The sequence below is a fragment of the Ambystoma mexicanum genome, chromosome 8 (assembly GCF_040938575.1).
Source record: "Ambystoma mexicanum isolate Mex_15411 chromosome 8, UKY_AmexF1_1, whole genome shotgun sequence".
Lineage (NCBI taxonomy): Eukaryota > Metazoa > Chordata > Amphibia > Caudata > Ambystomatidae > Ambystoma > Ambystoma mexicanum.
In genome coordinates this window covers 328,593,830-329,747,262 of record NC_090929.1, presented here as the reverse complement: position 1 = coordinate 329,747,262, position 1,153,433 = coordinate 328,593,830, and the positions used below count along the sequence as shown (strand labels likewise).

The 1,153,433-nt window shown below is 45.5% G+C and overlaps 2 protein-coding genes and 1 long non-coding RNA gene across 7 annotated transcripts; 2 read left to right on the top strand and 1 right to left on the bottom strand.

Moving 5' to 3' along the window:
* Positions 1–360,485: 360,485 nt before the first annotated feature.
* LOC138471895 (uncharacterized) lies at positions 360,486–626,475 on the bottom strand. Of its 3 annotated transcripts, XR_011268523.1 has the most exons (4): positions 626,317–626,475; positions 626,041–626,229; positions 625,860–625,956; positions 625,378–625,514 (listed from the first exon to the last, which is right to left on the bottom strand). It is a non-coding gene; the product is annotated as an uncharacterized lncRNA (long non-coding RNA). The 3 variants fall into 3 exon arrangements; XR_011268525.1 differs by lacking the exons at positions 625,378–625,514; positions 625,860–625,956 and adding an exon at positions 360,486–360,781; XR_011268524.1 differs by lacking the exon at positions 625,860–625,956.
* AJM1 (apical junction component 1 homolog) lies at positions 510,395–863,173 on the top strand. Of its 3 annotated transcripts, XM_069609755.1 has the most exons (4): positions 750,810–750,934; positions 752,587–752,671; positions 856,636–858,878; positions 859,248–863,173. In XM_069609755.1, exons 3-4 carry the CDS (start codon positions 856,695–856,697, stop codon positions 860,373–860,375), a joined length of 3,312 nt encoding a protein of 1,103 aa, XP_069465856.1. In that variant the 5' UTR covers positions 750,810–750,934; positions 752,587–752,671; positions 856,636–856,694; the 3' UTR covers positions 860,376–863,173. The 3 variants fall into 3 exon arrangements, with proteins under 3 accessions (XP_069465857.1, XP_069465855.1, XP_069465856.1); XM_069609756.1 differs by lacking the exons at positions 750,810–750,934; positions 752,587–752,671 and adding an exon at positions 510,395–510,462; XM_069609754.1 differs by lacking the exons at positions 750,810–750,934; positions 752,587–752,671 and adding an exon at positions 510,438–510,782.
* A 219,571-nt stretch (positions 863,174–1,082,744) lies between these two features.
* Positions 1,082,745–1,143,322, top strand: PHPT1 (phosphohistidine phosphatase 1). The gene is made up of 3 exons (XM_069609753.1): positions 1,082,745–1,083,010; positions 1,141,544–1,141,668; positions 1,142,484–1,143,322. Exons 1-3 carry the CDS (start codon positions 1,082,860–1,082,862, stop codon positions 1,142,574–1,142,576), a joined length of 369 nt encoding a protein of 122 aa, XP_069465854.1. The 5' UTR covers positions 1,082,745–1,082,859; the 3' UTR covers positions 1,142,577–1,143,322.
* Positions 1,143,323–1,153,433: the final 10,111 nt, after the last annotated feature.

Below are 1,153,433 nucleotides of genomic sequence, written 5' to 3'. Positions count from 1 at the left end.
CATTCTCATCATCCTCTTCTTCCTCCTCCGCATCCTCACTCCTGTTCCCCTCTTCAGGCCCTTGGGGAGGTGTGTCATGATCACTGCTTCCATGGAGCCAGGACCAGCCCAGCGTCCTTGGAAGCAGGCCCCTAACACTAATCCTAGGCACCAGCCGGTCCCCACAGGGACCTTTTGGACCTTGTCCTGGCGCCGGTGGCACCAGGCTCATCAGAAGCATTGGTCCCGGCACTGGAAGCGCCGGGCTCATCATTGGTGTGAAGGTGCTTGGGTGGACTTACCTGTGGCAGACCATGATGCTTACTTACCAGCCTCTTAGAAGCCCTCGGTGAACAGGGACTACTTTCTTACCTGGGTGGGGCAGCTCCACTCCCTGGATACAGCACTGGAACTCTTCTGGAAGCAGGAACTCTTTTCTTACCAAGGCGGGGCCGTGGAAGAAGATGCCTCATCACTCCAAGGCTATTTAAACCAAACCCGATTGATGAAACATGCTTCGCGTTATTCCTCATCTGCAGCAGAACGCTCACCGAGTCTGTTCCAGCCTTTCTTCTTTGGATCCTGAACCTGCAAGAATTATACTTACCATTCCTGTACCCGATCAACATAAGCACCTGCAAAAGACCAGAAACAACAGGTTAGCAAGACGAACTTTACACGCAGTGCTTACTCACCTGATCCATCGGCAGCAGCCGTGTCTCACGCTGCACCTTCGCCTGCAAAGACAACAGCATTATAATACTTACTGGCACGCTGTGCATTCCGGATTCTTCACGCTGCATTCTCACCTGCAAAGACAACAGCATTATTATACTTACCGGCACGCTGTGCATTCCAGATTCTTCCCGCTGCATTTTCACCTGCAAAGACAACAGCATTATTACACTTACCGGCACGCGGCGAATTCCGGATTTCTTCATTCTGCATTGGTGCCTGCAAAGACAAAGAAAGAGACATTAAGCAGGTACTCACTCTCGCCCATCGCGCTCGTCGCAATCAAACGCCTGCGAATACTCTGGCGCCTCTTCAACACTAACTAATCTGCAAGGAAAAAGACAGTTAGAGCGCTTTCCATACTTACGAACTTCCAGGCGCTTCACTGCCACGCATTAAAAGACTATGAAGACAAAAGGTGTCCAGAAACTTACCGGTAGTGCAGACAACTACGGTAACCATCCTCTGAAGTCAAGAGGCCAATGTTTCACCAGTGAAGGAACTGGCAACGGCACCCTGCACTAGACGCAGATGGAGAGCCCAGCATTCACCTATCTAAGGTGAGCACGTTGACCTGGGAGGGGGGCTCTACAGACAAGCTGGGAAGAGAGAGAGAGAGAGATAGGGACATTCAACAACCCAGACCTTTAAATCTCCATATTCTTTCACCTACAGAAACCTCACCCTTCGAGTTCGACACACAGTGCGAAGAGGTTCGACCCCAGAAGCCAATCGAGTCCTGCACATCACTTTTCGAGTCACAGACACCTTCCTGCCAAGACCCGCGCCTCCGTGGGAATCAGGTGAGCGTTACAAGGTAGTGGTGGTGGAGGGGGTGCTGAAGCAGGTGCAGCACCAGGTGGCAGTTCAGCAGCCAGTGATGCCATGTCGATGATGGTGTAGTCTGCAGGTGGCAGCAAAAATCACTGTGTTCTGAAGAATAGCCAGAAACACAATGGGAATAAGCTCTTGGGCGTGGTCTTTTATAGGGGTGCTTGTGCGCGGAGATGCGCACTGTGCGCGGACAGATCGAACACAAAAAAAGGATCGGAAAGTTTCAAAAGGTATATAGAAAGTCAAGATTGCTATGTGGGACTTGTGGCATGGTGAGATTTTATTGAAAAATATTATGGATTAACTGAAAATGTACTTTTAAATTGTTCGAGGACACGAACAGTGTCCGCATTTCAGGACACACGATGAGCGTGGGCGCGGTCATATGATCTGTATGCGAACTAGTCTGCGAAGGAAGCGCCTGTCCACAGGACACCAAGTGCACGGAGATTGGTTAGCGCATGCGCATTGATGTCCTACGGACACTGTTCGGGTTCTGAAGTAATTAAAAGTGCGTCACACGTGAAACGAATATTTCAGGACACCGCGTGTGCTCTTAGAACAGTTTAAACTTGGTAGCGAACAGTAAGGACAGATATAGTGTTCTTCAGGACACGTGTAATTTAGTTTATGTAGGAACATTTCAGGACACCAATTGTGTTCTTAGAACACTTTCAATTGGGTAGCGAACACTACGAACAGTTGTACTGTTGTTCAGGACACATCATTTTCGTGTATTTAGGAACATTTCAGGACAGCAATTGTGTTCTTAGGACAGTTTTAAGTTGATAGCGAACATTACGGACACATATAGTGTTCTTTAGAACACTTTAATTTTTGTTTCTTTACGAATATTTCAGAACACTACGAGTGTTCTTAGAACATTTTCAACTTGCATGAGAACATTACGGACAGATGTAGTGTCCTCAGGACAGTTACATTTTCGTTTCTTTACGAACATTTCCGAACAACCGCGGTGTCCGTGGACACCTAAATTGGTTTTATTACAAGGAACTGAAAGTAATTACAACACAATATAAGAAAAGTAACTTTATTTCATATATATATATACAATTATGACTGGGAAGGTGGGGCAGAAACGGAAACAAAAACAGGAGAATTAGGGATTTCTAGATAACTGGGATCAGGTGAAGAAGGGAAGGAAATGTCATCGAAACGCTTTGGTCCATAGACAGGGTTTGGGGTTAACTGCGTGGGATAGGGTGAGGGGGGACAAGTGCAGGTTGGACAATGGTGTGCTGTTGGGGGTTTCACATAATTTTCCACAAAGTTTTTCAAATCCATAAAATTTTGCATAAGGTCGTCCATTTTTTGATGAATCTGCTGTAGAGTGATATCCTCTGATTGTCCTCTGAGATGCTTGGAATTTTTGTATGGTCTGTAATAAAAAAAAATGTATATGTTAAATGTATACAAAATAATATTTATTAATTGGTTTATATAGTAAAGCGTGTACCATTAGGTGGACTATTTTCTAACATTTCCTCTTGTGGGAAATGCTCCTCTAGCCAGTCGAGAGTACTACACATTTCTGTGAGAAAACAAAAAAGTAATATGTTTTTTTTTTCTAATATAGAAAGTTTATAAATATATGAGTAAAAAGAAGTGCACTTACTATGTCTGGTGACATATGTAATCAGTAGTGTATACGTCTGGTCTTGCTGTTGGTTGTGGAGCGTCTGTGAGGTAATTATGGTGGAAGCCACTTTATCTTCTTTTGGTATATTCCTTTTTAAAACATATTGTATTTACATGAATGGTTAGTGTGTTACATATATGGGTATTACTACAGTAATACTACAGTATTACTACAGTATTACTACATATACTTTGTATGTGTGCTGCTTTGTGAATTTGTTAAATGTTCCTATGTTATGATATAACTATTTGTTATGTCATCTTTGATGTCCTGGGTGTTAGTCTTAGTAGTGCACGGTGGTGGCGCGAGTTATGGTTGCTTAGCTTACCATAACTGGCGAATTTCAAGGGTTTTTCGGTTTTACTTAGAACCATAACGTCCCTTTAACAAAGTTTTTTCACTGAATTTCATAGGTTTTTAGTAGCGCAACTTAATCATAACGTCCCTTTAACAAAGTTTTTTTCACTGAATTTCATAGGTTTTTAGTAGCGCAACTTAACCATAACGTCCCTTTAACAAAGTTTTTTCACTGAATATATATATATGGGGTTTTGGGCGGGGTTGGGTGGGGGGTTACGGGGGGTTTCCCCCCGCATATATGTTACAATTGACCTTCACAATTCGGTCAATTCTGAAAAGGTCAATTGTCATTTGAACAGTTGTAATACGAACAATTCGTATACAACCTCCCTTGTCGGGTCCATTGCTCCCAGTTTTTCTTCTTCTGCTCTTGTTGTGCATATCCATTGTCGGGTCCATTGCTCCCAGTTTTTCTTCTTCTGCTCTTACTGTGCATATCCATTGTCGGGTCCATTGTTCCCAGTTTGTTCTCTTCTCCTGCTCTTACTGTGCATATCCATTGTCGGGTCCATTGCTCCCAGTTTGTTTTCTTCTTCTGCTGCTCTTACTGTGCATATCCATTGTCGGGTCCATTGCTCCCAGTTTTTCTTCTTCTGCTCTTACTGTGCATATCCATTTTCGGGTGCATTGCTCCCAGTTTTTCTTCTGCTCTTACTGTGCATAATCATTGTCAGGTCCATTGCTCCCAGTTTTTCTTCTTCTGCTCTTACTGTGCATATCCATTGTCGGGTCCATTGCTCCCAGTTTTTCTTCTTCTGCTCTTGCTGTGCATATCCATTGTCGGGTCCATTGCTCCCAGTTTTACTTCTTTTGCTCTTACTGTGCATATCCATTGTCGGGTCCATTGCTCCCAGTTGTTCTTCTTCTGCTCTTACTGTGCATAATCATTGTCGGGTCCATTGCTCCCAGTTTTTCTTCTTCTGCTCTTGCTGTGCATATCCATTGTCGGGTCCATTGCTCCCAGTTTTTCTTCTTCTGCTCTTGCTGTGCATATCCATTGTCGTGTCCATTGCTCCCAGTTTTTCTTCTTCTGCTCTTACTGTGCATATCCATTGTCGGGTCCATTGCTCCCAGTTTGTTTTCTTCTTCTGCTCTTACTGTGCATATCCATTGTCGGGTCCATTGCTCCCAGTTTGTTTCTTCTTCTGCTCTTACTGTGCATATCCATTGTCGGGTCCATTGCTCCCAGTTTTACTTCTTTTGCTCTTACTGTGCATATCCATTTTCGGGTGCATTGCTCCCAGTTTTTCTTCTGCTCTTACTGTGCATAATCATTGTCAGGTCCATTGCTCCCAGTTTTTCTTCTTCTGCTCTTACTGTGCATATCCATTGTCGGGTCCATTGCTCCCAGTTTTTCTTCTTCTGCTCTTACTGTGCATAATCATTGTCGGGTCCATTGCTCCCAGTTTTTCTTCTTCTGCTCTTGCTGTGCATATCCATTGTCGGGTCCATTGCTCCCAGTTTTTCTTCTTCTGCTCTTGCTGTGCATATCCATTGTCGGGTCCATTGCTCCCAGTTTTTCTTCTTCTGCTCTTGCTGTGCATATCCATTGTCAGGTCCATTGCTCCCAGTTTGTTTTCTTCTTCTGCTCTTACTCTGCATATCCATTTTCGGGTCCATTGCTCCCAGTTTTTCTTCTGCTCTTACTGTACATCTCTATTTTCAGGTAGGTTGCTTCCATTTTGTTTTCGCCTTCTTATATCTTCCCTTTATCTTTGTTTTCACTCACTTGCTCTACAGTTCATTCCCTAAACATGACATTTGAAGCCCATTTCCCAACGGTATCTTCTTGAACCTTTGCACAATGTCTCCCTTCATATGCTCACTCCTCTGCTGCCTCTTTCCGCATGTTTTATCAGTAAATATATGTATGTTCTTTTCTGTCTATTGCTTTGGGATCTATTTTCTTTCTCCTCAACATGTCCCTCTCCTCTGGCCTGTAATTCCCTATATTCCCAGTTTTTCCCACCTCCTCCCTTCCCACTGTGTACAACTTCTCTTTCCGGACCCATCTTCCTCACAGCCTTCCTGCAATGACGCCAGCCTTCCGTGCGCGCGCACGCGCGTGTGTGTGTGTGTGTTTTAGGCCTGGGGCTTCCCCCCATCACCTGCTGTTTACGTCGGCCTTGTTGTCCCTGTGCCTCTCTGCGCAGAACACGCAGGTGATGTTTATGTATTTCCTTTCTGGCTACTGACAGAAGCATCCCCGTGACACGCACCTCATTAGCATGTTGCCAGGGAAACCCCGAAAACATGAGTGGGCGGGAGGAAGCCAGCAGCCTCCCTGGCTCTGCGTCCTAGTAACCTCATCACACAGGGCGCATTAGAAAAGAGCACGGCATGGCACTGCCCTCGTTAAACCCAGTGGTTGCCAGGCCCTGGTCAGTTCTCAGAAAGAGGATAACATGTGTATTCCTTGTTTGCTGCATGCAGAATGTCTCTCTCCATGTAAGAGCGAGTGCACAAATAAGGGGAAAAGCCTCCATTAATCATTTACCACGAAGAGAATCACGATCCTCATCCGAAAGAATTATAAGAGCCAGTGCACGTCTTGAGGATATCCAAAATGAATATGCATGACACAACTTGACATATAATGAACTTAAGTCTGTTTTTTGGCATCTGTGTGGGTCATTCTGGAAACATGACTAAAGTTTGGAATTCAGTGGGTCGACGACCATAGTCCTGCTCGGAAATCGTCATGGTATACAGAAGGTCATAGTGGCAGGTAAAATGGAACTATGGGTCTCGACTGCGTCCTGGCATCAAGAAAACCCAAGTGGGACCAGCAGCTCCCTAGGACACGCAATGGCACTTTGAGTAGATAATGTTATGCATTTTTGTTTATAAAGCACACTGCTGCAGGACCCAGAATGGCGGTGGGCCGAAACGTAGCAATGGTCCAAAGGACACGGTGCGGGTTGGAGGGGGTGGCGTATTCAACAATACCATGGACTCATGGACTCAGAAACCCTAAGAACAGCACTGTAGGTCAAAGAAAAAGCACCAGGAGACAAAGAAGAGCTCTGTGCACCATAAAACAGCACATGTGGGACACACCTAGGCTGAAACGTAATGAGATACAGGTGTTCTGCAAAATGGGAATATATTATGGGCCTCATTACGAGGTAGGAGGCAGCCATGGTGCTATTATCGCCATGGCTATCCCCTTACCGCATTCCGGGCCCGGGTTCGCGAAATAGGGATTTAGCGGGTCATTCCAACCTTGGAGGACTCGGTAAGTCCCCATTCCGGGAACCATTCCCCATTCCCATTCGAGCCCCCATAGGGCTCAATGGGAATGCGGATGGAGCTAATAACGGTACTGCAAATTGCGGTACAGTTATTAGCTCTAAAGTCCCTTAACGGGTCCCGTCCATAACGCCTGGTAAAACCGGCGTTGAGGAAGGGAACCAGCTAAGGGACCTCGGAATAGGGTGGTAAGGGATTACCGGCACCGGTGCCGGTAATCCCTTACCACCTACCTCGTAATGAGGCCCATATATGTCTGTTAAATTTGAGTATACAGAGTTGGTCATGTGGTCAGTATTATGAGATTTTCAAATTCGTAATGTATTGGTTTTGGTGGCGTAAAATACTGTCGCCAAAACATTGGTATTGTAAAGGAGAAAGGGAAGTTCAGGGCAGTATATGGCGTTGCCATGGCAATTTGTCAACGCTTGCTGTTGAAATGGCCAAGCACCAGCTAGGCCTTATTTTTTCAAGGAGCACTGTTTCTCTGCCATTTTTGACCGTGCTGGAATGAGTTCCAAGACATTGGGCCTCATTACACGGTAGGTGGTAAGGGATTACCGGCACCGTTGTCGGTAATCCCTTACCGCCCTACTAAGAGGTCCCTTAGCGGGTCCCTCCCCTAGCGCCTGGTTTTACCAGGCGTTATGGAAGGGACCCGCTAGGGGACTTCAGAGCTAATAACGGTAACGCAATTTGCCGGGAAGGCGCTAATTACAGGCCCGCAAATAGCAGGCCTGTTATTAGCGCCCTGGTCCCTTAGCGGGACCCGCAAAGGACGTGTGACCACACGTCCTTTGCGGGTCCCGCTAAGGGACCTCGGAATAGGGCGGTAAGGGTTTACCGGCACCGGCATCCTTACCGGTGCCGGTAAACCCTTACCGCCCAACTCGGAATGAGGCCCATTGACAGGTATTCTCTGGATGGCAAGAGGGAGCAGGGTGGGAGTGCTTTTCATCACTCTTGACAGCACACACCTTGTTCATTCCTGACGTGTTTGTCGGGCTGAAGCCTTGAGGGAGTAGCACCAATGAAATATTGCATCGGCCAACTGGAGCTGTGCGCCAGTGGTCTTACCAACAGATGCAAACTCGTCTAAAGGATAAATAGCAGCGCCCCAAACCCGCCGGCCTAGAGGGTCAGAGGCAATCGCATTGGAAGCACTAAGGAGAACTGGGATGCTGACTGTTCCACAGCTGGGATGCCTCCACTGAGAAGGCATGCCCTCCCATCTTTTTCATTTTCCAGCTGGGATGCTGAGGATCTTCGTTGTCTATTTGGGTTATTTCCTTTAATCCACGATAATTTAGTGCATTATAACAAATGGCTTTTATTACACTATCCTTCGTCATCACCTCTGGAGTGATTATCTAGTTTGAACTTTTTCCACTTGCTTTTTATGAAAAGTGATTTTCAGAAATACACATAAGTTACAACGAAAGCAAATTGATTAATGTACGTGCAGCTTGAGCATTCATGCCAACATGATCCATACTGTCTGTCAGATTATAGTCCAGTCCTAGTTTTCATTTTGCATTCTGAGACGTGTAGTCCCGACCTTCCCCCATTATAAACCCAGGACTACAAGTCCCACAATGCCAAGTTAAAACCTGGACTGGTGGAATGGTGCATGTTAGCATGTATGGCTTGAGGGCCCCACAAAATAGACTTAAGGACAGATCACCGAGATGAGAGGAGCTGCTTGCCTCCATTTCTATTTCCACTTGTCTTCAAAACAGCCCAGCAGTAAGCAATGGTATTAATATAAGCCATACCAACCCTGTAGCCACTTAGGTAGACTTCAGCCCTCTTAGTACAGCAGGATTCAACCTGTGGCTTGTTGGTGTTTTGGACCACAACTCTCATGGTCTCTCCTCATTGACAAGCCTGGCTGGGGCTAATGGGTATTTTAGTCCAAAACATCTGAAGAGGCATCGATTTATTGCGATCCCGGCTTTAATAAACCATAAATGCTTTTTTGTGTGTTTTTGCTGGGGGCATTTACTTATCCTTCCTCTCAAACTCTGACTTTATTTGTTGCCCTCTCACTCTCACCCTTTCTCTCACATATTTCCTCTTCCTCATCGGCACCCTCTATCAATGGCTTCCTCCGTCGCTCTCTTCCCCACCTCATTCTATTGCACACCTGCACCCCTCATCACATCCTCCTTACAAGCATTGCACTCTCCTTAATCCACTCTTGTGCCTATAAATGCATAATGCAAACAGTAAACGCCAAAACTATTGGCATTGACAGTGGTTGTTTTTAGAATGTACTAGGATTAAACACCTGGAGTATTCCACTTCTTTCAAACTTGAAATATACTGGTATATCAAACTGGAAATCTATTGGTAATAACTGGGAATCTCAAATTATGAGTGTACCCAGACTCTCTATCTGGGAATGTACAGGGTTTGTGACAACAGAATATATACTGGAATTTTTAAAACTGTGAATTTACTGGGGTTGTTTATCTGGGAGTTTACTGGGACTTTTAAATTGGGAACATGCTGTGATTGTCAAACCGAATACACTGCGCAGTCTGGTAATATACTGGAAGGGTGTCAAATTAGGATTATAGTTGGATCATAGAAACTGGGAATATGTCAGTATTGTGACTAAAATATTCCCACCAGAATTGTGTATACTGGGTTGCTTGACAAACTAGGACACCTCTTAACTTGTCACACTGGTAATATACTGAAAGTATATACAGTGGAAATATTCCCATGATTGTTAAACTAGGAATATAGCTGGCATAGTGCAAAGTCAGAGTATACTGGGATTTTCTCCCGGGTATATAACAGGATTGGCAACCCCAGAAAATACTTAGATTGTGTAATCTGAACATTTTCAGTGATTTTCAGTCTGAGAGTGTACTGGGCGCAGATCTTCAAATAAGATGTTTTAAGTGGGAGTATTTTACTCCTTATTTTTATGAAATTGGGAGTAACATTCGTTTTTTAGGGTTTATAACAGTAATTACCATTGCCAAAGCATATATTTTTTAGACAAATAAAATAATATTTTATCTCTAAAATGGATATTGTCCCGTAACACATTTATTTGAACCTAGCAATTAATGCAAATTAAAATATTATTGTTTTCCTTTAAAGGTTCTCTTCAGATCAGGCAGTAATACTATTAAAGATCCTTCCTGTGGCACTGGCCCCACTGGTTCTAACATACTAATTGAGCTGTGTGGGTGGTAGAAAAGGGCAGGAATATGTATGTTGTTCATATTTTTGTTGGGAGTATTTTTACCCCGAATATTGTTTTGGATTATTTGACCATATTTAGGGAGTAGTTGTGGCTGGTATGACTCTTATATGTAGGTATGACCGGGAGTTTGCACATTGGGAGACATTGGGCTAATGAAACTAGGGGTACCCTGGGATTGTCAAAATGATGTATAAAGGAACTATGCATACTGGGAATATTAAATAGAGACATAGCTACACATGCATACAAGCACACACGTACATTACAAAAATAAATAAAACATTTGATACAATTCCTGCTTAAATAAGTGTCCATTTTAGTCAAGTCAATGACTAATGATATCTGCAGCTTGAACATTAAGCAAGCCCAGAATTCTTCTGTCCTCCTAATATTCAAATTATGTACCAAACGTTTCGAGTATTGAAATCACCATGTCAAACAAACCGGGCAGTCAATGCATACATGTTTAAGGTCTCTAACACTGAGTAGTTGTGACAAAATCTGCAATATCACAAAGGCCTGGGGTTATAAGAATGAGGTCATATATTGGGCTTATCCAACTGGGAGTATATTTGCTTTGTCATACGAGAATAAACTGGGATGATGCAAACAGGTTTCATTGTTGATTGTCATTCAAGGAATATAGTAAAATTGTGTTAACTGGAGATTTATTAGGGTTGCTAAACTAGGAGTATACATGTTTTTATACAAGTAGCACACTGGGTCATTGCTAACTGTGAGTACACTGGGATCAGCAAACTTGGGACGTACAGTGTTTCTTATGTACACAGAGGCGTAGCCAGGATTGTCTAACAAGTGGGGCTTGACGCTATTGTAGATTGGCCCACAGCAATGACAATAACATATGTAAATGCCCACACAGTGCTGCTGAGTGGGCATGTGTAGATTTTGGGTGGGTCTTGCCCGCTCGGGCCCTACCTGTCTACGCCTCTGTGTATACAATGTGATTATACGGAGCGTAGCAGCGGTTGTCATTCTAGAAATATAGTAGGTTAGTGTCCCTAGGAATATACTGGGTGGGTGGGTGTGTAATGGAATAGCTCAACTGGGGTTGTAAAAATAATTATTTATTTTTTTATTTTTGGGTACTTATTGAGCACAAACCTAGCTTCGGAAAGGAAAGGAACACTTTACAAAGTAATAGGGGAAACTAAAGCAAGTCGGGAGTTACCAGCGAAGTTTAGCATCTGAACAGGGACCGTGCAATCAAAGGGGGAGGGAGGTGGCAATCCAGAAACTCTGGGAACAGTGGACTACTGTCACGTAAAAGTAGGTGCAACTAGGTGATTAACATAGAAGAGAGTAGAGTAGTGGCAGGCGGATATAGCCTTGGCCCACAGTGGGGTGTGTGGCGGCTATGCAGGAGGGATGGGGAGGTGGGCAAAGAATAGCCCATGGGTTAGGTCCACATGGAGAGCAGATGTGAATCCCTAGATCTTGAGGAATAAGTTAAGTCTATGTACCAGGCTAATCAAAGTGGAAGTATACTGGGATTGCAAAACTGGAAATGGGGGGGTCTGTTAAAACTTGGAACAGACTGGGGTGGTCAACATTGGAGTATATCTAAAGCCCTTGGAGGACAAGGCTGTGGTGTTGAGTGACGCAGGTGCACAGGAGACGCTGACCAATTATACGTAGCTCGCTTCCGTACCTATAAGAACTGAGGTTCGGACCCTCTGCAGAAAAGTCCCTGCAGGACAAGGTCGCAGTGTTGAGCGAAGCAGGTGTTTGACAACGATGGGGTAGCGGTGCAGATTGTGAGCGTGGACAACCTCACCCTCTTGTCTGCATCCGCAAAGTAAGAAGATGCACAGAGAGTTAGCTTTGCTACACTCCAAGCTACCTCCCTGACCTTGTTCCCCTTCTCCCTCTTGCAAACGTGTTGCTTCCCCGCAACCGATCCTTGCACCCTACAGCTCCCCCACATGCTCGGATCTCCCCTTCTTACGTGTGCTCCCTTGCAACTTAGGCGGCGTATGCTCCCCAGCAACGTCAGGCCATGTGTGCTCCCTTGCAACTTAGGCGGCGTATGCTCCCCAGCAACGTCAGGCAATGTGCGCTCCCTTGCAACTTGCCTGTGTACTCTCCCTGCTTCTCTAGCCACATGCACTCATTTGCTTCGTTAGTCCTCACATCCTGTTCACATTCTTGCGCTCCCTCGCAGCTTGGCCACGTACGCTCCCTTGCTTCTCTAGCTTCTCTAGCTGCAGGTGCTCCCTCACATCGTGTCCACGTGCTGCGTGTGCATCCTCTCAACTTGGCCGTGTGCGCTCTCTTGCCCTGTGTGCTCCCTCGCATTGTAGGTCCCTGCATCCTGTTCCGACCACCCCCTCCTGCATTCACTTCCTTCCTCTCACATCTTAGCCCTTCCCTTCTGCAATCTTTTATGTGTTATTTTTGACACTGTGTTGTCCTCCACGGTTTTGGAATTACATTGCATTGCCTGCATTCTTTCTTCTAGATTCCTGTTGTGTTCTGTGCCTTGTTGATGGTATTGACTCTGAGCTGTCCTCCACAGTTTTGATATAGTGTTCTCCAAAGTTTGTGACATTACATTGTATTACCTGCATTTTTCACTTCACCTCTAGGGTCCCTGTTGAGCTCTGTGTTTTGCTTTTCATTCTGTATTGCATCCGCATTCTTTCCTTATAGATTCCCTGTTGTGTTCTGTGCTTTGCTCTTGGTTCTGTGTTGCATCTACATTCTTTAAATCTAGGTTCCCTTTTCTGCTCTGTGCTTTGCTCTTGGTTCTGTATTGCATCTGATTTGTAGGTCAGCTCTTCTTTGTGTGCCCCTTTCCCTTTCGTGTCCCCCCGTGTGCCACTCTCCTGCCTCCCCCCTCTGTGTGACTCCCTCCCCTGCTTGGGCTCCCTTCTCCTCCCACACCTTTCCTCCCCGCAGCCCCTAGGGTGCTCTCTGTCTTGCCTATCTTCTATAACTGCTTTTCTATCGACTATCCTATCCTTCTCACTACGTCTGGCAGGAAGAGGCTCAAAAGGGACAGCTTGGTCTCCAACCCAGGCCTCCCTGTTGCTGATATCTACACCAGTGCTTCCCCTAGACAGACCCTTACTGACATATTCTGTCGGTCCCTCTCCAGGCCTATAGACCCCCCATATGGTCTCTGTTTTCTCTCTTTTTTCCTCTTCTCCCATTAATGGTGGCACCTGGTGGGAGGACCTCCTGGTGTCCTTCTACCCCTCTAAGACCATCATTAATGTCTACTTAAATGGCACCGCCTTGGTCCGGGGGCCCTCAGGCCAATCTCCTTTTTGATAGACGCATCCAGAGCCTTATCAACTTCCCTTACTCTCCTGCTATCCCTTCTTACCCCACTCTGGCTCCTTTGCCGCCTGTTTCCTCAGCCAACTCTTCGGCACCCCCTGTTGCTTCTCTGGCCACCTAGTTGCCTCCCTCCTCTGCCACCCCTCTGGCACTCTCTTCTTCCTCTCGGACTACTCTGCCTTCTCTTCCTTCTTCCCCTTCCCATCCTCTGGCACCTCCAACACTTCTGCAGGGCATACCTCCTGTCCTGTAACCCTCCTCAGAAGTCCTTCAAATGTGGCAACCTGTTCCACATCGCTACTCTCAACTCTCATTCAGCTGTCAAACATTCCCTTGACATCTGCTGTCTCCTGCAAGAGCTTGATTTGGATGTACTCGGACTCACAGAGACTTGGTTCATGGCCAGCTCTGTCACGAGTTTTGACACTCTTCTTCCCAATGGCTACAAGATCCTGTCTGAACCCAAAACCAACTGTCCCGGTGGGAGTGTAGCCTTGATTTACCCGGAGTGGATCCCAGCTTCTATCATTCCAATGCAGGACTACTATTCCTTTGAATGCCTGGTCTGCAGGCTATCGATCTCTCCTGGCCTCTCACTGTGGCCACTATCTACAGGCCGCCTGGCCAGGTCACCCTCTTTCTCTCTGAGTGAGCTGACCTCTACTTCTCCCTCCTTGTCTCTAAATCTCAACTTCTCCTCAGAGACCTGAACATCCACCTGGATACTACCAGGCCTATTTCTTGACTCTTTCGCAACCTCTGGGATGCAATGTGATTCTCTCTATCTCTCTCTCTTCTCCCCCGACCCCACTCAGGTCAAACTGACTCCAGCACTGCCACCTACCTTCTCGGTCATCCGACCCATGAAGCGTGTCTCAGTTGAGGCTTTTGCCTCTTCTTTCTCTCTTCCTCCTGCCCATGTGGCTGACTAACACCTGACACAGCCCTCTCTAACCTCCATCTCTCCATCTCAAACACTCTGGATGTCCTTGCCCCTGTCATGAGGACCCACTTGAAGCCCAAATCCAAGTGCAACTCCTGGTACGATTCCCACCTCGCCCCCCTTAAATGCAAGTGTAGGGTGGCAGAGAGGAGTGGCGGGCATCAGGTGCAACCCCTTACAAACTGGCCTGCCGCCTGCTCTAAAGGCAGTACAGACTCTCTGTCCTCTCTAAGAAGAGAGCCTACATCCAAGCCCGCATCTCGGCGGCATCTAACAACTTAGCTGAACTTTTCCAAATCTTCAAGAAGCTGCCCAATCCTGTTGAAGTCTCTATCTCTACTGTTCCGACCCATGCCCTCTGCACAGCCTTGGCTTCTCATTTCACTAAAGGTCAGGACATCCTGTCCACCCTACCTTGCTCGACCTCCTCTTCCTCCTCCTCTACCACTCCTGGGACGTCTGAGGCTGTCTCTCCTCCTCCTCCTCCTCCTTCTCTTATCTATGAAACTCTCATCAAAGCAGGTTCTCCCCTGCTCATCCAGAACCATCAAGGACCACATCGACACCCTTGCTCCAGCCTTGGCCGATTTCTGCAATCACTCCTTTGCCACTGGATCTTAGCCCTCCCCCTTAAGCACTCCCTTGTGCACCCCCTTCTAAAGAAGCCCTCGGCCGATCCTTCCTCTCCGGCTAACTATCGCCCGTTCTCCATCACTCCTTTCCTGGGCAAACTCTTGGAAAAGCTGGCCATCTCTCAGCTTAATCTGCATACTGAATCTGTTGGTTGTCTCCATGACCACCGGTCTGGCTTCAGAGCTGCCAGAAGCATGGGAACTTCTTTCCTGAACACCCATGAAGACCTGCTCTCTAATCTTGACTCTAATCTCCCTTCTGTCCTCATTCTCCTCAATCTATCCTCTGCTTTTGACACAATCAACCATGCCATCCTGCTCAATCGCCTCAGTGACAACCTGGGTTTCACTGATCAGACCTTGGCCTGGTTGACCTCCTTTCTCACTGACCGACCCTCCCCAGTCTAACTGAGGTCTTTCTTCTCTTCTATCTCTCTCTCTACTTGTGGTGTTTCCCAGGGATTTAACCTCTCTCCCTGGCATTTCAACCACTAACTCGCACCTCTTGCCCACTGCAACTCTACTTTCTGCTCCAATTTACAGTGTTATGCGGAAGACACCCAGCTCTCTTTCAGTCTCCCCTCATCCACCTCTGATCCTTCTCTCATATCAGACTGTCTGGCCGCAATTCAGGAATGCCAATGATCTCTGCCTTAATGCCAGTAAGACTGACATCCTTCTCATTGTGACATCTGATCCTGCCTTTCCTCCCCCTCTCTGGCTGCCTACTTGGGCCCTTTAGCTCCTCCTTCCTGTGAGGCTAGGAACCTTGCTGGCATCTACGACCCTCTCCTTCTCTCCTCACATCTCTGACATCTCTAAGAGGTCAAACTATCAGCTGCTTTGGACCTCTCTAGGCTGGACTCTTTCTAAATCTCTCTGCCTCTACTCTTCAACCTTTACAACTTATCCAGAACAGGACTGCGCAACTTGTCCATGGCCTCAAGTCTAGGCTCCCACTCTGAAATCTCTTCACTGGCAAGTTTGAAAATCCCAGTATTTTCCCAGTTTGACTAAACAAGTACAGGACAGCAGATAGCATCACTCCCCAAACTGGTAGTATACTGGCATTATCAAACTGGGTGTATAACAGAACTGCAAAACTGGGAATATACTGGACTGTGCAAACTAGGACTATAATGGGTTATGTAAACTGGGAGTATACTGGGATTGTCAAACTGGGAGTGTACATAGGACATCAAACTGCAAAAATAATGGGATTGTAAAACCAGGACTATATATGCTGCTCAAACCGGGAGTATACTGGATTTGCCGAACTGCAAACATACTGGATTTGTTGAAACTAGATATACCTGAAATGATAAACTGGGAATGTAAAGGGATTACAATTTGCAGACGGAAGTTATACAGAACTTTAAAAAATATATCTTAAAGACAAAAGGGAGGATAGTGAATTGTGGAAAACCACAGTGGAAAGTAACCTACCATTCACACCTTTAAATGCTATCACAGATTACTTGTTGTTGGTTAATAATTACGACATCAACAGTTATGAACTCGCTTACCTCTGTTAACTGCCAGACATCTGAGGACACCAGATAACATCACTCCCCATATTTGTTTATGTGATAATACTGCACAGTCCTCTGTGCACTTTATGCTTTTTTGCACATTTTACAGAGGGCAGAGGAGAGTATCTAAAATCTTTTTGTTAATAAACACACCATCACACCAGTGTTTGTCCACAGCTCCTACAGTGTGGATGAAGATTTACAGACCAGACAAACAGAATGTTTAATAATTGTTCTGATACTTATTTTATCTTTTTATTCTGTATTAGCATGTTAATTGTAGACATAACATTTTTCTATAAGTATTTTTTTAATGGATGGAATTTAATGTTTCTTTTTACTGCAGGTAACGGATAGTGTTAAACATGTATTATTTTACAAAACAGATGTTGTGTGTGTTTCTATGTTGGAACTACTGGCTTGATAAGGAGCTGGCCAATCCTGCTGCAGTCTCTACCTCTCCTGTTCCCTCCCAGGCCATCTGCACGGTCTTGGCCTTTCATTTCACTACTAAAACTGAGGACATTATGTCCACCCTCTCTTCCTCTACCTTCTTTTCCTCCTCTGCCACTCACCCTTGACAATGTTTCTAGACAAGTCTGATCTGTGAAAGTCTCATCAAATCAGGTTCTCCACTCCTCATCCAGAACAATCAAGGACCACATCGACACCCTTGCTTCAGCCTTGGCCGATTTCTGCAATCACTCCTTTGCCACTGGAACTTTCCCCTTTCCCTTAAACACTCTCTTGTGCACCCCCTTCTAAAGAAGCCCTCGGCTGATCCTTCCTCCTAGGCTAACTATTGCCTGTTCTCCATCACTCCTTTCCTGGGCAAACTCCTGGAAAAGCTGGCCACCTCCCAGCTTAATCTATATACCAAATCTATTGGTTGCCTCCATGACCACTACTCTGGCTTCAGAGCTGCCAGAAGCACAAAACTGCTCTCCTGAGCACCCGTGGAGATTTGCTCTCCAATCTTGACTCTAATCTGCCTTCTGTCCTCATTCTCCTCGATATATCCTCTGCTTTTGAGACAGTCAACCATCCCATCCTGCTCAATCATCTCTGGGACAACCTTGGTATTACTGCTCGGGCCCTGGCCTGGTTGACCTCCTTTCTCACCGGCCGGCCCTCTCGGGTCCAACTGGGGTCTTTCCTCTCTTCTATCTCTGTCTCTATGTGTGGTGTTCCCCATGGGTCTAACCTTTCTCCCTCAACCACTACCTGGCACCTCTTGCCCACCGCATTGCTACTTTCTGCTCCAATTTTCAATGTTATGCAGATGACACTTGGCTCTGTTTCAGTCTCCCCTCAGTCACCTCTGCTTCTTCTCTCATACCAGACTGCGTGGCCGCAATTCAGGAATGGTGTGCCACCAATGATCTCTGCCTTATGCCAGTAAGACTGAGATCCTCCTCATTGGGGAATCCTCTACCTCCTTTCCTCTCTCTTTCTGGCTGCCCAGTCGGGGCCATCTTCCTGCTCCTTCCTGTGAGGCTAAGAATCTTGGTGCCATCTTCGACTCCACCCTCTCTTCTCTCCTCACATATCTGATGTCTCTAAGAAGTCAAACTATAAGCTGAACCTCCTCAGAGGTATTCTTCCTTTTCTCACTTCCGGCCAGAGGCTCACTGTCTCTAGAGCTCTGGTCCTCTCTAGGCTGGACTATTGCAACAGCCTCTATCTAAATCTACCTGCCTCTACTCTTCGACCTTTACAACTTATCCAGAACAGGACTGCGAGACTTGTCCTTGGCCTCAAGCCCAGGGATCATATCTCTCCAGCTCTGAAATCTCTTCAGTGGCTCCCCCTGGCTGCAAGGTTCAACTTCAAGATCCTCTGCACTGTTCACAATGCTTTCTGCGGCCTGGGACCGCGCTACCTCCAACTTTCTTTTCCAAAACATCTTCCTTCTCTCTCCGCTCATCCACCTCCAACTCTCTGAGGGTCAGACGCTTCTCCAAGCAGAGAGTTGGGGGCAGATCTATCTCCTCGGCTGGGGCCTCCCTCTGGAACAGTCTCCCTGCCTCACTCAAACTTGAGCAGAACACAAGGTTCTGGAAGCAACTGAAGACCTTCCTTTTTTGCTTCTGCTTTCTCTTTTCCTCTCTTCCTCTCCCCTGCTGATGCACCTGACTGCTCCGCGCACTGGTCACCTGGTCACCCTCTGAACTCAGGCCCAGACTCCTGCATGACAAGTGGCCCTTGCACTGCCTCCGGGCTCCCCGGCACTTAAGGGTCTCTACCTGCAACCCTACAGTCCCTTCTCTAAACTTATGAGCCACCCACTGGCTGCACTTGTGAGTTAACTGCGCTTCCCCTCTCCGCTCCCCCCTGGCACTTTTGCCCTTCCCTCTTCCCTGCACTTGCACGATCTGAATGACACAAGGCTTCGTAAGATCGTTATTTTGTCCTCCCATGTTTCCCCCTCCTTGTTTTGTCGCACCTAGAAACACTTGTGTACAGGCGCATTATAAATGCCACATCATATCATAACCGTGCTTGGCCAAGGAAAAGGAACGCCAAATGCTGCGTGGTTTATCATACCATTGGTTCTTAGAATCAAACAGACATAGAAACCACTGAAAGTTCAGGACCATAACCTAACATGGTTTATAGTAATAAAAGCAACAACTATTTATAGCAAAATAGAAGACTGAAAACTTAAGATTTGTGATAGAATGACAATTTGAAAACCTAATGTTCTAAGAAGAACAGTGAACCTCATATGAAAAATTTGAGTCACAACATAAGGTTTGTTATATATAAACCTCTTTTGCTTTGTACCCCCGAGTGGGACTGTATGCCCAGACGTGGGTCCCGTGCCTGCTGGGGCTAGAGACAGCAAGCTACTCCTCAATGATGAGGCCCAACAAGGCCGAAACATGTTTGTGATGCTTGTGGTCTCGTGCAGAAGGGATTTGACCTAGCAGTTCGGGCTGGAGTACCCCTTTTGGGATGGAACCAAGCCTGATTTGCATATGGTTTTTCCCTTTCTGTAATGGCTTGGCAGGCGAAGAGCAATGGTCTGGAGGGTTGCCCAGAGCAATGCCAGTGGTTAAGATTCATTCTAAACCTTCCAGCCATCACCTCTTTGTTTTTGTAATACAAACGGCCCTGAAAGAAGCTTGCAGTGGGTAGCAATCAGTAATTTTAGCTACACACAAAGCAATAGACCTGTGGTCAGAGTGTGTTATTATTGGACATGACGTTGTTTTGGCATTGAGAGAGTGTTTTTGAACTGTAAAGCTTGGTACTAACATGTAATTTGACCCCGTCTGCCCAAAAAGAGGGGTAATGAGCAAATGAGGTGCCATTCCTGTCAGTCTTCCCCTCATCTTGAAACTAGCCAGGATTGAAAGTTTCTCATGAAAGACAATGGTGTCTAAATTCTTGCTACTCGTATTTGATTTATGAAACTAAGCGCCTAGTGATACAAATACTATAGTGCCTTGTATTGACAAGTAAACTCTGAAAGCTCCATACCCTGGGAAGAGTACTTCAAACCTTTGCACTATAACATTGGACTTTTAAAAAAGAGGCCCTCATTGAGATCTTGCACTGAACATTAAAACGTGGCGGGAAAACAATTTGTTTTAATTCCTTAATTCAGGAGACTGGGCGGCAAGCAGATCGGAGGAGGACTGTCCTGATGGGGAGAAGCAGTCCTAATGACTCTGTCATTTCATGACAGAATACCAAGGGGTGTTCCTGGCAACAGAGCAGGGGACACTCATTAAGTGATCTGCTGGGTATATACTTTTGAATTGATCAATGGCTCAGACAATGTCCAATATTTCCATACTTTTCCATTCTGGCATTGTATTCTAGCATGTAAAGGTTTAACTGAATGCATTACTTTTGCTTGCATTATGAACCTGCATTAGTGAATAGCACATGTCTGAAAGGTGCTTCCAATTTCCATTGCTGATGCTTTGGGTTTATTAGGTTCATTATTTAGTGACTGCATTTGACTTAAATGTTGACTGCTTTTGCATTATTATGCATTGCGTATCTGCTGGAGAAGTTACTGTCTTGAAGGTTTTCTTTAGGGTGAGCTTGTTGAAGATTCTTAGCTCCAATAAGGGTCTGACACATGCACGTCTGACTAGGAAGTATCTGGAATGCTACACCCCTTGTTTCACCTGCTCCCTGTTTGTAACTTTGATGCCTTCTTCAGAAGCATTTGCTGTAGCTCTATATATGGGTCCTAGTCAGTGCTTTAAGTGGGGTAAGAAATTGAGGGGGGGCTCGTTTGGGGGCGTGTCATCCGCTGTGGGCGTGGACTAAAAGTGCACAAATCATAGTAGGGTGCGCAAACAAATATATAAATGTATGTGAGCATTTATATATTTGTATGCGTACTAGTATGGTTTGTGTATTTTTCAAGCCTTCTTTTATAAACAAAGCAATGTTACATATTTCTATGTTTATAAAAGGTGGCTTGAAAGTGTACAAACCATAGTAAGTTACGCACACATGTGTGCTTACCTTACTATGGTTTGTGTACTTTTCAAGCCACCTTTTATAAACATAGACATTTGTAACATATTTTTATGTTCATAAAAGATGGCTTGAAACGTACAAGCCATCTTTTATAAAGCGTTGAGGACGGACAAAACGTTTTGTCCGTCGACAAAGCTTTATAAAAGATGCCTTGAATTGTGTACGTTTCAAGCCGTCTGTTATAAACGTAGAAATATTTCTACGTTTATAAAAGATGGCTTGAAACGTACACATTTCAAGGCATCTTTTATAAAGATTTGCCAAAGGAGACAGGCACCTCGGGCTCAGTGATCGCCTCTCTGAGCAGAGATCACAGAGCCCAAAGTGTCTTTCACCCTCTGGGAACCCGCGGGCTCCGTGATATAATCTACATATTAGATCATGGAGCCTGCAGGTTCAGAGAGGGTCAGTGACCTGGCGAGGGCAAACAAAGGAACTGTAACTTCCGTGATGACCCCTCAGATGTGGGGTCATCAGGGCAGTTACAGTGACTGACAGAAGTGCCAGCCAGCCTCAGCTGCCACTTCTGTCCACTTGCCTAACGTTACACTGGCGGGCGCATCTCCCGTCGCGGCTGCAGCCGTGGCGGGATAATGCGTCCTGCCATGGCGTGGTGGGACCGGGGGGCCCCGGCAGGGCCCCGGCTCAGCCCCACTTTTTGGAGACTGGCAGGCCCCGGCCCTGGCAGGCCCCGGCCCACTTAAAGCACTGTTCCTAGTGACATTGAAGAACCTATGTTATGCCTATAAAACATATTCTTGAACTTGTTTGACTTTTCTGCTACACGCTTTACTGGCAGACCCCTGTTCTTCAATGATGAGAGTGCCCTTTTCTCTCAAAGCCTGTATTCTCTGGGTGCGACAAGGGTGGGTTGTTAATGTTTTTAAGGTTCCATGTGTTAATATCCCCGCAAAAAAATCGCCATACAAGAATGCCACCGTATTTTGTGATGATATGAACCCATTGAACCTGCGGGGGACACCCCTGCCACCCCTATATTATTTTAAAGGGATCAGTGAACATCCCTGCAATCCCCGCTCCCATTTACCCCAAAAATTATACCCACTAACAATATCGCCTATGGGTGGTCCCCCATGACCATATATATGGTGATATTATTGGTGGGGATAATATTATCTGATACCGTTTTTAATAGGTTTTCCGCCCTTTCATTTTAGTTAGTCATATGCTTATGCAACCTTGAATGGACATTTCTTTTGGTACTTGCCATACTATTGTTAGTTGGGATACTTCCAAGCTGTCTCTGACCCTCTTGGAGAGTACAGCCTGTGCTCAGCTCATACCACGTAAAAGATTTGAGGCAAGTATACCATTCACACTATGCCTGTTTCACCATTATGGTTGAGATCACTGCTGTTCTAGTAGTAGTGTGGGGCTGAGTAAGGGATTAGAAGCAGTGCTCCTCCCTCTACTCCTGTGTTGTAGTAGGGATTATGTGACAGTCATTCTCAGTAAGGATACTCTACACAATAGGCTAGAGAGTGGAGAGAGACTCTGGGGGTATCTACTGCATGCTGCCTCCAAGGGTTGCATCCTGGACTGAATTTGTTCTCCTGATCCCCAAATCCTCCTGGTCCCCATGTATATGCACCAGACAGGTGACTTTGTCTCATACCATAAACTAATGATACACTTTTAAAAAGTCTACTCAGCTCAGGGGCTTTTTCAAATGTGCAATATGGCGAGCTTGCCCATTTGTCATACACAATACTCAAAACTTTACATTTAATAACTGACCAATTTACTGTGTGGAAACCTTCATTAACTTTAATGCCATGTTGGTATTCCTTATCATATTGCGCATCTGCAGCAAAATCTATATAGGCAGAGTTACTAGGTAAATGTTTTTGGGGCAGGTATTGTACATTGATGTAGTCAGATTTATGTATGTTTATTTATGAGACCACTTTTAGGATAACTTTATGGCTTAACTTAAATACAGTTTATGAATAAAATGCAAAATACAAATATTCAGGGAGTCATGTAAGACATTTGTCTAGTTTTCTGTAACTCTTCAGAGGAATAAACAAGAGTGATCTAATCCCCATAGACAGTGCATTTATACACAATGTTTATGGGGTCATTTAGAACAAACACCAAGTTCCATTATGTGAACATTTACCTACTCGCTTAACTCCCCCAAATCTTAACCAAAATGAAAGCATACCTTGGCAATTGTCTGTAAAATATAGACTCACGAATGATGAAAAATTGATTGAAACTCAAACCAAGTAAAATTAATTTTAGTATCTGTGATGCCAAAAGACAACAGTACCACATTTACCTTCTACAGTAGAAATGGGAGTAGTTAATTGGGCCCCCTTTTTCGCAAGTCAAAATGCTGACAGGGGGACACAGCCCCCGCTTCCAGCCTTAGTCCACCTTCCTTTTGATAGGCTTTTAATATAAACTTAATATACATTTTATATAAAAAAGATATCCATTTTTGTATTATTTTGATTTGATGTCAAATGTATTTTTGATATCAAGTGGGTATAATTTATATCAGTTTGATATAAAGGGAATATACATTTTATTTAAAAAAATGATGTAAACATTGGTACAGCCGGCAATGGTGTTGCTTGGTTAACTATGGAGGATGAAGTGAGCTCTGAAGACATGGGCCCTCATTAGAAGTTAGCTGGTCCAGATTGAACGGTGTCGGTAAAACCATACCGGCACCGTTGACCGGATTGGCTCATTATGAGCCGCGATGGTGGAAACACCATCACTGCAAAACTGACCCCACGGCCGCAACACACCCTCTATCACCATGCATGAAACCAGCGGGACTAGTCGATGGCGTACCCCCAATGACCGGCCATGTCCAATACCGGGCACATTACGAGTAGCACGGACATGGAAACACCGGCATGATCATGGCCGTAACACAGTGTACATCCCACCAGTACTGCCGGCACTGCGGACATGGCGTTAAACAGTGGCAGGTGAGCTGCAACAAGCCCCAGGTGTGCACAATCAGGCCAGCTGCACATCATAGGCCACTGGGAGCCTACAAAAGGCCCACAACCAAGCCAACTTCCAACACAACCATGCTGTTAGCCGCCCTAGCAGCAGTTGGCCTAGGGAACCTGCAAGCAGCAGTGGAGATTGAAGCAGCACTGAGGCAGAGGAGGAGGCAGCGTAAGTGCAGGAGACAAATCAGGAACCCAGTGGCCATCCCAAACATCAATGTGCAGTAGGTACCACTCCACAAGCAGCTAGCAATACCACGCAGCAGGGCCTCACCCTGGACCCTGACCCCAGGACAAATCCATACATTGTACCGGCTTGACAGGGCCTCCATCATGTCAATTGTCACCCTCATTGAGGAGGACACCAGCAGCTGCATTGGCATCCGTACTACAATCCCCACCCTGCTGAAGGTAGTCTCCGTACTGCATTTCATTGCCACTGGAACCTATCAGCACACTGTTGGAGAGTTGCATGTGCTGTCACAACCCTGTTTTTCAAGGATACTCATCCAGGTACTGGATGCGCTGCTGCGCCATGCATAAGAATACATTGCCCTACCCCGTACCCCTGCCCAGGCCATTGCCACCAAAATGGCCATCCATGCCATTGCTGGCATGCCCAATTGCATAGGTGCATTAGATTGCACGCACATGCAGTTGGCTGTCAGACATAAAATTGAGGGGGCCAATCGCAATTGGAAGCAATTCCACTCACTGAACGTCCAGATGGTCTGCGATGCCCAACAAAGCATCACGCATTGCTGTGCACGGGTCCACACACGACTCAATGGTATTGCTGAATTCCACATTGCCATGGCACATGGAACTTCATGCTGGACAAGGCACATGGCTGTTGGGTGAGTAGATCTGGCAATGCATGAGCCCTGTGTAAATAGGGGGGGGGGCAGTCAAGGACCACAGTGTCCCAGGCAGTTGGGTGAGTAGACCTGGCAATGCATGAGCCCTGTGTAATTGCGTGGGGGGGGCACATTCAAGGGCCACAGTGTCCCAGGCAGTTGGGTGAGTAGACCTGACAATGCATGAGCCGTGTGTTATTGGGGGGCGGGGGAGGTTTGAACACCAGATACCACACAGCTCAACAATGCAACTTGAAAATTGCACCATGCCATGTGATGGCCAAACATGTTCTGCCATCTTCATGTGTACCCCAGCCATGGGGTGGCACAAAATGCAATGTCAACATGAGGATGTGTGTACTTCCCACCCCAATTCACATGTGCCACACCCATGCACACAATGGGTGCATCTTGTGTCGTACGCAGTGGTCACAACTCCTCAGTTTTCTGTGTGTGCTTGATGCAGATTTGCCCCGCACCTTACAATGCATTGGACACCCACCAAATCTGAACACAAGTCCATAGCGATGATTGCAACATGAACCTGCCTGACATCACTCCATGAATGTACACAATACAGGACTCATCATGTAAATGTGATCCAAGTGTGAACAATAAACGAGTCAAACATCTGAATACCTGAAAGTGCATCTGTGGACTGCATATGAATACCACACACAGTAACATGTGCCCTCACTATCACTCTCATGCAGGTGATGCCGGATATGCACTCATGCCATGGCTGATGATGCCCATGCGACGACCTTCGGAACAGGCATGAGGACGCCTACAACTGGGCACACATACGGACAGGTGGCTTGATAGAGCGGACCTTTGGACTGCTGAAGGCCAGGTTCTGCTGCCCGAGCAGATCAGGTGGCGCATTGCAGTAGAGCTGGTGAAGGCCGGAAAAATAGTTATTGCATGTGCGATGCTGCACAATCTGTGCATACGCAGGAACATTGCACTTCCCCCGGACATAGTGCCAGCAGATGAGGATGAAGATGATGGAATGGGAGCACTACCAGGCCAAAGTGCCATAGATGGACAATATGCACGTGAAGCACTCATTCGCAATTTCTGCTGATGTACTAAGTGCACACATTCAGCACTTAATGTTGTAGCACTACAGTAAATGAATTATTCAGACACAAAATAACAATGTCCACTTGTCTTTCACATTTGCACACCAGTGTATTTTCTAATTTACATGTCAAAAAGGTTGATTATACGAATGAAGTCCACTTGTGCCTACCCCCACCTTCCCAACGTACCCACCCCCCGACCAGGCCCCAAATAGCTAACCCTTCAAGGCCCACCCCCGCCACCACCTCCCCAATGTACCCACCGACAACCCAAACATCATCACGACTTGAGTGAGTTCAAGTCCCACAATGTACGGCCTATTTCCTGGCACGTTTGGGCCCATGGTCGTCCTTCCCTGTCGATCCTGCCAGCCGTGAGGACTGCCTCTGGGGGCTGCTGGCTGCAGAGCTTGTGGGAGTGCTGCTGGTGGAGGGCATAGTGGGGTTAGGTGGTGGCACACGGCCCAGGTTGGCCTGCTGGGCAACCAACATTGCCTTCGCAATGTTCGACATGATGTTGTTTCCCTCCCTGACCCTCCGTGACAACACCATTTTAGTTGTTGCAAATCGCCCAATAGCTCGTGAGAGGCGATGCACGGAGGTGGCAGTGCTCTCTCGCTGCAGTCGTGCTTCCCCCTGTTGGAGCCTTGCCTCCTCCAGCTGTTGGTCCACAAGTTGTGTGAGGGTATCCTGGTGCTGTTCTATACGCTCTAGCCAGGTAGTGAGTTCTTGGAGGGAAGGTGTGGGGGAGCGCATCGGACTGTGAAGTCCAATGGGGCTAAATGCACCCAGCTGATCAGTGTGGTGTTGCCTCCCTCATTGCCATTTGTGGCCCCATCAGTGCCATGCTGTACGTGTGCACTTTGTAGGCTGCCATTCTCATTGTCGCTAATCGGGGCACAGGAATTGTGGCTGCACTGGAGGTGGCTGCCAGGGGATTGGATGGTGCCACATGGTGTTCTGCGGGCACAGCAGGGATGGTGGTGTTTGTTGTGTCGTGCACCTGTACCGTGGCAGAAACATGGCTGACGGAGGTGCTGGCTGTGGCTTGCTGGGGTTGCGTCATGCGACGGCCTCGTGCTGTCCCCCTTGACGCCAGCTGTTCTTCCCCGTCACTGTCAGTCGATATACCTGTGGTGGATTGTATGGCATGCCGTAAGTGTTGTGACAGGATGTGTATGGGCCAGTCACACGCATCACACTCCTCATGCTTCATCCACTTGCAAGTACACTCATTGATGGGTGCTGCACTGAGGTATGTGGCATTCCTTCACCGTGCGCACCGTGACACCAACAGCTGTGCCCTTCTGTGCAGCTGCTGACCAGATCCCCTTTCCGTTCTGCTGTGTGCTGTGCCTCCGATTTGCACTGAAGAGCAGTGCTGCATTGTCCACAATGTGCTCTATGAGCACTGTCAATTCAGCCTCGCTGAAGAGGGGTTTGCGCTGGCAGGTGACTGGAACCCTTGATGTCATCTCAGATGTTGTTAGTCAGTAGTCACAGGAGCTGAAGGACTTGTGGTTACTGAGGATTGCAGTGGATTGTGCTTTAAGTAAGCTGCTGCTCTCTTTCCGGTTTTTGTGATCATGATTTTTCCGGTACCGGTATTTCCGTATCGGGTATGAGTGTGGCGGAAACAGATGTACTGCTACCATTGTACCCAATGCATCCAACAAGCACTCTCTAACACAGTTATCAGCCTCCAAAATAAAATAGCCCTAAAAAAAGCATCTCTCAGGTCATCACCTCTCCCAAACAATACTACTCCTGACCTCCCTGTTAAGGACACCTTATCTAACCCCCCCTGCCCGTTTCAATTTCACTAAAACATCTATCCTTGAGGTAGAAAGTTATTCTTACACTCAAGCCCTCCAACTGCCAGGGCGACCTCTGCCCAGCCCAGTTTATAAAGGATGCTGCAAGGGACCTTGCCCCCTTTCTATCAAAACTTATCAATGCCTCATTTGCTTCTGGCACCATCCCTACCAACCTTAAACAATCCTGGTTGCTCCCATTGTTAAAAAAACAAACACTTGATCCACTCATACCCACCAACTACCGTCCCATCACGACAGTACCCTTTTTGTTAAAAATACTCGACAAGGTTGCCTATCTCCAAATCCAGCATTACTTGGAACTCAATAAACTCTTAGGAGCCAGCCAATCAGGCTTCCGTCCCCAACACACAACCGAGACCGCCCTTATCGACTTGACGAGACAAGTCGATGAGTTAAGAGACAAAGGAAAAACAGCCCTCCTCCTACTGCTCGACCTGTCGGCTGCATTTGACCTTGTGGACCACAAGGTCTTATGCAGCCACCTAGACTCAGCCACCAACTTTTCTGAAGAGGCTATAGTCTGGATTGTCTTTCTTGAGTGACAGGACCATGAAGGTCTTCTCCCCCACAGCAGCAGCAGACCCCATCCCTATCACTTGCGGGTTTCCCCAGGGCTCCTGCTTCTCCGCTACATTAGACCACATATTCACCAAGCCACTTTTCGACGATCTGGACCATCTTGGTATCACCTACACTAATTATGCAGATGATACTCAGATCCTCCTCAAACTTGCTGGGGATTACACAAGGGATTTGGCTTCAGTGAATGGAGTGTATCTCATCATTTAGGTATGGATGGCTACTCATGGTCCCTGCCTGAATGATGACAAAAACGAGCTCATCATCCCGGGGACCCTCACCAACCTGAGGAAAAAAGGCCAAGACTACTCATCCTTCATAATTAAAAACCCTTGGTATTTACCTGGATTCCTCTCTCTCCTTCACCAAACAAGTGAACTCCATGGCCTCGGCCCTGCCTACACTTGCAAGGGTATCCAGTTAAATTATCGAAAAAATATTTTCAACATGCCATTTTGTTGAAAAAAATTGCTGAAAAAAAATTCCGAATGTTTTTTTTAAAATGTTATGTTTTTTTTGTTTCGCGAGTAAAAGAAAAGTGTCTATAAAAAAAGGGGGGCTGAGGGGAGAATCTCCCATTTAAAAAAAATAGAAAAAAAACATTGGAAAACTTTTTTTCCTGCATTTTGGCGTTGAAAAAACGGCATTTCGAAAATATGACATTCAAAAATGTTACTAGGAACCACTTGTAAGCTTATTAGAACTGGCAAACCTTTTCTCTCAGTTTACAAGTGCATCATAATAGCCAGAGCCCTCATACTCTCTAGACTAGAGTATTGTAATGCCCTCTACATTGGCACCAACAAATCGATTATTCAGAAGATACAAATCCTCCAAAACAATCTTCTAGCGGCACTCGGCGTGGCTAGAAGATCACATATTTTTGCGATCAGGCACCAACATAACTGTCTCTCCACTCTTAACAAAAGTAATTCAAAAACTGCGTCACTCACCCACAAAGCACTTAACAAGGCTGCCCCTAGCTATCTCGTGGTTAGATTCCATAGAAGAACATCCTCCAGACCCATGAGACTAACCAACACCAACTGCCTCACCATCCCGAGATTTAAGCTCTCCAAGCTGGGTGGCTGTAGTTTTCCTGTCAAAGCTGCCCAACTATGGAACTCTGCCACACCCCATTAGAGAAGACAAACCCTATCTGAAATTCAGACTTAGCTACATTAATTGGCTCAAGCCCACTGATCTCTAAGACTTGCTCGTATATCACTCATACATTGTACTCTACCTGTATACTCTGCACTTTAGAAATATTTCTTGTACATTGCACACTGTATATTTTCATCACTGTAGTCACTGACTTATCCTCTGCCTGTATATGTACCTTTCCCTATTTACTCTGTAACTTGTGAACCAAAGCTTTGCATATCCAGTAACTGCTGCGCTCTGATACCCTTAGGTGTGGTGCGCATTATAAATGATTAAACAAACAAACAAATCCGTCTACGTGGGTGTTTGCGTAAGGGCGGTGACACCGTTTCCGCATTGCTCTGGCGCGTGCGACCGACAAACCGTAATCGCACCTTACTTCTGCATACTTGCGGTCCCGGAAACGGTGTCACCACATTCACAGTAAAACCAGATTCCTGACCGTTGAACTTGTAATGAGGGCCATGGACTGTGAATTTAGGATTTAGCAGAGTGACGCAGCGATGACGCGGTAGTGGTTTTGGTCTTTAATGTTGGAAGAAGTGGATATACATTTTATAGATAGTATAAATGACATCATGATGTTATAATTTAATAACACTGGCTAGAGAGTTAGTTTCAACGGTTAGTAACATTAAACTTCTTCATAGTTTTGATATAGAGTGCAAATAGAGGCAGGTAGGACAGCCCTATATGAATTTGCTTTATAGGCAAAGGGTAGTTTTATAGCACTAATATAAAAGACTTAAAACTAAGCAATTCGTTTTATAAGCAAAGTGTGTTTACAGCTCTGTCTAACAGAAACACATTGCCCGGTAGATATCTGGTGAATGTTGATATTTGTACAGATCATGTGTTTCTGTTAGAACGAGATGGCAGGTAGGTTTGCAGGTCTTTTTTGATCCACTAAAAGGGGCAGTTTTGACCAAAGAGGAACAGCTGCTCTGAACCGTGTGGATTTTTTATTGGAGTTAAATTGTGGCAGAAGACTCCATCTGGGACTTTTAGCTGTGAAGGGCTGCGCCCATTGTCAACAACCAATTTTATGGACAGTAAAAGGTGAGTTGTTTAAAAAAAAAACTATATGTGTGTGCTTTGTTGTTATTTTAAGACATGGGCTCTAACAACAAATAGATGCACCGCTTAATCGTGGTTGTTACATTTGTACTAGCTCGCATGTTTGACTGCTTGCAAACTGTGTGCTGGGCAAGGCAAGGATGGCTTTTTATCTACACTTATATTTATTTCACTGGGGGACATTCCGCAGGGACGATCAACTTCTGATTCTCAGTAAGGTGTTTATTGCGGCTTCCTCAGAGTTCAATAGGGGTGCAATGGCATTGCCTAGTTGCACTTTCAAGTAATGTTTGAATAATTTAGTGTTTTTTGGGGGGCTTATTCTGAAACATGTTAGCTATATGTATATAGGTTTGGGCTGTTTCATACCTAATGGTTGAGAGCAGTTACAGCCAAAATCCTGTTTTGATGTATTAAGCAGCACAGAAATATAAAGGCTATATTTGCAATTTAGACTCACTGCCTGGACAAAGTGCTACAATTGACATTATTTTGTTTTGTGCAAGCAAAGCACTCTGTGTGCTAGGGAGCGTCAGAGTGTTAGGATTCGTTTTCTACATATGAAAGCTGCAATGGGGTGTTAAGGCGCACAGCGCTCTTGTTAATTGTAGTAAAATATTGAAGTTAAAATATTGTGCACTAGCAATTTCAAATACAGTTTTAACTTTCACTGTGCAAAAATTCATGCGTGTTTAAAAAGCAAACACTATTGCTGTCTAAAAAGAGATGGTTCTGTCATTGATATTTTGTATCTGGCTGCACATGCATTGGCTGCACATGCATTGGGTTTTATGTAACTCTGTTAAAGCCACTTTGCTTATAAAGAGAACCTCTTTCATTTTTTTAAAACACATTGTCAAAGCCATTAGTTTCAAATACTGTCTTAGCTCTGTGAAACCAGCCATTCTACTCTGTTATTTTGTATTCCGCTGTACATGTACTGTGTTTAAAGTAAACAAGCATTGTCCAAGCCAATAGTTGGTGTTTTTGTATTGACATGGTAAAGTTAAACTTTAATAACGGCTATGATGCTGTATCAACTTGGTTCAAGACTCTTCATTTAAAAAAGAAATCAAGCATTGACAAATTCAATAGTTGTGTGTAAAATGTTCACTCTTCATTTAAAAAGGCAAAACACTTCTTGCTGGCTAACAAGAGCTAGGCTCTGCCACTGATATTTTTTATCTGGTAAAGAACCGCCTGTGCTGCCCGTGCATTGGTCTTTTTCATTGGTGCTGTAAAACCCACTTTACATATAAAAAGGCAATTTGTTCACAATATTATATTTTAAAACAATCATTTTTAAAGGCAATCGTTTGGGAACTTTTATATAGACTGTAAAACACACTTTTCTTATAAAACAAATTACTTTCATTATTTAAAAGCAACACCCACTGTAGAAAAAACCCATACTTTTGGGGTATTTTATATCAGCGCTATAAAACCACTGTTTGCCTATGAAGCAAAGTACTTTCATTATTTAAAAGCAACACCCGTTGTCCAAAGCCAATTGTTTTTTTTGTTAAATTGTTTTTATTTGGTTTTAACAAATGGTCAAAATATAACCAGTAATCATATCCCTTAGCCCCGCCCCCTCCCTTCCCATCCCCCATACCGGTCTTGGAGCCGGAAGGCCAAAGTCTTTACCCTATTTCTTGAATGCAGAATTTGTGTGGACAATACCCTTCTCTGAATTCTTCATGTAGAAAGTCCATCAGCTCCTCCCAGTCCGTTATGAATTTGGCTTTGATGCCCTGCAGCAAATTCATAGCGATGGAATAGAGTACGTCATCTATTCCATTTATTTTAAAATTTGTTTATTGGCATTTTCAATAGCATCTGTTACATATATCCATATTGTGCCTTATTCTTGTACAAACCAAAATACATTTTAACATTAACTTTAATTAACAGTAACAACTGTCTCCTTATGGTGTTCGCATGAATCAGCTCGTCTCGCCCCTGGGGGTTAGGGGTGTTTGAGAGGGGGCATTCGTGTCATTTGCAGGGTGTAGGAGGGATGCTTCCCAAAGGCCCATAGCGTCCCTTATTAGTTCTCGTCTGGTCTTCGTTTATGTCTTGTAAGCGATCCCGCACTAAGCCGTTGGTTCAGGGGGGCTTGTCGTCTGAGGGGAGAGTCCTATGTCTAGTGAGCTCCTTCCATGCTTCCAAGGCCCTGCTGGACTCTTCAGTTGATCTAGCCACGCTATCTTCCCAGGCCCTAGTCTCAGCTGGGAGCCATCGTTCCATTTCTCCATGCCATGCTCTGTATTGTGGTCCAGCTGTTTTTTTCCAAGACATGGCTATGGTTCGTTTGGCTAATATGCACGTTATGTCCATGAGTCTGACTAGGTGCTTCATCTTGGCCAATCTGGAGTAGGTTCCCAGCAGGCACTCCTCCGGCGTCCATTTGTATTTGGTCATGCCTGCCCTCTCGCATTGTTGTTTCACCCTTCCCCAGAGTGTTTTCGTTTTGGGGCATTCCCACATCATGTGGATTAGGTCTGCTTCCTCCCTGTTGCACCAAGTGCAATTTGACTGCGTTTGCTTGCTAAATTTGGCTATCCTTTTCGGGGTTAGGTAGGTTCGGCGCAGCACATTCATCTGTATTTGCCTGAACCGGTGGTTTCTCGACACTTCCTTGGGGAATGTGAGCGCCCGGTTCCACTCCCCCTCTGACATCTCCCTACCTATACCCTTTTCCCATCTCCTTTTCATGTTCATGCTTCGGGGGTTAGGTGTGTCGCTCAGTTGTCTATATATTTGGGATATTGGCCTGCAGCCCTCCCCCATGTTGTATAGCAGTGTTAATAGTGGATCAGAGTCCGGTTCTTCAGGCCATGATTCCCACTTGCTTCGCGCTATGGCGCGGATCTTCTGGTACCAGAGAAACTGTCCCGAGTGTATACCCTCGCTGTCCCGCAGCGTGTCAAATTCCTTGAATGTGCCTTCCTCGTATAGGTCTCCCCAGGTGTAGATCCCTTCCCTTTCCCATAATCTGATTTGTTTCAGGTCTGTAGCTGCTATGTATAGGTCTGCTATCAGTGGGATCTCTGGGGAGTAGGCCCTCTGTGCATGGGCGAGTGTCCTCGCTCTGCGCCAGACCTCCCTCCCCAGGGTGACTATGTGCGGTGCTTCTCCCATCAGTTTCGATGGTGTCCATACCAGTTCTTTCAAGTGATGAGGGAGGCTCGTAGTCTGTAGTAGGGAGTTTTCTTCAGTGGGTTCGTCTGAGAGCCATTTAGTTATGAAGCTGAGTTGTGCTGCTAGATAGTATTTTTCTAGGTTAGGGAGCTGGATGCCACCCCTAGCGTATGGCAGGGTTAGTGATGTCAGTGCTATTTTGTGTCTGTTTTCTCCCCATATGAACTCCTTTATCAGCGTCTCCAGTAGTCTGAAGAAGGGTTTTTTGATATAGTAGTGTACATTTTGGAACCCATATAGGCATCGCGGTAAAACAATCATCTTGATTATGGAGGCCCTTCCCATCATCGACAGGGGGAGTCGCGACCAGAAGGTCATGGACTTGCGTCGGGTCCGGATCGTCGTCTTTGTGTTGTGTTCGTGCATCAATGTGGGGGTGTGCATTATCTGGATTCCTAGGTATCTGAATTTGGTGGTTTGCCATTTTATTCCTACCGTCGGGAGTGCCTCCTTCTCGACACGTTTTAGGGCCGCTAGGGGGAACATACAGGACTTTGACTTATTGAATTGGATCCCAGATACTCTGGAGTAGTTGTCCAGGACCTCCAGCATGACTGGTACATTGAGGTGTGGATCTCTAACATATATAAGGACATCGTCTGCATAGAGTGAGATAATGTGGTCCACCCCTCCGAGTCGTATGCCAGCGTCAAAAAACTGCTTTCTAAAATAGATTGCTATGGGTTCCAGCCCTAGTATATACAACATTGGGGATAGCGGACATCCCTGCCTGGTCCCTCTCTGTATGTCCCAGGCTTCTGATATGTGTTTCCCGGACTTCACTCTAGCTCTTGGTCCAGTGTACAGTATCTGAACCCATCTAATGAACCCGGGTCCAAAACCAAATTCCCTAAGTACTGCCACCAGCCACTCCCAATAGATGGAGTCGAACGCCTTTATGGCATCTAAGGACATTAGTGCATATGGGTTCTTGTCGTCATCGGTTTGGGCCGTAATATGTTGTAGTCTACGCAGATTTATTGATGTATTTCGGCCCGGTATAAAGCCGCATTGATCGCTGTGTATTATGTCCCCTATTATTCTGGAGAGTCGCTTGGCTAGTATTGTTGTTAAAATTTTTGCATCATAATTTAGCATTGCTAGCGGGCGGTAGGAGTCGCACAGTTCTGCCGGTTTGTCCGGTTTAAGGACCGGGACCACCAGCGTTTCCCTCATGTTTTCGGGCAGCACTCCCCTCTCATATGCTTCTTGAAATACCTCATATAACAGAGGTGCGAGGGAGGGTTCGTATGCTTTATAGAACTCCGGGGGCAGGCCATCAGTGCCAGGTGTCTTGCACGTTGCCAGAGACCGGATAGCTTCTGTTATATTGTCAAGCGTGATTTCAGCATCTAGCATCAGGGCTTGGTCGTGTGGTATCCTATGAAGTCCTATCTCATCAAGGGTGTCTGAGATCTGTTCTGGAGGGACCTGTTCCTCGTGTGAGTAGAGTTTTGTATAGTAGCGTTTGAAAATGTCATTTATGTCCTGCTGTGTGTGGTGTAAGTTCCCTTCCTCTTCCTGCAGCGTGGTAGTGGTGTGTCTAGGGTGTTCCCTTCTGCATAACCAGGCCAGCAGTCTGCCCGGTCTGTCCGCCTCTGTGTGTGCCCTGTTTGTTTTGGCCGCGTGGTCGAGCTTTTCCAGCCTGTTCCACGCCGAGTCGTTTTCCCCCCTGAGTTTCCAGAGTTCCGTTTCCCTGTTCTGGCCGCCTATGGGGGCTGCCTCTAGCCTCTCTATCTTTTTTTCCAGCTGATCTAGTTCTTTCCTGAGCTGTCTCCTGATTCCCCCGGCCTTTGCAATGATTTCCCCCCTTATCACTGTTTTCAGGGCATCCCATACCGTGCTGCTTTTTTCTACGCTTCCCACATTGTTGTCTATGTAGCTATCTATGGATTCTTGTAGCTCCTCCCTAAAGCCTGGATCTTTAAGTGCTTCCGTTGGCATTTTCCACATGGGGATCGGGGGTCTGGGGCCATTGTGGTTCCATGTCACCATGAGTGGGGAATGGTCAGATATGCTTCTTCCTAAATACTGCGCTCCCTCCACCTGGGGCAGGTGTTCTCTGCCTATGAGTATGTGGTCTAATCTCGTGTATAGTTTGTGCGGTGATGAGTAGTATGAGTAGCCTCTCTGCGTTGGGTGCGTTTCACGCCACACATCTGCCAAGTCCAGCCTATCTATCATTGCAGTCAGTGCCATTGTCACCGCAGATGGGCCCTTCGGGTGGGGATGGATCTGTCTATTACCGGATTGCATACACAGTTGAGGTCCCCTCCCCAGAGAAGTAAGCTATCTCTATGCTGCACAATTTTGGGGTATAGCGAGTCCAGGTGGGCCGGTATATTGCTGTTGGGAAAATAGGAGTTCATTATGCATATTTCTGTCTGCTCTATGTGTCCCCACAGCATCACAAATCTACCCTCCGGATCTATCTCTGATTTTCTCAGGCGGAAAGGGAGCTGTGGGTGTATCCAGGTATACACTCCCCTGGCGTATTTGGAGTATGCAGTGCCAAAACCCTGCCCCCCCCAGTGCGTTTGGAGTTTGGCCAGTGAGTCTGCCGTGCAGTGGGTCTCTTGTAGTAGCGCTATCATCACCCCTTTTCTATTCAGGTAGGTCTTAATTCTGTTTCTGCGGCTGTATGTCCCCGGACCTCGCACATTCCATGTCAGTATTTTAACTGCTGTTGTGGTGATGGTGGTTCAAGGTGGGTATAGTGTCCGTTCTGCTCCCCTCTTGGTGGTCTTCGTTTGCAAGATGCAAGTGTTAGTGGCCCCTCCCCTGTGTGGGATAAGTAGCAGGTTTCCTCCTCCCTCATTTCAATTTCTCTCCCCCTTCTGTTCATTCTTGGAGACTTACCAACAGTAGTAACTTCCATTCTTTTGAATGGTAACAGCAAACCGTGTAACTTTGAACTGCCCCCCGCAGTTGCCTCCAACTTGCAACGCTCGGGGGGTCCCGAGCCTTCCAGGCCACTCCTGGCCTTCCGGATCAGGGTGCGTGTAGGTGAATTGCCTACACAGTTTCCGTGGGGGGGGGGTCGTTTTCCCGTGCTCGTGTAGTCCTTCGAGTTTCCGTCCGATTCTGCAATCTGCTTAGTGGTGTTCTGCTGGGATGTTGTTGTCTGCCTTGTTTGCCTTGTATGCGGGGGTCTCCCCTTTCTCATTGTGACGGTGGGTGCAATGTCATCCCATATCCGATGTCGGTGGATTATCTTTGCCTTCAGCCATGTTGTTGTGTTCCAGCCACATGTTCGCTGCAGCTGGTGTCTCCAGGAATGTTGCTCTTCCTTTATAGAGGACCTTGAGGCGTGACGGATAGAGCAGCAGCGTGTAGTCCGGGTATATGACTATCGTTGATCCGTTCCGTTTGATTTCTCCTCCTTCTCTTGAGTACCGTAGTATGGTTTCACGGTCTCGGAAATTCAGGATTTTAGCTATGATTGGTCTTGGGTGTGAGCCTGGCGGTGGACGTTTTTGAAGGGATCTGTGGGCTCTTTCCACTGAGAACCCTTGGGAGAGCTTCCCTGGGCCTATCTCCTGCAGCAGTAGCGTCTCGACGAAGCCGGTCGGGTCCGGGCCTTCCATGTCCTCGGGAACCCCTAGTATGCGGATATTATTTCGGCGGGCTCGTCCCTCGGCCTCCTCGGACCGTGCCTCCAGCCTTACCACCTTCTGCTCAAGCTCCTGGACTTTCGTTTTCAGTTCTTGGGTGTCCTCCACAGTGTCTTGTAGTACGTTTTCCGCCACCGTGACCCTTTCCGTGAGATTGCGGGCATCCTGACGCATGAGCTGTATATCCGATTTCACCTCCTCTATCTTCCCCTCCACCGATGTGCGGAGGGCCGATATTGCCTGCAGGACCTGCGCGTGCTTAAGATCTTCTTCCTTCTGGGAGGGTTCCCCTGAAGTTTCTTGGTCCTGTTGAGGTTGTCTTTGGGGTCCAGCCATCGTAAATGAGTCCATTGTGACCAGCTTCAGTTTGCTCTTAGGGGCCGGCATATCCCTCCCAGGGTCCCACTCTGACTCCTGCACCGCAGGTTGTGTGGTTCTGGCGTACCACCTCCTTGTAATGCTGCGGTCCCGGCGTTACTTAGTGAGGGCCCTGAGCGGGGTTCCACGGTCAGCCAGTGTCTAGTAGCCCCAGTAGTTATATGAATCGCCTCGCCTCCTTGGTGTGTTCGTCAGGCTGTGGTGGTTACCCCGTTTCGGTCTTGCTGTTGACTTCGTCCCGGTGGGTGTGCCAGCCTGCTAGCCGGGCCCAGTGTGTAGTTGGGGGAGCCCTCGGCCTCCTTGATACAGTTTCTCTGGGGGTATGTCGGTCGATCTTGTGTCCCTCAGCGGTCCGTTAGGTGCAGTTACCGTGCTGCCTGGCAGGCTGTGGTTATAGGAGAGGGCCCCTCGCGTTATCAAGCCTCCCGGGGCCTGGGTTGGGTTGGCCTTCCGTTCCCGTGTGTTGGGAGGTCTTATGGGACAAGGTCCGTTGTCTCGTGGGGTCTTCGCCCAGTGCGCTGCGTCGTGCTGGGCCCCGTTACCTCCCGCTGTGTGTCCCTCGGTTGTGATCTCTCCCAGTCTCGCCCGCGTTCAGGCGGACGCAGCTCCGTACCTCTTGCTTCGTCGGGCTAGTCCTCAGCAGGCCGCGCCCGCGTTCCTCTTCTCCAGCGTATGGTCGGCAGAGCAGTCAGGGCGCTTGTTAGTTGCGGCGGTCTGCAGTGCGGCTCGGTATCCCGCCTTGGGCCGGGGTCAAAAAGGCCGTCTCACTGCCGCTGTTGCTGGGGTGTATCCGGGTGGTTGAGTGCTCACTCTCAGCCTCCGCTGCCTGCTTTGGGTTTGGAGCCTGGGCGAGGCTGTGGGTTGCGTGCCCCAGCTCCCCCGCCGGTATGCGAGAGTGCGTGTGGGTGCGTTTGTTTGCGGGGCCGAGGATTTCCCCACACCGCAGGGCCCAAGCAGTCTGTGTCCGCTCCCGCCTTTCAGGATCTGCAACTCCTTCCTCGCCTGCTGCGTCGGGCTCGTAGTGTTCCGCTTTCTCAGCAGCTGGCGCCGAGAGGGGCCAAGGATCGATTGGTCCGACCAGCCGGTCGTTGCTGGGGGCTCCGCAGGGCCTCGAGTCGGCTGTTGCGTCAGTCGCAGCTCGCATCGGGCGGCGCCATCTTGTCTTCTCCAGGGGCTCGACTTCGGGCTTCGCGTTTTCTGTGTTCCCCTTTGCGATTCGGCTCAGAAGTCGGGTCGAGTGGTGGGGGTCGGTTCCCCTACAGGATTGTGCAGTTAAATCGCGTGCAGTAGGGCTAGTTCGGCATTAATAGTTCTTTTAGCAGGATCTCGGACGGAGCTCCACGGGAGCTTGTCTCTACGGCATGCGTGCAGGCCACGCCCCCCACGTCATCTATTCCATCGCTATGAATTGCCATACCATAGCCAACCAGTCCAAATCATCTGGGGGGTCCTTGGCCTTCCATTTCTGGGCAAGCACGAGGAGAGCTGCCAGTGATAGGGTTGCGTAAGCTTTCTTAGTAGTCTTTGGCCATTGCTTATTAGCCTAGCCAATCTGACACAAGAGTCCTCCCTTGGGCCCCTGGCCGCCCCTGTTCTGAACATTGAGTGCAGATGTTGGTTGATTTGTTTCCAGTACCCCGCCAGTTTGGGGCACCCCCACCAAATATGCCGCCAGTCCCCCACCCCCCACATCCCCACCAGCACTCGGATGCATTAGGGTACATGTGTTTCAAACGAATGGGGGTATAGTGCCAATGAGTCATGATCTTATACCAGAACTCTGTGAATTGTGAACATTTACTTTTTGACGCATTTTGTGTGCATTTGCAGCTCATCGCTGATTTGCACTTTTGAGAATCTTGCCACAAGTGTATAAAATATAATCTGTCCACCATCTCCTGCACAGTGGCCACCACTTGGGAAGCGGTCACCACTTGGGAAGCGGTCATAGCGTAGGCTCTTGTTCATAACTATTATTGGTTGTCGGCTGGTTCATGATCATTGACCTCTTTGTTTTATTATGTTTAATTATTTCAATACTAACCAATAGATGGCAGAGAGGTTACTCTGGAGGGGGTTCCATTCTTACTTGGAAACCTCGCACAAAATGTGCTTTCATGTGACCGCCAGCGAGTGTGGTCCCATCCACCTTGCTGCTCTGTGTCCCCACCCCCACTGAGTCCTTTAGAACCAAAGACTGTGTTAGCACTTTGCATCCTTAAGTGTTACTGCCAGTTATTTTTTGTATGTGGTGTACATTGAATGTGGATGAGCCTCGTTCCTAAATCAATGGCGATTTGGGTGATCTCTTTTAGGAGCATAACCTGCTGCATGTTTTTTCCTGATTAAGGTATGTCAGGTATGCAATTATATTATTTTCGGGCACATTGAGTCTTCTGCAGAAATGTTGCCTGTTTCTTCTGGTGGCTGAATATCCAAATGGATGCGGGATTTCTCCCTGACAATCCAGTTCAGAAAAGCAACATCATACTCTGGGGGCAAAGTGGATGGCAGATCATCTATGTGGGTCACTTTGGTGTAATGAAGTCTTCACAAGGATCTAAATCATGGTGGCTTGCAGGGTGATTTCTCCTAGAAGAATCAACCACAGAGATGTGAATTTATTAACATGGCAGGGGTAGCGTAAGTGATATTCCATATCCTCTAATCTCCTCCATGACAACGTAGGAAGTGGCATCACATGACCTTTCATCCTGACTACATCATGGGGAGTGCTGAAACCTGCCTTTGACCATTATGAGATGACTAATAGTGTTATAGCTAAAGTTAAAAAAAATACAGTATAAGAAATAGCGAAGAAATAGTAAAAATAATCTACTAATGCACTTATTTTTGCTTCCAACATTTTTAAGTGCTACGGTTGAGGTGGATTAATCTGTTGCACCCACCCAAGCTATGTATTATATGCTAATGTATAGGAGGATGAATGTGTTTCACCCATTCAAGCTATGGTATGGTATTGTTTATTTGTAAAGCACCTATACACAAAGCAAGTGTTTCAAAGCGCTTAAGGAGGGAGGGAACAAGGGGGAAAAACAACAGTCATTCAGAGCTCTTGAATTTCTGAACTATACAAGTCTGCATGGGCAGAGCTTTTGCATGGAACAAGTGCATACAATACAATTAACGGTGTAGATAACAGAAAATAGGTCTGACGATGATTCTGCAGTTTTTCCAAATGCATTGATGCGCCACCATGCAAGGATAGGAGACAAGGGAAAACAGGTAGACGATCTTTACAGCATTGTGCATTCAGATTGTGCAAGTGCGCAGACAGGTGCAGGAGAGGGGATGGGGAGGACAATTGCAAGGGGTGGGGGACGAAACCAAGTGTGCCCAGTCAGTCAGAAGCTGGGGTAAGTGCTGAGAGATGCTACTCTCAAGGGTCATTGATCAAGTGCAGTAACGATGAGGCAAGTGCAGGGCCCGGAGGCAAGTGCGAGGGGACTGCTGTGGGTGCCAGGGACCTGTGGAACTCTGAGGTACACCAGGCAGCCTGTCAGCAGGCTGCGCGGAAAAGGAGGGAAAGAAGGATAGAGTGGAGAGAGAGGTTAGCAGGGTAGAGGGAGAGAGAAGGAAGAGAAGTAGAGGAATGTCTTAAGGAGTTTCCGAAACTTAAGGAGATCAGGCTCAAGACTGAGTGTGTCAGTGAGGCTAATCCAGAGCGAGGCCCCTGCAGAGGATACAGATCTCCCTCCAAATCTCTGATTGGAGAACTGGCTCACTTGCAGAAGGCTGGGGGTAGATGAGCGGAGTGCTCGGAAAGGACAGTATTTAGGTAGGCAATGTTGCAGATAGGTAGGTCCCAGGCCCCAGAAAGACTTGTGGACAATGCAGAGGGTCTTGAACTTGATCCTTGTAGCCATGGGGATCCAATGGAGGGATTTCAGCGCCGGAGAAATGCATTGCATAGGCTTGAGGCCAAGGATAAATCTCAGGGTTCTGTTCTGGATGAGTTGCAGAGGGCGGAGATCAGAGGCAGGGAGGTTGAAAAATAGGCTGTTGCAGTAGTCCAGCCTTGAAAGAACCAGGGCTCTGGAGAAAGTGAGCCGCTCGGGGAAGGTGAGAAAAGGAAGAGTACCTTTAAGGAGGTGTAGCTGGTAGTTGGACTTTGTAGAGATGTCTGAAATGTGAGTGGAGTAGGGGATAGTGGAGTAGAAGATGACCCAAAGGTTTCTTGCCTCGCAGGTGGGTGAGGGCACGGGGCCAAGGGAGACCAGCCAGAATGAGAGTGGGAAAGCGGGAGCAGGAGTCACAATGCAAACGATATCAGTCTTACTGGCACTGAGGCAGAGGTCGTTTGCAGCACGCCATGACTGAATTGCAGACAATCAGATATGAGTGAGGTAGAGGAGATGGCTGATGGTAGCCTGAATGAGAGTTGCGTGTCATCCGCATAACACTGGAAGTTAGAGATGAAGGTGGACTTAACACGTGCAAAGGAAGCCAAGTAGACATTGAAGAACTAAGGGGATAGGTGTTAAGTATTTCAGTCCGGCGATACACCTTGGTCTCAACCTAGTATGCAGCGCCCAACTGAAATGCTTATTTTGTTATATATGTAGGTTCAATATTTGAGAGATACACCACTCATATCACACCTCTTTTTCAAATACCCTGGGTCGCGGTAGACCAGGAACCAGGCTGGTTCGTAAAGGTAATATTTATTTATTTATTTAAAATTCACGAAAATTATACACTTTCTAATATATGGGGCAGCAATCACCAATGTGTTGACAATAACAATAGGAATGTAGGCAATACCCTTAAATTACCTCTTTAGCAACACAGATAGAAAACACCAGAGAATAGAGACACTATTGAATTTTTAGAAAGATAGCACCCAATTTAGGATTTCCCCCTGCAATATTCCTCAACCCACAAATAATCAATTCTAAATAGATATAAGGAAGCAGCAGGTAATCAGGAATGTGGAATAAGAAACAAAATTCAAATCCCACCTTCCCTCCCCAAACAAGAAAGAAAAACGGATCTGATCCCTTGCAATGTTAAAATGACATTCGGAAATGGCTGAATAAAACAATGAATGTGTGCAACAATCCTTAAAAAAGTACAATTCTCTACGGGAGCAACACTGGAAAGTTACAAGCAATCATAAGCAATAGATTAAGCAAAAGCACACAATTTGAAAATGGATTGGCAGGTTTAAAACAATTGATAGTAATAATAACACGTGTAAAACTTTGTAAAAAGGTTAATTCCCACCTGAAATTAACCAGACGGTTTTTGATAAAAAAAAACTGGTGAAATTCTGATTTGAAGTGCAGTTGTTTGGTTGGGATGTAGCTACAGATCTTAGGTACAATCAGGAAGTGAAATGAAGTCTCTAGCTATTAAACAGAGGGAGATATCCAATGTAGAATATGAGGCACTTTTAGAAAAATCAGGTAGTGAAAACAGAAAAGAAACTCAGTTTGGACAAGAACAGTTTTACTCCATACTAGAGCATTCAGGCTAGAATACCAAAGAGGGACACAGTAAGCTCCACGGTTGATTCATGTGTTCAACCCTAGTTCTGTTCCCTAGCGCCCGCCCTGGCGGAACCAGTCCGATCACTCGAAATAGGATTGATAGTTTAGAATTTACAAGACAAGATAAAAATGACTAAAGAAATGACGTTTAGCAAGATAAATCAATGACAGGGTTGCAATAAGTATTCTGACAATGTAACAAGTTATTAAGGTAAGGATATTATGGTTTAGAGATTGGGATAGGACAAGTCAAGTTATGATATGGTTCTATGGTTCCTATTGATACTCACAGTCCACTTTTAATTTGGATTTTGGACAGTCAGCGCTCTGGATCACCACACGGATCTGGTCTAACACAGGACAGCCGGACAAAATCAGCAGGCATGGACTGAATACCTGGTAGCACTTCTGGTTACTGGATAAGATAGGGCATCAGGATAGCATCAGCATGCAGTTGAAGTGGGAGAATGGACAAAAGGCTCCCACCAATCCCCCCCACCCCTGGCCTAGAGGATCACGGCCCAGGCACCCGCCACGAGAGGAGTTTGCCCATCTACCAGACGACCAAATACCCTGGTACAGGAACATACGGATGTGCCCACCCGCCTGCCCACCAGCCTGCCCTGCCCATGCTGACGCCTGCGGCATGGATGGACTCGACTGAACCATCCAGCACTAAATCAACACATCGTTAGAGATGCCATGACGACCTAGCCAATGGTCAGCACACCCGTGCAAGCATGCACACTGGACACTCCCACACCAATCCACACGAAGAACATACTCAGTGCTATGACATAGGTGACGGACACACTCACTGACGCGCATCTTTATTATTTTTCACATAGGTTTTTCAAAATGCAGAAATGCAAGACGCACAATGAACTCATCTAAAAAAGCTTGCTCACGCTTCTCCTAAACCTATGCGCCATAATGAGAAATATAACGAAGACACAATACTGGGATAAAGCAATATGATACCATAACCTAAAGCGCCTGTGTATCAAACGGCTCAACCTATGCACCAGGCCCAAGTAGGCCGCAAGCAAGAGCTTCCATGAACATTGAATGAGCAAGAGTACAGTTGCTGACCCTGCAGAATGAGCCCGGCGAAAACAGACAGACAAGGGCACAATATTGTAAACTTGCATGCCGCAAGCCGACGCCAAGGTCACACCTGCAAATTAAGCCAGGCACACAGTGGAAAATGCAATATTAATTGTGCAGAATTCTGCCTCAACCACGGTCCCACCTCACGTGACCAAGCCGAACCTGACAGGGTGCCAGGCCCGGGAGGAGGGAGGCGCCTGGATCCCCCGTTTCAAGACACAGGCAGATACAATTAAGCGACTCAATGGACATCTGCGGCGGTGGGAGTAGTCGGCCTTCAAGCATATGAATAAATCCTCACATTGTCTGCACATACCCATAGTGAAACATTGTTGCAAATGACAGGTGCACCGCGAGCTGGGAACAGCGATGGTCCCAGACTGGGGGGCTCGTGTGTGGACCAATCAGAACATGGGGCTCTTATCACTGACGCCATTAACATTGACCAATCCTCAGGGGTCTTCATGTAACAATTTTCATGTATCAAATTGAAGGGACAACCCAAGTATACCACCTTACTAACCCTCGACCACTAATAATGCTCTCTATACGTATGCTATACTAACCCTACCACTCGAGGAGCCAATCCAGAGTGGCGATAGGTTTTTTGCTAACTTTCCCAGGTGACGCAAGTAGCGCGTCATACTAAGGTAAAAAGGGCCTGCGAGCCCCACGATTGAGAGAGAGTGTCAGGACGGACGCGTACGATCCTTGACCCATCCCTGCCGTTTTGTTTAATAAACAGCAGAACCACCTTGCTTCTTGCGTGTGTCTCATACTCAATTTTTTGGGATATACGGGAGGAGTTGGGGCCTCCCTGCCCGGAGGTCCACGGACGGCCCAGCCGACCCTGGGAGAATTTCCCCCCGACAAGTTGGAGGCACTGCTGAGATCTGTTTGAGGTCTGCTTTTATTTTATTTTTCAGAGGCCCCCTCTGCCGCTGCCCCCTTTTGAGGACTACAGGACCATCGCGGAACTGCGAGAAGACCGGACAGCGCAATCCAGATATTGGCCTTCGGGAGCCGGTTGAGAAGTATCCCGCCCGCGGTTGGCGAGTGTCCAGACGTGGTCCAGACGAGGGGAGGTGGCGAGCCGCTTGGAGAGGTGCACGCAGTCGAGCGGCCCCGCATCAAGAGCACTTGGTGAGTATGTCACGAACAACAAGCAATGTGAAATTGTGATGGAGGGGGGGTGAATTGAATGCGGGAGGCGGGTGGTGTTGCACAGGTGCGCGGCGAAGGTTTGATAAATTAGTGTTGGCAATGAAATGAATGGTAGCCGGACAAGTGCGAGAATAGTCCGCTACGTTACGGGAGGTTGTTGTGTTATCGCTACCTGTTGTTGTGGCAGTGAATATGTCTGTGGCTGTTGTTGTGTTACTAGTTGTTGCTGTTCATTTCCCTGTTGCAATGTCTGCTGTTGCTGGATGCCCTGCTGTTCCTGTGTGTGCCCTTGTTGTCCCTGTTCACTCCATGATGGTGTGCCTGGTCTCACTCTACACGTGCGTGACATGTGCCCTACTAATCCACAAATCCAACACACCAGTGGTTCCCTGTTCTGCCATGGAAAGCTTCCTTTGTTGTCCTGGTATACTGGTTGCCCGGTGGGGTAGGAATTTCTAAGTCCTCCCACCTGCTGTTGTGTGTTATATCCGTATCCTCTCCCTCTCATTATTCCTCCCCTCCCCCTGTTGGGGGCGGAGCATGAAAACATCACATGCGGCCGCTCGGAGACACTGATTGGCCTAGGTCGCGACCACGTGTAAGGGTGTGTGTGTGTGTGTGCAGTTTCCTACGATTTGGTAATTATTGATCGATGAGTAGATGAGGATCCCTATTGGTCGAGCAGAAACTCGATAGATAGATGACGTTTCCCTGTAGGCGGTAGCTAGCTGGTTGCCCGATACGGAAGATAATTGGCTGGTTAAGCCCTCCTGTCGAGGGGCGTATCACACGCGAGGCGACGCAGCGTGCGCAGTCCGATTATATTGTTGATTACCTTGTTCCAGGCGTGACAGGAAGACAGCTGTGGGGTTAACGGGGGTAGATTGCAATTGTATTTTGAACTTTAAAAACATATGAAGAACTTACCAGTAGTTTGAAGAGGTCGGTGACGTCACCAGTAGGGCTTTCATAGGATATCTCGAGCACAAGGCATCTTTATTTTTGAGAGTGGTGGGGAAGAGAGTTGTGGTAAGGGAGTGGAAACGGATGTAAACAGTAGTGAGTTGATCGGGGGGAAGGCGAAAAGGGGGACGTGGCTGCGCACGGAGAACGCCGCCCACGGCAGGTGTAGAGGAGGGAGGAGGAGCAAGTGAAAGTGGGACGGCTGTATAAGAACGTCACAAGGGGCACGCAGCCGCAGGGGGCTACGTGCGCCTCGGCCGCAGGGGGCCGTAAGGGTGTTCTGTAAAGGAGGAAAAGAAAGAAAAGAATATACAAATGTAAATGCTATATTTTACTAATTTTCCTTAGCGGACTATCGCAAGTCCCCAAACTTACGGGGCCAGGTAAAAGATATAAGGCTGTATAGTGTAAACTGTCAGTAAGATAACCGCTACCAAATAGGGGAAGGATAACAAGTGAAGCGCTACTATGTCATACGGGGCAGGATCGGGAGGGTGGGGGAACACCCTCACTACCCCGCTACAACACATATGTAAAACATTGTCACCCCATAGGGAGAAACTGATCAAGTATAGCATAGAATGGACACAGGGGACGGACAACAAAATGACGACACCATGGCCGCCTAATGGTAGCTTCGATCCATATATCCAACACTCACTATTAAACCATCTGCATAACACATACAAGGGGAAGAAGTTGGCGCACCACGTGGAGGTGTTTAACTTATGGAGGATGTTCCAAGGGTCCCGACCAGGACCAAACGGAATGTTTATTATGGGAGGAACAACGGAGGAAGAGAAGATTAAGGAGGAAGGAGAGAATGGGGAGAAAGAGAGTGAAAGCACACAGAACACGGGGAACGGAGAAGAGGGAGGAGAGAAGAGTAACAACATAAGCAAAAAGGAAATAAAAAAGGAACAGAACGGCGATATACCCCTAGCGAAGGTGGTGAAAAAGGAGGAAGGGGGGTTGTATCCTTTAACAGAACTATGAGACATGGTTCAATTAAGGGCAGCTGAGGGGTACTCGAACCCGGCATACAGCCCGCCACCATATACAGCCACAGGTAGCTACACAGGAAGGGAGCAGAGTAGCACGACGGGATCAGCCTGCACGAAAATGCCCGCAGGGGAAGGGGGGATTGGCGAGGAACGGATCGCAGGAATAGGACAGGAAGAGTGGGTAGCTGCGCAGGTATTATTAAAATTACGAGGTTCATTAACAGAAGAAGAGGAGGAGGTAGTAAGGAAAATGGACGAGGACGACACCAGGAAGAGTGAAAGGAAAGGGGAAGAGGGGAAAAGAAAGGAGGAAGAGCTGTTACGACAGAAGGAAGAGATTTTGGAAGAACGATTAGCAGAATTAAGGGATGAGCAGAATACACTGATCAAGCAGCTCGAGAGAGAGGAAAGAGAGAGAGCACGGAAAAGGAAAGAAAGCAAGGATGAGTTGGGCAAAATGAAGGAACGAACTGAGGAGAAAAAGAGAGAAGCAGAAAGGGTGAAGGCAGTAGCAGAAAGGGTATCCAGAGCAGCACTGCGTGACAAGAAAAGGGAAGAAGAAGAGGAAGAAAGGGAAATGGAAATATGGAGAAGGAGATTACTATCAGAAACGACAAGGAAATATGAGGAAAGAAGGATGATAGAGGGTATATTAGAGCGGGAAAGAGCGAAATGGGAAAGAAAGAAGAAGAAGAAAGGATGATGGAAAAGATGAGTATTGAAGTAATGGAGGAATTGAAAAAGAAAAGAGAGGAAATTGGTAGAGAAATAGAGGAGAAAAATGAAGGGGAAAGAGAAGGAAGGAGAGGGGGGAGTGAAGTAAGGAGCTATGTATACAGAGATACAGAAGTAGCAACAACATCAGCACAAAGGGGAGCAATTGGCAAAGAAGACAATGGAGGAACGGATCTAATAGACTTAAAAACAGTAACAATTAGGGGAAAAAAGACAGATTGGGGGTTGCCATTAATGGAGGACTTTTGCAGTGAGGAAGGAGAAGGGATAGAGAAGGAAGGGAGAGACAGTGAAAGGGAAAGCTTAGATAAATTATACATCACCCGGACAAACGGAGAATCACCATGGATCTGCAGGAGAAAGGAAGAACTGGAGGGAAGTGAGGAGGAAGAGCAAGGAGTAGCGGAAAGGCAGACACGTGCAGCCACACCGTCACCATCCCGTCCTACATGCTCCACTACCTCATGCTCATTATGTGCAACATGCCCATCTAAACTCGCGCCCTTCCCAAACGAACTGACACCCTTTGCAGGCAGGCTTAGAGACCTCCCTGGACGCAGGCAGGGAGAACGAATACACACGCCCACATTAAATAGAGGAAATGATAAAAGAAAGGGAAGAGAGGGAGGAGAAAAAGTTACGAGCAATGTGGATCACATTGACGACGTAGAAGACAGGGAAGAAGAGGAGGGGTGTACGGATTCGATTGTGTGGGACCCAAAGGGCCAACAAGGACACAACCTAATGCACCTTCTAGAGAGGGGAGGGGTTAGACCACAATAAGTCCCCTGGAAGCATGCAGTCAAGGAAAATATAAAGTGCAGGCTCCCATCATTAATGGAGGTGCGGGTAAATGGATATATGAAATGGAAAAACACACCACAGGACAGAAATTGGCAGTGGGCGATGTAAAGGGCCTTCTAATATCAATATTAGGGGATGCAGCGGATGACATCTGGAAGAGAGCGGGCTTCCCCGGGGTCACAATAACAAACACATCACACGATGGGGCACCATTCGCAAACTGCAGACATGCATTATGGCAGGCACTGAGGGTACAGTATCCAGACACATCAGACATAGGAGCAATTACCTCGCGCAAGATGCGTGAGAACGAAGATCCTGTTGATTATATCCAGGAAATTCAAGAGAAGTGGCGCATGGAAACTAGAGAACAATGGGACACGACACCAGCAATATTTTACCATATACTAGTACAAGGGTTCCCAGAAGCAGTTCAGAAACAACTGAAGAAAGTAGTGGGGGTGGAAGCAAAAGCATGGCCAGAAATACAACTGACAATAGTGCATCATTGTAGGACATGGCAAGAAAAAATGAAACAAAAGGAAGAGGATAAAAAAACGGAAGAGGCTAAATTAGTACAGAAGAAACTTACTAAATACACGATGGAAGGCGCACTAATAACCACACCTGCAACAATGACTCAAAGCCCCACACAAGTAGTGGCTGCACAAGATCCCTCCCAAATACAATCATCACAGACTGTAACACAACAGCTGCCGCCACTCCAACCATACACGACTAACATGGGAGGAGGATACTCAACGCCAGGAGCTGGGTATTATAATTACAACAGGGGAAGGGGAGGAATAATGAGAGGGAGAGGATACGGATATAACACACAACAGCAGGTGGGAGGACTTAGAAATTCCTACCCCACCGGGCAACCAGTATACCAGGACAACACAGGAAGCTTTCCATGGCAGAACAGGGAACCACCGGTGTGTTGGATTTGTGGATTAGTAGGGCACATGTCACGCACGTGTAGAGTGAGACCAGGCACACCATCATGGAGAGAACAGGGACAACAAGGGCACACACAGGAACAGCAGGGCATCCAGCAACAGCAGACATTGCAACAGGGAAATGGACAGCAACAACTAGTAACACAACAACAGCCACAGACATATTCACTGCCACAACAACAGGTAGCGATAACACAACAACCCCAAGTACAGCAAGTACAGCAACCTGCACAAATCCAAGACAATAACATAACCTCTACCAATACACAACTACAGCAAACACAACTGGGTAGGGTGACGGTCCTGGGACACAACCCTTACACAGGAAGTGGTCAATCATTATACCCTCAATAGGACAGCCCACAGACGGCCTTGGTGTGTCCCATCCTGTCGGTAACACCTAATAGTGCGGAGGAACCACGCATAGAGGTAACGATAGGTGACAAAAAATTATCATTCCTTGTTGACACCGGGGCGACCCGGTCTTGCATAAGGGAAGGTAAATTTAAGATGTCAGGTGAAGCCATGAACACCCAAGGATTCTCTGGGGCTAGGGGGTTGGTTCCCTTTACTGATAACATTCCCTTAACAATAGGGGATTATGACATGTCAGTCCCACTTTTGTATTCTAGGGCCTCACCAGTAAATATACTGGGGAGAGACATAATGAGCAGGTTGAATATGACGATCTCCTTTACGGAGGACGGCATAATTTGCTCCACTCCAGGAATTAACATGCTCACTGCACGACAAATTATGCAAGCATACTGTGGACAGACAGTGATTAGGGCTGAGCCAGTAGATGGCGAACTGTTCCAGTACGGGACAGACATGGCATTTGCCTGGATGCCAGGGATAGAAGGAAAGATCTGGAGGAGGCCAGCAGCCTATTTGTTTAGACCAGAAACACCAGCCAATGAACCAGAAGGAAAGGTGATTTCAGTGAACATAGAGAGCATAATAGCAACTGCTGATTACATCGCAGTACATGCCCAAGACAGAGAAGGAAGAGCATGGAGGGCAGTGATAGCACTAGCAGAGGGATGTAGACTCACCCAGGGTGTCAGATGAGGAGCTCTTCTCAGAAGAAAAGGAAGAAGGTGAAATGGTGTTTATGATGAGTGTAGAAACATGGCTAAGAGTGACGTACAAGTGGCACAGAAAATTGCAATGTCACTTGAGGCACCCACATCCACCCCAGTTCCCTTCTTTGAGGAGGATATGGCAAAAGTACCCACATCATTATGGACTACTAGTCCCTATGACGTGGGGTGCATAAAAAGCATAGGGGGAGTAAGAATAAAATTGAAAAAGGGTGCAATACTCCCCAGAGTGAAACAGTACCCACTATCAAAAGGGGCAGATGAGGGCATATATGAAACAATAACGGCCCTTATAAATAATGGCATATTGGTCCCATCAGAATCACCATGCAACACAGCTGTATACCCAGTGTGCAAGACTAAAGGGGGGTCTTGGCGCTTCATACAGGACCTCAGGCCTTTGAACAACATAGTGGAAGCAGAATACCCTATAGCAGCAAACCCGGCCACAATATTGCGGAATTCCAGCAGAGGCATCACGATTTACAGTGATAGACCTCAAAAATGCCTTTTTCTCAATACCCCTGCACCCAGACTCACAAGATCTGACAAGCTTCACTTACAGAAACACAAAGTGGAAACACACCAGATTGCCACAAGGGTACTGCGAGACACCCTCAATCTTCAACAGAGTAATACAGATGGATTTGGGTAACATTGAAGTGGAAAGCACAGTGTTGCAGTATGTTGATGACATAATAATTTGCAGCACAAACGAAAGAAGATGCAGAGAGGACTCATTAAAGATGCTGACAATATTGGCCGAAAAAGGTTACAAGGTAGACAAGGAAAAGTTACAGTAATGTCAGGAACAGGTACTTTACATTGGTCAGCTCATATCCCAATACGGATGAAAGATCGCACCACAAAGAGCACAGGCCATTTCAAAAACGCCATTGCCACAAACAGTGAGGGAACTACAGCAGTTCCTGGGACTGTGCAACTACTGTAGAGCCTGGGTATTTGACTACAGCTCATACATAGGACCCCTACTTGAGGCATTAAAAGAAGCTAACAAAGGGGAGAAAAGGTTGGGGTGGACAATGGAAATGAAAGAGGCTTTTGATGAACTGAAAGATGCAATATCAACTGCTCCGGTACTGGCCACCCCAGATTATGAACGACAATTCTTTATATTTTCACATTGCGACTCAGCAGTGATGAAAGCAGTGCTGGCTCAAAAAACAAGCATGGGCTACAAACCAGTAGCGTTTTACAGCGGCCACTTGGATCCTGTGATGTTAGGACATTTCCCTTGCGAACAAGGTCTCGCCGCAGCTGCCTTTGCGGTAGAGAAAGCATCAGCAATAACCATGGGGTGCCCAACCACACTATTTGTGGAACATGCACTATTTGCAATATTGAACAAGCCTAAGTCCACACTAACCCTCCAGAGGGCGTCAGGTTATGAGATCATCTTATCTAGACCAGAACTATCAATTGTTAGATGCAGCACAGTTAACCCTGCAAGGTTTATAGCAGAAGTAATTGAGGAAGGAGACTATGCACACAATTGTATGCAGACTACTGAAACGTACGCATGTACTAGAAAGGTTGAAGAGAACGCACTAGATGGAGGTGAGCTCTTGTTCATTGATGGGTCATCAACAATTGACCAAAGTGATGGGATAAGGAGAACTGGGGCAGCAGTGGTAAAAATGACAGAGGTACCGATGTGTGTGGCGATGAAATGTGTACAATTACCACAGCATTACTCTGCTCAAGCAGCTGAATTAGTTGCACTGATCTTGGCGTTGAAGGAAAGCTTTGACAAATGAGTGACCATATATTCTGACAGCGCATATGTCACGTCTACTGTCCACTCAGGATTGTCCAAATGGAGGAGAAGAGGGTTTAGGAGAGCTGACGGCACTCCAGTGCAACATGCTCTCTTGTTGGCTGAACTAATTGAAGTATTAAATGACCCCCAAGAATTAGCCTTGGTGAAATGCACCGCACACACTAATGGAGAAGATCATATCTCAAAAGGAAATGCAGCAGCAGACGCACATGCAAAGTATGCTGCATATTTTGGTGAGATATGGAACCCTCCAGAGTCAGAGAGAGGGAGGGGGATAGCTAAAGAGATGTTGATAAGAGAAGGGTACACCCATCTCCCAACCACACAGATAATGGAGCTACAAGCCGCTGCACCAATGGCAGAAAAAGAAATATGGGTAAAAAGAGGATGTACAATGTCACCAACTGACGCACTATGGCGCCAGGGTAACACTGGAAAGATGGTAATGCCATTGGCACTATTGAACACCGCCCTGAGCCAATTACACCACCCAGCCCACACAGACAAGGAGGTCATTGCAGCACGAATTACGGAAGATTGGTTCTGCCCCGAGTTAAATTCCCATGTGACAAATTTTATCAGCAATTGTCTCACATGTCAACAGTTCATGGCTGGTCACACTCTGAAAGTGATAAAAGGTACTATACCCCGGCCAGAGGGACCCTTCCTACACATCCATATTGACTATGTTGATATGATCAATGTATGTCAAGGAAATAGGTATATGATTGTAGTAGTATGCCCATTCTCCAGGTGGATTGAAGCAGGGCCCTGCTCACAACCAGATGCATTCAGAGCAGCTAAATTTCTAGTGAGGGAGGTCTTCCCCAAGTGGGGAGTGTGCGAGGTACTGCGGTCAGATAATGGCCCGCATTTCGCCAATGAAATGTTCCAGCACATCACATCCTTACTGAACATCAAGCATAAATTTGCATGTGCATATCACCCGCAGGCCAACGGTGTATGCGAACGCCTGAATGGCCTACTAAAGGAGGCAATTGCAAAAATACAGCAAACAACAAAGAAGAGTTGGTTGTATTGCCTTCCGCTAGCCCTATTTGAGCTAAGAAATAGACCAGGCTCCGACCACCACCTCACCCCTCACGAGGTGGTGACCGGACGTCAAATGCGCCTTCCTCTGACGCCAACATCAAGAGCATTCACTGATTATGAAAACACTGCAACTGTTCTTGGTGATGAAATGTACCAATATGTGTCTTCTTTGATTACTAATGTAGTGTTTGTGTCTCAACAGCTTGAGCGCACGCGTGGCGGGTCTAAGAGTGATAAACAAGAAGACACGGATAAAGAATTGGAAAAAGAAAAACTGTGCAAAATTGCTAAAGGTGACCAAGTACTACTCCGCAATTTCAACAGAAAGTGGAACAGCCCACGTTTCACTGGCCCCCACCTGGTAGAGGAAGTATCAACGAGAGCAGTAAAGCTACAGGACAAACGTGCCTGGAATTACCTACACGACGTAAAGATCTGCAAACTCCAGACCCGCCTTAGCGTCACCGACAGGGCCATTGGAAGAACAGCAACAGCGTCACCCACGGAGGAAGAGACTTATACCACAGCTAACGGCCTAAGTGTCTCCCTACCCTACCACCCCCCAGATTCCCCAGAGACAACTACTGAAATAAAGAAGGGTAATTCCCATACCGCCCACCACATGGTCACACGATCAAAGAGTAAAGAGACTTCCGCCAGTTGAGCCCTAAACCCTCTGCCTATCGACGTCCCTCCCACTGCAGTAATAACCCAACTGAAGGACATTATCTTGCACATGTACACATGTAAACACTTAAATGTTCTCTTTTTTTTTTCTCTCGCACATGCAGGTACCGTGTATTATTGTACTGCTAAGAAAACAGATAACTAACAAGGTTCACTGCCCAGGAGTAGATGCTACCCTCAGACGATAACTACCCTGAAGAATTATCACACCAATTTGTCTATCACATAAAAAGGCCAAAGTACCTGAAAAGGAGGAGGGTACGTGTCTACTACACAGCATTTCTCTTGGCCATAGAACAATCAATGCCCCACCTCCACCCATACTTGCCTGTCCTAAGAGATAGATCGCTTAGATTGGCGTGGGAACAGCTCTTCGCCTGGGCACTGAATGACTACTTGATAGGGAGAGCTTGAAAACAACAACTAACACTAATAACAAGCATATTGAGAATTTTCAGGCGGGCAACTTTAACGTCGCAAGAATTAGCTGCCGGACTGCAGCAAGGTAAGAGCAAAATGCCGGTGAGATTAGCCTCTGTAATAAAAATGATAGGGATTTTGATGATCACCGGGTTCTTGGCTGCCTCTGTATGGCAGAACAGTTATGCTATCAATATTTTGGCTGTACCCAAACCTAATATACCCCCACCCCCGGCTGCAACTGGTGTTACGTCAGGTGGTACTAGCAAAATCCCACACAAGGGAAATAGAGTTAAATGCAGCACATACTCAGACCATAAATGTATTGACAACTACATACAAGATTCAGCACATGTCTCGAACAACATGTGGTACCAACACATGACTCAAATAGGTAAGCAGACAACAGAAGACAGCTGCTACGTCTGCTCATTGATCCCATACACCATGAGTGCTTCCTGAACTTTCGTTGCCACGGAAATTGATGAAAAAACAGCACGATGTATAATATACCTGGCACTGTTCCAAACGAAAGGGAGATTTCAAGGGAACACGGTGCACCTGGTATGGAAAACGCGAGACACATACCCGTACGAAAACAACTTCCTCAAGGTTTATTTGAGTTACCACAAGGCCAGTTTACATGCTGAAGCATTCAGATACATAACAAGTGGCCCTGAAAAAGGAGAAACAAAGAAAGTAACACTACAGTACCTACCATGTGATTGGTACGCCACTGAAGTTCCTGGTAAACAAGGATGTTGGGAAAGACCACTGATAATAATAACAGGGAAGGTGTACCTGGGTGACAAATGGGATATAGGAGTGGTTGGCAGCAACATGGTAACGAGAGAGGATACTGCAACTATTGCTGAACACAACGACAGATGTTGGATGACTTGGGTCAAGTACGTACCCATGCTAACGTGGATAGAAAAGGATGAAGACCCAATAATAATACTGCCGCTGACTGCGCCTAAGGTATGCTACCAACATAAAGGAGAAGTGGACGTGGGATACAACACCAACTGTGCAAGCGTGACGGAGTTACCTGAGGGGGGAGCAGGAACAGCAGTGGTAATGGACCATTACTGGGCCTGCGGAGACAAGGCATACTACACACTGCCCCCTCTGTGGAATGGTATATGCACAATGGTACACGTTAATGTACCATCACTAGTGGTGCCCCAGAAACATGTGAATGTGGCAAACTTCCCCAAAATGGATGAAGGAATCAAGAGGAAGAAGAGATCTGTACACCCTCAGACGGGGCCAGAGAACCAAAACAACGGCAACAACACTGTCCTGAATAGAAAGAAAAGACAAGGAGAACCTCTGACAGGAAATTACCTATGGGGAAGGTCGGAAACAGCACTCACTTCAATCCCGCCAGAACACAGACTATTCCGCAGAGCAGCAATGTTCTTCTCCTCAATAATACATCCGGGACTACAGGCTTACGCAAACGCAAAATGGCTCCAGATAACTAGGTGGGAACTAATGATGACAATTAATTCTACAGTAAATGGATTCAACGCAATAAAAGAGGAACTGCGAGCAGAGAGGATGGTAGCACTACAGAACAGATATGTACTGGACCTCCTCACAGCAATGGAAGGAGGAGTTTGCGCAAAGATAGGACAATCATGCTGCACATTCATTCCTGCTAACAATGCTGACAATGGTACACTAACAGAAGCAGTGTCACAATTGGCCCAGATGCACTCCAAAATGATGGACTAAAGTAAAGGTGTGAAAAAGGACGACAGCTGGTTTTCGATATTATGGTCATGGATGCCATCTTGGCTGTCAGATGGACTGAAGATTATAGTTGGATGCATTATTTTGGCTGGAGCTGCACTGATCATAATAAGATTTTGGAAGGCCCGGAAGGCACGCACCACAGACGAGATGATCGAAATGGTTGGTATGCACCCCTTGATGCCAGCAGATGACGGCCAACACACAGGCACAATAATAAAAGAGAGAGAGAAGTTGCACAACCAGATCATCACCAACCACCTGGACCCACCATCTGTGAAGCTCGAAAACCCAAGAAACCCAAGGAGCTACATAGGGAAAAGGGTATACTGCACACCTGGAGGAACCTGTGTATATATGTATTGGTCATTTGAAGACCATGTTAACCACTATGGACATTTGGGAGGAGTAACTAAAATATGGAGTGTGAGAGGAGATAAGGAAAAGGATATGTTTGTGGTCGACAAGTCGACCAGAGGGGGGACTGAAGTGGGAGAATGGAACAAAAGGCTCCCACCAATCCCCTCTCACCCCTGGCCTAGAGGATCACGGCCCAGGCACCCGCCACGAGAGGAGTTTGCCCATCTACCAGACGACTAATAACCCTGGTACAGGAACATACAAATGTGCCCACCCGCCTGCCCACCAGCCTGCCCTGCCCATGCCGACGCCTGCGGGATTGATGGACTCGACTGAACCATCCAGCACTAAATCAACACATCGTTAGAGATGCCATGACGACCTAGCCAACGGTCAGCACACCCGTGCAAGCATGCACACAGGACCCTCCCACACCAATCCACACGAAGAACATACTCAGTGCTATGACATAGGTGACGGACACACCCACTGACGCGCATCTTTATTATTTTTCACATAGGCTTTTCAAAATGCAGAAACGCAAGACGCACAATGAACTCATCTAAAAAAGCTTGCTCACGCTTCTCCTAAACCTATGCGCCATAATGAGAAATATAACAAAGACACAATACTGGGATAAAGCAATATGATACCATAACCTAAAGCGCCTGTGTATCAAACGGCTCCACCTATGCACCAGGCCCAAGTAGGCCGCAAGCAAGAGCTTCCATGAACATTGAATGAGCAAGAGTACAGTTGCTGACCCTGCAGAATGAGCCCGGCGAAAGCAGACAGTCAAGGGCACAATGTTGCAAACTCGCATGCCGGAAGCCGACGCCAAGGTCACACCTGCAAATTAAGCCAGGCACACAGTGTAAAATGCAATATTAATTGTGCAGAATTTTGCCTCAACCACGGTCCCACCTCACGTGACCAAGCCGAACCTGACAGGGTGCCAGGCCCAGGAGGAGGGAGGCGCCTGGATCCCCCGTTTCAAGACAAGGCAGATACAATTAAGCGACTCAATGGACATCTGCGGCGGTGGGAGTAGTCGGTCTTCCAGCATATGAATAAATCCTCACATTGTCTGCACATACCCATAGTGAAACATTGTTGCAAATGACAGGTGCACCGCGAGCTGGGAACAGCGATGGTCCCAGACTGGGGGGCTCGTGTGTGGACCAATCAGAACATGGGGCTCTTATCACTGACGCCATTAACATTGACCAATCCTCAGGGGTCTTCATGTAACAATTTTCATGTATCAAATTGAAGGGACAACCCAAGTATACCACCTGACTAACCCTCGACCACTAATAATGCTCTCTATACGTATGCTATACTAACCCTACCACTCGAGGAGCCAATCCAGAGTGGCAATAGGTTTTTTGCTAACTTTCCCAGGTGATGCAAGTAGCGCGTCATACTAAGGTAAAAAGGGCCTGCGAGCCCCACGATTGAGAGAGAGTGTCAGGACGGACGCGTACGATCCCTGACCCATCCCTGCCATTTTGTTTAATAAACAGCAGAACCACCTTGCTTCTTGCGTGTGTCTCATGCTCAATTTTTTGGGATATACGGGAGGAGTTGGGGCCTCCCTGCCCGGAGGTCCACGGACGGCCCAGCCGACCCCAGGAGAATTTCCCCCCGACACAGTGAGTGGTGGCAAGCCAAGCTGGATTTGGATGCTTCCCAACCACAGCGTTTCTCTTGTTTATGGGAATTATTTTAGGATTGAGGCCTAGCTGAATCCGAATCAGCAATGCTTGGCCTTGTGGTGGGGGTCTGGAGTTTAGATGGATAAATGCAAGATGAAGACAGGAACAGACAGTAACAGAATGCTGGCATAGGAATCAGGAATCAGTGTGTCCTGAGTGCTAGTCAGGGGCTCTTATTTATAATGCCAGGTGACATCATCACAGTATATGACAGGGGCAGGCTTTGCTACACACGCCCCTAACAACAGGATTGGGCAAAGGTAGTAATCTCTGCCTTGCTCTCTGCTGGTTGGATTTCTAAGGGGATGATGTCAGGTTTATGAGGTGAGGTTTACAATGCTTCTAACACTGCCACATTTATTTAACTTAAAATCCGGTTTTGCCAAAAACATGCATTTCTTTACTTGTAATCTCTTGGCAAATTATAACCACAGGTTACATATGATGTGCAGCACAGATTAGTCCAAACCTCCAGTCTGTGTGACCTTGTTTCGCCTTTCTGACACATTTTGGTAATTTTTCACATTAAAGATTTGGCCTAAAATTCTACAATTTTATACACAAATGCGAATTGTCCCCAGGGATGTATGTACACAATCTTATGTTTGCCACATTAACACTTTCTTGGGAATGTGTCACATTTCGTAACTTCTGTTCCCCATGCGGCAATGAGTTCTACCAAGTTTTAAAAGATGGCCCACGAAATTAGATTTAACACTGCAAACTTTTAAATTTCTGCTAATTCTTGCTACAGAAATAAGAGTCTTTAAATTTTCTTTATAATATAGTCTCTGGCACCAAAAGACAGTCCCTTTGTTACTTGATCCTGTTTTTTTCCTTCTTTCAACTGCAAGCAACTGTCATTTCCTTCCATGCAAGGGTATTTCCAGTCTTAGTTGAAGGTTTTATTGCCCTTTCACACTTGAAAGGTAAGTGTCACAGGACTGCTATTGTCGCAGCCTAGAGCAAAGACGAATGTCTGATCAGCATGTGAACTGTCGTTGTCCTATCCCATTCAAAGTTTTTCAAGCTGTTACTTCGCACGTAAGTGTCCTGGATTTAGGGTGTATCTGCCTTCCTAGGAGGAGTTTCATAGCTGGCAACTGGAATTACAGGTTTCTGAGAGCTTGCAACTCCAGCCTATTTGTTTTAAACTGTTTAATTTCTTAATTTGTCTTGAATTACCCACCTGTGACAGAAGATATCCTATGTGTGTATTGTCACCACTAACATAACTCCTTTATTTTGTTAAGTAGGCAGGCTTTCATTAACAATTGAGTTTTAAACAGGTCATTTTTTTTCTCTTCAGTCAGCACAGCCCATGTTTCCTCATGTGTCAAAAACTGCTATCATTTCTTTCTTTAATTTGGTTTGCAGCTCTTCAGATTGCCACTGTCTTGGCAGCTGTATTCATTTTCCTTGCAGCAGGACTCTTATCTAAAGTATAGATACAATTCTCCTTGACCTAGCTCAGAGAGTAAAAAGTCTCTTTGAACTGCTGCGCCTGGATACATTTTGTCAAGAAATAAATATGTGTTGCCCGTACAAGTGAAAATGAAGTTTCTATTGATTTCTCTGAAATTTGGTTTTAACTGGGCCTTTTTACTCACAGTGGTTTCAGAATGACAGATGAAATTGGCATCAAAGCAGCATTTTGAAAGGGTGAAAATGGTTTAATTTCAAAGGGGATTTTGGCTTTTGCAGCAATGGCAGGCTTTCTTTTTCACTTGATTGCATATATGTTTCTGAACACACTGGCATATTTTTCAGTGTGTCCCCTTGTTCCATTTTGCCCGAAGTGTGTGATGCAAAATGGTGCAGCCATTTTTCTGTTGTTGCTGCCAAAAGCAGTTTTGAGGTCATGGTATGCACAGGAGCCAGCGCAGCCAGTTTACTGTTTCTTGCGCACAGGCAGCTCAGTGATGTGAGGCAATGCCGTTGAGTGGGTCAATATATTCAACATAGGTTAGAACCCTCTGGAACACCACAGGTTGAAAGAGTGATAGCAGAGAGAAAAGACCCAAGTTCCACCCAGGATTGGTGGTCGGCAAGGTAGGAAGTTAAGCATGCCTGAGCCTGACCTCTGATTCCCAGGGTGTCATGCAGACGTCGGATCAGGATGTTGTGGTTTACCGTGTCAAAGGCAGTGGAGTAGTCAAGAAGAATTAGGACAGAAGGAGTGTTAGTGTCGAGATTTGAGAGCAGGTCTTTACCGGTGTTCAGAAGAGCAGCTTCTGTGCCTCTGGATGCTCTAAAGCCAGACTGATGGTCGTGGAAGCAACCAGCAGTTTCAGTGTGGAGGGTGAGCTGAGAGATAGCCAGCTTCTCCAGGAGTTTTCCCAGGAAAGGGCTGATAGAGATAGGGCAGTAGTATGGCTGAATGGAGAGTCAGCAGAGGGTTTATTAAGTAGAGGGTGCACAAGGGAGTGCTTAAGAGAAGTTGGGAAAACTCCAGTGGCAAATAGAGATTGCAGAGTTCAGCCAAAGCCGGAGCGAGAGAGTCAATGTTGTCCTTAATAGTTTTGGAGGGGCAGGGTTCACCTGTTGGGATGAAGCCTTCATAGACCGGACTTGTCTAGTGACCTCATTGGGTGTGACCGGAGTGAGAGAAGAGAGGAGAAGTGGTGGAGGGGCCAAGGAAGGCTCCAGAGGTGTTGGTGAATGTGGTGGTGTGGAGGGAAGAGAGGAAAGGATGTCTTGTGTTTTTGTGGTGAAGTGTGCAGCCAGGGCCGAGCAAAGACCCTGGGTGGGAGTGACAGAAGAGGAGGCTGCTCCAGGATTGACCAGTTCCTTGCAGACTTTGCAAAGTTCGGCCGTGTTGTTTGATGCCGCAGTGATGCAGGCTTGAATAAAGACTTTTTTCTTTGTGTGGAAGCAGAGTCAATATCGTCTTTGAAGGAGGCGGCAGGCCAGTTTGTCAAATTCCATTTGTGCTCTGCTGCCCATCACTTGTGTTTAAGGGCAGCCAGATTGGAGTCGTACCAAGAGTTGTACTTTTTGGAAGGCTTCAGTCGGACCCTCATGACAGGGGCAAGAGCATCAACGGTGTTAGAGATAAAGAGATTGAAGTTAGTGAGGGGTGTATCAGGGTGGGAGTCAGCTGCAGGAGTAGGAGGTGGAGAGTAGGTGGAGGCAAAGGCAGCCACTCTTTTCTTGGGTCTGCTGACTTTGAGACCGACTGGCTGCACCGGGTGTGCCGATGCAAGAGGAGAAGGTTTCAAGTGTGATGAGAAGAGAGTGCGCCCATCCACGAGAGAGAGGTAGTGAGAGGGATAGAGAGAGGGATGTCGGTAGAGATGAAAGCATCCAAAGTGTGGCCCGCTGTGTGCGTGGAGCCAGAGGGTAAGATAGAGAGGGAGAGAGAATCGCATAGGTTGCGGAAAGTTCCTGAGGAGTCAGGAGGGTCCAGATGGCTGTTGAGATCACCCAGCAGGGGGAGTTGAGAGGAGGAGGAAAGTAGAGAGGCAGCCAGGTCAGCCCATTCTGAGAGGAAGAGAGTGGACTGCCCTGGTGGCTGATAGAAGGTGGCCATAAGGAGAGAAGATTTAGGAGAGAGTGAGAGCCTGCAGACTAGGTACACAAAGTAAGAGTAGGCCTGAGTAGGGATGATGGATACAGGTATCCATTCTGGGAAGATCAGTGCCACTCCCCTCCTGTCCCCTTGAGCCTGGGCACAGAGAGAGGCTTGTATCCTTCAGGGAGGAGTGTGTCAAAACTTTTGACAGAGCTGTCCTTGAACCATGTCTCTGTGATGGCGAGCACATCAAGATCCATGAGTTCAAGGAGGTTGCAGATGTCAGACGAGTGTTTGACAGCAAAGCGAGAGTTAAGCGTTGCAATATGGAGTAGCTTGCCATCTTTGAAGGTCTTCTGTGGGCCCGTGCTGCAAGGGACCGTGGCCCCCCCAAGGGTGACAGAAGAGCCAGAGGGATAGTGGAGGGTGACGGAGGAGCCAAGGCTGACAAGGGAGCCGAGACAATGAGGAAAGGCAAGGGAGCCTGTGCAGAGGAGGAAGAAGGCACAACAGGCAAGGGAGCCTGTGCATAGGTGAAGAAAGGCACAACAGGCAAGGGAGCCTGTGCAGAGGAGGAGGAAGGCACAGCAGGCAAGTGAGACCTTGCAGAGGAGGAGGAAGGCACAGCAGGCAAGGGAGCCTGTGCGGAGGAGGAGGAAGGCGCAGCAGACAAGGGAGCCTCTGAGGAGGAGGACGGCCCAGTAGGTTGGGTTGAGGACCCTGAACCATGATGGGTCCATTCCGATAGATATTAAGTTTGTATTAAGTGCTAAGGTTGAGGTGGATGGATGTGTTGCATCCATCCAAGCTATGTATTAAGTACTAAGGTTTAGGAGGATGAATGTGCTGTACCCACCCAAGCTATGTATTAAGTGCTAAGGTTTTGAAGGATGAATGTGCTGTACCCACGAAAGCTAAGTATTAAAGGGGTAGTGTACTTAAAAGTGTTATTATCTCAATCGTTCCGCATTTGTGTTTTTCAGCATACTGTGACCGATTGTAAAAAACTTTCCTATGCATCTTGCCCTACTTTTTCTAACTTTTACACATGCAAAAACAAGGGGTTGGACGCAGCCATCTTGTGCTAATCTTATCCGTTGCTGCATCGCCCTAAGGTCCATTGCCCTTGCAAAACTAAATCATATCACCCACGCTGGTACTACCGAAGGGCATATTGGTGTCCCGGTTAATCGTCCCACATGAGGGTAATGCAAATCGATGCATTTTGACGTATCTGCCATTGTTGATTGAAGAAGTCATCCCAGGGCAGCTGAAAACTATGGCATTTGCAGAACGGTACAATATATCTTTGTAGATAAAAGAATAAAAATATATTTTAGTATCCGTTCTTTATACAAATTCATCCTGTAATTCTGCACTGGATGAAACCGAATAACGAACACAAACCACACACAATGAACACATACAGACAATGTGGGGGACTATTTTAGACTATGATGTGCATGAAAGGTTAGCACTGAGAAGTCGGTATAGCTGGCAAAGGTATGGATAAACTGACTCTGAAATGGAACAGACAGATGGCATTGTAACGGAACTGTGAATATTATCTATCGAAAAGCGAACCAAGAACACTTGGAAAATGTTCTGCCATGGCCCTTTCAATAACGCAACTTTGATTGCACACCCTGATATTCCATGGGACGAAGTGGTTTAGATATCACTAGCCTGCATACAGGTTGTGGTTTTGGGTCGTCTATGAGTAATCGTCACAGTATGCTCCAACGAACAACCCATAACAATGTCAGTAATCAATAGGGGCCGAAAATCCAAACCTCTACTCATTCCTATCTAAACTAAACACAAATAACAATTGTTAGTAGACTTATAAGGAAACCGCGAGTTACACACTCGGTTTTTAAAATATGGGGTGGTATTTACGTCAAATGGCTTTTTTGAACGTCGCTGAATTCTCCCATATGCAAACAGAACAATTTCCCCTTTTTTAATCGCAAAAATATTATGTATAGTTCAACTTACTATATGTTCGGTAGTTCCATTCTCTTGGCGTAACCCTCAGTGTCCGCTCTAAACAACGGTTTGCATAAATTGAAACTAAATGTTCCAATGTCCACTCTCAACACAGTAAATGTTATCATTTTTGCGGGTATTCCACAGCTTCTGTCCTTCAAGCCTGCCGATTGCTCCCTTTGGTCCAAGGTCACATGACAATTGAAGCTTGTTTTCAGCATCTACGTTTGGTAGGTTTCATTTTTGTGAAATAATGCCACAATATTAAATCATACCGGACAAGATGCTGCAGTGTGAACTGATTAATTTCTTCTATCCCCACAAGCATCATCCCACAAAGTGATCTTCACTCCATGGAGCAATGAGCACAGCTGGCCCATGTGGCATTTGAAAAAAAAACAAGAGAAATAAACAAATTGTTGGCTGACATCCACCAATGCCGCACAATCATGAATACTGTCTCACCCATCAATAGTGTGGGTTATGAACCTATATGTGATGTTGTTCAAGACGCTGTGGCATTTCCATAGGCAAAAGCATTAAACCAGGAGTCTCAACATTCACGAAGAGCAGCTAACTTTGATGATTATTTTTTTATTTCAGAATAAAGTTAACCTTGTTAAACCCTGCAACCTATCTCTTTGCTTCTTTCACGAGAGGTTTGTATTCATTATGTTGTGAGCCTAACATGGGACAGCCGTTCACACTATCTATCCCACCTGAGGCAGCCTTGCCTAAGTTCAAGCGAGACAGGTCACATTGCTTGCCCATACCAGGTTAATTGTACTCATCATCCGACTAGGCCTTGTGTCAATTGGCCATGCGTGTGCATAGGGAAAACACGGAAGAGTGTTAGACAATTTTTCGGATTCATTCCCTGATTTTCAACTGTGGATCCGGGAAAACTGTAGCCTTGTGCTCAACATTGCAGTAGTGCGCGAAGTCACGCAATCGCGACGGTCAAGCGAGAAGAGCATCTTCTTGGGAAGGCCATAGCAAGTCAAGAAGGGGTCTGAGGCGATGAAGAATGGTTCCCACTATTCCAGTAGGGTGGCAGCAGATCAGTTTTCGAAATTTGAAAACAGCCGCTCAGTGCAGGCCAACTGAGCCGAAATAGAATGGTAGCCTCAATCCGTTGTACCGTGAATCTCAGCAAATAATCACATAGTATACAATAGGCACGGTATAAAACTCTGAATTGTATTCTGTATAACTGTAATTCGAGGAGAGTTGGACCTTGGGGTGTAATATTCAATGACGGTTGCTTTTTGGTTCACATAGCAGGGGAAGCCATGAATTCAAATTCGTTTTTGACCAAAGTTACACTGAATGTAAGTAAAACCGATACTACAAGGCACTGAAAGCCTTGTGTATCCTAGGATTCCTTTTGTGTCTGTCCAAAACAGACCACGATATCATATGATGATATGATATGGCATTTATAACGCACATATGTACAAGTGCATCAAGGCGTGACGAGGCAAGGGAGGGGAAACAGAAGGAAGACAGGAACTAAGATCTTACTAGGCCAGGTGACGGTGACAACGCAAAAGTGCAAAAGGAAGGGGGGAAGGGTAAAAGTGCCAGGGGAAAGGAGTGGAGGCAGTGGAGTGCCTCGGACAAATAGTCAAAATAAATAAAGGAAGACAATAAATAAAAAGCGTGGCCAGCAGGTGGAAAAGGCAAGGGTAAATGCAGACAACAGGTGTCAATTGCTGGTAGGGAGAAGTAGGGATACAGAAACAGTCTCTGAGCGCAAGTGTTGCCAGGGGGGCAGTGCAGGTGGGCAACTGGCGGGGAGGGGACCTGGGCCAGAGATCAAAGGGTAGCCAGGTCAGACGGTATTCTGGCAACCAGCACAGTTTCAGTCAGCAGATCAGATAGAGGAGAGGAAGGACCCAAGTTGGAACACGGAGGGTTGATCTGAGAGGAAATAAGTCAGCTAAGCGAAAGCCAGGGCATGATCGGTGATACCCCAGTTATCAAGGAGACAGTTGAGCAGGATGGTAGGGTTCACCATGTCAAAGGCAGAGTAGCGATCAGTAAAATGAGGACACAGTGGGTTAAGGAATCAAGGTTGGAGAGCACGTCCTCAGGGATGTTCAGGAGAGCAGTTTTCTGTGAGTCCTGAGGAAGTACACAAAGCATCCAGTTGGATGTTAAAGTCCCGAAACAGGAGAATTTCACAAGGAGACTTGTTAATTAAGAGGCATGAAGTAAACATTAGTGATGACCTTGGACAGAGTGGAAGGCAGCCAACAGAGCCTCCCACCGGGTGCCACAATTAATGGGAGAAGAAGAGAAAGGAGAGAGCAAAGAGACCATCTGTAGAGCCCATAGGTGTGGTGAGGGAACGACAAAGAGGATGGCAGTGAAGATTTGCCTGGAGGTAGCACAGGTATATGTATCAGCGATAGGGAGGCCTGGGTTGGAGACCAGGATGTCCTTCGTAAACTTCTTCTTACCAGATTTAGTGAGGAGAGCACGGAAGTCGATAGAGAAACAGTTACAAAAGATAGGAGCGACAGAGAGCACCATGGAGTTGATAGGGAGATGGAAGAAGATGAATGATGTTGGAGGCGGCTGGGAAAAACACAAGGGAAGGACACAGGGAGTGGCGCATGCAAAGCAAAACAGAGAGTCACACTGTATGGAAACCTTGCAACAACAGGCACTTATTGCCAAAAAGCTGACAAAGAGGATACATTGGAAAATGACATTTTGGACGCAATGGTGTGCTATGTAAAAAAACACACACATCAAAAGACTGAAATAGTCTCCGAGTGAGTAAAAAGGGGCCCATTCGCCGAGGTGTTTGAAAAATAAAACACTGCTAAGTTGGAAGTTATGGGGTTGACACAGGTTAGTCGATTGATCATTGCTATGAAAATCTTACCCATCATAGGCTTTCAATGCAGTGCCAAGCACTGCATATGTGGATTTGGTTTGGGTCTAGAAGTAGGGTTTGACAGACATCAAGTCTCAGTGTCCTGTTGACTGATGGCAAATATCCATTTGCCAATCAGTATTTCAGCAACCGAAATGGGCAGTGCAGCACTGATGTGCTAGGGCAATTCCATTTTGAAATATATCACCAATAGCAATCGCAGACATGTGTCTTATCGTTCGAAGAACATTAATATCAATGAAGGAGAGGTGAATGAAATGCATTCATGAATCATACACCAAATTAAATCTGCATAATTAAATACTTTTTAATACTTTTTGTAGCATTGATATTGAGTGTAATAGCATTCAATTGTTGAAGTACAATGTACAAACTTTGGGGAACATATCAAAAATGTTATTGTGAGAAGATTCTGAAGACAGCTACTCATTATTTATTTCGGGAAGTCAACTGTTCTACAAGTGTCTCTTTAGGTGGACAGGGCTCATGTGCAATGTTTTGTGGCACTGTATGTGTCCTAGGAACAAAATATGGATCGATTCCATGAGTATGCAATGTCAAATATTTCACAAATTCGAATTCCATTTCCTGGTATATTGGCTTGTCCACCCATTGTTTGCTTTGATTTGTGAAGGCCTTGAGGTAACGAAGCATCCCGAAATGTACTGCAGTTTTCGCTTGTTCCCTCCCAGCATTCTCGTTGTCTGCAAGTAGCGCTAATCTTGATCTGGCCTCCATAACGTCTATGCCGAAATCCAACCTTTTGGGCCTGTAGTTTAGGCACATATTGTGGAACACCTCCAAATCTCTGGTATGACAGAATTCTGTGAGTACCTTCAAGTCTCTTGAAAGTGTTTTATCGTACATGATCTTCTCAAGAGCTTTGTGTGGAGATGAACGTGGCACCAACCACTTCTTTTTGCGTTCCTGCTCCTCCGATAAAGGTCCATGTGCTGTTACGCTCACCTGGTATCCACAGGGATGCCACTCAGTCCTGGTTGGTTGCTGGAACCTTCTATCACACCGCGCGCTCGCTCGTGGGTGCCACTTACCTGTCCTGGGGTCCCTGGTCCACGGCCGCAGCCGTCTCCTCCTTCATGGAGGCTGTACCCGCGGTGGCGTCTTTCCCCACGCCGACCCGTGGTCCGGATAGGCTCCGTGGATGCCGCCATCTTGCGAGGATCTGCACATGCGCGGATCGTCAGTATCCGACGTCCCGCGCATGCGCAGTGTCGGAACATGCGTTCCAAGCCTCGCTTTGATGCCGGGCTTTAAAAGAGCACCGCATACACAGGGACAACGCGTCTCAACACGGTTGTTACTGTGTATACGCTGCTGGAGCCCTGGCGTCCGTGCCTCAGCCTCCCCAGTTCCTTGCTCTGCCTTATCCTGCCTTGTCCAGCCTCTCCTCCTTGTCCTCTCCCTGCTCCTTAGTCCTCCTACCCCTTGCTTCCCAGTTCTACTTGGTCCTTGCCTGCCTCCTGGTTAAGGGTAAGGGGAGGTCCTGTCTGGGTTCCTGGATTGCTTCCCTTCTGCTAGGATAGTAGGATTCCCTTTCTGTTCTGCTTGTCCTTGCAGACCTTCCTCCTTTACCTGTCTTGTGCCGTGCCGGTACCTGTGCCTTGCTGCCTTCTTGGATGTTCCGGAGTTCAGCTTCCACTATTATCGGTGTCTTCATCAAGCCTTCTCTGCCAGTGGAAACACTGTCCCGACGTCACATAAATACTGAAAAGTGCCACCCGTGGCGTTGGGAGTTGGTTCAGTGCCATCCTGTCATATATCGTCAGGAGGGTATTGGGCTAATTTCTCGCGCTACCCATTCATCGGCAATAGATACTCCGACAGACTGGCAACCTCAACTCCACGGTCTCCAGGAAGAAAAGGTAACCAGCGATCTCGTGAAGACTTGTTTAACACCTTCTCCCTGATTCCTGGATGGTGTCTTCGGGGGAAGTCTAGCCTGAAAACACAGGAGGGCTGGGTTTTAGACTGGCCGACTCAGGTACAGTATCCTCCCACCACCCCTTTGGCTTCAGCCCTCAGGCCCTCTCCTCACCTTGTTGTGGTATAAGGCATGCTCTCCATCCTGCTTTCTTAGCAGGGGTGCGTAGTCTTCAGTGGGCAAGGGCGACCGAGTTACCTCACTGGTGCGTGCCAGTTCAAGTGTCTTTAAGGTGGGTCTTATTGCAGCAGTTTTTGTATAGCACTGTTTGTTCTTGCCTGCCTTTCTTTTGTGATTAATAATGTCCTTTCTTTCTCCCTAGGCGTGCGGGAGATTCAGCGCAGCGTGCCGGTTTGTTTGAGCACCGCCGGCAAATGATGGCGCGAGATGTGCGCTGCAATGCGGTAAGTAATGCGCTATGCGCTGCGCTGCTTTGTCTTGCCTTTGCTAACCTGTGTCTCCTCTCTTCCTTACAGGTCACGCTGTCCTTCTCCAGCGGGTGTGGAACTCCGGAACGATGCCGTCCGGGAGGTGACAAGCCAGGTAAGCTCCTTGTGGTGTTCGTGGCTTAAGCAATGCCGGAGTATGCCTTTTCTAATGTTGTCTTTCTCCTTTTCCTTTTCAGGTCGTTTCGTTCCGGTAGGTATGCGGTGCCCAGAAGAAGCTGTTCACTGGAGAGCGGATGACAGGATGGAGATTGCAGGTAAGATTCTATTAATGATGTTCCTTTTGTCTCCTCTGCAGGCTCGTTGCTCTGAGGCTTGCGGGTATTACAGGACACAGTGAGCGTTACATTGCAGTCTGCAAAGTAACGTGAAGCGTCCTCTGTTGCTTGGGTGTGGTTTAAATAGCCTCCCAGCAAAGTAGTTCAGGTAAAGTAGTCCCAGGCCACCACATCCAAAACCCTATACCGCATAGCTTAGTTCTTAGGAACCAAGCTTTGCGAATGCCTCCATGTTAACTGCAGACCCAATGAAAAGTAGTCCCCCTTCAAACATGTTCTCCACAATGAATATGAGCCTGGCGCCAGAGGTGCCAGGACTGACTCCAAGAGAGTCTTGGAAGTGGATGCAAGGCCTCCAAGGCCTTAATGGAGCCCTGAACCCTGACCTTACCTGGCAAGTGAACTTGCCAGTGGGGGTCTGGGGTAAGGGTCGTGACATGTGCACACTCGTGAAAATGTTGGTTTTCTATCCATCAGTGTATGTTGGAACCATGGTGCATCATTGAACGCCATTTTTCAAGTAAAATATCTACAGACCCATCACAAGTTTTGGAGCTCCACCAAAGATGGTTGCTGATAGACTGACACCACTCTAAGATTTTTTCTGAACCCTTTTCTCTACCAGCAGCTGTAATTTTTTGTATTGACTGTTTTGGCAACGTGCCATGCACCAAATTGATGACGAATATGTGGAAACTGCTTTCGAATGGCCTTGGCTATCGAAACATGCCTGTCAGTGGCTATCAGGTCTATTTGCATTCCCCTCGATTGAAGATGTTCGACAGATTTGTTGAAACCATGTTTCTCCATGGCCACAGAAGATGTACATTTGGACACCTGCACTATCCCTGAACTCACAATTGTTTTACCTTCCATGTCTTGAAAGTGGTATGTGCAGTACTTTGCTGAACATCCTGGGCTGTCACACTGTTCATCGCCAGCTAGTCAGAAACGTTTGCCAGAGAATGTGCTTTCAATTGACATCTGTTCAATTTTCCAGGCTTGACTAATAGTGGGGAATAAGAATTCCCTTTGATATTTGTAGTGCGGGGTTTTAGCAAGGAACTCAACCCCCACAAATTGACAGAAACTGGAAATCTAACCGAAAGTAGACCAGCTGAAAAATAAAGCTGCTGAACATAGTAGATTTCGAGCTGACACTTTGCCCAGCATCGGTCGAGTTGTCACATGGTAGCAATGATACATGGACACTTTGCAGGGTTTGGCAATCACATTCTATTCAGTTTCCGGCCATTGGGCATAAGCATCACAAGTCTGCTTATTGACTGGACTAAGCTGTGCCTCAAATATTAGTTGCTCCATTGTGAAATTTGTTTGGCAAGCAGCATCTTTGGTTTCATTTGTTGTCTGTGTCTTTCTACTTCTCTTCCTTCTGGGCCTTTAAGAGATGTGTTCAAAAACATGCTCATTGTATAGTAGAAAAATGTCAGTCTAAAAACATCTACTAAAACAATCTTGTTTGTTCGTTACCCTTGTTTTCTTGCTTTTCTTTGAAACTGTGGGATTATCTTCTAGTCCATGTGCCTCCTCTTCTAATTCAACAACTTATGTACGTTCGTTGAATCCAATATTCATAAAAATGAACATGTTTCTTCGCACAGAGCACTTACACACATAGCCTCGAAAATAGTGTACGTTATTTAGTCATAATATACATTTCAGATTTCACATGATAACCTTCCGAGATGTCACATGTACTTGCTCAAAAATCACTTTGGAAGACATACTGACTGTAATGTTGCCCTCAAACCTTTTTCATAATATGTTCTGCATTAGGGAGGAAGTGTAACGTTATAACCAAAATCATAAAAGTTTGAAACAGTGCCCGGTCACATGCATTTCATTCTCTAATAATATCCTTTGTAGGATTTACTTTGATTCTTGCAAGGGAACTGTAAGTAGGCATACTTCATACTCTGCACCGGTTGCAATCGAGGAAGTGATTGTAGTCGAAGTTCCAGCATCCCCTGTAACACAGTACTTGTTTTAGTACGAATGCAAACAGCAAAATGGGACTGAGACAAACAGACGCAGACGATGGTACATAGAGAGAGAAACCCATACATGCCACTTAGTGTTACTAACCGATAGCACACATAAAAATGTTGATTTCATTTGAAATTGCAAGCATAACACATTCTCATAAAGGACAAGCAAAATAAAATTACTTGATAGGCGAGTGAACATGATGTTGACTCCGGAAAAAAAATTGATGCAGAATGTTACTCCTTCATTTTCCGTGCATTGTCATAAAGTGGTACAAGGGAACATTTAAGATGTATTAGATATGAGGGCAGATCCAAGGCTCGAGAATATAACTTTGTGCATGTCGGTAGCACTCACAATTGGGACACTGGACATGTCAGTGGTTTAATCACTTGTGAGGGTCTGTGCTTCCATCGCTTTGCTCTATGCAATATAAGGGACATGTCAAGCAACGATTACAAAAACATAATGCAATTTTTAAAGGGCACAATGGCATTATTTTATAATGGTCATAATTGCTTCATTTATTAGAGGATCAAGAAAGCGGGGACCGTTGTAGTATACTCAAATCTAGTATAGTAAAAATTCAATACAATCTGGTAGCTATGGAAACTTTAGTAAGACACTTTTGAAGTAAATATACACTGAAAGCTCAAATCCGTTCATGAAGTTACCATTTCAGTACCCTACCAGATTTAGATTGAGAGATCATAGATAGTATTTAGTTATGCAGCTCATCATCCTACATACCAACAAACACAGCTAATTCATCATGCGGGACTCACTGGGGGCAGCGTATGCATAAATTCAGTTGGAAGTGCATTTGGAAGCAATTTACGAAGAATTCAGTGTCAACGTTTTTTTGTGTACTCGGATTGTTTGTACATATCGTCGGTAAAGTGCCGGCTGCAGATGCAGAATCGATTGACCCTCATGTCCTTAAAGACATCGTGGGCTCTACTTTCAATCTCATCCACCGGAAAACCACAATATTTATCCCATTTTCTTTTTAAATCAATACCCTCCGGTAATGTATGCAGGACCATGCACAGACTTTTTGCACGGCTCATAGAAGGGCAACCGAGAACATACAAGCAGGCATTCTTGAAAGGTTTGTAAGATCTGTGTAAAAATATATAAATAATTAAATAAAATACTGTATGCATGTGATTGATGTTATTATCTTACGGACCTCTATGCAATATTTGTTTTAGTCAAAGAAGGAACATCTGTGTAACATTGTCGAAAGAACACAGCGATAACTGTTTTACAGAAATATTTGGTATACCGCAAATCGTAACGTTTTACTTGTCTGTTGTATGTACTTTCAAGCATCAAAAGGTAACATGCATACATACAAGGACTATGAAAGATTCAATTCTGTTACAATGGACATTGATGCAATGTGCTATTTTTCTAGATCAAAATACTTGAAACATTAGACAGTGGTGAAGTCATTGGGCTAAATGAACATTACAATGCTCGGTACAATTGGTGGAAATAGAAAAAAAAAATTGACATCAGCAATCGATGAATATAGAGAAGTAAATCGGTGACCTACCACCCTTACCTGGATGAACAAACAAGCTGATTCAGGAAGTAGGGGTGCAACTATCCGGGGAACAAATTGCACGATGAACAGATACCTTACTGACCTCAGAGATGTTCTCCTGTTAAATGTCAATCTGTTTATAAAGGATTAGAAGAGATGGGTGTGTATGTGAATGTGTGATGTGTTTGTTGCGGTGTCTTGCACAGGGGAGCCTGGAGACAGTAGGTCTGGGGAGGCCATGAGAACAATGGTCACCGTGCAGAAGAACCCTTTTGAAGTGTACATGGCCCAGAACACTGCTGAAGGGAGACACACTTTTGTGGATTGCATGGGCAGGGTCTTGAAGAGGGGGGCTAGGAGACAGTGCGCCTGGAGAGGCCATGAGAACAAAGGTCACCATCAGGGTCGGACTGGGACAAGAAATAGGCCCGGACACCCAAAAGAAAGTGGCCCACCCCTCGCCTCACGACCCTTGACCTCTGATGGCATCACCGGAAGTGATGTCATTTGACCCCACCACAAACTGACATCCCTGGAAGTGATGAAACACAACCTTTCACCCCTATATATAGTGTTTAAGAATGGTGCCTGGTGTGCCCATCTCTTTCAAATTACTTGAATTATTTTCCTGTCCCCAGAATCTCCTCCTCCTCTACACCCACCCCTTGGGCCCCTTGTAAAACCAAACCCCAGACACTCTTTGCTTCATTTTTCTCTATTGCTCTGTGTGAGATGGTAAGATTTTCCATGCTTTTCTATGCACTTTGTACTGTGATTATGATTTGGTGTGGAGGAATGTATGGCCTGTGGTGCCACAGAGATTAACATATTAAGATGCTTTACAAAGTTGCATAATTTATTTGAATGTTTAAAGTTTGGTATTGCACGTGTTTTGTATGTAAATTGTGATGAGGATGTTTTGTGCAACTTAGTACCTAATAAGCCAGCATGTCTGGGCCCAAAGCAGTGTACATTATGCAATCTCTCTTAGCATTGCCCTTCCCGTATTCATCAAACTGAAAAAGATCATGGCACATGAATTCCGAATCACGGAAAATGAAAAGCTCACACATGTATCACTGATATCCCCACATGTATGACTGTCATCCACATCTCGCCGCATTCACCATACTTGCCTCACGGGAATCAAACAGGTGCACTGCATCGGGATATTGCGCCCATTTATCGAGATCTGTTTTGAGGTGAGGGGCTAATTGTTAGGTGATTGCAGTCATCCAAAAGGAAGGGACTACCTGAAGGGGCTTGACGCGATACCTCACAAACAAAAGGAGAGGTGGTGGCATAAATAATTGCTTCACAATGCAACTGCCTCTCCAGCTGAGATGAGCCCCTTGAAAGGGTCACCTCAAAGCGACAATATTGAAAGAGTGACCCTGCTGCATTTCACACTAATGAAAAGGAATTGTTAATATTGTGTAACACAAGTTTACACACTCTCTCAATTTAATATGTAGTTACACACCACATGAATGGTCATTTAGTTAGTTACCCAACCCGCAGTTACCCACAGTAGATGTAGGTAATCCGAGAGGGTGCCAAAATTCGACGATCAATAGGGTGGTCTGTTCCTGCACCAGTTGGTAATGCTCTAACACAGGCACGATCCCAGGCACCAGGCACTGCTTGGCTTCCACTCGCGAGAGGTGCAGTCCTCAGCTGGCACCAACCGCAGGGTGTCTAGCCACTCCAAAGTAGTGTAGCCCCGACTAATGGTGTGAGTGCTGGAAGAGTATGGCGTAACCAGCCTCTAGGAAGTTGTTGGCTAAGGCAGCTCCACTCCAGCCGCTGCTGAAGTTATCCAGAAAGCTCATCGTACGGGACTATCCCAAACCACTAGACCAACTAGGGGACATGAAAATTGACATTTTCACAGACATTTCGGAACAAAATGTATATATAACAGTCAGCTGTTTATCTTTAAATCAAATTAAACAAAACTATATAACATAACTTCAAAACACTAGGATATTTTTTTTTAATTTTTTTTAAATACAAAAAAACAAGTAAAATAACTTTTTAGAAACATTAACATATTGTGGCCACCATTTTGGAAGTAGAAATGGCTGCCAAATGCAGCACACCATACAAATACAGTGTACGAGTGCAAAAGGGGTGTGGTTTTGGGTGGGGGTTGGTAGGAATGCGTGTAAAATGATATAGATGGACTTAGAAATGAGCATTAAATGGGTGGACACATAGCCAAACAACACAAAAAGCCTATGTATCCATCCTCATATGTCATCTTCATTGAAAAACATTACAGACCCACATTCACAGCTCCTATTTGAAGCTCTTATATTAAAGCTCTTATTTCAATGACAACAGTTTTGGCTAAAAGCTAGCACGTTCAGTGCCACCCAATAGCCAAAACTGCAAAAGAATGAGCACTATGGGGCCGAGCACGGCATCCAAACGTCTCTGCATGGCCATTTAACATGGCTGTGCTGTTTAACTTGCTGTTGGCTTGGCGTGGCATGCAATGCCATGAAGGAGGTTGTCACACACAGAAAGAGACAGAAAGAACAGGAAATAAGGCTCGGCTTCCAAGGACGATGTATGGTGGACCAGGTGTGTCAGAGGTAGGAGGAAAGGACCCGCAGAGCACCCCAGAGCTTTCCGCTTGGGTGAGGCGGATAGCAAAGTTGAATTCAGCCAGTTGCAACATTCCATACAGGATACTAAACATTTCTTAGCTGCCACGTTTGAGACATCATCAGCTTTTATGTTAATGGGCCCCAATACAATAATGGTCTATTTATCATTATATCAGCAATTGAGTCAGCTGGACTATCAGCTAAATTTGTAGAGGCAATGGGATGTCTATAGATTAATCGAAAGTAGGTGCTCTGCGAAGAGAGTGTGCAAATTGAAAAAGGGCACATTCACAATGAGAGACTGTTTTGGAATCTATAATTTATTTTTTATATATCTGTTTTTACAAATAGCGCAATGCCACCACCATGACAAGTATGCTTGCTGTGTGAAACATTGTAGTTTCATACCATACATTTACAAATACATTCAAATCACTTGAAAACTTGGTTTATCTTAAGTAAAATAAGTCAATTTTGTTTGATGTTCGAAAATCAAATATAAGGGGGGGGCGTATTTACGACCGCGCCGGTCTGGAAAAAAAGTGCTGTTATTTCCGTATACTGGCACTTTTCTGGACTGGCAGAGTCCAAGTTTGCCAGTCTGGGTTCACTGTTTACCTCCAGCTATCAGGCCCCAACTGGCAAAACACAGCCAGTATTACGGGTGCCGGTAATACCGGCAATCCCCTACCATCTGTCTTCCTCTCCACCTGTGGTGTTCCCCAGGGGTCTAACCTCTCGCCCTGGCTTTTCAACCAATACCTGGGAACTCTGGCCCGCTGTATTGCCATTTTCTGCTCAAACTTACAGTGCTACACAGACGACACTCAACTCATTTTCAGGCTGCCCTCGGCCACCTCCTCCACCTCTCTCAACACTGATTGCCTAACTGCCACCCAAGATTGGTGTGCCGCCAACGATCTTTCTCTTAATGCCAGCAAGACAGAGATCCTCCTCATTGGCACACCATCACCTTCCTTTCCCCTCACTCTCTGGCCAGCTTCCCTTGGCCCTCCTCCTATCCCCACCTGTGAGGCCAAGAACCTTGGTGTCACCTTTGATTCCACACTCTCCTTCTCTGCCCACATCGCTGATGTATCAAAAAAGTCAAACCTCCTACTGCACCTCCTCAGAGGTATTCTTCCTTTCCTCTCATTCCCCCAGAAGCTCACTGCCTCCCAAGCTCTGGTTCTCTCTAAGATGGACTATTGCAACAGCCTCTTTCTTAATCTACCTGCCTCTACTCTCCGCCCTTTACAACTTATCCAGAACAGGACTGCGAGACTTGTCCTTGGCCTCAAACCCTTGGATTGTATCTCTCCAGCTCTGAAATCTCTCCATTGGCTCCCAGTGGGGGCCTCCCTCTGGAACAGCCTCCCTGCCACTCTAAAACTTGAGGAGAACAATCTCCGGTTACGGAAGCACCTCAAAACCTTCCTCCTTGCTTCTGCCGTCTCCTCCCCTCTCTCCTGTTGATTCTACTCTCCCTCGGCACCATGAACCTGGCCACCCTCTATCCTCTGGGCCCAGGTACCTGCTCATCTTGCCACCCTCACGCATTGCCTCCGGAGCACCCCCTGCACTGGGGTCTGTATCTGTACCCATACAGCCCTCCTCTTTTCTTCCTGCACTTTCAGACCTACATGGCCTGCTGCCATAAACCCAGCATTTGCCACTTGCTAGCTGCACCCCCATTGTTTGTTGCCTTTTTATTTATTATTTTATTATTATTTTTGTTTTTCCTTCTTGCTCCGCACTCTCCTTTTGTTCCCCCTTCCATGCATTTCTCCCCCTTCTCCCTCTACCCTGCACTTGCACATTCTCAATGTCACTGGGCCTAGTAAGATCGTTGTTTTTGTTCTCCCCTGTTCCCTTTCCCTGCCTGGTCGCACTCTGAAACACTTGTGTATGAGCGCGATAGAAATAAAATATCAATCAATCAATCAATGAATGGACTCCATGGAATGAGGAATGATTGGCGTTGCTGGCACCTGGAATATCCAGGTAATTCTAGGATATCAGGTGCCGGTAATGGTAGGTTTGTTTGCCAGTATTCCGTTAGAATTACTGGCAGGATACTGCCAAACTCGTAATGACCCCCATAACTGGCTGCTGGGTTAGTATTAGGAGCATGCAGTACCAGTCCAACATGAGATTTTTTTGTTTCTAGTACTCACCTAGGGTTAAAGTATGATGATCCCTGCATTTTAGGATGCCTGGTGGGGGTCGCCACTACAAAAAGAGGAAGAACAGGTGAGGCCGCTTGAAGCCAATGCCTGTTTTTCTAAAGCCTAAATCGGCTTCTAGCGACCTTGCCTTTTCTTCATTCATTGTGGCAGCGAACCAAACCAGGCATTGCATTTCAGCGTTTAGTACCCTCTCACACAGGGTGCGAGGGTGATGATCCCCTTTTTTCTAAAGCCTGAAACTCTTGCTTAAGCGCAAGAGATTCAGGCATTAGATTAAAAGGTATTGACGTCCAGCGGCCTGATTGGCTGGGGGTTACCAACTGACTTCAGGGAGCCCCGGCAGCGCTCTGCCTCAGAAACACTTTTCAGAGACTGCTGTGGCTCCGACCGGGCTATCCCTGTTCCAATTACCTCCCTGCTGCATGGGGGGCATGGGTAGGCACCATTCAGGAATCCCATGTGCCCAACTGCAGACATCTTGCACTGTGTGGCACAGCTCCATCCCAGGGGAGGGGATACACATTGGGCTTTCTCAGCGCAGCCATTAGCTGGTGATTAATTACATTTGCCCATTTTGTATATCCTTCCTCTTCTCCTATCTCACTCGTCCTATTGATTGATAGGGTTAACAAATGCACCTCTTTAATCCCTTCTCCAGTGTAGAGCCTCATGCTATCTCAGTTGATCTTGAGCCTTTCCCCATTAATCCGGGTCTATTGCTACCAATCCCCATTACTTCCTGTTGTTGAACCATGTGCTTCCTCTTATGATCCTGAGGGCTCCTATTGGTTCACAGATTTTCTCTTTTGACCACAGGCGTTCAGCAGGTGCCCCAGCACACACAGGGGGCACTAGAGGGGCAGCCGGCATAGCAGCCATTCCCTCTTGCCCCCTCGCACCAGCCTCGCCTCCCCTTGCTTGAGGGGAGCAGAAGGGGTGAGCCCCCAGGAGCATGGCCGGAAACAGCCTGGCCTGGGGGCACATAAAGGGCCTGGGCTGAGAGAGCTAATCCGGTTTCCAGTCCGGGCACCAGCAGCCACCCTCCCTCCCTGACCAAGATGGCATGAAGGGATAGGAAAAAGGGTTGTGGCATATATTGGTAACAAGGTCTCTTGGTTTCTAGGTGTTTTCTGGCAATGTTTCTAAATATTTTGTTCTCTGTCACAGGCGAAGGTACAAGAGCGGTCCTAGAGAAGGAGGCACGCTGCTGTCTTGCCATGAGCTATAACCGATGGCTGCATCAGCCGGGATGGGGTGGGATGGGCACTGATACCACTAGGGTCGGTTGGCACTCAACAACTGATGCAGTGGCGTTCTTCGCTCCATTGAAACAATACAGCGTGTCTGAACTGGCAGTCGTGTTCCAGGGCGGAAACCGAAGCGAGGCCGCGCACCCGTTTTAAAAGTGGACTTATGTAACACAGGATTGGCAGAGCCACCCGGAAAAAGGATTTTTTTAAGCCAGGCATAATGTAGGCCTGAGCATGGCACATGATGACTCCAAGAAAGTGACCATGTGTTTTCCAATAAAAATACCATATGTTTTCCAATCAGAAAGGTCTCCGTATTATTATGTATGGAAACAATGTGGATAATGTATTCCTGTGTTTGGGGGCTGCAGTAGAGGTGAGCCCCGCTATGTAGCCTTGCCTCTGGATCTCTCAAGTGATTGATTACTGCTGCTCATCAGTCTTCCCCCAAACCACCGACAGTGCCTCTGATCCCTGTTTATTGACACCCTCTCCTACTGATTACATCGCCTGCCGCTACTGATTGCACTTTCCCTCCACAGATCTCCGTGCTCCATTGATCTGTCTTTAAAAAGCTCCTTTGATCTTGTTTTCACTCTTGTGCCTGCATAGGAATGTGAGAGGAAGGACACCCTCCACCAGACACCGCATGGGACTCGGTGGCTAATTACCCTGCACAGCTTTCACTGAAATGTAACAGTTGTATGCGTGGGCGGACTGCCGCAATTAAAACGTCAATACAGAAAAAGATATTTTTAAAATGATACAAGGGGAAGAGTAGCTTGCGTCAGATCCTGTAAACGAGCCAGCCTCTCTTGCATTTGCATCACAGTCGTGATCTCTGGCGCAAAGTTAAAATGCTGTACGGTTTCTGTGCCACAGCAGGCTGGGAGCAGATGGAACAAGCCACATTACCATTTGCCCAATAGCTGCTGCCATCAAGTCTGACACATATTCTCATCCAGCATCCACGCCGTGCCAAAAAGGCTGAGCAGTCTCAACTAAGCGTCGTGATGCAATATTTGTGGCTGGTACCTAAAAAAGGGTCTGGCGCAGCCTGAAATCCCAAATAGCCAATACACATTTAAAAAATGAAAAAAGGAAAGGGAGCAAATACTACTTTAAAAGTTGTAGTAAAATATGATGAATGTGCTTCAAGAAATTGACCATATAAATATATTCAAATATAAAACAGTGCACCATGCAGTCCCACAGTACTTTTTAAAGAAACCCATGATTCCTATGTACTGAGTAACCTCATTGCAATGACAATATGTTGCAGAAACATCAAGCAATGTATTCTCTTATAATTTCCCTTCCATGTTTAAAACAATTCAATTCCAAAATTTCTTTAACTGATATTGTGATTCTAAACATGACTGATAGTGACATGTACTGGCGGATAACAGTATTGCCACTCATCTTTTTATTTGCAATACTGTGGAGAAGAAATCTGGTTGGGATGTCAGTTAGGAGAGCCCCAGCTCAGGGGCAATATTTTTTTTTACTAACGGAGCTGAGCCCTGGCTAGCCCCGGTCCACTTAAAGGCCTTCACAGCTCCCTCTCAGCTGCTAAATCTTTACCATCTCCACCAGGTTAGATTCTACGCCTACCTCCTTGCCACAGTATGCACCACCACTTCCATAGGCTACTTCTATCACTCACTGCAGAGCCAGTCAACGCTAGCACCAGATTCACTTGGAAAGACCAAACTCCAAATGTGTTTGGCCCTCAACAGTTTGATCCAGAATAGGGTCCTCCCTTTCCAGGGTGTTTCCAGACTCTGACTGGCCCACTGTTCAGTGCCTGAAACGCTGGCTAGGCCGGTCAGGGTGGGCCCGTTTTCAAGAACTGTGTTACTGATCTAATGTTCTATAGTATACACCCTGTCCACTAATTTCCAAAAACAAATATCCCCTAGAAACTACTCACTTTGTCATGCAAAGACGTGAATTGCGATTCTTGAATGTGGCCACTTTTTTAATGCCTGGGAGTCATTTTTATCCCACTGCGACCCTAGGTGCCTCCGCTCTACTGAGTAATTCATAATGCTGTGAAATGCATTACCAAATCGCCTGGGATATTGTGAACTCCCAATTTACGAAAGCCTTTTGTAACAGCTTTGTGAAAAATATGCTTTGCTAGTGAATATTTCTGACATCTGCAGCCATCACCTGCACTATAGGAAATTATTCACATTTGACAACTACTATGTGGTGACATTGACCAACTTGTGGTGTTCATGAGAGCTTGTGGCTAGTTTGTACACAGCTTTTGAGTTCTTTGGCTGCAGTGGCCTAATAAATTTGATCTATGCCCCTTCTTTTGTGGATTTCAATGACCTTCAGTTGTGCGTCAGTTCAGGGGTCTGCAACCTGATGATCTCCAGATGTTTTGGACCACGATTTCTATGATCTCTCACCATTGACTATGCTGGCTAAGGCTGATGAGAGTTGCAGTCTACAACATCTGGAGAACCAAAGGTTGCATACCACTGTTGTAGTTGACCTCAAGGAGCCTTGTATAGACTGGGTTTTTGGCAGCTTACTCTTTCCTGCTGTATCTGAATCTTCTGCCTTAATGACTTTAGCTCGATAGACCGAAATATCGGTATGCAGTGATAACATTGCGGCAGAAATGTCACCTGTACAAAAAATCGTGGCAAAAATGCTGTGGTTCGACCCGTTAAAGGTGTACCCCATTACACCATTTAAGGAGAGCGTGGGTTGTGGGGATGTCCCCCGCTCCGCTTAAATGGTATAATGGATCTGGGGATTGCGGGGGTGCCACCCGCATCCTTTACATGGATTGCGGCGGCAAAACCACAACCTTTTTGCCGCGATATTTTGTGTCCGCGGCCATTTTTGCCATGATTTAACACATGGAACCGAAATATCACCATCTTCACCATAGACCCCTTGATATGGGCCACACCAGCTTGCTGATGTCCGCTTTGCTCTTTGATATTTATCCAGATGTTGTTCATTCTTGAGTTTTTACCAGCCGCCACAAACGCAGACAATATTGAGCCGTTGTGTGAGCTCGCTCTATATCTGTTTCTCCTTTGGGCCTGGGCCATGGTATGAACTTCCGTGGATCAGGACTAGAGGACTGTTGTATCTGACTTTCATATCTGAGCATCGCCTATGCTGACAACCTGGTGCAACGTCGTGCCGCAAGAAAGTGTAGGAACGGAAGGAGTGAGCGGCGTCCCCCGCCCCAATGCGGAGTAGTGAAAATGTGTTAATGGAGGCTATAAGTGAGATAAAGAATGGGAACACCAAGACGTGTATTGGATAGCAGGACTTCTGTGGTACCGTAATACACATATACATTCTGCATGTAACTGTAGCACAGCTCCACATACTGGAGGAAGAGTGTAGAGATTGTGTAATGATGCATATAGCCTGAGTAGAAATGTGTTCGCATCATACAGTTTTCCTTTGCTTTAATGGAATGCTCCCTCAACATGTTTGGGCATTGCTGAGCTGATATAGCAAGGGATTTGGGTGGCAACGAGAGAGCTGTGAGAGGATCATCCAGCTGTGACACATGGCTTTTGAGTTGTGCCATCACTTACATCCTGTTGGCCAGTTTCTTCCATTGAAGGCCCCGCCTGGTGCACATTCTTCAACCAATGACACTCAGGCTATTTGCTCAGCCCTCAATAATCTAGTGGCAAACAGAACCGGGTGGTGGATGCTTTTCTGTTAGAGGACAGTGCTGCTCCCTTTTTACTTGTGCCCTGCAAGCATGTGGACACCAGTGGCCCATATGAGAAACCTCATGAGGTGATTTGACTTTGCAGGCTGGCCTTTAACCATGACTGACAGCTCAGCCAGAGAACACCACTATGGGTGCCCAGCCCGCACGTGGAATGAGGATATAGGAGCCTCACGGTAGGCCCGACTTTTTGTCATGGTTTAATCCGAGGTTATGCTATGTGGCCAATCTTGGAGATTGCCCATAGAGTGGCCAATCTTGGAGATCTGCCCATAGAGCGGCCAATCTTGGAGATCTGCCCATAGAGCGGCCAATCTTGGAGGTCAAGAGTTTGAAGCCCCCTCCAGAGTTGCCCAGTGGATGAAGCAGTCTGGGAATCCTCTGCTAATTTAAACTACTGACAGCACTGGTAAATCAACCTATGATCCTGCTGCCCCTGAAGGTTTGCTTACTTCCTGGGAACACTGGAGATGCTGGGGTAAAGTGTCGGCTACACAATGCTTCTGTATGAATTACATTTGGGGACTGTAGTTTTTCTTGGACCTTTCTTTGTTTCATGTACCCCTTTTAAAGGAAGTTGACATGGAAGGACTATGTATATGTTAGGCAGAATCATATGCAGTACCCTTTGGGAACACCATACACAATTAAGACTACAATTGTAAGTACAAATTCACCTTTGGTACAAGCTTGTACTACACAGTAAAGTGGTAGCCATGGCTGAGCAGCCAGACTTATCTCAAGAGTAAAGTGAGCAGTATCAGAAGTTATACAAAGGACAGCAATTACTATGGTTCAAACAAACACTGATTCAAGGTTTCTGAGTAAAAGAATATACATTTATACATTTATTTACACCATCAGTTATTAAACAGTTCATTAATATAAAGCAGCAGAAAATCACAATCTTAATACAATAACTCCCAATCAATTCTGGACAAGTTAGGCTAAAAATGAAGTGTGATCAAAATGGCACTCCTTTAATTTAAAGGGAGGAAAAGACAAGGTTATCAACAATCAAGCAGCACCAACACGTAATAGGCAGGGCAATCTAGAAAAGGCTTACTACAACTAGGGTTCAAATCAATAGGCCTAGGCCAATGTTAACGGTTCAGAGTCTTTGCAGAGGATCACACAGTTCATAGTAGTTCACGGTTAAGTCTTTGCCAAGAGTTCAAAACGAAGTTGGTTGGAAGAAAAGTTATTTAAAAGAGAAGAGAAGGACAAGCCTTCTGATAGGTGAAAGATTTCAAACACTTTTACTGCGGTCGGACAGAAAGAACGGCCGGATTTGCACAGTACCTTAAACGAAGAAGAATGCTGTAGCTGAGGTGGTTGTTCCTGGCAGTTCCTGCATGCTCACGGTTCCTGAAGCGACTGTCGTGGTGACAAGAAGGAGGAAGACTGGAGGGTCATGCACTGCCCAGGGAAGAAGCCAGCAGCAGAGCAAAGCGTTGAATAAAAGGTGCACTCCTTAAAACCCAAACAGGTTCTGTTTCTCTTGGCTATCCGGTTCACTGCAGCGAGACACAGCAAATTCAACCAGAAGAGGAAGGCCAGCATTTGGTGTTTGGTGAGCTGATTGGTCCCACCAAGCTCAAGGGAAGAAGATTCCTTGCAGATCTTCTCTGTCGTCAAATTTTCTGGCGATTCGGACCTGCAGCAAGGCTTCAGCGGGATGTCCAGTAGTTGCAGCAGTCGTCTTCTTTAAGCTCCTCGTTGGTTCTCTCGTTCCAGTAGCAACTCTGCCTTCCAAATCCCAGATACCTGCTTTTAAGCAGTTTTCCCCCATTCATACAGCCTGGTAGTCAATAACACAGCAGGGTGGCTGTCCTCGCAGAACAGCCACCTAGCCAATCAAACTACAGGGTGACTTGGGTCTCCAAGGAGACCCAGTGCAGGGGGCCTCAAACCCCTCCCTCACATCCTGTACAACCAGACACTCAGGCGCCTAAGGAGGGCTTCTGTGTAGAAGCCTGCCAAAGGACAGCGAACAAAAGAACCAAACCTAGTTTGGCGTGCAGAGTAAAACACAAGAAAGACCTTTACAAAAAGAAATGGCGAATAAACCTGACGGGAACCAAATCAAATTAAAGTGGGTCCAGCGGGTTAAAATATGAGGCTACCAGCATAGACTCTAACAATACCGAGGCTATTTTCATAGATTGCAGTAAAATAAAAATGGTAGATACCACTGCCACCTGCTAAATCTTAGAGAAAGGGGAACATAATAATGTTCTATGAGAAACAGACAAAAAGGGATAACTATTAACCCTTCCTTTACTCTATGGGAAGATAGTTTGTACTGGGTCTGTAAGTTGAAAAAGACTAGTAAAGTCAATGGCAACTTCACATGTTTTGGGAGACAGTAGTCAGTCCCAGAAAATTGAGTTTTAAAGTGGGAAGTCTGAAAAGACAACCCTGTGTCACTACACTAAAGGTGCTGTGTGACACACAGTAAAAAGATGATGCCTATGGAGCAGGTGAGACACCATAGTCCATGAGCACAAAAATGTACAACACATAGCAAAACACATGGAAGTGTGGGAAAAAAGGTTCACACTCTTAACAGGTGAAAAAATAAATCCTAGAAATAGGTAAAGGAAATTAGCCATTCTGGAGAATTCTCTCTAACACTCTCCCCCCCCCCCAACCCCCCGACTAAGGAACAGGAGGATTTAATCCACTCCTGGGTGAATCTCTTCACTCTAGTCAGTTATGAACATTCTAGAGAGACCATCAGCATTTTGGTGGTGACATCCTGACCTGTGCTCAATGGTGAAATCAAACCCTTCCAGGCAGATTGGCCATCTTAGTAGTTTTGGGTTCTCCCCTTTCATTTGCATTAACCATCTCAAGGGTTGGTGGTCTGTAAGGATCACAAAAGTAGATCCATACAAGTATGGTCTAAACTTCTTCAGAGACCACACAATAGCAAAGCACTCACACTCAATGGTTGCCCACCTTGATTCTGGTTCCTTTAGCTTCCTGCTGATGAAGCAAATGGGGTGCTTCCTACCTGTCTCATCCAGTTGACTAAGGACTGCACCTATACCTGTATTGGATGCATCTGTCTGCACAATGAAGGGTTGGTGATAATCAGGAGCTCTTAGGACTGGAGCTTCACAAAGGGCTTTCTTCAGGTTTTCAAAGGTTTGAGTGCACTCTTCATTCCATATAACCTTTTTTTTTATTATAGCTTTTTTCTTTTTGCTTCTGATGTAGGGATAGCTTGGATAACTGCACCTTGATTGCACCCCCACCACTGCCCTCCTTTAGTCAGAGGGTTTCTTAATACCTCCCTTGAAGGTTTACTTTGAGAGAGAGAGATGCAGCTACTAGGGTGACCCTTACCAAACCGTCTGAGCTCTTGTCTATCAACAGTACCTCGGTTGGGGCTATCTAGGCTAGAATTATGGTCGGATAGGGGGACTAAAAAGGCAGTGAGAATGACGGTGCTTCAATTTAGGGTGCTGTTTATAGATGTATTGTAGTTAATACGCGAGTGGAAGGCCTAGGTAAAAAGGGGACCGTAGGCGCTGCACCATAGGGACAGTGGTCCGTAGATCCACAGACAAAGCTCTCCTTACCTCCCTTCCTCGTTCTTCCACTCCTCTGTGTCGGTCGATTTGTGACTTTGTCTGCAGGGCTATCCGTTACTATTCGTCTTCCGGCTCCCTGGTATGTTCCGATATTGGTCCTGGTTCCAGCTTCTTACATACTGGATCCAGCTGCATTCTTGATATCTTTGGGACCGGATTGCTGTACTGCACTTTAGAAGTCCTCAGCTATCCGGGCAGCATGGCCAGCACAAACAGCGAGAAACAGCAGTTTTAGTCCTCTGCCTTTTTATCCTCGAAGGGCTGTTTTAAGCAGCACTTCCTGGTAGGTGTGTCCTGCCTCTGGTGTGGTGTTAAAGGGGCCGTATGAAATTCGCTCCTTAGAATCTCTGCTCTCCCCTCAACGGCACACAACGGCACACAACGGCACACAACAAAAGGCAACAGGCAGTGAGTAAATGTAAATATCCAATATCTGTTATCTGTTATCTCGCATGGCACAGCACAGCACACAGCAAGAAACAGCAGTTTTAGTCCTCCGCCCTTTTCTCCTCAACGGGCTTCTCCCCTTTTTAGGGAATTTTGGAGAGGAGACTACATTCAAGGGAGAAGATATGGTCCCATAGTTCTCTATGAAATTCCTGTAGTACCCAGAGAGACCTAAGAAGGCTCTCACCTGGGTTTGAGTAGTAAGGGTGGCCCAGTTTTGTAAAGCTTGTACTTTGCTAGTCAATGGCCTGATTTCACCTCCTCCTACCTCATGACCAAGGTAGACCACTTTGCTCTGACCGATTTGGCATTTACTTGCCTTTATGGTCAGATGGGCCTGCTCAAGAGCCTGCAATACATATCCTAAGTGATCAACATGTTCTTTCCAAGTAGGGCTGAACACTGCAATGTCATCCAAGCATGCCATGCAGAAGTCCTCCATCCCATTCAGAACTTGATTGACCATCCTCTGGAATGTAGCAGATGTATTCTTTAATCCAAAAGGCATAACCTTAAACTGGTAGAGGCCTGCTGGGGTTGAAAATGCAGTTTTCTCCTTGGCATGGTTTGTCAGGGCTATTGCCAATAGCCTTATGTAAGGTCAAATGTACTGAGGAACTTGGCTGCACCAGGTTTATCCACCAGTTCATCTGTCCTTGGTAAAGGATGGGCATCAGTCTTGGTGACTGCATTTAGAGCTCTATAGTCCACACAGAATCTCAACTCATTGGATCCTGCCTTTGGTACTAGAAAACTGGAATAGACCATGGACTTGTAGATGGCTCTATAACCCTGAGATCAAGCATCTTGTTGACCTCCTCCTTTATGTGGAGTCTTACAGGGTCTGACATTCTGTAACCTCTGCTTTTCACAGGTAAACAGTTGCCAGTGAGAATCTCATGCTGGCCCCCAAGGGTCAAGCCTGGTGATAGTGAAAACAGGGAGGCAAACTGATTTAACAGAAACGTGCACTCCTCCTGTTGTTCAGAAGTCAGATTAGAAGAGAGATTAACTCTTTCTATTTTCTCATCTAAAGGCTGGCATCTGAGTAGGTCAGGTAGAGGTTCACTCTCCTCCTCCTCTTGAGCTGAAGCTAGAAGCAAAGCTCCCACTTCTGGTCTTGAGATGTAGACCTTCAAACGGTTGGTGTGAAAGACTCTGGGAACCTCCTTAGGTCTGCCTAAGTCCACCAGATAGTTCACCTCTCCAAGTTTTCCCTCAACCTTGAAGGGTCCTATCCATTTGTCCTGCAAGGCCCTCTGCCTTGTGGGTACCATAACTAGCACAAGCTGGTCTTGACCGAACTCAACCATGTTGGCCTTCTGGTCATGCCAATGTTTGACCAGAGCCTGACCTGCTTCACAAGTTATCACTAGCTTCTGCCATCATGTGTGACATTCTCCTCTGGAGACCTAGCACATAGTCAATCACTCTGACTGGCTTTGGGGAAGTAGCACTCTCCAGCACCTGCTTAATCAGGGCCAATGGACCTCTGACTGGATGGCCATAGAGGAGTTCAAAGGGACTGTATCCACCTCTCTCCTGAGGGACTTCTCCATAAGCAAAGAGAAGGCATGGCAGTAGAAGGTTCCACTTTCTTTTAAGGGGTTCTTCTAAAGCACCTATCATGCTCTTCATAGTATGATTAAACCTCTCCACCAGTCCATTTGTCTGTGGATGGTAGGCTGTGGAGAACATGTAAGTGACACCACAGTTTTTCCACATGGCTTGCATGGTGTGGGACATAAAATTGGATACCCTGTCGGATATCTCTTCCTTAGGAGACCCTACTCTGGTAAAAATACCAAGTAGAGCCTTAGCCACCGCCTGAGCTGTAACAGTTCTCATAGGTATCGCCTCAGGATATCTAGTATCATGGTCTACTACAACCAAGATAAACCTGTTTCCTGAAGATGTGGGAGGGTCAAGGGGACCAACAATGTCGATGCCACCCTCTCAAAAGGACCTCCCACCACTGGGAGAAGCCCCAATGGTGCCACATTCTTGGCTCCACTCTTGTCAGAGGTTTGGCAAGTGTGACAGCTCCTACAGAATTTGTCAACTTCTGAACCCATTTTAGGCCAGTTGAAGTATAAAGAGATACTTTCCTTAGTCTTTTTGAAACTCAAATGACCAGCCAAAGTTATCTCATGGGCCAACTGTAGGAACTGGAGTCTGTTCTCCAGGGGCACTACAAGTCTTTTGCAGGCCCCAGGGATACACTCAGTTGGTTCACTGTAGAGGAGGCCATCTTCCCAGTGCAACCTATGCTTCTCATATTCTTGCCCATCAAGCTGAGAAACTACCTGTTGTCGAAGACTTTCAAGAGTAGAACTATCTCTTTGTCCTCTGCTGAAGTCTGGCCTGTTGGGTCCACCTTCTGCCAGTAAAGACTGCAGTTCAGGCTGGTCAACAGGATCCAGATCTCCAACTAGAGTAAGGTCCTCTTCCAGATCTGATTCTTCAGAAGCTGGATCAACCACACAGGGTTGTACCTCACACTCAGCATCAGCTGGTGGAGGAGTCACAGGTGTGATTTTAGACAATCTTGGGGATGTCCTTGGTGGCAGCACAGGGGTGCTATCTGCTTTCTTCTTGGAGGTCTTGGGTTTGCCCTTTGCCTCTTTCTTCTTGGAAATAGCTGTTAGTAAGTCTTGTGGACTGGGGGTGAAAGTTTCCTCTATTAGTTCCCCTGGAGAGCCTCTCAATGTCCTCTCCCTTGCAGACCTAGTGAGCTCCTGTCTCCTTTTACTGGGAGGCCTGGGAGGTACTAGACAAAACTCCAAGACTTTTCAGGTCATTATCCATCAGGACTCTCCCAGGCACTTCACTCTGCACACTAAAAGGTATTTGGACAGTCATGTCATTACACTGGATGAGAGCTGGTAACGGGGGAAACCTTTGCACAGGGCCTCCAGCTAACTTGGTTAGTTGTCTGGGTGCCTTAGCAACATCCTCTACCTTGTAACATGATTCATAAACCACAGTTATGCTGGCCCCATTGTCTCTGATGGCAGGGGTCTCCTGGCCATTCACAAGAACACTATCTTTATAATACTCTTTAGTATTATCTGGGATGGAATTATAGACATCTAAATTCTGTTGTTCCTACAAACCCAGGGACACTAAAGAAACACTAGCTGAGACTCTCATGGGTTCATCAGCCAGTAGGTGAAAGTTTGCACTTGCCATAGGTACTTCATCCTCTGGGGAGAAGGCTAAGGATACAGTGTGGACCCTTGAAGGTTTACCCTTAGATATGGGATCCCCTTTCACATGGTCAGTTGACCCACAAGCATAACATTTCCCAAATGTTTTGATGAATGGGGGCTTGTTCTGACACCTTCTGGTTTGGGTCCAGAAGGTACACTAGCCTGATTCGGTTTCCCTTGTGGCTTACCCTTATTCTGTTTGGGGCCCTCTTTTGGATTGGAGGTATTAGAATTATCCTTGTTATCTTTCCTTGGCTGCTTTCCCTCATCCTTCTTCTGAGTTGCCCCAGAATCCTTGTGAGTAGCCCTGTTGACAACCCACAAGTCAGCAGCCTTAGCTAACTTCTTTTGACCTATCTCCTTAGAATCAGCCAAGTGAGTTCAGGCGAGCAAGCATCATATATTGACTCCAACATAACAAGATTTCTCATACCTTCATAAGTATTCACTCTGTAACCCTTAACCCAACCATCTAAATTTTTCAAACATTCACATACCCAGGTAGCCCAGGGGGTACCATCATGCTTTTTGAGGGTCCTAAACCTCTTAAGGTACTGGGAAGGGGTCTTCCCAAATCTAGCAATTAAAGCTAGCTTCACACACTCATAATCCATCCTATCCACCTCCCCCAACTCCATCACAACATCAGATGCAACAGTGGGTAGCCTAGAGAAGAGCCAAGGATGCAGCTGATTCCCTGTAATGTCTTGAATCCCATAGTTATACTCAAACATTGCCAATCAATCCCAAATATCAAGCTTAGCCTAATACATACCCACAATTTCTTTAGGCACATGTGGCCTCTTGGGACTGGAAGACCTAGAAGACTCTGGGAGAGAAGCATTCTCAATAGACAATTTCTTCATTTCTAAAGCATGGTTCAACTCCATTTCTCTGATCTTAAGTTCTTGATGCTTTTGTTCAGTTTGAGCATTAATATGTTTGAATTCCAATGCAAGCCTCGTCTTTTCTAGAGCAATGAATTCAGGACTGAGTGTAGGATCTGCAGGGGTCAAAGGTTGAGGTTGTTGAGCAAGCAGAGGAGCAATTGGGCCTACATTGTGAAACACATCTGCCTCATCTAACTCATCCAGATTGGACACATTATCATCCTCATCATTTTCCACATTTGCTGGAAGAGCAGGTATTTCAGACCCACTCTCCAGACTTTGGTTCTCCAACATCCTTTCAATTAATTCTGGCTTTTTGCCTTTAACAGAGAGATTCCTTTCTCTACACATATTTTTCAAATGATCAACAGTGTAACTAAGGAGGGTCTCCTGACTGTAGCTTTCCATATCAGACATGATTAAAATTGCTTTTAGTGGTGTTTCGCCTTGTGGTTAGTTGAGCCAAGGTAATAGCAGCACTCTAAGTGTAATCACTATACTTTATCCCACCTCTGCCACCAGTGTTAGGCAGAATCATATGCAGTACCCTTTGGGAACAGTACAAATTCACCTTTGGTACAAGCTTGTACTACACAGTAAAGTGGTAGCGCTTGCTGAGCCGCCAGACTTATCTCAAGAGTAAAGTGAGCGATATCAGAAGTTACACAAAGGACAGCAATTACTATGGTTAAAACAAACACTGATTCAAGGTTTCTTAGTAGAAGAATATACATTTATTTACACTATCAGTTATAAAACAGTTCACTGATATAAAGCAGCAGAGAATCACAATCTTAATACACTACAATAACCCCCAATCAATTCTGGACAAGTTAAATGAAGCGTGAGCAAGGCTTACTACAACTGGGATTCAAATCAATGGGCCTGGGCCAATGTTAATGGTTCAGAGTCTTTGCAGAGGATCACACAGTTCAGAGTATTTTGCGGTTAAGTCTTTGCCAAGAGTTCAAAACGAAGTTGGTCGGAAGAAAAGTTATTCAAAAGAGAAGAGAAGGACAAGCCTATGGATAGGCGAAAGATTTCAAACACTTTTACTGCGGTCGGACGGAAAGAACGACCGGATTTGCACAGTACCTTAAACGAAGAAGAATGCTGTAGCTGAGGCTCACAGTTCCTGAAGTGACTGTCGTGGTGACAAGAAGGAGCAAGACTGGAGGGACCTGCATTACCCAGTGAAGAAGCCAGCAGCAGAGCAAAGCGTCGAATAAAAGGTGCTTTAAAACCCAAACAGGTTCCGTTCCTCCTGGCTATCCAGTTCACTGCAGCGAGGCACAGCAAATTCAACCAGAAGAGGAAGGCCGGCATTTGGTGTTTGGTGAGCTGATTGGTCCCACCAAGCTCAAGGGTAGAAGATTCCTTGCAGATCTTCTCTGTCGTCAAAGTTTCGGGTGATTCGGACCTGCAGCAGGGCTTCTCCGAGATGTCCAGTAGTTGCAGCAGTCGTCTTCTTTCAGCTCCTCGTTGGTTCTCTCGTTCCAGTGGCGACTCTGCCTTCCAAGTCCTAGAGACCTGCTTTTAAGCAGTTTTCCCCCATTCATACAGCCTGGCTGTCAATCACGCAGCAGTCCTAGCCAATCAAACTAGAGTGCGACTTGGGTCTCCAAGGAGATCCTGTGCAGGGGACCTCAAACCCCTCCCTCACATCCTGTCCACCCTGACACTCAGTCGCCTAAGGAGGGCTTCTGTGTAAAAGCCTGCCAAAGGACAGCGAACAAAGGAACCAAACCTGGTTTGGCGCACAGAATAAAACACGAGAAAGACCTTTACAAAAAGAAATGGCAAATAAACGCGACCAGAACCAACTCAAATTAAAAGAGGTCCAGCGGATTAAAGTTCGAGGCTACCACCATAGCCTCTAACAATACCGAGGCTATTTTCATAGTTTGCGGTAAAATAAAAATGGTAGATACCACTGCCACCAGTCAAATCTTAGAGAAAGGGGAACGAAATAATGTTCCATGAGAAACAGACAAAAAGGGATAACTATTATCCCTTCCAGTTCTCTATGTGAAGATAGTTTATACTGGGTCTGTAAGTTGAAAAAGACTAGTAAAGTCAATGGCAACTGTACATGTTCTGGGAGACAGTAGTCAGTCCCAGAAAATGGAGTTTTAAAGTTGGAAATCTGAAAAGACAACTCTGTGTCACTGCACTAAAGGTGCTGTGTGACACACATTAAAAAGATGATGCCTATGGAGTAGGTGAGGCTCCATAGTCCATGAGCACAAAAATATACAACACACAGCAAAACACATGTAAGAGTGGGGAAAAAGGCTCACACTCTTACCAGGTGAAAAAAAATAATCCTAGAAATCCAGCAAAGCTGCTGAGGGACTCATTAGATAAGGGAAATGACCCTTCCTGGAGAATTCTCCCTAACAGTATGCAATATAAACTTCATCGGTTTGAGGACACAGATTAAAGTACATGTTTATGCCAATAGACCATTGCAGGATCCCAGTTTGAGATGGCATACTTAATCCAGTTCAGATCTGCACTTTTGCTTTCTAATGGCCATAACGTAAGGTGTCTACTTGATTAGACGCCCTATCAAGGGTTAAACACACCTACAGCGTATGTGGTTACTCATAATACATATTCGATTGTTAGCTGATTAACCCTATTGTCCAACTCGTAATCTTTCCTTTTCAGACTGTTCCTGAGATATGCCCAATTCCCTCAGGTGGAGACATCTTTCTTGTTGACTTTTACTCACTTAAAGTGCACACTGTCATCTATTAATGGGGTGCACATCAGTGATGTTAGTAATATATCGCCTGTTTACCTTTCAGGGTACACTATTTTATTCTGCCAAAACAACTTAAAGTATTGTTTTTACCTCACTGACCAGGCTACATCAGTTTCTAATTAACTGGATTTATTTATAAACCTCCTGGGGCTACAAGTGCCTTCGTGGTTGCCCCTCATTCTCTTTTATTCTTTTGACTTGTGTACTGATGAAGTTCTCTAATTTCCATCTCCCACGTCACACTGTTGCTCAGTCTACTCTACTTCGTGTAGCCGGTGCCCCAAAAGGGAAGAAGAATGGGTTGGGCAGGGGAGTAAAGATTCTAAAAGTTTGGAAAAAAGAGAGCCGTTAGAGAGAATAGTTTGAAAAAAGAAGGGGGAGAGAGCAAGAGAGACGAACAGTACGAGCTGCCCAGTGTGATCGCATGTCGGGGGTGGTCTGAACTGGGAAACCCAGCCTTGTCTGGTGTCGGCCTGTCTCATGGCTGGCGAGACAGGCCTTACTTAGATAGCAGTCCTTCCGGGTCGTGCATGCCAGGCGAAGAGCATTGAAGCTTGCTCGCCCGTAAGACTGACAGGTGCAGGAATCTGGCAGCCTGGATGAAGAGAGAGGCTGGCGGACTCCTGGGATGCCTTGGCATGGCCGACCGGATAAAGAAAATCCCATGCTGCCTTGGCGGAGTAGTCTGGGTGAAGAGCAGCAGCCAAAGCCCTGCATCCCACTCACAAAAAGCAGAGGGCTGGGACCGTGAGGATACCGGCAGAGCCGTGGGAGTGACGGCATCCCTGGGGACACAGGGATACCGTCGGAAGGTAAGATGGCGTCGTGGCAGTGACATGGTCGCCCTCCGCAGGCTATGGGGCTGCCCAGAAGGGGGCAGTATGGCCTCTGGCTGCAGCGATAATGGTAGGCCCCCCTGGCCGAGTAGGTTGCTGAAAAGCACAGTATATGCAGCAGGGTGCAACAGTGATCACAGCAGGGCACAGGGTCACCTTGAAGAGAGCCTTTTTCATGGGTTTGCGGCAGTGGGTACATGGTGGCCTCCACCGTGCATGGGGGCTGTCTATGGACAGGTGAAGTGCACGCGCCACACGTGGTGAGTCAGGGTGTCCCACGTGGTGGACTTGGCCACCCAGCAGAGAGAACATAGTGGGCCAGTTCCCAAATGACTTCGGAGGCGACCCCCCCACCCCCTCCTCCAGGTCATCAGGGGGAAATCCTCCACCAGAAAAGCACATTCATGAGTATAAATGAGCCGGCACGTGAGGGCTGAAACATGGGCACAACTATGCTCTTTGACATGTCACAAACAATACAACATGATTATCATAAATATGTGTTGACGTCCAGTAATATACACTGTAATCCAGCCACAGCAATCACCGGCACACATTATGGAATGGTTAGAAAGAGGAAGTGCAGGCAAGCGCTCCCACTAAACATCCTCACTGGAATAAAAGGGGGAAGAAAAGGCTTGCTTTTTCCGATCAGGTATGTGAGGTTTGGGGATACACGATCTGGTGTCTGCCACAGCTCCCAACTCTACTAAAACCACTGTGGAAAGGACTTGCACATGTTTTTTTTTTAAACATATAAATGACGTACAGAGAAAAACGTGACAATTTACTGTTGTACCATAAAACCAGCACTCAAACACAGAAGCAATGGTTCAACTTCAATTAACCCCAAACACTCAATGACAAAATTGCATATGGGTGGGGGTGTAATGCCCTTATTTGCCCTCCTACCTTCTTAACCTGTTCTGCAACGTGACGTCTGGATATAGCACTATGAGGCAATGTAACCGCAATGTAGCACATTATATTACATCAATAAAACAAATAAATATAATGTTTTTATCAACGGGTAAACTAGAGCTCTGCTTTGGTCACATGTGAGGATGTTGAATTCGAAGAAGCTTTGAGGCCATGTATTCTGCATGACAGTGAAGTGTGTGATAAGATGGGTGTTTTTGCAGGCGGGTATCTATAGAACCCAGGGGGCCAGAGTAACCCCAGAGTGCGGATGGGGATGGCGCCTGGCAGTGCAGGCTCAAGGGGCATGCATGCCAGACCTGGCTCTCAGCATTGTACAAAACAAACATTCAAATACACAGTTGTAAATCTAAGTTCCTGCAAGCGAGGTGCAAACTAAACATGTTTAATAACTGACCTTGCAAAGAAACAACATATTGGGCAAACGAAGATAAGCAATACCAATAAACACACATCACATACATGCATGCACTTGCTCCTTTCCAATCACGTAGCGAAAAGTAAGGTGTGAATGATTTTGCCTGTGTGTTACTCTTTTACTTTTCCACTACCTGATGGAAACGATTCAAATTGCATGGGTGGGACCTTTTGCACAGAGCTGGAAACAGAACCAGTACCCTCCCTGTAGTTTCTACTATGATCCACTGTATGTGTGTGCGCCTGTGTGTGGGCGTTATTGACTGAGTGTGTGGGTGTCTGGATGTGAGCGTGTGTGCCAAATGCAATGTGTGCATGTGTTTGTTTAGTATGGGATGGAACCACTTCATTAAAGCTATATATAATATCTGTGATGGCATATGTTATGTGCAGTACATCATTACATTGGCAAACTCTGGCATTGATGGCATATAACATGGACATAGTATCATGAACATCCTAAACAGTAGAAATGCTGCGATGTATTGTGGGCACAGCTTCATGAAAGTGATTTATTGTGGCAATGCTGTTGAGTTGGGCACAGGTTCATGAATGCAATTTACAGCGCTAATGCTGGAATATATTGGCAATGCTTCACAAAAGTGATGTATAGTGTCAATACTCGCATGTAGTGTGAGTGTGATATCAAAGTCATTTACAGAATGAATGCTGCTATATATTGTGGGTGCAGCAGCCTCATGAAAGTGATATACGTTGGCAATGCTGGTATAAATTGTGGATGCAGCTTCGTGACGATGCTTTACACTAACAATTCTGCGATTTTGTATGTGCAGGGTCATGACTGTGATTTACAATGGCAATGCTGAAATAAATTGTGGCCACAGGCATCATGAAAATAGTGTAACATGCTCTTGTGTATCATTGATGAACCAGTATCTGTTGGTTTTCCTGTTTTAACCAAGAGAACCAATAGTACATTGTATGGCTTTATTCCCATTTTCTGAATAAATATGCTGAACAATGCATCATTTTAATCAGTTTCTCATGGGAGAAACCCTTAAACTCCCGTCCATTAGGGCTCCACTACTACCTCCAGACACGCACAATAATCTAGGGACGATGTTAAGCCCCTGCGCCCACTAAAAATATTCATCATCCACCACTGCAAAGCCAACCTGTTTTGTCCTACTTTCCGGTGATAGATCTGAAGAGGGGTTGCATCATTTAGAAATAGTTGCGTACATACGCACTGCCACAACAGTCCCCTGACTGAGGAAGCCTCGTTCTGACCCCAAATGTACCCCAAATGTACCACTTTCGGACGTTAACACAGAGAGGTAAGAGAATTGCAGAGAGCCACAGGATTCAAAATCAGATTTCTACTCCTGCAGGGGTGTCAGGGAGGCAGGAATGCTTCATAACAGATTTCTGTACCGGATATCACAAATCGGGGCAGAAAGAAGGCAACCTGGACTGTCCAGACAAAACCATAGCATGAGCAGTGCTTTAAGTCGGCCGGGGCCGCAACGTGAGATGCGTCCACCATTATGTCAGGCAAGCTGACAGAAGTGTCAGCCAGCCACATCATCGCTGCAGCTAGTTGGCACTTCTCTCAGTTACTGTAACTTCCTCTGGTGACCTCTCATGCGAGGGGTCACCAGAGGAAGTTAACCTGCCTTTGTTTCCCCAGGTCGCCGAGGCATCTTTAGGTTTATAAAAGATGGCTTGAAAAGTGCACAATTCAAGCCATCTTTTATTAAGCTTTGCCGACTGACAAAGACGCCTCAGGCTTTGTCCGTCGGGAAAGCTTTATAAAAGATGGATTGAATTGTGCACTTTTCAAGCCATCTTTTATAAACATAGAAATGTTTAACAAAGATGGCTTGGAAAGTACACAAACCATAAGGTACGCACACAAATATATAAATGCTATATATTTGTGTACGTACCTTACTATGGTTTATGTACTTTTCAAGCCATCTTGAAGTTCACAAACCATAGTAAGGCATACAAACAAATATATAAATGTAAGCATTTATATATTTATGTGCGCACCTTACTATGGTTTGTGTAGTCATCAGTGAAGTAATCTTTTATAAACATAGAAATATATTACATATTTCTATGTTTATAAAAGAGGGCTTGCATACTACACAAACCATAGTAAGGTACGCATACAAATATATAAAATGTTTGCATACCTTACTATGGTTTGTGTACGTTTTTAAGATCACGCCCATCCCACGAGCCACGCCCCCAAATTACACCCCCCCCTCGTTTTCTTACCCCACTTAAAGCCTGAGCATGAGAGAACTCTTTGAGCAGCAGCAGGGGTTGTGGTGTTGGGGGGGAAGTAGCTGCATGTGGGTCCTCCATATCGGCTCACCTCCCTTTCCTCCTGTCGCACGACTGGCTAATGTTTGGCCTGTGAAGGCCTGGCCTTGTCACAGCCCGGCTGCTTCTGCCAATGACACAGGAGTCAGTAGCCATCCCGAACTTGCCATCAATACAGCATGAACTCATTGCATCCCATAGCCTGGCAGTGTGACGTATGACACCCCTTATCGAATGGTAAGCCCATTAATCAATAGCTTTAACCCTTGCTAGGTTCATATCGCTGCTGGAGCTCGCATTAGGCCATTCTTGTTGACCCTGCCCTGTACAATGCCCTCGGTCAAAAAGCTGAATACAAAACAAATGTGCAAAACTGCAACATTGAAAAGGCCTTAAAAGCCACCAGCATAACTTCCTGCTGGCTGATCATTGTAGGAGGAAAGACACTACACTAGAGACGACTCTAGAGAAACATCAAAACAGGGCATTATTTTATTATAATTAGTGCATGTACTGAGCGCAGACCTAGTTTTGAGAAGCAACAGAGCACTTTACTGAATAATATATCACAGAAAGAAAATGTTGCTCGTATTCATCTGGCAGTGACTGAGATTCCCACCAACCACTACACAACTCCATACACACTGTGAGACCGAGGGAGGGAGGGAAAAAAATAAATAAATAAATACATATATATAAAAAATTTAAAAAAGGACTTAGTTAAGAGAGGCCTAATTCACAGAAGTGTTTTATAATGGCGAAACCCCATTGGAAAATCTGTGAATGAGGGCCTTCTTGATCAGCTCTGGTTCATAGAGGTGTAAACAAGAGAGGGTGGTGGGGATATTTTGCATCTTTTAAGACAATGGCCTGATTTCACTACGGTTGTTCTACATTTGTGTTGCACTGGTGTCTTTGTGTGAAATTCAGACTTAGCAGTTCTGCAAAGTTGTGAGGTTTTCCGTTTTTATCTGACTACACGAACAGCTCATTTTTTGTCTTAGTCACCCGTTTAGCAGATTAAATGTCCTGCAAATTCTCGTTGCAGCTAAAACCATTGCACACGTGCGTTTGCTTAAAAGTAAAACATGCATAACCACATTTGCTGACTTCGTTACTGGCTAAAGTACATTTAGTTGAAAGCAAAACGCACATGACCACATCGCTCCCAAATAATGAAATATGAAGGTCACAAAATCGAATGAATAAGTTCAAATAAATGTTACTAGTATTTGCCAATGTTTCAGGGTTAAATAATGGGACGATTTTACAGACGAGCAAATGGTGCCTCTAGATTCCACCAATCACGAAGATCTAGGGGCCTGATCACGACTTTGGCGGTAACGCTGGCGGTATTATTGCCGATGGTATTAGCCCTACCGCTGAACTCCCAGGCGCTAATAGCGCCGGATCACGAGTTCGGCGGTAATGTAATTCCTCATTCCCCATTGAGCCCATTCGGGAATGCCCCATTCCACTCAATGGGGAAAATTTGTGCTCTTACCGCCGGCGGTAATAGCGCAAATTTTCGGCGGATTTCCCCCCAGCCAAGAGCTGGGGCGAAATCCACCGAAGTCCTGATTTGGCAGACGCTTAAATCCGGCGGTAATAGCGCGACCGCCGGATTAAAGGGTTACCGCCAAAATCGTGATGAGGGCCCTAGTCACTCGCAATGGCGAGAAACAAAACAGGAACTGGAAGTGGTTTACTGTCTATCCTGCTGCCTGCATCCTATCACATGCTCATCTCTATGATCCCTTTTTTTGACGTGAACACAATTTTCTAGAATTTGAACTAACAATGTTTTGTGGGAATATTTCTCTGCACCCACTTCCTTCGTTCAACGAGTTTGAGACAATGGAATTTGTGTTGTCGATTACAGCTATTTGCGAAAGTCTGGAGGGGGTGGAGAATCTCGAGACCACCATTGAACATACTAAACATCCCTTATTTTGATGCCCACAAACATCATTTGCAGGCATTTATTTAAATGAGGCTGCGAAAAAACATAACTTTGTGAAGTTGGTGAAGTTTTACGGTAAACTTCCTGAAGTATGCAAAGGTGAAGTTCTGAAACTTTGCACAGCCCTACAATTCTCCAAAACCATTGGAGTTGCAAAAGTGAAATCACCTGGATTTCAAAATGATAGCTCAGGATTTGAAATCACATGATCTGACCCTGATACCGGGCCAGTGCATATACTTGTAGTAATCTTTGATGAGAATGTGAGGTTTTAGCATGAACTAAGCCATAAGCGACAGCAAGCAGATCCGTTCCCATCCAGGCTAGTTACATCCATACTTGCAATAGATGAAGTGGCTGATTTCCTAAAACCGAGGGCTAACAAAGCAGTCCTTGGGGTTTGCAATCAGCACATAGGCTACCCCCAAATGATGCCCTTGTTTCTTTGCTCTGCTGAATGTCATTGTGGTTTCATGTCTGGGATGCCACTGATGACCGGCCCTTCTGTGTTTTCTTGACATTCTCTGCAGGCCTTTAGTATTTAGGGTGCAGCATCCTTTGCTCATTGCATCTTCCAGACGACTACACATCGAGGGCCTGATTCATGGAACTTTTAGTGTGGTGCAAAGTGACTCTGCACTGCCAACAAACACCCTGATTCACAGAGCGGTGCAAAGTGTATTTTGTCAGTGGTGCAAAGTCACTTTGCACTGCAAAAATGCACTTTGCACTGCTCACATGGAGCAGCAAACAATTAGAATGATCTGCGTTTGAAACCTTTTCTTTTTATGCATTTATAGCAGCACTGTGTCACTTTTTAATAAAAGAAAGGAAAAGCAGATAAAATAAATTGGTGTACCATTTTTAAGTGGCACTTAGTGTGTGCCAGTTTAATATGTTGCCAGTACATGGATGCATCCCAACATCACCCATTCCAATTTATAGGTGCTTATTGAGTCTTCATTTTGTCCTTTGCAGTCTGTCACTTCCAATTCCACTTTTCCCATTATAAAACTCAAACTTCAAGTCCCAGAATGCAAAGAAGAAAACAGGACTGGACTTCAAGATTCAAAACTGTGACATGTATATCAAATAAACATATACAATGATGTGCATTTCAAAATATATTTTTATGGAAGCATTTTGATGGAAGTTAAAAGAAATGCACATGTGCATTTATATCAGCACCGTGTCACCTTTTCATAAAAGAGAGTAAAAGCAGATACAATAGATTTGTAGACTATTTTTGATTGGCACTCAGTGTGTGCCAGTTTAATATATAGACAGTACATGTATGCTTTCTAACATAACCTATTTCAATCTTTCGCTGCTTATGCAGTCCTCATTTTTCCTCTACAATCTGGGACTTGTACTCCAATTTTTAAAAAGTGGAACTACAAGTCCCAGAATGCAAACAAAAAATCTATGACTCTTTAAACACCTACCGATTACAATGCATCATGTTGGCAGGTATGCATATACTCCTAACATATTAAACTTCCACACACCAACTGCCATTTAAAAGTGTATTACAAATCTTTTCCATCAACTGTTCTTCTCTTTTACAAAACGTTACACACAGAGCTTCTATAAATGCACATACACATTTCTTAACTTTAATGAAAATGCTCCTAAAAACAAACATTTTGAAACATCCAGCAATTTTTTTAACTGTTTTTCCCCCTACTTAATAACAACCTTGCTTACTAAAAGTACTTCACCATTGCCACATATTCCCAGTAACTTTCTTTTACAGTTACAGGAAAGAAGCACATTGCCAAAGACAAGTACCGAAAAAAGAATACCCTTCACATCCTACAAAGTAAGTACAATAATGTACCATCTATATGTATGGAAATACAACAGCACAGTTCCACTATATATTACCAGAGACTACTCTTTCCGAACCATTTCTTTCACCCAAACTCATTACTTTGCACCATTAACACACTTCCTATTCCTATCTAAACACCACCATTGCAACACCCACTGTTTTCCTGAAAACAGCACAATGTCCCTATTGGTTGAATCACACGACCACTCCCTTACTCACTAACCCAACGCCATCACACCTTTACAGACTATTACTCTCACAACCTTCCCAACCACACCTCACATGCCACATCAAAATCAAACAGCACTGTATTAAGCTCTCCAATCACACTCACACACCCATTCACAATATATGCATATACATTGCACAACTTTCAAATGCAAACCTTCTCTTTTCCAAACAAACAAAACAAAATGCCTATTAAAAAGCAACTCCGTAGAAAAGAAAGGAAAAACAGAGCAGAAAAGAATAATACCAAACCAAATAGTCATCCACCTGGAAAACAAAGTATGGAAAACATTAAAACAAAAGAGCTTGTAACCTCACTCAACAAAACTAATCCAGCCATGACTAAAAAAGGTAAAGCCCCTCTCGCAAAAACAAAAATTTAAAAAAATATGTACAAAAAGCAGACCTACTAACAAACCTACCAGTGTTAACATAGTCAGGGTAAAGCATCAAGGAAGTGCCCAGAAGTGCCTGTTAAGCCTGGTGACTCTCTGCAGCTCCTGCAGCCTCTGTCACTGCCAGTTCATCTACGTGCTCTATTCTACTGCCGCAGTGTGTTTTCTACATGTCTGGACCTTGAAACGATATTGGTCCCTTTGTTTGGACTGTTTCACTAAACAGTTTACTCATGGCTCTGTTTTTCTTATTTAAGTTACAAGCTTGAAGTCCCGCCCCATTTGTGCACCTCCTTTACAAAAGGAACGTGCGTGCGCACCAAGGAAGTGCCCAGAAGTGCCTTTTAAGCCTGTTTGGATTGGTTGGCGAGGTGCGGTTGAACCGCTTTTTTTTCAGCGTGTGTGTTGAGTATGCGCTGTTGGAATTGTTCACATCTCAGTGAAGACCTGGCTAGTATTTACTCAAGCATCGCGCTTGGGTCTTTGCTTTTGTAAAGTTGAAGCACTTCATCGAGTGTGACAGCACTGAGGTATTGTACTCTTCCTTACTCATACGCTATGTGCTTCTGCTGTAATTGTGTTCATTAAGCTGCCGACGTTTGTGGTGGTGTTGGTGCCGTCTTTTATTGACGTCAGCCTTTCTAATTCCCTCTTGCCATTTGTTCGCGCTGAACGCCTTTTGCCTCTGCCCGGCGTCATTGCTTACTTTCCAGAGTTTGACTCTCCAATTACAAAATAGCTGTTAACCCGTACCTTAGAAGGACGGGCCATTGTATTGTACTTAGCTCATTAGAGCTTAGATTTATGAGTTGCGGGGCGATTTTTCAAAAATGTTGTAGATATTATATCTTGTTATTCAATTTGACATTCTGCCTCCAATAGCTTTAATTAGCTTTACTGTCACTCCCACACAATGGTCAGGGGGCTTAGAAATGGCAAACACCTCAATAAGTCCACTGGAGCCAATCAGAAGGACACGGTTAGTCTGTCACACTCTCTTCAGTCTAGTGAAACTGATTTGGGGTTGTTTTACCGAGGTGGAAATGTTTGAGGGAGAAACGAACAAAGATTATTTGTTTGAAATAATCTTCGGTCTTTTCCTTCCTGAACATTCCCGATGTGCCCAAACCCCTACCCACACCCCCACCCACACCCCCAACACACCCCACCACACCCCCAACCCCTTACTTACCTTGCATTCTGTCTCGCCGTGTCCCTGCAATGCCTGTTCTCTTTCACTTCCGTGATCGGGAACCGGCGCTGCAGGGTCCTTTCCTTTTCGTTTTTCTTTAGCTCAGCTGCAGGGGTGTCCCCTGCAACCCCTGCAACCCCCACTCACTACACTGTATAGTATAGTGAGTGGGGCGTTGCGGGGGACACCCCTGAATCCCCCACAGCTTTTATTTTGTGTGACTGTTGGACAGCTGTAGGGGTGTCCCACACAACCCCCGCTCACTACACTGTATAGTATAGTGAGCAGGGCGTTGTAGGGGACACCCCTGCAGCCCCCAGCACCAAATGCGTGATCTGGTCGAACTTGTCCGCTGTTCGTAATTTTCGATTGCCCGAAAATTGGGCAAATCAGGCATTCAGACATTTTTTTTGGTCGTTTTGGCCTAAACAGCAAAACTGGAGTACGGAATGTTTCATTGCAATCTCTTTCGCATGTTCAGCCCATGGCCCAAAAAGCACCACCCCATATTCATCAAGGCACTCCTTCTTCTATGCTTAGTTGTTCACATCCCACAAAAACTCCAGTGTGTGCTCAGATTCATGCAACTCCCCCTGTCCACCAATTTCCAATGAATAATGCCTTATATGAGGTGGATGATGTGGACATTTATGAGCCCCTTACTTTAGATATGGGTTCGACTAATCATCCGAACAACCCTGTCATCATATACAGCAGAATGTTTGGATAACCACATCTCAGACGTATCAAAGCTGGCCCCAGCTGTAAAGGCCGAGCGAGGAAAATGTATTAGAGTATCACTTGGCCCTTCCACTCCTGCCTCTCTTCTTCCCACTGATGTTGAAGAAGTATGTCTATACAACCATTCTCATGTCAAATTGTTTGAACAGCCTCTCTCTCCTGGTAATTCATTCACAATGTCTAATCATCATCCTTCTGCTAGTTTGCATTCGCTTGGTTCTAATAAGCTTTTGTTTGATCCTAAAGTGAGTACTTTCAATGGTAATGACAATATGCAAATTGGGGCTCGAATTGATTCTCATCGCATGATAGTACCTCGCATGATAGTAGCACTCAGTCACATGACAATGTACCAGACACGTTTTCCTTTCTTGTCCTAACCCGTATCATTAATCTCCTTGACAGGGTCATGAAATAACCAATTATGAGATTCAGGATATGAAGTCATCGATCTCTGACATTATGGGATAACTGAATAAGTTGGAGGGTTTTCTGTATACACACGCATATTTTTATTCACTAAAATCGTCAAAGAATTATGGGAATTCTCTAGCAACCCCTAAGAGAGAATCAACAACAGTGACCAGCATAGGGGTTTGCATGTGGTCTATTCAAACAGTGGGGATCTCCCCAGCAAGTCAAAATAAGTCTTATGCTGATGTTGTAAGGAATGTCCCGCAAATTATCAACACACTAATGTCTGATGTACCTTCTAATATCATATTACAAGCTGTTACTATTAATAAAGAAAAAATATCTGGAATTATGAGTCAAATAAAAAACATACAGGACGTTCAGTGTCAGGACTGCAAAAATTGCAATGCATCCTTGGAGGTGAATGGCATGGACATTGTGTCGCTTTCTGATGCCCCCAACAGTCTCACCCTGTTGACTGATTTCATTGACCTGAATGATGATGTAGGCCTAACTGTGTTTAATATTCCTGTAGTTTCATCTGCCACAGAGACTCAGAAAAGAAGATTGAATAGAAAAAAAAATCAAGTCAGTCTTGATAAAAAACCAAAAATCAAACAGCAAAAATAATTAATGGTCACAACTGTAACATGAAAAATCTGTGCAATCTTTCTATCGATGATGATCTAAATCAAGTTAATGAGGAATCCAAATCACTGCTAGACATTAAAGAAGATGAGCTACACTTGTAGGACATATCTGTTTCTCCTGTTAAAATCCACTCCAAACCTAACGGCTTGTAATGTCCCTCCTCAGCGAGCCGCTTGTACTACTAGCGGGCCAACTGACTTTAAATCAATTGATTCAGTTGTGGTGCCTTATAATCTTTTGAGTAATAATAATAATGCAAAACAATCACATTTATCCACATTTTTTCCTATTATTGGAAATAAGAAAGTGCGGGGGATCGAGTCTAATATTACATCGGAAACTACCAATCAGGTAAATGCAACTATCACAGACTCAACTCTATCTCCTTGTCACGAGATTTCAAAAGCTCCCTGTGAAAACAATAAGGTTAATTTAAGCACAATAGTAGAAACTCAAGTTCAGTCCAAAGAGTTTTCTGCCATCCCACCTCCAAAACTAACCAAGGAAAGTGTACTTAATTCCATGAAGGAGAACAGGGTAGCTGTGGATAGCCATCTGCAGTCTCAATCCAACAACTCTTCTCCGGATGATTATAGCTCTATCGAACTGACAACTGAAATACCCAACATTATGATTTGTCAATTTCATTCACATATTACCATGAAACTAGTGTGGGAGCAGAAAATGGATCTGTTACAACTGGGACTTAGTCCCCGCTTATTTAAAACCAAGGAGGACGCTCTGGAGTTTGTAGAAACTCAGGAAGCACATAATGATGAGAGTAAAGGTTCGACCTACATCGGCCACATTCTAAAATCACCCAATGAGTTCTTTGATTGCTAGTGGAGTTAGGGAGTGGTCATGGCTTGAACCCCATATGAATAGCTTTCTTTCAATTCAAAAAGCTAACACACAAGCATTGCTTTAAAGCAATTACTTTCCAATCTTGGATTTTGTGTGGTTTACCAACTTACTTTTGTGGTTCAGATCCATGACTTTACTTAATAACCCTTCAGTTATGTTTTTACAAGAGACAATGAAGCTGCAGTATTTCTGTATAAATGGTCATACCCCTTATGAGCAAGTAGCTAATATTGGTGTTGCAGGTAGACCTTTTGGGGGCCTAGATATCTTAGTGGACAATAATTTGGATGCTAGGACTATATTGATTTCTGGCTCGGAGGAACTTTTGCTTATCGAACTTGGCAAAGAGGGTCCAATACATCATGTATTGATTTCTTTTTTGTATCTCGCAAGTTGCGTAGTCCCTGTGATACCATGAAAGTGGAGAATCTGAATCTGGGAGATCATATGCCTATCAAATTAAATGTGAACATAGTTCTCAATTCTCACCAAAGGGTGCCAGCTTTAGCACTAATAGACATGGACAGGCACGCAATATTATTATGTGTCGTGAGTTAACCTACAAGGTTAGTAGACTAATTCTCTGGGAATCTGAAATGAAATCCCATGGCATGGACACCCAATCATTGGAGGAATAGAATACTTCCCTAATTAAATTTCACCTGAATTTAATGGCTCAAGCTAATTATGGCTCAAGCTAATTATGACAAACAGTGTTTTACTTGGATGTTGCCAATCTTAAACGCCAAAAAATAAAAAATAAGGGCGCTCAAAGCATTTATTTTGACACAATTCCAACTTAGGCCAAATTCAAATTTGTCAATTATATAAAAACAGACTTAAAGCTATCAAACACCAATTATATATTGTGGATAACCAGTACATGGTGCCCAACTTGTGCAAAACTAACACTAAGAATGTTTGGGCGGTTCTGAGAAGTTCGGCCAGTCCTGGCAGTGCTGATTTTAAATCTCGAATTTCAGCTGAGCTATGGAACAGATATATCTTGCATAAATTTCAGATGCCGTATGGATACAAAGACGTTCCATTTAACTTGTCAAATACAGCAATCTTAGAATATTGTCCATGGACCTTTGAAGATGTCCAGTGGGCAATTACCAAAAGTAAGAATTCTAAAGCAGCCGATCCTGATGGCATTCCATCTTGTGTTTTAAAAGCAGACCTGCATTTCTGGGCTGCAATACTAAAGGCCAAGTATGACTACATTTTTCATCAAGGGGGAGAGAGGAAGGAAGGAGGGGGGCAGGAGGGGGAAGGGGTTTCATGGAGGAGGATGGAGAAGGAGAGATTTAAAGATGAGATGTAAGGGATGTTATATATTATCATACCCATATATAAAAAAAAAGCAATCCTAATGATCTGGCGAACTTTAGACCTATCGCCTTTATGGACGCCTCTTCCAAGGTTGTTTCTATTCTTATCCTTATGGAACTTGAGTATCACATCCAGGAACACGATATTCTCTCCAGATTTCAGATGGGAGATGGGTACATCTCTAAATGCCACAATACTTGCTCATATTTTGGAAACATCCAAGCACTCTAATTGTGGCCCAATGTATATGGCCTCATTGGACATGATGGTGGCCTTCAATCCAGTTATTCGTAACCTCTTGTGGAAGAAAATGACCTTATTAGGTGTTCCCCCACATTTGATTTTATTAATACTACCAGGTACGAATAAACATAGAAGGTGCACTCATGCAGCCAATTCCCACCTCTACAGGGGTTAAGCAGGGATGCAATTTGGCTTCCACTTTATTTACCTTATACCTATGTGATCTTGATAAAATTTGGGAACAAGACAACATCATCTCGGTCAGGCTCCGTAAACGCCATCTACATTGGATGGCGTTTGCAGATTACCTGATTTTCTTCGATAAGACCCCATTTGGATTACAAAAAAACTGAATATATTTTCTAGTTATGCCACTAAGGCTAACCTTCAGGCTAACCCTCCCAAGTACTTGAGCTAGATGAAAACAAGGCTGACGTCCTCTGGCCTGCACTAGAGATTGGTTAATACCAAACGATTTAATCATTGAGTCTACTTGCATCCCTCAATTAATGGGAGGTCTTTATTTCGGACTCACCAACATTTTTGCTTCAGGTGAGTATCATTGCTATTAATAGCTTGTTCCCCGTTCTGGTGATACGGGGAAATGTCTTAATGTAGCTTGTACCCTGGGGATTGGCGGTCACTTTATGGTCTTCTCATGCTTCACCACTTGGAAATGAGGGTCTCTGTTGTCCCCATTTTCTTAAGAAATGTTCTTCTACTTGCTTTCACAGATCAACTGAATTGTGATCTGTTCTCGGCACGTCCTATACATATTCCTGGACTTATCCACAGGATGCTGGGACCAGCCGTCTTGGTTGAGATAACGGTAATCAGTTTTTCTCCCGCATTATGCTTAAAAGGTTTTTGCATACTTGGCAAATGATGGAAGTCCCCATTGCCACCACTCACAGATCTCCCTTTTAACTTGTGCTTGTGTTTTTTTCTTTTGTTCTTTATTTGTTTTCTTTTGTATGCATCTTTAGGTGTGATTATTGATTCCGATTTACAAGCATCTATTGTTGGCTTCATCATTGCTTCACATATTGTACACATCAAAGATCAAGTGGCAACTATCCATGTGGGAGTGCGCCGTCCTGAAGAAGATGGGCATCAACTGTGACATAGCTAGATGCCGTATACCATTGAAACTACTATTTACAATCAGTGTCAGATTTATTTTTGTGTATTGCCGGGTTCTGACACCCCAGTAGTCGACGTACGGCACCCTACTGTTAGTTCTATGGAAGCTATCACTGTTTTGACTATATATTTGTGAATCTTTTTAGCTAGTAATTCACAGACGCATCTGTGACTGCCGGCCCCCCTTTGAGTGATCCCCTGAGTGATCACTCATTTGGGGCTTCTGGCAGCCCAGCGGCGTAGCGTTGATACGGACTGAACAGACAGTCTTGTTTTTAGATAAGCACTTCCAAGTCTAGCATAGTCATTTTTTTTTATGAATAGGAAGAAGATAAAGGCCTTCAAATGGTCAATTGAAGGTATTAAAATAGAATGCACTCCTGCCCTATGGTACCTTGGATACAATGTTTGTGATAGCTCATCTTTAATTATTTGGACCACGGTTCTAAATCAGAAAGTTAGACCTCTTCTGTCCCAGATGAAAATCACATATAGAAAGCACTGTAAATATTCTGTCTTGCCTCTAATTGAATTTTACATTTTGAAAGTTGAAGCAATTCTGTTATATGGTTTAGACACGTGGTTGTTAGATTTGGATAACATACTAGATAAGGTACAGGGCAGAATTTGGAAATACACATTGGGCTTAGTCACCGCCTTGCCAAATTCCATCTTATGACATGAGCTAGTGCTTAGATCCCTTTCTTCCAAACATCATTGGCGTATGTTGACAAACTAGGCAAAAATGCTCAATCCGCCACGCAATTCCATGCATCAAGATCTTGCTCAGATGCTTAGTGACTCGTATCCAAAATCACTTGCTAGATTCAATGTGAAAATGAAGAACCAACTAGAATAATGTAAACACACAAGAGATTTGTTTATGCTTACCCCATGTTAAAGAAAACCCACTATGAATTTGATTGGACGCATACGATAGAGGCTAATAATAGAAACAGGTCTTATAAGGAATATGCTCGCTTTGTAAAAAAGAGAAAACCACTATGGGAGTACTTCTTAAACTTCCCCTGCAATAAAGCATGAGCTTTATTATTTAAATTTAAACTAAACCAATGTCATACTCTTGAGCGAGTTCAAACTGGCACAAAAAATCATACTAATGCAGATAACGGTATGTGTCGGTTTTGTTTGTCAACTACAGAACCAGAAACTCTGAAGCATTTGGTTATCTTTTGCTCGCATTTTGAACCTGTGCGAATGATGATATTCGACAAATTCAACGTTGATGAAACCATGTTCTCTAGGGAATTTTTTTGGACTCGGTACATGTGGGGGGAGAACACTTGTTGGTTTTAGCACTCACTCGTCTATTGAGTATAATCAATGAGCTATTATGTCAGTGTGTAGCGTCTTAAATTTTGTTATTGTAATCTTATGTCAATTACATTTACTATTGAATTTCAAATAAAGATTATATGGCTAATTAACTTTAAAAGCAGGGTCCTAATACCCTATGTTAGCCCAGCATGATTATTCATGCTAGATTCAAATGAAAAGTTTATTCTAAGTAGGTAGAATCAGGCTGACATTTTGTAACTAAGTTAGTGAACACTGGATTATTTTTAAATCAGCTCTACGTAGGTATCATCTAGCATCTTGTTTTAACACTTTTTGAACTTGAATATAGTTTGTTCTTTTGCCTTTTAATGAAGTCCTATGTATTTAGCTTTTAAGATGAATTGCTTAGACTCTATTTTGCACAATTGCGAATTTGCACAAAACTATTTAGAGAACTTAAACATTTTGGAATATGTGTGTTTGTTCCACTTAAGGACTTCCCACTGTAGTATTTTATATGTGTAATATAGTTTGAAGATTTGATGCTTGATCAAAGATGTTTGTAAAGGTTTTTGATTTTAAACCATATACAAATAAAACATTTTTTAAAAAGCAATCCAAAAACGGATGTTGCAAAACATTTTTAACTGTACATTTCTTTACAATCTTACTAAAACAACTGAAAATTCAAGATATACCCTTAAAAACTACCGCAGGAGACTAATCCTGAAAGCTCTAATTGACTGCGCTTTTCTACTTAAGAGAAAATTGTTTATATTGATTTAAACAGACTAACTAAATTAAGCAATACATTACAAAACATATTTCTAAAGATGCACAGTGTTAATATAGAGACCTTTTCAAACTTCTGTGATGGTGAATGGATTCACATAAGCAGCACAGAGCCATATTTCAATGAAGAAGCTTATAAACAAGAACAACAAAAAACAATAGCCATAGACAATAATCATTGAGGGTATGAAATGATAGAAGACACCAACATGGCAAAAGAAACCCTTATAGGAAAACATCCCCAACACACTTTCAACCAAATTCTCCTTTCACCCACACAATGTCCAGTGTATAAATGGACATGCAGCTCAATGTGTAATGTATGCCAACAATCCTTTAAATCTTTATGACAATTCCTCATTCACTATGTGGGCCGCTGCACTTTTTTCAGCATTACTGCACTTTCAGCTTATGCTCCATGAGCGGGGCAACCTCTGTGCACTTAACCCAGGGCCCTGCTGGACCGGACGTGTTTGTGTTCCCACCTCCCCTTCCACACACTTCTCTATGTACGTATGCATTACCTAAATGTTCTAGGACCAGTTCATTGTCTGTTCCCCTTTACCCCCTCCATTTCTCGTCTCTCCCTCCCGAGCTTGTTCGCAACTATAACACTTCATGCACTTAAACTAGGAGAAATGTTGTCAAGCCTAGTATTCTAGTTTTCATCTCTGTTTGATCATGCGTATAAGCGCTGTATAAATAGAACTATAAATAAATAAATAAATGAAAACAACTAAAAGACTAAAGTAGAATTAAAAATGTACAAACCATGGGCTCTTGTCTAGTGCGCAGTCACACTGGTCTGCGAGGACATTGATTATCCTGCATTTCGGTAACTGCTTGCAAAAGCACCTTCCATCACATCAAAATGTTAGCAACACACCATTCTTCTATTCGGAATCTTGTGTATAGACTATACTATGCAAAAGGTCCTGTCTAGAACTTCAAAATTTAAATAACATTCTCCTACATTGAACTGCTTCAAGAAATAGAGCACATCCAAAATAAATACTCTGGAACTGAAGTTGACTTAGAAAATTCTGTAACTTCAGAAAACATTACCGAAAACCTCATAAACACCAACGCCCTAACAAAGACATACAAAAAGAAATAGCTAAATTTCAAAACACATCTGATTAAATAGCATACCAAGTATGTGTCTGTTGTCGCAGAACCTTTTATAAAAAGAGCACAAAAACAGTAGAAATTGCCTAAAAAAGAGAACATAATGAGGAATCCCAATGGTTCCAATTAGCTTTATATCTAACAGCAGAAACTAAATACAAAGTAACTGAACCCTCAATAGTTTGCACGTACTGCAACACAAAGCTTGACAATAACCAAATGCCATCACTTGCTTTCACTAATAACTTAGAACTATTCCCACTTCCAAAAGCTCTCCAACAACTTAACTGTATGAGAGCATTACAATTCAAACAGTAGACCTATATCAAGCTATAATACGCCTTCAACCGAAATCCCCCAAATTACCTCCATCCGAGTTACTAAAGGGCATCCATGGCAAAGTAGTATATTTGCCTTTAGATCTCAAAGAAAATGTAGAAACTCTAGAAGTACAGCGACCAATAGATCAATCTTTGATTGCACTAGTTAATGGTGTACCAACAAAAGACAAAATAATTTGGCAACAACTAGTGGACTTAAACAATGTTAGACACGCCCTACAATATCTAAAAGAACACAATGAATACTATAATGATATAAACATAGAGGAAAACGTAAGAGAAACCAGCCAAATAATTCAAGACTCGCCAACAACTGGCCAATTTGAACGTGGAAATCCTGTTACTGCAGCCAACATTTTAGATCAGTATATAAATCACCCATTACACTCCAAAGACACCATTGACGATGCATTCGAAACATGTCAAATGCATCAAGCCAAAGGATCCCCAATGAGCATATGGGAAAAAGTGTAGAAGCACGTTGTTTTCCTCTACTCTTTCCTACGGAAAATATAGGAAGAATTGAACTGAATTGATATTCTATTTGTATGAGGCTCGTACACAGGTGTTTCAGAGTGTGACAAGGCAAGGGAGGGGAACAAGGGAGAACAAAAACAACAATCTTACTAGGCCCAGTGACATTGAGAACACGCAAGTGCATGGGAGAGGGAAATGGGAAAAGTACAATGGGAGGGGGGAGAAGTGGAAAGTGCGGAGCAAAGGAGAATCATAAAAATAATAATAAATAAATAAAATAAATAAATAATAAAGGCAAAAGACTGTGGTAGTGCAGCCAGTTAGTGGCAAGTTTGGGGTATAAGGCAGTAGACAGGGTAGGTCTGATAAGTGCAGGAGGAAAGAAAAGGGGTGGGGGACTGTATGGCTAGAGATACAGACTCCAGATCTGGGGGTGGCCTGGAGGCAGTGCAGGAGGGTGGCAGGGTGAGTAGGTACCTGGGCCCAGAGGACAGAGGGTGGCCAGGTGCACAATGCTGAGAGAGAACATATTAGCAGGGGAGAGGGGGGGGCGAATGGAGAAGCAAAGAGTAAGGTCTTGAGGTGCTTCCGGAACTGGAAATGGTTCTCTTCAAGTTTCAAAGTGGCAGGGAGGCTTTTCCAAAGGGAGGCCCCAGCCAAAGACAGAGATCTACCCCCAGCTCATTTCTTAGAAAAACGACTGACCCTGAGGGAGTTAGAGGTAGAGAAGCGAAGAGCTCGAGATGGGAGGTGTTTATGGAGGGATAGCTGAAGGTATTTTGGACCCAAGCCCCAGAAAGCCTTGTGGACAATGCAGAGGGTTTTGAGTTTAATCCTTGCATCCACTGGGATGCAATGAAGGGATTTCGGAGCTGGAGAGATACGATCCCAGGGCTTGAGGCCAAGGACAAGTCTTGCAGTCCTGTTCTGGATTAGTTGTAGAGGGTAGAGAGTAGAAGCAGGTAGATTTAGAAAGAGGCTGTTACAATAGTCCAACCTAGAGAGAACCAGAGCTTTAGAGACAGTGGGTTTCCGGAGGAAGGAGAGGAAAGGCAGAATACCTCTGAGGCGATGCAGTAGGGAGTTTGACTTTTTAGAGACATCAGAGATGTGTGTGGAGAAGGAAAGTGTGGAGTCAAAGATGACCCGAGGTTCTTAACCTCGCAGGTGTGGGTAGGAGGAGGGCCAGGGGAGGCCGGCCAGAGAGTGAGGGAGAAGGATGGTGAAGGTATGCCAATGTGACGGATATCCGTCTTGTTGGCATTCAGAAAAAGATTTTTGGCCAATCTTGAATGGCAGTTAGGCAATCAGAGATGAGAGAAGGAGTGGAGGTGGCCAAGGGCACCCTGAAAATGGGGTGAGTGTCGTCAGCGTAACACTGGAAGTTTGAGCAGAAAATGGCAATGCAGCGGGCGAGAGTTGGCAATGCAGTGGGCGAGAGTTGACAGGTATTGGTTGAAAAGCCACAGCGAGAGGTTAGACCCTGGGGAACACCACAGGTAGTGAGGAAGACAGACAATAGAAAGGACACAAGTTGGACCTGGGAGGGTCGATCAGAGAGGAAAGAGGTCAGCCAGGCTAGAGCCTGATTGGTGATACCCAGGTTATCACGGAGATGGTTGAGTAGAGTGATATGGTTGACCGTGTCGAAGGCAGAAGAGAGATCAAGTAGGATGAGGAGTGAGGGAATGTTAGAGTTAAGGTTTGAGAGCAGATGTTCATGGATGTTCAGGAGAGCAGTTTCCATGCTTCTGGCAGCTCTGAAGTCAGACTGGTGGTCATGGAGAAAGCCAACAGAATCGGAATGAAGGTTAAGCTGAGAAATGGCCAGCTTTTCCAAGAGTTTACCCAGAAAAGGAGTAATGGAATTTGGGCGATAGTTAGCCAGACAAGAAGGATCAGCTGTGGGTTTCTTGAGAGAAGGATGCACAAGGGAGTGCTTCAGAGGGGAGGGGAAGGATCCTGAGGCAAAGGAGAGGTTGCAAAAGTCAGCAAGGGCCGGAGCAAGGGTATCAATGTGGTGCTTGATGGTTTAAGAGGAACAGGGATGATCCTATTTTGACGAGGCTTTCATAGATCGGACTTGTCTAGCGACCTCATCGGGGAGTAAAGAGGTTAGGATTAGGAGGGTGGGGGGTGGCTGAAGGATGTTTAGCAAGCAAAGAAGGAGAGGGGAGAGGAGTGTAAGGGGAGGAGAGGGTGGGCCGGTTGTCCTGGGTTTTTGAGATTAAGTGAGATTTAAGGGCATTGCAAAGAGCGTGGGAAGCAAGCTGAGTGGTCGAGACTGCAGCAGGATTGGCCAACTACTTGCAGATTTTAAAGAGTTTGGCTGAGTGTTTAGATGCCGCAGAAACACAGGCTTGAATGTGGCCTCTTTTCTTGGTGAGGACAGAGAGTCAGTATTGCCTTTCGGCTTTGGAACAGGCGACAGGCCAGTTTGTCTGAGAATGAACAAGAAGCCCTCCATTCCCTCTGAGCCACCCTACACTTACGTTTAAGTGTAGCTAGTTCGGAGTCATACCAGGAATTCCACTTGGCTTTGGACTTCAAACTGATCCTCATGACAGGGGTAAGAGACATCATAACTAGAACAGTAGAGCAGGGACAGGGCTATGTCAGGGTGTGAGTCAGCCTGAGGTGGAGGGGAGGGGAGAAGGTGGCAACGAAAGCCAGCAGCGAAAGCCACAACTGACACACGCTTCATGGGCCAGATGTCCGAGAAGGTAGGTGGCAATGTTGGGGTAGACTTGGCTTGGGGGGAAGAGAGGGAGGGATGAGGAGAGGTGGCAGTGATCGCTCCAGGAGAGAGGAGTGGTCAGAAGGATAGAGAGGGGGAGGCCAGAGGAGACCAAGATATCAAATGTGTGTCCTGCAGAGTGATTCGGGCCAGAGGGGAGGATAGAAAGTCAGAGGAAATCGCAGAGGTAGCGAAAGAGCACAGATGAGGAACAGGGATAATCGAGATGGATGTTGAGGTCACCAAGGAGGAGGAGTTGAGTGGTTGAGGCCAGGAGGGAGGAGGAGAGGTCTGCCCACTCAGAGAGAAATTAGGTGATTTGACCAGGGGGCCGGTAGAGAGTAGCAACAGTAAGAGAATGGCTAGGAGAGAGAGAGCCTGCAGAAAAGGTATTCAAAAGAGGAGTAAATCTGCGTGGGATTGATAGAGGCAGGAATCCACTCAGGAAAGATCAGGGCTACACCTCCTCCAGGCCGGGGTGGATCTGGCGTGGAGAGGATCTTGTAGCCATCAGGGAGGCGAGTGTCAAAGCTTGTGATAGAGCTAGCCATGGACCATGTCTCGGTAAGACTGAGGTCATCAATGTCAAGTTCTTCCAAGAGGTGGCAGATGTCAGAGGAGTGTTTAACAGCAGAGCAAGAGTTGAGAGTGGCAAGATGAAGAAGGTTGCCATCCTCAAAGACTTTCTGGGGGGTACAAATCAGAGGTATGCCCTGCAAAGGTGTGGAGGGAGACCCAGGTGGGGCAGAGCAGGAGGGAAGAAAGGGCAAGATAGCCACGGGAGGAGAGAAGGGGACAGCCGGAGATGAAAGGAAGTTAATGAGGTGAGGGAACCGCCTATAAAAAAGGGGGAGATTGGCCTGAGGGCCTTGGACCATGACAGTGCCATTTAAGTAGACATTAATGATAACTCTGGAGGAGTAAAAGGAAGCCATGAGGACCTCCCAGCGGGTGCCACCATTAATGGGAGAGGAGGAGACAGGACAGAGCACAGAGATCATATGGGGGTGTCCATAGATCTGTCAAAGGAACGACAAAGACGATGCCAGTGTGGTCTGTCTGGAAGAGGTGATGGAATAGGTATCAGCAATGGGGAGAAGGGAAGGATAGTTAATAGAGAAGCAGTTGGAGTAGGTAGGAGAAACAGAAAGCACCATTGGGTGAATAGGGAAAGGAGGCAGTGGGAAGAGTATGCAAATACAGCAGTATGGAACAGTGACTGGGCTAGCAGGTTATCATTAATGGTTGAAGTTAAATGCGAAAGACAACCAAGTCTGACTTTCAAAGTGAAATGCAGAAACACACCCAAGTTTGACTTTCAAAGTTAAATGCAAGAACACACCCAAAGTTGAATGCCAAGGCACAGTAGGTATGGAATCGCAGTATGAATCATAAGTTAGGAGGTGAGTGAAGAAACAAATGCATTTGAGAGCATATCAGGGAGAACTGTGCAGGCAAGTAGAGAAGGAAGTGAAGGTCCCAGGAAAGGAAAAAAGGGCAATCAGAAGGAGGGAGCTAACCCATGGTGAGTGAGGTAAGAAAATCTTGGTAGTCCAGTTTCCAAGCCAAGTGAGGTTGCAACCTCAGGGAGGGTTGGGCTGTGGCAATAGTCTCATGTAGCATTCTGGTAGCAGACAGGGAGCACACAGGTGCCTTAGGAGTAGGCCTTGTGAGGGGGCTCGCTAAAGCCTGCCGGTCCCCTGATTGGCTTGAAAAGAAAGGCAGCAGCCAATCACTGCAGACGATGGAGGAAGGCCCTTCTGAATCACTGCCTCTCACAAACATGGAAGCTAGGTAGCCATGTTGGAAGTACCAAAAAAACACACCATCTGCAGGCGAAAATATCCATTTGAAATCAATTTGTCTGTGAAAATACAGGCAGCAGGAAGGTAGAACACTCTGCAAAGTAGCGTGGTGTAGTTGCACTAATTTACAATGATTTCAACAGCAAAATACACTTTTTTGATCATTTTCGCTTTTCGATTTTTAAATGCTTCTTTTTATTTTCTGGTGATGTAGGGTGAAAGGCAATACTCCTACCTGGTGTAAGATGATTCCCTATGGCAGCAGGTCGGGGCTCTTCAAAGCCAGATGGAAGGGTGGGAACCTCGTGCTCCGTGAGACGAAGAAGACTGATATGATGAAAGGTCCACACAAATTAGTGCATCAGAATATTGCTCTTTAAGAATGTATTCTGAAGACCCCAGATTCAGACAAAATGCTGAATACATTTTCCACCTCCTCTTTGAAAGTGAACCAGCAACTCTATTTTATGGAGTTGCACACACATTAAAAACAGGCTCCAGCTTTTTAAACAGGTCCGCTACCCAACTGCTTCAAAGGATAAAAGACAAAGATGAAGTTTTGCAGTTAAGTGTCACAAATCTCTTGACAAACATGCCTAGTACAAAAGAATACTGGTTCCAACAACACGCTGATGAATGTTGTATGCTAAGGAACCTAGGCCCACCGACATGGTTTGTTACTTTAAGTTGTGCAGAGTACACATGGGATGACTTGCATGACTTCTTATGCACTGCAAATAAAAATAAAGACGGAATAGATATAAAAATACCAGCAGAACTCTGTTCTCTTGACTCTGTCAATATATCAAGATACTTTCACTATCGCTTCATTGCCATGCTGCACTTCATCTGCAATAAAACTATCCCTCCGCTCGGAGAAGTGCAACCCTTCTTTTGGAGAAATGAATATCAATCCAGAGGAGCACCATACATCGACATGCTTTTGTAGATAAAAGGTGCTCCTAAATTTGGACATTTTAGTTACGCCACTGTTTTTACAGCTTATTGAAAAATACATTACCTGTGACATCCCTTCAGAAACCACAGATAGTGACCTACACACATAAATCATATGCTTCCAGTGTGTGTGGCAAATACTGCCAAATACTATACTAAATGTCGCTTTGGCTTCCCTAGACCAGTTTGCACAAAAGGACAAGTAAATAGCTTGATATCTTCTGTTAGATACAGCGTAAAAAGGCAAATACCCTATAAACAAATACAACATCAAAAGGGATGAAGCATCCAAGTACATCAATGCCTACAATGCAATCATTGCCCTCTTGTGGAATGGAAACATAGACATACAATACATTGCAGACTATTCCACTGCAGTTGCAATATATTTCACGGCCTATCTCACCAGAGCTGAGAAAACAGAGCTAAAAGACCTTTTGGATGATATGTCACCTGACAAAACACTATCACAAAAAATGTACAGCTTTGGTATACAAATGCTTTCCCATAGAGAATTCGGATGCTACAAAGCTGCAGATCGTTTAGCAACTCTGAAAACATTTTCTGGCTGAACCTTGGTGCAGCTTCATCGCGAAAAAGAGTACTAAAATCCTACCAAGAGATAGAAAACATAGCCACAAATGATCCCAACAGCCAGGAAATTTAAAAAAAACAACTTAATTGACACATACTACCAAAACAGAAGTAATGCTTTGGAAAACATGTGTCTGTACGACATTACTCAAAACTACATCTACATAAACAATGGCACACCAAATGAGACAACTGGCAACTATCCAGTCTCAAATTGTGAAGGAAGTCTAGTGAACCTCACAAAACCCAGTCTAGTTAATCATATAAAGTTATCATTTAAATCTAACAACATGGAGAACTGTATTACATGGCCCTACAGCAACTTTTTAAACCTTGGAGAAAAGAAGCAGAATTATTAGGTGACTATGACTCATTTGAAGATGCATTCAAAGCAAATGAAAGCAGTATAACAAATGACAATTTCAAACAATACAAAGAAATGTTGGACAATGAACGCCAAGAAGAGGAAGAAATAATTGAAGCTCAACTAGTTAAAGAAACTCCTGAGGCCAGTCAACCTTCCTTTACAGGAAGACAAGAACCACTCCTCCTAAATAAAGCAGAAATAGCCATGACTGAGGTAGAAAATGCCATGTATCAAAATAAACAATCTAAAGAAGACTAGTCAGGGCTCAAATCCCACCCACTTAGCCAATATGTCATAATAATGCTTCTAATGTACAATGACGATGGTATCAAAAATAATTGTAAACGTACAGGCTTCACACATGTCCAAGTATCTCTTGGAAAGAAAACCTTCACAATAGTAGGTATAATATACCACACTGGTGCCACAACCACTTCACAACAATTTACTGCATATGTCAAAAAAAAGAAGTGGTTGATTTGAATGTAACGACACCTCCATTACTCCAAGACATGGGTTACCAGAAAATCTAACAAATGCCTACTAAATATCCCTTCAACCCAAATTCAGTCACTAAACTGTACCACAATTAATAGTTAGAATACACCAAGAGGTTGTGAATTGTGAATGGCAGCATGTTCCACACCTAGATGGAATTATGAATGGTAGCATGTTCCACACCTAGATGGAATTATGAATGGTAGCATGTTCCACACTTAAACGGAATTGTGAATGGTATCATGTCCCACACTTAGTTGGAATTGTGAATGATAGCATGCTCCACACTTAGATGAAATAATGAGCATTAGCCAGATTCGCATTTTGATATAAATATGAATGTTAGCATGTTCCACTCCTAGATGGAATTGTGAACAGAAGCATGTCCCACACCTATAGGGAATCGTGAATGGTAGCATGTGCCTCACTTAGAGATGGAATCGCAAACATTAGCCTAAGTCACATCTGGACAGAATGGAATTATCAGCATGTCCCACACTTAGATGGAATTCTGAATGTTAACATGTGCCACACCTAGACGTAATCATGAACATTAGCCGGCGTTGCAGCTTGACGTAATCGTGAACACTAGCCGGTGTCGCATCTAGAAGGGATAGTGAAGGTCCGCATAAGCCACACTTGGATGGAACTGTGATTATTAGCACACGCCACACTTAGACGGAATTGTCAATGTTAGCATGTGCCGCATCCTAGACGTATTCATGAACATTAGTCGACGTTGCATCTAGACGTAATTGTAAACGCCAGCCGGTGTCGCATCTGGAATAGGTTTGAAATGGTGATTGTTAGCATTTGCCCAATTAACCAATCCACTAACAATTTCAACCCTCTGCATATACCTCTCAAACTCTAACCAAACACAACCACAAGCCTATAACACAACAATCCGCACAAACTTCACTACACTGCAACAACGAAACAAACCACACATAGACTCACACAACAGCACAACCCGTCTACCGACCGGAAAACACCCCAAGCCCAGGCAACGGAATTCCGGGTTGAGGCCACCACTGGAACATTACTGCTCTCTTGCACTTTTCCAGCTTATTCCCACTAACTCACCCCCTCCTCCCTTTTTCAGAGCCACCAGAGCTCCAGGGAACCACTCCTGTGGTGATAGTGCATGGTACAAATATCCTTTAACATTAACATAATAGAGGTATCTAACTGCATCCATAATACTACAATAGCACTTTTTAAAGTCTATCTATTTAACCAAAAAGTATCTAACTGCTTAAAAAATACCATCCATTGCAAAACACTTCAAATATGCCATCACAATTCATATACAACAAAACATCTTCTAAATTCTAATGTAGTTACAATACGCCAAACGGTATCTAACTATTTTAAGCATTCTCTTAATCACAACATACTTCAAACAAACATACTATCACACTTACACTCACATAATTGTAATCAGGTTTTTTTAATCGAGTATGGATTATTTTCCCAAATTAGTATGTAATGGCAATACAACAGCAGTGTGTCATACATTAGTGCTGTACATAACAAAGAACTTAGAATGTACTGTTTATGAGGGTCTAAAAAAGTAAATGTGTATGCATAATGGTATATAATTAAAGCTTTTAAACTGTCCTGCTTAACAAATTATACTGTTTTTCTCTGCTGTCAGAACTCTCTGTAAATTCCTAACTGGAGTTCTGCTCTGGCAGTTGAACACGTCGTCTAGCCAACAAGTTCTTTCTGCCATTGTACCTCCCAGGGATGTAGAGGAAATCACCTGAGAAGACTATTGACCCAAAGTTGGATGGACGCCACAGGATCCCGCTGACCTGTAAAGGAAAGTCAAGGTTAATACTACAATGTATATTGAGAAAACAATATTCAAGAATTTCCCTGTAACTGGTTTAGAAATCCTGTTATGATGCTAACTGGCGTATCCGTTGACAAGGACAGCACAATTATTTAGGTGGGTTGTTTAAAAAATGACTATAACTGTAGCATAAACAGTGCCGTAAGTAAAGAAAACACTCTTACCAAAGAACACGGCATAGAGTTCCATAGAAAACATAACCGTCTAGAAGTAGTTCGTTGATGAAAAGAAACAAAAATGATTCTCCTAACACCCGCCGGCACGAGGACGCCTAACAGTGTTCCATAAGGCAGTCCCAGTTCAAATGGAATGGTCCAATGAATCACATAACATCCGCTGGCACAAGGACGCCTAACAGAGTACCAAAAGGTAGTCCGAGTTCAAGCAATGTGAAGAAATGCTCCACCTAACACCTGCCGCACGAGGACGCCTAACAGAGTTCCAGAAGGCAATCCGGGTTCCAGCGATGTGAAGAAGTTCAAGTAATGATGAGTTGAAGGAAATAACAGGTTACGGTGTGAGTGGAGATTCCAAGAACAAACGCGGAGTGGTTGAAGAAGTAAAGCGACAACAGGTTACTCGTCCATGGTCATGTATACAAGAATTCGTGGTCATGTGGATTCTGGGTTGATAACAATGCGGGCAGAAAGAAGCACAAAATCTGAAGACAATTCAGGTCGGAAACGTTCCAAAAGACAATCGGATTTCCGTGAGACGAAGCTGGGTCGTAAATCAAGAGAACAAGAAAGGTCACAAGATTCAGTAAGGCTGTAGAAAACAAATTCAGAAGCAGTGAATTCATAAAAAGGAGTGACATAAGTAGGAAAAGATACTGAAATCACAGGACACCGTGGGAACGGGCCTAACGTGAGAAAACACGTGAAGGAATGAACGCGGAAGGACCGTGTTTCCACAGTAACCCCCAACACCGCCGAACAGAGACCCAGCGGGTAGTTGTCGACTTGGGAATACACAGGCAACGTGGATCAGATGCTTTATTGGGTAAACGGGAGGCAGATGTAGAAAAAGAACAACCTGCCGGCAGATGTGTTTTCGACCTCCCAGAATACCTGGTCCGCCGTAGTTTCCTGACAGTCGCCTTCTGGACCAATCGGAGGCCCAAACAGGGAAGTGAGTTCTGCGTATGGAACCTAGATATCAGAAATTGTATCTGTTTGGGCGGAAAAAAAAAATACTGGACGGATTTACACCAAATTTACAAAAGCACGCTTTTGGGACCAAGCCGCCGCTCCTGCCGCACATTTGGTGAAAATCCGTCCAACTATTTGTGCAGTTGGCGCAAGCACATTTTTTTTTTATTCCCAATGCGTCTATGGGAAAAGCTACACATTTTGGGACCCCTCTATAACTTTGCCTCCTCTCCCCCGGATGAAACCTCACCAAACTTCACAGAATCAATATGACAGGGCCATATACTTTGTTTACAACATTTCGTGAGGATCCATCCAGGGGGTTGGGGGAACGAAGTTATGAGCTGCCCAAAAAGTGCTCTTCCTATGGGTTGAGCAACTTAACCATAACTGCACGTCCGCTACCGCAGGCCGTGTACTGCTGGCTTTCGACCATGGCTACTGTCCATGTGGCAACAATTGGGTTAAGAGTTAAGATGGTCGTCACTTTCGACGCCCCTGAATTTTATGGGTTTTGTTGCGATAAATGTATTTATGTATACACATATTTATATTTCCACATATGACCTAGGAACTTCAGATCCTATATATACTATATGTTCTCAGTGAAAACTCTTCATACAGAGTTAAGATCTGATTTATTGCAACAAAACCCATGAAACTGTATGAGTGCAGGAAGACAACTCTTACCCTAATTGTTGCAACATGGCCAATGGCCATGGCAAAATGTCATGTCCATTGGAAAGTGGTTTCTTACTAGTGAAGCGAATATCGGCCATGGCTAATCCTGGTATTTACAGGCCGGTATTTTTTTGGAATGATGCAGGCCTCATCCTTTAATGTTTTCCCGAAAGAAGGAGCAATTCTCCCAACAGGCGTAGCAAGTCCCTGCACTCGTCCCTACCTCCCTCCCCTATAATCCTCCCTCCGGGCCCATCACAGAACCCTCGTACCAATGTATCCAAGGTGTTGGTCTCTACACAGCCGGAATCCACAGCCGGCCAAGTGCTCTGATATGCTCCCTCCAAGGGCAAGGACTGCTGCTGTGTGCCATTAGCAGCAGGGAAGTGGTTTGCAGTGTTTGTTTTAATTCCACCTTTAATTGCTTTGTTACTTGGCAGCAGGAGTAATTGGCCGAGGGCATTGGCCTGAGGTCTCCCTTGCGACCTCTGTGGTCTCCCTTGCAACCTCTAAAAACAAAAAAAACAAAAAAAAAAAAAACTTTTTTTTTCCAATGTTTTTTTTGCAATTCAAGCTCCTGGGCTGTGGCCAGCACCCTTTAATTCTGGAGTGGCTAGCTTTCTTGTTCAGGCCCCTTAAAAAAAGAAGAAAAATAAGAACATGAGGGCCACAAGTCTTAACATTTCAGCACTGAACCTAAATAAGAAAGAATAGGAATGCCAAAAAATGTGTCTTTCTGGAATTCTATACAATAATTGCTAGACTCTTTAAAGGTTTATTTCAGGCACACTTCAAGGGGTGAGTCACTGATTTAGTCTGTTCTCAAACGCCTGAACTCAGCCTTTCATCCTTCTGAGGTCGATAAATGAGTACCAACACAGGTTGGGTGATATTGGGTGTATATTTCTTCTATGTAAAGCGCTTAAGCGTAAGTGCTATATAATAACACATCATTATCATTTGGTCATGGACGTCTGCTTGCAGTCACAGTAATTTGGTAATATGGGCCTATACACACTGATCTTAATGATACATATAGCGATCCATTCAAGTATGAAATGTACATCACATTATAGTGATATCGTAACCATATTTTTCGTAGTGTACAATGCTATATGATGCCACTTCCTGTTTTGTCAACGGGTGAAAGGTTGTGTTCCATCGCTTCCCGCGATATCACTTTGGGGTGGGGGCAAATGACATCACTTCCTGTGATGTCATCATGGGGTCAAGGGTCGTCTGATGTCACTTCCGCTACCGCTGGCATTTTGGTGAAATGACGTCCCTGGCTGAGGGGTGTTTGTGAAAGGTTAGTTAGTCCCCCAGAGGCAGCGCCCGAGCTGGAACTCTGTTTCTTGAGAGAGTGATGAGAGTGGGGGCGCACATGCACACATGGGTTGGGAAATGCAGGCTCATGGGGCTATGGAAGGGAGGCGACGAAAGACGAGGTAAAAGCAGACAAGAAGAGGGGCAAGACCAGTAAAAGAGAGAAGTGGAGGGGGCTACGAGCAGAGAAGTGAGGCAATTATAAAATGAGGAGATGGAAAGAGAGAGGAGAAAAGGGAGAGAAAGAAAAGGCAGTGATGGACGAGAGATTGGGCCATTGAAACCGTGCAGGCGAGGAGGGCATCTGACTGCATCAGGGCCAATGGGAGACCATAGGAAGGGAGCTAGCAATGAAAGAAAGCGCAAAAAGAGGCGAGCAAGTGGAAAGTCCTAGGGACCTTTTATGTAATTTTAATGTAAATAAAGAGTGAAACACCAACTCCCAGCTGCTTCTTTTGGGTAACAGCTTAACACTTCATCCTGCTTTGAAGTAGATATTCTTACATGCCTTTCAACAGTTATCTGTAAAGTGTCTGGAATCATTATTTAATTCTTTTTAATTTTCTAACATGTAGAAATATACAGAAATTATAGATTAAACGACCCTGAGTACGAGTTCATAACTGTATCACTGTAGTTGATTAGACTCAGGGGCCCACTTTAGAAACATGCTCCACAAAATACATCTTGTTACTAGAACTACATTGTGTGGTTGGTGATGTAAGGTTACAGGCGGGGGCTGTGTTAAAATATATAAAATTGAAAACAATTACATTGAAAAAAGTTAAGGTTACCACCTACAAAAGGTTAAAACATACACACAAAGGAAACATCAAAGCTTAAGTTTAAAGAAACTTCTCACAAGAAAACAAGTATAACAGGATAGCAACAAAAAAAAGTTTTTTTTTTGCTATTGATGTTTTGAAGTGTGTTCATATTTTGGCTTATGATTTCATATTTTGATTGTGTGTGAAGATTTTGTAGGGTTATGTTAGTTAATTAACAGCTAATATTCTATTATAAAGAATTGATGTTTATATGTATTGTATGGTGTGATCATTTGCGTTTTGTTTGATTTTAGTGAGGTTAGTAATGCTGAACACTTGTTATCTAAAGGGAAGTTATTGACGTCCAACTCATATGTATTTTTAGGAAAATGTTTCATTAAGTTCATATTTACGATTTTAATGAAGACTGTTTTATGTGAATAATATCTAAATGTAACACATTTATTGTCCAGATGGTGATAGCTTTATTCTTTTCTATATTTTGTGACACTGTTTTATAGGATGAGTTAAGGTTATTCCATTGCTGGTTTAAAGTAGAATTCTATTTTTTTGGTTTCCTCCTTTGAGTGCTTTCTTGTGAGAAGTTTGGTATTTCCAACACTAGTAGCTTTTAACTTTTTGTAGGTGGATACCTAAACTATTTTTTTAATTGAACCTTTTTCAATTTTTTTAAATAAAATGTTTTTTTTACCACCTCTGCCATCTGATGGCACACAAGTTGAAGCATGGCCCGGCCACTTTATCCCTAGGTACCTGTGAAGATGTTTGAAGCTCCACCTATGCTATGAGCAGTCCATGATGGGGGCGCAAGTTAAGTTTGCACATCTTACCATTATCTTTGAATTTCTATGGGCATTGGATTTTGGGCTGCAACCATAACGATCTTTTAAAAAGTTTTTTACACTAAACTCAACTATACCACCCCTTCACCTAAAGTTTTGGAATTTCCAAGGTTTTATAACTGAAGGTGTTTTATGATATTACTGCACTGATCATCACACATTTAAAAGCCCACATTCTACAAACAAAAGTTACTGAACCATAAGGTCTTTTAGCAAATATTTTTGCTGAATTTGCATGGCGCTTAAAGCATAAACTTAACCATAACTTCATTTTAACAAAGTTTTTTTAATTGAACGGTTTTTCTAACTGACAGTCTTTCATAATGGTCCTGCACTGTACAGAACTCTTTAAATTGTGCTCTTTTAAAATAAGTAACTTAACCCTAATGGGGTTGTGTCGCAGCTCTGGGATGTGGGGGTGATAAGGGACAATGATGAGGATGGGGGATGTCCGGGTAAGGGCAATGTGGGACAATGAGGAGGTGGGTGGGGGATAGTGTAAGGTAAATGAGGGACTGTTAGCAGAAGTAGAGATGCTGCATGAGGGTAATAATGAACGCTTACGAGGAGGGTGAGAAGGGGTAATGAGAGACTATGACAAGGTTGAGGGGTGCAGTGGTAATGAGGGACTGTGATGAGGATGAGGGATGCAATGGTAAATAGGGGCTTGTATTTTGTTTCTTGTAATGTACTAACGACCAAAACAATTATCTACGTGCTAGTCCATGGAGGCAGGACTCATGAGGATGAGGGCAAGAAAAAAGATTGGGCAATCTTGACTATAAATGCCGTGCTTAGGAAAACTTTGCAAAGGAAAATCGGTTGTCTTATGTTTTACTGAGACACTCTGCATGTGCAGGTGTATTATAGGTAATGCCCAGAACCTATTACAAGTAAATGTTAACCAAGAACATACGCCTTGCAACCACGCACAAGCCTTGAATCAGTCCTGCACTCATAATGTGATAAACTAGACAAATATTCATTGGTAGTATTTTCTTTAAAATTTTTGATTTTACAAAACCTTAAGAATCAATACCTTCTTAAAACTAGAATACACACCCATCATTATCAAAATCATATTCATGCCCTAACCATTAAGGCCTTAATGAATATAGATCGTTGTCCAAATGTTAGTCGTGCCCTAGCCAGATCTCTGTCTAAATCATATTTATGCCCTGACCATTCAGGCCTTAATTGATACAGATAATTGTCTATCCATTAATCATGCCCTAGCAAATACGTGTTTTGACCCGACTACGTCCTTATCAAGGCTTTTTATTGGCAATCTGTTCATTGAATTAGTGTTCCGAAATTCATATTGTATCTGTATTCAAAATGTGAAACAGAAACAATCTGATAATCCTATTATACTAAGGAATTGTAAAACATATCTGACCTTACACTGTTATCCATAATAGCTGTAAATGGCTAATAGATGAAATAGATGTCTTCCTAAATTTGCAAAAGCGTGCGGCACGCGAAGCACAGCAAAGGAAGTCCTAAACAGTCAACGTTAAGTAGATTTATTCTAGAACAACTTGTGAGGGGCAATCAAGCTGGAACTAGTATCGACAGAATGACTCCATATTTTATTTAGGAAGAAGACTATTTCATCTGTTAGCGATTAAATGCTTGTACATATAACTTTACAAATGTTCGTATGAGTATGCTTGCTTGTAATATTACATATTACGAGTGCTGTACTTATTCCTATGCTTGTGGTAGTTCATAATATTTAACATTACACATTATGCATATTCAACGTGAAAGATCTTCTGTTCAGAAATTGGTTACTTTGTACAGTTCTTTGCACAGTCAGAATGCCTTGTTTTTAGATATCCTTTATTTATTCATGTATGAAATTAACATGACACATGTTCTGCTTGTTTATATGCTACTGATTGATATATTACGAATCACAAGTGTTCTGCTTATTCATAAGCTTGCAACATTATGAATGCTTAGCCTATTCATTTGCTTATGCTTTGTAATATTGAACTTTACGAGTGTTGTGCACGTATCAAAACTATAGGTCCATTGCAGTGGTGACTAGTGATTTTTTCATTGGATGGGCATGGACGTGTTAATAGTATGTGCTGTAGTGACCGAATGTAGAGTGGGAACCATAACCACCCACAAAAGGTTTGGTGGTTCTTCCCCAAAAGCACTTTAAAAATTGTAAGTTACAATGATGCATTTTACAGAACAATTTCTTTGGGTAAAAGGCCACACAGTTTACCCACCTTAGAACACTATTGATGTTGGCTTTGCTCGTAACACAGGTAAAGATTGCTGTCCCACTGTATGAAAACATGCCCATAGTGCAGTGTCACTATAAGAAAGCGTGGGCATATTGACTGTACCAATGTAGGCCAGTATATTCATGTAAGAACACTCATGTTGGCTTTGCCTGTAATTCTAGTAAAATGCAGTGTCACTGTAAGAAAACATGTCCATACTAAATGCACCAATGTAGGCCATTTTGCCCACCTAAGAACGCTCATGTTGTGTTTGCCCATAATACCTGTAAAAAATGCTATGACAATATAAGAACATGTGTAAATGCTGGCTGCACTAATGTAGCCCAGTATGCCAGGAAAAATGCTATGCCACAGTAAAAAACAATGTACATACTGGCACCACCAATGTTACTCCCCCCACATAAACAACGAATTGTTTTGGCTTTGCCACCTAATGCCACTAAAAATGCTATGCCAACTGGAAGAACACATGCCCATAATGGTTGCACCAATGTAGGCTAACATCCCCATGTAAGAACACTCATGTTCACTTTGCCATAATGCTAGTAACATTCTATGCCCATACTGTAAGAAACAAAGTCCATTGTGCCTGTACCCATCTAACCCAACATGTAAAAACATTCATCATGTTGGCTTTTGCCATAATGTCTGTAATGATGCCATGGCCTCTGAAAGGAAAGAAAACATGTCCATGCTAGCTGTGCCAATGTAGCCTCCCATCCCAATGTAAGGACACTCATCAAGTTAGCTGGGCCCATAAATATCTGTAAAAATGCTATGGCACTGTAATAAAACATGTCCAAACTGACTGTCCCAATTCATCGCCCAACAATCAGAGCCTCGCTCCCCAGAGCACATGCACACACCTATTCATACAAATCACAACAGCACACTGCTCTCTCATTTACACATGCACCCCTGTAGCATACAAACTAACTGCATTCTTATTCACATACACAGACGCAATCCCCTGCACAAACACATCATGGGCCTGATTCATGGAAGTGTTTTATAATGGCGCAATCCCATAGACAACGTTCCATGAATCAGGCCCAATATATACATGCACACATACACAAAGGGGTTTATGTGCTCCAGCTCCAGATGCAACCACACATACTGAAAGGATGGCTATTTGGCTGCTCCGTCCCCTGCAAACAAACCAGGAAGCAGGAGGTGTCATGCAAACACTTCTCCTTCCTGGTTCCTGGCATGTCTGAGGGCCACCATCTCGTCGCCCAAGGAGATCTTAATGCATGGGAATGTGCATGTGCACCCCAACACACATTTGGCTTAGCAGTACCCCAGTCTGCATGTTCAATGAGCGATTCAAGGCTGAGGAAGCAAAATGCCCCTGGCATTGCATGTCCCATTGGGCATGCATGGCTAGGTTAATGTACTGTAAAAGGGAAATCACGTTTCCCTACAGTAGAATACCAGCTCAGGAGTGCATTCTCAGCTGCTTACTGTTGCTAAGGGATCACACTGTTTTCACTGGGCTGGCTTGCTCCTCCATAATAGGTGGCGGGTCGGCACATCGTTGGCTATTTTGGAAAAACTGCAGTTATTTAAAAAAACCTAATATCTTGAGTTTAACTGATGAGATTTGTTTCAAGTAAGGTGTATATGTGTGCCAAAGTAGCCAATTTTGAGAAACCTGATCCAAACTGTCCATTTCACTGTGGAGAGCTCAATTATAGAAAGTGAAAAATGACCTTTCATTCAACTATTTATTTATTTATTTATTTATTTATTTATTTAATTAATTTATTTGATTGATTTATATAGCGCAAAAGACGAGAGCCCGTGGGCATGGGGGCGTTAAACAATACAGACATACATAAAACAGAAAAAAAGAGGAAACCAGGGGATAAAACTGTTTGGTTACTAGATTTAAGGAATTAGCAGAACAGCGCTGTCTTCAGGCCCTTCTTGAAAACAGACAAAGATGAACATGCTCTGAGATTGAGAAGAAGCTCATTCCAGAGACTCAGGGCTGCATGAGGGAATGACCCCCTTGTCACACAGGAGCATTTGGAACATCACGCCACCAAAAGGGAGGTGTTGTTAGAAGGCAAGCTCCTGTGTGCAGGCAGCCAATGGAGACGTAGGGATAGATATTCTGGGCTCAAGCCTTAGAGGCATCGGTGAGATATACAATGCACACTGCACAGGATGCGGCTATTCATTGGTAACCAATGCAAAGCCCTTCTGGATAGGGAGACATTATCTGCCCTTCCCAACCCTTTTACCGCATGCACGGCATTGTTCTAAACCACCTGAAGTCAGAAAAGTTCTCCTTCGGTTACCCCCAGTAAAAGGCTAGCACAAAGTCAAGCTTGGCCCCTATGATGGCACTTGCAATCGTAGCACAGTTGGTAATGCTGAAAAAGGGGTGAAGATGGGCCAGGTAGTTTAAGACAGTAGGAGGACCAGGAGGCGAGGCTGCTCATATGTGCCTTCAGAATGACTGCAAGGGTCTTGACCTTGAGTTTGCTTTTAATCGTGCATCCAGTTATGTTAAACTGGCAATACTTTTGACCAATCTTTCGTAGTTGGTGAGCTGTGCCACAACCATGTCTTTGAATGATTCAAGGCTTTGTTCACCTGCATCCAGGCTTGCATTTTTGCATACATGCAATTTAGGGCAGTGGAATCAGTGGTGTAGTCCCCTGATAGTGGGATGAGGCACTGAGTATTATCTGCATAGTTTGCCTAAATGGTCTCTGTAGCATCTAGTTGTTTAAACAGGTGGAGCTTAAAGATGTTAAATAATGTAGGAGATATACAGGAACCCTGCGGCATGCCGCATGAGACCTGGAATTCTTCTGCAACTGAGTCCTGGAAGAAAACTCTTGCGGTCCGGTTGGATAGAAATGACTGAACCCATTTAGCTGCTTTGGTAGAGAATTGTGCTGTGTCGCATATTCTGTCCGCAAGAATTGTATGATCCACAAGATCAAATGCTGCAGACAGATCTAGTAGCACAAGCAAAGCTGAGTTCCCTTTGTCAAATATCTCAAACATATTGGACTTCAGATCTAGAAGAGTTGACTCAGTGCTATGGCCTCGTTGAAAACCTTATTTTTTAGGTCACAGTATCTTATGTTTAGACAGGAACTCCTCAACCTGTGTCAGTGCCACCTTGTCCAGAATCTTCAACAGGTACGGCACGTTTGTAGTGGGCCGGTAGTTACTTGGCACATTCTGGTCAAGAGTGGGTTTATTTATAAGGGTGAGATCCAGGCTTTTTCTATGCTGATAGGGACAACACTCTCTTTAAAAGAGAGGTTAATACATTTGGTAATGAGGGGGGGGGCAGTTGATTACTGCATTCTTTGATTACTGAGGCAGGACAGACATCCCCCTTACAGTTCTTAGGTTTGAGTTGGCTGAGAACCTTTTGCAGGTGTTGCTCAGCGATGGGTTGAAACTCAAAATGAACAGTGTCTACATTGTGGGGCACTGATGGCAGCGTCACATTAACTTTGGTGCTCAGGATGATTTTGGTTGATAGGTTTTTCTGTATATTCCCTATTTTATTTCTCATGGCTTGTTGGATGGATTTACATCAACTGGCGTCCTTTACCACCTGCACGGGAACTGGGCAAGGACATTCCAGTTCCTTGAGAATCCTAAGTAGTTCACCTGAGCTTGAAGTTGCTCCGGAGATCCTATTGTCGTAATAGCACCTTTTTGCATTCAGCACAGACTTTTTGAATGTTTTTGTTGTATTGGCAAGGATGATTTTGTCTTCTGTTAAATTTGTTTTTCCCATTGCTTCAGTGCCTGAGGTTTAGCTGCATGTAGCAGTTTTATGTCAGTGGAGAACCATTTTTTATTTGGCCTGTCTTTGGATAGGCGAGTTTTCAAAGGAGCCAGATGATTGACGGCTCTTTCGAGCATATAATCATATGCCTTAGCTAGCTCTTCATCAGAATTTAGAGAGTCTAAGTTCTTAATAGTGGCTGCTATAAAGGGGGCCATGGTGTCCGGTGTCAATTTGCACAGATTCCTTATGGGGTTTAGATCTCTCATAACCTGGAAGAGAGATATTTGAATCCAGTATGTAATGATCAGACCAAGAGCAGGGGTTGCACAGCAGATTGTGAATTAACAGGTTTTGGGTTAGAACCCAATCCAGGATTCTTCCCTTACTATGGGTAGGTGTTTTTACATGTTGCGTAAAATTTAGTTACTAATGCAGACTGGGAGTCTGTTTTGTCATCATAGCCCAGATTGAAATCCCCCAAAATCAGTATGTTTGATTTGGGTTTAAGGCTAGCAGTGATCAGGTCACTGAGATTAAGTAAAAAGTCTGGCATGCTTTGAGGTGGTCTATAGATGTGAAAGATGTTAATTGTCTCATTTGGGTTCAGGTACAGCTTGGCCATTAATAGTTCACAGTCTGCTAAGCAAATGTCAATTTTCCTAATTTGAAATGAGTTATGGTACAGTAGGGCTACCCCTCCACACTTCCGATCAGCTCTCAGGATTTTGAAGTCTGGGGACGGGCCTCATGCAGCCATGATTCCGCGATGTCACAGAAGTTTATTCCTTGCAAGGTGATATAATCTGCCACATCCAGTGAATGTTAAATAAGAGAACATGTGTTTAACAGCATACATCTAAGGACCATTTCGTGCCTTGAGTCACTGGAAAATGGATCTACTTGTTTTAGGGGATTAATGTCGACTGTACATACTGGGCTAAGTGTGTTAGCAAGTTGGCACTTAGCACTTCTAGCTAGCTCTTCTTCTGCGTGGAACGTAGAAGGCAGTTGGGGTTCTGCCCTGCGGGGGGTTAACCGGTCTTGACATGTTGTTCTCCTCTTCTCGAGCTTTCCCTGAAATTTGTTTGGTTTCACTATGGCCATAAAGCTGTGTACTTCATCACAAGAAGAGTAAAGAGTCTCCCGCCAATCGCCGCGACACGGTGTGAAATGGTGAAAACCAGCATTGCTAATGCACCAGGGCTGACGTGACACAGATGGAGATAAGTTGCTGCACAGCAGCTTGGGAAATGTATGTGCATGTAATGATCAAGTGCATGGATTCCTACTATCCATGCACTTGATCCTACTACTACTATGGATATCCATGCACTTGATCCTACTATGGATCAAGTGCATGGATCTGCCAGATTGCCAAATTTTCTGAAGACCCACCTATTAGTGCAAAGGTTATAGGGGAAAGTAGTTTTCAATTTTTATGTAGAACGTGCATTCTAAACGTAAGTATAGAGTTGTGACCGTGACTCACTCTCTCTCTAAATATATAAATAGTCTCAGCCATACCAGGCCCAGTGGCTACTATGGGAGATTTGACAGGGCATGGAGCAAGGCTGATGGCCATGCTCTGGATAGTTTGGCCAGAGGCCAGGTCCACAGGCCATGGCCAGTTGCCCACGGACCAGCAATGGGGTTCACATTTTACCCCGATTGCTGGAAAATGTTAAGCTGAATGCTGGTCTGTGGGCCACTGGCCATGGTTCCAGGCCCAATGGCCACTATGGCTAGCTTGGTAGGGCCTGGTGCTTCGCCCAAGGCCATGCCCCGACCACTGCAGCCAATTATCCTGTCCTGTTGCCCATAGACCCACTATGGGGTAATGTGTCCACTGGCACTGGCCATAAGACAGGCCTGGTGGGACATGGGGCCCAGGCCATGCCCCGGGCAGTGTCAACAGTGGCTGTTGCCACAGGCCATAGCCAGTAGCCAATCATGCTGCTATGGGGGTAAAGAGGCCGCTGGGCTTGAAGAGTGACTCAATCATCTCTGTTTGACTTAAGTATTGCAGGGATTCTTTAAAATGTGTGCATATTTCACACTTTCTGATGTGATCTCATTTACTAGTGATATTATATGTGATGTCATACATGATGTTATATATTATGTCATTGGTGATGTTATCCAGCATTGGATCTTTCATGGATTCACTTGCTCTTGAATAGGTCCCCATTGTCAGGCTGGGAGTCCTTGATAACATGAAAGCAGTTAACGTTTACAGTTTTAAACTGCTTGTCACTTTAGTGCTCTATTAGAATAGTTTTGGGTCATACTGCCCACAACCAATTAGACAGGTCCCCTTAGCTCCACCCCTCGTGGCCATCTTCAGGTGTATTACTGCACGTTAAGTGTTGGGAGGCCTCAATAAATCTCTCTTCTACATTTTTCGACGATTTTGTCTATTTTTGAATCGTTTTTCCATCATATCGTCCAGTTTGGTGCCGTATCGCTTCTCTTGGAAGGGTGTGAAGCTCCATTTGAGGCCTTCAGGAGTCCATGGGCAGCATGACAGACACAAGGAAGAAAAGCCTGTTCAAGGCCTGCTTGACTTGTCACCTTAAGAATGTGTACATCGTGGATCTTCATTAACAATGTCTCTACTGTTTGTGCCCGGACGATGACGTGAATAACTGTACCATCTGCCAGTTGTTCTTGTCCAAAGTCTGCCAGGATCGCCACCAGAGGTTAGTGGCTTGTTTGGATGAAGGTGCCAGGGCCTCTGATTCGTCCTCCGTCCGCAGTTATGCCTCTGCCTGCAGTTATGTCTCTGTCAGGCACAGCAAACCCCTAGAATGCACTCCCCCATCAAAGAGTTTGAGGTCCCATGAAGAATCTTCCTGTGGGAAGAAGGCACAAAAGACACATGGATCGAACACTCAGGCTGCCCCCTCATTGATGATGTCTTCATCCATGTCTATGGTCACCACGTTGACTACTAGGGTGCAGAGAACGCCTGTGTCCGCAGCTTTGTAATCTAAGCACTCTTCGGGGAAGCAACCCTCACCCACGACTACAATTCCTCCGCCCATGCCATCCTCATCAACGACCCCATCGACGGTCCCTGGGTGGACCAAGTCCTCTTTGTGGACAGCTCCATTGACCACCTCGTCGACCACCAGTTTATCATCTATGTTTAAGTTTGCAAGGCCAATTACCTCATTGTTGTGTACACCTACTCCATCACCAAGCACGTCTTCATCATCCACAACTCAAAGGCCCTTAGTTTTGTATTTGCAAAGTGAATTGCTGTGGGCAAGGATGCCCTGTCAGCAGTGTCTTACCTCCCCAGGCCAACCCATGCTCAGTCACTGTTTTCACTAGCTCAATATGCATCGCCTGCGGTTCCTTTTCCAACCATGGCTCCTCCTGAACAACTATTACAGCAGGGTGCTGATTCAGACATGGATGCACAGGAGGAAGTATTTTCTGATGACGAGGAAGCAATCGTGCCTTCTTATGCAGACATGTTACTGCTGGCTCCACCAAAGCAAGGTCCTTCTCTACCTAAGCAAGGCCCTGCTCAACCTTCTTCAGCTGCACCTGTCCCAGTGGATATGCCCTCTGGGCCTCCACATTCTCCTGTGGCTCCCGTGCTCTCAGGCTCAAGGGGCGTGTCTATGGACATCTTGTCCACACTACAGACACTGGATTCAGAGTTACAGCACCGGCTACCAGCTCAACTGTTACCTTCTCCAGCACAGCCCTCTGCTTCTCTGGCAAAAGAAGGTTTGGTTCCTCCACCACCCTCCAGACCTCCTCCAAAGGCTCCACTTTTGCCCCCGGTCACCTTCACACATACAGACACTGATGACAATGACTATCCGATGGACAGTTCCCCACCCACGCAATCTCCAGATGAGTTTGATTTGGTGCGAGGTGACGGTGAGCCAGCAGATTCACCTCCTGACGAGATTGGCTCCTATCATGCCCTTGTGTTACGAGCTGCAAAGCTCTTTGATCTCCTCCCTGACAAACAGAAAAAGGAGAGATTCCTTTATAAGAGTTGGGAATCTGCCAGAAAGTCAATGGTAGCCATTTCAGTGCTAGAAGATATTTGGTAGAACAGCCTTTTAGTAATGAGGGATCCATTTTCAGCACCACCCAGGATAGATTGCTTCGAAATGAGGTACACAGTCTCCGATTTGGCACCCAAATGCCTATGCACGCAGCACTGTCTGGAATCAGTTGTCTCAGCAGCCCCCTGTAAGTGCTCTGCCAATCCTTCATCCCCTTGTATGATACCCCCAGACAAGAAAGGCAAACAACTGGAAGCTTTTGGCAAAATAGTCATCTCTTCAGCTGCCACAAATATCAAAATGGTTACTTCATTGGCAATCCTCTCCTGCTACGACTGGTGGCTGTGGTTCATGCTGGGGCCAATCTTTGATTTTCTTCCTGTAGAAAAGTGGGTGTCATGAATCAGCGATATCGACCCTTCTGGTCTGCCTGGTCCCTCAGTCAATAGCCACTACTCCGTTCACCTTCAACATGGCCAACGCCATGTCTTCGGTGCGGTCTAGCCATCTGTGTGGATCTCATGCTCCCTTGTAAACAGACACGCACCCGCGCCTCCGCGCGTGTCAACGCTTTGCTTGCCTGCACCTCACCTGCCAAGTTGTGTTCTAGTACCAAGCCCCCTTTCCTTCGTGAATCCCGGTAACCATCATCCATCCTTCCTGGTCCCCCCTTCCTATTCCTTTCACGTGCTCTATTCGGAATCTAGTTACCCTGTCTTCCTTATCCTGGTTCCATCCTGGACCCTTCCTGGTACACTGAACGTAACCCGAGCCCCAGCACTGCCGTGACCGGTAGTCACTGACCTGCGCGCTCACCGAAGCCCAGCAGACTGGATTCAGAAGACTCTAGAGATTACCTTTATAAGGCATGCTCGTCCAGGAAAAAGAAACTTGCAAACTCAAAGAAGAAATCAACAAGAAGCAAACAGGTGAGTCACGAATCCGAGGACTCGGATTCTGACAGTTTGAGACGACAACAGACTACAACTGTTTCCGCCATGCAGGCAGCCATTCAAGACCTAATGAGAGGTATGCAGGAACTCACTACTGAAGTGCAGAACTTGTTTTATCCAGGGACTCAGCATATCAGGAAAGTGCATCGGTAGGAGGCATTGTGGACAAGTATGATGGGAATCCAAAAACCTTGCATTCCTTCCTGGACTCTTGCTTTGATTTGGTGCGAGGTGGTTCATTTCACCTTTAAACCATACTACTTCTCTACCCCCAGAGCTAAGGTGGGGTTCATGATCTCTCATCTATCCAGCAACGCATTGACAAGGGCTACTCCTTAAGTCTCTGCTGGGGATTTGGTTCTTGATAATTATGAGGAATTTGTTTCTGCCCTCAAGGCCATGTTCGACCGCCCTGAACAGGTGTATTCCACCCAGGAAAAATTGTTAGAATTCCGGCAAGCTAATCAGGATATGTTGACATATGTTACCCGTTTCAAACAATTGGCTAAGGATGCTAACTGGACCCCAGAAGCCTGTTTCACCTTGTTCATACGCGGATTAAGCGAAGAAGTCAAGGATGAATTAGCCAGAGTAGCCCGCCCAGCCTCCTATCAGGCCCTCTTAAATCTGCCTTGCAGATAGATTTCAGGATACAAGAGAGAAAAGCAGAGAAGAACAAGACACGGAACCTGCCACCCAAACCTCTGCCTGAATATAACAGTCCCAGGGAACAGGAAACCTCACTCCAAGGTCAATCTGAACCTGAACCCATGCAGCTTGGGTCCTTGAGAGGCCCCATCTCTACCCAGGAAAGAACACGAAGGATCAATAGCGGTCTTTGCATGTACTGTGCATCGGATACACATTTAGTGCATAATTGCCCGATTGCCCCTCCACGACGCTTGGGAAACGCCAGCTCCCGATCCTAAACGGAGCCCAGTTTCGGGAAAAGGAATCTTGCTCCGACATTTCACCTTCACAAGACTGTCTTTTAAGCAGTACCTTGGTGCTACTCCAAGTGAACCTTTCAACACGCAACAAAGAAATACATTCTATACTAGCCCTGGTGGATTGCGGTGTCATGGGTCTTTTTTTGGATGACGAATGGGCACAGAGACATCATATTCCCTGAGAGGCCAAGGAAGTCTTCCAGGCAGTGGAAGGAATCAACGTGGAAACCCTTAACCTCCGGTCCCATAACTCAACGAACTTCTGAGCTTATGCTCTCTATTCACAATCACCAAGAAATATTGCGTTTTTACATAATCAGAGCAGCTCACTATCCCATAGTGCTTTGCATGCCATGGTTGAGGAAACATAATCTGTATATCAACTGGGCAGCTGGATCCTTGTTCTTGGGTTCCGAGTTCTGTCTCACTCATTGTCTATCTGGGGAGCCCAAACAGTCCGCCGGAGTGAAGCTTCCTAAACCACAACACCTCACGCTCTCTGCCATCACCCAGGTACCCGAGGTGTACCGTCAATTTTCAGATGTATTTTCTTCTGCCATTGTTCAATCACTCCCTCCTCATCGTCCTGAAGATTGTACAATTGACACAGAAGAGAATGCAGTTATTCCATTTGGAAGGATGTTTATTCTGTCAGAACCCAAGAAAGTTGCCTTGCGAGAGTATCTAGACACCAACCTCTCCAATGGAACCATTCGTCCATCCAAGTCCCCAGCCGAAGCATCTCTACTTTTTGTACCAACAAAGGATACTAAGGAACTCCGTCCATGCCTGGACTACCGGGGTTTGAATAAATGTACCTTGAAGAACAGATACCCCTTGCCACTCATTTCGGACATCCCGGAGGCCCTACGTGGAGCCGTGACCTTCACTAAGATGGATTTAAGAGGGGCTCACCATCTGATTCGCATAAAGGAGGGCGACAAATGGAAGACGGCCTTTCGGACCCCCTTTGGTCACTATGAATATCTGGTGATGCCATTCGGCTTAGCAAATGCTCCTGCCGTATTCCAGCGCTTCATGGATCGTGTTTTTTCTGACATGTTGTTTCTTTTCGTCATCGTCTACTTAGATGATATCTTGATTTATTCACAAGACCTGGCCTTGCATCAGAAACATGTCTCTGTGGTCCTACAACGATTGCGCGAACACCATCTGTTGGCCAAACCCGAGAAGTGTATTTTCCATGTATCCATAGTCAAATACTTAGGGTTTGTATTAAGTCCTCAAGGGGTAGCCATGGATCCATCTAAAGTGGAAGCAATCCTTTCTTGGCCGGCCCCAACCACAGTGAAACAGGTACAGTAATTCCTAGGGCTTGCTAATTTCTACAGGAAACGCATCCCTTCATTCTCAGCTATTGTTCAACCCATCGTCCGTCGGCTAAAGAAAGATACTCTCTTCCAATGAACTGCCAGCCAAGAAACTGCCTTTCAGAAACTCAAACATCTGTTTATTAGCGAACCCATCTGGCTCAACGAGACACTACCAAACCCTTCCTGGTAGAAATTGATGCTTCCGAACATGCTATCGGGCAGTCCTTAAGCAAGAAACCAAAGATGGATTGGTACACCAAATTGCTTATTTATCGCGAACATTACAGCCTAGTGAAACTCATTACTGAGTCCTGGAGAAAGAACTACTCGCCATCAGACAAGTCTTCACAGATTGGCGTCACCTCCTTTTGGGCGCAAGATATCCGGTCGTGGTAAGGACTGACCATCGGAATCTCCAGGTTTTACAGGTCATGGAATGCTGAAACAGTGCCAGGCAAGATGGGCCTACTTTTTTGCCCAATATCAATTCAGCATTCAACCCATTCCTGGTCCATCCAATGTAATAGCAGATGCTCTCTCCCAAAGATCGGATTACATAAAAGAGGATGTACCACTCCTTCCCAAGATATTTCCTGACAAGGTGTTCATAGCACAGGCTAACTCACTCTTGGAAATGATATGTGAAGAGACTGCAACATCGGACATTTGGAAGGAGTATATTATAGACAATCCCTGGACTCTCTCAATCAAGGATGGATACCTCTTTAAGGACAAGTGTTTGGTTGTTCCTACCCAGAAAATTCAATCCAAGATTAAGAGTCTCTGTCATGACACGTTTCATTCCGGGCACCGTGGCATCCTAGCCACTTATCAGACAATCAGAAGAAACTTCTGGTGGCCTCAGATGCACTCTGACGTACACGTTTATATACAAGCCTGTTCCGTCTGCAACCAGAACAAGATCGACAACAGGAAGCCAGTAGGTTTGCTTCATCAACCAGAATTACCATCTCGACCCTGGGAAATCATTGCCACAGACTTTACTGTGGACCTTCCTCGCTCTAGAGGATTTACCACCATAATGGTCACAATAGACCTCTTTTCCCACATGGCTCATTTTACCCCTTTAACCAAACTACCTTCAGTGCCCGAGATGACAGGGATCTTTGTCACTCACATATTCCGGTTGCATGGACTACCCTCCAAAATCACCTCTGAACGTGGACCACAATATGTTTCCAGGTTCTGGAAACATCTTTGTCGACAATTGGGTATTCAACGTGCATTGTCATCAGGTTACCATCCACAAACAAATGGAATTACTGAGAGAGTAAACCAAACCCTGGAACAGTATCTACGTTGTTTTGCATCTAAGGTACTAGATGAGTGGTCGCTCCTGATTCCTGTAGCTGAATTTGCCTACAATAATTCAGATCATTCCACGACAAGGATCAGTCGGTCTTTGTGTAACCAAGGGTTCCACCCTTCAGTATTACCCACACTCTTGCCACCACCCACATTGACTCCTTCAGTAGACGCTTGGATTGCTCAACTAATCTCCATTCACAAGCAAGTTAAGGAACATCTAGAAAAGGCCAGGATGGACATAAAAAGGTTTGCGGATACCAAGAGGCGTCCCGGGCCTTCTTACTCTGTCGGAGATAAAGTTTGGCTCTCATCGCGTTATCTACCCAGACATCTGAGACCCAACAAGTTGGCTCCTCATTTCTACGTACCCTTCACAGTAATAGATTATCAACCCAGTCACCTTTCGACTCCAATTACCCACCACTTGGAAGAAAATCCATCCTGTTTTTCATACATCACTGCTGAAACCCTTCCACCAGTCAACCAAGCCAAGTCCTTGACCTCCTCCACTCCTTGTTGACAGTCAAATCGAGTTTGAAGTGTCCTGGATCTGTGATTCCAGATACAGAAGAGGTCGTCTCCAATATTTGGTGATATGGAAGGGCTATCCACCTAGCGAACGAACTTGGGAACCAGTCTCCAATATGAATGCACCACCCCTATTGCAACGTTTTCATCGGGCTCATCCAGGCAAGCCGGGTGGACTGGAGTTTAGGAGGAGGCATTCTGTCATGAATCAGCGATATCGACCCTTCTGGTCTGCCTGGTCCCTCAGTCAATAGCCACTACTCCGTTCACCTTCAATATGGCCGACGCCATGTCTTCGGTGCGGTCTAGTCGTCTGTGTGGATCTCATGCTCCCTTGAAAACAGACACGCCCCCGCGCCTCTGCGTGTCTCAACGCTTTGCTTGCCTGCGCCTCGCCCGGCAAGTTGTGTTCTAGTACCAAGCCCCCTTTCCTTCGCGAATCCTGGTAACCATCATCCATCCATCCTTCCTGGTCCCCCCTAGTTACCCTGTCTTCCTTATCCTGGTTCCGTCCTGGACCCTTCCTGGAACATTGAGCGTAACCCGAGCCCCGGCACTGCTGCGACCGGGAGTCACTGACCTGCGCACTCACCGAAGCCCAGCAGACTGGATTCAGAAGACTCTAGAGCTTACCTTTATAAGCTCGTCCAGGAAAAAGAAATCCGCAAACTCAAAGAAGAAATCCTCAAGAAGCAAACAGGTGAGTCACGAATCCGAGGACTCGGATTATGACAGCCGGATGGGGCATTGCACTTCTGCATGAGGGGGAAGTGGCATCATATCATACCATCTCTATTGCTGTCTACATCGCAGATACACGGATCGGTTACGGTGCAGTGTTGCCACATAAACATTGGCTTAAGGCTACCAATTTTGGCCCAGAAGTCCAGTCCAAGGTTGTTGATATGCCTTTTGATGGCATCAATCTATTTGGGAAGAAGGTGGATGAAACCCCGCAGGCCAGCAAGGCCAACACTGACAGGCTTGTTCGTTGGGTACTCGGCAACAGCGTCAGCAGTCCTTTCGCTCAGGAAAATTGAGGTTTTCAAGGTGTTCGAGGGATTATAAATACTCCTACTGTGTGCAGACATCCCGCATTGGCACACAAGATGGTTACAAGGGAAGATCCTAGTCTTCTTACCAAGGAAACCAGCGGCAATGCAGAGTCTCCTCCAGAGGCCAAACGCTGAAGCAGGACTGACTGGGCCCCGGTCCTGCCCCCTCCACATTGACTCCCCCGTAGGGGTGGGCGGCTTGCCAACTTAGTCAAACAGCGGAAATCCATCATGACCGACAAATGGGTGCAATCCATCGATCAGCAAGGCCAAACCCTTGAGTACTTTGGACCCCTCCCCTCCGTTCCTTCCAGCAGACAAACAACTACCCCTGTTACTACAGAGGAGCATACCCTCCTAAAGAAAGGGAATATTGAGGTTGTAACAGCACACCTGTGGGGGGCACAGAAGTATATTATAGATACTTTCTGGTAGAGAAAAGTCAGGAGGTTAGAGACCCATACTAGACCTCAGAAGACTCAACAAATTCCTCAAGTCTGAGACTTTTTGCAGGGTGACTCTTCAGTACATCTTGGACCATGTAAAAGAAGGGGAATTCCTCTCTTCTCTAGACCTAGACTATGCATACTTTCATATCCCATTCATTGGTGGCACCATAATTTTCTCCCATTCAAGGTTGCAGGAAACAGCAAGCAATTCAATGCTCTGCCTTTCAGCCTATAATCAGCGCCAACGGTGTGCGCCAAATGTCTAGCTCCAGTTGTGGCTCACCTTGGGCATTCAGGCATTTACCCTTACCTGTATCTGGATGACTGGTTGGTGCACGCCCCATCACTTCCACTAGCAACACAACACACCATGGATACCATTGTATGCCTAACATGACTGGGGTTCTCGGTAAACTTTGCAAAGTCTTGCTTAAATCCTGCACAGAACTCGCTGTTCTTGGGCTTACGCCTCAACACTATCGTGTGTGTCGCCACCCCTACGGTGGAGTGGGTGAATACCATTCTAAACAAAATTCAGCTGCTGTCACACCTGCTGATTGCTTCAGTCCGCTCTCTCAAGTCCCTCCTGGGAATGATGTCCTCATGCATCCCATTGATTCCATATGGCAGAGTCCGAATGGGACCGCTTCAGTAGTTCCTGGATGCCCATTGGCAGCAAATATCAGGGTATTGGGAGGAAGTACTTCACCTCACGCCCTCCTTTAAACAATCCCTCCAATGGTGGTGTCATCCTCTCAACCTCACTCAGGCAGCCCCCTTTCGCCTTCCGGCGCATCAAGTCACAGTTACCACAGATGCCGCCATGGAGGGTTGGAGAGCTCACACAGGAGAATTTCACGCCAAAAGCCTGTGGTTGGCCAAGGAAAAAGCCCTACACATCAATGTTCTGGAGCTGAGAGCTGTGTTCTTGGCACTGAAGTCCTTCAAGTCACAATTGCAGAACCAGGTGGTTCACGTTTTCACCGACAATACCACTACCATGTTCTGTATTCGCAAACATTTGCTCCCTGATCCTGTCTGCAGCGGTGCAAGCGCTGTGGACACAGGCGATGGCGCACGACATCCACAATACCTGTATCTTCTCCAAGTGTAGTCATCTGAAAATCGACCTGTTCACTACTGCAACCAACAGGAAATAACCCGTTTTGGTGAGCAGGTTTCCCCCAGTTTCTTTTTGAACTCACGCTGCATTCATAAAGAAATAATTTCTGTGACAGAAATAATTTCTTTATGAAGGCAGAGTGACTACAAAAGAACATTATTTTTGTAAGTCCGAGGGCTCCCCCTACCCCATGACATGGAAGACCCTAGGCTGGAGGCCTCCATGTGATGGGGTGGGGGAGCCCTATCTGCCTTCAGAAAGAAATTATTTCCGTTATGGTTCGGTCCGTAACGAAAATAATGTCTTTATTAAGTCAAAGTTACTTCAAAAAGAAAAATATTATTTTTGAAGTGATAGGGCTCCCCTCATATTTCACTATTGCCAGTACACCCCAGACTGGTTTGCCGACCTTGGGCCAAAATGCCAGCCCACCAACTGTTATGGGGCTGGAGCCAACCCCAAACATACAAACACACTTTCACAAATATATATATAGATATAATAATAACATTACAGATCCACATTTATGTGCACCTCAAAGTGTTTGCAGCACTACAATAAACACAAGCCCTGTAGGTTGCTGTGAGCCTGTTGCTCTTTAGGTCTCCTTCTAGGTACATTACAAATTTGGTGAATGCAAATTACTTTAACAAAAATAACAAAGAAAAACTATCAAAGGAGCATTGTCCAAAGGTACTTTGATCAACACACTACCAACACATCAACATCCCAACAACATAGACTCAGACACCACCAACCCATACGCCTACAAATGTCAGCTAGTCAGTACTTAGGGGAGTTGTGCTCTTGGGTGTGGGGATGACTGACACAACCAATCTGTGGAGGCAGTAGTCAATGTTTTCATATACCTGACCATTTTAACAAAGAATCAGACCCCATGAGTAAAAACAAGCAACCAACATTTAATAGGCATATCCACATACGCCCAAAGAAATGGAAAAACAATGCTACACCAAACTAAAACAACACACACTAAACAAAATAAGTCTCAAACTAACCCCACTGCAGTATGCTATAAAAAAAGTGCTAAAACAACTCATAATTCACGCTCCTCCACACACACCAACCACGACATGCAACCAAACAATTAATCCACCCGGTATTGGTTAGACAGAACTCCCAGAATTCAAAATCCCAAAAAGAAAAATTAGATCTAAGCATAGTGTTTCTATATGCCATTGCTATGGGTGAAGGGAAACATGCTGGTAAACAATGCACCAAAAAAAGTAACATTCCAAGGGATCTAATATGGACCACCGGACCTATTAGTGTTTGTCTTTTTACAGTTTTTCTAATGAACTACACCCTGCCATGGCACAATGAACTGGCAACATCTCTCAAATGTCGAAGGCCCGCAGTCTTGAAAATGGCACTCCCCACTTTGTTTGGTTAACAAGCTGGTCGAATAAAATTTTGCTGCATGTTTTTAAAAACAATTTAAACTTTTTTTTTACTGCAAAAAAGGTAGATGGTTATTTGGCATTTGGTATATAGAAAGGTAGTGAGGGAGTAGATTAGTAGGTGTCTGGGGGGTCTCCCCGAGCATTTTGCGGTAAAAGAATCAATAAATAAATGCCATTAAACTTCAAAGATCCTTGAAAAGTGCTGCTGCAGCTCTACTATAATCGTTATCAACAAACATAAACTTTATGAATTTTTCAAATACCAAAATAAGGTTGGCATAGGTACAGTGCCGCTAAAACATAAATGAAAAAAACAATCACGTACTTAAAAAATATTTATGGGGGGATATGCTTTGTAATTAAAATTACATTCATTAAAACAATAATTTCACTACACGTGCAGCATCATTGCACCTGTGTAACTACTAAAACCTATACCTTTACTGGAACAATAATCTCGCTCTTCACTGAATAATATTTAATCTGCGGACCTACTACAAAACCGTACCTTGCCGATCCAATCACCTGGTTACACACACTTAATTTCATCTGTGGATGGACTATGACAGCAGTCTTGTCCAGAATCAATCGCCTCCTTACACACGGATCATCCATGATAAAAGCTAAGAAAACATATGCTCAAAAACAAAACATTGCTTTACACGGAAAGTGGTGTGCATGACTGCAAAACACACAGCAACCGAAGAAAAAATAATATTCTGTTAATAAACGTAAGGCAAACCACAACTTTGCACCTAAATCATATGGCAAATTATGCATAACACACACTCATCCTATGGTGGACAACATGATTGCATCGTGTTCTACTGGTAAAAAGGGACACATCAAACCTCCAAAGCGTATGTTGGCATCAATTCAGACATTGTTCCTCTACAACAATGCAACATTAAACACATAGCCCAAATCCAGAACAAGTTGTACCTGTAAATAAGACAACAGCTAACAAATCCCTACAGCCCCTACCTGCACTTTTGGACACCTGCTGTGTGCACTTACCCTTGCACTTGCCACCTCCTGGCCGCACTTCTTGTTATCTTGTTATTGTTTTGATCCCATGTTCAACACTGCCCCCTCCCCTTTCTCCTGGCACTTTACCCCTGTCCCCTCCCCTGCACTTGCGCAATCTCAATGTCACTTGGCCTATTAAGATCGTTGTCTCTGTCCTCCCTGTGGGATGTTTTTACCCATGCATCCAGGCCCTACCATAAAACTGTGCATTACTGGCATTGAAAACATCATGATGGCCAGAACTCCCCAGAGAGTGCACAGGGAAAACATGAAGAATAGGCTGCCACCCATTTTTGCCTATGTTGTGAGCACAGGAGGGCACTGCCTAAACCCACCATTGGGCTACGCACACAGTAGCCTGAAACCATTGGGAATGGCAATGCTGATTGCCAAAAGCAACCCAGAACTGTGGGGAATTAATTTTCTTAATGTCAAAAATGGATGCAATACTGGTGCTCACCACTATCAGAAAGCCGGTGTTTTAAAACCACCAGACTTTTGTGTAAAACTGAACAAATGAACCCAAACCAGGCCAAGGAAAGACTTGCTAAGAGGTGGATACAATGTAAAACTATATTCTGAAATGACTTGAAGGAAGTAATTATTTAATGTATATATAAAAAAATAGCTGGGGATGCCAGCAGCTTAAGTGAATTTGGGTTTAAAGCCACTAAAATCGAAATGTTTAGAATAAATGAGTGACCTACTTGTGAGTGTCACATAGGTTGCAATTGTTTAAATGTCATAGTTTTGAACTTAGAATCAGCATTCTAGCTGCATGTGCAAAAATTGTAAGTTGGATCTGAATGTAGAAAACTGGGAACTAAAGTGACATTTAGCTGAATTCTGCCTGACAACTACCCCCAACAGGAGTTGAACTGGCTCAACAACTCTTCCCAGGCCTGGCTACATCCTGCTGCCCCCACCAAAAGGAGGTGACACCTCTCTGATTGAATTAGGGGAGTGGTACCTGCAGACTGCAGGAAGTTGAACAAAGCCCTGTCTTGGACTCAGGCAAATGTTATATTGGGGGGGTCGTAAAATGGCTTCCTCTTGGGAGAAACTGGGAGGGGCAGTGCCTGTGAGAGCAAGCTGAGCTTGGGGGAAGTGGATAAACCAGAAATTCCACCATGTGCTTTGGAAAACCACACCCCTTTGGGGCCAGAGCATGATTTAAAAAAAATGGATAATTCACAGTGCGGAGTTGTCAAAATTATATAAATAACATCATCATTCTTGCGATTTTTCTGTGCACATTTTAAGAGATGTTAGGGCCCTGTGGTATGTTCTTGGGGATAGTAGCGGAAAAAAAGGTTGTTACTCCAAATGTATGCATGTTAAAAATCTGACACTTTATCATCTGAAACCCATATCCCTGGTCCACATTTGTGTAAAATCTGGAAAGGTTTAGAGGTTGTTATCTGGATGAAAAGAGGAGAATTCTGTCATAAGTGGACACGACATCGTACAAAGACAGGGATCGGATGGTTTGGTGCTACAGAAAATATGTTAACTGGACCTATAATATTAGAAAAATGGTACATAGATAAATATGTGTTTGGGTCAGAAATAGATTTGTGTGCAATTTGACAAGGGGAGGTTCCTCTGACCATAAAACCTACAGCATCACTCTGACACTCCATTTCTTTCCCCCAATCAAGGGAGAGAGGAAAGCTTGGCCAATGATAAGTGAGAGGGGCAGGCTTAGCTAGCCCCAGGCACACACCCACTTTCTAAACACATAAAAAGAGTCACTGGAACCCAGGTAGGGAGATTCACTTTCCACTTTCTTGCGGGACGCTTTGCCGGGAGACTTCAGACTTCACATCCAGAGATCCAGACTTCAAATCCATCAATCTCCAGAGACCAGAAATTAACTCCAGAATTTATAGCAGAGAGGCCTGAATCCACAAGCTGAATCCTCTTCAGCAGGCCTCAAAACCAATCAAACTATTCAACAGCCGGGCAAGCTGTTTGAATTCTTTGCCAAGAACTTTTGCAAGAACCTGTAGCAGTATCCAGAAAGCAGTGCTGTATCCGGAACCGCTAGTAGAACCGATAACAGAACCAGAGACCCAGAGGCCAGATCGCTGTGAAGAACCGCTAGCAGAAGTCCAGCCAATCCTGACCCGATCGGTGACGAAGTCGCATTCCTGTCCAAAATCTAGTGTGAGTACCCAGCTAGCACTGTGCCAAAACCAATCTCTTAGTTTAAAATAATCTAATCCAAACTATTTTAGCCTATTAGAACTGCCTCCTAGAATCGTGTCATTCTGTCATCTTTAAAACTGAAAACTGTCATCTGTCATTCTGAGCTTTAAAATTTAAATTCCGAAAAACTACCTTTACTAAATCGGCCGTATCTCCGGAACCGTTTGTGCTAGCTAAGCTTTCCAACGAGCCTAGAACCGACTTCCTACTCCTTATAGTGCATCCGTAATTGCGCTCAACGCACGCACTAAATTTGCAGCGATTTGACATTTTGCTTAATTTCAGCCACGTGTAAAAATATTTGTCCTTGCTTTCCTTGCTGAAATTCGTGTGCAACCTGACAATCATTCATAGAGCATTGCTAAAGTGATCCTGAATTAATTTATGTATCTCTCACTCACCCTGAACCCCGTATAGGGAATTAAAAGCCTTTTTAGCATATTTTTCACTTAATTGCAACCAGATCAAAGTATCTTGCCTGTGTTTAAAACTCCTACCTCTTTTCCTCTAAGCTTGCTAGGGGGGAACTGAATTATATTTGATTGCATTCCTGAGAACTGTGTGCTTTCCTCCCATCTCTTTACCTTGCATAGAGGGGTGGGGGGTTGAATTGTCAAAGAAAAGTGATTACATTGTCTTTTGTTGAAGTCATATCAAGTTTATTTTCTGTACTGCATTTTCATTCATCATTGCATTGTCCTTGAAGCCATAAAAGCATTCTCAGCTACTTTATCCTCTCTATATCACTTCTAAGCCATCAAAAAGAGTGTACCACTGTAACATTCTCCATTGTTGATCACTATCATCTTCACAAGTGTGCTATCAAACATTAATTTATTATAAAAGTGTGATATATATATATATATATATATATATATATATATATATATATATATATATATATATATATATATATATATATATTGTTTAATTTTCAAATAAACCTTTTAAATTTGCAAGACAAACCTACTTCTTGGCTCAGCAGGGTCGGGGGGATTCTGAGAGAGGGGTGTTATATAAGGGTTGTCATCCAGAGTAAATGAACTGGACATAAAAATACATCAATAAGGGTTTCTCTCAGCATCCCAGACTAGGCATGGATTTAGCTGTAGTGTTGAATTGAATCCGCTTACATCCCTCTGTTCCCCCTTCCTTGCCTCATCGCGCCTTGAAACACTTGTGTATAGGCGCATTACAAATGCCATATATCATATCAAATGTCTAGTGTCCTGCTTCACTAAAGGTACAGAGGAACTATCAGGTAAATCCACATTATTCTTTTTTCTATAGGCACCCAACTACACATAGTTAGGTAAGTAGTTCAATAGGTGGACCAACTGGCTGCCACCACAATATAAGGTAGTTCCAACTGACACTTGTGGAACCCTGGGTGGGTAATACTCCAGCATGGCATCATACACACTCCTTGACATAGCACCCAGAAACACAAGCAAGCTGTCAGGCAAAGAGGCAAGCATTGGGGAAGGGGGAGCAGATGCCACATATCTCCCTCCTTCAACAATTCACAAAACCATCTCAAAGAGGAAGGAAAGAATTGTACAGCGGGATCCAACCAGGGAGAAGCTAGAAGCAGATACCAAAGCTCACTTATAAAAGGTTGTCACAAAGTTAAACACATTCCAAATGAAAAGTCTATACTATTTTTAATAAAAAATAACTCATACGTAATAAGCCTACAACTTTAAGGTCAGACTTTATAGCACAGCAACAGTATACGCTCAGGTTTAGATACCAAAATATCACATCTGCATTTCTAAAAGTATTAAATGGAATAATCTACCAATCAAAAGCACACCTGGGCCCACAAATCATTATCTCAAACTCTGACTTGTCACATTACATTTTTCCACTATCGCTTGTACTTGCAGACTGATCCACACACTTATCCAATCATTAACACTATGTTATCAAAACAGGAGATACCAACTCTCCATATTGGTTACAACATTAACCAGTCCTATACCAATATATCACCATCTATGAAAAGTTGAAGTCTACAAACTTTGCCAATGGCAGCATTAAGTTTTAACATATAATTAGATGATAATTCTAACAAAAATAAAAACAACATTAAAACTAAACATAAAATAAAACGAACATTGTTAGAATTTTAACTCAACTTCACAAATTAAAAGTAAACAACTAACATAATCATATAGATATATGGTGCCAGCATACAGCATCAACAAAAACTGCCAACATAAAATACTATCTAAAGCATACTAAGTATATTTATACCATTATATTATATTGATATAGATGTATTTATATAAATATATTTGTATAATGATTTGATTGAATATATAAATTGTTGATTTTTGAGTCTCTGATTAAAGTTTGAGGATGTTTATGTACATTTCATGGAAAGAGTTTATATATGGAGAGTTTACATTATGGAGAGACATAATAGAGATAATAGAGATTATTAGATATATTTTCTACAGTTTTTGACACAGATCTATAATAGCTAGTAGATCAACCCAGACACACCAGAAATATTAGAAACAGTGGAAACAGAGCAATCAGGTGAAAGAGGTTAGAGTGCACCCTGAAAACAATTGCCCAAATTATTAGCATTTACAATGCTTGTTTTAAATAACTTTTTACATGTGTGATTACACTTAGTAAGTGAAATTATAACCATTTGTTTGTCAATGAACAGCTACAAATTACAAATGTATTGACCCATGCTTGTTCATTAGTACATTTTTACACGCACAATTAGTTGTTATAATAGAAGCCATGACACATGTTTACATGAGTGATTGATTGAAATAATGTTGATTGTTCTTTGTAATATATGAAGGAGAGTTTGGATTCCATTAAAGGCATGGAAGCGCATATTATGCATATAACTCTTTTCCATTTATTTTCCATCAGTAGGAAATACACACTACACGTCCGATAAGACCAAGCTCAGTCCTCATTGGGCCACCCTCTTGCCCAATCCCTTTTTTCTGTGAAACATAAAAATAGCCCAGGCTGAGGCCCCACCAAATACACACCTAGAACCACGGCTGAACGAGTAGGCCTTCTCAGCAGGTCACAGGTCCAAGAAAAAAGACAGGGAGGTTATGAAGGGTGGGATAATATTCACTTCGTTCAATTAATGGAATCTCGCCTCTCTTTCATGAATTACTAGAAGCAATGTATATTCTCTTGTAAGGCATGGAGACTTCATTTTAAGCAAGTTCAAAGCCCTGCGATAATCACCCTGGGTGCATGAACCAATAGTAAGTATAGAAAGCTGTTGCAGAGACCAGTCTGTGGCCCTGAAAATGTCCTTCAGTCTGGCCCCTGACCAAAACAGATGACCTATATGCCAGCCGTGTCAGCTCTCGTGAACGTGCATCCACTTCTGCTTATCTCTGACTATGAATGCAACCCTCTAAATTGCTGTATTGTGTCATTCTCGCGTAAATTGTGGCAAGAGTAAGATGGAACCCCTTTGTAGTTTATGAATCCTGCTCGCAACAACTACATTACCCAGCATGCCTTGCATGTATATTATCTTAATTACAGGCGCGTTCGCGCCGTGCGTTGTAAGCTGGTTTGTGCCGGCTATTCTAGTGTTTGTTTTCAAGCTTATGGTTATCACATTTCTTGTACAGCTGTTATTGGCTCATCATTCAGTTGCTTGGGGGCTACACACACAGCGTTGTCAGGCAATTAAGAATACATATCTTAATTTGTTACACGAGTCTCCCGTAGCGCAGTGTAGGGCGCTCGCCTCTCAAAATGTAGCAGCGTCCGAAGCTGATTGGTATACATCTGAGCACAATTGACAGGCTGAGGTTCCTGTCTCCCAAATAATGAATATGGGAATGGGCACATCTACTTGAACCTTTCCTTTACATATCACCACCACAGCCATGTATTCTTCTGCCTCCAACCTGTTGGGCAATTCCAGCCACAGGTTTGTTGATTTTACTGACACTGCAAAGACTTTGTCAGTCATGTCTGATCCGACTTTCTGTAGTAAAACAGCTACCATGCAATCTCCACACCCTAAAAGCTGTTCCCACTTTTACTTTTCATAATAACATGCCTTACAAAACGTCCATTGCTGAGGCTATGCCCCTGGATGATACTATCCTGAGGTGTAGCCTAGTTCATAAGGAATGCACTCCGCTGGCACAAGATTCCTTGATTTCAGAGACTATTCATGTAGCTAGTGGTAATAGCATAACATGCTTGCTTATCCAGGTCTCAAGTCCAGGCTACACAGGTGGCGGGGGGGGGGGAGGGGGGGTACGGGGGGGGGGGGGGGACACAGAGTTCACCCACTTTTTTCCGAGGGTGACTCAGTCCCCACCAGCTAAAATGAGAAATACTGAATGTCCTCTTTGAATGTATGCATTAAAGGCGACCACGGGGATCGAACCACAGTCATCAAGTTTGTAGGCTGAACACTTGACCACTGCATTATATAACCTGATGAAAAATAACAAAACAACTAAAGGTGAAACGTTGATTTCGGCACTGCAAGTGCCAGGGAAAACATTTGCATTGATTCTTGGAGTTTAAAACATCCACACCTTTTAACGCTTTCAAGAACACTATTAGAAGAAAATATCATCTCCTGGTTGTGTGTGGGTGTTGATTTTATGAAAGTCAAATGTCATTCACCCTGTGCAATGTGGGTGGTTATGCAAAGCCAATTTGATAAAATGTGCATATGTCACCTTCATATGCTAATTTCTAGCGACGTCATATGCCATTGCATTTATTAAGGAGTCCCCCCACTTTAACTTTTAGGACTTGACCCCTGTGCTTATCAATACACAATCTTTAGTAAAAAATGCCCTTGAAATGTCTGAGTTAGTATTAAAAACAGCATTGGCATTTTTGGAATCGCAGAAACCTGGCTCTCAGATACCACCGGCCCCAATCTGGCACTTGCAGTTCCAGATGGCTATTCTATTCTTGCCAAGGACAGGCTTGTGGGCAAAGGAGGTGGGGTGGCCGTGATTTTATGTAACCTTCTTAAAATACATGAACTGTCCATTGAAGCTCCACAAGGCTCTGCGCTCTTTTGGTTAAACTGCTAGTTAACCCCTGTGTTTCATACAGCTTCTATATTCTTTGTAGACCTCCTAATAGCATGCCACTTTTTGAAACTCATTTGATATCCACTCTGACTTCAATTCTAAAACCCACTGCAAACATTCTGGTGCTGAGGACTTAAACTTCTGGTATGATTATAGTACAGATCCTGCTGCTGATTCCCTTGATCAAGCGCTTATCGATCTAGGCTTTACTGAGCATGTCACAGTTCCCACCCATAGAGGGGGTCACACCCTGGACTGGGTCTGTACACGTGGTGTGATTATGGAGGACCTCATTGTACCACTGTGTCCCTGGTCAGATCATTACTCTATCACACTTGGTGTGCCTACTCCAGACCTAAAGCCTCAAACACATCCAACACATGTTCTGGTTTCTAAATGGAATTTGCGTAAAGCTACTAAGAAGGCACTATCCCCCTTGTTGAGCTCCTCCTTTGAAGCACTTGGCTCAGCTACTTCAGCACAAGATATTGCTGATCCCTATCATCAGACATTAGTGCTAGCAATGGACAAGATTGCTCCAATAAGAGATCACAAGGTTTGTATCACTCCTAACAAACAAACCTGGCTTACACCCGAGCTACACAAATTACGTTTGGAAATAAATAAATGTCAGAAAACGTGGCTTGATAAACTACTGTCTTATGACGATCAAAAATAGCTTTTAATACCTAAATAATATAATAAATTGCTAATCATGGCTAAGAAAGAACCTTATGAGTCTTGTATTACTACTGCTAATTCTGACTCAAAGGAACTTTTTAAAATTCGTAGAGAATTGGAATCTCCTACTGTGAAACCACATGATTCAATTCTGATGGATCAGGCCTGGTGTGAGGCACGTGTGTATAAGATCCGTACTTTGCAGCAGGCAATCTGTCAGAAACAACCATCAACCTCCCCTCTCCCCCCACTCCCATGCCTAGCTCTTGGGTTTCTTCCTCTTCAGCCAGACAGGCAAACACTTAAATTACTTTGGTCATGGAACAAGAGGTGGTATCCATCATCAAGTCTCTTAAACCTACGGCTTGTAGAGGGCATCCTTGCCCAGCAGTGGTTAAGGAACGTGTCTCAACGCTAGCTGCCCCTATCACGAAATTCATTAACACCTTGTTTAACTCAGCTATAATTCTCTCCTTCATCAAACAGGCTTGAATTAACCCACTTCTGAAAAAGCCGTCATTGGATCCTAAGGTGGCTGCTAATTATCGTCCCATAACCAATGTTCCATTTTTATTAAAGATCATCACCAGGGTTGCCTACCTGCAGGTTCAGTCTTATCTTGAAAAGTATAACCTAGTTGGGATTAGGCAGTCAGGCTTTAGGGCTGAATATGGCATGGAGCCCGCCCTGCTATAACCTAAGTCTAGTATGTTACAGATTTTGGACAAGGGTGGATCGGCTTTGCTCATGCTCCTGGATCTGTCAGCAGCCTCTATTTGGTTGACCGTAAGATATTGGTTGACAGATTGTGTACATTGGCCAACTTCTCACCGGAAGCCGCAAACTGGGTTCCTTCTTTCTTGTCTGAATGCATGTCAAGAGTCTTCAGTGACACTGCTGCAGCCTTACCGGGTTAAACTTGAATGCGGAGTACCACAGGCATCCTGTTTGTCCCCACTCTCTATTATGTGGTACCAATCCCCTTTTTGACATATTGTATGGTCTTGGTATTTTTTACACTAACTCTGCTGACAGGTGGATTATACCCAGGATGCTGCTTATATTAATAAGATCTTCGACATTGTTCGGAGGTGAAGGGCCTTTAATAACTAGGCACTCATTGTTGCCAAGAATGAACTCCTTATTGCTGGCATGCAATATAGTTTTAGCAGGATTTCCCCAGATTATAAGGAGTTCATTATTATTGATTCCACTATTCCTGTGTCTGATAAAGTCATGCCACTCTGAACATGAAAGCCCAGACTAACTATTTTGCCTCCACAACATCATACTATCTGAATCTGCTGTGTCGAATTTGCCGTTTTCTGGCTAATAAGAACTGTGCCTATCTTGCATGAGCCATTGTTGGTTTGAAAATCGACTACTGTGGCAGTCTCTTACATGGCACGTCTCAGGGTAAACTTCAGACTCTGCAGAACAGCCAGTCAGGATTGTCTACCAGCTCAAGCGTAGAGACTGTGTCAGTGAGGCTCGCGGTGCTCTTCATTGGCTTCCAGTGAAGTAGCGGCTTACCTTCCGTGTTATTAGTATTGCCCTTAAATGTTTGCACAGGAGTGCTCACTCTTACTTGAAAGGTTAATTGATCTCTAAACCCAGTCCTTGCGCACTAGGTTCTGGGAGACTGACCTTTGATTCCACTGCCCCGTGTCTCTGGAATAAACTACCATTGGAGCTTAGAGAGACACGTCTGCTGCTTCTTTTCAAAAGGGCCATCAAGACCCATTCTTTATCTGGCAGAATACTCCATGTACATTTTGACCGTGGCTCTCTTGAGTGGCCTGATGTGTGTTTCTTTGTTATGTGTTCTTGTTGCTTGGTGTTTGTCGATGTTCATCTTTTATGTGCGCCACTTTGCCTGTGGGCCGTTCATTCAGTAAACAAATAAATAAATAAGAAGGGCTTGAACGCCATGGTACCCCTGACTGATACAGCCCCCAAAACAGAAAAGCTTACACTCACCAAGGCCAGAAAACAAGACACTCTTCTAGCCAGAGTAGCAGAGGAAACTTCCCGATGGGGCTCCCGAAAGGAAATGAGTAATTAATGCTCAGACATCCTCATAGACCTTCAAGTTCTGTGCAACACATGAAGAAGGAACATCCATCCGCGTAGAAAGAGCCTTGGTCCTGCAAGAGTGTGGCAAGCAGACTCTGACAGGATTAACACATCTACCCGAAAGGCAGTGCTTGATTTGTACCAGGGCCCAAATATATTCTAGCACTGGGGGAGGAGGGAAGCCAACTCCAAGCCCACTGCTGCCACCGCCCATGGCTGCTCCACACTATGTTGGTTTACGTAGTGTTAAAGCAGCAGCTTCTACTAGCTATTGTGGGTGAAGTGCAATTTATAGGTGCCAATCAACATCATATACAACAACGTAACATACTAGTTTAAGGCAAATGTTTATGTGCTTCTTGAAACACGTCCTCAATGTTAACAGTTGGGTAAGTGGAAAATTTTGACCATGTAGCCACAGAAAAAAAGAGCAAATGCGCTCTCCTCCTATGGTAAATTGACTGACAAATGCAGGAAACAAATGTTATTGGACTGTTGAGCTTGACTATCAAATACTGCAAAATCTTTGTGTATAGGTTGGCATTCATGACAGGCACTCATCACAGGCAATGGCCTTTTCTCTGGTCTTGCCCTTTTGTTGGTGCTTCGGGCTGGTACTTTCCTCTTGTTCTCATAATACACTGGTAGTGTTGCTGGCTATTACTGTAGCGGAGCTGCAGCAATGTTATGCAGGATGACTGGAGCAGTGTGAGGGCATGGCCAGTACAAGCACCCAGTATTGTCACCTTCCAGCTCATTGCTAGCCATGAAAAACGATAACTAGTACTGTCCTGCCCTCCTTGGTCATCATGTTCATAATTAAAAAAGAGCCAGGCCAGGATGAAGAGACTGTGGCCAGTGCACACTGTTGTTGCTTGTTGTGTGACAACGACTGAATGAGAGTTAAAGTAATAAAGTTTGCAAAACACCCTCATTATCAGACAGTCTGAGAAAAGTGAAGGGGGACAGAAATAAGGCTGGGCCCTGGCAAACACCCCCACACATTAAGCACTGCTGAAAGGTCCAAGCCCCCAACATCTGACACTCTATGAAATTAAACTTGATGCATCAAAATCAAAGGCTTTGCAGACAACTCTTAAAAAGTTTAAGTATCATTAACCAACCACCCGTGAAGCAAGAAAAGCACCAAAATCACATCCCAGAGGTAAGAATACTTCTGCTTGGGGGAGGTGCTAATCAAATTCCTTTTTTAGAGGTGCAAACTGAAGGGTGAGCCTAAAAGGACAGACCTCCGCTAACTGACAAAAGCAAGACATGGCTGAATGACAACAGAGCAATAGACAGAGGAATTAATGAGAAAAGCCAGAAAATGCACCACATGTGTAACAGGGGCCTGCAGGGGCTGCAAACCCCTCCTGTTGCACCAGAAAAACCAGGCACATGAAGGAGCCAGAAACACTTGATTTCTGCTTGGGGCTCAATCCCTATTGATGTACCCATTGGTATGTTCCATGAATGAGTCAAAGGGTATCTGCAAGAATCAATATGTGGGGTTTCCCCTGATCAGAAACAGATCCCTGAAGTCAGGGGATAAAATTGGAATATTCCGAGCAAGCATCACAGCCACGTGGACCCAGGTCTGAGCTGCCCATCATGGAATGATCAAGAACATCTTGCCCCCCTTTTCATGAATCTGAAGCAATGTGTGGGTAATCATTGCAATGAGACCCTGGACACCACAGCTGAAAGAAGGTATCCGCTACCACTGTAAATGGGTCTTGCCTCAAGTTGTAGTACCTGGGCAGTTGGTTGTTTAAGCCTGGTGGCAAATAAGTTCCTTTGACAGGGACCTCACCAACTCTGCACACCAGAGAAGCGGCCCTGTCGAGTTTCCAATTGCTGGAGTTCCCCCAATGCCAGGAGCAGCGGTCTGCCACTCGAGTGGCTGTTCCTGGAAGGTATTCCACCATGATCTTGCTCTGATACCTAAGGCAAAACTTCAAAAAGGCCACAGCCAGATCCAACTGCTGAAGGCCCCCTTCCCTCTCAGCCTCTGGATATAGCGAGTTTTCAAAACGTTGCCCATCAGCAAACTGATCACACTAGACATTGTGAGTAACCTTTTGCAAAGCAGCGCTCAAGACATCAGCCTGCTGGTATTTCAAAACAGTTGATGTGCCACAATGGCTCCTAACACCATGACCCTACAGTGCAGACTGAACTGCACCTGGTACCCCTACTCCTCTAACTTGTTTCAGCTTCTAATTGTAGAACTAGGGTGAAGGGAACGATGGCTTTGCCATTCCAGGCCTCTCGATTTGCCAACCACTAGGCCACCTCTGTGTTTGCTACTCCTGAAAGCAGCACCCATCTTGTGAAGTCCAACCCTCTTTTTAAAGCCTGCATCTTTTGTCTTTGGAGGGGCTTTAGGATAGGGGCCCTGGAAAACTGCTTCAATGAAAGTGGACAAAAGGCTTGTGATCCTGGCTGTGCACCTGATGGAAACAACTGGAAGAGAAATTATCCTCCTTAACTCATTTTTCCTGTCATAACCTAGGGTGGTGGTGGTAAGGGGGAGTTCCTGAAATCTATGAAAAATCCTAGAAATTGTAGAAATGGGGACAGGCAGCCCTCTGATTTCTCCCAATTGATTGCAAATCCAAAAGTTAAAGAAGGGTCACTGTTAGGTGTAGCTGCCCCAAGCCTCCTCCCTGGATCCTATCATAATCTGATAAGCATCTCGGTAAATCAGGAGGTACACACACATTGTCCTGAGGTATGCTGACACTTGTCTCTAAAGCTTTGTGAAACACCATAGGGTCGACGCTACCCCAAAAGGCAATGCTTCAAACCAATATTTCACCCTCACCAAAGAAAACCAAAGGAACTTACTTTGTGCTTCGTCAATCATCACCGTCAAATAAGCATCTTTCAGGTCCAACCAGAAGAGCCAGTCTCTGAGACGCAACAGGTCTCTCAACTGAGCAATTGTCTCCATCTTGAAGTGCTGATAGATGATGAAAGTAGAGGTCCCTGAGGTTGATAACTGCCTGAACCTATTCTCCTTCTAACACACCAGAAATATGTTGCTCAAACCCCTCCTCCCCCCGGGAGAGAAAATACGCCTATTTATAGCCCCTTTCGGAAAACGTTTGCTCAACTTCTTCCACTGATACTGAAATATCCGCTGTCTGGGCACCAAGCGCAAAGGTGGGAGAGCAAACTCCAGTCTGGGGCTCTGGACAATGTGAGGGACCCAAGGCTCTTGTGAAACAGCATCCCAATTTATACAAAAATGGCAAATCTTCCTCCCCGAAGAAAGACCCACATGGCAGTCTTCAAAATGCCTTACTTTTAGAAAATTGACCTTAGCCTTCTTGTCTCCTAGAATCAATGCTTCTGAATCCCTGGCCTCACTATGGGAAAACTCTAGTCTTGGGGGATTGGAATTCCTGCCATAATCCCCTTTGTCTTCATGCAAGTCCTGATGCTCTGGTGACCTCTACCGTGGCTGGCCTGGCAAGAGATGCGAGATAAATAGTTTATGTAGCAAAGCTGGTGCTTTATCGATTGCCATAAAAGTGGTAACATATTTACCCGATCCCTTAACAAAGGAGTCCCCAGAGAGATTTGGAACGAACTAACCAGATTCTTTCAATTCTGCTTTCCCACCTACCTTAGTGTCATTTTAATAGGATTCCCTTCTTCCTCCTCCGCCGAGAAATTGATTAATTGGCATGCCAGAAAAACACAAAGCTCATTTAGTCCAACTGCTGATCTCTGAAAGGATCCAGGGGAACAATTTAGCGTAGGCTCCTCAGATAATAATCTCCAAAGGTAACAAGCCCCTAATTCTGGCAGCAGTAGCAGGCTTGGTCTATCCCTTTAGACATCTCATCCCCATACTTTAAGAAGAAGGAATGAGACAAAAATATTTTGTTTACCGCTGGAGTAATGACTGTCATGCCAGGCATAGTAGGGTTGGCACATTCTGCCTTCATGTTGTTTTGAGTAGACAAACCTAACTTTGTGCAACCAAGGGAGTTGGTATTCTCTACTACCAGCTGAAGAGGGAACAATAGAATTGTGAAAACCTACATTCTTAGAATCAAATATCTGGGCACCCATGGCATCTTAAAATCCTGAAGGGCCCAAACCGGAGTCCAAATCGTCACCAGTAGCCCCAAAAGCTACTAAGGGAGCCTCCCAAGCATACTCTTCATCTGGATCAGGATAGAGAGTGGGGGAATTGATCCTTTATTCCCCAGGCGATTGTCCAAGAGTCACGCTATTTGTCTCCTACTGGCCAAAGGGTCTAGATAAATACATAAGCACACTTCTAATGGACAGCCCAGCAGCCGCCAATACCCAGGCTTTAACAGGCATGTGTAACCCACAACAGACATATCCTTTGTGCTGTTTCCTTTTGGTGGGAACCTTCGAACCTGAGGAAATAAACCCCACATCACTTGTATAGGCTTCACTCTCCAACTGGGGAGCCTAACTTGAGTTGCCTCAGGAATGCTTTATCTATAGAAGCATCAAAGAACTGCAAGCCTTTTATCGAAAGCACAACCAACTACACAGAAACTGAGGAATCATCAACATTCATAAATTTGATTCTGCACTCATCAGGGTCCTGTACAGGGCCACTGGCTTTAATAGCATAATTTTCATTAGAAGAATGTCTACAGGTACATCTCTGAAAAATGACCCCCACAAGGAGATCATTCAACGGTTTATAGGAAACACAGCTTCTCCTGGAAAGGAACAAGACTTAACTGACTCTTCACATAAATATAACTCAGCAGCTCTCTGGCTGGCTCTGGTGCTGCTCGCCAGCACCTGTAATCAATTCCTGGTATGCTGGTGTGTTTTCCAAGGGCCTTTCCTCTAAAGTAGAGGAAGGTCTCGCAAATGCAACATGCATTCAGGCCCAGCAATGACAGAGGCCTCATATTTGACTTAAGATCTAAGGGAGAAAACAACCCTCCGTGGCTGCGGTGGGCATGATTAAATGAGCTGCAAACCCTCTCAAACACTAGCAAAGGTAAAATGTCTGCCCATTACATCCAGGGACATAATAACACAATGAAACCAGAGAAAATATAACTTATCTGTGTGCATTCCCTAGCAGTAAGAAAAGAGGGGGACAGAGGATAAAGCTTTTTTATGGTTCATGGACGCAGGAATTGAACAAGGGGCCGGGCCATTGAGGAATACGCTGGATCTCATAGGACTAGTAGTGCAGACATATGTGGGGACTTGCTTTTCTTGCGTGCATTTTTATTTATTTCCTGGAAAAGGCGTCTGGGACTTCCTCCTCCTCTTCTGTTGCCCCATCAGAATACTGCATCTCACCTGGGGTATTCCCACAAAGGCAACCCCGGATTCCCCAACCCAGGTGATCCTCCCTCGCTTGTCCACCCCCAGGGTTGGGATACAACAGCAATGCCCCCCTGGGCCCCTGAATAGAAGACTCTGGGTCTTAATGTGAGAATACCCGTAGGTTTCTCAGATAATTCTGTGTCTTCTGTTACAGGGGTTGGGTACAGTGTTTTGATTAGATTGCTTGCATTTTTATTTTTATTGAAGTCTCTGATTTGTATAGAAACTTGGCTGAACATTGTTTTATTTTGGTACCGTAGTACTATTTCTGTTTGGATGCTTCTGTGTTAGCATAATCACTCCTCAAGTGTACAGCCTGCCCTCTGCCCATGTTATTACAAGAGATGAAAGAGGTATACCTATTGGCTATCCTAGTTTCACCTTTTGGACTTTGATCACTGATGGTTTAGTAGAAGTGTGAGACTGAGCAGGTGTTTTATCCATTACTGATCTTTTTACACCTGCAGAATAGTAGTCATTTTGTTATGAAGCGTTATATGCTTAATAGGAAGTTTGCGTGCCATGCCATATAATTGAAGCTACAGTACAGCATTCAGTTCTTAAATGCCTGCTGTTTTGATTGACTTGGTAAGCCACATTGGGCACCTTTTTCAGCAATGCTTTGGCCCCAGTTTATCAGCAATGATGGCTGTAATCAACCTTACTTAATGCTGTTTCTCACTTCACTACTGGGTGGCTCCTTTGTATTGAATGGTGTCCAAGGGCACTTGCCTTCATTGGCTGACCACAGGGGAGGTGAGAGTGAGAGGAGAGTGTGATGTAATAGTCAATTCAAGTACATAGGCATTCAAGCACCCAGCACTCTGCATGGTGGCGGTGTCAGCAGCTCTAAGTTGTGCAATAGATTGGGGAGCAAGGGATTGAGGCTACTTCTCACCAATCAATTGGGTAAGCACCTAAAAAATTGGGTGATCCAGGATAATTGGTTGCAGTACGATCTTTCTGAGTTCACAGTTGATCTTCTCGAAGCATGTCGCTCTTTCCAAGGTGTCCCAAGCTAAAACCCGGGGGTGGGGTGAATCGCTGTTGCAGCAGTCATTTATCTGTGTAATTTTATAAAGCACTGGAGAGCCCCGATGGGTGAGTGTTCACATTTTAAATATCACAACAAATATAAGTACATCAAAACTGGCAGAATAGCAATACAACATATATGAGGACAGCAATTGAATACAAGAGATTCTTCAGGCATTTCATAAGGTTTTTTATTATGGGCACATTGCAGAATGAAAGACAGACAGTAGCTAATGTCCACTTAATGTACCCGTACCGTGCGCTGCAACAGATATTGTGAAGCAAGTGATGATGCTCAGAGCGGTCTGATACCAATGTTGGTTAGTAGTGGGAGAAGATCATTTTGCCTGGGTGTTCTCCCAACATGAGCTGAAAGGACTATTGTGGTGGCTCCTAATTGTAGCTGAAGCATCGTCACAGGGGACACTGGAAACAAAACCACTCGGGATTGGATTACGCCATATCCACATAAGTGCACCAAATACCTAAAGTATTATCTGGAGAAATCATGCAATCTTTGACTACTAGATGAAGTTTTAATTGCATTCAATGTCCTTACAGTAATTCCAACACCATGGGCCTCATTACGAGTTTGGCGGTAGCCATGCCGCTATTGGCGACATAGCTGCTGCCAAAATCGGGTCCGGGTTCCCAGAATGGGGAATTACCGGGCCATTCCCAGTTCGGAGGGCCCGGTAATTCCTCACTCCAGGAACCCGGGCCCAGACCTTCCCCATTCCCATTTCAGCCCCTATAGGGCTGAATGGGAATGGGGGAGGGAGCTAACAACGGGCCGATTACGACCGGCCCGTTGTTAGCTCCCTCTTCTCCTTGCAGGACCCGCTCTGCACGTCTGGTAAAACCAGACGTGCAGAGCGGGTCCCACGAGGGGACCTCGTAATATGGCAGAATGGTGTTAACGGTTCTGCATCCTTTTGCGGCACCCGTTAACCCATTCCGCCACTCTTGTAATGAGGCCCCATGTTGCTGATACTTCTCTACAGTATCTCACACTAGCACATGGGGGGCCTCCCAGCGTTGCCACCCATCACGGTGGCTAATAGCTATAGACATACTGCTACTGTGCTGTACTGTAGGACCATTTAATGGAATGTGATGGACTAATTGGTGCTCAAGTGTCCCATCACCCCACCGGCTGTAAAACCAGTGACCACTCCCGAGCCCGGTGCATCAGAATAGTCTTTGATGCATTTATTGGTACTCCAGCGGCCCACCAACCCACCTGGATCTTCTTGACAGTATTGTGTATTTACGTGATGTAGATACCTCCGTCCAAGCATTGTGTTGAATCTGGCTTATCCATTTTAGTGGCCAGGCTCTATGGTACTGCAAGAATACAGTTAATTCTTACCTTCTAGTATGGTAAAATATAGGACAGTGGACACAGTCCAGCGATGTCCGACCTTCGTGCAAGAAGTGAGATGTGAACCATGAGAGCACTTTCACTTAGCTTTCCACAGAGTGGAGCACGCCAGGTGCAAACCATGTGCAATACTCGGGACAGGGGGAGTACCTCGATGTTTGGCAGTATGCTAAAGAGGTACCGTAAATACAGGACAGTGGACAAAGTCTATCGATGTAATATGTGAACATTGAAAGCGCTTTCTCCACGCAAAGGTCGCAGAGCTAAGCGCGCCAGGTGCAAGCCATGTACAATACTCAAACACTGGGAGAACTGCATTGTTTGGCGGTACAAGGTCTGGTACCACGTCCTTTGCTGGGAATTACAGTGCATACTGGTTCAGGACGATTAAGCTCTTTTTTTTCATCATGAAAGCGTCCCTGGCATGAGTGAAATACCATAATTCGGGCCCGGATCATAACTGGCGGAGTCCAAATCAAAGGCTTTACTTTTACAAATAATGCTGAAAAGAAGGCCTGAGGAGGAGAGAGGAGGCAACTGATTGCAATGAGGCCAACCAGGGGCGTTGTTAGGGGGGGGGCTAAAGGGGCTGATCGTTTGGTTGTAGCCCCGGATAGAATCTCAGGAGCTACAGCCAAAAGACTGGCTAGCCCCCAGTACCAACAGTTCCGACATCAGCTTAGCCCCGGGTCTTTTCCAGACCTAGCAACTCCCCTGAGGCCAACTTTAAGAAATCACAATGCAGCTTGCTACAGTATATATAGTACAAAGCTGCTTTCCTACACATACTGTATACAAATACTGGAACTGCTGGACTCAACTCACCCCTTGCAATATGATGTTTGTAATAGTATCACACTGTATTTTACAAGTTAGTTTATACTTTTCCTCCAATGAATGCTTTAAGTCGAATTTGGGACTCAGTTTGGTTACTTTTCTGAAAACTGTGGTTTGTCAGTGCACACCTGTGTCACATAATTAGCATTGAATAGTCACCTTAAAGGGCAGTGTCGCAATAGCTTGCTCACTGTTGCTGCTACTGCACTCCTTCCTCGGTTTTTACTGCAGAGAATAGCACAAGATGAACAACGGAAGTTTCTATGTGATTTGCACGCGTAATTGCTGAAGAAAATAGGATTTCGACAACCCGCAAACTCGGTCGCACAATCTCCCTGAAACACACACTGGCTACAGCCCTGAGGCCACAGAGTTCAGAGTTTGTGAGCCCGCTCAAAATCGCCTGAAAGAACGAGGCCCTTGGCATATGACACGTGGATGTACAGTATGTCTCTCTCTCTCTCTTTTTCTCCCTCTCCTTTTCATCCCTCTCCCTCTACCTCTTCCTCTCCCACTCCATTTCTTGCACTGCTATGGGAAATCCAACATGCTTGTCATTTCTTATTGCAGAAACACCTCCTTACTTGCTGGACTGGTCACCGGCATCATCGAAAAAGGAGATCTTGGACTCACCCCTTAAGTGGGACTTTGAAGGTACCAATGGTGTGCAGGCCGTGGCACAGGGGCACGTTGGAAGCCTTCCTATAATGGATAACCTAAAAAGTGCTGAAAAGATGGGTTATGACTGTGAGCTATCCTCTGAACCAGCCTGAACTAACGTGAATGCGTAACGCATTACATGATTCACTGATCAGAATGAAATGCACTTGTCCACAACAGCCATGCAACAGGCCTCTAGTGCACACTATCCAGTATGATTACATGTGTTATCTTTAGTAAAAAAGGGGCCTCTGTTTTCTTTGCATCGAGCTGTTATGTGTTTACCCTTCAAGGTGGGGGGCCCAGGGCACATATCCCTTTTGCCTTCCTGTAAAGACGTCTCTGGTGCTGAGAGTCGGACGAGTTAATGTACTTTGCTGTACAATTATAATTGTTCTTTTATAACGCAAGTGGTTTCTAAGCATGGGCTTGGTATTCAAAACTGTGTTGCTCTGCATTATCTTGCTTCCAAGCCAGACACGTTGCCCATGAGCTATCCTTCCTCCCCAAGTTCAATGTACCCTACAGTATGTTACCTTCTTCAAGCAATCCCTTGGGTTCCCCTTGGAGAACACCAGGCAATGGCATTGCACCCAGACTGAATGAAGTCAGAAAAAGAGCTGTGAATGTGGATAACAGATGCTGTATGTGAGAATGTATGGCAATGTACACCAGAGGCAGCGCAGAAACAAGTACTGAATCCAGAGAGGTGGCACAATTGGTAAAGGCCAAAGAGTTCGGGATTCTGAGAAAAGGGGATGTAGTTGCACCTGCATGAATGATTACAGAAATCAATGGCTACTATATTTACAGTATGCAGTTTCCCTGAAAAGTATCCCTGTACTGTACATTAGGCTGACATATTTCTAACCTTTGCTTTCTTTTACAACATGGGGAAGGTTCGCAGCACCAAATTTGCTACTTGAGCCACCCGCCTGCCCGGCCTCAACAAATGCTGTGGCTGGCTTCAGAGGTCGAGGAGTTTACGAGGATGTTCAGAATTCTGAAATGTCAATACAGGGTCTTCTAGATATGATGAAGGAGCCTGTAACCTTCCTATATTTGCATTTAGCCAGGGGGCATAATCGAGCTGGTATTGACCCTGACCCCACCTTTCTCACTCCCTTCTAGGCCCCCTCCTCAATCGAAAAAATCTCACTCTTGCCCACCACGGCACCCCACACTTGTTCCACAACGATCCCCATGTCAAGGTTGCACATCACCATGCCTTTTTGGGACCCATGTCTTCAACCTTCATTTCATGTCTGCTCTTGAAAGCCCTTCACTCTCTCCAGCCCAGAAGCATGGCTCAACGGAAGAAGAGTGTTGGTCCTGCATTGCCGGACTTTCCACTGGAATCCATTTCAGCGGAGGACGACAAAGTGATTATTGATAAATGCATCCCATGACCAGGAGATATGGTGAAGATACTGTTCAAACATTTGGCGACCTTGCGCATTAGCAGCAGTGGCACAAGTGGACCAACTTCGATGGTACTAAAAACAGGGTTGTACCTTTTTACCGTATATAATGGTTCGCATGAACCAAAAGTTCTAAAAATGCTACCACCAAAGGTTCGAACACCAAAAGTTTGATCCTTTGGTGGTAGCAAAAACAGGGCTGCGGGGGTGGCCACCACATTACCCCGCTCACTATTCTTTACAGTATAGTGAGTGAGGGTTGCGGGGGGGGCCCCTGCAGCCTTCCGTAAAAAAAAGAGGACCCTGCGGTGCTGGTTCCCGATCACGGAAGTGAAAGGAAACTGGCGCCGCAGGGACCCAGCGTGAAGAAGAAGGTAAGTGGGGTTTGTTTATGTTGGGGGTGTGGGTGTGTTGAGGGTGTGAGTGGGGGGGTGTCATGGGTGTGCTGTGGGTGTGGCTGGGGGTGTGGGTATGTACGTGTGTTTGCATGGGAAAGGTGCAAACTTTTGGTAGTTCGCACCTTTCTCATGGAAATCTTCCGGCCGCGGGACATTCAGTTGCGGTCGGATCCCGTAGATCCACTAAAAACGAATTCAGGCTGTTCTGAAGATCACTATCCCCGCCTTCATGCACACAAGTTTCGACATGATGTGAGTACTTAAGCATACCTTGCCAATATCTGAAAAATGATGGTAACGCCTATGCCTATTATAGAAATAGCTGACAAATTGTGTGAGTATCTGTGTGTAGGACACACTACATGGCAATTCAGAAAACATGTCTGCTCTACAAAACTACCATGGCATTTATTGCATTGCCTGAATCCTGAGAACCATACTGGAAGAGGCAGGAGAATATGTTAAGCATCTGCCAACATGCTAGCATCTCTTTTCATTGTGTCTTGGATACAGGCTGCCAATACACCTGGATGAATTGTTCAACAGCAAACCCAAATAACCCGAATTTTGGGTTGTTCGTCATGGAAGACACTGAACGATTTTTTTTAAAGATCCAATGTTCATCCACTTAGCTCATCTATAATAATACTTGTATTTCAAATCATTATACAAATGTGATCATATACAAGACATTTAATAAGTAAATATCGATATCTATATATCACGTAAATATGAAGGATAGTCTATTAGAGCCATATTCCATAACTCCACCTAGTAGCCATCTCTGGAAGTTCACTTCCAGTTTTAAGCCACATCATCAAGGCATTGTGGGTATGCAAATTAGCCCAAATGCAAGCCTTTTTCTCCAGGAAATTGTCTTTGTCTAAGAGGGCAGAGCTACTTTATACATAGCTTAATCAACCAAAGACAGAAATGTTGCAAGGCGGTCAGACAACTACTTACCTGTTTTCACCCTTGTTAAGGATCATCAGTATAGTGTAGGCTTTACAGTCTTGTGGTTGGAGCACTAGGGCACGTATACAAAACATCAATAAATCTATGATGGGTATATCTGGCTGTTGATGAGCCGAAACTCAGTTTCACAGTACTCTTGTATGAAATAATGTCCTGCACAAATTAGTACCATCAAACACTTCCCATAACAAAAATTCTGGTTTAAAGCATTTTATTGCAAATACAACCCAATGTTAGCCACATCCACGGCTTAGTCATGGATGCGTGAGCATAGAGAAAAGACTGTGTTATATAAGATCAACAATCCAAATCAATGTGATAGAGAGAGGACTAGTGCTGAAATTCTATGCCTTAAAACAACTTTCTCACATAGTGCTCCGTTCTTGTACAAAATTACAATCATTATTTACTTAATTGGAGCCAGCAGTTCTTCAATTACTAGTACAATATCCAAATGTATTGTCAGCTTGAATTGTACAATTTAAAATCTATTGCAATTAATAATATATAATAATGTGATATTATACTGTATACAATATAAAGACAAGTATTATAGGCTGTAGTGCCAACTAAATATTCTTGCATATAGAGCAGGATCCACAAGAGAATGGCCCTGTATGTGTGTTCAGCCAATTGATATTACTAGGTGATATGACTAGTTTGCGACCAAATCTGCCAAAATGTTGTCACGTTTATAACCAATTTGTGTAGACTTCTCAATAATGGATTCTATGATTTTGTCTTTTAATAAAAAGTGCCAATGTTTCATTTCTGATTATTGTAAACCATAAGTGCTCACCAATCTTACTTTGTTTGTTTTATATTTATCTTTTGATTCTATAAGTGCTGATCTAGTTTTAGATGAAGCTTTTATAAAAACATGTGTTACACATTTTTTCGAGTAATCCCTTGACAGGAAACGTCAACCCATTTGTTTGCATACATTGACATAATCACTTTTCTTGGAGCAGTTATGCCTTGCTCTTACGAGCTCAGAATAAAATATGTTATCAGTGTTACTCTTTGTGTGGAAAGATGGTGCATATTCAATTGAGATTATACATGGATATGCACACAATTTTGATGTCCTGGTTGTTAGTCTTAGTAATGCACACTGGTGGCACGAGTTATGGTTGCTTAGCTTACCATAACTGGCAAATTTCTGAGGTTTTGCGATTTTACTTGTAACCATAACGTCCTTTTAACTACGTTTTTTCATTGAATTGCATAGGTTTTTACCAGCGCATGCTATTTTCCTACAACTAACTAATATCATACTTACCCCAATAAAGCAACATTTTTGTCCAATGTACAAAGTTTCTTCTTCATACTCTGCCATTTCCGACCTTCTAGCATCCTTTTTAACACTTCTATACACTTTTTGCAACTTTTTTCACTATTTTTGCACCCGTCGACGTCCATGAATGTCTAACGTTATCGCGGACCTTCCGGACAGTGCCATGTGACCATGCACTCGTGTACAGCATGATGATGTGTCCGCAAACGCGTCCGCACTTCGCGATCGGGTCTGTGCTTCGAGAACTGCATTTTCTACTGATCTAGGAACTTTCAGGCTCAAAATGAACCCTTGCCCAGCTCCTACATGTATTCTTACTCATTATCCATTAACAATCTAGTACAAAGCACATACTTAGAGGAATATTAGCAAAACTGCTATTTATCTTATAAATGGCATCAGCTATTGCCATCCCTGCTCCCCAGGAGCCACCACTACCACCAGCAACTGGAGGACCTACACAACAAAACAAGTGCAGTACTTCCAAAGACAATGAAGAGGACCAAGAAGATGAGGTAGAGGAAGTGCCTACCACTAGCACCAAGAGAGAATCATGGGTGTGGCAGTTCTTTACCACTGTTGGGAATGTACCCAATGCTAAAGCTGCCAAAGTGAAATGCACTGAGTGCAAGTCGCGGACTACCTGGACAGTACTCCTACGGGACCACCGCCACACCAAATCCAACCACTGCAAAGCTCTCAGAAAGGTTGTTCCTTTCTTAGAAAGTAGTAGGCTGTCTTCTTCCACATCATCTTCCTCAACCAATACTGTAACTACACAGACTACTTCTGTGCGACACAAAATCCCACCAGCTACATTGCAAGAAATAAAAGAGGCTGTTGATCCATATCTTTCGAAGACAACAGTCCTCTGTATATACTGCAACCCACCACTCTGCAGGGGGAAGCATTTTCAAAATGCTTTTCAATCTGTAATCAAGGAGCATGAGAGACGCTGCCCCCTACCTTAGAAGTAACACACGCACAACATCTTCCCCTGTCCACCCGCCCCTCCATATTAGTGCTTGTTTCCTCTTCCCTCATTTCCTTCCCTACCTCACGTTCTAACCTCTCCTGCAAAGAAAAAAACAATACATCAAAAAACAACAAAAGAAAGGTTCCTTTAGGAACCACCTTTCACAGTTAAAAAATAGAACTCAAAAAATAATCTTATAGACTCCATCTACTTTATATTTCTCAGTAAAGTACATAGACTCAGTAAGATTTTCCAACATTTCCATAAGCATTTTGGGTGGTAATGGGAATAATGTGGCATTCATCCCCTGTTCCAGTGACTGGAATGGGGGATAACGGCCCCGCAGCCCAAGTTATCGGCCCAAGCGAAGCGAGCGTGGTTAACGAGGTCACCGGGAACCCCTTGAGCAAAAAAAAAAAGGATTGTACTTCCTACAGCGGGACACCTGCAGCGTCCCGCTGTAGGAAGGAAAATCCTTTTCCAAGATGGCCATCATGGAAAGGGAAGGCGGGAGTCCGTACAGATCCCCTCTTCCCTTTCCATGGAATCCTGCAGAAGGCAAAGTGAGAACCCTATAACCATATTACCACAAGCAAACTTTTTCTGCCCTTTTAAACCTATCCTACTTTCGAATAACTTTACCACGTAGCCGGTTGAAGGTGGACATGGCCACTTTAACCCCATTTGTCGTCCCTCGTGGTCATGGCCAGTAGCTATATTGTCCGGGTCATGACCTTATGCCATGACCTGGACAATCTGGCCACTGCCCATGGCCACATACTATACCTCAGTCACCAAAGGTATATCACTATTTTTTGTACCTACATTATGACACTTGTCAAAAAATAAAACATGGGCACATTTGCAAAACCATGCTATAAGGTCCTTGCGAATACTCCTTACATGAGTTTGCTGGAAATCCGCCCATGTTTTATTTTTTCAAAAGTGTCAAAATATATCTACATACAATAGCCATTTAACTTAGCCCCACTTAACAAAATCCATTCAGACTTTACACAAACATTCACGGTTGGGTCTATAATCTCCCTGAAAACCTTTGTCCACATTCGTCAAATGGCAACAAAGTTATAAGACATCTAAAATGTTTAGACCCTCCCTCTAATTTAGCCCCCTTTTGACAAAATTCCACCAAACATTACAAAAACATTTATATGTTGATCTAAAATGGTTTTGCAAACATTTGTGTCGATTTGTCAAATGGCACCCCATGTATAACCCTTTACAATATTTTGGGACCCTCCTCTAATTTGGCCCCTCTTGGCAGAATCGCACCAAACTTTTCAGAAACATGTATATCTAGATTTAAATAGTTTTGCAACTTTTGTGCAGATTCATCAAATGGCACCACAAATGATATTTGTGATGTCATCTTTGATGTCCTGGTTGTTAGTCTTAGCAGTGCACGGTGGTGGCGCGAGTTATGGTTGCTTAGCTGGTGTTAGTGTTAGCAGTGCACAATGGTGCAGGCAGTTATGGTTTCTTAGGCTACCATAACTGGCGAATTTCAGGGGTTTTTCGGTTTTACCGTGAACCATAATGTCATGATGATAAAGTTTCTTTAGGGAATTTCACAGGTTTTTAGTAGCGCAACTTAACCATAACGTCCCCTTAACAAAGTTATTTTGTGTGAATTGGACAGGTTTTTAGTAGTACAATTTAATTATAAGGTGTAGCTAAGAAAAAAATGTTGTACGGCATGGCACAGATTTTCAGTAGTGCAACATAACCAAAAGGTCCCTTTAGGAAGGGCCGTTTGGTAAACAGTATATAGCTTCCGAAGAATGCCACATGAAAAAATAATGTTGTACAGCACCGTGACATGTCCCAGAATCAGTACACCCTTACCGGGACGAAGTATGCCTGTTGGGCAATGTGGAAATAGATTTTATAATCATGTAGGGACGTCCACCTTCAACATTTGCCTTACACAACGCCAACACGTATTGGTATGCATCGATTGCCAATGCACTACACATTATATATTGGTAGGGAAAGTTGTACTTATCTGAAAAGGACATCAGCTAAATGCAGTCTTCCTCCCTAAGAAACAGCTGCAGTGGTGTAATGCAAAAGCATAAGAAACTGAGTTGCTACCTTGCATATAACAGATGAAAAAATGTGTTGCCACACATTGTGTCACTCATATTACCGTTTGATGCCTTTTTGCTCAATGCCGGTCGCATATTACCTTATTGCCGGCCGTGGCAAAAAATAAAGCCACCTGTAAACAAAGTTAATAATGGATTAATAACGACCTTTCATAGTATAATTGAAAAAAAAAAACTTGAATACACTCCACGTACTACTTATTTCTCTGTAAAGTACATAGGCGCAATAATCTTTGCCAGCAATAGTCTAAATTACGAATACAGTAACGTGTGCTACTAAAAAGGACGTGTACTTGTAGTAATCCGAGGACACTTTGGCAGTAAGGATCACAAAAGAAAATCCTCTTTCAAGATGGCCGTCATAGAAAAGGAAGGCGGTTATTGCATACATAGCCCCTCTTCCCTTTCCATTGTAGGTTGCAAAAAGCACAAGTACGTGGCGTGACGTAGAACCTGTAAATAAACAATCAGCGACGTACAAAGTATTAAGTTACATTTGCAAATAAAACAGTGGAATGGCAAAGAACACGTGGCCATTTTACAGGTTAGAAAGTAGATTTATTTAATAACAAACTTGCAGAGACCATACTCAATGCAATGATTACAATGCGGGTTAGGGAGGGATTGCAATGTTGAAGATGAGGAGGCCATTTTTTTTGCTCAAACAAACATTTTGGGGTCTTAGTTGAAGCAGTCGCTTTGTTTCCACAGTTATTTCCCAGAAGTCGTCATGACGTTGAGCCTACAGCACCACAAATGATGTCACGTTGCTCCGAATAGCGAGTTCAGCGAACGGACAAAGCGGGTTTACAGTGTCATTCCACATTATTGTTATAGACAAGCAAGAAGCCCTCACTCGGGATTTGAAAACAATGGCACGCAAAGTAGGGAAAAAAATACCAAGGTGGGAAAGGGTACAAAAAATAAGTGTTAGTAACCAACCTGTACCAAAATGTTTTAAAAGATCAAATAGAAATTGTGCAAAGTGCTACACAAAAATACGTGCTCATAGTTGACATTTTAGTAATATATTACTAATGTCCAAGTGTACCTATAGGTGGAGGTTAGAAACGGCAAAATTTTGCATGCGCTGTAAGAGAAAACATAATGGCAAATACACAGAAAGACGATAATTTAGGCATGAAACAAAAAAGAGTGGACAAATAAAAAAAAATTACGTCTCGTCATTTCAAAGAAGACCAAAAAAACTTGCAAAGTTATACACAAACCTATGTGGACAAAGTAAGCGTTTCAAATTAGAAATATAAATAGTAAAAATGGTTGAGTGCAGTCATACCCTGCAAATGAGCCAACCTCTGCACTCTGCAACATTACAGGAAAATTGTACAAGGGCATAAAAATAATATGTCAATTATATTAGCACAAATAGATGTGCAGTTATGTAAAAATAAAGCACTTAAAGTAAACTTACAAAATATCTACAGCCTCCATTCTTTTTTGGCAAATCAGTCACGAATGTGTTCGCAGCGAAGAATCTTCGTTGACTGATATGCATGTCTCTTACAAACTTTTTAAAACATAACCTTATCAATTGCTGTTTTTTTCCCTTTCATTCCGTGAATAGCGAGCAATTTTCCCTTGGGCTCAAGGTCAAAAAACGATTGCCCCTTTACATTCACGCGGATGCGCGGGCGTACTGAGCGGTCAACCGAAAAAGCAACTTGTGTGGCCTTCACTCAGAAGGCAAATACATTCTTGCTTTGAAGCAACATAATGAAATCTAATTATGAGAACCTCTACTCCCATACAGCTGCAGAACTGCTGCTTCAAGCAAACAGTGCAGATGATGGCCTTAGTTTTCAAAACTGAAGAGGCCAATTTGAGGGAAATATTAGTCCTAAACACATTTTAATCCACACGTTGTAATTGGTCGTGGTGCAGTGAGCACGAACTTCCATTTAAATGTATCATTTTGCAGACAAGAAAACTGCATTTTTTCACTTTGTGCTTCCACAGCTCATTGGCCCCCTCAAAGGTCACCTTGAGAAATACTATTACTTGAGTGTGAGAAGTCTAATTCTGTCTTGTTTTGGAGGTGTTTCTGGCGGTATCCGCGCACATGAAAACATTTGTAAAAGATAGGGGGCCACCGAAGAAAGCCACCTTACAGCACGCTGTTCTGCAAACAATCTGGGAAAGAGCCACATGGTCGTGAGCACAACCTTTTTCCCCCATTCAGTGTAAGGGAAAAAGGCATTTTGAGAACACCTCCCCCTTATAACTTTTGGCCCCCTTCACCAAACATGACCAAACTTGCCAACCAAAGTCAGAGTGTCGGATATATTTTTTTTTCAAAGTTTGGCGACGATTCGTACAAGGGTAGGACAGTTATAAGGCAGCCAAAAACAGTTATTTCTATGGAAACAGCCACTCCACCAAAGCAACACAGTCACTAACGTCCCTGTGTAATGTGCTGCAGTGGGTGACGGCAGGACCTAGAGGATAAGATATATGTCCACGTACTTTTGAATGTAAAGGTGTACAATGGCTTATACGTCCACCGCTAACAAGGTCGTTTCTGAGTGCATGGGCTTCGGCCATGCAACCAACACTGTACCTCCTCCCCAGAACCATCTCACATGCTAACCTATAGGACGAGTCTATGCAATGCAGTAATATGAAGTGGTGTTTCTGGGAAGTGCCTAGGGTTTTAGGAGTATGATGTATGGGCTACGGGCTGCAGCCATGGAAACAAAACTCTACATACTGCCCACAATCACCTCATTGATGTACAGTTGTACGGGTGTATTGATACGTGTGCTATGATTCACTTATTCATGGCCAGACACTGCACTCCTAGCTGTTTGTGCATAGATATTATTGCAATGTGTTGATGTGCACTGGCTTATAACTCCAGTGCCTACAACTTTGTTGTTGGGTGCATGGCCTTTGGCCAAGCATCCAACACTGTACACTCTCCCCTCAACCATGTAACCGATAATCAATACTACACGTGTAGGCATGGTTGTGACATGCAGCGGTGGTTGTGGGCAGGGCCTACAGTCTTGGAAGTATGGCTTTTGGCGTACTAAGCAATAACACACCCATAGGAAAATGTAATGTAATAGGGAAATACCCTCAAAAGCAATGGTGACTAACGCCACGCGTGTCCTGCGAACATTTTCAAGGTGCCTGTACACAGCATGGACTCAAATAGTAGCCTTATTAGATCCCTCATTTTCTGCACGTACAAACATCTTGAAGAAGGTGCCAATGCAGAATATATAATAGACAATTGCCGCCCAAACAAGTACAGTATTTAATCCGTCTTTTACTGTTTACTGTTTAAACCTCCCCAAGCATTGTAGGAAATCAAAATCATTTCCCAAACACCATTTCCCATGGCGAATACATCATTAACATCTACCGGCCAAACAAATACAGTATTTAACCCATCTCTTACTCTGTGCTCCTCCCCACGCACCGTAAAAGAGCAAAACAGTTTCAAAAACAGCATTTTGCCTCTGGTCAGTAGCGAGCTGTCTTCAGAGCCAAGATGTCGGGCGCATCCACACATTCTGACATACACCACGGCTCGCTGTAGCCAATCGGCGAAGACATCGCGTGTCCACAGTGATGACGCCACCCCCCTGGCCAATCGATATCATGTCGGCGGAGCGAACAGGGAAATGTGAGCGGACATAGATATCACTAATTTATTGAGACATTTTTTGGTCATTTTAAAGGAAGTACTGGACAGATTGTCACCAAATTTACTAAAGCACGCTTTTGGGGCTAAGCCCTTTCCTCTTCCACAAATTTGGTGAAAATGCGTCCAACGGTTTGGCCTGTAGCCATGCACAAAGTTTTTCCCCCATTCAGTTTATGGGAAAAAAATATGTTTTGGGACCCCCCCTATAACTCCTCCCCCCGGACCAAACATCACCAAACTTTGTTGCAAAAATAATCACAATGGCCCATATACTTGTTTATCAAACTTTGGTGAGGATTCGTCCAGGGGGAGCGAAGTTATAAGCCGCCCAAAAAGTGCTCTTCCTATGGAAACAGCAACTTAACCATAACTACATGGCCACTACTGTGGCCATGTAATATATAAACAGGTGTATGTATACACAAGTGTTGTATACACTTGTGTATTTGTACACAAGTGTAAACACCTCCCTATATATTTACATGTATATATCTATCTACATATAAATATATATATGTAGTTGTGAAATTCCATCATCTTGCAAATCGAGATTTGCGAGAGTAAATGTGTTACGGATACCCAATACTGTCCTGAAGCAAACCCACTTCCCTCCTAATCACACCAAAACTGCTGAAAAAATGACACGCTGTGTTATAGGCATTTGGTCAGAAGGCAGGGGAACACTGCATGGACGCTCCCCAGGCTGCAAAAAAACGCACAATAATAGGATAGAATACCTTGTACGCCCTGGGTTTCCATTCTCCTCATCCACTTTCTGCAAGACCTTACATTGGGTAAGCGTTGTATGACCAGAAAACCTATTCCTCGTAAGACCCAAAGGATACAAGTCTATAGATCAGAATAACTGTTTCCCTAATCCTTGGGGAAAAGAAAAGAATAGAATGAAGAATCGTGGAGCTAACCCCGAGCAGAATGAGGGAGCAACCAAGGGAAATAAAGAGTCCAGCCAACCAGGGACCAAGTTAGCTAACATTTGCACCAGTGCTGAAAATTGAGCAAACACTTTGATAATACGAAATGGAGCAAAGAGGTTTTGTCCCAATCCATTTCTTGTAAACACGTTTGCACTAGGTCTAAAGTGAATTAGACTGCGTTTTTGTATATATTTTCGGCTTGAAATAAAACAAGAGATGTTTACGAAATCTCTTTTCATGTTACGCAGCATATAAAGTATGTAAAACAGCTTGCTATAATTTTCACCTGGTGAAAACATTTTGAGATACTGATTGCGGCTAAACTGGTTTGCTTATTTTTTTTGCACAAGGATAATCTGACCCCGCATCTGGATCCAAGGAAGTAAAGCAGCCCAAAAAACAGCAAAATGTCAAAGAACACAATCATCAAAGTAGCATAGTCCGACAAAGAAGATCCATAGAGAAGTACAGAGAAGACCCAGGGCCATAGTACGAGTAATCCAAGAAGCATCATTGATGGCAGATCAAAAATAAGGTCATTCACAAGCAGTCTGAACACGAAGGCAGGGTTTTAAATACCAGAAAGGAAAGTCGTGGCATGGCCAGAAGCATAGATACTGACAACATTGACAAGCAATTGTCCAGAAGAAGAGCACTTAATTTAATGACGTGCTCTCTTAGCACGCTTATTGCGTGGATCACGTGAACTCCGTACTGCATGTAAGTGGCTCGTCAGCCAGCTACAGACCTGCCGGTAGTTCTCGTGACCTCCTCTCTACCCGAGGTGACACAGGATCCACCATAGAAGGCAGTGACTGTGTACGTCGGCGTGCAGAGCAACGTGTGTAAACAAAGAGCTCAGTTTCCACCGCTGGCATGCCTTCCACTCCTGTGTCCTTGTCTCCACTTGTGGAGGAGGAAAGACTGAACGGAGAGAAGTATACTAATGATGTTTATTTAAGTTGATTGCTCAAACATTGAATGAGAATGAGAGGACTTGTCATCAATCAGCATATGTGAAGTGAAGTACGTGAAGTGCTAGCCAAACAACCCTGATGTAATTTGGTGTTTGATTGATTCTTTTATGGGACTGAAGAAGTCATTGCACACAGATTCTATTGGAACAGAGCATGCCCTGAAGATGGACAGAATGTCCGGAATGCATCGGCTTGAGCCTGTGCCACAATAAAGAATAAAAGATATTATTGCACAAATAACTTTGGACTAACGTTTCTTTACCCTTAAATGGATGAATTAACTATAACTTTGAAATACGAAAAAAACACACATTTAATGTAGCAGTAGTATTCAGTACACAGAGGGCGTCTCCGAAGCTCAGTGGGAGTCCCACAGGATCCGCCATGACCATCGTGTGGGATGGTCTTGCCGGGGTTGCCTGACAAACAGAATCTACATTATTATTTGTTGAAACGGCCAAAAAATTATTTAAAGGGAGTGTGCAGGGCAGTTTTGAGGCTGGAGGGCATGTGGGCATGGTAAGAAGAAAGGATTTGTGAATCCCTGGGTTCTGGTGATAGTGTAGATATTTGTTTGTGTTTTCCTGAGATCTAGATCTAGATTATTTTCTAGTGGCAAAAGAAAAGAGTAAATACTAAAATACAAATATAAAATAATGAGATGTGGCAAGCATAGTAAATGCTAATAGAGTGAAGAATATCAGTTTTTTAATTATAAAATAATCCAGGTATTGCATCCTAAATTAACCTTAAATATTTGGAAGGGGGCGATGTTAGGGGAATAATATTTTTTGGGGATGTTGGATTAGATTTGAAAGATTTAATTTGTTTCCAGAAATTGAAATGAAAAAAGTGTGCAACAGAAGCGCAAGTGGTGCCGATGCATGTTTTCAATAGCCTTTGGTTTTTTTGTAAACATGTTTTATTGATTTTACAATATTGCAATGTCTGCACATTAAAAGGGAAGGATCAGGGTAAAGGAGGGAAGATAGAACAAGGGAATGGGGAATAGGTGGTGTACTTATCATAAAAGAATATATATATATATATATAGAATCCAGTCATTTAGCCATACAGATCATTGAACCCTTCCCACATTTCTGAAATTATCTTCAACTATATTACGCCTCTGGTATGAGACCTTCCCTTTTGCTGAGAGGATCACTAAGCTGTGTAGCCAGTCCTCTTTCCATTAGCCTTTGTTTTGATTGGACAAATCGCTTCATGTAATTTAATAACAAAAATTTTGATTTTCTTGGCACATAAGCATTGAATTTCTCGATTTTCAAAAAAATATCCATATTTATATATTGTATAATGTTTCAACACATATATAAAAAAATATTTGTATATATACAAACACGCACGCATACATATATACAAACACACTGAATGCACCCTCCTTGTCCCCCCTTCCTCGTCTCAGTACCCCAATACTAATCAATTGCATCACTACCACTTCTCTCTTCCTCTCCCCAATAATCCAATAATAATTTGTAACAGCACCCCAGCCGCCCTCTTCCTCGTCCCAGAAAACCATTGCTAATCTATTGCATTTGCCCCACACCCATCTTCTTTAACCAGTTTACCCCAATAGTTATATGTTGCACTACACTGCCTCCATTTGCCTCGTCCCCCTATCCCATTAGTAATCTATTACATTACCATTAGTTCCCTTGTCTTCGTCCCAGTACTTCTTTATCCAGCCTCTCTCTTCCTTGTCCCAGTCTTCTGTTACCTCTCTTACCGCCACCTCCCTCTTCCTCATGCCTGTTCTCCATTACCCCTGCCTCTCTTTTACTCATCCCAGTACTCCATTACCCCGACTTCCCTCTTCTCAGTACCCTATTGGCATACCGTTACATTTCTTCCACCTCCCTCTTCTTCGTCTCAGTACCCCATTAGTAATCTATTACATTTCCCCACCTCCCTCTTCCTCATCCCAGCACCCCATTACTAATCCATTACATTATCACCACCTCCCTCTTCATTGTCCTAGTACTACCTCACCCTGCCTTTCTCTTCAGTGATGTCATTTGTGATGTCATCAGTGTGCTTAGGGGCAGTGCAATGGGGGCTCCATAGTTAAGGTGGTGTTGCTTCCAACACCTGCTGAATTTCAAGGGCTTTGTTGCATCAAATTAGCACCTTAATGTAACTTCAACTGAAGATTGTTCACTGAATTTCATGGAATGTGTTGCACTTAACTTATTCACCTTAATTGTCCCTTAACTTTTTTACTGAATATGTTTTCCCTGAATGAAATGTAATGTAAGCCTGTACGTGTACATGCTCTATGACCCAGACATGCGGCATTAAACGCTCACACAGTAAGGTAAGCTCAATTCCTACTCCACCAAATTATGAATTGTGTGATGGTTTGGAGGAAAGAATGGGAGTATGTTAAAAAGCAGTATCTCAACGTGTTAGCCACCTGTGCACCAAATCGCTAATTGTTTGCATGCATTTGTGAAGGTTTGATATGGCACTACTTTGCTTTAGAAGTTGTGTATATTATACATGTTCGACTCTGTAGTGGCCGGGTAGCGAGCATCTTTCTTTGGCAAGATTGCTGTTCTATAAAAATAGAGATTTGTCCTGAAATTCATCGCGTTTAGTTTTTTTGCAGGACACGTGCATAATACTACGAGCGCTCTCAACGAAATGTGCTGGTCCTGCAATCACACTTTTATGAAGTTCGTCCAGACCTATCTGGCAATGGTCCTTTGCTCAAGTCCAGCATTCCTAAATCCAGATGTGATGTTTGCTTTCTATGCACCTCTCTTCCGGTTTATCCCCTGTCACCCACATCTTTAAATAACATGACCCCTCTAGTCATTACTCCACACCCGTGTGTCTTGTCTCGTGTCTATGCCTCAATTCTTTGTCTGTACACGTGTCCATGTTTCTGCACCCTGAGGCGTGCGAGCTACCGGCGCAATATAAATAAAATAAATAATAATTAAAAAACTCTCTGCCAGAATTGCTACAAAAAGTGGAAGGCCTCCTCTCCCTTTACTTTGCTCCACCCCTATCTGTTTACCTGCACAAACGCCCCATATCTTTCTTTCTCTCGGCCACCTCTGTCTGTCCCCACGCTCCCCTTTACCAGCCCTCTCCTCCTTTTTTGGTCTCTGCCCCTCTTTCTTTGTCACCCTCTTTCCCCTCTGCCCTCCCGTGTTTAATCTTTTGTCACATAGTCCCTCTCTTCCCTACTCATATCTTTCTCTCTCTGCACCTGCCTCTCCTCGTCATTGTTCCCAATTCATGTTGCTGGGTCTTTATTGGCCTGACATCCCGAGCCAGCCTATCAAAGTAGAGTTATCAGCTACATCCAATAAGGTGAAATGGGAAACCTGAGCGCCAGTGCTTGCAAGTGCAGAGCCAGCCACCGCAAACTAAATAGAAACTGTCAGGCACAAATCACACTGGGAAGCCAGACCATAGAGCTGCAGATGCAGGCTAGAAAGCACAGAATAGGAGAGGCTTGGATCCTAAAACAGCCAGAAAGTGAAGGCAGCCGGCTGCGCAACAGAGGACTGCTATTACAGCTCAATGACCTTTATTAAGGTATGCTTAATAGCTATGGGTTCGGGAAAATGTGGATACAGTACCAACGAGGAAAGCCAAACAATCTTCCTTACCTGGCTACAGCCTTTCAGTCCTCTCTTCCCGACCTTCATGGGTGTATCATTGGAGCCTGTGCGTTAGGATCCACGCCTGCGTGACGTTTTCACGCAGACATGAATCGAACGGATTCCAGCTGAATACGCCTTGGTTTAGCACCTGCTAAATATCATGTGGATAACATAGGACTAGATTATTAAATGCCACCTGCAAAGGGGCATTTATTTCTTCAGAAGATGGAGAGGAAAACAGGGTCGGGCTGGGGCATACAATTGTTTCTGTTACCAATGGAAAAAGTGGCCCACAGCTGCAAATGGCAATTCATTCCTTTTCTGACAGATTGTTTGAGTAGTAACCAAGGGGGAAGTTTTTGTTAAAATGTGGTGCAAATTGTGCATTTAAAGAATATTTGTTCAGTAACACTAGTCAAAACAACTAGCCGCACGGTGTAACTTATCAAAGTGGCCCAGGTGGGGCAAAAAGAAGTGGCCGACTCTGACCCAAAAAATGGCAGACTCTAGCATTTTGCATTTTTGGTTCAGGCATTGCCCAATAGGCCAGTCCAAGCCTGGAGGAAAACTAAAGAGTAAATGCGAATACGCCCTGTTTTACTCTTTAGTATTGTACTCTGTCTTGCGATGTTGTTCGTCTGCTTCTCATCTTAGTCCACCCGCCTACTACTAATCCTTTCTACCAGGGTGCACAGCCAACATCAAGCACCTTGCAACCTCGTAGTTATCAAGCTTAACCCCTCACTGGGCAGGTTCAAGTTCCCTGGGTTTGGTCAAATCCAGAGCTTGCCACAGTCTCTTCTACCAGGCCAACCCCTTGTTTTCTCCAGTTTGTGCCTCTTTTCTTCCTTTTTGTTGGGCTAACTTCACTCTGCCTCCTCTCTCAGACTGTCCCACTCTGTGTATCACCAGGCTCTGGTTTGAGACCTTTTTCTGCCTTTCTGATTGAACCATCCCCTTCTCTTTCTGTTGCCCCTCCCTTATCTCTTCCTCACCAGGGTCTCCTTGAACACCTTTCGGTGACCTACTTACCTCCTCCCAGTTTCCCTCTACTCTTCTGCGTAACTCTGCTTCCCCTCCTTTTTCCATCACAGCTATCTCCATCTCACTTCCTCTCTCCGCTGCCCTCCATTTCCTCCTTTGACTTTTTTGCCTTTTAGTGTCACTTCTTCCTCTCCACCTCTGTGTGTGTCTGCTTCTCCATGCCTTTCTTCCTTCTGTTCTTTGTGTTCACCTTTCCCCATCACTGTTTCTCCCTAAGCCACTTCTGCAGGTTTGCTCCACATTAGCGTAATACGGAATGGAGCAAATACGTTTTGTCACAATCTGTACTATCATAAACCTTTGCACGAGGGTAAAAAAAGAGCTATGTTTACTGCATAGCAAAATAATGGGTTTACTATATTTCTTGTTATGTTAGGCAGCAAGAAAGAAAAGAAACATTCAATTGGGGTAGAATAAATAGAACTTTTGACATGGCCCCATCAAAAAGTCATACGATGGGGGCCCCAAAGTTCCTTGGGAATAAAACGTTCTTATTGGCTGAGAAACAAAAAGGGGGTGTCTATGATTCATATGTGACAATATATCTAATGGAGAACGCATTATAGACAACTATGGCGGAAGGCATGATATTAGTAACAGTCAACTGGTCGAGAGGCTACTGTTGATTGAATATTGAGTTTTGTATTCAAATACATTAGTGAAAGTTCGACTTAATTGCCAGGGTAAACTATCGACCCCTATTTGAATGAAGAGTGGCCTTAAACAAGGTTGCGTTCTGGCCCCATTACTTTTTAATTTGTTTATCTCGGACATTAATGAAATGTTCGAGAATTTCTGCTGCTTCTCTCCCTGTTTTACCTCTCAATTAGATTATCTCCTGTATGCAGACGATTTAGCCTTGTACGATTTTACTCCACTCGGATTGCAATGCAAATTGGAGGCATTAGATGCTTATGCCTACAGGAACAGGTTGATAATGAATACACTCAAATCAAAAGTTCTTTTGTTGAGACTGGGGATGAAGCGGACGTATAAGAGCTTTAACTGGTTATTGGGAGGCGCAACCTTAGAGCCTGTCTCCAACTTTTTGTATATGGGGATTTTGTCTATTTGAGCTCACAAACACAACTGAGCTGCAGAGCTAATATCACTCTAAAATGGTAGCACAAGCCACACAAGCATCTTTTCTGGATCACAGATTTGGTCTGTATTATTTTGTGCCAGTCCTAATTTTCTATAAAATCAAGGGGATGCCCTTAATGATGTACAGGGCTGAAAATCTGGGCCTCCCAATTCAATTGGATTGTGATGCGTTGCAGGGTCTGTTCTGGCTCAAGGTACTAAAGTTACCCAATTGAGTCCCTGCAGCAGTCATTCGCTACAAGTTGGGCCTATCCTCGATGAAATTCTGTTCGGTATGGAAACATTTCTCTCTCTTAAATATATCTTGAGCTGAGGAGGGTTCAATTTGGTGGGAAATGACATTTCTAATGGCGAAGAAGTACTGGGCCTCCTCGAATGACTGGAAAAAGCAATGTGAAAGTATGTGTAAGGAATTATGCATACCTAAAGATCTGATTCTGGGTTTATGGTCATAAAACCAAAAAAAAAAATCTCGAAAAAAAAAATCTCGAAAAAAAAGGCTGAAAAAAAAAGTCGATTTTTTTTAACGACGTTTTTTATTCGAAATGGGGGGGTTCGCCCCCAAATCCCCTTTTTTAATTTTTTTTTTTTTTACCTTTTTTTTTTTAATCCCGGACCCCAAAATAAATATATAATTAAAAAAAGAGAAATTCGACTTTTTTTTTGGTCTTTTTTTTTCGACCTTATTGTTAGTCGAGATTTTTTTTTCGAGATTTTGACCGACCACCCTGATTCTGCATTCCCTTTGAAGGTGAAAAAGAAACAGAGAGAAATTGACTGGATCCAAACAATCAATAAGGTGAGAGCTCATCATTTATATGCAGATTTGCTTATTGATGTTAGGCCTGTAGGAGCATGCCCTGCTTAACTGAACAAGTCCCTGAGCTTTTCATGGCATGCGCAGGTGATGCGACTAAGGCTGAATCTATTACCAACTCACGAAATCATGGGCGCTAGAAATAAGACGCCAAGAGACCAAAGAACATGTAGATTTTGCTACGTGTCTGGTTGTGTGGAATCTTTGCATCACATTTTGTTACATTGCCAGGCTTTGAATGATAGGCGCTATCATTATTTTGGTCATTTATTTCAACATTATGAAGTGGTGTAGCAACTTATTATGGTATTGTATGGACACAATCAATGCATGGTTTCAGCAATGCACTATTTAAAGGAGATTTTAATTTTGTAAAGATCGTTTTAAAAACATTTTTTAAACTGATTTGAATTCAAGATTTTTTTTAACTCGTTTTGGAATGTGATACATTAATAAGAAATAATAAGATGTTTAATTTGGTATATATTGTTTTTTATTTTTCCTTCATTCTGTTTTTTTAAATCTTTATATTTGTTAATCGTCATTTTAACCATGTAACAATAAAATAAAAAATACAGTGGCATTGTTTTATGCCCCTTTTATTATGTTATGATGAACAATGGAGATATTGAGAATATGATATGATATGGCATTTATAACGCGCCTATACACAAGTGTTTCAAGGTGCAACGAGGAAAGGGAGGGGAACAGAGGGAGGAAAGAGACAACAATCTTACTAGGCCAAGTGAAATTGAGATTGCGCAAGTGCAGGGGAGAGGGGGAGGGGGAGTGCCACGGAGAAGCAGAGGGGACAGTGCTGTACATGGGATCAAAAACAGGTGCAAGTGAAAGTGTAGACAGTAGGTGTCCAAAAGTGCAGCTAGGGGGACTGTAGGGTTACAGATACAAGATGGTTCTCCTCAAGTTTCAGAGGGGCAGGGAGGCTGTTCCAGAGCGAGACCCCAGCTGAAGAAAGAGATCTACCACCACCTTGTTGCTTGCGTTTAAGGGTGATGAGGTCAGAGTCATACCAGGAGTTGCACTTGGCTTTGGGCTTCAAGCGGGTCCTCACGACAGGGGCAAGAACATCAAGAGTATCAACGATAGAAGAGTGGAGCATAGAAAGAGCTGTGTCAGGATGTGAGTTAGCCAGAGGAGGAGGAGGGGGAGAGAAAAGTGGTGGCGAAAGCCTCAACTGACACACGCTTCATGGGTCAGATGATCGAGAAGGTAGATGGCAGTGCTGGAATTGTCTTGGTCTGAGGGGTAGAGAGGGAGATATGGGAGGAAAAGAGAAACGGAATACTCCAGGAGAGAGGAGTGGTCAGAGGGATAGAGAGGGGGAGGTCTGAGGAGATCAGAACATCCAGAGTGTGCCCTGCAGAGTGAGTCGGGGAGAGGGGGAATAGAAAGAGAGAGTCGCAGAGGTCACGAAAGAGTCCAGAGGAGGGACAGAAAGCATACAGGTGGATGTTTAAGTCTCCAAGAAGGAGGAGATGAGTGGTTGAGGCCAGGAGGGAGGAGGAGAGGTCCGCCCACTCAGAGAGGAAGGAGGTGATCTGACCAGGTGGCCGATAGATAGTAGCCACAGTAAGAGAGTGGCCAGGAGAGAGAGAGAGAACCTACAGACAAGGCATTCGAAAATGGAGTAGGCCTGCATAGGAATGACGGAGGCAGGAATCCACTCAGGGAAGATCAAGGCTACACCCCCTGCAGAACGGTTGGATCTGGGCACAGAGAGGATCTTGTAGCCATCAGGGAGGAAAGTGTCAAACCTTGTGACAGAGCTGGCCGTGAAACATGTCTCGGTAAGACCAAGAACATCAAGGTCAGTCTCTTCCAGGAGGTGGCAGATGCCAGAGGAGTGTTTGACAGCTGAGCGAGAGTCAAGAGTGGCAATATGGAGAAGGTTGCCAACCTTGAAAAACTTCCAGGGAGGGGTACACATCAGCGGTACGCCCTGTGGAGGTGTAGAAGGAGCCTGAGGAGGGGCAGAAGAGGAAGGAGGAGAGGGAAAGGTAGCCAAGGAGAAGGCAGAGGGGGGAGGCAGAGGGGGCAGGCAAGGAAGCAGAGGAAGGGAGAAAAGGGACAGCAGGAGAAAAAAGGAAATTGATGAGGCACGGGAAGCATCTATCAAAGAGGAGAAGGTTGTCCTGAGAGCCTTTGTAACGCTCACCTGATTCCCGTAGAGGCGCCGGTCTTGACTGGGCGTATACCGTATCCTCAAAGGTGATGTGTAACACACAGCTGGCTCTTTGGGCTGGACCTCTGTGCACTGTATGTCTGACTCGAAGGGTAAGATGTCTGCAGATAGAAAATATGGGATTAATGAACTGGGTTATTGAATGTCTCTCTCTTCTTCCCTTTCTCTTCTCCTGTAGAACCCCAAAGGTTTACGCTCTCACCTTAGGTAAGTGAACGCCGTGCTCTCCATCTGCCTCGGGGCAGGGTGCTGTAACCAGTTTCTTCACTGGATAAGGGGAGCAGGCCTCTTGACTTCAGAGGACTGCTGTCCGTCGTTTACTGCACGAACGGTAAGTTTCGAGTAATTCTAATGTCTTTAAAAGTCTTTAGTAATGATGTCTCTTGTTTTGCAGGGTTCCGGCGATGGCGGATGACGGGCTGAAGTGAGTTGAAGATGGAGCCCGTGTGATGAATGGAAGCGCCTGGAAGCACGTAAGTAAGCGCTTGTTGCCTGCTTCACGATGCGCTCTAATTGTCTTTTTATTTTGCAGGTACAAGTTCGGAGCGGCTGCAGGGTGCCGGAATACCCACTGGGTTAGATGTGGAAAGGAGTAATGGCACGTGAGTATTAAAGTTCTCCAATGTCTTTAAACACACCTTGTTTTGTCTTTCAGATGCGGGATGCAGTGCCGAAGGCCTCCGGAGCGTGCGAAGAGCTGGTAAGCTTTTGTCTTTCAGATGCCGGAATGCAGTGCGAAGACCTCCGGAGCGCACGAAGAGTAGGTAAGCCTTTGTCTTTCAGATGCCGGAATGCAGCGCGAGGCGTTGGTGACAGCCGATGGATCAGGTAAGTGAAGCGCTGTCACTGAAGACCGTAATGCTAACCTGTTCTTTCTTGTCTTTATAGGTGTTGCTGAAGACTGGATTCAGGATGGTAAGCCTTTTTCCTTAGGCCCAGGATCAGATGCAGAAGACACGATGAGCGTTCTGCTGCAGAGGATGCAGAATAACGCAAAGCAAGATTCATCCATCGGGTGTGGTTTAAATAGCCTCCTGTAGTGCTTAGGTGTCTCCTTCCGCAGCCACGCCTAGGTAAGAAAAGAGTTCCTGCTTTCCAGAAGAGTTCCAGTGTTCTGAACCTAGGGAGTGGCTCCTGCCCCACCCAACAGGAAAAGTAGTTCCAAACAGAAAAGGATCAGAGGCTCAACTGGCAGGCAAGTAAGCAGCATGGTCTGCTGCAGGTAAGTCCACCCAAGCATTATGAGCCCGGCGCTTCCAGCGCTGGGACTGGGCATATTTATGAGCCTGGTGCCACTGGCGCCAGGACTGGGTTCAAAAGGTCCCAATTGGGACTGGTTGGCACTCGGAACCTGGGTTATGGATCTGCTTCCAAGGGAGTTGGGAAAACCCTGACCTTTTGGAAGCAGAGATCATGACAGTACCCCCCCTCAAGGCCCCTCCCAAACCGGGCTTCTCCGGGGGTTTTGGCTTGTCAGGAAATGTTCGGTGAAATCTTTTGATTAGGCGAGGAGCGTGGACATATTCAGCAGGTTCCCAGGATCTCTCTTGGGGGCCGTAGCCTTTCCAGTCAATTAGGTAAAATAGTTTAGATTTGGAGATCTTGGAGTCCAGAATGCTTTTGACTTCAAACTCGAGTTCTCCATCAACTAGGATGGGTTTTGGAGATTTAGTTAGTCGGGTTTGAGGTTGCACGGGTTTTAATAGAGAGATGTGGAAGACCGGATGTATCTTCATGTGCGGGGGCAAGTCCAACTTGACCGCTACTGGGTTTACTATGGTAGTGATGGAATAGGGACCAAGGTATCTTGGGTTGAATGTGCGTGGCCCTTTTAGAGGTAGATATTTGGTGGATAACCAGACTTGATCCCCTACTTGATATTGAGGGGCTTCCTTCCGATGTTGATCTGCTCCTTTCTTGTATTGTTCTTTAGCCCTTTGAAGGTGAGAAACAGCTTCCTTAAAGGCTTGGGTGATTGTAGAATGCAGGTAGTCTACTGCTGGTGTTTCAAGATCTTGGAGGGGATCCAACTCCGAGGTTCGAGGGTGACTGCCATATAAAAGAAAAAACAGGGTTTTCCCAGTTCCCGAATGGACAGAGTTATTGTAGGCATATTCGGCTATCCAAAGGATGTCTTTCCAAGTTTTTTCAGTTTGTTGCAGCATGCAGCGTAAATACTGTTCCAGAGTTTGATTGGTCCTCTCGGTTTGTCCGTCACTCTGAGGGTAGTGACTGGTCGATAGTCTCACATCAATTTGAGCCGACCGACAGCAACTTCGCCAAAAATGAGAAATAAATTGACTACCTCGATCCGAAATTAGCACCGAAGGAAAACCGTGCAGTCGGACGATGTTTTCGAGAAATTCTCGGGCCAGAGTTGCTGCTTTTGGCAAGCCTTTGAGCGGAATGAAATGCGCCATCTTGGAGAATAAATCCACGATTACTAGAATCGTATTATAACCGGAGCATGGAGGTAGATCGGTGATGAAGTCCATAGAAAGCGTATGCCAAGGGCGAGGTGGGATGTCAATAGGGCGTAAGAGGCCTGCTGGTCTTTCCTTTTGACTCTTGTTTTGGGCGCATACTCCACAGGACATTATAAAGTCTCTGATATCTTTTTTCCAAGACGGCCACCAGAAGTAGCGCTTGATCTTTTCTGAGGTCTTGGCCATACCGGGATGTCCTTCCATTAAAGAATCGTGATAACAAGAGATTACTTTTTTCTGTAAATCTGTGCTGGGCAGGTATAATCGTTCTTGGAAATACCATAAGTTGTCCTTTACTGCAAAGTCCTTTCCCTGCAGATGCCAATCCTGTATGTCTGCTGGAGTTACAAGTTGCCTGGCTTTATCCTTAACTTCCTCTATGGATTGTGTGGCGATTATACCCAGAATTCTTTGTTCGGGAATGATTGGTACAGGTTTAGGGTTGATCAAGTGTTCTTCCACTCCCATCCGAGAAAGGGCATCAGCTTTACCGTTTTTTGTACCAGGTCGATAGGTAATTATGAAGTCAAACTCGGCAAAGAATAATGCCCAACGGAGTTGTCTAGAGGATTGGGCTTTTGCGGTTTTCAAATATTGCAGGTTTCGGTGATCCGTAATCACAGTAACGGTGTGTCGGGCCCCCAGCAGATAATGCCGCCAAGCCTTAAAGGCAGACTTGATAGCCAGAAGTTCCTTGTCAGTAATCGTGTAATTGATTTCAGGAGGCGAGAATTTGCGGGACTAAAATGCCACGGGATGCAACTGATTGGTTACCGGGTCCTTTTGTGATAGAACTGCCCCCATGGCAAGGCTTGAAGCATCAGTTTCCACGATGTAGGGGAGTTCGGGGCGAGGGTGTTTTAAGATTGGTGCAGAGATAAATTTAGTCTTCAAATCCTGGAAAGCTTGTTCCGCCTCGGTAGACCATTCAAAACGTTTGTTTTTCTTTAACAAGGCAGTGATGGGCTGGACTATTCGAGAAAATTCGGGGATAAACCTGCGGTAAAAGTTAGCGAAGCCTAACATGCTTTGCACACCTTTTACGGAGGATGGTGATGGCCATTTGAGAACTGCATCGACCTTCTTTGAATCCATACGCACTCCGCCAGGTGATAATATGAACCCCAAGAATTCAACTTCAGTCACGTTGAAAACACATTTTTCCAACTTAGCGAAATGTTTGTGTTGACGCAATCTTTCGAGGACCATTTTCACGTGTTTCCGATGTTCAGATTCCGATGAAGAATAAACGAGGATGTCGTCAATGTAAACAACAACACACACATCTATGAGCTCTCTGAGGACATCATTCATAAAATATTGAAAGGCGGCCGGGGCATTGCAAAGTCCGAAGGGCATGACCTGATATTCAAATAGCCCATATTTGGTGCGGAAGGCCGTCTTCCATTCATCGCCCTCTTTTACTCGTACCAAGTGGTAGGCTCCTCTAAGATCCAGCTTTGTATATATGCATGCTTTTCTGACTTGGTCCAGGAGTTCAGGGATCAAAGGTAATGGATATCTATTCTTGACGGTGATCTGGTTCAGGGAGCGATAATCTATACAAGTTCTAAGGTCTCCTTCCTTTTTTGGAACGAAGAACAAAGCTGAAGAAGCAGGGGACTTGGAAGGACGAATAAACCCATTTGCCAGGTATTGATCCAGGTATTGTCGAAGGTGAAGGTTCTCAGGCTCGGTGAGGGCATAAATTCTACTACAAGGAGGAGTATATCCAGGTATCAGGTCTATCTGGCAGTCATAAGACCTATGAGGAGGTAGAGAGTTAGCCTGGTCCTTCCGAAAAACATCTTGGTATTCTAGGTATTCGGGAGGTAACTGGGGAGTCTCTGAAGAAATTGCTGCCAGTGCAACACCAGGTGGAGGGTGACAAGTAGAGACACATTCTGGAAACTGGACCGTTCTTGCTCGCCAATCGATCAGAGGATTGTGTTTCTCTAACCAAGGTATTCCTAGAATAATCTGAAACTGAGGAGCCTTGATCACATCGAACACAATCTTCTCATGGTGTCCATCTTGACTTACTAGCGTCACTTCTTGAGTGGTATGCGTTACTGGTCCAGAGGCTATCTCTGTTCCATCCACCGTAGTAATGACGTCCTTTACAGCCTTGGGACAAAGAGTTAGATTCATCCTCAAAACCATTTCATGATCCACATAATTGCCGATGGCACCGCTGTCGACGTAAGCTTCAATTGCATGTAATCGATCCGGATTATCAGGGCTAATGAGGACCATAGGTATCACGAAATGCGAGGTCACGGAACTGGTTTTCACGCTCGGCAAGAGGACCTCTATTCTTGTCAGGCGAGGTCGTTTCCCTGCTCAGTGTTTGTAACTTTGGTAACTGCAGCTCCTACTGCCTTCTTGGCAGGTTTCACCGGACAGTCTCGAAGAAAGTGCCCTGAGTTTCCGCAATAGAGGCATAATTGCAACTGTTTTCTCCTTTCCCGCTCCTTTTGTGTTAGAGGACCTTTCAGGCCCCCTATTTGCATGGGTTCCCCGGAGTCTACTCCTTTGGAAGGAGTTGGCGGTTTGGAAAATACTCGAGCATCAAACTTGGAACGATCGGCCTTCCTGTTCTGCAGTCTGTGATCTATTTGAATGACTAAGTCTATATAGTCTGAACAATCTTGTGGGGGATTCACTACTTGGGCTAACACATCTTTGAGCTCTCCACGTAGACCTCTATAAAACAGCGTAATCCTTTTGTCCTCAGGCCATTGAATTTCCACTATCAGTCTGTTGAAAGACGCAATATAAGCCAAAAGGTCTTGATTACCTTGTCGCAACGAAAGAAGCTCATTGTCCAAAGCCTGCCCCTGTGAATGTCTTGCGAACAGTTTTTCCATACTGAGCTGAAAAGCTTGAAAATCATGGAGGACCGGATCATCTTGATTTACTAGAGGGATCGACCAGTCTGCCGCATTGCCACTAAGGCACGAAAGCACGAAAGCTACTTTAGCTTGATCAGTTGGAAAGGCTGCTGGCCGGCATAAGAAATGCAACCGGCACTGATTGATAAATACTGCAAACCTCTTTGGGTCACCAGAAAATCGTTCGGGCGGAGCCAGAGGTACATTCCCAGGTAGGTTGATCTGTACTGGATTCATAGAGGATGTAGAAGGAAGATTTCCCCCAGATGCGGATAACAGGGTCTGTCCGGCTTGTGACTGTAGCAATTGTCTAGCGAGATCATCTGTTCGCTCCTTGGAAATAATCAGTTCCCTTCTTAGAGCGTTCGTTTCCTGACGGGCTGCATGCACTTCTGCCCTTAGTTCCCCAAGTAACTGGGCTAGCTGGTCGGTATCCGAGGTTTCCATAGAGCCTGGACGGGAGTTTTGCAGTAGGCTTTGCGTGCTGTAACGCTCACCTGATTCCCGTAGAGGCGCCGGTCTTGACTGGGCGTATACCGTATCCTCAAAGGTGATGTGTAACACACGGCTGGCTCTTTGGGCTGGACCTCAGTGCACTGTATGTCTGACTCGAAGGGTAAGATGTCTGCAGATAGAAAATATGGGATTAATGAACCGGGTTATTAAATGTCTCTCTCTTCTTCCCTTTCTCTTCTCCTGTAGAACCCCAAAGGTTTACGCTCTCACCTTAGGTAAGTGAACGCCGTGCTCTCCATCTGCCTCGGGGCAGGGTGCTGTAACCAGTTTCTTCACTGGATAAGGGGAGCAGGCCTCTTGACTTCAGAGGACTGCTGTCCGTCGTTTACTGCACGAACGGTAAGTTTCGAGTAATTCTAATGTCTTTAAAAGTCTTTAGTAATGATGTCTCTTGTTTTGCAGGGTTCCGGCGATGGCGGATGACGGGCTGAAGTGAGTTGAAGATGGAGCCCGTGTGATGAATGGAAGCGCCTGGAAGCACGTAAGTAAGCGCTTGTTGCCTGCTTCACGATGCGCTCTAATTGTCTTTTTATTTTGCAGGTACAAGTTCGGAGCGGCTGCAGGGTGCCGGAATACCCACTGGGTTAGATGTGGAAAGGAGTAATGGCACGTGAGTATTAAAGTTCTCCAATGTCTTTAAACGCACCTTGTTTTGTCTTTCAGATGCGGGATGCAGCGCCGAAGGCCTCCGGAGCGTGCGAAGAGCTGGTAAGCTTTTGTCTTTCAGATGCCGGAATGCAGTGCGAAGACCTCCGGAGCGCACGAAGAGTAGGTAAGCCTTTGTCTTTCAGATGCCGGAATGCAGCGCGAGGCGTTAGTGACAGCCGATGGATCAGGTAAGTGAAGCGCTGTCACTGAAGACCGTAATGCTAACCTGTTCTTTCTTGTCTTTATAGGTGTTGCTGAAGACTGGATTCAGGATGGTAAGCCTTTTTCCTTAGGCCCAGGATCAGATGCAGAAGACACGATGAGCGTTCTGCTGCAGACGATGCAGAATAACGCAAAGCAAGATTCATCCATCGGGTGTGGTTTAAATAGCCTCCTGTAGTGCTTAGGTGTCTCCTTCCACAGCCACGCCTAGGTAAGAAAAGAGTTCCTGCTTTCCAGAAGAGTTCCAGTGTTCTGAACCTAGGGAGTGGCTCCTGCCCCACCCAACAGGAAAAGTAGTTCCAAACAGAAGAGGATCAGAGGCTCAACTGGCAGGCAAGTAAGCAGCATGGTCTGCTGCAGGTAAGTCCACCCAAGCATTATGAGCCCGGCACTTCCAGCGCTGGGACTGGGCATATTTATGAGCCTGGTGCCACTGGCGCCAGGACTGGGTCCAAAAGGTCCCAATTGGGACTGGTTGGCACTCGGAACCTGGGTTATGGATCTGCTTCCAAGGGAGTTGGGAAAACCCTGACCTTTTGGAAGCAGAGATCATGACAGCCTTGGACAAAGACTGTGCCATTTAGGAAAACATTAATGATGATGTAAGAGGAGTTGTAGGGGGCCAGGAAGGCCTCCCACTCGGGGGCCCCATTGAAGGGAGAACAAGAGGATGGAGAGAGCACAGAGACCATCTGAAGAGTCCATAGGTCTGCAGAGGGAACGACAAAGAGGATGTCGGTGAGGGGTCTGTCTGGAGGAAGCACTGGTATAGGTGTCAGCGATAGGGGGACCTGGATTGGAGACCAGGATATCCTTTTTGAACTTCTTCCTACCAGACTTAGTGAGGAGAGCAGGATAGTCGATAGAGAAGCAGTTAGAAAAGATAGCAGAAACAGAGAGCACCATAGAGTAGGTGGGGGAAGAGAAGAGATGAAGAAGGGTGGAAAGGAATGGTAGGGGGAGGGAGACACCAGGGGAGGACACAAGGAGGGGTGCAAGCAGATGAGACAGAAAGGGACCAGACAATAGTAGACAATTTAACTAAGTAGACAAGAGCTCAGATGAAAGAGAAGGCAGAAACAAGGCAGTCCGGTAAGTAAATCGGGTTACCAGGGCATCAAGAACAGAGCAGTAGCTAAAATTGAACCTAGAGGAGGGTGAAGCACAGCAGAACACAGAACAATACACAAAAGGACAAAGCAATCGACAAATGTAAACCTAGAAGAAGGAAGAGTCCAGCAGAACACGGAGCAATACAATGCAAAACAGGGCAGTCAGTGAGGAAAAACACAAAACAAAATACAAAGAGCAAGAGCATTATTATTATTATTATTATTAGTGGACAAATGATAACTTAGAGGAGGGAAGAATACAAAAGAACACACAGCAATAAAATGCAAACAGGGCAGACACTGAGGAAGAGCAAATCGCGTGGGTGCAGGAGGATGGAGAAGGGGGGTGCGAGGCACACACGGTCAGGAGTTGCGAGGGACCAAGAGCCCAGGAACGCACAATGCAATGAACCAAGGATGGAAGTGTGAGGAACATGCGGTAGGGAGTTGCGAGGAACACGCGGTCAGAGAGTTGTGAGGGAGCCCACAGTCAGGGACACACCACTTCGAGCAAAACCAGGGTGGAAGTGCGAGGAACCACGCAATCAGGGATTGCGAGGTACCACACAAGTTAAAGGGGTGCATAAAGAAGCGATGCCGGGGATGGAAGCGCGCTAAGACGCACAACGATCACAGAAGTTCAGAGGAATGCACTAACGTGAGCGTGGCCAAGTATGGAGAGGGTGCTGGAGCACACGTGAAGGCAGGGAAGGAGAAGTCACAGAGGCAAGCGCGATCGAAGAATGCAAGGGATCACGCAAGTCAGGGGATGTGCAGTGCGCGGAGACTCTGAGGCAACACAATGGAACCTCAGATGAAGATTTTGCCTAATTCCCTGCTGTAGCTTAAATGAGGTGTCTGATCCAATTGCACAGCAGCCCCGATTGGGCAACATACTGGACCTGTTGTCTTTTAAGGACCATACCTTGCAATCTTTCGATTGGGCCCATGATATGATCTGTTTACAGGAAATGTGGGTGACAGCTTTGTGTTATTTAAGAGGGTACTTTACCTTCTATATCCCTGCAGTAAATGGTCCACAGGAATGCTAGGTGGAGGGCTGAGGGTTTGGGTGTTAAAAATAGGAAACCAAAAATACATATGCGGTATGACCATGATTGTAAAGAGGAGAGACAAAAACTCTAGGGGTTGGGTGGCAAAAATAGAGGTCCCAGTAAACAGACTGAAGAGTAAAGAAACTCTGCAAGTCCTGTAGGCTATTGAGTCACAAGAAAAAGAAGGAGGGTGAGAAAGTGAGATGGGAGGCTCTTAAACACGCAATAGACACACAAGGATGTGCGCATATTTTGGCAATTAGTGACCGGGGGTAGGTAGTTGGACATGTGCCGGTGGTGCCTCCTGGTTTTCCTACTTTCAGCAGCTGTACAATAAGAACTCTGATGGAGTTCTACCGTGCGCGAAGGACACTGAGCTAACACTCCTGACACAGATCTAACACTCCTGACACGGAGCTAACACTCCTGACACAGATCTAACACTCCTGACACGGATCTAACACTCCTGACTGAAACACAAGATTGATTGTTATTTAGCCAGACGGAGATATTAGTAGCAATTGAGAGTCAAAAAGCAGAGAAGGCCCCTGGTTGCAACCAAATACCCGGGGATCTGTTTAAAAGCGAGCCAGTTATTTGGGTTCCTTGTTCAAGTCATCGTTTCAATAGCATTAATGCTGGTTTGGCCCGCCCGTTAGTTGGAATAATGCTGAGATGTTTCCATTTATAGATAAAGCCACTACTGCACAAAGTCAATAATTGATAGTCTGGTGAAAATATATGGGCGTATTTTACTTTGGTGATTAGAGAAGTGGGTTTGCGAAAGGGGCATTTATCAAGTGCTTAGGCCAGATTTCCCAAGGGTATAAGCACGAGCAGACACGCTTATTAGAATGTTCTTATTCATTCAGAAGTTTGTGATTTTTTTTTTAAAGGGCAAGGGCTATATTTAGTTTTGGTTGATTTGCAGACGACACTTTTTGATGCAGTACCGTCCTGCCTTATATTGGGAAGAACCTATGAGACTGGGGTCACTGTGGGCAGATTATCTGTCATTAGTTCTGCTACTGTAAGGGTGAGTTTTGGCGAAGAAGGTGAAACTAAAATCTTCCCACGGATCAAAGGTGTCGGACAGGGATGCATATTTAGCACCTTTTCTATTTTCCCTTTGTGTTCATTTTATGGTAATTGAGTTGAATTTGTTGAGAGCGGATTGTCATAGTCTCGCTGGGGAGAAATTAGGAATTTGCCTCTTTGCCAATGATGCGGTTTAACTGTCCAAGTTACCCTATCATCTGCAAAAGCAAACTAATTTGTTTTACTCCATATGTAGTATTAGGAAGTCTGTATGTTCTGTAGTTGCAAAAAAAGAGCGCTAAACGGGATAAGAATTGAAATGGTTGGAACTTTTGATTATCTGGGGGATAGGGTCTCTTGGAATTTTAGATGGTCTGCAGTAATAAGAGCACAATGTTTGGAGATTATGGGTTTACGAATGTTTGTTGCTATCAGGGAAGTATATCGTGCTTAGGTTTTGACCAGGGACGGACTGGGCCATAAAATAGTCTTGGGCATCAATGAAAACGTTACCCACAGTTGCAAATGGCTATTCATTCCTCTTGTGACTATGTTTGAATAGTACCCAAAGAGGAGTTTTTTGATAAAATGTGTGCATTTTAAAGAATATGTATTCAGCAACACTGATCAAAACTACTACCCATAGTGAAGTAACTCATCTTTTTTTTTTTGTTTATTAACCTGTTAGGGTTTTTTACAAATCTGTGCTGTGGTAAACTGTGTTTGTACTAGTTTTAAAAGTTGGAATTTGACCCAGAACTCACGACACCACCCTCGAGTTTCCTCGAAGGTCTCTTACTGCGGTTGCAGGCAGTGAGCCAATGTCACTGGCTTTTGCCAGAGCTACTTCGAGAAATTTAGCTGCCGCTCTGGACCATCTAGTGGAGTCGCCTGCGATTAGATGGAACCATATTGTCTCTTCGTCGAGTGTGAACGGGCACGTGATGAGTGGTGTCAAATAAGCCCTTCTTTCTTGCGCCAATCCAGCACATGAAGTGAGTAGATGACGGACAGATTCTATTTGGTCAACTAGACCGCAGACCCGGCAGTAAGGAGAATTTGCCAGCGCTCTTTTGGCCAAAATTTCTCTCGTGTGCAGAAGATTCAGGCGGGCCCGCAGAAGAGTTTTTCTCAACCTTTTTTCGGGAAATTTTTCGCAATATTTCAGCAGAACCTTTGGGCGATTGTAAGTGGGTGGCAAGTCCTTTAGGGATGTGTACGTTAGGATTTTCTCGTTAGTACGTATCCAATCTTGTTCTAAAAGTTTTTGCTTCACACGCTCAGGATTAGAGATGAGGAGGTCGTCCGTACAGTGGACTTCTTCTAGTTTTTTTCCAATTTTCTTCGCCCAGTTAGTGAGTGGTATGCACTTCCCATTTTGCAGTTCGTTTTCTAATATCCGAAAAATCGGCAAAGAGTCAGGGGTCCGTATTTTCCTATAAAGTAGAATCGCACTTTGCATAACAACTGAGGCTAGTGAAGGAAGGCCGAGGTCGCGCCAAATGGCTGGAATGGGGGCTGAGGTAGGAAGCCCCAAGACCGATTTCCATAGAAAACCTTCCAATCTCAGCCAAAATTCAGCAGGTAAAGTTAAGTTGGCTGCCATGCCATATGTTATGGCCGATACTACCTTTGTTTTGTAGAATTGTAGTACCGGGGTCCAAGAAAACTTGCCGAATTTTCTGTCGACAGCTCGAGATTGGGCTGTCAAGTTCTTGGTTTTTGACCATAACGAGGCTTGAAGTGAAATGTCATTCAAGGTGTTGTCTAGTTGGATGCCCAGGTACTTAAACTCGTCTACTACTTCGATTTTTTCTTCTTCGAGAAACCATGCCGGACATTTCTTTGTCTTTTTTGTGCCTTTTGAGAAAGACAGGATTTTGGTTTTGTTTTTATTTATTTGCAGATTATTTTCTTCCATGTATTTGGCCAAGTTTGTTAGCTGTCTCTGAAGGCCCACTGCCGTCTGATCAATCAAAATTAAGTCGTCGGCGTACCACAGTCTTGAGACTTTAGAGACACCCACTCGCGGTGGGAAGGATCTTACTGATTTCTCTGAGTCTTGGAAGTCTCCAATAAACGAAATAAACAGAGCTGGGGCTAACGGGCAGCCCTGTTTTACTCCCCGTTTTGTAAAGATTTGCTCTGAGAGTGTGCCTTGTTGGTTTAGGCGGACTCTGAGTGAGGTGGTTGCGTGGAGTGCCATTATTGGTGCGAGAATCGGGTCAGGACATTTCCAGGTGGCTAACTTGGTCCACAGTCTTTCTCGATCTACCAGATCAAAGGCCTGGGACAAGTCCACCATTGCCATGTGGACCTTTCCAGTGCCCCTCTTTGTGTTTGCTTTGAGTATGTTCAAAAACAGTAGGTTAATTGACGTTCCTGCTCCCTTCTGGAATCCTGTTTGAAACATATCGGCTGCCGGGGAGGCACTGGCCCAGACTTTGAAGTGGCGGAGGAATAGTGCTGCAAAAATCTTCCCTATGACGTCCAATAAGACTATAGGTCTGTAGTTGGCGGGGATGTCTCTGTTTCTTTTCTTATAGATGGGCACCAGTACAGCCTCTGTCCAGGTTTTAGGAATTTCTTTGGTTTTCTGAGTTTGAGTGAATATTTCGCCAATTGCTTGTGCCCATAGTAGTGGGTGTGCCTTGAGATCAGTGTTAGTCAAGCCATCTGGCCCTGGGGCCCTTGAAGATTTAAGTTTGTTGATCGCTTCTGAGATGTCCTCAACCGATGAAAGAGTGATCCATGGGGAATCTGAGAGGACGGGAGGATATAATGACGAGGAGGTGGGGCAGCGGTATAGCTCCGTAAAGTGCTGAATCCACTTTGACTCTGGGACACAGTTTGCCAGCACGTTTGCCCTCTGCCTGTTAATTGATTTCAGTAGCGACCAAAAGTCTCGGGTGTTCCTTGTGGCGCAAGTATGGAGCATTACTTCAGCGTCGTTTTGGTACATAAGCAACCGGTGCTGTTTTAGCCATGATTTGTAGGACTTTTGTTCCACTTGATAATTAAACCATGTTTCCGGCGAGTCAGCTCTTATGGCCGTTTTTTTCAATTTGTTAAGATTCTGCCTTTTTGTCGCCACTTCTGTGTCAAAAGAGTGCATATGCGTGGGTTTCCCTATTTTTGTTCCCGCAAAGTTCGTTTTGTGTGGGGCCAGAAGCGAAACGTATTATGGTCGTCGGTCGCTTTTGCTCTTTGTTATTTGGACAGTTTTCCTCGCAATGTTGGAAAAAAAGTTTTTTACATTGTCGGGAGTTAAACGAAGCCTGTTTTGTTGTAGGTTACATTCCACCAGTGCTGGGTAGAAGGACCTTGATGGAACTGTTCCGTTCCATGACATTTTTAGGAGGTTGTGGTCACTTTCCTGCGTTTTTACCACCGTAAAGTCGGTGAAATAAACTATCAGCCCTTCCGTGATGAATATATAGTCCAGCGTGGCGGTCGAGCTCAGTCTTTCCCACGTAGGAATTTGTGTTTCTCGATCTTGAAGTAATGATACGTTGTGGAAGTTCCTTGATTTCATTAGGAGGGACCAGGCTCGACCTCTTTCGTCCATCGTTGAGTTAAGGCTTTGTTTGTTTGCTTTGTTTGTTTTTCACTCTCCCCTCACATTTAGAGTTCAAATCACCACAGATAATAATATTGGGTACTTTCCGCTCCACCGTTAGGTCGTCGATTTGGTTGGCGACCATGGTGCAGAACTCTGTAGTGCTGGTTTTCGCCGGGTTCCAGTAGAGGTTTATTATGCCTAACTCCGAATTTATCCAAACGTCTCTGGTTAAGTCTTGATGGAACCATGTAGACAGCGTCGTCAGCATTCCATAACCCTCTGCTATTTTCCCTTTTGGAGTGATCCCTGAGCCAATCCGGATAGCTGTTAATATGCCTCCATAGGGGCATCCTAGAATGGATTTACAGGCGTTACGTATCCGTCCATGGCTGGTTTGTGAACCAACCACGTTTCTTGAAGGCAGATCAGTTCGAACATACCTAAATTTATGTCACTAGGCGTTGTGAGATGTCGATGTCCTCTCGTATTCCACGAAGCCATGTTTAGGGAGCATTTTAGTAGAGGGTTTAAGGGACCGATGTGTTGCTTCTCCGTCGGATGTGGTCCTTGGTTTTGTTGCTATTTCTTGTGATTTTGCGCAAAGGTTTCTGAAATCCATTTCCATGGGTTGCGTCCTGATGGTGCGTTTGTTTCTCTTAATGGTCTACTCTCTTTTGTGAGTTCCGTTCTAGATTGTCTTATTTCTCTTTTCTCGTGGTAGCTTTGTGTTTTTGGAGCATCGTAGTTTTTAGTTCGGGTCGTAGTTGGAAGGGTAGTTTGGTTTCTCCGCCACCACCTTTCGTCGCCATATGCCGCGTTTTGTTTTCTCGGGAGCCTCTGTGCGTTGTTTTCTCTGTGTCGCTCCCTGTCTTGATTTGGACCTTCACTTTTTTCTTTTGTTGCCTTGGCGATGTCCTTCGATTGTTTCTGAAGGCAGTAGATTTTTAGGCCCATTTTTTGGAGGTCCTTGTGCACGTCGGGAGTTAACTCCAATGATGTTTTTCTTCTTAAGTGGAGGTAAGCTTTTGCTTTATGTTCCCGATGGTAGGGTTCGACCAGTGTGAAGTCTTCCGATCTTAGGTGGCAGAGTTTTCCTATTTTTCCCAGTCTTTTTAAGACTGTGCTGCGGTTTAGGACCAGATAGGAGTCTTTAGACAATATTTGTTCTAGCTTGAAGAGTTTGCCCCCTTCAAAGATCTTGTCTTTGTCTAAGGCGGCATCCTTTTTTCCTCTTTGTTCCTTCAATGATCGAGCTCTGGCGGAATAGTTCGGTTTGTAGTGTTTCTGATCTCGATCTCTGTGTGGCTCATGTCCGGCATTTTCATGTGTCTCCTTTAAGTTTTTCAGAGCTTCTAGGGTAGTAGATGGAGAGTTTGAGCGAGATCGTTGTCTGAGCGGCTCCCTAGATGCCTTGGGGTGACTTTTTTTCTTAAATTCTCGAGTAGGTTCATCTTTAGTTGAGGGGTTTGTTTGCGTTTGTTTTGAAGCGTCGTCACCGTTTGACGCCGTGGGGAGTCTGGTTCCCTTTCGTCAGAGTACAGCGATATGTTCGACAGATCTAAAGATGAGGTTGAGTCTACACTTATTCTGGTTGTGTCTGTTACGTTCGACTGCTTTGAGTTTGAGAGTAAGGGGTTCATTGTCGCTTCCCCTTGGTTGACTCCCGTCTCCGTCTCCTCAATACAGTTTCGGGTTTGAAGAGTTTTTTGAGGGGATTCCTTTGGGCGCAACAGCACAGAGGTTTTGATGCCGCTTTTAGTCTTTTCTTTGACTTTCCCCCTGGGTATGGATTTTGGGGGGGACAGTAGTGCTGGTGTAATCTCGTCGGCTTTATGTTTTGGAGGAATTTTTGTGAAAATTGGGGCGACTTCTTTGTTCTTCTCGGTCTGTGTGGACTGTGTGGTTTTGGTTGGTAATTCCAAATTTTTATGCGTACTGCCCTCTTTCTTTAGTAATTCTGACATCACAATGTCTATTTTTTCCTCCCACTTTGGATGTATGGAGTTCAAAGTTCTTTCCCTTGCTGTTAGATAGCCTTCCACGAAAATTAGCTTGTCCTTTAGTTCACTGATCATTGCTGTATTATATTTCAAGGCCTCATGTATTGATTCATACAGCTTTGTGAAAGGGTTTAGCACTATTGAGAATGCAGACATCACTGACAGAAGGTCTTTTTTCTTTGTCGAGGGAGAGTCATTTTCTGACATGTTTGATGTGTTCCCAGGGCATCTGCTTTTCTGCGGGGTGTTTGAATCTTTAGCGGCGTGGAGTGTCGCAAATCTTTCTGAGAGTCTTCTTTCTGCAGTTGATACGTTCGCTTGGGGAGGCTGAGATGAGTTTTCCGACGTTTGACTCAAGTTTCCCAAAATATGCGGCTTGTTCCACACGTGATTTTCTCGTTGTTGGCTGGGGCAGAAATTTTGGGTCTGCTTTGGTCCATCTGGAGTGGATACAGAGATTAGCAGGTTCGCGTGTGGCAGCTTTGGGAGACTGAGAGAGACTGCGGGAAGCTTGTTTGTTACGTCTGACTTCTTTTTGTTCGGATCTTCTTCTCTTTCTTCTTTCTGAGACAGTTCAGGCAGCGCTGGTCTCCTTTGATTCAGGTCCCCCGATTGCATAGTCTCATGGTCGGTGAATCCGTCCTTGGAGGTTTGTGTCAGTTTTTCTGGCTTTACTCAGTGGAGAGTTGTCTTGGATGGCCTCTAGGATTGTGGCATCTGATAGCTCGGACTCTTGACTTATCTTTCTTTTATGTTGGTTTAGAAAGTAGTCCTTTAGGCTGCTTAGATTTGTCAGGCTTGGGTTACCTTTGTGGCCTCATAATGGTTTAGAGGTGACTTTTTTTTTCAGGGTCTTTGATATCGTTTTTTTCTCCCTTATTACGTTCTGATTAAAGTTTTCATTTTTGCGAGCAGTCTTTTCTCCCTGGGGTGAGTTTGTAGGGACTATGCCGTGTTGCTCCTTGTCGCTCAGCTGTGTTTCAGCCAGCACTGAAGGCGTGCCTACAGCTGGATTTGATGTTTGTGGTCTCAGTTGTCGGTCTAGATCCTGAACTGGGGATTCGTTCCCCTCTAGGGACCCTGTGGACCCTACGATCTGAATGTCTACTGATTGATTTCGGGCCCCCTCAGGGTCCATGGTGCTGGTTGTTTCTAATGGTGAGTACACCTCCAGTCCTTTGTTCGTGAATACCTCGTCTTCTGATTCCTTGTCCCATGAGGCAGTTTGAGTAATCTTCCTCGTGGTTAGCTGAGCCTTCCTGAAATGAAAATTCCTTTCAGGATCTGTCTGGTGGGCTCGACTCTGATGGACCTGAGCCTGAACCTTAATGGCTGTGTCGTATAAGTGTTCTTGCGCTGGGGCCGCCTCAGCCCGCGTTGCGCTACTGACCGGCATGTTTGCCCGATCTGGGTTTTCCCCGAGCTTCTGGAATGCTGCTTGAAGCTGACATGGCGAGGTATGTGGGGCCTCTAGGTCGCTTTTTCCATTGGTAGGTTGAGTAGGTTGCGGTTGGTTCGTGTTTGGCAAGTCCTGCTCGACAAGACCCTGCCGTGCCCACCCTCCGATGGTCACCGGCAAGGAATCACTCGTCAAGGCGGTGGTCGGACTGGTCGGCTGGTGTCGCTCCATTCTTGCTGTTTGGGTGGGGTGACTATGCGAATTTCCAGCTGTAGTAGCGAGACTTTCCCGCCCTCCTGCTTGTGTGGTGCCCTTCAGGTTTCCATGACCGGGGTCGGATTCACGTTTTTTAGGAGTAGCAGGTGTTAGCGGACCTGTCTCGCCCTTCCGTTGCCTGTCAGCTGTTTTAGTACTGGCAGAGCGATCTTGCAGGTTCTCTTGGCCTGTTTTGCTGCTGCTGCGCAGCCGGCGGCTAATGTCGCCCTCCGTGGGTGATGGCGGAGCCATAAGTGTGATATGAGTGTGGTGAGAGGGTGACTACAGAGTTGTTGCGGTAGAGTGGGGACGACACGAGTTCTTTACCTTACTGGTGCTGCCACAGTGCGCCAAACAGTCGCTCAACAGTCCCTGGGCTTTACTCCTCTCGGGCTTAACGCCGCAAGGTTGGTAGCCTCCGGTCTTTGAAGGTGCCCGAGATCACGTGATGGAGTCACGTGTCGTGTGTTGCCGGGGAGCCCCGCCTCCTCCAGGAAGCGCGGCGAGTCAGTCGTTGCCGGCTCGCAGTGCCGGTTCTGTAGATTTCGGTAAGCGCACTCCTTCTTGGACTCCAAACAAGTTTGCTACTGAGTAACTCATCAAACTGGCCCACATTGTCCAGAAAAGTGGCCCATTTTGACCCAAAAACTGGCCTGTAACAGTATTTTGCATTTTTGGTTTGACCATGGGCCTTTTGCCCTATAGGTCAGTCCAAGCCTGGCTGTGACTTCATCTTTGGCGGAGAATATAATATGATATCATATTAAAATCCCTTCTTTCAATTGCCCCAAATGTTCTGCTGAGCCTTGAGTTGGGTCAAAGGGGGATTAATGCAGAAGTCAAACTAAAACCACGAATGGACTGGGTTCAACTATGACAATCAGCAGTGTTATATCAGTATAATCCAGACACGAGGGGCTTTACGAAGGACTTTCAGTGTTCAGGGGACAAGCTTCCCACCATGCCTAACCTTTACTGATGATATGGTCAATACCCTAAAATTAGATTGTACATGGGATAAAAAATGACCTGCCAGACTCAAAATATTGTGGAGCGAGCTCATAATGATTGGCTCATGATTAATGTTACAAACTAACTGCAATAGCAGTATATAGTCTCCTACTTGCAGTTCCGAAGCACAGTAGGCCTGGAGCAGTAAGTCCTTTGCAAACAAAGTGCAATGTATGGTATGAAATTAAGATGAAGGCTTCTTCCCTAGCACAGTGTAATTCTAAACGGAAGGACTTAAATTCTAAGAAAAATGCCACTCTCATATGTTATGCTGCTGCGGCCTGTGCTTTGGGGTCCCTGGAGCCTGTCTCTAGGATTGAGTTGATATCTCTTAAAACTATCCTAAGATTACCGCCATATGTCTCATCTGAAAAGATTTACTTGGAGTTTGATCTACTGCCGGTAGGAGAATGAATCACGCTGTCTTGTTTGTCTTTGTATTGGAAGTTAGTCCACGCTCCAAGCAGCACCCTCATGGGGGTTGCTGTTTGGAGTATTTTCCTCCAAACTTGTTTTTTCTGAAATCTTCCATTTTAGGAAACATTAAATATCTATCTGATTTATGGATTAGGAGATCCATGAGTGATCCCCTAGAATTGACCCGTGGCCAATTTAAAAGGCCCATGAGAGCATGCCTTGGGGCACACAGCCATGATCAGCTGATAGTTGTTTTGGCCTCGAAAAGAACTGGGAATGCTTCTTCCCATATATTACAGAGAGACAGCGGGTTCCCTCTTATATATCAAGCTTCATTGGTAATTATTTTGTTTGGGATTAGATACACCTTAAATTTAAAGTGGCCAAAACTTGAATCAGCACGTCATCTCCTCTTCGACTGCTGTGCAATGGGTAAAAGTGATGAGTGCTCTGGGTTTGACTTTGTAGCCAGCCCAATTGAGCTCAGGGAAATCTTCATGTCTGGGAATCACGAGGGCTGTATCATTTATTTTACCAAACTGTGGAAAGAAATATATGCAATAATGTCACAAACCGCCACTCTGGTCTTTGTGGTCAGCTTGGAAACGCGTCCTTCGCGTTGTGGATGTCATTTTTCCTCCCAAGATGGCGTCTGCGATCATCTTCAACTGCACTTCTAGCAGTCTAGTGTTCGGACAGCATTCAACCACAGTGTCAGCTTTTCCGGTTTTGTCACATATCAGTGAGAGGGACTCCCGGATCAACGTGTCTCAACGCATGTAATGTTTTCATTCCTGCTCAGCGCTTCTAAGTCCTATTGTCCCTCTATTCCTGCTCCTGGTTCCTACTTGCAAATTGAATCCCTTCACTCTCCTGGTTCCCCCCTCCTCCTTCGTTGACACCCGTGCTGCCTTTCTGCAGTATCCTCCTCCGTTCCTTGATCCTTGGCTCTCTCCTTACCTTGCTGCTGCTCTTTCCTTCATCTTGGCCTCCCATGTGTGAGGACCTCTTCCGCAGCAACAACTCCTTTCAAAGGAACTCGGCACAGGTTTTTCTCCTATACTTGTCTTTGACATATTCCTCTGGGGGTCACCCTGCCTGGGCTCACACCATTCCGGCAGCGTGGAGTCCGGAAAATCTTGCCCCTATCTCCATGACTCACATTCTCAGAAGAAAAAGGATAAAAAGTCTCCCGTTAAGAAGACCTCCAAAGTGAAGGCACAGGTGAGTGCCAGCTCGACTTCTGACAAATAATAGCCATCATGGAAGCATGACACGCACTTGTCTATGTTGAAATGCCATAATGTTTTGTCAAGAAGACTTATGTATTCAAAGTTATTAATGTAACTTTGTAATACTAAATAAACTTATTTTAAAATTTGGGTCACGGAGTAATTAAGAACCAGGAACTTTTTTTGTTGCTAATTTGACCATTGATCCTTGGCTTAAAACTCAGAACAGTCTGTGGCGCTTTGGAACAGTGAGCGTGGTTGCTTCTAGTGGTGCACACCCTCTAGATATAGCCTGGTGGACGAGGCATGCACGGATTTCTTGATGCTTTTACAATAGACGTATTTGGGTTATCAGTGCATTTTAAGATGTTTCTAACTTTTCCACATAGATCAACCTAGCAATGTTGCAATAAGGTGATTTGTTGGAAATAATGTAGGGCTACGAGCAGAGGAAGGTTGTATGTGTATTGTTTACTGGATAATTGAATGTGACTAAACACAGTGAGGATGAGCAAGACAAGCACACACACAGATCTACGGAGGGTCCCCGCTGTCTGTGACCCAGATGGATACAGTGTCTCTGAAAGCCGATCCCTCTCCATGGCAACGCGCATTAACATTGTTCATGTACGGGAGAGCAGAGGAGGCCCAGGTGTGCAGCCTTTCACTGGCAGAATAGAATCGGAGCGCTCCATTGTTGCTAGACAGCAGCTGGGCTGAGAGGAGATGCCCAGTGCGTGCAACTGATATTCCCAAACCTGCCGCAGATCTGGATTTTCAGATTGAGGGGAGCCCGGATTCTCCAGGCTGGGTCTGCGATTCAGATGTCAGTTATTTATTTTGTTTGACTTTTACAAGCACAAGCTTACACATTATATTTTACATCAGGGCGCAAAGGGATACATGCAAGGTAGGTGTTGTGGCGTCGAACGTTACCGATGTTAGCTGACGCCCTACGTCATGGTTTCAATAAATGGTTACTACGCCAAGGCCTCACCCCTGCCCTGGCCCTCCATAACAGTAATTAGGCAAACAGCGGTGATTGAAAGTGAGAGGAAGGAGTTACACTGGATCCAAACAGGGTTAGAGCCAGGGCAGTTGCTAGACAACTTGGTGCCCACGGCGAAACATTAGAATGCACCCCCATGACTGGCACACGTCACTCCTAAACTACACCTCTGTGTCACCGGACAAAACCCTCCTCAATATCAATAAATCGTTGCTAAACAAATGAAGCTGGTTTCAATCTGAAAACACAGCTGTTGCTGCCCAAGTAAATGGCTCTCTGTTACTCTGTTACCTGCTCTTAGGGAAGACCTTGCCTGAATGCAGTTTCAAACTGTCCGTATTGGCACACTGTGGAGTGACCAACCTGCCACACTCTGAGGGCCCACTGACCACTGGCCCTGTGTTGCAGGCATTCTGTTCGAACCACCTCACGTGTATTTTGCAAGAGGTAACACTAGACTAACCATGTTATATATTTCCTGATAGAAGGATATCATTCCTTCCTCCGTGTTGCACCTGTGAGTACCCAAAGCTTCTTTCTTATTGCACTGTCTCTCCACACTGTGCTACTAACCTCTAATGCATTCACTACTGCTCCTTCACACCTCTCCTTACACTTTCTCTAATCACGTGGCAACTTCCTCCTTTCCTGTCCCTGTTTATAAAACTCACAACTCAAAACTCCCACTACTCCATTTCTCTTCCACCTCCTTCCAACAACCAAAGCCGACGAGTTAACCATACCTCCTCTAACACCTATCCACCTCGCCTCTCCTCCTCTGAGACTCCACTTCTCTTCCTTACCTCATCAACTGAACATTGCACTCTGGAATGTTCAGTCTGTATGCAACAAAACATCCTGCTCCCCTCCCTAAACCTTCCTGCTAGCACTGAAATCTGGACTTCATTCACTTTCCTCGACTGACTGGCAGAGGTGGCGGTTTTGGTCACCTACTCTCTTCCCACTTTAATACCTCACAAATCTCCAATGCAACGTCCTTTCCCACCTCTTTTGAATTCACCATCTCTACTATTGCTCTGCCTCACTCTGTTGACATCATCTCCATCTATTGCCCTCCTGTTCCCACTGGACCATTCTGTGATGATATTGGGCAACTTTTTGAGTCTTTTCCCACTAAACATCAACTCATTCTCTCAGGTTACTTAACTTTTCCTCTCCAACCATTTCTCAGAAATCTGAACTTCAGTCTTTTTTCAGGGACCACACTCTCTACTCTACCCATAGTTAACATTCCCACACAGCGTGTAACTCTTTGGATCTCTTATTCATCTCCACCTCTCTCTCAGCCACTAATACTACTGTCAAACCATCCAAATCTGATCACTCAATTGTTTCAACCACCATCTCCTTTCCACCCACCAACCTTTCCTCACCACTTGCTTCACCTATTATTGAAAGGAAAAGTAAACCTTCTACCATTGTCTCCTTTCTCTCCGACCTACAGTTCTCACTCTCCTCCTTCATACCCAATGCCTCTTCCACCAACACAGACCTTTCCAGCTTCCAAACCCTACTATATGACTTGTTCTCCTCTCACTTCCCACTACTTACTTTCACCCCTAGGTCTCAGCATTCTCTACCATGGGTCCCCCCATTCATACGCTCTCTCCACACAGACATGTGTCGGCTGCTGCGCAAATGGGAGTGTACCCACTCGCATGAGGTCTTGCAACTCTACCTCTCTGCCCTGAACTCTCCCAAGTCCACTCTTGATAGAGCTAAACGGGAATTCTACCTAACCCTCATTGACTCTCTCTCCAACCATCCTCCCTGGCTACCTGGCACCCCAAACTCACTCCTCACTTCTCCTAAGCCTATGCCTATCAACTCCTCTCTCACAGCTAGTGACCTAGCTGAATACTTTGCTGCAAACGTCCAAAATTAGAGACTCTCTCCTTACCTACCTCACAATCTCTCCCCTTACATTTTACACTCCACCTACTCTACCATCATCCTCTGCCTCCATCTCCCACTTTAGTCACACTAATACTGACAAACTGCTATCTCTATTGGTGAAGGTTATCCCTTCTTGTGTCCCATCAGACCCCTTTGCAATTCAGCTAGTTAAGCCTGTTGCCCCCATAGTGGCCCTCCCGTTGCTGAACTCTACAACCTGTCTTTCGGCTATGCTTGCTTTCCCTCTATTTTCAAAACAGCAACGGTCGTCCCTCTGTTAAAATAGCAAAGGGCTGACACAAATTACTGGATAACCTTCACCCTGTGTCTCTCCTTCTGCACTACTCTAAAGTGCTCCAAAGTGTTGTGTTCAACCGTCTTAAACATTTCTTAGACATCCACAACCTTTGAGACCCCCTACAAGCAGGTTTCCGCTCCTGTCACTCCACAGAAACTGCTCTCATGAATGTGTCCAACTACATTGCCTCTGCTAAGCACTCAAACCCATCCTCTATCCTAATTCTCCTTGACCTGTCTGTTGCCTTTGACACTGTTGATCACTTTGATCTCCTTAATACTCTCTTTCTTCTTGGGATTCGCAATTGAGCCCTCGCCTGCACTGAATCCTACATTGCACCTCACAAATTCAATGTCTCCTGGAGCAACAACACCTCTCAACTCACTCTTCTAATTGTTTGTGTTCCATAAGTCTCTGTCTTGGGTCTGCTCCTCTTTACACTTTACAATGTTGCTCTTGGTACACTAATCTCTTCCTTTGGGTTCTTGTACCAACTCTTTACAGATTACACCCAAATATTCTTCTCTTTTCCTGAACTCTCCTCTGATCTCTCTATCAACATTTCCAACTGTCTCTCTGTCATTAAATATTGGATGGCTTTGTGCACTCTGATGTTAAACTCTACCAAAACAGGTATTCTCCTTCCCTGCCAAAAGCTCTCTCTCATCTCTTCCATTTCCTCTCCAGTTCCCACCTGACAGTTTCCCCTGCTCTGCTTCATCTAGAAACTGCAGTGCCATCTATGACCCTTCTCACACCTTCTCTACTTTCATCTCCAAAACTGGAGCAGCAGCTCACCTCAACCTCCTAAATATTAGCAAAATCAGACACCTCCTTCCTTTCAACACCGCCAAGCATCTCTTAAGCACTCTTGTCTTCTCTAAACTGGACGACTGTGCCAGCATCCGCTTTGGTCTCCATAACTATGCTTTCTGTCCTCTCGACAAGATCATTAACCTTGCTACCATGACTCTCTTTGAAGTCCCTCACTTCACATCTACTTCCTAGTACCATCAACATACTGAATGGCTGATGATGCAAAACCAGGCCAGATTTAAATGTCTTCTCCTGGTTCACAAATCTATCCATGGAAAGGCACCACTGTATCTATCCTCCTCTATCCAACTCTATAAGTCTTCTCATAATCTCTGCTCTGCCTCCTCAACTACCCTTGTGGCTCTTTGCACTCCCTGTGCTTCCTCTCTCTTCTGCTCTTTATCTCTTCTTGCTCCACTTGCTTGGAATTCTCTTCCCCCATACATCTGAAAAACCGTCCACACAGATCTGTTCAGTACCAAATTAAAAAACTACCTCCTCAGCTCTGAGTTACCCTCTTAATCTAGCTCTCAACTGCCTGCTAGTTAACATTTTTCCCTCGCTTCTAACCTGCCTCTGTCTCTCACTTCCTCTGCCTCCATTTTAGCACTTGACCCATCATTGTCACATCCCAAGCACAGCTGGCCATAACACGTACCTGTACATTTCCATTGTTGGTTGTCCTTAATCTATGTATGTCCACTTATGTATTGTCCCGGTGACTGTTCCATTTACTCCCCTCCACAACCAGGTCAGAATGTTCCTCAAACTTACCCCATTGTAAGAAGCTCACTGCTTCTGGTCAAATCTGATTTCTTATCTATTGTATGTTCTTTTGTGATCAAAAGAGCATTGTTCCTCCTGTATATAAATATGAATAAATATAAATATAATAAATTCCAAGGTGGACAGTCTGGTACACTCCTATTGTACTCTCTCAAAATACTCCTATCAGAGATGGAAAGGGACACATAGCATCAATGAGTGTTCCTGTCTGCTTTGCGTTAAATCACAGCATTTTGGAATATAACATTGATCAGAGATCTCAATATTTGATCAACAAGTCTGTGATAAAAGGGTTGTATGTGTGATCAGTAAATACATAGCAGCCACATGGCTTGATGTTCACATGACTGTTCACAACACTCACCCTAAGATTAAAATGTTTGTAATCATGAACCATACATGCTCATTCGGACATCTTAAGTTTTGGGATGTGAGGGTAAAATGGCTGTAACATCAGCCACTCAAAGGAGGTATTAAGGGCTCTTTTGCTTCTTGTTTCTGGAGAATTTTAGATGAGGAGTGTCTCAGTCTGAGCATGCCCAGTATCTAATACAGAAACATATTTAGGGAATTATACCCAACAAAGAGGGAAAAATGTACAGAAAGGATTGTACTTCTTACAAACGGTTAGCCTGACTGGTAATAAACTGAGGATTCGTTTTAAACAAAACCGGCTTCAGATACGTGATTAAGGGTGGACAGTTCCTCAGCCACTACCCCCTCGCCATTGCTTATGCCTCAGGGGTTGTTTTTGCAAAAAGATCCAGCCCATGCTTTATCTAACAGAACTGGCATTAGCATCTCTTATTAGTGCTGGCCTGCAGCTAGTGAAAAATATGGTGTGGCGGTGTAGAAAAGGTGTTTGGCTTGGTGGATGTCCAATTTGAGGCAACCTCTTTGATTGCTTTATGTCTTTAAGTGTGTGGACAGTATGGCAAACTTGTTATAGCATATATTTACGTACTTGGTCTATTTTTTCAAGACTATAGGTACAGGGACAGCTTTTTCATCAGACTATTTGTATAGATCAGTAAACTTGAAAAAACCGAAACTGTCTCCTTCATATATAAATATTTGTGGTCACCCCCTGACCGTGTGAGAGAGGGAGTATTCAAAGGGGTACTTTGCCTTTAGTAAGGTTGACACTTGTTATAGCTCCATACACAAATTATTCCAGTGTGCTATTGAATGGACATGGGACACAACTGACAAAAACAGTCATATGTGCTGTTACATAGAGGAGCAGCACGTAGATGCCTTAACAAATAGGTTGGTGACTTGGGCAGTGCACAAATAATTGCTGCACACATATCACTGCATTGATTTGCCATTGACTACTGTCTGCACCCTGCTTTCCAAATTGTCAAGTCACATTGAGGAGCCATCTGGCAGTGGTTGACGTGTTGAGAAAATAAAAAGTTCTTTGATGCTGAGCAGATGCATTAAGTCCATGTCCTAAGCAGCCACTAGGCCAATTGGGCCAGAAAGTGACAGTTAACTGTCTCAGGCATGCGCCATATGTACACATTAATATAGAAAAAAAACTATTGGTGTGTCAAATGAAAAGACATGCAAATAAACAACACAGTTTAAGACCTTTTCTTTGTGGCACAATAATTCTCTTGGAAGAATGCATAGATTTGGTCAGCTACCTGATGCTTTGTGCTGGCCTTCAGACTAAAATGCCCCATGTTCAGTTCTTATCACTGTGGTGTAAAAGCATGACTTGTTAAATGAGCCATCACGTATAAATTGACCCCACTTTAAAGGCTGTGTCAACACAAAGAAGGAAGGCGGGTGGAGGGTGTGTGTCTTATGTGAAGCAAAGACATTTTTAACGTTTGACCAGCGGCAAGCTCAGAGGCAGCGGTTTGGGTTGGCCTCTTCTGGCTCCCCTCAACCCCCAGTAAACTGCTTAGGCTCTGCTTCCTAGGTAGTCACCCATCCCAGGACATGAGTCTGGTTACAGCATTCCATTTGGGTCCTGGAGAACCCATCCTGGGTGGATAAGTGTGCACCATTTGCCACCATAGGCTGCAGTCATGGATCTGTAGAATTACTGCTGCACTGTAAATTGTATCTATTAGTTAGCATATTGCAACCAGTTTGCTAGGCAACTGCTTCATAGGACTTTCATTAAAAAAGGTTGGGTTAGTTTCCAGCGCGACCTGCGTTTTATCACAAAAATTTTAAAAAAAACAAGAATAATGGATGCTACCGAAATGGCGGATGAGCACTCTGCATGGAGTACGTGCTTCATTTCCATGGTAGCAGTGTGTTTCCCTGATGGTGACAGAGACATGCACATACTGGCAATGAGTCAGGTTGGTGAGGGCTGGCTGGAGAAAGAACACAGGAAAATGGTCTGGGGTGCGGAGGGCTTGGGGCAACCACCTAAACCAGGGAGCAGAGTTCAGAGGTGGAGCAGCCAATCAGCCTGGTCCCAGTAGATAGATGCCCACAATCTGATCAACCTGATTGGCCGTTCACTCATCACCTGGTGACAATGTGTAATGTTGTCCTTGAGTCGGAAGGGCTAGTGAAGAGAGGTTCATAGGGATGGGCTTTGTCAATGGTAGGTCTTTTAATTGTTGATCCTCATCGCCTCTGTACCCCTTACCTATGGCCATCATTCCTGCAGGCATGTGCCCTGGAACACACTTCATTATGCTTTGATACTCTCTGCAGGGTCTTAAAGGGCTGCCACGAGGGGGGTGTCAGAGGAGCAAGCGGCGCCGGGCCTCTCATGGTATGGAGGGTCCTGCATCGGTGTGACAGATGCACTGCCTTCATGCCTCCCAATTTTGGCAGTCCAATATAACAACTAAATATTACACCCTGCACTGTGTGTACAAGTTTGCAGTACACAAGACGTGTGTGAGAGGTAGGGTCATAAGTAGCACCAACGGTTAGGGATGTCATTTGTGGGCTGCCTGACATCCACTCTGCTACCCATAGAACTGGGCCACTGGACAAAGAGGTACTGCAAAGAGCAGATATCTGTGTTACACCTGAAAAAGTCAGCTGTAAATGCAGCTAAATGTGCCACAGCTTTTTTCAGCTAGAATCTCGATCTTGTTAGCTGGAGAAACAACATGGATGCAGGAAAAACCATGAAGCCGCCATCAATAACTGGTTGGCAGTCCATTAGTGAAGAATGCCTGAATAGTTTAGTTTACAGGCAGAGCTGTCTGTGCAGTTCATACCCAGTACTGTAGCAACAGGAAGGGCATGGGGGCTCGGCATCGGCAGCTGTTAATGGGTAAGAGCAGCCTGCATAACTCAGTGACAGCACAGCAATGAACGCAAATCTCATCAGTGTTTCTTGTTGTCTTCTTTGCTCATCCAGTGAGCCACTGGGCCTGTGATGTGAAGGGTGTACACCAGTGAGTTCCGCCACCAATCCTGTCTGGGCACTGTGTGACCTGATCCAAATCTGCCATTCCTGCAACACTAGCACACTGTAGATAGACGCAAGGTGAGATAATTAATTTACATGGTGTTGCCCTCCGCCTTTGAAATAAACCATCTGTTGCTTCCTCAACAATACAATACAAATATATTTTTAGAAGGATAGCTTAGAGGCAATGCAACAAGAGAATGCAGTGAAACATGGGTTCAGTGCTTAAAAGCTGGAGGAGGCTGGAACTAAGCATGATATAAAGGACCAAAGAAAATGATAAAATGGGCCTTTTCTGTGGGTTACGTACCAAATAAGCAAAACAGAAAGGTGATGGCCGGAAGGTTTTAAATCATTGATAACCACTGGCACAGCTATGGCAACACTCAAGACCATCGTTTTTCAGCCTGCCAAGCCACTACAGGTGGCGAAAGACCACATGCAAATCAGGCTTTGTCCCACTGCAAAAGGCATTCCAAACGGAACTGCTAGGTCATATCCCTTCTGCACAAGACCACAAGCATCTCTATACATGTTTCAGCCTTATTGGGTGTCATCAGTGAGGAGTAGTCTAGGTCTGTCGGCCCAGCAGGCCTTTCTAGGGGTGATGTCATGGAGCTGCTGCCGTTGTTCAAATTTTTAAGTAAAAAACCCTGAAATTACTGTGACCTGCAACACATCCTTCCCCTTTACCTCCCATCTAACATAAAAACTGTAGGTTACTTAGCAAATACGAAAACATGCTGGCCCATAGGGTCTGCTGCTGGGTGCCTGTGATTTCAGGAAGACCAGTGGGCGAGAAGTCTTGCCACTGTGTGCTCCAGATGTAGCCAAGACCTTTCCTCAGTGTGGAGCTACAGAGGGATCGGTGAAGCTTGTGACACTAGGACACCCCTAAAATCAAAGGAGGGTGAGCAGTAGCACACCCTGCTGTGGCCACTTGCTGTGGCACATGGAACTGCTGATACAAACAAAGGCGCATCAGAGCTCTTCACTGCAGCTATGATTAAGGTGGGGGTACCACACACCCACAGTGTGAGCCATGTTTGGAGTGAGAGGGGAGCCAGAAGCATTCTAAGCGGAGCCAACCGTCCACTTAGGGTGTGGGTGCTTTGGTGCGCATGCGCGTGTTATCAACGTGAGGCGAGCAGCAAAGTATTGCCATGTAACTAGGGCAAGCCACATGTGGCCTGGCAATGGGAGGCTGTACCGCTGCTGCCAGGCTTTCCCACTGCATAAGGAAGCGCGACAGGTCGGCGTGAGTGCCTTCCTGAAGGAATAAAGGAGAGACTATTACATTAATAGAAGGCACATGTGGATAGACTTGTTGGGCCTTGTTAGGAAAACCAATAAATTGATACATTGTTGTAGGAACAGTGCAATGCGAGAGGCACACAAAGAAACAGAGATAGTGGCACACATTGGGGGCCTTGTAAAGAGACTTTGTAGCCAGCTTCATGAGTGTTAAGAACCTCAAACAACAGCCTAATCCAGCCTGCACAATGTCCACCAACACGAGGGCCTTCTACCTTATAAAAAAGTGGGGAAAATAACGTAAATCAGACGTTGGATTAGCAGGACACCAGACTATATCAACCTGTTAAACTCAGAGTGTGAGCTGGGAGTCTGTATTAATAGTAACAGCTGAGCAATCATGCACCAAATGGTGTCACTGCCGAAATGTCGGAAGTGACAGGTGAGCTACCATTACCTTGAAAATAATGGCGTGCAGGGATTTCGGACATACTTTGATGCCTTAGGGACAGGTGTGTTATCTCCTTTGTACTCATGCAGTGCTGGAGACAAACCACACAGAGACAGAAGGAGTTTGGCGCCTTGCACTTTATTCATGCGACTTCTCTCTTCACATGTAATGCCGGAACTGGTGTTTGTTCCACTTCTCCTCCCACATCCACCCACGTGTTCCCTCAACCGTGGTCTGCCTGTGGGGACCACAATCCCAATTAAATGGGCAGGATACTGCCCTGTAACAAGGTGATTCTGTGGACTCTCAGACATGTTCCATGTTTCTCAACAGTCTGGGGTGTGAGGCACAACGCGTGCTCTGTCCCACATCACCAACATCCCGACATTTACTGCACCACTTTTGTGACAACAGAGGGTTTGTACATGTTGAAGACATGACAGTGTATCACCCTGTGAGTAACGGTCAAATTGAGAGTTTTAAAAGGGTACTCAAAAATATGTTATGTTATGTGAAAGGATAATTATACCGAACACTATCACCACCTGAGTGGTCACCTGGCACTCTGGCAGATCTGAAAGGAAAAAGGGTATGGTGTGGGGGGTAAATTAGTAGGATTGAGTGGGAAGAAAGCACAAGAGAGCTGTGGTGTGCTGTTGGCAGCTTCAGTTTGGTTGTACACCATTCGCTGAGCGTAGCCGTGCATTTTTGTTTGGTAGTTGTCATGTGTTGTTGTGCGAGGCGATGTGTGGTTTGTTTTGTTGTTGATGGTTAGTGAATTGCATGCATTTGTTGTGCTGTAGAGGTATGGTTATAATTGGATTAGAGTGTTTGAGAGGTGTAATGTAGGAAAGGCATGGTATCACAAGTATGACACTGACACAATGAATACAATTTGTAAAACCTTTATTGAAAATGTTGTGGTCAGAGAAACTCCTATTTTGCCTTAAAACTAAGATGGCAGTAATCTCGACCATCAAACAATTAACAAAACAGTCCTATTGGAGTCGGTCAAATCAAAACGGCCTATGCTAACAAAAAACTAATGCCTGCCCTATCTCTTGTACAAAAAAAGAAATCAGTGTTAAAAAGAATAAAGGTAGTTGAACCAGCTCTCCTCCTCACGTAAAACCTCATGGAGTAAGGCTGTCCTTGTAGGCAGGATGAAACACTCTGGATTGGTTTCTAACCCTTTAAGCAGTTTCTTACCATGGACTGAGGCCCGCCTGGCCTTCCAAGTTAAAGTCTTTTTCTTGAGTTTTAAAATTGTATGCGAACGTAAAGTTCACAATGGTCCCCCTCTGCCGGGCTCAGACCTTACAGCACACAGTTCATGTAGGTCCCACTCTGCTGGGCTCAGACCTTACAGCACACAGTTCACGTAGGTCCCCCTCTGCCGGGCTCAGACCTTACAGCACACAGTTCACATAGGTCCCCCTCTGCCGGGCTCTGACCTTACAGCACACAGTTCACGTAGGTCCTCCTCTGTCGGGCTCAGACCTTTCAGGTCACTCTTCAACACAAACGTGCCGGGGGGGCTCCCTACCCCAAACCTATTGTACTTCGGGTCTCCCTCAATCGGCTCAGACACCTTTCGGATGTCAAAGACTTTCAAATGTGCGTGGCCCTCTTTACAGACCACTGCAGGACCACTTCGCCTCAAAGGTCACATTTTTATTTTTTTATTTTTTTAAAACACATTTTATTGGTTTTTACAAATGCATGGAATTTACAGATAAAGGTGAACAGAAGGCAGTTAAATCAGTAATGCTTACAATCATGCTGCAGCATGTGCTGCATTATGTGTGGGCGGAGGGCTGCCGCGGGGGCGGCAAGTGGGGGATTGAAGGGTGGGAAGGAAAGGAGAGGGGGAGGGAATTATAGGGAGGAGGTCTCACTGAGCGTCCATCCATTTTTCCCACACCTTTTGAAACTTGCGAGGGCATCCTCTTGCTGTGTAAATTCATCGCTCCAAGATGGCGCACCTGGTAACTTCATTAGACCATCGGGTTAGGCTCAGTGCTGCAGCAGATCCCAAAGGTCACATTTACTCTCGCTTAATTTACTTTTGCTGTTGTTAGGGTAATTTCTGGGGCCAGCAGAGCCATGCTGAGGGACAGTAGACTCCCAGTTCATGGAAGGCCTTAGCTCCTTCCCAGGTCCCAAGAAGCCAAGGTCCACACAAGGAACAAGGATAATTGTGGTTTATTGTACCAAACGCACAGGGGGTATATGCATGAACAATGCTCAGGCACATCTCGCCGCAATCTGGCTCGCAGGCCAGTTTTGTATACCTGTGACATAACAACCTTTTACACTCAGCAAAAACTCCCTCCTAAACCTATGTAGGCACATGATTGGCCCCTGACTGGTAGATCCAGTATAGCACCCTATACAAGAGGGTTATGAGGGGACAGCACTGTGTCAGGTGGTACACTTGGATCATCCCTGAAAGTTGTTACTTTGGAAAAGTTACAGTGAGAAAGCCTGGTAATTGGTTGGCAACCCTTGCCATCTACTCCCCAAACCCAGTGTCCTGATTGGTCAAGCTGCAGGCCCCCAAGTCTGGGACAAACATCGTTCCCAGCCTGTGAGACACCTGCTCTCAGTGCATGTCTACTGTGTTTCAGTAATTGCAACTATGTTTCTGCGGATTACAATAGTGTGGAGACGACTAATGCCATGAGAGCGCTCCATTCTCATCGTAGAAGGTGTCTGGAGGTAACAATTATGTTGCGAGTCGCTGTCCATCCGTGGGGCTGTTGATCGTTCGCAGCCTCCACGCTGTAGTCTACTCATAGCTGGGCCGGGTCACGTGGTCCGAGACCACTCTTGGAAGCTCAATTGCTTCCAATTAGCATGTATTTTATAGGGAACACTTGTTGCTGCCGCCGATGTCGTCTTCGCTCAGGATATGGAATGTCGCTTTCCAACAAGGTCTCCTTGGCAGTCTGCTGCTTATACCAGAGGTTATTCTGCTAGCACAGCACCTTACGGTTTGGGATTTCCCTGTGATCACTGCGGCCTACTGCATTCTCCTAAGGCCTGCTCTGGCTTCCATTATGGAGTCATCATAATGTCCATAGGTGAGTGTGAGCTTTACGGTTGCTCAGGTCCCTTGGGTGCTCCTGTCCTTCCATTGGGCTAGTTGCATATGCAAGCGTATATACAATCTCTTCTTTGCTTCTTGCGTTTCTGCGGAGCTATAGCGATTCAAATGACAAAAATAATAAACATGCGGATTGTGTATGTGTCACATTCCTCTATCTCCCGAACTGTACATGTTCATCGTGTTGATTGGTGGGTGTGGGTATGTGTGATTTGCACGGATTGTCAAGTGGCATAGCGAGTAGAGCACTTGCTTTGACACCGGTGTAGAGTCTGCTAATGCAGGTTCGAATACCGGCGGGGCCTACCTCAGCCTTTCATCCTTCTGAGGTTGATAAATGAGCACCACACACCGTGGTTAATAATAAGCAGTGCTCAGATACCTGAGGGTTTGGAGCGCTATTTAAATGCCAATTTATTATTATTATTATTGCGTGTGTGCTTCGTGTCTAGTGGAGCTAGGTTGTCGGGGTGTCTCTAGCAACCTGCATCATGCTGGTTTTAGTACAATGCGTTTAGTTAAGTCAGTCCATGCAGTTCTCTCCAGCTCTGTCTTGTGTCTCTTCGTCCATTCTGGGCAGAGTTTGCGCCATAGCCGGGGCATATGGTCTGCTTACAGGGTAACTTCCACGGTAGCTATCCATGGCTGAAGCATTAGGTATTGGCACAAGCTTGTGAGATCAATGGCCATATTGTTGCTGGTGCTTCTTCCGGTTGGGGGGATCGTCCGGGGGTGAGGATCTGCTGAGGTTTTCCCTCTTCACTGTTTGTTTGCTTTATAACTTCAAACAATGTGCTTTTCACAGAGACTTTCGAATGGGCTAATTCCTTTTGCTGGACCACTCTGTTACTTAGTATCACTGCCCTCACAGCTGCCTTTTACTTCAAAGTTCATTCACAGGTGTGCCTTTCTTCATGTCTCACCCACACGCCTGCAGCCTTCACTTGTGATATAATGTTCCTACTACATTCGCTGTAACACATACCGGTCTCTCAGGTCGCTTGTGAACTAACTGGCTGTGTGCATTTATTTCTTGTTTTTATCTTTCCAATTCACGAGTCAAGGTTAGTACCACAGGCTTGGCCTCGCCTCCCCAACTCTGCCATGCACCCAGGAGGGTCACCCAGGAGGGTCACCCTTGAAACACAATCTTTACTTGTGGGATCTGGCCTTCTCCACATTTCTTTCATGTTCTGTCAGAGGCAACAACCTCCAGTAGGGAACCCTTGCGGCTTTCGACCGGCTGCTCACTTCCCTTGGTCCGTTGCTCTGCTCCAGTAGGTGTGCCTTCAACCCGGAAGTTCTGCTTGTTCTCATGTTCTGCTTTGCTCAGAGTGTGTCTTTAGCTGTTGTTTTCTATTTGTGTGAAGAGAGTTAACTTGTACAAGGTATATGCACTTAGTGTTAAGTGCCTGCCTTTGCCTTACCCGATTAACGGGACATGTCCAGTACGATGTGAGAGAGTTAGTCTGGTTACTCTCAGTTTCCTCTGCCCAGTGTTTGTGTAAAAAGAGGGTGGGGGGTTGGGACTTCAGCAAATCCTACAAAATAGTAGATGAACAAAAGAGGGGGGAATACCACACCTCACCATTGGCTGTCTCACCCCCACTCCCCAAAGACCCCTCACCCAGGTGATCCTCCCCCACTGGTACACCCCAAGGAACTGGATCCAAAAGCGATGACAAGTCCCTGAGGACTAGCGGGTGAGACACCCTTTGGTTTCTCACAGTAAATACAGGACTGAGTTTTTAAGTGGAGTTGGTTAGTGGTGATAGTTTATCGTACCGCCTCCGTTTTGGCCATCATATGCTTCAAACTATTGTGGCAATCAGATGTTGATGGAAAACTGCTGTCCAAGAAATGCAGTGGAGCTATGCATGGTGCAGAATTATGCCACTGGGCAGCCCCTTTCGGTGTCGTGCAAGGATGGAGTGCTGAGACACAAGCTTGTCCCATGGTGATTTTTCGATAAGAAGCAGCAGCATATGAGGGCATGTCAGAGGGTTGGGTGCAAACAATCAGGCAGCAAGATCACACAGGATTCCAGGAAGGCAACAGTTTTCAGACCTGCGCAAGAGGGGCAATGGGTAAGAAGCCAGACTTCCTTTGACATTGAGATCTGGTGGTTTAAGGACATTTCCCAATTCCTTACAAGTGTGCACAATTGAGGGAAATTCAGTGGCAGTCAACGATGGCCGTATGTGGATGTAGAACATGAAGAGGGTGGTTGTAATCAGGCCACCTACCCAAGGGCTGTGAGACCAGTCATAACTGTTAGACCATTTAGGGATAGATTCTCCACATATGGTAAACATCTGCATGTGGTAGGGTTAAGCTTAACTGGAGAATGTTACTTCTACCTGAGCCCTTCTGTAAGAGTTATCCACTCCTCCCCTCCCTTCTCACATCTTGAAACCTATGGGAGTGGAAATAGGGGGGAGGTGGGGTAGGGTATCCTGTGCTGTGGGCTTGTGAGGCCAGCACGCTGGCGAGACATATATACGATTACATATTCCTGTTTGAATAGGCAAAAGGGTTGAAAGGTCAGTCTGCATGTTATGACATGGATAACGTTCTTCAGTTCTGCAGGGCCATTAAAACCTGGTTATTCTTTTAATACCTTTCTGTTAATTCCCTTCTTTTTTTGCTGATTATCTGTCCGAGTGGATGCTCATGCTAGTTTCTCTCCATTGGATTTACAGTTCAGTCTCCACCGAGGGCATTACAAATGTAACTGTAAATTCAAACTAACGAATGTCCCACTCTTCTTCTCATTACGCTATTAACTGCTACCCTATACTATTGTGGAGGAATCAAATTGAATAAAGCATGACCCATAATTACTCCCCATGTACACCGCCATTGTATAAGAATATATTCTGTTTATCTCACGCCATGTTGAACCATTGCTATTACCCACACAATGCAATTTGCTGAATCTCACTCTGCATGTCATTGTTCTTCAAGAAGTGCCTCACTCATTATGAAAGAAGGCTCGCCTTCACTGTTCACTCTTCTGATGGATTTCCATTTTGGCATAGCTAAGCGTGTTTTATGCTCTCACCTTTTCATTTGAGGTGGCTTTAGCAGGCGGAATGTCGTCATATTACAAGTATTCTCGTCTGCCTCGAAGCAAGATGCGAGTCCTAAGGGAGTATAGTTACCTTGAAGAAATGCGTTACACTATGCTTCTTACTGATAACACTGACGAGCGCTGCTGAATGCAGCTATCATCACAACACTGTACAAAAAGGGCTTTGTCTCAGTCAGAAATAAAGTGTGGGCAGTAGCACTTGGAGAGTTCCAAGTGGCAGATGGAATTACCAATAAATGATCTCAGACCCAAGTAACTCGAGAGACTCAAAGAATATGGCAAAATACTACTTTATTATCAGCTCAAATAAAGTAGGGAAACCTGGTGACCAAACAGATTGCAGCTCACACACACACTCGTCTACATTTCATTTTTACAAAGGCGTTATACTTCGATGTACGTCAGCTGTGATGTCATCCTGCGTGGCAAATAGTAAAAACCTATTGAAAGAGGGATTGGTTAAGGGAACATATATATCTACTCTTTGTATAAGTGTTAGTAACATAATTGGCTGCTGCTTATTGGGTAGGCAAGCCTTGAACTACCTCTTACTAAGTACAATATAAATAGCAGAATCAAAGCAAAAGATTGGCTTGGCCCCTGCAACAATGTATGGTATACTGCCTCAAAGCCTTTCATAATTGGTTGGCTTTCTCTCCCAACCATGAACATTCGGCTCATTTGCAGCACGTGAGCAAAGCGAAACCAAGGTGCGGGGAACAACGTCAGATCACTGCCCGCTTTGGTCAATTAGCCTACCATCTCTTATCAGTTAGCCCCAAAGCCAATGTTTCTTCGTTATTGTTCACCTTGCTAATTGTTCTCTTCCTTGGGACCTTTAAGAGAGTGTAAGTACATTGCTATCTTCAGTTGGAGCTTAATGAATATAACTTGTTTTCGAGTCTTGCAACATGTGTGAGGAGACCATGATTTTTTAAATTTCAACCTTTTATTTAGTGCTATTTAATTCAATTATGCTGGATGCTGTTATTCCTTTTGACTTCTGGAGGCTTGGTTGCTTCATCTTGCATACGATTTTGGCCCCTTTAATTGTTCAATACTTGGCTCTTGCAAGTGTTTTCTCCTTCACTTAAACTAAGAGAAATATGCCCAGCGTATGTAGCATATCATTTTTGCCACCCCTTGTGCCTTTCAGTTTGCCTCTTGATGTGGCATCCTTGATCTCAAGCCAAGCAGATATTCTTTATTTTTCGCACAAAGCAGTTTCTCAGTACGTGTCATCTCTGCAGTCCTGGTCTCTCTCTTCAAGGCTTCTTAGCTTATTATTATACAAAACCGACATCCATCATTCCATCATTGCCGCTTTACATGCGTTATGTTTTCTCCTGCAGCAAGCTTCTATATGTCTTCTCTACCTTGCGCTTCTGCATATATACGTTTGCTGATTCTCTTCTTACTTATCTTCTTAGTGTATAAGATGTCTGTATATTTGCATACATGTTTCTCTTGTTACTTCGATTATATCTTCATTCTTTGAGTATTCCCATATCGTTTCAATACGTCCTAGTATCTTCTCTTCATGACGTTACTTTACTCTGGTCTGATTTCACTTATAGCTCTTCTATGTTCAGTGGTGTATGTAGACATCCTTCCACCACGTCAGTGCCAGGGTACATTTGATACGGTTTTCTAAGTGCATTGTGTCTCTCATATCTTTGATGCAGTATTGGGACAATACCTGGTGTCACATATACTGCTCTCTTGCTGTTCTTCCAATATGACGGAGGTGAGGGGACGGGCACTAGAGATTACCTGTACATCTGCCTCTCTACATTTGCATAGGCATGACTTTGACAGAGACTAAGACCACCCCCTTCCATTTGCACCCAGGTAATCCTTGGAGTATGAGATACCTGGACCCAAGAGGGAGGGGGGTTCACTTGCGCCAAAGTCTTGTGTTACCGTTGGTCATTTGTTTTGCTTACTACTGTGACTAATAAAATGTTCATCAATCCAACGGAATCAAGTGGTCTTTATTTTCCACTACAATCTTTTCTTTTTTTTTATGTTTATTGGTTTCACAGAATTACAAAATATCCTCTTACATCAACATCAAGTCATCCAAATATACATTTAAAATCTTCATACCACATTTTTTTCATTCCACACAATTCATCATGCAAATTTACCCCTTCTTATTACAAATGCTTTCAAGGATTTGCTCCCTATAAGCATTAAAATTAATTAAAGAGTGCCTTTCCCATTCAGTACCTCATGCCTTAGTTTTGGTTTTTAGCACGTGTTCCACTAGCTTCATCACTGCCCAGACAATACTCGTTCTTTCACCCAATTGGACCCATTCACACCATTTTTCTGCCAACAATGTTAGGGGGTGCCGCCTGTGGTCCCCCAAGAACCTTGATCGTACATCTGTTAGGGCTTTACATGAGGTTATTAAGTGAAAGCGACTTTCCACCCTCCCCACCACCCCACAGTATGTACATTGTGAGTTTGCCAGTTCAATTTGTTACCTTACTAGTTCAACTTCTCTAGTGGCCAGAATGTTTAGTCTGCATCTGAGCAAAAGATCTCTATAGTGTGATGATGGAAACTTCTGGAGGTAGGTTGGCAGTTGGTTCAATCCCTTTCGCTCCATACTCAGAATTGGCCTCAATTTATCCGATCCTCTCCTATCGACAGTTTCTATCCAAACTAAACCCGACAGCTTTTTTTTGGCTTTCATAGGGTTTGATATTAGTTCCTCTGGCTTGATATTAGAGTTTCTTAGGAGCGCCTCCACTTTTAATCTCCACCGAAATAGGCCTTTTTCACGCTCTCAATCCTGCATTTGGAGGATTGCAAAGGGGGCCACTAAATCCGCCAGCATACATTTCATATATAGGGCTATAGATTTCCACAGTGCTAACGAGACTAATGACTGAAGACTGAGTTCATATCTAATGGTGGACATTGGGAGTGAGTTTGGTCATTTCTAAATCTTTCGCCAAAAGAATCCCTGCAATATTCCCCAAATTTTCCATTACAAATCATGGAGCCATATGTCAGAATCTGAAGTACTTTCTGCTGGTAGAAGGTAATAAGGGGCAAGAGGGAGTAGCTGCCATACTTTCTATGCAGGATAGCACCCTGTACTCATAGCTTTTCCACTTTCATCCTAAGAGACATATAGTGACTCTTGTCATCAATGTTCTTATTAATTACCACTCCAAGGTAGACCATAGTTTTAACAACCTCCAGTGCTTTATGATCCAATCTCTAGACAAACCCGGCCTTTTGTTTTCTATAGGCCGACGACAAGGCTAAGACCTTGGATTTCCATACATTGATCTTCATGTCATTGACCTTCAGATATTTGTTGAAAGTCTCAATCTGCCTTTGAAAGCCAATGGGAGTATGGTCTATAAAGACCAAGTCATCAGCATATAGTATCCAGGGTACCTACGTCGTGTTTATCCTCGGAGGAAAGTCTCTAACGGGTTTTTGAGATTCCCCAAGGTCCGACGCATATAGGCTGAAGAGTAATGACGCATGAGTGCATCCCTGCTTTAGTCCACAATGAGTGTCAATTTTCCTTGAGAGCTGGCCGTTGACAGATAGTTGAATCTGTATTAAGGTTTGTTTGAGCATAGGGCCCTCATGGCCTCTAGTAGGTCGACTGGACAATTCAATGTCATTATTTTGCTCCAGAGATGTTCTCTATTTACAACGTCAAAGTCCTGTTCAAGGTCCATGAAGGCCATATATGCACAGGTTCTTCACTCTAGAACTCTGTGCTTCAACATATTAATAATGAATAGATTCAATGGGGTCCCCACTCCCTTCACGAACCCAGTTTGTCTATGGTCCAATCTGCCTGTTTTTGTTGCCCATGTATTTAGATCTCTCAACAGAACCGATGCAAATAATTTACCCAGCGAGTAAAGAATGGCGATCGGGTGATAGTTTTTTGGATCGCCTCGATCTCCCTTCTTGAATATGGGGACTATAATGGCTTCCCACCACGTCATCGCAATTTGCTTAGCCTGCATTATCTGTTTAAACATGGATGCTGCCAATCCTCCCCATGCTTCAATGTTCTCTTTTAGTACATGGTTAGAGAGTAATCAGGGCCTGCCGCTCTCGAGGAGCTGAGTCGACCTATCACAAGTCCTACATCTACCTCTTCCAGTGCAAAATGCCAGCTCTTTGTACCTTTCCCATCTCCCATTTGATTCAAGGCCTCAGAGTTAGAAAAAAGGGCAGAACAGTGGGAAACCCATTGTTCTTACTTGGCCCAGAATGTTGGACGATCCAAAGTTGCCTCCGTTATTGAGGAGTTCCCACAAATTTCTTGTGTTTTTTTGGCAGATGACTTCCAACATTTTCTCTGCACCCCTTTGCATTCTCAGGGCCGTCTTGGCCAATAGCCAATTAAGATATTTTTGTTTACGGAAACGTATCTCATCATTCCTTCCAGGGCCTCGTTCCCTCCCTAGATTTCTAATATCAGCTCTAATTTCTCTTCTGACCATCACTAGCGTGAAATCATAAGCATGTTTCGGGATTCTATCAGAAGTCCCCCTTTTATTGCTTGCTACGCTATAGTCTTTGAGGAACCATAAATATTCTACATTATTCTGATTCTTTCAAATAGAGGACTCACATTTTCTAGCTATATTTTTAACCTCATGTTGTTGGATCCTTAACCTATTTTTCACCCAGGTTACCTTAACGGGGCCAATTTTTGTCCGAGGTGGAGCCTAATATATGTCATGCAAAGAGATGGCCACAAGGTCATGATCGCTAAGGGGTTGCTTTACTATTTCAAATCTGACAATCCTTTCTATCACATTACTTGAAACAAAGCAATCATCCATTGGCCGCTCTTTAAGGGGTCAACCATCACCATTCAGTAGACGAGTGTTCAGGGCCCTGCATATAATAATGTAGGGATCTTCCCATTTTGGATCTTTATCTACAGCGTTCATTATCAGCTTGATAAAGTTCACCTTCCGAAACATGTTAACCCTCCAATATACATTCATTAGTAGGTGCTTCGTTGCTACCTGATGTTTTCCCCTACTCAATTTTAAAACTTGCACGTAAGGGTTCAGGTTTTCTTGGCTAATCATTGGTAGCCCCGCATCCGCCTTTAGCAATGTTAAAAGTCCAGAGAAGGGTCTTCCTAGAATGCCTTTACATGCTGGATTTAGATGAGACTCATAGTCTTCACATGAGGGGTTGGACCAGAGCCAAGACTCTTGGAAGCATAAAATGTTGTACTACCCTAAGGTACATGAGTTTTCACTAACTAATGTTTCAAATCCTCTTGTATTCCAGGATCCAATGAGATGCCCTTGTTCGTCTCGCGTTCGGACAGTCTTTTTCTGTTTATAATTGCCCAATGCCCCAGCTAGCCAATCCCAGTTTGCTGGTCCAACCCCTTGATCTTAGTCCGTTTTGAGAATGAGGCTGCTCTTCTGCTTGGAACTTTTGTTCTCGATTGTACATTTTAAGGGAGGTAGATCTTTTTGGGAAAAGAGCGCTTGCTTTTTCTTTTGGACTTGGTCCTCATCAGGTTTCCTTTTATTGCTCATTGAGAAAAGGCTGCTTGGTTGGATTATTGTTGGAACTCTCCGTCCTACTTACTTTGATCCTTTCCTGATGATCGCTCAGTTCATACCCCAGGGGCAATCATTTGTCTCTCTGGGATAGCACATTTTCCTTGGTTATTGACGAGTCCACATAAAGAATCACCCAATCCATTTTTTTCTCTACCACCCTGATATCATCGGTGGTTATGTGTCTAAGCACAGGAATATTGCAGGAGCTTCATAACATTCTGGTGGTTCAGAATGGGAGCATTAGGGCCAGATATAATTCTTTCCAAGTACACATTTACATTTTTCTTAAGGTACTACAATCTGGTGCCTTATACGTTGGATACCCGCTGCTCTACAGCCTCATGGGAGGAACACCGGGCGCTGTTCCCGGTGATCCCCTAGGCCCAACCAGGATGATGTTGTCAGAGGGAGGTACTGGCTGGTGTGCCGGAGATCCCAAGGGGGCAGACGGAGTAGCTGCGGAAGAAAGAACCATCAGAAATGTGTGGCTTGATGAACACAGGCAACTGCATCAGTGTATTGTGATGTCATATGTTGTATTGTATTAAACAGATCAACATGTCTGTAGTCAAATTTGAAGTATACAATCTGTCTGGAGTAATAGGTGGGAAGGTACCCTGCCTAACAGAAAGTTGATATCTGAAGTAAAAGAGTAAAGCAGTTGACCACTGCAGTTTTAAAAACAGCACAGCAATGTTCACTAGTGACTTAAAGGAGAATGAAGACCACAATGTCACTCAGAGTAGTGTAGCGCCGAGTAGGGACAACAAAGAATGTGTTCTGTAGGCATGCATGGATGAGAACCTCACAATTGTCTCAGCCCAGACCATGTCACTTGAAACCCTCAATGTGCACAGCAAGTTGCGACCCTGCTTTTTATTTCACACTTTCCTCTGCCGTAGTACGCGATCTATAGCACACTGTATTTCTACTGATTATGTGTCTTGTCTGTTGACCCTTACCTACCCACATCACTGGAGAACTGACTACCACTCTGCATTGTAGGTAGAATAATGGGGAAAATAAACTGTCTAACAGCAGTTATCTGAATCTGCACCAACACCTGTACCAGGGAGGAATGGGGCCCTGGGGATACCTGAGATGCTGACTAGACATGGCAGAGTGGTTACGTTCATGTGCTGTACCTACACTTCCAGCTACGGGACTCGATAGTGTCCCAGTGCAGACAGAGTTAGGAACGGACCTGGATCCGTAATAAGCCATACCTTGTACCCCCTCACTCTCCCGAGAGAATGGGTTGAGGGCAATATAGACAAGTGCTGCTCCCTCTTAAAGGGAATCCAGCCCAATTCATGTTTACACACTACTCGCCAAAAGCATGCAAGTACCTGGAACAATGGCATGAGTATACACAGACCGAGTCACCTAGACATTTTCCTCAGGAAGGCACATTTGATCTTGATAGAATCACGCACTTGAGAACAGCGTTGGAAAGAAAGGGATCACATGTACACCAACGCCAGTTGGACAGCAACCTGAACTGGTATATCGGTCCGAAACCCACTAGAGACTCTCAAATTAAACTCCAGGAGCAAGCCAAATCAATGAAGAATGAGTGCAAAAACCTGCAGGCCCTGACCCACAAAGCTGGGTACAAAAGATGATATCCAAAACGGAGCCCCAAGGACATTCTGGACACTCACAACCATGCCATTTTGAATAACCTGCCCAATCAGTGGGTTGAAAGCACTGATTCCACCCAACCACATACCTACCACCAGTCCACAGCCAGACAACTAGTGGAGGGTCCATTCACTCCTGAAAGGAGAGCTCAAATTTCTAGATTATTCTCACCCTCCTCAGGCACGTTCGAAGGCTTCTCAGAATCTACCCTAAATTCCACTGCACTGGTGTGTTCCCACTCAGACAGCTTCCAGGAGGGAGCAACACCATAGTCACTGTGCATGCCCGATGAAGCGCAACTGATTTATTTAACATAGTCTAGGGGTTTCCCAAAATACGACAAGACCCAGTCAAATTCCAGGAGGAGCTCCAAGCAATTCTAGACTGATATCACCCCACCCGTGTTGATCTAAATCATTAACTGCATGCTGTATTGCCCCAGACACATTTGCTTTACTCAAGGTACGCGCGAACTGGCCAGCCCTGGAACCCACCACAAACGGGCATTTGAAAACTTTCAGTGATAGACTAGTGCAAACTATCATTGCAATTTGACACCATTAAACTGATTGAGCAAATATTAATTCCTGCAAGCAGGCCCAGGGAGACACCCTGCAGAGTAATTGGAATGACTAAAGCGATGTTTTGAACAACGTTACTGGATTGTGGATGAGTGGCACTTGTTGTTATGGGGTTAAGGCTGTAATGATTGGATGGGAAGGAAAGGGGCTAGTGGAGGTTTTGTTGGCAGTGCAACATGTTCACGAGACAGTTGAAAGATAGAAAGAAATAACAGAAGCCAAGCTCATGGTACTTCAGATACAGAGTCTACAAGCGCTGCAAGAAAGGAGAGGGTTCCAGGGATGGGGGCAGAAGCATGGACCAGGACAGGGAATAGGGGCTCCCCAGTCGGATCAGGGAGGCCAAGCAACTGAAGGTTATTACCCCCCAATCACAAACTATGACCAGTGCCATTATTGCCAACAGACCGGGCACTGGAAAGCTAAGTGCCCAAATTGGCCTCAGTATGATGGGCGGGGCGGGCAGACGGTCATTCCAAGAAGCCACCCCCTTGGGCGCTACTCCTGACCAATGTACAGGATTGTCAAGGGATCACAGAGCTTCTTGCACCACTGATATCGATTGATCCTACTGCCCCTTATGTTGAATGATATGATATGGCATTTATAACGTGCCTATGCACAAGTGTTTCAAGGCGTGATGAGGCAAGGGAGGGGAGACAGAGGGAGGACAAAAACAACGATCTTACTGGGCCGAGTGACATTGATATTGCGCAAGTGCAGGGGAGCGGCAAGGGAGAAGTGCCGGGGGGAGATAGGATGGGCAAGTGCTGGACATGGGATCAATGAACAAGTAGTGCAGCCAACAGGTGGCAGTGCGAGTGTTAAAGTGAAGACAACAAGTCTCTAATAAGTGCAGGAAAGGGGTTACAGATACAGACCCCAAGTGTAGGGGATACCAGGAGGCAGTGCAGGTGTGCAACTGGGCAGGCAGGTCCCTGGGGCCGAGTTCAGAGGGTGTCTAGGTGACCAGTGCAGTATCAGACAGGAGATCGGCAAGGGAGAAGAGAGAATGCCTTGAGGTGCTTCTGGAACCAGAGATGGTTCTGCTCAAGTTTCAGAGAGGCAGCAAGGTTGTTGCAAAGGGAGGCGCCAGCCGAAGAAAGAGATCTTCCCCCAACTCGTTGCTTGGAGTAGCGACTAACCCTCAAGGAGTAGGAGGTGGAGGAGCAAAGAGCTCCAGTAGGAAGGTTTTCCAGAGAGGGAGTTGGAGGTATTGCGGTCCCAAGCCCCAGACAGCCTTGTGAACAATGCAGAAGGTCTTGAACTTGATCATTGCAGCTATTTGGAGCCAATGAAGAGATTTCATGGCTGGAGAGATACGATCCCTGAGCTAGAGGCCAAGGATACGTCTTGCAGTCCTGTTCTGGATGAGTGGTAGAGGATTGTGAGTAGAGGCAGGTAGATTTAGAAAGGGGCTGTTGCAGTAGTCCAGCCTAGAGAGAACCAGAGCTTAGACAGTGAGCTTCTGGGTGAAGGTGAGGAAAGGAAGGAGGAATACCTCTGAGGAGGTGCAGCTGGTAGTTAGACTTCTTGGAGACGTCAGAGATGTGAGGAGAGAAGGAGAGTGTGGAGTCGAAGATGATCCCGTTCTAGGCCTCCCAGGTGGGAGTAGGGAGAGGGGCCAGAGAGTGACAGGAAAGGAAGGTGCCGATGAGGAGGATCTCTGTCTTACTGGCATTAAGGTAGAGATCATTGTCAGCACACCACTCCTGGATTGCAGACAAACAATCTGGGATGAGAGAGGGAGAATATGAGGCTGAGGGGAGTCTGAAAGCGAGCTGAGTGTCATCCGCATAGCACTGAAAGTTAGAGCAGAGAGCAGCAATGCGGTGGGTGAGAGGTGCCAGGTATTGGTTGAACAGCCAGGGAGAAAGATTAGACCCCCTTGGGAACACCAAAGGTAGAGAGTGAGATAGAGGAGAGGAAGGACCCAAGTTGGAACTGTGAGGGTCGGTCAGAGAGGAAAGAGGTCAGCCAGGCCAGGGCCTGATCATTGATACCCATGTTATCACGGAGCTTGTTGAGCAGAATGGCATGGTTGACCGGGTCAAAAGCAGAAGAGAGATTGAATAGGATGAGAACAGAGGGATGGTTAGCATCAAGGTTAGAGAGCAGATCTTCACAGATGTGCAGCAGAGCAGTTTCTGTGCTTCTGGCTGCTCTGAGGCTAGACTGATGCTCATGGAGACAACCAACAGATTCAGTGTGAAGATTAAGCTGGGAGATGGCCAGCTTTTCCAAGAGTTTGCACAGGAAAGGAATAATCGAGATTGGGCGATAGTTAGCCAGGCAGGAGGAATTGGCCGATGGTTTCTTAAGGGTGCCCAAGAAAGTGCTTCAGGAGGGAAGTAAATGTCCCACTGTTGAAAGAGTGGTTTCAAAAATCGGCCAAGGCTGGAGCGAAGGTGTCAATGTGGTCTTTGGTGGTTTTGGACGAACAGGGAAGAACCTGTTTTGACAAGACTTTCATAGATCGGACTTGTCTAGAAACCTCATGAGGGGTGAACAAAGGAAAGGAAGTGAAGGAGGGGGGAGAAGCGGTCAAAGGGAGTTTCAGAGGTAGAGTAGAAACTAGAGAAAGAAGGAGGAGAGGAAGAGAGGATGTCCTGGGTTTTAGCGATAAAATGTGACGCCAAGGCCGTACAGAGGGTGTGGGAGGGGACAGGAGAGGTAGAGACTGCAGCAGGATTGGTTAGCTCCCTCCAGATTTTAAATCATTCGGCTGAGTTGTTAGATGCCGCAGAGAGGCGGGCTTGGATGTGGGCTCTCTTCTTAGTGTGGACAGAGAATCGGTACTGCCTTTGGAGCAGGCGGCAGGCCAGTTTGTCAGAAGATGCACAAGATGCCAGCTGTTTCTTCTTAGCCACCCTACACGTGCGGTTCAGGGTGACGAAGTCTGAGTCGTACCAAGAGTTGCACTTGGCTTTGGGCTTCAGGTGGATCCTCATGACAGGGGCAAGTACATCAAGAGTGTCAGAGATAGAAGAACAGCGGTTGGAAAGGGCTGTGTCAGGATTTGAGACAGTCAGAGGTGCAGGAGGGGGAAAGAAAGTGTTTGCCAAATCCTCAGCTGACACACCCTTCATGGATCGGATGACTGAGAAGGTGGGTGGCAGTGTAGGGGTTGGCTCGGCCTGAGGGGTAGAGAGAGAAAGATGGGAGGAGAGGAGAAAGTGGTTGCTCCGGGACAGAGGAGTGGTGAGAGGGCTAGAGAGGGGAGGTCTGAGGAAATCAGAACATTCAGGGTGCGCCCTGCAGAGTGAATCGGGCCAGAGGGAAGAAGGTAATGTAGCTGGCCAAAAGGTTTCCTGTTTAGTAGATACTGAGTGCATACAGGTTTTCCCAAACACCCCATTGGCATAGGAGGTTTTCCGACACCTCATCCTATGTCCAACCCTATCATGGTTACATTGGACCCTATTTACAAACAGCATATATTTCTACTAAGTCCCTTTTCTCCTGTGAATTTGTTTGGATTAGATTTGTTGTGCAAATTGAGCTGCACCATTCATTTTTCACTGGATGGAGTGTCTTTGGATATCCCTGCTCATAGAGAGACTGAGGTGCTAGCTGTTTTACAAGAAGTAGCCCACTCGAAATCTAAAGACCGGACCAATACTCCCTGTCAGTAGCAGGGGCTATTGGACCAGGACCCCACCTGTTTATGGTCAACCCAGACAAACGATACTTGGTATATGTTGTTAAGGATTTCAATCAGGCGAAGCACACCTTAGTAACGGCCTAGTATGCAGCGCGCGATTGAAATGCTTATGTGTTTATGTTAGATTCAATATTAAGATGGTACACTCCCTTTTCAAATACCCCTGGTAACAATGGACCATGAACCAGGCTGGTTGATATAATGTAATATTTATTTATTTATTTATTTGAACATTCAAAACAAATCATACACTTTTTTAATATGGGGCGGCAATCACCAATGGGGTGATAATAACAACAGGAATATAAGCAATGCACTCAGTTTAATCTTCTATTGACACCTCCCCAAAACACCAGGAAATAGGAGCACTTTTTGATTTTAGGAAAGATAGCACTCAAGTTAGAATTTTCCCCTGCGATGTTCCCTCAACCCACAAATAATCAATGCTGAGCGGATAAACAGAAACAGCAGGTAATCAGGAATGACAACCCTGGCAATGCTAAAAATGACACTCGGAAATGGATGAATAAAATAATGAATGTGTGAAAAAACCTTGAAACAAATATTATTCTTCCCTAAAGCAACAATGTAAAGGTACTAACACTCACAAGCAATGGATTAGCAAGTGCATATAGTTCAAAAATGAGTGGCAGGGTTTAAAACATGTTGCAGCAAATGACAAGTTGGAAACTTTGCAAACTTTACAATTCCCGCCTGAAATTACCTAAAGGCTGTTTGTGTTGGGGTGTAGCTATAGATCATAGATACAATATGGAAGTAAAATTAGGTCCATAGCTGGTAAATTGAGTGAGTTATGCAAGATCTAGAAAGGTGCGTTTTGAGTAAAATGGAGCGGTGAAAAAGCAGTGAAAAAGGAAAGGAAATCAGTTTTGACAAGAACAGTTTTACTCTACACTAGAGTCTTCAGGCTAGGCCACCAAAGAGGGACACAGTAAGTTCTGGGGTTGATTTGCGAATTCAACCCTAGCTCCCCAGCGCCCACCCTGGCGGAACCAGTCCGATCAATCGAAATAGGATTAATGGCTTAGGAATTCACTAGACAAAATTACTAAAAGAGCAGGTGCTAGTACTAGAAATCAATGGCAGGGTTTCAAGAATATTTCTGACAATATTACAAGTTATCAGGATAAGGGCAGGGTGACTTAGAGAGTGGGATGAGGATAAAGACAAGATAGGCTATGGGTTTAGGTGGGGGTGGCAATTGATACTCACAGTCCGCTTTTTAGTTTTTGGATTCTGGACAGTCAGCGTTCGGGTCACCACACGTATCTGGTCTAACAGCCGGACAAAATCAGTGGGACAGGATCAGCTGGGCAGGGACAGGTTACCGGGTAGCACTTCTGGACTGGCAATTCTGGTCACTGGATAATATAGGTCATCAGGGTAGCAGGAAAGCAGCAGCATGCAGTGAGTGGCGGTAAGCCAAGCTGGACCAGAACGCCAAAGGTAGCACAGTTTTCCCTTTGTTAATGGGAAATTTAGTGGTTTTCAGAATTTGAGGCCTTGCTGGAGCAGGATCAGCAACGCTTGGATTTTGCAGTGGACCCTGGAGTAGGATCAGCAATGCTTGGCCATGTAGTTGGGATCTGGAGTCTGGATATATGGAACAGGAACAAGACGTCGGCGCAGGAAAATCAGGAAGAGTGTGTCTAGAGTCTTGTCAGGGACCCTTATTTATAGTGCAAAAATGACATCATCAAAGTTTAGGCTGGGCAGGGTTAACTACGCATGCCCCTAAACTACTTGGATTGGGCAGGGGTGCTAGTCTCCACCTTGCTCTCAACTGGTTGGATTTCCAATGGAATGGTGTCAGGTTTATGAGGTGAGTTTTACACTGTCCAAAAACTCCCACATTTACTTTACTTCAAATCTGATTTTGCCAAAAACATACATTCCTACAATTGCAATCTCTTGGCAAATTATACACATAGGTTACATATTATGTGCAGCACATATCAGTCCAATCCTCAGGTCTGTGGGACCTTGTTTCACCTTTCTTTTGGTAATTTTAAGCATGAAAGATTTGGCCTAAAATTCCAAAACTTTGTACCCAGATGCAAATTATCCCCAGGGATGTATGTACAAATGTTTATGTTTGCAACCTTAATACTTTCCTTGTAATCTGTCATATTTTGTAACTTCTGTTCCCCATGCGGCAATGAGTTCTACCAAGTTTTAAAAGAAAGCTCACAAAATTATATTTGAAACTGTGAACTTTTTACATTTTTAATAATTCTTGCTGCAGAGATAAAAAAGTCTTCAACGTTTCTTTATAAAATAGTCTTTGTGAACAAATGGCAGGCCATTGTCACTAGATAATTTTTTTTCCTTCCTCTCGCTGCAACCAACTGTCATTTCCTTCAAGGCAAGGTAGCGGTTTCTCATCTTAATTGAAGGTTTTATTGCCCCTTACACTTGACAGGTTAGTGTCCTAGGACTTTTATTGTCCGAGCCTGGAGCACAGACGAAAGTCTGATGAGCGTGTGAACTTTCTTTGTCCTGGCCCATTCAAAGTTTTTCAAGCTAGCAATTATCACTTACATGTCCTGGACTTATGGTGTATCTCCCTTCCTTGGGGAAGTTTCATGGATGGCAACTGGAATGACTGTTTTTTCTGAGAGCTTGCAAATCCAGCCCATGTGTTTTAAACTCTTTAATTTCTTATTTTGGGTCCTGAATTACAACAAACCTGTGAAAGAAGATAGCCTATGTGTGTATTATCACCACTAACATAATCGCTTTGCCTTTCTAAGTAAGCAGGCTTTCATTCAACAGTTTATTTTAAACAGGCCATTTTGTTTTACTTCAGTCAGCAAAGCACATTTTTCCACATGTGTTAAAACTGCTAGCACTTCTTTCTTTAAATTCGGTTTGACAGCTCCGTAGGATTGCCCACACTGTCTTAGCAGCTGTAGTCATTTCCTTGAATGCAGGATTTTTATCTAAAGCATAGATACTTTTACACTTGACCTGGCTCAGAGAGTTAAAGTATCTTTGAACGGCTGAGTCTGGATACTTTTTGGAAAGAAATAAGTGTGTGTTCCCGTGCGAGTGAAAGTGAAATTGCTTATTGATTTCTCTCAGAGTTGGTTTGACTGGGCCTGTCTCTCAAGAATTAAGCCTGGTTTCGGTGAAGTACAGTGAAATATCCTGGGCATGAAGGGGCCTTTTGAATCACAGTGGTTTCTGAATGACCAGATGTAATTAGCATCAAGGCAGCATGTTTAAAGGGTGAAAATGTTTCATTTTGAAGGGGATTTTTGGCTTTTGCAGCAATGCAGTCCTGCCTTTTCACTTTTATATGTTTCAGAACACACTGGCATACTTTTTTAGTGTGTCCCCTTGTTTCATCTTGCCTGAAGTGTGCTAGGCAGGATGGTGCAGCCATCTTTTTGTTGTTGCCAAAACGCAGTTTTGAGGTCCTGGTGTGCACAGGAGCCAGTGCAGCCAGGTTGCTGTTTCTTGCGCAAATGCAGCTTGTGATGTGATGCACTGCCGTTGAGTGGGTCAATATATCCCACAATGTTGAGTGCTAAACCCGCCAAGATCACATTGAATCCTGTCAAACCATTACTGTGTGTGCCCCAATATACAATTTCTTGATGAGCAGAAGAAGGTATTTGCACCCTGATTGCGTGCCTGCTCCAACAAGGTATCATTGTGCCAACCTGCAGCCCCTGTAATACTCTGATACAGTCTACGAAAAAACCATGGAAATGGAATGGTGCTACACTAACCAGGGACCCCAGTAGATGGGAATGAGTAAATGTCAGCATTACATGTCCACCTGGTCTAGCATAGTGATCAACTATGTCACTTTCGCCTTTGACTCTGAAATCACATTCACCTATTCTGGGTACACAACCTAGTCTGTAAATTACTTCATCTGTGGGGAAAAGGCTTACATGTGGCTGCTCATCATCTTGCCTGCAATGCGCCACAACCCCACATTCCCTTCTCTACCCGATCAAAGAGGAACTCAGGTTGGGAGACGTTTGTTTTCGTGGAAGGATACCTAATACCAGTCCTTGGGGTCCAACTAAACCGAGACGGCCTGTCTAAACTATCCAGTCTGGTAGAAGATATTACAAATGCAACCACTGCTACCTTGGGCTTATTGTCCTGTGAACAGTTCTCTATCCATACCATGGTTCTCCAAAACTGTATGGCCCTAGATATCATACTAGCCTCCCAGGGGAGCACCAGCACAGTCGTAAAAAGTGAGTGCTTTACTTTTATACTAGATTATGCAAGCAATATGACTGACATAATCACCCACATGATACCGTTGCCCGCTTACAAAGCAGCGAAGGGTCTGGCTGATCCTTAGTGTCATGGGTCATGGAATTGTTGGGACCTTTAGAAGGGTCTATTGCACAAACTCTTCCCACTGTGGTAGTTGTGCTCCTAGAATTATCTTGCCTGTCAATGATAACCAAAGGTCTCTGTCAATGTGCCATCAGCTCATGCACGAATGTTAATCCAACTGGACAAGTAATGTGCTGCAATGTTACTGAAAATACAATCTGCTATGACATGCCTGGGTTTGAAGTATGCACAATAAATAATGTGTATAATGAGATTAGGGTGAAGGTCTCATAGGAGGGAACTGTGGGGAAAAGAAATTGAATAAAGCATGACCCCATAAGTGCTCCCCCATGTACTCTGCCATTGTAGAAGAATATATTCTCTTTGCCTCACGCCATGTTGAACCATTGTTATTAGCCACAGAATGCAATTTGCTGAATCTCACTGTGCATGTCACTGCTCAAGAAGTGCCTCACTCATTATGAAAGAAGGCTCGCCCTTCACTATTCACTCTTTTGATGGATTTCCATTTTAGCATAGCTAAGCGTGTTTTATGCTCTCACCTTTTCATTTGAGGTGGCTTTAGCAGGCGGAATGTTGTCATATTACAAGTATTCTCGTCTGCCTCGAGGCAAGATGAGAGGCCTAAGGGAGTATAGTTACCTTGAAGAAATGCGTTACACTATGCTGCTTACTGATAACACTGACGAGCGCTGCCTAATGCAGCTCGCATCACAACACTGTACAAGAAGGGCTTTGTCTCAGTCAGAAATAAAGTGCATAGGTGGGACCTTGCCAAACACTAAGACCACCCTCTTCCATTGGCACGCATGTAATCCTGGGAGTATAAGATACCTTGATCCAGGAAGGAGAGAGGTTCACTTGCGCTGAAGTCTTGTGTTGCCATTGGTCATTTGTTTTGCTTACTGCTGTGACTAATAAAGTGTTCATGTTGGTGTTGAGAGTGCCACAGCCAGTATATAGATGGATCATGGTGCAGGAGTTGCCCAGGTTCCTGGAGCAGAACCGCTCCTCCCTGCTGTTTATAAGGATGGTGTTGGTGGTATATTGTGGGTGGAAGCTAAATAGACAGTGCTTTTTTTAATTGCATTGTTGTTTCTGGGTCATTAGGATGTACAGGTAGTTAAAAAGGGAGTTGATCTTCATGTTGAATGTATGTCTCGTATGGAGAAATGGATGAGGGCATGGTAAGAAAGGGGGTACAGATAATCCTATATGAGGAGATTCTCGACCTGGCAGAACAGGAGTTCAAGACAGTGTTCTACAATATAGGTCGGGTGGTTGACCACCATCATGACGAAGCTGAGGTTATCCATATCATCCATTAACCCTTGAGTATATGTGCTTCAGGGGCTGTGTGCAGGGACAGTTCAACCAGCATAACAATGGTGAGTGGTTGCTTGAGGTTCCATTGGCATGGGGCGTGAAGGGGCATTATAATGTGCCTACACTTTTCAAATCTGGCCCTACTCCAAGGGGTGGATAGATTCCATAAGCGAATCTTGCCTGAGATGGTGCTCGTGCTGCGTCCAGATATTTAAGTTGCCAGGGGGGGAAGAAGTACTTCAAGGTTAGCAACTTCAATTGGAAACGATCATGGGTCTCTATGGGGAAGGCAGAAGGTCGTTGTTTCGGCTGGTGCTAGATAATTGCATATGTAAATGGAACGGGCAGACCAGTGTTACCCTACCTGAGTAGATACTCGTGGGAAACAATGTAGTGTAAATGACAAAGGTGCGCTATACAGATCCCGCCCAACATAACATACCTCACAGTGGGTTCCAGTAACACAATTAATACTAACGCTGAGGCATGGATCACGTAGCTATTCAAAACAATACTGAATCACGAGGACCTGTACATCAGTACTTATACTGAGGTATGAGTAATACATCTGGTAGGCTTCACTCCTGGTTGCAAAGCAGTAATATGACTGAAGATGAGGTAGACGGAGTGTGTAGCCCGTATTGTATGCTTTCTATACTCTAGTACTGGCACTGTAGTACTGCAATAGACAAGTGATGCTAAGATAAGGATAGCATGACACAGTTCTCGTTCAGTAGAGCAGTACTGGTATGTAGTAATGGTAGTTTAGTACTGGTGCATTAATAGAGTAGCTGACAATACTCAGTAATACTGGTAGTGATGCCTGCTGATAAGATAGTATCAGCTAACTAGAGGTGCTGACCCACATGCTAATGTAGAATCGATCCACAGCTGCACATTCACAGCCAACCTGCAGGAAAAGGTACCCTGGTTAAGGGGGCAAAACATTAACACCTCACAAAGCCGCTCTCCATGTTGGTGACATGGAGAAATGCAGGCGTCAACCTTGTGCAGACCTATCCCATCCTGCCGTCTATTCTCTACCTTCTTACGGTACCAAAAAAAAAGAAAGTGAAACCCTGTGATCTTTTATGACTTTGCAGAAATTAGAAGGAAGCGCCAAAGGAATGTGTTGCTAGGATACACCTGAAAGCGCCCCCTCCTTTCTCTCCTCTCTTCTATTTTTAGTTGTAGTAGCAGGTGCATCGCATCCCTACACCAGCTTGACTGGGAAGCAGGCAGCAGCCCTGGCTGCATTACTTTGCCATCGCATTCTTTCTTTTTTGAGGTGGGGGGTAGGGAAGGAGTCAAATGTGGCTCGTTACCAACACCATCAACTGTCCCTCATCACGCAACACAAAGGTCCTTTCACAACACGAGAGCCAATCAGGGCTGCTACTACAATTAGGCAATTTAACACAGCCACCTTGGGTGCCATTAGCAAGTGATCTTGAGGGGTGACTGTGGGCCTCAAAAGTATTAGATCTGTGCCCATTTAAAGAGAGAGGGCACCAAAAAGTCACCAAGCCCGGGACAACTTTATATCCTTGTGTAAGTGATGCTGCCAATTGATCTGGTTTCTGTTCATATTCTGTTGCACGTACAACATGACCGTGGGCCCTTGAGATATTTATTGACTTGTAGTAAAGGGGCCCCAAGAAGAGTCAAGTGACAGGTAGAGAGTATACCAGCGATGGCGTGCAGGTACTAAGTGGCTTATCCTTGGCATTACTGAAGGCCACTCATAAAAGCTGATAACACAAACCGGGATCGAATCCAGGGCCAAACATGACTATCTCATCCGAAAAAGATCACAGATGGCCTTTAGTGTGTGTACGGACCAAGCGTACTCAAGTCATAGCGATAACATAGAAGGGGCGTACGAATAAAGTGACATGATGGAAATGTCATGAGTGGTCAGTGATTCAGAATTATTTCCATCTTAGAGCTCTAAACTTCAGAGCACCTGCAACAGAACACCCTAATCAAGATCAGAGGGTAGAAACAGACAGTCCACACCAGCAGAGAGAAGAAACAAGAGCCGAGAGCGCCTAATTCTCAACTTAGATCTCAGAAACAAATAACTAATTAACACACCTTTTAAGACTTTTGGAGATTGACCGAGACTGAATCTCCAAGAAATACTACCCAGTGTATTATTCACCCATAATGTTTCATAATACAGAACCCTCTTTCTACCCACCAACTACACCGCCTGCCATTCACCTCATTATCCAGGCATCCTTCCTCATCCTGAGCCCATACAATACCCGACTAATCACAAAGAATCTTCAGAAATGCCAGTGCATTCCTTAGGACTTCATGTGACAAGGATTTAATTAGTGAGTTCCAGAACATTCCTCAAATTCGGATGGGGAGGCGGTCTGGTCAGGGGCTTTTTTGCTTGCCATCGCAGCTATCGTGGATCTCATTTCTTCTTGGATAAATATCTTTTATAGTTCACACGCAGGCTCTATGGTTAGTTTAGGGACATGATTTTGTGGCAAATAGTGCTTCGATTGGAAGAGTTAACATTTTTCATCTTATGAGTATAAATGTTGATAGTACTTTAGAAAGCCTCAGTGGACCAACAACGAGTTCTCTGTTTATTGATGTGTGTGGACAGATCCATCATGCGATCTACACTTAGAAGGCACTACCAAACGGAAAGTGGTGCAAAGGTGGTGAGCCTACTATCCCCACCATTCCACAGTAGAGTTGGTTGGACTGTACAATACATAGGCACATTTTGAGATGTGTGGTATAGATATAGATGTCCTGTTGTCGTTTGAGGTACTGTTTCACAGTAAAAGTCTTATCTTATATTTAAAATATAATGAATGTAAAGATTACTCATAAGCATCAGAGTTATGCATTGTGTGACATACTTTGCAGTTGGGTCTCCTGGTACTACCGAGCGTACAACAGAATGTCATCAAAGACACACGATAAACCCAGCAGGGATGCCATTTGCCTGCTTAGCACTGAGCAGCTTCTGTAAAGTTGGCTGAATGGATATGTTTACGGGACACCTTTACAGCTGTGAAACAGTGTGCACCTGTGGCACCCAGTTGTTGGTCTCACCCTTCTATGGCTTTGGGTGTATAGGCATGCATATAATATTGTAAAATGCTGCATACTTTTTAACCTTTACTTTTCTGAAGGGAAACCCCTACTTTTTGCAACAGTTTCAAAAATGTATGTTGTGTATTTGAATATAACAGTGATAGCTTAACACACTGTATGTGTGTATTGATTAGAAAGAACTCCAAACATAATGTCAAGTGGCACTAATAAAACCAATGACGTTTTGGCTGTTTTGCATATTAAAGAGCATTTTGGGGGGGAGATAAGAACTTTATATCTGTCATATATGTCTTTGAGGGTTGTATGACTGCATCATTGAATAGCTAAACGCTGGGTTTGGTACACGTTTCCTTTTTTTTTTTTAATAAACCAAAGTCACACTAACAATAAAGCTTTTGCAAATATCAAGCATATATACAAGTTTGGCCATCAGAGACTTCAACTGTCAGAGTGGAATGGCTGCTAACAGCTCAAAATTGCTCACAGTGGTTTGGATCAGCCAAATTATTTTTATATTTAAAAAATGACAACCAGTAAACTGTAAATAAACGGCCACAAAATGCTGCCCCTCTGGCAATCTGCCACCCTATGCCTGGGTGAAGTCAGCCTTGCTGTAAATACATCTATGTGTGTGACATCATCTGCAATGCTATGATCTTTATAAAAAGGGATGTGTGTAAGAAACGGTTGTGTGTAAAAAATGACTGATGTGTGTACAAATAATTATGAAAACAATGTAAAAATGTATTAAAGAAATTGAATGTGTTCTAATATACGTATATAATATTACACTCACACTGGTAATGCCCATATTGGTACGACAGAGGTAAACATGATTATATGATGACTTTTTATATCCAAATCTGATATATATAAAAAGGTTTATGATACCAGTATATGTGTGAACAAAATTTCAAATAATCATACAACAATGTAGTCTACTGGGGTACATGACCTTCTGTGGCCTGAAGCAATAGGCTAGTTAAATACAAATGTGAACGAGCAAATGCTGCAATAATCCACCATCATTCGGGGTGAAGAATAAACATCATATATGTTAAGCTCTATTATGTCTGTGTTAGTAACACATTCTTATGTAAACTATGAAAAAGTACAGACATGGTCCATTGTAGAACACAGAAATATGGTCCATTGAAAAGCAAAAAGAACCAGAACTACACATACTCTTTTAGTGTATTTCATAAGAAGCATAGGAACCTACAGTCTTCATTCATGCCATTAGGCACCAGTGAGTTTAGCCAGTCAATCCAAAACTCTTGGTTCAACTTGTCAGAAAGGTTGTCATGTGATACATTTTTCTTTACTATCTCCAAAACTTGTGTAGAGGAGGGCCCAAATAAAGCCTGCACTCCAATCATCCATTTTGAAGTACCAGGAACGTTTACACCGAGATATGTGACCTATGATGAGCAAATAAACCAGCAGAGAGCCGCAGTAGGGCTCTGCCCAGAACCCATGAGAAGAACAGCATCTATTGACTTACCTATACCAAGAACACCATGGACAGTAAGGTATCCATTAAGAAAGCCCTACCAGCAAATGAGACGAAATGAAGATTGCTTAAGTACCGTCCCGGAAGAAACCAAAAAGGCCTTAATGGAAAACGAATGGTGATGTCACAAGGGCCCAGACTAACTTGCAGATAGAAGAAATGACAACCAGAGGATTATGCAGAGAGACAAAACGTCATATAGTCATATATAAAGATATCGTGAACATGGAATGAAGGGACGATGACAAAATGCAAGAAGCTTAAGCTGTAAGCAGGATGAAGATATCCAACCCGCTAACGCACGTACATATGCTTGAAACGCAAGAAGCTAAGAAACCAGTGCGGCTTGCTATGCTTAGTAGAAGAATAGAGCGGCAAGCGCCATTATACTTAATGTACCTCAAACAAGGCACAGTATTATAAGTGCAAGTCCACTCTGCACTAAAAGCAGAATCAACTTAGGTTACTAGAGGCCAAACAAGACACAATTCATATTCTAGCAAAACGAGAAGAGATGGCTGAATCAAAACTCAGCAGATGCAACTCGTGCCAGGAGAGCCAAGGTCATACTAATAAAGGAACGAACAGTAGCTTCACAAAATTGAAACTTAAGAACAGAATATCCTGCTTCTGAAAGGCCAAAGATAAGGAGGCGTGGGCAGGTGGCAAGCCGAATGAGAATCAAATACAGAAACTGCAAGAAAGTAGACAAATTCATGGTGTCTGCATCACGTGACCAGCCGAGCCGGAAGCAGAACGAGTTCACACCTACTCATGGCATCCGCCCAAGCAAGAGATATCAGAACTTTCCAGACAGAAGATGCAGTTTCGAGGCCAACCACAGTGAGATAATTGACACATAGTTGTTTTAGCGATGATTGATTGTAACCTTAATTGGAGGAAAGCCGGGTAGCTGAGGGGGGCACCCTGCACCTGGCTGACCGTTCTGCCTGCTGCTAAGCAAAGTGGAAGAATTTGCATGGGGTTGATGCCAACCCAATCACAATGGACCAAATAATCTAGGGTCCTATAGTTAGTAGAACCAATGAGACGTTGTACTATTAGTGACCTCTACAGTAATCATTTTGAAGGAAGGGCTTAGATGCCCACCTGACAGTAGTTTATCTAATCCCCTCACCCCGTTAACATATACAGATATAGCACCTATATTAAAGTTACCTTTTCTGAACCAATAGAAATGCTTATTAACTTTTGAGTGTTACACATCAGCTATGATGAGTTTTTAGTATATATGATGTTGTTTTTATGAAGTTTGTTGGAGTTGAAGCGAGATGGACTATCGCATTACTGCTGATTGCCATGACTTCCCGTTTTTTGTACTTGTCATTAAATGGACTCCCTTTGCCAAACCATTGAGTTGTCCTTATTGATTGGTGTTGGAGTAATTGAATCTGCACCCCCATTCATCTCGAGGTGCAGCTATCGCGTCTTAAAGTACTTCGGAGTAAACCCCGACTCTAGGGGCCGGCCGGGGATCTCCCCAGTACACTTGGAACTAGATCTGTGAAAAGGTATGCTGGTGCTCCATCCAATGTCGTGCTACTGACGAGATCATATTTCTTGTGAGTATATTCGACCAGTGTTCATTCCAGGGTAGTTTGCAGGAACGGGATGACTGTCCCATATAGTATATTCTGCACACGCACCTTACAGCATAGACAAGGTTGTTGGTGTTGCACGTTGCATAGTTCCGAAGCGTGATCTTTTCTCCAGACCTGGAGTTATATACAATATTTCCCTTGGTTACAAAACTGCAGTTGGTGCAATGCATACAGGAATAGGTCCCTGTTTTTGTTATTCTGATGAGGCAATGTTCTGATGGGCTCCGTACTAACTAGGCGATCTCTGACATTGGCACTAGGGCTGTATGCGAACTGCAGTGTCACAGGTGAGGATGTGCCAGTGCTTGGCAATAGCAGATTTAATCTTTGTGCCTTGTTACGAATACTTGAATACATAAACCAGGGCTGGTTTTGTTTCCTCTTTCGGGATGGCGAAAAGTAGATCATCGTGTTTAAAATCTAATGCTCTATCTTTGGATGTATTGACCGCAACAGTTTTGCACCCATGATCAAAGAATTTTGTAATCATCATCTCAAACTATTGTTTGCATTCGTTGGCATCACTCACAATTCTCCTGCATCTGGCTATAAGGGAGATTCTTAATCCAGCCGGGAGGGTAAAAGCTCAAGCGATGCAGAAAGTTGTTCCTATCCGGTGTGGAGTAACTATCATTGACTGGCCTGATCTTCACATCAAGGAAATGGATTTTGGTTACAACTATCTCTGTGGTGAACTGGATCCTAGGATCAATCTCTTCGATATGTGTCAAGAAACCCCTTAGTGACTCAAAGGTTCCATTCCATAGCCCAGAGATATCGTCAATGATTCTGTCCCAAAATGTCAAGTCATTGTGCCAGACCGAATGATGTAGTATGTGGTTGAGTTCAAATGTACGCATAAAACATTCCTCCCACATTCAACACTACCCAGTGACAGAGCCAAACACCCGGCATAACTGTAGTCCACACACAAAATTTGCATGTTGAGCATAAATGTTTTTATTCAGTCCTGCCAAAGCAAATGCATTATAGTTGTGATTTTACTGTTATCCTCTAATGCAATTTAAGGGCTATGGTATACCGGAAAGTAACCCAGAGCCTGGCCGCAATGCATTTCCTGCCAGCACAATGCGCTTTGAGGCCATACCAATGACCGATCAGCTCTATGCAAAAGCCGCGTGACATAAGGGAGCAATGTACGGTATTTGGCATAATGCATGTTCGATTCCACTAGGACGGCTGTGTAATGGGCACATTGTAAAGGCCTCTTCCTGTGGCAGTCGTGTTTTAGCGCCCATAACGTCTGTATTCCTATGGAAAAGCTTTGCTTTTGAGGTTTTTACAGTGATGCTGTGAACTCGCCACACTAGACTGATCTGCTGACTGCTCATACATCATTTATCAACCTCGTAAGGATAAAAGGCTAAATTGACCTTGCTGGGATTCAATCCTGCACCTGCAGATCACACATAAATCTCAAAAGTAAGTGCGCAACCTGCTGAGCTATCTTATAGTCAGTGTAGGGCAGTATTCTTTTTAGGAGCAATGTGCTTGGCGTTCTTTCTTCTGTGTGCCTCCTCCGTCGTGTGTGCTGATGTCAAGGTGCTGTTAGAGCAGAGGTTCTTGATTGGATTTGGGTGAAATAGGTATAAACAACTATTTCAGAGGCACCTTTTCCTTGAAACCAAGGATCACAGCTAAAACGGGGGTCAAAAATTGGTGCTAAAAATAACTTCAGAGTGATTTATTATTATCAAAGAGGGAATTAGAGTTACCAAAACGAAAATTAAATGACCACACCGACTATCCACCTGCGGGCATGCAGAAGAGTGACCGGACGTCTCGGTTTTCCCAGGACAGTCACGGGAAATCGCACTCCGTCCCGGGGTCCCAGATGTTTTTTAATTTTATAAATCCCATCCCGGGATTGAATGTGTGGGTGGCCACGGTCCCGGTTTTTGCAGGCAATCATTCTGAAATCCCAAAGTTGGGCCCGGAGTGAGTCTTCCTGTGCCTGAATTGGTGCCTGAATGCTTTTCACGCCTCGATTTCCTCCCCCTTCACCTCCCTGCCCGCTCTCCTCCAATGAGAGTAGTGTGCCAAGTGCTTTAAGTGGGCAAGGGCCTGCCAGGGCCGGGCCCCCGGCAGTCTCCCAAAAGTGGAGTTGAGCGGGGGCTCTGCTGGTCCTCCCGTCCCACCACAACATTGGCAGGATGCATTATCGGGAGATGTGCCCGCCATTAGGTCAGGCAAGCTGACAGAAGTGCCAGCCAGCCACAGCACTGCTTTCTGTCAGTCACTGTAACTTCCTATGGTGATCTCTCCCGCGAGGGGTCACCAGAGGCAGTTACTGTGCCTTCGTTCCCCAGGTCGCCGAGGCGTCTTTAACCCTTGGCGAACCTGGGGACTCCTCAACATATTTCGAGGTTTATAAAAGATGGCTTGAAAAGTGCACAATTCAAGTCATCTTCCGCCTTTGTTGTGGGGTAGCAGGAGGATAGGAAGGGTGATGTCGCAAAAATGGTGGTACGGTTTACATTAAAGAACCCATGCTCTGGTGCTGGTAAGACTCTAACGAGTGGTGATGTGTGTGTTGCACGGTGAGATCTCTGGGTGTTAAAGAAATAGCATAAGTACTCCTTTTTCTTGAATGACAACGAAGTCTTGAATTCAACACCAAACGGTGTAGCGTTTTAATTTTCAAATGATGAACCATACGATGAGCAGGAGGTGTGCTGCGCGCCACCTGAAGAAGATCCTTTTGGATCGAAACATGTAAATTGTGGCTGACATATTCGAATTAACACTGCCTAAAGCAAGAGCTAACATATGAATATAGAAAATAAAAAAAGATATATTCAAAAATTGTGAAAGTTTGGAATTTCCAAGAAAGCAAGGTGGTCACAGCACAACGAGGATAAAATGGTCTCATCGGACAGCAGGGAGCAAGCTGTTCTTCTAGACACATGGAGATTTCTGTGTGGCCCAATTTCTTCATGTTAGGTGATGAGAGGACAATTTGCGGCCTGTATGTGCTTTATCAAAGTCAAGAGGTGACAAGTCAACTCGGGGATCTCTAGGACAATCAACAAACTAAAGTGACAGGACTCCACAGCACACTTTATAGAGCACAGTCCTTAAAATGTACTTAAAAGAAGGGCCCTTCCGATCGCAAAGTCCTAGTGCAGGGGTGTGCAACTTCGACTCCCATGATGCCGCACCATTGACTGTGCTGGCTATGACCGATGGGAGTTATGGACCAAAACATCTGGAGAGCCAATGGTTGCAGCCTCCTGTTTTAGTGTGCCACCGTATGCATGCGTTGACAAAACATTCACTGGTTGCAGTGCGAGCAGACGAGGAGGGGCCAGATTACAGAAACTTTGTACTGTTGCAAGTGCAAACTTGCACGGTATTAGCACTAGGGCAAAGTTTGCCCGATTTTTGAAAACACTGGGACATATTAGAAAACTATTACACCATGAGAAGTGTTGCTCGGGATGGTATAAGTACTAGGGCAAAAATTGCCATAGAACAACAAAGATACATTTTCAATTATTTTGTTCACCAGGGCAAAGTTTGCCCTAGTGCTAATCCAATTCCGTATTAGTACTAGGGCAAACTTTGCCCTGTTGCAATAATGCAATGAAAATGTATCTTTTTTGCCCAATGGAAATGTATGCCCTGGTGCTTATACCATGCCAAACTGCACTTGTCATGATGCAATAGTTGTCTAATAAGTCCTATTGTTTTTCAAAAATAGGGCAAACTTTGCCCTAGTGCTAATACCGTGCAAGTTTGCACTTGCACCAGTGCAAAGTTTCCTTAATCTGGCGAAACTCACAACTGGCGCAAAACTGATTATTTTAAATGGAAGCACTGCAAGGTCATCGTATCTAGACAAAGGCAGACGGTCGGGATAGGTTCCATTCACATGCAAGGCACCGTCTGCTTTCCTCGTGGTTTCCACTGATGACACTTCTGTAGCCTTCACTCATAGCGGTCTCCTGGAGGTTAGATCCTTGCAAGCCCTGTGCGGAGCCCGCGAGCCCCCATGCACCCTTCCTTCTAGTAACGCAGTACTTACGGGAATGTTGCCGCAGAATGGCATGAGCGATGGAGCGCTTCCAGACCCGGATGTGAGAGAACGCAGCCCGCCGGGGGAGGGAGCCTCCGGAGGTGTGCCGCAGAGCCCGCATATGTCACTGGGCACATGCCCTTCAGGCCGGAAGCACAGGCAGGAGAGAGCTCACAGTTTAATCTTTAATACCTCTATGTATCAGGCGGCCCTCTCAGTCCCCTTCAGATGCATCACGAGGGATGGGACTGTGAGCGCTGTCAGTGGCAATGCATGCGGGTATTGCAAAGTTCTGACCATTCCCGAACCCAAAAGGGAACAGCACTCTTTCCAGATGAGACCATCTTCTGTAGCAGCATCGTAAAATAATTATTGATGGGAAAGACAGTGATTTCAATGGGGAAAAAGAATTAAAGGTACTCATCAATCTAGGTTTTAAGTGGGCCGGGGCTCAGCCCACCAGGTCCCTGGCAGGTTGCCCCCACCCATCTCTTCTATTCGCATTTTGTTTCTCCCTCTCCATTTGCATAGTTCTCCACCTGTCTCACCTTCTATGTGTGTCTCACCCTTCTTGTCTCCCTCTCTTTTCGTGTCACTCTCTATGTGTCTCCCGCAATGCTTCCCAGATTCCACTCATGTGTACTCCCCTCCTTCAGCCCCTGTGTAAGTCCCCTCTTTTCGTGCTTGGGGCATGGCATGCCGAAGCATCAAAGTCAGCGATTGCAACTAAAAGCATATATAGCAGTATATGTGTGTAAGTCATTCACTCGAAATATCATTTTCTGAGCCTAATGAAAGTCCACTCTCAAAAATGTTTATCAATCACAGACTGTTTTTGCCCTATTTTCGTACCAGTATTGTGATGTACATAAATTAGCTGGCTTTGCGAGAAAGGAGGGTCAAAAAAGTCAACTACTACTAAACAAATAACCATAATATAAGGGTGAACGAGGGTGCTCAGAGAGAAAGGGAAAAGGTGCACACACTCCTTTAATCCCTATTGCAACCTGCCAATGGCCATAGAGAGGCTGCATCAATGAGACAGGTGTACAGTGTACAACAGCTCCAAGTGTGGTCATCCTAATAATGTGGTCTGCAGTTTATTCAGAGGGAAATTTATCGTGCGTAGGATTTTGTCAGACAGAGGGCATTTTCTTCCCTCTACTGATTGACTGCACAGAGAGGACTGTCTGCTTATCCTAGCGCTTGCATGCTAGCAATCATCTGGGCAGTGTCTATGCATTGTTTGAAATACAAAGTGCCAACAATGCATTTACATACAGGCAGACATGGGTTTCCATGCATTCTTTGCACTATTTATTTATTTTTGCAGTTTGTATAGCGCGCCTAACCGGGGACATCTGGGCGCTTGCATAGCGCAATCGTAATTGTCGCTTTCAATGACTTGAATGGCAGGAGGCGTTTACATGGAGTCCTCAGCTTTTGAGACTTGCTAACAGTGTATTTCCTGCTAACCTAATGCGTTAGTAGCATCTTCAAAATCGGATTCTGGTGAATATGCATTTGATTTTTTGACAGGTGATGTGGATGGGTGTGGCAGGAACGCACATTTCATTCTGTAACCCCACCCGAGCCTATCTAAAATTTGAAAATCACCTGGAGTGGGAAATGAGGTAACGAAATCCTCATAAAACTTTTATACATTGTTTTCAGACCTAATTGACCACTTCAGGAGATTGGAAAATGGCACAGTAAAGCGAACCCATTGTTAGGGAGGCTTTTTTCAGGACTGCAACTTATGCAGATAAGGTAGAGTTAGATGAAGTTATTTTTCCATGATCACACAGTTTGGCGAAGCAGTGTAGCCGAATGTAAACCCACTGTGTAGTTTTTTTGCACACCCCGAATGGAAAATTACAAGTGCGAGCATTTAAAGTAATGCAAGCCTAAAAAATCATCTGTTTTTTCCCCACTATACTTTCTACACTTAATGCATAGACTAAATGAAATTGTGTACTAAGTGAACCTGACAAACGTATTTCTATGGCACAAACTTCCAGCTTGTTAGGAATGGTGTTCAAAAATATGAATATCCACATAAAAGCAAATCTAAGTTTTTTGCATCATGGACATAAAGTAAGCAGTAAAAGGGAGTTGTATTTTGTGCTCCCTTTTATTGTCTTGGACTAAAGGTACATTTCTGAATGTCCAATCACAGTTCCACTCACCTAAACATTCACAAATTAGAAAAGGCCCTGCAGGGAAGAAATAAATGACAGCGGGTGGGGGAGAGAGGAGGATGTTCCCTGCAAAAACTGTAGAAAATGATTACACTTCCTCCTCATCCTGTTATTGAAGGCAGCTATTCGCCTAAAGCTTGGAGAAACCCTGGTCCTTAAAATTGCCAAAAAATAGAAGTGCAGGTACAGAGGGCCGGTTAGATCAGGCCCATTTAGGCACCTGGGCAAAAGATAACACTAACTGCCAGATTCACGGAAGCGTTTTATAATGGCACAATCCCCTAGGAAAACGCTCTGTGAATCAGGCTCCAAATGTGCCTTTGGTTTAGAGTAGTTTAAAGCTCCCAGAAGTCTGAGTCAGGCCACTTCCGCCTAATCTACTGACCATGGTATGAATGCGAGAAACTGATAAAAATATAAAACACAATACCTCCCACAGCAAAGCATTGATTAATCTCTCATGGCTAACGCTATGCACCTGTGGAAACCTCGGCCAGGCTGGCATAATTTCTAACATCCGACTACAAATCAGCGTACGCAGCTACTGCAATTTGTGTTAAAAGATGGTTCCAGCAGGTTCTAGATGACAGTACTAATGCATTATGGGCGATAGAATCTTTCTGAACCACGGGAGATACCCTTGACCCTAGTTGCCCCGGACCATGATATTGAAACAGAGGTCACAAAGCCAAATAGCCCTCTTGCTGGTATTTGTCAAAAAAGAGACAACACAGAGGGATTGTGGTTTGCCAAATGCAAGGGAACCCAGTTTTATTGCAATAGACTGGGGGAAAAAGCAAGATTAAAAGCCAATCTCTCACTCCAGAATTTCTCCACAATTCAACAGGAAACATGTTTTATAAGAAAAATGATGTCACAGTTATGAAAACCTATTGCTACTGGTCATTGGCTCCCTCTACTAAGCTGCATATAGAATCCTATATGTCCCCAACTAGTGATTGGTCGCCCTTATCTAAGATGCCAACCATAACCTTTCCCATAAAAAATGTGCTACTCATCATATTCGAATATTATTGGTAGACCCTAAATTACTTCTGCGGTGAACAAACACATGTGCTCATCAGTTAACAGGCGGTCACACTCTCCATGAACTGGCTGCATGATGACATGTTTATGTAGATAAGAGAGAGAGAGCAAGTGTATCACCTTTGATTTTTAATTAAATTAAACAGCTCATGTTATCTCCCTCCATGGTCACCAAGTCTCAAGGACCTATTCTCGCAATGGTAACCACCATCCTGTTCTTGACACATTTATGAATAACTATTTTGTGAGTCATTCTGCTTTCACCACGTGCACAGTAATTACTTGTCTTTTTAGTTGCATTTGCGTTCCTCTGTCACGCCTAGCCGACCACAGAGGTATTAATCTGCCAACTACTTATGACTTCCTGGGATGTTCAGTATATCCCATAAAGTTGAAATGGTCTGCCATGTTATCATAACTTAATTTATCTCGATAGCTGGATGCACACAATGGTGTCTTGTTCTGCCATGTAACACTCCCCTATGAAGCCTTCGGCTTTGACATTCCTTTGAGGTGGCTACCTTCTGGCAGGTATCCAGGAGAATAGATAACTGAACCAGCTATCATCCTCAATGTCATCTATTTCCTCCTCCGTTTTTATCATGCAGGTCTTTCAGCGAGTATATGGCCTCTGTCAAGCTTCCATTCTCCTCATCATGTGCAGATAAATATGTACAGTAACTTGGCCCTATCTTTGCACACACTCCTACCTCCATGGCTCTGAGGAGGTCCAGAACATAACTGTTCTGTAAAGTTATCAACCTGACCGCTCTTAACTCCTCCTTTATGGCATTAAAGCCTTATATCGCGGCATTCATAGTTTGTAACAGTTCCCACCTAGTTATCTGGATCCAATGTGCATTTGCTGTTGCTTGCGGGCCAGACATTAGAAGGGCTGTGAAGAACGATGTTGTTTTACCAAACTGTAACGCTCACCTGGTTCCCACGGAGGCGCGGCGTCGAAGGCGCAGAACTCTGAAGATGGACAGGAAGGGCCCCTCTATTCTGGCTTCCCTGGCTCGTTGGATACCCTCCTGTGCGTGAAAAGGGAGTATTACCAACTGTGGAACAATGCTCAAGCCTCCCACTCCCTTCCAACCCTCCACGATACCTCCTCCACGATTCCCCGTGAAGCCTCACCTTAGGGTTTGGAAGGATGAGCTCTCCATCCTGCTTCTGATGCAGGGGCGCGTTGAAACCCAGTTACTTCACTGGATTGAGGATTGATGGGAGTTCAGGTAAGCTTGACTGTTCAGGTAAGGCGCTGTAAAAGTTCCGTTCAAAAGTTCAAGCTTAATAATAATGTTCGTTGTCTAATTGCAGCAAGCGTTAATGCTTATGTCTTTTTCCCCTTAGGGGCCGGGGTTCGGAGTGCCGGAGATATGGCGCCGACCCGAAGTGAAACAGTTCTGGATGAGCGCTCAGGTAATGTCTTTGCATTCGCTCATTCAATGTCTTTGTCTTTTTTCCCCATAGGGGCCGGGGTCCGGAGATGCCAGGAAGCGGCAGGACCCGAAATGCAGTGGGAATAATCCAACAGGTAAGACTTAAAAGGAAACTGAGCTTTCCTTATTCCTTTTCTCCCTCTCACCTTTGTTCTTGTCTTTTTTCCTCTAGGCGCCGGGGCGTAGCTGAATCCGAAAGATCGCTGCTGAAGATGGAAGCGCCTTGCAAAGGTGAATAAAATGCAGCGCTGCAGCGATCGAAACAAAATGCTTTTAAAATGATGTCTTCCTTTTCAGGGCCGTTTGAGAAATGACTCCGGGATGCAGATTTAGCAGGTAAGGGCTTTTCTTCTCCTATTCTCTTCCTTTCTCCCCTTGCAGGTGTTCCAGGGTGCTGGCAGGCGTGGCTGAAGTCAGGATGCAGGAGCTGACACGGTGAGCGTCCAGCTGCTAGGTGCAGAACAACGCGAAGCACGTGTGGCTGTTCGGGTGGGGTTTAAATAGCCTTGGAAGAAGTTCCTGGTATGTATCCTTCCACCAATCAGGTATGTATCCTTCCCCGACCACACCCGGGTGGTGAAGTAGTCCTACAGGTAAAGTAGTCCCATTCAGGCCTCAAGAGGGCCTGGATGAAGCAGCAAGGTCTGCATCAGGTAAGTGTGCACCCAAGCACTTAAACACATATCCTCTTCTATGAGCCTGGCGCCTAAGGCGCCAGGACTGGGGTCCGCTATGAGCCTGGCGCCTAAGGCGCCAGGACTGAGTCCAAAGGGCCCCGACTTGGGCCTGCTGAGACTTCCCTGGGGAAAATGATGTCTGCCTCTGGGGTTGCTGGGCCCGGCCTGGCTCCTTGGAGGTAGGCATCATGACAGTACCCCCCCTCAAGGCCCCTCCCAAGGTCTTTTCCTCCGGGGGTTTTGGTTTGTGCGGGAATCTTCGATGGAATCGTTGAATTAATCGTGGTGCGTGAACATAGTTACTGGGTTCCCAAGATGTTTCCTGAGGTCCATATCCTTTCCAATCAACAAGATAGAAGAGTTTCGACTTAACTATCTTGGAATCTAAAATGTCTTTCACTTCAAATTCTAATTCTCCATCAATTTGGACAGGGCTTGGGGGCTCAGACAGTCTTGTTCCAGGTTGTACTGGTTTTAGAAGAGATGCGTGAAAAACGGGATGAATCCGCATGTTGGATGGTAAATCGAGTTTAAAGGCCACTGGGTTGATAATAGCTTTGATGGGGTAAGGCCCAATGAATCTGGGATTAAAAGTTCGCTGACCCTTGAGGGGTAGATGTTTAGTTGCTAGCCATACCTGATCTCCCACTTGGTAAGGAGGCTGGTGGATAACCGCACGTCTATTTGTGCTAGTTGGCAACATTTCTTCCAAAAGTGGGAGATAAATTGACTTCCACGGTCTGAGACTAATATGGAAGGGAAACCATGTAACCGCACTATATTTTCCATAAATTCCTTGGCCAAGGTGGAAGCTGACGGGAATCCTTTTAAAGGGATAAAATGGGCCATTTTGGAGAATAGATCCACTATTACGAGAATCGTGTTGTAACCACCACAAGGAGGCAGGTCAGTTATAAAGTCCATTGACAAGGTGTGCCAAGTTGCTGGTGGAATGTCCAAAGGTTGAAGTAGGCCGGCTGGCCTTTTCTTTTGACTCTTATTTTGGGCACAGATTCCGCAAGACAACACAAATGACTTTATGTCTTTTCTCCAAGAAGGCCACCAGAAGTGGCGTTTGATCTTTTCTTCTGTTTTCGCGATACCGGGGTGTCCTTCCATTAATGATTCATGATGACGGGTAATGACAAGTTCCTGCAATTCTTTACTTGGCAGAAATAACCGCTCTTGGAAGTAGGGTAAATCATCCTTAACGGTGTAGTGAGGACCCTTTTGACTCCATTCCACTAAGGCAGAAGAGTCAAAAAGCTGTTTTACTTGAGCTTGGATGTCCTCAATGGTTTGCAATGAAGTCAAGCCCAGAATTCTTTGTTCCGGTATGATTGACACAGGTTCTAAACTCGAATTGGGTTCTTCCATGCCTATCCGGGATAAGGCATCTGCCTTACCATTCTTGCAGCCAGGGCGATAGGTAATTACAAAATCAAATTCCGCAAAGAATAAAGCCCAGCGGAGTTGTCGCGAAGATTGAGCTTTGGCCCCCTTTAAATACTGCAAATTTCTGTGGTCCGTAATTACGGTGATGGTGTGTCTTGCACCGAGAAGATAGTGACGCCAAGCCTTGAAAGCTGATTTAATAGCCAGTAGTTCTTTGTCGGTAATTGCGTAATTGAGTTCAGGTGGAGAGAATTTTCTGGACCAAAAGGCTACAGGGTGTAGTTGGTTAGTTTCTGGGTCTCTTTGCGACAGGACAGCTCCCATGGCCGAACTGGATGCATCGGTTTCCACGATGTAAGGGAGATCTGGGCGCGGGTGCTTCAATAGAGGTGCAGAGGTGAATTTAGTTTTCAGGTCCTGAAAGGCTTGTTCAGCCTCAAGAGTCCATTCAAAGCGTTTATTTTTCTTTAGGAGAGCTGTGATGGGTTGAACAGTTCGAGAAAATTCCGGGATGAACCTTCGATAGAAATTGGCAAAGCCAAGCATGCTTTGCACTCCCTTCACAGAACTAGGAGATGGCCATTTGAGAATGGCGTCCACTTTCCGCGAGTCCATTCGGATTCCTTGAGGTGTCAGGATGAATCCGAGAAACTCCACTTCTGTGGTATGAAAAACGCATTTTTCGAGCTTGGCAAATAATTTGTGCTGGCGCAATTTCTCAAGAACTGCCCTAACATGGTTTCTGTGATCAGATTCTGAGGAGGAATACACCAGGATGTCGTCAATATAAACGATGACACAAACATCGATAAGTTCCCGAAGAACATCATTCATGAAGTACTGAAAGGAGGCAGGTGCGTTGCACAAACCGAAGGGCATTACTTGATATTCGAAGAGCCCAAATTTGGTGCGGAATGCAGTCTTCCACTCGTCGCCCTCTTTTATACGTACCAGGTGGTAAGCTCCTCGGAGATCTAGCTTGGTATACACACGAGCATCTTTCACTTGGTCGATAAGCTCAGGTATCAGGGGCAAAGGGTAACGATTCTTAATCGTTATCTGATTTAGGGCGCGGTAGTCAATACAGGCCCTAAGGTCTCCTTCCTTTTTAGGTACGAAGAACAAAGCAGAAGAGACTGGTGACTTTGATGGGCGAATGAAGCCATTGGCCAGGTATTGATCCAAATACTGGCGCAAATGCAGGTTCTCAGGTTCAGTAAGAGCATAAATCCTACTACAAGGTAATTGTGCATTGGGTACCAGGTCGATTTGGCAATCGTAAGATCGATGGGGAGGTAAGGTGTTAGCCTGCTCTTTCTGAAAAACGTCTTGGAATTCTTGATATTCAGATGGTAGCTGTACAGGGGTGGAAGTTACAGAGGCTAGACCCATAGCTGGATTCCTTGGGTAACAGGTTGGTTCACAATCAGGAAAAGTTATCTTCTTTGCTCGCCAGTCTATTCTCGGATTATGTGTTTCTAACCAAGGGATACCAAGAAGTACTTGAAATTGTGGGGCCTTGATCACATCAAACATGATTGCTTCCCGATGTCCGTCCTGACCCACCAGAGTGATTTCAACTGTGGAATGCGTTACAGGCCCTGAGGCTATTTCGGTTCCATCAACTGTAGTAATTACATCTTGGGTTACTTTCGGGCGGAGAGGAAGCTTAATCCTGGAAGCCAATTCACGGTCTATGTAATTTCCAATAGCTCCACTGTTTATGTATGCCTTTATAGCATGCAACTGCTGAGGCTGTTTTGGGTTCACAAGCACCATTGGCATGACAAAATGTGAGGTCAAAGAGTTTGTTTTCAAGCTCGGCAAGCGGACCCCTACGCTTGTCGGGCTAGGTCGTTTCCCGAACCAGGTGTCAATAACTCGTTATCAGTGGCTCCAACCACCTTCTTGGGTGGTTTAACTGGACAACTTTGAAGAAAGTGACCGGAAGTTCCGCAATACAGACAAAGTTGCATTTGTCGCCTTCTCTCTCGTTCCTTCTGCGTTAATGGTCCTTTAACACTGCCAATTTGCATAGGTTCGGAAACGTCAGTACTCTTGGAGTTAACGTGGGTCTTGATAGGTACTCTGGTTTCATACTTGAGCCGATCTGCTTTTCTATTTTGAAGTCTGTGATCAAGTTGAACCACTAAGTCTATGTAGTCTGCGCAGGCCTGGGGTGGATCTACTATCTGAGCTATAACATCTTTAAGCTCTCCGCGCAGGCCTCGATGAAACAATGTGATCCTTTTATTTTCAGGCCATCCGGTTTCCACAACTAGTCTATTAAAGGTGGCGATATAGGACAAAAGATCCTGATTACCTTGTCGTAAGGATAGCAGTTCGTTGTCAAGGGCCTGTCCCTGCGAGTGTCGAGCGAACAATCTTTCCATGCTGGCCTGGAAGCCCTGGAAATCCCGGAGAATGGGATCATCCTGATTTACCAATGGAATAGACCAATCGGCAGCACAGCCACTGAGGTAAGATAGTACAAAGGCTACTTTGGTCTGGTAGTTGGGGAAGGCCCCGGGCCTGCATAAAAAGTGTAAACGGCATTGGTTCATAAAAACGGCATATTTCTTGGGATCCCCTGCAAAACGTTCCGGCGGGGCCAAAGGCATGTGTCCAGGTAGATTGATTTGTACCGGGTTATTCGAACCCATTGTTGTAGAAATATCTCCGGAAACAGGTAAAGGAGTGTGCTCTGCCTGGCCCTGCAATAACCTTTTGGCCAGATCATCAGTTCTTTCCTTGGATAGGATTAGTTCCCTTCTGAGAGCATTAGTCTCCTGGCGGGCTGAGTGCACTTCTGCCCGTAATTCCCCTAAAAGATGGGCCAGCTGATCTGTCTCGGAAGTCTCCATAGCGCCCAGGTGGGAAATTGTGGTAAGGCTTCGCGTTCTGTAACGCTCACCTGGTTCCCACGGAGGCGCGGCGTCGAAGGCGCAGAACTCTGAAGATGGACAGGAAGGGCCCCTCTATTCTGGCTTCCCTGGCTCGTTGGATACCCTCCTGTGCGTGAAAAGGGAGTATTACCAACTGTGGAACAATGCTCAAGCCTCCCACTCCCTTCCAACCCTCCACGATACCTCCTCCACGATTCCCCGTGAAGCCTCACCTTAGGGTTTGGAAGGATGAGCTCTCCATCCTGCTTCTGATGCAGGGGCGCGTTGAAACCCAGTTACTTCACTGGATTGAGGATTGATGGGAGTTCAGGTAAGCTTGACTGTTCAGGTAAGGCACTGTAAAAGTTCCGTTCAAAAGTTCAAGCTTAATAATAATGTTCGTTGTCTAATTGCAGCAAGCGCTAATGCTTATGTCTTTTTCCCCTTAGGGGCCGGGGTTCGGAGTGCCGGAGATATGGTGCCGACCCGAAGTGAAACAGTTCTGGATGAGCGCTCAGGTAATGTGTTTGCATTCGCTCATTCAATGTCTTTGTCTTTTTTCCCCATAGGGGCCGGGGTCCGGAGATGCCAGGAAGCGGCAGGACCCGAAATGCAGTGGGAATAATCCAACAGGTAAGACTTAAAAGGAAACTGAGCTTTCCTTATTCCTTTTCTCCCTCTCACCTTTGTTCTTGTCTTTTTTCCTCTAGGCGCCGGGGCGTAGCTGAATCCGGAAGATCGCTGCTGAAGATGGAAGCGCCTTGCAAAGGTGAGTAAAATGCAGCGCTGCAGCGATCGAAACAAAATGCCTTTAAAATGATGTCTTCCTTTTCAGGGCCGTTTGAGAAATGACTCCGGGATGCAGATTTAGCAGGTAAGGGCTTTTCTTCTCCTATTCTCTTCCTTTCTCCCCTTGCAGGTGTTCCAGGGTGCTGGCAGGCGTGGCTGAAGTCAGGATGCAGGAGCTGACACGGTGAGCGTCCAGCTGCTAGGTGCAGAACAACGCGAAGCACGTGTGGCTGTTCGGGTGGGGTTTAAATAGCCTTGGAAGAAGTTCCTGGTATGTATCCTTCCACCAATCAGGTATGTATCCTTCCCCGACCACACCCGGGTGGTGAAGTAGTCCTACAGGTAAAGTAGTCCCATTCAGGCCTCAAGAGGGCCTGGATGAAGCAGCAAGGTCTGCATCAGGTAAGTGTGCACCCAAGCACTTAAACACATATCCTCTTCTATGAGCCTGGCGCCTAAGGCGCCAGGACTGGGGTCCGCTATGAGCCTGGCGCCTAAGGCGCCAGGACTGAGTCCAAAGGGCCCCGACTTGGGCCCGCTGAGACTTCCCTGAGGAAAATGATGTCTGCCTCTGGGGTTGCTGGGCCCGGCCTGGCTCCTTGGAGGTAGGCATCATGACACAAACAACTTATGACTCTCTGGGATTTCATTGAATGCAGCATTGGCTTCTTTGGAAAAATATTTTAGGTGCGTTTTAGGCCTAGGGATCTTTTCTTCCCGTTGTGTGCCGTTGAAGGAAAAGTCCCAATGTCAAACTCACTTTGTGTTATTAGCAATGCTGGCGCATTTAGTAGCACTTGTACCGCAGACCCAGTAATGGTCCATTAGTACAGCTGTGCCAAATTTCATACCTGGCAAATCCATAATGCATTTGCACCCTTCATTGTCACCAAGCTTTACTGAACCATTATTTCTAAAGCATAATATTTGTGCTTGTAGTTTGGTTATGGGTAGTGGTCCTGCTTCATCTTCCACCCATGTTAAAACATTTGCAGTTTCTTTCCATTCCTCACGGCACACTCTGGCTGCATTTCTTATCACTTCCAGTGGTGCAGTCCATATTGCCTCTGCTTTGCATCCCATTATTCCATCAACCCGTCCTCCTGAGGAATATACTTTCCCTTTTATTTGCAATTGTGGTCTGTCGGCACAATGAGGTATCAAATTAAACTGGGCATCTGTACACCTTAATATTTGGTGATCCACTACTCCAACATCTCCTCTTTTTGGACCTGATAGTATGTACTTAAGCACCTTACACTTCATTCGTATATCTCCATCATGTGTGCCTCTTTTACATAGTTGTCTACGTATGGGAATTCTGATCCTGTGAGATACTTTATCATGGCCGATTGTCCCTGAAATTGTCCTCTGGACTGGCATACTGCGAGATGTACCAAGCAGTGGCTGTGTACTCAGGTACTTCTTGAGGTATAAATACTCGAGAGGCTGTCATGGCATAGGGGATAAGTGAGCAAACAAAGCAGCTTTCCCTTGATCTCTCTCTCTCCCCAAATTCTCCATTGACCTATACCATGAGCATCGTTCAATATTTATGAAATACTCATCATCTGCAATACTTCTCCTAGCCCTTACTGTCTCTACAACTGGGCAGAATACCATTTCTGCTCTAACTGGAAATCTACTTGTTTTTTAACTTCTTCACTAACATTATGCCATAGGGACACATTTATCTTATCATAATCAGTTAAATGTAGTGTGAGCTAAAACAAGAAATAAAAACAACAAAAGAAAAAGGATAACAGAAGAACGGCAATAGCCATAATGTGAATTGTTTCTAGATGTGTCCTGTGGCGTATTTATCAGGGTATTATGAAGATATCAGGAACATACGGATATGAAAACATTCATACAGTTTACTTAGTACCGGGCAATAGTAGGTTATTATTTTTCAGTCGTGAGTGAGGCGAGCTGTATATACCTTTTTCAAAACATTTTACAACCACATGTGACAATAATAAAAGATTTGATTGATGATTTTCAAACCACTTCCATTATTATGCGGTTCATTGAAAAATATAAAAATATTTTAAAAAATAGTGCTGATAAAAACATAAAAATATAAAAATGTGGAAGATAAAAAGAGTCCCATCAAAAATGTAAAAATAGAAAAGTATAAAAAATAGTCTGTTGTAGATGTATGCTCTTGTGAAAAATAGTATAAAAAATAGTACCAATAAAATGTAAAGATAGAGAAGGAGAAAAAATAGTCTGTTGTAGATGTATGTTCTTGTGAAACATAGCATAAAAATAGTCACAATACAATGTAGAGCTAGGGAAGTAGAAAACATAGTCTGTTGTAGATGTATGTTCTTGTGAAACCTAGTATAAAAATAGTCACAATACAATGTAGAGCTAGGGAAGTAGAAAAAATAGTCTGTTGTAGATGATTGTTCTTGTGAAAGATAGTCCTCAGCATCAACAGAAATACTGTGCTGGTGATGTAGTCTAAAAGTCCTATCAATTCCTTTCTTACTGTTCCAATGATAGTTCAGCCTCAGAGTTCAGCATCAGTGTTCCTCAAGTGGTGCAATGTGATTTATATCTTCTTTATTCTCAAGTTCCTTATTCCTTTTATCTTCTTTCTTAGCATATACTTGAGCTCTTGTCCTGGGTCTGTTTTTGTTCTCTTCTCGCTCGGGATCCTGGTAGTTTGGCAGGGAGGCGGCACTCTTTTATCATCTTATGTTGTCTATGTTGACCCACAGGAAAAAAGTTAACAACTTCAGTGGTATTCAATTCTATTTCATCTTTTTTCTGTGCCTTTAGCAATGCCTGCCAGCCTTTCCTTTTTTGTCGAGAACTGAAAGAGAGAGTTATTTAGTCATGGATATCAAATAGTCATGTAACTCATTTATAAACACAGTCACAGTGCTTTGTGCATCTGTCTGCGTGTGCATTTGGTGAGGTAATGGGCTCATGCATCCTGCAATCTGGCACCAACTCACAAGGAGTCAGGTGATTGTCTGAGCCTTGTTGATTGTGCTGGGCAAAAGGAGCCAACGGATGGCAATACATTCAGTATTTATGCAGTGTGTCACGCAATCTTTCTAATCCTGCTAACCCGTGATGCCCGAGAGTTGTGTGCACTTATAAATGTAAAATAAATAAATAAATCTCCACAACCCTCCCTGAAATGTTCTCACTATGTATACAGTAGTGTTGCAAGGAGATCCAGATGGCACTATCACTCCCTGCTTAATGAGAAAATGTATTGTTTCATAAATACCCTCATCTACTTCTTTGGACATTGGATACTGTTTCATTCGAGGTAAAATTGCCCCTTTGTTTAATTTTATTTTTACTGCTCCAATTCCTTTTAACAACCCACATCGTATGTACTGGTCATCCATAGTGTGCAGGGCTCCCCTTGCCAAATCTTCTTTCATAAATGATGGCACTTTTTTAGCTAGCATTATTTGTTGTGGCACCTCTGTATACTCTATTCTCAATTGAAATGGTACATTTAGCTCAAACAATACCTCATCATCAGAGTCACTGTAGTCAAATAACTCATCATCTGACAACTGGGTCAGTCTGTGTGATGCGTCAAGTGATATTTCTGTGCACCAACTCACCCCTTCCTCATCAGTGCTGTGTAAAAGCCCTCTATCCTCCCTCACTACAGCCATCTCTAGCTCAATTTTAACCAGTTCCCCTTCAGTTACATCTGCAGGTATCTGTGTTCTGAATGAAAAGTCTGCGGGTAGTCTCAATAACTGTCCCTCAATGCGGGGAAGCCAAGCTAACATCACTTGTACTCCATAGAAAAATACTTCAGGATCCACTGGTATTCTCCTCTGTACTTTCTGCCCATGAAAGACTTGCATGTATTCTTTTGCTGTCTGGAAATATATGCCTGGTGTAGAGCATATTATGCGGTCCTCTGTGAATGATATTGATATATTGAGTTTGGCCATAAGATGTCCTCCCAATATATTGACAGGTGTCTTCCTGCAATACAGGAATGGGATAGCTACTGTCCGATCTCCTACTCTCACATGCAAACTGTCAGTGAAAGGAAACATATTTGTAGCCCCAGAAAAGCCTTGAGTGTCCATGAATATTCCTGACATCGGAAATCTGCCCTCTCTGACACAGGACTTTGTTGCCCCAGTGTCAACTAAGAAGAAAAGAGTCCAGTCGCCTATAAATACCTCAACCCTTGGTTCCTGCTCAGGGTCTGTGGGTGCTGATAGGATAGGGTACATCAAGCTATTCTGTGGGCTGCCCTATTGGGGATAGATGTTCAGTCCTGTCCTTGTAAAAGGGTTCCCCTAACCGCTGTCACTCCTCCTATCCGTGGTGTCTGTGGCAGAATATTGGTATCCCACTGTTTCACTACTTGTTGGGATTGCCCTGCATTATGTGGTTGCTGTGTCAATGTCTGCTGAGGTTGTTGTGGCACTATTTTTGGCTGTATCTGAGGCCCTTGGGGTTGCTGCACCTGCTGCGCTTGTGTCTTATCTGGTGAATATTGTGTGTAGTCATAGTACTCATAGTTTTGCTGTGATGCACCATATGGTGCTGGATATGCCACCCCGCCTCTTGGCCTATACTGCATTGCACCTTGCTGCATTACTCCTCTACTTCTACACACTTGTGAAATGTGTTCTACTTTCCCACATGTCCAACATACTGCTCCAGTTCCCCCAGGTCCTTCGAAGCGGGGCTGTCCCCAACCAAACCCAAATCCTCTCCCTCTGTGTACAAATTCTATTCCTCCTCTAGGGTAAAAATGACTCTCCTCTCTTCCTGCAAAATAACCACCCATGCCCTGCTGTGACATGACAGCTCCCTGTATATTATTCCCTTATCCTGTATTTATCAATACTACTCCGTCTACTGCCATTTTGGATAATTTCTTCTGTACCAATTGTGCCTCTTCTTTTTGCCTTTCCTCTATTTTCTTTTGATCCTTCTCCTGCTTTAATCTACAGTGATGTACGATAGTTAATTATATCTCTGGCCATGGCCTCATTGCAATCCCCACAATCTTTTTTAACTGTCTTTGTACTTCTTCAGGTTGGCCCTGACATAGAATATGCTAAAACACTGGTATATTTTTATCCCAATGGTCTTTAGGTTCCAAACGCCAACATTCTTTAATGTCTTGAATATAGGCAGTTGGGTCTTCAGTAGGCCCCATCTTCCCAGTTATTATGGCACTTACGTCAGATTGATCTCGAAATAGCACTCTCTCCGTGCCTTCCATACATTAGCTCTACAGTTATTAAATGGCAACCCATCATATTTAGTAGTGTTATGTTCTGTCACTGCAAAATAGCCTGCTCGCTTCCACACGTCCTCTGCCTGGTCACCCAATATGGATGCAAGTAGGCTTTTCATGTCACCTATAGCTAATGCTATCGCAGCTGTCTCTCGCTCTACCTTGTAGATCCACCACCCTGCCCCTGCTGTCAGTGATGGTAGCTTATCGATCAAGTTATTTTTGTCTTTCTGATTCCATGGAGTATAGCAGGGTTGCCCTAATCCCTTGTGGAGCAGTGGGAATTGTGTTAAATCTTTCTTGCGCAAAGGTGATGCTGCACAAGTTCTCCTTTTTAATGTCTCAGCTACATGGTGTTGCTGGCGTTCTGGCAAATTTCTTAAGAAATATGGTGACTTATGGTCTTCATTTATGGACAGTACTGATGTGAGGGGTGAATTAAGTGTATCCCCCGTAATTCTGCTATCTCTCCTACGCCTGGTCCTGTGGTATCCATTTGTGGGGCTTGCGCTGCCTCTTCTCCCCCCTCTTCACCATCAATGTCTACCCAATCTGTCTCCCTGTCACTATCTCCACTCTCGTCATCCTCAAGTATGAGATCAAAACTCACTCCCCCAGCAGGATCCTTTACATATGTTCCACTCATTATCTCTGGCAACACATCTCTAACCCTGGTTTCTGGGGTTATTGTCCCACTCCCTTCGCCCCACATCTCTGGCATCATATTTCTGCTTATCGTTTGGCTCATCTCCTTCCTCATTTTTTCAATGTATTCATTTTCTCTTGCTATTCTACTGTTCTTCTCATTTAACCTCTTTACATACTCATCCCATTCTCCTACCTCTCTCTTCCTTCTTTGTCTTTCCTGTTCCTTTCCCTGCATCTTCTCTGCTGCTTATCTCTGGTTCCTCTCTTTCTCCCTTTGTGCATTTTGCTCTATCTCTTCCTGTGTCTCCCTCCTTACTTCCTCCCTGGCTGCTTCCCTCATTTCTTCATATTCTGCTACCATCACATAATTATTTTCTGTGCCTTTCCCATCGAGTTTCAACAATATTAGTCCTCCTACCCATTTCTCTGGTTCCACCATAGTCTCTCCACTATCCCCATTACCTATGGGTACGCTTCTTGGCCTGTGACTGTCTATATGCATGCCTCTCACTCTCTGGAGCTCTTCCTTGGCTGCTCTTAGTTGCTTTTCTAAGCTGTGTAGACGTCTATATTCTTCCTCATCCCTTAACTGTGTCTCTCAGCTGTGCCATGCTTCATTCACCATTTGCACTAATGCCACCTTTCCTTTTACCAATTTCATCCTTCTTCTACTATCATCCCTTTCCTCATCAGGGGATTCATGCCTGGGATTACTATAACCTACAGCTGCTGCTTGTACCGGGTATATTCCTGGGATGGTCGAGGCTCCTGTGCTCTCCTCATACGGAGGCAGTACTGTGGATTGTGTGTGGATGCCTGCCTCAGCTTGTGATGGCGGAGTTGTTGGCTGAGTGTAAGCAGTTTCCTCAGAGGGAGGAGGCGGCAGTGCTTTGGGCTGTTCGTGCTCCCCTGACACATATTAAGAGTCCATTCCTTCTTAGGCCAATCTGTTTCTTCCTCCTGAGTTCTAATACACCTAGCCTGTTCTTGAGCTTCCTGCCCTTGTGTGTGGCGTGTAAGTATGTGACATGTGTTGGAGTACATTTTTACAGTGAATGCCCTCTTGTGTCCAATTACACTTCACAATTATGTACAATAGCTAATAACACATAACTAAGTTAAAATCATGTCATCAGGAAATCATAGCTAACATTTCTTCAATGCATCTGATCGCCACCAAAGTCATTACAATCGATTTCCCATTGAACTTTATTTCTCCATAAAACATCCAGATCCATTCGTCTAAATTGTCTCACATGCGGATTAAATTATTTACAGCTTATTGACCTAGATTGCATACAATATAATAGAAGATGCTCAATAGTTTCAGTCGAACCTGGGGCTTTACAAAGCCTACAATGTCTTAACGATCTTTCAAGGCCATTTCTTGCCCCCATAATTTCCTGTGTAGGTAGTAAGTTCAAGCAAAAACACATAAACAGGCTTCTCCAACTAGGACTTGGAAATCTTTCCAGATACGCTTCAGGGCATGAGTGAGGCTTTTCACTTTTTGCCACATTACAAATCCGAGTATATTTTCCTTTTGCCTCATGTGTTCTTGTCCAGTCCCTTTTTGACACAGCTTTTTTCACCTTTTGTGAATCATGGTCCAAAGATCTATCCAGAGCCAGTAAAACATTCTCAGTGAGCTTTACCTAACCCTTAAAGTGTACCAAAGATTAATTTAATAACAAAGTGTTTAATGCAGGTAATAAAGAATTTTCTTCTGACAATCTGATTATTCTAAGAAAAGAGAGGCGCTTCCATTCGAAACAGGATTTCAATGATTCCAGACCCAACTCATACGGTGTAGCAGAAGCCGAGGCACCCTTAGACAAACCCTTAGGCAAACCCAAAACATTCTTCCAGATAGTTCCTTCCAATAGAGACCAATTCAGCTGCCCTCTTTCAAACATATTAGCATCATACAGTTTAGACGTTATTGCAGACTTTAAAGAAAATGTCCCCACTTTCCATTTAATTCATTTAAGGAGCGCACTAAACGTATTACAATTGTTTCCTCATGGCCTCCAATCTAATCTTTTTATTAGGACAGCCATGTAAGTCCCAGGTAGAGTTAACTTCCTACACACTCAATAGGCGAGTTCTTAATTTTCCAAACTGCATTTTCCTCTTCCTAATCCCACAAACCAGCACCTTAGTTTTCTGACAGTTTACCACAAGTCTGTGTGCATCCATAAAGGAAGTTAATGATATGCTATGATATGATTGATATGATCGTTTATTTATAATGCGCTTAATACCCAGAGGTTTCTAAGCACAGACCCGGGGATCAAACCTTTGTTGCTCCATGTCGTCTTGCTTCCAAGGCGAGCCCGTTGCCCCTGAGCTATCCTCCCAAGACCATTGGAGGCCTATTGGGGTTTGGAACAACACACAACCCTGTCGAACACCCCGGTGTGTCACCACCGGCCTCAACAATCTTCCTTCCCCTTCTAAACAGACCCAGACCCTTGTATTTTTATGCAAGGAGACAAGAATCTCCAACAGATAGGGAGGAATACCCCAAACCCCTACTTTCTGCCATAGTCATCTCCTTACTACCCCATCAAAAGCAGAGGCGAGATCCACGAAAACCAGGTAGAGTGGCTTCCTCTCTGATTTCTTTATATTCAGCAGCATAGATAATATGAACCCATTTACCTGGGTACCGAGACCCCTCCTGAAACCTGACTGATTATGGTCAATGCATCTGACAATTCTAGTCCACCCCCTCAGTGCGGGTAGCACCAAGGTCGAAATAATCTTACTAAAGGAATCAAGGAGGGCAATCTTCTTGAAGACGGGCACTAAGATCGTGATCCTCCAACAGTCAGGTATCCTTTTAATTAGTTTGACAATTCCAAAACAGAGTAAGTAGGATGTCTACCCATAGGGTCGGATCAGATGTCATCATAAATTAGAGATTCCATCCGGTCCCGCCGCCCATTATGTTTTAGATGCAGTTAGTAAATGCTCAATATGCTCCCTATCTAATTCGAGATCACAATCACCTACAAAAGCTGCGGCTCGACACAAACGTCCCCCTCTTCAGAGGCATAAGTCACCTCGATACATTCCACCCACGTCTCTTCTGCTATACCATTTGCTTGAATGAATTCTTGTTTTGCCAGATTGTCATTCATTACTCTCCAAAATTCCTTGGTATCCTTATCCTTCAGAATCTTAAGAATCCTCTAATTGAAATAAATGATCTTTATGCCATTTCACCAAGTTCTTAAATGTTTGTTTTAGTTTTTTGGCTTTGAAGCAATACTCTGCAGGATCTTTGTGATGCCTCAGTCTTCTAAGATCTATCCTCAGTTCTCTTTTCCTCTTCTGGATTGTCTCATCAAATAGATGATCAGTAGCTCTCTTCCTTGAAAAAACAAAAACCCTCGTCCCGTTTTCTCTTATGCCACCTTCAATAAATGGAACAAAGTTATGTGCTGAGAGACCCTCTTCAACTGAATCCACAGCAGCAGAGTCCAACCAGTCTTTCAGGGAATCACTGAATTTAAAAATAGACTGTTCATTTCATATCAACCGATTTCCGAAGTTGTTCACCTGAAACTGGAGTCTACCCAATTTATCCCTTTACTCCAATAACCACTTAAAACGACACCCCAGCTGTGCATAACCACTACAGGATGTCCTATGAACATCAAAGATGTGAAACAATTGTCTTGAAATAAAAGAATTATCTAACATATACGATACATTACTACAAAACCAAGTCTCCTGTACCCGCCATTGCCGAATTCAAACACTGCAGGTCCCAGTCACTTAATAACTTGCACCATCTGGCCACCTCCCGCTCTTTCTTCCCCTTTCCCACAGAGACATTTTGTTCATAGGAGGTGTCTGTTTTTTCACATGAACAAGCTAAGTCACCAAGCAAGATTATATTAGGAGCTTTCCCCTTACTCAACCGCTGACGTATTATATTTTCCACAAAATAAAAAAATCCATCTCATGACACTCAGAATGATTCCAATATAAATTCAGCAGTAGGAGTTCGGTCAGAGAAACGGAGATCGCTAAAACACCGATTTGGCCTGAACAACATCTTAATTTTGATCCTGACAGAGGGGTTCAGCCATATGGAGGCCCCATTGCATTCTTATTCAGTAGTTTAGACATCTCCTGCCAGCATGCATGCAGGAAATCGGTTAGACCAGAGATATCCATCTTCTTGTCATTCCACGTAGTCATCAGAGCAGGGGGTTCTAACAGCCCAACTGAGCTTGTCTCTGCCACAGTCCACTCACTGAAAGGTTCACACATAAAAGGCAGAATATGCAGGGTCATAAAAACCAGATGGTATTTTGCAAATTTTGGCAAGGCCAGACCTCCTTTATCACTCGGCAGCTGCAGCTATTCCGCATTTTTAGTCTAGGAGTTTAATGATCCCAGAGAAAAGCCTGGATCCAACTATGCATCTTACATTTAGTAGAAGGGAGGGGAATCATGCTCATTATGCATGTGGTCTGTGGTGCAGCCATCTTTTTTTAAAGCATTCCCTTTGCCCCAGAGAGAGATATTGAGAGAATCCCATCTCAACAAGTCAGTTGATAAGTGGTCTACAGCAATTTACAGATTAGATTCCATCATGGGTAGGCAAATGTCATGCTTTGTCTCTCCCACTTTAGCATTGCTTACATTACTTTTTAAGTGGACAGCAACATTGCAATATCGTTTAGATGGTCTGCAAGAGTTTTTGGTTATGGGATATGTCAGGCACGTCTCATACATAGAATTGGGGCCACAGACATTCAGACAGCTACAATGCTTTCTATACAATCAGAATCCTGTCCAGGTTTTCAGAGATTCATTTGGCACAGACCTTAACAAATGATATGGTAACTCTCTGATATACAAAATGGTTTCATTGAGCACTTGTATAATCGTGCCCAACTAAGATAGGTTGGGGGATGTTGCAAACAATTTTGTATGCACTGTAAAATAATTGTGTGTATGTAGATTCATGCCATTTTCCTAAACATCCCACAATATCAACATGAGGCTTTAAATCTGTTTTGATTGCAAACAATTTTGGATATACAAATATCCCAGTGAGTGTTTTATTGCTACAATGCATCACTTTTGTTCAGAGCCCTGTCAACTAGTACTAGAGGCTAGCACAGGAGCCAGAGAGTGTGGTCGGTTAGGGAGAAGAACAAATGAGCACCTTTTAAAAGCCAAGCCAGATGTTTTGGAATTACAGGACAGTGAAGGAAATGTGTTTGTTTTCATTAAAGGGTAGGAAACTGCACCTTCTGTTTCTTTCTATGCTCAGCCGCTGAGGGCATTTTGATATAATCAGGTGTTCTGTGTTTAGTGCCCCTAGCATCCCTATGCATCTTGTTCAACTGATAACAGTGAACTGCAGACCAGGGGCTCCTAGTTAGAGCAGAAGGCACTCCATATGTTGTACCTCTGATCATTGCTGCTATTAACTCAAAAGTCAAATCTGTGATTTTCTTCAAAGGGGCTCCATAAGAAACAACAGTGTGGCTCTCAATTTCATCTAGGTTGTGGTGAGGATTAGCAGCCAAAACTATGGGATGCATAATGTACCCTGTCATTTCACTTTCTAAAGAATCTGGGTAAGGATCTCGTAACCAGGACTAATGTCTGGCAGAAGGACTCCTGGGACCCCACTTGGTAATTTGCATAATTTAAGTAACATTAGGTCTCACCCTAAGCTACTAGGGGAATCCAGACGTGGACCCCTTGCTCACTATTCTTAGAGAGATACAGCTCCACTCGACTGATGATGTCCAACCAGACTGAAACACGTGTCTGGGTTTGCTGTTGGCACTCTTGTTGAGAGGAGAATTGCCTAGCATTTCGGTGCTGGGCTGCCCCAGGGCAGGACAAAGACTGATTTGTTTAGCATATTTCTCCTCTGTGAAAGATAGTGAGGTAAAGAATCTGGGTAAGCATCTCGTAAGCAGGACTAATGTCTGGCAGAGGTACTCCAAGGACCCCCCTTGTTAATTTGCATTTCACTTTCTATGTTAGGATTACAAGCAGGGGTCTGATAAGATTTTCCTCCCAACTTGGGATCATGTGTTATGTTTTGTATAGCACCTCCTGCAATAGTTTATGGCATCAAAACGCTTTGCCTGTCAGAGAGGCAAAGGAAGAGTAAGATAGTAGTGGTAGGGAGATGCAAAGGCGTGTAGACATTTGGGATGAGGGCAAGGGATAGATAAGATGCACAGGAAGGCATGAGAATGTAAAGGTAGAAGAGCTATGTGTACAATTGGACCAAATTTATCGTGGGACTCAATTGTAATCTCTGGGGTGCAGTGCCAAAAGAAAAAAAGTGCTGTTGAGGAGGTGTTCTCAGTGCAAGGGGGCATGTCTGGAAATTACTCACTGCTTGGAGAACCTGGACATGTTGAGCCAGGCCCAAGAGAAAAAAGATGGAAAAGCTTTTATGCATACTTGCCTAGGTCTGAACAATGTTTGGAAGGGGTTATAGGTCAGAAATCTGAATTTGGCAAGTTTGCAAAAGCTCCCTGAAAAGCGATCAAAAAACCTCAAATGTTTTGGTTTCCTCATTTATGTCATGGTTATCAAACCCCCAGGCTTGTGATTTCTCAGGGAGTAAAACAATAATTAGCTTTATTCTTATTAAAAGATGTTCTTTCCTGTTCAAGGTCCTTTTGAGATCAGGCAGTAATATAAGAGTTCCTTCCTATGCCACTCCTGGATTCTAAAATATCGGTGGTACCTCGTGGGTAGGGGTAGATTCCCATGTGTACATTGTTTCTGATTTTTTGACGCGTTTGTTTTTACTCCCTCTTTTTGGTGGGCACATTTCTCTCTTTTTAGGGAGTAAAACTGGGTAGTATGCATGTATCTTAGCTGTAGGCCTGGTGTTGAGGAAGTGTTGTCATTGCCCTGTTTACAGAAGAATGTCCTGTGATGGCAGGGAGAGCCACAGTAAATCTGATTATCATACTCTGTGGTGCAGTTATTCTAATGCAATTATCCTAACAAAAATGATGATGTGCATGCTCTCCTGGCCCAAGAATTCCTTCTTTAAAGCGACACCTGAACTGTTATTGCCATGTTTTCTGGAACATTCCATTTAGTTGCCCTATTCCATTTGGTAAATAATGTATCATCGCTGAATATTCTACAAGCCACATCAGTTATGATAAGTGATATTTCTTTTTTGTAATACACATGAGTGTTTTTTTATAATGGCATGAAACTATTTCTGCATTTTCTCTGAGCAGTGTTGACAAATGAATTGCCACAAATAAACCTGTCATACTGAGCATTCAATACTTTTTCGTGCATACACATTTTTATCGGCATAGGAGTATTTGTGCTATCAAGGCTTGAACTAGTTGATGAGCTCTCTTTATAATCAAATATATATAATTTTTTTAGCATATAGCTTTGTAGAACGTGCTGCAATATGCACCTTTTACACTGAGGTGTACACATTTGCAGTGGTTCAGAAAGTGGATATTCCCTTCGAAACCCTTCAAAGATGACAGATCACTAACTACACATGCTCCCTAAATCACTTAAAAGTGGTTTACCCGTAGAAAATAAAGCGTGCATGAAAGCTAACCATAGAGGAAAATAATTAGAGGGAACATTGGTGGGGATTGGAGGCTGTGTGCACCTAGCTGTTAAGGAGGGATGCCATTCCCAAAAGAGGAGGTTCTTTACCTCCTTCCTGAACTGTAAAAGCGATGGGGCGGGTCTGATGTTGATGGGGAGGAGGTTCAAGAGTCTTGGGGTGTAGACATAGAAGGTCTGTCTTCTGCTTCTTTCCATCCTGCACTGGATGAGTTAAAGGGGGTCATTCCGAGGTTGGTGCTAAGGAAAAAACGATGCCGGTAAATGAATACCCGGATCGCTTACCGCTACGGCCTATTCTGACCAGCCTCACCGCTATTAGCAGCATCGTAAATTACAGCGCCTCTAATAGCGGCATGGGCGCAGGCACGCGGCCCACCATGCCACCAACAGCGGCTTGCCGTAAACTGGAGGAGATCACAAGTGAAGGGGACATGCAAATACCGTCTTCATGAAGGTGTTAAAAGTGCTTACTGGCATGCCGTAAATACTGGCATCGCAGACCATTCGTAAAATGCCTTGAGCAGTGTTCCCAACTGCCATAGGTGCACACAATCAGCACAGATGGAGGCAATGGAGTCTGGCCCAGAACAAAAGGAGCACACCCACACACCACACCCCCTCCCACACCAAGATGATTCCAATAGTAGTAGCATTACTCGAGCTGGAGGACATGCTTGATTGGCACAACATCAACAACAACAACAGCCGGCACCACAGAGGAGACACAGGAGGAGAAGGAGGGTGAGACAGGCCCAGCATGCCCCACCAGTCCAGCCACCGTTACCACACAGGCAGCCCCCAATCCCTCGCATCAGAGCCAGTCCTTTCAATCTAACCCCTGAGCAGATCCACACCCTGTACCGTCTGGACCAGAACACCATCACCACCATTGTGGACCTGATACACGACGACATTGTCAGCCTCATTGAAATACGCACCGCCATCCCCCTCTACTGAAGGTAGTGTCTGTGCTCCACTTCCTTGCCACAGGCACCTACCAGCACACAGTGGGGCACATGCATGGCACATCACAACCCTTATTTTCTCAGATTCTGAACCAAGTGCTGGTACCCCCTCTCAAGCACACAAGGGACTACATATCGCTACCACGGACTCCCCAGGAGATATTTGATACAAAAGTTGGCTTCCATGCACTGGCAGGCATGCCAAATTGTGTAGGTGTCCTCGACTTCACCCACTTTGAGTTGGTGGTCCCGCATGCCATGGAGGTGGTATACCGCAACCGGAGGCAATACCACTCCATCAATGTGCAGATGGTATGTGACGCCAGCAAGATCATCAAACTTTGTTGTGCCCGATATCCCGGATCAACTCATGACTCTATGGTCCTGCGGAACTCCACACTACCACGCTTCATGGAGCGACATGCTGGACGACATGCCTGGCTGCTTGGTAAGTTGAAGGACAGGCACATGGCATTGAAATGGGGGGAGAGATGCAATCACCACCATGGTGTCAATGTTGATGGTACTGCACGATATACACATCACCGAACACTGTGCCCCAAAGCATCACTAACGGTACATGACACCCAAATCCCATATGAATGAAGTAAGGTCGGCACATATCACTACATGACTAACAGGAAACCACACCACATTGCACAAAACGTGCACCACTCATCAGTGGCCCTCACCCTCTATAACACCATCCAGTACCATGCAGTGCATATGCACTATGTTGCTGTCTCCAGCATATCACCACACAGGAAAAGCATCCCTGGAAGTGCATCAAACTGAACCAACTAGGGAATCCACTGTCTGTCACAGGGCCGCCACACCCACAGGAGTGCTGCATGTCACCATGGGAATGATCTGCGCTGATTGCCCAGACTACTGCCAACGCTCCATCTAAGTAAATCTCACAGAACACAACACCTCACAAATTTCACACTAACACAGCTGTATGCGTACATTATGCATGAGCAACAAGACGGCAGAGCACACCGTGTATCATCTTGAAGATGCAACCTACACACATTAGTCCATGGCACAGGACACATTGAGGGACTGAAAATGGTGTAAATACATACAGGGAAATGTGCATGTGGCCAACGATAATCTGCAGGCATGTGTGACTAGTACAGCTGTCCATCATGAATCGACTAACATTTACCTTTTATTGCCTCTCATGCAGGTGATAGTGGCTATCCCTTGAAGCTGTGGCTCCTCACCCCTGTCTGAAACCCAGAGAACAGGCACGAGGAGGACTACAATCGTTTCCATACCCGTACCCGTGTGGTCATTGAGCAGACCTTTGGCCTGTTGAAGGCACGATTTTGCTGCCGGTCGGGTGGGGCACTCCACTACAGGCATGAGAAGGCGGCCAAGATCATCATGGCATGTGTCATGCTGCACAATATGTGTATCCGCTGGAACGTGCCCCTGCCTCCTGACATTGAACTGCTACCACCTGGTGATGATGAAGGGGATGAAGAAGATGTAGCTGGACATCATCGCTGTGCCGATGCACAGGAGGGACGTGCTGTGCGCCAGTCAGTGATTGCACAATATTTCTGACACACATGGCAGCAGAGGGTGACATGATAGTTGGACAGAGGGCACTGGGTGTGGGGGTGCATGTACACTATGCAGTGTATATGAATAAGTGATACATGCGCAATGATGAATGTCCACTCAGGTCTTGCTTTTCATACAACGGGTGTATTAAAAATAACAATGTTAATGAAAGTGCAAAAACCCTCCACCACCCTCCCACCCGCCCCCTCCCCCCACAACTCCCCCACACACCCTCACCCCCCTCCCCCTACCCCACAACTCCCCCACACACCCTCACCCCCTCTCCCACAACTCCCCCACACACCTTCACCCCCTTCCCCCTCCCCCACAACTCCCCCACACATGTCCCATCAGGTCTCCAATGCCTACATGAGGCTGCCCTGACTATCAATTGGCACTCCCTGGTCCAGGTGGCGGCATGTCTTGCTGGTGCAGGGTACGTGCCAACCTGCAGAGCGGGCTTGTCTGGGTCAAACTGGATGATGACAGTGTGGCCGCCTGCTGGGATTGGGTAGCCGGATGCCCTGCCTCCATGGCATCCGCTATGCGGCCTAAGACCTGGCGGAGGGCCGAGACCTCCTCGCAGAGGCGGCTGGTGTTATCTGCCTAGGGGGGCAAAGTTCTCACGCCTCTCCTGTCTGGCCAGTCTGTTGTCCTCAACAAACTGACGCACAAGGTCAGTCAGCTGTTCTGACCTCTGTGGCCCTGTGGGTGCACCTTTAGAGGTTGTTGGTCCCTGGCTTTCCTGCTCAGCCTGCTCAGCCTCCCTACTCATCAAAATGGGACTGAAGTGCCCTTCCATCTGCTCCTGACCAGACTGCTCTGGGGTTGTGGGGTGGTCAGTATCGAGGGACGATATTTGGGGGGATGCCGGTGCACTTGGCGTACGGACTACTTCCGATGCATCGTTCTCAACAGGCACCAATATGTCATCCTGTGGGTCATCCACAGCCAGGGGTGCTGTGGCTGCCACCTCCCCAGCCACACTGGACTTTTCTGAATGTGGTGCCTTGCCTGATTCCTCAGGATGGCCAATGGGTGGTGGTGCTTTGCCCTCTACAGGCCTTGGCAGCACCAGTGCAATGGCAACCTGGGGTGTCTTGCCTGTTGGTGCACAGTGGCCCCTGGGTTGTCCCCTCAAGGTCGTAGGGCGGTTGATGTCATCCCGGGACCTCTTCCGGGGTGTGGTCTTGCCGGGGGTTGCGTCCTGCCCATCACTATCATGGTCAGAGCCTGTGGGGGTCGAAGAGAGGGATGGCATGAGTGATGTTTTGATAGGCATCATATATACATTTGGGCAATTGATCATCCACACAATTGGGGGTAATAGGCATTTGTGTTTGGATGAGCACGTTGTTTGATACATGGATGGGCTATGCAGGCATACGTCGGCGTCACTCATGTCGGCCAAGAGCTATGCTATCTGACATGCACATTATTTGGGGCCTGCCCGCTGTGTGACTCATCTTTGTGTGTTATGTGCCAGGTACAGCATTGCCTTGCAGCAGGAATCTGCATGTGTCTGTGATGCGTTCGCCTACTTTGCTGGGAGTGTGTGTGTGTTGGACCATGGCTTGACTCTTTGGACTAACATATTGGTTGACTTTCATCAGACTCGGCATTGCAATGTTTTCCTAGGACCCTCACCTCCATCGGCCAATGTTGTGGCACCACACTCCATCTCGCCAACTCCTTCGATCCCCTCCAACCCGATCATGCTGGCGCAGATGTCCTCCCATGGTGTCAGCTTGATTGGTGAGCTGGGACCTCCTCCTGTTCCCATTGCCTGGCTCCTGATCACTGAGAGTACATTTTGTACTCTGAGTCGCAGGTCGTCTCAGCGCTTGCAACAGTCTTTGATGGTGCGTGGGGTGTTCCCAACAGCACTGACCTTTTGAGCAACAAGTGCCCACGTCTCCTTTTTTTTAAGAATTGCCTCCCTCTTCATGTTGTTTGAGAAGACTATTCCTGCATGCTCCTGCAGTGTCCCGACCAGCATCTCCAGCTCATCCTCATTAAATCTCTCATTGCGCTGGCGGGCAGCTCCCTTCTTTAGGGCCTTGGGCATTGTGGTGTGATAGGAGAATGTTCTCAGTACAACAGCAGAGTCCAACGGGTCCTCTGTGGTGAGGATAGCAATGGATTGTGTTATTAAAGATGGCCGCCGTGCTCCTTCCCGTTCCTGTGCGATGACGCTACTTCCAGTTCCGCTTATTAGCGGTGACCGTTATTAGCGGTCATCGCTAATAACGGTCACCACTAATGCCGCATTGTACCTTGTTGGTAGTGCTATCTGCGCTATGCTTGATGCCACTAAGGGATTTTTAGGTGCCTTTAACGGCTTGGCAGTAATGACCTTATCTCTGTTAGTGGACTGATGACTGCCCGGACACACTATTTACGCCATGCTGGTAAGGACCGTTACTTACCTGCAAACTCGGAATGAGGCCCAAAGTCTGTACATTTCCTTATTTCTGGTGGATTGTAGGCCTCCGGAGATGCTGAGTTTCTCAGTGAGGTAGCTTAGGGACGTCATGGTGACAACCTTGCAGATGATGCAGCAGAATTTGTAGATGATATGGGCTTTCAGCAGGAGCCAATGCGGTTCAATGAGGTTTGTGGTGATGTGGTCGAATTTGCAGAGTCATTTAATGAGTCGTGGTGCAGCATTTAGGACAAAACTCAGCGGTGCTAGCAGAGTCACTGGAAGACCTTCCAAAAGGGCATTGCCATCATCAAGGTGGGAGAGGAGCAAGGCTTGGACAGCAAATCAGATGTTGTTTTCTGGGTTGAAGGGCTGGATTTACCACCAGAGATGATGTTGAGACCAAGCCGTTTGTGATTTCCTTGCTATGTTCTGTTTGAAGGAGAGTTGCCTGTTGATGTCGAACTCAAGGGACTTGGCACAGGTGACCGGCTGGGGTGTGAAGCCATCGAGGGTCATAGCAGAGAGTCAGACTTGGGTGTCAGGTTTTTGGTGTTGTTGGTCAGCAGTAGAATTTCTGTCTTTGAGGGGCTTAGCTTCAGGTAAGCACTGGACATCCACGACTGGATCATCTAGCCCTAGTGAGTACTTCCATGTGATAGACCATAATGAGGAGGTCTGGTAGTCTACATTTAATTTCTGCATTTCATTTCACAGTTGATATTGGATACCTACTTCTGTGCTGATCGCCTGATTGCCTTGGCAATGTCCACCTCGATGCTGCTGCAGTTCACAGAGGAGCAGACAAACCCATGTTGAAAAATTCAAAATGTGCATTCAGCTTTAGGGACAACTTGGATTATTATTTGGCTACTTGTCAACGATCCCAAAAGTCCACAGGGACTAAGTTGCTTCTTCCTGAATTCACTGGGGGTACTCTGTCACACAGCATAGTGTTGACGTTTAGCAATGCCTTCAGATAGGCTAGAAAAGAGCGTATTTTCACTTGTACAGGGAGCCTTATGGTACAGAGTCTCCACAGCTTGAATGCTACACCTAGTGGAAGGATTTCACCCATATTGTTTCATGGCCCACTGGATTTTGTGTGTTCAAGCTCTGACCGGTCTAGTTTCAGCCTTCACTGCCCTGATAAGTAAAATAGACTGGGATTTGGGTGAGAAAATCCATTCAGTCAAAGAGACACAAAAACAGTTTCCCAAACTCCCTCTGCGGTAGCTTAGACCTGACCCACCTACAACAACGAGCATTTTAGTAAAACAAAGGCCAAAAAACTATGCAGGGGGGGAAAAGAAACACAGATGGATCTGTTTGTTCAAGGATATTATCATGAAACTGTTCCTACAGAGGCCTGGTACAAGAATTCATGCCGCCCAAGGCAATGTTCCATTTTACTTCCCCTCTCCATTGCAGCGATGCCAGGTTTTAGGTGTTAGTTCCAATATTTCACCCTTGTTTCCGCTCTATTACTATCACCCGAGGCAGCTGCCTAGAATTGCCTTAGTGTAGGAGCAGCAATGTTTCTATCACAAATATGTTGGATGGTGGGGATAAGTGGAGACCCTCTCTTAAGCCAAGAATATCTGCAGAACCCAAGATCATCAAATTGGTTCAACATGAAACATGCCAGCAATATACCAGTAAACATTGCTGCAATATCCACACTGGTCTGGAATTTGATTCTCATAGTCTTTTCTGGACAAACCCCTTGATTTTAGAGGCATCCTGTTCCTGACATTACAGGTGGGTTTACCAATCTATAATACACACTATCTCATATTCTGTTTCCTTGATTATAGTGGAATTGGTGGCAAGCTTCTCTAGCCATCATGGCTTTCTTGTACTCTTCCTGCTACCTCGTCTCCATGTTTTTTTGTTAACATGTTTTTATTTATAAACAAACGAACAAGTACAAGAGAAGTTTCACCACGTCATTACATCATTGCCGGCGCATATCAATTCAATCATCTCCCAGGGGTGTCAACATTCCTCCTCATTCTTGGTTCCCCATCAGGCCGCCGCTTCCCACAAGTTTCCCTCTAGACATATACATTCAGTGAGACTTGTCTACTTGAGGGGCAAACATTCTCTGCGTCAGATTGTTCCATGTAGGCTTGTTGGCGAATGTATTAAAGGCAATCTCTATGCATATAGTGGTGCGAACTTGGCATGAACACTAGATCAGTAATGTATTAGAGGAATAATAACCCAAAGTAGGGTTGGACATCATGTTCGCAAATGGTATAAAAGAGCAACGAATTCTAATGTACAGCGTCTCTCACTGAGCACACTGAACCACGCTGGAGTTCGTTGTGTTGTACTGAGGGCCGATAGCTATGTGTTACCTTTTTTCTTTGTAACTGTTCAGTATAAATTAAAGATCTTTGTATGTTCCTTTGTAACCCGTGTTCGGTGTATTTCCTTTTGGGGTACTCAGCCTCGATATTTTGATTTTGTTTTCACAGTTGCCGCCCGAACAGGGACCTTCAAGATTGATGCCGGATTGTCGAAGGTTGATGCACGCTATCGGACCGGGATCGGACGGTGTGACAAAATAAGGGGCCCCTTCTAAATGAGACGCAACACCTCAGCAGCGCTGCACGACCCGATCCATGGACGATTAGCTTGTGGTCCGAGACGGCATCTTGACGAGGGTCCACTTATCAAGGCGGGCAGATTTGCCGAAATCACCAAACACGAGGTAAGATTAGTTAGGGAAGATTCTTTGTAATCCAATCGGACATCCTTAGGATTGATCAGGTGATTCGTGACCCGATTCTTAAATATCCTGATAATTTGATTTTGGCGTATTGTATCTGCAGACACAATTATTGACCAGGTAACACCAATAATTTGATATGCCTGGGAAATTGTCTACATGCTTCAGGGCGTTGTTCCGCAGCGATAGACAATCTTTGGAATTTAGCCATCCAGCACCACAGGAGGGGTCGCTGGCGTGTACTATGTACTGTAAGCATGGCATTGGAAGTATAGTGTTTAATGATATTTGGCACAGACAAACCAGACATGCCTCTGAACTTCAGTGCCCAATCAATGGTAGTTTTGAAATCCCTTGTATTGAGTATTTGGAGTCAATTATGTTAAAGAAAAAGGCTAGACCTGCAGCATTTGATGTTTTGCAGAATTGGAAACAAGAAGCATTGCAGCAACTTAAGAGTAGAGAAAAACATGCGTGCCGTCATAAAACGAATAACGAAAAAGCATTATTGTATGACCAAAATAAACATTCTGAATCGACTAGGAATATGGATAGGGCTTTCTCACTTGGAATTCAGAAAATGTATCCTTCTAAGACCTTCATGTTTCCGATGAATTCATCGACAAATTGTTAAATGAACGAAGGCCTGGTGCCTCTGCGCCACCTCCGTATGTTCCTCTTCCCGCTGCTTTGCCTCTTCCTGTTGTTCCTGCTCTTCCTAATGTTCTTCTTCCTCCAGTTACTGTTCCTCCACCTATTCCTCCACCCCTTCCTATTGCACCAGTAACAGTACCTCCATTGAATTTGCCTGCCCCCCTCTTCCAAGTGGTCTTGTGCTGCTTGTAGCCGATCAGGGTGCGGGGTCAAGGGTTGTCACTCGCAATACTGTACCGCCAGAAAAGAAACGTGATTTGATTGCATCGGCTAAGCATTGTATGGACAGAGAGGATCAAGCTAATGTTTTTGCCACACTTTTTAATATGGATAATTTTCCTGAGAACATTTTTTTTTATTGAAGGTTTAGGGATTCATTTATGTGTAATGTGGGGCAAATTAAATAATACAGATCTCCTGCAAGGGTTAAGGGATCTAAACACTTTAGCGTTTTCAAGAGACACTGTGGAGAAATTAAATGAGCATATCGAAAGGTTATTTGAGTATAGAGAGGAGTTGGAAAGGTTACAGAATGAGGATGACGAGGGGGAAAGTATGTACAGAAACAGTTCCTTCCTTGTTGAAAATCGATATCTGAGGAAGCACGAATTTGTACAAAAGACACGCTTAGATGGATTTCAGATATGTCGATAACTCCAGTTGAGGTATATGACACATACAGTCAGTATACACCAGAAATGCAGAGAAAAGGGATACAGGTAATGATAGAATACTATTAGACAATCTATTCCTGATATTAGGAAAAATCCGACAGGATTCTATAAAGAAATAGAGTCTGTATTGCAGTCCTCAGTATTCCCCCTAGGTGATATTGATCTGTTATTCCCTGTACTCCTGCCCGTAGATTTGTGGAAACAAGTTAGGACTATAGACGACGTGCCAGGGTTGGGAGATACATGGGCTAACATGACTAGACTCGATGGAGTAAGGCCAGCTGGTGAAAGACCGCCCCAGGTGATACTAACTTTGCCTGATAGAATCATTGCAAAATTGAAAACCATAATTCCTGAGAAAAGAATTATTTGGGACAAACTTACGGCCTGTGTCCAAGAGAAGTCTGAGGGTGCTACCGAGTTCTTTAATCGGTTCGAACAGGTATTCTAAGCTTTCAGCAGACAAGACTTAGGCACAGAGTCTGGGAAAAGATTATTTGTGGACAAATTTGTGCGAGGATTGCTGCCTGACATCCAGTCAGAAATGAGGTCTTCTGAGAGCGCTTGGCAGGCGAAGTCCCAATCAGAAGTACTGCACATGGCTCAGTACTACGAGAATCGTGTCAACAATGAAAAAGACAGAGTTGAAAAACGAAAAGGTGATTTAAAGACTAAAGTATTATTACAGCAAATTGTTAGAGGCCCTAGAGGGGGTAGTTCGCAGATTAGAGGTCAGTATGTTCAACAAGGGAATGTGCCCATGGGTCCTGTGAACATTAACCAGTGTGCCTATTGTCAACAAGAGGGTCATTGACGTGCACAATGCCCTGTCCTTCGCCAGAGGCCGAATAACACATTTGGGAATATGGGTAGACGATACAGAGGTCGCCCGGGTGTAGGGGGCTCTGGTAGAGGTCAGTTTGCACAGGATCCTCAGCAACCTTTTTCACAGGATAATCAGACTCCAAGTGTGGATACTAGGAACATATTTGATCATCCTTCTGCTGCATACCTATCTGAAGAGCTTCCTTTTGATGATATTCTGTTTCGTTAGGATTGCCTGAAACAGGGTTTGGAACCCACACCTATTCCCGTCAATCAGAAAGGTCCCTACGTTGAAATGGTAGTGGGAAATAGGAAACATCCGTTTTTGATAGATATTGGAGCACAGAAGTGTTCCATTGATCATTCACGGGTTCCAAACATTCCACTGGCAGGGCAAATCAATGTTTCTGTAGGGTTTTCTGGCACACCAGTTGTTTGTCCAGTTTCTTTTCCGGTATCTATTTATTTGGGTCCCTTTACGGACCACTGTCCATTCCTTTTTACTTCAAATTGTGGAGAGAATTTGCTGGGGTTGAATCTGTTGAAAGAATTGAATGCAGTAATTTATTGTTCTTCTGATGGAGTGCGTTTGACGATTTCACCACAGCAACCTTCTGTCTCTCCATTCTTAACCAGACCTTTACCGCCAGAATTCAGTGATGTACCAGAGCGCTTATGGGATGTTGATGACAATGATGTCAGTGTTTTACAGATTGAGCCTGTTAAGATAGTCTTGAAACATGGAATTGAGCTGCCACGCATTCCCCAGTATAAGATTTCAGTTGAGGGCGAGCAAGCTTTGAAATGCATTGTTTCCGATTTTGTGCATCGCGAGGTGATTGAGGAAATTTCAGGAAGTTTGTGCAATAGTCCGATTTTACCCATGTACAAGAAAGGCGATAATGCAATTCCATTCCGTTTCATAATTGATTTACGTGCCATTAATAAAGTCGTCGCTCCGCAATTTCCAGTTGTGCCTGATGTGACGACAATATTGACCATGATCCCAGCTACAGATACTTACTTTAGTGTTGTGGATCTGAAGAATGCTTTCTTTAGTATTCCTATACACAAGGATAGTAGATACTTGTTCACGTTCACCTTAGGGGGACGCTCGTTCACATTTACTCGTGCACCTCAAGGTTACACAGAGAGTCCTAGTATCTACAGTAGGGCTTTGAAAGAACAGCTTGATACCCTTGAATTGCCCTCTACTTGTACATTGCTTCAGTATGTTGATGACCTGCTTTTAGCTGCTGATTCTGAGAGCGCCTGTAAGGAGGGCATTGTGTTGTTGCTTATTCATATAGCTAAACATGGTCACAAAGCTTTGCTTAAAAAGTTTCAATATTGTTGCCAGGAGGTCACCTATTTAGGTTATCTCCTGTCAAAGGAGGGAAGAAGATTGACACCTGAAAGAATAAAACACATTTCTGGCATGTCTGTCCAAAATACACAGAAGGAAGTTAGAGCCCTGATAGGTATGGCTTCTTATTGTAGGTTGTGGATCCCGAATTTCTCACTAGTGATGAAACCAATGTTGGCTTTGACAAAGAAGGGCATTTCTTCGCCATTGCCGTTGAACACGGAGCACCAGCAATCGTTTGACCTGCTCAAGACTGCATTATGCTCGGCACCAGTTTTGGGCACACCAAACTATGAAAAGGCCTTTGTGTTGTTTGTGCATGAATGTGATGGATGTGCTTTGGCTGTATTAACGCAGTAACATGGATGGAAGAATAGGCCGTGCGGTTACTTTTCTTCCGCCCCTGATCCTGTAGCATGCACTTTGCCAAGATGTTTGTGAGCTTTTGCTGCTGCTGCTGCGTCTGTAAAACAGAGTGAGGGAATGCTCCTAGGCCATGATCTAACCCTGATGGTGCCTCACTCTGTAGATGTTCTACTGAACCGAACCCAAACGCAACACCTCACTTCTGCATGGTTGACGAGATATGAATTGATCTTGTTTGCTCCTCACATCCAAATTAAGAGGTGTTTTGTTCTTAATCCGGCTGAACTCCTACCTTTCCCGCAAGGTACTGCTTGTGGTGATGAAGAGTCACATGACTGTCTGTATACTACCGAACAAGAGACAAAGGGTAGAATTGATTTGAAAGACACTCCTTGGGACAATCCGCAAGGAGAGCTGTTTTGTGATGGCTCCTGCTTCAAACTCCCGGATGGTACATCCACAGCTGCTTATACAATCACCACATTAAGCACGGTCGTGGAAACCGAGAGAATCACGCATAACTCTGCGCAGGCCGCAGAGATTATAGCATTGACCCGAGCTTGTGAACTTTCCAAAGGGCTTACAGTAAACATATATACTGATAGTCAGTATGCCTTTGGGGTGGTTCACAACTTTGGGAGACTTTGGTCAGAGAGAGGGTTCTTAACTTCACATGGCAGCAAAATCCAACATGGCTCCCTAATAGTACAACTACTCTCAGCGCTTGCGCTCCCTATTCAGTTATCTGTCATAAAATGTGCAGCACATCGAAAGATTACTGATGACATAGGAAGAGGGAATGCTTTCGCTGATCAGATAGCTAGACAAACTGCTACCGATCTCTTTACGGAGATGTATATTTAAAGGGAGACTGTAAATGCTTATGCAATGGACGAAGGTGTTGGGTTTGTACGGGATATCCAAGCTGATGCCACGTTAGAAGAATCCAAGAGGTGGGCTGAAGGCTTGGGGAAACTTGATGATGACAGGTGTTGGGTGGACATAGTTGAAGGGAAATGGCTACTCCCTGATGCTTATGTAATGATGATGGTCATCATGGCCCATGGTCCTATGCATATATGTGCCCAGAAAGTCATGAAAATGTTAGAGAAAGTTTGGGCAAATGACAAAATTTCAAAAATTGCCCAGCTCTATGTTCAGGACTGCATGATTTGCCTACAACATAATGTGGGAAAGGGGACAGCAACTCCAAGGGGAAGTTTTGGGCCACCCTCTGTCCCCTTCGAAGTCATCCATTTCGACTTTATTGAAATGGAACGGTGCAATAATATGAAGTACGTATTAGTGGTCATCTTTGCTTTTAGTAAATGGGTTGAGGCTTTCCCTGTCAAAGATGCTACAGCCATGACTACTGCAAAGACTATGTTAAAAGAATACTTCCCGCGGTTCGGGCTACCAAGAGTCATCTGGTCAGACAATTGTCCACATTTTGTTGCTGCTGTAATTGTGCAGATATGTGCGGCATTACAGATTGACAAACGGTTCCATTCAGCCAGACACGTTCAGAGCGCCGGACTAGTAGAAAGACACAATGGTATCATCAAGAACAAGCTCGCTAAGACGTGTGCCGGCACTAAATTAAAATGGCCGGACGCCTTACCAATCGTGTTATTAGCCATGCGTACAACCCCTCAAACTAAGACTGGGCTCTCTCCATTTGAGGTGGTAATGGGAGACCTGCCAATGTCTGGAACCTTCCTAAATGTAGATCTTTGAGAAATGTTGAAAATGTATTACTTTCAGATTATTGCAGCCAGTTGACTAAAAACCTGTATTTGATTTATCACCAGGTGCGAGAGGCTTTACCTGTGCGATACGAGGGCCCGGGCCACAGCATACGGCTTGGGAACTTGGTGCTCATCAAGGCATTTGAGCGTTCTTCCTGCCTTGCACCTCGCTGGCGGGGCCCATTCCAGGTCCTGTTGGTGACACAGACGGCGGTGCGAGTTTCTGGCAGAAAGAACTGGATCCACGCGTCGCACGTTAAGAAACTTCCTCACCCAGTGCCACACGATACAGAAGAAACAGAACCCCTTGCTAACGCTGCAACCAACGATCCCAAAGCAGCAGATAGCGCTGAGAGTGTATCGGAGAATCTTTCTGAGCCTGTGAGGCTTGGGAAACCTGCCATTTTGTCTCCACACTCTCCAAAGGTTTTGCCTCTGGAAACTGTTGCTTCAAATTCGCCATCTTCACTTGTTTCTGATACGTTGCTTCCAACAGGAAGTGACGACACATTGTTTCCGGATCAATCAGTACTGGGAAAAGCAAGGTACAATCTGCGTCCAAGAAAATAGACTTACGGCACGGTTTTGCTGTGCATCTGATAGACTTACAGTACGTTTCGGCTGTGCATTCAGAGAAGGAAAGGATCATCAAGGGCTTGGTTTTGCCCAAATTTTAGAAAGGGGATTCTGTTGGCTAGGGTTGTGGAAGGACTAAGAAGTTGCGCAGCCGGGAGGTCGCCAGCAACGAACATTGGGGGTTTCCGTTTGAAGACTACAATGCCTGCCACCGCTACCGCTCGTATGGGACTTGTAAATGATTGTGTGACCAACCGGGATAATGGACAAAGTACTTGGGCCCCGAAAACGTATTGCTATGTTTTTATAATAATATTTGGTTTTATAATAGTCACTGTTTTAGGCTTTTGGTACCTCGAGAAAACTCATCCTTTAGAGCCCTTGTTACCGACTGAAATGTACCCACTGTTCCTACTTCCTTCGTACATCTGCATACTCTGTCCCCAAGGGACTCCCAGCATAGACAAAGGTACCACAATAATACTCTGCTACTTATCATGAATGCCATGCATGTCATTTTTAATAAATCCAACTGTAGGTCTGCTCACATTTACCGCAACACGGGGATAAGGGGCTATGTTGGTATATTCATCCTTTAACTTTGACAATTGTTTGTTATGCTTCTCTTAGAGCACTGTTCTTTGGCCGTTGGAACGATAGCATCTCGGGGAACTTTGATGGCACTAATTTGAATAGTTTTGAGAAACGTGTTCTGACTCCCCTGGGATGCTCGCTTTTTGCAAATAGGAGTAATCTCAACGTTGCTTCTATTAGGCCTTCTGATAGACTGTCTCCTCCTTTTCAATCTTTGATTTCCTTTAAAATGGCTCCGATAGGCAATAAGGATGCCATGCCTCCTTCTTACACTGTTAACCATAGCCCCGATTCAGTTTCTTTCTGCATACAGAGGAATGGTACTCAGTCAATGGGAGATTTTAGGGGTTGTGCCAACGTTGCAAATTTGACTGGGGAAGAAAGACCCTTGTATGTATGCGAACCTGTCTACTTTGTTTGCAGTAATGTAGCATTTCCATGGTTGCCCAGGGATTGGCAGGGAACCTGTTATTTAGGGATCCTGTTACCTGGGGTGTTTATAGCTAGTACAGTAGAGGTTTCAAAGGCTTGTCCACGGCGGGACGAGAATGGTGACACTCCAGCACAGGTCTTGGAAGATGTAGCAAAATCATTTGTGCCATTTTGGGGGCAGATAGCGAATTCCGAAGATATTAGAAGACTAGCGAGAGTACTGGAGAGAACCATCAACTGGACCACAGACATACTCTATAATATAACATTAGAACAGAAAGCGATAAGACTAGTAGCGCTCCAGGTTCGGATGGTATTAGATGTCATTCTGGCTGAACGTGGTGGAGTATGTAAATTAGTGGGGTCCGCTTGCTGTGTTTTCGTGCCAGATTCCTCCCCAACTATCTTCAAGGCAATACAGAATCTGCACGTCCTTAGTTCAGAAGTGCATGTTCCCGAAGGAAATTGGGATCTTAGCGCTTGGTTCTGGGACTTCTTGCGATCTTGGGGTTGGAAGGTGTCAGGATCCCATGGCATATTTCCACATTGTTAAAAAGACATTACACTAGAAAATGTTCATTTAAGAAATTTCATCATCACATATATATGTAAGAGTAATGGTTGAGTGATGTTTGAGTGTTAGTTCTGAATTTCACATCTTATTATTTACCTAAAATTCCTTAATGTTAAACTATGCAGGAAGTGCCTAATTTCCCAAGCCAAAATGGTGGCTCTGTTCCATAACTGTGATTGGAGGAATAGTGCTGTGAGGTAGCTTGGAACTTTCATCAAGATTCTAAACTGCCTTTCATTCCAGTTCCCATAGAGAAAGGTTGCAGATTTTATAGCTCCCTAGATATTTAGTTTTAAGAAATTATAGAAATCCTTTTTAAGAAGATCTAAAGTGAAATACTACAGAAAGAAGAAGTCATCATTTAAATACAAGAATATTTACAGATGAAGCAAGCTAATTTTTCAAAGTGAAAAGTTCATCTTTTTGACTGAACTCATTTAAGAGTTTTATAACAAAGAAACTGTTACTATCTGCATTTTGGTTTTTTAAAAGAACTATTAATTGCACTGTGCAAGTATTTGTGAAAGAATTATTATTGCGTTTTATTTTTCTCGTGACTTCGTGTTCGTATATTATAGTATTGTGAGTTTTAATTTTTGATTAGTTAGAGTTCGATATTTAGTGTTGTTTAGATCGATTTTGTTTTCGTTTGAGTCGCGCGTGGTATACTACATCTTTTGTAGTATTTTTCTCGTTACACGCGCGTCTCGTTCTTATTAGTGTAACAGTAAATTTTCTAGTTAGAGTAAAGGACCCGCTTGCGTCTGTTGCGTGCGTCCCGATAGTATTGTATCTCTTCCTGGTTTGGCTTATTAGTGTTTACTAGTGACGTAGTTTAGGATTTCCGGAATTTCCGGTGTTTTCGTTTTCTTAATGCTGATTTATTACGGCGGAGTGTATTAACTTGTAGTCAGTTATTTCTTCGAGCGCGGTTCTATTTTATTTGCTTCGTGCATCCAATTTTTCAACCCCGTTCTGTTTGCGCGTTACGTCGTGATCTTCAGACAAGTGTATTTTTGTTCACAGTGTGTATAGTCATCTTTTCAACAACAGAACCTGAGAAGTCTACAGACAAAAATACACACAGGTACATTATTCCTCAAGGAGTACAAATAAATAAGAATGCTGGAAATTACTCTATTGAAGAACTTTAATTATTTCATGAACTTTATGAACTTTAATTGAACTAATTTGTCAAAGCAAATTCAATTCAGATTTTCAACAACATTTAAGTCAAGAAACTACCAAAAGATTTATGAACTTTGCAGTATTATAATAACATTTGAAGACTTTAAGAAAAGTATATTACTATAATTAATGCCTATCAGCCATCAAGCATAGGCAGCAGGTAAAAGAGAAAATAGTTTAAAATCTTAACAATATTCAGTATAGAGTAAAATTAACCCATATATCCTTGTGTTTAGATTTTCACAGACACAGCATACTGATGAAAATAAATCTATCCAGTCCCAGAGAATAACCCTCTACTGAGTCTGAATATCTGGGAACCAGTGTGCCAGGAACCAGTGAGCCAGTGTCTTGAGAGCCAGTGAAGATCTGCATTTGTTATTTTATCCTCTATTCCCCTTTCCCCTTGGGTTTGCCGGTTTGGTAATTTTATTTATTAAGGATTGTTGAGCTGGCATACCAGGGGGGTCTGGTGGGCCAGCATCACTCCTGCAAGAAGATTCAAGACAGAGTCTGACAGAATGAAAGGCCCACGTATTTGAATCTTGCCTGAGTGATGATGGATCCAGAGTCAGAGTTGAGTTTGGGGGCCATAGGAAAAATGTTAATGGAGATTAAAGAAGAATTAAAGTTAGCAAAAAGTGAGACAATTAATTTAGGAGTTAGAATGGAAGAATTAAACAGTTATGTGCATGGATCAGAGACTCCTGGAACCTCTAAGACAAAAGAAAAAATTGAAAAAGAACCACCAGTTTTGTATCCAGAGTTAGATGTTAAATGGCCAACATATGAAGTAGAAGAGAAAAAAGATAAGAAAGACATCCATTTAACACCAGGAATATCTTTAGTATCCACTCCATTAGCGCCACCCGAAAGATTTAGTGGAGACCACAGAAAGTTAAAGACATTTTTAATGCAATGTGAATTACATTATTTGTGTAGACCGGAAGCATTTCCTACAGGAACAGCAAAGGTTGCATTTTTTATTTCCTATCTTACAGGAGAGGCATCAGCATGGTCAGTTCCTTTTGTAGAAAGAGGTGCAAGAGAACTTAGAGATTGGAACCTGTTTAAAGATTAATTCCGTAAAATGTTTGATAAAAGAACTTTATCTTTAAGTGTAGATGGAGAATTATTAGAGTTACGTCAAGGTAGCAGAGAATTGGTAGCCTATATTACACACTTTAGATCATTGGTGCAAGAGAGTGAGTGGCCAGAGGAGAAGAGAGTGTCCATCTTTTACAGAGGTTTAAGAGAGGAATTAAAAGATGCCTTAGCAACTATAGTAGAGAGACCTACAGTGTGTGAGGATTTAATTTCTTTAGTAATTTAGTTAGATCTACGATTATTGGAGCGTAGGTCAGAAAAGAGGAGACATTTTTTCGAAAACAAAACTTGGAATAGGAGTGAACGACCCAAAGTAGAACAAAATGCTTGAAAAGAAATTAAAGTACAATTGAGTGAAAATCAAATTTGAGGTCCTTTAACTAAAGAAGAAAAGGAGAGAAGACGCAAGGAGAAATTATGTCTGTATTGTGGAGATGGAACACATTTTGTAGGAAGATGCCCACGTGCTCCTAAAAGACTTCCTCCATTTCCTGGAAAGGGACAAGTTGTAGCAAATACCATTCAGACTGCTATACCACATATCACTCTCAATGTATCCTTATATTGGGATGGTAAATTAAGATGTGGAGGTCCATGTGTGATTGATTGTGGAGCAACTGGACATTTTATGGATTTGACTTTAGCAGAAAGATTGGGGGTGCCTGTGGTAATTAAGGGAACGCCTGAACAAGTGAGAGCGGTGGCTGGTACACAATTAACATCTGGGTTAATTACAAAAATGACAGGTGTGTTAAGAATGAAGATTGGTGAAAAACATGGTGAGGAAATTGTGTTTGAGTTAATTGATGCACCACAATTACAAATAATCCTAGGAATGCCATGGTTAACTTTACATAATCCATATATTGATTGGGGAAGAAGAACAGTAGAGTTCAAGTCAGAAAATTGTAAAGAACAATGTTCTATGACATTTCAAGAATGGGATCAGGAAGGAATTTCTGAAGTTCAAGGAATTTGTCTAGCTGCTGGAGTTATTAATGAACATGTGATAGGAGCTGTGTCTGGCTGTTTACCAGATTGCTATCAAGAGTTTAAGGATGTGTTTGATACTCAAGTAGCTAAGGAATTACCCCCACATCGTTCATTTGATTGTAGAATTGACCTTGAAGATGGAGCACCTATACCTTGTGGGAGGGTTTATGCATTGACAGAAAAAGAAAATGAACATTTAAAGGAATATATTGATGAAAATTTAGCCAATGGGTTTATTAGACATTCACAATCCCCAGCAGATTCACCATTATTTTTCGTGCCCAAAAAAGACAAGACCTTGAGAACATGTATTGATTATAGGGCATTGAATAAGATCACAATCAAGAATAGATATCCATTACCTTTGATATCAGTTATGTTGGACAGAATTCAAGGAGCTAAAATATTCACCAAATTAGATCTAAGAGGATCATATCATTTAGTAAGAGTGAGAGAGGGTGACGAATGGAAAACAGCATTCAGGACTAGATATGGATTGTTTGAGTACCAGGTAATGCCATACGGTCTTTGCAATGCCCCTGCTGCATTTCAATTTTTCATTAATCAAGTTCTTCGAGAATATTTGGATGTGTTTGTTGTAGTATATATAGACGACATCTTAATATTCTCTAAAGAATTAAATGAACACATTGAACATGTTAAAAAGGTGTTGACTAAGTTAAGAGAAAATCAATTGTTTGCAAAACTTGAAAAAAGTCAATTTCACACTGATAGAGTTGAATTTTTAGGTTTTGTTTTGTCTCCAGAAGGACCAGAAATGGATTCAGCTAAGGTGAAAGCTGTACGAGATTGGCCACAGCCAAATTCTGTAAAAGACTTACAAAGTTTTATTGGTTTTGCTAATTTTTACAGCAGATTTATACAAAATTTCTCACAGATTATTTCTCCTTTAACAAGATTGTTAAAGAAAGAAGTTAAATTTGAATGGAGTGAAGAAGCGGAGAAAGCATTTGATTTTTTGAAAGATAAATTTGTTACTGGACCCATTCTATTACATCCTGATGTTGAACAACCTTTTTTCTTGGAAGCTGATGCTTCAGATTGTGCTATGGGTGCTGTGTTGTCACAACGTCATCGTGTTACGGGGCAGCTTCATCCGGTAGCTTTCTTTTCTAAAAGATTCTCACCAGTTGAAAGAAACTATACGATTTCAGATCGCGAATTGTTAGCAATCAAGGCAGCTTTTGTTGAATGGAGACACTATCTATTGGGAGCTCGACACCGAGTCACTGTGTTGACAGACCATAGAAACGTAACTTTTCTTCGGTCTGCAAGAACTTTAACACCAAGGCAATTACGCTGGTCGTTATTTTTTGCAGAATATGATTTTGTAATTTTGTTCAAACCTGGGCGTCAGAATGGAAAAGCAGATGCCTTGTCTAGGTGTATCCCTGGGAGTTTGAAGAATGATCCTTGTATATCTATGCCTTTGCTTGCAGAAAATAATTTTGTCATTGCTGGGGTTGAAAAGGTTCAAGATTTTCGTGAGTCAATTTTACAATCTTTTACTGACAAGGAACTGTTGGATTGGGCGGCAGAAGATTCTGAACGTCACATTATAGAAGGTTTACCGTATGTTGGAAAGCAGTTGTATTTGCCTTTTGAAGAGTTGAGAATTGAAGCATTAAAGAATTGTCATGATTCCCCTTTGGCTGGTCATCCAGGAATTAAGAAAACTTTTGATCTTCTTCAAAGGGAATTTTGGTGGAAGGAAATGAGGGAAGATTCTGAGAATTATGTGAGAACTTGTGATGTTTGTATTCGTTCTAAGTCTGATCATCAGAAAGCTGCAGGATATTTAGTTCCACTCCCAGTTCCACCTCGTCCGTGGCATACGGTATCAATGGATTATATTGTGGATTTACCACCTGACAAGGGTTGTTCTACTATTCTTGTAGTTGTGGATGTGTTTTCTAAGGCTGGTCATTTTATCCCCATCAAGGGAGCGGCTACAGCGACATCTTTAGCTCAGGCCTTTCTGCAAAATGTTGTTAAATTGCATGGTTTACCTAATCAAGTAATTTCCGATAGAGGATCTCAATTTGTCTCTAGATTTTGGAAAGCTTTTTGCAAAGAGTTGAAAATTGAGATTAATTTAACAACAAGTTATCATCCTGAGAGTAACGGGCAAACCGAGAGGGTGAATCAAGAGTTAGAGAAGTATATACAATGCTATCTTGGTGCAGGTCAGGGGTGGTTGGAATTACTTTCGTTGGCAGAATTTTGCTATAATAACGCTACTAAAGATTCAACTTCTATGTCCCCATTCTTTCTAAATCAGGGATTCCATCCACGAATTTTTGAGAGGAGTGGTTTTGGATGAAATTGAGGTTCCAGATGTTGAAAGTAGGTTGATTGCTATGGAACGAAATTTAAAACGTGCTGTTCAGGCTTTGAATAAGAGTAAACTTAATTACAAAAAATTTGCTGACAGAAAGCGTCGAAAAGAACGAAATTATCAGGTCGGACATAAAGTATGGTTATCTACAAAGAATGTACCTTTGAAGGGGAGAAGTAAATTTAGTCCACAATATATTGGACCATTCGAGATAGAAAAGGTTTATTCCCCAGTACCTGTGAAATTGAAGTTACCATCAGGATTAAAAATTCATCCAACCTTTCATGTAAAATTATTGAAAAAATTTAGGAATGATACCAGAATGCATGATGTTCCTGGTCCTGTGTTTTCTGAAGATGAGAATGAATTTGAAGTGCAAGCTATTTTAGATTCCAGAATTGTTCATGGTCAACTTCACTACTTGATTGATTGGAAGGGATATGGTCCTGAAGAGCGTTCGTGGGAGAAAGTTGAAAATGTACATGCACCTAGATTGGTAAAAAGATTTCATCATTTACATCCTGAAAAAGTTGGCCCTGGGTCAGGGCATTACGGAGGGGGTACTGTCAGGATCCCATGGCATATTTCCACATTGTTAAAAAGACATTACACTAGAAAATGTTCATTTAAGAAATTTCATCATCACATATATATGTAAGAGTAATGGTTGAGTGATGTTTGAGTGTTAGTTCTGAATTTCACATCTTATTATTTACCTAAAATTCCTTAATGTTAAACTATGCAGGAAGTGCCTAATTTCCCACGCCAAAATGGTGGCTCTGTTCCATAACTGTGATTGGAGGAATAGTGCTGTGAGGTAGCTTGGAACTTTCATCAAGATTCTAAACTGCCTTTCATTCCAGTTCCCATAGAGAAAGGTTGCAGATTTTATAGCTCCCTAGATATTTAGTTTTAAGAAATTATAGAAATCCTTTTTAAGAAGATCTAAAGTGAAATACTACAGAAAGAAGAAGTCATCATTTAAATACAAGAATATTTACAGATGAAGCAAGCTAATTTTTCAAAGTGAAAAGTTCATCTTTTTGACTGAACTCATTTAAGAGTTTTATAACAAAGAAACTGTTACTATCTGCATTTTGGTTTTTTAAAAGAACTATTAATTGCACTGTGCAAGTATTTGTGAAAGAATTATTATTGCGTTTTATTTTTCTCGTGACTTCGTGTTCGTATATTATAGTATTGTGAGTTTTAATTTTTGATTAGTTAGAGTTCGATATTTAGTGTTGTTTAGATCGATTTTGTTTTCGTTTGAGTCGCGCGTGGTATACTACATCTTTTGTAGTATTTTTCTCGTTACACGCGCGTCTCGTTCTTATTAGTGTAACAGTAAATTTTCTAGTTAGAGTAAAGGACCCGCTTGCGTCTGTTGCGTGCGTCCCGATAGTATTGTATCTCTTCCTGGTTTGGCTTATTAGTGTTTACTAGTGACGTAGTTTAGGATTTCCGGAATTTCCGGTGTTTTCGTTTTCTTAATGCTGATTTATTACGGCGGAGTGTATTAACTTGTAGTCAGTTATTTCTTCGAGCGCGGTTCTATTTTATTTGCTTCGTGCATCCAATTTTTCAACCCCGTTCTGTTTGCGCGTTACGTCGTGATCTTCAGACAAGTGTATTTTTGTTCACAGTGTGTATAGTCATCTTTTCAACAACAGAACCTGAGAAGTCTACAGACAAAAATACACACAGGTACATTATTCCTCAAGGAGTACAAATAAATAAGAATGCTGGAAATTACTCTATAGAAGAACTTTAATTATTTCATGAACTTTATGAACTTTAATTGAACTAATTTGTCAAAGCAAATTCAATTCAGATTTTCAACAACATTTAAGTCAAGAAACTACCAAAAGATTTATGAACTTTGCAGTATTATAATAACATTTGAAGACTTTAAGAAAAGTATATTACTATAATTAATGCCTATCAGCCATCAAGCATAGGCAGCAGGTAAAAGAGAAAATAGTTTAAAATCTTAACAATATTCAGTATAGAGTAAAATTAACCCATATATCCTTGTGTTTAGATTTTCACAGACACAGCATACTGATGAAAATAAATCTATCCAGTCCCAGAGAATAACCCTCTACTGAGTCTGAATATCTGGGAACCAGTGTGCCAGGAACCAGTGAGCCAGTGTCTTGAGAGCCAGTGAAGATCTGCATTTGTTATTTTATCCTCTATTCCCCTTTCCCCTTGGGTTTGCCGGTTTGGTAATTTTATTTATTAAGGATTGTTGAGCTGGCATACCAAGGGGGTCTGGTGGGCCAGCATCACTCCTGCAAGAAGATTCAAGACAGAGTCTGACAGAATGAAAGGCCCACGTATTTGAATCTTGCCTGAGTGATGATGGATCCAGAGTCAGAGTTGAGTTTGGGGGCCATAGGAAAAATGTTAATGGAGATTAAAGAAGAATTAAAGTTAGCAAAAAGTGAGACAATTAATTTAGGAGTTAGAATGGAAGAATTAAACAGTTATGTGCATAGATCAGAGACTCCTGGAACCTCTAAGACAAAAGAAAAAATTGAAAAAGAACCACCAGTTTTGTATCCAGAGTTAGATGTTAAATGGCCAACATATGAAGTAGAAGAGAAAATATAAGAAAGACATCCATTTAACACCAGGAATATCTTTAGTATCCACTCCATTAGCGCCACCCGAAAGATTTAGTGGAGACCACAGAAAGTTAAAGACATTTTTAATGCAATGTGAATTACATTATTTGTGTAGACCGGAAGCATTTCCTACAGGAACAGCAAAGGTTGCATTTTTTATTTCCTATCTTACAGGAGAGGCATCAGCATGGTCAGTTCCTTTTGTAGAAAGAGGTGCAAGAGAACTTAGAGACTGGAACCTGTTTAAAGATTAATTCCGTAAAATGTTTGATAAAAGAACTTTATCTTTAAGTGTAGATGGAGAATTATTAGAGTTACGTCAAGGTAGCAGAGAATTGGTAGCCTATATTACACACTTTAGATCATTGGTGCAAGAGAGTGAGTGGCCAGAGGAGAAGAGAGTGTCCATCTTTTACAGAGGTTTAAGAGAGGAATTAAAAGATGCCTTAGCAACTATAGTAGAGAGACCTACAGTGTGTGAGGATTTAATTTCTTTAGTAATTTAGTTAGATCTACGATTATTGGAGCGTAGGTCAGAAAAGAGGAGACATTTTTTCGAAAACAAAACTTGGAATAGGAGTGAACGACCCAAAGTAGAACAAAATGCTGGAAAAGAAATTAAAGTACAATTGAGTGAAAATCAAATTTGAGGTCCTTTAACTAAAGAAGAAAAGGAGAGAAGACGCAAGGAGAAATTATGTCTGTATTGTGGAGATGGAACACATTTTGTAGGAAGATGCCCACGTGCTCCTAAAAGACTTCCTCCATTTCCTGGAAAGGGACAAGTTGTAGCAAATACCATTCAGACTGCTATACCACATATCACTCTCAATGTATCCTTATATTGGGATGGTAAATTAAGATGTGGAGGTCCATGTGTGATTGATTGTGGAGCAACTGGAAATTTTATGGATTTGACTTTAGCAGAAAGATTGGGGGTGCCTGTGGTAATTAAGGGAACGCCTGAACAAGTGAGAGCGGTGGCTGGTACACAATTAACATCTGGGTTAATTACAAAAATGACAGGTGTGTTAAGAATGAAGATTGGTGAAAAACATGGTGAGGAAATTGTGTTTGAGTTAATTGATGCACCACAATTACAAATAATCCTAGGAATGCCATGGTTAACTTTACATAATCCATATATTGATTGGGGAAGAAGAACAGTAGAGTTCAAGTCAGAAATTTGTAAAGAACAATGTTCTATGTCATTTCAAGAATGGGATCAGGAAGGAATTTCTGAAGTTCATGGAATTTGTCTAGCTGCTGGAGTTATTAAAGAACATGTGATAGGAGCTGTGTCTGGCTGTTTACCAGATTGTTATCAAGAGTTTAAGGATGTGTTTGATACTCAAGTAGCTAAGGAATTACCCCCACATCGTTCATTTGATTGTAGAATTGACCTTGAAGATGGAGCACCTATACCTTGTGGGAGGGTTTATGCATTGACAGAAAAAGAAAATGAACATTTAAAGGAATATATTGATGAAAATTTAGCCAATGGGTTTATTAGACATTCACAATCCCCAGCAGATTCACCATTATTTTTCGTGCCCAAAAAAGACAAGACCTTGAGAACATGTATTGATTATAGGGCATTGAATAAGATCACAATCAAGAATAGATATCCATTACCTTTGATATCAGTTATGTTGGACAGAATTCAAGGAGCTAAAATATTCACCAAATTAGATCTAAGAGGATCATATCATTTAGTAAGAGTGAGAGAGGGTGACGAATGGAAAACAGCATTCAGGACTAGATATGGATTGTTTGAGTACCAGGTAATGCCATACGGTCTTTGCAATGCCCCTGCTGCATTTCAATTTTTCATTAATCAAGTTCTTCGAGAATATTTGGATGTGTTTGTTGTAGTATATATAGACGACATCTTAATATTCTCTAAAGAATTAAATGAACACATTGAACATGTTAAAAAGGTGTTGACTAAGTTAAGAGAAAATCAATTGTTTGCAAAACTTGAAAAAAGTCAATTTCACACTGATAGAGTTGAATTTTTAGGTTTTGTTTTGTCTCCAGAAGGACCAGAAATGGATTCAGCTAAGGTGAAAGCTGTACGAGATTGGCCACAGCCAAATTCTGTAAAAGACTTACAAAGTTTTATTGGTTTTGCTAATTTTTACAGCAGATTTATACAAAATTTCTCACAGATTATTTCTCCTTTAACAAGATTGTTAAAGAAAGAAGTTAAATTTGAATGGAGTGAAGAAGCGGAGAAAGCATTTGATTTTTTGAAAGATAAATTTGTTACTGGACCCATTCTATTACATCCTGATGTTGAACAACCTTTTTTCTTGGAAGCTGATGCTTCAGATTGTGCTATGGGTGCTGTGTTGTCACAACGTCATCGTGTTACGGGGCAGCTTCATCCGGTAGCTTTCTTTTCTAAAAGATTCTCACCAGTTGAAAGAAACTATACGATTTCAGATCGCGAATTGTTAGCAATCAAGGCAGCTTTTGTTGAATGGAGACACTATCTATTGGGAGCTCGACACCGAGTCACTGTGTTGACAGACCATAGAAACGTAACTTTTCTTCGGTCTGCAAGAACTTTAACACCAAGGCAATTACGCTGGTCGTTATTTTTTGCAGAATATGATTTTGTAATTTTGTTCAAACCTGGGCGTCAGAATGGAAAAGCAGATGCCTTGTCTAGGTGTATCCCTGGGAGTTTGAAGAATGATCCTTGTATATCTATGCCTTTGCTTGCAGAAAATAATTTTGTCATTGCTGGGGTTGAAAAGGTTCAAGATTTTCGTGAGTCAATTTTACAATCTTTTACTGACAAGGAACTGTTGGATTGGGCGGCAGAAGATTCTGAACGTCACATTATAGAAGGTTTACCGTATGTTGGAAAGCAGTTGTATTTGCCTTTTGAAGAGTTGAGAATTGAAGCATTAAAGAATTGTCATGATTCCCCTTTGGCTGGTCATCCAGGAATTAAGAAAACTTTTGATCTTCTTCAAAGGGAATTTTGGTGGAAGGAAATGAGGGAAGATTCTGAGAATTATGTGAGAACTTGTGATGTTTGTATTCGTTCTAAGTCTGATCATCAGAAAGCTGCAGGATATTTAGTTCCACTCCCAGTTCCACCTCGTCCGTGGCATACGGTATCAATGGATTATATTGTGGATTTACCACCTGACAAGGGTTGTTCTACTATTCTTGTAGTTGTGGATGTGTTTTCTAAGGCTGGTCATTTTATCCCCATCAAGGGAGCGGCTACAGCGACATCTTTAGCTCAGGCCTTTCTGCAAAATGTTGTTAAATTGCATGGTTTACCTAATCAAGTAATTTCCGATAGAGGATCTCAATTTGTCTCTAGATTTTGGAAAGCTTTTTGCAAATAGTTGAAAATTGAGATTAATTTAACAACAAGTTATCATCCTGAGAGTAACGGGCAAACCGAGAGGGTGAATCAAGAGTTAGAGAAGTATATACAATGCTATCTTGGTGCAGGTCAGGGGTGGTTGGAATTACTTTCGTTGGCAGAATTTTGCTATAATAACGCTACTAAAGATTCAACTTCTATGTCCCCATTCTTTCTAAATCAGGGATTCCATCCACGAATTTTTGAGAGGAGTGGTTTTGGATGAAATTGAGGTTCCAGATGTTGAAAGTAGGTTGATTGCTATGGAACGAAATTTAAAACGTGCTGTTCAGGCTTTGAATAAGAGTAAACTTAATTACAAAAAATTTGCTGACAGAAAGCGTCGAAAAGAACGAAATTATCAGGTCGGACATAAAGTATGGTTATCTACAAAGAATGTACCTTTGAAGGGGAGAAGTAAATTTAGTCCACAATATATTGGACCATTCGAGATAGAAAAGGTTTATTCCCCAGTACCTGTGAAATTGAAGTTACCATCAGGATTAAAAATTCATCCAACCTTTCATGTAAAATTATTGAAAAAATTTAGGAATGATACCAGAATGCATGATGTTCCTGGTCCTGTGTTTTCTGAAGATGAGAATGAATTTGAAGTGCAAGCTATTTTAGATTCCAGAATTGTTCATGGTCAACTTCACTACTTGATTGATTGGAAGGGATATGGTCCTGAAGAGCGTTCGTGGGAGAAAGTTGAAAATGTACATGCACCTAGATTGGTAAAAAGATTTCATCATTTACATCCTGAAAAAGTTGGCCCTGGGTCAGGGCATTACGGAGGGGGTACTGTCAGGATCCCATGGCATATTTCCACATTGTTAAAAAGACATTACACTAGAAAATGTTCATTTAAGAAATTTCATCATCACATATATATGTAAGAGTAATGGTTGAGTGATGTTTGAGTGTTAGTTCTGAATTTCACATCTTATTATTTACCTAAAATTCCTTAATGTTAAACTATGCAGGAAGTGCCTAATTTCCCACGCCAAAATGGTGGCTCTGTTCCATAACTGTGATTGGAGGAATAGTGCTGTGAGGTAGCTTGGAACTTTCATCAAGATTCTAAACTGCCTTTCATTCCAGTTCCCATAGAGAAAGGTTGCAGATTTTATAGCTCCCTAGATATTTAGTTTTAAGAAATTATAGAAATCCTTTTTAAGAAGATCTAAAGTGAAATACTACAGAAAGAAGAAGTCATCATTTAAATACAAGAATATTTACAGATGAAGCAAGCTAAGTTTTCAAAGTGAAAAGTTCATCTTTTTGAATGTACTCATTTAAGAGTTTTATAACAAAGAAACTGTTACTATCTGCATTTTGGTTTTTTAAAAGAACTATTAATTGCACTGTGCATGTATTTGTGAAAGAATTATTATTGTGTTTTATTTTTCTCGTGACTTCGTGTTCGTATATTATAGTATTGTGTAGTTTTTATTTTTGATTAGTTAGAGTTCGATATTTAGTGTTGCTTAGATCGATTTTGTTTTCGTTTGAGTCGTGCGTGGTATACTACATCTTTTGTAGTATTTTTCTCGTTACACGCGCGTCTCGTTCTTATTAGTGTAATGGTAAATTTTCTAGTTAGAGTAGAGGACCCGCTTGCGTCTGTTGCGTGCGTCCCGATAGTATTGTATCTCTTCATGGTTTGGCTTATTAGTGTTTACTAGTGACGTAGTTTAGGATTTCCGGAATTTCCGGTGTTTTCGTTTTCTTAATGCTGATTTATTACGGCGGAGTGTATTAACTTGTAGTCAGTTATTTCTTCGAGCGCGGTTCTATTTTTTTTTGCTTCGCGCATCCAATTTTTCAACCCCGTTCTGTTTGCGCATTACGTCGTGATCTTCAGACAAGTGAATTTTTGTTCACAGTGCGTATAGTCATCTTTTCAACAACAGAACTTGAGAAGTCTACAGAATTGAACCAAAATACACACAGGTACATTTATTCCTCAAGGAGTACAAATAAATAAGAATGCTGGAAATTACTCTATAGAAGAACTTTAATTATTTCATGAACTTTATGAACTTTAATTGAACTAATTCATCAAAGCAAATTCAATTCAGATTTTCAACAACTTTTAAGTCAAGAAACTACCAAAAGATTTATGAACTTTGCAGTATTATAATAACATTTGAAGACTTTAAGAAAAGTATATTACTATAATTAATGCCTATCAGCCATCAAGCATAGGCAGCAGGTAAAAGAGAAAATAGTTTAAAATCTTATCAATAGAAGTAGACAATATTCAGTATAGAGTAAAATTAACCCATATATCCTTGTGTTTAGATTTTCACAGACACAGCATACTGATGAAAATAAATCTATCCAGTCCCAGAGAATAACCGTCTAATATCTGGGAACCAGTGTGCCAGGAACCAGTGAGCCAGTGTCTTAAGAGCCAGTGAAGATCTGCATTTGTTATTTTATCCTCTATTCTCCTTTCCCCTTGGGTTTGCCGGTTTGGTAATTTTATTTATTAAGGATTGTTGAGCTGGCATACCAAGGGGGTCTGGTGGGCCAGCATCACTCCTGCAAGAAGATTCAAGACATAGTCTGACAGAAGGTACTTTCGGTCTTACTGATCATTTTGGGAATTCTGTTGTTTCTTTGTTGTTGTATCCAGTGTCTACCTAGTATATGTTCGATGCTAGGGGGATGTTGCGCACAAGCGATAGGTACAATAGGACATAAAGTGTATGCCCCAGATAAAACCTCCAAGGAATACGTGTTAAAGGAAATTTTAGCGAATGACCTGATGGCAATAGATATTTCTGACAGCGATTCAGGGTGCATGGACGATGATGCATGGAGTGATTTGCAAGGAAATCTGAAGTAGTTTAGCACTTGGCATAGGCCAAAAGGAGGGTTTGTCAAACGAGAAATTATATCGTACCTCCTATTGCAATGAATATATGTATATTGGCCTACGCCAAGCTGCTTATAAGCCACTTACGAAGAAATACGTGTTGCAAGATCCTGACCTTAGAATCAGTGTAAGCTGCCATTTTTGGGTCAAATCCACCATTTTAGGTTCTCTCTGTAAAGTCACCCTGTGAGTTAAAATGGTGGACGATGTCATTCCGAAATACAACATGGCTGTCTTGACCTCTGTGTGTAACTATTATGTAACTTGCCTGCAGGCCACTTGTTGGGGCTGTGAACTGAGACCTTGTCCTTCGTTGACCTGTGTGTAAAGGATTACTCGTGCCAATGAAACTAATCCGCGAGCATATGTTAAGAACAATGTATCCAAATACTGAACTAAGAACACTTGTTTAACTTACTTGTATTAATGTTTGAGAAGACCTTTATGAGAAATCCTAAAATACTCTGTTACCGTGTAGGCTTGTTGGCGAATGTATTAAAGGCAATCTCTATGCATATAGTGGTGTGAACTTGGCATGGACACTAGATCAGTAATGTATTAGAGGAATATTAAAGTGAAGTAGGGTTGGACATCATGTTCGCAAATGGTATAAAAGAGCAACACATTCTAATGTACAGCATCTCTCACTGAGCACACTGAACCACGCTGGAGTTCGTTGTGTTGTACTGAGGGCCGATAGCTACCTGTTACCTTTTTTCTTTGTAACTGTTTAGTATAAATTAAAGATCTTTGTATGTTCCTTTGTAACCCGTGTTCAGTGTATTTCCTTTTGGGCTACTCAGCCTCGATATTTTGATTTTGTTTTCACCGTATGTCTGCATATGTTTTATAAATCTCCCCGAACAGTCTGTCTGGTCCCGGGTCTTGGAGGTCAGGAGATCTCATATTACTTTGTTTATTTTCTGTAATGTCAGTGGGGCATCCAGCACTTATACCTGGTCTTCTCTACGTTTTGGCAGCACAATTTGCCCTAACGCTTCATCTACGTCCCTGTCTCTCTCTACCCCTTCTTCAGTGTATAGGGAATTGTAGAATCTAGTGAACACTTAATTGATCTCATGTTGGGTCCTAACTAAATTCTCGTTTGCATCCACGATGGCGTTAATCCCATCTCTCCGTACTTCACGCTTGTATAGCCACGCCAGCAGTCGCCCCGCTTTGTCCCTCTGTGCATTTGGGTTTTGGATATATTTTGCAAAGTCAAGGTGTCCTAGCTTTTCCCATTCCTCCAACATTTTTGCCTTAATTCTACCAGCCACCCTGTTTCCACAAGGGCCCTCCCCAGTGCTTTCCACACTTTCTATCTCATTTTCAATGTCTTACAGGGCCTTCTGTATTTCCTTCCTGAGACCTCCCATTTTCCCTATCTCCTCTACCCGCATCACCACTTTCAATGCATCCCATACAGTTCTCTTCTGTTCTAGGCTGCCTATGTTAATGGTCAAGTACTCCTCTATGTGGGATCCCAAGTAGTCATGGAACAGCTCGTCCTGCAAGGCTTCTACCCTCCGGTGCAAGGTGGGTATTCGGGAACTCAGGGCCGTGCTCTGCCATGTTGCTACTAGTGGAGCATGGTCTGAGAGCATCCTGGCTTCATAATCTATGTACACAAAGTCACCTAAAGTTTCTTCCCCTGTGAACATGTAATCTATCCACGTGTGCCCCGTGGGGGGCGAAAAGTGTGAGTAGCCTCGCTCTTCCCCGTGCCTTTCCATCAATATGTGCGCTAGTCTTAAATCTTGCAGCAGGTCGCCAAGGGTTTTGGCAGGTGGCTCTGGCTTCGTGTATTTAGTGTCCGATCTATCCAACACAGGGTTAAGAGTGCAGTTTAAGTCTCCTTCCCACACCCATGTCCCCTGTCTATATAAAAACAACCTAGAATACATCAATCTGAAAAACTTTGTGGCATCATGATTCGGGGCATAGGTATTCAAAAAGCAGAACTCCCTACATTCCCACAATCTGTGTACAATAGCCATTCTCCATTCATCGTCTTTTTTTAACTCCAACAGCTGAAAGGGGACTTTTGGGGTGATCCAGATGAGGACCCCTCTTGCATATGCCGAGAAAAGTGAGCCATATAGCTTACCCCCCATTTCCTCGTTAGTGTGGCCTGTCTGTCTGCGGTTAGGTGCGTTTCCTGTAACATCGCTACTTGGATGCCCTTCCCAGACAAGTAGGCACGTATTTGTAGTCTCATGATGTAATTATTAAGGCCTCTTACATTCCAGGTGATTATATTCACGCCCCTAGGTCTCATTTAAGCTGTTCACATTCAGGTTTTTTGATTTCCACTACCCCATTGGCCTGCCTAACGGCCCTCTATGTAACGGCATCTCGCCCTGCTAATCCAATTCTCTGTTATATCTCACTGTTGTGCATTTCTCACCTAATACCCAATGTTCATGGTTCCACTTGTCTGTTAATATAACGGGTCACACCAACATTTCCCATTGCCTTATTGCTTCAACAGCAACCCAAAAAAGCTTTACCAAACCAAACAATGACCCAGCAGTAATGTTCCCACTCAGGCCAAACTACTTCTCTCTCTCCCGGCTCTCCTCCATCGGGCAACATGCAGCATCTTGACATCTTAAAACTGCCATCTAAAGTTTCAACTGGGGCATGCAGCCACAGCCAGGGCGGCCTTCCTGTGGGCACCTGATTATTGTTGTGATGTCCCAGTCCCTTGTACCCCAGTATTCCTTCTCACTATGTTCTTTCACCCTCATATTCCAGCCTATTCCTGTGCAGTAGCACCCAGAGTGGGTTCCATGTTGCGCTAGGTGTCCTCCACTATGGTACGTTGTTGTTTCTGCACAGAAGTTGCTGTATCCCCTGTGCATCCACCCAACATTACGCTTCCCCCGTGCTGTCAAAAAGGTGTGATCTCCCATCATGCAATATCTTCAATTTGGGCGGGTATATCAACATGTAACATAAGTCCGCTCTCCTCAGCCGCTCTTTGGTTGGGCCAAACAGTGCCCTCCATCTCTGAGCCAGAGCAGTGTAGTCAGGATATATTGCTAATTTTGAGGAGCCCCTTGTGATGGTTCCCCCTTTTCTAGAGAAAACAAGCACTGTTTCTCTGTCTTTATAGTTCAGGATCCTGGCTATAATTGGTCTTGGGGGAGTGCCTGGGGGCAGTCTCTTCATCAACGATCTGTGCGGCGTCCTTCCGACCGTGAATACCTGCATTAACGTGCCTGGGCCCACCTCCTGCGGTATCATATTCTCAACGTCACCTGTTGTGCTGTGGATGCTCCTGCTTGTTCCCTCTGTTGTTTTAAGTTACTCTCCTCTTTCTGTGCATTGGCCTTCTTCACGGTTTGTCGACCTTTCCCTTTCCGGCCATTCTCTGCTATTGGAGAGCAATTTTCTTGCCCAGCTTAGTTGGCTATTGTGGGTCTCTTCACTCCTCTCGTGTGGGTCTTAATCTGCACTCTCCCTCAGGCCAGCAGTCACCTATTGCACTCCACACTCTAGCAGCAGGCTCCTCTCATCTTCTTGCATATACCGACACTGCTGTTCCAGTCCTGCAACTCTTCTCACTGACAGTTACTGTATGCTAGTGTCTTCTGATTCTCTGGTCACCACCCGACTCACACTGTGCACTGCCAGCATGCTGCCAGCACCTCCTGCAGTATCATATTCTCAACGTATTCCGTAGGGTCTCTTCCTCCTTCCCCCTCAGAGAGTCCAAGTATTCTAACAGTATTCTGCATCTTCCACGCAGCATTCCAGAACCTTCACCTTTTCTATCTGGTCTCCCACTTGGGACTGGGTGCTAGCTAGGTTTGCTGTGTTATCTTGTACCTGTTGTCCGCTGTTCCCAGGCGATCCGCCAGCGCCCTGACGTCCTGTCGGAGCAGGCCCACATCCACTACGATTTTGTATTCGATTGCTGTTTTCAATGCTGCTATGGCCGCCAAAATAGTTCCTTCTTCTTGTACAGTCACCTGTTGTGCTGTGGATGTTCCTGCTTGTTCCCTCTGTTGTTTCAGATTACCATCCTCTTTCTGTGTATTGGCCTTCATGACGGTTTGTCGACCTTTCCCTTTCCGGCCATTCTCTGCCATTGGAGAGCAATTTTCATGCCCAGCTTATTTAGCTATTGTGGGTCTCTTCACTGTTATTATGTGGGTTATAATCTGCACTCTCCCTCAGGCCAGCGGTCACCTATTGCACTCCACACTCCAGCAGCAGGCTCCTCTCATCTTACTGCATCTACCAACACTGCTGTTCCAGTTCTGAAGCTCTTCTCACTGACCATTACTGTATGCCACCAGTCTCTTCTGCTTCTCCGGTCACCACACGACTCACGCTGCGCGCTGCCAGCACTCATGCACAACTTTTGTGTGCCACTATGGCATGCGCCAAGGTCTGGTCACCTGTGCTGAAGCCCAATGTTTATGTGTTGCCGTCTGTGGTGGCAGTAGCAGTTCAGCACGGTCAGCGGCGTGTCTGATGACCCTCCAGGAAGGCAGATTCAATGCAGGTGGTGTTTGCCCCCATGCTCACTTATGCCTAAAGATGGGAAGGTGTTGGCCCCCAGATCTGGCCAGGCGACTCTCTGGCATATGTCCTGCTATCTCACTGGTGTCTGCCCGGAGCTTACAGGCTGCATTCCGCCCAGGCGTCAACCAGGCCGCCAACCCTTGCATGCCAGCTCGGCCTACCCAGTGTTTCCGTGCCCCTCAATTGCCTCCATGATGGTTCTCGCTCTCCCTCTCTCTGTACGTGTGCTCCGGTCACCGCAGCAAGGGAGACAAAGAGGTACAAAGGGCAGAGGGAGGTCTGCTGTCATATCACTTTCAGGGGCATATCCAATTTGGGTCTCGCTGTTGTGTGTGCACCAGCTGCTGTTTTCTGTAGTAGGCTTATGTGCTCTGCGATCTGTGGTCTTCTCTCCTCCTACTGCCAGTCTCCGTTGTGTGTTGGCTCAGCGCTGCTCATAGAGCATGCTCGGTGGTGCAGCTGCCATCTTGGGTCATTTGTCTTCAATTTATGAGCCGGGCGCCGCCGCCATTACGCCTCTGCTTCTTGCAGTTTCAGCCCCCACCGACTCCCGCTGTGCTCCGGTTCAGGTGGTTGTAGTTCCCACAGCACTAGAATCACTATCTTCTGCAGGAAGATTCCGAGAAGAGCTTCCAAGACTTCACTCCATGGCTGCAAGCCCTCATCTCTATGGTTATTGTATTTTTGATTCCTACTTGGAGTTTGACAGATTGGTCATGTGTTACAGGAGAAAATGTCTTCATCAAACTGGGTCCTATTTTGCCTGATGCTTTAATCAGCACTGAATAAGGGCCCCAACTTGGGAGAAAGCATGCCGGATGTGAATGAAGGAGTTGATACCTCTTTAAAGAAGTATTGAAGGTGGATGGTTGAAGTAGCTTCCAGTATCTTGGAAGTATCAGGTAGAAGGGAGACAGCTCAAAAATTGAACTGTAAAGCTGGGCTGAGTGAAGGCTTCTTGAGAATGAGGGGACACTAGCAGATTTAAAGGCTGGGGGATAGAGCCTTATTTACTAACATTGTTATGTTATTGTTTAAAGCACTGACCTAGCTCATGAGCAGCAGAATGCTGTACAGAGTGCAGGTAACCATCATTTAGGGTGGCATCTTTTAACAGTAGCGTAATGCTGTAAATTGGGGTCTGTGTGTCGGTATATGTGTCCATTTGAGTTAGTCCCTGGTCAGGTGTTGTTGAAATAGACATGTATTGAGAGATTTGTGAAATTGGAGAATTGCGGATGCATTGTGAGCTGACACCGGGATCTAGTTCCAGAGTGGGGCGCTTAATAAGAAAATTATTATTTGCGTGTCCTCTCTTGCGGACGAGTTGTAATTCAAGCCGGTTGGTCGATTTGCTGCGCAAGGAGCGTGTGCCACCAGATATGTGGAGCTTGGCCGCCAGGTATGCTGGTGTGCTACTGCTACTTGTGACTGCTTGGCCGATGATACATGCAGTCTTGAACAGTATCCTGGACTCGAGAGGAAGCCTATGTAGTTTTGTGTAGGATGGGGTTGATTCGCTCAAATTTCCATGCACCTGTAATAAGAGGTGCTGCAGTGTGGTGGACTGCTTTTAGGGGAGCCAAGTGAGTGGATGGGAGCCCTATCAGGAGGGCATTTCCCCATCGATGTGCGAGACCACAAGGGCCTGCACTAGAATGAAGGGTTTGATTTTGCAAAGGGTGGATATTTGGAGCTAGGCTGTTTGGGCCTTCTTGGCTATGTTTTTCTGGAAGGACTGGCTGCTGTCAATGGTAAAGCCTAAGGATGTTGCTGAATCCGAGAGTTGTGAATCAAATCCTTCTAGGCGCATATCATTGAGCCATTGTTGGACAAGTCGTTGTTTACCGGGTGGACCGATGAGGATGAATTCAGTCTTAGATGAGTTTAATTTGAGTTAGGCAGTCGACATCCAGGATTGGATGATGGCTAGGTAATCGAGGAGGTGAATAATGTCCTGCAGGCTATTTATTCTCATGTACAAACTGAGTATCATGCTCATATTGGTGGATGGCTATATTAAGATCTCTGAGGAGGGTGCTCAAAGGCTCCATGTAAAGGTTGAAAAGGATTGATGAGAGGATGGAGCGCTGGGGGCTCCGCAGTGGAATTGGAGTCAGTTAGAATGCAAGGAGTTCATCTGAATTACCTGGTATCTGCCAGAGAGGAATGAGGTAAACCAATTCAGCCCAGTGCCAGCGAATCCAATCCTGTTGGCAAGGAGGCAGAGGAGAATACACTGGTCAATGGTGTGGAATGCAGCCGAGAGGTCAAGGAAGACGAGGAGGCATCAGTCATCCTTATCCATGACCTGAGCCTGACCTGAGAGATTTATTGGTTGTTCATGGAGGGGAAAGCCAATACCTCGGGCCAGGCCCAGCTCCAGCACGGGAGTCAGGGGGGTCAGGAGGGTCAGGCCCTTCCAGAGCCTGCCCCTGACCCCCCTCAAAAGGAGGCCATGTCAGTGGTGTTATACACCACTGGTAAGCAAGTGAGTGGGGAATGAATGTCACTCTAAACATTCCTCAGCAACCTCAAAGACATCTTTCTGAGAGGCTGAACTGCAGGGATTTGCTTTCTTGCACTGGACAATGATTTATGCAAACAGCCATGAAAGTACAAATGACCAGGGAGATGAAGGGCCATTTGCACCTCTAAACGTGGTAGCACACGTATTCAAGCAGGCTGCCTACAACTATTTTCTCAAACCTAAAATCACAATTTTGGTTTCTGTAAATTAAAGTATGTTTATGTTTTGTAGGAATATAGTGTTTTTTCACATCATGCTTAATAAATGGTAAACTATATCAAACAATATAAATGTCAGGTAAAGTTGCTTGAACACAGATTTCTGCAGAAGGTGCGTCAACTGACTGGGAGCCCTTACAAATTACCTTGAAAGTATATATTTTGCTGTATTAACTACTTGAGTATAAGTGAAAAGATAAGGTTGGTAGTAACAACAATTTCATTCTGCGGGGGGTAAAATCAAAAGGTGATAGATGCAAGGCTTTGAATTAAACATTACCACTACCGTTGCTCTACGCAACATTCCATGCCATAATTCTGTAGTTTGTGCCATTAGAGAAGGGGACAAACATTAGCAAATAACGTTTGGTGCTGCCACCAAAAGGTGCAGTTCAATCTCAATTGCTAGGCCGTGTTTCATCTGCACTGGAACACAAGTAACCACATGGATTTTTAGGCCCTGTGAGCTAGCAGTTTGGGAAGGGCTTCTGACATTAGTGACAGGGCCAATGCTGATATGCAAACAATGCTATGGAAGGCTGGCCAGAGCAATGACGGTGGTTCTAATTGATTCAGAGACTTTTTACCTATTAGGTACAACCAGAACACATGCAGTGGAGCACAGATAGGATGATGATAAAATGGGAGGATAAACACACATCCTATGGGTGTGTCTGGTCATTTACCCACCTAACGACTACCCATTGCTATGCCAATGCCTCCCCATCAAAACCTAATCTTTCTAGAACTCTTTGAACAAGCTCTATCTCAAAGTAACACCAAACGTGTTCCTGTCTAGGGCCTGCCAGTGTTCTATCGAACCATTCTTTTGAGTGTTTAATGACTTAATTGCCTATGTAAATGTGCTCCTCGTGTAATAACATTCTCTTAATGTGTGTCTTCAGCCAGTTGATTTTATAAGCAATATAATTTGTCAATGCCTTTGTGACTTGCACTGAAGTCCTGCCTTAAACAAGCAATCACAAATCCATCAGTGTTGACTTGCGTATAGGTATTAGCAGACATTTGCCAGGCAATGCCATTATATGCCCAGTTACAGGCACCATTTTCCAGCTGTTTCCATTTTATGGCCAGGTGGTACCCTTACTTGGTACCCTTATGGCAGTGCCTGGCAAATGCCTGTCCATGACTAATCAAAAGCCCAAGCTGTTGGATTTGCCAATGCATGCTGGCTTCTGTTTGTCTCTCTAAGTGAACGTGTATATGCCCAGATGTGGGTGTCTTGCTTGCTATGCCTAAGGAATCAAGCTGCACCTCACTGAGATGGTCCGACAAGGCCCTACCTGAAAATGGTAAGGCTAGGTTGGCAAGTATTGACCAGTTTCAGATCTTCTCATGCGTACTTACCAGTGGGGCTCCAACCTAGATAGAATGTATCATTGTTTGGGAGCCTAATCTACTCTGCCAGAACGTTTCATGATTCAAACTGATAAGTACTGACTTCATAACCTCACTCTGTGTGAGTAGCTTTATAGAGTTTGCATGCAAACAGAATATGTCAGGCGTGTTGTGGGATTTGTTTGGAAAGTATGATGTAAATCCTGGGTGCTGGGTGTTTAGGCAGTGCCAGAAATGAAACATGAACACCCGTAAAATAACAAAAAAGAACAGCGTTTTCTATAATGCTGCAGGCAAAGTATAAAAGGTGTACATCTTTTATAACTAAAAAGCAGTATTTAAATATTTTCTAAAGAGTGCAATCAGAGGTGGATTTAACATTTGGACAAGGGACAAATGCCCAAGGTGGCCCCGCTGTTCTGCCTCTCTCCCCTCAACTACAAACAGCAGGGCTGAACAGGCCCTGCCATTGAGATTGCATATTTTTAAAATGTCTCAGAGACAGATTATTTACAACAGGAAGTGCTATGGCAACTATGCTGATGGTACTCAGTGTATTTTCCCTTTATCAGGCAGCCACTCCAAAGACACTGAGGTCTTTAACGCTGCATACAACCGAATCCAGCTCTGGATGCTGTATAATGGCCTAGCCCTGAATAACTAAAAAACTGAGATTATGATCCTAGGCACCAGCCCCAAGTTGCACCAGCTTGATCAGTCCTATTCATTCATTCAAATCGCAAACTGTCTGCTCCGTCCTTTGAAAAAAGTAAAACCCTTGGGAGTCACTATTCACCAAGAGCTCTCAATGAGGTCCCATTTCAGTTGCCTAGTGTCGGACTCAATATAATACATTAAACTTTTGGCACAAATCTGACCATTCCTTGAGGCCTCCAGATGTGTCACCCTAGCCAGGGCGATCATTGGGAGCCGCCTGGACTACTGTGCCAGTAGTCTACTTGGGGTAGACAAAGGAGAACTCAATCATCTGCAAGTTGTCCAGAACAACGCATTGAGGGTCATTATGGGTATGCGTAAAACAGATCATATCTCAACAGCATTATATTGGCTCCCCATTACAAAGAGAATCAAGTTTCGTCCCCTTTGCATTGCACATGCTTGCATGTATGGAATAAACCCTTCTTATATGGCAGCACAGTTGAAGTGGCTATCTAACAGGCGTAATCTAAGAACCAATAACACAGGGTTTCTTTTCACCCCAAAGGCCAAACTGGTACAGGTGCAAAATGGATGCTTCCCAGCTGCAATTCCTCACTTGTGGAATACTCTTCCGCCTGATTTGAGGCTGTGTGCCAGTCTTTCCCGGTTCAAACATGCCCTGAAAACCTTTCTTTTCGAGTAAATAGATCCTTGGTGTCCACTAGTTTCTCTCAGGTTTCTCCTTAGGCCTCTGTGAGCTTTATGTTTTTTATGGAATGTCATGTCAGCGCTCTAATACCTGCGGGCCACTGTCCAAGCACTTTAGAAATAAATTAAATAAATAGATAAATTAGAGATGAGAAAAGGTAAAAAGGCAGTGACCATTGCTGTGACACTTTAAAAACAAATTATATAGAGTTTTAAGAAGCTGCTTAAGTGTGATTGTTGGGTGATTAGTAATTAAGGGGATACAGAACAAGCTGTGTGAAACAATAACCTTGTCATGCATTTCATTTTCATTTCACTTTGTGTCTGTATGAGATTTTTTTAAAGTTCTCATTAATTGCTATGCTGGAGCTTGTAGACTTCCATTTACGATGGGAAAAATAAAGCTACAGTCATAGGGGATTATTTGACAGGTCAAGCGCAGTGGAAGAAGGGGCTCTAAAAGCATTTAGCACCACTTTTTATGAGCTGCAAGATTTTGTATGATTTGACTGGCAAAGTTGGAGAGCAGATCAGACATAACAAGGTCCCCCTGCCAAATCCGATTGGTATTCCACCAGCATGTATTTTTACGTTGGATGAAAACCAATGGATTACTATGGGATCTGCCTGACATTTACACCTGGTAAAAGCATGCAGAGTCCAAAGGAATCCATTGTGGATGGCTCCCATAATCGTTAATTATGGAAGTGATCTTCACTTTTTCAGAAAAGTAATTAATGGTAAGGTAAAGAGCAAAGGCAATTTTCATCTGCGTTTTACTCTTTACTTTTCCAGCACTTGGTGGAAACCATTAAAATTAATGAATGGCCCCTTTTGCAAAAAGTGCAAACAGGAGAATTCTGCTCTATGCATTTTAGGATTCAAATCAAAATGCCCCCCTCAACCCCTTAATCTTTGCATCAACATGTTTCTACAATGATGAATAAATTGTCGGGTTGGTTTATCATGTGACTTGTGCATTTTTTTTAAACTAACCTGTATACAATTGAGTATTATTTTAGGCATTCAAAGCCAAACTTCAGCACAGATTTGTACCACTTAAGCTCGGTAGATGTGTGGTCAAGTATCTAAATTTCAGGTTTGACTGACATTATGGATTTGCCACTTAACCAAAGTGTGTGATCCTGAGCATATTTTTTTTTTATTTCACTATGCCTTACCTGTTAAAATTAGGTTCCCCTAGAAGTTATTCAGTTTGCATTATAAGCTATTCCAAAAATCCTCACTCGTGGTTTACTAGATGGGCAGCACAGGCATTAGGACACACACACACATCTAACTTTGAAAATATCCGGGCCACATTTATTGAACACAATTGTGTAATTCAATACCAAATCAAAGTAAACACATCAAACAAAGAGTCATCACGGACAATTGCATATTATAACCAGTATGTAAACAGTATGTACCAGCCAATGATGTACAGGGGCACGCCCTACCAGGAGCGATACCAGGAGGCCGCAAACCGCTCAACCAGCCCCGTCTGCCTCCTGATGTAGCCCTTACAACCCTAGCACTCTCACCTCAATTAAAATGTGCTGCAAAAATGCAACAACAAATAACATTTTGTGTTTAAAATGTAATTTTCGACATGATCCATTGATGGGAGACATTCAGAATGGGACTATTGTAGCGGTTCAGTTGGAAAGGAGAGGGGTTGTGGAATGGGTGGGTGAAGGGAGGACTGTATACATGTGTATGTTATTGGAGGAGATGTTGTTGTGCTCTAAATATTGTTAAGATCAACACAACTACCTGTATTGATTGGGCATGGTATGTACTGTTCTTGAAATGAAAAGAAGTTTGAAAAACATTTTATTTTTAGGAAACTACATATCATATTTGTTGCTTCAGTATTCTGCAGGGTGGGGGGTCTATCACAACAAGATGAAAGGACCACACACATCTCCTCCGGGGGCCTGTTGGGAGTAGCCACAGTGCTCAGGAACGTATTGTTGGGCAGACACCATCTGAGATGGTACAAAGACTGGGGGTCTCACTGCTCAGCCCTCTCAGAGAAAGAGGAGGAGTCATCACCCTCAATTCTCCCAAGCCAGGCCAGGAGAGGCATGCTGGGTGCTGGTGTGAATAGGTGGCAGGGGAGGTAAATGGGAACTGTGGTTAGTGCAGCTGAAGGAAGGTGTCTAGATGGTGAAAAGTGAAGGAGGATCAGATATAACAGAAACGGGAGAGCAGATGGGAAGGGAACATAGGTAGATTGATGTTGCAACAATATTTTCCTTGCTTCTCTTTTGCTATGTACTATGTACTGTACTCTTTTTTATAGAGGAATGCAAATGTGTTTTTGCAGATCTGGGAAAGAAATGTGCTGGGTCTCGAATCAGGGAAATCTGGATCAACACAAGCTCTTTCATTAGGGTACTCCTAGACCCACACCCAATGGAATGTGGGCCCCCGTGGTCACAACCCTGGCCCACCCAGATGAAAATTCCAGGAGCCGGGCGGCCTCTGGCAGACTTTCAAACCCTGAATGAGCAAGCATCATGTGGTGTCCAGGATTTGGGACGAAGGATCTGCGCAAGAAGGGAGGGAGATAGGACGGAGGATGTGGACAAAGGTAAAGGAAATTATCAGGAGATGATTAGAGGAGGGAGGAGGGAGGGGATGATATTGAGCAAATGAGGGTCTGGGCGGAATTTATTTTGGTTGAGAAGTCTGTAGCTGGCTGTACACAAGAAACATTTTATCATGCAGAACATAGTGAGAATGCAACAGTTACCCAACAGCTTGGACTAAGTGCCTGATAGTGTTGCCATTTGACCTCGTGTCTGCCATGTTATGAGCAAAGACAGTCCAAATCTGTCGTGAAGATTTTTCTGTGCAAAACACAGATTTCTTAATGAGTGCAGATATTCGAAATTCTCTACACATTTTCGAAATCAACTGCGCATTTTAAATATTTTGAAACTTTCCTATAGATGTTTTCTTTACACTTCTAGGCAGAGAGAGAGAGCCTGAAGAATCATAAAGGAAGGGCGAATGAGTGGAGCTGCGAAGTCAGAACAGCAGTGGCTGCTATAGGCGGTATAGGTGTTACCAGGAGGGGGCAGCAGCCTAGTCCTACAAGCAACAGGCGTAGGGACATTAACATGCCACTTTGCCCAGGGCAGCAAACATCATTGGCCCTCCAGTGCATGCATCAGTCAAGTTTCTCGTTTTTTTTAGTAGCTTAAATCCTTCCCTGGTAACCTTTTAAAATAGTTAAATAGATTTACTGAGTGTCAGTCCCCTAAAAGTCAAATATTCTGCTTGAGCAACTGGATTAGATAAAAGTAGGTCTGCCAAAAACAGGGCAAGATTGATGATTCGCCATCTCTCTACTGACCTTTAAAACCTGCCAAGTCAAATACTCGTGGCCTTATTTCCTGAAAGCTCTTTTGTGTGTTGTCCCAACAAAAGCTGGTTGTAAATAAGAGCCCCTCTTCACTCACTTGGCTCTTCTCTTTCTGCATTGTAAGTTCCTTCCTTCCTTCCTTCCTTCCTTCCTTCCTTCCTTCCTTCCTTCCTTCCTTCCTTCCTTCCTTCCTTCCTTCCTTCCTTCCTTCCTTCCTTCCTTCCTTCCTTCCTTCCTTCCTTCCTTCCTTCCTTCCTTCCTTCCTTCCTTCCTTCCTTCCTTCCTTCCTTCCTTCCTTCCTTCCTTCCTTCCTTCCTTCCTTCCTTCCTTCCTTCCTTCCTTCCTTCTTTCCTCGCCACAAGTTGGTGCCCTTACTGGAGTGCAAATTTATCAAAATGCATATTTGATAGTTGCCTAAATTGAAAATGCTATTTATTTTTCTTAATCTGCGGTGCCCTTTACCCTGCGAATGTGATTTCATAGGGGGTACCCTTCAGAGTCAGTGAAGTCAAAGCTCACAGTGAATAGGAACTGACAGGAACTGAGCTCCAATTCTTTTAATTTTAGTTTAAGTAGTTCAATTACTTTTTACAACCACCTGTACAGTTCCGAGGACTGTTCCTTTAATAGTTAAACCATGCAATTGTATTCTTTCGATTAATTTCATCAACGCTGATCTCTTCGCTTGGGCTGCTGCCAAGGGTCCAAGCGGTGAACCAGAGAACAAGAACGTGTTACTCTAGCTAAATGGATTAATTCTGCTAAATGAGGGCAGCGGGGAACTTGAACACATAGGCGCAGTTGTCAGCTAACCGAGGCACCTGCTCTGGATAGGCGGTGTGTGATTGCTCTATTGTACATGACATGACTACTGTCGGACAGAAAGGTGATACCACTTTGCAAAAATCTTTTCAAGTGTAGGTTTGGGGGATAGCGGCACAAAGTGAATGCCAGAGGAAGATGGGGACCCGAATCCATTGCAACTGAGCCAGATGAAATTCAAGACAAATGACATTTTCGTGTTGGTAAGTAGTCTCAAAAGTAAACGTGGCAGTCTTACCGTAATGGAATAAAACACAGGAATACAACATGCATTTTAGGATGTTCTCGCTTATCCCCCTCACTCCTACTCCTTACTCCTCATTTGTCATGCTTACTCCTGTCTTCAGCCTCACTCATCAGTCCTCACTCTCTACGCCTCACTCTCACACATCATTGCTCCTCCACACTCAGTGCACACTGTACATTTTAGGTCATCATCATATGTCCTCATCACACATCATCCTTAGTTCTTCAATCATCCTACTCACTCATCAGTCGTCATCCTCACTTCTCATGCATTAATGCTCCTCTACCCAACTCATGCACCAGTCATCAATACTTCTCTGTAGTTACCATTCCTACTCATTCCTACTGCTCTGTAATTATTCCTTCTACCAAGAGATTGTTCTGCCAAGAGGTGAGGGAGAGAAAGATGGCGCAGGGCTGTTAGAGCCAAATGTCTGTCTCTGGCATGGTGCCATTGTGAAAGGAGAGCCCAACTGGAACCGAGCCAAGCATGACCTCATCCTCCATTATATTCTGTGACGATTCTCCAGGTATCGTCACTTCTCCCCAAGCGGGAGCCCTTTCCCATGAGGCTAGGGGGGCGCAGCTGCTACCCAATAGTCCACCTAGGGGTGGTTTATTGTGGGAGGATCTCATGGGGAGGTACTCCCTTCCTGGGGACAAGGACAATCATCTAGGGTACAACCCATTGAACAGCATCACATCCCAACATTCCCTAACCCCCCCACCCCCCATCGCAAGCCACTTCCTTGAGAGTAGACCAATGTATTACTGTAGTACTTGGGATACAGAAAGTACTACGATGAAAAAGAGCACATAAAACAGGAAGACTACTGGCAGTGCTAGTAGTGGTATGAGGTGGCGTAGAGGAGGCATGAAGATTATATTGTCAAAAGAAACAAAGGACTTTGTTTCAAATCCTGTCTGCAGACCAGAGACACAGGAAGGAGGATGCTGGCGAGCCGCTGAGGGAGTTCTTGTTGGGTCTGGCACGAGCGTACCCAACACCGTGGCCAGCTGATAGAGGCATTGGCATGACCTCAGGGAGGTGGGCCGTGAGGCTCGACAACAACGCTGAGACTGTAAAAAGCTGGGAGCCCCGGAGGTGCCGCGAAATGTCCAGGACACAGCAAAGTCATGTGAAGCAGACGAGATGCCGACCACAGTTCCAGGAAGAACTCGGAGTTGTGCCAAGATCCCAGAGAAGGTAACAGGAAGCATGGACCAGAAGGGGCATGGGGACATGGGGGTAGTAAGAATGTCTTTGCTTAGCCCCTGGTTAATTTGTGATATAACAAATATTGAGAATAGGGTCGCTGACCCAAATGGTGAAGATTTGTGAATCTGAGGAAAGCCTTCTCATCTCAAAGGTAGTACCAAGATCACTGAACCTCAAAGTGAAGGTGTATGCAGAGGAAATCTTCCTCGTCTCAGTGGTAGCCCCAAGGCCACTGAACCTCAAAGTGAAGATTTATGCATCCAAGGAAGGTTTCCTCATCTCAGTGTTAGCCTGTAAAAAACGAGAAGGTGTTTCACTGCCCAAACCCTGGGGATCCTTTGCTCAGGGGGCCAGGGCATGGCCATCACATTTGGATGCAAACCATGAGGGTGGACAAGTGAGGGAGGATCACCTGAGTGAGAGGTCTTCGGGGAGTAGGGAAGAGACACCTGATGGTGAGACACAGTATCCCCATTCTTCTAGTTACCCACAACCGTATACTGCCTCTACCATTTTGGGACATTTCCAAACACACATCTCCCCCCTCCCATTTTCACATAATACTGGGAAGAAGAAGAGACAACCAGGAGTAGTAAAGATTGCCTGTATAAAACACCTTACGACACAGAGGAAAGACTACCACCAACTACCCTCATGTTTTCCCACTAATGAGATAACGCAGGGTAAAGCACTTAATTGTGATCGTAGACACCTGACCCCTATTACGTCTCCCCACATGTTTAAAAGGAGGAGCACGAAAGCACACTCTGAGCAAGGCAGTGCACAGGAAGGAGCAGCTCTTCCAGCGAGGTGGCAAGCCAGCCAAAGGAGAGCAACAGGCAAGAAGACTTGGGGAAAGCAGCTAAAGGCCAGAAACCATGTTTGCCAGCAATCGATGAATCCTGAAAGCTGCAAGGGTTACGCCAGCCAGCCAAGCTAGGAAGAAAGAGCAATTGTATCTAGTGCAACCAGGTTAATAGCTGTCCTCCGAGGTGAATGGCAGAGTTGGGGAGACACCAGAACAGGGAGTGTAACAGCCTTGACTTCACATCAAAAGACGCGACAAGCAGGCAAGCCTCTCAAACGAAACCAGTGAGTCAAGTGGCCGGTCTGTGATTCGGAGTGCCTAACAACTGTTGCTAAGGGAAAATGAAGGTTACACATTAGAAGATATGCCACGAGAGAGAGTGGCCTATGGCTCAGAATATTGATTCACACGTACTAAGTAAAAGAGTGGTCCAGCACCGCGGGTGTGCTCATTCGAAAGCCTCTGGGAAAGGTTGTGAAGTGACAATGACGGAACTGAAATAAGTGAATGCATAAAGGCAGATACACTTGAAAGGTGTAAACCAGCCAGTTTAATGCTGGCAAACGGAAACTGGGAGTGTAAAGTGAACATTGGTGAAATTAGGAAATACAAATGCCAAGATGCATTGTAAGGGCAAACGAATGATTGTGAGAATCCTATGGTAAAATGTCGAAGTAAAGCCAAAGTCCTCATAATTGCGAAAGTCTTCAACAAGCAGAAAAAGACTCGAGCCCGACAGAGGGAAGTCTTAAGAAAGATAAGATGAAAGCTTGGGGAAGAGAACCCTGGAAGACAAATAAATAAGAAAAGCTCGAGCCCGATAAGAGGGGATCTTAAATGGGACTATAACCAGATTTAGAGACCTTTTGTTGAACTGTAACCAGATTGAAAGACACTTATTACGCTGTGCAAGAAGGAGGATAACCTGAACTTGGGGAGATGGCATACCCGAGAGGTTGAACCCTCCAATTGTTGGGACAGGCAATTTGAGAACTTAAGAAGGCTCTGGGAGACAGAACCGACTGCCAAGGTGTCCGCCAGCCAGAGTGCGTCCGAGTGCAAAGTGTTCCTTTGAAAACCCACATGCCATATAATGTGGGGAAGAGGAGCCATAGTGAGACATATTTCTGCCATTCAGACATTTTTGTTTCACACTGATTTTTCCTTTAAGAATACATTTCCCTGTACACATTTATTCTAATAGAGTGAGGGCAGGCATTAGGTTTTCTAGTTTAAATATTATGATTTGGACCAGACTGACCAGGACTTTTTGTCTTTTATTTTGATGGTCGAGGGCGCTCCCATCTTAGTGTCAGGGCAAGATAGGAGTTTTTCAACCCCCTTCAAAGTAAATGAAGGTTTTCAAACTTGTTAATATTCTGGCAGTGTCCATTGTTGGATACCATGCCGTCCTCACAAGCTCCAAGTCCACTGGCCCTCAGGGAGAAGATTTGTGCATCCGAGGAAAGCATCCTCTTCGCAGTGGCAGGGAAAAGTCCACTGACAACCAGAGAAGGGTCTGTGACCCAAATGGCAGTGAAGCAGACAGCGGAAGAAATCTTCCTTGTCACAGCGGCAGAAAAAAGCCCACTGAAATCCAGAGAAGGATTTGGAACTTTGCTAATACCATGAGGGAGTGGCAAAACAAATATCAAGTTAAATACATAAAGGAACTCTCAAACACCAGGAGAAGGGAGTCATTCTCCAGGAGAAGAAAGGGAAGCCCTTGAATATACACAAGAGACGCCAGGGGATGGGAGTCATTCCCCCTGGTTTTGTTGTGAACTATATTGAAGGGTGAGGACCAATACCAGTAGAAGGGAGCCAGTCTCCTTGTCCCGAGAGTTGAGTTGTACAAAGGTTTTTTTGGAACCACAAGCCAGGGGAAGGAAGTCACACCCCCTGGAATCCTTTTGCAAAAGAACACTTTTGGGACATCACCCGAATACCAGGAGAAGGGAGTCATTCTCCTGGAGAGGGAACCTCCTGTTGGGTTATTCTTTAGTTGTAGTGTGAGGGATAGAAGAAGGTTGTGACACAGGACGGTGGAGTTAGAACTTGTTGGACATTTTTACAGATCATTTAGTATTAGTTTGAGGCAGGGAAGCCTCTCTTAGAAGATACGGATAGTGAGGGTTTATTTTTACTATAAAAAATGTTTATAGCAACCATCATTCCAGTCTTGTGCCAGCTTCCTTTTTCGACACCCTTACAATTCCCACCGTAAATTAAAATGACATTGCCACTCTGTGACAGTTAAAAGAACAGTAAACAGTCATTCACTGGCACAGAGTACTTTTTTTCCTGTGCCAAAAAGTGCATGTTGGTGAAAAACTAAAGACGCAATGGAAGCACGTGAGGTCTGAAACCTGCAAAATTGCAAATTGTGCAACCAGAAAACCTGGCTTCCCAACTTGGCTAATCTATGCAATCCCAGGCAAAGCACTCTACCTAAACAGGTCATATTTCATTTTGCTTCCACATTTGTGATCACTTAGAAGTGATGCTGTTAAATGTGCACAACACAAAAATCCCTTTACACCTATGTATTAAACTACAGACATTGTTTTGCATTGATATCTGGTGGTGCGCGGTTTGGAAGAGACTCGCCTGCTTACCTGCTGATACCTATTACCTGCTCCTGTCATACAGATCCCAGCCTCCCTGTAGCAGTGGCCGTTAGGCTTGGCCCTTGAATCTGCCTCCTTGTGGGGGAATATATCCATTGCTGGGATGCTGAAGCAGCAACATTGGACCTCATTACACGGTAGACGGTAACCATGGCGCTACTAGCGCCATGGCTGCCACCGGTATTTTACCGTGTCCGCCTTGGTGGATGGTGGAATTACCGCCCTACTCCAAGGTGAGCGGGGGCGGAAATTCCCCATTCACCAAGGCCCTTCCCCATTCCCATTCTTGCCCCCATAGGGCATAATGGGAATGGGGAAGGCGCTAATTAGGGTACCGCAAATTGCGGTACCGTAATTCGCACCAAGGTCCCATTGCGGTTTCGTTTTTTAACGCCTGCTAAAAGCAGGCGTTAAAGTACCAACCCACAAAGGGACCTCGTAATAAGGCGGTAAGGGTTAACGGTCACCGGTAGCATTACCGGTGACCGTTAACCCTTACCGTCTTCTGTGTAATGAGGCCCATTGTTTTGTATTGATATCTGTTGGTGCGTTGTTTAGAAGACACTCACCTGCTTACCTGTTGATACCTATTAACTGGTCCTGGACTACGGATCCCAGCCTCCATGTGGCAGTGGCTGTTGGGTTTGGACTTGGATCCGCCTCCTTGTTGGGGAATATATCCATTGCCTGGATGCTGAAGCGGTGCTTCAGGGGCGTGACAGTGCCACCTGCCCCTCCGTCATCTGGCGTTGCGGCGGTGTCAGTTCCCAAAAGGTTGCTTCTACCTTGTGTGAGTATGGAATCAAGATCAAAGACTGATACTGTTGAGTGTAACCCTGCCAGAGGTAAGACATGTGCTACCCTAGAAGAAGCCTCTCATACCTATAGCCGGTGGCAATGTTGCACGTGTATGTGCAACAATGTTAAAGTTCCTTCACATCCTTTGGTGTTATCCTCTAATAAAATCACCAGATTCTTTCCAGCCCGTGCATGGAGTGATTCTGCTATACCTTCATATTTGGATCCCGAACTGGTATCCTCATTGAATTGTTTGGGCTCTAATATGTTAGAAACCATTTCCAGACCCATTTCGGGAGAGACGTCTGGCAATTCAATGAGGATATCAGTTCGGGATCCAAATCAGATATGACACCAATGGCTTGGCCAACCTTGTCTGTCCTTCTGGGTTGCTCCAGGGCTCACTGGCTATGTCTATTGCTGCCCTGCACCCGCTGGGAAACTTGGCCCAGGTCAAGAGCATGATCCATGTGAATACTAATGAGGCACTGGGGAAGAGCTTGCATACGCCTGTTCTGCCTGTATTGAATTCTACCATTGAGGAGAACGGAGCAGGAGTAGCCTCTGAAATTGCTGTAGATTCCTTGGATGAAGGACATGTTAGTTATTCTACCTCTTTTTTGGGGACGGTGGTATGTGAACATTCTCTTGCACACTTTATGGTGTTGAAATCTCTTTTGAAAGTTTGAATTAATGAATGTGATGCTATTGGTAGTGTAATTGCTAATCATACCCAAATGTTGACGACATGTTGCTTGCATGCCGGATTTATCCATTGAGATTGTGCTAGTCACTGATGTTGTCCCCCCCCCCTCTTCTAACTCTGGCTTGGACCAGATGTGTACTGTGACGATTGATAGATCTTTGGTCCCTTCTGGCAGCACAAAGGGGTCGCCTCATGCCACAGCTTGTGCTACTGCCTCAGGTGAGAACCTCTCAGAATCACAGACTGACAATGTAGTACCTGGCAGGCCTAAGTCTAAAAAGAGGCAACACAAGAAAGTTGCTATCATATGCCCCCCTCATCGAGCTTTGAATCCGGGGTCTGCCTCTTCTTTGGTCTCTAGTTGCATTTGTATTGACGTGCCTAATGCAGAGGCTATGCTACCAAGACATAAAAAGATGTTGGCCGAATCCTCAGATGATTTACACCTGAGTACGGCCAGTACTAAAAGAAGGGGCAGGAAAAAGAAGTCTGCTACTTCTGCAAACATTATGAGTACTTCTACACATGTCATCAAGCAGAAGTCACCAAAGGAACTTCAGACTCTCGTTGGGGCGGTATACACTCAAGGCACTAAGACACGTCTCATAAACACGCACCTGCTCCTATTACATCCAATGATGACTCAGCCATACTTGAAGATATCCACCAGCTTTTTTCATCTGCTCAACTATTTCTCAGTTTATTAAATCCCCTGTTAACAACCCCACTATCAGTAGGATTGCTGAAACTACTTATTCCCATAATAGCAAGTGCACAGTGACTGACTTATGTATCTCTGCATCGGTCGGTCCGGACTCTGACTTGTGGCAGAGCTTTGTGAATTGTGCTATGGATGCTTCTCAGAGTACCATCAATGACAGAGGAGCCATTACTGGGCACATCCCTGCTCTTTTAACAGGATTATCAGAATACATAGTCTATCTAGCAATTGTAACAATATCATGTTACATCGGTCTGCCTTCCTGGAACTGTGTCATCGTTTTCCACTATTGCGAGTGATCTCATCTAGTGATATGAAACTGGTGGAAATTCCCCACGATTGTGAACAAGCTACCATCTTAGTTCATTTTTTCGGGACTCTACAACCGAGTTTAGTTTGCCGATTGAGACTGAGTTCCATAAGTCAGGATATGACTGTACTATCATGCAGGTGCCAGTAGTTGATATATGAAGTCTGGGTGGGCAGCGCCCCCTTGGGACGATCAGTCTGCCACGCCACATAGTATGCCAAGCAAGGAAGGGACTATTGCCTCCTGGATCCCTGCTTTAAAGGTTGCTACGAAGGCTAATGGCACCCGGGTGTCCCGCTTTACTGAGCCTAATGACCTTCATGCAAATGCATCGGAGGTGGGTGGGTCATGGCTACCTGGCTTTCTGCCTTGCAACTCCACTAGACGTCCGTGATGCTCTGACCTTACACTACCTTCGTGGAACACTAGAGGATTTAGTCACTGGAATCTGAATGACGGATTGCTTAATAACTTGCCTCCCTGTGGCGTAATTGCTCTACTAGAGACATGGTTGATGGAGCCTGTGTTATTTGATAATAGGATCACCCGTACAGCGTGCAGAGGGGGCTTACTAAGAGTTGCCCCTCTTTTTGTAATCTGACAGATCTCTGTGTTGACTGATTGTATCTTTGCAGGACTGTTAACTTATAACAAGGGTAATGTTTAGCCTTTTAAGGGTTTGATTATTGATAACTATGACCCACATGTTCACAGGTTTTCTAAAGGCATACAAACTATCATACCTAAGTTGAATGGATTGTACGGCTCTATGTGCCTTTAGTATTGGGTGATTTTAGCACAAAACCCCATCCTGATTTGTAGTGTTTGTATGGTATGCCTAATGCAGTATTGCTACAATCTGAAACCGACCGGAAGGGAATCTGTGAGTGTTCATGATCTTTGGATTTTGAATGGGAGGTGTGTACACGACTCTCCTGGGGTTATACCAGAATAATGGGCAAGTCGTGCAGCACTACAGTTCATGCTTTTGTCCCTTCCACTCTCTTGTGGATGATAGTGACATGTGGATCACTCCTCGAATAGAGAGTGACCATTTCCCTTTATTTATTGTATTGGATATGTTGATTTAATCAGCGTCTTCTGCTTAGGCTGGGTTGATAGATGCCAATATTGGTGGAAATAGGTTAATTTGGAACCGGGCTAATCTTAATTTGACTAATAGACAAACTGAAGACATTCAAATTATCTGCCCGACTGGGATGGCTAGTGATGATTATGCTGTTGACTTGGAGGGCCCATGGGTCATTCTATTGTTTGCTTAGGTGGTACAGTGGCTGAGCTAACTAGCACTGAACCCTCCTTGTGTAAATTCATCCCAGAAACATACCCATAGATTTGAAATGTTTTACTTACCCCGCTGACTCACATGTATACATCGCTGAGGTCTACTAGCAGGATACAGTCACATGGCTTTCACTGCCACATTAGGGATGCTAACAGGTCTCTTTGTGAAGGCTAGTTACTTGAGCTGCCAAGGGTCTCTTATTAAGGCTCGAAAACAAATGTATTTAACTTGGCGTAGGGCCTGCAAGAAGAATAAGAAAGTGGAATGCTGGCAACAGCTTACCTCTGCCATTCTTGAAAAGAATACCAGACGTTTCTGGAATCTTTTAAAATTTCAGTCTCAAGCCCTGGCAGTGATTGCCAATGTAACCAAGGATTCCTGGGACTCTTTCATCAGAGCAGGGAATGGCAAAGACTCTGTTTCGACTTCCGTGTTAGACCTTACGCACACGTCTTGGGCTTTCACCCTGACTCCTGATGAGTTTCAGAAAACAATCATCTCTTTAAAAAATTTTGATGGGCCCTGATGTGCTGACCAGTGCTTTAATTAAGCTCAACCCTGGATGGTGAACCAAGTTACTATACAAGCTATTTAAATGTATATTCGTCACCAACATCATGCTGTCTACTTGGCGTGAGAGTATAATTGTTGCAGTCCACAAGGAAGGCCCGCGTGCAGAGTCTCGTAATTATCGGTTACTCGTCAGTTGGACATCCTGGCAAAAAACTATTCTAGAGTACTGCTGAATGAATTGACTGAGTGGGCCTCTGAGGCAAAGATTATTTCTAAGTTTCAAAATGGGTTCATGACCCTGGTGAACTTAGGTGAGTGTTCTCGGATTTCTAGAGACCAGAGCATTTATGCCTTTTCTGTGGACTTCAGCACGGCCTTTGACACGGCCTGTAGAAATAGGCTGTGGCAGAAGCTGTTTAGCTGGGTTTGCCTGCCCAGTTGCTCAGAATGGTTGTGGCCCTCTATACTGATACCGCTGACAAAATAAGACTCTCAATGGCTGGTACCACGACCGATACCATTGGCACCCATGTGGGAGTTTACCCGGGCTGTATACTTGCTGCCCTAATATTCAATCTTTACTTGGGGGGATCTTAATGAAGCCCTGAGCATAAGAAATTATTTTCCTCCTAGGTTAGGCCCAACATGAATTCTGTGGCTAGGTTATGCTGGTGACCTGGTTCTCTTGGACACTACACTGCCAGCACTTTAGTGAGCAGTCGCAAGCTATTGGTTTATGCCAGCGATAAGAACTTAAGAATTAACATAACCAAGACTAAAACAATGGTTTTCGCTCCTGCTAAGAAAAAGGAGTGACTTAGGCTGTCGCTGAGTCCCGAACCCATTGAGCAAGTAGGTGTCCATGAGTGTCTTGGTCTTACTTTGGACCAAGCCCTAACTTGGGGATATCATCTTGACTAGTTGGCGGTAAAATTAAAATACATGACTGTCCTCACTTTGAAATTTGCTTGGGCACATGCAGGCTTTTCGCTATCGGCTGTGTTACATCTTTATAAGATGAAAATAGGTGCGACTTTAATCTATGGTGCAGAGGTTTGAGCTCTCAAGCATATTCCAAGACTGGTTCCGCTGGAAAATCGCGGCCTCAAGGCTCTGCTTAAGCTTCTGCTTACCACTCCAGTTGAGTATATATTACTAGAAGTCAGGATGAACTCTATCAACAGTGCTCTATTCATAAATATCATTAATTCACACTTGAAATTGGCTCAGCCCTCTAATGATACATTATTACATATAAATGGTTGCATCACGTCGACCAAAGTGTTAGGGCACAGAGATTTGCCTGTCGGTCTATTGTGCCACAAAGCACAAGTTTGGCTGCGAAGGCTCAGGCGCTCTTACATGAGCTATCCTTTTGCAAAACTGAATGTGCACCTTGAAAAGTCTCTTTATGCCATTAACCGGCAGCAGTCCTTGGTTAATTTGGCAACTAAATCTTTGAGTGGTATTTATATTGTCCATCAGTTGAACTGTGTGGGGGGACAGCGTTACCTGATCTTGTACCCTTATAATTGGATTGTGATGAAGTATTTACATATTAAACTTAATTACCTAAATACATGGGAGGTTATTGGTGTACATATGGGATTGACGCAGTCCCTGAGGGACTGCAGATTATGTGGTACTCACAATTTAGAAGCAACTAGGCATCTAATTATTGATTGTGAGTCACTATTTGAAATTCAATATCTCACTCTGATATCTGATAGCATCGCTATACATGCCATTAACTTGGAAGAATTGTGGGACCTCTTTCTTGATGGTGACGATGTGGGTCTAATATACCATTTGACCAGAATGTGGTGCAATATTGAAGCTATTTTCTTGTTATTATCCCGATACCATCGAAGCACTACATCTACAAATTCAACTGCAACTGTGTTTTTAATGTTATGCAATAAGAAGTGTCTGCATGAATTAGGTTTCTGTACTGGTATGAATGTGTACCTTTTACCTTTATAGTGATTGTATAATCTTTTGCATTTGGCCTGTATATGTTATACAAAATAAATAAAAAACATTTTTTTTTAACTGCAGTGTTTGCTCCAAAGACATTCTATAATTTACTATCTGTACCCGACGTAACATGTGCCGTCTAGCATATCTTAAAGGTTATTCATTAAATATCATCGCACTTTTATTTATTTACTCATATATTTCATTGTAAACACAATTAACAAGCTCGGTCTTCTCAAATACAACACTTAATGAGCACAATGATTGAACTCTTGAGAGAGCAACATATAGTTGCCCATGACTGAATATAGGTTTCGGAAGGTATAGGCAGATTCTCTCAAAAGTGTTTCCCTGTGACTTATTTATGGTAATTGAAAAAGCTAAGCGTAGCCTCTGCATTAGGCACGTCAATACAAATGCAACTAGAGACCAAAGAAGAGGCAGACCCCGGATTCAAAGCTCGATGAGGGGGGCATATGATAGCAACTTTCTTGTGTTGCCTCTTTTTAGACTTAGGCCTGCCTGGTACTACATTGTCAGTCTGTGATTCTGAGAGGTTCTCACCTGAGGCAGTAGCACAAGCAGTGGCATGAGGCGACCCCTTTGTGCTGGCAGAAGGGACCAAAGATTTATCAATCGTCACAGTACACATCTGGTGCAAGCCAGTGTTAGAAGGATGGGGGAACAACATCAGTGACTAGGCCAATCTCAATGGATAAAACCAGTATGCAAGCAACATTCGTGACTGGATTTTGTGTTTTGGGGGATTTTGCAAGTGTCGTCAACATTTGGGTATGATTAGCAATTACACTACCAATAGCATCACATTCATTAATTCAAACTTTCAAAAGAGATTCCAACACCATAAAGTGTGTAAGAGAATTTTCACATACCACCGTCCCCAAAAAAGAGGTAGAATAACTAACATGTTCTTCATCCAAGGAATCTACAGCAATTTCAGAGGCAACTTCTGCTCCGTTCTCCTCAATGGTAGAATTCAATACAAGCAGAACAGGAGAAGGTGCTGTATTGGAGAGATAAGAAAAGTGCATTATTTAACAAGATTTGGGGTAAATTTATTTTACTATATTAGACCAGTTAATTGATTGTTTTGTGACTCCTGGGGAGCTGGGGGGTTTTCTGGTGTATATAGTTCTGTTGGCTTTGTTATGATTATCACATGATGTTATATTATGTACATGCTGATTCTGTTATGAACTTTTTGAAAATAAATTTTATTAAAAAAATGAAATAAAAAAATGTATAGGAAACTGTCTTCTTTTGAATTTGAAAGGCATTTTTGTATCAGATGGAATGAAAGGTATGCACGGTATAAGAACAGTATCTAAATTCAATACATCGATTACATGGGCCTCTATGATGTGTCTTTGTAGACGTGTAATTGTCAACCTTGCTCCATTGCAGAGTCCCTGTGATGGCATAAGATTGCGTAGTAGCATAATTACAGCACCTAATTTCAGTTTTAGCTCATGAGGAGGCATTCAGGTTGGTGTTAAGCTGTTGAGGAACTCTTCAGGGTAAGCTCGATGCTCACTTGGTTCATTGCTTGTTACAGCATCTACACTTTTGTAAACAAGCTCTTCTTCTGGTTTACGGTTTAATGATTTGCTGTTCAGTTCCAAAGAATGCTAATTTGTCACAGTATTGCTCTGCCTTTGAGTTGCTGAGCTGTAACAGTGTTGAAGTTAATGTCACCATAGAGTTGTTCTATAGGGTCTTGCGTATTTAAAAAAACAGGCTGGAGGCAACTTTATAGTTGCACCACTTCTTCTATCTCATACGTCTAATAGCAAGTCGGGAAATGTGTTCTCACTTGATATTGTTCGCATATTACATGAACGTTTCAGCACATGGAATTGGGTCCATAGCCTATGTTTCTTTATACAACTGACAACAGTTAGAAATCTATTGCCTCGTAGACTCACTGGTAGGGCTTGCCTGAAGTTTCCACCTAGTAGCATAACTTTCCCTCCAAAAGACTTGTCTAATACTGTCAGTAGTCTGTCTACTGCTTGAAAAGAGGGAATGTGCGTCATTGGTGCTTCATGCCACACTATCAGTTTTCATTGGAGAAGTGTCTCAGCTTCCTTTGTGTTCGTCTTTAAATTGCATGTTGAAGTTGCATTCAGCAGCAAAGGTATCTTGAATGTAGATTGAGCAGTTCTGCCTCCTGCTAGCTCAGGGGCAACACATTTGTCTTGAAAGCAAGACAACGCATAGCAACACAAGTTTCGAATCCCAGTTTCGCACTTAGAAACTGGTCTCCGGTATTAAGCATGTTATAAAAGAACAATTATAATTATTATAATAATAGTGTCAAAAGCCATTTTTTGTTCGCTGTTCAATTTTTCTGTATTCGTGATTGCTTTGGCTTGTTCTTCCAGAGCATCAAATGATTGCAAACACAGAGCTGCTGTGAGCATTTCAACAACTGGTAGATGCAGTTTTACGGAGGCTCAGATCATAGGTTTTCAACATTTCGTTGATTTCCGCAAGAGAATAGTGTTCTATTACATGTAACAGGGTACAGCTTTGTTGCACAAAGGTGCAGTTTGCCATTCGGACAGCAGAGGGCAACCGAACACTGATAAATTGCATCAGCTGAGTACAGAAACCTACCTAAGTGTTTTATATATATATAGCTAATGGTCACACCACAGGCTGACATATGGCTAAACTTGCTCATTGCTTTGTCACTTATGTAATGCAATGGAAGTGGTTTTGAATAGCACCCCTCTGCCACGCTGCACTTGTCTCTGTTAGAGAATATGGGGGTGGGTTAATTAGTGGGACAGTGGGAAAGGAAGATGCAAAACCTGTGGTGTTGGGCGTTGCAGGTCAGAAGTACTCTGTTCCTGAGTGCTAATCTGCTATGGGTTTAGTGGAGAAACCTGGGAGTATGGTATCGATAGGGAGGAGTCCAATATCTGACAGACTGCAGAACTTTGAGTCTGGTTAGCTGCTGATGTGGGGGAGTGCAATCAGGGTAAAGAGGAGAGCTTAGTCGTGCCTCGGTTAGTGTTGATGTGGTAACGTCTAGGTCTGTGTTGGCCCTCTATGGGGTGTTTGTGTGTGTAGTGTAAGGTGGTAGGAGATTCTAGAGGGGAATCAGTTAGTGAGGGGAAAGTAGGAGTAGGCCTTACCAGGCACAACAACTTGCAACTCTGGATTCCTACCTCAGGCCACTTGCAAACAGGTGCAATTTCTGTATCTTCCAATGCCACCTCTCTCTTGCTCTCTCTCGCGCTCTGTCTCTGTCTCAAATAGATATATAATTACTTACTTACTTATACTTATGAGCCATGTTTCTCTATTAAAGGGAAAGTGAAATAGATGATGTACTAAACTGTTTGGTGGGAAATAGGATTTGCCTGTTGCACTTTCATTTAGTGCATACAACGGGCATGCCAGGATAATTGTTTTACTCTACACCTAATTTACTGTTCTACCTGCCACACAGCGCTTTAATTTTTCTTTTGAATCTCCCACCATCCAGGACATGTTGGTGATGTCTGTTGCTTCCACATGTGGCATTTGAAAGACTGGGGATAGCTCCCCTAGAGTTTAGGCCTGAAAGAAGCTGTGCAAAAACTCCAGCTCCAAGACTGTGTGAAATATTGACTACAAATAGCGGACCTTTTCACGCAGTTTTGTTGTTGCATGTCTAAGTCTGGAAAGTACAGTTGAAAAACACAGGGGATTGCTTATGCTGACATTACTTAGCATTCTGGTATGTGTAGAGTATAATTTAGGATGGAGAAAATAAAGCTATAATCACCCTTTTTGCTTAACATAAGGTTTTGTATTTTTGTCAGGTTTATATTGTGATTTGTGCAATTTTAAGTCCTCTTAAACAGAGCATTATTTTAATTTCCTAAAGCTGTACATTAACACACATTTATATAAGCTAAAGGTTAGAGGTTATGTAGTCAAGTGTCGCAGTGCAGACTGGGTTCCATTGCCATTTTACAGAAATCAGTTAATTTCACTGTGCCATATCTTCCAAAATTGGGATGTCAGACATAGGTTTCCGTTTATCGGGGCAGGTAGGAAGTGCATCAGGTATGGGATTGTACTGTGGAGGGGGGCAGTGGGGAAGGATGCCAAGTATGTTTTTTGTTGTGGGTTTTGAGGAGGCAGGATGGCATTTATGGGTTTTGTGTTTGAGGTTGAAGAGACGAATGGCATGGAATGCATCTTTTGCCAATTCAGCTTTTGGTTGACCCTTGGCGGCAAGCCATGTCCCATGGCTCGGCTCTGCATGTGAATTGTTTAGCTCCCCCCATCTCTAGTTCTGCCGCCTAAGTCATCATTCCTCAGGCTCAGCCATCTTCAATACTCTCTGTTAACATTCCTCTCCCTCAGTCATACCTTCTCCTGCTCAATATTCATATCTACTTCATAGTCATCATTCTCAATCCTCAGTCATCATTCCTCCTGCTCAGTCTTCATTCCTCCTTCCCAGCCATCATTCCCCATGCTCAATCATCATTTCTACTCCATAGTCACAATTCCTCCAGCTTAGTCATCATTTGGCCCCTTTAGTCATCATGCTCCCTGTTCATTCATCCTACTGCTCCCCAGTCATCATTCCTACACACTTGTCATAATTCTAACCCCAAGTCATTATTCCTCCTGCTCAGTAATCATTACCCTTTCACAGGCATCATTCCTACTTCCCAGTCATCATTCCTCCAGCTCAGTCATCATTCCTACTTCTCAGTCATCATTCCTACTCCCAGTAATCATTCCTCCATCTCACTCATATTTCTTTCTCTAATACCTCATGTCTACTCCCCAGTCATCATTCCCAATTCTCATTAATCATTCATAATCCTCAGATATCATTCCTCCTGTGCAGTCATCATTCCCCATGCTGCGCCATCATTCCTACTCCCCAGTCATCATTTCTCCAGCTCAGTCATTAGTCCTTCGGCTCATTAATCCTTCTCCCTGCTCAGTCATCCATTCTACTCTCCAGTCATCATTCGTACACCTCAGTCATAATTCCTAGTCCTCTGTCATTCCTCCTCCTGCTCCAACATCATACCGCATTCTCATCCATTATTCCTACTTCCCAGGCATCATCGCTCCTTCTCAATCATCTTTTCTACTCCCAGTCACTGTTCTGTTCCACAATAATCATTCCTCCCACTCTCATCATTCCTTCTCCTCACTCACCCTTCCTACCTCTCAGTCCTCATTCCTCCTGCTCAGTCATCATTCCTACTTCTCAGTCATCATTCCTTCTCTTCAGTGTTCATTCCTCCAGCCCAGTGATAATTCCTCTGGCTCATTCATCCTTCCTGTGCTCCAGTCATCATTCCTACTCCTGAGTCATGATTACTCACACTCAATTATTCCTACTCTCCTGTCATCAATACTCCTGCTTAGTCATCATTCCTACTCTTCAGGCATGAGTTGTTGTCCTCCTCTTCAAAGATCATGTGATGCTTCTAATGCTGTGATGCACAAAACACATGTCAATCTCTGTGAACAATAAACACACATTTACCTGAATGCCATCAGAGTATTTGAATGATATGAATATAAGCATTATAATCAATTGCAGCAATAGGAAGTAACCAAGGTGGGGTTCTTCCTCAAAGTATCATGCACCAGGTAAGTTATATAAGGTTTATTGTGCCCAGGCGTCCACACTAGTCCTTGAGTAGCCCAGGGAAGAAAAACTGGCCCATCCACTCCAGCCCAGCTCACTTTAACTGCCACCTGCAGAACCTCTGTACACAAACCACACAAACATTCCACCCAAACATTCTACAGCCCAAGCGTTCCACTGGCACGAGCACATTACTACACTTCTCCCCCCGTTAGTCACCCCACAAATGCCAATAGTGGAAACATTAGACGTGGCATGAGGTACCCACAGGAAAAAGGTGGAAACAGCGATGCTACTCAGAACCAGCTCACACACTGCAGCCAATAACCCGACCAAACTGCCCTGGGCAACAACATAGTGCAATGGACGCAACAGAATGCACCATGAACTACCCCGAACACATTGGCACACATCATTGCAACAAGTCACAGATGTCCTGAATGCTACCGAATGCACAATAAGCAACATGCACGCCGAAACCCAAACCTTAACCGGCAGAAAATAGAAAAACCAGAACGTACTCCGGCACAAGATGAATGATGAGAACGTAGTCCGGCACAAGGTGGATAATGTACACCAATACCCATGGCAACTCATCTCCTACGATGGGTAAGAGATGCAGATCATGAAACACAATTGCAAAAATGATGTGCACCATCCGCAGCGCGCAACATATTAGCAAACCACTGCACCACAGAAAACCCAACGGTGCACCAGAGAGATTACAAATGCCAACAGTGGGTGCACCAACATAAAATGTAGCTCCAGTCCAACGGACGACACCAACCTCCCCCAACAGTTGAACCACAAGAGTTCAGTTGACACCACAACCTAAAACACCACACACAACATCCCTGACTGTAACCAACAGTCAAGCTCCAGCTGTAACCAATAGCCTAAAACAACGGCTGTAACCAACAGCCCCAAACACCATGCACAACCTCCCTGACTATAACCGACAGTCAAACTCTGGCTGTAACCAACAACCTAAAACAGCACACACAACCTCCCAGACTGTAACCGACAGTCACATTCTGGCTGTGACCAACAGCCTAAAACACCGGCTGTAACCAACAGCCCCAAAAACCACACATTACCTCTCCCTCTGTGAGTGACAGTCAAACTCTGGCTGTGACCAACAGCTTAATACACTGGCTGTAACCAACAGTCAACGCACACAACACACAACCACCCTGGCTGCAACCAACAGCCTAAAACAACATGCACAACCTCCCTGACTGCAACCGACAGTCAAACTCTGGCTGTACCCAACAGCCTAAAACACTGGCCGTAACCAACAGCCAACGCACACAACACACAACCACCCTGACTGTAATCAACAGTCAAAACACATTCCTCAAACTCCTTCAAACTCACACCAACAACACAAACAAAACAACAGCATTACAATAAACAAAACAACATCATTACAAATAAAACAATGTAATGAATCAAAGCATAGCTGCAGGAACATTTGAAATGTGCATTTCGTAACATCCCAATACTAGCTGCACATGCATGAGCATATACGAAAATTTTAACAATACCTTCACCAAACAATGTGGAAAGCCCAAACAGTGCAGTGAAAAACAAAACACATCCACATGTCTACAACGTGTGCCTCCTCAACGAAAAATACATAGTAAATCACCCAAACAATGAGGAAAGTCGAATGCATAGTTACACCAGCAATGCAGAAAGTCCCAACATAGCAATGTGAATATCCCGCACCCACATGTCCAGAATGTGCTCCTCGTGAAAAGGGAAAGTACATGGTTAATATCAGCAATAAGAACACACCTGTTTTTAACACGGGCCAGAACAAAAACATCCACATGCAAGAAATGACGTAACAGGCCCAAAACATACATCAGCCCATGACCAATGCCACTGAGAGTACACTAACCCAGAGGCCACAACACCAAACACCATAACACGAAAATGACTAGCCTGCCCCAGACACGTAAACCACGTCAGTCTTCTGATACGATGAGGGCATTCAACTGTACATAAAAGCCCCAGAGGTCAGGATCGAGCTCCCTTAAATTGTCTACAAAACTGCTGAACATTTTGCAGAACTCCTCACACAAAGGTTTATCCACCGTACAGATGGGACAGTTCCCCTGGGCCTCAAACACACTGGAGACACAATGGGTATCATTACAAGTATGGCGGTAAGGCACAGCGGTGCCGGTAGCGCTACCGGCACCAATGCTACCGTACTGCCATACTATGTGTTCTACTCGCGGGTGCCCTTGCAGCCACCAGGTCTGACCTGGTGGCCGTACCAGCACCTGCGAGCAGAACAGGACTGTAGCACCGGTACCCTTACTAACAGTACGGGTGCTACCACCTTCCCCATTCCCATTCCGCCCTATGGGGCCGAATGGGGATGGGGAGTCCCTTATTGCCGGCACCCGCGAATGGGCAATTACCGGGTCCGCCAACCTCGGCATGACCCGGTAATTGCCCATTTGCGGGTGGCGGTAAAATCACGGGTCCAGTCGCAGCCATGCCTTTGTTACAGGCACGGCTACCGCCAGACCCCTAATGAGGCCCAATGTCTCTTTTGTTCTCCTCCTGGGCCATTCTCCTCAAATGACTGCTCTGCGATGGCCGAATGCCACCATTTCTGCCCATTCAAATCTCTTATCCCTTCTCCAGCCATCATCATGACAAAATACTCTGCCAACCGCTCTTTGCCACCAAGCATGCTGAAAGCAGGAGCCGAAACTTCCTTGGAAGATTCGCTGCGTTCCAAGGCATACACACGCTGTATTCCACAACAGCGCTGCATTCCACGTGACGTGACTGCGCTGCTCCCTCCTGCGCTGGTGATGTCATCACTTTAATTGCAGCAGCGGTCAAGAATAGATCTCCGTCCTGACCTTCAACATCTTGGGTCACCACACTACAGCGCAGCAACATGTTGCCTCCTCCCCTCACAATGTTTAACTCTCACACTTGACTAGGAGTACACCGACACCTGCCGCAGTCAGCACCCACCATACCTCCAGGGGGGCACCGAACACTGCACTCTGCCTCGCCTGAGACAGCATACGCCCCCACTTCAGTGGGGACCGAAGCTGGTACAGACACTGCATCTGCAGCATCCTCACAAGCATCCCCAGATATGTTTCAGCCTTGTTGGGCGTCATCAGTGAGGAGTAGCTTGGGTCTCTAGGCCCGGCAGACTCGGGACCCACGTCTGGGCATACCTGTCCCACTCGGGGTGACTTTAGCAAAATAAGGTCTTTCCCCTTCTGTAATGGCTTGGCAGGCGAAGAACGATGGTCTGGAGGGTTGCCCTGAGCAATGCCAGTGGTTAAGATTCAGTCTAAACCTTCCAGCCATCACCTCTTTGTTTTTGCTTTGTCACCCCGAGTGGGACGGGTATGCCCAGACGTGGGTCCCGTGCCTGCTGGGCCTAGAGACCCAAGCTACTCCCCACTGATGAGCCCCAACAAGGGTGAAACATGTTTGGGGATGCTTGTGGTCTCGTGCAGAAGGGATGTGACCTATCAGTTCGGGCTGGACCTCCCTTTTTGGGGTGGAACCAAGCCTGATTTGCATATGATCTTTCCCCTTCTGTAATGGCTTGGCAGGCGAAGAACTATGGTCTGGAGGGTTGCCCTGAGCAATGCCAGTGGTTAAGATTCAGTCTAAACCTTCCAGCCATCACCTCTTTGTTTTTGCTTTGTCACCCCCAGTGGGACGGGTATGCCCAGATGTGGGTCCCGTGCCTGCTGGGCCTAGAGACCCAAGCTACTCCTCACTGATGAGCCCCAACAAGGGTGAAACATGTTTGGGGATGCTATTGGTCTCGTTCAAAAGGGATGTGACTTAGCAGTTCGGGCTGGACTTCCCCTTTTGGGGTGGGACCAAGCCTGATTTGCATATGGTCTTTCCCCTTCTGTAATGGCTTGGCAGGCGAAGAACGATGGTCTGGATGGTTGCCCTGAGCAATGCCAGTGGTTAAGATTCAGTCTAAACCTTCCAGCCATCACCTCTTTGTTTTTGTTTCGTCACCCCGAGTGGGATGGGTATGCCCAGACGTGGGTCCCGTGCCTGCTGGGCCTAGAGACCCAAGCTACTCCTCACTGATGAGCCCAACAAGGGTGAAACATGTTTGGGGATGCTTGTGGTCTCGTTCAGAAGGGATGTGACCTAGCAGTTCGGGCTGGACTTCCCCTTTTGGGGTGGGACCAAGCCTGATTTGCATATGGTCTTTCCCCTTCTGTAATGGCTTGGCAGGCGAATAACGATGGTCTGGAGGGTTGCCCTGAGCAATGCCAGTGGTTAAGATTCAGTCTAAACCATCCAGCCATCACCCCTTTGTTATTGCTTTGTCACCCCCGAGTGGGACGGGTATGCCCAGACATGGGTCCCGTGCCTGCTGGGCCTAGTGACCCAAGCTACTCCTCACTGATGAGCCCCAACAAGGGTGAAACATGTTTGGGGATGCTTGTGGTCTCGTGCAGAAGGGATGTGACCTAGCAGTTCGGGCTGGACTTCCCGTTTTGGGGGGGGACAAAGCCTGATTTGCATATGGTCTTTCCATTTCTTTAATGGCTTGGCAGGCGAAGAACGATGGTCTGGAGGGTTGCCCTGAGCAATGCCAGTGGTTAAGATTCAGTCTAAACCTTCCAGCCATCACCTCTTTGTTTTTGCTTTGTCACCCCGAGTGGGACGGGTATGCCCAGACGTGGGTCCCGTGCCTGCTGGGCCTAGAAACCTAAGCTACTCCTCACTGATGAGCCCCAACAAGGGTGAAACATGTTTGGGGATGCTTGTGGTCTCGTGCAGAAGGGATGTGACCTAGCAGTTTGGGCTGGACTTCCCCTTTTGGGGGGGGCAAAGCCTGATTTGCATATGGTCTTTCCCCTTTTGTAATGGCTTGGCAGGCGAAGAACGATGGTCTGGAGGGTTGCCCTGAGCAATGCCAGTGGTTAAGATTCAGTCTAAACCTTCCAGCCATCACCTCTTTGTTTTTGCTTTGTCACCCCGAGTGGGACGGGTATGCCCAGATGTGGGTCCCGTGCCTGATGGGCCTAGAGACCCAAGCTACTCCTCACTGATGAGCCCCAACAAGGGTGAAACATGTTTGGGGATGCTTGTGGTCTCGTGCAGAAGGGATGTGACCTAGCAGTTCGGGCTGGACTTCCCCTTTTGGGGTGGGACCAAGCCTGATTTGCATATGGTCTTTCCCCTTCTGTAATGGCTTGGCAGGCGAAGAACGATGGTCTGGAGGGTTGCCCTGAGCAATGCCAGTGGTTAAGATTGAGTCTAAACCGTCCAGCCATCACCTCTTTGTTTTTGATTTGTAACCCCGAGTGGGACGGGTATGCCCAGACGTGGGTCCCGTGCCTGCTGAGCCTAGAGACCCAGGCTACTCCTCACTGATGAGCCCCAACAAGGGTGAAACATGTTTGGGGATGCTTGTGGTCTCGTGCAGAAGGGATGTGACCTAGCAGTTCGGGCCGGACTTCCCCTTTTGGGGTGGGACCAAGCCTGATTTGCATATGGTCTTTCCGCTTCTGTAATGGCTTGGTAGGTGAAGAACGATGGTCTGGAGGGTTGCCCTGAGCAATGCCAGTGGTTAAGATTCAGTCTAAACCTTCCAGCCATCACCTTTTTGTTTTTGCTTTGTCACCCCGAGTGGGACGGGTATGCCCAGACGTGGGTCCCGTGCCTGCTGGGCCTAGAGACCCAAGCTACTCCTCACTGATGAGCCCCAGCAAGGGTGAAACATGTTTGGGGATGCTTGTGGTCTCGTGCAGAAGGGATGTGACCTAGCAGTTTGGGCTAGACTTCCCCTTTTGGGGTGGGACCAAGCCTGATTTGCATATGGTTTTCCCCCTTCTGTAATGGCTTGGCAGGTGAAGAACGATGGTCTGGAGGGTTGCCCTGAGCAATGCCAGTGGTTAAGATTCAGTCTAAACCTTCCAGCCATCACCTCTTTGTTTTTGCTTTGTCACCCCGAGTGGGACGGGTATGCCCAGACGTGGGTCCCGTGCCTGCTGGGCCTAGAGACCCAAGCTACTCCTCACTGATGAGCCCCAACAAGGGTGAAACATGTTTGGGGATGCTTGTGGTCTCGTGCAGAAGGGATGTGACCTAGCAGTTCGGGCTGGACTTCCCCTTTTGGGGTGGGACCAAGCCTGATTTGCGTATGGTCTTTCCCCTTCTGTAATGGCTTAGCAGGCAAAGAACGATGGTCTGGAGGGTTGCCCTGAGCAATGCCAGTGGTTAAGATTCTGTCTAAACCTTCCAGCCATCATCTCTTTGTTTTTGATGTGTACTACACCTACAAGATGTACAATGACATGATCAGGTAGATGCCTGTAAGGGTTTCCCCCCTGGTCTCTTACATTACCAATGACAGTCTTTGCCTTATCCCAAAGCGCTTGGGGGTGCGGGAAGATTGTGTCCCCTTCCCAACAAGTAAAACAGGGAAGAAACACTGGCCCATCCACTCCAGACCAGCTCACTCTAACTGCCACCCGCAGAACCCCTGTACACAAACCACCCAAACATTCCACCCTAACAATCCACAGTCCAAGTGTTCCACTGGCACCAGCACATAACTACACACTACAGTGCATTAACATCAAGCACATTAAAATGAAGCATGAGGAGAAATGATGATGTCTCCATTGGCGTAATTTTAGGGGAGACAGAGGTGTTTATAACCCCCAACTTTCATGGCACACCATTTTGTCCCCATTCATTTGGCTGACGATTTTTTCCAAGTCGGCTCCCGCACTTCCCTCTGTCCTATTTTTCTTTCTCTTTAGTGTTATCTCTCTTGCGCGAACATTTCGCGCTCTACTCCCTTTCATTCCTGTCACTGTGTCGTCCCTCCCTCGCTCTGTGCCCCCACCTCGCCACCTCAGCCTGCAGCCCAGTCTCCCCTGCTTCCTCAACGGTTCCTCAACGGTTCCTCTCATCTTAGGGCCGCTTGGTGGAAGGAAACAGTCTCGAAAACTCCTTCAAGTGGTTCCTCGGTTATTCTTATCCGCCCGAGCTTGGTTGATTAATGTCCAGGCGCGTGCACTTGAGAGCTGGATGGAGCGAAAGGTCTCTGGGGGGGGGGGGGTTTCTACTGAGAGCGCTAATAGAGGCCAGGCACAGTCAGCAACCTACCATAGAGACATTAGAAAGAAACATCCTTTGACTTGAAAAGTGAATGGATACATGTTAGCAGAACGTGCAGGTCAATGAACTCTAATTTGGACATGGCACCCCTTATTGTTTGCAGCGTGTCCTTGCTAGCCAGCTGTGTGCCAGCTGTAGCAATTCCATTTGTACATGCATAAATGGCACATCTAAGAATGGCCCACCTCAAGAGGCGATGTAGTCTACTGGATAGGGCAACCTAGTGTGGGATGCCAGCTTCGTAAGAAGAATTTTGTATGATTCGGCCATGGCCCATTTGACTCTGTTGTTAAAATATTCAATATTCCTTGGAGTACCGCCCCCAAGCCTTTTTGTATTTGTATTTAATTTATTTGTAGAGCGTTGATGACCACGCGCTGTACAGAATAATAGCGGTGCATTAAAAAGGGTTAAACAAACTGAGAAACAAAATAGATTTACATTAGGCAAGCGAGAAAATGAGTTGGGATTTTCAGTGAGAGCGAAATAAAGGCAGAGCGGTACAGAAGCGAATAATATGATAGGCTATTTATAACGCGCTTAATACCCAGAGGTTTCTAAGCGCAGACCCGGGGATAAAACCTGTGTTGCTCCGTGTAGTCTTGCTTCCAAGGCGAGCTCGTTGCCCCACAAAAGCGGGATTGAGCACAGGGCGGTTTGGGCACAGCGAGCAGGAAGAGCGATTTAGAACAGAAGGGGCGCAATGGCGAATAGAAAGAGATAAGTGAAGATAGATAGGGCTGAGCAAGGCCATGAACGCCTGTTAGGGAGAATTCTCTGTTTAGGCTGAATTTCCCTACCTAGTGAGTCCCCCAGCAGCTTTGCTGGATTTCTGGGGTTTCTTTTTTTTCTCCTGCCAAGAGTGAGACTCTTTTACCCTCACTCTTGGACATGTTGAAGTGTGTTTGCTTGGTTAAACCTTGTGTTGAATGGGCTATGGGGTCTTTTACTCCATAGGGCCTCATGTATTTTTGTGATGTGGGTTACACAGCACCCTCTGTGCCGTGACCCAGGGGTGTCCTAGGGACTCCCCAACATAGACTCCATACCCTGGGACTGACTACTGTCTCCCAGGGCATGTAAAGTCACCAAAGACTTTGCTAGTCTTGAATCCTGAACAGAACCAGTACAAACCATCATATTGTGGACGTACTGGCTGGGGCAATTCGATTGCCCCAGGGTCTGTTAGTCGAGGGGGCACGTCTCCGTCCCCCCTGATCGAGTTTTGGCTGGTGGCAGTGGAAACTACTTTTTATATTCGACCGCGAATATTTTCCTATGGGATTTCCCATTGTTTTAGGCTAACACATTTAATTATTTATTTACGGTAGCCTTAAACATACCGCCGGTTTATATATTTATTTTTATAACTCCGGTTGGGACTTTTTGCCAAAACTTGATTCTAAAATGGCGTTGGTGTTCGCCTCTGTAACTCTGACCCAAAGTGGAGCCCTTTGTTCCACTTTTGGCGGGCTTCTCCACAGAAGCCCTCCAAAGTGGTGCCACTCTGTCTGGGGTACTTAGGAGGGGTGGAGGGGGATTTAGGCACCCTGGACTGAGTTACCTTAGTAACTCAAGTCGCACTCCGTCCTGATTGGCCCAAGTGGTGAGCCGGCCGGCTCACCACTTAGCATGTTTGAGTGACAGCTAGGCTGGGGGAATGGGGGTTTGCTGCATAAAAGCAGGGCTTTGGGGACTGGAACTTCAGAAGTCGCCACAGGACCAAGAATCCGACGAGGGAAGAGCTGAGCCGACCTGCTTCGACGACACCACCCGGTGGAGCCCTGCTGAACCGTCTCACCACTTTTCCCGACGACCGAGGAGAACTCTTAACGGAGTGGCTCCTTCCCTTGACTGGTGGGGACAACCAGTTTTTCGCCTTCTTTTTGCTTCTCGAGGTATCTCGTGGCCGCCTTGCCAGTGCCAAGCACCCCGGCAACCGGAACCCCACCACTTTTACCCCAACCACGAAAGTCGGTACAACCCTTTGACCGGAGGACTCCGCGGCTGGTTTCTTCCCGGGCAGTGCAACGACCTTCTTCTTCTGCTCTTCTGCGAGAACTTCTTCTCCCCTGACCGACGTCGAGCCTTGCTGCCACTGCCTGGAACAACTGCCACCGCTGGAGGATCCTTTCCGCTTAAGGTACCGTGTTCCGCCTGGCTTCCCTTGCCACCGACTGTACGGGGTAGATTTAGCCCCCGGCTTTCGAACCTGGGAGTGCATGGAATACCCTGGCTAAACTTCTAAGCCACTCTAAACCCTTTCTAACTCTTTGCAAGACTTTGAATCCCTAATAACGGTGTGATCTTGGGCACATTTTCGCTCCGGCTACTCTAAGAGTGGGCCCTGCCTAGTGACTTTTGCTCACCTGTGACTTTGTGCTTCTTTGAGCCTATTGCAAGTGTTCTGGACCTTAGAGTGGTGTGTTTAACCCATTTCTGTTTCTTTTTATCCCTTCCTTAAACCTACTAGAGTGTCATCTAACGTTAAGCGCTCACCTCTGTTTTAATTATGTGGAGTTAACTTAGAGTTGTCTAGATAGGAGTAAGGGTTGAAACTGCTTTCATTATAACTGTGTTTTAAGTGTTTTTGCTATACTTTGCTAGAGTGTTTTCAACTTATGTGTTCTTAAAAAAAATAAATAACTATATACTTTTGAAACCAAGCTCTGGTCAGTGTTTGCTTGTGCTATTGTGTCTGAGTACATATTGTGTATACTTTGCATACTGCCTAACTCTTCTTGAGGGAAGTCTGACTGCTCAGCCACAGCTACCAGGTAAATCTGGGTGGTGCAGACTGCTACCAAGTGGGTTTACTGCTATACCTGTAGTCTTAAATCTTTTGCAGTGTTCCCCAAGGGAACTGCACAGGTTTCTGCCTAACACTGGTGTACAGCGGTGGGATTTGTATTGAGTATACATTTTATTGTGCTTTAGATACCTTAGTGCAACTAACCACAAAGCTTAGCACTGTAAAAGTAATCCTCTAACATGTCAGTTATAGAAAGCTATAGTCAAGAGTCCCTTGCAGCCAAAACTGCTGATTGTTTAAGAGTGCTCTGTAAACATAAGGATCTCCTGACTAAGGGCAAGAAAATGGAGCTGATTGAAAGATTGTTATCTAACCAAAGTCTGGGTGATGGTTCAGAGGAACCTACCACTCCAGCAACTGTAGATGACAGTATTGAAGTTAACATGGAGCAAAATGTTGATGATTCTGAGGAAGAGTCAGAAGAGGAGGGTGAGGCTGTTATGACTGTCCCCCCTAGGCCTCTGCCTGCTCTACCTGCTGTACCTACTGGACCTTTACCAGGTCCCACATTTAGTCCTCAGTACTTTGAACTGGAGAAAATGAAACTAGAATTGGAGTATAAGAAACTTAATGCTCAAACTGACAAAGAACTAAGGCTAAGGGAAATGGAGCTCAAGTATGACTTAGAAATGAAGAAATTATCTGTTGAGAATGCTTCTCTCTCTGGCTCCTCTAGAAGTTCCAGTCCTAAAAGACCCCGGATGCCTAAAGAATTGGTTGGTATGTATGAGCCTAAGTTGGATGTGTTGGATTGGTTGTCTCTGTTTGAATATAATCATGGGCTCCAGAACATCACAGGAAATGACTTACTCGCCTGGTTGTTCTCTAGGCTTCCCCCTGTTGCAACTGATGTGGTAATGGAGATGGGGGAGGAGGATAGGAAGGACTATGAATGTGTGAAACTAGCTTTGATAGCTAGGTTTGGGAAGACCCCTTCCCAGTATCTTAAGAGGTTTAGGAGCCTCAAAAAGCATGATGGTACCCCTTGGGCTACCTGGGTGAATGAATGTTTGAAAAACTTAGAGGGATGGATTAAGGGTTACAAGGTGAACACTTATGAAGGTATGAAGAATTTGTTTATGTTGGAGACTATTTATGATGCCTGCTCTCCTGAGCTCAGACAACACTTGGCTGATTCCAGGGAATTGGATTCCCGGAAACTAGCTAAGGCTGCTGACTTGTGGGTTGCCAACAGGGCCACTCACAAGGATTCTGGGGCCACTCCGAAGAAGGATGGGGAGAAACAGTCTAAAAAGGACTCCAAGGAGAATTCTAATACTACAAATTCCAAAGAGGGCCCCAAACAAAACTATAAGGGTAAGCCACCAGGGAAACCAAATCAGGCTAGTATAGCTCCTGGTCCCAGACCAGAAGGAGGTCAGAACAAGCCTCCATTCCAGCGAGCCTTTGGCTCATGCTTTGTTTGTAAGGCTACTGACCATGTGAAAGGAGATCCCAGATGTAAGGGTAAACCTTCAGGGGTCCAGCTTGCCTCCTTAGCCTTCGCTCCAGAAGAGGAAGTACATATGGCAAGTGGAAACTTTCTATTACTAGCTGATGAACCCACTGGAGTCTCAGCTAGTGTTTCTTTAGTCTCTCTGGGGTTGTGGGAACAACAGAATTTAGATGTCTATAACTCTATCCCAGATAATACTAAAGAGTATTATAAGGACAGTGTCCAGGTGAATGGTCAGGAGACTCCTGCCATTAGGGACACTGGAGCCAGCATAACTGTGGTGGATGAATCATTTTTCAAGGCAGAGGATGTTGCTAAGGCACCCAAATGCCTCACCAAGTTAGCTGGTGGGCCTGTGCAGATGTGTCCCCAGTTACCAGTTCTCATCCAATGTAATGATATGGCTGTAAAAATACCTGTCAGTGTACAATGTGAAGTGCCAGGTAGGGTTCTGTTGGGTAATGACCTCAAAGCTCTTGGAGTTGTATCTCATACCCCCAGACCCCCTAGCAAAAGGTTACAGGAACTCACAAAACCTGCAAGAGAGAAAACCCTGAGAGGGTTATCTCAGGAGATGATGACAGAAATCACTCCTCTCCCACTGGAGCAGCTTACTGCAGTAACTACCAGATCAGGAGCAAAGGGGCAACCCAAGACTCCTAGGAAAAAGCCAGCAGCAAGCACCCCAGTGCTTCCAACAAGGACTTCCCCTAGGTTGTCCAAAGTTACACCTGTAACTCCACCTCCAGCTGAGGCTGAGAGGGAGGTACCACCCTGTGTGGTTGAGCTAGACTCTGAGGAAGAGCTAGAAGGAGGCCCCAACCTTATTGGAGATTTGGACCCTGAGGACCATCCTGAGCTGCAGTCTTTACTGGCAGAAGGTGGGCCTAGCAGGGCAGCTTTTCGTAAGGGGCAAAGAGAATGTCCAACTCTGGAGGGTCTCCGCCACCAGGCAGCTTCTCAAGCTGATGGGCAAGAGCCTGGGAAGTATAGGTTACACTGGGAAGATGGCCTCTTCTACAGTGAACCAACTGAGTCTGAACCTGGAGACTACAAACGCCTTGTAGTCCCACAAGAGAACAGACAACAGTTCTTACAACTAGCCCATGAGATACCTTTGGCTGGTCACTTGAGTTTCAAGAAGACCAAGGAAAGGCTCTCTCTCTACTTTTATTGGCCAAAGATGGGGGCTGAAGTAGACAGATATTGTAAGAGCTGCCACACCTGCCAGACTTCTGGTAAGGTTGGTTCCAAGAATGTGGCACCTTTAGTGCCTCTCCCAGTTGTGGGAGTCCCATTTGAGAGGGTAGGGATTGATATTGTTGGTCCCCTTGATCCTCCAACCTCCTCAGGCAACAGGTTTATCCTTGTTGTAGTAGACCATGCTACTAGGTACCCTGAGGCAATTCCTATGAGGACTGTTACAGCTCCGGCTGTGGCTAAGGCCCTCCTCGGTATTTTTACCAGGGTTGGGTTTCCTAAGGAGGTAATCTCTGACAGAGGGTCAAACTTTATGTCCCACTACATGAAAGCCATGTGGAAAACCTGTGGAGTTACCTACAAGTTCTCAACCGCTTACCACCCTCAGACAAACGGGTTGGTTGAAAGGTTTAACAGAACCATGAAGAGCATGATAGGTGCTTTAGAAGAACCCCTTAAGAAGAAGTGGGACCTTCTACTGCCATGCCTTCTCTTTGCTTATAGAGAAGTCCCTCAGGAGGGAGTAGGTTATTCTCCCTTTGAGCTTCTCTATGGCCATCCAGTCAGAGGTCCATTGGCCCTGATTAAGGAGGGATTGGAAGGTGCTCCTCCCCTCAAGCCAGTCAGAGTGACTGACTATGTGATAGGTCTCCGGAGGAGAATGTCACACATGATGGCAGAAGCAAGTGACAACTTGAAAGCTGGTCAAGCTCTGGTCAAACATTGGCACGACCAGAAGGCTAACATGGTTGAGTTTACTCAAGACCAGCTAGTTCTAGTTATGCTCCCAACAAGGCAGAGGGCCTTGCAAGACAAATGGATGGGACCCTTCAAGATTGTGGGAAAACTTGGAGAGGTCAACTATCTGGTGGATCTGGGCAGACCCAGGGAAGCTCCTAGAGTGTTCCACACCAACCGACTAAAAGCATACATCTCCAGACCTGATGTAGGAGCCTTGCTTCTAGCTTCAGCTGCAGAGGAAGAAGAGAGTGAATCTCTCCCTGATCTCCTCAGAGGTGTGCCTTTAGACGAAAAAGTTGAAGGAGTCAATCTCTCTTCAGACCTGACACCTGAGCAACAAGAGGAGTGCAAATCTATGTTAAATCAGTTTGCCTCCCTGTTCTCACTGTCACCAGGCTTGACCCCTTGGGGTCAGCATGAGATACTCACTGGTGACTGTCTGCCAGTCAAAAGCAGAGGATACAGAATGTCAGAACATGTCAGAACCCACATCAAAGGAGAGGTCAAGAAGATGCTTGATCTCGGGGTAATAGAGCCCTCTACTAGTCCATGGTCTAGCCCAGTTGTGTTAGTACCAAAGGCAGGATCCAAAGACTTGAGATTCTGTGTGGACTATAGAGCTCTAAATGCAGTCACCAAGACTGATGCCCACCCTTTGCCCAGGACAGATGAGTTGGTGGATAAACTTGGTGCAGCCAAGTACCTCAGCACATTTGACCTGACGTCAGGCTATTGGCAAATAGCCCTGACAGACCATGCCAAGGAGAAAACTGCATTTTCAACCCCAGTTGGCTTGTACCAGTTTAAGGTCATGCCTTTTGGACTAAAAAATGCACCTGCCACATTCCAAAGGATGGTGAACCAAGTTCTGGCTGGGATGGAAGACTTCTGCATGGCATACTTGGATGACATTGCAGTCTTCAGCCACTCCTGGGAAGAACATGTGACCCACCTAGGACATGTGTTGCAGGCTCTGGAACAGGCCCATTTGACAATCAAAGCCAGTAAGTGCCAGATTGGTCAAAGTAAAGTGGTCTACCTTGGACATGAGGTAGGAGGTGGAGACATAAGGCCTTTGCCCAGCAAGATTGAAGCTGTGCAAAATTGGACAACACCAACTACTCAAACCCAAGTGAGAGCTTTTCTAGGCCTCACTGGATATTACAGGAATTTCATCGAGAACTATGGGACCATAGCTTCTCCACTGAATGTAATCTCCTCTCCCAAATTCCCAAGAAAGGTAAAATGGAATGAGGAGTGCAATCAGGCCTTTGAAAAACTGAAGAGAGCTCTTTGCCAAGCTCCAGTCTTGAGAGCTCCTGACTACCACCAACCTTTCATTGTACAAACTGATGCTTCCAATGTAGGTATAGGTGCAGTTCTAAGCCAACTGGATGAGAAGGGTAGGGAGCACCCCATTTGCTTCATCAGTAGAAAACTGAAGGATCCTGAGACAAGGTGGGCAACTATCGAAAGAGAATGCTTTGCTATTGTGTGGGCACTGAAGAAGTTTAGGCCATACTTGTATGGTTCTACTTTTGTTATTCAGACTGACCACCAACCCTTGAGATGGTTAATGCAAATGAAAGGGGAAAATCCAAAACTATTGAGATGGTCAATCTGCCTGCAAGGGTTTGATTTCACCATTGAGCACAGGTCAGGGTGTCACCATCAAAATGCTGATGGACTCTCTAGGATGTATATCATCGACTAGAGGTATGAGGTTCATCCAGGAGTGGATTAGATCCTCCTGTCCCTTAGTCTGGGGGGGGCGAGTGTTAGGGAGAATTCTCTGTTTAGGCTGAATTTCCCTACCTAGTGAGTCCCCCAGCAGCTTTGCTGGATTTCTGGGGTTTCTTTTTTTTCTCCTGCCAAGAGTGAGACTCTTTTACCCTCACTCTTGGACATGTTGAAGTGTGTTTGCTTGGTTAAACCTTGTGTTGAATGGGCTATGGGGTCTTTTACTCCATAGGGCCTCATGTATTTTTGTGATGTGGGTTACACAGCACCCTCTGTGCCGTGACCCAGGGGTGTCCTAGGGACTCCCCAACATAGACTCCATACCCTGGGACTGACTACTGTCTCCCAGGGCATGTAAAGTCACCAAAGACTTTGCTAGTCTTGAATCCTGAACAGAACCAGTACAAACCATCATATTGTGGACGTACTGGCTGGGGCAATTCGATTGCCCCAGGGTCTGTTAGTCGAGGGGGCACGTCTCCGTGCCCCCTGATCGAGTTTTGGCTGGTGGCAGTGGAAACTACTTTTTATATTCGACCGCGAATATTTTCCTATGGGATTTCCCATTGTTTTAGGCTAACACATTTAATTATTTATTTACGGTAGCCTTAAACATACCGCCGGTTTATATATTTATTTTTATAACTCCGGTTGGGACTTTTTGCCAAAACTTGATTCTAAAATGGCGTTGGTGTTCGCCTCTGTAACTCTGACCCAAAGTGGAGCCCTTTGTTCCACTCTGTCTGGGGTACTTAGGAGGGGTGGAGGGGGATTTAGGCACCCTGGACTGAGTTACCTTAGTAACTCAAGTCGCACTCCGTCCTGATTGGCCCAAGTGGTGAGCCGGCCGGCTCACCACTTAGCATGTTTGAGTGACAGCTAGGCTGGGGGAATGGGGGTTTGCTGCATAAAAGCAGGGCTTTGGGGACTGGAACTTCAGAAGTCGCCACAGGACCAAGAATCCGACGAGGGAAGAGCTGAGCCGACCTGCTTCGACGACACCACCCGGTGGAGCCCTGCTGAACCGTCTCACCACTTTTCCCGACGACCGAGGAGAACTCTTAACGGAGTGGCTCCTTCCCTTGACTGGTGGGGACAACCAGTTTTTCGCCTTCTTTTCGCTTCTCGAGGTATCTCGTGGCCGCCTTGCCAGTGCCAAGCACCCCGGCAACCGGAACCCCACCACTTTTACCCCAACCACGAAAGTCGGTACAACCCTTTGACCGGAGGACTCCGCGGCTGGTTTCTTCCCGGGCAGTGCAACGACCTTCTTCTTCTGCTCTTCTGCGAGAACTTCTTCTCCCCTGACCGACGTCGAGCCTTGCTGCCACTGCCTGGAACAACTGCCACCGCTGGAGGATCCTTTCCGCTTAAGGTACCGTGTTCCGCCTGGCTTCCCTTGCCACCGACTGTACGGGGTAGATTTAGCCCCCGGCTTTCGAACCTGGGAGTGCCTGGAATACCCTGGCTAAACTTCTAAGCCACTCTAAACCCTTTCTAACTCTTTGCAAGACTTTGAATCCCTAATAACGGTGTGATCTTGGGCACATTTTCGCTCCGGCTACTCTAAGAGTGGGCCCTGCCTAGTGACTTTTGCTCACCTGTGACTTTGTGCTTCTTTGAGCCTATTGCAAGTGTTCTGGACCTTAGAGTGGTGTGTTTAACCCATTTCTGTTTCTTTTTATCCCTTCCTTAAACCTACTAGAGTGTCATCTAACGTTAAGCGCTCACCTCTGTTTTAATTATGTGGAGTTAACTTAGAGTTGTCTAGATAGGAGTAAGGGTTGAAACTGCTTTCATTATAACTGTGTTTTAAGTGTTTTTGCTATACTTTGCTAGAGTGTTTTCAACTTATGTGTTCTTAAAAAAAATAAATAACTATATACTTTTGAAACCAAGCTCTGGTCAGTGTTTGCTTGTGCTATTGTGTCTGAGTACATATTGTGTATACTTTGCATACTGCCTAACTCTTCTTGAGGGAAGTCTGACTGCTCAGCCACAGCTACCAGGTAAATCTGGGTGGTGCAGACTGCTACCAAGTGGGTTTACTGCTATACCTGTAGTCTTAAATCTTTTGCAGTGTTCCCCAAGGGAACTGCACAGGTTTCTGCCTAACAACGCCCTTATAGACCAAGCAAGGAAAAGGGAACAGAAAACGGTATTAAAGGAAAGTCAGGACAAAGAAAGCAAGGAAGAGGAGATGGATAAGCGAGATAGAAGACGCAAGATAACACAAATTCAGAGGATATAGATGGAATGAAGAGGGACTAGCTGGCAAGAAGGAAGGCCACTGAGCGTTAAGGAGTAGCATTTTGCAGGTGTTAAATAGTAGAAATCACCTGTTGCAAGAAATGGTATATCTGGGAAGAAAAGGCAAGAAAAGAGTCAAAGAGTACTCCAAGATTCTGAACTGCATCCGAACAGGGAAGCAGAACAGGGGTTGGGGGGTCAAGATGGAGATGGAGGTGGGTGGAAAGAAAAGAAATTCGGGTTTTTTTGGGATTCAGATGACCAAGAGAAGAACATCACGAATGAATCGCTGGAGAGAGGGTTTGTGGGAGGGTGGAAAATGCAGATGAAGATAGGGGGACTCAACCAGAGAAGTAAGTGAGTAATTAAGGGAAGTTAGGCATTGTGGGGGGGAGTGTAGTGAGGTAGTCAGAGAAGAAAGGAAATAAGGAGCATTAAAGTTCTTAATACTGCAATGAGGATAGATAGGGACATGGGAGCAAGGAGAAGGATGTGAAAGAGTGGAGGAAGGGGAAAGTAAGGAAAGCATGATCAAAGGTCTGAAAAAGTGATGCAGAATTAAGAGAGGGTGGTGAAAAGGAGGGAATGATGAGGCCAAGGGAGGAACCAGAGAGATGGGAAGCTGGAAAGGGTTATTGAGTAAGATCATAGGATTGAGAAGAGTGATTAAGGGACAGGTTGCATGAACATGTGAGAGATGAAGATTGCAGTTGGCAAGCAGAAAGAATGTGAAGGAAAGGGGGAGTATGGAAGAAAGGAGGGAGTTGAGATCATTACAAAAAGAGGATCAGGAGCTCAGGAAGGTACATTATAAGCAATCCACTAGAGAAAGGTTTGTAGAATGTCACATAAAGGTATTCAAAGGAAAGAAATGAGAGGAGGAAAGCTTAAATTATACAAAGAAATTGAAGATTGATGCAGAAAAGGGTATCAAGCAGAGAGTGACCTTTATTGCAGATGGAACTGGCATTAATAAAAACCAACCGAAAGAGTTGGAGGAGTATCAGCAATCGAGAAGATGATGTGATTGTTTGTGCTATGAGTATGAGGGACGTGGGGAGAAAGGGTGGAGCTCAACCATTTCCTCCCTCCCAACTATCTGCTAAATTGGGTGGGAGAGAAGGAATGTAAGGGGAAATATATTACTTTGGCCGGAGCAGTGAAAATACTTGTACTGGCCCTGGCACTAACCCGGCTGGTCCAGTGTTGAGAGGTGGGAAGTGCACAAGTATAAGGGTGGCACTGGAATGCATCAACAAATTTTGGGTGCCTACTAAAATGGAAAAACATATGTTTTGTTCCTTTTTAGTCATCTTCACAATCTTTGGAAAAGCGGACTACTGTACATGAATTGACATTTACCCCTTTCGAATGATTTAATTGAATGATATTTAGTTCAGGGGAATTTTCCACCCACCCCAAATTAGGCACGCACAATTTTTATGTAGTTAATATAGTTCCTGTTATGAACCAGGGACATGCCAGTTTAAGAGTATCGATTTCATAAAGCCTCTCTCCCCTTTTGGGACACGGAGTACAAAGATCTGCACAGAAGGTCTACTGATTAAGAATAGAAATAGGACCTCATTACGCCGGTGCTACTGGCGTGTTGCCGCCGGACTCATAACATTTTACCAGCACTTGACTTCCTGGTGCCACGGGAGATTCCAACTCCGGTGGCCCGGGAAGTCAGGCACCGGTAAAATGTAAGTCCCCATTCCCATAGGACTCTATGGGCCTCATTCCGAGATTGGAGATAGCCATGGTGCTAATAGCGCCATGGCTGTCTCCAACAACGGTACCGAGTCCACCCTCATTCAATGGGGATTTACCAGTCTAGTCGGACCTTTGCGGGACCGGTAAGTCCCCATTGAAAATACCATTCCCCATTCCCATTGAGCCCCCATAGGGCTCAATGGGAATGGGGAAGGTGCAAATAACTGTACCGCAATTTGCGGTACCGTTATTTGCTTCCTGGACCCTTTGCGGCTCCCGCTAAGGCTGCCTGGTAAAGCCAGGCAGCCTTAGCGGGACCCGCAGAGGGACCTCGGAATAGGGCGCAAAGGGATTACCGGCACCAGTGTCCTTACCAGTGCCGGTAATCCCTTTGCTCCAGCCTCAGAATGAGGCCCTATGGGAGTGGGGACTTGGAAGTGACGGCACCGTTGCTAACGGTGCAAGCGATCCGTGACCGGTCTGCCAACCGTGGCTGCCAGGTCAGACCTATCGGGCAGAGCAGCTCCGGCAGGCAGACTCCTAGTTTGCCGGTCCAGAAACAAGGGTGCCAGTGTGCTTACCGGCACCCTTGTTTCCGGACCGGCAAACTTATAATGAGGCCCATAATCAAACCAATTTTAAATATAAACAAATTATACATCCTTATCATTCTCTATGGAATCCCGATGTCAATGGTTACTGCAATGATGAACGATCAATAGACTGGTCAATTCAATTGTCAATGCTGCATTTGACTGGATATATATTATATATATATTTACCTCATTTAAAGACACATTAGTTCCCAGTTTCATGAGACCTATAGAGAATGCAATGACTAATACTTGGTTTAACACCAAACCTTGCGGTTTTTATAAATGCTCCAAATGTAAAGCATGTATTCATGCTGTTAACAAAACCCATTACACCCATCCCATTTTGGGCAGTAACATCAAGATCGCTTCCAGAATCACCTGCGATACTGATCATGTGGTTTATGTTCTGAGTTGTCCTTGCAACATGTGGTATGTGGGCAGTACCAAAGGTAAATTGAAACTAAGAATACTTCAGCATATTCGAGCCATTAGAAATATTGATTCTAATTATCCGATGGCTTTACATTTTCAGTCCCAACATAACAGCAAATTGGAGGGTTTTTCCTTCTTTGGGATCCGCACAGTGCCTAAATCACCCAGAGGTGGGAATCGGGAGTTATTGCTGAGGCAACTGGAGACCAAATCTATACTGGACCTTGAGACTAAGAAACCCAGGGGTCATAATTTAGATGAAGAACTGTATACCTTCCTGGGGACCTAATAGTTTACACTGGATGTCATTTTTTCATGTATTGGTGTGTGATTTTTGCTACCTCGGATGTCTTGTATGACCCCTCAGATACTTTGATCTCGATATCTTAGAGTCCTCACTTGCCTCTAGCTATTAAGAATATCCCCTTTTGCTAGAACGTATTTTTTACAATTTTTTATGATTCTTTATGGTTGTTACTTCGTGAAATTTGCTGGCCTATCTTGTATAATTATTGGTTTTAACATGTACCGTAGTAGGATGTATACATATATTTTTTAATATTGATTATTAAGATGAACATATTTTTTACACAGTATACATAGGATCCCTTTAACGTGTTTTACCCTGTTATGCATCTTGTTGCGCCTTCAAAAACCCAAAATATGTATGACTGGGGGATGATACATTTATATTCATATAATTTTTTTATATGTGGATTTTTAATCAAATATTGCACGGGGCTATCAAGCATGCATGTACCACCTGGCTGCTCTCAAGGGTTTATGAGGAAGGATGTTTTGCTTCCAAAATTGGGGCATTTTAGGGTTAATGCACTTTGCACTTTATTGTGGATCTATTTGTTTACGATTCTCCAGCTGTCCATGGTTGCACGGATTTTGTGCCATGCTCTTCTTTTTAAGAGAGCATGTTTGTTTTTAAATCTTTGAGATTGCATGAAAAGTGCACCCATGGACGTAGAGCACTGTGCGCATTATTCTTGCTGTAGCGAATGTAACTGTGATCCCTTTTATTCCCTTTGCCTTTCTTTTCCCTTTTATCCCTTTACCCCCCTTTTTTCCTTACTATTGCTGCTATGCACTTTTGCACTTTGTACAATGTTTATGCACTAAGCACTTTACTTGTCCTAATGCAGCTATTTTTGCTTGAATAGACCCGTCTCTTCCCTAGCACATACATTACGCTTACGGCATGTATTGGTATATTAAGATTACTTATGATTAAGGCGTATGCATATATGAAACTTAACACATTGCACGTTCAAAATTCACATTGAGGGATCAAACTGAGGAGATGGCAATATATCGGAAAGTGCACTATATTTTTGGCATAGGTTTCGTATATTTTTGTTTGGTTGGCATCTGCAGAATAGGTTTTTTACCTCTTTTTTACATACATATTATTGTTGATATATTTTTTAGAGGTATGTTCCAGTCTTCTCCTGCCATTGTCTCCTGCATTTGCAGAGGGAACCTTGCATTATTCGTACATGGTTCCTTTTTGACAACGGTCACTACTTTGACTGTTTCTTCACATTAGTTACTATTCTGCCTTCCTCGTGATATATGCCATCCCCTTTTAGAGTTCCCTCTTTGATGAATATTGTGGCACCCGTGGCTATATATTTTGAATTTCAAGATGTGATTTTATGTCTATCTCACAACAAAATATATTAGATTTTACTGTGAACATGGGAATACGAAAACCCTGGCACACTACAATATGGCCGCCTGATTTACTACACATGGAAATGACGTGCTGAATGGGACACTCTATGCATTGCAATCACAGAGTTTGAATCACGTTTTAAGGAGTCTTTTGTCTGTGTTTTCCCACCTATTGTGAACAAGCGGTCAGACGATCACGAAACGCGTCGGTTGTGCTTTTCAGGTTCCCCTTTCTAATGCACTTTTAATTAATAAAGAATATTTGGTGCTGCCTGATTTTGCCGTCAAGCCCATTATTTGCTGAAGATTGGATTGACTGGACTCAGCTGCTCTTGGGAGTGCAATCCGCTGGTTTTGCCCTGTATAGGGCTGAATTTTCGTTTTGAAAAAAACAAATATATGCACTTGGCACTTTATAGCAAAAAGGCAACTAGCACTTTAGAAACTAGGACCAGTTCACTTGGAACTATGTATTTGGGCTGGTGCAGTCTTGTAATTTTGCACAGGGCAGTACACCTAATTCTTATGTTCCATTAAACCTCACAACATATGTCTAATTGAGGAATGCAAGCAACATCCTTTGTTTATTTCTCTGCTCATAATTAAATATAATAATGGGTTCAGTGTGAATATCAGAATTCCGCTTCAGATTCAAACAGGCGCATGTTTGATCTAGCAAAACACTTGATCACGGCAGGAAAAGGTCACACACACACAGTGTTTTGAATGTGCAAATATCTTTGAGGCCGCTACTAAAAGTCACGAAAGCGAAACGAGAACCATTATATGCATTAAGAATATTATCACGCTCTGAATATGTTTACCCTCCCATTTGGAATGAAACGCACTAAGCGCTGATTATCCATGTGGTTATGTTATTTATAATATGTGAGTTGTTAAACTATTTATTATTTCTGTTTAACGATTGAGCAAGTGCTAAAAATGCATGTAAATATCGCTGATAAAGGAGACTTATATACTAAGAAGCATCTACAATATGCACAAATGTTGCAGTAATTACAAAGCTTTTTATACATTTAAAGATGTCTGCCTTTGAAATGTGGTAAAAGCACCGTGTGTGAAATGGATACACTCTATCCAATACAGAGATCAAAGAGACTAAGAACCCTTTTTAAAGTCACCTTGTTTATGTTTGCACTTTTAAACGTGATCAAGCGGTCTGTGCACCGTGAAACGCGTCGTTTCTGGATTCTTTCCTTGCCATGCTGACATTTAATAAAGCACTGTTAGTCTGGTAAAACTTTGGACTGTGTTTTGCCTCTGTGCAGAGAGTCACCAATGACTTTCTCTGCTGTTCTTGGGAGTGCACTCCACTGGTTAAGCTTTTCCCGGTTCCATCTTGGTTCTGGGAACTTGGTTTTCCCCCTTTTTTCGAATATATATATATATATATATGTTTGTGAATCCACCCGTTTCACCTTATATACATGTGTTGTACTCGAGTGCACAATAACCACGAGTTGAAAAGTGAATGAGGGTTCAGATCAAAGATTTCATTTTATAAAAAACAAAATTAAATCAGAACATCCCAGCCTCTAATTCTCTCTACCTTTCATTCATTAAAAATAAGGACCTCTTTTTTTCTCAAAGGATATGTCAGTATTTCAAAAAGAACTTTAGAAAACTCAATGTAAATGGCTTGCATAAAGAAAAATATCTATTTTATTCATTCATTCGTAGCTTTATTGCAACAAAATCGTCATAAGAGCACAAATACAAAGACAATAAATACAAGCATCCAACATCATATAAATAGTGATTATAATTTGCATACCAAGATAAAAAAAAACATCATATACTAGGATATAAAATGTACTGTTCCCGCACTGTTAAGGCATCTCAGGGTCGCCCCTCTGGTGGGTTAGCAATTGCTGTGTGCAATTCTATGATCTGTAATTCTGGTTTGATTTTTTCATCGGAAATAGTTTCTGGTATTGTCTTAATGCACTAAAGTATCTGAAAGAAAAACAAAGACAGTGTCATTGCATATATAAACATACTTTTGATTTCAAAATAAAATTAGTAAAACGCCTTAAAAATAGGGACTTAAGAACACTAGTGAAAGATTTACGCATTACCCAGAACTATCATGTGCAAAAAAAAACACAATTATTCAGACTTATAAAAATAAACTTAAAGGTCTCCATGTAGAGAATCACAACTCTGTGAATCTTAACATGATAAGATATATATATCAACAAAATACAAAAGCAATTTGGTCATTAATTAATCAATCTGGAACTCGATTCAGAGATGACTGCCGCTTTCATGTCCCTGCAGATGTATGGGAGGACCATATTAAAAGCAAATTTTGACTTCAATCCAAGTTTAAAGATATTTTCTATTTGAAATCTCCGAAGGTAGCACTGCCACCAATTAAAATGAGAATGCAGGATATTTGGGCAATTGGCAAGTTGAATTCCTCTAGAACAGCCGGCCCTGATGCGATCCCGCCATACGTCTACAAATGGGTAACCTCAATCATTGCTCCTATATATAAAAAGCAGGACCCGACCTTTCCAGAAACAAATAACCCAATTGCGCTTACAGATGCGGCAGCAAAAGTCTTTTCTATACTCATTTTATATGAATTAGAAAAATATATCTCCTCCCATGATACATTTTCGAAATATTAAATTGGTTTCTGCAAAGGGATGAGCACCGTTTTAAATGCTACAGTTATCTGACACCTCTTGGCATTTACAAAAACCAAGGACGCAATTCCGGTATACATGGCCTTTATTGATATGTCTGCTACCTTCGATACTGTAATTAGGAATGTCCTATGTAACAAAAAGTATGTATTGAGGATCCCAATGGAGCTGATTTTTCAAATTCTAATGCTCCATACGGATACATCTTATAAAGTGAGAATTGCAGAAGAGGGTGCGAAGACAGCATCTATTCCCACTCACGTAGGACTAAAGCAAGGGTGCAATTTAGCGGCCACATTGTTTAATTTATATTTAAGCGATCTTGATGAGCAATGGGTAGACTCGGATACTCATGCTGTGAAATTGGGTGTCATCCACCTCCATTGGATCGCTCTTGCAGATTACATTATTTTATTCAATCCCACTCCTTATGGTCTTCATAGAAAGCTACATATATTTGAAAAATGTCGAAGCGCTCGTAATCTAAGACCTAATCCTGCTAAAACTAAGATGATGACATTCATGACAGGCAAGAAAATTAGGCCATATAGATGGGTGAGAGATGGTATTCCAATTGAGCAATGTTCAAAGAATATATATCTCGGGTATATGTTGAGTAATATCTCCTCATTTAAGTACTGGTCGGAAACTTTAAATGTGAATACTCATCCTTTTTTGTCTCAAATGAAGGTGATATTTGCAAAATACTGCAAGTACTCAATTATACCCCTCATTGAATTTCTCACTATGAAAGTTGAATCTGTTATTTTATACTGCACTAACATGTGTTTGTGTAATATCAGTGCGCTTCTAAGCACCATACAGGGTCGTCTCATGAAGTCTACACTACACCTTGCTCCATCTATTCCAAATACTGTGATTCGTCATGAATTTAGCTTAATTTCACTTGTGAGCAGATTTGAATGGAAGTCTCTCTGTAATTTCACAAAAATCCTTGAGCCTCCGAGAAATTCCATATATTTAGATTTTCATGAAATGTTAATGGGTAATTGTCCGAGGTCCTTTCTCATATATGTTAAGCATATGCATATGTTATTAACTATACTTCTGTAACAAGACTTATGTACTCGTCTGGCATATGTTAAAAAAAAAACTTTATGAGAGGGACCGGATTTTGACAATAGAAGATTTGACTAAATATACTAGTTACAAGGAGTACGCAAAATGTTTTAGGAAGAACGATCCGTGTTGTTCATACTTAATTTCCTTCCCTTGCCATTCTTGTCGAGCACTTTTTATGCGATTCAAACTAAATCAGATTTACACCCGTGAGAGGGTTTGCAAGAGGACAGGTGAAAAGGGAACTATTCCTTTAATGCACTGTAGGTTTCCTTCTTGCGATGAAACCCGGGAGTCTCTAAAACATCTTATCCTTGAATGTCCACACTTTAAGGTTCAAAGAACTAATTTGTTAACTAGATTCTTTAACATAGAATCTGTAGACGCATATGATCTGTTATGGGCTAGAATGATGACGGGTGAGCACAAACCTCATCTTTTTACGCTTCCTGAGAATCATAGAATCAGAACTGACTCCACCGAACATATAAAGAGATGCAAAATGGTTTATGTGATTTTCTGTTTTATGATTGTCTTGATGAAGATCTTATTGTTAAGGGTCAAAAATACTATGACATGTTGCATTGAGTTTTGCTTGTGAGATTTGCACAAGATTTATTATTCAATATTTTTGCACTTTGCGAAATTTGCATTAAAAGATGTGTTTGGTGAAAAAAATGTGTCATCTACCGCTAGATAAAGTGATGGACTCTGATTAGCGCTTTTGTATCATTGTGTATTTTATGCTTCATCTATGTAAAACTTGTTCTTAGGAAAAAAGATGGGTTATGTGAGAAACAAGACTTCATACTGGTCTTTCAGAAAAAAACCTTAAAACCCTGCTCTTCAGATCTGACCTCTTGCAATAGTTCATAAGTCTATAATTTTAGTATAAATTTAGGATGAGGATGTGCATCAATATAAAAATATATAAAATAGTGTGATCTCTGCTTCTTAACTCAATGTAAATTTACTGCTTAATGTTTTATATGCAATGTACTGTGTACATTTGTAACGTAATGACCTCACAAATGCCAAATCTGTAACCATATCCTTAAGTAGTAATCAGCGCCTAGTTGCCTCTGGGCTATGTGCGCTTTACAAATGAATAAATAATAAATAAATAAATAAATAATATGTACACTTTGACTAAAATGTACCTGTTTGAAAGATGTATTCTATATGCACTTTATATGCACTCTATATGCATTTTTCTGTGGCAATCTTGCACAAGTATGTGCACCTATGAATTCATTAAGCTAAAACTAAATGTTTTGTTTGTTTCAACATCCATGGAATAAGCTTTAACAACCTTTTTAGTTGTTGCACTTATTTTCCTCAATTAACAAAATATTAAATAGTCCTTCCATTTCCTGGCCTGGCAACAGTCATATGTTGCCAATCCTTTGGGGCATCAGAGCACGGCCATTTATGACCCCTGAGAATGTTCTTTGAAATCAGACTGCTCAGAGTCAAATGGTGACACAGTTCTCTGCCTCTTAAGTGATTATACCAGCTGGTTGTCACAAATTCCAGACGTCATGTCTCTTCAAGCGTGAATATCATCCTTAAATGGAAAGTCCACTGGGTGCCCAGGTTTCAGAATATAATTCTATATTTTTGAGGAATTCGTGGATAGACCCAGTGACAAATGGAAACTTAATGGGCCTCATTTGTTTTTTATTACCAAGGCCTGCGTTTCCGAACAAAGAAAGCATTTGATCTGGTGCAAGGACTCTGTCATAAGGTTTATAGCCCAGCCTCAAGGCCTTGGTTTAATTTCTTTTGGGAAAAGATCTGCTAAGCAGTGTAGCTGGGTCAGAGAAAATGCAATGTTGCTGTTTTCTAGTGTGCATGTTTTTTTTAACTGAATCCTGCTGAATTATCTGTGTTTTACAGAACAGCCACTGGTATTTAGTTCTGTGAATGTTCAAAATATATGTTGTAGTTGAAATATTAGAAATTGATTATTGTGTTTTTTTAGGATCCTGTCCCTCTACCAGGCAAACATTTTATGAATGATAATGGATAGTGAACAAGACACTGGGGGATGGGGTAACAGGCACAAAGAGTCCCAGATGTCCCAGTCTTAATATAACAATATTTATTTCATTCTAATGTTTTGCTTGAAGTTCATGTTCGTTTTACATTATTAACTTTAATGATCATCACTTGTAAAAGGACAAATATCCCCCTTCTGTTTTCTCCCGTCTTGCAGTCACCTGCACCCATCATGTTTCACCAGTTCCCCATCACAACTTACTTTGCCTAACAGCTCGCTCTCCGGTTCATGTACATACTCCATACGCCTCTCAACTGCCAACCTCAACTCCCTGTCCCTGCTACACTCCCAACTGGGCTCCCAATTTACCCCTTGCCATCTCCATTTCCTCTTGAAGTTTCTAGTTCTTCTTCCTCACTCTCTCGTTGCCCCAGTCACCCATGCTTTGCCCAGTTTGTTGCTGCTTATGCTTCTCATGTCCTTTCTCCCAATCTCACATGCTCTTCCTCCTCTCCCAACACCTCTGCAATTTATTTCACACTGTTAGTCATGTTTAGAACCTTGTGGTTCAGGGCCGGCTGAAGATTTGTCACTGCTCATGGGGTCCCATTTCAACATGATGGTTGGGATCCCACCTTGCTTAGAGTGGAGAACAACAGTCAGAAGCACCCATGGGGTCCACACATTATAATGGAGACAAAGAAATACAGCCAGGGGGTTAATAGCCACAGATTATGATGAAACTGACAGCCAGGAGGGAGCAGAAATGATAAATGTGCACTGAAAATGTATTGATCTTTCTTTGTCAACAAGGGGTATTGTAGAGCAACAGGAGTAAAAAGGTACCACAGAAGTCCAAGGGAGGTGACTGCCCTGAAGGGCTCTAGTAATTGCAGATTGCAATGTGCACGCTGCCAAATGCACATTCAAAGACTCGATTGAAAGGCGTACATTGCTGTGTCATAACACTGCTGTCTGCCAACATGGGGGCAGTGGATGGGACCCTTTCAGTTGAAGAAAATGAAAGGCCCTGACGCCGTCTCTGTTCAGGGCCATATGGCACGAGATGTTATTTCCTATGACGTTATGAAATGCTATTATTTTGGAAACTTGAAGAATACAACAGCTTTTTAGCTGCAGAATGTTGGCAAGGGTGTTGAAGCAGGTCGGATTTCTTCTCGGGCTAATTTCTCTGCCTATTTATCTTAAATACTGTTCTTCAGCAACTGGAAGGAACAACCCGGGTCCCCAGAATTTCCTTACCTCACGCATATGAAGAAATGCTAACTCTGTGAGAATTTGTGTTGCTTTGATACATCATTTTTGTACTCATTGATTACTGTCTTAATGTTCGGAATTAGTTTATACGGTTTGATCATTTTAACCATGAATACAGTTTAAGAGTTTACATTTTTTATTTGTGAGCAATGGTGGGCAGGCTGATTTGTTCAGCCTTTTATGCAATTGCTGCAGAAGGGCTGCGCCATCCCTCGAGGTACCTTTGGGAGGAAATAACTGATGAGTCCTGTCTTAACCGGCTTACTGCTTTGTGGATATTTTATTTTTTATGGATGATTCTTACTGAGATGTGTTGGATTTTGGAAAAAAGGAACATGCATATTCTGGAATTGTCTGGCTCCTTCTGTGACTTTCACAGAAGTGCATCTGTTAGTATTATATATAGTCCCTGCAGGCCAGTGCACTAGCTAAAGTTAGCCCTATTAGATCCTTTTTGATGCGACTGGATTTTAGGAATACATTTTTTTTATTGAGAAAGGCTGTTTCATTGAGAAACACTGTATTGTAAAATAGCAAAATGTGTGTCATAATATCACAGCCTACAGACATGCTTGTGACATGAGCTAGATCTGCCAAAATCGTCCAGCAGGGCAATAGGCGTTTGGAAGGCTCCTCTCCATTTCTTCGGGCCTATTCCAAACTGGTCACTAAGGAAACGCTTGGCATTTTGCCATTGCTAATGCTATCTCTATCTGTGATATTTTATCAGATTTGAGCCTGGGTATTTTATGCCTGTCGGAGAGCTGGGTAAAGGATCCTTCTGATCCTTTATGTGGTTTCCTGATTCCTCCAGGTAATTCGCTACTCAGAGCTGACAGAGTCAGTAGACGCAGGGGAGGCTTAGCCTTGATTCACAGGAAATCACTGACATGCTTGAAAGTTGATTCCTGTATGCCAGAATCTTTTGAGCTGCTGTCAGTGAATTCTGTTGTTTTTTCAACTTGTACCTTACATTTTGTCTTGATTTATTTTCCACCTCCCTTGACCAACAGGGAATTTTGGATAGAATTGCACACCACAATGTCCTACATTCTGTAAATGAATTCCGTGGTGTTTCTCATGTTCATTGGAACGAATCCCAGGATGTTTGATTGAGAATTATATTAATTTATTATCTTCTATTTGTCTTACACAGTTCGTAACTTCTTCCACTCGAATCCAGGGCAACACATTAGATCAAATGATTGCCAAATTGAATGGGTGGTTCTGTCAGGGCACTATTCCTGTACATTGGTCCAACCATTTACAAAATTCCTTTTTAGTTGCAGGCCGCTGCGGTTGCAGGTACTTCTAGACCACCATTAGCTGGATGCACCTATTTCTCTTCTAAGAGAGATGGGATCTTAGTGAACACTTTGTATTCATTGGGCCTCATTACGACCCAGGCGTTAAGGGTAAATCCGTCGTTAACCCTTAACGCCTGATTCCAATTTTAACGGCTGCTTTTACAGTGCCGTAATTAGTGCCTTCCCCACTCCCATTATGCCCTATGGGGCAAAAATGGGAATGGGGAAGGGTAAATGGGAAATGGGGATTTACCGCCCCACTCACCTTGGAATGGGGCGGTAAATCCGCCATCCACCATGGTGTAAACATAGTTTACACCATGGTGGTAAAGTTGGCGTACTTACTGCCTGGGTCGTAATGACCCCCATTATCTTTACCTGCAGTGTTTGTGTTCCCATATTTGTCCTGATATATTTGCTAAACATTATTTGACCCACTTCCAGCAGGTGGCCAATGAAGAAGCGCCCAATGCACAAACTCGAATTTATTAAGACGACTCCTAGCCTCGGTATGATTAGTCATTAAGCGATTCAAAGTGGAATGTTAAGAAGATTGGGAACAGATAGCCTTTTTCAAAGGATATTGCTCTTATGATAGTCCTTAAATAACTGAAAGCAAAGTAAGGAGCATCCATCTGTGCAGCTAAGGCATATTTTATCTGGAATAAGGTTAGTTTGGCATGAAATCACCAAAGGGAATTGTTCTTGATAGCAAAAGTATAACCAAATTGTATAAGGAAACCGCAACTATTTTTTTCAGATGATGATGTCTGTAAAGTTAACATATTTTATCACGAAAAGGTAAGGAATTTAGGTGCAGAAATCCGTATTTAAGCCTCTTACAAAGTGTCTTCTTATAAGATGTCTTGTCATAGAGCACCTAGGTTGGATGTCCTTCCTTCTCTTTGAGAAGAAGATTGAATATTTCTGGTGACATCTATGAAGGTGTCCAGTTATGGAGATGATCCATTACCATCCCATCTTACTAAGGCATAAACTGGTGTGCTGGCACCTTTTCTTTATCCATTGTTTAATTTTCCACTAGGAGAAGGCAAGTTTGTTCTATTTTTCGGTCAGACTAAATTGAAAGGTCAGATTAAGGTGAAAAAACCTGGGCTAGACACTACTGATCTAGCAAATTGTAGGCCTATCACAGCTCTTCCATTTCTAAGTTCTTCTGTTTTGAACGCCATGTAGCTTTCTACCTTGGTGTTCATCTACTTTTAAGTTCTTTGGTTTGGAGATATCAACCTGGATTCTTTTCTGTTTGTGACACCAGGTCAGCAATATTAAGATCGTGGATGATGCTCTCTGAGTGACGGGTGATGGCGGGGTCTGTCTACTCGTCCTCTCAATTGCATGCATGGGGGATTTTGTTCTGGAGTGGCTATCTTCACTCCTGCCTGAATGATCTCAGTTTGTTAAGGTAGGTCCGTCCAGATATCCCCCCATTCCAGCTTCATGCAGCACACCCCAGGGTCAATATTGTCTCTGTAACTAACCAACATCCAGGGCACCAGATGTCCAGAGATGAATATCTGTTTCTAAACCATCAAGCAGCCCCACCCTCTGGTACACCAGAAGGTATCCAAACTGATTGGAATAACAAGCAAATCATAAACCTCCTTGTCCAATTTTGGTAATGTGGATGGAATGGCAGACTTATCTCTGCAAGGTTGTGGATTGTTGGTACATTTTGAAGGCATGTACCCCTGCACGCACACTCCAGAGTAAATCCAACCCACTAGGGAATGAAGCCAAGAGACAGGTTGCAAGAATAACAAGGTTTTACTCGTACAAAATACAAGTGTCAGCAAAGAACTCTGCTGTCCGAGAGCGCTCTGCAAACAATTTCACGGACAGCACATTAAGAAGCCCCAAGGCATCATCAGTGACATCATTATATACAGTAGAAATACACATGGTTGGTTGGTGCGAACATATACATAGGCCTGCTCCATAGGGGATGTCAGGCGCTAATTGGCTGTTCTTCATCGTCGATCTGGCTCCACGTTGGTCAGCTGGGCTCATCTTCACTGTGAAGGTCAAAGCAGACATAAGATACAATATATCTAGTCTAAGCTAAACAACTGGAGCCGGCTATTCATTCATTATGACGGGCACCTGGGCAACACAGGAAAGGGGTGCCATGAAGAGGGGAGGATAAAATACAGTCACACTGACCTCTACAATCAGGGCTTCGTTTACACCACAGTTCCCACACCCAAGGTCTCCCCCCCTGGGGTTTGATCTATGATTTACCCTTCCCGGTACCTCATGTTACAGGAGACGCGTTTTGCTATTGGAAAGATATACAGCCGAGTGTTACGTTCACCTGCTCTCTGCGGGGACATTGGGGCACGGTTGGAGCCCTCCCTTGACTTGGCTCCCCTGGATCGACTTTCTCCCTCAGCTGCTGCGGAATCGACTGCTCTAGATGCTGATATTGCCCCTGAGAGAAGAGATGAGGCAATGAGAATGGCGTGGAGGTGTTGTGAATCCCCTCAACCCTTTTGTGCCAGAACGAAGTGCGCAAGCAGTTTCCCATGTAAGCTCACCTGTTGTTTTGTAATGCTGTGCTCTCTGTCCTGCTTCTTGTAGTAGGGGCGCGTAGAGTGGACCTAGTTGCTTTACTAGTCCATGGAAGTGGTGATCCAGACCGGCTGCAACCAACCACTTCGAAGGTGAGTCTCTTGGCAATGTTTATTGTTTGTTTATTATAATGTCTTTTGCCGTGATTGTAAATGGTAATTCTTGCAATGTCTTTTCTCTCTCCTATAGGTGTGAAGATGGCTGATCGGAGTCGTGGAGCGAGTCCGGTGGTTCCCCTGAGGAAGATGGAGCCCTCGAATAAGATGGTAAGTTGGCCTTCAAGACAGAACTCTAGGCTCAAGTATGGTGCGGCCAAGCGTTAGTTATTTATGTGACTTATAACCTATTGTGTTTTTCCTTTGCAGGAGAAGTCTGGTGGCGTCGAGCGGAGTCTGGTTGCTCGGAGGCTGATCCACGGCTGCAGGATGGAGGTACCGGGAAGATGAAGAAGAGAAGTGGAGCTCCCGTGTAGCTGGACGGCCGGATCAGGTGGGGAAAGGCTCCAACTCCGACAGCGATGGGAGACAGATAAGATGTGCGCACAGCGTTGGAGCGGCTGGAATCAGGTAAGGTGCGCCTTCAGCAATGGAGAGGCTGGAATCAGGTAACATGCGCCTTCGGCAATGGAGTAGTAGCTGGATTCAGGTAAGGGCCGCCTTCAGCGATGGAGTAGCTAGAATCAGGAAAGGTATGTCGTCAGCGATGGAGTAGCTGGAATCTGGTAAAATGCGCCTGCAGCGATGGAGTAGCTGGAGTCTGGTAAGATGCGCCTGCAGCAATGGAGTAGCTGGAGTCTGGCAAGATGCGCCTGCAGTGATGAAGTAGCTGGAATCAGGTAAGGTGTGTCTTCGGCAATGGAGTAGCTGAAATCAAGTAGATGAACGACGAGATGAAGAGCTGGTAAGAACAGCGGTAAGCATTACGTTGCAGAAAGCAGAATAACACGAAGCGCCAGAGTGTGGGCGGGTTGGCCTTGTGGCTCCACCTTGCCACTCCCAAAGTTTCTTGAACGTGCCCTCCATTGATTATCTATGGCCACGCCCAGCCCTGATGCACGTGCCTCAGGCACAAAGTGTGCAAAGCACACTTTTCCATGAGCCTGGCGCCAGAGGACCCTGGGGGTGAGGAAGACCTGGGCCCTTGTCCAGTGGCCATGACAGTGAGCAAGCTTTATATCTGTGGTGGGCACCTTAGGGAGGTCAGGGCATGGGGGTTGGATGCTTATCTCTATGTTAAAAGGTAGGGGGTTGGGTCAGTGAAGGGTGGCTAGCTCCAGCCTGGCTGGGTGGGGCCTGGTACTGTCTCACGCTCTTTGCAGGATGCATTCTTGGAAGTGATACTAGATGTTTGCAACACTTAAAGGACAGGAGGGAAATGGACTTCCGTGGGAACAGGGCTTCAGCATGTCTTGTCTCGGCCCAATACAAAATGGAGTCGCGAAGCAGGGGCATGGCTAGAGCTATTCGCCTACTTCTATGTGCTACTGGGCTTTTATATGTGCCCTGTGGGTGGAGGCTATTCCCCTCTTGTGGCCTACATCGTCTCGTATGGGGACCGCCTAACTCCGAAGCGCATAGGCGGGTGGGATAGGCTAATTTCCATGCCAACAGTTGCAGCACACCAAAAATACAATTATTACCCAATGATAAAAGGGACTGTCCACTCAAGGTTGCATACACATATCTACTTGATTATTATCACAACAGACAGTTCTAGCAACCCACCCTTTAAAGGAATGCAGAGGACAGACAGTTTCAAGAAGAAAAAGGGATGCACTCTGGATACTGACATGAGGGTAGTCGGTAAAGTAATTAATCACATTAGTTCAAGGATACTTGGTTTCAACACAAAGGGAGTAATGGGTCATAAAATGGCACTAGGGACCTTCTGAGAAGGACCATGGTGACAAAACCACAATGTACCTTGTACTTGAAGACGTTTTTGGTGCTCAACAGCGCCAAGTCGGTTTCAGGGCACTTTGCAGCTTCTGCAACAGAGTTCAAGATGGGAGACAGCTGTGGGCAGCAGGCAGCAGGCAGTTCGGCAAGCAAGGCTCGATGGACAGCTGCAGGCTGGCCTACATGACCGTACGGGGTCAGGAATCGTTGTCTCAGTGCTGGTTGGTGGGTCTGAAACACTGGTCGAGGTGCCTTGGATGACGTTAGTGGCTGCGGCATGACAACAATCAGTGGTGCAGTTGGTTGCAGCTTGAGGTGCTCAACTGGCTAAAAAATTCCTCTAAGGTGGCTGCTGGTTGATGCTTGTCAATGCACTCCTCCTAGCTCTTCACTGGCCTCATGGTGTCCTTTAAGGCAGAAGGGCCAAAGCTGAGGAGAGTGTTGCAGGCAACAGCCTTGTTCTTGGTTTGTTCCAGAGACTCTCTGGCACTTCTCCCCTAGGAGGTTTGCTTGCAGATCCCAGCAGGGCACACTGTGTTCTGGCTGGGTACCAGTTCAGGAGCAGCTGGAGGGTCCTCTGTATTCAGTATCTCCCTCTGTTCCCTGGGTGATGCTTAGGGAAGGGATCATGATTCCCTCTTTGGCAATCCTGGCCTTCCTTCACTGGCTGAAGCTGTAAGGCAGACTGTACCTTCAGCCAGTGTCTGAATTAGTTCTTCTTGTTACTCCTTGCAATGTCTTCAAATGAGCTGCCAAAAGAGGGGCTCAACCCTCTTTTAAAGCCAAATGGGCCCCAGTGATTGGTGTAGGCTAAGCCTACCTTAATGTACCAATCCTGGGTGCCCACTGTAAGGAACACATGGTGGCAACAGTAAAGACAGACACAAATGATCACAATTCAAAGGTCTTTACTTAAACAGTATGCAGTTTGGAAAACACCTAATCTATACCTAAATCTAAGTTGGGAGCAAGCTTCGTACATCAAATGAAAAATGGTGTCTTTGTCAAAATAAAGGGCCTTTGCTAAGAAAAACCTATTGCCAATCCTTACAACTAAATATAGAGAGTGTGCGATAAGGGTTTCTATAAAGAAAGAAGTGTTTATAAATAATGTCAGGATGTGATTGCCAGGGGTCTTCCTTCCACATGTTCAGGTTTCTCACATATCCTTCCCCTATGCGAGGTGGATATACCTGTTCCTTGGATAGGTTTCTTGTTGTTAAGACCAGTCAAAGAACAGGGGTGAGAGATGTCCAGGAACTCTCGCATATTCCACTGTTTCGTTTTAATAGGTAGAGGTTAAGCGGTCTTATCTGACTCTTTACAATAACCTACACATTGGGTTTCAAAAGCTGTCTTGGGTTTTATTGGGCCTGAGTTTTCCCAATCCCATGTCGGAGAGCTTTGAGAGTCATAACTTTCCTGCCAGGACATCCGGGGGAGATAATCTCTGAAGGGGGGTGGAGATTCTTGTAAGAGAGTAGAGAAGATAGGGAAATCTCACCCCAGATTAACTTCTTCATGGAACTCTGGAATTATGGCTGATGACAGTTCACAGGAATTACCCCCGATTTCTATGTGCACTGGTATTTTCAGATACACTTTGTTGTCTCCATGTACACAAGTTACTCAGACCGTGGTCGCATGGTTTGGGTCTTGTGTTGTAACTAAATCAGCCCTTATAGCGGTCTGCTTACTTCCCGAGTCAATTAAGGCTTTTACCTGTTTCCCATTCACCCAAGCCTTTTCATATGTGAACTCGGTAGGGGTTTGACATAAATAAATGCTAAAGGTCTCTAGCTCTTACTCTGCTTCTTCCCACTCTTCACACAACAAACAGCCTATTTCCATTGGTTCCTCTTTTACATTTTTGGGACAATGTCTAGTTAGATGTCCTGTTTTTCTATATGAAAAACAGACCAAAGGAGTTGGTTTGCTTCCTTTTACTTCCTCCCTTCTGCTTTTGTCTTTCATTTTTGGATCAGTTTTCCTGATCTCTACTCTTTCTCGTGGCATACCTTTCTTGACTCTACATGACCTCCCTTGTTTATTCCCTGGGGTTGAGGCCGGTGGACGGGTTTATGATCACTTCATTCTTCCCACCGATGGGCTAGGTGGAAGTGTTTAGCCGCATACGACTGGTTTTGCGCAATCTCAATTTCCATGGCTATGGTAAGTCAATTCAAGTGAAAGACGGATCTTTGCAAAAAAGGGGTTAAGGAATTTGTAAATTGCTCTAACGTAATCTTCGTCATCAGTTCTTCTAGAGATTTATTATTAGTCCATAGGATCCCTGTGTTTTTGACCCATTCTCCCATCTCTAAAGGAGTTTCTCCCAGGTTTAGCCTAATGGCTCGTAATTTCTGCCGATAAAAATTGCAGGTTTGCCCCACTCTTTTCAACAAGCCTTCCTTGATTTATAGGAAGGAGACTCCCTGTGCAAGTTTGAGCAGTTGTTAGGAAGTTTGGAGTGCCCCTTTTAAAAAGGGCCCCAAATAGCATCTCTTAAGGTTCCCTCCCTACCCTATTGTTTGGCCAGGTGTTCAAAGTTTAGGAAAATGTTTCCCAGATCTTCGCCTTCGAGGTATTGTTGAACGACGCCTTGTTGTATTAAAGGCCTTGCTTGTAATTCAGTTAGTCTAGTTACATTTTCTTGGAGTCTGTTTTTGGCCTGTATCTGATGGGCTGCCCATTGGGCGATGATATTGATCGGCCATTTCTTCCGGGGGTGTAATGGTTCCCCCGGTGATATTCGAATCAGAAAGAAAACAACTCCCTACCCCTTCAGATAAGGACTGAGAATCCTCAGAGTTCTCTCATTCTCAGTCTGTCAAAGGAGTGGACTGGGATAGATTAATTTTTAAGCTGATGGTCACGCCATCAATGGAGACTGAATACCATGGGAAAAAAAGGCTAGGATGGAGGAGGATTTAGAGCACTCGGTCTGATCAAAGACAAGATCGACTGGATTTTTAGAATGATTTGGTCTCACAGTTATATGTTATAATGAGAGAGTGGAAAGGTATCTAGCAAGACTTGAGTCTTAAAGAATAGATCCTGTTGACTAGATGGAATAAGTAACTGAGAGGACAACACCTCTTTCAATGTGGATACACGGTCTGAATCTAGGAGATCAACTATTTTATTTTCCCGTTCAAGTGATACCACAATTATTAGCATTGGTTTCAATTTTTATCATTTGAATCATATCCCACCGCTGACACCATATGTAAGGAACTCATGTTTGCAACAGTAAAGACAGACACAAGTGATCACAATTCAAGTGTGTTTATTTAAACATTATGCAGGTTGGAAAATGCCTAATCAAAACCTAAATCTAAGAAGAGAGCAAGCTTCGACCATCAAATGAAAAATAAGGCAGTCTTTGTCAAAATAAAGGGCCTATGCTAAGAAAAACCTATTGATAATCCTTACAACTAAATATAGAATGAGCGTGGGATAAGGATTTCAATAAAGAAAGAGGTTTTTACAAATAATAAGTCAGGAAGTGATTGCCAGGAGTATTCCTTCCCCACATTTTGATCACAGGCCTGGTGTATTCAACAAACAAACAAACAGTTCTGTTCTAGATATACGTAGGGTGATGCCTTCACTCCTGGGTCCCCTTCTTCCAGGTTCACAACCCTCACAAATCGTATTCAACAAAACAAATCCTGATGATTTCCAATGAACAGAATAAAAGTTTGTTTCCTTGTAGCACTTAGGGTGATGATTTCTCACCCCTGGATCCCCCTCTTCTGGGCGCTGACCCCTCTCGAATCTCAGCCTCCCTCCGCCGGGTTCACTATGGCTTTCCTAGGATTCATGAATATTAATGTCTTTTTAAACAGTTCTCTGTGGACATCCCTCTGCCGGGTTCACTTTTGTCAACACACTGTTTCTTGGGGCTTTAGACTTTGCCCCTTTTTATTGGCACCCCTCCGCCGGGTTTACTCACACCACTTTACAATTGCTTTTCCTTTATCTTGATGTGGATTCACTTCCCTTGCGTTTCAATGGTTTGTCGGTCAAAGACTTTCGACTGTATAGGGATTTGGCTTGAACCCTATCGACCACTTTGACCTATCTTGGCGGCTCTCCCACAGCCTTCTGGTATTTGCATTTTCAATCAACCCGGGATCAACCTGAGTCTCTTGAGTGAGCACCCCTGTGGGGCCCCTGTGCAGCTGGTCTTCCCTTAACCATTCATAGTTCTTTGAACTTTGTCACTTTGTGACTTTCATTCAACACAGTTCGGTTTCTTTATCGGTTCTCCCGTCGACTCACCGGCTGTGATGAACCGCTTGGCCTTCTGCATACCTGGAGTCAAGGCCAGTACCACGGTAGCAGGAGTCTGCCTCAGTCCTGCTAATTATCGTAGGCCCACTGTGTGCACCATTGACATCTGCTGCAACACACTTGAGCTATTGTTCGCGGTCTTACGATTCCTTCTAGAGAGGCCTGGCTTGGAAAGGGCAAGGTCGCTTCTCTCCTTGTCACCCTCTCGGTTTGCATCGTCTTTCTCCTCCTCTTGAACTGCCGTGCCTCGATAGCTGTCTCATTGTGCGGTCTGCCTTGCTCGTACTGTGCTTTCGTGATCCACCTTTTATCCCTGTGGGGAGGGAAAAGGGCCCTCAGGAGTGCGTGTGGTTCTGGTCATTTGACTGACTTTGCCTGACCCCTGTATTGGGACATCTCAGGTCAACAGCTCTGGTGGTAGTCCATTGTCTTTCGTGTTGTGCGAAAGTGTTTGTGTCAGAAAAGCAGGGGCAATGTTTTCGAATGTCCTCTGTGGTAGGATGGGGAAAAGGTATTGAAAAAAGGGCGAATACTGCATCTCACCCATCTGTGTCACACTCCCACCGCCCAAGGACCCCTCATTCAGGTGATCCTCCCTCACTGGTCCACCCCCAGGAATTGGATCCAATAGCGATGGCTGTGTCCTGGCCACCTGGATGACAGATGCCAGGGACTAGCTAGAGAGACATGTTCAGGTTTCCCACACCACTAACAGTCTCCTGCATGCATGAGGTCATAACCATAGTGCTTTGCAACAGAAAATGAAAAGGATGAAAGCATGTAATACTAAGTCACACCCATCTTCCTTTCTGTTGTGGATCAAACGGTCTCTCTAGTTATTGGAGCTCTCTGTGATTCCTGATTAAAGCGTCAGGTCTTCCTTGAAGCTATGGTGAAAACAGATTTTCTGTCTCCATTAATCCACATACTTGTACCTTCTGAATGGGGTTTCTCTGTGGGGGTTCCCTACTGTATACACATAGTCCCAGACATGACAGGTCACTGCCCTTGATACTGAGAGGCGGGAGCTGGCTTCAGGTTGATACAGTGCACATCCAAGGATGTTGGGGTTTCCTGTCTCCTTTGTTAACCTCTAGCAGCCAGGCCCCATGTGGGCCTGTTTGATGTTTACTCTATTAGTATGTTAATTGCTGCCACCATCTGCAGAGGGTAAGCAAACGGACAGGGCGGAACCATGGAGCCTTTGATAGTTAACTAGGCTGACCATGGCAGGAGGAAGGGTTTGGCCCTCCCCCTTTTGAGATGCATCATGTACTCCACCTGTCATATCCCAAGTAAATATGAAAGGGAGGACTGTGCCTGTGTGCTATGTCCACCCAGAGTCCAGAGGTCTATGTATATGTTGTACGGTGAGCATAGAAAAATGTGAGTGAATTAGCCCCACACATTTTCCAGAGGTTGATCTACCATCATTTAATTTTATTTAAAATTTCAAAAAAGTCCAGGCGAGCGGAGATCCACCGTGCAGATGGTCAAATTCCTCACAGTCTCCCTTGAACTGGTGGACTCCAGCCCTTCAAGACGAGGTAGCAATAGCCTTGCGATGGATGGGGATGCAGAAGTTACTCAAACATCAATAATCAAAACGACTCAGGTGGTTGGCAAAAAGGTAACTGTTATAATATCAATTATCTAAAACAGGGAGTACAATGGACATCAACAGACGTCTCACCTTAAGATCTCTCAATGCATCTTTAAAAAAAGCATTCTTGCTAAAGTCCGGCACTGCTATAATGCGTAGTGGAAACATCCATCCTTTACTTGTCCATATGCATACATATATATTGGCGCTTGCTGCAATCTATTCACTATAAAGCTAGCCTCAAGATCACTTTGTCTGCTTGCGTTTCTTTTGCACGTGTAACATATCTTGATGTCTTCATCTGTTTCTGTGGCATAAGCTTCTTCACCTTGATCCCAAGATGTCACTTATCCTTGATACTTTCTTGATGCCTTATAGAATATCTGCATTCTCTGGGCTCTGCATCTCTTCTAGGTACGTCAGTTCAGTTCTGTGTGATGTTTACTTAGTGATGGTTGGTGACAGTTGGTGACGTCACCATTCTTCCTCAATGGGAATCTTGCCTCTAGGATTGCTTTTGGCCTTTGTCGTTTCAACTGCTCTGTGTATGTCACTTATTCCGGTTTCCAACATACAGGCAATAGGGGCGGAACGGTTGAGGTGGGGGTACTTGGCTCCTCCTCTACAATACTGTCTCATATGCAGGTATGGCTTTCTCAATGGGAACCTTGCTTCCAGGATTCTCTTCAGTATCAGTATTTTCGCTGGTACCGCAAGTGTCTCACACGCTGGTTCCCAACATATAGGCAATATGGGCAGAGTGGTTGAGGTGGGGATACTTGGCTCCTTCTCTACACCCTTGTCATTCAACTTCTACATGGAGATGCTGAGAGATCTGCTTGAGGGCTTGGTCACTGCCATCCACCAGTACACCCAATTATATCTAAAGATGTCATCTTTGGCAGACATCCACCTTGTGGGGGCTTCCTGGGTGCCACAGTGGACTGGATGTCTTTGAAGCTACATCCTCACAAAACTGACTTTTTATCATGTTCTTTGCCTTCTGCCTCTCACTCTCTAGTATAATCGTAGCTTGCCCATTCACCCACTGTTGTCCCCAGTCCCTTCTTGAGTTTTCACAATAGACTTTTTTTTTATTTCATCATCCACATATCAAAACTACTTCTATACTGTTTTTTCTTTTATATTTATTAAGTAAGACATTTCTTCCTTCTTTGTACTTTCAGTCAGTAATCCAAAGACTCAGAATCTGAAGAGTCAATGCTGGAAATGTTCTTGTTGTCATGCCGCCTCACGCATGTCACCACGGTGGCCCACTTCTTCTTACTGGTGGGTCTACCTGCGCTGGAGCCTGCAATGCAGGGGTAGCGGCAGGAAGGGCTGTGGCTTTTGGAGGCGGCCCGGTACTCAGCCGGACCACAGAGAGAAGGCGGGTAGCCACACCATAGGCACCACCATGTCCTCTGTGCTGCGTATGCATGGGAGACTAGCGGCACACGCCCATGAATGTGCAACCTGGCCGGCATTGTCCGTTGCTGTTGCAATGATGCCCAGAGCCATAGGCTCTGATTGCTGTATGCCAGGGGATTTAACATCACAAACAGGAACACAGATGCTTGCCTGCCTGCATACCTCATCCTGTCCTTCAGGACTCTCCTTTCTACCTTGTCCCCCCCACTGTCTTGCTCCTTGACAGCCCTTTATCTGCCAGTTCCAGCTAGCTTATCTTGGTGCTGCGTGGCCTGCCCTGCCTGGACTTTGCCAGTTTCCTCCTGTTACTTGCTGTGTCGCATTTTTCCTGCCTCAGCCTAGCGGGCCACCTCCTGGATCACTACCTCCATTTGCTATCATGCCTGCTCTTCAGCTCTCCATTCAACAACTTGGCTCGCCCAGCCAGCACTTGTTGCTATCTCTATGAGGCGTTAATCCGGGGATCTGAACCGTGGTGTAGGAAACGCTGTCTGACAACCTATCCTATATTCACCTTGGGGAGTAGGTGTTTGGGTGCTCTTTCCTTCGTGATACTTGTGGCCTGAAGGAACACTGGATCGCCTAGGCCTGCAGCGGTATTTAAACTCTGGGGTGCGAACCCCTGGGGGGCAGTGGCCTCATGTCTAGGGGGTCGCGCACCCACAATCTGAAAAACAGAAGAAAAAAGACAAAAACATTTATTTTCTTTTGAGTCTAGAATCTAGAGCCCAATGTGCCCAATTGTTTATTCTAGTCTCAAAAGAAAACCTGCTCCTCTATCTTTAATGTTGAAATAGTCAAGATGAGCCATAACCAGTGCTCTATCACAAAGGGAAGATTTTAGATTTTTCAGGAGTGACACTAGGCTAAACAGCCACTTGAAATGCCCTGTCCTGCAGGCCTCTTAGGCCCATGCAGGTCATTGGGACATGTTGTAGGGCCCGTTATGGAATGGCAAAAACCTGCCCTCCCTTTCAGAGCTCTAATTTTTACTACTCAGTGGGCCTCATTCCCAGTACGGCGCTAACCAATGGCGCTATTAACGCCTTGGTTGACGCCGTACCCGGACCGGCAGCGCCTTGGTGGATGCCAGAATCACCGCCCCATTCCAAGGTTGGCGGGGCGGTAATTCCCCATTCACCAAGGCTCTTCCCCATTCCCAAATGAGCCCCCATAGGGCTCAATGGGAATGGGGAAGATGCAAATAACGGTGACCGTTCATTACGGTCACCGTTATTGGCTTGGAGGCCCCTTTGCGCCCTCGACTTTAACACCTGCTCAAAGCAGGCGTTAAGGGCGAGGGCACAGAGGGAACTCGGAGTATGGCGGTAAGGGAATACCGCCACCGGTCTCGTTACCGGTGGCCGCTATCCCTTACCGCCATACTCGGAATGAGGCCCAGTGACTTCAGACTTCTCTGGAAAAATCTCTGGAAAGGTTCTGAACATTTCAATAGAACAAACCCCCCAACAATTCTGGTGATTCAAAGAATCATTGATAATGCTTTCAAATTAGTGTTAATTTATTCCTGGTCAAATTTAACACTGTCAGTAACCTAACAGAGTGGGTTTTACTGGCTGATGGTATTTTTCAATTTTGTAAGGTGAATTTCATTGAAGCTGGTAGTAATTGACAATTGTCACCAGCGTTATTCGTTCTACTCATGCTTTAATATGTGCGATCATGTCCAACACCGTGGTGCATTAACACTGGGAACCTTAAACATGGACAGGAGTCTAAAAGAGACCTTGACTATACAAACTAGAAAGCGTTTTCAAATACCATCATGGGCTCCTTTATCCACTTCTGACTTTTAGCTATTAGCACTTTGCACCCTGGCACTTAGCTCTGCATTATTTATTATTTATTTACCAGAGGTTTTGCAATCTTTTCAACATGCCTATACATTTTTGGTACGTCTAATTATTAGTAAATTACCACAGAAGATGAAAGCACTTGGATACCCGGTGTGTAAGCACTACACAAACTGCAAAGTACAAACAGAGATATCATTGCGAACCGATTCTCAATAAGATGCGGCTGAGACTTGGACAGACTCCCGCAGGGATACGGCTAGCACGTACGCCACCTGCAGTGTTCGGACTCATCAGCCTACATCGGATTCCTGATATTCCTAACACTACTAAAAAATTTTGGCGGTTTAAAAAGTATATTTAATACTTTTTCTTTTTGGGTACTAAGTTCATCATCCCCTGCACACTTGTGACATACTGAAACATTCCATTCAGCCACTAAGTTCTAGTAATCTCGGGAATTGTTTCTTTGCATACTGCGTGTTAGTGGCATGCTCAGTGTTTTTAGAACATAAATGGATCTTAGAGAAATGCAGCAGCTGTCAACCCCCCCCGCCCCACCACCCTCTGCGCCCACCCTAGTGCAATTGCAAACTGTTTGGCTTTTTACCCAATTTGTAACCAATTTTATTTTGAAGTGTGCTCTAAAATGCAGCATTGTTACCCATTATATTGAAATATTTCACTGGGAGAACCCCCCTCCCCCAGCCCTACCCAACCTGAACCTCCCTTGGTTGGCTTTGGCTCCCTCGCTCCACTCTGTCGCTGTGGCATATCCGGGGGATATATTTACGCCGCTCCACTTAAAAAATTCACCAGCTGCCACTGGACCTGGGATGTGCTGGGGGGAGCCCAGGGACGGTGGGGGGAGCAGAATAGGGGGGGAGTCATGGGATAGTGGTGGGAGCACGGTGGGGAGAGCCCAGGGACTTTGGCAGGAGCAGGGTTTGGTGAGTCCAGGGTCTGTGGTGGGGTGGGGAGAGCACAGTGTCTGGGCTAGGAGTGTAATGAGGGAGTCCAGAGACTGTGATGGGAGCAGGTGTGGGAGCTCATGGACTATACTGGGAGCAGGGTGCGGCGACGGCACGCAATAGTTCATAGCCATTTGGACTTACTTTACATTTGGCATTTTTGCCAGGTCCCACTCTGCCCACATTTTGCTCGCGGGAGCCCAGGCAAAAAAAGTTTGAAGACCACTGGCCTGTGGTGTTAAAAACATGGTTTTCCTCGGCCTGAACGATTGTCAAGACCAGGAGCCCAGCAGCGAAGGGACCAGGTAATTGACACTTATTGGACTTCCTGCCTCTGATCTTGCATCTTTAAAATCTGTTTGCACACTGCGAGCCAGTTTGCAATGTGAGTCCATAAAGATGATTATGTTACTGCTATCTTGGCCCGTTTGTATTGGCTCCCTATACATTTCCAGAATGGTTAGGATTCCTATGAGCCAGAGGGCGGTGCCACCCTTTCTGACCACCTACTGATACCAGTGGAAACTCTGGGCTCTCTATGGGGCGCCCCGCGGAGGTCTGCCACGGCGCGTCATCCCTTCAAAGACAGGATAGGTAATTTCCTTGGATTGCCAACAACGCGTACTACGTGGCCACAGTAAGAGGCACTTTCCCCTAATTTGCGTGGTTGCATACTATGTTGTAGAAACGGAAAGTTTGCTGCGGTAAAGATATAGAAGAGAAACGCAGCAGCAGAGCTATGTTCTTGCAATGGTCGAAATTGCTGAGGGTTCTCCTCTTTACCAGGATGACACTGACCTTTTCCACGCTTTGCTGAATTAGGTATTTAGTATCTTTCCCTCTGTCAACAGGCACCCTTTCCCTTTACCCTCATCTCAGAAATTGAGCCGTACATAGGTGAACTTCCCTGGCTGCGACTTGACTGTATCCGTGTGAGAACCAGCCTTCCTGCTTTTCCTTTCCTTGGAGTGTTTCCCTAGCCCATATTCTAATTCTCTGTCCCTTATCTCTCTCATACAGCTCCTGAACTCGATTCCCGTTTATAAATGGCTGTGTGTCCAGTAGCACCCCCGCCCCTTATGGAAATTATCTCACTGTGTTGTTCTAAAAACCAATGAGCTCTTTCCTTACAGGTCTGGAGGGCAATTTCTCTCACGGTTCCTGAGAGGTCTGCAGCCCTGCAGTTCTGAGAGCTGCCACGTGTTCAGTTGAACTGGTGTTGCAGTGCCTGGCCTTCAATGCAGTGGTCCCGGAGACCCCATCTGATCTGACTGAGAAGCTCCATATCTCAGGGGGAAGGAGACAGACCAGGACCGCTGATATGAGAAGACTACACTTTGCCTGTCAAGCAGGAAACATATTTCAAAAGGTCTTTTCTGTAGCTGCACCTTCAGTTTGGAATTTCCTTCCAGCCAAGATTCAGATGTGTACTATATTTATTAGCTTTCAGAGAACCCTGAAAACATATCTATGTACACAAGCGTTTACTGTAACAGGCTCGATTAAAGTGATAGCTGTTTTTCTGTCCCCGTTTGTTGTATTTGTATTGTTTTTGTATGCCTGTTTCGTTTTATGGGTTTTTGTTTTTTAAACAATTGCTGACACTATTTGGTACAGGACAGCCCCCCAGCCTTGGGTTGAGGGTCCGCTTAAGAAATAATTTAAATACAGTTAATGTGTTCATTCAATTATTTTGAAATACACCTGCAGGGAGTAAGAAGACCATCTGTCAGGTTGGTTATCTCAGTGAGATAAAGCAGCTCCTGCTTGTCGATTAACTTCTTCTCTGAGGACAGGTTGGGGTATTGTATACGGTTTGTACAGGTCCTGTCCCCATGTTGCAGGATGGGGTGGTTCCCCATAAAGTTAATTACATTATAAAAACTTCTTGAACAGATAGGTTTTTCTGTAAGTCACCTAGTCAATGTAGGGGAAGACACAGGAGCATGGGGTCTCTGGGGGGATACCAAGGACTGCGGACCCTTCTCGGATCTCAACTCGCCCGAGGCTTCCTAATCAGCCCTGATTCATGGGACCTCGTACAACCTGGGCTGATTCAGGAAGGCTTGATATCTCTCTGCCCCAATGTTGCTTTAGGTTCTTCTATTAATCTGAAACATTTAAACCTCATCTGGAAAAATACTGGACCTGCTAAATCGCAAGCTTTCATATCCGAAACAAGTGGGATGGTATTAAACTTACATGGATTGTCAAGTTGCCTAACAGAACCCCAGCCCTTTGACTTCCATGTCCCTCCCCAGGGACAGACGTCTGGCAATATAATGATTCCCATAGGCAATTGGGATAGATTTAGCCATTTTCTTCAGACATATATTTTCGTCATTTTGGTAGTCAAAGGGTTAAAGAACAATTTGACAATATTGTGCCATTGTATAACCATACCCTTCCCCTTAATCGATGGAGGTCTCAGTTGTATGATACTCTTCGGACTGTACAGACTATTGGGTGCTCCCCTTTTGGGGTACCTGCCAAATTCTCATTGACAGATGAGAAAGCCAGTCCATAGGTCTTCACTCTGATCTCTCTCTGAATAGTGTGCATTTTTTGAATAGGGAGATTTACAGCACATGATCTCCAGTCAAGAGATAATGTGATGTATTCTATCCCCCGACAGGGGATGCTCTGATTTTTTTATTTCCTTTGAAGATCTTGGAAGTTCCTGGAGAGATGTGGTGCCTAGGGACATGTATATTATGTCCACCAGGCAAATTAACATGTAGACTCACCCTGCTGTGAGAGCCACCATGACTGGTTTGAGTTGTCTGGCAAAGAACCCTGCTGCTGTAGATAGGTTCAAAGGGGGCAGGGAGAACTCCCAGACTAAGTCTGAGGCTTATCATAAGAACTGGGCGAAATGCCTGGTTGGAGGGCTGATGGCAGCATGAGCTATTTGTCTTTCAGGGCTATTTTCACTACCTATTCCAACAGGAGGAGGATACATTTTTTCCAATATTTTATGTAGGATTGTCATGCGCTCTCCCACCTGGTGCATATGTGTTCCTTGGTGAGCTCACCACCATTGATTTCCCCTTCACGTTCTGTCTCCGAACTGCTTGCGCGGTCTAGTCCTTTTTTCAACATGGCCGCCGCAGAGTGGTTCATTGTCCCAGTCCTCCCGGCGGGCGGCGCATTGCAACCCTTTTGTCTCCATTCGTGCTTTGGGTTAACACGCTGTGTTCTATCCCCTTGGCTCTGCTGAGCCTTGTCTCTTTTCTCTGCCTTGCTGCACCTCTGCGGCACTGTTCCCGCTCTCTCTCACTTCCCCCTGCTCTTCGCTGCTTTCTCCTGCCCTTGCGTTCCACAGGGTTGCTCTCCCTCTTTCTCCTCGCCATGGCTCTCGGTACCTCTCAGTCCCTCGCCCGGCTTTTCTCTACTTTCTCCTTTCCTACCATTTCCCACGCTAGGAATACCTTACGCTGGCTCTATCTTTGTAGTTTACAGACTCTGTCATTCATGACATCCTTACCGTGGACATCCCGGATGCAAGCCTGCTACCCACTCAACCAGATCCTGAACTCGGTCTCTTCGGGGAGTGGGGCTTTACGTTGTGGAATTCGGCTGCTTGGATCTACGGCCTACAACCTTCAAATACTTGGAAGCACTCCACATTACTATACCAAAGCAATCCATCAAGGGAGTTTTTGTGCCTAGTCAAGCTTTTTCCCCAATCTGGTTATCACGGGAGCAGGGTCACTGCCATGCTTGTCTTCCAAGCAACCATTGTGGCGTCTTCCCGGGGTAGGCCATATCTCCGTAAAAAAAAAAAAGACTACCGAAATCGAGGAAGGTAGAAGACACCAGCGAATAATTCCAGCAGCTCAGGTGAGGAGCTGGAGGTGTGCTTGGATTCAGATAGCGAGTTTGACAAGGATATTTGATATAAGTCTGACCTAGATCCAATGATCTGTAAAGCAATTTTCAGAGAATATTTTTGTGTAGCAAGACCATTTCAAAAATGATTTAATTTACATGTAGTTCCTGTGATATGTGCAGTCAATTGAAACTGGATTTCCGAAACCAAGATGTGATGGGAAAGAAGGCTGGGAACATGTCATTTGGACAATACTAACCAGCACAGTTGAATTTAACATTACATTTAACTTTGTGTGCAGTATTGGTGGCGGAATGTAATATGATTATCCAAAGATTCTCTCAAGTGCTGACACTGGGATTAAGAAATGTTTCAGGATTTCATAGTCAAAACGTAGCACTTAGACCATATCTCCACAGACGGAGATATCACTTTGGAGATGAATGCCCTCTCTGCTGAAGTGCCTGTATGCCAGTGACACATTAAAGGCATGGAATATGAATTCCCACCTGTACCCCCTTCTGTTTCTTTTTGTCCAGAATAACCTCGCTGTTGTATCCTCGGGGTCTCACATTAAGACATGTCTCCTTTTTTTGGAGGTGGTCCTGCATTTCCTGATTCACAAGACCCTGGTCATGCCAAGAGAACACAATGGGACCAATGAATCAGAACTGCTGTCGATGCCCATAAATCCTGAAATGATAGCGCTTGTAGGATCATGAGTCAGAGGTGGTCATCTTTACATTTCCCCAAAACGTGGCAATTCCATAACGCACCTTTTTCACAAGGAAAGTGGGTATTCCAACTTGTCTATATATATATATATATATATCACCATGGACAAAACATAAGTGGACATACATAGATAAAGGCCAACCAACATTGGACATTTTTAAGTGCAGGTAGGCAGTACGGCCATGTGAGCATGATGGGTGAAGTGCTAGAGTGGAGACAGAGGAAGTGAGGGACAGGGGAAGGTTAGAGGTGAGAGAAAAATGTTAGCTAGCAGGCAGATGAGAGGTAGGTTAAGTTGCCTTTCTGAAGGAACCCTTGTACCTTTTAACGTCCCAAATGGAAGAAGGTGTTAGAGGAATGCTGCTCCCTCCACTGATTGATCTACTACATCTCCATTGGAACCTTGTCTCTTGTGTAGAGAAACCGGCTGGACAATTGGCTCCTGACACCTCCAATTATGGAATATTTTTAGATGGGAATAGTATCACTATTGAGCACTGTGGTGAGTCCACCAGATTTCCCATTTTCCTTAGGAAATGGGTCATGAAATATCATCATCTAAGCCAATAGGCCAGCACTTATGCTTGCTAGTTCATCTAGCCTAAGTTCAATATTGAGCACCAATGAACACCATCATCTTGCCAATATTTCACTATTTGCAAAGCTAAAAATATGTATGGCCCTATAGTCTGGCTAAACGTTGGCTTTCTATGCAAATGGTCAATCATTGCCGATTCCCGTGTGAGGTCCAACAGTTTATCATGGCAATGAGAAAAAAAAAAATCATCCTCTGGGTTTTTCATTGGAAAGCTAGTAGGCATTTTATAGGAATGCGAATTCAGGAGATGATTGCCCAAGAATTCTCTTTGCATTTTGGGACCTGCTGTCTCATATTTATAATAGAAAATTCAGGAGTGCTGTCTTTTGCAGGACAAAATAACACCAGAACGGAATGGAACATGTTGGCCCTATACGACTGTAAGGTGTGTGTTTTAAGGTATTGGATATCATTTCTTCTTTCGCCATTACAGTAACTCTGACAATCTCTTGATTTTATTTATTTCTTTGCTAAACCATCTGCATTAGTGTGCTCAGATTCTGCACTCCCCTACTTATCTGCCATTGGAAGCGCCACGGGTGGCAGAAACAACTTCATGGCAAGGCATTAATCCACACCTTCATGGTGAACCTGACAATACTCACAGCTTGCCATCAAGAATTTGGGTGATAGATTTGTCGGCCAATATGAGGATTGTCAATGTAACGCTTAAAACACGAGGGAGATTTCAAAGTACCACCATTACCCCAGGCTCAGGTCTGAACAAAGTATTTGCCAAGACTCAATCTGGTGATGGTATTGAGCCCTAAATGGAGGCAAAGAAGATCTACATGGGTTGGACCAGAACTCATAGACAGCAAAAATGAATGATTAGAGCAGTGTTGCCTACCTTGAAAATGAAAAGACCTGAGAAGGCCAAGAATGTTTCATTGCTCCCAAGAAAGAACAACATCATCTACATCTCTCAAGGTAAGCTACTGTACTGTATGTTAAGGCCGGGAGGATAGCTCAAGTGCAATGCATTTGTCTTGGAAACAAGACAACGTTGAGCAGCATGTGTTTGAAATCCAGTCCTGTGCTTAGATGCTAGACTCCGGTATGAAGAGTGATATAAGAACTCAATTTAATTTGTGTATGTCTCCTGCCTTTCTCTTCTCTGCCATTCACTCCATGCTGTACTTAGAGTTACCAACTGGGCATGACCTGTGCAGTTCTAAATGAACTAAGTCAATAGTTTATGAGCATTGGAGGGGCTTGATATGGGAATCTATGTATGTTCTTTACCAAAGGAAATTTGAAAGGAATAATAGCAAAGAGTCCATTTGAAACAACATGTTTTGCTTATCCACCGAGGAAAATACTTTTCACTAACCCTCATTTAGAGCATGTCACCTGCTCTAGTCTCATTTGATGCAGGGAGAGCAGTGGGTGAATGAGGATCCAGGTTACAGGGGCACTTGGGAGTTGGAGAGGGGGGTATGTGTATCGACTGTTAGAAGTCCTATTTGGCACATTACCGCTGACCTACAAATTGATATCATGTTTTATTTATTCTGTTCTAAACATCTGAGGAGAATGCATTGCTTGCATTTCAAAACCATTACAGTAGAGGTCCTAACCAGGTCAGAGGCAGAGATTTGGAAAGTTTTGTACAGTACAGTCATGAGGGTCCAGGCTCACATGTTTGTCACAGCCATATTGTCACTAAATGACCACTGGAAGAAGCTACTTCACATAGCCAATTGACCTGCTGTAAAATTCTTTCAAAAGTACTTCTGTCTAAAACATTGTATCCATCGAATAGCTCAGCCTTGTGCTTGAGTTTGTGAACAAGCTTCAAGTAACCCTTGAGCTACGCCCAAACATCTTAATCAGACCTATCGCCAGGGAATCCCTCACAGTCCTGACCTAATTACTTCTGTGTTTCCCCATGAATGAGCACACAAATAAAGATTTTTGGTAGTTGTCTATAATTAGCAACGGGTTTTTGTGGACCATTGGCATACAACTTTTCACACGCAGCACGTGTGCCCCACATAAAATGTTATCCCTGAAGAAGGCAGTGTCCATTATACCTTCAAAGGTATGTGTGGGTTCTGAGCCATGCTTGGGAATGCCCCCAGACATGGACTTTCACTGGATGTTTCAGCTGCAGCTTAATACACAGTGATCCCTCTTCCAAAATGTGTCCTTCTGAAATGTCCATGTGTGATGGATGTTTCCTTCATGAATATCATTTGGTAAAGCCCTCATCTGTCTTGATACAGTTGTTGTGTGCACCCCCTGCTTTTCCTTGTTCATGGAACAGACCTTAGGTAAGAGCACACAATATACCAACATGCACCATTATTTCACTGCACATCAACACCACCAGCAATACTGCACAAAAAGTACATTTCCTTTTTTGTCCCATTGTGTTTCAGCTCCACCCAGTCCACCTAGACCTTTCTACTCATGGATGACAAAAACTATGTCTGTCAGAATATGATGTCGGACTTCTACGTGCCCTAACCATCATACCTGTTTTTCCCTATAATAAAAAATTATTTTAGGAAGAGTACCTAGTGTACAGTAATGCACTGTACATAAGCACTATTTTTCTGGCATAGCACATTAATGTTTCTCTTACATTACAGTGCCCATTTTCAAACCAGAGCTCGCTGAGCACCGTATGTTGCACCATTTGTGATTTCAAGCCTGTGAATAGTGAACAGCAAATATTTCAGCTGCAACAAAGTCCTTTATTCATCTTCTGGAAAAAGTTAATCAATGATCTCACACATGCATCTAAAAGTACATTAAAGCAAAGTTAAAGAGAATGTTATTGTTGAGAACCATGGAAGCCATTCATTTTTCATGCACTTGAAACCCACAGCACCATGAGAAGTGCCATCTGTGTGTACTTACACTTTGACTCTAACATTGCTGCTTATGCTGGTATCTATGCTTGTCTACAAGCCTGATGTAGCCCCAGCACCATGAGGTGAAGCTTTGCCAGTCTGTAGTCACCCACCTATGTTGTCATGTATTCTTGTGTATTAGCCTGATGTAGCCCCAGCATCATGAAGTGAAGCTTTACCAGTCTGTAGTCACCCACCTATTTTGTCACGTATGCTTGTCTACTAGCTTGATGTAGCCCCAGCACCATGAGGTGAAGCTTTGCCAGTCTGTAGTCACCCACCTATTTTGTCATGTATGCTTGTGTACTTGCCTGATGTAGCCCCAGCATCATGAAGTGAAGCTTTGCCAGTCTGTAGTCACCCACCTATTTTGTCACGTATGCTTGTCTACTAGATTGATGTAGCCCCAGCACCATGAGGTGAAGCTCTGCTAGTCTGTATTCACCCACCTATTTTGTAATGTATGCTTGTCTACAAGCCTGATGTAGCCCCTGCACCATGAGGTGAGGCTCAGCCAGTCTGTAGTCACCCTCCTATTTATGCTTGTCTACTAGCCTGATGTAGCCCCCACCCCATCATGAGGTGAAGCTTTGCCAAGTCTGTAGTCACCCATCTATTTTGTCATGTGTGCCTGCCTACTAGCCTGATGTAGCCCCTGCACCATGAGGTGAGTCTCTACCAGTCTGTAGTCACTCACCTATTTATACTTGTCTACTAGCCTGATGTAGCCCCCCACACCATGAGGTGAAGCTTTGCCAAGTCTGTAGTCACCCATCTATTTTGTCATGTGTGCCTGCCTACTAGCCTGATGTAGCCCCTGCACCATGAGGTGAGTCTCTACCAGTCTGTAGTCACTCACCTATTTATACTTGTCTACTAGCCTGATGTAGCCCCCCACACCATGAGGTGAAGCTTTGCCAAGTCTGTAGTCACCCATCTATTTTGTCATGTGTGCCTGCCTACTAGCCTGATGTAGCCCCTGCACCATGAGGTGAGTCTCTACCAGTCTGTAGTCACTCACCTATTTATACTTGTCTACTAGCCTGATGTAGCCCCCCACACCATGAGGTGAAGCTTTGCCAAGTCTGTAGTCACCCATCTATTTTGTCATGTGTGCCTGCCTACTAGCCTGATGTAGCCCCTGCACCATGAGGTGAGTCTCTACCAGTCTGTAGTCACTCACCTATTTATACTTGTCTACTAGCCTGATGTAGCCCCCCACACCATGAGGTGAAGCTTTGCCAAGTCTGTAGTCACCCATCTATTTTGTCATGTGTGCCTGCCTACTAGCCTGATGTAGCCCCTGCACCATGAGGTGAGTCTCTACCAGTCTGTAGTCACTCACCTATTTATACTTGTCTACTAGCCTGATGTAGCCCCCCACACCATGAGGTGAAGCTTTGCCATTCTGTAGTCACCCATCTATTTTGTCATGTGTGCCTGCCTACTAGCCTGATGTAGCCCCTGCACCATGAGGTGAGTCTCTACCAGTCTGTAGTCACTCACCTATTTATACTTGTCTACTAGCCTGATGTAGCCCCCCACACCATGAGGTGAAGCTTTGCCAGTCTGTAGTCACACACCTATTTTGACTGTAACATATGTGTTGCTTGCACTTTGCGTAATGTACTATGCACTTTCTTGCAACTAGCGCCTAGATGCCTTAGGGCTTGGTGCGATGATATAAATGCAAACATAAAAAAATTAAAATAAAAAATAATCCAGCCAGTTTCGACTGAAGTGTCTTTGTATTTCTTCTCCCTACTCAGTCTTCTTCAGCGATATATTTAATGTATGTATGGATACAAACATTCTTCTATTCATGGCACAGAGCTATACTAATTCCTGCCTGGTTTGCAGTGTGTAATGCATTTATAGAAAGGGAAAGAGGAGAAACACAGGGATACATCAATGCTGCCAGTATTTCATGTTTACAACTTTATTGCATTAACAAAATAATACTCTCTAATTCACAGTAATGATCCTGTCCTAATGACAGCATCTGTATTTCATAGTTAAAGCTCCAGCATTCGCTCAGAATTGCACTCTCTTAATTCACGATGGCAATTCTATACTCACATTTTCAACAAATAATATAAATATTTATTTTTTTATCTTGTTCATGCATGTGCTCAAATAAGTCAATCTACACTATTCTAAAATCACATAACAATATCTTCACAGTATACTTCCAGATAGTTACTTCCTTATGGATTCCTTTCTGATATATATCGCATATATGTTTTGTTGTATTATATTTAAGGCTTCAATTTTACATTTGTACACATAAATACAGATGAAAAGTACTCTGGTACCTGTCAGTATTTATTTATGAAAGCAGAAAAAAACTGAAAAGTATGTTTTTTCTCATGTTGCTGGTATTCATGGATTGCAGGGCAATGGCTGAGCAGACTGAGGGCATGCAAAGGGTACATGCAAGGTGATTGTCCTTTACAACAATTCAGCTGGCTACAGAGATGTATCCCAGGTCTGCAGTAATTGCAGGAGCATTATTTTAAAGGGCATAATCTGTAGCTGAAGATAGGAGGGATTTGGAAAAAGAGGAGGCTGGACAGAGCTAAAAGAGAGAATGAAGAGATGATAATAACAGGTGGCGAGGAGGTGGGTGAAATAACATCAAGAGGAGGAGATGATAGTCTGCAGGTGACAACATCAGGTGGTGAAAGCGGTATATTAGAGGAGGGCGATGGTACCCAAGAGGTGAAGGTGGTACAGAGGAGGCGGTAATGTCAGGCGGTGAGGACAGATTAGAGGAGGTGGTAAGATTAGAATGTCAAGTGGTACAGAGGAAATGGTAACATCATATGAGGAAGACAGTACAGAGGAGGTGGTAACATCAGGAGGTGAAGGTGGTAGAGAGACAGAGGAGGTGGATGCATTAGGTAGTGAAATTGCTACAGAGAAGATGGTGACATCAGGAGGTCATGGTAGTTAAGAGGAGGTATAACATCCGGATGTTAAGGTGGTACAGAGCTGGTGGAGGTTGTAACATTGGGAAGTGATGGTGATATAGAGGAGAAGGAGGTGTTAACAACAAAGGAGAAGTTGTTGGTGAAGAGGTGATAACAACAGGCAGTGGAAAAAAGACTCTTGAAAACGAGGAGATTAGTTGAGTAGTCAAACAGAACAGGAAGGTTCTGGTGGGCCAGATTGGCACTAGGCATGACTATATGGCTGGAGGATGAAAGAGAGTTGATCAGTGGGTGTAAATGAAGATCAGAGTAGTGAGCCGGGAAGAAGTGGAATTGGCCATGGTTAGGTGAGGCCTAACTTGCTACCCCCAAAACTCTCCCTGCTGGCTACTCCCACTGATCAATCTGCAGGCAAGGCTATGATGAAGTGTTAGACTTGGGGTCTGGGAACCTGATAGCCCCCAAACTAGTCCATCATCTGAACAAATGTTTGTGAAACCCTAGAGCCCACAACACCCAGGCAACTCAGAAGAGGTGGCATAAAGAATGGGATGGGCACTTAAGAAGTCAGAAAGGCTTGACCGTCTGAGATGCCCAGCGAGGATACTGTGAGGGCCGCCCAGAGGGGTAAAGGCTTAATTAAGCCCAGGAGAAAAAACATTCGGACACTTCAAGATTCTGTTTACTTTACTTTGGCCCCGTGTGTAATTATTTCCGTGAATAAATGTATTGAGTTCAAAACACTGGTTTTATCATCCTTCTTGGATGAGGCATCAGATGGGGGATCAAATGGACCATTCATTATGACTGAAAACATAGTGCCACAGAGATCCACCATCCTTCATTTTCAAATGTTGTTTGGGTGCAAGACGTGCCTGGCATCAGGTCAATGATAATGTAATGTAACTTCTTTGGATGTCAATCAAAGGCTGCAGGTTATGTGATGTCTCGTCCGATAATTTCACTACTTTGGAGAGATGCCAGCACTGCTAAGAAGCAGAAACGCTCCCCGTCCAGCATTTGCTAGACTTAAGGGTTCACAAGACAAGTCCCTAAGGGTCCTACTGCAACTGAACGCTTGTCCGGTGGCATGCAGGAATAAATCCCACATAGCCACTTGACATTAAGATAGCATCACCTGTGAATGGCCTGGACCTTGATCACCTATAATGCCTAAGCATTTAATTAATCTGAGATGGCAAATGTACATGTTTTCCAAAATTCCGGGATGAGAGAATACATTTCCTCTCAGCATGTTCAGGACCTCTTCCCCCGGCTAAGATGAAGCCAGCTAGGGTCATTGCAGGCGGAGATGCCATTCGGCCTTCATGAATGTATGGTCAAGCAGATTTCTGTTTCTCTGTAATAGTTATAGGATGGTAAAATGAAAAGGTTTGCTTTAAATTCAAAAAGAACTGTTCCAGAAAGGTTCCAATGTTTGTAAAAGAAATAGAACTGTTAACCATACAAAATAATATAAGCGGAACCCAGTTTCTGCTAGTTCCAGGTCACTTCACCCTCTGCTTTTTGCAAATTATTCAAATCAGAGGCAACCAGGGGTCAAGTCCTAAACAAACGTGGGGGGCTCATTAACATAGCAATGGAGTGTGGTGTCACCAGATATTAGCATATCAAGTGCCACTGAAAAAAGTGGGGGTACTTTTGAAAAAAGTGGGGGGACTCCGTCCACCCGTGTGTACCCTTGACTTGAGCCCTGGAGACAATGCAGAAATGCAGGCAATTGTATGTGAGTGAGATGGATCACTCGCAGCAGAGGAATCGTACCACAGTTTGCAAAGACACTATTTACTAAGAATCAGGGGTTTGTTTGAGGGTCACTTGGGATAGTGATAACTGCTCACAAGCTGTTGCTGTGATTGACGTTGTTTAACCTGATGTCTAACACGTCAGGGGAAGGCTGTTGGTTTTTTAGCTGGAAATGGATCTTGGATTGAAGTACAAGAACCCAACTTTCTGAGCTTTCAATTATAGGCATCCAAGCGCAACATTTTTAATTTGAATAACTAATACAGAGCAGATATAAATGTGGATACACACAGATAAAATGATTAGGTAAAATGACTACAAAATAAATATGGATAAATTCATACAGGCATGTGGAAAAAATAAATACCACAAAACTATGTTCCTTAGTTATGAACCACTGTATATCAACATTTGGCATCCAAGAGTGTTTACTAAAGACTGCTAAAAATATATACACTGGCCTGTCATCAGGTCAATGATCATGTTCTGTAACTGCTTCGATGTCAATCAAGGATGCAGGTTATATCAAGTCCCTTCCTCGACTTGCATTATTTTTGGAGGGATGATAACACTGCTAAGCAGAAAAGCCCTCTGTCCGTCATTTCCATTTCTTTATTTTACTTTTGTATGTTTTAATTCAGAACTTGACCGAAAAGGCACAGAGCAATCATTCACAAGCCATACACAATGACATTTATAAAGCACAATTGTCAAAACCAGCATGAATTCACTGAAAGAGCTAGGTAGCAGAGCAATATTTTTGGAGAAGTAGGGATCTCACATTGTTTATGAACTGTAACAAGGACAGATCTATCCACGGATTGTGTGGCACAGAGACCCCAAGATATGGGGGTGTTCCAAAGAAAGACTGCAGACATGACTGGACTTGCTTAAACTCTCCCGCCTCCAATCTTCTGACTTTTCCGAATAATTGAAATAACTTCCACAGAAATGTTTACTTGTTTGATTACATCCGTACATCTAATATGGAAGCCCGGTTAGTGAGCCTAACTAGGCAATATGCAAGGGTGTCATACCGAGTGGGATGCCGCGCATGGGGCGGAACTCTTAAAAGTGGCAAATGATGAGCAGAAGTACCTCCACTCTAAGGTCCCGACTTCAATGGCTGTAGCGGAAGTGCAAGCACCTTCATCTAGAGTTGGGTGTCACACCAGACATGAGGACGTTATATTAACCCCATTATTGGGTGCCCACAGTGACGATAGGAGGATTAAAACTCGGCCCCCTATGAGTATTCGAATTGCCAAGGTACACATGCCCCGTATTTCAGATGATTCCCTAAGAGAATTTGTCTTGGATCAGAGACATGTTATTATTTCTAATTTTAAGCCATCAGTAGGGTTTGAGCCCAAGGAAGCCCTTAAGAATAAGGTTATGGCTTGGCTCAATCAAAAGATTGGCCCTAGGATTATAAGAACTTTGGACTTGAAAATCTTACAGACAATTAAGATTAACCAATGGTGCTCACTTGTCGACAGAGACTGTATATTGGTTGGTTGCTGTCGTAGTAGCCTAACATGGCTTATAGCTAATAACAATTTCACTAATGTGTCATCTGAGTTGCTGTTGAATGTAAAGTCTACCACATAAAGTTCCTATTGGAAGTATGGATTGTATCTGTCTTGTTCTAAGCCCATAGCTGTTCATTGATAATTAATTGACGACGTTTTGTTTAATGTTTTTCAGTTGTGATGTTTTTGGATCACCTGTTTTCTTTTTTTCGGTCCATCTGTTTGTTTCGAGCCCGTATGCCTCCGGGCCATTTGGTGCGCAATATAAATGTAATAAAGTAAAGTAAATAAGGAGGCGTTCCTATAGACTGCTGTATAAATATGGCGTGTCCAGGGACGTCATTTCACCAAAATACCAGGGCTAGCGGAAGTGACATTACATGACCCTTGACCTCTGATGGCAGCACAGGAAGTGATGTCATTTGGCCCCACCCAAAGTGACGTCACAGAAAGTTGTGGAACACGTCCTTTCACCCCTTGACAAAACAGGTAGTGGCATCACATAGCATTGTTTCTACACTACGAAAAATATGGTTACGATATCACTGTAAAGTGATATGCATTACATACAAGAAAGGATCACCACATGTATTGCTAATATCACCCAACCTGTGTTGGTACTTATTTCTTTTTTTAGGGGTAGCAAGGGAGACCACAGGCGCAGCAAGGGAGACCTCATCTGGCGACCCCTAAATGACATCTTTGGGCATATCACCTTAGAGTGAAATATAGAGCTAATCTTATTGAACAGCTGAATAAATGTCAATCACAGTGGAAAGTGTGTGCTATTTAGAATTATGGCTGAGAGCATTATACACCCCTTCTACTTGGTATGTGGTACACTGGCTCCCTGGTAGGCCTCATATCATTTTGAGGCGGCAGAATTGCCTATAAAATATTGCCTTCAGTAAATTTTGCATAGCTGTAGTCAATTTTTAGGTCAAGCTAGAATGAGCATCAGCTTTCTGCCAGAGCTCTTGAAGATGCATGTTAGAGAAGGGCCTAGGATACGGGTCATCTGGTCCTTCATGCATAATAAGTTCATCCTGTTGAAAGCTCTGTTATAGCTTAAGCCATTTTGCAGGAGTGAGCGCACCTGTCCAGGTTGCGGAGAGTTTTGTGAACGATGCTTTTAAAAACATGTTTTGTTGCCGTGCTCCTTTGTAAATGTATGTGCTTTCTTTAGTGTGAATTTTAAATGTGTTTGCTGTTTTCATTGCTTTCATTAACATTATTGTTTATTATTTTTGTCTGAGAGAGATGTGCCTAATTGCTGGTCTGCAGCCTGAATGATGTACTGGATCCCCACTCTGCAGTCCATACTCTTCGGGAACTGAAGGCGAACTCATCGTTCTCTAACCCGTGATTAGCATCACAGCAGTCTTCTGATTTCTTGATGTTGGATTGCTCTGGAGACGGCTTGTGACACAGCCGGTCTCATAATGTGCTGTGATGGATGGATAAGGAAGAACATGGTGTCCCAATGGGGAAATCACCCGTGCCTCTGTCGGAGCCGCCATGATGCGGTGGCAGCCTCTCTCCCCTGGAAGCTTCCGACTGCATCTTCTGCACTAACATCATTCGCCTGTGCTCTTGTTTTGTGCTCCCGTTACTTGGAATGTTTGTTTACTGCGCATTTTAACTGCAGGCCATGTTACCGGAAGGCATATGTGCATCGCATGGGATTTTGGGCAACTCCTACTTCTCAGGAACGTGTGCTCGCTGCCGGCGTTGACATCTTTACAATTACACTAAGAACTTCCATTCTCCTGTACAGAAGCACACAATCATGTAATCTTACAGAGAAATGTATAATTGAATTTTAATTGTGTAATGATTGTCTAGATCATATGGTTTTAAATCTTCATTGTTTTGGTCTGTGTACAAAAAATGTGATTTGATTGGAAAGGTTTGCCTTTAGAACATATACAAAAATAAATAAACAAATAACGTTGCAGCCCAATTGATTCGAACGGCCCGCGGGCTGACTGCACACAGTGGCTCCATCAGCATGACAGAATGTGACAGAATGCAAAGCGCTCCGTTATTTACCGAAGCTAGGCCCGCGCTCAATAAACAACCTAATAATAACAATCATACAAAGAAAGCGTAAAAGAGAACGCTGCGTCCTGGTTACGTCTTTACGTCGCCGTTTACAAGTGATCGCAGTTGATCTCTATTGCGCACGTGAAGACAGACAGCAGCAATTCGCCGTTTTACTCTCCCGCCACAGAAAGCCGGTTCTTTCCTCGTGTTCCGATTCCTCCTTAAATACAAGGTGTTAACAGCGGGGGTGAGCAGCGCACATCTTGCCAGGCGCCCAGGACGCGATAAAACAGCAGCACAGTTATTAGATGATGCTCGCACCTGTTTTTTCTTTTTCCTGATTAAAAACGCCGTGGCATCGTTATGCACTGACATTCAGAGAGAAGGCAACGCTCGTTTAAATGCAGTCCTTGCGATTATGCTGGAAATCCTGGGATTCATAAATGCACCTGTGCCTTTAATGGAAAGGGCCTGGAAATCCTACTCAGTGTCTGTTGGAGACGCTGGTGGTTGAACTCTGCCTTCGCGGGGGGCAAGTGTTTGCCTCTGGCCACTTTGCTCATCCAGTTTTCGGATGTCTCGTTTGATCTCCAGGATTATAACTGTGGGATTGTATATCCACTTTGCCCAGTGTCCTTTTATTTAGGAGTCGAACACAATATAATCCAATGAAATGGATTTCGATCCTGGCCTTCAAGCTGATTGTTATGCCAGCGGTAAAAAAAAAGCCTTCAGCGGTATTTCCTACTCCCCCATCCAGCGGGGCGAGAGGAAGGAAAGTAATAGGAGGCGAGGGGAAAGGGTTAAGGTGGAACGAAGGTACCCCCAGAAAAGAAAGGCAGTGGGCCATCACTGACACGGTGATGTAACAGGTGCAATGTGCCTCCTCGCCTTGCTGGCATGATCTCGCGTCCCGCGTTGAGCAACACGCGGTGGCTTACTGGTATGCTCTCGGATTGCAAGCCGCTGTTGTGTTTTCTGAACGGGTATAATTAATGGGCCGAGCGCGCCAGTGAATAATGAATAAGAAAGCCATTGACTGCTCAGTGGCGTGTTGAACTTGCCGCGTGCAGCAAGACTGGGCCTGCCTGCTGCGCGGCCCCTTGTCCTGCTTCGCTGATGCATAGACACTCCTGTGTTAAGCAAACCTTTGCTCATGGTCACGTGCTGGCCTTCTTTTGCTCACGCACTGCTCGCTTACCCTCACCCTCACTTTGCAATATTTATTTCCCTTTTGCCTTTCCTTGTAAATCTTCCACGTCCAGTCGCTTGGCACAGGTAATCAGTGATGTTTCTTTTTGAACACCACCATTGCTTTCTCTTTTATTTACTTCTACTGCTAGTATACACCAGGGGCCTGATTCATGGAAGTGGTTTGTAATGGCGCAATCCCATAGGAAAACATTCTGCGAATCAGGCCCCAAGTATCTCAAATAAACGGTGCTATGTGGTTTGGCTGCGTGGCGGGACGCATCTGTGTTAAACGCCTCCCCCACTATTCCAGCCTTCCAATGGCGCATCTTGCCTGCTTGCCTATTTTTCATTGGGTGATTCCACCCCAGATAGTCTATACCTCGTTCCTACCCCCTTTGTCCGCGCATATTGAACCTCATCCTCCCCTTCCCAAACCGTCTGCCCATTTGCCCTCGTATGCACCCCTTTTTACCTGTTTCCCCCTTATCTGTAGACCTTCTGCCTGGAGGTTGCTCACCTCACCAGCAGACCCGCCTAGGATGCCTGCATTACCGCAGCACCCTCCCCACCCGTACCACTACGTGCTCCTCGGAGGACCACCTCTTCCGTGCATGGTCTTGTGGGTGGCGTGCCGTGTGCACCTTTTTTTCCACAGGAAACACGCTCTCAAGACCCTACTAGAAATAAACATACGAAATGCTTTAATCAACAACAACTAAATCCCCACTAAACTCAGCAGCAGAGTTTAATTGTAATAAACATATAGGGATATCTGGGACACGGGAAGTCCCAATCTATACCTCTGTCCTACATCCATATGTTTTTCCTTTTTCCTTGATTGCCCTAATTGACTTTTCCCCTAAGACTTCATCGAAGATATCCCACTTGCGCTCCTGAGAGGCACTAAGCCTTCTTAGTTTGGATGCCCAAAGACATCCTGTTGCCTCTGTCAGTCTGCTCGGATAGCTTGGTATGAGGGTTCCCCTGGTTTGCGGCTTCCCTGGAGAATTCTAGTAGGGTACAGCAAGTTGCTGTCCTTACAGGGAATCCCTGTGTAAATACAGCGCAGAGCCCAACAGGAAGACATGTGTTCCGTACGAGAGAGTGAGTGGCAAACTGATGTTTCCAGGCATGGTTGTGGCTACTGCTTGCCTCACAGAGTGGGAGCTAGTTTCCAGATCCAAATATGACCTGCTTTTTAAATGTGTTCTAAATACAAGGCCTCTACACCAGGAAAGAAAGCCTGATGAGAAGACCTCGAACGTTGGTTGTGGCGACTGCCAGTGGTTTGATGGTCACCACATGCTGGAATGGATACATTCCTGAGATTGGGAACTGAGTTTGCACTCCACCCCCAGTGTTCCTGTTAAACCATGGGCATGCATCCTTACCTTATCAAAAGCTGTGGATGAGCTCCAAAGCACAGAAAAAACGCCAACCCAAAGTGGAATCATGAGGATGCTCTGCTCGTCCCTGACTCAGTCTGATGCCAACTCTCTGCCCAGTTTGTTTGTTTGTTTATTTGTATAGCGCTCCTGACCCAGAGCTATATGGGCGCTTAAACATCAAGTTACAGACAAAGGTGAGGAACATTTGTACATTTGTGCAGTATAGTTACAAGAAAGCAGTTAGTGCAGAGATAGTAACAAGCAGACATAGTAAGGATACATTCATACATTAGGCATACATACATAGTTGGTTATTTATTGAGTAACCAAGTGATGACCTTAGTTCTGAAAGGTTGGAAGGTGGGGTTGTATTTGATATCCAGTGGAATAGTGTTCTACAGTTGTGAGGCTAGAACTGGAAAGCTGGATCCACCGGCTCTTTTAAGGGAATATTTGGGCACCGTCAGTTGTAGTGTATTAGAGGATCTGGTGGTTCTAGAATTCTGTCTTAAGGTGAATTTATTGGTTAAATAGGGCGGGGCTAGGTGGTTGAGAGCTTTGTAAGTGAGGCAGATGGTTTTTAGGTCTATTTTTTGTTGGATGGAGAGCCATTTGCATGAAATTCTTGTAGCCGAGATATGTTCTCTTCTAGGAATATTGAGGGCGGCACAGAGTGCATTGTTTTGTAGAACTTGCAATTTATTGATTACCGTTTTGTTGGCACCTACATAAAGGCTGTTACAGTAATCCAGTTTGGATTGTATGAGTGCTCTGGCTAAAGTGAGGCAGTTGTTGGGGGAGATCAAAAGTCTGCAGGCATTAATTAGTTTATAAGTGTAAGCAGTGGCTGAGGCGGTCATATTAATTTGTTTGGCGAGGTTGGTATTCGTGTCTAGATAGAAACCAAGAGTTTTTACACTCTTGGCGATGGGAATAGTGTTACCGTCAATGGTGAAGCTGGTGTAACTGGGGCTGAGATTCCAGATGGTATTAAGTGAGCCGACAAGGAGCAGTTCGGTCTTGTCATCATTCAGGCAGAGGCCATGTGTGGCCATCCATGCCTGAATGATGGAGAAGACTTCATTGATCCGGTTGGCGTCCGAGTTGTAATTGCCGGATAAAGTGAGGAGTATCTGGGTATCATCTGCGTAGTTAGTGTAGGTGACACCCAGATGGTCCAGTTTGTCGAATAGGAGCTTTGTAAATATATTATACAAAGTGGGTGAGACACAAGATCCTTGTGGGACACCGCAAGTAATGGGAATAGGGTCGGCCGCTGCTAGGGGTGAGAAGACCCGCATGGTCCTGTTGTCAAGGAAGGATTGGAGCCATGTGACCGCAGAGTGGGAGAAGTGTGCTGCCGATGACAAGTGGTTGCACAAGATTTTGTGGTCGACCAGGTCAAAGGCAGCGGAAAGGTCAAGGAGAAGAAGGATGGCAGCCCTACCTTTATCTATGAGTTCGTCTATCTGGCTCTTGAGATCAACAAGGGCCGTTTCCATCCCATGTTGAGGACGAAAGCCAGATTGGCAAGTTCCTAGTTATTGGTTTGTCTCAAGGTAATCCTGAATTTGTAAATAGGCCACTCTGTCAAGGATTTTTAGTAAGAATGGGACAGTGGTAATGGGTCTATAATTCGTGGGTATATCTGGGTCGAGAGTTTGTTTTTTTAACAGTGGTAGGACCCAAGATTGTTTCAGATTACTTGGGACCGTGTTATTGGAGAATGACAGGTTTATTAATTTGGTAATGAAGGGGGAAAGATCCCTGGCTGCATCTTTTATGATCTGTGCGGAACAACTGTCCCCCTTGCAGTTCGAGGGTTTCGAGGATGCTATAATTTTTTGAACTTCAGGTATGGTTACCTTTTTGAAAGTGAAGCCTGAGCTAGTGGCGGTGGGTGAAGGAAGGGTGGATCTGGAAATAGGTGTCATGCCAAACACATTGGCAACCATCATGGACTATTTGTTATTCATTTACCTTCAGAATACTCTTGGAACAACCCCTATTCACACTTCGGTACTTAATTCCCATTTGCGTGACTTTGGTGCCTTCTTATTTAACTCAACTAACTACATGTACCACAATGCACCTTGCTACAGCTATCAATTCCTGGCCATTCCCAATCGTCATCATTGGAACCACAATCCCCAGAAGCCCTAGGGATCTGTGCTGCTTCCACCATCTCAGGACTAGAGAGGGAAGAGGCAGATTGCATTCAGGTGTGCTGCTCCAGGTGCTGCCAATTAGCCTGCCTCAGTACAGGGCAGGGCGGTATAAGCAGCTGCCTGCAGGAGCTCTGTCTCTTGCATCAAGAGTCCTCCCAGCCCCTTTTTGCCTTTTGACTCGAATTTGTATGCTGTTCCTGCTGCTGCATTTTCCTGCTTTTGTTCCAGTGCTCTTTCCGGGCTCCCTGCCTTGCAGCCTGCTACACCCTGCTGCCTACAGCCCTGGGGCTCCCTGCCTCACAGCCCTGCTCCTCTGGGCTTCCTGCCTTGCAGCCTGCTACACTCTGCTGCCTACAGCCCTAGCCTTTTGGGCTCCCTGCCTCACAGCCCTGCTCCTCTGGGCTTCCTGCCTTGCAGCCTGCTACACCCTGCTGCCTACAGCCCTAGCCTTTTGGGCTCCCTGCCTCACAGCCCTGCTCCCCTGGGCTTCCTGCCTTGCAGCCTGTTACACTCCGCTGCCTACAGCCATAGCCTTCTGGGCTCCCTGCCTCACTGCTCTGCTCCTCTGAGCTCGCTCTTTGCTGCTCTGCTCCGCTGGGCTACCTGCCTTGCAGCCTGCTACTCTCTTCTGCTTTCAACCCTGACCCTCTGGTCTCCCTGCCTCTACGCCCTGTTCCTTTGGGTTTGCTCCTTGCTGCCATACTCCTCTGGGCTCTTTGTCTGCCGCCTACTAAAGCTCTCAGTCCTGCTCCTCTGGGCTCTCTGTCTGCCGCCTACTACAGATCTCAGTCCTGCTCCTCTGGACTCTCTGCCTTGCAGCCTAATACAGTCCTCTCCAATCCACTACAGTGTTTCTGTACCTTGTACCATTTGGTACTGCAGCCCTGCTTCCTTGTTTGCAGCCCCCCTCTTTCCTGGCTGCTGCTCCCTTGCTCTCTTCCTTGTTTGCAACCCCTAGTTCTTGATCCCTGTCCTTCTCTTCCTTGACTCCTCTGTCGTCCCCTTTAGTTTAACCATTTCTATTGTACTGTTTCTTCCTTCATTCCCTTCTGCTTGATTTATCTTAGACTTCCTTGTCCCTGGTTATTTCTGTTCTTGTCTCTCTTGCGTCTTATGTTGATCCTTTGTACAGAGCTTGACTGTTGGTTTCCGGCAGGCAACCTCTGCCCCTTCCCTTGTCGCATTTTCTGTTTAACAGACACCCACAGCTGTTGTTCCCAGCCATGAGCAAACAGAGTGGGCCTCTGTAATAGTAATCCGTGCAGAAGGCTGGAGTTTCCAAAGGTCAGTGGAACACTCTTTTTCCATATCTGCATACACCCCAAGAGGGAATCCAGTTTGTTTGTATCTTTGCATTTCCTGCCCCTTTCCGTTCACAACTAGTTGCCTACTTTTCTTTCTTGATGATTTTCCTGCTGTGTGTGTATTTATCTGTCGCCTTACATCAGCACAGCCACCCAAACCCTACCTGGGGGCCCTGTGCCACTCTTGACAAAGTGCCATCCTTGACAGAATGCAAGAGCAAAAAAAAATCTTGTTCCATAGGCAGGAAAGGCACACACAGAACAAAGATGCTTTTCTTTCGATTCAAGAAACCTCTGCAAAAATCTAAAGTTTTCATAAGAACTGCAAACAAAAACCCTAGTTTAAAAGACAGTCTCGCCTTATTAAACAAAGATTTACAAGCACAGTACTACACTCACTGGCTTGCTGACCCTTCTATGTGTAACTACTATGACATTTGCAACTATGATCCGCAGTCTCTATCTGTAGAAGAACTACAGCAAGAAAATGAATTCCTGCAGATTTTGTTAGCCCAACCAGTGGAAAACACTCATGCGTTTTCTGGCATTTCTTCTGACACTGCATTCGACATTCAGCCGGTACATGAACCTTGTATTCCTTTATCCCAGGCTACCCTGTCTCAGGACCAATGTCGTAACACTGCTACAGCCAAGGATATTGCACTCATTGTGGCAGACTCTCAACCAGAGTACGCTGTTGCCAAAGTGATATGCTCAAGATCAGCTTGGCAAGCTACACAACCTCCCCAGACTGCTATAAACACTCATTTAAACAGACAAGGCATTCAGTATCCTGAGGTTAGTGCAGCTGGTCCTGGGTACAAAAGACCAATACTGACCATCGGTTGTCTTAATGCTTCCCCAGTAACTACTAACCATGATAACGCTAAGGTCAGTCTTCCTATTGCAACACCTGAATTTTCTGCTACACCAGATTCTGAAGCTGTAGAACAGGCTAATGGAACATACCTGTTACAAGAACAACTCTTAAGCCTTAAAAGACAAACCAAAGACCTCCATGATGAATTTGTCTATTTGCATGGTAAGAATCTAGCAAAGGGACACAATTTACCAGACCATCTGGCACTATGCCCAACACCCGACATTCTGTCTTTAGAGATTGGCATGATAAGGCCTGGAAGGGTAATACAGGAAAGGATAAAGACTTATACAGAGCAGATGGAAGACCTGAACTTGGCATATGCATACCTTCTAAAGTTTGACTTGGCTCATTCACTTACTAGCCACGGTAACTCAGGCTGTTGCTCAGATAGTGAAGAATTAACTCCTTCGGTGGGCCAAATCACTCACACTGCCATTACATCACAAATCAAAAGTAATCATCTGGCTGGAGATCCTGCTGAGTCAAAGGATTGTCCCGTTCTTAACCTTGATGGCGGTCCTTTACTCACACTTACAGCCTCTAAAGAGGTGACCGCGTCAGAGAGGTACTCTGCTTCTATGGACTTTTGTGCACCAGACCATGTGTCAGATCCTGAACTATACCCAGTACCTGTCTGGAATCCAGCTTTGCCAACAGTCAATACCCCAGACCCATCTATCCACCGGAGCACACAAGACTTTGAAGGCCAGCCATCAGAAAGCCTACCCTTCCCTGATCCTCCGTCAGCCATGCTACCTGTTACAGAATCTGCAAGCCCAATCTCTGCTGCTCGTCCTGCTAGTACTCCTAAATCTGCTACTGATGCAGCATCTCCAAACGCTCTTACTGCAGTTGAAGCACCCCCTTCCTCTCTGCCTGTAAGAACAGTACCTGTTGCAATGCCAGTTACCAGCTCTCCTATTACGGCTACAGCTCCGGTTGTTCCTGCTGGTGCCTCTGCAGCACTTAAACTACCAGACTGTACTCCTTCAGTCTCAGTTGCGTCCCTGCCCGCTGGTACTCCTGTGGCACCTATACTCCCAGCTGCTACAGCACCTGAACTTCCGACTGCCATTCACGATCTCCTGGCTGCTGTGGCTTCTGAACTCCCTGCTATTCAGGGTGTCCCTGCAACATTTGTGACTCCTGAAGTCCCTGCTGCAAATCTTGCTGCTTCTGAATATTTGGAAAACCCTCCTAGAGCAACCTATTCAGCTGTATCTCTGGTTTCACTTTTCAGCACTGTACCGTTGCCTGCCCTAAGGAAAACCACTACTTTCAAAGACATACATGCCATGGAGCCTGCAGCAGATCTTCAGTCTCTCAGTTCATGAATGCACTGTTGGGTTTTGGGCCCTTAAGAATTTGTCCTTTCTGACTTCTACCTCAAAGGTTCGGAACATTGGTAATGTCTCCTCCCTTCAAGACTCTCACCTTGCAGCCTTAAACAGTTTTTGGAGCTTCATGATGTGCCTTTTTGGTATAAGACTTTTTCATGGTGTGTCAGGTCTTGGTCTTGCTCTTCTTGTTGGTCAGTCTTCAGGGAGCCTGGAGAGGGGCCTGGAGAGGGGCACACTGTCATGCCTGCACCATGGGCAAACACATTGGCAACCATCATGGACTATTTGTTATTCATTTATCTTCAGAATACTCTTGGAACAACCCCTATTCACACTTTGGTACTTAATTCCCATTTGCATGACTTTGGTGCCTTCTTATTTAACTCAACTAACTACATGTACCACAATGCACCTTGCTACAGCTATCAATTCCTGGCCATTCCCAATCGTCATCATTGGAACCACAATCCCCAGAAGCCCTAGGGATCTGTGCTGCATCCACCATCTCAGGACTAGAGAGGGAGGAGGCAGATTGTATTCAGGTGTGCTGCTCCAGGTGCTGCCAATTAGCCTGCCTCAGTACAGGGCAGGGCGGTATTTAAGCAGCTGCCTGCAGGAGCTCTGTCTCTTGCATCAAGAGTCCTCCCAGCCCGTTTTTGCCTTTTGACTCGAATTTGTATGCTGTTCCTGCTGCTGCATTTTCCTGCTTTTGTTCCAGTGCTCTTTCCGGGCTCCCTGCCTTGCAGCCTGCTACACCCTGCTGCCTACAGCCCTAGCCTTTTGGGCTCCCTGCCTCACAGCCCTGCTCCTCTGGGCTTCCTGCCTTGCAGCCTGCTACACCCTGCTGCCTACAGCCCTGGGGCTCCCTGCCTCACAGCCCTGCTCCTCTGGGCTTCCTGCCTTGCATCCTGCTACACCCTGCTGCCTACAGCCCTAGCCTTTTGGGCTCCCTGCCTCACAGCCCTGCTCCTCTGGGCTTCCTGCCTTGCAGCCTGCTACACCCTGCTGCCTACAGCCCTGGGGCTCCCTGCCTCACAGCCCTGCTCCTCTGGGCTTCCTGCCTTGCATCCTGCTACACCCTGCTGCCTACAGCCCTAGCCTTTTGGGCTCCCTGCCTCACAGCCCTGCTCCTCTGGGCTTCCTGCCTTGCAGCCTGCTACACCCTGCTGCCTACAGCCCTAGCCTTTTGGGCTCCCTGCCTCACAGCCCTGCTCCTCTGGGCTTCCTGCCTTGCAGCCTGTTACACTCCGCTGCCTACAGTCATAGCCTTCTGGGCTCACTGCTCTGCTCCTCTGAGCTCGCTCCTTGCTGCTCTGCTCCGCTGGGCTCCCTGCCTTGCAGCCTGCTACTCTCTTCTGCTTTCAGCCCTGACCCTCTGGTCTCCCTGCCTCTACGCCCTGTTCCTTTGGGTTTGCTCCTTGATGCCATACTCCTCTGGGCTCTGTCTGCCGCCTACTACAGCTCTCAGTCCTGCTCCTCTGGGCTCTCTGTCTGCTGCCTACTACAGCTCTCAGTCCTGCTCCTCTGGACCCTCTGCCTTGCAGCCTAATACTGTCCTCTGCAATCCACTACAGTTTTTTGTACCTTGTACCATTCGGTACTGCAGCCCTGCTTCCTTGTTTGCAGCCCCCCTCTTTCCTGGCTGCTGCTCCCTTGCTCTCTTCCTTGTTTGCAACCCCTTGTTCTTGATCCGTGTCCTTCTCTTCCTTGACTCCTCTGTCCTCCCCTTTTAGTTTAACCAGTTCTATTGTACTGTTTCCTCCTTCATTCCCTTCTGCTTGATTTCTCTTAGACTTCCTTGTCCCTGGTTATTTCTGTTCTTGTCTCGCTTGTGTCTTATGTTGATCCTTTGTAAGAGCTTGACTGTTGGTTTCCGGCAGGCAACCTCGGCCCCTTCCCTTGTCGCGTTTTCTGTTTAACAGACACCCGCAGCTGTTGTTCCCAGCCATGAGCAAACAGAGTGAGCCTCTGTAATAGTAATCCGTGCAGAAGGCTGGAGTTTCCAAAGGTCCATGGAACACTCTTTTTCCATATCTGCGTACACCCCAAGAGGGAATCCAGTTTGTTTGTATCTTTGCATTTCCTGCCCCTTTCTGTTCACAACTACAGTTGCCTACTTTTCTTTCTTGATGATTTTCCTGCTGTGTGTGTACTTATCTGTCACCTTACATCAGCACAGCCACCCAAACCCTACCTGGGGGCCCTGTGCCACTCTTGACAGAGTGCCATCCTTGACAATAGGACTGTGAGTGAGTTGTTGTCGTTTGTTTTCAATTTTAGTTTGGAGCCCTGAAATTTTGTTAGCAAGGGCATTCTGGATCCCTGTGCACCATGGTTTATCTTTAGTGCAAGTATCTGCGGGAGGAATGGGGTTTTCTAATTCCTTTAGGATGTTAAAGAGCTCTTTTGTGCTAGAGCCTGCCTGAGAGATCCTGAAATTAAGAGATTCTTTTTTAGCGCGTGTAATCTCATTTTTGTAGAGTGTGCAACTATTGGTGAGATTAGTTCTGTTATCTACTGAAGGCACTGATTTCCATAGTGATTCAAATTTACTTTTTTGTTGTCGGATAAGTTTGAGCTCCGGGGTGTACCACGTATTCAGGTGGGCTTTTGGTTTCCCTTGGCGCATTTTTAGTGAGGCAATGATGTCGATAGCTTTAGCCATGGAATCATTATAGGCGTCGACTAGCAGGTTTAAGTCAGTTATAGCTGGTTGAGCGTTCAGAATAGGGGTCACCATGGGTATTAAGGCTTCCGCTGTGATGTTGATCTTTTTCCTAGTTGGGCAGGCCGGTGCAATAACAGGCCTTTTATGCACTAGGTTGCTGATATTAATGTCGAGTGGGAGGAAGTAGTGATCCGTCCAGATGAGCTGTACGGGGTCCTTCAGGGTGATATTGCAATTAAGGGCGGTTACCCAGTCAAGGATTCTGCCCTTTGACTGGGTGGGTTTGGAGCAGAGTTGTAGGAGGCCATGCTCCTCTAATCCCATGGCCAGGGCAATGGCTGGGGTGTCGAGATGGTCATTAAACCCAAGATTGAAGTCTCCAAGTATAATCATTTGTGCTGAAGGTTTGGAACTTTCAGCTACTAGTGAGGTGATATCTTCCTCAAATGAGCCAGGTGGGCCCGGGGGTCTGTAAATTAGATGCATCGTGATAGTACTCTTAGGGGAGGTTTGTAATTTAACTGTGAGATGCTCACATGATTTGAGTGGAGGAGAGGAGGCTAGTCTAATATCAAGCGAGGGCTTAAAGATGATAGCTACACCACCTCCTTGAGCGTTAGGTCTGTCTACTCTGAGGATGGTGTAGTTATCAGGGATAGCTAGGGTAAGAGATGGTCCCGCAGCATCATGCAACCAGGTTTCAGTCACAGCAAGGAAGTCCAGTGTTTGTGGATGACGTATTTCTACAGACGGGATGGAACAGAGAAACCAGCAATCCTTTAGCCTAACCTGGGCAGTCACAGTTGAATGAAAACTAACATCAGGGTTCCAAAAAGCCCATCTCTTACACTGTCTCTGGACACCAGGCTACATTTTCATTATCCAAGAAGCCCTGAAGTTCTTGTTTCCGATACTGCAGCTCCACCAGCTACCTCATAGAAGTCTGACTTGCTTGATGATCCGCTTCATCACCACCACTATTGCTGCTGCACCACCATGGCCTGTGCACTGCCACCGTTGACCCTCACATTTGCGAGAACTAAAACTGGTTGAAACAGCTGAAGATTCGGGAGCACGAATTTCGTTGGATTTAGAATGCCCTCCTGAAAGAGCTTGACTGTTTATGAAGTCAAGTCCTATCTTTCACGTTGGCCTATATTTAACATTCGGCTGTATACTTAGCATGGGGGAGTGCAACATCAGGACTAGTTTTCATCCGAAGTATGGACATGTGCAGACTCGAACTCTACCGGTGCAGGAATGAAAGAACCAGAAGACAGGTATTCTCTGTCTACAGCTCAAGATTCTGGAACCTCCTCCCTATCAACATTCAACTTGACCCATCAATTTTACAGTTCAGGAAGCAGCTCAAGGCACTCCTCTTCAAGGAATTCGCCTCCCATAAAATCTAGGTCCACACACTCTCAACTCCCCATCCTGTGTGAGACTGGGTGATCTACTTCCCTACTGTTTCCTCTGGTTGTTTTTGCAGAACCCTTGATGCCAAACTACCTGCCCTCCAGCTTCCCTGTTGTTAGCTCCTCGTTCCCTATTTCTCTGGTTCCTTCGTTGTGTTCTTCTCCAAAGACTTTAAAGCCCTGCATTGCTTCCCATAGTTAGGTTCACGCTCAATAAATTCTCTAATGAAAATAATAATAATAATAGTAATAACCTACGAAAAGCCATTCAGAAGCCAGCCCTCCTGCTGCTACCAAGGAAAGGCTAACTTCTGGTTGAGAGAATACAGGTCCTGGGATGGCAACAGCCAAACCTTGTATCCAAAGGACTGCTTAACCTTTGACTTTGAAAGTGACCTTAACCCACAGAGTACCCACCTGAGAATTATCCTCGAACTTTTCTAAGCACCTGTAACCTGCAGAAACAATGGGCCGCATTATGAGTTTGGTGGTGTGGGAAAAAAGTGGAGGTAATTCCGTTTACCTCAATTTTTACAAGCGCCACTAGACTACTTGTTTGGCGATATTACATCCGGCAGAATTACCGGATGATAATACCACAGCTTTTATTTTTTAATTATTATTATTTATTATTGTTATTGTTTTTGGAGGTAAAGTGGAGGTGTTACCTAGCTGGAGGTAATTTGTCCACTTTACCTCCAAAAATCATAGGTATTACCCTCCTGTAATTCCACCGGTGGTAATACCACTAACAATCTCCAATGAAGTCTTACAGACTCCATAAAATGGGGATTTACACCACCAAATTGCCACTTGTAATCTGGTCTAAGTGGCATTAACGGAAATACCATTTGGTGGTATCTTTGTGGTATTACTGCCACCAAACACATAATGACATTTGTTCTTACCTTTATATAGATGATCATGTATATTTTCCTGATTATCGCTGTGTGGACAGCACTTTATTCAAACTCTCTCCTTCACCATGCATCCCTCTGGTCCGAAACACTCTGCCGGACATACCTTGGATGCCCTCATCTCCTCAGACATTCCTTTCTACAACCCTCTTACTCCGCCTCTCTCCTGGTCTGACCATTCCCTCCTGTCTTCTCATCTGGATCTCTTTGGTCCCACTGCTAATCCTCTGCCTTGCAGTGCATGTCTCCTTCTCCGTCATTCGACCGATGAAGCGAGTGTCAGTTGCTGCCTTTGCCGCAACTTTCATTCCCCCTCCTGCCACTGACTTCCACACTGATTCTGCCCTTGCTAACCTTCACCTTTCTATCACTGACACCATGGATATCCTTGCCCCTGTCTTGAGGATCTGAATGAAGCCAACCCCCAAGTGCACCACCTGGAATTACTCTGACCTAGCCTCTCTGAAATACAAGTGCAGAGTGGCTGAGGCATCACACACTGACAAACTGGCCAATTGCCTGCCCTAAAGGCAATACAGACTCTCCCATAGCATCCAAGCCTGCATCTCCAGGGCCACTAACAACGCTGGAAAATCTGCAAGGAACTTTCCAATCCTTCTGCAGTCTTCACATCTCCCCTGCAATCCCTGACCCTCTGTACCTCTCTGGCCTCCCACTTCCTTTCCAAAACTCTGACATTCTGTCTTTACTCTCCTTTAAGCTTTCTTCCTCCTCCCTCCTATTCCTCCCCTCTCACCCCTGACGGTCTGACTGCTATTCAGTCATGGTGTGCTGCCAATGATCTCTACTGTAATGCCAGTAACACTGACATCCTTTTCATTGGGACCCCTGCTCCCTCTTTGCCTCCGCCCCTCTGACTGCCCTCTATGGGTCCCCTCCCCCTCAACCTCTTGTGGGGCAAAAAACCTTTCATTCCTCTCTCTCCTCACATCGCGGACCTTGCCAAGAAGACCCACTATAAACTGCACCTCCTCAGAGGTATTCTCCCTTTTCTCACCTGCCTCCAGAAACTCAATTTCTCCAAAGCTCTGATCCTCTCTAGGCTTGACAACTGTAACAACCTCTTCCTCAATCTTCCTTCTTCCTCCCTTCATCCCCTTCAACTAATCCAGAATAGGACTGCACAATTTATTCTTGGACTCAAGCCCAGGGACCACATCTCTCCAGCCCTTATTTGTCTCCAATGGCTCCCAGTTGCTGCTACGATCAAATCCAAAACCCTTTGCATCATCCACAAGGCGTTCTGGGGCCTGGGATCCCGCTACATCCAACTGTCTCTCCCTAAATACTTCCCTGCTAGAGCCCTTCAATCTGCTAGCTCCAACTCTCTGCTAGTCAGACTCTTCGTTAAGCAAAGAGTGGGGGGTAATTGTCTCTCCTCCGCAGGAGCCTCCCTCTGGAATGGTCTCCCTGCCCCTCTCAGACTTTCGAATTAGGCTACATGCATGTAGATATATGGTATTAAGTAGTAAGAATGGTGGGGTTTTACTGGAGTACAATAATGCCTGTACTCCCCGCCCACACCCCACTTAACTTATCAGTTACTGTAGGCTGTCTGTGACAGGCATACCAGGCAAACATGGGCAAATATGGAGGGGAGCTGCTCGTTATGGAGCTGCCATTTGCCTCTGGCCCTTGGCCAATGGCTGCCCGGGCAAGGCTGCCCTGGGTCCCTCTGTGAAATGAACAGCCAATAACACTTCTGGACTAATCACGGGCAGGGGAGGTGGGTTGAAGGCGGGAGCACTACAGCGGAACAGTCTGGGAGGGAGCAGCACCAGATCGGGAGAAGCAAAAGATGAAAAAGGTGAAAAGCAAGTGGAAAAGGGGGAAAAGAAGATGAAAAGGGGGAAAAGCAAGTGGGAAATGGGGAAAAGAAGATGAATAAGAAAGGTGGAAGAAAAAAAATGACAGAAGAGAGAGAGAAGGACTATCATGGATGATCAGGGAGAGCACTCACCTGAAAGCAGGCAGTAGTAGCAGCACCCACTCTCAAGGGCATGCTACAGATGGAAAGCCTTTTGGTTAGGTTGAAGCGTCTATTAAAAATATGATTTTGTGAAATTTACAACATTGGCCTATGTGAATGAACATTGAAGACACATTTCAAAAAACAGTTCAGGTGGTTTTGAATTTTGCAACGATTCCTGAATGTTCATCCCAAGGGAAACTGTATGCAGTGGGTGTGGGTAAATATATTCTCACAAAGAAAGCTAGACATTTTTACATTAAACCTGGAAGAGAAGATCGGTACCAGGGGTCGCAGAGATGTACTAGCTTCTCTGCATCGCTCTGTCGCCACCAGGAGAAAAAGGAACCTGAGAACCCCTTCTTAGCCCCCACTTAATTGAATTGGTGCCCCCACCGTGCCTCGTAGTACCGGAGGCACACTCAGGTGAAATCTGAGCACGTAACTCGCAGTAACACCAGAGATACAGTGTGTCGGGAGGCGAGCCAGCGACGCTGGTGGGCGCACGCCATTTCCTAATGCCATCCGGTAACACACACCAGAACGTGGCGCACTGGGAGAGCAGAGCAGAGCCTGGGGGCCCACAGAAGAGTCTACAGAAAGCAGCGGCCCATTGGGGATAGGCTACGCAACCACTTTGGGATAGCAGCGGTGAGGGACGCATCCCAGGAATGCCTTCTCCTGGCCAGGCGGCATCCAACAAATCCCTCTTCCCCTCCCCGACCAGAGTGAGACAACACACCCCAGCAAACACTGCCACCCGGATCATCCGGTGCATCCACGACCTGCAAGCACTGTGCAAGTCACAAAGGGAACCCTGGAGGGCCAGCACAGATGCCTACAGCTCGCCACATGGGAACCATCCAGGTCTGGGGGCAAAATGCAGAGAAGCTGCAGCACACCTGGCAGACACGCACACCCACTCCCCACCCAGGACATCATCAGGAGAGCCAGCGACGGTGGTGCAACCACATCACCCCCCAGCCACACCAGACGAAGACGTGCAAAGTGAGCTGGGCTGGGGGCATGAGAAGAGACCCCCTAGGGGTGGTGGCCCGCTGGGAATAGACCCTGCTTGCTACCCATTATAGTGGCGGGAGACCACGGACTGGCGACTCCCGTCCCCACAACCAGCAAACCCCCTCCTGATCATAGGGAGGCCATGGGCACCCCGACCAACATAGCTGTCCAGACCCCCCAATCCAACTGCGGCTCACACACACGGAATGGCCCACATGGGGAGCTCCTGCCAATCCTGAACATTTCAACCCAAGCCAGCAGGGGGACCCCCAGGCCCTTGAGTGAAAGAAGGGATAAGCCTGCTCGGGGACACAGAATCCAGGAGAGAGGTGAAAACACCCCCATTGAGAGCATGCTGGCCTGTGAAATACCCAGAGGTGCAAAGCCATGTGCACCTTGTCGACACACTTACCCACCCCCGATCTGAGCCCTTGCGAAAGAGGGCCGGACAGGCATGAGGCTACAGAAACTGTGCAGAACTTAAGTGACCAAAGAGTGGATAATATGGAGGCTAGAATACAGGGTATAGAAGCCAACCAATCCTCTGTAGACATATTAGAGACACAGTTAAATGCCAGACTGTCTGCTCTAGAGAAGAGGGATGAGGAAAAATCCCTACAAATGGACGATTTCAAGAACACGGAGTGGAGAAACAACCTCAGGTTCTTCGGCCTCCCAGAGGCAGAGGGGGAGACGGAGAGAGACATATGCCGGGCTGTTAAGGACGTGATCCGCCTTTTCTTGGCGATGAAGCAACAAATGAACCCTCCATAGACAAGGCGCACAGGGCAGGGGGCCGAGCTGGGGGATCTTGGAGGAAGCCAGGAAAGCCACCTCTGTCACATACAAAAACTTGGCAATCACTATCTTCCAGGACCTCTCCTCGTTCACTGTAGCCAGGAGGAGGATGTGTGCCCCATTAATGCAATGCCTGCGAGCGAAGGGAATACGATACTGAAGGGGCTTCCCCTTTTCACTGATCTTCGAATACATGAGCCAACAGTCCAGATCAGTCTCTGAAGAGGAGATCAAAGGAGCAATCCGAAAATATGTAGAAACCCCAGACGAACCGAGATGGCCCTCCGGAGAAGCCGCAGGAGGGAGAAGTTGGAAAGGGACCCCGAGGGACAGGAGACAGGTCTTGGGCTCGAGAAAATTCAAGAAAATGAGCACACCTCCGCACAACAATGGCCCCTGATTTCATTACAGGGAGGAAGCCACTCTAAGCCTGGTCCTCTTAAAGCTCAGCCTAACTGGACCATAGGGCAGAGGAGAATGATCTGCAGGCAGAGGAAGAGGATGACGGGTGGGGAGGGGAGGAAGAGGTTTAATGGTTTTCAAAATGGTACAGGGGGGGCTCAACCCAAGGCGCATTGGCAAGGATAGGCCGAGGGAGATCGGGCAAGCTGGTGGTCCAGTCAGGTACCAGGAATGGTCAAACTCTCTGACTGGGTGCCGGGAGTGGGGGAGGGGGGAAAATAAGGGGGAGGCAGGGGATGGGAACAAGGGAACAGGCTATTGTGAAATCGGGGGAGAAGTTGGGGTTTTGATCCCTTTGGGTGGGATGGGGAGGGGTTTACAGGGATTAGGGAGTCGTGGGGGGTTATGGTATTAGTGGTTTGTAGCACACGGAACATCCCACACATGGGGCCTCAGAGAGTAATTGATAGATCCAGGGACAATTATGGGATCCATAAGGTGCCCGGGGAAAGAGATAGCCTCCAATGACCTAATGGCTGATATGTTACCATCCCTGGAGATAGGCTCACTGAATACTAAGGGAGTTAATTTGCAGACAAAAAGATCACTCCTGGCTCAGGAATTCTCTTGTGCTAAACTAGATCTGCTCTTTCTTCAGGAAACATACTGGTTGAGGTGGAAGGAACTGACCCTTCGCGGAGGTGGGATAGGCGAGGTCCATCAGGCCTCGTTCACGACCAAGAAGAGAGGGGTGGCAATCATCATGGCCAACAAACTGGGTTTCAAGACGGAGGCAACTATTAGGGACCCGGAGGGCTGCTACCTGTTTATTAGAGGTGACCTACAGGGAAACCCACTCACGCTAGGAGTGATCTACTGCCCGAACAAAGGTCAGACACCTTTCTGGGAGAAAACCAGGACAAGCTGCAACTTTTTGTGGGAGGCACTCTCATAGTGGGAGGGGACTTCAAAATGGTCTTGGACCCTGCCAAAGATAGGAAGAGAAGGATTATGCAGAGACCCCACATTAGACAAAGCCACATCATGAAATTTCTGCAGGATCAATTTAGAGTTGGGCTCAGTGGACTCACTGCTTCCCACCCCTCGGGAAACCCTCCCTTCACATATTATTCAAAAGTCCATGAAAAATTCTCAAGGATTGATTACATCCTAGTTGACTGCTCCCTAGCTGGCCATATGGGGGAGCCAAACGTGGACCCAGTCCCGTGGTCAGACCATTATCTTGTAGGGGCTACAGTGAGATGGGTCTGGGGATCCCAGGAAAAGGGGAGATGGAAATGTAATGATGTCTTCCTGAAGGATAAGGAAATAGCCCAAACAGAGCTCGCCAGCATACTAGAATATTTCTAACTCAATTATAATGGGGATGTAGGCCCCCACACCCTATGGGATGCCTTTAAAGCTACAATCCGTGGCATCCTAATAAGTATAGGGTCACAAAAGAAGAGGGAAGGGACGAAACAGCAAGATTTCCTGATGGGGAAAATCACTGAGCTCCAGCCCAGACGAATCTCGGGAGGTTCCATCTCCCTAGACCAGACTAAGACATTAGAAAATCATGAAGCCCAGCAAAAAGAGCTGTTGCTGTGCAAGACTGAAAGGAATGTATTTTTCTTAAACAAAAATACTAAGGAAAGGGCAACAGGGCGGACAAACTATTGGTGTGGAAACTGAGGGAATCCCAGTAAAGCAAGATGGTCAGAGCCGTGAGGACCGATGAGGGGACAATGAACTATGATACCACGTGCATAGGGATGGCTTTTAAACAATACTATGAACAACTGTACAAATCAGAATTTGACAGGATGAATCCCTGATAGAGGACTTCCTGGCACGACTCACCATACCGGGACTGGCCAGAGACATCGCAGCAGAGCTGGAAGCCCTGGTGACGTAGGACGGGGTTGTCCAGGCAATCAAGACAATGAAGGGGGGTACGACAGCAGAGGAAGACAGGTTTTCAGTAAAGTTCTTTAAGATGTACCGATCCACTTTGGCCCCACACCTGTTGAGAGTCGTCAATGCGGTTTTGGAGGGAGAAATCCTGCATGAGACAGTGATGGGGGCCATCATCGTTGTGCTCCCAAAAGAGGGTAAGGACCAACACAGTGCTTATCATACCGCCCAATCCCCCTACTCAACACAGATGTGAATATCCTGGTGAAAGTGTTGGGTAGGAGACTGGAAGGAATCATGGCATACCTAGTCCACGGCGACCAGGTCGGCTTTATCACCATCTGTCCTACAAATAATGTGATTTGGGGAAAACATAAGGAAATTGGTGGGTGCTCTATTCTGGGCGCCAAGTGCTAGGGTACAGGTTAATGGGGAACTAACTGCTCCCTTCCAGCTGACTAGAGGTACAAGACAGGGGTGCCCTTTGTACCCCCTACTCTATGCACTCACAATGGAACCCCTGGCAAAAGCGATAGGAAACCACCAGAGAATGAAGGGCATTCAGAGAGGGGAAGTCGAGTTCAAGCTCTCCCAATTTGCGGATGATATACTGGGATACCTGGTAGATTGCCCCTTCTCACTCCCGGACCTATTCACGCCTATTGACACCTTTGGGGCCTTCTCGGGCCTATGAATTAATAAATCCAAATCAGTACTGATGCCTCTCTGTGTAACCAACCCAGGTTTAGATCAAAGGAGACGGATGCTGGGGGTAAGAGTTGAAATAATTAACTATCACATACCTGGGGGTTCAACTAACCAATGACTTATCATCACTGGCAGCAGCTAACTTTGAAATGCTCATGGTAACCATAAAAGACAACATGATATTATCCTGGTATGGACGCATGACAGCGATAAAAATGAATACTCTCCCAAGACTTCTATATCTGTTCACGGCCCTCCCTACAAGAATACTGGAGATTATTTTTAAAGAGCTCCACCGTACCGTCCAAATATTTGTCTGGCAGAATAAAACCCTGAGGACTAAACAATCCACCCTCTCCCTGCCCAGAGAAGAGGGAGGCTTCGGCCTCCCAGACTTTGCGCTTTACCACAAGGCGGCTCAACTTAGAGTGATCCTGGAACATATGCGAGACGACCTGGGGACATTTTGAACATACCTCGAGGATATGGACACACACCCGGCCAAAGTGAGGGATTTACTCTGGGCTCCCCACAGGAGGATACTGAGTTGACTAAAGAATCACCCTACCCTGGGAGTACTATGGTCCCTTTGGACAGGGTGAAGACACACAGAGAACCTGTCCACATGGCCTTCCCTGATGTCTTCAGTCGAGGGCCCAGATATAGGGTTGGGGGATAGGGGTTTCCACAACTCCCAAACATGGTCTGAGAGAGGGCTGGAAAGGGTGGGACAACCCGAGAGGGAGAATTCTTAGACTATGGAGCCGTGGCAGAAGTACTAGGAGGCGATAAGATTACATATTTTAATACCTAAGACTGAAGGTCCGGATGTTTACTTTGAGAACCTGTACTGCTACACCTTGACATGTAAAACTGGTTTTCTTGAATTAAAAATGTTAAGTTTAAAAAAAACCTGGAAGTTAATATTAACCCTGGGTTTAAAAAACCACGTTGCTCACAAAGAGTAGAGAATTATAGACAGAAAGTTTCATAAGCATAACATAACACAATAGAACATAACATAACAGGTGTATTTGTAGAGAGTACGTTCACCCCCAGAGTTGCATCTTGCCGCTATTGACAGATAACAGATGTTTATTGTAAACTGTATGCATATTTCAATTTAAATGACAATCCAGTGCTTTGATTAGCGGAGGGAGGCCAGGCTTAACATTTTGAGTCTAAGGCAGCCATTTAAGGTTTTCAAACTTCGGTGTGAGTACGCAAAAAATATGTGACTCAAACACTTTTTGATTGTGTGTGTCGCAGATCACTGGGCTATGTCCTGGCCCCGGGTTAGCCAAGCCATTCCACGAAAAGGCTGAATCTCCCCACTGAATACAAAATAAAAAAAACTGTAAAATGTGATCTCCAAGTATGCAAATACAAGGAGCAGGTCCTCAACCTTGTGGGTGGGGCTCTGCATATATTTACACCCCCTGACAACTTTATACTGCAATTGGAATATTGGAAAATGCCATTATGCAGGTGTATAACTTTGGACCCCATGGACAGAATTGCATGTACATTTCCAAAATGAATATACAGCTCATATTAAACATTTTTGGAAAGTTTGAAGAAGTACCATGCAGGTGAGGCCAAAGTTATTAGATGAGTACCAACACAAATATTTCCCAATTGGCTTTTCCCCTCAGGCACTGCAGGTAAAATAATTGTCCCAGACTTTGCCTCTGGGCATAAGTTAGGAAAGAGCTAATATCCCCGGCGATAACGACCCCTCCAAAGGTCTATAAGGCTATTACTAAATAGTGATAATAGCAATGCATGTTTTGAGGTTTTCTTGGTGAAATAAAAACGTTACTTTAGTTGTGAGTAAAGTAAATAGACAAACCCACGTTTTATTTTGTAGTATTTAAATAAGGTTCTCTTCATAAGATAAGCATTAAAATTGCAAACTTTGTTATATTGTAGCAGGTTTAATACGAACATTAATTAGGTGTCATGTAAAAGTAAACAATTTCTCTATAAGAAAGTGTTTTCACTTTCTTATAGAGAAATCGTTTTTTTCCCATGTTTTAGCTTTTGCTATGTTATGTTTAAAAGGATGTCGCAGCAAAAAGAAGATCCTTCCAGAGACAAAGTTGAGCCTCATTATGAGGTTGGCGGTAACCTGACGGTGCTACCGGCGGCTTGCCCCCAACCCCGTAACACAGTTACCACTGATTGATATCCCGGTGCCACTGGAATATCACAAGTGGCGGCGGTAATGGTTACTCCACATTACCATGAACTTCCATAGGACTCCATGGAAATGGGGACACGGAAGTACCAGCACTGTGGATAACAGGGCTGGTGCTTCTGTGACAACCATGTCAGTAGAGGCCTGAACTCCCATTAGGTCAGGCCTGGCGGGTGATCCGTGGCCCCTACCATCATCATTGTAGTATGGTGGTCTGGGAAGGGTGCTGGTTCTTTCCTCACCACCATACTTGTAATGCGGGCCACAGTGTCTTGTTGAAAAAGGTCTTGCCTGGAAATTGCATTATTGTTTCCCTGTTTGCATTTAAGCACAGAATGTTCAGAATGCAGACAATACCAGTAGTTATTGACTGCACTCGGAACATTCTGATTGGCCAAGAGGAGGTCAGTAACAATCTGCATGTGCTAATAGTGAATATAGTCTACTGAAAATGTGGAATATTCTTGAATAGGAGGGTTGGCATGTAAGTTTAGAGATGTACACAGTAAGGAGTAGAATAAATGCAACAGTATATAACACTGTTCTGAACTCCAAAAGAAGGGGTAGCAGTAACTGAATTGCATCTTATTAGTAGCCCCATTACACAAAGGCATGAGCAGGAAAAAGGCTGGCAAATATAGGCCTGTCAACCGGATTATCAGGGTAATAAAGATACTGGAATTTCTTCTAATTTATGGAAAGAGATTGCAGATATTGTTTGAGGCCGTGGGTTAAAGCATGATGTCTCCCTGGTTTCCACATACCATGTCTGGTAAAGGGTGCACTTGTTCTAGTTTAGTAGTCAGGGTCACTTTTGAAGCAGTCACAGGTACCTTTGTAAGTTACTTTAGTATTTAGGACAGTGGTGTGGGCAACCTTTCTGTATAGCAAGGAACATGTTCTGTCCTGTATGAGGTTAATTTGTGTCAGTCCTCCAGTAAGGGTTACCTTTCAGTATTGAAGTGCCTGTTTCTTGTGTGAGATTGTCTTTTCTGAAGCCTACTGTGAGAGTCACTATTTAGCATTGCAGTGTTGGTGTCCAGACTTGTGTAAGATGTTCTTGTCATCATCCTCCCATCTATCAGAGATTATCTGCAACTCCAACTCCGTCTGAAGCGGCTGCAGTGTAGCGTGGCTTGACGGTGCAGGGTGCTTTCCTCTAGTGTGTTAGCCTGATGATCTCCGAGGTGTGTGGCGGCGAGAAGCAGACAGTGTTCTGGGACTCCGTTTTCCGTAGCTGCACAACTCTCAAGGAAAGTGAGAGGGATAGAGGTTGACCTGCTCCCCAGGGCGCATTGAGACAGAACATGCACAACCTTATGGTATCAGATTCAATGCTTGGTGAGATGCGAGGAGTGAGAGGATAGAGGGTGCCTCGGGGCACCAGTGCTGTGATATTCCTGGGCTCTGTGAACCTGATTGAGGACCGAGATTCAGGCACTGGTAAGTGCCGTGGGGCTGCCGGATAGTTGCATGTTTGGAAAATGGTATTGTTCGATTTGTTGTTTTGTCCGGCAAATTTGGTGAATTTATGTTTATGTTTTCCTGGTATTGGGGGAACATGAGTCAGATAAACCAGCTACCCAGTTGTATGATCTGCTGCCTGCATTAAACATCGTCCCTTATTCTCTATTATGTCTATTACCAGAGCTAAAACCAGAGCTAGTAAAATGTCCACACTACCAGCGACCATAAGTATAACCCCTCTGCCCAAAAACAGTTGTTTGATGGAAGTACTGGCACTGAGTGCCCGAAGAAAGCAGCGGTTGCAGGATATGAGGCCATGTCCTCTTGCTGAAGAGGATGATCATGGCTGTCTGCAGGTTACTTCACCAACTAATGGGGAGTTACCCATTGAGTTGACTACTTACATTAAGGAGCTGGGGCGTCCCCTCAAGAATAATCTTATGGAAAGGTGTGTACAAGGGTTAGATGTTTTAACGTCACCCTTGACCTACGTTAATGTGTCTTCAGTGAATAGTGATTAAATAAGTCTTGAACAACTGATGATGGAAAGTTGTGAGACAGCTACGGTGGAGCCTTCCTTGTAGTCTTCACCAGTATTTATGGAGCGAAGAGATGAACAAACTCATCAACTAGACCAGATTAGTCCCGTGCAATGGTCACACATTAAGGAAAGGATCATTGGGGAACTTAATTTATGCAAAACGTGTACAGATTTCTGTGCTTGGATAGACATGATGAATGAATGGAGTGCAATTGCAGCCAGATAAAAGAGATATATCCTGCGAATGGGATCAGCCTATTGAACTAAGTGAAATAACTCAGAGATCCCAAACAGCCCAATGTAATTTGAGTGATTTGGCCCCCATGGGCATAAATCAACCTTTAGTGGGTGGGAAGGGCATAAATACTAGGGATACTAGGGACAATTCCTGTCAGATGACTCCTGAGATACAGAATACGTCACAGCTTCCCAAAGATGTATCCATGAAATTGCAAAAAGCCATACGTAATCCTGAAGATCATATCCAACAGGATATCACTAACCCTAAATATGGCTTTCCTCGAAGTTTGTGTATTGGCAAAACTGTTATGCCCCCAATCGCTAACGTTTTTGTGAGGAAGACTGTGATGGACCACAGAAACCTTTTAATCACTAACGTGGAAATATCAACCGGACACAAATCTAGGGATGCCCTGAAGAATAAGGTGTTGGCGAGGTTACGTCAGAAGACTGGGCCTGGTGTTGTAAGAGTATCAGACCTCAAGATTATTCGAAGGATCAAGATTGATCACAATGATCTTTTGAGAGTGTCATCGGACTTGAAGTTAGTAGTGGACTTTGCTGCTTTTTAGTCCTGTTGACTCTGGATTTTTCCTGGTTCCTTTTCTATATTATTTGTTGTCTTGTGTGTTTGTCTTAGTGTGTGTTGCACTCTTAGGGCTTTGGGCATGTAGCAATACAAAAAAATAGAGTGCTGTTACAGTGTTGCAGTGAGTGTCCTGCACACAGCACTCTTTTTTCAATGTTGCAGTGAAAGAACATTTTCAAATTTGAGTTGCAGTGTCCTTTGTGTGGTGTACTTGTTTCACATATGCTCTGAGAGTTACCTTCCAGAAGCTCAGTGTGATTATACTTAGTGTTAGGTATACTTGCTTCTCCGCTGCAGTGAGGGTCACCATTCCGTACTGTAGTCATGGGGGTCACTTCTGTTAAAAAGCACCTTCTTCAGACTTCTTCAGCTTCTTAGGTATACTTTATTGCTTAGTTACATGAAGCTACATAAAAGGCAACCACTGGGTCCCATCACCCAGGCATAACTGACATAAGGTAGAAAACTCACACAGCATTCACATATCAGCATTCCACATGAAATCACAGGGTCTCTCATTCACATGCAAGCACTTCACAACACATCTCATTCCTTTCCAATGACGCACAACCACACGACATTCACCAACAAGCACTTCACAACACACCTCCTTCCATTCCCACACCAGACCAACGAACACATCCCCTTCCTTTTCACAACCACCACTGGCCTGGGAAACATAACACAACACAGGGCACTCATACAGGACATCCACACCATGCATCTTTTTATAGCGAGATGCAACTCTAAAGAAAATATCTCAGGGACGCTATCCCCATACTGCTGCGGGACACTATCCCTACTCTGCTCAGGGATGCTATCCCTACTCTCATGCGGGACGCTATCCCTATACTGGTGCAGGGCGCTACCCCTACTCTGATGAGGGACGCTATCCCCACTCTACTAAGGGACGCTATCCCTATACAGATGAGGGACGCTATCCCTATACCGGTGCGCTGCAGGACGCTATCCCTACTCTACTCAGGGACGCTATCCCTTTACAGATGAGGGATGCTATCCCTATACTGGTGTGGGGCGCTACCCCTACTCTGTTGGGGGACACTATCCCTACTCTACTCAGGGATGCTAATCCGATACAGGTGAGAGACGCTACCCCTACTCTGCTCAGGGACGCTATTCCTACTCACAGGCGTGTTGCTATCCCTATACTGGTGCGGGGCGCTACCCCTACTCTGATGGGGGACGCTATCCCCACTCTACTCAGGGACGCTATCCCTATACAGATGAGTGACGCTATCCCTATACCGGTGCGGGACGCTATCCCTTTTCTACCCAGGGACGCTATCCCTATACAGATGAGGGATGCTATCCCTATACTGTTGCGGGGCGCTACCCCTACTCTGATGGGGGACACTATCCCTACTCTACTCAGGGACGCTATCCCTATACAGGTGAGAGATGCTATCCCTACTCTGCTCAGGGACGCTATCCCTACTCTCATGCGGGATGCTTTCCCTATACTGGTGCGGGGCGTTACCCCAACTCTGATGAGGGACGTTATCCCCACTCTACTGAGGGACGTTATCCCTATACAGATGAGGGACGCTATCCCTATACCGGTGCGGGACGTTATCCCTCTACAGATGAGGGACGCTATCCCTATACTGATGTGGGACTACCCCCATTTTGATGGGGAACGATATCCCTACTCACCAATTCACTGGGACGCTATCCCAAAACTCCAACAATGGTGACTCATCTTATGTTTATGTTTATGTTTATTATTTGATAATGCGCACAAAACCCAGGGGTAGCCGGGCGCAGCAGGTACAAGGTTACTTGAGCTTAGATTACATACAGAGGATAAAAATCATAACAATATAGTGCATACATGTTAATACGAACAGTTGGAAATGAAAAACTAGCATGTTACAGTGTTAAAGGTGTAGACAAAAGGTGAATGGGTAAAAGCAGAATAGTCATAGACTGGTTTCAGGAATATCATGGCCGTCGGTACCGCGCGAATTAGTTGTCGTTGGACCAGAGCCAGTTTTCTACCTTACATCTGAAGTTGGTGTAGAGTAGGTTGGCCCTTAATGCAGTAGGCAATGCGTTCCACGCCTGGGCAGCTCTGACAGGGAAGCTAGCTCCGCCCGCTTTAGATCGTCTAAATCTGGGGGTTTCAAGCAGGAAGAGGTTGGTAGCCCTAGTGAGGTGTCTGGACGATTTTCTGGTCAGTCTGGCCGAGATGTAGGGGGGTGCTGTGTTATTGAGCCCTTTGTGGGTGAGCGATAGTGTCTTGAGAAGGACTCTGTCGCTGATTTTAAGCCAATGGAGGTCTTTCCTGATGTTGGAGATATGTTCTCTATGGGGTATGTCAAGGGCTGCTCTAATAGCATTATTTTGAAGGATTTGCATTTTATTTATGATGGTTTTATTGGCTCCTGCATAGAGAGCATTACAATAGTCCAGCTTGGACATTACTAATGCGCTAGCTATGGTGATGCCGTTGGTTTTGGAGAGGTACGGTCTGCAGGTCCTGATTAATTTACAGGTGTACGCTGTAGACGATGCCAAGGAGTTAACTTGTTTTTTGAGGGATAGAGTGGAATCAAGGTAAAAGCCTAGAGTTTTTACCTCAGTTGCCACCTTGATTATGTTGCCATCTATGTTGAAGTTGCTATAATTGGGACTCCATTTTTTTAGGTTGGAGTCGGAACCCAAGATCAGTATCTCTGTTTTGTCGTCATTTAGACAGAGGCCGTGGGAGGCCATCCCTGCCTGAATGAGGAGGTAGATTTTGTTTACTAGAGCTGTGTCTTCGACAAAGTTGCCAGATAGTGGAATGAGAATCTGCCTGTCGTCCGCATAATTAGTGTAGGTTACCCCTAAACTGTCAAGTTTGTCGAAGAGTGGCTTAGTAAATATATTATACATTGTCGGGGAGACACATGAGCCTTGTGGGACACCACAAGTGATATGGATTGGGTCCGCTGCCGCTATGGGGGAGAACACTCTCATCGTACGGTTAGCTAGGAAGGATTGTACCCATGCTATAGCTTCACTTGAGAAATGGGCGGCAGACGCTAAGTGGTTGCATAATACTGCATGATCCACCAGGTCAAAGGCCGCTGATAGGTCAAGGAGGAGGAGCATAGCTTTAGTACCTTTATCCTTCAACTCGTCGATTTGTGTCTTGATGTCAATGAGGGCCGTTTCAGTACCGTGAAGTTGTCTAAAGCCAGATTGCCGTGAGCCTAATAGTTGGTGTGTCTCCAAGTAATTTTGGATTTGGAGGTAGGCTACTCTATCGATGATTTTAAGGAGAAATGGGACCATATTAATGGGTCTATAATTAGTGGGGATTGCTGGGTCAAGTGTCTGTTTTTTGAGTAGGGGCGGTACCCAAGATTCTTTAAGGTTGGTAGGTACCGTACTCGTATTGAAGGAGGCGTTAATAAGTTTCGAGATGAAGGGTGATAAATCTCTGGCTGCGTCCTTGATGATTTGCGCAGGGCAGCTGTCGCCTTGGCAGTTTGATGGTTTAAGGGATAGAATGACCTTTTAAGTTTCCAATATGGAGATATTAGTGAATCTGAAGGGTTTACAGTTAGTTTGGGTGGATGTGCTCGGTATTTCTTTCCGTGGGGTGGTAAGGGTTTTGCTGGGGCTCAAGGAGGCTTTTTTCTTAGCAATTTTAGATTGAAGGGTTGTAATTTTATTTGCTAGGGCATTTTGGATGCTAGTGCACCAGGATTTGTCCTTGGGGACATTGTCTATAGGGTCAATTGGATTTTCCAAGTCTCAGAGAATAGTGAAGAGCTCTTTGGAATTCGAATTGGCTTTACTGATTCTATCATTGAATTAATCTTTTTTAGTTTGAATTATTTCCTTCTTGTAACTTTTGGCAAAGTTGGCAATTGTCGTTTTATTGTCAGCAGAAGGGGTATGCCTCCAGATAGCTTGGAGTTTGCGTTTTTGGATGCGCATTTTTTTGAGTTGGGGAGTGAACCAGGAGTTAAGGTGAGCTTCACGTTTACTTTTATGAGGTTTGATAGGGGCAATCAAGCCTAGCGCTTTGGCCATAGAATTGTTAAATGACTCAACTAACTCGCTAGGGTTGGATTCAATGGAACTGGCGGTGAGAGCTGGTAGGAGTAATGGGAGTAGTTTTTCGGCCGTGATTTCTTTTTTACTTCTCGTTGGAATGGGGGGTGCTATTTTATTCTTGTTAGGTTTGGGAGGCTCGATGCTAGCTGTAAAGCATATGAGGTAGTGGTCCGTCCATATTTGAGGTAGAATACTAGAGATGGTGATGTCGCAATTATGGTTAGCTATCCAGTCTAGTGTGCGTCCTTTTGTGTGTGTAGGAGCTAGGACATTTTGGGTAATGTTATGATTGACTAAAATGGATTGGATAGATTGGGCTTGTTTGTCTTCGATGTCATTAAAGCCCAGGTTAAACTCACCTAGTAAAAGGAGCTGGGTGGTGGCTTTAATGCTGTTCGTAAGGAGACTAGATAGGTCTTCCTCAAAATTGCCTAAAGGGCCTGGTGGTCTGTACACTAGAAGTATTGTTAGTGTGCTATTGTTTGAGATCGGTATTTTAGCTGAGAGAAGTTCGCACGATGTAATAGCTGGGTGTGGGGTAAGTCTAGCAGCTAGCTGTGTTTTGGTTATAATGGCCAGGCCGCCTCCTCTAGTGTTAGGCCGGTCGACTCTTAGGATGTTGTAATTGTCCGGTATGGCAGTCATAAGGGCCGGGCCGGCTGCATCATGGAGCCAAGTTTCAGAAACTGCAAGGATATCTAAGTTGTCCGTAGCTAGTATATCAGCTATTTCAGTATTGTGTGCTATAAGAGACCTAGCATTAATAAGGGCTCCTGATAATGTAGGAGTAGTATTGGTATCTTTAGCAGATCCAGGATTAAGGTGGTTGGGTTTCCTCTGTTTGTAGTATAGGTCACCTTGTGGTTCGGGATGATTTATCATCGCTGAGGCTAGGCGGTTAGGCTTAATGGAAGTAGAGGTACGTGTAGGTACAGGTGGACTGGTTCTTTTATTTTTGATGTCATAAAGTCGTGGTAGCCTAGCTCTAAGTCGCAAGCTTCTCTCTTGCAGGTTGCAGGGGGTGAGGTTGGTGAGGGCCATTATTGGGGTGATGGTTAGAATAGTCCAGGCTAGGGACCAGGATGTAACTACGAGGCAGGTCTGGAGGGTATGCATGTTTGGTAAGAGGACACAGTGACAAGTATATTGGGGCCTGAGATACAATTGTTCTGATGCTTTAGCACCAAGGTTTGACAGTTTTGGTCAGGGCTAGTAAGCCTATATACTTCAGAGAGCATCACAATTAAGCTGGAATGCACAGGGCAACATCTACGTTTAGGCGTCTATAATACAGGCAAGAGGCAGGCTACAATACACATGGCAGCACCTAAATTCGAATCATCACAGGGCATCACAAGGCAGTACAATTAAACTAATATGCACAGGGCAGTATCTAGCAATTGGGCATCAGAGGCAAGCTACAATACACATGGCAGCACCTAAATTCGAAACATCACAGGGCATCACAAGGCAGCACAATTAAACTAATATGCACAGGGCAGTATCTAGCAATTGGGCATCAGAGGCAAGCTACAGTACACATGGCAGCACCTAAATTTGAAACATCACAGGGCATCACAAGTCAGCACAATTAAACTAATATACACAGGGCAGTATCTAGCAATTGGGCATCAGAGGCAGGCTACAGTACACATGGCAGCACCTAAATTCGAAACATCACAGGGCATCACAAGGCAGCACAATTAAACTAATATGCACAGGGCAGTATCTAGCAACTGGGCATCAGAGGCAAGCTACCATACACATGGCAGCACCTAAATTCGAAACATCACAGGGCATCACAAGGCAGCACAATTAAACTAATATGCACAGGGCAGTATCTAGCAATTGGGCATCAGAGGCAAGCTACAGTACACATGGCAGCACCTAAATTCGAATCATCGCAGGGCATCACAAGGCAGCACAGTTGGACTAATATGCACAGGGCAGTATCTAGCAATTGGGCATCAGAGGCAAGCTACAGTACACTGGCAGCACCTAAATTCGAATCATCACAAGGCATCACAGTAGAACTAGAGTGCATGGGTCCCCAACTAAGTTTAGGTAACAAAGGTGGGCTAAAGGTGGGTTTAAAGTGCACTGCAACAATTGAGATAGCTTGGTGGAAAGAGTCATTTGCAACGAAGTTCATGTAAGTTTGTAGCAGGGATTAAGCAGGGACTAAGCAGATAATGTCAATGTGGCACAGTAAGCTGAAAGCAGAGTTATCTTGGCAGTCGTGTGTAGGAGAATGAGGGGTTCTGGCAGACGGCAGAGTAGGCAGGTAACAGGCATGGAATCAGGAGATGGCCTTGTTAGCAGTGGGCCTTGAGTGAAGTGTGAATGAACTTAGAGTGTACTAGGTGCCTCGTGGTTTCAAGCGGATGGTAGTGGGCACAGAGTTGCTGCTATCAGCAGCAGAGTGCTGCAAATGTGGAGGTTTTCTTTTGATGCTAAAAGATATGTTGTGTGCGGTAATGTGGAAGCACAAGCATTGATTTTCCGATTGCTCGCGTTGCGGCTGCGGTGCTTACCATTTAACATGGGAAGAGCAGGACATCCGCTGCTCCTGCAGGGTCAGATGCGGCTCGGTAGAGCTCCTGCTCCACGGGGTACAGTTGATGGAGACGTCAGGCTGATGATGTAGGTCGTCGTGCAGGTCATGTAGAGGGGCACGGGTGGGGATGCTGTAGGGAAATTTTCGGGCAGAGTTTTCCGGCGATGGCGACTGGAAGTACTGGACAGGCACGGGACAGGTAGTTTTCCTTGGGGCGTGTTCCTTAGGGCAGTGGGCAGGCTTATGCCTCGCCGGCGTAGGATTGGCTGAATAAAGCAACCAGCAGCCAATCCTGAGTGGTAGCCTGCGTAGCCTGAGTGGAAGAGGGGCTACTGGAATTAGAGTACGGCGAACATGGCGAGGTCGGCCATCTTTGAATAGGCACGGCCTCGTGGGGAGCAATGGATTCCTGTACTGGGATGCTCAGGGCCAGATGGAATCAAAGGATGAGGTGCGCGGAGATGATTCGTTTCCCGTGCGGGTTCAAATGCGGCGCAATCCCCGTGTTAGTGGCGGATTGTGTATATGGATCCTGGGTTCACATATATAACATTTTACACAGTACTATATTGCATACAGTAAGATTTCTCAAATATTCATATATGTTCCTAGAAGTCCATGCCGCATTAATGCAGCCTACTTCTCAAAATTCTAAAAGTCCATGTTGCCTTAGACAACATAACCCTGGAATTCCTCAAAAGGTTATTTGTATCACACTCAGTCGCTCTTCCTCACCCCTCTAACACCATGAACTTCAAACCATCACAGTCTAGAACAACAGTCTAGAACAACATTCTCAAATGTTTATATGAGTCCATAATTAACCCACAATTCCTCAATTAGGTTATCTCTAATATCATAACACCTCAACCACACTAGTCCATGTGCTCTCAAAAGGTGATATTTCTACTTAGCCTTATCACATCCATACCCAGCCATACCTCAGCTCTTCACCAAATCTACTTTCTAATTTCAAATAACTTGCAGTGTACTTATAACACAGAACACCAGGACTCATAAAGGATACACAGCACTCTAGTCATCTTCTTCTCTGTGCCTGTCATGTACCGCTGCATTTCTTGTCCAGACTCAGAGCCATAACATGGCCGTGTGACGAAACACCATTATGCTGGCACCATTCGGGTCCTGCTCACTTTGAAAATCCATTACGATCTGCACCACGTTGTTGTCTTCACCATGCTGGCATCCCTTCCTTATTTTCACACCTCTTTACACTAGACTAGTTCACCACTCCTTTAGCTTCCGTCTTCCAAGGAACGCTTCCTTGCGACGAAGACATGCCCTTTCGCTTCCGCGTCACCCACGCGTTGCGTGAGACAGCGAAGGGTCCTTTTACTCGAATTGGCTAGGCCCACTGGTCTCTGCGAGAATCACTGCTCTCTGCAGTAATACGCAGCTGCACATCTCGTATCAAGATGGATAAGAGTTCTGTGACACAGCGTCGAATGAGCTGAGCAACACAATGCCCAGACACGTCATGCTTCACCATCATGGACCACTCCGTCCATGACGTCATCATTCGGGAGGCTACATCGGAGATAGCACATCTCCCGTGTCCAACCGTTACCATCTATACAGTTGTTAACTCCTTACAGGTACCACCTGCACACCTATGTACTGCAGCACACTACGATGCTGCCTTTACCAGCCGAGAACCGCTGTAACATGTTACTTCCACTTGAAGCTTCTTATATCTTTGCAGTCATGCTCATTAGCACGGTGTCACAAAATAAAACTTTGTGTACCCATCCACCAGCGCTCCTCATAGTAAGGCAGCTCCCACCTTCATTGAGCTGCTATACTGACACACAATAGCCCTTACTCGCCTCTTCACTCTTCCAGGGCTGAGCTGGGTTAGACTCGCTTCTCCTTGTGGTCTGCTTCCCACTAGAGGTCATCTGCTTTACTTCGTGGCATATCTCCATCACCCCACTTCTACCTCTAGGGTCCTGCTTTATTTTGGGTTTACTTCACTTTCCTTCCGATTTCAAATGAAAGTCTTTCCCAAATCTCTTTCTTTCCCCTGTGTGATGGGACTTACTTTTGGGGGGCAGCGGTTCCTTCTCTTCTCTTTCTGCTCCCCCCTCAGCAGTTTTTTCTTCTTACTTCCACACGTAGGTTCTTAGTTCCTCGTTACCAGTGTTAAAAAGCACCTTCTTCAGACTTCTTCAACTTCTTAGGTATACTTTATTGCTTAGTTACATGAAGCTACATGAAAGGCAAGCACTGGGTCCCATCACCCAGGCATAACTGACAAATGGTAGAGCACTCACACAGCATTCACACATCAACATTCCACATGACATCACAGGGTCTCTCATTGACATGCAAGCATTTTACGACAACTTCTTAGAGATTTGCGCTGGAGCAATGAAGGAGATGTCCTGAGAGTCTCAGGTCTGTTCCTGCTACTTAATATCTGTTTGGCAAAGCCTAAAACTAGACTGAATCTGAAGTTGCCTGAAGCATCTCTGCCAAGTTCTTCAGCAACTCTTCCTAAAATGCATTGCACATACGCATCTCAAAGATGCTCATGGCAGCTTCAGGTTGGCTTCAATTCGTATTGTTTTGTTAATAAAATACAAAGTCGCATCAGAAAATCTAAGATGTTCAGGGCACCTCCTTATTCTCGTCAGTGCAAACCTTTGTGAATCAGACCTATGGTGTCTTGTCCTGCAGGTTCACATGCCTCTAGTGATGGTCACCATTTAGTATTGCCCTTGTGATCTGAGAGGAGCACTTCTTTCAGCCGATTGTGACAGTCGCCAGTCTGTATTTCCGTGGTAGTGTCCTATTCTGTGTGAGGTGAAGATTACTTGGCATCCTCTTTTGTGGTATTGTCCGAGACAACGATGCACCCTTTCCCCAAAATTAGAATCTTTGTCTTAGTGAGCGAGTGCTAGTGAATGCATTATTGTTAATCCCAATTCGCGTTCCCTATACATTATATTTCAACTTGGCACACGACCGATAGCCTCCTTGATTCATTCATGAAACACATCAACATCTGTCCAAGTTGTGTTGCAGGGGTGAAATCGATTCGACATTTCTTATTTTTCTGTCCAAACTATGTCTCGCTCTGCACCATGCTAATGTCCGCACAGTAGCAGAGGTCAGGGTACTGTCGAGATCTAAAAAGAACACGTAGGGGGTTAGCACAGTGTCCACATTTATTTATAGGGGCTGGCTAAAGAGAATCAAGTCTTTTTATTTATTCATTTATTAATCGACTTTTCAAAAAAATGTATGCTGTACATCATACATACAGCATTATTAAAAGACAACATAACAAAAGCAACAATGAGAGGGAGAATAATCAATACAGTAGAGATAAATCAAGAAGTAACCCTGTATATTTACCCAAATCACCAAAGCATATTATAAGGTAAAATTCCCTTTTCCTCCTATACACACCTGAAAAATAAGGCGGACAATTGCAAGGGTTAGACAACCCACAAGGAGGACAAGACAAACACAACTCAAACCAAAGCTGAGGAGAAATACAGGAGGAGAAACAGGGTTGAGCCGAGTCATTAATTCCTGAATCATATACATATTACAAAGTAACCAATTCATGTAGAATTAGGCATATCAAGCATTAAAGGTGCCCCATATCAATTGGTATTCTTCATTCAGCTCTCTTATCACATATGACACTTTTTCTCAAGCTGCCAACAACATACATTGCATCCAATATTCAAGCTGATGTTTCCCACTACTTTTCCACTTTTTAAGAATCTGTTTCTTATAATCACTCAGAAAAAAACCCAGTATACAGAACAACAGGGGATGTGGAAGATAGATTGAACCACTAACTAATTCGGGAAAGAATCTTGTCCCAATGCTGACAGGCCTTTTCACAACTCCAGAACATAGGAGTATTTGAACCAACCCCTTTTTTACAAGACAACAGGAATTTGATTGTAGATGTTTGCACGTTTTCATCTTCCACAGTGATCAGTGCAGGCAATCGCTGATTCTCTGTTGAGTGTAATGTAAATCTACGTCCAATTTAAATGCGTTCATACTTTTGCATATTAATAACCAATCAGAATCAGAAATTACCATTTTCATCTCAGATTCCCAAGTTATCCATTTAGATTGATCCATAGGTGATTCAGAAGCATCAGAGAGGTGCCTGTAACTACAGACGCTGAAAGAGAACAGCTCTTTGTCATGGCATAGAAATCAGGAGGTTCATGCATTTTGGCATTCATAGGAGATAGGATGGATGTGATTATTCCCTGTAACATATTGAACATTGATATCTCCACAGCACACAATTTGTATTGAAATCGTATGATATGATATGACATTTATAACGCGCCTATACACAAGTGTTTCGAGGCGCGAGAAAGCAGAAGTCTACGAGTGCTTTGCCATCAAGAATATGTTTAAGTTTCCAAATGCCTGCATTCTTCCATGAGCGCCACTGTGGCATTTCATTGTTAAACATAACAGCTGGATTCTGCCATATGCAGGATTCTAGAGATAGTAGGTATTTGGAATCAGAGGTTCGGTTTGCATATTTCCACTCTGCAATCACATGGCGCACTGTAGGAGGAGTCTTCTATAATCGCAGACTACCGTTCATTGAGAGGCGCGTGAGTAGTCAGAATTGAAACCCAGACACAAGTTATCCATGATTTTGGTTAAAGATTTTCATTGAAAAAAAATGGGGTTGGGAAAATGCCTGTCTGACCCTACTCTAAGAGCAATTTCCCTACCTAAACCAAAATTAAGGAGCTGTCTGTATCATAATGTCCACAACAAAACCCAAGGTTCTATTCTGACCCTCACACTAAAAACTAAATTCTAAGGTGAAGATGGAAATGTCTTTAACCTTGGGTGGTTTAGAAAAGTGTTCATAAACGAAGAATAAATGGTTCCAACACAAACGTTCTTCAGGATAAAGGTCCTTGCTCCAGAGGGTGGTTCCCTTCCCCAGGATTCCTCTTTACACTATGATGTTTCACAAACAACAGTTCCTTGTACCTTTCTTGGCCAACAACAATACGGACACACAAAACTCTCTGGCTTCATAATGTTGTTTCTTTCAGGACACTTGGTAAACATTTCTGCCAGGGTTTGCTCCTTCTCACCTGGTTAACACAATCCTCTTTCTAGTCCTGATGTTTCTTCTCAGGACCTTATTATTTAACACATTTGTTGCCTGGTGTACTCTTCTGCCAGGGCTTCTCGTATTCACACACTTGTAATTGCCCAGTATACTCTTCTTGTCAGGGCTTCTTGAACATACAGTGTATCTGCCTTCTCTTAGAGTTGCACATATACTTTGTTTGATAATTTAACTTCTTGAAAACAATTTAACTGTTTCTGATATACATGCGCTGTATACATTCACATGTTTGTAAGGGTTTTGCTTGAAGTTTAATTCCCCATTAACATTAAGTCCTTTTGCTCTTTCTCTTTCAGTTGTTTGCTTTACAATTACTTTCATTCGGCGTGGCTGTCGATATGCCCCAGTGTCCCGGCGGTCTCTGGGTGGACTCACCGGCTCGTGTTGGCATTCCTGGATTCTCCTGCAGTCAGCCGTACTGCTTCCTTCTTGCAACCATTTTCTCTTCACTTTCCTGTCTCTCGTGGCTTCCACTTAACATGTCTGTTTCACTCCAGGCTCCGGTAAGTGAAGCCCTGCTTTCAGTCACCTGCGAATGCCCAGCAATCTCTCGTTGGCTCCTGGCGTTCTCATAGCGTGTCCTGCTCATGCAGCAGCTTCTTTCTTCTTGGTCAGTGAACCGCCTGGCTCTACCACACCGGTCTGAGTTTTTCATTTTCTCGAGCCTCCCAGAGAGGTGCAGCTCCGTCTCACCAACAACCCTCCTTAGCTTCCTGCTTCTGTTTACCATAAACCTCAATTGGTCTCACCCCAGCTGCATAAGGAAATGAGTTCTCATGCCAGCCTGGAGAACCCAGTAGACTGCAAGCACCAGCTTCCCTCCTCTGCTGGATGGCTATTTCCCCCTCTGTCAGGCCAGTGGCTGTGAGAGTCCATCGGACTGTGAGCCCCAACTCTCCTGGTTAGCTGGGCAGCTTCATTTCCTTCTGCTGGGCCAGTCTCTCCTTCTTAGGCTTGTCAGAAATTCCACTGTCTCTGGGAAGGCATCCAAGTCTTCTCTCTTCTGGCTTCTCACCTTCCATGGTTTGCCCAGGAAGCACTCCTCTCACACTTCCTGAGTCTTTCCTTGTTTTTATATTGGCTCTGGCCAATAGGATTTGGGGGACAGACTAGACCGCTGATTGTGGTTTTCATTAGGAGTGATTATTGTTGATCCTCACCTCCTTCTTGTCTCAGTAGTTGGAAAATGACTAGACTGCTGACAGTAGTTTTCATTAGGACTGATCATTATTCCTCCACTCCTCTCCCTCGTCACAGTAGTGGGAAAGTGATCTTCAAGAGGTGACTCTTATTCTTCCTTGTCCCAGTACTTTTTAGGGATTGGTAAGAGGAGTACAACGTATGAGACTATTAGGGGAGGGATTGTTTTTAAGGTAATAGGAAAGTGGTTTTGGGTTCCTTGATTGGCTGGAATACTGTGTTCCATCTGGCGAGTCCACTTTACTCACATTAGGATTGTCTCCCTTCACATGGTCCCTCCCTCGCGCAGTTACCCCTAGGGTCAGGATCAGGTAGCAGCCACCCTATCCTAGCCACATGGGGAGAGACCTTTGTAGGGAAGATAGTGGTGGCATTGCCGGATTCATCCCAGGAGGCAATCTAATGGTGCCGGCAGAACTGAATCCTTTTCTACACTCACCCACAGAGGAGGGGTTTCTGAAGTATCATTGATTAAGTGGTGAGGCTTCGCAAGAAGAAGGCAGCATGATATTTTCTCACATCGTGAAAACCAAACGCCACTTTATCCACTGCTCGTAGAAGGATAGACATTGGTATTTTAGAACAAGATCCAATGCCCTATAACAAATCATGAAACACGTTCCTAATTTCCTGAAGTACAGACTGTGAAGGAGGCAGAGGTAGCATTTTGAATAGGTATAATATTTTCGGTATTAGAGTCATCTTGATGGTACCTATCTTCCCTCATATCAGGAGCTTAATTTTGGACCATATCTTGCATTCAGAAGACATTTCTTAATATGAATAATGTTCCAACATGTGCACACTGCCTCATGAGACATATAGCCCTAGATGTGCAAAACTATCTTTTGCCCATTGAAACTCACAACCAGGAATACAACTCCTAAAACATGTTCGAGAGATGGGAAAGATTTCTGTCTTGGACTTATTCACCTTGAAGTTTGATATTTTACCAAACCAAAGAAAAATGTCCATTACATTGTTGAAAGATTCTTCTGGGTTTGAAAGGAATAGAAGCAAGTCATCCACATTCAGGAAGACTTTAGACATATATTTGCCAGACATGATCCCCAAAGCATTTTTATTTGTCCTAATTGCCACCACCAAGGGCTCAACAAATATGTTAAAAAGAAGAGGAGATAAAGGGCATACTTGACGGGTTCCTTGTTGAATGTCGAAAACAGCAGATTTAGATCCATTTACCAGAATCTTTGCCTTACTATATAATGCATGGAAGAACTGCACACAAACAGGACCTAAGTGGAGCCTCCCCAATATGAATTTTAGATCATTCCAATTGACTGGATCAATTGCTTTCTCAGCATCCACACTCACAGCCATCTGTGGTTCTGGTGAGTCTTTATTCAGATGTATGACATCTACCACTTCCCTGATATTTTCAGGGCTAAATCGACCTTGCATAAAACCAGTTTGATTGTGGCGTATAATTTGCGGCAATATTAGGCTTTCACCTGGTGACGTTAATTTTTGCTAAAGGTTTGACGTCCACTTTGAGCAGAGAAATTGCTCTATAGTTTGCACAATTTGTATGGTCCTTGGGAATTAATGTAACTAGGGCCAGTTGCATAGATTCTGCTAAATCACCCCTTTTTATAATTGCTAAATAAACATACAACAAGATAGGACTTGATAAGCTACTAAATGCGCTGGAGAATTATTTTGGGAACCTGTCAGGGCCCGGGCTTTTATTCCTTGGCGTATTCATTATTGCCTTCAGTAACACTTCTTTAGTGAGTGTAGCATCTTGCATCTCAACATCATGATCCTGCATAACAGACAGCCTAAGGCCCTTTATGAATTCTAATTTGTGAGCTTCAGTTCCTGACTCCTCAGATGTATATAAAACTTCATTAAAAAGTCTAAACGCATCTAAAATGCTTGCATTTTAGTCTAGACCACATTAACATCTGTAACAATGGAGGCAATACTCTTGTTTTCTTCAAACCTTTGAAGTCTACTAGCCTTTAGAGTAACCACTTTCTCCCCAAGTTCCCAATAAGTCTGTCGAACATGAAACAAGACTCTCTCCACATTTTCGGTCACCAGCGATACCAATTCTGCCTGACGCACAGTGCCACCTCTCAATATCTAGCCGAAGGCTCATCATAATTCTTCTCTTCTGCCTCTCTCAGAGTGCATGTTAATCTGTCTTCTTCATGAACTCTGATTTATTTAAGGTGTGATGATTAACTAATAATTTCCCCTCTGATAGTGGGCTTCATGGCTTCCCAAACAACTAAAATATCATCTACTGCGTTTATATTTTCATTAATATAATGTGTAAGTTCTTCTCATACAGTGTCCTTAAACGCTTTATCAGAGAGTAACCATGTATGAAGTCACCATCTAATATCCCTTCTCTTGTCTGCCAATAAACATTCCAAGGACATACTAATATCTGCATGATCCAAAATGACGATATTCCCCAATGAAGAATCCAACACATTAGGCAACAACATTTTGCAAATCAAGAAATAGTCAGTATGTGATGAGTTGCTGTGAGAGTCGGAGTAAAAGGTATATTGCCTGACACTGGGATTCAGCGTTCTATATCGGTCTATCAATTACGAAGTCTGCATTACATCCTTTAATTTACGACTGGCCCTCCCTTCCTTCTGAGGCAGACTGCCTGGTGACCTATCAAGCAACTTACTGATAACCTGATTGAAGTCACCTCACAAGAGAATACGCCCTCCTTGTAATGTGCTCAAAATATTCCCTATCTATAGGTAAAAACGACCTTGATCTGTGTTTGAAGCATAAATATTCCTGAGAACGAGAGGTATCCAATCCAGAGTGATCTCCAATGCAACATACCTGCCCACCTGGTCAAATATTGTGTTGCCCAATACCATTCATATATTTCATTGGAATAGCATAACTACTCCCCTAGATCTTTGATAATAGCAACTAGTCACCCCCACATTATATCTTTTTTGGGCTCCAGCAGATGAGTTTCCTGTAGAAGGACTATATCAGATGTCATCTTATTTATATGTGTAAGTATCTTTCTCCGTTTGATGGTATTATTAACACCTTTGACATTGCAAGATAGAAACTTCAGTTACAATGTTAAAGCCAATATATTTCATTCTGCGTCTGGAGCAGTGATCCAGGTGCTTCACATATAATACATTCGAATACAAACAAGCTCAAGAGGGGACACACAAAAGGAAAACACAAAAGGACAAGCAGCCGTATATATGACTGACTTAGGGTTCCAATACTCACCCTCACCAAGTATCCATCTCTCAGTAACACTATGTTAATAGCATTTTTAAAATACAAGCTTACACATTTACAGCCGTACTTCATACTATAACAAGTCTATGAAATTCCAGAAGCAGCTCAAGATCTTCCTTCTCGCCTCTGCTTTCTCTCTCTCTCTCTGTCCCCTGTTGACCTCCCTGTTCGCTGCACTGCCTGGTTGCCTGGCTACCCCCAGAGTCGCACTGGGTACCAGACTCCTCCACGACCAGTCTCCCCTGCACTGCCACCGGGACTATTGTGCACTTAGGAGCTGTAACTGTAACCCTACAGCCCCCTGCCTCCTTGCACTTATCCAGAGCAGCATGTCCCTGGCTGCTCGTCCTCAGAGCTTTGCTGCCCAGATGGCACTTCCCCCTTCCTTCTCCCAGCACTTCCCACTTCAACCCTCCACCCTGCACTTTGCGTTGTATGCACTTGCACGATCTGAATGACAGAAGGCCTAGTAAGATCCTTTGTTTTGTCCTCCCTTGTCTCCCCTCTTGTCTTGTCACGCCTAGAAACACTTGTGTACAGGCGCATTATAAATGACTTATTATCATTATGAGAGAATGCTCACCACCTCACTATGTTATAATGATCTGCTGACTACTAAATACCTATCTATCTATGAATCAACCTAGAAAACCGCTTCTAACTAACAACTCAAGGCTAGACTGTTACTATTATACATATATATTCACATTCACAAAGAAAAACAACAACTATATATGTACAGACGCTGCCCTAAGAAAAAAGAAAAATCCATCAACTATAAGGTGTGGTAACTGCATAGAACCATAATGATGTCACGTATAGTTGTAATTGTAATGAATACTATTTGTGTCAAACAAAGAATTGACATTCCATTTGCATCTCAAGAAAGGTAATGTTAGAATTCAGTGTCACAACAAACAAAATGAATATCACAGGGTGTCTAGTGCACTATTACTGCCTCATACAATCTACAAACATCTAGACGAGATTAAAAAAAAAACAGGAAAGTCTCAATCGCACAGAGTACTTACAACATAGACATATGAGTAGGTAGGGCGTATTAAACAGCCGTCGGCTCGCCAGGGCTGGAATCAACAGCCAGCCCTACCTGGCGGCATCCCCAACGTTCCACCAGCTCCAGCAAACCTTGGAGAAGCTATGGTTCCACTAGCCCTCCATATACGTGACGTCCCAATCGCGACATACATGCAGCATGCAGCAACGGGAGGTGTCATGTTGTTACCGGCTCCGTTCTGCGCATCAACAAAAAAAGAAAAAGGAACCTACACTGTGTAGGTATCCACTTTGCACGTACACATGGAGTCGCTATGAATCAACAATCAATCCAACTCGTCGCAAACATTGGAACATTCATATTTGTTTTAAAAAAGTAACTGAACTAGGGTGTGGGCGCCATTTTAAAACAAAGGTGATAGTATATATTATGTATGCTTCGGACAGTATTTAGTGCCTTGGCTTGGTGGCAGAGGAGACCTGTCGCAGCCTGTGCATTGATGCTGGACAGGTTTAGATAATCCAACCAGGGATCAAAGTCTTCAAATTCAAACACCCTTGACATTCAGTGCCATTTTTTAGATGACTCGTTACAAAAACATACACTGTTTCACTACTACAGAATTAAAGAAACATGCTTCTTTTTTCTGTTATATGCTACTGTTCTGGTTGCCTTCTATTAATTGGCCTAGTTACATTTTTGGTTTCGGTTGCTCTGTGGTCATTGCAACTCCATTAAACGTTCTTAGTACATGATTGTCACTTAGTGTGCCAAGGCTTGGTTTGTGTGAAGGGTTTGCACATTCTATCTTGCATGTTTACACTTATGAATTTCCTAATGGTGTCTCTTTATTGAAATGTACACTACTGTTTGGGCTGCCTTTTTCAATTTCTTTCATTTGAGTATGCATTGAGTTGTTGTGGAGGGAAGGCTCTGCACTGAAATGGAGAGGTTAGCCTCCTACAGAGCACCCAATCTGCCTCTGGCATCTTGCAAGGTGTTTGCACCTTTTTACATGGGTGATTTCTGTCCACACAGGATGCAAACGGCCCTGAACTAGTAACCATGTTTTGATGGCTGTGCCCAACATAGTACTCTATGAAACAATTAAGCTCCAGAACATGACATTCCTTGAGTACCTCTCCTCCTCCCATTCTACCCCAATTTAAGAACCATGTATTGGAGATGGCGTTATAGTTATACCTTGTGCATTGCAACTTGTGAACCATTTAACCTTTTGTACCCGCTGTCCCTGGTGTACTCCCAACTTTTATAGTCCTGCACAATGCCTGAAATGTTCATCCCAGAGAGGAGTATCAAGATTTTTGGGACAGGATATACTATTCCTGAAATCCAGCAATGGCTCTTCACCCTCAGGACTTCCCACAAATGATCTGCCAACTACTACCACAGCCACGCGTGGGAACGCACACCCACAGAAGTGCAGAATTCAGCATCAGGACAAGTGTTCTACTGTATACGTTAGCAGGTGGAGTGCTGTGGGTTGTTGTATTGTAACACACACGGGTGCCCATACATGCCAACTATCTGATGTAGGAGGGGAGAGATGTAAGGAATTGCTATCTGGCAAGGATGCAAAGACCTGGCTTTTTTCATTTTTATTAAAATGATGCGGGTGATTTCTTCTCCAAAGTGTAATCTGCTATCCAGATCCCCCTTTGTCGCCAACTCCATGCCAAACGCATAGTGTACTTGTGCCCTGCTGCATCATCTGCTCTGCTCATGGTGCACAGGAGGTTCAAAGGTCACAAAATGCCCACTTGACCGCAACAGCAAAGTCACTGCGGCACAGGGATGGCATTTAAGACATTCCCCCTGTACCAAAACTACAATGATCATGAGTACCCCATGCTGGTGGCAGGGTAATCTCTCAAAATAAGCAATGCCTGAGTTTAGGCATAGTGCATGTGTCATGAGGCGGAACAGATCACCTAGAATACATAGAGTGGCCGGCATAATAAGGGGTCAGAATCATAGCAGGTGCCATATCTGTCCCTCCTGCAGGTGTTCCAAATGGCTGAGACCGGCAGATGCCGGTAAAAGCAAAAGACTGAGCTGAGCTCCTGCGTCTCCCCCACACTGTAAAACATATTTACCAAGCCCCTTTTCGATGATTTTGATCATCTCGGTATCACCTACACTAACTACGGAGATGATACCCAGATCCTCCTTCTGCTTTCTGGAGATTATGGAAAGGATTTGGCCTTGCTAAATAGGGTCTATATCATCATTCAGGTATGGATGGCCACTCATGGACTATGCCTGAATGATGAGAAAACGGAGCTTATCATCCTGGGTACTACGTCCAGTTTAAAGAAACTCAGCCCGGCCTACAACTCCTTCACGATAGATGGGAACAATATCAAAGTTGGACAGGGGGTCAAAACATTAGGATTCTACTTGGATTCTAACCTTTCCTTCAAAAGACAACTAAGTTCCCTGGCATCATCATCTGCATATACGTGCAAATTAATCCGCTCAGCCAAACCATTTCTGTCAGACACTAGCTGCCTCACACTCGCTAGAGCCCTTATACTATCCCGCCTTGACTACTGTAACGCCCTTTACCTGGGAACCTCCAAGGTTACCACCCGCAAGCTGAAAACCCTCCAGAACAACGCCCTGAGAGCAGCCCTAGGCATCCCCAGAAGAGAGCACATCTCAGGACTCAGCCAACAGAACAACTGGCTCTCTACTAGAGACAAAATTCTCCTAAAAACGGCATCACTTACCTACAAATCTCTTAACAATGCCACCCGATCTACTTGATTAACAGATTCCATAGACAAGCCTCCTCGAGACCCCTCAGAACTGCATACAAAGACTGCCTCTCTGTCCCAAACTTCAAACTTGCCACTATAGGAGGTAACAGCTTCACGGTAAAAGCAGCCAAACTATGGAACTCCTTGCCTCCCAACCTGAGAGTAGACATGCCCTACCTGAATTTCCGTTCCAAGGTAGTTTCATGGCTGAAATTGAAGGACCACCAAGATGGCTAAGTGTCAAGGCTACCCCTTCATGCTATCCGCACACTGTGTAACCACGTGTGCCCACTTTTGTACTCTTGTATATACTGTATATTTTGCCTGTTTTCCTTATTATGCTTTTGTATATACTCCCTTTGCCAATATGTACATTTTATACTTTGTAACTAAGCTTCGCATATTCTTGTAAATGCTGCGCCCTGATACCCCCGGGTATATCTGCGCATTATAAATAATAAAACAAACAAACAAACAAACATCTGGGCAAAGACCACAAGCCCCTGCAGCCCCAGTGGCCCCAACAGCCAAGGCACACAAAGAACTACAAGTCCCTGCAGCCCCAGTGACCGCAGCAGCCAGAACAAATAAAGAACCACAAGTCCCCGCGGCCTCAGCTTGTTGGAGGCACAGACTAGGGGGGTCTACAAACTCACTGGGCAACGCCCAAGCCAACACTCAGGCTTATGCGCATTTGCGTGCAGTGACCTCTTGTTCGCGCTAAGGATAGCACCAGCACGGCCATCTCCTGAGAAGCTCCCGGAAGGCAAACTCGACACGGGGCCATCGCCCCGCCGGCAATCATTACTGCAGGCCCCACAGGCAATATAGATAAGTGCGGCACGGGGAAATGAAGCGCTTGGCCGCGTTGGCTACGTTAAGCGAAATCAGACCCTACAGGCTTGGGGAAATGTGCTAAAACCGCATGCAGCTAGGACTGGGCAGCGGAGAACAGCCACTAACACGCATGATACTGTGCAGAGGGGACAAGTATCTTTAGCGGTGCACGCGTCTTCGATGGGCTAGCTAAGAGAACTACTTGTGACACACACTTACTGTCTCTTCTCTAACAGACCGCCAGCTCCGTTTCGCACGCTGGTTCACAGCTTGATGACTGCTGATCACCCAGGACAGGCTCCTACGCATGAGAGCAACCAAAGCTAAGTTATTTTCTTCTTTGAATTACACTATTTTAAAACGCACGTGTTTTCATTACGCAACCACTCTTTACTTAGTATTTGAACCCTATATGTGTGCTCAGTATTTGAACCCAATATGTGTGCTCAAAGTTAAGTGCGCTTACTAGCTCAAATTGGGCACTTATGTGATACTGATGTAAGTCTCTGAATCAGTGTCAACAGGCTATTGAAAACCTCCACCAAGCAGGAGGCAATTCACTGGGCAAAGCTCAGTGAAGGCAACTGAGTGGCAAAGCAGCTCAGTGAAGGCAACTGAGTGGTAAAGTCTCATATTGGAAGGTTGAGTGTGAGTGAGTGTGTATCAGTGTGTAGAGAACAAGCTGGCAAGAAGCTGGCAAGGGATCACTGGCAAACTCAAGGGCCAAGGAGCATGTCTTTCCCAACTCCCCCTACCTATCCATAACCTCTTCCTAACCCTCTTCCCGATGACCCTATTTCCCCCTTCCTATCCAACCTATGGAACCCTAACCCTCTTTGCCCAACGGGGTCGCGGAGGCCAGTGTTGTTACTACCACTCGTACCAAGACCCACATGGGGAGGTAGGAGTTCATGCTGCCTCTGCGCTGGATTGGGACCTGACAGCATGGCACTACTTATGATCATGGCTGCCACATTTAAATTTATATTGCACATGTGCCAGCTCCTGTGAGTCAGCTCTGATGTATAAGGGAATGTGTATTCGGGTCAGACAGGCCGATACTGCCAAATGGCAGGACAGAAACTCAGAGGACCCAGCTGCTGTTTGATCCCTTTGTGAGGGCCGGCAATACCCTCCCCCACAGACAGCCGCACAGCAGGCATCTGTCCTGGGCCCTGGGATCAAAGGAGCACACCCAGTCAGAAGGAGAAGACTCACACCAGGGTGCCGAATGTCCAAAGTCCTTTGTTGTCATTAAGGAGGGTATGGTACAGGAGTAGGATAGGCAGGAGGGCTCTGGTGACTGGAAGAAGCCTTCCACTAACTTGTTTCTCACTGTCCCTCCCTTTCCTACCCTCTGCACTGCCTCTGGAGCAAAGCACTTTGGGTGTGACATCAACAGGGCAAAGTTCACTCCGGCCAGGAGCAGAGATTGGTCCACTAAAGCAGGCTAGCTTTAGACAAATCACCTTGAGACTTGTGCCTTTAAAAGAAGGTGTCTCTCAACCTGTCAGCAGATTCCTCTCAGATTCTCTTAGGCCACAGATTTGCTCTGAAGATCTCACTGGACTTCCTTTGGGACAGTTGTACTGTCCAAAGCACTCAGCCTGAGGTGAAGAAGGAGCCGTCCACGACAGAAGTTCCATAACCACTACCAGGGCATATCAGGAGTGACCAGTGCTGTGGACCAGGATCAAACAATCTCCTAAGCTAGGGGAACAGACCCTGAATGGAAGCATCATGTCCTTGAATCCTCTTCAGAGGCCTCACAGCAACTGGAGGGCCAAACCAGCCAGAGCTCCCTGTTCTACTGAACCGGTCGCTCCGTGTTCCCTGCACCTTGAACCATAGGAAAGGTGCTGGCACTGGTTTCTTCATTCCTTCAACCAGCTGACCTATTGCTGCATCTCAACCAGCTCGATACTGCACCTGCTAGGCCCAAAGCGACTGCTCAGTGCTTGGCCTCGAACCGAATCACTGGAGAGTCACTCGCCGACTCTAATCTGGGATTACACAGCTCAGCCCAGTTAGCCCTAGTAATGCCACCTCATCGATCGGACATTGGCGCATCAAGGATCACCACTTCAATGACTGTTGCCCGCCAACTCGAACCACTGGAGCGTCACTCATTGACCCCTCCCAGCGGCTAAAGCCTGACTCAGCCTAGCCGACTGCGAAGCGTTCCTGGAACTGCCCTGACCTACATCTTTGAAGAGATGTCGTTCTACCACAAAGAGCACCAGCATTCGCCCCTACTCGACGCCTGTTTGCTGCCGGGTCTCCTCGAATATATTTTCCTGATCATCCTGCATCGACCTTCCAGCGACGCTGAGTGAGATGTCTGCAAAAATACAAAAGTCTATATAGATTCCACAGTCATCTGCCTGCTACGCCATCCACTCTGCTTAGTCTCTTACTTTCTTTACTCTTAATTAATTCCAGGCAAATGAAAGTGTCATTCAATATGTCAGCCCCTCCTCCATCTCGATATTATAGAAATTAAAGGTGTGCATCATTTATGGCATCTGCCTCCTACCCGCCGCCAGACCGCAGATGTGAGAGGTACTACTCATTAAGGCAACCCTACCAACCCTACCCCGCAGGGATGAAAGAGGAGCTGAATTTGCAGGCTAGGGCGGATATGAACATGCTGTAACCAAGATGATGAAAGCAAATGATGTCACTGCTGGAGCTAACACACATAGGCGCATTAGACATGAAGCAGATAGGCATCCACCACGAAGATGCATGAACAATAGGTCAAACTGCATTTAAAACATGAAGAATATGTTTGCATCCAAAAGACACTAGAAAACATACGCTCCACATACACGTCGAAACGCAAGACGTATAAGAATACATACAAAGCTGGCTTAACGCGGAAATGCAACAAGAATCTGTGGCCATTTTAAATAAGATAGATGGTGCAACTACGTTTGAGTGAATGGGAGACATCAGGAAACCTCGAAACTGCGGGGGGACCCGATTCACTGAGTTAGCAGAAAGGTCAGACCTAAACAGCCTAGACAAGAATTGCACAACCCGTGCCAAGGTTATCGTCAGCAGGGAAGGTTTGGATCTGCACCCAGGGGAATTGACGATTACAGTTCCCAGGCTTGAGACACATTTCTATTATATTAAGCAAAGAAGCAAATAAGGCAAGGTAAGATTCCCTTTGACTTAGGCGTAATATTGGGAAGAAAATAGCTCAAACAAGTCTTTAATGGTCAAAAAGGGTAAAGACACTGGAATTAATAAGGGCTAAAATCCTAGTAAATGCTGAGCAGAATAATCCAAAATGTGGTCTCCACACACGTGACCTGCAGTTGGAGAATAATGACTATTCACTAGCTAGCTGAGGCCTTCGTTCCAATGGAGTTCTCAAGACAAATATACAAGATATTGCTTGGGGCCTACAGAGTCAGAGATGGTAACCTAGTTGTCAGAAGCATCACCGTGGTGCCGCTCCCCTTGGCTCCTATTGTTGCTCTTGTGCTGATAACCTTCCAAATTGCCAAAGCTGAGAAAGTCAATGCTAACCAATCCCTATCTTCTGATAACATTACCCCATAATTGTTGTGCCAGCCAATAAAATTGTATAGAGATGACATGTATTCACCTCTATCCCTTTAGGAGGTGGTCTCAGGTGGAGCCACAAGATCCTGACCAATTAGAAACCAAACCCATATAGAATATATAACTAGATGATTCCCTTAACCAATCCCTTCACCTCATTGATTTTTGGAATCTAAAATATGATGAAACATCAGTTGTGATGTAGTTCTCACTTTTAAACTGTTGTTAAGCCTAAAAGTAATTGAGAGCTCAGGGATATCCTTGATGTCCACAGCTGTCCCTGTTTTATATAGAATAAAACAGGTCTTTGTCATATTTTTTGACTCTTCCATTATTGGGCGTGGGATTTCCTCACAGCTGTGCTGTCTCCTCTACCTGAGGGTTTCCACCCCATCTTTACACTAACAAGAACTAAATCCAGGTACTGTGGACTCTGAACTGCCCCCATGGTCCACTTGGACCCTAGAGACTGGTTTGGTCGCGACAGCTACTGTTTTCTGCAAGATGTCCCTTTTATGGTAGTACCTTACCTACCACCCATGGAGCAATGCTCAGAGTGCTACTTTCTCTAGTCTGTCACATCTTCTCTATTCTTCCATTGAGGTGGGTTTTTGTGTAGTATTCTTTTTCCATTCTACGTGCAGATGATGTGTTTCATTAAAGTGTTTATATTTGTATAGAACCTTGATTGGACATTCCCTTTATGTTGTACCGCACCCCCGCGATATGGGGGGCCCGCACCCCCACGGTTCAGGGGCCCCGCCACCACATGTCCTGGGAGAGGGCCCCCTTGGACTAAAAAAAATAAATACTTTTTTTTAAAAGTACTTTTTTTAGTCACTCTGCCTTCATAAAGAAATGATTTTCTAGCTACAGCATGACAGAAATAATTTCTTTATGAAGGCAGAGTGACTACAAAAAGAAACTATTTATTTTTGTAGTCCGAGGGCTCCCCTACCCCATGGTATGGAAGCCTCTAGGCTGGAGGCCTCCATGTTATGGGGTGGGAGAGCTCTATGACTTCAAAAAGAAATAGTTTCTTTTTTAAGTCACTCTGCCTTCATAAAGAAATTATTTCCTCCGTGGTTCGGTCCTTAACGGAAATAATTTCTTCATGAAGTCGGAGTGACTTTAAAAAGAAACCATTTATTTTTTAAGTATTAGGGCTCCCCTAGACCCCGTGACATGTGTGTGTGAGCGTATGGTGAAAGGGTGCACACTTAAATGTGTAGGTGGCTGCCTGTGTGACTGTATGGTGAAAGGGTGAACAATTAAGTGTATGGGTTGCTGGGTGTGTGTGTCAAGTGTATGGTGAAAGGGTGCACACTTAAATGTATGGGTGGCTGCCTTGGTGTGCGTGTATGGTGAAAGGGTGCACACTTAAATGTACATGTGGCTGACAGTGTGTGTATGGTGAAAGGGTGCACACTTAACTGTATAGGTGGCTGCCTGTGTGAGTGTATGGTGAAAGGGTGCATAATTAAATATATTGGTGGCTGGGTGTGCATGTCGAGTGTATGGTGAAAGGGTGCACACTGAAATGTATGGGTGGCTGCCTGGTTGTGCCTGTCTGGTGAAAGGGTACACACTTAAATGTATGGGTGGCTGGGTGTGTGTGTGTGTGTGTATGTCGGTGTGTGTGCTTGTGTTCAGGGGTGCAACGAATCCTACATTTCGGGAGGGTGCTAACCCTTCAAATGTTGGGAGAGGTGCTAACTTCACGGGTGGAGGCGGAGGGGCAATCCTATTTGTGTGGGGCATCAAACTTCTTTATGCTTTCTAATGAGACATGGAGGTAATTCGGGCCCGAGAAGCTGATTTTGGGGGTTGGGTCAGTGGGTGGGAGGGAGAGAGGATGGTGCGATAAATCGTAATGGTCATCCATGTTCAGGCTAAGCAGGCTTGCCAAGTGGTATTAGTGGCTAGAGAGTCATTTTGGTGCAGCCAGTCTAGTAATTTCTTAGTTGGCCTGACTTATTTTTTTTACTGGGCATCTCTGATAAAGCAGTCCTGCTACGTGTAATTACCTGGCTATACTGGCATTTGTGTGCTGCCAGACTAGCCGTTTCTTACTACAGCAATGTATATTTTTCTGGGCATCTGTGATAAAAATAACCATGATAAGTGTTATTGCTTCAACTGGCATTTTGGTGCAACCATTTTATTACGTGTCTAGACTGGTCTGTATTGTGCAGCCAGTTGGACTTATTTTCATCATGGTATGGCATTTTGAATAGCAAAGCATTATATTAATTAAAGCATTAATGTTCCTGTCCACTGTTGGGGACTTGCATGTAGATTGCATGTATTGGATTTTTAGATTGGTGTTACACTACAAAACAATTATAAACGCTCTGGTCTTTTGCCAATTTTTCTCATAAAATGTGCTGTATAATGCATTAAAACACATATTTATATCTTTCTCCTAGTGCAGTTTGCGGCGTACCCTTGCAGCAGCACGTTTGTGCGTATTGTGCAAGCATGGTAATCTAGGACGGACAATTTGTGATTTGTTGCCGAGTTGGGGGCCCCCCTCAGCATGGCTCGCAAGGGGCCCCCAAATTTTGTATAACGCCACTGATAAGGAGAAGTGGAGGTTTCATGCAAAACAGTAATTAGAGACAGGCGAGTAATCCAAAAACATGCTGTTCATAGATTAGCCAACTTTCACACTTGAGCAGTTTTATTGGATGGTGTTTCAGAAGACAGGGCAACTTTCTAGTAAACAACAACCAAAGCACCCTGTGAAAGCATATGTTTGGGGGTGGGGCATCTCCAAGAATCATCCCACAGTCACCTCTGAAGGGAAAATATACAAAGCCCTCGTTAAGGCGCATAGGCACTTTCATGACACATTTGCTGCAGGGCTATTGCCCATGTTTAAAAGATCCTACCAGTGGTTGGCGTAAGGAATGTGTGTAATTTGTTCAATTAATTTGAATGTTTTGTTTAGCCTGCAATGCAGATGAAATAAAACAAATGTGTGTTCATTTGTCAGCATACTGTATGTGATTCTCACTTCCGAGCCACTTGGGGAGGGGGGGTGGTGTGGGGGAATGGTGCAAGGGGCATAATGGGGTATTTGGCCATGCTCAATTTTCCAAAACCATCATGGAGGGTAAGTATTGAATATGGGGGGACAGGGAAGCTGCAGCACTAAAAGGAAAGTGGAGTTCACCCTAAAACCACGGGATACGGGCAGAATTTAGGAAGCAGGACAGTCTCAGTTAAAAAAAAACGCACCTTGTATCTTAGATGTGCCGATGATGGTTTGGGCTGCGCAGTCCCCTACACATTGCAACTGAAACATGAGGGCGAGGGAGCCCTTCGGGGAGTGGGCTCTTTTGTGGGTACCATTAGTTAATTGCAGCTGACGTCCTTCTGCTAGAGAAACCAAACATACTGCACCTTAATGACATGGACCGTCACAAATGAGAAATCAAAAGGAGAGAGAGAGCGAGAGAGAGAGAGGCAGAGAGGGCGAGGGGGCGAGAGGGAGAGAGAGAGGAAGAGGGAGAGGGGGAGAGAGAGAGAAAGAGATGATTTGGCTTCACTGTTCATTAAAACTGAGTCTGGAGCATGTGGTGAGAAGGCAGCAGAAAGTATCTTTGGTGATAGCCTGAATACTATAGCTCTTAGCAGTCAGTTTGCAGTGAATAGGCGCTAGAGGGAGGCATAAGGAGCTTAATGTGTGCTCCTAGCTGTGGGGTGATGTGCTCACTGAGAAGGGCTCCCTCCAAGGGAGAGGGAGCGGCTATATCACCATTTGTCCCCCACTCTCGGGAGCTGTTCCCAAAATTCCGTTTTTACTATAACTGTGGGAATAGAGTTTACGTCTTTACACTGTACCTCAGAGAACAGTACTGCAAGCAATAACTTATACTGTGTCTCTTAACACAGTGTGTAGAACAAGTGCCACGGCAATTTACTGTAGACCTTAGCCAGTTCATCTTAACTACTGATGCACTGCCAAACTCGGTGGTCCTGTTTTTTTAATACACACTCACAGGAAGGAGCGCTCTTTATACATTTGTTGGAAAAAAGTTGTAAAAAACTGTTTGCCAGGACTTTATGCATGACACATACAAAGGAATACTGTCAATTCTTGCAGAGGGAAGTAAAGCACAATTGCCTGCCGCCAGCTGATTGATGCCTTCTCAGATGTGTGTCCTACCCACGAGCCTACAAGCCTGATGGGAATATTTGGTGCCTCAATACCTATGTGCTTAACAATTGCTTCTATGTCACAACCTTCAAACAGTATGGATGTTAAATGTACTGTACATGGAACACATTCACTGGATCCCATGATTACTATTTATCCTTAGGATGCCAAAACTGTTCGATTTTACTTCATATGTGTAGGGCCAGTACATTGACCCAGAATACAACAGGGAATAAACCCCTAAAAGCAGGTAATCAATCATTTTAAAAATGACACTTTTTAAAAATACTGTACGGTCAGTAGTGTCCACTGTATACGACAAAATAACATTGCTGGTACATAGTTTATGTAATATGTAATGTGATTTAGTTTTCAAAATAAACTTTATACATATATTATACAAATATAAAACAATACAATATCATACTAATATCATATTATCCATTAAATCCTAACATTCAAATCATAACATTCAAATAACAATAATAAATGTAAAACCATTTAACCATCATTTTTCATAGAATCTCAACAGAATATAGTCAAATTAAAATAAATCCTTCTCATTCTTACTTTCCCCATGTACTCTTTACCTTAAGGGCCAATAGTCTCAGAATAACACAGATAGTTAGAATGGGAATACAGTATTTTTATCAGTCTTGGATCAGGAGGCCTCCGGGAATGATTGAGGGTAAAGATTGTATTAATAATTATTCTCTCAGAGCCGTCCCAACATACATTTAGCGTGGGGAATATTGTTACCACCTTTCCTATTTTTCATATCATTGGACCCAACCTGACTTCGATTTTTTAACCATATATTGTAAAGGGCAATTAGCAGGCACATGATAGCGGAATTAGTGCAATAACACCAAAAGGACAATTCCTGAATGCTTTCCAGATTATGTACATACCTACCAATATGCACCTGGATAGTACTAGTCATGGTTTGACATTCGGTTAGTAAGTGTTTAGCTGTCTCCAATGCTTCCGACGATTTACATAGGTGACAGACTCGCTCTTTAGTAGAAATTTTTTCTCTGCTCCATATAACCATCCTTGTTGGTAGTTGTTCCATTCTAAATAAGACGATGAAGCGCCTGAGCCTTTTAGATGGACAAAGGTTCAAATACGCCTGTGGCTTCAAAAGGTGTATAGTCTGTACTGAACAAACTGATAGCTCTTTAATGCACTGAGGAGGGAATAGCTCTCAAACCAATCCCATAACTCAATATGTTTCCCAAGCGCATTTTGGACTTCTTCCGAGTATCTGACTCCTCTACAAGTCCAGCCTATTTCCGCTAGGAATTTAGTCATCGTCTCAAATAATGAGCAGGTGGTATGATTTTTAACTAATTCCTGGTGGACTGCCCTAAGGAGCGGGTTTGTTGTTCCACTGATCATTTTCAAAAAGAACCCTGCCCTCTTTTTTAGGATTACCGCTTTTAGAGATGGTAATCCTAATTCTAACCTTATGAGGGCCATCGGAACACCAGGAGATAAACCAAGGATCGAAATTTCCCTTCGATTACCTGAAGCCATGCTAAATCAAACGTCAAAAGGGCCTCTAGGCCATATGTTATCATTGGAATGTACACTTGTATGTATAGTTGGCGCGTGCCCCAAAGTGAGAATCCACCCTACTTACTGGTAAAGCTGGAAATCAGGGCCGTAACTTTGGGCTCAAACTCAACCCCCCGATATCGATAGGAGGGGGCATATAGTATATTTATTTTGCCCACCATGAGGCTGACACGAGTTACTTTTTTACTAGTGTATCTCAACACTTTGGTCTTCTCAAAATTAATGGTGAGGCCATTGATGTGAGCATAATCCCATAGTGCTGTCGCAGATCGTCGGAGGAAACTTATGGTGTTATCAAGAATTGACCAGATCGTCTGCGTATGCTAACACAGTGCAGGGGGCCTCACCAATTTTAGGGGGACAGTTTTTAGCTAGTGCGATTGCCGCTGGTATGTTGTAGACATACAGATTGTATACAAGTGGAGCAGTGACACATCCCTGCTTGACCCCCCTGTTCTGCTGCACCATTTCAGTCATATGTCCTTCCTGATCCAATTTAAGCTTGACTGAGGTATTTTGACGCAGGAGTCTGAGGTAGTACAAGAGTCCCTCTGTGCAGCCCATGGCTTCAAGCTTTAACCATAATCGGCCTCTGGGGATTGAGTCGAACGCAGCCTTAAAATCAATGTACATAGAGGAGGTTGCCCCCTACAGCACGCCCTAGCACGTAGAATGTCCATCACCATGAGGTTATGGGTGGTGGAATAGCCCCGTCGGAACCCACTTTGGAATGTACATAGAATATTTGCTTTGTCCACCCATTTCTGCATTTCCATGAGCAATAGTGAGGCAATTAGTTTTCCTGTAGTGTCCAGCATTGACAGTAGGACCGCTCTTTCCCTGAGCCAAAATCTTCTCAAACATGATAGTTAACAAACTGGCCCAAAACTCAGTGTGGCTTTTGATGACTATATTGGCCAACCCATTGGGTCCAGGAGCTCTTGAAGACTTTAGCTCTTTCATTTTGCTCAATATTGCACCGTAAAATGCATCGATGGGAGGACGTAGCGGGGCTCTACTCACTGGTGTTGTGTCATCAATATCGCACTCTGTATTACGATCTTCAAGAAACTTTACCCATTTTCCTCCACAGATTGGGTTCACTAATTGACCTTTCGCAGTCCCCCTTGCCTCACTTAAAACTGACCAGATGCTACGTGAGTTTTTTGAGCAAATGGTCTGCACTACTCTTTGATATGCTCGATTTCTGTCAGCCTTTTTTATGCTCTTAATAGTAGCTCTATATCTATTCTTGATTTTCCTCACATTATCGCAGTATAGCGCCATTGGTATATTCTTTATCTTCAAGCTACGGAGATCAGCTCTAAGACCCCTCTTTGCATCTCCTATCTCCTTATTAAATGGTAGCATGTTTCCTTCCGATGTTACCATTAGCCCCATAGGGGTTGACACATGTTTACCAGAGCATGCAAGGATCCACTCTTCTATTACATTGATAGACATAGCATTAAAGTCAGGAAGGTTATAGAATTCTTTGGTGGTTAGCATTTCTATTGCCTGATTTACATTTTTGTCGGACCAACTAATTCTAGTCCCTGCATTATTGACAATTATTTTACCTATACTCCTTTCTGCAGGGCCACCATTGGGAGCATTAAGGGCACACCGGAGGATGGCATGATCACTCCATTTATTATGGATCACTTTCATGTCTTACACATGACAAATATGTAGTCTAATGTGCTACAAGCTGCTCCATTAGTCCATGTGTGTTTTCCAGGGCAATCGCAAAAAGTTCAGCCATTAATCATTTCTAGTTCCCAGGAGTCAAAAAGTTGGACCCATCCCAGCCCCTCCGCATCCTTCTTAGCATGCATCATTACACATTTCTCATTCAACTTGGGATTCTGGGAAGTTCTCCTCTCACCTGTCATGTGGCAATTGAAATCTCCAACAACTATTACAGATGTGTTTCCTAGTTTTATCAACCAAGATGTCATTAGGTCATGCAGAGCATCCTGTATTTGTTCCCTTAACACTGCTCCAGGGGGATTATAGAGACTTACAAGGAGAAATCCTCCATGAGTGCCCTCCCGGCCGTACTCCACCTCAACTGCTATCAGATTATTCTCTTGATTGCAGTTGACCCGTCTAGAGACTAAAATGTTTGCCACCCCCAAAAGTAAGCCCCCAAAGGGACGGCCTCTTTCTCCCCTTTTAGCAAATGACTGGTACACAACAAAACCATCCAATATCAAAGGGTCCATTGCCCAAGTCTCTTGAAGACAAATACAACTATGCTTTGCTAACACATCAACAGAGCCCTCTGATCTCAATAGGTGGGCAAAGCCTCTGCAGTTCCAAGAGAGGATAGTAAGATCTCAGTGGGTTGCCAACACCCCGGGAAGTGACTCCACCAATCATTTTAAAACTTGCTGTACGTGGGCTACTTCCACTTTCTTTCCTTTAGTTATATTAGGACATATTTCTTCCTTTAATGATGTTACCAGTTCATCTTTAGCGGAGCTAAGATCTACTTCGTTCAGATCAACATCGATATCAACGTCTACTACCATCAGTTCATTTTTGTACTTCCTAATCATCTGTGCTGTTGATAGGAATTTGCAATGCAAATCGGAGACATTAGGGTTAGGACTCTTCAGCGGCTCAATGAATTGAAAATCATCTGATTTCAGCACTCAGAGTTGTGGAACTGAACTAAGTCTAATTAATTATTCAGAACGTGCTAGCCATCTATTTTCACCGCTTTTATATAGATTCTTAATCAGGCAAACACGATTGCCTGACAACCTTTTCTGATCTTCGCTCAGCCTAGAAGGTGTGGTCTCTGGCTTATTCCCTTCACTCGGAGAGCTTGGTGGTTTATCTGGACTCAGAGTTGACCTTTCTTCTTCACCCTGGTCCTCTATCTCCAATAATTCCACATTTTCGACCAACTCTATACTCTTGCTCCGGTAATAACCAGCTACTCAGGCGACCCTTACCAGTGGGATTCTTATTCTTCGCTCTAGCTGCTCTTTTCTTTGCTTTCTTAGAACGAAAGGCGGATGGTGCCAAATCTCACACAGGGAGGACAGAGTACTTGGTTTCTTACTCTTTTGTGCCTTCCTCGCCATTCTATGCTACTTCCGTGAGTAGAATACTTCAAGACTTTGTTCTAAATCCAAGTTAATCTCATTGTCTTGCTGGTCTTTAATTCCTTCGGCAATGTGGATAGCTTCCAGGAGGTTAACTTCTGCCTCCTCACATTCTTTAACCGTCTGCTCCTGTGCCAGGGCGAGTGTGTCAGTGTTCGCCAAAATACACCCTGACATTTGCAAGAGAATCTTTAGAGCAAATTGTAGGGATGCTACAGAAGACTAACTCGGCAAATTCGTTTGCCCCAGGGTAGGGACCATCTAGTTCCTCTGCCTCTATATCCGGAACGTCCTCCATTGAGGCCAGAACTAGATTTGGGGAGGCTGATAATCTTACATAACTCCCAGTAAGATTAAGTAGTTCAGATGGAATAATCATTGGACTTTCACTCTGAAGAAAAACACTGCTTCCCACCGTCGACGGTATTTGCGGCGTCATCCCTCTTTGAGTGTTCAAACACAACTCAAGCAATGAGTTATTATCGATGTCATCAAAATTGGTAGAACTCATTAAGCCGCTGCCACTAGGGCCTGGAACAACAATTTCCTCAATAATTGTCGAGTTAATTTCCAGGAGAGGGTTCAAAGGGAAAAACCCACTGATGACACCTTGATCAGCAGGGATAGAGTTCTTTACTCACTTTTTTGATTTCGATTTCTTCCCACTGGCTCGATCGTAGGGTTCTCCATACTAGAATGCTTCTTCAATTTCCATAGATTATATTTAGTCTGCGTAAACCTTTTCCCCGGTGGCATTTCAGTACCAGCAATGGATAAAATGTCAAGTTTGTATCCCAATATGTCAGCTTTCAACCAACTATGTAGTGACTAGAGTAACAACTGCTGTTGGACTTAGCTAATTATTAGGTTTAGTGCAGGATCAGAATCAATTGGGTCCAGAGACTCCTGCTAGTCGCATGCCAGCCTTGCTAGACACACAGGTCTTCGTTAACTGGTGCAACGGCTGCTATTACAGTTAAACAAGTTTCACCTTTCGATGCAAGATCAAAGGCAATTAAGCCCACAGTCTCCTGCAAATCTTGCTTGTACCCCTCCTTGCAGCGGTCACCTGTTGCTCTGGAGTGTCACTCCGCTCTGCTCCGCAGCACAGTAGCACAGCTTAGTGTAGGTCTGCGGTACACACAGTCCCAGGCGTTCCACACTTCTACAATAGATCATGGTGTGTCCACAAGTCGCGGAGGCTGGGAGATATAGCAGTGCTCATTAGGAACAAACAAATTAATCAAACCGCACTCAAAGTACACTACCGGACCTACCCGGTCTGAGTCCCCGTCTCAGGGGGCTCATCGGGGCTGGTGTTCCCAAGTGCCCTTAAGGATGGCACAGAGCACTGTTCACAGCTCCCCTGAACTGGAGAGAACGCAGCTCTTCCTCCGCTCTCCGCTCTCTCTTCGCAATCCTCACAGTCTTCCAACACCGTCGTTAACCCTGTTAGAGGAAGGGACCTGCAGTGCCAGAAAGGGACCGTCAAGCTACACCAGGCAGTGCAATGGCAGTGAAATGATCTCACAACACTGCTATCGCTTACTGGCCGCTTCCGAAAAGTCTACATTGCTGGAGTGAAACCTTGATTTAGGGGTTCACCAGGATCCAACGCTGGTTCCCAATTCATTACAAAATAGACAGAACATCAACAAACAACATATACATAAGGTCCAAATTTGAGCCATCCATATGTCTTTCTGCTGAAAGCACTCGTCAATATGTTCTGTAAGGAACCCATGGTATCACAAGTAAGAGGGAGAGACATACGTAGACACACACATGGAGACACAGGGAGAGAGAGTCAGACACACAGTCACAGGGAGAGAGAGAGACAGACACAGAGACACAATGGAGACACAGGGAGAGAGAGTCAGACACAGAGACACAGGGAGAGAGAGAGACAGACACAGAGACACAGGGAGAGGGAGAGAGACACAGACACACAGGGAGAGAGAGACACACACAGAAAGACACAGGGAGAGAGAGACAGAGACAGACACACAGAGAAAAAGAGAGACAGAGAAACACACAGTGACACAGGGAGAGAGATACAAGGGGGGTTGAGGCAGAGAGGCCAGGAGCCCTACTGGTGGAAAGGTAGAGCAGGTTGAGGTGGAAAGGGATGGGAAGGATGGAGAGGGAAGACAAGAGTACCTGTTGAAGGGGCCTCCTGAGTTCTGCTGCCCCCGTCAGCACACCACCACCAGAAGCCAAAAAGAAAGCCCAGTCCTCTTTCCACAGGCTTAAATAAGGCTATCACTCCCACCCACTCCAGAGCCGGCCTCCCACCCAGGAACACAAACAAATTGTGTGTGGTTCCCCTGGGAGGGGAGATGGGATCGCAGGTACACATTCTCAGGTCATTACAGGGTGTAGGACAAGTATCTTTCTAGAGCCCACCTTCACCCATTCCCACAACAAGGGACACTGGATTCTGTGGGATTCCCAGGTCAGGGGAGATGAACATTATAGGGGCAGATGGGCACTCATTTTCAGGTAATTACAGAGTAAAGGAATGCACAATAGATGACTGGGCAGTGGGTGAGGTTCTCAGGAAGGGATTTAAAGGCTCAGGGGGGAAGTTTGGTGACCTGGCAGAGGGCAGGATAATGACAGGGTGTGGGATAAGTGGCTTTCCAGAGCCCCCCACCCATGATGGACTCAACAAGTAGAACTAATTTTTCAAGGCTTAGAGGGGCTTCGTGCCGGACAAAGGGGAGATATAAATAATAGGGTGAGGGGCAGGTGGGAGGAAGTGTTGAAAGGGGCCAGTCCCAGTGTGCAGTTGAGCAAGAGGTAGTTCTTGGACAGAGAGAGCATGGCTTGGATTCCACAACCCCCACACAGTGCATGGGATGCTGAGAAAAATACATTTGGGAAGAATGAGTCACTCAATACTTTGGAAATGAAGTTGTGCAATACATTGAACACAGTGGGGCAAAGGAAAGTCACATAATACATTGAAAATGAAAAAATCCAGGAAACCCACTGTAAACCGGAAAAAGGGACATAGAAACTGCCATTCCCACAATGGAGACGCTGGCACTGGTTTCCCACCTGAACCTTTCCAACATTGAGGACCTTCTGTGCAATGGACGCACATCAGCATCCTGACATCACTTACCCAGAAGACCGGAACCGGTTAAACACTATTAAAGTTTCTCCGTCCAGTAGCTCATCGAGTTGAAATATGTTTCATTGCAGAACGCTTGTTTACTGTCCTGGTAAGCCTTTCTCCCTGCTTCTTCTTGTATCTTTGTTCCCATTCCTTTCTGAGTTCATGTTTGTGTTGCCCTTCCTTCTGTCCTGAATCCCAGGAGTCCTGCGCCCTTTAATTCAACCTTGGAAGTTCCTGTTTGCCTACAAATAGTCATCCAAGGACTCTTCCATCACTTCCTGGTAGCAGGTTTTTTTTACCCTTGATTGGGTTTTTCCCCACTATTTGGCTTTGCATTCTCTGGGCAGAGCCAGGCATGTAGTACCATCACCTGGGCTACAGTGTCTGCCCAGGGGATAGGAGGCCACAACCAACCCAAGAAATTACCCTCAGCCAACAAGGAAAGGCAAGATCTTGATACTCTCATTCCATTGGTGGGGACTTCAACAGCAACAGTCGAATGGCAATAGATATTCCCTTGGAGCAGAGGATATTTCTGCTCTTTGCACCCTCCCTTTGCTTCTTCTGTGCTTCTGTGTAGGGAATGGGGGCTTCATTGGAGCACTGCTAGTGCTTCTGCTATTGTGTGGCAACTATTTTCGGGTGGTTACCACCAGCTACCCCAAACCCCTTTATGCCATTGTATGCCATTGTATGTAGTGCCTGCATATCCTACTGGCTGAGCTGTCCGATTACCTTTCGTTTTTGGTGGCCCAGGTGGCAAATCCCCAGACTCAGTAGACGACAGGTCAAAAACCTTGTGCCTTCATTCACTCCAGGGACAACAGACAGCAGAGCTCCATGCAGGGTCTCCCTCGCCAGCGGTCTTGATAAAAGTGACTCAGGTTCCAGGATTGGCCAGGGTTATCAGGGCAAGCCCCCAAATGCTTTCCCACAGACATGTGGCTCTCCACTCTGCTGCCGCCACCTGCAGTGCTCATTTAGCACCAGACCCTTAAACAAATGAAACTGATTTAAAGTTAAATAAGTGATTCGTCTACTGGCCCCTGCCTTACAACTCACAGAAAACTGCCCTGGTGGGCCCAATAATGCAGACCTGGGCAGGCCATGACATTTGTGAGAAAAGCTTGCAGTGTGTGCACCCGTGCACACGTGTGTTTGAGACTGTGGGAGTATATGTGGAGGAGTTTGTTTCCCTCCACACTAATAGAAAGATTTCACCACCTCTTGAAGTTGTGTGAGGTTCCGAAATGTTGACAGCAGAAAGAAAATGAGGAGCCCTTGGCAGCCTTGTTGAGTTCATTTGACCTCCCTCCTCCTGGAGAAGCTGTTACAAGCTGTTCTCTCCTTCCAAGCACCATCAGTATACAAATGAATGATCTATGATTTATTTATGGTTTATTTTCATTGCTTATGGGGAATGGATAAAGGCTCCTGCATTACTGAAATACGTAATTAGGAAGTTCTTCATTGGATTTCCTCAGCCTACTTCACCTTCTGGGCTGGGTTTAAAATGCTAACGTTAGCTCATTGTCACCTCACTGGATCATTCAGTGACCTCGGAGCAATCTTCTCCAGGATTGTCCTTTCAGAATCTACCAAAGAAAAGGGACTACGAGATAAGGATGCCAAGCATATCCAAACTGAATGTGCCCTAGGAATTAAATTCCTGCAGGCCTTGCATATTGTTGCGGCGCATGCAGGCTGTAGCCTGAGGACTCACATAGTTTTCTAGTGCACACAAGCTATACCCTGAGGTTGTACATAGTTTTCTGTTTCACCTAAGCTAAACCCGGAGGACTCACAAAGTGTTCCAGTGGATGCAGGATATACCCTGAGGCCAGCGGCGGCTGGTGTATTTTTGAAATGTAAGGGTGTAAATGTATGCGTAGGGACCAAGCTCATCAAGAGAGCAACCAATCAACCAAATAAGAATTGTTTGGGGGTTTCGCCCTCCTGAGAACATTTTTTAAAGAATATGTTAAAATGTTGCATTTTGCAGCACTTTCCGTGAAAAAATGGGTAAAACGCCACACTGTTTGCAATCAGTTTTGTATGGCAGCAAATGAAAAAAATAACAAATAGATGCAAGTCACCAACAGTGCCCACAACCATTTTGCAATGCATTTCCATGATGCCTTTGCCCACAACATATGCCAGTATATAAAACATGTTGATGCTGGCTGTGCCTGTATATGCCAGAATTACCATGTAAGGCTCACAGCTAGTAAAAATGCCATGCCACAGAAAGAAAGTATATCCAGACTGTCTATACCAAGATAGGCCAGTGTATCACATAATCACACTTATGTTTGCTTTTACTCTTGATGCAAAGTGCAAAAATGCCATGAAACACAAAGAATATATGTCTAGACTGGAGCCACCAAAAATGCAAGCCAGTCTAGTCATGTAATAATACTCATCATGTTTGCTTTACCCTTGATGACAAATAAAAAGTAACAAATGTCATGTCACAATCAGAAAGTAAATATACACTGATATCATAGGCCAAGCTAGCCACGTAATAACCCTTATCATCCTTGCTCTACCTTTGATGCCAAAGAAAAATGTCATGCCACATTGAGCAAGAAAATGCAGACTGGCAATACTGATGTAGGTCAGTCTAGCCATGTAACAACACTTATCATGTTTGCTTTATCCTTGATGGCAAGTAAAAAAATGCCATGCCACAGAAAGTATATGCAGACTTATTAAGGTATACAGCATGATTTACTTTACATAAAGGGAAAAGCAAACATGATAGGCCAGTCTAGCCATACAAAAACACTTATCATGATGCCGTGTCACAATAACATATTATATGGGAAATGGTACCAAAATGTAGGCCAGTCTAGACTCTTACTTATAATTTATGTTTTTCCCTTGAAGCACAGTAACTGTGCATCAAGGGTAAAGTAAACGTGATAAATGTCAGTACGTGGCTAGATTGTCAAGCCACATACGCGTTATTATGCAGTTATCTTATCATGTCTGCTTTACTTTTGATGCACAGTAACTGTGCAACAAGGGAAAAGCAAACATGATAAGTGTTATTACCTGGCTACTGTGGTGAACCAGAAGAAGGACTCAGAATACAATGGGTCATGTTTCAATGTGGCTTATTTAAATTAAAAGAAAAATGCCTTTCTGACCCCAGCCCCGTGAGGGAAGTTCCCTACCTTCTAAATCAAAAACTAAGGGTGCTTGTCGAAGTTCAAAAATAAAGATTCCTTAGTCCTAATCCTAGTTAACTAACTGCCTCACCAATCTAGAAAATCTAACTAAGAGGAAAAAGGGAGGATTGCACCATAGCCTCGGAATGTGCTTCTACCTGGCCCAGCTCGTAGATTACTTATTCTCAGTCTCAAAGTTCCTTTGAAATACATTGATAAATTTCACAGTCTTCTTATAGAGTTTGTTTGTTGAAAATACAAATATCCTCTGTATTGCTTTCTCTTCCCCCTTTAGAAAAGAAGAATTCTTCTTTTATTACTTTTCTCATATGTTTTGCAGTGTTCAAATCATCTGACCAGGATCACTTTAACAGACGTTTCTGCATTCCACCTTTGTGGCATGGGGACTCTGCACATTCCTGTGCTCTTTGGCAGGGATATTGGTTCTTAGTCCACTTAATAAATGTAGGGCTTCCGCCCGCTCAGGTATTACAAGTTCCCATTACCTAGTTGGCTTGGCTAGCCTTGTTGCAGAGTGGTCATACTCCTTTCCATCTGTTGCATGTATGACTATGTCCGTCCGACTTTATCACTTCCTCGTATGTTTGTCAGTTTTGCCAGCCTTGGCATAAAGCACACATACCCCTTTCTCTCCTTTTTACTTAGGTCGTGTGCCTGTTCTGTTCTCTTTGGCTCTTGTACTGTTGGCAGCTTCTCCAGCCTTGCTACACAGTGTTTTTATCACTTTCACTCTGTTTTGCAAGTGTTGTGTGCCTGTTCCATTTCCTCAGACTCACGTACATTTGTCGGTATCAGCAATCTTGGAAATCAAAGTTCATAGCCCTCACTGGCATCCTCGCTTTGTGGGTGTTTGATTCCCTGTTGGTACCCATCTCGTCGGCAAAGGCACTTGTTTTGTGAAGCTCGGGACCCAGGCTCCCTTCCTTTCTCTGATCTCGTTGTCGGTTGCCGGGCGCCAGGGCCACCATTTTTCTACAGTGGTTGCGCCTCCAGGGAAGACGGTTTCCTTTTAGTCTCTGCCCCTCTCCTGACCGGAGCTTATATTTTTGGCCCACTGTTAGGTCACTTGCTGCGTTTTGTACAGTACCTTCTGCAGTCAGTAAAGCAGATTTTTTCTTTCCCAGCAGGAGCAATATACACCCCAATATGGCACAGGATTTACACACCCCACATCCCAGGGACATCGCTAGAGGGGACATGAGGGGGCATGAGGGGGCTATAGCCCCTGATCTTTTGATTTTAGCCGTGGATAGAAGCTTAGGGGCTACAATCAAAAGGCTAGCTAGCCCCGAAGTCCCGAGAGTGCCGACATTATCTTAGCCCTGGATCTTTTACAAGCCTGGCCATCTAGAAATATTATGTGAGGTGTAGCCCATGCCTTAAATTGCTGTTTAGAAATAAGATGTCAGAGGTAGCCCACTCCTACTGATATACTACTACTCCACTCCTACTGATATACTACTACTCCACTCCTACTGATATACTACTACTCCACTCCTACTGATATATTCTGGGAGGGGAAATCCCCAGACCCTCTAGAAATATTATGTTAGGTTTAGCCCACACCTTGTGGTACAATCTGGAATAGGAGAGCCCAGTGACCATTTCGAACTAGGATGTTAGATGTAGCCCACAATTGCTTGAATAATATTGGATGGGAAAGCTGTATGGCCTACTAAAGATATTATCTTAAGGGTTGCCTACACCTGCTCATGTAATCTGGATGGTAACGCTCTGTGCCGTTCTAGAAATAAGATGCTAGAGGTAGCCCACATGTGAAAGGCCCATGGTCTACTAGAAAGAATATTTTAGAAGATGCCCACACCTACTGGTGTTATCTGTGGTGGGAAAGCACCAGGGACCACAAGAGGTAATGTGTATGCCGGTCCGATAGCACAGCGAGTAGAGCGCTTGCTTTGACATCCGTGCAGAGCCTGGTGACACCAGGTTCGAATCCTGGCGGGGCCAAACTCAGCCTTTCATCCTTCCGAGGTCGGATAAATGAGCACCACACCGTGGGTAATAATAAGCAGCGCTCAGATGCCTGAGGGTTCGTAGCGCTATATAAATGCTAAATTTATTATTATTATTATTTTAGGGGTAACACACACCTATTGGTATAACCTGACGGAAAAGCCCCATAGCCCTCTAGAAAGGTATATGTTAGGTGTAGCCCACATCTACTAGTACAATCTGGGATGGGTAGGCAGTGTGGTCTTCTCTTCTATAAATATATATGTTAGAGGTAGCCCAGACCTACTCGTATAATGTGGGATGGGAAAGCTCCATGGTCTTCTAGAAATAAGATGTTAAAGGTAGTCCACAACTCCTAGAATAATATGGGATGGGAAAGCCCCATGACCCACTAGAAATAATATGTTAGGGTCAGCGCACACCTACTGGTATAACATGGGAATGGGAAAGCTGCATGGCCCTCCAGAAGTAATATGTTAGGGGCAGCGCACACCTACTGGCATAACATGGGAATGGGAAAGCTGCATGGCCCTCCAGAAATAATATGTTAGGGGCAGCGCACACCTACTGGCATAACATGGGAATGGGAAAGCTGCATGGCCCTCCAGAAGTAATATGTTAGGGGCAGCGCACACCTACTGGCATAACATGGGAATGGGAAAGCTGCATGGCCCTCCAGAAGTAATATGTTAGGGGCAGCGCACACCTACTGGCATAACATGGGAATGGGAAAGCTGCATGGCCCTCCAGAAGTAATATGTTAGGGGCAGCGCACACCTACTGGCATAACATGGGAATGGGAAAGCTGCATGGCCCTCCAGAAGTAATATGTTAGGGTCAGCGCACACCTACTGGTATAACATGGGAATGGGAAAGCTGCATGGCCCTCCAGAAGTAATATGTTAGGGGCAGCGCACACCTACTGGTATAACATGGGAATGGGAAAGCTGCATGGCCCTCCAGAAATAATATGTTAGGGGCAGCGCACACCTACTGGTATAACATGGGAATGGGAAAGCTGCATGGCCCTCCAGAAGTAATATGTTAGGGTCAGCGCACACCTACTGGTATAACATGGGAATGGGAAAGCTGCATGGCCCTCCAGAAGTAATATGTTAGGGGTTACCAGATTATACCCTGTGGAGGCCCCTAGCAGTCAAAATTTCGTGGGGCCCCTACCAAGTTACCTCCTAATACGTTTTTAATTTGACAAACCAACAATTTCAATAAACCAATTTTATTACACAAAACTAAACATTAACAATTATTATTTTTATTAAACAAAAATTTAATGTTTTAATTTTGAATATACCAACAAAACTTTAAATATTCACTTTCCTCAATTTGTTTGTGATGAAATCTTTCAGGATAAAGAGCGACGACAAACAATATTTCCTCTTTGTCCAATGAAATGAAAGAATTCTTAAGTCTCAGACAAAAATTAGTAAAAGTGCCTGAACAAGATAGATTTTTTCTGTTACGGTAGACTTTGAAGTTAATCAGACTTCATTATAACTCAGAAAAGCGAACATATTTAGTAACGTAGACGCCGGGTAAATATACTCGTCGGTGTTCTTAAAGCTTCTTCTCGCAAATATTTTACTAGGTTCTGGAGATGGCGGGAACTTGCGACACACTAACTCACAGAAAGCTTTGTTTCTGGAGGTTTCTTGTGCATGCACTCTAGGGACATAACATTGAACTAAGTAGTACGCATGTCAGCCGCTAGATGGAGATCACCATCATCACTGCTGTACATTACACGTACGTAGTTTGCACCGAATTATTTTACAAACTGACAGCTGCCAGAAGATGAGCAAAAGAGACAAAGGCCCTCATCCGGAGGTTGGAGGTAACCATGCTGCTTTTAGCGGCATGGTTGCCTCCTTACCGCATTCCGGGCCCGGGTTCCTCAAATGGTTTTTCCAGGCGCCCATTGCGGGTCCCGTGAAGAGACCTCGTGGTAGCGCGGAATGGGTTTACCGGCACCGGCACCTTTACCGGTGCCGGGAAACCCATTCCACCAACCTTGTGGTGAGGGCCAAACTGTTATGTGAATCTGAGGTTTCTGGTTTATGTACTTTAAGTTGTTAATGTGTACATTACATAAACACAGTATTTTCTCTATAGAGTCTTTAATGTAAAGTTTTTGTTTCTTTGTGTTGATTCATTTTTGTCTATCTTTTGGAAACAATTTAAGAAAGCTTGATTGTAATTTGTTTTCAAGATCAAATGAATATCACTTTGATCCGTTGTCGTGGGGCCCCTAAAAGGAGTGGGGCCCATAGGCTGGGTGCCTACTTTGCCTAATTGGTAATCCGGGACTCTGGAGGAAGGGACCATATATTGTGCGTGAGTGTGCATGCATGTGTGTGAATGTGCATGTGTGTGTGCTGAGGATGCCAGCGTGTGCTGAAGCTGTGCATGGTGGGTGGACTCTGATGAGTGTATGCTTAGCAATATGGGATAGGAATATAGATGCAGTCTGTGGGCGAACATGGGCTTTCCTGTGTGTGTGTGTGTGTGCATAGTGTGCAGTGTGTGTGTTTGTGGGAGAACATTCTAGCTTGTTTTAGCTATCAGGGAAATCGCTTATATTCTATTAAGGGAGTTTTTCTGTGAGTGGTGCATGTACTAGAGGTTGTCTCTTTTTTAAGATGGTTATTGTCTGAGTTGCGGAGCCGTTGTGAAAGCGTGTCAGTGTATGTGAAGGTGCCATAGATTGGGGGCTGTGTTTATTGGGTGCCTGTGTGACCAACTATGCATGATGGTGGTAGGATGACGGAGTGGGCAAGTGAGTATCCCGGAAGCCTTAGAGATTGTCTCCCTGTGTGGTGGCCTGTCCCACTGGCAAGGGTCTCTGTGAAAAGGTCTGTATTTGGGCTGCAGACTGTCAGGGATGTTTATGTCCAGGGAGATCGGTACTTATGTGGATGTGGTGGTGCAAAGGAAAGGGCCTGATAGCGTGGCATTGGATTTGCAACATGCCCTCCTTTCAGACAGCAATTCCTTTATACCACTATTGAACCACCTGAAAGCAAGGAAGCACATGGCCACCATGGTGGGTTGGGAAACTCCCTCTCTCTAGACTTGTAAAGTGAGATAACATATGAGTATCGGCAGGAATCCTAAAATGAGAAATCCAAACACCTGCCAAACTGGGCTGCAGCCACCAATGAGGATTCCAGCTTTGATCGCACATGCAATCACTGCACAAGGTGCTGACCATTGCCCGGCTATCCCTTAAAACATGGAGCCTATGATGATCATGACTCATACGTGGATACATGCACACAATTCTATACTCAAGCAAACAGTGTGTGTGGGAAGAAGGTCATTGTATGTGTGTCAGTATACATGTGTGTGTGTGTGTTTGCAATATATATGTGTGTGTATGTGCACATGTGTTAGTGTGTGTGCATGTGTTGGTGTGTGTGTGGGCTGGCTATCTGTGTGTGGGGACATTCTATGTGCATGGCAGGGTTGAGACTCTTACTCTTGTGAGATGTACACAGAGACTAAGGGCCTCATTACGACTCTGGCGGTATGGGGTTAACGGCGCCGGTAGAGCTGCCGGCGCTGTTAAACCATTCTGCCTCATTACAAGGTCCGCTCGCGGGATCCGCTCAGGATGCCTTGTTTTACCAGACATCCTTAGCGGGTCCCGCGAGCGGCCCAGCATGCTAACAACAGCCCGTTATTAACAGGCCCGTTGTTAGCATGCTCCCCATTCCCATTGAGCCCTACGGCGGCCCAAATGGGAATGGGGATTGAATGGGGAAATACCGGGCCCTCCTAGGTCGGAATGGCCTAGTATTTCCCCATTCAGGGAACCCGTACCCGAGTCCATATTGTTCTGCTCCGTCGAAGGTAATTCCAAGCAGACACTATGACATGATTCCTACATCCAGTGGAACCTAGGGACCACTGGAAGCCAAAATGAAATACTACAGTAGAAGTGTCATGGGCAGCGGTGTGCCAGATAAAAAAAACGGGCCTAGTTTTCTCATTTTAGACCTGATCTCTGTCACGGTCCTACATGCATGTTCATTCAATACATCAAGTTTTACTCTTGCTTCTTCAAAAATAAGAAACATTTAATTTACCAAAATATTAATAAACCCCTTTATTGTTTGCAAATCTGCTAAATGACATCCTGTGTTCACAGTTTTACATTCACAGAGGTGAGAAAGCCCTCTGTGGTGTTCCTGGAAATATGAGCCAACACCTGGATCAGGTTGGCGATACCTGGCCGCGTGAGAATGCGCCTGTCATGTGATGGCTGTATGTTGACACATGAGCTTACTCGGTATAGGATCACTCGGACTTAGCATGTGAAGCTGTCATGAGATAAAGACAGGTATATGGGCTTCGAAAATGTGTGTTATCTGTCATCAATAGTGTTTTATGTTTGCTATTGGTAACTATTCACGACCCATAGTTAACTTAGTCGACTCTCTCTTTCCATCATATGTAAGGGATATGTCGGTACCCTTTTCCCCCATCTTCCACCTATGGAGTTGATCAAAAGTTCTCTATAATAATATTCTCATACGTGTCTGCTTCAAGCATAATTATGTCCTTGACTGTGTGGCGTATTCAGACTGGTTGTATGTTATATTGTTTTGGCATAAGCCGATATTCCAATCGATGTACTAAAAAATATGACTCCCACCGTGGCTAGCCAATCCAGTTATGAGTTAAAACACAAATCAAGTAACTGTGTTACCCACTGTGGGGATCATTTCCTTAACCCGGAAGAGGGGTGCACCTTACTGACTGCTAAGCAAATACTTCTCATCTATACACTGACTGTATATTCGTGTCTTTGGAGAGCTCACGTCATTGTCAATCTGTACAGTGCACATTTCGGATGCTTGGGAGATACTGAAAATAACAAGATTGGACATTGTTCCATGAATGCATTTGCCTTGACGAGAAGCAACAACAAAAAAGTACAATTATGTAAATAAATTGGAAAGAAATTGTCACAAATCTCCTTCATTCATGCAATCATATATATGTATATTGTTTTTTATTTACATAAGATGTAATTCTTTTGGGGCATCTTGCATCCTAATAGTCAGAATACGTCCTTTCTTTGGTGAAAGACATCAGCCAAGGGATGCAGTCAAACATCGGGCCTAATTCACAGAAGCGTTTTATAATGTCAAAACCCCATTGGAAAACGTTCTGTGAACTAGGCCCATAATGTTCTATGGCTGGCGATGCTAAGGAAAGTCTAGGAATTTGACAGATCTACCTTATGATTGGTTCCACAGCAGGGGTTAGATATCTATAATGAACAACCTCTGGGCATAGCTTCCCTGGTCATTGTCACTACAGTCAGCATAAGGATACCTTCAGAGCCTAATCAAGAGTAAGCTGATGCCAACACCCCTTGCAATGCTTCCCCTAAAGATGCTGGCACTCAGGCCCCCCTTACTGCATGCTCTAGGAAACAAAAGAACAGAAATGAGGCGCTGAACTTCCAAAAGAGACAATATTTTATTTTTCAAATGATCTCATAGTAAAACACATTTAATCCAAGCAAGGGTTGTATGAATCCTATGAAAAAACAGGTTAAATTGACCGGCAGTGGGGGGTGCCAGTCAACCAAGCCCTTGAACCATCCATAAATATAAGGTGCATTTAACGAAGTTTGTAAAGTATTTTCCTACAGTAAAGACCTCATTGACACGCTTAAGCCAGGAACTCACTGGTGAAAACAAAATGTTTTGCAATCTAGTATCTGTCTGTAGGACAAAGGTTACCCCTCCCTTAGTTTAAGAACAGAAAACAAATTACTCACACCATCTAAATTGCGCCGCTGTTTGCTGTTTCTAGTGCGTACAGCTCAAGAGAGAGTGAAGACCATTTATTTATTTTAGAAAAACATTATAGAGTGTACAAAAAGACCGTAGACTTCGGCTAAACCAAAATAACAAAACTTTTGAACAAAAATTCAAAAACAGATAATTATTATACTTCACTGCTAAAAAAAGGTTTTAACACACACATTTGTGACTGGGGGTTAGTATACTGTGATTTACGTGATACTTCTAGACACAATTAGCACAGTGGTAAAACGGCAGAAACTACCGAATGCAAAATTGTACTGTGGTCTTGTTTTTACATCAGGTTTCTTTTGCTGCACATTGAATTCGTAGAAGTGCAGGTAGGAACGCTGTGCTATTGTTCAGTGTCTTTTTTAGGAGCACAAAATTTAAAAAAAACTGTGATATTTGGCTTTCTTTCTCGAATTGTCGACACGTGTTTTGGCTCTTTTAGTCGTGATACACTGTACCCATGTGTTGTGAAGCCATCTTCAGGACATATAACTAATTTTAGGACAAGATAAGTCAGATGACACCCCCACTGTTCACACGACCTTTCATTAATGCAGGTAACATAGGGAGATTATAGGGTGGTTGGTTCCAGTCAAAGCACTTGGTTTTGCCACATTTCTTCTAGCAGGAGCAACAGCTTCATTCCAGAGTCTTTACTTGGTTTCCTGTGGTTTTCAGGTACAGCCCAATAACACGATTGGATCTGGTGCAATCTTCAAAGGTTGCGATGAGACACAGAATCTAGTGCAGAAATGATGGAAGGCAGAACTTGGCATCAACCGTAAGTTACTCATTGTAAGGTAAGAGGATAGGGTCTTGGGATACTTTCTGTCCAAAGGAAACTGGGAGGTACTTTGATCAAGATCTGCATCCAGGTTCTGGTCAGGTTTACTTCAGTCTAAAATCTACGACCAGGCTTGATTCTTGCACAGACGCACAACAAGTGGCGTCTACCTTCATTCTGCAAAACATTGTATTAGCTTTAAAAGATTTGGACATATTCTCCCTCAACACAGCCTGAGCTTTTCTCATAGCAGACTTCATCTTCTTAGCTGGAACCAAGTAAACGCATTTTTTCTTCTTCTAATGTCACCCATGTAACTGGTCAAGCAGCAGTGGCTGGGCTAGGGTGGACTCCTCTGGGCTTTTTATAGATCGAGATGGCCCCCTTCTGCAACCCTCAAACTAATTCCCGAAATGGTACCGCGTGCAGTAGTCGTAATGAGCAACCCTTCATTCCCCTTGCAACACAATCTGCCTTCTCCACTGCAAAGTGGTATTCACAAGTAATGTTTATGCTTACCCTAAAACATTGTGCTGGCCACATCTTCTAATCCTTTCTCCCTGCGACCCTAAGAGTGTCTGTCTGTCTGTCTGTCTGTCTCTCTCTTTCTCTCTCGCTCTCTCTCTCTCTCTCTTCATTACGGTCTAGGCGATAACAGTAAATCCAGTGGTATCTGCAAAATACAGCCGGATTTACCATCTGCCCAATTCAGGGTTGAGTCAAGTGCTGCCATTGGCATTTCATCGGAATACCGCTTGTGGTATTCCATGAAAACTTTCAACAGATTCTTCCTATTTTTACTTCCACTTCGAAGGAGGAGGTGAAAATTCCTAAGTGGCCACAACATTTTTTTTAACTTTTTTTATTTTCTATGCAGAAGGGATGCAGAGGTGCTCCCATGCAATACAGTACAAAGACTTGTGAATCCATGGTAGCAGGGGGCGAACGGGTGGATGTCTCTGCTGTCCCTCTCTCACCACCTACACATGTAATGCACAAAAGGGTCAGAATTGAATGTCTTAAAAAAAGGATTGAGAAAAGAAATGTTGCTCTTACCACTGGGAGAGGTGGTATTGTATAAATACCACCTCAGCTACTGGTAAACTCTGAATTGGGTGCATTTTCGACGACACCATCAGCGGAGGTTGTAATTCCCTCTGATGGTATTTAGGACGGATCATTTAAGGAATATAACTCTCATGTAGCTTGTGTGTGACTACAGTCTTGTCCTCAATAGCGGTAGACGTCCCAAGGCAGCGCGATGTTACATAGGCAAGGCTGCAGGCTGAAGTGGTGTATGAAAGCCGTAGTGTGATGTGGCGTAGGAAAGGCTGAAGTGTGATGTGGCGTAGGGTAGCCACAGTATGATGCAGCATAGGAAACTCTGCAGTGTGATGTGGGGTAGGCAAGGCTGCAGGGTGAAGTGTTGTAGGAAAGCCTTGGTGTGATGTGGCATAGGAAAGGCTGCAGTGTGATGTGGCATAGGGAAGCCACAGTATGATGTGACATAGGAAAGGCTGCAGTGTGATGTGGCGTAGGCAAGGCTGCAGGGTGAAGTGTTGTAGGAAAGCCTTGGTGTGATGTGGCATAGGAAAGGCTGCAGTGTGATGTGGCATAGGGAAGCCACAGTATGATGTGACATAGGAAAGGCTGCAGTGTGATGTGGCGTAGGAAAGCCACAGTATGATGTTACATAGGAAAGGCTGCCGTGTCATGTGACGTAGGAAAGTCTGCATTGTGATGCAGCGTAGGAAACTCTGCAGTGTGATGTGGCGTAGGCAAGGCTGCAGTGTGGTGTGGCATAGGGAAGCCACAGTATGATGTGACATAGGAAAGGCTGCAGTGTGATGTGGCGTAGGGAAGCCACAGTATGATGTGACATAGGAAAGGCTGCAGTGTGATGTGGCATAGGGAAGCCACAGTATGATGTGACATAAGAAAGGCTGCAGACCTGCAGTGTGATGTGGCGTAGGCAAGGCTGCAGGGTGATGTGGTGTAGGAAAGCCTTAGTATGATGTGACATAGGAAAGGCTGCAGTGTGATGTGGCGTAGGGTAGCCACAGTATGATGTGACATAGGAAAGGCTGCAGTGTGATGTGGCGTAGGAAAGCCGGAGTATGATGAAGCATAGGAAACTCTGCAGTGTGATGTGGCGTATGCAAGGCTGCAGGGTGAAGTGGTGTGAAGTGGTGTAGGAAAGCCTTAGTGTGATGTGGCGTAGGAAAGGCTGCAGTGTGATGTGGCGTAGGAAAGCCGCAGTATGATGTTGCGTAGGAAACTCTACAGTGTGATGTGGCATTGGAACGCCTGCATTGTGATGCAGCGTAGGAAACTCTGCAGTGTGATGTGGGGTAGGCAAGGCTGCAGGGTGAAGTGGTGTAGGAAAGCCTGGGTGTGATGTGGCATAGGAAAGGCTGCAGTGTGATGTGGCATAGGGAAGCCACAGTATGATGTGACATAGGAAAGGCTGCAGTGTGATGTGGCGTAGGAAAGCCTTAGTGTGATGTGGCATAGGAAAGGCAGCAGTGTGATGTGGCATAGGGAAGCCACAGTATGATGTGACATAGGAAAGGCTGCAGTGTGATGTGGCGGAGGGAAGCCACAGTATGATGTTACATAGGAAAGGCTGCAGTGTGATGTGGCATAGGGAAGCCACAGTATGATGTGACATAAGAAAGGCTGCAGACCTGCAGTGTGATGTGGCGTAGGCAAGGCTGCAGGGTGATGTGGTGTAGTAAAGCCTTAGTGTGATGTGGCATACGAAAGATTACAGTGTGATGTGGCGTAGGAAAGCCACAGTATGACGTGACATAGGAAAGGCTGCAGTGTGATATGGCGTAGGAAAGCCACAGTATGATGTGACATAGTAAAGGCTGCAGTGTGATGTGGCGTAGGAAAGCCGCAGTATGATGCAGCATAGGAAACTCTGCAGTGTTTGGTGGCGTAGGCAAGGCTGCAGGGTGAAGTGGTGTAGGAAAGCCTCAGTGTGATGTGGCGTAGGAAAGGCTGCAGTGTGATGTGGCGTAGGGAAGCCACAGTTTGATGTGACATAGGGAAGGTTGCAGTGTGATGTGGCGTAGGAAAGCCGCAGTATCATGTTGCGTAGGAAACTCTACAGTGTGATGTGGCATAGGAACGCCTGCATTGTGATGCAGCGTAGGAAACTCTGCAGTGTGATGTGGGGTAGGCAAGGCTGCAGGGTGAAGTGGTGTAGGAAAGCCTTGGTGTGATGTGGCATAGGAAAGGCTGCAGTGTGATGTGGCATAGGGAAGCCACAGTATGATGTTACATAGGAAAGGCTGCCGTGTCATGTGACGTAGGAAAGCCGCAGTATGATGTTGTGTAGGAAACTCTACGGTGTGATGTGGCATTGGAACGCCTGCATTGTGATGCAGCGTAGGAAACTGCAGTGTGATGCGGCGTAGGCAAGGCTGCAGGGTTAAGTGGTGTAGGAAAGCCTTAGTGTGATGTGGCGTAGGGAAAGGCTGCAGTGTGATGTGGCATAGGGAAGCCACAGTATGATGTGACATAGGAAAGGCTGCAGTGTGATGTGGCGTAGGGAAGCCACAGTATGATGTTACATAGGAAAGGCTGCAGTGTGATGTGGCATAGGGAAGCCACAGTATGATGTGACATAAGAAAGGCTGTAGACATGCAGTGTGATGTGGCGTAGGCAAGGCTGCAGGGTGGTGTGGTGTAGGAAAGCCTTAGTGTGATGTGGCATACGAAAGATTACAGTGTGATGTGGCGTAGGAAAGTCACAGTATGACGTGACATAGGAAAGGCTGCAGTGTGATGTGGCGTAGGAAAGCCGCATTGTGATGCAGGTATGAAACTCTGCACTGCGTTGTGGCGTAGGCAAGGCTGCAAGGTGAAGCAGTGTAGCAAAACCTTAGTGTGATGTGGCGTAGGAAAGGGCGCAGTGTGAAATGGCATCGGAAAGGCTCCCCTGTAGGACAGTGAAGTGCTGTCTTCTAGCTCCTGCAGAGCATTGCATCTGTCTGTAAGGATCACGACAGCAGCTGGACTTTGCCATTGGAGAAATCTTGGTGAAAATGGTTGATGTCACAGCTCCGCTGCCCTTGTCAGGTGGCCTATTTTGGAGCAGATGGTATCTCACTCACCCTGCACCCTGCAGTCCTTAATGATAATCCAATTATTCTGTAGCTCAACAAGGAGTGATCTCGCAGAGATGTCTAGGTTCTGTTCCACATTGAAGAATCCTATTGATTTTGAAGCACTTGATCTCGTCACTCTCCACTGATTGGATGTTGTCTTGCTTTGCTGCTCCTGTACTCTGACACCCATCGCTTCCACCTCCTATTCCACCCCTTCCATATCAGTGAGCTACATCAGAGCCGAATAAAATAATTATTAGGGCACATGTGATTCTATTGTTCCACCTGATCTCAGTGCACTATGGCAAAGTTCTTGAAGGAGACCTCACTAAATGTGGGGTTCTTTGTTCTTTGCAAGACATGGTTCAAACGTTGTCATGTCAAATGGACTACTCTCGCTTGGGGGCAATTTATGTTCCTGACTCCACTAAGTGCAGGGTTAGTCCAAGCACATTAAGGGCTTCTGTAGGATTTGGCGTCTCAACAATTAGGAGTTACTCATGTCTGATTTTCCTAAACATATCTCACATGAAGACAGGTATGATGTGCCCGTCGTTTGGTGATGAGAATCATCTGGATCTAGCTGTTTTCAACAAGTTCTTCCTTTGCGGATTTTTGAAAAAGCAATGTTGATCGTTTTTATGCTGGGCTATTAGGTGTTGCTTGTGACACCTATAATTTATACTATTGCATTAGCGAACATATAGGGAGTAATGGCATATGAGGAGGGACACATAGCCTGAAGGTGTTGTTTGGCTATTTGCCCACCGATTGACTGCACATGGACATGCTAATCCCTATGGCCAGTCCCACCCAGTTCCTACCCTTCCCCGCCCAAAACAGTTCCTCATGGGAACTCTTTGGGCTTGCTTTAATCAACGCTTACCATCAAACTTTGCACTCAAAATGCCAGCCAGTGTTTTTTTCAAAGCAGTCTTCTGAGAGTTAATGGCTTATTTGGAGCTGCAAATGCACTGCTGGTGTAATATAAATGTCATAACCAGGTCTGCCTTCAGCCACTCCATTTTAAACACTATGCATGTCCTTCACTGAAGTCCTATTAAAAGCAAGCATTGGCAAAGGCAACAGTTTTGGCTTGTGTATAAGTATTAGGCATTGCTATTAGATGCCCAGGTACATACATCATTTTGCACCTGCTACCATCAATGGCCAGTTAATACCACTATAGCAGTGCCTGGCAAGTGCCTTTCCTATGCCTAGACAAAAGCCCAAACTGCTGTCTCCTCAATGTCAAACTGTCAAACTGTGGGGTGTAATCAAAGGCCAGAGGCCAATAGAACTAAAATGCCCATTGGAAAAATGACCTGCCAGCCTTAAAAATGGAAAATAACAGAGCCTTCACACTGACAAACTGACCTATTAAGGCAGACTTTGGGGTTTCTGCAAGTAGCACAAGGAAGGGCCAGAAATTCAAAGGTCCCTTTCACATGAAAAACAGGATTTTCAAACACTGACACCAAAACGGTTTTGCATGTGTGTTTACAGTTTAAAGCAAGATGTGAGAAAAATGTTCCTTTGCCAACATAAAGATGCCAGGGAAGAGATTTGGTGTGTGTTGACAAAAATGAATGTATATTATGCTTCACAAGCAATATACCAGCAAACATCTGAAAAGAAAAGCCCACTTTGTTCCCATGAAGATTTCATTTAGGCCCAAGGCAGAACCGTTTGGCTTGTTGGTAGGCAAACTTCACAAAGCACTCTCCCATTGAAAGCCTTGGCTTGCATCCCAACTGTTTACAACTGCAATAAAATGAGTCTTGCATGAGGGGTTTTGGAAAACAAACTTTCTTTAGACTTGCTGTCTCTGCAGAACAATTTCCCCTGGCTGGTGCATGACCGGAATGTAGGGGGTAGGTTTGAAAACAGGGGCTACAATCAAAACTGAACTGTGAATTCAAACAACCAATTTCAAAAAGACCAATAAAAAAACTCTGGTCACAGGCTGGCCCAGAGAGGCCAATGGCGCTGGGGACAGGGTGCTCCAATTTACATATCCCAAAGATTTGCTATTAATGTAAAAGGACTATTATCATGTAGGCCTTTATCTCAGCAATCACAAGTCACACTGATCACATGTATTTTTCATGTTTTAGATAATTTCCAGGCAATTTTGGTGAAATAAAATTGATCCACCTGCAACTCTGGGAACTTTAATGGCCAAATTTGAGAGTTGGCGAACGGATGCAGGGTAGAATTAGGAATGTGGGGAATAAATTGCATGTTCCTAATGATTATGCTTTTTGTAAAAATGGCAGATAATTGTCAAATGGCCGTGCAACATGGTGCAGACCTGGCTGTTGTTTTATTAAATTCTCCCTGATTAGCTGAATCATAAAATATATATTTTATGGCAGTTACTAGTAAATCACAACATTTTTGATACATAACTCACTTTTGCCAAAAATTTGATAGGAGAACAAATGGCCATTACAAATGGGGATTGCCATATGTCTGCTCCAGACTCCTAAACCAATCCTTAGAGGTGGGTGGGAGTTGGGAGGAGAGAGAGGGATAACTGTCCAATCCTATTTGCCAGAACTCTTGCAGGGTACTCCACAAGATTGTACATTTGATGGTGTCATTGCTGCTATACAAAGTGGATGAACTATGAGGTAGAGAGTGCTGCTAAAAATTACCATCAGACACAGCTGCTAAAATTTACCATCTGACAGCTGCAAGGAGACACCAAAGGAGATTGCATCTGGGCGGAGCTGTCCATTACTGAGAAGGCCTAAAAAGGTGACTGGGGCTTATGATGGAGAGCTGGTGGCCATCCTTGAGAGTGGAGTGACCAAATTGCCTGTCCTTCCAGAATGTGCTAACATGCAGCTGGCTTTCCTGACTTTAAACAGAGGTTTTCAATGTAAGTAGACTTGAACCCTTTGCAACGCAACGGTGGGGGTATCTGCTGGCCTTAAATCCTTCCCCTTTATAGTGGGCGGGGGGGGAGGCAAAACTGTCTAGATCCTTAGCCTATTAAACTAAAAATATTAATGGAATGAATTCCAATTGGCCGAACACCATGAGGTGATATTTGTTAAAATTTGAAATAAAAAAAGCCCATTCCTAGTGTGTGCCGCAAACTATAGACTGCAATATAATTGGGTAGTCCTATTTTGCCTGTTACTTTTGACTTCTTTTAGGAAAGGGGGTGCCTTTGTTCCTAAACCAAAACCAAAAATATATCCTCTCCAGTTTACCACCCGGCCTCCCCAACACAGGCCTTTAAGTGGAGGGGCAGGGGGTGGGGGAGGTCTGAAATCCAGAATTCTCAAATCCTCCCAATTTTTTCTTTCTTTTGTATATTTTTTATTTGTATTTGGTTTTTAAAAAACAAGCAAAAGCATCAAATCAATACACTTCCTTGTATAATAGAAAACAAATAAACGTTAATAAAATCGAGAGTCTAAACATTTCAAAAGGAATAATCCAGAGTGATATATAGCCTATCCTAAAACAATTGTCAACAGAACATCTCATTGATTTGGCATAAAATTCCATTAAATTAAATTAGCCTTGATAGAGTTACAACAAGTTCATACTCTTGATGAAAGTTGCCACTTTTAACCCTTTCAAAACCGTGTGCATGTTTAAACATCTCATCTATAAAAGTTAATCTGCCAGTACAGTACAATTTGTTAAGAATGTACCCAAAAACATCTTCCTATGGTTGATCAACCCATTGCAGTACAGCATCGAATGCTTAACTGTTTCAGTTGGTGCGTCTTCATTACAGAATCTGCAACCACTATTAGCTTGAGTAATAACATTTCCCCTAAGTAGGAGTTCCTTTGTTAAGAGCAATTTCCAACAAAGCTTTAATAAAATTGTTCTATAAAAACGATCAGGAAACTATGTTATCAGAAAAGAGAGTATCCCTCGTCTTTAGTTTTTGTGTGAAAAATGCCTCATAGAAGGCAAGGAGTGAAATGACTCTGTCGTAGTAACCCAATCTTGATCAAACGAAGCCCTTTTGACTTCATTCAGATAATTAATGTGTTCTTGTCCATGGAAATGTAGTATTGCTTCACATTTTAAATCAAATCGTAGTAAGAACTGCGATTTGCTTGACAGGCTTGTTGCACTCTTAAACAGTGATCGCATATCCTCATATAAAGAATTGTTAATATTATTTATTTATTTATTCGGATTTGTAGAGCGCACGTCAGCCCGGGGGAATCATGGCGCTTTTTACAGACATATCTTAGTTGCATATACACAAGTAATACATAATTTACAGGCGCAGGTATGACATTTGTACCAATTTTCAGTGCAGTATATTTACATATGTTAGCGAGTGTCACATATTATTGTACAAGGAAGGAAGTCTAAAGTTTTCTATGAAAAATCGGGAGTGAGTTCTCCGCTCTAATGTCTGCAGGTAGAGCATTCCAGGATTTGACAGCAATGTAGGGGAAGCTTAGGCCACTGGCTTTGGCTTTTTTGATGCGTGGGATATGGAGTAAGTTGGTGTATTGCGTCCTGGTGGGACGTGAGGAGGAGGGTTTGGAGATGGTCTCTGATAGGTAGGACAGGGCAGAAAGAGAGAGGCATTTGTGTGTGGGGGTGAGGATTTTGAGTGTGATCTGCTCTTTGGCCAGGAGCCATTGGGCTGAGTGTCTGGCCAGGGAGATATGCTCTCTTCTTGCGATGCTAAGAGCGGCCCGGAGAGCATTGTTCTGTGTGACTTGTAGTCGGTTAAGGTTTTTTGCCGATGTGCCTGCTAGGAGGGCATTGCAATAGTCCAGTTTGGCTCCAATGGTTGCTCTGGCTATTGAAAGGCAGTTAGGTTTTGAGAGGTATGGCTTGATGGCGTTTATAAGTTTGGTGGTATGCGCAGATGAGGAAGTGATTGCGCTGACTTGTCTGGTCATTGATAGTGTGGAGTATAGGTATACTCCCAGTGTCTTGACAGCTGTGGATACGGGGATGATGGAGTTGTCAATGGAGAAGTTGGCGTACAGTTTGTCCAGGGTGCTCTGTTGACCTAGTATCATGATCTCAGTCTTGTCTCCATTAAGGCAGAGGCCATTAACTGCCATCCAAGCCTGGATGATGGAGTAGATCATGTGGAGTGCCTTGGCGTCTTTGTGGTATGATCCTGAGAGAGGTAGAAGTACTTGTGTGTCGTCCGTGTGGTTCGTGTACATGATACCATGTGAGTCGAGTTTGTCAAAGAGAGGCTTAGTGAACGAGTTGTAAAGTGTGGGTGCAGTGCAGGATCCTTGAGGGACCCCGCAATGGATTGTAGTGGGTGTGGCATTAGCAGTATCCAAGAAGACTTTCACGGCTCTTCCCTCGAGGAAGGAGGTGATCCAGAGAGCTGATTCTTTAGAGAAATTGGCTGAGTGTGTGAGGTGTGAGGTGAGGGTCTTGTAATCAACCAGATCAAATGCGGCTGAGAGATCTAGGAGGAGCAATAGGGCTGGCTTACCCTTATCCATGATTTGGGTGATCTGACTCTTTAGATCCACCTTGGCTGTTTCGGTGCCGTGTCCTTTCCGGAAGCCTGATTGCCTGGTCCCTAGGATGGAGTGGGTTTCCAGAAAGTTTTGGATTTGGCAGTGTGTGGCTTTGTCCAATAATTTCAGGAGGAATGGCACTGTAGTTATCGGTCTGTAGTTGTTGGGTTTAAAAGGGGCCCCTAGGGGTCCCTCGCGTTATGGAAACAAGTCAAGTCACCACACACGATAGATACGCCAGACACAAGGTTGTATTCCCAGAGCTAGGGTTTATTGCAAAGCAAATAGTCTCAGTTGGCCAACTCAGTCTCACGCCCCGCGACTTGTATCTCTAGACCTCGAGGGACGCAAGAGAGCGAATTACGTACATCAGTTACATATATACAAAATGCATATCATACAATCAGCTGTGACATGTTTAACACCCCCCTTTATTGGGTTTCTTTGAACTCGGTTTGATGATGGACACTTCCGACGAATATGACACCTTCAAATATCTATTCTAGTAACAATATGCAACCTTGCAAGTGCAGAGACATCTTTTCTTTGTTGAACAGAACACAGTGCTTCTGTTCTTGTAAGTGAGCTACATACGGGGGAAGAGTCACATTCCAGACCTTGCTATCTATGAGGTGCTATTCGTGTCCTGGGAGCCGACACGCTCTACAGGGCTCGGAAAAGGGGGCCCGTATGAAGAGCATAATTCAAGCCTTTAGCTGCTGTATTCTAACATATTCTACCATATAATGAGACTGGCTGGCAACTGTGAAATGATTAAATGCCCTGCGGCTCTGCTTCAAGGCTACATTCGGGAGGTAGCCGGGCATTCCTCCCCGGAGCTGCCTACGTTGTGTTTCAACAAACTCTTATTAGCCTCACGGCCTTGCGGCCTTGTCCTTTCACATTCAGACAACAATGTTAACAGTCGAGCAGTGTAAGCAGAAAATATGCTGCGAAGCAATTTGAACAGAAAGCAATGAGCAATCGTTAGAAAACAAAATGCGATCCTTGTTACATCAAAATGGCCGTTCCTTGGTCAAACTCGGAAACCTGTATTTCTATCATTTCGTACATGAGACGGTTGGCCTTCGGCCACCAAAATACATTTGCCGTCAATCGTGAGAGGTGTCCATTTTTCTAGACCGACAAACCCTCCTTTGGCCGTATGCCAAACATCTCATTCATTTATTGTATCATCCTCTGATGACGATAAGTCTGAAGTACTTATGCCTGAATTTTGCATGCTATTATAAGCATCATCATCTTCATTAATATCTATAGCCATTAATTCTTTCACTGTTTTCATTTCATTTGTGTCTCTGTCATCCCGGCCATAAGTTTGTTTTCTTTTTGTTATCATATGCATACATCCCTTAGTACATCCCTCAGTTATCTCAGTGCAAACTATCGGTAGGCAGTGTATGCAACAACATGTCAGGAACTGGAGATTGTGGAAGCACTGGAGGCTATGATCAGCGCGCGCTCCAGTCCTCACCCAAGATGGCCGCCGTACCTTTAAGAGGCTGGCTCCTCCCACAAGCCGGTGCGTTGTATCTGTTTGTCAACGCTCGGTTCGTGTGTTGGAGTTTCCTCTTGGATCCTTCTGTGCCTTCAGCGAATCTACTTACCGCCTTGTTTCCTGCTCTAGTCACCCTCCTCCTACCTGCCGTGCCTCTTTTGTTTGTTTGCTCTATTTTCTCTCCCTCCTTATAATTCTTCATCTTTCCACTCCTGGTGTCTCGGCACCGCCTGTTTTTGTGCTTTTGCTTTTAGTTAGTTCCATTTGCTCCTGTTCCTTTCGCCACTCTGCTTATCCTTTTTTTTTTTACTTTTATTTTGAACTGTGGGTGCCGGTATCCTTACTTCTATCAGCGTTGCCTAGCCCTTCACAGGTCTGGGTCCCTGTTGCTCTGACCTCACCCTGGGAAGCTTTGCCTTTACTCAAACTGACGAAATCCGTATACTTTTCTATTTTTCTTTTCGGTCTGCCTTGCCTAAACTGTTTAGGATATTCTTTTTGTCATAATTTCTTCTTATCACGTGGTGTTGCCTTTTTCACCTTCTATCCTTTACTCTTATCTGCATTTAATTAGGAGAACTTCGGGAGTTATATGCAGTTTATACTCCCAGCAGTCTGAACTATTGAGGAATCTGTCTACTATCTACAAGTATTCCTCTTTTGGTGTGGAGAAGCTCTGCCTTCCTTTTCGATTGAGAGGAACCAACTACCCCCCATCTGAACCCATCCGGAAACAGGGTTTTTTCTGCATTTGTGCTTTTTCCCTGGAAATTAGGACTGGCCCTCTGGGGCTCCCCGAGGTCAGAGTTACATCTCTGCCAAGGTGGCCTCCGGAGGGGCCAGACCCTACCTACACGATAAGAAGTTCCGAACTCCAAAGGACAAGACTCCCTCAAGGAGAAAGGATCAGAAGAAGCCTGAGGCCAACCCTAAAGAATCCTTCCCAGAAGATCCAGGTGAGGAGTTGGGGGAGGAAGCCTCGGTTCATGACAGCATACAACGGCCAATAACCATCATGGCCTCACTAGAGCAGTATCAGGAATTGGTGGCTGCTTTACAGAACCTTACTTTAGAGGTGCAGGCTTTACGGACAGAGAATGTAGCCCTCAGGCAGCAGGTAGTGTTACATCGGGATGATCGTGGAGACCTGCCTACGATGCCCCTTTCCTTTGGTAAATATGATGGTCACCCGGGGGGTCTGAAAGAATTTCTGGATGCCTGCAGAGTGTATTTCGCCTTCCGACCTCACGCCTATGAGACTGCCAGATCTAAGGTGGGGTTCATCATAGCCAATCTAATTGGAAACGCCCTTGCATGGGCCACACCCTTGGTTACCAGAGATGATCCCGTTTTGAGCGACTATGATCGTTTTACAGAGGTTTTTGGTGAAAGATTTGATAGACCAGAAGTATTCTATTCTTCTCTGGAAGCAATACTTGATGTCCAACAGGGAAACACGGACATACAGACCTATCTCTCCCGTTTCCAGAGGCTGGCAGCCAAGGCAGATTGGCCTGATTCTGCTCAGCAAACAATCTTCAGACGGGGTCTTCATGAAGAAATCAAGGACGAGCTAGCCAGAGTGGCTCGTCCAGCATCCTTTCAGGAATTGGTGACTTTGTCACTTCAGATCGAGTTCCGTCTTCAAGAGAGAAGATCCGAAAGAAGAAGAACCAGAGGCTTCCCACAACAGTCCAGTCAACCATCACCTGCTCCTCCACCTCGAACTACCCCTAGGACGGATGAACCTATGCAGATTGGGGCGGCTCGCGGTCCCTTGACGCAAGAAGAAAGAAGAAGAAGGAAAGAGACAGGTTTATGTATGTACTGCGGCTCCTCGAAGCATTTTTTGAGAGACTGTCCTGAAGTCCCACCTAGACGACAGGGAAACTTCCACCCCCGATCCACAGCAAGGGAGGTTTCGGGGGAAGTAACAAGCACCCTTGCTACTACACAAGAGCAGTAAGCACCCCGGAGGATAACAGCCTAATGGTGTTTCGGGTCAACCTGTGGTTGACCGAGGATTCCCCCACTGAGGTGTTCGCTATGCTAGACTGCGGAGCTGCTGGAAATTTCATTGACTGTAAGTGGGCAGCTGAGCATCTAATCTCCACCATACCCAAGGCCACCCCGATTCCAGTAGAAGGAGTCGATGGTAGACCCCTGTCCTCCGGACCTATAACGCTGGAGACCATTCCATTAAGGATGAGACTCGGCCAACATGAAGAGTTTTTGGTGTTTGACCAGATCCGTGCTGCTCATTTTCCGTTAGTTATAGGAATTCCTTGGCTAAGGAGACACAACCCTCACATTGATTGGACTACCAACAGGGTCTCTTTCAATTCGACCTTCTGTGAGTCCCACTGTATCAACAGGTCTGCTTCTCCTAACACCCTAGAACACAGCCAGTGTGGGGTTCAGGGACATGTCACTGTGGCCTCAGTTCCCGTACATTATCAAGACTTCTCAGAGGTGTTTATGGACACCATACCCAGACAACTACCACCACATAGACCTGAGGATTGCTGCATTGACTTAATTCCGGAGGCTGTGGTTCCCTTTGGTAGAATGTACCCCTTGTCGTTACCAGAGAGGAAGGCTTTAAGAGAGTACCTCGACGCTAATTTGCAGAACGGATTAATCCAAGAGTCCAAGTCCGCCTGTGGGGCCTCCTTATTCTTCATTCCCAAGAAGGATTCGACAGAGCTCCGCCCTTGTATAGATTACAGGGGTCTAAACAAGATTACCATCCGGGACAGATATCCCATGCCCCTAATTCGGGATATATTGGAGGCAGTACAGGGGGCGGTGTACTTTACTAAGCTTGATCTAAGAGGTGCTTATCACCTCTTAAGAATCAGGCAGGGTGACGAGTGGAAGACGGCGTTCCGCACCCCCTTCGGACTCTTTGAATACTGTGTGATGCCCTTCGGTCTCGTAAACGCACCAGCCATCTTCCAGAGGTACATGGACAAGATATTCGCCGACATGTTGTTTTTGTCGGTAGTAGTGTACCTGGACAACATCCTAATCTTTTCCAAGTCTTTATCAGAGCACCGATCATTGGTCAGATTAGTTCTACAGCGTCTGCAGTTCCATCAGTTACTGGTAAAGCCAGAGAAGTGTTCATTTGAACCCACAACAGTGTCCTACTTGGGTTTCATACTATCCAAGGATGGTATTGAGATGGATGCTAATAAAGTAAAGGCCATTAGAGATTGGAAGGAACCTACCAATGTCAAGGAACTACAAAGGTTTCTAGGACTGGCTAACTTTTACAGGAGGTTTATTCCCAACTTCTCCAAGAAGGTACTCCCTTTGACCTCCTTATTGAAAAAGGGTGTGAGGTTGATATTCGGAGTCGAACCTCAAAGAGCTTTCAGTTTTTTAAAGGAATGTTTTTCTACAGCACCCATCCTGGTCCAACCGGATCAGGCCAAGCCTTTCATTCTTGAAACAGATGCTTCTGGAGGGGCGGTAGGGGCAGTCTTACTCCAAACGACGGAAGACGGCTATGAGCATCCGGTTGCTTACTACTCCAAGACACTTAGTAGTAGTGAGTGCAACTACTCTGTAATCGAAAAGGAGCTGTTGGCCATAAAGTTGGCCTGCCAAGAATGGAGACATCTCCTACAAGGAGCCACACATCAATTCACCATTAGAACTGACCACCGTAACCTTCGGGTTTTGCAACAGTTAGAATGTTCTAACGCCAGACACGCCAGATGGGCGTATTTTTTCTTACAATACGACTTTATGATTACTTACATACCTGGCACAGAGAACAGGAAGGCTGACGCTTTGTCCAGAAGCCTAGGAGAGTCATCTAGTTCCTATCAGGAACATGAACTGGTTTTTCCGCATCTCACTGTCCTAGCTTCTACAGTTTCGTTCCTTCAAGACCTAATCCCACAGTATAAAAGGTGTTCCGAAGTTCCGTTATCTGTTAACCAGGATAAGGACGGATTGTTCTATCATGAAGGAGCTCTCTACATTCCTACGAAGGAGTTGCAAAGGCTAATACTTTCTTGGTGTCATGACACCCCTCTATCCGGTCATTCCGGTATTAGGAAGACCTTTGATCTTATCCAGAGAGGATTCTGGTGGCCTACCTTAAGAAGAGATGTAGGCCAGTATGTGTCTGCTTGTTCGGTATGTGCTTCCAACAAGAACCGAACAGGAAGGCCGTTGGGGTTGTTACAACAACACTCCCTACCAGACCGTCCTTGGGAACATATATCTACCGATTTTATCGTAGATCTCCCTCCATCATATGGCATGACTACAATCATGGTGACCATTGACTCCTTTAGCAAACTAGCGCATTTCTCTGCCTTCAAGCAAGTCCCTTCTGCCTCTGAGATGGCCGCAACTTTTCTCCAGGACATTGTTCGTCTTCATGGTGTACCTAAGACCATTGTGTCTGACAGGGGATCCCAATTCACCTCAAAGTTTTGGTCCTCCCTTTGCCAAGCACTCGGAATTCACAAGGCTCTTTCCTCAGGATATCATCCACAGAGCAACGGCCAAACAGAAAGACTTAATGCCAATTTAGAACAATATCTTAGGTGTTTTTGCAGTCCACAACAAGAAGAGTGGTATCGCTTTCTCCCACAAGCGGAATTCGCTTATAACAATTCCCTTCATACCTCGATCCAGATGAGCCCTTTCTATTGTACTTACGGATACCATCCTCAACACCTACCCTGGCTCAGTCCTCCTTCTACCAAGATTCCGGCTCTAGATTCAATTCTACTAGACCTACAGAAGGTGCACAAGCTCGCTAAGGAAGCTCACCAAGCAAGTCAACTAGCACAGAAGAAGTGGGCTGACAAGGGTCGTCGCGCCCATCCAAGCTGGAAGGTCGGACAATTGGACTGGTTATCCACCAGGTATCTACCTAGATGGGTTCATAGGGGGGAGTTCTCCTCTCGTTTTCTTGGGCCTTTCCCCATTTTGCAACAGATCAACCCGGTTGCATATAAGCTCCAGCTACCAGACTATCTTAGGAAGGTGCATCCGGTCTTTCATGTATCCCTTCTCAAAGAATACAAGGATGATCCCTTCAAGAGACCTGTTAACCGCTCACGTGCCCGAGTGATCTCGACGCCTGAAGAATATGAAGTATCTCATTTGGTGGATTCCCGTTACCGCAGAGGGCGGTTATACTACTTGGTTCATTGGAAGAATTATCCAGTAGAAGAGAGGACATGGGAACCTGTGAACCATATACATGCCCCACGTCTGGTGCAGAGGTTCCATCGACTTCATCCGGGCAAACCTGGGGGTGCCCCGAGGAAGAAGGGGTATACTGTCAGGAACTGGAGATTGTGGAAGCACTGGAGGCTATGATCAGCGCGCGCTCCAGTCCTCACCCAAGATGGCCGCCGTACCTTTAAGAGGCTGGCTTCTCCCACAAGCCGGTGCGTTGTATCTGTTTGTCAACGCTCGGTTTGTGTGTTGGAGTTTCCTCTTGGATCCTTCTGTGCCTTCAGCGAATCTACTTACCGCCTTGTTTCCTGCTCTAGTCACCCTCCTCCTACCTGCCGTGCCTCTTTTGTTTGTTTGCTCTATTTTCTCTCCCGCCTTATAATTCTTCATCTTTCCACTCCTGGTGTCTCGGCACCGCCTGTTTTTGTGCTTTTGCTTTTAGTTAGTTCCATTTGCTCCTGTTCCTTTCGCCACTCTGCTTATCCTTTTTTTTTTACTTTTATTTTGAACTGTGGGTGCCGGTATCCTTACTTCTATCAGCGTTGCCTAGCCCTTCACAGGTCTGGGTCCCTGTTGCTCTGACCTCACCCTGGGAAGCTTTGCCTTTACTCAAACTGACGAAATCCGTATATTTTTCTATTTTTCTTTTCGGTCTGCCTTGCATAAACTGTTTAGGATATTCTTTTTGTCATAATTTCTTCTTATCACGTGGTGTTGCCTTTTTCACCTTCTATCCTTTACTCTTATCTGCATTTAATTAGGAGAACTTCGGGAGTTCTATGCAGTTTATACTCCCAGCAGTCTGAACTATTGAGGAATCTGTCTACTATCTACAAGTATTCCTCTTTTGGTGTGGAGAAGCTCCGCCTTCCTTTTCGATTGAGAGGAACCAACTACCCCCCATCTGAACCCATCCGGAAACAGGGTTTTTTCTGCATTTGTGCTTTTTCCTGGAAATTAGGACTGGCCCTCTGGGGATCCCCGAGGTCAGAGTTACATCTCTGCCAAGGTGGCCTCCGGAGGGGCCAGACCCTACCTACACGATAAGAAGTTCCGAACTCCAAAGGACAAGACTCCCTCAAGGAGAAAGGATCAGAAGAAGCCCGAGGCCAACCCTAAAGAATCCTTCCCAGAAGATCCAGGTGAGGAGTTGGGGGAGGAAGCCTCGGTTCATGACACAACAGCACGTTATGAATATTCCAAACACTACTACTAATATCGCAATCAACTTCCATCCCCAAGAACGCAGTATTCCCCAAAACCAGGACTCTGTTCCCCAGCTCCCTTCTTCAGTAGGGAGTTCGGAGCTTAGGACATGCATTTTCTTTATTGCTTCAAAAATCGTAGGGGAATAGTCATCTACGAATACGCAGCACGCTGATCCCACAATCTTGCAAATTCCCCCACGATCAACCAGGATTACATCAAGAGCCATTCTATTTTGCAGCGTCATTAACCTAATTCCTTTTTCTTCCAACGTCATTTTAAATAGTATATTTGTCGTTGCGTTTATGGTATCTTTTAGTATTCTGGACAGCTACCTTATGTTATAGGAGTTCACTATCTGGGACAAGAATGGAATGAATGATTTTACTACGTCCTTCGCTATCAAAACACCTTCGCTACTCCCTTTGGTTCTAGATCTGGATAGCCTGGCCATGTCTGCTGTTTCTAAGAGGAACACTCCCGGGAACAGTAGACCTAGGTAACATGTACCTCCCCAGTTTCTGGGCAACCAAGGATATGCTTTCTCTCCACATATAAAATAGACTTGATCTCCCACATATACTGGTTCTATTTCCCATTTTAGTACCACTGTATTCATGCATCTAGTAAATGTTCCTACTAAATAGGAGCCTTTCTTTTTAGACAAAAAGGGACAGTTCTCGGGTTGTAATTCACCGTGTAAGAAGGGGGAATTGCATCTTTGTTCCCGTCTGTTCTTACACGAAAACGTCATCACAGATGTTTTAACTGGTGGGGACAATCTGTCTTGTCTATTTTGTCGCATACTTTTTGGCGTAGGTTCTGGGATCATCACTTGTGCTTTATGGAATATGGAACAACCCACAGGCCTCATAATTATTTCCTCAAACTCATTCATGTTTGTTCTATCTAATTGACCCGTACTACTCTTATTCCACTTCCCATAAAACATTGCACTTAAAGATGCACTGCATGCAGAACTTAATGGTAATGGTTGTACATACCACCCTATTCCTTTCCCCGCATGCTGCGGTAAATGGGCGCATACCCAACAATTATTTTTCTTTAGAATTGCATGCGTCATATTCATGATGAGTAATAGCGTATTGTTCCCATACCCTTCTCTGTGTCTCTCTTCCATTGGGGATAAGGTATAAGTAATCACCTGAACCGGGCTTTCAGTAGTGGATATATTAACTATTGGTAAAAACATTGCCAATGGGTGTATAGACTCCACATACCATAACACAAAGGCTGTCGTTATTGGTGCTACCACACTCATGAAGCACATGATTATTGTTAAAGCCAGCACAATGTTTTTTACCAAGCGTTTTCCCTAAGTTTACAGTCTTTATAACTAACTCATTCTCAGCAGTGGTGCAGGAGGAGGCTGAAACCGATCCAGACATTTTTCTCACCGTCCTTCTTCTTCCTGACAATATCTCTCTTTGTCGCACTTGTCCGGATGTCAATAAGTTCAAAGGAATTGTCAACAGTTTAGTCTGCCAGCCCATTGCAGCCTGGTTTGCTTATTCGTTCTAGGCAAGATCACTTATCCTCTCTCATACTGCTCAGAGGACTTCTGAACAGTTCTCTATTGCCTTTGTACCATGTGCGCCCAGCTTGTCTGCTCTGGTTCAGGACACATGTACTTTTTATGATCGCACCGAGGAGCCGTGAGTCTTGAATTGTCCGACTTGCACAATTCTCACGCTTCTCTCCTCTACACCTCTAGTTCCTTCTCGGTCCATGAGCGGAACCAGAGGTTAGCATAAACACCAAAGAACTGTGGATCACTCTGTCTTTCGAGGCCGCAAATCATATCGCCTCACTCCTGATATTGTGTGATCCGTGAACAGTGCCGGTGCACTTCCAGATCCAGGCACAGAGTCAACCTGCGGCGCAATGGCAGATGTTGGTGTGCGCCGCGACAGTGATGCGGATTCAGTCTTTGGCTCTGGCGAAATGGCAAGTGCTGGTGGGTGCCAAAGGGGTACACGTTTAGTATCTGTCGTTATTTGCAATGCAGATTTTGTGTCGGCCAACAGTGATGTAGGTTCTGCTGGGCCACGTTGGGGCACTCTTTGCCCTTCCCCCTTTTTGGCAATCCTTTCAGGCGTTGTTTCGAGTTTCACTTCCCGCTCGGACAGATTTAGCAGCGGTGGACTGGCAGCAGTTTCTTTCGTTTCTGGGACCGCTGTCTCTTTCCGGTCGTCCGGATTGGGCAAGTCTTTCAGTGAAGATGGGATCTTTTTGGCATGGGTGGCATGGATCCACGACTTCCTCCCATCCACCCGTATTGCGTTGCCAGAAGCACTTGATAGGGGCCGCGCCACCTGGGTGCTAACAACGATTTTCTCTCAAAGTTCTTAAGCAGCACCCAGTCGCTGGGCTCCAGTGCGTGCCCCGGACCAGTATATCTTACGGGTAGAGCCTCCTGCACCTGCTGATAAATCAAACGCAATTTCTGCATTAAAAGGCCACAATAAGTGCTAAGTACAGGATGTTCCACTTCACTCAGTCGCTTTGGCTGAGGAGCGCACCAAACATTCGCCGGCCTCCCCATCACAATCTCATACGGGGAGAGCCCAGTTCTAGCCTGTACAGACGTACGCATGCGCAATAGCGCTATCGGTAATGCATCCACCCAACTCAACTTGCTCCCTGCACATATCTTGCTAATTTTTGACTTGAGGATTCCGTTGTGCCTCTCAACAAGACCGGCCAAACTCGGATGCCTCGAACTATGAAATCTCTTATCAATCTGAAGACCCTGCACATATCTGTAATACCACTGCGCCCACAAAATGTGGACCGTTATCTGACCATATGACACAGGGCAAGCCAAAACGGGAAAAGTATTCTTTAAGCATTACTTTTGCCGTACTCATTGCTGTGCAGTCTTTTAAGGGATATGCCTCCACCCACTTGCTGAATGCACAGATCACCACTAAGACATATTTCAAGTTTTGGCACCTCTCCATCTCTATGAAATCAAAATGGATTACTTCAAAAGGCATAGAGGGCGGGCCAAAACTGCCTATTGGAGTCACTGTTCCCTTTCCTACATTGTGTTGTAAACACATAATGCAGTTCTGCACCAACCTCTCTGCATTCTTCTTTATGTTTACATTCTGCCATACTGTAGATAGGTGCTGCATTATTTTTTTCGCACAGATGTGGGTAGGGCTGTAAGCCATTGTGACCATTGCAGTCACATAAGAATTTGGCAACATCCAGTTTTTAGTTCCCTTGTCCACCCAACAACCCTCTAAATCTAACTCAGCAGAGCCCTCTGCCCACCCTTGTATCTCATCGGCCATGGCTTCAGCCTGCATCTCTTTGACAGTGGCAATTCCATCTTCTATCATACAGGGTACTTCCTCAGTCTGAACTGTCATCATTCTATTATTCAAATCAGTGGCAATTTGTTTCGCAATTCTGTCTGCAAATGCGTTTCCCTCTCCCACTTTGCATGTTATCTTTTTAAGTGCCTCGCATTTCACTATTGCTAGGCACTCTGGAAACGTGAGTGCAGACAGCAATCGTACAATCAAAGGGCCATGTTGAATTCTGGCCCCATGCAATGTCAAGAAATCCCTCTCAGCCCAGAGTCGACCAAAGTTATGAACCACCCCAAAAGCATACTGACTATCAGTTCAAATTTTCAGAAATCTCGCAGGCTCAATGCTATTTTTTCTGCAGCTTGTGCCGAGTTGTAGGGAATTCTTTTGCTTTCTACAACGCTCTGTAGGGTAGTGATAGCGTAAGCGGCAGTTGACGTGCCATCAGGTAGTATAAAACAAGAGCCGTCACAAAATAACTCTCCATCTGGCTCCTTTTGTGGGATGTCACTTAAATCAACTCTCCCCTCCGTTTCTTCCTCAGTGACCATTAAGCAATCATGGGATGGTGATTCGTTGTCACCAATTTCTTTTATGGGCAGTGGCATTAATTCTGCAGGGTTCAAAGCGCTACACCTCATAATTTGGATATGGGGTGCAAATAAGACAATTTTGTATCTTGTCAGTCTAGCAGAGGTGAGGTGTTGCATCTGTGTCCTATTTAATAGGACATCTATGGCATGTGGCACCATCAAAATTAAAGTATGCCCCAATACCATCCCTTCCGTTTGTTTCACTGATGCAGCAGCCGCCGCGACAGATCGCAAAGATCGTGGTAGTGCGCGCGCTGCAGGGTCCAGCGCAAAAGAAAAATAGCCACACGGCCTATTTCTTCCACCTTGTTCCTGTGTCAAAACAGTTAATGCACATCCTTCATTCTCGCATACAAATAATCTAAAACCTTTTTCATAATTCGGCGTGCCCAAAACTGGAGCAGAACATAATGCAGTTTACAATTGATCAAACGCTCTCTGACATTCTTCATTCCACTGCAAAGGCATCACCGCATCCTTCTTAGTTAATAGCACCATTGGCTTCACAATTAACGCAAAATTACCGATCCACTGCCGGCAATAAGAAGCCATGCCTATTATGGCTCTGACTCCTTTCTGTGTCTTCGGAATAGGCATACAAGAAATACTTTCTATGCGTTCTGGCGTTAGCCTTCTCCCTTCTTTCGAAAGTAGGTAGCCCAAATAAGCTACCTCCTTTCGATTATATTGAAATTTCTTCAAACTAGCTTTATGGCCATGTGCCGCTAGGTGTGACAGTAGTAATATGGTGCTCTTTTTACAAAGCTCTTCTGTATCAGCAGCGATCAACAGATCATCTATGTATTGCAATAGTACACACCCCACTGGTAATTCTAGCATGTCTAGCTGCTCTTTTAAAGCTCTACTGTAAATACTCGGATTTTCCGCATATCCCTGTGGAATGCACGTGAATGTAAATGATCGTCCCCCTAATGTGAACACAAACAAATATCTACTGTCCTTGTCCACCGGAATGCTAAAGAAAGTGTTTTTTAGATCAATTACGCTAAAGTATTCTGCTGAGGCAGGTATCATTGTCAATATTGTAGTGACGTCTGGGACCAAAGGAAATTGTGGATCAACTACTTTGTTTAGCGCGCGCAAATCAATTATGAAACCATATGGTACTTCATTGCCTCCTTTCTTAAAGACTGGAAGAATCGGGCTGTTACATGTACTGGCTGTAATTTCTTCAATTACCCCTAATTTCACCAAATCTGAAACAATACTTTTCAATCCTTTCTCTCCGTTTGCCAAAATTTTATACTGGGGAATTCTTGGCAGTGTAACTCCTTTCAAAATGATCCTCACTGGCTCTATCTTCAAGCATCCTACATCGTTGTCATGCATCGCCCATATACAGGTTGGCACTTTTCTTAACTCTCCTGGCAAGGTTTCAGACATGAATTCTGACACAGGGGCATCTTGTGGCCAAATCGTCAGAAACACCCCGTCTGACGTACAATGTATAATCGCACCTAGCTTTTTCAACAAGTTCAATCCCAACAAGTTCTCCCCACAATTTTCTGTTAGGAGAAAGGGACAATGTTCAGTGAATGGTCCTATAGTAACTGGGACTGGTTGGGACACTGGGTTTATGACTGGTGTACCTGCGAACCCTACGGAAACATTCTTTTGCCCTGACAGTGGTATATCCGGAACCAAGTGATGGTCTATTGAACACTTTTGCGCTGCTGTATCTACAAGGAAGCGGTGCTCCTTATTCCCGACTACCATTTCTACGTAGGGTCCTCTCTGATTCACAGGAACAGACACTGGTTCCGACCCTTGCCCTGGGCTGTCCTAGTGGGGAAATAACACATCATCCGATGTGTAGTCACTACTATTACTGTAATACGTATTTGGCTGCGTATTGAAAATGTTCCCATTCTTTCCTCTATTTCCCCCACTCTGATTCCCATACTGTTGGTTTTGCTGACCCTGACTCTGGTTAGGAGCACTTTGGTTTTGGGCTTGGTTTTGATTACCTTCATTATTGGGGTGCTGCTGCATACTATTCCTATTTGGTCCATTCGCTCCTTGGTGCCCTCTGTGCTGTCTTCTCTGACCAGGTCCATTTCTATTCTGTAAATGTGGACATTGCGCTCGCCAGTGTCCTTCCTCCTTACAGTATGCACACTGATTTGGTCCCAATGGCCCCCCATGCATATTCAAATTACTCCTCCCTTGTGCGTTCCCTCTTCCTCTATTATGTCCTGCTACTTGCTGCAGTAACACCCTTGTTTTCCCTATGCATTCTTTCAAGTCTTCCCCCACCTGTTTTAATAACAATAATTCGTCCACCATCGCCTTTCGCCTCGGCGATGGTAACTGTTGCCGTCGATTGTGTGGCCCCAGCACTTCCTTCCTATCTCTCCCAATATCCTTACCTCTGTACCGAGGTGCAGTAAACACCTCAGCATAATCATTATTCAATTCATTTTTAAGCTCAAAAAGTCCATACACATGTTCCCTCACTTCTTCATCTCTTTGTCTATAGCGTGCTAATGCATTTAAGTCTAACAATCGCTGCGGTGGTAATTTCCCAATTAACTGTTTCCATTTCCCCACCAAATATTCGCCCATGCATTCCAACACTACCTGTCTTTCGTTGCTTCTTCAGAAGTCATACATCGAAGCCAATGCTGCTGTCCCATCATTCCCGTCTATATACATTTCTGCCTGTTGCTGCAATTCCACCTTCCTTTCTTTGCTGATCGCACTGCGAGTTACCCTCATGCATCCATTTTGTTCAGTCCCGCCTCTTGCCCCCGTGGTTTCAACTTCAACCCCTGGAGGGACGGACGGTACCGAGTCTGTATCTAAGGCGGGAGGTGCGGATGGGAAAATAGGAGTGGTGAGTGTCTGCTGTGGGCCTGGTTGGCTAATAGGAAGTGTTACGTGCGCAGTCTGTGGCTGTGAGAGGGCTTTGGCTACGGGAGGGAGAGTTTGAGCTACGGGAGGGGCTTGAGCAATAGTCACTGATGTGTTTGGCCTCGCTTCTGGTCTTGGGCCTTGTTTTGTATGGATCAATATGTTTTCCATCACTTCATCTGCTATGTTCAATTCTCGTTGTGGGTATATTTTTTCTATATTCAACTGGCCATGTCTACCTGACCTCCTTAGACTCTCAGTCCACTCCTCCTCCTCCTTTTCTTCCGCTACTTCACATTTTGATTTATGCCTGCGCGCATGCTTCGCTCTACTGTTAAAGTCGGAGCATTGCTTCCCTTCTCCAGTCCTTAACGATATCAAATGCTGCGGGACCGCTTTCTTTCTTATCAACACCCTTTCCAAATTATCTATTCTCGCTATCTCAAAACTACCATTTATCGGCCACTGATGGTCTTGTTGCTTTCTGGTTTGCCTATGCCAAGTCTCACAGAATATTATCGCTCCCACACCATACTTCACATATGATATGGCATTTGTATGATATGGCATTTGTAACGCGTCTATACACAATTGTTTCAAGGTGCGACGAGGCACGGGGGGAACAAGGGGAGACAGACAACGATCCTACTAGGCCAGGTGTCATTCAGATCACGCAAGTGCAAAGGGTAGAGGGGAAGGGAAAAGTGCAAGGGGGAAAGGGAGAGGGGAAGTGCAGTACAGGGTAATTAGCATACAGCATACAGGATAAATAACAAGGGCCAGCTGGTGGTAAGTGCGAAGTAAGTGCAGACAAGTGCTGGGAAGGGGGGCTGTAGGGATACAGACACGTAGTGCAGGGGTTGCCAGGGAGGCAGTGCAGGGGAGAGTGGCTGGGCCAAGGACCGAGAACGGTGAGTGGCCCAGTTGCAGATTCAGTGCAGTTTCAGTAGTATTAGCAGGGGAGAGGGGGAGAGAAAGCGGAGGCAAAGAGGAAGGTTTTGAGGTGCTTCCGGAACTGGAGATGGTTCTCCTCAAGTTTCAGGGAGGCAGGAAGGCTGTTCCAGAGGGAGGCCCCTGCAGCAGTCACTGGGAGCCAGTGCAGTGATTTCAGTCCTGGAGAGATACGGTCCCTGGGCTTGAGGCCAAGGACAAGTCTCGTAGTCCTGTTCGGGATGAGTTGCAAAGGGCGGAGAGTAGAGGCGGGCAGATTTAGATAGAGGCTGTTACAGTATTCCAGCTTCGAGAGAACCAGGGCTCTAGAGACAGTGAGCTTCTGGGGGAAGGAGAGGAAAGGAAGGATACCTCTGAGGAGGTGTAGCTGGTAGTGTGACTTCTTAGAGACGTCAGATATGTGAGGCGAGAAGGAGAGTGTGGAGTTGAAGATGACCCCAAGGTTTTTAGCCTTGCAGGTAGGAGCAGGAAGAGGGCCCAGAGAGGCCGGCCAGAGAGCTGCAGAGAAGGAGGGAGTGGGTCTGCTGATGAGTAGAATCTCAGTCTTACTGGCATTAAGGCAGAGGTCGTTGGCGGCACACCATTCCTGGATAGCAGAAAGACAGTCAGAGATGAGGAAAGGAGAAGAGGAGGCCGAGGGTAGCCTGAAAATGAGCTGGGTATCATCCGCATAGCACTGAAAGTTGGGGCAGAGAGCGGCAATGTGGTGGGCGAGAAGTGCCAGATACTGGTTGAACAGCCAGGGAGAGAGGTTAGATCCCTGGGGGACACCACAGGTAGAGAAAAAGATGTCAGAGAGGAAAGACCCCAGTTGGACCTGGGAGGGTCGATTGGAGAGGAAAGAGGTCAGCCATGCAAGAGCCTGACCAGTGATACCCAGGTTATCACAGAGATGGTGGAGCAGGATGGTATGGTTGACGGTATCAAAGGCAGAAGAGAGATCAAGCATAATGAGAACACATGGAATGTTAGAGTCAAGGTTCGAGAGCAGGTCCTCACAGATGTTCAGGAGATCAGTTTCCATGCTTCTGGCAGCTCTGAAGCCAGACTGATGGTCATGAAGATTACCAACAGATTCAGCATGGAGATTAAGCTGGGAGATGGCCAGTTTCTCCAGGAGCTTGCCCAGGAAGGGAGTGATAGAGATTGGGCGATAGTTAGCTGGGCAGGAAGGGTCGGAAGAGTGTTTCTTAAGAAGGGGGTGCACAAGGGAGTGCTTGAGAGGGGATGGGAAGACTCCAGAGGCGAAGGAGTGATTGCAGAAGTCAGCAAGGGCAGGAGCCAAGGAGTCGATGTGGTCCTTGATAGTCTTGGAGGAACAGGGGTGGACCTGTTACATCTCATACGCCGGCGTTCCCCCAGGTGGTGCAATTTGGCCATCTTCCAAAGATTGTCTACCACAGCGGAAAAACCCCGCTAGGGTGGACAATACCCCAGGCATGTTTCAACCTTCCCCCTGGTTAATCAACTTTACCTAGGGTGTTTGATTTTGCAAAGTCAACTCTCAACCAATATCAGGACTATTTTGAATCGGGGTATGACTCACCTGATAAATCAATTTGTCCTCCAGGACACAATTTGTCTGTATACTGACGCAACCAATGACGTTGTGTCTGCGTTTCTTGGCTTCTGCCTCGTTTCGGGACCCTCGCCTCCTTGTTCTCTAGCCAGATAAGTCGATCAGGGATCAGATGTGTGCAGATCTGCAAAGGAATCTCTCATCACTTCTACAGGGCGCCCTGAACACCTCTTGATCCCAGCTCGACCGTCCAGTCCTCGTCGTTCTCCGCCTTTACTCAATTACTACGTACACGATGGAACAAGTGGGGGAGGGTCCCTATTCGGGTGCCATCTTGAAAGGGGCCCCTAGGGGTCCCTTGCATTATGGAAACAAGGCAAGTCACCACACACGATAGATATGCCAGACACTAGGTTGTATTCCCAAAGCAAATAGTCTCAGTTGGCCAACTCGGTCTCATGCCCCGCGACGTGTATCTCTAGACCTCGAGGGATGCAAGAGAGCGAATTACGTACATCAGTTACATATATACAAAATGCATATCATACAATCAGCTGTGACATGTTTAACACCCCCCTTTATTTGCTTTCTTTGAACTCGGTTTGATGATGGACACTTCCGACGAATATGACACCTTCAAATATCTATTCTAGTAACAATAGCAACCTTGCAAGTGCAGAGACATCTTTTCTTTGTTGAACAGAACACAGTGCTTCTGTTCTTGTAAGCGAGCTACATACGGGCCAAGAGTCACATTCCAGACCTTGCTATCTATGAGGTGCTATTTGTGTCCTGGGAGCCGACACGCTCTACAGGGCTCGGAAAAGGGGGGCCGTAAGAAGAGCATAATTCAAACCTTTAGCTGCTTTATTCTAACATATTCTACCATATAACGAGACTGTCTGGCAGCTGTGAAATGATTAAATGCCCTGCGGCTCTGCTTCAAGGCTACATTCGGGAGGGAGCCGGGCATTCCTCCCCGGAGCTGCCTACGTTGTGTTTCAACAAACTCTTATTAGCCTTGCAGCCTTACGGCCTTGTCCTTTCACGTTCTGACAACAATGTTAACAGTCGAGCAGTGTAAGCAGAAAATGTGCTGCGAAGCAATTTGAACAGAAAGCAATGAGCAATCATTAGAAAACAAAATGGCGATCCTTGTTACATCAAAATGGCGTTCATTGGTCAAACTCGGAAACCTGTATTTCTATCGTTTCGTACATGAGACGGTTGGCCTTCGGCCACCAAAATACATTTGCCGTCAATCGTGAGAGGTGTCAATTTTTCTAGACCAACAGGTTGAAGGGGGTCGAGGGTAGGTTTTTTTAGGAGGGGCGGACCCAGGCCTCTTTGAGGCTAGCTGGGATAATGCCTGATTTAAAGGACGCATTGATGAAGGCCGTAAAGAGCGGCGCAAAGCAGTCTGTGCAGTCTTTGATGATCTTGGGCGGGCATATATCGCCTTAACAAGGTGAGGGTTTGAGATTTTTAGTAAGTTGATAACTTCTGGTTCACTGACGTCCCTGAAGGAGAAGTCAGGTATGGTGGGCTTAGACGTGGCGGGGTGGAGTTGATAGGCTTGGTTCCTGTCTGTTGAGGTTATGCTTTGCAATGGTCTTTGATTTTCTTTTGGAGAAGGTCAATTTTGTGTAGCATGGCAGCTTGGATACTAGCACACCAAGCTTCATCTTTGATTATTTTATCAGGTGTATGGGGGGGGGGAGATGAGCTCTTTAAAAATGACGAAGATTTCTTTAGAGTGCGATTTGGCATTAGAGATTCGTGTGTTGAGGGCGTTGGCTTTGGCAGCAGTGATGGCTGTTTTGTATTGGTGGGAGATTAAGTTGAATTTGTTTTTGGCATTGCTGCAGGGGTTGGTTTGCCAGATGTTTTAGTGCTTCTCTTTTGTAGGAGCGCATTGAGTGCAGTTCTTCAGTGAACCAAGAGTTGGTGTGTAGTGATTTCTTTCATTTTTTTCCATTCGAGTGGTGCTATTTCATTAATAGCTTTAGTGATGACATCTTTGTAGATGTCTGCTAGGATATTGGGGTCATTAGTGAAAGGGGGTGCTAGTTTGGGGGTGTTGAGGTAAGGGCGCAGGTTATCCTCTTTAAGCTTTTTAGAGCTTCTGACTTGTGCAGCGATAGCAGGGGTCAGAGTTTTGTGGTTTTTAGTGATGGGAACAGAGAATTCGATACAGTTGTGGTCGGTCCAGGGCAGTGAGGTGTTAGAGGTGATAGTAGCGAGGCAATTATGGTCCGCGATCCACTCTAGAATGTGGCCTTTGGAGTGAGTTGGACTTTCTACTTTCTGGGTGAAGCCTAAGTCACTAAGTTCCTTGGTGAGGGTGACCGCAGGTTTGTCTTTAGCATCATTGAATCCCAGATTGAGGTCTCCTAGTAGAAGGGTTTTAGTGTAGCTTTTGATATTATTACTGAGAATGTGAATGATGTTTTCCTGAGAGTCTAGGGTGAGGCCTGGGGGACGGTAAAGTAAGTGAATATTGATGGTACTGTTGGGGGACAGTGTGAGTTTGGCCGATAAGAGGTCAGAGTTGCTGGTCGAGGAGTGACTGACAAGTCGGAGCTGGAGGTTCTCCTTGTAGATGAGGGCTACTCTGCCTCCTATTCGTTCAGGTCTTTCTTGTCTGAGTATGGTGAAGCCTGGTGGTAGTGCAAGTGCAATAGCGGTGCCTGATGCTTCATGTAACCATGTTTCTGTGATGGCTAATAGGTCAATGTTGTTGTTGGTTAAGAGGTCATGAATATCTGATGCATGAGCTGGGAGGGAGCGGACATTGAGGAGGGCACATTTGATGTGAGGTGTGTGTAGTTTGTTAGTGGAGGCGTGGGTGTCGGATGTGTCTGATATGTTATGTGTGGTGACATTGTGGGGTATGGTTTGGTTAGTGGGTGATTGTTTGTAGGTATGTGGAAGTTCAGTGCGAGGGATGTGTTTGATAAGTGAAATCATTTTAGAGAATAATAGCAACAAGTGCCAATGGACACGTGCTCTTAGTAAAGTAATTCCTAGCTCAAATCTAATGGCAGTTAGAGGGATTACATAGGGAAGCTTCAATACTGGAAGCCACAACTTGGCCTTGATCTGATTCAGTAGTTTGAATATAGTATCATCATATGATACCACAGGCCATAAGTAAGTTTGGCGACAATTTTGCCATGATAAAATATCAGTGCTGGTTTGAGGGGAAATCGGCCACATTTTCGATCTATCTTAAGTATTTGGTTTTGAAGCAATATTGCTTTTGTGACAGGCTGTTCTTTGAACCTGGTTGGGCACTAAAGTGAAAACCCTGGTAAGTGAAACTAGAATTTGTCTTGATCACAGTATTTTCCACATCCCAAGACCGACTACCTTTTTTCCTTCCCTTTGAGATAGCCAAGATCCTAGTTTTAGTAGGGTTAATTAGTAACCCATTATCTTAGGGATATTTGGGAAAAGTTGAAAGGAGTCTTTGCAATCCAACCTTTGAGTTATCAAGCAGAAAAAAGTTGTTGGCGTAGGCCATCCATGGTACTTTACATGGGCCAACTCTAGGAGTAACCAGACCCGCTTCTGCCATGTCGGCCACATCGGACACATATTGGTTAAACAGCCAGGGGGCTAGGACACAACCCTGCCTTAAACCCGCATAGGAACATATCCTGCTAGACAAGTCCCCTTCCTTGTTCAGTCGGATCCGAATACCTGAGTTTTTATATAGACCCATCACAAGCTGCAAAAGACTGTTCGGCAGTCCACAGCTGTCCAGCTTAGCCCACAATCTATTTTGGTCACCTCGGTCAAAGGCCACTGAGAGATCAATTGAGGCCAGATAGGTACAGCCTACAGGATCAGACCAGACCATTTCTTGGAGTGACCTCACAATTAGACCATTCATATTTGTGGAATATTCTTTACGGAAGCCGGTCTGTAATTTATTCAGCCTATGTTTAGTTGTGGTCCATTTCTCCTAATGAGTTAGTAATAACGAGGCAACGATCTTACAGTCTGAGTCTATTAAGGCAATAGGTCAGTCGTTTTTAGGCTCTGACTTGCTGTCTCTCTTAGATATTGCCACTATAACGGCAAAACGAATCTGGCAAAACGTCAATGTTGAGTATGCTCTCAAATTGCAAAAATAGCACATTTGGCAGGTTAAACACATCAGCCTTAAAGGTGTTATTAGTAAGGCTGTTCTGCCCAGTGCTCGAGACTTTTTACATTTTTTCACTAAATGCTGTATGTCTGCTATATCAAAGTCAAGCGAAAGCGACCAAGTGTTATCAGATTGGATGGTCCTAAACAGCAAGTCATTGGGCCTCATTACACGGAAGGCGGTAAACCATGGTGCTATTAACACCATGGTTGCCGCCGGTACCATTTTAAATTACATTTATAAAGCGCTCACACAGCCCGCAGGCATCGAGGCGCTGTTACAGGAATAGTTTTTTTGTCTTAGTTACGTATTTATAACGCGCTTAAAAACCCAGAGGTTTCTAAGCGCGGACCCGGGGATCGAACCTGTGTTGCTTCATGTCGTCTTGCTTCCAAGACGCGCACGCTGCCGCTGAGCTATCCTCCCGGGACCCATACCGGTACCACCATGGGGGAAAGGGGAATTACCACTCCATTCCAGGGTTGGCGGGGCGGTAATTCCCCCTTCCTCCATGGCCCTTCCCCATTCCCATTTTTGCCCCATAAGGCATAATGGGAATGGGGAAGGTCCCTTTGCGGGTCCCAACTTTAACGGCTGGTCTACACCAGCTGTTAAGGTTGGGTCCCGCAAAGGGACCTCGTAGTAAGGTGGTAAGGGTTTACCGGTACCGGTGCCCGTACCGGTACCGGTAAACCCTTACCGCCTACCGTGTAATGAGGCCCATTATCTTTATAATTAGGTGCAGGTCCATATAAGTCCAAAAATAACTTAATCCATTGCTGTTCAGGAACTGCATTCAGTTGAGAGGTTGAGAGAGCAACACCTTGATTATTAATCAGAGAACAAAAGGCCCCCCCATTGGAGTTAACCAGAATTTGGAGCATGCATTCAGCGTTGCTCTGCATCAAGCAAGCTCTTCTTGACTTGCAGTAATTTCCTTTATTTTTCTTAGTACAAGCTAATTTTATCTACAAGTCAATAGCTAGTGCTTTAATGTTCCTAATCTCTATCCGCATATTGCTTTTTACTAAATTTAGGTCTTCATTGTAACTATGCTCAGTTTTAGAGAACTTAGTGGATCTAAACTTAGAGTTCGAGTTTACTTAATTAACCATTTCCAATTTTCCAATGTAAAATCATTAAAATGCTTAACATTGAAAGAATCAATTTTCCACTCTAGGGAGGTAGATTGCATAATAAAATCTAGGTCTGAATTCAAAATTGCAATATTTGGCTCAGACCGTTGGATAGCGTTACCTGCAGTGGCAGATTTTAAATTTGGCAGTCTAGTTTGTTCCCTGGCAGTTATTAAAATGTTAAATTTGGCTTTTAAAATACCATGGTCACTCCAATCATTCCTAAAAACATTGAAAATGGTACAACAGTTTGTCAAACGGGAATCAACAAAGATGTAGTCTAAAATCTATGAACTATCATATCTGTACCGGGTTGGCTGATTGGTTTCATTTCCATAAGCAGTACCATTTGAGCAATAAAGCCCTAACACTTCCATAGCCAAACACCAGCTCCTTCCCGCTTGGGATTTGAAATTTTGAGGGAACACATCAGATGACATATCAGAAAGTTAATTTTCCAAATCCTGGAGAGAACAATTCACATTAAAGTCCCCTGCGACAATGACCCTGCCATTGGGGTTAATAGTTGTCCATGATTGGGCAAGGTCAAAAATAATCAATCGAAAGGTGGTGAGGTCAGCAATCCCCTTATGCCATAGACATAGAGCAGTAGCAGTTTAAAACGCAAATCTTGTGATGTTAATGATATTTTCATAACCCCAAAAGGGAGATCAAGTAAGGGGGCAGACGTAATTCCCAAAGCTGAGTCGGCAGTGATTAAGAGCCCTCCAGATGCTCAACCCCCCCCTGCTCGGTCTAGCCGCTTGGGTAAACACCTGAAATCCATCCAACACAGGGATCTCAGTCAACCAGGTTTCTTGTATCAGGAAACAATTTGCTTCCTTCAATGGCCACATAGCGGCAGGGTTGTTAAAAATGTGGTGACCCTCCAGTATCCCAAGATTTAATACTCAAAAACAGATCTCGCTTCTGAAGAGAGTCATCTATTTGCCAACTCTGGATCTGCTTTCCTCCACAGAGTAGATTTGAGTGAGGGTCAATCTACATTATTGCCCTCAGCAGGTTCTTCACAGTTTATAATTGATCGTACTCCATGGCGTGTTGGGTGAACCAGTATTTGAAGGCCCCCACCTGGGCCTTGCCTAGTAATCCCTTCCTCCTGCTCACTAACATAACAGACATCAAATTCAAGAGCTTGGAGTTTCTGCCTCCCAGAATATACGATCTCCTTCACCAAACTGGAGTTAAAGTACATGATGGATCATTCAGGGTATCTTCTGTCAGGCAATGCAACGCTATCTAAGTCTGCAGAGGTTAATAAACCCAAAGATGGTATTTTGGTGAAGATCATGAAAACATTACTCCTGTTTATGCAGACTGGGATACCAGGTCGCAGAAGACTAGTCACTTTAAATTTGAACTCACTTTGACATGATCTCACTGCGTTAGTGTCATATCGAGACGTTGCTTTCCTAGTTCCCACATGGTTTATAGGAGTGGACCCCACCTGGACATTGTGTTCCCTGGCTTGTCGCAATATACTATCTGGCTTAGATTTGGCAGATTCCGACCCTTCCACATCTCCACAGGTCGAGTGTTTTAAATAAGACATGTGTAAACTCCCCAAAAGGCGCCCCACCCCTAAGCTCACAGTCAGGTACAGGTTAGATGGCAAATTCCCCATAGAGCTTTCACTTAGTTCACAATTAGGTTGTTTGGAGCTCTCGGAACCCCTAGGACCAGGGTTTGGAAATTGAGAAATGACCTGATTATCTGGGCAGTAATCTTTACTAAACAGGTTATCCTGATTATTAGATAGGGGAATTGGTCTAGTAATAATGTCACACTGGACTGAATGGCAGGCAACTGCGGGTACAGCATGTTTGACAGTGGATGGAGATCCATCCAGATTCATAATAGCATTATTAATCCTACACATTCGGATGTCCTGTTTAGTTTCACTACCATTTGATATTGTAACCTGATGCAGCAAATTTGAAACACTCTCAGTTCGATTAGTAGACGGCAGGCGAATTTGGGTAGCCTTTGATGAAAAAATTGGAACCGCTAGATCAAACATGGTTCCGACAATCGACCTGAGAGGGAGTGAACTAGGTTCCACCACAGTTGAGGGAGGAGTCGGGTCGATTGAGAGTGCTTCCTGAACAGTCTGAGTGAAGAAGTCCACAGTTGATGGTTTAAAAGTTGTTGTTGCCTCCATTCTGCGTTCTTCAATCAACAGAGACAGAACAGGTGGTGAACAATTCTTATAAGCTTCTTCATTACTCTCAAGTCTCAATGTACTTAATCTTTGCGTAGTTTTCTGAGAGGACATTATACTTTTCCTGGCAATTTTAGCCATTTTTGTCTTGGTCGATTTGATTGTTGTACAGGTGGTAGATGGCTGTATTGCCATCTCGTCAGCCTCGGACTGGTTGGTCGAATATGAGGCTGCGCTTAATTCCCTGCCCAAATCATTTACAATTCCGTAGCTATTTATTGTGGTCAATCAAATCTGTGTTTGTGCAGAAGGCTGGGCCAGCGGTGGACCTTCATTAGAGTTAGGTTGCCGAACAGCCGCTGCAGCCAGCGTTTGAACAGAGACTATTTTCACTGAATGATCGTCAATAACGACAGGGTCTCACCATTCAGAACACTTTCCTTGGGTGGCCGGGCACCCCACTCCATTATAAGTCAGATGGTCTAAGATCGGTTGTATTTGCTAGCCTGATCCTAGTGCTTCAGGTTTAACGTTGACCTCAGACAAAATTAAAGTGTTGGCTTTCAGCTCATTCCATATATTGTCATATAAAGTCACGAAAGAGCTCAGAACCATATTGAGCACAGAAACAGTCAGATGAGGCAAACAAATTCTCTCATCAACCTCTCGCAAAGTGTGGCGCATTGTGGCGTCCCCAGAGATTTCTGCAGCTTCAATAGATGACTCGGTCCTGATTCGTGCATGCCCATCTGGGTCGTTAGTGATTAAGTAATTGTCAATGATGTTGGTTAGTTCAGTCGGCGAACCCGGATGGGATGCATTGCATGTTTGTTGGATTCCACTTCCAACAATGCAATCTGAGGCTGAACCAGAGTGCAAATTATTTTCCAGAGCCAAATCTGCTAATACAATTATGCTAAGGTCCGTAAGGTCTTTTATCCTGACCGTAGCACTCTGCTCTGTAATGATGGAATGGTCCAGCATTTCAATTGCTTTCACTGGAGCAACAGATTTAATTTCTGTACTGGTTCCTATAGTTCTGGCAAAATAATAGTCTGTAATTCTATGTCCTGCAATCAGTGGGTAGGTACAGTTTGGCCTAGGCGTATTAAGGTCCAGACGTGACTTCTTTAAACAAGCCGGAGCCCCAGACCATTTAGCTCCAGTTATTGGCCCTTCCTTATTTGTTGCAGTCACAGAGCTGATATTCATTGCGGGGTGAGGATGATTGCTACTAAAATTTTGTATTAGGGTGGCCACAATTAGTTCCTCTTGGGGGTTCAGTAGTTGGATAGATTTGTCCAGCAAGGAGGTCTCCGAAAGCGCATGTGTGATCGCGCTACCATTGCATTGTGGAGCTGTTGGTTCTGACTGATCCTCCTGAGCGGATTGGCTTCCTTCTAAGGCCCTATCTCATGGCTGCAATAAATATATTACTTTATGTGTGTTCCAGTACAGCATGCGGTGCCTAGATCAAAGGGAAAGAAGCCCCACAGGCTCTAGTGCACCCCTATACAATAATATAAGTTTTGGAGTCCTCGAGTCAACCTGGTGCACTCACTGAAATCACCAGAGGATAGAACAGCGCACAACGCCTCGGCCCATGGACTGCAGACTGGACACACATTTGGCAATACTTTGCGGCCGCTTCGTGGGGGAAGACACAGATATAGGCACTACAGGTGTTCTGGTTAGAGAAGGAGCTCCACTGCAGGAACAGTAAGTAAAGAGTGACCAGCAGACACTGCAGACTGGACATACACTTGACAACATACTTTTTGCTATCCAGCTTCCCCAACACTGGCCTTAAAGTGGAGGGGGTCTGAAACCCAAAATTCTCAAATCATCACAATGTTTGCTATCCAGCTTCCCCAACCCACTAATAACCTCATCCCATAACTAACACGCACCTCTCAAATTCTAAACATAACTCAACCATTACTATACTGCACAACAAACCGCACACACTTCACTACACCGCAACAATGAAACAAACCACACATAGTCTCGTACAGCAGCACACAACAGCAACCGACCGAAAAATTGCACCCACGCTGTTAACCGAACTAAAGCTGCCAACAGCACCTCATAGCTCTCTGGAGCCTTTTCCCGCTAAGTCCTACTAATTTACCATACCCCCTTGCTTTTCAGATCCAACAGCACGACAGGGGAACACTCCGGTGGTGAAAGTGCACAGTATAAATATCCTTTAATATAACATAACATAACATAACACAGGCCTTTAGGTGGATGGGGGTCTGAGATCCAAAATTCACAAATCATTCTAATTTTTTCTGTCTGACGTCCCCAAAACAGACCAAAGTAGGGGTTCTGAAAAACAAAACTGCTAACTCACCCTGTATTTATTTTAAAGCAAATGTGTGAGTGAAATAATAATTGCCATATGCATTTGCACAGATTTGTAAAACTAAACTGCTAGCCTTTTTAGAGCGAAGGAAAACTGAAATTGTATAGCATCGCAAATGTAAAGTGAGTTTATTCAGGGGCCAGTGTTAAGGATCATTTATTTTTAAATTTGTATGAAGTCAATATTATGATTTAAGTTTTCCAATCCAAATTGTGTGAGTTATTTATGTAGAGAGAACTTTATTGTGTTTTGCCGCAGATACAATGGTGTGACATTTTAGTGCTATTTTCTATTACCTATCATCCAAAAAAATACAAATATATTTCCTGTACACCGGCCTGGTTCTTAGCTCATTGGTCGATCAGGCGGAGGGGTCCAAAGTGTATTAGATGAATTGGAGATAGGGCTATACAAAATAAATGAAATTAACCATTTATTGTGACACACAGCCTGGACAGGGATGGACAACCTGTCTAGAGGGTGGCCTATCAATAAACCATTACAAACCTCGATGTCTCCAGAGCTCTGGTCATCTCTAGGCTGGACTACTGCAACAGCCTCGTCCTCAATCTTCCTTCATGCGCCCTTGGCCCCCTTCAACTAATCCAGAATAGGAATGCAAGACTTATCCTTGGCCTTGAGCCGAGGGGCCACATCTCTCCAGCCCTAAATTCTCTCCACTGGCTCCCGGTTGCTGCTAGGATCAAGTTCAAGACCCTCTGCATCACCCACAAGGCTTTCTGGGGCCTGGCCTGGAGCCCACTAGATCCAACTCTCTCCCCCCAAATACCTCCCTGCTTTTGCCCGTGGGTCTTTTAGCTCAAACTCTCTGCAGATCCAACTCTTCTCAAAGCAGAGAGTCGGGGTAGCAGTGCCCCTGTGGAATGGTCTCCCTGCCACACTCCGGCTTGACCCGGAGCTCCTTAAGTTCCGGAAGCTCCTTAAGACCCTCCTTTTATCTTCTTCCTTCCCTTTCCCCTCCCCCGCTAACACCCGCAGTTCCTGGCTGCCTGATTACCTCTGAGTTCTACAGGGCACCAGCCCCCCACGTTCCAGTCCACCCCCCTCCTTGCAATTAGAACCCTCACCCCCTGGACCACATGCAATCCCTGACACTTACTCTCCTCTCCTCCCCTTTCACTCGCCTAGACCCTGTGCCCCCCTCTATCCACCCTTTACACTTGCACTCTCTCCTCTTTACCCTGCACTCCCCTTCCCACACTAGCATTTCACATTTTGTGCAGACCGCCTCTCTCCTCCCCCGCGGGTCCCCCTTTCCCTTGTACATCTTGTTACTGCACTTGCAGGATCTGAATATCACAAGGCCTAGTGGGACCATGTATCGTTATCTTTCTCCCTTGTCCCCCCACTTTTTTGTCTTGTGGCGCCTTGAAACGCCATTTCTGTTTATATTTGTTACAAATATCCAATAAATAAAATACTAAATTGGCATTGCCAATGCTTGTTTTCATGGCGGAGGACTCCCCCGTCCCATTCCCGCTGGTACTCCCACTTACCACCCCTCTCTACTTTTTTGAATGATCTTCCTGTAGGCTTCAGGTTGGCTATTTGCAGTAGGGAAGTTTACTCTGCGTGGCTTTGCTCTGGTGTACAGGTCCTGTACTGTGTCCTGGCTGAACACCGGTGCCAGGGGACAGATAGACCTAGGAAATATCTATAATCAAATAAAGATAGGGTATGTCTCTCTCACTCTCTATGGGTCGCGGTATTTCACGCTAGCTGCCATCTACCCCATCACTATACTTGTGTATGGATGCCTATGCAGTACTCCTCTCTGTCATCTGCAAGTCTACAGTCATACAACGTTCCCGAATGCCACTCTTTCCATGTATTGACATTGATATTTTATTTCTATTGGGCTCGTACACAAGTGTTTCCGACATCAACCTAAGTTTGTGCACCTGCCCTTTCCTCCTTATCGTCGGCCATCCATTCCAGTTGGATTGTTTCAGTCCATCTGTGTGCCTGTTTGATTCTGTGTCTTCAGCGCCCATTTCTATCAGACCTGCAGAAGCACAAACGCAGATGCAAAATACTATGCAAACACGCGTTCACGTGTTTGCTTACAAATGTCGTGTGTACTTGGAATGTTTCCAGGCGACTGCTTGGATTATTCGGGGCCCCGCGAGATGGAGGACTCCCGAGCATCGCCCTGGAGCTGCTGCTGAGCCAAGAGGAGCACCTGTTCCTCTCTGCCAGCCCGTAGTGACACTGCCCCTTTAAAAGCACTGCTTTGCCCAGTGCGGCCGCTGGGGGCGCTGCTGAGTCTACGGTGAAGCTGCAATCTTCGGAGGAGCCCATCAAAGGCTAACAGGTACGTGAGAGGCTGGGGAGAGGGATCATGGCTCTGCCTGCAGATGCACCGTGATTGGAAGGGGCGGAGGATGTAGGGAGGAGGGGGCTTCGGGAGCTCCCCTGCGCCCTCCAGCCCCTGAGCAGCCTGCGGAGACCCTGGGCTGAAGCTGCCCGCGGAGGAATCAGAGCACAGGCAGTGCATTTTAAGAGAACCAGATCCAACACTTGGGCACCAACTTGATACCAGTCGTTGGATAAGTGCGACAGGGATTGACCGAAGCTGCGGGCACTCTGAAGGAGGATCCGCGTGGGCACCCTGCGGTCTGCTGACATCTGAAGGTAAGGGGGCTTATTGGCATTAGAGAGGGGAAGGGTTGGCAGAGGGAGGGGTGGCCCAGGATATCTATGGGAAGGGATGGATGGGGGGGGCAGGATTTGGTGCATCGATTTGAAGCTCTTTGCATAAGAGCCCTGCAGTCTTGAGCTGTGAAGGGGGTTTCTGTGCTGCGTGCGCTCTATGAGGAGGGGCGTGTTCCATCGTGTCCTGTCTAAAGAGGGGGTGCCCCTGAGCGGTGTGCTTGACGGCGAGGGTTACGTTATTTGTAAGAGGAGGAGGTACCCCCTCTGTTCTCTCTGAAGGGGTGTGCGTTGGTGCGGGCTGTGTGCAGAGCTAAGTGCGTGCTGTAGCTGAGCTGTGTACTGTAGGAGGAGCTAGGGCGCCCAGTGGACGCATAACCAGGCGAACTCCAGCGGTGTGTGCTTTACAGGGAACTACTCTGCGTATGGCGTATGGGGAGGGCTGCTCCTGTGCAGTGTGGTTAATTGGCGGGCACTCTTGTGGTCCGAGCTGTGTGTGTGTGGGGGGGGGGGAGCTGGGGGTGGCCCAGTGTTGTTTAAGTTGTGGTGCTCCTGTGCTATATGCATTTGAAAGACTACTCGACTGACCTATGATACACGAGGGTTGCTCTTAAAGTGTGTGCTTTTGTGTGCGGGCCCGGGGTTGTTTTTGGGCTTTACGTTATATGTGGCCGTGCGCTCGTGTGCGTGCATATATATGTCCGCGATGTATGAGGAAAACATTCTCTTATGTACCGAATGAAGACAGGGTGCTGCTGGAGTGCTGTGCGGGGAGAGCAGATGCTACTGTGCTGTATGAGAACCCCCCCTGAGTTCTGTGCTGTTAATGCGTGATGTTCAGTCCCGAGTTGTGTGAAATGGGAGTCCATCAGTTTGTGTGCGAAGAGGGCTGCTCCTGGATGGACCGTGCTGTGTATGAGAGTGCTTACCACTAAGCTGCGTGCTGTTTGAAGAGAAATACAGTACTTCACTGTGTGCGATTTAAGGTCGCGCTACCGGTGTGTATGATGTTGGGGGGTGGAGGGTATTCTCTGAAGAGTTTTATGAGGGAGACGCGGCGCCCTTTGCTGTACCGTATGCCATCCTGCAATGTGTGATGCACGAGGGGTTACCACCATGAGGTGAATAAACATAGGCTTCTCGTACAGTGTGCTCTACATCAGGGTGGGCTCTTGTGGGTGTGCTGCATAGGGGCAAGGGTGCTCATGTGATATAGTAGGGGTGTGTTGCTGATCTGCAGATGGGGTGTTCCTGTGTGCTTGTAGTATGGCGAAGGAGTGATATACTTGGGACGAGCGCTGGGTGAGAAGGCGTGCTCGTGGAGTGTGTTGTGTTTCGGTGTGAGGGTGGGCTCTTGTGTGTATGCTGCATGAGGGGGTGCTCATGTGACATATGAGATGGGGAGTTGCTGAACTGCATGTGGGGATCACTCTACTCTTGCTGTGTGTAGTTAGGATGAGTACTGCATGAGAAGGTGTGCTCATGGAGTATACTCTGTTTCTGTTTGGGGTGGGCTCCTGTATGTATGTTGCTTGAGGAGGGGTGCTCATGTGACATATGAGATGGGGTGTTGCTGAACTGCAGATGGGGTGTTACTCTACACTTGCTTTGCGTAGTAAGGATGAGTGCTGCATGAGAAGGCGTGCTCATGGAGTGTGTTCTGTTTCTGTGTGAGGGTGGGCTCTTGTGTGTATGCTGTATGAAGAGGGGTGCTCATGTGATATATGCGGATGGGTGTTGCTAAACTGCAGGTGGGATGTTATTCTATGCTTGCTCTTGCTGTGTGTAGTTGGGATGAGTGCTGCATGAAAAGGCGGGCTCATGGAGTGTGTTCTGTTTCTGTTTGGTTGTGGGATCTTGTACACTGTAACCATGAACCACATGTCTTTTGTCTTATGTCTTCCACATTATTTTCATTCTTGTCTTGTAACTAAGCTAAGTTTTGCCTGCAATGGAGCCGCGATGCCCAAGGGCTGCTTTGTGCGCTTGACAAATGAAATAAATAAATAAATGTATGCTGCATGAGGAGGGGGGTGCTCATGTGACATATGAGATGGGGTGTTGCTGAACTGCAGATGAGGTGTTACTCTGAACTTGATTTGTGTAGTTGGGATGAGTGCTGCGTGAGAAGACGCGCTCATGGAGTGTGATCTGTTTCTGTGTGAGGGTGGGCTCTTGTGTGTATGCTGCATGAGGAGGGGTGCTCATGGGATATATGAGGATGGGTGTTGCTGAACTGCAGGTGGGGTGTTACTCTATACTTGCTGTGTGTAGTTAGGACGAGTGCTGCATGAGAAGGCCTGCTCCTGGAGTGTGCTCTGTTTCTGTGTGGGATGGGCTCTTGTGTGTATGCTGGATAAGGAGGGGTGCTCATGTGCTATATGCAGAGGGGTGTTGCTGAACTGCTGATAGGGTGTTTCTCTGCACTTGCTCTTGCTGTGTGTAGTTGGGATGAGTGCTGCATGAGAAGGTGTGCTCCTGGAGTGTGTTCTGTTTCTGTGTGAGGTTGGGCTCTTGTATGTATGCTGCATGAGGAGGGGTGCTCATCTGACATATGAGATGGGGTGTTGCTGAACTGCAGATGGGGTGTTACTCTATACTTGCCGTGTGTAGTTGGGACGAGTTCTACATGAGAAGGCCTGCTCATGGAGTGTGTTCTGTTTCTGTGTGGGCGTGGGCTCTTGTGTGTATGCTGCATGAGGAGGGGTGCTCATATGATATATGCCGAGGGATGTTGCTGAACTGCAGATGGGTGTGATAGGGTGTTTCTCTGCACTTGCTCTTGCTGTGTGTAGTTGGGATGAGTGCTGCATCAGAAGGTGTGCTCCTGGGCGGTGTTCTGTTTATGTGTGAGGGTGGTCTCTTGTGTGTATGCTGCATGAGGAGGGGTGCTCATGTGATATTTGCGAAGAGGTGTTGCTGAACTGGAGGTGGGGTGTTACTCTACGCTTGCTGTGTGTAGTTGGGATGAGTGCTGCGTGAGAAGGCGTGCTCCTGGAGTGTGTTCTGTTTTTCTGTGAGGGTGGGCTCTTGTATGTATGCTCCATGAGGAGGGGTGCTTACGTGATATATGCGGAGGGGTGTTGCTGTACTACAGGTGGGGTGTTACTCTGCACTTGCTCTTGCTGTGCATAGTTAGGATGAGTGCTGCATGAGAAGGTGTGTTCATGGAGTGTGTTCTGTTTCTTTTGTGAGGGTGGGCTCTTGTGTGCATGTTGCATTTGGAGGGGTGCTTATATGATATGCGAGGGGGGGTGTTGCTGAACTGCAGGGGGTGTGTTGCTCTACGCTTGCTGTGTGTAGTTGGGATGAGTGCTGCATGATAAGGCGTGCTCTTGGAGTGAGTTCTGTTTCTGTGTGAGGTGGGCTCTTCTATGTATGCTGCATAAGGAGGGGTGCTCATGCGACATATGAGATGGGGTGTTGCTGAACTGCAGATGGGGTTTTACTCTGCACTTGCTGTGTGTAGTTAGGACGAGTGCTGCATGAGAAGACCTGCTCCTGGAGTGTGCTCTGTTTCTGTGTGGGGTGGGCTCTTGTGTGTATGCTGTATGAGGAACGGTGCTCATGTGTTACATGAGATGGGGTGTTGCTGAACTGCAGATGGGGTGTTACTCTGCACTTGCTGTGTGTAGTTAGGACGAGTGCTGCATGAGAAGGCCTGCTCCTGGAGTGTGTTCTGTTTCTGTGTGGGGTGGGATCTTGTATATATGCTGCATGAGGAGTGGTGCTCATGCGACATATGAGATGGGGTGTTGCTGAACTGCAGATGGGGTGTTACTCTGCACTTGCTGTGTGTAGTTAGGACGAGTGCTGCATGAGAAGACCTGCTCCTGGAGTGTGCTCTGTTTCTGTGTGGGGTGGGCTCTTGTGTGTATGCTGTATGAGGAACGGTGCTCATGTGTTACATGAGATGGGGTGTTGCTGAACTGCAGATGGGGTGTTACTCTGCACTTGCTGTGTGTAGTTAGGACGAGTGCTGCATGAGAAGGCCTGCTCCTGGAGTGTGTTCTGTTTCTGTGTGGGGTGGGATCTTGTATATATGCTGCATGAGGAGTGGTGCTCATGCGACATATGAGATGGGGTGTTGCTGAACTGCAGATGGGGTGTTACTCTATACTTGCCGTGTGTAGTTGGGACGAGTGCTGCATGAGAAGACCTGCTCCTGGAGTGTGCTCTGTTTCTGTGTGGGGTGGGCTCTTGTGTGTATGCTGTATGAGGAACGGTGCTCATGTGTTACATGAGAGGGGTGTTGCTGAGCTGCAGAGGGGGTGTTACACTATGCCTGCTCTTGCAGTGTGTAGTTGGGCTCAGTGCTGAATGAGAAGGCGTGCTCATGTGAGGTGTGTAGTTGCAGTGCTGTATACTGTATTTAGGAGGGTTCCTTATCATGTGATGTAGGGGGTGTGCCCTTCCTGGGCAGTATAGGGGACGGGTTGCTCTTGTGTAATAAGGGAGCGCGTGTTGCCCCCGTACTGAATGACGACGAGTGGTCCTACTCAAGCCCTGCATGTGCTGTACACCGAGAAGGACTCCTGGGCTGTGTACGTTGAGGGATGTTTTCCCGTGGTGTATGTGGAGATTGGTTGCTCATGTGTGTATGAGAGTTGTTCCTGTGCTGTAGATTGAGGGGAGCCCCCGTGTCTTGCGCTACGTGCTTTGAGCTCTGTGTTGTCCACCTGCTGTTCTATGAGGTTGTTACTCACAACATGCGGGACCGGCAGGGGCTGGGGTCAGATAGTACATAGGGGGGTGCAGTGATATATGTTGCAGAGGAGCTCTTCGCGGACATACACATTCTCCTGGAAATGAGGGCCGTGAGGAGCTGCGCCTGTGCGAGATACCAAGATGGACAGGGTGTGGGCGGCGTGGGAGGGGGTAGGTTCTGAGCAGGCGGCGGGGGCGACGGTGCGTAGTGGGATATTCCTCGCTGACGTCACATGCTTCAGGCAGATGGAAACGTGACTCCCTGCTCTACGGTAGCCCCAGCCACCCCCCCTCCCCTCACACTTTGCTCTCACATAATGTGCGTGATAATAAAGAGCGTCACTTCACAGCAGCGGGCCGTCGGTGCTGCCGCCTTGACAGCTCACATCGAAAATGACAGCCCGAGCCACCCTCGCGCGCTGCTGCCCTCTAACCACGTGACCTGCGTCACTTCACCCCTTCTAGCGTGTATAGAGCTATGAGGAGACCCCACGCTGCACGCTAGGATCGTCATTGTTATTTTGGTTAAATGTACTTAATTTTCAATGTTGTGGACTGCAGAGAATAAGCCAGCGCCTTCGCTTTAATAAAGACAGATGCGTGGGTGCCCTTAGCATGTGCACTCAGGCGTTAATTGCTCCTTCAGAAGGGCGTGCAGAAAGTGAAGGGGCCAGCAACTAAACCTGGGGGCTGTGCAGGGGGAATGCAGGTAGAAGGCATGTGCATACTCTTCATTGATGTAGCAAATCATACAGGTAGCAGAAGTGACGTCGCGGTCTATGACCCCTTGATGAGATTGTGGGAAGTGACATCACGTGACCCTGACCCCCATCATGTCACAAGAAATGACAACTCAGATTCAGAAGGTACCAGAACAAGGTGGCCAGAACAATCATATTTGAAATATAAAACTAAAGCATTGGCAAAGGCAATTGTTTTGGCTTTTGTAGTTTGTTACATTTTACCTTTATGGTCGTGGGCTTTTGTTTCCCCCATAAAGATTCTCGTCAGTTTGAAGGTCACGCACGCTGAATACTTGGTCATCACATGCCTTTTATTAAGTGTACTGTTCGCTTCTGCTGGCTGATCAAATACTTCTAACATTTTAAATGAGGAACTGAGGCACGAAGCCTGCAGCTTTCACAACCCGCTATGAAGGCACAAACATTATTTTGCTCTCTTGTACCGTCCAGGATGTCCTCCTCAATGTTACTACATAACTTTAAGTTCCAAATCCCCGGCGCTACACAATGTACAATACAATTGTGTAACCTGTAACAATCAGTTCACTCTGGAACCAAAAAGGGCATGGCTGCCTCCAAAATCGTGTCCGGGTACCCTGAATTGGGAAATACCGGGCCATTCCAAGTATGGAGGTCCCGGTATTTCCACCTTCAGGGAACCGGGACCCGGTCCTTCCCCATTCCCATTCGAGCCCTCATAGGGCTCAATGGGAATTGGGAGGGAGCTAACAATGGGCCCATTGCGAACGGGCCCGTTGTTAGCTCCCTGGTCCCCTCGCGGGACCCGCTATGGACGTCTGGAAAAACCAGACGTCCAGCGCGGTCCCGCAAGTGGACCTCGTTGTAGTGCAGAGTGAGTTTAACGGCACTGGCACCATTACCGGCGCCGTTAAACCCATTCCGCACAAGTTATAATGAGGCCCCATGTGTAGAAAGGCATGCACTTCTGCATACTTCTTGGTTTTGGAAGAGTATTCTTGTGTTTTTGTATTGTTGTTATGTTTGTTATCTTTTTGTCATACCTCTTTCATGCTGATTTAGCGCTTTCTAAATAAATAAATAAATAAATAAATACCATTTTGTTTGCAGTACAATGAAAACATTGTCCTGTACGAAATAACAGTCAGGTTTACCAATCATCCCTATGCAAACAGGTCATTTACATTCACGTAAACATGCTAGTTAAAACTGATGTAAAGAAGATCCGATAGCATGAAGGACACTTTCACATTTCGGGCTGATAAACATTTGAGCAACATTCATGGCAACTGAAGCAGCAGCTCTTCTCAGTCCTTGCTTGCCAGTTTCACATGTAATAACAAATCTTAAGATGCAGGCATACTTCAAACCCTCGAGCCAAGCAACGTCCCTTGATGGAGAATGTAGGAAAACCACACACAGTGGCATATGCAAGCGGTTGTGGTGGCGTTTCAATAGAACAGAGCAAAATGATCATATCTCGGGAGGATAGCTCAGCGGCAACGTGCTCGCCTTGGAAGCAAGGCGATACGGAGCAACACAGGTTCTATCTCGGTCCGCGCTTAGAAACCTCTGGGTATTAAGCGCGTTATAAATAACCTATCATATCATACATTACATCCCATTGTATCAGCAGTCAGCCACTTGCAAACTCTTAATTCCGCCTTGAATTCTTTCACGGCTTTCTCCTGCACTGTTGCCACCTAACCAGCACCACCCTCCCCAGTGAGATGAAGGGGAAGGGAGAGATATGCATACATGAAAACAAATCACAGAGAAGGGGGCAGAGGGATATACTAGATGTGCTACACAGTAGTGCTGAGACAAGGGTCAAATGTGGCCAGAATACAGACTTGCCAGGGCCATTTCCTGTAGTAATGGGTTTCAGGCAGTGATGGGTGCTGGCTCTCTCCCTATTTAACCTGTTCATTATTTAAAGGGGGTTTCTGGTTGGACAAGAACTGTATGTTCCCAGGTGGAGTGGCCAGGACTTTCCGCTGCTGCTGTTTGCAGCCAACGCTGTGCTACTTGCACAGAAACGGCAAAGCATCAAGCACTAGACACTTTTTGTAATTCTTGCATGTGCAAGAAGCTGTTCATTAACAATAGCAAACCAAAAGCAATTGTGATGGGACCAGCTACATGGTCCACGAGGATATTTTGTGTAAATGGTAGCTCGTTAGCTGTATATCTCATTTGGTGTACCTGGGCCTTGCTGTGATGATAAAAATGGGAGCCACAGGTGGAAAGCAGTGGGATACACCGTACACTGGAATTAGGGCTGAAGCAGGCCTCGCATGGTAGGTACTTCATGCCGATAGCGAAAATATCTGTTTATATGTGATTTCATCGCTGGGAAAAACCATTAGGAGTTACTCAATATTGTTTTTAACCCAGTATACGCCCTTCCCAACATATTTAGGACTGGTGCAGTTATATAAACAAACTCCAGTCCTAGAATATTTGGGGAAAGGGTTGGATAGTTAGTGAAAGAAAAAAATCGAGTGCCCCTCGATGTTTTTCTCTGCGATGAAATCACTGGGTATCAGATATCCTGGATATAAGAAGGGCATTCATAACAGGCAGGAAAAGAAAGGGCACTGTCAGTGCCAAACTTCTGGAAGCAAGATAGTGGAGCAACAGGGGAGGGAGGGAGATGGAAACCAGCACCACACTAGCTCACAAGCAAGCTTCAGGTCTCAGAAGGGCACAACTGCAGGAACACTCAGAAGCATGACAGCTGCAATCTAACAGCAATAATCTGGCCCAGACAAAAAGCATATAGAGACAGGCAGGATCTTGGGAAAGTGTGGTGCATAGCTCCAAGCGATACGAAAGTGAACAGTGTTCTGCAATCCAAAATCAATAATATGTCTCAGACAAAAAGCATATAGAAACAGCCAGGATCATGGGAAAGTGTGGTGCATAGCTCCAAGCGATACGAAAGTGAACAGTGTTCTGCAATCCAAAATCAATAATATGTCTCAGACAAAAAGCATATAGAAACAGCCAGGATCATGGGAAAGTGTGGTGCATAGCTCCAAGCGATACGAAAGTGAACAGTGTTCTGCAATCCAAAATCAATAATATGTCTCAGACAAAAAGCATATAGAAACAGCCAGGAACTTGGGAAAGTGTGGTGCATAGCTGCATGCGATACGAAAGTGAACAGTGTTCTGCAATCCAAAATCAATAATATGTCTCAGACAAAAAGCATATAGAAACAGCCAGGAACTTGGGAAAGTGTGGTGCATAGCTGCAAGCGATACGAAAGTGAACAGTGTTCTGCAATCCAAAATCAATAATATGTCTCAGACAAAAAGCATATAGAAACAGCCAGGAACTTGGGAAAGTGTGGTGCATAGCTACAAGCGATACGAAAGTGAACAATTTTGTGAGGACCATGAGATCCAGGGTCACAGGTTTAGGACTGGAGCTCCCAGCAAACACACGGGTGACTTCACTGAAAGAGGTGAAACTATTATAAGTGCTAGGGCCCAAATATTTCCTACATGTCTGTGACACATTGGGGCAGGCTGCTCTGCACCATTTTTGGCACCGCCCACAGCCGCCCCCCCCCACCCCCACAGTAGCATCGTATTTGGGGTTAAAGCTGCAAATCACACCGGCACATTGTTGATGCACTGACTTTGGCAGATATGCCACTTACAAATAAAATCAACAAATATTACATGCTGTCTTGAAATGAGACATGATTAAAGGCTTCTTTAAACACATTGGGCCTCATTATGAGTCTGGCGGTAGCCATGCCGGTAAGTACTGACATGGTTGCCTCTGGAGTCATGAATTTACTGGCACCCGGCAATGGGCAATTACCAGGGCATTCCAGCCCCTCTGGAACCGGTAATTGCCTATTGCTGGGTGCCGGTAACAATTACTCCCCATTCCCATTGAGCCCTTAGGGCCCTTAGGCCTCAATGGGAATGGGGCGGATCGGATGCACCAGCACTATTTGTGAATGGTGCCGGTGCATCCGACATGGTCTGCTCGCGGGTGCCATTCCGCCCACCAGGTCAGACCTGGTGGGCGAAAAGGCACCCGCGAGCAGTCCTCGTAGTTTGCCGGTCCGGTAACAACTGTACCGGCAAGCTTACTGGTACCGTTGTTACCGGACCGGCAACCTTAGAATGAGTCCCATTATCATGGTTAACATCTTGCAATTATTCTTTAGGTAGCAAAAGGAACTTATTGACTGTCTAGGCCCAAAAAACAGCAAACATGCTTTCATCCTATGGTTACTTGATGTATACATGCAGGCCAAACTTCAAATGAACTCTTCTGCCAAACACTGCAGCAAGATCTTCTGGTATAGGTTGGCACTTGGGACAGGCACTCCAACTTGGCAATGGCTTTTTTCTTGGTATTGCCTTGAAGGTGCTACTGCTGGCTTTCCTGTTGTTGTCAACCCACCCTGCTGTGGCATTGCTGCTGGTTATTACAGTAGTGGAGCTGCATCAATGTTGTGCAGGCTGACTGGAGCGGTGCTCTGGCATGGCCAGCGCGAGTGCCTGAAATTGTCACTTTGCACCTCATTGGTATTTATAAAAATGAATGACTAGCACTATCGCTCCAGTACGGGTCATCATGTTCAAGAGTTACAATGTGTCAGCTCAGGATGCAGAGACATGGGACCAGGGCAAACTGTTGTTGCTTGTTTTGTGGCTACTACTGATTGACAGTTAAAAGTAATACAGTTGTTGAAACAGCACATCATTATTAAACTGAGTCTAGGAAAATAAGTGCTGGGGCTCAAAAATAAGTGCCAGGGCTGGGCCCAGGCAAACACCCCCACAAATTGAGCACTGAATTATTGCCAGAACGAAGCCCCAAATTGGTATGTGCATGTTCCCCAAGGAGGTATCAGTGCCCACAAACAAAAGGACATGCACAATACAGCCTAAAGCCTCACCTCACACAGGCAGGAAACAGTTGTTTAAACATGGCAGTTTGCAGTACCTGCTTGATATTACAATGCAGTAGTGTGATAGGGGAGTACATACAATTCCAGACTTTCCCCCACATTTTCATGCTGGCACTTGCAGTCCTAGATATCCCCATAATAAAGCAAGGACTACAAGTCCCAGAGAGAAAAAAAAAACAGCACTGGACTAGCAATTGATTTAGGCATATTGACATGAGTGATTATATAATAAATTGAAATAGTAGCCCACATGCCCAAAGATCCAACGCTGAAGGGACCCACGTCCCTGCAACAAGGTTCTTTCATTAGTTGGTGAATAGATCTAATGCTTAAAGAAATGTTCCCCGGGTGTGGCAGGATAACCTTGAGAGCAAGTCCTCTTGGGATACAGAATTACATTGGCAGACTGTTCCCATTAAAACATACTAGCCTTAAATCAAACAGTGACTAAAGCAGAGAAATCTTAAAGAAAACCTACAGCACAAAATGCAAACCAGTAACAGCTTGAAAAAAGGAAAACATGGATGGGAAGGACTAGGGAAGAGGTGGATTCGGGGGACGAAGGTCGTGCAAACCAGGTAACTCTCTTTGCAAACACATAGGTGATATCATCTATGGATTGTCACTCAATGGGAGGTGAAGCATTGGATTTGCATCTGGTAATTTGGTGGTTAACCTCCTCTCGGCACTTCTCTGTGTTTGAAATGGGAGTGTTGAATCTTGCCTTTCTCTTTTGCTTCCTATGTATGGACTATGAAAGCTCTCGTATTGACTTGAAGTGGAGAACATCTTTGGCGGGTGTTGAATGATTTGGTCCATTAGAGAAATTGAGGCGATGGTCACTTTAAAAAGCCTAGTACAAGACCTAAAGAACTAGAGCCACGTGTGAATCTTAAAGAGCTATATGAACCACTGGAGAGTCGTTCAAGTAAATCAATCAAAGGCAATTTTAATGATAAATCCAAATACATGCCACTGGTAGGGCAACCTATTCCTATAGTTAGCACTGTAAAATTCATGACCAATAATCTCAGGGACCTGAACCTGAACAAGAGGGCTCCTTGTTCTAATCTAACCTTCAATCAGAGGAAAGGGAAGGCGATATGGGGGCGGAGGTTAGTCATTCTAGGCACCCGTGTCTGTGGTTCAGAATTCCTAAGGCAAATGAGAGACCAGGTATGGAATGGAACATTTGGTGGTAACCCCGGAGAAACACGTCTTGCCACTTTTAAAGCTATACTGATGCAATGCCTGTAGTGTCTTCGCTGTCCAGTCATTTGGTCGACTACAAACTGGTCGACTGCAATTTGGTCGACGTCATTTGGTCGAAAATCAAATGGTCGAATTTTTTTGTTTTTATTTATATATGTGTTTTGTGGGTTTTCGTGTAGAAGAAAAAAAAAAAAGGAAAAAAAGGGGGTTGGGGGGGGGAGGGGGGACCCCCCCAAAAAAAACCAAAAAAGGGGTAAAAATAAAATTAAAAAAAATTCGACTATTTGGTTTTCGACCAAATTGATTCGACCAGTTGTCCAGTCGACCAATTGTTTTCGACCAAATGACTGGCAACCGTGTCTTCTTATCCATCAGGTGGAATCTGGCTTCCTTTGCAATCCCCACCCTACCATCCCCTCCCGCTCTCTTTTACTGAAATTCTTAACCCCATAATTACTTCCTTATGTCGCCTGTGTGAAAAAACACCTGAACAGGTTCATGTCGTATTGGCTCTAATGGTGACAGGGTTGCACTCGTATCTGAAAGACAGTAAACCTGTTTGTCAGCTTCTATGGAATTTTGGAATCAATGGTGATTGCATTTTGACTTCTTTGGATTTTGTGGTCCTTTACACCTGCATACGTCATTCAACTGGGCACACTGCCCTGCCCTATTCTTTCAGATATATGCCTTGGAAGTAAGACAACACGGAGCAACACAGCTGCAAATCCCAATCCCACGCTTAGAAACCAATCATTGGTATTAAGCGCGTTATAAATGAACAATTATAAATTATATCTATGGTTGAGTTTATCCTAAAAAAAGAACATGTTCGTGTTGAAATGGGCATACAATCAGCAACTACCGGGAGCCACAAGGGGAGCAAAATTCGTCCTCCATACGCCCACATCAGGATGCAGTGGTATAATGACATCATCATGGTGGAGTTCCTGCTTAAACGGTTTAAGCCAAGAATTGTAGTATGGCATCATGTGGACAATGTACATCTGGTATGGTGTGGATCTGAGGCAGAATTGAACAGCTCAATGACAATGTGGCCAATATTTAGTTAACTCTCAGTTCTTCCAGAATAATGATCTCTTATCTAAATTGAAGTATCAGTAGGAAAGGATGAGGAACATGACTGACGGATTAGATGTTTTATAAACCAACATCTTCCAATGCCATACTGCATCCTCCAGTGCGCACCCAGCTGCTATCGTTAGAGAGATTCCTATTGGTGAGATGAGAGGCGGGAGAAACTGCTTCAACGCTGAAAACCTTAAGAAGGTGTCTAGAGAGCTGGCGAAAGAATGTCAAAGCCAGAGGATACGAAGATTGAATTGCCCATAGTGCCTACAGGAAATTGTTAAAGACGGGTAGATTGATCCTGATACAAGACTACCTTAGAAAAGGTGACCACTAGTGACCTAAAAATACACTTTATCACCAGATTCTCTACTAATCACATAGCAGTGTGCCAAATCTGGCAAACATATTGGCCTCTTTCATCCCATGATGCAAATCTGCCCCATGCACCCCTCCCCCTTAGTGGCCTTCCGCAGGCCTTGAAGTCTAAAATACAGGCTGTCTTATAGATAGCACAGCGGTGGTCAGAGATTGGCTAATATCTGGTCAGGTCATTATGCTCAATGATCTTTCCATTGTGGACGTTGCGATATGCGCGATTATACTGTTCACCGTCAACCAGTTTATAGCCTGCACCACTCTCAGCGTAACTCATATGATTAGGTGTGGGTGACAGAAGCAATAGGTTAGGTCCACTATCCACCCTCTCAATATCTGCCCACAGGAGCACTTCGGAGCCGTTAAGACTAGTAATAAAGCATACCCGGTGACTGCCCATCTTTGGGAAAGCCATGGGAAGTTCTTAGCTGGGTTGGGATTCCAGGACATTGAATGTGCCACACTGCCAGAGAGAGGAGGCAGTCTAGGGATTTTGTGTGAATGCAACTGTGTCAGTGGATTTTGAAATTGTAGTCGAAGCATCCAGGAGGGTAGAACGCAGATGTGGCGCTGTGTTGCTTATGGGATGAGTAATAACCTACATGTGGATGCTGAGTATGATTAAACTAACCACTCTCACCAAGTAGGACACCGGCAGGCCCTTTTTGCTATTATGTTATACATGCTCCTTTTCTAGGATGGAATGAATGCATTGTGAATTTCTAATTGGACGCCCTTAGATCATATGTAGGCAAAATGTGCATTATCTGTTATTTCCCCTTTGGTGTACAGGTGATTAAAGGTACATAGTGCTGCATTAAGAAAGGACATGATGTTGAGTGGCGCAATGTATAATATCAGCACATTTTCTGTAGACGTGCCAGTCATTGCTATTTCTATGAGTTAAATTTCGGTTTGAAAGATTAAAATACTGTTTTGCACTATTTTATATCTGTATATATTGATCATTGTTAAATGGTATTGCTTGTCACTTTTGGAGCATTTTAAAAATGAAATTGTAGCGTCTGTCACTTTGAAAACGGAATTGTACCCATAGTCACTTTAAATAAACTCTGTATATTGATTGATTGATTTATTTATTTATAGAGCGCTTTACACCAAGGCGCTGATATAAAGCAGCTGCGCCTGCCGAGGGCATGTGATGCCTTGAGAAAGCATGCGGGGGGGTTGGGCGGTGTGGGGGTCCCATGTGAAGTGCTGAATGTGCTTGAGGTGTCCTTGATGGACATGATTGCAACATACAATGAGTCCATCAGCATCCTCCTGCCTGACTTTGGGAGGGTTCTTTAATAAAACTGCCTGAGGAGATTGTGCGTCCGCTCACTGAGTGATGTTCTTAGGCTCTGTCCATTTGCTTAATTACTATAATAATATAGCCTTATAGACCTGGCGAGGGGTCATTATCCTGGGATAATTCATCTTGTGCCATAAGTTGGGAAAAGTTCATTGGGGGTCATTACGAGTCGGGCGGTAGGGGATACCGGGCACCGGTAAGAAGACCGGTGCCGGTAACCCCCTACCATCCGATTCTGAGGTCACCTAACAGGAACCGCAAGGGACGTGTGGTCAGACCACACGTCCCTTACGGGTCCCGTTAGGGGACCAGGCCGCTAATTACAAGCCTGCCATTAGCAGGCCCGTAAATAGCGCCTTCCCCATTCCCATTGAGCCCTATCGGGGCTCAAATGGGAATGGGGAATGGTTGGTGCAATGGGGACTTACCACTCCTGCCGGAGTCGGACTAGACCGGTAAGTCCCCATTGCACCACACCGGACTCGGTCCCGTTATTGGAGGCAGTCATGGCGCAAATAGCGCCATGAGTACCTCCAATCTCGGAATGAGGCCCATCATCTCAAGTGAAAATGACTCCTCCCGAGGGCTGTAAGGCTATTAGAAAATACTGGCAATATTGGTTTTGGAGTTGCAGTTGTAAACTAGAAAACGTTTACAAGTGAGTAAAATAAATTCTCAAACCATGTTAGTAAATTACATTTATTTTGTAATATTTAGAAAACAAGGCTGCCTAAGTTAAGCATTTTAACTGTAAACTTGGTTGAACTGGAAAGGTTTTAACATGAGCATCCATTAGCTGTAATGTAAAATAAAAACGTTTCTCAATAAGAAAGTGAACGTTTTTCACAAGTTTTAGCTTTCTCGTTGGTGTGATAAATTGGGTGATGCATTAGGAGAAAACATCCTCCCAGAGAGGGAGTATTTTGTTAAACGAAACCATACCTGGAAGTTGCATTGTTGTTTCCCTGTCTGCTTTTGAAGTCAGAATATTCAGAATGTAGTCAATAACAGGAATTATTGACTGCACTCTGAACATTCTGATTGACTGTGAGGAGGTCAATAACGACTTCTATGTGCTAATTATATTTAGTTTAAGAAGCTCTATCTTAAGGGGAGTATGTTTGCATGAAATGTTCCTAATAAACGTATCTTTTTGAATGAATGAATAGTTACTGTTAGGTGTTCTTTGTAAAATACTGCTCAGCCATTAGTAAGTCCTCGTACCTGTCTTTATCCCTAGGAGGCGCTTTCTTTTTGGGGCCAATGAGTCCATGGACTCAAGACCCACCTCTTCAAGGAATCTCTCTGCCTGAACACCTGGGCCATCACATTGCCCCTCACACCACCTGACTCGCTAAAGGCCGCCCGCCCCTCTCCTGCCCGTCACCCAGTACAGCTGTACCCATCCTTTGTGCCCCTCTTTATCCTACTCCCCGCTCTGTTTTTTGTTTTACCTCTGAAAAGCGCTCTGTTATGTAGCTGTATTGTTTTATACCTCTGTGAAGCGCTCCTTCATGTAGTATTGTTTTATACCTCTGTAAAGCGCTCCTTACAAGAAGCAACACAGCACTTTATACCTCTGTAAAGTGCTATGTTGCTTCTTGAAGCTAGGTCCACGCTCAATAAATACCATAATAATAATAATAATAATAATAATAATAATGATAATAATAATAATAATGGAGGATTGAGATAATATTTGTTTTGAGCTTTCGAAAGTCTTGTAATTTCTCTGGCTGGCACACAGGGCTTGTGTCAAGAATGGTCTATTCAGGAACAGTCTTCTATGCAAGTGTGCACCGTCTGTGTTTTATTTAGGATACACTGACAATGGACCTTTGTCAACCTTATGTAATTGACCGTGTGAACACTTAGTGTGGGTTAGCCTCTGCTTTACAGAACATCTTTTGTCTCAGGTTACTACTGATTGTCAAGGTTTGACCAGATCACTCCATACTCTGGATCTAGGCTCCCTAAAAGGAACACATCTTGTTGGTAAAATGTCCGGGAAGAATGACCTGCAAAAGCAGGGCAGGATGGAGCATGACTAGTGTGGGCAGCAGGCAGGGGAGTTGCTAGGTCTGGAAAAGACCCGGGGCTAAGCTGATGTCGGAACTGTTGGGACTGGGGGCTAGCTAGTCTTTTGGCTGTAGCTCCTGAGATTCTATCCGGGGCTACAACCAAAGGATCAGGGGCTAAAGCCCCCTTAGCCCCCCCTAGCAACGCCCCTGGCAGCAGGCAAGGGCAGACAAGGCTCACCTGACTTTTGTATTCCTGAGGGAGGCCGCCTAGTGTGGTGACATCTCTGTGACATCTCTGTATAAACCTGCTCTTGGAGCCACAGGCGAACAATGTTGCAGTTTTTTTTTAAATTAAATAACGTATGGCCGTTGACAGATATTTTCAGGTTTTAGATGTGGGGAGCAGTGGCATACGGCGATGCTAACTGGGTGCAAGTTTGCAGCACTCAGCAGGCAGTCTTTGCAACACTGGACAAAGTGATGGGAGAGATTTCCCCAGCAGTTTTCTGGCCAGCACCATACGCGGAAAAAAGTCCATCAGGGTATTTGACAATCATATATTTTATGCTATACATACAATGAAGGATGTCTGTGCGTTGGAGATAGGCACAGCCATTCTTATCCAGAGATCCTGCTACCCTCTCTCCGTTTCCTCTTCTAAAGTTCATCATTAGGCGAGAAGGAAGTTGGTCGTTGAATCCCAAAGGAGTGGCGGATGTCACAGACATTTCATTCTCACATCCAAACCTTGAAGCCGTGTAAATTGGTATATATGAATCAAGCTTAATAGCTCTTTAATGTTCGCATGACTGGTCTGAAAAATGACATGCGCACCAAGCCCAGGGATGCATTATGAACGTAGTGATTCATAACAGGCATGCAGTCTCGGGTCATTCTTATGTTCCCAAAATTATCTTTGCTTTTATACAAAGAAGCCAGGAAACCTCATTGGTGCTGTTTTCCCCTTCTTTCAGAAAATAATCTATATGGTGATTCTCATTTCTGATAATGTACTTTGCTCAGCAAGGCAAGTGTAACATTATTATTATGACTAAAATATACTCTGGAAGTGATCCATAGGAATGAACACTAACATTTCTATAAAAAAACAATTTACAATGTTTGTACAATTTAACAATTTCCTTTTTTAATAGCTTGTTTGTGGAGAATACTCTCCATTTGGTCTCTGTAAATGGCCGTCCTTTTTGGCAGGCCCACACTCCGATTAAATCATATGATTTGTTTCTTCTGTGAGCACCAAGGCAATGTTTGATTTTGCATGCTGACCACTGATTGGTTGGTGATGCTGCTGAGGTATGTGGGCATTATACAAATATAATGTTAATGATTTTTACATTAAGGTACATGTTGCTGACAAATATACATCATTAACATTAACACATTTCAAGTGTGTGTGTAGGGGAAGGGAGGTGGGTGGGGTTGGGGAGGAAGGGAATAGGGGTATAGGAAAGTCTAAATGGGGACCACATCGTTGTGGGGACGAGGACCATGAGGAAAAAAATGGGAAACCTTAATTTCACAGAATGCAGGTCAGGAGAGTGAGGGTTGGGACAGAAGCCTAAAATCCTACTGTACCTGCACATGTGATTCAGTCTGCTCAAACACGGATAATTAATGAAAATACAAAATAATAAACACAATTGTAGACCTTGCAGCCTGGTCTTCTGGTCCCTTTAAAGTTCTGTCCGTACCCCAGATCTCCCCTGCAAAGCCTATTCTCATCCCATCAAATCCCCACAGTGGGGTGGCTCTGGTGAGCGTGCACCTGAAAACATGTCTCTCGCTGAGATATATATATATATATATATATATATATATATATATATAGCTCGGGGTTGGCGCACGATCAACTGGGCGCAGCGACTTGGTTTGCATTGCCTCTATGGTTGAGAGATAAATAATGACCCAGAAGGGAACATTTCAAATCCTTGTTATTTTGCGGATTAAAATGTAAACCTCTGCAACAATTGTAATCGTTCTCATGCGAGCAAGCGCACAGAGGACTTAGGGCTAGGCGCGCATACAAGCAACACAAATAAATAAATACAAAAATATAATATGTGAGTCACTTGAAAGGAATTATCTTATGCAAAATGACCATCTTGAATGCTCTGTCTTTAAGAAGGGGATATTTGCGGGCTGCCTGTTTGAAAAGCAACAAAGCCACACTTATTATTATTAGTATTACTATTATTATTATTATTTATTTATTGAGAGCGGACCTATTTTCTGGAAGCAATGGAGCGCTTTACAATTGGGAAGCAGCATGAAAGGAGACGTTTGTTATGGCCTCTTTGTGCACTATTATTTTGAACTGCACCTCCACTAAGAAGCATTTTGCATGGCAATGGCTGAATTCTTTCGCCCCTGGTCCCCTTCTTACATGCGCCTCCGTTCATACTAGCATTAGTCTGAGGCAGAGCTGTGCCAATCTTTCGTACATTGCCTGAATAATAACATTTCAGACCTTCCACGTACATTTTGCAACTATACATTTCTCCCAAAATGGATAGACAACTCTTTGCTGTGTCATTTGAACTTTCATATGGCGCTGCCTGAACTCAGATGACTGCCACACCACTCAACACGTGTTGCAACGGAAGTGATCTGCTCGACACCCCTACCCCTGCCGCTGGGGCATCACAAAAACATCAGTTCCCCGGATGGCCCGGAAAACTCTCTCTTGTACTTTAGCGCTATGCCTGAACCCCAGCTACAATCCTGAAACTTGCACTCATTAATGCCCAACCGGCATTAAAAAAAAAATTCTTCCAATAACCAATTCCTCCTCGATGACCATTGCCTTACCATACTGTACATTACCAAAACCTGATTCCCAGACAACCTTTTCACCCACATCGATAACATTCTGCCTCCAACCCCCATCAGAACATTGTGAACAAACTAGCAATGGCAAAGACCTCATCCTCCCACAAGATCTCACCAACTCACTGGGACAAGCCGCTACATATTCATCCCTCAAGAAAAACCTACCCTGATTCCAACGCACCCATCTCAGGGGCTAATATTTGCCATCCTCCAGATGTAATAGGCGTCATAGCCCTCAAACCTACTTTCTCAAAAACACATAGTTTTGGGTGACTTTACTCTGTGAGTGGATGACCCTCCTAGCCTTGAAGGTCTGAAAACGAATCCCAAACCCTGTCAACCATTTGTTTACAAGCTGTAAGAGTATGACCATTAAAAATGTCCATCACTGACCAACCCTTTGGTAATGATCCCGTCCTCCTCCCAGCCCATTTCCTTCAACCCCTCCGAGCCCACTTCAGAGACAGATATTCTCGCGAACATCAATCACATGAAATCCCCCCTGTGCCCAAGCAATCCTTGCCCAGCCTCATTCATTGGACTGCAGAAAGAAGCACTATGCCCAGCTATCCCTCAACCCTACAATATTTCCATCAACCAAGGGTCCATCCAATCAGCACTTCAAAAGGCGTCCAGAACCCCCATTCTGAAAATAACCAAGGCCAACACCTCGATACTGGAAATCTACATAACCATGGTTAATAACCCTTTGAAGCTAAGATTCTTAAACCTATAGTGCTATTCCCCACTCATCTCTCCTCGGGGAGCAACCCCCTGCTCCACTACTGCCATTCTTGCTTCAGGCCAGTGAGACAAACCGGAGCAATGCTTATCAACATCAGGAAAAATATCTGACACGATTATAAACTGCTCGGAATGAGAATGAACAGTGAACAACACTTGTACTTATGATAGGGTTGAAGAATTTGTAAAGAATATTGGAAGAGTGATATAAATTTACGATATCACTGGAAATTTAAAAAGAGTTTTTGCCAATGTGGATAATATGGGAATACATGCGTGACTGGGAGAGAAATGTGTGTGTGAGATGTACTTTGGTTGTGAGTTGACGATTAATGTCAATGGTTATTAGAAATTGGTCAAATGATTTATGAGAACAGTTTTACACATATAGATATGTTTGTATTGGATTGAATAAAAAATATTTTTAGAATAAAGTAAAAGAGATTTTCTTGTCATCCTGTACACTCTGGTTCAAAACTCCTCGTGTATTCTGCTTCATATTTACCTGAAGAGCCAAAGAGTGAATAACAGGTAATCCCCTAATATTTGTGCAATCGGTAATACTGACAGCAGCGCACGTGACCAGCGCACTACTTTGTACTCACTCACCAACACAATCACCATGGCACTATTCTGCACCCTCCCCCACTGCTCAACAGTAAACACGGTGCTCTCTCTGACAGACCACAGATAAAGAAGACATACACATATAATATACAGACAGAACCACAATGAGACATTCACCCATGTCATTCCATAAACAAATCTGAACAATCTGCCACGTGCTCATGGGGGCAAGGGTCAAACGGAGCCAACAAATAGGCCCGGGCATCAAGACTCATATTCACAAATTACACTTCGTGACTTTTCCTGACCACGTGCTTGATTAGTACCTGGTGGTGCTTTGTGGGGTAATGAGTAGCACATCAGCCAGTCACATTTGTTAAAAAGACCTGCTCCAGAGTCCACCAATTCAAATCTATGCAAAAAGGACGAGCATACTCGTCCTTGGCACTTAAGGGGTTAAAGTGGTATACATCCGCACAGCAAAGACTGTTGGCCCTGCTCTTCGGACCTTGCCCTTATGCTCTCAGGGCCAATCCGAGCCTAATGGGGCTACTAAAGTGACTAAACCATCTTCCCTTTCACTAGCCGTGCATTTTCCCTAGAAAATCCAGTTGATGTCAGTTTCCTGGCGTGCCCTACCTCAACTTGAATTTACCACAATTTTTTAAAATAACTGCCAGAGCAGATCTGAACTTGAAAATAATCACGGAACTCTAGCACCTCACCAATCAGACACCCCCCCACGGATCTTGCGGCTTTCATTTCCAAATGTACGGTCAAGTAAAAGGGAAAATGGGGCAGAAATATGTACATTTTCAGACTTTTTATGCCTAGTTAAATGGTATAAGTAGCTACAAAACTTGCAGAATTCAATTTGAAATGCTCTTGTTATTCCTCTGGATTAAAAACAATCTCTCACAAAGGAAGTTCCGTCATATAGTGATGCTGGGTCTTGGGGTGATTGGTACTATGGCACTGGATGTTAGAAATTGACATGGATTTGGCAATCAAATTATAATTAGTTTTAGATTGGTAAAATACTATGCGCTTTTTGAGCAACATTAAAAGAATTGTGAACACACTTGAAAACTATTGCGCTTTTTTGTCACGAGCGCTACAACACTGGCTTCCCGTTAAAGAGCGAATTGTTTTCAAAACCCTCTCCATCACGCACAAATGTGTCCACAACGTGGCCCCCACTACTTTGTCCAAAGATTAGCCAAATCCACTTCAGCCAGACCTGCTAGATTGGGCTACACCAATAGGATATCTATTCCTAAAACTCTGAGTGCCTGTGCAGGTGGTAAGACTAACACCCATGACTTAAAAGGAAACATCCCAAATGTACCATAACTGGTGAATTTCTGAGGTTTTTCGGTTTTACTTGCAATCATAATTTCCCTTTAACAACGTTTTTTCATTGAATGTCATAGGTTTCTATTAGTGCAACTTAACCATGACGTCCCTTTAACAAAGTTTTTTCAGTGAATATTTAATATATATATTTTAAAGTACAATTTACTTCCTTTCATTGCACGTATGAAAACTCAATTGGGTGTGTTCAGTCACTTTTAATTACGAAGGCCCCACCTTTTTAAAGGCTTTGGTATTTGCGAGTGTGCCACACCTTTTTTAGGCGACCACCCTAAAAAATGTGCATCACGCCACGCTGGAGCCCACCTCGATTTCTTATCCCACTTAAAGCACTGGACAGCACCACACTCTCCAAAACCATTCAGAATCAGGTCTAGAATGAAATTCCAATATTTCATGCAGTTTCATTGCCTGGATCCAAAGTTATAAGCCATCCAAAAACTGCTTTTCACCAACCCTGTAATGCACAAATGAACATAGATGCTCCCGAATATTTAAGACGTTTGCGCACATTGCAGGAATGCCCGGTCTGTTCTCGGACATTGGAGAAGAAACATGCCCATTTTTTGGCTTTTTAAGGCTATATCCCACCCCATCCTCATCACCCGTCACATCCCCAGAGATTGTTTGATAAGTTGTTGGACAAGTGCAATATTGTGTTTTTCGATATGCTTTTACCACGATGTTTGTAGACACCGGCGGATGTCCGGGAATTGAACATGACAGGCGTTTCCAAAAATCTGACACACTTCAGGCTTTACACAATCCAAACAGTGAGCATGTCCAACATCCATGGAGCCCACATCGGACCCTGGGCCAATCGGAGGCCCGTCACAGACCGAACAGGGAAGTGAGTCCGTGGACCGAACCCAGATATCACCATTTATTTTTTACCTACTTTTTGGTTGTTTAAAAAAAATAACTGGACGGATTTACACCAAATTTACAAAAGCATGCTTTCGGGACCAAGCCCCTGCCGCAAATTTTATACCGTTGCCCCCTTTAACAAAACCTCACCAAACTCTGCAAGATCGATTTGACAGGGCCATATAATTTTTATGCAAGCTATAAGCGCTGATGGAAATTGGGTTATTGCCAGAACAGAAAGCATTGCGGTGGCCATGTTGAAAAACACAATCCATCAAATATCTCCACTTCCTGCAGCCGTGCGGTCCTAGAAAGAAGCCAGAATGTCTCAGGAGAAGATCAGAATCAAGATGGCAGAACATCGTCTGCGGAAACCAACATTTAGTAAGGGGAAGCTGGTGGTCCTCACAGATGAGGTCATTACCCATTGTGACAAACTATATGGCAGTCGGCAGCGTAAAACCACTGGACAGCGCAGGAAAGCCATTTGGCATGCCATCAGCCAGAAGGTGACTGCAGTGGCGAGTGTACCCCGTGACATAGAGGACTGCCGCAAGCAGTGGAATATCCTGAGGGTCCGGGTGCGGGTTCTGCTGTCCCAACAATGTCCCTGGCAACTGGAGGATGCACTGTAGAGCCACTGGCCTTCAATGCCTGGGATGAAAAGTGCAGCAAGGTGGTGGATATAGAAGGAATAGAGGGAGTCGGCGGTGCGGAGGCGGGTGTCAGCAACCAGGAGGCAGGAGGTGAGTCAACCTCCCCAACACAATTGCATACACAATGACAGCCCAGCATAACATGCCCTAGTAGACAGGGACACATGTCAGCCGACCCAGAAGCTGGGCATGCCAACAAGGTGGAGTGATGGGGTGGCACATCTGCCACTTTCCACAGCAGCCTTGGCCCAGGGCACCAAGGGCACACCTGAGCATCACAGCAGCGGGAAGGGGTGGCAAGTGACTTAACCAAATGCCATGAACACCAAACCTGTGCCAGAGGGATTGAAGTGCGTGAGCGACCACAACACTGTGCAGCAGTTACCCCGGCGTGTTGTGGGCCCAGTTGGCCTGCCCCATGTTGGCATGGCAGACAAGCAACAGGGAAGTACACGTCTCCAACACTGACATGTGCTCAGCTTGCCAATCACTGTGCAACACAGTGCAGTCTTGCTGGCTGCAGAGCAGTGCCCCATAGAGCCATGCCAGTACCATGGATTAAGCCACCACTGCACCCCCACCATGTGAATGCCACCCGGGGAGGGGATGTGGGGGATGAAGGAACTGGGTATTAAGTGCATTATAAATAACCTATCATATCATATCATGATGAAGGGCCCACATGCAATCTCCCCTGACCAACCATGCCCATTTTCCCATATGTGTGGGGTCCCACTCTGTACGATAGCAAATGTGTCTTACATGCCAAGACACGTGGGGGAACCATATCTGACAACATTTCCTATGTCCCCTACAGGCACTCACGTATCACCAAAGGCATCAGAGGAGGAGGAGGTTACAGGCACATCTGGGAGCGGCACATCAAGGCCTCCAAGGTCTGACACCACCAATACCCCACCTTGAAACACTTGTGTATAGGCACGTTATAAATGCCATATCATATCACCCCACAAAGGTCCAGTCAGGCTACACCAAGGCAGATGACCTGCCGTTAGACACCCCAACACAGTAGGGCCAAGTCAACGTTCACTCCACAGGCCACCAGGACCAGCGCAAGGAACACCGCACCCACTCCCGCAGCTGGGGGCACAAACACTGAGTCCACACCTACTGGCAGGGCAACTCTGGAGACCCAAGGGGACACCAGGCCGGGGGCACGGCCTATAAAAGGGCCACCGACCCCAGAGATCCCTCCATGCTGCCAGCGTCCACAGACCCAAAGCAGCCCTTGCCGCCGCCAGACATCCTTAGAGACCTGAGCCGGGCATTGACACACCTTCTTATGGCTCCCCTGATTTCATCCCAGGGCCAGTGCATAGCTCCTCTCCCATACGCCACAAACCAGCAAGCAGCACCGTGCTGCAGAGGCTGGAAGAGATAGAGTCCAGACAGAGGGAGATGGAGGCAATAGGGCGCACACACACCGAACACTTGCAGGGAATCCATGACTGCCTACAAGGCGCCATCCGCAAAACATGATGAGGAGCCGGGCAGAGGCAGCAGCATGTATGACCGCCCTGACAGTATACGGGCAGTGGGTCAGGGAGATGTCAGAATGTGTCTCGGCACTTGATGAGGCCATCTACTAAGACAACAAATTGACACTCCAGCTGCTCCGGGGCCAGGCTCTGTTCCTTTAAGTTCTACTACTCCCACAGAGGAGTCACAGCAGAGCACACTTAGATATCAGTCCCAGCGCCATCTGCGCACAAGATCACCAGGGGCTGGCAGGGGGGAAAGAGGCTGTGGTTATAGGCAGCATCGAGACTCTTATTGCTCTGAGTGGCATGCTAGGGAGTTGGTGGTGGGGGGGTATAGTGTGCTGGGGAGTTGGTGGTGGGAGGGGGGACAGTGTGCTCGGGAGGTGGTGGTAGGAGGGGGAGGGGAGATAGTGTGCTGGAAAATTGGTGGTGGAAAGGGGAGGGGATAGTGGGCTGGAGACATGGTGGTGGGAGGGGGAGAGGGGATAGGCAGGGCATATAGTTAGTATTAAACAGTTGAACTACATCAATGAGAGGGCATTCCTGTCATTGTGTAGTTTATTTACAGAAGTGACAGTTACGCAGTGGTGCATGACTTGTGCCAGGGAAATTACTTAAAAGGAATTGTCAATCACTGCCTAGCGAGTCAGTCTCCCATCCCTCATGTCATCTCTGACATTGCCTACTGTGGCCCCTGCCTCAGGCACTTTGTCATCCCCGTAAGAGGTTAGGGGTACATTCTTTCTTATGCAGATGCTGTGGAGCATGGCACACACAATCACTCTTTTTCGTACTTTTTCTGGAGCATACACAAAGGCTCTGCCTGTATGATCTAGGCAGCAAAAACATGTCTTCAGGAATTCAAATGTGCACTCAGTGCTCACACGGGTCCTGCTGTGTGCATGGTTGTAGGCTATGTTGTGTGGTGTTCGTAGATCATGCACAGGGGTCATTAGCCAAGCCAGTTGTGGGTGTCCGGAGTCACCTGCATGGGGAGAAGCATAGACCTTAGTCACTGTGAAATTTGTGGTGGTGGACTTACACAGTATAATGGCAATGGTCATCATGTGCATCCATATGGGGTTTCATCCCATGGCATATGCCCATACAATGTCTGTGCATGCGGTGTCACTGGTATCATGCATTGGTTTGGCATCACATGCACCCTGTTACATTGCAGCAGATGTTTGTGATGTGTCTGTCAGTGACATGTGTACCTGGTGGCTGTCTTTTGACTGTGTATTGCTCTCGTGCATGTGGCTTGCTGGGGTGCCTATTGGCCTTCCCTACACTTCTGGGGGCAGTGGGTCAGCATTGAATTGCAGGGTGGGTATACATGGGTACATGGGTGTGGCACTGGCAGTGCTGTTGTTGTGTGCTGCAATGTGGCACTTTGTTATTGTTTTGGATTATGCTTGATGCATTGTGCTACCTGTAGCCATGTGTGTGGTATGAATTGCTGCTGTATGTGTCATTTGCATGTCTGTCCAGGTGTGTCCAACATGTGCATGCTGCCTGTACTGTACTCTGTTGTTGGTGTGGAAGCTGGCTGCGTACTGGTTTTGTGCTTACTTGTCATGCCATGCTTTGTGTCATTATTCACCCACCCACCCTCCCAATTTGGTCAGGTGCTTCACAGTGCGTATGTACGTGCCGGCAGTTTTACTCACCCATTTTCCAGGCCCATTGTCCTCCATGCCTCTCCATGTATCCGGGCAGTGTGCTCTTCCGTAGGACCATGGAGTCGTGGGTGGTAATTGGGTAGCAGGGACAGCACTGGGTGATATTGGGGTCCACGTCACCTGCACATTGAGGGAGTGGTAGTGCTTGCAATTTCAGTACACTGTTTTGTGAGACTGGGGGGCTGCCCAAGCAACATGGCTACAGTCCAGGGCAGCAAACACATTAGGCAATTGGGCTGCGGCATAGAAGTTTGCCTTCATGGCATTGACCTGGGCTGGGGTGGTGGTCAGTGCGATGTGGTGTTGCTCATGCTGCAGGTGGGCATCCAGCAACTGAGCAAGAACTGCACAGAATGTGGGCTGTGCCATGCCGTGCATCATGGACACAGAACGCTGGAAGGTGCCTGTACCTAGGAATTGTAATACTGACACTAGCTGCAGCAGTAGGGGCACAGCAGTATGAATGTGTATCCTCCTCCCCATGTCCTCATGAATTGTAATGAGCAGCTCTGTAATGGTCTCCCTGTTGAGGCGATACAGGGTCAGCAACTGGGAGGTCAGTGAGGGTCCATGGTGAGGGAATGCCCCTGGGCATGGGTGCACTCGTTGCCTGGGCTCTTCTCCTCCTCCCTCCCACCCTCTGTGTTCCCTGTCCCCTGGCCTGGTTATCCTGCATCTCTACTTCCAGGTCCAGCATGAGCAGCTGTCTGTCCCAGCTCACAGTGGCTAGTGGCAGCATGGTGCTGGAATCAGTATTTGGGGTCGGGGTGTGCCTTATGTAGCCCTCTGTGGTGGAATGGACTCACCTGTGGCTTCATTTTAGGCATTTCAGGCACCTGTGTTTATTTACCACCAGCTGGAGGTAACTGCGCTACATTTTTGGCAGTATGAGTGCCGATTTTCGGCGCTAATAACGCTTTAAATGGACATGTGATGCGGCTGTGTTTGTGCCTCGTGTGACCGGATATAACAGCGCTGGCTGTAATAGCACCAGCTGAAATAGCTGAATTAGTGCCGGCTGGTTATACAATCTGCGGTATTTGCGCCAGCTCATGATTAGGGGGATTGGTATTGATGGTGGTAATTCTGTTACCACCACTTTTAAGGGTTACCGCCGGACCTCTGATGGGGTCCTACGTATTTATTAAGACTTTCCTGAGCCCTTGCTGAATACATAATTGCACTAACTAAAGTGCAACCAAAAAGGGAAAGAAGAAATGTTCCTTAGACAGCTAAGCAGTCAGTGGGCCGTGGCCCTTTACTGCCCAGACACACACAAGCAGGCTTTGCATCCATATAGGTGTCAGTAGTCAAAACGACTACTGAAGCATACAAATAAGAATAAAAATCAAATCTAAATAGAGCAATGCAGATTCCGATTAAATGTAAGAAAGCCCATGGTACCCCCGAAGTTCAGAAATTCTAATCACGCAAGATAGCTCAATGGGTTAATGTGCTTTCTGCAGCAGTCTGTGTGTTGCGCACAGGACACGGAGCCCTCCATTAATACAACACAAGACCTTTGTTCCCAACCTCACTTTTCAAACCCATCCCCAAAAACTAAAAAATGTGCACTCACATTAGTGACCAAAAAATAAATAAGGTCTGAAAATGTCTCCTCCAATATGGACACAAAGGAGTAAGGGCCACTTTGACAAAGAACAACCTTTTTCTTGCTAGCGGGCTTTTTCTGCAGTGATTAGCGACAGTGAGTTGTTAATCTGTCCATCTAATGGCAGTGGATATCTCATATGCTTGTTACAGTCACCATATGTATGGTGCAGCACCACAAGCTTAGGTGATGAATAATGCACTGGATGTCTTGTATAGTCACCGTGTACAAGGTGTATCTTTACATCATATGCCAGGTTCATCCTCAGATGCCACAGCACTACTATGTTAGGACGGCTAATGTGTTTGATGCTGTCATGATATGCAGGGCAGAGCCTCACATAGGTAGGTGCTGCCATCATATGTGAAGAACAGCCTTCAGCGCCTTAGCACTGCCAAGTAAGGCATCATTTGCTGGGTATGCAAGGTATGGCATCAGATATCCAGGTGCTGCCATCATGTGGCAAGTGGATCATGAAATGCTTTAGCAATGCCATCTATCACCAGTGAATGTCTCTTATGCCTGGTGTAGTCACCACATGCACAGTGCAGCCTGGTAGATCTAGCTGAGGACATCACTTACACACTGAAGCCTCACAAACTCCAATAATACCACATAACGCCAGATAATGCATAACAGACCTGTTACAGACACCATGTGTACGGTGCCGCCACAAGTGTCAAGATGCTGACATCATATGTCGAGTGCAGGCTCCGGTGCCTAAGTAGTGCCATTTTGCACGTGTGGTTTGTTAGCTGGAATGGCCTATTCTACATATACCAGTTAAAGTCACTGTAAGTGTACAACCTCACATGTGCAGCTACTACATTTTAATCACAACCCAATTCCTGACATACCCCTCACCCATTCCTACCTGCACATTGTGAACACTTCGGCTGCGCTTAGGGCCACTAACAGACTCGGACTGGCTTATATGGCAATAGCTCAATGCCCGAATTGTAAATTCAACTTGCTCGTGTGGGCCAGTTTCTTTGTTAAAAATGGGCCTCTTTTTGGCCAAAGTGGGCCAGTATGTTGAGTTGCAAACCCTCAAAGTGCTAATAGCAATACAAAATAAAAAAGAAACTACCACACTGTTTTTTTTGGCTGCGGCCATGGATTGGTTGTCATGGAAATGGAAGGCGGGGTTGCGCTCTGAGCCTCTCTTCCATTTCCATGGCTGTAGGAGAAGCATGCCTGGTGGAGGCCGCATAAAGGTAAGGCGAGAGGGTTGGGGATATTGAGGGGCTTATGCTGGGGTGGCAGGCATTATTGGAGGGTGGACAGGCAGCACGAGGTGCAGTAAGGGCGCAGCAAGCAATCGGGTTGCGCCAAACCCGGGCTTATATCGTTAGATTCAGCCCAGGTTTGGAGAAACCTGATTGGTTAACACATTCACCAAGTGTGCTGATAGGGGGGGTAATCACTTCAGTATCTCATAAAAAGTTGACTCTTCTTTTTTCAGAATGCAGCTAGGAAACGTTTCTGAGTATACAATTTAAGGTTGTTTGTAGAACAGGGGAGCAGTGGAGCAAATATGGGTGAACAAAGCAAACAGGCTTACAGAAATGTGAGATAATTGGGACAAATGCTGCTTTTTAAAAGAATGTATTTCCAACGTTATTGGCTGGACAGCTATAGAATTCAGACACTTATGAATGGGAACCTCTGAAGCGATCCATTACTTTAAAAATATGGCACCATAGCCAGAAACAGTATCATGCCACTGCAGAAATAAAATCTAACTGATGTTCCCATCAGAAGCATTCTGCCTTGCATTGGGAACAGCTGATGTGCATGGCATAGCTCTCAACCATTTGTTTCACAAAGGCGGGTGAAATAACCCGATTTTGTTTTTGGCGGGTGAGACGCCCATTGGAATGAATGGGCGTGCAGGAGGCTTGGCGGGTGAGTCAGCCGCCAAAAGCGTGTGAGTTGAGAGCTATGGCATGGGCTGCAGTAACTGCAGAGCAAGCATGAGCAAAAACACGGCCAAAATGGTCAGTGCTCTGCTCCTGTTTAAAATAAGTCCTGGGGCTGAGCACCGGACATCCCCGGCAGATGTTGCAGAATGCACAAGTGGTGAGCAGGCTTCGGAAGGGCATCCTTCCAATCGAGCCTCAGATAGACTGGGCTGACCTACGAATGGGGAGAGATGGAAGGGCCACCCCCAGATCAGCCTCTGAGAGTGAGGGGTGCTTGCTGTGTACCGCATCCCTGTAGCAGCAGAAAGCCCATCACAAATGTCTTGTAAAATAGAGCATGTAGCCCAGGGGATGTCTTGTAGGAGAGATAAATGATAGACTGGGCGGACTGCACGTTTCGGGGCTCGTGGGGGCCCATTTCAACACGATGTTTGCGGCCCACTGTCTACAGCAGACACCAACAGTCTAAGGCACTCTGCGGTGCTTAACGTTATAACGGATACAGCGGAAAGCTGTGAGGTGTTAAAAGCTGCTGATTATCACGGGACAGGCATCTACAGGGCGAGCTGAAGCATTAAATGTCTACTGAAAAACTGTGCATCTCCTTGTTGACAAAGTGGACAGTCAATGAGGTGATAAGAATGTTGCTGGATAATGGGCGAGGCTGAGGTGACGGCCTGAAGGCTCTAGAAAGCAAAGGCATCTTGTAACTTGCGTGCTATAAAGTGCATATGTAATGTCCTAATATAAAAATGTTGCTGTGCCATAACACTGCCAAGATGGGGGCTGCGGCTAACCCCTCCTCTCCCCCGAGGCTCTGGGCCTATTTAAACCAAACAAGTTAAAAGGCCCTGATGTCGTCCCTATATGGATGGATATGGATTGCTCCTTTATTTCATTTGAATTATGTGACATACCAACTCATCCATGTCTCAAAGTGCCAGACTTTCAGCCTCATTACAGGTTTGGCGGTGCGGTAAAAAAGTGGCAGTAATTTCCATTACCACCAGTTTTTTTTTTTTGTGCTAACGCGATTGCTTTTGTTTTTACAACACCTCCAAATTCTTAGTTTGGAGGAAAGGTGTAGGATTCCCCTCCAGTTTTCCTCGAAAAATCAGCAGAATTACCGCAGCGGAGTTATCCAACATGGTCATTTTGCCAAAATCCCCATGGTGTCCAAAAATTGGGATTTACACTGCCCTTTCACCACTCATAATCCCATGGTAAACCCACGGAACCGAGTGACGGTAATGGTAAATTAGTTTGGCGGTAATTTCGGCAGAGTGTGGATAGGAACTACACTCTAATGTTTCAAGCGTTACTCCTTGATCTCCTTGAAGGGCAGAGGGTGCTTTTGAGATCTACATTGCACACTCTGTCCTTATTTGGGGTCCCCATTTCATCATTTCGCCTGCTGACAAATAGCTGGTTGGCTTTCTCAAAGTGGGCCTGCTGCACTGAATTTTCCATGTCTTCTTTTGGAAGATGGCTCTCGTTCCATGGCGGGTTGGGACTGGCAGACACTGGCGGTCGCTGCGTGCCTGCATGGGGGTGAATACAGATGAGCACTATAAGGACACCCAAGGACCCAGGCGTTAATGCAAAAGTGGCTCACAGCTATGCACTGCGCATCCTGGGTGGAGAGAGGACCAACATTTTCTATAATAGTATATCTTTTATTCTCAGCGTATTGTAGATCAATGATCTTTCGTGGCGGACAGGGCCAGTCCTACGAGAACCACATAGCACGCCACTGATTGGTCGATGCCTGATTGCTGAATGAGCAGCAGCGATTATGTTATGTTATTGGGTTTCATTCAGCAGACTACTTGCATTTTCATGCCCTCCTGGTGCTTTGGGACCTGCAGGAGAATGGGTTGGGTTTGGTTGGTTGGTATGTGACCAATCAAAGGCAAGTTGATAAATTGTCACTTTGCCAGGGAGTAACACATCCTTGAAACCACTGGTTTGAATGTCAGTGCAGCACTTATAAAGGGCTTCTTTTGGGTCCAGTTCATGAGTATTGCTCCACCACTGGTCTCCAGTGGAGACAGTCCCAGTTATATTCCGGTTACACCTTAGAACCAGTCATTGGGGACTTAGCATATCTGTTGGTATCGGTTATTTTTATTGGTTAGGTCTTGTTTTCTTCACATATGTAATACAAGAGGTAGGAGGATCTATTTGTTTTTGGTCTGTTGGATTTCGCACCAGGAAGGGTTGCGTTGGTTGCAAGACCGTATCTTGTCATAAGCGTGTAGCTGTGCTCATTTTCTGGGATCAGACAAATCTGATATTCAATAACATTGATCATGAACCCAAAACATCATGTGTGACGTCATCAATTGTAAAGGAACAGTGGCTAAATGAAGGCGACGTGCAGCTGCTAGGGTTCACCACCAGCAGTTCCATGTCCAGTGTGCGTGCGGCCAGACATGGCTGCTTGCCAATGGGTTCAATGGGATACAAATTCGAGATATCAAGAAGTCAAAGACACAAGACATAACTGTGAATGAAAGGCGCCTAAGGATTGGCTAGTGTGGACTACGAGTCGCAGGAACCTTCAACAGAGCTAAGGCCCCAGCAAACAATGCAGTGAGTGGCCTAACATACACTGTGGAGTTTTGGTGCCGTGCTTCATACAGAGCAAAATCTGTTCCAAATGGTGGGTTAAATATCATTATTCAGCAGTCAAAAAAGACGTTCAATTGAAAACATTCAAGTAAGATAAACGACATCAAAATAGGACAATGCGGTTTCGAATCGCTATAAGGTAGTACAGAGTGCTAAAGAGCCTGTTGCAGAGATGCATTTATTCCCTGCAGGATAGAATGTCGCAAGCCAATAAGATCACTAAAGAGGTTATTCTGCCTGCTACAGAAATCTGTGTGCAACCTTCATGCACGACTCTCTCCTTCAAAACAACAAAAGAGCTGCTGCTCCACTCCCACTCTCCCAGACCATCCCAAGCCTTTCCGATTCACTGCCAACACAGGAAAATAAAGAGGCGTGTTTTAAGAAGGCAAAGGGTTTCCTTTTAGCCACACCAATAAGTGACCATGCGATGGTAAAGCGTCCATTTGGCTGCTTAAGGTTTTGATACCTCCAGGCCCTGGAGGGTTCAATTATTGTCTTCGCTGCACACAAAGCAACATCTCGCGAGGGCAGAAGAGAATCTGTCTGTGATCAGTGATGGCAAATATTCCTGTGGGAATCAGGGCCATCTTAAGCACTTTTGGGGCCCTGGGCACAGACATCTTTGGGGCCCGCCCTCAACCAAACCAAACAAATTAAGGGATCAAGAATTATGGTCGTACCCCAACCCGTTGCGCTCACAACCTATAGGTTGATATGCTGTCTCGCAGCAAAAGCACGTTTACTCCCTTTAAGTCTCCTTACATTCGTCATTCTTGCTGTAATCAGAATGATAAACAAGTAGCATTTGAAGACCAACGTTAGCAGTCTACGAATTGGTTACTGCTCTAGAGCATACAGGATAATTGTTATGAATAACATCCAGGAAGGTGTGCAGCCTGTAGTATTAATGCAGGACCGTATGTAAAAGGTACATGTCACCCACAATAGACAGAGAACTCACATTAGCTGCTTCACAGAATGCAAAAGTGCTCATGCATGAACAGAAGAGACCAATTGGAAGGAAGGAGAACGCTACACATACCGTAGCATGGATAGTGGAGGCAGGTTAGAAGCTACCAGAAAGGTGCCTTTATCCAGACAGATTGAGATTAGAAGTGGAATATGGTTTTCAAATAGTGTTGTCATTAGATATAAAAGGAACACATGCCTGTGGTGTGTGATATAAATATGCTCACTATTAAAGTGGAAGCAACCCTATAGCCAGTGAAACCATGAATAAGTCTTTTATGAAGATCATACCATGAGAAGGAAATCACTCTGAAGGGCTGACAATTTTGAAAGGTTTAGGGACTGGCAATATAAGATTAAATGAGATGGCCAGGATCACACATTGGTTAAGGGCTGAAGGGGTGAAGCTGGGATTCGTGCCACCACTGCAATTTCTGCATTTGAACACTTTCTTTTCCAGTTCTTACCATTAACTAAAACAATCTCATTTGATAAAAACAGACTTGGAATGTACACAAATCACATTACCAAACATGACCATTTTTAACACAATATTATAGAAGGGTTCTATGCAAAATGGGAACGATTCTAGCTTCATTCTCTCCATCATCAAGGGAAGTATATAAGTACCAGCATACCAATCGATGTGATTTAACAAATGTAATCTGGGTTTGTCTTTTGTATTTTAAAGCTTTAAATACTTCCAAAACAATGGCTTGTGACATTTTAATTTATAAACGTGCATAAAAAGCGAACCGTTTTTTGTGTCAAACAAGCAGACCTTGAAATATGCTTGCCTAAGGCTTGCAACATCTGGTCCGCTCTCTTCTTCACCCCTTCCACTCAAATGGTCTACATAAGAAGAAAGATCAAGTAATGGGCATGCAAGAAGGCAAACCGCACAGAAAACAGCAAAGTAATGTAAGATATATTAGATGATTTGACCAGGATCACTGTATCGTCTGCTGGCAAAGCCATGACAAAAGCATGAACGCTTACGTTCCATAGTCTTGAATTTGGATACTTATTCACCTCTTGGACTAACAGTTAAAGCCATTGTTGGAGGCGATTGTCTAGGTTTTACAATACCTCATCTGAACAAACCAATTTCTAGACCTTCACCATACGGATGACATGTTAGTTTTTATAGCATTCCCTGTCTGGTACAGGTACATTGCTGATACCAGCAGATGATGTTCTGCAAAACCAAGTACATATGCAGGCCGTTTTATAAACTTCAGACATCGGAAAATCTCAGGCAGCCTTGCTGGAATATGATACTCTAATTTTGCATATGAACACATATCTCTGCAATGGGTGCTTCACACACTGAGCTAACCTCTGAACCATTGTCACACTCAATTCATCAATATGCATTTCACTGTTGCCTATTGCACATGATCAACATAATTCCTACAGGAAGGAAAGAATGCTACAGAGTTGTGCCGCAAGGAACACACAAACTATTTATACCAGACTGAACACAGGAAGCAATACATGATGAATTGCTCAAGGCAGAATGTACTTGTCAAAACAGAAAGGCAATGGGTTTAAGGACTCAGCAGCACCCCATAAAATATTCTGATGTGTGCTATTTAAGACTGGTTAACAATGTAATCTTACTTCTCCAGATCAGGCAGCCTTTTCGGGGCCCCCTCCAAGATTGGGGCCCTGGGCAAGTGCCCCTTTTGCCCTGCCATAAAGACGTCTCTGGAGGGAATGGCCCTGGAATTGCCCTACTGCATGGGGCAATTTAAAATCCTGCCAGTCCAGCCCAGTCAAAACACTGCCACTTGAGGTCCAATAATAATAATTTGGCATTTATACAGCACTAGGAACCCTCAGGTAACTGAGCACTGCTTATTATTAGCCACCGGAAGGATGAAAGGCTGAATTCGGCCCTGCCGGGCAAGATTCAAACCAGCGTCAGCAGGCTCTGCACCAATGCCAAAGTGAGCGCTCTACTCCCTGTGCTATCGGACTGGCATGAGTAGTCTAATCATGTTAAAAACATACTACGGGGAGCAACGTGCGTAAACAGAATAGTTGTGAGTATTCCCTGGTTTATCCCCATCATTCTCTGCAATGTATGACAATCCCAAGACTAAGTCACGTGTCTAGAATCCATTTAGTGATCAAAACAGTGCATAATGTGGAGATGTTACGCTTATTCCATTATATCCCTCACAGCACGTTTCATTCCATTGTTTGAAGCATCTTCAGGGATGTATACATTAAAGGTGAAAAAGAAAAAACAATTGTAGAAACACATTGGAACCACTAAACTAAAAATATAGACTTTAGTAAATTGACCTATATATCCTGCCTTTTAATCTGGTAATGCGCGAATGACATGCAAGTCTTGACAGATGCGAGAGCCTTGTATGAAGGTAACGCCCATATCCCTGTCGCGGTGATTGAACATGCGTAGGATTAAGGGGGTTCTCTAATGTAAGTCTTGATGTGGTGAAGGCGGTGTGGAGAGAAGAAATACCTCATACTGGATGATTGGCAGGAGGGTGATGTTACACCATGCCAATCATGTACAGACAGGAAACAATACTGCATGTGACTGTTGGTAGGGACTGGTGTCTTACATATTGCGACCCTTATTTTCAGCCATTTTAGACTGGAATGTGTAGTTTCGATACAGTTATTCAGGATCACCTGTGGTCCAATGGCGGCTATAATCAACATTAGAATACAGGCTTAAATGTGACAACCAATCAGCTGCCGTAGAACGCAGGCTGTAAATACCAGTGGTCACCTGCATCCACTCCTGCCATATGACACCTTCTTCCCTGGCGTGTCTGTTGCTTGGTCTTGCCCCAGCCTCCCACTCCATGACCCTTCCTCTCGACGCGCACACCATGCTCCTACTTTCCTGTCAGCTCTCCTCTCTGCATAACTGCCTTACCGGCCCTCATATTAACATCGTCTCCACCTCCTCATTGCCTAGACATAGAAGAGGGGATCGACACAGTGCCCTCGCTTCTATCTATATAGCGGGCATGCATTTGTGGTTAGACTTGGCCAATAAAAGCCCTGAGCCCTTGCAGAGGACCTTGCTTCACTCAGGCCTATCCATAGGATGAAGTTGGCAGGCCATTCCAAGCCAATCTGGCCCCTGAAATGGCGTTATAACACTACATTGTCAAGGCTGTAATTGAATGTAAATTCAAACATTAGTAATATGTACAGTGGGTGGCAAGTAGGTACATCTCTTTTCTGCCAACAGCATGGACAACTTCATATTCAACTAAAAACAGCAATCAAGAATTATACAAGTGCATAACTATGCATGTATATCAGATGTTTAACATATAATTGGTATATATCTGTTAGATGAATAGTAATATTTCATTTAAAAAAAGATCATCATTTATTTCCAAGAAAAACAAAATAAAACATGTTGTACAGATAGAGGCTAGTATGCCATGTGTCTGATAGACTGATCAAAATCCTGCCTCTCTGTCAGAGTCTAGTTTCTGGTTTGCACCTTTAGGTGCAATCCCACAGGATCATAAAGTACTCATGTCTGCACTGATGCGGTTCTGTACCAGTGTGTAATGACAGGATATGTGTTGTCGCAATTTTCAATTTCATTAAGATGTTCTTGAATTCTATGTTTCAAATGACAAAATGGGCGCCCAATGAAGACTAATTCCAATGGAGGCACCCTCCGTTCACATTTTTAAAAAATAATCCCATTCCCCACTTACCTGATTGTCGCAGCGGCACCGCCGGCCACCACTGCACCAGCTCCCCTGTCTCTTCCCTGCCTCTTCCATTTCTGGTCCCCATGCTAATGGAAGAGGGGCTTTGTACGGAGCCCCGTCTTCTACTACCATGGTGGGCATCTTGGCAAAGCATTACCCCGGGTTACCGCTTTGGTAACCCGTTCCATGGGCCATACCGGGGGTCACGTCGAGATGCCCTCATTAACCGCCCTCTCTTCGCTCGGCCCATTAACCTGGGTTGCCTGGCCATTAGCCCCAGTATGGACTTTGCAGGCTCGTTCGTTCTATTGTTTGGCTGTATATTGATTCCAGTGAACATAAGAAACAAACAAATTCATAATTCTGTCTGGTGATGTCACAACTCTCTGCAGTGAGGTCTCAAGCAGACCAACCTGCACTACCAATGCCTACAAATAATGGACACGCACACTGGCTCCGTGGCCAAACCTGCGTTCCTCAAATGGGACAAAGGCCAAACACAAAACATTATAGGAAGGATGCTTGTGCCACCCTTTCATATTGCCCCGCTCTGAAGAATGCTCCTGGACGATCGAACAACAAACACAAACTCATGCAGATAAATGCTTCAGCTTCACTTGCCTACAGGTACCACTCCCTGTAGCACAGTAACTGGCACATGCAGCTTCAAATAGGATGCGCTGACCTAAAGCCCACCTCCAGCCTGCATTCATGCAAACCCAGCTGGAACAAGGCCCTATCAGAGGAAAGGACCTCCCCTTTGTAACAGATCACTTTAAGCTCACCCGATTTAGTGAGCAGCTGGAAATGTTTCTGAAATGAGACCATACAGACGATAAAATGCGACATGGCTCCTTATCAGCTTGGGGTTCAGGGTCACACCATAGACAACTGGATCTTGCTCTTGTTGTACACCAAATATGACCCAGAAACCCACAGGGGAACATTTCCCTGCAGTTTCTAGTCACCACTTACCCGGGTCTCCACTGACTGGGTGCACTTGGACCCCCCCTGCAGGACTTGCCCCCCCCTCCATCTCCCCCTCTCCTGTAACCGTCTTTGCACTTGCGCAATCCGATTGCTCCATGCCTGATAATCGTCTATCTATTCCCCCTTGTCTTCACTCCCCGCACGGTTACGCCTTAATTGCACTTGGAAAAGCTTCAGAATCGTTGTCAGACCTATGTGCTATTATCTCCACTGTTAACTGTACTATATGCGCTTACTCTGCCTTGTGCAGACTATTATCGTTTCAGAATTTCAAGGGCTCTGAATGACTGTTGTTTTTCCCCTTGTTCCCTCCCTCCTTGAGCGCTTTGAAACACTTGCCTTGTGTATAGGTGCTTTACAAATAAACATTACCATACCATACCATCCCCATGTATAATTCTGTATATGTAAGCCCTCCTTCCCACAGTCCATGAGGAGAGGTCTGCTGGAACACATGTCTTGTGTCCCATTGTTGCTACCTGGACATGTACCGAGTAGTCTTGGATATCTCTGACCTTTGCAGCCTGTGGGAACCCCAAGTAAAGGTCCACTAGGCAGACTCTCAGGGTATGCAGAATGGATCTATGTCGCACCCCGAGGTGTTGTTTCTTATCTCCCGAATCCCTCTTTTTTCGCTGATGTGCCCATTTTCGGGGGGGGGAGTTGCCCCATTTGCCCTGTATTTCACCCTTCCTCGGCTCTTCCTCTTGTTGCTCCTCCCCTGTTTATTTCATATTTTTATGGTTAAATAATTGACTTTTTAGTAACATGCGTACTGGAAACGCAATTTGTTAACATATAATTGAGAAAAACAAAGCATCCCAACCAGGATAACTCTCCTGGGAAGACAGGGTCGGGCATCTCCCTCAATGACAGATCAGTACACTTAGGGCCCGATTCATGGAATTTGTAAACACGGGGCAAAGTGACTTTGCACTCCCAGCAAACACCCTGATTCACAGAGCAGTGCAAAGTGACTTTGCACCAGTACAAAGTCAGTGCAAAGTCACTTTGCACTGCAAAAAACACTTTGCAGCGCTCTGGGAATCAGGGTGTTCATTGGCAGTACAAAGTGACTTCGCAGCAGTGCAAAGTCACTTTGCCCCACGCTTAAAAGTTCAATGAAGAAGTCCCTAGGGTGGAGCTGGGTCCATTTCAACAGGATGCTTCTGAATAGCTGTAAGGGCTGGGGTATAGTCACTAAGATATCAGGCTTGTTTTTAAGAAGCCGGAAGCGCTTGGAGGGAGACGGCCACGTCCCAAATTCACCTCTGAAAGGCTGGTGAGGACAACCCGCAGCCAATCCCATTCCGGGCTTTACCTTGAAAGCCCCTTCAGGCTGGGGATTGGCAGGCCTGTCTCTAGTTGTCTGAAAGAGCAGTAGAAGGGTCTGCCATAGTTCAGTATTACTCCTGGAAAGTCTCTGTGGCTGGGACAAGGTGTCCGACTCACGAAGCCAGTGCCCTGGGTGACCAAAGGGGCTGATATCCAGTTATTTCCTTGATAGCCAGCAGCATACGCTTTGCATACCCGTGCAGTATGTCTCTATGCATGTATAGAAGTATAGGGATAACATTCTTATTACAGGACACATCAGGGGATAAGCTCCCTTGGTAAAAGTGCATGTCCTGCACTATGGTGATAGTAGAGGGTGCAGAGCCTGCAGGGCGAGCAGGGCATTTAGCAGAGCTTGCAAAGAAAATGCATAAAAAATAATTGGGAATTGATTCAGTGCATTAATTTTATGACTGTATTCTCACTAACCGAATGAAAATGTGTAGATAAATACTAAAACACTTAAACATGATATAACTTGTCTACAATATGCAAACAGCGATTTGTGGGTAAGTCGAAAGGAATTGACCTACACGCATCGGCTCTCCAGCAGCACATTTCCCCATTGACTCTAAAATGTTGACAAGTTCTCCATATCTCGCTAGAATGCTTCAACATACTGGGGGTGATGTACATTTTTATTTTATTTTCATGATTGAAACCTGTCCTACGATATGAGGTGGTGTGTCTCTGCATGTGCAACATGGGACCAAGGAGGAAGACCCTCAGTGCTGTCGGTTTCCTGTGCCCAAAAGATACCTCTAATTTTAAACAAAACGATTAAGTCTATTTGAATGTTGTACATAATAGCAGAGGCGTTGCTAGAAGGGAGCTGGGGGCTATAGCCCTGGGGCTTTTGTTTGTAGCCTGGGATAGAAGCTCAGTGGCAACAACCAAAAGGCTAGCTATCCCCGTGCCCCAACAACCCCGACATTAGCATAGCCCCGGATATATTCCAGACCTAGCAACACCCCTGCTTAAAAACAAATAATCATCTAGAGAAATACACGCTGGGGACTTGTACAAATGCAAGTTTTAATCAGGAGACGAGAAGAGTGAATGTCCAATGCATTTCAGACTATAGCAAGTCCTTCTTCAGGCGCCACATCTGTGTAAGTATAACAGACATAAAACACAAACTAAAAACAAAAACAAAAAAAGTGAAAAATATAGTAAGTCTTAAGATTGCTGATCAGCACGACTTAAAGTAAGATCAATAATCAACAAACGTTACTGTACCCATCTTCTTTTCTAATCACCAGTTACAGATGGGGAGGTCGAAACTTCCATCTCTATATAAAAGTAAATATTAAGAAATGATAATCTGTTCAAAGACCTAGGTTATCATGATGTAAACTATGATACTCATTATTATAGTTTAAAAAAAGGTAATTCATATGTAGTGTCTCTCTAAATTGTGCAACCTCCAGCCCAAGGTGCCTCCTCATCAGAGAATATCCATGGACATGAATTACAAGTGCGAGTAGATCCCATACATGAGTCTTACTAATAGTGGGAACACCGATAAGTGTAAAATGCACCCATACTTCTGGTATGCTTAATCAAGAAAAAGGAAAGTACCCGGCGGTACATACTACCCACATGTAAACACTCCTGATCGTGGGCTGTAACAACACAAACTGCTGCCTTGATGTTAGGTGTCCCAACAACCTGGTGGGAGTTGGGGAGAGGTGACCCCTCACCAGCACATCAGTAGAGTAAATCACTCACACAATGATGAAAGGACAGTCAAAGGAGTACACAGATACATAATTCCTTTATGAAGACTAGAACAATCGTTGGATAGTCTTGGTTAATGACAAATATCACACAAATTATGTAACTCTGAATTTCCTAGAAAATGTTGCTGAATTTTACATTATTACATAAACCTAGAAAGTGTGATCCTGGTTCCAATGTATTTGGGAATTTTTCCCTCACAAGATACTTTTAGCTGTTTATAAACATGTTGCAATCAAAGAGCACCAAATTAACCAAACACAATTACAAGTGCGGCAGTACAGGTCCAGGAGATTGGAAAAATTCAGCGCATGGACTTACACTAGCCACAGGAAATGAGTGCATGCTTATATGGTCTGAGACGTCCTGTAGGCATGAATGGACCCCATGCAAGCCAATGAGAGCATTCTCAGTGAAACGTCTCCATCCATCCATTTTAAGTAGGACACACCTATCTCTCAGGCTAAACAGAAAGGACGCAGGGGTGGGGTGCCACGCACAAGGATGGATTCTGTCTCAGTGAGGGAAAGAAGGAAATTGTTCATCTATGACTTTAAGCTAACCAGCATTGGAGATTCATAAATGAGAGCGGTAAAGGGCCTCCAAACTTTAGGGATTCAAGAAAAGAGAAAGACCAAAGTCTGATTGGTGTTCAGTCTGCCATTGACAAATTAAGAAGACAATTGTGGTCAATTCAACCTAAGCAGACCAGAATGTCTCTTGCTGTCTCTGGCATGACAAAATGCATCCTAAGCAGTCTTTGATCCTGCTGTCTCTATTTGGGGCTCCACGCATCCTAAGCAGACATATTTCCTGCTGTCCCTGACTAGGACTCAATGCATCCTAAGCAAACTAAGGTCCTGCTGTCCGTGAGCGGGACTCCATGCATCCTAAGCAGACTAGGGTCTTGCTGTCCCTGGGTCGGGAAAAATGCATCCTAAGCAGACTAAAGTCTTGTTGTCTCTGGGTGGGATACAATACATACTAAGCAGACTAAGGACTTGCTGTCCCTGGTTGGGACTCAATGCATCCTAAACTAAGGTCCTGCTGTTCCTGAGTGGGACTCAATGCATTTTAAACTAAGGTCCTGCTGTCCCTGTGCAGGACTCAATCCATCCTAAGCAGACTACGGTCCTGCTGTCCCTGGTCGGGACACAATGCATCCTAAACTAAGGTCCTGCTGTCCCTGTGCAAGACTCAATCCATCTTAAGCATACTACGGTCCTGCTGTCCCTGGTCGGGACTCAATTAATCCTAAACTAAGGTCCTGCTGTCCCTGTGCAAGACTCAATCCATCCTAAGCAGACTACGGTCCTGCTGTCCCTGTTCAGGACTCAATGCATCCTAAGCAGATTGTGTATTGCTGTCCCTGATGGGGACTCAATGCATCCTAAGCAGACTAAGGTCCTGCTGTCCCTGACTAGAAGTAAATTCAACCTAGGCAGACTCAGGTCCTGCTGTCCCTGGTTGGGACTCAATGCATCCTAAGCAGACTAAGGTCTTGTTTTCTCTTGGTGGGATACAATACATCCTAAGCAGACTATGGTCCTGCTGTCCCTGGTTGGGACGCAATGTATCCTAAAATATGGTCCTGTTGTCCCTGTGTGAGACTTAATCCATCCTAAACAGACTACCGTCCTGCTGTCCCTGTTCAGGACTCAATGCATCCTAAGCAGACTACGGTCCTGCTTTCCCTGATCGGGATTCAATGCATCCTAAGCAGACTAAGGTCCTGCTGTCCGTGACTTGGAGTCAATGCATCCTAAGCAGACTATGGTCCTGCTGTCCCTGGTGGGGACTCAATGCATCCTAAGCAGACTACGGTCCTGCTGTCCCTTTGCAGGACTCAATGCATCCTAAGCAGACTAAGGTCTTGTCTCTGGGCGGGATGCAGTACATCCTAAACACACTACGGTCCTGCTATCCCTGGTCGGGATGCAATGCATCCTAAAATATGGTCCTGCTGTCCCTGTGCGGGACTCAATCCATCCTGTGAAGACTACGGTCCTGCTATCCCTGGTCGGGAGTGAATGCATCCTAAACGAAGGTCCTGCTGTCCCTGAGCGGGACTCAATCCATCCTAAACAGATTACGGTCCTCCTGTCCCCAGTCGGGACTCAATGCATCCTAAACTAAGGTCCTGCAGTCCCTGTGCGGGACTCAATCCATCCTAAACAGACTACGGTCCTGCTGTTCCTGGTCGAGACTCAATTCATCCTAAGCAGACTACGGTCCTGCTGTCCCTGGTCGGGACTCAATCCATCCCGATCAGACTATGGTCCTGCTCTCTCTGAGCGAGACTCAATCCATCTCAAGTAGACTACGGTCCTGCTGTCCCTGTTCAAGACTCAATCCATCCTAAACAGACTACGGTCCTGCTGTTCCTGGTCGAGACTCAATGCATCCTAAGAAGACTACGGTCCTGCTGTCCCTGGTCGGGACTCAATCCATCCTGAGCAGACTATGGTCCTGCTGTCTCTGAGCGAGGCTCAATCCATCCTGAGCAGACTATGGTCCTGCTGTCCCTGGTCGGGACTCAATCCATCCTGAGCAGACTATGGTCCTGCTCTCTCTGAGCGAGACTCAATCCATCTCAAGTAGACTACGGTCCTGCTGTCCCTGTTCAAGACTCAATACATCCTAAGCAGACTGCAGTCCTGCTGTCCCTGGTCGGGACTCAATACATCCTAAGCAGACTGCAGTCCTGCTGTCCCTGGTCGGGACTCAATCCATCCTGAGCAGACTATGGTCCTGCTCTCTCTGAGCGAGACTCAATCCATCTCAAGTAGACTACGGTCCTGCTGTTCCTGGTCGAGACTCAATGCATCCTAAGCAGACTACGGTCCTGCTATCCCTGGTCGGGACTCAATCCATCCTGAGCAGACTATGGTCCTGCTGTCTCTGAGCGAGACTCAATGCATCCTAAACTAAGGTCCTGCTGTCCCTGAGCGGGACTCAATGCATCCTAAACTAAGGTCCTGCAGTCCCTGTGCGGGACTCAATCCATCCTAAACAGACTACGGTCCTGCTGTCCCTGGTCGGGACTCAATCCATCCTGAGCAGACTATGGTCCTGCTGTCTCTGAGCGAGACTCAATCCATCCCAAGTAGACTACGGTCCTGCTGTCCCTGTTCAAGACTCAATACATCCTAAGCAGACTGCAGTCCAGCTGTCCCTGGTCGGGACTCAATGCACCTCACGTTAGACTAGGTTCATGCACTTGGAGATTACTACAGTGGTGAGCTGGTGCCGTATAAAGCACATCATAATAATGAGAAGAAGAAGAAGTAGAAGAGAGTTGGTTGCTAGTGTTTGAGGGCAGGCACAGTTGCAAAGCGCTCGGAGGATGGGGCATAGGAAATAGATTTAGAATTGTAGAAAATCAGAAGCTAGTTCTGATATGATGGGCTTGATAGTGAGTAATACGGGCAGAGTAAGTTATTCAAATCTTAACCCAGGAAAGAAAATGTACATCGTTTAAATAGATATGCAATGGAAGTCAAGCGCCAGATTATTTCTGATGTAGAACGGAAGAACGCAAGAAACATTTCTGTGAGAGATGCGCCTGGTCAACTCTTTGAGTGGAGAGTAATTATTCAGTGGAGGGAGACAGTCAGGAATACTGACGGGCAACAGATTGTGCAAACCCCCTGCTGAAAAATGAATGCTCCTGTTCCTCTAGAATCAGGCTGCGGCTCCCCTTCACTCTGAGAGAGCTCGCTGATGCCATCAGAGTAATGATGAGGGGAAGATAACTACCACAGCTCACAGGAAGGCACTTGCCCAACAGGAGGCCCTCTGCCCTTCAGTAACAGCATCAGAGTGCAGGTACAGACGGAGCTCCATGCAGGCAACAGGGAGTGACTGGGCTCTGACAAGAGGGCTTTAGTCTTAACTGCAGAGGCCCAGGTATGTGGGGATCGGGGCTGTGAGCATCCTCTATTAAAAGAGCGAGACCGCACGTGCCACCCTGTCTTCCCTTTAGAGAGTTGAGGATGGGTGGCCTGGGGCTGCCCAAGACCTCACAGGCCATTGTACATTCTCTGATAGCATATTAGTCAAAGGGAACATCTTAGACTAGAGTCCACATGGCAGAGATGTCATCCAGATGAAGGAGGAGCCAACATCAATTCTTTAACTAGGCAGTGCCCACCAGGCATCCCCTTTCGCCAGAAGTTGGACAGCATAAGGTGCTGTTTTAAGAATGCCACCCTGCAGGGCTCATTTTGTAATACCTGCCGGGTCCGTTTAAGCACTTTTGAGGCCTGGGGTACAGACACCTTTGGGTGCCCCCCTCCACTGAACCAAAGAAATGAAGGGATCTAGAATATGTGGTATACCCCCCCACCTCCCCCCTCGGTTGCAATCACAACCCATAACTTGATATGCTGCCTTACAGCGATCAAAACATGCATGGGTGCTTATTTACAGCCCCTTTACCCTCTTCATTCTTGCTGTATTCACAATAATAGACAAGTAGCATCCCAAGGGCACTATTGGCAGTCCACGGCAAGGGTACACCTGTTATAGCATAGATATAGGATATATTTCTTATCAATATCAGCAACAGGGAAAGTATACACGCTGTAGTATTAATGCAGTACACAGATCATATGGGAAAGGTGCACATAACACAGAATAAACGGAGGACACAGATTGGCTGCCTTAAAGAATACAAAGGTGCTCAAGCGTGGACACAGGTGAGCAATTGCAAGCCATGAGAAAGCTACACATACCATAGCATAGATAGTGGATGCACATTAGAAGCAACCAGCAAGGTGTCCGTATCCAGACACACTGAGACACATTTTACAAACCTAATGTGGGATGGGATATGTTAGTGAGGTTGGCTACATATATAATCAGTATGGGGTTAGTGCTTCCATTGGCTGCAAGCTATCTGGTGGCTCCACCTATGACCACCTCCTAAATGTTGCAAATTAAATTATGCCATGCTAGTGTGTTGTGAGTCGCTGCTGTAACAACGTGTAAGCAAGCATTAAAGGTGGGTAGGAGCACATGAGCACAACAGGGGTGGTGAGAAGGGCCTTAGAGTGCCACCTTTTCCCAATAAGGTTACCACTCTCTGACTCCCCTGGCCGATAGCAAGGACATTCTAGCTTTCAACTTCATACTCTATTGTATCTTTTGTCCCACTGAAATAGATGGGGACGAGGGTCTCAGAAACAAGCATTCTTTGTCACTGCAAGTCACGTGTGTAGGGACTGCATTTCGGATTATCCTGCTCAGTAAATTGGGAGTATTTTAGCTGGTGGGGACTCGTACAGGCTGCCTCTTCCTCTGTGTCAGGTGTAAGCTGATGAGAACCTGACAGTTCTTCAACATTTTTTTTTGTTGATTCAGATAGAGTTATGTCTCTCGCCTGGGATTTGCTTATTGTCTGTATTTTTCTATTGCTGGATCAAACCTGCCTTTTCATAATGACCTTGGCACGGTGCACTTGCTGTCTGAGCTGTAGATCTTTTCCACTGGCTGAGCAAGACTGAATCTTTCTCCCTACAGTGTTAAAGGATTGGTTCGGTCAGAAAATATTATTGGCCAAAAAGATGGCCAATAATAAAACAAATATCTAAAATATAAATATTTTTTTGAGTCCCCATGGAAAGCTTCAAGCAAATGAAGCTCAAAGTTTAAAATTACAATCACTAGGGGGCATCCATATTGTGATTGCAGGCAGCCTCCTCGGCTCTGCATTTGCGGCACTAAACAAGCAGCAAAAGCCCCCTACTGGGAGCATTTGCTTACTGCAGCCTGAGCAGAGCTGAGGAGGCTGCCTTCACTTTCATTTTACGTTTTCTGTGCTCCCCAAGCCCAGGGAAGCACAGAAAACGTAAAATGAAGGCAAAAAGCCGAGGCGCACCAATTAAAAATATAACGTTGTTGTATTCGTGATTGCTGTGGTTTGAAAACCACGGCAATCACAAATACAACAACGTTGGTATTCTGACAGAGGCAGCTTTCGCATGGAGTCTCCTGGACTCCCCCAACCCTGAGGGAGTCCAGGAGACTCCCAGCGAAAGCTGCCACATTCAGAATAACACAGTTTTTGGATTTGTAAATACTGCAGCATTTACAAATCCAAAAATGTTGTATTTCTCACTGCGGCAGCTTTCGCTTGGAGTCTCCTGCACTCCCTCAGGTTTGGGGGAGTCCAGGAGACTCCACGCGAAAGCTGCTGCAGCGAGAAGCACTGCAGCATTTCTAAACACCCATGTTGTGTTTCTGCCTACAGCAGCTTTCACTTTGGAGCTTTCGGGGGAGCCCGAGAGCTCCAAAGTGAAAGCTGCTGTAAGCAGAAAACCGCAGCATTTCTAAACACCCGCGTTGTGTTTCTGCCTGCAGCGGCTTTCACTTTGGAGCTCTCAGACCCAAAGTGATAGCCACGGCAGGCAGAAACACAACGCGGTTGTGTTTCACAAACGCTTCAGTTTTTCTTTCTAAGTTTCTCAGGCTCCTCCAGCTCGGAGGAGCCTGAGAAACTTAGAAAGAAAAAGCGCAGCGTTTTTGAAACACAACAACGTTGTATTTATGTTTGCGGTAGCTTCAGCTTGGAGCCCATAGGGCTGAAGCTACCTCAAACATAAATACAACGTTTCAAAAGCTGCAGTTTTATTTCTAAGTTTTCCGGGCTCCTCCAGCCCGGAAAACCTAGAAAAAAATACGCAGCTAGTGCTTATTTTTTTTTAAAAAATAGCACTTACTGAGATGCAGCTGCAGTTTGCCTGCCTGTAGTCTCTGGTCCCCATCCTCCAAGTCCGGCGCTAATGAAGCAAAAGCCACCCAGTGGTAGCTTTTGTTTACTACAGCTGGCTGGCTTTTGCTTCATTAGTGCCGCAAACGCAAGCATAGGCGGATTCCTTTTTACAAAATGGATGCCACCTAGTGCTTGCAATTTTAAAGTTTGAGCTTCATTTGCTCGAAACTTTCCATAGGGACTTAAAAAAAATATATATTTTAGATATTTGTTTTATTATTGGCCATCTTTTTGGCCAATAATATTTCTGAACAAACTATTCCTTTAAGGCTTTGCAATGGCTCCCATTCATCTAACATGTCTGTGTCTTCCATCTTGGTTTACATGGTGTAAGGAACTCATGTTGGCAACAGTAAAGACAGACACAAGTGATCGCAGTTCAATGGCGTTTATAAAATTGTAAATGCAGGGTGGAAAAACACCTAACCTAAATCTAAGATGGGAGCAAGCTTCGACCATCAAATGAAAAATAAAGCAGTTATTGTGGCGTCTTATCAAAGTAAAAAGGCCTATACTAAAAAAGCTATTGCCAAATCCTTACAACTAATTACAGAAAGAGTGTGGGATAGGGTTTTCAATAAAGAAAGAAGTGTTCACAAATAATACATCAGGATGCGATTGCCAGGGTTCCCCCTAACCCACGTTTTGAGCACGGGACAAGGTGGATCTCCTGGGCACAGCACACACTCAAGCATTCCCAGCATGAGCCGACAGTTCCAGTTCAACTATCAGGTTCTTCGATGGATAAGTCTCTTTTCAATAAAAGGTCTCTTGCCCTCGAGGGCCTGATGTATTGAACAACAAACAAACAAAGAGTTCCTTTCCAAATGGACTTTGGGCGATGACTTTTCACCCCTGGATCTCCCTCGACCGGGCTTGGGCCCAAATGACAAGAGGGAAAATTCACTTCTCCTTGTCTTCCAATACTTCTAGTATTCACAAATCTTAATGTCTTTTCAACAATTCAAATGCCAGCCTGCCTCCTTCGGGTTCACTATGGCTGCACATTCACAAGTCTTAAGGTCTTTTCAAACAATTCACTGTGGATATACCTCAGTTGGGTTCATTCCTGTCAACACATTGTTCATAGGGACTTCAGGCTTCACCCTTTTTATCAGCATCCCTCTGCCGGTTTCACTCCTGCCAACTTTTGTAACACAATGTTCATGCGCTAATTTCACCAAGCGGGATTCATTTCCCTTTCTTTCACAATCCTCTGTCGGTCAAAGACTTTTGACGGTACAGTGATTTTACAAGATCCCTGTATGACCACTTTGACCTCTTTTCGCCTCTAACCAAGTCCTTCTGGTTATGGTAGTCTCTACCCTCCAGTAATCACCCAGAGTTTCCTGCGTGAGCACCCACGTGGTGTCGGACTCCTCTCTTGCTGGTTTTCCCCTTCTTTCATCAATAGTTTCTTTAAACATTTCAAAGTTCAAAATAGCCGCTGGCTACTTTTCATTGAACACGGTTTGGTTTTCTTATCGACTCTCCCTTCGACTCACCGGCTGTGATGAACCGCTTGGCTTTATTTCTCTTTGGAGTCAAGGTTGGTACCACAGAGAAAAGCGTCTCTCCCCAGCTTGGTAATCACCGGAGGAGGGTCTCGTGTACCGTTGACACCTGCTGCAACACACGCTGGCTATTGTTCGTGGTATTATGATTCCTTCTGCTGAGCTTAGTCGGAAAGGGCAAGGTTACTTCTTTCTCTGTCACCCTCTGCGTATGCGCCGTCTTTCTCCTCTTGAACTGCTGTGCTGAGTTAGCTTTCACGTCATGCGGTCTGCCTTGCTCGTCCTGTGCTCTTGTGCTCCACCTTTTATCCCTGTGGAGAAGGGAAAGGGCCATCGGGTGTGTGTAATTTTGGTCAATTGCCTGGCTTTACCTGAAAAACAGCTCTGTGCTAGTCCGTTGTCTTTTGTGTTGTGAAAAAGTGTTTGTGTCGGAAGAGGTGTTGTATGGAATTATAACCCTCATACTAGAATGGTTTGAGGTGATCTCAGAGGGGTGGTTTTTGTAGGGATTCTGCAATGAGTAAGAAGGATTGTGGGTACTGTAGTTGTTAGTTATATTCGACTGGGAAGTCAAAATATTACACTCAGAGGGACGGGATTGGTAAGGTTTATGAAATAAATTGGAATAGCCGGGATTGTGAACTGAACAGAGGGGATGATGGGAACGGTAGTGTTTTGTCAAGGTATATTGGGTGTGCTGAAAGAAATTATCAGAGGGACGTGGAGAAGAATAGTTGGGGTTAGTCTGGTGGCAACATGAAAAGAGTGATTCTGAGAGAGGTTGTTTCCTACTGTAATGGGGTTTGGGCTTTTAATTGGTTTACCAGAGGTGTATGGGTGGCGGTATTCTAATAAGGGATCTTCTTTGGGAAGAAGTGAGATAGATGTAGCACAACCTGCAAAGGTTTCAAGGATATAATTCTCCTCTGCTTCTTCCATGATGTAATACTGTGTCTCACCTGGGGCTTTTTCCTGAGCACAACACCAGGCTCCCCTACCCAGGTGATCCTCCCTCACTCATCCACCCCAGGACTGGGATCTGGTAGTGCCTGGCCTCCCCTGGCCACCTGAATAAGGGATTCCCAAGGTCTACTTGGGAGAATAACCTCAGGTTTCTCACACACCCTTCCCCTATGCTGGTTGGACTGCAGTGTTTCACTTAGCTATTCTACCGGGGAACACCCAGACTGTTGGTCCAAGTATTCCAGCATCTGACCCAGATTGGTATTGTTGGGCCTTTCAACCCTTTCCTGGTTGCTCATGGTTTGTTCGGATAAAAAATGTAAAGAGTTCCCTCCTTTCTTTCTCTCTATCTTTCTTTCCTTGTTTTGAATTGCCATCAACTCTTCTCCTATGGCTTCAGGGCGGACCTTTATAACTTGGCCCTTCTCTCCACATAATATGCATGATCCTAACTGCGAGGTTTCCGATATGTCTAGAGATATAGTGGATATTAATCCTTCTTTACTTTTAGTCAATGGCCTAAAATATATGCCCAGGGTGTTTTAGTTCTCCAGTTTTTGTCCCACCTGGTTAATATACGGTTCTTCTTTCATTTTCTCACTTTGGGTTTTCTCCTTCTCTCTTTTTTGCCCATCCCCTGCTGTCCCCCTTCAATAGTAGAGATGGGATTCTGCAGTGTTATTTTCTGTAGAGGGGATGTCTAGGTCTCCTCCCGAGTTTTTATTCAATTATATTTTCCCTGAGGTTTTACATAGTGGATTCTCTTTCAGTGTTTTCGAAAGAGTTTCACACACCAGTATCTCTACTCTGTACCCCCTATAGATTTGTACTGGGATTGAGGAAAAGTTCAGGAGAACAAAGGTTAATTCGTCTTCATCCAAACAGAGAGGTATAATTTTCACGCTTCCCTCCTTACTGGGTAAAATATAAAAGGACCAGCCCAAAGGATACCTTGCTCTTAGTTGTAATGAAATTAAGATTTTGCCCCTTCACTGTAGCTGGGAGGATAGCTCAGGGGCAATGCACTTGCCTTGGAAGCAAGATGACACAGAGCAACACAGGTTTGATACCCCTGTCTGGCTTTAGAAACCTCTGGTTATAAATGACCAATTTTTTTTTTTAAATAGTATGTAGTCTTGAGGGCAAAAAAGATAGTAAGTGTTTGTCAGACTTTGGCTCCACCTCCCCCTTCTCCTCACCTGAATCTTCTGATACTGAGTCCTTTACCGTAGCCCAGATTCGGGGACGTTCCTTCTTCTTGGTTGAGATAAGATCCTTAGGTGTTCTAACCTTCTTATCGTGCAAGTAAGGTCTGGCCCCTCCGGAGGCCACCTTGGCAGCGGTGGAAACCTGCCGTGGGGGGCTCCCAGTGGGCCAGCCTCGGTTCCCAAGGGAAAAAGCCGGAACGGCAGAAAAAACCCTTGAATGAAGATCTGCAGGCGAGGTGAGGAGTGGTTCCTAAGGCAGGTATAAGGCAGGTTCTCTCAGGCTGAAATGATGAAGATGCAGGAATGATGGACCGAGAAGCGAGGGCTTTCTCTAAAGTCAGGACACTGTAGAATGCCTGGAGTACCAAATGCCTCGGACACAGAAACTGATAGGAGCCACGAGCGGTATAAGGTACAGGAAGGTAAAAACGAGGAGCAGAGTGCGAAAGGTTTCGCTAGCAGAGAAATGGTTAACTGGAAGGCAAAGAGAGGAGCGGAACGCGAAAGGGATCGCGAGCGGAGAAAAGGTATCAGGAAGGCAGAGCGAGGAGCAGAGTGCGAGAGGTTTAGCAAGCGGAGAAAAAGTAAACAGGAAGGTAAAGCAAGGAGCGGAGCGCTAAAGGGATCGCGAGCGGAGAAAAGGTATCAGGAAAGCAGAGCGAGGAGCAGAGTGCGAGGGGTTTCGCAAGCGGAGAAAAAGTAAACAGGAAGGTAAGCAAGGAGCGGAGCGTGAACGGAATCGTGAGCGGAGAAAAGTATCAGGATGGCAGAGCGAGGAGCAGAGTGCGAGGGGTTTCACAAGCGGAGAAAAAGTAAACAGGAAGGTAAAGCAAGGAGCAGAGCACGAAAGGGATCGCGAGTAGGAAAGGCAGAACACAGATAGTCGGTTACTAAAACCACGTAGGCTAGTAGAAAAACAAATGGCGTACGAAGAGAAAACTTCAAACAATAAATGCTAACAGAGCTAAACGCAGAGCGGACAGAAGGGGAGAGGGACACAGGAGAAAAAACAAGCTCACGCCGAAAACGTGAGCGTGAAGGGAAAACTCGGGAAGAAAGTTACGAGCAACTCTGAGCGCTGGTAGTAGTGTAGGCAATACACAGATACAACGCGCTGAGCTGGGGGCAGAGCCTAGATTTATAGTGGAGACAGCCATGATGGGTGAGGACTAGAGCGTCCATCGATCCCACAGCTTCCACCCTCGATTCCTGACAGTATACCCCCTCTTCCTTGGGGGTCCCCCCGGCTTGCCTGGGTGAAAACGATGGAACCTTTTCACAAGATGAGGAGCATGTATGTGGTAGTCAGGCTCCCAGGTTCTCTCCTCCTTAGGATAGCCTCTCCATTGTACCAGGTACTGTAACCTGCCCTTACGATACCGGGAATCGATCAAACGAGCCACCTCGTACTCATCCGGGGCAGGATCCACCTTAGGGCGTCCCTTATGAACAGGCCTCTGAAATGGGTCTTCCTTGTACGCCTTGAGAAGAGAGGTGTGAAAGACAGGGTGAATCCTCTTGAGGGAATCCGGGAGTTTAAGTTTGAAAGCCACCGGATTGATCTGTTGAACTATGGGAAAGGGTCCTAGAAATCTAGAAGAAAACTTCCCCTTGTGAATCCATCTGGGAAGAAATCTGGTTGACAGCCATACCAATTTTCCCACCTTCCAGTCGGGGTTTGAGCGTCTGCTCCTGTCTGCCCACTTCTTCTGGGCACCCTGGCTGGCTAGATGAGCTTTCTTGTCTGTCTCCTGTACCTCGTGCAGATCTCTAAGAGCCTCATCTAAGGCCGGAACCTTGGTCGATCGTGTATTGACCCAGGGTAGATGGTGTGGGTTGAAACCGTATGTACAAAAGAACGGACTCATCTGTATGGTGGTATGAATTGCATTGTTATAAGCAAACTCGGCCTGGGAGAGAAATTCAAACCACCTCTCTTGCTGTGGACTACAGAAGCACCTAAGGTACTGTTCCAAGCTGGCATTGAGTCTTTCCGTTTGGCCGTTGCTTTGGGGGTGATAGCCCGAGAAGAGAGCCCTATGGATTCCCAGAACCCGACAGAGAATGGCCCAGAATTTTGAGGTGAATTGGGAACCACGATCAGAGACTATAGTCCTGGGCAAACCATGCAGGCGGACTATGTCACGGAGGAAGACGGTAGCTGTCTCTGAAGCCGAAGGAAGTTGTCGAAAGGCTGCAAAGTGTGCCAACTTGCTGTAGGAGTCACAAGTGACCATAATTACAGTCATACCAGAAGACACCGGGAGATCCACAATGTAATCCATGGAAATATGTTCCCAGGGGCGATTAGCTAGAGGAGGCTGTTGCAACAAACCTATTGGCCTACCCGTCTGATACTTGTTTGCGGCACAAACAGAGCAAGTAGAGACGTATTGACTCACGTCCTTTCTTAGCGTTGGCCACCAGAAACCCCTACTTAATAAGTCATATGTCTTTCTGATGCCAGGATGACCTGTCAAGGGTAAGTCATGGCACCAGGAAAGAACCATTCTTTGAAGCTTCTTGGTGGGAACATAAAGTGCCTCCTCATGGTAATACAATCCATCCTTCCCTTGGGTGATAGCAGGCGCGAGCTCTTGGCAACTCTGATACAGGGGTAAAAGCTCCTTGAGAAAAGTGGTAGTGGAGGCCAAAATCCTGAGCTTGGGGAGAACAAAGTCATGCCCTTGATATAATCCCGACACTTCCCCCTTACTGCGGGACAAGGCGTCAGCCTTCTTGTTCTCCGTCCCAGGGATGTAAGTTATCACAAAGTCATACTGTAGAAAGAAATAGGCCCATCGGGCATGACGGGCATTGGTGCATTCCATCTGCTGGAGTACCCTGAGATTTCTGTGATCGGTGCGAATCAAGAAGCTATGAGCAGCTCCCTATAGGAGATGACGCCATTCCTGACAAGCTAGCTTGATGGCTAGTAGCTCTCTTTCCAATACGGAATAGTTCCGTTCGCTGCATGTTAAGGTCTTGGAAAAATAAGCTACAGGATGCTCAAGATCGTCCTCAGATTCTTGGAGGAGTATGGCTCCCACTGCTCCAATGGAGGCGTCAGTTTCCATGATGAACCGTCTTGTCTGGTCAGGTTGGATCAGGATGGGAGCCGTGGAGAATCTTTCTTTAAGGAGTTGGAAAGCCTTCCGAGGTCCTCCTTCAAAAGAAAACCATACTCCCTTCTTAAGTAGAGAGGTAAGGGGGAGCACAGTTTGTGAGAAGTTGGGGATGAAGCTCCGATAAAAATTGGCTAAACCCAGAAAGCTCTGTAGCTCCTTTATGTTTCCGGGTTCCTTCCAATCGTGAATGGCCTTAACCTTTCTTGGGTCCATTTTGATACCTTCTTGAGAAAGGATGAACCCAAGGTAGGACACAGAAGTAGCTTCAAACTGACATTTTTCGGGCTTGACCAACAACCGATGGATAAGGAGTCTTCTCAACACCTTCTTGACCTGTGATCTGTGTTCATCAAGGGATTTAGAGTAGACAAGGATGTCGTCTAGGTAGACCACCACGGATAGGTATAACATATCAGCAAACACCTTGTCCATATACCTCTGGAAAACTGCCGGGGCATTGACAAGACCGAACGGCATGACTCTATACTCGTACAAGCCGAACGGAGTGCGAAAGGCGGTCTTCCATTCGTCCCCCTCCTTGATCCTAAGGAGGTGATAGGCCCCTCTTAGATCTAACTTGGTGAAATACATAGCCCCTTGAACCGCCTCCAGGATGTCTCGTATAAGGGGCATGGGGTAACTATCCCTTATAGTGATCTTATTAAGTCCTCTGAAGTCTATGCATGGGCGCAGCTCATCCGAATCCTTCTTGGGGATAAAAAACAGTGATGCACCGCAGGTTGACTTGGATTCCTGAATCAGCCCGTTCTTTAAATTAGCGTCCAGATATTCTCTGAGGGCCCTTCGTTCCGGAATGGACAGGGGATACATCCTTCCGAAAGGCACGATAGAATCAGGCACCGGGTCGATAGAGCAGTCCTCTGCCCGGTGTGGGGGTAGCTGCTTGGGGAGAGTATCCAGAAAGACTTCGGTGTATTCATGGTATTGGGGCGGAACTGTTTCTACAGTTAAGGAGCTGGGAGCTTCGGGACCTTCCCCAGTCACCACCATAGCCGCGGCAGTAATTAGACAGTTGGATTTGCAGAACTGGGAGTCGAAGCACACCTTGTTGGCCGACCAATCGATAAGAGGATTATGCCTCCTCAACCAAGGTATCCCCACAACTAAAGGAAAATGTGCTGCACGTATCTGGTTGAATACCAAGAGTTCTTGGTGATTGCCCACTCTCATCTGCAATGGAATCGACTCCCTCAGGATAGGACCCGAAGAAAGAGGTTCACCATCAACACCCTCAACAGGTATGGGTCTGGACTTGGGTCTGGTAGAGACTAGGTTCTCCTTAGCCCAGTTTAGGTCCATGAAGTTACCCGCGCACCACAATCCAACATTGCCAATACCTCTACTGATGTCGCTTTAGATAACTTCACGTGGACCTTGAAAACCATTAAACTATTGTCTTCGCCCTCTTCTAGGGTTCTTGAGTGGTTGCAAGGGTAACTGGCAGGTCCCCCGAGACTTCCCTTGCAGCAGCCCGGGGGTGGAAGTGTTCCTTCTTCCTAGGAGGAACTTCTGGACAGTTTCTCAACAGGTGTTTAGAGGATCCACAATACATGCACAGTCCCGCCTCTCGGCGCCGTCTCCTTTCTTCAGGAGTCAGAGGTCCGCGGGCTGCTCCAATCTGCATTGACTCTTCGGTGGAAAATACCGGTCTCTGAACTGGAGTCTGGGAGGGCAGGCCTATCGTCTGTGAGGTTCCCCGTAGGCGTCTCCTTTCTTGTTGGCATTCATGCAGCCTGAACTCGATCTGGAGAGACAAGGTCATCAGGTCACGAAATGACGGTGGTCTGGCTATCCTCGCAAGCTCATCCTTGATCTCGTCCTGAAGTCCTCTTCTGAAGATCGTCTGTTGAGCCGAGTCCGGCCAGTCCGCCTTTGCAGCCAGTCTGAGGAAGCGTGAGATATATGTTTGCACGTCCGTATTTCCTTGACGGACATCAAGAATGGCTTCTAATGAGGAGTATAGAACCTCATGTCTATCAAATCTATCCTTAAAGGCTGTCACAAACTGATCGTAGTCATTCAGGGATGGATCATCATTGGAGACCAGTGGCGTTGCCCATGATAAGGCATTCCCAGAGAGATTGGCAATTATGAATCCGACCTTGGCACGGCTAGTCTCATATGCATGAGGCCTCAATGTGAAGTATACTTTACAGGCGTCCAGGAAATCCTTGAGACCTCCTGGATGACCATCATATTTGCCGAACAAGAGAGGCATCGTGGGTAGGTCTCCGTGGTCATCTCGACGCAATACTACTTGTTGGCGAAGGACTATGTTTTCAGCTTTTAGGGATTGTACTTCAGCTGTCAGGTTCTGTATAGCCGCTACGAGTTCCTGGTATTGTTCCAAGGATGCCATGTTTGTAGTTGGGCGTTGTATGCTGTCAGACTTCGGCTCCACCTCCCCCTTCTCCTCACCTGAATCTTCTGATACTGAGTCCTTTACCGTAGCCTGGATTCGGGGACGTTCCTTCTTCTTGGTTGAGATAAGATCCTTAGGTGTTCTAACCTTCTTATCGTGCAAGTAAGGTCTGGCCCCTCCGGAGGCCACCTTGGCAGTGGTGGAAACCTGCCGTGGGGGGCTCCCAGTGGGCCAGCCTCGGTTCCCAAGGGAAAAAGCCGGAACGGCAGAAAAAACCCTTGAATGAAGATCTGCAGGCGAGGTGAGGAGTGGTTCCTAAGGCAAGATATAAGGCAGTTTCTCCCAGGCTGAAATGATGAAGATGCAGGAATGATGGACCGAGAAGCGAGGGCTTTCTCTAAAGTCAGGACACTGTAGAATGCCTGGAGTGCCAAATGCCTCGGACACAGAAACTGATAGGAGCCGCGAGCGGTATAAGGTACAGGAAGGTAAAAACGAGGAGCAGAGTGCGAAAGGTTTCGCTAGCAGAGAAATGGTTAACTGGAAGGCAAAGAGAGGAGCGGAACGCGAAAGGGATCGCGAGCGGAGAAAAGGTATCAGGAAGGCAGAGCGAGGAGCAGAGTGCGAGAGGTTTAGCAAGCAGAGAAAAAGTAAACAGGAAGGTAAAGCAAGTAGCGGAGCAGGAAAGGGATCGCGAGCGGCGAAAAGGTATCAGGAAGGCAGAGCGAGGAGCAGAGTGCGAGGGGTTTCACAAGCGGAGAAAAAGTAAACAGGAAGGTAAGCAAGGAGCGGAGCGCGAAAGGAATCGCGAGCGGAGAAATGCATCAGGATGGCAGAGCGAGGAGCAGAGTGCGAGGGGTTTCGCAAGCGGAGAAAAAGTACACAGGAAGGTAAAGCAAGGAGCAGAGCGCGAAAGGGATCGCGAGTAGGAAAGGCAGAACACAGATAGTCGGTTACTAAAACCACGTAGGCTAGTAGAAAAACAAATGGCGTACGAAGAGAAAACTTCAAACAATAAATGCTAACAGAGCTAAACACAGAGCGGAAAGAAGGGGAGAGGGACACAGGAGAAAAAACAAGCTCATGCCAAAAACGTGAGCGTGAAGGGAAAACTTGGGAAGAAAGTTACGAGCAACTCTGAGCGCTGGTAGTAGTGTAGGCAAAACACAGATACAACGCGCTGAGCTGGGGGCGGAGCCTAGACTTATAGTGGAGGTAGCCATGATGGGTGAGGACTAGAGCGTACATCGATCCCACAGCTTCCAGGCGAAAAAACTTGAGAGGTCAAGGGAAAAAATGTAACTCCCATTCTCTGTTCCAATGGTTGGAAGGGAGGTGTATGCTCTCCATCGATTTCTCACCATTGAGGGGAAAAGTGGTTTGATAGGGTTTGCTTCCTGACTCCAATATTTCTGAGCCATATTGGGGTGAGTTGTTCAGCCGGCCTCTCCATAATCCTAAGGCTGGAGCATGGGAATCTATATTCAGTCTTTCTTCAAAAGTTACGTGGGCTCTCCAATTTGTATCAATTGAATCGCATCCCACCTCTGACACATGTAAGGAACTCATGGTGGCAACAGTAAAGACAGATACAAGTGATCACAGTTCAAGGGTGTTTATTAAACTGTAAGATAGGAGCAAACCTCGACCATCAAATGAAAAATAAGGCAATACGTGTGGCGTCTTGTCAAAGTAAAAAGGCCTATACTAAGTAAAAAAACGAATTGCCAAATCCTTACAACTAATTACAGAAACAGTGTGGCATAGGGTTTTGAATAAAGAAAGAAGTGTTCGCAAATAATAAGTCAGGATGTGATTGCCAGGAGTCTCCCTTCTCCATGTTTTGAGCACGCGACAAGGTGGATCTCCTGGGCACAGCATACACTCGAGCTTTCCCAGCACAAGCTGACAGTTCCGTGTCAGCTATCAGGTTATTCAATGGTTAAGTCTATTTTCAATAAAGAGTCTCTTGCCTTTGAGGGCCTGATGTATTCAACAACAAGCAAAGGAAGAAGGAGTTCCTTTCTAAATGGACTTTGGGTGATAACTGTTCACCCCTGGATCTCCCTTGGCCAGGCTCGGACCCAAATGACAAGGGGGACATTTCATTTCCCCTTGTCTTCCAATACTTCTAGAATTCACAAATCTTACTGTATTTTTAAACAATTCAAATGCCACCCTCCCTCCTTCAGGTTCACTATGGCTGTTCTTACTTTCACAAGTCTTAAGGTCTTTTCAAACAATTCACTGTGGATATCCCTCGGTCGGGTTCACTCCTGTCAACACATTGTTCATAGGGACTTCAGGCTTCACCCATTTTTGTCAGCATCCCTCTGCCGGGTTCACGCCTGCTAACTTTTGTAACACACTGTTCATGCGCTTATTTCACCACGCAGGATTCATTCTCCTTTCTTTCACAATCATCGGTCGGTCAATACCTATCAATGGTACAGAGGATTTTGCAAGACCCTGTATGACCACTTTGACCTCTTTTCGTCTCTTCCTAAGGTCTTCTGGTTATAGTAGCCTCTACCCTCAGGTAATCACCCACAGTTTCCTGCGTGAGCACCCACCTAGTGCCAGACTCCTCTGTTGCTAGTTTTCCCTCTCTTTCATCATTAGTTTCTTTACACCTTTCAAAGTTCAAATTAGCCGTTGGCTACGTTTCGTTCAACATCAGTTCTTTATCGACTCTCCCCTCGTCTCACCGGCTGTGATGAACCACTTGGCTTTCTTTCTCTTTGGAGTCAAGGTTGGTACCACAGAGACAAGCGTTTCTCCCTGTTTGGTAATCAGCAGAGGAGGATCTTGTGTACCATTGACATCTGCTGCAACAGATGCTGGCTATTGTTTGCCGTCTTAAGATTCCTTCTGCAGAGGTTTCACAGGCCTTGGTCGGAAAGGGCAAGGTTGCTTCTTTCTCTGTAACCCTCACAGTATGTACCGTCTTTCTCATCCTCTTGAACTGCCATGTCGTGCGGTCTGCCTTGCTCCTCCTGCTCTTGTGCTCCACCTTTTTTACCTGTGGGGAAGGGAAAGGGCAGTTGGGTGTGTGTAATTTTGGTCATTTCCCTGACTTTGCCTGACGCTTGTATTGGGACATGTCAGGTAAATGTCTCTGGTGTTAGTCCATTGTCTTTTGTGTTGTGCAAAAGTGTTCATGGCGGAAGAGGTGTTTTATGGGATTATAACCCTCATACTAAGGAATTTTAGGTGATCTTGGAGAGGTGGTTTTTGTAGGGTTTCTGCAATGAGTAAGAAGGTTTGTGGGAACTGTAGTTGTTAGTCATAATCAACTGGGAAGTCAAAAAATGACAATCAGGGGGACGGTATTGGCAGGGTTTATGAAATAAATGGGAATAGCTGGGATTGTGAACTGAACAGAGGGGATGGTGGGAACGGTAGTGTTTTGTTAAGGTAGATTGGGTTTTCTGAAATGAATTATCAGAGGAGCTTGGAGAAGAATGGTTGGGGTAAGTCTGGTGGGCAACATAAAAATAGTGATTCTGAGAGAGGTTGTTTCCTGCTATAATGGGGTTTGAGCTTTTCATTGGTTTTCCAGAGGTGTGAGGGTGGTGGGATTCTAATGAGAGATCTTCATTGGGAGATATATGTAGGCCAACCTACAAAGGTTTCAAGGATATCATTCTCCTCTGCTTCTTTCTTGGTATAATACTGCATCTCACTTGGGGCTTTTTCCTGAGTACAACCCCAGGCTCCCCTACCTAGGTGATCCTCCCTTGCTCGTCCACCCCCAGGGTTGGGATCTGAGATGGTGATGTCATCCGGTTATGGTCTACAGGGCTGCTTCAGTGAGTGGCGCCTGTCACTTTGGCGGTATACTGCTGGGGAGTGGGGTAGACACCAGTAACGATATACACTGTTCATTCTGTCACGCCGGAACGGAGGGGGAGGGGACTCGCACACTCCACCTCTCTACACGTGAAATTAGAACCCAATTTAATTTGATTTCCTAAACAGGAAGGTTGGGCACTGCCTGTAGTTCAAGAGCAGGTGTAGAACACATTGTGGGCACATGCCACTCTTGCATTACCTTCTCCATGGTCGAATCCCATCTTAAAAAGCAAGGATCCTTTCAGTCAGGTGTTATGAAGGTGGTGTGTCAATGCAGGCAGACTGAGCACAAATCCCATTGTTACAGGAAAATGGAGACAGGGGAAAAGTAATGCCTGGTAAGTCAAGTTGTTTTGCCATTTAAAATGATGGTTTTCTTTGCTTCTACAGTATTTCATGCCATTTAATGTAATCTAAAGGAATCTTGTATAGTGCACCTCTTCCTTTTTGGTAGCCTTGTTGCAGTGGGTTCTTTTAGAAAGAGGTGCGGTTATGTGTTAGTAAGATGGAGGGGAAGGCAGATGAAAAATCTGTTCATGAGTGAATGCCAAAAATACCTGAGTACTCGGTGCTGGTATGATTATACGTGGTTTTGGTGGTAATACTTGGGTAGGTGTTTTATCTGGAAGGGAGAACCCAAAATCTATTAAGTGTCAGCACTTCCACACCGGGTTTGATGCTGGAATGAAGGTGGTGTGATAGAGGTAAGGATCTGAGCTGTGGCTTTTCTCCTTTAAGGTTAATGTGATGACAGTAGGAATAAAGCTTGTGGAGGGTGGTGTGTGTGTGTGGTGTGTAGTGTAAGGTGGTAGAAAACGAAAAGTTGAGTAAGTTAGGTGAATGTAGGGCCGGGTATTTGGGATAAGTGAATACCTCTGCTATTTTTTATTCTGTGCCAGATAGTTTACAGCGAGCCTTTCAGTCTGAGTCTGGGATGGTTGTTGGTTGAGATTGGTTCGATATGCTTCGATTTTGCACAGTCTTTCAGGGTGCTGGGCGGTCTGTATGTAACTTGCGGTCTTGTGAATAGCCAGGATTTTAAAGATTTTCTGAAGACTAGGTGGCCTTCCTCTGTGTGCAATAACTCAGGATTGAGGTCTAAAACCTGGTCAATGGATATTAAAAGGAAGGTCCTCTGTGACGTTCCAGTTGATACAAGGAACTGCTTCTAAGGCTTCATTGCTAGATTAAATCATTCTGGTTGACTTGCAATGGATACATTTCTTCTTTCGGATTCTGGAAGGATCAGTGGGTGATACAAAGTATTCTGAACTGTAGCCTGTGTGTAACTGTGAGCTCAGTATCCCGAAGCCTGGGATCATGTGTTTCCATCTTGACGTTTCGGAAGGAGTCTGGCTGCAGCATTTTAGGTTCTTTGTAGTCTAATTAGTAGGTATTTGAGGAGGCCAGGGTAAAAGCTGTTGGCATAGTCTAGTCTGGCTAGCAGGAATGTGATGACTGCCATGGTTATGTGCATGAATGTCAGATATAACATGATAGTTTTGGAACTAGAAGAAACTATTTGTTACAATGGCTTTTATCTTGGTTCATATGTGAGGGCACTCTCCTTGGTTTGTGATCATTGCCTCTCAGTGATGTTTAGGATCACATTTCTTCAGGCCAGGTGATTTATGAAGGGGTCAATTGTTAGGGTGCGACAAACAATCAATTTTGATATTTTTTAATTGATTTGTAGTCATCATTGAGTCAACTTGTGTGAGGCAGGTTCCCCGAACATGCTTGTAAATCAGATTTGGATATCCCCTGTGTAGCAGGGGAGGCCTAAATTGTTCATGGGTTCTTATTGGGAAGTTCAGTAGATGTTTCAAAGAAGCGGTGAAAGTCTGGATCCTTGGGATATTCCGCAGGTGATGATCAGGGGATATGACCTAAATGGGGCCATGTGTGGTCCCCATCTTGTGAAATGATGTATAATACAACATAGTTCAGTTCCCTTTAATCCATTATCTCCAAGTCTTTTGGGCATGGTTTTACAGCTAATAGTATCACATGCTGTGATGATGTCCTGGAGGAAAGGCGTTTGAGTTGTTTTGTTACAGTTAGTGTTTTACGTCAGCTTTGTTTTTCAGAGTGTCCCAAATGATGGGGAGTGTAGATTCCATTGCCCTCATCAGTCTGAATCTGTGTTATGATTTGTGAGTTTGTTGGTTTCTGCACGTTCCCAGAGTTGCTGATATATTAATTATTTGAGGATTTCCACAGTTAAATGTGTGTTGCAGATGGGATGGTAGCTTGCTGTTGTTGTTTTTTGAGGACGGCTTAATGGAGCAGTTTTGAAGGCTATTGGAATGACACCTTACTCTAAAGTTGAAGTGAGGCGCGATTGGAATATTGAAGCAAGTGCAGGCTGTGTTATGACTGTCTAATGGCTGGAGGGAATGGCTCTTCACGTGGTCCTCTGAGGTTGCTGGCTTTGACTGTGGTTATGTTTTCTTGCATCACGAGAGGGCAGAAAGCTCCTAGTGGAGGTATTTGTGCTTTGCTACGTTTACTTCCAACGCTGGGATTAGGGCTGTTGGGCCTTTCTTTCTAGTTGGTCTTTGCTCTGTCAAATGTCGTCGCTAAAGTGTGCTGCGATGGAGTTGCAAAGTTGTCGGGATGGAGTTGTGATGTGTTGCAGCCTGACGAGTTTTACAATTCTTTGATAATGTTGAACTACTACTTCTGGCCATGCTGCACCAACTCTACCCAGTGTGTTTAGTGATCATTTCTGCTCTGTAGATCCACATTTTTCAGTAGTGCGTGATTTTGGTCATTGTTGGCTGGTTTTCTCTTCGGGTTCACTTGAGCCTCCAGTTTTGTTTCTTGAGTTGGTTGAGTTTGTGGGTGAACAATTGGTTCACAATTACATCTTAATGATGTCAATGTCCAGTGTCCACAATTTTCTGTCAAAATAACCTGCTAATGCCCGCGAGAGGTCATGGGAAAGACCTTCCACGTCTATGCCATTACAACTGGGACTACACAGTAGGTGCTGGGCACCTTTTGAAGTTGCCTTGCAAAAGAGTTCCAGGAACCAACTGCCCCTGCGTTCATGGCAGTACAATGCCAGTAGTTGGCATCCATAATGCTCAATGGGGGCAATTTGCCCCGGGGTGTAAAAGTAAGGTATAAAACTAAGGGATAAGAGGTGTGTACCTTACTTTTAAACGTTGGTGTAGTTTCAGCAATTTGGGGGAGGAGCAGGGACACGGAGTGGAATAAACTGTGCATTCCTTCTCTGTCTACTAATGTCTCATGGTTTCCTTCCAGTATGCATTTTCATACTGGTGTTATACCAGTGTATTGCCACAGAAACCACCTGCATTTGGCACCTACCAAAAGCAGGTGGATTCCATAGGAACCCGTTGGAAATGTCGCCTGACATGCATAAATGGCAGACAACGTTTACAGTTTTCGAAAAATGAAATGCAAAAACACGCATGAAGGTGATTGCACCTTTTTTTGCTCTTTCGTTTTGCACGCTGTTTTGCCAATGGTGGCGGAGACCCAACACAATGTGGGTGCTAATGTTGGCAGTCCCCTCTTTACAATTTGCACTTCTTAAAAATCGACCCTGAAAATATGTAGTGGCCTTGTCTACATTTTACAGTTAAAAACAGACACACCAGGGGTCACTGTCCAGGTCTCGTGGGCCAGTGAAAATGGCGGCAAATGTGGCAATAAACTTTTTCCCCATCTTTACTGAGCCACAGGATTTTCTTCGGTTTATCAGGCAGAGCTGGCGAGAAGGATAGGCTTCACGTAGTGGAGAAGTAAAGGGTAAAGGCGAGTTTGCCTGTGTTTTACTCTTTCATTTCCCACTGCGTGCACGCACTCAAGTGGAAAGGGAAGTGTCCCCTCCATACAATCTACTTGTCATGTCAAAATGACCCCTACATATATGGAAAAGCGGTGCATGTGTTTTCAGACCCCTTTCCTTAGACATGGCCAAACCTCCAATTACCCTGTAGTGGACTACACGTGTAGGTGACTGAAAGACATACGAGGTTGTTTATTCCATCGCTGGGTCATGAATTATCCCATTGCTGAGTCATGAATTATCCCATTGCTGAGTCATGAATTATCCCATTGCTGAGTCATGCGTTATCCCTTTGCTGAGTCATGATTTATCCCATTGCTGAGTCATGCATTATCACCTTGTTGAGACACCTTGAACCCCGAAGTCTCCCTTGCTCTCAAATGATCCTTTCTTTGTGTGACGATTTTTATTGGTTATTTATAGCGCGCTTAATACCCAGAGGTTTCTAAGCGCGACCCGGGCATCGAACCTGTGCTGCTCCACGTTGTCTTGTTTCCACGCTTTTAGGAAATGATTGTAATCTTTATTTACAGTGTACTTGCTGAATAGTTTCTAGGCGCTATAGTAAGAAGCATTGCTAGCCAGATGAGGGATACTCGGTGTATAAAACGATGAAGGACTTTGTCGAGCGTGCTAATAGTGAAACCTGCGGCACACGTAAGCCCACTGAGCTATCTTCAAGATTTAGAAGCCCTCACAGGACAGACCTGATGAGCAGCGCGCATCCCGTAGGGTGCTAGGATGGAAATGTGAAAGCAAAGGCAGCTGGCCAGCGATGCTCAGATAAAGGGCTGCCGGCTGCGGAATCTGAAGCGCATCGACCTGTCCTACTTTCTGTCTTTCCCAGCGCCAAGTTGCCGCCTGTGTCACCTGATCCCCGCCCACATCTCCCCCTCCGTTTACCCTGCTGCGCCTCTGCACTGAATCCACAGCCATTAAAAGCCGCACTGCCTCCGCGACATTATGAATGTCAGTCACAAGCAGCGTGGCCTGATCGCATTCTCCCAGCACCGCCTCATCAATATTCAGCACCGGTTTATCATCAGCCTTCCTTTCTGAATCCGGGGACTTTTTAAGGGATTTTGGGGCTTGGGGCACAGACACGCTCACACCCCCTAAACCACAGAAATTCAGGGTTTCTGAGATTCTCTGGTTGCACTCCCCCCTCCCAGCAACCCTTACTCCCACACTGCATCAGAACCCGTTGCTTGATATGCGGCCCAGGCAGCAATCAAAATTAGCATGGGGACTCGCTTCAAGTGCAATTACCGCCGTCATCTTGTCTGGAATCAGAATATTAAAGAAGTGGCATTTCAAGGACAGCATTAATAGTACACAGGAAGGGTACTTATCTACTGGCCTAGGCGCAGGGCACACCACAAGGAGGGCGCACGGGCTGTAGTATAGTTGCAAGCTATAGGAAAAAAGAGTACCCATACCCCAGCATAGTCTGCGCACTCGGATTAGTAGCCTCACACAATGTGCATGTGCTCAAGCACGGATGCAGGCGTCAGATAGGAAGCCACCGGGAAGGACACACGCCATAACATAATACAGGTGGTGAATACGGATTAGAAGTCACCGTGGAGGTGCATGACTGATACGAGAAGTGGTGTTTCCATGAGTAAACAAGTAAACACATGGTTTTGTTGTGTGCAATGTATCAGTGGTCACTATTATCATGTATGAAGCATTACTATAGCCAGTTAAATCATGAGTGAGCTTTTTTGACTAGTGTGCAGTCACTGAGCCATGTGGGCTCCGGACAGGAGGCAAATCATGGCTCTGGTTCAAAAAGGTTTATTTGGTCCTCGGTAGAAAATGGGGGCAAGGCTAGGGCTCAGAATAGTACACCAAAATAGTCTTTTTTCTTCAATCACAGTCTTTCAGGCACACATCTGCTTGGTTGAATGTTGTACCCTATTTTGTTTTTTGCTTGTAATTTAAATAGCGTTTACGCCAAAGCATTGAACAAACCCACTGACAGTACAATTGAATATGAAATTGTAGGCTATACAAAATTGACATTGTTTCCATTAAGAATTAAGAAGATAATTCTTAAGAGAAGAACGAAAAAGAGAGTCTGAAGTAATAGAGTGAAGAGACAGAGGAAGAGAATTCCAGTGAAGGGGAGCAAGCAAAGAGAAAGAACAAAAGCGTGATGAGCACAAGTGGGTGAGGAACTGATAATAGAAATTGACCCCAAGAGCTTAAAACATGAGAAGGATCATAGAAGGAAATGAGAGAAGGAAGATGATTAGGTGCAAGACCATGAAGACATTTAAAAACAAGACAGAGAACATTACATTTAAAAAGGAAAAGAAATCCATACACTCCTAGAGAGGATATTGACAAAGAAATAGAATCACGAGGAGACAATAAATATAAAAGATTAATAGAAGCATTAAAAACTGACTTTAAAGGAGCCAAACGAGAAGTGAGAAACAGGAAGACCAAAGAGCAACGTAGAACAATAGAAGAGGCAGAAAAAAAATAAGTGAAGGGATCAAATGTTTTTAGCATTAAACGTAAGAAAAGGATGAGCTTTACAAATATTTAAGAGATGAAAACGACAAGTGCGTGATGTGATCGAAATATGCTAAGAGACAAATCAGAATCAAGATACAAACCCAGGTTACAAGCAGAAGTTGAGATGGGAAGAAGAGAAGCAGGAAAAGAAACAGAAGGAGGAGGAGAGGGAGGAGGAATAGAATTAGCCAGAAAAAAAAGAACTTCATTTTTTGACACATTCAAACAAGAAAGTGATGCGACATTCAGTGTTTAATAGCAGTAAGACAAGAAGCCAGATTATCGTGAATAGAAGATTTGAACGAAGAAAATCGGCAGAAAGAGTTGGATATCATCCGCATAGAAATGATGCGAGATGCTAAAGGGCGAGATAATAGCTGCTAGAGGTGAAGTGTAAAGAGAAAAAAGGAAAGGTCCAAGAACAGAACCTTGAGGAACACCATGAAGAATAGGTTACGAATTAGAAGAGGTCCCAGTCCCAGAGACTGTATATGGGTGAAAAGATAGATAAGAACGATACCAGGATAACCCAGAAGCAGAAAATCCAAAAGAAGAGTGAGAAGTTAGGAGTAAAGTAACAGAATAAGTAAAGTAGAATGTTTAGTTTAGGTCAAATGACGAGGGTGAAAACCTGCTTGGAAGCAAGGAAGAATAGAATGTTCAGTGACTTTTTGTACTGTCCCCCAGTAGGGCTCTGCCGGTGGCTGCAGGTTGGGTAGAGTTTTTCAGGTAGAAAAAACACACCTGTGGCAGTTCCAACCTTGTTGCAGTTCCAAGTTTTGGCACAGTAAGCGCCACACTGTTTCTAGACAGGTAGGCCAAGAGGGTCTCTGGGTGCCTGGCATGGTCCTATGGTCATTCTCTGTTTTAGAGGCCTAATCCTGTTACCAAAATCCATCTCCCTTGCCTCCTCCCAGACCCGAATCTCACAAGTGCCTTGGGGCCTCTCTCTAGGTCACAGCTTTGATCCTCAGGTTGTCTATTGGCTGGCCCCCTCACAATTTCGCCACAAACGTGTTCCTCCTCCCACTTCTCCTACACAACTGGTAGACTGACATTGTCTGACAATATGATGGCTATTGGCCCTGTACTTCTAGGGAACTTCCCCCTGTCTACTTGTATTCTTTTCAGCCCCCCAACTAAGAATCAACCTGCCTTCCTTGCCAGTTATTTTCTCTCCTCTCCTACAGTGTTCCAATTCTCTTTGTCTCACTATTTTTCCTCACCTTCTCCTTCCTACTCTTCACTCCCTCTGACTTGTTGCAATCTCTCCCCTCCTTCCTGGTGTTTTCCAACCTCATCTGTACTCCCCCCTCCCTCCCGGTGTTCTCTGTCTCCAGCATCTCTTATACTATCCCTTCCTCCTTGCTGTTCTCCTCCAACGTCTTCTACTCTCTCCCCTCCTCCTCCTCCTGTACCAGCAATTCTCTCTGCATCTCCACCATCTCCTGCTCCATCAGCTCTCGCTGCATACACCCCCCCTACAGCTTCTTCTCTCTGTACCTCCACCTCCACCTCTCTGTACCTCCACCTCCTCCTGCACCTTCTTCTCTCTCTCGTACCTTCACCACCTCTTGCACCTTTCGCTCTCTCTCCACCTCTCCCCACCTTGCTGCTCATCTATGTTAAACACCCACAACATCATGCTTAGACTGCATGCTTAGAGATACTGCTAACTCCTCTGCCCCTGTGCCAGATCTGCATTAAGCGTTTGCCACTGTTATTATTACTGCCCGCACTGGATTTGGTGAATCCCAACCACCTCTTACCTTCAGATGGAAAGGATAATAAATCAACAGGGCTTCTTGTTGGGTTGACTGAGCCTACAAGAGGCTGCTCCGCCATCTTGGATTTCATAAGAAATGCAGAAAAAATCCCTGAACCTCCTGTACAATAGCTCCCTTTCCTCGTCCCTGGGATTATCATTCAATATGATGTGTAGCTGCGGTCCCTTTTTCCCATCTTACATTACTGTGCTCCCCTGCAATGACCCCTGCCCCTAATTTTCCCCTGTGCCGTGTGACAAACTGATGCAGGTTGGTTAGCTCCGCAATTCGCACACTCATGGGTGAACGTTCATCTGCTGCCCCTTTGGGGCCATTCCTTACCTCTTGCTCCCTGCTTACCCTGGCGAAAGGGCTGCTAAGCCTCTTTTTTGATGTTATACCTCTTGTCAAACCAGGACTGCCTGTGTGGCTTACCCATCTCGCTGTTCGCTTGGCTAGACCTCTCTTTACTGCCCATGTAAGCTACCAAGCCTTCCATGTCCTTTTGATCCCACGTCATCCCAGGCACCTGAGCCATCTTGGACTTAAAATCCCTGTCCTAATCCAGCCACCCTGTTGTCCCAACACAAGAGGGTGAGTGCTATTCCCCCAGGTAAGCACTGCCTCTTGCCTGTTTTTCATTGTTGTTTTTTTATTTGCCACCCAGGCCTGTGCTTTCCCTTTCTTTCTCCTGTTCTGCAAGCCAGCTTTCCTCCATCCTGCCTCCTCCCACTCCCCCTGCCTGCCCGACATTACACCCACGTGACCGGAAAAGCATGGAGTGCATTTGGCGACCCTATCTTCGCACAAACGGTCCTCTTCCCTCATTTTAAACAGCACCTAAGGGTGAGTGCTATTCCCTCAAATTAAGCACTGCTAAGGGCCACGGCAAAGGGCAGCTCCCTTTGCCATAGGTTTATTTCAGGACCACGCCCTGGCCAGAAACCAGAGTGGCCGCAGTGTAAAAGGGAGTTAGATTCAGGGCAATATAGAAGTTGCTGAGCTACCACTTTCTCTAGAAGCTACCCAATAAAAGCAACATTGGTAATCCTGCAGACGTTGGCCATGTATTATGATCAGGAGCCATTTGTTTTTAATTAAGGGGAAATGGTGGCATTATCAAGGTCAGTGGGCACTGGCCCGTGGGCAGGGGTCTGTTGACAAGGGCTGTGAGTGCTTGGGCTAGGTGGAACATATTCTCCTTCATGGGCATGGTGGGTTACGGGCAGTGGTGGAAGTGGAAAAAGGAATGAGTGGTACTTTGGCTGCATCCAAAACGGAGGGAGTGGGATGGCCAGACAGATGGCATGGGGTGGGTGGGTGAGCAGGGGGACCAGGATCACAAACCTTGGATGAACAGTGAAGCTGGGACTTTAATCTACTCTGCAAATTAGACCACATCTCTTCCAACCTTTATTTCTGTACAAATAGTTTGGATTTCATGGCCTACAGTAATTATTTCAGTACAAATGGCTTGGATTTCATGGCCTACAGTAATAATGTCTTATAGAGTTTACCATCAAAAAACACAAATTGCATAATAAAGTCTCATGACAACATGTAAATCCTTGTAGCAACATGTTAAGCCACAAGCATATCATTGTGGCTTTAATTTTTACATCCTAAATTGTAAACTCTAACTCCTAGAATGCAAGATAATGCCAACCTGAACAATCTAGTCCACTGTACTTTCAGTGATTCGAGACATGTAATAAAAGAAGTTGTGTAATTAACTCTGATACAGAGATTCTTTGTCACAAACCTCCAGCTCGTTGTTATTCATGATGTTGAAAACATTTGATTAGTGACATAAAGCAACTTTTATGCATGTCAAGATAGTAGTCATCATGGATAAACAAATCTTTAAATGGGTGCTTTGTGTTGCTCAAAGATTTGCAAAGTAACTGGTGCTTGACGAGCTCTTGGAGTTGGAAAGGTTCCATCATGCATATGAAAGGCTCTGCTGCTGATAAAAGAAATGTGTTTGCAACTTGAACACCATAACAACCTGCAGGGCCACAGACGCTGTGTGTGTGTCTGCCTAGCTGACACTTGGGAAACTGGTAGCGTTTGAACGTCCGGCCTGAGCCGAATCTATATTTGGCTCAGGAGAAAGCGCCAAGGAAGCGTTTCTTGAGCCTTTGACCTAAAAGGTACGCTCTGTAAAAAGTAAACAAACTAGTGGCATGGTGTACAAATGATTTATTATCACACTTACATCTCTGGTTATGGGGGTTCTCTTTAAAGGAAGCCTTCATTTTAGTAAAGTTTTTAATTCAGCTTTCTGGTAAGTCACACTTAAAGTGCTGGGGGAGCTTTTGCACGTTTTGTCGGGCCTGGTTGGTCGACTGAATCCAGATTGAGATGTGATGAGGTCGGCAATGCCTGAGACCTTTCCTTGCAAGAAGGTGGAGAATTTGTCAGTAAGGTGCTGTGAAGTAAAGCTGGCACAGCTGCTTTCAGAGGGAGTTTGTAATAATTTAGAGACCTTGAAGATCTCTGCTGATTTGCTACTCGCCTGCCTAATACGACTTTGGAAGGAACACTTTTTTTCTGATTAGCCTCATGGCCGACCAGAACCTCCAACAGCCCTCAAAATATCCTCATCCAACAACTGAACGTGGCAGAGCCCCCATTAGACTCCGAATAGCCCCCAACACACCTCAACGCCAATGACCACAGCCTGACCCTGAATACACCCTTTTTGCCTTGCGTACAAGTTCAAATCTCGGTTGACCCATGATTGCAGCAACCATGGGGGCAATAGTGACAACTGCATCATCCCCCCTTTAGCAAAAGGGGCAGGAACCACCGTTTGTAGTGTTCTGTCTCTGACTGTACCCTAAGTGAGACTATGCACAGTGTCCATGTTGCTTGAAATGAAATACCATTGGCTTCTTACCCATTTACTATAACTGCGCAGCTTGGAATGTAGTGATATTGACGAGTATCAGAGTATCCACATCAGATGTTAATTTCCTTGAAAGCTGGGTGATGAGCCCTGAGGCAAAAAGATGAAAAGGTAGCTCAGCAGGTAGACTGGTTGTTCATGAGACAGTGTGTATTCAGAAATGCCTGTATATCTTATGGTTTTTATCAAAATTCTTTGGAAAATGTGCTATAAATTGCATTTTTTTAAACCCATTATTTAAAAATAAAATCTTGAGGTAGACCCTACTTAAACACTTTGGGGAAGGGTCTGGTTCCCTCGTTTCGCTCCATCACATGCTAACATTAAATGTGGGGTGATGGGAAAGAAAAGTCTGCCTGCAGAGTGAAAATAAAAAGTTGAAATCCATGGGTTGATACAAAGTAATCTGAGTGGCAGAGGCACTTCACTGTCGACCAGTGGTAGAGTCATGGAATAGTTTTGAAGGTCGAACCAGATGTTGAAGTCGCCCAACAAGGTGAGTGCCGGGTGGGTAACTGGAATGGCTGCCAGAGAGTTGCATAGGCTGTTGGCCAAGTGTCTGTCGTAGCCCGGGGGGCCTGTAGACCAGTAGGAAGCTATGTGAGAGGCTAGGCAGGAGAGAGAGTTTGATTCAGAGGGATTCACATTTAGCTGTGCTGGGTTGTGTTTCAGTAGAGGTGATAGAGATGTGAGGTTTGTGCATGATGGCTACACCACCTCCTCTGGAGGGTCTGTTGTGGTTGATGAGTGAATAGACGGTTGGGAATTCTTTGTGAACGATTGGCTTGAGGTCGTTTGAGAACCAGGTATCACTTATGAAGATAAGATCGGGTTTATCGGAGGTTAGAAGATCAATACGGTAATACCGGCATGTTAATTCTGCACCAGCAAAGTTATAATGAGGCCATATGATTTCAAGTGCGGACAGGGAAAAAACAATGCAATTTCCATGCAAGACTTTTTCAACAGGACACTTCCTTTCTGGCAGGACTCTTTGTATTTTTTGCTCTTTTTGCTGCAACATGTTATTTAACACATGAAAGAAAGAAAAAGCTAAAACATTGGAAAATGCTTTCACTTTCTTATAGAGAAACCCATTTACTTTTACATGAAACCTAATACATGGCTAAGTTCAACAAAGTTTCAATTAAAACACTTAAATCAAGAAAAACATGTTATTTTAATACTACAAAATGAAATTGCATTCAATTCACTAACTCAGTTTGTTTATTTACTTTACTCATAAAGTAACATACTTCACTACAAAAACTCCAAAACATGTATTGGTATAGCCCTATAGAGCCCGGGAGGGCTAATTATCGCTTAGGGTAATGACCCTTAACGTAAGTTAGTGGCGGGCATTATCCTGCTATAATGACCCCTCTCTCAGTCTATATAAGGCTATATTACATCCCTATGTCACCCCATCGCATACTGCAGGAATGCACATATTGACTGTCACTACACGGTCATTTCAAGACCTGTTGTTTTCTTCATCCTGTCTCCTCGCATCTGTGCTTGGCCATCCCTTTCCCTTTGAGTGGGGGGTGGCGGGGGGGTTGCTCATATTCGTCTACATGCTCCAGGGATCAGACCACAAGTCCATTATATGTGAAAAATACTGTTGGCAAAGGGCTGTTGTACCCTTTAAACTTATTGGGCCTCATCAGGAGTTGGGCGGAGTGATAGAAATGCAGCAGTAGGGCTATTAGCGCTACATTACTCCTTCGCCCAACTCCGATTTTGGGGGAAGGTTTGAGCACTCATCTCCAGCTCTGAGCTGGTGGTGAATGTGCTGACTTTCCACCCATTTCCGGAGCATTTACCGTGGTGTTATTTGCATCAAAGTGAATGCACCGAAAATGCCCCGTTGGGTCCAACGGATCCAATATAAATGGGGATTTATGGCCCCACCGCAACTTGGGATCCGCTGCTAATAGCTCCAGACCACGTTTCTGTAACGCTAATTGAATTGGGTCGTATCCCAGTGGATTTACTGCCGGGATACCTCCCCTCTTTTGATGACCCCCTTCCTCCTATCATCCACGATGTCAGCACACAATGTGCATCCCAGATATGGTCCCTAGATTTGTCAGGCTGCTGCTTATGTCATTGTTTACGGCCATGCAGGTTGTGTGTGGATATTGGATAACACAAGGCCTCAATGTTGTGGCTACAGATCTGGTCATCAGCTGTCTCAGCTCTGCTCGACCTTGGACCCGGTGGGTCCTAAGTGGAAATGACACCTACACAAGGTGGGGTGTGTGACTGGAACTTCTGGCAGCTTGACTCTTGCAGCCCTGGCAAAAAAACATTGCTGGGCCTGTGCTTTTACCCAACGCTCTCCTGTAAGCCATTAAATGCCCCCTCACCTGGAAATCCCAAAACCTAAGGCAATGCAATGGTGACGACACACCCTTCCCTCCAGTCATCATTCATGGTGCTTTCTATCCACTGATGGAGAGGAAGGCAGGGAACAGGACTTCTGTAAGTGTAGGCTCTGGAGCAGATTTTCAAAACGGTTTGACGCATCTCATCACTTGCACCAAAAGCAAACAATGGCACAGCTCAATCCACAAAGAGCATCTGAGTGATGCCCACATTCGGATGCACTTTTTCACCTCTTTGCACAAATCAGGGGGTGTTTCTGCACATTTTAAAGCACATCTTGAATGGCATTTAAAATGCAAGAAAACAAAGACATCCCCATGTACCAGTTAAGAACCGCGCCCGTAGGGTGTGCATTGCATGACAGGATCTTTCCTGACCCTGCCATCAGTGGCAGCTAGTGATTTGTTTAATTGGAGTGACTTAAACCTTTAGAAGCAACAAAGCATATCGAGGAAGCCTACACCAACCCCCTCCCCCAGAGAATCTTTTTTAAATAATGGGTTAAAATGGTGCATACTTTCTTTGAATATTTGGGTCAAAGCCACACAGTTTACAATTGGTTCTGTTGGGTAACACATACACAAATCTAATGGACAAAATTCACCAAAAGCACACAGAGCATTTAACAACTCATTCTCATGGTGACTATGCCTACAACATATGCCGGCATGTTCATGCTGGCTGCACTCATACATGTCCATACTGGATGTACAAATACATGCTAGAACTACCATATAAGAATGGTCCTGTTGGTTTTGCCAGTAAGAAATGCCATGCTGAAGTTAGAAAATATATCCAGATTAGCTGCACCAATGCAAGCCATCCTTGCGACATAATACCTCTCATGATGTTTAGTTTACCCTTGATGCCCAATAGAAAATGCCAATGCCACAGTAAGAAAAAAATAACCAGACTGGCTGCAGCGATGTAGGCCAGTCTAGCTACATAACACCATGTATCATGTTTGATTTAACCTTGATGTCCAGTGAAATATATGTATGCCACAGTAAGGTAACGTAACCAGACTGGCTGCAGCAATGCAGTCCAGTATAGCCATGTAACAACACCTAGGTTTGCTTGAACCTCGGTGCCCAGTAAAAAGTGCCATACCAGAGTGAGAAAATGTAACCAGACTGGCTGCAGGAATGCAGTCCAGTCAAGCAATGTAACAACACCTGTCATGTTTGCTTTAACTTTGAGGCCCAGTAAAAAATGCCATGCTAAAATGCAGGATAGGAAATGCTCCAACACAAGATGGAACTGAGCTCTGGCAAACGTTGCTTTGGCAGAGCACCCCTTCCGTCCTGAGAACCAAAACCCGGAGTCTAGCAGTCGCCAAAATCTCCTCCTGAGCTGGGGCTCTCACGTAGCATACAAGCTCCCTGCAATACACCCCAAGCCTTGCATTCTGTTGATAAACTGTCCAGATGGGTATATATGTCGTTGGATTTATAGACATTTCTTTGTTAGGGTGTATATTGCGACAAATGAACATAGCAGAGAGCCCAATTTCCATTACTTGATCTGATTGGTTTCATGTTCAATCAATATAGACATATTGCAAATGTGAAAAGTTGTCATTCTTAGGTTCCCAAAAAGGTCTATGCATTTATGCAAGTCATGTGGTTAGGTTCCCTAAAGAGATAGGGTGCTGCTCGCCTTGAGCTGGGGCTCTGCCCATTAGCCCTGCCGTCCTCACCCCACTTCTACCTCCCCCGCACAAAGAAGGGGGGGAGTTTCCCAAAGCACATGTTTTCCATTTCCAGAACTGGACAGAAGTATAACACACAACTCGACTGGCTACAGCAATACAGGCCATTCTAGCCACATAACACCACTTATTATGTTTGACAAAGATAATAAGTGCTTTCATGTGGCTAGACTGGGCTGCACTTCTGGCATGCAATTTTTTTTTTACAGGGGCATCACATTCATAGCAAACAGAGTAAGCTTCCCAGTTCCTGCACATGCGCACAGAAGCTTGAGCGCCACCTGGACTATGACCCAACCACTCTCAATATGCAGCGAGGTGCTAGAGTGACTCCTGCGCACATTCAGAGCGGCCGTAGCCCAGCCTGCATACCCAATGGGCCATGCAAGGCCTGGAAAGCAAAGCACCCCAAGCCTTGCATGGCGTATTGGACATGCACGTTGGGATACAAACTGTTAAAGGTAAACCTTCAAATCCCCCCAACACAAAACCCATACCGAGCATCTTGCCTCTGCCCCTCCACAGCACAAGACCCATACCTGTCATTCAACCTCCCAGTGTACCACAACACAAAACCCACACCTGGTATCCTGACATGCTACCCCCATTCTTTAACATATATGTGTGTCTTTTTGCCTCTACAACACAAAGCCTATACCTGGTATCCTGCCAGCACACAGCACAGTGAGATTAAAAAAGGTATGCCAAGGATCAGACACTTTAAATAAGAGGTGAACCAGAACTTCGAGCCCAGTCTGCACACTAGTCTAAACCACAGAACATCTCAGTTTTAGCTGGTATCATTATTTGTTAATGTTTGTGGTTTTAAAGAAGTAAAATGATGCTTTGTTAAATGGAGATAAATTGAACAATGAACACATCGCATTATAAACCAACCTGACAAAAATATATGTTATGATGTAAGGCAAAAAGAGTACTTTGTTTCTCCGTCCTGAATGGAACTTGGAAGACGACACATACTGAAAGGCAAAGCAGTGTCAAACAAACAAATATCTGTTGAGCTTTGCAACTGTTCTTTTAAAACTTAAAGACTCACAATAAAAATATACAAAACTGCGTGGCAAGGTCATCTACTTGTAGTAATTTTCTAACCCAGACAAGCAGCTTGGCATTAGTGTTCAACTAAAAAGAAACCTCCCTTCAGCGGCAACGTGCTCGCCTTAGAAGCAAGACGACATGGAGCCACACATGTTCGATCCCCGGGTCCCCGCTTAGAAACTTCTCTGCATTAAGCGCGTTATAAATGACCTATCATATTATATCATATGTCAAACCAAAAGGGATCTTATAATTCCATGGTTTCAAAAAGAGGGGACATTTTTCGAGTCAGTCTACCTGTCTTGGAAGAAGGAACAGATTGGCTAAGCATTGTGGCTGCGTGTGGGCTTGCAGGTGCAAATGCTCCCATCCAGTTCTTATCCTCTAGCGTTCACATTTGTCACAGAAAATAATCCATTCCCTGCACACTGCTTTGTGCACGGGTGGAGAAGGTGGGGGTCACCTTGTGTATTTGGCAGCAGGTGGCTCTAAACTCGGGTCAAATTCAGTGAATTAATTATAATATAGAAAAAGTAAAACATAGAATTAGAAAATAACTGTTTTAATGTTCAGCTTTTATTTATTTAATAAACATAAACATTGGACCAAGAGACAACAGCATTAGGTTTTAATTCATTTTTCAATTTCACAACAAGGTGTGTTAATTGGTTTTGCTAAGGGAATGTTGGACTGATTCACAACGCATTTTTCAATGAAGTTTTCCCTTAAATTTGTACTTCAGAAATGGTTGTGTTTTTAAAATAGGTATTTTGGCTTTAGGGCAGGGATGCATGAGGGATGGGATGAAGTGAATGCGGGAGAGTAAAGTGAAATGTGTGATCAAGGGAGGCCATCACAGGGGATCTTGCTCTATTTGTTCTTTCAGTGTGTGTGCGTTTTATTAAATATTTGGTATCTACTATATTTTCACTTAGAGAAATCCAACAGGAAAATGCTAAAATAGTACTGGATCCTCACACGTGCAGTACACTTATCTAAGTACAAAAGACAGGCCAATATGTGAGAAAGATACACAGCAATAACACATAAATAAGCAGGCGCTGCATGACATTGCTTTCCTACTGATCCACGAGCCAGTAGAATGCAGGAGAGGAACATTACAGCTATCAAGAGAAGATGCAAAAGAAACAAAAGAAGGCTGCACACAATGATAAGAGAGCGTCCGCAAGAACACCTTTCAAGATTGCAACATTCCTATGTTTACTTTTGCTTGTGTACTATTTCTGATGTGACGTGTAGGAATGCTGCATTTCAAGATGCACCAAAGGTCGAATGTGAGTACCTTTTACTGGACTATCTGACAATGTTATGCTCGGATGCACATTTCCATATTCAACGTTTTCCAGCGATGGTGTCAGGGCCTTTCAGCTGTTTCAGTTGAAAAAGGCCTCTGGACCGGCCACCAGGGGGCGCACAGATAAGTATGCTCTGTGCGTGAGCTCCGCTACCACGGCCCCCAAAGTGGACTGAGCCCCCACCTAAGGCCCCCCCGTGGTAAAAACAGACTCGCTGCTGTCGGAAGGCCCCCCCCCATATGGTGAAAATCCGGAGCAAAAACGGTGGAAGACTCGCCCAGAAATCGCCCCGTGAAGCCGAGTCACCATACGGGCACGGAGACGACTGGCGGGCCCTCAAGCGACAACGAGCGGCGACCAGCAGAGGAACTGGAGTAGGCCCCGCGGCGGAGAACCCGGAAGCGGAGGGCACTGCCCGCAGTGAACGGGCGCCCCTCCACCACGAAGGAGCAGCGTTGTGAGGGGAAGCTGGAGACAGGACCGACCTGAAGGTGGGTGATACGCGGTGCGGGGTGCTGAGAATCCTGCCCCTCAGCTCCGCGGAGAGCTGGAATAGCTTACACCCCAACGAAACTGGGCACGTAGGGTGAAACCTACCCCCGACAAACCTGAGAGACAGTCTCACGGGAAAAGGACGGGGCGGACACCGTATCATACGGCCTCCGTACACAAGAAGAGACCCGGGGCGGGTGATAAACTGTGCCCCACCGCGACCCCCAGCCCGTAGGTGCGCTGCGGACGAGGACACGACCAGGAACACCCATTACACCCGGTCCCGTATTGAATCACAGGGGGCCAAGCACTGGTCCCACCATCAGAGGGACAAAGCCTACGACCGAGGGGAAAGGCCTCAGCGGAGGAAATAATCACTCCGGACTGAAACAGATTGAAGAACGTATCGTGGTACTGGGGGATGGTCCGCTGTGCCCTCTCAGCGACGCCACCTGCATCTACCCTGCGGGCACATCCCCCCACATCGCATAAAAAGACGGCTCCCCGGCTGTACCCCAGACGACCCACGTGCTCCAGTGAATCTGCTACACTCCGAGCATAATCACAGCCACACCAGGATCTCACGACCCCCAACGAGCCAAGCAAGACCACTGATACGGAAGTACAGAGGGTTGGGCCCCCGATTTAGGGGCGTGTGCCTCCTCTGGAATCTGGCAATCCAAATTCCCCAAGCAACACCACAGTACCTTGGGAAAACCAATGGACATAAAGGACAAACTGGCTACATACTCCTACGTCCCGACTTCTACCGAGAACCTGGACTCTACGATGGCGAACCAGAGATCCTCAGTGAGTGAGTCCGCGGCTACCAAAGGGGACATCGCTGCTCTCCTGGGAGAAATTAAAAATATGGGGGCCAGTATTGGCTCCAAAATTGACAAAATCACCCAAAGACTGGACACCATGGAAGAAAGGTTGGACGGAGTTGAGAACAATCAGACATCAATAGATACCTTGGAGGCACAATTGGACCAGCGGATGACTGAACTGGAGCAACGTGAAGAAAGCTTCAAACTTAAGCTCGATGACTTGGAAAATCGGGAGAGACGGAACAACCTGAGAATCTTCGGTATTCCGGAACGACAGGGGGAAACAGAGAGTGACCTGAGGAATGCCCTCCATGATATCATCAAGCTCTTACTTGCCGATGAAGAGGTTGACGAACCAAAGACAGAAAGAATACACAGAGCCGGCGGCCCTCCAGGAGGACCTAGATCGGTCCTGGCTCGATTTCACTGCTTTCAGGACAAGATGAGAATCCTAGAGAAAGCAAGAAGCAGTGACTCAATTACATTCCAAGGATCCCAAGTCACGATATATCAAGACCTATCCACTATGACCTTGGCACTCCGACGCATGTGTGGCCCCCTCACCAAACATCTGAAGGAAAAGAATATAAGGTACAGATGGGGATACCCCTTCTCCCAATCCTTTGACTATAACGGGAACAAAACCAAGTTGAGCTCGGAAGGAGAGATTAAAGCGTGTATTTCGGATCTCCTTGATCCAAACATGGAAGAAGATGGTCGAGAGGACCAACGCCGGGAGGAAAGAAGATGGCGCATACAGGGGCCCAGAAGAAAACGAGTCAAGGGTTCAAGAAAATTTCGGAGAGGTAACACCCCTCCAGGGGGTGAGAACTGATGAATCGCAATACTGGTAAGATGGCACACATTTGATTATACTAGTTCATGACCCGAACTGCCCAAGGATCTAGGAGCCCTGACGAGATTTGGGCCATGTAAACGGAGGGGGGGGCGATCGGGGGCTCAGTCAAAACAAAGATGTTAATGTGGTCTTGGGGATGTGAAGTAACGGTCCCCAAGGGTGGTTCGATGCCGGATCCACGTCTCTACTGGGACCTGCACGAACGCCGTCAAGTTGGGTGGGGTGGGGGGAGGGGGGGTTGGGCGGACGACAAACGAACAGAATATGAGGCGACAGCGACAACACAAAGGATGGCTCAAGAATCTAAGAGTCTTTATCTAGGATACACCTACTCAATGCAGGTCACAAATTTGCGACTGATATACTTTGAAAATGACGCCAGTTGAAGAGCAGAAAGACAGGGAGTCCCTTCGGATAGGAACACTTAATGTGAAAGGCCTCAATTCACCAACCAAGAGATCACTGGTGGCAAGGGAATTCCGTAGATCCCAAATTGACATCCTCCTTCTACAAGAGACGAAGTTCGCTAAGGGAGAAGAGAGGGGGATATTAGGGAAAAAAGGAGGAAAGGAATTCTGGGGCTCTGGCCCACTTAGGAAGGGGGGAGTCGGAATCTTGGTCAAAAATGGAATTAACTTTGAAGTTGAAAAGACTTGGTCAGATGTGAGTGGGCGTGCCCTCCTGATATCCGGGAGGATCGCAAAGGTCAGAGTGACAGTGGCAGTAATATACTCTCCCAACACGGGACAGTCCAAATTTCTAGAGAAGACAATACCCAAAATAATGTTAGAAGCATCAGGCCAGGTTGTCCTCGGAGGGGATTTTAATCTGTGGGCAGACCCGACCAAAGACTGGGAACCAGGTAACCCTGAGGCAAAAAACCAACCGAGAAGTGATTACACGGGTCTCCCTGACATTATGGAGATATATGATCTGCAAGATGCATGGAGAACTAAACACCCGCATGATAGAGGTTACACATTTTACTCCAATCCACACAAAACCTTTACCCGGATCGACTATTTGTATCTCACCAAGGACCTCCTCGAATCCACGATGTCGTCAGAAATCATCCCGATAACGTGGTCAGACCATGATATGGTCCTGTCAGACATAAAATGGGCAGACTTGCCTGTTCCAGGTGGAAAGTGGCGCTGTAACGAAAGCCTGTGGAAGGACGCAGTATTTAAAATTGAAATGGCGACTGAAATTGAGGAATACCTTAAACTGAATAACAATGGAGAAGTCTCCAAGCAAACAGTATGGGAGGCGGGTAAAGCCACTTGGAGAGGTATCCTAATACGTGAAGGATCTACCAAGAAAAGGGAAAGGAGGATCATCGAGCATAGGCTTCGGTCTGAAATACGCAAACTGGAAAGCGAGGATAGGGGACACCTAGGAGCAGATTGTGACAATATTAAAATAGCGCAACGTAAAAGGGAAGAACTGCGATTACTGGAACACGAGCAAATCGTACACAAACTTCGATCTCTCAAACAAAAATTCTATGAGAAAGGAGACAAAGCTGACGCATTACTGGCAGCCAGATTAAGAAAACAAAGAGCGGAACGAAAAGTGAAAGAGATAATTGAAGAAAACTCTGAGACCCCCCCTATCCCCCTCATCATACCGGAGAGCTTCGCCAGCTTCTATGAGCACCTGTACACCTCAGAAGTGACCCCAGGCCAATTAGACACAGATCACTATCTCTCCCTGGTAGACATGCCCAAAATTTCACGCTCCGAAGCTGAACTGTTGGAATCCCCGATATCTGAACCCGAGGTCCAGGAAGCGATTAAGAGACTCACCGTAGGCAAATCCCCTGGTGAGGACGGGTATACCGCAGGGTTTTATAAAACCTTCAGCGCTCAACTTACACCATTCCTGACCGAACTCTTCAATGAGATACTAGAAACAGGGACAGCTCCCGACTCTTTCATGAAGGCCCTTATAACAGTAATCCCGAAAGAAGGAAGGAACCCCAAACATTGTAGCTCATACCGCCCAATTTCTCTACTTAATTTAGATGCCAAAATCTACACCAGGGTGCTAGCTGCTCGGCTAGAGGTACTAACCCCCCACCTGATACACAATGACCAAGTCGGGTTTATAATGGGTAGGCAAGGAGCCGATACCATGCGCAAAACTCTCCATCTCATTCACTCATCACCAGAGCTACCAGGTAACCCTGCCCTATTGTCGATAGACGCAGAAAAGGCCTTCGACAGAGTGGAGTGGGGGTTTTTGTGGGCAGTCCTTAGCAAAGTAGGAATAGGGCCGAGATTTAGGAAGGGTATACAAGCTGTATATACATCCCCCAAAGCGTCTATTTCAGTCAACGGGGATTACTCCAGGTGGTTCGGACTAGGACGAGGTACTAGACAAGGATGTCCCCTCTCTGCGATTCTTTTCGCGCTCTCCCTGGAACCCCTAGCCCAAAATATACGAGCCAGCTCCAGAATAGAAGGCATGCGATTGGGGGCCAGGGAATACAAGATAGCGCTCTATGCAGATGATATACTCCTACACATCACTAACCCTTCTACATCCGTCCCACATGCTCTCCAACTAATAGAAGAATATGGCCAACTCTCTGGGTTCAAAGTGAATAAGTCTAAATCAATATTATTCCCTTTGCAAGGTACACATGAAGAAAACGAAACTAAGTACTCTCCCCTTGGCCTCAGACTCGAACATTCAGTTCTTAAATATTTAGGCATCCAGATCACTAAAAATTTGGCGGATTTATATGACGCAAACTCCCCCCCCCTCCTCCGTAATTTTTCGGCTGATCTGCAAAGATGGGACAAGCTCACAATCTCGTGGTTAGGGCGGATTAACGCCATTAAAATGGTATGCCTTCCCCGTTTCCTGTACCCTTTCCAGATGTTGCCTATCGAATTACCAGATGAGTTCTTCACAGAGGCCAAAAGACTCATGTTGAGATTCCTCTGGCAGGGGAAGAAGGCGAGAATCAGATATGACACCCTAACGCTCCCAAAAGACAGAGGAGGAGTAAGCCTGCCCGACCTGCGAGGATACTATAAAGCCGCACAACTACGTGTCCTCATCCCACACTTGCGTGACCACAACCACCTCCAGTGGATCCACATGGACAACCACTTTTTCTCCCCAGCCACAGTATCAGAATGGTTATGGACCCCCCGTAAGAGAATCCAGCGGAAAATCAAAGACCATCCAATACTAAGTACCTTATGGAAAATCTGGCAACCAGGCAAAGCGATGAACAAGATCACCACCTGGCCGTCCCCACTGAGCCATTTATGGTCCCCTGGTATGAACGACCAAATACCCGACGTAGGTAGATACCAGTCCTGGTATGAGGCGGGCCTCGAAAGAGTAGGGCAACTTCTGAAAAAAGACACTTTCATATCTCTCCCGGATCTAACTGAAGCCCTAGGAATAAGCCCACTATCCACTTTCCAATACATCCAGATAAAAGGAGTCCTCACGAAACCTGCATGGAAGGAAAAACTCCAGAGAGATCTCACCCCGTTCGAACGAATCCTGGACTCCAAATCTGAACAAAAGGGTCTGATATCCCTGATGTACAGGGAACTCATCGAAGCAGGCAATGGATCCACGGAACATCTCAGAAGCCGATGGGGAAGAGACTTGGGAGAAGAGATAAACCCTGAGCAATGGGAACTGATGTGTAAAGCAGCATCCAATACATCCCTCTCTAGCCAATACAAGGCACATGCCATCAAACTCCTACATCGCTGGCAATACGACCCACTCAAGTTGTCCCGGATGTTCCAGACACTGAGCCCAAGATGCTGGCGAGACTGTGGAGAGACAGCCGACTACTGGCACATGTGGTGGACCTGCCCACACATAAAGGTCTTTTGGGAAGAAGTCCTAACGTGGATCAAAGACATAGATGGTATACAAAGAGATACGGACCCACACCTGATTCTCTTTGGACTAGAGAGAGACGAGGACGGATGGACTAGACTCAGAGGTCTTGCCCCACAGTTACTCCTCGCGGCCCGAGCGCTACTTGTAATAAAATGGAAATCCAGAACAATCCCAAGTAAGAAAGAATGGATCTGCCTAACCACCAACATCTACACGATGGAGACGATCACTGCTTCACTACATAATAAAGCGCCACAATGCGAGACCCTATGGTCGGAATTCCGAAGTAAACATCTTTCCGAGATAACGGACTCCCAATCAGATAATGATACTGGACCCTGATTTAAAACAAAACCTGATGGCCTTCATTGGGAAACGGTGTTGACCCTAGAACCAGAAATCTATCCACTATGGTTATATTGACGGAGAAAAATGACGCCGCTAAGATGCACGCCCTATTGGGGGGAGGGGGGTGGGAGAGTACGGGTTATGTTACTTTCTTTGTTACAACCAAGGAACGGACTTGAATATAGTAACGATCTACTGAAGGAAATATTCTAATGCTGTTTCTTAAAATGTAACCAAACGCCAATAATGCTGTAACAGGCGATATGTTTCATCTGTTTTTCTTTTTGTTGCCTCAAAACCAATAAAACCAAATTTAAAAAAAAAAAGAAAAAGGCCTCTGGGTAGGGGGCCCCAGCAACTGCCCCCATGTTGCCAGCCAGCAGTCTTATGCAGGGTCGGACTGGGACAAGAAATAAGCCCGGTCACCCAAAAAAAAGTGGCCCACCCCTCGCCTCAAAAAAGTGGCCCACCCCTCGCTTCACGAACCTTGACTGCTGATGACATCACCAGAAGTGATGTCATTTGACCCCACCCCAAAGTGCCATCCCGGGAAGCGACGAAACACAACCTTTTACCCCTTGACAAAACAGGAGTGGCATCAAATAGCATTGCTCCTAAGTACACTAAATTATGTGAATCCAAGCAGACCAGACGTCCAAGGCCAAATGATAATATGTTATTGTATAGCACTTACGCTTAAGCTCTTTTTTCTATAGAACAAATATGCATACAATAGCACTCAACCTGTGTTGGTACTCATTTATCGACCTAAGAAGGATGAAAGGCTTTTTGAAAGAAAAAAAAATAATTTGAAAAATTTCTTTCTTCAGTTTTCCTTTCTTCCAAACCGGCCCAGGTATGGACAGAAACCGGCCCCCACTCCCAAGGGATGATTTCGGCCCGGCAACAGGCCGAAAGGCCGAGGGGCCAATCCGACCCTGGTCTTATGACATAGCAGCAATGTATGCCTTTTTATAATACTTACGTTCTGGGGCTTTGAATGTGCGCTTTGCAGTGCCTGCCTTTCAAGTTGCATTTGTTGGAGTCACTCCGGCTGTCACATCCCTCAGGGTATACAGAAGTGTTATAACCTCTTAACCTTTTACCAGTGGCTCCTCCACATCACTGACTTGCTAGCAAAGAAGGATTTATAGCTTATCAGTGGGCATTTATGTTATGTTGATTTTTACTGCGCTCTGCTATCATTTGCATGGTTTCCAGGCGCTCACGTGGCTCTGTAAGAAGGTGGGTGGGGTAGGTTAGTGAGGGAAGGGGAATAGGATAGAGGTTGTTCTCTTCTGTTGGTGCTTGCAGTACCAGGACAAACTGGCATCTTTGCGTGTCGGTGTCGATTTCTGCAGCAGTTTGTTCTTGTGGTTGGTATGTGGCTTGTGTGTTGGTGTGTAGTAAGGCTAGCCCATATGTGTTTATTTGTATTTATTGAGACATTTCGGAGCATGCAAGTGTGGTAGCAGATAGAAGGGAGGAGGTGAGGAGGTGAAGTGTAGGAATGGGGCGAACAGGGAAGAAGACAAACAGTAGCTCTCCTACTATGTCATGAGACAATTCGGAAAATGCAAGTGCTGTAACAGAAAAGAGGGTGAGGGGGAGGCGTGGAAGTGTAGGTTGGGGATGAATAGGGAAGAAGACAAACAATAACGTTCCTACAAGGTCGTGAGACAATTTGGAGCATGCAAGTGCAGTAACAGAAAGAGGGTAGAGGGGGGAGTAGGGGAAGTGTAGGTTAGGGATGAATAGGGAAGAAGACAAACAATAACGTTCCTACTATGTCGCGAGACAATTCAGAGCGTGCAAGTGCAATAACAGAGTGAGGGTAGAGGGTGAGGAGGGGAAGTGAAGGTTGGGGAGGAAGGGTAAAGCTCAGGTGGGAGGGAGGAGAAGGGTACATTAAGTGCAAATGAATATATTCACTTGCACTTAGAGGAGAGGGTGCACTAGGGGTGCTGGAGGAGAAGCAGGAAGGAGCCAGTGGCAAAGAGTGATCACAGAATCCGCCAAGGCTGGAGCAATGGAGGCAATGATGTCAATGACAGTTCAGGAGGAGCAGGGGAAACCCTGTTTGGACGAGACACCCAGGGAGCGTGCGGTTCAGAGACCTCACCAGGTAATGAGGAAGAGAAAGAGGAGGGAATGAGGGAAGGGGAAAGGAGGGCCAACGGCGGCCTGAGGGCGAGTGAGGGAGAAGCAAGAAGCAACTTCAACACAACAGCAATGCAACCACCTAGAATGAAATGTCCAGGATGACAGGATAATTCTTAGTGTTCATCATACAACAGACAAGCAAAAACACCTAGATGTAACATTCCTGGAAGAGGGGAAAAAAGCCTAGGTTTTAACATACACATAACAGAAGGGGAAACTCAATAGCATAAAGGGGATACATGAGTTATACAAATGTCACAAAAGGGGGCGGGGGTCCCTTAAATGAACCAATTGGAAAAACAATTCTGAGGAGTCTATACTTCAGAGGCCATACGTATGAAATATAGTTAGATCTAGAAACACATGAATTTCTTCATTCTTATGTGTGCCTTCTATCAGATTTATTTCGATAAATTCCACGATAGCCACCTGTCTTATATGAGAGTGTGACTCCTCAGAATTGGTTTTTCAATTGTTTCATTTAGCCCCCCCTTTTGTGACGTAGGTTTCAACATACAGCAGTACAAGCAAAAACAACTAGATGCGAGAATCCTGAAAGAGGGAAAAAAGCCTAGGTTTCAACCTACTGCAGTACAAGCAAAAACACCTACATGCGAGTTACCTGGATAGGGCTTATTTCCCAAGATGGTCAGCATACAATTGTGGGCAACGTACAGCAGACTCTAGCATTGGTAAAGGAGTAATAAGAGAGGTGGGACAGTTTAATAGGGATCAGTAATGTCTGTTGCCCCTGCCCGCACATTTCTTACCTTGTCAATCGCTGCTGGTTGACAGCTGCGCTGCATGCACCACCCGTGAGCACCAGCAAACACAGTCTGGAGCTGCTACTGAAGGAGCTGCCCTTTGCCGCAGGGGCTGCATGAGCAGGGGGTTGCCCGGGTAGGGTGGAAGGAATAGGCTCTGGGCCATATCAGAGGTGGGGAAGGCGTAGCGGGAGGCGGGAGGAAGGCAGACCAGGAAGCGGGTGGGAGAAGGGGAGCCACAGAGAGCGCAGAGAGTGCGAGAAGCAAAGAAAAAGAAAATGAAAGAGAAAAACTGGGATCGCAAAGACACAGCCAACATTAACTCACCCACAAGCACACATGAAAAATGGCCACGGCAGCGAATGCACGAAACAAGTGCATCCCACTGCAGACACAGCAAAAGGTCTCAGGCCCAATCAAAGGCTGGGAAGGCAGAGCGGGAGGCGGGAGGAAGACAGACCAGGAAGCAGATGGGGTGGTAGAAGGGGAGCCACAGTGAGTGTGAGAAACAAAGAAAAAGAAAGAGAAAAATTGGGGTTGCAGAGCCCTAGCCAACATTACCTCACCCACAGGCACAGATGAAAAATGCCCAGGGCAGCGGATAGTGGCATGTGTGGTCTGTGTAAGATATGCCGGAGAGGAGCTGGGAGCAGGGGTGGTTAGTACTTAGTAGTGTGTGGTTCTTTTATTGTTGGTTCCAGGATCCGTACTGTCTCATGACTGCATGGGGTCCTGGGTATGAGTTGTGGGAGGTGCCCATTTTTATGCTTGTCTCTATGAATTGAATAGCCAGGTCTTCAGTTGTTTTCTGAAGGTTAGGTGATCTGTTCTCATTTCCTTTGGTATTGAATTTCATAGTTTGGCTATCAAATGGGAGAATGTGATTCCTCCGATTTGCCTTTTCTCTGTAGTGTTTTGTTTCAATTTGGAAGTCATTGCTTGATCTTTGGTCTCTTCCTGGTTGGTAGCGGTTGATTTTGGCTTGTAGATAGCCAGCTCCTTGTCCATGTAGTGCTCTATGAGTGATGCAGAGGACTTTTTACTGGAAGCCAGTGTAGGCTTCTCAGGGCTCGTTTGATGTGGTCTCTTCTGTTCAGTCTGAGGTGTAGTCTTGCTGTAGTGTTTTGCATGCATTGGAGTTTTTTTTGAGGCATTTGTTGCTTTCCAAGGTAGAGACTGTTGACACAGTCTAGTCTTGATAATACCACAGAGATGATTGCGAGGGTTCAGTGTGGGAATGTGAGGTACGGGAGTATCCTTCTAATTAGTCGCAGGAGGTAGAAGCATTTCTTTGCTATTTCATTAGCTTGTGCTTCTAGTGACAGTCTGTTGTCCATGAGCATCCCCAGGTTTTTTATGATGCTGGATGCCTGCGGTTTGGCTCCCAAGCATGGTGGCCAGCTAATGTGTGTGTGTGTGTTGCGTTATCCTCAGGCAGAGAGATGGTTATTTCTGTTTTGGTCGGTTTCAGTTTGAGGTTGTTGATTGTCATCCAAGTGTATAGGTCTGTGAGGCATTTGTTGAGGGTGTTTTTTGGGTTTAGGTTATCTTGAAGATGAGTTGGGTATTGTTTGTATAGTTGTAGGTGGTCAGTCCATGTGCTTGAATGAGCTTCATTAGGGGTGACAAGTACATATTGAAGAGAAGAGGGAGAGTCTAGATCCTTGTGGTATGCTGCAAGTGATGTTTTTGATGTTAGATGTAAATGGCGGTAAGTATGTTCTTTCCATTCGGTTGGTGATGAAGGGTTTTATCCATTGTAGAGCAGGAGCCTTTTATGCCACATTCCTCCAGTCTCTGGATTATTGGTGTGTGTCTGATTCTGTCTAAGGCTGTTGGTATGTCTAGTAGTATGAGGGTCGATCGGGTGCTGTTGTCTGAGTTTATTTTTAGGTCGTCCCATATGGGTAGCAGTGCTGATTCCATTCCTCTCGTGGGTCTGAAGCCGGTCATGCTTTCTACATGGTTGTCTAGTATTTTATAGATGTAGTTATTCAGTAGTTTCGCTGGGTAGGGTAGGTTCGATATCGATCTGTAGTTGGAGGGGTCTTCCACATTCACTGTTTAGTTTTTTAGGAAAGGCATGATGTATGGTGATTTTTAAATTTTCGGTACACATCCTGTGTTTAGGGATAGGTTAATCAGTAGCCTGAAGTATGATGCTAATTGTCTGTGGCATTTTGAAGAGGCCTGGTTGTGTCTTTTATTAGTTTGTTGCAGGTTTGTTTATAGAGTCGAATCATTCAACTGTTGTGGTTGTTGGTGGTGCATTGGTTTCTAGTGGTTCTGGATTTGTGTTTGTTGTTGTGCAGCGTGTGTCTGTGGTCTGTTGAATTGCTTCTATTTTTGTGCCCTCCTGGGTTGATTTCTTCAATGGTGTCCTGTTAATTTGCTCTTGCGATGCGACATGCAGTGGCGTCTACCTCGCTGGTTCAGTCCAATTCTAGTCTGGCTAAATTCAAAGCTTAATTAAAATCTGGCTAAAATTCAAGCCAGCGTTATCTTAATCATTACAGTTGTAGTCTGGCTAAATTCAGTACAAATTATAGTGTGGCTAAAATCAACAGCAGTGTTACCTAATTCGGTGCAATTCTATTGTGGCTAAATTCGGTTGCAGCGTTATCTATCTCGCTCTTTCCAGTTTTGGGATGGCTAAATATGATAGTGGTGTTGCCTAGTGTTTAAGCTCTGTGCTGGCTGGCTGGCTGTCTGATTATAATCAGCGCCTATTAACACACAGTATGTCTTTTTCTCCAGTATAATGTTTGCACCCCACAAGTGCCTTAGACTGTTGTCGTCTCTAAGCAATGGGGGCCCCCAAGCATCATGTTGAAATGGGCCCCCACACATCTTCAGCCGGGCCTGCACATGCTTCATCCCTTGCATAGGAACAGATGTACTGATTTCCTAGATACACGTCCATACACTGGATGCCATGGAAAGACCCCATGCTATGAAAACATGAAAGCATACAATTAAACTCACTGTATTTGCTATTGTTGTCTGTCACTTTTTTGTACTGTGTTGGTCTCTGGTGGGCTTGAAGGGAACCCTGGGAGATTCTCAACTGACCTCGAATACTGGACTTTCCATACGTAGCAGTCAGAAGGATCTCTTTCAATCATGAGACAGGCGTCGTGCCTTGGTACTGCAGTGTTGTCCCCCCCCCCCCCCCCGCCTCCTCCTCACGATCCCTCAGGCACGATGGCTGATGCCTCTTCAGCACACACACGGATCTCCTCCAAGGTTTCCTCTAGAGCGCGCTTAATTGAGCTGAGGCTATAAAACTAGAATATGCAGAGAGAAGAGAGAGCTTGGCAATAGCAGCGTAGCTCATGCTTCCACATGATCTATGGCTGCAGTCTGAAGAGCGTCCCTGGGACTCGGCGTGGCTCAGGCTGGGAGACTGCATGCACTGGAATGTCTCAGAGCCGGAGAAATCTGTGTAATCAGCACTCCGTGCCCCTGGGCTCACCCCGTGGCAGAGACAACGCTGTCCGCAGACGTGAATTAATGGTTCCGGCTTGTCACGTGACTGCGTTTTCATTAAAGGTGTAAAATATTCTATGGAATGGTAGTGCACTGCCTCTGGGTGTTGGGTGGGAGGAATATGCGGCAGAAGGTCATGCTGGGTCTTGGTCTGCTTCGAATGGGTGCTTAGAAGTGTTCTTCATTGTAAATCTGAAATCTGCTCTTCTGGGTAGTACACAACATATATGTTATCCTATTGGGATTTGTATCATGCAATTCTGCCAATTTCATGCTCTCAAGGCACTCACAGGGTTATGAAAAAGAGGGAGAAAAGCGGGATGGCGTGGTTAGGGGGTTAGCAGGAAAATACATGTTCATCACCAGTACGTTGGTAAGGGGAATACGGGGAACAAATTACAGTAATGGAATTACGACCACTTTTACCACTTGCCGAATTATATATCCCAGAAATTTGGCGGAATTTTCACTGGCGGAATTACTGCCGACATATGGAGGAATTAGCTTCGGGGCTAATTCCGGCAAAAGTAGTGACAGAAACAGAAACGATATTTTCACCCTATTACAAGTGGAAATACTGCTGAACTACCTCCAAAAATTGGCAGTAATTCAGTCAAAAACACAGTGCAGTTACCACCACAGAAATGCGCATAAAGGTGATGGAAATCAAGTCACAGGTGCACCCAATCCACTCAGGAGGTGTACATAGGGCCAACACCTAACCCAAAAATACCCAAGCAATATGCATCCACAATCAGACATGAACTATGGGATCCACAAACTGCTACTATACATTGAGCTATACATTGAGCTGTAGCATCTCGCAAGGCCTCAGCAGGGAAGGAGACTGCCACCACAAAGGTGGAGGAGATGTGTGCTGTGGAGGCCCATCCCCTTGGACACTGACCGATGACCAATTAGTCACACTCTATCGCTTGGACCGGCACACTATCTCAGACCTTCTCACACTCTTCGAGGCTGATCTTCAGAGCACCATTGCCATCAGAACTGCTATCCCACCACTGGTAAAGTTGGCATCTGTCCTACACTTCTGTGCCACGGGCAAATTCCATACACACTGTTAGGGCGCTGCATGTGATATCCCAGCCAACATTCTCGAAAGTGCTGGAGCAAGTCTTGGAATGCTTTCCTGAGGCATGACCATCAGCACATCTCCCTACCCACCACCCAGGCGCAGGCGCATGCTGCTAAAGCATGTTTCTACACCATTGCCCAGTTCCCCAATATCATTGTGGCACTGGATTGCACACACGTGTATCAGTGCCTCCCCCAGGTGGCGGAGCAGATATATCGCAACTGGAAACAGTATAATTCCATAAACATTCAGATGACGTGATGCCGATCTCATCAGCCACTTCTACGCTCAATTCCCAGGCGCCCCACACAACGCCATGATACTGAGGAACAACACTCAACCAGCTTACATGAAAATACACACATGATGAATGATGCTGGACACACTGTGTATGACTGCAAGTGCACTTCGTAGGCCAATGCCCCTCCACTCCATTTGTTGCATGGTGCGTCATCCACATGCACAGATGAGCACCCAAAGGCCACTTGCACATTAGGACAATATATGTGTACCTCGACAGACAAACGGCCATCTGTAACACTGTACATCCTATTTGTTGTAGGTGACTTGGGCTATCAACAGTTACTCTGGTTGATGACATCTGTGAGGAACCCTGGTATACCGCAAGAGACAGCCCATAATGAGGCACACAGGAGGACCAGAATATGCATTGAGCATAAATTCGGACTGCTAAAGGCAAGATTCCGGTGCATTCATCCTCTTACCCCCTCTTTGTGTGGGTGTGGGAGCACAACTTGTGCTGGGAGCACAATGGCGGTGTGCTGGCCACTAATCCCTCAGTAGGGGTGGCTGACACAGAACTAGCAGTATCACTGCCCCAGAGGTGCTGCCAGGTCATGTTGATAGCCCTGGTCTCATACGAGGCAGAGGTTTGCTCAGCCAGCTCCCTCACCCTCTGACTGACTAGGGTGTTACTGGCACTAGATTCTCCAGCACGCACACTGACACAGACAGTTCAGGGAATTAGCCACCTGCCTGGAGGCACCCAGAACCTCATTACGCATCGCCTGTGAGTGACCCAATTGTCCCTGGGTGATCTGATACATTGCCTCCTGACGCTGCTCAATTTGGGTGAGGTGCTCCCAGGTGGCATTCAATGTTGGGTCCTGCACTGGATCAGGAGTCAGTAGGGGGCACCTTTCAGCAATGCAAGATGAATGGCCTGCTTGCTCCTTGTCATCATGTCCTTGGGAATCCGTGTCCTCAGGGTGGTCAAAACGAAGTGCAGGGCAAGATGACATGGGGGAGGACTGCATGGGTGATATGCTGAGCAGGGAAGTAGAATCAGTGACAATCTGCCTGGCAGAGGTGGCAATCACTGGTTGCACAGTGTCAGCGGGTGCAGTGGGTTGGGCCCATGCTTGCATGTTGTCAGCACTTGGGTGGGTTGGTCACCAGCACTGGTGGCGGGTGCCTCAGTCATGGGAGGTTCTGCAGCCTCTGTCATGGCCAAAGTATGTGGTTTGATCGTGGTCATTGCCAGTGCCCACAGAGATGTTTGAAGCAGTGGCAGTAGACAGGGGTGTTTTGTGGCCACTCCCCTTCCTGTGTGCAGCATGTGCACGCCTCATGATGTGCTGACCTGCGGTGTCACATTGATGGCTTGTGCATTGCCTGGGTTTCTCTCATCTGGATGCATGAAAGTGTGTGTATGTCAACATGCTATTGGGGTTGGTGTGCAATGGGCCCATCATTCACTTATGTACTCACTGGTGTATTCCTGGCTTCAGGATCTGAACTCTGCCAAACCCACACCCTCCAAGCCCACCATATGGAGGAGGAGACCCACTGTCTCCTCCCATGGTGTCATCTACAACGGGGCAACTGTTCGTCCACCTGTGGCTGCTGTCTCCCAACTGTGGTTGGCGATGAGGGTGCAGACTCAGGCTTTGAGGTCGTTCCACCTCTTCCATATGTACTCAATGTCCTGTGTGACTTGTCCAAGAGCCACCACCTTGTCCCTGATCTCTGCCCAGATGGTGTTCTTGCACTACTGCCTTTTTTTGAGGTTTACAAATGACAAATTACATTACATTTTCTTACCCATATAGCTCATCTGCCTGGGCCATCACCTGCTCTGCAAGAACACTGTGCTCCTGCTCTGTGAACTTTTGTTTCCTTTGGCGCATTCGGGGACCTTCTGCTTGCCTTTGCTTCCGACATGGTTTGGGTTTCACTCCTTTCCATTAGATTTTTTATGGATTGTGTTTTTAAAGATGCCCACCACCTTGCTTCCCGTTCCGGCGATGACGCTATTTCCGCCGAAGGTAATTCAACCTGCTGTAATTCTGCCGGCTAAAATAATGCAGGATTTATGGCAGTAACAGTAATTCCGTTGGTGGATTTACCATTACTGTAGATGTGTTGTGCGCATCCCCACCTACTCATGATTCAGCTGACATTTCGCCAGACACAACGGCAGTAACGGTAACCATTGTTACTGCTATACTTGTAATGAGGCCCATTGTGTTGTGCTCAACTGTTGGTGGTTTATGTTTCCAGATAGACTTGACGGGGCAGGGGATATGTGCATTGTGGGTGCTTAGCAGATGGTTGGAGAGGTGAAGAGTTTTGACTAAGTTCTGATGGGGCGGGGTATTTGTTTTAGCCAATTTTGTGTCTGCGAATTGGTGAGCATATGTTGAGTGAGGTTTTTGAAAAGTGAGGTTGTGTTAAGGGTAAGTCAGCTGCATTCATTGGACAGATCTGCAGGACTAGGTTTTTGGCTGGTGTGTTTTACTTCATCTTCATCTTCTAAATTTGTTTCTTGTTGTATCATTGTTCCATGTACGAATCCTCCATTTCTGGCAGCAGTCGAGATGGCTCTGGAGGAGTTGCGTTTGCTTGGGAAGTGATCCCTGCTTGGTGACGCTCCTTTGTTTTGAAGATTTGTTCTGTTATTTCTTAAAGGTGCATTGGGCATTGTGTTAATTTTGATGTGTCATTTGTTGTAAAAATGCAAGGTCATGCAGTGGTGGCAGGTCTTGGCAGCCTGTTGTATTCTGATTCATATCTTAGGGTTGCGGACAGTTCCCTAACATGGTGTATTGAATATTCAGGTTTTTAACACTTACCGTAATGTCAGATGGTCTTCCAGTGTCCAGTTTTCTTTTGGGATTGAGTTCCATATTGCTGCTATGAGGACAGGAAAGGCAGTACCTACTTGTTTTTCTCATATTGCCTTCATTCTATAATTATATTGCTGCTTGTTCACAATGTCCTTCTAGACCTTTCCTCTGATTTTGACAATATGGAATCTCCCTCCATACTTCAAACGCTTTCCCTCATATGACAGGGTGTCCAGCTATCTCTCTGGCCTTCTCCATGTCATGGGACTACAGCACCTCCTCCCTATCGCCCCTTCTTGGGGGTGTTGCCATTGGCCCAGGCCCGCTCTTCTTCACCATATAACCAACTAACCCAGAAATCTAATTTCTTCCTTTGACTTTAACTATCACCTCTTTGCTGATGATTTCAAGATATTCTTTGCCTTCTCCTCTTTCACGCCTGGAATCAACAAAAGCATAAGCAACTTCCTAACCGCCATCCGTGAATGGATAGCTCTACTCTGCCGCATGCTAAATTCTCCCATCTCCCATCTTTCCCCCTGACCTCTTCAAACTCTGCCCATGGCTTTCAACCTTAAGGTTTTCTTTGACAGTGACCTGAAACTCTTCCATTTCATCACAGCCACTGCCACCACAGCCTGACTAAATTCCCTAAAGAGTAGACAATCTAGCCAAACCTAAACACCACTCAACCAAAACCATATCTCTACTGGTATGCTTAGCACATTTGACTACTGTGTGACTACTTGGTCCAGCCCTCTCCTATTTTCATTTTCCCAGATATTCCCACACCTCTACCTACCAACACACCACGGTGGATAATTCTCCATACAAAATCGCTCTCTCAAAATGTCTGCAACTCATCTATAAATCAATCCATGTTCTTGCCCACCACTACTTCTCTCAATGCATCTCACTGCCCCCCCCCTTTTGGACTTTCTGCTCCTCATGTTTTCACAACATACCATCCCCTGCCTCCATGTTCCTCCACCTGCCTTCACTCCCTTTCATTACTTGTTCCATTCAACTGGAATGCTCTACCCCTGTTCTTCAAAACCATCTCTTCAGTGGAACCCTTGAAAAACAGATTTTCCATTAACTGAATCAAATTGACAGTTTTCCACAACTCTGACAACTTGGGTTTTTGTCAAGAGAAAGCTGTAAGCATTGAGACTCCTCAATTTCCTTCTCATTTGTTACAAAAATGATCAATTTACACCCAAACATTATGAGATAAACTTGGCAAAGTTACTGTTTAAACGTAACTGGGCAATCACCAACCTGTGCTCCGACTGGATCACATCTGAAATTAATTTAAATAGCGGTACAAAAGAAACGGTTTACCATTATTGAAATGAAACCGCAAATATTCGAAGGAAATAAATGGTGAATGAAGTTTGAGACAGAGGGAGTCGAATTTTGAGTGGTCGAACCTGGATGAAAACCTGAAGAGGGGAAAGAAGATTATTAGAAGAGGGAAAAGCAGGACGCTGTGGACTCGCTGTGCAATTTAAACAGGAGTGATGTAAGGTGGAAATGTGAACCAGTTGGAAACACAATGTTATTTAAGGGAGGGATTAAGCAATACATGCAGCTATGCATGCAATTGTGAAAGCTGAGAAACGGTTTGGTTTCTGTTTCTCAACTAAAACAATCTACTAAACAAAAGGCCCAACTACATGTACTCCCTTCTCCCTTTTTAGGGCTGCCTTTGTCGCAGAGGGGGAAAGTGGGATAGCTTATGTTTCGGAAGCAGGAGGCAGCCACAGGGAGGTGGGGCCAGGGTGTGGGTGGTGCGGGGAGTGGGTGGTGTAGCTGGAAGTGGTGAGGAAGTGGATGAAGGGGGCGTGGGGCAAGCTTTTCAGGAGGTGCAAAATGTTGGAAATACCACCAGGTACAGCCCGCCTTCCGAACTTCCTGATTGGCTTGGGGGCCCGATGAAGTAATTTCCCAGGTGCTAATAAATAACAAACCAAGGCTGTGGTGTCTTTCTGGTTGATCCGGGGGAGCGGAGAGAATATCGGGTCTGCAGTCATGAAAAATGGATGACGTACGAGTGGTAGAAGCTAGATATGAAGTAAACCTAGAAACGTGTTAAAATAGAAGAGAGTGTTATCTGTATAGCGATTAGATATTTAAAGAGGAATGCACTAACCTGCACATCCAGCGGTAACCAGGAAAGGCAAAGGTCCTGATGATTGTGAAGGCTTCCCTTTAAGCCCAATCCTCCTCACCCGGATTGAACAACCAGGAGCAGGAAGGACTGTGCCCCCAGGGAAATCCTCTATGGGAAAAAAAACCTGCGCGGCACTGAAGACTCTGGTTCTGGGCTGGGTTCAATGTCCTGGAATCTTGCGGGAACTGTGATGCTGAGGTACGAGTTCGGAAGGATGGGTTCTGTAGAAATGAGAAAGAGCTGATGAGTGAAGTAAAGGTCGGAGAAGGAGAGTCCCCAGAATCCCTGCGCCTACCTATATCTGCCTTGAATGTTATGGTGCAGACAAATTGCACTTCAGGAACTCGGAAGACGGGAGAGATGGAAGGAACACTCCTGGAAGGTAGGGAAGAGGAGGAAGGTTAGTAGAATGACAGGGTTAGGCAAAGAGGAGAGGAAAGGTTCTTAAAGTAAATACCATAGAATGAAAGTGCTTGGGCTGAATGCGGATAGAGGTCCGAAGATACACGGCAGGAGGTCTTGGCAGTTGAAGTCAAAGAATCCCTGAATTCTGGAAGAGTAAATACTAAAGCACACAAGAGGGAAAGGATTAGCAATATGACACAAGTCTGAGAGTAAAGATCCCTAGAAGGCGATCACTTACGAAGCGTCTGGGCTAAAGGAGTAGCGACGCGCAGAAGCAAAGCGCTCGGTTCCTTATATCCGGTCACATGACCCGCTGGCGACGTCTTAAAAGTGCATGAAACAACTAGACCGGCACTCACAGGATAGCAAGAAAGATATGTTACCATGCTGGGGGGATTCACGAATACCGAACGGCACGTCCTGCCGCGATGCCACAAAGACCAACGTTTATAGCAGGTTGTAACAGAGAGCTGTTTCGATGAGTGAGGCCAGGATAAGTGGTGTCACTAGAGCAGATCCACAAAACTCTGTGGGCCCAGAGACAAGAAGGCATTTTGCCTTTGCACTTTTGCGCCCACAGATTTAACACATTTCTCCAATATGTCTCGGTAGATAAAGGAGGCACAGGCTGCAGGCACAAGGGCCTTGCAGACAACAACTTCATGCATTGTCAAGTGCTGGGTGCAATACCAACACTTCAGTATGCATTGACTGACTGATGCCGCAGTGGCGGAGGGATGGCATTTGCAGTTTTAGGCCTTAAAAGGCCTGTCATTGCAAAGTTTTTTTACATGACCACTTTTGTTTGGGAGGTAGAAACTTAAAATCAAATAGACCCTCTTGTGTAAAGCATGAGCATTCTTTTTGGGTGGATCATTGCTGCTAGGTCTTTTCCAGCCAATTGGCAGTGCTGTGCTTTCCCCTGTACTCAACCTGAAAAATGAGAGGCCAGGAGCAGGAGAACAAAATACAGATCTGACTCAGATGCATCCTGTTGGGAATAAGTTGTGCTTGTGGGTTTGACACAACTGGCGATGCCCACATTTTGCCTGTGAGTTAGAAAAGAACATCCAATCAGTCCATATGAGAAATGTAAGTATTTTGTCTACTGGCATGTGTGTAGGGGACACTGAAGTGGACAACACATATGTTTGTATTATCTGACCCATTGAATTGAGATTACTACATAAAGAACTTGTGGAAGGGTCAGAACACTGGGGCTTGTTATTTTTCATTGCCATTAATTGTGTCTAGACCCAGAAGTGTCCAATCCCCTGTGGACTTTTGCTTATAAGAGAGGTCGTGTCCCAGTCATTTGACTCATCGCTGGACATCAACACTTCAAGAAGAATTCATTCAGTGAGCATTCCTTTCCAGAGTCCTCCAGTCGTTTGGTGAAGACAAGTGATCCAAGGCAGAGGCAATCTCTGCTCCCTAACCATCCCCGGGGCTCATTGGGGTGACATGCTGCTAGAGCAAGACCTACTTCTCTGCCAGATACGCTGGTAACCAGGCTCTCACTGTAACTGAAGGTTCACTGCAGGTGTTTGCCAGCCTCCCCTGTGTTCAGGAGAACAAGAAGCACCTATCCTGTCTGTGAGCCCCTGGATTGCAACTCACAGCAACCTGAGAGCCAGATCAGCTAGGATTCCTGTAGTTTCTCCATCAAACTGATTTGAGGCGCATTTCAATCACGTTAGACATATTCGGAGCACCAGAATCCAATGGGGCTGCTTTTGGCACTCGGTTGAGCTTTGAATCACTCACATGGCACCAAGAAGGCTCGTTCAAAGCTGTTAATTCACCAAGAACAGCGAGACGGTATTATTGACTTCTAACAGACCCCTCATCCTATTTTGGGCCCTAGATACTGGTCAGGTCACTTTTAATACCTTTTACTCGCAAAAGACATGAGCTTTTAAGAACATTGTGGCGTTTGATTGCTTTTCACTGCATGCTTCATTAAACAGAGTGCTGTATCTTTCCAGCTTTGCATATTCTGTGTTCTTTCACCAATGGTGTATTTTTGTATGTAGTTATTATTACACATGGTGTGGTTAATTAAAGCATATATATTTTTAAAGAACCTTGATTGTACATTCCTTTATTCTGGACTGTTGTACGTTGCTGTTTGGGTTGCTACTGAATCACTTGCACATCCCTCTTAAGAGTATAATTGGCCTTCTCGTGGCCCACGTGACCACAAAAGGCAAATGAGGTATATCTCTTAATGGTGTCTGTTGTACCTTTAGGACTGGGATCACTGTTGGTGTGTAGAAGTGTGAGGGCTGAGCAGGTGATGTATTCACTACTAACCCTAATACTCATGCAGAGCAGAAGTCATTTTGTCACAGTAGTCTGAGACAAAATAGTGTCGTGTGCCCAATAAGTAGCATTCTGTATCTAGAATCTAGTAATTAGTGTGGGATATTGTATTTAATTGGTGTGCAAAATTATTTCATTATATTGACCTGTAGAATCGCCCAAAATTCCCTTCACATCCAACATTTTTAAAAAAGCATTTACATAATCAATTATCATATCTAAAAAGCCTCTAATCCTTCACTTTTTGTTGAGAGTTTGATACAGAGGTTATTCAGCATGGCGATGATAACATCAGTGACAAGAATCACTTTATTATTTTCTCGAAAGGGCAAGGTAGCAATATCTTTAGACAAAAGAAAATGTTGCACCAAGCGGGGAGTGTTAAAGGGCAGTGCATGCCGACAAAAAGGCCAAAATCTAGGGCAGAGATGATTGTTTATGTGATCTTTGTTGACTTGTCAACACGTTATTTCTATTTCTTTGAATGGCGCCAAAGCACATGGACATCCGGGCACCACATAAAACATTCACAAAAACAAACAGAAGTCCACAGAAGGATGACTAAGAAGACACGCTTAGCTTATTTCAGGAGTACCGATTTCAGGGCTAATACATCATATAGAGACCTGAAAAGGGCAGCGTTGCAGTTTTCCATTGTGCGCACTGTTACAGCCTCTGAATTTGTAGGAAATAGCTTCAGAAATGTCCACGTTTCTTGAGTCGGTTAAGCGAATGGTTGGTTGTTTCTGGGCTACTTTCGTTTTGCTTGCTAAAAATTACGTTTGTGTGCATACATTTTCAACGTGTATGCTAAAGCTGCAAATGCATGGACAGAAATGACACACCATGATAGGATAGGTTATTTATAACACGCTTTTCTTTTTAACTTTCTTTATTGTTTTACCATCAACTAATACAAGTCAAAACCAGATAGACCATCCCCATCCCTCCCGACCCCTCCCACGCCTGTCGACTCAGTACGTAAAAACCAACATCCAGGACATGTTTCATCTAGATTTGTAGATATCTCTTGGGAAGCATTCGGAGATGTTATCTACATGGACCCATTGCAGTTGTCTCTGCAAGCGTGGGCCGCTAGCTACCCATCATCAGCCTGGAGTTGATTCTGGGGACTGTGGTCCCTGGGCAATGTCCAACAGATGTTGTCTCAAGGGGGCCAATAGTCAAATGGGCATCAGGAGGCTGGTAGTGTTGCAGCATACCTAGTCTCTCTTTGTTCGCACAGCCTCATGTTATCTAACCATCTCGGAAATGCGGGGGGGGAGGTTAGGCTGGCACCATGCTCTTGCCACTAGATAGCTAGCCACTGCTGCAGCCATGCCCAGTTTTTTCTCAGTGCGGTAGCCATAGTTCTGGTGTGCAGTCCCTCATAGGGGGAAGCATTTCAGACATCGCCTCTCCTATGGAAGCCCATAAATCCTAACACGGGGGCAGCCCCACGCTACATGGTAAAACTCAGCTGGCTCCGTGCTGCATCTCTTGCAAGTGGTGTATCTCTCCGGAACGAACCTACTTGGGTGTATGGGGAGTGATAAACCTGATGAACAAATGTATAATGGATTAGTCTGTACTGACAGTTCAAGGATATGTACCGTGTTTGCATACAGATAGGTTTCCATTGGTCCTCGTTTAGAGTTTTACCCAGGCAGGTTTCCCATATAGCTTGGTATGTGTGGTTTCTCACTCCTTTCCCAGCCCTGACCAGTTTATAGATAGTGGATACTAATTTCCCTGATGAGATGGGATTGATTATATAGCATTGTGAGGCTGAGGTGTAGGGGCCTGTGGGAAGTCAGGCCATTTTGGTTATTTACAACACGCTTAATACCCAAAGGTTTCTAAGCACGGACCGGGGATCGAACCTGTGGTGCTCCATGTCATCTTGCTTCCATGGCGAGCACGTTGCCCATGAGCTATCCTCCCGAGACCATTGGCACGTGCTGTAAAAGCACTGTTAGAAAGTGGAGGAATACAGTATGCAGTGCTATATGTCACCAAATGATTAGCATTTTTATGTTAGCATGTGAGTTAATAACGAGAGACAAACCAATTGTGTGTCTTTGCATGAGAGCAAACCCTCTTGTGGCTGACCTAGATGCACATACTCTGTGAGAGTGCCCATCACTACATCACATGCCTGCTTCTGCCATTACTGGTTAGCCAAACTGCTCTCTTCCAACCCTTAGCTATTCTCTGTTCTGCCCTGCTCTTTGCTCTGGAGGTCCACTGAGGTCCACTGAGGTTGAGATTTCTGCCTCCTGCTGGACCCGAATCGCCTAGCTGCGACATGCTCCATTGTTTGCACCCTAGCCCCTGCAACCAGATCTACCTGCCTGTTCCAGACTCCTCTGTGAAACTGCTGCCTCCTACCACCTGCCCAGGACCTAACATCATGTTAGGTACATTGAGAATACTCGAATGCTCTGAATACGAGAAGACTGTCCAGGTGGGCAAGATAGTGGGAGGGATGGGTTCACCTGGCGGGGAGTTGAATGGAATCTCTAGGAGCCAGGTCCTGACAGCCGGCCCTTTGATGAGATAGCTCTGCTATAGCAGAAAAAAGAGGCGGGAAGCTGTGAAATTGTTCCTCTGCAGCTAGGTTAGGACACATGCAGGAGGAGTCCATTGACTGAGGGAGTGGCTCTCCAAATAGACTGCTTCAATGGTTGTAGGAGGAGAAATGAGAGCTTCGTGTCCAGGCCTCCACACAGATAGACATGGAGTAACAATGTGTGTGAGTGTGCATCAGGTCCTCCGTGTGTTGCATCTCTGGTCTGCATGTCACTTGGTGTCTCCACAACGTCTGGCATGAGAAGGATCTTCGGGATCAAAGCTTCATGCATGGAGCCGTGAAATCATGCTCAGCAATGTCCCTCTCTTCATAGTCCATTTCATAATAAAAAGCTCTGCATCACAGTTTGCCAAGTGGTGCTGTTCTGCCTTTTCCTATTCCTGAACATCTGCTCCCTGGCAATTGAGGGAATCGAGGGCAGGGAAGCCACCTATGGAACAGAATGCAGCGTTCACAAGATTGAAGACCTGATGATGTGCTACTCCCATTTGCACATGCTGCTTTTTTTAGTCGGTCAGCTGGCGGGTAGGGTCAGCCTTTTTGCTGAGGCTGATCGAAGGGTCCATGGTGCTGTGTACCGTTGGCTAGGCATCTGCGGCCCATCTGCCAGGCGGATGGGCAAGTGATGCATAGTGTTTTCAGTTTGAGGAGCTGTTTCATTGAGAGCCAATAGGCATGCTTATTCTGGCCTAATGTCCTGCATGATGCTTTATTTTAGGTTAACTGGATATGGTGGGAGTGCTAGCCAATGGGCCATTGCAACCACACTTTCACCACAGTTCCAATGGCAAAGAAGTGCAGCTCTGAGCAGACACCTGAGCAGACACCTGAGCAGACACCTGAGCAGGTCAGGCGTTACCGGCGTGATGTTTTAGGATATCGCCCATTATCACATTCAGGGTCTTCACTGCCTGGCAATGTGCTGATAGCCTCTGCTGTGGCGCCATGTTTGTTGGAACATCTTGTTGTGGCGTATCCTCATGGTCATCCTCCTGCGATGGTTCCTTCCTCCTTTTCCTTGGTCCTCTTCTTCTCCTCAAGGGCAACTGCACCTAGTGCTGGAATTCACCTTAAGGCTCTGCGGCCTACGACTGCTGCCTCCATGTTGGGGTGTGGGTGGCGCCTGTGTTGCTTTTCTAATGTTCCTCCTTGGAGGCAATTGATCGTTTTGGCAGTGCTAGAACCTTCCATTTCTGCTTGTTCAGCTGTGGCTCAGGTGCTCCCAATTGACCCGTATAGGTGGGCCCTATTTTTTCTGTTGCCAAATGCGTATTTTCCGCAAATATTAAACTAAAAGTGTTTGATCTAAATGTACATCATTCCTTTGTTTTTACGAGGGGTCTACCGCCATCTACCCAGCTCACTTCCTGTTCTGTTTGTGCCAAGTTTTGATTTTTCTGAACCAAAATGTTTGCTTTAGTTTTATTTTATAACACTGCGATTCATACCGCGCCCCTCTGCCATTTGCCAGATCTGAAGAAGGAGTGGCTGTCTTAAGTTAGTGGAAAGGGAAGTAAAAAGCAAGATAGATTTGCTGTTGTGCTGAACTATGCAGAAAGGAGGCTCCCTCAGCTGGGCGTGCAGGTCTGTTTCTAGGTCTTCTGGCATTTCTGTCCATAGGTGAGCTTCCTCTACCGGCTCTGCTAGGATACATTTGCTGGGACTGTGATATTTAAGTGGACTGCAGGGGTGCTAAACTTTCTGCTGTTTGATATCTCTTGTGAGCGTTATTCAATAGTCATGTGCACGTGGCTTTTAGTTGCACCAGAATTTTTGATTTAAATGTGCATCTTTGCTTTGCTGGTACCAGGGTTCTCGTACCATCGATACCCAGCCGTTTTCCTACCCTGTTTGCGCTATGAGTACAGTGTTTTTAATCATAGAGGTTGAGAATATTAGTTCAGGGAGGCTAGTGGAGGGCCCTGTGGGAGCTTGCAGCCCCCATCCGATCAGGCCATGGACAACGTCCAGTAGGGGGCCCCCCTGGTTGACGTCTCAGTAGTGGTGAACTTCGGGTATGCCCTGCAGCACCCTGATGTGGGCTGGCTGTGCCTGTGGGCAGTGTGCAGCAACTGGTTCTGGGAGGGAGGAGTGGAAGACATGGGGAGAATGCAGCACTGAGTGGCAAGTAGACATTATGAGGGAATACTTTCAGAGGAGAGTTCAGAGTATCGATTTCAGAGACGGAAGGTTTCCGATGGGGTCCCTAGGAACAATACATCGTGCTACAGGGTCAACGTGTGAAACCCAGCAGCCAGTCACAATCATTATATTGGGAATCGGGGAGCAAAATCGCAATAAGACACTAATTGCTTTGGGCAAAAGGGGGCACAATTGCAGTGGGGTAGCAGCAGGAAGTGAAACTCCCGAGAGGCAAATTTACTGTGGGGCATTCAGGAGCAAACCCACAGCATGGCAACATTAAAGTGGGACACAAGGGAGCAAAACCACAGCATGGCAACATTAAAGTGGGACACAAGGGAGCAAAACCACAGCATGGCAACATTGTAGTGGGACACAAGGGAGCAAAACCACAGCATGGCAACATTAAAGTGGGACACAAGGGAGCAAAACCACAGCATGGCAACATTGTAGTGGGACACAAGGGAGCAAAACCACAGCATGGCAACATTATAGTGGGACACAAGGGAGCAAAACCACAGCATGGCAACATTGTAGTGGGACAGAAGGGAGCAAAACCACAGCATGGCAACATTATGGTGGGACACAAGGGAGCAAAACCACAGCATGGCAACATTGTAGTGGGACACAAGGGAGCAAAACCACAGCATGGCAACATTATAGTGGGACACAAGGGAGCAAAACCACAGCATGGCAACATTATGGTGGGACAGAAGGGAGCAAATCCCAGTGGGAAGACACACATTCGGAGACATGGTGAGCGGTATAGTATAAGATTGGAAGTAGAATGGTGAGCTGTTCAGGGGGGTATAAACAATCACCCCACTTGTAGGCAGGCTTAACATAGCATAGCATGGTGCGATAAGGGCATGACCAGGACTCAACGGCATAACAGAATGAGAAGTCATAGCAAAGCGTGAAAATACCGGATCTCCTCCCTGCACTCCCGCCACTGGTCTCTGCAGACAGTTCTCGTTTCACTTTCTCAATTTGCCAATGTCAGACCCTGTCTCTGGCTCTCTCTGTCTCTTTCTCCCTCTCTCATTCTCTCTTTCAAATAGATACAGTGCTCACTGCGTGCAGCATGGGTTTGGGAACTGACTGATGAGGTTAGTGGGTAGACTTGGGACTCTACTCATTGTTCTAAGAGTCGTCAAATAGTTAATGGAGGCATGAGAAGCCCTGGTGTGCACGTCACCTTTCTGGGTATCTTGGTTGGCAGGCTAAGCACCGTCTCAAACTTCACAGTAACTCCCCAGGCAGGCGCTGATCTCACTCGGCCCTTCTGGGACCTCTGCGGGTCAGGGCAATCAGCAGCGTTTGTCGGGAGTTTTGCTCCACTTCTGTTATTTCTTTCATGCTTTTGGGACATTAGTATGTGCTATTGCTGAATGTATATTGATCCCATTTTAACGTTGCCGCGCTCATTTTAAGTGAGCTAATTCTGATGTATTCAGAACATGCGAGAGGCGTTTCTGGGCTTGGTAACAGCGCGCGCTGTTGATGTCAGCGTCAGCCCTACTACTGTAGGTGTGTGCTCTGTTAACTGTCCTTGCATGCTCTTGTGTGAATTGTTGACACACTACACAGGCTCCGTGGAGAGATGGGTAGGCAGGGAATCGAGCTCCATAGACAGACGACGATTCCTCAAGCTTCACGCTCATACAGCAGAGCGCCGGACACCTGGTAACAAGCCCCGCACTAGGGACCGTCTGTCGGGATCAGCAAGCGTGGACCGGTTGCATCACGACAAACCTCTCCCGGGGAGGTGGGGGCGCTATTAACTGACTCCAGACAATCCATTGCTAGAAACACCTCACCTGAGGACATCTTCTTACCGCGCTTTGAACTAGAGGCATGCTGTGCTCTTGCATAGTGCAGTTTGGTACTGTACGATAGCTCAGTGGTTTAATGCAAAAGGCAGAGACGTTGCTAGGGGTTCTGGGAGGGGCTATATCCCCGGGTCTTTTGGTTGTAGCCCCAGATAGAAGCTCAGAGGGGGCCAAAGACAAAAGTAGGATGGGGCCACAAACAAAAGTTGGGGGGCCACCTATAAAAGTAACACAAGCACTCCTGCAGAGAGGCTTTTGTGCACACCAATCACCCACACCCCACTGCACCTTTCCTCCCATCAGACTGCACTACTTTCTGATGGGAGGGGCTGCAAGCTGCTCTGCACGCTATAGAGGTCGCTGTGCAGAAGCCATGCAGGAACACCTGAGAAGTGGCTCGTGCTCATGTTCATACCCATGCCAGAATGCATACCAAGATCACTGCTAGCTTTCAGACAAAAGGAGAGTATTTGCAGTGTGACATGTAGACATTTGCCTTAGTGAGTGTCACAAATAACACAATGAACAGAGAACACATTCACTGCTCGCCTTAGGTATGATATGATATGATAAGGCATTCATAACGCGCCTATACACAAGTGTTTCAAGGCGCGACGAGGCAAGGGAGGGGAAACAGAGGGAAGACAGACACCGATCCTACTAGGCCAGGTGTCATTCAGATCGAGCAAGTGCATGGGAAGGGGACAGTGCAGTACATGGGATAATAGAATAAATAACAAAATAAAGTACGGCCGGCAGGTGGCAAGTGAAAGGGAGAAGAGTAAGTGCAGGCATCAGGTGTCAAGTGCTCGTGGTAGAACTGTAGGGATACAGAGAACAGTCCCCAAGTTTGGGGGTTTCCAGGAGGGCAGTGCAGGTGTGTGACTGGCGGAGGGGGGGGATCTGGGCCCGAGATCAGAGGGTGGCCAGGTAAACCAGTGCAGTTTCAGTATAAGCCAGGAAATCAGTAGGGGAGAGGAGGAGAAAAATCAGAAGCAAAGAGAAAGGTTTTGAGGTGCCTCCGGAACCGGAGATGGTTCTCCTCAAGTTTCAGGGGGGCAGGGAGGCTGTTCCAGAGGGAGTCCCTGGCCGAAGAAAGTGATCTACCACCAACTCGTTGCTTGGAGAAGCGACAGAACCTGAGGGAGTTGGAGTTGGATGAGCAAAGAGCTTGAGAAGGAAGATATTTAGGAAGAGAGAGTTGAAGGTATTGAGCCCCCTGGCCCCAGAAGGCCTTGTGGATGATGCAGAGGGTCCTGAACTTAATCCTTGCAGCCACTGGGAGCCAGTGCATAGATTTCAGTCCTGGAGAGATACGATCCCTGGGATTGAGGCCAAGGACAAGTCTTGCAGTCTGGTTCTGGACTAGGGAAGCACAAGGGTGGGGGCCAGGATTTCAGAGGGGGGCAGAAAGGGAGCCCATCCCCCCTAGCAACGCCACTGGCTACAACCAAATGGCAAGCTTGCCCCCAGTCCCGACATTAGTGTAGCCCCAGATCCTTTCCAGACCTAGCAACACCCCTGGAAAAGGTACGACGAGAGCTGGATATGCTCAGAGATCTCCCTCAGAATACTCAGCCACTTGCTCATATTTAGGCACGTGCGGCAGGGAAAGCCTGCCCCCAGTGGACAGCTAAATGTGGCAACCCATTCAATCTATTTGTCCATCAGTCCCTCCAGAGTAGCTTCTATGTCCTGCAATGGGTCTCCAAGAAATTGAACAGAACAGCTGGAACAGGTCTTAACAGGCTTCAATCTCAATAACACAGGTAAAGAAGAAGGGGCATTAATAATTGCCACAGTCTGGGAGCACCTATGCACCTATGCAGAAATAAAGGCAATTCCGCTGCAATGCAAATATTGCCCGTCTCCACGCTCTGTTACGAATTGACACCTGGGCTTCAGTGAATGTGATGGCCCACGCTGAATTCATCAACTGCATTTGTTTGCACATCCTAAGTAGACACCCCTCCCCCAAGATGTACACATTTGGAGGTCTAATGCCTTTGCCATTGGTGCTGGATGCCTTCACTGCTGACATAGGCCATGGGACGGGGATTCATCTCCATCTTGTGTCGCCCCCGCCCTCCTCTGGTCAATTACAAAATATCAGGGATGACCCATTATCTCCTCAACCAAATTGCATCAACTATGTATACAAAACAGATATTTCCGCTACCTGACTATAAATTGTACTATTTTGTGTGAGATTTAAGGAGGTTGAGTTTGAACAATCTCTCTTACAAAAAACATATTTTCATTTTATTTGCACATTTTAGATGACACAAACAACACGTGCTTTAAAAAGAAAAGGAAAAAATGGGTGCATGGTGAGCTACTCAAAAGTAACCTGATCATTCTGCAAAGAAAATGAAGCCCCAAGACCATCTCAATGTAAGTCCTCTCGATTGACCAATCGTGCGTGGGCTTCAATGGGATGCAAAGTGAGGGGCAAAGGATTGATTGTTTAAGCATGACTCATTGGCTCTTGGAGCCCCTTCTAGCATGGCCTTCATGGTCGGTTCTGTAGCACTAGGTCTGGCTTAGAGTATGTCTTACCCTTAGTGCTGTCTCTATGTGAAATATAATTATCAATCAACACACTAGAAACAAGAGGCCGAGTAGCACCCTAGACGCCATGCTACTTAAATTCCTCATGCACCATGAAGTTTCCCAACGCCACTCCTCTCACTATCCTACTCCCTCTTCACCCTACTAACCAATCCCCCCCTTATCATTTACAGATCCTCCAGAGCACCTGGGGACCAATTCCGTTGGTGACGGTGCGCGGTACAAATACCTTTAACATTTAACATTTAACATAACCAACCTTCCAAACTATTTACATCACGGATGACAGTACATCCACACGTAGCAAGCCACAGCAGGCCCCGAGGAGTGTCACTCTCTCTAGACAGCTACAATGCATGCAACGGCAACACGTACAATGAATCATTACTAAAATATGCCAAGAAATATCTTCATTCTGAAGGGTACAATATTCATTGAATGATGGAAACGTCTAATTCTACTTGTAATTTGTGATATACAATTGCCAGGATTGCACCCTGCAAACAAAACATTTTTTGGGGGGAAAATCATATTCAATTTGGTTACTATGTGCTTAATATTACATTGTTTATATCTCACTGACATGTCACAGTATCTTAAGTGCATAGCCACTTGTTACTTCTTGGATAATGTGGACGATCTTCAGTATGATGCCCTCTCTTACCCCACGTTCCCCGCGCATACTTCTATGCAGTCCAACTCTTGGCTCTGGCACATCTGTTCAGCCCCCTGGGCACAGGGATTTTATCTTGCAAACTAAGCTGGTGAAAGCCCCCAACCTACAGGGCCCACTAGAGCACAACTCAAGCCTATCATGCAGCCACACACCATATACATGCAGTACCATGCCTCGTCAAGTAGGGATATTGCCATCACGTCACAGCTGTGCTTCAAAACAAGATATGCACTACTGGCATTTTCCCTCATGCTGTTCACACTTAAGACGCCTGCACCACTACTACTACAAACCTACTGCCATCATGCCCTTTGAATTTGTTTAGTCTTTTATCTAACCCTCTTCTTTATCTCCGCCGCCCTCGCCCGCTTCCTTGTTAGGTCTGGAGATACCCTAGCAGGGCCACAATACGCCACCTCTCGGGTAAGGTCAGGCACCGTAACACCACTATGGTGATGATGGGCGCAGTGTAAATATCTCTTAACATAATCTTAGTCCAAACACCCACAGGATTCCTGGCCTCAATACAGTAGAAGGAAACATTTTAAATGTATGTTATACAATTACTTGAAGTTACTCCTAAATAATAATGTGAGTCGGATTTAGCAGACACTAGTCCTCGCAGCTGGCGCTAGGTATTTGCCGCGTGTAAATTGCGTCTGCCATTTTGAAGACACATATTAACCAGCTTTCTTTGAACGTGCGTGTGTGATGACATCATCACGTTGCATTGTGTCAACTGACATTTCATCCAGTATTCGGCATGTTAATGATGGCAGCAATTTAGAAAAAAAAATGTATTTGAATTTGATAGCAGTAAAAATACTTCCTTAATAGTATACTCATATTTTAAGATGTACCTTGCATGGTGTTGGGATGTCAGGCACATTAAACCTTTCTTATAAACACTTTACATTATTTGAACTCATTTCAGTTTGTTTTTCCCTACAAAATGGTAGCAAGGCTTACATTAGCTCTCTAATTGAGTGCATACTACATTATCTAAATGAGGATTTGGAGATGTTGGTAAGAATATCTCAAGCGAGACCATACTCTTAAAGGATAAAAGAGACAACGCTTCTGATCTCATGATTTCAGATTCTGTACTTTTTCCGTGATGCTTCCCAGATGTTTAGAGCTTTGTATTTCCTGAGTTTCAGTCCACTGAATTCGGACTCCAGGGGTTTATTTATTTATTTTTACATTTATAGAGCTCTCAAAGCCCAGAGGCAACTAGGCTAGCAAAGTCTTGCTTTGCTAGCCAGTACTGGACTTTTTTTGTGGTCGCATTTCCTGTTCTGAAACGTGATCTGCGTCCATTCCTTCTAATGGATGTCTTCCCCGGGGGCCACGCCTATGCATGGGAGTCCACATGGACATGTTAGTCAGTAGACGACATTACCAGCGTTAGAATTAACTAGAAAGCCCCATAGGCATGTGATCTCACCCCATTGAAATGATATAGAACTGCTTGTATTTTGACATGCAGCACAATTATCACATGGAAGTGTCTTCACCCCATAGTTGTGTAATTAATTTAACCTCTGGTTCCCCATCTGTTTGAACTAAACTTTGCTGTAGGTCTTTTCCTTTTCAAAATAAAGAAGGGGTGGGGGGGTAGTCATTTACTTTTCTATCCCTGTAAATATATACCAGTTATTCCTAATGATGTGCTTTATTTTAGAGCTTAATGGGTTATATGTTTTAATGCATACAATCATGTCCTGTTGTTTGCTTTTATCTATCGAAATAATAAAGTAAAGTTGTTCAATTGATATTAATTTATTTTTTTATACATTTGTGTGGCGCACCTAAACCTGAGGCACCTGGGCGCAATTCTTGACAGTTGCAATGAAGTTACATCAGTACGGAGTCCCTTTTATGTACACGTGCCGTTACTTTCCTTGCATGCCATTCCCTTCCAGCGTTTCTGCTTATGCCAAGACATTTGACTTGTTGGCACAATTTCTTTTCAAGCATAAACATGGGCCATATGACAGGCCCATTTCAAGCTGGCTGCATGTAAACTCGTACGATGTATCAGAATATCCATGTCTGCATTGTTAGTATATACCTGGCTATATTGTTTATAAAGATCAAGACCTATGATTTCCCACTCTGATCAATACACCTTGCTCAGCTATGATACTTCCCATATCCTTCAGCTCGTTCATTTAGCATTCACTGCATACTTAGAAGATGTTCACTGCCTGGTAGAAGGGTATGAAGAACTCTTGCGAGGGTGGCATGCGTCAAGTACGAAGATGCACCTCGCGTCAACCAGACCATCCACCCAGTAGCACTGAGACATTGACACATGAGATTCAGTCCAAGAAAGGAATGGGAGAAGCAACTGTCTGACCAGCAAAAGCAGAACCTAATTGGGAGAGTTGATATCCCAACACCCTGAGGGTCACCTATTGTGGAGACCATTACACAGAGCAGCCGGACAATGTGCACTTCCCGAACAAGTGTGCCAAGCAAAAGTGGCACCCTCCATACATGATATTGTAGCAGACTTGCAAGGGGCTGTAGTGTTTTTGCAAGCTTTTTCTGAATGTGTGATATCATTAGCTGCAGCTACACTCGGACCACCCCCCCCACAGTACAACATTCTCATGCCATACTTATGTATACCACTACACTACAAGTGATCCCTTTTTGGAGTCTCTTCTGTTGCTGAGGTGTTTCAACAGTGATGGTCTTCATGTAAATAAAACATCTGTAATAGAGCATCGCCACCATTTAGAAAAGGTTTTCCGAAGGTCTAAAAATCACGGGCGAAAGCTGAAGTGCAAGAAATGTGAATTTCTGCAGCCATGCCTGGAGTTCTTTGGGTACATGTTTAAATAGATTAGCATATCTGAAGATCACAAGCAGGCGGTCACTATCAATGCTGCTGGACCACCAATGAAGCCTTCAGAAGTTAGAAGCTTCCTGGGGATGCTGACCTATAGCAGAAGGTTTTTTCCAATCTAGCCACATTGACCAAACCACTACGTCACTGCACAAATAAAAGCACACAATGAGTGGTCAGACAAGCAGAAAGTGATGTATAAAAACCCCACGGTTGGGCTTGGTGCAGTTAGCACCATGGATACTGTAATCCTGGGTCCCTTTCCAAAGTCATGCATGGATTACCTGTTACGCCACCCATGGGAAGCGACCGGCTTAGAAGTAGTCAAGGAATTACCTAATGGAAGCCCACAGTTCAGGAAACTAGAAAGACAGCTTTCGCTTCGGGCAACTGAGAAGTTTCTAGGAAGCACAACCAAATCAAATGAGCAGAACTCAAGATGATCCACCAAGAGTGTTTGAAGTCAGGGCAGAATTGTGCATTTCTCCCTGGGTGGGGGGGGCTTATTTTCCATGTTACAAGAATTGTTCTTCCACGATCTTTAGAAGAAAGGGTTATAATCTTGACACATACCAGATACCAAGGCACGGCCAAAATGAAAGGGCAGGCTACGTGAATAACGTATAATTTCCTGTCTTGGAAAAAAGGGAGAGAGAATGGTAGGAAGTTGCCTCATCTGCAAAGTGACTGGCGGTCCCAACAGGCTGCCACCCACTGTGACTCCGCCAACAAAGCTGCACCCCGTGGCACGGGTTGAGCATGGATTTTGGAGCACTGCCAGCGGGACAACACTTCATGGCTATGGATAATAAGCACAGCTGATATCCTGAGGTAGAGCTCACGGCAGCCTCCACTGTAATTCCATTCCTAGAGGAAATGTTTGCTATGCAGCGAAATCCTGAGTCTATCAGATCAGATAATGGCCCCCTGTGCCACGGAAGAGCAACTACAACAAGAAAAGAGGATCCGTAAATGGAACCCTCCGTCCCTTGCACACCTTGCAATCCCGTCAATGGGTGGCTAAATCGTTAGTTGCTGAGAACTTTGTTAGAACAAACTTTTCAAGTTAGTGCGTTTAGAAAAAATCAGCTGCTCATATAATTGTGATAGAGAGAAATGTTTAATAGTTAAATAAACAAAGCAAATAAGCAATAAAGTATACAGTTCAGTTTAAAAAGATGGCTGACGCATTTCGAGAACAACATTCTCTTCTTCCAGAGCCAGATGATTGTGCTGAACTGTAAATTAAAAGTGAGGGAGAGAGGCAATCAGGTTTAAGTCTATGTATGTGCAGAAATGTAGCTACTTTCACATGAGTAAGAGCACATAACTTAATTCACATTTTTCATCTCATACTGCGCTAGATCCAATACAGTCTAGGTCATTATCTGAAGTCACTGATTAGCACATGTCCAAATCATCACTATCCAGGGTACCGGGTGATTGAAATGAGGGCTAGCACAGGTCACTATCCATAGAGCATTAGTCAAGGTGATGCTATAGTTTATCGCACTAAATCATATTGGCATTATAGAGTACGAGTAAGGGTAGAGCATATAATGGATATAGAGTTGGGCACTCACCAATGTACGGTGCAAAAGTGGACCCAAGCATCTATCTGGTCAAGGGTTCCTGTGAGTGGAGACCTTGTGTCTTGAGTCATATGGTCAAAATGAGGTTCTGTCACAAGTTGAAAGGAGCGAATCAGGGAAATACATAGGCTCCAAAGTAAAATGAAAGTGAAAGATTCAATTGGTAGCTCACCAGGGTACGTAGTCTTAAAAGCGCATGTACGCCAGTCAGCGTTGTTGCAATGGCACAGCAGGATGCAGTTCAATGTCCGTGTCTGACATGTATTCGATGGTGTAACAGCAGAACGTAGTCCCAATGGTGCAGCAGGGCGCTTTTCAATGTTAGTCTCTTGCGTTCATGCTGTGTTAAAACAGCAGTTCGCTGCGGAAAGAAGTAAAATCAAATTAACAATAGAGCGTGTGCAGGAGGTGAGCAAGGACGTATGTTCCTATTATCCAAATAACTTACCGAGCAGATCAGAGCATCAAATCAATACCGCGCGGACGAAAAGCCAGGTGGGTGTATTCCGTGATGTGGGCTACGCGGGAAGTAATACTGGCAACAGTTGCCAGGGAGAAGACGCGAGTCGAATGAAGCGCGTCCCTTGTCAGGTTAGTTAGATGGATCACTGCGGTGTAGACAGTGAAGATGGACACGGGAGTATACTAAGTTCTTTGAAATGAGTATTCATCCAAGGCGGCCATGTTGGACTAGTGTTGGACGTGTAAAGGAAAAAATCCAATAGCTATAAGGCAGTCAATCTAGTGCATGTATATGCTAAGTTATAGATGTGTAATCGATTCTAAAGAGAAGCAAAATGAAATAAAGAATAAATAGTGTGATGCCACGTGCTAATGTGGATGTGTGAATCAAGTGACTTCGGATTACATGTCATGAGATGTCATATACAGTTACACATGGTGTACAGCAGAGATTTTTGCACAGTTAAATCACAAGTGAAATATTAAAGGGTCTTCAGAGGTCAACAACGGGGTCCATGCTGCAGGGATGGAAACTGGTGGGGTTGTCTCCTGTGATTCAGCATTATATAGGGTGCCTAGACCAACTGGTGAATTAGAGAGCGGCTATAACTGTAGGAACATAATTCTTAATGATCGCTCATGTCTATGATCATTCCTTCGGAGACAGGTTAAAGCCAGACATTTAGTTGTTGCACTGGTGGTCCTAAGCCCATCCTGGTTGTGTGTTGGGCGTATCCATATTAAGTCTATACAAAGCATTTCAATGAAAATTCGTCATTGAGTCCGCTGGGTAATAAGATGTCCAGCTAATGAATCCAAAATGTTTCCCTGCGAGACATATTGTCTTGATAGTTTCCACCTCTGTATGTTTTTTTTACTACTTCTAAGACTTGGAATTTAACCTGTGCCACAGTGTGGCTGTTTTCCAGAAAATGTCTCGCAAGGGGCGATTTATTATTTTTACACCTAATGTTGGATTTATGTTCGGTCATTCTGTCTTAAATGGCTCTCGTGGTTTGACCCACGTATAGTTACGCACAGGGGCATTTGATGGTGTATATTACTCCTGTAGTCATGCATGTCGCGTAGTCCCTCAGTTTGATTTTTTTCCCGGTCTGAGGATGCGAGATTGTGTCACCTTTTGGTTACATTGTTGCAGTGTGTGCAGTATAGGCATGGGAATGTGCTAGCCTTTTTGGTTTTAAACACGCATTGTCTGTCTGTTGGTGGTCTTTCAGCCTTCACCAGTTTGTCACGAAAGTTGTGTCCATGTTTGAATGCCGGTCAAGTGTCACAGCAAGCAGAGGTAATAATAAGCAGTGCTCAGATACCTGAGTGTTCGTAGCGCTATATGAATGTAAAACTATTATTATTATTATCATGGGTGGTTTGGGGAACAATTCATGTAGTAATGGGTCGTTTTGTAGGATGTTTCAATGTTTCCTTATAGGTCTGCCCACCTGAAAACTCTGTCTTGAGTATTTTGAGATGTAGACTGGAGGTGTTTCATTCTTTTTCTTTCTCTGTGTTAGTAGTCGGTCTTTGCTGATCAAATCAGACCTCTGTTTAGCTTCTTGTAGTACAGTTTTCGGGTATCCCCTTGTTTCAAATTTCTCCATTAACTTAGAGCATTCTGTGTCAAGACCCGCTGGGTCAGATGTGATCCGTTTGAGTCGCAGAATTTGGCTATACGGTAGACTTTTAAGCATGGATTTCGGGTGTGAACTTGTGAAATGCAGTAAATTATTTACAGCAGTTGGTTTGTGGTACGGGGACGTTTTGATCCGATTCTCTTCAATCACCAGATTGACATCAAGGAAGTATAATGACGGGGCCCCTACTTCCATGGTGAATTTAATGTGGTTATGTGCTGAGTTCAGATAGTTTAGGAATGAGTCCAGTTCCTCTCGGCTCCCACACCAGATGCCGAAAATGTCATCTATATAACGGAAGAGCAACAGCAGGGTAGGTAACTATCATTGGTGCAGCTAATACAGCTACAAAAGGTCCCATACTGGGGCCCAGGAAGGGAAGCAGTCCCAGTCACCCACCAAATGCTCATGGCACTGCTCACCCAGACCAGAAAATGCCCATGGCACTGTGCCTCTGAACAAATCGAACAAATGTTCCTGCACTGCTCACTCTCAAAATACCCATGGCACTGGGTCCCTGAACAAATGCTCATGGCACTGCTCACTCAGAAAATGGTCATGGCACTGGGCCCCTGAAGAAATGCTCATGGCACTGCTCACCCAAAAATGCCCATGGCACTGAGCCTCTGAACAAATCGAACAAATGTTCATGGCACTGTTCACCCAGAAAATGCCCATGGCACTGGGCGCCTGAACAAATGCTCATGGCACTGCTCACCCAGAAAATGCCCATGGCACTGGGCCCCTGAACAAATGTTCATTTCACTGCTCACTCAGAAAATGCCCATGGCACTGGGCCACTGAACAAATGCTCATGGCACTGCTCACCCAAAAATGCCCATGGCACTGAGCCTCCGAACAAATCGAACAAATGTTCATGGCACTGTTCACCCAGAAAATGCCCATGGCACTGAGCCCCTGAACAAATTCTCATGGCACTGCTCACCCAAAAATGCCCATGGCACTGAGCCTCCGAACAAATCGAACAAATGTTCATGGCACTGTTCACCCAGAAAATGCCCATGGCACTGGGCGCCTGAACAAATGTTCATGGCACTGCTCACTCAGAAAATGCCCGTGGCACTGGACCTCTGAACAAATGCTCATGGCACTGCTCAAACCGAAAATGCCCGTGGCACTGGGCCCCTGAACAAATACTCATGGCACTGCTCACCCAGAAAATGCCCATGGCACTGGGCCCCTGAACAAATGCTCATGGCACTGCTCACCCAGAAAATGCCCGTGGCACTGGGGCCCTGAACAAATTCTCATGGCACTGCTCACCCAAAAATGCCCATGGCACTGGACCTCTGAACAAATGCTCATGGCACTGCTCACTCAGAAAATACCCCTGAACAAATGCGCATGAAACTGCTCACCCAGAAAATGGCCATGGCACTGGGCCCCTGAACAAATGCTCATGGCACTGCTCACTCAGAAAATGCCCCTGAACAAATGCGCATGAAACTGCTCACCCAGAAAATGCACATGGCACTGGACCTCTGAACAAATGCTCATGGCACTGCTCACTCAGAAAATGCCCCTGAACAAATGCGCATGAAACTGCTCACCCAGAAAATGGCCATGGCACTGGGCCCCTGAACAAATGCTCATGCACTGCTCACTCAGAAAATGCCCCTGAACAAATGCGCATGAAACTGCTCACCCAGAAAATGCACTGGACCTCTGAACAAATGCTCATGGCACTGCTCACTCAGAAAATACCCCTGAACAAATGCGCATGAAACTGCTCACCCAGAAAATGGCCATGGCACTGGGCCCCTGAACAAATGCTCATGGCACTGCTCACTCAGAAAATGCCCCTGAACAAATGCGCATGAAACTGCTCACCCAGAAAATGCACATGGCACTGGACCTCTGAACAAATGCTCATGGCACTGCTCACTCAGAAAATGCCCCTGAACAAATGCGCATGAAACTGCTCACCCAGAAAATGGCCATGGCACTGGGCCCCTGAACAAATGCTCATGCACTGCTCACTCAGAAAATGCCCCTGAACAAATGCGCATGAAACTGCTCACCCAGAAAATGCACATGGCACTGGACCTCTGAACAAATGCTCATGGCACTGCTCACTCAGAAAATGCCCGTGGCACTGGGCCCCTGAACAAATTCTCATGGCACTGCTCACCCAGAAAATGCCCATGGCACTGGACCCCTGAACAAATGCTCATGGCACTGCTCACTCAGAAAATGCCCCTGAACAAATGTGCATGAAACTGCTCACCCAGAAAATGCACATGGCACTGGACCTCTGAACAAATGCTCATGGCACTGCTCACTCAGAAAATGCCCCTGAACAAATGCGCATGAAACTGCTCACCCAGAAAATGGCCATGGCACTGGGCCCCTGAACAAATGCTCATGCACTGCTCACTCAGAAAATGCCCCTGAACAAATGCGCATGAAACTGCTCACCCAGAAAATGCACATGGCACTGGACCTCTGAACAAATGCTCATGGCACTGCTCACTCAGAAAATGCCCGTGGCACTGGGCCCCTGAACAAATTCTCATGGCACTGCTCACCCAGAAAATGCCCATGGCACTGGACCCCTGAACAAATGCTCATGGCACTGCTCACTCAGAAAATGCCCCTGAACAAATGCGCATGAAACTGCTCACCCAGAAAATGGCCATGGCACTGGGCTACTGAACAAATGCGCATGGCGCTGCACGGGTATTCATCAATATTTATCTGCAATATATTGTGCTTGCAGCAGCGCAATCAGCCCAAAGCAAATTGGTGCTTCTAATATTGCAACTCCATCATTGTTGCTATATTTGTTTTTAAATGAGAGACTGAGAGTGAGTGTCACCAGAGATTTGCTCCAAAAGTAGAGATCTTCAGATACGGTGAATCCCTTTCAATTCCACACAGTCACAGCAGCTCAGCAGCGGGTACTGGGTGCTCATGTGCAGAGCTGAGCTCCATGATCATTTAGCCGGAGCTCAGAGAACTAAATCTGACCTGCTGGTCTGGCAACTGAAGTCATGCGTTCTAAGTTGCAGTATTTTATCAATGTTATTTGAGAAAAACTCTTTATTATGTAACTCATATTTTCCTCTCTGCTGCTGCATAACTATGCTTTGCAGTCTTCCTTGGCAGCATTCACATGTGGCTATGATAACAAAAGAGACCCTGCAGCACTGATGCGGATTTAAAGTTGCCCAATTCTTTAGCAAGTTCTCAGTTGCTACTTTTCTTTATACATTTTCAGTAATGCACTTCTTCCAGTTGTAAAAGGTACCCCCTTTTCAGAAGATTTTAGCTATATATCCCACCAAAGAATGTATTGTTTTAGGTGTCTTTCTTTTCTTTTTCACTGTGGACTCTCCGATATCTGGCTGCCCTCCCACCCTCCTCAACAGGATCGAGACTTCTGGTTAAAATCATTTGTTTGATTCAAATTGGGGTTCTTTAACATGTACTTAACCCAAATGTCTAAAATAGGGTTCCCCATTTGCCACTGTCAGCAAGAGTCAAACCTATTCTTGTTTATCATAAACTTTAGTCCTAGGGAGTGAAAACAAGTGTATGTGGAACACGTTATTGCACCAAACTAACAACAAATAAAATCACCACATATCACACGTATTTCGTCCACTACAAGTTCCATGCAGTAATATCGGTTCACAGTCTGTGGGCACTATCCAAATATGCATAGAACACTTTAAAATGTAAACAACGTGTACACCCCCAACTAATATCAAACGAATCCCACTAAAATCGCCACTAGTCCCCTTTTTTGAAATGTAGAGGTCTATGTCCAAGTGTGCGTGGGTCCAATAAAATGAATAAACCATGTAAATGAATGGAAATACATTGGCAAAATACAAGTTAATTTGACCAGGCCTTCCTGACTAACAAAGACTATCTAAAATTCCGACATAGCCCGTGTAGTCAATCTATTGTTTAGTATTTTGGATCTGATAGACAGTGAGACTTTAAGGAACCTTGATAATGACCAGGCTATTAAGGGTGTATTGGCTTTTAGTACATAAAGCAGAGCAGGTCTACATTGCTTACAGGACTGTAGAGAAGCAGACATGTGCAACACTGATAGACTCCGCCCCCCCTCGTCCGTCTACTGGAACAGCAGTAGAAGAGCCCCATGTGCGACACCCGGTATTGGCCCAATGCTGCATGGAGTGTATGAGAGACGATCTGTACTCAGACAACCATATCGAATGTACCCTCAAACTGAAAGTGTAGTGGGAGATTTGTAGGAAACACTAAGCTTTGAAGAGCTGTAAAAAAAAAAGTCTAACAACTGCAAAGTGACGTCATGAAAAAAAGCACGAAACAATATGCAAATGCTTAAAGCATCAAGATGTAAGTGAAGTAGCAAGAGAAACTTGTAACTGAAAATAAAGAAATCATGTGCACCAAAGAAATAAGGGAGCAGAGACGAAGTGAATGTATATATGCAGAAACGCAAGCTAGAAGAGACATATAGAAGCTTGCCGCAGAATAAACTGTAACGTGTCTAAAGCAGCCATGAGAAAAAGATGCACGGCGGACTGGTGTTGAAACCAATCAAGCTACCTCAAAGACAGAGCAGGGCTGCAGAGTCATGAGATGCTGGAAAAACAGCTTTGTGTGACGAATAAAGAGGAGTCTATTGGCCTGGGATCAAGGATGCCACATCAAGGAATAATTGCAAGGCACAAAGGAAGTCAAGAAAATAAGCCATGTACGTGAGACATATTTCTCTTAGATTAAGCATAGAAGAAAACATCTGCAAGTGCCAAGTATTGGACAATCAAGGACAGAGAAAGCCTATGTGAGGTAGAGCATCCAAATCTCCAGAGGCGAAGAGGCATAATGACACCCAGCCTAATTGAATTGAATAGCAATAAATAAGAGCTTGAAATTGACAAAAGTGTGGCCTCCTCACACGTGATTCAGAATTCGAAACAAGGGTTATTCATTAAGCCCCAAAGGAAGATAATGGTGTATCTATGCTCCCTTGAACATCCCAGAGAACAGGCTGTAAGGTCAACTACAAAGAAGAAGCCTTGGTTTAGGGGCTGACCGATGAGAGATGATGGACTAATTGGGCAAGTGGGTAGTTGTCTGATGTTGTTCTCTGCACCTGAGTTTAGTTTAGCTTACGTGCTGCTAACAAGCCGAAAGTCCAAGGTTGGCAGAGAATGCCAACCAATCATAGGGGAACTATGGAGAAACATGCTATACAATGTTCTACAGGCCAATCTGCTGCTGTTATTATAATATAATCTGTATTATACGTATTCAGAGGTCGTTTAAGGCATGCCTACCTGATTAGGGGTATCCAGTAGCGTTACTAATACTTCTATGACACATAGGTACATATGGTCCCTTAACCAATCCCTCCCTTCAATAGGTGTTACAGTTTGCCACGTAGGATGATGTCAGAGCTGACGTACATCGAAGTATAAAGCCTTTGTATAATCGAAAACTTAAGTGTGAGTGCCTGGACTACATTCTTTTGTTTGCCAGATTGCCCTACTTTAGTGACAAAGTAGTACTTTGCCATATTCTTTGAGTCTGTCCGGTTATTTGGGTCCAAGATCATTATTGGTAATTCCATCGAGCACATGAGATGCTTCAAGGTGCTACTGCACAGGACATTGATCTAAGAAGGCAAATCAAAAAGTGATGGCGGTGTGTTTTGTAGGCTGGGCAAAAGAGGATTAGGTGGAGCAAGTCCTCTATGTCGGCCATACATAGCGGACAAATTTAATTATTTATGTTATTTCCTGCCCACTTCGCAGTGATTCCATTCAAGAAAATGGTGTTAAATCTCACTCGCGTGATAAGGACACAACCTTTTTCAGTTTTAGGCCATGTTAAATAGCCCCGAAGCTGGCCCTCCCAGAGGGTTATATAGCTCCTCATATCCTGTTTCTATAGTTCTGACTGTTCTCTTCCCAGTGTGAAAATCCCTTCATTCTCTTTGTGGCCTTGCGTCATTCGGATCTTTCATTTTCAAGCTCTCTGGGCCTTCCAGCTCCAATCTAATGTGGTACGAAGGGGAGGTCTTATTCACTCATTCTGTTCACAACCAGTAAATCTTGATGGCAGAAAAATTAAGAAATGACAGTGCGAGACAATTTCTTATCGGAGATCAATACTTTTATCTCTAGATGTTACCCTGTAGGATGACTGTGAGACCGAAGCGCCACAGGCTGGTTTCCAATCACCAGGAATGGTTGCCATGACTGAGGAAGCATGCGCGCTGCTTTTTCTGGACCCGCAAACCATCTCCCCTGAACCGCTAAGGCGGCCAGTGATTCACTCCCTAATCTGGATCCATTGTGCGTTACCACTGTACAAATTGCATGTCTGTGCAGGACGTGTACAGCAAACGATTCCACGTAATTCTGGAACTCACTGACCTAAAGACGCTCACTGGCCCCGTGCTCAAGCCGCCTCTCTACAGGAGTTGCATTTCTTGACCACACTCCATTTTCCAGCGGCAGCTGACGCAAAGGATTCGGCTGTTAAATACATTTCCCCTGCTGTGTTTCAGGAACAAACTAAACTACTGGTGCATCAAGCACTAGTACTTACTGTCAGGTCCAGGACTCTCTATGGAGATGTCTTCTGCCTTCACGGGCTGATTCTTTGGTTAGTTTTCCCTATGAGGTCCTATTACTGTAGCTGTGGAAAGGCTCCCAGCAGCACTGCAGTATCTGTCCAGAACTGAAAGATCCGACCAGGAAGTGTGCTCCCATCACACACAGAGCATGGAATGGAAATACAGGGATTGTGTGTGAACCTACTCAGTGAGGAGACCATGTGCACTCTGGAATGGTAGGACCTGGCTCTGTGTTCGGAACAGGGAACGGGATAGGGGATAGGGTATGTATATGGCTCAACGTGGAGTCCTTTTACAGAGTGTTAAATAGCTATGTCTTTAGTGAACAGCATTTGATATTGCAGGACTTGTTAACGAGCCACAAATAGTAGTTGGCTGCAAATGTCAGACCTAACTGAAGGTGATATGATATGATAGGTTATTTATAACGTGCTTAATAACCAGAGGTTTCTAAGCATGGACCCGGGGATCGAACCTGTGGTGCTCTGTGTCCTCTTGCTTCCAAGGCGAGCATGTTGCCCCTGAGCTATCCTCCCGAGGTGGTGCCAAAGACTTGGGGAAACCTGGAAGCTATGGAACTGTAGCATAGTTGCAACACTGAGTAACAGAGGTTCTGGTGCTTGAACGTCATTCATATTACCACAAACAGAAAACAGGTGGATCTACCAGGCTGGTAGCCTTTCGCACAGCCAAGGCAGACAGAGAAGTGGTTGTGCAGTAATATCTAACTGTGTCCTTGGGTGGGAGCTGGAGCCATAAGGTATGGTATCATTGTGTTAGAGTCAGGTATACGAGTCAGGAGTGGGGAGGGAAGACAAGTTGGTTAATGTGTGCAGGCATGTCTTAGATCTTCTGTCCATGGAGCCACTTCAGGGTTTATTCTGTTTTTAAGGTCACACTTGCATAGAATGATAATCTAAATAGGCTAGACCAGAATACCATGACTAGTTAGTTTAATTTACCTTTACTAAGAAAGCAAATGTTAGGTAACAGCTGTAGCGTGTGCCCTATTCTTAGGAAGTGGGAATTGACTGGGTGGGCTGCTAAAACGCTTCTGAGCGGCACCCAGAAGGAAGCTGGGCGAGCGCACATGCAGAAAGCTTAAAGGGAGCATTGGTTGCTGACATGATCCATTGCAATCTGTGGGCGCTTATCCAGTCCTATTGCATTCTTTGCATTCTGGCACTTGTAGTCTGAGTTGTATAATGGGATAAGCAAGACTGCAAGCCCCAGAATATAAAGGAAATAACAGGACAAGTTAAGTGCCTACAGATGGGAATAGATCATGTTGGTAGCTGTGATGCTGAGGAGTGATGATGACCCTGGTCAGATGTCAGCCATGGATTAGCAGGGACTGCATGTGCTTTCATATTTCAGCCATGGGGGGGGGCACACTAGGAAAGGAATAAGCTTCTCAGTTCACGTTGACCATGCAATGGCTGTTACGGTGGACGAGGGTGTAGGGTTCATGCCAGTCCGTCATAAAGCACTAGCAGAAATTATAGGCAAAACAATCAAGTGGAAGAAAACGAGCTGCGGAAAGGAGTTATACACCACGATAGAGCATCCCTTTGGCCACCATGGTTGTCTTCGTTCATTAGCAGAGTGTCCTCTGACAGTGGTGGGGTTGTCTATGGTGGGTGCCAATAGCATGTTCAGTCTTGTGATGTTTTCCTTAACTTACTGGAATGGTGCCAGGGTTGAGTGCCTTTGTCATTAGGTTGTCGCGCTTACACCATGACACTTTCTTGGAGTGGTGTTTGGTGTGAGTTGGGTTAATATATTTAGCCTGGTGGTTGCGGGAGTCCCTCTGGCTATTGCAACATAGTGGCTGGCTGTTGTTGCCTTCCTGACCACCCCAATATTTGCAGCAAGGTGGAATTGGCATTCATAATGGTGTTTCTGTTTAGGGTATTGTGTGTGCATATGGTATGCGTTAGGGCAGAGCCTCAGAGGAGTGATGGTCTCATGGGGCAAGAGGAGCATGATTATGATATAGTATGCCCAGGGCTATTAATTTGGGGAGGGCCAATATCCCAAGCGATAATGACCCCTCCCGAGGTCCATAAGACTATTATCAGATAGTCGTAATAGTAATACATGCTTTGGAGTTTTCATGGTAAAGTAAAAACGTTACATTAATAAGTACACAGACAAACTGAGTTAGTGAATTACATGTGTTTATTTTGCAGTATTTAAATAATGGTGTCTTCATAAGTTAAGCATTTAAATTACAAGGAGCCGTATTAAGAGAAGCACATTTGAGGTGTCATGTACAATTAATAGATATCGCTGTGAGAAAGTGAAAGCATTATCCCATGTGTTACAGTTCTCCTTGTTGTTTTAAATAGGATGTTGCAGCAAAGCAAGATCCTCCCAGATAAGAAGTGTCTTGTTGAAACAAATCTTGCGTGAACATTGGATTGTTGTTTCCCTACTTTTTAAGGCAGAATGTTCAGGATGCAGTCAATACCAGCGTTGACTGCACTCTGAACATTATGATTGGCGGAAGGGAGGTCAATAATGATCTCCATTTATTAATGTATTTACTTATTGTTTGCTTGTCAGGCGCTTATACAGTAAGACAGTTCTGTTTCAAAGCGCCCACGGGGAAACAGGGAGGGAACATGGTATTGAAACACTAAAATACAGTGGAGGGAGAAAAGGACGGATCTACTATGCCTTGTGAGTATCTAGAGCATGCAAGTTCAGCAAGGAAAAGGGGGCTGGGGGTAGGTGCTGGGGTGTCCATGCTCGTGGGTGAGAAACAGATGAAGTGCATGGTATGCTAAGTGCTAAATGGCCTGGAGCTGCCTTGGGTGGAAAAAGAGAAAACTCCAGGATGGAGGCCGGAGGGTGCCGAGGCAAGTGCTGAAAGGCAGACAGAAGATGGGGCGATTGAGTGTGAAAGGTCAAGGACCCAGAGGATGCATAAGGGCCCTGGACACCAATCACAATAACTGTGAGATTAGCAGAGGAGGGAAGAAGGGAAGGAGAAGGGAAGGAGGAGGTAAAGAGGAAAGTCTTGAAGAGCTTCCAGAATTTGAGAAAGTACTGCTCAAGACGCAGACGAAAGGGCAGGCTGTTCCACAGGAGGGAGCCTGCTGAAGAAAGAGATGGGCCTCCTGCCCTCTGTTCAGTGAAATGCTTTACACCCAAAGAGTTGGTTCCATAGGAACGTAGAGGTCTAGAAGGAGAGCATTTAGTGAGATTGAGTTGCATATAGCATGGTCCCTGGCCACAGACGGCCTTGTGGATGATGCAGAGGGATTTGAATTTAATCCATGCAGCAACTCGGAGACAGTGAATACTTTTTAGGGCAGGAGAGATGCTGTCCCTGGGCTTAAGGCCAAGGACAAGTCTTGCTGCCCTATTCTGGCTTAGCTGAAGGTGTCACAGAGTGGAAGAAGGTAGTCAAGCCTAGAGAGAACTAGGACTCGGGTAACATTGAGCTTCTGGGGGAAAGTGAGAAATGGGAGAATTCCTTTGAGAAGGAAGAGTTGAAAGTGGGACTTCTTGGCAATGTCCTAAGTGTGAGGGAGGAAGAAGAGAGAGGAGCCAAAGATGGCTCAGAGGTTTCTGGCTTCAGATGAAAGAGCAGGGGGAGAGCCCATGGAGGAAGGCCAGAGTGAGGGTAAGAAGGAGGGAGCAAGGGTCCCAATGGGAAGGATCTCCATTTTGCTGGCATTGAGGCAGAGATCCGTGGAAGTGCACCAGGACTGAATGGCAGATAGCCATTCGGGGATAATGGAAGGTGCAAGAGAGTCAGCGGGAAGTTTGAAAAAGAGTTGTGTGTCATCTGCGTAACACTGAAAGTTGGAGAAGTAGGAGATGAGGAGTGCCAGCTGAGCATGGTAAGTGTTAAAGAGCCAAGGGAAGAGGTTAGACCCCTGGAGGACACCACAGGTAGAGAAGGAAGTAGGAGCGGAGAAGGTGCCCAGGATGGCTTGGGAAGAGGGGTCAGTTAGGAAAGAGGTCAGCCAATCCAGTGCCCATTCTGAGATACCAAGGGTATCATGGAGCCTGTGTATGAGGATGGAATGGTTGACCGTGTCAAAGGCGGAGGAGAGATCGAGTAGGATGAGGACAGCAGGGGAGTTGAAGTCCAGAGATATGAGCAGTTATTCAGGAGTGTTCAGAAGAGCAGTTTCCGTGCCTCTGGATGCTCGGAATCCAGATTGATGGTCATGGAGACCACCAACAAGTTTAGTGTGTGAGATGAGGTGAGGAAAGGCCAGCTGCTCCAGCAGTTTCCCCAAGAAGGGGGTGATGGAAATAGGGCAGTAGTTTGCCAGAAGGTAGGGTCTGCTGAAGGTTTTTTCATGAGGGGGCGCAAAAGGGAGTGCTTGAGGGAGGTGGGGAAAGATCCAGTGGCAACAGAGTGGTTGCAAAAATCAGCGAGTGCGGAGGCAAGAGAACCCATGTTGACCTTGATGGTTCTGGAGGAGCAAGGGGAACCTGTTTGGAAGAGACCTTCATGGAACAGACAACTCTGGTAACTTCTTCCAGTGTGACGGGGAGAAGGAGGAAAGGGGGGGAAGAAGGAGGGTGAGGGACCATGGAAGGCCAGGGAGTGAGGGATGGGCTGTGCCGGTGAGTAACAAAGGTGTTCAGGATGTCCTGAGTTTTTGTGGAGAAGTGTGTGGCCAATGCATTGCAGAGGGCCTGGGAAGGAAGAGGAGAGGAGGAGACTGCGGATGGGTTGGCTAGTTCCCTGAAGATTTTGAAAAGTTCAGCCGTGTTGTTGGATGCACCAGATACCTGTGCCTGAATTTGGGCCCTTTCCTTGGCATGGATGTAGAGTCTGTATTGCCTTTGGAGCAGGCGGCAGGCCAGTTTGTCAAAGGGTGAGCCTGAGGTTTGCCACTTCTATTACGCCACTCTGCACTTTTGTTTCAGGGCTGCAAGTTTGGAGTTGTACCAGGTGTTACACTTGAAGGCGGGTTTCAGGTGGAACGTCATGACTCGGGCAAGAATTTCAAGGGTATTGGTGATGGCCAAGTGTAGGTTGCTGAGAGCAGAGTCGGTGGTAGAGTCTGAGGTGGGGGGACAGGGGAGGATGACGGTGGATGAGAAGGCAGCAGCTGACACTCATTTCATTGGGACAGATGTTCATGAATGAGGTTGGCAGGACTTTTGGGGGTGCAGTCAGAGGGTCGAAGGGACCCATGCGGGAGGAGAGGAGAGAATGGTCCGACCAAGAGAGAGGGGTGACCAGAGGGGGAGATTGAGAGAGAGAGGTCAGAGTGGATGAGGGCGTCCAGAGTGGGTCCAGCCAAGTGGATTGGACCAGAAGGGAGAATGGAGAGGGATAGAGAGGTGTAGAGATCAATGAAGGGAGTGGATGCTGTGACAGGGGAGTCTAATTGGATGTTGAAATCACCCAAGAGGAGGAGATTGGAGGTGGTTGCAAGTAGGGAAGAACAGAAATCAGCCCAACAGAGAGGAAAAGGGTGGTAGTGCCTGGAGGCTGGTAGATGGTAGCAATGGTCAGCGAGGAGGAAGGAGAGACGACCAACTTGCATACCAGGCTCTCAAAGGAAGAGTACTGCTGGATGGTTATGATGGAAGAAGGAACCCACTCCGGGAAGATTAAGGCAATCCCACCGCCAGCACAGTGAGGTTGAGGCTTGGAAAGGATCTTAAAGCCATCAGGGAGAAGGGAGTCAAAAGCAGTGACTGAGCTGGCAATGAACCATGTCTTGGTAAGAGCGAGAATGTCGAGGTCAGTGTCTTCAAGAAGGAGGGAGATGTCAGCACAGCAGAGTGTTTGTTGGCTGAGCGGGCATTAAGAGTCACCAGGTGGAGGAGGTCTCTGCCTTTGAAGGTTTTCTGAGGTGGAGTACGGCGGCGTGGTGCACCAGTCAGAAGGAGAGGGACAGAGAGAGCGGTTGGGGGAAAGGCAGGTGAAGGAAGGAAATGAATGAGGGATGGCAGGATCCGGTCAAAGAGAAGGAGGTTGGGTTGAGGACCCTGAACTTGGATAGTGCCTGTGTGGTAGACATTAACAAAGCAACGTGAAGATGAGAAGTCGGCCAAGAGAACTTGCCACCATTAATGGGAGGGATTGTGAAAGTGTGGAGAGCGGAGATGAGATGAGGAGTCCTTGGGTATGGAGAACGGACAGAGAAAAGGATGTCGGTGAAGACCTCTCTAGAAGTTGCACTCACATAGGTGTCTGCCATAAGTAGGAATGGGTTGGCCCTTGATATGTCTTTCTTGTGTTTTTATCTTCCAGCCTTTGTAAGAGAGGGAGGGTAGGTGATAGTGTAGCAGTTGGATAAGATAGGAGAGATGGTGTGAGCCATTAGGATGGCAGAGTAAAGTTGAGGAGGAGGAGAGGCTGCACTGCACGCTCTGGCTCAGCTCACAGACGGTCAAGTTATATACAAGAGGGCACAAGATGTCATACAATGTGGGGTGCAGGATGTTACAACCTCAGTATTTCAGTATGACAGTCAAATAACAGGCCAAATTACAATGCAATCAAGCGTGCAGGATGTTAAAGCACAGCACCAAGATTTGAAAGTCAAAGAACAATGCAAATTACAATGCAATCAGGAGTGCAGGATGTTAAAGCACAGCACCAAGATATGAAAGTCAAAAAACAGGCCAAAATAAAATGCAATCAGGGGCCAGGTTGTTAAAGCACAGCAGCAAGATTTGAAAGTCAAAGAACAGTGCAAATTACAATGCAATCAGGAGTGCAGAATGTTAAAGCATAGCACCAAGATCTGAAAGTCAAAATACAGGCCAAAATACACTCACAAGAGCACAAAACACAAATGCAGTGAGAGCAGTAGAGTAGGTGAGGCAAGCGAGGATAGAGTGAGATCGGCACAGGAATGGTTCAGGAGGTTGGTAGATGAGGCAGTATGAATAGATCAGCCATCACTCACAGTGGTTCAGCAAAGTGTAGGGTTGCTGGGGCCCATGTTCATGGAAGAGCAGGATGTTCACAAGATGCCCCTTTTGTTTGAAGAGGAGGGGATCTGCAGCTACAGTTTGACCTGCGTGACTGGTGCTGAGATGCAGTTACCGTTTGGACTTTTCCACTTGTAAGGAGTAGGGATCAGGCGAAAGACACCACGACCAACATTCATAACAGTCTTCAAGTTAGAAGGCCCCTTTTCTGTTGGATTCATGGAGATAATACAGAAAGCATTGTACTCAGTCCCATGGTGGATCAGTAGGGAACGTGGAGGTGCAGAGTCCCAAGTTAGTTGGGGAGCCAGCAATATCAGGGCCAACATCAGGAGGCAGCTCATAGTTAGATGAGGGGGTGAAAGGTGGGGGGCCCCCATGGCCCTCCTCGGCCCTGACAGGCACAGACAGGGGCCTTAGGAGTGGGCCTTGGGGGAGGGGGCTGGCACAGCCTGCCGGCACCCTCATAGGCTTAAGGCAGCTCTGGCAAACCAATCAGAGGGCAGCATGCCGGGCTGTGGGAGGCACTTTGTTAAACAGTATGGCAAACGCCATATTTGAATGGGCTCCCACACCACAAGCAACACAGCCCCATGGGCCTTTTTTGGGGAAACAGAAATAAAAGCGTCCAAAAGCCCACACCGCTTTATGGTAGCACCCACAGGAAATTTGGGTAAACAAGAGCAAATTTCGGAGCTGAGCAAGGAGCGCTTAAAATATTCTGAGAGAGCCCGCACGGCCTACCTGATGGTCCATAGCAGGGGTAATGGTGGAGAACTGTAGTAGCTATATAAAAACGTTCAGTAATTCCTAAGTTATGAGAAAATGCCATCTCTTCCCTATTGCAATAAGTTCAGTCTCTCATCACTGTTATCATCTGTACAGGCAATACAGACCTGCTGCAATACCTACGAACACGCGATTACTGGTAAGCTTAAACAGCTCCTACATGCCCAAGAGTCAAAGCATCATGCTGGCCGCCAGGATCCGGCAAGCATAACCCGCAGTGACATGCATGCACCACAGTTGCCGCATATCTCTGCCCATTGTGTATTACATAGCAGCAACAACCCATACCTTGCCCTTCAGTCCACATTTTCATAACAATATCCCACTGCTCACAATGCCACTCCCCCACCCAGCTTCGCATCCTGCGCAAGGTTAACTGCTACAACTCACAAATATCATTGTCCCGGCCGGAGCAAATAAGTCACTACACACACAATACAGGTGGGAAAAAGTGGGCTGCAGCTTCATAATTAGGCAGGAGTTAACTTACAGGTAATCCGTCAGGGCCGATCTTACCATTGACAGCACCCGGGGTGAAACTAAATTTGGCACCCAATGCCAACCTCCTCACCCCTGTCAAGGTTGGCACCCCATGCCACCCTCCATGCCCACCCCGTCAAGGCAGGGCTCGAAGAGGCACCAAATTGCCAAATTTGGGGTTGCGCTGGTGCCACTGCTACACCAGCATGTAGTTCCTGACAGTACTTTCGTGTTGGATTTACCTCGTACCTCTGCTGTAAAGACCTATGATGGAAACAGAAAATGTGACGGTTACATAGATTAAAGCACACAGCAAAAGGGCAAGCTGATCGCCTTTGCGCATAAGGGGAGGGAGGATGGGAATGCGATTGTATGAAGGCCAAAAGCTTGCACCCAAATGTAAAGCGGGTCCTCCAAAATACTCTCCCCCTTTAGTACATCCACCTGTGAAATCGCCCCACTCCCTCGCAGTCGCTAGAAGTTTCTGCTCCTGCTCAGCTACAACCCCTTGCTGCTGGCCCCACTCAAACTCAAAATGGCCTCCACCCTCCAGTCCAGGTACTGCTGCTGCTAAAAGCACCAAACATCTATGTCATTGTCATTACATGTTTATTGTCATTTGGTAATGCCACATACATACTAGCCAATATTGTGTGACCAAAAAGATGTAGGATTTTCAAGTTTGAAAAATAATAATTCCCATAACAATGACATCACAGGAAAATAGAAAACATACAAACAGCACAACATGGAAAGATGTTGAAATGTTAAAAATGTATAATTCTGAATGCTAACACCAAATTGTCAGCAGATGCTGTGTGATGGTGTTACACTCTGCCACTTACTTTCACTGCTGGTTCACCTAAGGGTTGTACCGGCACGAATGCAGGACAGAGTCACGCAGCTGTCAGTTCAGTGAATTGGTATGAGTGCAATCAAAGTAATCACCTACCAGTCCACTGTATAGGCAGACCAATTAATGTGTTGCAAGCTCTGTCCTGGAGCCTGCCTTAGAATCACATAAATTACCTGCCACTGTAAAAAGCAGTAGGATCTGTCACTGAAATCTGTAGGCGGTAGGGCTGCCTCAAAAGCAGTAGCCTACTGCCTAAATCTGTAGGGTTGGCAAGCATACACATAGGGCACATGTCCACATCGTGCATCAAGAAAACCCATGCAGGACCCGTCTGGCTTGCTTGATGCAGCGCGACTGTATCACGCATCTGAGGTAACATCTTTCCCCACCAGGGGTGGACTGGGAGCCAAAAGAGGCCCTGGAAATAATGTTCAAAATGGCCCCATATTACACATTTTTAGCAAGCCCAACCCTTTTCATATAGGGAAAATGTGGAAAAGCTGCACACAAGAGGCCCAGGGTGCAGAGGCCCGCCGGAAAATCTCCAGAGTTCGCTATAGGCAAGTCCACCCCTCTTCACCACTACAGAATAGACACGGAAGCAGAGGCTCGATTGGAGCTACTCGGTCACTCACATACGACACCCAACCTGATCCACATGACACATGTTTCAACCACGCACACACCCTTACATCCACGGCCTGAGGGTGCGCCCTACAATCGTCTGGAAAAGACCACGGCACTATAAGGCGATGTCAGTTGCAAATGTGCACTTTTCAAATGACAATTAACCTAGCTAAGCATTTGAGTTCCAACATCACATCGCCTGCGGCCACAGACAGCAGATTGGTGGAAGTCGCTGTCTGAGCGCAACACCAACTTCCACTTAACGGGTGACGTTTCCAGATTAAATTGATTGCAGCTTTTCTTGCGCTGACAGTTTGCATTAATTAGCTGAGAAGGAAACACATTTAGCTGCATCGCAAACAGCAAGCCATGTGACGTGGGAGTGGGGAAGAGGGAGTGGGCGACAGCCACATATTATAAGGATTAAAGTAGTAATGAGGTGCCCATAGGCATGGGCCTCATTACACGGAAGGCGGTGAACCATGGCCCCGGCACTGCCTTGGTGGAAAGGGGAATTACTGCCCCATTCCAAGGTTAGCGGGGTGGTAATTCCCCCTTCCACCATTGCCCTTCCCCATTCCCATTTTTGCCCCATAGGGCTCTATGGGAATGGGGAAGGCGCTAATTACGGTACCGCAAATTGCGGTACCGTAATTAGCTTCACTGGTCCCTTTGCGGGTTGGTTTTTAATGCCTGCAAAAAGCAGGCGTTAAATTCCCCAACCCGCAAAGGGACCTCGTAGTACGGCGGTAAGGATTTACCGATATCGGTAAAATACCGGTACCGGTAAACCCTTACCGCCTACCGTGTAATGAGGCCCATAGTGTTCAGCGTGTTGGCTTTAGTAGGAAGCACCCCTCTTGTAGTTCATTGGTCTGTTTCCTAGTCAGTGGCAGATTTAAGGCAAAGGGCCCTGTGGACAAAAATGACACAGGGCCCCAGGTGGGCGGGTCATGGAGGCGGAGCCTATAGTGGGTGAGGTTGCACGATGGTGAACTTTAGGGACAAATGTTGGTTTTTAAAGTTGTGTTTTTTTTTACAGTGTTCTGTGTTGGGGGTCCGACTCTAGCTAGAGACAGCTGGGCTCCCTCGCCAGGCTTTGCTGACAATGGTGGTAATATTGAAAGGTCAAGCCGTAAGCTAATGTTGTAAATTATAGGATTGGAGGCAATGGACAATGGGAGGAGACATTACAGGAGGTGATATCACTGGATAATTCTGACAGCATGCAGAACCATTTTGTGCATGACCCCAAAGTTCTTAACCCTCACACTTGAAATGTCATTGAACATCACAGACTTAAAGTAGTTCACCGTTTATTCTCAAAACATACGAGGGGTTGACTCCAAACCACCACCTCCATATCTCCGCTAGATCCACTGGGCCCTGCTGCAGGGCAGTGAATGGAAATGGAGAGGGAATAAGGGCAGGATAGTGAGGGAGGAGCAGATAACATGAACGCTGATGGGACAGGAGAGTGGAGAATGAGGGAGGGCAGCAACGTGAGGGAAAGACTGAGCATGAGGGAACGCAGGAGATAAGTTGATTGGGTAACAGGGTGAATGGGTACAGAGAATAAACGAGGGTAGGAGAATGGGGCAACAGTTAACATAAGACTGAGGGAAAATGCAGGGTGTAGAGGATTACAAGGTGGGGAAATAGAGTGCAGGAGGATCAGGAGCAGGGACGTCATTTGGGGGTTGCCAGAGGTCGCAAGTATAAATAAATGTTTTGGTTTTTTTTTGTTTTTGTTTTGCAATGCAAGCTCCTGGGCTGTGGCCAGCAGCATGTGCCTCTTTAATTCTGGAGTGGCTACCTTTCTTGTCAGGCCCCTTAAAAAAAGAAGAACAATAAGAATATGAGGGCCACAAGTCTAACACTTTCAGCACTGAACCTAAATAAGAAAGAATAGGAATGCCAAAAAATGTGTCTTTCTGGAATTCTATACAGTAATTGCTAGACTCATCAAAGGTTTATTTCAGGCACACTTCAGGGGGTGAGTCACTGATTAAGTCTGTTCTCAAACGCCTCAACTCAGCCTTTCATCCTTCTGAGGTCGATAAATGGGTACCAACACAGGTTGGGTGATGTTGAGTGTATATTTCTTCTATGTAAAGCACTTAAGCTTAAGTGCTATCTAATAACACATCATTATCATTTGGTCATGTACGTCTGCTTGCAATCACAGTCATTTGGTAATATGGGCCTATACACACTGATCTTAATGATACATATGGCGATCCATTCAGGTATGAAATGTACATCACATTATAGTGATATCGTAACCATATTTTTCGTAGTGTTCAATGCTATGTGATGCCACTTCCTGTTTTGTCAATGGGTGAAAGGTCGTGTTCCATTGCTTCCCGCGATATCACTTTGGGGTGAGGTCAAATGACATCACTTCCTGTGATGTCATCAGGGGTCAAGGGTAGTGTGATGTCACTTCCGCTACCCTGGCATTTTGGTGAAATGACGTCCCTGATCAGGAGTGTAAGGAAAATGTGAAATAATGGAGATCTAAAGATTCAGAGAGAAATGAAGAGTGAGGGAGGGTAGGAGAAAGGGAGAGAAGGAAGGCAAGTGAGTGAGGAATGGGCAGTGGAGGGGCAGGAATGTAAAGGCAATGGGTGTGACATGGGTAAACGAGGGAGGGAAACATTGAGTGAAGAAAGGTAGGTGAGTATGTGAAAAGCAGCAAAATGAGGAAGAGAGCAGTATCTTTAAATCAAAGAACTTTTGGCAGAAATGGAGAAAGAAAAGGCAAGTGGAGGATTAAGGAAATGAGGCAAGAACAGGGGATGACGCAGTGTTCAAAAGGAGCAGGAAAGAGTAGGAAAGTAGAGAGGAAATTGCTAGTAAGAAATATAGGATGGTAAAAATACTGCTGTATGGAAGAAAATGGAAGCAGGAGGGAAAGGAGTAAAATGGGAGCATATTTGTGATGCAAGGTGGGCAGGTGCTTGCCCTAGCTGCCCACCTATACACAGCCACAGCTGCAATGGATAAATGTACAGGTAAACAAATGCTATGTAGTCACATAGATAAGAATGTATGCTCCACCAGCACCCACAGTTTCAGCTTTGTGTCATCCTCATTTCAATAAACTGATTAGAAGCTGATGTTTCAGACACAGGAGCACCTGGGTACGGACTGTTGGTCCTTAAAAGGTGTGAATGGTGGGTGATAATAAACGGTAGGGGAGTATAACGCTGCATGCTCAGTAAAATAATGGCTCAAGCAGATTCCCTTGTATTGAATTCTCAGTCACTGTGATATCTTTTTTTAAACCAAATGATATTGTTTTAGGTCCACATTCCTTTGCAGGCTGCTATTGCAAGTGTGCAATCAAGGTGGTGAAAATAAAGCTATACATCTCTTTTTGCTTGACCTATTTCTATAAAAATGTATGTAATGTCAGGTTGGTTTCTTATGTAATTTGTGTAATTTACAGGGCATTGATATAAACACAAATAATTTTGTTTTTGGAAACCCAAACCGTAAACAATATTTATGTGACCTTCACTTGGAAGATATGTAGTCAAGTCCTTAAAACAGAGGCTGTGTCCAAATACTGATTTCACCACTTTAACAAAATGTGTGACCCTGGGCAAATCATTTAATCTCACTGTGCTTGATCTGCTGACATTGGGTGTTACTAGAAGTGATTTAGTTTGCAATTTCTGCTATGAAGAAAAACCTAATTGTTTACTAAACTATTGAGTTGTTGTGTATGTATAATAGTGAATATTTATATATTGCTTTCATGTGAACACTTTTAATTTCTTTACCAAAGGTATCCAAAGGTATCCTAGAGTATTGAAGAATGATGTCACTGCTTGTAATGTTATTAACTGTGATGTCGCTACTGATCATGTCAATCCATATTGTGCAAATTAGGGTTCTGCATATCTTTTGTGGGCAGGTACGAAGACCAATTAAAACATATCAGTGCGATCACGGCCACCAGGGGGTGCGCAGATGAGAGACACAAGTTAGAGCCTCTCTGTGCCACTGACCCCGAAACCTGCGAATGTGCCCCCATTTGCCCACGCTTCCCAGCTGCTGCGTCGCCCTCTAGTCTGTTGACACTCTGGAGCGCACCCTAGGAGAAAATCCGATCAAAATCGGACACTTTGTTCCTGAGAAACATCACCGTGACTGGCGGCTCCCGCTTCATGGCGGAAAGGGCGTGGCACTCGGCCACTCTTCCGGAACACTGCGGGCGACTGGTTGCCACACGGAAGAACCTGACACCAAGATCAGTGCCCTGCAGCTCCGATAAGCACTACTTGGTGGTTGGATCGACAGGCTGGTCCCTGTGCAAGGGAACTACAGGTATGTCTCCCGAGCTGGCTATGAGACTGACTCAGCACGACCTGCCTGATCCCAACGGCCCAAGTCTGCATGCGTAGCCCGGCCGCAGAGCCCCTCGTAGAGGCTGCAAATGTTGGATCCCACCCCTTGACACTCACGCAGACCGGCATATGAGACGTAGTGTCTCCGAGCCTGCCTCGCGACAGGGGAGCAGTAATAACCACCTTGGACAGCTTCGGCTGTCACAGACAACACACGCTCTGCACCACTTTGCCCTGACTCATCTCTCCCCCTCCCGCTGCTCTGGCCCAGGTCTCGCCGCAACATACGACCCCCAGGGACACCAGGTTTCATTACAGCAGCACCTAACGCTGCGCCAGCACACTGCCGGATTGCCTGAACCGACGGAGCATCGCTCCACTCATTTCTTAAACCCATTTGATACCAGCCCAAAATTGCCTGTGACCGAGTGGCCCCTTGAGGACCCCAAATAACTTTTCCTGCATTTGGAGCTGAAGGAAACACTGGGCACAGACACCCCTCAGGAAGAGAGGACCCCACCCAAATCCCTTAAGTGACACAGGGTACAGAACCCTGAGAAAGTGCCCTGGACACCTTAACCTGCATATACCTACCACACACTTTGGGTGGCGTTGTGCTGGGGCAGTGATAAGGCACACCTCCACCCCACTCCTGCGGGCAACCCACGCTGAACTCGGCCTCCTCAATATGTAGTTAAAGGCAACCACATTATAATACTGGACAGAGCAACTGACCCTCTAAGCTCATGCAGCGACCTACCGGATGACCTGGCCTTACCCCCAATAAAGAATCACCTCCAGGAAGAAGTCAATCCTCCTACCACTGGAGTGACTACAAATCTGTTCTTGGACACATTTTCTGCCTCCATGATAAACTGAAAAGTGCACGAGGAACAAGCAACTGTGACACTTAATCAGACACACTGGTGGCGCCATTATAAGTACCAGACGCAACCATTGGCGTCCTAGCTCCGGACTGGATAAACCAGACGGGCGCACAAACAGGCCCATAACTCCACATCCTGTGGTGGTAGAACCTCTGGCGGACTCCAACCAACAATATTTAAGAGCCAATCAAGATGTGAAACACGAAGAACACACGGAGACACTGGCCTTCACCCCGGAGTAACCCGGAAGGAGCATAGAAGGTGAGAGGCTGCCGAATCGGGGTGTGTGCCCGCCTACTCCCCTTGCACGTGGTTGGGACACCTGGGTTGATCGGACTCATTTGAGAACAACGCCAAACTCGCAGAAGTGTGATCTAGAGCCTGAGATCCTACAAACAGTCCGCCCACAAGTCACTCTCTAAACACTGTGTAACCAGAATTAAGAGCCCTTCCCCACAACAACTCTGAGATACCTTAGGTCTCCTCTGACTTCGCTCTTGAGGCTCCCCATACTATATCAACATAAAAAGCACCTGAGGGGGAAGAGCACACCAGCGCATGGAGTGTAAGGATAGATTAGCCAAATTTGCATTCCCTGGCAGACACAACAGCGACCCCGCTATTGCTCCGATACATATGGCAGCGAAAATGCAGAACTCGTTGGCCACCAAAGGAGATGTCGCCGCACTCATGGACGAAATAAGGGGCATATTTACCGACATTGGAAACAAAGTGGACAAGATCACCAGTAGGATGGATAAAATGGAGGACAGGCTCACGGTAATGGAACACAACCAATCATCCCTGGACACTATCGAAACGCAAAGGGACGTCCGTCTGACCAAAATAGAACGCTGTGAAGTGGAACTAATATTGAAGATGGATGACTTTGAGAACCGAGAAAGGAGGAACAACCTCTGTTTCTTTGGAATCCCAGAAAGAGAAGGTGAGACCCAAGGTGAATAAAAGAATACTATTCATCAGATTCTGAACCAACTCTTCAGTGAGTAATCTATCGATACCACAAATATCGATAGACTTCACAGGGCCGGCAGACCGACTAGAGGCCTCGAGATCTGTCCTAGTTCACTTTCATATCTACCCCGACAGACATAAAATTCTCGAGAAGGCTAAAATGAAGGGTACAATGCTGTTGGACGTGGCGCAAATCACTATATACCAAGATCTTTCGTCCCTAACCCTTGCAAAGAGGCGACTGTGCTTGCCACTAACCAAGTGGCTTAAAGAAAAAGGAACACGGTACAGGTGGGGCTATCCATTCTGCATCACGTTTGAACTTGACGGACAAAGGCAAAAACTCACAACAGACTTGGAAATTAACAATGTCATAAAGGATCTGCTAGGAGAGGAAGAGAGTGCTTCGGGCAGCCCGTCCCAACCCGAAAGGAATGCTGAATGGCGAGCTAAGAGATCAAGGAGAAGAAGAATACCGGGAGCCCGAAAATTCCTCAAACTCAATACACCCCCTCCCAGTGCACCGTGAGGGCACGTCAGCCTTTTGCTGTACTGATTACATGTGAAGATACTTACGCAGACCGACCAGTCAAATGGTCACCAGTGATGACGAGAGATATCACTCCCAATGCTATTAGGGTATACCGAAAATTGACATGCATTCCATATGCACCCTAATGGAAGTAGACACTTCATGTGGATACAGAAGCTGTTTGAAGTGTTTGAAGTTCATGATGTTCTGGCTCATTTGTAAGTGACCAGTTAGAAAATGGGGGGCACCCGATAATTTGAAGTTAGAAGAAGGGGTCAGGTTTGAAGACCTCGCCGGTGGCTCGGACTCACCTAGTTACTAGAACTGGGAGAGACCGGGCACCTCAAGGGTTTAGGGGTTTGGAGGGGAGGGGGGTGAGTAAAACACAGGCAAGTAAGGGTAGGTAAGGTCAGAGTGACAACAATCTCCCTGCAGACCGAAATGGTTTGCACAACAGTTGATAATCCAGGCCTGGATGACACATCCGACGAGCATAGCTGTTACACACGCACATGTGAATCTCAGATACACTACATATGGCGGGAATAACAGAAACCCACAGAAAGAACACACATGTGCTCACTGAATATTAAGGGCCTAACTTCACCCACCAAGAGATCTTTGGTTGCGAGGGAGTTCCGGAGATCTGGCATTGATATCCTATTTCTCGAAGAGACTCGATACCAAAGGTGCGGTGAGAGAAAAATCCCCTGGACACACTGGAGCTCCGGTATCCTTAAAAATGCGAGAGTGGGTATCCTAATATGCAAGGGGTTACAGATGACAGTAACAAACACCTGGGCAGATGCAGAGGGGGGGCACTACTGGTCACGGGATGCATAAAAACCTCTTGCAACTTTTTATGCACCCAATCAGGGACAGAAAAGATTCCTCCACAGAACCACAGAACCACGGAAAAAATGATTGGCTTGACACACAGGCACCTTGTCCTGGGAGGCGACTTGAACACCTGAATGAACATGACCCTAGATAGACAAACCCGAGACGATGTGCAGAGCCTACCTCAGACACAAATTGTAGTGGAGATTAATACAACCCTAGAGTTATACGGCCTCATTGATAGTTGGAGGTGTCTTCACCCACAAGACAGAGGCTTCACTTTCTACTCCACCCCACACGGAACCCTCACGAGAATCGATTACATATTCATATCAAAAGGCCTGTTTGAGATACTTAGTAACTCTGACATCCACCCCATCGCATAGTCTGACCACGATATGGTATCAACAGATTTAAACTGGGAAGGTCTCTCAACCCGGAATTCGAAATGGAGATGTAACAAATCCCTGTGGAAAGACCCACTTTTTAGGGAAGAGTAAGAAACTGAGATTAAACAATTCTTTATAACCAATGGCATAGGAGAAGTTCAGAAGGGATCGGTGTGGCAAGCAGCTAAGTCCATGTTGAGGGGTGTCCAGATCAGAGAAGGGTCTCGGGAAAAAGGGAACGCTCACTCATAGAAAAGGGGCTTAGAGAGCGGATAGGCACAGCTGAGAAACTCGTGCAATCCTCCCCTGATGACAGGTCTAAACATATTTCAGAAGCCAAAGAGCTTAGGGAAGAGCTAAAGGCACTGGAGGTAGGAATGATAGCCCAGAGCTTGCAATTTATAAAGCAAAAATTCTATGAAAAAGGGGATAAGGCTGACGCCATCCTAGCAGCCCGATTGCGCAAACAGAGATCAGAGAGGTGGGTAGACGCAATAGAAAGACCAGACCCCAACCACTCAAATACTACAGAGACCACTGCAGAGGGGATCCAGGAGGAATTTGTCACCTTCTATGAAGACTTATACATTAGTGACGCACCAGCCGCTGCAGAGAACATAGACGCCTACCTCAAAGAGTCATGTCTCCCTTCATTAGCCCAAGTAGAAGCTGACGCCCTTGAGACACCAATCTCAGGGGACGAAGTGCAAAGCACCATCAAACGTCTTGAAATGGGGAAGGCCCCGGGAGACGATGGTTTCACCCTGGGATTCTTCAAAACATTTTCTCTTATCTTCACCCCCTTTTTAGTAACTCTCTTTAATGACATCTTGGAAACAGGCAAAGCGCCCCCATTGTTTGCCAAGGGCCTCCTTGCAGTAATAACAAAGGAAGGTAGGGACCCGAAACAATGTGGCTCGTATCTCCCCATATCACTCCTCAATATTGATGCTAAAATATATGCCAGAATCATTACAGCTAGGCTAGAGCAACATTTACTGAGACTGATACACCCCGACCAAGTCGGATTTGTAATGGGACGGCAAGGGGCTGATACAATGAGAAAGACACTTCACTTAATAAATGAGGCGCAAAAGGCTGTAGGAGACCCGACGCTCCTCTTGATAGACGCCGAAAAGGCATTCGATAGGGTGGCCTGGGATTTCCTAGACAGGGTCCTTACCAAAGTAGGCCTGGGGTCGAAGCTCCGCCGAGGCATTAAGGCAATATACTCATCCCCGAGAACTTGTGTGGCGTTTGACGGAGGCTATTCTAGGTGGTTTGAATTGCAAAGAGGGACTAGGCAGTATTGCCCTCTTTCTGCTATACTCTTTGTCCTCTCGCTCGAACCACTTGCCCAGAAATTGAGACACGATGGGAGGGTGGAGGGATTCACAGTCGGGGAACAGGTTTATACATTGGGCCTATATGCCGATGACATACTCCTACACATAACAAACCCTCTAACATCCATGCCCAGCTGCAATACAGATAATAGAAACCTATGGCCGCCTAGCTGGGCTCAAAATAAACACTGGGAAATCGGTCATTCTTCAGATAAATAAAAACAACAATGTTGATGTAGAACGCTTCACACCTCTGGGTATGAAAATTAGCTTAGGCACACTGCGATACCTGGGTATCAACATCACCTGAGAGCTTAAGGACCTACATGGGGCGAACTTCCCCCCTCTGATGACGGTGATGGAAAAGGATCTTGAGAGATGGAACAACTCACGATTTTGTGGATGAGTCGGCTGAACGCCATCAAGATGGTGATCCTACCAAAAATACTTTACCTATTTTAAATGCTTCCCATTCAACTGCCTGAAAATTATTTTGCAATGACTAAAAACTCCCCGCTACACTTTGTATGGCAAAATAAAAAACCCAGGGACCCTAGAGCACTACTCCACCTCTGCAAGGAAGACAGAGGGGTCGGCCTCCCAGGCATACAGTTATATTATAGAGCCACACAACTGAGAATTTTTATTCCACACCTTAGACAACACACAGACTTGCAGTGGGTGGGCCTGAACAACTATCATCTCCGCCCCTCCAACGTTGGGGAATGGTTGTGGGTACCCAGATCAAAACTACACAAGAAACTCTGGGAGCACCCCATACTCAGGACCCTGTGGAATGTGTGGAGACAGGGGAAAGCAATGAAAGGGATCACAGCATGGCCCTCACCATTGGGACACTTGTGGGTACCAGGAGTCCGAGATGCCATTTCTAATCCAGAAAGGTCCCAAACCTGGTTTGAGGCCGTGCTTGAAAGAGTAGGACAACTATCGAACAATGGCACTTTTATAACCATTCAAGAACTTGAAGAGGCACTCGGGTTAGGCCCACTCTCAGGGTTCCATTACTTGCAATTGAAAGGGGTCATAACCAGAGATATTTGGAAAGACAAATTGCAGAGAACACTCATTCCGTTTGAGAAAATTGTAGACACCAGTATGGGCACCAGTGGCCTCATAAGTGTAATGTACACAGCCCTAGTAGAAGTGAACAAATCCCCATCCTACAAACTGAAAGCTAAATGTGGGACCTATGCCCACAGACCTGGCTCCAGATATCTAGGAAAACTGCAGAAACATCCATAGCATGTCAGTACAAACTGCACATTATTAAACTACTTTATAGATGGCAATTTTATCCAGCCAAAATCACTAAGATGTATCAGGGAGTAAGCCCCCATTGTTGGCGGGGTTGCAGAAAGAAGGCCAACTATTGGCACATGTGGTGGGCGTACACAGACATACTGGGATGAAGTCCTTAGCTGGATTAAGGAGCTAAATGGGGTGTAAAGGGAGAAATTACTGCACATGATTTTGTTTAGTTTGGAACTAGATGACGCAGTCTCCAAACTGCCAAGGATGATTAATGGTCTACTTTTGGCAGCGAGAGCGTGTCTTACAACCTCTTGGAAAAGGGAATCTCTCCCAACAAAAAACGAATGGATTAATGTAGCTCAAAACATATACCGAATAGACAACTTAACTGCGGCCATCCATGGTGATCGTACTTCTATTGACATGGCATGGACCGACTTTCGCTCCAAATACATTACCTAATACAACATATGTAATGCCATTAATTTGTAACAGATCGTAAAAAGACCCTGTGTATTGCCCGCGATAGGACTATAATGTAATGCGAACTGTGCCAGCTAACTGCAATGATGTGACAAAAATGATAACGCCATTTGATGATGAGACAATCGTATGAACCTGAGGTGGTAAATGAGGGGGGTGGGGACCTAATGGTCAGGGGGAATAGTTAACACACAAAGTGATAATGCAACCTGTTGAGGCTAACTTGTGACACATTTTCCACTGTTATAATTCTTTGATCCGACTGTTACACTACTTTTTGTCTATGTTTTGATGTACAATTATAAACTCAATAAAAACTGAATTAAAAAAAAAAAAACGTCAGTGCCTTGTATGCCTAACAGTCCCACAGTGTTGTATATTTGTTGTGCTGTGCATGTGTTCAAAAGCCTCGGGGGGGGGGGACGCGCAGGGGGGCACACAGCTGCCCTTATTTTGGCTGTCTTACTACACAGCAACATATTTCTTTCATGGCATTAAAGGTGCACTGTGCCTTGTGTGCATGTTACAGACTGCCCTTTTCTGGCTGTTTTCACCTTCACTCAGTGGTATTCAAACATTTTCATACTGGGCCTCCCCCCTGCCCCTACCAGAAATAAAATGTCTGAACCCCCTTCTGTAGGCGTTTATCTCCCCCTATGGAGCGCAAAGGATGTCTTGAGGGGTCGGGGGGAAGGTTCTTTAAAATATAAGCAGATTTTCTACTGCTTCTATATTCGATTAAAAGCAGCCACCTGAATCCTTATTTTAAAGAGTCTGCCACCCCAATTCCCTCCGACATCTTTCTGGCCACCTGGTTTGAAGACCACTGTCTTAACTGAAGACTTTAAATGTGTGCCTGGCAGCAGGTTATAGATTTCCTTTGATAGCATCCAGCAGTGTTTATACCGCTTTGCCTTTTACTCTGGTTTCATCTGCGTTAGCACCTTGCTGACAGAGCAATTGCTAACTTTTCAGTGGCAATTTAGTGTTTCAGCGCCCCTCTGGCTACCTGCCCCATGAGATTTAAGGGCATTCCTTTGTATCCATTCCTATTTAAGCAACTCAAAGGTTCCACAGACTGTGTCCACCCCTCCTAACTGTAGGCAAGGGGGGGGGGGGCAAACATATAAACATGGGCCCCCAATAGCCCTGACAAATGTTTAACCGGGCCCTTTGAGCGAGCGCTAAAGTTGCTCTTTGTTATTCCAATTTGCCTGTCAGCAAGGATGGAGGAGGGTGTGTGTGTTGTGGTGTGATCATATGGGAAGGAGTGGAACCAGGAAAAGGCAGGGCCCAGTCGCCTTTTGTCTGTTATCCGAGTACTAAATCCACTTCCGTCCCTAGTGTCGACACCTGATTGTGTTTAGGAATCAGTGTAGTATTGTAGAAATGAAGGGCAACCAATGTGCCCCCCTCTAGATGTTTTGGCCTAGAACTCCCATCAGCCCCAGTTAGCACAGTCAGTGGGGAGGGATCATGGGAGTTGTAGGCCAAAACATCTGGTGGGTGACAGATGGAGGACTAGTTTGTATGTAAGCCCTTCACAGGGCACCCTTTTCATACTGTGATCTATTTACAGGCGACTGGAAGGAAGGACGTGTGACAGTTTCGATATAATTAACTCTGACTAGTAAAGTGAATGTTTTTTTAAGGCCCTCACGGTTGGCCCTCGAATTTTCAGGGTCATGTTTTCACTGGTCTTCCTTTTTTGTGTCAATGGGCCTTATTACAAGAATCCCGCTAAAAACGGGGTCATTACCGGCATGGAGGAAGTAGCGGTTCCGTGCTCCTTTGACGCCGCTAATAGCAGCTGATTACGAGTGCGGGAGCACGCGCAAACCCCCATGCCGGTATTGGCCATACCGCCATGCCGGTAAAGGCCTCCAACCCCCCGATAACGCCATCACGGGACCCGTCGATACCACCTCCGCCAAGGAGCAACCCCTTAATAACGACCCGGTAATAACAACATGCTAATACCGGGCTCGTTAATACCAGACCCGGAAGTAACGTCATCGCGTCGGAGCGGGAAATGCGCCGGCGGCCATCTTTAAAAACACAATCCATTGCAATCCTCCCAAACCACCACTGCTACAGAGGAGAGACAAGGGCCATAGTGTACATTATGTCCAAGGCAACCCGTAAAACCCGTAAAACAACCCCTCGCCTGCGCAAGAAGCGCTTCTCAGATGAGGAATTGAATATGTTGGCAGATACCCTTGCTGCCCATGCCAATGAAGTATTCACGAATAACCTCAAAAGGGAGGTGCAGCTGAGGAAGAAGGAAATTTGGGAGGAGGTAGCACGCAAGGTGTCTGCGGTAGGCACCACCCCTCGGACAGTCAAAGACTGCAAAAAAAGATGGGACGACGTCCGTCTCAGGGTCCGGAACATCCTGGCCAGCAATCGGATGGCGGCCATGGCCACAGGCGGGGATGCGCACTCACTGGTGAAACCCATGCGCTGGGAGGAAAACTACAGCACAACCATCTAGATGGAGTCGAAAAGGGCTTCGGGGAAATGGAGACGGGTGCTGCGACATCTGGAGAAGAAGGTGAGTGACCCTGCAAACCCCAGTAGGCCAAACCATGACGTAGCACAACTGATGTGAAAGTGAGCCGAGCCAAGGCAATGCATGGCCCATCGTACACACATTTACAGATCCATGTCCAGATGGAGGCCCAAACCCTGCCACACTGAAATGCATGCTGTGTGCCAATCCCATAACCAACAGACACCCAACACACAGGGACCATTTGCATGTAACACATCACACAAAGCCCAATACAATGGCATACCACCTGGTATGCATCAGTGCCGAATGGAGATTCCACGGCTAATGCCAATATGCCCCCCCCTTGAAACTGCCCTGTGTGATACACCTATAAGATTGCAATGCATGAGAAATGAAATACTGTACAGCACCATCTCATGCTTCTTACATGTAACACCATCACTGATGCCCTGCATCTCTTCCTCCCCCACAGGCACTGATGGAGATGGTGGGAGTCAGGGCCCTGAAACAAGGCCATCTACATCCAGGGCCAGACCACCGGGCACTGGCCAAGCCACCTCTGGGGCAGCACCGCGGCCCACAGTCCAATCCAGGGCAAGTGCACAGGCCATGCAGGCACAGGAGGACACCACAGCAGCAGACGTGACTGCTACCATCGAGCTGCCAACTACAGCGTAAGGGAAGGCTGATGGCACCCAGTCCGCTGCCACAAGCTCAGTGTGTGAGGCAGCAGCCACAGCCCCACTCAGTGACGTTGATGTAGGAGCAGAGGAGTAAGTGGACCTAGATGGAACAATCCATGTGGAATGTCCACACACCCCAAGCCCCCCGTCCACCCCTCAACACGCCAATCAGGGCACACTCTCCAGCCCCATGCTGGATTCTGCAATTCCACTGCACAGTTCCGACCTCAGTACCACCCCAGAGGCCAGCCCTGCAATGGCACACCCAGCTGCAGCACCCTCAACCTCTGCTGCTCCCACTGACTTGGAGGCATGGCTGTCAAGGGTGGAGGCAAGGCAGGAATCCATGATTGACTTTGTGCGCCAATATGTGGCTGACAGCGAGGAGACACGGCGAGAGATCTGTCAGGCCATTGCTGGGAACACTGCCGCCATTAATGCCTGTGCAGTCATGATCCGTGGCATTTTGGGGGCCATCACGCAGGTCCTGAGCCGCATGCTACAACACATGCAGCGCCAACAACCTGCGCCGGCCGTGCCAATTCCAACTGCATCCACCTCATCCTCCACACCTGCATCCTCCACACCCTCCAGCCCTGTGCAGATGACAAGACGGAGTGCAAGGCAGACCGAAATGCTGTCCCCGGACACAAAAAAGCCCGCAAATAGTGTGGGATGACAATGGGTGAGGGGGGAGGTGGTGTTGGTGTATAGGGGTTTAAAGGGGTGTTCATTGGGGGTATGGGGTATGGGGTATTCATTAGGGGTATGGGGAGTTTGGGTGTTTTGGGGGAGGGGAGAGGGTGTGTGAGTGGTGGAGGGAGGAAGCACTTTTCTGTAATTTTCATTAATACACCCGTTGTGTGCAAAATCATTTAATGCCTGGACATTGTTCATTTTGTGTGTGTTCATTCTATTCATGACAGTGCACAGTGCCCAACTCCCCACATACCATGTGTGCATGTCCACATGGACCCAGTGCTCAGTGTAGCACTGACACATATCCATCAACGTCCCTGTGGTTCAGAAGTATTCGTCAATCAGTGATTGGCGTACAGCACGGCCATCTTGTGCATCATGTACTGGCAGGGGTGCTGCTTCTCCTCCATCATCATCCTCATCATCCTCACCCGGTGCATGCATGTTAATGTCAGGTGGCAGTGGTACATTTCTCCGGATGCACATGTTGTGTAGCATGACACAGGCCATGGAGATCTTTGCCACCTTCTCAGGGCCATAAAGGAGTGCTCCACCAGACCTGATTAGGCAGCGGAACCGCGCCTTCAACAGGCCAAAAGTCTGCTCAATCACGACACGGGTACGGGTATGAACCCGATTGTACTCCTCTTCGTGCCTGTTACACGGGTTCCGCACAGGGGTAAGTAGCCACGGCTTCAAGGGATAGCCTCCATCACCTACATGGGTGCAGTCGAGGGCATCAACGCGATTGGGCATGCCTGTTTCCCCTATTTCCCCCTTACCTTTCCTTCGTAACCTTCACAACCGGCACTCACGTGTTCAGTCAGGTGACCCGAGGGTCGCCGCTCGCAGTCCGACCCCAGTCAGGCTCGCACCCCAACCAAGCCGTGGCCCGCCTCAGCAAGCAGCTTTTCAGTCGAGTATTCGTCAACCGGGAACCCTTGACCCTTCTTCGTAGTGCGCACAGGCTGGTCGGCCGCGGAGGCGATGGTTTTGCTGGGGGCATCCCGGATCTCGCCGCTCGGCGTCGGCCTCGAGACACCTCTCCGATCACATCGCAGGGGGTCACCAAATGTTTGTGCCCTCCCCGACTCTACGTGAAAAGAAATGAATAATACAGACACTCCCTGGACAGGGAATAAGGCACAAAAGAGCAGGCTGCGAGAGTTGAAGGAAAAGTTTATCTAGATCTCTGAGAGCACTCTGACCACATCAAGGTTACAACACATTTATATAGTACATTAACATCTTTAACCTATGATGCTACGTTGGACCTGGATTGGTCAGCTGGGGTGGTGTCTTAGGTGTGGGCATCATCTCTTCCTCTGGGTTGGTTGCTTGGTTGGCGGGAGGATTGACGTCAGACATCTGTGCTCCGGATGGGTGAAGGTCAGGTCGCTGTGAAACACGGTGGTCACTATCTAAGCTAAGCTAAGAAAATACATTCTGAGTAATGCATGCACTAAATAATAGTTGATTAAAAGACCCTCAGTAGTGTATCATGTCATTGTACAAATCACTCAAGAGTTTATATCATCTACAACATTTGGGTTATACAGGTCACAGGTTAATGGGCCTTGACCACTATAATACTGTCATTGAACTATAGGGTTAGTCTCACAAGAATCTCAGGTATGTGGCACTTGTTAGTATTGGGCACGATATACTGCAGCAGGGGTCTAATGTTAGTTGGGGGTCTGTTGGGTGGGCTTCATAGTATGGTTGGCAGTCTGGCACATGAAAGGAATGTCTTGCAAGGACAGAGGGTTAGAATGGCAATAAGTTTCAACTGGCAAGGGTAAGAGGGCAAGGACACTTTTGTGGAGATGGACGAGTTATGAGCTTGGCTCATGTTGGTTCACATGCAGGACAGTGATCTCAGAGGAAAAGGGATGTGTTAAATTTATTATTTGTTGCAAAGAGCTCCGGCTTCAGCATGAGAATGGAACTGTAGAGTTTTCCAGTTGGAGTGGGGACCAGGGTGGGGGCCATGTGCTCCGAGCTACTGCGGCGGGCAAAAAGGGAGAGATGCATTTTGTACTATCGCAGTGAGGCCTGGTTTCCAAGATGGAGTCGAAAGGGGGTACACAAAATGGATGCTCTGTGTCCTGCTTGGTGGTCCCATCTACGCGAATGTAACCCAAAGTTAACATCGCATAAGGGCGAGGGGCGTACCCACCACTAGAGGCACTTGGTCTGAGTTTTGTACTGAGAAGTGATGGTAGAGAGGGGCCTACTGGCCCCTCGCTCCCACACACCTGTTACGCGGGTTCCGCACAGGGGTAAGTAGCCACGGCTTCAAGGGATAGTCTCCATCACCTACATGGGTGCAGTCGAGGGCATCGACGCAATTAGGCATGCCTGCCAGTGCAAGGAAGCCTACTTTAGTGTCTGCAAGCTCCTGGGCAGTCCGTGGTCGGGATATGTGGGTGCTAGCATGCTTCAGGAGGGCATCCAGCACTTGGGTCAGCATGCGCAACAAGAGTGGTTGTGATATGCCATGCAGCTGGCCCACTGTGTGCTAGTAGGTGCCTATGGCCAGGAAGTGGAGCACAGACACCACCTTTAGTAGCGGGGGGATGAGAGTGCGTATTTCTATGAGGCTGACGATGACATTGTGCATCATGTCCACTATGGTGGTGATGGTGTCCCGGTCCAACCGGTACAGGGTGTGGATCTGCTCTGGGGTTAGATTGAATGGACTGGGTCTGATACGAGGGATTGGTGGCTGCCTACGTGGTACCACTGGCTGCACTGGTGGAACTTTCTGGGCCTGTCTCACCCTCCTTCTCCTCCTGCATCTCCTCTGTGCTACCTGTTGTTGTAGCTGTAGTTGTTGTTTTTGCTGTTGTTGCTGTAGTTGTAGCAGTACAGGCATGTCCTCCAGCCCCATGATTGCAACAGCTAGTGGTATCATTTTGGTGTGGGAAGGTGTGTGGTGTGTGGGTGTACTCCTTTTGTACTGGGACAGTCTCCATTGACTCCACCTGTGGTGATTGTGTGCACCTGTGGCAGTTGCCTACCCTGCAGGTTGCTATGTACGGGTGGTCCGCGATGCCTGTGTTGCCGCCGTCATGCAGGCCCTAATTACCGCCTTCGGGATGGCGGTAACTGCATGCCCGCGTAACTTGTGATGTCCTCCTATTAGTGGCATCCTGGTATTTCCGCCAAGAAGGGGCGCGTGTATGCGCGCATGCCGGTATGAAGGGGCACGGTGCGGGCGGTGGTGGTATTGGCGGGTTGTCGGGTGTAATGGCCCAGACTCGTTAACGATGCCGGTAATACCATTCCTCCTATCTATTTTCATTACCTCCATGCTCGTAATGAAGCCCATTGTCTCTTTTATAAGATGCTTGAGGAGTTCTGATGCCTGCACAGAGAATCCAATGGAATCTCTCCGTTGGTCTCGCTCCATGTGTTCAAGGAACATGCACTCTAATTCCCAGCATGCAGTGTCTCTTATCAGTTTGTCTTTCTCTGTGTACTCTGGGAACATGCACTTTAATTCCCAACATGCACCATCTCTTATCAGTTTGTCTTTCTCTGTGTAGTCTGGGAAGTCTGGGAACATGCACTCTAATTCCCAGCATGCAGTGTCTCTTATCAGTTTATTTCTCTGTGTGCTCTGGAAACATGCACTCTAATTCCCAGCATGCAGTGTCTCTTAGTGTGTCTCTCTGTGTGTACTCTGGGAACATGCACTTTAAATCCCAACATGCACCGTCTCTTATCAGTTTGTCTTTCTCTGTGTAGTCTGGGAACATGCACTCTAATTCCCAGCATGCAGTGTCTCTTATCAGTTTCTTTGTGTGCTCTGGAAACATGCACTCTAATTCCCAGCATGCAGTGTCTCTTATCAGTTTCTTTGTCTGTGTGCTCTGGAAACATGCACTCTAGTTCCCAGCATGCAGTGTCTCTTATCAGTTTCTTTGTGTGCTCTGGAAACATGCACTCTAATTCCCAGCATGCAGTGTCTCTTATCAGTTTATTTGTCTGTGTGCTCTGGAAACATGCACTCTAGTTCCCAGCATGCAGTGTCTCTTATCAGTTTCTTTGTGTGCTTTGGAAACATGCACTCTAATTCCCAGCATTCAGTGTCTCTTATTAGTTTGTCTTCTGTGTAGTCTGGGAACATGCACTCTAATTCCCAGCATGCAGTGTCTCTTATCAGTTTGTCTTTCTCTGTGTAGTCTGGGAAGTTAAGGGAACATATTATGGAAACAAAATGGTAGAACCCGATTTTGTGCGCGCTATTTGTTAGTAGTAGTTTCTGCTTTGTTGTGAATAGTTAGCTTTGCTTAGTTGTGAATTAGACAAAACTCCTCATGTCGGTTTCCAAGGTTTTTTATTTTATTTTTAAACTGTTGTTGTATATTGTAATTTTCTCAAAATAAATTAACCCTCTACACGTGTTTCACTGTCATTTAACTGTTTGACAGATCTTCAGGAGGGATAGTCCCGCATTGGGCTTTTTTGTGTATACACAACTAAAATCAAAAGACAAAAAAAGTAAAATAAAGTAATTTGTAATCATATTCTTCTGAACGTGTTTTGTTCATAGGAGGTGCTTGTCTAATAACCCTACAAACATGTAACCAGATAGAAGGCTTTATAAAGCAGAAAAACAGAAATGTTCATGATCTGAACATGCTCAGTACATTTTTCCTTTTAATCTTCATTTTTTTAACACGACCCACGATAAACATTTGTAAGGTGAATTTTTGTACTTAGTATTGTATGCTGACTTTATTTAAGATTTCGGTAATTATGTTAGAACCTGAAGAAAGGTAAATGCCATGGTCACTTTGGAATGCAGTGTTAGATATTGTATATAGTCTGGGAACAATTACTTTAATTCTCAGCATGCAGTGTCTCTTATCAGTTTGTCTTTCTCTGTGTAGTGTGGGAACATGCACTTTAATTCCCAGCATGCAGTTTCTCTTATCAGTTTGTGTGCTGTAGGAACACGCTTTCTAATTCTCAGCATGCAGTGTCTTTCATCTGTGTACTCTAGAGAAATGCACACTAATTGCCAGCTTGCAGCGTCTCTTATCAGTTTAACTTGCCATGTGTACTCTATGACTGTGCACTCAAATTCCCGGCATGCAGTGTATCTTGTCAGTTTGTCTTTCTCGGCACTCGAGAGCCCAGCATGCACTTTCTCTTATCGGTCAGTCATTCCCAGTGTCCTCTCCAGTTGTGTTACTGCTTGATTGCTCTCGGTTTCCTTGCCTCCGCTCTGTCTTCTTCCTGAAGTTTCAGACACGCTCTCGAGCGCCGGATTGGAGGGCAAACTCCCGCAGCTTAGTTCTGACCCAGAAGTCCACATCTCCCCCTTGCTCTCTGCTCTCTCTGACTATCAGTATCACTCTGGTGGGTTTTTTCTTCGGCAGGGGTTCTCGCCTCTCCTCCAGTGCTGATCAGCAGCGCCATGTTAGACATCCAGTGGCCCTTTGTTACTTGGCCGTCTGTCTTTCATTCTCCATGGCACCTCCACCAGGAACACAACGCATCCTCCTCAGCCTGCAATCTTCTCAGGAACAGTATGCCTGGCAAAGGTTACTTCCTGAAGAAGAGTTTTATAACTCGAAACGCACGTGTCAGCCTGCTGGTCATCCTATGAAAAAGGTCCTTGCTGCTGAGTTATATTGATTAAGAGCGAAATCATGACAAATCAGATTAACTAGTGTTGAGATGTACATCACATAATTTGCATGTAACACTAAGCTTTGAATGTACTTACTCCCGCTATAACAAGTTAACACTCCAAAGTACTGTTCTCTTTTAAGGAGAGTTGTGGGGTGTGTGCAACAGTTGAACACGTTATTTCATGATATGGCCTGAATAGATATGTTGCTCTAAATTCTTGACTCTGTTGGATATTTTTGTTAGCACCCACGAATTTATTTACCAAAGATTTTCTTATTAAGTTTTGTGAATATTTAATTCTCTTTGGTGAGCCGGACACTTCTATTTTAGTATTACGGTTGTACACCCCTCATGCCCCCCGCAGTAGACTAAAACCCTGATCTCTTCATTTTCGGCTCTTTTTTTGTCTGGCTGTGTTGCCACAGGCTGGGTCATGTGCCGTCTTCCGGGGTGAATGCACTCCATAGAGGTTCCTTCACCGCTGTTTTGGGACGACATTTAATCACAGCTGGCTGTGATGGTGAATAAACCAAACCCACTCACTACACATGGCCCAAGTAGCACACCTTGTCCACATCATAGATCCCAATAGCACGTGTGGATAACAATTGACATTAGAGTAAAGAAACAGGGAAACGGGGTGGGTGGGTGAACACAAAAACTGCGTTTCTACCACTGAAAATATCATTCCAAAGAATTAGCATAAAGCCACGTTTTCTACCCACAACCAGCATTGTTGCCCAGTCCACAATAAGGTGTACCAAACCCAACACACAGTGGCTTTTGGTGAATTCTTTAGTTGGGTGGCCATAAATATATTTCCCACAAATATGTCAGAGCAACAGAGAGGAGTCCGGGGATGGGAGGAAAGGAGCACCCACATCCCCGAATAAAAAACATTTTGAATAATGCGTTAAAAGGGTGCATTATACAGCACACTTTCTGTGACAAATTGAGTGAAAAGGCAGATAGTTTGCAATTGGTTTTGCAGAGGAACCCCAATCCGAAAATACAATAATTACAAGTCATCAACAGTGCACAGGAGCATTTCCCAATGCATTTTCAAGATACCTTTGCCCAGAGTATATGCCAGTATAAAAACATGTTTATGCTGGCTCTGGTGCCCATATATTTCCATTCTGGCTGCATCAATACATGTCAGTATTCCTAGAGAAGAACATACTCACATTTGCTGTGCGCATAATGGAAGTAATAATAATATAAGAAAACATGTTCATATTGGCTCTGCTAATATATGGCAGTAACCCCAAGTAAGAACATACTCATGTTGGCTTTGCCTGTGAACATGCCATGCCACAATGAGAACACATATCCAAACTCGCTGCACAAAGTAGGCCATTCTAGACATGTAATAACCCTTATTGTGTTTGCTTTACCCTTGGTGCCCAGTAAATAAAATGTCATGACACAGTAAGAAGTAGTTAGACAGGCTGCACCAAAAATGCCAGACTAGCCACGTAATAAAACTTATGTTTACTTTATCAAAGATGCACAGAAACAAATGTCATCCCACAGTAAGACATGGCTAGACTAGCTACACCAAAATGCCAGTCTAGCCACATACGAACACTTATCATGCTTGTTTTATCATAGATGCTCAGAATAAAATACCATGACACAGTAAGGAATAGCTAGACTGACTGCACAAAAATGCCAGACTAGTCACGTAATAACACATCATGCTTGGTTTATCATAGATGCCCAGATTAAAATACTGTGCCGCAGTAAGTAATAGCTAAACTGGCTGCACCAAAATCCCAGTCTAGGAATATAATAACACATGCCATGCTTGGTTTATAATAGATGGCCAGAAAAACATATCGCCACACAATAAGAAATGGCTCGATTGGCTTCCCCAAAATTCCAGTCTAGCCACAAAATAACACATAACATCCTTGCATTATCATACATGCCCAGAATAAAAATGTCATGCCATAGTAACCACATTTTCCTTTGTCAATTTAAAGCAGCCCAGGAGCCCTCTCTCAGCCGCAACAAGCAGCCGAGGGAATGCTCTGTGTTTCCAATGGGCTGACACATCTCATCCATAATGGGGGAGGGTTCAGGAGGATCGGCACCCCCTCACATACTATGGATGGGCTGCTCCTGCCAACACAACAGGCTACTTAAAGCCACTGAAAGTTAGAGGTTCAATGAGGCAATCGAAAGGAAATGCCCCAAAATGTTGCACTGACTTCATCCAGAGCTGGATTTCGCTCCATTACTCTTATTCTTCTGAAAATACCATGGCATGATCCTCTTTGAAAAGTATGTCACAGATGAGGTCCATGTCTAATGATGACCATGTAAGCATGATAGACAGATAGCTTTTCAGCAGCCTGCGTGGAAAGAGGTCCCCATTATTTCCTCCTCCCCACCTCTGTCCCCTCCCTATCCATGCTTGGACCACCACACTTTTTCCGTCCAGTCTCAGTGCAAGGCCAATCACTAAATTAGGATCCTTCACGCTTATGGACTTCTCTCTGATGCTGCCTTCAATTCATTATACCTGCAACAACCCCCTGGTGTTGTACATTCAATTAATAGTAGAGCAGGGAGATCCAGGGATCTCTTGGCTACTGCAGAGCCAGGGTTTTATTTAGGGCCAAACGTGAGCCGTGGAAATGGCCACACAAAACGGGGTGGAGGGTCTGTGTCAGGGGCTGGGGACATAGAAAATGGTCCAGGGGTATAGTAAGAGGAGAAAAGGGTCCGGGGACATAGAAAAGGGGAGAAAAGGGTCTTGGGAATAGAAAAGGGTCTGGGGCAGAGAAAAATGGTGAAAGGGGTCTGAGGTGAGAAAAGGTGTGAAAAGGGTCTTGGGTGGAAAGAAAGGATGAAAAGGGTTGTGGGGGGCAAGAAAAGGGGCAAAAAAATTCTGGGGGCTGAGAAAAAGAGTGAAAAGGGTCTAGGGGCAGAGAAAAGTGTCTGGGTTCAAGAAACAGGGTGTAAAGGACCTGTGGTTAAAAAATGGGGTGTAAAGTGCCAGGGGGTCTTGAGAAACGGGATGCAGAGGACCAGGTAGGCCATGCAACGGGATCTAAAAGGATGGAAGCGGGCTGGGGGCTGAGAAAAGGGGTGAAAAGGGGATGCAATAGAGAAAAGGGGCTGGAGGCTGATAAACGGGGTGAATAAGCCCGGGAACAACAAATGGAGTGACCCCCCGTGGTCAGGATTTTCCCTCTTACTGTTTACTCTATCCTATTCGTTCCCTAACCATCAACTTGATAAAAACATCATCTGTATTACTCAGAGGAAAGAAAACCACTTATTTAAATATCTCTGAATGCAAAACCAAATCTTCCACCTTCATTATAGTTCTTACCTGATCTTGAAGATGTTAATCCTCAGGCCAATATATGTAGTTTTTTGGTCTGCAAAATGTGTATTTGTTACCTTTTTTCCCATAACATTTATGCCATTTTTGCCTTTTGCCTCATCCAGACAGTGATGCTTTAAGCCCCCTGAGAGCCTGTTTGTAAGCTTTGCATTTGTAATAGCGTACTTTACCTACCACGGTCCAGGGACGTCATTTCACCAAAATGACACGGGTAGCGGAAGTGACATCACATGAGCCTTGACCTCCGATGGCATCACAGGAAGTGGTGTAATATGACCCCACCCCGAAGTGACATCACAGGAAGTGGTGGCACACGACCTTCCGATGCGACTAACACCTGTGTCTCCAGGCGCTCTCATTTCAGCCAGATATAAGAACCGAGGAACAGAGACAGGCGAGATTTGTCCATGATCACACATTTGTGGAATATCATTTTCCAGATTGACGTGGAGCCTATATGTAAAGCATACATAATGCAATCCTTTTAACAGGGTAACCAAAATCTATAACGCAGGCTACAGCTAGTGTTTGAAACATCTATAGATCAATGGACATAGAAGTACTCGTTATCTGTGGCATTGATTTGTTAAACAAGCCAAAAAAGCATTGACCTGTGGAGGAATGGACTGTCTGTTTACCCAGGAACAAAATGCTGCACAGCCTGAAAATTGAATAACTGACCAGGATTTAGTATCAATAACATTCCTTGGTTATAAATGTATCTATGAGTCAGCTACCACTACAATAGAAGAAACCTATTGTGCGGGTATAAACTGAGACCATCTGTCTCTGTGTGCATTTATCTTTAAGTTATGTGACAAGCAACCACATGTTGTCCCCCGCAACCCAGCGCGGAACATAACACCTTAATGCTCTAGGATTTGATACATGACAATTCTTCATTCTTTTTTAATGGGGTGAGGTGTGGGGAGGGAGGCTGCACTTCCCTCAAGAGTGGGGCTCAATACATCTACGATTTTCAGAGCTCTATACGCATGCAAGGTACATTATTTAATTACCCCTACTGGATCGGCCCATGAATGAAGCTTCTACAAAGTCCTTTCCAAGAAGGAGTTTGGGTGGGGAGGGTGGGCCACTCCATGTCTCTCTCACTTCTGAGTCTTTTTGTCCAACACTTATTTTCTTAAACAGTGTTGCAGCAGAGCAGTGTCCTGGTCAAGTTTGTGGCCCCTCTCAACCATTTACATCACGCTTGAATGTGTTCAAGCTGAGCAGAGCCCAATCAGTGACATAGCACAACATTTGAGGGGCCCTCTGCGAGCCATGATGAGGCCCCTCAAACTCTTTAACAAAGCACAGGGCACTCCAAACTGCAGCCTGGCTCAGACCACCACGTGTGCACAATGTCTATGATGATTATGCCGCTTCAGGGGCATGCACTACTTCAAGTGAAAGAAGTAAATATATTTTTTCATCAAAGCTTAAATGTTTTACCTACCGTAGAAAGAAGGGGGCGGTGCCTGATCCCAAAATATACCAGCCACAAATGGAGGCTCGTTAGTTGTTTTACTGGGGATGTAAATATTTGCCACACGTATGCGATTGCGACAGAGCATAGAGAGGGGGCCCGACCTAACGAAAACGGGTTGGGGGAAGTCAGGGGGATTCTTCCCCCTCCCATGAGAAAATGTTTTGAATAACGGCTTAAAATGGTGCATTACACAGCACACTTTCTGTGAACATTTGGGTAGAAGGCCAGACAGTTTGCAATCGGTTTGGTAGGGTGTAGGTAACTCATGGAAAAAAAGTACAACAGATGTAAATCACCAAAAGTGCACACGCGCATTTCCCAATGCATTGTCATGCCGGTCCCTTCAATGTATACCAGTATAAAAACATTTTCCTGCTGGCTGTGCCCATAGATTTCCATGCTGGCTCCACCAACATATGCAAGTATTCCCATAAAAGAACATACTCATGTTAGCTTTGAGATCTTACTGGCACTAGGCACAAGCCAGTACTCCTATGTAAAAAAACAAAAATGCGCCCGTTATTTGGCCATTAAAAGTGATATGCCACATTAAGGAAACATGTCCAAACTGGTTCCAACTCTAGACCCTTAATAAAGATGCTCAGTTAATAAAATGTCATGCTACGGTAAGAAATATACAGCCCGCTACACCAAAATGTCAGTCTAGCGAGGTAAAACTATTTATCATGCTTGCTTTATCAAAGATTATGAGTATTAAATGTCATGCCACAGTAAGCAATGGCTAGACTGGCTGTACCAAAATGCCAGTCTAGCCAGGTAATGACACACATGAACATGGCTTTGCCCGCAAATACCAGTAAAACATGGAAAGTAAAGAAAGGATGTGTCAAAAATGCTCAAGTAAGCCCCAGTCTCCCAGGGACTTAATCACACACACACACATGCAGGCATCCCCTTTCATCCACCCATGCATCTCCTCTCACTTTCATTCACACTGCATTCACCACACAGGCATGCACCCACCGATCCAGAACATTCACACACACATTCTTACTCACTCACCCACCCTTCACTCACCCATAAACCTCTCACATCCACTTGCACTGCATTCCCCACAGAGGAACGCACCTATCCACCTAGAACATTCAAACACACGCAACACTTTCCTACTCATTCACCCACCACTCACTGACCCATACACCTTCTCCCGTGTCTACTCACACTGCATTCTCCACACAGGCACACACTCACCCACCCACCCAGAACATTCAAACACACACTACCACATTCATACTCATTCACCCACCAGTCACTCACTCATACACCTTCTCTTCCATCCACTCTCACTGCATTCTCCACACAGGCACACACCCACCCACCCAGAACATTGAAACAGTCACACTATCACATTTCATCTCATTCACCCACCACTCATTGACCCATAGCGCATACATACATCTGACATGCACTTCACACATGTAAAATATACATCACATTTCTTTTAAAAAGCCTTCTTACCTGTTTTTCCAGCTTCGGTCCGTCACTCCAGGCCACTCTCGGATCCTCTGTGCTGCTCACAAACAGGAACCAGGAGGCTTGGAGAGCTTCCTGGTCCCTGTATATGAGCTGCGGGGAAGCCGGAGGAAAAGGGTTTGGAGCTGAATGTGGCATGTGACACGCACCACATGACACGGTCCGCTCCAACCCCTACTGAGCGATTCCTTCTCTGATGGGTGAGGACTGCGCTGGTGCACCCCCAGACCTGGTGTGGTGGAGCAACCCTCATCGCAGGGGTTGCAGAGGGCCCTGTTACTCCAGGAGCTTTAGTTTAAAAACACATCTTTATTTTCTTTTTTTACAGCGGTAGCAAGGGAGAACACAGGGATTGCGGCTGTGACCCTGGGCGACCCCCAAATGGCATCCCTGCCAAGGTCCTCAATATGAGTTTGGTGGATTTTGCCCTGAGAAGTCTGCATGCAGTGAATACTTTACGGCAAGATGATGTCTGAGCAAATGCGCCTCTTTACGCGATGCAGCAGTAAATTAATCTCTACCCACTGAGAACCTTACCCCATGAACATTTTTTAAAAATAGACTGTACCGTAGGGAGCTACTTTGAAAAAGGCAATCCACTGGAAATCATCTTGTTCCTGTTCCCACATGAGCAAAATAAATGGGCAGTCCCAATGTGGGGACTGAGGGTGGAGGATGCTCTGGTGGAGTTGGTGGGGAATGGCTTCAAGTTGCGGTGATATTTTCTGAGCAGGCAGCGCTGGTAGAAGAGTTGGTAAAATAGGTACTATGGCCACCTGCTGAGGAAGACCAGTGCCAAAAGGGGAGGGGCATCCGACCCACCTTGAGAGTCCATCAGGGATGGCATGTTGGACATCTCTGCCAGGGACATCATTAGTGGGGTGACACGGGTAGCGGCTGCAATCCCTGGCACCCCCTCTGCTACCCATAGACCTGTCCTTGCTAACCCTGGGCCACTTGAAAAAGAAGCACTTCCAAAAGCAGATATCTGTGTTACACCTGAAAAAGGCAGTTGTAAATGCAGCTAAATGTGCCACAGCTTTTTTCAGCTGGAATCTTGATCTTGTTAGCTGGAGAAATAACAGGGATGCAGGAAAAACCATGAAGCAACCATCACTAATAGGTTGCCAGTCCATTAGTGATGAATGCCTGAATGGTTCTGTTCAGAGGCGGAGCTATCTGTGCAGCTCATACCCAGTACTGTAGCAACAGGAAGGGCATGGGGGCTCGGCCTAAGTAGCTGGAAATGGGTAAGAGCAGCCTGCAGTACTCAGTGACAGCAGAGCATGAACACACATCTCATCAGTGTTTCTCATTGTCTGCTTTGCACATCCAGCGAGCCACTGGGCCTGTGATGAGACGAGTGTGCCCCTGTGGCTTCTGCCCCTAATGCTGCCTGGACACGGTGTGACCTGATCCAGATCTGTCAGACCTGCATCACAGGCACACTGTAGATAGACGCAAGGTGAGGTAATTAATTTACATGAAGTTGCTCTCTGCCTTTGAAGTAAACCATCTGTTGCTTACTCAAGCAAAAAAACAAATATATTTTGAAGAATAGCTCAGGGGCAATGCATTTGCTTTGGGAACAAGAGGATGCAGTGCAACATGGGTTCCCTTCCTGTTTCAGTGCTTAGAAGCTGTTGGAGGCTGGCATTAAGCAAGATTTAAAGGGCCAAAGAAAATAATAAAATGGGCCTTTTTTGTGGGTTACTTACCAAATAAGCAAAACAAAAAGGTGATGGCTGGATGGTTTCAAATCATTCATAACTACTGGCACGGCTCTGAGAAACACTCAAGACCATTGTTTCTCAGTCTGCCAAGCTGCTACAGAAGGGCAAAGGCCATATGCTAATAATGCTTGGTCCCACCCCAAAAGGGGTACTCCAGCCGAAACTACTAGGTCACATATCTTCTACACAAGACCACAAGCATTCCCAGACATGTTCCAGCCTCATTGGGTGTCATGAGTGCGGAGTAGCCTAGGTCTCCAGGCCCAGCAGGCTTTTCTAGGGGTGATGTTGTGGTGCTGCTGCTTACATATTAAAATAAAAAAAACCTGCAATTACAGTGACCCGCAACACATCCTCCAACAGGTGCCCTACATCTCCCATCTAACAAAAAGAAATGTGGGTTTCTTACCAAATAAGCAAAACAGAAAGGCAATAGCAGAAATGTTTCAAATCATTTATAACCACTGGAGGGTATCCAGCGACTACACCAAATAAAAAATAGAGAATTAAATTTAAATGAATAAAAAATAATGAAAAAATACCAAATATTTGAAGAAATGTGTATGTCTGAGTGGGGTAAGGGGTTACATCTGGTGGGAGGGGGTTAAGGGTGGGTTTTAAACATGAGAAAACAGAGGGTTTCTGCGTGATCCCCAAAAACAAAAACAAAAACAAAAGAAAATCGATATTTTTTTATTGTTTATGTTTCATAAAAATTTCATTCTCTATTTTCTCATTTGGTAAAACCACATAGAACCCCACTGGCACAGCTCACATCAACCCTCCAGACCATGGTTTTTCAGCCTGCCAGGCCGCTACAGGAGGGGAATTACTATATGCAAATCAGGCTTGGTCCCACCCCAAAAGGAGCAGTCCAGCCCAAACCGCTAGGTCACATCCCTTCTGCATGAGACTACAAGCATCTTCAGTCATGTTTCAGTTTTATTGGGTGTTATCAGTGAGGAGTAGCCTACGTCTGTAGGCCCAGCAGGCTTTTCTAGGGTTGATCTTGTGCAGCTGCTGCTGCTCTTTACATTTTAAAGTGAAAACACCTGCAATTATTGTGACCTGCGACACACCCCACCCCTCTATCTCCCATCTAACAACCACTGTGGGTTACTTACCAAACAAGCAAAACAGAAAGGTGATGGCTGGAAGGTTTCACATCATTCATTACCACTGGTGCAGTTCTAGGCAACCATCCAGACCATTGTTTTTCTGGTTGGACTTGTGTCGGTCAGTTGCTGTTTCCAGTCTGTGGCCAGACATTTGGCAGGCACTGGATGTCTGTGCTTTGGGGTGTAGGCCTTTTCGAGATGCTCTGTCTGTTTACAGTTTATCCCAAGTGATGTATAATAGTTCAGGTTGTTGTGTTGGACGTCTGCTTACATTCACAGTAACTTGTTAATATGGGCCTGTACCCACTAATATTAATGATACATAAGGTGATCCACTCTTATGCGAAATGCATATCATATTACAGTGATATTGTTACTATATTTTTCTTAGTGCACTGAGGAACAATGCTATTTGATGCCACTTCCTGTTTTGCCAAGGGGTGAAAGGTTTTGTGCCATCACTTCCTTTGATGTCACTTGGGGTTGGGTCAAATGACATCACACCTTGTGATGTCATCAGGGGCCGAGGGTCATGTGACGTCACTTCTGCTACATCTGAGAATTTGGTGAAATGACGTCCTAGATCTCTGCCTAATCCACACCAGCAAGGTCAAGAAGTGCTTGCAAAGGCCTCAAGCGTCGTGTCTGCTCTCGTGTGGCAGAGCACCAGCAGGAGAGTGCGGCTACAGGGAGACAAATCATTCTGCTGCTGGTCCTGCGACCATAGCAGAATAGGTCACTGCCAATCATTGATATTAGCAGGATCTTGACATTGGATCCCAGGGTGTGAGTGTCGGAACAACTGCATGACCGACACAGATTCCCTATTGAGGCTGGCGTTCGCATGACACCCCGTACTGACGGGACCATGAATATATGGAGCACTTGTATGAGAAACATTCAGAGTTTCCTAAGCAGTGAGGACTACTGAGATATCTTATTCGCCTGGCCCGATAAACCATTTATAATTCACACCTGTCTAAGCACAGGATTGACGATTGGTGACGCACTAGCAATCTGTGTGTGCAATTTATGGTTTTGAAGCCATTACTAACCATTGCAATATATGTGGCTGATTCGACAACTGTGAGGGTAAAATCCAAGGTACATGACAATAGTGTACAGCAATTGTTAAGCATTGCCATCACTCAAAGATTTTCATGTCACCCAAACCCTGACGAATTTCCACATAATTGAAAATTATGATAGATATGGAAAGAAACATGTTGGATTCTCTTGTTCTATTTTTAGTAATGATTACCTATTATAAATAGGTACTGACTAGAATGTCTAGTCATATAAATTACTGTATTAAACTGTGTTTTTGCTTTTGCAGAGTATTATGCTTAGTTTCTGTTAATGCTCAAATTTATATTTTACACTTTAGTTTTGATTTATTTTTCAATTGCCATTTTTCTGTTTAATTTTATTTAGGTGATTGCTTGGTATGGATATGCTGTGTGAGCGATGAGTGCATGAGAGTTTTTTTGAGGTGTTTGCAATTTTTTTTCTGTTTTGTACAATTATGACATTGATTGTACCAAAAATGTATTGTTTACAATAGATGTTTGTTGGACATTCATTTTTGTTATTGACAAACCACGTTTGATATATGAAATTTTAGAAGTTCATTGATTAATTTTTTATGACAAAAATAAATGTATTGTAGAAATTACCCAAAGGGTGTGAATTGAATTTTTTCATGTTCTACTGAACTGGTATCCAGTTTCTGATTAGATACTTGATTATGTGCTAGATAGTCTTGCTACCTTGCATTTCACTTTACATAAACATACCAACCCCGGCCTCTTTTGTATCCCTATATATACTGGTGCTAACCAGGTACGACCGGAGGTTGACATACCTAGTGTCCCTGTTCTTTTTTTTTCAGAACAACTGCAGCCAACATTGAGTACAATTCGAATATATTTGACCCCCACTCGATCGCCTTACATAGAAATGTGTGCATCTGAACATTTGCCATTTGGGGAGACTTGCATCAGTCATGTCCAACACAGCCTTAAGCTGAAGGCATGTGTCCCATCCAGACCTGCCACACATGTGCACCCATTTCCTTCTGGGAAATGGTGTGCCTAACTAAATCATTGTAACGGCCACTACAAGTCCGAGAATGCATTGTGAAATGATCAAAAAAAGCATGCATTTCGGCCTTGAGAACGTGCTTCTTCAAACCTCAACACGCTTCTTGCCATCCCAGACATGCTAGACATACTGGACATAATTCAAACACAAAGAGGGGTGCATGGTTATTACTCATCAGCAGCGATGTAACATATGCAAGTCCTACAAATCATACCATCAGAAGCATCTACAAGATCAGCAGGTCGCCCTCCCCCCCTTCTACAATACCGGCAACAGTGTTGTGTAGCCATCAGTATGTGACACAACATGAATATTTATTTTTATTTATTTTATTGTTTAAAGCGTGGACCTAGCTCGAGACCAGCGGAGCGCTGTACAGAGTGTGGCTAGCCAGCATTTGGGCTGACATCTTTTAACACTAGCACAGTTCTGTGAGGTCTGTGTGTCGGTATGTGCATCCATTGGATTTAGTCCTTATTCAGGTGTTGCTGAAAGAGTCATATTTTGAGAGATGTGAGAAACTGGAAAATTGTGGGGGCATTCCAAGACAACCCTCCGATCGAGTTCCAGAGGGTGGGTGCATGACAAGAGAGCGATTGTTTGTGGATCCTTTCTTTACGAGCGAGTTGTGATGCAAGTAGATTGGTCCATTTGCTGCGCGAGCAGCTTGTGCCACCAGATATGTGGAGCTTAGCCGCCAGGTATGCTGGTGTGCTACTCAGGGCTGCTTTGTGGATGATACATGCAGTCTTGAACATTATCCTGGAAGCCAATGTAATTTGCGTAGGATGGGGGTGATTCGGTCACATTTCCATTCTCCCGTAATAAGACGTCCTCCAGACTGGTGGACTGGTTTTAGAGGAGCCAAGGGAGAAGCTGGGAGACCTGTCAGAAGAGCATTTCCCCCACCGATGTGTGGGACAACAAGGGCCTGCACTACGGTCGGGAAGTTTCATTTTTTGAAGAGTAGAGATTCGTTGCCAGGCTATTTGGGACTTCTTGGCTATGTGTGGAGTTGTGGATCAAATCCTTCTAGGCGCATGTCTCAAATCATAGAGCATGGTAACTAGATATGGGCTGCACAGATCAGTCATGTAGCGCTACTTGTCACATTCCCTGAGAAAGTGAGAGGTCTTAAGATGTCTTGTGTATCAAGCATTTCCAGAGTCATTAATGTACCCCGAATAGGAGCCATCTGCATTTTCAACAGGTGACACCAAAGACACCACAAGTGACACAGGAAGACCATAAACCAGCAGCCTGCAGAAACAGGGAGAATGTGACTGCAAGCTTTTCTGGCCATCAACTGCACCTCCACTGCCGGCACTCCTACTACCCCCACTACCAACATCCCTACCCTAGCAATGGCCACATAAACCTCCTCTTCCTCTACTGTCATCACTACTGTAGGTGGGACCATCTTCATGGCACCATCTACCTGCCCTGAGCAGTGCTGGGAAGGCTGTACTGCATGGAGCAGTGGCAGGAGCACATCTCTGTGTCCTCTAAGTCAGTGAGAGGACGCCGAGGGCGGAGGAAGGTGCAGTAGCAAAGCAGGGCATGGTCTCGAGGGGAGGACAAACCAGGCCCTTTTGTGGCAGAGCATGTGGAGGCCATTGAGCACATGCAGACTGGAATTTCCTGCATGTCTGGAACCCTGGAGAGGCTGGAATGGTCTCACACCCAGCAGGCTCTGGATGGGTCCACCCCAGGCCCATTTCTGTCCAACATGAGCAACTCCTCTGCCATCAGCAGATCCTGTTGGGGGTCCTTATAGACTACGGTTCTGCCCCATCCGACTCCACCAGGCTTTAAAAAACGATCACCCAGGCAGCACTGTACAGAATACTTTGGACCAGCGTGGCTGTTGGACATGGGGGAGAGTGGTTGTTGTTCTGAGGGATATTGTTAGGTTTAGGAGGTGTGTTGGAGTTTAGGGAGGTGGTGGTAGTGACTGGGGAGGAGAACATTGTGTGTTTTCCCGTTTGGGCAGTCGGTTGTAGGGAATGCGGTGGTGGGAGGTAGGTGTCAGGGGGGCGGAGGGTGGGAGGTGGTTGTTCAGCATTGTGGAGGTGGCGATAGCTTCAGTCATTAGAATGAGTAGCACAAAGTTAAGAAACTGGTGTCGATGGCTATATTTCCAGACAGTCAACGTGGTAGGTAGGTGTGGAGAATCAAGTGTGCTATCGTCTAGTGTATCCAATTGTGTTCAACAGAAATTGTCGACTTATTGCTGCCACTCAGGAAAGCCATTCCGTGCATCAGGCTCCCGAGGTTGTCCTGCCTTCTCCTCTCCACTTCGTGGATCCTGCGGCTCCAGGTCAGGCATTGCCACCCATCGCCTGATGATTATATTGTGACATATTCAGCACAGGGTGACAATTTTGCTAATCCTCCATGGGCTGCACTGCAGTGCATGGCCTGTGTGATGAAAGCTCTGGAACGGGCCCTTCAGGAACCCAAAAGCCCAATCTATAGGGCCATGGTACCGAATTGGTATCCTGAGGCCGTTTTCCTTTGTTGGGTGGTGGTTATCAGGTGAGGGTGAGGAGCCATGACAGGGGGTGACACATAGCATTTCCTGTAGGGTTAAAAGGCAAATGGCCGTGATGATGCAATACATATCTCATAATCAGGGCTGCTGTGCATACATTCTATCTTCCATCATCAGTCATCCTTGTGCGCAGGCTCCGCATTTCTGTAACCATTTCATGCCGTGGTAGGGTGCAGAAGTTGTCGGTTGAATATTTGTGCCTGGGATTGAAAGGATTAAGGGTAACAATCAGAAGTAATTCGTTTGTACATACATTTGTCCCAGGGCCCAAATTCTTTCTAGCCAGCCTGTTCCACGCCAGGGTGGCAGTCCTTGGCCCATGTTACAACGCAAGTTGAGGGGTTGCAATGATGAGCCAGGAGACCAGGTTGGGTTAAGAGACTTTAGTGGGTTTGTGGTACATAAGTCACAGGTAATAAGTTACAGGCAGGATAAGTACATAAGGGAGGGAAGCATCCACCTGTCCCCCCTCTGTTCAGCTCATTTTCCAACTGAACAGGGAGAACCTTGGCACTCACACCAAAACATTCTAGATGGAACACTATAATACACGCATTCCAGGCACAGGCTCACATATACTTAGGAAACAGCTAATGAACCAGGATAGGTAAGACATAACACATCTCCCCCCTTACATGACAATACAATGAAGGAAGAAAACAGAAGGAAAAGTCATACATGAACAATATATCTAAAACAAACTATCCTTCCATATCCCATCCAGCAAACCACTAATAGTCATATGCTATTCCCTTCCAATTCCATGATATAGCTAAAAATAGCTAATCCACTACAAGACACTCGCCAGAACCATAATGGCCATTTATGGAACTCAGCTACAGGGAACCAGCCCACAATCTAATAAACAAACCTGACCACCTACATCATATCATTAACCCTGTTACAACATTCTCCAACATCAAAAGCTTCTTGAAAGAAACGACAGGGTTAATACCCTCTATCTGCCTAATGCATATCATTTAGAGACACAAATTGCCTCCACATAACATCCTGCTGAGCACCAACCACATTAACGGTGACAAATAGCACCAATGTTGATAACCAACCAAATGAATAATCATTAACTAACTAACACATTGACACAAAAATGTGCCAACATAAAACCAGGTCTGTAACCTAGCTACTAACCTTGAAACACCAATGCTCACCACTGAGCACATTAACATTTGAACCTATGTAAGTTCACTACCTGAACAAGAGAACGCTCGCCACAACTAAGCATATTAAACATAGGCATGCTTAAAGGTCAAGGAACTAACCTATTACTAGACAATGAGCAAACCATGCTCTCATACTGGCAAACAGACGTTCACACAACCACAATCACACAGCTGACGTATTAATAACCTACACAGTTTGTTAAATAAACTAATGAACAAATTCAGCTTGAAAAATTTGGGAATATAAAACGTTTTAAGTTACACCACCATAGTGAGTCCCAAAAATCATGCTTGCAAAGTTCAGTTTTGACATATACCTGTGGAAAAATTGTTAGGTTAATAAAAACATTGTCAAAGTGAACATATCAAAGAAATGCAGTAGTTCTATGGCACTCACAATATCCACACAAAAACAACAAGACGAATTCAGCATAACAAATTTTGATAATCCGAAAATTAGGTGCGCCGCAACAAAGGTTCAAAATGTTATGCCTGCAGAGTCTTTGTTGATATGTAACTGTGGGTTAGTTACTGCAAACTACACTATACATTTTATTACCTGTAATTTCTTTAGGTTGCATTAATTCCATTCCATTACCACTTAAAACCTGCTAAAAACATTAGTGCCATAGCCATTTCCAATTAAAACTTGCCAATAACCAACATTGGCACCATAACTTTAGGTCCAATGCAATTACTAAAACACTTGCCAAACAAAACACATTGGCACCATAATAAAACACTGCTTATTGGCACATAGCCACCATATGGCTCCAAAAAATAATTCAATTGCCCACCCTTGGGTAACACTCATGCTTACAGTTTGGCACACACCAATAACTATATTCACACCAATAAAGAGACCCACAGCACATGGCCACTGTAAATCAACACTCCTGTCAACGCTATTGGCACAAAAAACAGGACACTCCTTTCCCAGAAGCATGTTATAGAATGCCATATAACCATAAAAACTACACCACAATGCCTGCAAAATGTGACCCATGTTTTCATATATCACATTCCCAAAGTTATGCATTGCCTTCATTTTCATTTTCCAAACAACATTTTAGCATGTGATGGCCTTTGCATTTAAAATATAAAGAAACGTTGCATGGGTACATTGCATGTTGCTTTCAACTCTTAAATATCAGCTCAATAACATGGCAATGTCACAAAAAAAAAATTGCAATGTACATAAGGCAAAACATTTTGAGTTTGCACATTACACTTTCAAGAAAATCGAAAGGCAGAAACACTTTCCTGAAGATCCGATCAGACAAAATGGAAATGCTAATAGAAAATAAATGCCTGCCGCTTTCATTCTGATAGCCTTGAAATGCATCCTCCAGTCATTGCAGTACATGTAACGTTCCAGTAATGCCGAAGGTAATGAACAGTCAAATCCAGCTGCGCCTTTAATTCCTACTCAGTGTTAATATGACTTGCAGCCGCTCCTTTTTACAGCATGTTCAAGCGCAGCTTGTAAAAGTCTTATGAAAGTGGGCGTGCTGTCAAATGCCCGGCTACTTCTATGCGCTCTCTCACTGGAGCTATTTGCACTGCTGATAAGCAGAGTCTCTCTTTTGTTCCCCCGACCCCTTGCTCTGCCAATAACACGCCATTGACTTCTTGTGAAGCGCCAAACTAAAAATGCGCCTATGCCTTCATATATTAAGAAGCCCTTGTTGTGGCAGATGCAGAACAAATGAAAGTGAGCAGCGCTGCCCCCCAAAATCACTATAAATGTCCCTCACTAATCAGTCATGCAGGACATGGGGCGCGCTCACCTTTGGTCTGGGGGGTGGGGGGGTGGTGGATGCTTCTGGTTCCTCGCTCCTTTTTGGTGGGTAACTTCCTGTGCACCATATTCCTTCTGGCACAGGTTTGCTTCTTATCTGTCCTTTCTTGCTGCTTTTCAGCCCCAGGTACACCTCAATCACCAAAATCCTCGTCGCCAGTGTTACAACGCAGGTTGAGGGGTTGCAATGATGAGCCAGGAGACCAGGTTGGGTTAAGAGACTTTAGTGGGTTTGTGGTACATAAGTCACAGGTAATAAGTTACAGGCAGGATAAGTACATAAGGGAGGGAAGCATCCACCGGTCCCCCCTCTGTTCAGCTCATTTTCCAACTGAACAGGGAGAACCTTGGCACTCACACCAAAACATTCTAGATGGAACACTATAATACACGCATTCCAGGCACAGGCTCACATATACTTAGGAAACAGCTAATGAACCAGGATAGGTAAGACATAACAGCCCACTACTACCTCCAAGCAGTGCTGCTCCCCACAGCGTTACCATATTAAGAGCGGCAGCTGCAATGGCCACCTGCTCATTGGGGGTGATGTGTGCGCTGCCCATGACAGATGTGCTATTTCCAAATACCAATCATGTCAGGAATCCGCTCAGGTTCTTGCACAGGGCACTGACTCCACAGGCCTCTCTGCTCGTTACAAGCACCACAAGAATAACCTTGCCTGAACTTGCTTCCCTTGTGCTCTGCTCTCATCAAAAGAAGAAGACTACCTGTGGAAACCCTGTCCATAGAACCTGGCTCTGTGCCCACGCATCTTCACCTCACAGCACCATTTGTCTCTGGTGTCTTGTCTGCCGCCATGATCCAAGTAAAAGCCCAAGAGTGCCCTTGTTCTTTGAAGTAACGTGCGTCGCACACCTTGCGTGGTAAGTAATGATCTTTAATGTCCAGTCCTGTATACCATAGGAACACACAGGATGGTAGGTTTTAAAAAGTAGGTTCTAGGCTCTTAAAGTTCACTTCATGTAAGTTTATTTCCAGGTTCTTAGTTACAGACCACATGAAGACATATAGGACATTAACTTAGACAAACACTGGCTCCCATCACCCAGGGCCAGCCAGCTGTAATTGCCACTACATAGAACACTCATCCAAAACATTCCATCATCCACTCATAAACATTCCAATGACTTCACAAGCTACCTCACCTCAGACAGGCACAATACAACACACCTCCCTCCTTTACTGAACCATTTAAGCACAGAACAAGTCACATACCAGAACAACACAACTACCACCTTCCAAAATATACGCACACATAACACTCAACTGGAAGACGGACACTTCCACGGCCAAACCCAACCATCAAAACATCACATCCAGACAAACTACATTCCATGTACCAATCAAAAAAACAAAACAAGCAACCGGGCTCTCACCCCAGGACCTGGCAAACCCTGAAACTGGGCTACTTCATCTACATTTGTAGACCACCACAAAACTACTTCACCTCCTAGCACCTGCCCCCGCCTACAACAATGTGAGTGTCCAGGCTGCTACCCTGGAACTCCAGCAGGCTTCTAGACTGCCACTCTAGAGAACTGAGACCTCAAAGCGTCCAAAAAGACAACCACAACCTCACTCAATAGGGATTCACAAAGTGGAAAAACATAACATCACTGAAACCACAAACACCCATGGACTCAACACCTTACCCGTTACACCAGACCAGGTTGTGCAAACCTTCCAAACACATTGGGAGCAGTGGCCACACACTCCCAATGCCAACATCAATGACTGGTAAAAACGAAACAATCTTTTTAGCCAGGGTGGCATCCTCACACAAGTCAAACTGTTGAACCCATAGTTAAAACGAAATCTAAAATAAATGCCACAAGTAACATAGCAAACAATTTACTCATCATCTCAGGACATACCACACCCGATACCAACGGGTCATTACCAGGCTACCCCTTTACCACCAGCTATCTACTGTCCTATGAGACGAGAAGGATAAATACCCTAGAGGAGGCGCTTCCTCCCTTACAGAATAACCTCATAGCTGTTAAACCTTTACCAGAATCAGGTAACTGCTATAAAAATCCTATTTGAAAATTCCTAACATCCTCTATAAAAGAGCCGAGGCGCTACTTCACTCTAGAACAACCGCAGAGGTGTTCAACTTTTACCACGATAGGCAACTACCTAAACTAAACAAAAACAATGTAAGGAAAACTCTATCTCCCACTGACATTACCCAAACAACCCAAACCATGCATTTCACATTGCAATACTTCCATGCTGAATGTGAGTTCACCCATTACCAATCACTCACTGACTCTCTCCAAACTATCTGAGTCAGATTCACAACATGCAGTCCGAATTCATAGAATGCTGCAACCATATGCTGTAAACAATACACAAACTGCATTGAAAACATTTGCGTAGTGCACATTTGAATACCATAACCATGTTGCTCATAGAAAGTAAAATCACCAAAACTAACACTTTTATGAACTTACGTGTCCATAGCCAGTTTTAGGCTCTAAAGCGAACCTATGAGTCCATAACCACTTATACCGGCTCTAATGACATGTGCAATATAGCTGAAAATCCTCAAAATGATTAGAGCTATCACACACACACACATTCCACTCATCATATACTAAGAGCAACGGTTTATGCACATTAGTGTCCATGTGCCATGGTGATTGGCACTCGAAAGCTGCAATTCCTCAAAAGAATTATGCTAAATACCCTACAACACCACATATTACCACACTATATTGTCAATGTTTCACTTATCCATTTACATAACAGAACAGCGTAGTTTAAGATGCATGTATACCTTCTATAAACACAAACTCATTTGCATCCTCGCATTGCCCCCATTCTACAAACTCACAGCACACGAAAGCACTCACCATCCTGTACATGCAAGAATGCCCCATCAGTTTTAAATAAGAAAATTACATTCTTAAACTACCCAACATTTATGGAAATTATTATCTGCACTAGCAGCTATACCCCACCATACTGCCGTGACCCAAAAACGTCACCTTATCTGTTGGCCACTACATGAGGCCTCATTAACTGAGACGGGGCGGCATGCTTGCATCACAATCTGCCGAAAATGTCTCCTTTCCCATAGCATAGACCACAGCGTTCGGCACCAAAACAAAACATGTCTCTTGGATCCGATTCCTGAAGCACATTTCCGCATATCAACATTTTTCCGGCACTGCGACTGGCTGTTCAGGATTTCCTGATCACATGCAATGCGCAAAGTCCCTTACTCTAGTCAGGACGTTTCTCATATAGCTCCATCGCTGCGTGGAATACCATGACTTCCGTGGAACACTTTCCCCAGTATTCGCAACGCAAGTAGAATGTTAACTATAAAGCGTTCCTATCCATCGCCAACTCCCCAGAGTTCAGTGTGACGTAATTAGTCAAAAACACGCTGCGGAGCAGTGCATATCTCCCACTGACCAACGGTCAGTATGTTAGATACCGATCACAGAGTCATAGCGAAAAGCGATCAGATCCAATCTCTTCCACATGTTGGTGACTTCTTAGCATTCAAAAGGGGAACATCTTACATGACAGTGCAAGACTGCTTTTGGACACCATTTCTTCACTTTTCCCCCTGTATTATAAAACGTCTAGTCTGGTTGCACAGTCTCACGCACATTAGGCTGCTTACGGGCATCAACAGCAAACGGGCCCAGGTCCTCCTTTTTCTGGATAGCCACTACAATCCCCATAAGCGGCCGGACCCAGCACTTCCAATACTTATAGGTTGCCCCAATACCTCTGATAACTTCTGCAAGGGGTTTCTACACCGAGGTTATAACCTCAGGAGATTCTTCTCTCGTCACAGCTCTAACTCCTGCCCGGGGCACAACACTACTTCTCGTGAATATGCACCCGATCCCTCAAGCTACGGGGCCTTGTACAGTTCCTTTCCCTGTGCCCTGAGGAGTCATGTTGGGGCTCCTCCCTGACGGCCCCCAGGGGCCCAGCTTGCCCACAGCTTATGAGCTGACCAACAGTGGACCTTTCTCCCTCCGGCTCTCCCTGCGCCCTGGGTGATGGGACTTACAGTTTCTGGGAGCGGTGTTGTCCTTCTCCAGTAGCATGTCCTTCCTGCACCCCTCGCAGCAGGGTCCTCAGTCCTTCAGGTTGTGGCATGTAGGTTACCAAAGACCGACTCGTGGCCATTGTTAAAAGGTAAGTTCCAGGCACTTTAAGGTAACTTTATGTGAGTGTATTTCCATGTTCTTAGTTACAGATCCACATGAAGACATATAGGACATTAGCTTAGACAAACACCGGCTCCCATCACCCAGGGCCAGCCAGCTGTAACTGCCACTACATAGAACACTCACCCAAAACATTCCATCATCCGCTCATAAACATTCCAATGACATCACAAGCTACCTCACCTCAGACAGGCACAATACAACAGTAGGGAACACGAAGATAGATAGAAGAGACAAGGAAGCGACACCGGGATTCCCCACACCCATCCAGCACTCTCAACTCCCACTCTCTAACGGTCCTTCACAGAACCCCATGAAAGCGGATTCCACAAACTCCATCTCCAAGAGTGATGTCACCACACTCCATACAACACATCACAATACATCTCCCTTCCTCGGAAAACAACACAAACAACGAAGAAACTGTGAACAGTGAAACTGTGACCAGCACATCCTTCACCACGATGCACGTACACATGTGCCGAACCTCCACCACAAAGAGGCCTACTCTGTGAAGAAAAGCCAACACCACAACATAAGGAAACTCCTCACCAGGACAACCAAACCACCCAAAATGTCAGCAGCCCTAGACAATCACCACACTCATGTGACCACCCATGGAAACATCCAACCATAGTTAATCACCACATCCATGAGACCGCCCATGGAAACACCCAACCATAATTCACCCACACACACCATACACACCATCAGCAACATCCACTGACTTGGAAAAAGGACATCACCCCCCACTCAACTGTCCCCAACCGGCAACCACCGAGGATCAAAAACAACAAAACAAGCAGTACCACATGTCCCAAGCTGCTACCTCGGGGCCACACCCAAGCATCCTTCAACACTAAACCAATAATGCTCACTACACTAACGACCCAGACCAACAATAGCCCTCACTCCATCCACTCTGGGCTGCCACCCCAGAGCCTGAGATATGCCACATCTGAGCACAAACCAGCTCAACACGAGCAACAACAAATGCCCAACAGACGGGTAAAGGAACCATACAGAACCCAAATCAACTCCAAAACCACACATCACCTGCTCCGCCACATAACATCAAACAACAACAAACAACATCTCCACCTGACCCTACGACACTCCTGGCATCTTGCACAACTAGAACATCTATTCCACCACAATCACCCACCTTCAATACGTAGAAAGGGAATGAACTGGAATAAACAAACCTACTCTGAACCAATACACCAAGAGTAGGAACAAAACCACAGCACACCTAGATGGACCTTAACCATCACTCAGTGCACAACACCTGCACAACACCTGCACCTAAATGGACCTTAACCATCACTCAGCACACGACACCTACATCTGCTCCTAGATGGACCTCAACCATCGCTCAGCGCACAACACCTGCACCCAGATGGACCTTAATACCACTCACTCCACGAACATGGAGAACAGCACACACAAAAACGAACTTACTACGAGCATCACCACCACTCGCTCCACTAACCTGGAGAACACACACCACGCCAATGAACTTGCCCCCCACGAGCACACTCTGCTCACTCCACACACTTGGAGACATACTCACGCGCAACTCCGAAACTGAGACAGCTGTTGCGCACCATATTGACTGGAATATTGTTAATACAGTAACATCAGTAACATATCTAACACTTTTCTTCACCACAGGAACTCCACCTATCAGAGTCCAAATGATCATATCCTTGCTTCCAATCGTGGAAGAAAAAAACAAAAACGGTACAAATGTCCAAAACATCACTGATGCACCGCACCCTAATGTTAATAGATGGGTGCCAAAACGATCAGACAAAACCCTTCGGGAAGTGTTCATGTTCCGTGCTGCCAACATGTCCCAAAAACCTTCCCCCCACCCTCATGTCCACAGGTGAATTCTGGTCCGTAATTTCTGAAATTCGTCTTGAACCATCCCCCAGAAACGTGAAAAACCCCACTACGTTTCCAGTGCCACTAAACTTTATACTACTGCCAACCCCTTTAGACTCAAAGAAAACCCAGCTGCCTGCAATTAAACATTACAATAAATGACAGGGACCTCTGAGGGAACGGAGGCCACAGCAAAACACACCACGCAGAACGAACAACGGCCTCAAACAACATTACCCCCTAATTACCAACCCTGGGATACGTCCTCACCCCTAAACAAGTGCAACAACACACACAGGCCCGTTGCCTCCCTCACACACTCTACCCAGGATCACCTGGATCATGAAAGTACCCCAAGGCAGCATCTAAAAACTCGTACACACTGGCAACTTCTTGCCAAATCAGGGATTCCTCCGTCCTCTCGGGAAAGTCCTCAGGACACCCCCTTTTCTTCTCACAGCTCTCCGCAGTGATCAGTCCTACTCCAGCACCCACGGCGACCAATTCCCTTTTTGCGTCAACTTTGCTCTTGTCTCCCTTCCTATTACACTCCGACGACACCTTCTTGGCAAAGTTCTGGGCAACTTCAATAACGCTATGAGCGGGGCACGACCCGCAAGCGAACCAACCACCATCCACGCGACAGTGTCTCAGTCCTGTGCTGGCCACTGATGTCACCAGCGCATCAGGGAACACCGATGTGCACACTTTTCCCGCACTCAGAACCCTAACATACTGCCAGAAACTGCCAACCATCTTCCCCACGGGCCCGTTCTTGCGTTGAGACTTCGCTCCCTCCTGTGGCCGCCTTTCATGAGGGCAGCATAGAGGCACCCACAGACTGTTTCTGCACCGATTGGGGTTGCCCTGCCGTTGCACCGAACCAACAGTATCCACAAGTGCTGTTCCTGACTGCGCCCCCAGCTGCAACGCAGTGGGCACCTTCCGGGATGCGCAGATAACATGACCCTGAAACGAAGGCTCATCGCGCCACAAACCTCCCGCACATTGTTCTCCATGACAGCCTCAGATTGGGCACACACCTGGGGCACAACTCGGCAGGGAGACCAACTGCTCGTGTGAACTCCTCCGGTAACCTGGCCACACACGTAAACCCCTGGGACTAAGTACTGGAACCACACCCTCAGTGCACGTACTAAACACCAGGCCGGTTCACACTGATGTCACTGCCATGGGCCAACAGCTATGATCCTGGGTGTGGGGAATGTCATCGGGGGCGGTATCCTTCGCCAGCTGCACCCTCCAGCAACGCAGATGTTCCAGCTCGTCCAACTACCATCCCATCCTCGTCGCCAATGAAGTAACGTGGGTCGCACACCTTGCACGGTAAGTAATGATCTTTAATGTCCAGTCCTGTATACCATAGGAACACACGGGATGGTAGGGAACATGAAGACAGATAGATGAGACAAGGAAGCGACACCTGAATTCCCCACACCCATCTATCACTCTCAACTCCCACTTTCTAACGGTCCTTCACAAAACCCTGTGAAAGCACCACACTCCATCTGCAAGAGTGATGTCACCACACTCCATACTCAAGAGACATCCCTGCATTCGTCTAAATGACTCTTTCCTGATCATATTTAGGAACATTTCCTCTCACGTCATCTATCAGGTTTGGATTGATCTGATGTAATCTAATTGGGCGAAACCAATTTGGTCGAGTTTATTTTTCTTCTCTATTTGTAATTGCCCGCAAATTATGCGGGGGGAGACCCCAGCAGCACCCCTGACTATCCCCTATATTTATATTCATGATTCCCCCCACCATATATTTGCAGTAAATTTCGATACACAATCTGCAACCAAATTGGATTCAACCAAATCTGACCCGCTGTAATATGCCAACACATCCATCAAGTCGTGCCTGCTCTTCGCCAGAGCTGTTCCGCCAGTGTTGACCACCCGCTGGACTTTCTGCCTTTGCCAAGTTCGGATGTCTGCGGAAGAGCCTGAGCATATGGTTGTAGTCAAGGAAGGCACCAGAGGACGCAGGTCGCCAAGGATCAATGTGTGAAATTTTATTTGCCGCCAAGCGTAGTTGGGACCTGGTGCTGATGGCAGTTTTTAGCAAAGTGAAATTGTTGTGCCCCACAGAGCAGACTGCTAGGCGGGTGTTGATTTGACGGGGAGTCAGGTAGAGACTCTCCGGACAGTCATGGACTTATCACAAGTCAGGCACAGGTGGCGTCCATTTGTGCCAGGATGGTTGGACTCAGAAACAGGTGCTACTAGTGAATGCATGGAGGGGCTCCTGGATTGGGAGACCATTGTCAATATTGGAAGCCAAGGAGCTCCTTCCTGCCATGTCCAGTGTTCAAGCGGAAATGATGACGTTGTTTGGAGCAGATTCATCGGGTGTGCGTTAAGCCTATTTGTCATGTATGTCTTAGTCTCTTGTTTTGTGTGGTGGCCCTTTGGGTTTAGCTTTGCGATATGTGTTCGGTTTTAAGGTCTTGCATTATTTGGATCGGCAGTGTGCTCATGTGGTGGACTTCGTTAGGAGGTTCTATTTCAGTTATTCTATGGGGTCATCGAACTTGTGGGTGCGGGGTTGCACAGGGCAGTTTTTTAATCACTGTTGACATTTTATTTTTCATTTAATTGCACTTTAGGGTGCTGGGTTTTAGGAGGACCTTTCCCTTTGGATTTGAGGGTGCGGGGTGCACAGGGCAGTGTAATATCTGTATGATGTTTAAACTGGATGATGTTTAAATGGTTTCCTTTTCGGGTTGTTGGACTGGTGTATTTTTAAAATGATTTTTCCTTTAAAAGTTGTGGGTGGACTTTATTTCGGAACATATACTCGCTATCCTGGGGCCTGGGCAGTTGGTATGACTGTGGGCATGTTAGAATATGTTTCATATGTGTTATGTCACTGTGTTATTTTTGTTGGGTTAAGGAAATGGCTGGGCGGGTTTCCTGTTTTTCCCTTGTGGCCAGGTCACCATCTGTTGTTGCGGGGCCAGTTGTGTCCTCTGTACTGGTTGTGACTTTTTGCAGTGGGGTGTGCATCACTTTATTTTGCTTGTGCTGGGGATCCAGCTGTTGTGAGTTATAATTTGTAAACACAAGGGTGTTCTATCACTGCTGGTTGAGGTTGGATGGTTCGGATCTGGGGGTTGGGATGGGGTTTTTCTTTGCTTGGGTTGATCATTTCGATAGTTTGTTGATTTTGTTTCGGCATTTCATTGACTTTGTCTTCAGCTCTAGTAGGTCTTCCAGTGGTGTGTATGATGAGTTGGGGTTCTGCACTGTAGAGTGTTGTTCCCAGTTTAGTGATCATCCCTAATGAGGCGTGTTAATCGCGTTCTGGAGCTTTCTCTTTTGGTTGTAGGAGTAGACCCTCCCTCCCTCTGGTGATGGATAGGTGAACATAGGGCCTATGCCCTGCCCTCCTGTCCAACATTGTACAAATGAAGAAGCAGTATTTATTGAGGCAGCTACATTGCTCTTATCCCAACCAGGTACAATTGAAAATAGGTGCAAAGTAAATTGAAGGTGATAGAGAATAGTGTATTGTATTGTATTGTATTGTATTGTAATAGTCATTTATATAGAGCCCTTTCCCCATTTGTATGGCCTCAATGCGCTTTGTGGTTGGAATGCCCTTTGTTACCCCACATGTAAGTGGTTCTAAGAGTTTTAATTAAAAATGCATGTGTGCATTTTGCCATGTTAGGACTTAGGTGGGCTTGCTAGGCTCTAGTAAGCAACCTGGAGGTCGGGCACGTGGGTGGGTGCTGTTGGTGATTTACGATAGAGTGCAAGTGCTGAAGATTCGATGTGTGCCCAGCTAGACCGAATTTTTTGTTGTAGGTTGCCGCTGTATACTAATGGCAGAGGTGTTGAAGTACGTCAGGGGTTTCAGTGTGGATGGTTATGTGAGCTGCTGAACTGGAATAGCATAGCCGTAGCTGTATTCTAGGGTGCATGGATGGGTGGCTGTGCCTGTGGCCTGTGTCCACAGACATGGTGTAAGGTATACGTACAGTGCGCTTGGATGGAGTTTGACTGCATTGTTCTTTTTCTTTGTCCAATTCGATTGTGTGGTCTCGCTATTTGTGGTCTCCCTGGAACAAAACTCTGAGAAGTGGGAGAGGGGCCCGGAAAGGTGGGGGGCGGGGTGAGGGTTTACCATAGTCTGTCACACTATGTGACTGAGTAGAGGGGGCACATCCAACTGGATACAGCATTAGATGTGTGAGTGGGTTTCGGGACATCTGGATAGAGTGGGGGGTATACATGTACACACGTGAAAGAGGTATAAATGTACACATTTATTTAAGAGATATGGAAAATATTACATTACATACAACATGAATAACAAAGAATATGGCTCCATGGCATAGATATATTGTGGCAAAAGGTAGCCATTTTTCCTAAAATGGATGCCACAGCATGCATTACAAAAGGCTACAGGTACAGGCCTTGAGCCTTAGGGAAATGTAAAAGTGCTGAACAGACAGAAAATATAGGGCTATGTGGAGCTCAGACAAATAGCAACTCAAGCCAAGGTTATTGTGAATCATTAAATAGTGGAATATACAGTTTTTCAGCAGTGGTGCTCAAGGGTTTTTATAAATATAATTTGGCAGTAGGCTGAAGTCGATACGTTGGGCGAGATAACCATAAAAACACAACAGCAAATCTCATGTCCTTAGAAGAGTGTGCTCAAGCGTGCAACATTCCAGAACAGCTTTTTTCCAGTTTTAAAGAATATCCCTGTGATTCAGTAAATATGGAAAACAACCAGTCATGCTGATTAGCATATATGAGGTCATTGCAAGAAAGAAGAAATCATGTGTTTCAGGAAGCATTTATGTCCAATGAAAAAAGACATTACACTTTGCTTGTAGGAATGTGACCAATTGTATCGTAAGGTTCATTTCAGAACAGAACTTGTGTGTAATGCTTGCCACTATATAAAGTCATGGTGTATGCAGACAAACAGTGAGAGTTTCTTTTTTCAGCTTGTAAAGCAGTTGATTAAACAGATGCATCCAGCTGGCCTTCTTTATTTCTCTTTCTTACACGGTGTGTGCGTATTTCTAAGGTTGTCTAACTGCAAGATGCAAGGAGTTATGGCTAAGAAATAACCATTTTAACAGATGCATATTGTCCGTGCCTGAACTTTTGGTTGGTGGGGGTTGTGATTTTGGGTGGTTGTGTAGGTTGTTTATGGTGCTCCCCAAAGGTGTCTGGTTGATAGGGTCAGTTAATTGTTGCCCAAGGAAGAGCATCCTTTGGTTCGTGCTTGGATGCGGTATGTCCAAGGCTCTAGGGGGCAGGCCAGGGCAAAATTATGTTTAGTTGTTTGCCAGGTTGTTCAGGTTGTCGGATTGTATATTTTTGCTCAGGGGAGAGCAACATTTGTGCTTGGATGTGGCAGTTCTAAGGCTCTGGTGGGCAGACCCGGGCAAAATGATGTTGGTTTTGCTGATAGGTGATTTCCTGTAGGGGCAGGAGAAATTTCTGTTGTCCTTTTGTTATTTCGGTGGACTTTGTTCTGCTGTTTAGTTGTGGTTGGATTAGGAGCTAGTGGTGTGGTCAGTGTCCTAAATCAGTTAAGGTTGTGGGTGGCCAACTCACTTCTTTGTTATTCTGGTTGAGCATTTTTGACTTTGGTCCATTTATGCACTTGCATTTGGGTGTAGCTCTTCATGTGAGATTTTTTATCCGGCTTAGCTCACAGGTTATTGCTTTTTGTGTGAGGTGAGTCTGTCTTTATTCTCACAATCTTTTGATTCGAGAAACCGTGTTTCCATCGTTTTTCTTTGTTCTTCTTAGCAGGCATTCTGTTTCAGGGTAGGGAATTGGTTGTGGTTCTTTTGGTCATTGATCCTGGGCACTTCCTTCTTTTGTGGCCACATTACATGGAGGTGTTCGCGGGGGGGGGGGTTAGAAATCGTGGTGTGGCGGTATCTTAATGTGCTGATCATTTTGAGTACTGTCCTCATGTTTGTTCTAACAGTAACAGGGAAGGTGTGTAGTGACTGTCTAGTGTCTTGGGGTGTAGTGACATGTTCCTGGATGTACCGTTCTCGGGTTGTTGAAAGAGTAACGGAGGAGGTGTGTAGTAACTTGGGTTTGGGTGTCCTTGCTCCTGGATAAAGTGACTGGGTTCTGTAATATGGGCCTGCGTTGTCATACTTGGAGTGTTGGTGTGGCTGTGTGAGGGTTCGGATTCTGGGGTTCTGAGTTGGACAGTTGGCACTGGCAGTTGCAAGGAGAGGTTGATGAGGGTGTGAGGTACCAATGTTCTTGCTACCACTTATCTTGCTGTGGTGTCACATCCATACCTTAAAGGACCTAAGCAATAAAGCAGCACTTACCTTACCTACTTGGTGTATTGGCCATATCTAGACTGGAGAAACATCACGTCATACCTTTTGTTCTGGCTTCCCTTCCAGAGCCACTGGCATTTCACTGTTCAGCTATCTGTCCCAGTCCTTCCTGCTTCTATGATGCACGCTTGAGGGTAAATGCTTACTCCTATCCTGCACAGACATTCCTGTCTACACATATCACGTTATCTCCAGATGGAGTATTAGGGAGGAGAGAGCGTAGCTGGTAGCCAAAATCAGTTCATGTTCAATATCCGAGTGTACAAAGCCTGACGGTTTGCGAGGCTCACCTCTTTCTCCATCCCGAGTTATGGACCTTCCCACTACGCTCAACAATTAATGGCCCAGATCGGCCACGCCCAGAGTTTGCAGTCTATCACTCAGAATCCACTGCCATGCATGAATTAGTCAAAGCCTTGCAGGAAAAGGTAGATAAGAAACCCAAGGGGTATGGGACAAAAGCTGGTTCCTCATCATCCTCGGTGTCCAGCTTCCATCCAGTACAAAGAATATATATTTCCAGTATCAGAAAGCTTTTATGGCGATCCAAATAAGGACAGACTCTACCAAACACAGTGCCCCCTACATGTCCTCATTAAACCCTCCCAGTATCTGGATGGCCAGTTCAAGGTTGTCTTCATTATAGCACACGGGGGTGGGGGTGATGCAGATGGGGTCAGATGATCCCATTCTTAGATATTATTTTGGATTTAGTGCCTGTTTATGAAAATGATTTCAAGGCGCTTCTTGTCTCAGGTCAAGGTAGTGGAACGGCTAACTCTGAATCAGGGTACCCCACATAGGTACCTTTACAGAGGTTATCTGTTGTTTTGCTTAAGCAAATTACTCCTTTGTAGTTTACTGCAACATAATTACTTACTTTTTTTCTTTGATGCACCCCAGATAGGCCCCTACGCTGCCACTACCAATCCTACCCGAAGACCTCACATGCTATGCCCAGTAACCCTAACAAAAACATATACTGATTTACTTACCCACAAAGTAAGGCTGTTGAAGTAAATTACAACAGAGTACTTTATTTCCGGAAAACGACAGAAAATTACACTATGCCCATCTTCTGGACTTTCATTTCTCAAACAGGCTGTTCTGGTTGTGTTTCCGTTCGTTACACCATTTGGATGTACTGAACCAAGGTGCAAGAGGAGTAAAAGGAAAACCCATGAGTGGTATAAGGTGTCCTGATTGGAAAGAAGGCTTCTGACTACCTTAGTTGTAGAAAGGGGTTAGAAAGAGAAATATGTGTTCCTGCTACATGCCTAGCACCCCCGGTTGGTGTTTGCCTGAGGGACACAATGACCCAGGCATGGTGAAGTTCCCGGGATCATGGAGTCATTGGCCGATCCTGGGAAGAGGTCACAGCATTGTGTGATGCAGAAGTCAGAATTGCTTGTCATCTGCACATTGGTAGTTTCTTGCTGTTTCAGATACTCCATTGCATAGGACTAGGGATGGAGCAATGTGCAAGCAGTTAAGTTGGCCCAGCACATTGGGGCTGCCAGTGATGGCAAAGAAACTGGGTTCAGCTAACGTAACCTCCACTCTGTTGTCGGGAGTGAAATGTGGCAATGGGCGTGGAAAAGGAAGGCATCCATGTACTGCCTAGGCACCACAAAATATGTTGGATGGGACATTCCATGGAACACTCAGTGGTGTGTTGGATTGTCCCTATGGTACAGAAGTGCAGGACTAGCAACAGCTTGTATAGAGGGGGTATGGGCAGGACATATATTGATGCTGCTTGGCATGTCACCCCGAATGAGCTGGAGGGTGGAGGTGATAGTCTTCAGGACCACCGTTGGAAAGTATTTTTTTGTGCATTACTGACCTGCAAGGGAGATGCTCTTGGCCTTGGAACAGGTGCCACTGCCACCTTCTTCGGCACTGATCCAGCTCTCTCCTCTCCTCCTTCCTTTCGTTTGTTATGGCTACCTCATGAATCAGCATCAAATCCTCTGCGAGCCTTTTGGCGAGTGCAGCCCAGAACATGGTGCTGCATGGAGTGCTTCTTGAGCTACAACCTTGTACACCTTTTTGTGTGATTGTCTAAACCTTACCTTGTTTGGGCTCTCCTGTAAGTGACTGGCTTCAGATTTTGCATGTTGCATTATGTGTGTAACGGGTATCCATTGATAAGGTTGCCTGGGAAATGGTCGCCAGAGAAAGACATTTTCCCAAATGTGCTCTCCCACAAAAATCAAGCACTTCAACCCAAATATTCTAGGACTGAAGTTAGAATAGAGAATTGTACCACTCCTAGAATATGTGGGGGAAGGCTTTTAGAGGTGCAGGGAAAACGTAACCTACTTGCCGACTTTTTTGCAGGGGACATTATCACGATGTACCCTCTACCTTTTTAGTTTGGATTGTTCAGTGGCTGAAAGCGCTACCTTTAAACTGAAACTATTGTCATTAAAATAAAAGCTTTAACATAAGAGCTTCAAATAGGGGCTTTGAATGAGGGTCTGCAATGATTTTCGATGGAGATGACATTTGAGGAAGGATACACAGTGTAAATTGGTGTTATTTGGTCATCGAGCCCCTCCTATTCCCTGGCCCTAGTCATGCAAATCCCTATGGCTAATACCACCAATTCCTGCCCATCTCAGAATTCGTTGAGCTCTGAGCTCTTCCATGGAGGTAGCCATCTAGGATGACTGTCTCTAAGGAAGCTGTCTGGAAACAAGACAAAACTGGCGGCCATATTTGAATGGGAAAGATAGCATGCATATTCAAAATAAAATGATACATTGACTCACACGATTTTAATCTTTTTTAAATAGCTAAATTAATTGTCATTTTGAGATCTTGTTTTGATTTTTTTAAATAGCTAAAGTAATTGTCATTTTGGGAGCTTGTTTTGATTTGCAATGAAATGAGGGCTGTATTAGGGTAAGGCCGGTAAAAGAAAGCTGAAAAACATTTTTGGATGCACATTCGAGAGGATTTTGCGATAATACGGGATGCTTGTTTTCTATGCAGCTTGCTAATGTGTCCACGGAGTGAAACGTAGGGTAGGGAATATGCTGTGCTGTGCTCAGGGAAGGATAAGAAGCCTAGAGACGTCATTCAGTGTTACATGCTCCCCAGCCGTCTATTCAGGGGTGAATGGTTTTATATGGTCGTGGCTGCTTCTCCATTTATTTGGGGTTGGGAGGTGAGGGCTGGAAACAAACATCTAGCATATGCTATAAAGGCAGAGGGTCGGGGTGCATACGAGCTAATGCCCGGACACATGAGTGCCATCTCTTGAAAGCGGGGCATAAACGTATGTGGGCATCGACTTTCCTTTCTTATTATTTCGTGTTCATTTACACCATGGCTAACACTTTTGCGTGTTTTATTTTGGGTCTTCAGTATCTCTACCCTCTGCAGGGGGCCTGGCCACTCTCCAAAGATGGCAGTAGAAAGGCTGTCCCTACGCCGTAGAGAAGCAGTCGTTCTGCTCCAAACTTTGGATGTTGCAGTTTATTATTAAACGGCCTTAGAAGGAGGGTCAGTGCTTTGGCACTCGAATAATGATTGAAGGCGGTACGATCCGAACTTGGGACCTGCTGAATTCATAACTGAATCAGCGGGCAGCAAGTGCATTGACGAACTGTGCTATCTTGCCGTCTTTTACAAATAATTGACTGTTTTTCTTTACAAGCACACTGCGAGTCATTCCCCAGTCTCGGCCTTTTACACCTGGATTGAGCCACAGGCGTCTTAATGGATTTTTAATTGGGAGAACGCATGAAGCACTTGCTCTAAAAGTATTGTGGTCTCGACCCTAACCCTTACCCCTCCCCTGTTTTGTTGCTTTTTCAAATCGCTTTCATCTGTTCTTTCGTGGAATACTTCAATCGATATATAGAACATCAGTTAAAGGACTCTGTTGGTGAAAACACACGCTTCTGGTGCAGTTGTGCAGCTTTAAGTTGGCCGATGCAAATCCATTTATTGGATGGAGAGTGGGATCACATGGATTTGCTGCCCCACTAGTTACTTACAATGATATGAATCAGCAAAGTTTTAGCAGCAAAAGCTAAGTAAAAACAACTCATTGGCCCTCATTACGACCCTGGCGGATTTTTTCCGCCATCGACGGACTTTCCGGCCATGGCGTAAAGTCCGTTTACGCCATGGCGGATGGTGGACTTACCGCCCCATTCCGAGGTCGGCGGGGCGGTAAGTCCCCATTGACCCATTTACCCTTCCCCATTCCCATTTCGGCCCCATAGGGTATAATGGGAGTGGGGAAGGAGTTAATTACGCCACCGTAAATTACGGTGGCGTAATTAGCACCAAGGTCCCATAGCGCCATGGATTTTTACGCCCGCAAAAAGCGGGCGGAAAAATTACCATGGCGCAATGGGAACTCGTAGTTGGCGGTAAGGGGTCGGCGCAGCTAACGCTGGCGCAAACCCCTTACCGCCAGGGTCTTAATGAGGCCCATTGTGTGTAGTATATTGTCCAGATGTTTGCGTTGCTGGCTGTCGTTCCAGCTCATTTCCCTAACGGGGCGCCTGCCTCCACCCACGGAGTTCCGGCGGGATAGTTTTAATGCTTCTTCCCAAAGCCTTTGCCCTGGAATTGTCCCAGCAATCTTAATGTACTTGTGCATACATTTTAAGTTTAAGGCAGGCACTGCTATTAGATGCCCAGGTACTCGCACCATTTTGCACCTGCTACTAACAATGGGTAGTTAATACCACTGCAGCTGTACCTGGCAAGTGCCTTTCACATGCCTACACAAAAGCCCAACCTGTTGGCGTTGCCAATGCTTGTTCACTTTTAGCTGTAGTCCATTAGTCTTAATGCTGTGTTATGTCGGGGAACAAAAAGATCCATTTATATGCATCTTCGATCTCAGCACTTATATTGGGGGTGGGGGCGAAACAATCCCCCCCCGCCACCCCCACCCCTGCACTGGATAGCTGTACCACAAACCTTGAGCTGGGGGAACAAATTGAGGAACTTTTGGCGGTTTTCAGATTTTGCAGAAAATAGAGCTTCCGAATTTGTTTGATGTCCCTCATGCAGTATTTTTCACATACAGAGTACTCAAAATACTACGTGAGGATTTTGCAAATTATGCATATGAATCTTCATGCGGGACACCCTTAGTACCATACTGATAATGAGGGCCTCAGTATTTGAAATACTGCATGAATACATTTTTTTTAATCCATTTCTGGAAAAATCTCATGTGTAACTCACCTTGTAAACATGCACGTTGTAAAAATACATGCCATATCACGAAGACAGCCTGTTTTTACTGTCCCCACTATGGTAAGAGTGAGAGCTCCAAAGTTTCCCTTGATAGGGCCTGATTTTTCTCTCCTGACTGCCACCATTGTACTACTGTTTCACAACCTTTGGTGCCCAGTTTGTGCTTTTGAAAACCTAGGAAAAATGTGAATGAAGAAATAAATACAAGTGCTTTAAGGATTGTTGTGTTGGTTAGGGAGGATAGCTCAGGGGCAACTGGAAGCCAGACGACATTAAGCAACACAGGTTCGATCCTCGGGTCCGCGCTTAGAAACCTCTGGGTATTAAGCGCATTATAAATAACCTATCATATCAATTTAGAAAGTAACATTGTTTGGAAATACTGCGTGATAAAGCCTCCTCGCGCACACATGCGATGTACCACATCAGCACTTGAATGTTAAAGGCGAGAATGTTTCAAAACAGAAGACCTTTTATTGGTATGCATTCAACTTGGTTTCCAGGCACCTTGAAGACAAGTGTCATACCCATAGGCTTCATTTTTGCCGACAGAAGGAGCAGGGGATTATTTTCCTCCACTTTTGTGGGGCTGCAAATTGCACCTCCCCAATTTTTTTTTCTAGTATGATTGAATTTTCAAGTGACCCATAAAATCATGATTCAGTTGTCTTGCCTCACAGCCAGAGCTTAAGGCAGCAGACAACAGTGCCCCCTGCTAAACCTCTCAAAGAAAAGCATCACTTGCGAAACCTTTCAGCTCCGGAATGCGGAGCTATTGGGCTGATTTTCTGTTGCAGCTAAATGGTCAACGAGGTACTTTCCATCACAGATGACGTCTGGCGAGACATTAATTGCTGCAATTGACAGCAAGCTCTCAATCTCACCGGAGCAGGTGAGAAGCTGTGCTAAAGGTGTGGTACCATGCATCATATTTTATGTAAAACATTGAAGTAATCGTGGGTGGCGCCAAGATGATGAGAGGGATGATTGACTCAGAGTCCTGTTGGAGGTGTAAGTATGATGTCGGCTCCTTTGAACACTTGATCTGGGACTGTTATGAACTGAGGACATTTTGGAGGAGTGTCACTGAGAAGATTAATGAGGTTCTATTACTGCAAGAGGATTTTGATTATAACACTATCATCTTGGGCGAGGATGATAAAGTGGAAGATCTCACTTATCCACAGAAATGCTGGTTTTTTAGGGCTACAAATTCTGCGAAAAAAATTGTTTTGAGAAAATGGAAATGTGATGAGAGACCGACCTGTTCAGAATGGGTGGAGGGCTTGAGGCAAGTGGCCAGAATTGAGAAGGTTATCCTTCGCAGGAACAAAAAGTTGAAATTGTTTGATGATATGTGGGGTGGGTTTTTGGATGACATGTGATAATAAGTTGGCCTGTTTTGCTTTTTAGATTCCGTGAAGGTTGGGGGTGGGTATGGGGTGTGGATTCTATGCAATGAGTTCTACGATTACAATGCTGATAAGTTTGTTGCTTGTATGTTTTCTATAAAATTCAATAAACTTAATAATAAAAAAAGATGATGAGCAACATGCATATATGTAAAGTAGCCACCCCACCCAAATGAACCCCCACATGTAAATAATGTGGCTCCGTAATTACAGCCAGACAGCAGCAATAGCCAGAGCTGAACAGTGCCAGGCTTCCAGTCATTAAGCTGTGTTTCTTCATTTGGAAATGTAGCTGCCCACTGGCAACTATCCATTCAGAGATTGAATAGGGCATTCAAATTGGATCCTAACCTCGCTACACAGAAGTACTTTTGAGGGTGCAATTTGGGGGTTATTTTACATAATGACATGATTATTTAAATGTTTAAATAAATAATAATCCAGGATAATGCTGCTTTAGTACCATGGAAAGTAATCTCAGCCCATTTCCCCAGGTACTGAACAGGGATCTTCGGGAATGTGAGATCGCTTGGCATTTATAAATACGAAACACGTTTATTCGCCACTTGTTTTAAATTGTCATATTTTTCAGTGACGTTTTCTTAGCTAAATGCCCATTTTAAATGGTTACTGTGATGTACACAAGATGTTCTTTTCACACTTTCTTGTGTGAACATGACAGAGATCACTAAACCCGACAACCCTAGATATAGAACTGCACTAGCCTTCCGTGCAGGGCTTTAAGTGGGCCAGGGCTAGCCCAGACGGAGCAACAACCCAAACCTCAACCCAGCCAAGTACCTGCCAGGGCTGCCTCGGCTCACACCACCCCGACAGTACTGAAAGACACTTTTTTTTCTTTGCTGCTGCCAGGGCTCCCTCGCTCCCACCACCCCAAGGGCAAGGAAAGGCACTTTATGTTTTTGTTCCTGCTGGGGATTCGAAGCCCTGAAGGTAACAAGCCAGTGTCACATTGCACTGTGCTATTTCTCAGGTGCTGGAATGCTTTGTTTTCATTCAATTGATTGCTTGGCACATAAAGGCCACTCCCGGTCTGGTCTGCGCTTGGATTGCTGTAGGAGCCGCAGTGCCTGCAGGTAACGGGAGGGGGAATGGGTGGCTATCATCTTGAGCATGTCCCTTAAGAGGTGCCAGTGGTGGGTGATTGGAAGGGGAGGCTGCATAAAGCTGCATGCTGTGGGTGCCAACAAACACTAATGGTGGTCATTTAAATGCCCATTCTGTCACTGTTTTCTTAGATCTTGCTAGAACTGCGGTGTCATCACTGTGGGGTGGAGTAGCGGAAAAGAAGAATCCAGGTATGGGGTTTGAATTGGGGTGGGGGAACATAAGACAACTAACCCAACTCACAAGCTGCTTCAAATAAGTCATTTGTACTTTACCTAAGCAATGGCCATCTGTTGCAATTTGAACGTAATGCCTTTTGATTGTCAATTCCTTTTTCTTGCCTCTGGGGCGATCTCCCCCTCTGTGCCAGCTTTTGTCTCTCATTCTTCTGGCACCTCTCCCTTCTTCTTACCCAGGACCAAAGTACCCCCCTTACTCCTACTGTCACTCACTCGCAGTGGCGCAACACCATTCAGATTATGGCCTTCACTCTCCCCCCCTGCACACCTCCCTACCCTTGTGCCACCCGAAATGTTTAACTCTCTTTCTCTGTTAATAAAGGCCCTGCAATTACCAACGTAAAGCATTTTACTGTTACCACCTGCATTCATACGCATACATTTTTAGTCAATTGAACTCGTAATGTGGGATAATTCCTTGCATGCCTGGGGAGTGATTGGAAGGGTAGGGGGGCAGGAGACTGCTCATTCGCTCATCCGCCTCCAACTCCCTCAGGGTCAGTCGCTTCTCCAAGCAACAAGTTGGTGGTAGATCTCTTTCTTCGGCTGGGGCCTCCATCTGGAACAGACTTCTTGCCACTTGAGGAGAACCATCTCCGGTTCCGGAAGCACCTCAAGACCTTTCTCTTTGCTTCTGCTTTCTCGCCTCTTCTCCCCTGCTGAACTCCTGACTGAAACTGCACTGGTCACCTGACTACCCTCTGAACTTGGGCCCAGGTCCCCTCCCCCACCAGCTGCACACCTGCACTGCCTCCCAGGCAACCCCTGCACTTGGGGGATGTTTCTGTATCCCTACAGTCCCCATCAGCTCTTGACACTTGATGTCTGCACTTGCCACTAGCTGGCCACACTTTTTACCTATTATTATTTGTATTTATTGTATTTATTTATTACTGTTGATCCTATGTACTACACTGCCCTTCCTCCCTCTCTCCCTCCCTCCCGCACTTCCTCTTTCCCGCTGCACTTGCGCAATCTCAATGTCACCTGGCTTGTCTCTGTCTTCCCTCTGTTCCCCGCTCCCTTGCCTCGCCGCGCCTTGAAACACTTGTGTATATGCGCGTTATAAATGGCATATCATATCATATCAACATAGTGTAGCGGTGGAGCCATGTACCCCCATCCAAATCTCCTCCCCCATGTTGCCTATATGTTGGGAGCCAGAGTGTGAGATATGCTCATTATCAGTAAGAATACCTATTCCAAAGAGAATCCTGGAAGTAAGATACCCATTGAGAAAGCCATGCATGCATACACGACAATATGATGGCCATTTGAATGAAATCCCGGAGGGAGTTTGAATACTGAGCAAACGGGAAGACTGGTGACATCATGAAAGGCAGAGCTGATGCACACAGAAGAAATGCAGAGACGAGAGAACATAAAGATTTTATAAGCTCTAAAGAGGAGGTGTTAAAGATGAGCAACATTTCAGGCTCGAGATGAAGATGCTCATGCTACAGAAATAATTAAGACAATATCAAGTAATTTTATAATTGTACAGATGCAGTAACGCAAGTAGACAAAGTATTCTTAAAGGTCAGCTATGTGGTGAATAGATATGCACCAACATATATACATAGGAAATATAAGCACTATGGATGATTTCATAACGCACTTTAGCTGAGCTGGATCCCGTGAGCAGAAATACTTTTTCAGGTTTTGGCAGTTAGAAACCGGGAAAACTTAACCATGGAGGTAAATCAAAGAAAGGCTTGGTTGGATCAAGACCAAGTATTCAAGGCCACTGTGGGCCTGGATGTGCATACAAACAATTACAGAACGTGTGAAAAGAATAAACATTCTGGGCCTCATTATAGGTTTTCCGGTCTGGGAACTACGGTACTAGTAAGCATGCCGGTACTGTAGTTTCCAGACCAGCAAACTACAAGTTGTGCTCGTGGGTGCCTTTCTGCCGGCAGGTCGGACCTGGTGGGCACAAAGGCACCCTGCGAGCACAGCATGTCGGATGCACCGGCACCATTATAAGCGGTGCCGGTGCATCTGACCTTCCCATTCCCATTCGGCCCTATGCAGCCGAATGGGAATGGGGAGCATCTTTTTTCTGGCGCCCGCAAATGGGCAATTACCGGGTCCGGTAGTGCCGTAATGACCTGGTAATTGCCCATTTGCGAGCACCGGAAAAAATTGCAAGTTTGGCGGCAGCCTGCCGGTTTTACTGTCAATGCTACAGCCAAACTTGTAATGAGGCCCTCTGTCTTAAGTGAGGTGCGAGAACGTTGAAGATGTCAGATGTTCAACAAATAATAGTATTTTAAATGCATTAAGATTCGAAAATGTGGTCTACAGTCACGTGGTCAGATGAAAATAAACACTATGATGAGCTGTATCGAAACCAAGAAGACAGAGTATGCTCTACTCGCTCGTATTCTCCTGCACAGAGAACATTTCCAAGGCCGAGTTCAAAATCTTAATTGACTAGAAGACTACAAGAGTGATGATGGATGTCAGAGCCAAATTTGTGGGAAGCTATGGTTGTGACCAGCGCAACAACACTTGTATGCCAGCCTGTGTGCTGCTTGCGTAGGTGGAATATTACAGAGGTGTGCAAGGGTGCCAACCAATTATAGGGGGACACGTAATAGAGAACCCTATAGTTTTTATAACCAATTGGATGTTGTATATTTGATGATGTTGGTAGAAACCTGCACTAGAGGAGGGCTTAGTTGCCCCACCTGATGTTAGACACCCAATCACTTTCCCTGAAAAGTATGGAACGTATGCCTAGATGTTCCCTGTATAACCATCCCAAGTAGGTTTTTGTAGTTCTCAACGTAGTTTTTAGTATATAAACTGCTTTTTTTATTTGCGACATTGAGTGTGAAGATCGAGCGAACGCGTTGATGTTTGTTAGTAACGCCCTGTTTTAGATAATTGATATTAAAACAGTCGCACATTGCCAGCTTCCTGAGTCCGTTTTGATTATTGATGTTTGAGTAATATTCTGCATCTCCACCTGTCTCTAAGTATTGCTGCCTCGTCTTAAAGGGCTGGGTCGGACACCCCAGTTCAATATCATATCGTTCTCACAGCAGGCCTTAAGTGGGTGCTTTCAGACTTAATGTAGAGAGTTAACTGCTTGTAACATTGAAGCTGCACTTGAATAATCTCATTAAATTGTGTAAAGAAGTTAGATGCTCGCCCACAAATATGTTTTCCCCTCTCCCTGTGTCTCTGAAGTTAGCTCCTCTCCCAACATTTAAAGGGTTATCCCACTGCACCCCAACATTTTTTAGACTTCGTTGTGCCCCTGCAGTCACTCCTGAGCCATAGTGGTAAAGAGCACCTGTGGGTGTTGTGGGTCCCCTCTCTCTGCAGGTTCTCTATGCCCCACACTTAATGTGAGATGAGACATGCAGCAGGGCTAGTAAGCCACAGATACCCCGAGGCTCTCTTCACCCTATACTACTCACACATTATAATGATGATAATTGTTCTTTAATAATGCACTTAATACCAACAAGTGGTTTCTAAGTGGGGATCTGGATTCAAACCTGTGTTGCGCTGCAAACGCGGTGCCCTTGAGCTATCCTTCCTCTCCAAGTCTCACTAGGTGCCTTAAAGAACAGCTTCATTTTCTACATGTCTCTCCGCACCTCCCCTCAGTGAGGTTCAGGAGAGGAGTCCTGGCTTTAATTGCAGGCTTCTTCAGCTATCAGCGGCTAATTACATGGTTGCATTAGCTTGAAATCAGGCAGTGCGCTGCACGGAAATGAGCTGTCATACACTTGTCCTTCATCCGATTTCGCTTGGTGCTACGTATTTTTGCAACCTGGTAAGTTTCTACCGTACAAGTGGAAAAATTGTCGATTTTTTTTTTGTTAGGCTTTTATTCTTAACGGGATTATTCCTCCCAGAGCACTCCAATGCCCCGACATCTTCCTTCGTCTTACCCCTTTTTTGGCACTTTTCTATTCTTGTTCTTATTTTCTGCTAAATGTACTTACCTTTCCATGCCAACCATATGTCTGTATGGCTGGCTAGTGGTATGGATATTTATTGGATATGGGTCATGGAAATGGGTTTCCCAATTGTTTTTGTTTTTCTGACTGCAGGTCACGATAGAAAGATGCAAGGAGTCAGTGAGGGGCTACGGGTACAGGGAAAGGGACCGTGACCTGTGCAAGATGGAAGGAAGAAAAGGACCCTCGAGTGATACAAGAGAAAAGGAGATACATTGAGATAGAAGAAAACAGGGGGCTATGAAGGGAAGGGATGGGGTGGCTGATGAAGAGACAAACCTTTGGGACTCTGGGAGGAAACAGAAGATTATCCAGCAAAGTGAGGAGAAAGTAGGGGAGAGCGTGTAAGAGAGAGTGCTATAAAGCGACAAGTTGTAAGAGCGTGACTTTCATGTGGTTGCATATTCACAGCAGAGGCGTTGCTGGGGTGTTGCTATACCGCCCGGTCTTTTAGTTGTAGTCCCGGATTGAAGCTTGGGGGTTACAACCAAAAAGGCTAGCTTGCCCCCAGTCCCGACAGTCCCAAAATTAGCGTAGCCCCGGATCTTTTTCAGACCTATCAACACCCCTGGTTGACAGAGGAATTAATGACATTACTGAGCTGCTCTGGAGCCAGGCTTCATAGCGGTCTCCCTCTTCTGTCCTCCTAGGGGACCCCTGGGTCTTTGAGAGGATGTGTGTGGTGCCTGCTTCCAGTTGTCCATGAATCTAGGTATGGCCCTATATGGCTGGGCTGCCCATGATTCTTGTGTCTGTGGTGGGGATATACTAAGGGCGTGGGTTCTGGGGTTCTTGATTAATAGCGATTGACTCCACCAGTGATATTGACCTTGCGTCAGAGATGGCGTTCCGTACCTTCTTGCCTCTGATAGCAGCACTGTTGGGTCTCCATTGCTCATGTCTCACTGGGGATGGTTATCTGCGAGATTCATTTCATAGTCAATATTCATTGGCTTGTGAAGGAAGCAGATTTAGCTGTGAGAAGAAAGTGAAACATCATGTAATCAAGAGGCATGTTTGTGTTGTTGGAGTCATCAAGGCATCCTTCATGAGCACAGACGGTGGTTGGTGATGGGCCACCCATCAAGTCAGGTATACTGTAGGAGCGTGTTTCTGTCAGGGGAGTAGGAGTGCTAGATTCTAGGGGCTAGGAGACACTTGAAACTAATCTTTTTGAACATCTACCATAGTTTAAGGCAGAATTTCGAACTTATGGGGACTGGTAGAAATGCTTAGACCACTTAACGGTAAACAGCTCAGGCTTTGTGGATGTCTACCTCTACAGTGAAGGTAGATGTTCACAGGTGTATGATGAAACTGGCTGGGCACAGCTGATGTGTAGCCTTTGTTTGATGGTGCTGTTTCTTCTGTGTACCTGCCACTTGCCAACCTACACCAAACTACTCGATTGAAGAGGACCCTAGCTGGATTAAGGTCCATTATCGGGTGCAGTGTTGTTGGTAGGTCAATGGAAATAGGTAGGTGGCTTGACTCATGGGGTGGGTATCATTGTGTATGCTATTGAGTATCTTCTTGAGGACGAACAGGAAACAGATCACGTTACCCTTGGCGTGAGACCTGAGGGTGAGACTGAAGTGATAAGCACATAAAGGAAATCCTTTGCGGTCCAGCGTTGTTTCATGGTGTAGCTGGCAGCCAGAAGTGTCATATGGCCGACGATTAGCAAATGGGCCTTCCTTCACCTGCCCATTCAGTTTCACATTCTCTATGATTGTTATGTAGTTGGAGCTGATGATGGAGAATAGAGGTTGTGGTTAGAACTGCTGGCCAGGCTCTGGTTGACCCATATCACAACAGGGCACAGCCCAAAGGGCTGGCACCATCTGGCTAATGAGGGTCAATTTGTGTGGCCATGTGGGTCAGTTTGATGGGTTATTACATTGGGCAGCTGGTAGGTTGACCAATGTTACTGTCTCTGTTTGCATTAAAATGCACCATTTGTAACAACTTGTATAAAAACATTATCTTCAGGTACTTATCCATCAATTTGCGTTAAAACGTAATGAAAAGTGATGAATAATTCTAGGCTATGTTTTATTGGTGCCAGGTTTATTTTTTATCCCAGTCCGACACTGCTGCTGGTGGCTCCCTCCTTGCACCAGAAGCGGGTGAAAAGTCTCACATAGGGCTGTAGAGATAGAAAAGGGACATAGGCTACGTTTCGAGATGGAGTGACTACAGAGAGATGGAGGGAGATAGTGGGCTACGAAGTCCAGGAATTGGAGAGCAGGAGTTGGGTTCGATGCAGCGAGACGGAAGAACATGACGGGGATGTAGCATCAAGAAATGAGGCACGAATGCAGGCGCACTTTAATGAGTTCACGAACCAGTCTTAAATTGCTCGTCTGTCAATGTGTCAGACCTGTCAACATTTATTTTTGGCCTTCGAACAAGGTCTCAGGAGCTCTCTCTGACGTCTTGACCGCAATGCACTGTTACAATGTTTTAGCAGATGTAGTAAGAGATTCCAGCGAGGGGACCCATAAAGAAGCAGCAGGCGCGCAGTGGACTACGTCATTTCATTGTATTTTGGCACCGTCTTATAGTCCAGTTAAGCCCTGTGCTTGGGTTGGGTGGGGTGCACAGGAAGAGTCAGGACACATTCCCCCACAATGGAGCATGGAGAGCAGAATGTGGAAGGATTGTAGAATGGGCATGGTAGGACGGATCGAGCATGGGTGTCTCTTGATGGATCCTACAGATACACCCTTGGATGTGGGTGCATTGGGGTATTGTTCAGCTGGTGCATTGGTGCACAATGAGTGTGCATGTTCTGATTAATTGATTAGCTAGATAGTTAACTGGGAATGTCATGGGTAGGTGGATGGATTTTATTTAGTTATTTATTTATACATTTGTAAAGCGCACAAAGCCCAGATGCAACTAAGCGTGTCTGGTGAGATGTTTAGGTAGTTGGATTGGTGGATGGTGGGTGTGTGAATGAGGATGCATGGATAGATGTGGATAGATAGCAGGATGGGAGGAGTATTCTTAGATATTTATTTCTAGAATAACTCTGCAGTTATTGAATGCATTTGTTACACCACTGGCTCCTCTGCGGATGCAGTTTTCCCAAAGTAACCAAGTGTACACAGACTACTCCCAGTTTTTTTTCTCCATCTGGACGAAAACATCCCCTAATCTGACACAATATCTAGTTCTCTGAGGACATTTCGTGAAGGGCTCCAACTGATTAAACTCAACCTCAACTCCTCTGAACCTGAGATGCTCATGTTCAGTTTTCCTAAACCCACCAGCCCCGCTTTCCACTGGCCTGATACTCTAGATTCCCCTCCAGAATTGGCAGACGCCATTGCACGCCTCGTCTTAAACCTACATAAGGATCTTTCGCTGAATACTCAAATAGATGAAATTGTTTGCAAATCTTACTTTAAACTGCATTTCCTTCATAGGATCTTGTCTTACCTCGAAATGGCTCATAGGCTACAATTGCATAGAGCTCTGGTCATCGCCAACCTTGATTACTGCAGTTCAGTTTACATGGATCTGACGGAATTACAACCCCAACAACTAAACTTGTATGATCCTGAATATGGGTCGCTTTAAGCATTAGCATTTTCCCTTCTCATGATGGAATGGCCGATGGTGCTTATTCTTGGTGTATAGACATCTTTATTAATATTGTTTTAACCAGCAGTATTGAGTTTCTTCTGACATGTGTTTCAACCGGAATGGTCTTTCTCAAGGCTCTAAATTGCAAGGCTGAACATAATAGTAGGGACTCTAATGTCTCTAATGTGTTATTTGATTTCAAGGTTACTCTTGTCACTTCTTGTCATATGGTCCAGGGGTCCTGTTAGTCTATATCAAATCGTTATGAATCCTTTAGATGCGCACTTTCTTTGTAGATTGGTTCTTATATCTTAAGTCAAACAAGAGGTCCATGTTCGGCCGTGGCGTCCGGTGCTGAGTGCTCAACTACAAACTCTAATACATTCAAAAGGAGTCTGAAAAAGACTCTTATCAGACTCTTTTCAGACTGGCTTTTCCTGAATATTAGACCCATTCATCCTCTCTTCTCTCTTTGCTGTTTTTGTATGTTTTTCCCCTTGACTGTATCAGTTTGCTGCGATTTTTTTTTACACATGCTGAATAAACAGACATGCATCTACATACTATGAATTTCAATTGTGTGCATTTGTGCTTCCAGCACTTTGAAACAATGTGCATGGTCATTTGGCACATTAGTCGACCGCAATAATTAAAATAGCTACAATCAGTTAATTGCAATAGGTGAATAAAAGCATGGATGGGTGGATACATAGTTGAGTCGTTTGATTTATTCTTCTCTGTGTTCATTATTAAGTAGGCATTTTGGGTTATAATGGAAACAATGATTCTATAATATGAAAGACTCTTGACAGGTGAAGAGTATACCCGATGGCGGATGGGGACTGCTGATTGTTTAGTGTAGTTCAATGGTGGGTGGAATGGTTAATATGTGTATGGGCGAGTTAACAGAAGGGTGTGCAAACTGATGGATGATTAGATCAATTGATGAGCATTTGGACTGGTGGATCGATGGGTGGATTCGAGAATGCCTAATTGATGGATTGGCTATGGGATCTCTAAGTTTGTTTAGGGGTTCTTGTATAGGTGGAAGTGTGCATTAGTTAATGTATGGCTGAACAAATCAAATAATTGGTTGGTGATTAGCAAATTGCTTTAGTGGCCCGCTTAAATATTATTTAGGTCATAGATGTCAAGCACTAGACACACACACAAGCTAATGGATCAGCAGACAAACTCAATGGCACAATAACCAGAGTAGAACACTGGCTGAAACCTTTAGTGAGCTCTCAAATAAATAGTATGGATGGTTGATATAGCTCAATTCTTCATGCATAGGGGAAGTAGTGGAAGAGTGGGTAAGGTGGTGTGTGGTCGAATTTATTGACAGTGAATTGGACTGTGCATGGGTGAATACCTACTTCATAAAAAAATTGTTACATTTGCAAATTATTACTGGGTGCACTAGTGCAGTCATCACTATCGGATCACCTTCATTAATCAACCATTCATAATTAATGAAGGGGATATGATAGTGATGGTTACACTAGTTAGTGATTTTTATGGAATAATGTATGGATCCAGATAAATATAGAAGCCGATAAAGCACTGAAAAAATGTAACAGTGTCCCCCATCAGATTGATGTACTATTTGGCGAGACAGGAGCTGATGTGCTGGGGTCCAGACTTTAGTGTGGGTTCTTCAAACAGAGTAACAAAATCTGACAATCACTAACCTGGTCCTTTAACCCAATCAAGATATAAACACAAATCATGAATTATGACCAAGAGCAATAGAGCAACTATAATAGCTCAGGAAACAGCCATGTTATTTTGTTTATGTTATTTTATGTTAGCACCCCGGCAGTGGAGAGGGTGGGCCTACTCCCAGCTAATCCAAAAGCTCAGAATGGTGCCTTTACCTCACTGTAAAGCTCCATTGATTGGGGGCCCACCCGACATCTCCACCGCTCCGAGGGAAATGTTTTATTTTTGGCGGTGTCCCTGTTGCTATGGGGACAACGCTGTGCTCTCCATCACGCTTTACAGCCTCCTCTATGGCCCGCCCCCTCAGCAATGCGCTGTAGAATCGCCTGGGGCGGGGCGCGTCTTCATCCGGGCTGCTCCGCGGGACAGGGCAGGGCTTTCCTCTCCCGGGCCACTCAATGAGCGACCCAGGACTTCACCACCACCTCGTGTTCCCCGGGTTGGGCACCAAGTCAAACCTGGGGCTTCCATCTTCACCGCTCCACCCTCTAGGGTGGAACGGGCTTCCGATGCATGCCTCTGCATTACTTTTATAACAGGCCTGCATCGCTGGCCACAAGGCAGGCCTTTGAGAGCATGACCGGGCAGGCTGGTTGGGGCCTCCTACACACACAGTCCTGGCTGGGCTGTTCTTGATGGGCCCCGGCAGCCACTGCCATGCTGCATGGGCCACAAATGTCTATGGGGCCCATCAGGTCTGGCCGCCGGGTGGGCCGATGGGTGCCACGGCCCAGGGACGACTGAGCTGCCCCAGGCATTGCAGCTCAGCCCCGCTGCTCATAGTCTCTGGGGGGCTCCCCATGCACCAACCGGGACTATTCAAAGGAGTAAGGCCCCATGGGGCCACACAAGGCAGCAACCCCTCAGGTAAATCTCTCTCGTTCTCTCTCTTCTCTCAACTGTCTTTCTCAACTGTTCTCTTTTTTTAAATCCCCCTGGATTCGCTTCTCTCCCTTACCAAGCCATTCCTGGGCAGAGGAGTTCTTTCCTATTGTTCCTTGTTCTTGTTTCTTGACATTCCATCCAGCCCCATGGTGGGCTGGATGTTTTCTCGGAAACACACACATACACTACACATTTAATAAAACCTGTATTACTCTAGTGTCTGTGTCTTCCTTTCTAGGTGTGTATTCCCTCAGGGGACCAGCATGTAGCCCCACTAGCCATGCCCAGTGGGGTCACGGGCTACACAGTGCACATACTTACTCCAACATTGGTGCCTTTCTTTTGCGTGTTGCAGTGCCCCACCGTGCTCCCTGCCTGACCCAGGTCCTGGCATGCTGTAAGAGCCTGTCATTCATTCTGCTGGTGGCACACGTCCAGCTTCAGGTCCAGCACGGCCAGCATCCTGCTATACTGCTGCCATCCCAAACCACCGGGCACCTTGCCTGACTCGCTCATGGGAACCCTGTAAAGGTCAGGCCTGGCAACACAGACAAGTGGATGGCAGAGAAGGCTCACAGTATAGTGGAGGGGGTTGCCTAAGCAGACAGGAGCAGGCTGATGTGCGCATGCCCAGGGCTCAGAGGGGACGCCTTGTCTGGACAATGGAATTGCTTCACAGATGCCATTCCTAGGATTTATAGGAGAACCCCCTGTACCTGGACGCTTTGTCGCTGCAACAGACCAATTTGGTGTTAGTGGCTCAAGGACTTTAATCCATCTGTTTCCCCTGATGATTCCACATTCCCACAGAGCGGGGGGAGGGGTGCGGGGGGGGGGTGCCATTTACCAGGTCAGGTAGGCCATGGAACTGCCGTATGCTTTTTGTCTGTTTTGCTTGTATCCACGCTGCTTTTCCTGAAGACTCATTGCCTGCTCCTGCTTTTCAGTCCCTCCATGTTGGCTTTGTTTGTGCACTCCTCGCCTATAGGCTTATTGGTTACTTCTCCCTCTGTGATCATAACTGAGGGTGTAGATACCCATAAGGGGTGGGCTGCTTTTGCACACCCCTGCCACGCAGCCCGCCTGTGCTCAACACTTCCACTGGTCCCTTAGCTTTTCTATGGGACACTAAACATTCCCTTTCTGACTATGTCGCAAAATAATCTCACGTGGAGCAGTACATGATTTGACTTATTACGTATATTATTCCCATTTCACCTTCTGATACATTTCCATCCAGATGCTGTAATTTTGCCCGTTTCTTTTTAATGATTTGTAGAGCACATGTAAGGTTATATGGTGGTTAAATCAGAAAGCAAGATAACCAGGGAGTACGACTGACAATCCAAGAATTTTCTGAAATAAATGGTCTCTTCAAATCTTTTTGAAAATAGTACTACTATTGAGCCACAAGTAGTTCCAGAGTGTCAGAACAAGAACTGAGAAGGTCCAGCCGCCACTGAACTGTTTCTGGACTAGTACTACAGCATGAAGTTGAGTGTCAGATAAACAGTGGGTCCTGGTTGGTGATATTGAACAATTCTGTTCCTCAGATATTTCTGCCATCCTTGGTGGTGTCTGAAAAGGCTTTTTACGTCCTCCTATAACTGCGTTCCACTCAGCTGCACCCCCAGTAGTAGAAGTTCGGAAGGTTACTTGCAGTTGTCCTATTCGAGCTGCAAGGCCGTGGCTCCTTTTCGAGGCCAGAATTAGATTGCAGCCTGGCTGCTTATTCTGTAGGGCTTTGCTAGCGGAACAGTTAGCTCATCTTTCAGCCAAAATCTGTGCTGAAGGTGGGTGTCGTGAGACGCGCATTAAGAGTTTGGCTCTGCTGAGTTTCCCTGGAGCCAAAAGTCTCAGGCATTAAGTCAAGCTTTTTTGATTGATGTCCTACATTTTCAGAACTCCCTCCCGCCCTCGCTCCATCTTGCACCAATCTGAGAATTTTCTGGATGGAAATGAAAACATGTCTGTTTCACACAGAGTAGTAGGTCAAGCAATGTTTTCTGGTGAGTTGTTTTTTTGGGGTGGAGTTTAGGCTACTTTTTCTACATTGTAATATTTCTGAATTTCCACCCTGATTGGGGCTCGGGGCTGTGGGATTTGAAGGCATGGATGTGTTTATATTGTTATTGGAAGGCTTTTAGTTGAATTTGCTTGCTACTCTATTCGCTCAACACATATTTTTTTAACTTGTGATGCGATGTATCATTTTTTTAACTCTGTTATACAGTGCTTGGGCCAGACTTCATTGTTATTGATTGAATGTTTATAGTAAAATAAACAGAAATACATGTTTTGATTGCATGAAAGAAAAACATGCTATACGGGCATTGTCATATGAGGTGTTTGCTCAATTCCGTGTACCACTGGTACTGTAAACTATTTTGCACAGACCTTTGGTGTTAGGTAAGCTAAGAGTATGTTAGGTAGATGCTTGGCTATAACTTACACACGAAGACAGCATTTACAAAGAAGACCGGTGCAGAGGCCAGTACATAATGGGCATTAAAGGGCATCTGCTTCTCATAGGCACTCATCTGCTATGCAAAGCACTCCACTTCAGGAGCATTGTGTCTGGCAGAATAATCACCTACTGCCTGCAGGGGTAGAGGCCATGCATGCCCCCATGCTCAGTGCTGTCCCAGATTGAGGCCTGCATGGCCCCTGTCCCTGCAGGCACTAGGAGGAGCAAGGGAACAGCCTATAATAGCTCCTGATCTTGTCTATGCAGGTGCTTTTATCATTTCCTCTTATGGGCTATAAGGAGGTGGGGCTCAGGGAGAGATGTGTCACTCAACTTCCCACACCGACTGCTCCTGCTACAGGGGCCATAGAAGTGTCACTCAACTTCCCACACCGACTGCTCTTGCTACAGGGGCCATAGTGACTCGCTGGAGATTATCTAGAGCTAAGGGAGTAACCAGGCAGCAGAAAAAGTAAGTGTAAACACGAAACTCTGTGCTTGTATGTATGTTGTGGGAATGTGTGTGTGTGTGTGTGTGTCTGTAGGAATGTGTATGTCTGTGCTTGATCGTGTGCATTTCTATGTGTGTGTGGGTGCATGCACAAGCTTGTGTGTGAATATGCTTGCATGTGTATGCATAAGTGTATGTGTGTGCATATGTTATGGTAGGACTTGGCATCATGTGTTTACAATTGCAATCTGGCATTTATTGTGCTGTCATATACTGTTGCCATAGGCATCAAAACGTGTATTTTGGCAATGTTGGCATATATGATGACCACAGGGATCACGAGCATGAGATTTACAATGTCAATACTTACTTATATTGTTGGGACAGTCATCATGAACATTTTGTTTCACAGTAGCAGTGCTGTCATATATTTTGAGTACAGATATCAGGAGGTGCAGTGTGGACATTATGGCCTATGTTGTGGCCACAAGGATCATCCAACTGTGTTTTACAGTGGCAGTTCTGGCTTACTTTGCATGCATAAGCATCATGAACAAATACTTTATAATAGTGCTGGAATATATTGCGGGCAAGCCTTCATGAGTCATCTGTTGGCAACATTGTCCTATATTGCAGGCACAGGGATCATGAAGTCTGTTTTACAGAGGCAACAGTGTCTTGTATTGTGGGCACAGGCAATAAGAAAATGTGTTTTGAAGTGGTGTTGCTGGCATATATTGTGGGCACAGGAATTATATTATGAGTGAATCATCATGCATGAGCCTGTGCTTTATAGTAGTATTGCTGCCATATATTGTAAGAGCATGCACCATGAAGTGTATCTCGGAAATCCTGTGCTATTTTGTGGGTGCTGGGATTGTAAACAAGTGTTTTTTACAGTGGCTATACTGACTTATTTTGTAGGCACACGTAACACGAGCATGTTATAGTAACAGAGAAAAGGTGCTCAGGACGCCCCTATGCGAGAAGGAACATGGCATGAAAACCTGTTCCATGGGAATTTACCCACTCAGAGTCTGTAGCCACATGTTTTAGCACACTGTACTTTTCACAAAGGTGTCTGGGGTTGCTGTTGCCATTCTTGTTCAAAGGAGGTTTGCCTGGCATTTCGGTGCTGGAATGCTCAAGGGCGCGGGACAAAAACTGATATGCGAATGGATATTCCTCCTTTGTGAAAGGTACAGTGAGCTAAAATATGTGGCTGTGGACTCTGAGTGGGTACATTCCCACATACCAGGTTATCATGCCGTGTTCTTTCTTGCAGAGCGGTGCCCTGACCTCTTTACGAATGTAAAAGGAACTTGGGGTTGGTCAGTCTAAATTACCTAGGGTTATCCAGATGTGGACCCCTTGCTCACTGCGCCCAGAGAGGCACAGCTCCACCTCACTGCTGAGGCCTGACTAGTCAGAAACACGTGTCTGAGGTTGCTGTTGGTACTCTCGTTCAAAGGAAGATTGCCTAGCATTTCGGTGCCAGACTGATCAAGTGGGCGGGTCAAAGACTGATATGCAAATTGATATTCCTCCTTTGTAAAAAATACAATGAGCTAAAATATGTGGCTGCGGACTCTGAGTGGGTACATTCCCACAGAACAGGTTATCATGCCATGTTCATTCTTGCAGAGGGGCGTCCTGACCTCTTTATGTTATAGTAACAGTGTTAGCATATATTTTGTGTGCCGGCTTCAGAGTGTGTATTTTGACAATTGTGCCATATATTGTAGGGCTGGGATCATGAAGTGAGTTTTACAGGGGCAATTCTGACTTGAATTGTGGGCACAGGCATCATGAAAATGTGATTTACAATGATGGTGCTGCCATATATTGAGGCCACACGAACCATGAAAATGTTGGAAGATGCTTCTGTCTAATGTTGGTGACCTGGCATTGGATTGTTCTCATCTGTTAACGTATAGAAACATTCGTATTTTGTGTGACTTTTTTAACCACTTTTTCTCAAAATGTCTGCTGTAAAATGCACAATTTGAGCACAAAATATAAAAAAAAAAATTCAGGGGTGAGCCACCTAGTCCAACTTGATTGGGTGGGATGTTTGTTATACTTGGTCACTCACACACATTTGACTAAAATGTTTACACTCCTCAGTGAAATATTTGAGCAGCTTCCACTAATTTAACAAAAAATGCACTAATGCCTAAAACTGCGCGAAAACAAATTTAAACAGATATATTGCCATTCTTAGAGTTTGCACCCATAAGAATTCGGGTATGAACAGCAAATTAAGATACTGTTCCCCATGGTAACAAAGTAAAATTATGAGGTTTATTAGAGAAGAGATGGGTAACTGCATTGTTTCAAAACTGTTAATTTTAACAGATGGTTTTATTTTTATTTTTGTTTTTAGTATGAAAAATGAACCAAATGTAAATTGGCTTAAAGTTTACAAATCCTGAAGAAGACGTAGAACAACACCTGGAAAGAAGTAGCTAGACGTTGTTAAGGTCGAAACTATTAATATAAGGAAACTCCTATGAGAAAGTATTAAACAATTAGGACACCTATGGTTGATGATTATTGTGAGTGGACTAATAGCAAAAGTATCATCCATATTAAGGAAATTGTAAATCAGGAAGTTGGAAATACTTTTTGTAAACTGGTCTATATAGACCTCCACTTGCAGAAATATGGTTCTTATTGATGAAATTGATGATTCATGCTTTGAAATGTATTATGTATAATGAAATTATATTGTATTGTATTTTATGGAATATTTTTCTAAAAAGTTTTTTATGTAACAATAAAAATTGAATAATGATTTATTGAAGAATGCAGTTCTAGTCTCTCCTCCATACGTCACTCTTTTGTAAGAAACACAAGACTAAGGTTGTTTCTTTTTCTCAGGACATCACACCTGTCTAATACAAAACTGCTGGTCCGACATGAAAACATTACACCGGGGTACATTTACTTCATCTATGACCAGAATTATTTTTTTTTTAACAAAATCTTGTATACACTTTCTTCTCAACCAACTACATGTTTCCATCCCATATTCCTCTTTTCTCGACAAATAGCACAAATTTGCACACACTTTCCAATTCAGACATCCCCTTGATACACCCACTCCTGACATGCCCCTTGGAACAGCCCCTTTTGCTGATCTGGTAGTGAGCTATAAATGTGTAGGTTATGCAACTGTGCCTAACTTACAGCAACTTCATGCAGAGACCCTAGTGGCACATTTTTTCCTGATATCAAAGAGGCGTACTCGTCCACGAGTTGGGACAGAAGTCCTCTTTCTTTGTTTCCTCAGCTCACATTTTTCCCGCCTCCAGGGCTGTACATATACAGTAGCCTGGAGAGGACGCAGAGCGGCTGCTATCTTTTTAGACCAATGCATTCCTGAAAGAATGAATTGTTGCTGACAGACTAACTCATTCAGATATGTTAAATTCATTTTGGAAGTGAATTTGTATTATTACATTTTAAATTAATTGTTAGTTGCCCTTTATGGGGATTAACGTGTTGCCTGTATTTTTGGGGCTGCCAGTTGGTTTGCCGCTCTGCGGCACACCTCAACGTTTGGTTGGAGTCGGGGCCAGGAGTCCTCTTTCTTTGTTTACTCTGCTTGCATTTTTCCCGTCTTCACTGCTGTACATGTGCAGCAGCCTGCAGCGGACGCCGAGCGGCTGCTATCTTTTCAGACCTCTGTATTCCTGAAAGAACTAATTGTTGCTGACAGACTAATTCATTCAGATGTTTTAAATTAATTTTGGAACTGAATTTTTCATTATTACATTTTAAATTACTTGTTAGTTGCACTTTATGGGGGATTAACTTGTTGACTGTATTTTCTAGGCTCCTCCACGTTTAGCTGGAGTCGGGGCCAGGAGTCCTATCTCTTTGTTTAATCCGCTCACGCTTTTCCGATCTCCAGGGATGTACATATACAGCTGCCTGGAGCGGATGCAGAGCACGGGCGCCCTACGGCCGCACCGGGTGCCCACCGGAGGCACGTGAAAGGCAAGCACATCTGGGCACGTCCGGGTGCTGGAGGGGCTCTGGGCCCCCCACTTAGTCAATCTTTGGCAGATTCTGCAGAGGCTCGCAGTTACTGCACTATATGCGTCCCGCGATACACTCGTAGAGAGCTGATTGATCTGGCCATAGAGGGAACCATGTTGTTTGAGAGGGGAGGATGTTATAAACATGATGTTGCCACACAAGAGCCAGACAAATCTGGGAGTGAGGTGAAGAAGGGGGACCAGCTGGCTCGGAGTCCCCTTAGGTGTGAGCTGATCAATGCTAGCATAAAGAGGTCTGGGAAACCCTCTACCGGTATGAACATGGCTCATTGACCTGTTTTTGGGTGGATGACCCCCGCGAGGGTCTAAAACCACGATTTAGCTCACTATGCTTTTCACAGAGGAGAAATTTCCATACACATATCAGCATTTGTCCCACTCGTAGGTAGTCCAGCACCGAAATGGTAGACAATTGTCCTCTGAACAAGAGTACCAACAGCAACCCCAGACACGTGTTTCGGCCTAGTCGGGCCTCATCAGTGAGGTGGAGCTGTGCCTCTCTAAGCACAGTGAGCAAGCGGTCCAGGTCTGGATTCCCCATGTAATTTAGGGTGAGAACCCAAAGAACCCAGAATTTGCATAAAGACATCTGGGAACCCCTCTACTGGTACGAACATGGCCCATTAACCTGTTCTTGGGTGGATGTCCTAGTTCAGCTGGGGCCCATCGCTTTGATCTTCACAGCCTTTTGGTGGATTCTGCTCCTGATTTCCTCTGTATTACAGAGACATGGTTCTGTGACAACTTTGATCCTGACCTCTGTCAGCTTCTCCTGGATGCATAAGCTGTTTTTCCCCTACATAGATCCCCCCTGGTAGGGGTGGTGGCTTGGAATGTATGTATCTCCCTTCGTTCTAGTGCCAGACAATAGTACTGGAACACCAACTGCCCTGTGAATTGTTTTTAGTCAGAGTAAAGGTCAATGACAATATGACCACTCATTTGCTACTGGTCTACAGGCCTCCCGCACTTGTTCGCGTGGAGTTTGCAGTTAATTTTGCACCACTAGTGGCCAACCTAGGTCTGACTTACTCCAATCTAATTATGTTAGGGGGCTTCAATCTCCATCCTAATGAACCCCTCGATCGGGTTGCTTGTAACTTGATTACTAGCCTTTCAGATCTCTCCTTAGCGCTCTAAAACTATTTTCCTACTCACAAAAGTGGTAATCTTCTTGACTTGATCTTTTCTGAAGAAGCACTGGTAGTAGCTTTACTGCTGTTCCAGTCATTTGGTCTGACCACTTTCTGGTCCCTTTTACTATGAAAGCCTCTCTCTGTGTTTGGAGGTTCCTCATGGCCTAAGGTGGCTAATGATCTGGCCCCTCTGAAAATTCACTTTGGGAGATATAAACCCACATCCACCTCTTTCACTGCTGAGCTTTGGGAGCAGAAACAGGCCTGCCGTCGTTGGGAAAGAAAGTGGCGTTCTAACTATTTTGAGGAAGATTGTGCTTCTTATAAGCAAGCAATGTCCTGCTATGATAAGATGAGTGTAGCTGAAAAATCTAAATATTATGCCAACCAAATTACTGATGCATCCTGTTCCTCTAGGGAACTGTTCTTAGTGGCTAAGGAACTTTCTGTTCCCTCCTCTAGGAATCAGGCTGAACTGCCTGATGCTCACTCACACTGTGATCCAATTGCCACTTTTTTCTCTGAGAAAATCTGTTATTTGCCAAACCATCTTGAATGGCCAATCTGCTGATTGGGCTAGGCAGCCTTTGGTCGGGCTGGCTGACAGGGCCTCTGCTCCCCCTGGCCGTTAAGCTAAGCAAATTCTGCCTCGACCCAGTGGATGCTGAAGTTGTAATGAGAGCACTGGGCGGCCTTAAATCATCCTCACCTCATGACGCAGTTCCGCTCCGGATCTTAAAAGCCCTCACGCAAAGGGCGATCTTTATGTTCACAAACACCCTTCAGTACTCATTTGCTATGGGGAGTATTCCTGCTTCTCTGAAGCATGCTGTTGTTGCCCCCTCCGGAAAAAAGTTAACCTGGACACCCTGGATGTGGCAAATTATCGTCCCATCTCCCTCCTTCCGGCTATCATGAAACTGATGGAGGCAGTGATCACTCCTCAGTTTTCGAGATTTCAGGAAGGCAACTACTGCTTACACCCATTTCAATCCGGTTTTCGTCCCTCTATGGGTACTGAATCTGTTATGATATCACTACTGGATGACATACCTCTTCTCCAGGACCACAGAGAGTTAGGAGTCCTTATTCTCCTTGATCTCTCCGCGGCTTTCGAAACAGTGGATCATTACACTCTCCTAACCCGACTGGAGCAAACTGGGGGTGGCAAGTTCCCTGTTGGCGTGGTTTAGGTCTTTACTCGAGGGGCGGCCTCAGACCATCTCCTTCCAGGGCTGCTTTGCGCCTAATCTAGGTTTGACCTGCGGAGTTCTGCATTGTTCTGTCCTCTCCCCCTTCTTTTTAATTTGTATGTCCGCCTTCTTGCCACTCTTATCGCTGAGTGTGGAATACTTTTCTATACTCAGCTAGTGTTTCGGCTAGACTCCCCTCAAACCGATCCTCCCGGAAAACTCTGGGACTGCCTGGGCAAAATTAGTAAAAGGATGGCAGGGAATTGGTTAAAACTAAACAGCAGTAAAACAGAGGTTCTGTTGTTTGGCCCACAAAGGGCTGACAACCTCTGGAACACCCAATACTGGCTTGATTCATTGGGCTCCTGCTCAGCTGCCTGTTCTTCTGTGAAGAGTCTAGGGGTGAAGCTACTCCCTAATGGCTCACGTGAAGCGCAGATCTCAGCAATTTGTGTGCAGTGTTTGGAAAGCTCAAAATACTGAGGAAAATTCTTCCCATGTTCCCCCCTGCATGCTGTATCATGGTGGTTAATTCCACCATAATGGGGTCTCTGGATTACTGTAATGGTATTTATTTGGGTTTACCTGAATACCGAATCCAGCGAATGCAGGTTCTTTAGAACTCAGCAGCCACATTGGCGCTGAGGGAACCCTGGTTGACCTCACCTACAGAGCTTCTGCAGCGTCTCCATTGACTCCTGGTGGCGTCAAGGATAGAGTTTAAGATGCTTTGCGTCACTCACCGGGCTGTGCATAATACAGGTCCAGAATACCTCAAGGAGAAGATTACACGATACTGTCCTACCAGACATGTGTGCCTCATATCTGCTTTTAAAAATCCCATGTTTTCAGCAGGCTGGGGGGGTTGGTCGTTCTCAGTTTTGGCACCCAGACTGTGGAACTCACTCCCCCCTTGCTGCAAGCCATTGAGGACTACTTTGCTTTCCTTATGGTGCTTAAACTTACCTGTTCTGATTTTCCAATATGGCTCTTCTTCCGGTGTAGCAGTCTTTCTTGATTCACTGCCTCCCCTCAGCGCCTAGACGCCTTGGGACCTTGGTTCACGCTTTACACGTTTTAAAACAAATAAATAAATAAATAAATATGTTCTTTGTGAATTAGTCATAACTAAGGCTCCCGGTTTTATGGTATTTATTTTTTCTACATTTCCGTATGTATTTATCCACATTTCTTTTCATGTCTTTTTTTCTTTATGAATCTGCATTTACTTTTCTCTCTGTAATAGAAATGCGTTTCAGTTAGTATTATCCAAATGATAAAGTGACATAGGGCCACATTACACGGTAGGCGGTAAGGGATTACCGGCACCTGTAAGGGCACCAGTGCCGGTAATCCCTTACCACCCTACTACGAGGTCCCTTAGTGGGTCCCTTCCTTAACGCCAGGTCTGACCTGGTGTTAAGGACGGGACCCGTTAAGGGACTTCAGAGCTAATAACGGTACCCCAAATTGCGGTACCGTTATTAGCTACTCCCCCATTCCCATTGAGCCCTATGGGGGCTCAAATGGGAATGGGGAATGGTTCCCGGAATGGGGGCTTACCGGGTCCTCCAAGGTCGGAATGACCCGGTAAGTCCCTATTACGGGAACACGGACCCGGAATGCGGTAAGGGGGTAGCCATGGCGCTAAAAGCTCCATGGCTACCGCCTACCGTGTAATAAGCCCATAGTGTTTGAAGGCCTGTTATTGCGACACACATAAGGGCTGAAGATCAAGGGAAGCTCCCTTTAATACAACTGTGTTTCTATTAGCTTAAAACAAAAGGTACACACCTGGAACTGGGCACCTCGAAATAAAAAAGGAAATTTAATTTACACCTTTACTACAAATGGCAACACTTTCCAACAGATGCATTTACATTTATGGAACTGGACTACAATAGATCAAGTCAATCTCCAGTTTATTCTTCTTGAGCATACTTTGCAAAAAATAAGCACACACATCCTGGCACACAAATTGAATTTGAACATCACATCAAATCATGGCATATGCTGTGGTCGTGTAACACCCTTCTCTAGTAACAGAAACTATGCCAGTCTCATTCCTCCATCATGTCTCCCCATGTCTTTAGTGGCTGTGAATGCCCTCATCATCTCTGTCCATTTCAGTCCTGGCAAGACTCTGAGCCTCTGCGCTGTGGGATATATTGACCCACTCAACGGCATGGCCCCACATCACTAAACTGCATTTGCGCAGAAACAACCTGGCTGCGCTGGCTCCTGTGCGCACCAGGACCTCAAAACTGCGTTTTTGGCAGCAACAATAAGATGGCTGCACCATCGTGTCTAGCACACTTCAGGCAAGATGGAACAAGGGGACACACTGAAAAAGTATGCCAGGGTGTCCTGAAACATATAAATGGAATCAAGTGAAAAGGGCAGCACTGCTTTGGGGAAACCCAAAATTCCACTTCAAAATGAAACATTTTCACCCTTTAAAAATGCTGCTTTGACGCTAATTCCATCTGTTCATTCTGAAACCACTGTGATTAAAAAGGCCCTGTCATGTCACTGTGCTTCACCAAAACCAGGCATAATTCCTGAGTGACAGGCCCAGTCAAACCAACTCTGAGAGAAATCAATAAGCAACTTCACTTTCACTCGCATGGGAACACACGTTTATTTCTTTCCAAAAGTATCCAGGCTCAGCAGTTCAAAGAGACTTTAACTCTCTGAGCCAGGTCAGTGTCAATGTATCTATACTTTAGATAACACTCCTGCATTCAAGGAAATGACTACAGCTGCAAAGACAGTGTGGGCAGCTGAGGGAGCTGCCAAACCGAATTTAAAGAAATAAAATGCTAGCAGTTTTCAACATGTGTAAAAATGGGTTTAGCTGACTGAAGAAAAAAAGGCCTGTTTAAAAAGAAATTGTTGAATGAAAGCCTGCTTACTTAGCAGTGTGAAGGGGCTTTGTTGCTTGTGAAAATACATACATGGGTTATTTTCTTTCACAGGTTTGTTTAATTCAGGGCCCAAAAATCAGGAAATGAAGATTTTGAACCAACTGTGCTGAATTTGCAAACTAAAAAGAAATAAGTTATTCCAGATGGCAGGCTGAAACTTCCCCCAAGGGGAAGGGGAATATCATAAAAACTACCCCCCGATAATTACGGGGTGGAACAGACTTTTGTCTCTGCTGGGACACAAACAATGAAGCTCCCAGGGAAGGAAGCCTGAGGTGTGATGAGGGCGATATAACTCCAGTCAAGGGAGAAGCCCCCACCCTGCTCTAAAGGAAATGACAGTTGGCAGCAGTGGGAGGACAGGAAAGAAAATGGACCCAGTAACAAAGAGACTGCTATTTGTTCACAAATACTATTCCTGGAATAAACTTTAAAGACTTCTATCTTTGCCACAAGACGTTGAAAAATTGTAAAAATGTTGCAGTTTAAAGGTGATTTTTCTTGCTTGCTTTTGAGACATGGTAAAACTCACTGACACGTTGGGGACAGAAAGGCAAAATATTGAGGATAAATCGGAAAGTATCAATGTTGCAAACATAAAATGTTGTTCATACATTCCTTGGGATAATTCGCATCTGTGTATAAAGTGGAATTTTAGGCTGAATCTTTCATGTTTAAAATTACCAAAATGTATCAGAAGGGTGAAACAAGGTCCCACAGACTTGAGGATTAGACTGATATGTGTTGCACATAGTATGTAACCTGTGTATATTATTTGCCAAGAGATTGCAATGGTGCAAATGTATGTTTTTGGCAAAATCGGATTTTAATTAAAGTAAATGTGTGAGTTTTTGGACTTTGTAAAACTCATCTCATAAACCTGACATCATTCCCTTGGAAATCCAACTAGTTGAGAGCAAGGCGGAGACTAGCACCCCTGCCCAATCCAAGTAGTTTAGGGGCGTGCATAGTTTACCCAGCCCAGCCTATACTTTGATGATGTCATTTTGTACTATAAATGAGGGTCCCTGACAAGACTCTACACCAGGGGTGCACAACTGATTTTGACAGAGGGCCGAAAGTACCTTACATGAGGGCTATAGTGGGCCGAAAAGTAAATGTGGGCGGGGCGGTAGGCGGGGCGTGGCAGGAGGCTTTTTAAACCCCCAATTTGAACTAAACACATGGAAAAAGAATGTTTTTGAGGGGTAACGATTTTTATTTGCATTTCAAACTTACATTTTGTACTACACATTTTCCATTGTTATAATTTATTTCTATTTAGTTATTGTATCTCGCCTGTTTAATTAACTTATATATATTTTATTGACCCTAGATACACTATGCCCCAGGGCCCCCTTACCTCCAACCAAACACTATGCCCCATGGCCCCCTCACCCCAACCAAACACTATGCCCCATGTCCCTCACCCCCAACCAAACACTATGCCCTATGTCCCTCACCCCCAACCAAACACTATGCCCCATGGCCCCCTCTCCCCCAACCAAACACTATGCCCCATGGCCCCCTCACCCCCAACCAAACACTATGCCCCTTGGCCCCCTCACCCCAACCAAACACTATGCCCATGGCCCCCTCACCCCCAACCAAAAACTATGCCCCATGGCCCCCTCACCCCCAACCAAACACTATGCCCCATGGCCCCCTCACCCCCAACCAAACACTATGCCCCATGGCCCCCTCACCTCCAACCAAACACTATGCCCCATGGCCCCCACCCCCAACCAAACACTATGCCCCCTGTCCCTCACCCCCAACCAAACACTATGCCCCCTGTCCCTCACCCCAACCAAACACTATGCCCCATGGCCCCCTCACCCCCCTCACCCCCAACCAAACACTATGCCCCATGGCTCCCATCCCCAACCAAACACTATGCCCCATGGCCCCCTCACCCCCAACCAAACACTATGCCCCATGGGCCCCCTCACCCCCAACCAAACACTATGCCCCATGGGCCCCCTCACCCCCAACCAAACACTATGCCCCCTGTCCCTCACCCCCAACCAAACACTATGCCCCATGGCCCCCTCACCCCCAACCAAACACTATGCCCCATGGCTCCCACCCCCAACTTAATACTATGCCCCCTGTCCCTCACCCACCAAGCAAACACTATGCCCCCTGTCCCTCACCCACCAAGCAAACACTATGCCCCCTGTCCCTCACCCACCAAGCAAACACTATGCCCCCTGTCCCTCACCCACCAAGCAAACACTATGCCCCCTGTCCTTCACCCACCAAGCAAACACTATGCCCCCTGTCCCTCACCCCCAACCAAACACTATGCCCCCTGTCCCTCACCTCCCAACCAAACACTATGCCCCCTATCCCTCACCCCCAACCAAACACTATGCCCCATGGCCCCCTCACCCAAACCAAACACTATGCCCCATGGCCCCCTCACCCCCAACCAAACACTATACCCCAAACACACTCTCAAGCATGCACCCATACAGACCCGAACCCCCGCCCCCAACGCAGCACACACATTCTCAAGCATGAACCCATACAGACCCGAACCCCCCGCCCCCAACGCAGCACACACATTCTCAAGCATGCACCCATACAGACCCGAACCCCCCACCCCCCAACTCAGCACACACACATGCACCCGTACAGACCCGAACCCCCCACCCCCCAACTCAGCACACACACATGCACCCGTACAGACCCGAACCCCCCACCCCCCAACTCAGCACACACACATGCACCCATACAGACCCGAACCCCCCACCCCCCAACTCAGCACACACACATGCACCCATACAGACCTGAACCCCCACCCCCCAAATCAGCACACACAGACCCGAACCCCCCCAACCCCAACTCAGCACACACACAAACATGCACCCATACAGACCCGAACCCCCACCCCCCCAACTCAGCACACAAAAAACATTCAAATCAAAACATTCATACACATCCGACACCCACCCCACCCCCGCATCTCAACATACACACAAAATACATTCAAATACAAACATTCACACACATCAGACACACCCCCCACCTCCGCATCTCAACATACACATAAAATGCATTCAAATTCCAACATTCATACACATCCGACACCCCCCCACCCCCGCATCTCAACATACACATAAAATGCATTCAAATTCCAACATTCATACACATCCGACACCCACCCCCGCATCTCAACACACACACAAAATACATTCAAATTCCAACATTCATACACATCCGACACCCCCCCACCCCCGCATCTCAACATACACATAAAATGCATTCAAATTCCAACATTCATACACATCCGACACCCCCCCACCCCCGCATCTCAACATACACATAAAATGCATTCAAATTCCAACATTCATACACATCCGACACCCACCCCCGCATCTCAACACACACACAAAATACATTCAAATTCCAACATTCATACACATCCGACACCCCCCCACCCCCGCATCTCAACATACACATAAAATGCATTCAAATTCCAACATTCATACACATCCGACACCCATCCCCGCATCTCAACACACACACAAAATACATTCAAATTCCAACATTCATACACATCCGACACCCCCCCCACCCCCGCATCTCAACACACACACAAAATACATTCAAATTCCAACATTCATACACATCCGACACCCCCCCACCCCCGCATCTCAACATACACATAAAATGCATTCAAATTCCAACATTCATACACATCCGACACCCACCCCCGCATCTCAACACACACACAAAATACATTCAAATCAAAACATTCATACACATCCGACACCCACCCCCGCATCTCAACACACACACAAAATACATTCAAATCAAAACATTCATACACATCCGACACCCCCCCACCCCCCCACCGCCCCACCGCAACATACACACACAAACAAAGTAAAACAGACCCGACACACAAACGCAAACAGACCACTTACCGGAGACGTGCTGGGAGGCAGGTAAGCGGCAGGTAAGCAGGAAAGCTGGAATCGTACTACGGCTGGCGTGGTCCAAGGCTGAAATGCCTTCCGGCATCAAGCCTTATGGACCACGCCAGCCGTAGTGCTAGCCCTCCATTGGGTCAGCCAGTGCTTAAAGTGGGCCGGGGCCTGCCGGGGCCGGGCCCCGGCAGTCTCCAAAAAGTGGGACTGAGCCGGGGCCCTGCCGGGGCCCACGTCCAACCGCAACATTGCCGGAATGCATTATCCCGTCGCGGCCGAAGCCGCAACGGGAGATGCGCCTGCCATGAAGACAGGCGAGCCGACAGAAGTGGCAGCCAGACACAGCGACGCTGTGACTGGCTGCCACTTCCGTCAGTCATAGTAACTGCATCTGGTGACCCCTCGCGCGAGAGGTCACCAGATGCAGTTACTGTCCCTTTGTTTCCCCAGGTCGCCGAGGCGTCTTTAACCCTCGGCGAACCTGGGGATTCCTCGACGTTTATAAAAGATGGCTTTGAAAGTACACATTTCAAGCCATCTTTTATAAAGCTTTGTCGACGGACAATTTTGTCCGTAGTCAAAGCTTTATAAAAGATGGCTTGAAGTGTGTACTTTCAAAGCCATCTTTTATAAACCCGAAATCTTTAAAAAAAAAAAAAGATGGCCTGAAAACTAGGCAAACCGTAAGGTATGCACACAAATATATTTTAATGTTATATATTTGTGTGCGTACCTTACTATGGTTTGTGTACTTTGCAAGCCATCTTTTATAAACGTAGAAATATGTTACATATTTCTATGTTTAGAAAAGATGGCTTGCATAGTACACAAACCATAGTAAGGTACGCACACAAATATATAACATTTATATATATTTGTGTGTATACCCTACGATTTGCGTACTTTTTAGGCCACGCCCCTCCCACAAGCCACGCCCCCAAATGAGGGCCCCCCCTCGATTTCTTACCCCACTTAAAGCCCTGGGGTCAGCACACACACACTACGTGGCTCGTAGGAGCAACGTGGTGCATGTGTGCTGAGCCAATGACGGCCAGTGTTTTGTCCGGCCCGGAAGACAACAAAGACTTTCCTAATGGAGGGCGGCCCTCCATTAGGAAAGTCTTCGTGCCTCGCGGGCCGGACAAAAGAGCATGGCGGGCCGCAACTGGCCCGCGGGCCGTATGTTGTGCACCCATGCTCTACACAGACACTCTTCCTGATTTCCTGCACTGCGTTCCTGTACCCGTCAGCTTCCAGATCAGACTTCAACTACAAGGCCAAACATTGCTGGTCCCAATCCCAGTAAGGCTTCAAATCTGAAAACCACTAAAATTCCCAAATAACCAAAGGGAAAAGCTGTGGTGTTTTTAGAAGCATCCTGATCCCACTAACTGGCTGCTTGCTGCAATCCTGCTACCCAGCTAACCTGTTGTATCCAGTGACCAGAATTGCTAGTCCAGAAGTGCTACCCGGTAATCAGAACTGCCCAGCTGATCCTGTCCCGCTGATTTGTCCGGCTGTCCTTTGTTAGACCAGATCCGTGTGGTGACCAGAACGCTGATTGTCCAAAATCCAAAAACTAAAAAGTGGACTGTGAGTATCAATTGCCACCCCACCTAAACCCATAGCCTATCTTGTTTTTGTCCTCATCCCACTCTCTAAGTCACCCTATCCTTATCCTGATAACTTGTAAAACTGTCACAATCATTCTTGCAATCCTGCCATTGATTTCTATTGCTAGCGCCATCTCTTTAGTAATTTTGTCTCGTGAAATCCTAAACTATTAATCCTATTTCGAGTGATCGGAGTGGTTCCGCCAAGGCGGGCGCTGGGGAACTGGGGTTGAACTCGCAAATCAACACCGGAGCTTACTGTGTCCCTCTTTGGTGGCTTAGCCTGAATACTCTAGTGTAGAGTAAAACTGTTCTTGTCAAAACTGATTTCCTTTTTCTTTTTCACCGCTCCATTTTACTCAAAACGCACCTCACTCTATCTTGCATAACTCACTCAATTTACCAGCTAGCATTGCGATTTACAATATTTCACCCGTTTTTATTAAAAACCGTTTTGGTTATTTCAGGCAGGAATTGCAAAGTTTGCAAAGTTTCCAACGTGTCATTTGCTGCAATCTGTTTTATATTTTCCACTCACTTTTCGAACTGTATCCTCTTGTTAATTCATTGCTTGTGATTGTTAGTACCTTTACATTGTTGCTTTAGTGAAGAACTCTATTTGTTTCAAGGTTTTCCTCTCTTGTTTGTGGAGGGAAGGTCGGATTTTAATTCTGTTTCCTGTTTGTCATTCCTGATTACCTGCTGCTTCTGTTTATCCATTTAGAATTGATTATTTGTGGGTTGAGGGAACATTGCAGGGGGGATTCTAACTCAAGTGCTATCTTACCTAAACTCAAAAAGTGCTCCTATTCCCTGGTGTTTAGTAGATGTATCAATAGAAGGTTAAATTAAGTGCATTGCTTGCATTCCTATTGTTCTTATCACACATTGGTGATTGCTGCCCCATATTAAAAAGTGTATGATTTCTTTTAATTTTCAAATAAATAAATAAATATTATATTTTACCAACCAGCCTGGTTCGTGGTCCATTCACCCCGGTATTTGAAAAGGGGGTGTGATATGAGTGGTGTACCATCTCAATATTGAATCTAACATAAAAACATAAGCATTTCAATTGTGCGCTGCATACTAGGCCGAGACTAAGGTGTGCGTCGCCTGATTGAAATCCTTAACAGCGCATACAGAGTAACTTCGTCTCCAGTATGCAGCCTGTCCCTAGGATGCTCCAGTCATTCCATGGGCTGTCCCTCGTCTCTTCCCGTGTCTTCACCTTCTCCTCACACTGTGTCTCTATCAGGGCTTATCCCTTATCCCTGGAGTGGTGGTAAGGCCACACCCCCTTGTCATCTTCACTTCCATGTCGATCTTTGTCTGACCCAATGGTCCCAATACTGTTGTCACTGTCTTCCTTCCTTTCATCCATAAAGCTAAGCATTCTTAACATCAGTTTCTCCTGTCGTTTCCCCTTCGCCTTATCCAAAAAAGCACATTCTCCCCTTAGCGAAGACCCTGCTATACTCTTACTGGCCTTTGGGGCAACTACACTGTCTCACCTGCTCCTATAAAATTCACCTATTCGTCTTTGCATCCACTCACCATCATCGTCATTTAGTTGTGTCGATTCTGTATTAGTGTCTGCTGCTTTCTTCGAATGTCTCTCTTCCGTCTCTCCCCGCTCACATCTCCTATGCTCCTCTTCTTCTCTGCATTGGCGCCCTTTAATGAGTCGCTCAATTTCCAGCCTTCTATTTTCCCTCTTGATTTGCAACTGTCTCTCCTTCTCTTCTTCGGCTTTTCTCATTGCGTTCTCATTCTCATGGTGCAAATAGTGTTGGTATACTGCCGCTGCTTTCAACTCTTTCAAAGGGTAAAATCCCTGGCTTTCTACTGTTGAGTCTGTGTATGCAGTTTGAGGAGGAGGAGGGGGAGCCGTGGCTGATTTGCCTCCCGCAACCTGTTGGCTCAATATCCACTGTTTTTGGGGTGGCTCGACTTCCTCGTCCTGAAACATTTTCCATAGCTCTGATGCAGCCAAGTGATTACTTAATTTATTTCCCTTATAGGTGGCATGTAAATACGTGGTCATATGTTGCTGCACGTATTTGGAAAAGCTGCCATCCTTGGGCCATGCCTTTGCCATTTTGTCCTCTGTATCGGGAGTCCATTCCATGCAATACCTGCGTATTTTGTCTTGATATCGCAGGAGGGACTTGCATAAAGGTCGAATTAGTGTATCCCTCATGGTGACTCGTTACTTTATAATCATCAATACTTACTTGACCTCAAATCGGGATTTCAACATGTTTAAATACCTTTGCTAATTCACAGTCCACATGATTAACATCCATTTTCGATCAAATTCACAAAAACCACAGCAATCCAAAAATCATTCCAACTGCCTCTTTGGCTCACCACCATCAACAAGAGCGTGCTCCGCGCACCTCCACACTGTGTCTTCCGCTACTAAGACCAAACCATAACTTCCCTCATGTGCTCCTTGAGCTCTGCCCAAATGGCATAACACTTTTCACCAATTCAATCAACAATTCAACAAAATGAAGCCCATCACCTTCTAAGCATCTCAAGTCCTATTCAACAACCTCACATGTGATGTCACAAACCCTCCAAAGAAAACCCTAATACTTCAACTTCAAAATATACCCACACTTTTCACAACATAAACACGATAACAAACATAACACGTGTCCATCTTCCTCCCACACTAACACACAGGGATCTCCAAAATAGTGGTCCTTTTTCTATACCACTGCATATAGGAATGCATATCAATGAGATAAATTTAGGAAACCACCTTCCAAGACCTAAGTTAGCACCTTCTGCCAATACCTTAACAGAGAGAACCATAGATAAAATCTTCCATGAACTAAGCGGACCTGCCTAGAGCATAGGTATCCTTTTTATGAGTATTACAAATATGTTTCCTCCATAAACCAAGCTAATACCTAGAGTATAGGAAACCTTGTTATAGTATTTTCTATTTCCCATCTGTAAGCTAAGCTGACCGCCTAAAGAACGGGTAACCTTCACAGCAAAAACACAAGAACATAACACGAAACAAAACTTTCCCATCCCCAATATTTGCTGTATAGTTGAGTCTATACTTACACTCTGTGATCCGCCAAAGCCCACAGAGACTGGCTCTCCCAGAATCTGTCACTCTGCCATCCAGTTTGCTTGGTGTCCCACGGAGAGTGGGCAGGAATTTCTCCAAGGCGGCTCCTGATGACCTCTTCAATTATTCCCATGTGTGATCTTGTGGATCGATCCTCACAGGTCGCTGTGCAGCCCTTCAGGCATGCAGTGGGACGAGGCGGCTTTAATGTAGAAAGGTCTTAGCGGCCATCCCTCTCCTACCACTTGTAAAGCAGCAACAGGGGCATTCTTAGCAGCAACCCCAATTACCAGCAAGAGGGTACCTGGGCCCCAACAAAATCCCTGCCGCAAGGACGGAAGATTCAATCATTGGGCAAAGTTTACTTACTGTCTTCATTATCGTCATCAAAATGACAGGGATTGCAATAGAACAGCATAATGATTCAAGTGCTCTCATCCTCCAAACGTGTGTCACACCACTTTAAATGTTAGTGCCATCACAAAAACAAGTTGTATCCCAAAAAACCTAACGGGCAAGGGAATTAGTTCATCGAGGAAGACTATGTATGGAATACATAGCGGTTAGTATAACCATTGGATAGCCATATCTGGTGGCTCCTGCTAGGACCACCTCTATGTGTAAAAAAATATAAAGTTGCAGGTTAGCTTGAGAGTAATTGTTTCATGCAACTTAGTGTGCACAACGTGAAAGGTAGCTAAGGATTGGGCAGAACAGGTCTTCTCTGCCTTGGGACTTTGGACAGCTACCAGGACACGTGAAGCTGCTCAAGGCAGTGGGAACTATCATGAATGTGCTGTGTGTTCTCTACAAGTTGTCATCTCTGATCACCTAGGCCCTGAGACAGAACATTCAGCTTTGAACCTGTATAGTAATTGTATCTTTCCATCTTTGAGTGCTAAGGATTTTAATATAATTCCCAGCAACCAGGCAGGTTTCCGGTCTGGAATTTCTACTATTGATCACTGTTTGCCTCTAGCTACTATGGTCACCAATACAGCAGGATTAGAGATGCAAATGTGAATGTGGCTTTTCAGGCCTTACGACTCGGGAGGATAGCTCAGGGGCAACGTGCTCACCTTGGAAGCAAGACGACACGGAGCAACACAGGTTTGTTTCCCGGGTCCGCGCTTAGAAACCTCTGGGTATTAAGCGCGCTATAAATAACCAATTACAATTATGTCAAGCGTTTGACTCAGTGGATAGGAATATTCTTTCATATAAAATAGGTCGGATTGGGGTCACAGAGGATTACTGAAACTAAGCCAATTGGCTTATAGCAACACATCTGAAGTTGTTGGATGTGGCACCCAAGCAACGCGCTCCTTAAAAATCAATGAAATGGCCCAGCAGAGAGGCCTGAAAGCCCCAATGCTGTTTATTTTGTCTAAACCTAATATTGATACTTGTTTAGTAGCAATTAATTCTACCCCCCTAGTCAAAAACAAATAAGCGGCGACTGGAGGATTCTCGGGTAGAGGCGGTGGGCCACTGTAATTACTTGAGCATCACTTTTGTAATATAGGGTCTGTGGGCAGGACAGAAGGCATTACATTGTTTACTTAAGAATTAGTGATCGTCTTAGATTCTCTTTAGAGTTTGTGATCAGGCGCTTTTAAAATGCATGGTTCTTTAAGGTCAAGGTTGCCACTACAGCAGTTTATGGATCACAGGTGTGGGTCTATTCAGGTGTGGGCAGACTAGAAAGCCTTCAAGGACTGTTTAAGGTGTGTCTCATTGCACTCCAATGTGAGCTTTTAGATTGGACATTGATATACCATTGCTGGCTGCACTAGCTCGAGTGGCAGCTATGGTGTGCTTCATTGCACTCCAATGTGAGCTATTAGATTGGACATTGGTATACCATTGCTGGCTGCACTAGCTCGAGTGGCAGCTATGGTGTGCCTCATTGCACTCCAATGTGAGCTATTAGATTGGACATTGGTATACCATTGCTGGCTGCACTAGCTCGAGTGGCAGCTATGGTGTGCCTCATTGCACTCCAATGTGAGCTATTAGATTGGACATTGGTATACCATTGCTGGCTGCACTAGCTCAAGTGGCAGCTATGGTGTGCCTCATTGCACTCCAATGTGAGCTATTAGATTGGACATTGGAACACCATTGCTGGCTGCACTAGCTCCAATGGCAGCTATCGTGTGCCTCATTGGCTACACTAGCTCGAGTGGCAGCTATGCAGTTTACTTACGATAGATTATCCTGTGGAGACATGAATATTAACGTTACAAATGTAATTACAGAAATCACACAGACAAGTTGCAGGAACAATTATCCTTGGTTGCAGCCCATTTGCACATTAGGTAGATTAGGCACAAGGTGGGAGCTTTCATACTTCTGTCCTCGCCTGATCCGGGGATGAGCTCAAAAGGAGAATTGAAATGCTGGAAGTACCTGGAGGGTGGATTAAATGTTAGCTGCAAATTAGCCAAGATCTTTAAGAATTTGGAAGATGGTCCCCTAGTGGCAGTTTTACTCAATGAATATGAGATCACCATGTGTAAGATTATTCTTTCTTGGTATGCCACTAAATGTTTAACCGATCTATAATGGGTCACGGGGCTGGAACGGCTCAAAGGGACGTATAGATAGTGAGTTTGAAATTGGAGGCACCGACAATTTGCCTCACTTCCTAATGTCTTGCCTGAAGCACACCTAGTTAAGAAAGAAGTGCAACAAGCCACACCTTTGTAGAGTTGGAGTTAGACTGAGAGTTGGCATTTGAATCAAATTCTGGACGCCCACAATAACGCAAGGAATTATGGGGAGGCCACCTGTATCCATCAGGCTCTGGTCATGAGGACACAATTGTAATTAATAAACCTGGGCACATCTGTTTGGAAAAAGTATTCCTTTTCAACTTTCTCATTTGCTTTCTATATTTTGCCTGTAGGGTGATGTACCCTCATTCTAAGTGTTTTGGGAGTCATGTTTATGTAATTGTGATTTTGTTGTTATTTTCATACTGTGTTTAAAGGTGAAAGTGGAGTACGCTTGTTTGGGCTTGAAGCATGCAAGATTCTCCATGGTGTTGCAGTTGTGTCGGTAAGGGACGCTTGCATTGGCTTCTCCATGCTGTTTGTCTGTGTACCCATTGATGAGTTGAACTTTCAATGAGTTGCCTTGCCCATTTTATAATAGTCAATGTGCAGGAGGTAAAATGGCATTTGCCCTATTCATGCCAGATTGGAGATCGGGAAGCGAGTGGTGGGGACCACCAAATGCATAATAAAGCTTTGCGCATTCTTCAGCAGCTGCATGCGATCGGGAGTTATACATTGGGTCTACTGATCTCTTGATTGAAGAAAATGGCCTGATAAAGCAATGCCAAGTTTGATGTAAGGTGGCAGGTCCTGTTTGTAGGTGGGACTTCACATGCGCCCAGGCTTCCTATCATTGCTTTGGCAGGCCTCGAGGCCAATTCCTCTTCCATTCTACAATCTACAACAACCTAGGCATAGGTCTGTGGTCCTACGGGTTCCGTAATTGGATGTTACAATTATATTTGGGGGTTTGTGGTGTTAAAATAAGGTATAGATTTAAATCAATGAATATGAAGCGGACCTGGGTAGTACATTTAGTACATGTATGCACATCAGCCTACCAGCTGCTTGCCACCATGACTCCATCGTTAGGTCCCAAGAGTCTTTCTTCCATTTCTAGCACCAGCACAAACCCATTAATCCTTTCCTTCTCCACTCATGGCCATTTCCTGCCTTTGATATTGAAGAACAGGTAACGCAGTGCAGGATTCTCCATTAGGCCAAGTAGGCACTAGCCCATGGTCACCACTCCTTTTAAGGGCCCCATGACAACAGATCAAAATAAAGCGATGAGAAAATTAAAGACATATTAGGAGATAATTTGTGAGGGTGGGAGCAACATTTTGACTGCTGAGGGGCCTCCACAGGGTTTAATCTGGCACTGACATAGCATCTGTGTGCCAAGAGCAGGCAGGGTATGGGCACATTCTTTGATTCTGTGTGCAGGTCTAACCTGACAGCAAGTGCTGTGCTTCAATGTGGCAAGCAAAATCTCTATGTTCAACTGTGAGCGCAAATAATTAAGTATTACTGACTGTTGGTGCAGTCATTAGAGCCGTGTAATTGACCGTCCCATGAGCTCTCCTCTGAAGCTGGTGCCAAGGGCACATAACGAGAGGGATGGTTAATTACACCACAGATGTGATTAATCAGCACAACTGGCTTGTTATTTAACACTAACATCGCCAGTGTCTGGGTCCTTGACTACAGAACATCCTGTCCGTGTCCTTCTTTGCAATCATTGCTAAAGGCTGAACATGGTCCATGGCGACATCACAGTTTAATAATATATTCTTTTTTAGGTGTAACTTCTGTTATTAAGTATTCGAGTTTAGATATGAAGGCTGCACCCAGCACCTTCCATTTCACTTTTTGTTCGTGCATCCCATCCTACACATATGGTCTTCTGTGCATTATATTGTGAGCCCCAGCTTCCTTTAATTTAATTTAATTTAATTTAATTTAATTCATTCTTTTAATGAAAATTACAGGGACAGCAATGCATTTGTGGCACAAAAGTGCTATGTTTTAGAATGAAGGGGTGAGGGATAAGTGCTGAGGGGTTGTTGCAGATTGGTAGTGGGACAGGAGAACAGGGAGATGTTGTGGCGTAGACTGCTTCAGAAAGGAGGAAATCTTTTAGGAGGTTGGATTTAAGTAGAGATCGAGGGTGAGTAGCGCAAAGAGGGAGAAGAGCATTCCGATGTAAGGGAGAGTGTTACCTTTAATGACATGTACATCGCTCCATTGCGCCCTAGGTAGGTTCGTGCTGTATAAAACCCAAATACAAATACAAGTGGGTGCATCTCTTGAGTACAAAGCATCACGTTCCATCTCAAAAAGGGTCATCACATGGTACTGGATTTCTTATCTGTTCATAGAGTTGTTTCGATCCTCTAGAATGAAGATAGGGCCTCATGGTTCTGAAGTTGACTCCGGCATAAAAAAGAACGATTTGCTTGATTTCCCATTTAATTGCATCCTGAATGCTCTCGTTTCATTATTTCTATATCACGGTTTCTGGGGGCCTCATTACACGGATGGCGGTATTAGCACATGGACCAAGGTGCTATCAGCACCTTGGTCCATGCCGGCAAAATACCGGCACCGCCTTGGTGGAAGGGGGAATTACCGCCCCATTCCAAGGTTGACGGGGCGGTAATTCCCCCTTCCACCACTGCCCTTCCCCATTCCCATTTTTGCCCCATAGGGCATAATGGGAATGGGGAAGGTGCTAATTACGGCACCGCAATTTTGCGGTGCCGTAATTAGCACCAAGGTCCCTTAGCGGGTTGGTTTTTAACGCCTGCAAAAAGCAGTTGACCGCTAAGGGACCTCGTAGTAAGGCGGTAATGGTTAACGGTCACCGTTACCATTAACGGTGACCGTTAACCATTGCCGCCATCCGTGTAATGAGGCCCTGGGTTATGATATGATATGATATGATAGTTTATTTATATATAGCGCCTATACACAATGTGTTTCGACATTTCTGGTAGAGCCGGAGAAAACAAAAGGTGAGGGAGGGGTGAGGAGAAAGGAGGGAGAGGAACAAAACAAGCGACTATCGTACTAGGCCTGACGACATTTCAGATAGTGCTGGGGGAGGGTGTGGGGGGCAGAAAAAACAAGTAAGGCGAGGGGGGGGAAGACAGACGAGGTTGCTATCATACTAGGTCCAGGGACAATTCTGATAGAGTAAGTGCATAGAAGAAAGTAAGGGGAAGAGGGGAGGAGACAGGAAAAGGGAGAAAGAGAGGAGGAGAGAACAGAGAGTAAGCAGTCAAAAAGAGTGGAGAAGCTAGAGGGGAGAACAAATACAATTGCGGAAGTCAGTAGTAACAATAATGTTGTAAGCCAGGATGCAAGATGAAGATGGGAACAGCATGATTCAGGGCCACCATGAGAAAGGGTGACACACCATGAATCAATGAAGTCCATAAAGGTTGTTTGCATTAGAGGACTGCAGTTTTCAGAGATGAACTTATTAAGGCATGCATGTATTCATGCCGAAATGTGTGCACCCAGCGTTCAGTTTGTGATGTGTGCTATGCAGATATTATAATGAATGCATGGACCTCAGCAGGGCCATGGACACTGTGAAACACATATTAATGGCAGCCTATACAGCCTCAAAGTGCCATATTTCAACTGCCCTGCTGAATGGGGTCACCCTGGGGTGATGCATCTGGGCAGCGTGGTGCTGAAGTGGTAAATGCTGGGGCTTATTATTTTCATTGTCCATCTTTACAACTGAATGACTGGGAGATTAGGTGTCCCTTTGCATATGTCAAATCTCCAGCAGGGTAAATACCCCATCAGGAGATGAAATCAAACGATGGAATATAACAAAGGTGAAAGACTTCACAAAATGGGGGTAGGAGGTTGGAGGGGGACTGGTCACTGGAGATCCTCTATAGATTTTCTTATCCAATCAACTTCACAGTTCCAAAATGTTGGACCAGGTCGTGCAGGCAGCAGGGGGTATTGTTTGGTTGCAAAAGGATGTGTTCTCTCTAAACAATTATTTACTAAGGTCTCTCCAAAAGAATGCCAGTGGGGGTCTCTCGTGAAGTATTGTGTCCAGTTTGGGAGGTCTGTGGAAGACATTTTGTGCAGAGAAATGGATGGACAGGATGGAAAGGGGGAGACAGGAGAGAATTTTTATCAAGAAAATGAGGGTGTAGAGCAGTACAAGACATGACACTAAGCCAGCAGAAGTGTGGATCTAGATTAAGGGGTTGTGTGTTTATTTATTTAATTTTACATGTATACAGCATGCAAAAGCCCTCCGGCATCGAGGCACTGTGACAACCAGTTACATACAAATGAGAGTCAGGTAGGACAGTAGAGTTCAGTTGGAGAGTCTTAGTTAAATAGCCAAGTTTTCAATGCTTTCCTTTGGGCCCAGTATGATTGTTCGGCTCTCAGGCAAGGTGGTAGAGTGTTCCATTGTCTGGCTGCCACCATGGGGAAGAGTGTGCCGCCCCCTTGCACTCGGTGAAACATTGGTTGGATGAGTCGATGAGTGTATGCCCGTCTTACTGGCCTGGGTGATTGGGCTTTGGTGAATTTCTGTGACAGGTATGGGGGTGCGGAGTTGGTGAGGCACCTGTGTGTAATAGATAACGTCTTGAACATAATTCTTTCTCGGATTGGCTGCCAAGGGGCATCACGTCTGGATCCTGAGATATGTTCTTGTTTTGGGGGGTTGAGAGCAGCAGCAATGGCATTGTTTTGGATCACCTGCAGCTTACAGATGTTGTGTATTGAGGTTCCTGCAAATAGTGTGTTGCAATAGTCAAGCTTTGATCCGATGAGACCTCTGTCAATGGTAAGGATGTTTTCCCAGATAAGAAGGGTCTGAAAGCATTGATTAGCTTGGTGGTGTAGGCTGTTGAGGAGGGGATGGCGTTGACCTGTCGAGTCATGGACAGCGTGGCGTCGAGGTAGATGCCCAAGGTCTTTACTGAGGCAGAGACTGGAATCTGGAGGCCGTCAATGGTGAAGGTGGAGTATGAAGAGTTCAGTTTCTTTATTACTGCTGGTGGCCCAACCAACAGAATTTCTGTCTTCATGTCATTTAGACAGAGGCCATTGGTGGCCATCCAGGCTTTAATGGTTGAGTAGGAATTATTTAATGTGGTCGAGTTTTCGGAGTGGTTGCCAGTGAGGGATAGGAGGATCTGGGTGTCATCGGCATAACTGGTGTATGAAATTCTGATGGAATCCAAGAGGTCGAAAAGGGGATTGGTTACTATATTATAGAGGGTAGGGGAAACACAGTAGCTTTGGGGCACTCCACTTGAGATAGGTGTAGGTGGGGCACTAGCTGACTCGGCAAACACTCTGCAAGTTCTGTCCACCAGGAAGGATGCTACCCAGATGGTAGCTTCTTGTGAGAAGTTAGCGGCAGTCACCAGGTGATGGCATAGTATTTTATGGTTTACCAGATCAAATGCGGCCGAGAGGTCTAGTAGGAGAAGGAGGGCTTACTTCTCCTTCATCTCTGATAGAATCAAGTTGATTTTTGAGGTCTAATGGGACTGATTCCCTTCCATGGGCTGGTCATAAACCTAATTGGTGCATACCCAGGATGTGGTTGTCCTCAGAGTATCACTGAATTTGGATGTAGGCTACCCTGTCAAGGATTTCTAGAAGGAAGAGGACTGTTGTGATTGCACAGTAGTTGATTGGGACTGACGGATAAAGCGTTTTTTGATGAGAGGGAGGACCCATGCTTCCTTCAGGATAGGTGGGACTGTGCTAGCAGGGAATGAGGTATTGATAAAGCAAGTGAGAAATGGGATCAGAGGTTCTGCGCAATCCTTGATAATGTTGGCAGGGCAGACATCCCCTTTACACCTGGATGGTTTGAAACTTTTACGGATGTTAGCCACCTCTAATTCTGAGACGTTGTGGAAGTGAAATTGCAGGAGGTTTGGGGTGGGGGGGAAGTTAGGTGCGTGAGAGGAGTGTTTTTGAGAACGTCTTGTTTGTCAGAGATTTTCTTTTGTAAGGAGATCGTTTTGTCTTGCATGGCTTTTTGGATGCTCGAGCACCATTCTTTGTCTTTGGCAAGAGTTGGTGGTAGGGAGGTTGGGGTTTCCAGCACTCTAAGCCTGGTGAAGAGCTTTTTCCGAGTTAGACTTAGCATTTGTAATTCTGGACTTGTAGGAGGTTGATTTGGCAAGGATGATGGATTGTTTGTATTGTCGAGATGGCTTTGAAGCTTAGTTTGTTGAGCTCTGTTGCAAATTCTTTCCAACTCGCTTCTGCCTGGCTTTTTTTTTAATCTAAGTTCTTGCAGGACATTTGTAAACCAGGAGTTAATGTGGCGGCAGGTTAAGGCTTGCACTGTGCAAGCGGGGCCACAGTGTCCACTGCAATTGCCGGAGCCTTCAGGTAGAGGTCAGCCATTGGGTTTCTGGAGAGGTGTAGGAGATGTTCAGACAGGAGTGCTGAGTAGAGGGGAGATGTTCTCTGTTGTGAGTTTACGGGAGCCGCTGGCCCAGGTGGCTAGTAGGGGTGGATGGGAGTGTGTGGTGGTTGAGCGGGGAGGGATGACAAAGGTCACAATATGGTGGTCGGACCAAGGGCAGTGGTTCACAGTTAAGATCATTTATCCAGTCCATCTACGACCTTTCGAGCTAGCCATAGAGGTTGCATTCTGGTCTGCGGGATCATTTAAATTAATGTTGAAGTCCCTAGGATAATGGATCTTGAAGTGGGTTTATGTTATGGCTGACGCAGTGTGTGAGATCCTCTTCAAAGTTTCCTAGGGGGCCCTGTGGGCGATATACAATGTGAAGTAACAAGGATTCAGTGAGCGAGCAGAGCAGCTTTACAGAGAGTAGGTTGCAGTTGCTCTGTACAGTGGTATCCAGTAGCCTAAATGACAGGGACTCTTTAAAGATGAGAGCAACCCCACCTCCTCTATCTTCAGGCCTGTCGTTCCTATGTATGGTGTATCCAGGTGGCATAGCTAGGGTGAGGGCAGTGCCTGAAGCGGTATCTAGCCTGGTTTCAGCGATTGCCAGGAGGTCAAGAATGAGGGACATGATGAGATCACATATGTCCAGAGCATGGGCAGGGATAGAGCCCACATTGATTAGGCCCCAGTGGAGTGGTGACCTACATGCCTTAGCTGGAGGGGTGGTTTCTTGGCTGCCCTGGTGGGCAATTGTTACTGAAGAGAAGTGCATGGGCAGGGTGGGTGTGGGCCTGGTAGAGGAGTTGTAGTCCAAGAATGTCTCGTAGTCAGGGTGTAAGGATGGTGGGGAGCTAGAACATTTGTCAGACCGAGGGACACTGGTGAATTGTGTGGGTCTGGTGGAGGCAGTGCATTCACCTAACTTGCCCTTTCTCCTCTCTAAGGTAGGAGTGGTGCTGGTGGAGGCAGAGCGTTCACCCAACATGGCAATTCACCTCTCTGAGGTAGGAGTAGTGGTGCCACCGATCATTCTGGTGCACAGTGTGCTGTTTCTCCTTATGATAGAGGGTGGGTGTGTGTAAGTGGTGTGCACGCCTACATTCAGTGTGTTGTTGGTAGATGTGGTAGGTTGAGGGAGGGGTTTGAGTGCAGGATTGTGAGTCCTATTCTGGGTGCATGGATTAGGTGGAGGTACCTTGGTGGCAACAGTGCACGGAGGGGGTCGGTCCTTGGTAAAAGGGGTGAATTGGCTGCAGGTGGTGGGGCAGTGTCCACCGTGAACCTTGTGAGTGTGGGTTGTGAGCAAATGGCAGAGGTCCAGGGTCTTACTCAACAGGGTGAGTAAGTGTTGCTGGGGCGTGTTTAAGTGAGGAGGAGCCGTGCTAGCATGGGTAATGAAGATGAAGGAGAATGGTGTCTCTGACATCAGCAGTGGTGTCGTGGGCCTAGTGGGCATCTGTAGGAGGTGGAAGGCTTTGCATTTGGTCTTGGGTCCCGGGCAGGGCATATGGAGGCAGTGGTACCAGCACGGTCACTGGCGACCGTGTAGAAGGGCTGAGGAGCTGCATCCAACATCTGCAGTGGCATCGGAGTGGCAGGCATCATCAATGAAGCCGCAGACAGTAAGGCTGGATTGGAGGGCCGGGCGGATTGTTACATGTTGCAGCCAATCAGATTGTTTGAATCTCGGTAGCTGGCTGCTGTAGAGTGCTGGTTCCTCTGCAGCAGCCATCTTAGCCTGCATCTCGACCCCACAGTGCCCAATGGTGGCAGAGGGGGGCTGGGTGGGCCCATGAAGGGTGCAGTGCTGCTTCCACGAGGGGCAGAGAGAAATTTAGACTTGCTGTGTTATGTTATGATTATCTGGTTTTATATTGTACAAAAATCACCACCATAGAAGTATCAGAGAACCAAAGGCTTATTATGATTGACCTCATACTGTCCTTATATTGTCCCTGCCATTTGAACTGGCCTACTGCTTTTAACATGCCACCCGTCTGTGCTCACTCTGCCCTTGCCGTTTGAATTAACTTACTATTTTCGCAAAGCCTGTAACAGTATTGCACCTAGGCAACTGCGCCTATTCTGTTCTCAGATAATTGCGCATCTGTGCCTAGCAGATTTTAGATACCTGTGTATCTGTGCCCATTTCGAATCCAGATAGCTGTGTATATTTCGAACTTAGCTCCTGTGCCTATGTTGACCAACCTCTGTGACCATTGTGACAGTTTTGCACCTACGTATCTGCGCCTATCTTGAATGTAGATATTCTTGCATCTATGCTTACCTCGATCTCAGATACTTGTGTATTTATTGTGATTGATTGATTATTTGCAGTCACTTGCAAGCACTTCTAGCTAGTGTCGCTCATTGCTCCTTATGCCGGTTACTTGTTCTACGGCTGCCTGTTACTCTCATGCCCTCCTTTCTATGTTAATTGCCATCATTGGCCGAACAGCACTGTGCTCCTCTGCACACCTACTAGCACCACGTGTTATCTAGACAGACAGATGCCCCACTACTGTGTCGTTGTCTCGCCTCTGACAGTACCAGATGCTCATTTGTACCCCAACAGCACATACCTGTATTAACCTATGAACCCATATCAGAATCCATATCAGAATCCAATCAATGCATGTTACATTAGTTAGTGATTGTCGATACTTGCTAGGTCCTCACTTCTATCTAAACATTGTTATTAATAATCATGCTCTTACACCTTAGCGCCTACCTGAGGCTAATGCTCCCCTTACTGAGTCTATCTCTCTTGCTGTGGGCATATACTCCTGTAATCCTTTTACCACCAGCTAGTGCAGTCGCAACCATCAATCTGTGCTTTGGAACCATGGCCCCTACCTGCAAGCCTTCGTCCATCTACCAACCTAAACAGATAATAGCCCTGTACAATGACTTGAGACTCAGCACTGCTCCTGCTCCTCATGATAGCCTGCCTTACTTAAGCACCGAGCCTCCCAACATTTACCTTAATGTCCCTGCTTTATGGTTAGATCACTTCACCAAAAAACCTACGCCTAACCAACCATGTTCTACTTACCTGAGAAACAAGAGATTAGGAACTAGATTTCTGAGCATGACTGGACACAATAAGCATCCTAGCTCCTGGCTGAAACGCTTGACACCTAGCCCTCCCACTCAGACTCCTATCCCACCTACACCCAAGCCCCCTCATTTGTCCCCAGCCCCACCAGGCAAAATCACACATATCAAGGCCGCTATGGTCAACGCAAGGTCCCTCGCAGCTCATGCACTCGACATCGCTGACCTTATCAAGACACAGGAGCTTGACTTCATTGCCATCTCTGAGAATTGGCTGCATGCTGCTTCGGGCCCTGCACTCTCCCTTGCAATTCCCCCCCGAGTACTCCATCTCTAGATGCGACCGTACCTCCAGAGGAGGTGGAGTTGCCTTCATCCATAAAAACTCACTAGGACTTAGAGCCCTGCCTAGTACAAACATGGAATCTGCCAAGCTACTCTCTGTCAAACTTGCACTATCTGCCAATCAAACGGCCACTGTACACCTAATTTACAGACCACCTGGCCCTCCCACATCATTTGTGGATGACATTACTTCCTTAGTACTTGACAAAGCTAAAACCAACTCACAAATTATCCTTTTTGGAGACCTCCATCTAGGCTACCAAGACCCCATTGACACCATGGCCATTGCCTTCGCCAACACCCTAACTGATTTAGGATTCTCCCATCATATACAAGAACCTACCCACCTCAAAGGGAGGTCCCTAGATTGGCTAAGTGACACTAACTGTAATATCAGTCTATTCTCAAACTCACCTTGCGCATGGTCGGATCACCATGTCATTACCATCAACATTGAAGCAGTTCACCTACCTGCGCCTTCTGTCGCACCTGCCATCCATACCAGAAATAAAAAGCACATAACGTCCGAGAAGCTACTCCCCCTCATCCTTCCTACCCTCACCAACATCATTGATTCTTGCTCGGATCCCACCACCTTAGCTAACATTTACAACCAGGTGGTGCTTTCAGCTATAAACGCCATCGCCCCTCTCAAGCTCAAGAAACCTGAACAGCATGCGCACCTCAATTCGTGGTTCACACCACAGCTAAGAGTGCTTCGCAAAGAGAAACGCAGCGCGGAAACACGCTGGAAAAGTCACCCTTCTGATGCCCACAAGGACGGTCTCTTCTTAGCTACTGTTAACTACAAAGAAGCCATTTTCCAGGCTAAAAAAGAGTCCTACAACAATCGCATCTTGTCAGCACAATCCAATACTAAAGAATTATTCAAAATTCTTAAGGAACTTGAGTCTCCTGCAGTACCTCTAGACTCTTGCACTAAGGACAGCAATTGGTGTACCAATATACAGACAGCACTTTTAGACAAAATTGCATCCCTCCAAATCAAAATTAGAGGTAAACCAAACTCAGTACAGTCGGACAATCCTCTGACCATTCCTACGTTGGGTACTTGCCAGGCCAACTTGAATTGTAAACCGTTCGCCTTCTCCCCTCTTACTATCTCTGAAGTAGAAGGAATTATGAACAATCTTAAACCGTCCAACTGTCAAGGTGACCCATGCCCAGCTCCTATCATCAAGGAAGCTTGTCACGATCTAGCCCCCTTCATCACGGCCTTCATAAACGCCTCTTTCAGAATGGGCATAGTCCCTGACAACCTCAAGGATGCCTGGGTGATCCCTCTACTCAAAAAACATCCCTTGACTCTAACATACCAACTAATTTTAGACCTATCACCACTGTCCCTATCCTGCTCAAGATTCTAGATCGTGCAGCCTATTTGCAGATCCAAGAATACCTTGAAGTTAACAATCTCCTTGGGCTAAGACAATCCAGCTTTTGCCCTAAACACGGAACTGAAACAGCCTTGATTGATCTGAAAACTCAAATGGAGATCCTAAAAGATAATGGGAAATTAGCGTTACTCTTACTTCTCGATCTCTCCACAGCATTCGATCTGATCAATCATCAAATACTTTGCCAACATCTACCTACTAGCCAGTCCAACCTCAACAAACTGCAGACTACTCAGAATAATGCCATCAGGGCGGCTATCAATATCCCCAGGCACTCCCATATTTCTAACGTCAGATCAAATCTACACTGGCTCCCAGTAAAATGAAGTCTCACCTTAAAAACCCTAGCCTTGACACACAAATGCTTGGACAACAAGCCCCCGCCCTACCTCTGCACCCGCCTCACGCTCCATACCTCCACATGACCCACTAGAACTCCACAAATTCACAGCCTCATTCTGCCCAGATTCAAACTCCAAAAAGCCGGAGGAGTGAGCTTCCCTGTCTTAGCCTTGAAGCTCTGGAACTCCCTTCTTGTCCCCATCAGAACTGAGCCTTCTTTTCAAACCTTCAATAATGAAACCAAATCTTGGCTCTTCACGCAGAATATATGATGCACCACTTAAACTCCAGGGTTGTTCTACTTTCTTGTATTTATTGTGTATGTACCTGCTTACTTTATTGATTATGTCTGTATATTATTGTATTCATGATTCCTTTACGTGACTTCTGCTTCCCCGTATCCTCTTGTAAACTGGGGGTGTTTGAGCCTCTTGCCATTTACCCTTACTGCAATGCAATGTAACTGTGTATTCAAGACTATGCGCCCGGATGCCCATGGGCCTTGCTGCGCTTTACAAATAAACTAAATACAAATACAAATTATTCGGGAGTGGCACACTGTGCCCCTGCCAGGGGTATACAGACCTTAATCACCTGGAAGAAAGAAAATGAGAGGAAGTAAGAGGATGGGAAAGTAGGAAATAGATATTGCACACATTGGGAGCGATGGATGCAGTGGGGAAGAATGTTTTGTGATCACATAGGTGCACGTCAGTCCTGTTGGATGGACCATAATTCTGCAAAAAAGAGCAGGCGGATATAAGATTAAGTGTTGTGATAATTGGCTTGTGTTTCCAAGGCAGATTTGGAAAATTGTAGGTTATTACACAATGTAATGTCGGATGCATGAGGGGCTCAAGTGTGTGCTTGGGCAATCATGGTTGTTTGGTGGATTATTTTCCTGGGTGTCTCTATGCTTTGTACCTCAGGTCAAACTCCAGAAAGTTAATTCTGTGACTGCCAAGCCTGAGCCAAGAGTGGTATAGTCAAGAATAGACTGTGTATAAAAGTGAATGTTGTTGGTAACAGACAGTATGGGAATGGGTGGCCCAACTGGTACAGTAACATTAAAAAGGCCTTGATGTCAAAAATGTCACTTTTGTTGGCTTAAGTCTCAGGAGTAACATGTAAAGGTTATTCACACTAGGAGTGGTGCATGCCTTACCCCTCCCTTCATCATCATCATCATCATCATCATCTGGGAAGGGAGATGATGAGTGGCATGCCTGGGACAGAGCATTATAATTGTTTAAAGCATCACGTTAATTATATGTCAATATCAAATGTTCCCAAAATGAACAGAACAAGCAAAAGTCTATTAATGTATTTATTTATTGGATATTTGTAAGGCGCCTATACGATAAATGGTGTTTCAAGCGGAACACAAAGACAAAAGACAAAAAAGGGGGGGCAAGGGAGAAAGATAACAATAACGGTCCTACTAGGCCTTGTGACATTAGGATCGTGCAAGTGCAGTAACAAGAAGTGCGAGGGGTTGGGGGATGTGCCAGTCTACGCAAATGCGAAGTGCTACGGTGGTAAGGGAAGTGCAGGGTAAAGAGAAGAGTGTACAAGTGAAAGGGGGGTTGGGGGAAGGGCCACAGGGGCTAGGCGAGTGCTAAGGGGAGGCCAGGAGGGCAAGTGCCAGGGAAATTGCATGGGGTGCAGCGGGTGAGGGTCTACATGCTAAGTGCGAGGAGGGGGGATGGACTGGAAGGGGGGCTGGTGCCCTGTAGAACTCAGAGGGAACCAGGCAGCCAGTTACTGAGGCAGATGAGGGTGTTACCAGGGGAGGGGAGAGGGAAGGAAGAAGAGAAAAGGGGGTCTTGAGGAGCTTCCGGAACTAAAAGAGATCCAGCTCAAGCCTGAGAGTGACAGGGAGACCATTCCAGATGGAGGCTCCTGTGGAGGCTACTTAGCGAAGAGTCTGATCTGCAGAGAGTTGGAGCTAGAAGACAAGAGGTCTCTAGCAGGGAGGTATTTAGGGACAGAGAGTTTGATGTAGCAGGGTCCCCGGCCCCAAAAAGCATCGGACAAATGATGGAGATTTAGACTGGCAGTGCAGGCAGAGTCTTAGCCGAGGGACCTAAGGGGTCCAAATGAGAGGACAGGAGAGCATGCTCAGACCAGGAGAGCGGTGTAGTGATAGGGTTGGAGATGGGGATGTCTGCTGAGATGAGGGCATCCAAGGTATATCCGTCAGAGTGTGTCGCACCGGAGGGGTGGATGGTGAGTGAAAGAAAGTCAAAGAGGCTGCGGGAGAGTCCAGTGGCCAGATCAGGAGAGTCAAGGTGAATATTGAAGTCTCCGGAGAGGAGAAATTTGGAGGTGGAGGCAAGAAGAGAAGAGGAGAGGTCAGACCACTCTGAGAGGAAGAGGGAGACCGGCCCGGCTATTCATATAGTTGTCTCATTATATATGAAAAAAATCAGACAGAGTAGAACAAGGATTGCAAAAGTGAACAGTATTTGGCTTTTGTGTAGGCATGTGTTAGGCATTCTCCATTCTCTGACATATTGATACTACTTGGCCATAAAAGATCAACAGTGGCAGATGCTGTGTTTACCTGTGTATAGTATAGAAGGTATTGGCAAATGCCAATCCCATGCCTGTACAAGAGCCGAATTTGCTGGCTTTCGCCAATGCTTGTTTAAAAAAAAAATAAGTGCAAGAAACAGAGGCATACCTGGCTATGACATTTGTATTACGCCTTGCTCTTCTGGCTTTAACGTGGTCACTTAGGACCTGCTATTCGTGTGTATAAACCACTCCGGTAACTATAACCTGTGACCTTCCCTTCCATCAACCTGCTTCCTAGCTAGGCTTGTGCAACATAAACCCAAATACAAATACGTGTTCCATTTTAAATCGTGCACCTTGTTGGTGGTTGCAAGTCACATTGTAGATCTTGCAGTGCTGTGGCTGCACGTCAAGTTTAAGCACTTTCACACGCTCTGCAGTTACATCTCACATTGTAGCTCCTATAATGGGAGTAAAATTGCAACTTTCACATTGTGTCCATGGTTGCACACTAGTTGATCGTTCGCCGGGTTTGAAGTCCCATGACATATTGTAGATTGTGCAGTGTGGCCATTGCGTGTGTTCAATTGTTCATCTTGTCCTGTCTTGGCTGCTACACTATGGTGTACATCACTTTCACGCGGTCAGCCAGGCCTTCCCGTGCCCACCGTGCACATACACAGGAGTTCTATAGTGCCGGGATCCCCACGTCAGAACTCAGTGACCCGCGTGCTACGTCAGCGCCGCCGTTCTCACGACTCCCTCCCAGTATTCCGTCACTTGTGCAAAGTTTCATCCTCGGCCCCCACCGGCTCCCTGCCAAGCAGGAATAGCAGAGCGAAACCATGGCAACGGCGCGCTGCGCTCAGGGGAAGGCCGGCAGCACGGCAGCTCGCCGCGGCTTCCTCTGTGATGCGCCGAGGTGGACCGGAGCGGCGAGCACCGGCTCCCGAGCAGGTGAGCATCCCTGCCGTCTGCATGGCGCGCTGTCCCGGCTCGCAGAGCATCCCAGGGCCTGCGCCAGTGTGGCTAAACCGGCGCCTCACTGTCACTAGAGGTCATCTATTCACAGGCATGTATCCCCGTCCGCTCCTCGGGTCCTGCTAGGGGAGGTGGGGGGGGGGCACTTAGCAGTCTAATAAGGGGGAGAGGGCCACCGTCTGAGCTGTGCTGAGTGCTCCCAGAATGAGAGTGTGCAGACATAAAGTCGAGCACTGCATCTACGGGCGTGAGAGACGAGGGGAGCGCACCCCTCTCTGGCGCTACATTGCAACTCTGCCCTGGTGATCGGTCCAGAGGGGCGCACGGCAGCATGGCCACCCATGACAGAACGCAGCGACAATGCTATTCTCCGTCGAATATCGTCCCAGAGGGTAGCACAACCAGCCCCCGCCCCCCGGCCATCGGTTCACAGTGCAGCATGCCCAGGCTTCCCTGGCCAACGGTGCAGAGTGCAGCGGCATGGGTCCAGAGTGCAGTACTGCCAGCCTTCTGTGGCCAGCAGTGTAGAGAGCAGCACGAAGGCTAGGCTCCAATGGGCATCGATCAGAGGGCACCATGGCTAGTCTTCCTTGGTCATCAGTTTATAGTTCAGTGGCATGACCAATTTCCCCAAGCCATCGGTGCAGAGAGCAGCAGCATGATTAGGCCCAACTTGGCATCAATCCAGGGGCATCATGGCCAGCCTTCCCTGGTCATCAGTGCATAGTACCTTAGCGTGGCCAACCTCCCCCGGCTATAGGTGCAGAGAGCAGAAGAATTGCCAGGCTCCACTGGGCCTCGGTGCAGAGTGCAGCATGGCAAGCCTTCCCTGGTCATCAATAGGTGCAGAGAGCAGCAGAATGGCCAGGCTCCACTGGGCATTGATTCAGAGGGCAGCATGGCAAGCCTTCTCTGGTCATCAGTCTATAGTGCAGTAGCGTGGCCAGCCTCCCTAGGCCGTAGGTGCAGAGAGCAGCAGAATGGCAGGGCTGCAATGGGCATCGATCCAGGGGCATCATGGCTAGCCTTCCCTGGTCATCAGTCTATAGTGCAGCAGAATGGCCTGTCGGCGGGAGGAGTGTGTGCAGACGACACGGGCAGACAATGATGGGCATGAGCCATTCGTCCAGAGTACCATGGCTTGGGCAGCCTCACCCATGCGCCGTTGCAGTACCATAGCCAGCCTGCCCTGGCCACAGGTGCCTGCGTTGAGAGGAGTGTGCAGGCATCGCCGATGGGTATTGCTGAATATGAAAGCGCGCACCACTTCCTGGCCTAATCCCATCATCTCATGCCCTAGAGTAACGTATTCCGAAGTGGCCTGTGACGCCTTGAGCCCGTGCTCTCATGTAATGGTTGATATGAAACTCTAGGTCACATTATGCTAAATGACGGGGTCTGAAGAGGCAGGACTGGCTGCAGGTGGCACACGGGGCATGTGCCTTGTATTGGCGATGCACCTGCACAGGGCGCCGCATAATCAGGGGCTGGGAGCGCCAGCCTTGCGGATCCATTCCCAGTTCCAGCAGGTTAGGGGACTCCGGCCTGGACACAGCATACACCGCCTCAGTAGGGATGGAACACTACCAACAAGTGATGGAAAACTTTTTGTATCCCTTTTTTTTTAGAAAAATACAGAGATTTATCGAAACATCCTTTGCAGGTGTACATTCTTTGGTGCCATGGGATAATGTCGCCTGGAAAAAGTGCCAGGTAGGTGACGTTTTTTCCCCTGACTCCTAAAATGCTTTCCCAAAATATTCTGTGAGGGGTATCATTTTATATTATAAGCTCACATTGTAGAACATTTGTGGAAAGTGTTTGATTTTAATAAGGGTGCATTTTTGGCGAAATGTTGCCCCTCTGGCGGCCATTTCCCAGGCAACTTTATCACTTGACAGCAATTATTTTTGGTACTTTGAGAACATAAAGTAATTATGTATAACCTAGTTCACTCAAATAAAAATGTTGGGCAAATTTATTGAAGACTCATAGATAGGAAAAAAATGTGTCGTTTAATGGCTAGCCAATATAAATCAGAATAGTAAATTTAAGATAACAATACACACATGCCAGAGCACCACCCAGTACCAGGGGCGCCGACTACGTGGATGCTCCAGAGCCGGGGCACCCGCCGGGAGAATGAATTTGGGGCTGAGCCCCCTCTGGCACAGAGAGAAGACGCAGCATGGATGGCCCTTTGTGATGGGCTCCATACTGGGTCTCTCTCTCTCTATCTCTGGCCTGTGGCACACTGGGAGTGTCACCTAAGCCCTCACAGCCAGGCCCCCTATTGGTGGTTAGTCCTAGAGGGGAGGGCTTAGGGACAGGTACGTTTTTATTTTCTTGTCATTTTGGCCAGCTCCTTCCTTCCTCCCCTACTATCCTTATCCTTCTCCCCCCTACTTTCCTTCTCCCTCTACTATCTCCCCCACATACCTCCACACTCTTTTATTTGCCTTCCACAGCCCCGTTTTTGATTTTCCCTAGTCCCTCAACAGCCCCTGGCCCTGGCCTTTTCACACTTAACTCGCCCTGCCACCCCGACCTGCTCCCTCAACATTACCCCTTCCACCCGAGGGGGGTATCCAGCATTGCAAGAGTAGGGGGAGGGTGAGCCATGAACAAAGTCCTGCTACTTTCCACCCCCAAGAGCAGTACGCACAATTCCATATGATCATTCTTGCCCCAAACTCCTCCCCTCCCCCAAATCAACATTTTGGTAACATTAGTGGCAGATGGCATTTTAACACATACATAACACAAATAATAAAACTGCAGGACCATTCCAGATACAGAAAACTCATCTATTACAGATCTGTCCAGGCTTTGTGGGGCAACATACATGCAAACCTCCTAATTTGCATACGATTTACACACATCACCATACAAATGTGAGCAATAAGAGTATGGCTTTAGTTTTATTCTCCCCATCTTGCATGCAAAGTCACAATAGCATCATGCAGGTTAATGTGATCCTAACAAATCCCTCTTGTGTTTTAAAGCCATAGTAATTATTTCCTAAAGCATGCAGCATTTTGCACCCGTCTCATTTCTGATCACCCCCTTTCACAAATCTTAAGGGAAAAAAGTACCTGCTAATAGTCCCTCCCTCCCTCACTCCCATCAGTGCCTAATGGCTCCTTTTCTAGTGCTTTGATGAAACACAGAGCAAAGTGTCAGGTCCTAGGACAGCTACTCTGCTGCCAGAGCTCTGTGGGACAGTCCAGGCAGAGGGACACCTCCCCCGTTCACACCCTCGTTGACAATGAAGTCTATGAACGGGAAATGCGTACTGCTGCCAGGACAATGAGAGTGCTGAGCAGGAACACTCTGCTGCTCGGCACCCTCATTGTCGTACCAGGTGGCCAGCCTAGGGGGCCGAACGGGAGTGGTATGCCACTGCCAAATGTCCTGGTCTGGCTATTGAAAGAGCCACTGGATGGACAAGCTTCCCACATAGACCTGCCTACATTTGGAAATCAAAAGCCCTGACATTTATGTGGTCAGCTGTGCGTGTACTCCTTGCGGCACCTATACATTCTATAAACGATGCCCTCGCCTCCTCGCCATGAAGTTCTCCGGTAAACCTAACCATCCAGCATGATATAGACAGCCTGTAAGGGACCTCTCTGTAATGGGGTGATTTGCAGCAATGACGCGATCAGGCTAGAGTGTAAAATCTGGCAACAAATCCTGAAATCCTGACTAAAACGGAACTGCATACCCATACCCAATAACCATGAGTCTAGGAGTTAAATCGGAAAGTGCTGCTAAGGAATACAGACAAATGCATAGATAAGGGGAGATGTGAGGGTTGGCTGCATGAGGGCGGGGAGATCTCCTTCATGATGGCGTATGGAGGACATTCCTCGAATTGGGGAACCAACAGGACCTGTCTGTAGGATAATTCCTGATGTATGTAGGAATTATGTGTAGAGCCTTAGGACACTGGCAATTGCTGCCAGAGTAATTAACATTAGGCACTTTTCTGATGACTATGTCCAAAACAGGAGACAGAGTGAGGCCCATTTCCAGAATCTACCTTACACTGCTAGATTCCATGCACAACAGAGAGCCAAAGGCTAAGGACTGAGCGGTAGATTTGGGTACACTGCTGACAGATACACAACAGTACAATATACAGTCACTTTAATATATTGTGTGATGCATGGTTCAAATCGATACAGCATAACATACTGCACAGAATATACCTGACCCCAGTGAGACCTCCAAAAATGTACCAGGCTACCCCAGACTTTATTACATGCAATAATTAGGGTGCATGCATACTACACATGTTATATAACTGTTCTGTCCTACAACATTTATGGCAGGGTGTGCTGATAAAAAGACATGTGATGTGGGAGCTACTGGAATTAAACAAAACCCAATAGTATGGCCTGTTGGAACTGTACATACTCACCTACGCTGCTCCCTCACAGACCTGCCTACATTTGGAAATCAAAAAACCTGTCATTTATGTGGCCCACTGTGCGTGCACACCTCGCTGCACCTATAAGTTCTATAAACTATGCCCTCGCCTGCTCGCCACACCTTAGGTTAAATTATAAAAGGGTGCATATATATATATATCACTACAAAAAAAGGGATGTTATGGTTAAGTTGCACTAACGAAAACCTGTACACTTCACTAAAAAAAAACTTTCCTCCTCCCCTTTATGCTTCAAATTAAAACCGAAAAACCCCTGAAATTCGCCAGTTATGGTAACCTGAGCCCCCAACCCTGACACCGCCCCTGTGCATTACTTACACTAACACCCAGACCATGAAAGATGTCATCTCAAATGTCAATGATGACATCAATGACGACATCACTTGTTTAGCCCCTTTCTTTTATATTCCTCGTACCCTTCAGAGACGAAAGGCGTACCGTTGGTTTGTTATGTTCATAACGACACTTGTGAAGTGTGAAAACACTACCACGTGGAAAACTCAAAGGTGTTTGTTCATGCGCAATGACCTTTCCATAAATGTGTGGAACATACAGGGAATATGTTTGGCAAAAATGTGCGTACAGAAGTCAAAGAATTAGTCTTCTAATGTGTGGACAAAATCTCAACAAACCCTGTGAGGTGAAGTGCACTAACGGTTATAGTACAAGCAACACCATTACGACCGATTTGTGCACACATTTTTTTGAAAGTGTCACACGGTGAAATGGGTTAAGAAATGGGTTGTGAGAAGGCATAAGGAATCAATCTTTTTGAAACGTTTTTGTACAGCAAATACTTTTATTGCACCTGAATTCATTTTCCACTTTTGGAAAGATAGCAAATATGACAACATAGCATCTTAATGCAGAACTGCTCTTGGTAATTTGGCCATCTGGGTAACAGAAAGTGCCCTAACGGCACAAAAGCATAGTAGATGGCAATGAGCCTTACGTTGTCAAAGCAAGTAGTATGCAATAACCTTCTGGATAATGTACCTTGGCAGCGTAAAGAAATGATTCCATAAAGACTTATGTACCGTGATATGGCACCTAGTAAAGAACATACTACAACCAGCAACGTAGAATGGCACATTGTGAAGGGAAACATGAAATGGTTAAAAAACACACTAACATGTAAAAAGAAGTAAGGTACTTTTATTTCACAATGCACAGAGCTAAATCATCGCCCTTTCCTCAGTGGCAAAGAAATTGGAAGTGAGTGTCTCTGTAGCACAATGAAAAGGTCAAGGTTGACGGTCATGTTGATGTTTTCCGACACAATAAGCATGCGTTGGCGGCACAGTTTTTAGCACACACACAGTACGCACTTGCGACACAGTAGTCGGTTTCCTCTCACATGCATTGAGAAGACGGTGGCAATCGCTGTGAAGTAGTCCATCAGAAAGTATGATATGTTACTTATAATGTTAGTGGCAATGATGACGTTGTTGTTTCAACGCACTGAAATTAAGTGTTGTTGACACAGTAGGCGTATTGCTGTCACAGGGATTTACAAGGCGCCATGAATGGCTGCAAACTATGACACCAGCAGAAGGAGGGTATGTTGCTTGGTACCGCTACAACTGCGTACGGGCATAGAGGTCCAATGCAGTCATCCCATTGAATGATGACGCACATACAACCGGTGACGAATAGCTGCACTTGACGATTGAAAAAGCCATCACTCGGACGCTGGAAACCATGACATTCGCAATGAGGAAGGAAGTAACTGAGGAGAAAAAAAGAAAAATCTATCAATACGAAGCCTTTATGGAAATGTAAGGTGTAACACATAACATTTCTATAAACACATAATGTTATATGAGGAAAAATACTAACTCCCTACAAACGGTGACAATGCACTATCGGCAAAATAGGTAAAAAAATATCAATGCCACATAAATTTCGTAGGTAATAGTGGAATTTGTAGTGACATCGTACAGAGGGTGGTAATGTGCAATCTGAAATTCCAACGGCACACAAAGTTTGAAATGCATTAGTGGGAATAATTTTTTTTTCTAATTCAGACTAAGTAAATCATGGCAGATCGTTGTATAGGCCTGAAAAATAAGCTTACATGATATGCACTGGCTCCATTTCGGCCTCCTCAGTCACACAGTAGTTATTTGCAAGAAGACGTCCTCGGGAATTGATATTTCATGTGCTTCGCAAACCTTTTTGAAGCATAACTTATCAAAGGGAATGTTTCACAAACTGTGACTCCCTACATTCTTTCTGTCTCCGTTCCCTGTACGTCAAGGTCGAAAAACAATGACCCTTATGAGATCTGGTACATGTGCGACCACACTGAGCGCCTACTGAAAAAATGAAATGAAATGAACTGACCTTCACTCCGAACGCAAATACATTCTCATTTTGCAACAACATAGCAGCAGTCACTCATGAGAACCGTTACTCCCGACCACGTGCAGACGCGCTGTATTTACGAAACCGCAGTACTTTTGGTGGTTGTTTCTTACATAGAGGCAGTAAGGACTTGTCGTACAGTGACTACCAAATTTCACTGCACGATACGATAATGGTAACAAGAGGAAAGCACTGTTTCAAATTTTACTGCCACATATAAGTAATGCTTACCTTTGCACACAGTGTTTCATAAAGGTTTGTTTCCGGGGATTGCGGCGTACAACACAAAAACTAAATGACCATGGCGGCTGTAGCAAAAGAACGCTACGCACTTGACGCCGCGGCAGAACCAATCGGTGAAAGTGCAACATGTTGCCGTACGGCATGCCATCGATTAGCCAATAGAAATATGCTCCACTGAGCGAACAGGGAAGTGGGACCGCGGAGCAGACATAGATATCACTAATTCTTAGAGTGCTACTTTTTGATCGTTTTAAAGGAAAGTACAGTAGTATTTCTCACAGAATTTACAAAAGCACGCCTTTGGGAACAAGCCCCTGCCACAAAAATGATGACAATCCGTCCAGTGGTTTGGGCTGTAGCTGTGCGCAAAGTTTTTCCCCCATTCAGTCTATGGGAAAGAAAGACGTTTTGGGACCCCCCTCTATAACTTTGGCCCCCCTGGACCAATCCTGACCAAACTTTGGAAACAAATTCAGAGTGGTCCATATACTTATTTTGCAAACTTTGGTAATGATTCGTCCAGGGGTAGCCGAGTTATAAGCTGCCCAAAAAGTGCTCTTCCTATGGAAACAGCAACTTAACCATAACTACATGGCCACTACCGTGGCCATGTAATAAAAAAATAAAAATAAAAAAAATATATATATATCACAAAAAACAGTCAGCTCTGGAAACAATATCCTCTTTATTCAAAAACAGCACACCGGAGGGGATAACCTGTACTGACGGCACATTTCACCCTACTCTGGCTCTGCCCAAGTGTATATATATATACACACACACACTCTAACCTATGCCAAATAAACATTTAATATTAGGAATCTGAACAACATAACACTAATGCATTTTGACCTGCAAAAGATGAACCCCATTATATTTTTCAAAAGTAGAGGTGGGAAAGTGAGGCAAGATTGAGGGAGGGCCATGTGCTAAAATCTGGTTTGAGGTTGGAGCCAATACCTGGTTAAAAGCCAGACCGAACTGTGCTTGCTAGTGAAATAACACATTTGTGTTTGAAAGAAAACAGAAACGTCCACCCATGCTACAAGACAGTGACCGGGACTAATCTTGGAGGCACTTACTGCAGAGTTTAGAAATTACATGGAAGTGTTTTTGACCTGACTGCTGGTCAGGTACTGTTGCCACGGGAGGTGAATGAGAACCAAAAGAGGCCCTGAATATAATGTTCAGAGTGGGTCCATATCAGCAAGCCCAACCCTTTTCCTATGAGATAATTTAGAAATAAAATAGGTTATCATACAAAAGAGGGTGCCTAGGCCTACAGGGCAATCTGCATAGTTCTCTACAGGCCAGTCCACCCCTGAGTCTGTTGCCGTGCATGTCGGGGTCTTTTTCCATCATAAGATTAGTGTGGTAAAGCCATGGTAGTTGGCCACGTATTCTAGTGAGGTGCTGAAGAGTGGTTTACTGAAACCGTAGGGAAGAAACAGATAGCATCTAATATTTTTCATACACACAACACAAGGGTAATAAGAATAATACATATATTCACACAAAAGGTGGACTCAAAAAAATATTGCTGTCCAATAGTAAGTCTGCCGGGTTCTCAGGGCTAGTAACTTCTCTTGCACCAGGGTGCAGTGACCCAACTTTTTCCACAGCCTTTCTTCTGGCAGAGCATTACGCTCTAGTGCAAAACCTGCCATAGCTTCAGGTGAGCATTTAGACCACCTTTGGGGTGAAGGTTATGTTCCGGTAACGTTGCCCTTTTCATCAAGACATTTCGTTACTTGTTCTTGTTTCCCCTTGAATTCCGAAAGATGTTTTGGTGGTGGTGGTACTTCTTGCAGCTGAAACTTCTGTTTAGCGACCATGTTGTTGTCTCGTTCTCCCACCCTAGTGGTGTTGCTCCACCTTTCAATGGCTACTACAACCTGGATGATTAGAGCGGGCTGGAGTAGGGGCAGTGATGGCTTACTGGAAAGCAACTGGAAGGCTTGCATCTCCTTGTTACTTGACTTTAGCATATGCAGAACAAGCTGGACAATATTTCCTCTGTTCTGCGCACCTCCCTTTCACCAAGTTGGTGACAAAGTACAAATGTAATATCATTGCCGGAGATGTCACTATCTTCTATCAAGGCACCGGCTGGGAAATTCATAAGTTGGCTCCCCTGCGGTAGCCATCACTGGAAGTTCACCTCCAGTTCAGAGCCACTGAGCAATGCATTGTGGGCATGCATTTCACTCAAAAACATGTATGTATGCTTCACAAAATTGTCTTTGTTTTACAGAGCAGTGCTTTTTTATACAGCACTTTACGAAAGGAAGACCGTTCTCAACGACACTAAATAACACATTTGCATGCCATCCACTTTGGAACCTTCAGCGCCTTACAATGTGACATACTTTTGCTTCTGATCCATGTGGGCTGCCTTTAGCAAACACCATCAATATTATGGTGGGGTTTAAAAGTGCATGAAAAAACCCTTCCACCTAAAATGAAAGAGTAGTGTTTCAAACTAACATGCCAAATATACCATAGCTCAGCCCTGTAGCCGTCCCAGCAAGTTCAACTCCAGATAACCTCCACTGAGCCATGTAAAGTGCAACGTCATTTGTTGAATCAAACCCATCCTATGCCAGATACGGCCACTCTCGGGTCTGGTGCGCTTTATAAATGCAATAAACAAACAAACAATAATAGGCATAATAAGTCACACACAACACATGCCCAAGTGCTGCATCACATGCCCAAGTGCATCCTTCAATTCCATAGTAGTACAATATAAACTAGGGGGTGCTTCATAGACTAGTTAGAGTCACTATATGTAAGGTACAGCCTTACATGACAATGTGCTGCCATCACCTACCAGGAGTAGCCTCAAATGCCCCAGTAATGACATCTAACAACAGTCAATGGATCATAGGAATGATATAGGCATTGTATATAAGATACAGACTTGCATGCTCATGTGCTGCTATCATAACGTATATTCCCCTGCCATCACTCTTACTTCAAAGGGCTTCTTCAACCCGATTCATGCAGCACCATGTAAATCACAGAGCAAAAAGCGAAATATTTTAATCCCCTTACAAAATTGAGGAAATCAGCACTAACATTAATTTCAAACTAAATAACCAGCAAGCTTACAGGTACCGCTGCCTATAAGAATACAGTAAGTACTTAGGAAGCAGGCTGCATGTTACACGCATATAACTTTGTCTGAAAACGTTTTGCAGTGTGTTAAAAGTATTGTGGCAAAGCACTGTAGAGACTACATGGCATATTACAGACCGGCTCAGAAATGGGCATTTTTAGTTTTGGCTCTTAGGCGATGCTGAAAGGGCTGCCCAGAAGACTAAGGGGAAGGGCAGTCAGGAGAGAGATGAGATGCACACATTCTCTTGCTACTATACCCTGCCAATGGCCATGCTGGTGCCTATGGCCATTCCCCCTGAATACCTTCTTCTCCCTGCCCAGCACCCATACCCCTGGGATCATGAAGACCGGCGCTGTGCTTTCTGAGCAGCATCCGAAAGGGAATGGCGTAATTACAGCTATAAACCAGGGTAAGCAGCTCTTGATATAAAAACACTGTCCTAACCGAGGGTACCATCAACCACTTGATTTGCAAGAAGTGTGTCTTTGCATCTGCTCCTTGCACTTTATTCCTGTGAAAACACACATGGGAAAAGCGAACAGTTGTGGCTCTCGCATAGTCCTTAAATAGGCACTTGCCAGACACTGCCATTATATTCCCAGTCCCTAGCACCATTTTCCAGCTTTTGCCTTCTTAGAGCCAGGAAGTAACATTATGGTAGTGACTGGAAAATGCAGGGGACTAAGGGGAAATTACATTTCCAAGACCATTTATTAATGCTGTTAGGACTGATCAGGGGAACCAGGAAGTTGTGCTCGCTGTCTCCACTCTTGTTTGTGGTCGCTATTAAGCCTTTGGAAGTGGCTGTTAAGGCGCGCTACACAGTTAGGAGAGTTGTGGTATTTGATGTTGTCAAAAGAACTTTCCAGAACCGGCAGCAACAGCCTTCCGACGAGAAGACATTTTTTGCGATTGGGGAAAGGCCGCAATTACAAACTCAACACGGGAAAGAGACGAACACTTGATATAATACAATGTATAGGTTTTTTGGGGAGATTTCTGATTCTGGGATAAGTGAGTGGGTTGGCACTCCCTCAGGAGCCTTCATTTCCCTACTTTCTATTGCATGCACAGTTCGAGCTGTGGAATAGAGGGAGTGAGGCAGGATGCATGGCGGTGAATGGTGGGGATTCGAGGTGAATTATTGCATGCACAGGTCGAGCTGTGGCATAGAGGGAGTGAGGCAGGATGCATGGCGGTGAATGGTGGGGATTCTGGGTGAAGTATTGCATGCACAGGTCGAGCTGTGGACTAGAGGGAGTGAGGCAGGATGCATGGCGGTGAAAGGTGGGGATTCTGGGTGAATCAAGGATCAGTTGGACCGTTTTGTTTGTCTGGTTGTTGGTAACTATCGCAAGGATTGGGGCTCACAGGTGAGCAAGAGGGGGCAATGGGAAAAGGGCCTTATCAGAGGCCGAACACTTAACATCAAACTAAACTTAAACCGGAAGGGTGAAAGTGCTTGCATGCTACTAACATTATCTCTGGCTGGTAAAATGTTTGTGTCCCCGCTCTCAGAAACACTGCATAATGACTGTGCCATGCAAGATGCGTATGCCGCATCGACAATGTACATGTCTTAATTCAAAACAATTCATTAAAAAAAAAATAATGAGTGCCCTAAATGGCTGATTTGAAATTGACACTGCTGACTGACACTCAATCAAGCCGCTTTGCGTAGACATTGCTCTGTGTGCAGGACCCGCACAGCTGGCCTGATTGCTCATCGTCAGCCCGGGGGCAGGCCAGGGAGGCTACAACAGCAGAGCAGGGAGAATGAGTCATTTGAAAGGGAGGGCTTTGAACTCCCACTGCCCCGGCAGATCTCGAGATGACATGAGGATCCTGCATGACCCATCCTGTATGTTTCAGCAGCTGTGCCGCCTCTCCCACTCTAAGCCTGCCCCTCCTTGTCTTCCTGCCTCCAGCTCATGGCCTCTCAGTCCACCGATACAGAGTGCGTCGCAGCATGAGGGAGGGCGGTGTCAGCACTGCTGGACATGAGCGCTTGTTCTGTCCTGGATGGAAGCGCCGTCTCCCAATGTATCTCCCTACCAGAGTGGCTTCTGGCCACTTCCTGGGTCTCTTCATTCTCTTCTTTTGTCTTCTACAGCATTATTTGAATTCCTCTTTGCATCGGACCCCTCCCTCCATATCCTATCAATGACTCATTAGTGTCTCTGCTTCTCCTTTCAGTCTCTTGCCAATTCCCCCTGTTCCATATTCTGCACCTTCCCTCCCCAACCCTCCACCACATTGTGTTGCATCCAGGTTTGTTTCTCTTGGTCTTTACAATGGACTTTTTTTTTACCATCCTCCAGTTGCTCTTTGTCGTCATTTGCACCCAGGGAAGGCCGCTAACCAATCAGGGGCAGGAAACGTCATCCAAAATACAGTGTACCCCTAGCATTTTCCCAGCCACCTAATGCCCTTCCCTGGGTGCTGCCATTCTCTGGGTGCCCCCGCCCGCTCCCCAAACCCACCATCCCCTCCAAAACCTCCTCACACCCGCTCGTCATCTCTCAACCACACTTGTCGGGGGAAATTCTCCCGGGGCCGGCTGGGCTGTCCGCGGACCTCCGGGCAGGAAGGCCCCAACTCCTCCCGTATATCCCAAAAGATAGAGTATGAGACACACGCAAGAAGCAAGGTGATTCTGCTGTTTATTAAACAAAACGGCAGGGATGGTCAAGGATCGTACGCGTCCGTCCTGACACTCTCTCAGCAGCGTGGGGCTCGCAGGCCCTTTTTACCTTAGCGTGACGCGCTACTTGCGTCACCTTAGCAAAATTAACAAAAAACCTATCGCCACTCTGGATTGGTTCCCCGAGTGGTAGGGTTAGTATAGCATACGTATAGAAGACTTGGTTATTGGTTAAGGGTCAGTCAGGTGGTATACTTGGGCTGTCCCTTCAGTTTGATACATAAAAGTTGTTACATGAAGACCCCTGAGGATTGGTCAATGTGAATGGCGTCAGTGATAAGGGTCCCATGTTCTGATTGGTTCACCCGCGAGCCCCCCAGTCTGGGACCATCGCTGTTCCCAGCTCGCGGTGCACCTGTCATTTGCAACAATGTTTCACTATGGGTGTGTGCAGAGAATGTGAGGACTTATTCATGAGCAGGAAGGCCGACTACTCCCACCGTCGCAGATGTCTGTTGAGTCGCTTAATTGTATCTGCCTGTGTCTTGAGACAGGGGATCCAGACGCCTTCTTCCTCCTGGGCTTGGCACCCTATCAAGTTCGGCTCGGTCACGTGAGGTAGGGACCATGGTTGAGGCAGAATTCTGCACAATTAATATTATATTTCTCCCTGTGTGCCGGGCTTATCTTGCAGGTGCGACCTTGGCGTCGGCTTGCGGTATGCAAGTTTGCAACGTTGTGCCCTTGACTGTCTGCTTTCGCTGGGCTCATTCTGCAGGGTCAGTAACCGAACCCTTGCTCATTCAATGTTCATGGAAGCTTTTGCTTGCGGCCTACTTGGGCCTGGTAGGGCGCTGTAGGTTATGGTGTCGTATTGCTCTATCCTCAGTATCGTGTCTTTGTTATATTCCTCATTATGGTACATGGTTTTTAGAAGAAGCGTGAGCAAGCCTTTTTAGATAAGTTCATTATGCGTCTTGCGTTTCTGCATTTGAAAAGCCTATGTTGAAAAAAATAAAGATGCACGTCCGTGGGTGTGTCTGTCGCCTACGTCATAGCACTCAGCATGTTCTTCGTGTGAATTGATGTGGGAGTGTCCAGTGTGTATGTTGCACGACTGTGCTGACCGTTAGCTAGGTCGTCATGGCATCTCTAACGATGTGTTGATTTGGTGCTAGATGGTTTAGTCGAGTTCATCCATGCCGCAGGTGTCGGCATGTGCAGGGCAGGCTGGTGGGCATGCGAGTGGGCACATTCGTATGTTCTTGTACCAGGGTATTTGGTCGTCTGGGAGATGGGCAAACTCCTCTCGCGGCAGGTGCCTGGGCCGTGATCCTCTAGGCCATGGTTGAGAGGGGATTGGTGGGAGCCTTTTGGTCGCTTTTCCCACTTCAGTCCCCCCTCTGGTCAACTTGTCGACCACAATATCCTTTTCCTTATCTCCTCTTACTCTCCATATTTTAGTCACTCCTCCCAAATGTCCATAGTGGTTGACATGGTCTTCAAATGACCAGTACATATATACAGAGGTTCCTCCAGGTGTGCAGTATACCCATTTCCCTATGTAGCTCCTCGGGTTTCTTGGGTTCTCGAGCTTCACAGATGGTGGGTCCAGGTGATTAGTGAACTTGTCGACCACATATCCTTTTCCTTATCTCCTCTTACTCTCCATATTTTAGTCACTCCTCCCAAATGTCCATAGTGGTTGACATGGTCTTCAAATGACCAGTACATATATACAGAGGTTCCTCCAGGTGTGCAGTATACCCATTTCCCTATGTAGCTCCTCGGGTTTCTTGGGTTCTCGAGCTTCACAGATGGTGGGTCCAGGTGATTAGTGATGATCTGGTTGCGCAACCTCTCTCTCTCTTTTATTATGGTGCCTGCGTGTTGGCCGTCATCTACTGGCATCAAGGGGTGCATACCGACCATTTCGATCATCTCATCTGTGGTGCGTGCCTTCCGGGCCTTGCAAAACCTTATTAAGATAAGTGCAGCTCCAGCCAAAATAATGCATCCAACTATGATCTTCAGCCCGCCCGACAGCCAAGATGGCATCCATGACAATAGCGTCGAAAACCAGCTTTCGTCCTTTTTTACACCTTTACTTTCGTCCATCATTTTGGAGTGCATCTGGGCCAATTGTGATACTGCTTCCGTGAGTGTACCATTGTCAGCATCGTTAGCAGGAATGAATGTGCAGCATGATTGTCCTATCTTTGCGCAAACTCCTCCTTCCATTGCTGTGAGGAGGTCCAGTACATATCTGTTCTGTAGTGCAACCATTCTTACTGCTTGCAATTCCTCTTTTATTGCGTTGAATCCATTTACTGTAGAGTTCATTGTCATCATTAGTTCCCACCTAGTTATCTGGAGCCATTTTGCGTTTGCGTAGGCCTGCAGTCCAGGATGTATTATTGAGGAGAAGAACATAGCTGCTCTGCTGAATAGTCTGTGTTCCGGCGGAATTGAGGTGAGTGCTGTTTCCGACCTTCCCCCCAGGTAATTTCCTGTCAGAGGTTCTCCTTGTCTTTTCCTTCTGTTGAGGACAGTGTTGTTGCCGTTGCGTCGGTTCTCTGGCCCTTTCCGAGGCTGTGCAGATCTCTTTTTCCTTTTGTTCCCTTCATCCATTTTGGGGAAATTCGCCATATTCACATGTTTCTGGGGCACCACTAGTGATGGTATTTTAACGTGTACTATTGTGCATACACCATTCCACAAAGGGGGCAGTGTGTGGTACGCCTTGTCTCCACAGGCCCAGTAATGGTCCATTACTACTGCTGTTCCTGCTCCCCCCTCAGGTAGCTCTGTCACACTTGCACAGTTGGTGTTGTATCCTACATCTACTTCTCCTTTGTGCTGATAGCATATCTTAGGTGCAGTCATCGGCAGTGTCGTTATTGGATCCTCATCCTTCTCTATCCATGTTAGCATGGGTACGTACTTGACCCAAGTCATCCAACATCTGTTGTTGTGCTCTGCAATAGTTGTAGTATCTTCTCTCGTTACCATGTTGCTGCCAACCACTCCTATGTCCCATTTGTCACCCAGGTACACCTTTCCTGTTATTATTATCAGTGGTCTTTCCCAACATCCTTGTTTACCAGCAGCTTCAGTGGCGTACCAATCACATGGTAGGTACTGTAAAGTAACTTTCTTCGTTTCTCCTTTCTCAGGGCCGCTTGTTATGTATCTGAATGCTTCGGCATGTAGGCTGGTCTTGTGGTAGCTCAAATAACTCTTAAGGAAGTTATTTTCGTACGGGTATGTGTCACGTGATTTCCATACCAGGTGTACTGTGTTCCCTTGAAATCTCCCTTTTGTTTGGAACAGTGCCAGATATATTATACATCGTGCTGTTTTTTCATCTATTTCCGTGGCAACAAAAGTTCGGGATGCACTCATGGCGTATGGGATCAATGAGCAGACGTAGCAGCCTTCTTCTGTTCTTTGTTTACCTATTTTGGTCATGTGTTGGTACCACATGTTGTTAGTGACGTGTGCTGAATTTTGTATGTAGTTGTCAATATCTTTATTCTCTGAGTATGTGCTGCGTTTAACTCTATTACCCTTGTGTCTAATTTCGCTAGTACCACCTGACGTAACACCTGTTGCAGCCGGGGTGGGGGTATATTAGGTTTGGGAGCAGCAAAAATATTGATAGCATAGTTGTACCGCCATACAGAGGCAGCCACAAACCCGGTGATCATAAAAATCCCTATCATCTTTATTACAGAGGCTAGTTTCACCGGCATTTTGCTCTTACCTTGCTGCAGTCCGGCAGCTAATTCTTGCGACATTAAAGTTGCCCGCCTGAAAATTCTCAATATGCTTGTTATTAGTGTTAGTTGTTGTTTTCAAGCTCTCCCTATCAAGTAGTCGTTCAGTGCCCAGGCGAAGAGCTGTTCCCACGCCAATCTAAGCGATCTATCTCTTAGGACAGGCAAGTATGGCCGGATGTGGGGCATTGATTGCTCTATGGCCAAGAGGAGTGCTGTGTAGTAGACACGTACCCTCCTTCTTTTCAGGTGCTGTGGCCTTTGTATGTAATAGACAAATTGGTGCGATAATTCTTCAGGGTAGTTATTGTCTGAGGGTATCATCTACTCCTCCTGGGCAGTGAACTTTGTTAGTTATCTGCTTTCTTAATAGTACAATAATACGCCGTACCTGCATGTGTGAGAGAAAAAAAAAGAGAACATTCACGTGTTTACATATGTATGTGCAAAAACAATGTCCTTCAGTTGGGTTATTATTGCAGTGGGTAGGGGGTCAATGGGCAGAGGGTTTGGGGTTCAGCTGGTAGAGGTTTCTTTACTCTTTGAACGTGTGACCATGGGGTGAGCGGTGTGGTAGTTACCCCTTTTTATTTCGGTGTTTGTCTTTGGGGAATCAGGGGGGTGGCAGGGTATGGGGACACTTTGGCCGTTAGTTGCGGTAGAAGTCCCTTCCTCCATTGGCGATGCTGTTGCTGCTCTTCCAATGGCCCTGTCGGTGATGCTAGGGCGGGTCTTGAGTTTGCAGATCTTTACGTCGTGCAGGTGGTTCCAGGCACGTTTGTCCTGTAGCTTTACTGCTCTCGTTGATACCTCCTCTACCAGGTGGGGGCCAGTGAAGCGTGGGCTGTTCCACTTTCTATTGAAATTGCGGGGTAGTATGTGGTCGCCTTTGGCAATTTTGCACAGTTTTCCCTTTTCCAATTCTTCATCCGCGTCTTCTTGTTGACCACTCTTAGACCCGCCCCGCGTGCGTTCGAGCTGTTGAGACACAAACACCACACTAGTAATCAAAGAAGACACATATTGGTACATTTCATCACCAAGGACATTTGCAGTGCTCTCATGGTCGGTAAATGCTCTTGATGTTGGCGTCAGAGGAAGGCGCATTTGGCGTCCGGTCACCACCTCGTGAGGAGTGAGGTGGTGGTCGGAGCCTGGTCTATTCCTTAACTCAAATAGGGCTAGCGGAAGGCAATACAGCCAACTCTTCTTTGTTGTTTGCTGTATTTTTGCAATTGTCTCTTTTAATAGGCCATTCAGGCGTTCGCATATATCGTTGGCCTGCGGGTGATATGCACATGCAAATTTATGCTTGATGTTCAGTAAGGACGTGATATGCTGGAACATTTCATTGGCGAAATGCGGCCCATTGTCTGACCGCAATATTTCGCACAGTCCCCACCTGGGAAAGACCTCCCTTACTAGGAATTTAGCTGCTCGGAATGCATCTGGGTGTGAGCAGGGCCCTGCCTCGATCCACCTAGAGAATGGGTACACAACTACAATCATATACCTATTTCCTTGACATACGTTGATCATATCAACATAGTCAATATGGATGTGTCGGAAGGGTCCCTCTGGCTGGGGTATAGTACCTTTTATCACCTTCAGCGTGTGACCGGCCGTGAACTGTTGACATGTGAGACAATTGCTGACAAAATTTGGCACATGGGAATTTAACTCGGGGCAGAACCAATCTTCCCTAATGCGTGCTGCGATTACTTCCTTGCCTGTGTGGGCTGGGTGGTGTAGTTGGCTCAGGGCGATGTTCAATAGTGCCAGTGGCATTACCATTTTTCCAGTGCTACCCTGGCGCCATAGTGCGTCAGTTGGTGACATTGTACATCCTCTTTTTACCCATATTTCTTTTTCTGCCATGGGTGCAGCCGCTTGTAGCTCCCTGTGTGGCTGGGAGATGGGTGTACCCTTCTCTTACTAATAGCTCCTTACCTATTCCCCTCCCTCTCCCTCTCTCTGACTCTGGGGGGTCCCATACCTCGCCAAAATATGCAGCATACTTCGCGTGTGCGTCTGCTGCTGCATTCCCTTTTGAAATATGATCTTCTCCATTAGTGTCTGCGGTGCATTTTACCAAGGCTAATTCTTGGGGGTCATTTATTACTTCAATTAGTTCAGCTAATAAGAGGGCATGTTGCACTGGGGTGCCGTCAGCTCTCCTAAACCCTCTTCTCCTCCACTTGGACAACCCGGAATGGACAGTAGATGTGACATATGCACTGTCGGAATATATGGTCACTCGCTTGTCAAAACTTTCCTTCAACGCCAAGATCAGTGCGACCAATTCCGCTGCTTGGGCAGAGTAATGCTGTGGTAATTGAACGCACTTCATCGCCACACACACCGGCGCCTCTGTCATTTTCACCACTGCAGCCCCAGTTCTCCTAATCCCGTCACTTTGGTCAATCGTTGATGACCCATCAATGAACAGGAGATCACCTCCCTCTAGTGCATTCTCTTCAACTCTTCTGGTGCATGAATACATTTCAGTAATCTTTGTACAATCATGTGCATAGTCTCCTTCCTCAATTGCCTCTGCTATAAACCTTGCAGGGTTGACTGTGCTACATCTAACAATTGATAATTCAGCTCTAGATAATATAATCTCATAACCTGACGCCCTTTGCGTTGTTAATGTGGACTTAGGCTTGTTCAATATTGCAAATAGCGCATGTTCCACAAACAGTGTGGTTGGGCACCCCATGGTGATTGCTGATGCTTTCTCTACCGCAAAGGCAGCTGCGGCAAGACCTTGTTCGCAAGGGAAATGACCTAGCATCACAGGATCTAAGTGACCGCTGTAAAACGCAACAGGTTTGTAGCCCATGCTTGTTTTTTGAGCCAACACTGCTTTCATCACTGTTGAGTCGCAATGTGAAAATATGAAAAATTGTCGTTCATAATCTGGGGTGGCCAGTACTGGAGCGGTTGATATTGCATCATTCAGTTCATCAAAAGCCTCTTTCATTTCCATTGTCCACCCCAACTTTTTCTCCCCTTTGTTAGCTTCTTTTAACCCCTCAAGTAGAGGTCCTATGTATGAGGTGTAATAAAACACCCATGCTCTGCAGTAGTTGCACAGGCCAAGGAACTGCTGTAGTTCTCTCACTGTTTGTGGCAGTGGTGTTTTTAAAATTTCCTGTGCTCTTTGTGGTGCAATCTGTCTCCCATATTGGGATATGAGCTGTCCAATGTAAAGTACTTGTTCCTGGCAGTATTGTAGCTTTTCCTTGTCTACCTTATAACCTTTTTCAGCTAGTATTGTCAGCATCTTTAATGAGTCCTCTCTGCCTCTTTTTCCGCTTGTGCTGCAAATTATTATGTCATCAACATACTGCAACACTGTGCTTTCCACTTCAATGTTACCCAAGTCCATCTGTATTACTCTGTTAAAAATTGAGGGTGACTCGCAGTACCCTTGTGGCAATCTGGTGTGTTTCCACTTTGTGTTTCTGTAAGTGAAGCTTGTCAGATCTTGTGAGTCTGGGTGCAGTGGTATTGAGAAAAAGGCATTTTTAAGGTCGATCACTGTGAACCGTGACGCCTCTGCCGGAATGCCACACAATATTGTGGCCGGGTTTGCTGCTATTGGGTATTCTGCTTCCACTACATTGTTCAATGGCCTGAGGTCCTGTATGAAGCGCCAAGATCCACCTTTAGCCTTGCGTACTGGGTATACAAGTGTGTTGCATGGGGATTCTGATGGGACCAATATGCCATTATTTATAAGGGCCGTTATTGTTTCAGATATGCCCTCATCTGCCTCTTTTGATAGTGGGTACTGTTTCACTCTGGGGAGTATTGCACCCTTTTTCAGTTTTATTCTTACCCCCCCTGTGCTTTTTATGCACCCCACGTCATAGGGGCTAGTAGTCCATAGTGATGTGGGTACTTTTGCCATGTCTTCCTCAAAAAAGGGAACCGGGGTGGACGTGGGTGCCTCAAGCGCCATTGCAATTTTCTGTGCCACTTGTTTGTATGTCACCCTTAACCATATTTCCACACTCATCATAAATACCATTTCACCTTCTTCCTTTTCACCTGAGAAGAGCTCCTCATCTGACACCTGGGTATGTCTACATCCCTCTGTTAGTGCTATCACTGCCCTCCACGCTTTTCCTTCTCTGTCTTGGGCATGCACTGCAATGTAATCAGCGGTTGCTATGATGCTCTCTATGTCCACCGAAATCACCTTTCCTTCTGGTTCGTTAGCTGGCGTTTCTGGTCTAAACAAGTAGGCTGCTGGCCTCCTCCAGATCTTTCCCTCTATCCCTGGCATCCATGCAAATGCCATGTCTGTCCCGTACTGGAACAGTTCACCATCTACTGGCTCAGCCCTAATCACTGTCTGTCCACAGTATGCCTGCATAATATGTCGCGCCGTGAGCATATTAATTCCTGGAGTGGAGCAAATTATGCCGTCCTCCGTAAAGGAGATCATCATATTCAACCTGCTCATTATGTCCCTCCCCATTATATTTACAGGTGAGGCCTTGGAATATAAAAGTGGGACTGACATGTCATAATCCCCTATTGATAAGGGAATGTTATCAGTAAAGGGAACCAACCCCCTAGCCCCAGAGAATCCTTGGGTGTTCATGGCTTCACCTGACATCTTAAATTTACCTTCCCTTATGCAAGACCGGGTCGCCCCGGTGTCGACAAGGAATGATAATTTTTTGTCACCTATCGTTACCTCTATGCGTGGTTCCTCCGCACTATTAGGTGTTACCGACAGGATGGGACACACCAAGGTCGTCTGTGGGCTGTCCTATTGGGGGTACAATGATTGACCATTTCCTGTGTAAGGGTTGTGTCCCAGCACCGTCACCCTACCCAGTTGTGTTTGCTGTAGTTGGGTATTGGTCGAGGTTATGTTATGGTCTTGAACTTGTGTAGGTGGCTGTACTTGCTGTGTTAGGGGTTGTTGTGAAATCGCTACCTGCTGTTGAGGCGGTAGGTATGTCCGTGGCCGTTGTTGTGTTACTAGTTGTTGCTGTCCATTTGCCTGATGCAATGTCTGCTGTTGCTGGATGCCCTGCTGTTCTTGCGGGAGCTCTTGTTGTCCCTGTTCATTCCACAACGGTGTGCCTGGTCTCACTCTACACGTACGCGACATGTGGCCCACCAATCCACAAATCCAACACACCGGTGGTTCCCTGTTCTGCCATGGAAAGCTTCCTGTGTTGTCCTGATATGTTGGGTACCCGGTGGGGTAGGAATTCCTAAGGCCCCCCACCTGTTGTTGTGTATTAAATCCGTATACTCTCCCTCTCATTACTCCTCCCCTTCCCCGGTTGTAATTATAATACCCAGCTCCTGGCGTCGTGTATCCTCCTCCCATGTTAGTCGTGTATGGTTGGGGTGGCGGCATCTGTTGTGTTACAGTCTGCGATGATTGTATTTGGGAGGTGTCTTGTGCAGCCACTACCTGTGTGGGGCTTTGAGTTATTGTGGCAGGTGTAGTTATTAGTGCGCCTTCCATCGTGTATTTAGTGAGTTTCTTCTGTACTAGTTTAGCCTCCTCCGTTTTCCTATCCTCTTCCTTTTTTTTCATTTTTTCTTGCCCTGTCCTGCAATGATGCACTATAGTCAGTTGTATTTCTGGCCATGCTTTTGCTTCCATCCCCACTACTTTCTTCAATTGTTTCTGGACTGCTTCTGGGAGCCCCTGTACTAGTATATGATAGAATATTGCTGGTGTTTTGTCCCATTGTTCTCTAGTTTCCATACGCCACTTCTCTTGAATTTCCTGGATATAATCAACAGGATCTTCGTTCTCACGCATCTTGCGCGAGGTAAAAGCTCCTATGTCTGATGTGTCTGGATACTGTACCCTCAGTGCCTGCCATAATGAATGTCTGCAGTTTGCGAATGGTGCCCCATCGTGAGATGTGTTTGTTATTATTACCCCGGGGAAGCCTGCTCTCTTCCAGATGTCATCCGCAGCATCACCTAATATTGATATGAGGAGGCCCTTTACATCTCCCACTGCCAACTTCTGTCCTGCGGTGTGTTTTTACATTTCATATATCCATTTACCCGCACCTCCACTTAATGATGGGAGTCTACATTTTATATTTTCCTTGTCTGCATGCTTCCAAGGAACGTATTGTGGTCTAACCCCTCCCCTTTCTAGAAGAGGCATTAAGTTGTGTCCCGTTTTACTCCCTGGGTTCCACAAAATCGAGTCCTCACACCCCTCTTCTCCATCCGTCTCTTCTATATTGTCAGCTTTGTCCATATTTCTCCTGCTTTCCACTCTTTCTCCTCCACCACTTCCCCTTCTTTCATCATTTCCTTTATTTGTTGTGGGCGTGTGTATTCGTTCTCCCTGTCTACGTCCAGGGAGGTCTCTAAGCCTTCCTGCATAGGGTGTCAGTTCTCTTGTGAAGGGCGCTAGTTTAGATGGGCATGTTGCACGTAATGAGCGTGGGGTGGTGGAGCATGCATGACGGGACGGTGACGGCGTGGCTTCATGTGTCTGCCCCTCCGCCATTCCATGCTCCCCCTCCTCACTTCTCTGCAGTTCTTCCTTTCTCCTGCAGATCCATGGTGAGTCTTTATTTGTCCGGGTGGTGTATAGTTTGTCTAGGCTTTCCCTTTCACTGTTTCTTCCTTCCTTCCCCATTTCTTCCTCTTCCTCACTACAAAAGTCATTCATAAATGGCAACCCCCAAATTGTCTTTTTCCCCCCAATCGTTACTGTGTTTAAGTCTATTAGGTCCGTTCCTCCCTTTTCTTCTTTACTACTCGCTCCTCCTTGTGCCGATGTTGTTGCTACTTCTGCGCCTCTGTATACCTCCCTCCTTACTTCACTCTCCCCCCTCCTATCTTCTCTTTCACCTTCTTCTCTCCCCGCTATTCCCCTACCAATTTCCTCTCTTTTCTTTTTTAATTCTTCCATTACTTCACAACTCATTTTTTCTAATATCTTTTCATCTTCTATCTTCCTTTCCCGTCTCTCCCTCTCCCTTTCTATTATACTCTCTATCATCCTCCCTTCTTCGTATTTCCTTGTCGTTTCTGACAGTAATCTCTTCTTCCATATTGCCATTTCTTTTTCTTTCTCCTCTTCCTCTTTTTTCCTTTCGCGCAGTACTGCTGTTCCCAGCTCGCGGTGCACATGTCATTTGCAACAATGTTTCACTATGGGTGTGTGCAGACAATGTGAGGACTTATTCATGAGCAGGAAGGCCGACTACTCCCACCGTCGCAGATGTCTGTTGAGTCGCTTAATTGTATCTGCCTGTGTCTTGAGACGGGGGATCCAGACGCCTTCTTCCTCCTGGGCTTGGCACCCTATCAAGTTCGGCTCGGTCACGTGAGGTAGGGACCGTGGTTGAGGCAGAATTCTGCACAATTAATATTATATTTCTCACTGTGTGCCGGGCTTATCTTGCAGGTGCGACCTTGGCGTCGGCTTGCGGTATGCAAGTTTGCAACGTTGTGCCCTTGACTGTCTGCTTTCGCTGGGCTCATTCTGCAGGGTCAGTAGCCGAACCCTTGCTCATTCAATGTTCATGGAAGCTTTTGCTTGCGGCCTACTTGGGCCTGGTGCATAGGAGGAACCACTTAATGTAGGGCGCTGTAGGTTATGGTGTTGTATTGCTCTATCCTCAGTATCGTGTCTTCGTTATATTCCTCATTATGGTACATGGTTTTTAGAAGAAGCGTGAGCAAGCCTTTTTAGATAAGTTCATTATGCGTCTTGCGTTTCTGCATTTGAAAAGCCTATGTTGAAAATAATAAAGATGCACGTCCGTGGGTGTGTCCGTCGCCTACGTCATAGCACTGAGCATGTTCTTCGTGTGAATTGATGTGGGAGTGTCCAGTGTGTATGTTGCACGACTGTGCTGACCGTTAGGTAGGTCGTCATGGCATCTCTAACGATGTGTTGATTCGGTGCTAGATGGTTTAGTCGAGTTCATCCATGCCGCAGGTGTCGGCATGTGCAGGGCAGGCTGGTGGGCATGCGAGTGGGCACATTCGTATATTCTTGTACCAGGGTATTTGGTCGTCTGGGAGATGGGCAAACTCCTCTCGCGGCGGGTGCCTGGGCCGTGATCCTCTAGGCCATGGTTGAGAGGGGATTGGTGGGAGCCTTTTGGTCGCTTTTCCCACTTCACCCCACTTACCAGCTGGGAGCTTCGCTCTTGCTTGGCACTACTTCCCTTAGTGGCCGCCATAGATGTAGACAAGGGATGTAGACAAGGGACTTGATAAATTTTCAATTTTCTATGACGGCGACCATTTTTTTGTTTTGTTTTACAGGACATGGGTTTGGGCAATTACATGCAACCCATCTGCCATCAAACATGTTTTCAAATAAAACTGTTTGCCCTCTGGAAGAAGAGGTGCAAATAGCAGTCACGCCCTTGGTGGGGGACATACAGGGTTGATAACGGACCTCAGCCCTTAACGAGGCCTTCGCTTCGCTCAGTCCCGCTAGGCTCGGGCTGGTGGGCTGTTAGCGGCCCTGCACACCAGCTGACGCAGGGTTGGTAACCATATTCGGTATCAGGAAATAATATCCCTATATATATGGTCGCTATATATAACGTCTCTGGGAAAAGGTTGTGGCGACATTATATATGTGACCATACATATAGGGACAGGGGGAGCGAGGGGTGCAGGGGTGTCCCCTGCACCCTTTGAAAAAAAAAAGGTTTTGGGAGTTGCAGGGGTGTCCCCTGCATGTTCCATCTAATAATGTCCCTGCAATAAATGGTAATTATTCGGTGATTTATTTGCATGGCGTTATTTTTGAGGGAACATTACATGGAACCCCATATTCTGCTTCCTGTTTCTAGATTCCACTCAGAATCCGAGTAGTTTTATTCTGCCTCTGTGTTCAAATCACCTTTCTGCTTTTCATACTCGTGTTTCTTCTTTTGGGCTCTGGAATCTATCCTTCTGTTTCCTATTAAAGATTGTCCTTTCGGGTTCTGGAGTTTATTTATCACCCTTCTTGTCATATGACTGTTTCTCATTCCGAGTTCTGTATTGTCTTTAATCACCATTTTTTCTTATTCATGTTTCTCCTTCCTGGTTTTGGTTTCTATTGACCTCACATTGAATTATTCCGGCTTCACATCTCTTGTTCTAGATTATATTATCCTCTTGGTTTTTTGTATTCCCTCTCCGTCGCTTGGTTTTGTTTTTGTTTTATCCTACTTTTTCTTTTCTTGCAGCATCTCCTGCCTGGTTCTGTATCTTTTTGTATCACTTGTTTCTTTTACATCCGCTCTCCTCCCTGGTTCTGGATTTCATTAATCCTTCTATTTCTCTCTCGTATACCCTTTCTCCTGCATGGTTGCAGAGTTCTATTTATCATCTCGTTTCTCGTACTCACACTTCTACTTCATGCTTCTGAATTCTGTTTATCCTCTCATTTTTCTTAATCACGTTTCTTTTTTCTGTTTATCGATTCCATTCCTACTTCTGTGTGTCCTCTTTCTGTTTATAGTTGAAATGATTCCTCTTTTTGGTTGCATCCCCGGTTCTCTTCCTGGAGTCTTGCTGCCATTAGTCTTTTAGCACTTGACTAGTTCTCATGTTCATGAGATAACGGGGTGACTGGCTGTCTCAGCATTGCATTTGGAGGCATAAAACTTGATCTCTTAACTCTGATTTCGTTACTAGATTACTGTAGGATCTTTGCAAAAGTGTCATTGTTTTTGTAAATGCAGAGTGTGTACAGGCAATCTTGCATAGGTAGTATTCAAGCTAAAGCATGTACATTCTCTGCAGATCTTACTGTGTTCTATATGTTCTACTGTTGGATCTATGTCCAATTGCTGCTGGACTGTTGCCGACAATCGTCAATGCTGGCAACAGTGTACTGGCAGACCAAACGCTGCTCCAAATTCCCACCATACAAAATGGCTGCTTCTCCGCCTGTAAAGCCACCCTAGACATACCTTGTTTTTGGACAGTTGGCCCTGCACTCCTTCTTTTATCCCTCCCACAATCCTCTCCTTCATCCTCCAACCCTTTCCCTCATACATTTTCCCTCACCCCGAGCACCGACCTACCTGCATGGATCCCACCGTTCTGCTCTGGCGATCCCAGATCTGGGGGCCTAGACCATTTCTGTGTTGGCAGTGCACTGGCGTGTAGACGTCAGCATGCAGAAACACTACACTTCTGTTGCCCTCTTTCCTCTTTGGTGATATTCCTTGTCCTCATGGACTAATTCTGCTGGTATCCAGTGATAAAGTCACCTGGGAAAAAAGGTCGCTTGGGGGAGACATTTCCTCAAATTTGGACTCCCAAGAAAATCAAGAACTTTCCCCAAATATTCTAGGACTGGAGTTAGAATAGTAAATAATACCCTTCCTAGAATATGTGGGGGAATACTTTTAGGGGTCCAGTGAAAAGAAATCGCTTTTCACATAGAACCATTCTGCTGACATCGCACAAGTGCCCAAGCGCACATTTACCTGCACAATGACATTAAAGTGTAACTCCCACATTACACTGTCTAATGTCATTCCGCGTGTATGGGAGTAGACACCAAATTTAGAATTGGTGAATGTGGAGCATGTTGCAGGTTTGGGCAAATGGAAGGTTGTGTGAGCTAACACATTTTTTGACAATTCACCACTCTTGGTTTACACACACATAATCGCTGAAACTAGCTGAGCTATACCAGCTTTCTACGCAAAAAGAAATCACCCACAATATATTTTGCACTGGCCTAGCACATTACTTTTCCCTAAAGGTGCTTGCAGATGAACTCGTATTAGTCATGGGTCATGTAGGAGCGATACCAGTCCAAAGGGATCATGGAGGACACATGACTGGCGAGCATTCACAGAGGTATCTCCCACAAATGGTGCAGTGTGGGTGCAAGTCTCCTCCCCTTTGCAGATACAAGGACACTCAATGTGCTGCGGTCAGTGCTCCTTTGCATGATTCCAAGATGGTGGCTGCACATCACTTGCATAAACCTCTGTGAAACTGAAAACCACGTTACAAGGCATTTCAGTGATGTGGACTGCACAGCTTAAGATCATTTGACTCTTTTTCATGTGCTTGTCAACAATTTCTGTGTTTTGTGAATTTGATAATTCTCTTGGCTATTTCATATGCGGCTCCCCGGTTGGCATTGCCTGTTGCCTCATCAGGTGTCTCCTTTTGCCTTTGTAATCTATTCCTGTTGGTCTCCAGACTGTGTTGCCTTCCTACCTCCTCTCCCATCATCCTATTCTTCTGGTTTCCGGCTTGCTCTGACCTCTAGGGTGTTATCATTCCCGAGTTGGACTTTAGTCTTCTCTGTGGAAAGTACTTGAACAGCTGTCCCTCTCTTCTCTTCAGTTGGTTTTCTTTTCTGTCTTTTCCCCACACAGGCCTCTGAAGTTTCTACCTGTGTTTTCTGAGGATATCATTGTCAGGGACCTAGTTCAGTTGGGCAAGCACGTCGTTTTTGAGCAATTTCTGTCCTTCGTGACACTGTCCAATAATTCATGCAGGATATATATGCCCTCAGGCTGCTTCTTCAGTCAGGATCTGTAGAGCAGATTAACCAAGTCACAGCCTCCTCCCTAAGGGTCACTAAAGAGATGTGGATCATCGCAGCCACTTCTTAAACAGCTCATCCTCATCGTCAGAAGCACCTAATGGACATTTCTGTTCACCCATGCATTTGTGTATTATTTTATTGCTGAACACCACATACTTACCTGCAGAAGATAAATACAGTTGTCTGTTTTTCTCGGGCAGCATGGACCAAAGAGAATATGGCCTAAATGAATGGAAACGTATATATCCCAAATGCTCTTTGGCTTTATTATGCCCTAACGTGCTACGACCAAGTTCTTGCCGTTCATCCCAAAAGCCAGGCAGATCTACCTGTGACCATCTGACTTGACCCATCAGTCACTAGGCAGATGAATGCAGCCAGTTGAAAGACCGACATCCTGGTGGTGTAGTAGACTCAAGTATATAACAAAAGCATCAGGTTGGTCGTGTTTTTCAATTCACTCTTTTCCATGTATCCTCCATCTCATGTTGGTGGCAATTGAGCTTCGGGGTTGGCGCTTTCTCGGTTGTGCATTAGTCTATACTAATTATTTTCAACATGTACTGTCTCTCAAACTAACGCAGAGCTTGGAATATAGTTTATTGTTGTCGGTGCATTATGTATGCATGTATGTAGATATGTATGCATTGAGACCAGATCTTCAATATGATCATGTCCCTTAACTAGCCTTTTCTCTGCAAATAAACCCAGAAAGTATCAGGCCCTCCTGGAGGACCCTGTTTACATCCTAGTAACGTCTTGCATGAAGCCTGGTGCATAAAGCACAGGTCCCAGTACAGGAAGGCCCAGCCGTGCTGTCCAACTTGCTCCAGTAGAGCATCCTTTCATACATACTCCACTCTACCTGCACAATCCTTTTCTGGTTACCAGAGTAGTAGTACCACACGTGGCAACGTCTGTTTGGTGAAATTCATCTGTACCAGACTTCTGAAATACTCCCCTTAGCCCAAATACCTAGACTGACCCCTGACCCACTGTCATTTTGTAGGCTGGAGAGGCTCTCAAATTGTAGTCCTAGTCTGCCTGCTTCTGAACACTATGCCAATCAAATTAGATACGGTAGCTTACGCCCTCAGTGATCGAATGAAGGCGCCTATAGAGGGTTCCATGTGTTAAAATCGCAGCAAAAATGGCTGTTGACACAAAATATCGCAGCAAAAAGGCTGTGGTTTTGCGGCTGCAATCCATGTAAAGGATGCAGGGTACACTCCCGCAACCCCTGGACCCATTATATATACCATTTAAGGTGAGCGGGGGACACCCCCGCTATCCCCACTCCCCTTAAATGGTATCATGGGGTACAACTTTACTGGGTCAAACCACAGTATTTTTGCTGCAATTTCTTGTGCAGGCGACATTTTTGCCACAATTTTATTACTGCGTACCCTATAGAGTGAGGTCAAGACAAATGAAGTGAAAACAGCTGGTAGGAGGAGTGAGTGCAATTTTCCGCTCAAAGGAGATATGCTGATCCCTCAGTGCTTTGTTGATGAAAGGAGTACAGAGTTTGGAAACACCCAATACATGGTCTGTCTCAACTATTGATCCCACCAATTAATCTCCAGGCTTTCCTTCTTCGACTTCAGCGGCAGTGCAAGTGTCCTGGGGGATTAACCGCCAGAAAAACCATTCTTCTTGTTTCCATGCAAAGATGAAAACAGTTCTTTGCCAGCTGACTCGCTGCTCAGGCATCAATCACTTCTGAAGGTTCATATTTTCTTTGTAATGAGTTAACATTACTCACATACACATACACATGCAAACCTGATTCCTCATTTCTACATGGGCTGGGAGGATAGGCAAGGGGTAGCTGTGGGGCAACACGCTTGAAACCCTGCCCCGCACTTAGAGGCTGCCCTCTGGCATGAACGAAGCACGATGAAGAACCCAATTTCATTTGAATTCTTGCAGCCTTTTAAAAACTGCCTTGTAGACTGCCAACTCAGGGCTGACAATCTGGGAACACACGCTTATAAAACAACATGGAAACTAATGACATGTCAGAACTAAACAGCAATTTTATATAATCTATTTCTTTTCCTTGAAAATATTTTGTTGATTTTTCATACACATTTGATATTAAATTGTAAAAGATCACAACCATAATTGAAGTAATCATGTAATGGCAATTCACAGGCCTGTGAGACCATTTGTTAGGATATTTCTCTAACGAAAGGGCAGACATGTTATTCAACAGAGTATGGACAATGCCCTCATTACGCTGTTGGTGGTAACCGGTTGCCGCCAACTCTTGACACTGTTACCGCCACCTGACATCCCGGTGCTACCCAGATATCATAGGTGGCTGCAGTAAGGTTATTTCCCATTACCGTATAGTCCCAAATGTAAGTATACTTAGGCTTTAAAAACTGGGTGTATAGTTAGTTTGTCTAATTGGAAGGATGCTAGGATTGTCAAACTGAAAGTATACTGGGTGTCTCAAATTGGAAATATACTGACATGTCAAACAGGGGGTACGACGTCCTTTCATCGCAGAATGTTTTTTCATGGGATTTTTGCTGCGAATTTATTTCTGAAAAATCTCATTTAATTTTTTAGGGGGTTAGTAAATTATATATATGGGGTGTGGGTGTTTGGGAATAAATACAAATCAAAGAAAATGGGGGTTGGGGAGACCTCCCAAAAAAATTAAATATAATCTGATGTTTTTTTTCATTAAAAAAACACAGTAAAAAACCCCACGAAAAAACATCCCGCAATGAAATGACATGGAACCAAACTGGGAATATACTGATATTGTCAAAATTCGGAATGAACTTGAATTGTTTTATATGATAGTATACTGGGAATGTGCAAACAGCACATAGCGTACACTCTTTCAAAATCAGAAATATAAGAGGTTGCCAAGCTAGGTGTGAAAGGTGTCAAAGCAAGAACACACAGGGATTTTCAAACAGGGAATCTACTGAAATGAGAAAACCTGGCACAGACAGGACAGTGCAAACTGAGAGTATATGTGGGCTGTGACACTGGAAATACCCTGGGTCTTTCAAACTGTGTATATGCTGGAATTATACTGGAGTTATTAAACTGGAAATATACTGGGTCAGTCAAATTGAGAGAATACTGGGATTTCCAAACAGGGAGAACCAATTGCATGGCAAACTGGAATTTTGCAAACTGTGGCGCTCATTTTCCTTGTGGAGTAAAGAGAAATCCATGCATAAAATGCATTTTACTCATGGGTTTTCCTTTACTCCACATTTTTCTTCATTCGAATGGCGGTGAGAGAACAAAGTAATATCCATTTCTTTGTGCGCCATTCTCACTACATACAAATGCAGCAGCATTTACACCACTAGGACATGCTCATGCTGGTGTAAATGCTATGGATTTGTAATGATGCCTGCCCTGCACAAATGGCAAGCAACATCAGTCTGTTTGCATTGCAAGTGTACAGGTGATTGATTACACCTGCATTTACATCTTTGCAGTGCAAATGACAAAATGGGGACCAGTTTGTATGTAAGTGCAAACATAGGTGGTCCCTTCCGTGTAATTTATGGGGGATTTAAACAATGAACTCCTCTGTGTTTTGTTGGATTGTAAAACTGCCATAATAATGGGATTGCAAAAACTGGCAACCATTGAGTAACATTCAAATGGACTTATTTGTTTCTGCCACTTTGACCAAACTCCTAAATATTAATATCAACATCTATGTTGATATCACTGTGTTTGCCTTCCCATGTGCAATATGTATTACCTTATTTTTAGCAAATTGTGATGAACTTCTGTTGTGTGCAAAAACTATAAATTAGGCACTTTCGTAAGTAAAGCACTGTCACAATGGTGATGCTTTTTTTCATTTATTGCTCAATATTTACTTTATAATAGCAAACTATAATATCTGCCACAGGAACGCTAGTAGACATTAGACGTGTGCTATTATGCCATTCTCACACAAAATTGTTCAAGCATTGTCACTTTGATAACAATGATGTTTTTGCTTATTCGCTCTTTTTACTATCAAGCACTGTCACTTTGACTGGGTTAATGTTTTAAAGTCTGTCTTTCATGGGAACTATGTAACAACTTCATTTAGTACCATAGGTTTATGGGAAATGGAGTGCAAATTAGAAGGGATTAAAAATGGATTGTCCCTTATCACTTGTTATTACCATGATTAATCTGTAGCATACAGCAAAATGTCAGTTGACTAGGATGGGATTCCTTTTGAATTTGTTTATAAACTTAAATAAAGTTGCAGATAGTTTAAATACCCCATTCACGCTCAGAGATTTTTTGCTTGCATTGTTGTAGCCTAGCAGTGCCCATCTGCTGAGAGTTAATAACCCACTCAGTTTTTGTGGTTTCTCTTCTTTCATAGTCAGTTATGACGTACTCCACATAATACATTTATCATTCATGACTAACTCAGTTTATTATTCAGACCATGTGACAGAAACTCATTAACCCAAATGGCGATGGTTTAAGGCTTTCCATAAACACTTTAAGGCATGGGAAGGGAGAGAAATTAATAAGCACGCCTTTGAAGCAGCAGTAAAAACCCTTATCCCTCCAGATGCGGCAGGCATCCCATACAATCTTTCTTGCATTCTTTCATGTAATCCTATTTGCGACTGCCATCTCAAGTCACACAGCCTTCAGCATACATTCTACTTATTTCCCTAAAAGGCCATACACCATCAGCTCTCAATTTAACCCTCCATATAACCCGACCTTTCTGGTCATCAAAAAAACAATCCTTCCTGCTCCCTTTGCATCTAAAACCCCAATCCGGCCACAAAAACCTAACAAATGGCTTTCTATTCCATTCTCGCCTTCAGCCCTTTACAATGTTGTCACAACTACCCATATGTGTTTCGCTTGCTACCCCCTTCTGTGACCTAGTTCATCCAGCTCTCCAAACCAGGCAAAAAAACCATCAGTGCGAATCCAGGGACACTGCCGTCTACTAAGACCTCCAAGTAGGTAAAACCTGCATTCTGCGATGGCTCCATGTTCCCACAATGAACCCCATATTTACTAATGCCCTAAATGTGTCTTGATCTAAACCATTGTTGAATACCCACCTGTTAGTTTCCCCTACTATGTACTCCTCTCTCGCATGCATAAAGCTCTCCACTACATACCTCTCAGCGCTACAAATTTTACATTGTACAATACATTGTATCCATGCTACTGATACTCACTTTGCTGCCTAGTGTGACTCTAAAATGTGTCCAACTAAAACACAAAGTAACACTCATTTCAATACTTCTAACTACATTGAACACATATTTAGTTGCAACATTGCATCTAACCCAGCCTCACCATGACCTAGTACAATTTACATAGTGTGAACCTCGTTTCCATGTTGGGACCTAAAACATCTACCCCAACATATGGTATATGTTATTGGGAATCCTACTCATTGTTTTGTATGTCATGATGTCATGCCATATCATCATGGCATGTTAACATGCTATGCTATAGTACTCTGAGATAATGAATTGTCACATCATTCTATTATGTTATGTCGTCATGTAATGTTATCATGTCATGATGTTACATCATGTTATCTTCTATCATCATTTAAATTGGTCATGTCATAATGTCATGTCATAGCAACATCTTATACATTCATGTGATATCGTATCATGATGCCATGTCATGTTGTAATGTCATTTTGTCAGCTCATGTAGACATTTCATGTGGTTATATCATATGTCATGCAGCCCAACTTGTGGAAAGGGCCCTCACAACTTCTGCAGAGCCATCTCACATGTATTACCCATGATTGCTCACTGAATACTTGCTTCACAGAGTAAGTTCATCCAGATAGGTGCCCTTTGGTGTGGCTTACACCTCCTTCCTGCTATCTCTCCTTTCCTTGTGCTGTCCCCTATAGAATACGGCTAAGTCCCACGATAAATTCGGTCCAACTGTACACAAAGTGTTTCCATCTTTTCCATCTCCTGGCTTCTAGAGACTCCTATCTATTTTCCCTCTTATACCACCCGTATACAACGAATTTAGACCTCACTGATACTGTTGTATGCTCTTTTAGTCTCTCCAAAGCCCATAGCGCTTTGCCGCAATGAAGTATACAAATGCAAGCTAACATAACATATAGGGGGTCATTATGACCCTTGCGTTAAGGGTTTAACAGCGCCGTAAAAGGTGTCGGCGTCGTAAACCCTTAACACCTGATTACGAGGTCCCTTTGCGGCTCCCGACCTTAACGGTTGGTCTGGACCAGCCGTTAAAGTAGGGACCTGAAAAGGGACTTCCGAGGTAATTACGGTACCGCAATTTGCGTTACCGTAATTACCGCCTTCCCCAGTCCCATTGAGCCCTATGGGGCAAAATGGGAATGGGGAAGGGCCAATGGTAAATGGGGAATTACCGCCCCGCCAACCTTGGAATGGGGCGGTATTTCCCCATTTACCATTGGCGGACTTGTTACAATACCAGCAGCAACCATGGTGCTAATAGCGCCATTGGTTACCGCCGGTGTTGTAATGAGGGCCATAATGTTGTGATGTCATATCATGTGATGATGTTGAAGAGAGGGTCCCAGGAATGCCCCTCTGCACCCCATGAGCATGACAGGCCAAAGAATCAAGAATGTTCTAAGTCACTCATTTTTTGGAAGATCCGCATGTGCACCACTGAGTGACACGTATGCAGAGAGGTATCCCCTCAGACAGCCATTACAACCATATCCAGTGCATATCCTTCCAGTTCCGGGGAACCCAACGGAGATCGTGGATCCGAACACTATAATGGACTGCATTGATTAAAGTGCCAAGAAGCCACTGTGCTGATACCACTAGTGACACCATGACGTAGCAGCATTAGTCATGAAGCATACTCGCAGCCCTGCACAACATTACCCAAACACACACTCGCATATACAAAGAATTTGCTTAAGCAGTTCCGTAGATAGAGGACGGATACATATTCATACTGTCAAAGCTTTCATTATTTGTCTCATTAGCCAAATGCAGTAATGCTGAAACACAAGGCAACAAGAGATCCTGAGCAAGCTGGCAGATGCTTATGGCAATTAACCCTATGGGACTACAGGAGTATTTATGGAGCTTGGTAGGATCATTTACAACTAACCTATAGGAAACATAGCACAGTATAAACATGTCGAGATCACATTATAAGCCTAAGGAAAATTACAGAAAGCCTCAGCTACAGGACACTAGACGGGGAAGCAGGCTCAGGCTGCACAAATTGAAGACTGAGCTCACAGCCAAGGACAGAGATAAACCAAGCTCATTCCAAGCTCCAAGTGACAAGGGGCCAGCTGCAGGAACACTGAATAAATCCTCATGAATGCAGACCCAAGGAGCTCAATTTTGTGGTCCACAACTACGTGATGCAATCGGAACTAGACAATGGGCATTCACGCGTGGTGGGAATACGAGCCGTTCTCAGCCACCCAGACGACAAGTGAAACAAATGCTGCAACAGGGAGCACATTTTCATAGGCAAAGGGGGTCTACTACCAGATACAATTGAGACACATAGTCATTTTACATCACCTTGAAGATGTGCACAGAGGGCTGAGGACCAAACTGAGTCATAGGCCTAGGGAGACCAGATCTAACCAATCAAAAGACAGAAATCCAGGGGTGAATGGAAAAGGGCAAGGGCCAATTGTATCTCTATGACCCTGCAACAATGTAATAGATAGCTTCTTGGGGGCGGGCAGGTCAGCCACCTGACATGCAAGGTCCAATTGCCTAAGACATCTATAAGGGTTCCACAGGTTACACTACTCCAAGCACCCTATTAGAATCTGGGATAGGCCTTTTGGGGGAGGCTTCAGGTGATGACACCATTTGTGGTCAAAACTGTGGAGCCATCTTGGGGAGCGGAGAAGAGCTGGAGAATTGTGATTGTCTTGTATGATCCCTGTTGCTTTTTGTAATAAACAACAGTTTGACTTACCCTTTGGTGAGTGCCCCGTTATTCTGGGGAGAGGGTTGTTGGGCCCTCGGGAGACCAATCCTCAGACCTCTGGCATACCTGGTTTCCTCAAACACAATAGAATTCCCATTGGTAATGGGAACTCCCGTCCCCTGCACACCTATCTGTTAATGGAAAAAACTTTTTTCCATTCAAATTTAATGACAAAATACTAACAAAATCTCATAATGATTCATTGATCCGGAATTTCATGAAAACAACAATTTATGAATGTAGGTAGTATGTCTGATAATGTCTTCGTTAATACTCATTTGATGCCAAAGTTGCAGGGATTGGCCTTTCTCGTATCAATACGGAAGTGGTTCCAGTGAATGAACAGGAATCCTTGTTACTTATTAATGAAAAGGAAGAAATTATCAGACATACTACCTGCCTGTATTAATCACGGACAAGAATCATTTTTAGACATAGAAGGGAGCCCATCTTGAGTCCTACAACTTATAAAGGACTGCTTATCCCACATGCAGGCGATCAACATCAGAACAATTGAACATTGATGCAATTAGATGACGTTTGCATTATCTCACAACAGAATAGTGGAATGGTGCATCTCATCAAATGGTAAAATGAACACAAGAAACACCTTTGAATTACAAAAATACTTTATTTTTGCTCCTGGAGAAGAAAGTTGAACTCTCAAAACGCATAGAGCTCTGTACCAATTTGTTTAATTTCTGGAATTTATGCATTTATGACTAATCCTGTTATACTTTTTGAATTCAAAGAGAGGAATTTGATTGTGGAATTTACTTTTGAACTCAAAGAGAGTAATTTATTTTGGGAACTTGTTGATATGTGAATGTAGTAAAATGGTGTGTCTATAAAATATGGTGAAATTACACATTTATAAATTGTTGTTTTCATGAAATTCTGGATCAATTAATCATTATGAGATTTCATTAGTATTTGGTCATTAATTTTGACTGGCAAAACATTTTTTCCATTAACAGATAGGTGTGCAGGGGACGGGAGTTCCCATTACCAATGGGAATTCTATTGTGTTCATTGTTACGCTGACATTCGATACCAGAGTCATTTGTTTTCTCCCCAGCACCCTTTACATTCGTTGAGATTCAATGAGCCTTACGAGCTGCACTCAATTAAAGATACAAACTAACACTGAGTTTACTGTGGTGTTTACCTGGTTTCCTCAACACATAAATAAAGATCGAGTGTATTTTACATCTGTAGTGGAGACCTAACAAGCGCAACTGAGGAAGTGAAGAAAGAATTCAATTCTATCCCAGGTAGTCACCGTTCTTCATATATCAAATGTATCAATGAATATCAAAAATATAAAAACTGAGAACAACAAGTGTTTAATTAAATAAGCACAAATAGATGTACTATTTATAAAAAGTAGTTAGATACTCAATATTTAAAATTGCAGGCAGATAACATCAATCACCTATTCTAAAAACTTAGTGAGAACCTAAATTGTCAAACAGAAAAAAATATCAACACAGATAGCAACAGAAATACACAATTTGTCAATATAGCATACAATCACGATACATCAACAAGAACAAATCAAGCATTACAAATGATAGATAAAAAAAATATTTACAGTTTCAGATTCATAAAATATATAGCAAGCCTAACAGAATGAATTCCAGCCAATCTTATCCCAACAAGTTTCTTTTTCTGTATTTAAATGTTTGTATATTCTAGGAAATCCTTCAGGGGAGGTGTTCAATGGCTGTTTTTCCGAAGTTAGAATGGTGGTGCTTCACAAAGTGATGTCAAAAACTAATTTTCAGATTTATTTGGTCACATGTATGTGGCAATGCAAATTAACTCATTTTAATTTTTAGTTCATTGTGATATAGTGAAACAATAATGAAGTCACGATAAAAAAGGTATTAATCTTGACAAAGTATTAAACCTTCTAAAAAAAAAGCTCACACTTACCCAATAACTTAATTAATAGTCTTACATGGGCACAGAAGAATCTAGACTTCTCCTTGTTGTAGCTATATGTTAGATGAAGATAAATAGAGGTGGCTGCTGTTTAATGTCTCGACCCTCCAATTCTATTAAATACTTGTTCAACCAATTTGGTGTGCCTACTTACTTAACAGTTTTCCTTCAGAGTATAAACTCAGGGCAGCGAGTAATCATTGGTGCCATGTGCTCAGAGCTGGTCATTAGTGAATTCTTGAGGTTCTACAGAAGTGGGTCACCACTGTCTGTAATTAAAACAAGGTGGGCAATCATTCATCAATATATTGTCTCCCATGTTTAGGATGACATTATAAGTTGTACATTAGGCAGTTAGACAAAATGACTTTGAACCTAACTCGCTATTGAAAGAAGGGCTGATTGCTTCTGATCCTCACTCTGAATTGCGGGCGAGAGAGTATCCGGCATCCCGGGGCAGGGTTGTCTAACGTCTTGATTAAGGTTGTCGGCCCACTGCATACAAGCTTAGCATGTCGGTTGCTATGGATGACAAAAGAAACTGCGTGCTATCAATCACAAGACGGCGACCCTCGTGTTTGTGCGTTAAGCAGAGTATTTTGTTGACCATATGGAGGCCCTCCATTTGGGCAGTTAAATCTAGTATACCGCAATGGGAACTGCGCTTACCTCAAAGAAAATGGTCCTTTCCTCCAGCCGTGCGGCACGCTACGATTCTGGGTTCTGCTACTGGCTGAGTGGGTGGGTACAGACACTTGTTAATATGGAGTCTTTTGTCTGTTTCAATGCTATCGTATATGCAGTAAAAACTGGTGGCCATTTTATACAATCTGTTTCTTTAAGCTCACCCTGTGTATAGAGTTGCTTGTATTACAACTCATTCATGTGCAACAGTTTGAATGCCCCCCTGATGTGAAACCTTTCAGTTTATTCTTGTGGAACAGTATGTAGTGCTCTGTAATACATGTATCAATTTGTCATGCTGAGCCAATCCAGATGTTCATTAAAATCTGTCTCGTAACTCTTGGTAAAAAAAAAAAAAATCAACTGCATTTCTTCTTTAGTTAATCTGTTTTTATCTGCATTATTAGTATTGGTTATGTTGATTTTTTTCAATACAGACCATTTTATTATGTCACAGCTATGGCTGGCTGTCACGAAAAGTCCTACCTTGGGAGCTGTATCTTGTTCCTGATACAACTTTTATCCTCTCCTATGCGTGTTTTAATTTTTTGTTCAGTTTTGCCTATGTATATTTTCTGACACGGGCACCAGATGTCGTAAATGACCCACATGGTGTTGCAATTTGTAAAACTCCTCTGTTGCCATGGTTGTTTTAAGCCAATATCTATTCCAGTGGTTCTTTCAGTTTATGGGCAGCATCTACGGTGGTCGGTCAAAATCTCGAAAACAAAATCTCGAATGACAAAAAGCCCGAAACAAAAATCTCGAAAAAAAAAAATATCGAATTTTTTATTTATTTATTTATATATGTGTTTGGGGGCAGGTAAGTAAAAAAAAGGGGTAAAATAAAAAAAAATGAAAAAAGGGGGGTTAGGGGGGAACCCCCCCATTTTGGAAAAAAACACATTGAAAAAATAATTAGATATTTTTTTTTCGGCCTTTTGTATTTGAGATTTTTTTTTTCGAGATTTTGTTTTCGAGATTTTGACTGTAAACCAGCATCTACAGCTGCCACATGGACTATGTCCCACAGGTTTGTTTAGTCACCGCTGTTCAGTGACGGTCGTCTGTCTCCCATATGATTCTGACACATCGTTAGTTGTTAACATCTCTTTGAGATTTCTCCCTCCTTTGTATGCGCATCTGGGTGTTTCTATTATATTAGGTTCTTTCAATAAGATATGCCAGTTTTTTCGTATTATTTTATTGATTTGATTCATCAAGGGGTTGTACGTGATAACAAAACAATTTCTTCAGGCTTGTCTTCTTTCTTTCTGTATTTTAATAAAGCACCTCAGTGGTTATTAGATGCACATATAAGTACGTTTTTAATGATCTTGATAGGATTGCACTTTTCCTTCAAATTACTGCTCAGCACTTGAGCTTCCTTCTCAAATTCACTCTTATTGGTGCTGTTGCGATTAAGGCGTAAAAATTGACCAAAGGATAGGTTGTCGTGTAAATGCTTAGGATGGAAACTGTTGTACACCACCAATGAATATTTATTGGTCGATTTGTGAAAGGGTTTCACTCTTAAAATGTTGAATTGGGTGTCGACATAGATGGTAATGTCTAGAAAATCGATTTTTTTTTCTCTACTGTGATTGTTGGTACATTTCAGGAAAGGGTTCAGACTATTTAGCCATTCAAAGAAGGCTAATAAACTTACTTCATCTCCGTGCCATATCAAGAGCACATCATCAATGTATCTTTTCCAAAGTTTCATCTGGGCAGTGAAGGGGTTGTCATGTATTAAGATTTTGCCACTCTCTAGACTTTCTACATATAGATTTGATAGAGATGGGGCTGCTGCTGACCCCATGGCTGTATCATGGATGTGTTAATAAAAACTGTTGTTGAACTGAAAGTAGCATTTTGTCAGGGCCATTTCGGTGCACCACATGATGAATGAATCAGGAGTGATGCCCTCTTCTCTCCTGCAAAGTAGCAGCTCTTCAACCATATTCAAAGTAGCCTGCTGTGGAATCATCGTGTACAATGATATTGTGTCTAAACCTACCAATATATCTGTTTGGTTATCAAAGTGATACTCTTCTCTTAGATTTATAACACTCGTGGTTCTTGTTTATATGAAGGCATTTCGTTCACATAACCCTTTATAGAGCGCTGAGCGATTTTCGCAAGAGGTTCTTATATAGAACCTGTGCCCGAGACTATCAGTCTCCCTGGAGGTAGATTGAGAGTTTTATGGACTTTCGGCAGTGTGTACAATTTAGGTATACTTGGGTTGGTTGTGGTCAAGTATTTGGATTCCTTTTTGGTGATCCAGTGACAAGCACTTGCTTTTTCTACTTTGTTCAGTATCATTCATTAATGTAATCAGACCGATCTTCTAGTACTTTGGCACATCCCTTGTCCGCTGCTCTGATGACAATCTCTTTGTTAGTTTTTAATGAGGTAATGACCTTCAGCTGTTTTTTGGAACCATTGTAAAAACGTGCTCTCTCTGCCTTAGCTTCTAAAATGTTATTTCTGATGGAATTCTGTTCTCGAACACTATTTGTTCGGGGCTGTGATTCGTTGTGCGTGGACTGAAAGATGATGATCTGTGAAGCACGTTGTTGTTAGTTTCTTTCTCAAACAAATTATCTTAAAAATATTGTTTGAGATTATTTTTACGTAGAAGCTGTTGGATTTCCAATCTTGTGGTGAAGCTGTCATACTTTGTGTTTGGAACAAAACCAAAGCCTTTGTTCGATACTGAGACTTCATCTGCTGAGGGGGAGTAGGATGAGAGATTGATCAGTAAGCTGGCCTGCTTCTTGTTTGACATGTTTTGTACTCCCATGCCATCTGGTCCCTGTCTAAAAAATTAGATGCAGACGGTCTTCTACTACTTTGGTTGGAGTATTGTTGTTGTGGTCTACATTTAATATCTGCCTCTCCCTCTTCCTGTGCCTCTATTTGTGTTCATAGGGTTAGAATCACTTGTGGAGCTATCATCACCTGTACTGGGTGAGCTGAACAAAGTCTTACTGAAACGTGCACATTTTATGTTCTTAGGTGCTGGTTTCTCAACAACAATGTCATGTCATAATCGCATATCAAGATGGCATCATGTCACGCCATGTCGTGTTTTGTTGTCATGCCATGCCATCATGGCATCATATTATGAATTCATTTCATGATGTTATATTATGATGTCATGTTATTATGTCACGGAATGTTGTCATGTTATAATGTCATGCCACTGTGTGATTATGTCATAACATATCATTAGGTCATATCATGTTATTATATCGTACCATATCATATGGTCATGTCATCCTTTTATGTAATCATGTCATGATGCATACCGTAATGTGATGTAGTAGTAGCATCATGTTATATTGTCAAGATTGCATGATATCATGTTGCAGTGGCATTTCATGATGTAATGGCATTGTAGCCTCATCATGAGTCTGGCTGTAATTCAGGTGTAAATCCGCTGAATTACAGCTAAACTCGATTATCGTTACCGCCGGCTTGGTCCTGCAGATTTACTGCAGGATTACGAGTAGTGGTAGGGCAGTGTTAATCTCCATGTTTGGAGTCCCCAGGAACCCCTGGGGATTTCAGCAGAATTACTGCCATTGGTAATTCCACTGCGGTAATTCTGCCAATTGTTGGCAGTAAAATTGAAGATTTACCTACAGCTTGTTGCTAGAGATAAAACTTCCACAATACTGCAAAACACATAGTGTGGCGGTGCAGTAATGCAGTGCTAACAAAATTACTGCTGCATTACTGCCGTTTTTATTTATTTATTCATTTATTGAGCATTTGTTAGGCGCCTTATACAACAGAATTGTGTTTCAAAGTGCCACAAGGCTAAATGGGAAGGGAACTCGGGAAAAAATTACAAAGGCAAAAACAGTCAAATGTAGTCATGGTCCTTCTAGGCTTGTGATGTTTGGACGTGCAAGTGCAGTGAGAAGTGTAGGAGATAGGTAGAAGGGAGGGGGCAGGGGAGTGGACCAGTGCTGGTGGAGGGTAGGGAGGGAAGTGCTAAGGTGCTAAGGGGAGCCAAGGACGAGAACCTCAGGCTAAGTGCAAGTGCAGGCGACTCCCAGGGTGGGATGCAGAGACCCGCAAGGGCAGTGCAGTGGGGTGCAGGGTGCGGGTATCGAATGGGGACAAGGGCCTGGGATCAGTTGAGATTCATGAAGATCAGGCCATCAGAAACAACATGCAGAGAAGGGAAAGATGGAAAGAGGTAGAGTACAGGAGGGTTTTAAGCTGTTTCCACAATTTAAGGAGGTCCGGCTCAAGTCTGAGAGGGGCACGCTGCCGTACTTGTAATGATGCCCATGTCGGTTGTACTGTCATGATATCATGTCCAAACTCGGAGAAAATCAGGTGTGTGCAAAATATGAGTACATGTATCAGGGATGTCAGAAGTTTGAGTCTGTGACTACTTTTATTGAAGGCATGAATCGCTGGTTGTGGAGCCCATTCAACAACCAGATGCATGCGGGTTTAAGCAGTGTCAAAATGAAAGGATTTGCAAGAGAGTTAAGGTTGGCGGAATTACCACTTTGTGCTAATGTTAGTTCCAGTGCTAATGCTGTTGCATAAGTAGTCATTGGGCCTCATTACGAGTTTGCCGGTCCAGATACAACGGTACTGGTAAGCTTACCGGTACCGTTGTATCCGGACCAGCAAACTCCGAGTTGTGCTCGCAGGTGCCTTTCATTCTGCCAGCATGCCTGTAGCACAGGCACCGTTATGGTCAGTGCCGGTGCTACAGGCATCCACATTCCCATTGAGTCCTTTAGGGCTCAAATGGGAATGGGGATCACCTGATGCCGGCACCCACGAAAGGGCAATTACCGGGTCCTTGTAATGAGGCCCATTGAACCAGTGGTAAAACCAGCCGTATGTGGGTATTTTGTGGAGGATAACTTTAGCAATTCAGTATTTTTTCGAGGTTAGAGTCACCCCAATCCCCAGAGATGTTCTGCTGTTAGCAGCAGTGTTAGCACCAGTGCTAATGCGCAGTCGGTGCATATGTGGTCCATGTGCTGGTGCTTCCACCGAGCACATCCTGACATTGTGCCAGCGCACAACCCAGCGATATTTAGTCATTTAACTGGCACTAACACACGATTAGGTCATAGCCCAATGATACAACACGTAGTGCATGGTTCATAAAGAGGTTCCCAGAGGGAAGGCCCCTAAAAGGAGCTAAGTAGCTCTGCCTGCTGGAAGACGAGCTTATGTGGACCGGTCATAGGGTTCAGCGCAGCCCAGCCAGAATCACCCTTATATCCGGCACTGCATAGGCGGCAAAGTCTTTAATGCAGGATCCTCCGCTAGTTGCTCAGGCCCTTGACCAGCATATAGAAAATTACCCAAATATTAAGGGGACCCCACGACAGAAGCCGTAAGATCCAACAGCTAGCCAGGAACCTTCATTCTTAGATCCTTAAACCAACACAATTCTAAAGCTCTGGGATGCCTATACATCAGACTTCCACAGTGGAAAGTATCAAAAAGACATCAGTACATAGAAACGCATTAGAAGGTTGCATGCTATTCCAGCCATATCCCGGCTCAACGGACATAACACATCTCCATCTTTCCAGCACTAGCTCCCGACGGTGAACTTGCTGGAAGAGGGCAGGTATAGACAGGCAGTGATGGGTTAAGTAATGGAAACTGGCCATGATCTGGGGCCTAACAGAAACTGGCAACTATGTGCAATGAGAGCATAATGCAATGTTGGGCAGGAGGATAGCTCAGGGGCAACGCGTTTGTCAGAGCAACCCAGGTTTAAAGCCTGGTCCCGAGCTTAGAAAGTGGTCTCTGGTATTACAAGCGAGCGTTATAAAAGATTCATTAATTATTTAAAGTAGCAATGTTGTGAAGTGGATATATATGGAAACTAGCCATGATGTGCCAGCTGGGCATAATGGAAATGGCAATCGTATGGTAAGTGGGGCTAAGTGGGCATACAATCATTTGATAACTGGGCAGAGTAACATAAACCAGTAATGATAGTCTAAGTGGATTTGATGGAAAGTGGTTATAGTATGCTAAGTATAATGTAAACTGGCAATGATGTGACAGCTTGGTTCAGATATAGATGGGTGTAAAGTACGACAATACGGGTTAGTCACCAAAGAAATTGGCACCTTATCGTGGCAGTTACTTTGATCAATACTGAAGAAATTTCACTCATCCCATTTCTTTGTTTTGTATATTTTTGCAGATAAGTGAACTGGGGTAATGGGAGGTATAGTGATGTGCTCAGTGTTTCAAAATATTGTCTAACGGGATACACAATTAGACCTAGTGTCACTTGAGACCACAGTCACTGGACAACATCCCAAGTGGAGGCTTAATTGGCTGGAGTTAAACCCTAATGTCCCTGTAAAACGCCAGGTAGGGCTGGGGCATAGGCAGATTCTGGATGGCATTTTGGGAAAACAAGAGATTTCCTGATATGTTGATACATCTGAAAAGCCAGTAGGGCTGGGGCCGAGCCAGTCAGGGGGTTCCCCTTCTGTTGTGGAAGGGCAAGGGTGAAGAGCATAGAGACCCCATTCACCCTCTGCCTTGCCATGACCAATGGGGGCTACTGCTCTTCTAGAGCAGTTAAGCAGGTAGAACACATGAGCACTGCCATTTTCTGACTCAATCAAAAGGAAGGTATTAGTTGCAAAAACACCCATTTTTGAAGGCACACGTTTACCCTCAGAGTCCTCTGCTCAGCTACCTCCAACTCTCTGAGGGTCAGACGCTTCTCCAGGCAGAGCGTGGGCAGTAGATCCATCTCCTCTGCATGTGCCTCCCTCTGGAAAGGCCTCCCTGCCCCCTCAGACTTGAGCCGGAACACCTGAACACCAGAAGCAGCTCAAGACCCTCCTTTTCTCCTCTGCCATCTCGCTTGCTAACTTACCTGTCTCAGAGTCTTGCTGGGTACCAGGCTCCTCCACGACCTGTCTTCCCTGCACTGCCTCCTGGCCTACCGCGCACTTAAAGGCTGTAACTATAACCCCTACAGCCCCTCTGCACTTACCTAGAGCTGCGCTTCCCTGGCTGTACTTACTCAGAGCCATGCTGCCCTAATCGCACTTCCCCCTTTTCCTCTCCCTTGCACTACCCAATCTCCTTCCCCTTGCACTTCTATTGTCGCACTTGCACAATCGAATGACACAAGGGCTAGTAGGATCGTTTGTCTTGTCTTCCCTATGTCTTCCCTCCTGTGTCTTGTAGTGCCTAGAAACACTTGTGTACAGGCGCGTTATAAATGCCATATCATATTATATCATACCTATGGAGGAAAAGCTTAGCAAATGTGTGAGGTCAATGCTGCAACCTAGGATTTCTAGGCAGATCATTGTATCTGTAACTCCGCTCTTTTTTCCAGTGACACCGCACACGCTCATTTGAATTCTCTGGCCGTGTCTTACTTGCCAGAATGCAACCCCGCTGAAAATCACTTGCCACATTACTTGATACATTTTTTCCCATTGTAAAAATGCAAATTAACGTTACATACGTCTTATGCTGAAATGTTCATAAGGAATTGCTGAGATTAAAGTCAGTTTACAGGGAAACTACCCTCCTAAAACCCAGGCTACTAGTGAGTTGTCTAGTTTTCCCTCTTTCTTATACCACTTTTTTTTAATCTCCAAGTCTTAACATCATGTAGGGGAAATGCACCCCATAAATTCAAATGTCACCAGTATATCCCCCTTCCTTTCTAACCCTTGCATAGTCCTTACGTTTTCCCACTCTTAACCATTTATTTTCCCTTTCTCCACACCTTCCCCCATTCCTCACCCATCCCAACCCAACTCTATCCTTCTGTTTTCATTGAGTTTTTCTTTTGCCAAGTATTTTGTCCGTTTATAATTTGTCTGTATTGTTCAGCAGAATGTTTTACCGCAGGTTTTATTTCTCAGACAGTAGACATACGGCCACTTTTTTTAAATATGTATTTCATTTATTTATAACATATGCATTGTTTAAAATATACCTGGCATACTAAAAATATCAAGCAGCTACAATGCCAAAACGCATACAAACTCCATTTAGATAGAACTAAATAATACACTTTCTACAATTTTCACGGTTAGAAAAACCCCTAAAATAAAGCTGGGCCTCCATCTACTTGTGGACATTTTAAAATATTGCAGGGACAGCTTTTTTGTATGAAAATAAGTATAGTTATCTTGCCCCTACCATGCCTTAGTCTTGTATTTCAATTTGTTTATCTGAACTGTAAATTAGAGCCCAGGCGTTGGTTGATGCTGCATTTAAACAAAACAAAAATTCAGTGGTCACCATACACCTCGATAAAGTCATTGGGCCTCATTACAACGTAGGCGGCTGCGGAATGAACAGTGCCGGTAAGGGACCGGCACCGTTTGTTCCAGGCCGCCTCATTACGAGGTCTGCAGGGGGTCCCGCTCTGGACGCCTGGCCAGATCAGACGTGCAGAGCGGAACACGCTAGCAGTCCAGGATGCTAACAACGGCCCGTCATTAACGGGCCCGTTGTTAGCATCCTCCCCATTGCCATTGAGCACTATGGGGATCAAATGGGAATGGGGATGTAGCGGGTCTGAGTCCCGCGAAAGGGAATTGCCGGGACCTCCAATGTCGGAATGGCCCGGTAATTCCCTATTTTGGGGACCCAGACCCGGTACCTGGTTTGTGGGTAGCCATGCTGGTAAGAACGGCATGGCTGCCTCCAAACTTGTAATGAGGCCCATTGTCATAAGCCTGCTGAATATTGTGTCGTTTCCCCAGTAAGCAAGAGCACACTGATTTTAATATTCACATCTACTGCAGAAATGATCGCCCCAGTTCCATTCATAGATGATGAACCAGGGTCCCATTTGGCAATCCCAAAGTAGTATGCCACGAACGCCCTTCAAGTGTGTCCAGCCAGTCATCACATGAACAGCGTCAGACCTCTGCTCTATGTAAGATAACAGGACATATACTTTATTTATGGGCCTAAATACGTGGAAGAAGGGACAGGCCTCCAAATCTATGTTTAAATCCATGTAGAGCCACCATTAATCTCTCTAGAGGCCCCGGTAAACATCTAATTATGTAGTTTCTCCCCATTTGGTGTGTCTTCAAACAGGAGGAGGCCCAGATAATAACATTCACTTACAACTTCTATTTCCTGATGTCTTAGCTTGTAAGCATATTTGTTCCTTTCTTTTTTGTACCTGGAACTCATGGCTTTGGCTTGCGCAATGTTAAACCATATCATTCATAATATTGGTAACATCCGGCAGCAGTAAGCCATCTGCATATGCACTTTAGGAGGGAACGGTCTGACAATCTGAAAAGATTGATCCAAGTCTGCCATGTATAAACGCCTTGCTGGTGAGCGGGCCTCTGCTCTGATTAATTACACCAGAGGCCTGCTCACCAGCACAGTGAGCAGGCCTCTGATTTGGGAGCACTCCCTCCCCTTCTATCTCCAAATGCAGAGGACCACTCACTGTGCTAGTGAGCAGAACTCTGATTTGGAGACACGGAGGGAAGGGGTGTATTTTTCACACATTTAATCATAAATATTCATTGAGCGCCTGTACAAATTCATTCTCTTATTCACACACACACACACAACATGCACTCTTTCCTTCACACGCACATCCACACATACACTCATTCATCACACACGCAGCCACGACACATTCACAATTTCTTTCCTTACCTGCAGCCCTGGTCCAGATTTCATTCCTTCAGGTCCCGTGACGGGTCTCCGGCTCCACACAACATGAAAAGGAACCAGGAAGCTGGGAGCTCTTCCCAGTTCCTGCTCTTGGGCACAAGATCCGGTGAGTGGGGCGGCCCTGAAAAATGCCCTGGCAGCTCTCAATGTGCAGGGAGGTGCAGGAGCGCCTCCTCGCGCTTTCAGAGTAGCAGTACCCCAGCTTGCATCCCCAATGGGACATTCAAGGCTGGGGTAGAAAAACGCTGCAGGCCTTGTATGGCCCATTTGAAATGCGCCGTGGGGTATGAACTGTCAAAGGGAAACTGGATGTCCCGATGACAGGCAGCCCTGCAGCGCTCCCTCAGCTGCTTGCTGCAGCTGAAGGAGCGATCAGTGTTTTTACTGGGCTGGTTTGTCCAAAATGGCGGCTCAACGCTCCATTGCCTATTATGGATGAGCCACCCCTAATGAAAGAACTAAGATGAGTTATTTTCTTTGGGACCGATTCATGGAATAATTTGCGCAGAAAATCAGGTACTTACGTGTCATTCTGCGTGAGATAACCCGTTCGTCAATTCATGGAATCGACTGTGTGGCACATTTTCCTGAATTGCGTGCACTTGGCACTGGCTCAGCAAGTCTCTGTGAGCGGTTGAGTGCCTTGTGTGAGACACCACGCAGAGTGTGAGTAAGGCCTGCGTAGGGGGGCGGAACTCAGAAAATGGGGAAGAACGGGAAAAAGTGGGCGTTACGAGGGATGGGCTGCAGGCAGTCCACAGCACACCCACAAATGCGCACATACCCGTATTCATGGGTGTGACAGCGCAACCTCTCACCTGCGAAATGCCCACACAAATCCCTCCATATCTCAGTTACACGGAAGCAGGCGTAAGTACACTTGCACATAGGAATTGCAGCGCAGAGGTGGGTTTGCATGTTAGATTTAGGGGTGCGTGTACGCAATGTAGTGTGGTGCAGGAACGGTTTACGGGGGTTCGCACGCAGATTTTCTGAGTTTTACCTGAGTTACGATACATCGTATGCATGTTGATGGGGTGCCAGTAACAGTTACGGAGGACCCCCATGCTGTTTGAAGGGTGTGTGTATTCCCACCCGGGGGAGCATGCAAAAGTAGCTGTTCTGGCTGTTTTTCCTTTGCATGGGGGCATGTCGTGTGCGTTCCGAATACACTGCGTGTGGATTTTTTATTCTACACTCAGGCTCGCACAGTGTCATTTTCGGGAAAGATTCACACTTTTCCATGAATCTGTCCCTTTGTGTTTTTGTTAACTGCTATTTCGGGCCGTTGAATCTTGGAAAAGGTGAGAGAAATGACAACTGTTCTATTCTGCACAGACTCAAACGTCAATCAGTATACTGTTTTTTTATGTCCATAGCAGGAAAGTAGAACATAGCAACAGTGTGCCAGATTCTCAAAAATTAGCGCAAATGAAAGGAGCACAGAGAATGCGTCCTTTGTGAATTGGGCTGCTCCTTTCTTTGGCGCAAGTTACACATCTCCTCACTTGCGCCACAAAACGTTTTTAGAAACTGGCCCAAGTGTTTTCTTCCACATGATGTAATGTACTTTGGGAAAAAAAGGGGGGCCCATGGGTTTACGGTGGTGGGTGAAAGTAGTAAGCCACGTAAACACATAGAACATTCATAAATACAATTATTCAGATGTTTCTTTTTTATTTATGCTGAAGAGCACAGACATTTATATATTGTATCTATTATTGAAGATGCCACTCTGATTACCATTAGGAAGTGCGTGGGAGTTGTTCAAAAGGACATTTTATTTATTTATTTACGATTTCAATAGTACAGTGTCAGCGCCCAGTATTACGCATGTAGGGAATTAGAACCCATTATACATATCATAAAAAGTCCACATCCAACATGCTCCTTTTATGCTCATATCGACAGCATGTCCCTTTTTGAGAGCTCGGTCAGAGGGATACAACTATCTTTAGCCCATTTTTTGTAGCGGCGTGGGGCGTAAACAGGGTCAAACAAAAGTGACGAGCTGTTAGGAGCTCACTTGCACACATCAGGAGACCATGTTAGAGGTCATCAATACATCGACACAAAACCTGGCCAGATAGATGTTTCCGTCACTCCACAATTGAAAGTTTCGATGGAAGTCCTGACCTCACGCATCTTTCCACAGTGGGTTCTTGTCCCAATGAGTTCCCTCTCACACATCTTATAGCCCTCAATGCTTCTGTTATCTGCTGACCTTATCTGAACATGCTGTGTGGCTTAAGATTGCAAGCTAGCTGTCCTGTCTCTCTGCCTTGCCTGATGCCAAGGCAGTTCTCTCACCCCCCCACCCCCTACATCGAGTAACACTGCTACTGCGTATGCGCCATTCCAGCAGGTGTCATTCCCTCTGGCAGCCAGTGCAGTCTACAAACACTGCACTGCTGCATAAACACCACATGCATACAGTATCATTGGAAAATGCCTTGAAATATGCATAAATCCGAGGCCATTCCTGCCTATTGATGTAGGTACGAAATTCTTCCTCCCTTTTCACCCCCCCCTCCCCCAGCTCTTTATTCCAGCAGCCAATGCCCATTCCGTCCTTTCCAGGAGCCAACTAGATCTTCGATTCTGGCAATTACTCATCTTGATCATTTGTGACAGTGATGTAGTCAAGGAAAGACTTCCACCAGCCCCTTCAACAAGTGCTCCTGGATCCCTTAATTCAGAGAGGTAAATGAAGACCCCTGCGTAATTCCCCCAGTGCCTTGAACCTTCCATCCATGATGAGACCACCACATTTGAGGTCATTGCCCATACCCCCTCCGCATTTGGAGCCACTGATAAAACCTCTCTGGCAGTTGCATCTTCGGATCATCCAATAAGGTCTTTCCAGAAGCAGGGACGGATGCAGCTTCATCACTTATGACAATCTCACACACTCCTTCCTTTGAATCCACAAGGGTGGGCAAGGTTTGCCCCATAAATTTACTTTTTGTGTACAGTAGCGATGACTGTGGTATCAGAGATGCCACTTCCCTTTGTAGCTCAACCCAAAGACCATTGTAGACCAGTGTTGTCCTTTCCAATTTACCGACCTCATAGTGCAAAAAACAACTCTGGACCAGCCTTAAGTTTTTCATATAAATTCCACACTTTCATCATCCCTTTTCTGCACGTGGTCACTTGTCTTCTCCCCACTTGAAACCATCCATCAATGTTTTTAATTTTGTCCAGAACATCTCTGGCAACGTCATCAGTATTCTGCTGATTGAGTATTGCAACCTCAGGTAACCATAGAAACCTATTGGGCAAAGCCCACCTTTCTAGATCATGTTTCAACAGAGCCAAAACCAGGTCAAAATTGGCCTGCCACAACTTCTCACAATCTCTCGGAAAGATAATGGCCAGGTCATTCCATTACATCTTCCATCTTGCAAAGGCAACCCTCACACAATCTTTTGAGGGTGGCAGGACCAGTTTGTTTTGTTTTTTGCCAGTGTTCCGCCAGAAGAAACATAGGTTCTCAGCGATTTGCCCTTACTCATACTGTCTATTGCAGTGGTCACTTCGACCATCATTATCATTTAATGCAGCCAATCTTTGTTCTTCCTCCACAATGTCAGAAATCCCAGTGGTCTCTATTAAGACTCCAACCCTGACAGGTCACATTCTCAGGTACTAGCACATAAGGCTTCATAGGTATAACCTCTGCACGCATCATTTCTCCCTAGTTCCAAGATGACCTGCGCGACCTCTGACTCCTGATAATGTGGGCCTTGCAATGTTGCTTCTTGATCCTTTAGGTCAAGATATTGCCTATCTTGTGCTCCCAATTCCAAACATGGTTACCTTAAGAAGAACTGGGCATATTGAGCCTTGTCTTGAGAGAGAGAGAGAAAGAGAGAGAGAGAGAGAGAGAGAGAGAGAGAGAGAGAGAGAGAGCATGAATATGAATGAATGAATCAATTAATATATGAATTTGAGGTTTAAGAGCTTTTTCAATTAGAGTCTGTTTGGAAGTGATGATACTCCCCTTGCCATTATGTTTGGGGAATGTTCCTTTTTCCCATTCTCCTTTTTGCTCTCCCAAACTATCTTCCCCTCGTGTTAACCCTCATGGAACACTATAACATGGATATATCGTCACTGCTACCCTTATCGATTGTCTTAAAATCATGAACAGCATCTACAATTTCACTAAACCCTTGACGTTCAAATAGGGAAAGAGTCATGTGCCAGCGGTGGGCAAGTTCAACCTCCACAGACCACTTGTGCACACGCAGCAGCTTCTCTAATTCCGTTCGAAGAAAGGGAGTGTGTTTCAATGATTGATGGCTCCCGAGAAAGTTGCTTATTGATAAAGGTCACCTCCCCCTCCAGTCGACCCTCGGGTCCAGTGTAGATGAGTTTTCCTGTCTGCGCAGTTGAGACCACATCCGTTTTTGCCGCCCGTGTACCACATTTACTTGGCAGAAAATCAGTGTTCCCAAAGATATTTTCAAACAATTCTGTAACTCTGTCAGTTTAGCTTTCTTCTGCTGGTCCTCTGACAGGGCTGTATCAATGTCCTGACCTCTCACCTCTCACCTCTTTGCACCCTCCACCCCACCCACAGACCAAGGACTGGTTACCACAGGCTGGGATTCTATATGCCACGGTCTGTAAGAGCACTGCTGCGGTGATGGGTGCAGTACACGCGCTTGTTTTCCAGATGGGCGATGGTGATAGTTCCTCTTCCCGTTTCCCTTCCCTCCCTGCAGCATGTAAGGGTGTTTCAAGGACTTATATTTGAAATGATGTCCTCTCTTGGTCCTGTTCTTTGACTGAGGGGTTGCCCCGCCCCCCGCCGGGGACAAAGGCCGTGGAATCCCGACAGAGGGATTCCCGGCCTGGTAATGACTCGGCGAGGGCCAATCAGAATGGCTCTTGCATTCTGATTGCGCCCTCGCCGGGAACTAATTGAAATTATGTCCTTGCTTGGTCCTGTTCTTACAGCGGCCGGCAGGTGCCCAGGCCTCCGGCTGCCACGTTCTTCAGCACTCAGAATGAATTCCCCAAAATCATTCTGATTCTGATTCTGCCAAACTCTGCCTGTAAACACTTTGTGTTTTGCATGACACTGTGGCTTCCAGCCTGCGCTCTGTGCTTTGCATGCCCAATTACTCGTTTGTTGTGGTCACTAATTCAAACACAAGCGTTGTTTGCTGCCGTGATAATCAATCACTCTTCTTGATTAATCAGGTGTTAATTAATGCTAACCGTTGCTGCCTGGAAAGAGAGAGAAAGATCAATAATGCCCCCGCTCTCAAGTCTGAGCTGAGCACATCAGGTGGCGGGACCTGATGTAAAACATCTATACCAAACTACAGAGAGGCGATTATGCTGGCACTTCTCACCAAGCATACAAGGGGCCATTGGATTTATTTTCATAGTGATTCTTATAGGATTCCTAGTGGATTCCAAAGGGATTTTATATGAAAGTCTGTAGGTTTTCTCATAGATATTCCTACTTAAATGTGATACAAATCCCTTTGCAGTCTTATAAGAATCTCCTTGTAGGGCAGCAGTGATCACACTGCACATGGAGATGTTGTGGACACAACTACCTGGGCCAGGAACACTGCTTTCCTCTGGACATCCACCAACACAAATAGCAAAATATACCTCACCCACATTGGGCATGGTTTCTCTGCCCACAATCTCTCTGCATGCATTGTGCCAACTGCAACCTTTTGTATTATTGCTTGTAAATGTGCACTTTGGCATCAAACACCAAAAAGTCTCTCCTAGAAGTCTTATTAGTGCCTTCCAATAAAGAGCTACTCTGATAGGTTAGTGTGTTTAATGCTCATTGTTGATATTTGTGTTCAACCTACAGGTTGCGGGTTCAATTCCTATCTGTTATGTTTCTTGTTATAAAGGACCAACAGAACAAACATGTCAAAAAGTGACGTTCAACACCTTTTTGTACTGTGATGGGAAGAACAATTCCTATAGGTTCTAGAGGTAGCAAACTATACATAACAATGATCATTATCATACATGTGTCAGGACGAATTAACTCAGTGTCTCCAGGTGCTGGCTTTGGGGATACCGATCTTCCACATGGCTCCCTAGGTAATACACTGTCCCAGGGATATAGTGCCAACCACGCTTCTAGTGTCTCTGGGTGAAAGCTCCCAGCTCCCTTCTCAGCAGTCTGTCCTAGGAATGTAATGCCTGCTTGCTTATTAACCATCTCTTTACAATCTCCTACCAGCAAGTACTTTAGCCCCTTTCTTTAGCGTAATTGTTAGGTCAAGATACTCTCACCCTCTAGGTGTGGTTCGTTCTCCAGGACCAACAGCAATACAATTGCTTAGGGTTTTTGTCAGGCTATTAGATTAAAACCCTCAATCCATCCATCTGTCACGCTCTTAAGCCTGCTATACAGATTCTTTGAAATCTCTTTACAGAGCGTTATTAAACCTCCCTCTACCATTTACTCAAGTGTTAGAAGGGTCCGGTCAAAATTATCCTACCAGTATTTCTTCCATCTTTGGTCCTTCTCTTCAAATTGGACTCCTTCTGTTTTCATTATCTTCTCTAGTCGGTCAAACCTCCTGCAGAGCCTGGGATACTTTATAGTAACCTGGTTGTGTAATGCTTTGCCATGTCATGGATAGACCTGTGATGGTCTGATCATGTCAAAACATATTTTGTCGTGTCTTGAATAAGAAGGTAATGGACAGAGCATGCCAAGTCAGGTGTTGCCACATCATGCAGTGACAGGTGATCATCAGACTATGTGCCATGTCATCTTTTGTCATGACATCGAGCAACAGGTGAGATTAGCTAGGCTAGATAATTACTGGTTTAAGCATTATATTCTTAGTACAAATTTGAAGGTTGTCAGTGGTGGCTGGTGACTTGGGACATTTTCCAGCACAATTTTCAAGAAATGATGTTGTTGGTAAAAGTCATAGGATTTCCAAGCATTTGTCTAAGAGGAACCAGTTAAATAATCAAATAATACATATGTCAGGTCACCTAGGAGCATTCTGCAGCAGCAATCCATGTGTGTGCCCATCAGCAAATTGTTTAACCTTGTCCTTTTGTGGAATCAGAAAATACAATATTAAGGCTTTTACACCATGCAAAGAGAATTACACCAACACAGGCTTGTAAAGATTCCCAGAATCTTTATTGCAACACTGAACAGTTTACAAAACAAAGTACACAAAAAGCTATTTGGCCGTCGGTACTTCACAGAGACCACCAGCTGGTTCAATGTGAGCAGTGAACAGGAATTGCTAGCTGGACATCAGCATATTTATACAGTTTCTTTGTAACGATGTCCAGCCTCTTACAAGTTAATCATGTACTGGGCTAGGGTTCGCGCCAGGTTCATTCCTAATTTACATATCTTGTGCATGTGGTTTACTTCTTAATACATTTACTAACAAGTACTACTATTCTCTGGATTTGACTTTACACTCTTTACACATTTACTTCAATGCAGGTCAAACAGATGTTTCGAAATATTGTGTTTAAATAGCATTATCGTTCTTGTATACTTGTAGGTTAACATCGCCGATTCGAATAATCCCCTGATTCCTAGGTCAACAAAGGACAAGCTCTACATGACCCTAACATGTAGCCTGCAGGCAGGTTGGACATTAACGCGCCTACAGAGGTTGAAGAGGTTAAAGTAAGAACAAGAGAACACAGGTTGGCCATTTTAGGCCACAGGGTGACTTTGCACGACAAGCCAAAATGGCAGCTTTAACCTAAAATGGAGGCTTGATTAACTTAAGGTCACGACCTTGCAATACGGATTTCCTCGCAAAGCGACTGGGCATACGCCAACATATACAATGGAGACAAAACAATATTATATCAGTTTCGACACTATTAGAGGGATGCATATTTTTGCCCTATCACAGAGATATAGGCTTATCCAATGTAGCAATGCCACCTCTGAAAAATTGCCACTTATAACTCATATGCCATTATAAATTACACATGTCTCAAATATGATAACAAGGATCAAATAACACATTTGCCTATTTCTATGTTCCTTTTTCCCTCTCTGACCTAATTCACCTCTTCCTTATATCAATTCCCATTTTGTCATATCTCAGACGTTTTCCCTTTCGTGTTTTAGAGTATAACCATGGGAAGACTAGGAGGCCACCAGCAGCCCAGACAGTATTGAACTCCAGCCCAGTTGAAAACATGTTGCTAGATTTCTATCCATACACACCACTGTAACTTTCTCTGTGCTCAGAAGCACTGCTACAACAAAGCCATATGCACCCAATGCTAAAATGACGCTGTCACTCATTCAACACTTGGCTCTGGATCACTCAACATACAATAGCAGACTACACACACTACAGTAAATATACACCTAAATCGTATCAATATGTTTCATATTACTTTCCTTGCTTCACAGAAACTGTGTTTTATATATATACATGTGTTATGTTTTGTAAGCCAGTATTTATACTGTGCCCATCACTGCCATAGTGGTCTGATAGCGATCTGACCTTGTCCGAGAGGTGGTGCATTGTGAACTGCCAGGGTGTCGCCAGACCTCGACCTCTGGAGAGGAAAGAAGAGGGTTGGGTGGGGATAAGAAGAAAGGAAAAGGGGATTATACAATAGGCGTGGCAACTGAGTGAGGGAAAACACTTCGAATGCAGGGAAGGGAAAGTGCTTACGGTAGTATAGATGCATGTTTTTAATTGTGATTAGTTATCAGTCAGCGCAAAAATGAACATTTCAGTAATATACATCTAGATTTCAAGAGGGGATTTTAGGTGAAGGCAATAACTAGATGGTGCTAGATACTATTTATTTATTTGTGCCTGCCTTGCCTCTTTATTTAATTATTTTGATAGCACCACCACCTCGTGTGCCCATTCTCAAATTTCCCTGTGTGCTGGGGGTGAGTTGCCGCTCATCCACCTAAACGCTTTATTCATTTATTTGTGCCTGCCTTGCTGCTTTATTTAATTATTTTGGTTGCTCCACCGCCTCGCGTGCCCATTCTCCCATTTCCCTGTGTCGCCTCTCCTGTCCTCTCCCAGCCCCTATCCCACCCCCGGACCATGATTGGCTGTCCCAGCCAGTAAATAACCCTTTTCAGAAAAGACCCCAGGGCAGCCTTGCACAGGCAGTCGGCTATTGTCAGAGGCAAAGGGCAGCTCCCCTCTGGGCAGCTCTGATTCCCTGTTTGCCCCTATGCGCCCATGGACACCTGGCATAGCACCCTATTGCAACAACTAAGGTAAGGTGGTATGGGAAGTGAGCACAGCCATTACTGTGTTCAGTTAAAACCCTGCCACTTCTTCATTACTACCTTCAAATCAGAACATTGTGTAGATTACCTGCTGCACTCCTTAGATAGCCTGATAGATGTATTTCAGAGGGCAGGCGTTTTGTTTCACTTGAGGCATTTTGGGGGCGAATGATGGGTCACAGGTACCTTTATTTGGGTGACATGATATGTGTTGCACTTAGATGTATTTTGGGTTAGGCAATGCATTGCACTTAGATGGATTTATGGGGTAGGTAATGTATTGCACTTAGATGGATTTTGGGGTAGGCAACGTATTGCACTTAGATGGATTTTGGGGGTAGGCAACGTATTGCACTTAGATGTATTTTGGGGTGGCAATGCATTGCACTCAGATGGGGTTGGGGGAGGGCAATGCATTGCACCGAGATGGATTTTGGGGGTGGGCAATGTATAGCACTTAGATGGATTTTGGAGTAGGCAACGTATTGCACTTAGATGGATTTTGGGGGTAGGAAACATATTGCACTTAGATGGGTTTTGGGGGTGGCCAATGTATTGCACTTAGATGGAATTTTGGGGTGGCCAATGTATTGCACTTAGATGTATTTTGGGGGTGGCAATATATCACACTGGAGGTATTTCTGAGGGTGGCCAACCTGTTGAATCACATCATTAGAAAGGTGGTGATTGCTTCTGCTCTTAGATGATTTATAAGTGTAGCCAAAGTTTTTGCCCTATTAATATCCCTTAGTGTAGCCAACATGTTACAAGACTTTTGCAGTTGGCCTTTGTGCTGCACTTGGAATAATTCAAGGGGGTGACCTGGGTGTTGCCCTTGGAGGATTATGTGAGGGTAGCCATACATTGCACAGACTGTAGCCTTTGCAGCAGAGGATCTCATGTGATAGCCCTTGTATAGCACTTGGAAGCGTTATGCAGTTGACCAGGGTGCTGCACTTAGTCGAGTGTAGGAGGGCGACCATGTTATGGATTCTATGCGATTGTAGAATATGTTGCACTAAAGGAAATGCAGGTATTGGCAGAATGATGCCTTCATGGTTGAGTGGGGTTTTGAATGTAGCCACTAAATGATAGCTGGAAGTATGCAGAATATATCCACCATAATTTATCAACCCAGATGTTTTAGAATTATGCAGAATGTACCAATTCTAGGCTTTCATTTGATTATAACCAATACATTTTCCCTCTTGCACTCTGCACTTTTGGAATTAGCCAAAGGCCTGGCCACAAACTCCCACACACATCTGCTTTCACATACAACTTGAATGAAACTATGCACATTACTTCTGCCATAAGAATGTAGCTACTTTTCACAACAAAAAATGTGAACTGTAGCTGCACACATAACTGACTATCCTCTTACACATACCCTCTAGCTTATTTCCCTAGTGTACATCTCTCCACCCATACACCTGTCAATTAGAGATGGGTGGCTAGCAAGGACTCAGCCAAGGCCTCATAACCTTTAATGGCCATTATGCACACACGCACCTCCTAAATTTCCCATACTTCGGACTTCAGTTCCTCCGAGCGCTTTCAACCAACATCGCGTCAGGACCATACCGATGGTGAAAGGTGCCATACAAATGAGAGAATTAAGGAAATGTGGTTGGTGTGTGGTTGTGTGATGGGCTTGGGAGGTGCTGACGTGGGTCCTAGTATTGTGGAGGCTTTCCTCAAACTGGTTTGTAAGACACACTCCTTGTATTAGGGTCAGGACTGTGTTTACCAAGCCCACTGGTAGAAGTATCAGGAGCATGGACATGTATAGATGTATGCATAGGGAAGGCATGAGAAATGTGGTCAAGGAAGAGAATTGTAGCCAGGGTGATCCTGAGCACAATTAATGTTGGATTCCAGAGACTATGAGCTAGGTAACATTCACCATAGTTTTCAAGGAAGATGAAAAATATTGTTTAGAGATGTAATATCCTGATAAGGCGGGATTGCAAAACTGTTCAGAGGATGCTTGAACAGTAAGGGAGACAAGTTGCAGAAGCCACACTTTAGATATGATATGATAGGTTATTTATAACACGCTTAATACCCATAGGTTTCTAAGCAAGCACCCAAGAATCAAACCTGTTTTGCTCCTTGTCGTCTTGCTTCCAAGGCGATCATGTTGCCGCTGAGCTATCCTCCCGCGACTATGGCCGAGAGATGAATGGTATACTGTAATATCACCCTTGTAACATAGCTGACGAATGTAATGGACAATCCGTGGTAATGGGAAGCAGCACAGGAAAGTCCCACCCACTTGCCATTCGGAGGGCAGAGACTCTAACTTTCCATGTCTTACAATTTATGCCCGGAAACCCACACCCTGAACCCCTATCCTCAGTCCCACCAAATGGCACTCAATCCCAGGATTTGTTTGCAAGAAAACAAAGAAGGGGTTTGTGTGGCTCTGCAGTCACTGAAGCTCCCACTTCTGAAGAACACTGCTGTCCTTGTTGCTCTAATGTCCTAGACCTCCTGCTATTCAGAACCAAGACTGCAACGGCCTTCCCAAAGAGAAGCGTCAAGCTGTTCACCAGGATTGGCTCTTATTTGTCTCTTGCTTCTTCAGAGTCCCAGAACCCCCTTGCCATGATTCTCAAAGCACATTCCAAGTAATCTCCCAAACAGGCTAGGCTGCATAGCTAAACCGCTGGGAGTCCATGGGCTCAAACACTCACCAACGCATCGGGCTGATCGACCCACCTTCCCGGTAGTTTGCTCCAAAAGGCAGGCCTTCATTCTACACCAAGCCCCCAGGTTTCACATCCATGCCACTGAGTCCCCAGGTCTCACACCAAGCCCCACTCATGCAGGGCCAGGCAGACCCCATATTCAAACAAACCCACTTCTCATGCAACTTGCCAGGCATTCATTTTCTTGTAAAAAGGGGTAGCAGTTAATGTTTTGTGTCCTCATATTTCACCACACACAGTACCCCCTCCACCAAGTGCTACAGTTTTGGTGTGAAAGTGCACTACAAGGTCTTCTCTTTCGTTTAATAGCAGTGATCGTTTGTGATTTCAAACAGCACCCCACACAGAAGTCACCACCACTCCCAGCACAGCAACAACTAAGGTCACCAAACACACAATCCAGTTGGTTCTGTTTCATTGTTGTTTCCAGAAAGAATGATGTAATAACGCATGTTGAATTAGAGCTTCATATAGATTTTTATGCCATATTACTCCCTCTTCAAAGCACTATTTTCATATTACCCAATAACAAGTTAATAGTTTAGGAGCACCAAGATAAATAAGCACATGGATGGAGGTAATCAAGGTATTGAGGCTGCAACGATAATTAAATTATATGTAAAGACTGAACAAGGTGAGATTCTTTAGGCATCTTCTGGCCCCAATTTAGAATCTATATTGGGGGCACAAGTAAAGGGAATGTCCTTCACATCTTCCCTGTTCAGCTAATGCTTTGATTACTAACTGGTAATCTTCTTTCCTCCCAGTCATCTTTCTCATCACAGTACTGGCATAGAGAGCAAGTACTCTGACGAGGAAGAGGGAACATGTCCGGATGTACTTGCTGAAGAGCATTAGAGCAACGTTCAGAGTACTCCAATGTTCCAATCATTGTGTTCATGTTCTAGAACTCTGTGGTAATAATATAGTGTCAACATCCTGTTCCACCGGTGTGGGGGGGAGAGGTGGATAACAGCCCAGCTGCCTGAGTTTGTGAGAACCTATAGCGAGGGCACAGGACAATACCACCCCCCCCCCCGTTCCAAAGCACTGACCTTGGGTGTTGAAAGTATTTTCGTTCAAGGAACGGAACGCATACGGCGTCCCGTGCATTGAAAGAAAATGCTGTGTCAAGATGGCCGTTATGGTTATGGAAGGAGGGTCACCATACAGAGCCCCTGTTCCATTTCCATGGCAGCCACAAATGGAGAAGGACGTAAGCTGCCACCGCTGCCACAATCAGGTAAGTGGGGCTGAGGTTAAAGGGGCGCTAAGTTTATAAAAAAAAAAAAAGGAAAGGGTGGGGAGAAGATGGCGGCCCGTGGTGGGGGAGGCAGCCTGCCGATTCCATGGAATGTGGGCTGAGATCAGAGATTTCAGCCCCATGATCTGCAGAACCGTATTGGCTGCGCCCCCTTACCCCTCAAGTACGTCATTTGGGGGTTGCCAGAGGTCGCAAGTGCGACCTCTCAGGTCTCCCTTGTGACCTCTGTGGTCTCCCTTGCGACCTCTAAAAAGAGACTAAAAATAAATGTTTTTTTTTTGTTTTGTTTTTTTGCAATGCAAGCTCCTGGGCTGTGGCCAGCAGCATGTGCCTCCTTGATTGTGGAGTGGCTAGCTTTCTTGTCAGGCCCCTTAAAAAAAGAAGAAAAATAAGAATATGAGGGCCTCAAGTCTAACACTTTCAGCACTGAACCTAAATAAGAAAGAGTGGAATACCAAAAAATGTGTCTTTCTGGAATTCTATACAGTAATTGCTAGACTAATTAAAGGTTTATTTCAGGCACACTTCAGGGGGTGAGTCACTGATTAAGTCTGTTCTCAAACGCCTCAACTCAGCCTTTCATCCTTCCGTGGTCGATAAATGGGTACCAACACAGGTTGGGTGATGTTGGGTGTATATTTCTTCTATGTAAAGCACTTAAGCTTAAGTGCTATATAATAACACATCATTATCATTTGGTCATGGACGTCTGCTTGCAATCACATTCATTTGGTAATATGGGCCTGTACACAGTGATCCTAACGATACATATGGCGATCCATTCAGGTATGAAATGTACATCACATTATAGTGATATCGTAACCATATTTTTCTTAGTGTTCAATGCTATGTGTTGCCACTTCCTGTTTTGTCAACGGGTGAAAGGTCGCGTTCCATCCTTCCCGCGATATCACTTTGGGGTGGGGTAAAATGACATCACTTCCTGTGATGTCATCAGGGGGTCAAGGGTTGTGTGATGTCACTTCCGCTACCCCTGGCATTTTGGTGAAATGAAGTCCCTGTTACCCCTGCCGCCCGTGTGCTATTAAAGGTTAACCAACTAAATAAGGTGTTCTCGATCTCGTGATTATTTTGTGATCAAAGTGCAGTTTTGGGAACAGAAACTGTCACAGGTAAAGGTGGTATCCCTTCCCATGGATGCCCGATTCTTTCTGGACAATTGCATCATCGCACACCATCTTAGGCCAACTGCAAAAGTGCAGGCGATTCCACCCGGATCTAACTACCTAGCACGGGTTCCTTGTGAACTAGAGTGCCTTCTGGCAACTGAAGTGCTAAACCACTTTTGGGAGAAAAAAATAGGGCAAAAAGTAATCAATGAGAAATGTCATATGCGATTAGTTCTGTATAAGCAGGTATTTCAAGAGCTACACTGTGGGTTTTTGGGTTACATTATAAATGTGCATTCATAATGAGATGGCGCCATCAAGGGATTTTGGGAGTCAGGCGAATATCGATTTAAAGCAGATAGTTTGGCTAGTAAGGAGAAGCCAATTCTGTGGCAATAAGACCCGAGGCGGCGGGCCAATACCGCCCCGGGTAATGCCCCCGGGGCCATAGTTACAACCCGAGCGTAGAGAGGGCCTTAACAAAGCCCCAGGGGCATTACCGTGGGGGGTATTGTCCCGCCGCCGAGGGTCTTATTGCCATTAGCACCACGGCCCGTTAGACAGGGGTGCTAATGGAATTTTTTTTTTCTGTTTTGCTTGTTTTGAAATAGAAAAGAAAAAAGAAAAATAAAATGGCCGCCGGGAAAGGGAAAACAGAGTCCGTTTTCCCTTTCCATGGCGGCCATCGGGCGCGGACACGCTGGGGACACAAGTGTTCCCAGCGCGTTCGCTCCCAAGACCAGAAGAAAAAAGACGGTATATGGGGTTGGGAGAGTGGAAGGGAGTGGGACGGGGAAGGAAAAAAAAAAAAAAAAGTACTGCGGTCTCTGGCGGGGGTCGATGGAAGCCTCCAGTCGTGTGGAGGCCTTGAGCAGAGATGGCCGCGCTCCGAGTCTCCACACGGCTGGAGGTTTCCATCGTCCCCCGCCGGAGATCGCAGGATAGAAGGTAAGTCGGGTTGGGTGGGAGGTGGTAAGGAGGGAGGAAAGAAAAAAAAATTCTTACCTGAGAACCCGGTGGGGGACGAAGGAAGCCTCCAGCCATGGGGAGGCTCGGAGCGGGGATTGCCCCGTTTCGAGCCTACTCATTGGCTGAGGGGCTGCCACGCCCCTCGCCAGGAACAGAGTAGCCGGCACGCACGGCGTAAAAGGGAATACTGTGTGGTATGGCTCGCAAATGAGCCAACCACCACGCAGTATTCCCGTTGCGCCGCATGTGGCGGGTGCTAATTTCTATTATTTCACTTGTTGGAGTTCTGCGCCCAGGACTGTGTTCGAGGTTTAACATAACTGGTTGAGATCATAATGATTGACGATTTAGTTCACCACACAAAAAGGACCTCTATGCGATTTGCTGGAACCTGTCCCAAAACATTTCTGGTCCTGAGGAAGACTGTTCACTTTTAGGGATTGGCTCATTGTTCAGTCGAAACTGACAACAGAAGGTCGTTTATGTGTAACGCTCACCTGATTCCCACGGAGGCGCAGGTCTGGCTTCGAGTGCTGATGCTTCTTCAATGGTGAAGCGCAGGACTCTGAAGATGGACAGGAAGGGCCCTCTACTCTGGCTTCTCCGGCTCGCAGGAATATTCCCCTGTGCGTGAAAAGGGAGTGTTACCTACTGACTGAGTTATGCTCAAACCTCCCACTCTCTTCCAACCCTCCATGATACCCTTCCACGATTCCCCGTGAAGTCTCACCTTAGGGTCAGGAAGGATGAGCTCTCCATCCTGCTTCTGATGCAGGGGCGCGTTGAAACCCAGTTACTTCACTGGATTGAGGATTGATGGGAGTTCAGGTAAGCTCGACTATTCAGGTAAGGCTCTGTAAAAGTTCTGTTGCAAGTTCAAAAGTCCAAGCTTAATAATAATGTTCATTGTCTTTTTGCAGCAAACGCTAATGCTTATGTCTTTTTTCCCGTTAGGGGCCGGGGTTCAGAATGCCGGAGATATGGCGCCGACCCGAAGTGAAACGTGCAGTTCCAGTTCCAGTAAATGACAGGTTAGTTCTGGATGAGCGCTCGGGAACTGTCTTTGCATACGCTCATTCAATGTCTTTGTCTTTTTTCCCCATAGGGGCCGGGGTCCAGAAAATGCGTGGAAGCGGCAAGACCCGAAATGAAATGGGAATGACCCAACAGGTAAGTCTTATTCCCTTCCTTCTCTCACCTCTTATTCTTGTCTTTTTCTCTAGGCTCTGGGAAGTGGCTGTGTATCCGGATGATCGCTGCTGAAGATGGAGGAGCCCAGGAAAGGTGAGTGAAATGCAGCGCTGCAGCGATCGTAATGAAATGCTTTTAAAAATAATGTCTTCCCTTTCAGGATCGTTGGTGATGTCTCTGTGGTGCAGATTTAGCTGGTAAGGTCTCTTGTCTCCCTTTGCAGGTGACCCAGGATGCTGACAGGCGTGGCTGAAGAGCAAGATGCAGGAGCTGACACTGTGAGCGTCCAGCTGCGAGGAGCAGAACAACGCGAAGTGTGAGTTGCTGATCGGGTGTGGTTTAAATAGCTTTGGAAGAAGTCCCAAGTGTATCCTTCCTCCGATCAGGTATGTATCCTTCCCCGACCACACCCGGGTGGAAAGTAGTCCCACCGATAAAGTAGTTCCATTCAGGCCTCAAGAGGGCCTGGATGTGGCAGCATGGTCTGCATCAGGTAAGTGCACATTAAAACACTTGAACACATGTCTAGCTTTATGAGCCTGGCGCCTAAGGCGCCAGGACCGAGGTCCAACATGAGCCTGGCGCCTAAGGCGCCAGGACTGCGTCCAAAGGGCCCCAGCTTGGGCCCGCTGGCACTCCCCTGGGGGAAATGATGCCTGCCTCTGGTGTTGCTGGGTCAGACCTGGCTCCTTGGAGGTAGGCCCGGGAGGATAGCTCAGCGGCAGCGTGCGCGTCTTGGATGCAAGACGACACGAAGCAACAACAGGTTCGATCCCCGGGTCCGCGCTTAGAAACCTCTAGGTGTTTAAGCGCGTTATAAATACGTAACTAAGACAAAAAGAAAACAACACAATTACACAACTAAGAAAAACAAACAATTCCTGTAACAGCGCCTCGATGCCTGTGGGCTGTGTGAGCGCTTTATAAATGTTAAATAAATAAAAAATAAATAAATAAAATAAAATAGGCATCATGACAGTACCCCCTCTCAAGGCCCCTCCCAAGGTTTTTCCCTCCGGGGGTGTGGGCTTGTTCGGAAATCTCCGGTGAAACCTTTGTACTAATCGAGGTGCGTGGACATGGTTACTAGGCTCCCACGATCTCTCCTGAGGTCCATATCCCTTCCAGTCAACAAGATAGAAGTGTTTCGACTTTACCACCTTGGAGTCTAAAAAGTCTATAACTTCGAATTCTAATTCCCCTTCAATTTGAACTGGATCTGGAGGCTTGGATAATCGGGTTCCTGGTTGTACTGGCTTCAAAAGTGATGCATGAAAAACTGGATGAATGCGCATGTTGGACGGTAGATCCAGTTTAAAGGCCCCTGGGTTGATTATAGCTTTGATGGGATAAGGTCCTATGAATCTGGGATTGAAGGTTTGCGGGCCTTTGAGGGGTAAATGTTTAGTTGCTAGCCATACCTGGTCTCCTACTTGGTAAGGAGGAGTTTTACTTCGGTGCAAATCAGCGTTTTCTTTATACTTTTTCTTGGCTTGCTGTAAATGAGTTGCAGCTTCTTTGAAGGCTCGGGTTATTGTGGAATGGAGATGATTTACTGCGGGCATTTCCAGGCTCAGAGGTGGATCTAGGTCAGAGGTCCAAGGATGGTGACCATACAAAGTATAAAAGGGGGTTTGTCCGGTTCCAGAATGCACTGAATTGTTGTATGCATATTCTGCGATCCAAAGGATGTCTTTCCAATTTAACTCGGATTGGTGTAACATGCACCAAAGATATTGCTCGAGAGTCTGATTGGTTCTCTCGGTTTGTCCGTCGGTCTGGGGGTGGTGGCTGGTGGATAACCGCACATCTATTTGTGCTAGTTGGCAACACTTCTTCCAAAAATGTGAGATAAATTGACTTCCACGATCCGAGACTAATATGGAAGGGAAACCATGTATGCGAACTATATTCTCCAGGAATTCCTTGGCCAAGGTGGAAGCTGAAGGCAAACCCTTTAAAGGGATAAAGTGGGCCATTTTGGAGAATAGGTCCACAATTACAAGGATTGTGTTGTAACCAGCACAAGGAGGCAGATCTGTTATAAAGTCCATTGACAGGGTGTGCCATGGTGTCGGTGGAATATCCAAGGGTTGAAGTAGGCCGGCTGGCCTTTTCTTTTGAGCCTTGTTTTGGGCGCAAATTCCACAAGACAGTACAAAAGACTTTATGTCTTTTCTCCAAGAAGGCCACCAGAAGTGGCGTTTGATTTTTTTCCTCCGTTTTAGCGATACCAGGGTGTCCTTCCATTAAAGATTCATGATGATGGGCAATAACAAGTTCTTGCAATTCTTTACTTGGCAGAAACAACCGCTCCTGGAAGTAGGGTAAGTCATCCTTAACGGTGTAATGAGGACCCTTTTGACTCCATTCCAGTAAGGTTGAAGAGTCTAGAAGTTGTTTTACTTGCGTTTGGATATCCTCAATAGTTTGCAATGAAGTTAAGCCTAAGATTCTTTGCTCAGGTATGATGGGCACAGGTTCTAAGCTTGAACTACGTTCTTCCATGCCAATCCGGGATAAGGCGTCCGCTTTTCCATTCTTGCAGCCAGGGCGATAGGTAATTACAAAATCAAATTCTGCAAAGAATAGAGCCCATCGGAGTTGTCGTGAAGATTGAGCTTTGGCCGTCTTTAAATACTGTAAGTTTCTGTGGTCCGTAATTACGGTGATGGTGTGTCTTGCCCCGAGAAGGTAGTGACGCCAAGCCTTGAAAGCAGATCTGATTGCCAGTAACTCTTTATCGGTAATTGCGTAGTTGATTTCAGGAGGAGAACATTTTCTGGACCAAAAGGCCAATGGGTGTAGTTGGTTAGTTTTTGGGTCTCTTTGCGACAGGACAGCTCCCATGGCCGAACTGGATGCATCGGTTTCCACTATGTACGGGGGATCTGGGTGCGGGTGCTTCAATACAGGTGCAGAGGTGAATTTGGTTTTCAGGTCCTGGAAGGCTTGTTCGGCCTCAAGAGTCCATTCGAAGCGTTTGTTTTTCTTTAGGAGAGCGGTGATGGGTTGGACTGTTCGGGAAAATTCCGGGATGAATCTTCGATAGAAATTGGCAAAGCCGAGCATGCTCTGAACTCCCTTCACCGAGCTTGGAGATGGCCATTTGAGGATGGCGTCCACCTTTCGCGAGTCCATTCGGACTCCTTGAGGTGTCAGGATGAATCCGAGAAACTCAACTTCTGTGGTATGAAAAACGCATTTTTCGAGTTTTGCAAATAGTCTGTGCTGGCGCAGTTTCTCAAGAACTGCCCTAACATGTTTTTTGTGATCAGATTCTGAAGAAGAGTACACCAGGATGTCGTCAATGTAAACAATGACACAGACATCGATAAGTTCCCGAAGAACATCATTCATAAAGTACTGAAAGGCGGCAGGTGCATTGCACAAACCAAAGGGCATCACCTGATATTCGAAGAGCCCAAACTTGGTGCGGAATGCAGTCTTCCATTCGTCGCCTTCTTTTATGCGCACCAGGTGATAAGCTCCTTGGAGATCTAACTTGGTGTACACACAAGCGTCTTTCACCTGGTCGATAAGCTCAGGGATCAAGGGCAGAGGAAAACGATTCTTAATCGTTATTTGATTTAGAGCGTGATAGTCTATACACGTTCTAAGGTCGCCTTCTTTTTTCGGCACGAAGAACAGAGCTGAAGAGACAGGAGACTTGGACGGGCGAATAAAATCATTGGCTAGGTACTGATCTAAATACTGACGCAAATGCAGGTTCTCAGGTTCCGTAAGAGCATAAATCCTACTACAAGGTAGTTGAGCATTGGGTACCAGATCGATTTGGCAATCATAAGACCGATGGGGAGGTAACGTGTTAGCCTGTTCTTTCTGAAAAACGTCTTGGAATTCTTGGTATTCTGACGGTAGCTGTACAGGGGTGGAAGTTGCTGAGGCTAGACCCATAGCTGGATTTCTTGGATAACAAGTTGGTTCACAATCAGGAAAACTTATCTTCTTTGCTCGCCAGTCAATTCTGGGATTATGTGTTTCTAACCAAGGAATTCCAAGAATTACTTGAAATTGTGGGGCCTTGATCACATCAAACACGATTGCTTCCCGATGTCCATCCTGACCCACCAGTGTCACTTCAACAGTGGACTGCGTTACAGGCCCTGAGGCTATTTCGGTTCCATCTACTGTAGTAATGAAATCTTGGGTTACTTTCGGGCGGAGAGGAAGCTTAATCCCCGAAGCCAATTCACGGTCTATGTAATTTCCAATAGCTCCACTGTCGATGTATGCTTTTATAGCATGCAACTGCTGAGGCTGTTTTGGGTCCACGAGCACCATTGGCATGACAAAATGCGAGGTCAAAGAGTTAGTTTTCAAGCTCAGCAAGCGGACCCCTTCGCTTGCCGGGCTAGGTCGTTTCCCGAATCAGGTGTCACTAATTTGTTATCAGTAGCTCCAACCACCTTCTTAAGTGGTTTAACTGGACAATTTCGAAGAAAGTGACCGGAAGTCCCGCAATACAGACAAAGTTGCATTTGCCGCCTTCTCTCTCGTTCTTTCTGCGTTAATGGTCCTTTAACACCACCGATTTGCATAGGTTCAGATACGTCAGTACTCTTGGAGTTAGCGTGGGTTTTGATTGGTGCTTGGTTTTCATACTTGAACCGATCTGCTTTTCTATTTTGAAGTCTGTGATCAAGTTGAACCACCAAGTCAATGTAGTCTGCGCAGACCAGGGGTGGGTTTACTATCTGAGCTAGAACATCCTTAAGCTCTCCGCGCAGGCCGCGATGAAACAATGTGATCCTTTTGTTTTCTGGCCATCCAGTTTCCACAACCAGTCTGTTAAAGGTGGCTATGTAGGACAGAAGATCCTGATTACCTTGTCGTAAGGATAGCAGTTCGTTATCAAGGGCATGTCCTTGAGAGTGTCGAGCGAACAATCTTTCCATGCTGGCCTGGAAGCCCTGAAAATTCTGGAGAATCGGATCATCCTGATTTACCAATGGAATAGACCAATCGGCAGCACTGCCACTGAGGTAAGGTGGTATAAAGGCTACCTTGGTCTGGTCGTTAGGGAAGGCTCCGGGTCTGCATAGAAAGTGTAAACGACATTGGTTCATAAAGACGGCATATTTCTTGGGATCCCCCACAAAACGTTCAGGCGGGGCCAAAGGTCCAGGTAGATTAATTTGTACCGGGTTACTCAAACCCATTGATGTGGAAATGTCTCCGGAATTAGGTAAAGGAGTGTGCCCTGCCTGGGCCTGTAATAACCTTTTGGCTAGGTCATCTGTTCTTTCCTTGGATAAGATCAGTTCTCTTTTGAGAGCGTTAGTCTCCTGGCGGGCTGAGTGCACCTCTGCCCGTAATTCCCCCAAAAGCTGGGCCAGCTGGTCAGTCTCGGAACTCTCCATAGCGCCCGGGTGGGAAATTGTGGGTAGGCTTCGCGTTCTGTAACGCTCACCTGATTCCCACGGAGGCGCAGGTCTGGCCTCGAGTGCTGATGCTTCTTCAATGGTGAAGTGCAGGACTCTGAAGATGGACAGGAAGGGCCCTCTACTCTGGCTTCTCCGGCTCGCAAGAATATTCCCCTGTGCGTGAAAAGGGAGTGTTACCTACTGACTGAGTTATGCTCAAGCCTCCCACTCTCTTCCAACCCTCCACGATACCCTTCCACGATTCCCCGTGAAGTCTCACCTTAGGGTCAGGAAGGATGAGCTCTTCATCCTGCTTCTGATGCAGGGGCGCGTTGAAACCCAGTTACTTCACTGGATTGAGGATTGATGGGAGTTCAGGTAAGCTCGACTATTCAGGTAAGGCTCTGTAAAAGTTCTGTTGCAAGTTCAAAAGTCCAAGCTTAATAATAATGTTCATTGTCTTTTTGCAGCAAGCGCTAATGCTTATATCTTTTTTCCCCCTAGGGGCCGGGGTTCGGAATGCCGGAGATATGGCGCCGACCCGCAGAAAAACGTGCAGTTCCAGTAAATGGCAGGTTAGTTCTGGAGGAGCGCTCGGGAACTGTCTTTGCATACGCTCATTCAATGTCTTTGTCTTTTTTCCCCATAGGGGCCGGGGTCCAGAAAATGCCTGGAAGCGGCAAGACCCGAAATGAAATGGGAATGACCAAACAGGTAAGTCTTATTCCCTTCCTTCTCTCACCTCTTATTCTTGTCTTTTTCTCTAGGCTCTGGGAAGTGGCTGTGTATCCGGATGATCGCTGCTGAAGATGGAGGAGCCCAGGAAAGGTGAGTGAAATGCAGCGCTGCAGCGATCGTAACGAAATGCTTTTAAAAATAATGTCTTCCCTTTCAGGATCGTCGGTGATGTCTCTGTGGTGCAGATTTAGCTGGTAAGGTCTCTTGTCTCCCTTTGCAGGTGACCCAGGATGCTGACAGGTGTGGCTGAAGTCCAGATGCAGGAGCTCACACGGTGAGCGTCCAGCTGCGAGGAGCAGAACAACGCGAAGCGTGAGTTGCTGATCGGGTGTGGTTTAAATAGCTTTGGAAGAAGTCCCAAGTGTATCCTTCCTCCGATCAGGTATGTATCCTTCCATGACCACACCCGGGTGGAAAGTAGTCCCACAGGTAAAGTAGTTCCATTCAGGCCTCAAGAGGGCCTGGATGTGGCAGCATGGTCTGCATCAGGTAAGTGCACATTAAAACACTTGAACACATGTCTAGCTTTATGAGCCTGGCGCCTAAGGCGCCAGGACAGAGGTCCAACATGAGCCTGGCGCCTAAGGCGCCAGGACTGCGTCCATAGGGCCCCAGCTTGGGCCCGTTGGCACTCCCCTGGGGCAAATGATGCCTGCCTCTGGGGTTGCTGGGTCGGACCTGGCTCCTTGGAGGTAGGCATCATGACATTATGCTTGACCACGTGATGGAAACCTTTGAAAGAAAACACAACCTCTGCCAGTAGACCATAAAAAAACACATCAATAGAATGTATGTGTCACAGGTGCATGTAGACGTTTGTCTGCTCTGTGAATTGTTTATCCATACCTGTTTGCTTCTTGAACCAGGCAACCAGTCAGCAAAAACTGAACAGAGTTAGGGAGGAGAACGAGGGTGGTGAGAAAAGTTGGGAGGTTAGCAGGGGAGATGGAGAGAGAAGGAGGAAGAGAAAAGGAAGGTCTTGAGGAGTTTCCAGAACTTAAGGTGCTCCCGCTCAAGATGGAGAGGGGCAGGGAGGCTGTCCCAGAGGGAAGCACCTGCAGAGGATAAAGATCTACCCCCAAATCTATGTTTGTGAAAGCGGCTCACCCGCAGAGGGTTGGAGGAGGATGAGCGGAGGACTCTACAGGGAGAGTATTTAGGAAGAGAGTGTTCTAGAAAACCTTGTGGGTTATGCAGAGGGTCTTGAACTTGATCCTTGTAGCCACAGGGAGCCATTGGAGGGATTTCAGCACCAGCGAAATGTGGTCCCAGGGCTTAAGGCCAAGGATAAGTCTTGCGGTTCTGTTCTGGATGAGTTGTAGAGGACTGAGAGTAGAAGTAGGAAGATTGAGAAAGATGCTGGGGCACTAGTTCAGCCTAGAGAGAACCAGAGCTCTCGAGGCGATGAGCCTCTAGGGGAAAGTGAGAAAAGGTAGACTACCTCTGAGGAGGTGCAGTTGATAGTTGGACTTTTTGGAGATGTCTGAGATGTGAGAAGAGAAGGAGAGAATGGAGTCGAAGATGACTCCAGAATGTTTTGCCTCATTGGTTGGTGAGGGCACAGGGCAAACAAGGCAGGCCAGTGAGAAAGTGGGAAAGCGGCAGCATTGGTCACAGTGAGGACTCTCTCTGTCTTACTGGCATTTTGGCATAGATCATTAGCAGCACACCAAACTTGAACTGCAGACAGATAGTCAGGGATGAGCGAGGAGGAGGCCGAGGGTAGCCTGAAAGAGAGCTTTGTGTCATCTGCATAATGCTGAAGTTAGAGGTAAAGGTAGAGATCCTGTGGGCCAATGGGGCCATATAGATATTGAAAAGCCAGCGGGAAAGGTTAGATCCCTGGGGCACACAACAAGTAGAGAGAGTTCAGAGGAGAGAAAGGGCCCGAGTTCCACCTGGTAGGACCAGTCCGAGAGAAAGGAGGTGAGCCATGCCAGGCCCTGATCTGTGATGCCCAGGTTATTACAGAGACGGGTGATCAGGATGTTGTGGTTTACCGTATCGAAAGCAGAAGAGAGGTCAAGAAGCATAAGGACAAAGGGAGAGTTGGAGTCAAAATTAGAGAGCAGGTCTTCACAGGTGTTCAGATGAGCAGTTTCCGTGCCTCTGGATGCTCTAAAGCCAGACTGATGGTCATGGAGACAACCAACTGATTGAGTATGGAGGGTAAGTTGAGTGATAGCCATCTTCTCCAGGAGCTTTACCAGGAAAGGGGTGATGGAGATCAGGCAATAGTTTGCCGAAATAACGGGTCAACTGAGGGTTTTTTGAGCACAGAGTGCACAAAAGAGTGCTTGAGAGGCGAGGGGAAAATGCCAGTGGAGAAAGAGAGATTTCAGAGGACCGTCCAAGGCAGGAGCGAGAGTGTCAATATTGTCCTTGATGGTTTTGGAGGGATCGGGGTCCACCTGTTTGGAGGAGGCTTTTATAGACTGGACTTGTCTAGAGACCTCATCAGGTGTGACAGGAGACAAGAGGGGGAGGGGTGAGGGTGGCCAAGGGGGGGGTCCAAGAGATGTTGGTGCAGGGGGGGGAAGAAGAGATAGAGGACATGATGTCCTGTCTTTTGGTGGTGAAGTGTGCGGCCAGGGTCGAGCAAAGGGCATGGGTAGGTGTAGTAGAGGATGTGGCTGCATTAGGGTTGGCCAGTACCTAGCCGACTTTGAAGAGTTTGGTGATGTTGTTAGACGCCTCAGAGATGCAGGCTTGAATGAGGACTCTTTTCTTGAAGCAAATGCAAAGTTCACATTTCCTTTGAAGAAGGCGGCAGGCCAATTTGTCAGAGGGTGTACCTGAAGATCCACATTTCCGTTTCACTGCCCTGCCCTTGCGTTTAAGGGCGGCCAGATCAGAGTCATACCAAGAGTTGCACTTTTTAACAGGCTTCAGTCTGACCCTCATGACAGGGGCCAGAATGTCAAGATTGTCAGAGATGGAATGATGAAAGTTGGTGAGGACTGTTTGAGGGTGCGAGTCAGCTGCAGGAGTAGACGGTGGAGAGTAGGTGGAGACAAAGGCAGCCGCTGACACTCTTTTCATGGGTCGGATGCCTTGAAGGCAGGAGGTGGTGTAGGGTGTGCTATTGCCAAAGGAGAAGAGAGCTTCAAGTGACAAGAGAGAAGAGAATGATCAGTCCATGAGAGTGAAGTAGTGAGAGGAATAGAGAGTAGGATGTCTGTAGTGATGAGAGCATCCAAGGCTTGGCCAGCAATGTGCATTGGACCAGAGGGTAAATGGAAAGATAGAGGGAGTCACATAGGTTTCGGAAAGGTCCTGAAGAGTCAGGAGAGTCCAAATGGATGTTAAGATCCCCCAGAAGAAGGCGTTGGGAAGAGGAGGAGAGGAGAGAAGAGGCCTGGTCAGCACCATTAAGGGAAGAAGAGGGTGGACTAGCAAGGTGGCCAATAGAAGGTGGCCAGAGTAAGAGAGGTGACAGGTGTGAGAGAGAGAGCCTGCAGACCAGGCATTCAAAGGAGGAGTAGACCTGAGTGTGAGTAATGGAAACAGGGATCCACTCAGGAAAGATTAAGGCTACCTAACTCGCCTTCTGGGCATTTGAGCCTGGGCACGGAGAGGATCTTGTAACCTTCAGGCAGGAGTGTGTCAACACTTGCGACGGAGCTGTCCTTAAACCATATCTCAGTAAGAGCAAGAACATCAAGGTCTAGGAGTTCCAGGAGGTGGCAGATGTCAGAGGCGTTCTTGACAGCAGAGCAAGAGTTTAGTGTGGTGACATGGAGTAGGTTGCCACTTTTGAAGGACTTACTTGGGGGGAGGGATGCAGGGGACAGAGGCAAGCAGCAAGAGTGCCTGAGAGATAAAGGTAGGAGGAGGCAGAAGAGACAAGTGAACTCTAGATGCAGTTTTAAAAAAAATACATTTCCATTGGCAGGTGATAGAAGTCGGTAGACGAAGGGGGGGAAGAAATAATTGCTATTTCAATCCAAGTTTGGGGGTAAGAGCAGAAGCAGGCCATAAGGTTCTCCAACAATTATGATTTTTCTTTTATTTTTTGGGGATTTTTGCTCACTTTTGTGGCCCGAAGAGACAACACTCTGGCAGAAATAAGGGATTAATTGTGTTTGGCTTCCTTCTGTAAATGACTACCTGAAAGGCAAAGTTTTTCTTAGAACAAATGTGGTCTCTTTTTAGACGTTACTATTTTACATTTATTTCTATTATGAAAATAAAAGGTTGAGCTTTTTTCCTAAATGTGTAATTGAATAGGATGTATGCAATATTTGGTTTTAGTTTCATATTTAAAGGTCTTTCTTGGTGTTTGAATCATTTTGACATTTAAACACATTTTTAGGTCGGCATAATGGTGCAAAGTGCCATGCAAAACATCATATTACATTACAAATATCAGTTTCTGTGAGAAACGGAATTCAAAAGGCACGCCATTGTCCGTTCAGTATCTAGCTGATGGCTACGCCATACACGAACTCCTTCACCTGCCTGTGTGCTCTTGCACAGCCTGGAAACACAGCCTGGAAACACGCAAAGAAGTGCAGACAAAACATTGAATCTATTTTCATGTGTCCAGCCACCATAAGTTTGGATCATTTTCCCTCTTTAGCTGCAGCCAGACTAGCTACATAGTTTAGGTTCACCGGTGGCACTTTAGCGCCAACATTCATTTTGGCTTACGGTGGTGCTTAGTTGGATTCTTTGCTCATAGTTGGCACTTTAGTAACACCATTAGCTTTGGCTCGTAGTCGGCACTTTGGCACCAACATGCGAGCCTACATTGGTTTGGCTCACAGGCGGTGATTTATGCACCAGGAGCAGAAAGCTAGACTATGCCCCCATCCAAAGACAGGCACTTACTTTGAAGTGGCCACACGCTGGCATGTGCGGCTAAGTGATGCTTTAGCGCCTTCTCAGTATTAGGAAACTGCCAGGTTAAACAGCTTCCTATTTATACTTATCAGGTTCTGAGGGAACCTTAATGATTAACATACTAACTGTCTATGAATAGCAATCATCTGATTATAAATATGTTATGTTTAACCATTATAAAAGTGAGCCAAATCTTTACCATATCATTGAATACATATACACACGAAATGTTGCCAAAATACATAAATGCACTGAATAAATCTAATGTTTACATCACCCATAACAATAATAGATAACTTATATCCTAATGCATTATTTCATACAAAACGTATTTGCCAAAATACATATAAATGTGCAAAGCTACATATACATATATGACATAATACATGTACACCATATGAACCAAATCATATCTGAGTTGACTATAAACTCCAGTGTTAGTCTCCACTGTACATATGTGGTAAACTGGATTCCCTAAATGTACATGTTTCAGTCTTCCATGCTAATCAATGCAGGACCTTCTTCAGGGAACAGTTTAATTTCTCAATCTTCTTATTTTCTTTTCTAAGGTTACTTTTTTTACCTCAATTTCATTAACTGTGGGTCTTAAGTTAGTGGGGAAGTTCATTGTTAAAACTAACCACATTATTATGATTATTATCAATTTAATAGCATTGTTGAAGATAACTCTTAAACTGTTACGTTAAAATCTACACTGCCAAAACATCACAGTCTAATCCTCCATTTCTTTTTTCATTCATTTTCAGAGAAATATTCTTTCTCGTTGGGGTCTCTGTAAAAGGCAAAGAATTGTCCATTGATTTTACACATTACTGCTAAGACATAGAGTAATGTAAATAAAACATAATGAAAAAGAGAATCCTATTACCTGGTTTTAGAGTCTTTGGGCCTCAATACGAATTTTGAGGTAGCCATGGTGCTATTAGCACCATGGCTGCCTCCACACCGAGCTCCATTACCGGGTTCCTGCAATGGGGACTTACCGAGTCATTCCGACATAGGAGGACCCGGTAATTCCTCCTTGCAGGAACCATTCCCCATTCCCATTTGAGCCCCCATAGGGCTCAATGGGAATGGGGAGGGAGGTAATAACGGGCACATTACAACTGGCCCGTTATTACCTCCCTCTTCCCATCGCGGGACCCGGAAAGGACGCCTGGTTTTACCAGGCATCTTTACAGGGTCCCGCAAAGGGAACCTCGTAATCGGCGCTCCCGTAATTAAGGGTGCCGGTCCCGTACCGGCACCCTTCATTATGGGAGCGCCACCCTTGTAATGAGGCCCCTTTTGTTTTACTCTCAAAAATGTTACATTGAGACATCTGGGTATATAATAGATTGTTTCTCGCAAGCATTTGCCTTCAAAGTTGTTTTAATATCATTGCCTACCCTGTTGGTAAATATATTAGATGTTTTACTGAAAATATTTTTATTCAGGTTTATTGACCTGTTAAATCACAGATTTATCATGTACTTTTCTTGCTAGTGCCTTTAAAAACCAGCATTGTTGCAGGGACGTCATTTCATCAAAATGCCAGGGGTAGCGGAAGTGACATCACACGACCCTTGACCCCTGGTGACATCAGAGGAAGTGATGTCATTTAACCCCACCCCGAAGTGATATTGCGGGATGCGATGGAACACGACCTTTCACCCGTTGACAAAACAGGTAGTCTTATCACATAGCATTGTACACTACAAAAAATATGGTTACGATATCACTATAATGTGATGTACATTTCATACAAGAATGGATCGCCATATGTATCGTTAAGATCAATGTGTATAGGCCCATATTACCAAATTACTGTGAATGCAAGCAGATGTCCATGACCAAATGATAATGATGTGGTATTATATAGCACTTACATTTAAGCGCTTTATATAGAAAAAATATACACCCAATATCACCCAACTTGTGTTGGTACTCATTTATGGACCTCGAGGCATTTAAGAACAGACTAAATCAGTGACTCACCCCCTGAAGAGTGCCTGAAATAAACCTTTAATGAGTCTAGCAATTATTGTATAGAATTCCAGAAAGACACATTATTTGGTATTCCTAATCTTTCTTATTTAGAGTCAGTGCTGAAAAGGTTAGACTTGTGGCACTCCTTTTCTTCTTTTTCTTCTTTTTTTTAAGAGGCTTTAACAAGAAAGCCAGCCACTCCAGAACTAAAGAGCCACAGGGTGCTGGCCACAGCCCATGAGCTTGCATTACAAAAAAACCCTTTTTCTTTTTGTTTTCTAGAGGTCGCAAGGGTGACCACAGAGGTCACAAGGGAGACCACAGAGGTCGCAGTTGCGACCTCTGGTGACCCCTAAATAAATCCCTGCATTGTTGATTGAGTGCAGATTAATTTATGTATTATCTCCTTACATAAACATGTCCAGACATTTTCCATGTCATTACACCATGGGGTATACCGCGCAGTTATGTAATTGTACCATTTCATACATTGCAAAACTTTTGCTAAATTAGTTAGCAAGTTAGTAAGAAAACGTTTTGATAGATCATAATAATCTTTTTTACTCAACCTGCGGCAAGGGGTGTTAAGGGCAGAGGGGCAACCTCAGCCGTCTGTTGATTCTGTTCTATAGATTCTGCAGTAGAAACTTTGTAACACCTGTTTTTGATTTGTCCTTCACTTAATTCTAAACGTGTCTTATACTTCTGGAAATTAGCTGCGTCCTTTACAGATATGGGGCCTCATTACGAGTCAGTCGGTCCGGAAATAACGGTGGCAGTAAACCCGCCGCAACCGTTGTTTCCAGACTGGCTGATCTCGAGTCCTGCAGGCGGGAGGTGTCATTCCCGCCAGTTCTGACCTGGCGGGTTTAACACCACCCGCCTGCAGGTGGACGTGGAAACACCGGCACCATTACAAGATGGTGCCGGTGTTTCCACTTCCCCATCCCCATGGAGTCCTACAGGACTCCATGGCAATGGTGATTTACCGAATTCCGCCTCCGGAATTACCGGGTCACCGGGATTGTAATGCCCCGGTGATTCCGGGAATCACGAGGCGGAATGGTAAAATGAGTCCGGCGGTAACCTGCCGGAATTTCAGGCACGGTTACCGCCGGACTCGTAATGAGGCCCATGTTGTCAGAATCCATCTGGAGGATTACCCGAGTGTTTATAAAAAGAATGTAATAAAAACAAAAAAACGCAATCGTTATTAACAAGTACCTTAGATTAGCTTTAGACTCTACCATTATAAATTACATCATTCATTATATACAAAAACGGTGCGCTTCCTTGTCTTTTTGTTTTACAAAAAAGAGACAAACTCCCCCGTGCTGCCATGGCGGCGGCCATGGCGCCCTATGTTAAAGAAAGTGTCCCCCATGCTGGAAGAGCCAGCGCCAGCAGGGGAACCTTTTCTCTTCCATGGGGCACAGCTGCATTCCAGCATGGGGGAGCTTTTCAAAGGCTTCCCCATGCCAGCATTGCAACTGCCATGGCACCCTGTGTAAGAGACAAGCTCCTCCCGTCTGTCATGGTGCAGGGGGAGCTGCTCCCTTAGATAGGGTGTCGCTGCTGTGTCAGCACAGGGGAGCTTTTATTTTTACATCGGTAGCCGCAGTGGTGGAAATGGAAAAAATGTGGACAGGGATCCCACAACACAAGGCCCGGGGTCGGGGAGGAGTTTGGGGGCGGTGCACGAGGGGGCGGGGCTCGTAATACTTTAAAAAAAATAATTTAAAAAAAGCGCTTGTGACGGCGGCATTGCCTTTTATCGCCGGCTTTGGCACTGGTGTGTAATGCACAATGCTCGCTACATGTACACAGTTGTGCATGTAGCTAGCATTGTGCATCACACACCAGTGCCAAAGTCGCGGTAAAAGGCAATGCTGCCGTCGCGGGTACTTTTTTTTTTCTTTTTTTGTTCATGATTTGAGAGGCTGACTCTGGCCGGATCCCGAGATCCGGCTCCATATCTGGTGCCAGATCTCGGATCTGCCGAGAGCCGGCCCAATGACCAGCACTAAGCACGAGTTAGCTTTGTAAACTACATCAGTATGGAGGTTCTATGTGATCATTTCGAAAAGTAAAGACTGCACGCGAAAATGACTGATTGCTTTTGCCGATTTGGTGCGGCCTTTAATATTCAAAATACATCACTGTTCAGCCCCCACCAAACTCCTGAATACCAATCCCGAGCTATAAATTGGGGAGTTTCTCCCCCGAACCGTCCCTTTAATCCTGCACCCCCTCCATCATAACTCCTTGCCCCCCTCACAGACAGTTACACGCACACTGTCCAACACACAACATACACACAGACACACAGGCAAGCAAACACTCACCTCCGCTAACTTCTGTCTTTTGCCAGCCGTCCCCACTGTGCGTGTCAGCGCCTGGTGCACTAGTTTGCATCAGGGGCACGACAGCTGGATTAAGAAAGAATGCTTCGAGCAGTCTCAGAGCGGTAAAAATTGGTTTATTTAATTGTTGTGAAAATTAAATAGACCATTTCACTTAGCACCGAGTTTGGCACCTTGGACAACCGCTCCGGTCATCTGTGCCTAAGGATGACCTGGATCAAACAGCCAGAGCTCTGAGCAATTCTTTCAAGGTGCAAGTGACATGGCTCTCAAATGAGCTGCCAGAAGAAAACTGACAAAGCAGTGATCAGATTCTGCTTATACAACAGATCAGAATCTTGCACTTCTAGCCCTAATAACTCTTTTCTTTTCTGCCTCTGTTAGTAGCATGATTTTCCTAGTACTTAGTTACTTGAGGGGTTGTTGGCGCTTACAAAATTCGGAAAGGCAATAGTAGGGGTCACTAAGCTCAGAGCTGGAGGTAAATTCACCACCCTACTGGTAAACTTGCAGTGTGCCAGTGCAGTAACGTGCTGCTATGGTATTACAACACTGGCACACTCGCAATGAGGCTCATAGTGTTGGCTTTACAAATGGAAGGGGAAGTCAACCTTAAGAATTAGAGTTTCGGGATGTGGATGGTTTTTGCTGCCATGATTTGATTTAAATGGAGAATGATACACGTGTTGAGGGAAGTATGGAGGAGAGTAAGCCTACCTGTCCTATGTTTACTGTGGAAGTTGGGGGGGGGTGATTCGTTGGGTAGAGATCATTCAACAGGGAGTGGGGGGCCGAAATTGATTACTTTTTTGTGCCTTTTTGTTCCATAGCTTAATAAGCGCACTGTTCGAGTAGCGGCGAGAGCTCTGTCTTTCCCCGTTGCCGTCCACCTAACATGTTAAAGATGCATGTGTGAGAGTCTGTTGCCTGCTCTTGCTTCTTCACATGTGTGCCTAAGATTCACCACAGAGGACACGCACCAGGAGCAACCTCACGTTTTTGTGCTTTAAAAAGTGATGTTTCAAGGTACTCACAGTGTACACATGCTGAAATCAGGATGTGGCCATTTTAAACTGCCTCCTTACCATTGGTATGTGTTGATGTCAACAGTAATGTAGTTGATGATGTCATTAGAGCTGTAACTAGTGATGTCATTCAGCTTGTCATTGGTGATGTTACATGTGATATGTATTTCAATAAGATTTAAGATTGCAGCCATTGTTTGCATACAATTATGCAACATAGACACCTAAATGCTGTACATAAAAAGTAAAAAGACAGCTTTAATAAACTTAGAAATAATTTTTCCTAGCATCTTTTCTGTTTCCAACCCGAACATAGTTACAAGATTCTTTACAAACAATAAGAAGCACATTTTGTAATATGCTACTTATTTACACTCTCATATACTATACAACAGATACTCTGCGTAAACAGAAAACAACACTTATGAGTCTTTTTGACTTGCAAAAAAAATTATATATGAATGTTAAGTACACTTATAGGCTTCCATAGAAAGAATTTGTAACTTAATGAATCCTCTTTTGCTCTTTTCTGTAGGCCGACTGGTTTCAGAATCTCAGTACAACATCCAACCTTCCTCTCCTTAGGGACAATTCTTCATTTGGAGAGGCACACTCTTATTTTGTTTTGTTTCCATGAGTACAGCCTAAAACCCAATCTTCCTATGAAGCTATTAAGGTAGTATGGTAACACCATCTAACTAAAACTAGGGGTTAATATGTACTTATACTTTAGTAAAATGGTAATATTTCCATCAATAAGTCTATTCCACTAAGTGTTTTATCGTAAAGTGGTGTGGTACAGTGTGAGATGAAACCTCATAGGCACATCCAACATGGAAGCCTTTTTTCCAATTTAAATAGCTTCACTGAATGATAAACTAGTTATATAAGCCACTGAGTGCCTGATTCTCATCATGGCGCAGTGAGCGTGCTAAATAGCACGATTCACTGCGCCATTGCTTGACGCCCAGGCACCACTGCTATTCTGAAGAGGGCCTGGGCGTCATCGCAAAGCACGACAGTGCTTTCGTTGTTATCCGCCTGTTTCCATTGGAAACATGCGGATGAAGATTCTCTGCAGCACTTTCGTTAAATAACGAGGAAATCGTTGTTTAACGAAACTGCTGCCGAGATCAAAACAAAAGCACGTGCTTCCTGGAGCCCTGCAAGTTCGGATTGACGGTTATGGCAGCCTGCGTTTTTACATCTTTTAAAGCATTTTTCTGCATCACACATCATCTGCATATCAGACTGGTGAGGTTATCAGTCTCCATGTTGTTCAGTTATTCGTCTTGCACCACAGGAATAAATATGTATTGGCCATGCTGCTGCTACAGAGCAGTGGCAAAAGTTGCCTACCAGCTCTGTGCGATTTCCTTAGGTAAATGAGTTCTGTGTTAATTTACCACTAATAATTATACATTGTAAACATTTGAACATCTTTCCATGTTGTGCTGTTTGATTGGGTTGTGTATTTTAGAATGCTCCAGTGGTGCCAACAATGTATGTTTTGTATTTACCTGTGATGTAATTGTTATGCAAACTATTATTTTTGAAACTTGAAAAATCCTACATCTTTTTGGTCACACTTGTTGGCAAGTATGGTAGCATACACACAAATAATATATCAGACCCACCTGTCACAAACAAACAACTGCTTCTTGTGGCACTCCTCGAACGGACACAATTGTGTACCGTAGTTCAGTGCCAATTTCAAGAGCTTACGAAATTTGAGGAGTGCCACAAGAATAACCATGCAAAGGCAGAGTTAACGAGAGTGCCGGTTGCTAGGTCGGTTTCCAGCCCTTCCTAGCAACCGTCACCAATATTCCTAAAGTGGTGCAATCATTCCGACTTCAGAAGATTGCGCCACCTTTAGAATAGGGTGTAATTACCGAAAATGTCATTAGCCCTTTATACGACATTTTCGGAAATTACCACCAACTTGAGAATCGGGCCCTGACACTGACAGTTTTTTAAGGAAGCTTCTTGTAACCCTGACTCAGCATGGATTCTATAAAGGGCAATTAGCCTAGATGGCCACAATACGTGGAATTGGCATATTTTGTTTGATGGTTTCTTTAACCATCCTTCTATTCTCTTCAAATAACTGTTTCAGAAGAGCAAAATCAATGAAAGGGGAGATGCACCTCAGTTATTTTTAACCTCCAATTCTAAAAGTTTGTTATTTCTTTAGTTATACAAAGTTGGTGTTACTTAAAAGTTAGTCTCCTGAATATTCACTTTTGAAAAGGATATTTATTACTGAACCTCTGTATTCCATGGTTTAAACCCCATATTTGGATATTGATATATATATATATCAAAGTGGGTTCATTAAACTCTTGAATGGACCCTAAAAAATAATAATAAACAAATATGGCTTTTATGTTAAAAGTCGTAGTACCTTATTGTGAGTTTGGAGGTAATTTCACAGTTATTCTGTAGAATACCATCAAACTGGATCACCATTACCCCCACTTGGTGTTTGCAAATATGACACCAGAATTACTGCAAACAGTTCGCCCCTGTGGTAAAAATTGCGATTGGTAATTCTGTTACTATCAAAAAATGTAGCAACTAACTTACTGCCATTTCCTACTGCACCAGCAAACTCAGAAGTGGCCCCACAGTGTCTCCCCTTATTTATTTTCACCTGAAAATTTTTTGGTTTGGAAAGGGGAGACCCCAAGGGGTACGTATAGCATTTCCCCCGGGGGTGGTTTTGGGCGCGGCACAGGCCAGCGAGCAGGCCTGCGCATAGCGCGTCTCGGGGGGGTATTTAAGGGGACAGGGAAGGTTCGGGAGCAGGCGACGGTTGAGGGTGAGCTTTTGTTGGTGGGTGGTTAGGTGCTTGGGGGTTTCTCTGGTTCGCCGGCGTGGCCGTTTGCGGGCCGCGGCTGTCAAGTCGGGTTCTGTGGCGGTCCGGCATCCGTTTGTGGGGGGGCCGGAGATAGGTTGGGGCAGCTGTGGGGGCGCGGGCCCTTAGCTTCGGTTCCTGCCTTCTGGGCGCGGTAGCAGGGAGCGGCCAGAGGTGTCAGGCTAAGCCCTTAAAGGGGCCGCGCCAGGAGTTTCAATAGTGCAGAGTTCTGTTTCTCGGCAGGCTGCCAGATAGGGCTGCGGAGGGTGGTGCGGTCAGCGGTCCGCCAGGTGGCGTTAGTTAGCTGCTTCTGTTTGGGGCCGGGAGCAAGGGAAGCAAAGTAGCAGCGATTACTCTTGGACTCTCTGAGGAGTGCGTGGGCAGGCACTTGGGGACTTCTTGCATGTAGGGAAGGATATAAATAAATAAATACATAAAGAGAGGGCAATTTTATACATAACTCTGGCAAATAGATAAGCATAGTAGTCAGGGATTAACACCAGATAAGGCAATCGAAGGCATAATTAATTAACTGGTATAGGGTGTATAGGGAGCAGGGTTTTATTGAGGCAGAGTTATTTGTGCTTAGTACTTAGCGTTTTATGGGGCCGAAAGCCACCATCGGGTCCTGGTTTAGGGCCAATTCTGGATTGGCCCTAGGCCGGGATCATTTTCTGGGCTTTTAACAGGGGGCGGGCAACGTGCTAGGGGGAGTGTGGCGGGAGGTTGTGCTATCAGCTTTGGTGGAGCAAGGCAGGGTACTAGGAGGAACAGGATGGTGGGGCAAGGGGCGAACAAGAAGGGGCTAATTGATGCCAAGGCACTGAGGGAGGCCCTTGCGATCATCATCAGGGCATCCAAAGCACAGCTCGAGGGGGCCGTGGTGGAGGTCACGGGTGGCACGGAGGAGGATGTGGGGAGCTCACGGCGGACAGCGGTGGTGGATGGGGCGCTTGCCGCAGTGGTCACATGCAGCCCTGCGGCCAGGAGAGGTGAGACCAGGGAGACAGGGGGCAGGAGGGAGACTCCCAGGAGGGCGCGGAGAGGGGCTGGGGAAGAGGGAGATAGGTCAAGGAACGGTTTGGTGGAGGAGACAGTGGTAGAGGATGGGGAGAGAGGAATTCGCAGATGGGTGCTGGTCAGGAGGAAGAGGAGGGTAGGGGTGCTGGGGTGCAGAAGGGGGCTGTGGTGCGGAGAGGGAAGGGGGTAAGTATCATCAGAAGAGTGCGAGGGGTAGATGCAGGGAGCGGTCACCAGAGAGCAGTGAGGAGAGGGAGAGGTGTGGAACGGCCTCACCGTTTAGGAGGGCGTCAGGTGGAGAGCTCAGCCCCCACAGTTCTTCAGGATCAACCGAAGGAGGGCTTAAGAACGGCCCCTCTTCAGGATACTCTGGAGCAGCCTAGAGGGCGCAGCACGGCCCCTAGTGCAGAACATCAAAGGGTGGAGCTGAGGACCCCTCACCCGAGAAGAGAGGACCAGGCAGGGGTTTCCACGGCCCCACCAAGCAGAAATCGTTGGAGCGGAGAGGCGGATGCCCTGAGTTCACCGGAAGAGGAGCTGCCCGGCCAGAGCATGTGCTCGCAACAGCCATGGTATTACATCAGGAATGATGAGGGTATGGAGGAGTATGCAGGGCTGTGGGAAGAGGAGGGTTACAGGGTGGCGAGGAGAAGGGATAGGGGAATTGGGGGGTTAGGGTGTAAAGGTGTTACCCAAGAGCAGGGTGATTGGGTGGAGAAGGGCGGAGGGGAGATTGGCTGGGTGAGACTGTTGACATGTTTTGTCCCAGCAGCAGGAGCCCAGTGAGGAAGGAGTTGAGGAGCGTTGGAGTGGAAGCCAGGCTGCAGATGAGCGATGGCAGGGCGGAAAGAGGTGAGCCGGAAAGGGATTGGTCAGCGGCTTGGCAGAGCGGTGATGCAAGGTTAGGGCAGCAAAGGACGGAGTGGGTGCGCTGGGGATGACGAAAGTTATTGGCCTGCAGGCTACAGGGGTCCTGGAGATGGGAAAGAAGGTTTCTTCGGTGGAGGTGCAGAAAGACAGGGTGATTGAGCCCGTGGCACCCAAGGTACAGGCTTCAAAGGAGAAGGAGGGAGAGGGCAAGGTGAAGGAGAAGAGATTGCCATACGTGGGCATTACGAAGCCACTGGGGGCGCACTTGATGACATCAACAAAGGACAAGATTTGGGCTGGGGAATTTATGGATGTGTTTAAGCTGTTGCATAGGGAGGTCAGAGCCAAGGAGGGTTCTAAGGAGGAAGAGAGGGAGCTGGCTTTGCGTCCAAAGGTGCCGGTGACGATTGAGAATTGGACATCGGCTTTAATTATCTATGCTAGTGTTTATTGCGAGAAGTTCCCGGAGAGATGCATGGCTCTGTTGAAGTATATGGACGTGATTAGGAAGGCTTTCACGAGTTTTGGGGGGTTCGCGTGGGTACGGTATGATGAGGAGTTTAGGGCAAGGTTGGCAGAGGACAGCCAGGTGGTCTGGGGGAGATTTTTCTTATTCCATTCCTCTCTAAGCTGCTTGAACGCCTCGGTCTACTCCCAGCTCTCAACCTTTGTCACCAATCTCTCCCCCCCCCCCGTTCTGGCTTCCACCCTATACACTCTCCTGAAACTGCTCTTACCTACATCCTTAACTCTCTCCTCTCTGCTCGACACTCTAAGCAATCCTCAGTCCTCATTCTTCTTGACCTCTCTGTTGCTTTCAACACTGTCAATCACCCCCTTCTTCTTAACACTCCTTCTTCCTTTGGATTCACAGGCTCTGTTCTTAACTGGCTATCCTCGTACCTCTCCTCCCGCTCTTTCACTGTTTCTTGGGGTGGCCGGTCCTCTCCATCCCAACCTCTTGAGTACGGCGTACCTCAAGGATCAGTGCTTGGACTTTTCCTTTTCTCACTGTACACCTCCCTCCTTGCCCCTGTTATCTCCTCATTTGGCATTTCCCACCATTTCTATGCCAACTGAAGTCGTCTTTTTCCCCTCCCAACTCTCTTCCCCCACTCTCCCCTCCTCTTTTCATTCACTTCTCTCCCACTAATCTCCCTATCTCTCTCCACGTTCGTAACTTAGGCATTCACTTTGACTCCTCTCTCTCTTTCTCCCACCATATCTCTCTCACTTCTCGTGCCTGTCGCTACCACCTCTTCAATATTCGCAAAATCCGCCCCTCTCTCACCTTTCATGCTACTAAACTTCTAATCTCCTCTCTTAACTTCTCTCGACTCTTTTACTGCTCCTCCTTACTCTTTGGTCTACTTACTTCTCATCTCGCCCCCCTCAAGTCTATCTACCACTCTGCTATCCGTACCCTTTGTCTCCTTACCTCCCGCGGCTCCATCTCGGCTTCCCTCTCCTCCCTTGGCTGGCTTCCATTTCACTCTCAACTTAAATTTCACTTTCTCTGCCTTGTCTTCAAACTTCTCCATGGGCTTGCTCCCCCCTACCTCTCCTAGCTCCTCTCTATCTACACATCCTCCCGCTCCCTTCGTTCAGCTGACCACTTCCTCCTCACTGTACCTCCGTCCACTTGTGTCCCCTCCCGTTTCAGCTCCTTCCAGCTCCTCGCTCCATTGCACTGGAACTCCCTACCTCTCTCAATTCGTTCTATTCCTACTTTCTTCTCATTTCGGACCTCCCTTAAATCTCTCCTTCTCCAACCCCTGCCTTGAAACTCCCTCCCCTTCTTGCTCCCCCTTCCTTCTTTCTGCTTCCCTGGATTTCCTCCCTCCACTCCCTAACCACCCCACTCTCACCCTTTCCCCTCTCTCCTCCTTCTCCCCACCTTTCCTTCTCCCTCACATTCCCATCGCTCTACTCTCCCAATTCCCTTTAGTTGAATTGCTCTTCTTACTGGTTTGTTAATTGATTATGTGTGTAGGTTCAGCAATTAACCTACACACCTACACCTCAGATGTGCAGGGCGGCACCCGTGCACAAAGTGCTTTCAACAGGGGGACCGAGGGCAGGGGCATGGTGCAGGCCGAGGGGTTGTGGGGAAAGGCTTTTACTCCAGTTAAGGTGGAGGTCATGGAGAAGTGGGTCAATTTCTATCCAGACAGGGAAGGGGCAAAGATTTTGGGAGACGGTTTTCGGGATGGTTTCAGGTTAGCTACCGGGGTCCGAGGGTGCCTAGATGGCCGGAGAATTTGAAATCGGCTAGCTGGGGATGCAATTTGAGGATCGCATTTATGTGGATAAGGCTCTACCGATGGGCTGTGCTATCTCTTGTGCATTGTTCGAGCATTTTAGTTCCTTTTTGCAGTGGGTTTTTACGTATAGCTCGGGGGCGGAAGGTGTTCTGCATTACTTGGGTGATTTTTTGTTCATCAGCGGGGCAGGTGATGAATTGGGGTGCAAGAACATGCTGGGGACTTTTCAGGCTCTGATGGAGGAGTTGGGGCTACCATTGGCAGAGGATGAAACGGAAGGGCCGGCGGTGGTTTTGACTTTTTTGGGGATCGAATTGGACTCAGTGGCTATGTGTTACACCTAATATGGTTATCGGTTCTATATCCCGACTCTCGTACGCTGCGCGAGCTGTTCCGGGTGTTTGCAGAACAAGCCGCAATGCTCTAGCGTTTTTGCCAGATCTCAACCGATTGTTGGCCACGCCCCCAGACTTCCGCACAGTATATCCGGACATTCAACCTGTAGCAACGCGCGTTGCTTCTCTCTTCCTGAGTAGCTGTACGCTCCGTAAGTTCGTGTTAGATTTCAATCTGATCCTACTACTTACTTTCCTCACTTCTTAGTGCTTAACGCTGTTTTCTCTAATAGCTGGTGACGCCCTTTATTTTCTTCTTAGTGAAACCAACCGGGCTTCCAGCCGATTGTCTTTCCACCATTACGGGTTCTGCTAGTCTCTTCAGAGACTCTTTCAGGTGCGTTACTACGTACTGATTCTTACAGCCCTTTACTTTTGACAATCGGAGATTCTTTATTATTGTTCTAATCCTATTTTCCCCGTAGCACTTCTGATTCTAGCCACTGCACTAGAAGAAGTAGGAGATCCTACCCGGAAGTACAGGAAAGGGATTTTCCTTCGGTTTATTGGCCCAGGCGGTAAGGGAAGCGATTTTGTGTTTCAAGACAAAGCCACTTGCACAAACTTGAAGATTAATAACCTATCCTTCTTTAGCTCATTTAGATTAGGAGTGAGCCTCTTCCCGCCTTTTTCTTACATTTAGGATTGGCCGAATAACACCCAGGTAATCCTTGTTTTCACCTTATTCTCATTTCCTAATCCTTTCCACTCTCAAGTACTTACTAGTCTGTTACCTTTTGTATTACTACACCCAGTTTCCTGTTCCACTGACGAATTACCAACAACCTTGTGGCTGAGGAACATCATCCTAGCTGTCCTCAGGATTCTGCGGACCCTAGCAGCCCAACACAGGGTTTTTTCCCCCTGTTGGGGGTTTTCCCTGGGGGCTCCTTTACGTCCCAGCTCTTGGAGCGGGTGGTGAAGGGATCCCTAGGAGGAACCTCATAGTCTTCAATAGAACAATTTGAAGCTCCAGGGAACAATAAAGTCTCGAGGTGGGTAATATCTTGTATGTTGATGCTTGAGTTTGATGAATAGTACAAAGATTTGAAGTTAGACATTACACTATGTCCTCACGCTTGCCGCATGACAAGGTGAGGGAGCTGGTAGGTTTGCTGGAGAAGGCGGTGGTTGCGTGAAAAATGACTTTATTGGAGATGCAGCGTCTAGTGGGGCATTTGAATTTTGCATGCAGGGTAGTGGCCCTGGGTCCACTTTTTGTAGGAACATGTCGCGGTCTATGGCAGGAGCAAAGAGCCCGCATCTTTGGGTAAGAGTGTCAGGGGCGGTACGCAAAGATTGTAGAATTTGGTTGCGCTTCCTGGAAGGTTTTAACGGGGTGTCCATGTGGTTACAAGGGGATACGGTAGCATGGGAGGTGCAAATATTTTCAGATGCGGCAGAAGCCGGGGGTTTTGGAGTTTTCTGGAGTGGCAGATGGTGCGCAGAGAAGTGGCCGCTGCGATGGTTGAAGGAGGGTAGAAGCATAGCATTTCTTGAGTTCTTTCCTTTGTTGGTGGCATTGGAACTGTGGGGCAGGGAATTTGAGAACAGGAAAGTTAATTTCAATGTGGACAATGAATGAGTTGTCAATGTGGTTAACAGGCAGTCGGCCAAAGACCAGAGGGTGGCGAGGCTAATGAGGGAGTTTGTTTTGCGCTGTATGGAATGGAATGTGGTGTTCAAGGCAACACACGTGCTGGGTAAGGATAATGGCATCGCTGATGCATTATCTCATTTTCAATGGCAGAGATTCTGTGGATTGGCACCAGGAGCGGACCAGGGGGGGCAGCGGATCCCGGAGGAGCTGTGGAAGATAGAAAGTTGAGAGCGCTGTCTTTAGTGGAGGGTTCGCTGGCCCCGGCGTCTAGGGCAGCCTACAGGAGGGCATGGGAAGAGTTCTTGATGGGGGGAGCGTCTAGCTGGAGGGGTAGGGAGGATGCTGAGGAACACAGAAGGGATGATGTGGTCACTTTTCTTTTGTGGTGTATGGATAGGGGTTGGCCGAGGGCGACTATAGCTGGGAAGTTGGCGGGAATAGCCTTCTATGGCAAATAGTTTTGGGGCTTCCAGCCGAGTGGTGGGGAGATGGTGAGTAGGATGTTAGAGGGTTGGGTGAGGGAAAATAGGAGGGAGAAGGATAGCAGAAGGCTGGTATCGGCAGGCCTGTTGGTCAGTTTATGCAGGGCTTTGGAAGGGGTCTGCTGGTCGGTTCGGGAAGGAGTTATGTTTCAAGTTTTCTTTACGTGGTTGTTTTTTGGGGCATTTAGGGTGTCAGAACTGGTGGGGGTAAAGGGAGGAGCGGGTGGGTTGCAGTGAGAAGATGTTTATTTCTCAGATTTGGGGGTAGATATTAGGATTGGGAAGTCAAAGACGGATCAGAAAGGGAGGGGCTGTTGGGTATCGCTGGGGTGGGGAAGTAGGGAGCTGTGCCCGGTCAGGTCAGGTTTGGCTTGGAAGGATCTATCCGGGGACAGGTTGGGGCTGGTTTTCCGGCATGAGGATGGGTCGGGAGTGGCAGCAGCACAGGTGCTGGGGGTGCTAAGGAAGGCTTTGGTGGTAGTAGGTGAGAATCCGGGGGAGTTTGGAACTCATTAATTTAGGATGGGTGCGGCATCTGAGGGCAACCGTTTGGGGTTGTCGCAGGATAAGGTTAAGAGCTTGGGCTGATGGAGGTCGGGGAAGTATAAGGGATATATTAGGGACGTGGGGAAAGGGTCTGGATGAGAGGGCGTAGAGGGTTCGAGGGGAGGGCAGGTGTTGAGGGGGCGAGGGATGGTGGAGTGACAATGTGATTTCATTTTCAGATACGGCAAGGAGGCCAGGGCAGATACTGCAGATATGGATTGTCGGGCATTCTATCGTGAAGTGGGCAGGTAGGGAGGCAGAGAAGAGGATTTTTGGCACGCAATTGGGCTGCAGCTATGAGGTGGCGATGTGAGGTAGTCGGGTATTGGGGGGTTGTGCTGGGATCAATTGCTGCCCATGCTGGCAGGGATGAAGGAGCGTTTCGGGATCCCGGATGGGTTGATCATACATGCTGGGGAGAATGACCTGGTACGGGATACGGGTGTAGCTCTCTTAAGGAAAATGAAAAGGGACCAGGTATGGCTTAGGGAGATATGGCCTAAGGTAAGTTTGATATGGACTAAGTTGTTACCGAGGAGAGCGTGAAGGGGGGCAGTAAATGAGGGTGCGGTAGAGCAGACAAGAAAGAAAATAAATAGGCAGATGATAAAGTTCTGTGGCTTGGCAGCATTGCAAGTTTTGGAGCACAAGGAGATTCTATATGAGAATGTTGAGGTTTTCAGGGAGGATGGGGTTCACTTGTCGGTTTATGGAAATAGCTACTACCTCTTCGATCTGACATTGCAGGTGGGGGACATGGTAAAGAGTTGGAAGTAGTAGGAAGTGGGGTGGTGGGGGCAGAAAGGAACACCTCAGGGGAGTTTTTTTTCTGGTGCCGGGGGAATGGCCCCTTTGGATGAGGGGGGAGGCAAGCACAATGTGGAAATAGTGCGGGTAAGGATGGGGGTGATGCTGTTTGCAGGAATGGGCTACCGCGGGGGTGCAGAGAGTGGAACAGGTCTTGAAGATGGAGGGGCATGGCCCCAGGGAGATGATGGGAGATAGCAAGAACGAAGGCTGGAGAAGATGGTAAGGGGACGGTAAGGACCTGGGGATAGGTAGGGAGGAAGTTGGATTTATTTATTTATTTGTTGGGGGTATAAAGAGTTATTTATTTATTTAATGTTTTGGCAAATTGTTAAAGCAGTTATTTTAGTCTGTAAGGCCAGGGGCCAGGTTAGCGTTTATTTGTGAGCTTTGGCCTGTCACATTAAAGCGACCTTTTCCACTTCAAGCGAGTCTGGGTTTTTGTGCAGTAAGCCCAAAGGGGTGGAGCGGGGGGAACGCATAGCAACTAAATTACTGCCATTTCCTACTGCACCAGCAAACTCAGAATGACCCCCACAGTGTCTCCCCTCATTTATTTTCTCCTTGTGGAAAGGGGTCCCCGAGGGGAACGCATAGCGTTTCCCCCCGGGTGGTTTTGGGTGCTGCACAGGCCAGTGAGCTGGCCTGCGCTTAGCGCGTCTCAGGGGGGAGTATTTAAGGGGGCAGAGAAGGTTCGGGAGCAGGCGATGGTTGAGGGTGAGCTTTTGTCCCCGCCCCCGTTCCCCTTTTTTTAGGTCGATTGGGGTCAAAATAAATAGGTAGTTGTTTTGTGAGCAGACATTTATTCTTTTCCCCCCTGCATCAGGTTTTCTGCGATTGGGTTTAGGGATAGGTCTGGGGGTAAGATGGTAGTTTTGTGCGACAGGTTGGGGCGTTAGTTGGGGTTATGTTGTAAGGTTCTTGTTGCTGATGTGACAGGTCGGCCTGGCTGCGGGTCTGAGGAAGGGGGGGTTTGGTGTAGAGGGCAGTTGAAGAGGCTTGAGGAGGGGGGTTGCCAGGCGCATGACCCCTTTGGATGAGGGGGGAGGCAAGCACAATGGGGGAATAGCGCGGGTAAGGATGAGGGTTGTGCTGTTTGCACGAATGGGCTACCGTGGGGGTGCAGAGAGGGGAACAGGTCTTGAAGATGCAGGGGCATGACCCCAGTAGATTATGGGAGAAAGCGGGAACGAAGGCTGGAGAAGATGGTAAGGGGACCGTAAGGACCTGTGTATAGGCAGGGAGGAAGTTGTATTTATTTATTTATTTGTTGGGGGATATAAAGAGTTATTTATTTATTTAATGTTTTGGAAAATTGTTAAAGCAGTTATTCTAGTCTGTAAGGCCAGGGGCCAGGTTAGCGTGTATTTGTGAGCTTTGGCCTGTCACATTAAAGCGACCTTTTCCACTTCAAGCAAGTCTGGGTTTATGTGCAGTCAGCCCAAATAACCCTGTCTACATTTAGAGACTTTAGGATCTTGCCTCGAGGCAAATTGGCACAACCCATTCCTCATCCACGCTGCCTTCCTCATATTCAATGGTGTTCTGTAACAATTATTAAAATCATCATATTCATTTACTAATGGTGAAGTCATATATGTAAGCTTCCACGTACAGTGTGGCTCATACAAACTCCCATCTTGAAATGAGTGCTTACAATCTAGTTACATAGAGTGACTCAATTTGACTCTAAAGTGGGGCACACAAGCAGTCATTGTTAAGAAAATTCACTCTCATCTGGCCAACTGGTTCTATTAACTTGCACTCTTCGGTATATGCGTATGGCGTCATTTTAAAGAAAATTGCTTTAATAAATTGCTTCCTGATCTATATTCCTAATTATTTATGGCTAACACTTTCTAATACTCATGCATACCGTCATCTTTTCAGCACCATCCATGTGATCCAAACAAAAAAGCTTTCTTTAAGGGGATTGTCCTTTTTTTGGGAAAGAGTTAATTTAATGTTCCTCATCTTTGCTAACCAAGGATGAATGGATGTGATTCCCAGTTTGGGTCATTAACAGACCAAACAAAGGGCGTTAGCTGCTAACAATCAGTTACGTCAGGGAATGTTCTTTCATTCATATGGCCTCATTCACAACAATTTGCACAAGCACAAATCAGGAGATGGCCTGAGCATCCCATAGTGGCACCGGCTAACTCTTACTGGATTCACAAAGCCTAAAACTAGAGGAAATCCAGAGCTGCCTACAGAATCTATGAGATGCCCTAGAGCAAATCATTGAACATTACATTTGCATGTGATCAACTCAAAGATGCTCCAGGCAGCTCCAGACCTGCTCCTGCTTTAGCCTATTTTAATAAGGCACAAGGCAGCAGGAGCAAATTCAAGATGCTCGGGGAATCTACTGATTGCTCGTGTGCAAATCCTTGTGAATTAGGTAGATAGTTTGAATTGGTTCCTTTAGCCCTATATCGAAAATAAAATACAACTTCACTTTTTAAAACAAGTATATGCTTAAATAGGTATGGCCCACTTCATGGATGTAGAAAGATATTACTTCTCACTTAAGGACACTGCCTGTATTCATACCTTGCCCCAAATATCCAAAAATAAATGTAACCCACATTGTCATGGAGTTTTGGCTGTGTTTGTTCCCATTTCTTTTCTTAGTCAACATCCTGCGATTTTGTTATCAAAGTAGTTATCAGGTTATAAGTTTATACATTGTAGATTAATAAATCCGGACTTGAAATGTTTAGCTATTTACTAGCCTATATTTTTCATAGTAGTGTCATCAACTCCACAAGATCATTCAAGCCACTAATTTGTGCCTGTAAGTTTAAAATCCAGCATTGTTTCAGTTTTGAAAGGCAATCTGCATTGTCTTTATTTCTCTAATCTACTTCATTATCCCTGATACTAGCAAATTGATATCTGCATCAGAATGATCGCATTCTATGTTATGGCCTACCATATGTGCTGTTATATACTGTGTTCTAATTCATGATCTGTGCTCTCCAGTCCATGTGCTCACTTCTCTAGTGGTTAGCCCTACATATGATTTTTCACACAGACTGAAAATGCAATAAATGCAATTTTTTGTTTGGCAGTTCATGCATGTCAGAAGCTTCCATTCGGGCCTCACTACGCGTTTTGGTGGTAAATATGCCAAACACGAAAACCATATGGCCATCCTGTCTGTTGATTTACCATGGGATTACGAGTGGTTGCTTGCTGGAATTTTTCACATTACCTCCACGTCCACTCTTCCTCGTCACAGTACTTACTTCATGGGGCCCCTGCCTGCGACACAGGACCTTCTTCTATTTCTTTTCTTCTGCATAACCCCTCCCCTTAACCCTCAGCTTCTAGTTTAATTTTTCTTGCCTCTGGCAGGTTGCCTGTTCCGGGGAGCTACATCTGCAGGCCCCCTGATGGGCCTGAGTGGCAGGGCCTCAGTTCTCCTACAGGAGCGGCATGCTACCAGTTCCGCTGCAGGGATTGGGCTCCGGTTCAGCGTGGAGCCTCTCCCTGTCTTTTGCGGGGCATCGTGGCCGGCATTTGAGGCATCACCGCCAGGGGTCCTACAGGCCCCGTCTAAGGTAAGGGGTTCCTAAGGGGCTCTGCCCTTGTATTGTGTCGGGGCCGTGCTCTGTATGTGCCCCAGATTCGGCCTCTGTTGTTTCCATTAGCTGACCTGTGTGAGGCTTCCTGCCTCGTGGCGTGTGTATGGGACGGGAGGTGGTAATGGATTCCGGGGGCGGGTTGGCCCCGCCTCCGGGGGTTTGATAATGATTGGGAGGGGCGCTGCAGTAGCAGCCCGTTGCCATGGGGAATTAGTGTTTTTTATCCCCTATTGGTGTATTTCTCCCGATCCTGGTGTTAAGAGTCATGGCTCAACAGGTGTTTTCCGGTGTTCCTGTTTTGCTATGATTGTACTTCTGGCTACATCATGGGAGAGCGCACTGCAAATCTCAGGCACCTTGCTCTTTCCTCTTCCTCGTCTTCCTCTTCCCCTGGGCATCACAGGAGGAAGGAGAAGAAGTCGAGGCGTTTTCCTTGTCCAGGAAGGACATCAAAAAATTGCTCCTTCGGCATGATGGCCCACACATGGGCACCAGCACCGGCATTGGTCATCTTCATTGTCCTCCTCTTCTGGGGCGCAGGCATTCTCTGCCACTTTCCGTTCCTCATCGACTGGTGCGGAAGGGAAATATCTGGACAAGGAAGAGGTGGAGGAAGTTCTTACACAAGTTTGGGACTGTATGGGGTTTTCAGAGTCATTGGTGCAGGAGGATAGGGCTGACCCCACTATTAGACAGTATAAGCATACCCCAAGGATGGGGTTGCCATTGGTCTCTGACATCCGTGCAAAGATCCTTTGTGAATGGCGTGATCTGGAGAAGATTGCCATGGCCCGGCTTTATGGCCAAACTCTACCCATTGAAGGGGAGTGAGAAGTTGCTCTCGGACACTGTTGAAGTTGATAATATCCTCGCTAGTCTGGTGGGTCGCTCCTCTATGTCAGCTGAAGAGGCGGCTGTCCAGGACCCGGTGGACCATAGGGTGAATTCCAGACTGAAGAAGGTTCATGCAGGTGTGCATCGGACCCTCAGGTCGAATGTCTACAGCTCCTACAACGTGGAGACGGTGCTGGTTGGTTTAAGGAAGTTGAGAAAGAATGTGGAAGGGGGCTCTGACTGTGCCCCGGTACTGGCGGACAGGCAATGGCAGGTTGAGCTCTTGTCCGATCTGGCATTTGATGGAGTGCGTGGCTCAGCCATAGCTATGGGTGCTGGTGTGTCGGCCCGAAGGCATGTTCACCTTCGTGATTGGAAAACAGAGGTTTCACAGAAGGTAGCTGCTCTTAAGCTTCCTTTCTACGGTTCCAAACTGTTTGGTGATTTGCTTGAAGATAAGGTGCCTAAAGTGTTTTGTGCTGAAAAACACGCTGATAAGTTGCGAAGGAAGTCTTCCTCGAAATTCAAGAAATCCTCTTCTGGTGCAGGTGCAAGGACTGTTCCCTGGTTCCTCCTCCCACTCCTTTCGGAGACCGAGAGGGGGCCATGGTCCTCCGCGCTCTTCTCGTCCAGGCCTGGCTCACAAGTCCTGATGGTTTGGGCAGGCCGGTGGGCGGACGTCTCCGGCAGTATTTTCCGATATGGGACTAGTGGTGCTCGGATTCTTGGGCTCTGGACACTGTCCGGAGGGGTCGTCATTTGAATTTCCTGTCTACCCCTGTCCAAGATTGCATGGTTCGGACTGCTGTTCCCCGCTATCTCTGCCCAAGAGATTGGCTATGTCTACAGTTCTGTCCGAGTTATTGCAGAAGGCCGCTTTCATGCCGGTTCCTGTTCCACAGCTTGGTCTGGGATTTTACTTGAGAGTGTTTTTGGTCCCCAAACCTTCTGGAAAGTTTCGCCTCATTTTTTACCTCAATGCTCTGAACTGCTTCATCCAGAAGGAACGGTTCAAGATGGAGAGTTTGCAGAACATTCTCCAGATGTTTCACAGGGGGGAATGAATGACGTCCCAGTACCTCCAAGATGCATATTACCACATGTCTCTCTGCCCCTTCCAGATAAATTCTTCCGTTTTACTGTGGGGTCTCAGCATTTTCAGCTCTGAGTGCTCCTATTTGGGTTGCGGTCAGCCCCCAGGGTGTTCACCAAACTGGTGGCTCCCCTGGTGGCGCATTCAGATTTTTCCCTACCTAGACGACTGGTTGGTCAAGGCAGCCCTTCGGCAGACGGTCCTGGCACATCTCAACTAGTTTCCCAAGTGTTGCAGGACTGGGAGTTTCTAGTGAACTGGCAGAAGTCTCAATTGGAGCCCTCTCAGGATCTGGTATTCATCGGGGCTCAAAGTTTCAGCAGAATGGGAAGGGTTTTTCTGTCCCCGGGGAGGGTCCAGCGCCTATCTGTCCCTCGCAGGGTTCTCAGGCAGCAGAGTGTCACGGCTCGCCTGTTGCTCATGCTTAAGGGACACATGTCCTCTTCTGTCTTCCTGGTTCCTTGGGCTCGTCTTCATCTGCGTCCGCTGGTCTCTTATCTGCTTGCCCACTGGCTCCCGCTTCTCAAGCTTACGAGGCCTTGATCGTGGTGTTGCATGCCTTGAGGGCCGATTTACTGTGGTGGTTGCGGGTTCCAAATCTATGGGCTCGAGGTTTGTCGCTCGTCCAATTGGAGGGAGTTGTGAGCCATTCTCTGGGCACTGGTGTACTTCAGGATGTTTCTGGAAGGCTGGGCGGTGTTGGTCCGGACGGACAATACCACAGCTTTGGCATATGTCAACCGCCAGGGGGGTTTCAGTCACTCCTTGAATGCTCTGGTTGCTTAGATAGGTTCCTAGGGGGAGTCACACCTGTTATCCCTGGTGGCCTCTCAAGTCAGGGGGGTGGACAATGCTTGGGCGGATCTACTCAGCCACCAATTCCCTACCTCTTCGGAACAGATTCTGTCAGACAGAGTGTTTGCGGAGATCTGCGTCAGGTTTGGGCTCCCGCTTCTAAATCTTTTTGCCTCTCTGGCCTCTGTGAAGGTGCCTCTCTTCTGCTCCGGGTTCCCGGCTGAAGGGGTTTGGGGGTGGATGGCCTCACTGTGGAGTGGTCTTGGGGTCTCCTTTATGCGTTCCCTCCTCTGCCCCTTCTTTCCCAGGTGGTTCAGCGCATCAGGGAAAGCGGGGCGACTGTGCTGTTTATTGCTCCATTCTGGCCCCGTCTGAGCTGGTTTCCCTCCCTGATGGAACTTCAGTCCCAGGAGCCTTGGTTGATTCTGAGGTGGCCTTGTCTCCTGCAGGCAGGTCTGGGGTTCGGGGTCAGGCAGATTCAATGGGCAATTTGGCTATTGCACGGTCTCGGTTAGTCTCCCAGGGTTTTTCGGGTACTGTGATCGAGTCTATCCTTAATGCTCAGAGGCATTCTACTCTGAAGGCGTATGACCGGCACTGAGGCCACTTTCGGGCTTAGTGTGGGCGGTCTGGGATCCCACCTACGATCCGGTCTACCTGCCATTCTCCAGTTCCTCCAGGAGGTTTTTGATAAGGGCCTGGCAATCTCCATGCTTCATTCCCAGTGGGCTTCCATTAAAATCCTCATGGGGGACTCTGATGGCCACTTGCATGGGGAGGTCTTAGAAGGGACGTTTCTTCGGGGTCTCTCCTCTGCTTTCCGTCCTTGTACCTATAAGGGCCTTCCCCCTTGGGATCTCCCTCTAGTCTTAAGGTACCTTCAGGGGCCTCCCTTTCAGACCCTGTTGGAAATTGATATCAAGCACTTTACTCTGAAGACTGCTTTCCTGATTGCTCTCACTTCTGCCAGTAGGCTGGGGGAGGTTGGGGCTCTGTTGTGTTGACCCCCTTTCTTGAGAGTTCTAGCAGACTTTGTGGTTTTGAAAGTTTCTGCCTAAGGTTGTGTCTTGGTTGCACACTTCTTCCTGCGTTTTTCCAGGATTTGCAGACGCCGGACAAGCTGGCTTGGCATGCCATTGATGTGCAGCGGGCGGTTCTGGAATATTTGACCCAGACTGCCCCTTTCTGGCAGTCTGATAATCTCTTGGTTACTTTTGGCCCCGATAGTGCGGGACGCAAGACCTCTGTGGTTTACATTAGCCGGTGGATCCGTACTGTTGCATCCATGGCTTATGTGGCTTCTGGCCTGCCTATAACTGTCCACATTCAGGGTCGCTCTACCAGGGGTTTGGCTGTTTGGGGGGGTTTCTCTACAGAGGATTTGTAGGGCTGCCACCTGGGCAGATCAGAGCACTTTTGTCAACCACTATCGGTTGAATGTCTCCCACTCCGGGGATGGTTCTTTCTGGGTTGGTGTTTTGTCTGTTGGGCTGTGATTATTGGAGCCAATAAAGGTGTGCTTTTTGTTGCTGCACTTTATGTCTCTGTGTCTCATTGGGACCTCTCCCCGTTGCTGCTTTGGTATGCCTCATGAAGTAAGTACTGACACGAGGAAGAGTGGACGTGGAGGTAATGCTCTGATTACTTACCGGTAATCTTTATTACTCCTCGCCACAGTACTGACGACCCCCTTCTCCCTCCCTACAGGAGGGGGGGTTCTCATGATCCAGCTAGAATATGTTAAACTGGAAGTTGAGGGTTAAGGGGAGGAGTTATACAGAAGAAAAGAAATAGAAGAAGGTCCTGTGTCGGAGGCAGGGTCCTCATGAAGTAAGTACTGTGGCGAGGAAGAGTAGGACTAGGACTAAGGAAGACTACTGGTTAGTAATCAGAGCAATTACTGCCAGCAGTAATTATGCTGAGTTAATCCAACAATTCTTGGTAATAAGGTGAATGGTATAACTAAAGCTTTTTGCAAGAGGTACATCGTCCACTTTTCCACCAATCCCATAGTTTCGGGCATGGCAGTACTGTGGTAGCAAAGTGTCAGTAACACATTACTGCAGCTTTAGTGCTGTGTTTACCCACAGCACTATACTTGTCATGAGGCCCTATGTCCCTATACTAAAAGACTTCAGTTTTAGCATTAAATTCATATGAGGAAAGTCTACCACACAGGTGATGGCCTCTTATGGGTCTAATACCATATAATGCGTTAAGGGAATGGTTGACATCTTCCTTTTCTCTTGAGGAGTCCACCTATTTGTCCCGGAGTTTCTTTCATATTTTAGTAGAGGACAATGGTAGTCTTATGTCCTCTAAATAGGACTCATTCAGCGGCCAATTCTTCTGAATGGTGTGTCTAATCTTATTGCTGTAAAGTGAAAAGCTTGTGTGACAGACCAGACTTAAATCTCTGCTTCTGTTTATTTGCCTAGGTAACCAATTGTTTCTTATCGTTAAGCCATGCCATTTTCATGGTTGTTTTAATTAATCATTTTGGATTGTTTTGATTTTATAGGCATACCCTCAGATCTTCTACTCCTCTAAAATCATTTGCAGCCAATGTACAGTTTCACATAAATCTCAAGGAATGGCCATACAGCAACCCATCCCACTTGGACTTTGGGTCCTGGTCCCTGCATTGTAGGGGAATGTTCCTGTCCAAGAGCTTTCAATAGAGCAAAGTGAAGATATTTCCTCTGACATGTTTAATCCAGATGTCCAGCAAAGCATTCTGGATGAGACCACTTAATCTGGGGCATTTGTGACTTCTGTACATTTAAATTTGTCAGGTCAGTGAGTGCTGGGATTTTTGCATACAACATTCAGGTCACAGGTTAAAAAATGTGGCAATTCTGAGACTGATGAAGCTAGTACCATTTTACTGGCTATCCAATTATGGTCTTCTCCATTGTATGAACAGAGTGAAGCTTGTTCCTCGCAATTCACAAAGCGTCCCTGGGGGGATGCATGAGCTAGTTGCATCTACTGTTTTGCTAATGTGTTATTCAGCTGTATTCTTGCGCCAGAATCAAACCAATGATATTTAATTCTCAGATATTACAAACTGGCAAATATTCAATGTTACAAATTGAAAAAGTAATGCAAGCCACCATCTCAGCCCTGTTTGGGAAACAACATCCATAAACAATACAAGCCAATTCTGAAAGACTCAACAATACATAAAAAGGGCAAACGATTTATGCTATTGAGTTGGGCAAGCTCCTTCATAGCTTTCTATACATTTAAAAGTCCAAATGTGTGAACTACAAGCAGCCCAAAACCATCCTCAGGATCAATGGCGCCCACTCAGCCCCGATATCTCTGACGTGTGGGACAAGGCAGGGCTGCCCGCTGTCACCCCTACTCTTCGCCCTCACAATGGAGCCCTTCGCCCAGAAGATCAGGCGGAATGAGTCCATCAAGGGACTTCAGGTGGGCCCTTCCCACCACAAAATCGCTCTCTACGCGGACGATGTACTATTGACACTCACGGAAGCCAGTACCTCAGCGAAGCACGCCCTGGCCGAAATAAAGGAATTGGGGGAGGTCACCGGCTTTACTGTTAACTTGGCCAAATCAGTGGCCCTGGGAATCGGCCTCCTCCAACAGGAAAAAGAGGCGTTAACGGGTCTATGCCCGATTGAATGGCGGGACCACTCGATCCCCTACCTAGGAGTTCTCATTCCAGCGAACCCAAAGGAGACCTATCAGGCGAACTTTCCCAAACTGATCAAGGAGCTGGAGGGAGACCTGAAGCGCTGGACCACGCAAGAGATCTCACTAATGGGCCGGATCACAGCCGTCAAAATGAACTTGCTCCCTAGGTTCCTCTATGCCTGCTCGTCCCTATCGGTGCCCTTCCCGGCCCAGACCCTCCACGACTTACAGAGGAAGATATCGAAATTCATATGGTAAGGCAAAAAGGCCAGGATCCCCCACAAGACCCTGATTGGTAATGCCAGGCTAGGAGGCCTAGGGGTCCCGGACCTGCAGGCCTATAGGACAGCGGCGCAACTATCACACCTACACGCCTGGCAGTCGAGCACAGCTCGCCCCAGATGGGTGGAACTGGAGCAAGCCCAGCTTCCGCTCCCCCTCCGGTTCCTCCCTCACATCCAACCCTCCCTCAGGGCACGTTGGAAGGACGTCCTACTGACAACGAAGCAGACCCTAAGCTCCTGGGACTGGGCTCTAAAGCAGAAAGGAATCCCGAGGGGCCGGGGCCCCCTCTCGCCGATCTTTCACAATCCCGACTTCTCCCCGGGAACTCATCCCCGCAACTTCCAGAATTGGATAGACGGGGGCCTTGAAACCCTGGGGCAGATGTACTCCGAAAACAAACCCCGGACCTTCGAAAAGTGCAAGGAGACTTTTCGGCTTCAAGAGAGGGACAGATTCACGTACTGCCAGCTCCGCCACTGGTGTTCACACCCCCAGACCCTCCAGGCGGCAACTCGCCCCCCGACTCCTCTGGAGCTAACTCTCGCGGATCTGCCGGCTAGAGGAAAAACTTCAGCCATATATAGACGCTTCTCGGGGGACTTTCTGGTGGAAAAAACTCGATCCATGGCCCAGTGGGAAGCGGACCTAGGCCACCCGATTGATGACCAAACTTGGGTGGACATATGGTCCCGCACCCACTCCTCCTCCACCTGCGTCACCAACAAAGAATGTGCATACAAACTCACCCTGCGTTGGTATTACCCCCCCCTTAGACTCCACCACATGAATCCACGAGTGGACCCCGTCTGTTGGAGAGGCTGCACTCAACCAGGCTCTTACTTTCACATGTGGTGGACTTGCCCCAAGATCCAGCAATTCTGGACCAGGTGTCTCTCAACCATTGAACAAATCACCGGCTCCGCCCTCCCACTGGACCCTGAAACAATTCTGCTGGGGATCCCGGTCCCCGGAATCTACCCCCGCTTCGGCAATAGGGCTAAGCTCCTCACACAATGCCTCTTGGCGGGCAAGACAGTTCTGGCCCGTTTCTGGAAGTCGCAGGACGGCCCCTGCCTAGCCCACTGGTGGGGAAAATTGTGGGACATCTTAATAGCGGAAAAGGTCACCGCAGCGAGAGCAGGGACTCTGCACCGCTTCCAGAATATATGGGCCCCAGTGCTGGACTATGATCAGCGATTTCCTGCAATGACGTTCAAACCAATCAACGCCCGTTGGGCCCTGAGGGACCAGGAGAGTACGCACCAGGTGGGGGCGATGGACTGAATCTCCGGCCCGGGAAAACCGGAATGATGGGGGGAAAGGGACACAAAGCCAGAATCTTTCCTTTGCTATGTTACACTGCCATCCGATACTGTTTGTAACCTATACTGCCTTGCTATAAATAAACATATTTAAAAAAAAAAAAGTCCAAATGTGTTTGTTTGTGGCAGGATTTATGGCAAAATGGTTCCTTATACAATTACACACTGTTTCACCAATCTGCACCAAAGTGTGCATAGTTGCCTGTTAGGACCCTTCGGACATTACTGGCTACATGACATTTGGACACCCCACCATTTCCTCGGATTTCAGCACAAGTCAAAATGTGTTTTGCGGTTGTGGTTTGGAGAAGCATTGTTCCTTATACAATTCCACACCGTTTCACCCATCTGCACCAAATTTTTCATAGTTGCCTGTTAGGACCCTTCGGACATTACTGGCTGCAAGACATTTGGACTCCTCACTGTTTTCCTCAAATTTCAGAACAAGTAAAAATGTGTTTGTGGGTTTGTGGTTTTCTGAAGCTTTGTTCCTTATACAGTTCCACACCGTTTCAGCCATCTGCACCAAACTTTGCATAGGTAGCTGTTAGGACCCTCCGGACATTACTGGCTACATGACATTTAGACAACCCACCCAGATCCCCGGATTTCAGCACAAGTCAACATTTGTTTGTGGGTCTCTGGCTTGGCAAAACATTGTTCCTTATATAATTCCACAGTGTTTCCCCGATCTGCACCACATTTTTGCATAGTTACCTGTTAGGACCCTCCTGACATTACTAGCTACATGGCAATTGGACACCCCGCCCCTTTCCCCAGATTTCAGGACCTTCAGACATGAGTCTGTTGCCTGAAATCAGCGAAACATCAATGTGGTTGTGGAAGGAACAATCCCGACACGAGAACAAAACTTGAGGTCCAGGCCCTAGGATGCACAGTTTCCAAGATATTTGCACCACAATTCACTGCATCGAACTGCACCACGCCAGGGTGGGGAGAGAGCACAGAAGGTCCCTGTATGCAGCAATACACCCACTCTCGCCGCCCTCCAACGACTGCCCCGGGGTATGTCAGCCAGCCACACACACCCATTCTCAGTGCAGTTTACTTCAGGGTGCAAACAACATCAAGCAATAAGCGAATCGGAACAGCGACCTACAGGATCAGTGTTAAGGAATGTCTGTCGGAGAACGGGTACTTCTGCTAGTACTAAATAATGGACCGGGCCAGCACATGCACCAAACCTAGTAAATGCCGAGGCTTCCAGTGCCCATGTTGGGGCCTGGGAGCACATTTCAGTATGACGAGACCTTTAAAATGCTGAAGAATAGAACAACACAAATAGAAATGCAAGCATCACAGGAGTGTTTCCTATCACTGATGTCCAGTTTAAACCCGTGTATGCTCTCTGTATCCTCTGCCACCTGTTCCAAACAGATGTAGCAAGATGCTTTGCTTTTTCACTCCTATGAAAGCGCACTGGCCTGTGTGAATTGGAATGCTCTTTTTAAATGCATGTTTTTAAATGCATGAATAGCCCCTCCAATTCCCTGGTGCAATTGAACACAAGGGGCGGAGACAGAGCATCTGAATGTGCACACTGATCTTCTGTGCATTCGGATGCCCTTTATAAAAAGGGGTACATCTTTTTTCCCATGTCAGTGAATGGGGTAAGTTAGCACATCTCTTAACTTGCATGAACATTTTTGGGGGGAATCCGGGCCTTTGAGATCAGTTCTGTATAGAATATTACTGGATCACGTTTTCAGTGTCTCTGCATGGCTCTACTTGCCAAAAGAAGCCTTAAAGTGCCTCTGGGGAAAACTCAAGGTGGTTAACTAGCCCCCCCCTCCCCCCCTGCATCTGAAATGCTGTGATGAGACATGTTGCAAGTTCACAAACGAGATTGCCATGAAGGTTGAAAGCTAACGCATGTACTTATTTTTCCCTATAGGGATCTTTTGGCGCTGAGATGATCTAACGACAAGCTGGAGAAAGACGAGCTATTTTAAGATGACACGGACAGACCCACCTGACATACTAGTGTCTACAGTGTATCAAGACATCAAAGTAAACCTGACGTCCTCCGGAGATTCCCAAGATTGCAGGTCCTTCCTACCATGTAATGTCTTCATGTCCAGTTCAAAGGAACACAGTCCGCAGCGGTTCAACAAAAGGCACTGCAGAAGTTTCGACTTCCTTGAGTCATTCGACGACCAACCAGCCAGTGCCCCGCTCATGGAACAGCCTCAGAGAAGCATGCCTAGGCGCCCGGGGACACCTGAGCCATCTCTGCAGCCAGTTGTGAGAAAGGTCCCCGTCAGATCATCTGCTCCTGAAACCTTTAACTCTAAGCATGAATCGCGAATGGCGGACCCTCCCAAAGATCACACTAGACCAGAGCCAAAGAGAAGGGCACGATCGAAGAGTGCACCAAGGATAAAATCCACCTTCACCCCCGTTCCAATCCCAATATCATCTTCTCCTCCTCCAGTCAGGAGGGGCCGTGAAGTCCTCCGTGCCCCCAGAGAGCCTCCAAAAGCTGAGGCTTCCCCTAAACGGGAGAGCATTTATACCCCAATGAAAGCCTTGGTGAATGAGGTCCATCCCATTAAGCTTCAGCCACAACGGAGCAATGCCAGCCGGATCTCACCCTTATGTGTCAGTAGTAGCTCCTTTGAGGAGAATCAGCCTGCTAAGCCAACCACCACCCCGCACGTTAAGTGCCGTGTGGACATCAAACCAGATGAAGCTGTGCTCCAGCATACGACACGTAGCCTGAAGGCTGTGCAGAGCCAGCTGGAGGCACAGTATTGGCAGAGGCAACCAGGCACCCCTAGGAGCCTCACAGTGCCAAACAGGCGACAGATCTCAGTGTCTCGCACTCCTACACCCAGTGACTCTTACAGTGTAGACCACAGAATAATCAATTTCCAGAACAACCCTGCCAATGCATACTATGGCAGAGACCCAAGATATCTTCCATACCAAAACGTTCCTTCCCCCAGGGAGTTCAGAGACAGCCCTGATTGCGGCAGCTATGGCAGTCCAAATGTGCCCACAAAGTTTTTTTATACCGAGGAACAAGTTGGATTCAGCCCAAGTCCCCCTATGAAGAGTGCTGGTTATGAGGGATACCATCGTCCATTTCCAGTTCATAGTGCTCCGACACAGTCCTATTACATGGAAGATCCTCAGAAAAGTCATATTCAGAGCATTCCACCTCGAGGATTGTATGTTGAAGACGCCAGACCCTACCCAATTCAAGAAGCCCCATCAAGGACGTTCTATGGGGATGACCCTCGCTTTTACCCTCCTAGAAGTGCCCCCCCTCATCCTTATTACTCAGAAGATCCCAGAGGATACCCTATTCAGAGTGCCTCCTCAAGAATGTTCTTTGCTGAGGACTATGGGAAATATTCTGAGAGGGACGCCCTTTCTAGGACGTACCCTTATCCGAGAAGCCCCCAGCCCTTGCACTTAAGTGAGTGGTACTTTCCTGATCAAGGATCTCTACCATACCAGCATTTGCCAATGTCTCCCTTCACCCCTCAACCATCTGGTCGGGAGGCAATGCTTTCTTCGTGGCATGCCAGCTACAGCATGAACCAACAGAGGCTTGGGGCTGACACCAGGAGTTACTCTAAATCATGGGATAATATCCTGACTCCAGGTGCCAGGAAAGACGACCCACTGCTGCGCGGACGTAGCTATGAAAACCTTTTGTCTCGAGACAAACGTGCCTTATCTCCAGATGACAGACGCCAGCCTGTAGTTGTTAATCTCTCCTGTTCCCCAAAACGCTATGCTGCACTCTCCCTATCAGAGAACTCAATTATCGAAAAGATGCACTCAGATGGGAGATACACTATGGGAAGGTCCTGGTTTGTCACCCCAGAGATCACCATCACAGATAACGACATCAAAGCCAATGGCTTTGGCAGGAATGAGAAGCGGGCAGCCAGCTGGGATGCCCTGGACTCTGGCCAACCACCACGGATGTTCCATGGCCCGGTCTCCTACCAGCGGGACCCTACCAAAGAGACCATTCATAACAGCGCCTCACGTCAGCGCAGTTTGGAGCAACTGGATGAGTTGATCGCTGATCTGGTGATAGACTACAAGCCTCCGTCCAGCAGACGGACGAGCGAAGCAGACACGCTGAGCGACCAACTGAGGAAGCTAATAAATGATGAGGTAAATCCATATTGACAGCCAGTGTCCAGACTTATGTCATAAAAAAGGCTCTGCATAGTCTTTGGTTGTACCCTGGCTTCATTCATACTCATAGTGGTTCTTCATGTATTTCTTTTGCATTCTTCAAGTCAATTACAGTTTTTGCCATCACGACTGATGAGGAAGTTCCCTACATTTTCCATTCTTTCAGGGAATATATTTTCACCTGTGTTACTTTAAAACCTCCCCATTCTTCATTTCCATGTCATAACCTCTAGTCACTTCTACAAAGTGCAGATTATTTAAAAAGATGTTTGTTGCATACCATTGCTTCAGCTTGATTAACTTGAATATCTCTTTCACACACCCTTCCCCATCCTTGTCTTCTAGGTTGTGGGCAATGTTAGAAAACCTGATTCTCAAAGACTGTTCACTTCCTTGGTGCAGCCCAAGCCGATGAAGGAGCAGCCCATGTCTAGCTTTTTATCAGCAGACCTATCGAAAGGACTTAGGAAGCATTCTCCAGAAGAAGTCAATAATGGTGTGTACAAGCCTATGGACGAATGTTCTCCTGACTTGAGTGCCGAAGAAGACGATGTGATGATGTGCTCAAATGCCAAGTGCAGGCGAACAGAGACCATGTTCAATGCTTGTCTCTACTTCAAGTCCTGCCATGGTTGTTATACCTTCTACTGCTCGCGCAACTGTAGGCGGGAGGATTGGGACACCCATAAAGAGAACTGCATCTATGGTCGGATTGGAAGCATCTGCCGGCACATCCTCAAGTTCTGCCGGGAGAACGCAGAGGTGCACAAAGCCTTCTCCCGTATTGCCAAGGTTGGCTTTCTATCAAGGGGGAGAGGGGTGCTATTCCTGGGCTTCCCCAGCCCTGGATCCTCTAATAACTTCTTACAGTTTGGGTTGGAGGGCTTGCTTATGTCCCCTACCTTCCTCTCCCTTAGGGAACTGGAAGGCTACTCAGACAACCTCGGAGACTATGGGAAGGAGTTGCAGGAATCTGGGGCCGAATATGACCCTGACGAATGTTTCTTACTGAATGTAACCGTAACAGTTGGCCAACCAATGCCAGACCGACCTTCTATGAAAGACCAAGTGCCAACCATTCGGAAATATGCCAAGATAGCCTTAGCCTCCTCCAGCCCTGAGAAGAAGATTTTGAAGAAGGAAAAAGACATGGAGACTCTGATCCTGACCCCACCTCCTGGCACAACGGACATTGACAAGGAAGGCGAGAAGGGGCGGAAGGCACGGGAAGTCTGCTTCATACACATCCAGAGGGAGCTCAGAATAAGAGGGGTTTTTCTGCGCCATGAGTTCCCCAAGATCTACAAGCTCTTGTGTGAGTTTGTGGAGGACAACAAGAGGTTCACCCCCACCACCATCTATCCCATTGACAAGAGGACTGGCAAGCAGTTCATGTGTATGATCATGGCAGCCTCAGAGCCCAGGACCCTGGACTGGGTAGCGAGCCCCAACCTGCTGGATGACCTTATGTGACCTCCAACCCCAAAATTGCTAGTCACTCCGTCTGCTACAGCCGAGGTTGCCAAACATTGCTTGGGATGGACTGTCATGTCCGGGAGCAAAGTGCTTCTATCCAGTGTTCACTAATACACAGACACTTTGCCCAAAACCGTTTGCGACACGAATGGTTGTTGTACGAGACTTCCTTGGCGCCACAGAACTCAGCTTGAAGACCTCTGCTTTATACGACCAGATATTTATTATAATTATTATTATTGTTTGTAGAAATGTATTTTATTATTGACGCATTGGGACGGTACATTATCTATGGCTGTCAAAATGATGGTGCTCAAATCGGAAAGAGTGTGTGTGAGTCTGTGTATGTGTGCATACACGCATGTGTGTGTGTGTTGTGGATGGGGATTGTTCGATGGGAATGCTTCATCATAGATATTCTCCAACCCACTGGGAGGTTTGCACAGGACTGCTGAAAACTGCTTGACCTCTCTAACTCCCCTTCAGACCCCATCTCTAGCATGTTGTAGGGTTCATCAGCATGTTCAGCTCTTGGTCAAGAGCAACACGTCAAACAGTGGTTAAGTATGAGGGCAGGGCATAGGGGCCAGATGCTGGGAAGCTGCAATGTAAAGAGCAACCTAGAGGGTATTGAAATAAAAGACTCAGTGGGGAAAGAACTATCACCCTACTTCTCTCTTCCTGGGCTACCCCCCTATTCTTTCTTCTGCACCCCATCCTCCTGCGTTCCCTGTGCAATCCTACTGTTCACATCTCAGTCCTGTTCAATGTGTTTAGAGGTTCCCCGGAACATAGAAGCTGCAGATACTGGAAGCCCCTGGTGGGTCTTCAATTGCAAAGTAGTCTTAAAGAGACCAGCAAAAGAAACACCAGGTAGTGAAATGTATAAACATCTTTCAGGAATGAGGATGGGGTAAACGTTTTAAATAATTTAAAAGAATATTATTTTGCAATGGTCAGATGTGTCATCATCCTTACTGCCTAGTGTCCTGAACATTCCCATGCCTTGTCTGAGTGTGCGCAGGTCCTTCAGCTGCTTTTTCCTCTTGTGTTACACATTCCACCCGGGATATTGCTACCAAAACCAGCATTTGGCAAGGGTACAGGATGTTAAAAGGTTTTTGGCAAAGAGCATCATGAAGAACTCCACAAATGAATGCACGGAATGCTTGCACCAATGTTTCTTAACTATTGGGAAGTTCTGGCGTAGACAGGGTAGGGCCTGAGGGGCAAGGCCCACCCAAAGTCTGTAAATGCCCACTCAGCAGCGCTGTGTGGGCATTTACAGATAATTTTGTCATTGCAGTGGGCCCAACTACATTAGCTTCAGGCCCCATTTGCTAGACAATCCTGGCTACGCCTATCCATTCCTTTTTTCCTTAGGTCTTCAGAGACAATCAATCGCGTTTACTTTGTAAACTTCAAGTGGGTGGAATTTATTAAGCTCGTTGCCCTCTTTGCCTGCCCCCTCGGTTTCTATATTCTGATTGCAAAATGTAACCCCGCCCTCCAATTGCATGGGTCTACCACCCAATGGGAGTTGCCAAGTGGATTTATTTATTTTCTGCTTGGTCCTCTTACACCTCTCCATTTCCGGGACTCCCTGTAGCCCCCTCTCTTTGCTTCACTCCCCTTCCCACTCACATTTATCCAGGGGACATCTCAGAAACCACCACCACTACACCATTATCCCTATCCTGACCCCCCTCCACTGAACAGTCTGCTTGGCCACCCCCAACCCATCACTTCCCTCTCCACACTTCTCCACCACCGCTGGCCCTGTCCCGCCCCCTTTCGGTGTCCTTGCATTGCGGGGAGGACGTTCCACACTGGAGTATGTGTGGAAAGTTATCTGCATAACAACCTCCACTCAGTACCACTGCGCAGAAGGTATGTTATGGCTCCGCGGTGTAATGCAGAGGCCACCTCACTTATTGGTCACTAGTTTAAACCGGACTAAATGTCGCTTTGGTCTGAAAGATGTTTTAAGGAAATCTATCATGAAGCCAGTGTTATCAGGTCAGATCCTAATAGCAAGACTTGCTAGTCCTTATGAAGCCAGTGATATCAGGTCAGATCCTAACAGCAAGGCTTGCCAGTCCTTATGAAGCCAGTGATATCAGGTCAGACCCTAACAGCAAGGCTTGCTAGTCCTTATGAAGCCAGTGATATCAGGTCAGATCCTAACAGCAAGGCTTGCCAGTCCTTATGAAGCCAGTGTTATCAGGTCAGATCCTAATAGCAAGACTTGCTAGTCCTTATGAAGCCAGTGATATCAGGTCAGATCCTAACAAAAAGGCTTGCTTGTCCTTATGAAGCCAGTGATATCAGGTCAGATCCTAATAGCAAGACTTGCTAGTCCTTATGAAGCCAGTGATATCAGGTCTGATCCTAACAGCAAGGCTTGCTAGTCCTTGAATTCACCTGCAGCATTGGGGAGAAAGACGATTTTTCCTGGCTGCTCCAAAAGTAGGACATTTCCATCCTCCACCAAATCCAAAAGCAGCCTTTCTTACACCTCAAACAAACTATTAAGAAACTCAGGGCAACCACGGTTCGCATCTCTAATCTCTATACAAGGTTAACCGTAGATCCCCTAGGCTTTACACGCTATATCTCGGTACAGAAGAAAACTACATATTCTTATCATGAAACTTAAAGTATGCATTCCATATGAAAGCAACATACATGAAGGAATATTATATTATTTCAAGACAGAAGAGATATACTAATATGTTGTGGGGAAACAAAGAGGCATTTTTTTCAATATCAATAAATGCTATGTATTCTGAAAAGATGTTATTGTTTTAGTACCAAGAGACAGATGTTTTATTACGACACTTTTTTTTTAAAAAAAATGCATTCCATTTGAAATGAACATAGAGAAAGGATCACACTTGTTCATGTTATTGTCTTTGCTCTGCCTTGAATTAATATAACATGCTCTAAATGAACAAGAGTATCTTCAGTATTGGAAAGTGTTGTGCAGGCTTACACATTTGATTGCTTTAGGCATGAGAGACAGATGTTTATAACCAATTGTCTGCATGCTGCTGTACAGCACATGCAGTAGCAGTGGGAGTATACCAAGTAACAATTGTGCAGTAACCCCCTCCCTCACAACACAAGTACCCCGCAGGCTGCAGCATTGCAGGTGCTTATCACTGCAGCAGTGTTAATCGCCCCCTGATAAGCATAACAGGGCAGAATTCGTCACATCTACAACAGGCACAGCATGGTCAGCAGCAGGGGAATAATCCTTCACAGAACAGGCACATCACTGGCACATGCAAGCACCCGTCACGCACAAGTTAAACATAGGCTGCTGCAGCGCACACAGCAACGACTACACTTTTCCTTCCTTTACTCACAGTAGGTCCAACATGGCGTCTGCAGATTCAAGTTTCTCACACACTGAAGATACAAAATTGGCGGGGAAATGCAACCTTTGCCCATTGTAATTTGCAAACGTGCCACAACCTCGGACCGATTTAAGAGAGTTATATGTCCGATTCACGGCCTACCTGACTAGCCCCTGAACCACTGTGCCAATTATTACCGACAATGGCTGTTGAGACCACTGCATGAGTGTAACTGAATTGAAACCCCTAAACCACGTGACGTTCACCAACCTTTCTGCAGGTCACCACAGCTTGCTTTTATTTGAAGCAGGAATGCAAGATACGGGCTTCCTAAGAAGGGGCCGTGCCTGATGATGCGTGACTGACTTCCCCAACCCTTATGACCTTTCATAGGCACCGGCCTGACGCCAAATCATCGCATTTACTGAAAGGTAAGCCTCCTATTTCTGTGCGATTGTATTGTGATGCACAACAACCTGTCCAGTCAGCGTGTCATGAGCGAGCACACAGAGATCATACTCAGCACCCTGCCCTGTCTGCCTGGCTGAGATAACGTGCACTTCCCCACGTGGCCTCAGTATTTGTACCACGTGATTCTTCTCTCACGAGGCCTACCGGGTTCTCATGGCAGCCTGGCCGCAAAGAGACAGGAAGCAGGCGAATGGGCACCGAACACTTAGAGTACGGGGGCAGGTGTAGTGATCCCTGTGCTCTTTGAAGAGGGATGGACAGAGCACTATTGTAGTACTAGATAAAACATTTAAGTGACAGCAAATAAATATATCAACAATGCGGGTGTACCGCTACTACAGTACCTATTGAGCGTTGTAATTTGTTTTGTGCGGTGGGAAGGGGAGATTGAATGTTCAGCATTGCCTAAGTCCTTCCGCATGGCACTGTATTAGAACAAACGCTTGCTGTCCTTAGCCCTCCTCCTGTCCTGTCAATCGGATGACCAGTCACCATAACTCCGAGTCACATCAGGAATGGTGGACTAGTTCTACGCATGGCATTCTGGGAAAGGACGTCCAGGGTTATAAGACCTAGGAACGCAAACTGTTCAGCTTTAAACCTGTATATCTGGGACGCTTCTTTCACGTGGCCTTGAATGGCGAGGGTGTGTGTGCCTGCCAGCAGAATACACTATGCTCTCAGGTAGCAGGACATTTCACGGGAGGATTTGTGACCCCCCCCCCCCCTGCCCCCGCCCCCTCTCTCTCCTTTTCCCTGGGAAAGGACATGAGCCTCTTTGAAGGATGCATACACTTTAGAAAACAACACTGAATGTGTTCACAGGTCACCCTATGCTTCTACTTGTCCGGCATCCAATGTGTTTGCAATTTCTGCTCCATATGCACATTTTTCTTTAAAAGCCTGCCTGTCTAAGATGCCCAACATGAAGTTATCATAGCAACATCTCAGCTGGCACCTTAATGGCAATGCAGTAAAACATATGCTTCATTTCAATAAAGGCATAAGAAGAGAAAACAAAAAAGCTTTCCCTAAAAATAAAAAAAAAGTAATGTCAAGAGCGCCTTCTACAGTTATGAATAAGTGGGGCTGCAGAAGCCATGGCTGATGTGCTACTTCTGAAGAGCAGATCAGTAGTGTAAATGTAACGATCATTTATACTGCACCAGGTGCTACCATAGTAGTCTCCTGGCACAGAGGTCTCCTGGCACAGAGGCTTGTCCGGAAAGCATACTGCCCACAACGCAAAAGCACTTCAGTAGGTAGTAGGCCTGTTATCTCACAGCTTGCTTAATTATCCTGACAAAGTGCTCTTAAAAGTGTAACCCTTTACTAGAAAATGGAGCAGGAATTGCAGGACATGGAGATTGTGTATGGACAAGCCCGTCCCTGGTGGCTCAGAGAAGGGTGGCCCGGAGCTGGTCAGCAATACCTGGGGATTGCCCATGTCTGAGGACATTCAATCTAGAAGGCCCGGGAGCCTCTCCAGTGCACTGTGGAAGGACATGTCCTTCTAAAACTCTACTTTTTCGTGTTTGCCGCTCTGATGCTGGTGGCAGCTAGAAGCCCTCCCTGCCAGGGAGCAATACACAAAGACGAGCGCAAGGAAATAATATATTTTGAACAAAAAGAGAAAAAGCAACAAAAAAAAAACAGTAGAATATTTTGTCAACTGATGTAACTTTAAAATGAAAAATAAAACGGTGAACTGGAAACCGACTGCCTTTGTCTCTGGGTGGTTCATGTGCATACAATACGCTTGATGACTGCTTCATAACATAGAGCAGGGGGCTGCAACCTTTGGCTCTCCAGATGTTTAAAAAAACAACCCCCATCAGCCTTAGCCAGCATATTCAATGGTGAGGAATCATGGGAGTCGTAGTCCACAAATTCTGGCGAGCCCCAAGTTTCAGACCCCTGGCATGGGAGACCTTTATAACTGTTTTCTCTCATGTTGGGCTTCCTCTTATTTAGCTGCACAAGCAGCAGTTAAGCACCATTATTCCTTATTATTTTTAAGTTTGCTGAGCCAGTGTTTGGTAGCACGAAATTAGCTTACAGTGCGAGCTCTATATATTTATTGCTGCAAAGATTTTACGTTATATTTTATAATTGACCTCAGTAGTGATTTTTGACACCCGCCACAGCGCGACTGCATGCTGATAGCATGAAGCGGAGCAGCAGTGGCCCGCGGATGTCAGCACAGCAGAAGCAGAAGTGCATGGCGCCAGCAGAAGTGCATGGTGCCAGAATCTGGGATAGTGAGGCAGTTGTTCATGTAGTCTCAAACCCTGTTCAAGCAGCGTGCGAGTCGTTCTTGGTGCTGTGGTTCCGGAGAGTGTACCACTCATTGCTACCTGTATACAGTGTTTATATCGAATCCTATATAGTGAATCCCCATATATCGACTCTTTTATCTTGAAAACCTTTATAGTGAATGTATTCTAGAGTGGGGTAAAGGGTTCAATATTTTGGGGAAACGGTAGGGATGTGTTTTTAGGGGTGGGAAACAGGGGTTTGGGAGGGGGGGACCCCAACAAAAATGCATTCACTATAAAGGTTTTCAAGATAAAAGATTTGATATATGGGCATTCATTATATATTACCTCGATATAAAGCCATGTAACCATTGCTACCCAGCTGTTATGAGGCTGCCCGCTGGCCCTTTAAGCAGCTGGGACCATGGAGAGGGAAACATGACATGAGAGGGGGAGGAAGAGTTGAGGAAAAACGGAATGTGAAGACAGAAAATGTAGAGAGGCGAAGGAGAAAGAATAAAGTGAGAGCACCACACCCATGAGTGTTGTGTCGTACATATTCTATAAACCATAACAACTGTCGATAGGCGGAAACGTCCCACGCTGCCTCCTACCTTCGCTCCGCAAGCAATCCGACTGCTGAAGCCCCGCTCCTCCACTCACTCCGCCAGCAGCTTTGGGAATGCTCACAGCTCCGGTTCCTCCATGAGCCAAGCCCTGTTACCAGTGCATCCATCCACAGAACAAAGGCCAGCCTTAAACCTAGCATTTGCAAATTGTTGGCTGCATTACCACTGTTTATTGCCTTTATTATTTATTTATTATTATTTATATGTTTCTCCTCTGCTTCGCACTTTCCACCTCTCCCCCCTTCCATGCACTTTTCCCCTCCCCCCTCTCCCATGCACTTGCGTGTTCTCAATGTCACTGGGCCTAGTAAGATCGCTGTTTTGTTCTCCCCTGTTCCCCTCCCTTGACTTGTCGCGTTCTGAAACACTTATGTACGAGCGCTATAGAAATAAAATATCAATCAATCAATCCTTCATTCACTCCACAAGCAACGCTGAGTGCCTCCACTCCCTCCCTCCACATGTGGCGCTGTGTTCTGTTGTGGCCCACCACATGCTGAGTGAGCGACCAGCTGAAACTGCCATCACAGGGCACCCTCCTGTCAGGTTCTGCCTCCAACCTGACTTCAGCAGATCCTGGAGAGTTCTACATGTAGCTCACCTCTACCATCCACTGCATCCTGGTGCATCCTGCCTCCTGCTTCCGAAGACATCTTCCAAAATGTTCTCCTGGTGAATCCACCGCATCCTGGGACATCCTGCCTACTGCCTCCTGATACATCCTCTAAAATGACCTCCTGGTGAATCCTGCCTCCAATAGTTCTAAGTGACCCTTCCATGTGACCACCCTAAGTTAGCTACCCTGTGGTCTATCACCGCTATGCACACATGCCCTGGGAATCCTGACATGGCTGAGTCATCGAAGACACTGCAGCAGAACTGCAAGTGCCTTCTATCTCAGGTGCCAGAACTGCATTCCTCAGGAAGCTCCTGCCATTCCAACTCCAGCCGCAACATGATAAAGGGCTATGATGGGTGGGTGGAGTGGTTGGGAGAGTTCACAGACTTCAGAAGGGCTGTAGGTGATGACAAGACCCCAGCCATAATGAAATGTTAACTGATTTGGTGGGGTAAAAGATTAAAGCAATTATGAAAAGGATTCCTGAGGCTCAAAAGACATCCTACGATTACCTTATTGGCACACTAAACAAAAAAATAGTAATACAACAGAACAGAGACTATGAAAGGTTTGTGTTCAGTCATTGTCATCAAATACAGCATGAAACCATTGACAAATTTGTCACAAGACTTCATTAAAAGATACTCCACTGCCAGTTCGGAAAATGTCTCAGATGAAGAAGCTATCCGCTTAAGAATAATAGAAGACATGATCATCCAATTAAATATGACTACAAGGTTTTTGAAACTTGATTCAAATCAAGAATCCCATCAGCTAGAGCTGCACCCTACATCAAGGTCTATAACTACATTCACCACCCATGATGGACTCTTCCGCTATAAGTGCCTGAGTTTTGGCGGAAATATTCTGAGAAGCAATCAGACAATTACATCTACAGTTTGTGACACCGTTCAACTATATTCATGACATCCTGCTCTATGGCAAATCTCAAGTAGAACCTACCAGGACCTTTTTAGCTGTCTGCCCTGCGCTCCAGGAAGCAGGACTAATGCTGAACTTTGCCAAATGTGACATCAACTAGAAAGACCTTTGTTTCTTTGGCCACCTCTTTTCGGAACAGGGAATGTGGCCTGATCCTGAGAAGGTTCACACCATTAATGACCTTGCTGCGCCCATCCAAGATATGGAAGTGTGATTCTTCCTGGGCATGGCAGGAAACAGTGCAAGGTATCTACCCAGCGGAGCCCCTGTGCCAGCTGCTAAAGATGGACACAGCCTTTCTGTGGTCAGAAGATTGTCAACAGGCATTTGACAAAATAAAGAGGCCAGACAGTAGTATACTTAAACCCGACATGGAACACTGAGATTATCGTGGACGTCATTCCGTTGGGCCTGGGCACCATTCTGGCGTGTAGTGTCACTATTTAATCCATGCCACGTCACGTAGTTGCTTATGCTAGTAGAGCTTTGTCACCCATGCAATGTGCAAACTCGCAGTCTGAAAAAGAATGTTTGGCGGCCGTGTGGGCGCGTGAACATTTCCACCATTTTGTCATTGGCCAAAAGTTCCCCCTCGTAGCAGACATTAGGCGTTACTGTCGTTATTTGAAAAACCTTGAATGAAGATGTCACTGCGCATTGAGAGATGGGGCATTCACCTGTAGGAGTATGACTGACATTGCGCTCCAACCTTAGGGTGACCGTAACCCGGCGGACTACATATTGCACCCCCCTGGAGATGGTAATCGGGGTCCAAGGCAAGGTGACGTGAAATATATTCACTACGTAACCACGAACGCACTCCCACCAGCGCTCACACTGGACATGTTCACACAGGCATCAGTAGAAGACCCATCGATTGCCATGGCCATCGAACTGATGAGCAACGACAAATGGAAATTCTATCGCAGACTTCCGAACCTACATTCTGATGCAAACAGGTCTGACATAGTGACGGATGGCCAAAGTGCACACAGAGTAAGCAGTGTCAGATGAACACATACTGCTAAGCAGAGGTTTGTTGTTTGTCCCAGTGGCACTGCGGAGGAGAGTGGTGCAAACAGCTAATGAAGGGCACAGAAGAGTGGAGAACACAAAGAAACAGCTCAGGCAAAATGCATGGTTCCCATTCATGGATACACTGGTTGAGGAGACAATACGTCACTGCTTTCCCTGCCAACGCTCGTTCAGGCCCAGCCTGCCCCTACCCCAGCAAGAAACTGTAATACCTGAAGGTCCAAGGCATGGAGTTGCCATGGAATTTTATGGGCCCATGGAAACGGGTTACCGCTGGTACCTGCTGGTAATGCCTGATGAGTTCTCACAATTTCCTGTTGTGAAATGAAATCATACTAAAGCATTTGCTCATGTGGCGGGGGTCGTTGATGAAGTGTTCAGATAATGGGGCATTCCACATATGGGAAAGACGGACAATGGTCTAGCGTTCAATGGGAATGACTTCTGCGGGTTTGCATGCATTATGGGGTTTGTGCACCAGAAGATCACGCCTCCCTGCCCACAGGCCAATGGAATGGCTGAGAGGTTTATGCCATCAATTAAGAGAGCGATCCAGAAAGTGCTGACTGAGGGCATGTCCACTCAACAGGCGATGTGCAGGATGTTAAGGCATTATAGAAACACTCTGCATGATGCCACAGCCAAAACACAGACTGACCTCATGATGGCATACCAACCGTTAACGCAGTTGCCCAGGGTTTCTGCAGAAAGAGGAGAAAGAAGTGTGTAGAAGGGATGCCCAGATCAGCCAAAAAACAAGCGAATAGACGGACCAGATGATGGGAGCTAGACCAAAGGGATTCAATATAGGGGAAGAAGTCCTGGTGAGACAACTGGCACAAAAGAAGACAGACTCAAACTACGTAGCAACACCATTTCAAGTAATTGGAGTCAAAGGAACAATGGTGATGGCCAGAACGAGAGACAAGAGATAGCGAAAAACGTCTCACATTTCAAACACTTGCTGAGAGACTCTGATGAGGAAATAGGTGAGGAGATAAGAAAAGATGCAGGCTCGGGAGAACATGAGTGGAGCTACACAACCAATGCATACAAGTGAAATGAGATTAAAGGAAATTACCATGAAACCGTACACAGGGAGGTCTCACAGAGTGATAAGAAGGCCATATCGGCTAGTGGAAGAGATATGAGATGGACCAAATGATTTATATGAGGGGGTGTTATTATGAGACTGCCCACTGGCCCTTTAAAAAGCTGGGGCCCTGGAGAGGGAAGCATGACCTGGGAGGGGAGGAAATGACGAGAGAACATGGAAAGGGAAGACAGAAAATGTAGAGACGGAAAAAATAAAGAATAAAGTGAGAGCTGTCCTACCCATGAGTATTGTGTCTTTCATATTACACACACCTTAACACTAGCGATAGCAGCAGGATAGGAATCCGGAAGAGGCTTGGATATCTCGCAGGGGATCGGAGGTCTATTAAGCTGGACCACAATATGTCCCTGGGCAATCACGGTCAAGCAGGGCCCAAGGTCTACCTGCTACTGAATAAAGGACATCCGTCCATAAATCCTTGCTCTTTGATGGGCAGTCCGAGCCCAAGGACTCCCTGTGTTCTGTGGTGTTAAATCACAGGTTTGGGTACCCAGATCACCCAGCACAAGAGCGCCCACTGTGCTTCAGTAAGTGCACCATCTTGCTTACAGGCATCAGCTTCTTCCTGTAGTGTGCAAGTGCAATACCATTTATGTAGAGCGGAGAGTCATGCGAAGAGGACTCACAGAGGGACTCGACTTAGAAATGGCTCAGAACTCCCAAAGGGTCCTGAGGTTCTCAGTGGACGACATGCTGAAGAAGGCTGTGTTCACGGGACAGGGGCCACTGTACCAGAAATTGGACTTTGTGAAGGACTGGATAGATTTCTTGCAAGGCATTAGTGCAAACAGGGGAAAGTAGCCCCAGCTCCCAGAAAGACCCCAGTGCATCCTGAAAGGGCTCCAAGACAGATGAAATTCCAAGACCTTCTACCTACCAGGGTCCCTTAGTTAAGGCACAAAGGTTCTCCACGACACATTCAGCGACTATAATTACTGAGAAAGGCCTTCCTGACTAGCCACCTGGGTGCAGAAGGCAAATGTTCAAGCCCAGAGGAAGTCAGACAAGGCACAAACTCATCATCATCTTCCCACACCTGCAACAGAGAGACTAACGGGTCGACAGAAACTGACAGCAGTGAACGTGACTGTAGCCACAAATCAAAAAGATGCAGAGGCTCTGGAGAAGACAAGGGCAACAAAGAAGGCGAAGGTGATACGTTCGACCCAGATGCCTTGGTGCACCCTCGATCCTCAGTATGGAAGCTCCCTTCAAAGTGGTACAGGACTTAAAGTAGAGCCATAGAGCAGAGAGACATTCAAGTGAAAATCGATCTGAAACTGGGGGAGCTAGCGAACCCAGAAGCAGCACCAGCTATGAACAGCATGCTTTTCAGATACTCCTTTGTTAAGGACAAGGCGAAGTTCATCAACAGGTATGGCATTCTGGATAAGGCACAGAGATTTCTTAAGAGTTGTTCTCCTCCATGTTTTTCAGGAAGCCTTGGAAGAGGTCAGGTGTCCTTGCCCAGGCGTGGTTTCTTTCAAATGCTCCATAGTGGAAGGAATGTCTGTCAAAGCCAGGATGAAAGACGACTAAACCCAATCTTCCCCTCCCAAGGAAGAGGCAGAGCCACAGGCTGGAATGGCAGCAATAAACAGCAAGCTGCCAGTACAGGTAAGAACACGTGCAGCCGCATTTCCACGGACAGGGGAGATTCTTGCAAATTGAGTGGCAAGCTGGTTCACTCTCTCTGGAGTTGCTTAGCTAGTCCAGGGGCTTTATCTGAAATTTTTCGAGGCGTCCTTCCACACTCGATTTCTCAAATCCATATTTTTCGAGAAAGAGTTACAAGACCTTATGTGAAAGTAAGAGCTAGTTCTGTTGCTGAAGTAGGCTATAGTCCCTACAGCGTGGGGACCGGACAGCATTGTAGCAAACCTGTTTCTAGTGAAAAGTTAGCAGAAGATAAGGTGCATTGTTGGTGTATCAGCACTTCAAGATTGTGGAGATCCATCTGCTCAAGGGCATCCTGTAAAGTGAGGACTACATGGTGCAACTGGTTCTAACGGATGCTAACTTTTTCCTTCAGTTTGAATGGCAGGGTTAGAATTGGGGTGCCCCTGATTCCCCTTCGGTCTTTCAACCGCTCCTTGGTGCTTCACCAAGCTCCTTAAACTGGTGTTAGGCAAACTCTGAGACCAGGATGATAATTTATTTGGATTCATTGATTTTCCTGTTGCAAGAGAAATAGCTTTTGAGCTGGCAGGACTATCAAGCAGTGACCCTAATGCAGGAGCTAGGTTTTTTAATAAATTGAGAGAAATTGGAGGTTCATCTTTTCCCGAGGTTGGGGTTTCTGGGATTCCTAGGGTACTCAATAACAGGATCACTCAGTTATCCTCGGTCAAAAGTAAACGCCATCAAGGGGGAGATCAGATCAATCTTGGCAAAGACTCACATTTTCCTCCGGGAACTCATGAGGATTGTGGGTCAATTGCCTCTTCCATCTCGGCGATTATCCCTAACCGCTGCACTACTGGGCCTGACAGCATTTGAAGATCCAGCACCTCAGCCGAGGATTGGCATACAGGTAGCTAGTGCACAGTGAAGTGTTGTATTTTGCTGAAGATGGACAATGTGTCGGCAGTGGGGTCCATTGACCAACTATGTGGTCTGAGGTCCAGAATGCTGGTGAAGTTAGTTAATGATTTCTGGTACTTTTGCTTTAAGAGACAGATATCTGTAAGAGTGAAGTATTTGCCTGGGCTGTCCAATGTGATAGGAGACTGGAATTCAAGGTACTGTGGGATTCCAACTACTGCCAACTAGAGCGAAGGTCTTTCATAGGCTCATGGATGTGAGAGGCCTGTGTCTGACGGACCTCTTTGCCTCAAGGGTCAACAGAGAGCTGGCCAGATTCTACAGATGGGTGGCAGATCTGAAAGTGCTAGTTTCACAGATCCCTTCTTGCAAATCTGGGGCAGAGTTTGTTTTTCCACCATTAACAATGATTTTGAGAATGCTGGCTCAGGCCAGAAGGCAGGAGGCAAGGCTAGTATTATTGGCATCAGCTTGGTGGGGTTAGGTGTGGTTTCCCAGTTTGTTATAGCTGTCAGCAGAGGCTCCAGTACTTCTTCCCCCATGGGATCAGATTCTGCAGGACCCTCTTGAGCAACCTCATACACTCATGTTAGATGGGTCTCTGAAACTGGTTGCCTGTTGAATTTCTGAAAGAAGTTAGGAGTCTGAGACATCCAGTGTGTAGGTACTCATGGTTGTGGGATGTTAACAAAGTATTACAGACGTTTCAGAGATGACCAGATAAGGGAGGCCTTTCCCGGAAGGTTTGAAAGTCAAACTGTCTGTTACGCTCACCTGGTATCCACGGGGGCGCCACACGATACTGGATGGAGGTCTAAGTGCTATCCCGGCCCCCTCTCTGCTTGGTTATGTGCCAGACATTGGGTAGCGTCTTAGGTTTTTGTGCGTTGAACTCTCCGTCATGCGTCTCTGTGCATGGGCGTTCCGTGGACCTAGTTGCTTCACTGGTCCGTGTGCCCTTACGTCGGGTCCAGACCGCTGTGACTCTGACTCTGCTTGCTGTCTTCCAGGTGAGTTATAATGTCTTTTCCGTCTTTCTTTCCCTCCGTTTTCTCTGTCTTCTCGGCGTCTTGCTCCACTACACTGTTCCCTAACAATGTCTCTTTTTGTTTTCACAGGGATGGTTGCGATCTCGGAGTTGCCGCACCGATGGTGAAGACCACAGAGAGTTATTGATGCGCGGAGCGCTGCACTGTTTGTTGGTGTTAATTGCTAACCTGTGTTCTCTTCTTTTCTTTTTACAGGTTGCAGTGATGTTCCGGAGTGATGAGCGATCGAAGCACTGCTTTCCCAGGTAAGTGCTTTGTTAATGCTGACCTTGTTCCTTCTCCCTTGCAGGTTGCGGTGAAACCCGGAGATGTGCGAGGTAAGAGAAGCGCAGGGTGCTGCCAGGACTCGCTGCTTGCCCAGGTAAGAATTGTTATTAATGCTGTCCTTGTTTCTTTACCTTTGCAGGTTGCGGCGAACTCCGGAGATGGGCGACGTAAGCGAAGCGCAGGATGGATTCAAGGCTGGTTACTTCACAGGTAAGTGTTCTTGCTTGCTAATGCTGTTCTTGTTCATCCAGGTTATTAATGGAATCTGAATCTAGGGCTTCAGGATCGGGCCACCGGAGAAGCAGATGACCAGGAGCTGGACACTGTGAGCGTTACGCTGCAGGAGTGCAGAATAACTCGAAGCGTGTTCTGCTGTTTGGGTGTGGTTTAAATAGCCCAGGCCAAGTAGTTCCAGGCCCAGCCACACCCAAAACACTAGACTGCATGGCTTGGTTCTAAAGAACTGAGCTGTGTAATAGGCCTCCATGTTGGATTAAGGTCCAAAACTGGTATTGCTCTATTCCTGATAATGAGCCTTGCACCGAAAGCGCCAGGACTGACTCCATGTATGTTTCTGATGGAGTTTTAAGGCCCTTGGGGCCAGTGTGAAGGGCTTTAGCCCCAATGCTGCCATGGGGCTGTTATACCTGAGGGGGTCAGGGGCATGGATCGTGACACACTCCCCCCTAAGGTCCCTCTCAAGGTATTTCCTCTGTGTGGCCCTGGTTTGGTCAGATGGTTCCGATGAAATCGTCTTACCAGGCGTGGCGCATCGACATGCTCGCTAGGCTCCCATGTCCTGTCCTAAGGGCCATATCCCTTCCTGTCCACTAAGTAATATAACTTGGACCTGGTGAGTTTAGAATCTAGGGTTCTCCGTTAACCAGTACTGGATTTGGTGGTGTTTTGACTCGAGTTGCAGGCTGAACAGGTTTTAAGAGTGACACGTGAAATACAGGGTGGATCTGCATATTTGGTGGTAAAGCTAGTTTTACTGCCACATGATTTATAATAGCCTTGATAGTATAGGGCCCTAGATATCTGGGTCGAAATGCTCGAGTTCCTCTTATGGGCACGTGCCGAGATGCCAACCAGACTTCATCCCCGACTTGGTAGTCTGGGACTTTTCTTCGGTGTTGATCAGAGAATCTTTTCTGTCTTTCTTTGGCTTGGATCAAGTGTTCTGCTGCCTTTTTGAAGGCTTGAGTGACGGTCGTATGTAAAGTCTTCACCGCGGGCATGTCCAAGGCCATGGGTGTATCTAATTCGGAAGTATGTGGTTGCCTTCCATATACGGTATAGAATGGACTCTGTCCGGTACTGGTGTGTAGCGAGTTGTTGTAGGTATAATCGGCTATCCACAGCACATCCTTCCAGCTTTCTTCCACTTGATGTAACATGCACCGTAGGTTTTGGTCTAGTGTCTGATTCGTCTGCTCCTTTTGGCCATCAGTTTCGGGATGGTGACTAGTGGACAGGCGAATATCGATTTCGGGCAATTGCACTACTCTTCCTCCAGAAGTTAGACACAAACTGACTCCCTCGGTCAGAAATCAGGACGGAGGGGAAATCATGTAATCGTACGATTTGCTCTAAAAACACCTTTGCCAGACTGGATGCGTTTGGTAGACCCTTTAGCGGAATGAAATGGGCCCTTTTAGAGAATAGGTCAACAACCACTAGGATAGTGTTGAACCCTTGACAGGGAGGCAGATCTGTGATGAAATCGAGGAAGAGTGTGTGCCAAAGTGCATGTGGAATTTCCAGGGGTTGAAGAAGGCCCGCAGGTCTTTGTTTCCGGGATTTATTCTGTGCACAAATGCCACATGACAGAATAAACTGCGTGATGTCCTTTCACCAGGTCAACCACCAATAATTTCTTTTCACCTTGGCTAGGGTCTTGGCAATTCCTGGATGTCCTTCTATCAGGGGGTCGTGATAAACAGAAATTACTTGTTCTTGTAGTGCCTTATTCGGTAGATATAAACGCCTTCTGAAATACAGGAGTTGGTTCTTTGTTGTGTAATGTTCACCTTGAGTGGTCCAGTCTTGTAGAGCCTCGGTGTTCATTAGGAGCCGAATTTCCTTTTGGAGTTCGTCCAGTGATAACGTTGTTGTAAGTCCTAGTAGTTTGTCACCTGGAATAATGGCCACCGGGTCTGGGGTTGAATATGCGTTCTCATCAATACCCATGCGGGATAGGGAATCGGCTTTTCCGTTCTGGACTCCAGGTCAGTACGTGTTTATGTAATCATATTCTGCGAAGAATAAAGCCCATCGGAGTTGACGGGATGATTGAGCCTTTGCCGTCTTGAGGTATTGTAGGTTGCGATGGTCGGTGATTACTGTGATGGTATGTCTGGTGCCTAGGAGATAATGCCGCCAAGCCTTAAAGGCTGCCTTGATTGCTAGGAGTTCCTTGTCTGTTATTGCATAGTTAAGTTCAGGTGTAGTACATTTTTGCTACCAAAAGGCCACGGGATGTAACTGCCCTGTTTCGGGATCCCTTTGGTAAAGAACATCCCCCATTGCCATGCTGGAGGCGTCTGTTTCCACTACATATGGGAGATCTGGGCAGGGGTGTCGTAGCACCGGGGGTGAGGTAAATCTTTTCTTGAGTTCCTGGAAGGCCTTCTCCGCCTCTTCTGTCCATTGGAACAGTTTGTTGTTTTTTCGTAATAAAGAAGTGATCGGGTGCACAATCTGGGAGAAACCCAGGATGAATCAGTGATAAAAGTTTGCAAAGCCGAGCATACTTGGGACACCTTTGACTGAAGATGGTGATGGCCAGCTAAGGATGGCGTCTACTTTGTGCATATCCATCCGGACGCCTCTGGGAGTGAGGACAAAACCAACAAACTCGACTTCGGTGACATGGAAGGAGCATTTTTCAAGTTTGGCGTATAGCTGGTGCTGTCGGAGTTTTGCAAGGACGGAGCGAACGTACCTGACATGGTCCTGTTTAGAAGAGGAGTACACCAAGATGTCGTCGATGTAAACTAGGGCACATACGTCGATCAATTCCCGTAGTACATCGTTCATGAAGTACTGGAATGCGGCGGGAGCATTGCAAAGCCCAAAGGGCATCACCTGATATTCGTACAGCCCATACTTAGTATGAAAGACAGTCTTCCATTCGTCTCCTTTCCTTACGCGCACGAGATGGTATGCCCCCCTGAGGTCCAATTTGGTGTAAATTTGGGCATCCTTGACTTGGTCCAGCAGTTCTGGGATAAGGGGTAGGGATAACAGTTTTTAACTGTTACCTGGTTTAGTGCGCGGTAGTTGATGCACGTTCTCAAGTCCCCCTCCTTCTTGGGTACGAAGAATAGGGGCGAGGCTGCCGGGTATTTAGACGGGCAGATAAAACAGTTTGCCAGGTATTGGTCCAGATATGATTTCAAGTGTAGATTTTCAGGTTCTGTGAGTGCATAAATTTGACTACACAGGATTTGTGCACCAGGTACGAGGTCGATCTGACAGTCATATGCCCTGTGAGGGGGTAAGGTATTAGCCTGTTCTTTTTGGAAAATGTCTTGGAAATCATGGTATTCGCTTGGTAGTGTACTTGTTACACCTAGTACCAATGCCTCTTTACCTTGGACAGGTGTCTCTGGGTCAGACGATGGCATTTCCACTTGGTAGCACGCATGAGCACACTCATTGGAAAAGGCTAATTTCTCGGCTCGCCAGTCGATGTTAGGATTGTGAGCCACCAACCACGACATCCCTAGAATCACCCGGAACTGAGGGGCCTTGATAAGGTCGAAGGCAATGGCTTCCCGATGTCCATCTTGGCACAAAAGGGTACATTCTGCTGTGCATTGAGTTACAGGACCAGAAGCTATCTCCGAGCCGTTGACAGTGGTGACCTTCTCAGTTGTCATTTTCTGACAGAGGGGAAGCACCATCCTTGTTGCCAGTCCTTGGTCTATGTAGTTACCAACGGCTCCACTTTCTATGTATGCCTCCACAGCATGCATCCGAGACGGTTGTTGGTGACTGATCAAAATCACAGGCAGGGCAAGGTGTGAGGTCTGTGGCTCTTTTCCTTCGCTCGACAATCGGACCTCTACGCTTGCCGGTCCTGGAAGTTTTCCGACTCTTGTTCTCCTCCTTCTTTCTCTGTAGCTCCAACTGCTCTCCTAGGGGGTTTTACGGGACATTCTCTGAGGAAGTGACCTGATTTCCCGCAGTACAGGCATAAATGTTGTCTCCTTTTGTCTCTTTCAGCCTTGGTTAATGGGCTCCGTACCCCCCCAATTTGCATGGGTTCCGAAGTGTTTTATGATGAATGCGGACTGTTCTCCTTTGAGCATACATACACAGTCCAATTCTCCGTTCTGGCTCGATCTGTTCTTCGATCTTGCAGCCTGTGGTCTAGCTGCACCACTAGGTTGATGAACTCTGCACAGTCTTTTGGCAGGTTTTCCACCTGAGCTAGGACGTCTTTCAATTCCCCCCGTAATCCTCAATGGAATAACATTGTTAGTTTTGCCTCAGGACACCCAGTTTCAACAACAAGTCTGTTAAAAGTGGAGATATATATTAACAAATCTTGGCTGCCTTGGCGGAGGGACAGAAGTTCGTTATCCAGAGGTTGGCCCTGGGTATGTCGGGCGAACAGCTTCTCCATCGTTGAAACCCCCTTTAATCCCGCAGGAGTGGGTCATCCTGGTTTACTAACGGTATGGACCAATCCGTGGCACTGCCACTCAGATATGACAGAGTGAAGGCAACCCATGACTGATCGTTAGGAAAGGCTCCGGGTCTACAAAGAAAATGGAGGCGCACTGGTTCATGAATACTGCATATTTACTTGGGTCCCCCGTAAAACGTTCCGGTGGGGCCAAAGGAACTGCCCCAGGGAGGACCACCTGAACTGGATTGACGGATGTGGCTGGAACCGACGGAATATTTCCTGTCAACGGAGCCTGCCCAGCCTGTGTTTGGAGCAATTGTCTGACTAATTCATCGGTGCAGTCCTTGGTGACAATCAACTCCCTCCTAAGGGCGTTGGTTTCTTGCCGGGCGGAGTGCACCTCGGCCCGTAATTCTCCCAGTAACTGGGCTAGTTGGTCAGTCTCTGATGTTTCCATGACGCCAAGGTGGATGTTTTAATTGAGGCTTCGAGTTCTGTTACACTCACCTGGTATCCACAGGGAAGCCACACAATACTGGATGGAGGTCTAAGCGCTATCCCGGACCCCTCTCTGCTTGGTTATGTGCCAGACGTTGGGTAGCGCCTTAGGTTTTTGTGCGTTGACTCTCCGTCCTGCGTCTCTGTGCAGGGGAACGTGGTTGGTGCGGGCGTTCCGTGGACCTAGTTGCTTCACTGGTCTGTGTGCCCTTATGTCGGGTCCAGACCGCTGTGACTCTGACTCTGCTTGCTGTCTTCCAGGTGAGTTATAATGTCTTTTACGTCTTTATTCCGTCTTTCTTTCCCTCCGTTTTATCTGTCTTCTCTGCATCTTGCTCCACTACACTGTTCCCTAACAATGTCTCTTTTTGTTTTCACAGGGATGGTTGCAATCACGGAGTTGCTGCACTGATGGCGAAGACCACAGTGAGTTATTGATGCGCAGAGCGCTGCACTGTTTATTGGTGTTAATTGCTAACCTGTGTTCTTTTCTCTTCTTTGTACAGGTGATGTTCCGGAGTGATGAGCGATGGAAGTGCTGCTTGCCCATGTAAGTGCTTTGTTAATGCTGACCTTGTTCCTTCTCCCTTGCAGGTTGCGGTGAAACCCAGAGATGGGCGAGGTAAGAGAAGCACAGGGTGCTGCCAGGACTCGCTGCTTGCCCAGATAAGAATTGCTATAAATGCTGTCCTAGTTTCTTTACCTTTGCAGGTTGCGGCGAACTCCGGAGATGGGAGAGGTAAGCGAAGTGCAAGATGGATTCAAGGCCGGTAACTTCACAGGTAAGTGTTCTTGCTTGCTAATGCTGTTCTTGTTCTTACAGGTTATTAATGGAATCCGAATCTAGGGCTTCAGGATCGGGCCACCGGAGAAGCAGATGACCAGGAGCTGGACACGGTGAGCGTTACGCTGCAGGAGTACAGAATAACTCAAAGCGTGTTCTGCTGTTTGGGTGTGGTTTAAATAGCCCAGGTAAAGTAGTTCCAGGCCAAGTAGTTCCAGGCCCAGCCACACCCAAAACACTAGACCGCATGGCTTGGTTCTAAAGAACTGAGCTGTGTAATAGGCCTCCATGTTGGATTAAGGTCCAAAACTGGTATTGCTTTATTCCTGATAATGAGCCTGGCGCCAAAGGCGCCAGGACTGACTCCATGTATGTTTCTGATGGAGTTTTAAGGCCCTTGGGGCCAGTGTGAAGGGCTTTAGCCCCACTGCTGCCAGGGGGCTGTTATACCTGAGGGGGACACTGTCCATGTATCTTTCTGATGGAGTTTTCTGGCCCTTGGGGCCAGTGTGAAGGGCTTTAGCCCCACTGCTGCCAGGGGGCTGTTATACCTGAGGGGGACACTGTCCATGTATCTTTCTGATGGAGTTTTCTGGCCCTTGGGGCCAGTGTGAAGGGCTTTAGCCCCACTGCTGCCAGGGGGCTGTTATACCTGAGGGGGACACTGTCTTTGCTTCATTTTCTAGCCTCATGTAAGAGAATCTTTTTATGTCAAGCCACTGGAGGTGGGCAGTAAGAGCCATTCCTCAGAAGGGTGACCTCTATATCTCTAAGAGAAACAGGAAGGATATTTGGTTACATTTTTTAATCTTTACTGAAGATGTTCAGAGAGCAACAGTATTGTAGTACAACTTAACATGAATGAGACCCATACAAACAATAATAATCAACATAGTAACCTATTGTAAAGTCTACATCGCTATCTTAGATTATCTGTCCATCTACAATACTTTGTGAACTCCATTTTCTCCCTAGTAAAATAGAATGATCTTCCCATCCTTGTGTATGGGTATTTATTGGGGCTCTTCTCATGTATATGGTTTAATCCACTTCTCTTTGGTGGTGGCTTTTATCATGTATTTATTTAGCGCTTCCATCTGTCATGTCATAATCCCTGGGTTGGAATCACCCTTTCTGTGACGTTAGTATTCTATAGTATGTCAAAAATGGTAGCCATTCCAAATCTATGTGGGTGTGTGTTTCTGACAGTGTGGCAATCATACTTTCCATCTCATACATTTCATAAGCCTTGATTAAGCTTTTACATAATTTCGCATTTGTTAGCACTGCCCCATGTATTTCACTTCCCATGTATTTTATTCCACCACTGAAAGTGTCACCTCTCATTTCTGTAGATCCCTCATCCCCCCCTTTGTATCTCAATCTGACCCATAATGAAGTCCCGGATAGTTCATGTTGATACCCGCTTCAAACCCCTTCCCGTACCCCTTCTGTTTCTCCAGCGCTCCATCACAAGGAGCGCTTATACCCTTGTAGGAGACGCCCTTTAAAGCAGGGGCCACCAGTCAGGATCCCCTCAGCCAACTTAATAATCACATCTGTTGGGAAAGTCCCCTCAAGGAGCTTCTTGTACTTCAGATTCAAGCCTAATGTCGCTGTGAAGAATCACATTAATATTTGACATCATGATGCCAATCTAATCAAATAGTTAACTACAGATTCCCTCCCCTTTCAGTTGGTCGACTGTCTCAGCTGTAATGTTCATTATCTCTCCGGGGTATTCAATTTGCAGAATTTCATGGATCCATTTTGTCGACCCCTGCTCGGTTGGTGTTTTCATCTCTTCCTGTGGTTTGTGGTGTCCTGCGCGCTTCTTCTGGTCCTGGGTCACGTTTGTCATCCCATAGATATCTCAAAGTACCCTCCATTTGTTCTGCCGATGTTATCCTGTAATCTTCTTGCTGATATTCAAAGTACAGTAAAAATGGATAATGTCACGTAGCCATTGAGTTAGTGGGTGGCATTTATTTTGTTTACTCAGGGTCAACAACACTGTGGGGCCTGATAGTTACAAACCTGGGATCCTTCATAATTGATTGTGCCTTTTTCTCTCGCTCTTGTCTGGATGTCCATTTTGTGTTTGAAGTTGTGACATTTGGCCAATATTGAACTTAGTCCTCCTGGGGAGCCGCCACATCTGGGTATACTGTCGAAGGAAATCTCAGTTTCACCAGGACTTCTGAGGGGAGTCGCTATGAGGTCTTTAACTAATGTTTCGAGTGATACGGCTGATTTCTCCCTGTTTTCCTGTAGACCCATAATGCAAATATTGCATCTCTGCTCCCTTTTTTCACAGTCATTGGCCCTCATTACGACCCTGGCGGAAAGTAACTGACCTGACCGCTATAGCGTAAATAGCGTTTCCGCCATTGCACGATGGAGTAAAGTGCGGCTAATTCTGACCCATCGGGCACGAGCATTACGCCATGGCGGAAGTGCAAAGTCCGCGATGGCGGAAATGTCCCCAAAACGCCCCTCACCGCCGTCGTACGGCGCCCTAGGTGCAATTCCGCCACCCATCATAGCGGTCACCGTAATGAGCGCTAATCGCAAAATACGGTGACCGTAAATATACGGAAACGGAAGTAAAAACATGGGGCCGGAACGGGAAACAGCACGCCGTACACCTATAAAATCAGAATCCCAACACAACCATCAAAAATCCGACCCTGAGACACATCCCAACCCGTTAGCCACCCTAGTTAAAACAATAAAAATGGGAAAAGTTGCTAAAAAAGCGTGCGACCGCAAGCGGCAGGTCCACTTCTCCCATGAGGAACTCACCGTGCTCACAGAGACCCTCCAGGAGAATGCTGCCGTCGTCTTCTCGACGCAAATGACCAGGACGGCACTTGCGAACAAGAAGGCCATATGGGCCCTGGTGGCACAGCGGGTAAGTGCGGTGGGGACCGCACCCCGCACCCCACAGCAATGCAGAAAGCGATGGGACGACTTGCGGATACGCGTACGGAGCATACTATCAGCCAACCGTAACATTGCCACAGCTACCGGGGGAGGATCGGAATCACCCATCAAGTTGACCCCCTGGGAAGAAATCTGTGCCTCCACCATTGGAATGGAGAGTATAGAGGGAGTCGGAGGGATGGAGAAAGGAGTGCAGACATCCGAAGAATCAGGTAGGTGGGCCAAATAAAACAATGCTAAATCCACAATGTCCAATCATGTGAAGTACCATGTGTCCACACAGTGCAACAGAAACACATGTCCAGGAGAACGGCCACATACATTGGCCTGATAGCGCACTTTAAAACTCACATCAAATACATTAACAATCAAAAATCCTAAAAACACCCTCTACACGTGCAGCATGCACACCCTAACTGCAGGCTGCAAAACAACTGCATCCTCAATCCACAAAAAAATGAAACCACCTCCAAGGCCCTGACCCAAATCACCCTCAGGTACCACCCCAATGCATGTGATACATTGCCATTCCAATATCCACAGACCCATAAATAACGCTCGCCCTCCTTTACTCCACCACAGGGTCCGAGTCAAACGACGAGCTGCAGGACACCCCTACCAGCACACCTGCAAAGAGGGCCAAGACCAACGGCCAAAGACCCTCCACCTCAGCTGCACGGATCAAGACACGGCAGCAGCACAAATCAAGTGGCAGCACACAGGAGGGGACTTCAACAGGCACCCCAGCAGCCAGCATGCCCACACCAGCAGCACCACAGGTCCCCCCAATGGATGCCACAGAAGGCACTGCTTCTGATGGCAGCAGCACCATAGGTGACACTGCATTAATGCCAGCATGCTCCGACACAGACAACGGTGCTGTCGATGTAGGACCCATCCATGACCTGTCTCAATCCCCCTGTTCGTTTCATCCCGTACACCATGAGGATACCACGCAGGGGCACCCACAAGACGACGACTGGCCATCCCCCACAAGCCCTGTGGCAAGGCAACATGAGTTGATCAGCCCCTCTGTGACACCACCGCAAATGGGCATGGCCCAGCAGAGGCAACAGTCCCTCGACCAGGTGATCGTGCAACAGCAGCAACTGGCCACGCTCCTCAAGGAGCATGCTGATGAATGTGGGGCTTCTAAGGCAGCCATAGAAACATCTACTGAGACACTTAGGGCACAAATGGAGCGAAGTACAGAGACACTAAGGGTACAAATGGAGAGAAGCACCGAGAGCCTGAGGGGGGAACTGCATGCGACGTCCAAAGACGTATGTGGTGAACTTGCCGCTGTGCGCCGTGTGCTCACTGAGCTCTCACAAACCCTTAGGGACATGCATGGACGTGAGCAGGCAGAGACATCATCCGTTGCAAGTTCCGTCCAGGGCAGCCCCCAACGTAGATCTGGGAGGAACCTGCGCTCCACAGGCAGGGGTGCCCCTGATACCCGGAGAGGGGGCTTGCAATAGCGTCTGCCCACTGACAATGAGCATCTTTGGACACTGGTGTTCGGGGGGGAGGTAGGAGGGTGGAGGGGGGTGTTGGGCTTTCTTGGGTGGCGGGTCGATGGGGTGTGTAACATAATTTCACATATGCTATAAACATTACATAATCATCCAATGAGATGTGTGGACATTGTTCTTTGTGTACGAGGCCTTTATAGGCGTACAGTCCACATTGTGCATGTTCCAGACACACACAGTGCCACAAGTCCCGTGTTCATGCATCAGCCACCAGGCGTGAGTGCTAGAAGCATGAATCTATGATATTCTGACGAATTTCACGGGCCTCCTGTGCCTCGCGGACTCCTTGAGGTGCTGCCACATCCCCAGCCTCATCATGACCATCTTCAGGTGCTTGCAGTTCTGCGTCAGGGGGCATGGGCACATTTCTACGTACGCACATGTTGTGTAGCATGACACATGCCATGACTATCTTTGCAACCTTCTCATGGCGGTACAGGAGTGCCCCGCCAGACCTGCTGAGGCAGCGGAAACGAGCCTTCAGTAGGCCGAATGCCTGTTCTATGACTACACGGGTACGTGAGTGGGCATGGTTGTAGTCCTCCTCATGCTGGTTCTGTGGGTTCCGGAGTGGTGTAAGGAGCCATCTCTTCAGTGGATACCCGGCATCACCTGTATGTGGACAATAAAGGATGTTTGTGGAATGACATTGCTACGTACGCATCCCCCCCCTTCCTGCCAGGTCATTGCCGCATCACATACCCCACATTATCATGCATGGAATGAGACTCACCGAGTAGCCAGGATCTGTTCCCTGCGTGTCGCTCCATGTAGCGTGGTATTGTAGAGTTCCTCAAGACCATAGAATCATGGGTTGATCCAGGAAATCGGGCACAACAATGTGTAAAGATCCTGTTGGAGTCACACACCATTTGTACATTAAGAGAATGATATTGTTTCCGGTTGCGGTACTGGACCTCCATGGCATGTGGGACAACCAATTCCACATGGGTGCAGTCGATGGCACCAATGCAACCCGGTATGCCGGCAAGTGCATGGAATCCCACTTTTGTGTTTGTAATCTCCAGCTCCGAGCGTGGTAATGAGATGTAGTCGCCTGCGTGCTTCAGGAGGGCATCGAGCACTTGCAATAGTGTCCGTGAGAACAGTGGCTGTGAAATGCCATGCAACTGTCCGACGGTGTGCTGGTAGGTGCCTGTGGCCAGGAAGTGGAGTACAGACACCACCTTCAGTAGGGGTGGGATGGCGGTTGGGCTATCTATCATGCTGACAAGGTCAGCGTGTGTCATGTCCACAATGGAGATTATGGTGTCCCGGTCCAAACGGTAGAGGGTGTGGATCTGCTCAGCAGTGAGGTTGAACGGATGAGCTCGGAGGCGTGGGATTGCGGGCTGCCTGCGTGGTGGTAGTGGCTGTGCTGGTGGGCCTTGCTGGCCCTGCCTTGCCCTCCTCCTCCTCCTGCGTCTCCTCTGTGCGGCCGGTTGTTGTAGTAGTTGGTGTTCGTCTTCTTCTTGAAGTTGGAGTACTTGCAGTGCTATCAGGTCCCCCAGGGCCAACATCGCTAGTCCTGCCGGTAGCATTTTGGAGTGGGTGTGGTTGTGGGAGGGGGTTGGGTGTGCAATTTATGTGTTTTCAGGCTGTGTAGCCTCCACCTGTGGTGATTCATTCCACCTGTGCCAGCTGCAATCCCCTTTGGGCGAGCACTGTACCGAGGTTCACCGACGGGCGGGGCGTCCCATTTGTGAGTGAAGCCAGTTGCCATTTTCACACACTGCCGCACTACATGGATGAATTTGTGATTTCAAGCGGTCACAGATGCCTTTTCGACGTGATGTTGCAAATGAGGAATTCGAAGGACAGCGCTTTCGGTTTTCAGCTAGCGGCGAGGAGACGCCCACAGGTCTGACTGCAAATATAACGTTCTATTGTTTAATGTCCTTGGGACAGGGGCCATGGCGAGAATGCAATGATTGATATGAATAGTATGGGATGCGCAATAGCGTAGTGGACGATTAGGCAGGACGTTCCCAAATACATGTTACTTCACAACACTATTATTCCGGCCTGGAGCACAGTGGATTTTGCAGACTGCATTACGCACAGACTCAATGGAGATTTCAAATGTTATGTGAGTAAATAATCAGGCGTTTTTATACCGGGATGAGGGAATGATGTATGGATGCATGGACAGATGATTTAATTGAGAGTTTGCCATGTACATGGCTTTTTGGAATCTATCCCCTTCCCCTGCGCTATGTGATGCAGAGCTGCCATAGTGGGACCATCGTCTATCTGCCCTTGTTCAACCCTCCCTGTCTCGACGCGCCTTCCAACACTTGTGTCTATGCACGTTACTAATCCCATCTCATGGATGCTGTTTTAACTGACGCATGCACACAAACACTTGTTTGTAATAGTGTTTTCACCTCGATTTATATTGTTATGATTGGCAAGTGATTTTTGGGTGGAAATAATCCTTTTGAGTGGGCTAGCATGCATATGGCTGTAGATTTAGTGTGATCATTGAAGTGAGTAATACTAATGAAGTTCTGATGCCCATACTATTCTTTTTCATTTCATTTGGGTGACAGGTATCTCCTCCCCTTTTGCCGCTGCCATCTGTATGCCACTCCTGCAGATGGCTTTTACTCCCGACACCTGCTGCTTCGAGTTAATCAGTGGAGCACCATTACGATCTTATGGGACGATCGCCAATGGGCCACATGCCCTTACGCAGTACTAGTGGCTAGGAGCAACATATCAACCTTTCAGCTGGACTAGTGCCTACCTAATGGGACGGCCCTGCGGTTCTAGGCGCTTCCATGTTGCCTTTTTGAACGTGAATGTAGCCCCTGTGTACCATGAAGGAACAGGGCGTCACACAAGGAGTAGCTGGTCATTTATTGCGGATGCAGCCCACAGTAATGTAAATATTTTGGGGTTTATGACCTAATAGCTGTATGGGCTTGGTGAATTTGATGTGCATTAAAATGTTATTCTGATGTTAACCGTGTAGCGTTATTCTTTGCAAGTAATGTAGCATATTCCTATTTGTGGAGCGATGTATTGTGAGTAGATCTGCATTGGGTTCCGGCTTCTGAGTATAGTTGCGTGATACTGTACTGGCCGCGTTTGCCTACGAAGCCCAGTAAGGTCAGGGATAGGGGCTGCCATTATGACTGTTTTAATGATGTCATGCTCAGGGGCGGGGGATTAGCTTTTGTGTAACAGATGCCGGTCAGCCAGGTGGATTGGTGGAATGATGTGATTATCAGAAAATGGCTGGTCACAGGTGCCTGTGTTTGCGTGCGTTTCTTGGAGGGAGACTGAGGTCATGTCCATTGGAATAGCTTCTGTATTCGTGCCATCTGTGCCCTGCAGCTCCCATTGGCCCCTCTTGAGATGAGCCTGGCTGCTCAGTCACTCTGCCAACTTGTGTGGTACATGCTTATGCTGATGGTTGGTTTGTTTACTGGCATGTGTACAGGGCTGGTGCAGTCTCCCTCAGGATACTGCTTTGAATGTTGCCTTACACTAGTGTCAAGCGATGGGGGCCTGTTGTTGTTTTGTCTCATATTTCAGTTCATTTTGCTGTACTTGAACCTTCACATGCCTGTGCTGCATCAGTACGGCAATGGTGACATGCCAAATATGGATGGCCACTCACATGGCACTTGGAGCCCCTACATTCATTTGTTCGTTGGCATGCATGGGTGACTTGTGCATTTCACTGGTTGCATTGTGTAACTTCATTGCACCTACGAGGAGTTGTGCAATGTGGGCAGGGAGTGGTGTACAGGCACTCAGTAGGGCCATTTACGGTTGGTTCACAATGCCGTAATTCTCACCATGGCGGAATGGTACTTTCCGCCATGCTTGATGGCGTTAAGTAAATGTCCGCTGGGGTCAGAATTCGCGTACCGTTGCGCCATGGTGGTAATTACGGTTTTGCATGGCGCGCGTGCGCGTACTTGGTGCAGTTAGCGTTGGCGTTCACTACGGTGTCGCTAATGGCATCGTACTTTACGGTGACGGGTCATAATCGCACCGAGCGGTATTCGATGGCGGTATTACATTTCCGCTATCGTTTTTCGATTTCCGCCAGGGTCGTAATGAGGGCCATTGACTTTCACGGCCAGGTCCATTTCTTTCATTTCTAGATCTTGCCTTCTAGCGTCAAATTTAATTATCAAATCTGCTGAGAGCTGATTATTTTCCAACCCTTCCATTTTATCCTTGCTCTTGTCCATCTCCTTTTCAATTTTGTAGTAGAAGTTAGGATATTGCCCCTCATTAATTTTATTTCTTCCAAAAGCATATGTATGTCTGCCTTGGTGGCCATTTCCTTCATCTCACTGGACTGTAATCGCAGGTTCTCCGTCTCACTCGTTCTGTCTTCATTCAATGTACAGCGAAAGCTGTAGAGGGTGGCTAGCGTCTCTGGTTTGAATAAGCCTTGTGCCAGAGTCACTCCCGTGTGGTCTGTTGCTGTTTAGCAGATCGGTCAGCCCAGGTCTTATCCCCTGGGGTTCTGTTAAGATCCCAACCAGGCTCTCCTTATCTATTGGATGTGTCCCGTTGTTTAAAAACTGTACTCTGTAGCATGCTTCTCGTACTTCGCTGGACACAGGGACATGTTTCTTCATACCTTACAGGGTGCTTTGTATTAAGACCCCTTTTTGCTAGTATACGTTCATGTTGCTTCGGTAATCCTATGGTCACTAGGATCACGACCCGTCTCTGGACCAATCCGTTATTAATCACCTTCCTGTCTACTGTGCTATCTTGATTATTCCTAAATGTGGGGGTGTCCTCAAAGACTGTACCGTATCTTAAAGCAATCGCTACCAGCGTGTTGTGCAGTTTTCCCATTGCGAAGATCAAAGTTGGGGTGAACCTGGATCGCAACACAATGCAGCCATCGGAGGATTTGTCATTATATCAGTACTATGGCCTCTCTACTGAACTGCCACCAGTACTCCTCCGGGTCCTCCACAATTCTCGTGTTGTTGTGCCAACTCACCTGCATACAATTCACCACTCTTAACCTTCATTGCAGTTTTCACATGTGTTTCACTGCTCTGGCCCTTTCGGTACTCTCTCCAGGAGCTGCCGGAGCCTTAGCTCTTCGTTAGCTGCATTGTGGCATTCACGGGTCTCGCGCAGGGTTTCCCTTCACCCCTTACTGCTATGCCACGTATTCTAAATCACAGGCCTGGACGTCCGCTTACATCAGTGTCAGTACAATCATGTCTTCTCGATCAGCCCCTCCCAATTGGGTGACCAGGTTCCCATGATCTCCCCATCTCTATTAGCTCCATTACTCATTCAGAGCGTCCCGTGGGGACTCCCTCGTTGCGTTTAAAGGGTGAGAGAGGCGACACGTTAGGCTGCCATGTTGTCTGTGCCCTCTGGTGCTCTCTATTTTTGTTTTATATTGCTTAGAGCATGAACCTAACTCAAGAGCAGCAGAGCGCTTTACAACAAGAGTGTGCCAGCATTGGGAATGGCATTTTATACAGTAGGACAATACTGTTGGTGGAGGGAGAGAGGGATTTTTATACATTCGGCAGGTATTATTGAAAGAGCCATGTTTTTAACATTTTGCGGAACTGGAGGATGGTGGGGGCATTTTGCACCTCTGCCGGGATTTAGTTCCAGACGGTTGGAGTGTGGCAGGAGAAGGACTGTGTTGCTAGCCTTCTCTTTACATGCTAGCTTACACGCCAACCTTTTGATAGTTTTGCTGCATGAGGTGGAGAGACCCCAAATGTATGGAGTTTATCTGCCAAGTATATTGGTGTTCCATATGAGATTCCTTTGTAGTTGATACATGCAGTTTTGAATATGATCCTGACTGAGGGCAGGAGTTGGTGAAGCTTGCAGTGTTGAGAGATAAGGTTGAATTTGTGAGCCTTGTAGGGGGGCAGGTGTGATGCTTCATATCAAATAAGGAGGGTGTTGCCCTATCGAAGTGCAAGATCACTATGGCTTGGACCACCATGTGAAAGTCATGCAGGTGGATGAAGGGGTTATTTCTGTGGAGTGTGGAGATTTGTAGCCACGTGCTTTGTGATCTTTTTGGCTATGTGCTTTTGAAAGGAAAGGCAATTGTCAACAATTTGCCTGAGTTTGACAGCTGAGGGGTGAATCTTTCCAGGCACATCCTCCAGCCATTGTTGCATGAGGTGTTTATTGGTGGATGACCAATGTGGATTAATTCAGTCTTGGTAGGGTTTGGTAGGGTTTAATTTAAGGTAAACGTTTGACATGCATGTTTGGATGGTAGCCAGCAGTTGCGGGGGCAAGCAATGTCCTTGTTGACACTGACCCTAAGGTACAGCTGGGTATTGTTAACATACTGATGGATGTCTGTGTTGAGGTAATTTAGGAGAATTCCCAAGGGTTACTTGTATATTTTGAAGATGATTGGAAAATGGTGGAACCTGGATCACCCAGCACATGACTGGGAGTTTTTTTTTATCGAAATGAGCACATCTGCAAAGCCTGGCATCTGCCAAGTAGGTAGGACATGGACAATGTTGGGACAGTTCCAATGGAAGTCCATCCTGTTAGCGAGTAGGGAGGGGACTGTTAGTTGGACAACTGTGTCGAATGCAGCCAAGAGGGGTTAAAGGAGAAGGAGGCATTAGTCCCCTGTGTCAGTGAATCAGAGTGCATAATCCACCACTTGGATGGTGGCTGTGTCAGTGCTGCATCTGGGACAGAAGCCAGGCTGTTAATTGAAGCTGGTTGATTTGGAAAAGTAGTTGGGTCACAACTACATTCTCGATATGCCTCCCGATAAAAAGGAGGTTTGTGATAGGTCTGTAGCTGGCTAGGTCCACTGGGTCATGTGAGTTTATTTTACAAGGGGTCATATGAGACTTGTCTTCAAAGTGTCTGTTAATGCACCTACACTAGAGAGGCATTCACAATGCTGAGGAGTGCATTGAGCACTGGGCCAGTGAGTATTTTAAAGAGGTAGGCCAGGAGTAAGTAGCCTGTGTAAGTGGTAGGTTTATAGGAAGCAAGCATGTCTGACAGATCTAAGGAGAGAGGAGTGTCCGGTTGCTCCAAGACGAAGGTGACTGGAGGGATGGACAGCTGAACTCTGTCTGGTTTAGAGGCATTGATGAGACCTTTGATCTTATCAAATTTGTTAATGAAGAAGGTGTTTATTTATTGTATTTGTCTTGTGAAGCTGGCACCTTGGGGGCAGGTGTTGGCTTGGAGCAGTGCTTGACTACTTTCCATAAGGATTTGCTACAGTTAAAGGTTGCCTTAATATAAAAAGTGTAGTAAGCTGACTTTGCATTGGAGGTCATGTGTCAGCATTGGTTGTGCAGTGATTTGAGGGTTAGGAGATCCTCTGGGCTGTGGTCTTTGTGCCACTACTTTCCAAGGAATTTCATTGAGCATTTGTTGCTGGCAAGCTCGGGTGTGTATCAGGTGTGAACGGTTTGACTTTGGTGCAACTAGACTTAGAGATGCTTGGGCGTCCACTAACTATTTTGAAAAGTGGTTAAATGTATCCAAAAGGGCTGAGGCATTCCCTGTGTTGGGGAATGTTGTAAACCTTGCTTCTAGTGTGGCCAGCAAGTGAATATTGAAGGAGCAGCACTCAGTCACAGGGCATTCAGTGTGGCCTTTGTGGGGCAGCTTTGTATAAGGTCAGTGACCTATCTGGCATTCCCGGGGCAGCCTAAACATTGTCTGGTCAGGTGTCTCACGAAGAAGAGGTCTCGACTGAGCAATGCAAGCCCCTGGGAAAGTTTCAGCTGCTTATCATGCAGAGAAGACCCTTAAGGCTTTGCCTCTGCAACATTAGTCATGTGGGGCAAGTGGTGTATGCAGCAAGCAGGCATATATATAAGCAGCTTCCGGGTCCACACAGTTCATGGGCCATAGCCTTGAAGGCCTTCTGTCTCAGGGTTCGTCTAGAGTGTTTCTGAAAAGCTGAATATTGTTCAAATGAGTCAGTATTTAAGAATCTTTATGTTAAGACAATCAATCACATGGCCTTGTAGGTGGTGAACACTCTTTAAACTAACATAATATGAGCCTCCAGCCTTGACGAAGAATACATATTTTCCATACTATCATTAAGGAAATTCATGATTCTATTAATGACACAGAGGCGAAATATTAACCCACCTGGGCAATAGTATGGTGTATGTATCCAGTTAAGCAATTAGAGGTGAGCATGTCTGAGGAGATAGTTAAGCATAAAGCGATTGCATGAGCCACCAGTTGTTGGCATGAATGTTTGTTTGATTGCCCATCCTGGGATTTATATCTTCTACCTTACAGCGTCAAATATTAAAACAGGAAGATCTTGAAACTGCAGTATTTCTTGGAGGATTGTCCAGAAGGAGACATAGATTTCATGATGCTACGAGCTACATGTTATCCGGCGAAAGAGGAAGCATCAGATGAAGAAAAGCCAGTTATGGTGTTATGATGGACCAGGATTTGTGGAATGGGCCAGTTATTATGGGCCCCATTGGTCTTTCTAACTGAGCTAGAATGTTATCACATTTGCATTAAAAAATGTAGTTTCTTTTTTGAAAAGTTATTTTGTTTGTTTGTTTGTTTATTAACTTGTATTGCGCACCAGACCCGAAGGTATCAGGGGCATTGCATGAAACAGCTTGCTTGGTTACAAAAGTACATTTGCATAGATAATTTTACATAGTACAGGATATACAATCCGGATAGGATGAAATTGCGTAGTTAGACTATAGATAGAAAACTACGTGCAGTTGTGGTAACATTATTACAAAGCATACTTCTACATAGGTACATTTACATGAGACAGGTGTGCTCATCCCGGATAAGAGGTAAGATACAGACAAAATACTATGTACAATCTGGAACTACTTGGTTATATACAGGGTAGAACAGAAAGTGGAGTGGCGTCATATGCCAGGATTCCGGTTCAGGTTTTTCAACAGGCTTATGTAGTTCTGTCGGAATTGTGTGTAGGATTGATCTTCTCGCAGCAGAGGGGGTAAGGAGTTCCACAGTTGGGCTGCCATAACCGGGAAGCTACATCCCCCAACTCTTGAGAGTTTAAATCTTGGGACCAAGAGGCAATTAGTGTTCGATACTCTGGAAGGTCTTAAAGAGGTTTTTCTAGTGATTCTCTCTGTAAGGTAGCGGGGTGCCGCATTATTTAGACATTTGTAAGTGAGAGGGGCCACTTTCAACTGGATTTTATCCTGCATGGAATACCAGTTGTTAGATTTACTTATTTCAGAGATATGCTCTCTCCTAGAGATAACAAGTGCTGCTCTGAGCGGGTTGTTCTGGAGGAGCTGGATTTTCTTGATCATTTCCTTGTTGGCCCGAGGTAAAGAGAATTACAGTAATCAAACTTCGACAGTACAAGAGCTCTTGCCAAGGTCATACAGCTTTTGTTAGACAGGAAGGGTTTACCTGCTCTGATTAATTTACACGTGTATGCTGTGGCGGATGCCATTGCATTAACCTGTTTTTTAAGGGCGAGGGTCGAATCCAGGTAGAAACCCAGTGTTTTGACCTCACTAGCGACCGTGATAGAGTTGTTGTCAATATTGAATGTAGAGTATTTAGGTCCCAGTTTTTTAAGGGTTGAGGAAGTGCCCAAGATAATGATCTCAGTCTTGTCATCATTCAGGCATAGTCCATGAGTGGCCATCCATGCCTGGATGATGACATATACCCTGCTCACCAAGGCCAAATCCTTGTCGTAATCACCAGTAAGCGGTAGGAGAATCTGAGTATCATCTGCATAGTTGGTGTTGGTGATACCAAGAAGGTCCAGATCATCGAACAGGGGCTTCGTGAAGATGTTGTACAGGGTAGGAGAGACATGGGGATGGGGTCTGCGGCTGCAATGGAGGAGAAGACTCTCATGGTAGTATTGTTAAGAAAGGATTCAATAAATAATATGGCTTCTTTTGAGAAGTGAGCGGCCAAATCCAAGTGCCTGCAGAGGACCCCATGATCTACCAGGTCGAAAGCTGCCGATAAATCCAGAAGCAAGAAGAGGGCTGGCTTCCCTTTATCTCTGAGCTCGTCAATTTGGGCTTTTAGGTCTATTAAGGCTGTTTCAGTCCCATGCTGGTGCCATAAGCCTGACTGGCGAGCCCCCAGCAAGTGGTTGGATTCAAGGTATTTCTGTATTTGTACACAAGCCATTTTGTCTATAAGTTTTAGGAGGAAGGGCACTGTAGTGAATGGGTGGTAATTTGTGGGGATGGCTGGGTCTAATGTCTGTTTTTAAGCAGTGGGAGCACCCAAGGCTCTTTGAGGTTACTTGGTATGGTGCCAGAAGAGAATGAGACATTGATCAGTTTTGTGATAAAGGGGGCCAAATCTCTGGCAGCATCCTTTATCATTTGGGCAGGATATTGATCTCCCTGGCAATTAGACCGTTTGAGCGATAGAATAATTTTTTCAGTCTCTATAATGGAGACTTTAGAGAATTTAAAGCGGGGGGCAAACTGTAACTATGGGGGGTGTGGTAGGGTTTATGGGGGGGTGATCGTAGTTAGTGAAGATTTTTTATTTGCGATATTAGTTTGTAGGGTCGAAACTTTATTGGCCAGTGCTTGGTGTATGTTGGAGCACCAAAGTTTGTCGTTAACACAATTATCAGGAGCAGGGATGGGGGCTTCTAGTTCCTTCACAATAGATAAAAGTTCTTTTATACTTGAATTAGCTTGTGCAATTCTGGAATTGTAGGTTTCAAGTTTAGCTGTGATTATTTCACTTTTGTATAAGCAGATGTCATGTGGAGGTTTGCTTTATTTTCCTCGGAAGGACATAGTCTCCATGCTACTTCGCATTGTCTTCTTTTAGTTCGTAAAGTTTTCAGTTGTGGAGTAAACCAAGCATTGAGGTGGGCTTTAGGTTTACTTGGTCGCATTTTAAGAGGTGCGATTAAGTCTAGTGAGGTAGACATGATTTTATTATATTCATTCACCAGGGCCTTGGGACCCAAGTTTTCCGGTAGCGAGTTGAGAGTGGGGAGAATCAGAGGGAGTAGGTTAGCAGTGGTGATGTTCTTTTTGTTCCCGGTTGGTAGAGGTGGGGCAAGCTGGGAAGTGGTGAGGGTTTGTCATTTAGTTGCTAGCGAGAATGTCACGAGGTGGTGGTCAGTCCAGATTTGAGTGGAGATGGATGCGATGGAGGCATTACAATTATAGTCTGCCACCCAATCGAGGGTTCTCCCTTTGATGTGAGTGGGTTGGAGAACTCTCTGAGTAAAGCCAAGGTCAGTTAGGATATTGGCAACAATTGAGGCGTGTGGGTCTCTAGGGTCATTAAAGCCCAAGTTGAAGTCCCATAGTAAGAGGACTTGGGAGGTAATTTTTATGTCGTTAGACAGGAGGGTGGATATATCCTCTTCGAATGTTCCAAAAGGGCAAGGGGGTCTGTAGATTAAGTGAATAGTGAGGGTCTGGGAATTGTTGATGGCTAGTTTAGCTGTGAGATTTTGACTTGAGTTAGTGTTAAGGGAGGGTACTAACCTTATTGACAGATTAGATTTGGCAATCTCTCGGATGAATTTCGCAGTGGGGGAGCTCAAGTGTATCATAGTAGACACGTTGGCTACCTTCAGATACATAGGATTAAGTTGAGCCCGGGGGTGATTAGGGCAAAACCATGCGAGACCCAAAAAGCTGATAACTATGAGTAGGCGACCAAAGGCGCAAACGTGATGACTGGTGGTTAGCATACTGAGACAGGTGGCCTATATCTGGACAAGCTATTATAGTAGCGCTGTTAAGTTAGCCAAGTGGGGTAAGGTAACAATAGAAAGGCAATAAAATTCAAATGCATATAATGGGCATAGGCCACACAGAAAGGCAATAAAATTCAAATGCATATAATGGGCATAGGCCACGCAGAAAGGCAATAAAATTCAAATGCATATAATGGACATAGGCCACGCAGAAAGGCAATAAAATTCAAATGCATATAATGGGCATAGGCTGTGCAGAAAGTCAATAAAATTAGATGCATGTAATGGGCATAGGCCGTGCAGAAAGTCAATAAAATTCAAATGCATATAATGGGCATAGGCTGTGCAGAAAGTCAATAAAATTAGATGCATGTAATGGGCATAGGCCGTGCAGAAAGTCAATAAAATTCAAATTCATATAATGGGCATAGGCTGTGCAGAAAGTCAATAAAATTAAATGCATATAATGGACATAGGCCACGCAGAAAGGCAATAAAATTCAAATGCATATAATGGGCATAGGCTGTGCAGAAAGTCAATAAAATTAGATGCATGTAATGGGCATAGGCCGTGCAGAAAGTCAATAAAATTCAAATGCATATAATGGGCATAGGCTGTGCAGAAAGTCAATAAAATTAGATGCATGTAATGGGCATAGGCCGTGCAGAAAGTCAATAAAATTCAAATTCATATAATGGGCATAGGCTGTGCAGAAAGTCAATAAAATTAGATGCATGTAATGGGCATAGGCCGTGCAGAAAGTCAATAAAATTCAAATGCATATAATGGGCATAGGCTGTGCAGAAAGTCAATAAAATTAGATGCATGTAATGGGCATAGGCCGTGCAGAAAGTCAATAAAATTCAAATTCATATAATGGGCATAGGCTGTGCAGAAAGTCAATAAAATTAAATGCATATAATGGACATAGGCCACGCAGAAAGGCAATAAAATTCAAATGCATATAATGGACATAGGCCACGCAGAAAGGCAATAAAATTCAAATGCATATAATGGACATAGGCTGTGCAGAAAGTCAATAAAATTAGATGCATGTAATGGGCATAGGCCGTGCAGAAAGTCAATAAAATTCAAATGCATATAATGGGCATAGGCTGTGCAGAAAGTCAATAAAATTAGATGCATGTAATGGGCATAGGCCGTGCAGAAAGTCAATAAAATTCAAATTCATATAATGGGCATAGGCTGTGCAGAAAGTCAATAAAATTAAATGCATATAATGGACATAGGCCACGCAGAAAGGCAATAAAATTCAAATGCATATAATGGACATAGGCCACGCAGAAAGGCAATAAAATTCAAATGCATATAATGGACATAGGCCACGCAGAAAGGCAATAAAATTCAAATGCATATAATGGGCATAGGCCGTGCAGAAAGGCAATAAAATTCAAATGCATATAATGGACATAGGCCACGCAGAAAGGCAATAAAATTCAAATGCATATAATGGGCATAGGCTGTGCAGAAAGTCAATAAAATTAGATGCATGTAATGGGCATAGGCCGTGCAGAAAGTCAATAAAATTCAAATGCATATAATGGACATAGGCCACGCAGAAAGGCAATAAAATTCAAATGCATATAATGGACATAGGCCACGCAGAAAGGCAATAAAATTCAAATGCATATAATGGACATAGGCCACGCAGAAAGGCAATAAAATTCAAATGCATATAATGGGCATAGGCTGTGCAGAAAGTCAATAAAATTAGATGCATGTAATGGGCATAGGCCGTGCAGAAAGTCAATAAAATTCAAATTCATATAATGGGCATAGGCTGTGCAGAAAGTCAATAAAATTAAATGCATATAATGGGCATACGCTGCGCCAAAAAATTGTTTTGGTTGGCTGCTTTAGTAAAGTGAAGCAAGAGAAAGCATAATACTTTGCCTCCACATCTTTAATCGAACCATGAATTTTCTTAAAAATAGTACTGAAAATCTGTATTAGACTTTATAATGCACACAGTAAGGACGTGAACGATTAAATTATCTACTTTACATATCCTGCCTATTTGAAAATCTGATTGCATTTTACCATTCTGATTCTCTATAACTTACCTTGCCCACAAGCAGGACTACAAAAGATCCATTCACCATTCTTTGCTCTTTGAATGATTCTGGGTCTAATGAGATCACAGAAAGAACTTGGACAAGACGGCTACCGCACAACGCTTCTCTTTGACTGCCTGCCAAAGAGAGATGTGGTAAGCAGAATATCAGGTACGTGAATCGAGAATGACATGCTACACTACACTTGGGGATCTTAACACTTGGGGGTTGGGAGAGGGAGGTAAAAGTAAGTCAGTGAACTATGGGCAAAACTGAGTGGTTACTGTCCTGTCACTTTAATTGTGTCCAAGTACGAAACCTTTTCCATAAAACCTCATTACGACGTTGGCGGTAACCCCGTAACACTGAAACCGGCACCTGACTTACTGGTGCCACCGGGACATTACAAGTCCCATCGGTGCAGGAATTCAGGTGCCGGATTTCGTAAGTCCCCATTCCTCTAGAGTGCCAGAGGACTCTATGGGAGTTGGGAGACGGACGCACCGGCACCTTTGCTAATTGTGCCAGTGCTTCCGTGACGATTCAGCCTACTGGGGCCAATGTGCCGGCAGGGTCAGATCTGTTGGCCGCAGAGGTCCGGCCAGGCAGAGTCGTAGTGTAGCGGTCCGGAAACAAGGGTGCCAGTAAGCTTACTGGCATCCTTGGTTACAGACCACCACACTTGTAATGAGGCCTAGAGTTTCCATACTAGCCAAGATATTAAGAGAAAGCTAAACCTTTGTTGGCCTGCCGAATCATACTCTTTTAAGAAAAACGTTAGGCATGAGTTGGCGATCTTGTGAAATTCACAGGTAAACATCAGCTGTGTATAGACACATTGACTGCAAGCCATTACCCTCTGTGTTCCTACATCAAGTTATAGGTTGGGCAAGTCTTTCTTTTGTCTAGGCTACACCCTACCACAAAACTCCTATCATTGAGAGACAGTAGATGAAATATTCACTAGCTGGGTGTTTTTGTCAATAGCATACTGGACCACTAAAACACACTTAAGAACTAAGACCATCTTTATGAGTTTGGAGGTAACTGGAAAGACAAGCAGTAATGGGTTTTCAGACCACCTCATTCTGATGTCACAGATCACTTAAATAATTTGAGGATATGAAGTTTATAGAGCATATTTATAGATTTCACAATTTAACTGATGACTGATTGCAGAAAGGCCAGAATAAGAGGGAGGTCCCTGGTCCACCCCTCAATCTCTCGTGGGGTCCCTCTACCCTAGCCTCCCTATTCCCCAACAGGTTGTAAAGAAAGACCAGTGATAGGTAAACCCCTACTCTCTGCTTCTATCCTGGTCTTCTGATGAGGGCCTAATGATTGTAGTCATATCTACTTTACTCCGTAAGGGACTTCCTAAGTAATCCCTACTCTGATGATGTCCCACAGTATAACAAATAATGTTGAAGATGGTGCCTTTTCCCTCTCACTCTCTTTCTCACCTCTCTCTCTCTACTCTCTCCTCCTTCTATCTCTCTTCAGTTCTCATCTTATGCTCCCTCTCTTCACCTCTTTGTCCCTCTGATCTTCTCACATTCGCACCTGGGCAAGGACGATCAGCCAATCAGGTGGATGAACAGCAGGCGACAATACCCGTTCTCTGCTTCCTGTTTCCATCCTTCATCCACGTTTGTGAGTGTGGGTCTTTCATACTTGGGCTTTTCTTGCTTGCTGCCTCCTCCCCCTTCCCATTGGTCCTTAACAACACCTGACCACTCTAGCCAATCTACCCCTAAACTTGCCCTGGGGGATGGGTTACAATCCTCACTTGGCCCACCCACTTTCTGCTTGCAGGTGTTTGTGGGGCTTCTGTGGAGTGCTCTGATCAGTGGTCTCCTTCCTTCAGCACTGAGTAGTCGGTTTTCCTGACGGTAGTCTGAATGGTGTCAGAGGAGTGAGACTCGTGGTCTGCATCTTTGCTTCTCTGTGCGGTGTGCTCCCATGCTGACATGTTGGATTCTGGAAACTGTGGTCCTGTAATTAACAAGAAAGAACTCTGTCCAGAAAAGAGGCTAGAAGGCATAGTTTGATAGACAGTGGTACCACATTTGAACCATACGAGGCACACTCAAGGAGTTCAAGGTCTGGGCACCTAACTCCCTCACCCTGCCTCTGGGGTAGAATCAGCTCTGGCATACGCCCTGGTAAAATGGCTACACATAAGGGGATTAAATAGACGGCAGACGTGTAAAGGTATTACCTCGAAACAATTTAGGTATTACCACTTGTGTCTTACTGCCGGTGATATGATATATTTTATTTGTATCGCGCTCGTACACAAGTGTTTCAGAGCGTGACATGGCAAGGGAGAACAAAAACAATAATCCTACTAGTCCCAGTGACATTGAGAACGCACAAGTGGATGGAAGAGGGAAAGGGGAAAAGTGCATGGAAGGGGTAATGGGTCAATTTCCCAATAAAGTCTAATGTGACATCAGAATGGGTCCTAATAAAAACTAATTATCAGGCAGAGATTTCACAGTTACCATGGGTTGTAATTGTTATTGTAATTCTGTTTGGAGGTATTAACACGGCTAATTTCTCAAAACTTGCAATGAGGCACTAAGCCATCCAAAAAGTGTTGCCATGCGGTGCAAATCAATGGGTCAGACTCTGAAGACTTAATCGCCTAAGATCATGAAACATTGAGCCATTGATTCAGTCCATACATGGATTACATATACTGCTGATTTGGAAATTGCAAGTGGACTACGGGCCTCATTACACCTTTAGCGGTATTGTAGAGGAGCAGTTGGATGCATTTTCCCTAACTTCTGCCCCCTCACTGCCATCATACTGGAACAGTGTTACTCACCGCACCTATTCTGCCAGGGGCGTTGTATAGACATCCCGAGATCAGCGTGGCGAACCAAGGAGCAGGCTAGATGACTTGGAAGTGACCCTGATTTCATTACGATCTCCTAGAAATCAGGCCTCCTCAACTTGAAGGAAACACTTTTTTACGATACACCCCTCTGCTGTTCTAGAAAGACAGGCATATAGGTGGATCCCACAAAAAAGCAGGGATCACACGCACCACTTGTACCAATGCTGCAAAGAAAGGATAAAGAGTGATATTGGATATTGGGTTGAAACCACTAAGCAATAATCTAACAACTAAGATTATAAAATACTTGTATAGTTATCTTGCTAAGGATAGGGAATCTGAACCTATAGTAAGGACCAAAACAAGTCTTAATCACCTATAGTAACCATGACCCCGGACAACCCCCCTCCTAGTCAATGATCAGTTAATTTTACCACCAAGAAGAGAGTCTGGAGCCAAGAAAGTACCAAAAGCAACGACAGGAAAAAATAATAAAAAGGGAGGTTAGCATGGGAAGACTACCCTGGCGGCACGAGGGACGCACTGGTAACGGTTTGGTGCACTGGGCAGCAGAGCGTTCGTACGTGCACATTTTAGGTGAGCCTCCAAATGGAATGCTGCAGAAGGAGGTGATGATTCAATAGCAAGAAACAGTTGACTATTGGTTAAAGTCGAGTGCTAGTGTTGTAATAGAGTGCAGAATTAAACTGTGAGAAACAAAACCCCTTATGGTACTCCAGGAGGCAAAAAGAGTCATAAAGTGGTCCGGAGTTGGATTCAGGAAGTAGCGCTGAAGCAAAAACCAGAAGGCGAAGCCGAATCGGAAAGTAGTCTGTAATTCACCAGGAATCAGCGCTATAGCAGAACCGCAGGCAAGGCAGAGTCGGTAGGCGGTCCATAGTCAAAAACCAGAAAGCAGCGCTGTAGTTGAATCGGCAGGCAAAGCAGAGTCAGTAGGCGGTCTGTAGTACAAAGCCAGAAAGCAGCGCTGTAGTGAATTTGGCAGGCAAAGCAGAGTCAGTAAACAGTCCGTAGTCGAAGTAGTGCAGCCAAGTAGAACAAAATCAAGAAGGAAGAGATTCAAGGTAGATGATGTAATGTAGTCCATCATCCGTAGCAGGGTCAGTAACATGAGGAAATCAGGATACCGTAACGCTAATTAGAAGCCCCGATCTGTGGACGTGCAGTGACTTTATGCTGTGGGCCGGGGTGGGGCTTGAGCCGGAGCGTGCCTTCGCAAGACTGTCGGCATCTCACATGACACGGAAGGCGTGTCTTTGTTGACAGTTTCCATGGCAACCTCCATTTCTGCCACATAGACTTTTTGGCGCAACATTTGGAAACACGGAACGGCTGTAATATCAAGGGTGCACGCAGGTTCTGCGAATCAGATGAAGGTCCATGTATGACAGCATCCGCCCCCAAAGGCGCTGGCAACCCCCTGCAAGTGTGAAAAGCACAGAAGAGCCATGTAGCGCGAATATGAAAGGAAGGTTCCCATGTCCTATCCTCAGGACCCAAACCTTTCCAAGCCACCAAATATTAGATCCTGCCCCATGAGACCCTACAATCCCGGATGCAGGAGACTTCATACTCCTCCTCACCTTCAGCCAGAACGGGAGCGGGACGTGCAGGCAAACAAGTGTCAGGTAGGCATGGTTTGATAAGAGATACATGGAACACAGGTTGTACACGCCATGACACTGGTAAAGTCAGTTTGACAGCCGCAGGGTTCACAATGGATTTGATGATGTAATGACCCACAAACCGGGGCCCGTCTACCAGGGATGTTCAGATGGAGAGACGATATCCAAACCTTCATGCCCACTTGATACGTCGAGCAGGCGACCGACATGCATCAGCATATTTCTTCGCACAATCCTGTGCCCACAGCAGATGGAACCGGATGTCGCAATGAAACTGGTCCATGTCCCGCACACAAGCAAGAGCTGCAGGATTGTCCAAGGGTGAAGTGGGATCCAACGGAAGTGACCGTGGATGAAAACCATACAGTGCAAAAAAAGTATGAGACCCCCGTAGAAGCGTGCAAAGAATGATTGTTTGCAAATTCAGCTTGGAACAAAGCTGACAACCAAGTTTGTTGAAATTGAAGACACAGATATCTAAGGTATTGTTCCAATGTGGCATTGGCCCACCCAGTGTGTCCGTCAGTCTGTGGATGGTAGGAAGAAGAATACCTATCGTCTATGCCCAGGGATTCCGTGAGAGCTTTCCAAAAGTGGGAGGTAAACTGAGTACCACGATCAGATACGATGATAGACGGTAACCCAAAATGCCAGAAGACGTTAGCAAGGAACAATTCAGCCAATCTGGGAGCAGATGGTAGGCCAGCACAGAGTACAAAAACTGTGTATTTCTTAAAATAGTCTACCACTACCCAGATCGTGTTAAGACCCTTGATGTCAGGGAGCTCCACTATGAAGTCCATACACACCATTTGCCAAGGTTTGTAAGGTATAGGCATCGGCTGTAGTAGACCCATAGGTTTTGACCTTGAAGCCTTGCATTGTGCACAGATTGCACATGTCATGATTTGCTATGCTCCATGATATCACGTGTCATTGTGGGCCACCAGGACCAATGGCGTAAAGCTTCCAATCATCTTTTAATGACCCGGATCACAGAATCATGAGCCTACTGAAGAGCGCAAGTACGTGCTTGCCCTGGCGGAATAAATACCCGGCCTTGGATAAATGGAAGGCCATCAATCACATCAAGATTAAGCTCTGCCAGCTCCTCAGGATGTGCAGAAACCCATTTTGCTATAATGGTTCACATCCGAGGCTGGACCGACAACCACAAACCACATTAGTGGGCAAAAGACAAAGTGGTTCCATCTGAGCATGGTAATCCCCTGCATGAAGGCACGAAAAAGCGCATCAGCCGATATCTGGGATTTGGCAGGACGGTAAGTGATGAAAATATTGTACTGTGAGAACAAGAGATGCCATATAGCCTGTTGCAGAAGGAAGTGTTGATTCAATAGTAAGAAACAGTTGACTTTTGTTTAAAGTCGAGTGCTAGTGTTGGAATAGAGTGCAAAGGTAAACTGTGAGAAACCCCAAAGAAAAAAAACCCTTACGCTACTCCAGGAGGCAGGCAGAGTCGTAAAGTGGTCCGGAGTTGGATTCAGGAAGTAGCGCTGAAGCAAAAACCAGAAGGCGAAGCAGAATCGGAAAGTAGTCCGTAATCTGCCAGGAATCTGTGCTATTGCAGAATCGGCAGGCAAGGCAGAGTCGGTAGGTGGTCCGTAGTCAAAAACCAAAAAGCAGCGCAGTAGTGGAATTGGCAGGCAAAGCAGAGTCAGTAGGCGGTCCGTAGTCCAAAGCCAGAAAGCAGCGCTGTAGTAAATTCGGCAGGCAAAGCAGAATCGGTAAACAGTCCGTAGTCGAAGCCGTGTAGCCAAGTAGAACAGAATCAAGAAGGAAGAGCTTTAAGGTAGATGACGGAATGTAGTCCATCATCCGTAGCAGGGTCAGTAACATGCTGAAAGCAGGATACCATAATGCTAATTAGAAGCCCCTATCTGTGGACGTGCAGTGACTTTATACTGTAGGCCGGGGCGGGCTTGGGCGGGAGCGTGCCTTCGCAAGAGCCGTCAGCGTCTCAAGTGACACGGGAGGTGTGTCTTTGTTGACACATTCCATGGCAACCTCCATTTCTGCCACATAGACGTGTTTGTGCACCGTTTGGAAACATGGAACAGTTGTAATTTCAAGGGTGCACGCAAGACCTGTGAATCAGATGAAGGTCCATGTGTGACAAACAGCAGGAGAAGGGCCCTATATGGGACTCCATGTGTTATGCCTATACCACATTGAGTGTACGAGAGACGATATGCACTCAGACAACCGTATCGAATGTACCCTTGCACTAATAGTGTGGAAGGATGCTGTGTTGAAGGATGTCAGAATGCAACATTGGACATCATGTAGCGCTGAGAGAAATATGACATGGGGAGAGTGATGTCATAAAGAAGCTATACAAGGACATACTGAAACGATATAAAAATAGTGAAGAGTAACAATGTGACTGCAGTGATAAAAGGAACATGCATAAAAGAATAAAATAATCATGAATGCAAAAGAAGACAAAGTAACTTGCTGACCAATAAGTCTAAATACGCAATAATGCAAAGTGGAAAAAACACATAGAAGCTTGCTATAGAGGAATAAGAGGAATATATAATGTGGCTAGTATGGGCATAATTGGAAAAAGGACCCTGGCTCGTGTTAAAATTCATTTCAGCTACCTCAGAAACAGATCATATTTGCAGAGTCAGGAGAGGCTAGAAGAACAGCTTTGTGTGTAAAACAAAGAGGAGTCTATGTTGGCTTGGCATCAAGGATGCTATTTTTATGGAATAGCTCCTAGGCATGAAGGGAGGCAGATGGATAAGCCCTGGATGAGACATATTTATCTTAGATTAAAGAAGATGAAAACATCTGCAAGAGCCAAGTATTGGGCAATTAAAAAGTGTATAAAGTCTATAGAAGGTAGAGTGAGAAAGTCTCTACAGGCCAAGGAGAGCAATGACACTCAGCATAAATAAATCAAATAGCAGTAAATAAGAGGCCGAAATGGACAAATTTGTGGTCTCTTCACATGTGACTCAGAAGCCAAAAACAAGGGCTATTCATTAAGCCTCGGATGAAGATAGTGATGTGCTTATACTCCCTTGAATGTCCCAGAACAGAGAGCAGGCTACTAGTTCAACTACAGGTGGGAAACTTTGGCTCATGGCCAGACAGATGAGAGATGATGGACTAATTTGGAAAGTGGGGTGTAATCTGACATGATTCAATGTATTGGGTTTTGTTTCGCTTACGTGCTGCTAGCTGAGCTGAAAGTCCAAGGTTGGGTGAGAATGCTAACCAATCAGTGGGTCTGTGGGGCAATCTACTACACAATGTTGCATAGACAAATCTCCTGCCGTTTTGTTCACTATAACCAGCATTATACATATTTAGAGGTAGTTTGAGGTGTGACTCGCAGATAAGAGGCAGACAATTGTATCACTAACACCTAAACAAAGTATAGGTAGACATGTTCCCCTAACCAATCCCCCTGTCAATAGGTTTTGTAGTTTGCCACATAAGATGATGTCATAGATGACACATATTGGGGTATAAGACCTTTGTGTAATCAAGTTTGTGTGTGAGTGTGCAAGCATCTGTCCGTTGTCTGCCAGTTGAACCTGCTTTATTAAATTGAGAATTAAGTAGTACTTTGCCATATTCTTTGAGTCTGTCTGGTTATTTGGTCTGAGATCTTTATTGGTAATTCCATCTAGCACACGAGATGCTTCAAGGTGCTAGAGCACATGTTGGTAGCAGTGTGGATGGTTCAGGTCTAATGGACCTAGGCCCAGATCCAGATCTTCAGACTTCTGGCTGTTCCTGCCATTAGCCAGAAAACCACAGAGCTTCCAGTGGAGAACAGCGCAAAAAACACATCAAAAAGATACAGTTGGCAGGATCGCCTTTGATGAAATTCCTGTCCAGCACCCACAGGTTCCCCGTGAATGGAAGGCAAACTGGTCGGTTGAGGGAGAGTCAATGCTGAAGGACTGGAGCTGAGCTACGGACGTAAGTAGAACAGCGAAAGTGGCAAAAAAAGGGGAAGGGACTGTGTTGTAAATGATATATATGTATATATATATATTTTCCCAAGATAAGGCAAAAAAGCCTTCACTGTATGGAGCTGCACTCCCAACACTCTGGAATAGTACCAATCAACAGCTGCAATTTGTTGAAAAATGAGACTTCAGGAACACGAAAATAACTGCACTTGCGAATATATGCAAAAGTAGAAAAAAAGTTTTATTTAATCATGGCAGTTAAAAACAAAAAGGCTTCCCAAGGTGCGAGAGGCTGGCTGACGCGTTTCGCCACACTCATGTGGCTTGTTCACAGTTACTCCTCCCAACAATTGGAGCCCAGATTTTAAACACACTGAAACAATTACTAAACAGTGAAAGGGTGACTTGCTGGCTGCTTGCAGAAGCAGTCAGCCATTTTGGAACGGGTTCAGTTCACTTTGTAATGCATACCACGGGAATAGATGCGGAGATGGAACTTCATACATAAATAAGTACAAAGTTTATCTGAAGTTACTAATTATATCCGTAATGGAATCTCATCAATGCGCATATCAAGACAAAATACTGTTATTCAAGACAAAATACCGCCGCAGCCAAGCTAACCGTCATTAAAATTATTCATGCACAGTGCAACAAAGAGAACAAGCATATGTTATCGCTCAAAATACATTCCTATAAAATGGATTACAATAAAGTGCTAGTGCCTCACTTTAAAATTGTGATCATATTCATGATCTTTATAATAAAGGATAAAAATATTCCCTAATATTGCGAGTAGGTCCAGATATAATTAAGTATCGGCCAATATGTCTGTGCAACCTTAAATTATATTGTAGCTTCGTTACCCAATATCATTAGTTTAAGAGAATCAGACCTTTCCCAATTCTAAGGTAATAGGTACTAATTCGGCCAATAAAAAAATAAGGTGTTTATGCCCAAAGTTTGGACAATGTGACGTTTATGGATGCGGCAAACCTTGTTTAACTGTGTCCTGGTACACATGATGGAAAAGACCATTTTATCATATTTCCTGAATAGTATGCTTTTTTGCATTGATCTGTAAACAATAGAACCCAAGGTCTTAAATTCTAATATCGATGTAAGTCACATGAAATAAGAAATTAAATATGGAAAAAAGGGTGTGTACATAAGAATCTGAAACCCTTGCCAACAGGTTGTATAAGAGAAAGGTAGATTGAAATATATAAGAATATAAGAAAATCAAAGGATCAAACCAATTGAAAAAAAGAAAAATAGCATAGTAGTCAGAAAACAAGAATGCCTGTTATTCTTCAACAACCAAGCATAAGATGTCAAAATCACAAAGCAAAATTACATAGGAGGCAGAAAGATAGTCATGAAAAAGAGAGAAAAACCATCTAGACACCCAGAAACGTGTATAATTCCTCATCTATATTGTGCCCTTTCGGGTATTTACTTTCAAAGTCAATGATATATTTCGTCTCTTCTTGTCTCCGTTGTTTTTCACTAACACCATCTCTAGGGCTGGTGTCAACCCTAAAGATACCAAAAAATGTTCAAGTCTTGGGATCACCATCATGGACTCAGAGAAATGTTTAGCCATGGGGTATGCATGGTCCTTGTTGATGATAGCTCTAATGTGCTGCAAAATCCGCACCTTTAGCTTACATTTTGTGCTGCCCACATACCACTTAAGGCAGGGGCATGTCAGAACGTACACAACTAGCTCAGACTCACAACTGATTTTATCCTTAATTTGCATGGGTGTTTTAAGAATGGAGTGAGTATAGCTGTTACAATTAAAAGCATATTTACAAACTTTGCATTTTCTGCACTTAAAAAAAGCATCGCATCCCCCTAAGAGCCAATTACTGCCCTTTTTGGTGTGGTCTGAGACCATGTAACTTTGTACTACAAGATCTTTGATAGATGTGCTCTTTCGGAAGGTTATGTCCGGATATTCACATAAGATTTTGCCCAAATCATTGTCCACCGTCAGGACTTTCCAATATTTGTTAATAATGTTGTGAATCTTAGGTGAATGACTTCCGAAAGTTAGAATGAGTCTGATAGTACTGTCTTCTGTACTTTCCTTAAGTGCAGATTTAGATGTCATCAACAAGTCCTGTCTTTTCATTTCCCGGACTTTAAGATACGATCTTTCGATGACTTTTTTGGGGTACCTTTGATGTAGGAAGTTTTGAGCTGTAACTTGGCATGCTGTGTCGAAATCTACAATGTGGCTGCAATTTCTTCTTATGCGAATTAATTCGCCAAATGGAATGGACCACAAAAGACTCTTGGGATGGGCGCTGTTCGCATGTAGCAGGACATTTGCGCCAGTAATTTTTCTATGAATTTCACACCCAAATTTTTGGTCCACAATTTTGATTTTTACGTCAAGAAAAACAATATCATGTATACTGTGTTGTTCAGTAAATTGTAAATTCAAATTGTTAATATTGAGGAATTTAACAAATTCTTGCCATGATTGTGTGGTCCCATTCCAAATGATAAATAGATGGTCGATATAGCGTAGCCATAGTATTATTTTATCAGTGAAAATTTCATTTTCTTCTGTCCACACAACTGATTTTTCCCAATTACCCACCATGTGATTGGCATACGATGGTGCAAACATTGCTCCCCTGGCGGTGCCGAGTTTGACGAAATAACTCATTGTTGAAAAGAAAGAAATTGTTCTCTAAGCAAAGTCTTAGCATTTAGGGTATATACATGTTTTAGTCAAACAAATTGTTTTTGAATAAATACATTTGATGAATTATTCTGAATAATTTGCATACAGTCTATTTTTTCAGGACTTAGTGTGCCGGATAATCGGGGTTGCATTGTTTCTGGGTGATGAGATAAATGTTTAGAAAATTGTCTAGCTCCTTCTTTATTGTCCTCGGATACAACATGCCGGTATTATCGAAAACTATTGATGCACATCACGTCACCGCACACTGCAATGCAATCAAAATTTGACCGTGCAACGAACAGGGAAATGGGACGCCGGAGCGGAGCCAGATATGACAGGTTTTAGTGGCCACACTGTTACATACAAGAGGGCCAGACATGCACACAATGCCTTAGGGGCTTGGCACACACACCACAACACTATCCTCCGATACACCATGGCAGCGTTTCGCATAAACTTTGATGCACAGCACTCTCCCCTCCACCCAACCACTGGCCGTGTCCAATGTTCGCCGACATCACGGCGTACTGCAAGCCAATGACACTTCTGTCCACGCAGCAAACAGGGAAATGGGTCCGCGGAGCAGACCCAGTTATCACTACTTTTTTGAGACGTACATTTCAGTTATTTGCAAAAGAAGTACTGGTTGGATTTCCACCAAACACACAAAGCACATTTTCTGAACCAAGCCTCCTGCTGCAAATGTGATGAAATTCTGAAAAAGAAATTGGGACCCCCCTATAACTTTGCCCCCCCTGCATGAAACCTCACCAAACCTGCCGAAAAGATTCAGAGCAGGCCATATACTTTTTTTTGCAAAGTTTGGTGAGAATTCCTCCAGGCGGCGCGAAGTTATAAGCTGCTGAAAAAGTGGTCTTCCTATGAGTTTAGCAACTTAACCATAACTACACGGCCGCTCCTGCGGGCATGTAATATATATAAGAAAGTTCATTTGAGTCAAGTCACACATTTCACAATGCCACATAGTAGCCATCGCTGGAAGGTCATCTCCATTTCTGAGCCACAACATCAAGGCATTGTGGTTATGCAAATTGACTCAAATGCAAACCTCCAGGAAATTGTCTTTGTCTATGAGGGCTGTGCTATTTTATACATAGCTTTATCAACCCAAGACAGACATTTTGCAAGGCTGTTAGGACAACTACATACCTGGTTTCCCAGGGATAATCAGTGCAGTATAGTACCGACAGGCTTGTGGTTGGAGCATTTGGCCATGTTTTCGCAGCACCAAGAAAGTAACAGAATTTTGGGGGATTATAACGAAGAGAAGTAGATACCTCGATTCCCAGTTCCAAGCCTATGGAAGGGTACGCACTAAAAAGACTCCTAATAGGGATGATAAGGATTCCTGTGGCAAGGCCAACAAGAAGAGTGCATATCAAGCTCTAAGATGGAGCAAAAATGAGATGAGATACATTTACTAAAGATACTAAAGGAAGGCGTACGCAGAAAAATAAGTGCACATGCGTATGGGGTTATAATATGTTAGCATAAAGCTTTTGTTGTGTTTAAACTAGTAGACATAAAGCAATGCTAAAAAATCAAGGTGATTCTTAAGACTTTTTAATCAAGAGATTGACGGCAATCAAAAGGAAAATAATAAATAAAGAATAGATTCTTAAAATATCAACAATAAAACAACAAGATATTAAACATTGATAGAAAGTGTAAATGAAGGAACAAAAAGAACATTGTTGTGTAGAGTTTTAAAAAGCAGATAAAATATTTTGATTTTCAGATAATTAAGTGGCAATTGATGGTGCCTGCTCAAATTGATCAGTGTGGTATATATGATAACATAAGGAGAAGAATAAGAATTTGGATAAGTATAGAGAGTCGAAATCGAATTGTCACTGTGGGGGACACTCCTCTTCTACACTTATGCAGGACATTACCAAGATACACAGCTAAAATAGGGAAATATCATTCAGAGTGGGTCAGAGGCGCGACTAATAAGACATTCATGCCGTGGCTTCTGGAGGGTTTGTTGTCAAAAACAGTATTTCGACATATTACAATTTATTTGCATGCTACATATGAGGGAACACAGTTACAGAAAAGCTATGCTATTTTAGAGCTATTGAAGCTGTACCAGAGTGAGAAAGAAGATCTAGTGAAGAAGGAATGGATGCTTAATCAGCATAAAGGGGAGGATAAAACTCTCCTTTCCCCTCCTGAAAAGAAGAGCATAGACACAGAGCAGAAGGGATTTTATCCTTTAAAGGAATTGAAAGCAGCGGTGGGGTACGTTAATCCAACATACAATCCCTCCGCTTATAATAGTGAAGACAATGCAGAAGAGAGTAAAAACAGAGAATGCAAATATATCTTGACACACGATGAAAGTAAGCAGCGTGATGAGACGAAGGATAGGCAAGATAGACAGATGGAGATAGAGGAAGAAGCAAGGAAGCAAAAAGAAATAAAGGACAAAGCTAAGGGAATAACAATAGTACAGAACAAATGGGTGGAAGGACAGATATTACTCAAGCTGGATGATAAGGGCATTGAAGGGGTTCAAGAAAGAGAAGAGAGAGAAGAGCAGGGAAAGAAAAGGAAGAAGGTACGAGGCAAGGTAAGAAGAGAAGAGATGAGAGGAGGTAGAAGCACAAAGAATGAAAGAACGTAGGTTGCAAAGCAGGCAAGAGGAAGTTGAATTAAGAGACACGAGGAAGAGAGAGAGCAAGAAATGAACAGAAGTAGGGGACTAAAAGATGACGAGATAGAGCATCTTAGAAGCAAGACGATGCAGAGTGACACAGGTTTGATCCCCGGGTCAGCGTTTAGAAACGTCTGGGTATTAAGGATGTTATAAAAAACCAATTACGATTACAATTATACAATTACAATAGAAGCATAGTGCTGATGGAAGCACAAGAACAACTTGAGGAAGAGAGAGGGTCACAACAGCTTATAGGGAGCTGCAAGGAATACCAAGAATACAAACCTGGGCTGATAAGCAAGATAAGGAAGACATAGCGTAAAATAACTGGGGATTTATATAGGCAAATGAGGGATAAAGAAGGGCATTAAACCCAAGAGAACGTAGAAGGATCTTGTTTGAGGTAGACTGGAGGTAAGTCAGATGACGTCCTAACAGACGAGCATAGAACGCTGTCCTTAAGTAGACTAGATCTTGATAATGCAGAAAAAGAAAACAGTTATACATACTGGGGCATAATAATGTCAGAAGAAGAAAGGGAAGAAAATGAAAGAGCGTGAAGGGTGGGTGCGTGCAGATTTTCAAAAGAATCGAGTGTAGAAAAAGAGGTAAAATGGTCAGATTTAGAGGACCCCAAAAAAAGAACACGAGAATCGACCCTATATACTGAGCGACCACAAGCACGATTGCGCAGTGCAAGGGATTTATCCCCGGCTTATGTAAGCAGATTAAGGGCACTACCAGGACAGAGGGCATACCGAAGCTCCCAGTATATATAGTATTTAGACAACCGCAGGTTGTTTTCTTCGGATTGGTGACTTTGGGTATCAAATATCTAGGACTGTCTAAACAAATTCAATTCAGCCTCCCCATTACCCTTGAGAACACAGTTCAAGATAAATCCTTGTACAGTGTAAATAACTCAGGGCACCCTTCTACCTCATCTATATGTATATAGATCTCAGTCTGTGAGAGCGGGCACTCCCTACAGGTCCGATACACAGTAAGATAGGCACATATAATGGCAGAAAGTGCCACCCTAAGCTACACAGAAGAACAGACATCAGACTTATTATCGGGACCATCATTCTTTGATCCCACAGGACCCAATATACCTGGGCCTCCAACCAGCACAGGAAACAACCTCCTCAAACTTTAAAAAAAAAGGTGTTCCGGACTGAACTACACGGACACTTCCTGAAGGAATACCTACGAGCCAGTATTATCCCTACGGGACTAGTTGTTAGGAATGAACCCTGCTTATTTCTTGAAGACAAAGAACATATGTGCAGCAGAGTCCTTATGGTACTTAGAATCACAACAGCACAAAGAATTAGTCTGGAACTACAAAAGACGCTAGATGACGAAGAGAGAACATTTTCAAATAATTCACTCATAACTGATGCCAGGAATCAAATAGAAGCAATTAATAAACAGTTTGCTACTTTCAAAACAAATACTGTGACTAAGAAAACTAATAAACTACAGAAAGACATTCAAGAATTTAAAACAGAACTAATTTACCCCTACACGACAGAAGAATATTGCAAAAAATCCAACCAGTCAGGGGGGACACAGTCAGGGAATCAGAAAGCAAAGAGAAGGGGGGTATCTTTTTCTGGATCAAGCAGTAGCTCATCCAGCGGGAACTCTAACCCGAACTATAACCCGTACCAGTATAATCAATTTGGTCAATCACAACCACACAATTATCCCCCACCACCCTTTCAACCTCCTTTTTTAGGACGAGGAGGGTCAGGATCGGGCCCTCCTCCCTGGAACCCAGGATTCCAAGGCCGATACAGACGCCCGAGACGGCGGAGGATATACCTCCTGTGACAGACCAGGATCTACCCATTTTCAACTTAGCTAATGTTCATCTTACCGCTACACAAATTGCAGTTCTAACGAAGGGACTATCATTTGTGCCATCAGGTAACACCGATTGGTACAGTACAGAAATGGAAATACGTCGATTATTACGCACTGTCAGATTACGTACCTTCTTTAATGAACACGAAACAAGAGCAGACTCTAATGACACAGGTTTACACCCCATATCTACCTTCTCACCCTCAGAGAACCAAGTCCCCGCTGATCTTTTAACCTTTGAGAGATGCGTTCTGCGCGACCTCAGAAAGTTGAGCAAGAAAAAATATATCAACAGACAACAAAACATCACACGAGCAGAAAGAGAAGCTCTGTCTGAACTATCGAAAAAATCTAAGCTAGTCATTAAACCCGCCGACAAAGGTGGCGGAATTGTTATAATGAACTCTGAACATTATTTTCGCATGGTCATGGACCTTCTCAATGATACACAAAGCTACAAACTTTTAAAAAAAGACCCAACAAAGGACCTGACTAGTGAAATTGCGGCCATGGTCTCATTTGCTCTGGAAAGAGATTGGATCTCAGAAAAAGAATCTGATTTCCTTGTTACCACCGGAGGCAGAACCCCCTGCCTATACGCGTTACCTAAGATCCACAAACATTCCACCAATCCCCCCGGCAGACCTATTGTGTCAGGGTGCGGGTCTATTTTAGAACCAATATGTAAATTTGTGGACCATTTCCTCAAACCGATCAGTATCACCACGGAATCTTACATCAGAGACACAATGCACACAATTCAGATGTTCGATAACTTAGACTTTGACCCCCAAAAACATCTACTAGTGACTCTAGATATTAAGTCACTGTACACGAGTATCCCTCAACAAGCCGCTATTGATTGCGTATATGAATATCTCATTGAAACCAACAGAGAGACCAAAGCTCCGCCGGAATTTATCATTGAAATAATGACACTTGCCCTTTGCAGAAACCTTGATTTGCGTACAAAAGAGCACAGAACATCAGAGAGCACTTAGTGCACTCTATGTACATTAAGAAGGCACCGCAAAGCAATCTGTGGAACTTAAGACCATTAAAAGGGCATTATCCGTGTGAGTCCTGTTCAGTCTGCCAATTCACGTCCAAAATACAGCAATTACAAGTGGGACAAAAAACTTGGATTCTTAATGATATATCTAATTGCAAAACAAACCAAGTGGTCTACTGCATAGAATGCCCCTGCAAGCTACGGTATGTTGGACAAACCATGCGCAACATCGGCATACGGATCTCCGAGCATCGGTCACGGATCAGGTGCAAAAATCTTACATCTCCCTTGGTTCAACACTATATGGACAAAAAACACACCACAAAAGATATAAAATGGTGGGTCCTTGAAAGAGTGCGCAATGATCCCAACATTCAAGGACAACTTTTGGATCTAGAATGCAGGTGGATCTACAGATTGGACTCGGTAGAACAGGGACTTAACGAACAACAAATCTTCCCACATTAATGGGACATATTTGGAGAACATGCACTCATCTCCACACGTCTAAAACACATGTCCGATTATGACCAAGCCCCCTACTGAGGTTCCTTAGCTCATGTTGAGCAAGGAGCCCTTCTATGCATTTCTAGTATACACAGGCATGCTACAATCCAATCTCTGGCAACGCGGCACGGTTTCCAACCAGGTGGTTTCTAGTTCTGCCCGGGTTGGATAGCTACCGCACACCCACTCACAGACCCAACCGTGTTTTGCAACGTCTGTTCGGGTGCCCTATCGCCTGTTTTCTGAGAATATCGCTCCCCGACGCACTGTAGATTCAGAGGGCGTTGCCATGGGGACACACGGATCCAACGCTTTGAGATACAAGAGTGATCCTCGCAGATTACCTTTCCAGTTTCTTTCCGTTCGTGTACTGAGTACCGGCTCACACCAGTGGTTCAACTGAGTATACTGAGTTGGTTCCACATTCCCGGGACGGCAACCAATGAGGGCATCACGCATCCCGTGCTCTCATTGGACCTCAGACACACACACCCCTCTATATTCCACAGACGCCGATGATGCAGACGCTTTCAGCCAGCAGCAGCGCGTCAGACCAAAAACAAACGTGCGCCTAAGAGCACACACCAGCAACGCCAAGTTCTTCGTGCAACCAACGCTCAACAGGCACCATTTTACGTGCCATGAGTTACTCCCCAGGTAATGTTCGCAGCTTGCGTTTAGCGACTACCCTATTAGCAGTCAGAAGCAATACTGGCTATTAAGGGCCTCGTCTCCCTCTTTCTCTCCCGCATGAACAGGATAAGCCTGCTAGAGCCCTTCTCCTGGTGAGCTAACGGTACGAGTGAAGTTCCGCCTCATCCGCCGAATCCATTTTTCGACTCCACAATCCAGGAAGCCAGTTATACCCAGCCCAGTACCTTGGTGTCCGCATGTGGGATATACATATTCTCTACGGGAAAGACAGGCACTTTTAATATCCTCCACCAGTTCTCTACACAGTCTGGGTGGAGGGAAGGTCTTCAATATATCCTGCACTACCCATTTTGCCTTTATTGCACACTAGTGCTGTATAATATAACTTACAGTATCCTAATGCCAATTTCAATTTATACACTTTTGCCTTTCTTATAGAATAAGTGTGGCTTTATGTCACGCAATTCTGTGGACTGGGTCCAGCCACACATTTACGCAGCAAGCAACCAATAATGCACACTGACTGATCCGGCCTGTCCGGGGAACCTGCCCCACAGCGAGATCCATTACCAGGTTCCAGTGGTGAGTTAGGCATGCTTTTCCACCACCGCTCACAAATCATAGTGGTACTAATTCCCACTCCTGTTTTTTGTTCCATTTGTGCCCTGCAATTAATTAAGTTTTTTTGATAAAACCGTTAACTCGGCATCCTTCACACAATAAATTTGTGGGTACTAATTAACCTAGTTCTGTCCAGAAGGAATTAAGGGTCTGACAAACAAGAATTTCTCACTTACTATCTTTTCTTGTTTTTTCTCTTGTTCTAATTTTCTTGCTACAGGGGCCACCTATTAGCCCTGAGGAAGGCGGTTCTTGTAAAGAAATACTTATCCCTCTGATGCATTCCCAAGTTGGATAATTTCTCCGCCGAAACGTGCATTATGTGCAAGGGGTGTGTACAAACCAACAAACTCCTTTGGGGTCCTTCGACCACTTATTGTTAGGCCAGTACCCTACACCAAAACCTGGCCACGTTCCCCCTGTCACGTTCGGGTTATGTTTATGTACTTTCAATTTAACAAGCACTGAGGAGCCTGTATGGGTTATGTTTTGTACTTCCAATTTATTTATGTACTTAAAAGGATTTTGATTATTAATTTTTGATTTTACTAGCTTGTTTTGTCTAGATTATGGAATTTCGCCATATGTATGTTATTTATTAATGTTTTTGATGTGTTTTGAAATCAATACAAACTATGTATATCCACAGCCTTCGATGTGTGTGAATTTTCTTCTTTTCCCCTTTTCTCTTTCTGGACAATTCCATTGGTTATGAATTCAGGGATTTAATCCTTTAGTACCAAGATACCAGGCTCCCCATTTCCACTGTTTGTTTCATTTATTGACAAAAATTGGGTACGAACCTGGGTAGTAGCAGTTCTACCTCCCCTTTTGGTTTTGCACTACCAGGACAGAGACATATGGGTGAAACTAGCCCCGCTGGAAGACGAGAAGTGTAGGCAGGTTTGGGTATGGACCAGGATTTTCACAATTCCCATTATTAGAGAAACAGGGAGGATGACCACAATATATACAGTGGCCACAAATGGATAAAGACAGTTTAAGATGTAAATTACTGAGTTTAACGTCTGGTGCGGGAAAACGGATTTATGGGTTAGAGAGAATGACATCAGGATTGACGTTAGCTATAGGTGACATAAAAGGCTTCCTAGCAGCAATTATAACAGAGAGAGCTGATGACATTTAGAAGCGAGCAGGATATGCAGGTGTGACTGCACAAAACACAACACATGATGGAGCTCGATTTAATAATTGGAGAGCAGATGTATGGTGGGCGCTCAGAGTACAATACCCTGATACATCAGATATGGGTATAACTATGACTAGGAAAATAGGGGAGGATAAAGACACTGTTGCTTATTTGCAAGATATGCAAGAAATAATGGCGCCCTGAGACGTGTGAACCATGGGACAAAACGGTAGCATTATTTTACCACATTTTGTTTTCAGGGACTGCCCGAGCCAGTGCAACAGCAAATGAAGAAACAGGTGGGAATGGAAGTGAAGCCATGGCCAGAAAAACAATTGACGATCGTGTATCACTGATGATTGATGCAGGAAAGAATAAGAAGAAAGCCCAGAGAAGAAAGCAGGAGGAAGCGTAGTTAGTCAAGAGAAAGTTGTCAAAAATAGCTATAGAGGGAGTGGTATTAATGAGTAATGAAGGTGGGGTGATGCAGGATATACAATCAGTGCAGCAAAACAACATAGTGTATCCCACAATTCAGAGTGGGTAAAGTTTTTGGTCAAGGGGAAGAGGAAATGGGCTTAGAGGAGGAGGGCGAGGTGGATTTCAAAACCTTCAAGGAAGAGGAGGAATAAATGGTGGACAGCCGCAACGATGTTGGAATTGAGGAAGAATAGGATACATAGCCAGAACATGTAGAAGCAGAGGAAGCATCAGTCTAATATAGGTAAAGGAAAACAGTCCCTAACGAAACAGGTTCAATTGTGAAAACCTATTGATTCCAATGTCTAGGGACAGACTTAGTACAACTTTATCAAACAAGGAATCAACCACATACATTGTCTAATCATCATTGGTGACCTCTGGTTATTATAAACATCCACACTCACTATAGTGTTATGTAACAGAAATACAGTTTTTAATTTAATTAGTCAATAAACATTTAATACAAGACGTTCTTGTTTTTCCACATAACAAAATCCTTTTCATAAAAAATTGTTGCACTTTATACAAACAAGTTTCCTCTTATTACTCCCTTATCATTGGATCAGGAATAAGAACACATATAATACCCTAAATGTACAAATAGACACCACCTTTTTAACAGTGAATTTCATCAACACAACAATACAAATATCCAACAATTTACAAACAAAATCTGTTGCTTTTTCCAAATAGACCCAACATGTTTCGGTCAAAGAGACCAATTTGCGTCCAACATTCATCAGGAGAATCCTTTTCTTCTATTCAGTGTCCCAAACTCTTGATTCCATGGGGGTAATCTGTCTTTCAACCACTATTAAAAAAACAGATACAAAATCTAAGTCACCTCACTTACACCAAAGACACGAATTCATGACATACATTTTCACAAATTGCTAAAATAAATCAAACAACTATCTTTTCACCATTAGGTGTATCAGCATAAAAATGGCTGAACAAGCACCCTTTACCTGCTGTAAGTAGCGATAAAGTATCCAACTCAATCTGGTAGGAATATTTTCCAATCATTATTACTTCGGATTACACATTGTCATGAAAATACCCCAAATGTGGGTGCGGCATGGGTGGACCTGCATCAAAAGATACACCATAACCCTCAAATATATAAAGTCTTTTAATTCCATCAACATCACATCATCTCTAGCATCAGTCAATACACATATTGAATTTTTTTAAAGGGAATCCAACACACATACCTTTCTGGAGGAGATATTTCCCAAAAACGCCCAGGCTCCACATATGGAACAATGCTAGAAGATTCAAGAATCTCTTGCTGACCTCATTTCCAATGGAAACAAACACACACCACCAACAATTATTGGGGAATGTCCAATCCACGACTCAGCATGGGACTATTCTTGCTTAGCTAGGAAATGCCCAACCATAACTCTATGGACATACTGGGCCTCATTACATGGACGGCGGTAAGGGTTAACGGTCACTGTTAATGGTACCGGTGACCGTTAACCCTTACCGCCTTACTACGAGGTCCCTTTGCGGGTTGGAGAATTTAACGCCTGCTTTTTGCAGGCGTTAAAAACCAACCCGCAAAGGGACCAGGGAGCTAATTACGGTACCGCAATTTGTGGTGCCGTAATTAGCACCTTCCCCATTCCCATTATGCCCTATGGGGCTAAAATGGGAATGGGGAAGGGCAATGGGGGAAGGGGGAATTACCGCCCCACCAACCTTGGAATAGGGCGGTAATTCCCCTTTACACCAAGGCGGTGCTGGTATTTTACCGGCATGGACCAAGGTGCTAATAGCACCTTGATCCACCGCCGTCTGTGTAATGAGGCCCACTGTGTTGTATCTCAAATCCAAAATTTCTCTAGCAACTATTTTACAGCCCAATCCGGACACCTTTACCTTCACAATCCCCACTTTATGGCAAGTCTCTATTGAGGTAAGAGGCACCATGCTCGTCTAAAGCCTCACGGTGTGCGTTTACCTTTGTTAAAACTGTTCACAAAGAGGATGTTTCCAATATGCCTCTAAACACCGCCGTGATCCTATGTGGATCGCGTTTAGAATCGTGAATGCAGTACAGTACACAATACCTTCCATGGAGTGTATCACAGCATTCGACTTCCTCTGTACAACAACCAATGCAGGAAAATAAACCGCACCTGGTTCAATCCAACGGGTCGGCTACAACAGTCATAGAAATAGGATTGCACAGTACATAAACACTAAAAAAGGACTAATCTATAGATAGTACTGGAACTCAAATAGGTCTCTATATATGTTGGATCTACATTGTTCTCACCTGAACCATTTTGTTGAATTTCTGGTAATAACGAGTCCCTAAGACAAATGTTTTCTTTTACAGCAATAATAAATGACAACACTTGTGATTGTGCATGAAGTACATAATTTGCATGAGTTTTACACTCCCAAAGGATAGTAATATAACCTATCTAAGGCAATATACCCTGCACATGGGCATTTCCTCATTATTTTGCCAGGTACAAACATATAATCAATGATAGTCATATATAGCCAAGTCGAATTAGCTTTTCTTTGCAGACTCTTCCCACTCATAAACAACGGAAACCCGTTCTTGAAAGAATATAGACACAGAACATGACCAACATTGCGCACAAAGTGTCTAATTAACAATGTAGTAACCCTGCATTGTGCCACTCAATGTCTTCATTTAAACCCCTGATGTGACTTTGGGTTTTGAAGATAAGTTTTTGATCAGCTTCTTCCTTGTTTCGGCCATGTACTCGTTTCAAAATCACCCATGTGAAACTTTCATGAGAATTATTTTTTTGGGATAAAATGTTTTACCATCGGCGCTTGAAGCACCTTTGCCTTTATGCAACTCCTGTGCTCTATCAAGCGTGTCTTGCATTTGTGGTTGGTTTTTCCTTTATAGTGTAAACCACATGGCAAGAAATCATATACACCACATTGATGCTATTGCAATTGCAAAAATCAGAGATAATCCAATTAGTGGATATCCCAATGTCAACTTCTTTGGTCACGCTGGTATATTGGCACATAATGCACTGTCCACACGGATAATGTCCAGTAACTGTTGGAAGGCCCCACAGGGTAGTCTGTTTCACTGTCTTCTCAGGTTTTTCACTGATGTCATTCCTAATGAGGATGTTCCTGATGTTTTGGCTTTTTTGTTAGCAATAAGGGGGGTTGCTCTTTTTTTGTCATACACTTTCTTCCAGACTTTAGATACAATTTTTTTGATTTTGTATGACAAACCCGAGAAATGTATTTACAAAGACCATAGCCCCATCCTTTTTTGGTTCTTTTCGGATATGTTCCAGTAGTGCATCACAGTTGTTGTTGTATGGATGTTTGGCAGAGGCTTTGACTAGTTTCTCAGGGTAACCCCGGCCTAGAAGTTTTTTCTGAAGGTTGAAAGCACTGTCCTCATAATGTTCTTTAAGGCTGCTATTGCGTTTCAATCTCAAGAATTGTCCGAAAGGGAGATTGCATTTGATACGTTTGGCATGATGGCTTTCAAAATGTAACAATGCATTCCTATCCGCGCTTTTGCTCTACGGTTTAACCTTCAAAGTTCCTGCTTGGTGAAAAATAGAAATATCCAAGAAGTTGATTTCCAATTCCTTTATCTCCTGAGTGAATTTGAGATATACATTTTGTTGGTTGAACCATTTGATAAAGTCTTCTGCTGAGGCTCTGTCTCCTTCCCATACGATAGAAATATCTTCGATATATCGCGATGATTGTCGCAAGTTCGCTAGGTATGGATTGCTGTCTGGAAAGATGGCAAGTTTCTCGAACATCTCGACATAAAGATTAGCCAAGTTGGGGGACATGGCTGCACCCATGGCCATCCCCTCAATTTACTGGTAATAAGTATTCTGGAATTGGAAGAAGTTTTAGGTTAGTGCATATTCAGTGCACGACAACACAAACCCATTACTAAAAGGATAATTGTCAGAGCGACCCCTAAGTATTTCTTCCACCACCTCGAGGGTGGCTCTTTGAGGGATCACTGTGTATATGGACTGAATGTCCAAACAGATCAACAAATGGACACCCGGAGTGAAACGCAAACTTATTAATTGCATCTGTAGTGTCCGTAGTGTCTCTTACGTAGCTCTTCATTTGTAAAACAAACAGTCGTAAGTACAGATCTGCATATTTGGAGAGAGGCTCTAGAATGGAATTGACCCCTGAAACAATGGGGCGACCCGGGGGCTCAGTCGGATTTTTCGTAGGTTTTGACAAAATGTAAAAAAACAGAACTCGCCCTTTTCTTGTCAGATATTCAGCTTCTTGTTTTCTAATCATCTTGTTCTCAAGGGTTTGTGTTATTTTATTCGAGATGACCTTAATTATCTCTTCTGTAGGATCTTTATCTAAGACTGCATAACTATTGCGATCAGCCAGAAGTTATAATATTCATTTATATAGTCAGATCGATTTAATATCACAATAGCTCCCCCTTTGTCTGCTTGGCGGATTATCACCTGATTGTTTTTAGCCAATCTTAACATCAGGTTTCATTGGTCTTTACTCCATTCTCACATTCTTCTCCATTTCTTCAATTTTCATCACTTCTTCCAATAATTTCTTTTCAAACACCATGGATTCATGAGTGAAGCTGTATAGAGGAGCAGAAGAATCATGCAGCAAAATTCCTAAGTTCCAAGTGGGGGGGATGAAATATGCTCTGCAATATAATACAGAACCAAAGGAATATTATGCCCAAGATCACCTGCTGCTGTGAAAGGGGGTTCTTGTGCCTGATCTCACCCTCATCGCTCCTCTCCTCGAAGGTCTCTGTTATTAGATCATCGTCATATGGCAGCCCCATATCTGCGGCACTGGCAGTTGCCCTGGTGACAGGCCGCAGCTGTCTCACGCCTTGGCAGAGTCTGCGCTGCGCGGGGCACACATGTGACCATGTCAGCTGGTGTACGCAACAAGTTGCGTCTTGCGCGGAAGCTTAAATAACATTCTGATCCACTGCCGGGTGCTTCTGATTGACTCTGTTCTACAGTAGTGCTACTTTACCTCATTTACTTGATCTCATTCCTGTTGAATTCCAGCCTGCTTCACCGACCTGTCTTTGCCTGCCGTTTCTGTTGTGGTCTGTCAGCACATTACCAGACTTTGCTTCCCATCGGATTGCCTCCTGCCTGCTGATTTTGTCCTTCAGATTACTAGCACTTTGACAACCCGGCTTCCCATCGGATTGCATATCGCTTCACCTCGGAGCCCCACGGATTCATTTTCTGGCTTCACCGCTACCGTTCAGCTGTGTGTGGTTGGCAGCTCTGCACGTCTCTTCGGTGCAGCAGAACGTTCGGATCCTCCAGCGTTCGTTCAGGTACTTTCTTCCCACACAGTGTGTCTAGCCTCTTCTCTTTCTCACGGCCCTTGGTAACTCATATCTTCTTACCTATGTGTTGTTTTTACTTATCTGTGGTTCCCGAATACATCAGTGGACTTCCTTGTTTTGTATGTGCACTTGGGACTCCCTGCAGTTACGTAGTGCACCAACCCTGCTCTAGAGCGACCCTTGTTCCGACCGGGTTAGCTTCCTATACTATCCTTCCTGTTTATTATTTTTTCTCGTCGTTGTCTCCCTTCCCCTCCTCCCTCTTCCTGGACCCCGGATACTCAACTCCCCAAACATTGTGCCACCTGGTAAGGAGGTTTTGTTTGCTTCTTTTCTTTCAGCATATTATAGGGACTCCATACTCAGGATATTGATTACTCCTATCTTAAACTCCTTACACTAAGGAACAGCACACCTGGACATTAATCCTGATCCTTTATTCCTCTCTACCAGGTCCCATTAAATCAGGTTAATAAACACACCAAAAGTTGCATGCTGTTTTACTGTTGGTTGCCATTATCCTTGTTCTTTCTTTCCTTGCAGCCCTTGGTCCTTAGCGGTGTAGCTACCCACTCTTTCACTTGATCATCCCCTCTGTCTGGTCTTCCTTGACTACAGCAGAGGGGTGTATCGAGAGGAAGAGCTCCCTCGTGTGAGGAGGCCTGGGTTAAGGAATAACCCAGGCTCTTCTATCAAGTTGACCGGGTCAGGAAGACGACTGATCACTGTTGGGCTCCAACTCCCTGGTAGTCTGTGAGTGACACCCACAGGTTCAGACATATGCACTGCAACCACAGCAACTGCACCACTGCAATCCCCACAAGGACAATCACAGAAAGTGCCCATGCAGGCTCAACAGGTACAAACTCAGCAAGCTCAGACACAGCAGTCTGTGGTGCCACAATGGAATATCACTACAGGAGTCCAGCAAGGGCCTGCACCCAAATTAGGGAGTGTGACTGTGGTAGGACGAAATCCTTTCTCAGGTACAGGAATGAATTTGTATTCACAATAGGACAGCCCACAGAGTGACCTGATGTGTTCAGTACTATCAGTGACACCAGAATCCAAAGAGGAACCAAGGGTCAACGTGACTATACGAGGCAAGACATTTTCATTTCTTGTGGACACTGGAGAAACTTGTTCCTGTTTCTGTGAGGGAAAATATCCAATGTCAAGGTATTGCAATGAATGCACATGGATTCTCTGGGGCGATGAATTTAGTTCCTTTTACAGACAAAATACCAATCTCTATAGGAGAACAGAACATGTCTATGCCATTATTATATTCTAGGCACATGCCAGTTAACATATTAGGGCGTGACTTAATGACAAAACTTAATATGACGATACCTTTTACTGATGAAGGAGTAGTGTTCCACTCCACGGACACATTATATGAATGTGAGAGAGTTTATATTAGCCTTTACAGGCCAGAAAGCAATACGAGGGTCCCTTTGGACCCAGAAATATTTTTGTATGGAGTGACTGTTTTATTATCGTGGTTACCCAGATTGATAGGTAAACTATTAAGAATACCTGATGAGTTTTTGTTCAGACCAGAAATCCTATGGATGATGAAGAAGGGCAGATTATTCTCTTGGAGTTAGACGCAGCAGTTTCAGAGAGGAAAGGAGGGTTCTTCATGGGACAGATGATGAGGGAAGAGGATGGAGAAAAGTGATAGCCCTTAGTGAAGGATATAGGCTGACAGATTTGACAGACGAGGAGTTGTTCAAGGATGAGCACTCAGATTATGAATTAGTATTTTTCATAAGTCTTACTTATTGGATAAAAGTAGAAAATAGAGAAATACCACAGAGAATGGCGTTGGTAAAAAAGAAACCATTATCTTTATAGGAAGATTTAGAGAAAGTGCAAAGATTTATGGACCGCAAGTCCCTATGACATGGGTCTATTAAAAGGATTAAGAGCAGTTTAAATCAAGCTTACACCAAGAGCACTTTTGCCACATGCAAAACAATACCCCATGTCCAGAGAGGCGGATGAAGGTATATTCCAGATAATTTCTGCTTTGATGAAGCAAAGAATATTGGTACAATTCGATTCTCCATGTAACACGGCTGTGTACCCAGTGAGTAAATCGGCAGATGGTGAGGGGGTTATTGAGATTATACAGGACCTTCGCCCTCTAAACAATATAGTCGAAGCTGAGTTTCCTTTAGTTCCAAATCCCAAAGCAATATTGTGCAACATCCCATCTAAGGCTAAATATTTTACAGTCATAGATTTAAAGAATGCGTTCTTTTCCAATTCCCCTCCTTGAAGACTCACAGGATTTTACTTCCTTTTTGTATTGAAAAATCTGCCTGAAACATACATGTTTCCCGCAGGGTTACTGAGAGTCCCCTTCAATCTTTAATAGAGTCCTCTGTGAGGGATTCAACCATCCGCACAGGGAGTGTGCCCTCGCCTGGCTTTTTGATTTTTTAAAAATGGAAATGAATGATGGGAGATCAATCTCCAAAAATGTGTGAGGCCATTCCGCACACATTTTCCCTGCTCACCACACAAAATGCATAGTCAAGTATACTCCGGGAGGAAACAGCCTACAGGCACCGTCCTTCCCTGTTATGTCCAGCTGGAATGTGACAGCCAAGGATAAATCAAAGCATCTCAAGAAGGAGGAAGGCACACCTTTACCGTAGGCAATCCCTGCAGAGCAGACCCCTTTCAGAGGGAGAAGTGTGTGATTTAACTGAGACAGAAAGTCTGCTCTCATCACAAACTTCAAGGGAGACCTGCGCTTTGATCAAGAGTCACAGAGGGCTCAGTTAACCAGAGACACACTTTGATCTACAACAGACAGGAAGATGGGTGGGACTTAGGAGTATATGTTGTCACTTCTTACCTTTCCTGTTGCAGAGCACACTGGTTCTGACCTCATGCATAACAGAAGATTGTTGGTGGGGAGCTAGGATTGGTTCATTAAGGTAGGCTTAGCCTGTACCAATCAGTGGGGCCCATTTGGCTTTTAAAGAGGGCTGAGGCCCTCACTTAGCAGATCATTCAATGACTTCGAGAGGAGTAAGAAGGACTGATTTGGGTCCTGGCTGAAGGTACAGTCTACCTTACACCTTCCGCCATGGAAGGGAGGCCAGGATTTCCAAGAGGGAAGCAAGATCCCTCCCCTAAACATCTCCCAGGGATCACAGGGAGATACTGGACTCACAGGACCCCTCCAGCATCTCCAGAACTGGCACCCAGCCTGCACACAGTGTGCCCTGCTAGCATCTGCCAGCAAGCTCCGTAGGTGGGAAGTGCCAGAGAGTCTCTGAACAAAGGACAATGTTGTTGCCTGCAAACACTCTCCTCAGCTTTGGGCCGTCCGCCTTGAAAGGATGCCACAAGCCCTGCAAAAAAGCTAGGAGGAGTGCCACACAAGCATCAACCACTGTCCATCTTTTAAGAACATTTTCTAGGTAGTTTAGCCCTCGAACCGCGACCAGCTGCACCACTGACTGTTGTCACGCTGCAGTCACTGAAGCCGTCCGAGACGCCTCGACCAGGGTTCCAGATCCAACCAGCACAGAAACAATGATTATTGACCCTGAGCTGCCGTGTAGACCGGCCTGCAGCCATCTGTCTAGCCTTGCTTGCAGGGACGTCATTTCACCAAAATGCCAGGGGTAGCGGAAGTGACACATGACCTTTAACCTCTGATGACATCACAGGAAATTATGTCATTTGACCCCCGCCTCAAAGTGACATCATGGGAAGCAATGGAACACGACATTTCACCCCTTGATAAAACAGGAAAGGACATCACATAATGTTCCTAAGTACACTACGAAAAATATAGTTGCAATATCACTATAAAGTTATATACATTTCATACAAGAACGGATCACCATATGTATCACTAATAGCAGTGTGTATAGCACCATATTACCAAATTACTGTGAATGCAAGCAGGCGTCCAAGGCCAAATGATAATGATATGTTATTATATAGCACTTATGCTTAAGCGCTTTATATAGATCAAGTATTCATACAATATCACCCAACCTGTGTTGGTACTCATTTATCGACCTCAGAAGTGTGAAAGGCTGAGTTGAGGTGTTTAAGAACAGGCTAAATCAGTGACTCACCACGTGAAGTATTCCTGGAAATAAACCTTTATGAATCTAGCAATTATTGGATAGAATTCCAGAAAGACAAATTATGCGCTATTCCTATTCTTTCTTATTTAGCGTCACTGCTCAAAGTGATACACACTTGTGGAAACCCATTTTTTTTAAGAGGCCTGAACAAGAAAGTCAGACACTCCAAAAATAAAGAGCCACATGACACTGGCCACAGCCCAGGAGCTTACATTTTTTAAAAAAAGTAAAAAATTAAAATAAAAAACAAATCTTTTTTTCTTGGGGTAGCAAGGGAGACCACAGGGGTGGCAAGGGAGACCCAAGGGGCTGCAACTGCGACCCCTGGCGACCCCCAAATGACGTCCCTGCTTGCTTGCCGAACTGCCTGCCGCCTGATACCTGCAGCTGTCTCTCATCTTGAACTCTGTTGCAGGAGCTGCAAAAAGCCCTGGAACCAACTTGATGCTGTCGACTATCAGGAGCATCTCAAGCACCAGGTAAATTGTGATTCTGTCCCCCTAGTCTTTCTGCAAAGGCCCCATTTATTTTAATAGAGCGGTAATTCCACCTCAAAGGAATTACCATTACTGCCGTGGTGTTGGGCAGAATTAATGCCATATTACAACTTGGCGGGAGTGCGGAATCATCATTGGCGGTAATGGTAATTCTGTCCGATTGAATTATCTCAGAAACTGAGACCACTGCAGTCATTTCACTCGTATTTGGCAGAATTGTCATTACCACCGTACATTCAGCACTAATTCTACAGGTGGAATTTCCATCGGCAGAATTACCGTCGGTGGAAATAGCGTCATCGCCGGAACGGGAAGCACAACAGTGGCCATTTTGAAAAATTCAATCCGCTCTGAATCCACCACTTCCTGTAGCCATCCACACCCACAGGAGAGGGAAAACCTGTCACAGGAGAAATCCAAGGGGAAGATACCTGACCAGAGACTGAGGAAGCAAAGATTCAGTGAAGTAGAGCTGCAGGTCCTTACTGATGAGGTGGTGGGCCATGCCGAAGGGCTGTATGGCTCCCGGCACCGGAAAAACTTGGTGCAATGCAAGGCAGCCATCTGGTCAGGCATCTGTGACAATGTCACAGCTGTAGGCACAGTCCCAGAGGGTGGGGAAGACTGCAGGAAGAGGTAGAATGACCTTGAGGCCAGGGTCCGCAGCCTCCTGTCCACTCACAGGCAGGAGCCATTGGCCACAGGAGGTGGCACTGTTGAGTCCCTTGTCCTGACCCCGTGGGAGAAGAAAGTCAGCTTCATCCTCCACATGGCAATGCACTCAAATGAAACGCCACCCAATAAGCATCCAATCAGAGCCTGGTTCAGGCATGGGCAATCCAAGCAGTCGCCTGGGGTACCACAACAGCCCCCTGACACGCCAAATTGGAGTGGTTTTACGATGGCTCCCCCTTGATGGCATGCTGACGGCTTCCTATTGCAATGGAAAGAACCCAGATCCTGTGCTGGAGTGGGGAGTACATGATTTGAACTGAGCACCGCTGCCATACCAGCAATGCTTCCCCATACCGGTATGGCAGCAGTGCTCATTTGAAATCATTTACTCCCTGCTCCAGCATGGGAGCTAGGTGCTTTCCATTGCAATACGGCACCCAAGCTACACCAGCATGAGCCTGCAAGGCTGCCCCATGCGGCTGTGGCACAGCAAGCACACATTTTGTGCCAAGCCCGCTTTGGCAGGTGGAGGGAGCAAAAAACATCCGTTAACCTCAGGCGCTGCAAGGGCTAAGGCTGGCGCTGTATGCTGGGGTAGGTGGGAAACTGTGCATGTACCCATGCACAGCAGTATGATTGTGCAAGGAAGCACATGCACCCACGGGTGCTGAGAAAGTCTAAGTGCCAAGGTGTAACCCCAGCACAACCGTATGTACAGGCCACTTTGGCAGCACAAGAGGGTGGACACCCTCAGCACACACTACCCCCACCTTAGTGTGGCCATATGCATTGGCCTGCAATCAACCATACCCTTAAGACCACATTGGCCCTCCACCATGTAACATGTGTGACTAGTAAGCCAAAATACATATATGCTTAATGAGTAACGGCATGTCATTTTTCACCCAAGTTCACAGGCAATGCAAGAGGAGGAGAAGGAGGAGGATGGAGGCAGATGCAGCCCCATCGACATCCCATGGACGGGTCTTCAGTGCATCACCAACAGCAATCACTCCTGCACCGCCCAGCGATGGGAAGGGAAAGAGAAATGGCCGGATTGTAACAGAAGGGCCCAGCAGTGCCACACATGTGAGCACCTGCACGGCACTCATTGGCAGTGATAAAGAGCCAGCTGCAGGTACAGCACCCCCAGCACCTTCAACTGCACTCCAACAGCTGGCCACTGTAGATGTGACAGGGGAGCGAGATGCTTGCAGGCACGTATGTATGTATATATGTATGTACATTAATACTTATAAAGCGCAACGTTCACCCAAGGGCATATTGGCGCTAGGCAGCACTGGAGAAAGGTTCGACCAAGAAAGCTCAATATCTAAACAGGTGGGTTTTCAAAGAATGCCTAAAGCAAAGGTAGTCCTTGGTCATACGGATAGACATAAGAAGGGAGCTCCACATTTTACCTCCGGCAATAGAAAACACGCTCATACCAATATGAGCGTACTTGGCATGAGGGATTAAAACTAGCCAGGCCTGGGCCGAGCGCAGATCCCGGTAGGGGACATAGCAATGGAATTTCAGTTGCTAGTATTCCATTCCGCGTCCCTGCCATCATTTTTTGTTTTTATTTTTTATTTTTAATTATATGGTTGAAAAACTTCAACCTTTAATCAATTACATAGTATATATCACATTCATATATGTACATCATACAAATCTTTAAAATCTTTAAGGTAAGAAAGAATACAAACATTTACAAAAACTAAACCTAATGCAACTTAGCAAATTCATGGAGGTAAAAGACATTTTTATTCTATTTAAAAATAGAGGCATTGATGAGGTTCTTCGGCAGCCAAAAAGAGGGTCCAAATCAATGGATTTCCCTCAACCGATTTCATATAATGGAATTCATTATATTTTCTTAGATATATAGATATATAGCACATAGTTGAGAGAGTGCCCTACAATCAAGTAGCCAATGTTTTACAGTATCCATGCCGCTTATACAAAATCTACAACAAATTTGATCCTTTGGAATTATACCATGTCTGCAAGCTATTGTTTAGTATGAATTACATTCCAACAAAAATGTAGGAAGCTCAACCGGGTTACTCTATCAGGGTAAATACTAAGAAATTGAGCCAATATACCCAATTCTTTATGTTCCCCGTGCAGATGGCAAAGGGAACTATAGGAGTGCAGGGACTCCTGCGTTTTAATCCAGTCCCATCGGAACAGTCTAGATTTCATTTACATAGGATTACCACCAAGTTCCTCGGTTGAGCTACCTATCTCCTCCAGAATACCAGAGCATAGTTGATGGATACTCTTCAGGTGTACACAGCCTTGACATAGATATAAGTGAAGGGATATGAGGAACTCCTTGAGGGAAACCAACATAAATGCCTCAGCGCCCTGTAGTCATTTGCAGTTCAACACCGGTGTCGCATGTATATGAAAATGAATAGTCCCTCCACTCCCTTTGGCAAAAAGCAATATTCGGTTTTTCATATGTTATCATGCGCCACAGAAAGTAAGGTTAAACAAAAAGGTTTTTATTTGGTGTTGATTGGTGTTTCAAAACATGGCCCTTTGTGATAACACGTGTTTCGGCATCCCAGCGCCTTTCTCAAATCAGGCCTATTTACAACAGAAAAAGAAGAGATCCATTTCAATTGTCGAACCAAATAAAGGAAAAATAAAATAAAATGAATTAAATTTGTTATTCAGCAAAAATAAAAGTAAAGGTTGTCGCCACCCATAAAAGCACAAAGCATTGAAAGCAAAAATATCAGTCAAAATAATCAAGTAAGGAGCACACAATTGGTTATGATTTAGAACATCGTAATGCATTCACCAATTTTGAAACAATACCCATTGCACGGGTTGAGTCACGGAAGTGAAGTGGTTCAGTAAAACGTACGGTAACCAAAACACAGAGATAAAGGATGGGGAGCGGGAAGGATGTTTGAGAAATGGTATTTGAAAAAACGTGGAGAGAGAAAGAGAAAGTCTCATGAGCATACGTAATATATGCGTCTAGGTCAAATACAACACACTGTTCTTAAAAATGTGGAGCTTTGTCTTACCCAATATCCATATCTTGTTTCATGAATGTTTGATCATGGGTTAAATCCCTCTTATTGAGTTAAAAGGAAATATTGTCAACATTTCACACTGTATTGCTATAGTGACCATGTTGCCTGCTCGTTCTTACTGCTGACGCATTTTCACAGTATTTGCCAATTTGTATTTAAAGTATTCTATTCTCAAAATTGGCAATGTGCTCTTTTATATAGTGTGCGCGTGATAATTCAAATGGATGATCTTGGTCTTTTCAGCATTGAATATCAAAGACAGATCTTTCACATAAGTGGCAAAGACGTTAACCATTCTCTGTAAGCCAATTGCAGTGACGTCAAACAGAAGATAGTTGTCTGCATAAGCTTACCCCTAGGAGATTAGGAGAGACGAGGCCCACAGAAGACAGCTTTTCACCAGTATCAGCTAGATATAGGTTAAAAAGGCAGGGTACTAACATGCAACCATGCATTACCCCGCTACCTGCTGAAATGCTTAGAGGGAGAGCCCCAGAATTATTCAGACGTACCTTCAGGTTTGTATTAGAGTTTAAGGCAATGATGAGTCTCGGCAGGCCATGTACAATCCCTCAGAGTGCCAGTTTACGCCAAGGTTTGCCCCTGCCAACTGCATCAAACGTAGCTGTGAGATCAAGAGAGGCCACAAATATGCTCTCATAGGTTCCATTCCAGGCGAGCGACTGCAAGCAGTTCACTACTATCCCATTTAAGGAGGTACCCATGTTTCGCCTGAATCCCGTCTGCCATTTCTCAATTATTCCTGATTCCGTCAACCATGACTCTTGATGGGAGAGCAGGATGGATGAAAAAACCTTACTCTGCGCATTTAGAATGGCTATCAGACGTTAATTCAGGGGATTGGATCTATCACCTCTTTTATAGATAGGAACAACATGATCAGCTGACCAGGTAGGAGGATAGTCCCCCAACTTTATAATATTCTGGAAGAGTGATGACAACACCTCTGCCCATAGACGGGGATCTCCCTTAAACAGATAATTTGATAGGCCATTTGGCCCTGGGGCACAAGATGTACTGATTTTACGCAGGGTTCCCAGAGCAAGTTCCACACTAAAGTCTAAAGGTGTTAGATCGATTGATTTCTCACACCATGGAAGAAATGCGTTTTCTCCTGAAAGACCCCCTCAAAGACTCTGGTAAAATGAGAGACACACATAGGGCCTCATTAGGAGTTTGGAGGTAGAGGTAACCATGGCGCTATTAGCGTCATGGCTGCCTCCAAATCCTTACCGACTCCGCCCTGGTGAATGGAGCTATTACCGCCCCATTCCAAGGTTGGCGGGGGCGGTAATTCCCCATTCACCAGGGCCCTTCCCCAACCCCCATAGGGCTCAATGGGAATGGGGAAGGCGTTAATAACGGTACCGCTCCCTTTGCGGGTCCCGTCCTTAACGCCTGGTAAAACCAGGCGTTAAGGGAGGACCCGCAAAGGGAACTCGTAATAGGGCGGTAAGGGATTACCGGTACCGGTGCCCTTACCGGTACCAGTAATCCCTTACCGCCCGCCGCGTAATGATGCCCATAGTCTCTGTGACTCCATTCGTTTGAACATATGGTTGGGATAGATAGACAGCATATATAATTTGCCAGAAATCCCATGTGTCTTTATCTTTGAGGCAGCATAGCATTGCCTCTGCGTCATCCTGGAAACGCTAGGCTCTAGATTGATGCAATCAGTTCTTAAAAGTTTGTTGCACCTTTCTAATACCCTCCACTCTTTGGACCCCAGAGATTGTAAGTTCTTTTTTAAGTTAAGAGATCCTTTGCCTCATTTGTTTTTTATGAATAGCTACCTCTTCGTTATATACATGACAATGGGAGGTGGATCCACACCGACGGGATCCCCTCTTTGTGGTTCCACCGTCAGATAACAGTGTAGCCAAAAAATTCCCAAAATAAGTGGGAGTAAAGACTTGATATTTCCAAGTCTCTGAATTTGTTGACACATATGTGGACAGTTGTCGATTAAACCACCTCACCGAACCCCCATTCAAGGAGATCCTATTTCCCCTGTTGTTAGATATTAGGGCTTTAGAAACAGAAAGAATGGGCTGATCTTGCCCCAAATGTTATTCAATGGAGAAAACGGTTTCCAGTAAAGCATGATCACTGTGAGATGTAAAATTAACTCTAAAGTCAATACATCTCAAGGACAGCCACTCGTTAGTGAAAACGTCATCTAATACTGCGGTTGTGTGACCATTTGTCCAGGTCGGGGTAATTGTTGAGTCCTGGTCATTTAACTGGGATAAACCAAGACCCCTAGATATTTAGACCAGATCTTCCCATTTCTTTTCTTACTCTTACTTCCTAGATTTCTTTTCCCCAGAAAATCCCATTCATTCTTCCAATTGCAGTCCGATTTTAGATCCCCTACCAAGATGACATGTCTCCTTGTGGCGCTCGAGAACCATGCCACTATACACTCTTCAATTCCCAACTCGTTCACTGATCATTCACCCCATTCAGTAGCCAAGACCAATCATTAGATGACTCTGATTGAGCCATCTTCTGGTGCAGAATCTAAATTGCAGATAGGGGGGAAGACCCCCTAAATTACCTTGATTACAAGCCTGCTCCTGCACATTCACCGAGGAAAGTGAAACATCAAAGCCCTGAACTAATGCTATCTCTTTCTTTCAGGACTGTGTCAACAACACATTTTGATGTAAACACTACAACTGACTGTTCCAATGTTGCCGGTCAGGGGAATCCACTCTCTGAATGTCAGTTGTCGCGATACCATCCAAAGTAGGGATCAAGGAGAGAAGGTGTAATATGGTTGAGCACCGGAGAGTGACAGTTTTATTCTCAGGTAATACACTTTCAAAAACCAAGGTACCGTTTAAATCATTACCATTAAAAACCACATCCCTGATTTTCTCAGGATTCTTAGAGGATCTATTTCTAGGGAACCCCATTGAATTCATATTTTGTCATAGAGCAGGACCCTTAGGCTTGTTTACCCACAGGGGTCTCTCATCAGCGATGCTCCCCTCCATCACAATAGGTTTAAGGAAAATACTCTTTTTCAGCTTTACCTAGGGCAGTTGGAAATTGACAATTACACAGAAGACCCCCACTTGTGCCACTTTTGGCATACCCTCCCAAAAATATCCAGAGTTTTTGATAGGGGAGGGATGGACAAGACAGAAGCCCTATACAGGAAAGAAGGTCCACACATCAAAGGGGCCTTTTCCTCATTGGGACTTCGGTCTTCATTTACACATTTACCCCCACCCACTCCCCTACCCCTGCTAAGTCCCCACTGAGTAGGCAGATCCCAGTGGGACAACGATGGAGCAGTACTGACAGCTGGGGAGCCCCCTCGAATCCCAATATTTCTCCTTTTTCCATATGCCAGCGAATAGTCTAGCAATTTCGTTATGTTTTTATTTACCATGCTGAATCATAGCTTTAGGTAATTGCAAGTTACTGGGGGGGGGGGGGTAATACTAGGGGCTGGGTGGCTAGATTCCACACAGAAGGGTTCCCATTTTTAGCATTTTGCAATTCCGCTGGATCCTTAAATGATATGCCTCTCACAACAGGCTGATTCAGGAATGCAGACATGAAGGTTTTGGTTTCAATATTAATTGACTGAGGCAATGGTAGGTTCGTGGGTTGCTTCATTACAGGGGCACCCAGAGGATTCTGCTTTTTCCTTTTTTTGGAGGTACAAGTGATAATCGTAGGGATCCCTGTATCTGCTACCTCATAACAAGATGTATCGACTGAGGCAGCAGAAGAATTAAGAGAACAGGTGGGATTAAAATTGAGAGGTGTTGTGATCTCAAATCAGGAGTGACAAATTTCGCAACATTTCCCAATTTCCCATCATCAGCACCAACCGGTTTGGCAATTCTCTCCCAACCCTTCAAACAGCTCATAAGACCCCCAAATCGACCCCAGAGGGTGGCGCTCTCCACTGGAGCCCCAGATCGTGATTTCATAGGGTCAAAATTGAGATCTTTGGCACCCTCTAATGGTTGTGACGTCATCATATCCATTTTTCCACCAGAGACTGTAGAACGGTGAAATTAACCTTAGTAGCATCTTTCATCCCCTCGTAAAAAGATACCAAAGTGCCAAGTACTTAATTGATTTCCAGTAAAGTCTGGTTCGTTGGAGCTTGCCAACTAAAATTATTTCCTGGGGTGGAAAGTGAGGGATGGCTTAGGAGTTCAAAATGGGGTGGAGTATTAAAGAATGTTGTATCAAAGTCAGTCACCCCCCTGGCATTGCCAACTAAGCTGGAATTACTACTGCTGGAATTGTCCTGAGATGAAATGTCATACACAGAAAGGCTCTCTACAGATGGAGGTGACTGCTTTCCAGGAGGGATCACTTTGGAATATGTTGAAGCACCCACCTGTTGTTCCTTTAAAGGTTCAATATTGGTGCTGCTGAACCCATTGCTTGTCTCCTTTGGGAAGAAAAAAGAAGTAATCTTCAAAGACCCATTTTTGGGCCCTTTGACTTCTTAGAATTGGAGTCAATGGGGGCACCACCAGGGTTGGACTGGGACAAGAAATAGGTCCGGACACCAAAAATAAAATGCCACACCCTTCGCCTCAAAAAAGTGGGCCACCCCTCACCTCAAAAAAGAGCCCACCCCTCGCTTCAAAAAGTTGGCCCTCAAACCATCATCCGTGAATCGCGTCAATTCATGACTTTACAGAAAATGCTACGTATGGAGGGTTCATGTGTCTGTTACATTACAAAACAACTCATAAAATAACATTACTTTGCATACAGTTCTGTGACAGGGTCCACAGCTCCGAGGCGCAGGAGTGGCATGAACCAACCACCGCTACTGCGGTTTTGGGACCTGTTGCAAGTCAATGCTTATACAGGGCTCTGCAACCCCAGCGGGGAAGGAGGGTTTGGGTGATGATGGTTGGATAGGAAGGGGGGAGGGGAGGGGAGTAGGGAAACCGGAATGAGTTTTAGGGAGAGGTCAGAACATGCTAAGTATGGAGGGTTCATGTGTCTGTTACATTACAACACAACTCATAAAATAACATTACTTTGCATACAGTTCTGTGACAGGGTCCGTCCACAGCTCCGTGGCACAGGAGTAGCATGAACCAATCACCCCCACTGCGCTTTTGGGATATGCTGCAAGTCGATGCTTATACAGGGCTCTGCAACCCCAGCAGGGAAGGAGGGTTAGGGTGAGGATGGTTGGATAGGAAGGGGGGAGGGGAGGGGAGTAGGGAAACCGGAATGAGTTTTAGGGAGAGGTCAGAACATGCTAAGTATGGAGGGTTCATGTGTCTGTTACATTACAACACAACTCATAAAATAACATTACTGTGCATACAGTTCTGTGACAGGGTCCGTCCACAGCTCCGTGGCACAGGAGTAGCATGAACGAATCACCCCCACTGCGCTTTTGGGACATGCTGCAAGACAAAGCTTATACAGGGCTCTGCAACCCCAGGAGGGAAGGAGGGTTAGGGTGATGATGGTTGGATAGGAAGGGGGGAGGGGAGAATGCCTGCCCCCAATGCAAAGAAGCAATGTCCTCCCCAACCAGTCATACTCGTGCTCTGCTCCATAGAGTCTCTCTGGCAGCTCCTGCTACCCAACCCCTTCCCTTCCCTCCCCTGGTATAAACTGTTCTTAGGCATCCCGCTCCTCGGCAGCCCTGCACAGATGGGTGGTCCTCGCCCACCATGGAAGAGACAGGTGAATGACACTACCCGCCCATCCCTTTCTATTTGATGAAAGGTGCTGCGGTGGAGGGAGGGATGGGTGCGTTGGTGGTTGGATGAATAGGATGGGTATGAGGGAGGGATGGAGGTACGTGGATGGATGTATTGGTGGATGAAGTATGGAACTTGAAGCTTGATGGATGGACAGAGGAACGGACGGGGCACGTGGATGGATGGATTGGATGATGTGTGGACACATGGATAGATATAAATACAGACGGATGAATGGATGGAAGAATGGAGAGATAGAAAAACGGATAGATGGGTAGGTGGAAGAAGGATGGATGAGCAGACGGATGATGGATAGATAGAAAGATGGATGGATCCAGGATGAAAGGATGGATAGGTGGATGGATAGAAAGATGGATAGATGGATAGGTGGATGAAGAATGGATGGATGGACAGCTAGGGTATGTCAATGGATGGGGTGATGGAGGGATACTTTGCGTACTGTGGTTATGCGAGTATGGATGTAAATATGATTGGGGTGTGGCAAGAGAAAGAATGGGTGGTTGATTTGATCTGGGCAGGGGTGGATTGATGGATGCTTGGATAATGGATTGATGGGTGCATGGATGGCAGGATGGGCAACAGGACAGATAGACTGGACACGCATCCATTAACCCTATATTGGGAGAGCACGCTTTAATCTTTCAGGCTCAGCCTATCACATACCTGCCAGCACAGAATCCACGAGCACAGAAGGCCTCGCCACATCATTATAAGGGACGCCTCCTCTTATATATGCCTCTGCTATACCAGTGAAGTGACAGGGGCGCCGCCCATGCCTGTGCCAGCACACCCTGGCCTGGCCGCATGTCCAATCCCGGGGCACCTTGGCCTTCTCTGGTGTTCCTGTTCAGAGCAGATCTGCATGCATAGTCAATCACCGCTTGATCCACCGTGCTGACAGTAAACACTGCATGTGGGAAAAGGGCCAAGGGCGGAGAGCCGAGGCCGGGGCCACAGGGAAATGTTCGGACAAGTGCTTTCTGATCGCCTCGGCATCACATCCGAGGATCATGGCATCGGTGCCCCCTCCGTGGCGGGGTAAAAGAGTAAGTGAACGGGTGTGTGAGGTGCCCTTCACAGTACCAAAGGTGAGGAAGTGGAACAGATCCCTGATTGACACCTTCATAGAAAATACGTCTCCCGAGTCCCCCGCCAACCCAGTCCCGACCCCCCTCGGCCATCCCAGGCTCTTGGGTTCTTCCTTACTGGAGTCAGTTTGCTGCTGCTGCTTCTGCTGGGGGCTAGGCTCACGGCAGGCTGCTGGCTGTGGGTGCCACGGCCACTACTCTAGTAGTGCTGCTGACTGCAGGGCTGGAGTGGCTGCCTGCAGACAGTGTCTTCGTGAGTCGTCGACCGTCAGTCTTGGGCAATGGGCACTGGGCTGGCTGCGGTCTAACTCTCTGTTGGCTGCCTCATCGACTTGTGGCCAAAAAATAATGCCAGGGTCAGGGGGAGGAGGCCCACTATATCAGAGAGAGTCATCAGTCACCCACGTGTCCACACTCTCTCCCTCTGGCTCCAAGATTGTGGCGTCATCGCCACCCTAACCCCCACACAGCACAAGTTGTTTTCAACTTTGCAGGGCAACAAATTTGTTGTTGATACTTCCTGAAAGTTCAAAGCAACTTGTTTGTGTGAACTTGGGCAGCCCCGCCCCCGGCAGCCAGGCCCCAGCCCTACAGGCAGAAGACCCGGACGGAGCGAGCAGCCCAGCCAATCTACTGCTGTGTGTGCTGTAGCAGTCTGCAGACCGCACGGCCCCTGCCGGTGTTTGTGTATTGAGTTCAACTTCTCAGTGGGGGTCGGGGGGCCACTTGCGCAACACTGCCGCCGGCCTGGCGCGGCCGGCCCTCTCATATGCATGATGCATGATGCACCATGATTATGATGCATGCATCATTGCAAATCATCAAAGCAAGGTAACAACGTGTTACCTTGCTTTGATGAATATGCTTGCCTCGCTCCACCCGCCTCCAGGTCAGGAGGACCGGCAGCTCCAGGCTGAGCCGCTGGGGCTCCCCTTGGCTGGGTGGGCCAGAGTCCACCCCCCCCCCGACCCCCAGAGAGTGAGAGTGTGCATGAGAATGACAATGTGTTAGTTTCCTTTGTTTCCATTCCTTTTCGGGCCCGGCGCCCGAGGAGAGCTGGCTGCTCAGTTGGGCTGCACACTCTGATCTAAAGCTTGGGCCACGCGGCGCCGACCTGAAACACAATGAAAAAAAACACAATAAAAAAAAAACACCCCACCTCAGGAAAAAACTGGCCCCCAGGTCCCAAAGGTCATCGGCCAGTGGGCGATCGACCGATACAGGCAGTCCAACCCAGTGCACCACTCTGATTCAACTCTCCTGTGCAAGTACTTTGTTTGACCTGTTCACCAGAATCATCCGGTGAAAGGGGTAGGGGTAGGGCCATAGCTAGTAACATCTCTGAGTCAGTTATGTATTATAGTTTAGCCTTGTCAAATGAATAATTCTTCACACTCCTTAGTTCGAGCATCTCGTCAGCTGGCACTAATGCAGGGAGGTATCTGTATAATAAATAGAACCGTCAGATCTCAAAGGCAACAAATGGCCGCAGTCGCTCTGATGATAAACACAGACAGCAATTAAGAAAATAATACCCCAGTGGAATGCTGGTGTTAATGCAGGGAAGTATCTGTACAGTAAATGATCCTGTCAGAGCTTAAAGGTAACAAACGCCCGCAGTCACTCTGATGAAAAACACAGCAATTAAGAATGTAATGCACCTGTATAGTGCTGGTGTTAAGGCAGTGAAGTATCTGTTTGATAAGCAATCCCGTCTGAACTCAAAGGCAACAAACACCCATAGTCACACTGACGAAAAATACAAGAAGCAAGTGAAAATGTGTTACGTTGGTAAATTGCTTCGATAGCTCAGAGCTTATAGATTTTTGATGCTGCTTTGGACAGTCACATTGGAGCTCATGGATGTCCAACACCTACAGTCACTCCGGAAAAAGAAAGGACAACAAGTAAGGTATGGTTACCAGTCAAATGGTCGAAAACATTTGGTCGACAGACAATTTGGTCGACACCATTTGGTCGAATGCCAAATGGTCGAATTTTTTTTTTTTTTTTTTTACCCATTTTTTGTTTTTTTTTGGGGGGGTCCCCCCCCCCAACCCCCTTTTTTTCTTTTTTATTTTTTTTCCCCACACGAAAACCCACAAAACACATATATAAAAAAAAAAAAAAATTCGACCATTTGGCATTCGACCAAATGGTGTCGACCAAATTGCAGTCGACCAGTTTGTTGTCGACCAGTTGACTGGACACCGTAAGGTATTAGTCACTGATGAAGAGACGTATTAAATACTGATACCAGCACTTCGTGATACCTTTTTATGTACAATGCTGTCGGAGCTCAAAGGCGTTAGACGCCCACAGTTCCTCTGGCAGAAAGTTGTTACTCAAATTGATCGTCTACAAGCGATCGTTTGATCGTATAGTAAATCTGGCCAAATTCCACCAGTACCATTCGATCATTTGTAAACGATCAGTTTGGGTAATCACTACCAAACATGGGGAGTGAGGTTTGTGGGGGTGTGCCCAGCTCCCTATGTTTGGTAGTGATGGCTTTTGGGGGTAGCGGGGGTGTCCCCAACTTCCGGAGGTTTGGAGGCGGGGATGGGAAGAAAATAAAATCACAAAAAAAAAAAAAGAATAGTGGATCCTGCGGCATCGGATTCCACCCACGTAGGAGGGACGTATCTGATGCCGCAGGGTTAGAAGAGGAGGGACGGCGAAAAGGTAAGTAAGGGGTGGGTTGGGGAGTTTATGAGGGGGTGGGGGTTTTTAGTTTGGGAGGATTTGGCCGCAGCAAAATTGGCTTTGTGGCCGAAATGACAATCGTCAATTGGGCTGCGAACAATTGGGCCACGGCCAAACCATATACATCCGGGCGAAAGACAGGCAGAGGGTTAAATATGTTTCACTGGTTATTCGCTATTGTTGTATGAGGCACCAAATGACTTGACTGAACAGAGGGGACAGCGAGGAAACAGGGGCAAGATTCCAGAGCACTGTGAACCTACACACTTACCCGACAGTCCTGTCGCCAAGACATTTGTCTGGTAGATTCTCTTTCGATGAATTGAGGCACACTTCCACCACCGGCCCTGCCTCCCCCAACAGCCGAAAATAGAACACTCAGCCAAGCACTCTGCCACGCTCTGCTCTGTGGTGATATTTTGTAGATTGCTGTAGACTGCTGGCTCCTCTTCAAATCAGTAAGCGCTGAGGAAATACTGCAATCCGGCCAATGTTAGCCACAGAACACTCAGCCAAGCACTCCGCCATAATAGGCACTGTGATCCAAGCAGTGGAATTTAAAAGAAATCCGCTTTGCCACCAGAAGCCAGTGAAGGCAGCGAAGAGTCAGGGAGGCATGAGAGTGACGGGGCAGAGTAGCCGTCCTGGCTGCTAAGTTCTGAAGAACCTGCAGCCGATGGATGATATAGAGAAGTTGCCCCAGGTATAGCGAATTACAGTAGTCCAGAGCGGAAAACAGTAGAGAAGGCACCACTGGGGCCCTAAATTGTTTCAATATGAAAGGCAGAACCTTCCTCCGAATTTTCGGCTGAAAATTACCTTGTTGTCACACTTCAACAATCTGCTTATCAGCGGAAAGGGTGGCAGAGATTTTAACACCAAGATCCTTCATGACTGAAACTGGGATGGGGAAAGGTCCAAGAGATGGGGAAAAACATAGGGGTCCACAGGGCAGCCGCAGAAGAAGGTCCCACCACCAACACCTCTGTTTTGTTGCCATTAAGCATGCGCCAGTTACTACTCATAATAAATGTTCCATAACTGTTAATCATAATTAAGCTCAATCTTATAGGTGACCTCCAAAAAACCTGATCAACACTCAATCAGGAACAACACGGTCTACCAGTTACTACTCCTCCAATCCCCCACGGCTGCCAAACAGGCCATAAACTGGGATGCAGTCTCCACCGAGGAGATACTAAATGCATGATGATTTGCATATCATCGGCATAGAATAGCAGAGGAAGCCGTCAGAGGATATGAATCTGGCCAGATGCTGAATGTAGATATTAAACAAAATGGGTGAGATGATGGATCTTTGAGGGACACCACAAGTGAGGGGGGGAGGGCGAAGACCAAAAAGGAGGAAGTGAAAGAGACTGAGTCTGGTCGTACAAGAAGGAGCCAAACCAGGCTAAAACGGTACTGGAGATTCCAGTCCCTGCAAGGCGCTCCAGTAGGACCGAATGATTGATGGTATCAAAGGCGGCAGACAGATCAAGTAGAATGAGAGCTCCCATGCTGCCCTGGTTCTAAAGGCGTGCCAAATCATCCACCGCAGAGACAAGCACTCCCTCAGTGCTACACCCTGGACCGGAACCGGACCGCAAAACATCGAAGAAGGATGAACTTCAAAAGAAAGAGCTAAGGCAAGGGACCACTGGGGATTCTAATAGTTTTGACAAACAAGGAAGAAGAGAGATAGGGTGGAGTGTAGATAGAACAGATGGATCTGTGATGAATACTGCAGAGTTATCACTGATTCCCCAGTGATGATCTCCTCCCACATGGCCTGGGGACGGCAGCTGCTACCAGATCCTGACCCTGGGGTGGTATTATGTTGTATTGTTGTATTGTATAGTTTATTTATCTATAGAGCGCACCGGGCCGTCGGGCATCTGGGCGTTTGTATGAAGTTTTTGGTTACTGTTACAGTAAAGTACAGTGCAGTTACAGCAGAAGATAAGAGATAGCAGGAATGGACAAGGAAACATTACAATAGTATATACATGTGCAAGAAGGAAGCAGTACAAAATTATATGCATGTCATAATTGGTATTATGAGGGATAATTATGTGGGAGGGTACGAATATCAGGTGGAAGTGATGACTCCCCAAGAAAAGACTCAGTATTCTAACCTCCTTTTTGAAAACACAATCTCTAACATATTGATGGCATACTGCCGAATTGATGACATTCACACTTCATATGTGCATAACACTAACATAACATCTTATTTCTCTAATGTTTCTGATTTAAATACACATGTAAAGCTGTGTTGCATTGAAAGGTTTGAAACTTTTAGGGACTCCAACTCCCATAAAGCCTCAAGTACTGAGATGAGGAAGAGCAGGAAGGAGTCAATGTGGAATGAAAGGAACATCAAACACAACGTGCAGACTAGTTGTCAGACTGGTAATAAGCTGCATGGGGCATTAAAACCTGGTGAAGAACTTCAAAATTGGAAAGGAGAGACGATCTGCAGAGCAAGCGAAGTGGGGAATGGGACCAACAGTAGAAGGACTCACGAAGCACTCACAGGCAACCGCCTGCTTCACTGGAGGAACGGGAAACCGGTGAGAGAACAGCAGGAGAACTGCTGCAAAGCAGACCACTGCTGCAAGACTCCAAGAGAAGAGGTCTTGTGAAGCTGCCCTGGTTCCATCTGCTCGATGTTGGGAAGCTGATGCAGGAACCAAAAGAGGATCAGCACATCTACCTTCCCATAGAAAGCACTTCAATGCAGACACATGTGAGACTGGTGAGTCGGCACAGAGAAGTTGGGGGCCCCGGGACGTGTTTGTAAACAAACAATTGAATAGTTAATACCGACCAAATAGAGTGGAAAGGCAAGGATTGTACAAATCTCCTTATATGAAATATCAATTTGGGGAAAATTGGAACAAGCATTGCCACCAACCAAGAGATATTAAGGAAGAAGTTGAGAGACACAGTTTGTACACATCTCCATATATGAGATGTCAATTTGGGGAAAATTGCAACAAGCATTGCACGAGCCAAGAGATATTAATCAAAAGGTTAACAGAAAGAACTTGTACAAACCTCCATGCATGAGATGTCAATGTGGAGGAAGTTGGAATAAGTGGTACCTAAAATAAAAGAGGTATAAACAGTGAAGGAGTGTACTGTGTAATACTTAGGAAGAAAGTGAACATTGTAGAAAGACCTGGTGAAGAAAGCACATCAGGCTGTCTAGTCTATACCAGGAAACCATCATTGGAAAAGTAATGTGAAAGAGACATTTTTCTATCCTGTTAATTTTGAAGGAGTTGCGAAAAATAGAAACATTTTTTGTCTTCACTAAAGTTGAAAAAACGTCCTTTTGCTAGAACGCGTTGGTTATCCTACTGTGTGGGAGTGAAGGGCCGTTTGGGCCCCCCTCATACATTCTACACAATACGGACCACTTGCTCACCCACTAGCGGGGGACGCCGTCATTGCCCTTATGCTAACATCAGCAAAGGTGGGGCTATTGCGAGATACACTTGGCTTCCATTTTGTGTGCCCTCGACTCCATCTTTTGACTAGGCCACACTCCGATACTATGAAAAGGCTTCTCTCCCCTCTTCAGCGCCGCGCACAGCACGCTCATGGCCCCCACCTTTTCTTCCACTGTCTGAAAGCTTCACAAATCCCTTTCTCACGGACGTGCCGGGGATAATTGAAACAAATTGTAAAATGTATCATCTCACTCTTCCTCTGTGACCACTGTCCTGTGTGTGAATCGGCTCGAACCATGACTTGTAACCCATCCATCTCCACAAACCTGCTCCTACCTTCTTACCCCCACTGTTGGAAAATGACTGCCAATGTAACCCTGTGCCCTCCAAAGGTATTCTCTTGGTGTACCAGAGGTGTGACCCTGCTATACGGCCCACCCTAGAGTGCCCCCACTAAATCCAGACCTCTGTTGCAGTATATTGTGTCCTAAAACGAACATATGCATTATAATCCCCACTCGCCTTGATGTGCTAAGACCCACCCAGTCACCCAGGTTATCACGAGGGACAAGACCCCTAAGCCCTGTGTCTCATGAAAGTGTCAATGAAAGACGATATAATCACGTGAATGCAATTTATAGGCTTGCAAAGATTTACTCAAAGGTGAATCTAGGATTGTCATTTATTATATGTCTAGTGGTAGTTTCTCATGCCAGTTTAGTTAGTATCAACTCTATCTCACCATGACCTAACCCTCACCTCTCCTGGACACAGGCAGCTGGACCTTGTGATGCTCACCCTCCCACCAACTGGGCAGCCTATCTGGAAGAAGCAGCGCAGACAGGAATATATGTAACATCGCTCCCCAAACAGTCCTGTACTAATGTAGTACCCTATGTTAATGACCTCACCGATGACGCTGTTTTACTTTATAATTCCCTGTACGTGTATTGTTTGCCAGAGCGCTCTCGAGGCAGCAGAGTTCTCTGGATGCCAACTTTATATAAAGACTTATTAATCTTGCTACCTGTTCTCCAAGTCTCATTCCTTACTGTGATGCGTCATACTTTATAGGTTTGTATTGGTAATTCGGAGAGTGAGCCTTTACACTACCTGAAATAATCCAGGGGAAGGGCACCACTCCTGGATTCAAGGATTATTTGTTGAATTTCACCTTTTGATTGTTTAAATGTGAGGGTCAGATATAGTTTGGACACAAGGACTGTTTTTATAATGTTGACGACAAGGCTGATCTTTAGCTTTAGTTTCCTAGGTAGGCAAACTCTCTTAAGGATAGGCATAGATGATTTGTATCCAACCTTTTGAGTTAATAAAATGGCTGATGTTGAAAACAGTGCAAGTCCGCCTCTCATTTCTGACCCCTCACAGATCCATGGAGGGTTTCTTCAGAAGTGGGATGGCCAAGGTGTACTTCAAGCTGGCAAGAATAAGACCACAAGAACAGGAAAGATTAACTTCCTGAGTAATCAGTGTGGCAACATTGGGTATAATATCCTTCATTACAAAAAGGGGGATGGAATCAGTGGGAGATGCGGATCTGAGCTTGCCTGTGGTAGCAATGATGTCCTGTGGGCAGAAGACTGGAAAAGAAGACCACAAAGAGGAAGGCACAAATGTCGGGTGAACACATGAAAGGTGGTCCATCTGTACCCCAACGAAGCAGATATTAATACGAATATTTTCAAACCTTTCCAAAAAAATAGAGCCAAGGAATCGCACAATGATTGGGAGGGAGTGGGCAATGGACAAGAGAGGGTGCACAATCCTGAACAACTCTCTAGGGAGATTGAGGGAACGCTCAACCCCTGAGAGGAATAGGCACACACGCCTAGCAAATAGCTTTAAAATAGAGAGAGGCAGTTTGCTGCAGGAGAAGCTTATACTCCGAGCCATAAGAGGACCACCACTTCCACTCAGCTTGCATTCATTTAAGGCGAAGGGCCCTAAGGTGATCGTTAAACCAAGCCTCAGAGTGGCGGGCTCTGGGCTCCACGGATTTAAGAGGAGCGAGGGACTCTGCCGAGGCCCAACAGGCCCGAGAGATACCGTCCAACTCCAATAAATGCCCATCGCAGTGGGCCACACATGATGCTGCAGTCTCAGCATGAGGGACAGAGTGTAGATGTCATTGTGCTTGCACACAGCCACCTAGCCCATGAAATACCCATGTCACCTGTGCAGGACACCCAGCCACTTGGTCAGCTTGGCCAGGAGTCAGAGGCTGACACCGATGGCAGGTCATATGGCTCACTCTGCTTCAGCCCTAGCCCTCCCATAGCCCTAAACCCATACTCCATGCATCAGAGGATGCCATATGAAGGAGGTTTGACGCAATGGAGCAGCACCAGGTGCACTGGGAGACCCTTTGCAGACACACAGATCCAACACCTTCAGGCCATCCGTGACTGTATGCAGGGCGCCTCTCAGAAGATAGAGAGGGCCATGGAGCGGGGCAGACAACAGTCAGCTGAAACATCTGGCATACTGACTGTCATCGGACAGAGTGAGGGAGATGTCAGATTGCATCTCAACTTTTGCTGAGGCAATGCAGGCTGGCATGCTCTTGACGATGCAACACATCCAGGGGCCTGACACAGAGTAGTCCACCGCTGTAAGCCCCAAAGAGGGATCTTTGTCCAGAACCTCAAGGTGCCGCTCTGTGCACAATCTGGCTCCCAAGTTGCTGGAGGAGACCAGTAAGGGTAAGAGGCAACGGAAGTGACTGTACAATTGTATATATGTATAAGGATGGTGGGGGTATGTTGGGGATGGTGTTGTGGGGAGAAGGAGGGTATGTTGGATATGGTGTTGTGGTGAGGGGGGAGATTATGTTGGGGACAGTGTTGTGGGGAGGGGCAAAAAGGGAGAGGGGTTTTCACATTTCAAGATTAAATAATTGTTCACTTGTAGCAAAGCTAGAACAATCCTTATTGTGTACATGTGTTTAATTCATGACGTGACTATGTTTACGGTGGTGTGTAGCATGTGGATATCAATGTGCTAAAAAATAATTGTCCATCAGTTTTTACTGAACCAGACGTCCATCCCTGCACTCTTCCAGCCCAATGCGTTGCAGTGCATCACCCACAGTGAGTGTGTTCTCCTCTTATGGGCGTGGCATGTCCACATCAGTTGGTAGGGGAACATTCTGCCTGAGGCAAACGTTGTGCAGCATGGCACAGGCAACAAAAATGTGTTCAACCTTCTCTGGCCTGTACATTAAGGCCCCTCGAGTCCAGTGTAGGCACCAGAAACAAGCCCTCAACAGGCCAAAGGTCTGGTCTATGCGGAGCCTGGTCCGGACGTGTGCCTCATTGTCGGCCACCTCCTGTGGCGTCTGTGTGTTCTGCATGGGTGTCATTAGCCATGGTAGCTGTGGGTATCCAGAGTCACCTGCAAGGGCAAAAGTAATATGTGTCAGTCACAGAGCATTGTGGATGTGTTACCTTTTAGAACAGCATGTTGATGGACATTCTGTGCATGCATTCTATGAGTATTGTCACACAAAATGGCTTACAAAGAAAGTGCTTGCATGTGGAATTATTCAGTATTTGCATTGTCGTGTAACGCCATGCACACAGCTCATGGCCAGCAGTTGCCACTTCAGGGTCTGTGTTTGTGGTGGCAGGATGCCAGGGTGCTTGTGTTGGACCTGTGCATTACTCTCATGCATGTGCCTTGAGGGTTGGTTAGTTGTACGTCTGCATGTTTGTGTTGTCTGTGTCTATTCCATGATGGCTACATGTACCAAGTACATGGCATTACTGCTGCCATTGTTACATTCCTTTGGTGCAGTGTTGGACTTTGTCATTCAATGAATAGGGATGTATAATGTTGCATTGTTTTGCCTGTAGTCATGTGTGTGTGTGTGTGTTGATAGCCTGTTGGGGCAATATGCATTTGCCACTTCATAGAGCATTGTCCATCATGTGCAAGTCCAGTGGGTTGTAGGCTGTCATGTGTGTGGTGAGGGGGTAGGTCCTGCATGCACAAGGCTTTGACAGGGCATGCATTGTTCAGTTGTGGCTAGGCACTCCGCCCCCCTTTTCACATAGCTTTTCAGTAGTGCTGCGAGATTACTTTGTGTGATTCCACTTGTACTCACCTAATATCCATGTCCATTGCCCTGTGTGCCTCTCCATGCATCCAGGAAGCGTGCTGTTCCGCAGGACCATGGCATTTGTGTGTGGAACCAGGGAAGTGGGCACAGCAGTGTGTTATGAAGAGGTCAGGCTTGCAGGTGACCTGTACATTGAGGGAGTGATACTGCTTCCGGTTGCGGTCTACCTCTTCAGATTACTGGGGGCCCACCAATGCCACATGGATGCAGTCCCTGGCAGCAATGACAATGGGCATGTGGGCTACTGCATAAAAACGTGCCTTCATGGCATGCTCCTGTGCCTAGGTGGTGGGAATGGCGATGAACTGGGACACATGGCGCAGCAGGACTTCCAACACCTGCACAAGCACATTGGAAAATGTGGGCTGGACATGCCATGGAGCATGCCCACAGTGAGCTGGAGGGTGCCGGTTTCCAAGAATTGCTGGATGGACACAAGCTTCAGCAGTGTGGGTGCGGCTGTCCTTATGTTGATCCTGCTCTCTATGCCATCCTGGTTCAGGGTGAGCAGCTCAGCTATGGTCTCCCGGTTCAGCCGGTACAGGGTGATGAGCTGGTTGTCAGTCAAGGTCCAGGGTGAGGGCTTGAACCGGGGTAGGCCGCTCGCCTTACATGGTATCATCTCCTCCTGTTCTCTTCACCCTGTGCCCTGTGCTGATCTTCCTGCCTCTGCAGCTCCATGTGGAGCAGAAGCGGCTGCATGTCCCAGTTCACAACAGCTAGTGGCAGCATGGGAAAGTGTGTTTTGGAAGGCGTGTGCCTTATGTATCCTTCTTGAGTGGATTGGGTGCACCTGTGAGACAATTTAAATCACCCTATGTTGCGCCAAATGAAGTCAAACATGCAGTTATTTGATTTCCAATCTTTTTTATTTTACAATCTTAAGATGTTGTGACATTTTTGGAATCTCTTGGTAGTTGATTGTCCTTTTCAAAGTCTCTCTGTTGTGTTGCTTCAGATGAGTGTCAGATTTCTTTAAGGACCCACTTATTTGTTGTGTTGAAGTTGCTTCACATCAAAAACATTGATTACTGTACGTCCTCTATTGTTCTGCCAAGTTGTACTGCCAAGTTACAGTGATGCCTCCTTATAATCCATTGTAATGTTGCTTCACATTGATTTCAGTTTTGGCAATTGTTTGTAACTTAGATTCCTTTTTTTTGCTTTAATGTTGCTTCACATTAATTGAGTGCCTTTAATTTATCCCTCAATAATGCCTCCTTATAGTCTGTTGAAATGTTACTTCACATTGATTTGAGTTTTGGCAATTGTTTGTAACTTAAATTCCTTTGTTTTGCTTTAATGTTGCTACACATTAATTGTTTGTTGCTTTGATTACTCTATTGTGCTTCCAATTTGAAGCAGTCCCTTTTATTAATCCCTTAACACGTGTATCTCCAATTTTATCATTGATCCTTCAGGAGGGTATATCTGGCGTTAGCTTATTTGGGTGTGGAGCCCTTTAAAGTAAATTGAGAGAGAGACATAATCAATTGGACTGCCTGAAATGTTCACTAAATAAAACTAATTGACAAAATGATTCTAAACCTCATTGGTTTAGAGAACTTATCAGATTTGGTGGGCGGCTGAACATGAACATTTAAAATAGAAATGTAGCATATTGTGATTTGTAACGGTTTAGTTACATTAATGCTGGTTGTTTCACTTAAATTCGCACCAGAATAATGCAAGTATTATACTGTGTCGGTTTACAATAAGATCTGTCCATTTACTGAATGATCAGGAAAGCTGTTTACTTAGATATAGTTCTTGCATTTAATTTTCAGAACAATTTTGAGACTAATTTAAGTTGCTGTATGCTGCCTTGTTTACTGCTAAATTCGTGGCCCCAATCTTGACTTCAAAGGTTCTTTCATATGACCTATATGTGGGAACATTGCAATTAATGTGATCCGTAATAAAATGTGGGATACAAATTTAAACTGAAGGTTACAAGTACCCATGGCTTGCTTTCTTACCTGAAATAATTTCTATGTGGCTAATGATGGTTGTCTTGAGGGAAAATTGAATGGTTGATTGGCCTGATAACCGCGCTGTTTCTTGTTGAGAACAACAATTAAAAAGGCGGTTAATTTATATCAACGTGATGATGCGTTGCGTGCATGTGCAACGTGATCACGTCACCACCTACTGCGCCATTGGGTCGGGACTAATTAAATGCCTTGACTCTGCATAATATGAATTTAAATGCAAGTTAAGGATTGTTCTTTTCAATAAAATTGTCCTCTTGGCAATTAAATCTGTGTGGACTACATTAGGTAGATATTTTGATTTCTTCTTGGAGGTTGCAGCGTTACTAATAGTCTGAATGGGCAATGCCATATATTTGCTGTGCAGCAAACTGCTATATAGAGGTTTTATGTGCCCATAATATGCAAATGGTATGTTTTGCAGGGGATTCTTTTATATGATATGATTGTATTTTCTGTTGACTGAAAATATTTATTGATAGTTATTTGCTGTTTAAACAGTACTTGTTCATTATTTCAACATTCTAATAAATTAAAGAATCAACGGGATAGAATGATTGGAATTGTATTATTATAAGAAGTGAATCATTTCTGTGTCTGTGTTTAATCCTGAGTGGCAACAGTCCATTAGACATTGGCTTCACGCTTTCTTAGTATTTGTTCCCAGTTGCCTCCTCTGGTTGGTTTGTGCACTTTTTGGATGCCAAAAATTCCACCTAATCAACTTTATCTTGTTCATGATCCTGAAACAAATGGTACGCTAATGGGTACCTGGTATCTCTATTTTTAAGAGTCCTCAGATGTTCTGATATTCTGATCTTTAATCTTCTAATTGTACTTTCTATATACAATTTGTGACAGGAACATTTGATTACATAAGCTACATATTTTGTGTTGCAGTTGATAAAGTCTCTAATTTTGTAGACTTTTCCATTTGGTAATTTGAATGAGGTTTTCCCGTTTGCTGAGTAGGGGCACATTGTGCATAAGCCACATTTGTAATGTCCATACAGATTTGGTGCATTCCATAGTTGTGCTTGACCTCTTGATTTTTTATTGATTTGGAAATGTGATTGACACAGGAGATTTTTCAGATTACTGGCTTTCTGATATGTCAAACCTGGTGTACTACCTAAGTGCTCTTTGAGATCCTCATCTGCTTTAAGAATAGACCAATGTTGGGTGCCCCTGTGGCTTGCTTTCTGGCACCAGTATGCATTTACCTCCACCGTTTAGGTGCACTGTGCTTTTGGTGGAATTAACACCCATTTTCAGCAGTATGCACCATTTCAGATTGTAATATGGCAGAAATACCGTTTTGGATGTGTGCGCTAATTCCGCTGGCTAATTCTGCTGGCGGAATTAGTGCCAGGGTTCATTCAGCCCTGTGTTGGCAGTAATCCAAGTCTGTCTGGGCTAATTCTGCCGGCAGAATTACCAATGCCTCATAATTCAGTGGTACAGTAAAAGTGGCAGTAATTCCGTTATCAACACTTTTACTGTATACCGCCCAACTCGTAATGAGCCCCAATATTACCCAACCGAAGTAGGTACTCATTTATCGGCATTGGAACAATGAAAGGCTGAGTTGGTCTTGCCGGGATTCAAACCTTCGTCTTGCAGATCACACCAGATCGCTCAACCCACTGAGATATCTTACCCGCTTGTATTCATGAGAAGCAACGTTGACTTTTCTGTTAGCATTACCTTCCTCTCAGTTTATATAATTATAATAGTTTATTTATAAAGCGATTAATACTAAAAAGGTTTCTAAGCGCGGACCCGGGATTTGAACCTGTGTTGCTCTGCCTCCAGCACGTTGTCACTGAGCTATACTACCAGTGATATATTCCAGTAAGCTCAACGGTGGCCACTTCAAATTAAATGCCTAAGTCACTACATCTAAGGATTCAAAGAAGTAGATGCACTGTTTGGAGCGAAAGGAATTTGAGAGATGGCAAGTGTCTTTCCTGGAATTCTTCGTATTTGGACACTATTTTTCTCTGATAAAACAGCCATGCTAGGCCATACTTCAGTTGGGCACAGCCTCTAGCAATCGTAGCATGATTCTGTGGAGGCTTCCCACACACCTGTGCAAGCTTCTACTCAAGAGGAGATGATACTGAAAGAAGAGCAAGTCTCTCCCAAACCCCCAAAGGTAAGTCTGCAATTTACCAGAGTTGATTAGACCATCAATGTTTATTGAAATTGCCTAAACATCCAGCTGAACACTGGTATTGTGAAAGCTCCTCCAATTAAAAGGATAACATTTACATACATTGCCTTTTGAGAGGTGCCTTACTCTATTCTCCCTGTGTTCATGTCTTATACATCTACAGAAGAAGAAAAATGATTCTTCTGTTTTCTCATTAATGTCGGCAGAGGTAGTGATATATTGGAGCGCGGAAGTCGATTTTTTGAAGGCTGCGCTTACCAAAATTCACTGCTAGGTTTCCAATTAGGATTTGCTTCCTTTGTACACTTTTTAGTATAATTATGGGGCATTTGATTCATATTTTAATTGTCTTTTGTTTCGTGAAATAGCTCAAGTTAGGAAACATATTTTAAAATTTTACGGATACATCATTCATTCTTGGGGTAAATCATGTTGGGGATTTTTATAGATTATGCATTGGGTTTAACAAAAAAGATTTGGGATGTATTAAGTATGTAAAGATCCCTTAAAACTGACTCCTGTCAGAATACTGAGTACAGAGTCCATTGTAAATCTGTTTATGAAAGGGCGTGACCCTGTGTCCCTTCTCTGTATCATAGCAACGACACAACAACAATACGTGTCTTGTGATGGCCACCACGAGTGGATGGCGCAGTGCAAGAAGTTGCCTGAGCCTGAACAAAGCAGGTCCACAGTTCATCATGACGGGAATTGGAGCTTCCAGTAGGAAACATACACGTGATTCCCTGAAGGAGCAGGGTCGGGGTGATATATGGGGAAGGCCTGCCTGCAGCACCTCATCTGCATTGCTTCCAGACAGCAGGCCTTGTTCTCAACAGACCCAGGTGCTGCTTTCCCAGGAGGATGCTCTGACTGCAGAAGGGCTCAGTAACAGCCCAGGTGAAAGGCTGCGCACTGATGTTTCTTTGCATTCCAAACTGAAACTCGGTGTGGGGTTTTACGCGGGTCCCCGAACCGCGTAATAAATCACACGGGAGCCGGGGATTCGTGCGACTGCTTTATCTCCCATACACACAAGAACTGCCTTTTCCTGTCCCGCCCCCTCCCTAGCCCAACGTCACTTCCCTCCCCGGGAACTGAGACCGCAACGGCGGTCTGCCCACACAACGATGTGGGCGGGCTGCATAGCCCTGATTAACAATCCGACATCTCCCCCCTTTTTAAACAACCGCATGTCTCTTTGTACCTTACTCCATTTCTTCTATGAGTCTGTGGGGCTTGAAGCGACTTCTCTGAGGGCGACCTCTGCTGCCCGGTGTGTGCTCATCCTGACCCTGGGGTGGTGACCTGTCCTCACCTTCTGAGGACTCGCTCTCCTCCACGTAATACCTGTCAAGGGCGATGTCATCTTCGCTGTCAGCTTCTAGATACGAGGTATTATCTGTGTAGCACCTCTTGGGTTTGAAATACGATATGTTTCTTGTAACGGAGGACTGGTCAGTCCTCTGGGCCGTGATCATTGTACCTTTCTTTTGCGTGACCGTCAGCGGCTCCGGTGCGAACGTGGCGTCCTCCTTGCGCTGTTTCGGTTGCCGTAGCCACACTTTGTCTCCCAGTTCCACGTTCGACTCCTGTGCTTTTCTTTTGTGATCCGCCGTGTCCTTCATTTTGGCTTTGGCGGTGTCATCCTTGTTTCTGGCCTCTGTTTCCAGGGGCGTGGCTTCGGCTGCGCGGGCATCTTCTGGCAGTCGTGTCTGTACTGGCCTGCGGAACATCAGGTCAGCGGGGCAGACGCCCGTTGTGCTGTGGGGAGTGTGGCGATAGTCCCTGAGAAACTGATACAGTGCTTGTTCAAAAGGTTTGTGGAGGATGGTCGCTATTTGCAGAGTTCTCTTGATGTTGGCCATGAACCTCTCAACCATTCCATTGGCCTGAGGCCATCGCGGGGTTATCTTCCTATGGTGGAAGCCCATATACTTCGCGAAGTTTTCGAAGTCTGTGCTCATGAATGGCACTCCGTTATCAGACTTGATGATCCTGGGTATTCCATATGTGGACAGCATGCGGTCTAGTGCCGGAATGACGCTAGTTGCTGCTGTGCTATCCACGATCTGTGCGTCCGGGAATCGTGAGTGTTCATCTATTAGCACTAGCACATAAGTGCCATTTCTTAGGGGTCCAAAGAAGTCCACCGCCAGTTCTTCCCATACCTTTTTCGGTAGTGGCGACATGTGGAGTGGGTTTGGGTGCGGAGGCGGTGCTACCTGTGCGCACGTTGTGCATTGACCTATGATTTCCTCGACCATCGAGTCCAGTTTGGGGAACCACACTTTTTCTCTCAGTAGTCTCTTGGTGGCCACCACTCCCCGGTGGCTTTCGTGTGCTACTTGGATCGTTCTGGTGCGCAGCGATTTCGGGAGGAGCGTGCAATGATGTCTGCCCAACTGACTGGTAGTGGTTGTAGGTGATGCACTACGTAATTGAGATATTCGTCAGCGATGGATGGGTGTGGTGTGGCCGGGCTGGTCGGGTGACGTGATAGATAGTCCGCGGGATTGTCTTCTTTTCCTGGCCGGTGCTTGATAACGAATTTGTAATCCTGCAGTCTTAGGCCCCATCTGGCTATTCTGGGCGGCATCCGTGATTTGGGGTCTCCATATATTGTGATCAGTGCCTGGTGGTCGGTGACGATGGTGAACTCCTTGCCATACACGAACAGATGAAAATACTCGCATGCCCATACCACCGCTAGGCTCTCCTTTTCCGCTTGGGAGTAGGCTTGTTCTGTCGGGGTTAAGCTCCTGCTGGCGTATGCGACCACGAATATGTTTGTCGGTTCCAGCGGGTCAACTTGCGTTAGTATGGCGCCCAGACCCACAGGGCTGGCGTCCACTATCACTTCGGTGTGCCTTTTGGCGTCGTAGAACGCTATGTCCTCTGCTTCAGAGATGGCATCACGGATCGCCTCGAATGCCTTTTGACAGTCCGTGGACCAAGTGTATGTTTGATCCTTGCGCTTTAGGAGACGCAGCGGGTTACTGATGGTTGCGTAGTCCTTTAGGTATCTGGAGCAGTAGCTGGCCAGTCCTAAGAAAGAGCGAAGTTCCGTCGTGTTCGTTGGGGGTGTAGCTGAGTTGAGTGCCGCCACTTTCTCCGGGTCTGGTCGCATCCCTTTGTCGGAGAATATGTGGCCGAAAAATCGTAGGGAGCCTTTCCCGAACTCGCATTTGGTTTTGTTGAGCATTAGTCCTGCCTCTTGCAGTGCAGCGCACACTCTGTGGAGAGCAGTGTCGTGCTCTTCCTGGGTCTTTCCAAATACGAGGACGTCGTCGGAGTAATTTAGGCAGTTGGGCACGTGCCTGATGACTCTGTGTATTTCCTCCTGGAATATTTCTGCGGCGGAGGATATCCCGAAGCTAAGTCTCTTATATTGGAATAAGCCCAGGTGTGTAACGAATGTCGTGATGTACCTGGATTCGGGCTCGATCTCTATCTGATGATAGCCTTTGGTGAGGTCCAGTTTCGAGAAGACCTGGGCCCCGTGGAGCAGGTGTATCATGTCCGTGATTCTGGGCGCCTGGTGTCTTTCCCTTTCCATGGCCACATTGGCCCTCCTCATGTCGACACACAGGCGTATGGATCCGTCTGGTGATTTCTTGGGGACGGGAACGATGGGGGACACCCATGGAGTGGGTCCTGAGACAGGTTCAATAACGTTGAGTTTAATTAGTTTGTCCAGCTCCTCCTCGACCTGGTGTTGTATATTTATCGGAATGCCCCTGTAGTGTTGGGCTACGGGCGGTATCTTCGGGTTTATGTGCAACTGTACCTTGCGGTGCTTTAGTTTTCCTAGGCCTTTGAATAGGTTGGGGAATGTTTATGGCCATTAGCTGATACAGGATGTGCACCAGACCCATCTCAACGGCAGTCTTGAAACTGAGAATGCACCCGCTGTTGGCTTCCGTCTTCAGGATGTGTAGCGTGATTTTTGCAGCGTGCGATTTGTGCACGCACCATGCTGATATGGTTCCTTTGCATGGCAGCGGGGTCGTGGCACTGTAGGGGTATATGTCCACTGACGCCTTTCGGATTTTTGGGGGGCTGGGGAGCGAATTGTACCAGTTGCCCCCGTGTCTATGAGGAATTATAACGGTGTGTTGTTTACTTGAAGCTGGAGCGTTGGGCTGTGCTGGGTGGCTGTGGCGTTGTTGAGAGCCCACACATACCCTTTTTTCCGTTGATCATCCTCTGATGATTGGGATTCACTGCCTGATGGGGATCTCATCTCGATGTACCGGACGAACCGTCTTCTTTGCGATCGCCTCGATCCGTCCGGGGGCCTTCTGTCGTCTCTGGTGTAGGCGCTCCTTCGTGGTTTTTCTTCTCTCCTGGGTCCCGGCTGGTCTTCCTCACCTCTGCCTGCTGGTGGGCTGTGTCGCGAGCTTCTCCTTCTCTCTAGATGTCTCGTTTTGCTGGGTCCCTGCCCCGGTGGATTTTTGCATACGGCTCTGTAGTGGTCCATTCCGCCACATGCGGCGCACTTTTGTCCAAGTGCCGGGCAGTCTCCCGCGTGCGGATACTCGAATCCGCATCTGTAGCACGTGGCGTCCGTTCCTTTCCCACTCTGTGAGGGGGCCGTGTATAGTTTATTGATGGTCTCAGCGGTCGGTGGCGGGTGTTGGATGGTAACTTTGCCTAGACTGTCGAGTTGCGACTCCACTGCTGCTTCCATCCTGGCAAGTGCAAGGATTTCCTCCAGGGACCTTTGTTTCTGGAGAAGCTGTTTCCTGAATGGCTGTGAGATGCAGCCTGCTATAACTTGAGATCTTAACGCCTCGTCATTAGAGTACTTATGGAACTCACAGTACTTTAGCTTGATGCGTAGGCGCATCACGAAAATGTCGAGGGATTCCCCTTTCTCCTGTCGCGTGGTGTGAAAGACGTGGCGCTCGTAGTCAATGTTTGTATGGGGCGTGAAGTATTCTGATAGCTTTCCATGTAGTTCCGCATAGGTGACGGTGTCTACGTTCATCAGTTCGCCTGCGATGTCCCTGACAGCGGGGCCTACTGTCATGAAGAGGGTGTTTTTCAGCATTGCGTTGTCTATCAGCCCTATTGCCCCTGTGTAGAATTTGAAATCCCTGAGCCATATGACCCATCTGGGTCCTAGGTTAGAAGTGTCTCTCACATCAAATGGGCCCGGTAGTGGTAGGTTATGGGCAGCCGTACCTGAAGTCGGTGCCTGTTGATTTCCATCGTTCGCTGCTCCCGAACCATCTGACGAGGAGGCTACGGGGCTTGCTGGGCCTGACATGGTCGCTGTGACGGTAGCGCCGTGTGGCAATGTGCCGCCTCTTTTCTGGCTCTAGCTTGCCCTTGTGACCCTCACGGGCGGGTGCGTGCCGGCGGTGCCGTGTGGCGATGCGCAGCCTCTTTGTCGGCTCTGGCGTGGCTGGAGCGTGTGCTGGCCTTGAGGATATTATGTTGTATTTCTTTTATTATTTTTTTTTTTTGGGGCCCACCTCTGGGCCTCCCGCCGATCGCGTGTTGAAGTGGGGGAGGGGGGGCGGGACCCTGGCAACTTGCCTCCGGGCCCGCGCGTGCTTTTGCAGGCGCCTCCGCACCCGCTCCCTCGCGGCTCCTAATGCTGCGGCCGCCCGTGACTGCGGCCTCTCAGCTGGTAATGGGAGGTGCGCCGACGCGCCACGCCGCTGGACTGCGGACCTCCGCGGTCCTCCTGTGGCGTTGCGCCGATGCGCCTCACCCGCTCTTCTGCGGGTCCCTGAAGCACGAGTGGGTACGCGTACCCCTCGTCGCCAGTTGTGGGGTTTTACGCGGGTCCCCGAACCACGTAATAAGTCACACGGGAGCCGGGGATTCGTGCGACTGCTTTATCTCCCATACACACAAGAACTGCCTTTTCCTGTCCCGCCCCCTCCCTAGCCCAACATCACTTCCCTCCCCGGGAACTGAGACCGCAACGGCGGTCTGCCCACACAACGATGTGGGCGGGCTGCATAGCCCTGATTAACAATCCGACACTCGGTTCCTCAACTATATGACTCTGTTCTTCTTGGTCCAAGGTACATGTTTTATGGGCGCCCGCTGTCTTGCTCCATTTGAAGTTACCTTACAAGTAAAGTCGCTGTGGTTGTCACCAGGTTGACTGTGCACGAGTGGGTGAATGTAAGCACTCGGAGTACGTGTATTTGCAGTGTTCCAGCTGTCCAACATGTTCATTGACCCACATTTCCGTATTGCAGTGCATCATATAACACGGCTGCTCCCCCCCCACTCCTCACCCCTCTGCAAGGACATTCACTCCCGCGCCTATTACATTTACAAACGTGAATCCCTTTTCGAAGATTACGTAACATGTCTCTCTTTTTATGCGGCTGACCACAGTAGTAAAGGCTGTCATCCTTCTCCCTGCACTCCCACCCTAGAAACAAGGCACCTTGAAGCTGTACATTAATGTCCGTGCTTTGCAAGGCCCAACCAAACATTCACGGCACCAGGGATATCCAGCAGGCTCCATAGAATGGCAAGGGGCTGCCCAGTGGCTCAACGACCATTGGGAAAATTGAGCTTTAGCTCCCCCTGACCCCCACAAATGTTGGGCTATGTTAACTTGACCAGGCTGGCCTACAGAGCCACAGCAGGACAGAACAAGACACAGACAATAAACGGTGCACACGGCTGCACAGTTAACAAAGGCCCGGCAATTACTAACGTAAAGCATTTCATTGTTTGGGGCGGCATTGATATGCATACATTTTTAGGCAATTGAAATCCTTATTGGGTGTTAGTACTTGCATGTCAGGGGAGTGATTGGAAGGGTTGGGCAGGAGACAGCTCATTCTCACAGCAGTCCAGAAGTGTGTGGTTTCAGCCGTGAAGGAGAGAGTTAACTGCTTGTAACATTGAAACTGCACCAGAACAGTCTCATTAGAATGTGTAAAGAATGCAGATGCCCCCACACAAATAAGTTTGCCCCTAACCCAACATCTCTGAAGTTAGCCCCTCTCTCACCATTTAAAGGGTTAGCCCCTGCTTCCCCTCCTCCTGAAACGTTAGCCTAGTTGCACCTCTGCACAAACCTGATTGGTTCAGGATCTAACACACAGGGCCTGAATGGCACCTATTCTTGGAGAGCTTCATGGTTGTCCACCTTGGTCAAATCTCAACTTTTACAGCATTCTCCAAGTCTGTCAATGTGGAGGCGTTGTGGGTCGGGGTGGGTGGGTTTGTTCAGGGAAGGGGTAGCAAATGGCTCAGTGCCCTGAGGCCCCTCCACCCGCTACAGCCAGTGCAGGTTAGGCAGTCCTGGCATGATGACGTGCCTCCAGGACTGCCCCTTTTGGGGTGGGACCAAGCCTGATTTGCATATGGTTTTTCCCCTTCTGTAATGGCTTGGCAGGCGAAGAACGATGGTCTGGAGGGTTGCCAGAGCAACGCCAGTGGTTAAGTTCAGTCTAAAGCTTCCAGCCATCACCTCTTTGTTCTTGCTTTGTCACCCTGAGTGGGACGGGTATGCCCAGACGTGGGTCCCGTACCTGCTGGGCCTAGAGACCCAAGCTACTCCTCAATGATGAAGCCCAACAAGGCTGAAACATGTTTGGGGATGTTTGTGGTCTTGTGGAGAAGGGATGTGACCTAGCAGTTCGGGCTGGACTGCCTCTTTTGGGGTGGGACCAAGCCTGATTTGCATATGGTTTTTGCCCTTCTGTAATGACTTTTCAGGCGAAGAACGATGGTCTGGAAGGTTGCCCAGAGCAACGCCAGTGGTTAAGATTCAGTCTAAACCTTCCAGCCATCACCTCTTTGTTCTTGCTTTGTCACCTCGAGTGGGACGGGTATGCCTAGATGTGGATCCCGTGCCTACTGGGCCTAGAGACCCATGCTACTCCTCACTGATGAGGCCCAACGCGGCCGAAACATGTTTGGGGATGCTTGTGGTCTTGTGCAGAAGGGATGTGACCTAGCAGTTCGGGCTGGACTGCCCCTTTTGGGGTGGGACCAAGCCTGATTTGTATATGGTTTTTCCCCTTCTGTAATGGCTTGGCAAGTGAAGAACGATGTTCTGGCAGGTTGCCCAGAGCTACGCCAGTGGTTAAGATTCAGTCTAAACCTTCCAGCCATCACCTCTTTGTTCTTGCTTTGTCATCCCGAGTGGGACGGGTATGCCCAGACGTGGGTCCCGTGACTGATGGGCCTAGAGACCCAAGCTACTCCTCACTGGCAGCTATTTCACGAATGCCACACCAGCTGCACACATATCCCGTGCTCACACGCACCTTTGACTCTCTCTACTCTCTCTACTGACTTGAACTTCGGTTCCCAAGGGCGTTCAACCTACGAGCGCCTTCAGACCATACCAATGGTACATAAGGCACTATATAAATGCAAGTAACATAACATAACATAATTGATGAGGCCCAACAAGGCCAAAACATGTTTGGGGATGCTTGTGGTCTCGTGCAGAAGGGATGTGACCTAGCAGTTCGGGCTGGACTGCCCCTTTTGGGGTGGGACCAAGCCTGATTTGCATATCGTTTTTCCCCTTCTGTAATGGCTTGGCAGGCGAAGAACGATGGTCTGGAAGGTTGCCCAGAGCAACGCCAGTGGTTAAGATTCAGTCTAAACCTTCCAGCCATCACCTCTTTGTTCTTGCTGTGCCTCCAGCAGAGCCAGATACTTTAGGGGCCACCAGACACCACCAGGCAATATCTGGAAATTGCCCCCGCATTTTCCCACAGGGCACGTCCCTTATTGACAGCCTTTGATACCATATCCCATTTACGATGCTACACTTTTAGCTATATCATCCCTGGGGGAAATGGCATGGAGGACTCACTCTTTGTATTTTGCTAGACAGGATGACATTCCAACTTTTCTTGTTGATCTGGGACATGGGATCTGGGAGGTCTCAACATGGCTAGATAGACAAAGGTGCGGGGAATGCAAGGAATTCTGTCTTCACCACACAACAGGAGAAGATTATGATTCCACAAATCAATATGCCTATGCAGAATTATGCTCTTTGATCGTTCACTATGTGCATAGGCCACATGCCCCTTAATATTAGCCACACAGTGGTTAAGGTCTTGATGTTCAATATGATAATGCTGCAATGGTCTACCACGTAGAAGTCAGAGTGGAGAAGTGGTAAAGTTGTACAGTGTGAGTGTGGAGGAGGTTAACTCTCATGCTAGGATGACCAGAGTAAAAAAAATAAAAAACCGGGATAGGGCAAATAACATAAAAGTGGGACTAGCTCTTGAAAGTGGCTTTCAAGGCACTACACTTCAGTAGCGTTTGGAGGAGAAAGGGGTTTAAGTGTTACTGTTCAAATAAACACATATTGTAATTGATTTACCACAAGCTAACACTATCTTGAGTTATAAAATGCAGCATTTCTTCTGTGCGAAATTGTGCATTCCTGGCTGGCAGGTATGAAGATCTAATACAAAAAAACGCAACCACTGCAGTTTCCAATGGAAACATAGGGCCTCATTACGACCTCGGCAGTAGCCATGCCGCTATTGGCGGCATGGCTGCCGCCGAAATCGCGTCCGGGTCCACAGAATGAGGAATTAGTTCGGAAGGCCCGGTAATTCCTCCCTCCAAGGACCCAGACCCGGTCCTTCCCCATTCCCATTTCAGCCCCCATAGGGCTGAATGGGAATGGGAGAGGGAGCAAACAACGGGTCATTACGAGTTGGCCCGTTATTTGCTCCCTCTTCCCCTCGCAGGACCCGGTAAGCACGCTTGGTTTGACCAGGCGTTACTTCCTGGGTCCCGCGAGGGGACCTCGTAATGAGGCGTACGGGGTAAACGGCGCCGGCACCTTTTACAGCGCCCTTAACCCCGTACCACCAGGGTCGTAATGAGGCCCATAATCTTTACAAAGGGGGACAGAGCACCAAATTCCGGGACAGTCCCTGCAAATCCGGGACGTCTGGTCACCCTATCGCATGCTGAACTAAGGTAGCCTGGTCATGTCAGCAAGATGCTCAGGGAGCAGGTGCAGCAGGTCACCCATGTGTTGAAATGGCGGCCGAGACACTCTGGGTTGAACCCAGGCCCTTAAAGAAGGGAGTGGGGCAGCATGCATGGCTGCAGTAGCAGGGTGATGGGTGGGAAGCAATCCTAAAGTCGGATGTTGGCACTTGCCCGGGAAGAGGTTATGCTGTCCCACCTGCCCCCTGGCTTAACCACCACAGGGAATTCCTCTACAAGTGGGCAGGTTACTCAGCTGTCTCGCTGGGACAGTTGGTAGTCACCAAGGGGTCCCAGGAGAATTCCTCCCCACTTACTTACCCTCTCAGGTTTTAGGATGTGGGTTTTCTCGCCCGACAAGAAAAGGGTTGAAGGTGCATTGGTGTAATTGAGCTGAATGTGGAGACTCAAGGGCCATACATATTTTAGAAGCACAATATTGTCCCCCTCCCAGAGGGTTTTTTTGGAACAATGTGCCAATAAGATTGCCACCTTTTGTGTTGCAAGGAAGGGAGCAAATGAACCTCTTTTGAGAAGAATGTGGAATGCCAGATGGATGTGCACATATATGTGAGGTCTCCTAGTGCGTGGGCTAATGTGGTGAGAATTATCGGGCTAGTTGGTGGGGGTGCTGCCCAGACAGATGCCTAAAAGATAGGAGGCTGTGGTGGTACCAGTTGAGACACCAGTTAACACCAACCTCTCCATAAAAAGAAGGCTGTTGTTTAGCCATTTATCAGGTTAAGGCACATTAACACTATTATTCAGGGTCTGTAATCTTTTGCTGTGCCAGGTACCATGGCTTGTCCATCAAGCAAGCAGAATCGTGATAGGTCGGTAAGACCCTATTGTGTCACAATGGGCCTTTTGTGCAAACCAAACTGATTAATTAAGTAATGACGACTGAATATGTGGTTGGCCTGGTGGGAGGAATCTGGATGCATGAAGGAATGTCTGTTCCCGCCAGAAATAATAATAAAAAGTCCCTGGGTGTCTGGTTAGGTGACCACCATTTTGGTGGTACGTTTAAAAAGGTGTACTTTTCTCCGGGGAGGAGGACATGTTTTACCCAATTAATTTGTCCCGCCAATATTAATAGTAACTGGCTGGGGTCGACCTGTTTTAAACCCAAGCCGAGTTGTAGTGTCTTTCTTTGTCTACACGCCTAATTATTTCTCTGTCTCAGTTTCCCTCTGTGTGTGGATGCTCTGTGTGGACGGACATGGAAGTGTGGGGAAGAGTCTGGCTGTGGGGCATCCCAGACTCCACCACAATGACCCCAATCATTAAAGGGGCTTGTTTTCCTTTAACAACCAATGCACAATGGGCTATAAAGAATCCAGTGATTCTATTTACTGAGCTCACACAAATTCCCTATTGTACTCTAGCCTAATCCTCCCTTAAAGCAGTGGCCAAAGTTGTGCTGCTCACCAGAGCCAACGTCTTGTGGGTGGCAAGAGTACATAAGTTAGGGGCTGCAGCCCATGTAACCCCAAGCCACTCTTTTTGATGATCTAAATAAAGCCTTGGGACTTTCAACAGGCATCGAAGCAATGGTTCCGGTCTTCTTGGCCTGGCCCACTCTGTTCACCATGTATCCATTGGGTTCTACTACAGAGGAGATCGCAGGGCTCCAAGCAACTCATCGGCCAAAATCACAATACAGGAACTTCAATTTTTCTTCAAGGTCATCAGGCAGGACACAACCTGACCTATCTGTAGGGGAACACAGGAATTTCCTATTGGCCGGTTACAAATGGAATACACTAGATTCGGTTGCTGGCATGTGGGCTTTTGCACATCCAGTGAACCGCTATGGAACAATTACAGTTTATTCATATGGAATGCACACACTGGTTATTGGTGCCTATGAATTTTGGTTGGTATTTTTAATTAACCACAAGAAGGTCCCATTTTTTCCTGCTTGTCATAAAAAGTCTGTCTGAAACCTCTTATTCTGCAACTGGATCCAGTAGAAATCATCTGTAACTGATCAGATGGGATTTGTACAATGGTTAGCACTGCTCCTTATGGCACAGAAGCAGAGGTGCCCATTCCATTGCTGTCACCAAATACTCAGCAAGCTGTTCAGAACTCAAGGAAGCCAGTCGTTGCCAGCAGGTAAGGGCCATGGCGGGCAGTACTTCCTCATTTTTTCACCCAGAAGACTGCACATTAAGTTGTTACAGCTTGGGGCAAAGAAGGAACGTTGGACAGAGCTTAGGTAAGATTCCCTGAAACCCGGTCGCTGAGGATCATTAAGGAACCTAGGTATGAAGCAAGCCAAGCAGCAACATCCATGTTTTGAACAATCACTCCTTGCCACTTTCAATGTGCAATTACCCCTCAGTAACAAGTCCCCCACATTACTAACACACCTGCCAATGGAGTATCCGTGGAGACCCTGGTAGGCAACAGACATGCATCAGCACTTACATTCGCTATGCACCAGAGACAGGGGAGAACCATGGGGGCAGGACTGGTGCTGTGGATAAGAGACTATCAGGGACACATGGAAATACAGCTAGCAAATCGAATTGCTGCCACCATGATAAACCAGCATTGATCAATGCTTTCACAATTTGGCGATCTGGAAAGGTGCCGGTATACGTTATTACCGGCCCCTTATTTCCGGACCGGCAAACTTATGATGAGCCCAATGTCTGTGTTGGTCTGGCACATAAATACTATTCTGATTACCTCCATTTCTCTCCAAAAACATGCATAAATAATATTCCTTTCCCTCACCCAGTTTGTTAATAACCTGATGCATTCTGCACTGGAAAAACAAAGCAATGTTAATGGTGAGTTGGTAGGATAATACTCGTCTCCCTAGCTTCAATATAATCTAAACCTCCTCTTGCTTTAGTGTTGGAGGTTATGCATTCTATTGCAAGAGGGGAGGCTTCTATGATACAAGTTCCATCTCTCACTTCACAAGAACTGTATTCAAGTTTTCTGATAAACCATTTAATCCAGAACAAGACTGCGAGACTTATCCTTGGCCTCAAGCCCAGAGACTGTATCTCTCCAGCTCTAAAATCTCTGCATTGGCTCCCGGTGGCTACAAGGATCAAGTTCTAGACCCTCTGCCTTGTCTACAAGTCTTTCTGGGGCTGGTGCCCGCACTACATCCAACTCTCTCTTCCAGGCAACGGGTGGCATCTCTCTCCTCTGCAGGTGCCTCCCTCTGGAACCGCTTCCCTGCCCCTCTCAAACTTGAGCTGGACCCCCCCGACTTTGCAGAAGCAGCTCAGGACCCTCCATTTCTCCTCTGCCTTCTCTCGCCCCCTTGCTTACTTACCTATCTGCTGTGCCGACTGGTTGCCTGGTTCCCTCAGAGTCTTACTGGGTTCCAGGCTCCTCCATGAACGCTCCTCCTTGCACTGCCTCCTGGCCTACCGTGTACTGGGGGCTGTAACTGTAACCCCTACAGCCCCTCTGCCTCCTGCACTTACCTAGAGCCACGCTGCACTGGCTGCACTTACTCAGAGCCATTCTGCCCTGATCGTACTCCCCCCCTTTTCCTCACCCTTGCACTTCCGCCTCTCCTTCCCCTTACACTTCTATTGTCACACTTGCACGATCCGAATGTCACAAGGCCTAGTATGATCATTTGTTTTGCCCTCCCTATGTCTTCCCTCCCCTGTTCTTGTGGCTCATAGAAACTATTGTGTACAGGCGTGTTATAAATGCCATATCATATCATATAATTTATAATGTGTACTCTTAAGTCAAACCCGCCACTTTGTGGATGTCTTTCAGCCACCTGCGCAATGCATTTTCGGATGCCATCATAACACAAGCACAGGGAGTTCCAAATAAAGAAGAACACTTCTAGCTTCCTTCATAACCCTTCACATCCAGTGGGGGAGAGAGGTGAAGAGAGAGGAAGGTGCGGCTTGTCAAATTAAATGGCAAGCTAAGTGCAGTAGGAGGTCTGAAAATAATGTGTAATTAATAAAAAAAACAAAGAAGAAACTAAGGAAAAGATATTTTATATGTTTAGTGATGAAACCATGCAATACCCCATGGGGCAAATTGACCTTTCTCAACATCAAGCACTCTTGCATTAGAACCTCTACTGAAGGCAGTTACAGTTAATTCTGCAATATATTATTGTAAAATACCCAGGTCCTTGTCTGGCCAAGGTGTTTAAAAATTGGAACCCTGAAGCCAAATTCTACAAACATGTATATATCAGCCTAGGAGACACTAGGCTCTGCCTGAATAACTTAACCCTTAAGTGCCACGCTATTATGCGAGTCTATGCAAAAAGGACAAGCATACTCGTCCTTGGCACTTAAGGGGACCTCTCTTGCCAATTTACATGTTGGTTCATCCTCCCTTATTCAAGTAATGAAACCTAACATGCTGGCCACCCTTCTTGAAGAGCAGATAAGCAATGGTTCTAACATCCTGGCATCAATTAACTCAGCCCGAACATGAAGACTTGCACTTGCATGGTGTTGATGATGCCCAAGAGTCCTTAATTGCTTACAAGAAGTCTTCTGGGAAATCTTGGAGACACCAGGATACACAGAAATCTTCCATACCTTTGTGAGCAGCAGAGCTTGTAAGTCTAAGTTGTGGTTATGACCGACCATCTCCATCAGTAATAAGTGAAATATTGTGAGGAGTTTTGAGAAGTCTACAGAGAGCTGGCTCTTCAAGGCCCATGAAGCACACAGGAGAGGTCCAAAACAGCCTTACCAACACTGCCAGTGGCAATAGTTTCTAAATCCTTTGATTGACCAAACATGAATGATGATATTGGGTGAATGCATTGGGGATCCATACTCCAGCTGAAAAATCAAGAGACATAAGACAAATGAGACATAAGACATACGGGGGAGTAGTCGATCTAGCATTGACCGCAGATATTCTCTAAAAGAATAAAACCTGGCCCTGTAGGTCATCCAGTGGATACCTTTATGGGAACCCTAGGAGATGTTCTACTTGCAGAGAAATATACCTCACAGGTGGCTTATGGACATGTTACATGTGGACATGGCGCTTATATAAGAAGTGCCTACAGAACGGCATAAAGTATTCTGGGCAATTTTGCAAATATGTGCCTTACAAAAGGATAGTGAACAATGCGCAGTGAGCTCACACCCTATTCATGATGGGGTAATGGTAGAGTATGAGCACCGGACACTTCAAGCCCGAAACACAGATGACTCAAAAGGAGGAATATTTACATGGGGGTGTCAGTCACATACAGTGATGACACAGACAAGGGCATCAAGGGGTTGACATGAGTGAGAAGCAGGGGAAGGTGCCCCTTCAAGGTATAAGAGATGGACCTTTGGGGCAAATTTGAATGTGCAACTGCTGGGGATGTTTTTTATAATGGAGTAGGGAGTTGCAGGGAGAAGGAAGGAACAGAAGTGACAGGATACGCAAGGTGAGCAAGAGTAGACAGATTGAGGTCGGAGCTGGATCGACGTGTGCAAGAAGGAGAGTGGCCAGAGATAGAGACAGACATAAACAGTGAGGTGGACTGGAGGGGCGGGGTGGGGTCCATAAATGGATTTAAATAGTAATGGTAGAAATGTGCATATCGACAGGTTGTGCAAATAGAGCAAGCTAACATAGAGGTGGTAGGGAGAGGTGGGAGATGAGTGGGGGAGATTGTAGAGGGTTTAGGTGGCAACGTTGAGAATTTTGTCAAGAGGAGTGTAGAGATCTGGTCTTCTCCTGCATCCTAATAGAACCTGCAGTGAGTGTGTGATTGACAATGGAATGTCACTGGTTAGAATGTTTAAGTCTGACTGGTGTTCTCTTGAAGGCAGTTGAGAAATGTAGCCTGATAGAGAGCATGCCAGTGCTTGGTCTATGAGATGTGGACTTTACCATCTGATGAATAATGACTCTAGTAACTGGATGTTATGCTTGGAAACAGATTAAAGAGGTTACTCAACCACACCTTGATGTCAGAGTCATTTTGCCAGAACTCAGAAATTTACAAGGAGCAAAGGAGTTAAAAGTTTGACACAAGAGGGGGTTCAATCAGTAGTCATAATGACTGAGTTCTGAGTGCAGAAGAGACTGTGTAGAAGGCATGGTGCGGAGGGAGTGGCTATTCCCATGTTAAGCAGATCGATCCTTGCATCAGTGGCTCTGGTATTGTTGAAGTGTTGGAGCCTCAGATCGCTGTAGAACAGAACCCCAAAGTTGCGTGTCCCGTGACAGGGTGTGTAAAGGTCAAGGGAAAAGAAATTGTGGATGGTAGGAGAGGTAGGTCATTGACTGTTGCTGACTTCAGTCTTGGAGGAGTTGAGCATGCTTTCAAAGATGAGACACTGTTCACTTTGAAAACAACATAACAGTTCACCTGACCCATTTTTGATTCAAAGAAAACTGACAGAATGTTTAATTGATATAACGATTCCGCACTAGGAATACGATTCATGTTTAGAAAAGTTACAGGGTGCTTACTTTGTGAAGAGCTCTGATTTGAAGGGGTCCAGGAATAGCGACATGGCTTAAAGTTGGCAATCTAGCCATTCTCTTGCTGATAGCCTCAGCACAAAAATACCTTCCACTAGAAAAGTCATTATGGTCATGGCATTTTCAAGATGATGATATTGTAATTTGTAGATTATATGTGTGTGTCATTTGACCTTGTGCAAACAGAAGCGTGCCATCTATGAGTGTTAGTAGCCTCTGTGCAGTGCCTTATCCATGACTGCTCTGAGGAATTTACAAAATGATGGGTCTGCCCAGAGAGAAAATTGGAGAGAAGAAAACATGGCAAAATCTGTTTTCCCACTAAAAATAAAAGGAACATCCGATGCAGGAGCCATGTTGTGAGCAGGAGGTATGCACCCTTCAAAACATATTTTCACTATCCAATCTGACAGCAACGGGTATTTGCTCCAGGTGACACACTGACTATAACTCTTTGTCTGCCTTAAATATGAGAAAATATTGCAGATAAATCTTGTCACTGGCACCACTAAACATTTGGCCACCAAGTTCCCGATCGTTTTGTCTATGGAAAACTCATTTTATAGTTAAAGTGCAGAGAAGAGGGGCGACCAATTCAACGTTGGAAGAGAAATGTTTTATTTTGCAATGTTGGATTGAATTTATCGACCAGGGAGCTGGTGTCCTCGTATGTTACAGAGCTCCCATTTTCAAACAAGTGGGATAGTCGGCCATCCTAATCTTTTGCGAAAAATATTTAATGGAACAGGACTTAAGGGCTTTGGACAGGCGCAAACTTTTCCCCGTTGCTGCTTCCATCATACAGTAGACTCCACTTGGGTAAAGGTCTCGGTGACCTCAATTGGGGAAAGAACCAGTGAGTTCCCTGTCATGTTGACAGTTGTTCCAGGTACAGGGAGGCGGGAGGCTGGAAGGGAAGTGATGCGGGAGGGCGGGGCATCGAGTAAAAGTTTAACCAGTTGTTGAATAAAGCAGATGTGTTTTGGAATGCTCTGTGTCCACCTCAATCTGTGCTGCGCAGCGAGGTGTAAAACAGAGCCCGGCGCCTAAGATTCTACAATGGAGATGAAGGGTGTGCAAATCTTGCACTGATCCATGGTAAGGAAAGATGCGCACGGAGCGAACACCTGGACGCATTACGACCGCGGAAGGAAGGAGGACCACAGAGAGGCCATGCTGCCCGGGGTCTACATGTCGTTGTGTAGTGGTGCCCGGAGCCCTTCCCCTCTGACTGTTTGTGGGAGCAGCTGTTCACCCTGGGCCGTAGCAGTGATTTAGAATGTTCTCAGAACATTCGTCGGAGCGGTTGCATATCCCGGGCCGTGGCAGTGATCAGAACGCGTGCAGTCGAAGCAAGCTGAAGTCCTAGGCCACGGCGGCAATGCTGCCTCCCTAAAAGGTGAGAAGGATCGAAGGAAGTCTGCCAAATTTGATGGTGCTCGTGCCTTCAGAGTCGGCCATCATTATACAGCCCATTTTTGGGGGTCAGGAAGCAAGGGACAAGCCCTGACACAGTGCCTGTGCCTAACAGGTGGCTGTGGGGCCACAGGACACTGGAAGGGACCAACCTCCCCGGAAATAAAGGAGGATGTCTGCTCAGGATGGGGTCAGGGGGCACAGGCCCAGGTCCAGGGGCCACCAGCACGGGAACAAGCTCCATACAGACTGATTCCTTGGCTGCACAAATGCCAGGTGCTTTCAACGTCACAGACACAAGCAACATGGGACCAAGGTGGGCCCGTTGGATAAGAGATTTTGAACTGTATATGGGAGCCACGGGGCCCATCGAAGATAATAGACAAAAATGCCTCCTCAAACTGGCTGTAGGTCCAGCCACACGCGACATTATTGACGAGATGCCCGCTGACAGCATTGATTCCAAACAAGACTTATAAAGGAAGCATTATCTGCGTACTTCACCCCACACACAAATGTAGATTATGAGCGCCACCTGTTTCACAGCACCAAGCAGGCTAAAGGTGAGACCACGGATGCGTATGTCATGAGATTGAGAATTAGAATGAAACACTGTGACTTTGCCAACTATTTAAACACAGAAGCCCTGAGATCTCAAATCATTGCAGGCTGTGAATCACAGACATTCAGGAGGAAACTGCTACAAAAATCCTGCACCTTGGACGAGATACTAACACTGGCTCGAGCTGAAAGAGCCATCGACTCACATGTGGAAAGTTTCAACACCTCCATGCCGGTTGATGCAGTTCATCGACTCCAACAAGAGAGGAGACTGGAGGAACCGTTTTGCTACAAATGTGGTTTTGAATACCAACATGAAGGCAAATGCCCCACTATTGGCTAGCAATGTGCCACGTGTGGAGCGGAAGGCCATTTCAAGTTGGTGTGCAGGTTCACTGGGGAAAAAGGGAGGGAGAGAAAAAGAGAAGCCCGTCCGAGATTCAAACCAAGGGTTGTGCCACCAGCACCACAATCTCCTGGCATGACATCACATAACCCGCAGAGACACATTGACCCCGAACCCAGAGAGCGGGAATCTGGTGAGGAAAGACAGAGACGAGACAGAAGGGAACGGAGGAGGTATGTCACCCGTATGAGACCGGAACGCAGGTCCACAAGCCACGTGCGTCACCTAGAAGAACAATGCCAGCCTGAGTCAGAAATCAGCTCGTCAGGGAGCGAACAAAGGAAGAAAGCATATGTCTACGCACTGGGCAATCCAGTGGCTACGGAGCATAGTCCAACACTGATCATCAAACTAAATGAAAGACCTACCGAGTTCCTTATCGACCGGGGCTACGGTGAACGTTGTCAGTGAGAAGATATTCAAAGAACTGCCTGAGAGCCCGAAACCTACCCCTGCCACAGTGGACATTTATGCATATGGAGCCAAGGTGCCACTCAAGTGCATAGCACAATTTGAGGGTTTGGGCCGATACAAAGGGCAAGAAAGAAGAGTGCCCATGCACGTGCTGTCAATGGAAATAGAGAGTGGCTGTGTGCTTAGCTTCAAGACGGCCATTGACATGGGTCTCATACATGTCCTGTACAAAATCATGGTCCACAAATACATTGACCTGGTTGCAATGATCACAAACCTTTACCCCAATCTGTTCAAGGCAATTGGAAAACTCTGAAACAGACAAATGAAACTACACATAGAAAACACTGTGCGCCCAGTAGTGCAACATTACAGGGGCATACTGGTAAATATTTTTTTTAAAGTGGAAGAAGAACTACACAAGCTGTTGTAGCAGGACATAACAGAGCCAGCCACGGGCCCCACCATGTAGGTGTCGCCCATCGTGCCAGTGCCTAAGAAAGGCTCTGATGCCATCCGGCTGTTTGTTGATATGAGAAGGCCCAACCAGGCCATACGAAGGGAGAGACACATGGCTCTGTGCATCACTGACATGATTCACCTGTTGAACGAGACCATAGTCTTCTCCAAGTTGGATTTAAACAAGGAGTACCATCAGCTGATACTGAACCCAGAAAGCAGAAACAACACTATGTTTGTCACTCACCTGGGGTTATATCGATACAAGATGCTGAGTTTTGGGGTCTCCTCAGCGGCTGAGATATTTCAAGCCGAGGTGCATAATGTGATAAAGCACATCCCAAACTGCATAAACTATAGTGACGACATCCTAGTCTTTGGGACGGACGTCAACAAGCACGACGAGAACCTGGCAAAGGTGTGCAAGGTGTTGGAAGATGCGAATCTCACACTCAACCAAGACAAGTGTGAGTTCAGGAAGGGGACACAGTGCTTCTTTGTTCATGTATTTTCAGAAAATGGCATGACACTGGATCCAGAGCAGGTTGCAGCACTGAATGAAACACCAAGCAATGTCTCTGAACTAAGGTCGTTTCTAGGCCTCGCCATTTACTGCACGCGATACATTAAGGACTTTGCCACCTTCAGCGAACCTATGAGAGCGTTGACCAAACAAGATGACGTATTCAACTGGTCTGACAAATGCCAAAGAGCCTTCTAGATCATTTTGGAGAGAGTTGCCAGAGCCGAAAACATGTCCTATTACGACCCTGAAAGGAAGACGGAATTAACAGTAGACGCAAGTGTTGTGGGGCTCGGCGCGATCCAAGCCCAAGTGGACGCGAAGGACCCGTCTCAGACCCATATCATTGCCTATGCAAGTAGGAGCCTCTCGGTCACCAAACAAGCCTATTCCCAGGCTGAAAAGGTAGGCCTGACAGTAGTCTGGCCGTGCGAACACTTTCATCTCTTTTTATATGGCAAGCCCTTTCAAGTGGTGACGGACCATCAGGAACTCCTGTTCTTGCATGGCAACCCACAAGCCAAAATGCCACCCTGCATCACGAGATGGGGGCTGAGGCTACAGGACTACTCGTTGGACCAGGGAAGGGTGAGAATCCCACTGACTTCCTCTCCAGACAACCTAGAACCGGGTGCATCCCTGAACCATCAGTGGCTGACCTTTATCTTCGGTATTTCATTTAACAGGCCGTGCCAGAAGGCATCGAGCCAGCTCAACTGGCCCAAGGAAGGGAAGCGGACCAGGCATGTCAGATCATATGTGAGGGACTTCTGTTGGGCCAAAGAAGGAGAGCCAAGGAGAGAGGGCGTGCAGCAATTGACGTTTTGCGGGTGGAAGTAGAGCAGTTGCTAGAGGTGAGAGAGGAACTGGCCCTCTCCTATGAGAACCTACTATTGAAGGCTCACAAGGTGGTAATCCCAACGTCAGTGAGGAGGAAAGTTATTGAACTGGCTCACAATGGCCATCGAGGGGTGGTCTCCACAAAGCCCAGAAAGTGTGGTTTCCACAACTAGACACCATGGTGGAAGATCTGTTGAAGGCATGCCACACTTGCTGCCTCATCACACCAAACAGACGCCCGGAGCCATTGAGGATGCCTGAACTACCTGACGGTGTGTGGAAGGATGTGGCTGCCTATTTCTTTGGCCCTATCGAGGGGGGGTATGCATTGGTCATCATGGACAAGTACTCCAGATACCCTGAAGCCCAGCTCATATCATCGATGGCAGCCGATCATGTGATACCAGTGCTAGACCGCATCATCACAGTTTATGGTGTTCATGGGGTACTGAAGACAAGCAATGGACCCTGTTCAGCGGGCATAGCTTTGTAAAATTTGGTGAATACATGGGGTTTCACCATCCGAAGGTCACCCCATTATGGTCCCAGGCGAATGGCATGATCAAGAGATTCATGGCAAATCTAAAGAGGGCATTGCAGGTAGCCAAACTCACCGGGCAGCCATATGAATAGGTACTGCATCAACTACTGCAGGATTATAGAAGCACCCCACACAGTATCACGGGGAAAACCTCTGCAGAGGTGTCGTTTGGAAGGGACATTCAGACGAGGCTACCCCAGGCCAAGCGGTCCGAAGATCGACCAAGTGTGGACGTTGAAGTAAGGGAACCAGATGGGGCCACAAAAGAGCACATGAAAGCATATGCGGATGACTGCCGGAGTGCGAGAACCTCGTCTGGAAGTCGCGGACATTGTGGCTGTAAAACAGCCCCAAACACACAAGCACACCGCTTTCTTCCATGAGGAACCTCTGATTGTCACGGAAAACAAAGGGTCCATGGTCACGGCACAAGGGAATGCTGGTTCCACCACCCGCAACTCATCCCATTTCATGAAAGTTCCACTGGCTGGGTCTCGGCGACTAAGTGGGAGAGTGGGAATACCCACTGACTATGCATCTGACGATCCCTATCAAGGGGATCACAAAGACTCTGGAGCATCGGGCCAAGAGGACACTAGCCTCAGTGCCTCATTGAAGAGATGGCTTAGTGAACAATATTCCTGCCGAGTTTATCTCCTAGTTTGGTGACTGTTTAAAATGGGGGGAGATGTCATGTGTATAGTTGTTCCGGGTACAGGGAGGCGGGAGGCTGGGAGTGAAGTGACACGGGAGGACAGGGCATCGAGGAAAAGTTTCACCAGTTGAATAAAGCAGACGTGTTTTGGAATGCTCCGTGTCTGCCTCAATCTATGCTGCGCAGCGAGGTGTTAACAGAGCCCGGTGCCTAAGATTCGACATTCCTCTTGGCCTTGGTGGGGATGTAAGGAACCTTTCCAAGATTGAACGAAAATAAAGATTAACCTCATCTCGTCTGGTGTAGCTTTAGGGGACAGCATATTTCAAATATAAAGATACTCACTGTATTGACTCTTGTTCCCATCAATAGCCCCCTATGCTTCGTATGTATGCGACATACATCCTTAGGGAAAGGGACCAGGGCAATTTTTCTAGGCAAAAAATGTGTGCATGTACCTGAAGTACACCACCCCACCATGACAGGCCACCCAGCACTGCACACCAGTCCTTACCATCAGCCTACGCCAGATGTGACAGATACTATAGCTACCTTCATCGGGGATGGTGGGAGAGAGTATGGGGAAAGGGTACTCTGGACTACGAGTACAGTAGTCACTACCACGACTAACTTACACATACTGCTCATGCCCTAGCTTGTTTCCTCCATAGTTATGGGAGATTCCACGGCAACAATCAACATGGGTGGATCAATGTGACCTTACAAGGGAGCCCAATATGGTTTCATAAAATTAGAAAACTGGAGGCTATAGAGTAGTGAGAGCATAACACTGTGAAGAAGCTCAAATGGCTGCATGGTTGATGACTTAAATTGGAAGCTGACTCTGGAAAGCCATAGAACTCTCCTTGGAGATGGGCGTTTAAGCCTACACACCCTTACGTGGAAGCAGACGTTGAGCCTTGTGTGCCTAAAAGAAGCACAAAATTATCCATCTGGCAAAGGAGGCCTTCAATGCTTGTGTGCCCGCCATAGAGCCTCTGTAAGCGATACAGAGTCTATCTGAGGACCTGAAATCTTTGGTCCTGCCCTAGTGCAATTTAAGAGCCCAGTGAGTATCTCGGGTGTGCAGGGTCCTTTCTGAATCAGTAGAAGGTTTCACAAAGAAACTTGGCAGGCCTATGTTTTAATTGACAGGAAAGATTGTGTGAAACTTGGGCAAAAAGAAAGCATCACTTCATCCCTGTAAAATACTGTGTAAGACTGAGAGGCAGTAATCCACCTGTCATGATTTTCACTACACCCTGCAGGACAGAGTCTAAATTCCACCCCAAAGCCAATCTAAATGCTCACATGGATCAGTCGCAGATTTTGCAGAAGGGAATAATGTTGTACCCAATGCAAGGCTCTAGAAAGAGGTGGATCTCTGTGGTTAGTGCAAGAGAAACTAATACCCTAGAACTCCAAAGAAGACTACTATTGGACAGCAGTATTCTTGTGGGTTTACCTCTAGAGTATCTAGGAACCAATACTGTGTGTGCATGAAAAAAAATTAGATGTCCTCAATATCTTCTCTACAAAGTTATATATCTAAGCCAACACATATTCACACTTGCAATATAGTGTCTCATGCAGAGAAACACACTAATAATGCTCTACTCTCACTCTTCTGTTTAGCATTTGTGCATATTTATTGTGTTCTTAAGATTATATATGAGTATCAAGAAAAGGATAGTCAAACAATATACATATTCCAATGTTATCAATAATGTAGTTGAATAAATCCTACACTTTTTCTATTAGCTTCAAAATGTTAAAGCAACCTACAACCAACCAGCAATATGTGCATTCATCATGGGACAGTAAACATAAAAGTATACTCACAGTAGTGCTGTCAATATTGGCGAGGAAGAAGACAGGTGAGATTACACATACCAACCCCTGCAAAACCCATTACATTGAAAGAATCAGAACAACCTGTGCCAAAGGTCCCTCGCTCCTAAGGGCAGCTACTGAAGAAAACCTACCGACAATCTAAACCTGTTGGTTAAGAAAAATACAGGTAAAGCATTTTAAATCCCTCTGCAAGTAATGTTTTCTCCCGTCCTCTGTTCTTTGATGGATCTACCTATGCTGGCGAGAGAAGGGACAGCAAAGGTGGGTATTAATGTGCTGTGCTGAAACTCAGTATCAGGATAGACTCAGTGTGTCCCCAGCACATAGATTGTTGAAAGGATATTTGACACAAATGCATCATGGTGTCTCTTAATGGTGTAACCAGGGAGAAGAAACACATGCTACAAAAATGGGCAAACATTGTTTGTTTAGATTCCAAAGTATTGCAACTGATAATGTTTGCAAATTCTAGATTTGTGAATAAGTGCCAGGTTTCAGTCCCATGAGCAGATGTGCTCTGGCATACTAAAGACATGTGAAAGTTGCTTGCTTCTCATCAAAGAAGTTCAGCCTTGGGGTTTAGTTCTTCCACCAAATTATTCAAGCAAACATAAACATTTGAATTTGGAAAAATGGACAAATTGATAATTTTAGGCCCATAGACAGATCTGCTCTGTTATGGCTTAAAATTAAATGAGCTGCTTGCTGGAAGGCTAGAATCTCGCGGGAAAAGCATCTCAGACTGGCTAGTCATATAAAGTGGGGTAGACATGCACTTTCTGTATCCTGAGGTGACAAACAGCTTCAGCCATGATCATAGTAAAAATACTAAACACTGAATCGAGATAAAAGAAAGAACCCTGGGCCTCATTATGAGTGTGCCGGTGCAGTAATAACATGCCAGTATTACCTCATACTGGCACGTTACTGCACTGGCATGCTCCAAGTTTGCCAGTAAGGTGGTGGATTTACCTCCAGCTCTGAGCTATCCTATCGGCATAAAACTGCTGGTTTTACTGACCCAGTAATACCAGTGCCAGGAATAGCAGCAAAGCCCCAACCTTTCCTGTGATTTCAGGTCAGCAGGTGCAGAGAAGGGTTTCTGCTGCCATTTGGGGAGGGAGGTCAATGACTTCACAATTCGGGACTTTTTTTTGGTACTTACTCATCCATACAGGCATCAATGAGCCCAACACCACTGAGCACAAGATCCAATATATTATTCTGAATGTCAGTGGCGTATTGTGACACCCTAACACAAGCTTCTCTCCTCATCTCAGTCTTAATGCACATTCCCTGTGCGGCAATGTCAATGCGGTCTAATAAGGAGTGCATGAGGTTGAAAGCCACTTGCCTGTCCCCTGTGACGTCTGGCCTAAAAAGTGCTTATTTGTCCTGTAGAAGTTCATTTTCAGATTTCCCAGCTCTATCCATAGCCTTCCATTGCTTCCACCGTTAGAGCATAGGAAGATGCCTGGTGTACATTTAGACTGGAGTTCTTGTTCAACCCACAATGCGTCTGAGGTTGCTCAGTATATCCTCCTCTTTGCTGAGGGCCAAAGAAGCAGAGAGTGAGGGGAACAGTTTTACCCACAACATGGCTGCAGCACTTCCATATGGCTGAGCCTGTGGCTGGGAAGCCAGACATATCTTCTCAAAATGTTACCTGTTCATACCTCATGGCCGCCCCACCATCTATACCACCCTAAACTCTCTAAGCAAAGTGTGCGTATGTACACAGTCGGGAACTTTCACACATGGGAGACCAGCACGTTGACTGTTGTTTATGCAGCATATGTGACAGAGAAGATGGTTGGAGCCAGTAGGAAAGTAAATAATTGTGAGGCAAGAACAGGGATCAAAAAGGCCTCCATTGCCAATGGCACAGAGGAAAGGCCTGGCATGAGATGCATAGGGCATGGCGGCCCTACTTCATCCCACACATGTTCACCAGGCTCCGCTCCTATCTGCGTATAAGAAGCGTTCCATGACAATGGAGACAAGGGAATGGAACACAGAAGTTTCCTGTGTGTTTCTAGTTTCCATAAGAGACATCCATTTAGTGGCTCTCGATTCACAATGGAGAGTGTTTGCTGTAAAGCAACTCATATTAAAATTGCCTGCAATAATCGTAGTGTGGAATTTGGAGTCTAGGTGGATCAGATCAAACAAGGATTCAATTTTAGCAAGAAAGAGGGTTTCATCATTAGCTAGAGTAGAGGGTTCCAGTAAATGTTTGATTGCTGTTCAAGGGAACCTTTCCAAATTACCAGCACGTCGTCAATGTAACGTGACCATGCCCTGATCTGGGGGTTGAATGGATTATGCACATAGATGAATTGTTTTTAAAAAACTCGACGTACAGATTTGCAAGACTGGGAGCCATAGTGGCCCCCATTGCCGTTCCCTCAACTTGTTGATAGAAACTACCTGAAAATTCAAAGACATTTCTTGTAAGTGCCAGGTTGATACATCACATCATGAATGAGGTAGGTACCGGGTCTTGATCTGTACGGGTCAGTAGGATTTCTTCCACCTTCGCCAAGGTGTCTTGTTGAGGAATATTTATGTAGAGGGACACTATATAAAGTCCCAGTAAATAGTGAGTGTCTCTATCATATTACATATTTTCAAATGTGTTAATGAAATCCTTTGTATCTTTTAAGTACGATCTCATGGTTTTCACATAGCCCTTTAGGTAGTGATCTGCAAAGATGGATAACGGCTCTAGCACGGAGTTGATTCCAGCAAATATCGGTCGACCCAGAGGCTTTATCAAGGTCTTGTGAATTTTAGGTAGACAGTAAAAGCTCGGGACGGACGCCTCTTTATTAAGTAAGAAATCACTTTCTTGTTGGCTGAACCAGCCCCTTTCTTTAGCTTTGGTCACCTTCTGTTCTATAAACTGTAGTAGGTCTTTGGTTGGGTCTTGTGCCAGTTTCTTATTAAATACATCATTTTGCAGTTGTCTGTTGCATTCCTCCACATAGTCGCTCTGATTAACAATGACTATGCCTCCACCCTTGTCCACTTTTGTAATAATCATTTGTTCATTATTGGCAAGGTTTTTGAGGGCTACTTTTTCAGGTTTAGTCAGGTTTTGGAAAACACCAGTATAGGTTAGTTCTAGGTTCTCGACTTCTGCCAGGGCCCGTTTTTCAAAAACTAGAGACTCCCGGGAGAAGGATTGAGCCGGTGAATAGAAGGTTCATGCTGCCCGAAAGCCTGTAGAGTTTTTCATGAGATGGGCACTTCTCTCGGTGGTTGACTGCAAACATTTCTTTGATATGGATTTTCTGCATTTGTTTATAAAAGTCTGTGCAGAACTCAAACGGGTCATGTTACAACCCCTAATCCTTTATTAAGGACTTCCTGTTCAGTGTTAGTCAGAATGTTTTCTGAGAGGTTCACTAAAAGTGATTCCCGCCCCAAGTGTACTTTTGGTTGTCGCTCCAGGTCCCTCTGGGGGGCCTTGGTATAAAATAGGTTGTTGCATTGTGTTCAGATTGCCTTGCCCCTGTCTAAAGTTGGGATTGCCCCAACCTATTTTTGGAGTGTGAGTTGAACCCCTTTCTCCTGGGTCATCTGGGTCGCTCCCACTACTGTCATTACTGGTACTATATGACGTGGCGCGGAAGCGTACTCTCCGCGACTGGTTGTTTTGGCCATTCTGTTGAAATGACAGATTCTAGTAGCCCTCTTTCGTGTAGGGAATGGCTTTCTCGTGATTTTATCTTGCTATGTCTTTCTTTAGCCTCTGTATACGGTTGGCTGTATTTCTTTCTTTTAACTCTTTCATTTCCTTCTCAATTTCCTCTAATCTTTTCTTAAGGGTATCTAATGATATTAGCTTATTAATATCCTCCTCTATTTTTTTCAAGTCGATTTCAATTTCTTCCACGTTTTTCTTGGCAGTATCAATGATGAGGATTAACCAATCCCGTCCACATTGATTTGCTATATAACTCCACTGGAATTTGAATTTGGAGTTGTCTAAGAATAATCTTGGTTTGTTTAGGACAATCGGCCCTTGTGGGAAAGATTTATTCTTGAGATATTCAAGCATAATTGACCCATGTAATTCAATATGAATCAATCTCTTCCGTAATTCAATAATCTCATCCCATTCTTTACCTTTGTCACTGTTATTCAGAATTGAGATTGCGTTCATTAAAGCTGTCGCATAGTCGTCACTATATGCCTGGGTTCTGTCGTCAGTCATTATAAGAAGTTTTGAGTACCAAAACAAGAGAGCAAGGCAGAATAAATTCCTGATTAGAACACCAATTGTTAAATATTTCCTGTGACAAGTCTGCCACTATGAACATATATATAATAGGGGGAAACCCAAAAGCCACTATACAGAATATAGTGGTTTCTCTAATTCTTTTTGAGACTCGGATAGAGTATATATCAATAAAAGGTAGATACATACATAACAGCACATCCAGGTACAAATTTCAAAACATTTTCAATTTATTAGAAATAGATAAAACACAATTAAACACAGTTAGATAAAAAAAGTACATGTGACACTATAACCTTCTAATGTGGTAGCAGGGGGTTAAACACTGATACAGATATGACATCAGCAAATTTCAGAGTCAGGTTTTACTAGACTGTTCAGCTGAAGTTTGATCAGTAAGGATCTAAATATAGCTCTAGTACAAACAATTACTAGGTCTTGCCCTTGACATGTTTCAGTTCCCTATTTCCATTTGGAACTTTCTTCAGGAGGATCATTTTTCTGTCACTTGAACTTTACGGTTGATCTAGATTGATCTTTCCAAAAGCGCCATCAATGCGCATATACATTCGGATCTCTTTTGGTAAAGAATAAAACAGAATTTAAGCTAAGTAATGCTTGATAACCGTTAAGCATTGTAACATTTCTAGTGTTACAAATATCCAACTCGTCCTTTGAATAACACTCTTTACTCAGTTGATGACAGTTTAGCCAGTACAATCGAAGAAGGGCTTACCTTGTCTTCAGAACGATTAGAGGAGATGAGAAGTTCACCTACCACGTTCTCTCCAAGCTCACGAGTTTAAGCGACAGGAGAACATGGCAGGGAAACCCTTGGAAGGGAAAAAACGGTCTTGGTTTCTGTTCCAGAAATACTGCATCTGGGTTTGGGGGCGGTGCTTCTCAGCTTCTCAGTCTGCAAGACTGTACTGATACTCTTGGTCCGGTACGCCATCTTGGGGGTACTCCTATAGGCAGAGGAAATGTGGCGCCAGCGATGCCAAACTTTCCAGGTCTGCCGGCTTTTCGTAACAGTATACCCCCTCCCAAGGGAGTCATTACTCGGTTTACCCGGGTGACATCGGTAGAAGGAGCGAACCAGGCGAGGGGCGTGAACTGCAGAGGCAGGTTCCCACAAGCGTTCCGCTACTGAATAGCCCTTCCAATCCACCGAGGATTGAAGCACCCCTCGGTGGTATCTGGCATCACAAATCCCTGGGACTTCATATTCCGGACCTGAATCCGTTAGGACAGGGGGAGGTGTCCCAGAGTGTCGTGGATGAAAACGATTTCTAACATCTAGTTTCAGTTGAGACACATGAAATGTTGGGTGAATGCGTTTCCAGGACTGCAGAAGTTGCAATCGATAAGCTGCAGATCCTTTCTTCTCCAAAACAGAGAATGGTCCATAATACTTAGGGGATATCTTGGAAGGGACAAGTCTCTTGGGTAGAAATTTGCTTGCCAAGCAGACACGATCTCCTATTTGTATTAGTGGAGTGGGGGTTTGATGTTTATCAGCCTGTCTCTTACTTGCCTCTTGAGCTGCCTGTAGAGCTTCAATTGCCTTCTGGTGTCCTTGTTGTATCCCTTCGACGAGGTTCTCCAAATTGGGAAAGGGAGAGGCTTGTGGTAAGGAAGCTATGAAAACGAATGGATGGAATCCATATGTACAGAAAAAAGGACTGGAACGGGTAGCTGTATGATTTGCATTATTATACGCAAATGCAGCTAATGGTAATAGCTCCTTCCAGTTGTCTTGGGCTGATGACACATAACATCTAAGATAACATTCTAGGGTCTGATTAAGACGTTCGGTCTGCCCATTCGTCTGCGGGTGGTATCCCAAACTTAATGCTCGAGAAATCCCTAAAGTATTGCAAAGATGACGCCAATAGCTGGAAGTGTATTGCGGACCACGATCCGATATAATCGTTTCGGGTAATCCGTGTAGAGAAAAAATACGATCCAAGAAGACTCGTGCCATTGTGCTGGCTGAAGGTACAGAGTGTAGAGGAATGAAATGTACCATTTTAGTTAGAGAATCAACCGTGACCATAATTGTGGTACAACCTTCTGATGGAGGTAGATCCACTATGAAATCCGTGGAGATTATCTGCCATGGTTTGGTGGGAAGTTGCATTTGTGTCAATTCCCCTGTGGGGGGTTTGCGTGGTGATTTGGTCTGTATACAGACTGGACAGGAGTTGATATAATCCTGAACATCCTTCCGAAGCGATGGCCACCATAAATGTCTCTGTATTAATTCCATCGTATTTGCCAGTCCTCTGTGTCCGGCAGCTCGGGAATCATGACACAGTCGTAAAACTTCTCTTTGTAATGTTTCTGCAGGGACAAACATTCGTTCCTCCTTAAACCATAATCCTCTACTGCAAGTGAGCTTATGTTGTGTTATCACATCGGAGTTGGTCATGGCCCAAGTCCTACTCCTGTCTTCCGGTTTCTGTAAAAAGTTATGCACAAATGGGATGAACAGTGCCCTGGGAAATAAAGGTTCTTGTTTAAATGCGGCCTTTTCCAGAGAATCTCTCCTGGAGAGGGCGTCTGCCTTCAAGTTAGTTCTTCCTGGAATAAAAGTGAATACAATGCGGAATGGAGAAAAAAAAATGCGCCCATATTGCTTGTCTGCTGTTACACGTTTGGGCGTACTGTAAGGTACGGAGCTTTTGGTGGTCTGTTCTCACTTCGATGGGATATTGGGCTCCTAAAAGGAGATGACACCATTCTTCAAAGGTGCGTTTGATTACTAAGAGCTCCTTTTCTAAGACCGTATAGGTTATTTCAGCCGATGTCAGGGTTTTGGATAGATAGGCTATGGCTTTCCCAGTGTTTCCATAGTCTGATTGTAACAGAATGGCGCCTATGGCGTGATGAGAAGCATCGGATTCCACTATGAAGCGCCTCCTTTGGTCCGGTATTGATAAAATTGGAGCTTTTGTAAATAAAGCTTTCAACTCTTCAAACGATGTCTGTGTTTTCGGTGTCCAATGGAAGGTAACTCCCTTCTTTAAAAGGTGAGTCAAAGGCAAGGACAGCATGGAAAACGGGGTATAAAGCGCCTGTAAAAATTAGCGAACCCTAAAAATCTCTGAATATATTTTACTGATCTCGGTGAAGGCCACTCCGTGATAGCAGATACTTTTGTTGGGTCCATGGCGATACCCTGTGGAGACAGTATGTACCCCAGATATGCAACTGTGGTTTTATGAAACTCGCATTTTTCCAACTTACACAATAAACGGTTTTGAAGAAGTCTTTGTAAGACTTTGCGTACATGTTGAATGTGCTCCGATAATGATTGAGAAAAGACCAAAATATCGTCGAGGTAAATTATGACGTAATGGAGGAAAATATCTGCAAATATGTGGTCTATGAACCTTTGGAACACCGCTGGGGCATTGGACAGTCCAAACGGCATAAGCCGATATTGAAAATGCCCAAAGGGTGTACGAAATGCTGTCTTCCATTCATCCCCAGCTCGGATGCAAATCAGGTGGTAAGCTCCCCGTAGGTCAAGTTTAGTGTATAGTTGTGCTCCTCTAATAGCTTCCAAAATGTCTGGAATGAGTGGCATGGGATATTTGTCTGGCACCATCATTTTGTTCAGTCCTCTATAATCAATACATGGACGAAGTTCTGTTGTGTTCTTCTTTGGAATAAAAAACAAAGAAGCAGCTGCTGGTGAGGTAGATTCTGTAATCAACCCATTCTGTAGGTGTGCATGTAAATATTCTTTCAGAACTTCCTTTTCTTGGGTGGATAGTATATACATTCGGCCGAATGGTAATGCACTATCAGGAACCAGATTTATGGCACAATCATCTCATTGATGAGGCGGAAGTGAGGAATATTCCGTCTGAGACAAGACTGACTGAAAGCGCTGATACTCTTGAGGCAATGAAGATACCTGATTGAGTGTTCTGCTGGCAATGTCTTTTTGTAGCCCTTTTGTGTTTTCCAAACACTGATGAACACAATGCTCTGAACCAAGGAAAAGAGTTCCCGCAGTCCAGTTAATGTACAGATTGTGCTTCCTCAACCAAGGTAATCCCAGGATGATGGGGTAACGTGCTGTCCGAATTACATCTAGGACTATTGCTTGCTTCATGGTGAGAGGTTCAGACCGAGGCTACAAGTCTGTTCTTTTATGGGGCCAGACAATAATGGGCTCCCGTCCACGCTCTCTACTGGGATTTCAACAGATTTCGCCACTCTGGGTATCCCATGATGTCTGGCCCAGGGTTTGTCGATAAAATTACCTGCTGCGCCGCTGTCAATTAATGCCGATACTTTCTCCAACCTAAAGTTTTCCCAGGATAACGATATCTCCAGAACAATCATGGAGTTCTCCACGGGTGTGGAGAGATGGGATGATTCCATAAGTAGGGAACCGGTAACTGAAAGATAGCCCTGCCCCGTCGTTCCCTTTACGGTCGGGCTCTGGCGTTTCCCTGTTTCCATGGTGGTGCCACCGTACATTCTTTCACTGAGTGGGTGTCTGATCAACAATACATAAATAAACCCTGTGTCCTTCGTCTGGCTCGTTCTTCCGCTGACAGTGGTCCCCTACTAATTCCTAGTTGCATAGGTTCCTCAGTGGGGAGTGTCTTGTTTATGGGAGTACTGCTATCGGTCTGTTGTCTGAAGGTACGTCCCTTCTTCCTTTCTCGATTTCTTTCTTATAGACGGAAATCCAGTTGCATGACTAAAGCTATAAACTCTGACATATTATGTGGGCGAGGTAATCGGGATACGTCATCTTTAAGTTCCTCTGAAAGACCTCTTCTAAAGATGGTAATTTGGGCATCGTCTGACCAAGAGGTATCAGCCGCCATTTGTTTGAATTTGGTTATATAGGACAGTATGTCCTGGTTTCCTTGTTTGAAATCCAGCAGTCTCTCCTGGGAGGCAACAGTAATCTCTTGTCTCCCGAACATATTTTTCACACTGTTGCAAAAGGCGGGATAGGAGTTGTTATGCTGGAAATGCATCGGAGGGACAGGACCTCCGTATCCTTGTCCTTTACTGTCTTTTATCGTGTGTTCTGTTGTATTTTCCGCGCAGGAGTTCATGTGGGACTCCTGGCGGTGCAGCTCTCTCTCTTTTGGTTTGGTGAACGGACCCGTGGGATACCCTTATGGCACCCATGGGTGGGGGTACAACCCTGTGCCCCTAGTGTATGTTTTGGGCACCTGTAGGTGGCCCACAGAGCAGGGTATGGGCTGGTGGCAGCTCCATGCTGAATTTGACAGGTGCGCTGAGTATCCTCCATTTTGGGATACCCCGGCACTGCCATTGGAATCCGTTGATTCCTGATGGAAAACAAGATGGCCCCTGTGCCCTCTTGCTTTCTATTACCTATTACCTTGTTTTCCCAAAGTCCTGGGAAGCCCTGACTCTGTCCCTTCCCCCTGACTGGCTGTTGGGTGGAAGTGCCATATATGGTGTTGTTGTGAAGGCCCGGCCAGACTAGCTGGAGCCTTCCCAGTGATTGTATGTTGTGGGTGCCTCCTGCGGGTGGGACCAAGGGTGAATGGAGTGTTTGACCAATATGCACTTCTTGTTGTGGTTGTCTGGTTTCTGGCATGAGAGACAAAGACTGAGACAGCCCTGCCCAAAACTGGCCTAAATGCAGTGTGTAGTGTTGAATGGCTGGGTACTTGTCCCAATCCACATTCCTTGTTGTGAGTGTCTGAGAGGGAGGAGGATGGCCTGAATCCACTGTGTGCCTGATTGGCTGACTGACTGCATGAATGCCCTTCTGTATGATTGTCTGCTGAGAGTGACCCAGCAGTGTGGATGAGAGACAAGATAGTATATCTGGGGACCTCTCACCACTGGAAATTGTTCAGAAGCGTTCAGAAGCGTTCAGAAGCTGTGTCTTCACATTAAGAGTAACTGGAACTGCTGATCCTCGACGCCCAGCTGGAAGAAGAAGACTTGCTGTTCCATTTGCTTCGACCGATCTGAAAGCTGCCGAATCCGTCGAAGACTGATCTGAGAGAGGACCTGTTAAGGCGCCCTCTTCCCGTGCTCCGAGGGACCATCGAGCACCGCTAACCTTCGCCGAAGCTCCCTGGAAGTCAGACCCTCGAAAGGCTGCCGACCCGAGACGGGACCGCTGAGGAGAATGAAGCAAAGCACCCGTACTTCGCCGCTGTCGAAGTCCATTGCCGTCAACCAGGGTTCGCAGGTTTGTGTAACCGCTGGAGGCCCGTCGAAGTTGTGTTGCCCAGCCGTGGGGACCACTTGACGCCGTGCCGCCGACGACCGGAGCAGCCCGCTCCTTTGCCTAAGAACATTTTGAATCCAAGGACTCCCTTGTCCGCAACGTCGACCGCTTTGTCCTGCTGGAAAAAGTCGAGGACGACCAACGCGCCGAGGAGAATCCGCCGGTGGGTTTCCCGCCATCTCACGACCACAAAGACTTCGACGACTCAACGCCCTTGTTGGGCCACAGTTCTTCTGAAACTCTTTGCGGTCCTGAACAATTTATCACTGAGGTGCCCCGCACACCTCATCCTCGCAGGACGTCGCTGACGAGCACCGCCTGGATTGACATCGGGGTCTCGGCACCCTTGAACTTCTCATCGCCGCCGTCGACGACAAGTTCACCCTCTTCGATACCTCTCGACGATCCGTGGCTCCTGCTTTAAAGGGAGTCACTCAAGAAGGATCCTTCGACGCGTCTTTGAAGAACTCTACTCCACCAGGTACATTGGGGGGTAAAACCTTAATAGGAGGAAATAAGGCTATTGAACAATATATGGACTGGGCTTGTGCTATATATCTTTATTTTACAGGTTGCCCAGGTGGGGGGATCTCCACACAGAACTGTGTCTAGGTAACGAGGCCAGTATTCTGCCAATTGTGTCAACCATCTTGCTTTCCCTCCTATCTCTATTGCTGGTTTCCTTGTTATTGATCTGTGTGACATTTTAACCGTACAGTTGATGCACTTTAATGAGATTTGATAACATTGGTGGTACCACTTTAGAATTGTATATATTTATCATTGTTGATTTCCGAGTACAAAGTGCGTTATTGTGATCATGTACATACCTTTGAATATTAATTATATAAAGACTGTGTTTTCAGTAATACAGTGTCTGGACATTCCTTTGTGGGGGTTTATGGACTACAGTGTACTTAAGAACCAGCCCGCATCACCTCCTGAGAAGCTAGGCCTTGATTGCTCGTCCATTGCTACCTTATAGAGAATCTTGTCTGGGGTCCTCTGTGCCTCTCCTCTACCATATAGAGAGCAGAAGTGCAGACACCCCCCTCCAGTCTTTACACTGGTGGCAGCGGTGGGATGCTTATGGTTTTAAGAATCAGTGTATAACCGTGCCACTTACAAAATATCTGCACTTTATTAAATTAAGGTTTGGTTGTGTACAAAATAACTGCATTACAAGCAATGGAGTCTATTGCAAATGGTAAATTGACTAGGATGAGCTTAGAGGCTCTCCAGAGTGCTTGTGAAGCCAGGGAGTTAGACTTTGTGGATAAGTCCAGGGCTGAGCTGATAGCTGCCTTGGTGGACTACCAGACCGATGGTGAAACTCTTGAAGAGGGGGAGAATGCAACCAATGAGGACTCTGCCCCTGGGGGTTCTACTGATTCTGTTTCTGGGAATGCCACCATTCCTGCTGCCTCTGTTCCGAACCCCAGCAATTCCTTGGAGCTTGAGTTATTAAGGATGAAATTGGCCTTTGAATATCGCAAGTTGGAAATAAATGCTGAGCTTAAGAAGGAGGAGTTGGCTCAACAAGTTGAACTCAAGAATAGGGATCTTGAACTCAAAGACAAGGACACTGAATGTCAGAGAATCCAGCTAGAGAAAGCTAGAGTGGAGACTTCAGTGAAACCCAGTGAGAATGTCAGGTCCCCAGCCACTAAATTTATGAAAGATTTGGTTGGTGTTTTTGTGGAGGGTTCTGATATCCTCCAATGGATTGAAGCGTTTGAAATGGCTTGTGCAATTCATGATGTTGACAAAAGAGATTGGGCTAAGTGTTTGTTAAGCAGACTGCCTCAGACTGTGTATGACTGTATTCTGAAGCTGAGTGTGGAAGAAAGGGGTCAGTATGAGTGTATGAAATCTGCTTTGATTGCCAAGTTTGGCAAGACACCTACCCAATACCTTAAAAGGTTCAGGGATTTTAAGAAAATAGAGAATGTGTCTTGGGTTGACTGGGTGAGTGCTGCACACATGAACATGATGGGGTGGATTGATGGTTACAAGGTGAAAACTTTTGTTGAATTGTCCCACCTGTTGTTTTTTGAGCATTTTTCTGAAGCCTGTTTACCGGAGCTGCGTCAGTATGTTGCTGACCAGAACATTTTGGATCCCTTTAAGCTGGCTAGACTGGCTGACAAGTGGGTCTCCCACCGGGTGTCCCCTAAGGACTCCAGTGGGAAGGACAAGGACAAAGAAAAGGGGGCCTCTCAGAAAGCTGAGGAGTCCCAAAAGCAGTCACAGTCGGGTAAACCTAAACCCTCCTCTCCGAAGACCCAAAAATCTAGTGGGGATAAGTCATCTGTGGGTGGGAATAAAAGTAGTGGTCCACCTGCTGCAAAGCAGGCTCCCAGTGGTTCCAGTACCGTACCACGCACTCCCAGCACTTGTTGGGATTGTGGGGCTCTGGATCACAAGAGGGGTGACTCCAAGTGTAAAGGTAAGGCATTTGGAGTACAGGCTGTCAGTCTGACCTACCCTTACCCCATGTCTGAGGTGGAGGCCACTGTCCTCCCCTCCTCTACAGGAATCACATTTGGTGCTCCTGTAGAGATTTCCTTAGTGTCCCTTGGGGCCTGGGACCAGTACGCGGAAGTACTGGCGACTATCCCACCGAACACCTGTAGATTTTTGAGAAGTGTCCTCCTGAATGGCCAGCCTTCTACTGGTTTGAGAGACACTGGGGAGAGCATGACAGTGGTGGACAGGACCCTGCTCAAGCCAGAGGACTATGTAGGTGCTCCTCTGAGAACCACCAGGTTAGCTGGTGGGCCTCCCAAATTATCGCCTGTAGCCTTAGTCACACTTGTAATTGGAGACAAGACAGCAAAGCTTCCTGTCCTGGTTCAGGACAATGTCCTTGCTAACATTCTGTTAGGTAATGATCTAGTAGAGTTGGGATTGATCTCGGATGGTCTTCCCATGACTGCTGCTGCGGTCACTAGGTCACAGGTGACCCCGAGTCTGGCTGTGAGTCAGGTACCCGAGCCAAAGGCGCGGCCTAGGGCAAGACGAAGGAAGAGCAAGAAGGCCACCTCTGTGGAGGGAGCTCCTTCTCTTCCTGCTGTTCCTACAGCACCCATTGGGATCCATGCTCCGGACGGGCTGGGTCCAGTGGTAAACCCCTTCTCAACTGCTGTGGGAGAAGAGCCAGAAGACTCTCCTGTGGGAGAGGTTCTCAACCCGGAGGATGATCCGATCTTCAATGCTTGTTAGCTGAAGGGGGACCCTCCTGGGCAGACTTCTGTAAAGGACAGAGAGAGTGCCACTCTCTCGAGGGTCTGAGGAAACAGGCCCTGTCCCAGGTGCAAGGAGAAGTGCCTAGGACATTCCGGATTTATTGGGAGGGTGAGCTCCTTGTTAGTGAGCCCACTAAGCCTGAACCTGGTGCCCTCAAGAGGTTGGTGGTACCCCATGTTTACAGGCCCTTCCTACTGCAGTTGGCACATGAGGTGCCCTTGGCTGGTCATCTTGGTACCAAGAAGACTAAGCAGAGGCTCTCTGCCCATTTCTACTGGCCTCGGATGGGAGTAGATGTGGAGTTCCACTGCTGGACCTGCCCAACTTGTTAGTTGTCTGGCAAGACTGGAGGCAGTGTCATTGCCCCACTCTAGCCATTGCCAGTGGTTGGCACACCATTTGAGAGGGTGGGCATCGACATTGTCGGTCCCCTGGACCCTCCCACTTCAGGTGGACATCGGTTCATCCTGGTTTTGGTAGATCATGCCACCAGGTACCCTGAGGCTATACCCCTTCTGACTGTAACTGCCAAGGTGGTTGCCAGGGCTCTCCTGGGCATTTTCACCCGTGTTGGATTCCCTAAGGAGGTTGTCTCTGACAGAGGATCCAACTTCATGTCTAGTTACATGAAAACCATGTGGAAAGAGTGCGGGGTAACCTATAAGTTCTCCACCTCTTACCACCCTAGACCAATGGTCTGGTTGAGAGATTTAATAAAACTCTCAAGAGCATGCTAGGTGCTTTGGAAGAGCCCCTAAGGAGGAAATGGGATCTCCTCCTGCCATGCCTGCTGTTTGCTTACAGAGAGGTACCTCAAGAGGGTGTTGGTTTCAGCCCCTTTGAGTTACTCTTTGGACATCCCGTGAGGGGGCCCCTTGCCTTGATCAGAGAAGGTTTGGAAGCCACCCCTCCAGGTCCCGCCAAGCAAGTGGGGGACTATGTGTTAGGCCTCAGACGGAGGATGACACAAATGATGGGTCAGGCAACAGCGAATCTCAAGGCCAACCAGGAATTGAACAAATACTGGCATGACCTTAAAGCATCGCAAGTGGATTGGACTCCGGGACAGGAGGTCCTCGTGATGGAGCCTACCAAGCCGCAGGCATTGGTAGATAAATGGACTGGACCCTTCAGGATAATCTCCAAGATGGGCGAGGTCAATTATCTGGTTGACATGGGAATCCCAGGGGTAGCCCCTCAGATATTCCATGTTAATAGGCTCAAGCCTTTCCACAGGCGAGCAGAAGTCTCATGTCTCTTGCTAGCTTCAGAGCAAGAAGAGGATGAGAGTGAGTCCCTTCCTGATTTGCTGCATAGCAACCCTCAGGATGGCTCAGTGGAGGGAGTGCACCTCTCTCCATTTTTGACAGAGCAGCAGAGGGCCTGCAGGACTTTGCTCCAGCAGTATGCCTCTCTGTTTTCACTGACGCCAGGCCTTACACCATGGTGTAAGCACGAGAAAGGACACTGGTGACAGCATGCCTGTCAAAAGCAGGAGCTACCGTATGTCAGATACTGTTAAGAACCACATCCAGGCACACTCGCCAAGATGTTGGATCTGGGTGTTATTGAACCCTCAACTAGTCCCTGGTTCAGTCCCGTGGTCCTTGTCCCCAAGGCAAGTTCCCAGGCAGGTACCAAGGATTGGAGGTTCTGTGTGGACTACCGAGGAGTCAATGTCGTCACCAAAACTGACGCGCACCCATTGCCCAGGGCTGATGAGCTCGTGGACACCATAGGTGCTGCCAAATCTGTGAGCACCTTTGACCTCACCTCAGGCTATTGGCAAATAGCTCTGACGGACCATGCCAAGGAAAAGACGGCGTTCTCAACACCAGAGGGACTCTACCAGTTTAGGGTCATGCATTTTGGGTTGAAGAATGCCCCTGCCACCTTCCAGAGATTGGTCAATCATGCTCACAGGCGGCTGGAAGCCTTTTGTGTGGCTTATTTAGACGACATTGCCATCTACAGTTCCACTTGGGAAGAGCATTTGACACATCTGGGTAAGGTGTTGCAGGCCTTGAAAAGGGCTAACCTCACTATCAAGACCCTCAAGTGCCAGATAGCTCAGGGGAAAGTCACATATCTTGGTCATGAGGTAGGAGGGGGTCAAATCCAACCTCTCCCCAGTAAGGTACAGGATGTACAGGACTGGGAGACTCCTACTACTCAAACCCAGGTGAGAGGTTTTTTGGGCCTCACTGGGTATTATCGCAATTTCATGGCAGACTATGGAACCATAGCTGCACCCCTGACAGCTCTGTCTTCACCCAAACAGCCTAGGAAGGTTAATTGGACTGAAGACAAGACTGTCAGAGGGCCTTTGATGCCTTGAAAGAAAGTCTGTGTAGGGCACCTGTGTTGTGTGCGCCTGGCTACAGCCGACCCTTTATCGTCCAGATGGATGCCTGCGACACCGGAATTGGAGCTGTCTTGTCCCAGTTAGATGACAAAGGGAGAGAACATCCCATCATATTCATCAGTAGACAACGCAAGGGTAGAGAACTTAGGTGGGCTACTGTTGAAAAGGAGTGCTTTAGTATAGTTTGGAGCCTTAGGCGTTTTAGGCCCTACCTTACGGGGTCTACCTTCAAGGTCCAAACAGATCATAAGCCCCCGAAGTGGCTTATGCAGATGAAGGGTGAGAAACCGAAACTGCTCAGGTGGTCCATTAGCCTGCAAGGGCTAGACTTCACCATAGAGCACAGACCAAGGAAGAGTCATGATAATGCAGATGGCCTTTCCAGAAGGTATGTTGACTGTCTGGGGGGGGGGGGGGCGACTGTGATGCTGGAAATGCATCGGAGGGACAGGGCCTCTGTTTCCTTGTCCTTTACTGCCTTTTATCGTGTGTTCTGTCGTATTTTCTGCGCAGGAGTTCATGTGGACTCCTGGCGGTGCAGCTCTCTCTATTTTGGTTTGGTGAACGGACCTGTGGGATACCCTTATAGCACCCATGGGTGGGGTACAACCTTGTGCCCCTAGTGTATGTTTTTGGGCACCTGTGGGTGGCCCACAGAGAAGGTTATGGGCTGGTGGCAGCTCCATGCTGAATTTAACAGGTGCGCTGAGTATCCTCCATTTTGGGATACCCCGGCCCTGCCATTGGAATCCGTTGATTCCTGATGGAAAACAAGATGGCCCCTGTGGCCTCTTGCTTTCTATTACCTATTACCTTGTTTTCCCAAAGTCCTGGGAAGCCCTGACTCTGTCCCTTCCCCCTGACTGGCTGTTGGTTGGAAGTGCCATATATGGTGTTGTTGTGAAGGCCCGGCCAGACTAGCAGGAGCCTTCCCAGTGATTGTATGTTGTGGGTACCTCCTGTGGGTGGGACCAAGGGTGAATGGAGTGTGTGACCAATATGCACTTCTTGTTGTGGTTGTCTGGTTTCTGGCATGAGAGACAAAGTCTGAGACAGCCCTGCCCGAAACTGGCCTAAATGCAGTGTGTAGTGTTGAATGGCTGGGTACTTGTCCCAATCCGCATTCCTTGTTGTGAGTGTCTGAGAGGGAGGAGGATGGCCTGAATACACTGTGTGCCTGATTGGCTGACTGACTGCATGAATGCCCTTCTGTATGATTGGCTGCTGAGAGGGACCCAGCAGTGTGGAAGAGAGACAAGATAGTATATCTGGGGACCTCTCACCACTGGAAATTGTTCAAATGCGTTCAGAAGCATTCAGAAGCTGTGTCTTCACATTAAGAGTAACTGGAACTGCTGATCCTTGACGCCCAGCTGGAAGAAGAAGACATGCTGTTGCATTTGCTTCGACCGATCTGAAAGCTGCCGAATCCTTCGAAGACTGATCCGAGAGAGGACCTGGTAAGGCGCCCTCTTCCCGTGCTCCGAGGAACCATCGAGCACCGCTAACCTTCGCCCAAACTCCCTGGAAGTCAGACCCTCGAAAGGCTGCCGACCCGAGATAGGACCGCTGAGGAGAACGAAGCAAAGCACCCGGACTTCGCTGCTGTCGAAGTCCATTGCCGTCGGCCAGGGTTCACAGGTTTGTGTAACCGCTGGAGGGCCGTCGAAGTTGTGTTGCCCAGCCGTGGGGACCACTTGACGCCGTGCCGCCGAGGACCGGAGCAGCCCACTCCTTTGCCTAAGAACATTTTGAATCCAAGGACTCCCTTGTCCGCAACGTCGACCGCTTTGTCCCGCCGGAGAAAGTCGAGGACGACCAACGCACCGAGGAGAATCCGCCGGTGGGTTTCCCGCCATCTCACGACCACAAAGACTTTGACGACTCAACGCCCTTGTTGGGCCACAGTTCTTCCGAAACTCTTTGCGGCCCTGAACAATCTATCGACGAGGTGCCCCGTACACCTCATCCTCGCAGGACGTCACTGACGAGCACCGCCTGGATCGACATCGGGGTCTCGGCACCCTTGAACTTCTCATCGCCGCTGTCGACGACAAGTTCAGCCTCTTCGACGCCTCTCGATGATCTGTGGCTCCTGCTTTAAAGGGTGTCACTCAAGAAGGATCCTTCGACGCATCTTCGAAGAACTCTACTCCACCAGGTACATTTGGGGGGTAAAACCTTAATAGGAGGAAATAAGGCTATTGAACAATATATGGACTGGGCTTGTGCTATATATCTTTATTTTACAGGTTGCCCAGGTGGGGGGATCTCCACACAGAACTGTGTCTAGGTAACGGGGCCAGTATTCTGCCAATTGTGTCAACCATCTTGCTTTCCCTCCTATTTCTATTGCTGGTTTCCTTGTTATTGATCTGTGTGACATTTTAACCGTACAGTTGATGCACTTTAATGAGATTTGATAACATTGGTGGTACCACTTTAGAATTGTATATATTTATCATTGTTGATTTCCGAGTACAAAGTGCGTTATTGTGATCGTGTACATACCTTTCAATATTAATTATATAAAAACTGTGTTTTCAGTAATACAGTGTGTGGACATTCCTGGGTTCGGGGACTACACTGTACTTAAGAACCAGCCCGCATCACCTCCTGAGAAGCTAGGCCTTGATTGCTTGTCCATTGCTACCTTATAGAGAATCTTGGCTGGGGTCCTCTGTGCCTCTTCTCTACCATATAGGGAGCAGAAGTACAGACAACCCCCTCCAGTCTTTACAGGAGTCTAGGATGGGATTATTGTTAGTCACTAATGGGGTTGCCCACGCCAACGCGGCACCCGTCATTTGGGCTGTAATGTGGCCTACTTTATCTCTATCAGTAGGAAAAAATGCAGCTTTAAAAGCGAACTGGACTGTCCATGATTCGAGGAATTCTTTGACTAAATGGGGGTTTCCATCAAATCTCCCACAAGGCAATGGCCCCGGGGGAACCCCCGAACTCGGTGCAGGGTGTTCTACCGACTGACGTAGATTAATGTTTTCCTGTTTAAGCTGCTGCATCTCAGCCGAAAGTGTCTGCATGGCAGTCACTAATTGCTGCACCTGTTGTTCCATGCTAACAAGTCGCTTCGGTTGTATTATCCAAATGCCAACGCTGAGTGGAGTCACGGGCGTTGCTAACTGCTACAAATATCCAACTCTTCCTTTGAAATAACACTCCTTACTCAGTTGATGACAGTTTAGACAGTACAATCGAAGAAGGGCTTAACTTTTTCTTTGGAACGATTAGGGTAGATGAGGAGTTCACCTACCACGTTCTCTCCGAGCTCGAGAGTTTAAGCGACAGGAGAACACGGCAGGGAAACCCTGGGAAGGGAAAAAACCCTGTGAGGCTTGAGAGCGCTGATCATGAGGAATAGGGATTGTCGCTAGAGAGCGTGGGTTTTCCCTCTCAGAATTGCTGGCTTGATGTATTTAGTTGTTTTCTAAGGCTCGGGAGCACGACTATAATATAAAGAGGAGAGTTAAAGGGATGTCTAGCGTGAAAGACGTAAAGTATTAGGAGAGTGGCTATACTACCTTTCAGGTGCAAGGAAAGGATCGCCTAGCGTGTAGCTGATGGAAAGTCCTGCCGATCGAAGACAAGATTGGTTTCAGAAGTGCTGTGTGGGATTTCCGTGGAGTGGGCGAAGTGAATTCTGGGTGATGTAGTCTTGACTCTGCCGTTCTGGGTTTGGGAATGAGGACGCTAACACAGGGACGAAAGTATAGTTGAAAGAGGGATAATGACTGTACACAGATTGGTAATTAGTTACTGAGCGGCACCTACAATTGAAATGGAAATCCGCGTTCTACACAGAACGGCAAGGTGAGCGTGCGCGCTCGGCAGACGTGTGGAAGAGGATTGTCTAGGAGTACAAAGGACAGGGAGGTAAGGAAAGAAAAGGTGCCAGAAACGAAAGGTGAGTAAACAGTAGAACGTTAGGAAACTATTCTTCGGTAACTCACATAGCGCAACCACCATACGCGGTAGCAACGCACTGCGGTCTTGGTTTCTGTTCCAGAAATACTGCATCCGGGTTTGGGGGTGGTGCTTCTCGGCTGTCAGTCTGCAAGACTGTACTGATACTCTTGGTCTGGTACGCCATCTTGGGGGTACTCCTATAGGCAGAGGAAATGTGGCGCCAGCGATGCCAAACTTTCCAGGTCCGCCGGCTTTTCGTAACATCTAGTTTCCATAAGAGACATCCATTTAGCAGCTCTCGATTCACAATGGAGAGTGTTGCTGTAAAGCAATTCATATTACAATCGCCTGCAATAATCGTAGTGTGGAATTGGGCGTCCAGTTGGATCAGATCAAGCAAGGATTCAATTTAGCAAGAAAGAGGGTTCATCATTAGCTAGAGGGTTCCAGTAAATGTTTGATTGCTGCTTTAGGATAAAGTGGATGATAGGGATTTGATGATATTTTGGTTAGCTGCATGCCTGGGAGCAGAGATTGCCATGATTCTAATTGTAATTGAGCACTGATTTTTACAGCTGTAAGTAGCCCCGCAGTAGGGCGACCTCTCAGAACTTTTATAGCAGAAACCCAGGTTCTGTAGTGATCTGGCCATGTCGGCTCAGATGTAAGCCAGGTTTCCTGCAACATTACGATATCATAATCACTCAGACATAGAGCTTTAGGAGAAAGAAGGTGGGAAAAGCCTCTTGTATACCATACTGCTAGTGAACAGAAGTGTGGTTGAGATAGAACATTATGCTGGTGTTGAGTGGGCCGTGGGAGAGTTTAAATGTCTTTGGACACCCACGTCCATTTGGAAATGGGTTGGGACTGAGGGAGATGCTCAGAGGGTTGTATATTTCCCATGCATCTACAGCATGGTTTTGATGGTGGTTGAGACATTTGTCTATTGTCTGTAGGTAGCGACCATTGAGACAGGTATTGTTGATTATTCTCTAGCTGGTTTAAGGAAGGTTGTTGTTTCCGCATTTCAAGTAAAATACCATTCTGTTTCAGAATGTCTCTCGCTCTCCACACAATATTTTTCACAATTTTAGAAGGTATGTTGAGTTCCAAAGTACTGTGATTGGAATTTTCCAGGTACCTAATTGATTCAATGTCATCTGATGAAATGTGTTCCAGTTCTCTAATGGATTGGAATATTGCTAATAGAGTAGTTCAATTAGGATAGGGATCAGATCGGAGCCTATCCAGCATTTTAACAATTAGAGTATCCGTGTCCATTACAGAAATATTCAACATTGGGAGAATAGGTACATTTGCGTGCGGACTACCACAAGGATCATCTTTCTCCCCACTTATATTCAACATCTACATGTACCTATTAATCAAACTCATCAAAAAACATGGCCTCACATGCTACAACTACGCCGACGATACTCAAATAATCTTCAACATACAAGACACCCGAGAAGAAAACGCTACACTAGAGAATTGCCTTCGTGATATATTCAACTGGATAAACCTCAACCACCTCAAAATCAACCCAGGCAAAACAGAGAAAAGGATTGTTTCAAAAAAGGAAGGAGACATCAGCTACATCCCCTGGCCAAGAGAGCTAGTCACCACACCAGCACCATCATCAACTGTAAAAAACCTAGGGGTATTGATGGATAACAACCTCACTCTAGAGCCACAAGTAAACGATCTACTCAATAAATGTTTCTTTCTCCTGCGAGCAGCAAAAAGGATCCTACCGTTCCTGTCATTCGCCAACAAAACACTTACCATCATCGTTCTGATCATGTCCAGAGTAGATTACGCCAATAGCCTATACATGGGCATGCCCGAACGACTTCTAAAAAAACTACAACGCATACAAAATGTAGCAACCAGACTCTTCCTCAAGCTACCCAGAAGAGAACACATCACACCCACGCAAAGAATACTACACTTGCTACCATTAAAACAACAAATAAAGTTCAAGTCCATGTGCATCACGCACAGAGCAATACAGAAACAAGGCGCAGAATTCCTAAGCGATAAACTACGCCTACATCAACCAACAAGAACACTGAGATCAAGCACCGACATCCGTCTGGAACCAAAACCCTATAACAGAAGAAAACTCTGAGGATCCTCTTTCTCTAACCACGCACCGAAAACCTGGAATGACCTACCTAAGAATATAGGGAACACAACAAACCACCTAGCATTCAGGAAACTCCTCAAATCATGGCTCTTCACAGCGTAACTACAACAGCGACGCACTAGAATGCCCACCCCGTTAAACAGCAATGAAAATAACACCAACCCCGGTCACCCCCAAAATGGACATACTCAGAACCCAAAGAACGGACCCCACGACAGACCATAAGATATTATGGGAAATAGCCACAAAAGGAGGTCACCATAGACTGATCACATACTCAGACCAAGACGAAAGCCCTTAAACGACTCATCAACTGACTCCCGGCCGTACCATAACCAAAAAACCCCAGCAGACACATTTAGACAGAAAGTCTGTCAGAGACCACAACACCAGCTCCAGCACCCAAGGAGGAGAATAGACACCCAACCCACACTAATAAATCCATCAGCATTAGAACTCCTACAGAGCTAGCTAGAGTAGAACAGCGAGGAGCAATTAGAACACTTACAGAGCACGTTAGAACAGCACAGGGAGCGCCTCACTCAAACTTAAAACCCTGCCAGGCGTAACCACTTCACCCACCCTGATAAGATTGGGGGGAATGGCGAGCGCCACACTCGGACAGAGTTCTGAATGTTAGCATGTTAAACTTCATATAACCCACTAACAAAAAACTCAGCATTTCTGCAGACTTATCTCACTCAAAAATCTCACACAACCATCTCTCGCACAACAACCCGCACGCACTTCACAACACCGTAACAACACATAAGCCACACCAACAGCACACGAGGACTGACATCGATCCGATACTCGCACCAAAGCTCAGCACCCGGTGTATACCGAGTTGAAGCTGCCAAAAGAACACCACTCCTCTCACTATCCTACTACCACTTCACCTACTAACCCATCCCAACTTCTCGTTTGCAGATCCGCCAGAGCGGCTGGGGACCAACTCCATTGGTGACGGTTTGCGGTACAAATACCTTTTTTTTTTTTTTTTTAATTTCTTTATTGGTTTTTTACCATAACAAACAACAAAAACAAACATACAGACAGTTATTACGCGGCATAACTGGCGCATTAGCACATTTCTTGGATTTCATTGTACTTCCGCAGCACCAGGGTCTTCTGGCGGCTCCATCATTCTTGTGCAGCCACTTTGTTGGGTCATCCCAGAGTTTTTGCCTGAATTGTCTCATCATGGGGCCTTGTACCGGGCTTCCTTGTTTTCCTCACTGGTCGTTGGACCCTATGGGATCGTCGCTGTCTCCTTCTTCCCTATTGTCGAATAGGTCCTGCATCAGGGTGTTCCACGCGGCCAGTTTTTGCGCTGTCTCCCCCTCTCCTCTTTTCACTGCTCTAATCCACACCGCGGTCTCTGCCAGTGCCCACTTTTGAAGGTCTGACCACCATGCTTCTATGTTCGGGCCCTCCCTTGACTTCCATGTCATTGCTATTCTCCTTTTTGCCAGTATAAGTATTAGGTCTTTCATTTTCGCTAGGTGCGACTCATGTCTGCTTCCTCTCGGGAAGAGTCCCAGCAAGTATTTTTCAGGGTGCTCCGCTTGTATTTGAAGTCCACTTTGCGCTATTTTGGTTCTGATCTTATCCCAGAAGGCTTGTATCACCGGGCAGGTCCAGAACATGTGTGTCATGTCAGCTCCCTCCGCCAGGCAGCGGGGGCACCTGTTTAGATGTTCCCTCCCCATCTTGTTCATTCTCTTGGGCGTGAGGTATGCTCGGTGCGTTACGTATAACTGTGCCTGCCTGAACCGTGCGTTCCTTGACACTTTTTTTGGGTATCGTAGCACCCTGGCCCATTCTTGATCACTGAAGGGCCTCTGAAGTTCCTCTTCCCAGCCCCTCCTCGTGTGTGGTTCCTGTGAGTTTTCTGTTTTTAACAGTTGTTCATATAGCCTGGAAGTTGTATGGGTTCCTTCTGATATATCGTACCATGCGTCTAGCTTTGTCATATCCTCCTCCTCCTGGTTTGTCCGCTCTGGCCATCTTTTTTTGATGTTTCGTATCATGCCGTTGTAGAGGATGAATTGGCCTTCATGTATCTCGTATTCCTCCATCATTTCTTGAAAGTCTGCCCACCTTTCCCCTCTTGTCAGGTCTCCAATTTGTGCCACGCCTTTGGCTTCCCAGTGCGCTCGATATGCCACCAGCACGTTTGAATTCGCCCCCAAGAGGCCCGCCAGTGGGATCTGCGTCGAATACGGGTCTTTCTCCCCCTGGAGTCTCCATGCCCTCTTCCATAGTCCCACTGCGATGGTAAGCATGTTCGGGAGGGTCTTGAGCAGAGGTTTATCGAGCCACGGTATTTCTCTCAAGTAGTATCTTTTCAGTGCTGGCTGAAAGGTAATTGTGTCAATTGTTTCGTCTTCCCCCAGCCACCTGACTGCGAACTGTAGCTGTCCTGCCAAATAATATTTCTCAAAGTCCGGTATTCTGATGCCACCTTCCTCATAGTCCTTCTGGAGTGTCCCCATTGCGATCTTGTTTCTTCCTCCCCCCCACAGGAAGGTTCGTGTTATTGTGTTTAATTTGTTGAAGAAGGTTTTGGGAATTGTGTATGGGATGTTCGTGAAATAATATAGTAGGCGCGGCAGCACAACCATTTTCAGGAGGGCCGCTCTCCCCATCATCCCCAGTGGTAGTGTTCCCCAGAAGGCCATCGACTTCTGTATCTTTTCCAGCGCCACCAATGTGTTGGTTCTGTGGGTATCGGCTGTATCATGATGCATCTCTATTCCCAGATATTTGAAGGAGTTTGGAGCCCACGCCAGGCCCAGGTCCGGGAGGCCACCCGGGGGGACCTGTTTTAGCCCTGCCAATGGGAAAACCAGGGATTTCTCTTTATTTATTGCTATGCCCGATAACCTGGTGTATGCCCCGATCGCCTCTAGGAGACATGGTAGGTTAGCGGCTGGGTTCTCCACAAATAGCAGCATGTCGTCCGCGTATAGCGAAACTTGGTGGAGGACCCCGTCTATGTCTATCCCGGTGTCCCTATATTCTGATCTGAGAAAGGCCGCAAACGGCTCCAGGGCCAGGATATATAACATTGGCGATAGTGGGCATCCCTGCTTGGTTCCCCTGTGTAACCTCCACTCCTTTGACACAAATCGCCCTGTTTTCACCCTTGCTCTAGGATCATTGTATAGCAGCTTGATCCACCGGAGGAACCCCTCTCCTATGCCATAGTGAGCGAGCACACTGATCAGCCACTCCCAGCGGACCGAATCAAAAGCTTTGACAGCGTCCAGGGACACTATTGCGCTCTTGCCCTGTTTCCGGTTTGTCTCATCAATCACGTGGTGCAGTCTACGGAGGTTCCATGACGTGTTTCGCCCCGGGACATGGCCTGTTTGGTCCGGATGAATCAGAGTGGCCACTACCTGTTTCAGGCGGTTGGCTAATACTGCTGTCAGTATTTTGGCGTCCTGGTTGATAAGGGAAATCGGCCTGTAGGAGGCGCATTCCCTGGGTGATTTCCCTGGTTTTAGGATCGGGACGATTATTGATTGGGACATGCTAGTCGGCAGTTGTCCGCTCTCATATGCACCTTGATATGTGTCAGCTAGCTTCTGGGAGATGGTGCTCTTAAATGCCTTATAGAACTCGGCTGGGAGTCCATCCGGGCCCGGGGTCCTGCCAGTGGGGAGCTCCGCAATCACGCCCTCTATTTCTTCTACCGTGAGAGGTGTGTCCAGCAGCTGGGCTTGTTCTTCTGATAGTTTAGGCAGTCTTATTTCTGCCAGTGCGTCAGCAATATCTTCTGGGTCTATCTCTGGGTTTGGGGCATATAGTTGTTCATAGAATTGGGCAAATGAGGTATTAATATGCTCTTGATTTCTGGTCTCTTTTCCCTTGTGGTCCACTAACACTGTAATGGGGTCTGTTTTGGTTTCCTGTCTGGTGAGCCACGCTAGGAGTCTACTGGGTTTATCCCCTTCCGCATGTAGTCGTTGTAGATACCTCCCATAATTCAGTCTCCCTAGCTTTTCCCAGAGCACCATACAGTCTGCTCTTAGCTTCACCAGCTCTCGGGGCTCACCCCCCTCTATCTCTGCCCGTCGCTCCCGTATTTCTATCTCCCTCTCGAGTTCACTGAGCTCCTTCATGGCCGCTCCCGTCAGCCCCCCCATCCTGCCTATTGCCGCCCCTCTTATCACCACCTTGAACGCGTCCCATAACGTGGCGCTACTTTCGACACTACCTTCGTTTTGCTCAAAGTAGTCCTCTATCGATTCTTGGAGGTGTTCCTCCAGTTCGCCCTCTCTCAGGGCCTCTGCTCGGATCCGCCAGGTTGGTATCGGGGCTGACCTATGGGTATGTGCCCATGTCGCCATTATGGGGGCATGATCGGAGAGTGTACGTGCTTTAATGTACCTGTCTCCAGATGTCGACCAGCTGCAGTCCCTCGAGGGTCTTATGTAGTTCTTTGGCTGGGGGTGCCGGCTTCCTGTGCTTGTCATCCGACCTGTCCAGGAGCGGGTTCATGGTGCAATTAAAATCTCCGGCCCAGATAAACGTCGCCTCCCTGTACTGGGCCAGCCTGGGTGCCAGCCTCTTGAAGAATTCTGTTGCGTCGCAATTTGGTGCGTAGGTGTTAACCAGGCACACTTCTCTGTGTTCCAGCATGCCATGCACCAGTACCAGCCTCCCCTCCGGATCTGTCTCTTGCTTGAGCATCTGGAATGGGACCCCCGGGGCAATCCATGTTAGTACTCCCCGCGCGTAGTTCGAATACGTGGCACTATATATCTGCCCTCCCCACTTCTTGTTCATCTTGATCTGTTTTTCCTTGGTAAGGTGTGTTTCCTGCAGCATTGCTATCTTAACCTTCATCCGGTTTAGCCATGCGTAGATCCTGAGTCTCTTGACATACGCATTAAGACCTCTCACATTCCAGGTTGCTATTGTCATGCCGTCCTGCCCCATGTCCTTTTCTTACGAACTGGCCTCATCGTCCCACCGCCGTGTCTTAGCGCTCTGCCCTCCTCCGCCACCGTATGGAAGTCCCTTGCGGTCCTTTTTTCAGGGCCCTCCTTCTTGATGCGACTGTGTTTATTGTCCCTTGTTTTGCGCTTCCTGTTGCACCTGTCACCTTGTGCTTGTGATTTCCCATGGTCTCTTGCGGTCTGTTTCTTGTTGCCTGCGCTGTATGCCGTCCATTCACACCTCATAACGTCTTTAACCCAAACAGTAACTGGTAAACTAACGCCCAGCCACCCTCCCCCTGCTCGGGCTCCGCCGCTTCTCTCATCGTGCTCCTTTGGTTGGGGCCGACTTGCAGCAGCGTGATGCCTTAAAACTGGCATCTAAACTTGTAGATTGTTCTCTCTACTGGGGCGTCTCCTCTCTCAGCCTACTGTGACTGGAGTGGGGTTGGTCGCTCCCTCGTTCATGTCTTCCGGCTTAGTTGTTGGTCGAATGTTTAGTATCTTGTGCTTGGCTGCCTTTTCCTTTTCTCCCCCCTTGTCAGGGTCTGTTTCCGTTATTGTTGGCGCTTCTTTGTCTCAGCTGGGGGATGCCCCGTGTGTCCATCCATCTGTGGGCTTCATCGGTGGAATCAAAGAAGCATGTTTTGTCCTGGTGTATTACCTTGAGTTTGGCGGGGAACAATAGCATGTATCTCACCCCTGCACACCTGAGGCGTTCCTTTGTTGGGCCGAACTGTGCTCTCTGCTTTTGGACCATGGCTGTATAATCCGGATATATAGTAATCTTGGAGGAGTGTCTGGTAATCGTCCCTCCCCCCCTTGAAAATGCCAGTATTTTGTCCCTATCCTTAAAGTTCATGATCCTGGCAATTATCGCTCTCGGGGGGGCCCCGGGCTGAGGCCTTTTTGTTAGTGCTCTGTGTGCCCTCTCCACCACAAAGCCCTGAGACAGTGCTCCTGCCCCTATCTCTTGGAGCAGCATGTTCTCTATGTACTCCGTGGGGTCGTTGCCTTCCTCGCCCTCCGGAAGTCCAATAATGCGGACGTTGTTTCTCCTCGCCCTCCCCTCCGCATCCTCCGCTCTGCGCTCCAGGATCTTGACTCTTTGCAATACTTCTGACATTTGCGTTTGTGTTGTGGTGACCCCTGCCGTGTTTTGTTGCACTTGTTGTTCGATCTCTGCTACCCTCTCTGTCAGGTTCCGTGTGTCCTGGCGAAGGAGGCCCACGTCCACCATCACCGTGTCTAATTTGTTTTCAAGTGATGTCTTCAGGGCCCCTATTGCTGTGTCCATTTTATTCTCCAGAGATGCTGTCATGGCTGCTATTGCTTCCAGGATTGTGCCCTCGTTTGCATTTTCCGCCAGGTGGGGGGTATCAACTACGGCCTTCGCCGCATCCGCCTGCTTTTTGTGCTCGGACGTCTTAGTGAAAGTGTCCATGGTGCTTTGCTTAGCTTTCCCCTCCATTTTCTTGTTTGGCATTCTGTCTGTGTGTGCTCGCCCCACGTGTGGGCTGTCGGTGCTGCGTCCCTCCGGTTATTGTGTCTCGACTCCCGCTTCTCTCCTTACCGGTTCGCGTGATTGTCCTCTCTGCCCGTAACCTCCCGCTATATGTGGGCACCCCGTGGGTCAGTCGGGGGCCCAGGCGCTCGCCCCGTATTGCGTTGCAGTGTTCCAGGTACTTCGGTGGCTTCCTGTTCGAGCCTGTGTGCCCCTGTGAAAGTGGTTTGGCCGTTGTAGTTAGCCCCGGGCCCTCCAGGCGCAGGCCAGCTCCCCGTCCCAGTGTGGGAGGTCTGGGGAGGCGATCCGCGTCCGCTCCGTTGCGGGGGTGCGCTATTGGCGCTGAAGGTTTCTCCGCTTGTGCCGCTCACCTCTGAGGACCAGGGCCGCCGCCGCTCTCACCGGGCGTGCCTGGCCTCGTGCACATCAGGTCCAGCAGTCCGCGGGTGCCCCAGCCTTCCTCGTTTTCCTCTCGCTTCTGTGGGTTCCGTCCGCTCCTCCGCTGGCTCGATCCCTCCCGGTGTTGCGCCTGCTCTCGGTTGCGCTTCTCACCCCTCGGGGCCCCTGCGTCCTTCTCACTCCTGGCAGCTGCGCACGTCGCACACCAGGTGATTCCTGTGTTCCCCTCCGAGGCTACCGCTGGGGTCGCTGAAGGATCAATTTCTCCCGATGCACGGGCGCCTCCCTCTCTTTACTCCGAGGCCGCGGCTCCGTCCGCCATGTTGGATTTCGCGGACCTTCCTTGTCGTCGGACGTTCGTCTGGATCGGCGCTCCGATTTCGCCCCAAATCTCACTCAGCAGTGGACGGATGTTTCTCCTACTGTACCCTGCTTTCGGGTCGTTGCAGCGTTCGCCTGAATGTCACCAAGCCGGATTATTACGCGGATCGTGACGGGAGCTCGGTCTCAAGGCAACCTCACTCCATGGGCTCAAGCCACGCCCCAGCGGTACAAATACCTTTAACATTTACCATGGGAAGTGAACATTTTGATGAATTGCATGCTTATGTTTTTTTTTATAAAGCTATCTCTGAAAACATCTTTCCAGCTCTTGCCCCTTTTTCCTTGCATGGCACATGCACAACTTTGGTTCAAATCTACATTAAGAGTTTCTTTGTCCTTTTTATGGAAAAGGGCTGCATTCGCATTGCCTATTAGACAAGATCAACCACTTAATCCATGCCCAATAAACATCCTTATCTGGAGTATTTTGCGTCGAATATTGAAATGTGTGCATTGCATTGAGGGGAGACCTTTTGGAAGATTTGTGGTACTGAAAATCGTAACTATTAAAGAAGTCCCGTTTCACCAACATGAACAGACATGGTCATCTTTTAAGGAGATTACATTATGCAAACGAGATTCTGTGTTACTGTTAACTTTTTTCAGTACAGGAGCAGACAGCTGCTCTCCTGTATGGTTTTTCTGGCAGTGATTCTCTGTTCAGGGTTGCCGTAATCTTGTTATTATGCAAAGAAGCCCTTCACTCTAGCACTGTCTCTGGAGTATTTTCTGTACGAGGGGCATGATATTGAGCTATTTGCATATCAGTTTATCAAAGGCACTCGTGACAGGATTGTTCGAGTCTCACGCAGAAGAAGGTGCGCCATTTTGTACTGCTCAGCATGCGTTCTCTCCAATGCCTCATTCATGTTATTTACATTTTTTTTATAGAAAATGGATTCCAGTGTACATGTCAATGTTTTGGAACAGAGAAGCGGAATGTTTTGAGACTGTACTGGTGTGGTGAGGGCAGTTACCTGCCTAATGAACATAGGATCTTTCAGGGGCGAGAAAGTAAAATCATTTTTAAAAATGGAATAGAAACTATTCGGAGTGGTAGTGTCCTTCTTAGGTAAGAAGACGCAGATGGTCGTCAGTTCAGGTAAGTCTTGGGTTAACTGTGACCATAGGAACTATACTGAGAAACACTGAAGTAGGCAGTTCGTAACCTGCAAAACAGTGAGTGCCAGAGCCATGTCTTAGCTGACCTGCTGGTGCTGCACACTCTTCCATTCATGAGAGTTCTGGAAAGGTTTGGCTTTTTTAAAAGTTTGGGATCTTCAGACTATTTCATGACATATTAAAACTTTCATTTGAACACATGAAATGAAATGGCGCACTTAAAAAGATACTTGACCTTGTGGTTTCAACCACACTGAATACAAAGGACTGCAGAGAATGAATTGCCCGATTCCTTACAGAACACAAGTCTGTGCCACAGGGGAGAATATAGCAGTGCCTCCGAGAAAGTTCCATCCATTTATTTTTTCCCAGTGTGCAGTTATGGAATGTATGAGGGCACACGTTTGGGGGATGCTGTGCAGGTGAGCACAGCAAGCATACTTTCAGAAACCTCAGATAATGAGGGCAAATGCTGCATTTAGAGCATTTTCCCTCTGTATTGGTTAGACAGCTATGGAATTGATCTGGGATCTCATACACCAACCCAATACTTTACCATGTGGCACAGAAGCCAGAAACACTATTGTAGAGGAGCAGCTGGCTGCCTCTGCAGGAAATCCTGCCTCCTTTCCTCCATGTTGGAAGCCTGAGACTGTGCCGTGTTTGACACCAGCAGTTGTGCCAGTTGTGCAGCGTATATTCGAAAGAAGGTACCCATTGAGACAACCCCATTGAATGTGTTCCCGAGGGATGACAATATAAGGGAGGAACTTCCTGAAGGAATATGAAAAAGAGCATGCAAAGAAGTCTGTGACGTCATAAAAGATGAACAACGTTTCAGGATATCGGCTGAAGAGGATGTATGGATCCTACAGAAACCAATGACGAAGTAAAGAGTCAAGTGAACTTTTAAATATGAAAACAAGATTACAAGTGCATGAAGTACTAAGAGAATCGACCATTTAACAATTGCACAGACGCTGCAACGCAAGGTAGACTAAGTCATCATAGAAGCCTGCTATATGTAGTGAATAGAATGCAGGCGAAGCTGCCACTGTATAGAAGCTGGACATCGGTATCTGAATTTTAGTAAGACAGGACCCATGAAGAAGAAAGGAAAAATGGTGTCGCAGTAAGAATAAGCTGAATAATGAAGCTGCACAGTGAGGTTGTCTGGCCTGGAGTCAAGACTGAAGCAGCCAAGGTCGACTATCTATTCTGGAAAGGAGTGAACGTGCAAAGAATGAATCTTCCCTTGTTAAGGTGCAAAGGAAGAGCACTGAGAGTGCCAAGTTGTATTCATTTAAGACATTTAAAACCTGCAAAATGGTCCAGATCGTGGTCTCCTGCCATGTGAGCTAAGGATAAAAATAGAGTCAAGCTTGGAGTCCCAGAACACAATAGTCAGTGCCCACACTCCCATGTATTCTCAGAGACAAGGATACTTTGCCAGGCAAAGTTCAAAGACAATCTTCATGGCAGAAGGCTTGAGTGATGAGAGATGTTGGGCTAATTGGATGGGGAGGTAGAATCAGACCCATCTACTTATACCTGGTTCTGGGCTTACGTACTGCTAAATGAACCGAATGTTTCAGACATGATACAAGCGTGGCAACCAATTGTAGTGGTCCATATAACAAAAGACCTTATAGTTTTAAGACTAATGAGAAACCACGTATCTAATGGTTTAAAGATTACATGTTTTAGAGGTAGGCATATATTGCCCACCTGACAGTGAGCAGCCAATCACAATCCTAGTTCCTATACAATGTGTACTTAGAGGTTCCTCTGAAACCTATCCCGATCCCCAGTAGGTTTTTTGTTATTTGTCACGTAGAATGACGTCACCTCTGAAGTGTTTTTAGCATAAAGTCTATGTTGTGTGAAAAAGTAATTGAGAGAAATCGAGTGTACATTCGTTGATGTTTGTTGTATCTCTCTGTTTTAGATAATTGTTAATAAAACAGTACTTTGCCATCTTCCTGAGTTGGTTCGGTTATTTGGACTCAGAGTTATTCTGTGAATCCATCCATTGGAAGCACATTCCTAAAGGGCGCAATAAGCTCACTATAGAGGTCATTTCCAATTGGGTGGTGCATTAGCTGGTGGTGTAAAAGCGAGGCATAAAGGTTTTACGCCTGCATTTAACGCTCTGCCCCACTTGTGTCCCTTTTTGAAGGCATAGGAGGGGCACCAAGGGGAGGTTGCATCTCTGCTTTGCTTTTCTCCTCCATCTTCGAAGAGCACCTAGTTTAACACCTGCATGAGATTTTCATGCAGAGGTAACAACAGAGGATTGCAATGAAATATGCCTTGCATTTGCACCTGGTAAACAGCATGGGGTTTTCCAGAGCAATCCATTATAAAACACTGCCGGCCCAAGCATAATCTGCAGGCAGCGTTTCATATTTTACAAAGCAAAGAGTAAAAGTGAAGAGTAAAGTCAATGTCACCTTGATTTACTCTTCGCAATTACGCTGTGCTTTGTAAATGATGAAAATTGCATTCAGGGAACTGAACAGCACATAAGTGCTGCGTTGTCGGTCCCCTGCATGCAATTTGCACTTTTTACAAAATGATCCCCTATGATTCCACTGCAGAAAATGATACAATTAATGTACTAATTATCTTTGGAATGGCAGATATTCCATTAACCAGGGGTGACTGGGAAAAACATGTAAATGCAGAATGTGTAGCGCAAGGAAATTAGTAAGTGTTCTCCTATTCAAATTATTACTAGAACAATGTACCTTTTTTTAGATCAAAAGAATCGACCTTCAGCAAAACATACACTTTGTATCACCTGTACTTTATTTAATTGCAGTTTTTTCCAACTATCACAAAAATAATACTTTATGTTTGAAACCTTTCAGCTTGAATCATATCGGAAAGTGCAGTCAAACAGTGGGTGTGATTATTCTTTGGGTGTTTCACACCGCGCTGAAGGACACAGGTTAAGGGCATAATGACTAAATGATTTATGCATTTTATGCCATTTAGATGTGAGTCAATTGAACAACCTATGAAAGTGAGTGGGCACCTTTGAGGTGTTTAATGTATTACTAAATAATCTGATTACTTACCACAATATAACACAATTAAATATACTTTTATAGATATTGATCCCTGAGGAAGACGTGGAAATAATCATCCATCAAATGGTGAAACCGGTTGGAAAAAGGGTACAAAACATTGTTTAAAGACTGTAACCCACTGAGTAGAATTCTATACTAGTATGCACTGGAGTAAACCTCAGATTAATCTCCTGACGTGAAACGTCATATATTGGCGCCAGCCATACAGCTAAGGAGTGTATCAGCCACTGTTACTCCCTAAAAATTGGCAAATACTCCCAATAAATACAAATAGGAAGTAAACATACTCCCAACAAAAAAAAGGAAAAAGATATGTAGAATCTTGCGCCCCTGCTTTCACCCTCACAGCTTCATGGATATGTTTGGACTAGTAATGCATGTAAAAACGACTATTTTAAAAGTATACATGTATCTTTTGATGGGGGCGTGGCTACATGGCCCCGGAAAAGGCTCTGTTTCTGTGTGCTCGCGCAGATCCGTCCATTATCCTGGCAAAATAGAGCATTTGGAACCGGCAGACGCGTGTTGAACGTCGCCCATGGATGTGGGAACATACTGGACATGCAACGGTCTGATGCCTGTTGAAATGGACAGATAGGAATTCAAGATGTATGCATATAAAGTGCGAAGCACACTGGCGGTGACAGGAACAAAGATGGCGCTGTGAGGACAAAGGGAGGACAACAACAGGACAGTGCGGCCGATTTCGTAAGGAGCTTGCAACCACTGTACTGCTGTCCCAGGGCAGTCACGAGTTCCAGTGCAAACTGAACATAAGAAATGGAGAGGGCGTTCGGTGCAGAATAACTAAGAAGTGAAGGAGCCTGGTGTACACCGATCAGCCCAGGGCTGCATTGTGTGCCCCCAGGGTTGGCTCCGAACGAAAGACTGCTGGTGTTGAACTTTAATGTAGCAGGGGAGAGCAGCGAGCGTTCCGAAGCTCGGAAGACCCCACTTGCTGGGCGAAACGAAAAAGAAGCAGCCATGTGTGGGACAGCCTCTCTCGAACAGCTGAGCGACGGAAACAACACTGGGTACATTACCCGAGCAAAGCATGAGGGGCAGCAATATTGTATCTAGTAGAGGGATACAATATTTGAGCGGACATACGCTGAAGGTGTAACTGACATTGCCATAGGCACAGGGAGCACATACGAGCGGATACTGCATTGACAACAACACAGGCATTGCACGCCCAGCTGAGAAAGAGGAATGAATCCAGCTGAGGATCGTGGCAGGATAGGAAAGTGGTGCAGTCCTGAACAAGGAGATAAGCATAGGAAGGCACAGCCAGGGGTGGACTGGCCTTTAGGGAACTCTGGAGATTTCCCGGTGGGCCTCTGCACCCTGGGCCTCTTTTCTGTGGTATTTCCAAATTTTCTCATAGGAAAAGCATTGAGCTTGCTGAAAATGTGACATATAGGGCCACTTTGAACTTCATTTCCAGGGCCTCTTTTGGTCCCCAGTTATTATTTCCAGGGCCTCTTTTAGTTCCCAGTCCAGCCCTGGGCACAGCCCCGACATCCTGGAACATGTGATTGTTTAATTGTTATAGTGCAGCAGAGCCCTGTGCACACTGGAGGCAGAGCAAACACGCAACACAGGAGAGGCAGCAGAACTAATGGGATGGCCGCACGAAGTGCAAGCACAAAACAGGAACGTTTAGATAGTTCATGGTGACTGTGCAGCCCACACGCATGTGAAGGAGGCAGGTACCACAATGACAGGAGCAGCAGCTGAGCTCAGGAGAGGTACGGCTGCCTGCCTGATCTCATTCAGTGCGTGAAGTGAGCAGAAGGAAGGAGAAGTGCAGGAACTCACGTTGGGGGCCTGCGCACAGCAATGGAACAATGGCACAAAACAATGAGTTATGTAAGCCTGAGACACGCTGCAGTGTAGCGGGCAATGAGGGATTGAAATAAAGGGCCTTGCACAAATGGAAAATGAACAGCGGAGCCCTGGACCAGCTGAAGACGCAAAAGCTGCATAACACTGCGGTGGATAGTAGAACTGTACAACAAGCCAAGTGAATTAGCACAGCTGCACCAGCAGGGCTATTGCAACTGCAATTTGAGAGATGGTTTGTGAAATTGCAGTAAGGGATACATACTCATAGTGGAGAGCAGTCAGAGGTGAAAAAGTAGCTGATGAAGGACGAGGCACGACACAACCATACTGCGCACCGCACAGTCAGTAGCCCACTGTAGTATAGGGCTGCAGGGCGAAGCTGGGCGCCGTGGGACCCGGGGCTAAACGAATTTGGCCATCCAAAGTGGAGAGACCACTCCTGGAATTGACATGGCCTCCAAGCTGAATAAAGTTAAAGGAAAGCAGCCAACAATTGAGGAGTATGCCAAATAACCACAAACAACGGAGGTTGTTAGAAACAAGGGACAGAACACACAGGGCGAAGTGGCCCCAACACGAAATGACCAACAGATCCTGGAAGCGATTGCAGACTTGAAAGCATCATGGGAGGTCAAGCTCGGCACCGCTGTGGCTGAACTAAAGACCTTGCTGTAATTTAAGATAGACGCTGTAAGTGTGGACCTCAATTTGCTGCAGCAGGATGTGAGGGCGCTAGCAGAACGTACATGCGGACTGAAAACAGAGGTGAAGGCTAATACGGCCACCTGCACGACGAATGCCAAAGAAGTTCATACACTACAACAGCAAGTGCGCAACCTAGAGAAAAGGGCGGAAGAAGCAGAAGGGTGTGTGCGCAGGAATAATGTATGAATTGTGGGGCTCCCGAGAGGGAAGAAGGATCGGACCCAACCAACTATGTTGAGACCATGCTGTTACAGGAAATCAAAGGAGGAGTGTTCACCCAGGGGTTCGCAGTGGAGAGGGTGCACAGAGCCCTGGTTGGGAAGTCACCACCGGGAGCCCCTCCACGACCGATCATCGCCAAGATATTGAATTACAAAGACAGAGAGAAGATCTTGGAGCACTTTCCGAAAAGGGGGAACAATAAACAAAGCGTCTGCGACTATCACAGCGTCCCCACATTATACTTTCTTGGTACAGAGACAGCGACTTAATGATGGGGCGATCAAAAGGAGGCTTGCGCGAAGCGGGCTACAAAAACATGCTGCTGTACCCAGTGAAACTGAAGGTGTTCCATAAGAACAAAGCCCTATTTTTTGTCTCCTGAGGACATGGCAGAGTGGTTGGATGCACAGAACTTTCCAGCAAGAGCGGATGACCGGACGGAGAGCAGAACGGATAAGTGAACCTGAGCTTTTCCTGGCCGTAATGTTGTATAGGAAATTGACTTTGGGACTTGAATATAACACAGCATATAAAGAGATTAGTGGGAGAAGTTACACAAGGACGAGGGGGGATGTACACTGAGCAAAATACTGTTAGCTTAATGCAGGAGACACAGGTGCTGCTTTAGATCAGCAGCACCAAGAGACACACTATCACCCCCCATGGGTAGATTAGTCAGGATACTGGTAGTACAGTATCCCCCTGCTGAGCTCTGAGTATCGGTATCACCGGAAAAGGGGCTAGATGCGGGATAGCCTGAGTTCCAGGGATGGAGCTGGGCGACAGCTGGGGATGGTTGGGGAAGGAGTTGGGGTGGGAGTAAGGGTAGTTCGATTAGTGGGGAGGGAGGACGTCAGGGGAGTTATACAGTTGGGGTTGCAATTAGGGATGGGTAAGGTGGTGGGGGAATAGGTTGGGGGAGTTATTTAAAAAAAAACATGTTGAATAACCAGTTGAAAAGAAAATGTTTTTACAAAAACATTTCTGTTTTTCAGTTAAAATATTTGTACTCATTTATAAAATACTCTAATTGGGAATTGGGCTTTAATGTTTACTGCCTAAAAAATTATTTTACTCCCAGTTTTAAAAAATAGGGAGTAAAATACTCCCACTTCCAAATCTTATCTGGAGCACTGATTGGCGCCCATAACAGCATGGTGCCACTTAACATGAGATGTTAAGAGTTTGGACTATGTATAGTCATGCTGCATATTGGTACATTGGTTTGTCATAGAAAACGAAATGTTATTTTTGTAATAGTTTGAAAAAACTGCAATTGATTGTACAGTTCATGTAAAGTGTTGTCTTCCTGCAGGTTGATCCTTTTGATCTAAAAACAGAAGTAAATCGTTCTATTAGCAATTGATGTACCAAACAGCAGCATTCTGTTCTGCTTCGGGAGCAGCTGTGTTGCAAGAAGTCAACTGGAACTGAGTCAGCACTGCAAGCCGCAGAACAAGATTGGCAATCGCTGCCAGAAGTATTAGTGCTTGGCACTAGTTTCAAAATAAATACTGGGATTGAGCACCTGACAGGGCTGGCACAAATAATCTTGGTATGGTCTACTGGTGGAGGTAACAGAACTAATGGTCTTGGGTTAGTTGATCACTGAAAAGATTGCACAAGCTGCAGGAGGCTCCCTTCTAAATAGTTAAGGTTCCCCCAATAACTTACCAGTAATCTTCATTATTCCAACTCCTACTCTTCCTCGTCACCATACTTACTTCTGAAGCCCCGCCTCCATTCCAAGGACCTTTTTTTCACCTGGAGGTATAATAACTACCACTTACCCAAGACAGATTCTGGGACCTCTTGCGTCCAGGGTGGGAGTGGAGGGTTGTCCGTATTATGTAAAGGAAGAGTAGGACTAGGAGTAATCAAGATTACCGGAAATTAATCTCAGCATTACCTCCACATCTGTCTTCCTCGTCCCATTACTTACCTCTGAGGCATACCAAAGTATAGGAATTGGGAGTGGTCCTAATGAAACACAATGACCAAAAAGCTACTGCACCCCATCACCACTTTATTTCCCCATAAATTCAATCAACCTGTGCCAACAGACAGTACACTAACCTCAAAGGAACCAGCCCTGAGGTTAACCACGTTCAGTCTAATAAATGTGTTCTGATCAGCGCAATTGTCTTCTCTGCATATCTCCTGCATTGAATCTGCCTGGGCGTTCACCCATGAGGCTGCCATTCCTCAAGTAGAAAGATCCTGAACCTGTTCCAGGATGGGAAAACCTGCCAGTACATAGGCCATTGAAATGATCCTGCGGATCCAGCGGCTTATGGACACCATTGAGGCCTTCCTGCTTGCCCTGCTAGGCCAAAAGGTACCAAAAATGTGTCCGTTTGTCTGAAACTCTTTGTTCTAGAAAAGTACTCCAACACTGCTCTTCAGACATCTATAGAATGTCATGCCTCTTCTTCGGGCATTTGAGGGTTTTGAAAAAAAGCAGGAAGAACCAGATCTTGAGATGTCGGTAACGTAGACAATACTTTTGGAAGAAACTTTGCATCACAACGTAAGACAACTGCCTCTGGGAGTACTTGCAGAAAGGGGAGGGGCGACACAACAAAGCCCTTCTCAGCCACACTATGGGCCAAAGTAATAGCTATCAAGAATGCTGTCTTGAGCATGAGGTGTTTTATTCAATCTCCCCAGTAGGCTCAAAGAGAATACCATGTACGAATCTCAAAACTAAAGGCAGATCCCATGGAGAAAGGCACTTATACGAGCAGGGGTGAGAGGAAGCAAAATGTTTTAGGATTTTCACTGCAAGAGATTCTCCTACCATTTTCCCCTCCTGTTTCCCTTTAGAAGCCTTAAAGGCTGCCCACCAGGAGCATAAAGTGGACACCAGTAGTCTTTTGCCAAACCCTTCTTGGAGAAACTGAAGCTCAGAAGGGAGACCACAATGAAGAGGAGATGTATTCAATCTCCTACACCATCAAAGAAGATTTTCCCCGTGCCTCTCATAGGCTTTCAAAGTGGACGGGCCCCTGGTTGATCAGAAAACTCTTGCACTGTCAAACTAGTCCTTTCAATTTCCAAATTGACCATTGTATCTTGTGTGTACCATACCCCTGACCCGCTCTTAGAGGGTAAGGCAACCTCAGAATCTTTCAAGACCCCTGACACTGAAGATCCAGAAGAGACAGGAACCATCCTCTCCGGGGCCAAAAGGCAGCCACCAAGAGGACAGTTTCCCTGCTCCATCTGACCTTTTGTACCACTATGGGGATGAGGGGAATGGGAAGGAAGGCATACAGTAGACCATGCGACCATTCCTGATTCAGGACATCTACCCACAAGCCTCCGCCACCCTGAACATGGAGCAACATTTCTGGCCCTTTGCTGAAGATAGTGAGGAAAAGAGACCAAGTATTGGGGACCCAAATCTTAAACAGACCCCAGAGAAAGTTCTCTCTGATAGAGCCAACTCTCCTGAGAGATGGGAACATTCTCCAACCCTCTGATATGGACCGCCCTCAGAGGGGTTAAGATGACATTCTGCTCAAGCTCCTACTTTTCTGGCCAAGGCATTCAGGGACTTCGACCCGGAATACCCAGGCAGGTTCACATAAGCCAGGGCATTGGTATTGTCCATTCTTACCAGAATGGCTATGCTTGTTATCAACCCAGGTTTACCTGAGCTCTGTAAATCATAGGCCATTCCCTCCAATTGGGAGATCTGAGAAGGTCCTCAGATTACATTTCTCCAGCACGGGGCCTGCACTATCTACAACACTCTCTTCCTAAATACTCTCCCCCTAGAGTCCTCCGCTCATCCTCCTCCAGCTCTCTACGGGTGAGCCGCTTTCACAAACAGAGATTTGGGGGTAGATCTTTATCCTCTATAGGTGCCTCCCTCTGGAACAGCCTCCCTGCCTCTCTCTGTCTTGAGCAGGAGCACCTTAAGTTCTGGAAAATCTCCTCAAGACCTTCACTTTCTCTTCCTCCTCTCTCCCTATCCCTTGCTACACTCCTTTCTTTTCTCTTCACCCTCCTTCTTCCCCGTAACTCTGTTTAGTTTTTCTGACTGGTTGCCTGGTACACCTCCAGAGCCTACAGGTCCCAGGGTACCCGCCAGTCTTATTGCGCTGGCCTCCGGGCCGCTGCAGTTTGTTTCAGCATTACTGCACTTTTAACTTATGCTCCATGAGCGGGGCAAACTCTCTGCTCTTAACTCAGTGCCTTGTTGGACCAGACTTGTTTTGTTCCTCCCACCGTCACCCCTCCCTACACCTCCATCTGTACGTATGATTTACCTAAATGTACTAGGACCAGTTAGATGTCTGTCCTTTCCCCCACACCACCCCTCATCTTCTTTTGCCCTCCCCCGAGTGGGTCGCAACTGTAACACTTCATGCACTTGCACTAGGAGAAATGTCGTCAAGCCTAGTATTCTAGTTTCCCTGTTTAGATCATTCGGAATCTTCAAGGCCTAAGAATAATTACTGTATTCCCTTGTTCCCTTCCTGCCTTGAAGTGCTTTGAAGTGTAGAGGAAGAACCAAGTGCTTCTACCGTACGTCCCGCCCCCATTTTGCCTATATGTTGGAAGTAAGAAGTTGCAACATGCACAATGTCAATAATGGTCCCTATACCGCGGAAAATCCTCAAAACAAGGTATCCATAGAGAAAGCCCTAGATGATGTATCCGCGGATAAATGACACTCTTTTAAAGGAGGTTACGGAAGAAGTGTGGAGATGAATGAAAGAGAGGACTGGTGACTTCACATGAAGCAGAAATGACGCACCCAGAAGAGATGCCAATGCAAAGAGTATATAGACCTTATAGAATCTGATGGTGAAGTGAATAATTGCGCAACACTTCATGAGCGAACTGAAGATTGCATGTGCGGAGAGCACTGAAGAAAATTCAAGCTGTTTTATGATATGATGTGATATGATATGATATGATAGGTTATTATAATTGTACAAATGCTGAAACGCAAGTAGACTAAGTATTCATGAGGCTGGCTGTACGTAATGAAGGCGAGCATCCCCAGATAGCACGATCTTCCCCACAATGAGAGACAATAATGGACTCTCCCAGGATGGGAATAAGGCCAGGACAAAGTGCGGGTGAGCTTAAATGGGAGTTTATCAATCAGAATAGGGCATGCAAAGAACTCTGCAAACTCCGAGAGCACTCTGTCTGACAATAGCAAAGACAGGCTTATATATTTACAAAAAACGTCATAAGAACCTACATGCTATAGGGGGCACAAGTTTGTGGGGATTGGGTGGCGACCACTAGCTATAGGTGCTGCTGTGATGTGGTTTGCCGTGGCTGGAGGACGTCACTGGTTACCCTCGTGGGTTGGGCTGGGCCTGGCAGGTCAGCTGGGCTCATCCGGACGGTGTTGGTGTGCCAACCGTGACCAGTGTCAGAGATGAATGTCTTTCCTGACTTTCTGCCCTAGGGCCACGCACACCGCAGTCATTCAACATTGCAATATTATCTTCCCTGGTAAATCTTCCAATAGGTTATTCTACAGGTTAATGCAACACAGGAGGAATGCACATAGAGGGGGGTCTTGTGGCGATACATCAATACATGGTTACCATCGTCCTGTTGACTGGGTATCATAGGTCACTGGGTTGGGTCTCAGGGCATGGGACAGGCGGTCCGCGTTATCATGTCTCGTTAGAAGTCATTATGGATGTGTTCCTGTAGTGTTGCCATAATATTGGGTGTCTTAATTTTACAGGGGCCATTAACCTAAGGTGAGCCAGTGGGTCGTGGAGCCTAAGAAAGGGCGCCTTTGGATCTGTGTTTTAAGGCCGGGGTTTACTGCTGGGCTCTAAATAATTCAGGTGGCAGGCCGTGGCCTTGGGTGCTGCGGGGGAATGTGAATGCTTGAAGCGGCTCCAGCCGAATTGGGGGAGGTGGAGCAGGGCAGCACAGGCCTCTGCTTTTTTGTCTGGCAGGCTTCACTGGGGGGAAGGTGGAATGGCCTTGCATGTGCTCACAAAGGTATTTTCCTCGCGTGTTGCATATTTTAGGTGGAAGAGACATAAACATTCATATAATATACAATACTCATTGAGTCTTTTCAAAGCTCACGTTTTTGACATTGCTAGTGCCATCCATATGGCCAATTCGAGCATATTACTTATACACTACGTTTTTAACAACTACAACATTTTGTTATATGCCTATACATGCGCGGTAAGTGAGGTAGTAGGAAGGTTGGTGGAGCACGCAGGAACAACCCGCCAATGAGACTGGCGGCAGTGGCACATGGTGAGTTTGGACATACATATGGTGCATTTTTGTGCACCCCTTATGTGAGCCGTCAATATGGTTGCATTTGTCTTCCTTTGCACTCTAGCAGCATTAGTTCATTTATGGCGCGGGACCGTGGGGTGCAGTCTTCTTGATGAAACACATAACACGAAAACCCCCCGGGACACTTTTACTATTTGCGCATAGCTACAGGGATATGGGTGCTTCATCCCTAATGTCATATAAACACACATTCTGCCATTTTTATGGAGTTTACAGGTTTTTAGTCAGAGGGGCCGTGGAGAGAAAAGTTTCACCACTGGTTGTTTGCTCATTAGTAATTGGGGACTCTGCTTTTGTCAGGGGACCGTTTTACAGTTCTTTTCCACCCAGGCCCTGCTGGCCGGGTCATGCTGGAAACAGCGATACACTGCGGAAGGTGAAATGTTACAGTGTTGGTATCTAACACTAGTTCATGTCCGTCTGTTCGTGGGAACGGGCACTCAGCGCATCTGCCAGAGAGCTGCGGCCACAGGGATAATTGAACTCTCCAAGGGTGGGGGCCGCGCTGCGGTGCACAGGGCTCAAACCATCTTTATTAGACAAAATGGTTTCCAGGGCCTAGCTAAATTCAGCAGGTTTGGTCAATGTCTTCAGCCAGTGGCCCACCCACCACCTGGGCCCTGGTGGCAGGGAGGACCCCTGATGAGCCATGGACTTCACCGGGGGAGAGGATGCAGGGGAGGGGGGTCTCTTGGACCAATCCTCCCATACATTTCCCCCCTTTCATTACTTAAGTAACAAATACTTTAAATCTTCCAATCTCCTACACTCTTCCTCGTCAATTATAGCGTCATCCCATGCAGGGGTGCCTTTTATGGCCATTCCTGCCCTGCACACCCCTCGCAAGCTCTCTCCTCTCCTAGCATATTCATCTGATGTGCAGGTCAGGTATATACAACCGCTCTCCCCCTCTAAGTCCACCCATACCTCCTTATACCATTCAAGTATACGGGGCTCTTTAATTGTAGTGTACCATAATCTATCTAGTATATCCTTGTCATGGTACCTGGGCACCATCTGGTATCTTGACGTCTCGTCTGACCCTGTTTGTACCTGTACTTCCTGCATGGTTTGAATTGTACCGCGGGCGTTGCCCATTGTCACCATCATCATTGCACCATTCGGCACTGCGTTAGCGCAACATCGAAGACCCAGCTGGCACAGGCAAAAAATAAAAAGGAGGAACACTACAGCCGGCATCAGAAATTTGACAGTCATTCCCAGCCACGATGGGACCCAGGAGAAGATATTGTCGAACCATGTGCTTTCTTCTGCTCCACCTTCCATTCTCATTCTTTCTCCTAGGTTATGTACTGCTTCGATCACATGGGACAGGGAGCCGTTGTCTGCATCTTCAGAAGATACGAAAGTGCAGCAGGCACTTCCAATTTTTCGGCAAACACCTCCGTCCATCGCTGTCAACTGGTCCAAGACATACCTGTTTTGCATGGTCATTAGCCGTAGTGATCGCAGTTCCACTTTTATTACGTTAAACCCTTCTTCAGTATCATTTGCCAGCTGGATCAGCTCCCAACGTGTGATTTGGAGCCACTTTGCATTTGCTCGCGCCTGGATGCTTGGGATGAGTGAGGCGAAGAACGTTTCTGCAGAGCTGAATAATCGATATCTATCCGGGATCTGTGCCAGCAGTTCTGATGATGCTTTTGATATGTAGTTCGATGATCGTTTGTTTCGGGACAGCACCCCTTCCTTGTTCCCGGAAGGCAGGACATATACTTGTGACTCTGTAGTTGGCTGGGCCACACTCTGTTGAGGTTTTCCTCGCGTTTTCTTGCTCCCATCAATGTGGCTTTCCGGGATTACCATTAGTGCGGAGTGTAGGGTGGCCAATGAACATCTGCCAACCCAGGATTGTGGGAGGTGCAGGTATGCTTGGTTGCCACATACCCAATAGGTGTCCGCTGCTGTCCCTTTTCTCATATCTGGCATGGTGAGGGTCTTGTTACAGTTTTTGTTTACCCCCATGGTGGTTCTCCCGTCTCCCTTGAAACACAGTTCATAGTTTAGTTCTTTCTGCAGCTTGAAGGGTTTTTCAATGGCCGTTACCCAAGTCAATTTTGAGATGTGTTCCTTCCATACTGGTGTGCATGTCTCTTCTATCCATTGCAGTTTCTCTGGTGTCACACACCGCAGTGCTTCAGCCTTGCACATTATTTCTTCGTCCTTCCACTTGTTGTCTGAAAAAAGTGTCCCTTGTATTATAAAAAATGGCTCCTCCAGACATACCACTCCTACTGCCTTCGGATAACAGGTCTTCTCGTTCTGCAGCATTCTAAAAGTCACCTCATGTGCCTGGAAGGTGTTCTTAATTCTGCACAACGTGAGATGAAGGAGACACTGGGCATCGACAATAGGCAACTCTTTGGTTAACAATACTTTGGGTGTGCCTGAAGCATGGGGAATGAGGGAGCAGACATAACAGCTCTCATTTGTTGTTTGCTTAGCCGTTGCACTCATGTCCGCATACCATTTATTTGTCTGGTGGGGGTGTCGTGGGTCTTCCATTTTGTCTAATCCTAACCCATAATATTCATCATATTTCCTCCTCCCCGCCTCCCTTTTCCGTCTGTTATTTCTTTTTCTAAGGTATTTCCCAGCTTCATGGGCGATGGACAGTGTGGGCCCCCCTTTCTCCCTCTCGCCCCCCTTTGCCCAATCATCATATAATATGTCATATCTCGCTGTCATTTCTTCATTCTCTTTCTTCATGCTATCTAGCAGTGTGTTTTTGGTTACGGGAGCGGGCCGGCTGGTGGGGGTGTTATATAACCAGGATATAGCAGAGGGGTTACGATCATTTAGACTGCGGGCATTGTAATTAGATACTTTTGGCGGGGAAGTTGTGCTGTTTTGCATTTTTTCCCGCAAACCTTCATTTTGCGAGATAGCAACATTAGACGGTGTCGTGTAATATCCCCATACCAGTTTAGTTCCATCCCATACCAAAAAATCACCTTCTTTAGTATTTACAATTGCTGTTTCATTTGTCACATTAGTCCCGTTAATCCCTCCCCCCTCGTTCATCTCGGTAGAGATGAACGCTATAAACCAATACGTAACCAGGCGAAACATAATTGTATAGAATAATGTAATGCATACAGACAATCCACACTCATACGAATATCTACATCTCTCAGCTAAAAATTCTCTATATCTAATAAATCTATCCGTTGCAGGCTGCCCGTTAGTTGCCATGGTAGTTCCTGTTTGAGATATAAAAGTGCATTAAGTGCATGCATGTAAACATTTTTGTTGGCACTGTCAGTGCCGAGAGGTCATGGAAGGGGGATGGGTTTGGGTAGGGGAGGGGGGTTAGGATGTACAGAGAAGGGAACAGACAATATACATATTCTTCACATTATTATTTACACATAAATCATTTTTTTTTTTTTTTTTTAAATCTTTCATCTTTTATCGATAACCTGTAATATAATGGTTCTCGTTAGCAATTTTATCTGTCAGGTACATTTCTTCCACTCACATGTTCACGCTCACACATCATTTTCATTAATATTGTTTCCTGTTGTCTGTGCCTCCTCATCTACCTCTTCCTGCACACTATTATATGCCTTTCGCACATCCGTCAGATGTATCCAGTATTTGAGCCCCTTAACTTTTACAGCTGTAGGGGTACAAAATACCACTTCATATGGTCCGTGGAACCGTGGCGCATTCCACCGGTGCACAAAGCTCCGGACATAAATCAACTCTCCTGGCATCAGTTGTACCTGTGTTTCAGGTTCCGTAAGGGACTCCGTTGTGTTCCCTTCTTCCCTTGTGAAAGGTGGTGAGAGCTGCTTTGATATATCGCGCGCGCTGCCCTAGTTAACTTTTTCAAGTATTCTGTGAACTCATCTCCCAATATTGCGGCGCTTCTGTGTGCATCTGAGTGTTGGCGCAGCGGGGAATGTGCTGTATGCATTCGTCTCCCTGTCCCTATTTCGTGCGGGGACAAATGGTGGTCCTTGTTTGGCTGATTCTTCAGCTCAAACAGTGCAAGTGGCAAACAGTAGATCCAGTTTTTCTTTAATGAGAAACACAATTTTGACAGTCTCCCTTTTAACAGTCCGTTCATCTTTTCTACAACGCCATTACTTTGGGGATGATAAATCGAGCACAATTTATGTTTTATTCCCAATAATGTGGTCACTTCCTTGAAGAGCTCGTTCACAAAGTGAGTGTCGTTGTCTGAGCGAATTACGTCGCAAATTCCCCAGCGCGGGAACACTTCCCTTACTAGGAACTTTGCAGCGCTTTTAGCGTCAGGTCGTGCACATGGGCCTGCTTCCACCCACCTCGAAAATGGGCATACAACCACAATCATGTAGCGTGCCCCATTACACCTTTCCCCCATATCCGTGTAGTCAATGTGCAGTTCTCTGAATGGCCCTATCAGTTTTGGAATTGTTCCCCTGAGTGTACGTAACGTCATTCCAGAGTTGTATATCTGGCACGTTGTGCACTCCATTGTCAATCTTGAAATGTGCTCCTGGAGACAGGGCATAAACCAGTCCTCTTGTATCTCTGCTGCAATGTGTTGTTTGGTGTTGTGTGCCGGAAAGTGTAATTTCTGAAATGCTATTTCTAATAGTTTGACCAGCATTACTACTTTCCCTGAGTTATTTTGTCGCCATAGTAAGTCTGTTGCCGATTGGCTGCACCCTCGTTTTACCCACATCATCTTTTCATCACCAATTGCTCCTTCCTGTAGCTCTAGTATTTGTGATATGGGCATGGCATTGTATCCTTCTGGGAGCTCTTCGTTTGTCTTGTGCTGTAGCATGTACTCACCTGCTTCATGTTTTTCAAAGTATGAGGCTTCCTTGGCAGCAGCATCCGCTGCTGCGTTCCCCAAAGACACAACATCTGTGTTGGACGTATGTGCTTGGCACTTCACTATTGCTACCATAGTTGGATCTTTTAGGGCCTCAATCAACTCCTTCAGTAGCTCTGCATGTTGTACTGGGGTCCCATCTGCTCTTCGAAACCCTCTCCGCCCCCATCTTGCTAGGCCTCCATGCACAGTTGTCATCATGTAAGCTGAATCTGTGTATATTGTTACTGCACAACCTTTAGCTGCATTTAGTGCTTCTATTAGGGCAATAAGTTCTGCTGTTTGTGCTGAGAAATGTGATGGCAGACGATACTGTACTAGTATCTCATACTCACCTTCTTCTAACCTTACCACTGCCAACCCCACATGTTTCTCTCCTGTGTCCATGTCAATCGATGCTGACCCATCCACAAAGTACACCTTCCCTTCGCTCAGGGCATTCTCGCACACCACCGTATCCTCCCCTGTTTCCCCTGTGTAAGTCGCACAATTGTGTTCCTGCATGTACTCCAGTGTGCATGCTTTTGTAATGAATGTTGCCGGATTCACTGTCCTGCATCGTACCACATGGATATTGGCGCTGGACAATATTATTTCATAGGCAGTTGCTCGCTGTGTGGTCAGTGTACTTTTTGACCTTTCAAGTATCGCAAATAATGAGTGTTCCACGAACAACGTGACAGGGCACCCCATTACTATTGTGGCACTTTTCTCAATAGCGAACGCGGCGGCGGTGAGAGATTACTCGCACGCGAAATGTCCTTGCATCACCGCGTCCAATGTGCCACTATAGTAAGCCAAGGGTTTGTGTCCTAGGAAAGTCTTTTGTGTCAGCACAGCTGTCATAAGTGTTCCCTTACAATGTGAGAATAGGTAAAATTCGCGTTCATAATCAGGGTTGGAGAGTACTGGAGCACTTGAAATCAATTCTTTTAGTGAATTGACTGAGTCGCTCATCTCTTCTGACCATTCTATTTTCCTGTTCTCTTGTTGGGCCTCTTTGAGTGCTTGCAGTAATGGTCTGGTGTAGGGTGCATAATCTAATATCCATGCTCTACAATAGTTGCACATTCCCAAGAATTTCTGCATCTCCTTCACTGTTGTGGGTTCTCTCACTGACCTTATAGCTTCCACTCTGTCAGGGATTATTCTTTTTCCGTCTTTTGATATCAGCTGCCCCAGGTACAGTACCTCTTTCTGACAGTACTATAGCTTTTCCTTGTCCACTTTGTACCCTTTATTTGCCAGCAACGTTAGGAGTGTTATTGTGTCTTTTCTGCACATCTCTTCATTCGGCGCGCAGACGAGCAAATCGTCTACGTACTGAATGATCGTGCTTTCAACTGATAAATTGCCCAGGTCTTCGTGTAGTATGCGGTTGAATATGCTTGGGCTTTCACAGTATCCCTGTGGTAATCTGCAATGTTCGTATCTATTTCCCCCTAAGGTGAATGCCGTCAGGTATCTGCTTTCTTCTGCCAAGGGGATGGAGAAAAATGCGTTTTTCAAATCGACCACTGTGAAATGTGATGCCGTTTTTGGGATACTGCATAATATTGAAGCAGGGTTCGGGACCAAAGGGAACTCTTTCTGTATGACATCATTTAGGGGGCGTAAATCCTAGATCATCCTCCAAGCCCATCCCTTTGCTTTTTTGATTGGGTAAATACAGGTGTTGCATGGGGAGTTTGAAGGCACTATTATCCCCTGTGCTAATAATGCATCTATTGTCTCTTTTATCCCTTCCTCAGCTTCACGGGACAAAGGATATTGCTTTACTCGGGGCAGGATTGCCCATTGTCTGAGTTTTATGACCACTGGCGTCACTCCATGCAACAACCCCACATCATGGGGGCCTGTTGTCCACAAATTGTATGGCACCAGTCGCATGTCATCGTCAAAAAACGACGGTGGTGTTCCCACCACTGCCATCAACTGGACGGGGATTTGTCTAGCCTGAATCAAAATGTCACAGGGCATTGCTATTTCCATTATTATTTCGCCATCATTGTCTGAATCAGAGAAGAGATCCTCATCAGATAAGTCTCGTAGAGCAATGTTAGCATTGATGCACAGTACAGTGCGCCAGTCACAACCGTCTATGTCCATCCCAATTACAGCAATCCTTTTCGCTGATACCTGTACAGCATGCAAGTCTAAGGATACCACTGACCCTGGTGCTATGTCTGGGCGCACTATTGGGCGGAAGACGAATTCTGCAGGTATTCTCCACTCCAGCTTTTTTAGCTCAGAAACTACTTGGGCCAGTGTTTTTAAACCTTCAATAAACATTCTTTCGTCCACTGGCAGGCCACGGATTTCCGGAGCAGTTGTTTGAGCCTGTACTACCAGCATTACACGTAATGGGCATATTCCTGGTGTCGAACACACTATTCCGCTTTCTGTAAATGATATTGTCATGTTAAGCTTGCTAAGAAGATCCCTTCCGAGCAAGTTTATTGGCGATTGTTCATAATACAGTAAGGGTGTTTTTTCCGTTTTACCCCCTACTGTCACATCCAAAGCTTCTGTGTAAGGAACTTCAATTACAGCCCCAGAGAATCCCTGCGTCTCTAACTTCCGGTTAGACAACAGAAACCGGCCCTCCCTAATACATGATTTCTCCGCTCCCGAATCCACCATGAATATGAACTGCTTGCCTCCTATCTGCGCCCCTACCAATGGTTCCTCTGCTGCATCGTAGGTTGTAGATAGAACAGGACACGCAAGTGTTCTCTGTGGGCTGTCCTATGCAGGGTGTCTCATTGCCCCCCCCTGGTTGAACACACTCCCTGAAACTGCTGATACACCACTATAGGGGGCTGGTGCTGCGGCTCCATTTGCTGTTGTTGCAAAAGGGTTGCCTGGGGCGTAGTTTATAGTGTTGTTGTTCTGTGGGTGATTCTGTGTTCTGTAGTGGTGTCCCTGCCTTTGCTCAGGGTACCCCTGCCCTGGTCCCTTTGTGTTGTCCAATTGGGAGACCATATGGGCTCCCCGGATGAGGATGGCCATAGTGTTCTACCTCTGGAAACCCGTTGTTTTTTATACTCCTGCACTCTCTGGAAAAGTGCCCCAGCCTCCCGCAGTTCCAACAACTTCCTTGCGCACCTCTGGGACCCTGCCATCCGTTTCCTCCCATTCCCCCGTACCCTTGTCCACCCCCTCTTCGACCCCTGTACCCACCTCGTCCCCCTCGAAGGGCCCACTCTTGCCACTGCGGACCTCCACTCTGCTCCTGCTCGTTCCACTGCCGTTGCCCTGCTCCTGCCCAACTCGCTGCCATCCTCCCTTGTATTGCTACCAGCCCCTCCTCCTCTTCGTTTCCCTCCCTGCTGTGTGGGAGCGCGGCTACTGCTGCAGCGACCTTCACCAGCTTTGTTTGTACTAGTTTTGCCTTGTCTGCCAATCTCCTCTGTGCTACCTCCTTTTCCCTCTCTTTTATTCGTTTACAGTGGTGAACTATTATGCTCTGTTTTCGGGCCATCCTTTTGCTTCAATACCTGCTATTTTGTCAAGTGCTTTTTGCACCTCTTTTGGGAGCCCCCTCTTTATTATGAAGTAGAATAATGATGTTGATTGATACCAGGGCGTGCCCGTTTCTGCTCTCCACACCACATCTCTTGGACCCGAAAAATGTAATCCATAGCATCTTCCCCGTCATTCATTGTACATTGCATTACTGACTGCAAATCTGGGGTATCTGGAAACGTTTCCCGCAAGGCATCCCACACCCTGGCACGTACTGTGTTAAAAGAGGCACCATCATGACGATCGCAGTCTAACATTACTCCCGGGAAGCCAGCTTTTACCCATACTCTGTCAGCTTGATCCCCAACTGCTGATACCAGTAAACTCTTCACGTCGCCCATTGCTAGAGGTACCCAGGCTGTGTGTTTCTCAAAGGCATATATCCACTTGCTTGCCCCTTCTGATAGTGGGGGCAATACCTTTAACAAATTGGCCTTATCCATCTGAGCCCAGGGTATGTAATTCGGCCTCCCTCCTCTCCTGTGTATTAGTGGGAGTTGTAACTTCCCCTTTGTCGTTGTATCTGCACTCATCTTCATTCCTGATTTTCCTAATGGTGCCATTTTTCCCAAACTGTTCCTTAGTCGTCCTGTCCACTCTTCGTCCATCGTTCTCCCTGAGCATGCACCATCCAACCCCTCGCTTCCCCCTCCCATTGCCATACTTAGCCTTTCACTTTCTTCTAAATCTTCTCCTATATCACACAGTAGCTCCTCTCTGCCTCCTGTGGTCCTTATCTCATCATCAGTGCACCCCTCTCTTCCCTCTAGTTCAATTATGCGTGTTGGTTCTTCTTGTATCCTAAACAGTATCTCTCCTTTTTTCCACCCCTCTTCAAATGTTCTATTCTCACTCTGCGCTCTTGATGCAGGCTCTGATCTAGCGGTATTGATTGCAGTCTGCTCACATATGCTTTTTATTCTCGAGAGCTCGTCTTTGGCTATAGAGAGCCTGGATTCTAGGTCTCCTGTTAATTTCTCTATGTCCACCCTTGGAGTACTTACCTGCTCTCGCTCCCTATGACTCTCATATGGTGGGGGTGCTGTTGCCCCTTGAGTGGTAGTGGTTGTCGTTGGAGGTACATAAATTGGGTCACTGTATCCCTCTGCGGGCACTGGCTTATTCAGTATTGGGTACAACCTAGTTAACTCTATCGGTGGCTCTCCTTCTGGCAGTACCTTGTCATCCTTTGGTATCATTAATGGATTGTCAGTGGTAGATGGCAGATCAGTATCTAATTCCCTTTTCTTAGGCGGGGGTATTTCTTCAAACAGTTTCCATAGGTCTAATATTTCTCTCCTATTGTGTAGCTGCTTCCCCTTGTATTTCAAACAAATGCATGTAGCTACCATATCTAGGATACTCTTGTCAAACGATCCCCCTTCCGGCCATATCTGAGGTAATCCTTCCCCCTTCAACTCTGTGATCCACTGGTCATGATATTTCTTAATCCGTTCTGTGTACCCAGGTAGACTCTTACAAATATGTGATAAGGGTGTTTCTGCCCCCATACTTCGTACTTGCTCGATACTGATGTATCTCTATATATGTCTATATCTCAATATAAATGTATCACCATATGAGTTCACGTATTTATGTCTTACTGAACGTGGGGACCTGCGTGTTTTCCCGCCACCTGTACAGTATGAGAATGGCTGCGCACAGCTTCTATTCTATACACTTTAGGGGGCACGTACAAGAGCAAACCATCAATAACTTTGACAATTTTACCCTACAAATCAAGGAAATAAACACTCACTTTACCACATTACACTCTTCTTTGTGATATTTCATCTGGTCACACTTACCGTAACCATACCATAATTACGCATTTCTGACCACCTTTACACACTCATTATAACAAATATGTTCTGACACATACAAGGCTTACACACCCATAAGCAGCACTCTAGTCACAGCCCAGTTTGTCCTCCCTTTCCTCCCTTGCCAGCTGCCCCATATTTGTCTCCTAGTTTTGATGTAAAATTGTCTTTCTACTTAAATTATATTTTTGTTTGTACTAACCCAGTTTATTTTCCCGTGAACCCAGAGAGAAGAAATAGAAAAAATAGCAGTCACTAATGTATTCTCCGTGTCTTCCTTTACCAGACAACTTTATCTCATTTTCCACTTCTTCATATATTCCCAGTACTAGTCAAGATAGCACTATGCGGCGCCACCTTCCACCCCCTCACGGAGCTAGGTTCCCGTCTCTTTATCTCTGTTCGCCTCTTAATCCTAATGGCCATATGCGAAGAAAAAGCAAAGGAAGTTTAGAGTGGTCCTTAGTAGACCCAAAGTGCCCCCTTTCAACTAGCCTTGCTCCTTGTCCTATATTTCCTCCCCTACTCCCTTTATGGTCGCTCGCACTCAATACTCACGTGCCCGTCTTGAACCGAGAGTCTCCGAAACTGGGTCCGTCCAGGGAGTGTTGCCGTACGCTCAACGGTCAGCCCTGGCTCCGGCGAGTGGTACTCAAAGGGGACTTTTCACCCGGGATCCCGTACCCTCTCTCTGTTGAGTGCGCACTTCTGAGCGTTGGCGGGCAGCCTTCTGGAGCCGGCGCACCGTGCATATCCCTTTTCGACCGGAGATTTTCGTGCCAAAGGGGACGGTAGGGATATATATATGTTAGGTGAAAAATAATAATCACGCTTTCGGGGTCACCACTGAAGGCGAGCGTCCCCAGATAGCACGATCTTCCCCACAATGAGAGACAATAATGGACTCTCCCAGGATGGGAATAAGGCCAGGACAAAGTGCGGGTGAGCTTAAATGGGAGTTTATCAATCAGAATAGGGCATACAAAGAACTCTGCAAACTCCGAGAGCGCTCTGTCTGACAATAGCAAAGACAGGCGTATATATTTACAAAAAACGTCATAAGAACCTACATGCTATAGGGGGCACAAGTTCGTGGGGATTGGGTGGCGACGACTAGCTATAGGTGCTGCTGCGATGTGGTTTGCCGTGGCTGGAGGATGTCACTGGTTACCCTCGTGGATTGTGCTGGGCCTGGCAGGTCAGCTGGGCTCATCCGGACGGTGTTGTTGTGCCAACCGTGACCAGTGTCAGAGATGAATGTCTTTTCTGACTTTCTGCCCTAGGGCCACGCACACCGCAGTCATTCAACATTGCAATATTATCTTCCCTGGTAAATCTTCCAATAGGTTATTCTACAGGTTAATGCAACACAGGAGGAATGCACATAGAGGGGGGTCTTGTGGCGATACATCAATACATGGTTACCATCGTCCTGTTGACCGGGTATCATAGGTCACGGGGTTGGGTCTCAGGGCATGGGACAGGCGGTCCGCGTTATCATGTCTCGTTAGAAGTCATTATGGATGTGTTCCTGTAGTGTTGCCATAATATTGGGTGTCTTAATTTTACAGGGGCCATTAACCTAAGGTGAGCCAGTGGGTCGTGGAGCCTAAGAAAGGGCGCCTTTGGATCTGTGTTTTAAGGCCAGGGTTTACTGCTGGGTTGTAAATAATTCAGGTAGCAGGCCGTGGCCTTGGGTGCTGCGGGGGAATGTGAATGCTTGAAGCGGCTCCAGCCGAATTGGGGAGGTGGAGCAGGGCAGCACAGGCCTCTGCTTTTTCGGCTGGCAGGCTTCACTGGGGGCAAGGGGGAATGGCCTTGCATGTGCTCACAAAGGTATTTTCCTCGCGTGTTGCATATTTTAGGTGGAAGAGACATAAACATTCATATAATATACAATACTCATTGAGTCTTTCCAAAGCTCACGTTTTTGACATTGCTAGTGCCATCCATATGGCCAATTCGAGCATATTACTTATACACTAAGTTTTTAACAACTACAACATTTTGTTATATGGCTATACATGCGCGGTAAGTGAGGTAGTAGTAAGGTTGGTGGAGCACGCAGGAACAACCCGCCAATGAGACTGGCGGCAGTGGCACATGGTGAGCTTGGACATACATATGGTGCATTTTCGTGCACCCCTTACGCGAGCCCTCGATATGGTTGCATTTGTCTTCCTTTGCACTCTAGCAGCATTAGTTCATTTATGGCGCAGGACCGTGGGGTGCAGTCTTCTTGATGAAACACATAACACGGAAAAACCCCGGGACACTTTTACTATTTGCGCATAGCTACAGGGATATGGGTGCTTCATCCCTAATGTCATATAAACAGACATTCTGCCATTTTTATGGAGTTTACAGGTTTTTAGTCAGAGGGGCCGTGGAGAGAAAAGTTTCACCACAGGTGGTTTGCTCATTAGTATTTGGGACTCTGCTTTTGTCAGGTCAGTTCTTTTCCACCCAGGCCCTGCTGGCCGGGTCATGCTGGAAACAGCGATACACTGCGGAAGGTGAAATGTTACAGTGTTGGTATCTAACACTAGCTCATGTCCGTCTGTTCGTGGGAATGGGCTCTCAGCGGATCTGACAGAGAGCTGCGGCCACAGGGATAATTGAAACTCTCCAAGGATGGGGGCCGCGCTGCGGTGCACAGGGCTCAAACCATCTTTATTAGACAAAATGGTTTCCAGGGCCTAGCTAAATTCAGCAGGTTTGGTCAATGTCTTCAGCCAGTGGCCCACCCACCACCTGGGCCCTGGTGGCAGGGAGGACCCCTGACGAGCCATGGACTTCACCGGGGGATAGGATGCAGAGGAGGGGGGTCTCTTGGACCAATCCTCCCATACAGTAGTGAATAGACTGCAGGCAGTGTTGCTATTATAAATATATGTATAGAATCCGGATGTTCCACAAGGTGTCTTAGCAAACTAGGACCCCATGAAAAGAAGAGCTGAAAGCGTGACGCAGTAGAATAAAACAGCTGACAATGAGGGAAGATTCGAGAAAGGTTGTCTGGTCCAGTGTCAAGAGTTGGGGCAGCCAAGAAACTAGTTATCTATTTGAGAAGATACAATGAACGTGATAAGGGAGGTGCGCTGCTGTTGAGGTGTAATGGAAAAACACTAGAAGTGCCAGGTTGTATTCATTTAATTATTTAATAGTGTTAAATACAAAGAAGTAGTTTTTACTATATAAATGTAATTTTTTATGAAATGCTTTGGGAGTGAGTTGGAAAGCCCTAAGCGAATGCCCGTTGACGTCCGTTGTACTCCCTGTTTTAGACAATTGAAATAAAACAGTTATGTTTTGCCAACTTCCTGAGTCGGTCTTATTATTGGTGTCAGAGTAAAATCTGCATCCCCATCCATCCCATAGAGCGTTACCTCGCTTAAAGGGCCTATGGGTACACGTGGTAGCAGGGGGTGGATGGTTTTATAAAAAGACCCATCAATTAGTAGGCCTCAATATTCTCAGATAATCGTACACCCTCCGCCATCTAGATGGAATATCGCCAAGTTTCCTGTGGAGAGTAGCCAATATGGAACTATTGCAAGAAGATCGATACAGGTGGGACGGGTCCCTCTTTGACAAAATCCCTCCTGGTTTCCACAGGCGCTGAGCGGACTGAAGATGACGGTTGTCAGTTGAAAGCGGGGAGACGATACCGAGGCCCTTGATCTGAAGAGCAAATGGTGAGTAGATTGAAGGGACTGGCAAAATAAGGGGATGGGATTGTGGTAACAAAGAAAAGAAACACAGGGTTGTCTGATCTAAACGAGGAGCATTTAAATGAGGAGTGTTTTATAGAGCCCGGTTTCCTACCTCAAGGCAGGTCTAGAAGGAGTAATTTCAAAATCCCAAGGCGGTAAATAGGTGGCACATAAACAGGTTAATGATGGGGAATGACTCAAACTACAATCGGGGTATTTTAGGGGCTAGGAGAAAAGGAGTATCATGGTGAATATATGAAAAGTCGACTAGTCTGTCTGTTTGTGTATTTTGTAATTGAAAAAGGGTGTTGAAGAGCAACCAGAATAAACTGTGAGGTTAAAGAAGAGATAAAAATGTGTTATCTACTTTAGGTCATTGTCGGCGCTGACTGAATAGATAGATTGAGATCATTGAGAAGTAGAGGCTTTGAGGGGCGAAGGTTGGCGCACGCTCATATTTGTTGTTTTTCTGAAAAGTATCTCTGTAACTAATGGTAAGTATTGACAGTCTTGTCACAATGGGGGATGTTACTCCACTGATGCATCTGCTCAAGACGCTGCCAAAACATGCGCCTAAGCTCAGACAGTATAGTGCGGAGTGGGTAAAGGGCAGAGGAGATAAAATGTTCATGCCATGGCCACAAGGGGGATCACTGTCAAAGACGTTTTTGCAACACATGACCACATACTTGCACGCTGGTTAAACAGGGAAGAAATTGGAGAAGAGGTTAGCTATTTTAGAGCTCTGGAAAATGTACCAGGAGTAGCAGAGGATCTGCCTTCTGAGGATTGGATGCTTAATCAGTGTAGGGAGGAAGGTTTTCAGCCTTCTGCTCCCCTTACCTCGCCCAAAGCAAACAGTGATAGTACAGAAGATGTAGGATTGTATCCGTCAAAGGAACTAAAGGCGGTGACAGAATATAGTAATCTGATATATGAACCGCCTGCTTATAGCAGTGACGATAGTCCAGAAGAGACTAAAAGAAAGAAAGAGATCTTTAAGATCTTACAGGACAAACAGAAGAAAATTCAACGACCGAATATATCAACAGATATAGAATGAGAGATTTAGAGATGGAAAGGAAAAAAAGGATAAAGATGATGAGGTAACGCTTGTGCAAAATGAATGGACGGGTAGACAGATATTGCTCAAGCTCGATGGGAAAAGTATAGAGAAAGTTAGGCAAAGGGAAGCTCAAGACGAACAGGATAGAAAAGACAGGGAACTAGATAAAAGGTTGAAAGAAGATGTGTATAAGAGAAACAATAGACAAAAATGAGAACAGATATATCAGGAAGAACAGCAAAAGAAGGAAGAAAGGACAGCGGAGCAAAGGAAGTATGACAAAAGGCAGAGAGCAATCGAAGAATGAGATAGGCAAGAAAAGAACAGAGAAGAGGAGGAAGCATAGAAATTGAGGGATAAAAGAATACAAAGACAAAGGGAAGAAGAAGAGTGTAGAGTGAATGAAAGCAGGTAAGAGAAAAGACAAGAAGAGGAAAGGGTTAGACGGGAAGCGAGAAAGTGAAGAGAATTAGACGAAGAAGACGACAAAGGGAACGCAATATTTATCGCATTCAGAAAGAGTTAATGGAACCGAGTCCAGTAATATCATGGAGCAATATAGAGGAGTTCCTCCCGTCAAAGGGAGCAACTGCAGGACCATCTAGGATATCCCTAGAGGAGAATTCTAACATGGGGAGCATCGGGTCGGGGAGAGAATCGGTAAAGCCTATCAAGCCTTAAGAGAAAGCAGCAAATTGGGAAGCCGCGGGAAGGGAGAACAATCTCTGACCGTCCAATCACAAAGCAAAGAAAGAGACCTGTTTAGTCTCGAGCATAGAGCCTTGTCCTTAGACAGGGTGACTTTAAATAAGGGTGATGGGGTTGAGAGCCATACTAGTTGGGGACTAGATATGTCAGACGGAGAGAAACATTCCATGGGGATGAGGGAAGAAGTGCATGCAGTCCCGAGGGATATCTGCAGACAGACAAGGAAGTGAGATGGTCTGATCTAGAGCAGCCTAAGAATAGAACACCAGATCCTATAACATATCCAGAGTGACCTAAAGGACGGTCGTATAGTGAGAAAGGAGAGTCACCACCATATGTGAGCAGGCTGAGGTCATTGCCAGGTAGAAGGCAATGAGAAACCACTGTCCCCACTATGGATAGGCAAACAATGGGAGTTGATTGCGGATTTGGGTTCACACAGTTCCTTTTATTAGAGAAAGGAGGGGCCAGACCGCAGTACATTCCCTGGCCACAAATGGATAAGGATGACTTAAGGTGAAAACTTCCCAGTTTAACGGCAGGTGCAGGGAAATTGATGTATGAGCTAGAAAAGATGAAAGTGGGAAAACCTCCGGCAATAGGGGACATTAAGAGTCTAATAACAGCCATTCTTGGGAAAAGGGCTGATAACATTTGGACAAGAGCAGGGTATTCAAGTGTCACGGCACAGAACATGCCGATGTCTGGAAGGCACTCAGGGTACAGTATCCTGATACGTCTGATATGGGTGCAATTATGGCACATAAAATGAAAGATGATGAAGATCAGCTTGCTTATATTCAAAGTATTCAGGAACAGTGGATTCTATAAACGCTGGAGCCGTGGGGGAAATCAGTGGCCACATTGTACCACAATTTATGTCAGGAGTTGCCAGAACAGGTACAGAGACAGCTCAAGAAATTAGTGGGAATGGAAGTGAAGCCATGGGAAGAAATACAATTGGCTATAGTGCATCACTGCCTGCTGTTAAAAGAGAATAATAAGTAGAAGGTAGATGCTAGAAAACTTGAGGAAGCCAAGTTAGAAATGATCAAAGTACACCATAGAAGGGGTGGTAGCGACAAGTGGAGAAGGATTGGGAATGCAGCAAGCAGTGGGTACATCGCAGGTGAATAATCAACACAAGATGGATCAAGGAGGGAATGGCTTTGTGCCGCAAGGCAGAGGAATGGGCTACAGAGGAAGGGGTGGTTTTCAGAATAATCAGGGTGGTTTTCAGAATTGCAGAATGATAATCCGAATGTACAAGAAGGATTTAATCAAGTGGGGCTAGTCAGAAGAGCTTCTCCTGTATGTTGGACATGTGGAATGGCAGGGCACATTGCACGCACATGTGGAAGCCAAGGGTATGTACAGAATGGGCAATTCCATAGAGGGGGGACAGCTTATCCTCAATCATATATCTCACAAGCTAGGGATGGGTTTGCCGAAGATCAGACAGGGTATCAAGCAGGAGCGTTGCAAATGCAAAAGGCATTGCAGCCACAGCAAGCACCATTGAATCCGCTGCAAGGGCAGTCATGGCACGCACCCATTCAGATACAGCAGAATGCAAACACGGGACAGTTATTGACACCTAGAGGAGGGGGTGTCATTGTGGGAGGAGGAAGTCCTTTTACAGGCACAGGGATAAGTATGTAACCACAATAGGACAGCTCACAGGGCTACTTGATGTGTTCGGTACTATCAGTGACACCAGACCCCCAAGAGGAACCAAGGGTTGATGTGACAATAGGAGGCAAATCGTTTTCTTTTTTAGTAGACACTGGGGCTACTCATTCATGTATACGAGAGGGAAAATATCCAATGTCAGGAAATGCCATGAATGCACAATTTTTCGCTGGAGCTAAAAGTCGAGTTCCTTTTACTGATGAATTACCAGTCTCCATCAGAGAGTGTGAAATGTCTGTTCAATTATTGTATTCAAGGCAGACACTGGTTAACATTCTAGGACGAGATTTAATGACAAAGATTTATATGACCATTTATTTTACCGATGAAGGCATAGTGTGTTCTACTCCAGGGATACATTATATGAATGTGGGCGAATTTATATTGGAGTTTACAGAGCAAATGGCTCTGCGAGGAATGAGGCTTTTTATGGGGTACGCAATTTGTTGACATGGCAACCTGACCTAGTGGGAAAGATTATGAGAATACCTGATGAGTTTTTGTTCAGGCCACAGACACCTATGGATGAAGAGGGGGGACAGATTATTCCCCTAGAGTTAAAAGCAGCCATAGTGCGAGGGGAATTGTCCATGCTTGAAGCAACAGATGACGAGGGCAGGCCATGGAGAACACTAATTGCCATTGGGGAAGAGTATAGATTGACTGACATCACATATTGGATCAGAATAGAGAAAAGAGAAATCCCACAGCGAATGGTGAAGTGCAGCAGCGCCCAGCATTTTTTGATGAAGATTTGGAAAAAGTGCCAAACTCTTTATGGACTACAGGCCACTATGACGTAGGCCTATTGAAGGAGAGAGAGGAAGTTAAGATTAAGCTGAAGCCAGGACCAATTTTACTTCGAGCAAGACAGTACCCAATGTCTTGAGAGGCGGATGAGGGTATTTTTAGGACTATATCAGCCCTGATGGAACAAGGTATTTTAGTGACATCAGAGTCACCGTACAATGCTGCAGTGTATCCGATTAAAAAAGTCAAAGGGAGGGTCATGGAGATTCATATAAGATATGAGACCGATTAACCAGATTGTGGAGGCAGAGTTTCCTTTAGTTCCGAATCCACAATGATACTATCTAGTATCCCAGCAGAGGCACAATATTTCATGATGATTGACTTAAAAAATATGTTTCTCTCAATCCCATTGCATAAGGACTCCCAAGACTTTACGTCATTTATGGTTCACCAAACTAAGCTGAAGAGCACTCGTTTGCCCCAAGGGTACTGTGAGTCTCCAAGCCTTTAATAGCGTCCTGCAGATGGACTTAGGCAATATTGATTTTAAAAGTGTTATGCTGCAGTACGTAGATGGCATTTTGGTTTGTAGCACAACAGAAGATGAGTGCAGGCAAGATTTGATTCAGTTAATGAGTATTCTAGCAGACAAGAGATATTAAGTGGACAAGGAGAAGTTGCAATATTGTCAAGAAGAGGTGTTGTACATAGGTCAGTTAATCTCACATGAAGGGAAGAGAGTCACACGTGAAAGAGCTGAGGGGATTATGGAAACAGCAAAACCATACACAATAAAACAAATGCAGCAGTTTTTGGTATTATGCAACTATGTTAGAGCAAGGGTATTTGATTATAGTTCATACACATGACACCTTCTGCAGGCTCTGAAGAAAGCACAAGTGAATAAGGAAAGAATAGAATGGGCTGAAGGAATGGAGGAAGGGTTTGAAGAATTGAAGAAAGCAATTTGTACAGCTCTATGATGAGGAATTATTTTTGTTCTGACATATGAATGGGTCAGTCAAGACAGCAGTGCTTACACAGAGGACTACATTGGGGTACAAACCCCTGGCATATTACAGTGGCATTTTAGATCCGGTTATGAGAGGGTACTTTCCTTGTGAGCAATTGTTGGCAGCAGCTGCATTTGCAATAAAAAAGTCTACTAGTATTGTGATGGGGTTTTCTATGACATTGTTTGTTGAGCATGCTTTGTTTTCCATTTTGGAGAAGCCTAAGGGTACATTGACATCTCAGAAGGCTTCACCATATGAGGTGGTTATATCAAATCCAGCAATCAAAATGGTCAGGTGTAAAATAGTGAACCCTCCCACGTTTGTAGCTGAGCCTGTGGCAAAGGGTGAGCATGTGCATGATTGCGCTAACTACAAGGAATTCTATGATGACATCCCACACGTAATGGAGAATGTGCTAGCAGGGGGAAAGATTATCTTTATTGCCGGTTCTTCAAAAATTGATCAAACTAATGGGGAAAGGAATTCTGGTTCAGCTGTGTTAAGGTACAGAGCCAATGGTGAATTTGAGGTTGTAGCAAGTGCAAGACTTCGTTTCACTTTTTAGCACAAGCAGCAGAAGTAGTGGCACTTATTGTCACGCTTTAGAAACATGCAGGGCAGGAAGTGGCAGTATACAGTGACTTTGTCTATTTGACGTCAACCGTGCACGCAGGGATAGCACGTTGGAAAAGGAGGGGCTAAGCAGACGGCACTCCAGTGCAACACGCAGCATTATCAGACAGGCTTATCAAGGCACTACAACTCCCAGTAGTCATTGCAATAGTTAAATGCGCAGCCCATACTAAATGAACTGACTTTATCTCTCGTGGGAACAAAGCTGCAGATGAAGAGGCCAAAAGTGTTGCATATTCACCAGATATTTCAAGTTTCAGTACTCCAGATGTAAAGGAAAAAGTAGACACACTTATGACTATAAATTAAGGGTTAAATCATTGATCAAGAACAGAGTTGATGGAGGTTCAAGGCAGTGCACTACAGGAAGAGCAAGAATTATGGAAACGAAGGGGGAGATCTTTATCCCCCTCTGAAGCATTGTGGCGTCAGGTCAGCACTGGAAAGTAGCCCTGTTAAGGGTAGTGCTTGAACAGCTACACTACCCTACGCATGTAACTAGGGAAAGCCTCACAGTAGCTGTTGCAGAGGACTAGTTTGTACCGGACCTGCTAGAACACATTAGCCCTCATCACAAGGTTGGCGCTCCGGTAAGAACGGCACCGGTAAGGCAATACCGGCATCCATTACTGGGCTGGTGTATCATGACCCTAGATGCCGTTGCTGCCGGCATCGTCAAGGACCCACTGTGGCCATGCACCACCATACCGGCATGCTGGCACACGCGCAGATGGGAAGGCCTTAATACCGGCATGCCGCAAAGAAGGGGACACCACGAGTTGCACGTACAAGTACACACCGGCATCGAGATGCCGGTAAGAAGGGCCACCATGATGCCGGCAATACCGGCATCGCGGACCACCCGTAAACTGCAAACTGCTGTGTAACCAAGTGCCACAGGTGCACACAATCAGCACAGGTGGAGGCAATGGAGTCAGGGTCAGCACAAAAAGAGCACACCCACACAGCACACCCCCTTCCAACCCAAAATGCTACCACTTGTACTTGCCATACTGGGCCTGGAGGACATGCCTGCACTGCTACTCCTTGAGGAGGCAATACAACAGGAAACACCAAGGAGACGCAGGAAGAGAAGGAGTGTGAGACATGCCCAGCAAATCCCACCAGTGCAGGCAGTCGTTCCCTGCAGACAGCCAACAATCCCACATATAAGGGCCAATCCATTTGACTTAACCCCAGCACAGATCCACACCCTGTACTGCCTGGACAGAGACACCATCAGCAACATAGTGGAATTAATACAGGATGACTTGGTCAGCCTGATCAACATCCGCACAGCCATCCCCCCCTATGCTGAAGGTGGCATCTGTGCTCCACTTGCTGGCCACAGGCAGTTACCAACACACAGTGGGCCAAATGCATGGCATGTCCCAATCATGCTTCTCTGTTGTGTTAAACCGCAACCATAACCGACTAACACCGCAACCATACACCTCATCTACCGACCCCCACGACCACTTGGATCCTTCACTGATGACATTACATCCATCCTGACGAACAATACTAAACCAAACTCTCAGGTGATAATAGTTGGTGACCTCAACCTCGGCTTAACCGACACCAAGGACCACTTGGCCACCGAGGTTGCCTCGATTTTCGACAACCTAGGCTTTCAGCAGCGCATTCTTGAACCCACTCACAACAAGGGTAGAACGCTTGACTGGATTGCCGATCTCAAAAGCAACATTAAGATAAGAGCTAACCTAGCCTGCGCCTGGTCAGACCATCATTCTATTATCTTCAAATTACCAGCCACTAACCCTCATACCAAACCTATCATTGCCCCTGCTATTCGTACTAGGAACAAAAAAGACATTACCAGGGACAAACTTCTCCACCTCATCCTCCCCATCCTCAACAACTGTGCTTCTCAGCACAAAGACCCACAGTCCTTGTAGACACATTCAATCAAACTCTGCGCAGAGCTATTGACACCATAGCTCCGCTTAAACTTTGCAAAGCCAAACAACGAGTCCATCTAAATTCTTGGTTCACCCCACAGCTTAGAATCCTGCGCTTAGAAAAGCGCAGAGCTGAGTCGCTCTGGAAAAGCCACCCCTGCAAATCCAATAAAGACTGTCTTGCTATCATGACCCTTAAATACAAGGAAGCGATTCTGTACGCCAAAAAAGAAACCTACAATCAGCGGATATCCCAAGCGGAATCCAACACAAGAGAACTCTTCATAATCCTCAAAGAATTAGAATCCCCCTCCCCTGCACTGGACACCTGCATCAAGGATAGTGTAACGCTCACCTGATTCTCGCAGAGGCGCCGGTCTTGACTGGGCGACTACCGTATCTTCAAAGGTGATGTGTAGCACCCGGTTGGCTCTTTGGGCTGGACCTCTGTGCACTGTATGCCTGACGTGTAGAGTAAGATGTCTGCAGATAGAAAATAAGGGGTTAATGAACTGGGGTTATTGGGGTGTCCCTATCTCTTTCCTCTTCTCCTCTCCTGTAGACCCCCAAAGGTTAACGCTCTCACCTTAGGTAAGTGAATGCCGAGCTCTCCATCTGCCTCGGGGCAGGGTGCTGTAACCAGTTTCTTCACTGGATAGGTAGCGCAGGCCTCTTGACTTCAGAGGACTGCTGTCCGTCGTTTACTGCACGAACGGTAAGTTTCGAGTCATTCAAATGTCTGTAAAGTCTTTAGTAATGATGTCTCTTGTTTTGCAGGGTTCCGGTGATGGCGGATGACGGGCTGAAGTGAGTTGAAGATGGAGCCCGTGTGATGAATAGAAGCGCCTGGAAGCACGTAAGTAAGCGCTTGTTACCTGCTTCACGATGCGCTCTAACTGTCTTTTTATTTTGCAGGTACGAGTTCGGAGCGGCTGCAGGGTGCCGGAATACCCACTGGATTAGATGTGGAAAGGAGTAATGGCACGTGAGTATTAAAGTTCCCCAATGTCTTAAACGCACCTTGTTTTGTCTTTCAGATGCGGGATGCAGCGCCGAAGGCCTCCGGTGCGTGCGAAGAGTTGGTAAGCTTTTGTCTTTCAGATGCCGGAATGCAGTGTGAAGACCTCCGGAGCGCACAAAGAGTAGGTAAGCCTTTGCCTTTCAGATGCCGGAATGCTAACCTGTTCTTCCTTGTCTTTATAGGTGTTGCTGAAGACTGGATTCAGGATGGTAAGCCTTTGCCTTTCAGATGCCGGAATGCTAACCTGTTCTTTCTTGTCTTTATAGGTGTTGCTGAACACTGGATTCAGGATGGTAAGCCTTTGCCTTTCAGATGCCGGAATGCTAACCTGTTCTTTCTTGTCTTTATAGGTGTTGCTGAAGACTGGATTCAGGATGGTAAGCCTTTTTCCTTAGGCCCAGGACCGGATGCAGAAGACACGATGAGCGTTCTGCTGCAGGTTTTTGCAGAATAACGCAAAGCAAGATTTATCCACCGGGTGTGGTTTAAATAGCCTCCTGTAGTGCTTTGGTGTCTCCTTCCACAGCCACGCCTAGGTAAGAAAAGAGTTCCTGCTTTCCAGAAGAGTTCCAGTGTTCTGAATCTAGGGAGTGGCTCCAGCCCCACCCAACAGGAAAAGTAGTTCCAAACAGAAGGGGATCAGAGGCTCAACTGGCAGGCAAGTAAGCAGCATGGTCTGCTGCAGGTAAGTCCACCCAAGCATTATGAGCCCGGCGCTTCCAGCGCTGGGACTGGGCATATTTATGAGCCTGGTGCCACTGGCGCCAGGACTGGGTCCAAAAGGTCCCAATTGGGACTGGTTGGCACTCGGAACCTGGGTTATGGATCTGCTTCCAAGGGAGTTGGGAAAACCCTGACCTTTTGGAAGCAGAGATCATGACAGTACCCCCCCTCAAGGCCCCTCCCAAACCGGGCTTCTCCGGGGGTTTTGGCTTGTCAGGAAATGTTCGGTGAAATCTTTTGATTAGGCGAGGAGCGTGGACATATTCAGCAGGTTCCCAGGATCTCTCTTGGGGGCCGTAGCCTTTCCAGTCAATTAGGTAGAATAGTTTAGATTTGGAGATCTTGGAGTCCAGAATGCTTTTGACTTCAAACTCGAGTTCTCCATCAACTAGGATAGGTTTTGGAGATTTGGTTAGTCGGGTTTGAGGTTGCACGGGTTTTAATAGAGAGACGTGGAAGACCGGATGTATCTTCATGTGCGGGGGCAAGTCCAACTTGACCGCTACTGGGTTTACTATGGTAGTGATGGAATAGGGACCAAGGTATCTTGGGTTGAATGTGCGTGGCCCTTTTAGAGATAGATATTTGGTGGATAACCAGACTTGATCCCCTACTTGATAGTGAGGGGCTTCCTTCCGATGTTGATCTGCTCCTTTCTTATATTGTTCTTTAGCCCTTTGAAGGTGAGAAACAGCTTCCTTAAAGGCTTGGGTGATTGTAGAATGCAGGTAGTCTACTGCTGGTGTTTCAAGATCTTGGAGGGGATCCAACTCCGAGGTTCGAGGGTGACTGCCGTACAAAAGAAAAAACGGGGTTTTCCCAGTTCCCGAATGGACAGAGTTATTGTAGGCATATTCGGCTATCCAAAGGATATCTTTCCAAGTTTTTTCAGTTTGTTGCAGCATGCAGCGTAAATACTGTTCCAGAGTTTGATTGGTCCTCTCGGTTTGTCCGTCGGTCTGAGGGTGGTGACTGGTCGATAGTCTCACATCAATTTGAGCCGACCGACAGCAACTTCGCCAAAAATGAGAAATAAATTGACTACCTCGATCCGAAATTAGAACCGAAGGAAAACCGTGCAGTCGAACGATGTTTTCGAGAAATTCTCGGGCCAGAGTTGCTGCTGTTGGCAAGTCTTTGAGCGGAATGAAATGCGCCATCTTGGAGAATAAGTCCACGATTACTAGAATCGTATTGTATCCGGAGCATGGAGGTAGATCGGTGATGAAGTCCATAGAAAGCGTATGCCAAGGGCGAGGTGGGATGTCAATAGGGCGTAAGAGGCCTGCTGGTCTTTCCTTTTGACTCTTGTTTTGGGCGCATACTCCACAGGACATTATAAAGTCTCTGATATCTTTCTTCCAAGACGGCCACCAGAAGTAGCGCTTGATCTTTTCTGAGGTCTTGGCCATACCGGGATGACCTTCCATTAAAGAGTCGTGATAACAAGAGATTACTTTTTTCTGTAAATCTGTGCTGGGTAGGTATAATCGTTCTTGGAAATACAATAAGTTGTCCTTTACTGCAAAGTCCTTTCCCTGCAGATGCCAATTCTGTATGTCTGCTGGAGTTACAAGTTGCCTGGCTTTATCCTTAACTTCCTCTATGGATTCGGTGGCGATTACACCCAGAATTCTTTGTTCGGGAATGATTGGTACAGGTTTAGGGTTGATCAAGTGTTCTTCCACTCCCATCCGAGAAAGGGCATCAGCTTTACCGTTCTTTGTACCAGGTCGATAGGTAATTATGAAGTCAAACTCGGCAAAGAATAATGCCCAACGGAGTTGTCTAGAGGATTGGGCTTTTGCGGTTTTCAAATATTGCAGGTTTCGGTGATCCGTAATCACAGTATCGGTGTGTCGGGCCCCCAGCAGATAATGCCGCCAAGCCTAAAAGGCAGACTTGATAGCCAGAAGTTCCTTGTCAGTAATCGTGTAATTGATTTCAGGAGGCGAGAATTTGCGGGACCAAAATGCCACGGGATGCAACTGATTGGTTACCGGGTCCTTTTGTGATAGAACTGCCCCCATGGCAAGGCTTGAAGCATCAGTTTCCACGATGTAGGGGAGTTCGGGCCGAGGGTGTTTTAAGATTGGTGCAGAGATAAATTTAGTCTTCAAATCCTGGAAAGCTTGTTCCGCCTCGGTAGACCATTCAAAACGTTTGTTTTTCTTTAACAAGGCAGTGATAGGCTGGACTATTCGAGAGAATTCGGGGATAAACCTGCGGTAAAAGTTAGCGAAGCCTAACATGCTTTGCACACCTTTTACGGAGGATAGTGATGGCCATTTGAGAACTGCATCGACCTTCTTTGAATCCATACGCACTCCGCCAGGTGATAATATGAATCCCAAGAATTCAACTTCAGTCACGTTGAAAACACATTTTTCCAACTTAGCGAAAAGTTTGTGTTGACGCAATCTTTCGAGGACCATTTTCACGTGTTTCCGATGTTCAGATTCCGATGAAGAATAAACGAGGATGTCGTCAATGTAAACAACAACACATACATCTATGAGCTCTCTGAGGACATCGTTCATAAAATATTGAAAGGCGGCCGGGGCATTGCAAAGTCCGAAGGGCATGACCTGATATTCAAATAGCCCATACTTGGTGCGGAAGGCCATTTTCCATTCATCGCCCTCTTTTACTCGTACCAAGTGGTAAGCTCCTCTAAGATCCAGCTTTGTATATATGCATGCTTTTCTGACTTGGTCCAGGAGTTCAGGGATCAAAGGTAACGGATATCTATTCTTAACGGTGATCTGGTTCAGGGAGCGATAATCGATACAAGTTCTAAGGTCTCCTTCCTTTTTTGGAACGAAGAACAAAGCTGAAGAAGCAGGGGACTTGGAAGGACGAATAAACCCATTTGCCAGGTATTGATCCAGGTATTGTCGAAGGTGAAGGTTCTCAGGCTCGGTGAGGGCATAAATTCTACTACAAGGAGGAGTGGATCCAGGTATCAGGTCTATCTGGCAGTCATAAGACCTATGAGGAGGTAGAGAGTTAGCCTGATCCTTCCGGAAAACATCTTGGTATTCTAGGTATTCGGGAGGTAACTGGGGAGTCTCTGAAGAAATTGCGGCCAGTGCAACACCAGGTGGAGGGTGACAAGTAGAGACACATTCTGGAAACTGGACCGTTCTTGCTCGCCAATCGATCAGAGGATTGTGTTTCTCTAACCAAGGTATTCCTAGAATAATCTGAAACTGAGGGGCCTTGATCACATCGAACACGATCTTCTCATGGTGTCCATCTTGACTTACTAGCGTCACCTCTTGAGTGGTATGCGTTACTGGCCCGGAGGCTATCTCCGTACCATCCACCGTAGTAATGACGTCCTTTACAGCCTTGGGACAAAGAGTTAGATTCATCCTCAAAACCATTTCATGATCCACATAATTGCCGATGGCACCGCTGTCGACGTAAGCTTCAATTGCATGTAATCGATCCGGATTATCAGGGCTAATGAGGACCATCCGTATCACGAAATGCGAGGTCACGGAACTGGTTTTCACGCTCGGCAAGAGGACCTCTATTCTTGTCGGGCGAGGTCGTTTCCCTGCTCAGAGTTTGTAACTTTGGTAACTGCAGCTCCTACTGCCTTCTTGGCAGGTTTCACCGGACAGTCTCGAAGAAAGTGTCCTGAGTTTCCGCAATATAGGCATAATTGCAACTGTTTCCTCCTTTCCCGCTCCCTTTGTGTTAGAGGACCTTTCAGACCCCCTATTTGCATGGGTTCCCCGGAGTCTACTCCTTTGGAAGGAGTTGGCGGTTTGGAAAATACTCGAGCATCAAACTTGGAACGATCGGCCTTCCTGTTCTGCAGCCTGTGATCTATTTGAACGACCAAGTCTATATAATCCGAACAGTCTTGTGGGGGATTCACTACTTGGGTTAAAACGTCTTTGAGCTCTCCACGTAGACCTCTATAAAACAGCGTAATCCTTTTGTCCTCAGGCCATTGAGTTTCCACTATTAGTCTATTGAAAGATGCAATATAAGACAAAAGGTCTTGATTACCCTGTCGCAACGAAAGAAGCTCATTGTCCAAGGCCTGCCCCTGTGAATGTCTTGCGAACAGTTTTTCCATACTAAGCTGAAAGGCTTGAAAATCATGGAGAACCGGATCATCTTGATTAACTAGAGGGATCGACCAGTCTGCCGCATTGCCACTAAGGTACGAAAGTACAAAAGCTACTTTTGCTTGATCAGTTGGAAAGGCTGCTGGCCGGCATAAGAAGTGCAACCGGCACTGATTGATAAATACTGCAAACCTCTTTGGGTCACCAGAAAATCGTTCGGGCGGAGCCAGAGGTACATTCCCAGGTAGGTTGATCTGCACTGGATTCATAGAGGAGGTTGAAGGAAGATTTGCCCCTGATGCGGGTAACGGGGTCTGTCCGGCTTGTGACTGTAGCACTTGTCTAGCAAGATTGTCTGTTCTCTCCTTGGAAATAATTAGTTCCCTTCTTAGAGCATTCGTTTCCTGACGAGCTGCATGCACTTCTGCCCTTAGTTCCCCAAGTAACCGGGCTAGGGGGTCAGTATCCGAGGTTTCCATAGCGCCTGGGCGAGAGTTTTGCGGTAGGCTTTGCGTTCTGTAACGCTCACCTGATTCTCGCAGAGGCGCCGGTCTTGACTGGGCGACTACCGTATCTTCAAAGGTGATGTGTAGCACCCGGTTGGCTCTTTGGGCTGGACCTCTGTGCACTGTATGCCTGACGTGTAGAGTAAGATGTCTGCAGATAGAAAATAAGGGGTTAATGAACTGGGGTTATTGGGGTGTCCCTATCTCTTTCCTCTTCTCCTCTCCTGTAGACCCCCAAAGGTTAACGCTCTCACCTTAGGTAAGTGAATGCCGAGCTCTCCATCTGCCTCGGGGCAGGGTGCTGTAACCAGTTTCTTCACTGGATAGGTAGCGCAGGCCTCTTGACTTCAGAGGACTGCTGTCCGTCGTTTACTGCACGAACGGTAAGTTTCGAGTCATTCAAATGTCTGTAAAGTCTTTAGTAATGATGTCTCTTGTTTTGCAGGGTTCCGGCGATGGCGGATGACGGGCTGAAGTGAGTTGAAGATGGAGCCCGTGTGATGAATAGAAGCGCCTGGAAGCACGTAAGTAAGCGCTTGTTACCTGCTTCACGATGCGCTCTAACTGTCTTTTTATTTTGCAGGTACGAGTTCGGAGCGGCTGCAGGGTGCCGGAATACCCACTGGATTAGATGTGGAAAGGAGTAATGGCACGTGAGTATTAAAGTTCCCCAATGTCTTAAACGCACCTTGTTTTGTCTTTCAGATGCGGGATGCAGCGCCGAAGGCCTCCGGTGCGTGCGAAGAGTTGGTAAGCTTTTGTCTTTCAGATGCCGGAATGCAGTGTGAAGACCTCCGGAGCGCACAAAGAGTAGGTAAGCCTTTGCCTTTCAGATGCCGGAATGCTAACCTGTTCTTCCTTGTCTTTATAGGTGTTGCTGAAGACTGGATTCAGGATGGTAAGCCTTTGCCTTTCAGATGCCGGAATGCTAACCTGTTCTTTCTTGTCTTTATAGGTGTTGCTGAACACTGGATTCAGGATGGTAAGCCTTTGCCTTTCAGATGCCGGAATGCTAACCTGTTCTTTCTTGTCTTTATAGGTGTTGCTGAAGACTGGATTCAGGATGGTAAGCCTTTTTCCTTAGGCCCAGGACCGGATGCAGAAGACACGATGAGCGTTCTGCTGCAGGTTTTTGCAGAATAACGCAAAGCAAGATTCATCCACCGGGTGTGGTTTAAATAGCCTCCTGTAGTGCTTCGGTGTCTCCTTCCACAGCCACGCCTAGGTAAGAAAAGAGTTCCTGCTTTCCAGAAGAGTTCCAGTGTTCTGAATCTAGGGAGTGGCTCCAGCCCCACCCAACAGGAAAAGTAGTTCCAAACAGAAGGGGATCAGAGGCTCAACTGGCAGGCAAGTAAGCAGCATGGTCTGCTGCAGGTAAGTCCACCCAAGCATTATGAGCCCGGCGCTTCCAGCGCTGGGACTGGGCATATTTATGAGCCTGGTGCCACTGGCGCCAGGACTGGGTCCAAAAGGTCCCAATTGGGACTGGTTGGCACTCGGAACCTGGGTTATGGATCTGCTTCCAAGGGAGTTGGGAAAAACCTGACCTTTTGGAAGCAGAGATCATGACAGATAGCACGTGGTGTAATAATATTCAAAGTGCTCTTCTTAACAATATCTCTACCCTACAATCTAAATTCAATGCAAAACAAACCACCCTCATTACCTCTCCCCTTTCCAAACTAGTGTCGCTCCCTATAGCCTCCTTTATCCACACTCCTTTCAGCTTCATCCCACTTACCATCTCAGAGGTAGAAAACATTATCTGCAACTTGAAACCATCCAATTGCCAAGGTGACTCATGCCCAGCACCTATCATTAAGGAATCTGCACACGACCTGGCGCCCTTTATAACAACGTTCATCAATTCCTCGTTCCAATCTGGAATGTTGCCCAACAACCTGAAGGATGCCTGGGTTATCCCTCTCCTAAAAAAAACAACTCTAGACCCTGAGGTTCCCACAAACTACAGACCCATTACCACTGTCCCTTTCCTCCTAAAAATATTAGACAGAGCAGCATACCTTCAGATTCAGAACTACTTAGAAAACAACAATCTCCTTGGCACCAGACAATCTGGTTTCAGACCCAAACATGGGACAGAAACAGCCCTCCTAGACCTGAAAACTCAAATTGAGGACCTAAAAGGTAACGGCAAACTAGCCCTGCTTCTCCTACTGGACCTATCCTCTGCCTTCGACTTGGTCAATCACCAAATCCTCTGTAAGCACCTACAATCTGCCGCCCATTTCTCGGACAAGGCCACCAATTGGATTAGGTCTTTCCTTGATAATAGACAAATGAGAGTCTTCTCACCTACCTCCTCTGCAGATCCTGCATCAGTCCCTTGTGGAGTCCCTCATGGGTCCTGTGTCTCCCCCATGCTCTACAATGTATTCACCAAACCATTGTTTGATGTGCTCGACTATCTGGTTTTCACCTATACCAACTACGCTGATGACACCCAGATACTCATTCCCATTACCGGTGACTACATTGTTGATTCCAAAGCTCTGAACGGCATCTACCAAGTCATTCAAGCGTGGATGGCCCAACATGAGTTGTGTCTCAATGATGACAAGAGAGAGCTCCTCATTTTAGGAACTCAACAGAGGCTAAACAAACTGAGCCCATTGTTTAGTTCCTTCAATATCGACGGTAACTCCATCAAAGTATCTAAAGACACGAAAACCTTAGGAATCTACCTCGATGCCACACTCTCCCTCACTCGACAAACCAATGCAGTTGTAGCTGCATCAGCCTACACCTGTAAATTAATTACAGCCTGCCGACCCTTCCTCACCACACAAAATTGCATCACCGTCGCCAGGACACTGGTTATGTCCAAATTGGACTATTGTAATGCCCTATACCAAGGCACCAATCTACAGAACCTCAACAGACTCCAGATCACCCAAAACAGTGCCATCAGAGTGGCGCTCAACCTCCCCAGATCAGCACACATCTCAGAAACCAGGAAGAACCTCCACTGGTTATCAGTCTCCCAAAGGATCTCCCTGAAAGCACTGGCACTCACATACAAATGTGTAAATAACTTGGCCCCCATTTACCTAACCTCACGCTTCACCCAATACATTCCCACACGGACTCTGAGATCGGTCCAAAATCAAGGGCTATTGATCCCCAGATATAAGATGCAAACAGCTGGAGGAGTAAGCTTCCCAGTCCAGGCAGCCAAACTCTGCAACACCCTGCCACTCACCATTAGAAATTTACCGTCATTCAACTCATTCAAACACAAAGCAAAGCTCTGGCTTACCACTTCGCATGACCCATTGGTTACAGCCTGACTCCCAACATGACTTTGGGAACCATAGGATCTAGTACTGATCCAATTGATATTGCACTTCTGTATAAAATATTTGATACGTTAACTGTAACCTTGCCTAAATGTAACCACTCGTCTAACTATGTGACATTCCTGTAATTCTAACTGTATGTATGTAACCTACTGTTCAAGATACGCGCCCGGTTGCCTTCGGGCCTGGCTGCGCTATACAAATAAAACAAATACAAATACAAATACACATAAACCAAGTGCTGGATGCACTACTGAAGCACGCAAGTGCCCACATATCCTTACCAAGGACACCACAGGAGGCAAATACCACCAAAATAGCATTCCATGCACTGGCAGGCATGCCCAATGTAATTGGTGCCCTCGACTGTACTCATGTAGAGTTGGTAGACCCACATGCCGTGGAGGCGGTGTACCGCAATCGGAAGCTGTACCATTCCATCAATGTGCAGATGGTGTATGATGCCAGCCAGATAATAACACATTACTGTGCCAGATACCCAGGATCCATGCATGATGCCATGGTGCTGCGGAACTCCTCACTACCCCGCTACATGGAAGGAGACGTTGTACGAAGTGGCTGGCTGTTGGGTGAGTCTGCCCTCTGTGGATTGGGGGGGGTACATGCATATGCAAGGGGAATGCCCTCTGGGCCATGGGGGCAGATGGATTGGGGGGTACATGCATATGCAAGGGTAATGCCCTCTGGGCCATGGGGGCAGATGGATTTGGGGGAAATGGAAGTTTCTTAAGTCATCCGCCGACACACAGCACTCACATTTGCATGCAAAATGCCCCTAACCAAGACATACATTGAGTGGCCTGGTGGTTTAAAAGCCTAGGACCCTAGGTCGTGTATTTCACACAAGGCTCCCTCTATGGATTGGCATGCACTGTACAGGGCTGACAGTCATGTAGATGTGGCTGCCAATGACGAGATTGTGCATATGAACTTGAATGATGTACAGGCTGAGCACACCTGTGAACTGAGCCTCATCCTCACACATACCTCCTTCTGCTCCCATGTAGGTGATGCTGGATATTCTCTGAAGCCGTGGCTACTCACCCCTGTCAGGAACCCGCAGAACAGGCATGAGGAGGACTTCAATTGTGCACATACACGTACACGTGTGGTCATTGAGCAGACGTTTGGCCTTTTGAAGGCACGGTTTCGCTGCATCAGCAGGTCGGGAGGGGCACTCATATACGGGCCTGAGAAGGTGGGCAAAATCATCACGGCATGTGCAATGCTGCATAACATGTGCATCGGGCGGAACATACCCCTGCCACCTGATGTGGACCTGCCACCACCTGGTGAAGTAGAAGGAGAGGAAGGAGTAGAAGTAGGACATAGGCCAGGACACGAAACACATGAGGGTCGCGCAGTGCGCCAAATGGTCATAGACCAATCATTCTGATGTACTTTGATGCAGAGGGTGCCATGTGTTGTGAACTGTGGGCACTGGGTGTGTGGGCACATGTGCACGAATCACCATGAAGCAATAAATTGACATACAAAAAATCAGCAATGTCCACTCATGTGATGTTTGCTACACAACTGGTGTATTCGTGAGGAATTTAGTACAACATGATTCAACAATCCAAGTCCCCCCCGACCCCTCCACCTCCCCCACCCTACTCCCATGCCCCCAAACACCCCAGTACTACACACTACACCCACCACCCATCCACCTCCCTCCACCCTACTCCCATGCCCCCAAACACCCCAGTACTACACACTACACCCACCACCACCCACCCCCTAACAACCAAAGTCAACCATGGCACGACATGTGTCTGGATGTATACCCAAAGAGGTTCTGCAGCATCAGCAGGTCGGGAGGGGCACTCATAAACGGGCCTGAGAAGGTGGGCAAGATCATCACGGCATGTGCAATGCTGCATAACATGTGCATCTGGCGGAACATACCCCTGCCACCTGACGTGGAGCTGCCACCACCTGGTGAAGTAGAAGGAGAGGAAGGAGTAGAAGTTGGACATAGGCCAGGACGCGAAACATGTGAGGGTTGCGCAGTGCGCCAAATGGTCATAGTCCAATCATTCTGATGTACTTTGATGCAGAGGATGCCATGTGTTGAGAACTGTGGGCACTGGGTGTGTGGGCACATGTGCACGAATCACCATGAAGCAATACATTGACATACAAAAAATCAGCAATGTCCTCTCATGTGATGTTTGCTACACAGCTGGTGTATTCGTGAGGAATTTAGTACAACATGATTCAACAATCCACGTCCCCCCAGCCCTCCACCTCCCCCACCCTACTCCCATGCCCCCAAACACCCCAGTACTACACACTACACCCACCACCACCCTCCACCCACCCTCTAACACCCAAAGTCAACTATGGCACGACATGTGTCTGGATGTATACCCAAAGAGATTCTGCAGGGTGGCCCAGCTACTGTTGAGCCCCCTTCGGAGGTGGGGGTTGGATCTCTGAGTGGCGGGATCTCCGCAGGGACATGCGCACGGGGCCGGTCTGCCTCGAGGTCGCTGGCGTGGATGATGCAGATGACCCAGATGGTTGTGATCCCAGGGGCAGGGTTTGCCGTTGGTCCATGCTGTCAGCAATCCTGGTGAGGATCTGACCCAAGGCATTGAAGCCATCATGCACTTGCTGTGCACTTGAGTTAATGACCTGGATTACGGCCGCAGTGCTGTCCTGGATGATACAGCGTGTTGTCTCCCCTTCAGCAAGGTACTGCTGCACATAGCCTTGCATCACCTCCTGCCGGGCCTCCACCCTGGAGAGACGTCCCTCAAGGTCCCGTGTGGCAGTGTGGGTTGTGGTCGGTGGGTGATGTAGTGGCACAGCATGAATCATGGGGGTGTGCATGGCCGGAGACCACTCTCCATGGCTGCCCTGGTCGGATGAGTCCCGCCGAGGTGTGTCCTGTGGGGTGGCCTGCGGGCTTGGTGTGTGCACTACAGGCTCTGAGTGGACAAGTCCTGCATCACCCTCATTGTCCGGCTCAGCTCCCTCATCAACACTATGATCTGCCGATGCAGCCATATCCCCAATTGTGCTGGCAGCAGCAGACTGTGTGCCTTCCTACATGCCTGCTGTGTCCTCAGCCAGTGTGGATGGTGTGACCAGGGGTGCAGGGGCAGGTGTCTGCTCGTCCTGTGTGGTTGTCTGTGTGGCTGTATTGGCACCGGTTGTTGACCCGCTTCCCGCTTGGCCCATCCTTGGTCCACTTGAGGTTGATGGTCCTGTGCCATCAGCTTGCCTCCTAGGCCTTTTGGCTGCTGTTGTGCATTGTGCACTCCCATGTGCTTCATCACTGTCTGCATCCGTACCTGTGGGGGACAGAGAGTGGCAGGGCATCAGTGATTGTGGCACTTGCATTATGCGTGCATTGATCTTTGGGCATGTGGCGCCATCTGATCAATTGCATTCCTGGCTTTGTAGGGGACGGTGTACATGCAATGTTGGAGGGTGCATTTTGAAAGCGTAGTCGTGTTCACATGTACACCATGTTGGCTGCTGTTGGGCCTTGATGTGTGTTGGGAGTGTCGTCCTGGGTGACACATGCCCGTGATATGTGTGTCTGGTGTGTATTCGTGTATGGATGCAACATGCATTGAGATGGGATAGTGGTGGACCCGGCATGTGTATATGGATATGTGTAGGTGTGCATGATGGGCCATGTATCGGCTGGCGTTGCTGCCACATTTGGGGGACAATGATTTTGATTAGTTATCGTGTTTTTGTAGGGACACTAACCTTCATCTGCCGATGTTGGCACGCCAAACTCTGCTCCACCAGCTCCTTCAATTGACTCCACGTATATGACGGAGCTGCAGGTCTTCTCTCATCGGGCTAATTTCAGTGGTGTGTGTGGTCCTCCTCCTGTTGCCAGCCCCTGGCTCCGATTGGCCGACAATATGTGCCAGACTCTCAGCCTGAGGTCGTCCCACCGTTTTTTACAATCGCGCACTGTGCGTGCGGTGGTGCCGACTGCACTTACTTTCTGGGCAACTTCTTCCCAGATGGCCTTCTTCTTTAGCTGGGCTGGACGCCTGAGGTCATTGCAGAACACCACTTCAGAATTTGACACTAGGGTGTCGGCTAACATGTTGAGCTCATCGTCCGTGAAACGTGGTTTGCGCAGGCGGGCCGTCCCTTTCCGGGTGGCCTTCGACATGTTGACTGTGGTGGCCTAGGGGTTGTGGTGTAGAAGGTCCTGTAGGTGGAGGATGGCAATGGATTGTGTTTTTGAAGATGGCGGCCATGGCATTTCCCGTTCCGGCGCGATGACGTTACTTCCGGGTCCGGTATTAACAGACCCGTTATTAGCACTATGTTCGTAACGGTAGTGCTATTTAGGGGTTGCCGAGGCTGGAGGCATTCTGTGTGTATTGGTTGATGTCGCCATCTGGGGGTTTGAGGGTCGTTAACGGCATGCCGGCACGGCCGTTACGGCATGCATGCTCGCGCACTCTTGATCTCCCGCTATTTGCGGGTTGGTGCCAAGCCGGACATGTTATTACCGCCATGCCGGTACGGGCTGATTTTTAGTGCCAACCTTGTGATGAGGCCCATTGCATTTTATGTAGTAAATTGCATCAAATGTCAATGGTTTACTGCTGGGCACACACTGCAAATGATCAGAGGAGTGATTCCTCGGCCAAACAGTCCTTTTCAGCATTTACATATTGACTATGTTGCTATGCTGCAAGTAAGTAGTGGATACAGGTATATGATGGTGGTGTGTCCCTTTTCTAGGTGGATCGAAGCAGGTCCTTGTACACACCCTCATGCCACTTGTACAGCAAAGTTTTTAGTCCGAGAAGTCTTTCCCAGATGGGGAGTATGTGAGGTGCTGAGATCCGGCAATGGGCCCCATTTTGTTAATGAAGTATTAGAACAGATGAGATTATTGCTTAGTATAAAACACAAGTTTTCTTATGCTTATCACCCACAAGTGAACAGGATATATGAGAGACTCAACAGTCTCATTAAAGAGAGAATTGCAAAATTGAAATTGACATGGGATGGCTGTATTGCCTGCCCTTTGCATTATATGCATTAAGGAATCAGCCTGGGTCGGACCACCACCTCACACCCCATGAGCTAGTGACAGGGAGGCGGATGAGAACGCCTTTGTCTCCTCCATCGAGGAGCAGAAGAGATGCCCAAAAGACTGAAGAAATGTTAGGATATGAGTTCTGTGCTTATTTCACATGTATGACCGCTAGTATCTTTTTGATTTCAGATCACCTCAAGCGCAAGTGGGGGTCGGTCTCAGGACACAGATGAAGACCATTCAACAACCAGACTTCAAGAACTATTTCCTGTACCTAGATTGTTTGTGGGAGATTCAGTCCCAGTGCGTAACTTCACAAGGAAGTGGCACAAGCCCCATTTTAGTGGTCCCTATATTGTTGAGAACGTTACTCCCTCAGCAGTAAAAGTGTAAGAGAGACATGCCTGGACCCATTTAAGTGATGTAAAGCCTTACGCTGGTGAGACTGATGCACCCCCAACCATTGATTCAGAAGCAAGACACGAAGAAGAAGAAGAAGAAGTTCAGTATGTGCAGGCTCAATCGGCGACAAGGAAGAAGGACACTAAGATTGCTGGCTAAATAAATGCAAGTGTGCATTTGGACTGTGGCTCACACCGGACACTCTTTATAGGTATTATAGCAGTAGTGCAAAGCAAAGTTCTTGAGTCAAAGGAATCTTTGAATTGTACTTTAGAAAGTGTTGATGTGATAAATATGCCAAATCTGGAGTTCAAGTTCGACGACTGGAAATGTGAGCCATTTCCAGATTCATTCCTCACTGAGTTTTCCTGTGGTTAGTCCCATGGTGCTATCAGATGCAGATGCCCATAGACCACTTTTCGCTGTCTTTGTCTACATAGTTCAAGCTTATCCTGCTCTTGTTGGGTGTAGTACTAATATACATGTTTTTCTGCAAGATTCTAAAAATGGCCCTGCAATTAGGAGGCTACTTATGGTGATAGTTGAACAGATCCTGCAGTTACCTGATCATTTAACAAGGTTGCCTGATTTAAAAAGGTGTTTTCCTTCCTTAAAGCAGTACACAGGCATAATGAGGAATGTTAAGAGTGGTACAGTTTCGGAAAGTGACCAAACTCAACGACATGTGGAGAATCGTAAATGGTGGGGATTAATGTATTGGTGCATAATATATGCGTGCTCAACATTTAATATTGTTTTTCTCATTTTGCTAATCCATGCTGTCTACTTCATTGGCCCAAGTAAGTTTGATTCTCCCCACTTCAGTGACTTATGCAGAATTATCTGTTACAGAGAGACCAAGGCCATTTGTGATTATCCCGACACCAGTGACACGTGTAAGGTCACCCATTTCTCTGACAAGTGTTCCACTGATTCCATCTGTAGGAAGAACCATTACTGATGTACTTTATGAGCATTATGCACGCACCCTCCTTGCAAGAGGGTGACAGAGCAGAAGCACAAGGGAAGATGATTATGAGTTAAATAATTATCTAGACAGTACAGCACATTTGGGGAATAACATGTGGTATCAGCACATGAAAGAGGTGGGAGAAAAGACATCTAAGGAGAGTTGCTATGTGTGTGCTCTCCTACCTTATGCTATGGGGAATTCCAAGATATTCATAGCAATAGAAGTAGCAGTCAAGAAAGCTCACTGCCCGATGCACTTTGCACTCTGCCATACGAGAGGTCAGTTCCAGGGTTGGACAGCCTCCTTGGTATGGGTAACTGAGTGGACAGCTCCAGAAGAAGACGATTATGTGTGAGATTTGAAGACAAGGGTGAGAGCACAAACCAGAGATCATGTGATAAGATATGAACCGCCTGGAATGAAGGGAGGAGGAATCAGATGGGATCTAAACAAAACACTCCATTGTCAAGGAAAAGACTTTGAAGAAATACAAAGATGCAAGGAGAGAGGTCAGCTACAAATCAAGAGAACAGTACTTTCTGCAGATGGATTGAAGGAGTGCCTGATTGTGTGTAAGGCGCCAGCACAGGATACGATGAGGCAGTTATAAATGCTGCTGAGAAAGAATGCAAACAAAATTGGCCGATGATTGTGAAATTGCTTATATGGATTGATCATAAAGGAAGCACGCTGCAGATAGTGCCTATAGCCAGCGCAGAACTATGTTTCAGAAACAACGGCACAAGAAAGGTTGCAATGAATCAGTAGTGCAGTCAAATTTTTGATTTACTAGGAATGAAGGATGGAACAGTAGTGATAATGGACCACTACTGGGCCTGTGATACAGAGCTTACATGAAGTTGCCCAAGGACTGAGGAGGACTAAGTTCTATAGTGATCGTTCATGTTGCAGCATTGGTGATTACGAAAAGTGACATGAATATTGGAGAGTTTCCAAAAGCAGATGCTCACCTGAGAATGAGGAGATCAATTGAAGTTCTCAATTGAACAAAGAGGGGAAACTACTTTTCAGTAAATCGATAGAAGCCTTTGATTCTATTCCGTATAAACACAGGTTATTCAGTCAGATTTTGTCCATATTCGCAACAATCTTCATGCCAGGTATCCAGACGATGGTGAATGCCAAATGGTAACAGATTAGCAGATGAGAGCTCCTGCAGACGATCAACACTGCCATAAAGGGATTCAATGCTATCAAAGAAGAATTGAGAGCCATACGACTGATGACACTGCAGAATAGATATGTCCTGGACATGATTACAGCTATGGATGGAGGTGTTTGTGCCAAAATTGGATAATCCTGTTGTATATTCATACCTTCTCACAATGTAGAGAATGGGACCTTGACAGAGGCCATAAGATGCTGACAAACTTGCACATCAAGATGGAAGACGAAGTAGAAGATATTGCAGATGATAGCTAGCTGGTTTGCGTCAATCGTCTCATCGGTTCCACAGTGGATGGCGAATATCTTCAAGTTCCTCTGAGCATTATTGATGATGATCATGTTTGGATTCTGTGTGATCAGAATAATAATCACACAGTGCAAGACAACGGCAAAGAAAGTAGTAGGAATGAGTATCATGATCCAAGTCGAGTCAGGGTTTGGACACAAAGAGATGACAGATGAAGAAATCAGAAAGAACATAGAAGCAAGTATTCTAGCACCTGAGGGAACAAAGTTCCTGTATCCAAGAAACCACAAGAAATATGTGGGAAGATGGATCTACTGCAGCCCAAATGGACAATGTAGTCACATGGCCTGTAGTGTTGATGACCATGTGAAATCAGCAGGATCTTTGAAAGGAATAATCAAGATATGGGCTCCGAAGAACCACTTTTTCAAAGGAGGATGTCTATATGTGAAGACTGATGGGAGAGTGGTCAATGAATCAATCAGAGGGGGGGGAGTGTAGAGGAGGAGCCAAGTGCCTTTACTGGAAGTCCTGCTCCCATTTCACCTATATGTTTTAAATCAAAACTTGCAACATGAACAACTTCAATAATGGTCCCTATACCATGAAGAATCCTCAAAAAAAGTTATCCATTGAGAAAGCCCTATATTATGTGCCCACAGAGAAATGACAGTATTTTAAAGGAGGTTCCGGAAGAAGTGTGAAGATGAATGAAAGAGAGGACAGGTGACGTCACATGAAGCAGAAATGACGCACCCAGAAGAGATGCCAATGAAGACCTTATAGAATCTGGTTATGAAGTGAAGAATTGAGCTACATTTCATGAGGGAAATGAAGATTGCACGTGCAGAGACCACTGAAGAAAATGCAAGCCGTTTTATAAATGTACAGATTCTGAAACGCAAGTAGACTAAATAATCATGAGGCTGGCTATACGTAGTGAAAAGACTGCAGGCAGTTACGCCAAAATATATATATATATATATATATATATATATATATATATATATATATATATATATATATATATATATATGTATATATATATATATATATATATATATAATCTGGATGTTCCACAACATGTTTTAGAAAACTAGGACCCCATGAACAGAAGAGCTGAAAGTGTGGCGCAGTAGATGAAAACAGCTGACAATGGGGAAGATTCAAGAAAGGTTGTCTGGCCCAGTGTCAAGAGTTGGGGCAGCCAAGGAAGTGGTTAGGTATTCAAGAAGATACAATGAACATGAGAAGCAAGACAAGCTCCTGTTGAGATGTAATGGAGAAACACTAGAAGTGCCAGCTGTTATTAATTTAATAGTGTTAAATACAAAGAAGGAGCTCAAAACACACTCTCCAGTCACATGGTCAAGATGAAAATAGACTTTGGGCAAGCTACACCGAGACTTGAAGATAAGACCATGCTCACACTCCCTTCTATTCTCATACACAGTGATACTTTGCAAGGTCGAGTTCAAAGACTAACTTGAATGGCAGACAGCATTAGTGATGATGGATGTACGGCTAATTGGGTGGGGAGGCATGGTCAAGACCAACCCTCCAGCACCTGGGGTACCAGCTTGCGTGCTGCCAGTGAGTGGAATATTCCAGAAGGGCACAAGCATGCCAACCAATCATAGAGGGCCATGTAGTAAAGAGCCCTATAGTTTGAAAGCCAATTATATGTTGTGTATTTCATGACAGCGAAGATGACTTGCACTAGGGGTGGGCATAGCGTTGCACCTGACCTTAGAGATCCAATCACAATCCTACACCCCATAGAAAGTATACCTAGATGTTCTCCATAGACCAACCATAATGTCACGTAGATTTTGGTATTTTGCCACGTAGTATGACTTCAGTAATTATGTGTTTTTGCTATATAAATGTAATTCTTTATGAAATGCTTTGAGAGTGAGTTGGAAAGACTTGAGCGAACATCCGTTGACGTCCATTGTAATCCCTGTTTTAGACAATTGCAAATAAAACAGTTATGTTTTACCAACTTCCTGCGTCAGTCTTCTTATTGGTGTAAGAGTAAAATCTGCATCCCCATCCATCCCATAGAGCGCTACCTTGCTTAAAGGGATTAGGGTTCAGAAGCACTTCACCTGTGTATAAGCGCTATATAAATAAACAATACATAAATATAATAAAGCACTGTCAAGGACCCAGAGTGGCCTCCAATCAGGACTGGTGGCATGTGTAGTAAGGATGGTCTTTATGAGGTGCTCTAACCCTATTCCACTTCTGAGGTTCTTGTCAAACAAGTAAAGGGAATGTGTGACTAGAGGCCTCGGGTGGAGGCGAGCCCAGGGACCCAGGAAGACACAAGAGGCCATGGGTCCCAGAAACACCAGCAATTGTCTTGCAGAGACACACTATTTCCTGAGAACATTTGCCGGGGTGTTTTGAGACTGTAATAATGAATTTGAGGCTTGCACCAGGTCTGGCCATGCCCCCACCCTTTCCGGGGTATATGCGAACATACAAGCTAAGAACTGGTCTATAAGCATAAACAGTTAGTATGTTTTGAGACTGAAATAATGGAGATGAGGCTTGCACCAGGTCTGGCCATGCCCCCACCCTTTCCGGGGTATATGCGAACATACAAGCTAAGAACTGGTCTATAAGCATAAACAGTTAGTATGTTTTGAGACTGAAATAATGGAGATGAGGCTTGCACCAGATCTGGCCATGGCCCCACCCTTTCCGGGGTATACGCGAAGATACAAGCTGAGAACTGGTCTATATAAACAGTTTGTATCTTTCACCTCACCTATTGTTGTAGAACGAATCTGTAAACATGTCCAAGCTTTCAAGACCTTGGGATTTGAGCTCACTGTATTCCGTCCTGTTGTGCTGAATGAACACCTTCATGGTCAAATGGCTCCCAGCACTAATTGTAGACAGTTTGTAGAAAGCGACAGTGATGGCTACAGGTTAGATGCTCAGAGGATAACCGGCAATTGGTTACAAGTGCACGGGTCCTGTTGAACTTCTCCATACCAAGACAGTGCCTTCTTTTAGGAGGTTTCCTGGAACACAAGGGGATTCAATTCATTTCTTCATAATCAGAGTGGTTTATCTTGATTCAATAATACTCAGGTGTTGATGTTGCAGGAAACCTGGCTGACCTCTCCATTCGATAAGGGTTGCCCTAAAGGCGGACTTTGCATCAAATCAAAGTCAGCATATGACTTGGTTGAATTGCAGGATACTCCTGCGCATAATAACCTGTTATAAACCACATTGGCTAAATCACCCTTAGGTCTTGAGCATCTGTTGTTGATAACACTATACGATCCTCTGGGTGATGACGTTACCAAGAGTGTTAGGTCTACAGTTACTGAGACTCTGCGGTCCTGGTGTAGTTGCCATCCCTGTGGTGGTCTCATACTTTCTGACGACTTCAATGTTGACTGTACTCACACCTTCTCAATAGCTCCTAAGGGAAGAACAAGCGTGGCTGCTGTGTTAAATGGGCAGGTGTGATGTGAGGCTCTGTTGGAATATGATTTACATATGGTCACCAACAGTAACATGGAATCAATATCGACCTGGAATAATGGAACATATAGTGGTTGCATAGATTTTATTTGTGTTAATCCTGTTATTCTAAAGCACTTTCCTGAACTACATGTTAGTCCTATTAGTATAAGTGGCCATGCTGCTCTCAGTATAAAATGGCAGCTCATTAAAACTCAGCATCGCGCACGTTTAGGTGAAAATCCTGTAGTAAATTTGCAGGGCAATATACTGCGGCGGTCTTCTTACAACATTAACCATTTTAGTTCAAATTTCAGATATAGCGTTTTGTCTAATGTTAATTTATTGAGGCAATGCGATTGGGATTTGAAAAGCTTGCTGGATAAGTATTGTGTATTTGCATCGCAACACGTTTGTAGGAAAGTGCCTCGAGTAATGCCAGGGGCCCTTTACAATCACGGAATAGCTAAGAGAAATAAAGAGCTGAATGCTATTCTCCGTGCAAATGGAAGTGGCCTCTTATCCATTCAAGTGAAAAGAAAATGTAAAACCTTAGCAGGTTCTAATTATAAATGTTGGTTGCAGGCATATAAATACAATGAAAATCATCCAAATGGCGCATTATAAACACATTGCTTAGGACTTGCGATACCAAGAAATGTTGGTATTTTTTACGCACTTTTAGATCTGCTAAATCTAATCTGGCTATATGTGGCATTACAGAGACTTGTTGGGCCGCAAACATTGCAAAGACACATTGGGTAAATTCCGATCTTTAAACTTGTTTGCAGAGTCTCACTAAAATTGGCTCATTGGCATGGCGTCACGTAACGGAAGTCAACATCAGCGCAATAATATTGAAATTATAAAACACCAGGGCCATTGGGCCCAATGGTCTTTGGAAGGCAGTACTCAAGGGGCGAGCCTTACCATTGGGCTGAAGTGTTAAGAATGTTTTTCTTGCACGTGTGCAAGACTAGTCGAATTCCTCCCACATGGCAGGAATCGATTTTGATTCCTGTCTATAAGAAAGGCCCACACACTTAGCCAAATAATTCTAGGCAATTGGCCATGTTAGACAGCAGCTCTAGGATCTGTTCAGGTCTACTATTCGAGCTGTTGTCTTCCTGGTCAGATTATAATGCTGTTTTAAACATTACACAGGCTTTAGGAGGGGCCACTGTACCACCCACTCTATCTGGGTGCTCCTTACTCTTATTTCTGATACTCTTCAAAATCCTGCATTCATTCTTTACCTGGGTTTCATGTATTATAGCTCGACTTTTGATTCCGTTGACAGACCTAGATAGTGGAATAAGCTGGATGTTTGGGGTTTCGACTCCACTCTTTTTTATTTTATTAAGTTGTTTCACAGCGATACAGTAGTAAGGGTTTAGTTGTCTCAAGATGGAGAACTCTCAGAAGCCTTTCGTACTAACATTGGTCTGAAGCAGGGCTGTGTACCCGCGCCCCTGCTGTATAATATATATGTAGCGGATTTTGCTTGTTTTAAAATCTATACACAATCATCCTCCCAGGTATGGTGAAGAGGAGATACACTGCATCACTTACGCCAATGACACTGTTATCTTTGACCGTGCACATATGAGCCTACAACGTTTGTTTGATGCTTTGAAAGAATACGCAGATCTTAACGGTGTTCGTTTAAATACTAGCAAGACACAGATTATGTCCATTGGAAGAAGGGCTTACTGGGGCACGAGGTTTACATGGCATTTGGGTGGCACCAGCTCAGAACAAAGTGAGGTTTATACATATATAGGCATGCTGATAACTCCTAATTCCACTTATATCTGTCATGCTAAAGCAGTTGCCACCATGGCTTGGACAAAATAGTTGTTGTTAAAAAACAAGGTAGAAGGTCTATTGAAGCTAAACTCAAGGCATACAGAGTATCGGTTGTCCCGGGTAGTCTCTACACTCTTGAGATATTAACAGAAGGGTTGGTACATTGGTTGAAGAAACTTGAGGCAAACCTCTTGAGATCTTTGCTGGGCTTACCTGGTGCCGTCCCTATCGAGGCTATTCGATTGGAACTTGGTCTACCTTCCCTACATATATTATGGTTGGCGGCAGTACGTGAATTCTGGGCCTCCATCAGTTTTAGTGATCCAGAGAAAGGTAGACTATTGAGCCTTACTATGTGTCATATGCAACGCTTCTCACAAAGCTTTTGGTTTAAGTACATGGAAAACTTGGTATTAAATCAGTGCATGAACATTGGCATGAAAGAATTGCCTGTAACTATAGGGGCATGTTATGCTTTTGGTATTGAGAGGAAGTCTATGGACTATGACCAAATCCAGTCTATTGATTATCTGTAAAAAATGCACACATATTTCCTATATTCTTCTCAGGAAATTAACTTAAATACTCGGTGTGACTATTTAATTAAATTATATACTCCCCCTTTGGTACCTTTTATCTTGTGTTTACGCTTAGAAGTATTTACCGGTTTACGAAAAAACAGGGGGATGGATTTGCTTCAAGAAGGAAGAGCGTTTATGCTGTTTTTGTGAACTAGTTGTTGAAACTGTGAGACATCTACTAACCCAATGTATTGTATTTGCCAGTTTAAACACCTTTTCTACATATACCTCTGACCAGTTTTGGAGCACAATTTACGGTGAGCAGTCCTTGGTAGTGACTGCCGCTGCATACCACTTCTGGCTGTTTGTGAAAAAGAGATTAGACATGCTAATGGAAAACTGTTGTTGAAATATACTACACGGATTGAAAGAGACTCTGCATAAGATGACAAACTTTGATTGTACCGAATATACCTATATGAATGTCGCTGGTAACTTTTCGAATTTTAAATGATGTAAAGATATCTATAATATCTGCTGCTATATACTGTTTTAACGCAATTACATTTTTTAGAATGTATTGTATTTTATGATTGATTAACTTATGTGATTTTAAATTTCACAGTGTACAAGGTCAAATGCTGACCAGAGGCACTTAATGAAATAACATTTTTTTAACAAAAGCAAAACACTAGGGTAACATAGCCGTCACTAAGGGTAGAATAGGTTGTGCAACACAAGTATGGTGACAGGTAATTGCATTCACATAAGTAGGAGGCTTCTGCATACACAGGTAGGGAATTATTAAATGGTGACATGCAGTAGACACGAAGAACCCTCACATGTAGACACAGAGAACACTCACATGTAGACACAGAGAACACTAACATGCAAGACCTGAAGAAAACAACATGGCAAACAGTGAGCAGAAGTACTGCCAATAGTCAGACCAAACTCTGCTAGGCCTCAATACTGAAGTACTGCAGCCTGACATGAAAATGCTTAAAACAAGTTTCCAGGCCTCCCGATGTTGTCATGGCCACAGGCCCCAGAACACACAAACCACACCATCTAGTGATGGGAGCAATGGGTCACTTGACTCACTTATGTCCCTTTGGGACCCCTAAACACAGGGGCCCTGGCTGGACTCAGTCCTGGCGCCAGGCTCATATAGAGATGTGAGCAGGAACACTTTATTTCAGTGCAGGAGTGTGATTACTTTATTTCAGTGCATGAGTGCTTTTATTTTACAAGAACTTTCCAGAGAACATCCTCATGTGCTGACTCATCGGGTGTGGCAGGGTGTGGCAGGCAGGCTGAACCTGGTGAGCGTGGCCACAGAAGCTCAGCTATATAAGCTGCTCCATCCTTTTACTGTGTTACCGGTTACTGTGAACTCACGTGCAACGTGACGCCCACCGCTGCTTGGACCAGTTTACTTACCTTTGAAAGCAGGCGTTCTCCTGCATACTCACCTCCAGGAAACCGGTGCTTCATCGCTTCATCTGTAGACTCATCACCTGACATCCAGTGATCTTGATCCCGATGCCGCAGCACCGCACTCCGCATCCACGAACTCGGACCCTGTGAAGAAGAAGAAAGACAAGGTTAGAACATCCGTCCGAGGGCCGTGCCGCATTTGAACCCTGCGCACCCCCTAGTTAAGAACTTACCAGCTACTATATCGCTGCTGCTTTGTTCCTGCCGCCTCGAGCTCAACAGCTTCTGCCAGGCCGGTAACATCACCTGCAAGGGAAGAAAGCAAAAGAGCAAGTCATCAAAAGTGGAATGGACAGCAATACAAGACAACAAACTTTACAATACAACAAAAACAGACGAGGAAAGACAAAGGCAAACAGGAACACTTACCTGAAGTATAATGGCTTAGTCGCCGCAGGACTGGACTGCCACGTGCAAGGGACCAGTGAAGGAACTCGGTCCAGATCATACAAGCACCCCTGCCAGAAGCAGCAGGACGGAGTGCTCGTCAAAACTAATCAACAGGTGAGCTTTCCAGGGACAGCGCATCCCATGGGTACCACGGTTTGGAAGAAGGGTCTGGAAGGGGATCAAGCACACAAGCTGGCATACTCACGCCCCCTATTCTCCACGCAGGAGCAGTCCCAAGCAGCATCACCTATTACTACCAGTCACCACATAAGTGCAGAGGGCGAAGTCGGACCTGAGCGACCTCACCCCCTGGAGGGCTGCAACCGTGCCTCAACTCCTCCGCAGAAACGAGGTGAGCGTAACAGATGCTCAGACAAGTCCCAAACACCAAGGTCAGTGTGCCGAGTTCTCCTTAGCAAGCTGAAACCACACCAGATAGTGTTTCCTATGCAAACAGCATACAATTATTAAGTTAAATAATTTCGATTGGCAGCCGAGAGAAATACACATATCCTTGAATAGCAGGTGCTAGTAGCTACCGTGCCAAGTGATCCTATAACAAAATGAATACACAGCACCCTGAGTGGCTGCCAAAGGAAAGAACACACACAGTAGGATAGCAGGAAATCTAACAAATAGATGAATTTGAGCTCCGAACAGTGGTCCTCTACCACCGTGATCCCAACAATGACCATTCATTCCCGAGCCAACTAGATTGTGCACCTGCCACTTCATTAGCACATCCAGACACAGAGATGAAAGCCAAGGACATGAACAAAGGCTGGCAGATAAGACTTCAGGCCTGGGAACAGAGTGGAGTAACTTCTTTAAAACTAGATTGTAGCTGTTTGCCTATCTCTCCTTGCCCATCACGTAACTTGCCACAGCGCAAGGTGTTCGAGGTCGGGTGAGCGAACAGCTGGCCAATGAAATCATGTTCCTCTTAATGACTAGTGTAGTAGAATGCCAACTAATAGCATATTAGATTGAAACGTTTTATCTGTAGAGAGCTGAAGTTAGGGAGGGGTTATTAGTTGTAGAAGAACCAATTATAAAGGGGTTCACTTATAGATAACTATATTTCCTATACTCTACCAACAAATCAAGTATGAGAATAAAAGTTTGTAGTGATTCTACTAACAATGACATCAACCATGCCAATTTCTTCCATAAAAAAGGTGTTGTTCCTAACACCATTTTGAAATTGTATTTTATATGCTCTCCCAGCAGCTGTTTGTATTGGAATAAAGCTGGGTTTCCTCATGCACTTGGAGTTACTCATTTATTGAGTATTTTTCTCTTATTGGTACCTTTGAGCCTATCTTAACAAGACACAGAACCCTCTCCTGAGGTAAAAAGACCACCCTCTGTTTAGTACAGAATTGGACCTCTATGAAGATAAGGTCAAAAGGAATCAACTGAGATTTATGCCAATTTATCAGAAGACCCCATTGATTGAGGAGCCTGACAAACTAGATGAGGATGTTTCTGAACCCTCCCCCTGAGGTCTGTCTTCATAAGCCAATCATTGATGCAAGGAAATAATTGGATTCCTTGCAAGTCAAAAGGAGCCACCAGGGGAGCTACTCTCTTTGTAAACACCTCTGGAGACGTATTCAACCCAAAGGGGGAGAACCAGGAATTGAAAATGACTTGAACCCACTGAAAATCTGAGATATTTCCACAGAGAGGGGTGTATGGCCACATGGTAATAGGTATCCTGGAAATGCAGGACACCAACCAATCACCCTTCTGAGAGGGAGTGTTTTCTGAAGGGTCTCCATCTTGAAATGCTCCCCTTTCACAAATGTGTTCAGGGTTTTCCAGTCCATTTTACCAAGGGTTTGGGAACCAAAAATACCCAGGAGTAGAAGCCATGACCCCAAGGAGTCTGAGGCACCTTCCTGATTGCCCTCTTTCCAGCAACTCCTCTACGGCATTGCTCATAGCCCTCCTTTTGATCAACATTTTTAAAATAGCAGTCATGATCATGGCTGACTGAACAGGAGGTGTCAGAAACTCTACTAGATACCCCTTCTGGATTGTCAGTCGAGCCCAGGCACCTGAGGACCACTTGTCCCCTATTGGAAAAAAAGTGCCAGCGTCTTCCACCCACTGGCCTGTTGTGATTGGCAGGACGTCTATGACTGTCCTGCAGGCTTTGTGGCTCTTGGGCAAGCCCTTGTAACTATTTAAAGGACCTGAATCTGTTCCTCGAGAAGGAAGGCTTTGGTCTGGAAATTGAGGACTTCTTCGATGTAGGTGAGTAGGATTTTTGCCATAGCTTATACACACGGAGAACTTTGTGGATTTTATCTTCCAAAGTATCACCAAAGAGTTTTTGTCCTTTAGAATTTTAAAGGCTGTGCACTTCTCATAAGCCTCTGTTTTCCCATCCTAGCCTAAACACCAGCCCCCACTGCCATGGCCATTTCTGATACCCCATCATAGAACAAGTACATCAATAGCTCCACTTGCTTCTGCATGTCTGCCAGAATAGCTGCACAATCGTCTCCTTCTTCCATAGTCTTCTGAAGTTTTTAAAGCCTCCTAGTACAGGCTCAGCCATGACAGACCCATATATGTTAGTCCTGAGAGGTTAAGGAGCCCCTGAATAGACCTTTTACAGGGCTGAGTTAGCCTTGTGATCTACTGGATCCCAGACCGCTGCCTCTTCAGCTTACTAGATCTCCCCACTAAACTGGCCAGGATGTGATCAATCTCAATAGTATCCGGGATGAAGTCTGCCGTGACGTTTAAAGGATACAGTTTTGCCATAAATCGTGGCATGGCAATATGCTCTGGATCCTGACCACCCTAGGCCACAGGTTCAGAAAAGCTCTTGCAATCCCAAAATTGAGAAAGCACAGCCTCAACTTCCCCTCTGTCCAGGTACTTCCCCTCCACCTCATCTTCCGAGATGGAGAAACTTGAAAAGGAGGAGGAAGGATCCGAGGTCGGCCTTGAAGAAGAAGATGATTAAGAACTAGAAAAATACCCTTTCCTCTTCTTCCTACCCTCAGACTCCTGTATAGGCGGTTTCATGAGGCTCTTGATCTTTTTCTGGGAGTGGGAAAATTAAAGCTCCATCAGCGTTTTAACTGTCTTTTTAGCTCTTGGGCCTGCTCCCTTCACTGGAAGAGTCCTCAGTAACTTCCAGATGTTTTCTGCCGCCCCACCAGAGGAGCTGTCCAGGGAGCCAGCAAAAGCCCTTTCTGGTGCCCTGCACCTGAAAGTTCTACAATTCCTGGCCTTTTTTAGCTATGGTATTATGGGTAAGTGTGAGGTATAATACCTCCACGAGAAAAAAAAGAGCTTCATGGAATAGAGGCAGGACCTCAGAGGTAGGTACTGGGATGAGTAAAATGGCTGTGAAGGTTATGGCATGAATGCCACTGGATCTGGTCGTGAGAACTGTGTGCCTCTAAAAGTAGAAATTATTGGCCCACTGCAGCAATTCATTAAACTGACCAGCAACCCAGTCTACAGTCATACTCTCAAACAAAAGAGCACTGTTTCTTGAAAACAGCATTAGAAGGGGTAGCCCTAGAGGGCCGACGAAGATGGTTGACCCCAGTTGAGTTCCGTGTGAGGGCTCTGATTAATCCTGCATTATAGCCGCATTTAGGCAATCAGGTGCCTTCAGCTGGCGGTGGTGGAGAGTGGTGTGTCCCCCCCAAATTGTACCAACTTTGACTCCGTAGAGAACTGGCACAATCCATCTGGCAGCGCTGCCATAGCTTGGCCCGACAGCAGAGTCTGGCAAACAGCTGCTGGAGCGCACCCTGTGACTGGTCCCCACGGTGAGAGGGCGGCGGTGTGGGGAGCCAGCACCCCCCTGCGCCGCGGTGTGTGTTCCTCCTTCATCCCCGGTGCGGGTGAGACCCTCTGGCGCTGTGAGTGCAGAGCGGCCTGGGGAGCCTCTCAACAGGTGAGCATCAGCCAGAAGATGCAGGAGAGCAGTACCATGGAGCCCCCGGTGGTGGAGGCAGTTTGGAGTCCGCTCCTGGCGCTGAGGCCAGCATTCGCAACTGCTGGCTCATCCATCCTGCAGAGTGAGGTGGCGAGGGCTCCGGATGAGGTGGCGGTCTGCACCTGAAGGGCCCTCCCCCGCTTCCTCCCTCACAAGTGAGCAGCAGCCAGAAGACACAGGAGAACAGTGCTGTGGAGCCCCGGGGCAGAGGCAGTTTGGAGCCCGCTCCTGGCTCTGAGGCTGGGATTTGCAGTTACTAGCTTGGCTGGCCCGGGGACTGAGGGGATGGGGAGCTCAGGGTGAGGCAGCGGTCTGTGCTTGCGGGCCCCCTGCTTCTCCCCCTCTTTGGATTGAGGACTCCGGGAGTGCAAGGAGGGCCAGATGGGCAAAGGGGACTGTGTGGCCAACGTCCATGGTGAGGGGCACCCGCCCAGATCACACATCAGCAGACAGACCAACTTGGAGCAGTGTGGGACACAGTGAGACCCTGTAGAAACCAGCAGAGGCTGTGGTGGAGCCAAGACCTGAGGGGACAGGAGGGCCAGCGTTCCAGACTATGTGGGTGGCCGGTGCTGGCTGTGTGACCACTATCCTTCGACAGTGGGTTCTTGCCCTGGTTGACTTGCATACATAGCAGCGGCACCGGGCAGCACCTCGGGCAGTGTACTCTTGCCTAGATCGACTTATACTAAGTCCCAGTGGACCTGAACAACGTGGGGCATGGCGAGGCCCTGTGGGGCACTGCTGACCATCGGAGCCAGCTCTTAGCAGGGAGTGCCTCACTAGTCGCCGGAGATCCATGATGGTGGGCTACACAGAGCATAGGGAAATCCAACAAAACACAGAGAAATCTTACTTTTGAGGGGGGCCTCCTCCAGGACACCCAAGCCGCACAACAGGCAGAGACGTCGGAGCCGATGGAAGCAATGGCGAGCGGAGATGCCCCGGTACCGGCTGGACAAGCACGGAGACCGCCTGGATGAGGTGGAACAGAGCGTGTCTGGGTTGGAGGATGGATCAGCATCGCTCGTCACTAGGGTGTCAGCTCTTGAGGTACAGATTAAGTCGGTGACCGGCAAGAATGAAGACCTGGAGGGAAGGGCAGGCAGGAATAATATCCGTCTAGTGGATGTCAGAGAGTGTCTGGGGCAGTTCAAGGTGGAGGAATGTGTTGAAACTCTGTGTAAAGAGATCTTTCGAGGATCCAAGCTTTCACCCCTGATTGTGGTTGAGAGGGTCCACCGTATATATCGGCTGCATGAGCAATACTTGGGGCGGCTCCCCGCCCCATCATTGCTCACCTTCTAAATTATAGGGACTGGGACACAATCCTTTGCTTGGCTAGACTGAAAGGGGATCTTCAGTGTGACAGAGATAAAGTCCAGATCTATCCGGATTTCTCAGCAGCTGTGCAGGCCTCAAGATGGGCCTTTGCCGGGGTTAAACGACATCTCAGAGGTTGTAGCATCCCATACTCCATGTTGTTCCCTGCACAGCTCACAAGGGGAAGACACAATTCTTCATGTCCCCAGACGCGGCAAGCTCTTTTTTGGATGAAATTGGTTTGCGTCCTCCCACCGACAATTCGAGGGTTTGGAATGGTGCTGGGGGACAGAGTCGAGGGGGGTTTGGGGTTGTTATGGTTGATAGGAGTCTGATTCTTAACCTGGTGTTTCACTATCATTACCATTATATGAGGGCTGGCTCCTCCCCACTGAAGGGAAGGGGAGAACCCTCCCTGTCCATTGCACGACAGCAGAGAAGATGGCATTTCGGATAGGAACATGGGAAATTAGCGGGGGAACTGCCCCTCCAAGATCAGGAAGGTGGCACAATATCTCAGAAGACACTGAGTGGAGGTGGCCTTTATCCAGCAGGGACACCTCACCCCCTCCTCCGAACATAAATGGGGATCGCACTGGGGGTACCACCACTAGTTCTCCTCTTATTCTTCCTATGCAAGGGGGGGGTGGCCATCCTAATAGACAGGGGGTCAATTTCCACCTGGTTTCAATGGCCAGGGATGATGAGGGGAGGGCCCTGTTGGTATGTGGTGTCCTGGTGGGCATTCTATTGGCGCCGGTGAATTCATAAGGCTCCAATGTAGACAACGCTAATGCCTTCGACTGGGTGATGGTACAGCTGGCTAGGCATCAGGGTGGAACCATTGTGTGGGATGGGAACCTAAATACAGTCATGGACACAGTTATGGGTAGATCAGGGGTTAGTTCAGGCCCTGTGTCTAAGGCGAGTCTGCAAGCGTGGGAAATATGCAGTGCACATGACTTGGGGGATGGGTGGCCGCATCTGCACAGGAACTAACGCGATTACACCTTTCACTCCTGGGATCACGGTTCCAGCTCTAGGCTGGCCTACTTAGTGGTATCCCGCGAAGGGAAGCTTGCATGCGGAGGCAGCTGCTGGATTCTCCCTCGTACTTTGTTGGCTCACTCGCTTGTGCTTCTGGAGTGCTTTCACAGCAGTTTCATTTTTCAAATAATAGTGATAATTTGTCCAATCATGTGACTTTTTAGCATGTTTACAATGTATCTACTGTCTGATTTAGCTTAACATTAAGGTTATCTAAAGCATTACTGAACCAGGGCCCAGAGACACTGGACTGCACAGACATTCTACTGCTAAGGTGTTGTGTGTAATATTTTAACAGTGTGGTTATATATCCTGATTTGTCAAATGTAGGTTTAGGGATTTTTTATATATTTCATAATGATGAGACCAACCTATCTGCGATATTTCATGCGCATTTATCTTATTATTGAATGAAAACATTGTATCTATGGTATACCTGCTTTCATGAAGGGTGTCATACTAAGACTTTCAAATTGCAGTGCCTGGTCTGTGCTTGGTCATCTTCATTTGCATCAAACAACAAATCAAAATCACAAAGAACAATGAATTGGGGTAACAAGATATTAAAAGACTGAAATGATATCTAAAAGATCGTCAATTGTGCCCCATAGAGTGTGCTGGTTGGTAGAAGAGGACAAATCCACTTTCTGAGAGCTTGTAAGTGCACAATACACTTGGAGGAATTAAATGTGTATTCTGCGATGTAGTCCCCTGCCTACCTCTGCAGACCATGAGCCAGGTGGTCAAATGAGCCAGTGTTTCCCCAAGCCAGAGGATGCTGCACCCGGAGGAGGCACATGGCGGATCCTAAGGCAACCCTCGCTGAGTCTGTGCTTGAAGTCGGGGGACTGTGACAATGAAGCCCCCCCCCTTAGGTTTACCAGAAAACCTTGGGAGATCTTATGCATTCTTTTAAAGAAGTTGTGAGCACTACCAGAGAAAAGGTTGTGTTTCCCTTTAATCAAAGTCAGTTTCAGGTCCTTGGTAATCGAAGCAAAATATTAGATGCAGTTTCCAATACAAGCAGTTCAAGGCAGAGTCGTTTCATGCAGAAAATATCAGACCAGACAGAAAACCTTCCAAACAGTTAATACAAGGCTCAAAGGGTTTGATATAGTTGCCTGTGTGCAGCAGCTTAAGTATAAGCCAATTTCAATGAATTCAACCATATACGCTGAATGAAGGGGATAAGCAGTTCACATATTACAGCTCTGTGGCTTCCGAAAAGCTGAAGGGAATACACGGGTAGGGGAGTTTACAAAGCATTGTTACCGCAGGTTAAAACAAATGCAGGGAATACAATGTTGCAGGCCCCATAAAGGGGTTCCAAAATGGTGGCTGGTCCTGAAAAAGAGGAGGCCCAGCACTGTGGTAGTCTACCTGACCTCGTTCAACACTATCAAATAAGGTATGGCTCATCCAGGATCACACAGATGCAGACCCTAAGTAATTGTTCCACCCAGAGACAGCCCAGTATATAAGCCCAGTAGTTCAGTCTGGCAGGGGTGTTTCCAAGGGGAGGGAGACAAGAGAAGGAGCTACCTACCGGAGAGCAGGTCTCCTAGATGGAAGAGACAGGAGGAGCATTTTTCATCCATACAGTGGCACTTTGTGTGCTAACAATAAGCTAAGGGAAAAAGAAAACAGCTCCCAGAGGGAAAGAAACAACAAGGTACAGCAATACACATTCATGGAGAACAGATAATTGAGGTATACTTTCTTGAGTGTAGTACCTTGGGTAAATCCATTCGCTCATAAGATTCCTCATCTCGCATTCTCTTGCCTTGCAAGGTTCACATTACCATCGTTTCATGTGTTTGGAGGTGAGGGCCTCTGAGAATGAGCTATCAAATAGTGTATGTGTGGGCCCCACATGTCTCTGGATCTAACCTGGGGGTGTTCTAATCTGCCGTATTCTGCCTCCATGTCATTGCAATATTGGATATCTGTATGCCGCTGATTACATTTTGGGGATCGGGTTTCTCCACAAACCATTGCCACTCGTCTCTTTGCAAGGAGCAGTAGCAACACTACCAATTGTCTCACACCTAGGGGTATGTGTCTGATGTCACCCAACAATGCCATCATTGGGCTTGGATCAAGACTTTCGCCTGTGATCTCCTCCAATACTTTGAAGACTCCCTACCAAAAGGACAGAATCATTGGATGGCCCCACGCCATATCTAGGAAATCAGCCGGTGTGTTCCCACATATTGCACAGTTCTCTGAAACCTCTAGGTAGAATCTATGTAAAGCAGCAGGTGTGTGGTAAAAATGGTGCAAGTATTTGAAGTGAATTTGTTTATACCCAGTGTTAAGTGCCACCCTCTTTGTTCCTTCACAGCAGTATTCCCAGGTTTCGTCATGTATTTTATTTCCTAGGGTAATTTCCCACCTTTCCTTAGGGTTCACGCCTGTTAGCACCTCAATCTTGAGGCATAGGTTGTTCGTGGTGGAGACCACTTTGCTGTTCCGGCCATCGGTGGAGCATTTTGTCTGTTATCAGAGCCACCTTGGGCTCCCCGGGAAAGGTCGAGAATCTCTGTTTCAGGGAAGTCCTCAGTCTAAAGTATTGAAACACATCTAGGGATGTGAGTTCTTCCCTGCAACTGAGTTCTTCGAGAGTTATAAACGTTTTGTCTGGAAAGAGGTCATGAAAGCAGAGCACCCCCATCTTTTTCATAAGGGAGATGTAGCTCCTCTCGCTGGTCAGAGGGATCCCTGGTATGTGTATTACCGATAGGGTTGGGGGCTAGATTTTTGCAGACGGACCCCCAGTTATGCCAGAGGGACAACGGAATTCAGCGGACTTGGAGATCCCAACTCCCTCCTTCCAAGCTACACAGAGGACTCAGTCAACAGCAAATTCAAATTGTGGTTTATTACAGGCAACACCAACAGGGATCAGCACAGGAACAGAGAAAATCCATGCACATCTCTCTCTTCCTCGGCTCGCAGGCCGGTTTCACTACTCTCTGGCGTCAGCATGATGTCAAAACCTGGCTCCTTCTTCGGAAAACCTATCAGACCATGGGATTGGGTATTGAGTATTATACCCCCTATAGTGGACTATATAGATGTTACTCTACTGGCTCTCGCATGTCAGGTGGCTGGCCTGGTCCCGTCCCCAAGTCACTATCTATAACAATGTTGCAGTGGGGTGGACTTACAATTGGTTCTTGCCCGTTGCTACCCACCCCTAGGGTACTAAACTGTGATTGGCTGACGTTCCCCAGGCCTGGGACCCGCAGAGGTTCTCAGCTCTCTGTGTACCTATTCAAGGTAACAAGAATGACTGTGTGTCTGCATTGTAACTTGTGTACACCACTTTAGCTTATGCGAGTGCTCTCCTGATGAGCACAACCCTTGTTACACATTGTTGCATACTTGTGCTGTCTATGTCGGGTGGCCTGGGACCAGCGCTCCTTTCCCATCGCTGATCGCTGTCCATTGTCTGCTTCGGCCGCGTCACGAATTTGAGCTGTTCAGCTCTGAATTATGAGGATCGTCCTTCTTTCAACACCTTTTCCCCATCCTACCACGTAGGACATTCAAAACCAGTGCAAAACCTTTTCCGACACAAACACTTTTGCACGACACACAAGAGAATGGACTAACACCAAAGCATGTCCCAATACAAGGGTCAGGCAAAGTCAGGCAATTGATCAGAATCACACATACCCGATGGCCCTTTCCCTTCCCCACAGGGATAAAAGGTGGAGCAAGAGAGCACAGTACAAGCAAGGCAGACAGCATGACGAGACAGCTAACCAGACCTGGCAGTTCAAGAGGGGGAGAAAGGCAGCAGATATCGAGAGGCTAACAAGTAGAGACGCGAACTTGTCCTTTTCGGTGCAGACCCGCAAAACCTCCTCAGAGGGAATCGTAAAACTGAGGACAATATCCCAAGTGTGCTGCAACAGATGTCAACGGTACACAGAGCGTGTCGACGCTGATAAGTGGGAGCGAGGGAGACTCATGCTTCCATGGTACCGGCCTTGACTCCAGTTACAAGGAAAGCCAAGCGGTTCATCACAGCCGGTGAGTCGAGGGGAGAACCAATCAGAGCAAGGCTATGGTGAATTGACTGTTGCAAAGTGGCAACTTGAACCAAGTTCAAAGAACTGTAAAAGTGTTAAAGGGGAGAGACCACCTGCACAGAGAACTGGCACCATGTGGGTGCTAACTCGAGGGACTTTGGTCGATCCCCGTCCGAGTGAAACTACAGATACCAGAAGGCCATAGGAGAGCCTCCAAGATAGGTCAAACTGGTCATATAGGAGGTCAAGCAAAATCCCTGTACAGTCGAAAGCCTTTGACCTAAGAACTGTAAAGAAAGCAAGGGAAGTGAATCCCACAACATCAGAAAGCAAGGGAAGTGAATCCTGTAAACGTTGAAAGCAAATGTGAATGTGAAGTTGGCAAGAGTGAACCCGGAAGAGGGATGCTGAGAAGGAAGGGGCAAAGTCTAAAGTCCCAAGAAACAGTGTGTTGACAAACGTGAACCCGGCCGAGGGATGTCCACTGGAACTGTTTAAAAAGACATTAAGATTGGTGAATAAAGGACAAGCCATAGTGAACCCGGAGGAGGAAGGCTAAAAGTAAAACGGGGTCAGCTCCTGGAAAAAGGGGACCCAGGGGTGAGGGATCCTCACCCGAAGTAAAACCAGGAAACAAACTTTCACTTTTGTTACAGGAACTTTCTGTTTCTTTATTGTATATGTCAGGCCCTCGAAGGCAAGAGACTTTCAAGAGAAACGAGACTTGGTCATCGACGCCCTGATAGCTGCAACTGGAACTGTTGTTTTGTGCTGGGGAAGCTCGAGAGTGTACTGTGCTCCAAGATTCCACTTTACCCTGTGCTCAAAATGTGGGGAAGGGAGACGTAAGCTACCGCATCCTGACATATTATTTGAGAACACTTCTGTTTTTTATTTTTTTATTGTGTTGCAGTCAAAATATTTAGACTTTTCACAAAACCAAAAGAGACAGTCTATAACAAACTCCAAACATTAAAATAACATGGCAGTAGCAATCATAAAAACATCAAATGAAAATGAGAAAGGAAGTAAACATGAGTAAAATCGTCCGAAGAAGAAATTATCAAAAGCAGTAATTAAAAGAATAGAAGAAGCAAACAAGAAAAAAAAGAGAGAAAGAACAAAAAAGAAAAAAAGAAGAAACCCCCCTTTTTTAAATCTAAAATACACATTTCCGAAATGACTTCCCTCTCATTGAAGTAAACCAACCAATTTCCATTCTTTTAACAATTTTACAACTTCAGTCATTAGAAATACCTCATTACTTGAAGCCAGTCTATACCAAAAGCAATCCATGTCCAACCACCAATTATGGCCAACAAATTTAGACAGACTTTGGACCCTCAAGTCCAAGGTCCCCAGACATTTCCCCGACAGGTGCCTATATGATTGTAATTCATTCTCTTCACATCTCAGGCAAATACCTGACTCAATGTCCTCTGCCCCTCTAACATGTTGAATTTTGCGAGTGGGCAGAAGATTCAAACGAAATCTTAGGAACGCTGATCTCATATTTGGATCAGGAAATGTCTTCAAATAAGTGAGCAGCAAGGATCTAAGTTTATCTGTAGGAGCGAGGGGACCAAAAATCCTAGCCAATCTCATTTCTGTAATAGTTCTTATCCAATCCATCCTCTTTAAGCCCTCCTTTACTTTCAAGGGGTTTCGGACTAGAATCTCTTCTGAGCTATCAGGCGCTTGTAAGAGATCAGAACATACTATTTTCAGATTGTTCAAGTAGTGATTAGAAGACCCCTGAAGAGAGTCAGAGACATCTATCTTCATACAAAGAAGGCTTTGAGGGAACACTACTTTCTTTCATTGAGAACTATCCCAAACCCTTTTTGTATTAGTTGTAAGGTTTGGCAATAGGTTTCTCAGTATAGGCATTTCTTATTTGACACAACATTACTATGACTGCCTTATTTTCATTTGATGGTCGATGCTTGCTCCCATCTTAAATCTAGGTTTAGATTAGGTGTTTTTCCAACCCGCATACAGTTTAATAAAGACCCTTGAACTGTGATCACTTGTGTCTGTTACTGTTGCCACCATGAGTTCCTTACAAACCCCTCTTCAGTCTCTCTTCTATTCCGATTCCCCTGAGGTGGGATTTTTCAACCAGCATTCCACGCTGTCTACGTGGGGGAAGGAATTCTCATACTGTGGCATCACCCGCTATAGGCAACAGTGACACAGCCTGCAAGATTCCAGAGTGGGACGCGCTGTCAAGCTCCGCAGGGGACTCCTGCCCACAGATTAGCTGCTCCGTCCCATCTGTGCGCGGCTCTCTGCTTGTGTCTCACTTGCCTCCACTGTTATCTGGGCTTCTCTCCTTATCTGTACCGTCTCTGCATGACTGAGGGACCTCTCCTTATGGCCATGTCCAAGGGGTACTCTAACACATCCCTGCTCCAACCAGGGCTCAGTCAACACTCTGGATTGCAGATCTGCAAGGTCTATGGCAAGCGCCTCGCTCAATCACTGTTTTGTCACTGAGGGCGTGCCGGCTTCCGCAGTGTGGGGCTGCTGCTGCAAAGGCCCCATTCTTCACAGAGTGGAACTTGGGTCCAATAGCTCCTCAGCCAGGCAACGGATCAGGACTGCTTCCACTTCAGGTGATATCCAAGGCTCCGGGGGCACACCAAAGTCCTCGGGGCTAGCCTTCTGCATATATAGGAGCTGCAATTGTCCCCTCCACTCCAAATTCGATGTCCATTCAGGAGTTGAACACTGCACCTGAAAAGGACAAGGAGCATTGCAAAAAGGGGAGTGGAAGGGGGTCCTAGAAGGTTTCAGCAAAAAGATTCAGGATGCCCGCACAATGCTTGAGCAGCTGTGGAAGGTCAGAGAGGAACTAGCTTTCTCTGACTCTGGTTTGCTACTGAAGGGGCTGAAGACGGTTATTCCGTCATGCAAAGTTCAGCAAATCATTGCACTGGTGCATCAAGGTCACCAGGGTGCAGCCAAAACTAAGGCACGCCTGAGGCTTAAGGTGTGGTCCCTGGACTCTTGGAAAGATCTGTCGGCAAGTTTGTGGCAGGATGAGCATGGTGCAAAGCGGCTGCCCTGGTGCAACGTGAACCATGAACGGGTCTATGCTGAGAAGCTGCCACCCATGGGAGACAGTACACGTTGACTTTGGGTCCGCTGTCGGGCTACACCATGGAATGCGAACAGCGAAGAACAAGGAGGATGCCGACAACAGCTTTCACCGAGAACCTGGTGACCAAGGAATGGCAGGTGATGGAAGGTCAAGCGGGGGAGGGAGACATCATTATCCTCAATGTGCTACTAGAAGTAGGCCCTCCCTTCTTAATGATTATGTGCTGGACGCAAAAAGAAAAGAGTTATGTTCAGCTGTTTACCAAGCCTATAAACACTTGTGTACAGGAACGTTATAAATGCCATATCATATCAAGTTGTTATGAGTATGTTTGTTGCGTTATCTTTCAACAAGGGAGGGAAGAGGCAGGAACTGTTTAATTGTATTCCATCTTATTCTTTGTTGTTGTTATGAATAAGGAGGCATGTGGTGTGACCACTTTAAGACGGACACGACGGCGTGAGGTAACTCTGTTGCGTCAATAAAAGGGGCATCACTGCTATGCACGCCAATGCATGCGCGGAGCCCGGACGAGCAACAAGTGTCTCTGAGTCCCCTGTGGGGGGTTCCTGGGCTACCGCTGCGACAGGCCCTGCAGTCTTGATAACATTAACCCAGAGAATACTTTTGTTTTAAATTCAGCCATTAAAAAATGGCTTAGCAGGCTGAAAAACGATGGACTGGAGGGTTGCCCTGAGCTATGCCAATGGTTATGATTCATTCAAAACCTTTCAGCCATCATCGTATGGTTTTACTATATTGCTAAAATCAAACATTTCTAAAAGAAGGAGGATTCTTGGAGTCAAAGTGGCGGCAATCTGAATTTTAAAGTGAAACAGTGGTGCAATTGCTTTTACAGATTTCTTGCTTTTGGGTAGATAAAATAAATGTGGGAAACAAACAAAGGGGGTATTTTTAAAGAAAATGTGTGCGACCATGCCATGGGTACCACTTTAGACTGAGGGCCACCACTGGGTTTAGAGAACCTACCCGAGTTAACTTTCAGCATCTCTGATGTCGCCAAGGGCCTCAACTCTTGTCCACTAGAGGGCAGCAAAACTCTAGATTGTTCTGAGACAAATCCTTTTGCGGAACAGTGCCCCAAGGATTGATATTAACGGATTAACGGTATAGCCATTTTTTAAATCTCAGCTACTATGAAACCTTGACGAAGCGAGTCCAAAAACAATAATTAAGAGGTATGTTTAAGAGCATGAACTCGAATTGATTATTTCTGTAATCACTTTACACGTTTGAGAGCTATTATTGTAAATACAAAACATGATGGTTTTACGTATGTACCAGAAACAAACCGTGTATACATGTGATATTAGTTTATCATAAAATAGTAAGTCCCACATGCAATTAAGTTTGCAAGCGATCGTAGTAGCCCCTCTTCTGTTTTTATCCATCGTCATTTTCAATCCTTTTTTGGAGAGAGGTACATTTGCAGTACTTCCCAATACGTTGATCTGATTGGTCCCTATACTTCTTGTGGGCGAACCCTGCAATGATTGGTGAGACCACACTGCACTGAGAATGCCATTGGCTGGTTCCAAAAGCATGGCATGTTGCAGAGCTGCGAATGAATGAAGGAAGATGGCGGCGCAAGGACTAGCGAATATCGCGGATGTTGATATTGATGCGGATGGCGTGTTTAAGTACGTGCTGATCCGTGTGCGCCCAGCCCGTGGCACTGACGACGAGGGCAAGGACATCGTGCGTGGCTTCGGTTGGGCAGAGTACCATGGTGAGTCGGAAGGACTGATGACAGAAGTGCCATTGTCTGCATGTAGGGGGCGCAAAGCCTCATATATTCAGTCTGAGACAATGTGACGGCTGCTGGTCACGTGACAGCCGGCCGGAAGCCGGTTCCCAGGGATGTTCCTAAGGCATAAGTAGACGGGCCGGCCCACAATACGCGAATGACCGCAAGCTATACCATAGACGCATCGTGGTGACGGGTTATTTTATCCAATAAATATATTTACCACAAGTGTGTGGTAATGCACAACGGCAGTCCCTTGTACTTTCGAGATATGTGTTTCGCTTTCACGAAATAATTCCTTCACGCTTGGGCAAGGCGTGGACGAACATGATGTCCTCTACAAGAAGTGCTTAAAACCATCCCCAAATACCTAGTGTAGCATACGTAAATACAGCAAATAGTGACAATAATGTATGAATACATAATTCAGCTGTAAACTGTCACTAATCCACTGAGAGCCAACCGTTCTTTTGGCTTCAGGCCCTTCTCACATATTGTGAGTTGGTAATTATTTTGGTAATCGTGCTTTTTTTTAAAATGTGTTTTTTTTTTTTTTTTTTTTGAGAACAACAAATTCAATGTTGCGGTGTTGTGTAATTTTTTTTTTTTTATTCCGATTTATTTTTTTCAGAAAAGGCAATCTGAACAGTTTAGCGCATTTTCTTTGTCTTTATCTTTCTCTTTATCTTTGTTTCCTTCTGTCGTTCTTCCTTTGTCTCTGTTTCTCGCCTCAGATTTACGGACCTTGGCTATGCACCCCTGTTCCAAGTGTTCGTGCGCCGGGTTATTTGATAGTTTGTTGGTTGTTTATTTGTTTGTCCTTGGGACCGAGGTCTCCCTATCATCTACGCCCGAATCTTCTACAACCCTTGTTGTCGGGCTTTCTCGCTGCTTAAAAGTTGCCTCTATTAGGTTCGCCATGGCCATCGACCAACTTGTGGATTCTCCCGAAATCAGTCTGTTCCATAACTCTATTTCTTCAAATATCCATGGGTTTTCTGCCAGAGGAAGTAGGTACTTATTTCTGTTCTGTTTATTTTCACAGGTAAGTATCAGGTGCTTTAAAGTTTCTTTTGTATCTGGTTGGTTACATAATCGACAGGTTGTCTCCTCTGAGGTCGATCTAATCGAAAGTATTTCTTTTTTAAGTAGCAGGTTTAATCTTGCTTTTATGAGCAGGTTTTGTTTCCTTTTTTCTGGGCTTTTTTTGCAATATTTGATTGGCGATTTTACTTTGTTGAAAGTTGGGGGGAGGTGGGTGAGGAGTTTGTTTTTTGTTGCGAGATCTAGCGTTCTGATCCAGTCCATCATGGCTACTTTTTTCTTTATTCTGTCAGGATTTTCTTTTAGTTCTTTCTCTGAGCATGCAATTTCTCGTAATTTTGCTCTTCTTTTTTTCCTTCCATACTTCCAAGGCTGCACATTTGGCTAAATCCATCTCCTCTTTGATCATGGCGTTGGCTGGGGAGCACTCCTTCAGGATGATTTTCCTGAAAAAGTTCATTGCTGCTTGGTCTACCATGGATTCAAGTGATACTTGGTGGGGTACAAAAGAACATCAAAAAAAAAAAAGCATTTGAAAGCAATATGTATGAGACAAATTTCAATAATCTAGACAACCATAACTTGATGAGGTACATGAAAGAAATGCCCATTCAGGCCTTTTAGTGCTTGCTGAATGGAGAGTATTTAAGCGTGACCCAAAGGGGAAAATATTCACAAATGGTCTGGGTTTAGAACATGCTCCATGTAAAATACATGTAGGAGTCGAAAAGGTTTATTAGACCTGTAGCCCTCTAGGTCCTGGAGTTGCTTCTATACAAGGAAGCAACTCATCTTGCAGGTGCCAACGTGACAGGGGGAACTGGGTCAGCTTGTGGAATACAATTGCTGGCCTGAGGATGTTTGTTAAATAAGTACTAATCGGACATATGGATCAATACAGCCCCCTTGCACATAGTACACGTTTCGGCGGAAAAATTATCCCATTTGGAAATGCTTCTGAGGGATACATTTTGTTCTACGTGAACCGCCTTCATCAGGGCGAGTGGGTGGCCCCTGTAGCAAGAAGATAAAAATAAAGAAAAAACAAAAGGAGAAAATAAATGTCAAGTCCTTATGTATCGGGACCCTAATTCTTTCTGGACATAACTGGGTTAAATTAGTAACAACAATTAAATTGTGCAACGAACCGAGTGTTTGAATTCATAAGAAACCTAATTTTAGTAGGTGGGCAAGCCTGAGAATAAATTACGTGAGTGCAAGAAATTGCAACTGTAATCTGTCTGTGGTGGTTGGAAGGCATGCCTAACTCACCACAGAAACCTTGAGGTGAATCTCACTGTGAGGCAGGCACTCCTTGTGGGCCGGACCAGTCAAGCCGCACTGTAGGTTGCTTGATTGAAGAGGAAGTGGCTGAATTCAGTCCACAAAAATGGATACTGCAGGGAACATCATTCTGTGCAGAGAAAGCAAGAGACAAGACAGTGTCATAGCACTTATCAATTGCGTGTGCAAAGAAGGCTCAATGGGTTCTGTAGGGTGTACTGGGTTGGGAGAATCCACCAAGGATGTAGCAAAAAATAGAAGGGGGTTTGTTTGTTATGGTGGTGTAGTGTCTGTTCGTCCCATGCAGGGACGTCACGCATATGAACATGGGCGGTACCTGGGCTGGAGGTGGCTAATTCCCTAGGTGTGTGGATGTCGCTCATGTGGATGGGCGAGGCGGGACTTAATTTGTGCCAGCACCCGGCCTGGAGCAGACTATGGCCGCTGCAGGCCGGTTGCTAGTAGCTCCTATGCGTCTGGGCGAAAAGAGCCCTTGGCGCCCGATACGAATTTTGTGGTCGTGTGGTGAGCTAACAACTAACGCTCCGAATTTTGATAAATACCTGTTGAGTGATGCTGGAGGCACTTCCAACTTGGTGCCGTCTGGACGTAAGTCTCCAGATGTCCCAGGCGGTGCTGGAGTGTGCGCTCAAGCGTGCGATGCTTGTGGTCTGGCGAGCTGCTGCAGACTGAAAGCATTCGTCTTGTTGTCTAGTTTCCGCTGGAGACCTATTTTTGTTTGGTCTATCAAGATAATATCGTCGGCGTATAGTAATCTTGGTACCGTGGTGTTGCCTATTTTTGGTGGGAAACACCTGATTTCTTTTTCAGCGTGCTGGAAATCGCTCAGAAAAGAAATGAAAAGGGTTGGGGCTAGGGGGCAACCCTGTTTGACCCCGCGTGTTATCTTGATTTCTTCTGACAGTATTCCTTCCTGACTGAGTTTGATTCTGACAGTGTTGTCTGTGTGCAGTGCTTTTATCGGTTTCAGGACTGGCGGTGGACAGTTCCAGCTCTGGAGTTTTGCCCACAGAAGGTTTCTGTCTATTTTGTCAAAAGCCTTAGATAGATCGATAAAAGCCAAATAGAGCTTTGGGGCCCCTTCTTTTATCTTGGCCGTTAGGATGTTGATGATCATAATGTTTGTTCCAGTGGATCTGTTTTTTTGAAAACCCACTTGTAGGTTGTCTTTGAAATTGGCGTTCTTTTCCCCAGAGCCTGAAGCTGTCTAGCAAGAGTGATGCGTATATTTTCCCGATGGCATCTAAAAGTGCGATTGGTCTATAGTTCGCCGGGTCTTCGCGGGCGCCCTTTTTGAAGATCGGAACTATGACCGCTTTGAGCCACGATTCTGGGATTTTCTTAGTACGTTCGCACTCTTCAAAAATTTCGCTTATTGCCTCTGACCATTGTGCGGGAAATTGTTTTAGCATTATATTGCTGAGCCCGTCCGGTCCCGGGGCTCTGGAGGCTTTTAGCTTCATGATCTTTGCTTTTATGTCTACCTGACTTGTTACATTTGTCCAGATTGTGCTGGTGTTTTCCGGTACGAGCGGTGTTGAATTTAGCGGTGTTGAATTTTCAGCCTCTTCGAATTCTGATGAGATATGGGTTATCCATTTCTCCTCCGATACTGCATTACACAGAGGTGCAGAATTCGCAATGGTCGATTTGTTCAGAAGGGACCAAAATGCTCTTGAATTTTTTGACTCCAAAGTTTTCATCATCGCCTCTGCATCTATCTGGAATTGAAGTGCCTTATGTTGTTTTAGCCAGTTTGCATATTTCTTCCTCTCTTTATGCCAAAGTTGCCAGTCTGACTCGGCGTTTGTTTTTTTTGGCTCTTCTCCTTAGAGTGCGGCTCAGTTTTCTTTGGTTCACCAGTTCGTTGTTGAAAGCATGTTGATGGTTGGAGACCTGGTTGGATTTTCCCCTTTGTTTTCTGTAGAGTACTAGGGAAGGTAAGTAGTCCGGTCTTTCTTTTATATCTTCTTTTCTGTTTGACTTAAGTTTGTTTCCCCATGCAAGCCTAAATTTCTTTGTCCTTTTCTGTGAGCTTTAGTCTAGAGCTCTGGTTATTGGCTTCTGTTTCTAGAGGGTATCTTAGTTTTGTTATTTTCGTACCTTTCCACGAGCAGGTGACCAAATTGTGATCGCTGTTGCTGGTTTTTTCAACTCTAAAACTTGTCATCGAGTCGATCATGCCTGCTGACATGCAAATATGGTCTATTGAGGCTTTTGACTCGCCACTTTCCCAGGTCGGAATATTGATTTGGTTTGGGAATAGCGTTGCAATGTTTTGGATGTCTCTTCCCGAAATCAATTTGTTCCACGCTTTCCCTCGGTTTTGAGAGTGGTCTGAGCATTTTGGAGTTGTATTGTTTGTCTCGCTGCAATTCGCATTTAGGTCACCGCATATGATGATGTTGATGTCCTCGAATGTTTCATATAACTGATCTATCGTGCTCCCCATATTTAGACCAGAAGGTTTCGGTTGACATCCTCTGGGGATTCCAATAGCAGTTAATGATGGCAAGTTCTTTTTTTTGCACTTTCCTTTTTGTTAGTTGTTTTCGGCGGGCCAAGTGGTCAGTGATACCAGCATCTCGTATGCTTCCTTCCATTTCTTTGGCTCGTTCGTGCCCCGGCCTGTTTTGACCGCTGTCAAAAGGCCCGCTGAAGGCCTTCCCAGGAGGCCTTTGACCGCCGGAGAAATCTGAACCGTGAAACCATCCAGTGTTGGTTTGGCTAATAGCCAGGTTTCTTGTAGGCATATTATATCATAACGACCCAAATTTGCGTAGCTTGTCTGTGTAAGATGGTTATGTCCTCGAGTGTTCCATGATCCCAGGCTGTAAGTCTCGTTAGCGGGCCAACCCTGTTTTCCTACCGGGCTCTTGCTGTTTTGGAGGACTGGCCCTTTTCGTTGCTATTTGATGATGTTTGCGTTTATCGTTGAACGTAACCAGTTCCATGGCCTTGTAGTTTGCGCGCTGGCGGCGTTGATTCTCTCTGTTTCCTTACTTCTGGATGTTCTGCCGCGTCTTTATTCTCTTGTAGGTGTAGGTCCTGATGATTCTGGCTATTTTCTTTTATATGGTTTTTCTGGTTTGGATTTTGTTTTTGTATGTTGAATAGTGTCTGCTGATTTACTTCATTTTTCGTTTTTTGGTTATTTATTTCTGTTAGCAGAAAGCCCATCTCTTTCAGTTCTTGATAGGCTTTTAATCCTATTTTTTTTCTGCTATCTGCTTCAATATGTATATATGCTTTAGGTCTGTCTTGCCTATGGTAAGGTTCAACTAATTTGTCTTTCGTCGTCAGATGTCTCAACTCCTTTGCGTTGTTTATTATCTGAAGTATCTTTGGACGGTTTAAAGGTGCTCTCTCCTTCGCTGCGTTACATCGTTCCAGCTTGAATAGGCCATACCATTTATGTTTTGCCAGGACTTCGTCGGTCTGATCTGCCGATTTTCTTTTTTATTATGTCTTTCTCTGCTTTTCCCTCTCTTACCTCTTCGCCAGGTGCTTGGTATTGCTCCTTCGCCATTATGTAACGCTTGTTCCCTTCAGTGTCTTTTGTGTGGTTCTGTGGGTCAGGAATCTGTATTTTCGTTGGTGTGTTTTCCGAACCTGTTTTCTCTCCTTGTCTTGGGTCAAAGCCTTCATATTCTTCTTTTTTGTTTTCCACGCTTGCCACTTCTGTTAGTTTAAAACCCATTTTCTCAATTTCTTCAAAGGCTGTACCGTCAAGTTTTTCCACTGCTTCGCTTTTGACATGTAGGTATGCTTTAGCTAACTTTTTTCTGTGATAGTGTTCCACCCGCTTTATGTCCTCTGTTACCATGTTCCTCAGAGATTTCGTATTCTTCATCAAGTACATTACGGTCGGACGGTTTAGAATCAGGTGCTTTTTTCCCTCTTCATTTTGCTCCAGTTTGAAAAGGCGTGTTTTGTTCTTATTATGTTGAATCAGGGAGGTCGCCTTGCTTCTCCATTTCGTCCTTGGTTTTTCTTGGGAACTCCCTTGAACGGGTCTTGGTTCGCTCGGCGATGTCGCTTTTAACAGTTCTTTCGTTTCTGCTCTATTTGATCTAACTTGATCAGTCGCATGTGTTGTTTTGTAACAGTTTTTTCTATTTGGTGGTGATTTTCCCATGTTTAGGGGGGAATCGTCCTCTTCTGAGCTAATTGAGATGTTTTCATGTTGAGATATATTCATTAGGGCGTTTTCTAGCAGGAAGTCTTCTATTGTTCGTGGTGAGCTTATGGTAATCTGGTCCAGTTTCTGTGTTTCTTTCTGCTGTACTGTTTGTTCTATACTAGTGTGTCTAAGGTGAACGACTTCCTCTCTGACTCTGCCTGGCACCATACTCGAGCCCGGGCAGGTGCTTACTTGGAGTTGTTTTGTCCCTTGGGTTGTAGGCGCTGCCGGCCTTTTTTCTTCCCTTTTTTCTCCCGCTGGCTGTGATCTTGTTGCATCTTCTCCCGACCTCCTTTGGTTGACTATGCGTCCTTCTAGGTTGACGATCTTTTTTTCCAGTTCTTCGATTTTCTTAGTCATAAGATTTTTTGCGCCTTTTTCCTGGTCTTCGATTGCCGTTATGTAACTTTCTACATGTGTGATCTTTGCAATTGTATTCATCAGAACCGCTGTGTTGTCTCTGATGTCTTCTTTCATTGCCTCGTAAAGCTTGCAGAACGGAGCTAGAACCATTGTCATTGCCGACATGGTTGCTATCGTGTCAGGTTTGTCGTTTGTGGTAGCTTTTTGCAAACCTACAGCCATGTCGCTTAGGCGGTGGTTTTTTGGCGTAAAAGCGGTGTTCTCCGTCCTTTTTTGTAGGATCCCGTGGTCATAGTTTCCCCACTCAGTGGATCTGTTTTGGTCTTGTTCAAATCTGTTTTGTTTCTTTGTCGGCTTTTGTTTTTCGCCTGCCCGGCTCGGTTGTAAGGCCTCTGTTTCCCTAGTTGTTTCTGAGGGGTTTGTTGGAGACGTTATTGGTAGTTGCAGTGAGGTCCCTGCGTGTTGTTGTTCTATTGGGCCTGTTAGCCCGTTTACTGATTGCTCGGTAGTAAGGCTCTTTGGTGTCATTGTCCTGTTTCCTGCTTGCGCTGGCCCTATTGGTTTGTCTTGCCCTGGCGTAATTTGAGTTGGTAGGCTTGGCGATTTGTCATTGATCGAGGTTTCGCCCTCGCTTCCCCTTGCGGTCGAGGGTACACTAGCTTGTAGGTGATTGTACGTCCAGATTGATTCTGTATGTTTCTGTTCGGAGCTCTTTGTTTGTTCAAGAGTTAGTTCCAACATTTCGGCGTCGGAAACTTCTAGTTCAGCGGTTAACTTTCTTTTGTATTGTTTAGTGAAGAAAGACTGCAGTGGGCGTGAAAAGAGCGGATTTGGTAAGTTATCCTTTGTTTTTCTACTTCTTTTAATGATCTTTACAATTTCGTGCTCGTTTGGGGGGAGTTTCTGTTCATCCCCTATGGTTTCTGGACCTTTTTTTGCTTCTTTCCTTGTTGGTATGGTTCTCGGGGCACTCGCCTCTAGGGCGGTACATCGATCTCTGCTGGCTATGGGCGGGCTGCCTCGAAACTCTGTGAACGCGTCGTCGGCGGGCCTCGCCTCTATGGCTCCCCTCAGCGACTGAGGCCGGGCCCGGGAGCTAGGAGGTGCTTGCTCCCTCTCCCCGGGTAATTTTGCTGGGTCCGAGGGGAGGGTGTTGTCCATCTGGGCCGCACTGGTTTCGGTAAGGTTTGCTTTGTTTGGGCCTGTCTCAGCCCCTGTGTTGCGGTGTGGGATTACTCCCGGCTTCATACTGCTTTGCTGCGTTTTGTCTTTTACAGCCACATTCATCTCCTGTACTTTCTCCTCCGTACGTAGGTGTTCATGATCGACGAGCAGCTTCTCCTCAGTGCCTGTTTTTGTACTTTGTTACCTCTTCCGGTGATTATGTTAGTGATAGTGTTAGTGGGGGGCATATTTGAGGCTCTGCCAGATTTCTTCCCCGGTCGGACCTCCAGTTCCATGCCGGTCCTGCTCCGGGTCTGCAGTGGACTGCTGCAGACTGCTCCACTAACTCGGCTCCCGAACTCCGCTGGGTAATAATAATCAGTGTTGTGTGATGGATAAGCGTAGAACACTGAGAAGAAGGGAAAACAAAAAGTGGGTCCATAGTTCCACTTAATGAGCTCTTGTGTACACAAAAGATCTGAGATTCCTGCTGTTCTCACTTTCTACAAGTGCAACCAGCCCACGCATAACCTTGTATGAAGATGTCGTTCCCCTGTCAGTGATCCAGACATGATAATCTTCTATCACCTCCTTGTCCCAGTACTAACTTGTGGGGCAACAGCCACCATGAGAGGAAACCTTTTTATTTTTTGAATTTGTTTGCTGATGCCACCCCCTTTCCTTTCTGGGACTAAAACTCCCACAGACCTATAATGAACCAATTAAATTGTTTTCCTGCTAACAGGCTGGAACACTCTGTTACTGCTTGGCTTTATGCTACTAAATTATTCTCTCTTTCAGCCCTACAGATAAGGGGTTATCAGACACTCTTACTCCCTACAAATAGGCAAATACTCCCAAAAAATAAAGAGTAAAAATAAACCCATCCCCCCAAAAAAAATCAGAAACGCGTAGGACCTTGTGCTCCTGCTTTCACCCACACAGCTTCATGGATATGTTTGAAACAGTAGTGCATGTTGTAACACAGGGACTAATTGATTGCTGTTACTGCCTGATCGGAAGAAGTAAACATGTATCTAACTTGGTGCAAAGTAATAATTACAAAAACTTTCCCGTTTTACAGTTGAATCATACTTTTACTCGCTTATATACTCCCCTTGGGAACTGGGCTTACATTTTTACTCCTGGAAAAAATCGTTTTTCTCTCAACTTTAAAAATAGGAGTAAAATACTCCCCCCTTCAAAATCTGGAGCACTGCTTTCTCTCTTCTTTCCTTCTGAGGGGCAATGTTTGGTGAATCCCTGGGCAAGTATTCTTAACTGTTGGGCAGTAAGATTGGCTCCCAGGTTGAAGCACTCCTGGGTCTCCTGCTTGGCAGTTGCAAATACCATCAGGCTCACCTGCGGGGCGAGGGGGAGCACTTGAAAAAAATGGAACATAGCCGTAAATAAACTTGCTAATTTGAGTGACAAATACTAACGAGTTAGTAACCTGAGGCCGCTATACAGCAAAGATCACGCTGCCAGAGACAGGCTCCAGCATGTGCATTCGATAAAGTGTCTAGGGAAAAGTAGACCAGAAAGCCGGCATCTGCATTATGGGATTTGGAAGGCCAATGAGGGCGAGGGACTCCGCTATGGCACCCTGGGGGCATGCCCCTGAAAGTACTGAGGGGGAAGATGGAGATAAATACATAAGATGTCTTATGCTCTTGGGCAGACCTGTTTGTATGGAAAGAACACACAACTTGGAACATGAGCGCCAGGGTGCGTATGGGAAGCCCAGTAACAGTTATTTTGTATTCATTCCTGTTGCAAAGATTCTGAAGCAAGAAATGTTCCAAAAAAGCTACTCATAAAAGAATGTGGAAGACACGGATCATTCTACTTCTTCCCATGATAAAGCAAAGCACAAAAGTAAGAATACGGAAGACACAGAATCCTCTACTTAATCCTCTTCTCGTGATGATAAAAAGTTGTGCACCCAGGTGAAAACCTAAAAACGAAGCTGAAGCAATTCTTTAAAAGCATTTATGGAAACATTCAGGAGAAAGATGAAAATGGGGGGTGGAGGGAGATTCTCCTTAACAACCAGCTTTACCTTGTCTACTAAATCTGCCGAAGGGGGGGAAAAAAAGGAGGAAAGCACCTAGACAGTCTCTGGCGACAGTGTTGAATGAGGTGGGTTATTGCACCGGGTTTCAGTAGGAGACGTATGTCGAGGAAAGCGCTTGACCTCAAAGTCATTCAAACGCTCAGTAAGAATGGGTCTCTCTACTTCCTGATACCAAAGAGGACATCCTGACATAATGGGCAGAACCAGATGTGTGTAATGTCTCCCGGTTAGAAACAAAACTGTATCCTCTACATGGAGAGGAAACGTTTCTTCCCTATTGATTTAATCCTGGCAAGGAGAGCTTCCATGGCTCCAGAAGAGGCGGCAGTGAAAGATACGGTGGGTAAAATGGCAGATTCAACTCTGAAGAAAGCATGTGCAGGCATCTATAAGGTCATGCACTTGTGCGTTATTTACTTACATTTGAGGCACTGGCACACTGATAATCCTCAAAAGGCAGAGGCCTTAAGGATCCATTGGAAGGATACATGTGTTTCATTAATTTTGTGGAAGATATGGTCTGTATGGTATTCAGGAGAGACAATCAAGTAGGTATGTTGCGCAGAATATCAATCGTAAAGTCCTTCTATAAAGCTTCTCGTACACACAGGTGTATACTAGGGCCCGTCAAACAAGAAAAAACGAATGTTAGAAGGCCAGAGGACAAGGAATGCAGTAGATGTGGGGGAAACTGTTTCATCGGGTGCACGAAAAGGGTTCCTGATGCCAGGATAGTGGGGCAAGAGTCCACTGGTTTTAGATGTATAGGAGTACCTTTCCTCAGACAAATGTGTGAACATAATCCTCCTGTATGGCTACATAATCGAATAGTGAGCAGGGCAACCCAATTTTGGATGTTAAGGGGGTGTTCTTGACTTGTAGACAGATGTGTGACATTCAGGAAATCATACACTCGGTAACCACTGGGGTCAATGACCTGGCCATAAAGGCTTCTGTGCCATCCTTTACCAAATTGATTAGATGTTCTCTCATGGAGGCATTTGCATCAGCAGCTCTGATCCTTCACACGCTCTACATAGTAGATCGACCAGGGGCATGCCTGCTTCCTGGGCAGAAGCACAAGTGATTCCCATTCAGGACATTTGTTGGGGCAGCGACGTAGGCTAACTGAGGTACATTTATACATCACTGTTAAAACCTTCCTGTCTACCACTTTCGACTCTGGGCTGTTGCTGGACAGTGGCATGTAAATCTCTTTAAAATTGGTGATGGTGATTGGACGTTTTTATTCTTGCACCCATTAATCTCTAAAAGTTTTGGTATGCCTCACAGGTAAATACTGGGATGAGGAACTTGGGGATAGGGTACAGTTATCTTCATTGTTCCTATCCTTCCTCTTCTCAGTACTTAAGACCCACCAATCTCTCCCGGGAGTCCGTATGGGTCCATATTGCGATTGAAAATTGGTAACGGGTGCATTATGGGCCTGTGGGGAGTTTTATACACCTAGAGGGGAGGGGTGGAGTCGATGATAACATTTTGAAAAAAGTATTCCTGTCATGGAGTCTGGTCCCAAGTAAATACTGAAGAGTAGGATTAGTAGTATGGAAAACTACTGGTATGCATCACCACATTCTCCTCTGTAGATTTGGCTGAAAAGTATGTAAAAGGCTGGCTCATTGATGCTTGCTCATACTGCCTTCTTTGTGTAGCAAAAACTACTTTAAACTGGAGATCGTGTAGTTCACGTGACCAAGAGCTTGATGCCTGCTGCAGCCCTCATGCAGGTAGTCGCGGTCGTGTGTGGTTAACCTTGTTGCTTAGTAAGAGAAGCATTTTCTCCTCAAGTGACTGAAAGCAACTTGTGCGTCCTCCCTATCTCTGAACCGTAGGAACAGGCCATCACAGCTCTGGCATGTTAAACTCCCAGTGCTTCAAAAGGAACTGGTCACCCCATCATATTAGCAAAATTGATCAATCACCATTCTGCCTGCACCAAAGTGTGGGCAGCTTTTAGATGATATTTTTTTTTCAGGAGGGCTTATTCCTAAGCAATCGTTGGAACGAACATTAAGGAGGTCCCGCCCACTTTCCCAATGTAAAGCCTCTAGTGTTCTTTGTCCTGGGCCCATCTGCAAAGTCTGCTGCCAGAGAAATTGCGTATGGTCATTTATTACATGTTTGTACCGTGCAACACGCCCATAGGTCTTGGTGTGCTTGCAGACAAGAAACAATACACATAACATGGGTTAAGTGTCAGAGTAGGTCAAGTCAAAAATCCAGGTTGATGGCCATAAGGAGCTGAAATCTAATCCTTTTGAGCTACAGATGTAACTCGGAAATGTAGGGCCATCCACCTCAGGACATGCAAAGAACAGTAACCTTGCAGGTAGGGCACAGTCACAAGTGATTGTTTAACAATCAATTGTGCAGCACACAGCTTTATGCGCTTATACAAACATGTCGATTAGTTTTATAATTGCAACAAGTTGACATGTTTTACACCATAAAACGCCTCCTTAAACACCAATGTGGGGTGTCCTCCCAAATGCACATATCTGTGTGTAGTAAATGCTACTGTTCAGTCCAAGAGTCTGACTGACTGAGATGCAGACGTTACTACACAGAGAAACTATTTCTGTAGGAACACCACATTAATTTAAGTTATTGGTACCTGAACCATGGAAAGTACTTCGTAGTTAAAACGGGGCCGTTTTTTGCAATTAGCAAATTGGTCCTCCTGTATGTAGAAACGGCTAGAAATAAATATTGCATAGAACAATTGTTAAATATACTGGAGAATGTACTTGCCTCAGTGGCAACCTGTGGTGGTGGTCTCCTTCATGTTTCTTAACAAACATTGCAAGCGTGGTTTTAAACGCTGAAACCTCAGCAATCGCTCAAGAGACTAGGGATATGCAGGACTGAACAACAGCAATCTAATTCCAACAGCAGAAAGACTTCTTTCTGAAGGTAATCAGCGCACCTTTCATTCCATGGGAGGGTTATTTCAACATGTCATCAGAAAAAAGGTAGGCTTCACATCTTGCATGGCCTCAAGGAAGTGGGAAATGTTTAGAAAAATTGGGCTTAATTATGCATTCATTCACCAACTTCAAATAAAGACCGCTCCAGGTTAAACATGCTATAGATAAGTAGACACTCTTACCACACTTGTGAACAATTCTAAAGCAAAATTGTTTTTCTTGACCTTTTTCAAAAATGATCCACCTTAAAAAGCACGTTGGGTAAGTAAAATGGGACATAAAATACGATTTGAAGTCCACTTTGTAGGGCGCTTTAGGGTCTTTCAGACATGTAGAGTGCACATTTTAATCTTTTTACACTATGGCCACTTAGTCGCAAGCAACATGGTCAGGAGAGCTACATACTAACAGTCAGCTGCCAGTCTTCACCGAGCAGGGCTGTTGATCAGGACTCCAGTCCCAAAATAGTTGTGGGGTGGGTGGGTCCCTGATGTACACAATGGGAAGTGACTTCACAAGAAGTGAACATATCCTAAACTTGAAATTCATTCAATTGGTCTTTCCCAACTGAAGTACGTGCACAGGACAAAGAAGCAATTACCAAGAGAACAGGGTTTCGTATAACATTGCTAGCCAAGCATAAAAGGTTTACAACTTTTATACCTATGAACCTGTTTAAAATTATATCCTGTACAGAAGAATGTCAGACATTTTACAGCATCACAATAAGAGATTTTCATGTTGTTGTGGCTCAATTTCAACCCTCGCAGCCACGCAACCTCTGTTCAAATCCTGGCCATGGCACTGTTTGCTTAATTCTTTTAATTCCGTGAAAGCACATGGGGACGACGGCACGGACCCTCTGAAACAAGTGGGCGGTAACATCTACCCGCTTGTTTCCTTGACTTGTGCCCAGATGCAAAATATCCAGGGTGCTTGAAACTGCGTGACCTGGTGCTTCTGCTGTGATGTGACTTGGCCCTCAGCAGCCAGGCTCTTACCAGTCTTTTATGGACAGTCCGCAGCCAGGAACCTTGCTTAGCATGACTGTCAATAACTAGGGACATGAAAAGTACAATCGCACATGTTGCGAAAACACCTGACCGATCATTCTTCCCTCCCCTTACTCTAAACCACCGTAACCTACTTTCTAATTGCTAGGCTTTTGACCCCACTGGTTGCTTGCAGAGTGTTGGAAAACATTGAGGATATGTTTGGCTGTTGCTGAGGCTACCACTTATCGCTCCCTGGGAAGCACAGAGCTCAACCCTGTGCCATTCTATCCTCTATAGCCAATTGGATGCTATCTATAGGGCACCAGGCAAGCTTTTGAATTGGGGGTATTTTACTCTTTAGTTTTGGCTATTAGGTGGCGCTGAAAGCGCTATCTATAAAGCTGAAACTATTGTCCTTAAAATAAGAGGTTTAACATGAGAGCTTGAAATAGGGACTTTGAATGTAGGTTTGTAATGAAGGTTGACCTATGAGGATGGATTTATGTACTTTGGCTATATGTCCCACCCATTTTACATCCATTGCTAAGTGAAGTAGGTTTTTCTTCCCATTCCCTCCAACTTCCCTCTTTTTGCACTCTTTGGCTGAATTTCTACTGTGTGGTGAATTTGTCAGCCATTTATACTTCCAACATGGAGACCCCATGTGTTAAATGTTAATAAAAAGTGTTTTAAATTGATTGATGCTTTAAAAAATATTTACTGAAGGTTTTCAGTTCTGTTACATATTGTAATATACAAATAAAAAAAAGTTACCTTTTGTTAAGATTTCGATCACACCACACTTGGTCCTGTATTATGTAGTTTATTTATAAAGTCATATGCTATAGGGACCCCGAGCAGGAACAGGGCATCCAGAGACAACACAGAAACTCTCCAACTGACAACAGTGGAATTCTCTAAAAGAAAACAAGAATGCTTTGACATCAATAGAACAGTAAACCAGAAATCTAAATGTGACATCAAATGATTGTATCCAAGTCACATTACAACACATCTCCCCCCTTTCATATATGCATACCCACAAATGACAGCATAACTGAAATTGACATATGATTACATCACATTGCAACACCACTCCTTCTCACCATCTCAACTCTTTGTTCCAGACCTGACTCCACCCCCCCTGCCCCTCCCTTATCACTCGTACTGCTCCCTTCAAAACAGCAACCACTTTCACGGGTTCAGAATATAAGGAGTCACCCTTTAACCACACCTTTCCTGATCCTTAACCACACCTTTCCTGATCCTTAACCAATCACCACATTGTACTCGTAGCTCCTTCTTACCTCTCCTCTCATTCTCGCGCATTACCCATTTCTCCTTCTTTTTCTTTAACATCCTCCTCACCTCATCCACAACCAAATCACACTCTACTTCTGCCCAACCACGGTGGACTCACTAGAGTATTTGGCTTGCGTCCTCATCAATTCAAAAGGACACAACCTAGTGGTGGAATGTGGAGACATACGCAGAGCCCACATCCGGTTCTGGATAGCCACCACCTTGTCGTATCCACACTCTTGAGCCATGCAAATACTCTCCATTACACACCTATTCATTCTCTCAACCACCCCATTGGTCTCATGATGGTACAATGCCGACTTCTTGTGCCTAACTCCACATTTCTTTAAATATCTGATAAAACATCCTCCAGTAAATTGTGTACCATTATCAATCAGAATACTTTCAGCGCATACCTTCCTTCGCAAGATCTGTCCTGCAAAACATCCACCATACTTTTCCCCCGAAATATCTCTCACAGCCTTGAATTCACACCACCTCGAAAACAAATCCATGACCAACACTACGAACTTCCCCCTACCATATCCTAAATCAGCAGGACCCAGGATGTCCATATCGCACCACACCGCAGAGGGAACATCCACCTCTACTATAGGCTGCTTCCTCGCCTCAGAACCTTTCCCAATTTTGACACATATTGGGCATTCATTCAACCGTCTTTCAACATCTCTATCGAAACCCGGCCACCATTATCAGATCTCAAAGCACCTTTGGTCTTGGAAACCCCTACGTGACCACAATGGGCTAAATCAATAACCTTAGATGAATACCCTCAGGAACCACTGCCCGTTCCCACCTAAACAAAATGCCATCTGACAGACATCTCATCTCTCACCTCCCAAAACGGCCTCTCCCTTTCCAACAAATCAATCCTCTTAGGCCACGCTGACGACATTAGATAGGACATTACTCGACATAACACCCCATCTTTCTTCATTTCCTCGAGCCACTCCTCCTTGGAAACAATACCATCAGAGTTACCAAACACCATATCCATGTCTTCAACTACATCATACGACGACACTTTCAAACGCGACAAACTGTCCGCCAAAATATTTTCCCTTCCTGGGATCACTTCCATTTTGAAACAATGACATTGCATCCTAGTGACCCATCCGGCCACCCTGCGTGAAACTTTGTCCAAACCTTTATTCTCAAAGATCACCTTGAGAGGTTTGTGATCCATCCAAATGATAGTTCCCCATCCAAAATGTTTAAACCTTTCTGTAGCCCAGTAGCATGCTAAAGCTTCTTTTTCTAAAACAGAGTATCGCACTTCTGCACCTATTAATCCTCAACGCATGCGCAACCACTTCTTCAGTTCCATTCGCGCATAACTGTGATAACACAGCACCAACAGCCGTGTCGCTCGCGTCCACCGTAATGACTGTGGTTCTCCTTGTGTCAAAACGCCCTAACGGCTGTGCCAAATGTATCTCCTCCTTTATCCTTTGAAATTCCATCTCACAAGGCTCATTAAACACAAGTTCAACACCTTTCTTCAACAACTTTCTCATCTGTACCACCTTGACCGCATAATTCTCCACAAATTTCTGGTAGAATTCGGGCATACCCAAAAATGACCGTAATTCAACTTGATTTGCTGGGCTGTTCATCTCCTTAATTGAATCCACCAAACTCCCTTTTGGTTTCACCCCTTCACTAGACACTTCATGTCCTAAATATTCCACCTTGGACACACCAAATTCATATTTTTCCTCCCTTAATGTGATTCCCTTCTCCTCGAATATCCTCAACACTGTGTCTAACACTTTACCATGTTCCTCTACTGTCTCACCACATACTAAGGCATCGTCTTGAAAACAAAAGACTCCTCTCACTTCTCTCAATAAGCAGTCCATAACCTTTTGAAAGACTGATGAAGCCGATGCCAGGCCAAATTGCATCCTCTTAAATTGGTATACTCCTTCATGGGTGATAAAAGCTGTCAACGTTCGCCAATTTTCCTCCAACTCGACTTGTTGGTAAGCCGACGCCATGTCCAGTTTAGTGAAGACCTTACCACGCCCCACCCTTGCCAACATCTCTCCCATGTGCAATCATTTCTCTAATTCTTTCTTAACACCATCCCTTGGAGCCAAGGGAACAGGTCTCAGCTTTGCAACTATAGGAATACTTCCCTTCTTAAGAATTATCTGATGCTGGACTCCTTTATTTTACCCACTCCCTTTTTAAAGACCTTGGGATAGTTCACAACCGGTGTTTCTCTGCTCTCTCCATCCTAGTAAAGTGAGTCCTTTTTTAGTAATCTATATTTTTTCTTCGCAGTGGCGATCTTTGAATTGGAATTTTCCCACAATGTAACCCAGCAATTCTATCCTGTCTTGGTTATATCCCCCAGGATTGATATCAGGTTTTAACAACTCGCATACCTTACCCTTCACTTCCTTTTCGAACACATCTCTTGAGATCAACGTAATGTTAGACCCTGAGTCGGCCATCGTGCACACTTCATTCCCATTCACTCTCACAGTGGCGTACGGGTGCTCACACTTATCCTCATTATTCCACACCACGTTTATAGTGTTGACAGTAATATTCTGCAAAGGTAATGTCACATCTTCATCCGACGATCTCGCCTCATCTTCTTCGTTGACATATAATACCCTTCTTTGATTAAATTGACCCATCTGATAGTTCTTGCAACAGTTTGCAAAATGTCCCTTTCTCTTGCATCTGGCACAAATAGCTCTTCGGCCTGGACATACCACTGATGCCGCGAAATGACTGCTGCTTGCACATTGAAAGCAGTCTTTCCTCCCTTTTCTCTATTTTCTGATAAGTTACTTGTCTCTTTTTTCTCTATTTTCTGATAAGTTACTTGTCTCTTTGTCTTCTACAACTCCGCGTATTGCTCGTCTGTCTTTCCCTTTTTTCCTACCCTTGGAGTCGACAACATTCAATATTTCCGCTTGCATTTCCTTTGGCTCGTTGATTTCTTTCTTTGCAAGTTTTGCCACACACTCCAGGGAATGCTCCACCCGTCTTGCTACATCCAATGCCTCATCAAGGGTGGGTTCATCCCTCAACCATAACTCTTCACAAATTTTATTCGAATTACAATGGGTCATAAATTGGTCCCTTATATGTTCATCAAATGACCCCTGAAATTTACATGACAAGGCCAAATGCCGTAGAGCAGTCACATATTCTTCCACTGACTCCCCTTGATCCTGGACTCGCATACGAAAATTAAAGTGTTCTAATATCGTGCTTGTCTTGGTATTGAAGTGTAAATCCAACTTGAGGAGGGCCGCATCAAATTCATTCATGGCATCACCACTTTCATCTCCGGTTGGCTTTGGAAGCGTTTCAAAGATCCTTTGCCCTTCATACCCCAAGAAGTGCAATAACAAGGCAAGTTTTCTCTCATTGGAATATGAATTGCCACCAGCCGCTTTAACATAATGCATGAAACCTTTACGCCACTGAGCCCACAGTATTTTCGCTGGACCCGGAGTAGGCATGAAGACAGGGGGGCCGGCTATACCCGGCATATCCATCTTTGTTGACTTTTGACACCTTCACCACAACTTAGTGTTTAATCTGACCTTGGTGAGCCAAACACAATTTACAATCTTTGTGACCTTTCTCACTCTGCAATATAATATTCAATGCTTCCTCCATGTGCCTATTATTGGCGTTAAATAATGTCTCTGGTCCCTTTTATCTTTATGAAATATATGACTCTGTCTTGTATCGTGACGCTCTGAACTTGTGTTCCGTGTACTTGAAGTCTGCTTGGTCTCCTTGGTTAGGTTAAGTTCCACACTAAATACTGTTGTGACTTCTGACCCTCTATTGAATGTGCCCCTCTTTTGACCTTTTTGGCTGTGCCCCTCCCTCTTCTTTTTCACTTCTCATTACAGTCTTCACCCTTATGACTAGCCCCTTAGCTGGAATACGGCATGCAGCACTGCTCGCTTCACTGTCCGCTATCGGGCCGTTTCAAGTGCGCTTTTATACTGTTTACTACGGTAAGGCCCGGCACTCAAACGCTGGCTCGCGCTGGAGCTTCAGTGGCAGCGGCTCCTTTCACCAACCTTCTGCGGCTGCTTATACATGCAACAACAACTTCCTGGGCAAGAGGCGGGTAGGGAAGGGCAGGGAGCCACTTGCGTCTAACTTCATGGTATGTCTGGGGCACAAACTGCCCAATCCATGTTGGCCGCTACTATGCCGGTTATAGAGCGAAGCGGCTTCACTGCTGCTGGAGGTCCGCTCCTTTTGACCTCGTCGCCAATGTTAAGCTGTCGATCACACCACACTTCGTCCTGTATTATGTCGTTTATTTATAAAGTCATATGCTATAAGGACCCCCAGCAGGACCAGGGCATCCAGACACAACACAGAAACTCTCCAACTGAGTGGAATTCTCTAAAAGAAAACAAGAATGCTTTGACATCAATAGTAAACCAGAAATCTGAATGGGACATCAAATGATTCTATCCAAGTCACATTACAACACTGTTATATTTTTGGCAAAATGTCTGTAAAAATGTCCATGTACTCATTCGCGGGTGTGTCTAGTGCAGCGGTATTCAAACTGTGGGGCGCGACCCACCAGGGGTCTGCGGGTGCATCCCTGTGGGGGCCCTGAGAGCTCAGCATGAAATATTTAAAAAAAAGTTTTTTTTTAATTTTTTTTTAGATTGGAAGAAATGGGAAAGGGTGGCTCACATGGTCGGGCTGAAGCATGAAACTGTCTCAGGCAACAATGAAAAAGTGGCCCGCAGTTGTAAATGGATATTCATTCCTTTAGTCACAGACTGGGCCTCATTACAACTATGGCAGTACGGTAACAACGGTGCCAGTAAGCTACCGGCGCCGTTGCTACCGTACCGCCATAGTAAGAGTTGTGCTCGCGGGTGCCTGACAGCCTGCCAGGTCTGACCTGGCAGGCCATGCGGAACCCGCGAGCACAGCTCGTCGGATGCACCGTTATTAACGGTGCCCGTGCATCCAAGCTCCCCATTCCCATTGAGCCCTCTGGGGCTCGAATGGGAATGGGGATCTACCGGCACCCGCGAAAGGGCAATTATCAGGTCTGCCTAACTCGGCATGACCCGGTAATTGCCCATTCGCGGGTGCCGGGCCCGGATGCAACTCCGGAGGCAGCCTTGGCGGTTTTACCGGCACAGCTACCGCCAGGATTGTAATGAGGCCCACTGTTTCAATAGTACCCAAGGGGGTGCTTTGTGTTAAAATGTAAGTAAATTGTGATATATTCAGCAACAATGGTCAAAATTACTAACTGCATAGTTAAGTAACTCATCAATCTGGTCCACATTGGCCAAAATGGTGGCCCATTTTGACTGGCCCACACTAGCATTTTACATTTTTAGTACAGGCATTGCCCTATAGGCCAGTCCGAGCCTGGCGGCTTATCCAGAATGGCGTGGGGGCAACCACCCAGTGGCCCCTCACCCATTATGGAGGAGCTAAGGAGCCAGCCCAGTGAAACAGTATGCACTCCCTCAGCTGCTTTTTCCAGCTGATGGAGTGCTCCTGGGCTGGCTGATCTGGTTTCCCTTTGACAGTTCAGTTCCCCAGCCGCACATGCTCACTGAGCCATGCAAGTGCTGGGGAGTTTTGCTTCGCCAGCATTGCATTGCTCATTGGAGATGCTGGCTGGGGCACTGCATGTCTGTATGTCCGAGGGGGAGCTCCTACGCCTCCTCGCACATACGGACAGAGCAGCCTGGAGCAGGGCGTTTCAGCACCCACACACAGGCCAATGCAGAAGGTACGTTTATGTTCATTGTTTTTATTTAAACATGTGTATGGATGCGTGTATTCTTATGTTATGAGTGAGTGTATGTTGATGGATGCTCGTGTGAATGAGAGTGATTGCTGTATGAATGCGCAGCACCTTGCATACACACATAATCATGTTGATTGTGTTGGGCCAAGTGGGGCACAGGGGACAGGCATGGTATCTTTTTACTGGACATCTATCATAGAGGTCCAGTAAAAAATGTCATTTCTGCCCTCTGGTCCCCCCAGCACCAATTGCAAACTGTTTGGCTATTTACCCATTTTTTTTTTTGTTGTTAAAAGTATGCTCTACAATGAAACATTTTAACCCACTAGTTAAAAAAATTTCATAGGGGGAAATCCGCCCCCCCCCGAACCACCCTTTATTGGTTCCAGCTCCCTCACTATGCTCGGTCGCTATGGCATTTTTGGGGGAAATAGTTATGCCCCTCCACTTAAAGAGCCCAGGGTGTGTGATGGGGTGGGGAGGAGAGACCAGGGACTGGGTAGGAGTGGGATGAGGGAGCCCAGCAACTGTGATGGGAGCAGGTGACGGCGCGCAATATATACTGTCCATTTGGCATTTCTGGGGGGTCCCGAACTGCCCAAAGTTTGCTCAGGGGGGCCCCGGCCAAAAAAGTTTGCAGACCACTGGTCTAGTGTGTTCTGATCGGCTGTGATACAGGGCCTACGCAACTCAATTAAGTTCTGGTCCAAGCTACCGCTATCAATGATGGGAAGGGCATCGATCACCAAAATTATCATTCTACCCAGGTTCCTGTACTATTACCAGAACATCTGCCACTATATTAGGCCATCTTTCTTCCATACCCTAGAAGCAATGACCAAGGGTTTTCTTTGGAGAACTGCACGCCACAAACTAGCACTGACCATACTGACTCTGCATTGCAAGGAAGGGGGTATACAATTCCCGGGCTTTGAAAGGTATTATTTGTCGGCACAACTTAGCCATATAACAAGATGGCTGTCGAATGACGTAACTGCAGAGAAAAGACTTTTGCGGTATTCGATTGCTCCAATGTACTTGAAAGAAATACTATGGTCCCCACAAAACCCCACGAGACAAGATCCGATGCTGATGACATTAGGCAGGCTAATATGCAACAGGGTCAAATCAGTCCTACACCTGGTGCATCCTTACTTGCCCGAAATGCCACTACTGGCGAAGTCAGGAGTAGTAAACACGGACTTCCACACCATAAGAAGCTGGGAAAGGCTGGGCTTATACTCCTGGGGGGACATGTATGAGGAGGGGTCATTTAAAAAACTTATCACTGCATGAGAAGAAAGGAGTACCAAGAGGGCAATTTTTATGGTATCTGAGGCTAAAACATACAGCTAAAAAAAGCTGGGGTGAGTGGCCTGAAGAACCAGAGGTGAACCCACTGATGACAGAAATATATAACCTGAGCGATGGATGGCGGCCAGTGTCGAGATTGTATGCCCAACTAGATGACAGACCTAATCCCTGCACAGCCACACTGAAAGCTAAATGGGAGAAGGACATTGGAGTAGATGCCACAGAAAAGGAATGGGGAAAGGGCACTGATGCACCCCAAAGAAGTGTCTAGGAACGCGAGATTCAGATTGATACAGATGAATGTCTTGTATAGAACGTATGTGACCCCTATGAGGGTGGTGAACTTGAAAAAACGCACCAGGTCGGCATGCCCGTGGTGTGGTAAAGAAGAAGCTGACTTAATGCATATGTTTTGGAGATGCATGAAGATACACATTTTTAGGGCAAAAATCAAACAGATATGTACAAATGCTGGAGTCACCAGGTATGAATGGTCCCCGAAGGAATGTCTCCTGGGAACGTACCCCAGAATGAGCAAAATAAAGCACATAGTGAAAATCATGGGTATGGTTTGTATACTAGCAAAGAGGGCAATAACAATTGCATGGAAATCGAGGGGGAGAGGGGGCCGCAATATGCTAGGTGGTAGTCAGAAATGGAGAGATGGGCTGCAGCTGAAGCAGAGGCCTGGGGTGCAGGGATTGTTGGAAATGCTGATATTAGTGTCACATTTGAAGCATGGAAAGCCCTAATAAGAGACGTGTTCCTTCCGTCTGATGATAAGCCTACCCCGGAACTCCTGGATATGAACAAATGTACATTTGCCAATGCTGTCACCCTTGCGCCTAATCAAAGTTGGACTGGAAATACATCCCCATAACTACAGAGCGGATAAATCGGTCTGCTATGGTAGAAGAAGACAGTTATTGTTTATTGATAATTTTTTGTTGAAACTCTTTTACACAGTGGTACTGTAATGATGTTTATGGTTAAAAAGCAAACTGCACTGTACAACTAACAAATGCCAATAAAAGAAAGTTTGAAATAAATAGTGTGTTCTGATGAACCAGTACCTGATTGGATATGCAGTGTGATTTCACTCCGATGTGATTGGGTGGATAGCCGAATCGGCTGAGCTTCCAGGGATAGATCCTGCGGGTTGCTCTCGTGCCACCCCTGCTCATAAAATGCTCCCTCCTCTGGAGCCACAGGGGTATTCATACAGCATTAGAAGGTAGAAAGGTGGGGGGGTTATTTTGTATTTCTGTGGCAGTGAACAAAAGTGACCTTGCAATCTGAACTTAAAAAAACGATAAAATGAAATGCCTGCATTGCGATTTTTGTGAGTGTCAAGAGGAAGAGGGCAGGGCCTGGCCATTTCACCCATCGCAAAGCTTTGAATGTTCTCTACATTCTTACTGACCATTCGTTACATGGTGTAATGATGCGCACAAGCTATAGACGCCTCAAATATTATTGAGGCGGACCATGTGCACCTCATCACACACAGATGGTGCCTGGTTTTCGCTTTGGGTGTAAGGCAACTTATTGAACCACAGAATGGTGTGCCAGTGCATTCTGGGACCTATAGTCTTAACTTCATGAACTGTGTGTTACTTCGCTGCTCCACCTGGGATGATGCGTGCCTCTTTTATTTTGACAAGCAAAACGTTTTTCGGGTTCACTTCCCTCTCGCTCTCGGGCGTGGGTGCCTTCTCACCGGTTATGGATTAGACCGCTTGTCACTTGAATGAAAAACCCATTTGGTTCCCATCGGTGGGTTGTTGGAGTGAGGCGTCTCTCTGCTAAAGGCGCCCATAAATCACAGTAATGCGGCATAAGAGGGGCACCACTCCGTCCCTTTTAGGTAAACCTTTGCAGGTTAAACTGTCCAAACAAACCGATAAATCTGTGGCTATGCGAGCGCAGACCAAATCACTGAATAGTTGGAAATAGTTGTTGGAAGGTTCCATCGTTAAGCACCGTGGAGAACCAATGAAAAATAAAACTCATGTCTGAATTCCTGTCCCTGCAATTATTTTTTTTTTATCAAGGCATAGTGTGCTATTAAGGTGTTAGACTTATTGTTATGCGCAAGTAAGGGCTGCATAGCAAAATGTCAAGTTATTGAAAGTAACGCAGTCAGAATAGTGAAAAGGAAAACAATCACTGCCAATAGAACAGCCCTACACTGGCTGACCGTGGAGGACAGGATCCAGTTCAGATCCATGACCCTGGTCCACAGATGCCTGCATGGGAAAGTCCCAGAGTACTTGAAGGAAAGAATTACCCAACTTGTACCCAGGCGCTCGCTAAGATCCAAGGCTCTGGGGCAGATTTCAGTTGCAGCGCATAAACGAGCCAATGGTCTGGGAAGAGCATTTCCAATGATGGCAGCACAAAAATGGAACAACCTCCCTTACGAATTGCATAGCTTTCAGGAAAAGTTTGAAAATGCACCCCTTCAAGTGAAGAGTGGGCATTCCCAGTTCAGTTGGGAGACATTAGTAGGGCTTGCTTTGTCGTGTGGATTCATGTTTGTATTAACTGTGTTTTGCGCCCCGATGTCTGCGGGCTTTCGGCGCAATATAAATCAATAAATAAGCTGCATCAACTTCATTTTTACTCATCCTGAGTTTTAGTGCAAAGAAATATCCATTTATTCCAATAAATCCCGTTGGTTGGATGTGGGAGGTCAGGGAGCATTTGTCTTTGGGCATGCTCCCAACCTCTCTGTGGATGAAATAAGTAAGGGAAATGTGTCGTTAATTGTGCAGTGGGCTAACCTGGGATTCTCAAGTGGAGTGCTACATTTTATCGTTTGCTTTTTAACAGTGGGATTATGCAGCCTAGTGAAAGCACAAACATTACACATCAGGTTGTAACAGTGGAACACGTAGGTGCCACCATGTGTAAGCAAGCCAAACCACGCTGTAGCTGAAAAGGTAAACCGTCCGTTAAATCGCCTTTATAGACCTTTCCAACTGAGAAAGCAGTATTTGCTTGCACGTTTTCAGTTCTTATTATTTTGTTGGATTTTGTCTGTTGATGAAATAACCTAAAAGCATCAGTGAGTCACAGGTTGTTTACCCACTAGATCACATTTAGATGGAAACGACTTCTTCCACCAATTGTACACTCCTGAGGCGAACATTCCAAAGTGTATTCTATGTTTGGAAAAGCGTAACGAATCAGTGAGTATCGTTCTTTACCCCTTTATTAGTGGTGCACTTGTTCATTTGAGCTAGAGGGTGTTGGATAGTGGCAGACAGTTGAGCTTGGCATGAATTGGACTGCATTCATTTACTTAATTCCAGTGTCTGGCATACGAAGACTGTTAATGTCTCTCGCTGTCACTCTCTCTCCCACTGTGCACGCTGTCTCACTCTCCCCTGTGCATGCTCTTTCCCTGCACGCACAATGTCTCTCCTCCCCTCCCCCCATCCCCCGCTCTGCTCACGCTGTCCCTCTCTCTCAGGCACTCTTGAAGATATCCACTTATTCCTTCTCCAACTCTCACCTTTGCTCTCAGACCTTACTTTTTCTCTCATTCTTCCTCTCACACTCACTTTTTCTCTTACTCTCTCTTACCATTTCTCAGTCACCTTTTCTCTTGCCCATCATCTGCACCCCTATCAACGGCTTCCTCCGGTACTCTATTCCCCATCTCCTTCCATTTGCACCTGCACCCCTTATCACATCCTCCTTTAAAAATGTGCACTCTCCTCCTTGCACCCTAGTGCCTATGAATGCAAAAAACAGTAAACGCCTTAACTATTGGCATTACCAATACTTGTTTCTTTGAAGTTGGGAGTCAAATTACTTTTTCACACCCTGAAAAATAATAATAATTCCCATTCCCAATGGATGTAATTTTTTTTAGGCAAAATAAAGCATAGTTTAACTCTGATGGTACCACTGATCCGAATATATATATATCTATATCTGGAGCTATGTGAGTCAGGGGGCAGGATCTAACATGCCTTTATTTGCTATTTTTAGTATGGCTCATTTTCATTCCTGGGATTTTTTTTAATGTAATTTTGCTGCTGGAGGCATCGTCTGCTTGTTATTAGGGCATACAAGTGGCTAGTATGAAGCTCGTCTGTAGAGTTTCCTTGATATAGTTTAGTCTTCTTCTACATGGCCCTGTGCGGACTCTTCTTCTACATGGCCCTGTGCGGACTATCTTTTTCGTGGCAACTTGCTGACTTTCTTGAGAGCCTGGCTTCCCTCTCCATGTCACTCGCAGACTGGATTTTTAAAAACATTTCTTAACTCTTCGGACAATTCTCTGTAGCTACTCCCTGATTCCTTGGAAACACAAAAGACACCCGCTCGCCACCTTCGTAAGATAACTCTTCTTATTCCATGTGACAATTGACTGGCTCCCAAACTTTGCTTGCTTTCCTTAAATCCCAGTCTTGACTGTCGTTGGAACCCTAGTCCCCTCCCAAATGACACACCTAGAATCTCTGAAAACTTGCCACGTCTCCTACTAACCAACTGACTAAACAACGCATCCTTTAGTAAGTTACTTTCTGTCCTTGGATCTCTTCACCCTCTCCAGTCACTTGTCTTCAGAGGCCTGCCCAATTAAGTCACTCACGCCTGAACTTCCTACCTATTGAAGTGTACCGATTGCCTATGCAGCCATGCCCCCTCAACAATGAACATTACTCCTGCATACTGTGCAGGGAGTCTTGATTGTATTAAAGATACAGAGGCAAGCATTGTGGTTCAACTTCTTTAATTCTACTCTTCAGCAGTTTCAACAAAAACAATTGAAAATTATATTAACTTCTCATTTTATTTTTTAAACTACATTTTCAAACTACGTTTCCCTCTCATCACAATCCTTTCTGTAGTCTATAACACATCCTGTGCATGTCCTTTAGTCACTCCGGTCCCTTGATCCACCTCTTCTTTGGATGCTCTGAACTGATCCATAACACTGTAGCCCTCACTACAACATCACACGAAAACCTATTCCTTGATAGACCTCCGGCTCTCATGAGCTCCTCTCTGGCTGAACGTGTTTACTGACACCAGCGCTCTCGTGGCCCAACTGCTCATCGACCTCAGACCAACCATTCTTCTGGTCATCTCCTGTCAAACCAGACAGAAATACCATTATGGTGGAGAATGCACTGCCCAATTCTTCACAAAGGACATCTTTGATTACACAATCAACTCACTGTGCATGTGCTGTAATGCTTGCTTCTGTGTCTTTAATAGAATCAAGACTCCCTGGGCAGTATTCAGGTGTAATCTTCATTCTATGTCGAGACTGGAGGCGGGCATTATGCTTGTTCAAAGCTCTTAATTACTGCCTCTGCTGCTGACAGCACTCGCTTAAAGTAAATGGTCTTAAATGCGCTGTCGCTAGCCATTCAGCTGCACGTAAAATGTCTCTCAGAGCTACCCCATGAATGCTTTGGGCGCCATTGCTCCTCTCGCTGAATGCGCACCAAACCGCGTTGGGTCAATCCCTGCTTGCTGCATGATCTTGCTGACCCATCTGACAATAGTGGCTATAGCCACAGCTTTGTACGGCTTCCTACGCTCTATTAGCAGTTGCGACACCCCTGCCGGATGCCGTTCTTTCGTCCTGAGCTCGTATTCTCGGATGCACGCTGCTACGCACAGTTGCGGCTGTCCGGTCAGATATGGATAGGAGATCGAAGAGGAGTTATTCTTCATCCTAGTGAGCTTGAAGGTAATCCCATTTGGTCTGTATGTCGTCTTATCTATGTCTAATGCTTTGAGTCCTGAAACTTGCCTGCACGACACTAAGCATAGCAACATGGCCAGTTTCAACTGCTTCAGAGACCAGTATTTGTCGGCCTGCTCGCTAGGAATTGCTGCACTATGTTCACGTCCCATAGCTGCATGTATTTTGTCCCTGGGGGGACTCGGAAACTAGCACCTTTCATGAGCTTAACCACCGACGGATGGTCTCTAGCGGTGCTCCGTCCACCTGCGTTTGACCTGCTGATATTGCTGACCTATATACCCCTATGGTCCTGAAGGCTTACCCTCCCCTAAGAGGGAAACCAGAATATTAAGGACCGCTACTACATGGGGAGAAATTGGAGGAAACCCTCTCCTAATGCACCAGACCACCCATCTGCTCCATGTCGCGTCGCAGCTCCTCTGAGTGGAGGGAGCCCACAAGTCTGCAATGAGCCTTGCAGCCTGTTCAGAAATTCCTGGCAGTGCCCATCTTTGCCTGAAGAAGCATCCCCCCCTCACTCTCAGGAGAAGCGTCCCCCCTCTCTCTCAGAGGGTGAAACTCAATGGACCCAATGAGCAGGTGCTCTCCTGGCAGATGAATCCACAGGAAATCCAAAATAAGTTCTATCAGAGCTGGAAACTACATTTGTGACTTCCATATGGGTGCCATGACGATTGTCGTTCTCTCCCTGCAAACCTTGGCCAGCACTCTGCTCATCATGAATGGTGGGAATGGATATAGCAGCTTCCCCATCCAACCCAGAAGAAATGCGTCCGTGCCTTGCACGGTTGGGTCCAGTCTCCAGCTGAAGTACCGACTTTTCTGTGCATTCAGCCTGCAGGCAATCAAATCAGTTTTTATATGACCCCATAGCTGTTCCACCTGCTTGAAAACCTTAGTGTCAAGCTTCCAGTCGATGGAATCTGGCAAATGGTGCAAGTTCCAGTCTATCAGGTTGAGAGTTCCCGGAAGATAATCAGCCGTCACTGTGATCCCTGTTTGTGGGCAATAATGCCAGAATCTTTTGCTAATTCTGCCAGGAGTCTGGACTTTGTCCCTCCCAGAGGATGTATGTATCTGACTGCTATTTTGTTCATCTTCAGCAGCTCTGCCCTCTCAAAGCTTTTATCGCGAAAGACCCAGCTAACAGTTCTAGACACTTTCATTTGAAGCTGTAATTCCTTTGAGCTCCATTTCTCTCCTGTCACTAAAGTGCTGCAGCGTGCTCCCCATCCTGATCTGCTGTTGTCTGATTCTATGACTAGGTCTGGCCTATCCCTGAAAATGACACGCCTGTTCCACACTTCCATATTCTGAAGCCACCACTGTAATTCTGTGTTCGACTGGCTTTGTCTGGTGATACTACAGGTTCACGCCCTGCTGAAGATGCTTGATCTTCAGTCTTTTCAACTCCCTGTAATGAAAGGGTCCTGGGTACATGTCTTAAATGGAGAATGCCAACAGTCTCACTATTCTCGCTAGTACTCGCAGTGAGATAATTTGCTTGTCGAGACATACTCTGATTTCCCTCTTGATATCTCGGATCTTCCTCGCCGGTAGCACTACTGTTGCCTTTTTCGTGCCCACCACGAAACCCAACAAATCGAGTCGTCTCGTTGGTGTCCTGTCTTTTTTTTTTTTTTGTTTGTTTTTTTCTTTTTTCCTTGCTTGTTCAAGAAACCTAGCGACGTCAAGGGGTCTTTTAACCAGCAGGTTTGGTTATCTCCATGTCTTTGTTGTCTGTTAATAGCAGAATATCGTCCAAATATATATGAATCCCTTTCTCTCTGATAGCTACTGCTACTGTTCTCATGAGCTTGGTGAATGCCCAGGGTGCTGACACAAGATTGAAGGGCATCTTCTTGAATTGCCATAACCGCCCTTCCCAGCTGAATGCAAGAAACGGACGATATGCCTCTTCTGCGGGTTTAGTGAGATAAGCGTCTTTCAGGTCGATCTTGGATAACCAGTCCCCTTCTATTGGGATCTCTCTCAGCTGATTAATACCTTCTATCTTGAAATGTCTTTGTCACCTAACCGTTCAACTCTTTTCGGTTTATGACCGGTCTTACTTTCTCTTTCCTGTGGACCAGGAGCATATTGTTCACAAATGTGGGTGTTTGCGTGCATGGTTCGATGGCCTCCTTCTTTTAGAGTTGGTTCAGCTCACCGTGAAGGAGAACCGTTCTGCTTGCACCATGTGTATGGGGCAAAGGTACACTTCGCATTGGGTCATGTATGAAGTCTTATCTGTAACCCTTGAGTCGTCTGCAATGCCCAAACATTGCTGTAAAGTGCGTGCCATAATTGATGTTTCCTCCCCCTGCTGCCTGATAGGCACAGGGTCTCACCTGTGCTAGAGCTTTGTGCTTTTTTGGCTCCCCTGCTTCTGTGTCTCTGGGGGAATCTCCCTCTTGCCGGGAAGGAGTAATGCTGTCTCCCTTCCCAGTAGTGTGCTCTATTGCATTGAGGCCTTTGTGTTCATTGAAACCGACAGGGCGTTCAACCTCTATAGCGGCCAGTGCCAGCAAAAACTCTACTTGCGGAAGATCTTTTCAATTGAGGCTTGCGCCTTCTCTAGGGAGGTGTGGGTACCTACAAATCTCCCCATTTCCTTGCCGAACGTCTATCTGTAGCTGCTTTGCCTGCCTCGTAATTGCTGAGGTCACTCAATTTTGTGTCTATCTTGAAGAGAGTCCTCTTCACCTCTCGGAGAGAATTGCGCAATTGGCGTTTCCCATCAGACTCTGGACCCAATGGGCCAGGGTGTCTGTGTCAATTTTCTCACCAGAATCTCTAGCTCTTTCCGCTTGGTCCATTATTTTAACTAAGGGCCCCGTAAAATCCAGCACCTTTACTTGGCAATTGAAGACTTGTCTGTAGGTCTTTGGAGTACTTGGTGGCAAATGCCAGCATCTTAGGATCTAGTTTGGGTGCTTCAGGCACTCTCCCTGCTAGACCTGCATGTGGTCATTCTGCTCTCATTCGCAGTCTCGTGTCTTTAGTGCTTTTCTAAAGGCGATGGCTGCCAGTCTGATGATCTGGGGTTCCTGATATTGTTGGAATTGAACATATCTGACACGTGGGTTCTGCCCACTTTTCTACTGGTTTGCTGTCCTCTTCTTGTGAGGAGGTCGTAACCTCTGGTGACTCCTCTGTCAAGTCTGTATCTGTATCACCCACATTATCTTCCCCTGAGGCTTGGCACTGCTGTTCTCTGCAAGAAGGCTTTTCTCAGTTTGCCAAACGCATCAGCTGCCTCTGGGACCTTCAATCCGCCTGTATTGGCGAACCGGGGGCGTCGAAGAGGCTTTTCTCTTCTGGGTCTTGGCTTTGTTACTCCCCAGAGGGCTCTGCATATTAGCAGCCCATGTGGACGTACTCTCTTGATTGGATTTGGTGCTCATTTGTTTCTGGCTCAGGAGGGATTCCAGTATGGCTAGCCTTTCTTGTATAGGCCTAACCGCCTCGGCCACTGCATCAACCAACAAGCTTCCTAGCACCTCCTTTTGAAGTGAAGTGCCAGATCCTGTGCTTGTTCCTCCTCACTCCATTCATATTCTGACATTTTTAAGGGAGTCTGGTTGCTGTGTGCCAAATACCTGTACCAGCAGGTTGAATTGCATGTCCACTGCTCTGTTGGTCTGATTATTTATTTATCTTGTATGTGGTTTTGCACCTTATTTATCACTGCAACATTTGATTTCTGTGTTGTTCTGATGTTGCTTGCCGAGTCCACGTTACTCTGAGATGGCCGGCGTATCTTTAGGCTTGTAGTCCTGTGCTGGCTTGGGATAGCAAGTGATGAGCTCTGCTGGCCATTCGCACAATGTGTTTGCTGCAGCGCGATAATCGGAGCTGGTCAGCCGCCGGACAGTCCTGGGACACTTCCGAAGGCTTTTCTTCGCAGGGTATTGAGCAGACGTTGGGAATGTATGTTCCCTCCACTGCAAGGGTCACAGCTTCCTCGCAGGACTGCTGAAGATCACGAGCAAGACAGGGCTGCACAAGTTCAGCAGCAGAAGTTGGTCGCCAGGCCTCCTTCAGTCGGGTCTCTGGTCTCTTCACGGGTCTTGCAGCTGGACCAGAGACTTGGCTCCTTCAGGTTTTTGCAGGATCTCTGAAGAATGGTGCAGGGGTCCTCTTCTTGTCATATAAGGCAGAAAGTGCTGAAACTCCCAATAGCAGGAACGAACACACACACACGGACACACACACGGACACACACACGGACACACACACGGACACACACACGGACACACACACGGACACACACACGGACACACACTCTCGGACACACACTCTCGGAGACACACACTCTCGGGGACACACACTCTCGGGGACACACACTCTCGGGGACACACACTCTCGGGGACACACACTCTCGGGGACACACACACGGACACACACACGGACACACACACGGACACACACACGGACACACACACGGACACACACACGGACACACACACGGACACACACACGGACACACACTCTCGGACACACACACACTCTCGGACACACACACACTCTCGGACACACTCTCGGACACACACACACTCTCACTCTCTGCCAGGAACAATCATCCATAACACTCGGGCACACACACACACACACACACACTCTCTCTCTCTCTCTCTCTCTCTCTCTCTCTCTCTCTCTCTCTCTCTCTCTCTCTCTCTCTCTCTCTCTCTCTCTCTCTCTCTCTCTCTCTCTCTCTCTCTCTCTCTCTCTCTCTCTCTCTCTCTCTCTCTCTCTCTCTCTCTCTCTCTCTCTCTCTCTCTCTCTCTCTCTCTCCCCCCCCCCCAGAAACAATCATCCATAACACTCAGGGACACACACACACACACACACACACTCTCTCACTCTCTCTCTCTGTGCCAGGAACGCTCTCTCTCTCTCTCTCTCTCTCTCTCTCTCTCTCTCTCTCTCTCTCCCAGAAACAATCATCCATAACACTCAGGGACACACACACACACACACACACACTCTCTCTCTCTCTCTCTCTGTGCCAGGAACAATCATCCATAACACTCGGGGACAGACACACACACACACACTCTCTCTCTCTCTCTCTCTCTCTGTGCCAGGAACAATCATCCATAACACTCGGGGACAGACACACACACACACACACACACTCTCTCTCTCTCTCTCTCTCTGTGCCAGGAACAATCATCCATAACACTCGGGGACAGACACACACACACACACACACTCTCTCTCTCTGTGCCAGGAACAATCATCCATAACACTCGGGGACAGACACACACACACACACACACTCTCTCTCTCTGTGCCAGGAACAATCATCCATAACACTCGGGGACAGACACACACACACACACACACTCTCTCTCTCTGTGCCAGGAACAATCATCCATAACACTCGGGGACAGACACACACACACTCACTCACTCACTCACATCCATAACACTCGGACACACTGAAATCAGTTTGTGGATTGGGTCCAGACAGTCCCAGTCCACATCCTGCCAGCAAACGCACATAGCCCATCAGTAACCCGCCAAAAGCATCTGCTTTGCCAGACACTGGAAAGAAAAGCAAAAAACCATGTGGCACGGCCATGCTTGGACACTGGCCACAGCTAGTAGCCAAATCTGGTAAGGCTAAAACGAAAAGCACCAAAAAATGGTAAGTTACTGCTGCCACCAGCCTGTCCATTTAGCACACCTAGAGTAACCAAACATTATTTTGAGTGTTAGTCTAGGGCAAAACGAAAGGTTTGCCCCATTGTACAGTGATAAAAAGTTACCACAAGTGATAAGTTACTAAATGTAGTAACAAACTCGCAAGACTAAGGGAAACCATATTTTCCAGTACTGACAGCTTGAAGGACGGGTCAGTTTCCACATAACAAATTAACAAAAGACAGTGCAGTGAAGCCTTAGGCTTCACTGCACTGTAAACAAGTACAGGTCAGGATCAAAAATAAAAGCAAAAGTTTGGGGGTCCATAAAAATGGAAGGAACGGTGCAGTGAAGAGAAATCTTTACTAACGCACTGGCATCTGACGTAATACCGGTTTGGCAAAGGATGATGTAATGTAAATCCCTGATGGTTCTCCCTGCCTAGCCACACCTGCATTTTGGCTTGTAATTCCAGAAAGATGGGATCGGTGAGCTTCACTCCTACAGCTCCGGTATCAAATATCTCTGGATATGGGAGATCAGAGGGGCGTATGTGCCACCAAGACCACAGATGTAAGCCACTTTGTGTCCATGACACTGTCGGATCTCTGATGAATGCGAAGTCTGCTGCCAGGATCTTGTATTCATTTCTCTGCATACTCTGTGGCTGCTTTGGGATCCCTATCCTGCATCACAGGTGGATGTAACCATGGGCCCACTTGGCTGAGGGTATACCACGCCTGCGTGCTGGCAAGGGTTTAAAATTGACAACCTCATCTCGCTGTCTGCAAAGGTTTTATCTTTGAATGTATTTGCATATGAACAGCATAACTCTCTAGCAGCTCTTTCCTCCATCATGCCTTTGAAAAGAGCACCCCGATACAGAGGCTCCAACTCTTTCCCTCCAGACGCCAGAGCCTCCATTATTAGCATGCCCCCATAACTGTGCCTGGACCCAGAGCATTTCTTAGTCCTGGACTGGTGTCCTATCAACCCTGCAGCGCCTGTCCTCCTGAAGGGCCACTTTAACAATCCACATTCTTTCTGCCTCAAGGCGCCTCTGGAGAGGGACAGGAGACCTACGTTAAAAACATTTTAAAAAAAGGGTTCCTGTAATGGAAGCTGGTACTTCACATGTAAGTATCGAGACAAGGAAGAGGGATGCAAAGGTAATGATATGAAGGTACATGATCAAGTGCTTGTCCTGGTTCAGTGGTACTTCATATGAGGCACTCGAACTGCTTCAACTGACTGAAGGGGGTGGGGGCGCTTACAATTGTAAATGTGATGCTTCCAACAACCCATAGACCAATATATTGCTGCCAAGTAACATCCACAAGTGTATTGTTCACCAAAGTATTTTTAAATGTCTGTCCGATTTCCCTTTCTAGGAATTCGTAGATTTAGGTTTTTTTTTAATTAATGTTTGTATTTGTAAATGATGCACAAAAACAAACTTTTTGTGTGGTCTGGACACCCCTAAATTCAATCAAACAAGCCTCTCCCACCGATCTCTTGAGTTTGTTTTTGTGCAAATCTTTATATAATGTGACGACTATTTGTCTGTTTTAAAACAATAATAGGACCTTATCGTATAGAGTAGCCACGTGTTAAAGCAAATGTCTGAATTGATTGGTGTAGTGAGCAGTTGCCAAATAACTAGCTCGAGTGAATTTTGGAGACCAAATACATCTATTTCCTAAATGCTAATTCAAACAAGTCAATGAGTGCCTAGTTCTGCTATTGTAGCCTGCGATCAACTAAAACGGTGGCCATTGTAGCAGTCTTGCAAAACTGGGTGTTTCAATACGCTGCTGTCTGAGAACTTGCAGTACAATATTTGGTGAAATGTTTTAAACATATGGGGACCTACTCCCCCGATCTTATCTCTCAGTATTGGTCGTAATTTTTAATGGATGGTTTGCTGGATTCGGAAGTCAGTGCGATGATTGCAGTTGTAGTATGTGGTTCCAAGGGTTCAATCTTGGTAACGTCCAAGCAGCATTAATTTCTATAAGGTGACCTTTAGAGGCAGTCTTGTATGCTGAGAATGGAAGTCGGATGATTTGGAGAGTAGATGTGGCAGGATTATTATGCTAGACATACTAGAATCCCCATTAAAAATCTTTTTTTCCACCTCCTTCAGGCGAAGATCTATTTTAGGCAATTGTAAAGAGCTCCTGCAGGGAATGATGATGTAAATGACTCCTGCAGGGAATGGTGATGCGCAGGGCTCCATTTCCTTCCTTGGGTTGTGCACATCGTTGGGACTTTTCAGCATACATTAGATAATTCCTAGCACATGGAGATCGTTATTTACCTCCTCTTAGCCAATCGGAATGTTTCGAGTGCAGTCAATATCTACTGGTATTGACTGCATTTTGAACATAATCTTCGGAATCTGACCGGGAAACAATAATGCAATTTCTAGCCCAGATTCTTTTCAACAAGAAACTTCCTCTTTGGGAGAACCGTTTTTTTGCTGCAACATGCTAGTTAACACATGAAAGCGAAAGATAAAACATTGGAAAATGCTTTCATTTTTCTTATAGAGAAACCTTTCACATTTACATGACTCCTTCTGTTCCTGCCCATGTTAAACTTGTTGCAGTTCATCCATACTAAACCACGTTTAATTTACTAAATCGTTTTTTCTATTTGCACGAAGCACATTTATAGTAAAATGTTTTGCGTTGCCACCAAATCTCAAAAACATGTATAGCTACTTGCCACCATTTGCTATATAGCCTTATAGGCCTCAGGAGGAGTAATTACCACTTGGGATAATGACCCTTCCCCCAACTCATGGGCCTGAGGCGAACATTATTCTGTGGCAGCGACCTCTTCCCCCGGTAAATAAGGCTATGGTAATGGCTACAGGTGGCATCTGTGCGAGGTGCAATGTGGACTTTCGTTGGAGGCAAGGTACGACTTGTGGTACAGTGCATAGAGCCTCACTTGAAAGGCATGTTTCTTGTGGTCTTCTTGACAAGAACGCTCAAACAATGGTGAACTATACCCGTGCTAAAGTGAGAGGAGAAACCATAAAGCTAAAAAGTATTGATTGATTGATTGCAGGCAAGATATCGGCCTTAAGCCATTGGCTGATAATGGACTCTGTATCCAACCAATGCTAACCAGGCTGCCCCACTAACAACAATTCGTGCAATTCAATACATGCTTTTTAGTTGGTGGCTTGCAGGGTTCTTTGCTACCTTTACACCAAAGGCAGGTTAGAAGTGGGCCCGTAGTTTGCAGTGTTACTTGAATCCGACTTTGGATTAGACCTGATGGTCGAGGAAGAGCTCTATCCCTGATGAAGGGACCACAACGGCTGATGCAGCACTTTATTAAGGCGACTGGATGGTACCAAGTTAAAATATAGTTCTATTTTGCGCAATAACAAAGAAGATCGATTTAGAAAGACCGCTCTGTAAACGCACAGTGCTTTTTCTAAATTGATGTGTGGGGGGGGGGCCCTGCCACGTTGCGGGAGAACAGGCAAGTATGCGTGTGGGTCTGATTGTGTGTGTTGCCTGTTGTGTTTTTGGTATCAGCGATTTCTGGGGTGGTGAGGGATGCGCAAGAGGAGGCTTTTGGGGGGTGTGAAACCCCCGATTTTGAACAAATGCCACCAGAGAAGGTGGGGGGTAAATTAATATAATTTGTTGCTTGTTGGGGGCTGCCGAAAAACGGCCGGAAAAAAAAATCAGTCTTTTTGTAGGCGACTATATTGATGTAGGGCTCTACATCACATACACAGACCAGCTGTAGAGCCATGTAGTTTTATCCAGGAAGGCTTTATTGTACTTATTTACATCTGTACAGGATCCAGTTTCTCCCAGTATGTGCAATACCACTTCAGGTAGTCACAGTAGACATTTTAGGTACACAGACGGCTACAGACTGGTAGAGACGGGGACAGAGACCCACTGGCCATCCTTTCACAACCAGCTCAGGGCCCCAACTAACATTCATGGAACACTCACAGACCCACTCAACATTCTCCTAAGCTGCCCATCATGCATAAATCAACATTTCAACAGCATGCACTCCTGGCCAGTGACAAATACAAGACTTGCATTACAACATCTCCCTTCTATAACCAGTTACACACCACATCTCCCTCCCATACAAAACCATACACACACAACATTCTTGACCACAAACGACAACCTTCCTTCCGGATCTGCCACACCCAGAAACGGAGTCTTCCACACTCTGGTTTATTGATTGTTACCTGTGAGTATTAGTGCCAATCACATGTCCAGGATGGGGAAGCAGAAAGGGGGTGGGGGGACTGCGGATTGTCTCATCCCGGACCCGGATGCAACGCAAACGACAAAGCAGAGCCAAACGGAACATAGCTGCATGAGTCCACAAACTAACATACTGGGAGAGTGGTATTGCCCATGCCAGGAACAAAACCACAGCAGGGCCAATTCGTTCACCAACTTTCACTTTCACGACACAAACATCTACAATAGGCCTGTGTATCAAATAGCTTGGTAATTGACTGGCATTACACTCCTACTTTATTTACCAGCAAAGCATTTCACAATCATTATATTTATTGTTTCTTCATTTGACTATAAATGCGATGGGTTTTGCACTTAAATCTGTGCCTCTGTTCGCTTGTTCATTCTTCTTCACTTATCTCCAGATCATGGTGATTATGGCATCTCCTTTTCCGCATGTCACTTGCCGCCTCACCAAACAACAAAACTTGATTAAAAAAAAAATAAGTGCCTTGTTCGCGTGTATCCGTGCCTATTACCACATCATCATGAAAAAAATAAACTCTGCAATTGGAAGCTCAGTTTTTAAAGGCTGCTGAACATTGTTCCGACTTCAAAGCAGCCTCATAATCACTGTAAATCATTGTACATCTACGTCGGTTGCCTTTTGTATCTTTACCAACTTCCAAGCCTCCCTGTGGCTTCCACATCCAAAACGTCATCACGGTGCCAGACGCACGCAGGTACATTTATCTAAGACGACCAGATTCCCACCTTCAGTATGTCGTCATTTTCCATGTTGAACGGCCTCCAGTATAATGACCCTTACAACGGTCTGAACGGGCACAGCCACTCCCTTCCATAACCGAAATTCCATCGCTGTAGACCACACGCCCCTTCAGCAGTCTCATTCCTAAGTGAAATGAACAACTGGCAGGCATCTCCTGACACTTCAACTCATGGCGATTTAACACGTTAGCTCTTATCGTGTATCGCTTATATAACTCCCATGGCGCTGGGCAAATGTCGATGCCTATTAATTGTTCAAAATGCAGGCATCACCTCATTTTTCTTTCACGGGAATGGGCTCTCCTTTGCCTGAAATCTCGGGGGAATGTTTCTTTTGTGAAGGGGGCATCCCACCCATAGAACCCACGTAAAACATTTCTGGGTGAGGATGGGTACTTTGATACACACGGGGGAACAGTGGGTCTCGCTGCATCCTCATCACACAGCTCCCCTTTTGTTTCCATTTGCTGTAGTTTCTCCTCTGGTGCAGTCCTTTTTCCTTCTGCTGGTATGGGTTCTTTTAAATCCTCGCCGCCAATGTTAAGTATTGATATAGGGCTCTGACATCACATACACAGACCAGCTGTGGAGCCATGTAGTTTTATCCAGGAAGGCTTCTATTGTACATATGTACATCTGTACAGGATCCAGTTTCTCTCAGTATGTACAATGCCAGTTCAGGTAGTTACAATAGACATTGAAGGTACACAGATAGGTGTAGACTGGGGACAGCGCCCCACTGGCCATCCTTTCACAACCAGCTCAGTCCCCCAACTGACATTCATGGACCACTCACTCACAGACCCACTCAAAATTCTCCTAAGCTGCCCATCATGCATACATCAACATTCCAACAGCATGCACTCCTGGCCAGTGACAATACAAGACTTACATTACAACAGCGACCTACAGAAAGCACGACAAATGAGACAGAACTGACTTGGACATGGATGACGATTAGGCAGGTCAGCAAGACATGTGTCCTCCTAGGTTTTCTTTTTGGAATTGATGCACTGGAATTTTGGAAAAGATTAGTTAAGTTGTAAGCTACTATTCCAGCATAAATATTCACTCACATCCTGGCATGAATGGTAAATTCTCCACAAGCGCACAGCACACCACTTCTTACTCCCCAATGGCCAGTAGTGGTGAGTGCACATTATGTGGCTGGGAGCGATGACTTTTAATAAAAATATTTTTGTTTTTTTTTAATTCGTTTTTCAGTGCTTCTTGTTTTGTCCTGAAAACAGCAAGGCACTGCATTGGCACTTCTCTTATCAAGTTTCTAGTGGAATAGATTGATATGAAGGCAGTAAAACGAGCCGGAATGCCTTCCAAGTTGGCAACAGTATTGTTACCAGCACATACATGCTCCGTAACAGTGCTTCAAATATTTAATATGCTAACCTTACCTTCTCGGTAATAATAATGATCTCCACTTTCTCTTGGCATTCATAGCCAATGCCTCCTCTCACATCAACTTGTGATGCAAATAAGTCCAGATTACTGTTTGTCTGCCCAGACCCGGAGGGTTGGAATTCAATTCCTGCATTTTTTGAAATTCCACTGTATTTTGGATTAGTACCTCCATTTTCAGTAAGGCAATGCACAGTTAACAATGCAGAGCTGCATTAGGGATTGAAGGTAAGCCTTTTGATAATCTGAAAAGCCCACCGTTGATGGTATCCAAGTCCCTGGTTAGTTATATTATGCATATTAATCTACAGCGCTGAAGATTGTGTTACAGACCCTCAATGTGCTGGTAAGCGACTTCCCTGAAACATGTTAGGAAAAATGGTCTATGAATGCAAATGCTTTCCTGCCTTTTGGGAGAAATCTAGAATGTTTAGGATCAATTCTTTAAGATGATACCTGCAGTTACAGCTGTACCCCCTCTTTATAGAATTGCTCAGCTCCTTTGCAAACTCGATCACCCTTCCAAAAAGGTCTTCTCTTGCTCATAACATGCTCTGGAAGCTTTCCTGATGGTGTGTACATGAACACTGCACGCAAATATGCTCCCAATCAGATCTTGTGGGATGTTTTTACCCATGCATCCGAGCCCTACCACAAAAACTGTGCATTACTGGCATTGAAAACATCATGATGGCCAGAACTTCCCAGAAAATGCACAGGGAAATGCATGAAGAATAGGCTGCCACCCATTTTTGCCTATGTTGTGGGCACAGAAGGTCACTGCCTAAAACCACCATTGGGCTACACACAGTAGCCTGAAACCATTGCAAAAGGTGCAATGCTGATTGCCAAAAGCAACCCATAACTATTGGGAATTCATTTTCTTCAGGTCAACTATGGCTAAATTATGGGCACAACATTATTTTACTGCAGAACCACACCAGTGCCATGGGCTGAACCTGGATAATATACTTCCATGTAAAACCACTCTATTGAAATGCAGTAATTCAAGACAACTCAAAAATGGATGCAGTACCGACAAATTCCCCAAGGTGGCGCTTGCGGTCTAAACTCTGACAGGGAAACTGTATTTAGGAGCTGCAAGAGGGGCAGGGACTTCAAAGCTTGTTAGTTAATTGAAAATCTAACCACCTGCTGTTCCCAGAGACAATCTGATTTGATTAACAGGCCAAAAGGCTGGGAAACCTTCTCACCTCAGAAAGCCCAGGATATCACATGGTCATGCTAACCAAATGCAAAGTGGCCCCCTGGTCTGTTGACCTCAGCTTGCTGGAGCCCACACAAAAGACCTTTTCCCTTGAATAGGATATGGTGATTTTGACTGTTTCCTGTCAACAAAGATCTGCCAGCCAGGAGAGACATGTGATCACTGTCATCCCCAAACTTTGGGGGCGGACTCAAACACTGCAGTACTTTGAATTGAAAGCAAATATATATTTTACAGAAACACTGATAACTCTTGGTAACCAGATAACAGAAATGTGAAATTTGGGGATCCTTAAAATGAAAACTTTGCCCACAATTCAAGCCCAAACTCCAATTTGTGTGATGTTCTGGGGCAAAACCCCGCTATTTATTGATACAACAGACTCTGTGTTTAAGCTGGAGACATGGGAATTTACTGGAGTATGTCTGGACAGGCCGTATATATGTGTATAATTTTTAATGAAAAACCAATGTTGCCTACCTCATGTGATATATGATGTGTGTAGGTGATGTAAAAACAACTGTGTAGTTGGGAAATATGTATTTGGATCAAATATAGATTTGTGCGTAAAGATGACAGGGGAGGGCCCTCTGGCCATAAAATCTACCTCATCACTCTGACTCACAACTCAGTTCCCCCAATCATGGGAGAGGGGAGAATTGGGCCAATGACAAGTAGAGAGGGGCAGGCTTAGCTAGGCCCAGGCACACACCCATTTTCAAAACACATAAAAAGAGACTGCTGGGACAGGTAGAGACATTCAATTCCATTTGCTGCGGAGCATGCTGACCGACGACTTCACATCCAGAGATCCAACACTTAGACTTCCAAGCTAAACAGAGACTACAGAACTTTGAACCAAGAAGGCCCACTGCAAGCAAAAGTATTTGTCAGCAGGCCTCAAAATCATTTGCAAACTATTCCACAGCCGGGCGAGCTGTCTGAATTCTTTTGCCAAGAACTCTTGCCAGTACCCAGAAAGCAGTGTTACATCCAGAATCCACTTGATCCGGACCGGAAAGCAGAGCAGTATCCAGAACCAGAGGCCGCTGAATCCAGAGAGGCTAGACCAGCAGAGCAGAGCTGACCCAGATCGCTGTGAGCAGAACCGGTGCCTGATTGACCCGCCGAGCAGACAGAACTGCAGCCGGACGTGTTGACCAGATCCGTGACGAGGCCTAGTTCAAATTTATATTGTGAGTACCTAGCAGAACTGTGCAGAACCAATCTCTTAGTTAAAATAATCTAATCCAAACTATTTTAACCTAAGTAGAACAGCCTCCTAGAAATCATGTCATTTGTAAAGCTGCAAAACTGTCACCTGTTAATTCTGAAGCTGCAAGCTGTCACCTGTCATTTTGAGTTTTACTTTAAATCCGAAAATCTACCTTTATTAAATCGTCCGTATCTCTGGAACCGTTTGTGCTAGGAACGTGGTTTAACTTTCATCTGAAAGCTTAGAATCTAAGCTTTCCAACAAGCCTACTCCTTATACTTATACCGCAATCGCGAGACACACACTCGCGAAATTTACCGCGATTTGCGATTTTGGCTCAATTTCTCCACTTGTCAAAATAGCAGCTTCATTCTTTCTTTTGTTAAAATCCGTTTGCAACCTGGTAATAACTCATAGAGCATTGCTAAAGTGAGCCTGAACTAATACCAACACGCATCTCCCACTCACTCTGAATCTCTAGAGGGAATTAAAATCAGTTGGCACATTTTCCCATCCATTGCCACCGCATTTAAAAAGCATTTTGGGCCTATGTTTCAAACTCCTACCTGCTTCCTCTAAGCTTGCTGGGGGGGAACTGAATTTCGTATTGTATTTGATTGCATTCCTGAGAACTGTGTGCTCCTCTTTCCATCTCCTTCCATTTCTTACATTGCATAGGGGAGGGGGGTGAATTGCCAGAGAAAAAGTGATTATCTTATCTTTTGCTAAAATGATATCAAGTATTTCTGTACTGCATTTTATTCCTCATTGCTTTTCCCTTGAAATCATAACAGTATTTTTGCTACTTTATCCATCCTATACTAACTCTTCATTGATTGTAAAGAAGTGTGCTAGTGCCAGATTACCCATTGTTGATCAACATCATATGTCTAAGTGTACTATCAGATATTAATTTATTATAAAGTGTGATATATATATATATATATATATATATATATATAGTTTAAATTCTCAAATAAACCTTTAATTTGCAAAACAAACCTACTTCTTGGCTCAGTGGGGTCAGGGGGATTCTAAGAGGGGGGTGTTATACAAGGGTGGTCATCCAGAGTACTGAACTAGACATAAAAATACATTAATAAGGGTTTTCCTCAGCATCCCAGACTAGGCATTGACTTGGCTGTAGTGTTGATTGAATATCGCTTACAAAAGTGGGGGCTCGGAGCCGGGATATTCTGGGTTAGATTTACCATTTGTGCAGATTAATACAGTGTGCCAACTGACCAGATACACATATCCGGTTAGATCACCACGCTGTTTTACACTGTGAAAGCACCCCTCAAAGGAACGCTCTAAGGAAACGGTCTGTTTTGCAAAATAAAATACAGACTTCTGTAAGTCAGGAAGGAACTCAAATTCCAGAATGACGACCTTGGTAGATATGAAAATAGCCAGAGAGCACTTCTTACATAAGCTATTTGTGAGAGGTGAGTGGACTCATCAGGACCAAACGGTCTGGCTGCAGGCAATCGCGCAACAGGTCAGTGAAACAGGGTCAGATATATGGAGAGATCAGGGTCCATTACATGTGGCCCTGAGTGAATTATACATGGCTCCTAAAGTTAAAGATGAACACGACAAGATGGTTAGGATAGCGGCATATTTGTATCTATATATGGGAGCCATGCAGGACAAATGTGCTGGAGGCCAAGATCTGGCAAGTAGGCAACAGCTGGCGTTAGAAAAGGCCCAATCTGACCTGGTCTCTTCTGAGCAGAGGCTGCAGAGGAGCCAGGAGTCAGAAAATGATAGTAGGCAGTATATCATTAAAATAAAAGAGGACATGGATAGACTGCAACAGGAGAAGGCTGACCAGGATACCAGATTTCTGGCCTTGCAGAAGGAGTACCAAGAAGGTTTGGACTCCCTTCTGCAGAGCCAGAAAAAGCTGGAGCAACAACTGGACTTCAACAGGGCATGCACAGAGCAGGTAGCCACCCTGCAAATTCGATTAGACAGAGACAAAGAGGAAAGCAATAAATTGATTCTGAAAGACCTGGATACCCAGACAGAGTTTGATCAGGAGCGCCAGAAAGCTGGTGCCTTCCAAAGGCAAAGGGACGACCTGGCGGCACAGATGCAGGCTCTTAGTCAGGAAAGGGATACCTTAGGCCAGGAAGTCTGCCACTTAAAAAGGAAAATGGAAGAAAATCACCTGACCCTCCAGGGACTGGGTGACCTCCAAAAAGAACACCAGAACTTGTTAGAGCACACCAGGAGGGTGGAGGATGCTCTGGCAAGAAAGGAGCAGGCCAATAGGGACACAGCTCAGGAGGTAACCCTCCTGCAGCAGAGACTGGCCCAGTACTCCAGGACCAATCGGGAGGCACAGAGAGAAAATGAGGCTCTCTGTCAGCACAATGATAGGCTCCAGCAACAGGTAGCGATGCAGGAGAGACTGATAGTCTAGTAAGGCCTTAACTGAGGAACTGAAAGCGCAGGCTCTTGCATTGCAACAGGAAGCAGGGGCGGATAGAGATGAGGTTCGCTGGGAAAGAGAAACTCCTGAGCATAACCTCAGGAGCCCTAGTACCAGAGGCCTTCATCTCTCCCAGTCCCTGGACTCTGCCACCCCCATGTCCCCTCGCGCACATGAGCCCAGGGCCACGGGGATGGCAGATTACTATCCAGCTAGAAGTATGGGGCTCATAGGCCAGTAACTCCCAGGAATGGATGGGCGGGTATGCCCGGGTATGGGCACCCAAGCACAGAGCAATTTAGTGGGGAACCCCAGGAGAGTAAGCCCATTAAGGGCATCCTGAAAACCTCTGCCCAGTTAGGTCAGTGGGGGGGATACCCAGCAAATCCTGGTAGCAAGGAGGGATCTGAAGACTCCTCTGAGTGTCACAGGAGACCTGGTCCCCACATTCTGCCAGCCATTCCCAGGCCCGCAGAATCCGGGAAAACCTGGAAGATCAGACGGGCACCTCTGGGAGCAGCGCTTCTGAGTCGGAGGATGAATGGACCAGGGTTACCCGAACCAAAAAGGCCAATAAGGCAAAAAGGGCCTTGCTTAAGGACCCATTGAAACAAATAAAGACAATAAGGAGTGTCATCACGCCTTATCATAAGAAAGCCAAGTATTCTGTTTGGGAACACTTGGAGCTCTATGAGCAAATGATGGAGACTTTCCATTTGAAGGACAGCTAAAGCTGTATTCAATATGTAAAGTGGACCTTCTCACCAGAATACTCCAGTTTCTTTGCAGGGCTGGAGGATCAAAACCATTCAAGGTGGTCCACATACAGGGCGGCCATCTTGAAACATTTTTCTGTGCACAGAAATCCTCAAGAGGCTCGCAAGGCAGCCTACAATTTGCAATGTGGGGAGGATCAGGCCCCACAAGAGTTTGTGCAAGAATTAAAGCGTGCTTTTGCGCAGACCACCAGAAGGGTGCGCACGGATAGCAGAGAATTTATCAATACGTTTTTCCATGCCTTACCCAAATACATAATGACCCAGCTCGTGAGAGATTTTCATGAGAAAAGATCTTTAGACTGGGTCATTGAACAGGCTACCCGGATCTATGAGGTGCAGAAGCCCATCGAAAATAAAAATAATGCGCCGAAAAACCCCAAAACCAACAGCACCCCTGCTGCTGCCTAGGTGGCAGAGGTAAAGGTCACCCCCATTTTAGAGTTGGAGATGGGGGGGCCTAAAAACCTACCTGCACCTAATAATGCTAGGCCCAGAAGGTCCTCGGGCCAGTCACAGACAGGGAGCCAGGGAGGCAGCCCCACAAATGGGGTCCCTCGCTCTCCTGATTATGTAAGTCCCCGTTACAAGGGAAATCGACCCATCCTGGGTTATGTGTGGACTCCTCCAGCCCAAGGGGGGGATCCAGCCAAGCACCTGACCCGGGGAACTTCCCTCCTAACTTCCCCCAGGAGGGCAGATATTCTCCAAATCCTGGGCAGAACTTTTTCCCCAGGTATCCGCCCAATTTCCAGCCCCAAAATCATCCATCCTTCTTTCCCCAATTCCCTGAGCCCAGACAACCTAATCCGGGAGAGGGGAGGCCAAGGGTGGAGGGGTACCAAAATCTTCCCAACCAGGGGTACTACCAGAGAAGGGATAGCTACCCTTCCCGGGATCAGCCCAGGGGAAAAAATAGAGCCCCGTATCAGCCTGAGCGGGTTTCACAACTTGAGCGCCAGGTCCAAAATATGGCACGGGATCTGGGTCACATACTGAGGGCTCAACAGAACCCTCAGATGAGCATGCCACCGCAGAATGCCCCAAACTCTGGACCTGGTGCTCCAGAACAATGACGGGGGCAGCACCCCGATAACCCACCGGTTCCCAGGGAGGAGGCACAAGGGGAAGGGGGGTGTAAAGCCTTGGAGGAAGCTTCCTTCCCAACTTGTAAACAGCCCCTGGAAAACCAGGAACCAGAAACAAAATCTCCTACCCCTGAAACTCTGCCACCCAAGGAGCAGAGAGGAGGTAGGAGAAACAAAGGACCCAAACAGACCCACTTTGTGGAGGAGGTACAGGTCTTCGAATTTGAGGGAGAGGGATCCTCAGAAGATCCTGGGAAAAGGATCTTCTCCTTCAGAGATGGGGGGGGGACTCCTCCCAAGGAAAAATGGGTCCCAAGGGATGTCAATTCAGACTGGGGAGATGTGGAGACTGAGCTACCGCCGCCCATCATCTCATCCCAGAACCGACAATACCGAAATCTCCTGGTTCAAACCCATCCTGGTGACTGCCTCCAAAAAGGGGGGGGTGGCCCAGAGCCGGAACCAGGGGAACCCACAATGGCTCTGATCTCCAGTTGCCAACTTTTTCTTTCAGGTTCCCAAGACTCTCCACAGAATTCTGCCCAAATCTCTTCTCTCGCCATGTCCAGAACCAGAAAGTTAGCCCACCAGTTGTCCAAAAATGTGCATTATCTGTGCCCCCTTGAGGAGAAGGAGGGAAGATACTATGCCCCGGTACAAGTACAGGGGCAGGGTACAATTTTGGCACTGGTGGACACTGGATCCCAAGCTACCCTTCTGTCCAAAAGGGCCTTTGAGGAACTAAATGCAGGAAGGGGGGAGAATTACCGAATTCCTCTCACCTCTCTTCCTGGACAACTGCAGAACTTTGACGGGAAGGAAATTCCCGTTGAGGGGACTGCAGACTTGGACATTAAAATTGGGCGACACAAGGTGAAACACCTGGTCATAGTAGTGACTCTAGAGGGCACCCCTTGTTTACTAGGGAATGACCTCCTGAGAAGGTTGTCACCCCTAGTAGATTGCGTAAACAAGGTCCTCTGGACCCAGACTAGCCGACCAATAAAATTAAAACAGAGTGTCAACCATGTTAGTTTAAACGGCACTTGCCACATGGTTGAACAAAAAATCTGACCAAGTAGAATTTCACTTCCAGAACAATCAAATTCCAGACGTGACAGTAATAGCAGTAGGACAACAGACTGGTGGTGGGGGGTCCTCTCTATTTCTGAAAATCAACCTTCCTTCCAGTTTAAGGTGGTATTCCACACTGGAAGGAAACACCCTGAAATCCTTTACTAATCCACAATCAGAAACTCCCATTCCTATAGTCCAGAAAGATGTGAAATCAGCTCAGAGCCTGGCTGATATTCAGCAAATTGGAGAGCAGTTGTTCATCCCTGTTCAGTTAAATGATGGGAAGGACTCTGTTCTTGCTCGAGTGTGTGTGAACAACGGTAAGAGCTTCATCAGCGAAGCCATGTTCCGCCAACTCCCAAAAGATCCAGCCATTCCCACATTCAAACTGATAGACAAATGGGAAATGGAAATGGACCTGGAAGCACCTAATTCCAAACATCTCCTGCAAAGCAGGTGTATGCTCAAAATCTCCATTGGCAACAAGAGCATAGTCCATAATTGTTGGGTCGTGCGAGACGTCACTGCCGCCTTTTACTTAGGCAGTGACATTCTCAATCACTTTGCCATTAGTTGGGACCTAACAAACTTCAAAGCTTGATCCCGATTAGCGGATAATCCCATGGGCTTTGATGATCCAGAAAAAGCATTTAGGTCAGCTCAATTGCTACCTTATGCAGTTGAAATTCAGATCAAAGAGGAAGTCACCATCCCAGAAAGGACCCGACAATTCTCCCTGGAAGTGAAAGTTAAAAGAGGACAAAAATTGAAAAACCCTGATGCTTATATCCATATAAATGCTTCTCTCCAACAGCAAGGGTTGGGGGTAAACCCAACACCATTAGTCATCATAGAACATGACACCATTCCAATAGAGGTGGATAACAGCGACTTAAAGAGTATTACTCTAGCCGCAGGCACCATTATTGGAATGGCGATTGATGACCGACATTTCTCCATTGATTTAGGAAATGAACTGTTAGGACCAATCCCCAAGGACTGTTTTGACAGTGACAGTGAGGACAATACAACACCAGACGGGATTTTCACCCGGCATGGGGGGAACTTCCTGGTGTACACTTCTTGCCCTTATGGTAAGGAAGATGTAACTTGTGACTTCAGGAGGGATGAGGTGATTTTCCAGGTCCATGAGGGCTGCCTTTGCCCCCTGAAGCCTTCAGTCCAAATCAGCACTCTGACCAGGGACTTCTCCACCCAGCTGCAGGAGGCCTCTGAGATAGCCAAACCAGAAGTCTTTCCAGGCTTCAGGCAGATGGTGGAAGAGAGAGTCAACCTAGCTGATGCCTGTGTGACTCTGGAACAGAAGCAAAAGTTGAAACAAGTTTTCTTGGATTTCCAAGATCTCTTTGCGGTAGGCTCATATGACTGTGGTCGCACCGACATCCACACCACAACAATTCCCACGGACCCTGGAATGACTCCAGTGTTTGTGAAGCAATATCGCTTGCCTCTCACATCCATGGAGTCCCTTACTGAAATAATTAAGAACCTTGAGTCCCGGGGAATAATCCGTCCAGTCCACAGCACTTTCAATAATCCGGTGCTGGGAATATTGAAGCCAAACGGCCAGTGCAGACTCTGCGCCGACCTTAGGGAGCTCAACAAACGGGTCCATACTTCCCGATGGCCTCTGCCCTACATTGACCAAGGGCTGGCCCAGATTCAGGGGTCACAGGTATTCACAGCAATAAACCTGACCAATGGATACTGGACCGTGCCTGTCAGTAGGGAGGACCAATACAAACTGGCTTTTACCTTTGGGGGCCAGCAGTACACATGGACCCGGACTCCATTCGGATACCTCAACTCCGGCAATTAATTCAACATTTTCCTACATAAGGCCATGCCCGACCTGGGTGCGAGGGGTAACATGGGTTATGTAGATGATGTCCTCATCAAAAGTTCATCTGTAGAGGAACACATAGCGGAGATCCGTTATGTTCTGACACAGTTGAGGGCCGCCGGAGCAAAACTTTCCTTTCAGAAAGCACAGTGGTGTAGAACCCGTGTTAATTTCTTGGGGCATGAGATTACTCCTCAGGGTCTCTGTCCCCAAGAAAAGCAAGTGGAAGCACTCCAGAAACTGAAAGACCCCACAACTCTGCGGGAACTAAGGAGCCTCCTTGGACTGACTAATTACAGCAGAAAGTTCATTGAAGGCTACGCAGAGATCACTAGACCCCCGATTCATCTCTTGAAGGGGGGGGTCAAGTGGGAATGGGGTCCAGAACAATCCGAGGCGGTAAGACAACTCAAAAGAAGCCTCTCACAAGCGCCTTGCCTAGCTTACCCTGTCGGAAACAAGGAGTTCTTCCTGGAGACGGGGTTCTCTAATACGTGCTTGACGGCAGTATTATACCAAAAGCATGACAAGGTCAATAAAGTAATCTCCTATGCGAGCAAAACTTTATCCTCTGTGGAGGAAAAATTCAACGATTGTGAGAAGGCACTCCTGGCAACGGTGTGGGCATGGAAGAATTACCGCCCGTTTATCCAGGGGGAACACATCATAGTGGAGACTCCACACCAGCCTCTGCAATATCTACAAAGTGACAGAATCCGGGCCGGAAATGTGAGTAATTTCCGAATTACTTCCTGGATTCTGTCAATGCAAGGCTTTCCTGTGGAGGTCAGATATGGCCAAAACAAGAAGAGTCCCCTCGTGCAAGGTCTGGCTGAGTTGCATGATTGTGCCAGAGAAAACTGTCTCGAGGACGAAGGTCTAAAAATCAAGGACAACATAGAGGCATACCTTAATTCCCCACACAAAGTCTTTGAAGAAGACAAGTGTGAGGGAATGCCCACTGTCTATGTGGATGGATGCTCTTACCATGTTGACAACGACGGGGAGAAAGAACTGGTGGCTGGCGTAGGGAATGCATGGGTGAAGGAGTTCCCAGAACCCTCCGCTGGATACAAAATTGGTCCCCGAAGTAGTCAGGTGGCAGAATTGATGGCTGTGCATCAGGCCATCCTCACTGCTGTCTAGCATCAACTCCACGAACTGGTCATAATCACAGATTCGGATTATGTACGGAACGGGTTCGTGGAGCACCTGGTTAACTGGAAAACCAGAGGCATGTTATGTGCTAATAACAAACCCTTGAAACATGGGAAGTTAATTCAAAACATTGATGATCTGGTCACCTCGAATGGGATGACCATCTATTGGAAAAAGATCAAGGGTCATTCCAAAGTAGAGGGACCAGACAAAACTGGAAATGACTTGGCTGATCAGCTGGCCAAAACCGGGGCCATCCAAGGGGATCTAATAGAAATAGAGTCCCTGTTGGGGGAAATCCAGGGTCACTGCTATCACTAGGTCCCAGACGAATGCTCACAATGATCTTACAACTGCACAATGGAGTAAGGAGACCCCTGATGCTGATTTGAGTACAGCTCAGAAGGGGGATCCAATAATTGGTAAGTTTTACCAACACATTGAGGACCCTGAGAACTTTCCCCTGACGGATACCGATTACATTGGGAAGGAGGACCTTAGAGTGTTGATGAAATGTCCAAAGATGTTCCGGATCCAAGACGGGTTGTTGGTAAGGAAATCCCAAGCTGGCCATGATCAGTGGGTGGTTCCTACCTCATTCCGAAGCCTGATGTTAAGTCACGCCCATGATGCGGCCACCGCTGGTCATAGGGGGTTTCATACAACACTTGAAATCTTAAGAGAGGTTGCATACTGGCCACACATGGGCCAGGACCTCAACCAATATTTGAAGGGGTGTCTCGTGTGTGCACAATTTCAGCCATCATCCCTTACACACCGTGCGCCTCTCCAAAAGAGGGGGATGAAACTGCCATGGTCAGATTTGCAAATCGACTTTGTAGGCCCTGTAATCCGCTCGTCTAGAGGAAACAAGTACATGTTGACCGTTACATGCTTGTTTACCAAGTGGGTGGAATGTCTCCCGGCCCCAAATTGCAAGGCAGAAACAGCAGCTGCCCTGATGGTTAACCACATCTTTTCCCGTTTTGGTCTACCTCAAAGGATTGAGTCAGACAGAGGTAGCCACTTCACCAGTGAAGTAATGACAAAGATGTGGGAGATACTGGGGGTTAAAAGGAAGCTTCACATTGCTTACAGGCCAGCTTCTTCTGGAGCAGTGGAGAGATATAACCGAACCATTGTGAGCATCTTAAAAAAAGTTTGTGGCAGATTCTGGGCCAAGTTGGGATATCCGATTACCTCTGGTCCTAATGGCCATCAGATCTACCCCTTCATCTGCAACCAAAATGTCACCATTTGAGTTGTTGACGGGACGCAAGATGGTGCTTCCCCAGCATTTGCTCTACAGGACCCAAGAGCAGACACTGATAAATGCCTCCACAACTCATGAGTATGTGGATAATTTAAGGGAACACCTTCAACATGCTTTTGCCTATGCTCAGCGGAATCTAGAAAGATCAGCCGAGAGCATGAAGACCCACTACGACCTGAAGACCACCCGGAAGGAATATAAGGTGGGTGATCGGGTCTATCTATACAATTTCCAAAGAAACCAGGCCAAACAGAGAAAATATTTGCCTACATGGAAGGGACCGTTTGAAATTATAGACAAGATCTCCCCTGTAGCTTATAAAATCTGCATCCCCAAAGGCGGTTTTGGCAGAGGCGGAAGACAAGTGGGTTCATATTAACCAGCTAAAGTGTTGCCATCCCAGGCACACTCTGCAACAACTGGAGGAATCCACTGGAATCCCAGAGGGGGCCGCTCCAGAGTAATTCAGTTCCAACCCTAAAATATTCCACATATAGCATATAAAATTCTGTGATCCGTGTATATATATATATATATGTTCTTGTCTCCTAATTTAAAAAAGAAAATGTATATGTTCATATCTTCTGATTCATAAAATGTATATGTTCGCCACACCATTAATAGTGGTGAAGAAATGTCTACGAATAGGTATTGCCGCTTTGCTTTATCATCCTAGGAGAGATGAAACCATGGAGACTGACCAAGGAGGACGACCGGGGACCGGGAGCAGAGACCCGAGGGGCCCGGGGTACCACCCATCAGGACCAGCAAGGAGAACTGATTGATCGACTGGAGGGAGGAAAAGATGCTGAACTGTGCCATCTACCGGAAGAAGATGAGGAGAACATCCCAGATCTTGCGAGTTCCATCTGTGAAGGTTCAGAATGGCCATCGCAAGAAGGGGGGGCTTGTGGGATGTTTTTACCCATGCATCCGAGCCCTACCACAAAAACTGTGCATTACTGGCATTGAAAACATCATGATGGCCAGAACTTCCCAGAAAATGCACAGGGAAATGCATGAAGAATAGGCTGCCACCCATTTTTGCCTATGTTGTGGGCACAGAAGGGCACTGCCTAAAACCACCATTGGGCTACACACAGTAGCCTGAAACCATTGCAAAAGGGGCAATGCTGATTGCCAAAAGCAACCCATAACTATTGGGAATTCATTTTCTTCAGGTCAAATATGGCTAAATTATGGGCACAAAATTATTTTACTGCAGAACCACACCAGTGCCATGTGCTGAACCTGGATAATATACTTCCATGTAAGACCACTGTATTGAAATGCAGTAATTCAAGACCACTCAAAAATTGATGCAGTACCGACAAATTCCCCAAGGTGGCGCTAGCGGTCTAAACTCTGACAGGGAAACTGTATTTAGGAGTTGCAAGAGGGGCAGGGACTTCAAAGCGTGTTAGTTAATTGAAAATCTAACCACCTGCTGTTCCCAGAGACAATCTGATTTGATTAACAGGCCAAAAGGCTGGGAAACCTTCTCACCTCAGAAAGCCCAGGATATCACATGGTCATGCTAACCAAATGCAACGTGGCCCCCTGGTCTGTTGACCTCAGCTTGCTGGAGCCCACACAAAAGACCTTTTCCCTTGAATAGGATATGGTGATTTTGACTGTTTCCTGTCAACAAAGATCTGCCAGCCAGGAGAGACATGTGATCACTGTCATCCCCAAACTTTGGGGGCGGACTCAAACACTGCAGTACTTTGAATTGAAAGCAAATATATATTTTACAGAAACACTGATAACTCTTGGTAACCAGATGACAGAAATGTGAAATTTGGGGATCCTTAAAATGAAAACTTTGCCCAAACTCCAATTTGTGTGATGTTCTGGGGCAAAACCCCGCTATTTATTGATACTACAGACTCTGTGTTTAAGCTAGAGACATGGGAATTTACTGGAGTATGTCTGGACAGGCCGTGTATATGTGTATAATTTTTAATGGAAAACCAATGTTGCATAACCCACTAAAATCGAAAATAAGTTGCCATTTCTTTACCCAAGCTCCTAGAAACACCAGAGTCGGAACAGTGCCTACCTCATGTGATATAAGATGTGTGTAGGTGATGTAAAAACAACTGTGTAGTTGGGAAATATGCATTTGGATCAAATGTAGATTTGTGTGTAAAGATGACAGGGGAGGGCCCTCTGGCCATAAAATCTACCTCATCACTCTGACTCACAACTCAGTTCCCCCAATCATGGGAGAGGGGAGAATTGGGCCAATGACAAGTAGAGAGGGGCAGGCTTAGCTAGGCCCAGGCACACGCCCATTTTCAAAACACATAAAAAGAGACTGCTGGGACAGGTAGAGACATTCAATTCCATTTGCTGTGGAGCATGTTGACCGACGACTTCACATCCAGAGATCCAACACTTAGACTTCCAAGCTAAACAGAGACTACAGAACTTTGAACCAAGAAGGCCCACTGCAAGCAAAAGTATTTGTCAGCAGGCCTCAAAATCATTTGCAAACTATTCCACAGCCGGGCGAGCTGTCTGAATTCTTTTGCCAAGAACTCTTGCCAGTACCCAGAAAGCAGTGTTACATCCAGAATCCACTTGATCCGGATCGGAAAGCAGAGCAGTATCCAGAACCAGAGGCCGCTGAATCCAGAGAGGCTAGACCAGCAGAGCAGAGCTGACCCAGATCGCTGTGAGCAGAACCGGTGCCTGATTGACCCGCCGAGCAGACAGAACCGCAGCCGGACGTGTTGACCAGATCCTTGACGAGGCCTAGTTCAAATTTATATTGTGAATACCTAGCAGAACTGTGCAGAACCAATCTCTTAGTTAAAATAATCTAATCCAAACTATTTTAACCTAAGTAGAACAGCCTCCTAGAAATCGTGTCATCTGTCATTTGTAAAGCTGCACAACTGTCACCTGTCAATTCTGAAGCTGCAAGCTGTCACCTGTCATTTTGAGTTTTACTTTAAATCCGAAAATCTACCTTTATTAAACCGACTTCCTACTCCTTATACTTTTACCGCAATCGCGAGACACGCACTCGCGAAATTTACCGCGATTTGCGATTTTGGCTCAATTTCTCCACTTGTCAAAATAGCAGCTCCATTCTTTCTTTTGTTAAAATCCGTTTGCAACCTGGTAATAACTCAGAGCATTGCTAAAGTGAGCCTGAACTAATACCAACACGCATCTCCCACTCACTCTGAATCTCTAGAGGGAATTAAAATCAGTTGGCACATTTTCCCATCCATTGCCATCACATTTAAAAAGCATTTTGGGCCCATGTTTCAAACTCCTACCTGTTTCCTCTAAGCTTGCTGGGTGGGAACTGAATTTCATATTGTATTTGATTGCATTCCTGAGAACTGTGTGCTCCTCTTTCCATCTCCTTCCATTTCTTACATTGCATAGGGGAGGGGGGTGAATTGCCAGAGAAAAATGTATCTTATCTTTTGCTAAAATCATATCAAGTATTTCTGTACTGCATTTTATTCCTCATTGCTTTTCCCTTGAAATCATAAAAGTATTTTTGCTACTTTATCCATCCTATACTAACTCTTCATTGATTGTAAAGAAGTGTGCTAGTGCCAGATTACCCATTGTTGATCAACATCATATGTCTAAGTGTACTATCAGATATTAATTTATTAAGTGTGATATATATATATATTGTTTAAATTCTCAAATAAACCTTTTAATTTGCAAAACAAACCTACTTCTTGGCTCAGTGGGGTCAGGGGGATTCTCAGAGGGGGGTGTTATACAAGGGTGGTCATCCAGAGTACTGAACTAGACATAAAAATACATTAATAAGGGTTTTCCTCAGCATCCCAGACTAGGCATTGACTTGGCTGTAGTGTTGATTGAATATCGCTTACAATCTCGGACTCTGCTGCAGCAATACCAGTAAATGGCACTGTATGGTAGAATCTGTTATTATTTGGGTGAACTAATGAAATGTTCCAAACACCGTCTCTGGTCAGTGCTCCAGTTAAGATTTTAAAGTGAGAGTATTTCACTGTCTATTTTGTTTTTCAAGTTGGGAGTAAAATGATTTTTTGGGGAGTAAAAAAGTAAGCCCCATTTAACAACATGAGTAGTTTGTAAGCAAATAATGTTGTGTTATAAATATTTATATGCAACTGCACAATATCTTCATATAGAGTCACAAGATACATTATTGCCTCCTCAGATCAGGGTGTAATAGAGCTTCCTGTGGCACTACTTATACTACCGATCCAAACTTATCCATGGAGTTGTGTTGGACAAAGCACGGGACCATGCAGGCACTTTGTTTCTGCTTCCTTGGTTTTGTTGGGAGTAGTTTTGCCCCTTATATTTCTTTGTTGTGAGTATTTTCATATTTTTAGGGAATACAAGTAGCAGATACACCTCTCAGTAGTGATTTCTCTTGTCATAGTCTGAGAAATGATTGGTGGTAAAACAGAGTACTTTCATGTCCTTTTATGCACGCCTCCCATCAGATGTCATTGATACCATTCAGAAGGTACAAAGTGCTGCTGCACAGATTGTTGCCTGCACATATATGTGAGTGTGTTGAACTCGGGGGCTTTACGAGGTAATATGCCCCGAGGCGGTGGGCTGATCTTGCTGGTAATGGCCGGGAACCCCAGTTAAAGGCAGGAGCGAAGTAAGGGTCCCGAAACGTGGGAGGTAATGCCATTATTGGGCAGCGCTGAGGGTCATATCGCCATTAGCACCTGCAACTAAGCACACATAGGTGCTAAACAATAAAGTAAAATATAAAGACGGAAAAACGTACTTAACTAATAGTCCTGTCCTGCTACACCGTAGCTGGAACAGGATTCTGTTTTCAGTGATGATTTACAATGACATAATCGACACTAAAAGCAAACTCCCTGTCACGGATGTGACTTTGCAGGACTGGTAGTTAGGTACGTTTGTTCTTTCCCTTTTTTTAAATTTAATTTTTTTAAAATTTACGTTAACCCATGTATGGGACAGAGAAGCTCATTTCTTCAAACCCCGCTTGCTCTGAAACACACATGTAACACGAACTCCCTCAAAATGAAGATAATGAGACCCTGAGGTTAAGAAGGGGAAGAAAACTTCAAAAGTTTAGAATCTGAAATGTAAAACAATACTTACAGTTGGGGGGGGGGGAGAGGACCCTATAGAGGTTAAGAGGTTAATAAAAAGAAGTGGGTGAGTAGGGGAGGTGGGAGGGAGTGAAATCAGGGGAGAACTTAAGGTAAAGCATATCCTAACAATCTGAAAGACACGAACAGGTGTTAAATGTAGAGCATAAGAGTTTAATGTTGTCAAATGCTATGTTGTAATTGCTTATATGCCTTCGAACCAAAAATAAACATGGTTAAAAAAAATACTTACGTTAACCCCCGCGTGTGCTTACTCATGTTGCTAAAGGTGGCATTAGGAAGGAGGAGCGATCGAAGGGCGCAAGGGGCGAAAATCACTGAGGGAGCTCAGAACCTGGGATTCTACCAGAGGATACAGCCTGCTTCTGAGCTCCCCGATTGGTTAGCCCCCACGCAGGGTGCTAATGAATTTGGCTGCATTGTATCATCCAAAGTATAGTAACTTGCCACTTTAGAAATGTAGGACTGATTTTATATCTACGTGTTATGGGCTTAAATTAAGCCTTTCAATAAAGATTGTTCCATTGGGATTCAATACAAATCTGTCTTTAGCTTGCGTATTGTTTAAAACCTCTTTCTGATCTGACAAAAATAGTGTTTTCTTTGTGTATAAATGTTCCCACAATCTGAAGTGTGGGCCTAGCAGACCGGGTGACTTGCACAACTGCTTTCTTATTGCTTATTAGTGTTTGCACCGCCCTATAATCTTTCATTTAAATGTAAAGACAATTTGGTTTAGTAGTCTGTACTTTTAAAATGGGTCATTTAGAGAAATCGAGTGGGAAACCATAGTTTTAAGGTGCAACAAGATACAATGCAAAGGTGAGCTCTGGGCACATGCAGACTTGTTCTCTTGAATTGGAGAGTAATATTAATCAGCAAAATTTGGCTGTAGAAATGACATGCGTTTTTTTTTTTCCTTTTCAGCTGATATTTATGACAAAGTGTCCGGTGAGATTGAGAAGCAGGGCTTTGACTGCGAGTGCCTTGGGGGCGGCCGAATAAGCCACAACAGCCAGCAAAAGAAAATCCATGTTTATGGGTACTCTATGGTATGTAAAGGTGCACCAAACATTGGTGGCGGCGGGCAGTGGGTGTCGTGAGTCGATTCAAATGCCTGGCTTGCTCATCCAATGAGTCCATTCCCTAGTCTAGTCGGCTCCGATTTGGCCTTGGCCCTGCATTTTTGGAAGGGAGGGCAATGCGAAACTGCTTAATGGATTTCGTAGTAATTTCACCTACCATGGTATGTGTATCAGAGCTCTTTTGCGCTGCTCTTTGTCCTGCTACAACCATGATCAGTGATTACGCAGACGTGGTTAAGTGCTCAGTCTTTTAAAAGTAAGGATAAAAGTTCAGTTTTGTTGTGTGCAAAGTAGTCACTAGAAAGATGGAAGTTAGAGATTGTTTGGAAAAAAAGCTTGTTCTGAGGCATGATATACAGGGTAGCCTAGTTCACTGCAGATCGTGACACATTTGGTAAAGGTGTAACACTTTCGGACTTGGGGTTTGTTTTATAATTTTTTTTGTTATACGTTAGGTTTTTTACTATCCTAAAATGTTGCACGGATCACTAAAATGGAACATTTCATAGTTTGGCACTGAAGTCCTGTTAGTTACTGTAGATTTCACCATAGAACAAAAGTCAATTTGAAGATATCCTAATAAAGCAAAGCAACACATATTTTCAGAGGACAACAGTAAAGTTTAGGAAAGCTTTAGAAACCTTGTAAACTCCGACTAGTATAAGTGAACGGGAAGATTTCTGCATCCTAATTACTCGCAAATGGTACAAAAAGCATCATACGTCGTGTGGAAACAAAAATACGGTTGTACTTATGTATACTTTACCTTTTTGCTTTTCCAGGGCTTTGGACGAGCTGACCACTCTGTCTCCACTGGGAAGATCAAATCAAAATATCCAGGCTACACTGTGACTTGGGGTAATGAAGGGTACTGAGGCACACTGATGCTTTTTTACTGAAAGGAGCAAAAACATTGTGCCTAACACCTGGAACAGAACGCAACATTGCTAAACTGAAATGCACTGTTCAGCATCACACAACAGCAGTTAAGATTTTTTTTGCAGACAATTTCGGTGGTCCGCAAATGCCTTCGCGTCCCTAACTCTACAGCGTGTGTTCCTATGCTTTAATCTGAGTTCACATTGGATCTGAGAACAGTTTCAACGTTTTCTGTTTGTTTTTTATTCTAAAGCAAAGAATGTACAGAGACCATGATGCTTTGCTATTTATATTCAAGGAGCAGCTTAAGAGAAAACGGACCTGGCATTATTCATATTCCTTAGTTACATTATTAGCCTTAGGACATATGTTTAATAAGTTTCTCTCGTAACAACTGATCTGCGAGTGGGGTTAAGGCATGCTAGGAATGTTTGGCGAACCTTGTAATAATGCTGTGTCCCTCTCTGGATCAAACGTGTACTTGTCAGTTGTTTTGAAAGTACATGCTATGCTTGGGTAACACCACATTCTAAACATATTGAAAAGATGCAAAAACTACAATGACCAGAAATTGTTTCATTTTCCCTAATTGTTGGTCCCTGCGCTGGGTTCAGTTTAGGAATATCTTTAACTCAGTGAAAGTGTATGATATGGGTTTGGGAGGTCCATGCAGACGAGTTTTATAATGTACAGGAATGCCATTGATTCGTAAACCTTTACAATAACAACTTTTACAACCCTTGCCTTAGTCTATATATGTCAGTTTGCTAACTCCAGCAAAGTATTTTTGCAAAGCATGCCAAATCTATTTGAAATCAAATATTGTGGAATTTAACCCATCCATTGAAACCTTTAGAATTTAGTGTTCTATCCAGGATTTGCGTATGACTGAGCTTTTTGTGTTTTTAAGGGCAGTAGACCCAGTTTTTGATGTATGACTCTTGAGGAAATGCTCTATCTACAATGCTATTGCCTAATTTGGACTGTGCCCCCACATAAGAGCTCACTGCTATGTGTGTTTTTGTGCTTCAATCCTGCCAACCACGCTCTAGAGATTGTAGCTCAGGATCAGATTCATTTTTCAAGTGCTAAGTCTGATCCATAATGAGTCTGTGCTATGTTTTCAATGTTTAAGACATCAATTTTCTTGCCCAGTTCGTATTTTGGGGGAAACATGGGTGTGGTCTACCAACACTCTTAAATTGTTGGCTTCAATCCAAGGTGCACGCTGATGTGTGGTCGCTCTTTTAGCCACGCACCACCTTTTTAGTGGCGTCCCTTAATCTTTCCACCGCTATCTGGCCTGTAGTTAATTGTCAACTAAAAAAGATAGGGATCCCAAAAGGTGGAGAGTGGAATCTTACTAGTCACTAGGACCATTTAAGGCAGTCCTGAGGGACAGAACCACTTTAAATTCTTGGGGCTTAGCTGCATCACGTTTGGCTTCTAGGTGCTGTAAATTGGTCCAGTCTGCGTTTGAGATTTGTCAAGACCGTCTAGTCTGCTTCAGACAGTCCAGCGATGTGGTGAAGTCCTGTAAAAGTTTTTGGCTAGAATCGGGAGAAAACAAAACAGGCAGGCTAGATCGGTCGAGGAGTCGGCTCATGCAGAAGCACCAATTGAGTCCACTCAGGATGCTTGCAGTGGCTCAAAGAGTTTCAAGCGGTCAAGCTGTTTTGAAGCTGGAAAACAGAGCTGGTCCACAGCTGTTGGTTGTTTTCTGCGTGCTGGGGGAACCCATCCATTGTCTCCAGGGGCAAGGTATGTCCTTTCCCCTGCACTTCCCAGCCTGGAAGGTGTTTGAGAGCACTTTCAAGGTTCCATCACCACGCAGCAAACAGTTTCTTGGGTACCAGTAGTCGCAGCTGCAGTAGGCCTTGTTCAGCAAACAGGCTACACTAAATGTTCCTCGTGGATAGTTAAAGGAAGGGTCCTTCTCTTGGAGCCTTTATCCTCGCTCTCTATTGCAGAGAGCTCTGGAGCAGGCTGTACTGCCAATAAAGTTTCAGATGTAATCCTTCATCAGATCATCCAAAGAGGGTTCAACTAAGGGGATAGCCTCATCCCAATCGTCTGTAGCTGGTTGGTTTCCTACTAGTACCCAAGGCGCTTGCGTATGTCCTAAAATTACTACATTCTCGCTTTAAAAAAATCCTGTCTCTCTTGTGGTATTGGCACCATAGGACTCTAGTTGTATCGTGTTCGGAACGCCCACATAAACCAGTCCTGTCTCTTAGTTTCACAAATGGCATACTGGCAGATGAACCACATTTATGTTGTGTTCTAAAATGCATAGCATAACATTATATGATCCTAAGTCAAGAACAGGATTTGTGAACTCATTTTTAAAGTATTGTTTTGAAAAGAGTGCGCTGGAAGGTGTAATAACACTTACGGCCTCCACACTGCTCCATTTAGCAATCTTCTCCTTCAAGGCTTCACAGGGAATCTCAAACGAGCACCACTTTCTTTTTTAACTGGTTATTGTGTTTAATGTCTCTGCATGTTAGAAATTCAGAAAACGTATTTTATTGTAGCAATTCCATTTCTCACATCACACAAATGTGCATGCCGAGGTGACTTTATCACACATTTTCTTGTGTTTGTATTTTGACTTCTAGCTTTCGCCAAAGCAATGCACCGTACTTGATTATGTTCAATCAGCAATTTTAACAATTTACATATTCCTTAATTAGGAGGAGGGTGGAAGAAGCCTTTTTAATTGATAAACAACGGAGTACGAAGAAAAAGACCTAACAGAGAGTTGAATCTAATGCTTTGGAGCCAAAAGAGAGGGAGTGCAAAAATGAGACCTGGTTGTCTAGGTACTGGAAGAAGAAGAAACTCAGACTGTCACTTGAAGAGTAGTACAATGGGTCTAGAAGGAAATGATAGAGGAGAGATATTAGGCGGGCAAGACAAGAACACATGCAGAGGAGATGAGGAGAAGGGAAAGTGACGAAAGAGCAGCTTAAGCTGATAAAATAGAATCAAGAGAGAGCGAGTGTGAGCCTACTAAATGAACCGAGAAATGTATAAATGTTGATAAGCTGCGGGTCTAAGTAGCAAAGCGGAACAATATGCAAGATGAGAGAAAAATGAATGAAGAGACAATAGGTTTCGTTGAGTAATAGTCTTACGGGAAAGCTACTTGTGTGCCTTGAAAACCCAGATTTGTGTCCTGCTTTGGGTACAATTTAAGGGTAATTTTGAATATTGTTTTTAATTATTTGTTAAAAGCATAACATGATATTTCGGCTTAGTCCACATGACTCGGCTAAGGATAATTCTTCGTCTAGTTTAGTTTGCGTCAACTTCCTTTCTCAGGCCTCATATTTATTGTGCTGGCTCAACCTGCTAAGACCTCATGCTACACCACTAGACTGGCACATGAAAAAGATCACCTCAAAGTGCTGAATGCACTATCTGTCCTATGGAAAGCCTTGGAGCTCACTTATCGATTTCTGATTGTTCACAGTTTTGCAAACTCCCAACATTGGTGGTTGCTTATTGACCGGCTGTGACCAATTCAGTAGTTAACTAAGCAGTATTGATTTTCTTGGTAACTGATTTACACTCCTGCCAACATTAATTTAGACATTTCTGTTGCATTACTTTTGCAATGCTCACAAGTCTGTTGGTTTCTACCAGTTACATTCTAAACCTTGAGATTGAAGCTGTTCAGTCCAGTTCTGGAAACCACACTTCTCAGAGGAAGTGCACTCTACCAAACACGCAGCTTCTCATTGTTCTACTGTCCAAATCCTGGAAATGGTCCGTGTGACATTTGGCACTGCAACCTGAGCTGTTGCACTGACCATCGCAAGCAAATCTTTTTCCAACACGTGTATTGTCCAGTGCTGCCTGTTTTTCATGCAAAAGCCATTTCCACTAGTATTTGTAGTTGGTGTTATTGGACAAGAACTGTAGTCCTAAAATTTGACACACACAAGATATTTTGGTGAATATTGAATTTCTAAATAAAAGAGCACATTAACCAAGCATATTACCCACTGCAACATTACAAACTGCTTGTTGAGTGGCCCAAGAAAGGCGGTAGTGGTTGTCTTGACTGGTCCCTTTCTTTTTTAATTTGGTTCAAATGATCATTTTTAAGCAGCAAAAAGTACCATTAGTTGATGTGGTTCATTTTAACATCTTTAAAATATCAAACAAGCAGCACTTAAAACTATAGGTCCCTGCAACAGACCCTCAGTTGACATTTCACGGTCTTCTGCTTCAAACATTGTAGTTGTTTGCTCTCAATTAGACTGGCTGTAGCCTGGATCCTGTTCTTATTATCAGCAATTCTTTCCTGCATTTTTTTTCTCAAGTTTCTGGAAGAGATATTCTGTGTGCTTGTATGGTATTGGGGATCTTGGTAAAAGGTTGAATGGTGTCAATCAAAAGAACTTTTCAAGGCTTGCAAAATCTACTAGTCTATTCACATGTTTGAGTAGATTTCATGAAGGGAGAGTACCATTTATGTGGTACTCGACCTTGCTGGCGAGGATGGGGATGTTTGAAAATGTTATTTGACATTTACTGCAAACAATGGCAAATACAAGTTTCACTGTGCATGGCTGTCCTTTGGGTGGCAGCATTGCACCAAATGTGAAGTGTGCTTTGGTGATCTACACGATTTCACAAAATCACTGGTAAATATTTGGTCACCCATCAGCATGTGGCAAGTGCATTTCTCTTGGGTAGAGTATGTAAAAAAAATGTTTTTAAAAAAAAGAACTCGCCGTGCAGGTCTAGTGGGATTTTAAAGAATTTGCAAGGCTTGCCTTCTGAAACTACTGCATTTGGGAAGGAGGCAGCCAAGAAAAGCAGTGATCCTTAAAAACCTTCTTGGATCTGCACTGGTGCTTAACTCAAATTCTGGCCACTGCACACAAACCTCTTTCATGACTCTGCTGATGGGTGTTGATGCTGCCATAGCCAGTGTCACTCTATAGTAGAAAATGAGAATTTGTTACATTGCAGTTGTGTTTTATTTGTGCGCACCCCTGAAGAGTGGTGCAGTTTCCTGATTTGTGGACAGACAATTTAATAACTTCAGAAAAGACAAGTTGGACCAAGGTGAATCACTATTGTGTTTAATGAAAAAAAGGTATTTGACAACTCAACCATTCCAGGCATACCTGCATTAGCAGCAAGGCGTCTGAGGGCAGTAACTGCACATGACCTTCCCCAGTCTTCTCCTGTGGAAAAGAAATGAATGGGTCAAGAGTAGAAGGCACAGATCTCAAATATCCATATTGCACTGGCACATACATGGGGATAGGGCAAGACGGATACTGGCCAATCATTGGCCACCTCCCCTGACTTTTAATAAAGAAAAGAAAAACATGGTTGTTCGACAACACAACAATGTCAGGCATACCTGCATTCGCTGCAAGGCATTAGAGGGCACAGACAGCACAAGGAAGAAATTAATGGGTAAAAAGGAAAAGGCACCCTTGAGATATACACACCACATCACTGATGGCATAACTACCACTTCCTGACAATATAGAATAGTCTTTTGGGGTAATTTGATGGATCTGTACATCTTTGCACTGAAATGACTGCATTCATTGTAACAATTTCCTCTTTCATCTAATACGATTGTATTCATATGTCTATCCTTCTCATCTGGTTGCCTTCCCTCACCCCCCACTAGTTGAACAACCATTGTTCAATTGGTGAAATAATTTTGGAGGGGAAAACTGGAATGTGTTATCTTGCTGTTTGGTATGTGAGAAAACCAGACATGCTAATGAAAATCTGTGCTAGTTTTAAAGAATGTTTTCACAATCCCATGGATCAATATCACACTTTATTTCCTTTCCAGGCCACGCTAAACATATCTAAGTGATTGCATTTAGAACATAAAAGAAGAGACATATTAGTATATGGATGCAGTTTTAGCCCATCAAAGAAACTGATTCTGAAAGTTGATTACATTTTGATGTTGGTGGTGAAGAACAATTGTAGTATTGTGTACACAATTTAATTTCCAGTAATTAATGCATTTTGGTAGCAATTGCTACTTTAAAGAATAGGGTTTGGACATGACTATGCAACATTTTGTTTGAATCCAGATGGGCAGTTCTCTTTGTACTGGGTGGCTTGGGAGGTAGGAGGCGCGGGAGAAGGGGATTTACCATCTGACTTTGCCTTGCTTGGCACACACAACGCACTGCTGCCGTTAAATGTGGATCCATTTTTTAATCTATTTTACTTTTGATTAGCAAATTGACCCAGCTGCTCAATGGTATGCAACTTTGCATACCAAGATAAGATCGTGCTGGCTTGAACGAGTTGCCCCACACCTACTATGACATCCTGCTGCATTTTTGTTTGCAAATCGGAGACAAACACACGTGGTCTCTCAACAGTAGTTGATCAACAAAGGCAAATGGTTTTGTGATTACATTCAGACATCAAGAAGGACATTCCTTTCTGGGAAACAGTAGTTGTAGTTCAAATTAACGTGTGAACATATTTTTCAAGAATTGCCACAACGACTTGGAGGCAGAGCATGTCACAGACCCGCTGAGTACAAATATCACCATATAGGTGAGAACTCGCCAGATAATCAACTTTTTGCTTATGGAGATATGTATGCTTGTGTATAGGCGCGTTACAAATGCCATATCATATCATATGCTCGCCTGGCCAGTTCCAGACTGCAGGCGGAAAGCTGCCACTGGAAGTGTTAATATGGGTAAGTTCTTACAAATGATCACTGTCTTATTTTTTTTGTAGGTCAGCTACTTGTTTTCATAGATGCCAATCTTTGGGAAGGGGCTCGAGGGGTCTGCACAGCGACTTTGCTAAACAACCCACTGCTCATTATGATTGGTCATTTGTAACTGGCTTAATACCTAGAGGTTTCTAAGCACGGACCCGATAATTGAACCTGTGTTGCTCGCATAGTCTTGCTTCCAAGGCGAGCGTGTTGCCCCTGATCTATCCTCCCAAGACTACCTACCATTCTGTGCTATGCATGACGTTTGATTGTAACTCGTATCAGCTTTATTATTGTTAATATGAAGAACAAAGGTATGCATTTGGAAAGAGCAGATGGAAAATGTTGCTTAGCCAGTCCCTTGGAGTGGCATTGCTCTTTTCTATAAAAGGTGATTTTTCACAGAGCTTGTAATTATTGTGTCTCTGAGATAGAAATCTGTAAGCAAAGTGGGTTTTGGTGAGGGAGCAAGACATAAGAAATGATCAGCAGTACACATGCTGCATCTCTATACGAAGTAGTCATTCACCTGCTCTTTCGTTGCTCTGCATCTGTGTCCTCGGCAGTTACAATGCTCTTCTGAGCGTTTCCGATTGTTTATTTCAAAGATATCATGCATTGCTTTAGAGAGGGTAATGCAAGTTCATAAGTGGGCTTCCGCCATCAATTATTGACTGCGTCATTTGTGGTTGCAGAGCCTTTGTAGATCATGTCTTTTCACCATTTAAATGTGGGCCAGACTTGTGGGTCATTTGATAACTGTGTGTTTCATACGTTTTATTCTGGAGCTGTACATCAGCTTATCTGATGGCACTTATTTGCCCAGTTCACAAGGAACAGCATTGCAAGGGTTGGAGCAGGACGTACGAGGAACCACTAATTAACATGAAAATGTCCACAGCACTCCCCACCATAAAACGTTATGAAAGAAATGCATGGCGCCCTACATTCCTCGTTTGTCTTGTGAATTTCCCACCACTCCTTTGCACCCATTAAAAAATATCTGATTTAAGTCCACCCAAACTGTTCAAGTCCCGGGTGTACTGTAACACATACACACACGCAGCTGCCTCATCTCTTTCCATTATTCTGCCTAGAGCCACAGCTTTTGCAGTGTTCGGACTTGGCCGCAGGTTCTCACCCAGAAAGACCAGCCACAGAGCACTGTGGCTGAGGAACTGCTACGGATAGTATTCACTGCTTGTAAAATGTGCCCGTACCCCGTATAGATTGGTACTCCATGTATTAACCAAGTAAGCATGACAGCCTAGTATTTGAAACTGTGACCTGCTAAGCACACATGCTCAAAGGCTTTATCTGGTCTGTAGGGTGCCACGGCAGTGCCGTCCAGGGGAGTTGCCGTCCAGGGGAGTTGCTAGGTCTGGAAAAGACCCAGGGCTACGCTGATGTCTGAGCTGTTGGACTGGGGGCTAGCTAGTCTTTTGGCTGTAGCTCCTGAGATTCTATCCAGGGCTACAGCCAAAAGACAAGGGGCTGTAGCCCCCTTAGCCCCCACCTAGCAGCGCCCCTGGTGTCGTCCATGGCAAACATCTTGGTAGATTAGGAAACCCTTGTGGGGATGTTGTGTGGTGATGCATCTGGTAGTTTTGACAAATATTAGCAATTGTTTTGTCATCGCAGCTCAAATTCGTGCACATGCTATCAGAATACCTCCTCCGTATCCAACAATACGTTTTCTGTGTACTTTATCATGCAGTGCAATTTCAAAAGAGCAGAGAACAGTTAATAACGTGCTATGATTATTTTCAATTTTTTAATCGTAATATGTACAATGATGACGATTAAGACATTAACATTCACTTTTTAAAGCAAACATGAGATGGTTTTGAGCCTTTCAAAATAAGTCTTGGTGTAGAGTCCATGCTTTTTAGATGTCTTCGACGTTCTTAACGGAGGCATTCATTCCGGTTGAACTTGGAAACTCTTTGCAGATGGAACATACAACAGGTGCTGGGATCGCTTGATGCACTTTCGTTCTAAATCTGGCATTAATCCGCAAAATATATACATTGAACCCACTAAGCGTCTTGGTGCAAACAATACAGAAGTTGGGATTGTCCAATTGGCTTTTTGATGTCTATATAAAGCTAAAGCACTTGCTCTGTTGACTTATGGAGCCACAGCTTGGGGGACTTTGGGTAGGAAGAATTTTATGAGCATGGAAAACTTTTTTTTTTTTTTTTCTTTTTTTAACTACTTGGAGCACCTACGGTAGTAACATGAAATTGTCCACTGGGAACTTGGTATTTCCTCTTTATGAAGATGGATTATTGGATAGAGCACAGAGTTCCTGGACTAAACTATGGCTCAAGCAAGAGAGCTCCGTATATGTGGTACGTTAGTAGGTGAACTGCATGTACCAGATGTTGCTCACAATATTGCCTGGCTAAAAACAAAACATGTGCCAAACCTTGAATTAATTAGGCCCTGCCCTATAGTTCACTTAGCCCACCATGACTGGGCAGATGATAGCTTGGTGGTATGGCTGGCACTAGAAAATATATCTAAGAAAAAAGCGCAGTAAGGGCGTATGATGTACATGTAGTACCCTATTCTGGACTTGATTTCTAGGGATACAGACAGCTCTTTATACACGTGAGCAAGGTGGGGTGGGCTCCCTTTAAGGTCCCGTTTGGTTAAACGGAGACCAAATGAGATTCCATCTCAGCATCGCGCGTGCATATTAGGACACAGGACAATACTTTGCACTTTCCTCTGTTCTGCCCACTACACAAAGATTTGAGAAAGTGGTTCCTACCATTAATTTGGGACAAGGGCATGCGAAATTTCAGGATGACCTTATCTTATGAACCATGCGAAGGCGTAGTCGGGATTCTCTAACAAGTGGGGCATGAAGCTAATGTAGTTGGCCCCACTGCAGTGACCGTATCTGTAAATGCCTACCTCACTGCTGACTGGGCATTTACAGATTTTGGGTGGGTTTTGCCTTCTAATGCCCTACCCTGTCTATGCCTCTGGAACCTCGTTTAAAAGCATCAATCATTTCCATAGAGTTGTAACTTCTATAAGCATAGCCCGACTTGATGGATTTTATTGATTTCATTTTAATATTGTTCTTTTTACAGCTTACTAACATGTTTTGAACTGATGCATCACTGTGCCTGATGATTTTAGCGGTAAATCATTTTATGAAGCAGTCTTGTTTTGATGGTTCTTAATTTTCGTTAAGCTTCATGTGCTTGAAATTACAAATGTTTTACAATTGTGCCATTTATGGTGGATAATCCCTGAAATAATAAAGTATTGCGACTCAGCAAGACACTACCATCTATTGTGAGGAAATAAAATGTTCATTTATTTGAGACATGGCCAAAGGATGCAGCTACTAGCAAATTATCGGCTCTGGTACGTGATCTTCCCCATGACAGCCATCACTACCTAGGAATCACATGTAGCCTGACTGCCAACCCCAGGATGATACCAAGCTCTGATCGCCACAAATCGCAGGGCCAACAAACTAATGTTGGTCTGGTTTCTGGGTCAAAGTGGACGATTTTCATAAATGAATTCATTGTGCAGCTACTACTTTTGACTAGTGACACTGAACAGATCTTCTTATAACAGATCAAATTCACTATTGACACCTACATTTTACGAAAAAATCCACCATGATCATTGCTCAGTCTGAAGGAATGAATTGCCATTTGCAAGCGTAGGCCACTTTTTCATTAGTGAATTTTCCTAGCCAAATCTTGGGTGATGATCCAAACATTTCTAAATTAAGATTCATGAACAACCATACGTACGAAAGTAAGATGCTTCTATAGGAGAGAGAAGGACCCTATGACTGGATGATTTCACTACAGTAATGCTTGTGGAATCTTTTTTATCAATTTAGTGCAAAAATCACTTATTAGTGGGCACTGGTGGATGAACAGTGCCCTATAGCACATGAACAATGTTATTGTAGGATTTGAAAAGAGGGGAGCTATTTACAGTTACCAGGAGCTACTTCTGGCTCCCCTGCCCAACTGTATATGTTGAGTATTTGAGAATGTAAAGGAAGAAGAATTACGACACATCTAGGACCCATTGAAATATAATGCATTATATAATGTGTGCATCTTACGGG

Coding starts and splice junctions, on each gene's coding strand:
- AJM1 (XM_069609756.1), top strand. CDS start 856,695: ATGACACGGACAGACCCACCTGACATACTAGTGTCTACAGTGTATCAA. Junction 858,879..859,247: donor GGAAGCTAATAAATGATGAG/GTAAATCCATAT, acceptor CTTGTCTTCTAG/GTTGTGGGCAATGTTAGAAA.
- PHPT1 (XM_069609753.1), top strand. CDS start 1,082,860: ATGGCGGCGCAAGGACTAGCGAATATCGCGGATGTTGATATTGATGCG. Junction 1,083,011..1,141,543: donor CGGTTGGGCAGAGTACCATG/GTGAGTCGGAAG, acceptor TTTCCTTTTCAG/CTGATATTTATGACAAAGTG. Junction 1,141,669..1,142,483: donor ATGTTTATGGGTACTCTATG/GTATGTAAAGGT, acceptor TTGCTTTTCCAG/GGCTTTGGACGAGCTGACCA.